At 40.1% G+C, this 1,103,878-nt stretch overlaps 9 protein-coding genes, 1 non-coding gene and 1 pseudogene across 23 annotated transcripts; 6 read left to right on the forward strand and 5 right to left on the reverse strand.

Annotated features, from left to right (window-relative positions):
* The first annotated feature begins 1,279 nt into the window (after window positions 1-1,279).
* On the forward strand, window positions 1,280-25,305 carry TSPAN3 (tetraspanin 3). The gene is made up of 7 exons (XM_068556193.1): window positions 1,280-1,531; window positions 14,401-14,592; window positions 14,842-14,916; window positions 16,431-16,532; window positions 17,922-18,074; window positions 18,343-18,426; window positions 24,403-25,305. Exons 1-7 carry the CDS (start codon window positions 1,469-1,471, stop codon window positions 24,493-24,495), a joined length of 762 nt encoding a protein of 253 aa, XP_068412294.1. The 5' UTR covers window positions 1,280-1,468; the 3' UTR covers window positions 24,496-25,305.
* Window positions 25,306-39,157: 13,852 nt separating this feature from the next.
* PSTPIP1 (proline-serine-threonine phosphatase interacting protein 1) lies at window positions 39,158-81,453 on the reverse strand. Its single transcript, XM_068542160.1, has 16 exons — window positions 81,327-81,453; window positions 80,116-80,315; window positions 59,342-59,442; window positions 58,905-58,979; window positions 51,178-51,212; window positions 50,831-50,937; window positions 48,434-48,496; window positions 47,708-47,806; window positions 46,710-46,755; window positions 45,606-45,685; window positions 44,911-45,009; window positions 43,716-43,812; window positions 43,089-43,179; window positions 40,586-40,641; window positions 40,257-40,390; window positions 39,158-39,289 (listed from the first exon to the last, which is right to left on the reverse strand). The coding sequence occupies exons 1-16, from the start codon at window positions 81,451-81,453 to the stop codon at window positions 39,158-39,160; spliced, it is 1,542 nt and encodes a 513-aa protein (XP_068398261.1).
* Window positions 81,454-122,006: 40,553 nt separating this feature from the next.
* Window positions 122,007-138,837, reverse strand: RCN2 (reticulocalbin 2). 2 transcript variants are annotated; one of them, XM_068556215.1, is made up of 7 exons: window positions 138,513-138,837; window positions 138,024-138,129; window positions 135,258-135,454; window positions 127,716-127,829; window positions 124,337-124,433; window positions 123,321-123,460; window positions 122,007-122,790 (listed from the first exon to the last, which is right to left on the reverse strand). In XM_068556215.1, the coding sequence occupies exons 1-7, from the start codon at window positions 138,654-138,656 to the stop codon at window positions 122,638-122,640; spliced, it is 951 nt and encodes a 316-aa protein (XP_068412316.1). In that variant the 5' UTR covers window positions 138,657-138,837; the 3' UTR covers window positions 122,007-122,637. The 2 variants fall into 2 exon arrangements, with proteins under 2 accessions (XP_068412316.1, XP_068412306.1); XM_068556205.1 differs by having other exon boundaries at window positions 122,010-122,790; window positions 123,321-123,463.
* A 25,575-nt stretch (window positions 138,838-164,412) lies between these two features.
* Window positions 164,413-654,345, forward strand: SCAPER (S-phase cyclin A associated protein in the ER). 6 transcript variants are annotated; one of them, XM_068556235.1, is made up of 33 exons: window positions 164,421-164,476; window positions 167,610-167,683; window positions 199,142-199,208; window positions 221,127-221,244; window positions 223,260-223,330; window positions 233,743-233,940; window positions 283,087-283,187; window positions 288,022-288,138; window positions 297,731-297,891; window positions 318,359-318,621; window positions 321,769-322,002; window positions 326,537-326,707; window positions 327,419-327,494; window positions 327,691-327,808; window positions 328,085-328,196; window positions 331,403-331,543; window positions 346,418-346,573; window positions 351,771-351,913; window positions 358,282-358,363; window positions 360,186-360,338; window positions 361,129-361,236; window positions 391,007-391,143; window positions 417,133-417,198; window positions 431,261-431,387; window positions 500,678-500,793; window positions 524,325-524,448; window positions 578,405-578,637; window positions 591,136-591,291; window positions 617,212-617,449; window positions 622,891-623,040; window positions 647,855-648,046; window positions 651,776-651,827; window positions 654,123-654,345. In XM_068556235.1, the coding sequence occupies exons 3-33, from the start codon at window positions 199,203-199,205 to the stop codon at window positions 654,224-654,226; spliced, it is 4,224 nt and encodes a 1,407-aa protein (XP_068412336.1). In that variant the 5' UTR covers window positions 164,421-164,476; window positions 167,610-167,683; window positions 199,142-199,202; the 3' UTR covers window positions 654,227-654,345. The 6 variants fall into 6 exon arrangements, with proteins under 6 accessions (XP_068412328.1, XP_068412352.1, XP_068412357.1 ...); XM_068556227.1 differs by lacking the exon at window positions 167,610-167,683 and having other exon boundaries at window positions 164,413-164,476; XM_068556251.1 differs by lacking the exon at window positions 167,610-167,683 and having other exon boundaries at window positions 164,413-164,476; window positions 321,769-321,984.
* LOC137778811 (U6 spliceosomal RNA) lies at window positions 609,274-609,377 on the forward strand. Its single transcript, XR_011077012.1, has one exon. It is a non-coding gene; the product is annotated as a U6 spliceosomal RNA (small nuclear RNA).
* A 6,897-nt stretch (window positions 654,346-661,242) lies between the features above and the next one.
* Window positions 661,243-666,287, reverse strand: ISL2 (ISL LIM homeobox 2). Its single transcript, XM_068537226.1, has 6 exons — window positions 666,230-666,287; window positions 665,191-665,380; window positions 664,647-664,909; window positions 662,539-662,822; window positions 661,760-661,927; window positions 661,243-661,359 (listed from the first exon to the last, which is right to left on the reverse strand). The coding sequence occupies exons 1-6, from the start codon at window positions 666,285-666,287 to the stop codon at window positions 661,243-661,245; spliced, it is 1,080 nt and encodes a 359-aa protein (XP_068393327.1).
* Window positions 666,288-694,363: 28,076 nt separating this feature from the next.
* On the forward strand, window positions 694,364-779,706 carry ETFA (electron transfer flavoprotein subunit alpha). Its single transcript, XM_068537238.1, has 12 exons — window positions 694,364-694,525; window positions 708,319-708,465; window positions 710,720-710,801; window positions 710,895-710,977; window positions 715,889-715,988; window positions 717,409-717,519; window positions 718,172-718,273; window positions 719,456-719,524; window positions 724,877-724,959; window positions 761,170-761,235; window positions 768,365-768,445; window positions 779,399-779,706. The coding sequence occupies exons 1-12, from the start codon at window positions 694,487-694,489 to the stop codon at window positions 779,435-779,437; spliced, it is 1,002 nt and encodes a 333-aa protein (XP_068393339.1). The 5' UTR covers window positions 694,364-694,486; the 3' UTR covers window positions 779,438-779,706.
* Window positions 779,707-789,728: 10,022 nt separating this feature from the next.
* On the reverse strand, window positions 789,729-881,261 carry TMEM266 (transmembrane protein 266). Its single transcript, XM_068537251.1, has 10 exons — window positions 881,224-881,261; window positions 878,558-878,746; window positions 861,921-862,075; window positions 858,921-858,994; window positions 841,795-841,851; window positions 840,232-840,370; window positions 838,232-838,347; window positions 823,776-823,965; window positions 792,242-792,304; window positions 789,729-790,853 (listed from the first exon to the last, which is right to left on the reverse strand). Exons 1-10 carry the CDS (start codon window positions 881,259-881,261, stop codon window positions 790,261-790,263), a joined length of 1,614 nt encoding a protein of 537 aa, XP_068393352.1. The 3' UTR covers window positions 789,729-790,260.
* A 52,188-nt stretch (window positions 881,262-933,449) lies between these two features.
* Window positions 933,450-1,069,174, forward strand: NRG4 (neuregulin 4). Of its 6 annotated transcripts, XM_068537309.1 has the most exons (10): window positions 933,450-933,508; window positions 936,072-936,133; window positions 942,257-942,344; window positions 982,460-982,525; window positions 984,469-984,562; window positions 1,040,371-1,040,520; window positions 1,049,562-1,049,641; window positions 1,058,936-1,059,019; window positions 1,067,249-1,067,314; window positions 1,068,067-1,068,125. In XM_068537309.1, the coding sequence occupies exons 4-8, from the start codon at window positions 982,516-982,518 to the stop codon at window positions 1,058,950-1,058,952; spliced, it is 351 nt and encodes a 116-aa protein (XP_068393410.1). In that variant the 5' UTR covers window positions 933,450-933,508; window positions 936,072-936,133; window positions 942,257-942,344; window positions 982,460-982,515; the 3' UTR covers window positions 1,058,953-1,059,019; window positions 1,067,249-1,067,314; window positions 1,068,067-1,068,125. The 6 variants fall into 6 exon arrangements, with proteins under 6 accessions (XP_068393410.1, XP_068393401.1, XP_068393382.1 ...); XM_068537300.1 differs by lacking the exon at window positions 1,067,249-1,067,314 and having other exon boundaries at window positions 1,068,067-1,069,174; XM_068537281.1 differs by lacking the exons at window positions 1,058,936-1,059,019; window positions 1,067,249-1,067,314 and having other exon boundaries at window positions 942,254-942,344; window positions 1,068,067-1,069,174.
* On the forward strand, window positions 969,645-970,191 carry LOC137760189 (surfeit locus protein 1 pseudogene; annotated as a pseudogene).
* A 1,935-nt stretch (window positions 1,069,175-1,071,109) lies between the features above and the next one.
* On the reverse strand, window positions 1,071,110-1,100,870 carry FBXO22 (F-box protein 22). Of its 3 annotated transcripts, none has more exons than XM_068556292.1 (7): window positions 1,100,806-1,100,870; window positions 1,100,149-1,100,287; window positions 1,090,413-1,090,500; window positions 1,089,513-1,089,608; window positions 1,085,562-1,085,726; window positions 1,076,671-1,076,836; window positions 1,071,110-1,071,560 (listed from the first exon to the last, which is right to left on the reverse strand). In XM_068556292.1, the coding sequence occupies exons 3-7, from the start codon at window positions 1,090,465-1,090,467 to the stop codon at window positions 1,071,143-1,071,145; spliced, it is 900 nt and encodes a 299-aa protein (XP_068412393.1). In that variant the 5' UTR covers window positions 1,090,468-1,090,500; window positions 1,100,149-1,100,287; window positions 1,100,806-1,100,870; the 3' UTR covers window positions 1,071,110-1,071,142. The 3 variants fall into 3 exon arrangements, with proteins under 3 accessions (XP_068412393.1, XP_068412376.1, XP_068412383.1); XM_068556275.1 differs by having other exon boundaries at window positions 1,100,644-1,100,853; XM_068556282.1 differs by lacking the exon at window positions 1,089,513-1,089,608 and having other exon boundaries at window positions 1,100,644-1,100,853.
* Window positions 1,100,871-1,103,878: the final 3,008 nt, after the last annotated feature.

Here is a 1,103,878-nt window from a genome sequence, read left to right on the forward strand (position 1 = left end):
CATCTTCTGTTCAGAGGACTTCCCTCATCACTCTCTACCCCCTTCCTCTGAATTATTTTCTATCACTACTCAATATCATGTCATAAACCTAATCTGCCTGTTTGTTTGAGGTCTACCTCCTTTAACAGAATGTGAGCTCCATGGGGGCAAGGATTTTTCTTGCTCACTGTGAAATACCCACCACCTAGGACAGTGAGGCACAGAGGTGGTGCTTATTAATGAGTGAATAACTGGCTGCTGCTGCTGCTTGGTGCAAATCAATAGGAGGCTGAGATGAAAAGGTATTGGTGAGAGCACCTGGGAGAGGTGATTAGCCAGGGAGATTGCAGGAGAATGAGATGATTAAGGATGAGCAAATGGGCATCTTTAAGGGCCAACTGAGGAGGGAGTGCAGGGTTGTAATGGCAGGTAAGACAGTAAACAGGCAGTTTCGTGTGTGGCTGAGAATGTGGTTTTCTGCCCTAGACCACCTAGTCTCTGTGTGGCTCTGGGTAAATTTGTTAATCTTTCTAAGCCTCAATTACCCCACCAGTAAAATGAAGCTGATAACCATAATACCTTCACCTAGGGTTGTGATGGAGGTTAATTGAGCAAATGGCCATAAAAAGTCTGGCATGGGGTAAGCTCTCAATAACTGTTCATTACTACTATGATCGATGCAAGATTGGGGGAAGAGTGTGAAATGCTGCAATGTAAAAAGATGTTTCTGTAATCTTTCTAAGTCTTGTTCCAAAATGCCCTACCCAGGAATAGACTTCATGTGTTACCTTGCTCCCAACACACATCTACACGAAAATGTCTCCTCATTGCCAACCCCCTCACCAGCCTTTTCTCCTTTCCAATGACTCTTCTGAGCGCTAGTCTAGCGCTTGGCAAAATAAGTTCTCCATAAATATTTGTTGATGTTCACTGGACTTCTCCCAGACGATGCTTAGGTGTTACTTTGTCAGGAAAATCGCGATGTGGAGTGGAAGATATTAGTGTCTCCGACCTCCTTAGGGGACAACGGGCTAGGTAGAAAGACAGCGTTCTTCGGACTCTGAATCACCTATAAGCCTGGCATAGTAAACGCAGCTCAATAGGAGGGGACTGGGTTTGGTCCTCTGAAACTTCCCTAAGGAGCCGTCTGCATCCAAGGGCGGCCAGAGGCCAAGAAGGACGCTGAGCTTTCGTCTCCTTTAAGAGGCGTGGCCTCACTGTAGCCACAACGGGAGTGATTAGCTGAAGCTGCCGGTCCGGGGGCGGGACTCGGTTGCCGGGGAGCGGCGCCGTGGCTGGGCGGAGACTGCGGCGGCTGCGCGGAGGAGCGAGGTGCTTGCTGGGCTAGGGGTGGGCGACGGTGCTGGGGGCTGCGGTGAACGCTTCGCAGGCCGTGCAGTTCCCAGAGGGGAGGCGCCGTCGCCATTGACGCCTCGCTCGGTGAGCGCGTTCCGCTCGCCGAGCAGGGCCCCAGCCGACCGCCGGCACCATGGGCCAGTGCGGCATCACCTCCTCCAAGACCGTGCTGGTGTTTCTCAACCTCATCTTCTGGGTGAGCGTGGCCGGCGGGCGGGAGAGGGCGGGGGGCCGGCCGTGCGGCCCGAAGGAGGCCTCGGCTGAAGCGCCTATGGGGCCCAGGGGGGACCCAGGCTGGGCCGGGGCTGGCGCTGAGGAAGTGAGGGAGCGAGGGGGCCCTGTGGCGGAGGCGCGGGGGCCGCTTCGTTAGGTCCCTCCCTGGCCGGGACGAAGGCTCCGGGCGTAGATGGCGGTGAGAGGAAGCCCTCGGGGGCTTCTTGCGGCCTCCGCGCTCGGGCCCGATGCCCCCGCCGACGAGCTCTGTGCCAGGGGCCGGCGCTGAGAGACCCCCCCGGCCTCCCCCCTCCCCAGAACAGCCTGCTGGACGGAGAGCTCTCATTGCAGATTCTTTCAGGACACCAGGCTCGAAATAGGATATTCCCCAAAGGGTCGGGCTCCGCTTTCTTTGTCGGGGCCTGGAGCCCTGGCAGCTCCAGTGGCAGCCCCGAGGCGTGCGAGCAAATGGTGCAGAAGTGCGGGGACGCTACCGACTCAGGGGGGAGGGATTTTGCCTTAGAGCTTGTTGTGTATGGAGAACTGGTTGACTGGTTACCAGCCCAGAAAACGGAACGGTTTCAACTTGAGAAGCCAAATAATCCTGTAACCAAGAAAATCAGTCTGTTTGGTTCTGGGGATGGGTAGCCTGAGATTATAAACCTTGGTTAAATATGACTCGGATGTCACAAGATCTTGAAAGCGATGAGTTAGTTCACTTCCAATGAAGGGTGGCTTATGAATATTTTGGACACGCCCTCAAAGAAAGGGGTGTTTATAGCCCTTTCATCTTACTTCAGGTCCTTATCTCGCCAAGGACTTTTGTAATAACCTGTGTTATTCCTGTCAGTCTCTCCACCCTCTAGTTCATCTGGACCTTGCACCCGGATAAATCTTATTAAGCATTTCTTCCCTCACATCACTTTATTTCATTTAAAAAATAAACACCCTCCCACACCCCAAAAGCTTCAGCAGTAGATTAAGGTTCAGCCTCCTCTTGGTATTGCAATTGAAGTGCTCAGTCACCTTTCCTTCCTCACCATTGACCATGTTCTTAAACACTTGCTGTCCTGGACACACTTCCCTGTCCCCAGTCCCCAGGACACTTCTTGAACATTCCCACTTCCCATACTTTTGTATGTCCCCATTCAACTCTTTCCCACAAACATACCTAAATTAGGAGGAATCCTTTTCTTCTTACAACCCATTCCCCCCTCCCCCAACAGAGGAGGAAACTTTTCATATCCTGACTGCTGTAGCATAAAAGGATAATTACATATAATAAGGCACTTACTACACACATGTATTGCCATAGAGTCTTTCAGGATATTTACGGTGTGATGGAAAGAATCCTGACTGGTAGGGCCGATAGTACTGTTCAGAATCACCCACGTGTCATTGATGTTTCCATGATTTCTTCTTTTCCAATTAGAGCAGTGTTTCTTATACTTTAGTTTGACTTACAAGCTTTTTTAAAAGCTAAAAGAGTTTCCAGGGCTCTCCAGATGAGAAACACTATTAGATAAGAAGATTCTTAGGTATAGACTTAGCTTTGTAGCCTTTACAGTTCCTTGTGATTTTTATGGGCATAACACTTTGATTTTGGAGAAGAGTCTGTGTACTGTCAGGTGAGTTGTAGGCTATTCAAGCTCAGGGACTGGAATTGCTAATGAAACAAAATATTGGAAATGCAGGAGCCATTTTCTTTAAATAATTAAATTTTCATTTAAAATAGCAGTTAATTCAAAGGTTCATTTATCTTTGGAAACTATGTTAAGTATAGGTACTATTGGCACTTAGTGAAGAAGGTTATGATGAACTTCAGTTGTGCTTTTCATAGTGGCTTCTTGCCAAGACTGAAGTTAAACTGTGTGGTAAAAACACTCTTTATCTAGGTTAGTAGGATAATAAAACGTTTGTGAGCTGTGATGAGGAAGTTAAGCAGACATGCAGGGAAAAAAATTGTGGCATACAGCAGGATTAGTGCAACATAACTAAGGAGGAAGCAATATTAGATATGTCTCGCACCAAAGTATTAGTTTAAGACCAACTATTGGAATCTGACGATGTTGGTAATCATAGCTAATATTTGAGTGCTTTTTAAACCCAGGCACTGTGCTAAGCACTTTACATGGAGTATCCTCATAACAACTCCATCTGGCAGGGAATATTGTGCTTCTTTTACAGATGAGGACATTAAAGTTTACTTAAAGGGGCACACGCAAGGTGGGGCAGAGCCAGCCTTCACACCCACGTTGTCCTGTGCTCTAGAGCCTGTGGTGTTAGGGCAAAGGGGAATTTCAAAAGATTTGGAAAGGGGAAGGAACTCTTGAGGCTGTGTTAGACTCACTTGCTCTAAAACACTGATTTTAACCTTGTTTAAAACCTGCCCCAGCATTTAAGCTACACTATTTAACTTGTCAGTTTAAAAAATTAGGTCATTATGAGGAAGTACATAAAACAGATGTTAACCTGTTCTTCCTGGGAATTTGTAATGCATTCTTCAGTTCTAATAAGTATATTCTCATATAGTGGCCCCTTCCTCCTTTTAATGCCTTAATCTGTAAGTGGAAGAATAAGCATTCCCTACACAGAGCATCTCTAAAGTTTATCTAGGTTCCCTTGGGCAACTTCAGCAAAGTTGCCCAAGCTCTGTTGCACTGGCTCTTCACTATGGGATGGTAATGACTGATTGTTGATAAGTGTTAAAGTTTAATTGCTTTGTCAACATCTTTAAACTGCACCTCTCTATATCATGATATCCTGGTTCCGTTGGCAGCTTGTTCAAAGAGCTGTGATGTGGAAATAGATACGTACTTGAAATACTTAGGATCGGCATTAAATGATCTGACAGCCAAAGTTGTTAGTGTTGACTTGGTGTAGATTATTTTGGACAGTGCAGTCTAAGGAAGTTACTATGGAAAGGCACAGACAAAGGGGAAACAGTGGTTTCTAAAATCCTGAAGGTTGTCTTAGTGGAAATTGAGAGTGCCTCACCAAATTCCAAAATATTAGGGCCTATAGCATGAAAGGTAATTTTGGACTAGGGAAGGGAGGTACAACTTGGATCTCTTTGTTTTTTATGGAGTGGCATAGCTTTAAATGTAAGCGTATTAGTTCTAGACCCATGATAAGTTTTGGAAGACAGGAGTGTTTGAGTTACATGACTAAATTTTGAAGGCTATTGGAACAGTCATTAACCTCTTCTCTAAACTGCACTTTTGCACCAAGGTCAGACAAGAGTCTTAATTCAGTGGGTCATTTGATCTGACCCAGGAGGCCTCATCTAAAACAAGTTTAAATCAGTACTTTATAATTTCAGGTTTTTATTCTGGCAAGTTAATTGAGTACTTAATGAAGACCCATGTTATACAAATTACCTTTACTTTTCCTACCCTGCGAGAAAAACCAGTTGGCTAGTATTTATTTTGCTCATATGTGTCTTAGGCATTATAGGGACTACAGGAGAAAGCTTTGTCCATGCTTGCAGAATTTATAGTCTGGCACATCTGCTTAGGGTGTTGTTTTTCATCAGTATGAAAGGCCATAGTAATGCTAACACAGCTGTGGAGTGGGAAATACCACAAGGTTAAACACCTTTTAAATGCTTTTGGAAACAACTTTGGCACCTTCACTAATCATCATTCACTCATATGAAATACCCTTTACATACAAATCATATTTAAAAGCCTTATATAAGCATTAAAATTTACCTTATCTTAAAAAAAGTTTCATATTACCCTTCCCTCTGTGAATACATATAATTAAGGAAAATTGCTTTGTTAAACAAATACAACACAAATGTTTAAACACCTCCTTTGTGCTTATATTACTGATAGAATGGTGGAAAAATGAATATCTCTGTTCTTACAGAACGTTTTTTTTTTGGTGGAGCAAGGCAATTAAAAATAAGCAAGGAAAGTATCAGATAGTGATGTGTTATGCAGAGACTTAAAACAGGTGATGTGATAGAGTGATTGGGTGGCTGCTTTAGGTTGGCAAAGAAGTCTTCTCCAAGGAGGTGAAATTTAATCTGGAATATGTGAAGGAACAGATTTTGGGGTGATTTGGAGGAGATGGGGGACATTTAAGACAAGGAACAGCCTACAGGCCCTAAGGCAAGAATATACTTGGTGTGTTCAAATTACCAAAAGAAAGCTTAACTATACTTTCATGCTTTTGTTTAAAAGATAAAAATTTATAATGAAGTATTTCAAGGAAGACTTCTTCTTCACAAATCTCCATATACATATTTTGTGTTTTCTAGCACATCTTGCACATTTGAGTTGAGAATATGATACTTTAAAACCGGAACCTTCATCTAACATCCTGGAATTTGTTTGTCCACCTCCTGTATTCCTATCATCATGAATGACTGCTCTGACAAAGAATATGTCATTGGAACACACCTTCAGCTAACAGATTTCTTTTTTCTTAGTTATTTTTCAATTCACTAGAAGAAAAGCAAGTTATGGTAAATATTAGGAGACCTATTTCTTAACTTTGACAGTTAAGAAAATGAATGTTTCCAGTCTTACTACATTCTCAGTCAGCTGTCCACCATACCAAGTGCCTTGTGGCTCTGAGTAATCATTAACTGGAAGAGCGCATAGCATTGGGAACTTAGTCAGGAAAGCTCTCTTTAGTTGGCAGTTTAAGGAAAAGGTTGTTTATTAGCTCTTCAGGATATTTATCATGCTTTGAAATATTTTAATGAATTTTATTCCATAAGATCCAACTTAGGTTAGGATTTTTGCAGAAAATTTGTTCCATAAAATTTATACTTGCATCAAACAAGTATATTCTAAGAATCATCACTCAGTAAATACTTGTTGAATATCTGTGCTTTACATGTTTCTGAGAAATGCAAAAAGCTACAGTTCCTGCTTTCTGACAGCTTATAGGAAGAGGGGTCAGACAGGCAAAATCATTTAATATTCTATTGAATTTAATTTCTAGCTGCTCCCCCTTCCCCCTCCCCCTCCTCTTTCCCCTTATACTCGTGGAGAGTCTCAAGTCTTCCTTTAAAAATATCATCTCTTTCCTCCTTCCCCCTCCTTAATAGTTTGGTAGAGTCAGTAGATGAGAACAATTATTTTCGTTGATGTATTTGTTCTTGATTTACTAAAAGGGAATCTATAGTAAATGCTGACATACCGTATTTTACATTGTTGCTGCTACTGATTAAACACATAACCCAAGCAAGGACAAACTCTACTATTATAAAGGTTAAGAACCTCAGGCTCCAGTAGTAATAACTGACTCTTTACAGTTAGAGTAGGGTATGAGGACAGAGGGTCTCAAAGAAAAATGCATGTTTAAATTACGTGCTTCTCAGATGACCCCTGGAGCCCTGCAATCTGAAAATATCTAATTTCCATGCTGTGACAATAATGTGGCTGTGGCAGTTGCGGATCTCCAATTTCATTGCAACCTGAACGTTTGGGGTCTTTCAATTCCTGTATATAAATTGGATTAAATAGAACAACTTTGTTAAGCTAGATGAACAAAGATTATAAAAAACCAAGTACAGAAACAGTGAAAATAGGACAAAATTGAGAAACATGACCTTTGGAATATCATCGGAGTAATATTGGTTTAAAGGATTAAAATACTTTTTCTTTAAGAATAATGGCAATAATGATGGTGATACTGATAATGATGGCGGAAGTGGCTTACTGTCAAAATTTTACCCGTCCAAGTAGGGTTTTTTTGTTTGTTTGTTTTTTACTTGTCTCCTTGATAGGTGACATTTATGGGGGGAAAAAAAAGATGTGTACTGAAAGGATCAGAATTGTGTTAGATAGTCAGGACACATCTAAAGATGAGTCAAAGCTAGGCAGACCCAAGAAAAGTGATAAACAGGGAAGATTTGCAGAAGTGCCTAAAATATTTGGGATTGAAGAGATACCTATTTTATGTTGGTGGTTAAGGACAGATCTAAGAATTCTTCTGTGAAAGAACAACAAAGTCTCAATTTCAGATATAATTTTAAATATTTACTTTTATGATTATGCAAATAATATATTTGCTTTTTAAAGAAGACACTAAAAAGTATTTTAAACTAACGTTACCATAATTCCACCACCCAGAGACAACGAGTATTAATATTTTGGTGGGTTTTTTTCCTTTTTTTTAATGTCTGCATGTAAGTGTGTTTTTCCCCTAACACACCACAAACATATTACTAAATTATGCTTTAACATATTTAAGGGCTATAATGCAAATATACCTCTGGATGCTAGGGTTTTTTCTTTTGTTTTCGCTATTATAATTTTGTTATAATATTATAACATTTTGATGAACATACCTTATACAAATCTTTGTTTCCATCTGACTTATTTTCTTAAGAATAGACTCCTAGAAGTGCAGTTAGTAGGTACAAAAGTATAAATGCTGAGGCCAATAATGTGTTGCCAGATAGCTCTCCAGAAAGATTATTCTATATTAATCTATACTTCTGTGAGCTCTTCTCTCTGTACCCTTACATATCTTTGAATACTGCTTGCCTTTATTATTGACCAATTTGTTAGGTTGAAAATGATATATTTTAATAGCTTCAGAAATTTTTGGTTAGAGTAGCTTTAATTTCTGAAAGAGGATTTGAAATCTTTGGGATAGTTTTTTTTCTTGAGTGATAAGAGAGTAAATGAAATATGCAGGCATTGGACTTGGTAAGAGTAATTATATTTAATGGTATGAAGTATTTCATCAGAGTAAGTCAGAATTGAAACAAATACGTTTGACTAGAGAATATTACGGTAAGTAGAATGCTGAAAGATTTGAGGTGATTTTAAGACACTTGTAATGGCACGAGGAGGATGGAGTTTGGAAAAGCTTTCAGAAATGCACTGCATAGAATTACCAATGGGTTCTTTGTAGGAGAGAAGCGAGGTACATGGAAAACTAATATGACCGTACAGGAGACTCTGAATTAAATGTTAAAAGATAGGTACATAAGATGGATTTCTGATGCTGTTTTTCCCCTCTCTGCTTTTTGAAATCTGCATTCTTACGAAGTCTAGAATACATGGTGGTTTTTGCCAGGTCTTTCTACTCTTTCTCCCAACATTCCAGTCGCTTCTGCTTTACCAATTGATCGTTGGAGGCAAAAATCACACTGAAGGAGTAGTTCTTGCAGGCAACAAGAATTTGTGAGCCACTCTGCTTTTTAGCTGAATGACTTCAGATTGTCCCCTCTTCTTTACACTGTCCTGATTCTTTCCCTTCTACAAATGAATCCATGACTACTGTATACCACTGCAAGAAAATCACTCCTGCTCTTCTTTGCTTTATCTTCACCCATATGCTCTGTGGGATGCACCTTCACATTTCTAAATTTCCATATAGATGCACTTTTCACAACAGAGCTGTTTTATCTCCTGGCTTGTAACAAGGCTGTTTTGTTTTTAATGTTCCCCGATTCCAGTGGTAAGTTTCACTGTGGTTGATGTGCTTCCTTTCATTTCATATTCCTTCTTCCTTAGAAAAGTAAAGAATTTAGGAGTTTTGTGGATTTTAGCATTTCATCATCTTTCACAGAGGATTTCAAAAGTACAAAAACAAAACAATTAGTTTCTAAAACCAAAACACTGGTTTCTAAACTGTAGAAAAATCAATCTTACATAACATTGAAATTTCTTATTTTAAAGGGGCTTCACATTTGTATGTATTGAATATGTAGTGGAAGGGTAAAAGGATAAAGTGAAGTGTCATACTTCTGGAACTCATACTTCTAAAGTTTTCTGACAGGTAGCTTTATTTCTGGAGGAACAGCTTGGTGTTGTGCAAAAGCACTGGCTTTCCTAAAGTTTTAAAATTTTGTGACTTAATTTAGAACATGAGTTTATTAAAAGGTAAAGAAGAATGGTTTTCAAAAAATTCTTTTTTCTATAGTTTCAGCTCTCAGCCTTTCCCTTAAATTTCCCTTCACTTATTTGTAAAAAGGATGAATATTTTTAGTATACTGTCCTGGCACAAATCCTCCTTATGGACTCAGATTTTCTCAGCGGTGACTAATGCAGTTCAGCTGCTTCCAAGTTCTACATTTCATTCCCTCTTCTCCTGCACCTCCTCTTCCCCCCACTGCAGCTGGTTTGTTGGCAAAGCCCAGATCCTTTGATAGATCTCAATCCCAGCATTACCCTTCAGAAGGATTTAACCCTGCTTACCTTTTAGGCTTTCTAATAGCCACAACTCCTATATCAAAAATCTGCATGACTACCAAGTCCCTAGTTAGGAATTACTTATAACCTTCTTCCGTTTACCATATAAGCTCTACCTATGTTTTTCATACTGATGGTTGGATGTCATTAAAGCAGTTGTTTATTGCTGTTTTTAGGTTTTCAGCTGTTGTTGGGACACCTTCTCTATATTTTCAAAGTAATTGATGTCATTTCATAAATTGTTTATTATACAACTTATATTAAGCACTATATATACATGTCATTAAAAGAAGAAATTTTTGAAGTTACCTTCAATTTAGGAGACAGTCTCTATCAGTAATTTGATTTATTTAGTTTCATATCAGCAATCGGTGCAGTTTCTGCTTTGGTGTGTGCAACTGCTAAGTTGCTTCCCAATGTATGTTGTCAAAACAGAAGCGTTATGTTTTCAACTCTGCTGTGTGATTTGGATGTTGACTAGTTTGCAGCCTGGGAAAAGAAACTGCTTTCAAGTCTATTAGAAAAGAACAGGCGGCTTTACAAATGGCATTTCCTCCTAGCCTTCCATTGCATTCGTTATCTGTATGGGTGGAGGATGGCCGCACTGGAAGCATTTCACTTGGCCCACTCCCAGGCAGCACCAAGTGTAAGCCTTATAGGGATCTCTTTAGGTTGAAAACTCATCATTTCATGTTTAAAATGCAGATGGTTCTTCACTTTCCCATGCTTCAGATTAATTGTTGAGTACATATATCTTCCAGTTTTATCCTGTTTTTTTTTCAAATTTATGTGGTCTTAAATTTCATTTACTAGCAGCTCAAAGATGGAATTCATTTTAATTCAAGCCATTTAAGAAATGAAGATTGCCTATTAGAGTAAGAAAAGCTAAGAATCCAAAGGATAGAGAGATGACTAGTGAAGACAAACTGGACAGAATTTTTTGCTTCATATTTAGGATTCTTCTAATTCTGTTTGGGGACTAAAAGTATTTACTGTAACAAAATGTGTGTGTGTATACACGAGTGTGTTTGTATATCACACGTATGTAGTCAAGAAAAAGTAATGTTTGGTAAGAGTGTTAAGTATTCCATGTACTTCTGTAGTTAATGCACCCAGACTATTAAGCTGTTTCTCCTCTCTCCCTTCTCCTATGCCTTCCATCATCCCATAATAACATGTCACCAAAGTAAGTATGTCAGTGAACTGAGGGTCTTTGAACAGGTACAGTTGCTGTAGGTGAAGCATTTATAAACTAATGTATTCCAGATGTCATGGCCATCAGGAATTCAGTAAGCTGGATTAAGTTTCCAAATCTTGTTTGAATGGTGGACTAAAAACTATAAGCATTGGACTGAAGAGAAACAAAGCAAATTCAAACCAAAGCTTTATGATTGAGATAGGAGGGCAATTTCAAGCGACTGGATGAAATGAAGTGTACTCAATGAATTTTGACAAATACCTTCTATGTGCCAGGCACTGTTCTAGGTGCTGGATGGTGGTACAGGGCTGAAAGACTGACAGGCAAAGTTTGTGCCCTAAAGGCATGCTGAGACATATATAGTTATAATTGCAACAGTTGTAACAAATGCTCTGTTAGAGCTGTGCAGGGGGTGGCATGTGACCAAGTGCACCTAATCCAACCTGAAATGGTGGAGAATGGCTTCCAAAAGGAAGAGGGGATATTTAAACTGCATTTTAATGGGTGACAAGGAGTTCCCAGGCAGATGAAGAGAGGGCATTCCAAAGAGAACAGCAGAGGTAAAGAAGGAAGAGGATATGTGGTACATTTGAAAATAACAGCTTTCTGTTGTTCAGGGTACATAAGAGGTAATGGAGTCTGAGCCTGAAAAGCAGGGAGGAACAGCTTAGTTTATCAGGGGCCTTATTTGCCTCATCTTTTTTTTTTTTTTATTAAATACATTTTTATTATAATTATCAATTTACATGCAGTTGTAAAAAATAATATAAAGATGCCATTACACATTATCCAGTTCCCGCAATAATAACATCTTGCAAAACTATAGTACAATACAATAACCAGGATACTGAAATTTATAGTCAAAATACAGGACATTTCCATCCCACAAGGATCCCTCAGTTTGCCCTTTTATAACCTAATCCATTTCCCTCTTGCCCCTACCCTGTCCTTAATTGTTGGCCACCACTAATCTATCTTCCATTTCTATAATTCTGTCATATCAAGAATGTTATGTAAGTAGAATCATACAGTATGGAAATTTGGGGAATTGGCTTTTTTTAAACTCTATTTGCCTCATCTTGATTTTAAACATGCTAATGCCTTGATCTGTTTTATATTTTTAACAAAAATAACTGATCATACAAAGAACATATTATGAAGGGACAGGGAGGGTCAGCAAGTAAGGTTTAGGGTGAACAGCGGTAAGGCCCACATTAAGACAGAAGCACTGCAGAGGGTTGAAGAGAAGTTACGGTATTCAGGTAGTGTTTTCATAGTAAATCTGAAGGAGTTTGGTGATTGATGGGATGCAGAGGTAGGACAAAGAAAGAAAACAGAGTAACTCTCAGGCATTTCACTAGAAAAAGATAACTGTCTGGTGCCATTTGCTCTGAAATACGGAATATGAGGGAAGGTTTAATGGAGTGGGCAGGAAGGCAGTGAGGGTTTGAGGTAAGCTGAGGGCAAGGTGTCTGTGGGGCTTCCAGTTGGGGATGTAGTTCTGAGATGATGGCTTAGGTAGAGAGCTGCAGTGGCTGGTGAAGCCATGGCTAGTATAGCCCAAGGAGAGCCTACAAAATGAGAACTATTTAAATAGGGCCGAAGGTAGAACCCTGGAGATCCCTAACATTTGTCTGGTAAAGAAGAGTCCATGAAGAGAATGAGACAGCAAGCAGTGAGAGAAATAGGAAGAAAGCCAGCAGTGGGGCCTCTTGAAAGCCAGAGGAGAGTCTTAAAAGAATATGGTTTTTTAGACTTTCCTGGTGGCGCAGTGGTTAAGAATCCGCCTGCCAATGCAGGGGACATGGATTCGAACCCTGGTCCGGGAAGATCCCACGTACCGTGGAGCAGCTAAGCCCGTACGCCACAACTACTGAGCCTGCGCTCTAGAGCCCGCAAGCCACAACTACTGAGCCCACGAGCCGCAACTACTGAAGCCCGCGCACCTAGAGCCCGTGCTCCGCAACAAGGGAAGCCACCGCAATGAGAAGCCTGCGCACTGCAACGAAGAGTAGCCCCCGCTCTCCTCAACTAGAGGAAGCCCGCGCGCGCAGCAACAAAGACCCAACGCAGCCAAAAATAAATAAAATAAAATAAATAAAATTTTAAAAAAAGCTTTAAAAAAAAGAATATGGTTTTTTGAATTGCCTCCATTATTCTAGTCGTGTCTTCTCTTTTTAAAAGTTCTTTATTATTTTTTAAAAAAATCAACTTACTTTCTCAACTTTCCATAAATGGCATGTTTTTCTTCCAGATCTGAATGATTCTATTGGCCTGGTATATGAAAATATACTGATGACGCCCAAGCTTACAGGGTCCCACAGACTTAAGAAATAAACTGAGTTTCCAGGTTGAGAGGAGTTAACGATATTTCCAGTATCATTGTGGAGGCTCTTTTCTAGTTTGAAGATTAATGATTTATGTGTTAAAATTTTGAAGAATGGTGAAATAATTCTTTTCATGTGAATGTCTCAAAGTGCTCTATAAATGATAATTCATTAAACCAAATGTTTTAACGCTTAACCTCACACTGTATTTGCTCATTCACATAAAAGCAAGCAGCATTGGGCTGTCAGTATTGTGCTGGTACACAATGACAGCGAAATTGACAATGATAAGAGGAAAATGTATGTAAAACTCTGTAACTGGAGCATTGTGTCTGGAGTAGCAGCTGTTCCATGACTTTCTGCATTCACTTTCCCTTTAGGTGCTCTAAAACCTTGTTACTCAAAGTGTAGTTCAAGAATCAGCAGCATCAGCATCACCTGGGAGCTTGTTGGAAACGCAGAATCTCAGGCCCCACCCCCAGACCTACTGAATCAGTCTGCAGTTTAATAAGATCTTCCGGTGATTCCTATTCATGTAGTTTGAGAAACACGATTCTAAAGAATAAATAGACCTAAAGGGTTTGTACAGTTCTTTAGTAAAGTAGCCCTCTAGCTATGAAAATGGTAAATTTCATAGTCTCAACTAGGACAGCAAATGTTTTAGAAATGGGTATCATGCTTATTAGTTGCTATTGTATTTTCTTTCCCCAAGTCGATAGATGGAGATTATAAATGCAGATTCTGGAGTCAGATTGCCTGGGTTCAAATCCTGCCTCTGCCACGTGTACCCGATTTCCCCATTTGTTGGGGGCAGTCCCCACCTCCACACCGACCCTTATTGGACATGTAATTGAGCTACAGAAGCCCTTTGGGATGTGTGTGTGTTTTCATTCTTGTCATCAGTCTTACTGGATTTGTGGTTTCTTGGTCCTAGATGAACCAGCAGTTATCGAAAAGTAGATGGAGCTTGGAAGACTTTACAACTTTAGTAAGGAAATGCTCTTACTAATGAATAATTTTCAGCTTCACAGAAAAAAAGTCTACAAAGAGATTTAAAAGTGGTGGAAAATCTCATTGAGTTATAACATGCTAAGAAATAGTGGGGATTTTTACCAGCAGGGGTTGGAGAGTTTTACCAGCGCTCTGACCTTGTTTTCTACAGGGAGCAGCTGGCATTTTATGCTATGTGGGAGCCTATGTCTTCATCACTTACGACGACTATGACCACTTCTTTGAAGATGTGTACACTCTCATCCCTGCTGTGGTGATCATAGCTGTAGGAGCCCTGCTCTTCATTATTGGGCTAATTGGCTGCTGTGCCACAATCCGGGAAAGCCGCTGTGGACTTGCCACGGTAAGTTAGCTCTTCACTGATCGCGTGTGTCGTCATAGTATGTGGGAATATTCATTTGTGTTACTTGCTTGAATTGAGCATGAAACTCCATTTGCTCTTTGACTCTCTTTATAATTGGAACAGAATTAGCACTTGTCTTAAACTTCTAGCAGTTATCTCAGATAATTGCTTTTTATCAAGAGAGTATTTAGAGTTATTTTTTCATTTGTATTTAATTTTTGACAATGTTTCCTTACATTTTCCTTACAGTTTGTCATCATCCTACTCTTGGTTTTTGTCACAGAAGTTGTTGTAGTGGTTTTGGGATATGTTTACAGAGCAAAGGTATGTTGTCTACTGGAATGTATATGTTTTAAAAGGTGGCTTAAGTGTTTCAAGTGAAATAGAACAAACTCATTTTCATCAGAGTTAACATTTTCTTTTGCCTGACTTCAGTTTAGCCACTGCTTTGAAAATGTAAAGATAATTAGAAATTATATGTCAGGACTTCTAGGCTCATTTAATATAGCAAAGTGTTAATTCTACTACTGTCCTAGTTTGTAGGTAGTTTTCTTTAAATGACCATAGGATGATCTGCAAATAAATAGTTGGTCAGCTGAGAACTTTGTTCAAATTTCCTCAGCCTATAGATTCCCTATATAGATTCCCAGATTTCTGTTTTAGAAGAACTAAACTGAGGATTTCATTTTCCATTGCTTCTTTTGAAAAAATGCCTTGGTCCTGGACATAGAAAAAGGTGATTGGGAGTTGTAATCCTGCAACTTGTTCCTGAGGAAAAAGGGGTCCTACCAACTCAAACACTAAGGCAACTATTGCCAGCCACTCCCTTCTTGCCCCTCTTTCCTCTTTTCTGGTCATTTCTTCTTTTCTTTCCCCTTTCCTTTTGCTTTCCATCTACAGTACCATTTAAGGCTAAACAGGCTGCTTTAAATTAATTTGGGGATAACTATAGAGCTGTTATAAAGGCATAGTAGGGTTATTCTCATTGTAACTTATGATTTTGAGTCAAAGGCATGATATGCCAATTTAATATTCAACCATTGCTACATAAAGTACCAGACAACTATGCCAAAAAAAGAATGCAGTGGATTATGCCCCTACCTATGATCTGGTTATCAATTTTATAATCCTATCACATCACTGATAAAATTACCAAATAGGTCTATCATCTTAGAAGGGTAAGGAGAATCTGGTACAGGCAAACTTTATTAAATGACACTTTAGTTGCCACTTGGCAATACATTATGAAGAGTTTATTTCCTGTCTTCTCATTCACATACATTGAACTGCAGCTTTTCATAAGGTGCCACTTCTAAGGACTGATTTTTTTTTTTTTAACCTGCTGATTACTTTTACACATTTGGCCAAGTCTAATTAAACGTTAAGTAAGTAAAATGGAAATAATATTGGTATTTGTCCCAAAAGTATCTTGTGGGGGCTTTTTAAGTTGTTTAATTTTTACCTCCTTTAGGAAAGGAAAATGAGTAGGTCTTCTGAGAACCCACTGAAAACTTATTTAAAAGAGAAGGTGGTCTATTTATAAGTTAGGACACCTATCTCAAGGCTCAAATGCTTTCTCCCTCTTGAATAAATTGGTAGCCTGCCATCTTGCACACAGTCTTCTCTGTGATTGCTTTTAATCTGTGTGATATAATATGTCTGAAGTTTTACCTGAATCTACATGGAGGCAGGAAGGGAGAAAACTTTTTTCTTACAAGAAATTCACAGAAATATCTTGCCACTTTGCACACATGCCATTAGGGCATTTTAGCTGGAGCCTTGACTAATGTTACTTTTACCAGTATTTTTGAGGGACTGAATTCTTTGTTTTGATTCAGGTGGAAAATGAGGTTGATCGCAGCATTCAGAAAGTATATAAGACCTACAATGGAACCAACCCTGATGCTGCTAGCCGGGCTATTGATTATGTACAGAGACAGGTGAGTTCTTCTGAGGCTAATTAGTTTTTGAGGACCAATCACTGTTGAGTAAACATTAAACTTAACTCTATTACTATGTAAATTAGTAGTATACATTTACAGCCGTGGTTAGCTTCATGATGAGTCCAATAATCTTTTTTTTTTTCAAATGCAGCTACACATGAGTTGTTAAGCTAAATGATCAATGCTATTTTTTTTTAATATAAATTTATTTATTTATTTTTTGGCTGCCTTGGGTCTTTGTTGCTGCCGCGTGGGCTTTCTCTAGTTGCGGCAAGCGGGGGCTACTCTTCCTTGAGGAGCACGGGCTTCTCATTGCGGTGGCTTCTCTTATTGTGGAACACGGGCTCTAGGCACGCGGGCTTCAGTAGTCGTGGCACGTGGGCTCGGTAGTTGTGGCTCACAGGCTCAGTAATTGTGGCTCGCAGGCTTTAGAGTGCAGGCTCAGTAGTTGTGGCGCACAGGCTTAGTTGCTCCACGGCATGTGGGATCTTCCTGGACCAGGGCTCGAACCCGTGTCCCCTGCATTGGCAGGTGGGTTCTTAACCACTGCACCACCAGGGAAGTCCAAGTCCGATAATCTTACCTTCATCCTTGAAAAGTTTTTTTTTCCACCATTACCTAGTCACAGCCAGATAAGAAGCATCTGATTTGCCCTTAAAAATAATTAGCTAAAGAGGTGATAATGGAAGAGAGGTACGTGTTACACGAAAGTTCAGCATCCAGATGGACTTTAGAGGAGGTGAGAAGTCTTAATATACCTTGAGAAAGCAAGACCAGAAAGGATAACAGACAAAACCATTAAAAAAAAATTATTGTAGACAATTTGAAACATACCTGAAGGTAGAGAGAATCATACAGTAGATCTTTGTATCCATAAACCCACCTCTAAGTTGTCAGCTTTTTGTCAATCTTGTTTCATCTATTACTCCCACATATCATTTGCTAGATTAACTTAAAGTAAATCCCAGACATTTCAGACAAAATATTTTAAATACTTTGTCATTGGAAATAATATTTAACTCAGGATCAGATATTTAACAGGCAAAGTGTAAAGATTTTTCTTAGCTATAAACTACCCCTTGTGGGCAATATGATTTCTCAAATGGAGGTTCTAGAGCCACTAATTACATGTGGCTATTTAAATTAAAATTAAAAATTCAGTTCCTTAGTCACACTAGCCACATTTTAATTGCTCAATAGCCCCATGTGGCTAGGTGCTACCATACCGAGCATACAGACGCAGAACATTTCTATCATTGCAGAAAGTTCTGTTGGACATCACTGGTCTAAAAGTAGCTTAAAGCTCTTCAGTGCATGGAACTCTAAAGTTCAGCACAGGGGTGTGTGTTCTGTGACGAGTAATATCTCTGTTCTCTTCTCTGTTAGCTGCATTGTTGTGGAATTCACAACTATTCAGACTGGGAAAATACAGACTGGTTCAAAGAAACCAAAAACCAGAGTGTCCCTCTTAGCTGTTGCAGAGAGACTGCCAGCAGCTGTAATGGCAGTCTGGCCCACCCCTCTGACCTCTATGCCGAGGTAAGTTCAGTTTCTTGGCCAACACTTGAATCTAGCCTGGTAGCTTTTTTTTTCTTGGTGAATTATCTCTACCTGGAACTTCTTTTCTACCTTCTTTTACTTGTCTTTAATGCCGTTTTTAATTTTAATATAAATTATTTTCAAATGCATTATCTTTTTTCCCTCTTTTAGTTTCTGTCATTTCCATTTCTGCCAGTGAGTAGTAATATGTGACCTTGCAGCTTTCACTTTTTAAAAAGACTAATGAGGATGACTTTGGGTGTTTTAGGGGTGTGAGGCTCTAGTTGTGAAGAAGCTACAAGAAATCATGATGCATGTTATCTGGGCAGCACTGGCATTTGCAGCTATTCAGGTAAGCACAGCTAGCCAAGGAGCTTTCAGAGTGTACTGATTCTCTGATGTCAACCCTGAATGGTTTTAATCACTAAATGCAGTTAATCTTTGTGTATATAGATAACTTGGAAGTGATTGAGGTACCAGGTACCAGTTTCCAGCATCTTCCATTTCCTGTCTCTAGACATAGACCCAGAATGGTCCCAGAAACCAGAGATATGGATGGGGGAACCATGTGCGAGGGGACTCCTTATCTTATTTTCTTGACTTGATTAGTGAGTGACCTGTTCAAAATACAAACTGTTGTCATAATGTATTCTTGGGAGGTGCTTCAGTAGAACTTCACAGAATTAAAAAAAAATCAAACTGCTGTATTTTAGCTTGGAAATGGAAAGTTTTATTTTAATCTTTTTAAAAATTTCTCCTTCCATTTCTTGCTTTTCTGTCGTCAAGGGTTTTATATGTTCATATACATAAATCAAGACTAGTGGCACTACACTAGTCTCTTACAGTAACAGGAGCAATTTTATCACTTTACAGGAAAGACCTTTAATTAAAAACTGAAGTTCTAACCTCCCTTGTATTTGTGGACTTAGTTTTGTAAGAAGGACTGTCATCAAGAAGTCTGTTACACCACTTGGCACATTTGGAAATGTACCATGTCTTTCTGGTAGCTGAGGGGACTTGTCCCAGCTCCTACCAGTGAAAACAGTCTTTTTCCCCCTTAATAATAGCTTGTACAAAGTAGCTGGTAATTGTTTTAATTACCTGTCACTTTATCAAAAAAAACCCCATACACATCCTTTATCCCTCATACCCACATAAAAAACAAGTAAGAAAGATGGCTATTTTTCTGCCCAGTATAATCTACATTCCTAGTTTCTCGGGTATATACATTATATCTTAGGGATTCTGTTAGAGGAATATTACAACTATTTGAAAATGATTGAAAATCCTTTGCATCAGATCTAGTTCTCAGAGTGTTCTTTAGTGTTCTTTTAGTATGTTCTTGAAACATGCTTCAGGTCTAGAGAATCTACTTTAAGAAAGTTTTGATATCACTTAATTGTTAGATAAACCAACATAATTGCTAGTTTAATAGGGTTTTATATGTTCATATACATAAATCAAGACTAGTGGCACTATACTAGTCTCTTACAGTAACAGGAGCAATTTTATCCAGTCCCTGGTTTTAAAGGCCATGAAAATGAGGGAGAGCAAGGATAGCATGACTTACGACCATCACTAAAGCTTGAACCCCGTCTCCATGTGTACTCTGCCTCCAATTACAATTGAAGAATTAAGATTCTCAGAAGATTAAATTCCTAAATTCTGTTATGAAATCTGACAGCAAATTGACACTTAAGCTGGTTAGAATACACAATGTAATAGCATTGAAAAATGATTAGCACTTTTCTTCAGGTTCTAAAGTGGGGAAGCTCTAAGAGCTATCACAGGAAATTCAATTTTAAATAATGGGAAAGATTGATTTTTGGTAGTGTTTTGGGTATCAAAACTATTTAAGCGTTGTCTCCTTTGATTTTGAGTGTGATTTGTGAACTATTAAGCTACATTTCATTGATGTTCTAAGGCATAAAGGTGAATTTAAGAAGAAATTTTCTCATAAACTTAATTTACCAGTAAAAACCTCTTGTTTGAGTGTTGGTCATCTGTGGGCCAGTCTAGCCCACCACCTCTTTTTGTGTGAGCCCCACACATTTTATGTATTGTCCATGACTGCTTTTGTGTTATGGTGACAGAGTTGAATAGTTGCAGCAGAGACCAATTTTGTCTCTTGGTTCACAAAGCCTAAGATATTTACTGTATTGCCCTTTACGAAACATCTGCCCACCCTTGTTCTAGTTTTGTTAAGTGGTCTAGGTTTGGGTAGGACCAAAATTACCAAGAAAGAAAAACCTGAAAAATATAAGAGAATGAGATTTTAAAAATTTTAAAAATATAAGAGAATGAGATTTTAAAAATTTAAAAATATAAGAGAATGAGATTTTAAAAATTTTAAAAATATAAGAGAATGAGATTTTAAAGATTTTGAGATTTTGAGATTTTAAAAATATAAGAGAATGAGATTTTAAAGATTTTGAGATTTTGAGATTTTAAAGAGAATGAGATTTTAAAAATTTTAAAAATATAAGAGAATGAGATTTTAAAAATTTAAAAATTTTAATAAGAGAATGAGATTTTAAAAATATAATTTTTAAAAATATTTTTAAAAATTATATTTTTAAAATATAAGAGAATGAGATTTTAAAAATGAGATTTTAAAAAAGAGAATGAGATTTTAAAAATTGTCTAGGTTTGGGTAGGACCAAAATTACCAAGAAAGAAAAACCTGAAAAATATAAGAGAATGAGATTTTAAAAATTTTGCTACACCCATTATACTATTAGTTTCTTAATGAGCAAGATATTTCACTTCTTTGAGAGTAGCCAGCCTCTTAAATGAACAAATGATCAGCTATAAATTTTATATTTCAACAGTCTGGTCATAATAATAAAATCTAGGTTTTGATTTGGCAAGCTCTTAAGTGTCAGCTGTGGGTAAGGCTCTCTGTAAAGGCAGTATGGGGAAAATGGAAGTTGTCAGTCTTTGGAGTCTCACAACATTGGCATGTCCTTAAGATGGAATGATCGAAAGCAAGATTTCACAGAGAACTGGTTCCCAAGGCCTTGTTGCTTTTTTCTGGTCTGTATGCCAAGTGTGAAGGAGGTTGAGACTGCTGTTTCCTTCCTGCCTCTTCTGACTTCTATTTTAATTCATTAAAATGAGTTAAAATACATAAATGAATAGCACTTCAGATTGGGCCCCCAGGTAGTTAAAATTGAGTGGCTTGTTTCTGACCACCTTTTTAAAAAAATATTTCAAGTAATTCTTCCTTAAAAACTTAAAACCAAAGCATGGGAAGCTAATTCTTGAGTGGCTAAGATTTTTTTTTTTTAATTTTGGGGAAATTAATCTTAATTGTTAACTTTTTGAAAATTTCTTAATTGAAAAACCCATTTGATAAAATTTTCTTCAAAGATACAAATTTAGTAAGAGGTAAGCCTCCCTCTCAAGTCTTGACCCCAGTTCTCGAATCCCCCCTTGCAGAGGCAACCACTGTTCCCAGTTTCCTGTATATCCTTCCAGAAGTAGTTTGTGGTTAGACAAGCACATAAATATTTTTTATGCAAATAGAAGCTTATAGGATGCAGTTTTCTACCTTTCTTTCTTAAGATAATTGTATGCAACCTCCAGTTTTGAGAAACAATGCAGACAGAATTCTGTATGCCTTGCTCAGTTTCCTTCAGTGGTTAACATTTTGCAAAACTATTATATATCACAACCAGGATATTGGCCTTGATACAATCCACTGATTTTTTTTAGATTTCTCATTTCTATGTGTGTATTCAATTCTGTACAATTTTATGACCTGTTTGGTTCTTGTATCCATCATCATAGTCAAAATACTGAACAGTTGCAACACTACAAGTGTCCGCCTGATACTCTTTTATAATTGCACCCACCTCTGTCCTATGCCCCCTCCCCCATACCCTGGTAACCACTAATCTGTCCTCCATATCTAAAATTTTGTCATTTCAAAAGTATCATAAAAGGTACAAAAGGTTACATATAATCTGTGATATGTAACCTTTTGTACCTTCTTAAAAACAAATTAATATGCTACTGTGGCAATATAGTATTCCATTTTTTGGACATACTTCATAATTTATCTAATCTGCATTAATGGGCACTTATGGAAGTGTTGCTATTACAGAAATGCAAGTAGTGAATATCCTCTGTATATATGGGCAAAGTCTGTAGCAAAAAATTTGTAGTCATGAAATTGAGGGGTCAGAGAATATGGATGACTTTTTGATAGGTATTTCTAAATTTTTCTCAAAAAAGAGTGTTTTCAGTGTGCAGTTCTAATTACCTTGTATAAAATACCTACTTCCCCATAATGCCACCTACCTAGTGTATCATAGAGCATTTTAGTCCTTGGCAGTTTTTTTAATCACCACTTGCCTATGTATTTACTAATCATTTTTTGCAGTTGCTAAGTGTAGATTAGTTCTCATGATGTGACTGCTACAGGGGAAAGTTTCATTGCAAGAAATCACACTGGAGCTAAAATATTTGTGTGATATTTTAAAATCTGTTTTTGGAAAATTTCAATAATTGATGAGATTTTAGTATAACAAAGCTTTGGAAATGGACCTGTAATACTTAGTGATGAGGTTTGCACTGTAAGACGTTATTGTGTAGTGCTTAGTGTTTTTTTTTTTTAATTGTAGTATTTAATGTTCTTAAACAGACTCATTTCCAAGCATGAGTAGGGTTTTATCAAGTTTATTTAATTGTTTTTAAATCAGTGCAAGTTGATTTAATTGAAATTAAAGTCAGGAAAAAAAGGATACTTATTTCAGACCCCATTTTGAGAATGCTGACTCCTTAGGTAGAAGTTAACCAACTGAAAGAATGTGAGGAGGTGGGGATGGGAAGAGATCTTTTCCGCAAGCTAATCAGTGACTTCAGAGCTTAGCATTTTTATTGCTCAATTTAACACTGCCTGGGAACATAATTGTGTTTGATCTTATAGCTGTTCTAAGAATGTTTTGCTGTGCAGTGAGCGGAAATATATTTCTTTAGGAATTAGATACTAAACATGTCTAGAATTGGCTTAAGATATTTAGTAAACTTTCAACAATATCCACTTTTAAAATGTCTTTAAGATGCTTTGCGCTAGTAAGCACTCAGCAAATATTGATATAATGAAACTGATGAGTTCAAGCAGCAAGTATATATCCTGAATGGGTAGGACAGAGGCTAATAAATAAGGGCAGAAATTGGAGAGTGTGACTTCATCATGGAGAATTCAGTTTGAGGACATCCTTTTTCTCTGTACATGTGTCTCGTTAGTAATCTTCTACTTCAGACTTTGAGAGTCTTGTTTATGGATCAGGTACACTTTGTTGAAATTAGGTTGACCCCATATGTACAGAGGGCCCTGCCTTTTAAAAATCAAATAACTGAGACCTTTCACTGTCTATGAAAAGTTAGAGCAGCAAATTAATTTATTTAGCTCTTTAGTACCTGTTTATATTTTGTAAGAAGCCAGGTCAAAAATTCTAGAATCGTTTCTCTTTAATCCAGCTTAATCCTCTCGCTTATCCAAAATAACATGGCATTACTATTCCAGTTTGCTACCACAGAAGGATTAGGCCTTATTAAAATAAAATGATGAAGGAAGAGTGACCTTTAAAAAGTAATATGTATATAATACCACAGAGCCAAACCTAGATTTCAAAAATAGTGAATAATTGTGGAACAAAAACCTTCAAACTATACTTTGTGGTATCAGGATTGGTTTTCCCCCATAGGGCTTTTGGGCTACTTATGTATTGGGCTTTTCATTTTGTGGTTTGTTATAAAGTTTATCTCCCCCAAATCCAGATGCTTAAAAACACCACCATTAAATTTGCTCACCATACATAGTCTTGATCATTCCGCTCTCTAGACCTTTGCTGTTCAGTATTGTAGCTGCTAGCCACATATGTCTAAATTTAAATTAATTTTAATAAAATAAAAACTGCAACTCCTTAGTTGCGCTAGTTACATTTCAAGTGCTCAGTAGCCACACGTGGCTAGTGGCTGCCATATTTGACAGCTCAGTATAGACTGTTTGCATCATTGCAGAAAGTTCTTTCGTACAGCACTGCTCTAGATTGAGGTGGGAATGGCACTAGGAGAGACTTGATTCTCTGCTGGCTTCACAAATTGTTCTTAGGTGTGAAGCAGGGAAGCTAAAACTTGGTACTTAGTTCCTAAAAAGATAATGTATTCATTTGAAATTGCTTCCGTTACTGTTAGTGCTTTTTTGATGATTTGAGATCTTTGAACTTAGAGACAGTTCCATTGCCAACAAAGAAATACGCACTTGCTGTAAGAGGGTTTTCAGCCTCTTTTTTTTTCCGTTGTTGTTTTCTTCCCACAGCTGCTGGGCATGCTGTGTGCCTGCATCGTATTGTGCAGAAGGAGTAGAGATCCTGCTTACGAGCTGCTCATCACCGGTGGAACCTATGCATAGTAGAAAACTCAAACCTGAGCTTTTTTAGTCTTGTTCTGATTTGGAAGGTGAATTGAGCAGGTCCACTGCTATTGGCCTCCTGAGTTCATTTAGTTAAAGCACACGTACACAGGTGTCGGACAGAGCAGTTTGGCTCTTCACGTGTCCACCTTCTTACCTACCCACCTGTGAGTTTCTTTTCCCCTGTTCTAGCTGACTCTCCATGTCCATAAGTGTTTCAGTACGGTGGTAAATGTTCTAATCTCAGAACCATTTGCGAGTTGCGTAGTGTGGTAGAATTAAAGGCGGACATGAGCCTGCTTCTGTTACCTCCAAGCAGTAATGGGACTGCTGCTGAAGTATCACCGGGTCCTTTCAGTCTTCACAGTGGAGAACTCTTGGCCAAAGGTTTTTGGGGGGAGGGGGAGGCAGTCAGCTGTCTGGTTAAAGTTAATACCAGATGGTGCCCCTCATCAGTGTCCTTTTAAAAAATATACACTATAGTTCAGTAAGATAGCAACTGTACAAAATGGCTAAAATAGATTTTAGAATCATACAGCGTGTATCTTGGTTCATCTTCAAAATCAGACTGATCTTTGAAACTAGCGGTTTTTAATCAAAGCTGGCTTTATAGGAGGAGTGTAATGTATGCACTACTGTTTTAAAACAATTAGTGTGAGTGTGTGCGTGTGTTTTTTTGTATGATTGAGCCCATTCATCGTAAGTCTAAACTCGTTAGAAATAATGTACCCATGTAGACTAGCAAAATAGTATGTAGATGTGATCTCAGTTGTAAATAGAAAAATCTAATTCAATAAACTCTGTATCACCCCCTCAACATGTAGTTTTTAATTATTTGGAGATACTTCAATTCCAGAGCAGCAGTATAATGTTTTAAATGTTGGTGCTATCTGCAGTTCATTATGCTTTGCATGTGTTTTTATATATCTGTTGCTAAATTCTAAAGGCCTTGATATTCAAAAAACTTCAGATGCTTTTCAGTCCAGTATATCCTACAAATATGGAGCACCTACTGTGTGCATGGCATTGGGGATACAGTGATGGTGCTGTCCTCTTCTTCAAGGAATGTGGAATGCTAGTATCAGAGACACATACAGAAGCAGATAATTTCCATACAGTGCAGTGATTGTAGTGGTAAAAGAATGGGATCCCAAAAGAGGTGCCTGGAGAGGTCAGAGGCAACTTCCTGGAGGAGAGGCCCAAGCCCAGAGGCTGAATAGGCTTTGTGGGAGAGGGTACACAGGAATGTGAAATGGGATGGAGTGTGCAGGGAGCTACATTGTGCCTGGGGCTTAAAATACAACGCTGGGAAAAGAAGTTAAATTGGCAAAGCCCAGGTCCTCTAGGGTCTTACATGACATCCTGTGGAAGTCAGATTTTACTTGAAGGTAGAAGCAGCCATGTGTGAACATGGTAGTGGTGCAGGCGGACCTGTCATAGGCGTCCCTGTAGCTGTGGGGATGGGCTAAAGGGGCCATGCGAGGCCTCAGTGAGGTGGATGTAGTAGTTTAGGAGAGAGCTCGAGGGCTCTTTGGAGTGGGGCCCTGTTGGTGGAGGTGGTGTGGGGGGTGGACTCAGGAGGAATTAGGAGTCACGGAGAATGGCAGAATTTGATCATTGATTGGCCATGGGGCAGAGAGAAGGGAGAGGAAGGAAGGAGTCTAGGATGAGTCCCAGGTTTCTGGCTCAGTCAACTGGGGAAACAGAATTGTTGCAGAGATATGGAGCCAGTGAGGACCACATCTAGGGATATGAGTTCATGTTCAGTTTTGGATCCATCAATTTTAAGATGCCTAAATATTGTGCAAGTCTGTCCTGCCTGAAAATGGAAATGATGTGAGAAAGGAGAGGAGTAAAAACTAACTTCTGTTCACAAAGTGGAAGTTAACCAAAACATGCCTGATTTTAGAGAACTGTAGGAGATTTGCTATGTTCTCTTGAGGCATCGCATCTCTTGTTCCTACCCATTGCACGTTGGGCAAGAATGTTTCGCTTGTCTTTGTGGCCTTTGACTACCACCTTCCCCATTCCCCAGTCCTGTCTCTCCCCGGCCTTGCTTCCAGTTTTCCATATGTACCATTCTATGGCTACCCTGTCACAGGTTGGAGCTGAGGTGAGCGATAGCTGGACTGTGGTGTTGGTTGCCCTCAGCTCTTTCTGCGTTGACCTACCTAGCTGAGCCTCCACAGTAGGAAAATGCTTTGCGAAAATATGCCAATTGGTAACCCACTCCTTGAACTGGCCCGAGAAGACTAATTCCACACCGCTGTCCTTCGCTCATTCCCTGGCTTGCCTGATGAGAGAGAGCATCCTCTACTGTGCTCTGTCAGCTGGACCCAAATCGACCGTGCTAACAGTGAAGCCAAAAAGACAAGGGGAGATGGTAGCTCTGGGGCATTTAAACCATTCTAATCCCTGCCAGCTTTAAATTGTGCTTAATACCTGTCATAGTCATGGAAATGCCTTTTTCCTTTGGGAACCTCTGGATGGGTAATCTCTTCATGTTGACCAGAGCCATGCAAATTCACCTTCTACCTGCTTCAGGGTCTTCAGGGTCTCTGCCATACCACATGGTGCTGAGACTAGGAGTTTGTGTTACCCTGAGACCCTAATTCCCAGGGCTTATTCTCTAGAGCAGGGGTCCCCAACCCCTGGGCTGTGGACCAGTAGCGGTCCGTGGCCTGTTAGGAACCAGGCTGCACAGCAGGAGGTGAGCCGCAGGCAAGTGAGCGAAGCTTCATCTGTATTTACAGCCGCTCCCCATCACTTGTATTACAGCCGCTCCCCATCACTTGTATTACAGCCTGAGCTCCACCTCCTGTCAGATCAGTGGCGGCATTAGATTCTCATAGGAGCGCGAACCCTACTGTGAGCTGCACATGCAAGGGATCTAGGTTGCACGCTCCTTATGAGAATCTAATGCCTGATGATCTGAGGTGGAGCTGAGACGGTGATGCTAGCGGCTGCACGTACAGGTTATCATTAGCAGAGAGGTTTGACTGCACAGAGACCATAATAAATTAATTGCCTGCAGACTTATGTCAAAACCCTATCAGTGAGTGGCAAGTGAAAACAAGCTCAGGGCTCCCGCTGATTCTGCATTTTGGTGAGTTGTATAATTATTTCATTATATATTACAATGTAATAATAATAGAAATAAAGTGTACAGTAAATGTAATGCGCTTGAATCATCCTGAAACCATTCCCCTCCGCCCCCGGTCCATGGAAAAATTATCTTCCACAAAACTGGTCCCTGGTGCCACAAAGGTTGGGGACTGCTGCTCTGGAGGGCAAAAGAGCCACTTTTTATGTCTGAATTTAATGAGTGAGCTCCCCCACTGCACCAGTATTTCCCACCCTTGTCTGCACATTGGAATCACCCAGGGAACTCTGAGAATACAGATGCCTGGGTCCCAGAGCTTCGGAAGTGGCCCGGGGTGTCCAGAGTGCAGTGAAGGCTGAGAACTACTGCTGTAACCTGTTGCCTTTATTTAAAAGTTAATTTTATTTGGAAATGCAGAGTTACAAAAGAGCTGCAGGAATAAGAATTGTACATACGAGGCCCAAATATCCTTTACTTAGATCCACTGAGTAACATTTACCCCATTTGATTTGTCATTTGTATTCTTGCATATGCCTCTCTCTGCGCATGCATCATGGCCCTTTAGCTCTAATACTTCAGCGGGTATTCCCTAAGAATAAAGATACTCTAACAACCCCAATACAGTTATCAAATTCAGTACATTTAACACTGATAAAATAGTTTAAAATACCATTCACATTCTAATTGATCTCAATGTCCTTTGTAGAACCTCACCCCCACCCAGTTCTAGATCTGGTCCAAGATCAAGTATTATAGGTAGTTGTCATGTCTCTGGTCTCCCTTAATCTGGAGCATTTCCACAGTTTTGTCACTTACGACATTGACATTTTGGAAGAATACAGTTTCTTCTTTTAAATGATGCCGCTCATTTGGGGTTTATCTGATGTTTCCTCTTGATTAGATTAGATTGAGTTTTGCATTCCAGGTGGCTGGAACACTATGTCATATGTCCTCTCAGGAAGCACAATGTCATCTGCCCCTCAGTGGTGATCTTAATTTTGATCACCTGGTGTATCATTCAGGGTCCAGTGAGGGGGAAAAAGTAAATAGGAAAACTTTAATGTAAGTAATTGTTAACTGAGTTAAGAGGTAGGTAATGACTAAAAGGGAAAGAAGAGAGCTCTAAAGCGTCTGAATAGAAAACAGCTACCACCCCGAGGATCAAGGGACGAGAAGACAAGGAAGGAACTTAGAACCTCAGAGGAGGGCCCTGTAAGCCTGACCAGCAGGAACATGCTGCCTGCCCTGTGCTGCCGAATCAGCTCTCTGGAGGTGCCTGCCGAGACATGAGAGCAAAGAACAATCGCTGTGGAGGATGCTGCTGGGATCCAGGCCAGACCGAAACACTAATGGTCTCTTCCAGCCCTGCTTTCCCCTTCAGAGGCCCCTGTTGGCCGGCTCGCAAAGAGAAATGTAGTTTGCAGAGTCCCAGCTTCAGTGTGGCAAGGAAGGGAAAGGAAGGCAAGTTTGGAGCTAAGAGGCAACAAATTCACACCTAGCACACCTGGACAGGATGTCTTCCACTTTCTCCATGGTATAGTTATTGTTTTTCCCCTTCCAACTCAAGCAATCTCTGGAGATGTAAGACCATGTAAATATCCTGCTCCTCACCAAACTTCTCCCTAGATTTAGCAAATAGTGCTGACTCTGGCCTGATTCAATCTTTCCTATGATGATTGTTGTTTTAGATTCCATCTTAAAATGATGATTGTGAAATACTGTTTTTCCAATTCAGCGTTCCTTTCTCATTTACCAGTCTGCCCTCCTTCCCTCTTCCCCAATTATTTATTTTTATATATCTTATTTATATTCATTGTGAACTGATGGATTCTCCTTTTTTTCAATGGTCTGTAATTCATTATTGTCCTTTTGTTTTGTTTTTGGTTCTTAAATAGTTGCAGATGTGACCAGTGGGAGCCCCTTCAAGTTGTCTCCTACATCCCGACATTTTTTTTTAACACTTCTATAATTTCTGACATAGCGAGATGTTCCAGATTCATCTTGTACCCACCTCCCCTCAGCCCTGGAATCATTGTTTCTCCAAGGAGCCCTGGTCCCTGGCTCTAGCTGTACTCATCACTACAGGAGTGTCTTTGCTTCTCATTCTATCAGAGCTATCTTACTGCCTTTTAAAAGTTGTTCCTAATTTTAACAAAAGTAATAGTGCTTTAAAAAATGTAAACCATACAGACACCTATAAGGAAAATGTGCCCACAGGTCAGCAAGTTTAGCAGTGATGTGTACCCTTCTAAACTGTTTTCTCTACATATACAAAAACAGACTTGGTCATGGTTTGTGGTTTTGCTTTTTGCTATTATATGAATTCTATTCTATAGGTGCTCTTCTTGTCTTCTCAGCAAAATGTGTACTATTACCTGTATCAGACTGTAGAATTTGTTCTTGCGTTTTGTTAGCTGCATAGATATAGTAATGGTATGATTAACCAATGTACAGTGGACAGGCACTCGTTGATTCCAGCCTCACTGCAGTGAACACCTTCGTACACATGCTGTCAGGCATTTAGAATGTTTTTTTAATTTTAAAAAACTTTATTGAGGTGAAATTCACACAGCATAAAGTTAACATTTTAAAGTGAACGACTCAGTGGCATTTAGTACGTTCAGAGTATTGTGCAGCCACCCCCTCTGTCTAGTTGCAAAGCATTTTCATTACCCTGTGTTCTACATTTTTGCATGGACTCAAGGATAGATTCTTAGTAGTGGTTTACTTTGTACTTTTAGATACATCCAGTTACCCTCAGAAAAGTTATACCAGTTTATATTCCCACTAGCAGTATATGAAATTCTGCATTTTCTTACAGCTTTGTTGATACTTTGGGTATTGGAAGATTGTATGTTTCTAGAAATTTGTCTGTTTCTTCTAGGTTGTCCAATTTGTTGTCATATAACTATTCATAGTATTCTCTTACGATTTTTTGTATCTCTGTGATTTTGGTGGTTATTTATCCTTTTTCATTTCTTATTTTGTTTAAGTCCTCTCTCTTTTTTTCTTGATGAGCCTGACTAAAGGTTTTTCAATTATGTTTGTCTTTTCAGAAAACCAGCTCTTGGTTTCACTGATCATTTCTGATGTTAGTTTGTTATGTTTTGGTCTCTATTTTATTTATTTCCTCTCTGATCTTTATTAAGCCCTTCCTGCTGCTGACTTTGGGCTTTCTTTGTTCTTTTTCTAATTTATTTGGATGGTTGGTTAGGTTAGAAAAGTTTTTTCTTGTTTCTTGAGGAAGGCCTGTATCATTATAAACTTCCCTCTTAGAACTGCTTTTGCTGCATCCCCTGGATTTTGGAAAGTTGTGTTTCCATTTTCATTTGTCTCAAAGCATTTTCTGATTGTCTCTTTGATTTCTTCTTTGACCCATTGGTTTTTTAGTAGCATGTTGCTTAGTCTCCAGGTGTTTGTGCTTTTCCCATTTTTCCTCCTGTAATTGATTTCTAGTTTCAGAATGTTATGGTTGGAAAAAAATGCTTGATGTAATTTCTGTCCTTTTAAGTTTGTTGAGACTTGTTTTGTGATCTATTCTGGAAAACATTCCATGTGTACTTGAAAAGAATGTGTATTCTGCTTTTTTTGGTTGTAGTGTCCTGTAGCTATCTATTAAGTCCAACTGGTCTAATGTGTTACGACCACTCTTTCCGTACTGATTTTCTGTGTGGATGATCTCTCCATTGATGTAAGTGGGGCCTTAAAGTCCCCTACTATTATTGTATTATTGTCAATTTCTCCTTTTATGTCTGTTAATATTTGCTTTATGTATTTAGGTGCTCCTGTAATAGGTGCCTATATGTTAATGAGTGTTATATCCTCTTCTTTCTTTTTCCATTTCCTCACTTACAGTCTTTGTGTGTCTTTAGCTCTGAAGTGAGTCTCTTATAAGCAGGATATAGTTGAGTTTTGTATTTTCGTCCAGTCAGCCACCCTATGTATTTTGATTGGAGCATTTAGTCCATTGACATTTAAAGTGATTATTGGTAGGTATGTACTTACTGCCATTTTATTACTTGTTTTTGTAGCTCTTCTGTGTTCTTTTCTTTTAGTCTCTTCGCTTGTGATTTAATGACTTTCTTTAGTGGTATGCTTGTGTCCCTTTCTCTCCAGTTTTTGTGTGTCTATTTTAGGATTTTGCTTTGTGGTTACCATGGGGTTTATATATGCTGATCTATAACTATATCTGCCTATTTCAAACAGGTAGTCATTTACATTCAAACACATTCCAAAAGGTGTATATTTTCTACTCCCCTTCTCCATATTTTGTTTTTGATGTCCTATTTTGCATCTTCGTGTTTATCCCTTTACTGATTGTTGTAGCTATAGTTGTTTTTACAATTTTTTTTTTTTAAATCTTTGTACTAGCTTATTTAAGTGGTTGATCCTCAGCCTTTACTATATATTTGCTTTTACTAGTGGGATTTCTCCTTTCCTATAGATACTTCTTGTTATAGCCTCTTCCTTTCCACTTAGGGAAGACCATTTAACATTTCTTTTAGGGTTGGTTTAGTATTGATGAATTCTTAGTTCCTGCTTGTCTGACAAGTTCTTTCTCTCTCCTTCAATTCTAAATGATTATTTTGCTGGGTATGTGAGGTTGCAGGTTTTTCCCTTTTTTGGCGCTTTGAATATTTAATCCCGTCTGGTCTGCAAGCTTTCTATAGAAAAATCAGCTGATAGCCTTATGGCGGTTCCCTTGTATATGACTCTTTATTTTTCTCTTGTTTCCTTTAGAATTTTCTCTTTAACTTTTGCCATTTTAATCATGATATGTTTTGGTGTGGGTTTGTTTGGGTTCATCTTGTTTGGGACCGTCTGGGCTTCCTATATCTGGATATCTGTTTCCTTCTTCAGGTTTGGAAAATTTTCCTACATAATTTCATCAAATACCTTTTTGACCCTTTTCTTTCTCTCTTCTCCTTCAGGGACCCCTGTAATGTGAATGTCGGTATGATTGATATTATCTCAGAGATGCCTTAAACTGTTCTCATTTTTTACTGTTGTTTTTTTTTTGCTGTTCTGATTGGGTGATTTCCATTATTCTCTCTTGCAGATCACTTTCACATTCTTCTGTATCACCTAGTCTGCTGTTAATTCCTTCTAGTGTGTTATTCATTTCTGTTATTGCATTCTTCAGTACTGACTGGTTCTTTTTTATATTTTCTAGTTCCTTGTTAAAATTCTCACTGTGTTTATGTATTCTTTTCACTAATTCAGTTAGCATTCTTATTACTAATGCTTTGAACTCTTTATCTGGTAAATTGTTTATTTCTGTTTCATTAGTTGTTTTTTTCAGAGGTTTTCTCTTGCTTTTCCGATTGAAACAAACTCCTCTGTCTTCTCATTTTAACTTTCTCTGTCTCTATGAAATTAGGTGAAACAGTTACCTACTGCAGTCTTGAAAAGGGGTATCCTTGTGTGGGAGCAACCCTACACAGTCTGCACGTGCCCAGTGGCTTTGGTGGGGAAGCTGGATCTGATGTGAACACAAGTCACGTCTTTCTCCAGGGCATGCTGGCAGTTGTCACCTTGGTAGAAGGTGGGACTGCAGAGAGAGGGGCTAGGGCCAGAGCCAGGTGTGAGAGGTGACGTCCCTTATTCTCAATGGCTGTCACCATGCTATTAGGGGCAGGTTGGGTCTCAAGTTGCTGGAGCAGAAGTTCTGAGGGTCAGGTCCGAGCTAGCTCTGTTCCCTTTAAAGTGTGTGCTCTCTGACGCCATCGCTGGCACACTCACCCCAGAGCGGAGCAGTGCTGGGGGAAGAGGGACTCGTGCCAGTCCTTGGTGTGAGTGCTGGTGCAGGCAGCGGCAGTTTGGCCACAGTCAGGGATCTAGGCTGCTTCTGACGTGCTGCCTGTGTAAGCAACAGTCATGGCTGCCTCTCCCCTGCTCAGGTGGTGCTCCACATCTGAGCCTCCTTTGTCTCTTCACTCAGCCGCTGCCACGCTCACCCTGGTGTGCAGCTGCACCTCAGAGTAAGCGGGGCGTGTGTGGGCACTTGGTGTGGCTCGGGCCTGGGCTGTGGAGGTCTGGCCATAGTCAGCGGACAGCTTCTGAATGGGCTGCCTGTGTAAGCGCCAGTCATGGCTGCCCCTGCCCTACTTAGACACTGCTCTGGGTCTGGGCTACCTTTGTGCCTCACAGACGAGCTTTCCTCTTGGCCAAGACAGCCCTTGCCCCAGTGTGGCGCTGCTTTTTGGAACAAGTGAGGCCAGAGCTGTTGCTCGGCTCAGGCTGGGTGCATGCTGGAGCAGTGGTGGGAAACCGGTCAGAGACCTGTGTAGTTTCAATCTGCCCTGTTTCAAGAGTAAGCAAGTCTGTGCATGTTCCTCCTGAGTCGAGTCCAGGCTTCCCCCAGCCCTTCTGTTAGTGCCATCGGCCCTCCAGCCAACCGAGGGATGTCATCTTCCTGGGGCACCCAATATGTGGCTGGAACCGCTCACTCCACAGGAAGGATCTCTGCCCGTGTAATCGCTGTGCTCGTTTGAGTCCCCTCCCAAGGGCACAGGTCCCAACCTGATCACTTCTCTTACCTTCCTGCCTGATTCTTTGTGCATCTTTCTTACAGCCTTGCTTGCACAGGAGTCTTTCTGCCAGTCTCCAGTTAGTTTTCAGTGAGCATTGTTCCACATGTAGATGTATTTGTGATGTGTTCACTGGGGGACGTGAGTCCCCCATCCTCCTACTCCACCATCTTGATCTGTTTTTGACACTTTGGATAGTATCAGCCTTTACCTTTTCTTCCCATCCAGTAGATGAAAATATGTATGTCGTTGACTCTTAGCTAGGCCCAGGATGTTTTTAAAGCTGTTTCAGCCATTTGTATCTCCTGGATTTCCAGTTTGTATCATCTGCCCAGTTTGATAGGTTGTTTTTGTTTTTTGTTTTTCTTATAGATTTTAAGAGTTAAGTTTACTTGGTAAAGTTTTCTGTGAAACTCAATGTCTATTGCTATTGTGAATGGGGTAATGTTGCTGATACATTTGCTAATTGGTTATTGTTGGTGCGTAGGAGCCCCTACTTTTGGGGTACTTGACCTTATATGCAGCATCCTTGCAGTTCTTGAAGATAATTTGCATGTTCTGTGTGGCTCTTTCTTGCAGTGTCCCTGAGATTTCCTGAGGGTACTATGCAGTACCTTGCAGAAATTTTCTGAGTTTACCTACTGAATACCTTTTTGGACAGTGCTGAGTACATGGCTAGTCGTGGGGGAAATTAACTCATACACAGGTCCTGGTCTCTTGAGCTTATCCACTGAAAGTAAAATAGATACAGAAGTTATAATAGGATAGAAAAGAGACTTGTTTATGTTTGTATCCCCAGCACCATAGTGGGACACTCAGTGTCTGAAATGTCACTATGGTGCCATAAGAAGATGGCTTTCAAACTTTCTTTTTTCAGCTGAAGAACCCATTAGCTAGAAAAGTTCTCAATGTTCGAAATATTTATGCTCAAGCTCAGCTGGCAGAGAATTGGATTCAGTTCGTCTAAGGTGGGACCAAAGCATCAACATTTAAAAATCACTTGTTAGGTGATTCCATTGAGCAGCCAGGGATGAGAACCACTGCTGGTCCAATAGGTAAACTGTACAAGTAGAGCTTGAGATGGAGTGGGGGCTCCCCTTCTCCTCCCTTTGGCCCCTGATAGGGCTTTGTAGAGCACAGTTTGAAAGCCACATCCCTGTGGTCTTGAGAATCCTGTGAGGGTGCTGAGGATAGGGTGCCCACTTGCTGGTGGTGACCTTGTTCTGGGCTTGTGCTGCTGCTTCACGTGCCAGGATGGGAAATAGGCAGATATCCTGGTTCAGCCAGACGGAGCCTAACAGCTACCGCTGTGCTGAGGTTGCCAGGCCTGAGAATAGCTGTGGGCGGGTGGTTGGAGTTAAGTGTTAGACCCCAGTGGTGCGTGTGTCCAGTTCGGCCAAATAGTGCATTGCTTCTCCTTTCCTTCTTGTCACCTTTGGGAAGGAATTACCTACATAACCACCTCTCTCCAGAGGGCACATTAAGTGAGGATGCTATACCAAGCGCAAAGCTACTGTTGATCATAGCCAAGATTTGGAGGTGGTGGACTTTTTTATTAAAAATGATCATCTCATGCTTTTAATTAGCACTTATATCTGATTTTGAACTTTACAAGGATAGCAACTTACACGGGGGCTTATTGCACCCATCTTACCGATGATGATACTGAGGTCCAGAGAAACTGTGCCTTGCCTAAGACCACACAAGGAAGCATGAGCGTGGATTCAGACCCTGACAGTCTGACTTCAGAGGCCATGCTTTTCCTCCTGCTCCATTCTGGCTTTGAGCAGCCCTCTGTCAAGAAGAGGGCTGCAGTTATTTATACACCCAATTACACACACACCAACAACCTCTTTATCTGTCACCATCTCCTCTGCTGGGAAGGCTGTCTGTCCAGCTGAGGTTGTGACCTGGTGCACAGAGAATGGAGAAGGCTGCAGAGGCAATGAATCTGACTTAGATTCATTCGTGGGTTTCTTTTTTCCTGGTATAAATTGTGACCCAAGAGTTGCTTTCAGTTCTATTCTCTGGCTGCCTAAATGACCGGAGCACAGGCTCTGTTATCTAACACTCGTTACCCATCACCCTCCAGGACTGTAGACACTGCGGCACCTGTCAGAGATGATGATAAATATCTAGGCCAAAGGTTTTTTAAAAAATCTTTGCAGTTGAATGGAATGCTCAATCAAGATGACAAGGTATTTTCAAGGAATAAATAAAGCACTGATTCCTAACTTTCTCCTCTTTTCTTTCCTCTTGGCTGCCCATATATGACCCAATGCCAGTGGTCAGTCTGCGTGGCTGTCCTGCCTCTTCTGGGCTTTGCTCAGACTTTGTCCCTGCTGCTACCCCTCCTCCACCTCCTACTCCACCTGGGAAGGGAAATCGCTTCTCATCTCCTTCCTTTCCACTCTTCCCATTCCTGTCTCACATCCTGTAAGTTACCAAGTCCTGTTGATCTATTTCCCTCGTTCTTCCAGAATTGCTCTCCAGCCCAGTTGCCACTTCCTGGAGAAGCCACCATCATCTCTGTGTTGGACAGCCTGCACCTGGTCTCCCGGTCCTACTCTTGCCCTACTCACTGTCTCCCTTGTATTAGAGGGGTGATAGTGTCTCTGTACTACTTCTGGGGTGAGTGAGCTCTTTGACAGCACCCCCTTATCTTAGCAACCCCCCCCCCATTTTCAAATACAGTGTCAGTCACACAGAAGTCATCAAAATACCTTGCTTGATTGAATTACTTCTGACAGCTCCCATATCTGGCTGTCCCGGGCAACGTTTCTGGCCCAGGCAAGCATTTGTGTAAGCAGAGCTTTAGTCACTGACTTCTCTCTCTCTCCTTCAGGGAGCATAAAACCAAGCACAAGTTTACATTTTTCTTTCCAAACATCCCTATTTATAAACCTCAGATGTGTCAGGGACAGGTGTGGTCATTTGGTCAGTTCACTTGTACAATATGCTTTATAAAAGACAATTTATTTACATTTCAGGAAGGATTTAAGCCTCAGTCTGATTTTTTTCAGAGGCCCAAAGCCCTTTCCCACCCCATCTACCATACACCCTCTGGCGGAAGCAGTGGTGGGGTGGCATCTAGCAGAGGGTAGCTGGAGCCGTGCTTCCAGGACCCTACCCTGCACCCAGGGGCTGCCCTGTGCCTTTTCACCTCTGCCTGGCCCCAGCATGAATAATACTGGGTGGAAACAACCCTTTCATGCTTTGTAGACTTTTGAGGTGTTCTCACACCTGAGTCTGAGGTCAGAGGCCACAGTCCGGCCATCCCCCTCCTTGACCAGGTGTCATGTTTGTTTAATCAAACCCACTTTTTTGCTTAAGTGATGAAGATAAGGGCATAAAGATGGACGTCTGCAATAAACAGAGGAACGGCCCCCTTTACCAGCCCCTCCTGGTCATCTTCCTAGGGCAGAGCTTGGTCAAAGGCCTCATTTTTGCTACTGTGGCATCTGATGTTTGCCTGAGCACGTGGAATGTTCCTCCGTGTGGCTGCCAGGTGGATGGCTGGCCAGGCAGAGCCAGGACCGGTGGGAAGCCACAGGTCCACAGCAGGCTTCCGTGGGTGCCACAAGCTCCCAGTCACAGAGATGTTGAGGCTGACAGGAGTGCCTGGTGCCCAGTCATGCAGGAGGTCAGATTAGATTCCCCCAGAGTCTCTTCTAGTTCTAAATCCTGGAGAATTCAGTGATGCCCCTCGCTCCCTTCTCTGTCCCTGCCCATTGTGAGGCTGTCATCACAGGCAGGCAGGAGCAGAAAGGAACCCCCTCTTTCCTGGAACAGCTCCCCCTTTTCCTTGGCTTATCTCGGTCACCTGTTCCCAGAAGCCTCAGGACTGCTCGGCACATCAGGACGTTTCCTGTACTGCCGCCAGTTTTCTGGACTATCTGTTCCCCTCCACCAGGTCAAGAGCCCCTTGACTAAAGCCAGTGTCTGAGGCGTTCCTCCTCTTGCGCTCACAGGGGGTGGGCCACAAAGGTTTATGAATGAGCAGGCGAAGTGATGAAGTCCCAGGGAAGGTGGTCTGCGGGGATAGTAACGGGCTCACACAAGGTGTGCCCAGGGAGGAGGCCCCCCTCCCCCGGTATGTCTGGCCCTGAGTCAGGGCGGGCGGCTGGCCTGCTGTGCCGGCAGAGTGTTGGGGCTCCCACAGGCGAGTGCCGGGGAGGCCTAGGACTGCGGAGGGGCCGGTTCCCACTGGCTCTCCCCCTGCAGTCACTCCCCAGGCCCTTGGCGTGGCTGGAGCAGGGCCGTGGCAGGCCTCGGGCAGCAGTAGAAGTTACGTTTCTGGGGCCAAAGAGACAAAGGCCGGGGAGCACCAAGAGCGGAAGAGGAGCTCGGCCACCTCTGTGCCCAGCTCAGCCCGCATAGACTCCAGGCCGCCTAAGCGACCATGCCACAGCCCCTCCACCTCGGCAGACCTGTCACCTGTTTCCTGCCTGCAACTAAGCTTGGCTCATCCCCAGAACGTTCCAGGTGTCCCTCCTCCCTGTGCTCACACACCTGCCCTGTCCTGCTGCTCTTGCCTTCCCTGTGTTCTGTCTGCCGCTGCCCCGCTCTAGTCCCTCTGCCCCAGGAAGCCTGGTCTCCCCATCCCAGCTGACCCGAGCTTCTCCTTGCCCCTACCCCATCCTCCCTGACCTCTGCGGCCTGCTCCTGTTGCCCACTGTGAACGTGTCTCCCTGGCAGTTCCCCGGGACCCAGGGCTAGGGTACCTCCCCATCCCCAGCAGACCTGGGACAGACCCGAGCTGGGGCCTCAGTGACAACACTGCAGGTGGGGAGCTCTGCTCTCCTGGACTTCTCCCCTCCTTTGCCTCCTCCGAATTGAGCACTTGGACACGGGTGCAAGGAGGAAAAAGAGCGCTCCTTTATTCCCTGTGGGAAGGACTGCTCGGGAGCAGCCGTTACCTTTCCTGAGGGCAGGCTCTGTCTTGAGGCCCCTGCGAGGCCAGGGCAGGGGTGGGGGCACTGCTGGCCCCGTGGACAGGACAGGTCCAGGCGGGGGCTACTGCCCCTTCTTAAAGCTTCTCCAGGTAGGAGCCAGGGACAAAGCCACGCTGCCCGTTCCGTTGCACTGTCCACCAGCCATCCTCCCCTTCCTGGATGACCTCCAGGATGTCCCCTGCAGAGATGTTCAGCTCGTCGGAATTCTGGGCAGGAGAATGAAAACGCGTCAGGCTGACAGGGGCCTGCTGGGAGGGCCTCTGGTCAGGCGTTCCCCCCACCCCAGGCAGTAAATGCCAGCCTGTCTCCCAGGTGAGCTGTCAGCTGAGACATGCTGGCCTCCTGGGGCTGCAAGACAAGGCCACTCTGGGCTAAGGCAGCCCTGGAGACATAGGGTGTGGGGCGCCTCGTGGGGCTCAGCCTTTTGTCCCCTCTGGTTTGTCATTGTGGGCCTCCCACACACAACCTGGGGCTTCTTCCCCTGCTTCACCTCCCTGCCGCTCCCTTCCCCTCCCTGCTTCAGACGCGGCAACCTAGCAAGTCAGGGGGCAGGTGTGTTTGCCACGCCCCCACCTCTGCTAGCCCTTGTCATACAGGCACACCATCATTCTCCTGGGCTGTCTTCCTCTCCAGGGACCAGGCTTCGGGAGTCGGTGCAGCCCGCCGAGCCCCAAGGAGATGCTTAGCCTCAGTCCCAGTGGATCTGCAGTCCAGCTCTGTACTCCCTCGCCTCAAACTGGGAGCAGATTAGACTCTCTAGGGATCTGGGCACAGCTACCCTGTGGCCCCTTTACTCATCCTCCCCTTGTGGGCTTCAGAAAATCAGCCCCGGCACAGCTGAGGACCTCGTTCCGACCATGGCTTGTTCCGGGCGCCCGTGCTCACGGAGAGCAAGGCCCTCACCCGTGGGTGCAGAGCCTGATCCTCAGATAGCTCCAGGTCCGCCAGCAGCTGCGCGTGCGCACACCTGCCTGTATACCGCGTGCGCTTGTGACCCAGGCCCTCGTTCCGTTCATCAGCTGTCACTCAGCAGGTCCGCACTGGGCCCCTCCCAAAGGCCAGGTGCTGTTCTAAGGGCACCCACCCCAGCCCACTCACAGTGCATGTGCCTACGTGTGAGCACACCCTTGGGCATACTGGTGCCCGCCAAGGAGGGGAGGGCGGGGGCCTCACCTGGGCTGTGTAGTCATAGAGCGCCCTGTAATCCTGGGCTGGCAGGGTGTGGGGTCCTGGCGCCTCCTGCACAGCGATGGCGGCATAGACACTCTCATTCCGATCAGAGGTGGGAGTCAGGGTCTCTGTGGAGGCTGAGAGCAGGGTGAGGCCTGGCACCCGCCCCTTACAAAGAACAGTGGTCCCTGGAGGCCCCCCCGACGTGGAGCTTCCCCAGACTTGGCCCAGCCTCTTCCCAACCCCCAACCTCCCAGCTGTTGGAAGGCCCATCTGTGCCAAGTAGGCATCCTCTCCTTCACCCCAGGTTGACAGTTGTCACCCCCAATTACCCGCAGAAGCTGCTGACGATGTTGTTTTGGGACTTCCATGCAGCAGCCCAGAGAACCTGGGGACAGGGAGGAAAGCAGGTGAGTCGGGGTGGGACAGGGGGAGTAGATGAGGCAGGGAGCCCACAGGGCTCCAGGGCTGGGGTTGGCCCTAGCCTCCAGGCACAGATGTGATTTATGGGGTGCCCCTCACCATGAGGGGTCCCTAAAGAGTGGTCCAGTGGCTCTTCCCCAGCCGCGCTCTCCCAGTCCCTCACCCTGTAGACGTCTTCTCAGTACCTGCTCCCTTCAGGGCCTAACTGGAGGCTCTAAGACCTCTGTGCTTCAGGGCCCAGGCCCTACACCCGCCAGGCCCCTGCTCCAGCCTCCCCCATGGGCAAGGGAGCTGCCCCCTAGAGCTTGGCCCACTCACACCTCGCTAGGACCTTCACCAGCCTGGGCAGCCCAGCCGCTCCCCGACCACACAAAGTGAGGTCCGGGAGGCAGTGCTGGGCTAATTCACCCCTTCCCTCGTGCCTGGCTCAGACCTGGACTGAGCTGGAGTCATGGAAGTTTGTTGAATAAAAGAGAGGAAAAATAAGGCAAGAAGCAAGAGGCAGAGGCAGACACTGGGGTACCTAGTAAGGAGCCGGATGTGGGTGCCCCGAAGCAGACAGTGCTAAGGGCTAAACGAGTAGAGGCTGATGCTACTTCCCCCGCTCAGGAAAGGCTTCCTGGCCTGGTGGGGTCAGGCCAAGTCTGCAAAGACTCAACTTTATCAGGTAGAGACTGGAGTGCAAGGCATTGCCGGTGAATGGGAGAGGAGTGCAAAGGTGCAGATTGTCCAGACAAGAATTTGGGAAGTGAAGTGGACCATTTTGGGGTGTATAGGAGATCAGACTGAAATAGGGACCAGGCCAGACCCCCCAGGGGTCTTGAGTGCCCAGTAAGGGGCTGGGCCCGTAGGAGGCTGCCCTGTAGTGCCAGAGACCTTTCCCAGGGTGGGAGAATCCAGGACCCCTGCCCCCTTGCAGGGTTTGTGGAGCTGAGGGCCCAGAATGGAAACACATAGACAGGCATGCGTGGACTTGGCACACGTGGGAAGGCCTCATGCTAACCTGGGCCCTGCACACTTAGTGCCTATGGCACTCCTGCCCCTGCCAGATAGGGTTAACCCATCACGGCTGAGGCTGGAGAAGCAGAGCTCGTCGAGGCTGTGTGTGCCAGGGTTGTCTACACTTTCGACTCCATTCCTCCCTCCACTCACTTCCTGGCCAGTGGCCCCTGCCCCTCCCCATGGCACTGCCTGGCTTCTGGTCCCCACACGGTGCTCCCTGCCTGTCCCCTCCAGCAGCCAGGCCTCCGCCTCTGGGACCTCTTTCCCTCTTTATCTTTCATCCTCATCAGGCCCCTTTCTGTCCTTTCTTGACACTGCCCCAGGTGAACTCTTCTGTCCCGTTGTTTAAGTGACCACCTGTGTTGGGATCTGGGTCCTCACTGGGAGTGCAGGGAGGTCTGAGTCCCCTAAGATTTTGGAATGATAGCGAGGGTAGGAATGCCCTCCTCCTGGGGTTCTTACTTTCTCAGGGTTCCCGGAGGAGCATGCCGTGGTGCCCACAAGCCTGTGCCTCCCAGGAGCCTTCCTGCAGGGTGGCTCCAGAGGCCTCAGAAATGAGCTGTCCTCAGAGGACCGGGAGCCTGTCACCTCCACCCCACCCACCTCTCAAAGGCAGGGCCTTCTCTGCGCTGTGTTGGAGGGAGAGAGGAGGTCACGGAGGCCTGGGGGTGGGGGTGGGGAGCAGGCACCACGTGAAGTCCATGGATGCTCCTAGATGCGCACAGATGGGGCGCTCAGGGAACTGGCTCCTGGGCAGGGGGGCTCCCTGAGCAGGCCATGGCGCTCCCAGTGGGCTGTCACCGTCGTCACCCAAGGCCTGAACCAAGAGGGTCCTTAGGTCTGAGTCTGCCCCCAACACTCATAGGCCCTGGGCCTAGAGGAGGTGTGTGACTTGTGCAAGTGACATGCTGGGGCCTGACACCAGGACCCTGGCACCTACCACAGCCAGGCCAGGGAAGGGGCCCTGGAAAAACCTGGAGAATTCTCCAAGAGTACTGGCTGTAGGGCCTTCTCCTATGCCCTGATCCCGTGCCAGTGGGAGAGGGTTACCACTGCAGCCTGACCTTCCAAGGCTCCAACCAGGCTAGCAGCAGAGGCCAAGGGGTCAGCCAGCCTGGGGTCTCCGTGGAGCTCTGAGCATAGTCGCTAGTGAATAAGGGGGCTGTGATTATTTAATGCCTAGGTCCCCTCGGGCTGAGGGTGTCATGAGATTAGATTGAACCTGTCTTGTCCCCGAAGAGTGCCCAGCACCTAAACCCTGCACCAGGCACACAATAGATGCCCAATAAATACGTGTGGAAGAGCCAGTTGCAGGAGGAGAGGCTGGCCTTCCTTCCTGGCAGCCCCCGTTCCCCACCCCCGGCCCCACCCTCTGTATCCCGTCTGGCTGGCATCCAGCAGGCGGCTCACCTCTTTATCATGCCACAGGACGGCTGAACGCCAGGGCTGCTGGACAACGGGGCAACCTCCCGATCATAGTAGTTCTGGTAGGGCACCGGAGCTGCAGGCAGCAAGCGCATGAGGCCCAGGGTGGCAAGGGCAGGGCAGGCAGGACCTGTGCCACTCGACACCCCATCCTCTCCCCATCCGGAGACCCAGACTGGGGCCCCACCTTCCCATCCTTGCCCTGGCCACCCTGGTGCTTGAGGAGGGGGCCCGCTCCCTTCCTAGATCTCACTGTGGGTACCACCAAGACCGAATAGTCTAGACTCAAGATTTAGTGGTACCAAGCAGGCTGGAGCAGGTGCTCCAGAGAGGCTTCCTGCCTCTGTCCCTATCCTCACCTCCCCCACCAGTGTCAGTGTTCTTAAGCTCTGCTCATCCTCTATCGCGGATGAGGCGGCAGGCTAAGGACCCAACCAGAGGACTGCACTGTCCCTGACCCCTTCCCCGGGCCTGGCCAAGGCTTCTCCACCCAGAAGGGAGCTGTGAGCCACCCCAGTTCTGTCCTGGCAGTTGAGGCTCAGAGAGCCTGGGCCAGGCCTAGGGAAGGCGGGCCTGGACCCAGAGGCTGTGCTGCCTATAGGTGGGCCTCACCTGGGGGCTCAGTGCCCGTGCTCTTGGCCTGGATGAAGCTGTCTATGTCGGCGTCCACGCTGCAGCCTTCTAGCGTCACTCGCACCTCTTCGTAGAGCTGGGGGCGGGGAAAAGCAGAGGCTGAGGGGCCAGGCCTCACCTCCATGCCCGCATTGTCAAGCCTGCCCCCACTTCGGGTCTGAACTCTGACCAGGGGCCTTGAGGTGTAACTGCCCCAGGCCTGCCTGAGGGGTTAGAGCCCTGGCTGACAGCTTCTCCTGTTTCCGGAACACCTACTGTGCACAAGTTTCTTTGCAAGGGATTTACCCCACTCCTGTTCTCTGAGGTGGACACTACTTCCTCATTTTACAGATGAGGAAATTCAGAGGAGAGTGACTTGCCCAAGGTCACAAAGCAGGAATTCAGTGTGCTGGGCTTTGGATCCGGTATGAGAGGATTCAGAGCCCACACTCCTTCCTCCGCTACAAGGAGGTCACCAGGTGGGCTCAAGTCATTCGGGGAGAAAACCCCCAAAACTCCTCACGCCATGGGCAGAAGGGGTTAGGCAAGTAACAGCAGCGGGCATCAGGGAGTCAGGGCTGCCATGAGAGAGGGAGCTTATGGCTCTAGGACTGCAAGGCCCCTGGCAAGGGAGGTGGCGGCCCCTCTCTGCTGAGGAGGACCCACCCAGCCCACCGGGCATGTAGAGCTCAGTAAGGGGGAACCAGGACACCCTGGAGATGTCTGGAGACAGAAGAGGGACTGGACCTTGGCTCCTGCAAGCGCCAGGCCTGGAGCAGGGCAACGGAGGGTCCCCCAGCCTCTCTGCAAACCTCTGAGGTGCTGTGTCCACCTCCCTTCCCCATCCCAGCAGAGGGAGCATGTGCTCTGTGGCTCTGATAGCAGAGCCAAGGCCTTGGAGCAGGGGTGAGCAGAGAGGGCAGATGCCAGGGTAACCACAAAGCCCAGTCTGCAGGCAGAGAGGCTGTGGCCCTTTGTGGTACTGAGCTCCCTGTCCTCGGGGCCTGGGGGCAGCTGCTCAGCACCGGGGTCGGAGACCCCTGAGGCCAGAGACCCGTGAGGCCAGGGCTCGGACCACAGAGGACTAGGTATCTGCTGACAGGCTCAGGTGGACCTGGGTGCGCTGTTGCTAGGAGGCTGCCCTCTCCTCACGCCCCCTTCCCACTCCCTACCCCTCCCTGCCCTCAGCCCCCACCTCGTCATCCTTGACGCACTGCATGGAGAGCTGGTTGCAGTGCACCCACAGGGCGTTGCGGAGGATGGTCAGCCGGTCAAACTCTTGCAGCTGAAAGGCCTGGGGGAGAAGCGGGGGTGCTGCTGCAGGGCTGGGCCAGGCCAGGCCCCACTCAGCTCAGCTGGGGCTGACCAGCCAGACCCCTTCTGCTGAAGCCAAGACGAAAGGAAAGTCTCTTCCTGGGGGTCCCCACCCCCACCTCTGTGCCAGCTCCTGAGGCTTCTGGGAATGGAAGTTGAACTGCCTGTGGGCTTCCTGCCCTGTCCTTCCTCCAGGCCCCACCATACCCCTGGGGAGTGTCTTAAGAGGAGCCCTGGACCCTGAATCCTGAGGCCTGTCTCCCAGGCCCTGCTCATCAGCAGAGCCCAGGGAAGCTATGGGTTTTGTCTGAGCCTCAGTTTCGGCTTCAGCCAAAAGGGGTGAAGGATGCCTGCCTGCAAAAGGGGACCCAGAGCACAAAGCCAGGCGGTGAGCTCCCTGGGGGCAGGGACTCAGCACAGGGCCTGTGGAGTGAGTGGATGAGTGAAGGAGCGAAGGAATGATGCCTTTCCCCCACCGCTGCCTCATTTCCCCCCGTGAAGCGGCTAGAGCAGGGACGGGCGTCTTTCCCATTTTGTAGCTGGGGAAACAGGCTCCATGCCGCGAGTGTCTCTCACCTCACAGGTGGCCCGGTGCTCCTGCTCCCACTCGCCCCGCACCTTCTCCAGCTGCTCGATGTTCTGCCTGTATACTCGCTCTGGAAGCACAGGCAGTGCTCAGGGAGGCCAGCGGCCTAGACACCCTCCCACAGCTCACCCCTTTGCTCCTGCAGTGCCCCTGCCCGGAGTGCCCTCCTCCTCCTCAGAGAGACCTGCCCTGGCTGCTGGTGCTACATCTGAATGCTCATAAGGGCCACCCACTCTGGTACTGCCCTTAGGGTGACGCTCAGCTCCCCCTGTGGTCCAGCTGCCTGGGGCCGGAGCAGAGCCTCATACACCCAAGGTCAGAATCTGGGCCTCTCACCATCCCCAGGTCCCACCGTCTCACTTTCCAGATGGGAAACTGAGGCTCAGAGAGGGCAGCCCTGGAGGAGGGGTGAAGGGGAGCATTGGGAGCTATTGGGCTAGGAAGCCAGCAGGCTTGGACCATGACCTCTGTCCCCCCAGCCAAGGGAGCAGCTGGGTCCTGGGAAAGGCAGTGCTAGCAGAAGGGAGAGCCTTCCCAGGGGAAGGGAGCAACGGTAAGCCCTCTGTCCTAGGAGTTGTGTCAGCAGAGATAAGGGGTGTTGGGGTCTTCTGGCATCAGGAGAAGGGTAGAGGAGACAGAAGCCCAGAGAAGGCTCTGATGTGTTTCAGTGTATGTAAGAGAGAGAGAGGTGTGTGCGATGAGTGGGCCTGTCTCCCTTGATTGTGGCTGTGAAAGTCCTGGGCCCTGGAGCCAGATGGCTTGCGTTCAAATACAGTTACCACCACTTATTGGCTGTGTGACCTTGGGCAAGTTAATTAACCTCTCTGTGCCACAGTTTCCTGGTCTGTTAAAAAAAGGGGATAGTAATAGTGACCACCTCGCAGGATTGTTGTGAGTGTTAGTTAAAACATGCAAAGCACCAAGAACAGTCTTGGCAAATGTGAGAAAACGAATGTTTTTGTTTTACTTGCATAAGTTTGGAAATGAGAGTGATGAGCGTGACCGTGTCGCCAGGGTGAAGGAAGTGTGCTGTGGGGGAAGGAATGTCCAAGCCACTCCACCCCCTAAGCTGAGGAGGTGGGCTAGCCACGTACCTGCCTCCATGGCTGAGTCCTTGCACTGCTTGGCTTTGTTCTGGCTCTGAGGAGACAGAGGGAAAGCAGCACTGAGGCCCCGCCCCTGGGAACCCCCCAGCCCAGCCCTTGGGCTCCGAGCCTCCCTGGGCAACCCTGAAGGGACTCTGTCACCCCCTCCCTGGCCACGCAGGGGGACACTCAGGAGCCAACTGGGGGCAAGTTCCATCATTAACTCCAGCCTCACCCTACAAAGGCCCACAGCCTGGTTCCAGTAAAAAAGGAATAAAACAGAAACCTGCACTTCATGCAGGTACATGTGAAAACTAGAATGTTGAGAACTAGAGGGAGAAATGTAGACCAGGGGCTGGGCCCTGGGGCCCCACGCCCACTGCTGAACCCACTGGCTGAGGCTGGGGCTCTGTCCCTGACTTGCTGCCACCAACTCACCTGCAGACCCCTGCCCTCTCTGGGCCTCAGCTTTCCTGTCTGTGCAATGGGCAAAATGTGTTCTTGAGCCCTGGCATCTCTGACACTCCCACCCTGGCCAAGAGGCCAGAGCAGTCAAGAGCTTGGGTTCTGGACAACCTGGGTTTGGGTGCTTTCTCTGTTTCTGCCTGGCCCTCAGACCTTGAACAAGTCACTTACCATCTCTGGGCCTGTTTCCTCTCTGTGACATGGGCCTACTGAGCCCTTCTCCAAAGGGTTGTGTGAGGGTTAGCATCTGCTCTCATTGCCCTGTGAGCTCTGGGCCAGGGCTGCAGTGGGCCTGCTCTGAGGAATGGGTCCTTGGGTGCAGCCTGGAGATGGCAAAGGGGATCAAGCTGACTCTGTCTATCTAGACCCTGAGATTCTAGGAAACCCATCTCACAGATGGAGGGATGAAGGTTCAGAGCGAGGTGAGCAGCCAGGATATCCCAGATGCAGACCTTGCCTTGGAGTGTCTGTGGCACCCCTTCCCTCTCTCCCCACCCTGCCCCAGCCCTGTGACACCACATGGCCTCCGTGGCTCCACGCACCTTCTCCACCTGCTTCTGTTGACCATTGGTGCTAATGCGCTCGAAGGCCTGCTCGGCGTCGTCTGCATCTCGGCACTTCTGCTCATATGTCTTCTTGGACTGGGGGGTGTGGAGGGGCGTGACTTGGGGGCCCCAGAGTGAGGCTCCTGAGCCCAACCTCCCTTCTCCCTGTTGGGGGCTGTGGATGGGTTGGGGGCCTCCTCACCAGGGACAAGGATTTGGGGATCCAGAACGGAGATGGAGAAGGGAGTCTTGTTCCCAGGCCCCTTCCCAGTGGGGACAATGTAGCCCTGCCCACAGCCCCGGCCTCTTCAGAGGTGTGGTCACATCAAACCGCCAGCAGGGCCCTGAAAATGCCATGCATCATCACGATGCCAGCCTCTGCACACGTGGTGGAGCTATTTTTCTCCTTACTCAGTGAACTAGGAGACACAGCTCAGGGGTCCCTTCTCCCTCTGCCCCTGGAGTCCCCAGCGGACAGCCTGGATGACCCTGTAGACCACTGTCTGGGACTGGCTGCTTGCCCATCAGTCAGGAGCCCCCCAAGGTCAGGGCCTGGGCCAATCTGCATGGCACCCTGGGAGCAAGTGCAACACCAAGAACCCGACAGGCCGCTGTGCCTGTTGCTGGATGGAGGCCTGAGGCAAGCCCTGTCCCAGTCCAGGGCTCCTGGGATCCACACCCTGACCCCTGCCAGCCCTCCAGGCCTAAGACCCTGGCACTCACCTCCATGGCCTTCTTGTGGAGCAACAGCTTGCTCTTCTGGACACGGTCCATGATGGCCTCATACTGCAGGGGACATGAGGCTCTGAGCTTGGGGCCGTGGCCTCAGGACACTCCCTTAGGCCAAGAGGACAGGGTGTCCTTGGGATGAGGCCCAGCATCCCTTCCTGGCTCTGAAGGGGGTGGTGACAAGATGCCCTCCCTCTCCCTCAGCCTGCTCTTTCACAACTACTGCTCAGAACAGAAAGCTAGAGGAGCCCGGGGCATGGATACACATGGTGTATCCTCTCCCTGCAGACCCCAGCCAGGACTTGGTCTCTAGCCCGGGAATATCCAACCTACCTACATGCACATGCGCACACACACACATGCTGTCCTTCACTCACAAGCCTCTGTACCTACTCAAAGCCATCATACCCTGTGTACACACGCTGGCACACACACACACACACACACAGTTGCACACACACAGAAGTAAACGTTAACAGGCCCCCATGCTCCCACCTGCATACACAAGGCCTTCACAGAGCAACCTCAGACACCACTCACAAGTACACATACGCACACTCTCCCATGTCCGCCACACACAGCCATGGGCCCTGTGTACACACCCCAGACTTGGTCATGGTCACACGCTGGTGCACACGGGGCCCCTGCACCTCCACCTCGCCTCCCAGGCTCCTTGTACAGATGGAGAGGATGGAACTTGGCCTGGACAGAGATTGGCTATAAGGATAATTGGAAATGAAACACCTCTCGTGTTGGGGCTGGAGCCGGTTTGTGCCTGGGGTCTCAGTGGGGCCGGTGCCAGCGGGGAGACCTCAAGAAGCCACCTGGCCACACACAGACACACTGAAACACATGCACATGCTCACAGGTGTGCAGAGGTGTATGCACGTTCTCCTGGGTGCACACCCACGTCCATACATGCACACACATGTGCATACACACCCAGGCAGCCTTCCCCGCACACTACATCATGGCTGTCCTTCGCTTGTGGGAGGCCTGATCACACCGTGGAACTGTCCCTCTGTCCAGAACAGCTTTTTCAGACATCACAGCCGCACTGGCCACAGGAAAGCTCAAAACAGCCATCCTGGGGCCTCGCTGTCACAGTAGATGCTCTGCAAGCAAGTCCCAGCTCAGAGAGGTCGCCTGCTGCAGCTCCTTAAGGCTGGGCCAACTTCTGAGGCTGGCTTGGAGGACCCATTGTCTGCTCAGGAGCCCAAATTTAGAATCCTGAAAGCCTGAGGCCCCAGCTGGCCAGATGGGCAGACAGGGAGTACAGCCACGCTGAATGTCTGTGGCCAGAGCTACTAATCGGAGCCAGCACCCTGCCTGTGAAGACTGCAAGGGGCCTAGTTCTGGGCTGGGTCCCCCAAAGCTTGGGAGGTGGACATAAGTGTCCCATCCCGCACGAGGGAAACTGAGGCACAGAGAGGGTAAGTGGCTTGGCCAGGACACCCAGTCCCGGCCTGGCCCCAGCCATGAACTGTTGCCTTCTTTCCCTTCACAGCTCAGTTGTGTGGAATTTTCCATTTTCAGTTCTTTGGACAGTTTACAATGATGCTTCCTCTCCAAGCAAGAAGTGCTCCTGTGCCCTGGCCTCTCCCACCCTGTCCAAGGCACCAACCACGCTCATCACTAAGGCCCTGAGAGGCTGATCATGTGTCCGTACCTGCCTCCCCAGAGGGCCACGTGCTTAGCCCGTCAGAGAGTCTCAGGCTTGGGAGGGTGCCCTGGGACACAGGGGTCACCAAGCCCACCTCCCATCCAACCTCTGCAGCTTCCCTGACAGGTAGCCTCCAGCCTCTGTTTGTATACCTCCCATGATGGGGACCTCACTTCCTCTCCATGCAATCCCTCCATCTAGGGACAGCCACACCCTACAGATGGGTGAACAGTACCTTTGGATGCTGAGGTAGGCTCGGCAGCCCCCACTCCCCACAAGCTCTGTCTGTTCCCCTCAGCCTCAGGCAGCCCTGCAGAGTGGCTGCAGTGACTGACACCCAAGTCTTCCTTTCTCCCAGGTAAACAGCCCTGATCCTTGGGCTCAGGACCAGTTTCTGGTGACTCCCCAACTTAGATTGCCTCCTTTGGATACCCCCAAGCTGTCATGGACCCTCTATAGCCTGTTGTAGTAGGATGATCAAAAAGGCCAAGGTCTTTCCCTCTTCCTGGCCTGAGACAGCTCAGGGGGAAGACCCCCAGTGGGGCTTTCAGGCCCGAGAGCTGGGCCCTGGTCCCAGTACCAGGCGTCTGTCCACAGACCCCTCTCCTCCTTCAAATCACCATCACCCGCAAGCCTGGGGTGCTGCCCATCGGGAGAGCCCGTCCCCTACTGCCTCCACAGCGACAACAGCCACCGCCCACTCGAGGCCCATCCCCACGCCCCCTTACCTTCCTCCTCTGCTCCTTCTGCCTCTCACGAAACTCCTCCAGGCTCCGCAACTCCTCGCGCAGGGCCAGGGCCAGCTGGATGTGGGAGCTGCCCACATTCTCCATTTCTGGGGGCAGAGTAAGGACGGTGGTCCCCAGTGTCAGACCTGGGGGGGCCCAACCACTCACATATTCGCCCCTGCCTGGGCCAGCCCACCCCAACCCCACAGCTCATCTCTGTCACCCCCAAGTCCTCCACCAGCCTCGACTCCTGGCCAGCGTCCATCCATCCCCACCGGTGGGGGATCTGGTGTTCCCGGAAGGTCCTGTCACCCCGCAGCCTGGCGTGGCGAGCAGGCGGGACTTACGCTGCTTCAGAGAGTCAAAGGAGGCCCTCAGGGAGCTGCAAAACAGAAAGACCAGGGTCAGCAGGAGGACAGTGCAGGGGAACCTGAAGTCCTGGCTGGGCCCGGGGACTTTTATTTTGGTGGGAGGGCCCTGGCTCACTCACACACGCGACCTAGACCCTGGGGACCCTCTAGCCAGACCATGACATTCCACTCAGAACTCAAGCTGGGATTTCTGGAATGCAAAGCTCTCTCTTTGGAAGTTACAAAGCAATCAAACCTCCCACTGTGGCAGAATGCTCTTGGCTTCTGCACATCTTCAGGGCCCTCCCTCGAAGCAGGAGAGGGTGGGGTTCAGACCTGGCAGGTGGCCTGAGGACATTTTGGAGGGGGCTGTGGGGGAAGAGGGGGACAAGCAGGGCAGAGGTGATCGAGGGGAGAGATGTAGGGGCCTTAGGACAGGATGAATAGGATGTACAGGTGAGGACAGCGAGAAACTGAGGGGCTCCCTGGTCCCTGGCTAGGTGGATGGTGGTGACATCTCTGAGAGGGGCCCAGGAAGGAAAATGGGGAGTTACTTTCGGGTGCACTAAGCTTGGGGTGCCTGAGAAAACCCAGTAGGAGGAGTCAGGAGGCACCAGGTGGCCAGTCTGAAGCAGACATGCAGACACTGCCCACTCCAGAGAGGGCACCAAGGAGAAAGGGAAGGGAAGGGGCTGGCTGGGCATAGGAGGTGTGAGGGGGTGATGCCCAAGGGTAGGGTTGCCAGATGGAGCAAATAAAAATACAGACCACTCAGTTAAGTTCAAATTTCAGATAAACAACAAATAGTTTTTGAATGTAAACATGCCCCATGTAATATTTGGAACACACTTAAATTTTAAAAATATTTGTTGTCTATCTGAAATTTAAGGGGGCATTCTATATTTTATCTGGCAGTCCTGCCAGGGGGCTGTCTCCCAGAGCTACAAACAGAGTTGAGATCTGAGCAAAGATGTCGGAGCCCACTCAGGGCCCAGTCTTGTCTGCTGCTGATGGGTAAGGGGCACCACGAGTGGCCCTTGGGTCAGAACAGGACTGACGGTAAAGTGCCTCTCCCCAGCCCATCAGCTCTCAGGGGCAGGGGCCTCTCAGAGGAGTGAGCTCACCCTCCTGGCAGAGGAGGGAGGTGACTTGGAATCCCAGGCTAGGAACCTGGGTAGGGGCTTCCTGCTCTGGACTCCCAGGTGCGTTAGAAGCAGACCCTGGAGCCAGACGGCCTGAGTTCAATCCAAGCTCTGCCACTCACTCTCTGTATGACCTTGGGCAAGTTACCTAGCCTCTCTGGGCCTCAGTTTCCCCTTCTGTAAAATGGGGATAATAGCACAAACAGAATGGTTATGAGGATTAAATGAATGTATATGTATAAAGCACCTCTGACCTGGTGCAAAGCAGATGCTTTACAAGGGTTGCTGTTGTGTCACCCTCCCCTGAGCCCACTACTGCACACCCTGACCTGGGGGTCCCCCAGGCCTCTTAACCTGACCTGAGCTGTACCTCCAAAATGCCCCAGCTAAGAGCTTACTGCATGCCTCCTCTTATCAGAAACCCCCACTGGATTTGCCTTCAGGTAGGGGGTCCCCTTGAGGCAGCCCCATAGATTGGGCTCCTTTCCCCCCCCCCCCCACTCCCTGCAGCCCTGTGGGTACCAAGACTCCAAGTGCACAGAGACGGTGTGTGGAGGTTGCAGATTGGCCCTGAAGTGAGGCTTGTCTACCTCAAGGGTAAAATTCTCTGCCTGTGTTTATGGCCCCTTAACTCCCCCCTCACCAGGACGCCTGAGGAGCCACAGTCAATCGAGGCCAATAGGGAAACTGAGGCCCGAGCGTGGCCAGGCTTGCTGGGGTCACATGCAGGCAGCGGCGAGGATCCTGTTGCTGGCCGCATCCTGCTGCAGCCCATCCAGCCTCTCTGCGGAGCAGCGCGCCCGCCCACTGGTGGCCATATGGCCACATGACACCCAGTGAGACAGCCCTGCCCACCCGCCTGCATTTCCCCACAATCCTTGCAAGGCAGGCTTCACAGGGGGGCTCCCTCCTCCCATGGGGACAGTTAGGGAAACTGAGGCCATGGAGGAGCAGCAGACCAGCAGCAGCAGCATCACCTGGGAGTTTGTTAGAAACGCAGGTTTCAGGCTCCACCCCAGTCCTCCTGAAGCAGAAGCTTGGAAGAGGGGCCCAGCACACTGTGTTTGAACAAATCTCCAGGCGCTGCTGATGTACGTTCAGATGCTGGCCTAAATTACATAATCCTCACAACTCTGCCAGGCAGGGAGGGTACCATCATTATCCGCATTTTACAGATGAGAAAAACAAGGGTCAGAGAGGTAAAGAAACTGGCCGTGGCCACACAAGTGGAGAGAGCTGGAGCCTTCTGCTTCTCACCAGAGGAAGGAAGGGGCGATTGCCATGGTGACCCCATCTGCCCTGGTGGGGGGTGGAGAGGTCAGGACCCTTCTCTGACAGAACTGACACCTTGCCAGCGGTTACACCTCCTTCTCACACACTCGTCTCCTGCCTCAGTCTCCCCGTCCATGGTTAGAGCCTCTCCAGGTCCAGTATGGCCACTTCTCCATGCCCCATCATGACCCACAGCATGACCACACCCTGCCCAGACCCCTCCCACAGGCTGGGGCTTGCACACCCACTGCCTGGTCCTCAGCTCCTTTTAGACTTAACATCTCACAGACACCTCAGACTCAGAGTGTCCGAAACTGGACTCATTGCCCTACAAACCTGCTCCTCCTGCAGGGCTCCCTTCTCAGCAAAGGCACCACCGTCTACCAGGTTATGCACACCAGAAACCTACCAGCGCCCTTGGCTCCACCCTCCTCCCCCTCCGTTACCTTCTTCTTCACTTCCCAAATCTCCTATCGGTCCACCTCTCACTGCCGCCACCCTAGCCCCTGCCCCATCACCTCCAACCCTCCAGCTTCACTTCTCACCTGTTATCCCTGTTCTTTGGCCACCTACCAGTTCCTTCTATATGCCATGTTCCTTCTTGCGCAGGGCCTTTGCACATGCTAGTTCCCTATGTGCGGCATCTTTGCCTGGCTTCCTCTTCTGTCCCTTCGGAGCACTTGTTCCTATTGTCATCTTGGGTTGATACCTTGAGTGTCTGTCACAGCACTGAACTGTGAGGCCACTGAACAGCGGCAATGCCTGGTTCTCCTCCCCATTGTCCCTAGGATTACAGCCCAGAGCGATAAGTTCCAAGGCCTTTCTCAACTCCAAACCACTCAGGGAAACCATGACCAAGATTTCCCAGAGCTCTCCTCTACCGTGTCTCCATCACATGTCAAGGATGGGGACCCCTTGCAGGCCTCTGACCTCTGTTATCAGTCACCGGTGTCCTCATGCGTAACTCATCCCATTGCCCTTTTCAACCCGGCTCTCAGGACACTCAGCCTGGAATTCTGTTCCAAACAGTCTGAATTTCCAGTGTAAATGTCTCCTTCTGTACTTCTGTACCACCATGTGACACGCACCATCTCGTGGTCCCTGCTTTGCCATCCCACCCCCTGCGCACCTGCCAGCCGGGAGGCTCCTGCCTCCCAGCTCACAGGAGATGGGCCTCTTGCTCCCCTTGCTGGAGGCTGGGCCTGAGTGAGCTGACCTCAGAGGAGCCCTGATGGGAACAGGGCCCGCCTCTGTCCCTCCAATATCCTCAGTGATACCTTCATGCTCTGAGCTCAGAGGAAGAGAGATCATGAACAAAACCCCCTCTCTTTTGACAGGAAAACACAGCGTTTTAGGCTGTGACAAGTGGGGTGAAGCAGGGACGAGAGGGTGTGAGAACTCAGGTGGGGGCCGTTCTTGCTCGCGGTTACTGCAAAGGGGCTCGCAGGAAGCTGCCCCCAGCCCTGCCTCAATTCCCCTTTATTTCCTGAACCCCTGCCCCATGCAGCTTCTGCAGCTTGTGGCACTCAGCACCCTATGTGGCGCAGGATGAACAAGAGTGGGGGGAGGTGACAGCTTTCTGGGGGAGGCGGTATTTCAGCTAGACCTCGCAGGGGAGAAATGAGGGCAACAGCCAGAGCAAAGGCCCCAAGGCTGGAAGGAGAGTCAAGGTGAACTTTCTGTAAGGGCTGGATGTGTGGTTTAGATGTTATGGATAAGCCCCCTGCACCCACCTAGCGCTTCTTTAAGATGCATTGAAAGGGCCTGTGGGGGTCCCTCGAGTTGGGGACCAGGTCTTATTTGTGTGTCCCCCGTTGCCACTGCCCAGCACATGCTTGCTGAGTTAATGTGTGAAGGAGGAGAATGCTAAAAGTCACTTGAAGGTGGGAGTAACCTCGTTTTAATATATGTGGCTGAGTCTCCGGCCTTCTGACCAGTCTGAGGTCAGGGGATGACACACAAATGCTCTATTTCAGGCAGCAGGGGTGGGGAGGCTGGCCTGCTCCGCCCTCTCAGCTCTCGCTGGGCTATTTCTGGGGTCACTTCACCCCTTGGCTTTTGTCCTCCTCGTTCGCCCCATCCAGCCTATGCACCCCCAGCCCTCCGCCCACCCTCGCAGGGGCTGAGAATGAGCATCCCATGGGACACAGGGGCCTTGGCCACGGGGAGGCAGGGGGCTCCCGCTGACCAGGAGGCGGGCCCTGGAGGATGGGCTGCCGGTCCCCACACGGAGCGGCCAGGCCAGCTTTGCCAGGTGCCAACCCCACACCCCCCCACAAGCCTCCACGGCGACAAGGAAGCAACCCATGTTGTCATGGTTGCCACTCACCCTACCCACAAAGAGCCCTCCACGTTGGTGTGGGATGGGGCAACCTGGTCTAAGCCAAGACCCTGACAGGCAGGCAAGGCCAGAGTGCCTGGGAGAGCTTCCTGGAGGAGGTGGGGCATGAGAGGGCCCTTGGAGTGAAGTTCTGATGCAAAGGACTGGGGACGAGAGTGAAGTTACCCTCAGTGTGCTAGACCCTGGCTTCAGAACAGTGAGGCCCTTTATTTTACTTCATTTTAAAAATTCTGAATCCCTCCCAACTCAGCCTAGGGCATGGCACATAGTAGGTGCTCCATACATGATTGGATGGATGATGGATGCTTGGCCCACAGTTAAAGAAAGGAATGACTTAATGGTGTCACCAACCCTAGTACACGCCTTGCGGATCAACAGCAGTAATTGTTAAGCACCTACTGTGCAGAGTCAGCTGAGCTGGGAGCTGCAAGGGGCACAGCCCTACGGGAAGCAGCAGGTGAGCTGGGATGGTCTGACTCCTGCCTCCTGCCTCCTGACTCTCTGGTTCTGAATGTGCCCTGAGCTTTCCCACCTCCAGCCTTTGTCCGTGGCGGTCCTCTGTCAGGAAGGTGCCTTCCCCTCCTCTCCACCTCTCCCAGGAGGTGCCCTCTGCTCTGCCCTGCTCCTCTGGCCACCCCAGCTCGATGGGGGAACTCGGGGCAGTGCTGGTATGCATGCACTGCTCCCAGCCTGCTCTGGAACCCGTGTGGCTGTGCAGCGGGGCCCCTGTGGGTTTTGTTCCTGCCTCTCCTTCTGCTGGTTAGGCTGAGCCTTAGGGCCTGGCCCTCCCGGCCCAGGCACCAGCTCCTCCTTGGTAGGCAGCAAGGTGGACCCTGACTCTCCTCCCTTCCCTGGCCTGGGGCCCCACCCTGGTGCTCCCACCTTGGATGGAAGCTGTGCCTCTAGGGCCAGGGCCAGGGCCAGGGCCAGGGAGGGGCTGGGCCTCAGAGGAAATGGTCTAGGCTGGCCAGGCAGGCTCCTCAGTGTTAAACTAAACCGGGTGACCCCAATTTATCTTACTTATGGAGGGGCCCATGAGATCCTAAAGACCCCTGCTGTTTATCGAGCGTCGCTGTGGCTTGGCGCTCTCTGCTTGACATTGTGACTGTCCAGAGCAACTCTTGGGAGTGATTGTCCCCTTTCACTGCTGAGGACCCAGGGCTCAGAGAGGGGGAGTGACCACCCCAGGGTCACACAGCATATAGGGCGGGGCAGACCTTGACCCCCTAGGCTTCCTATAACCACGCAGGCAATCAGGGCTGCCCACAACCTCACCCTGGCCACTTCTGTGCACCTCTCCACCCTTCCCACTGCCCACCTGGCTCCATTCCCACTTTATTCTCTTCATTGGTGGCTTCGCCTTCCTTATTTTAAGTCCCCCGTGACTCACAGCCCCCCGCGTGTGCCTCACGCAGTCCACCTCCAGCCTGACCTCCCACCGTGGCCCTGCCTGGAGCACCCTCTCCACTTCCCCCCGGAGGTCTCCTCTCTTGTTGGGAAAGTTCTCCTTTTCCAGCAGGCCTGGGAGGGCAGGAGGTGGGCAGGGACTCCCCCTGGGTCATGCTCCCTTGATTCCACCCCCTGCCTGGAAGACAAAGAAGGTCCCCACAGACTTCCGTTCGTTCCTCACCATGTCCTGAGCCCTCCTCGGCACTCAGCCGGTATTCAGCCTCGGCCCTGCCATCTTTATCTGCTCAACAGCCCACTGGAGTGGACAGATGAGAACCAAATTCAGAGAGGTTGAGTGACTTGCCCACAGTCACACAGCTCACAAAGGTCAAGCGGGGACTAGGGCTCCTGCATTCGTACTCCTGGAGCTGCTGTTCACACTTCGTGGTCCAACGCAGGACGCTTGGGCCTTGAGCATTCATCTCCCCTGGCTCACACCACTTTTCAACCTTCCTCTAGCCCTCTCCAAGCTTTCCCTGACTCCAGGTTGGAAGCAGGGACCAGCCAGGGTTGCCTATGTCTTTAGGAGACTTAGAGCGTGTTGTTTATTCAGACACTCAAATGAGGGGACCCGGTTCCGGGCTTTGCAGCTGACAGGGTCCAGGGCCACTTTCCTTGGGCAGAGCCAGACACTTACGGGCCTGACCCCTGTGGGAGCAGGGGCAGGGGGCAGGGGTTGCTATGGCAGCCGCAGGCTGGGTGAGGTCTTGCGGCTCCAGGGTAGGAGGAGCCCTACCAGACTTGGAGTCCAGGGTCCTGTCTGCCCCTCAGCCTGGCTCGGTCCTCACCCAGCGGGGAGAGTCCACACGTCCCGAGGCAGCCCCCTCCGCTCCACTGTTATAAAGTTCTCCTTAGCTGCCCTCCAATCGTCACTCTCTCTCCATCTGCGTCCCCGCCTGACACTCCGCACACAGAGGCCCAGGCCCCAGGGCCAGAGAGGCCCAGCGGCTTCACAGCAGCAAGTGCCCTTACTGCCTCCCCTCCCAGCCAGGCCTGAGCCAGCCCTGGACTCACATACTCCTCTGAGGAAGGTTGTACTGTCGTCTGCTCACTGATGAGGTAACGGAGGCACAGAGTGTCAGTGACCCCCCCCCACCAAGGTCCCAGGGCTGACGGGTGAGGAGCTGGCACCCCCGCCTGTGGCCACACGTCCCTCCTGGAAGCCTGAGCCGAGCCAATGCTGCGGGGTCTGCGGCAGCCAGTGGGGTCCTGTCACCTCCCCTCAGGGCTCTCAGGACTTGGATGGAGGCCGCCCAGAGGGTGCGGGCTGTGCTGCAGGCACCTGAGGACAGATGACCTCACCCCCTGCCCAGGGCCTCCCTGGTGCCCAGACTGCTGGCTTTTTTCCCACACGCAGAACCTGACCTCGCCCAGAATGCCTGACTCCCAAGAGAGATGCCCTCCAGGTACCCTACCCTGGGAGCCATCCAGACCCTCGCCAGCCCTCCCCAGTCCACCCCACACGGGGAAGCCCTAAACCCTGTGGAAAGTGCCTGGCGAAGCAGGAGGGGCCCTCTTACTTGATCTCTGTCTGGCCGCCTGCCTTCCGGGCGATCTGCACCAGGTCCTTCCCATACCGCTCCTCTGCTTGGGCCCTGCAATGACAACCCCTGGGCGCTGCATCTCCTCCACTTCCGCCGCCCGCAGCTCAGGCTCTGCCGGCGGCGGCAGGAGGACCTGACGGTCCACCCGCTCTGGGGGTTGGCTGGCCGGCGGGCTCCTCCTTGAGAAGGTTAAGCCTCCAGCCCTTCGTCTAAATAAGTGTTGGCTAAATTCAAGAACAACTGGAGGAATATCAGATTATTTGCCCACTTTGGGGAGGCCCAGGTCGGGAGAAACAGGAGAGTCGCGCTCCTGACTTCTTAGAGCGGTGGGGGGGGGGGGGGGGGCGCCCAGCCGGCAGCTCGGCCGGGATGGGGACTCGGCCACTTCCCAGGGGCTGGGGGGAGGGGCTCACCTCTGCCTCAGCAGCTCCTCCACGTCCTTGCACGTCTTCCTGCCATCCAGCAGCCGCTGCAGCAGCACCTCGTAGCCCGTGTGGGCCGTGAAGTCCCTGCACTGGAACACAGGACAGAGGGACGTGTGAGGGCCACAGCCGGGCTGCGTGGGTCGGGGGAACGCAGACTGCAGCCTGGTGAGGACCCTGCTGACCTCCTCCAGCCTGGCCTCCCCGTCTGCCCCACTCTGCCCTATCCAAGAACGAGCTCTTGGGATTCAGGGCCTGGCTTTGAGACAGGTTGGGACCTGGGCCCCCTTGCTGCAGTGCTGCAGTGCTGGCACCTGGACACACCTCTCCTCAAGCTACAAAATACAAAGAAATTATATGGGACTAAAAATAACGGCGTGCATGTGCATTTGGGGCAAATTCTGGACCAAAAGATACAAAAGACCCAAGAAACCTCAACTGCCACTTCTGAAGAGCCGGGGGAGCAAAAGCAGTGGGTCGGGAGCAAAAGCTCGTTGCATGCAACACCAGCTAAGGGGCGGGCAGACCACCTAAGCCACCCCTCCAGCCCGACCCCTGGACACACCCCTACCCTCACCCCGTATAAAGAACAAGTTCTCCCCCCTTGAGCGAGCGGGCAAACAAGGGAAACTGTTGTTTGTTCTCGCTCCCCCCTGCTGCAATAGGGGCCCCAATAAAGCCTTGCCTGAACTTCTTGTCTGGCCTCTGATCAATTTCTATTGATTAAGGAGGCCAAGAAACCTGGTCGGTAACAGCTTCACACAGGCACACAGTAGGTCCCCCATCTGTGGAGGTACCAGGTGTAGGTGAGCCCCTCGTGGATCAGAGCTCATAGTCAGGACACAGCAACTCTAGTCTAAGACAGCCATGGGAAGGGTCCCCACCAAGGCTCCGTGATGACAGCCTTACGGGGTGCCCAACACTGCTCACTCCTGTCACCTTCTCAATTAGCCTCTTTATCTCAGGGGTCCAAGTGAGAAAACTGAGGCACAGATGGGTGAAGTGTACTCAGGGTGACACAGCTTGAAAGCAGCAGGTGTGGCATTGAACCCAGGCTGTCTTATTCGGGTCCGTGCCCTTCACCCCTGCACTCTAGAGCCTCTGCAGAGACAAGAGCAATTGCTGTTCCCTGATCATCTGCTGTGTACCAGATGCCACGCCGGGCTCCTGCACCCATCTGCTGAGGTGGGCCTTGAGGGTCAGGGCTAGGGCACATCCTAGCACACACTTAGGACACACCTAGCACCCCAGGACACCCAGCACACCCTAGGTCCGCCTCTTAGCCAGGATGGTGGGGAGAGGGCCATCTTGGAGAATTCTCAGGACACAGCTGCCTCTCTGCCACCCATCCTGCTGTTGATCTGACTCTCACCCCTGGAGTGGGTTCTGAGCTGCTGGTGTAGGAAGTTGGGGGCGGGAGGTAGTACTTGAGGAGAAGGTGTTTTTCTTCAAGGTCTAAGGAGAATCAAACGTGGTAGAGAAGGGCAGAGATGCCATAAATTGCCCCAGATGGCCCCGTGCCAGGCCCAGCCCACCTTCAGCAAACTCAGAATAAGGGAATCTGCAGGCCTGTAGGATGGTTAGGATGCCAAGCTCATACCCTCCTCCATAAGCAGCACTAGAAATTCCTGAGACCCAGGTTCAGCTGCCCACTGGGTGACAAGCAGCAGGCCTGGGCCTTGGCTGACTACTCAGAACCCCAGCAGGAGGAAGTCAACCCCCCAACCCCTGCAGGCCTGTCCACTGCAATGTCCAGGCTGGTGTGCACCAGGCTTCCATTTCTGTAGCTTTCACGGGCCACTTGCCTACTAACCAGGCAGCAGACCACGGCTTCCTGCCCCTCAGCCTCTGTCCTCCCTCCAGACCCCCAGGACTAAAGCCTGTGGCAGCCAGGGGGGAAAATGGATCTGCCCTCCCCCTCAAGAGGGTCACTCTGAGCTGGACACCAGTATTCAGGGCCAAATTCCATAGACCACCAGAACTGGGAAGCATCTTGTCCAGTGCCCCTCAGTCCTTGGGGAAACTGAGGCCCAGAGAAGGGAAGGACCTGCCTGAGGTCCTACAGGCGGAGGCAGGACAAGGATTTGGACTTGCAGGGCACCTGCTGTTACTCCCCGATGCCTCTGGGAGGGGGGCCTGAGCAGGGAGACGCTGAGCAAGCCCAGCCCTGCAGCGGACGCTCTGCTCTTCCCTCCCAGCCCCATGCCTGGCTCCCACTCCCCAGGGAAACCCCACTGTCCTTACTGAGACCCCCAGAGTGGAAAGAGAAGCAAAAGCAAACCTACATTGGCCATTCTAGAGGAGGTGGCAGGCAGAGGGGTCCTGCAGGCTGGGTCCTCAGGAGCTCAAGCCCCCAAAGCACTGCAGGCTTGAGAGTCTGGTCCAGCCCCTGCTCAGAGCACACTGGTGCCGGCAGGGGCTTTGGCCAAGTGAACCACCGTCACAAGTGACTAGACTGTTCCAAGGAAGTGCCTGACTCCCTGGGGCCTGCTCCCTGCCAGCCTGTACCCCTCCTCCACCCCACCACTGCCTCTTCCTCCAGGGCTTCTGACTCATGGCTCAGAGTTGGGCACAGCCGGACTCAGGAAACTGCTGAGGAAATGAACTAACCAATCATTCAATCACTTAATCAATCAGTCCTGCAGGCTTACTGTCTAAGGTCCAGCACCAGAGTCACCTCCTCCAGGGGGCCCATCCTGGCCTTTCCTCCCTGCACCTACCCAGCTCCACCCTCTTGGTGTCCAGGGCTCCCTGTCAGGGCCCTTGTTGACAGTCTCAGGCTGCCATTTCCACAGTGCAGAAGCTACCAGAAGACAGGGCCTCCCATCTCCTTCTGTCTACCTGCAGCCTCTGTCACCTGAGACCTGCCTGTGGCCTTGCCCTCTGTGAAATTGCTCTTTATTGAGTCCACTTGCCACACACCATACCAAGAATATCACAGCTGTTTTCTTATTGAAAACACCACACACCCAGGGAGGTAAGGACGGTGATGAGGAGGAAAAGAGGGGAAGTGACTGCCCGAGGTTCCTCAGCTGGTAAAGATCAGAATCTGGGATGTGAACCCAGGTCAGCTTGTTCCCAAACTCACATACCGACATCAGTCATTCAATAGACTGATTCATTCAATAGTCATTCATTCAATAGTCGAGCAACTCTTTTACATTTTGAAACATCAAAAAATGATTAAAAAAAAAAAACTTTTGAAAATGATTTCCCAAATTCTCTCTGCCTCAAACCAAAGCTGTGTTTCCATCTGTCATTCAGTTACCATGGATTCACAGAGGCCAGCTCTGTGCCCAGGCTGGGTCAGAGGAACGCCGCCCTGGAGAAGGGCCGGGCTGGCTCTGCAGACAAGCTGCTGAGAGCTGGCAAGCGGCCGGAGGCCCCACCCTCACCATGTGGCACTAGGGCGATCCACCCCAGGGGAGGGCGCCAGGTGGCAGGCAGGTGCGGTCCCCTCTTTTGGGAGACTTCCCTCAAGCCAGATGTGGGAACCCAGGCCTTGCCGCCCGCACTGTGTGGCCATTCTGGGCCTCCCTTTCTCTGCAGAGGGATCAGATCGGGGCTGCAGGAGGAGGTGCTCAGGACAACTCTGGCAGGAGGAAGCATAGTCCTACCTCAGCCTGAAGGCAGCGTGCGGGAGGCCTGGGTGCCGGGCTGTGCTCAGGGGCGGCCCACCTGCTCCCTTCTCTGGGTGGCTCTGGCTGTAAGCCACGGTCCAGGCCCACCAGCTGGCCCCGGCCCTGCCATGCCCCCACTGGCCTTTGTACACACTGCCACTTCCTCCTTTTTACACCCATACAATGCTTGGTGGCTGCATGGGCTAGGCCACAGAGACCAGGGTGCCAAGCAAGACACTTCCCTTCTCAGGACCTGGTTTCCTCATGGAGGAAGTGAGGGCAGAGGCCAACCTCTCCTGGCCCTGATAGCCCACCCTCTAGGGCACAGCCTTATCAGGGCAGATTGGCCGCCCAGTCAGGGAGGGGGCCCGGGCTTGGCCTGAGAGATTGGACAGAGTTCAGCAGACCAGATACGGGTTCACACCCCACCCTGTGGTCCTGGTCATTCTCAGCCTCTACTTCCCTCCCTGTAAAAAGAAGCCTAATTGTTCCCACCACCTAGGTTTGATCTGAGAAGCCACTGACATAATGTACACAGATGAGAATAGTAAATGCAAGGTCAGAGGTTGCCCTGAGCCGGGATTACCCCCATTTTACAGATGAGGAAAATGGAACCCAGAAAGGTTACCTAATCTGCTCAGGGGCCCTGAAGGGCACAGCAGGGATTTGAACCCAGCTCTCCCAGACCAGATCTTGGCTCATTCCCTCAACTCTCTGCAAAGCCCCAGGCTCAGTGGCTGTTCAGCAAGTGGCAGCTCCCCACGCCCTACCCTGTCCCTGCCTGCCTCTCACCCCCGCACCAGACAGAACCCAGATGCGCCAGGCTGGAAAAAACAAGTTATCTCCCTACCACACACCCTCCCCCATCAGAGGGTCCATTTAAAAGGCTGCAGAAGCCTTTTCAAATGTTTCCTTACGTGGAATTCCAGAATATAAAGTCCCTCAGAGGACAGCTAAACCTCTAACCTTAGAGGGAGAGGCCTGGGTTTTGGTACCAGGTCTGATCTGCCAGGAAGAAGCTGGGTAGTCTTAGTAAAGTCCCTTGCCCTCTCTGGGGCCTCCTGACTGTGAAACAGGTTTAGGGAGAGGAAGTGACCTTCAATTGCCCTTCCAGCAGAGAGGCTGCTGTCTGTCTGCTGGCTTTTGGAAGCCATGGCAACCATGGCTGCCTCTTACCTAGAGAAGTCAGAAGTCTGGGGTGGGCTGGAGCTGCCTGAGGGGAGTGAGGCCTGGGGAGGGAGCAGTTGGGAACTGGCGTCATGTGTTTCCTGGGAACCAAGTGGAGGCCGGGAAGGTGGCTGGGAAGAGCTGCCTGTAGTAAGCCTCTGCCGGTGAGAAATGCCTGACAGCGAGGGAAGAGCCCCCGAAAGAAGCTGCGTGGAGTGGACGGTGGGGAGCAGCTGGGAGGGGTCAGACGTGGACAGCTGCAGGGGACGGAGCGGGATACGCCAGGTCACCAAAGAACCCGCCGAGGCAGCCAGGAGAGGAAGAGCTGACCTGTGTGCATTTGCTACCCGCCGCACCGGCTACAGCAGCACCAGGGAAATAAGACACTTCACCCCTTTAGAGCTTCCAAGCCCGCGCCCCACGCCGTCTGTGGAGACACAGAAGCAGCAGGCAGTGGAGGTGGCAGAACACGGCAAGTGCAGAGACGACCTGCTCTCTGTCCCCAGCATCGGCTTCCAGTCACGGGCCAAGAGGGGAGACTGGGAAGCTTTCAAGTGAACAAGAGTGAGATTTTGATATGTGGTGGAAATGGAGGGAGTTAGACCTGAAAAGGACTAGAAACGCTCTAACACGTGCCCAGGGTAGAGGAAGGGAGAGCTACCAGTGGCTTTGGAAGGTGGAAGGAAAAACATTAAGTTTCCTGCTTGCACCCTACCAAGTTCAGAAACCATTCTGTAAAATGCTAGCCATGCTTGTCAAAAACCTTTCTAATAACTGACGTCCTCTTGGGTTGCTAGGTGCTCTCTCTCTCTCTCTCTCTCTCTATATATATATATATATACATATATATATATTTTTTTTTGACTGCACTGCACGGCATGCAGAACTTCCCCAACCAGGGATTGAACCTGCGCCCCCTGCAGCGGAAGCATGGAATCTTAACCACTGGACCTCCAGGGTAGCCCTATACATTTTTTCTAACATTTTTCTTTCTTTCCTTCTTTTTTTTAAAAAATCACATTTTACTAGTGAAGAGGAGACAGAACAGGGAGACTGGACTTACTCCCTTCATCTCAGGAAGCCCTGGAAACCACGGACTGCGATTTTGAACACGGGTACAGGCCGCATGGTGCCCGGGCTGCTTTGCCCTCTCCCTTCACTGCAGTTTAACAGTTTTCTGCGGCCAAGGTGCCTACCGTGGCTGGTTTATTAACTAGTCCACTGTTGCTTGTCTGCTGTGGGCTGAGAAACCAAACCACTGGGATTGTCAGCACACCTGAGGTAGTAAGCACTGAACTCTGGAGAAGGCAGCCCCCTGAAGGCAGAACGTGGGTCTGTTTGCCTACTGGGTCCTGGTGCCCAGGTCTGCACAGCAACACTCAGCAAATACACTGGACAAAGGCTGAGGAAGCGTCTTAGGGAGGCCCTCGAGCTGACGTGGCTTTATGACAGCTCCTGAGCTGCCCCATGGAGAACAGCAGACCATTTGTTTGCAATTCAATGACTCGTTATCCAGCACCTTTAAATAAGCCAGACAGACTTGTCCCCTCTACTTTGTACAATGTATTATTATCCCGATTGTACAGATAAGGAAACTGAGGCTCAGAGAGGATAAGTCAATGAGTAGCAGCCGGGCTCTTTCCACTGCCTCACAGCTAGTACCCAGCATCTCCACCATTATTGGCTGCTAAACTGAGGGAAAGCAAAGGACCAGACACCCACGTATGGCTTGGATGGATGGATGGATGGATGGATGGATGGATGGATGGATGGACCAGAGACTTTAGTGAGCAAGCCGGTTGCTTACCCAGAGCACCCCAGGAGGAGGGTTGGGTAAAGAGAAGTTCCCTAGTCTCAGCCCTTGAGGAGCCATTGGGGAATGTGGTCATTTGCAGACCTTTGTGGGGCCATCAAGAGCAGAGGGAGTGTCTGTGGTTGGTGCCCCCAGAGAGGCCAACTCCAGATCAGTACAAAGAAGGGCTTTCCAAGAGCCCGAGTGGCCCCAAATGTGCAACACAGGTGAGCTGCTCTGATGGATGGAGAATGCCCCATCGCCAGGGTCTGTAATCAGGTTAGGAATCCCGCAGAGAGGACTCGAGCCTCAGGTGATGTGCTGAACTAGGTGTTCTGGGTCTAGGTGTCCCCTGACTCAGAGACTGGAGGGGTCCATTCATAAGCAGACAAATGTGGGGTGATTTACAGCTTTTCTAAGATGGCCCAGGATAGGTGTCAAAGGGAGAGCGCCAAGAAAGCTTACTTTTAAGGAACAAAAGCACATTGAGCGTGGTTAGATGAGCTACTCGGGGTTCAGCTGGGCTGATAGGGGCTTGGGATCAGAAATGAGCTTCCAGAGGTCTCTAGTTCTCCACTGAGCCCCAGTCTGAGGCCTCCCCTGGGCATTAGAGGGCCCCTTACTCAAGCAGCCCTGCTGGATGGGCCCCTGAGACGTCCAGGCCCTTGACCTGGGGTCCAGCTGGGCCCCAAGATTTGGGGAATCTGGAGGCCGGGGACTGATGGTTACCTGCAGCCTTCAGGGGGCCCTGTTGGAGCCCTGTGAATGTTCAGGAGCTCTCAGGAATCCCACAGAGCCGGGTGTGGGGACCAGGGGAACAACACAAGCAACAGAAGGGGACCAACTGTGCGTACCTGGGGCCTCTTATCTCAGTAATACCGACCCGGGGAGAATGCGGGGAGAATGCGAGGATGAGAGAGGTTACGCAACTTGTCCAGGCTCAAACAGCAATTGCGTGGGCGTGCCGCTTCGGACTTTGTTCTTTTAAATAGGCCTCTTGCAGCGTCAAGCAGGAAGGGCCTCCTCTACTGCACTGCCCTCCCCCCTTCTGTGATGTACATCTCACTTCCCCTCTGCTCTTAAAGGCCCAGCTCGATCCCCCACTTCTCCCTCCTGCTTTATGAAACCAAAACGTGTAGAAGTTAGCACAAGAGGTGGGGCAGGGAGTGAACACGAGTTGGGGAAGAGGCCTGGAGCTGGGGATGAGCCGCTCGGGTTTGGGAGACCGGAAGCTTGATGCTCAGAGCCGTGAGCCCCGCAGGAGCAGCAGTGAGGGGTCTGAGGGGCCCCGCGGGAGCAGCAGTGAGGGGTCTGAGGGGCCCCGCGGGAGCAGCAGTGAGGGGTCTGAGGGGCTGGAGCAGGTGTCTGAAGAGGTAGCCTGAGGCCAGCTGAGGCGGAGCCCTGAGTCAGGCAGACCAAGTGGTGGGACCCTCCCGGAGGGAACGAGGATCCAGGGCCAGGTTCCAAGTTCAGCGGAAGGGAAGAGGATGGGAGGGATGTGGACGGGTAGAGGCCAGTGTTCTCCATGCCTCTAATTCCCAGAGAAGCCTGCAGTGTCAGGACTGTGCCCTTACCGCTCCATGTCACAGGTGAGCAACGGAGGCTCAGCAAGGTGAGTGACTTGCCCAGGTCACACAGCTCCTCTGTAGTGCCCCTCACCAAGCTGATTAGGCGCGGGTTGGGGGGGGGTGCCTGTAGGATCCAGCAGTGGCCAGGGCTGAGGGCAGGTAGGGAAGGTGGTTGGAGGGAAGAAGGGACCTGAGCCACCCCAGACGCTGAGCCCCGGAGGAGACTCTGACCCGTCAGCAAGGACAGGCCCTGACCATCCCCTGCATGTGGCCAGCTGCACAGGGCTCCTTGCTGCACGGGCTCCAGCTTGTAAGTGACCGGCCAGGGACTGGGGACCGGCGTCTGTGGCCCAGGCGCTGTCTCTGCACGTCCCCTTCCCCAATTATCACCCCTCCCACACCTCCTACACCTGCCAGAGGATGGCCCACAGGGAACACCTCCACAAGAGAAAGTCCAGGTAGGGGGTGTGGGAAGACCCCAGGCACTGCGTCCTAGTCCTGGCCCGTCCCATGCACACAGACGGTGTGACCTTGAGCAAGTTACTTAACCTCTTGTGCACAGAGTCCCTCCTCTGTAAAACGAGTGTGAACACACTGTCCACTTTCCCTGGGGCTCTGAGGACTAAATGATATAATATATGTAGGAGACCAACAAAGGGCACGCTGACACTTAAGGAGCTCCTGGAAAATGGTGGCCATGGTGATTAGTACATATCAGGTAAAAGTAAACCAAGAAAGGAAATAAAAAAAGGAGAGCTGGGTTTGAATCCTAGCTGGTTGGAATCCAATCGACTGCATGCTTCCGATCTCTAAGCCTTAATTTCTTCACCCGTATAGTGGAACGCACACTAGACTCCAAACCCTCACCGGGCTGACGTGGGGCGTCTTGCTTGGTAGCCGTGAATGGCTTCAGGGTGAGGGCTGGCAGCCTCCTCTGGGCTTGAGACTTGCTCAAGGGACAGAGATGGACCCCTGGGGCTGCAGGGGATCCCCTCTCCTCACACCTTTCCCCAAAGGCAGGAATAGACACCCACAGCCCCTGGATTAGGTCCCTCAGCCTCCTCTGCCGGCCTTGGTAGGTTCTGGGCCTCAGAGCTGACCCTGCGCTCTGGCTGCAACGCCCTCCAAGCCCAGGGGCTTCCTGGGCTCCTGTACCTGCCGAGGGTCTATATGCGGGGCTTCTTGCCCTAGGCCGTTAACATTCATTTCACCACGTCTATCTTTTAACCACAGTAATGGATTTAATACAGACAAGGAGCCAGAGGCTGAGAGAGTGGCGGGACTCACCAGGGCCACACCGTGAATGCAGTGGAATCCAAGCAGGGCATCGGGTTCTAAAGGCAGTGTGAGAGACAAAGACGGCGCCCCCAAGCAAGGGTTCTGTGTTGGAGACTGGGAAATTGCTTCACCCTGCCCCACGCAGCCAGTGTGCATCCGGCACAGAGCAGCACTGTGGGAAAACACATCTCTAAGCGGAGCAAGATGCCACCTCCAGGGTTCTGGGGCGCTGGGGCTGCCTGAGGGAAGCCTGTGCTCTCTGGAACCGTTCACTGCTTACCTTTCCCACTCAGCCCCTCACTTGCACCCATACGTTGGTAGGACTCAAACCAAGACCTTTGGGCCCTGGAGTGCAAACTCCTCCCCTCAGTGAATCTGCAGTCCCTCTAAGGTTGGGGGGTGATCTGAAGACTAAAATAAAATTCCAGCGGGCTCATGGCAGCTCCCGCCCTGACCCAAGACCTAGTCTCAGCCGCTGGTCTTCCCCTGGCCCTGGAATTAGCCACACCGTTCCTTTGGTTCCAGTGTCAATTTCCATCCTCTTCTGGGTCAGACTGAGAAAAATTGCAGACACCAGCACAGCACCTACTACGGTGCTGCCCTACGCTGTGCAGACCCCCACAGCCCAAGCTGTTAGTATTCACGACAGCTCCAGAGACACTGATCCAGACTTCTGTGTTGATCCCCTGCCTACCACCTCAACCCTGCTTGCGTGGACTGACCCCAGCTGACCTCCTGGACCTTCCTACCACCTGCAGTCTGGGGTCCCCAGGCCTGGGAGAGTGGGTTCAGAGCTCGTCCAAATGAAAGGAAAACATTCAAGAGGTGACAAAGAAGAGGACCCCTTCTGCTTCAGTGGCTGCCATCTGGGCAGTTGGGGGTCAGAAGTCCTGATTTTCAAAGGCCCCTCAGGTCTAGGCAGGCCCAGGCCAGGGTGGACATCAATTCCCTCAGGGCCTTCTCATGATCCACTGAAGAAGTCAGTGACCCCAGCCTGTGGGACAATCCTCCTTGAAGAGTGAGAGCTGGTGGGGCCTCAAGGAAGCTCAGAAGTCATGGGCCTTCTCAGGGGGCCAGAGGTAGGGCAACTGTAAGGAGGAGCCCACCATCCCCAAGTATGTCCGGGTTTGGGAGAGTTATAGGGGGTTTGTCATAGACTGGTGGCCAGTCCAGGTTGGCAACCTCAGGAAGGCTCAAACCTCAGTTTCCTCACCTATGAAAACATCTCTAGTGTGGAGAAAAAGGAACTCTCCTACACTGTTGGTGGGAATGTAAATTGGTGCAGCCACTGTGGAGAACAGTATGGAGGCTCCTTAAAAAACTAAAAATAGAGCTACCATATGATCCTGCAATCCCACTTCTGGGCATATATTCGGAGAAAACTGTAATTCAAAAAGAACACGCGGGCTTCCCTGGTGGCGCAGTGGTTGGGAGTCTGCCTGCCAGTGCAGGGGACACGGGTTTGAGCCCTGGTCTGGGAGGATCCCACATGCCGTGGAGCAACTAAGCCCATGAGCCACAACTACTGAGCCTGCGCGTCTGGAGCCTGTGCTCCGCAACGGGAGAGGCCGCGACAGTGAGAGGCCCGCGCACCGCGATGAAGAGTGGCCCCCACTCGCCGCAACTGGAGAAAGCCCTCACACAGAAACGAAGACCCAACACAGCCAAAAATAAATAAATAAATTTATAAAAAAAAAAAAAAAAGGAACACGCACCCCAATGTTCATAGCAGCATTGCTTACAATAGTCAGGATGTGGAAGCAACCTAAATGTCCATCGACAGCTGAATGAATAAAGAAGGTATGGTACATATATATAATGGAATACTACTCAGCCATAAAAAGAATGAAATAATGTCATTTGCAGCAACATGGATGGACCTAGAGATTATCATACTAAGTGAAGTAAGCCAGACAAAGACAAATATCATATGATATCGCTTATATGTGGGATCTAAAAAAAAAATAAAAAAGACACAAATGAACTTATTTACAAAACAGAAATAGATCTACAGACATAGAAAACAAACTTATGGTTACCAAAGGGGAAAAGGGGGGAAGGGATAAATTAGGAGTTTGGGATTATCAGATAGATAGATAGATATACACTACTATATATAAAATAGATAACTGACAAGGACCTACTGTATAGCACAGGGAACTACACTCAATATTTTGTATAACCTATAATGGAAAAGAATCTGAAAAAGAATATATCAATATATAATATGTATAACTGAATCACTTTGCCGTATACCTGAAACTAATACAACATTGTAAATCAACTATATTTTAAAAAATTAAAAAAATAAAAACACCTCAACTCAGGACCTCAATAGCTGATAATTTTGAAAAAAAAAAAAGAGAACAAAGTTGGAAGACTCACAATTCCTGATTTCAAAACTTACTACAAAGCTACAGTAATTAATATAGTGTGGTACTGCCATAAGGACAGACATACAGACCAATGGAATGGAACAGAGAGCCAGAAATAAGCACTCACATATATGGTCAACTGATTTTCAACAAGGACGGCAAGACCATTCAATGTGGAAAAGACAGTCTTTTCAACAAATGGTGCTGGAGAAACTGGATATGCACATGCAAAAGAATGGAGTTGGACTCAACACCATATACAAAAACTAACTCTTAAAACTGAACAACAAAAAGATAAACAACCCAATTCAAAAGTAGGCAAAGGACTTGAATAAACATTTCTCTAAAGAAGATATACAGATGGCCAATAAATATAAAAAAAATATGCTCAACATCATTGGTCATTAGGGAAATACAAATCAAAACACCAATGAGGGACTTCCCTGGCAGTCCAGTGGTTAAGGCTCAGAGCTTCCACTGCAAGGGGCACGGTTCAATCCCTGGTAGGGGAACTAAGATCCCGCATGCAGCATGGCATGGCCATATAAATAAATAAACTTTAAAAAAATAAAATAAAGAGGCAAAGTTTAAAAAAAACACCAAAACACCAAAAAGAGATACCACTTCATACCTGCTAGGATGGCTATGATTGGGGGAAAAAACACACAGAAAATAACAAGTGTTGGTGAAGATGTGGAGAAATCAGAACCCTTGTGCATTGTTTTGTTTTTTGGGGTTTTTTTGTTTGTTTGTTTGAAACCTTCGTGCATTGCTGATGGGAATGTAAATGGAGCAGCTGCTGGGGAAAATAATTTAGCAGTTACTCAACATGTTAAACATTGGATTACCATATGATCCAGCAGCTCCACTCCTAGGTATATACCCAAAAGAATTGAAAGCAGGCATTCAAACCAGTATTAGTACACCTGTGTTCATAGCGGCATTATTCACAATATTCAAAATGAGGGAACAACCCAAGTGCCCGAAAACAGATAAATGGATAAACAAAATGAGGTATATACGTAGAATGGAATATTTTTCAGCCATAAAAAGGAATGAAATTCTGACACATGCTAAAACATGGATGAACCTTAAAGACATTATGCTAAATGAAATAGGACAAATATTGTCTGATTCTACTTATATGTGGTCCCTAGCATGGCAAATTCATAGAGACAGAAAGCAGAGTAGGAGGTGAGAAGAGGGATATAGGGAGTAATTATTTAAGGGGTAGAGAATTTCTGTTTGAAATTTGAAAAAGTTCTGGAAATAGATAGTGGTGATGGTTGTACAACATTGTGAATGTACTGATGCCACTTAATTGCACACTTAAAAATGGTTAAAATGGTAAATTTTACGTTACGTATACTGACCACAAAAAAAGTAATTGTATAAGGTTATAAGGTTAAAAAAAAACAACCCTCTACCCTCTACTCATTCACAAGTGAGTCAGATGAGGTCACGTAAATGGTAAAAGCCAGATATATGCTCATTGTCTGCAACAGCAATGCATCCGAAACACCACAGTGATCTACACCAATGGTTCTCAGCCTTGGCTGCACTTTGGAAACTGGAGAACTTTGAAAAACACTGCTCCTCCACCCTGAAATTTGCATGCAATTGACCTGTGGCAGTGCCTGGGCTGTTGGGATTTTTGACCCCTGTCACATTTCTGATCTTATCTCCAACTACTGTCTACCTCTATCACTCTGCCCCAGCCACACAGGCCTCCTTGTCCCTTGAACAGGTCAAGCATTCTCCTGACTCAGCCCATCACCCCCTTTTCCTCTCCAGTATAGCTCAGCTTCCGCTTTTCCATTTCTGCAGTTGGGAAGCCCTGATCCCATCTGGCTGCCCCATCCCCCCCCGGGCTGCTAGTCTCTGGAGCACCAGCAGACACTTCCTGTTGCCCAATAGTGGGTGGCCTGTCAACACCAGCAGAAGGGGATGTCACTCACCCGCCTCCTCTGTCACCCATCGCTCAGGGTACCAGGTCTCGGCAAACCACCACACACTCTCACTGACGCCAAGGGCTTTCTGAACTGGCCTGGGAAGGTAGCAGCCAGGCCTAGCCCAGCAGCCCCAAAGTCCAACGGGGTGGCATCCCCAGGTCCACATCCCCTCTATAAGCCTCAGTCTTCTCTATAAAGCAGGAATAAGAATAACAACCTCATGGGGCTATTGCATCTTGTCGCCTGAAGCCATAGGAATGACTCTCTAATGGTGGAATTTAATATGCAATGGTGAACAGAGTTGGGGAGGCAGCCTGAGACTGGGAGGTTCCACATATGAGGCTCACCCTGCAGGTGCCTATCCAATTATAAGTGGGGATCCCTTGGGATCTGTTCCTGGTCTGCTAACTCCCAATGCTGAGCAGAAGAATGTGGTCCCCTGAGCCTCTCCATCTTCAAAGCCTTTATCTTAGGTGAGAATCACTCTGACATCCTACAGATTAGGAAACTGAAGTTCAGAGAGGGGAAAGGATTCTCCAGGTTCCCCTCAGCGAGTGAGGGTGGAAGCTTCAAAGAGGCCTATTCCCCTTCTGAGACTGGAAGACAGGGAGTGACTGAGCCCATGAGGGAGGGACCTTCCGGAGCTAGCCCAGCAGGGAGCCCTAGCATGGGCAGCCCCCAGGGCACAGGGTACCACTCTCTCTAGCTGGAAGTGAGGCAGTTTCAGTTTCCACAACACGTTCCCTCCATCGTGTGGTTTGCAGCGTCAGCCAGGCTCTAGGCGAGGTGGGCGGGCATCCTACCCACAGCCTGCAGCCTCCAAGCCTCTTTGCATGAGTGGAAACATCCGTCACTGGAGAGGGTGCAAAAAGGAAGAGCGCATCTTTGCCTTCACTCAAGGTTGGTCAAGACCTTTCACAAGCCGGCAAGGGCCTTCCCTTCCTACCAGTCACCTTACGCAGTCCTCTGGGCCAGAAAACCGCCTTGCAAACCCACTGTGCCCTCTCCCCCTTCCACACCTTTGCCTGTGCCATTCCTTCCACCTGGAGCACCCTTTGCCCTCCTGCCACGTCCCAAATCCTCACCAACCCTTCCAAACCCAAGCAAGGCCCTCCCTCTCCATCCCAGGGGCTGGCAACCCCAGCTGGGGGGAGGTGCCAGGAGCAGCCAGGAAAAGTCCATGAGTTCCTGGGAAATGGACCAAAAAGAGGGTCTTGAGAAGCAGATCTTGTTTTCCACCAATAATAAAATCAAAGGTGTGGGTTATGTTCTTGGCCCAGGACACCGCCGCCAGGAAATCCTACAGGAGAGAATCTGCAGGCATCGCAACAGCAGGGCAAACACAACCACAGACCTCTGCAGTCACCTATCGCCGTTAGACAGCCAACCGCGTCCTGTGGAGTGGGCACTGAGGAACCAAGTTCTCAGGTCCCAGGGGGCACACGCACCACAGAGTGTGCACAGAGTACATGGAAGAGTTCATGCTATCGAGCTATAAATGTCGCCTAAAAACACCACCTTGGCCTTGAAAACAGAAATTGCTTAGTTGTGTTTTTAAATATTTTCCTTTTAATGAAATACGTAATCCGTGATCACTTACAGAAAATTATGGAGAGAAAAATCACATTACTTCCAAAACCATGGAAACCAGTGTTAACATATAGGGAGCCACTCTTATATCCAACAGGAGTTACAACTGAACCAAGAACTGGTGAATCTCCTTGGAGTCAGGGGCAGAACGGGATGGGGTCTGACAGAGCTAGGTGGGTGCCCCTGCTCTGTCCAGGACATAGGACCATGAACTAGGCCCTTGACCTGCCCATGCCTCCGTTCTGCAGACGGGAGGACGTTGGTAAGCCCTTCCCTGCAGGGTGGGTTTGGGGACACACATGGAATGACTGTTGCAGTGCCTGGCGCCTAATAGGCACTGAACAAACAGGCACTGTTGCCGCTCCTCTGGGGATGATTTAAGTAGCTGGGACTCAGAGAAAAAAATCTTCACAGAACAGGAAATAAACATCCTCTTTTTCATTTTTAGTTGTGTAATTTAATTTTTCAATAGGTAATACATTTGCATGGTTCAAAAATTAAAAACTATAAAAAGATACATAGTGACAACGCTCACTGCCACCCAGCCCTGTAACCCATCAATCTCTTTTCTCTGACTCCCCCCAAGGTCATCACTTTAATTAGTTCTCTGTGTGTCTTTCCAGAGACTCTCATTGCTAATACAAGCCTGTGCCGACATAAATGCTTATTTCCCCCACTTTTCACAACAGGTCGCATGCAAGACACACCGCTTGGCTCTATGCTTTTCACACAGAACACCATGCCTTGAAGAGCTTTGCAACCAGCACAGAAAGAGAGTCCATCCTCATTCCTTCTGACAGCCATGGCCAGGGAGACATTGGGAAGGCAGTAGGTGGCGGCAAAGGAAGGACAGCCAGGGGCCTCCCTCTCCCACCTCCTGCCTCTACAATCCCCTGTTTCTCGGGAGGACCCCCCTCCTCAGCCACTGGCCCCCTCAGCCTTCAAGGCCACAGGGCCCTGCCCTGCTGCAAGTCCACCCACAAGGCCTGAGTGGGCTTAGGTTCCCAGCAGAGCCCCTCCAGGCCCAGTCCTCCCAGCCCCTTCCAGGTCACTCTGGTCCCTCTTTCCTGGATGAAAAGGCTCCTGCCCAGCCAGAGGACTATGAGGGGTCCCAAAGTGACTGCTAGTGCCAAATGCTAGAGAACTGGGCCCACTCTCTCACCCAGGAATGCCTCCTCTTCTGGGAAGCTACCCAAAGACGTAGTCCTCAAGTGCAAAACCTTGATACACAAAGATCTACCCAGTACATCACTGTCCAGAATACTAAACAGTTGGCAGTAACCTAAATGTGCAACAATACGGGATTGGATAAATAAATCACAGCATGTCCACCAAATCCACCAGCTGGAGGACCATGCAGTCACTAACAATGGTGTTTTGAAGATGAGGAAATCATACCCAGGCTCACACACATTCAAAACAGAATTATGTTGAAAAGAGGGTCGTCCCCACCTCAGTCTCCTCCTCAGTGGGGAACCTCAGAGTCTCAGAACTGGGAAGGGGAAGAGGCAACAGTAGCTGATCAGACACATAGGGCCTGAGTCCCCTCTCCCCACCCTCACCCCGTGCATCCTGGGTGAGTCATTCCCCCACCCCAGGATGTGGTACCTCCTTCTGTCCTCTGTTGGGGAGCTCAGCTCCTCCCAGCTTGGCACAGAGGTTTCCAGATGAAGCTGGAGCCCAGCCTCAAAAGGGAGAGATGTGACCTCAGGTCAGAGGGAAAAGTTCAGGCCTGTTCTCTCTGTCCCCATTGATGGTTCCTGCCCAAAGCCGGGGCGGCAGGGAGGGAAGAGCAGGGAGTGAGAGGTAGTATATGCAGCCCTTACTTTTCCTTTTAACAACCCCAAGTGGGACAGGATGTGGATCTTAATAAAACCTGGTCCAGACCTAGATTTTCCCTCTTGAAGCAATATCCAGTGACTTCTTCGCAAAGGCGGTTGGACATATAGGTCTGGGAGGCAATGAGGGGGTAGGAGGGGAAAGCGCAGCTCGGAGCACCCCTTGGGGTGTGCCCCGTGCCTGGCCGTGTTATCAGAGAAGCTCAGTCTCCAGCACTGGATTCTGGCCTCCTTGAGGGCAAGACAGTCTCATTCATCTGATTGGACGTGAGGGTGAGGATCGGAGGCCCAGCTTAGACTACCTGGTAGTGAACCCTTCTCAACAAACATTTGCAGAATGTAACTAAAGTAAAATGAAGGAGAAGATAGGTTCAGGAAGGCATTAGGACCGTGGATGCATTTACTGTTCATTCACTTATTCTATAAACATTGACTGAACACATACCGCACTCGCCAGCCCTATACTGAGGAGGCAGACAGGTGTTTCGTGCAATACAGTTTGGCAAGGAAAGCTGTGTGTACTGGGGAAGGGGGGTGGTATCCCCACATTCTGGGGGCTTCTGTGCCGCTCGGTGCTGAGTCAGGTTACATGAGCTCTAAGGCCCCCTCAGCTCGAGCACCTGGTATTCTCGTCCTCAACCTTGTCTCTCCGACAGCCCCTGCTCTGAGGCTCAGCCACAGACTTCCTGCGAAGCTGTGATGTTCTTTATCACTGTGCGTGTATAACAGAAATCAAATGATCCCTTCCCTCCCCCTGTGGCTAGGCCCGCCCCTGCCTCAGTCCCACAGCGGTCTGCGTCTGAATGTTCTGCTGAAGATAAACGCAGGCTATAAATAAATACTGTGTGGCCACACTGGCAAAATTGCAAATATAGGCCTACTGAGGGACAGTACTGGTCTGCTCCCAGGCTGAATGTTCCCACCACTTCTGAACCACTATGTCTGCTTTTTATGATTTTTTTGTCTCCTCTTGCTATCAGGCTACCAGCTATCTGTGAAACCGTCTCTAACAGTTCAGGCCCACCAGTATTTAACCAAATGTAGATCCCTACTATTTGCTGTATCTATAGGTTAAAAGACGACCACACGACCAAGCTTGTTATAATTGTGGGTAAAATCAGAGTTCATGGGCCCTAACCGCTATAGGGCATCTCATATGAGTAAAGTATATAAGCTTCAATGCAAGCTCTTAGCTTCTCAGAAAACACTTCTGTTTCCCTCCTCACAATGAGCTGGTGCGCCTTGGACTGGGGTGGGGGAAAGCCAGGGGGAGGGGCAGGCGGGGCCCTCTCCCTAACACCCCCATGGCAGTTAGATCGTTAAGTCTTCCGTTTTACAGACTTGTCTGTAAATTGGGCTTTAAAAGACTTCTATGGACCTCATCTGATCTTACTTCTCTGGGAGGTGGGAAGGACAGTTTTTCTCCCTCCTCCACCAACGTGGCCCGAAGATCCAGTGATGGGCCCTGTTGCTAGAAGAGCAGTGAAGCACCTGGGTGAGAGCCCAGACACTGGGGCCAACCTGTCCGGTTTCATCCCAGCTACGTGACCTTGGGCAAATGACTTAGGCTCTCTGTGCCTCAGCCTCCTCTTGCGAATAATAGGGATAACACTAGCATCTACCTCCTTGGTTTAAATGGGTGAATAGATACATAGTCCTGAGAACGGGCTGCTGGCACATCTTTAATGCTCAGTAACTGTTAGCTGTCCTCGTGGGCTGGGCAGGGCTGAGCGCCAGTGAGAGGTGTTAGAATTCAGAGCCCTGGGGGCAGTGGTGCTGCCACCGACCTTCTGGGGCATCTGCCCAGGCTCAGTGTGAAAGGCTCCCACTGGCCACTTCTCCCGCTCTGCTCCAGCCTTCCCTAGGGAAGCTGCACCCTCACCCCAGGCCCCGGGAGCCAGCAGTGACGGAGAGGGGGCACCTGTAGGCCGTGAAGCCCGCAGCAGCTCAGAGGTGGGGAGAGCACAGAGCGTGGGCGGGATACTGCTCAGGAAGCTGCCACAGGTGGGCTGCTGCCACCATACCCTGCTCTCCCTCATGTACCATCCCCCGCTGCCCAGATCCCGCCTTAGGGCTATTCCTTGGCCCAGCTCTGTCTTAGAGAAGGTGGACCCAGGGGCTCTGGGCTGGGACAGATGTCCTGGAGCTAAAATATAGTCAAGGTGTCCTGGCCTGCCTTGGGCTACTGAGCACCTGGATTTTCAGGCCCTGTCCTTTACCCAGACTTTGCACTTTAAGTCAGAGCAGTGATGTAATGGCTCACTGTCTGGCCTGTCTCCCCACCCCTGCAGCCCCTCACCCCTTGCCCCTCGCACGGGCCCCATTTGCCAGCCTGGTGCTTGGAATGGGCCGAGCCAGGTCTGCCTCCCTTGGCTTCTCTGGGCCGGTTCCAGCCCCTCTTTGTAGAGATGGGGAAACGGAGGCCCAGAGAGGCATCCCTCTGCCCACTGTGCGATCAGTGCCAGCGGGAAGCAGGCCACTCACACGCTGGCCACGGGCCCCAAGCGGAGCGTGGCCTGGAAGGGAAGGAAGACCTGGCTCGTTAGCTTTCGTCCTCCTGGCCGGAGGCCCTAGGAAAGGGCCCAGGGAGGCCAGGCTGTCGACTGAGGCCGTGCGAAGTGATCAAAGAGCCAGGTGTCCTCTGCAGGGCTGGAGGGGATCCCTCAGGACAGCCACATTCCCCAGCGCTAACCAGAGAGGTCTCAGCTTTTTCCTGTGAGCCACTGCGAACAGCCAGAGCTTGAGGAGCAGAGGGGGAGCTTGAGAGACAGCTGGAAAAAAGCTGAAGGGATCTGGGGTCCAAACTGGGCTTGCGGGCTGTGTGGCCTGGGCCAAGCATTTCACCCCCACGAGCCAGCTGGGTGCTGGAATTTCACAAGGAAAAGGCTTGATTTACATGTGCTCTGGATTTAAGAAAGCCAGCGAGGAATTGCCCAGCCTTGTTGCCTCCTCAAAGGACCCCTAAGGTCTGCAAGGAAGAGGGGTTGGGTGAGGGGAAGAGAATTCCCATTTGGCGCTCCAGCAAGGTGCGGGGGAGTTTGTTACATCACCTTGTTTTAACCCTCCCATCCAGTTGGTATGTTTATTAATATCTCTCTCTACTATATAGATGGGGGAAAATGGAACTCAGAGAAGTAAAATGACTTGTCCAGCCTCTAAATAGCAGAGCCAAGATCCAAAGTCAAGTTTTTCTGGTCCCCAAACCTGTGACCCCCTCCCTCCTTCGCCTCACAAGACCTCCTCGAGCTCCCACCCATATATCAGACACTCCTAAAAAGTTCCTGCTGTGGGGAGAGGGTCACTCAGGGGAGAAATCAGCCCTGGGAGCACAGAGACTATCCCCCACTCACTGTGTTGAAGTTTGCAGAGAAATCAGTACCCCAGACTGAGGACCCCCTTCCTCTCCCGACTCAGAGCAGCCCAAGTCACCTCCACGATGATAAAGCCCAAAAGTCAACCACTATTTTTATGAGAAAGCCCCCTCTTGGGGCCGCATCCCCACCCACCGCCCCGGGGAAATTTCGGCAGGGCTGGCCTCCCCGGGGCGCACGCCACTGGCTCAAACCCACAGCCGTCTTCACTCACCCAAAAGGCATCTTTGAACTGAAGCTGGGGCATCTTCCTCAGCCGACTGCCACGGCAAAACTCCCTCTCCTGCCACAGACAGGGCTGAACGAGGGCCAGGAGCCAGGCGCACCGTCCCCGTCCCGGCAGGGCTGGCCCAGGGCCCCCCTTCCAGGCCGGCGCCGTCTGCAGTGCCTCAGAAGGCAGCTGTAAGCCAGAGACTGCTGGAGGGAGGAAAGGGGCTCAACCTGTTTTGTTTGGGGCTAGAATCAGCAGCAAAATGAGGAAGGACTGGTGCCCAGTGATGGGAGGGCGGGTCCCAGTGTCCGGCCCAGCCCCTCACCAGCCCCGTGGAGACGGAGGACACAGTGCAGGCTGCAGGACTGAGAGCAGGGATGCCAGCCCCGGGGTGTGGGGAGGCAGGGGCCAGTGGGAGAGGCAGCCCGGGGCCGGTGCAGGTAGGTTTGTGCAACCTCCCCCAGGGCAGGCTCCAGGGCCGTCACCCCACAGGAAGTGGAGCCGCTGTGCTCCCCTGTGCAGCCCCGCCTGCCATCTGCCACCCTGCTGCTTGCCTCCACTTGCCTCCTTCCGATGCCCTAGCTGGACCATTCTCAGCGGCCATAAACTTAGGGAGCCTGAGGCCCACTGAAGCTGTGGGCAAGGAGGAGGGCAGGAACCCAGGTGCTGTCACCTACCACCCCAAGCCTCACCCCAGACCAGGTCCAGAGACGCTAGACTCTCCACCCCTCACCAGCAAACCGTTTCGGGGAGGGAGGGGCTCACCCAAGCCTAGAACATCATCAGACCCTGGGTGAACGTTGCCCCAGTCCACATCCTGCCCTCAAGGAGCTCATAGTCTGGGCGCAGACAGAGCTGTGTGCTGGGGGGAGCCGTGAAAGCACAGAAATGGGGTGAGCAGGTAACTAGCCAAGAGATAACAGCCTATGGATACTGCCTTCCTTCCAAGTCCCCAGGTTAGACACTCTCTGGGGCAGGAAGCCCCCCTCTGAAGATGGAGTCTTCAGGCTGGAAGAATGTGGTTGGACCGAGAGAGACAGGATTACAAAGGCATAAACGTGGGAGTTTGAAAAGACAGGTTGAGGCCCCAGTTTCTGTTCTGTCTGGGCCCTACCCTTCAGAGGGAACTTAATCCACCCTCCAACTCTCTGAGCCTCAGTTTCCCCATCTGTCACCCCCAGTCTTTGGAAAAGACACAGTGTTGAGAACGTTACTGGAGTTTCTGGTTTTGATGGGGCAGGTGCTGGGGGCTCTGTCTGGTATCAACTTGGGAAGAACCCTGGGCTGGAGCTCCACACACCGCCCTGGGGAGCCAGGGCCTGTCCACTCAGCAGAAGACATTGGCAGGGGGGCCAGAGCCCAGGGTGGGTTCGCAAGAAGGGATGAATCAGGCTCGTCCACAAATCACCACCCTTGGCGATGCCTCCCTTACCATTGACTGGTGGTGATTAGACGGATGAGAGCTGCCGCAGGAGAGAGCTAAGAGCCCAAGTGCCAGTTATGCAAGCCCAGGGTTGGAGATGGGGCACACCCACGCTTCTGCAATAACCACCCAAGAGAGAACACATCAGAGAGAGCTGCAGAGCAGTGGGGCTACCTTGGTAACCCCCTACCTCCAGAATCCTTGGGGTCAAGCTAATAAACATCTCCAGCATCGAAGGCACCCCAGTCAGATTGTCTGTTGCTTGCAACTGAAGACAGCTAATGTAAATATAACTTTGAACCCCGAAGGCCAAGTGCTGAGGTTGCTCCTTATCCCAATGGTATCACCACCTCTGATAGCACCGACTCAGCCTCCCTGGCCTTGGTTTTTCCATCTACCAAATGGGGTGACGCTTCTAGTTCTGAGGCAGACTAGAAACTTTCTGTCGATAGATGGCTCTTACCCTCTTATCAGCAGGAAACTTCATAGCCAGGCTCTCTCCCCTGCCTCTCCAGGGGCTCCTCCCATCACCCCTCACAATTTCTGCTCCAAACAGGCCTCTTCCTTCTCCCCAGAGGTACCCTCTCTACTCCTACCTCCACAACTTTGCCCCTCTGCTCCCCAGCCTTCCTCCTGACATGCCTTCCTTCATCTTCCTTCCCTGGGCCAATCCTCCCATCCCCCAAGGTCCATCTCAAGGCTCCCACACATGAGGCCTTCCTTTCCCAGCGGCTCTGGTCCAGTCAGGGCAGCCCCGGACGGATGGCCATGCTGGTTGTGGGCTGAAGGAAACAGGGAAGGAAGTAACAGGAGACATCAATCTAAAGTACACTGCGGCAGAGAGGTCTTCTCCCGCCCCACACCTCACCTTTTGCGGCTCCCAAGTTTGGGCCACCAGAACAGCCAGCTCGGCTTTGGAGCACTTGCTGAAGCTTTTTACGTGGACCACCTCACTTAGTCCTCACCCCATCCTCTGGGGTTCACGTTATCATCATCCTCACTTCACAGAGGAGCAAACTAAAGGGTTTATGCAACTCACCCAAGGCCAGTAAATAAAGCGCTAGGCTTCAGACCCAGGTCTGCCTGATGCCAAAGCCCATGTCTTAACCTTCACAGGTGTCTGTAATCAACAGCCCTCTCTTAACAATGGGTTTCATCCTTCCTTTCTCCAATTCTGCCTCCAGAACCTCTCACCCTGATCCGTAGCTGGAAAAGCTGAGTCCAGGGAGGCTGCTGGGGCTGGTGGTGCCACTGGGTGAGAGTCCAGCCCTGGCACGTGATCTTCCAGGTTCACTTTGTTATTTGCACCCATTGAGGATGCCTTGGCTGCAAGGAACATAAAACCAGAGGGTCTGACATGGAGGACGTGTGTTATCACCCACACAAGGGGTCTGGAGGCAGCATGGTCTCCAGGTGAAGTGCCTTAGGGCCCCAGCTCAGTTTCTCTGTGATTCTCCTCATTGACTCTCTCCCTCCTCCATCTGCAACGGCTCTGGTCTACAATTCCAGACACAGCCACAGAGGAAGAAACGGGACCCCTCTCCTTGTCTCATTTTCTCCAAAGTCCTCCCCACCCAGTCTCCCGGGAGACGTCCCCGTGTGTCTCACTGGCCAGAATGAGACCGAGTCACATGCTCATATACCACCGTCACTGGCCTCAGGAAGGGGATGCCTTGATTGGGGTGTTAGGGGTGTCGGGAGCCAACCACCGTGACCACCACAGCCTTCTCTCAATCAGGTCCACAAGCACTGCTGGGTACCAACTCCTGGCAGGCCCTCCTGGGACTGGGGCCCAGAGAGGACACAGACCTGGTCTCTGCCCTGGAGGACCCACAGACAGGTTCTAGAAAGATCTCTCCAGTGGGGAAGTGGTTGGGAGGGGGTGAGACAAGAAGAAGGTGTTGTTATAACTCTGAGAGAGGGATGAGGCCTAGATGGGCCGGCAGGGAGGAGGGGAGGGATTGGTGGGACATCAGGGAGGTGGAGGAGCAGGACGGAGTCATCTGAGCTCCGCTCAGAAAAGGGAACTTCTCTCAGGCCTCCCTTCATCACCAGCTCCCCCGGGGAGGGGAATCCAGTCCTGAAAATCACAATCACAATTGCGTCAAAACACAATTTGCCTTGAGGTCTGGGCAGCTGTGCTTGAGGCAAGCTTTGCTCCTTTTTTTAAAGGGGGAGTCACCCCCTGTGCAGGCAGAGCCCCATCCTGTTTTGCATGACATTTGAACACATCTACTTGAAGAATTTAAGAGGTAGTAGGTCTGAGGATTGAGAATAAAATGCAAAATCAGTTATTACATTGATTGCCACAGCAAGCCCTCTGGCGGGGTTCGGCTCCTGAAGCCACTTCATCCATCCTTTTGAGCCAAATAAACAACAAAAACAATAATACTAGCCAGCACTAAGGGAGTATTACTGCCTGCAGGGCCTGCATGTATTTTACATGCTTAATCTCATTGAATGCTCTCTACCAGGACCAGCTATGTAATTTGCAGCATCAATGCAAAATGAAAGTATGGGGCCTATTATTAAAAAGGTAAGGGAAAAATTGCCATTAAAAGTCCTAAAATATAAAGTCTTTTCCTTTCCCATGTTCTCTCAACCTGTCCTGGTGCTTCACTTGCTATTTAATGTTACACTCCCTTGGGCATAGGAATACGTGAAGGACAAGCACCCTGCATCTGTTGACTCACTTCTGTAGGAGACCCAAGCTGCTGGGTTTCCCATCTTGCCAGTCACCAGACTGCATTCCCCAGCCGGGGGCAGAGGAGTCAAGGCAGGCATCTCCCTTTCCCATGGTGGAGGGTGATCCCCAAGAATATTGCAAACTCATGCCAGGATGCCCTAGGTACCTGGAGCAGAAGTGAGCAGGAGACCCACCGTCCTGAGTCACCTGCTGAATGTGCCATGGTGCTGCCAGCACAGCACAGGGACAGCCACTGCAGTGCCCCATCCTGAGATGCCACCAGGCAACCCTGAGCCTCCCCACACCTGCACCAGGTTCCTGCTGGGGGCAGAGGGTGGCAGTGGTTGCTAGGCAGGAGTGGGGAGGGGAAAGCTGAGAACCCATCAGGGGAGGTAGTAGGAGATGGGACCACGCATGAGCCGAGGCTCCAAGCCCTGAATCCATGCTTCATTGTCCCATCAGACTTCACTTAAAAATACAAATCCGAAGATAATATTATTAAGAATTTCAAGATGCACATCCCTGTAGCCAACCCTGCTCACTACCATCAGTTCTCCACACAGCAGGGTGACATTTTCAGACCCAAATCTGATCATCACCTTCCCGTTGTCACCTTGCTATGATTTCCCATTGCTCTTAGAACAATGGTCATTGTCCTTACATGGTCTGCATGATCTGGCCCCAGCCTACCCTTCAACCTCATCTCATACAGGAAGAATCTTAAGCAATAGCTTGGAGCCTTCTAGAAAGGGGAAGGGGCTGTAGAAAAAGAGCGTTTCAAGCTCCTTGGTGACATTAGGAATCCAGAAGTCCCTTACCACGAATTTCATTTGGAAACAGCATCACCACTGGTCCAAGGGACATTTGTTTTGGCCCTTTCATTGCTAACATGCTGTCTTGATAATATCTGCCATTCTCTAGGCAGGCCAGGTGACACATGTATCTCCTTCCTTCCTGGAGGAGCAGAGTGCACTGCCATGATGCTGGCATGGCTGTGGGGTGCCCTCCCACCCCACCTACCCCATGGTTGAACTGGAATGTTCCTGTACCCAACCACTGTGGTCCACTGTTCCTGGGGGAAATGCCTGTAGGGTGCCCCCAGGTGGCCAGGTCCACTGGGCTGGGGCTCCCACTCTCGACCGCAGCTACCCTGGCCCAGAATAGAACAAGCTCCATTGCAGAGCACCCACCAGCATTTACTGAGCCTCCTTGTCTGGAGACCTGGAAACAAACAAGGAAGGGCTCCTGCCTGTCTTGGGGGGGGAGGCAGCCCAGGTGGGGAAATGTGCCGAACAGCAGGACAGCAGTGGGTGCAAGGAGAAAGGGGCTCTGCCTGGGAAGTCCTCCCTCAGGAGGGGAGCTGGGGTCTGATTAACCAGAAGAAGCTCAGTGGTGAGACAGGCAACAAGGGAGTTCCAGGACGACAGCGGTAAGCCTGCTGAGGTCTCACTGCTGCCCAGGGCCCCGTGTTAAGTACGTCACATGCCTGAGGTCTCACCTAATCCAACAGATAAGGAAACTGAGGCTCAGAGAGTTCAGTTAACTTGTCAGAGTTCCATCCTAAGCGGAGTCTTTCCTTCCTAGAGTGTGGGGCTGGAGGTGAGGGGCCAGGGCAGGGTCTGGAGCAGAAGCATGATGAGGAGGGAGGGGAGAGAAGGGAAGTCAGTAGCAGAGGAGGAAGTATGGGGACGAGGGGCCATGCGGGATGGGGGCCAGGGCTCCCAGAAAGTATGTCTGCCGCCTGGAGACATCCTGGCCCCAGATCTTCGGAGGGGGCCGAGGGTGTGGCTCTTGGCCCTCAGGATGTGATATAGATTCTGTTTTTCAGTTTCCCCCAGGAAAGCAATTGCAAAAAATACAGCTTCTTCCCGCTCACACAGCTTTTCTGAGCTGACAAGGAGCTTTCAGATTTACTAATGTGCAGCCACCAGGGTGTGACTCTGAGTTTCCAATCATCGTTGGTCTTCAGAAGCTGGGTGTTGTTGGCCAGGATGCTTAAAAGACATCAGAGAGGTGCAAAGTGGCCAGCGGGCAGCCAGCAGAGTAGTCAGGACCCCCGACCCAGCCCGGTAGACGTGGGGGAAGGGCTCCTTCGGTGAGGGCTGAGAACCACCACCACTGCTCACTGGTCAGAGGGTGGAGGACTGCAGTGGTGGAAGGGCCTGCAGAGACGCTCTGGAGTTTCTCAAATGGAGGAAGGGTGCCGATCAGAAGCCCTGTGGGACTTTGTTAAAAAACATAAGGCCAGGCCCCAACTTAGACCGACTGACTGGGTGGGGGACACGGACTCCGCCCAGTTTTTAGTCACAGTCTGTGAGTCAGACATACACGCTTGTATGGGAACTCCTTCTATTCTCTGACTGCTTCATTTGACAGATGGAGAAACTGGGGCCCAGTGGGACAGAACAATTGACCTGATTCTAACAGGGAAGGCAGGGTGTAACCACCTCCCACGCCCATACCTGCCCCTGTCCTTTCCAGCCTGCTTTGTTTTGTATTTTCCATCATAGCTCTTTTCTGTCTCAAAAAAGAGCATCAAAACAGTTTTTCGGCATCCTCTCCTCAGTTGGGCTGGTCTTAATTTAGTCAGAAAATGACTTGTTCACAGTAAGGCAAAGCTTGATTGTGGCCCAGCTGGTGTTTAATTATCACTGAGAGCCTGGGATTCAGAGGTAGGAGACCTGGACTTCTTGGCTGGGCCAGAAAATCACTAAGTTGAGAAATGGGGAGGGGAGCACGGCTGCAGGCAAAGGAGACAGCATGGGCTAAAGTGCGGAAGCAGGAGGGTTCCAGGCACGTCCAGCTGGGGGGTGGGGGGCAGGGAGAGCACTAGACTGGGAGTCCGAAGAGCAGGGTTTGAATCCCGGCTCCAGCCTCACCTCACCGAGACTGAGTTCCTCATCTGGAACACAGGGATGACAAGTCTATGTATTTAACAGGGTTTCTCTAAAATTTAAATAAGATGTTTCCAACGTGCCTAGCCCAGTGCTTGAGGACATGAAAAGGCATCTAGCTCAGATCCCGCGCAGAGCGGGCTTACAGCCCACCCACCGTGATGATGTGCCCACAGACCTGTCATTGTTGCCGCTGCGGCCCTGTCCTCTCAGGATCGACTGGAAAAGCCTCATTCCCAGGACTTCAAACAGCAGAACAAAGCCGAGGAGTGACCGGTAGCCTGAGCATTGTGGACGGCGTGACAGTAGACTCTCACCAGACGGTGAGACCCCACATTCCTGGGGTGCAGGTGCCCATCTCCCTAGTTCCCTCCTAAGCCCTGCCCTCACCAGCACTCTGCTACTGTGGTCAGTAAAAGGCACATTTTCTCATGTTTTGGTTTGGTTTTTTAAATTTTTACATTTTTATTTTGATATAATTTTAAAAGTAAAGAGTACAAAGAACTCTTGTCCTCTTTCCCCAGATTCAGCGGATTATTTAAATTTTACCCAATTGCTTTATTATTATGTCTCTCTATATACTTATATATGCATATTAATTAATTATATATGCTTAATAATATAGTATATATTATCTGAGTAAGCTGGAGACATGGAACTCTTCACCCCTAGATTCTTTAGTGTATATTTCCTGAGAACAAGGACATTCTCTTACATAACCACAGCACAATTTAACATTGATACAATGCTCTTGTCTAGTCTGCACTTCTCATTCAAATTTAATTCCATCAATTGTAATGTCCCTTAAGTCTATTTTTCCCTCCTGGTCTCCTTCAATCTCTGACGGTTCCTCTATTTTCCCTTGACATTCATGACATTGACACTTTGGAAAGCAGCAGGCTGGTCATTTTGTAGAATGTCTCAACATTTTGGGACTTCCCTGCTGGCACAGTGGTTAAGAATCTGCCTGCCACTGCAGGGGACACGAGTTCGAGCCCTGGTCTGGGAAGTTCCCACATGCCGCGGAGCAACTAAGCCTGTGCACCACAACTACTGAGCCTGCACTCTAGAGCCCGCGAGCCACAACTGCTGAGCCTGTGTGCCACAACTACTGAAGCCCGCGCACCTAGAGCCCATGCTCCGCAACAAGAGAAGCCATTGCAGTGAGAAGAGCCCGCGCACCACAACGAAGAGTAGCCCCCACTTGCTGCAACTAGAGAAAGCCTGTGCGCAGCAATGAAGACCCAACATGGTCAAAAATAAATAAGTAAATAAATTAATTAAGAAAAAAAAGAATGTCTCAACATTTGGATTTGTGTCTGGTTCTTCCCTCATGATTAGATTCAGATCATGCTCTTTTGGTAGGAACACCACATAAGTGCTTCTGTGTTCTTCTCAGTGCATCATGTCAGGAGGCATGTGATGTCAACTTGTCCCATTGTTGGTGATGTTAACTTTGGTCACTCGATTTCAGTGGTGTCCACCAGTTTTCTTCACCATAGAGTTACTGTTTTCCCCTTTGTGATTAATAAGTATCTTATAGGAAAATTCTTTGAGGCTATGTAAATATATGTATCCTGTTCCTCATCACACCTTCACCCGCTAGTTTTGACATCCATTGATGTCACCCAAATCCACCCTTGCATCTATGTGTATTAGTTGACATCCTACTGAACAGAAGAATGTTCCCTTTTCCTCATTTATTTATTCATTTACTTATATTAATGAGGACTCGAGAATTTCTCTTTCAATGGGTTATAATCTGTTGTTATTATTATCTATTTTGATGCTCAAACTGTCCCAGATTGGCCAGTGTGAGCCCTTTTAGGGTGGCTTCTGTTTCCTTTTGATGTGGCACTATTAGTTTTTGAGCACTTCCTTACTTTCTGGCATGAGATTTTTCAGGCTCATCTTATATATTACCTGTCCCCAGCTCTGGAATCAAGCTTTCTCCAAGGATCCTGGTTCCTTCCAATGGTGATTCCAAAGTTTTTGCTCTTAACTCATTGCTCTTTACCTCTTGTCTCCCAGAAATGGTTGGAATAGATTTTAAGGAGAGAGTCAGAATTTTGTATAAGCAGGTGAGCCAAGAATCTTTAGGTCATTGCTGATCTGAGCCCCGAGGAGTGCCCATGGTTTGATGGAGTCTAGAGAAACATGAGTTCTTTTATCATCATCATCTTCTTCATCATCACTATTAATAAAAATAAACAATTCCATTCATTCAGTGATGCTCTGTGCCAGGCTGGGAAGAGGCAGGGCCAGCTCATGCAGGCGTTACATGCCATATTGAGAGTTTGGACTTCAAACTAAGAGCACTAAAGGGCCACTGAAGACCTTGGAGCCAGAGGGTTCCATCTCCCTTCTTCCTGTGAAGGTCACGTCTCTTTCTAGGGCTGCCTCCTCACTCCCTGATGTCAAGAACGTGTGGCCAAATCACAAAGAAAGGGGAAAAGGAGAGAAATGGAAGAATGATCTGACACTCTTTGCCAGCAGAAAGCATATTACGAGGCCCAGGAGCAAGTGCAGGGGGAGGGCAGGAAGTGGTGAGAAAAGACAACCGGACGTTTCAAAACTTCCAGGCCAGAAAATCAGGAACCAGCATGCTCAGAGGATGTGACTCTCCTGACGGGGACTCCCTTAGTACAAAGACAATGATCTGTTATTTGATTTTCTTTTCCTCTTCCACACTTTTCAAAGCATCTAGAGAAGGCACAGGTTTGTATCCTCTAAAATTTCTCTCCCACAGGGCTGCCATGTACAGTTGAGCAGGTGGTTCACTGCCCAAGTTGTGAAAGACATGAAGCTGTGCTGCCCAGATCCCCCTTCAAGAAGAGTGAAGGGAGGGAGAGTGCTCAGCACACAATCTCCAGCTGGCAATTCCTTCTGAGCTCATCTCAGCTGCAGGGGGCCGCCTTACCTGAGATCACACCTATCCTGGGGCAGCTCAAATCTGGTGACTGATGGAGACAAGAGGATAGATTTAGATCTGATGCTGGACAACTCAGATGACCTGGTGCTGGGTTTGCTGAGACTTGATTGAGCCTAGAACACAGGTTGACTTCTCTCTGCCCAATCCTGCTTTGTCCCCCTTCCTTTCATAGGTGTGGGTCTCTAATACACATCACATGCTCCAAACTCTGCCTCAGTGTCTGCTCTTGCAGAACTCAACCTGCAACACAGAGTATCAAGCCAAGAGGATGAGTGAGGGCTGAAAACCAGAGCTGGTTTCTCTAGCCAAGCAGTATGAACATGGGACTTCATCCACTAAAGCAGGCAATGTTTTCTAATTCTCCTTGAGCCTGCCTTGGGGCTGCCCTGTCCACTCTGCTCTGGCTGTGGTCACTCTCTCTAAGCAAGCCCTTTCCTTCTGACCTCTGCCCTTCCCCTTTCCAATAATCCTTCAGAAAAGTCTTCCCACCGATCCAAGAGACCCAGGGCAGTTTTGTCTCCAGTCTGCAGCAGAAATACTGTTTGGTAGGTATTTAAGCTTACTCAGAGGGCCAGATGGGGAGTCATTCATCTCTTCAGGGCACTGCCAGGCCAGAGGACGTCAGAGACAGAAGGACACCAGAGACTTCTGCAGATGGGTGCGTCAGTGCTCGGCAAGGGTCAGGTTCTTGTCCAGGGGCACTCAGTGAGCTAGTCATAGAACCAGGTGCTGGGCAGCCTGTCAGAGCCCCCTGGTGCCCACCCCTGCCCTTGGGCCAGCCTCTGGGGACCTGGTTGGTACCTGGATTCACCTTACATCCTGGCATTGAACCAGCCCTTCCCTTTGGCTCTCATCGCCTTGGTCCTGCCTTTTCCTGTGGCCCCTGAGACCTCTACCCCTCCCTCTTCCCTCTCCTTCCCAGCTCCCCTCCTCAGTCATCCTGGAAATCACTTCCTCCCTCTTTTTTGCCCCCAGAGCCCTTTGTTCACTTTCTCTAGCCTCCGGCCTTGGCCTTTGCCTTCTGCCCTGCTGCCTGCAGCGCTCCTGGGGGCCCTGGCCTGGTCAGTGTAGGGGCACCTGGGCCTGGGCCAGCGGAGGCTGGAGCTGAGGTCTCACCCTGCAGCCTCAGCTTCCAGAGGGCATGACTTCACCCCAGGCCCTACCAGGATGCTGTCATTCCATAGCAGTAACCAGTTACTGTGCTCCTACTGTGTGCCAGGCACTGAGCTGTGCGCTTCACATCCGCCATCTCTCGTCTGCAGGAAACTGCTCAGGGATAATGTTATCACACCTGTCATGGGAGAACCGACGTGGCCAGGGCTATGGGATGAGTAAGTCAAGGGGCTGGGACTGGAACCCCCAAGTCTGTATGATTCAAACCCCCACCCCAACCTATCTTCCTACTATAATCCCCTACCTCTATACAGACTTAAGTCCAAACGGTGCCACAGTTGCTCTAGGGTGCACCCGAAAAACTGATTCAGAAAGACATTTGGCAATAGGTATCAAGGAATTACTGAGGGATTTTTAAAATTTGATATACCAGGTCCAGGAATTCCATGACTAGAAATCTACCCCAAGGAAATAACAAGAAACATGGGAAATAATTTATGTACAAAGATGTTTGTAACAGTACTATTTATCATAGGAAAAAAAAACCAACCCAAAACAATCTACATGTCCGAGCCTAATTAAATTACGGCATCGCTCTACTGAAAATACACTGCAGCCATTGAACATATTTATAAAGAGTTCAATTGGGGCTTCCCTGGTGGTGCGGTGGTTAAGAATCCACCTGCCAGTGCAGGGAACATGGGTTCGAGCCCTGGTCTGGGAAGCTCCCACATGCCGCGGAGCAACTAAGCCCGTGAGCCACAACTACTGAACCCGCTCTCCGCAACAAAAGAAGCCACCACAATGAGAAGCCCATGCACCGCAACGAAGAGTAGCCTCCGCTCGACGCAACTAGAGAAAGCCCGCACACAGCAATGAAGACCCAACGCAGCCAAAAATAAATAAATTAAATAAATAAATTTAAAAAAAATTAAAAACAAAGAGTTCAATAATCACAGGGAGGAAATATTTATGACATAATGCCAAATGAAAATAGCAGGTTATAAAATTATACAGCTTGATCTCAACCACGAAAATGTGCTCTGCAATTAAAATGAGAAAAAAAGGAAGTGTGAGTCTTCCGCAGCTCCACTACCTCGGTATCCCCTGCCTTGTGCACGTAACTCCCATAGCAATCCCACTCTCATGGTGTCTCCTTGCTTTGTCTCTCTCCCCACTGGCACGTGAGCATTTTGGGTGGGGAGCAGCAACCAGGACAGAATCTGTTCCTGAGTGCACAGTCAATCCATGTTTGCGGAATGAATGAGCAAATGAAGGAAAGGAAGTGGTGGGAAGGGTGGCCCAGGCCCTAAGCTGCTCACTTCCTCAGAATCAGTCTCCTGACTGGCAGAATCTTAGACCTGCCGCCTCCTGCCCTGGCTCCAAAGCCGACCTGATTCTCTCCTAAAGCCTTTGGCAGCCTTGTCACCTGAGAAACAGGGAGCTATTTGCCTAGAGCAGTGCAGGATGTCCAGGAGGGGGCATCCCCATCACCCTGGGGAATGGAGCCAGATGCCTGAGCTGCCACTGGGAATGGGCACCTTACACACATCATTCCCTCCAATCCTCACAGCTCTACAACATTAGAATTGTAAGCCCCCATTAACATTTACAGAACCTGAGACTCAGGGTTGTAATTTGCTCCAGCTCTTACAGGAGTAAGTGGCAGAGCTGGGATTCGATCGTCTCTGTCTCCAAAATCCACACCAGGACTGTAAAAGTGACCTCAGCTAGTCCCTTCTCCAGTGTGAACCTCGGCTTCCCCTCTGGACAGATAGCCCATGATGATAAAACGCCCCGACTCAAACCCCCCTTTCCTTTGCACACCCCACCCCAGGTCACTGGAGGCAGTCTGGAGCCTTGAGGACCATAGGACTGCAAGCAGGCCAAGTGAGGTCATGCCCACTGACCCTTCACAGGCAGTCTGGGGCTGGAGAAGAGCTCCTGCCTGGCCCCCTCCCAGGATACTGGCAGAGAGCCCTGGAGAATCCATGCCTCAGAAAGACACATGTGCACCAAGTCGCTGGTCATTTCCCCGGCCGTAACCCCCTGGGCTGGCATCTGAGGGTCCTGGGAGGGGCCTCCTGCTGTCTTTGCTCAACTCAGCTCTTATGGCTAAAGGGCTCCAAGAAACACAATCATCTCCCTCCACCCTCAGCACACACCCTGCCTATGGGAGAAACCATCGACAGAAACCAATAACAGCCGACACCTGCATAGTCTCCCACCCACCCGAGCCTAGTAAGGTGGTCAGGACAGGATGGTAGTCCCATTTTACAGATGGGCATCCTGAGGCCCAGAGAAGGACAGTAGCTCTCCTCAAGCCACACTAGGAAGTGGCAGAGCTGGGACTAAGCTCTAGCCTCTCAAGCCAGTGTTTTTAGTGCTTTCCTACCAGAGCCTGTGTTTGTCCCATTCAAGCAACACACATTTATTAACCCCTGCCACAGGAGCTGCAAAATGGGCGAGACACAGCCTCTGCCCTTGAAGGATTTGCAGTTGAGTGGAGCAGGGGAAGAAGGATGTCTCATGCAGGAGGTTAATACGAGAGGGTTAAAGAGATCACAATACAAGGGATGACGTGTCAGAGCTGCGGGTCGGTGAAGCTGCCCGGGATGTCAGGAGCAGAGCGAGACTCCTGGAAAACCTGTTGAAGGAAAGGTGGACAGACTGAAGGAGTGAATTGTCATATTAACAATGGAGAGGGGAGGGCAGGGATGGCAGAAATCACCTGAGCCAAGGAGTGGCAGTAGGAATAGCACACACAGTTTGACACACATGCAGGGTACGCATCTGAAAGAAAGGAGAAACAAAGTTGAAAAAGTTCAGTAAGGCCACATTTTGAACCACTGTAAATGCCAGGCCAAGAAGTTTCAAAGATCTTCTGTAGATAAAGGTTGCTGTTATAAAACATGCTTTTGGACCATTCATTTGGCAACAAGACGGTGAACCATCTGGCAAACAATGGCAGCTCTGGTGGATAAGGGTGAGGGGTGAGGCTGGAGGCAGAGAGGCAGAGGAGGAGTCTGGAGAGACATGAGGAGGCTGGCCCAGGTCTGGGAAGGGATGGATGTGGGAGAAAGGTGTGTGGGCCTGGCTCCAGACACTGCCTTCCTCTGCTTCTAACAGCTGGGGTTCCCTGCTGGCCAGCCTCAGCCTCACGCCACCACAGGGGTCAGTCTTGACTCAGGAAAGGAGGATAAGAAGGTATCCAGCAGTAGGTCTCATCAGCTCTGGCTGGTAGTCAGTTTCTTATCTGGATGAAACACAGTAACACGCAGTGGGCACTTAGCCCATGGTGGTAACCCTAGACTCTGAGCTGCACTTTCCAGACCCCATAGATGTCACTTTCTCTGGATGTGGGACTGCCCTGCCCACAGCCTGCCAGAGCTGGAGTTAAATGGCCCTGAATCCCAGGTCAAGCTGCCTATAGCCACAGTGCTAGGGGTTACCTGCCTGCTGGGCCATACCTCCCCCTAGACTGGAGTAGTAGAAAGGGGGAGGAAGATTTGAAGCCAGACCAACTGGGGTGTGAATTCAGCTCTGTCCCTGACCGGCTCTGTGTTCTTGGCAAGTTACTCAAACTCTCTGAGCCTCATTTTCTTCATTTATAGAAATGAGCCAACAATACTCATGTAACAGGATGTTAAAAATGGGGCTTTTCTGCTCTCTCAGAGTTTTGGTTGATGTCCAAAGGTGAAGATGAGAAAAGACATTAGGAAACTACCTGTGTTTGCAGGACCTGCCAAAAGGAGGCTCCAAACAGACCCTGCACTGCTGCCCACTACCTGCCTCCAGCTTCTTATAGAGTTGAGGGCAGAGAGAATACCGGTGAAGAAGATGATTTTGAAGAGAGTTTTGGGGAATGCTGATGTTTCTTTTCCTCTTCCCTCCTGCAGATTCAGATAATCAAAAATAGCATTAGGGCTTGGCCAACAGATCTCTCTCTCCCTCCCTCACCAATTCTCAGCTCTGCTTTCCTTGGGGTTGGCTCTATTCTCAGGCAGGCTCTTTCTATGTGGCCACCCATGGCTGTTCAAGGCTTATATCCTTGTTTAGCATCCTCCGACGAAAAGCGACAGCTTCTTATCCAATGGTCCAGCGAAAGTTTCCAGCCTGACTCGCCTTTGCCTGATTTGGGTCATGGGTCCATCTCTGAACCAATCACTGTGGCCAGTGTGGGATGGGCTGCCCTGATTGGCCAGATCTGGGTCACATGTCCTCTCCAGGAGCCCTTGTGGATCAAGAGTAGAGAAGGGCACTGAGAGGGCTGTACAAGAAGAGGGAAAGGGATCCTGGGCAGGGGAAAACCTCCATAATCACTGCTTCAGCCTCTGTGCCTCCTTTCCTGATCAGCACATCTAAAGTAGCTCCCTCCTTCCCATTATTCTCCATCTCAACACCCTCCCAACTTCCCTCATTGTTCGCATTGCTGTTTAGAATTATGTATTTGCTTACTTACTGTTTGTTTGACTCCTCTGCTCTCCAGTGTCAGCTCCAGACCACTGGAACCACACAGCTCTTGTTCACAGCAGTATCCTGCAACTAGCCCAGTGCCTGACACATAAGAGATGCTTAGAGAATAGTTGTGGCACAAATGGTTGTTACCCTCATAGCGAGTGCCCTTTCTCCAGGCAGGGACCATGCTTATTTCCTATGAGTCTGCTACCCACTCCCACCCTAGGCTGCCCCAGAGGGGCTCACACCCCATGGGCTCCTACTCACCTCCCCACTCTCCTACCCCCAATCTTACTGGCCTTGCCCCAGGCTGTCCTTAACTGAAAGTCATGCCCATGGGACAAGGGTCCAGAGGGCCAAGAAAAGTCCTCCCCTACACTGTCTTCCCACTATTTGTTGTGTGTCTGTCGTACACAGAAGTTGTGGTTGTGTCCTCCTGGAGAAGGCCATCCTCGGGTCCTGCCGGGGAAGGTCCCTGCTCTCATGCTAGGGAGGAGAGGAGGCAGGAAATGGAACTGCAGGACAGGGCAGTGTAGAGGGAGGGCTCAGCCTCTTTTGGTCTGCATTTGGAAGCATCTGGATGATTAGGAGGGTCTCCTGGAGCAAGGAGGAAAAGGCAGTGCTAGTTGTCAGGTTTCTGCCTGGGCCAATTTCCCTTCATTCTCCCCAAGCCTTTGTCTGAGAGGTCTTTACCATCAATGTGAGGCACCACTGGGCTGTCACCTGGGAGCTGCCCTTGGTTCTGGCTCAGAACCTCTGATGTTGGAGGAACAGCGCCCCCCGAAGGCTGGCGGGGTCAGGCAGTGCAAATCAGCAAGAGCCCATAGGCCCCATCTTAGGGCTGGAAGAGCTTCTTGCCAGAGTCAATCTGGGTGTTTCTGAATTTTCTTTAGTGCCAGAAGCCTGAGCTTCTTGGACTGTGGCTTCAGTCCAATAGTTAGAGAAGCTGCTCCCCAAAGGCTCGCCCGGGGGCAGGTGCAGGTGCAGGGGTGCCACCTGATCCCAGGGTGTTCCTGCTCAAGTCTTCTGCCTGCCCGGGCCTGGCCCCAGTCACTTCCCAGCCTTGGGGTGAGGGCTGGCTGCCCCCCTACCCTGAGCTGTGCAGGAGGGGCGAGCTCAGCATTCAGGGCTTGCCAGCAAATTCTTTGGCGATGTTGGGCCTCTCAACTGGACCCCGGGATGTCTTCTCCTGGAGCAGAGGAGGGGAGAAAGGCTGCTCCTCAACTCCAACTTTCCCACCTCAAATCCTGTAGTTTTAGGAGTTAAGCCTAGCGCTACAGGGAGGATGGGAGGCGTGGTGGCTCTTCAGACTTCCAAAACGTCTCTTCCAGGCACAAGGAAGGGGTTTTGGCACTTGCTGTGCTAATAGGTTTCCAGACTAAAGCTTCCATCTCAGTCCTATGACCCAGAAATTCTGTTCCTGTGCCCATGATGGAGGAGGGAGGGGCAGCCTGAGAGTCCACCGGCCGGGGAGTGGATGAGTAAAACGTGGCCCATGAGCTGCAGGCACACTCAGCAACGTGGATGCAACTTAAAATCAGAGTGCTTAGTGAAAAAAGTAGGAAACCAGATGAGATTATATTACAGAATACAATTTCCATACATTAATAATACAGGCATAGGTACATGCTTATTTTTAGCATTGTACTATTGCCTCTGGTGTGAATAAAATAAACACGACTATCTAATATTTCAAAGACTTTGCTTATTTTTAGGATACTAGGGGAACATATTTTCATCCAAAATCTGGACACTAACTTTGTAAGCCAGCACAATAGTATAACATTTCTCCTATGTTAATTTTTTTTTTAATGTTGCAATTTTCCGTACTTCACATAGTTGAAAGGTATTTCAGTGGTTACTCTCAGTAATTCAGTACTATTGCAAATGTACCAAAATACTATAAACTGACTTTGGCACAATATACCTAAGTGGAAATGTAAATTTATGTGTTATTCACAATGTATTTTTGTCCCCCCAAGTATTTTTCATTTTCACATCACCTGGGCCCTGAATTTGGAATAACATGCTTATTCTACATTTGCATAAAGTCCTGATAAGGTATTAATGCTTCTAATTTCCCCTTACATTTAAGAAAAATAAATTATTTTCCGAGTTAAAAAAAATATACTGACACAAAATACATGCAAGAACACACGCAAATAATAAGATATGCATTAAGCCCATTAGTGTGCTTACCTATAGAGGAGAGGGGGATGGGAGGGAACTATGGGATAAGAGGGAATTCATTAATTCAACATCAAGGAAGGGGCCTTACTCAAAGATGATAATGGACCATGAGGCTAAGTAATTCAACCTTCCTGTCCATACCTAAGGGCAAAACAAAGGAAAAACCCTGCAAAGCTCCTGTCTCCAGGTTCCAGGCCAAGTTCATCTGCTCCAGCTCTGGGGCCCAAGGTCTTCCAAGAGTTTGAGTCAAAAGCACAGTGGCCTGTGGTTTATCACCCACCCATCCAGAAAATTCCTAGAAGCTTGTGGTCAAGGCTCAAGAAATTTCACCCTAAAAAAGACTGTGAGACTGAGAAACGTGCCCCCTAGAGGCCAGAAATGTGGTCAGAGGTCTATTTGAGTTGAACCAAAACTTCAAGAGAACGGAGCCTAGACATTCTGTCCTGGTCGACCTCGAAGGCCTTGACTACCCAACAGCTCTAGCTCCCAGCAGTGTTCAGGCTGCCGTGGCTGTGAGGGCAGGAACTGGCTGGGCAGGAACTGGCTGGGCAGGGCCTGGCAGAGCACTAGTCAACCCGAAGCCTGCTGTGCTTTTGGTCCTGTACATCCAGCTCCCACATCAACCAGGATTCCAAGGACACAAGCCTCAAGAGCGCTGCCTTGCGTAAAGAGCCCTGAAGAAGTACTGACCTTTTATGTCTGTGATACATTCTGTGTCACATCCTCCCATGATATAGGAGCCCTCAGCAAAATTATAAAGACAAACTTGGGTGGAAATCTGTACCGTTTCTAAAGTCCTGTGCTCATTCTTCAGCCCTTCCATGCAGGGGTCAGGGGCTCTCTGGCTGCCCTGGCCCTCCCTGTGGGAAAAGCTGATGAACTTGTTCTCACTAAGGTGTAAGGGTCCGAAAAGTTTCCCTTCCTAGAACAAGCTGCATGCTGCTTTAAGAGCCTGGCATGTACTGTGAAAGGAAAATTAAAATGGAGTCGGTATTGCTAATTCTCTAAAATGGAGCCAGGAGGCACTGAGTGAGTGTGATTTATGCAAACCTCAGCCCAGACGGAATCTGGCCTTTGATCACTTATGTCTCAACTCAGGCATCCAGAACATCTGCCCAATGTTCCAGACACTCAAGATATCATTTGGACCCTTACCCTAAATAACTCGTGACAGCCTATCCCTTAAGGAGAAATATTTCCTTTCCTGCATCAGAGCCAATCATAATTCCTGCCAGACAAGTTTAACAACCTTACGGTCTTTGCCTTTATAAACCCCTGACTCTTTTTCTTCCCTGGAACACTCTTTCCCTTCTACCCAAATCTGTGTATCCCAAATTACAATTTTCTTGGTGTACAGGCTTCTCATCACAGTGGCTTCTCTTGTTGCGGAGCACGGGCTCTAGGCGCGCAGGCTTCAGTAGTTCTGGCACGTGGGCTCAGTAGTTATGGCGCAAAGGCTTAGTTGCTCCGCGGCATGTGGGATCTTCCCGGACCAGGGCTCGAACCCGTGTCCCCTGTATTAGGCAGGCGGATTCTTAACCACTGCGCCACCAAGGTAGCCCCCAAATTGCAATTCTTAAGACACACATAAAGCTCTTTGTTCTTTACAGCCTGGATGCTGATTACTGTTTGACAGTATTGCTGCTAATGCCAAGGGAACAAGTACTGAGGGTGGGACTTTAGGCAGCTGAAAAGCAAAGATTGTTCAAATGAGCCTGAGAGACAACTACCTGACCAGCCATACCAACAACTCTTGGGGGGCAACTTCCCCTGTTGTTTGGTCTTGGAAAGTATGCTGCTTTCACCTTGGAGGCATGATATGAATTCAATTTCAATAAGCACTGTGACTTTCTCAAAGGTAAGATGTGTATAATTGATCTTGTATTTTTCCCTCAAATCAAACCAAAATAATTGTATTATTTATAATGTTACTCCAAACTGTCAGGTTTTAAATCCTAAAGGATAAATCAGTCCCTTTAAGATGTCTTCTAGGACACCCTCTCCAACCATATGCCTTGATTTCTCTGTGGCTTGTCATCTTGCTGTGGGGTTAGGGCTGGGGGCCAAGGAAATTATCCTCTTTCCATCATCCTTTAGATGAAAGTCATGTATTTAAATTTGGATTTTGAAAACTCCAAGGGTCTCCCAATTTTGCTTCATCTGAGATAAAATTCCCATCCTCCCACCAGCCATCGCTGGTGTCACCCTGGGGACTCGTGGACCCTGAGCCCCACTATGGCCCTCCCTCAACCATACCCTTTTCCACAGCATAAGGAGTCAACAGAACCAAGGAGATGTAACCACACAGAGCTGTGTCTCCTTTCTAGAACCAATTTCAGGTCCCTGAGACTCTGGAATAGCATGCCCACATGGCCCCAAATCTTTCAAGGGCCTCTTCCTCACAATTCTGTCCCCCTAAGTATAAACTGAACTGTTGGTGTGTGCAGCCGTAGGCCCAAAGGATGGCCAAGGGGCAGCTTTGGCAGAGGATGTGGACAGAGCTTGGACATGTGACCTGGGATGTATACACACCTGTGCACACGGTTCTTTACAACGTGAGACAAAGCTGGGGGCAGGGGGTGGGAGAAAAAAGGGAGCCCTTTTTCAGATTCCGTGTTCCGGCACAGAATTCAAGAATTTTTAACTCAAACCTGGTGTTCCAGGTCTGTAGGCAAATATATTTGCCAGGGTAAGAGGATAAAACATATTTTACTTAGCAATTTGTTAGCTTGATTTATAACTTTTATTATTTAGATGTCCCATGGCATGTGACTTACATTTGTACTCTTATCTTGAGCCCTACAAATATCGGGGGCAGGCCTAACCAGGCCTTCTCTTGTGAGGTTGATGTACAATTACCCGTTCTCTTGTTCTATTGGGTTGGCCAAAAAGTTCGTTCGGGTTCTTCTGTAAGATATTACGGAATATGAGGCATCAGAGTAGAGAAGGAGATGCAAAAGGGTCTTGAGAAGAGGGTAGAGGAAAATCAGAGCCCCTAAATATTCCCTCCAGTCCATCTTTCACAGGCTTCTGCAGGGATCATTCTTCTCTGCTTCATTGCTTTGTATTTATGTTTTTAAACATTTGATTGTGGAAAATCTCAAACATATCCAAAAGTAGAATAGAAGAATGAACTCTCATGTCCCCATCACCCACCTGCAGTCATTGTCAACTCATGGCTAAACTTGTTCCTTCTCCATCCCCACCCACATCCTGCCCCTCCTCTATTATTCTGAAGCAATAATAGATATCGCATTTTATATGTAACTATTTCTGTGTATATTTCTGAAAGATAAGGATTCTTGGAAAAAAACATAACCACCATAACATCACACCTAAAAACAATTAATAATAATGTTAATGTCATCAAATATCAAGCCAGTGTTCAAATTTCCAATTGTTTTTAAATGTCACAAAAGTTTTATTTTATTTTTTTAGTGTGTTTGAATCTTGATCTAAATAAATAAGTCCTGTACACGGCAATTGGTGATATGTTTCTTAAGTTTTTTTCTTTTTATTAATTTTTATTGGAGTATGGTTGCTTTACAATGTTGTGTTAACCTCCACTGCCCAACAAAATGAATCAGCCATACGCATACAGATATCTCCTGCCTTTTGGACTTCCCTCCCATTTAGGTTACCACAGTGTATTAGGTAGAATTCCCTGTGCTATACAGCAATGTTCCCATCAGTTGTCTACTTTATACATGGTGTCAATAATGTATATGTGTCAATCCCAGTCTTCCAATTCCTCTCACCCCACCCCTTTCCCCCTTGTATACATACATTTGTTCTCTACCTTAAGTTTCTTTTAAATATCAGTTTCCTCCTCTTTTTTTTCCTTGCAATTTATTTGCAAGGAAACTAGATCATTTATCCTATAGAGGTTTCCACAATATAAATTTTACTGATTGCATCTCCATGGTGTCTTTTAATATTTTCTTCTGTCCCATGTATTTCCTGTAAATTGCTACTTGAATCTAGATTTACGTTGAAATTTTTGGCAAGAATACTTCACAGGAGCCATGCGATATCTGGTTGTCTTTATTTGTGATATTAGCAGATGTTGCTGATCCAGTGTCACTACCCATTAATTAATCAGGAGTTGCCAAATGGTGATATTCCAATTCTATAATTCCTTCTTCATTTATGAACTGAATTACTTCTATAAAGAGAAACTTCCCCTCATCTACTATTTGATTACCCAGTAGTATAGCCTGTATAGGAAAGACAGATAAATGCTCAAAGATAATTATATGTCTTTATTAATTTTCAAAATAATGAATTTGCTCATGACCATACTCCAAAAGTGACCAATTAAATTTGTTTTAGTATCATTATGAACTCATGGAATTAAACATATTTGATGTATTCAATCCATTGAAGTTTTGCCGTTATTGATGCTAAAAGTGTCCATCTTTGGCCAGAAGGAGCCTCTTCAAGTTGACTTCTGAGTCCTTCTGACACTATCCTAGCAGCCTTTGAGGACTTCCTTCCCATCTGGTGCGATAGGCTCCTCACGATCATTTCCTGTCTCAGCCCTGAAATTAACATTTCTTCATGGAGCCCTAGTCTTTTGTTGGGAAATGGAATTTCAAGACTACCATCTGGGCACCGAGGGTGTTCACTGCTACAGGATTGATTATTATTCCTAGGTCTTTTCAGAGATCAGAGCTAGGGAATAATGTTTTCTGTTAGTCTTAAAGATAAAACATATAAGTTCATACTGATACTTTCAACTCAAATTCAGTGCTACGGGGCTTTTGCATAACCTCTTATTTCTTCCGCCTGCATCTCCTTTCTTCCATGCTAAGAATCTCATTTCTCAAATACACCAAGAAAGGGACTTCCCTTGTGGTGCAGTGGTTAAGAATCTGCCTGCCAATGCAGGGGACACGGGTTCAATCCCTGGTCCGGGAAGATCCCACATGCCGCAGAGCAACTAAGCCCGTGTGCCACAACTACTGAGCCTGCGAGCCACAACTACTGAGCCCACACACACAACTACTGAGCCTGCACACCACAACTACTGAGCCCACATGCTGCAACCACTGAAGCCCGCACGCCTAGAGCTCATGCTCCTCAACAAGAGAAGCCACTGCGATGAGAAGCCCGCACACGGCAACGAAGAGTAGCCCCTGCTCGCCGCAACTAGAGAAAGCCCATGCTCAGCAACGAAGACCCAACACAGCCAAAAAAGAAGATACCAAGAAATATATAATTAGAATTTCACATAATTTCTCATTGGCTTCATCCCACATTGCACACACAACTGTCTCAGAACACCAATACCAATTCTCTCACCAGCCAAATGATTGCTGAAAACAAGTTAAGATTGTTTGTTTGCAGTCCTTTTTTGTCCTTAGGGTATATCTCTCTATAGGTGTATAGTCAAATCACTGTGTTTGGAACAGTTCCCCTGTGTGCTTACCCCACTAACCATATGCACACTTACGATCATTTGTTCCATTTTACTTTTAGGAATTTTTTTAATATAATTTTGTTTTTTACATGAAATTTTTACTTGGTTCCAAAGTCAAATACACAAGCCAAGCTTTATTCAAATAAGTCCAGCTTTTCTCCCCATCTCCTCCACACTGTACTCTCCCTCCCCCTATAGGTAACCACTTTTCATTTGTTTATCCATTGCTTGTCTGTTTTAAATACAAGTAGATATATTTGTACGTTTATATATTTGTATCCCTGCCTTTCTTGGATAAATACTATACACACATTCCTTTTTGGTTTTTTTAATTTTCTCTGTTTTATTTACTTATTTATTTAATTTTATTTATTTATTTATTTTGGCCGTGCCATGTGGCGTGCGGGATCTAAGTTCCCCGACAAGGGATCGAGTCCGTGACCCCTGCATTGGGAGCACAGAGTCTTAACCACTGGACCACCAGGGAAGTCCCACACATTCCTTTTTTACTCAGAAATATATCATAAGTGGAGATATCCCTCATTCCCTTCTACAGCTGCCTAGTACTTCTTTATTCGACCAGCCTTTTGATAGACAAGTGGGCAGTTTCCCATTACAAATTCCTGCAATTAATTGATTTTTGTATTTTGGTCTGAGGTCATTTGGATGCAAATCCTAGACATTATCTTTTCACAGAGAAATCTTTCTAAAGTACAGATGTGGTCAGGACTCTCCTCTGCTTAGAATCCATCAATGGCTCCTCCTCACTCTTAAGATAAAGTCCAAATTCCCTAGCTCAGCAGACAGTGCCCTACCAGCTCTTACCTTGCCCAGCTCACCAAGCCACCTGCTGCTGCTCTCTCCCCAGCACCTCTCATGCCCACCTCCACCCAAGAGGACAGGTCCATACTTCTGTAAGCAAGCAAAAAGGGCTTGTGCATCCACAGCGCAGAAAGTCAAACTCCTGAGTGTGTGTTAGCGGCAAAGTAAGGGTTTATTGCAGGGCGCCAAGCAAGGGAGTGGGAGACAAGCCTTAGATTCACTCCCACTGGGTCTTTGAGTTAGAGGGTTTTTTTAAGGGGAAGAACAAAGAAGCTGGGGTTAATCACGGTCTTGTGACATTGCTTAATCGTAGTTTCAGGAGTCAGGATGTCTCTGGTTTACTATCTCTGGCCAGGTGGTCCATGGCTTGGGGGTCTGTTAGCTCATCTTGTCCTGGAGAAAAAACCTGAGTTTGTAGGTTAACGATGTTATTGACAACAGCAGTTTTAGTCATCTGACTCTGGTTGATTAGTGTTCAGTTAGCACAGGATTGAGGTCAGAGGGAACAAGAAAGGGAATAAATTTTAGACAGAGAGGTTAATCAAACTCAGCAGGGGAACTCGGTTTTAGGGGTCTTGGTTTCACTACCCCTGACTTCATGCTGCTTACACATTCTCTATTGTCTGCTTAGAAGGCTTTTCATTCTTCTTTTATTCACCTTCTTTTATTCAGCCTGTGTAAACCAGTTGCTATCAGTGCATGGATGCCTGAACTGTGATTTTTCCCATGTTTATCCCCTCACCTCATGGCTCGTTCAGAGCTGGAGCTGACAATATCCCCAACGCCAAGCAGAAGCCCAGCAGCTCTATGTGTTTAGAAAATGTTTGTTGAGTGAATGAACAATTGTCTTTCCTTTCAAATAAACAAAATCAGCTTCAGGTCACAGCCATGCCTCTCGCCAACCAGAGAAGAAGCTGCACTATAATGAAATCTCCTTGGTGTTTTCTTTTTGTTATTCTTCTGAAGGAAAAAATTTCTGCCCATTAGGTGTTTATAAGAGAGACCAAAGCTATCATCACTGTGGAAAAAAAAAAAAAAAAAAGGACATTATAATCCAGAAGCTCAAGTAGTCCAAGAATTTTATGACAGAAACTCTGGTTCTGTTGGAAAAAAACAGACTCAGAGCCAGCAATGTTGGGCAGAGAAGGGAAGGCCCTGGCTGACAGCCCTCCCCACCACGGGTCCGGGGTCCATCTCGCATTTGGTCCCTTCAGAGTTCAGGAAGTCCCCCTCTTCACTTCTGAGACCCCCACCAGGGCAAGCCCAGACAGCATCTGGGCCACTTTCAAGGTGGGTCTCTCATAGCTTGGAAAACCCATTCCATTTAGGTTTACCTGTTGGCTCAGGCTTTAGTCTGCCTGCCTTTTTTCCTGTCTGCACTGAAGGTGGCTAAAGACAGGCGTGTCCTGCTCGGGGCCTCTGCCCTCACATGCCACTAGGAATCAAGCCTCAGCATGCGAAGTCCTCACTGTGCACCATCCCTGGGGAGGGGCGTGTGAGGCGTGTGGCTGCATGCACTCTTAGGCTTTTCTCATCTCCTGTAACCATTGCTATTTTGGTGACACACACCCAAGGAAGCTCGTGGGCAGCTCAAGAGAAGCCTGGGGAGAAGAGAGAGAAGTTCTGGTTTGAAAAGAGGTCAAAGAACCACAGAATCAGAGGAGCTCATATCGAAAGGGATTTTGGTACTCACCTAGGACGTTCCAAAGAGGATGTGTCCCAGGGATCACAAAAGAGGTCCCTGTTTAATCTGTTTTATAAATTTAAGTACCAAGGGGTACTATATCACTTGAAGAAAGAGTTCTGATTTTTTTTAAGTCTGCAAAATGTTGACCCTCGTGCAGCTTCTTGCCTGTTACAAGAATTTCCTTTATCATGGCGTCTCTGTTACAGGGTCACCTAGACTTACATGCTCCCGGAGCCAGGGGGCTCCCTATCGCCCCTAAGATGCCATCCCACTGTCGGGCAGCTCTAATGATCAAAAGGATCTCCCGCACACTCTCCATGGTTCTCTGCATTGGTCCTATTCCTGGTCATCTTCCCCAGGTCTAGGCTGTGTCCTGTTGAAGGCGGAGCTCACCTCCTCCCCCCTCTCCCCACCTCACTTCTCCCTATTAAATGTCCTAGGGTCCTTGGTCTGCTCCTTTGATATTTAACAGATCATTACCTGCCCTAAAGGGATTCTCTTGTCAGAAGTAAAAATGTTTTATGGCTATCACTTCAATTTGCTGTGCTACTGATTCAAAATAGCAGCTGTGTGTCTCTTTAATGGGTTTTTTTTTTCTTCCCAGTTGTTGAGTGCTCTCCCTTTTCAAAGGTGTGAAGATTGAAAGCAGACCCTGGCAGGTCTGAGATTTCCTCGCCAGGCGTTTGTTTCACAGCGCTCGCCTCCCTCCCCCACTCCTGTCATGGAGGCTGTGGCTGTCAGAGAGTAACCGCAACAACGAGGCGAATTCAGACGCACAGAAATACAAAGCCGACTTTCTAAACTATTATTAGCAAAGCAATTTGAGGACCACACCAATAGAACAGCAGGCCAGATACATGGTTCTCACACTTGACCCCTAGAATTACCTGGAGGGCTTGTTAAAACACACTCCTGAGTTTCTGATTCAGAAGCTCTGGGTGGGGCCTGAGAGTGTGCGTTTCTTACCTGTTCCCAGGTGATACTGATGCTGCTGGTCTCAGAACTACACTTTGAGAACCACTGGATTAAATGGAGAAATACCCCCAAAGAAAGCAAGATTTCAAAGAATGGAAGTGTTTCTAAGTGCCCCGTAGGAAAGCGTGCAGCGGGACCCACATGCTCCACAGGTGCCTGAGTTCACCGAGGTTCCTTCCTCAGGTGCCTCATCTCCCCCCATCAGCATCACCTCCACGTGCAGTCTCGCAGGGCTGGAAGCAGAGCAACGGACACATTAGCCTTGTTGGCTGACCATTTCATCTCAGGGCCCAGGGGAAACTGCTCTTCTGGACCCGGTTTTGGCCCTTAGGGAAAAACGGGCAAGAAAACAGCCATTTCGTCTTGGAGGTGGCAATAATCAAGAGAACGGCCCTCAAGCATTTCAACAACACTCCCGTGTGTGCCTGAGAGCCCTGCAGATGTGTCCTAGGGACCTGAACAAGGAAAATTTCAAAATTCTGAGAAATATGGTTCCCAGCAGATGTGGTTCCTTAGAGATGAGAAACACTTTAAAATAACAGTGACAGCGACCTGACTTTGCAATCCTGGAGGCTGCTAGGAAGGAAGAGAAGCTGAGCCGGGAAACAAAGTAGGAGGCTGGGCTGTCATCAGGGCAAAGAGGTGTTAGAGTCTGGGGATTTTTTTTGTTGGTTTTTAAAATATTTAACACCACCTGAGCATCAAAGACTGACAACAGACTGTGAAATCTCCTAGTCCCAAAGAGAGCGGGCAATTAAGTTTAAAGGTCAGGAGCTGTCAATTGATGGCCAATATATATATATAAAAGGAAGCTTTATCTCTGGCATCTTAACTTCAGCTGTGGAATTCATCTCACCTTGCAGCCTTATCAAAGGTTTGCCCTTCTGTTGCTTCGAAAGTCACTTTATTGAGATATTGAAATGCCAGGGTTTTCAAACCTGCAGCAGCAGCTATCAGAACTTAAAGGAGTTTAATCAGGTGTGTATTTCCTGTTTTAACTTCTAAGGGAAATTGCTACAGTACTCACTGAGGCTTGACAAGAACTGTTTCCCAACAGCGGGTTCCAGAGCTTTCCTTCATGCTGTATTTTGGCCATGCTTGCTTCATCTCTCTATTATTACCTAGCAAGGAAAGAATTTCCTTTTTTTTTTTTTTCTAGTCTAAACATTCCCCATGAGAAAAACAGTCTGCTTCTCTGTTGAATAATAGGCCCCAAAGCCTGTTAATAAAAATCAAAGTCTGTTTAGAAATTAATGGTAGGTAAGAATCACATCGTTCGTGTTAATCGTATTTTCGCTACCTGATAGAGCATAAAAAATAGATTGTCTTTCTGAGTTTGCTTTGAAGGAGTTGGTTCTGTCTCCAAAATATCTCTACCATCTGTTGCAACCACAGTTGTCTTCCCTAGTGCTCATTATTGCTTCCTAGATGAGTCAACCCCCTCTTACATGATCTCCCCACTTCCACTCCCCTTCCCTTCTCATCTTGCTAATGATCATTCTCCACACGCTCCCCCAAACAAAGATCCTCTCCTAGGGCCCACAGATCAGCTCCACACACCTCTTGGGGGAGTGGAGGGAGGGCACCAGGGCAGCATCCTGGGCTACCTTCAACGTGGGTTTCCTGTACCTGACCTGCCTTTCCAGTTCCACCTTGCCCAGTCTCACAGTTCAGCTCTTGCCTCAGACACATTGTTTGTTAAGTCATGCAACCAGGAGCGTGTTCATTCGTCAGCACACACTACACCCCGATTTTGATCTTGGGCAACAGGTTAATAATAACAATAAGAACAGCTGATATTTACTGAGGACTCTCTGTATGCCAGGCACTGTGCTAAGTCCTTTCAGGTAAGAACTCATTTGATTCACACATGACTCTACTAGGTAAATACAGCAACTCATCAACTCCATTTAACAGTCATGAGACGGAGACTCAGAGAAGTTAAGCAGCTTGCCCAAGTTCAGGCTTCACAGTTCATGGTTCATTCATTCATTCATTCATTCAAATAGTTTTTGGAGCACCTATTATGTTCCAGGCATTGTCCTAGGTGCTTGGAAAACATGAGAGAAGAAAACAAAGAACTCTGCCCTCATGGAGCTTACATTCTGGTGGGGAAATGGACACGAGAACAGACATTGTAAGTAAATTATATAGTGTGTTCGAAGGTGATGAGTACTATGGGAACAAAAGAGGAGCAGAACTTAAGGAATGAGTCAGTATGTGGGTGGCAGTTTACGGTATTAAATAGGGTGGTCAGGGTGGCTGCATTAAGCAGGTGACTTTTTACCAAGACCTGAAGGAAATAAAAGGAGTTACCCTATGCTATCTGGGGGAAGAGCATCCTTGCAAGAGGGAAGAGCAAGTGCAAAAGTCCTGAGACCGGAACATGCCAAGTGCCTGGTGTGTTTAGGAATTATAATGGTGTCCAATGTGGAGGGAGAGGAGTGAATAAGGGAAAAGAGCAGGGGATGAGGTCAGAAAGATACGTGAGAAGCCAGATCGTGTAGAACCCTGTAGCTATTTGGTTTTTACTCTGAGTAAAATGGTAACGTGGTGGGGTGGGTGGGACCAAGTCTATTCTCTGGTCACCTTGTAGGAAAGAGATTATGGAGAAGGGGAGTCAAAGATGGAAGTGAGGAATAAGAGGCAATTACATGAATCCAGGCAGTAGTAGTGGAGGGGTGAGAAGCGTCTGGATTGGACTCTGAAGTTTTTGGCTTCGGAGAGTGATTTAGAGACCTAGGTGCCTAACCCCGCCTTCCTCCAATTGTACTCTGCCTCCTTGCAGGTAGTTACACAGGAGTCTCTTTAAATTATCACAGATTCATTTGAAATCACACACCCCAAAGAGGAAATAGTTCATTTAACTTCATTTAATACTAGCATTACAGTTTCTAAAACTAACTTCCACCTTTTAAATTTCCTACAGACACTTTTTGTCTTTGAAAGTTAAATCCATCATTCCACTTTTAAATTCCTCTCATAAAAAGGCAGTGTTTCTTCCTGTCTGTTTAAATCATATTCCACACTGAAATTGGTTATGTAACTTAGGAATGAAAACAATGTCATGCCTTACTTTTCGTATGTCTCCTGGGAGATTGCTACAGGAGGTGGAGTGGGGAATCAGTAAAGTCATAACCATAAAGCAATTTAATCTACTTTTTCTTAATTAAATGGGAAATATAAAATTCTTTTCAGTAAATGTATTAAATATAAAACACACTCCATTTCCAACTGGTTGCTAGGTAAAGCAGGCAAAGACAAAGCATCGGAGCTGGAAGGAAATATAAAGATCGACTCGCCCTCTGATCTCTTCCGTAGCCCTCTGATGAGAAACCAGGCCTGGGAACGAAGAGAGCTGCCTGGATTGCACTGAGGTTAAATGGCTGAAGCTCAGGTCCACCTTCAGACACCAGCCTAGTGCTTTACCCAGACATAGTGGTGCAGCTTCCTGTCAGAAAAGACACAGAAAACAAAATTATGGGCTTTCAAACGTAGGCTCTTAAAGCAATATGCAGAGCAACTAGACCAGTGTTTCTAAGTGGGACGATTTTGCCCTTGGGAGACTTCTGGCAACGTCTGGAGATGTTTTTTTTATCTGTTACAACTGAAGTGAGGGTGCTACTGGCATCTCACAAGTAGAGGCCAAGGACGCTGCTAAACATCCTACTATGTACAGCCCTTCCTTGTCCCCAACAAAGGGTAATTCAGTCCCCAAAGTCAACAGTGCCAAGATGGAGAAACCCTGAACTAGAACCAGCTTGTCAACACTCAGCTGCATTTTAGAATCACCTGGGTGTCTGCAGACCAATGAATCGGAACCTCTAGGAGAGGGGGCCGAGCATCAGTGTTTTTGAAAAGCTCTCCAGGTGATCATAATGTACCCAAAGTTTGAAAATCACTGGTTCAACCCCTGCAAATTGGAAAATGAATCAGACCACCAACCGAAGAAGATATTTAGCCCTTACTATGTGTCCACCAGAAACTGGAGGAGATATAAAGCAGTTCACAACACAGTCCTTGCCTTAGGGAGCTCACAGTTTGGATGAAGAACAGACCAGGAAACACTATCATTTGTTATGGGTTTTTTAGGTGACGAATGAAGATCCACTCCTTCAGGATCTTCCTTCCCGAAGAATGAAGAGGAGGAAGGGCTTTAGCAAAGAGAAGGCAGCAAAGAGCCGTGAGAAATCAGAGGGCTCCTGAGCTGTCACCAAAGGTGAGTTTATTGGTGGGACCACTTCATTCATTTTGCATCTTTGTATACGTTTACTTCTATGATCAGAAAAAGCCTTATTTTTTTCAGTCTGCTAGAACTGGGTTAACCTCTTAAGGTACGTTACTTTACCCTCCAAACTATAATTATACATGACTTAATAATATTAAATATAATGTATGTGTGTTACTAAGCCCAGAGAGACTGCTTTATTGCTTTTTAAAAAAATTATACAAGTAATTTGGTGTAACTGATACATTAAGAAAATAATTGTCCCCTTACAGTGATTGGGTTAATTAAACCCATCTTTCCCATTGGGAACTGTGTCCCTTAAGGATATCTTGTTCAGATTCTTTAACTTGCCTGTCATTTTTGTGGTTACAACTCCTTCACTTCACAGTATAGGACACAGTATTTAAGACATAGTCTTTTTCATTTTTAAACTAGTGTCTATTCAAAGCCTGTTTCCCCTCCTCCCTAGAGGCACTGGTGGCTATAGGCAGTGGTTTTCAACTCTAAACAGACCCAGCGCTCCTTGTAATAACAATTATGTGGTTAATAGCTGCTTTACTATGTTGAAATAGAATTCATATGTAGTATAACTTATCTACATATAAAATTTTTAAAAATCAATATATATTGATTGTCCCTCCTCCCCCATGTATTCTCCATGCTCCTATGGGCTGCTCTGGGCCCAGAGAGGCAACCTCCACAGACTGTATCCACCAGGGGTTCTTGTTGTATTAGGCCTATAGGAGGCACTGATACAAAGGCCACAGCAAAAGGAGAGAGGTGAGGGTATTTATTCCCTGCCCCACTGAGGTACCAACAGTGTTGACATATCTCTGTAGACATATAGTCACAGCTCATGTGTGTGTGGGGTGAGGGATAAACTAGCCTGCTAAGGCTGCCATAACCACAGGCTGTGTGGCTTCAACAACAGACATTTATTTTCTCACAGTTCTGGAGGCTGGAAGTCCAAGGTCAAGGTGCCTACAGGGTTGATTTCTGGTGAGGCCTCTTTCCTTGGCTTGAAGACAGCTGCCTTCTCTGTGTCCTCACATGGCCTTTCCTCTGTGCACACGCATCCCTGGTGTCTCCCTCTCTTCTTATATGGACACCAATCCTATTGGATTAGCGTCCCACCCTTTCATCTTTAAAGGTCCTGTCTCCAAATGCAGTCACATCCTGAGGTACTGGGGGTTTAGGACTTCATTGTATGGATTTGGGAAAGGTATTATCTCAACATGTAAATACGTGGGAATGACTGTCCCCGGAAGACATCTTGAACTGCTGTACTGCTACTGATGAAGACATCTTGTACTGCTGTCAGCTCTTTGCACCATAAATGGGCTTGGGTACAAACGCAGATGGATACCGGGGTTTTTATCAGAGACTCAAATACCGCTAGTGGCCATGTCATTTGGGACCTGGTTTTCTGCAATGGTGAACAACTCCTGGAAAAGTTCTAAATAAAAGGAAGCCCAACCTTTCTTTGATTTACATAGTAGTTGAATTTCTGGAAATGCAGTGTACATTAAAACCATGTAAAAAATACTTTGTTTAAAATGGAGTTTGATTCTAGGCTCAGATGATCATATGCAGGTCTTTTACCTACATGAATGTCCACTGGGACATTCTAAAACCATGTGGGACAAAGGACAATTATTTCTTGTGCAGGACTGTCCCCAAAATGGCAGGGCACCTAGGACCCCTGACCCTGCCCTTCAAATGCTCCCAAAGTGCCCCCAGGGTGTGCCCCCCAAGCACAAAATTCCAGGGGATTGCAGTGGGGTGGGGTAGTTGTGGCCTCTGCTGCCCTCTGCTCCTTTCTGGTGTTGGCGTGTGGGAGGAGAGGTGGGATGGCAGGGGGTGGGGAGAGATCACTGTCTGTAGTGAGGATTCTCTCCTCTCTCAGGTGGTTATCATGATTCTGTGGCTCACGTGACCGATTAGAGAAGTCTTCTGTGGAACTTCTGGTGTGGAACTCATGTGAGTTTGATTTTTTCTTTTTTAAATGATCTTTTTGAGATATAATTCACATACCAGAAAATTAAAGTGTACAACTCAACAATTTTTAGAGAGTTGTGCAACTATCACCTCAATCTAAGTTCAGAACATTTTCATCACCCCCAAATAAATCAGGAACTCAATAGCAGTCGTTATTCATACTGTACCCCAGCCCTAGGCAACCACTAATCTACTTTCCATCTCTGAAGATTTTGGAATCATACAATATGTGGTCTTCTGTGACTGGCTTCTTTCCCTTAGCAGATTATATACAGGTTCATCCATGTTGTAGTTTGTATCAGTACTTCATTCCCTTCTATAGCCAGATAATATTCCATTATATGAATATACCACCTTTTATTTATCCATTCATCAGTTGATGCACATTTGGATTGATTCCATGATTTTGACTATTATGAGTAATGCTGCTGTGAACATCTTGTACAAGTTTTTGTGTGTATGTATGTTTTCATTTCCTCTGGGTATAGACCTAGGAGTGGAATTGCTGGGTCATATATATTTCTATGTTTAACCTTTTAAGGAACTGCTAGACTGTTTTTCAAAGCAGCTCCATAATTTTACATTCCCACCAGCAGTGTATAAGGGTTTTAATTTCTCCACTTCTGCACAAACGCTTGTTACTATCTGCCTTTTTGGTTATATACATACCTAGTAGGTGCGACGTGATATTTCACCGTGGCTGTGATTTGCATTTCCCTAATGATTAGCGATGTTGAGCATCTTTTCACGTGCTTGTTGGCCATTTGTATATATTCTCTGGATAAATGTTTATTCAGATAATTTGTCCATGTTTTAACTGGATAATTTATTGTTTTGGTTACTTTATTTTTAAAATTGAGTGGTAAGAGTCCTTTGTATATCCTAAATATAAGTAGTTTCTCAGGTATGATTTGCAAGTATTTTCTCTTATTCTGTGGGTTGTCTTTTCAGTTTCTTAATGGTGTCTTTGAAGCACAAAAGTTTTAAATTTTGATGAAATTCAGTTTATCTATTTTTTCTTTTGTTACTTATGCTTTGGTGTCATATCTAAGAAGGCTTCGCCCAAACCAAGGTCACAAAGATTTACTCATACAATTTCTTCTAAGAGTTTTATAGTTTCAGCTCTTACACTTCGGCCTAAGATCCATTTTGAGTTAATTTTTGTATATGGCTTGAGGAAGGGGTCCAACTTCATTGTTTTGCATATGGCTATCCAGTTGTCCCAGCACCATTTGTTGAAGAGACTATTCTTTCCCCACTGAATTGTCTTGGCACCGTTGTCTATCAACATGGTTTTATTTCTGGACTCTCAATTCTACTCACTGATCTATAAGCCTATACTTATGTCAGTGCCACACTACTTGATTACTATACCCATATGGGTTCTAAAATGGACCTTCCGAGGGCCTCCCCCATTTCATACTTCCCCTAATATGGGAGATCCAGCTCCTTTTCAACCTCTCTCATTCACTCCATTGCAAACACCACAGGGATTTACCCCATATCCTCTTACTGCTGGCCCACAAAGCAAACAGTCCTCACAGATGAGATAACGAGCCCATTTTCAAGGACTTCTCAACTCATGAAAAGCTCAAGGATTCATATATGCCAAAAGATGGATGTGCAGGCTCCTTCAACACTGAGATATGGATTTAGGAGTCTCATCTTAGAGAAGTTTCTCCAAGTTATGGGGGTAGTGGAAATAGTCTGGGCAAAGTGGGTAAAGAGAGAAAGCCATGGATAAAACCCCAGGTGGTGGATGAAAAGCCAGTAAAAGAGTCTGAGAAGTAGTGATCAAACAGGAAGGAGAAAAATTAGAAAAGCATGGCATTATGAAAACCAAAAGAAAAAAAGCATTTTTCAGGACGCTGCAATCAGGAGACATATGCTCAAGAAACCTTACGTAAACTCCATAGTTGAGCTTCTGTTTGGACTGTGTTGCCATAGGAATGCCAGCCCAGATGAGCAAGCAGGAAAGGGGGTCCAGTTTCTCTAGTTGGAGCCAGCAATGGTTTGGATTCAAGGTTTCTGTCATCAAAACTAGATGTTTCCTCTCCTGTGATCCTGTTTGCCTAGGATACTATCCTATCCCTATCATTGGTGAACTCTATTCTCTCATGCAGTTTTGAATAGAGTCACTGAACACCGAAGTGTTCCTGGTCCCTTTCTCTTTTGCCAACCTGTTCAGTTATAATGTAAACTGCATGTGATACAAATACAATTGAAAGAGAAAATATTTTTTCTGTTTTAAAAGCTCTCAAGAGGGTAGGGACAGAAACCAACAGGTAAGATAATATTGATGGGTATGGAAATTTATAAGGCAGGTTAGTAGTGGGAAGGAAGGGATTGAGAGCACGAGAGGTCATCAGAATACTGAGTATCTGGAGGAGGATGGGATGGGGGTTAGGACTCAGAAAGGCAGAGACAAACTCTGGTGGCCCTACACTTCTGCTACACGTGCCTATTCTAGATCATTTTATCGCCAGAACCAAAATGATCTTCTCAAAGTCAACCTGACAGTCTTATACACTTGGTGGCATTACCCACTAAACTCTGAAATGACCCACCTGGTTTCCTGCCATTACCTAATTAAATCCATCTGCAGAACCAACGTTGCTGAATGGGGTACAATCAATCCTATTGTTAGAAGGTGTTTTAGGGGGAGGGCTAATTCTTAAATTTTGATGTATTCTTGAAACTCTTCTTAAGTTTGAAATTATAACTTTGACTTAGATTCACCGTTTTTATTTTGCCCCATTTGCATCCTTATTCTCTCTCTTTCCCCTCCCTCCTCCTCTCTATGCGTGAACACAGACCTTTTTATTTTCTGAACTATTTGAAAGTTGCAGACATCATACTCCTTTCTCTTCTAAAAATACTTTGCTAAGAACAAGGACATTCTCATAAATACCCACTGTTCAATTGTCAAAATAAGGACATTTATCATTGATACAATATTAACCACAGAAGATTTTCAAATGTCAGGATTGCTCCATTAACAACATTTATACCTATTTTTCCTTTCTTCAGGATCCAGTCCAGGATCACATGCTGTATCTAGCTGTCATAGTTTTTTTGTCTCTTTTAAACTAGAAGAGCTCTTTGGCCTTTTTTGTCTTTCTTGACCTTGTCATTTTTGAAGAACATAGGTCAACTATTTTGTGGAATGTCCTTCATGTCTGTGAGTTTCCTGTGGTTAGATTCAGACTATGTCTTGTTGACCCTTGAACAACGAGGGGGGTTAGGGGTGCCAGCTCTCTGCACAGTGGAAAATCTGAATATAATTTTCACACGGCCCTCTCTGTCAGCAGTTCCTCTGCACCCTCGGATTCAACCAACAGCGGATCATGTAGTACTGTAGTGTTTACTACTGGGAAAAAAATCCATGTATAAGTGGACCCCCGCAGTTCAAGTCCATGTTGTTCAAGGGTCAGCTGTATTTTTTCAGGAATACCACAGAAGTGATGGTGTGTCCTTCTCAGTGACCATATCAGAAACAAACGATGTTGGTTGGTTCCAGTATTGGTGATGTTAACTTGGACTACTTGGTTAAGGTGGTGTCCACCAGGTTTCTCAGCTATAAAGTTACTATCTTTCTCTTTATAATGAAAAAGTAATTTGTGTGAAGATACTTTGAAACTGTAAATATAATGTTCCTCATCAAACTTTCACCTACTAGTTTTGGCATCCCTTGATGATTTTCTAACTCCAGCATTGTTCTACATTTATAAGTTGGCATTCTACTGTATGGAAGAGCGTTCCCTTCTCCCCCATTTATTTTTTAATTCATTACTTTATTTCGCCATGGACTCATAGATTTTTATTTTATTCAAATGTTATGATCTACCATCATGGTTTATTTTGATGCTTAAATTATACCATATTTGGCCAGTGGAACCCCTACAAGCTGAGTCCAGCATCGTTTTGACATGTCCCCCTCATTCTTCTTTCAAGGAATTTTAAGAATTCCAGTTTAGTCATTTAGTTGACTCAACTGGCCTCTGGTTTGCTCTGACCACATGGCTAAGTCTAAGAAACAAAACACAAATGAGATCTAACTAGCAGTAGGGGTTTTCTCACAATCTGCACATTGCATTTATTTTTAAAGCATTTAAGATTGCATTATATACTTTGCATTACTTTATGCTACTAGCTTATAGTCACATTAAAAATCCAGCTCTCTTTCAGTATAAATTAACAGTAAAGCTTCTTAGTCATCATGGCGATTGAAATCCTGCTCCAAACAAACTTAAATGCTAGACAAAATACAATCCAAAACATTTAAGAATATAGATCAGAGTATAAGAGCATGAAAGAGAAATCTCCAGGTACTAGAACAAAGAAGGAATAAAAACAAAGAAGGAATGAACAAGGGCACAGCGGTTCACAGGGAAATCAGATACGGCACCTGAATATGGGCCTTAACCACTGTGGCTGAGGTCTTTTTTTTTTTTTTTAATTTTTATTTATTTATTTATGGCTGTGTTGGGTCTTCGTTTCCGTGCGAGGGCTTTCTCTAGTTGCGGCAAGTGGGGGCCACTCTTCATCGCGGTGCGCGGGCCTCTCACCATCGCGGCCTCTCCCGCTGCGGAGCACAGGCTCCAGACACGCAGGCTCAGCAATTGTGGCTCACGGGCCTAGTCGCTCCGTGGCATGTGGGATCTTCCCAGACCAGGGCTCGAACCCGTGTCCCCTGCATTGGCAGGCAGATTCTCACCACCAGGGAAGCCCTGTGGCTGAGGTCTTAATGCCAAAGAAAAGGAAAGGAGATGATGCTTCTACAGTGGGGAGCTGGCCAGGACCATGAAGGAGGCTCTCTCTGAGATGAAGACTAGAAAAACCCACTCACTGGTCTAAAACGGAACAAGGAAGTACAGTATCTGCCAATTGTGGGTAGATAAGGTCACCGATGAGAAATTAGACACCGAAACTGTGCCCACGCAGGTATATGGGGAGTCCAAATTCACACTACTGTGAGGTACAGAAACTTCAGGCTAAGAAATTTAACACAGAAACCTGTCTAGAACTGATAAAACCCACAGGACCTAACAAAGGACATTTCTACAACCTTGGACACACGAGACTCTACGCAAACAGCTCTCACTAAATGTGAATTCAGTCAAAACTTGCAAACCATAATGAGGGAGAGTCAGTGGACTGACAAATGGGACTACACCTAGAACTAACAGAATCATCTCAAAGATACTTAAACAAATATATTTAAACATCCAAAGAATTTTTTTTTAAAGAGAGACCACAAGGCAAGAACAGGCTGAGACATTTAAAAAATTACAGTCATTGAAACAAACTGATATTATGTCAGCTTTCTCTCATCTTGTGCCACTAGTAACTTCATTCAGTAAACATCTACTATGTACTAATCACATATTGGGCACTGGAAACACAGTGATAAAGATACAGCTGCAGTCCTCAAGAAACTTACATTCCATTCTTTTAACTTTAAGGGAGGAAACACATTGATTTCCAGATAAACTGTTATACTTTTTGTCATACAGGAAATTTTATAAATAAATGTTTATCATGTCTTTAAATTGAGCAGGAAAGGGGCATTAATACAAATCACCCTCATCTCTTTCCTTCTCTAAGCTCGCAGTATTTGCTGTTTTGCTTTGGTGGGTTGTTTGGGAGTTAGGAGCTTTGCTGCGGTGCTGGGGTTTAAAAAGTGGAAGGGCTGAAGGAGCACAGATGGAAGACTAATTGCTGTATGCCGGTGAGGTGAAATACCTGTAAACAGCTTAGTCACAGCTCCGCCTCAGCTTAGCCCAGCTTCCCTTTCCTTACCACCAGGAAGGCAAGTCCACAATTAAATATAATCAGGTTTTTTATTACAGAGTACTCTTACAAAATCAATCACTTGCATGAGGTCATTTGTTCTTAGACGGAACAACAAAGCATCAATTCAGGCAGGCCAGCAGCTGGTACAAAAAAACACCTTTGTTCATGCTTTTAGTGTATCCTTGTAGTGAGATGGTCTCTTTACCTGTGTTACCAATCACTGCTAATGGTACTACACAGCAAAAGAGCGATGCTTTCCGTTCATTGGATCCTGGCCTCAGAAGAAAAGAAAAATATCTTTGTAGAACAGAAAACAGAACTAGGATGATATTTTTTGTTTAGGGTACATAACACCAAGACTAAAGGCTTATGTGATTTTTTAAAAATCTCTTTAACCATTTTTAAAGTTTTATAAATTCAAGTGGTTTACTTTCGACAGTTCATGAACTATTTTTAGTTAATTTGAAATAAAGATATGGCGAACTCTAGGTATTTCACCATACTTATTTTCCTCTGTACTTGAATTGTCTTTTTTTCCAAATCAAATTGAGACATTTTAGTAGCTGTTCTGGTGGCTCTTAAGTAGTTGAGCTACTCACTGATATCAGTTGTAAAAAATTTCATAGCAGCCAGGAAATCTGGCCAAATATTTATTTGACAAAAACTCAATGTTGAAATGAAGCACACTAGTTGTTACACTTGTTTCAAAAATTCGACTCTTACCGGCTTTCCCAAATCATTTTCCAAAGTTGAAAAGATCTTATGAAGTTTAAGTAGAAATTTCTCACTTAAAAGGAAACATGGTAACACAAAAACCTAGAGCAACAATGGTATACATTCAAAACTGCAAAGTAACCTTAAAAGGCTATATATTGTATAAATCCAACTATAAGATGTTCTGGAAAAGGCAAAACTAAGGAGACAGTAAGTTTAGTGTTTGCCAGGGGTTTGGTGGAGGAGGAATGAATAAAGGCAGAGCACAGTGGATTTTAGGGCAGTGAAACTACTCTGTATAAAGGTGGATTTGTCATTATACATTTGTTCAAACCCACAGAATGTACAAGGCCAAGAGTGAATCCTAATGTAAACTGTGGCCTTTGGGTGATAATAATGTGTCAGTATAGGCTCATCAATTGTAACAAGTATACCACTCTGGTGCAGGATTTTGATAGTGGAGGGGGCTGTGCATATGCGAAGAGCAGAGCTTATGGGAAATAACTACCTTTTTGCTCAATTTTGCTGTGAATCTAAGACTGCTCGAAAAATAAGGTCTGTTTTAAAAAAAACAAAACTGCAAAGGAAAGAACTAATAAGTAAGGCAAACATGACCTCATGGCTTTTACTATGAATGTCCTGGCTTCCTTTAAGTTCATACCACAAACTAGAAAGTCATTTTCTGTCCTGTATATTTGCACAATCAGAACCACATATGAACTGATTTGTGCAAATACTGCCAACTTTTCCATTTTGAAGTAGTACCTGAAGTCAAACAATGGAAGTAATTAAGTCCTTCAGCCAGAATCAGCTTATTCAAAAAGCCTCATTCTATCTTTACTCTCATTCCATAAGAATAAATTCAAATTATCCTAATTCTATTAAAATAAAGATTTATTTTTAAAGAGGCTTATTTAAAATTTAAATCCAAATAAAAGCCTTAAAAATAAACTTCTCTATTTTGAATTAGCAGAAGATATAGAAACTCCGTTCAAGTAGATGATGATTCTTCTCCATATGCTTATAAAAGCCAATTGTTTAATACTAAATCTCCACTCAGTAAGGATAGGCTGGGCTCCGCTGTAGTTTAAAAAACAAAAAAACAAAAAACACACCAAAATCTTAGTAGCTTAACATAATAAAAGTCTATTTTTTGATCATGCAAAGTCCACTGACGGTCCAACTGACCTCCATGTGGTCACTCAGAAATCAAGACTACTTTGATCTTGTGGCTTCACCATTTCAAGTGAGGCATCCTCTACAACGCCATGGCAAAGGTTTGTCACTGGCCTGGTCTGGGAGTGACACACACTACTTCTACTCACATTTAACTGGTCAGAACTAGCCCTTGCTCACCCACATGGGGGCTGGAAAGTGTAATTTTCTTTATGCCAGGAACTAAAGGAGTACAGATATTGGTGACCGCTAATAATGTCACCAAAATTCTTATATCTGCATGAAATCAAGACTGAATGTAGAATGCTAACTCTTAACTCATTAAGATTAAAAATGAAAGCCATATCCAATGATCTAACAATTCTGGTATAGATTTTGGAGAATCTAGTGAGAAAAACAAATGGTTAGCATGCTAATCAAACTGGTTATTCCAAATATCCCAACTTCAGTAAGGCTGACAAGTGGCAGATGAGTGATAATAGTATATCTTTAATTCTTAAAAGGCCAGACAGGTATTGTGTAAATTAAAATGAAAACCATGTACTTTAGATACCAGGGTAAGCAAGCTATCATTAAAGTGTGAGAGGTTACAATTTGCATCCGTGACTCACATCAGCAGAGGTGGGAGCAGTAGAGAGGTAAGCTGATGCAGTTAATTCTATTAGAAAAGGGCTTCAGATTTTCTCTAATAACTCATAAAGACTGGCTGAGCCCCCCCAGTGCTGTGTGTGCTATAAAGGAGACAACTTTAGATTGGAAAAAGATTAATAGAATGCATAGCTGACCTCTTCACCCACAAATAAAAGTAATTTAAGAAAACAGAAAGCAAAACTATCTGTGAGTCAAAGCTATGAAAACATGAATTTCTCACCTTCTTACTTTTCTTACTCCCCACAAAGGTAATAAGTTGACTTCCTGAATAAGGTTAAAACTGACCATTTAGGTGTGGACAAATGCTTATCAAGTATGATTTTAATTTCAGTATGACTGATCTTGAGCTCTACTGCTGATAACTAACCAGCTCTACTGGTGATTTCAACCTGTGTAGTTCTTATGACTATTTCTAGCTCCAAATAGCAAGACCACATTTGCCACAATAGCAAATGAAATGTGTCAGGTGCACATTCAATTATAATATGATTCTTTTATCTAGAAAAAAAAAAAAAGGCAAAATAAGAATATGCAGCAAGAATATAATTTAACAGAGTTTTGAGAACATTCATTCCCCAAATAAAATACAGGAATGGATGAGGTGAAGTAATGTATAATACAACAAAACTTTTGCTAAATTCAAGGGTTACCTGAAAGATTAAAGAAAAACAAACAAACATATAAAAAGATAGGACATTTCATTTTTAATCAGTCAATAAAAGAAAAGAGTTCTGGACAATGTCAAATTCCACACACCATAATGCTATAGTTACACATTAAATATAATTACTATCTATACAGATGCAAAAATATAAAGTTCTATTTCATACAATAAAACCTTTTATAGAAACCATTTTAAAATTAAGCAGAACTTCTCAACATTAACATGTGAGGCATAAGTCTTTCTAAGGTTCCTTTAAAGGTTTTAAAGCAAAAATGCTAAAACTAAACACAATGTCCTTCTGTCAGTTCCCAAATTAAATCTACTTAAAACAAAAATTGATAGCTCAGTCATATACTACTTAAATAATATTGTTCAGCCAACTCTAGAATCCTCCATTTTTTCAAGTATGGAAACAGAACTCAAATATTCCATAATACAGTACTAAACAGATGGAATATTTAGGAAAGACTATGTTGTCATATGGCACAATATTGTTTCATTTCTTCAATACGTTTTGAAATAAATATCAGGTTTTTGTTTTACGTTTCTTCTAAAAGGCCAAAATTTTAATGTACATTAATCTTGACTGTGGTAAGATGTAAGAATGTAAAATATAACATCAACATTTTATCACAAAAGTAAAGCTGGTAACAAACTATAAAAGGAGCCAGTACTCTACTCAGATATACCCAGGGATTAAAGCTCATCGTGATAGAAATATTCATCATGAAGCTGTCTGCCATAATCTGTGGCTTCGCTGGTAAGAAACAAGTCCTGGTTCTCCAGAATCTCTGCTTCAGAGAGCTTTCTGTCACTATTCAAATCCATTTCATCAATTAGATGAAGAGCCTTTAAAATAAAACAAAACAAAAAGGTGTCAAGTGTAATAAGCATTTTCAGAAAGATGTTCACATTTTAATGTGATTTGATTTGTCAAAACCATTCAGGTATGCCAAGTACTCATTATTGTCTAAGTATCTAAAAATATTAACCATTGTGACCAGGTCTGTCTACGGCGTCTCTCATTACCTCCTTCCTTAATTTCTGCTGGGTTCTGCCTCCTCCCAACTCAAATCCAATTCAGGATATCTCAAAGTAAACCAAAATTAATATAACTCATTTTGAGCCCCTGTAGGTAAATACAAATTTTTATTATTCTATTGTGCTATCAGATTAATACATGATACAATCTTAACTTCTTTGTCTCCTTGAAAATCTAAAACAATCTAAAACAGATCATAGATTTAAATCAAGAAATAGCAATGCATTATTCCTAAATAAATAACTCCACTACTTCTTTCTTTGGCTTAAGATTTTGAATTTCCTTTACTATCAGTAGCACCAATTTGGGGATGAGAGAGTAATTCTGTAACACTTACCTCTTCTTGTGCAATGCCCTGATTATTGGGTACTACCCAAGACAACAGCTCTTGGGGATCAAGCCTGCCGTCAGCATCTTTGTCATAATCATTCAGGAATCTATCTTTCTCAACGAGTATCCACTCTGGATCTTCATTTGCTGCTTAATATACAAAAAGAAAACCCCCAAGAACATAAACATGCATACGCAAGAATATCACATGTATCCAATAAGAAGTTTGGTATACCCCTAGAATAAAGGAAATGAATTTAAAGCTTACCAAATAAAGGAGGCCCAAAGAAACAGAGGTACTTAACTGAAATGTCCTGAAATAAGTATCAACTCTATAGTAATTTTCAAAAGTGATACTCAGAGTTTAAAAATTGTTGCTTATTATCACAAACTAGCAATTTGTTAACTGCTGCTACTTGTTCGGATACTGTTTTCCCAAGTTGGAGCTAGGTAATGTTTTTACGTACATCATGTGACTAAAGCTTCCTGCGTGCTCTTACAAAGCAATGCCATGTGTAATTTTAAAGTGACATTCACAATAAGTGATGCTTTTAAGCAACAATTCTGAAAAGACAGCTGCTTTCAGAAAAAGCTGCATTTAAAAACTCCTCAAATTTCAAACACTCAGTAAGCCACCTTCCAGTCTTACTCCAGTATTTATAGGATTCTATATTTTCTTCTCTTTCAAGATCTACATGCAAGGGTACAGAAGTCTGTTTAAAAATATCAACCTTTACTTCCTCACCCATTTGGATTGATGATTACATTTTATTTGTTTGAAAAGGAAGAAAAATGCTTGGATCTAGACGTGGAAATAAAAGTGAGTAAAAACAGCATTCTCAGATAAGCTTTAAGTCCCTTTGTTTCCCTTGTATTTTATTGAACTTGGCAGAACAAGGAGGAATCAAGCCCAGTTCTTCTTCCATTTTCCTCTGTCAAACAGAACTCTCAATGAGCAAGACTGTCTTTCAATTTCTTTCTTCTTTTCCCACCCCCGCTTCCACACATCCCCAAGCTACTTACTTGGGTCCCGCCTGTAGTCACCGAGAAATTCTTCCAAACTAACAAATCCATCACCATTTTTGTCATGTTCTTCTAAAGCCTCTTGAATGACAAATTCCTATTGCATGTCCGTTCACACACACACACAAAAAAATTAGTCACAAAAGTTTCAATCCCACCACCATCTGAATCAATGCTACTACAGAACTTATTTAGGAATAATTATTTTGGTTGTCCATACTTGCAAGACAATCTTTCTAAACATTGGAATTTAGAAGCAGGAATAAAACCCCAAATATTAAGTAGCTTAAAATTCAACATCCTTAAGTTTCTATTATTGAGCACTCCACTTCACCCTCCTGAACAACCTCGGCACTAAACTCACACTCCTATTTTCTGCACATTACCCTCCTTCTGAAGAATGACATATCTTACTACCTTTGTGTTCTTTAATTCCACTTTCTCTCAAATCTATTAACAACCCCAAAAGAACCCTTGTCTTAGATGTCTTTGAATAGAGCTGCTGTTCTACCCCCAGACCTGAAATGGGGCAGTCCCCTATAAAACCTCAACCTCCCTGCTTCCTCTTCTACCAATCTACCCTATCCACACCAGACTGCCCCCAAATCTGTTCCTCACACTTACCAAGGCTTCTTACCAACCACTCCCCTCTGATCCAAAGATCACACCCTTTCTCGTTATACTTGACCCAAGATGACCTGTTTAATGGCCAGCTGCTTCAGTACTTCTCTTATTACATTCCTATATCCCCTTGTACCCTCTTCTTATTATGCCAATCCCTATCTAGTACATCAGACTCACTTCACTTTCTCCTTTATTCCAGAATCAGAGAAAGATATAAAAATAGAAACTAGTCCTTGTAAATTAATTTCTTGCCACTTTGGTGGGCTCTCACTGCAGCTTGGAAGTCTATCTCTGCCTCACTTTCCCTAACATACACTCTACAGCTGTTTTTTGAAACCTCCATTTTCCTTGGGCCTCACCCTAACTCTCTCCAATACACTCTTGACAAAGACCCTCCTGTTTTTCTAAACATGGTACAGGTCTTCTGAAATGCTTCCTTGTTTCCCAGCATCGCATCCTCACCTTTAATTACCTCTATATATGCCTCTGATCTCAACAGTTAAAGCTCTCTCCCCCTCTTCTCTAGGGTGAAGCCCTCAACTGTCTTCCTAGATCCCATACTACCCCATTTCCTGAGTGCTTTCTTTAACTCTTAACTCCAGCCTCTCCCAGGGCTCCAATCTCTTCTCCACCAGCTCCTTCTTCTATGCCTTTAAAAACATTCAAGTCCCCAATGACTTTGCTGCACTCTTTAGCCACCATCCTGGTTTTTCTTTTCCTCTAATAGGTTATACCTACTATTCTCGTTTCCTCATTACCTGCTGCCACCCAAATACCTTTCAATCTGGATTCTAGCATCAAAACTATAATGAAATATATTCTCAAAAGTCTACCATTCTAGTCAAACCCAGGGGCTTTATCTACATCTGTATGAAATAACACTTAAATACAAGTTGTTGGCATTTTTAAAAATCAAATATTACAGATTTTATGTATAGAAACCAGGGGCTCTTAACCTGGATATCCAAAGATTGGTTTTAGAGAGAGGATCTGAGAATCTCTTGAAATTATAATCCAATACTTCACGTGTATGAGCATGGACATACATAGGATTTTTCTGGGACACAGTACATAGTTTGCATCATATTTTTTAAAGGAGTCTATGACCCAGTAAAAGAATCACTGATCAAAATGATTATTCCTCCATTCAAGTAATCCTCTTGGGAAACAATAGATTTATTTCAATAATGTTGCCTTGGTTAAAATAATTTTTGGAACTACATGAATGAAAATATCTTTAAATTCCAAATTTTAATCCAAAGTAGAATCACTTAGTTGATCTTGTACTCCTGCCTTTTCCTATATCAAATATACCCTTAAAGGGAAAAAGGGATACACAAAAACAATGAAGATAAATAGGAATTAATGAAGCTGCTCTGAATGAGACACCACTTTATGGTCACACACCTTATATGCTGCCATCAAGGCCAACTCAGCACAAAGAACATACTTCCCCATACTGACACACCCCATTCTGCAATGGGCTTTCATTGTTAGGCAAGCTCCAAACCTCACAGTCATCTCTGACTCTTGCCCCCCTCCCTTCCCGTGTTTAGTCAGTCAACATTCCTGTCTATGCTTTCTTCAAAATGTTGGTCAAGTCTAATTCATTCCACTGCCACCTTGTATTCCAGGGCCATAACATATAATGCCTAAATTATTTCATTGCTTTCACTGGTCATTTCCCTCCTCAGTCTTCAACTGTTCCTTATTCCGAGGTAATCAAGATCCAACATCCTCTGCCTACCATGCTAGGGCTCAATTTTTGGCCCTAATTGGCCCTAATTGGCCCTAATTAAACAAATTGTGCCAATGTTCTTAAACTAGGTCATGTATTTTGTGCCAAGTGAGAAATCAGATGCCTCACAGTGGCAAGAGAAGTGGTACTAATGGTGGTGTCTTGCCACTGAGCTATAGAGAAAAACGTATCTGCAGCCTTGCTATCAAGGTAGCAGCATCTGACCTTGACCCATTAAACAAAAAGCTACATCTTCCCTCCCTGAAATGTCCGGGGAACTAAGCCACATGGCTGGAGGCTGATGCCAGGCAACAGACCTCAATATAAATGTTTGGCCTATTTTTTAAAAGCCACGTCTTATATTAATCTTTACCCTCCAATATGATAGTTTCTGCTCTCAAGAAGCTTATCAAGTCATAGGAGGACTTAATCAGTGTTAAATTAAACCTAGAGTCCAACAAAATTTTGAAGAGCTGGTACTTCTTTTAAGCACTAAAGGGATGAGAGGACTCATTATGCCTGAAGTTGCAAAAACATCATTAGTCATTAGCTGTACCCCCCACCCTACCCCCACACACCCTATGAAAAGGGATCCAAATGTGATACATTCTCCCAGACCAAAAGTTTTCACAAGTGATGCTGTAAACTAAATAGGAAGTTCTAGTGTTACTAATACTGAAAAACCAGAGGAAAGTCGGGAAACTACAAAAGGACAAGGAAGGCACTGAAGATAATGTGGTTACGAAACAGAAACTAGTCAGGGAAAGACTGATGCTCATATATGTTACAGAGATTAAAGAACACTCATTCCTTACCTTCTTCCTCCCAATAAGCACACCCCACCCCACCCCACCAGAAAACCTCCTTCTTCCCACTCCTTATCTTAAGCAGGGAAAACTTTAGATCTTCCTGTCTCCCAAAATTCTGTTTGCCATACAATTCATTTTAATTACTTTGTAAAAGCAAGTTTTAAAGTTTTGGTCATTCAATAGTCATCTTGAAATGTTTCTTCCTTACCGCCATGTAATCAACTTCTTCAGGATGCTCAAAAGCAATAAATTCTTCAAGATTCAAACCAGGACCTGAATCCTGGTTAGCTTTTTCAAATCTCTTCTTGTCCTTTAAATGAAGCTTTGAAAATTAAATATTGAACATGTTTAAAGGTCTCATCCATACCATAACATCATTAAAAATACTTTGAAAAATACAACTCTGTGAAATCTAAAGTACATTTACACCCATTATCATATTTTATCTTCACATCATCCCTTTGAAGGTAAGTTGGGCAAATAACAAACATTTATTAGAAGCAGTACAGAGACACAGGCTCTAGAGTCAGAGAAACTCAGATCTGAATTCCAGCAATGCCACTCACTAGCTTATTACTTAGGGCAAATTGCTTAACCTCTCCAGTCTCCTCACCTATACAATTGGGATAATCTGACACCAAAAGCAACAAAAGCAAAAATAAACAAGTGGGACTACATCAAACTAAAAGGCTCTGCACAGCAAAAGAAACCATCAATAAAATGAAAGCTACTGAATGGGAGAAAATATTTGCAAATCATATATATGATAAGGGGCTAATATCCAAAATATATAAAGAACTTGTACAACTCAATAGAACAAAAACCAAACAGTCCAACTAAAAAAATGGGCAGATCTGAATAGACATTTTCCAAATACATACAGATGGCCAACAGGTAAATGAAAAGATGCTCAACATCATAAATCATCAGGGAAATGCAAATCAAGACCACAATGATATATCACCTGACACCTGGCTGTTACAAAAAAGACAAGAAATAACAGGTGTTGATAAGGATATGGAGAAAAGAGAACTCTTGTGCACTGTTGGTGGGAATGTAAATTGATGCAGCTACTACGGAAAACAGTATGGAGATTCCTCAAAAAATTAAAAATAGAACTACCATCTGATCCAGGAATTCCACTTCTGGGTATTTATCCAAAGAAAATGAAAACACTAACTCAAAAAGATATACGAGCCTCTATGTTCACTGCAGCATTATTTACAATAGCCAACATATAGAAACAACCTATATCCACTGATGGATAAATGGATAAAGAAATTATATACAGTAAGTCCCCCATATACGACCCTTCAAGCTGCGAATTTTCAAAGATGCAAACGTGCATTCATATGTCCAATTACGTAAGTTAGTTTACGTGACGGGCATACATTGTCACGTGCGTGCATTCTCTACAAGTGGTTGTGCTTTTGTGTACTTTACTGTACAGTACTGTATAGAGTACAGTGGTACAGTATCTTTATTTCAAGCCCAGGATGTCCGGAAGCAAGCGTAAAAGCAGTGGTAATGTAGCTGGTACTGCTAAGAAGCACCAAGCGATAACAACAGAAACAAAAGTGAAAATAATTGAGAGTGGAACAAGGTGAAAAGATGGAATTGGAGGCCCAGAGAAAGGATGAAGAGAGACAAAAGGAAGAAGAAGTAACTAAAGAACTGAAGAGATTCACGACACAGGAAATGGCAAGGAGATTTTCTTTACTTGAGGAGGCACTGTTACTTTTCGAGGCACAGGACCCAAACGTAGAATGGTACAGGAAGGTTGCAGTAGCCATTCAGAATGCAATCCAGTGCTACCGTGTCATCTATGACAAGAAAGAAAGAGCTACTACCCAGATATCACTGGATCATTTTTTCAAGACAGTAGATAGAATTGAATCCAGGAAGGAACCAGAACCTGTGCCATCAGTGTCAGGCGTGAGTGACATTGCAGCTTGCCCTCCGTCTCCTATTGCTGATGATCCTTCAGCTCTACCATCTCCCACCTCCTCTCCCTCCTCCAGTAAGTAACACTTCTTGCCTGTTCACTCGATGCCAGCCCCTGTATGCCAGCTGTTGTACTGTACTACTGTACTTTTCAAGGCACTGTACTATAAGATTAAAAATGTTCTCTTTATTGTTTGTGTTTATGTATTATTTGTGTGAAAAGTATTATAAACCTATTACAGTACAGTACTATATAGCCGATTATGTTAGGTGGGTACCCAGGCTAACTTTGTTGGACTTAACGAGCAAATCGGACTTACGAACGTGCTCACTGAACGGAACTCATTCGAATGTAGGGGACTTATTATTCAGCCATAAAAAAGAATAAAATCTTGCCATTTGAGACAATATGGATGTACCTTGAGGGCATTATGCTAAGTGAAATAAGTCAGAGAAAGACAAATACTGTATGATCTATGTGGAATCTAAAAACAAACAAACAAAAAATTCCCCCAAAACCAAGCTCAAGATACAGAGAACAGACTGGTGGTTGCCAGGGGTGGGGAGGTGGAGAGGTGACAGAAATGGGTGAACCGGTTTTTTTTTTTTTAGTTTTAAATAAATTGAATTTATAATAAATAAGAAAAAAATCTCTGTTAAGCAATTGGGATGAGAATTCCTATCAAGCAATTAGAAACCTTAAGTATTAGGTATTAAATAAATGTTACATATTACTATTATTGATAGAAAAACTGAGATTAAAATGATTTATTGAAAGGGATGTCAGAAAAACAGCTAAAATATGTTGAACTTGGATCCTCCCTGTTCTTTCTACAGTACTACACACTATCTTCTTTAACAATCTCAATAATTTTTTTAATGTCCCCAAAGCAATAAATTTAGACTATGTATTAATTCTTGGTATGTCTATTTGTTTCTGGTCTTCAAAATGACTTTTCAAAAACATGTTAACAGGTTTCAAAAAATAGTCCTTTTATGAGAATACTTTTGACAAATGTACATAATATTTGGAAGTCTACTCTTTGTAGGTTCTTTACAGTGCTAATTCTGTATGTCCAGATAAAACACATCAAAAGCTCAAAAGGGCCTATCTTGAGGTCGAGGTTAAATAATCATACCCTTTTCTACTTTCTCACACCCATCTTCCTTTTTTTCCCCCAAGTACACTCTGATAGGAAACCAAGAAGTAGCAGCTATTAGGGACAAGGCTGCTTTTAATGAATTTCTCAAAGGTAATTCTGTGATTAAGAGCCTTGGAAGCCAATAGTGGCATATTGCTAATCCTGCATAAATTCTATTTTGAGAATTTCTGGGAATAACTTTCTATAAACTTATGTGTATTAAACTGCACATTTTTGAAAAAGTACAATTTCAAGTATTTTAGAAGCTTTCAATTTATGTGATTCACTGTTGAAAAGAAATACTCTTTTCGGTTTTTTGGAATACTAGAGGTTAGGTAGCAGTCATTTACTGAAACACTAGTTCTTTTACGTTGATTGATTTACAGTGGAGAGGCTCATTTCTTTCCCCAAAGAATTTGTCTTTTAAACATCCAGATTCCACTAGCCAGTTATATCCACCCAATCATGACAGGGGGAAAAAACTGTTTCCAAATAGCTGTTTTAACTTAATGTTTCATAATTTTAAATAATTAGACCAAATAATTTACATGTTATGTTCAGGTTTAACATGGGGAAAAGTAGAAAAATAAGAACTCAAGGTACTTTGTTGAGTCAATCAAGTTCTTTTTGAATAAATCACTATTCAAAATACTAAGTGCTTAGATTTCCTTATGAAAGAACCCTTCAATTCAGAGCAAAAAGGTCCATGTTTCAGCAGAGGGAGCAGAATTTGGCCAAATTTGCCTATGGAAAGAAAGGATCTCTTTCAACAGCTAAGATTTCTTTAAAAAAAAAAAAAAAGGTAGTTTTCTGGTTTACATTTCTCAGTTTTAAAAATAAAATGAAATAACGTGCTTTTTAAAAGTTTTACTCATTTGAGGAACACAATTTAAGAGAGACTCATATTAAAGAAGCCAATACGTTGCAAGACTTTTTTCAAAGTGGCAAATTTCTAAAAGAGAACAACAAAAGACTATCAGTTTCATAAAACCTCAACACTTTTTTCTTCTGTATAAAAACCTTGTGTTCTAGTGGAGAGTAGGAAGTACTATACACAGTAGTAAAAAGATAGAAACTACCATACTCGTTTATTTTACATTGTAACAGAAACTTGTGAAGAACAAAACTGCCATCTTTTGGTAGACTAAAAATTTTACATGAGGAAATATATAACTTGTGACACCAGAAAAAAAGTCTAGGTCTTATTCTGATTAGCCACATGCAAGATAATATCTTACATAAATAAATATTGCTTATACATGCACATTCAGCGGCTGGCTTTAGAAGTTAGAGCAATTGAGCTTCTGCCAGGTTGGTCCTCAAACTTTAATTATCCTGCTTAAAAGTGCTGACTATACTTGTTCATCAGATCATAAAGAAATGCTTTTTCAGACATTTCACAGCCTGAGAGGGTCATTATTCCAGGCTATCTCTATTCTCTATATGAAAACATCAAAAGTAAGATAAAATTCAGGTATCAAATTGATTTTTGTTTTTTATTAGGCTTCCATATAGAAACATTTTATTTTATTTAGATATCCAATTACTTTTTATGATTATTTTATGGTATAATGTTTAGTCTGTTACTTCGATTAAGACCGATTCATTCTTCATCCTTGATTTTTTATTTTGAATAATAATGCAGCTGTGTCTGGGTTCATCTTTACACCCCACATCCACTTTTAGTGGGTTATATCTATATATATCAAATTCTAATAAAGTATTATAAATAGAACTTCATGTAGAGACATATTCCTGTGTTGTCAAAGAATAACCATTAGGACTCCCATTGAGAAGTGTTCATTTTAGGGATCCATAAATTCCTTTAGGCTATTAAGGTCCATCTAATTCATTCTTTAAAAGTAGAGTCTTATAATCAACATGTACTGAGTACCTGGGTGGGGAACATAGCATTAGAACCAGACATCTTTTAAAAGAAAAACTGTTCATAAATACTTTATATTAACAAGTCATGTACCTTTTCAAAGTGAAGATTTTCTTCTCAACATCATCATGTATTATTTCATCCCACACCCCCAACCCACAAAAGAATACAGATTTAAAAAACTACACACGTTTCTTATTTTTGATGGGATGCTAATTGAATCTTTTGAGTGAAAAAAAAAAAAGGACAGAATCTAATTCTAGTAACATTTTAAAATACTGTATTTAACTTCTGTATTATTCTCTGGCAGGGAAGTCATAATATCATACCATGGTTTGGTTTTAGAAAAGTCTTGGAATGCAAATGATGCTTTTAAGATGAGTTAATTCCTATAGTAAAGGAGAATAACTAGTAGACAAATCCCAGATCTCATTATTATCATTTGTTTTCTTTTTAGCACTAAGTAGTGAAAAGACTGATTTACACTCTTTTCAGTCTGCTGTAAGATGAAGACCCAAATAAGGAGAAAAAAAGGAGCAAAGACATTTTTCCCCTATATATTAAATCCTAACTAATCTAAAGCTGATATAGTTAACAAATGCTTAAACAACTTTCAAAAGCTGATTGTATATAAATATTAAAGATAAACATGTGAATCATACATGCTTTCTTCAACAGTATTCGTTCAAATCAACATAGAAGAGTTTACCAGTCCAACTGCTACTATCAATATTTATTACTGTTTCTTCATACTATTATCATTCCCATTTTTAGATATGAGGAAACTGAGGCATAAGGAGGTCTGACTTAACCTAAAGCTGCACCACTGTTAAGTGGTATGCCTGAATGTGAAGCCAAGCAGACTGGCTCCAAAGCTGGAGCTCTTAACCTCCACACCAGTGGTATATGCATAGCATATGCATAATCATTAGCAGAGAAACAACCAATTTTGAGTTAGTGATGGCCTACAGAGTTCAAGTGGCCAATATGAAATAAAATAAATAGCATATACACTGATAAAATATGGCCATGGTAAAAACTAAAAGGTAGATACTAATAATGGGATAGGTAAGTTAAGGAATAGAGGAGCCTCAAATGTTTTCCAAGCATCCTTGATTAATATTTTGGGACACAACGCTTGCAACAAGGTGTTCGGTTTTATTTTTTCCACGTACAAAAAACTCTTTTAAAAAAAGTCTTGGGGCTTCCCTGGTGGCGCAGTGTTTGGGAGTCCGCCTGCCGATGCGGGGGACGCGGGTTCGAGCTCCGGTCTGGGAGGATCCCACATGCCGCGGAGCGACCGGGCCCGTGCGCCACAACTACTGAACCTGCACTATAGAGCCCACGAGCCACAACTACTGAGCCTGCATGCTACAGCTACTGAAGCCTGCGTGTCTGGACCCCGTGCTCCACAACAAGAGAAGCCACCCTAGTGAGAGGCCCGCGCACCGCAACAAAGGGTGGCCCCTGCTAGCCGCAACTAGAGAAAGCCCGTGTGCAGCGACAAAAGACCCAATGCAGCCAAAAATAAATAAATTAAATTAAAAAAAAAAAAGTCTTTAAAATTACCTCTGAAATACAAAAGTATTTGAAATAGTAATTTCTCAAGCTTATAGTAATTTGTCTTAAAAAGTTCCTACTAATTACTAAGTAAAAAGTCTTTAAAAGTTCCTACTGATTCCTAAATATTGCCTTCCTCAACTCTGCTTAAGAAATATATTTCAACAAATTAAACCATGAGACACAACAGAACTCATAGTGATACTGAATCTTCAAAAATAAGTTATTTTAAATGGTGCAGCCACTATAGAAGACAGTATTGCAGTTCCTCAGAAAATTAAAAATAGAATTACCATATGATCTAGCAATTCCACTTCTGGATATATACCCAAAAGAATTAAAGGCAGGGTCACGAAGACATATTTGTACACCCACGTTCATAGCAACATTACTCACAATAGCCAAAAAGCTGAAGCAACTCAACTGTCCATTGATTGATGAATGGATAAACAAAATGTGATATATACATATAATGGAATATTATTGTCTTTAAAAGGAAATTCCGACACATACTACAACATGGACGAACCTTGAGAACGTTAAGTTAAATAAGCTAGTCACACACACACAAAAATGTTAGGATTCCACTTATACGAGGTACCCTGAATAGTTGAATTCAGAGACAGAAAGTCAAGTGGTGGTTGCCAGGGGGCTGGGGCAAGTGGAAACGAGGATTTGTTTATGTGTTTAGGGTTTCAGTTCTGCAAGATGACAAGAATTCTGCAGATCGGTTGCCTAACAATGTGAATGTACTAAACAATATTGAACTGCACACTTAAAAATAGTTAAAATGTAAATTTTATGTTATATGTACCTTACCACAATTTAAAAAAATTTTAGAGTTATTTTATATAAAACTATGTGCTTAAAAATGGGAATAGGCCTCTATAGTCTTCTTAATAAATATGATAATAAAACCAATTGTTCAATAACAAAAAAAAATAAAATATTGAGATACATATTCAAAATACACTAAAAAAGCAACCCTGGAAATGAGGACAAATGATGCAGCTGAGAAATACAGATGCAAGGATAACTGAAGTAGTCCAGAATAAGAGTCCTAAATCTGGCTAGAAAGGAAACCCTCAAAATGACCACTGAAATGAAACAGGTGATAGAGAACAAGGCAATCAATGTATGACCTCAGGCCTCTTGTGCTCACTCATGCAGGAAGGTAAAGTGAACTGATATGATCAAAAGCTTGTGCACACACACTCACCAGCCGAAAAGACTCCTCTTCTGCATCATCCAGAGCAGTGTTCTCATCAAAGTCGATTACGCGATCATACATCTGAATATTGTATTCATCCCACGACACACTAGCATCACTGTTTTTATCATATTCAATGAACTGTTGTTTTGCTTCTTGCATAGCATAATGTTTAAAAGACATCTGAATCCATGAACTGAGTTCACCTATGAGAATTTCCCAGAACACAATGAATGTGATAGTAATTCTGATACTTAAAAGGAGTGAGGATTTCTAAACATTCTTTAAAAGCAAAGAAAACTTTAGTGTATATAAATAGTGAGTGAGAACTGGCCTAGTTGTATTCATAGAAATAGGAGTAGGAGGCGGGGAGAGCTGTTTGGAGTCTTAAGAATGTTATAATATGTGATCTACACAGAATGTAAGCTCTTTGAGTACAGAGAGTTTTGGTATCTTTTGTTCATTGAGGTACTCCAAATGCCTAGGAAGCACCTGGCTCAACAAGTATTTATTAAATAAACTACCAATTGGCCAAAATAGCACTTGACTTTTAAAACATATTATCCAAAAAATTGCAGATAACTTTTGCTAATTATCACAGATCTCTCAGGAAGCACAAATATTTGAATAACTACCCATTTATTTTAATATGTATTGGAAAAAACAGTGTTCTTCATTTATGAAAGTAATATAAAGTTTTCCTTTAAAATACATTCTACATTGAGTTGAATCAAGACTATATTAAGGGAATAATAGATAAGTAAATAGGGCCTAAATTGTGAAAAATGTACTCAAGTGACTGAAGTTTGAGAAATACTGTTACAGTACATTCCCTTTAACTATGTCATAAAGCATCTGGAGGAAATTTTAACAAAGTTATGGGTAGCAATTATGATTTATGCCCTTCTTGTAATAGCTATCTGTCTTAACTGGGTACCTGAAGACACAGGGGAAAAGCTTCTAAATCGCAAATGTCCACTTTCAGATAAACTTTTAAAAATCTATCAGAGATATTTACTATACTGCATTATAGAAAAAAGGGGGTGGGGGAAGAAAAACATGAATATTTGCAAGGAAGCAAGAGTACCCATTTGGTTTAAAGATAATACACCACTTGGTTTAAAGAGTGGTACTACTCTGTTGGTTTGGGGGGAGGTCAGGTGAATAGAAAAGTAAAGACACTTTGTCCCTCCTGAAACTCTAAATCAGGGCAGAATAATTATGGCAACCATGTATTGAACAATTATTATATATCAGGTCCTCTATATACTTTGTCTCTAATCTTCAAAACAAGGCAATGATAATAATTGTTTTACAGTTCAGGAAATCGAGGTTCGGAATTGAGGACTCACAGCTAATGAGTAGCAGAGTCTAGGTTCAAACCCATGTTTGGCTTCAAAGTCCAAACTGAACTTAGCTGTCTCTCAAGAACCTGAGTCCAGTCCTGGCGCTTAAAGTGCAAATAAGCAAAATTCCCTGAAGAGTCCTCAAGTAGAATGATCATCATGTTTTAACAGAATACAGAACGAAACAGAGGTCAGAAACAGGGGTTCATACTTCAGCTCTGCCGTAAGGAATAAGTTTACCCTCTCTAGGTTTTGTTTTCTCATCTATAAAATGAAGATTTGGACTAAGTTCCTTTTAATTTTAACTTTTTAAAAAGCTTACTATTAAATATTTGAACACATGTAGGCCCTTGCAGATAAATAGCACCAAGTCTTCCAAATCAACTTGTTTTATGTGCTCTCTAGTGTAACCAAAGATGTACCTATTCTTATTGGATAATTAGTCTAAAGGTTCTGTTCGTTAAGTACGAGGAACAAAACCTTAATATTCCTGAGGGCACCAATGTGAATACTTCATTGACAACACATCTTGAATTTACCAATCAGCTTATAATTCTCTCTCCAGCAACTTCATTCTTCAGATGCTGAGCAGCATTTAAATAAGAGTTATAAGAAAACAGCTCCTGAATTTTTATTGAGGATCAACTTGGAAAGTTGATCGGGTGCATCACATGAATTAAGCAATGAGTTGAGGCAGATGCACAGCAATTTATTTGGAATATTCTTTTAAGAATCTGTGCATTTCATTTCTGGCTCTAGAATCTACCTAAGAGCACTCACTTTGTTTTTTTGTTTGTTTTTTAAGTGAAGGATATTAAAGACTGAATTAAGTCCAGGAGATACGGGTTCTAATCCTGGCTTTGCGACTCACTGGAGCAAGGCACTTACGCCTCTGGGCTTCAGTTTCTTCATCCTTACAAAAAGAGGTGGACATAATGATTCTAAGGCCTCTACCAGTTATAATAATTTGTGATAAACATAATTCACATGCAACAGGTCCTTTTCTACTTGCTTATAAAAAGAAGCAAGTTGTTAAGATTCTAATGAAGCATATATCAAAAGAGCAATAAACCACTTAACGCCTTAAGAAGGTTTTTAGCATGTTTCTCTAAAGTGAATCATGTTGATATTGATAAAAAGTCATGTGAGGAGCAGGGCGTTTGCTCTAGGTATGACTTGCACATACCATGTAGGGTCAGTGATGTTTATATATTACTGGAGAAAGCACTGAGTGTTAGTTGGTATCCTATGTCTAAAGATTTCCAGGTATAAAACCTACTCACCATGTCCTTTTTTCCCCTCTCACACAGTACCTGTAATTGGTTGGAACACTAGCAATCTACACTCAACAGACACCCTGCTTAAATGTTTGTATTTCTGTCTCCTACAAAGGGATGTCTCCATTGTTAGTTGTGTAGGACGTCCTTACTTTCGGTGAGAAAGCCATCTGAGTCCAAGTCAATTTTCTCTATGATTGACTTCAGTCTTTTGTGTTGCTCTTCAGGGGTGAGTTTAACATATTCATCGACTTCTTCCTTTGGGGGGTAAGCGATATACGGGGGGGGGGGGTCAAGCATTACTATCAGGAGGGCAAAATGGTGGAGAAAAATAGAGCTACCCTTGCCGAGGGCTTCTGGGGTGACCCACACCTGCTCTCCAAGGCCCCTGCCCCCTACACACCCTCAGTGATCCTGCCCCTTGTAGGGAGGGTAGAAGGGATCCGGCTCCTGGGCCGCGCTATTTTCTCAGGCTTACAGCCCTCGGGGTCCACGGGAGAGTGAGCTGCGCCCCGCCCGGCCCCCACTGTCAGGCTGCCCCGGCCAGGCCTCGCCCGGCCGCCCCCTTTGTCCCGGGACAAAGCCCGCGGCAGCCGCGCTACGAGGCCCGGCCCTCCCAGCCCCCGGCCTGGCCGCCTCACCTCGCCGCCCAGTAGCGCCTCGCGGTCGTAGTCGGCGCGGTGCTCGCCCCGTGGGTAGTGCAACTCTTCGGCCTCCCCGGCGCCGGCTGCCGCGGCGCACAGCAGGAGCAGCCCCAGCGTGGCGGGCCTCGAGCCCAGCCGCATCGCGCCGGCCAGCCGCGGACACACAGAGAGGTGAGGAGGGAGGCGGGAGGGGCCCAGGCCGGCGGCGGCGCTCAGCGGGCGGCGCGGCGTACGTGGGGAGGGTGGAACGGAACGCGGACAGGGCCGTGGCCTCCGTTCCTCGGGTGATCACTGGCTGAAGCCCGAGCGACAATTGCGGTGATGCAGCATGCCAGGCCGAGGCCTATATAGCCCCGGCGGAGGGGCGGGGCGCCAGGCCGCGCCGATGATTGGACCGCAGGGCTGGGGCCGGGCCGCGGGGATGTGGCGGTCTGCTGCGGGCCCAGAGGCTACAGGAGGCTGGCGGTCGGGGCCGGGAGGGGAGACCCCCGGGGGAGCCTTTCCTTGCGCCACGACGCCCTCCAAAAGACACGCCCCCACCCCACCCCCGCCCTGTCTCTTTCCGTCAGCCTCGTTCCTACCAGAAGCCCCCTGTCCACTCCGTGTGTCCGACCCCGTTTCCATCAATAAGAAAGGCTGGAGATTTGGGTGACAATAATACAGTACCTAGGAAAATCTTTGGTTTTCCCAGTCTTTAATGTATCACTACTTATTTATTTGACCAGAGAAGGACGAACGAACCCAAGTACTTAAGCCAGATGTTTGTATGTGATGCTCAATTTCTCGACTTACAAGTTCTGTGACCTTCGCCAAGTTACTTGGCCTTTGAAAACCTGTTTGCTCATTTATAAAATGAGTATAGTAATAAGACTAGCTTAAAGGGTTATTATGAAGATTAAATTAAAATAATATGCGTTTAGAACAGTACCTGGCACATGTGGTAAAGTGTTCAAGAAATGTAAGCTTACATCATGCTGCTAGAAAAGCAAAAGATGGTTGTGCAGAAGGAACAGTTTAGTAAGTACCTAGGAAATCCTTTGCAGATAGAATGCATGTGCACATAGTTTTTATTCCATGTCTACCTACAGTTCTATGTGATTTCTGCACCTCATCCCAAGCACACTAAACTCAAAGTAATTTGTAGGCTGCAGCTTGAGCCCTTTTCTTTCATTGATTGGTCCACTTAAGATCAGGCCTTTTCACACAGAAGAAAAGGCTTTCTGGGTCTTCTCACTTCTCACAGTCTCTATTTGGATTGGGTGCAAGAATTCTGCTCCAAACTGAAAAACTGAACGGGCACAGATTGAACAAACCTGGGTCAGGCTGGAATTTTATTTTTTTAATCAGAGACCATTGAAAAGTTTAGAGAACAAAGAGTAAGTTCAGTGGGATCTTTCCAGTGTTACAAAGATCAGCACAGGATAAAGTTTAAGTTTCAGAGTGTAAATATAGGCAACACTTCAGGGTTGATCGCTCTAAAACAAACAATTAAAAAACAAAAAAGAAAAGAAAAACTTTTATCACTTTTATCACATTTTAATTTTAACTTTAGTTCTGGGCTTTGAGGCAGTCTGTGAAAAAAGAAGGACTAATGTCACCAACTCAGCTTTGCACGTATTGTTCTCCAATAAGCACAAGGTAAAATTTGACCAGCTCCTGATGTGATTCCAATTACAAAGGGTAGGATACAAGATATTATGGAAGTTCTTCTGAACTCAAGGTCTCCCCAGATGGAGGCTTTGGGGCAAAGGAAATATAATGATATCTAAAGAGGTGCTGTTGGAGTGAACAGCATAAATGTCTGAGCATCAGAAGGTCTGGGTTCTGTCTTCCTTCAGCACCTAAACAGGCTCCTTTCCTTCCTTGGGCCTATTTTTTTCACCTGTAGGAAAATGACTGGGTTAGTTCAGAGAATCTTAATTTGAGATCTTTGGCTGCTAGGTGGGTCCTAAGTGGTGTGATAATCTCAAAATCCCATGCAAAATTTTGTGCATAGTACATTTTTGGGGAGGAGGTCTATATTTTTGCTTTCATCAAAGTCTCAAAAAGATCCATGTGGCAACCCTTCTAGAAGCCTCTAAGCAGCTCTTCATCTCTTAAAATCCACAATTTTATGATCTTGGCAGTTAGGATTGTTAGGAAGCAGATTATAGTAAAGACCTATGCTTAAGAGAGGCAAGACTGATCCACTGTCATTACGTGTAATTAATCCATTTTATTTAGGGAAAAATAATTATCTACAACAAGCAGCCTGTCAATAAAAAAAGCATTATGAGAATCCAGAGATCAACTTTCTTGACCTATAAAAGCCAGAGCACGTAGCAAATATGTTTTTATGTAGATTTTTGAGGTGTAATTTACATACAATAAAGTGCACAAATCTTACATGTACAGCTCAATGAATTTATACATATATAAACCTGTGAAGCCTGCCCAGTACCCCAAAAGTCTCCCTCCTGCTCCCCAAATATCACCTCTGCCAAACATAGTTACTATTCTGACATCTTTCATTATAGCTAAGTTTTGCCTGTTCTTGAACTTTATGTAGATGGTGTCATACAGGATTTAGAACTACTAATCAGGGGACTTCCCTGGTGGTGCAGTGGTTAAGAATCCGCCTGCCAATGCGGGGGACATGGGTTCAATCCCTGGTCCAGGAAGATCCCACATGCCACGGAGCAACTAAGCCCGTGCACCACAACTACTGAGCCCATGTGCCCTAGAACCCAGGTGCCGCAACTACTGAGCCCGAGTGCTACAACTACTGAAGTCCGCATACCCAGAGCCCATGCTCCGCAACAAGAGAAGCCACCACAATGAGAAGCCAGTGCACCGCAACAAAGAGTAGCCCTCACTCGCTGCAACTAGAGAAAGCCCACGTGCAGCAACAAAGACTCAACGCAGCCAGAAAATATAATAACAATAAAAAATAAATAAAATAAAATTTAAAAACAAAACAAAAACCTACTAATCATATACCCTTCTGCCCTGCTGGGAAGCAGTATGGAAAGAGCATAGACAATTTTAGAATCAGACACACAGAACTTGAATCAGTCTCCATAGCTCACCCACTTTGTAACACTGAACAAATGACTTAATCTTTTTAAAATTCTATTAAAAATGTAATAATAAAAGCCTGTCTGATAAGTCTTATGAGAGTAGTATATTAAATACTCTATGTAAGGTGTCCGGCTCATAGAAGGGCTCAAATTTTTAAATTTTTCTTTCTTTCCCCCTAGAAAATTTCCACTCCACCTTCCAGACCCAGCACAAGTGTTTCCTAAAGGAGGCCTTTTCTAACTCCCTACCAAGCAAAATTGTTGGTCTCTCAAGTCTCTTTGTTCCGTTATTGTGCTTTGTATGTTCCTCTGCTACAGCATTTAGCACAGTCTACTGTAGCTATTTGTTGATATTACTACAAGAGTTTGAGAGTCTTGAGGTCTGGAACTGTGTGTTTTCACCTGTATTTCATCAGTGCCCCTACTAATAAGAGGAACTCAATAAATTTTTGTGGAATGAATGAATTCTGCTCTATCGGCATTCTTTTAGAAGTATGTACTACAGATAGCAGAGTTAGCTTTGAAACTATTAAAAGAGGGAATTTGTAGATTTTGAGTTTTTTAAAACGTGTGTTACAATGAATAGTGGCTTAAGAAACAAAGCAATACTTACTTAATATATTGGTACGGACACTGTGTTATAGGCCCATTTCCATGAGAATGAATGAGATTTGGCACAATACACAACTTATGTGGAAGGGCCAACAAACTGAATGAATTTGTAGCTTTTCCAAAGTTGGAAAACACAAGACAAAGGAATAGCCTACAGGGCAGTGAATGAAGGAACAACTTAGACTGAATGATCACACAATTAGAGGGATTTTACTGGTTGTTTAATCTTTTATTAGTCTTTTGAGAAGAGAAGGAGATATGAAAATTCCAGGGTTATAGCGGGGTCTTAGAAGATGACAGGAAATATGTAGGTGGGTGGGTGTGTCATAATACCTAGAAAATATTTTCATTTCTAAGGAGTATCCAAAAGTGTGTAAGTAGTCATAAAATTGTAATAACCTATTAGAAGTAACCAACAAATTCAATTTAACTGTTTCTTACTGAATGAGATTTCCCTAAATTAAACATGGATCTGTCCCAGTGATCAAATAATCAAATGTAATGATAGCTCCATCCTCAAATAGAAGCCATCCTCTACAACTGGCAATTTCACATTTATGGCCCAAAGGCAGTTACACCCATCTCTGGCCCTAAAGGCAGCCCAAGTGGACAGATAATAGTCAGAGTGCCTTCCCTGACTTGCTCCCTATACCCATTGGGTGACCATACATCTTGGTTGACCTGGCATAATTATTAATCATGTCCCCATTCACACTTGAATGTATCCCAGAATGGGGTGATAAATTATAACATCACCTTACCTTTGGGCCTCACGTGCAAACTGTCCAGCCCCCACCCAGCCCCACTCCCTGAGTCCTAGGCTTTATTAAGCTTCAGAACCCTTTCCCACACTCTTTTCCCCAGGTTCTCAACAATAGGTCCTTGAAGTCTTAAGTCAAACACATTAGCAGTAAAAACAAAGTATACAAAGAAGGAAGGGATGAAATTTAAAGAAGGTAGTGAAAGAAGTAAAAACTGGAGTAACATTGTGTACTAATAAAGAGTTTCTTACAAATTATAATGAAATTGATTTTCTTTTGGCATTACTAAACTAGCTCTGAAGACAGTTTTGTGAGAAGAAATCCAAAACTGATATGAGCAGAGTGACTTCTTTGAAAGACACCACTTCCTGAACCTATAAGTTTTGGAGTGTTTGTGGGAACCAGACGCAGGATTGCTTTATAGTCACACCAGGCCTTCAAGACTTACATGTTGTTAGATCCAACTGACAAAGAGAAAACGTTCCTACGATTCCAGCTCCATCACAAGACAGTGTTCAGGAACTTGGTGCTTCGGTTTTTTTGATTCAGGATCAACCTCAGGTCTGTGGGCTTTTGAGGTTGGTTGCTGTTAAAAAAGAAAAAAAGATTTGTCCTACAACGTAAGTGAAGAAACAAAGGAGTTACACAAGTAATGCATGCTTACTTATTTACTTTAGCAAAATCAGTATATAAGCAAATAAGCAAAAAGAAAAAAAATGATCATAAATCCCATTCTTATACGTGACTGCTATAAACATTGGTGTTGAACTTCACAGTCTTTCTGTATGCATTATGTACACTTTTAAAGGCAGATATGCCTTATGCAAAAAATAGGATTAAAAAGGAAGCTACTACTATCACTGAAATAGCTCAAGAAAGCAGAGGAGCATAGCCCAGAATGACCTACAAGGTCTGGGGAGCCCTTAAAAATCCTCAGCAAGTATTCACATTCCATCTCAGGGGTTTCTTTGTATCAATTCACTTTTGCCTGATTCGCTTTTTCTTGTCTTCTATCTCCCTGGTTGTGTGTCTCCACCTCCCACCACAAATGTGCTTTACCGGATCCATCCCACCTCTGGGAACATGTAATCTATTTTGGAATTGAGAGTAACAAGCTAGACCTTTGAGTCTCCTCCAAAGCATGACTCTTCTCTGCTCTCACTTTTTACTCATAATACCCAAATGAGATGTGTCTCACATGCCCTGGCTAAACAAACTCCCACCTGGCACTCAATAGGAGAGTGGAATTAGAACACAAATCTGCAGGGAGGAAAGACGGACATGACTGTATCTGTTATTTATTCTATTAGAGAGGCTGGATCTCAGATTCCTGTTGCTCAGGAACTTCTGAAGAGTTCCCACCTATGTGCACTGGGAAAAAAAAGTCTGTATTCTGAAGTCATTGATTGCAGTTTTCTATGTATGTCAATTAGGTAACATCTGCTCATTGTGTGGTGTGAATCTTTTATATCTATACTGATATTTTGTCCACTTGTTTTATCAGTTACTGAGGGATATGTTTCATAATCTCCTACTATGGTTGTATGTTTCTCTACTTCTGGTTTTCTCAATTTTTGTTATGCATATTTTGGGGCTATGTCATTAAGAACATACAAATTTATATTTTCCTGGTGGACTGATACTTTAACATTATGAAATGTTATCTTTACCTTTAATAAAGCCTTTCATCATAAGGACTACCTTGTCTGATGTTAGTATAACAACATCAGGGTTCTTTTGATTACTGGTTGCAAGTATACATTTTTCTATTCATTTGCTTTCAGCCTCACTGTATTTTTATACTTAAGGTGTATTTCTTGAAATCAGCATATAGTTGAAGTTTTACATTAAGTCTTAAAATCTTTGCCTTTCTAATAGGAGTATTTATTCTATCTATATTTGATAGAGTGACTGAGAGATTTGGGTTTAAACCAACTATCTTACTATTTGTTTTCTACCTGTCCAATACATTCTATGTTCCTTTTTCTCTCTTTTCTTGCCTTTTTAAAATAAAATTTAAATTTAAAAATTTCTTTTTATTATTCTATTTTTTTTCATCTATTAACTTGCTAGTTGTACATTCTTTTACTGTTTTTTAGTGTTATAAAAGAGATTATAATATGCATCCTTGACTTAATGGAAATTTCTCTAATATAAATTAGGACTTTTCCCAACTCTTGAACAATGCAAGGATTTTAGAACCCTTTAATTACAATTTACTACCCACCACATACCTTACTGCTATTGTTGTCATGTATTATAATTCTTTCTATATGTTAAACTCTATAAGGTATTGTTATTATTATTATTTCATAAATCAATATTTATTTAGAATTACATATTTATCCTAGCAATTCTAGTAGGAGAGTCATGGTGAAGACTGCTTGGGTTCTAGAGCAGAGTCATGACATCTGTAGCAGAGAATTTTATTGAAGCATAGAGTTAAACTCTATTTTAACCTTGAAAAGCACCTACAATTATGCTATTGTGCCTTGGTAAGGAATGAACATCTGACTATGATGACATTTTGTGAGGATGGGTCTCTATCCTTCTTTACCTTAAACCAGCAGTCATTGTGTGGTGCTGTGACCCCAGTCAGTACAATACATGGGTCTGAGAATCAAAGAGTGGAACTTGGAGTGACTCCACTCACCATAGCTCTCAGAAAACTGTTTGAAGAATTTGTTCTTCCTAGCCCCACAATTTTTAGGTCCTGTGGCTCTGTAGATCCTAGTTTCCAGAAAGAGGACTCTTCCACCAGGGAACAAAGAGTCCGACTTAATTTAATACTCTGACGGCCACCTTGCCACTTTGGGGTCTTTGTGCCAGTGAAAAGGAGCTGCCACCTTGTGGGGGAAAAATGACTTTGATATCTTGAGGAGGTTGGACTACTGCTACGTAATGGAGCAGGCAGAAACATTTGGCACTTTGGTGATCCACTAAGGAGTCTCTTGATATTCCATGGTCAGTTTTAACTGTAAATGGAAAAATTCAGCAACCATGACCTATTAATGGCATGGTAATCAGGAGCTCAGGATCCCCAGAGATGAGGATCTAGGTCACCCACTAGACAAACCATATAGACCAGCACAAACACTACCTGAGGATGAGGGAAATCTAGATTGGGCAGTAGAGGTGAGAGATGATAAGTATCAATGATAGCCTAGGGTCTAACTGCAGCAGCAGGGGCTATTGCTCATCTCACAAACCCTCCTCTCTTATGTTTTGCCAGAAATTATAACTGACCAGAATCCTGGAGAAGCTGTGATAGAATGGAGTGAACCTAATGTGAAAAACACATGGATCTGAATGGTGCAAGAGGTGGGCCTTGGCAGACATTGCTGATGCTCTACCCAGACCTTCTGAGATTCCTTTAACTACTTTGGTTTTTGTGTTCAGTGCCCAGCTGCCATATACTTGGGGTAAAGGGTCATACCTGCAACTTTCTCTGGAAGATTTCCCTTGTATGTTTGAAGCCTCTGGGGCTGGAGATTCCTGGGAGTTATACCAACTTCCCATTTCTTGGACCATGACTAATATCTAGATGGGGCAGGGGTACAAAACTTCCACTCCCTTGCTTCAAGGCAAAAAGGGCTTAGCAGTACACTTTATACTCCATAGCTTCTTGTAGGATGAGACTGAAGATAGGTTTCACCTGAAACTCCATTCTTGCATAGCTCCTTTCCCATCCTGCTTCCTTCCCTCCCTTACCTGTCTGTTCTGAGTGCATTCTCAATAAGTTACATGCAAACAAATATCCATCTCAGGTTGTTTCTAGGGAACCTTACTAAAGACTTCTCCCAAATAAGCTACCTGCACCCAATTTCTTCTCCAAAATAAGAAGGAAGTCATTCATTCAATGAATTTTAATAGCTGAGAAGACCACATAACCCTAAGTTATAATAGGAGAACTTCAACTATTATAAAAATCATTAAAATGGAATCACAGATTATCTTGGTATACATAACTATACTTTGTACTTTTAATGGATTTTAATAGACTTTGACTCACTTTCTGTATGAAAGATCAGGTGTGTTTGCAGAAATGTCATTAACAATGACATGAAAAACTTCAAGATGTGAAATTAGTTTCAATGGTGTAAATTTCAGTGAGAAGAAATTTCATTTAACACAAGGGAGAACTTGTAGCTATTAGGGCAGCCTCAGGTTAGGTTGAATTTCGTGTCATCTTAGATTTCCAAACACAAGCTGAACAATCACTTGGTGAAAACAAAACGAAGTGCTCTTCAGGCATCAGAAGCATTAAACTGGTAGCTAGTTGATGCAGGTGATTATAGTTATCATCTATATTCAGGAACTTAAATATGATATTTTGAACCCTTTTTGTTGGAGATTCAACTGAGAAATTATTATTTCCAATAATTTACTTTTTCTATTCTTTTTGTTTTGCTTTCTAGTAACCAGTATTAAGTTCATCATTTGTTCTATATACATTTCTCTTTAACCAAATCTCATTTTTATGGTAAAAACTGTTGTTCAAATATATAACCAACACTAGCCTATGGGATCCTTCAATGAGTTGTGTTGGGCAGTGACCATGACTGAAGGTGTGAACTGAAAACCATGGGCTTTCTATACCTGTAGATGGTTGAAAACCAAATTTAAATTCCATTTGTTGAATTTAGGCACTTTTTGAAATAATAGCCTTTCTCTTATGTGAAAATTAGGGCATTGATTGGAAAGTAGGATGCCTAGAATTGAAGCAGGATATATGGGAGTGTTTGGATGACTGCTCTCTGATGGCATCATTCAACATCCCTGCCCACCATGCCTCAGACCATACCACCATCCATAGCCTTAAATGTCTTATATACCATCATGGTATCCCATATAACATTGCTTCTGACTAAGAAAACTTCCTTTATGGTGAAAGAGTTAAGGCAATGAACTGATGTCTATGGAATTCACTGGTCTTATCATTTATTCCATCACCTGGAAATAAGTGGTCTTATAGAGAGGTAGGATGGTCTACTGAAAACTCAGTTAAAATGCTAGTAGGGAGATTTTGCGAGGTTACGGTGCTATTCTACAAGATGTGCTATATGTTCTAAGTCAGCAACCAAGATATGGTCCTATTTTTTTTCCATTGCAAAAGTATAGGCTCCAAGATGGAGGTGGAAAGTGTACCTTTCACACATAACACAAACTGGAAAATGTTTTGTTTTCTACCCCTATGATTCTAGAGTGTGCTGGTGTAGAGGTGTTGGTAAGCATGAGAGGAATGCTTCTACCAGGGGACACACCATGGTTCCACTGATTGGAAATTAAGACTACCACCTGGATGCTTAAAACTCTTCATGTCACCAGGAATACAGGCCAAAAAAGGTGCCAGCTGGGATGACTGATCCTCACTGTTAAGAGGAGATAGTTTCACCTATAAACACAGAGGCTTAAAGGACTATGGTTGGGACTCACAGATCTCCTGGGGTTGACTCTTAGTACTGCCATGTCTGCTGGTAAAGTTAATGGAGGACTCCAACAGTCTTATAAGACCATCAAGGTCTCAGATCCCTTGGGAATGAGGGTTCGGATTGTTCAACCCAAGTAATGAAGCCTGACCAGTTGCAGCTGGTGGCTCTGGGCAGGAGAACATAAAATGGGTGGTAGGGGATGGAAGTCAGAAATATCAATTACAGCCCTGTGACTTCTTTTCTTTTTAATTTTTATTTTATTTTATTTTTATTGGAGTATAATTGTTTTACAATGTTGTGTTAGCTTCTGCTGTACAACAAAGTGAATCAGCTAAATGTATACATATATCACCTCCCTCTTGGACCTCCCGCCCATCACCGCCGCCCCCCAGCCCACCATTCTGCCCATCTAGGTCATCACAGAGCACTGAGCTGAGCTCCCTGTGCTATACAGCAGGTTCCCACTAGTTATCTATTTTAAAGGGTAGTGTATTTATGTCAAACCTAATCTCCCAATTCATCCCTCCACCCCCGTGTCCACACATCCATTCTTTACATCTGCGTCTCTATTCCTTCCCTTGAAATAGGTTTGTGAGTTCTTGCAGAAATAAAGATGATAGGATCTACCTCATTTTCTCACTTGTTCTGCCATGCATATATTTAAACTAATTTTTTCTTTTCTTTTCTATCCCTTTCTTCCAGGGCATGCTGACGGTGGATAGCTTTATAATATTGTGCATGGGTTACAGAATTCTGAGACAGGATCATGATGGAACCAGAAGAGGAATGAACATCACACAGAGATTCTATATAAGCTGGATTCAGCCACCAGTAAGATTCCAAGTTATCATCCTTTTAGGGAGAAAGTGAGCACGTTTTGATTTTATAAGGAACAGCTGCATTATGTTAACTGGCAGTATTTTTTCTTCTGGAGGATTAAGTATGGGAAGAAGGGTTTATGTTAATATTTGGCATGGGTAGCAAAGAAGTGCACTCTAGTGAATGTTGTCACTTTTTTTCAATCGAGTGTTTGCTTTCCTTTTGATGACTGCAGAATTTCCCACCTTAAAGTCTGCCTCTCACTCTAGAAGCTGAAAATGGCATATACTCACTTTCTCACCTTCCTTAAAGTTAGTGTGTGGGTACGTTATCTAGGATCCACCACTAACCGGATACAATCTCCCAAAACTATATCAGAAGTGAGCCACAGGAAGACTGCGAGGGACTCTTCGACAGCTATAACATTATAGAAAGATCAAGTTCTTTGAGCAGTAGTGGTGCTCTCACTGACACACTCTGGGGTGTGAATTTTGGGTATTGTTCCTGGCTAGGTAGCCCTGAGCCTGAGGTATTTCTAGCTCTCCTGGCAATTCGACATCACTTTTTGGTTTACAAAGTTTAATTTTTATATAATTTCATACTTAGCAACACAACATTGCAAGAATAGTTAAGGAATCATATACCCTTGAGAAAGGAAGAGAGGGATAGAGAAGAGGAGAGAGGGGATGAGAGGAACTGGGGGGGAGAATGGTAAAGCAAGTGAGGCAAAGTGTAAACAACTGGTAAATTTAAATAAAGGGAATATGGGAGTTCCTTAACTATTCTTGCAACACACACACACATACACACACACACTTTTTTTCTGAGTCATTTGAGAGTAAGTTGCAAATATCATAGTTCTGTATCCGTAAATACTTCAGTGTATATTTTGTAAGAACATGGATATTCTCTTACATAGCACCATACAATTGTTTAAATCAGAAAATGTAACATTGATATAAAACTATTATCTAATCCATACTTCATATTCAAATTCCTGTATCACTTAAACAAATTTCTTTACTGCTTAAGTGAGTCAGTGTTAGCTTCTGTGAACTCTAATTAATTTGCAATCTCAGAAATCACTTCCTCCAGCATATGTTCCTGGACCCCAGCTTTGGGTTAGGCAACTCTCTTATGTACCCTCATAATACAAGGTACTTTACCTACCAGTGTATTTCTCACACTCTATTCCTGATTGTGTTGGCCTCTCCAACCTGAATCAAGCCACTTAAAAGGCAGGTGTGCCTCTTTTTCACTGGTCTTTCTTCACTGACTAGAACAGTTTCTGACACATAGTAGATACTCATGAATATTTGTTGAACAGCTAGATTTGCACACTTTAGCGACAATTAAGATGAAATATGTTCAAAGTTGTTTTTGTCATTTTCCCTCTTTCAGTTGACAGCTGTATCTGTCAAGGTTCAATGCAAAGTAGAAACGACTCTAGGTGTTTTTTACAGGAAGAGATTTATTGCCGGAAATTGATGCATATAAGGTCTAGGAGAGAAAGATCTAGGCTGCACTACTAGAAATTATTCCCAGAAAAATACAGAATGGACTGTCACCAACACTCCAAGGTCATCATTTGAATTATTCAAGACATACCCCCATAGCTTTGATCCAGGGGTCAGGAAACTGTAATCAAGAAGCTGCTGCTATTGCCACCGTGGATGATTACACTGTCTCTCAGCACTCAGAAAGCTGGAAAATGGCTACTAGAACCCCACCACAGAACAAAATTCACATTTTCCCAAGTTTTCTTGACAGTGTAAGGGGTAAAAGGATGGCTTTAGACTTTATCTCACTTCTGCCTTATATTTCATGAGGTCATCCCATTATCAGAAATCAATTCACATTCAGAAACCCTGTTGCAAAGGAGTCAGGAATATGTACTTTTCAGCTACCCAGTCTCTGTAATGCACCCTGTGGAGACTGAGTTAATTCCCAGTATGTACCACAATGGCATCCCCATTCATGAGGTTGCTGAAGCTAGACACAAGTATGTAATCCTCAACCCCTCCCTGACACCAAGATTCTCCCCTTGGATGGAGGTGGTAGTACCTCCTCACTGTGAGATTAAATTTAGAGGGTTAAATTTAGTACTCCCAGGGAATGGAATGAAGTATGCCTTGGTTGACTGCTTCAGAATCACTTACCCTCTGAGCAGTTTTCTGCCTGAGAAAATGGCAGTCACATGACCAACTTGGATGTTCCTCCCTCTGGAGGTGGCAGTAACATGCTAACTCATTTTCCAGGTACCCCTGTGACTTCTGGGGTCAATGTGGTGGAAGAAAAGTGGGGAAAACAAAACCCAGAGAGATGAGGAGATGTGTGCAACATCATGGAAAGAGCATGAACTTTATTTTCACATGGCTTTAGATTTGAATCCAGATCGTGCCTCTTACTAAATGTAAAACCTGGAGCAAGTTCCTTAGTCTCTCTATATCTTGGTTTCCTCATCTTTAAAATACCTATCTCATAGGATGGTCATGAGGATTAAATTAGATAACACATGTTAAGTGCAGGTACCTAAAAGTACACAAAGAAATGTTGGTTCTTGGGACTTCCCTGGTGGTGCAGTGGTAAAGAATCCGCCTTCCAATGCAGGGGACACAGGTTCGATCCCTGGTTGGGGAATTAAGATGGCGCATGCCACGGGGCAACTAAGCCCGCGTGCCGCAGCTACTGAGCTCGCGCCTCAATGAAAGAGTCCGTGAGCCACAAACTACAGAGCCCACACACCCTGGAGCCTGCACACCACAGCTAGAGAAGAGAAAACCTGAACGCCACAACTAGAGAGAAGCCCGCCAGCCGCAACGAAGATCCCATGTGCTGCAACTAAGAAACGATGCAGCCAAAAAAAAAAAAAGAAATCTATAAAACAGCAACTCTAATAAAAAAAACAAGACTATATGATAACATGATATAATTATCATAATGATAATGCTAATTCAAAAAAAGAATATAAAATTAAAAAAAAAAAGAAAGGGCTTCCCTGGTGGCGCAGTGGCTAAGAATCTGCCCGCCAATGCAGGGCACATGGGTTCCAGCCCTGGTCCGGGAAGATCCTGCTGCAGAGCAAATAAGCCTGTGAGCCACAACTACTGAGCCCACATGCCACAACTACTGAAGCCTGTGCACCTAGAGCCAGTGCTCCACAACAAGAGAAGCCACGGCAATGAGAAACCCACTTGTTGCAACTAGAGAAAGCCTGCACGCAGCAACGAAGACCCAACACAGCCAAAAATAAATAAATAAATAAATAAATAAATTTATTTTTTTAAAAAAGAAATGTTGGTTCTTTTACTAGTTTCCTATGGCTGCTGTAATAAATTATGATAAACTTAGTGGCTTAAAACAACAACTTTAATTTAAAATTAATCTCTTACAGTTCTGGACATCAGAAATCCAACATCCGTTTCACTCGGCCAAAATCAAAGCATTGGCAGGGTTATACTCTTCCTGGAAGCTCTAGGGGAGAATCAGATTCCTTGCCTTTTCCACCTTCTAGAGTTACATTCTTTGGCTGTTGGGCTCTTCCTCCATGTTTGAAGCCAGCAGTACAGTATCCTGCTGCAGTCCTCACATAGCTAGGTCAAATCTCCCTCTCCTCTTACTTGTGATTTACAGTTAAGGCCTACTTGCATAATCTAGGATAATCTCTAAATCTTAAGATCCTTAACTTAATCACATCTGCAAATTCCGTTATCATATAAGGTAACATTCACAGACCCAGAGACCTGGATAACTTTGGGAGCTGTTATTCACCTGACCACAGTTCCTTTCATCACCAGCCCTTACTGTCTTCTTAAAAAACCCATTTGGTGTCTTGAGCAGTGTGTCCAACAGAAATATAATGTGATGCACATGTGTAAAATTTTCTAATATCCACATTAAAAAGAGTAAAAAGAAACAGGTGAAATTAATTTTAATTAATTTTTAAACCAACATGCCCCCAAATACTATCATTTCAACATGCAGTTAGTATAAAAATTATTAATGTAATATATTACATTCTTTCTTAAAATACTTTAAAAATCCAGTATATAATTTACACTTACTGCACATCTCATTCAGACTAACCACATTTCAATTGCTCTATGGCCACATGTGGCTAGTGGCTACTGTACTGGATAGTGCAGATCTGGAGGGCTGTAAGATTAAAAGGGCCCAGGGTGAGTTGGACCATATACTCTTCACATCAAACCCATGTTTCAGCAGCTATAGCCTACACCTCATTCTGCCTATATCCACTACCAAGTTGATGACAACTGCCTCAAATCCTTGTCAGTGTGCCAAGGCTGCCACCAGTGTGTTATAAACACCCCATAGAACCAGGCTGAGCATGGGATTAACCTCAGGTTATGTATCAGTTAGGATACAGTCAAGAAAACATAATCCACCCTATGTTTTAAAAGAAGAGGGATTTTTAATTCTGGAAATTATACCAGTTGATGGAAGAGCTGAGAAATGCAACAATAGATAGTGAGACAAACCACAGATTGGCAGCATTACACAGCTGCTACCACTTCTAATGATGGAAAGAGAATAGAAGGAGGTGGTGTTGTCTGAAATTGACACCACCCAAGAGTTAGAACCATGGCAAGGATTTTGGACCATGAAGGAAGGGGCTGTTTGGTGAGAGCTGGAGATATGGAGAAAACATAGCCACTATTGGAGATGTTGCCTGAGGAAGGAGGAGTAAGAGAGGAAAATACCCTGATTCTCCCTTCCTTCCACTCTCCAGTGTTCTGCCAGGGCCTCCCATTGGCCTAATCTATCTGGAATCCCTTTGTCGAGGGATGCTAGGAAATATAGTTCCCTGAGAGTTAGAGTGGAGCCGGGGAAGATCAGGGAACAGACCAAGAGCAAACAGGCAAACAAAGTGTCACAGTCCACGCCTTTTGCTATTCATAATATCTACCACCTATATTACAACTTCATGCTTCTTTCTAGCAGGATGCAACTATACTTCACGAAAATGAAGATGCCCTCATCATCTCTTCAATATGGGTGAGGCAAGTCATCATTGCTCTTTTTAAGTCCAAGATCTCTAGGGAATTCACAGTCTTCCCCAGTAAACCATGCCTTCTCAGGGTCTGGTGACATATGAACTAATTGGCAAAGTTAAATATCATTGACCTTCTTTGTACAAAATAGCCTAGGAAAGGGAAAAAAGAAATAATCGGTAAATATTAATATATACAGAACAAAAATATGCATAGCTGTTAATCATCTCTATAACTGGTCATAAGGGCAGAGTCGATATTTATTACTTCCTTCTGTCACTATTCATTCCATGCTTCCATTGTCCTTAGTCAATGATTTGGCTGGTGGTGACTCTTTGCCTGGGTAGTGAGCCAAACCTTCATTCCTGAAGGATCCAAATCCTCAGTGGTCTTGCCTTTATTGGGTTCTTCCTTTAATCGTTTCTACTAGAGATGGAAAAACAAGGGATTCCCCAATGATTCCTTCTGGGTACCAGAATCCTCTCTGCCCTCATCGTGTGGCAGCAACTTAAATCGCCCTTGTTAGTTGGGACTGACCACTCCAACCAGTATTGTAACCTCTCCTCTGGCTATTGGTTTAGTGGCATGAGGACCCCAAAATAGTCAGGTGTCAGTTTCAATTTCTCATTCAATTGGACCATTATTGTGTCCCCTCATGAAAGCACGCCTCCCTTGGGGCTGTAGCAGATGAGGTGGATGCCTCTGTCCATATCTCCTCGGTCCACCTGAGTCACCTGCAGCTGCAATAGAGGCTCCCTGCACAATGACAGCTTCCCCCCTTCTCTAGTCTCTTCCTGTGAGTTTTTTCTCACACTCTGCCAAAGGAAAACAGCCCAGAAATGCAAGGGAGTTAATGTCCTTTAATTGGAGTTGGTGAGTATATGCCTTGCCTTCCTGTCCTCCAAAAGGACAATTCTGAAGCTTATTCCATACTGTTTTTCAGAGGGATCTTGATGAGACTGGGCTTCAGTTGTCCACGGCAATCACCTGCTCATCATCACACACCTTACTGGCTTTTCTCCTTTCTCTGTCTCACTTTCCTCCCTTCACTACTTGTGCTTATTGGAATCACCTTCCAGGTAAACTGCCTGCACCCAAGACCCTGTCTTAGGACAAGAACCCAAACTAAGACAGGAACCAAGACCTCTAAACCAGAGGAGTCTATGGCTGGGGAGAAGGGAAACTAAATTTTGTCAGAAGGTTATTAGGTGTAATAGCTTCCAGTACCTGCGTATTTTGGCTGTAAGAGAAACAGCACCATCTGTTGGTCACTGGCTCAAAACATAAACTCCATCCTGTTAAGATAGCGCTGGACCTCACAGGGTTTGTTCCACAAGTAGTGCTGTAATTATGACTTCAGTAGGTTATTCCATCAATCTACCAGATCAGATGTTCTCAGATGATGGGGTATGTGATAATATTAGTGAAATACAAGAGTCTGAGACAATTTCTCTTGTTTTCAAATGAGATCCTTGGTGAGAAGCAATCTGTATAGGATATCATGATAATGAGTCATGGAATCAGGGCATTCCATAAGTCCACAGATGGTGCTGCTGGCAGAACCATTTTGGATAGGGAAAGAAGAAAGAAGTATCTATTTCAGTGAGAACAAATTTCTGCCCCATTATGATGGAAGAGGTCCAATATAATCGGCATGCCCCCAGTGCCCTGAGGAATGGTGCGATAGCAAGGGTTCAGTATTGGCTTCTGCTCTTGGCAGTCTGAGCTTTCTGCCTTGGAGAGGGAAGTCCATGTTGTTGAGCCCTTATGCCTGCTGCCATGGCTACTAGTACACAAGCCCAGTGAACAAGGACTCAGTGGCTGAATAATGAAGCTGACCAACATCCACAGGATGGGTCATCTCCCTGATGATTAAGAGCTTTCTCTCTTTTCAAAAATTAGTTAATTAATTAATTGAAGTATAGTTGATTTACAATATTGTGTTAGTTTCAGGTGTACAACAAAGTGATTCAGTTATGTATATATATATATATACACTTTTCAGGTTCTTTTGCATTATAGGTTATTACAAGGTATTGTATATAGTTTCCTGTGCTATACAGTAAATCCTTGTTGTTTATGGTATATCTACAAAGTAGTTTGTATCTGTATATGGTAGCTTGTATCTGCTAATCTCAAGCTCCTAATTTATCCTTCACCCCTCCCTTTCCCCTTTGGTAACCATGTCTCATTTTCTATGTCTGTGGGTGTATTTCTGTTTTGTAAATAAATTCATTTGTATTATTTTTTATATTCCACATATAAGTGATATCATATGATATTTGTCTTTCTCTGCCTGACTTACTTCGCTTAGCATGATAATCTCTAGGTCCATCCATGTTGCTGCAAATGGCAATATTTCATTCTTTTTTATGGCTGAATAATATTCCATTGTATATACATACACCACATCTTCTTTATCCATTCATCTGTTGATGGACACTTAGGTTGCTTCCATGTCTTGGCTACTGTAAATAGTGCTGCTATGAACATTGGGGTGCATATATTTCGAACTATAGTTTTGTCTGGATGTATGCCCAGGAGTGGAATTGCTGGATCATAGGGCAACTCTATTTTTAGTTTTTTTGAGGAACCTCCATACTGTTTTCCATAATGGCTACACCAACTTACGTTCCCACCAACAGTGTAGGAGGGTTCCCTTCTCTACACATCCTTTCCAGCATTTGTTATTTGTAGACTTTTTAACCTGAATTTTTTAAAGTGAATTTTAAAGAGATTCTTGACCTTGATCTTGATGTTTTGGGCTTGATAATTCTTGGTTGTGGGGAGGTGTCCTGTGCATTTCAAGTTGTTTAGCAGCGTACTTGGCCTCTACCCACTAGATGTCAATAGCCACTAACTCCCTTACCTCCAGCTGTGACAACCAAAAACATCTCCAGATATTACCTGGTAAATGTTCAGTAGGGGACAAAATTGCCTCTGGTTGAGAACCACTGCTATACAGGGATATCGCAATATTCTTTTCATGGAATTTTTGTGTCTCTGGCATTCATACGTCTTACTAAGAATATTTGCTACTTCCTGTTCACCAAGCTAATCAACATGATATTATCAATGTAGTGGATCAGAGTGATGTTCTATGGGATGTCCAGATGATCAAGGTCCTTGTGGACTATACTGTGACAGAATTTGAGAACTGACATGGCCCTGAAGTAAAACTGTAAAGGTCAGTCACTGTTCCTGACATATGAAAATTTGTTGCTTCTGATTTTCTTTGCTAATTGATTTGAGAGGAAAATGATTTGCCAGATCAACAACTGCATGCTACGTGGGCAGGATTATGTTGATTTGCCCCAGAAAAAATGCCATATCTGGATCAGAAGCTTCAAGTGAAGACACTGTCTAGTTTTTTTTGTTTTCATTTGACAAATATTTGTTGAGGCACCTATCACACATTCAACACTGTTCTAGGTACTAAGAATATATTTGTGAACAATCATGTATTTATATTTATCTATCAACAATGGTTAGAAATCTCCTGAGTAGAAGCTTGAATAATCCCAATCACAGGTCTGTGGTATTGCTTTTGGCTTATCATTTTGTTAGGGAAGGGCAGTTCCAGGGGCTACTTGGCTCTGCCTACCAAAATGGTCCACTCTGCATGTTTCAGGGAGCTAGTGCAGGAGATCTGCCAGTTGCCAAGTATGTCTAGTCTAAATACACATTTAGAACCTGGTGAAATTACCTCAGCATGGGTCTACAGAACCCACTGAGCCCTCTATGTGATGGACTTGGATATAAATTTAATTTATTATCTGATTACCCAAAGCCCTCAGTCTATCCGGGGGCCCCCAAGGATTAGCATAAATTCAGATCAGTGTCTAATAATCCTTCAAAGTCTGGGTATGTCCCTTCCCTCAGTGCATGCTCATTCTATTAATAGCCACAGGTCCTTTTGGGAAAGGCTTGGAGAAATATTTATGGTATACAGTTGTGACAATGTCGCAGTGTCCTTCCTCAAGAGAACCCAGTTTCTCCTTCAATCACTGGGCCCTGGGCGTGTGCCATAACTGGGAACTAAATGAGAGGCTATGACTTCCTTTTGTGGCTACTCAAGTCGGGTTTCTGTGTGCTAGAACTTTAGTTTTCCCAGTTGTGTCTATCAAGTAATACTTTAGTAGGTTACCCATCTATTTCATCCCTAGGGGCCCTGTCATCAAGCTGGTACCCCCACAGACCCCTGAGGGCATTGCAGGGCTTTCAGGGATGCCCATGTTTCTCTCACTAATGTTTTCTCAGTGCGTTAGTTCCCTCTGTGCCCTTCCAGGAAACATAGTCAGGAGGAGGGTGAGCAGGTTACACATAACACATTTACTCTAATATTCCCATCACCTTGACTCTTTCATATGTGACACTGTGGCTTTACCTTTTTGTACAAGACTCTTTACATTTCTTTCTCCCCATTATGTGAGTGAAGTTCTGGCATCTCAGCTTCATTGAATGTAGGCCACTACTGAATCTTAGTTTCAGTCAACCAAATCAGGCAAGCTGTTAGAAAGGCTCAGTTTAGCACATTAAAAGCAGAAGGATACCTGTGTTTAAATTTAACCTGACTCATCATTTTATTCTATCCTTTCTCATATAATACCCCTAGAATCTACTCGGGTGTAGTTTTCCAGGTTATTGGGAATGTAAATATAAAAGACACTGTAATTGTTTGGGTGTATGAGTTTATTTATTTATTTTCTGGAATATACCTTACAATTCTCTCCTGGGTCCCTGGATTTAAGTTTATTTTTTATTTATTTATTTTTTTATTAAAGATTTTTTTTTTTTTTGATGTGGACCATTTTTAAAGTCTTTATTGAACTTGTTACAGTACTGCTTCTGTTTTGGTTTCTTGGCCGGGAGGCATGTGGGATCTTAGCTCCCTGACCAGGGATTGAACCCACGCCCCCTGCATTGGAAGGCGAAGTCTTAACCACTGGACCACCAGGGAAGTCCCTGGATTTAACTTTAGAAGTGGGTTTGGAGGTAATGGCGTGGGGGGGGGGGTGGCTAGGATTTGAGGGAGACTAGATATCTCTTTGCAAGGCAACTGCTGCATGTAGACTCTTTAAACAAGGAAAGGTCATTTTCCTTATAAAGAGGGGGCACAGGGATATTTAGGGGGCTAGTTGGAGGTCACCTCAAATGTCCCCATCCTAAGTCACAGGGCCCCGCTAATTTCCAGCTGATGTCCTAACTTTAAGGCAGTGACTTAGAAAGGCTGTGAGTTCAATGTCATTATACTCTAGCAACTTGGACAAATAAATTTGGTTCTGATCCTCAGCCATGGTCTGTCCTTAGGTCGTAAGAAATAAGAGATTCTCTACTGCACTGTACAAGCTTTCTGGTTCTCTGATCACACCTTGAGCTGAGAGTTTAAAGTCCTGAATTTAACATTTTTGTTCTCTAAGCTGCCTAATGCTTGTGCCTAATGCTTGTCAGCCTACTCTGTAGTCCTTGTAATTATCATTACAGTAGATCCAAATTTTCTAATTTCCTTACCTTCATCTGGCACTTTATTTCAAGCAACCACAGATACTAATTCAAGCAATTACAGTACAATTGTCTGCCATGGATTACTAGAATTTTATTTTCCACTCGTTGGAGGTGATAACAGCATTCAAGTCAAACAGGTGAGCAAATTAATCTGCTGGTGAACAATGGAAAGATGTGATGTTATCAGAACCTCAAAGCCAAGGCTGTCAGGCAGAATCTAGAGCCATGGCAAGAGGTTCCCAGGTGGAGCTGGAGCCATGGAGAAAATGCATTAACCATTGGAGATGATGCCTGAGGGAGAGCAAGCGAGGGGAAATCTCTTGGCTTCTCCTCTCCTACTGCCAAAAGCAGAAAGAAGCAGAGAAGCCAGGGAATCCACCTGAGAGAAGCAAGAGAGACTGTTTTCGAAGGCCTCCGCATTTCTATTCCAGTCTTACAGTAAACTCTACTTTTTATTGGGTTCTTGTTCCTTGTTTTCAAGGGGATCTAACTATCAGACTTTGAACAAAGTGCTTTGGAAGCCCAGTGGAGAGAGCAACCAAGCTTGCTGCAGGCGTGCAGGAAAGGATATCTGAGGTCCCAGAGGTGAGTGGGAGTCTGCCAGGTGGCAAAGAAGAGCAGGAGCATTCTGGAGGGAGTAGTGTGTCAGAAGTCAAGAGGTGGGACAGGACAGGGCAGCTGAAGGAAAGGGGACAGTTACATAATAGTACCTACCTCATATATTTGTTGTGAGGCTAGATGAGAAAATAAACACTATAGCTGATATAATTTGAGCTCTAACTATAGACTAAGCTATTCTAAGTACTTTCTAAAAATTGATTCATTTAATACTCACAAAAACCCATTGAGGTACATCTTACTGCTACATTTTACAGGTGAGGAAAATGAAGTTTAGAGAGTTTAGTAATTTTTTCAAGGTCACACAATGACATGATCTGACCCCAAAGTCAGAGTCTTAACTGCTATGGGATACCACAATTCTATACTTTTATTGTATGTGATTTCTTTACATGGATTAAATTTAGTCCATGCAAAGTGCTTCAGTGTAATGCCTGCCACACAGTAAATGCTCAATAAAAGATAAATAACTCTATCTATTTTCATAGCATAATGATTCAAAGAGGAGCTTTGGAGTCAAACAGACCTGGGTTCAAATCCTTTCTCTGCCCCTTTCTAGCTGTTTGCTCTAGGAAAAGTAAGTCTAGGGACTTCGTTGATTTGTAAAGTGGGATAGATTACCTAATTCTCAGGGTTGCTGTCAGACAAAATGAGACCATATATAAATATTGTCTTGCACATGGAAAATACTCAGGGAAAGATAGATATTACTGTTATTCCAGTAGTTAGGAACAAATTGGACAAAGGTCCAGGATGGGGAGAGAAAGAGAGGAAGAAGTGAATTCCAGGGTCTCAACGTATTTTATTTTGTCTGGAGTATAGGGTGGTTGAGGGGATGGCCTGGAAATGAGCCTGGAGAGGTCAACAGGCCTGATCTTCATGGCCTGGTAGGCCATGTCAAGGAGCCTGGAGGGATAGTAGAGGCACTCACACAGCACATAGGACAGGTGTATCCTTTAGCACAGGCTCGGTTATGCTGCAGTAACAAATGTCCACACACATCTGAGTGGCTTACAAAAAAAAATGCTACAAGTCCTTTGGTGATCAGCTGTGGTTCTGGTCCATGTCATCTTCACTCTGGAACCCAGGCTGATGGAACAACTTCCCTCTGAAACAGATTGCTAGTCTTGTGGCATACAAAAAGGAGACATGGTGAACCCACCAGCTGGTGCTTAAAACTTCTGCTTGGAGTTGATCTTTCTTCTCAAATTTTATTGGCCAAAGCAAGTCACATGGTCAAGCCTGCCACCAGTGGGGCTGAAGAAGGGGCATTTCATGGAGGGGCACCAGAGTATTTGTCAGAACAATAATAGGAACAGATTTTGTGCAAAAAATAATGAGTGGTAACCCAATTTAAAAATAGGCAAAGGATTTGAATAGGCATTTCTCTACAGACGTGCACAAATGGCCAATAAGCACATAAAAATTGCTGAACATCATTAGTCATTAGGGAAATACAAATCACAACCACAGTGAAATACCACTTCACACCTACTAGGTTGGCTGTAATAAAAAAGACAGGCAATTCAAGTGTTGGAGAGGATATCAAGAAATTGGAAACTTCATATACTGCTGGTGGGAATGTAAAATGATACAGCTGGTTTTATAAATAGTCTGGCAGTTTTCCAAAAAGTTAAACGTAGAGTTACCATATGACCCAGCAATTCCACTCCTAGGTATTTATCCAAGAGAAATGAAAACATATGTCCACACAGAACTTGTACACAAATGTTCATAGCAGCATTATTCATAATAGCCCCAAAATGGAGGTAACCTAAATGTCCATCAACTGATGAATGGATAAATAATATAAGGTGTATCCATACAATGGAATATTATTCAGCCATAAAAGGATTGAAGTATTGATACATGTTATAATGTGGTTGTAGCTTGAAAAACATGCTAAGTGAAAGAAGCCAGTCACAAAATACCACATATTGCATGATTCCTTTTGCATAGAATGTCCAGAATAGGCAAATCTATATATGGAAAAAGTAGATTAGTGGTTGCTTATGGCTGAGGGGAAGTGGGCAAGTGACTTTTAATGAGTATGGTGTTCGTTTCTGGGGTGATGAAAATGTCCTAAAATTGATTATAGTGATGGTTGCACAACTCTGTGAATACTAAAAACCATTGAACACTTTGAGTGAACTGTGTAATAAGTAAAATATCTCAAGCTGTTTTATATGTATATAAGAAAGATAATGAGTGGTTTTTGGTTTTGTCTTCTTGATTTTGAGAGGTTCAAGTGGAGATGACCAGGTAGTTAACCATGTGGATCTGGAGCTCAAAGCAGAAATCAGGGCTGGAGATATATATTGGGAAATCTAGGGGACAAAGATACTAACCGAATTTTAAAAGAAGCAATCACCAGAGAGAGTGCATCCAGCTGGAAAAGAGAGGGCCTACACCTATCCTTGAGGGATACCAACATTTAAGGGGTGAGAGAAATAACAGAAGACTTCAAAAGAGGTGGAGAGGGAGTGCTTAGAGATGGAGAAGTGAGATCAAGAGAGTAAAAGTGGAAGGCAAGGAAAGAGTGTTTCCAGATGTAAGGAGTGTCAACTGATTCAGAGAAATTAAGTTAGGTCATGACGATAACGCCCATAGGATCTGCAGTAGGGAGATCCCTAGTGACTTTGAAAAGAGTGGTTTTCATAAGGTGGTGGGGCAGAAACCGGAGGGCAGTAACGTGAGTATTTATTTATTTATTTATTTATTTGGCTGCGCTGGGTCTTCATTGCTGCATGCGGGCTTTCTCTAGTTGAGGTGAGCGGGGACTACTCTTCGTTGTGGTGAGCAGGCTTCTCATTGTGGTGGCTTCTCTTGTTGTGGAGCACGGGCTCTAGGTGCGCGGGCTTCAATAGTTGCAGCATGTGGGCTCAGTAGTTGCGGCACACAGGCCCCACAGCCTGGGCTCAGTAGTTGTGGCGCACAGGCTTAGTTGCTCCGTGGCATGTTGGATCCTCCCAGACCATGGATTGAACCCGTGTCCCCTGCACCGGCAGGCGGATTCTTAACCACTGGACCACCAGGAAGTCCCTAACATGAGTTTTTAGACATGAGTAGTAGTTGAGGAATTGGAGACGTCCTTGTGTAGGTAGTCAGAGAGATGTATCTGTGAACGGCAGATCTGTAAACAGAAGAAAGAAAGCAGAGGTTGAAGTGGGGTTTACTGTAGTGCTTATCATCTCATTATCATGGAACTTCATTATGTTCACTATTTATTGTCTGTTTCTACCTTGCTCCAGGAAGGCAAGGATTTTTATCTCTTTTGTTTATTTATTAAGTCCAAGCATCTAGAATAGCATCTGACATATAGTAGGTACTCAAAAAACACTTGTTAAATAAATGAATGAAAGAGCAAGTTTTCTAAGAAGGCAAGAGGGAAGAGGAGCCAGAACAGCCAACAATATGGTTCCTGCCCTCACAGTGCTTAGTCTAGTTGTGAAGTAGACTCCATTGGATTCCATAACTTCCTGCTTATTGTGGGAAGCAAAGGAGAGGGAAAGGTAAAGAGCTTGAGTTTCTCAGCTGTATGAAAAGTGATGGGGGAATATTCATGTGATAATTATGGTCTGCGTTGTTCAGAGCTCTAATTTAACATTGTTAAATTGTTAGGTCTTTGTACTTTGAGCCTTTCAAGCCTGGCGCACAAGAGGAGCTGAATAAAGCTTTGCGGTAGAGAATAAACTGTGTTCAGTTTAGGGCTGCTGCTTTTCTGAAGCGCTTTCAGAGTCACAGATTTTTGAGGCGGACTTCTAGGTTCTTTATCTATGGGACAGACTGTGGTGATAAGGCAGGCAGGGGGAAGGGGCTGATTCCGAGAGACAGAGAGAACCGTGTGGCCAAAAGCGCGTGCAATCGCAGCCTAGTGGGGGGAACAGCCACCTACAAGCAGCAGCGCCCGGGCCACGAAGCGAGCCCACGCCCTGCCTCCCACTTCGGCGGCCCATCGGCGGGAACCGGGCTGCGCTTGCGCGCGGACTGCGGAGAGTGGAGCGGGGAGAGGCGCGGCCGCAGCTGGAAGTCACGTGGTGCAGCGGCCAGCCGCCCCGCCCCTCTGCAGCCGCCCCGTCCCCACCCCGCCCCTTTCCCGGCGGGACGCTCGGAGCCGCGCCGAACTGCGCAGGGCGGTCAGGGGTGAGTGTCCGCGAGGGGCGCGCGTTGCACAGAGCTGGGCGGGCCTGGGCTGGGGTGCGGGCCGGCGGAATGCTTAGCGGGGGCCAAGGGGACAAAATGGCGGAGGGGTACGCCCTTTCACCCCCTCCCCTCACCTGGGAGTGGGAGCGGAGAAGGGCAGGGAACACTGCTGGGGGAGGGGAGCCGCGGCTACTCGGGAGGGCCCTGGGGTCCTCTGAGGAGGCCTGGGGGCGGGGGTGGGCAGGCTCTGGGCCTGCCCTGTGGACTCAGCTGGGGGTGTGAGCGACAGGGGACTGCGCGCACCCCGCGGGCCGAGAGGTGGACATGGGGGCTGCTTTACTCCCTAGAGGGGCGGCCCGGTCCAAGGCTTCTGGAATATCTGAACTGCGAAGGGCTAGCTGAGGAGCCGCCCTCCCAGCCTTTCATTTGACAGGTGATCGTCATCACCTCATTCTCAGCGGGGTTTACCACGCTTTCCCTGCACAGTGACTCGGGTGTTAGCTCTGCCCGGGAAGCAGGGCGGGAAAGGTCTCTCCATCTTACAAATGCGTAAACTGAGGCCTGGAGGGGTAAAGAGTTTAACCAGGGCCTGGCACCTGGGTGTAGTAGAACCCAGACTTCTGCCTCTTTTAGTGCTCCCTTCCCAGCACCTTATTCCCGCCTTCCCTCCCCTACCAGTGAGGGACGGGATTGTTTGAAAGCAGGCAGAAAGCTGGTCCTCCAAGCAGCACCTGCTGCTGTCAAGTGGCTCTCGCTGAGGTGGGGCCCGCCCGCCTGAGAGCAGCTTCCTGTCGTTGGTGAACTGTATTCCTCATTCTGTTTGTGCTAAGTTGTTCTCACATGAAAATAGCTGTTCAGTATAGTCATCTTGCTGAATAGATAGTAGTTCCTTATGTGTATTATAGTTTGTTACAGTTTATATATTGATTTCACCAACGTTAATTTCATCCTCATAAACAATCTGAGGTGGAAGGATGGGATAAGCGTTATGTCCATTTTACCAGTGGGGAAACTGAGGTCATTACTTGCTCCAGATCACCCATTGGTGAATGGTTCATCTGGAATTAAGTTTTCAGACCTAAGGTTGGTATTCTGACCAGTGTCCCTGTCTGGTTTATATTGATGCTCTGGCCCTTGTATTTTTTTTTTTTTTTTCCGTGTAACTATGACTTTTCCTAAAAATGTGGTGGTGCAGATTGATTTATGCTGCATATTGAAGTGATCTGAATAATATCCACTAAGGAATTAATATTTTAATTAATCAAATAATTTTTAATATGATTTGGAAAGGTGTCTTTGTGGGAGGAAGTGTGGTATGATGGCCTTGAAGGCAAACTGATCTGAGTTTGAATCCCAGCTCTCCTACTTGTCCTTGGACAGATTAATTTTTCTGAGTCTTGGTTTCCTCATCTATAAAATATAGATATTATTATCCACCTCATAAATTTGTTGATAGCAAGTAAATGAGGGGTCTGTAAAGCGTTTAGAACTGCTCCTGGCCCATAGTAAGCACTCAGCAAATGTATGCTCCTTTCCTTCTTTCTCTCCACTCCATTGAGCTGCCATTCTTTATTCTCTAAAATTCTCTAAACCCTGGTGGTTTAGGTCAATCTACCTGGTGGATTATGCATGGAAGCATAATCAGTGTTGCTATATAAATGCAGTTATGAATAATTTGTTGATTGGTCTCCAAAGGATCTAGTGTTTTAAACATAGACTTCAAAAATATTTGTCCTTACAGCTTCATAGATATTTAAGCATCACTAAAATGTTGATTTGATATTGACTTTATTAATTCCTTCATTTAACCACTTTAATGTTTTAAAGATAAGATGAAGGGGCTTGAGATTTTGTCTTTTCTTTCACCTTCATACCCAGCCACAACCCAACCTAGTTTAAAGGAGAAGCAAAAATTCTTTGGGAATCACATGGGAACATTCTTTAAACACTTAGAAAGTGATGGTGGTATTTAGTGGGAAGTTAAATAGAATTTTCTTTAATGGTGCAATCTAATATCCATTGTGAAATTGGCATTTCTGAAATTGTAGAAGTGAAAACGGCAAATGGCATGTATAACAAAATAAGTCACTAATAGAAATCTGTTTCCAGTTTTATGCTGGGATGGTAACCTTTTTCACAAACGTGTTTGGCTTTGGCAATAAGTCTTATGGAATATAAGCAAAAGATCTACAGTCCATTGGTGGAGACAACCTTAAAAAAATATTAGAAGGAAATGATTTATAGGCAGACTTTCCCCTCTGTGACATGAAACACTAAAGATTTCATGAAGCTTTGCTAAAATAATTACTACTTTTTAATGATAACTTCTTTTTTTAAAATGTATGTTTATTTATTTATTTGTGGCTGCATTGGGTCTTCGTTGCTGCAGGTGGGCTTTCTCTAGTTGCAGTGAGCGGAGGCTACTCTTTGTTGCGGTGCGCTGGCTTCTCATTGCGATGGCTTCTCTTGTTGTGGAGCACGGGCTCTAGGTGCCCAGGCTTCAGTAGTTGTGGCGCGCGGGCTCAGTAGTTGTGGCTCATGGGCTCTAGAGTGCAGGCTCAGTAGTTGTGGCGCATGGGCTTAGTTGCTCCGCAGCATGTGGAATATTCCCGGACCAGGGCTGGAACCCGTGTCCCCTGCATTGGCAGGTGGATTCTTAACCACTGTGCCACCAGGGAAGTCCCATAACTTCTTAAAGTACTAAGTTTATTATATATTTTGAAAACGTGTGAAGTGGAGAGAATGGAAAAATTAATTGCTGTAACCAATTTATTTCAGCAATTACCTAAGCATGGGCAGTCTTGTCCCATAAAAGCTATCACTCCCCATTGTTTTGAAGCAAATCTCAGACATCATATTTCATTTGTAAAGATTTCTGTATGTGTCAAGCCAGCTTTTAATATACTATTGGAAGTAATTAGTAATTTTGATATTTTTAGTAATTTTGATATTTTCAAAGAGGCATGCCAGGTTCATGGGAGAAAATAAATGCCTTTTACTTGATGTATTCATGGTAGTAAATATAGGTGTGATCAGAATTGAAAACCTCATTAAACAACTTGGAATTATGAAATGTCTGTGTTGCTCTTCAAAATACTACTTATTTTACTGTAATACACTTACTTTCCATTAGGACACACGTGAAAAATTACTGATAGTTTTGGAGTATGCGGACATCAGCATTGTTTAAGTACCGGTCTCAGAAAGGTAAATACTAAGATTTTCTTATATTTCAGAAAAAGCAAAAACATGGGTGATAGATTTTATGAACATTGGAGAGGAACTGATTGAAATCCCGATTTTTCTAGAATTTATCGACAAACATGAGACAATTCATAGATGTACTGTCCTGACTTCAGTTAATTGGGCCTATAATTTTTAGAATAGTGCTACTAGCAGGCTTCTCACTATTTTGGGCCTGCCATTTGATTCTTGCCTTTTCAGAACCTGGTGCCCGAACTCAGAGAAGAGAGAAGCCTTTCCTGGCACTTGAGCCAGTCTTCACATTTTTATCTCTAGGACTCTCAGGTGTCTCTACATTCTGGGACTGCAGGGCAGGGTAGGACAAGTGAGACCTCAGTTCATCACAGGCAGCAGCTTGTTCAGAAATGTTGGGGCCAGTTAGTCCTAGTGTTCATTCCCTGTTTACTGACTTGTTTTGTTTTTTGTGCTCTATTTTCTGCGTGGCCATTGTTTTGCCATAGCCTGGGTTCTCAAATTTAATTTGAGTAGCACTGCCAATATATTGCCATATCCATTTTTTTATATTAGCTGATTTTTCATTTAGGTTAGTGTTATAAATTTTCTTTTAAAATTTAAGTAAAAATGTAGTTCTTTTTATAGAAAAATGTTTTGTAGATAATAGTATGGATGGTAGTTATGGCAAATATCATGAAACTAGTAACTGATTGAAATTTTGGAAATTGTAAGTTCTATTTTTAAAAAACAGCTTTATTGAGATATTTAACATATGATTAAATTCAATCATTAAAGTGTACACTTCAGTGGTTTTTAGTGTATTCATGGAATTGTGCAACCATCACCACAATCAATTTTAGAACATTTCAGTATCCCACTAAGAAGCCCCATAACTATTAGCATTCATTCCCTATTCTTGGCTTCCCTCCCCACTTTTCCATCCTACTCCCTACCTCTGCCCCGGACAACTACTAATCTACTTTCTTTCTCTATGAATTTGCTTATTTTGGCAAATAGAATCATGCAGTATGTGGTTTTTTGTGTCTGACTTTTTCCATTTAATGTAACATTTACAAGGTTCATCCATGTTGTAGCATGTATCAGCACCTTATTCCTTTTTTTAAAATATAAGTTTCAGGTGTACAGCATTATAAGTTACCATCTGTATACACTACGAAGTGACCACCACCACAACTCTAGTTAGCATCTATCACCATGTAGTTGCCCCCTCCTTCGTCCACTTCCCCCCCACCCCCCCACCAATCCCCTACCCCTCTGGTAACTACTAATTTGTTCTCTGTATCTGTGAGTTTGTCATTGTTTTATTTTGTTTGTTTGTTTGGGTTTTTTTTCATTCCACATATGAGTGAAATCATACAGTTTTTTCTCTTTCTCCTTCTAATGTATTTCACCTATCATAATACCTTCATGGTCAATCCATGTTGTTGAGAATGATAGGATTTCATTCTTTTCTGTTACTGAATAGTATTCCATTGTTTATGTATATCGCATCTTCTTTATCCACTCATCCATCGATGGTTTCCTTACATTGGCTATTGTGAATAATGCTGCAATGAACGTAGAGGTGCATGTATCTTTTTAAAATAGTGTTTTCTTGTACTCCCAGTAAATACCTGGAGGTGGAATAGCTGGGTCAAATGATAGTTTTATTCTTAATTTTTTGAGGAATCTCCATAGTGTTTTCCGTAGTGGCTGCACCAATTTACAGTCCCACCAATAGTGTATAAGAGTTCTCTTTTCTCGGCATCCTCTCCAACATTTGTTATTTCTTGCTTTTTTTGATAATGGCCATTCCAACAGGCATGAGGGGATATCTCATTATGGTTTTGATTTGCATTTCTCTGATAATTAGTGATGTTGGACATTTTTTTTCATGTGCCTTTTGGCTATCTGTATTTCTTTTCTGGAAAAATGTCTATTCAGATCCTCTGCCCATTTTTAAATTGAGTTTTTTCTGTTGTTGTTGAGTTGTATGAGTTCTTTATATGTTTTGGATATTAACCCCTTATCAGATATATCATTTGCAAATATCTTCTCCCATTTGGTAGGTTGCCTTTTTGTTTTATTGATGGTTTCCTTTGCTGTGCATAAACTTTTCAGTTTGATGTAGTCCCATTTGTTTATTTTTGCTTTTGTTTTCCTTGCCTTTGGAGTCAGATCCACAAAAACATCTAAAGACTGATCAGTGAGGTTACTGCCTATGTTTTCTTCTAAGAGTTTTATGGTTTCAGATCTTACATTCAAGCCTTTTATCTATTTTGAGTTAATTTTTGTGTATGGTGTAAGATGGTGGTCTAGTTTCATTTTTGTGTGTGTGACTGTCCAGTTTCCCAACCACCATTTATGGAAGAGACAATCCTTTGCTCCTTTGTTGTAAATTAATTGTCCATATATGAGTGGGTTTATTTCTGGACTGTGAATTCTGTTCCACTGATCTCTCTGTTTCTGTGGCAATACCACACTGTTTTGATTGCTGTAGCTTTGTAGTATAGTTTGAAATCAGGGAGCATGATACCTCTAGCTTTCTTCTTCTTTCTCAGGATTGTTTTGGCTATTCAGGATTGTTTGTGGTTCCATACAAATTTTGGAATTGTTTGTTTTAGTTCTGTAAATTTTGCCATTCGAATTTTGATAGGGATTGCATTGAATCTGTAGATCACATTGGGTCGTATGGACATTTTAACAATATTAATTCTTCCAATCCATGAGCATGGAGCATCTTTCCATTTATTTGTGCCTTCTTCATTTTCTTTCACCAGTGTCTTATATAGTTTTCAGTTTACAGGTCTTTTGTCTCCTTGGTTAAATTTATTCGTAGGTATTTTATTCTTTTTGATGCAGTTATAAATGGAAATGTTTTCTTAATTTCTCTTTCTGATAGTTTATTATTGTGTAGAAATACCACAGATTTCTGTGTATTGATTTTGTATCCTGCAACTTTACTGAATTCATTTATTGGTCTTAACAGTTTTTGGTGGAGTCTTCAGGGTTTTCTATGTATAGTATCATGCCATCTACAAATAGTGACAGTTTTACTTCTTCCTTTCCATTTTGGATGCCTTTTATTTCTTTTTCTTGCCTAATTGCTGTGGCTAGGATTTCCAATACCATGTTGAATAAGAGTGGTGAAGGTGGGCATTCTTGTCTTGTTCGTGTTCTTAGATGAAAAGTTTTAAACTTTTCACTGTTCAGTGTGTTAGCTGTAGGTTTGTTGTATGTAGCCTTTATTATGTTGAGGTATGTTTGCTCTGTACCCACTTTGTAGAGAGTTTTTATTATAAGGGGATGTTGACTTTTGTCAAATGCTTTTCTGCATCTATCAAAATGATCATGTGATATTTATCCTTCCTTTTGTTATTGTGATGTATCACATTTATTGATTTGTGAATTTTGAACCATCCTTGTGACCATGGAATAAATCCCACTTGATTGTGGTGTATTTGGTGTATGATCCTTTTACTGTATTGTTGGACACCGTTTGCTAATGTTTTGTTGAGGATTTTTTTATCTGTGTTTATCAAAGATATCGACCTGTAAATTTTTTTTTGTTTTTTTGGTCACGTCCTTGTCTGGTTTTAGTATCAAGGTAATGCTGGCTTCATAAAATGTGTTTAGGTTTTCCTCCTCCTCAGTTTTTTGGAAGAGTTTGAAAAGGATAGGTGTTAAATCTTCTTTGACTGTTTTGTAGAATTCACCAGTGGTGCCATTTGGCCATGGACTTTTGTTTGTTGGAAGGTTTTTTATTTCTGTGTCAGACTCCTTACTAGAAATCTGTCTATTCAGATTTTCTATTTTTTCCTGATCATCTTGGAAGATTATATATTTCTGGGAATTCATCCATTTCTTCTAGGTTGTCAAATTTGTTGGTGTATAATTATTTATAGTAGTCTCTTTTGATCCTTTGTATTTCTGAGGTATCAATTTTAACATCTCCTCTTTCATTTATGATTTAATTTGAGTCCTCCTCCTTTTTTTCTTGGTTAGTCTGGCTAAAAGTTTGTTGAATTTGTTTATCTTTTCAAAGAACCGGTACTTAGTTTCATTGATCTTTTCTGTTTTTATTGTTTTAATTTCTATTTTATTTGTTTCCTCCCTATCTTTATTATTTCCTTCTACTAATTTGGAACTTCATTTGTTCTTCTTTTTCTAGTTCATTTAGGTGTTAGGTTAGATTGTTTATTTGGGATTTTTCTTATTCCTTAAGGTAGGCTTGTATTGCTATGAACTTCCCTCTTAGAACTGCTTTTACTTCATCCCACTGAATCAGGTATATCACATTTCTGCTTTCATTTGTCTCTGGGTATTAAATTCTCCTTTGATTTCTTCAGTGACCCATTGGTTGTTAAGTAACATGTTGTTTTACTCTCCATGTTTCTGTGGTTTTTCCCATTTTTTCCCCTTGCAATTGATTTCTAGTTTCATACTATTTGGTTGCAGAAGATACTTGACATGATTTCAGTCTCCTTGACTTTATTGAGACTTGTTTTGTGACCTAACATGTGATCTGTCCTGGAGAGTGTTCCATGTGCACTTGAGAAGAATGTGTAATCAGTTGCTTTTGATGGAATGTACTCTATTTATCTATTAAATCTACTTAGTATAATTTGTTGTTTAAATCTGATGTTTCCATATTGATTTTCTGTCTGGATGATCTCTCCATTGATGTAAGTGGGGTGTTAAATTCCCCTACTATTATTGTATTGCTTTCCATTTCTCCCTTTAAGTCTGTTAATATTTGCCTTATATATTTTGGTTCTCCCCTGTTAGGTGCATGTACATTTAGAAATGTTATACTGTCTTGCTGGATTGACCCCTTTATCCTTATATAATGTCTTTGTCTTTTAATACCATCTTTGTTTTAAAGTTTGTCTGTTATGATTATAACTATTCCAGCTTTCTTTTCATTTCTATTTACATGGAATATCTTTTTCCATCCTTTTACTTTCAGTCTGTGTGTGTTCTTTCTTCTGAAGTGAGTCTCTTGTAGACAGCATATAGATGGGTTTTTTTTTTTAAATCCCTTCAGCTACTCTGTGTCTTTTGTTTTGTGAATTTAGTCCATTTACGTTTAAAGTAATTATTGATGGGTACTTATTGCCATTTTGTTAACTGTTTACTGGATGTTATTGTAGTTCCTCTCTGTTGCTTATTTTCTTTCTCTCTTCCCTTGTGTGTTGGTGGTTTTCTTTAGAGTTATGTTTAGATTCCTTTCTCATTTTCTTTTGTGTATTTACTATAAGTTTTTTTGTTGTTGTTACTATGAAGTTCACATATAATATCCTACTTACTATGTAATTAGTACTATGTATTGGGTTGGTAGCAACTTAAATGTGAACAAATTCCAAAGGTTTATCTTTTTACTACCCCCAACATTTTATACTTTGATGACACATTTTACATCTTATTTTGTGTATCTCTTAACTAATTGCAGTTATAGTTGATTTTATTACTTTTTTTAAAAAAATTAATTAATTAATTTATTTATGGCTGTGTTGGGTCTTCGTTTCTGTGCGAGGGCTTTCTCTAGTTGTGGCAGGCGGGGGCCACTCTTCATCGCGGTGCGCAGGCCTCTCACTAAAGCGGCCTCTCTTGTTGCAGAGCACAGGCTCCAGACGCGCAGGCTCCGTAATTGTGGCTCACGGGCCCAGTTGCTCCGCGGCATGTGGGATCTTCCCAGACCAGGGCTCGAACCCGTGTCCCCTGCATTGGCAGGCAGATTCTCAACCACTGCGCCACCAGGGAAGCCCGATTTTATTACTTTTTGTCTTTTAATTTTCATGCTTGCTTTCTGAGTGATTGATCCGCTACCTTTGTTATTTATTTACCTTTTCCAGTGTGATGTTTCCTTCCGTAAATTTTCTTATTAATTAGTGCCATTTCTTTTCAGCTTAAAGAAGTCCCTTTAATATTTCTTTTAGGGCTAGTATAGTGATGATGAGTTCCTTTAGCTTTTGCTTCTCTGGGAATCTCTTGATGTCTTACTGAATTCTAAAGGATAACCTTGCTGTGTAGAGCATTCTTGGTTGGAAGTTTTTTCTCTTTACTTTGAATATGTTATGCCATTCCCTTCTGGCCTGTGAAGTTTCTGCTGAAAAATCTGCTGATAGCCTTTTGGGGTTTCCCTTCTATGTAAAAAGTTGTTATTCTCTTGCTGCTTTTAGGATTTTCTCTTTACCTTTATCTTTCAGCATTTTAATCATAATGTGTCTTGTTATGTATCTCTTCCGATTCACCTTATTTGGAACTCTTGGGGCTTCCTGGACCTGGATGTCTGTTTCCTTCCCTAGATTAGGGCATTTCTGAGCCACTATTTAAATAATTTTTTTTGGCCCTTTCTCTGTCTCTTCTTCTTCTGGGACCCCTATAATGTGAATGTTATGCTGCTTGATGTTGTCCAAAAGGTCCCTTATCATATCTTCACTTTTTAAAATTCTTTCTTCATTTTGCTGCTATGTCTGGGTGAATTCCATTCTTTAGTCTTCCAGCTTGCTGATTGGTTCTACCTCATCAAGTCTCCTGTTGATACCCTGTAGTGTATTTTTCAGTTCAGTTATCATTTCTATTTGGTACTTTTCTTATGTCTTCTTTTTGTTGAAGGTCTCACTGTGTTTTTCCATTCTTCCAAGTTTGGTGAGCATTTTATTATTATTATTACTATTTTTGGCTGCATTGGGTCTTTGTTGCTGCACACGGGCTTTCTCTAGTGCGGTGAGCGGGGGCTACTCTTTGGGGCTACTCTTTGTTGCGGTGGCTCCTCTTGTTGTGGAGCATGGGCTCTAGGTGCGCGGGCTTCATTAGTTGTGGCACGTGGGCTCAGTAGTTGTGGCGCACGGGCTTAGTTGCTCCACGGCATGTGGGATCTTCCTGGACCAGGGCTTGAACCTGTGCCACCTGCATTGGCAAGTGGATTCGTAACCACTGCACCACCAGGGAAGTCCCTGGTGAGCATTTTTATGACATTACTTTTAACTCTTTATCAAGTAGATTGTTTATCTCTCTATCATTTAGTTCTTTTCTTGAGGCTTTTTCCCTTGGTTTTTCAGTTGGAACATATTTCTCTGTTTCCTCATTTTGCCTAAGTCTCTGTGTTTGCTTCTGTTTATTAGCTGTATCAGCTGTTTCCCAATCCTGAAGGAGTGGCCTTATTTAGATGTCCTGTGGGGCTCAAAAGTGTAATTCTGCCTGGCCACCAGAGCCAGGTGCTCAAGAGGTGTTCCTAGGTGGACTGCATGGGCCTTCTATTGTGGCAGGGCCACAGTGACTGTGGGGCACTGATGCTCAGGGCTATCACTCAGCTGGCTATGAGGCCTGGCTTAGGCACAGGGGTAGGCAGAGCTCTAAGTGGGGCATGGCCACTGGCACTAACAGGTTACATGGTGAATTTCAAATGCATGCCTGCCAGTGCTGGCATTAGCAAGGTAGCCTGACATCACAAAAATGGCTCCCACCAACACTTCCTAACTCACTTTGTGAGGCCAATATCACCTTGATACCAAACAAAGTAAATTACAGGCCAATATCTTTGATGAACATTTCAATACAAGCAAAAATCTGCAACAAAGTATTGTTGAGTCAGCAAAAAGTATTCAGCAAACTGAATTCAACAGTACATTGAAAGGATCATTTACTGTAATCAAGTGGGATTTATTCAACATTTACAAATCAATAAATTTGATATACCACATAAGCAAAATGAAGGCCAAAAATCATATGATTATCTCAATAGATGCAGAAAAAACATTTGACAAGATTTAATGCTAATTTATAATAAAAACTCTCAACATAAGAGGGACGTACCTCAACATAATAAAGGCCATATATAAAACAAACCTTCAGATAACATCATACTTAATGGTGAAAAACTTAAAGCTATCTCTCTAAAATTGGGGTAAGACAAGGATGCCAACTCTTGCCACTCTTATTCAGCATAGTATTGGAAGTCCTAGCCAGAGCACTTAGACAAGAAAGAGAAGTAGAAGACATCCAAATTGGAAAGAAGTAAACTCACCACTATTTGCAGATGACATGATTTTATAAATAGAAAACTCTTTAAAGACTCCACCAAAAAACTATTAGAAATAATAAATACAGGGGAATTCTCTGGTGGTCCAGTTGTTAGGGCTCCATGCTTCCACTGTGGGGGTCACAGGTTTGATCCCTGGTTGGGGAACTAAGATTTTGCATGCTGCATGGCCAAAAAAAAAAGAAAGAAAGAATAAATACAGTAAAGTTGCAGGGTACAAAATCAAAATACAAAAATTTGTTGTGTTTCTATGTGCTAGCAATGAGCTAGCAGGAAGAGAAATTAGGAAAAGAATCCTATTTAAATTACAACAGAAAGAATAAAATATGTAGGAATAAACTTAACTATGGATTTGAAAGACCTTTACACTCAAAAATGGAAGACATTGTTGAAAGAAATTGAAGAAGACATAAATAAATAGATATTCCATGCTTATGGATTGGAAGAAGTAATATTGTTAAAATGTCCATATTACCTAATGCAATCTACAGATTCAGTGCAATCCCTATCAACATTCCAAGGACAATTTTCAGAGAAATAGAGCCAAAAATTATAAAATTTACATAATATTAAAATTTACATGAAACCACAAGATACTGAATAGCCAAGGCAATCCTGAGAAAAAAGAACAAAGCTGGAGGTATCACACTCCCTAATTTCAAACTATATTACAAAGCTATAGTAAGCAAAACAGCATGGTATTGGCAGAAAAATAGATAAACTGGTCAGTGGAAGAGATTTGTGAGGCCAGAAATAAACCCACTCATATATGGAGAATTGATTTATGACAAAGGAGCATAGAACATACAATGAAGAAAGGATGACTTCTTCAACAAATGGTGCTAGGAAAACTTGACAGCCACGTGCAAAAAAATGAAACTCTAGCTCACACCATACACAAAAATCACTAGCTCACACCATACACAAAAATCACCTCAAAATGGATTAATGATTTGAATGTAAGACCTGAAACCATAAAACTCCAGAAGAAAACATAGGCAGTATGCTCTTTGACATTGGTCTTAGCAATGTCTTTCTAGATTTGTCTCTTCAGGCAAGGGAAACAAAAGCAAAAATAAACAAATGGGACTACATCAAACTAAAAAGATTATGTGCAGGAAAGGAAACAGCAAAACAAAGACAACCTACTGAGGGGGAGAAGATACTTGCGAATGATGTATCTGATAAGGGGTTAGTGTCCAAAATATATAAAGAGCTCATACAACTTAATAACAAAAAGCAACAACCTGATTAAAAAATGGGCAGAGGATCTGAATAGACATTTTTCCAGTGAAGACATACAGATGGCAATAGGCACATGAAGAGATGTTCAACATCATTAATAGGGAGGTGCAAATCTAAACTATAACGAGATACCCCTCATGCCTGTTAGAATGACTATTTAGAAAGCCAAGAAATAACAAATGTTGGTGAGGATGTGGAAAAAAGGGAACCCTTATGCACTGTTGGTGGGACTGTAAATTGGTGCAGCCACTGTGGAAGACGTTATGGAGATTCTTCAAAAAATTAGGAATAGATCTACCATGTGATCCAGCTATCCCACTTCCTGGTATTTATCTAAATAATATGAAAACACTAATCTGAAAAGATAGCTGTATCCCCATGTTCATCGCAGCATTATTTGTTTCAAAATAATTTTTAAAAATTTTTATTTATTTATTTATTTATTGGCTGCATTGGGTCTTTGTTGCTGCACGCAGGCTTTCTGTAGTTGTGGTGAGCGGGGGCTCCTTTTTCATTGCAGTGCACGGGCTTCTCATAGCGGTAGCTTCTCTTGTAGTGGAGCACAGGCTCTAGGCGTGTGGGCTTCAGTAGTTGTAGCACACGGGCTCAGTAGTTGTGGCTTGTGGGCTCTAGAGTGCAGGCTCAGTAGTTGTGGTGCATGGGCTTAGTTGCTCCACGGCATGTGGGATCTTCCTGGACCAGGGCTCGAACCCATGCCCCCTGCTTTGGCAGGTGGGTTCTTAACCACTGTGCCACCAGGGAAGTCCCCCCAGCATTATTTATAATCACTAAGACATGGAAACAACCTAAGTGTCCATCAAACAGATGAATGGATAAAGAAGATTTGATACTTACATATATGGATATGGATATGTATTTGTATACACACACACACAATGGAATACTACTCAGCCATAAAAAGATGAAATCTTGCCATTTACAACCACATGGATGGAACTTGAGTGTATTATGCTAAGTGAAATAAGTCACATGGCGAAAGACAAATAACTGTAAGATTTCACTTATGTGGAATATAAAAACAAACAAAAAATAAGTAAACAAACCAAGTCAAAAGAAACATGTGGATAAAGAGAACAGAATAGTGGTTACCAGAGGGGAAGGGACAGAAAGGAGTAGGGTGAAATGTGTAAAGGAGATTAACTGTGTGTTGACACATGGAATCTAAATTTTTAGTGGTGAGCACACTGTAGGGTATACAAAAGTAGAAATACAATGTTGTATACACAAAACTATATAATGTTATAAACCAGGTTACCTCAAAAAATAAATCTTAAAAAAAAGTCTCCTGCCAGTGTCTCAGTCCCTGGGGAATGTTCTAATTGGATTCTGCCTCTCTGGCAGATGCTTCAAGATAGTAAGTGGGTCCTTATTACTTAGGGTCCATGCTTTTTAATCAGGTGTTTTAATGCTGATTCTTGGGTTAAGTCTACCTGTGAGCCCTTTAAGAGTGGTTTGTCCATTCTCTGAAGTTCTATAGGTTTCCTGGGCATATTTTCTATTGGTATTTGAAGACAGTTTGGGGGCTCGTCTCTCCTGTGCAGCGTCTAGGGGTTGGAGTGCTTGATGTGGAGCTCAAATCCCTCACTTTTCAGGGCAAAGATCCATACCCTTGTGGTCCCTCCCGATTGTGAATTGACACAGCTGGTGGGTGGGTTTTCCTTGGTGAAACTATCTCTGCCTCTCTGATCCTCTGCCTCTCCTATCTGTCTTGATGTTGTCCTTTTACCTTTTGTTGTGGAGGTTCTGTTTACCCAGTTTTCATGTCCCTTTCCAAGGAAGTTATTGCATATGTAGTATTAGATTTGTCGTGTCTGTAGGAGGAGGTGAGTTCAGGATCTTCCCGCGGCACCATGTGAACCCTCCCAAACCTTTTTTCTTTTTTTTTAAATAAAATTTTTTTCTTAGAGCAGTTTTAGAATTGCAGCAAAATTATGAGGCACATATAGAGACTTCCCATGTACTCCCCGTCTCCACTCATGCATAGCCTCCCCATTATCAACATCCCCAGCCAGAGTGGTACATTGGTTACAATTGATGAACGTACATTGACGAATTATTGTCACCCAAAGTCCATAGTTTACATTACTGTTTAGTCTTGGTGTTGTACATTTCATGGGTTAGGACAAATGTATAATGACATGTATCCACTATTATAGTATCATACAGAGTACTTTCACTGACATAAAAATTCTCTGTGCTCTGCCTATTCATTCCTCCTTCCCCTTGAATACCTGGCAACCATTGATGTTTTTCCTGTCTTGGTAATTTTGACTTTTCCAGAAACTTCATTTCTTTTATGGCTGTACCACATTTTATTTATTCACTCATAAGTTGATAGTCATTTGGGTTGTTTCACTTTTTGAATTCTATGGACAATGCTGCTATGAATATCTGTGTGTAAGCTTTTTTTTGTGGGGCTATATTTTCATTTCTCTTGGGTATGTTTCTAGGAGTGGAATTGCTGGGTTATACTGTAACTCTGTATTTAACCTTTTTAGGAGCTGCCAGAATGTTTACAAAACCAGCTGCACTATATTGCATTCACAATCCACAGTGTCCGGTGGTTCCAGTTTTTTCACATCCTCTGTAACAGTGGTTTTGTCTGTCTTTTGGATTATAGTCATCCTGGTAGTTGTGAAGAGGTATCTCATTGTAGTTGTGAGGTTGTGATTTGTATTTCACTAATGACTAATGATGTTTAACATCTTTTGATGTTCTTATTAGCCATTTATGTATCTTTTTGGGAGAAATGAGAACATGGCCTTTTTAACCTGATGTAATGGTGACATTTAACCTGATGTGGGCTCTTGGTGTCACTCCTGTGCTTGCTCACTCTATTGGTTTTTTTATTCACGTGGATTGCTCCCCAGAAATCCGTTGTATTTAAATACTCTACTGTGACACACACATCCCTTATTTATGTTTATTAATCTACACATTATAGTTTACCCAAGTAAGTTAAATTAGGTCCCATTTGCTTATTTTTCCTTTTGTTTCCTTTGCCTTAGGAGGCACATCCAAAAAATATTGCTACAGTTTATATCAAAGAGTATTCTGCCTGCGTTTTCTTGTAGGAGTTTTATGGTTTCCAGTCTTACACTTAGGTCTTTAATCCATTTTGAGTTTATTTTTATATTTCAAGTGAGAAAATGGTCTAATTTCATTCTTTTACATGTAGCCGTCCAGTTTTCCCAGCAGCAGTTATTGAAGAGACTGGCTTTCTTCTATTATATATTCCTGTCTCCTTTGTTGTAGATTAATTGACTGTAAGTGCATGGGTTTATTTCTGGGCTCCCTATTCTGTTCCATTGATATATGTATGTGTCTGTTTTTGTGTCAGTGGCATATTGTTTTGATTTCTGTAGCTTTGTAGTGTAGTCTAAAGTCAGGGAGTGTGAGTTCAGATTTGTTCTTTTTTCTAAAGATTGCCTTGGCTATTCAGTTTCTTTTGTGATTCCAAATGATTTTTAGTTGTAGTTTTGTGCAAAAATGTCATGGGTATTTTGATAGAGATTGCATTAAATATGTAGATTGCTTTGGGTGATATGGGCATATTAACAATATTAATTCTTCCAATCCATAAACATGGGTCATCTTTCCATCTCTCTGTATCATCTTCAGTTTCCTTCATCAGTATTTTATAGTTTTCAGAGAATAGGTCTTTCACCTCCTGGGTTAAGTTTATTCCTAGATATTTTATTCTTTTTGATGTGATTTTAAATGGTTTTTTTTTCTTTCTCTGATAGTTTATTATTAGTGTGTAGAACAGCAACATATTTCTGTATATTAGCCTTGTATCCTGAATCTTTACTGAATTCACTTCTTAGTTCTAATAGTTTTTTGGTTGGGACTTTAGGGTTTCTATATATAGCATCATGTCATTTGCAAATAGGGACAGTTTTACTTCTTTTCTTCCAATCTGGATGCGTTTCATTTCTTTTTTTTGTCCAGTTGCTGTGGCTAGGATTTACAATACTTTGTTAAATAGAAGTGGTGAAGGTGGGAATCCTTGTTCCTGATTTTAGAGGAAAAACTTTCAACTTTTCATCGAGTATGGTCTTAGCTGTGGATTTGTCATAAATAGCCTTTATTATGTTTAGATATGTTCCTTCTAAACCAGCTTTGATGAAAGTTTTTGTCATGAATGGATGTTGAATTTTGTCAGATACTTTTTCTGCATTTATGATTGTGATTTTTATTCTTCTTTTTGTTAATGTTGCATATTATGTTGATTTGCAGATATCGAACTGTCCTTGTATCCTTGGAATAAATCTTGCTTGATCATGTGTATGATTCTTTTTATATATTGTTGAAATCAGTTTGCTAATATTTTGTTGAGCATTTTTGCATCTATATTCATCAGAGATGTTGGCCCATAATTTTCTTTTTTTGGAGTATCTGTGTCTCTTTTTGTTATCAGCAAAATGATGGCACTGTAGGATGAATTTGGGAGTGTTTCCTCCTCTTCAACTTTTTGGAATAGTTTGAGGATAGGTATTAGCCCTTCTTCATATGTTTTGTAGAATTTCCCTATGAAGCTGTGAGTCCCTGAACTTTTGTTTGCTGTCAGTTTTTTAAATTATTAATTCAGTTTCACTGCTAGTTATCAGTCTGTTCAGATTATCCGTTTCTTGTTGATTCCATCTTGGAAGTTTGTATGTTTCTAGAAATTTATACATTTCTTCTGTATTGTCCAATTTGTTACCATATAACTGCTTGTAGTATTCTCTTGTGATTTTTTGTATCTCTGTGATATTAGATGTAATTTCTCCTGTTTAATTTCTTATTTTGTTATTTGGGTCTGCTCTCTTTTTTTCTTGATGAGCCTGGCTAAAGGCTTTAAATTTTGTTTGTCATTTCAGAAAACCAGGTCTTGGTTTCATTGATCTTTTTTATTGTTTTTTTGGTCTCCATTTTATTTGTTTCCTTTCTGATCTTTATTATTTCCTTTCTTCTGCTCACTTTTGGCTTTTTTGTTCTTCTTTTTCTAATTCCTATAGATGGTAGGTTAGGATTTTTATTTGAGATTTTTCTTGTTCCCTGACATAGGTCTGTATTGCTATAAACTTCCCTCTTAGGTCTGCTTTTGCTGCATCCCATAGACTTTGGAGAGTTGTGTTTTTATTTTCATCTATCTGAAGGTAATTTTTGATTTCCTCTTTGATTTTTTCATTGATCAATTTTTTTTAATAGTCTGTTGTTTGGTCCCCTTGTATTTTTTTCTCATTTTTCTTCCTGTAATTGATTCTAGTTTCGTACTATTAAGGTTGGAAAATTGCTTGATACAAATTTTCTTAAATTTTTTAAAATAAATTTTATTTATTTTTGGCTGCATTGGGTCTTCATTGCTGCATGCGGGCTTTCTCTAGTTGTGGTGAGCGGGGGCTACCCTTCGTTGCGGTGCATGTGACTCTCACTGCAGTGGCTTCTCTTGTCACGGAGCATAGGCTCTAGGCGCGTGGGCTTCAGTAGTTGTGGAGCTCACTGGAGCAAGAGGGGCTGGAGCGGGCACTCAGTGTGGATTGGGGCATGCGCTGGGGCTGTCCAGGCCTTACAGTCACAGTCCAGACCACTCCCAATCTGCTGCCTCTGGGAGTGCCAGTAATGGCTGCCCTTGCCCCATTCAGATGCAGAGCTGGGTCCAAGCTGGCGCCATCCCCCACAACTGCACACTTTCCTTGGCAGCAGCAGCCTTCACCCTAGTGGAGAGCTGTGTGGCAGAGCAAGATAGGCCAGGGAGTGTACTGGGGTGGTTGTGGAAAGCAGCTAGAGTCCCAGGCAGTCTCAGTCTGCTTCCTCTGCCTTGTTTTGGGAACAAGCAAGCATGTGCATGCTCTTAATGAGTGGAGTTCAAGTTTCTCACAGCCCCCCTGCCAGTCCCATTTGTCTTCAAACCAGTGAAGGGGATTTGTCTTTCTGGTGTCGGACTCTGGGCCTGGAGTGCCCAATATGTGGTTCAAAACCCTCTCTTTCCAAAGAGGATCTCCAAAACCAAGTAATTCCCCCACTTATGTGTCCCCTCCTTCAGGTGTGGGTCCCAACCTGATCACTTCTCTTCCCTTCTTTCCTGACTCTGTGTGGATCTTTCTTTACAGCCTTGGTTATGTAAGAGTCTTTATGCCAGTCTCCAGTCTGTTTTCTGAGAGAATTGATGTGTTTCTTTCTTTTTTTTTGATATGTTCTTGGGGGGAGGTGAGCTCAGCATCCTCCTATCCTGCTGTCTTGATCTCCTCTCCTGAATACATTTCAATTTATATCATTATAATCTTTGAAAGTTGTAATTGTACTCCAGTTGTATTTCAGAAAATCTGGAAAATAGCAAAGAACAAACAGGCAGATTCTTAACCACAGCGCCACGAGGAAAGTCCTGGGTTACATAGATTTTTAAGTGTCAGTCTTGGGATATGTATTTGGGTCTGACTTCAGAGACCCATTCTTTACTTCACATTGCTTCTTGTCTATTTCAAATCTGTTTTCCAGTGCATATGGATCATATAGTATATAAAATTTGTGTCTGCCTTAAAAAAGTTATTGGTATCTAGCCTACAGCTGTCTTTATTGAAAAGCTCAGTAATTGATTTTGGAATGACCAAAAGAAAAAGAGGCAATTCTGCTTAATCAACAAGCCAGCCTACTTCCTTCCTTCCTTTCCTTCAAAATCTTTGTTGAGTGCCTACCATTTTTTAGATAGTATCTTAAGTAGAGGAAAGAGAAGATCACTGAGATGCTGATCCTGTCCTTCAGGATCCTAAAATGTAGTGGAAGAGGAAATTCTCATCCAAGGAAAATGGGGAAAAGAGTATAACACTAATTGAGCATCTATTATGTGCTGGATTTTATGTATTATTTAAAAAACTATTGGGGTACTTGTTATGTAACAGATATTGTCTTAACTGGTGGAAACTCTAGTATGCTACCATTTAACTCTGTAAAGTAGATATTATTCTCTTTACATAAGAGAAAACTGAAGGTCTGAGGGATTAATGAGTTGTCCAAGGTTATGTAACTAGTAGCTATAGTAATTTGCTAAATTGAGATTCAGTCCCAAATCAGTGTGTAGTCTTTCTCACTGTGCCATACTGATTTCAGTAGAAGTGTTTCTCATCTAATCCTCCGAACAACCTTATAAATTAAGGGTAGCCTTCATTTTCTCCCCTTAAGCTGTGTGCCCTTTTCTTTAATCAATTTTATTGGTATAATTTACACACAAAAATTGTGACCACTTTTTAAGTGGGCAGTTCAATGAGTATTGACACATTTATATATAGTTGGGAACCACTACTGCAATCCATCTTCCCAGAAAGTTGCCTTGTACTGCTTCCCAGTCCTTCCCCTCCAACTGAGGCAACCCTCTTTTGATATTTTCACCTAGGATTAGTTTTGCATGTTCTAAAACTTGATATAAATGATATAAATTCAGTATTCTTTTGTGTCCAGGTTCTTTTGCTGAACATAATGCCTGTGATATCCATTTTATTGCATATATCAACAGTTCATTCCTTTGTACTGCTTTCTATTCTGTTATACAGTTATGCCACAATTGGATTATCTCTTTTCTTTTTGATATTTGGGTTGTTTCCAGTTTGGAGATATTATGAAAAAAGCTGCTTTCAATATTTGTATATAGGTCTTTGTGTGGAAAAAATTCTCTTGGGTAAACAACTTAGCCTTAATTTTTATAGGTGGGAATACCGATACTCAAAAGGGTTGAATGACTTCTCAAGGTCACATGACCAGTGATTTGGTTGACTCCTGTGCCTATATACTCTTTTTCCACTGTATCACACTTTCCCCCACTTTTTAGAGGTAATGATCACAGATGAAGTGATCTGGGAATTCAGATGAAGAAGATCTCTGTCAGCCGGGGATATCAAAATGGGCTTCAAGAAGATGACTTTTGAGTTGGCCTTGAAGAATTGATAGGCTTTGAATACATACAGGGTGAGAAGAAAGGAACATTGTGAGCAAAGTCTCTTTTTTTATTTTTACAAGAGAGAAATAGACTGACACCAAGCATTGTAAATGGATGACCACAACAAAAGCAACAATGATTGCAATTGCCAAACACGAAACACACTCATACTATGTCATAATATTGACATTCAGTCCAGTAATCCTCCACTGTAACAGCTCCTTTACTTTGCAGTGAAAATTGATTTGTATATTTTTTGCCTCTGAGTCCTTGTGGGATTTTTTTTTTATTCAAACAGAAAGTCACAAAAATTACAATCATCCTCATCAGTTCACTCAGTCCCATGTAATTAATTTTTTTTTTCATCTTGATCTTTTGTTAGCACTTTTATGAGTTCATCAGTTTTCCATTAGAGTCCTGAAAATGCTTATTCAGTTCAGCAGTATAGTCAGTTACCAGAAACCTGTACTTGTCAGAATCTTTTCCATGAATTCCCTGAAGATGAACCCCTTTTACAGGAACATATTTGCAAAAGCATCAGAGTACACCCAGAACTGTCTGTAAATGACAAAAGACTTAAAAATGACCATGGTTAAAGATTTGATGAGAGTTCATAATAATGCAGTTGACACGGAAATTTAGTTACTTCTGAGATACACATTTTAAAGTAATAACTAGAATTATTATTTATAACATTATACCATAACATATAAGATTTTTAGAAATTTCATGTAATGTCTGAAACATTTATATTAACATATTTCCATACAAATAACCCAAAGAAAGTTTAGTATTAGTTGTTTTTTTGTTTCTTTGTCTTTTTATACTGCAGGTTCTTATTAGTCATCAATTTTATACACATCAGTGTATACATGTCAAACCCAATCACTCAATTCAGCACACCACCATCCCCAACCCACCGCGGTTTGCCCCCCTTGGTATCCATACGTCTGTTCTCTACATCTGTGTCTCAACTTCTGCCCTGCAAACCGGCTCATCTGTACCATTTTTCTAGGTTCCACATACATGCGTTAATAAACGATATTTGTTTTTCTCTTTCTGACTTACTTCACTCTGTATGACAGTCTCTAGATCCATCCACGTCTCAACAAATGACTCAATGTCGTTCCTTTTTATAGCTGAGTAATAGTCCATTGTATATATGTACCACTACTTCTTTATCCATTCGTCTGTCGATGGGCATTTAGGTTGCTTCCATGACCTGGCTATTGTAAATAGTGCTGCAATGAACATTGGGGTGCATGTGTCTTTTTGAATTACAGTTTTCTCTGGGTATATGCCCAGTAGTGGGATTGCTGGGTCATATGGTAATTCTAGTTTTAGTTTTTTAAGGAACCTCCATACTGTTCTCCATAGTGGCTGTATGAATTTACATTCCCACCAACAGTGCAAGAGGGTTCCCTTTTCTCCATACCTCTCCAGCATTTGTTGTTTGTAGATTTTCTGATGATGCCCATTCTAACTGGTGTGAGGTGATGCCTCATTGTAGTTTTGATTTGCATTTCTCTAATAATTAGTGATGTTGAGCAGCTTTTCATGTGCTTCTTGGCCATCTGTATGTCTCCTTTGGAAAAATGTCTGTTTAGGTCTTCTGCCCATTTTTGGATTGGGTTGTTTGTTGCTTTAATATTGAGCTGCATGAGCTGTTTATATATTTTGGAGATTAATCCTTTGTCTGTTGATTCATTTGCAAATATTCTCTCCCATTCTGAGGGTTGTCTTTTCGTCTTGTTTATGGTTTCCTTTGCTGTGCAAAAGTTTTGAAGTTTCATTAGGTCCCATTTGTTTATTTTTGTTTTTATTTCCATTACTCTAGGAGGTGGATCAAAAAAGATCTTGCTGTGATTTATGTCAAAGAGTGTTCTTCCTACATTTTCCTCTAAGACTTTTATAGTATCCGGTATTATATTTAGGTCTCTAATCCATTTTGAGTTTATTTTTGTGTATGGTGTTAGGGAGTGTTCTAATTTCATTCTTTTACATGTAGCTGTCCAGTTTTCCCAGCACCACTTATTGAAGAGACTGTCTTTTCTCCATTGTATATCCTTGCCTCCTTTGTCATAGATTAGTTGACCATAGGTGCGTGGGTTTATCTCTGGGCTTTCTATCTTGTTCCATTGATCTGTGCTTCTGTTTTTGTGCCAGTACCATATTGTCTTGATTACTGTAGCTTTGTAGTATAGTCTGAAGTCAGGGAGTCTGATTCCTCCAGCTCCGTTTTTTTCCCTCAAGACTGCTTTGGCTATTCGGGGTGTTTTGTGTCTCCATACAAATTTTAAGATGATTTGTTCTAGTTCCATAAAAAATGCCAGTGGTAGTTTGATAGGGATTGCATTGAATCTGTAGATTGCTTTGGGTAGTATAGTCATTTTCACAATATTGATTCTTCTAATCCAAGAACATGGTGTATCTCTCCATCTGTTGGTATCATCTTTAATTGCTTTCATCAGTGTCTTATAGTTTTCTGCATACAGGTCTTTTGTCTCCCTAGGTAGGTTTATTCCTAGGTATTTTATTCTTTTTGTTGCAATGGTAAATGGGAGTGTTTCCTTAATTTCTCTTTCAGATTTTTCATCATTAGTGTATAGGAATGCAAGAGATTTCTGTGCATTAATTTTGTATCCTGCAACTTTACCAAATTCATTAATTAGCTCTAGTAGTTTTCTGGTGGCATTTTTAGGATTTTCTATGTATAGTGTCATGTCATCTGCAAACAGTGACAGTTTTACTTCTTCTTTTCCGATTTGGATTCCTTTTATTTCTTTTTCTTCTCTGATTGCCGTAACTAGGACTTCCAAAACTATGTTGAATAATAGTGGTGAGAGTGGACATCCTTGTTTCATTCCTGATCTTAGAGGAAACACTTTCAGTTTTTCACCATTGAGAATGATGTTTGCTGTGGGTATCTCGTATATGGCCTTTACTATGTTGAGGTAGGTTCCCTCTATGCCCACTTTCTGGAGAGTTTTTGTCATAAATGGATGTTGAATTTTGTCAAAAGCTTTTTCTGCATCTATTGAGATGATCATATGGTTTTTCTTCTTCAATTTGTTAATATGGTATATCACATTGATTGATTTGCGTATATTGAAGAATCCTTGCATCCCTGGGATAAATCCCACTTGATTGTGGTGTATGATCCTTTTAATGTGTTGTTGGATTCTGTTTGCTAGTATTTTGTTGAGGATTTTTGCATCTATATTCATCAGTGATATTGGTCTGTAATTTTCTTTTCTTGTAGTATCTTTGTCTGGTTTTGGTATCAGGGTGATGGTGGCCTCATAGAATGAGTTTGGGAGTGTTCCTTCCTCTGTGATTTTTTGGAAGAGTTTGAGAAGGATGGGTGTTAGCTCTTTTCTAAATGTTTGATAGAATTCACCTGTGAAACCATCTGGTGCTGGACTTTTGTTTGTTGGAAGATTTTTAATCACAGTTTCAATTTCGTTACTTGTGATTGGTCTGTTCATATTTTCTGTTTCTTCCTGGTTTAGTCTTGGAAGGTTATACCTTTCTAAGAATTTGTCCATTTCTTCCAGGTTGTCCATTTCATTGGCGTAGAGTTGCTTGTAGTAGTCTCTTAGGATGCTTTGTATTTCTGAGGTGTCTGTTGTAACTTCTCCTTTTTCATTTCTAATTTTATTGATTTGAGTCCTCTCCCTCTTTTTCTTCATGAGTCTGGCTAATGGTTTATCAATTTTTTTTATCTTCTCAAAGAACCAGCTTTTAGTTTTATTGATCTTTGTTATTGTTTTCTTTGTTTCTATTTCATTTATTTCTGCTCTGATCTTTATGATTTCTTTCCTTCTGCTAACTTCGGGTTTTGTTCATTCTTCTTTCTCTAGTTCATTTAGGTGTAAGGTTAGATTGTTTACTTGAGATTTTTCTTGTTTCTTGAGGTAGGCTTGTATAGCTGTAAACTTCCCTCTTAGAACTGCTTTTGCTGCATCCCATAGGTTCTGGATCGTCGTGTTTTCATTGTCATTTGTCTCTAGGTATTTTTTTATTTCCTCTTTGATTTATTCAATGATCTCTTGGTTATTCAGTAACGTATTGTTTAGCCTCCATGTGTTTGTGTATTTTACGTTTTTTTCCCTGTAATTCATTTCTAATCTCATAGCGCTGTGGTCAGAAAAGATGCTTGATATGATTTCAATTTTCTTAAATTTACTGAGGCTTGATTTGTGACCCAAGATGTGATCTCTCCTGGAGAATGTTCCGTGCACACTTGAGAAGAAAGTGTAATCTGCTGTTTTTGGATGGAATGTCCCATAAATATCAATTAAATCTATCTGGTCTATTGTGTCATTTAAAGCTTCTGTTTCCTTATTTATTTTCATTTTGGATGATCTGTCCATTGGTGTAAGTGAGGTGTTAAAGTCCCCCACTATTATTATGTTACTGTCGATTTCCTCTTTTAGAGCTGTTAGCAGTTGCCTTATGTATTGAGGTGCTCCTGTGTTGGGTGCATATATATTTATAATTGTTATGTCGTCTTGGACTGATCCCTTAATCATTATGTAGTGTCCTTCTTTGTCTGTTGTAACATTCTTTATTTTAAAGTCTATTTTATTTGATATGAGTATTGATACCCCAGCTTTCTTTTGATTTCCATTTGCCTGGAACATCTTTTTCCATCCCCTCACTTTCAGTCTGTATGTGTCCCTAGGTCTCAAGTGGGTCTCTTATAGACAGCATATATATGGGCCTTGTTTTTGTATCCATTCAGCAAGTCTGTGTCTTTTGGTTGGAGCATTTAATCCATTCACGTTTAAGGTAATTATCAATATGTATGTTCCTATGACCATTTTCTTAATTGTTTTAGGTTTGTTTTTGTGAGTCCTTTACTTCTCTTGTGTTTCCCACTTAGAGAAGTTCCTTTAGCATTTGTTGTAGAGCTGGTTTGGTGGTGCTGAATTCTCTTAGCTTTTGCTTGTCTGTAAAGCTTTTGATTTCTCCATCGAATCTGAATGAGATCCTTGCCGGGTAGAGTAATCTTGGTTGTAGGTTCTTCCCTTTCATCACTTTAAGTGTATCATGCCACTCCCTTCTGGCTTGTAGAGTTTCTGCTGAGAAATCAGCTGTTAACCTTATGGGAGTTCCCTTGTATGTTATTTGTCATTTTTCCCTTGCTGCTTTCAATAATTTTTCTTTGTCTTTAATTTTTGCCAATTTGATTACTGTGTGTCTCGGCCTGTTTCTCCTTGGGTTTATCCTGTATGGGACTCCCTGCGCTTCCTGGACTTGGGTGGCTATTTCCTTTCCCATGTTAGGGAAGTTTTCGACTATAATCGCTTCAAATATTTTCTCGGGTCCTTTCTCTCTTCTCCTTCTGGGACCCCGATAATGCGAATGTTGTTGCGTTTAATGTTGTCCCAGAGGTCTCTTAGGCTGTCTTCATTTCTTTTCATTCTTTTTTCTTTATTCTGTTCTGCAGTAGTGAATTCCACCATTCTGTCTTCTAGGTCACTTATCCGTTCTTCTGCCTTAGTTATTCTGCTATTGATTCCTTCTAGTGTAGTTTTCATTTCAGTTATTGTATTGGTCATCTCTGTTTGTTTGTTCTTTAGTTCTTCTAGGTCTTTGTTAAACATTTCTTGCATCTTCTCGATCTTTGCCTCCATTCTTTTTCCGAGGTCCTGGATCATCTTCACTATCATTATTCTGAATTCTTTTTCTGGAAGGTTGCCTATCTCCACTTCATTTAGTTGTTTTTCTGGGGTTTTTTCTTGTTCCTTCATCTGGTATATAGCCCTCTGCCTTTTCATCTTGTCTATCTGTGAATGTGGTTTTTGTTCCACAGGCTGCTGGATTGTAGTTCTTTTTGCTTCTGCTGTCTGCCCTCTGGTCGCAAAGATTCTTTAGTACAGACTTCATTCATTAGTAAATAAGTGTTTAATTAATGCCTATTCAATGCTAGGCACTGTTCTGTATTCTGAGGCTATAGCAATAACAAAACCAGATGAGAAAGGGGGCAGAGTCAAGATGGCTGCATGGGAGGACATAGAGTTCATGTCTCCCCACCACTAGGTCACCTGTTGGACGCTAGTGGGGAACCTCGATGCCCAAGGAAACGGGAGGAACCCTCAAGAAACTGGCTAGGATGTGGGGCAGAATGAGGTGGGAGGAGAAGTGGAGGCCAGACAGGACCAGGGCCCCTGAGGAGTGGCTGGGAGAGGGGAGGGGTTCCCTCGCCTGGAGGGACCCTCGGGGGCTCGAGGATCAGTGGGTAGCGCGCCTAGCATTTCCCCTGCCCAGTCAGGCCCCAGGAAGCCTGCTGGGCTCCCAGACCAGGTCCTCTGTCCTCTGAGGCGCCCTCTGGGCCGCCTGGATCCTAGGGGCGAAGGATGGAGGTGAGGGGAGAAGAGGAGAGGAGGATGGGGAGGGTCCCTCCAGGATCAGAGGATCAGGGGAGGTGTGGCAGGTGTTTCCCCCACCCACTTGGGCCCTGGGAAGCCTGCTGGCATCTGGGCCTGGTGCTCTGCCCTCCGAGGCCCCCTCCGGCTGTGGGGGTCCTAGGGGCATAGGAGAGGTGGATGGGGGGCACCCTCTGGGACTGGGGGATCAGGGGAAGTGCCGCTGGCATATTCCCTGCCCACTCAGCTCAGGAAGCCTGTTTGCTTCTGGGTCTGGTCCCCTGCCTATCGGGGCCCCCTCTGGCTGTGTGGGTCCTAGCGGCATAGGACGGGGTGTGGGGAGAAGAAGAGAGGCCAGTGGGGAGGGACCCTCCAGGATTGGAGGATCGGAGGGGAACGCGTCTAGCATTTCCCCTGCCCACTCGTGCCCAGGGAGCCAGCTGGGGTCCCGGACCTCGTCCTCTGCCCTCCAAGGCCATAGGCACTCCTGGGCCCCTCCTGCTGTGTTGATCCTAAGCCCCCCTGCCCTTGGTGCCTTTTCCAGCCCTGTGAGTCCTAAGCATAGGCCCCACCCACTGCCTAAACCATGCCCCTGCCTAAGCCCCGCCCCCAACAGCCAAGGCTTTTTCTGGCTTTTTTTTTCTCCTCCTCTTTTTTGCTGCTGTTCCAGTGTACCTTCCGGTTGTTGTTTCATCTATATTTTTATTTTTAAATTTTTTCTAACATATCTGTTAGTTTTCTAATCTTATTTTATTTTTTACTCTTTGTTATTGTTCTCCTTTTTTTCTTTTTCTTCTTTGCTGCCCCGTGCAGCTTGCGGGATCTTGGTTCATGAGCTGGGGGTTGAGACTGCGCTCCCGCAGTGGGAGCCCTGAGTCCAAACCACTGGAGTAACAGAGAACCTCGGACCCCAAGGAATATTCATTGGAGTGAGGTTTTGGAGGTCTTCATCTTGGCACCAAGACCCAGATCTGTACAACAGCCTACAAACTCCAATGCTGGATGCCTCAGGCCAAACAACCAGTAAGACAGGAAGACAATCCCATGCATCAAAAAAAAAAAAAATGAGACGACAAAAAAATATGTTACAGATGAAGGAGCAAGGTAAAAACCTACAAGACCAAATAAATGAAGAGGAAATTGGCAATCTACCTGAAAACGAATTCAGAGTAATGATAGTAAAGATAATCCAGAATCTCGGAAATAGAATGGAGGCACGGATCAAGAAAATACAAGAAATGTTTAGCAAAGATGTAGAAAAAATAAAGAACAAACAGAGATGGATAACACAATAACTGATATGAAAAATATACTAGAAGGAATCAGTAATAGAATAACTAGGGCAGAAGAATGAATAAGTGAGCTGGAAGACAGAATGGTGGAAATAATTGCCAAGGAGCAGAATAAAGAAAAAAGAATGAAAAGAATTGAAGAAAATCTCAGAGACCTCTGGGACAGCACTAAATGCACCAACATTCAAATTATAGTGGTCCCAGAAAAACAAAAGAAAAAGAAAGGGTCTGAGAAAATATTTGAAGAGATTAAAGTGGAAAACTTCCTTAAAATGGGAAAGGAAATAATCACCCAAGTCCAGAAAGCACAGAGAGTCCCATACAGGATAAACCCTAGGAGAAACCCACCGAGACGCATATTAATCAAACTAACAAAAATTAAGTTCAAAAGAAAAATATTAAAAGCAGCAAGGGAAAATCAAAATATAACATACAGAGGAATCCCCATGAGGTTAACAGCTGATTTTTCAGCAGAAACTCTGCAGGCCAGAAGGGCGTGGCAGATCTACTTAAAGTGATGAAAGAGAAAAACCTACAACAAAGATAGCTCTACCTAGCAAGGATCTCATTCAGATTTGATGGAGAAATCAAAAGCTTTATAGACAAACAAAAGCTAAGAGAATTCAGCACCACCAAGCCAGCTTTACAACAAATGCTAAAAGAACTTCTCTAGGCGGGAAACGCAAGAGAAGAAAAAAGACCCACAAAAACAAACCTAAAACAATTAAGAAAACGGTAATAGGAACATATGTATCGATAATAACTTTGAATGTAAATGGATTAAATCCTCCAACCAAAAGACACAGACTTACTGAATGGATACAAAAACAAGACTCATATATATGTTGTGTACAAGAGACCCACTTCAGACCTAGGGAAACATCCAGACTGAGGTGAAGGGATGGAAAAAGATATTCCATTCAAATGGAAATCAAAAGAAAACTGGAGTAGCAATACTCGTATCAGATAAAATAGACCTTAAAATAAAGGCTGTTACAAGAGATAAGGAAGGATACTACATAATAATCAAGGGCTCAATCCAAGAAAAAGATATAACAATGATAAATATGCACCCAACATAGGAGCACCTCAATACATAAGAAATGCTAACAGCCATAGAAGGGGAAATCGACAGTAATAGTAATGGTAGGGGACTTTAACACCTCACTTACACCAATGGACAGATCAGACAAAAAGAAAATAAATAAGGAAACACAAGCTTTAAATGACACAATAGACCGCATAGATTTAATTGATATTTATAGGACATTCCTCCTGAAAGTGGCAGAATACATGTTCTTCTCAAGTGCACACAGAACATTCTACAGGATAGATCACATCTTGGGTCACAAGTCAAGCCTCAGTAAATTTAAGAAAATTGAAAATGTATCAAGCATCTCTTCTGACTACGATATGAAATTAGAAATTAATTACAGGAAAAAAAAGTGTAAAATACACAAATACATGGAGGCTAAACAGTGCACTACTAAGTAACCAAGAGATCACTGAAGAAATCAAAGAGGAAATTAACAAAAACCTAGAAACAAATGACAATGAGAACACGACGACCCAAAACCTATGGGATGCAGCAAAAGCAGTTCTAAGAGGGAGGTATATAGCAATACAATCCTACCTCAAGAAACAAGAAAAATCTCAAATAAACAACCTAATATTACACCTTAAGCAATTAGAGAAAGAAGAACAAAGAAAACCCAAAGTCAGTAGGAGGAAAGAAATCATAAAGATCAGATCAGAAATAAATGAAGTAGAAACAAAGAAAACAGTAGCAAAGATCAGTAAAACTAAAAGTTGGTTCTTTGAGAAGATAAAACTTGATAAAACTTTAGCAAGACTCATCAAGAAAAAAGGAGAGGACTCAAATCAATAAAATTAGAAATGAAAAAGGAGAAATCACAACTGACACTGCAGAAATATAAAGGGTTAGAAGGGACTACTACACACAGCTATATACCAATAAAATGGACAACCACAAAGAAATGGACGAATTATTGGAAAGGTACAATTTTCCAAGACTGAACCAGGAAGAATTAGAAAATATAGACAGACCTATCACAAGTAATGAAATTGAAACTGTAATTAAAAATCTTCCAATAAACAAAAGCCCAGGACCAGATGGCTTCACAGGCAAATTCTATCAAACATTTAGAGAAGAGCTAACACCAAGCCTCAAACTTTTCCAAAAAACAGCAGAGGGAGGAACACTCACAAAATTCGGTCTGTGAGGCCACCATCACCCTGATACCAACACCAGACAAAGATATCACAAAAAAATAAAATTACAGACCAATATCACTGATGAACATAGATGCTGAAATCCTCAACAAAGTACTAGCAAAGAGAATCCAATAGCATGTCAAAACAATCATACACCATGATCAAGTGGGATTTATCCCAGGGATGCAAGGATTCTTCAGTATATGCAAATCAATCAATGTGATACACCTTATTAACAAATTAAGGAATAAAAACCATATAGATCATCTCAATAGATGCAGAAAAAGCTTTTGACAAAATTCAACACCCATTTATCATAAAAACACTCCAGAAAATGGGCATAGAGAGAACCTACCTCAACATAATAAAGGCCATGACAAAACCACAGCACACATCATTCTCAATGGTGAAAAACTGAAAGCGTTTCCACTAAGATCAGGAACAAGACATGTATGTCCACTCGCCACTCTTATTCAACATAGTTTGGAAGTCTTAGCCACAGCAATCAGAGAAGAAAAAGAAATAAAAGGAATACAAATTGGAAAAAAAGAAGTAAAGCTGTCACTGTTTGCAGATGACATGATACTATACATAGAAAATTTTAAAGTTGCCACCAGAAAACTACTAGAGCTGATCAATGAATTTGGTAAGGTTGCCGGATACAAAATTAATGCACAGAAATCTCTTGCATTCCTATACACTAATAACAATAAATCAGAAATAGAAATTAAGGAAACAATTCCATTTACCATCACAACAAAAAAGAGTAAAATACCTAGGAATAAACCTACCTAAGGAAGCAAAAGACTTGTACTCAAACTATAAAACACTGATGAAAGAAATCAAAGTTGACATAAAAAGGTGGAGAAATATACCACGTTCTTGGATTGGAAGAATCAATATTGTGAAAATGACTATACTACCCAAAGCAATCTACATATTCAGTGCAATCCCTATCAAACTACCAATGGCATTCTTCACAGAATTAGAACAAAAATTTTTACAATTTGTATGGAAACACAAAAGACCCCGAATAGCCAAAGCAATCTTGAGAAAGAAAAATGGAGCTGGTGGAATCAGGCTCCCTGACTTCAAATTATACTACAGAGCTACAGTAATCAAGACAGTATGGTCCTGGCACAAAAACAGAAGCATAGATCAATGGAACAAGATAGAAAGCCCAGAGATAAACCCACGCACATATGGTCACCTAATTTATGACAAAGGAGGCAAGAACATACAATGGAGAAAAGACAGCCTCTTCCATGATTGGTGCTGGGAAAACTGGACAGCTACATGTAAAAGAATGAAATTAGAACACTAGCTAACACCATACACAAAAATAACCTCAAAATGGATTAAAGACCTAAATGTAAGACCGGACACTATAAAACTCTTAGAGGAAAACATAGGAAGAACACTCTTCGACTTAAATCACAGCAAGACCTTTTTTGATCCACCTCCTAGAGTAATGAAAATAAAAACAAAAAACCCAAATGGGGCCTAATTAAACTTAAAAGCTTTTGGGCAGCAAAGGAAACCATAAGCAAGACGAAAAGACAACCTTCAGAATGGGAGAAAATGTTTCCAAACGAAGCAATGGACAAAGGATTAATCTCCAGAATATACAAACAGCTCACGGAACTCAATATCAAAAAAAACAGCCCAATCCAAAAATGGGCAGAAGACCTAAACAGACATTTCTCCAAAGAAGACATACAGATGGCCAAGAGGCACATGAAGAGATGCTCAATATCACTAATTATTAGAGAAATGCAAATCAAAACTACAGTGAGGTATCACATCACACTGTTCAGAATGGCCATTATCAAAAAATCTACAAACAGTAATTGCTGGGGAGGGTGTGGAGAAAAGGGAACCCTTTTGCACTGTTGATGGGAACGTACATTGATACAGCCACGATGGAGAGCAGTATGGAGGTTCCTTAAAAAACTAAAAATAGAACTACTGTATGACCCAACAATCCCACTATGGGGCATATACCCTGAGAAAACCATAATTCAATAGGACACATGTACCCCAATATTCATTGCAGCACTATTTACATTAGCCAGGACATGGAAACAACCTAAATGTCCATCAACAGATGAATGGATAAAGAAGATGTGGTACATATATACAGTGGAATATTATTCAGCCATAAAAAGGAACGAAATTGGGTCATTTTTGGAGATGTGGATGGACCTAGAGTCTGCCATACAGAGTGAAATAAGCCAGAACGAGAAAAACAAATACTGTATATTAACGCATATTTGTGGAATCTAGAAAAATGGTACAGATGAACCTATTTGCAGCACAGGAATAGAGATGTAGATGTAGAGAACGGACATGTGGACACAGGGAGGGGAAGGGGAGGGTGGGACAAATTGGGAGATTAGGTTTGACATAAGTACACTACCATATGTAAAATAGATAGCTAGTGCGAACCTGCCGTATAACACAGGGAGCTCAGCTTGGTGCTCCGTGATGATCTAGTTGCGTGGGATGGGGGTGGGGTGGGAGGGAGGTCCAATAGAAAAAAATTTAAAAAAAAAGAACATAATGGAGTTTACATTCTTGTGGGGAAAGAGGGACAGTCCACCAAGTAAGTAAATAATATAAAGTAATGAGTGCTCTAGCGAAGAAGTGGGGTAAGGAGTGCCAGTGGCGGGAGTCAGGATAAACAGGTTGCACTTTTTAAAAGAGCGTGTCAGAAGGCCTCACTGAGAAAGTGACCTGTGGGCAAAGATGGAGTTAATCTTGAGTGTTCCAGATGGGAACTTTAAAGTGTAAAGCCCTGAGGCAGTAGTGTGTCTGGCATGTTGGGGAACTTAAAGAGGCCAGTGTGGTTGAAGTGGAATGAACACCAGAGAAGAGAGGAGTAGGAGGTATGGTCAGAGACTTACGGGGAGTTAGAAGGTTTAGGGTGTGGTAGGCCACTGTGAGGACTTTGACTTTTGCTCTGAGTGAGATGTAGAGGCATTGGAGAAGTTGTGAACAGAGGTAGTCTGTTTTTAAAAATGTAACATTTTTACTGGGATATAATCCATGTACCCTACAACTCACCCATTTAAAAAGTGGTTCTTAGTATATTCACAGAGTTGTACAACCGTCACCATATTGAATTTTAGAACATTTTCATCATCCCAAAAAGAAACCCTGTACTCATTAGCAGTAACTCATCATCCTCCAACTCTCTAGCCCTAGGCAAGCAGTAATCTGTTTTTCTGACTCTCTTGATTTGCCCGTTTTGGACATTACATATAAGTGGAATTATGTAATATGTGGTCTTTTATGACTGGCTTCTTTCACTTAGCATCTTGTTTTCAAGATTCCTTTATGTTGTAGCATGTACAAGTACTTTATTCTATTTTATGGCCGAATAAGATTTCATTGTATGGATATAGCACATTTTATTTATCCAACAGTTTTTGGACGTTTGGGTTGTTTCCACTTTTTGGCTATTAAGAATAATGTTGCTGTGAATACTTGTATGTAAGTTATTGTGTGAACATATGTTTTCATTTGAAGTGCTGCATTTTAAAAGGAACAGATTCACTTGACGAAGATAAATGACCTAGGCTGTCATCCCAGAAGGTTGGGTTCCAACTGTTGCATGCTTTTCTTTGTTCAGTAGCTTTTGTTATGGGGTTAAGCCATTTTTTCTCGCAATTTCTCTGTCCTCTTGTTTTTTTATCTACTTTCCTAGCTTTGGATTTCTTTGAATAAAGGGTTGACCAACATTAAATAGGTTCCCTGAAAAGTAGGATCTGTTGTATGTAGAGAATTAGATGATCTGTGATTGAGATATTCTGATAAAATCTCAGTTTTTGGAAGTTCCTAAGGAGAGGTTACACAGTGTTTTGTATACTGAGTTGGGATTCATTAGTGGGTTATAAATCAATTCAGTGAAAACAGTATTTAAAAGATGAAATAGAATAGAATAGGAAATAATCAGTGCATCTCTCACAATAGGGATAAATATTACTTCATGAAACTTTGTTTCAGTTAATCATGTGTGTATGAACTGAGTCATGATATAAAGTGTGTGTGTGTTTAGTAAAAAAAAGTTTGAAGCCTCTGGATTGGAATGTCATAGGCTATTTATGTAATTAATACTCTTTCTCTTCCATTTAATTTTTTTTGGAGAGCATTGAGGTATTGTTCAGCATAGAGTGTTTAAAACATGCTATAGTATATCTAAACGGAATATAAAGGGGTGATGTTTATGTTGTTAAATGTAATGAGAAACTTGCGGGGATGAGATTTTTATCTTTTATGGATAAATATGATTTTATGACAATGTTATGACTAAGAGTATGTACTATATATTTTTTATTATAGGAGTCACACCCCATGGGTTTGTGTGGTAAATGAACTTCTTGGCATAGAAGGGAATTAAAAAATGATGGTAAGTGATCAAGCTACCTTAAGCATTAACCTTAGTTTTTTTAGCCTCCTTCTACCTCCCTTCCTTCCTTCTGTTTTTAATTCATTCTCTTTTTTGATGTAATATTTGTTACCTTCAAGACACTGTATGGAACACGTTTGTTATAAAGCACAGCAATAAAGTAACTGACTGTGAATGTACTGTTCAACCTGAGAGCTGTAGACTCTCACTCCTAACATTTGTACAACCTAGGGCAAGAATAGAAATGGAAGTCAGCTTTTTTTTTTAGCAATATGTCTTAATCTTAAAAAGTTATAAATCAGTTTATGTCAGCAGCCTGACTTACTTTCCTACCCAGGGCCCAGCCAGCTCTTAAAGGAGCAATATACTCCCTGGGGTTGGCAGGGTGGAAGTTGGGCCAGGGTGGTCTCTGAATCTTAGATGGGGACTGATGTGGTGAAACTCCCCAGAGAGTCTGGGCAGATGGGTTCTCCTTCCCCATATTCTACTTTTCTAACTCAAGATTTAAGGCAGTTCTAAGTATCTTCTTAAACTATCCCACTCAAACCCAGGAGGAGGAGGGCAAGCAGTTTCTGGGGGAATCCAGGCTGCCTAGACACCTCCTTGGGAGATTGGGGGTGGCCATTCTAAAGTAAAATTAGAAGTTTTTACCTTGATTTCCCAGCACAGAGGCTGTGCTTTGCCTCCTTCCTTCTCTTCATTGTCTTCTCTTAGGATGGGGAGGTCTCAGTTCAGTTTGTGAATCCCTCTCTCTTAATTCCTGTACCCTCAATTAGTTACTTATTATCTTTGGGTTTTGATATTTTTGATGTTTTGGTATTTTGATAGGTGTAATCTTCTAAAGTGTAGGGCTCAGGGCAGGAGCCTCCTCTTTTGGGTGTAAAGGCAGCACTGTTTCTACCTATATTCTCCTTTCCTATCTCATCCTGCCCCATTCCACACTCCAGTTTCTTTTATATCTTAAAGACATAAAAAAAGCTCTGAGTTTAAAAAATTTTAAATCTGTCATTTGGGATTGTTTTCTTTCTGCCTTTTATATTCTGAGAATTTCTTATAGTGAGGGCCTTTTAAGTCCTAATAAGCTCTGTTTTTGTTTGTCTAAGGTAGCTTTTTTTTCCTGCCCTAATTTTGAAAGATGGTCTTGCTGAGCATAAAAGTCTCGATTGACTAATTTTTCTCTCAGTATGTTGAAAAAATTGTTCCACAGTTTTCAACCTCTTTTTGATTTTTGATATTTCTTTTTCTTTTTGATTTTACTTTGTTTTAATATTTTTTTTTAAAAACATCTTTATTGAAGTATAATTGCCTTACAATGGTGTGTTAGCTTCTGCTTTATAACAAAGTGAATCAGTTATACACATACAATATGTTCCCATTTCTCTTCCCTCTTGCATCTCCCTCCCTCCCACCCTCCCCATCCCACCCCTCTAGGTGGTCACAAAGCACCGAGCTGATCTCCCTGTGCTATGTGGCTGCTTCCCACTAGCTATCTATTTTACATTTGGTAGTGTATATATGTCCATGACACTCTCTTACCCTGTCACATCTCACCCCACCCCCTCCCCATATCCTCAAGTCCATTCTCTAGTAGGTCTGTGTCTTTATTCCCGTCTTTACACTAGGTTCTTCATGGCCTTTTTTTTTTTTTTTCTTTTTTTCCTTAGATTCCGTATATATGTGTTAGCATACTGTATTTGTTTTTCTCTTTCTGACTTACTTCACTCTGTATGACAGACTCTAACTCCATCCACCTCATTACAAATACCTCCATTTCATTTCTTTTTATGGCTGAGTAATATTCCATTGTATATATGTGCCACATCTTCTTTATCCATTCATCTGTCGATGGACATTTAGGTTGCTTCCATGTCTTGGCTATTGTAAATAGAGCTGCAATGTGAACATTTTGGTACATGACTCTTTTTGAACTATGGTTTTCTCACGGTATATGCCCAGTAGTGGGATTGCTGGGTCGTATGGTAGTTCTATTTGTAGTTTTTTAAGGAACCTCCATACCGTTCTCCATAGTGGCTGTATCAATTTACATTCCCACCAACAGTGCAAGAGTGTTCCCTTTCCTCCACACCCTCTCCAGCATTTATTGTTTCTAGATTTTTTGATGATGGCCATTCTGATCGGTGTGAGATGATATCTCATTGTAGTTTTGATTTGCATTTCTCTAATGATTAATGATATTGAGCATTCTTTCATGTGTCTGTTGGCAATCTGTATATCTTCTTTGGAGAAATGTCTATTTAGGTCTTCTGCCCATTTTTGGATTGGGTTGTTCGTTTTTTTGTTATTGAGCTGCATGAGCTGCTTGTAGATCTTGGAGATTAATCCTTTGTCAGTTGCTTCATTTGCAAATATTTTCTCCCATTCTGAGGGTTGTCTTTTGGTCTTGTTTATGGTTTCCTTTGCTGTGCAAAAGCTTTGAAGTTTCATTAGGTCCCATTTGTTTATTTGTGTTCTTATTTCCATTTCTCTGGGAGCTGGGTCAAAAAGAATCTTGCTGTGATGTATGTCATAGAGTGTTCTGCCTATGTTTTCCTCTAAGAGTTTGATAGTGTCTGGCCTTACACTTAGGTCTTTAATCCATTTTGAGTTTATTTTTATGCATGGTGTCAGGGAGTGTTCTAATTTCATACTTTTACATGTACCTGTCCAATTTTCCCAGCACCACTTATTGAGGAGGCTGTCTTTTCTCCACTGTATATGCTTGCCTCCTTTATCAAAGATAAGGTGACCATATGTGCGTGGGTTTATCTCTGGGCTTTCTATCCTGTTCCATTGATCTGTATTTCTGTTTTTGTGCCAGTACCATATTGTCTTGATTACTGTAGCTTTGTAGTATAGTCTGAAGTCAGGGAGCCTGATTCCTCCAGCTCCGTTTTTCTTTCTCAAGATTGCTTTGGCTATTCAGGGTCTTTTGTGTTTCCATACAAATTGTGAAATTTTTTGTTCTAGTTCTGTGAAAAATGCCAGTGGTAGAGTGATAGGGATTGCATTGAATCTGTAGATTGCTTAGGGTAGTAGAGTCATTTTCACAATGTTGACTCTTCCAGTCCAAGAACGTGCTATATCTCTCTATCTGTTTGTATCGTCTTTAATTTCTTTCATCAGTGTCTTATAGTTTTCTGCATACTGGTGTTTTGTCTCCTTAGGTAGGTTTATTACTAGGTATTTTATTCTTTTTGTTGCAGTGGTAAATGAGAGTGTTTTCTTAATTTCACTTTCAGATTTTTCGTCATTAGTGTATAGAAATGCAAGAGATTTCTGTGCATTAATTTTGTATCCTGCTACTTTACCAAATTCATTGATTAGCTCTAGGAGTTTTCTGGTAGCATCTTTAGGATTCTCTATGTATAGTATCATGTCATCTGCAAATAGTGACAGCTTTACTTCTTCTTTTCCGATTTGGATTCCTTTTATTTCTTTGTCTTCTCTGATTGCTGTGGCTAACACTTCCAAAACTATGTTGAATAATAGTGGTGAGAGTGGGCAACCTTGTCTTGTTCCTGATCTTAGTGGAAATGGTTTCAGTTTTTCACCATTGAGGACAATGTTGGCTGTGGGTTTGTCATATATGGCCTTTATTATGTTGAGGAAAGTTCCCTCTATGCCTACTTTCTGCAGGGCTTTTATCATAAATGGGTGTTGAATTTTGTCGAAAGCTTTCTCTGCATCTATTGAGATGATCATATGGTTTTTCTCCTTCAATTTGTTAATATGGTGTATCACATTGACTGATTTGCGTATGTTGAAGAATCCTTGCATTCCTGGGATAAACCCCACTTGATCATGGTGTATGGTCCTTTTAATGTGCTGTTGGATTCTGTTTGCTAGTATTTTGTTGAGGATTTTTGCATCTATGTTCATCAGTGATATTGGCCTGTAGTTTTCTTTCTTTGTGACATCTTTGTCTGGTTTTGGTATCAGGGTGATGGTGGCCTCGTAGAATGAGTTTGGGAGTGTTCCTCCCTCTGCAATATTTTGGAAGAGTTTGAGAAGGATTGGTGTTAGCTCTTCTCTAAATGTTTGATAGAATTCGCCTGTGAAGCCATCTGGTCCTGGGCTTTTGTTTGTTGGAAAGTTTTTAATCACAGTTTCAATTTCAGTGCTTGTGATTGGTCTGTTCATATTTTCTATTTCTTCCTGGTTCAGTCTCGGCAGTTTGTGCATGTCTAAGAATCTGTCCATTTCCTCCAGGTTGTCCATTTTATTGGCATAGAGTTGCTTGTAGTAATCTCTCATGATCTTTTGTATTTCTGCAGTGTCAGTGGTTACTTCTCCTTTTTCATTTCTAATTCTATTGATCTGAGTCTTCTCCCTTTTTCTCTTGATGAGTCTGGCTAATGGTTTATCAATTTTGTTTATCTTCTCAAAGAACCAGCTTTTAGTTTCATTGATTTTTGCTATTGTTTCCTTCATTTCTTTTTCATTTATTTCTGACCTGATCTTTATCATTTCTTTCCTTCTGCTGGCTTTGGGGTTTTTTTGTTCTTCTTTCTCTAATTGCTTTAGGTGCAAGGTTAGGTTGTTTATTCGAGATGTTTCCTGTTTCTTGAGGTAGGCTTGTATTGCTATAAACTTCCCTCTTAGCACTGCTTTTGCTGCATCCCATAGGTTTTGGGTCGTCGTACCTCCATTGTCATTTGTTTCTAGGTATTTTTTGATTTCCCCTTTGATTTCTTCAGTAATCACTTCGTTATTAAGTAGTGTATTGTGTAGCCTCCATGTGTTTGTATTTTTTACAGATCTTTTCCTGTAATTGATATCTAGTCTCATAGCGTTGTGGTCGGAAAAGATACTTGATACGATTTCAATTTTCTTAAATTTACCAAGGCTTGATTTGTGACCCAAGATATGATCTATCCTGGAAAATGTTCCATGAGCACTTGAGAAAAATGTGTATTCTGTTGTTTTTGGGTGGAATGTCCTATAAATATCAATTAAGTCCATCTTGTTTAATGTATCATTTAAAGCTTGTGTTTCCTTATTTATTTTCATTTTGGATGATCTGTCCATTGGTGAAAGTGGGGTGTTAAAGTCCCCTACTATGATTGCATTGCTGTCGATTTCCCCTTTTATGGCTGTTAGTATTTGCCTTATGTATTGAGGTGCTCCTATGTTGGGTGCATAAATATTTACAATTGTTATACCTTCCTCTTGGATCGATCCCTTGATCATTATATAGTGTCCTTCTTTGTCTCTTGTAATAGTCTTTATTTTAAAGTCTATTTTGTCTGATATGAGAATTGCTACTCCAGCTTTCTTTTGATTTCCATTTGCATGGAATATCTTTTTCCATCCCCTCACTTTCAGTCTGTATGTGTCTCTAGGTCTGAAGTGGGTCTCTTGTAGACAGCATATATATGGGTCTTGTTTTTGTATCCATTCAGCCAGCCTGTGTCTTTTGGTGGGAGCATTTAATCCATTTACATTCAAGGTAATTATTGATATGTATGTGCCTATTACCATTTTCTTAAATGTTTTGGGTTTGTTATTGTAGGTGTTTTCCTTCTCTTGTGTTTCTTGCCAAGAGAAGTTCCTTTAGCATTTGTTGTAAAGCTGGTTTGGTGGTGCTGAACTCTCTCAGCTTTTGCTTGTCTGTAAAGGTTTTAATTTCTCCATCGAATCTGAATGAGATCCTTGCTGGGTAGAGTAATCTTGGTTGTAGGTTTTTCTCCTTCATCACTTTAAGTATATCCTGCCACTCCCTTCTGGCTTGCAGAGTTTCTGCTGAAAGATCAGATGTTAACCTTATGGGGATTCCCTTGTGTTTATTTGTTTTTTTTCCCTTGCTGCCTTTAATATGTTTTCCTTATATTTAATTTTTGACAGTTTGATTAATATGTGTCTTGGCGTGTTTCTCCTTGGGTTTATCCTGTGTGGGACTCTCTGTGCTTCCAGGACTTGATTAACTATTTCCTTTCCCATATTAGGGAAGTTTTCAACTATAATCTCTTCAAATATTTTCTCAGTCCCTTTCTTTTTCTCTTCTTCTTCTGGGACCCCTATAATTCGAATGTTGGTGCGTTTAATGTCGTCCCAGAGGTCTCTGAGACTGTCCTCAGTTCTTTTCATTCTTTTTTCTTTATCCTGCTCTGTAGTAGTTATTTCCACCATTTTATCTTCCAGGTCACTTATCCTTTCTTCTGCCTCAGTTATCCTGCTATTGATCCCATCTAGAGTATTTTTAATTTCATTTATTGTGTTTTTCATCATTGCTTGGTTCCTCTTTAGTTCTTCTACGTCCTTGTTAAATGTTTCTTGCATTTTGTCTGTTCTATTTCCAAGATTTTGGATCATCTTTACTATCATTATTCTGAATTCTTTTTCAGGTAGACTACCTATTTCCTCTTCATTTGTTAAGTCTGGTGTGTTTTGACCCTGCTCCTTCATCTGCTGTGTGTTTTTCTGTCGTCTAATTTTGCTTCTCTGACTGTGTTTGGGGTCTCCTTTTCACAGGCTGCAGGTTTGTAGTTCCCGTTGTTTTTGGTATCTGTCCCCAGTGGCTAAGGTTGGTTCGGTGGGTTGTGTAGGCTTCCTGGTGGAGGGAACTAGTGCCTGAGCTCTGGTGGATGAGGCTGGATCTTGTCTTTCTGGTGGGCACATCCACGTCTGGTGGTGTATTTTGGGGTGTCTGTGGCCTTATTATGATTTTAGGCAGCCTCTCTGCTAATGGATGGGGCTGTGTTCCTGTCTTGCTAGTTGTTTGGCATAGGGTGTCCAGCACTGTAGCTTGCTGGTCGTTGAGTGAAGCTGGGTCTTGATGTTGAGATGGAGATCTCTGAGAGATTTTCACCCTTTGGTATTACGTGGAGCTGGGAGGTCTCTTGTGGACCAGTGTCCTGAAGTTGGCTCTCCCACCTCAGAGGCACGACCCTGATGCCTGGCTGGAGCACCAAGAGCCTTTTGTCCACACGGCTCAGAGTAAAAGGGAGAAAAAATAGAAAGAAAGAAAGAAAGAAAGAGGCTATAATATAGTGAAGTAAAATAAAGCTATTGTAAAGCACAGCTATACAGACAAAATCTCACCCAGAAGCATATACATATACGCTCACAAAAAAAAGGAAAAGGGGAAAAATTAATATATCCTGCTCCCAAAGTCCACCTCCTGAATTTGGGATGATTCGTTGTCTATTCAGGTATTCAACAGATGCAGGCACATCAAGTTGTTTGTGGAGTTTTAATCCGCTGCTTCTGAGGCTGCTGGGAGAGATTTCCCCTTCTCTTCCCTGTTCGCACAGCTCCTGGGGTTCAGCTTTGGATTTGGACCCACCTCTGTGTGTAGGTCGCCTGAGGGCGTCTATTCCCCGCCCAGACAGGACGGGGTTAAAGGAGCAGCTGCTTCGGGGGCTCTGGCTCACCCAGGCCGTGGGGAGGGAGGGGTACGGAGGAGGCGGGGCGAGCCTGCAGCGGCAGAGGCCGGCGTGACGTTGCACCAGCCTGAGGCGCGCAGTACGTTCTCCCGGGGAAGTTGTCCCCGGATCACGGGACCCTGGCAGTGGCGGGCTGCACAGGCTTCCGGGAGGGGCGGTGTGGGGAGTGACCTGTGCTCACACACAGGCTTTTTGGAGGCGGCAGCAGCAGCCCCAGTGTCTCACGCCCGTCTCTGTGGTCCGCGCTGATCGCCGCGGCTCGCGCCCTTCTCTGGAGTTCGTTTAGGCGGCGCTCTGAATCCCCTCTCCTTGCGCACCAGGAAACAAAGAGGGAAGAAAAAGTCTCTTGCCTCTTCGGCAGCTGCAGACTTTTTCTCGGACTCCCTCCCGGCTAGCTGTGGTGCACTAACCCCTTCAGGCTGTGTTCACGCCGCCAACCCCAGTCCTCTCCCTGCGATCCGACTGAAGCCCGAGCCTCAGCTCCCAGCCCCGCCCGCCCCGGCGGGGGAGCAGACAAGCCTCTCGGGCTGGTGAGTGCTGGTCGGCACCGCTCCTCTGTGCGGGAACCTCTCCGCTTTGCCCTCCGCACCCCTGTGGCTGCACTCTCCTCCGTGGCTCCGAAGCTTCCCCCCTCTGCCACCCGCAGTCTCTGCCCGCGACAGGGCTTCCTAGTGCGTGGAAATCTTTCCTCCTTCACAGCTCCCTCCCACTGGTGCAGGTGCCGTCCCTATTCTTTTGTCTCTGTTATTTCTTTTTTCTTTTGCCCTACCCAAGTACGGGGGGAGTTTCTTGCCTTTTTGGAGGTCGGACGTTTTCTGCCAGCGTTCAGTGGGTGTTCTGTAGGAGCAGTTCCACGTGTAGATGTACTTCTACTGTATCTGTGGGAAGGAAGGTGATCTCCGCGTCTTACTCTTCCGCCATCTTCTCTCCTCCCCCCTGTTTTAATATTATATGCAATGTTTACGTGGTTCAAAATTCCTATTAAACAGTATTCATTTAGAGGAGTATGACTTTTCTTCTTCCTCTTCTTCCCTTCGTGGACAATCTTTTCTTTTCCATGTTTTTAATTGTGGTAAAATACACAAAATCTACCATCTCACCCATTTTTAAAAATTTATATATTTATTTTGGCTGCGTTGGGTCTTCATTGCTGCTCGCGGGCTTTCTCTAGTTGCGGTGACTGGGGGCTACTCTGCGTTGTGGTGCGCAGGCTTCTCATTGTGGTGGCTTCTCTTGTTGCGGAGCATGGGCTCTAGGCACGTGGGCTTCAGTAGTTGTGGCATGTGGGCTTCAGTAGTTGTGGCTTGCAAGCTCTAGAGCACAGGCTCAGTAGTTGTGGTGCATGGGCTTAGTTGCTCTGCGGCATGTAGGATCTTCCTGGCCCAGGGCTCGAACCCGTGTCCCCTGCATTGGCAGGCAGATTCTTAACCACTGCGCCACCAGGGAAGCCCCTTGACCATTTTTAAGTGTTCAGTTCAGTGGTATTAAGTACATTCATATAGTTGTGCAACCATCACCACTGTCCATCTTCAGAACTCTTTTCATCTTGCAAAACTGAAACTCTATACCTATTAAACAATAACTCCCTATTTCTTTCCTCCCCCAGCCCCTGGCAGCCACCATTTTACTTTCTCTCTCTATGATTATGACTACTCTAGGTACCTCATATAAGTGGAATCATACAGTATTTGTCTTTTTGTGACTAGTTTATTTCACTTAGCATACTATCCTAAGGTAGTAGCATATGTCAGAATTTACCTTTTAAGACTGAATAATATTCCATTTTATGTATATACTACATTCTGCTATCCATTCATTTGTTTACGGACAGGGTTGCTCCCACATTTTAACTATTGTGAAAATGCTGCTGTGAACATGGATGTATAAATATTTCTTTGAGACCCTATTTTTAATTCTTTTTGCTATATACCTAAAGTAGAATTCCTGGATCATATCAGATTTTTTGAGGAACCTCCATACTGTTTTCCACAGCAGCTGTACCATTTTACATTCCGACCAGTAGTGAGCAAGGGTTCCGGTTTGTTCACATCCTTGTTATTTTTTGTTTTTTTGGTAGTAGCTATCCTAATGGGTCTCATGGGTAATCATTTTGACTAGTTTTTGGTTTATCCTTTATTGCTTATATTTTCAAAAATAAGAAAAAATATATAAATAAGTATGTGTGTAATGTATATATATTTATCATTCTCTTTCTCAAATCCAAAGGTATTATATTCTAATACTTTTTCCCCCACTTAGCAATATATCCTAGATCATTAGAGATCTTCATTCCTTATTACAGCTGCATAGTATTTCCTTCTGATCTGTGTTGTTTTTAAACTGCTTAATGAGCAAGGTATAGTAAAGCACTGCTTATTGTGACTCTGAAGAATGTGGCCAAAACCCTGAAAGTAAATGAAAAATGCCTATGATCATCCATAACAGATAATTCACACACTGAAAATATATTCACTGTACTTGTAGAATTCTTGAGTTTCTTATTCAGAAACATAATAGTACATTTCCCAGAATTCTAACAAATAAGAATTGACAGCTAATAGCTTGATAGGGAAGAAGACAAAATAATTAAGAATTAAGTTTTTGTTTTCTGCACAATCATTAGGAAGTAAAGAGCCCAAAAAGTCTAAAAACACTTTGGCCTGGGCCCATTTATAAGACAATCATCCACTGCCCTTCTATAGCTCCTGAAGGCTATATATTACAATATCATACAAAAGTTGGTGTTTGTAGTGATAACATGAAAGTTTCAAGAAAAGAGGAAGTTGCTTCAGTAGCCTCTGTTTCAGAAGTCAGGGAACTGTGATTCAGAGATTTTCATCCAAAATGGTAAAATCAAAAAGATTTTGTGCTTAGCAGGGCAAAACTTTAGTTGTGGATTTATGTTGAACACCTTATTTCCCAATGATGTTGTTCATTTATTCATGATATATTTGTCAATTATTTATTGATGATTTCTTTTTTTTTTAAAAAAACATCTTTATTGGAGTATAATTGCTTTACAGTGGTGTGTTAGTTTCTGCTTTATAACAAAGTGAATCAGTTATACATATACATATGTCCCCATATTTCTTCCCTCTTGTGTCTCCCTCCCTCCCACCCTCCCTATCCCACTCCTCTAGGTGGTCACAAAGCACCGAGCTGTGCTATGCGGCTGCTTCCCACTAGCTATCTATGATGATTTCTTGATCATTCCAATTATTCATCATTCATGATGTATTTATGTGCTTGGCACTGTGCTAGCAGTAGTAATAGAGTGATGAACAAAATCCAGTCCTCCAGAAGCTTACAGTCTAATGGGGAGCATAGATGGTAAACACATAATTATATAATTTAAAATTTAATTGTAAGATGTGCTACAAAGGTGTACAAGTTGACTTGAGTATATGAAGGGGGTCCTGGCCAAGTCTGGGAGTTGAAGATACCTCATTCTGAGAAAGAACCATTAAGCTGGGACTTGAAAGATCATTAGGTCTTGGCTGGGCTAAGAGGAACACTGTCTTAGTTAGGATGCTTTCAGTAGCAAGTAGAGATAAGACTTGATCTATTGACTCAACAGTGTCACCAAGGATTTGATTGCTTTTCTTCCCTTGGTTCTGCCTTCTGTTTTGTTGCCATAATCTTAAGGTTTGCTCCCTTTAAGGTCCCCAGTTGGTTAGTGATGGTTTTCAGAACTGTGTATTCCCTCATGTATGGCCAGTAGGAAAATGAGTCTTTTCTCCAATATTTCAGGAGAAGATCTGAAGTCCACTGTGTATTGATCAGTTACATGTTATGTTACATGCTTACACCAGAATCAGTTGTTATGCCTGTAACATCAGTTACAGTTATGTTACATGCTTACACCAGAATCACTTGTTATGCCTGGAGGAGTGGAATATGCTGATTGGCTTAGGCAAGGTCATGTGTTGCCTGGAGTTAGGGATGAAGTCTACTTCTCTAGAACCACATGAGACCCCAACAAAATTGAACTATTAGGAAAGATGTAGGGAGTGAATGCTGGGGAGGAAGCCAATAAATGTACATTGTAGAGTGGCAGAACATTCTAAATAGCAGAGAGAATTCTATGTAAATGCCTTGAATTAGAAGGGAGCTTGGTGGCTATAGGGAACTGAATAGAAGTCAGTGGGGTTGGAGCATGACAGACAAGAAGAGTAATGGAGGGACTTCCCTGGTGGCACAGTGGTTAAGAATCCACCACAACTACTGAGCCTGTGCTCTAGAGCCTGTGAGCCACAGCTGCTGAACCCGTGCTCCACAACTACTGAAGTCCGCATGCCCTAGGGCCCACGTGCCACAACTACTGAGCCCCGTGTGCTGCAGCTACTGAAGCCCACTCACTTAGAGTCCATGCTCTGCAACAAGTCAATGAGAAGCCTGTGCACCTCAACAAAGAGTAGCCCCCGCTTGCCACAACTAGAGGAAGCCCATGCACAGCAACAAAGACCCAACACAGCCAAAAATAAAATAAAAATAAAATAAAATAAAATTTCTGAGACTCAATTTATCAAAAAAAAAAGAAAAAAAAAAGAGTAGTGGAAGATGAGGCTAGAGAGGTAAACAGAGGCTGGTTTGTGCTTTGGTAGATAATGCCAGATTTCCAAAGTGGTTGTACCAGTTTAGCTTCCTGTCAGCAGTGTAAGTAGTTGCCCCAACTCCTCACCACCATACGGTATAGTCATTTATTTTAAAAAAATTTTAGTATTTCCGGTGCCTGCTTTTGAGTACCTTTTCATATGGTAATTGGTTATTTATGTATCTTTTGTGAAGTGCCTACTCAAGTTTCATTTTCCTGTTGGGTTGTCTTTCTTTTTCTAATTGATTTAAGGAGTTCTCTGTCTATCCTGGGTACAAGACCTTTGTTTCTTTTATGCATATATCTTCTTTGTGGCTTGCTTTTTCATTCTTTTAATGATGTCTTTTTAGTAGAAGCTGTTCTTAATTGCACTGAAGTTCAGTTTATTAGTTTTTTCCATTATGATTAGTGCTTTTTGTGTCCCGATTAAGACTTTTTTCTTTACCTGAAGATCATGAAACTATCATCCTTTATTATCATTATTTTTAGCAGCTTTTATTTTGCTATAATTTCAAATTTAAGAAAGGTTGCAAGAGGAGTACAAGGAATTCTCATATATTCTTTCACTAACTTTACCAATTGCTAATTTTGTCTCTTTTCTCATATTCTCTCTTTCTCTTTTTCTATATGTATGTGTGTGTATATAAAACATACAGATGTATATAAATGTATATATACACAATATGTGTATATAAAATTACACATAGGGAGTTCCCTGGTGGCCCAGTGGTTAGGACTCTGCACTTCCCCTGCAGGGGCCCTGGGTTCAATCCCTGGTCGGGGAAGTAGGGTCCCACATGCTGTGCGGCACAGCCAGAAAAAAAAGATCACGTAAACATACAAGCACATATATATATATACCTATAGACATATACATGTATTTGCACACACATATATTTGCACAGACATATAATATATGCATGTTATGTGCATAAATATATTACTCTTCCATGAACCATTTGAAAATATTTTGATCTCGAGGAGACAGCAGTGAGTGGTCCTGAAGAGAGATCCTAGTTACCTGCTCAGGAAGTGAACCTGGGTAGCCTGGGTGAAAACCAGGAATCCTAGCCACTTGACCACCAGGGGCTAGAGGCTAGAAGCAAAGTTGCCCTGGCTCCTGCCCCTCACTGAAAAATAAATTTCTCAAGGAGGCAAAAACTGTAGAAACAGGTACAAAGTTTATTATTAGAGACACAGCCCAAGTGGGAGAGCACACAGAGAAACAGTTTATTTATTTAAGACAGAAGCAAGGCAGAGATACACACCTGAAGAGAAAGGGTGTGGGTGTCCTCCTTAATGAGGAGGAGTGCACCAGAGAGGTGATTCAAATCACTTACATAGGGCACTTCTTCCGGGTCTTTGTTTACCTTTGATCAGTTATCTCATTTCTTTCCCACAGGGGACCTGTCCTAGGGCCCACCCTGAAATGTGTGTGCATCTTTTTGCCAAGATGGATTCCAGTGTAGAGGCCTCTGGGGAGGTTGACACCACCTGTTACAGGGTGGCGCCCCCTTCCCTTTTGACCCCAGAGGAGCCTTTCTGCACACGTGTAGTTGGGGAGGTCTCCTAGTCCTCAAAAATGAGAAATACGTGGTCTCTTTATCTTTTATCCAAGCAGGACTCAGCTCCTCCTTGCTCCTGCCATTATCTTTCTCTTGGAGTATCTGTCCACAGGGGGCAGATTCCAGCTGCTTAGCCTGGGGCCCATCTATCTCCTGCCTCAATTTGAAGCTAGCATACTCCTTTATCCCCAAATATTCAGTGTATGTTTCCTAAGAACAAGGACATTCTCTTACATGACCACAATTCAATTATCAAAATCTAGAAATTTAACATTCGTATAATACTATTATATAAGCCACAATGTAGTCAAAGTTTGTCATTATCTCAATAATGTCTCTTATAGCTATTTTTTTTCTTGATCCATTTAGTTATCATGTCTCTTTGGTCTCCTTTAACCTGGAATAATTCCTCAGACTTTCTTTGCCTGTTTTGACTTTGCCATTTTCGAAGAGTACAGGACAGTTATTTTGAAGAATGTCACTCGATTCGGGTCATGTTTCCTTATTAATAGAGTCAGATTTTGTATTTTTGGCAGAATATCACATGAATGATGATGTATCCTTGTCAGTATATCACATCATGAAGCATATGGTGTCAGTTTGTCCTGCTATTGGTCATGTTGACTCTGATCACTTGGTTAATTTAGGCTATTGTCAGGTTCTTCTATTTAAAGTTTGCTTTCTCTTTTGAAATTAATTTGTCAAGAGATACTTTGACGCTATGTAAATACCCTGCAACTCATCAAACCTTCACCCATTAGTTTTAGCATCCACTGATGATAATAAATATTAATTAAAGTAGACAATAAGTATTTGCTTTCTTCCCAATTATCTGTGTGCCTGTCTGTCTGTCTTTCAGGCTTCCTGGATTTTTTATTTATTTACTGTTATAATCTATTACTACCATTTATTTTGATGCTCAGATTGTCCCTGATTTAGCTGGTGGAAGCTCCTTCAAACTGGCTCTGTGTCTTTTCATATGCTCCTATTATTCTTGGAGTCCTTCTATACTTTCTAGTGTAACAAGCTGTTCCAGGTTCACCTTATATTTTCCCTCTCATTCTTTTTCTCACCTTATTACATGGGCTAGGAACTTCAGTACAATGACTCATGGAAGTGGTGATGGTAGGCATCCTTGTCTCTTTCAAGATTTTATTATTAAATACGCTGATTGCTGTAGTTTGTGAAGAATTTTTATCATGGATGGTTGTACAGTTTTATCACTTGCTTTTTTCATCTGTTGAAGTGAGCATCAAACTTTTCTCCTTTATTTTGTTAATATGGCAAATTACATTCATTGATTTAAAAATGTTAAATCAGCCTTGCATCCTGAAATAAAATCAACTTGATTGTGATGTTTTACCTGGATTCAGTTTGCAAGTGTGTGTGTGTATGTATGTATATGTAATTTTCACATTGTTACTTTTGAAAGAATTTGAACTGGTAATTTACTTCTCTTGTCCTCTTAGGTTCTGATATCCTAAATGGGTCACGTGGGACTCTATGAGTTGAGATTTGATCCTTCTTTTTTATTCTCTGGAAGAATTTAGTGTAATTTTTCCTTCAGTGATTAAGAGAATTCACCAATGAAACGTATCTGAGCCTGGATTGTCTTTTGTGGAATTTCTTCAGTAAATATTTCTTTAGTATTTAAAATTTAAAAATTTCTTTAATAAATACTCAGATTTTCCTGTTTCCTTTTATGCCAAATTTGGTTGTGTTTTTCAAGGATTTTGTGCATTTCATCAAAAATTTCAAATTTATTGATACTATTTATAATATCCTTTTATGTTTTTGACTTCTGGAGATTCTAGAATCTGTAGTGATGTTCCTTTTTTATTCTTGATATTGGTTAGTTTTGCCTTCTTTCTTCTTTTGCTTGATCAGCCTTGCTAAGAGGTATATACGTTTCTTGGTAAACACTCTGAACACTTGCTTTCTTAGATTATATACTGTAAGAGTCAAACATAAAAACTTTAAGGCTGATGTGTATGCTTTTTATTGAAACAGTTTTTTTAAAAACATCTTTATTAGAGTATAATTGCTTTACAATGGTGTGTCAGTTTCTGCTTTACAACAAAGTGAATCAGTTATACATATACATATGTCCCCATATCTCTTCCCTCTTGCATCTCCCTCCCTCCCACCCTCCCTATCCCACCCCTCTAGGTGGTCACAAAGCACCGAGCTGATCTCTCTGTGCTATGCGGCTGCTTCCCACTAGCTATCTATTTTACATTTGGTAGTGTATGTATGTCCATGCCACTTTCTCACTTTGTCCCAGCTTACCCTTCCCCCTCCCCGTATCCTCAAGTCCATTCTCTAGTAGGTCTGCATCTTTATTCCCGTCTTGCCCCTAGGTTCTTCTGACCATTTTCTTTTTTTTTTTAGATTCCATATATATGTGTTAGCATACGTTATTTGTTTTTCTCTTTCTGACTTACTTCACTCTGTATGACAGTCTCTAGGTCCATCCACCTCACTACAAGTAACTCAGTTTTGTTCCTTTTTATGGCTGAGTAATATTCCATTGTATATATGTGCCACATCTTCTTTATCCATTCATCTGTTGATGGACACTTAGGTTGCTTCCATGTCCTGGCTATTGTAAATAGAGCTGCAATGAACATTTTGGTACACGACTCTTTTTGAATTATGGTTTTCTCACGGTATATGCCCAGTAGTGGGATTGCTGGGTCGTATGGTAGTTCTATTTTTAGTTTTTAAAGGAACCTCCATACTGTTCTCCATAGTGGCTGTATCAATTTACATTCCCACCAACAGTGAAAGAGGGTTCCCTTTTCTCCACACCCTTTCCAGCATTTATTGTTTGTAGATGTTTTGATGATGGCCATTCTGACTGGTGTGAGATGATATCTCATTATAGTTTTGATTTGCATTTCTCTAATGATTAATGATGTTGAGCATTCTTTCATGTGTTTGTTGGCAATCTGTATATCTTCTTTGGAGAAATGTCTATTTAGGTCCTCTGCCCATTTTTGGATTGGGTGAAACATTTAGTTTTTGAACAAGCCTCTGTAAAATCTCCCTATGGCACTAGGTGGCACACTGTGACTTTGGATGAAAATACATATATTTTGTTTAAGTCTCTTGGAAGAAAAGAACCTGTGTGAAAATACTGTTTGAAATAGACATCTATAATGTTATGAAGTATCTCAGACTCATTTATTGCATTTCAAACCCTGATGCCTAAATTAAAATGTTTAAAATTGCATTAAGTTACTACTGACATTTTTATAAGAATAGGATTATTAAAATTGATTAGAATATATGAGTTTTTACTGAAAAGAGTCCATTCAGCATATACTGCAGAAGGCACTTGTGCTTTAAACTGAAAAATGGTTTTCAGTCATGTGTTGTAAGATGAGTGTTATAATGTTTTTCCTTATGAAGTATTGGAATTAAGAATGAAGACAGTCTTGAGCTGGTGGCTTTTTCTTTGAATGTGTGTATGTGTACTAAGTATAAAAGAACTAACTACAAAATTTGTGGTAGAACTGCAATGTTTATAGAAGAAGACAATATTAGATTTCAAATTTTCTGGTCTAGCAGTACTACAGCGTTACTATCTTGTGGTCATTTTAGTTCCGAGAAACTCATTACTTTATGAAGACTCTTGAGATATAAAGTAAAGAATAGTGGATTTTATGATCTGATATATATATATGTATATCTACCTATATAATTTTCTGTGATTGCATAAGAGAATTATCTGAAAAAGAGATGAAAAGTAGACCACCTATTTAAATGTATTCATCTGGCTTGAAAGGAATAGTGATACTTTTTGGTTAAAACAATGCTTAGGTAACCTAAATGATAGATGCCAACCTAACCTAAGTTATGTAATCATTGGGAGATGTCTTTAAGCAAAAGGAGATTTTATGATGTTACACTGATTGGAAAGTATGGGAATAGAAAAGAGATCATTCAAGTATTTTGCACAGAATGGAGCTGGAACATTGGTCACGGACTAATGAGTCTCAGTGAAAGCTTATGAGTCAGGTAAGTAGATGCCATGTGGATATCCAGGGTAAGGTCAGAGGAATGAAGGAATGTGGAGGCAGGTATTTATTTTAAAAATATAAAAAGTCAAGTTCTGGAGAGGGAAATTTGGGTTAACTTCATAGCACAGAGTATTAGAGTGGAAGAGAGCAGTCTTTGTTTTCCTAATAGTTTGAGCTGGTTGGTTCATTCATGTACACTGAAATTCAGTTCCTGTCACTCGCAGATTTAGCTTCTTTGGTTATTCCCTGTTTCCCTACATATGCAATTTCACTTTCTATGGATCATTCCCATCAGCATAAAAATATACTCTCACCCTTCTTAAAAACCTTCTCTGTTTGTTTTTGCTTTCTTCTTTCTCTTTTCGCCTGTATTACAAAACTCAAAAAAAGTTATTTATACTTATTGTCTCCATTTTCTTACTCAACATTCTCTTGAACTCTCTTGAGTCAGGGTTTTGATCCTACTATTCTACTGAATAGGTAGTAATAAGTTATTGATTTATTTATTTTAAATTATTACTTTTATCACTTCCTGGGCAATGCAAAGCTGTCAGTCTTACTGGACTGTTGCTTCTTTAAAGGTGAGCTGTTTTTCCCTCCTCTGTATGCTTTTAAGTTTTTCTCTATGTTTCAGGCTATCATCAGTTTTTCTGTGGTTGGTTTAGGCATGGTTTTCTTTGTATTTATATTTATCGTGCTTGGAGTTTGTAGAGCTTCTGGAATAATTGAGCTTATATCTGTTGTCAACTTTATACTGTCAAAGACATTAGTGGAACAGTTGGTGAAATTTAAATAATTACTCTAATTTAGATAATAATTTGGATCAATGATAATTTCCTGATTTGATATTTGTAGTATATTTATATAGGGGAGTGTCTTTGGATATATGAAATACACATTGGAGTACTTAAGGGCAAAAGATATGATGATTACAGTTTATTCTCAAATGTTTTAGGAAAAAAAAGTATGAGGATATTTTGAGGATTCTTTGTGCTAATTTGTAACTTTTCTGTAATTTGAATTTATTTCAAACTGAACAGTAATATGTATTTCCCACAGAGCCACACCCATTTGTTTACATGTTGTCTATGGCTGCTGTCACACAAAATGGCATGATTGAGTAGTTGTCATAGAGACTGTATGGCCTGCAAAGCCTAAAATAAAAATTGTTTATTATCTGGCCCATTGTAGAAGAAGTTCGTGGACCCCTGCCCTAGAGTGTAGTGACTTTTTTCTTCTCTCAGAGTCATACTAATTAGTAAGTTCTTTTGTTTGAGAACAATGTGTTGCCTTTCTTTCACATACTCCCCAAATAAGCCGGCAATTAAAATTTACCAGTACGTGAGGAGAACCCAAAAACTAAAGAGTAACATATTACAAGTATATAATGTAACCACACTGAAGGGGTGAGGATGAGACGAACTAATTTAAGTGATTTTGGAAAACAAAATCTAGTACTTTGGACACTGTAAGGCTAAAGACGGAACTGTGTAGAAATATAATCTTGTTAGTAAGTGTGTTTCTCACAGAGATACGGGTTAGCAGTTATGAAACTATTTTATTTTATTTATTTATTTTTTATTACTTTTGGCCGCATGGCACAGTTAGTGGGATCTTAGTTCCCTGAGCAGGGATCAAACCTGGGCCCTCAGCAGTGAAAGCGCAGAGTCCTAACCACTGGATCACCAGGGAATTCCCTTTTTTTTTTTTTTTTTTGAAACTACTTTATGTATATATTAGAATTGAACAGATAAGTAAATATATTTTAGATGATGAGAGCTGGGTTTCTTACTGATGGAGAAAGAAATTACAAATAAGGAAAGGGGAAGGCTAAAATGAACCTATGATGTAGGATTGAAATCAGAGGTATTGGGACTTCCCTGGTGGTCCAGTGGGTAAGAATCTGAGCTCCCAGTGCAGCGGGCCTGGGTTTGATCCCTGGTCAGGGAACTAGATCCCGCATGCATGCCGCAACTAAGAGTCTGCATGCTGCAACTAAGAAGCCCGCATGCTGCAACTAAGAATTCCTTATGCTGCAGCTAAAAGTCTGCATGCCTCAACTAAGAAGCCCACTTGCTGCAACTAAGAAGCCTGCATGCCGCAACTAAGGATCCCGCATGCCCCAAGGAAGATCCCGTGTGCCACAACTAAGACCCTGTGCAGCCAAAATAAATAAATAAATATTAAAAAAAAGAAATCAGAGGTATTAATATAAACTCATAGTTTTCAATATCTCTATACAGATAGATACAGAAATACAGATGTGTGTATTGTGGATTAGTGTGCATACATATAGTTCCTGTTACCCGTCATGATTCTATGGGTTGACTAGGTGGTTTTTCTGCCCTGGGGTGCCTGGGGTGCTGGGATGGCAGCATTCATCTGGGGGCTTGACTGGGCTGGAATGTCCAAGATGGCTCAGTGGATGTTGTCTGTCAGCTGGGAGTTCAGCTGGGCCTGTCTATCAGTGCTGACTTTACGTGGTCTCTCTACTGGTGGTTTTGGCTTCTCATGGCATGGATGGCTGGGTTTCAAGAGTGAGTATCCCAAGAAGGAGCATTCCAAGAGACCCAGGTAGAGACTGCAAAGCTTCTTATGACCTATTTTCAGAAATTACGCAATGTCACTTCCACCTCATTTTATAGGTCAAAAAGCAGGTCGCAGAGCCAGGTTCAAGGGGAGGGGATTACATAGGGCATGAACACCAGCAGGAGTGGTTTATTGAGGGGAAGGGGGGCATCTGGAGACTAGATACCATACTGATTAATTCATATATTATTTTTTGCTCTTATGTGTTTGGTTCACTCATTTGGATTGTTAATTCTTTGAGGACATGTATACTACCTTATATTTTTGTTTTCTTCTCAGTGTCTTACACAGTGCTTGGCACATAGTAATTGTCCAGTAAATTTGTTGTTGACTAAGGATTCCAGGGATGCTAAGAGTTTAGGCTGGCAAGAACTAGAAGAGAAGATGAACTTGCTCATTAGCTGGACTAGGATTTTGGGCTGGGCCCGGGAGTGAATTCTTTTCAGAAAGAGGTAGATTTCCCACATGGAGTTAAGGGTTGGGCAAGGAGGCTGCATCCTTGTGCTCATAGGGATGCTTTAGAGCCCTTTTCTTTTCATAGATTCTTGGCTTATAAAAATGGGCTATTTTCTGGTTCTGAAGAACCTAGGGGCAGGACAGGAATAAAGATGCAGACGTAGAGAGTGGACTTGAGGACACGGGAAGGGGGAAGGGTAAGCTGGGACGAAGTGAGAGAGAGGCATGGACTTATATATACAACCAAATGTAAAATAGATAGCTAGTGGGAAGCAGCCGCATGGCACAGGGAGATCAGCTCGGTGCTTTGTGACCACCTAGAGGGGTGGGATAGGGAGGGTGGGAGGGAGACGCAAGAGGGAGGAGATATGGGAATATATGTATATGTATAGCTGATTCACTTTGTTATAAAGCAGAAACTAACACACCATTGTAAAGCAATTATACTCTAATAAAGATGTTAAAAAAGAATAAAGTAAAAAAAAAAAGTAAAAAAATAAAAATAAATATATAGAGAAGCAAAAGAAGACAGTAAAGGCATCCATGATCTTATTACAACAGAAAAAAAAAGTGGGCTATTTTCATATGGCATTCATTAGTGGGAAGGTAATTTCATTTACATTACTGGATCTGGCTTCCATTGGCCCAGGGTCTTGTTGGGGCTGAACCTGTAGGCTAGTGTTGCTTTCAGCTGTGTGGGACTAGAGAAAGCAAGAATACACACACGCACACACACACCACATACATGTATACGTACACACATTGTGTGCAGTAGGGCAGGGTTTAAAATTTTGCAACTTAAATATGTTAGTTTACAGGAATTATTATTTAGAGCCCAATAACTTGGAGATAAAATTATGCAGTGGAAATTTACAACTGAGTGAAAATTTACTTTAGCATTATCTGTAGGGAAAAAAATAAGAGTCTTGAAAACATTTTATGTTGCCGAGAGCTTTCAGAGGGAATATGTACCCTCTTACTTTAACCTGTGATACATAAGGGGGAGTGGTGCTGAAATGGGTACACAGCAGTGTTTGTGCTCCTTAGGACAGTTTTTCAAACCTTAGTTTGAATTCATTCTTGAAATGATTTATTTATTTTTAAAGTTGTAAAATTCAGTCTTTTTAGAACTAAAAAAATCTGGGACTTACTCTTATTTCTGTCTAAGCACCTTTCCGATCCCAAATTAGTTTTAAGTGTTTCCTTTCTGAGAAAATAATAGAAATGATGAATTTGTCTGCCAGATATATTTTTTATGTTGACTAATTTAATAAACTAATACATGTTCTCTTTTCTGTGCATAGGCTTCATTCCAGCGCTCCAATAGTCATGACAAAGTAAGGAAAATAGTTGCAGAGGAGGGTCGTACAGCAAGAAACCTAATAGCTTGGAGTGTTCCACTAGAAAGCAAAGATGATGATGGTATGTATTAAAAAAAAAGTTTCATTTTTGTTGTAAATTAAAGAATATATTTAGTCTTGAATAGTAGACAGACTGAAGACTGTTTATAATTAGAAGTCTTGGGCAAATTAGTATGTATTAAATAAGAAATAATTTTTAATTGATTTTTTATCTTACCTAATACACAAATGAAAATGATATTGTTAGTTTCACTGTTTCACATAGGAATGAAATTGGGTGTGTTATTATGACTGGCAGATTAGTTTTTTTTTAAAGTTATAGGAGATTTAGATTTTTTCTATACTCAAGTCCATTCTTTACATCTGCGTCTGTCTTTATTCCTGTCCTGCCCCTAGGTTCTTCAGAACCATTTTTCTTTTTTTTTTTAGATTCTATATATATGTGTTAGCATATGGTAAATACATATGGAAAATATTTTTCTCTTTCTGACTTACTTCACTCTCTGTATGACAGACTCTAGGTCCATCCACCTCACTCATTGTCAGTCTTATTAGGTATTTTTAGAGAGCAGTTCTTTTGGATCACAAAAGCTATTAAATAGAGGTGGAAATTAAATTTTTCTTTTTAAATTTAGCTCCTTAATAGCTAAAATTGTCATATGGAGCTTACTATTACTTCATTTCGTTTATAGAAAATATATATAAACATTATTCAGTAAAAAAGTGGCAAGAAACCTAGAAATATCTCACAGTTGCTCTATGTTATAAATACTGTTTTATGAAATTTTCTCATTTTTCATGGGTTATTCAGAACACAAAGTAATCTGAAGGTGTTATTATTAAAATTGCTTCTACTCAAAAAACATAAAAGGAAAGAAAATATAATAATGAATCCTATATCTGTATATATCCTGATACTGCACATAAGAACATAAAAAATTGGCCAGTACTATTTTAAAGCTTCATTTATGCTTATTGCAAAGTAATGGAAATAAGAGCACAAAGAATTAGAACGTTCTGAATATCTATAATAATGATGACAAAGGAAGAATGTTAACTTCATAATTTTTAAGAAGGATTATTTTATATTGTTAAAACCTTGCCACTTACAGAAAAATCTTTACTTTGCTTTTTAAAAAATATCAACTCATTCTTGTTTTATGGCTGTAATCTATACTCAGATGTTTCTGAGGATGATAATTCAATTTTAAAAAGTTTTCTTCTGTTCTTTGTTTTATTCCTGTCTCCTCTGGTAATTGTTCTAAGCTGATTATTCTCCTGTATATTCTAAAAAGCCTCTGATACATTGTTCTCTATGATGAAAGGATGAATAAAAGGCTGTGTAGGGGGTGGAGAGTTCTCTGCCTCCACCCCTGGTAGAACAGTGAGGGAGGCCCTCTGATGTGCAGATAAATTGATAGTAGGTGTTATGGTTCACTTCATTTGTACTGCTTCAGGGGTCTTGGCCCAAAATTATTTTGCAAAAAGGAAAACGAGTCTGTTCTGCATTACAGAATTTTACTCCTGTTTTGGAATAGCTCTCAAGAATAGAGTGATTATAAAACAGTAGTTAGTGTCTTTCTTATAAAAAAGAGCAAGTGAGAAAGCTGTATCTGCTGCAGAAATACAAAGAACTGAAAATGTCCCTTTTCAAAATGAAACTATATATTTCATAAATCAGATAAATTAAAACAGAAAATACTGAGTTTTTATATGGTAAAAAATGTATTCTTAATTTTATTGTCAAAATAAAATTTGAATTCAAAGAACTATTTTCAAAGGAGCTATATATAAGTTGAAGAGTATCACTAACCTGACTTTGTTTTTAAATTATCAGACTATCTGACTTCTTTAAGAAGTTGATTTCTTCCTATTCTGAGAAAACCATTCAATAAAAGCAGTCTCTGGGACCTTGGAAATTTGTTTTTATGACATCTGTAGTTCATGTTGGCCATGTTGTTCTGTTCTGTGGTCTCTGGAAGGAGATTATGTGTTAGTATGCCTGGATAATTTGCATAGTTCAGTTTTATATTATCTATTTGTTGATCTGTATATTTATCTATTTTTGCCTTGAAGGAAAATCTAAATGTCAAACTGGTGGAAAATCAAAGAGGACAATTCAAGGCACTCATAAAACGACAAAACAGGTACAGCATATACAACTGTTTACTTTTTTGTGTTTAATTTCAATTATAAAATCTAATTTTTCAGGATTTGAATATTGCATATTTTATCTTCATATAAAAATTTAATGTAACATCCTTTATTTAACAAATGTGTGTATAGTATTATGTGCCTAACTTGTACTAAATACTTTACAGATATTAATTTGTTTCTTATAACAACCCTTTGATGTAGGCATTATTCTTCATTTACAAATGAGAAAACTGAGGTAGAGAGAGGTTGTATAACTTACTAGTAAGTGACACAGCCAAGATTTGAACCCATGCCTTCAATTTCTACAGTTTATGCTCTTAACTCCTCTGCTGCACATTCCATATTTGTGATTCTTCTGTGATTTACCTTCTAGGTATAATGGTGTCTTTTGGATGTAGGATAATAAAGATGTATTGAATCTAAAATTTTTCAGATTGTTCTACTAAAATTTTAGAGAACACAAGCCTACCTTATTTTTAAAAGTGTTTTGGCATATTTATAGTTAGCTTTGTAATCTGTAGTTATTTTCTCTGAACTTTTCATATATATTATTTTAGTTTGATGTTATTAAATATACCAATATGTATTATGTAAACCAAAAACTACACATAAGGAAAACATGGACTTCTAATCAAGGTGGCATTGTGAGTTCATAAAATATTCCCTAGTCCTCACATACAAGAGGCATCAATGATAAAATATTTTTTAAAAATTAAAGAGACAAAGGACTTTCAAGAATAAAATAAAAATCTCTGTGGATCAGAAATAAAACAAACACATATATTCACAGATAAGTGGAGTTGGGGACACACACTTACTGGACAAGTCCTATATAAGGGAGGCTGAAATACCCTGATTGTGGTGGGAAAACAGATCCAGGCTCATGGCATAAAACTTTAGGCTTGTGCAGTGTTCTGCACTAGGAGACAAAGAACACTACAATCTGCCTGGGGTTGCGGCCTGTGATAATTGACATCTGAAGCAATAAAAGAGAGTGGCGCTCTGGTTCATGACTGGGTCTGCTATATTCTTGAAGCGTGAGAGCTTTAAGTCCCCAATAAGAGACCTCTGGAAGGGGACCATGGTGGGCCAGCTGATGGTAACCATAAAACTGGTACACATGTAGTTAGGGTGAGCAAAGTGAAAAACTAAAATAAAAGAAACTTAAATGCAAAATAAGTTTGCAAAACAACATATCAAGGCACATGAGGAAAATAATATCGTAAGATATAAACAACACATTCCACAAATGAGAGAATTTACTCCTGAGGTAATGAAAAAAGGTCATTTTTCTAAAGAGGACATTCAAATAAACAAGTTTAAATTCCTCAAAGGAAAGATTAAATATAATGCAAAAAGGAAAATTCTGAAATAAAAGATGGATATTAATTTTGAACCTTTATAGGTAAAAGTGAACACCTTAGAAATGAAAATGTTGTCCGTGAAATTTTAATTTTTTATTCTTACCTGCAATTAGTAAGAATAAATGATATATTGGACAGAGAGATTAGTTTAAGAGAGAATTTGTGAGTTGGAAGACACTAACTACTTAGGAGGATTTAGAACATAGCTCAGAGAACTAAAGAGATGGAAAATTGGAAGGAGAATTTGATTGAGAAATTCTAACATATGCCTTCTAGGACTTTTGAAATAGAGAATAAATAGTGGGCATGCAATAGTTGGAAAAATAATGTTTAAAATTTTCCTTACTTTGAGTTCTTAAGAGATTCAGAGCATAACTGTAGAGCTGAGCAGGATAAATAAAAATAGATTTATACCTAGATACATTCTAGAGAACCTGCAAAGTGTTAAGGATGAAACTTGTAAAATACCAGGAAGTAAACAAAAGCACAGAGGAATAACAATAATCTTGTTATGAACAAAAGAACAGTGGACCAATATCTACAAAGTTATAAGGCGAAATAACTTTTAACCCAGAAGTCTGTGCCCATTCAAATGATCATTCAAGTGCAAGAGTGAAATAAAGCCATTTTTAGATGTACAAAGGCTAAGGGTTTGCCACCTACAGACGCTTAATGAAGGGACTATTAAAGACATACTTCAGCAAGAAGAAAAGGTAGCCTGGAGGAGGGAGCTTGATAAAAAGATAGCTGTAAAATATTTTAGTAAATCTCATTAACTATTGGTGGTTTTCAAAAACACTCACACAATTAAATTTAGAAAGGTGGAGCTATAATCTTAAACAGTGTTAACACAGAAGACTAGGGAGTTTGGAGGGGAGTTAATGTGATAAAATCCTTGTCTTATTTAGGAAGAAGTCTTTGTTTAAGGCTAGCTACTAAAGGAGTAAAACAAGCGGGCATGATTTCCAAATAAACAGAGGAAAAGAGAAAGTGAATAAACCAAAGCTTTTCAACTAAATAGAAGGAAAGAGAAAGAAAAAAAGAAGAAAAATCATGGTAAGTGTAAAACATGAAAGATAATGGTAGATACTAAGTATAAATATTTCAGCAAACAATATTAATACATGTAAACTGATTAAATTCAGTTCTTAAAAGTCAGATGATTGAATTAAACCTCTCATTTTAAATTGAGCTGTATACTGCTTATAAGAGACATATTTAAAACTTCAAGGAAAGGTTTAAAACAAAGAAAGAGAAAAAAATCCAGGCAAAATACTTGATATTCTAGATGTGCTCTAAAGCTAGAATAGCAATAGTCATATCAAACCAGATGGAATTCAACATGAAAAGCATTGATTACAGAAAGATAGAAATTATATAATGGTGAAAAGAATAATCATCCAAAAAGTATAAAAGTACAAAACTTTTAGGTACCTAACAGCATAGCCTTGAAATATTTAAAGCCCAAACTAACAGAATTACAAGGAGAAAAGTGTATTCATGATCATAGTGGTAAATATTCATATCCCTTACTCAGAAACTGATCAAGCAGGAATAAATAGCAAGAATATAGAATTAAGATACAATTATGATTGATCTCATATAAATACATATACATATATGTATGTATATGTATGTATGTATATGTGTGTATTTATTGGCACTCAAATAGTGTACACAAAGCATATGCAAAAATTGATCACATCCTAGGTTATAAAGAAGTTTCAGTAAATAGAAGTCAGACAAGAATATAGAAGTCAGACACAACATGTTCTCTGACTGTAATGCAATTAAATTACAAATAAAATATAAGGATATTTTCATGTAATATAAAAAAAAATTATTGATGGGCTAAAGACCAAATGAGAAAACAAAAAAATTAAAATTATCTGGAAGGATATTTTTATGACCTTGAATTAGAAGAGGCTTTCCTAGACAAGACAAAAAGCATAATTGATGGATATGTTATAACAAAATTAAATTTATATACTAAAAAACTCACTTAAACAAAGTTAAAGGTGAGATTGACTGGGAGAAAATACCATACATCAAAGACTTCATAAAGAGCTAAAATTCATCAGAAAAAGGACAAATAACCCAATAAAAAATGGGGGAAACCTGAATAGCCTGTAAACCTGTGAAAAGATGCTCAGTTTCAATAGTAATCAAGGAAGTGCCTCTGGATTACTTGTGAAATCCTACAACTTTGCCCTCTAGAAGTAGGTTTACCATCAGCAAAATTTTCTTTGTTCCTCTCTTCCCTGCACATTCCCTTTACCTTCTTGTTTTAGGAAAATTCCAACTCATGTGTGGGGATACTGCTTCCTCCACAGTCGTTTTAAGTAGTAGTTGTTTTTTTCCCCCACAGCACTCCTACCTGTGATCCTAGAGGTGGGTTAGGTTTCCTGCTTGCTCCTCACTGGCATTTCAGGCAGTTCTCCCTCCCATCTCCTAAAACTCCTCAGATTTGAAGGACATGCCATCACACTATACCACCTGCTCCCTCTTCTTGTTGCAGCACTTACAGATTTCCAGGTCACTTCTCCTTATTCCTTGAAGATATAATTTTCAGTCTCACTGCATGCTCTACACCATTACTGCTGTCCTCTCAATTTCTTGCATTTCTTTCCCCCAATAGTTTTGTCTTCTACTCATTCCGATGGTCAGACTCTTGCCTTGTTCTCACTAACAACTACTCTCCCTCCAGGAACTCAATCTCAGCCATACTGTCTTCTACCTGTCATCTCTCCTCCTGCCTTATTCTCTGTGATCATGTGACTCTAACAATTCTTCAACCTCATGCAATCTATAATTTACTGATCCTACCACCCTTTCATTATCCCTCATCCTCCATATGACCACGCTTTCCTGGATATCCACATGAGATTCTATGGTTTGTCTGTCATAATTACCTTCTTGCCCACTCTCCCAACTGTCTGGCTACCCTGCCCCTTGGTAGTACACGCTTGACAGAGTTGTCCTCATTACAGCCACTTTTCTGCCTATTCTGCTCTGCGCCCCATGCATTTGAAAGTGCCAGGAGAAAAGTATCAGTTATGTTGAAAGGCTCTTTTGACACTTATGACCACTAACCTTATATGGATAGTACTGTCCCAAAGTCCTATTGCATGTCCCTAGTTATTCATTTCAGTACAGAGCCCATGGGTATTAAAAGGACAATAAAAGAATACCACGAACAACTCTTTGCCACAGATTTGATAACCAGGATGAAATGGACTGATTGCTTGAAAGACATAATCTGTTAAAACTCACTCAAGATGAAATAGACACTCTGAATAGGCCTAAATGTATTAAAGAAATTAAATCAATAATTAATAACCTTTCAAAGCAGAAAGTACCAGGCCCAGGTGGATTCACTGTTGAATTCTACCAAGCATTTAAGGAAGAAATTATACCAATTCTTTACAATCCATTTTAGAGGGTAGAAGAGAGGGAATACTTCCTAACTCATTTTATGAGGCCAGCATTATTCTAACACCAAAACCAGACAAAGACGTTACAAGAAAACTGCAGACCAGTGACTCTCACAAACATAGATACAAAAATCCTCAACAAAATATTAGCAAATCATATCCCACAATAAAAAGAATGATACACCATGAGCAAGTGGGTTTTATCCCAGAGGTGCAAGGTTGGTTCATAATTTAAAATAAATCAATGGAATTCATCACAGCAACAGGATAAAAAAGAAAAAACCTAGTTTTATATCAATGATGCAGAAAAAAATTTTGACAAAATCCTACACCTAGAAAAGATGGTAAAAATCTTTTAATAAACTAGGAATAGAGGGGAACGTCTTCAACTTAATTAAAAAAAAATACAAAACCCTACAGCTAACATGATACTTAATGGGAGAAACTATAAGCTTTCCCATTAAGATCAGTTATGAGGTAAGGATGTCCCCTTTCACCATTGCTTTTCAACATCGTAATGGAAGTTCTAGCTAATGCAGTGTGACAAGAAAAGGAAATAAAAGGTATACAGATTGGGAAGGAAGAAATAAAACTGTCTTTATTTGTAGATGACATGATCATCTATGTAAGAACTCTGAAAGAATCAACCAAAAATCTCCTATAACTAATAATTGATTACAGAAGGTTGCAAGATACAAGATTAACATACAAAAGTCAGTTGCTTTCCTGTGTACCAGCAATGAATAAGTGGTATTTGAAATTAAAAACACAATACCATTGGGACTTCCTTGGTGGTCCAGTGGTAAAGAAGCTGCCTTACAATGCAGGGTTTGATCCCTGGTCAGGAAACTATGATCCCACATGCTGCAGGGCAACTAACTAAGCCTGCATGCCACAACTAGTGAGCTCGTGCACCTCAACGAGAGAGCCCACATGCAGCAAACTACAGGGCCAACATGCCCTGGAGCCCACGCACCACAACTAGAGAGAGAAAATCCGCATGCCACAACTGGAGAGAAGCCCGCGCACCACAATGAAGAGCCCGCGTGCTGCAATGAAAGATCCCGCATGCCTCAGTGAAGACCCGACACAGCCAAAAAAAAAAAGAAATAAATTAAATAAATAAATAATAAAATAAATCTTAAAAAAAACAAAACCACAATACCACTTATATCCGCACTCCCCAATATTAAATAGGTAGGTATAAACCTAACAGAATATGTGTAAGATCTATATGAGGAAAACTATAAAACTCTGATGAGTGAACTCAAAGAGCTAAATAAATGAAGAGACATTCCATGTTCATGAATAGGAAGACTCAATATGGTCAAGATGTCATTTCTTCCCAGGTTGAAGAATATATTCAGTACAATCCCAGCAAATTATTTTGTAGATATCAATAAACTTATTCTAAAGTTTATATGGAGAGGCAAAAGACCCAGAATAGGCAACAAAATGTTGAAGGAGAAGAACAAAGTTGGAGGACTGACACTAACCAACTTCAAGACTTACTATAAAGCTACAGTAATCAAGGCAGTGTGATATTGGCAAAAGAAAAGACAAATAGATATATGGAACAGAATAGAAAGCCCAGAAATGTACACACATAATTAGTCAACTGATCTTTGACAAAGGAGCAAAGACAATACAATGGAGCAAAGGTAGTCTTTTCAACAAATGGTGCTGGAACATCCATCCATATGACAAAAAGAAAAATGAATCCGGACACAGACCTCATATTCTTCACAAAAACTAACTCAAAACAGACTATTGACCATAAATGCAGAAGTATAAAACTCCTAGACAATAACATAGGAGAAAACCTAAATGACCTTGAATATGGTGATGACTTTTTAGGTACAGTATCAAAGGCATGATCCCTGAAAGAAATTAATGATAAGCTGGATTTCATTAAAATTAGAAACTTCTGTTCTGCAAAAGACAATGTCAAGAGAATGAGAAGACAAGTCACAGACTTGGGAGAAAATATTTGGAAAAAGATATCTGATAAAAGACTGTTATCCAAAATATACAAAGAACTCTTAAAAAAAACTCAACAGTAAGACACAACCTGATTGAAAAATGAGCCAAAGACCTTAACAGACACCTCACCAAAGAGGATGTACAGATGACAGATGAGCATATGAAAAGGTGTGCCACATCATATGTCATCAGGGAAATGTAAATTAAAACAGTGAGCTACCACCACACACCTATTAGAATGACCAAAATTGGGAACAATGATAACTCCAAATGCTGGTGAGGATGAAGAGCCACAGAAACTCTCATTCAATGTTGGTGGGAATTCAGAATGGAAATTCAGCCACTTTGGAAGACAGTTTGGCAATTTCTTAACAAAAGTAAACATATTCTTACCTTGTGATCAGCAGTCATGCCCTTGGTATATATGTAGATGAGTTGAAAACTTATGTCTGAACAAAAACATGCACATGGATGTTTATAGCAGCCTTCTTCATAATCGCCAAACCTGGAAGCAACCAAGATATCCTTCAGTAGGTGAATGGATAAATAAACTGTGGTACATTCAGCTCTAAAAAGAAATGAGCTATCAGGCCATGATAAGACATGGAGGAAATTAATTGCATATTATTAAGTAAAAGAAGCCAATCTGAAAAGGCTGCATACTGTATGATTCCAACCTTAGGACATTCTGGAAAAGACTAAATATGGAGACAGTAAAAAGACAGGTTGTTGTCAGAGGTTTAGGTCCATAGGTTTCTTCAGATTCTCAGGGGAGTTGACGAGAGTTCTAAGAGAGGTGAGTCAGAAATCTCAATTTCCTTCTTCCCCTTTCCCTCTCCTTTCTTTCTTTTTTCCTCTTTCTCTCTCAAAAGTGATTGATTAAAATAGTATAACATTTGTTATATTGAATTTTATTTAAAACATGAGATTCAGTTATGTCTAGCTTTTCCCAAAAGTTTAGGTTGCTTTGTCTTCTGTTGAATGTCTTGGAAACAGGCACAGTAAGTCATAACAATGTGATAGTTACCTGATTTTGAATCTTGGCTTTGTCTCTTACTTAGTGTGAGACCTTGGGTTTATCATTTAATTTAGCTAAACCTCAGTTTTCTCCTCTATAAAATGGAACTAATAATAGTAACTGTGGTATAAAATTGCTTCAAAGATTAAATGACATATAACTGTATGGAAAGCACTTAGCACAGTGTCTGGCACATAGCAAGTATGACATGAATATTAGATGCCACTGCAATTATTATTATCACTGCTGTTGTTTTTATCAGTGGTAGGTAAGAGCGCTGTAATTTGAAACTCTATACAAACTTATCAGCCTCTACAATTTAATATGCTTCTTCTACCTTTCTTCACAAATTTGGCAATTTTGCCATTAGTTTATTCACATTTTTCTGTGAGTGTTCTTCACCTCTTTATCTTTCCCACTATAATCATACCTAACATTATATGGGTACTACTGTGTGCTAGGTGTTATGTGAAATGCTTTATGAACATTGGAGCAGAAGTTGGAAGACTCGGTTCTGGTCCCAGTTCTGTCACTCAGCCTTTTGACTTGGTCAAGAAATTGAATCTTACTGAGCATTAGTTTTGTCATCTACAAAATAGGAATAATAATATTTCAATATTTGTCCTGTCTTTATAGTTTGTTGTGATGATTAAATGATATGTTTTCAAAAGCCCTTCATAAAATGTAAATAAATGTGCAAATATAAAGTATTACTATTTTTGTCAAGCTTAAATGTCAAATTTGTATAGTACATTGCCCTTCAGATGGAATTACCTAGCTGTAGTTTCTGCCTTTCTGGAGTCTTTCTTAGTAAAAGCCTCACATAGAGCAATCACGGAGAATAGAAACATCTTAACCTAAAAGCAGTTTTGCCTATTCTACATTTTAAGAAAGGTTGGTTAAAGTATTTGAATCATATACATATGGATGTATGATAGGGTAAATACATAAATGGGTGAAGATGAGTTAGATTATTTTTGAGAATTTTATAAGATTAGGGTCTGAATTCACAGGAAGCTACTAGTGTTTTGCTGATCACTCTAAGAAGTTTGTGAAGGAAGTATAATTCAGGAAAATTCAAGTTAATTTTAACTTTGGGTGGTATATAGGAAGAGAAATGAGGTGGTCTGGAATATTTGGTAAAGGGTTGTTAGCACAGGGCCTTGGGGTGCATTGTAATGGGAAGTCAGCAGTGTAATTGCAGAGCTCTAACTGGAAGATAGTCTCCTGTGGCTATGTGATCTTGGACAAATCAGCCTCTAAATCTCAATTTTCTAAGCTGTAAAGTAGAGCTAATAATACATACTTTAAAATTTGTGTGAGGGGATATTTGCCATCATGATTTATCATTTACTATTAGTGTTGGAAAGTGCTTGGAGAGCCGTTGAAGCAAAGGTTTTGTGGGTTGTTGATGATTACTTTAAATTTTATTGCTTGAGTGTTGAGAATTTGGGCCTGGACTAAGGCTGTCAGATAAAATATTTACTAATTTTTATTTGCTGAGTCTGACAACCTTAGTCTGGATGGGGGACTGCGGAAGGAGGATGACCAGCTCCATCTCAGCCTCTTAAGTGTGCATGTCTTTGTGCGTATATATGTTTTGTTTGCTTGACTTCTGATAGTGAAGATTCTATATAAACCGAAGATAGGCTATAAAAGATTTTTGAAGTATAGGAATCACTGTTACGTTGAAGGCCAAATCCTAAAACAAAACAGGAGAGTATTAGCTTCTATTTTGGATATTCTTCACTCTGGGGCTCTTCTATGAAAAGGAAAAACAAACAAGCTAACAGGAATGACATACACACATACAGAACAACCCAAAGAAACTTGAGATTGTTGTTGTAACTGTAGTGCAAGGTTAGTATTTATTTATTTATCAGTTTAGGTAGCCACAGAGAGATAAGCAACTCCTTTGTACTTCTAGTGAGAAGTTCAGGTCTTTATGTAAACTGCACGCTCCTGTTTGTGGTGGAATGATTCTTTGGTACAGTCTATAAAAGTATAGAATATAATTGTATTTTCAAAGTCTGCCTGTGCAACTGAGGAAAGATTGGGTCATATGAATACTGTAGTTACTTTATTTGGTGAGTCTGCTCTGTAGCTGAAGCTTGGTTTTATTCATCAGTGTTCTTTTCTAGTAAATTGTTTTGTATTTATATATTTTTACTTTTAGTGGAAAAAGGTTTAAGATAAAATTAAGTAACTGAATATAAGTATAGGATATGTCATTTCTAAACGAAAAGAATGTACACAAGCAATTTCAAAGTGTTGAAATTAGTATCTGTTATTTGTTATTGTATGTAAATATGCCATACACGTATTTTAGTAAATCAGGAGCCACTTTAGTGCTCCTTTTTGACTAAGAGTCTGTTCACCATTAAAATCATCCTAATCTTCAATGAAACATGTAATTGACCTTACAAACCTGCCACTTTTATTTAAGTTGAGAAGTTTTGTTTTGATGAATTCAGTGTGATATAAGCTAAAAAGAAGAATGTCATGTTTTTAAGTATTTATGTTGAAAAATTTGATTTATACAAAAATCCATTTCCTGGAGGCTTTTAAAAAATATTTTTTCATGTTTTGTTTTATTTCATCAGAACACTACAGTAGACTGTAAAATAACGTCATCTACAACTGGAGATAAACACTTTGATAAAAGTCCCACTAAAACAAGGCACCCTCGGAAAATTGATCTAAGAGCTCGATACTGGGCATTTCTTTTTGACAATCTTCGCCGGGCAGTAGATGAAATCTATGTAACTTGTGAATCAGATCAGAGTGTGGTGGAATGTAAGGTAAGGTTTGCTTTCAGGCTTTGTAATCCATTTGAAGTCAGATTCGCCAATTTTTGCTACATCTGACTCGATAATTTGCCTCAGTATACAGTACTTTAGTAATAACTGTAGTCTCCATGCTATACACTAGATCTGCAGAACTTATTCATCTTATAACTGAAAGTCTGTACCCTTTGACCAACATCTCCCTATTTCCCCTGTCACTTGCAACCACTGTTCTACTCTCTGCTTCTGTGAGTGTGTCAGGTTTTTCTTTGTTTTGATTTTTCAAGAGTACCCTTGTTGTTGTTGTTTGCATTACCTAATTATGTACTTTTATATTCTGTGCAAGATTTGGTAGAAAGTTGTCTTGATACATAGTCCTAGGCAAGAAATTAAAGGATAGGTACACATACACACAATTTATTAAAATATCTCTCTTATCTGTGTTCTCCATTGGTACTGTAGGTGGCATTAGTGAGATTTTCACATTCTTTGGTTTCCTGTTTAATGTTTTTAATTGGACATTGCTCCTTTTCTGTTGAGATAACTTATCACTCTTCTAATTCACTGTGATCAGGGAAAAGTGAGATTGATGGCTAACCATAAACAATCCTGGGCGGGATTGGGATGTCATTGTAAGGTGTGTTTTCTAATTTTAGATAACCTTGTATTTGTAATAGTATATTAAACAGACACATAGCATAATCTGGCTCTAAAAATTCACTAGAAAGTCTGGCCTTTTAGTAGATACAAACTATATACTGTATTAGTTTATACTAAATAAAATTATTTTGAGAAAAACCAGAATGATACATCATCATAGAAATATTACAAAGGTAGCTTCTGCTTCTACAGTGAACATGGTTGAAAATCCTGGAATTCATTGTTTAACCTTTGAAATATCCGAAGGGTCAAAGCAAAGTTACATGTTGACACAACAGCTATGTTTCCTCTAAAATTGGAAACAGCCAAAATGTTTTAAACTAGCCTAAAAATATGACTCTTCAGAAACAGATTTCAGAATGAACAGTGATTGAAATCACCCAAATTTATGCTTTGGTTGTCACAATTAATATTGTTACTATCAGCATGTAAAACTTTTTATGTTTTAAGAAAAATATTTTTAAGGAAAATCATATCATTGGGGTGGAATGAGTCAGCATGTTGTGGTAGAAAACACTATTGGATTTAATTTTGGATTATAGTTTCTTATATAAAATGAGCATGTGGGCCTAGATAATCTTTAGGTCATCCCTAGAGATCAATAAGATCAGCAGATTCTTTGATTTTGTGATTAAAAATAACAAAAGGTTGACTGAAGAAATCAAATTTGTCAAATGTATACTTCTTTATAGAAGTGAGTTGGACCAGTTGCAACCATGTCTCTGTGATGAGCAGAAACTCTTGCACCTATCTCTGATACTGTATTCAGGGAAGCTAGACTTGCCATAAGACAGTGTAGCTTTTTAAAAAAAAATTTATTATATATATATATGCAATGGAATATTACTCAGCCATCAAAAAGAATGAAATAATGCCATTTGCAGCAACACTGGTGGACCTAGAGTTTATCATCTCTAGTGAGAGACACATACCATATGATATCACTTATATGTGGAATCTAAAATATGATACAAATCAACATATCTATGAAACAAAGACAGTGTAGCTTTTATTTTCAGTCCTGTCAAAACTTTGTGAAAGTTTAACAGTAATAGAAATTGGTTGTGCAAGTTGTAGATAAGAATGGAGAAGATTTTAAAAAAATTTTTTTTAAATTTTTAACTCCTTATTATGAGAATTTTCAAATACAAAGTAGAATAATGCAATATAGGGACTTCCCTGGTGTCACAGTGGTTAAGAATCCGCCTGCCAAAGCAGGGGACACGGGTTCAATCCCTGGTCCGGGAAGATCCCACATGCCGCAGAGCAACTAAGCCTGTGCACCACAACTACTGAGCCTGTGCTGTAGAGCCCGTGAGCCACAACTACTGAGCCCACGTGCCACAGCTACTGAAGCCTGCGTGCTTAGAGCCTGTGCTCCGCAACAAGAGAAGCCACCACAATGAGAAGCCCATGCACCGAAACAAAGAGTAGCCCCTGCTCACTGCAACTAGAGAAAGCCCACATGCAGCAGTGAAGATCCAACACAGCCAAAAATAAATAAATAAATAAATAAATTTTTTTATTTAAAAAAGAAAGAATTGAGAAGATTTTGACAAAGTTAGATGGGTAGAAATGTGTTCTCTATTCTTTGTACTGTGCCAAGATGCTCAAAGGTTTATGCTGAGAAATAAAATCTGGGAGCTTAAAAGTTAATTTCATACCCAACTCTCCCCATCTAGGACTTACAGGTGGTGATGTAAAAATATACAGTTTAATATTTGCTCTATCCATGTGCTGGGTATATAATAGCTGGAGTTCTATTTTTGTTTTGTTCTATTCTCATTTTAAAAGCACTTCTATCCATTATCTCATTTGATTAGTACCTTTATAAGATGTATAACCCTCATTTTGTAGATCCTCATTGTACAGGTGCACTCAGCCTTTGTTCTGTAGATTTACTGACAATATTTGTCCTTCTTTGTGATTTTTGTGCAACGCCTTTGTTAAGTAACCACAGTTCAATTCTTTGTCTCATATGTAAAATGCAGTTAATAACTCCTGTATTATGTAATTCACATGATAGGTACAGCATGAAAAAGTATCTTAACTATATCAACCAGGATTGCTGACCAGAGCCAATCTCTTTAATCAAGAGGCTACATTTCTCAGTTTTTTCGTTTAAAGACATGCCTGTTATGCCATCAGCTACTCCACTGCATGACTTGCTAAGAACTGACTTTTCCAGCAAAGCTATACTCTGACCATCACCACTGCATTTCCCCTTCTTCCATATAAAGTGGGCTAGGGGGAGATTGCCTTTTGGGGAGTGCACAGTTAATGAAGTTTGAGGTGGTGCGTGAAGTGCTTGTGAAGTTTGTGTGTATGGCTGCAGGAGACTGGCATCTTGTTCTCTGGCTGGATCTTTGCCATGCTGATTTTGGTGCCTGTGGAATATGTTGAGAGATTTTGGGGGAAAGCATACTGGCAACATATTGTACTTTCCATTTTCTGTTTTCCATTTCAACCTGGGGGAACTGGATGTGTGGCTCTGGAATATTGGGGGCATCCTTGAATATAGAGACTGCTACCTACATCTCCCTTAGAGATTTCATAGCATAATAAGCTTGCTGGAGTAGCTCATGCCAGCTGGGCTTGAAGGGACTTTAGGGTAGTATGCTTCTTTGGAAGGAGATAGGATGGGACTTGTCATTGACCAAGTAAAGAGGACCCCCAGTGCATCTCACGATTTATGTGAGGGTAGAATTGTGTACATTAGTGAAGATCTTGGAGTAATAGGGCCTTCCTATGGGGACACTTGGTTAGGTAAAGTATACCAACCTCTGTTGGAGTTGAGGCAGATACTGCTTGGGCAGAGGGAGCCAGGGTGAACCTGACCACTGCCTAGGGAACCTTGAATGTTCCCTGTGCAGAAATTACCATGTACTGCAGAGATCAGTAGAGACCACTGACTTCAAATTGATTCAGAGAAAGATTAGGGATGCATCTCTGCCTGGCAGCACTTGATTCTTTTGGTGGTCAGTATCACCTTAGTCCCTGGAGAAGGACTGGCTGATGACTATAGTAGATCCATCACTAATAACTGGTGAGCTCTATAATAAGTAGGATATTGCTCTGTTCCCACAGCTGCCACTTATGGCAAGGACATAAGTTTGTGAATGTAGGAGAGTTTGAAGGGGTACAGAGGAGGAAGAGAGGAGAGAGACAGTGAGGATAAGCCATGTTCTTCCCCACCACAAGCATCTGCTAAAGGCCATGTAATTTTCACTTGTGCTAATAGGCAGGTTGTCTGTAGATGGGATTTAAAAACCAAGTTTTGATAATTGAATGTGCCTGAAAAATTGTGGAATTTCACTGAGCATACTCAGCAGGTTAAGGATTCAACTGAGTAGTTAGTTATATGGGGAAAAAATAAAAGTATTCTATGTTTATATCTCAATAGTTGAGACTTCTCAGTTCAACAAGTAAGGATCAAAATGAGATGTGAGAAAGTGCTTAGAAAGGTATGACACACAATAAAAAGAAAATAAATTTTATAATTAGATGAAAGGAGAAGTCACAGATGGAGAAAGAAGAATACAGGTCCAGGACAGAGAAGGAATCATCATAGAGGTAGGAAGAAGATAGGAGAATAGGAATGTCCCAAAAGCCATGGAGAAGTAGGAGTGGTGCATAGGTTAAGAATGACTGCAGTTGAGAGAAAGCTTGTTCAACTTGGCATTCAAGAGGGATAAGAACAGATGGGATCAAGGTGGAGATTTGTGATAAGAATTTGAAATTCCATTTGATGGGTTCTTTGCTCTTTTTATTTTTGAAAAGTAGGAGGTGTGGGGTTGGAAGTTTGAAGAGAGTGGAAAGGTCTGAAATAACTGTGATGGAGAATGAAAGGGCTGACATATAGAAACCACAGGATTGCCCAGCAGCCTTGAAGGTCACAGTTGAGATTGGAAATTCTTGTCTTTCCTGTATCTTCAGTTTCCTTATTAGATTCTTTTCCCATCAGCATACACATGCTTATTTCTCTTCCATTCTGAACTACAAAAATAAGAACAAGAAGAAGAAACCCCCAAACCCTTTCTCTACTTTACTTATCCTTTCATCTACTCTCCCAGTCCCCATTTTCCTCCTCCCCTTCTTAGCCAAGTTTCTTAGAAGAACTTTCTACATTTGCTGCCTTCATTTCCTTTTCTCCCAGGTACTCATTAGTCTACTCCAACCTGGTGTCACATCCTATCAGAGCTCCTGTTAAGTTCTTATTAAAGTCACTCAGTATTACTAAGTCCAGTGGTTGTTTTTCAGTCCCTTCCATGATCTCTGAGTAGCATTTCATGCTGTTGACCACTCCCCTCTTCTTAACAGCACTCCCTTCTTTGGCTTTTATGGAACAACCTCTGCTAGTTTTCTTCCTCCTTTGTTGGCTGCTGCTTCTGCCTCCTCTTTATTGGCTTCTTCTTTTCCACCTGACCTTTAGCTTTTGAGAAGTCATTAAGGCTCCTTTTAGACCATCTTTCTCCCCCTGCAGTTTTCTCCATGCCATGGCTTAATTTACTCTTCATTTTCTGATGATTCTTAAATTTATATGTCTAGCCTATATCTTTCTTCTGATTTTCAGACTTGTATATCCAACTTGCCTAGTTGGCATCTCCACTTGTGTATTTCACAAGCATGTCAAACTGACGTATGTAAGACCAAGTTCATGGTAACTTCCTCTGCCCCAAACCTGGAGATGTATTTCTCTTCCCCCCTCCTCCCTTCACCTCACACCAGCCACTGTCCAATGAATCGGCCTCTTTCAGATTATTTACTAAATCTTTCTGATCTGTCCACTTCTCTCATTCTCCACTGCTACCATTCTAGTCCAAGCCACCAGTAAAAAATGCCTGGATTACAACTGAAACCTTGTAACAGGACTCCCTGCATCCTTCCAATCCATTCTCCACATTATAGGCAAAATGATACTTAAAAACCACAAAAATAAGATCTAATTTTTTTGATTACAGCTCCTCAAAAGTTTCCCTTTGCTCTGAGCATTAAAATCTTCAGCATGACCTTCAAATCTTGAGTGACTTGATCGCTGCTTACCTCATTTCACACCACTTTTCTCTCTTCCCTTCTGCCTCATTTAAACCAGCCTTCTTTCAGTTAGTCAAACATGCCATGTGCTCACCAGTTTTCAGACATTTCCACATTCTGATTTTTCTGCCAGAACACTAATCCCTCATTCTTCTTGCCCAGCACCTCCTCACCTCCCCTATCCCTTTTACCTAATTTCTATTCTTAATTTAGTTTTCAGTTTAAGTGTCACTTCCTCAGGGGGAGCCTATCCAGATATTTCAGACTAAACCAGGTTCCCCTGTAATATACAGTCATCCCTCAGTATCTGAAGGGGATTGGTTCCAGGACACCTTCTCCCCCAGCCCCTGCCCTGTGGATACCAATATCCATGGATGCTCAAGCCCCTTATATAAAATGACATAGTACATTCAGCCCTGGGTATCCATGGGTTCTGCTTGGGCACGTATGGCCCGACTGTACTCTTAATACTTTCCCTAGAAGCACTTATCACAATTGAAACTACATAATTGTTTATTTTGTTGTTTTTATATCTGTCTCCCTTACTAGACAGTAAGCTCCATGAGGACAGAAACCACACTGTCTTGTTTACCCCTCCATCATCAGTTCTTGGAACTGGCATTGAAACATAGTGAATGCTCTGTAAATAGATGTCAAAAGGCTGTGTGAAGCAATGAGACTACATAGATTTTGGGTGTGAAGACACTGGTTTACACAGTGATGTGATTCGCCTCTCTCCTGAGTTATACTTAGCATTCAGTCGCTTGCTAAAAATGCACAAAGATGGTGGGTAGATGAATTAATCATGGGTAGGTATTTTTTTAGGCAGATGCAGTGTAATTTCATTGGAGTAAAGGATTGAAGAGGGTAAGAGAGTAGTTGGAGTAGTGGACCATGGAACCTAAGCTGGATGGGGAAGGAAATGACTATTGCAGAAGCCTGATAGATGTGGAGAAAGTAAAGAAGCTAAGTGTTTGCAAATATCCTTTGGACATGGTAGGAATAGGTAAGATGGATTCTCTGTAGATAGAAATTGATAAGTTTATATTTATATTTTTAAAGTTACTATTTACATACTCCAAATTATTACTTTTTTTGATCTCCTTGATCTGTCAGACACAGATATTTTAGTCTCCCACTACTATTACAGTTTCTTCAACATTTCCTTGAATTTCTGAGAATTTTTTTTTTTAAGTTACAAAATAGATTTATAGACTCATCCCATCTAGGCACACAAGTGCAAAAGTCTAGAGGTGCTAAAGAAGTTTTTGCAGCAAAACAATAGGCTGGAGAGCCTTGGATTGTAGGAGAGAGAAGGGTGGAGAGTGAAGTGGTTAGAGGAGTGTCCTCAGAGGCTTTGACCTGGAGACGGGGAGCCATGTTAGATCAGTTGAGGGGAGCACCGAGGATGGGCGGGCTCTGGGAGAAGACCTCCTCTCAGGCTGTGCATTGCCAGTTTGGGGCATTGCCACAATGAAGTATACTCAACAGTGAGCAGCAGAGGGAGGCCGTGAATTTGAGTCCTAGGAAAACATCTTCATTTAATGCCATTGTTTCTATTGGAAAATCAGATTTAACTTAAGGCAAAACCTTTACGTAATAACCTGCTGAAGGAATAAGTATTACATGCATGTTTACTTCATCATAATCTACTTTCAATTAATATCAGACTGTTTCATGAAGAGTGTAAGGACATTACAACAGCACAATTCCATTGACCTACTCCGCCCATTTTGTTCTCATTGCTTATATTTTACTACTCTATACACTATAAGCGTCTCAGTTTCTTAATTTTTGCTGTAAAAATCGATGGTCTTTTACAGAAATTTGAAAAGAAAATATATAAAATAAAGGTACTAGAATTTTTTAAACCATTTTGCTGCCTTATTATTAGTTGCATAAAGGATCATATGAGTTGTATTTTCATTGTGAATTTAACATTTGTGAATTCTGTTTTGTGTGATGTTAATATTATAATCTCTCTATCTTTTTTTGGTTTGTTTGATTTGCCTGTTGCCCTTTAGCTCAGGTATTGCAGTTTGTTACAAAGAACATGAGATTCTGCACAGGGAGAGTAGGCTAACAGTTCACCTGTGCATTTATGGAATAGGCTTTGGTTACCTCACCATTGTTTTACATTAATAACTATCTTTCAAAAATTTACTTTTTACTTTTTTTTATTCAGTATATGTATATATTGTGAAATGATCACCACAATAACTCTAGCTAACATCCATCACCACACATAGTTACAATTTTTTTCTTGTGATAAGTTTTAAGATCTACTCTCTTAGCAACTTTCAAATATACATTATTATTAACTATAGTTACCATGCTGTACATTACATTTCCTGGACTTCATTATTTTGTAACTGAAAGTTTGTACCTTTTGACCAGCTTATTAACCCATTTCACCCACCTCCCACCCCATTAATAGCTATCTTTTCCTCTATCTGTATCTGGTCTTATTCTAGTTATGTATTCTTTGCTGTTTTTCATTCATTGTATGCTTACAGTAAAATTTTGCTATTTTTATTGATTAAAGAATAATTACTCCTATGTATATAACATTTCCTGAGACATTATTTTATGATTCAGTGTTTAAGTTGTAGAGGTAGATGAATTGTTATTTTTTAGTGTATTTAACATGACACTTCATTGATGATGTCTTCGTTGATAAATCTTTGTTCCTTATGTTTGGTTCTCATTTATTATAATCAATAGAGAATAGATTATTTTTCTTTGGGGTATTTGGAATAACTTAATAACTTGATCCCACAATCACCATGTTGTAACTATTACTGGGGTTAGTCAAACCTGACTTATCTGGGCTAAGTTCCTAGTAATGGTAGCCTAGTTCTTAGGAGTAGCCATCAAACCATATTATACTTTCATTTTAAAAGATTTCTTCCTGATTTCTTTATTTCTGTTAATGACCACCACTCTCCCAGCCACCCATGCTCTCTTCTTTGTCAGCTGCAAAGTTCCTATTCATTCACTTTTGCATTTTTTTCCCATTCACACATCCCCTCCCTGTTTCCTAGTGTCAATACATTGCCTTTTAAAGACCCTTATTACTCTCTGGTGAGCTTTTTTCTTGTCCTTTTGGGTATGTCCCCGTCTCATTTTTTTTTTTTTCTTTCCTTTTATAGTGCTTTTTACCAATGACGTTCTTTCGTTTTTTTCTTATTTTTATTTTAACATCTTTATTGGAGTATAATTGCTTTACAATGGTGTGTTAGCTTCTGCGTTATAACAAAGTGAATCAGCTATACGTATACATACATCCCCATATCTCCTCCCTGTTGCGTCTCCCTCCCACCCTCCCTATCCCACTCCTCTAGGTGGTCACAAAGCACTGAGCTGATCTCCCTGTGTGAAGCAGCTGCTTCCCACTAGCTATCTATTTTACATTTGGTAGTGTATATATGTCCATGACACTCTCTTACCCTGTCACATCTCACCCCACCCCCTCCCCATATCCTCAAGTCCATTCTCTAGTAGGTCTGTGTCTTTATTCCCGTTTTGCCACTAGGTTCTTCATGGCCTTTTTTTTTCCTTAGATTCCGTATATATGTGTTAGCATACTGTATTTGTTTTTCTTTCTAACCTCCTTCACTCTGTATGACAGACTCTAGGTCCATCCGCCTCACTACAAATAACTCAATTTCATTTCTTTTTATGGATGAGAAATATTCCATTGTATATATGTGCCACATCTTCTTTATCCATTCATTTGTCGATGGACACCTAGGTTGCTTCCTTGTCCTGGCTATTATAAATAGTGCTGCAATGAACATTGTGGTACATGACTCTTCTTTTTTTTTTTTAACATCTTTATTGGAGTATAATAGCTTTACAATGGTGTGTTAGTTTCTGCTGTATAACAAAGTGAATCAGCTATACATATACATACATCCCCATATCTCCTCCCTCTTGCATCTCCCTCCCACCCTCCCTATCCAACCCCTCTAAGTGGACACAGAGCACCGAGCTGATCTCCCTCTGCTGTGCGGCAGCTTCCCACTAGCTAGCTATTTTACATTTGGTAGTGTATATTATGTCAGTGCTACTCTCTCACTTGGTCCCAGCTTACCCTTCCCCCTCCTTGTGTCCTCAAGTCCATTCTCTATGTCTGCGTCTTTATTCCTGTCCTGCCCTTAGGTTCTTCAGAACCACTTTTTTTTTTTTTAATTCCATATATATGTGTTAGCATACGGTATTTGTTTTTCTCTTTCTGACTTACTTCACTCTGTATGACAGTCTCTAAGTCCATCCACCTTGCTACAGATAACTCAATTTCATTTCTTTTTATGTCTGAGTAATATTCCATTAATATATGTGCCACATCTTCTGTATCCATTCATCTGTCAATGGACACTTAGGTTAGGTTGCTTCCATGTCCTGGCTATTGTAAATAGAGCTGCAGTGAACATTGTGGTACATGACTCTTTTTGAATTATGGTTTTCTAAGGGTATATGCCCAGTAGTGGGATTGCTGAGTCATATGGTAGTTCTGTTTTTAGTTTTCTGAGGAACCTCCATACTGTTCTCCATAGTGGTTGTATCAGTTTACATTCTTACCAACAGTGCAAGAGGGTTCCCTTTTTTCCACACCCTCTCCAGCATTTATTGTTTGTAGATTTTGTGATGATGGCCATTCTGACCGGTGTGAGGTGATATACCTCATTGTAGTTTTGATTTGCATTTCTCTAATGATTAGTGATGTTGAGCATCCTTTCATGTGTTTGTTGACAATCTCTATATCTTCTTTGGAGAAATGTCTGTTTAGGTCTTCTGCCCAATTTTGGATTGGATTGTTTGTTTTTTTGATATTGAGCCGCATTAGCTGCTTGTATATTTTGGAGATTAATCCTTTGTCAGTTGCTTCGTTTGCAAATATTTTGCAAATATTTTCTCCCATTCTGAGGGTTTGTTTTTTTGTTATTGAGCTGCATGAGCTGCTTGTAAATCTTGGAGATTTGTCAGTTGCTTCATTTGCAAATATTTTCTCCCATTCTGAGGGTTGTCTTTTGGTCTTCTTTATGGTTTCCTTTGCTGTGCAAAAGCTTTTATGTTTCATTAGGTCCCATTTGTTTATTTTTGTTTTTATTTCCATTTCTCTAGGAGCTGGGTCAAAAAGGATCTTGCTGTGATTTATGTCATACAGTGTTATGCCTATGTTTTCCTCTAAGAGTTTGATAGTGTCTGGCCTTACATTTAGGTCTTTAATCCATTTTGAGTTTATTCTTGTGTATGGTGTTAGGGAGTGTTCTAATTTCATACTTTTACACGTACCTGTCCAGTTTTCCCAGCACCACTTATTGAAGAGGCTGTCTTTTCTCCACTGTATATGCTTGCCTCCTTTATCAAAGATAAGGTGACCATATGTGCATGGGTTTATCTCTGGGCTTTCTATCCTGTTCCATTGATCTATGTTTCTGTTTTTGTGCCAATACCATACTGTCTTGATTACTGTAGCTTTGTAGTATAGTCTGAAGTCGAGGAGCCTGATTCCTCCAGCTCTGTTTTTCTTTCTCAAGATTGCTTTGGATATTCGGGGTCTTTTGTGTTTCCATTCAAATTGTGAAATTTTTTGTTCTAGTTCTGTGAAAAATGCCAGTGGTAGTTTGATAGGGATTGCATTGAATCTGTAGATTGCTTTGGGTAGTAGAGTCATTTTCACAATGCTGATTCTTCCAATCCAAGAACATGGTATATCTCTCCATCTATTTGTATCATCTTTAATTTCTTTCATCAGTGTCTTATAATTTTCTGCATACAGGTCTTTTGTCTCCTTAGGTAGGTTTACTCCTAGATATTTTATTCTTTTTGTTGCAGTGGTAAATGGGAGTGTTTTCTTAATTTCACTTTCAGATTTTTCATCATTAGTGTATAGGAATGCAAGAGATTTCTGGTCATTAATTTTGTATCCTGCTCTTTTACCAAATTCATTGATTAGCTCTAGTAGTTTTCTGATAGCATCTTTAGGATTCTCTGTGTATAGTATCATGTCATCTGCAAACAGTGACAGTTTTACTTCTTTTCCGAATTGGATTCCTTTTATTTCTTTTTCGTCTCTGATTGCTGTGGCTAAAACTTCCCAAACGATGTTGAATTATAGTGGTGAGAGTGGGCAACCTTGTCTTGTTCCTGATCTTAGAGGAAATGGTTTCAGTGTTTCACCATTGAGGACGATGTTGGCTGTGGGATTGTCATATATGACCTTTATTATGTTGAGGAAAGTTCCCTCTATGCCTACTTTCTGGAGGGTTTTTATCATAAATGGGTGTTGAATTTTGTCGAAAGCTTTTTCTGCATCTATTGAGATGATCATGTGGTTTTTCTCCTTTAATTTGTTAATATGCTGTATCACGTTGATTGATTTGCATATATTGAAGAATCCTTGCATTCCTGGGATAAACCCCACTTGATCATGGTGTATGAGTCTTTTAATTTGCTGTTGGATTCGGTTTGCTAGTATTTTGTTGAGGATTTTTGCATCTATGTTCATCAGTGATACTGGCCTGTAGTTTTCTTTCTTTGTGACATCTTTGTCTGGTTTTGGTATCAGGGTGATGGTGGCCTCACAGAATGAGTTGGGGAGTGTTCCTCCCTCTGCAATATTTTGGAAGAGTTTGAGAAGGATAGGTGTTAGCTCTTCTCTAAATGTTTGATAGAATTCACCTGTGAAGCCATCTGGTCCTGGGCTTTTGTTTGTTGGAAGATTTTTAATCACAGTTTCAATTTCAGTGCTTGTGATTGGTCTGTTCATATTTTCTATTTCTTCCTGGTTCAGTCTTGGCATGTTGTGCATTTCTGAGAATTTGTCCATTTCTTCCAGGTTGTCCATTTTATTGGCATAGAGTCACTTGTAGTAATCTCTCATGATCGTTTGTATTTCTGCAGTGTCAGTTGTTACTTCTCCTTTTTCATTTCTAGTTTTATTGATTTGAGTCTTCTCCCTTTTTTTCTTGATGAGTCTGGCTAATGGTTTATCAATTTTGTTTATCTTCTCAAAGAACCAGCTTTTAGTTTTATTGATATTTGCTATTGTTTCCTTCATTTCTTTTTCATTTATTTCTGATCTGATCTTTATGATTTCTTTCCTTCTGCTAACTTTGGGTTTTTTTTGTTCTTCTTTCTCTAATTGCTTTAGGTGCAAGGTTAGGTTGTTTATTCGTGATGTTTCCTGTTTCTTGAGGTAGGCTTGTATTGCTATAAACTTCCCTCTTACAACTGCTTTTGCTGCATCCCATAGGTTTTGGGTCGTCGTGTGTCCATTGTCATTTGTTTCTAGGTATTTTTTGATTTCCCATTTGATTTCTGCAGTGATCACTTCGTTATTAAGTAGTGTATTGTGTAGCCTCCATGTGTTTGTATTTTTTACAGATCTTTTCCTGTAATTGATATCTAGTCTCATAGCGTCGTGGTCGGAAAAGATACTTGATATGATTTCAGTTTTCTTAAATTTACCAAGGCTTGATATGTGACCCAAGATATGATCTATCCTGGAGAATGTTCCATGAGCACTTCGCAAAAATGTGTATTCTGTTGTTTTTGAGTGGAGTGTCCTGTAAATATCAATTAAGTCCATCTTGTTTAATGTAACATTTAAAGCTTGTGCTTCCTTATTTATTTTCATTTTGGATGATCTGTCCATTGGTGAAAGTGGGGTGTTAAAGTCCCCTACTATGATTGTGTTACTGTCCATTTCCCCTTTTATGGCTGTTAGTATTTGCCTTATGTATTGAGGTGCTCCTATGTTGGGTGCATAAATATTTACAATTGTTATATCTTCTTCTTGAATCGATTCCTTGATCATTATATAGTGTCCTTCTTTGTCTCTTATAATAGTCTTTATTTTAAAGTCTATTTTGTGTGATATGAGAATTGCTACTCCAGCTTTCTTTTGATTTCCATTTGCATGGAATATCTTTTTCCATCCCCTCACTTTCAGTCTGTATGTGTCCCTAGGTCTGACATGGGTCTCTTGTAGACAGCATATATATGGGTTTTGTTTTTGTATCCATTCAGCCAGTCTGTGTCTTTTGGTGGGAGCATTTAATCCATTTACATTTAAGGTAAGTATCGATATGTATGTTCCTATTCCCATTTTCTTAAATGTTTTGGGTGTGTTATTGTAGGTGTTTTCCTTCTCTTGTGTTTCTTGCCTAGAGAAGTTCCTTTAGCATTTGTTGTAAAGCTGGTTTGGTGGTGCTGAACTCTCAGCTTTTGCTTGTCTGTAAAGGTTTTGATTTCTCCATCAAATCTGAATGAGATCCTTGCTGGGTAGAGTAATATTGGTTGTAGGTTTTTCTCCTTCATCACTTTAAATATGTTCTGCCACTCCCTTCTGGCTTGCAGAGTTTCTGCTGAAAGATCAGCTGTTAACCTTATGGGGATTCCCTTGTGTGTTATTTGTTGTTTTTCCCTTGCTGCTTTTAATATGTTTTCTTCATATTTAATTTTTGATAGTTTGATTAATATGTGTCTTGGTGTGTTTCTCCTTGGATTTATCCTGTATGGGACTCTCTGTGCTTCCTTTACTTTATTGACTATTTCCTTTCCCATATTAGGGAATTTTTCAACTATAATCTCTTCAAATATTTTCTCAGTCCCTTTCTTTTTCTCTTCTTCTTCTGGGATCCCTATAATTCGAATGTTGGTGCGTTTAACGTTGTCCCAGAGGTCTCTGAGACTGTCCTCATTTCTTTTCATTCTTTTTTCTTTATTCTGCTCTGCAGTAGTTATTTCCACTATTTTATCTTCCAGGTCACTTATCCTTTCTTCTGCCTCAGTTATTCTGCTATTGATCCCTTCTAGAGTATTTTAAATTTCATTTATTGTGCTTTTCATCGTTGCTTGGTTCCTCTTTAGTTCTTTTAGGTCCTTGTTAAAGGTTTCTTGCATTTTGTCTATTCCATTTCCAAGATTTTGGATCATCTTTACTATCATTATTCTGAATTCTTTTTCAGGTAGATTGCCTAGTTCCTCTTCATTTGTTAGGTCTGGTGTTTTTTTACCTTGCTCCTTCATCTTCTGTGTGTTTTTCTGTCTTCTCATTTTGCTTATCTTACTGTGTTTGGGGTCTACTTTTTGCAGGCTTCAGGTTCGTAGTTCCTGTTGTTTTTGGTATCTGTCCCCAGTAGCTAAGGTAGGTTCAGTAGGTTGTGTAGGCTTCCTGGTGGAGGGGACTAGTGCCTGTGTTCTGGTGGATGAGGCTGGATCTTGTCTTTCTGGGGGGCATGTCCACGTCTGGTGGTGTGTTTTGGGGTGTCTGTGGCCTTAGTATGATTTTAGGCAGCCTCTCTGCTAATGGATGGGGCTGTGTTCCTGTCTTGCTAGTTGTTTGGCATAGGGTGTCCAGCACTATAGCTTGCTGGTCGTTGAGTGAAACTGGGTCTTGGTGTTGAGATGGAGATCTCTAGGAGGTTTTCGTCATTTGGTATTACGTGGAGCTGGGAGGTCTCTTGTGGACCAGTGTCCTGAATTTGGCTCTCCCACCTCAGAGGCACAGCCCTGATGCCTGGCTGGAGCACCAAGAGCCTTTCATCCACATGGCTCAGAATAAAAGGGAGAAAAAATAGAAAGAAAGAAGGAAGGAAGGAAGGAAGGAAGGAAGGAAGGAAGGAAGGAAAGAAAGAAAGAAAGAAAGAAAGAAAGAAAGAAAGAAAGAAAGAAAGAAAGAAAGAAAGAAAGAAAGAAGATAAAATAAAATAAAGTAAGATAAAATAAAGTTATTAAAATGAAAAATAAAAAATAATTATTAAGAAAAAAAGAAAAAATCTTTTTAATGAAGAAAATAAAAAAGCGGACGGACAGAACCCTAGGACAAATGGTGAAAGCACAGCTATACAGACAAAATCTCACACAGAAGCATACACATACACACTCACAAAAAGAGGAAAAGGGGAAAGAATAATATGTCTTGCTCCCAAAGTCCACCTCCTCAGTTTGGGATGCTTCGTTGTCTATTCAGGTATTCCACAGATGTACGTACATCAGTTTGTTTGTGGAGCTTTAGTCTGCTGCTTCTGAGGCTGCTGGGAGAAATTTCCCTTTCTCTTCTCTGTTTGCACAGCTCCCGGGTTTCAGCTTTGGATTTGGACCCACCTCTGCCTGTAGGTCGCCTGAGGGCGTCTGTTCTTCCCTCAGACAGGACGGGATTAAAGGAGCAGCTGCTTCGGGGGCTCTGGCTCACTCAGACCGGGGGGAGGGAAGGGTACGGATGCAGGGCGAGCCTGCGGTGGCAGAGGCCGGCGTGACGTTGCAGCAGCCTTAGGCGTGCCATGCGTTCTCCCGGGGAAGTTGTCCCTGGATCATGGGACCCTGGCAGTGGCGGGCTGCACAGGCTCCGGGGAGGGGCGGTGTGGATAATGACCTGTGCTTGCACACAGGCTTCTTGGTGGCTGCAGCAGTAGCCTTATTGTTTCATGTCCGTCTCTGGGGTCCGCGCTGATAGCCATGGTCACGCCCGTCTGTGGAGCTCGTTTAAGCGGTGCTCTGAATCCCCTCTCCTTGCGCACTAGGAAACAAAGAAGCAAGAAAAAGTCTCTGCCTCTTTGACAGCTCCAGATCTTTTCCCGGACTCCCTCCCAGCTAGCTGTGGTATGCTAACCCCTTCAGGATGTGTTCACGGCACCAACCCCAGTCCTCTCCCTGCAGTCCAACGGAAGCCCGAGACTCAGCTCCCAGCCCCCGCCCGCCCCAGCGGGTGTGCATCCAAGCCTCTCGGGCTGGCGAGTGCTGGTCGGCACCACTCCTCTGTGCGGGAATCTCTCCGCTTTGCCCTCCGCACCCCTGTTGGTGCGCTCTCCTCCGTGGCTCCGAAGCTTCCCCCTTCTGCCACTCGCAGTTTCCGCCTGCGAAGGGGCTTCCTAGTGTGTGGAAACCTTTCCTCCTTCACAGCTCCCTCCCACTGGTGCAGGTCCCATCCCTATTCTTTTGTCTCTGTTGTTTCTTTTCTCTTTTGCCCTACCCGGGTACGTGGGGTGTTTCTTGCCTTTTGGGAGGTCTGACGTCTTCTGCCAGCGTTCAGTGGGTGTTCTATAGGAGCAGTTCCACGTGTAGATGTATTTCTGATGTATCTGTGGGGAGGAAGGTGATCTCCGCGTCTTACTCTTCCGCCATCTTCTCCTCTTTCTCTGAGTTTTCTTGTAGCTCATTGAGTTTCTTCATGACAGCTGTTTTGAATTCCCTATCGATTAAATCACAATATTTCCTTTTCTTTTTTCCTTTTTTTTTGAAGTATTGTTGACGTACAATATTATATGTTACAGGCATACAATATAGTGAGTCACAATTTTTAAAGGTTATACTCCCTTTTATAGTTTTATAAAATATTTGCTATATTCCCTGTGTTGTACAATATATCCTTGTAGCTTATTTTATACATAATGGTTTGTACCTCCTAATCACCTACCCCTATATTTCCCCTCCACCCTTCCCTCTCCCCACTGTTAACCACTAGTTTATTCTCTATATCTGAGTCTGTTTCTTTTTTGTTATATTCACTAGTTTGTTGTATTTTTTAGATTGCACATATAAGTGATATCATACAGTATTTGTCTTTCTCTGTCTGACTTATTTCACTTAGCATAATACCCTCCAAGTCCATCCATGTTGTTGCAAATGGCAATATTTCATTCTTTTTTATGGCTGAGTAATATTCCATTGTGTGTGCACGCACACGTGTGTGTGTGTGTGTATGTGTATATACAGCATCTTCTTTATCTGTTCATCTGTTGATGGACACTTAGGTTGCTTTCATATCTTGGCAATTGTAAATAACTCTGCTGTGCACACTGGAGTGCATGTATCTTTTTGAATTAGTGTTTACATTTTTTTTCAGACATCTACCCGGGAGTGGAACTGCTGGGTCTTATGGTATTTCTATTTTTAGTTTTTTTGAGAAACCTCCATACTGTTTTCCACAGTGGCTGCACCAATTTACATTCCCACCAACAGTGTACAAGGGTTCACTTTTTTCCATGTGTTTGCCAACATTTGTTGTGTTCTTTTTGATGATAGTCACTCTGACGTGTGAGGTGATATCTCGTTTTTTTGATTTGTATTTCCTTGATGATTAGTGATGTTGAGTATCTTTACATCTGTGTATTGACCACTTGTAAATCCTCTTTTGAGCAATGTCTATTCAAGTCCTTTGCCCATTTTTGAATTGAGTTTTTTTTGTTGTTGAGTTTTAGGAGTTCTCTATATAGTCTGGGTATATAGACTATATAGAGGGATACATATAATCCCTTACTAGGTACATGATTTATAAATATTTTCTCCTGTTCTTTGAATTTCCTTTTTACTCTGTGGGTAATGTTTTTTGATGCACAAAAAGATTTTAAATTTCATGATGTCCCATTTATATATTTTTTCTTTTGTTGCCTTTGTCTGTGGTGTCATACCCAATAAATCATTCCCAAATCCAATGTTATGAAAGTTTTGCCTTATGTTTTCTTCTAAGAGCTTTATAGTTTTACATCTTACATTTATGTCTTTGATCCATTTTGAGTTAATTTTAGTGTATGGTGTAAGGTAAGGGCACAATTTCATTCTTTTGCATGTGGATATCCAGTTTTCCTTGCACCATTTGTTGAAAAGTCTGTCCTTTCCCCATTGAATGGTCTTACTGCTCTTGTCAAATATCATTTGACCATATATGTGAAGATTTATTTCTAGGCTCTTTATTCCATTGGTCTATATGTCTGTATTTATATCACTTACCACACTTTCTGATTATTGTAGCTTTGTAGTAGGTTTTGAAATCAAGAGGTGTTAGTCCCCCAGCTTTGTTGGTCTGTCTCAAGAATGTTTTGGGTATTTAGGGTCCTTTGAGATTCCGTATGAATTTTAGGCTGGGTTTTTGTATTTCTGCAAAACTTGGGACTTTGAGTGGGATTTCATTGAATGTGTACATTGCTTTGGGTAGTATTGGCATTTTAATAATGTTAAGTCTTCCATTATATGAAGATGGCATGTATTTCCATTTATTTATGTCTTCTTTAATTTCTTTTAGCTATGTTTTGTAGTTTTTATTGTACAAGTTTTTCACCTTCTTGGTTAAGTTAACTCCTAAGTGTTTCATTCTTTTTGATGGTATTGCAAATGGAGTTGTTTCTGCATTTCTTTTTATATTGTTCATTGTTAGTATATAGAAAAATGCAAATGATTTTTGTGTGTTGACTTTGTATCCTGTTACTTTGCTAAATTCATTTATTATTTTTAACAACTTTTTTTGTGGCGTCTTTAGGGTTTTCTACATAATAGGTCATAACATCTGCAAACAGATAATTTTACTTCTTCCCTCCAATCTGTATGCCTTTTATTCTTTTTCTTGCCTAATTGCTCTGGCTCAAACTTCCAGTATTTTGTTGAAAAAGTGGTGAAAGAGGACATACTGGTCTTGTTCCTGTTCTTAGAGGAAAGCCTTCAGTTTTTCACCATTGAGTATGATATTTGCTGTGTATTTTTCATATAGGGATTTTACTATATTTTGGGTAGCTTGCTTTTATTCTTAGCTTGTTGAGTGTTTTTTTTATCATGAAAGGGTGCTGATTTTTGTCAAATACTTTTTCTGCTTCATTTGAGATTATCATATGGGGTTTTTTCCTTCATTTTATTGGCATAGCATATTATATTGATTGATTTTTGCATTTTGAACCGTCTTTGCATTACAGGAATAAATGTCATTTGGGCATGGCGTTTAATCCTTTTAGTATGCTGCTGAATTCTGTTTACTAGTATTTTTTGAGGATTTTTGCATCAGTGTTCATATATTGATCTGTTGTTTTCTTTTCTTACAGGATCTCTGTATGGGTTGGTATCAGGGTTATCTGGCCTTATAGAATGAGTTAGGAGATGTTCCCCCCATCTTCAGTTTTTTGGGAAAAGTTTACAAGGATTGGTATTAGTTCTTTAAATGTTTGGTAGAATTCACCCACGAAGCCATCAGATCCAGGACTTTTCTTTGTATGGAGATTTTTATTGATTTAATTGCCTAACTAGTTAGAAGTCTCTTCAGGTATTTCTTCATGATTTAGTCTTGGTAGGTTTTGTGTTTTTTAGGAAGTTGTCCATTTCATCTGGTTTATCCAATTTGTTGACAGTTATTCATAGTACTCTCTTCTAATCTTCTTAATTTCTGTAGAATTAGTAGTAATTTGTTCCCACTTTCATTTCTGATTTTAATAATTTGAATTCTCTTTTTCAGTCCATCTAGCTAAAGGTTTATAAGTTTTGTTGGTCTTCTCAAAGAAATAACTTTTCATTTCATTGATTATTTTCTATTTTCTTATTCTTTATTTTGTTTATCTCTTCAGTAATCTTTCTTATTTATTTCTGCTAGCTTTGGATTTAGTTTGTTTTTCTTTTTTAGTGTCTCAAGTTGTAAAGTTAAGTTTTTTTGAGACCTTTCATATTTTTTAGTGTAAGCATTTATAGCTATAAATATTTCCCTGAGCACTGCTTTAGCTGTATCCCATACGTTTTGATATGTTGTGTTGTCATTTTCATGTGTCTCTAAGTATTTTCTAATATCCCTTGTGAGATTTTCTTTGATCCATTTGCTGTTTGAACGTGTTGTTTAATTTCCAAAAATTTGTAAATTTTCCAGTTTTACTTGTGTTATTGATTTCTAACTTCATCCTGTTTGTGGTTGGAGAAGTTACTTTTTATGATATCTATCTTTTAAAACCTATTGAAGTTTAATTTGTGTCCTAATGTATGTTCTATCCTGGAAAATGTCTTGAGTAGGGATTCTTAGATTCATGTGTTTGAATCATTTGAAGGTACTGTGAAATTATTTTGTTCATGTATATTATTTTGGGTAGAGGACTCATAACTTTCATCAAATTCTTTATGATGATTGCTACCTGAAAAATATATACCACAAATCCTTGATTAACTTTTATTTCACTTAAACCCTACTGTGTTCACATGGATGAGAAAGGATCATGGAGGTATGATGATACAGACTTGGAAATTTAACTTCCTCCCTGAAAAGTTGGAAGGATCTGTCATAGATAGCCATCCCAAGAAAGGTTTAGTCAACTAGTCTCCTGTCAAGATGATGAGGTTCATTAGAAAGGCCTCTGCTGTTGTCTTCTCCATTATTCTCACCAGGCCTCATTCAGCAGGGCTAGTAATTTGGTCACAATTCTTGATTGTGGCAACAGGTTAGTCTTCTAGATTATCAGTCTCTTCTAACCATGCTTATGACTTCAGCCTATCTGGATACTGCTTCATCTTGCATCCTATTTGCTTGATCTAATCCCCTCTATGAACCCTGTCAAAGTTTTTGCTCAGTACCTATTGCCTGGTATTCTGATCTTGTCTTCCAGTAGCTGGCTTCAGCTCCTATTAACCTGCTCTGCTGTATCTATCTCAGACTTAAGTCCCTTTTTGGAATGACTCCTGTTGCAATTAAATTAGCAGACACCTCCTGTCTTTCCATGATTCCCATGAAAAACTAAATGTATTGAAATATATAAAGTAGGATAGCTGAATAGAACAGGACAAAAAGATTAAAAACAAACATTGAATCTATAACATTTACTGAGTAACAATGAAATTCTGTTGTTTGGGTGAAGACTGTTTAGCAGGAATTTACTGGTGCCCTGGGGGCGAATCAAGGAGTTTGTTCTTGGGGAGCAGAGAGAGAAATCTTTAGGAAATGGATTTTCATAAAGGGTTGTACCCCAGGAAATCCTGCCCAGTGTTCTTAGGCAAGAGGCTTCTTGTTTTCTGCTTCAGAAGAGGATGAAACAAACATTTAGGTGAGATATAGCTGCAGTATGATGTAGTTGTACTACATGCATCCCTCTTTTGCTCACATTTTTAAAGTATTTAATAGAGGCATAGTCATGTAAGTGATTCTTGCAAAGGTAATTCATGAAGATGTGCTGCCACTGAGCTTGCATTACAAAGCCTATTGATAATAATGATATCAACATAAGAAATAATAAGCTCTCATACAGCTTATCTTTGCAGTCCTCTTTGTTGTTATATACACTAACATCTCAGGTGAACATTCTCTTAACCTATTCTTTAATTTTAGTTGGAAAGCTGTAATGATTGATTATGGGATTAGGGCGTTTATGCTGGTTTGCTATTTATTTAATTAGGTTTACTATTCATTTAATTTAATAGTGAAAATATGAGCTAAGTAGCATAACTTATAAATATATAAGTTTACTTATAAATATATCAATTACCCTCCAGTAAAACAATAAATTGAACAGTTGGAGGAGTTTGCAGCTGTAATTGTTCCTAGTCATGTACAAGTAAGACAGATTTTCTAGTAATACATTTGTTTAAAGATTCAGTTATCTTTTATGGCTTTCTTCCCCAATGAGTATTTACATTGAACTTTGATATTGATCTGTTTCTTGTGTAAAAGTGTTTGGTGGTTTGTGTTTTTAATGAAATTGGAAGCATCTTTAATGAAGACTGTGTCATCTTCTATTTTTGTTTCTGTCACACTCCTGGGTATGTAACAGTAAAAACATAATAAATGGGTCTTAAATCTAGTTTGTGGTACTCTAGTAAAAATTTATGGGAACCCCCCAAATAAGATAAGCACTTCTAGAACCTTTTCTTGGTTTTTACTTATAAATATAAGGTTTTTATAAAATGTATCATCTTTATTATTATTTAGCTCAAGCTGCATGATTCTTCAAGACGTATTTTTGTTTTAAAATTATTTGCTTCAGACAGAAATTTTTTGATAGTTATAGGATTAAAAAAAAGTTTAAAAAATCTTATACTTAGTTTAATAACCACACTAATACCCTGTAATTCAGCTCTATTTACAATAGAGTAAAACTCTGTGTAAGATTTATCATGAAATTTTTAAAGAGAGTTGTGTCTTTGAAGTATCAAAAAGATGAATTTATAAGGATCCTGGGATATATAGAAGTTTCCATAAAAGGTACAGTTTTTGTTTACTATTTATTTGTTTATTTAAATAATTAATTTATTTATTTTGGCTGTGTTGGGTGTTCGTTTCTGTGCAAGGGCTTTCTCCAGTTGTGGCAGGCGGGAGCCACTCTTCATCACGGTGCACGGGCCTTTCATTGTCGTGGCCTCTCTTGTTGCGGGGCACAGGCTCCAGACGCGCAGGCTCAGTAATTGTGGCTCACGGGCCCAGTTGGTCCGCGGCATGTGGGATCTTCCCAGACCAGGGCTCGAACCCGTGTCCCCTGCATTGGCAGGCAGATTCTCAACCACTGTGCCACCAGGGAAGCCCCTTGTTTACTATTTATAATTAGAAAGTATTTTTCATGTAAAACTTCACAATAAAAAATAGAGAAATATAAACAGACATATTAAAATGTAGCTTTGTCAGAAAAAAGAATGAAAAATGTGCATCTGATTGGTATTAGAAATCAGAATGGAGCAAAAAGAATCATAAATCATGATATCTGAATATAATCTTAGATATCATATCATCCAGCCCTCTTATTTTACCAGTAGGAAACTGTAAAACAAAGTACATGCTTGACATTACATAATGAATTAGCAGAAGAGTTAAAGACTAGAACGCAAGTGGACTTGTCTTTCATTAAACAAATATTGGGTATTGTAACATTTACTGTTTTGGGTGCTATTCATGAACCTGAAAAAGTTATAAAAAAAAGTTTTAGATCAGACATATCATATTGATCTAAACATCAAAGTTTTTCATTTTTGTTCATTTAAAGACTTCCTTTAAGGAAGGAATATCCCTGTTGTTCCTGCTGTGGATATTATCCTGTGTTATTTACATTTTTTATTGAGGGATTCTGTATTTTTAATTTTTTCAAAAAAATTTTTAATAGATCTTTATTGAAGTATAATTGCTTCACAATACTGTTAGTTTCTGTTGTACAACAAAGTGAACTCAGCCATATGCATACACATATCCCCTCCCTCTTGAGCCTCCCTGCCACCCTCCCTATCACAAGTCTCTAGGTCATCGCAAAGCACTGAGCTGATCTCCCTGTGCTATGCTGCTGCTTCCCACTAGCTAACTATTTCACATTTGGTAGTGTATGTATGTCAGTGCTACTCTCACTTTGACCCAGCTCCCCCCTCCCCTCCCCGTGTCCTAGAGCCCATTCTCTATATCTACGTCTTTATTCCTGCCTGGCCACTAGGTTCCTCAGTACCATTTTCTTTCTTTTTTCTTTTTAGATTCCATATATATGTGTTAGCATACAGTATTTGTTTTTCTCTTTCTGACTTACTTCACTCTGTATGACAGACTCTAGGTCCATCCACCTCACTACAAATAATTCAATTTCATTTCTTTTTATGGCTGAGTAATACTTCATTGTATATATGTGCCACATCTTCTTTATCCATTCATCTGTCACTGGACACTTAGGTTGCTTCCATGTCCTGGCTGTTGTAAATAGAGCTGCAGTGAACATTGTGGTACATGTCTCTTTTTGAATTATGGTTTTCTCAGGGTATATACCCAGTAGTGGGATTGCTGGGTCATAGGGTAGTTCTATTTTTAGTTTTTTAAGGAACCTCCATACGGTTCTCCATAGTGGCTGTATCAATTTGCATTCGTACCAACAGTGCAGGAGGGTTCCCTTTTCTCCACACCCTCTCTGGCATTTATTGTTTGTAGATTTTTTGATGATGGCCATTCTGACCCGTGTGAGGTGATACCTCATTGTAGTTTTGATTTGCGCTTCTCTAATGATTAGTGTTGTTGAGCATCATTTCATGTGTTTGTTGGCGATCTTTATATCTTCTTTGGAGAAATGTCTGTTTAGGTCTTCTGCCCATTTTTGGATTGGGTTGTTTGGTTTTCTGATATTGAGCCACAGGTACTGCTTGTATATTTTGGAGATTAAGCCTTTTTCAGTTACTTCATTTGCAAATATTTTCTCCCATTCTGAGGGTTGTCTTTTCATCTTGTTTATGGTTTCCTTTGCTGTGCAAAAGCTTTGAAGTTTCATTAGGTCCCATTTGTTTATTTTTGTTTTTATTTCCATTTCTCTAGGAGGTGGGTCAAAAAGGATCTTGCTGTGGTTTATGTCATAGAGTGTTCTGCCTGTGTCTTCCTCTAAGAGTTTTATAGTGTCTGGCCTTACATTTAGGTCTTTAATCTGTTTTGAGTTTATTTTTGTATACGGTGTTAGGTAGTGTTCTAATTTCATTCTTTTACATGTAGCTGTCCAGTTTTCCCAGCACCACTTATTGAAGGGGCTGTCTTTTCTCCATTGTATATTCTTGCCTCCTTTATCAAAAATAAGGTGACCGTATGTGCATGGGTTTATCTCTGGGCTTTCTATCCTGTTCCATTGATCTATGTTTCTGTTTTTGTGCCAGTACCATACTGTTTTGATTACTGTAGCTTTGTAGTATAGTCTGAAGTAAGGGAGCCTTTTTCCTTCAGCTCTGTTTTTCTTTCTCAAGATTGCTTTGGCTATTCGGGGTCTTTTGTCTTTTCGTACAAATTGTGAAATTTTTTGTTCTAGTTCTGTGAAAAATGCCATTGGTAGTTGGATAGGAATTGCATTGAATCTTAGATTACTTTGGGTAGTATAGCCATTTTCACAACATTGATTCTTCCAATCCAAGAACATGGTATACTTCTCCATCTTTTTATGTCATCTTTGATTCCTTTCATCAGTGTTTTATAGTTTTATGAGTACACATCTTCCGCCTTCTCAGGCAGGTTTATTCCTAGATATTTTATTCTTTTTGTTGCAGTGGTGAATGGGATTGTTTCCTTAATTTCTCTTTCTAATTTTTTGTTGTTAGTGTGTAGGAATGCCAGAGATTTTTGTGCATTGATTTTGTATCCTGCAACCTTACCAAATTCATTATTTAGTTCTAGTAGTTTTCTGCTTGCATCTTTAGGATTTTCTATGTATAGTCTCATGTCATCTGCAAACAGTGACAGTTTTACTTATTCTTTCCAATTTGTATTCCTTTTATTTCTTTTTCTTCTCTGCTGTGGCTAGGACTTCCAGAACTATGTAGAATAAGAGTGGTGAGAGTGGACATCCTTGTTTTCTTCCTGATCTTAGTGGAAATGCTTCCACTTTTTCACCAGTGAGTGTGATGCTTGCTGTGGGTTTGTCATATACGTCCTTTATTTTGCTGAGGTAGGTTCCCTCTATATCCATTTTTCTGGGGAGTTTTTATCATAAATGAGTGTTGAATTTTGTCAAAAGCTTTTTCTCCGTCTGTTGAGATCATATGGTTTTTATTCCTTAATTTGTTAATCTGGTGTATCACATTTATTGATTTGTGTATACTGAAGAATCCTTGCATCCCTGAGAGAAATCCCACTTGATCATGGTGCATGATCCTTTTAATAAGTTGTTTGATTCTGTTTGCTAGTATTTTGTTCAGGATTTTTGCATCTATGTTCATCAGTGATATTGGTCTATAATTTTTTTGTGTGATATCTTTTTCTGGTTTTGGTATCAGGGTGATGGTGGCTTCATAGAATGATTTTGGGAGTGTTCCTCCCTCTGCAATTTTTTGGAAGAGTTTGAGAAGGATCGGTGTTGGCTCTTCTTTAAATGTTTGGTAGAATTCGCCTGTGAAGACATCTGGTCCTGGACTTTTGTTTGTTGGAAGATTTTTAATTACAGTTTCAATTGCATTACTTGTGATAGGTCTGTTTATATTTTCTAATTCTTCTAGGTTCAGTCTTGGAAAATTGTACCTTTCCGAGAATTTGTCCATTTCTTCGTGGTTGTCCAGTTTATTGGCATATAGTTGTTTGTAGTAGTCTCTTATAATTCTTTCTATTTCTGTGGTGTCAGTTGTGATTTCTCCGTTTTCATTTCTAATTTTATTGATTTGGGTACTCTCCTTTTTTTCTTGATGAGTCTGGCTAAGGGTTTATCAATTTTGTATATCTCCTCAAAGAACCAGCTTTTAGTTTTATTGATCTTTGCTATTGTTTTCTTTGTTTCTATTTTATTTATTTCTGCTCTGATCTTTATGATTTCTTTCCTGCTACTGACTTTGGCTTTTCTTTGTTCTTCTTTCTTTAGTTGCTTTAGGTGTAGGGTTAGATTGTTTATTTGAGATTTTTCTTGTTTCTTGAAGTGAGATTGAATTTTTATAAACTTCCCTCTTAGAACTGCTTTTGCCGTGTCCCATAGTTTTTCTGTCGTGTTTTCATTTTCGTTTGTTTCTATGTATTTTTTTAATTTCTTCTTTGATTTCTTCAGTTATCTCTTGGTTATTTAGTAGCGCACTGTTTAGCCTCCATGTATTTGTGGTTTTTACAGGTTTTTTTTGTTTTGTTTTTACTGTTTTTTTCCTGTAATTGAATTTTACTGTTAATTTTTGCATGATGGAAATTTACCAGGTAATGACTGCAATATAGAACATATTTCTTCCTGATGTCCAGATCACAAGGTGTAGCAGCAAAGGTTATATTTCTGTCATACCATTCCTCAGGATTTTTAAAAGTATTTGAGATTTGTTTGCTGGGAGAAAGGAGAGTCAGTTTATGTCTTTGGAAGAAGTTTTGCTCTTCTCTGCATGGTGACTTAGTGGAGGTTAAAATTTTAGAAAAACATCATGTTATTTTTCTCTTAGGATGTGAGTTGCAGTATTACAAATATATGTGGCTTGAGGGAGAAAAGTCTTTTCTCCCTTTCAGGTTCATGAATAGCACTTATGAATTTTGAATATGTGTTAACGTTAGTTTTTACTTATGCTGATATTCATAGAAGGAGAGATTCAGGCTGCAGGATTCTGGTAGAGTTTTTACATGTGATATTTGTGCTGTCCCCTGCAATGAAAGTAGTAGATTTCATGGAATAGTAGTTATTTTAGTGTTTCCTCTACTCTAGTTGCATGACTTCGGAAAAAATCACCAAACCTTTTCCTACCTTTGTGTTCGTAAATGAAGAGTTTGGCTAGATGACGCCTGAGGGCCTTCAGCCTGAATGTAACCATTTAGTTTGGTATTGGGAGAATATTCCAGGCATAAGAAATTCATTAAGCAGTTGTTTAGAGGTAACCATGAAGGTATCAGTGGGGAATTTGAACTTGAGTATGTTGATTTTGTGCATTATAACAATTTTATTTGAGCATCTTTGTCTGCCCATTTTTAGTTGCTATGGGTCTCTCAGTTTTCATAGTGGGAAGTTATGTAAGAGAAAAGCATCTATTCAAGCCAGCTTGCAAATGAGTTGAGATAAAAATTAGCCACTGCAGCAAAATATTTTTTTATCACTACCCAAGCAACTGTAAATTTTATTTATCCAAAAGGATCCTAGTAAGGATTAAATTATAGGAGAATGGTTTCCATTAGCAGATTTTCATTTACAGGCTTTCATTTGTTGAACATATAATGTATTCTTTTTCCAGGTTGCTTATACTGAAAATTAAGGGGAGATATTTGAAAGAAGTGAATGATAAAGAATGAACATGACCGTGAATGTTGTAATTAGTCAGTTTTGTTAGTGGTTTACTTGCCATTTTGCTTTCAGATGATTTCCCTTTTGAACTATGTATTTCATTAGTAGTTTTAAAAAATTAGATTAGCTGTTTTTAAAAAATAATGCTTTTTAAAACTTGTTACACTTTTTGTAAAGCTCTTTCTTTCATAAATTCCCTTTATCACTGACTTCTCATGTGATGGTTTTTTCTACTTCTTCATCATCACCGAGGTACACCACTGTGCTCATTCCTGCAGCTGAATTGGAGGGCTGTATTGATGTCCTGGGCCCAAGGGTCTGCACTAGTATTGTGTGTCAGGAGGACAAAGGGATGGCGCCAACCATCCTGCTCTGTGTGCCAGTAACTAGAATTAGTTACAAACCAATCGAATCCGTTGCAGCCAATTGGTAAACTAATTGGTAATTTTAGCTGTACATCTATATGTAGTTATCTGAATGCCTATAACATTACTTTCAGAGCCACTTTTGTTCTGTTTCATCTTGCTTGACAAAATGGCCTTCATAGCTGTAAGGAGGAAGATGTGCATCAGTGACTGTGAGGCTGCTCCAGCTGCTTGTCTTGTTTGTATTCCCTTGTTCGTAAAACATGACTCAGATTACAGCTGCGCGGTATCACTCTGATCATTTCTGATAACGTTGAGCTAAACATTCCTTAAAATAGGTTGTTTAAGCCACCAAATGTACTTTCTCTGTGCCAACTTGTATTAGAAGTATAGCTGCTTATATTCTTACCTTTCAGGGGGTTTTTTCTTCTTCTTCTTCTTCTTTTTTATTTTTAGCAAAAAGGGAAATCAGTAGAAAACTTCTAAAATAAGTTATCCTGAATTAAAACTTTCTGTGCCCTAAAATAGGTCCTTTAAGTTGAATGAATTTAATTAAAGAATTTGAATCTGTTAGTAGAATTGAGAAAAGGAAGCCAACTAAATTTAAACATTTTTCCTTTTCCTGATTGTAAGACTTTTATTACCAGTGATTTGGCACTAAAGATTACCTTTGAAAGAAAATAAACAATACTTCTTTGTTCAGAAGAGTCTTTTAAAGTAGAATATAACTTTTATGACTGAAGTGAGGTTGGTACTATATTTCATTTATGAATAATTAGGCATATATTTATTATTAGTCTTGGGCCTGGTTTCCAAAGTGTACCTATATTAAAAAAAAATTTGTAAGTGAAAAGCGTTTTTGAGGTCTTTGAGGGTCACTGACACTAAAACATCATTCTAAGATTTTGTTATCGAAAAGTAATGTATTTATAAAACCTAAGCATTTTTATAGCTGGTTAGCATTTTCTGATAGTCATCTTCTGGGAGTATTGGAAAGTTGGCTTTTATAGTAAAGTGAGACTGGTATGTCTTTATAGTCTTTATAGTAAGATGAGAATGGTGTGATACTGGTGAAGTGAATACACTTTGAAGTTCTTTGTCTTATGCATTTAAATGACAACTTTGGCCAATTAAGCAATATCTACACATAGTTACACTTGAAATCAATTCCTGTTTCTGAGCAATGGAGTGGATCTTAGTGGCCTGTGCTTTTAACTCTTGTGTAAAATTTTCATTGTCATTCATATGCAAAACTAGTCTGTGCTAAGAAAAAGTCTTTGCGAGATGTGTAGAATGAGTGTCACAGTAATGTTATTTTGGATTATCTAAAGAAGAAAATTAGGGACTTCCCTGGTGGCCACAGGGGTTAAGAATCCACCTGCAAATGCAGGGGACACGGGTTCAATGCCTGGTCCAGGAAGATCTCACATGCTGCAGAGCAACTAAACCCTTGCACCACAACTACTGAGCCTGTGCTCTAGCACCTGTGAGCCACAGCTACTGAGCCCACGTGCCACAACTACTGAAGCTGCGCACCTACAGCCCATGCTCTACAACAAGAGAAGCCACCTCAGTGAGCAACCTGCGTACCGCAATGAAGAATAGCCGCCGCTCACCACCACTAGAGAAAAGCCCGTGCTCAGCAACAAAGACCCAACGCAGACAAAAATAAATAAATAAACAAACAAATAAATAAATATAAAGAAGAAAATTAGAGTGCAGCAATGGTAATTATCATGAGTATGTACAGTGGAGCACAGATGATCTGTTTATACTAGACAAGCTGATTTAGAAATGATTCCCTGTGAAATCCAGTCAATTTAAAATTGATTTTGCCATTGGAAGCTCACTGCCAGTGCAAATGCTGTATTCGATAAACAGAATGCAAGTAGCCCATCATATTATTGAAAACTGGTTTTAAATCATGCATAATTGCCTGTGATATATTTAGCTTTGAGTCAGTCACATAAGAAATGCTGGTAAAATTCTAAACATTTACTTTTCCAAATTTATTTGTTTTTAAACTGATGACTTCACATATATGGTAGTAGAATTTAAGATTGAGTATTTAGAAGGGACTAACTATTATTATTTTTTTGAATTTTCACATCAGAAACTTTCAGTTTAGTAGTAAATGTAAAAAGTGTTAATAAAGAACACTGGAAGAAACATGCCCTTGATAATGGATTTTGCTAATAATTTTTTTCATTTCTATCTTATCTTCCTTTTATTTTTCTTGCTGCTGGTGTAGGAAGTCTTGGAGATATGACTTAGCAGAAAGAACAGTGGGCCAGGGGTCAGTAGGGTTTGGGTTCTGTGCCATCACATCCAGATCGCTAAACGTCAGTGTTATCTTGAAAATGAAGTGGCTGACTATAGACAGTGTGACTTCATCACTCATCAGATAATTCTGTGGGATTTGCTAGTTATTTAATATCTTTTGCAGCTAATAGTTTTACTTATTAATCCAATTCTTTAGAATAAAATTATCTTTTTAAAAATTTTTTATTTATTTTTATTTAATTTATTTTTTTACATCTTTATTAGAGTATAATTGCTTTACAATGTTGTGTTAGTTTCTGCTGTATAACAAAATGAATCAGCTATATGTATACATATATCCCCATGTCCCCTCCCTCTTGCGCCTCCCTCCCACCATCCCTGTCCCACCTGTCTAAGTTGTCACATAGTACCAAGCTGATTTCCCTGTGCTATGCAGCTGCTTCCCACTAGCTATCTATTTTACATTTGGTAGTGTATATATGTCATTGCTACTCTCTCACTTCATCCCACCTTACCCTTCCCACCCCGCCCCCTTGTCCTGAGGTCCTAGAGTAAAAGTTTCCAAACAAGATTGGAGAGGATAGAAATTTGCTTTAAGAGAGATTGTAAATTATAATTCATTCTGTCAGAAAGTACCACTGATAAATGTTACATTGGGTATCTGAGGGAATAATCTGTTTAATTCACTCAGCCTAAAGAGCAGCATTTGCTGGCATGCTATCAGTGTTTTAAAGCATAGAATACATCTCTCCTGTAGTTTGAGTTTCATAGATTCAGTATTTTGGCACATAATGGGTTCCTAACAAATTTGCATTTGGTGAGTAAATCATAGAATCTTAGAACTGTAAGTAAAGTTGTCTAATCCACCTACCGATTACACAGTTACCCTTGACCATATTTCCTCGGGTAACTAATTCTCTTTTGAGACAGCTCTGACAGGGGAAAATCTGTAATTTTCACCAAGCATTCTTTGTTCTATAAATTATATTCATACGGAAATAATATCCCTTTATGACAAGCTCTCTTACATGTGAAGGTATCTATCATACCATCCCTTTAGCCTTTTTAAATCTAGTTATCCAGTTCTTACTATAGTTCCTACTATGACGTGATGTTAAAGTTTTCCTTATTATCACACTTACTTTACTGTGTTCTGCTTTATCTATCTAGCCTCCTTAAATTGTGCTTACAATGGCTTATCAGTCGGGCTCTTGGTAGCTAGCAACAGAAATAGACTCTAGCTGGTTTAAGTAGAAAAAATAATTTATTGGGAGGATATTGGATAGTTCACAGATTTGTCACTAGAACCGATGAATCAGGGTTAGAAAGTAGGCAGAAACCAAGGGAGGTTTTGCAGAGAAACATCTGGCTAGGTTGTATTGCTGTTTTTTAATAACACCATTACCTCTTCATCTTTGCCTTACTAGCTTGAGATTCAAAGTCCCAGGCAAGTGAATCTGATTGGTTAAGTCCCAATCATATTTCTGTGCCTTACTGCCAAGTAGTAGGGAGGAGGAGGAGGATCTTCTCCTTTTACATCTGTGCAAGAACCCAATTCCCCAAACTGGAAAGGGAGTGAAAATTCTGGTTAGCAATAAAAAATGTTTAATACAAATGGAAATCCCACAGAGGAAGTGGTCTCATTTTACCTTGTGCTGGTGAGACCCACAGCCTTTTCATAGTTGCTGTTATCCTTGTATTATTGAAGTGTGAGGCCATGTTCACTTTTTCCTCTTGCTCAGCAAACTATTTACTCAACTTGAGTTTAGTGTCAAATAAAATTCCAGTCTTTTTATATATGTCATGTGTTGTTAAGACCAACCTCCCCCCAATCTTTTACTTGTACAGTTAGTTACTAGATCAAAGGGTAGAATCAGAAATTTATCATTTGAAAATCTCATCTTTTTAGATTTGCCAAGTTACTGTAACCTGTCTAGAGCAGTGCCGCCCAATAGAAATATAATGTGAGCCACATATGTACTTTTAAACTTTCTATTTGTTACATTAAAAAGGCAAAAAGAAACATATGGAAATAATTTAAATAATATTTTAAATTTAACCCAATACATCAAAATTATTTCAACATGTAATCAGTATGACCATTATTACTATTTTTTAGTATGAACATTAAGATATTTTACATTCCTTTACTTTTGGTCCGAGTCTAAGTTCAGATGAGCTACTTTTCATGTACTTAATAGCCACATGTGGCAAGTGATTACCATATTGAGCAGCGCAGATTTATATATTTTTCGAATTCTGTTGTCTACCATAGATTTATTTCACCTGTAAATTGGATGAGCATACCCTGTATTCCTTTATGAAAATCACTGGTAAAAATGTTTGGGTAGAGGGGCTTTCACTTCTACTAGAGATGGAATAGAAAATTCAGGTCAACTCTCTCTCTGAGGACTGGAAGAGCTAGGTGGTAAATAACAAATCTACAGACAGCTTAGGAGAGGGAAGAATTCTTAAGCAGGGGAGAATTATAAGGGCATGATCCAGGAAAAGATAGAAATCCTTAGTGGGAAGCCTCAGCAAAACACTTCTGAATAATCCATTGGTCAAAGAAGAAGTTACAATAGAAATTAGAAAATATTTTGAACTGAATGATAACAAAAACAATATATGTGAGATGGAGCCTAAGTCCTGCTTAAAGGAAACTTTATAGTGCTAAAATGCATATAATTGAAATGAAATAAAGGCTAAAAGCCAATGATCTTAGTATCCAGCTCAAGAAGTTAGGGGGAAAAAAGTAAACTATACATATATGTGTGTGTGTTTATAAAAATATATATATATATATATATTTCTGTTGTCTACTGGGAGCACCTTGAAGCGTTGACACACCAGTACCAGTGAGCACATTAAACACCTAATCTTGGTCAAGATACCATTCTCCAGTAAGAGGAACTAGAGCTTCTTAGAGGAATGGCTGGTTCCAGGGCAGGGGCAGGGAAAATACAAGATGAGCCTGAAAATTCTTTTTGTGACAGAAAGCTAGGGAATGCTCTGACATAATGGGGACATGTCAGAAATACATAGGAGCCAGCATTAAGGGCTTCCGATTGGCCAAATCTGGGACAATTTGAACATCAAAACAAATACAGTAATGGATCATTCAATAATGTTGGAATTGATGAATCCATACTGTTATGAATAAGTAAATGAATAAATAGGCAAATGAGGGAGACGGGACAGCACCTTTCCTAAAATAGAATGCTAAGTAGTAAATGTAGAAGGAATGATGGAATTAGAAAATCATCATTTAGCAACTATTATAATAACTTATTCAGGCAAGAATCACCAATGGATCTTAAATTAGTGGGTGAAATTTTGTTGAAGAACAGGATATTTATATAGTCACAAAATATCTCTCTATAAAAAATTAATTACAAAGAAAAATAGGAGGTTTAAGTGGGGGAGTTGGTAGGTACCACTTAATCAAATCATCAAGGTTATTATCACCAGTAATAGGACATATATATAGCAGGTGTCTTTTATTTATTTATTTATTTATTTATGGCTGTGTTGGGTCTTCGTTGCTGTGCGTGGGCTTCTCTCTAGTTGTGGCGAACAGGGGCTACTCTTTGTTGCGATGTGCAGGCTTCTCATTGCGGTGGCTTCTCTTGTTGTGGAGCACGGGCTCTAGGCACAGGGGCTTCAGTAGTTGTGGCTCGTGGGTTCTAGAGCACAGGCTCAGTAGTTGTGGCATACAGGCTTAGTTGGTCCGTGGCATGTGGGATCTTCCCGGACCAGGGCTTGAACCCGTGTCCCCTGCATTGGCAGGCGGATTCTTAACCACTGTGCCACCAGGGAAGCCCCAGGTGCCTTTTAAAATAATACACTAAGACCACAACATCAGTAATGTGGTATTCCTGATAATTTAATTTGACCTTAAATTGATTGACATATTATGAAATAACTGGCCTGTATTCTTTATGAATATGAGTCATGAAAGACTGAGGAAGAACTGTAACAGAACTAAGGGGACAGTACAGTTAAATACAATGCCTGATCCTCGACTGGATCCTGGATTAGATTATTTTTTTCTCTAACGTACAGTAGTGGGACAGTTGGTAAAATTTGAGTGGTTTGGAGGACCCACACTTCCTGAATTCAAAACTTATTTCAAAGTTATAATAATCAAAGCAGTAAGTTACCAGAACAATGATAGACATATAGATCAATAGAATAACATTGAGAGCCTAGAAATAAATCCACACATCTGTGGCCACTGTTTTTTGACAGGGGTGCCAAGACTATTTCATGGGGAAAGAATAGTATCTTCAACACCTGGTGCTGGGACAACTAGACATCCACACGCAAAAAATGAATTTGGATCCCTACCCCACACCATGTGCAAAAATTAACTGAAAATGGAGCAAAGACCTAAATGTAAGAGATAAAACTATAAAACTATTTGAAGAAAACATAGGTGTAAATCTTTGTAACCTTGGACTGGGCAATAGTTTCTTAGATATGATACCCAAAGCACAAATAATTAAATAAAAAATATATAAATTGAACTTCAACAAAAGTAAAAACTTACGTGTGTTATAGGACACTATTAAGTCAACACTATTAAGTCAAAAGACAACTCACAGAATGAGAGAAAATATTTTCAAACCGTATGTCTGATAACAATCTAATATACAGAATATATGAAGAACTCCTACATTCCAACAATAAAAGGGACAAATGGCCCAGTTAAAAAATGGGCAAAGAATTTAAATAGGAGAGACCTTCAAGATGGCAGAAAAGTGAGACGTGGAGGTCACCTTCGTCCCCACAAATACATCAGAAATGCATCTACATGTGGAACAACTCCTACAGAACACCTACTGAATACTGGCAGAAGACCTCAGACTTCCCAAAAGGCAAGAAACTCCCCACATACCTGGGTAGGGCAAAAGAAAAAAGAAAAAGCAGACAAAAGAGTAGGGATGGGGCCTGCACCACTGGGAGGGAGCTGTGAAGGAGGAAAAGTTTCCACACACTAGGAAGCCCCTTCAGAGACAGGGGGTGGCAGGGGGGAAGCTTCAGAGCCACGGAGGAGAGCGCAGCAACAATGGTGCAGAGGGCAAAGCGGAGAGTTTCCCGCACAGAGGATCGGTGCCGACCAGCACTCACGAGCCTGAGAGGCTTGTCTGCTCACCCGCCGGGGCAGGCGGGAGCTGGGAGCTGAGGCTTGGGCTTCGGTCGGATCCCAGGGAGAGGACTGGGGTTGGCTGTGTGAACACAGCCTGAAGGGGGCTAGTGCACCACAGCTAGCCAGAGGGAGTACGGGAAAAAGTCTAGACCTGCCTAAGAGGCAAGAGACCATTGTTTCAGGGTGCGTGAGGAGAGGGGATTCAGAGCACCGCCTAAATGAGCTCCAGAGATGGGCGCAAGCTGCGGCTATCAGCGCAGACACCAGAGGCGGGCATGAAATGCTAAGGCTGCTGCTGCAGCCACCAAGAAGCCTGTGTGCAAGCACAGGTCACTATCCACACCTCCCCTCCTGGGAGCCTGTGCAGCCCGCCACTGCCAGGGCCTCATGATCCAGGGATAGCTTCCACGGGAGAACACATGGCGCACCTCAGGCTGGTGCAACTTTACATTGGGTTCTGCTGCCGCAGGCTCGCCCTGCATTCCATAACCCTCCCTCCCCCCGGCCTGGGTGAACCAGAGCCCCCTAATCAGCTGCTACTTTAACCCCGTCCTGTCTGAGCAAAGAACAGACGCCCTCAGGCAACCTACACGCAGAGGCGGGGCCAAATCCAAAGCTGAACCCCAGGAGCTGTGCGAACAAAGAAGAGAAAGGGAAATCTCTCCCAGCAGCCTCAGGAGCAGCAGATTAAATCTCCATAATCAACTTAATGTACCCTGCATCTGTGTAATGCCTGAATAGACAACGAATCATCCCAAAATTGAGGCAGTGGACTTTGGGAGAAACAATATATATATATATATATATATATATATATTTTCCTTTTTCTCTTTTTCTCAATGTGTATGTGTATGCTTCTTTGTGTGATTTTGTCTGTATAGCTTTGCTTTTACCATTTGTCCTAGGGTTCTGTCTGTCCGTTTTTTTGTTGTTTTTTTTTAGGTATAGTTTTTAGCACTTGTTATTATTGGTGGATTTGTTTTCCAGTTTGGTTGCTCTCTTCTACCTGTTTTTTTTTTTTCTCTTTTTATTACTTTTAAATTTTTTAAATTCTTAATAATTATTTATTTTTTATTTTAATAACTATTTTATTCTATTTTTTTTTCTTTCTTTCTTTTGCTCTCCCTTTTCTTCTGAGCCATGTGGCTGACAGGGTCTTGGTGCTCCAGCCAGGTGTCAGGCCTGTGCCTCTGAGGTGGGAGAGCCAAGTTCAGGATATTGGTCCACCAGAGACCTCCTGGCTCCATGTAATATCAAATGGTGAAAGCTCTCCCAGAGATCTCCATCTCAACGCTAAGACCCATCTGCACTCAATGACCAGCAAGCTACAGTGCTGGACACCGTATGCCAAACGACTAGCAGGACAGGAAAACAACCCTATCCATTAGCAGAGAGGCTGCCTAAAATAATAAGGTCACAGACACCACAAAACACACCACCAGACGTGGTCTTCCCCACCATAAAGACAAGATCCAGCCTCATCCACCAGAACACAGGCACTAGTCCCCTCCACCAGGAAGCCTGCACAACCCACTGAACCAACCTTACCCACTGGGGGCAGACACCAAAAACAACAGGAACTACAAACTTGCAGCCTTCAAAAAGGAGACCCCAAACACAGTAAGTTAAGCAAAATGACAAGACAGAGAAACACACAGCAGAAGAAGGAGCAAGGTAAAAACCCACCAGACCAAACAAATGAAGAGGAAATAGGCAGTCTACTTGAAAAAGAATTCAGAGTAATGATAGTAAAGATGATCCAAAATCTTGGAAATAGAATGGAGAAAATACAAGAAACGTTTCATAAGGACCTAGAAGAACTAAAGAGCAAACAAACAATGATGAACAACACAATAAATGAAATTAAAAATTCTCTAGAAGGAATCAATAGCCAAATAACTGAGGCAGAAGAACGGATAAGTGACCTGGAAGATAAAATAGTGGAAATAACTACCGCAGAGCAGAATAAAGAAAAAAGAATGAAAAGAACTGAGGACAGTCTCAGAGACCTCTGGGACAATGTTAAATGCACCAACATTCGAATTATAGGGGTCCCAGAAGAAGAAGAGAAAAAGAAAGGGACTGAGAAAATATTTGAAGAGATTATAGTTGAAAACTTCCCTAATATGGGAAAGGAAATAGTTAATCAAGTCCTGGAAGCACAGAGAGTCCCATAGAGGATAAATCCAAGGAGAAACAGGCCAAGACACATATTAATCAAGCTATCAAAAATTAAAAACACAGAAAAATCTTAAAAGCAGCAAGGGAGAAACAACAAATAACGTACAAGGGAATCCCCATAAGGTTAACAGTTGATCTTTCAGCAGAAACTCTGCAAGCCGGAAGGGAGTGGCAGGACATATTTAAAGTGACGAAAGGGAAAAACCTACAACCAAGATTACTCTACACAGCAAGGATCTCATTCAGATTTGATGGAGAAACTAAAACCTTTACAGACAAGCAAAAGTTAAGAGAATTCAGCACCACCTAACCAGCTTTACAACAAATGCTAAAGGAACTTCTCTAGGCAGGAAACACAAGAGAAGGAAAACACCTACAATAATAATCCCAAAACAATTAACAAAATGGTAATAGGAACATACGTATCTATAATTACCTTAAATGTAAATGGATTAAATGTTCCCACCAAAAGACACAGACTGGCTGAATGGATACAAAAACAAGACCCATATATATGCTGTGTACGAGAGACCCACGTCAGACCTAGGGACACATACAGACTGAAAGTGAGGGGATGGAAAAAGATATTCCATGCAAATGGAAATCAAAAGAAAGCTGGAGTAGCAATTCTCATATCAGACAAAATAGACTTTAAAATAAAGACTATTACAAGAGACAAAGAAGGACACTATATAATGATCAAGGGATCGATCCAAGAGGAAGGTATAACAATTGTAAATATTTATGCACCCAACATAGGAGCACCTCAATATATAAGGCAAGTACTAACAGCCATAAAAGGGGAAATGGACAGTAACACAATCATAGTAGGGGACTTTAACACCCCACTTTCACCAATGGACAGATCATCCAAAATGAAAATAAATAAGGAAACACAAGCTTTAAATGTTACATTAAAAGCAGCAAATCTCATATCAGACAAAATAGACTCCAAAGATTATTACAAGAGATGAAGACGGACACTACATAATGATCAAGGGATCAATCCAAGAAGAAGCTATAACAATTGTAAATATGCACACAACTAAGGAGCGCCTCAATACATAAGGCAAATGCTAACAGCCATAAAAGAGGAAATTGACAGTAACACAATCATAGTAGGGGACTTTAACACCCCACTTTCACCAATGGATAGATCATCCAAAATGAAAATAAATATGGAAACACAGCTTTAAATGATATATTAAACAAGATGGACTTAATTGATATTTATAGGACATTCCATCCAAAAACAACAGAATACACTTTCTTCTCAAGTGCTCATGGAACATTCTCCAGGATAGATCATATCTTGGGTCACAAATCAAGCTTTGGTAAATTTAAGAAATTAGAAATCGTATCAAGTGTCTTTTCCAACCACAACGCTATGAGACTAGAAATCAATTACAGGAAAAATTCTGTAAAAAAATACAAACACAGGGAGGCTAAACAATACACTACTTAATAAGCAAGAGATCACTGAAGAAATCAAAGAGGAAATCAAAAAATACCTAGAAACAAATGACAATGAAAACACGACGACCCAAAACCTATGGGATGCAGCAAAAGCAGTTCTAAGAGGGAAGTTTATAGCACATCAATCCTACCTCAAGAAACATCTCAAATAAACAACCTAACCTTACACCTAAAGCAGTTAGAGAAAGAAGAACAAAAACACCCAAAAGTTAGCAGAAGGAAAGAATCATAAAGATCAGATCAGACATAAATGAAAAAGAAATGAAGGAAACAGTAGCAAAGATCAGTAAAACTAAAAGCTGGTTCTTTGAGAAGATAAACAAAATTGATAAACCATTAGCCAGACTCATCCAGAAAAAAAAGGAGAAGACTCACATCAGTAGAATTAGAAATGAAAAAGGAGAAGTAACAACTGACTCTGCAGAAATACAAAGGATCGTGAGAGATTACTACAGGCAACTGTATGCCAATAAAATGGACAACCTGGAAGAAATGGACAAATTCTTAGAAAAGCACAAACTTCCGAGACTGAACCAGGAAGAAATAGAAAATATAAACAGACCAATCACAAGCACTGAAATTGAGATTGTGATTAAAAATCTTCCAACAAGCAAAAGCCCAGGACCAGATGGCTTCACAGGCGAATTCTATCAAACATTTAGAGAAGAGCTAACACCTCTCCTTCTCAAACTCTTCCAAAATATAGCAGAAGGAGGAACACTCCCAAACTCATTCTATGAGACCACCATCATCCTGATACCAAAACCAGGCAAAGATGTCACAAAGAAAGAAAACTACAGGCCAATATCACTGATGAACATAGATTCAAAAATCCTCAACAAAATACTAGCAAACAGAATGCAACAGCACATTAAAAGGATCATACACCATGATGAAGTGGGGTTTATCCCAGGAATGCAAAGATTCTTCAATATACACAAATCAATCAATGTGATACACCATATTAACAAAGTGAAGAAAAAAACCATATGATAAACTCAAATCATGCAGAAAAAGCTTTTGACAATATTCAACACCAATTTATGAGAAAAATTCTCCAGAGAGTGGGCATAGAAGGAACTTACCTCAACATAATAAAGGCCATATATGACATACCCACAGCCAACATCGTTCTCAATGGTGAAAAACTGAAACGATTTCCACGAAGATCAGGAACAAGACAGGTTGCCCACTCTCACCAAGATTATTCAACATAGTTTTGGAAGTGTTAGCCACAGCAATCAGAGAAGAAAAAGAAATAAAAGGAATCCAAATAGGAAAAGAAGTAAAGCTGTCACTCTTTGCAGGTGGCATGATACTATACATAGAGAATCCTAAAGACTCTACCAGAAAACTGTTAGAGCTTATCAATGAATTTGGTAAAGTAGCAGGATACAAAATTAATGACCAGAAATCTCTTGCATTCCTATACACTAATGATGAAAAATCTGAAAGAGAAATTAAGGAAACACTCTCATGTACCATTGCAACAAAAAGAATAAAGTACCTAGGAATAAACCTGCCTAAGGAGACAAAAGACCTTTATGCAGAAAACTATAAGACACTGATGAAAGAAGTTTAAAAAGACGATACCAACAGATGGAGAGATATAGCATGTTCTTGGATTGGAAGAATCAACACTGTGAAAATGACTGCTGCGCAAAGCAATCTACAGATTTAATGCAATCCCTATCAAACAACCAATGGCATTTTTCACAGAACTAGAACAAAAACTTTAACAATTTGTATGGAAACACAAAAGACCCCGAATAGCCAAAGTAATCTTGAGAAAGAAAAACGGAGCCAGAGGAATCAGGCTCCCTGACTTCAGACTATACTACAAAGCTGTAGTAATCAAGATAGTATGGTACTGGCATAAAAACAGAAATATAGATCAATAGAACAGGCTAGAAAGCCCAGAGATAAACCCACGCACATATGGTCACTTTATTTTTGATAAAGGAGGCAAGAATATACAATAGAGAAAAGACAGCCTCTTCAATAAGTGTTGCTGTGAAAACTGGACAGCTACATGTAAAAGAATGAAATTAGAACACTCCCTAACACCATACACAAAAATAAACTCAAAATGGATTAAAGCCCTAAATGTAAGGCCAGACAGTGTAAAACTCTCAGAGGAAAACATAGGCAGAATACTCTATGACATAAATCACAGCAAGATCCTTTTTGACCCACCTCCTAGAGAATTGGAAATTAAAAAAAAACAAATGGGACCTCATGAAACTTAAAAGCTTTAGCACAGCAAAGGAAAACATAAACAGGATGAAAAGGCAGTCCTCAGAATCGGAGAAAATATTTGCAAATGAAGCAACTCTCAAAGGATTAATCTCCAAATTTTACAAGCAGCTCATGTAGCTCAATATCAAAAAAACAAACAACCCAATCCAAAAATGGCCAGAAGACCTAAATAGACATTTCTCCAAAGAAGATACACAGATTGTCAACAGATGAAAGGATTCTCAACATCGCTAATCATTAGAGAGATGCAAATGTAAACTACAATGAGATATCACCTCACACCAGTCAGAATGGCCATCATCAAAAAATCTACAAGCAGTAAATGCTGGAGAGGGTGTGGAGAAAAGGGAACCCTCTTGCACTGTTGGTGGGAATGTAAACTGATACAGCCACTATGGAGGACCGTATGGAGGTTCCTTAAAAAGCTAAAAATAGAACTACCATACGACCCAGCAATCCCACTACTGGGCATATACCCTGAGAAAACCATAATTCAAAAAGAGTCATGTACCACAGTGTTCATTGCAGCTCTATTTACAATAGCCAGGACTTGGAAGCAACCTAAGTGTCCATCGACAGATGAATGGATAAAGAAGTTGTGGCACTTATATACAATGAAATATTACTCAGCCATAAAAAGAAACGAAATTGAGTTATTTGTAGTGAGGTGGATGGACCTAGAGTCTGTCATACAGAGTGAAGTAAGTTAGAAAGAGAAAAACAAATACCATATGCTAACACATATATATGGAATCTAAAAAAAAATGGTTATGAAGAACCTCGGGGCAGGACAGGAGTAAAGGCTCAGACGTAGAGAATGGACTTGAGGACATGGGGAAGGGGAAGTGTAAGCTGGGTCGAAGTCAGAGAGTGGCATGGACTTATATATACTACCAAATGTAAAATAGCTAGCTAGTGGGAAGCAGCCGCATAGCACAGGGAGATCAGCTCAGTGCTTTGTGACCACCTAGAGGGGTGGATTAGTGAGGGTGGGAGGGAGATGCAAGAGGGAAGGAGATATGGGGATATATGTATATGTATAGCTGATTCACTTTGTTATAAAGCAGAAGCGAACACATTGTAAAGCAATTATATTCCCACAGATATGTTTAAAAAAAAGAATTTGAATAAACATTTCTCCAAAGAAGACATAGAAATGTCCAATAAGCACATGAATATATGCTCAACATTTTTAGTCATCAGGGAATTTCTAATAACAACAATAATACCACTTTAACCTCTTTACGTTGACTAGAATCAAGAAGTCAGAAAATAGGAAATCTGGGCAAGAATATGAAGAATATAGAACCCTTTCATATTGCTGATAACAATGTAAAATGGTACAGCTGTTGTGGAAAAAAGTTTCGTAGTTAATATTAAATGTTAAACTTAGAGTTACTATATGGCCCTGTAAATCCACTTCCAGTTATACACCCAAGAGAATTTGAAGCATGTGTTCACATAAAAACTTGTACATGAATGTACCATAGCAGCATTATTCATAATAGGCAAAAAGTGGAAACAACTTGAATATCCATGAACTGACAAGTGAATAAGCAAGTGTGTTTATTAATGCAATTATTTAGTTATAAAAAGGAATGAAGTACAGATACATGTTAGCTGGTGGAAAAACCTTGAAAACATTGTACTAAGTAAAAGAAGCCAGCCTCAAAAGACCACATATTATATGATGCTGTTTATATGAAATGTCCGGAACAGGCCAATCCATAGAGACAGAAAGTTGATTAGTGGTTTCCAAGCTTGGAGAGAGGGGAGCAAAGGGAGTGACTGCTAATGGTTTCTTTTGAGGGTGATGAAAATGTTCTGGAATTAGGTAGTTGCACAACTCTTTGCATGTATGTTGCACAACTCTGAATTGTATAATTCAAAATGGTGAATTTTATGGTGTGTGAATTATATCTCAATTTTTAAAATTGAGGAAGAAATGCCAGTATTATGCAAATTCTTCTAGCACCTAGAAAAATAGAGAATTCTTTCCAGCATAACTTTGATAACGAAAGCACTTATGAGAAAGGAAAATACAGGCCACTCTGGAGTATGGAGTGCACAAGTTTAGTGCACAAGCCCTAAACCATATAATGATGTATCGAATCTGTTTATTTGAAAATTGGACACTACATCACAATCAAGTCAGATTCCTTCCAGTCCTGCAGTGTTCCTTTAACATTTGAATATGAAATTAATGTTATTTACCAAATTAGATGAAGATGAAAAATCATATTGTCTCAGTAGATTTAGGAAAAATATTTGATGAAATTCAACACCCATTCATGATAAAACTAGCAAACTGGGAATAAAAGGGAACATCCTTACTGATAATAAGGAATCTTCCAAAATTCTAGAGTAAACATCATACTTATGGTGAAATGTTGAGAGCTTTCCTTCTGCAATTGTGAATGAGACAGAAAGGCTGCTAACCTTATTTCTATTCAACCTTGTACTTAAGATTTTAGCCAGCATAGGAATACAAGAATAAGACATAAAAGGTATAAGGCTTAGGGAGAAAAATAGATATGTCATTATTCACAGATTATATATATATATGTATGTATGTATGTATGTGTATATATATATATATATTTACGAAGTCCAGAAGAATCTAAAGGTTAGCTATTAGAAGTATTGAGTGAGTTAAAGTTGCTGGATACAAGTTCAAAATACAAAAATCAACAGTAACTCAAAAAGAAAAAATTTAAAACAACTACCATTTATTCTTAGGGTTAAATCTAACAAAAGATGTGTAAGTCCTCTACACAGAAAAGTATAATACGTTACTGAGACACATTGAGTAAGATAAATATATGGAGCTATAGATCTGTTCATAGACTAGAAAAACAATGTTATAAAAATGTCGGTTTTCTTCCAGGTAATCTATAGAATCAATGCAAATGCAATGAAAATTCTAATTTTTTTCTCCTGAGAAATTGACACACTGATTCTAAAATCTATATGGAAATGCAAAAGGCTGGGATTAGCCTAGACAACTTTGAAGTCAAAGATACAGTTGGAGAATTTACTGAGTTTTGAGATTTACTTCAGAGCTGTAGCAATGTACGATAGTTTGGTACTGGTATAAGAATAGATAAACAGACCAGTGTAACAGAGGAGAGATTCTAGAAATAGACCCATGCTTTAAAAGGTAATTTTGGAGAATATCTTCCTGACCTTGTGGTAGGAAAAGATTGCTTAAAAATGATACAAATAGCATCAGTCTTTAGGTGAAAGGCTCATAAATGAGACTACCTTAAATTAGGAATTTCTGTTGATCAAAAATTCCATTGCATTAAGAGGGTGAAAAGGCAAGTATATATGTGCTGCACATATAATCAACAAAAGACACATATCCAAAAAATGTGAAGAACTTCTACACATCAAAAAGAGAAAGACAGTTGACACTCTAGAAAAATGGGAAGTGTCTTGAATAGGCACTTCACAAAAAGAGGATGGCCAAGTAAGCATATGAAAAAGTGCTGAGAATCATTAGTAATCAGAGAAATACATACTAAAACCAAAATGAAACCATTACACCCCCGTCAACCAGAATGGCTCAGGTTAAAAACAAAGAAGACCCCAAATGGCCAATGCCAAGTGTAGGTGAGGGTGTGCAGCAGGTAGAGTTCACATAGACTGCTGGTGGGAGTGGCAACCACTTTGGAAAACAATTTGGTATTATATACTAAAGTGGAACATTGGGACTTCCCTGGTGGTCCAGTGGTAAAGAATCTGCCTTACAATGCAGGGGACGCAGGTTCATTCCCTGGTCAGGGAACTAAGATCCCACATGCCGCGGGGCAGCTAAGTCTATGTGCCACAACTGCTTTGCTCATACGCCTCAACTAGAAAGCCTGTGTGCCACAAACTACACAGCCCACGCACTCTGAAACCCGCACGACACAGCTACAGAGCCTATGTGCCCTGGAGCCTGTGTGCCACAACCAGAGAAGAGGAAACCCACACGCCACAACTAGAGAGAAGCCCGTGTGCTGCAATGAAAAATCCCGCATGCCTCGATGAAGATCCCGCGTGCTGCAACTAAGACACGATGCAGCCAAAAATAAATAAAATAAACTTAAAAAAATAAATAAAGTGGAACACATACTCTGTGACTCTGCAATTACACTCTTGGTCATACACTCAACAGAAATATATACACATATGCATAGGACATGTACATGAATAACAGCATATAATTTGTAATATCCCAAATTTGGAAATCACTTAAATCTTCATCAACATTAGATTGGGTAAATATTGGATAAATAAATATTAAAGTGAATACCAACCAATAAACTGGATCAATAAATTTGGGGCTGGCTAAAAAGTGCCTTCGGTTTTTGGGGTTTTTTTTAAAGATTTTTTTGCATGTGGACCATTTTTAAAGTCTATATCGAATTTGTTAACAATATTGCTTCTGTTTTTATGTTTTGGTTTTTTGGCTTCAAGGCATGTGGGATCTTAGCTCCCTGCTCAGGGAGTGAACCTGCACCCCCTGCATTAGAAGGCGATGTCTTAACCACTGGACCACCAGGGAAGTCCCATCTTCGGTTTTTAAGTAAAAATAAAAGACACAGTTTTCATTTTCACCAAGAACTTTATTGAAAAACGTATTCACCCTTTTGTTCCACTACCTTCTGCCATTTTTCAGGCAACTTCATAATTCCATCTTCCCAAAACTATTTTTATCTTTTTGAACAAAGAGCTGTTCCAGGTGCCTTTTACAGTCTTCTAGGGAATTGAAATTTTTTCCATTAAGAGAATTTTGTAAAGACAAAATAAATGGAAATCTGAAGTTGCAATGCCTGGTGAATACGGTGGATGAATCAGAACTTCCCAGACAAGCTGTAACAGTTTTTGCCTGGTCATCAAAGAAACATGCGGTCTTGCATTATCCTGATGGAAGATTATGTGTTTTCTGTTGACTAATTCTGGACGCTTTTCGTTGAGTGCTGCTTTCAGTTGGTCTAATTGGGAGCAGTACTTGTTGGAATTAATTGTTTGGTTTTCCGGAAGGAGGATAATAGGGGACTCCCTTCTAATTCCACCATGTACACAACATCACCTTCTTTGGTTGAAGACCAGCCTTTGGTGTGGTTGGTGGTGGTTCATTTCACTTGTCCCATGATCTCTTCCGTTCCACATTATTGTACAATATCCACTTTTCATCTGTTTTAAAAACGGAATGTTTTCATTACATTTAAGTAGAGAATCGCATGTGGAAATATGCTCAAGAAGGTTTTTTTTGCTTAAGTTATGTGGAACCCAAACATCAAAGCGATTAACATAACCAAGGTGCTGCAAATGATTTTTGGCACTCGATTTGGATATTTTGAGTATGTTGGCTATCTCCCACGTGGTATAACTGATTGTTCTCAATGAATGTCTCGATTTGATTGCTGTCAACTTCAACTGGTCTACCCGACCGTGGCGCATCATCCAGTGAGAAATCTCCAGCACGAAACTTCGCAAACCACTTTTGACAACGTTTCATCAGCCAACTTCTCCATACACAGCAGAGATCTTTTTTTGTGTTTCAGTTACGTTTTTGCCTTTCTTAAAATAATAAAGCATAAAATGCCGAAAATGTTACTTTTTTTCTTCCATCTTCAGTATTGAAATGGCTACACAAAAATTCACCAGTTTTGATGTGTTTTTTTAAATGCACACTGATATGACAGCTGTCACATACAGTCTAACAAAATTGTTTTGAATGAAGTTAAAGACAGCTAAGTGCTACTAGAGCCATCTTATGGAAAAAACCGAACGAACCTTTTGGCTAACCCAATATTAATACATTAGAATACTGATTAGTAGTGACCTTGGACAGTGTCAGTAAACGAATCGCAGGTACACTCTGCAATATGAATGAATGTGGTAAACGTACAAAAGAAGCCACAAAGTGATACATACTCTATGTGTTCATTTATGTGAATTTCAAAATCAGGCAAAATTAAACTATTAGAAGTCAAAGCAGTGGTTACTTTGGAACAGGGATGGAATAGTGATTCGGAGAGGGATGTCAGGGAACTTGTAGAGACTGATATTAATAAATTTTTTGTCCTGGGTGGTGGTTGCATGGGTCCTTGCTTTGAAATAATTTATCTGTACATTTATGTTTGTTTTTTAAAAATTTTTATTGGAGTATAGTTGCTTTACAATGTTGTGTTAGTTTCTTGCTGTACAGCAAAATGAATCAGTCATACATATACATATATCCACTCTTTTTTATATTTCCTTCCCATTTAGGTCACCACAGAGCATTGAGTAGAGTTCCCTGTGCTATACAGTAGTTTCTCATTATTTATCTATTTTATACATAGTAGTGTATATATGTCAGTCCCAATCTCCCAATTCATTCCACCCCTCCTTCCCCCCTTGGTAACCATAGGTTTGTTCTTTACATCTGTGACTCTATTTCTGCTTTGCAAATAAGTTCATCTCTACCATTTTCCTAGATTCCACATATATGCATTAATATACAATATTTTTCTCTTTCTGACTTACTTCACTCTGTATGACAATCTCTAGGTCCATCCACGTCTCTGCAAATGGCATTTTTTTGTTCCTCTTTATGGCTGAGTAATATTCCATTGTATATATGTACCACATCTTCTTTATTCATTCCTCTGTCGATGGCCATTTAGGTTGCTTCCATGTCCTGGCTATTGTAAATAGTGCTGCAGTGAACATCAGGGTGCATGCATCCTTTCGAATTATGTTTTTTTCTGGATATATGCCTAGGAGTGGGATTGCTGGGTCATATGGTAGCTCTATTTTTAGTTTTTTAAGGAACCTCCATACTGTTCTCCATAGTGGCTGTATCAATTTACATTCCCACCAACAGTGCAGGAGGGTTCCCTTTTCTCCACACCCTCTCCAGCATTTATTGTTTGTAGAATTTGTAATGTTGGACATTCTGACCGGTGTGAGGTGGTACCTCATGGTAGTTTTGATTTGCATTTCTCTAATAATTAGTGATGTTGAGCATCTTTTCATGTGTACATTTATGTTTTGTACACTTTTCTGTGTATTAAATTTAACAATAAAATAAGGTTAAAAGAATGGTCAGTTGAGAAAGTCTTGAGAAGTAATATCAATACCATTTCTTGGTCTTTAGACTGTCAGCTTCCCCTAATTTCTTACCAAAGAGTGAGAATGAAAATAAAACAACCCCCCCTCAAAAAAATATCAGTAGGTTTTGCTGCTTCCTCAATGAGGAGTATATATAGTGTAAAAAATATTAATTCCTAAGTCCTTTACTCTCAAATTTTTTCTTGAAACTCTTTAGTTTCAGAATGGAATCTAATGTTTGTTGTTTGTTTTGAATTAGGAGGTGTTAATGATGCTGGATAACTATGTAAGAGATTTCAAAGCATTGATTGACTGGATTCAACTTCAGGAAAAGCTAGAGAAGACAGATGCTCAAAGCAGGTAATGAATTCTGGTCTTTATATTTATAGCAGACAGCAGATTCAAAAACATTTATTAAAATTGACAGTGAACTTGATCTCAGCTTAATTTGAAACTTGTAAAAATCTTAAAGTTGGGAGCTGCTTTTCTCAAGTTCAGTAACAAGTATTTATCGGGTACCTACTAGTACAATGCACTTTTATCTGGTACAGAAATTTAATTGCCTAATATGATACATTTACTCCTTTCATGAATTTTCAGTCTAAGGGTCGAATAAAATAGAACTTACTACTATGAAAAACTATTATAGATGTTCAGTGAAAGACAGGGTCTTATTTCTTTTGGGGGATAGATCAGGAAAGATTTCATGGAGAATACGGAAGTGTTTAAAGAAAGTGATGGATTTTAACAAAGTGGTTGGCCTTTCAGATGAAGGGAATAAAGATAGCTATAGAAGTGCAGAGTGTGTGAAGTGACAGCAATGTAGGGCAAGGTATAGTATTTCTTCTTAATATAGTAGGCAGTGAGGAAAATTGATGAGATTAGGGGAATAATGAGAGATTAGAAATATTTTAGAAACCTTCATTTGGATCAGCACACAACATCTGAGTGCTGTGTTTCAGGCTCTGGGACTATTGTGGTGAAGAAAACAGACATAGTCCCCGCCCTCATGAAGTGCACAGTGCATTGACAGGAAACACTTAGCAGTGTACAAAGTGTCATCCAAAAGAAATGTAGTATACTTTGGGAGTATAAGAAAACGCACCATCATGCAGTTTGTTAAGTCCAGGAGGGCTTCCCCAAGGAGGAGGAGGTTACATTTAAGTGAGGCAGAAATATCAAGAAGCAGTTAGCTTGACAAGGAGAGAAGAAAAGTGTAATTCCAGGTAGAGGTGATGGTATATGATATTCTGGAGGTGGAAGAAAGCACAGTGTAGTCAAGAATTTAGAGTTTAGCAGGGCTGGAGTGAAGAGAGCAGGGGAAAAGTGGCATGAGAGGAGCCTAGAGAGGTAGAGTGAGACCAGATTATGTAGGACTCTGTAGACATGATAAAAACCTTAGACTTTATTTTGAGCCATAAAATTTCTTAAGTAAGGAAACCACCTACCAGGTCTTGTGTTTTTAAAAGATCTTTCTGGCTGTAGTGTGGGAAGGTTGAGGTTCATCAGTATAGTTTATAGATGATGGCTACTCAGACTAGAGTAAAGGCACTAGGGAGAGTTGAGAGATATTCCAGAGATAGGTAATCCAACTGGATTTAGTATCATTTTGGTTATGTGCAAAGGCAAAAGAACAATTTACTATTTCGTTTAGACTTAAAAGTGAAACCAGAGCCCTTGTGAAATGGGTCAGTTCACATGGAGCTACAATGATGCCTTTTTACCCAGAGAAAACAGGCCTAGGCTGCCTCTTTCCCTTGGATTTAACCTTGGTTCAGTCTCAGTGAGTGGAACCATCCTGTAGAGAATGTATCTTTTATCCCATCCCAGGGGGAAATCAAGAGAGTAAAGGAATCCCAAGAGACAAATCAAGGAAGTCTTGATTCCCAGGAAACCAAATTCAAGAAAGCCATGATATGTTGATCCTTTTAATATTTTTTTCTCACAATGAAAATTTTTTACTCTGTCCCTGGGTGGGTCAAGCCTAGTTGTCTTTGTAACAAGCAGTTTTCGTCTTTACCCCTTGGTAATAGGTGATTAGATTGGGCAGGGGTGGGGGGTACATTCCTTCACTGGGTTGAACCAAGTTAAGAGATCATCACGGTGATTTGTGATTGGTGACTATATTGCCCTTGTAAAGATAAGCAGAGGAAAGCAATTTCAAAGAAAATGGAATAGATGTACAGAGAGAGGCAGAAATGAGAGAAATCATGTGGTCTTTGAGCGTTTAAGAGTGTTGCTTTAAAGCCTGCCTCTTCCAGCCCTAATCATGAGCCACCTTGAGGATGTCCTTGACATTTTACAGTTTATATCCTTACGATAAGTCTTTATTAATTTTTTCTTTTTTATTTAACTTGATGGAGTTTCTATTCCTTATAACCAAAAAGGGTCTGTAATATAACCATTAGTGCATTAAAAAAGCTAACTAGATTTTTTTATTTTCTTGCTTGCAAACTCCAAGCTAACAGTGGCTATGTTGAAGATTATATTGCGAAAGCTTGTGAGGCCAAGTCCAACAGCTATTCATGTCCTACAAAAATATACCTGAGGCAACTATTTATTTATTTATTTATGGCTGCGTTGGGTCTTCGTTGCTGTGTGCAGGCGTTCTCTAGTTGCAGCGAGCGTGGGCTACTCTTCATTGCGGTGCGCGGGCTTCTCACTGCGGTGGCTTCTCTTGTTGCAGAGCACAGGCTCTAGCCGCGTGGGCTTTAGTAGTTGTGGCACGCGGGCTTCAGTAGTTGTGGCTTGTGGGCTTTGGAGCGCAGGCTCAGTAGTTGTGGTGCTTCTTTGCTCCACAGCATGTGGGATCTTCCTGGACCAGGGCTCGAACACGTGTCCCCCACATTGGCAGGTGGATTCTTAATGACTGTGCCACCAGGGAAGCCCTGAGGCAACTCTTTTAACATAAGCACTTATCAACACTTCTCCTTTTTGCCTCCTGAGGCAGCTCCCAGATATAGAAAGCAACCTTAAATTTCCTGTAGATGGCATTATCCATCTTTCATTCCTCAAATCATGCATCAAAATTTATCTCACCCAGACTTGAAATGTAAATGTAAAAACTGAAGTTGTATATACTTAGAAAAGAAAATATAGATAAATATTTATATATTTTTATTGTGGGTAAGGACTTTGTAAGACAAAGGCAGAAAGCACAAAGCAAAATATCTATAGGCTTGATTTATCAGGAAGAAAATATGCCTTTCTACATAAAAAAAATTACAAGTGAAATAGTTATGTCATCTATGTGACAAGATTTGTAGCCATAATAGTAATAATAATAGTAGTAGTAGTAAATGATTGCAAATCAATTAGAAAATGATGCAAATCCCAGTGGATAAAATGGGCAGTAGATACCAATGTACAAATCCCAAAAGATGAAATATAAGTGACTGGTGAAAAAGTTCAGCCTCACTTGTAATGATAATAAATGTTTTATAATTTAAAAAACAAAAGCAAATACCATTTTGCCAGTGAATTTTTTTTTTCAACTAAACATTTTTCTTTTTAACATCTTTATTGGAGTATAATTGCTTTACAATGGTGTGTTAGTTTCTGCTTTATAACAAAGTGAATCAGTTATACGTATTAATATGTTCCCATATCTCTTCCCTCTTGCATCTCCCTCCCTCCCACCCTCCCTATCCCACCCCTCTAGATGGTCACAAAGCACAGAGCTGACCTCCCTGTGCTATGTGGTTGCTTCCCACTAGCTATCTATTTCACGTTTGGTAGTGTATATATGTCCATGCCACTCTCTCACTTTGTCACAGCTTACCCTTCCCCCTCCCCATATCCTCAAGTCCGTTCTCTAGTAGGTCTGTGTCTTTATTCCCGTCTTGCCACTAGGTTCTTCATGACCTTTTTTTTTACCTTAGATTCCATATATATGTGTTAGCATACTGTATTTGTGTTTCTCTTTCTGACTTACTTCACTCTGTATGACAGACTCTAACTCCATCCACCTCACTACAAATAACTCCATTTCGTTTCTTTTTATGGCTGAGTAATATTCTATTGTATATATGTGCCACATCTTCTTTATCCATTCATCCGATGATGGACACTTAGTTTGCTTCCATGTCCTGGCTATTGTAAATAGAGCTGCAATGAACATTTTGGTATATGACTCTTTTTGAATTATGTCAACTAAACATCTTTATTGAAATCCTTGTAGGAAAAAGAACTCATCAAAGACTGAAACTCTAGCACAGGAGTCAGCAGACTTTTTCTGTAAAGTGCCACATAGTAAATATTTTAGACTGCAAGCAATGCTGTCTCTTTCACAAGCCAACGAAAATTTTAAGACAAGATACCAACTGTTGGCAAGGTTAAAGTAAAATGGGCATTTTTCATCTGGTGGAAGTGTAATTTGTTACAACCTTTCTGAAAGGCGATTTAGCAATAAATTATCAAAAGCTTTAGACTTTATTTGGATAATCATCTATCTGAATTTTCTTGTTTTCTAACAATAAATTTCACTTTTTAATGAGAAAAAAAATCACAATCACTAGATTAAATGGAGAGTAAGAGGCAAGGAGATTTGGGGAGTTATGGAGGTCTGATTGAGGGCATAAGGATAAAGAAGATGTTGCTTTGGAAAAAACATTTTAGTAGAGATTGTGCATCCTATCAACTGATTGGTTGTTGGGCCAGTGAGGAAGGAGGAATAGTTAGCTTTTATAGCAAAGAGCAGTGAAATGTCTATGATGTCACTCTCACCGGTGATTAAGAGGTAGAGGACGAAGACTTCATATTTTCCTGTGTATTCTACATTTAAACCCTCACCACTGTATTTCTGCCTTGATCTCAGTTCTACACACTTAGCTCTCCAAGGATATTAGACACAAGCAGCCAGAATTAGTACCATTGTCTTTTTAATGTGTTTTTAGCTGGATATATGGAAGTTTTTAAAATATAAGTAGTTTATATCCTGTCTTTGTAACACCAGAGCCCTTTTTTAGATAATTACAGTTATGTTGCTATGCTGTAGTGGGTGGAAAATCCTGGACCATGCATCATCTGGGATTACTTACTGGTAATATGGTAACTTTCTGGTAAACAATGCACTAGGGAAAAATTGTGACCTGCTTATGTTTTCATGCACTAACAACCAAGAGAAAAGATTAGATTACCCCTCCCCCTGCCACCCCTTTTCTCTGTTAATCTGCTGTATGTCTTGAATTGGCAGACCAACTTCATTGGCATGGGAAGTAAAGAAGATGTCCCCAGGACGTCATGTGATTCCAAGTCCGTCAACAGATAGAATAAGTGTAACGTCAAATGCTCGAAGAAGCTTAAATTTTGGGTGAGATGAACTCAAAAAAGCCTACTGAGGCTTGCATTACAGTAAATAATTTTTTTGTGGATAATATAGTATTATAAAACTATATATTTCACTATAAATATATCCATGTATATGTTTTTGTTTATGTTTGAAATTGTTTGAATAAAAAGTTAAAAATATTCAGGAGAGTAAAGTCTAAGTTTCAGGAAATGTTATGTTTTCAAACATAATTAGGATCCAAAAGTTAAAACGCATAAACATATTTCATGCTAAATGATTTGTAACATCAACTGGCAATTTCTTTCACAACAAATGATCTAAATATATCATAAACTGTTATCCATATTATCATATGGATTATATCTTTATACATTATAATCTCATCAACACAGTTTTATAATTATTGTTTTATGCCGTTGACTTTTATATCACAACGAGAAGAAAAGGGTTACAAGAAAAAATAAGTTTGTATTGTCTTTCGAATTTACCTATGTAGTTACTTTTAGTGGTCCTCTTTATTTCTTCATGTGGATTCAAGTTACTGTCTAGTGTCCTATCATTTCAACCAGAAGAACTCTCTTTAATATATCTTATTGGGCAGGTCTGCTAGTGACTTTTTTTCTCAGTTTTTGTTTATCTGAGAATATCTTATTCTTCAGGTTTTGAAGGATAGTTTTGCTGTGCATAGAATTCTTGGTTGAGAGTCTTTTTCTTTTAGCACTTTGACTATGTCCTCTCACTGCCTTCTGGCTTCCATGGCTTCCGGTGAGATATAAACTGTTGTTCTTATTGGGAATCCTTTCATGAGATGCCTCAGTTTTCTCTTGCTGCTCTCAGAATTCTCTCTTTGTCTTTGGTTTTCAGTAGTTTGACTATGATGTATTTAGGTGTGGATCTCTGAGTTTATCCTACTTCAGGTTGTTGAGCTTTTTGGATTTGTAGATGAATGTTTTTCATCAAATTTGGGAAGTTTTTGTCCATTATTTCTGCAGATATTCCTTCTGTCCCTTTCTCTCCTCTGGGAATCCCACTATACCTGTGCTGGTACTCATGATGGTGTTCCACAGGTCTTGGAGACTCTGTTCAAATGTCTGCATTCTTTTCTCTTTGTGTTTCTTGGGTTAGATAATCTCACTTTACCTCTCTTCAAATTTGCTGTTCTTTTATTTTGCAAGCCCAGTTATGCTGTTGAGCCCCTCTGGTGAATTTTTCATTTCCATTATTGTACTTTTCAACTCCAGAACATCTATGTAGTTCTTTTTTATATTTAATCTTTCTTTATTGATACTCTGTATTTGATGAAAGGTTGTTATCATACTTTATTTTTAGATGTGGTTGCCTTTTGTTCTTAGATATTATTTGAACATATTTATAATAGCTCATGGAAAGTCTTTGTCTAGTAAGTCCAAAGTTCAGGCTTCCTTGAGGACCTATTTCAGTTACTGCTCTTTTAGTGTGTCTGTGAGTAGGCCGTACCTTCCTGTTTCTTTGCATATCTTATTTTTTTTTGTTAAAAACTGGATATTTTAAATAATATAATGTGACAGCTCTGGGGATCAGATTGCTACCGTTTCCAGGATTTGTTGTTGTGGCTGTTTAGTGGTGGTGGTTTTATTACTATTTGTTTGTTTAGTGACTTCCTTGAACTAGTTTTCTGAAGTCTATGTTCTTTGTCATGTGTAGTCACTAAAGTCTCTGCTCAGTTATCTTAGTTGTCAACTAATGATTTGACAGAGGTTTCCTTCAATGCCTTGAACCAGTAAATCGCCTTGAACCAGTAAATCTCCTAGCTCTTGTCTGGTCTTACATGTGATCACTATGTCTTCGGTGCTCTGGAGTTTACAGTTCTGCCTTTACTGTCAGTTCCTGCTTCCTCAGAGCCTCAAGGTCAGTCAGAGGTGAGAGATCAGGGCCTTCTCTGATCTTTCCTGGGATTGCACACAACCCTGCACATGTGTGGGGCCTTCTTCATTTCCAGGAATATATGGGAGCTTTCCAAAGCGCCCTAGGGACTTCTCATTCTCCAACTTTTCCTTTTAAGTCAGCCCCTGTTGGCCCAAAATGCTGTTGACAGCTCTGTCAGCTATGATATTGTTCATCACAGTCGTCACTGTTGTTTTCCTTAAATTTCCCTGGCAAAATTTGTTTTTAAAGACAAAAATTTGTTTGGACTTCAGTTCTTTAGAGTGAGTCTTAAAATTTGATGTGTAGTGTGAGGATTGGTGAGTAGTTTACTTGGTCAGTTATCTTTCTTCTGTTAAAACTTACCCTTTCTTCATGGCTTCTTACTGCTCCCCTCACTGCCCACCCCACCCTACCGTGTCACAGTCATTTTTATCTCTTGTTACTGCTGAACCTTCCATATACTTATATTATTAGATTTTCAATGTGTTAAAAATATTTTTTAACATCTTTATTGGAGTATAATTGCTTTACAATGGTGGGTTATCTTCTGCTGTATAACAAGGTGAATCAGCTATATGTATACATATATCCCCATATCCCCTACCTCTTACGTCTCCCTCCCATCCTCCCTATCCCACCCCTCTAGGTGGTCACAAAGCACCGAGCTGATCTCCCTGTGCTATGCGGCTGCTTCCCACTAGCTATCTATTTTACATTTAGTAGTGTATATATGTCAATGCTACTCTCTCACTTCATCCCAGCTTACCCTTCCCCCTCCCTGTGTCCTCAAGTCCATTCTCTACATCTGCGTTTTTATTCCTGTCCTGCCCCTAGGTTCATCAGACCTTTTTTTTTTTTTTTTTAGATTCCATATATATGCATTAGCATACGGTATTTGTTTTTCTCTTTCTTATTTCACTCTGTATGACAGAATCTAGGTCCATCCACCACTATAAATAACTCAGTTTCTTTTTGTTTTTATGGCTGAGTAATATTCCAGTGTATATATGTGCCACATCTTCTTTTTCCATTTCATATGTCAATGGACACTTAGGTTGCTTCCATCTCCTGGCTATTGTAAATAGAGCTGCAGTGAACACTGTGGTACATGGCTCTTTTTGAATCATGGTTTTCTCAGCATATATGCTCAGTAGTGGGATTGCTGGGTCGTATGGTAGTTCTCTTTTTAGTTTTTTAAGGAACCTCCATACTGTTCTCCATAGTGGCTGTATGAATTTACATTCCCACCAACAGTGCAGCAGGGTTCCCTTTTCTCCACACCCTCTCCAGCATTTATTGTTTGTAGATTTCTTGATGATGGCCATTCTGACTGGTGTGAGGTGATATCTCATTGTAGTTTTGATTTGCATTTCTCTAATGATTAGTGATGTTGAGCATCCTTTCATCTGTTTGTTGACAATCTGTATATCTTCTTTGGAGAAATGTCTATTTAGGTCTTCTGACCATTTTTGGATTGGGTTGTTTGTTTTTCTGATATTAAGCTGCATGAGCTGCTTGTATATTTTGGAGATTAATCCTTTGTCAGTTGCTTCATTTGCAAATATTTTCTCCCATTCTGAGGGTTGTCTTTTCATCTTGTTTATGGTTTCCTTTGCTGTGCAAAATCTTTTAAGTTTCATTAGGTCCCATTTGTTTATTTTTGTTTTTATTACCATTTCTCTAGGAGTTGGGGCAAAAAGGATCTTGCTGTGATTTATGTCATAGAGTGTTCTGCCTATGTTTTCCTCTGAGAGTTTTATAGAGTCTGGCCTTATATTTATATTTAGGTCTTTAATCCATTTTGAGTTTATTCTTGTGAATGGTGTTAGGGAGTGTTCTAATTTCATTCTTTTACATGTAGCTGTCCAGTTTTCCCAGCACCACTTATTGAAGAGGCTGTCTTTTCTCCACTGTATATTCTTGCCTCCTTCCTCAAAGATAAGGTGACCATATGTGCGTGGGTTTATCTCTGGGCTTTTTATCCTGTTCCATTGATCTGTATTTCTATTTTTGTGCCAGTACCATATTGTCTTGATTACTGTAGCTTTGTAGTATAGTCTGAAGTCAGGGAGCCTAATTCCTCCAGCTCCGTTTTTCTTTCTCAAGATTGCTTTGGCTATTCGGGGTCTTTTGTGTTTCCATACAAATTGTGAAATTTTTTGTTCTAGTTCTGTGAAAAATGCCAGTGGTAGTTTGATAGGGATTGCATTGAATCTGTAGATTGCTTAGGGTAGTAGAGTCATTTTCACAATGTTGACTCTTCCAGTCCAAGAACGTGCTATATCTCTCTATCTGTTTGTATTGTCTTTAATTTCTTTCATCAGTGTCTTATAGTTTTCCACATACTGGTGTTTTGTCTCCTTAGGTAGGTTTATTACTAGGTATTTTATTCTTTTTGTTGCAGTGGTAAATGAGAGTGTTTCCTTAATTTCTCTTTCAGATTTTTCATCATTAGTGTATAAGAATGCAAGAGATTTCTGTGCATTAATTTTGTGTCCTTCTACTTTACCAAATTCATTGATTGGCTTTAGTAGTTTTCTGGTGCATCTTTAGGATTCTCTATGTATAGTATGATGTCATTTGCAAACAGTGACAATTTTACTTTTTCTTTTCGGACTTGGATTCCTTCTATTTCTTTCTTGTCTCTGATTGCTGTGGCTAAAACTTCCAAAACTGTGTTGAACAATCTTGGTGAGAGTGGGCAACCTTGTCTTGTTCCTGGTCTTAGAGGTAATGGTTTCAGTTTTTCACCATAGAGAACCATGTTGCTGTGGGTTTGTCATATATGACCTTTATTATGTTGAGGTAGGTTCCCTCTATGCCTACTTTCTTTTTTTTTTTTTTTTTTTCTTGATAGATGTTTGTAATTTGGGGAAGGATAAAAACAAGGAGAAAAAATAAGCATTTTCCTTTAAGTGATTAAGAGGTTTGAAGCTCCGGTACACACTATGTTGGAGCAAAAGACATCTCCAGTCTTAACATGTCTTTTTAATTTATTTGAGATCAAATTCTTTTTTTTTTTTTTTTTTTTTAAATTCAGACAGAAAGTCACAAAAATTATACTCATCCTCATCAGTTCACTCAGTCTATGCCTACTTTCTGGAGCGTATTTTTCGTAAGTGGGTGTTCAATTTGTGAAAAGCTTTTTCCACATCTGTTGAGATGGTCATATGGTTTTTATCCTTCAATTTATTATTATGTTGTATCACATTGATTGATTTGCATATATTGAAGAATCCTTGCATTCCTGGGGTAAACCCCACTTGATCATGGTATATGATCCTTTTAATGTGCTGTTGGATTCTGTTTGCTAGTATTTTGTTGAGGATTTTTGCATCTATGTTCATCAGTGATACTGGCCTGTCGTTTTCTTTTTTTGTGACATCTTTGTCTGGTTTTGGTATCAGAGTGATGGTGGCCTTGTAGAATGAGTTTGGGAGTGTTCCTCCTTCTGCTATATTTTGGAAGTGTTTGAGAAGGATAGGTGTTATTAGATCTTCTCTAAATGAATTCTCTAGAATTCGCCTGTGAAGCCATCTGGTCCTGGGCTTTTGCTTGTTGGAAGATTTTTAATCAGAGTTTCAATTTCATTGTTTGTGGTTGGTCTGTTTATATTTTCTATTTCTTCCTGGTTCAGTCTCGGAAGGTTGTGCTTTTCTAAGAATTTGTCCTTTTCTTTCAGGTTGTCTGTTTTAGTGGCATATAGTTGCTTGTAGTAATCTCTCATGATCCTTTGTTTTTCTGCAGTGTCAGTTGTTACTTCTGCTTTTTCATTTCTAATTCTGCTGATTTGAGTCTTCTCCCTTTTTTCCTTGATGAGTCTGGCTAATGGTTTATCAATTTTGTTTATCTTCTCAAAGAACCAGCTTTTAGTTTTATTGTTCTTTCTATTGTTTCCTTTATTTCTTCTTCATTTATCTCTGATCTGATCCTTGTGATTTCTTTCCTTCTGCTAACTTTGGGGTTTTTAAATTTTTCTTTCTGTAATTGCTTTAGGTGTAAGGTTAGGTTGTTTATTTGAGATGTTTCTTGTTTCTTGAGGTAGGATTGTATTGGTATAAACTTCCCTCTTAGAACTGCTTTTGCAGCATCCCCTAGGTTTTGGGTCATTGTGTTTTCATTGTCGTTTGTTTCTATGTATTTTTTGATTTCCTCTTTGATTTCTTCAGTGATCTCTTGGTTATTTAGTAGTGTACTGTTTAGCTTCCATGTGTTTGTATTTTTTACAGTTTTTTTTTCCTGTAATTGATTTCTAGTCTCATAGCATTGTGGTCTATGAGACCATAGTGGGGTGTTAATAGTCCCCTACTATTACTGTGTTATTGTCGATTTCCCCTTTTATGGCTGTTCGCATTTGCCTGATGTATTGAGGTGCTCCTATGTTGGGTGCATAAATATTTACAATTGTCATATCTTCTTCTTGGATCGATCCCTTGATCATAATGTAGTGTCCTTCTTTGTCTCTTATAATAGTCTTTATTTTAAAGTCTATTTTGTCTGATATGAGAATTGCTACTGCAGCTTTCTTTTCATTTCCATTTGCATGGAATATCTTTGTCTATCCCCTCACTTTTGGTCTGTATGTTTCCCTAGGTCTGAAGTGGGTCTCTTATAGACAGCATATATATGGGTGTTGTTTTTGTATCCATTCAGCCAGTCTATATCATTTGGTTGGAGCATTTAATCCATTTACATTTAAGGTAATTATCGATATGTATGTTCCTATTACCATTTCCTTAATTGTTTTGGGTTTGTTATTGTAGGTCTTTTCCTTCTCTTGTGTTTCCTGCCTAGAGAAGTTCCTTTAGCATTTGTTGTAAAGCTGGTTTGGTGGTGCTGAATTCTCTTAACTTTTGCTTGTCTGTAAAGCTTTTAATTTCTGTGTCTAATCTGAATGAGATCCTTGCTGGGGAGAGTAATCTTGGTTGTGGGTTTTTCCCTGTCACCACTTTAAATATGTCCTGCCACTCTTCTGGCTTGCAGAGTTTCTGCTGAAAGATCAGCTGTTAACCTCATGGGGATTCCCTTGTACATTATTTGTTGCTTTTCCCTTGCTGCTTTTAATATTTTTTCTTTGTATTTAATTTTTGATAGCTTGATTAATATGTGTCTTGGCATGTTTCTCCTTGGATTTATCCTGTATGGGACTCTCTGTGCTTCCTTTACTTTATTGACTATTTCCTTTCCCATATTAGGGAAGTTTTCAACTATAATCTCTTCAAATATTTGCTCAGTCCCCTTCTTTTTCTCTTCTTCTTCTGGGACCCCTATAATTTGAATGTTGGTGCGTTCATTGTTGTCCCAGAGGTTTCTGAGACTGTCCTCAATTCTTTTCATTCTTTTTTCTTTATTCTGATCTGCGGTAGTTATTTCCACTCTTTTATTTTCTAAGTCACTTATCCATTCTTCTGCCTCAGTTATTCTGCTATTGATCCCTTCTAGAGAATTTTTAATTTCATTTATTGTGGTGTTCATCTTTGTTTGTTTGCTCTTTAGTTCTTCTAGGTCCTTGTTAAGTGTTTCTTGTATTTTCTCTATTCTGTTTCCAAGGTTTTGGATCATCTTTACTATCATTACTCTGAATTCTTTTTCAAGTAGACTGCCTAATTCCTCTTCATTTGTTTGGTCTGGTGGGTTTTTACTTTGCTCCTTCATCTGGTGCGTATTTCTCTGTCTTCTCATTTTGCTTAACTTACTGTGTTTGGGGTCTCCTTTTTGCAGGCTGCACCTTCGTAGTTCCCGTTGTTTTCGGTTTCTGCCCTCAGTGGGTGAGGTTGGTTTAGTGACCTGTGTAGGCTTCCTGGTAGAAGGGACTGGTGCCTGTGTTCTGGTGGGTGGGGCTGGATCTTGTCTTTCTGGTGGGTAGAGACGCATGTGGTTGTGTGCTTTGGGTGTCTGTGAACTTAGTATGATTTTAGGCAGCCTCTCTGCTAATGGATGGGTTTGTGTTCCTGTCTTTCTAGCTGTTTGGCATGGAGTGTCCAGCACTGGAATTTGCTGGTCGTTGGGTGCATCTGGGTCTTAGCATTGAGATCGAGATGTCTGTGAGAGCTCTCGCCAATTGATATTATGTGGGGCCGGCAGGTCTCTGATGGTGCAGTGTCCTGTATTCAGCTCTCCCACCTCAGAGTCTCAGGTCGGAGCACCAAGACCTTGTCAGCCACACAGCTGGATCCACATCACAAGAGCAAGGAATAGAAAGGGCTCCCTCAGAACTAAAAGCCTCAATGTGGACCTTCTGGCTGGGTCTCTGCAACACATAATCCCGTATGTCATAAGCGGATGGCAGGTCCAAAGCATTGCTCTGCTGTGACTGGCTTCCTGGAGTGGCTTGCTGAGTTGCCTCATCTGCCCCGCAACAGCAGCTGCCTCAAACCCTCAGTGTGTTAAAATTTTTAATGTTTGTTTACTCTTTGTACTTATATTATGACCTTCTTTAAGGCAAGATGCTTGTCATATCTTCTCTATCACAAGCATCTAGCATTGTATCAATACTTGGCCCTTACTAAGAGCTCAAAAAGTGTTATTCAGTAGAACTAATTTTTTGCTTTCATATGAGATTATTAGATAATATTGCCTTAGGTGAAGGTTGATGGACTTTGGAACCTTATAATAATTGGACCTTAGTGGAGTGGGGGAAAGACATATAAGCAAATAAAACCAAATGTTTTTATATTCTATCACCATTTTAAGGGAAATTTCCCTGTAATGCAGTCCATTGGTCTGTGGTTCAGAGTATTGTATAGTGCATGGTTTATTTTAACCTGGAAGTCTTTAATGCATGCATAGTAAAGGTTCTCATACTGATCTCCATGTATTATATCATTGGATTAATTGACACTCTTTATTATCATTGTAAAACATGTTTAAGCATGCTGAAAAATTGCGGCTTATAGGCTTACTTTAGTATATACACTTAATTCTGTTCTTACTGGTTGAGTTAAATGCTTTAGGCTATGCAGTTAGTTACCAAACTTGTTTATTCAAGTTGTCTATATTCTAACTCATAACTTAAATACTAAGTAAACCACTAAAATGTGAGTATAAAAGAGTCATTGTTTCTTTGAAAACTAAGATAAGTTTTTGGAAAGCTTTCATAAAGTGAACTGTTAAATTTTGCTGTCAAATGAGGAGTGGATAGGACAACTGTGAATGATTGGGGAAAATATTATTAAAATTGAGGAGGATTGTGTACTTAGATTATTTAATAGGTGTCACTAAATTATCACTCCATTTTAAAGAAAACAAAATTGGACATTGTCAATGAGACATCATACTTGTGGTTCATGTATGAAATAATATACACAAAAAAGCCTGTTTTAATAATGCCTACATTGATAAATTGGCAAATTAATGCACATTTATATTATTAAAAGATATGAGTTTTAAATGAAAATAAAATTTTAAATAAAAAATATATGCATTTTTTTAAGATTCCCCATTTAACTGAAATTTTCTTTTAAACCAGTCTGGTGAGAGCTTTTTTGTTATATTTGTTCCCATACAATATGTTATGGTATAGTAATGAAGTACTAGAACAAGATAAATTTATGAGTATATTTGCGTTAAATTGCTATGGTAGTATGTTATTTTATGTATGTGGATACACATACACACACATAATGCATTTAAAATTTAAATATATTAACTATATATTTAAAATTTCAACTTATATTTGACTTATTAAATGCTGTCATTTTCTCCATAGGGGTTCACCTGGCACAGTGGCTGCTCCACGTCTGGCTCCCACAGGTGTCAGTTGGGCTGACAAGGTAAAGGCTCATCATACAGGCTCTACTGCTTCTTCGGATGTAACACCTGCCCAATCTTGCCCACCAATGACAGTGCAGAAGCCTTCCCGCAAAAATGGCAAGTGACTTTGAATCAACCTTTTTTATGTATTAGACAAGTAGATTTATGTGGAGATACTTATTTTATTTGAAGTTGGTGCTAATAACATTATATATTTATCTTTGTGCATCATTTATATGTTAATTTGCCTTAGTTAAAATCATAAAATCATCTTAAAAACTGTATGAAAACTTTTGGAGATCATTCTAGTCTCAGGTTTGCCCTGTGTAAACTGTAAGGAGAATGATATCTTTTGTCAGTTCATTTATAAGACAAAGTAGAAAAGAAATAAAGTAGTTCATCTTCTAGGTGGTATACACTTTAAAATGTCATGTCAGTACTTCATTTCATTAATATTTAAATACTGTTTTGGTACTAAAATAATATCATGTGTTTATCTTTACTCACATATCTGTTTTCCATACCATCAGAATAATAAAGGGGCAAAAATAAATAGAAGGGCTGTAATTCTGAAGACTCATCTGAATTGATTCCATAGGAGTTTCCTTCATAAATCCAGAGTGGATTTTTATACATCTTTAGAGGCTTGGATTTTAGAGTGATAGTAAGTAATAATGAGTTTGTCTTATTAGTTAAGGAACAACTTGAGAATACTGCTTCCTTTTCTATTCAATGAAGGATCACTTTGGAGTTTTTTGGTTCATAAAGAAATGTTTTATTGGATATAACAAAGGTATTGCCACCTTAGCATTATTGATATTGTTGTTGTTGTGCTGTTTTTCCATTTTGGTCTCAGTAAGTTGTATTGGCTTATTTCAGATATATACCTTACTTTTATGGAATATATTGCCCTTGCTTTCTCTATTGAGGAAGTAGAAAATTAAGAGTAGGTATGAGTTCTTTCTTAGGAAAAGGTAGGAAAATGTGGAATCATAAAGTTTAGTGTCTTTGTCTTGAAAGTCTGAGAGAAATGTGTTAAAAAATCAAAACTGCAAAATAACTTAAAGGAATTATAGTATTAGCACATATCATGGTTTTGTTTAAAGCAGTACTCTCAGATTATTTATGAGTGTGACCCGTTTGGTTGAAGTGAAATGATAGATCTTCATTATGACTAGGCTTAAAAATACTCGTTAATATACCAAGGAATTAGTTTTTTGACCACTTTGGTTTTCAGTTGTGGGGTTTTGATGCACTGTTATGCACAGTGAATTATGGTATATATCTTAAGTAATTTATAATTACAGTAGGTATAATACTCAAGTTTGTAATGATATGCTATAAAATTGATTTTTGTTAAAGATGATAGAGTGAGCACATGCAGTTACTTTGCTTTTTCCCCAGACTCAACTAAAATGGTATGAAAGGACTTAAGGAAAAAGAGACAGGAGAAGAGATGATATGAACAAATTTTTGGAAGTTGGAAAATAGCAAGACCAGTTGTGACATTTGAGTAAGCTAGCTGAATCCTCAGCTCAGAGGGTGGGCAAAACTGTCAAGCAATCCAATTTGATCCACATAACTTCCAAAAGGATCAGAAATTGGTGGGAGCAGGTATCTCTGGAAGTGAGGGTATAGGTAGGGATTATAAGAAGAATCTCGAATCCTCCCTACTTCCCCATAACTCTGAGTAGTAGGATGAGAGTAGATGTATCTTTCTCACCTTACAGAATATTGGAGGTTTAGTTTCTAGAGAAGGTACAAAAGATGGTATTTGACCTGAGGGATACCAGACACATTGGAAGGTGGTGGTACTGTATTGCAAACAACGAGACTAAGTAGAAGACTATGGGTAAAGATAGTGTTGAGATGCCTCAATCTCGCTTCCACTTCAACCCCTCTTCTACTTGAACTGCCAGGTTTCCAGATCAAGAGAACCCACATCTGAGGAACACATCCAAATCTGATATAGATCATGAGATATTGGTCTTCAAGGCTGATTCTCTAATTGATGAATGTCTGGTAGTCTTGGAAGACTTAGGCAATCTGAAGCCAGATTGTGGCCTGTGGTAGATTGTCTGCAAAGTTGGGTGTGAACAGTTTCTCTCATCCCTGTGCATGCATGCCACTTCCACTGTCAAGTGGTAGAGTCTTGTTTTCCCTCGCCTTGAATCTTTGGTTGGTCCTGTGACTTGATATGATCAATAGAATGTATCTAGAGTGAGGTTTGGTAAATTCCCAACCTAGCTGGTAAGAGGGCTTGCAGCTTTAATTTTCTCCTTGTTGGAAGCCAGCTACCATGTAAAGAAGCCCAAGATAGGCTGCTGAATAATGAGAGACCATGTGAAGAGAAACTAGCCAGGAGAAGAAGAACTTAGTCTCAGCCAGTAACTAGTATGAAAGCTTTGGGCATGTGGTGAAGCTATCGTGAATTCTCTGGTCTCAGTTGAACCACCCTAGCTGACACCATGTGGAGATGAGATGAGCCCCCTCCTACACCTCCCCCCGCCAAACTGAGCACTCTTCAGATTCCTGACTCAAAGAATTGCATGGAAATAACATGGTTAGTATTTTAAGATGCTGAGTTTTAGGCTTATTATATAAAAATAGATACTGGGACTATCCACTATTTGAATAACATGGATTATAGAAAGATAAAGGAAAAGGAAGAAGTCATGAAATAATTAAAGGAAATTTTCTTTAACAGAAAGATAATAAGGTTTTAACCAAAAGAGCCCATTAAGTGCCCACTATGATGGATGAAAATGCAGTGACATCAAAACATGTTGGGAAATTTATGAGTACTACAGATGATGAGAGGCTCTAAAAAATTAGAGAAAAGAATCAGTTTATATACAAATGACCAAGAATCAGAATGACACCTGCTTTTGCAGAATTATCACTAGAAGCCACAAGAAAATTGAGCAATGTCTTCAAAATTCTGGAGGAAAATAATTTCTAAGCTAAAATCCTATGTCCAGCCAAATTATCCATTAGATGTGAGAGTAGATTAAAGACATTTTCAAACATTCTAGGTCTCAAAAGATTTTTAACTCTATGGACACTATCACTACCAGAGGGAGCCTGTACAGAGAAGAGGCAAAGGTAATAATTCTGTGGTGGTGATCCCAGAATGATTGCTGTGTACATGTCTAGATAGCAGCCAGTCCAGATTTTTTTATGGTCACAGTGCCCTGGAAGGGAGGAATCCAGGAAGATAAATGAAATTCTTAAAACAACTAATGTGTTTACCCACATTGAGAAGAGATTTAAAATTTAGGAGAGTTGGGATTGAATTAATTCTAAGTCAGTAGAAAATACTGAGGCTGTATCATGGAGAGAAAAGAGAGAGAGAGAGGAGAATGCAGAGAAGAGCATAAGAGGCACACCTGTAAGTGGAGTCTGTGAAGGGATAGAATGAATGGTACAAAAGCAACCTTTTAGGAGGTAATCACTGAAGATTTCCCCAAACTGTCAAAAGATATTGTCTTATATTCAAGAACCACTATAAACTCCAAGTAGGAAAAATACAAAACAAATCTCACCTAGATGCAATATAATAAAAATACTAAAAATCAAAGAAAGAGAAAATCTTTGCAAGTAGTCACAGCTTTAAAAAAAAAAAAAGACTTTTCAAATGAGCAAGAGTCAACTTATAGCTGATGAAAGCCAGATGGCAGTGGAATGAGATCTTTAAGGTGCTGAAAGAAGATAACTGGCGAGATAGAATTCTGCATCCAGCAAAAATAACCTTCAAAAATGAAGGTGAAATAAAGGTAGTTCTAGATGAATAAAAATTGAGAGAATTTGTAATCAGACCTACACTAAAAGAAACACGACAGAGTTCTTCAGATGGCAGGAAAATGATCCCAGATAGAATCCCAGAAATGCATGAAGGAATGAAGAACTCTAGAAGGAATAAACATACAGATAACATTAAATGTGTATTGATTGTGTGAAACAATGTCTTGTGGAGCTTGACTTATATGTAGAATGAAAATTTATGACAGTAACCCAAAAGATAAGAGAGGAATAAATGGAGTTTATATTTTCTAGGTTCTAGCATTGTCTAAGAAGTTACAAAAGTGCTCGTTTGCATTAGACATAAGTCAGCGCTGTGTTATAAATTCAGGAAAACCGCAAAGAAGAACGAAAGAATGTTCAACTAATAATCTTTTTGATCAATCCAAAAGAAAGCAAGAGAAGAGGAAAAAAAGAAACACAAAACAGATAAGACAAATCAAAAAAAGAATTATAATGTAATAGAAGTAAATGCAAATGTATCAATCCCTACATTAAATGTAAATGGTCTAAATATTAAATTTTTAAAACGAAGATTATAAAACTCTTAAAAATAAAGCCCAATTGTATTCTGCTTATAAGAGATACACCTTCAATATTAAGACGTAGAAGAGTCAAAAGAAAAAGACAGGGAAAGATATTCTATACATACCCCATTCAAATCAAAGCTAGTATTGTTACCAGATGAAATAAGAGCAGCCCAGAAACATTTTAAAGAGAGATTTTTAAAAATTATTAAAGGGTCATTTCAACAGAGAGATAAAGTAATTCTAAATTTATATGTACATAACATATCTTTTAAATATATAAAACAAACCCTGACAGGACTGAAAGGAAAAATTGAAAAAAAGTCTATATTTACACTGGGAGATTTTACCATAACTGTCTCAAATGATAGTACCTGTAGATAAAGATCAGTAAAGATCAAAAATATGTAAACGACCTGATTAATGAACTTGACATAATTGATAAGTCTAACAACTAATGCTTTTTCTTTTCCATTTTTTCCCTTTTGTTGCTTCAATCTGGAAACTTTTTACTGATATGTCTTCTAGTCATTCTACTCATCCTCTGTTCTGTATGTCTAATCCATATCTTCTTGAACATATTAATAATAGCTATTTTAAAAATCTGTGTCTGAAAAGTAAAATGTTTGAACCACCTGTGAGTTTGTTAGTTTACAAAACATTTTTGGGGCAGTTTTCAGTTATTTTACTCTTTTTGATTAGGATGCCTCATATTGAGGCATCCTAATTGAATGTTTAACATTGTATACTAAAAGTTATAGAGGCTTCTTCTAAAAATATATAGTTTTTTATGGCAGTAAGGTAGAGAACAAGCAGAGCACCTTAATCCTGTCAAGGTTTGGCTTGAGGTTTTATTAAAGTTGATGTGTTTTAGTTTTTTCTTGTTCCTTTTGGGGTCTCAACTGCAAACCTGGGGTGCTTGCCAAGACCACTTCATTCCTGAATTCCAACTTTTGTTTCTTAGTACCATACAGTTGCTACAATATCTGCTTAGTTCATTAGCATCCCAGCTGCTGTTTTCTGCTGGGTGTCTTGGAATCTTGCCCTGTATATGCAAAGCTTAGCAGTTGTCAGACTTCTTAGGGGAAGATTGAATGCAGATTCTTTTGGCTTACTTTCCTGCAGTTTCCCCCTCTCCAAGATTTTTTCCCCTGAAGCCCCAGTTGCTTTAGACTCATCGAACTCCAATATCTGTCTTAGCTAGATAGGACTGCTGGTTTTTGCTAGAACTCACTTTCCTGCTCTGTGAATTCCAGCAGTCTTCAGGGAAAATTCTAGGGTGAATATGGATCTCACGTTGTTGTCTCTATTCTCAAGAATTGTAGTTCCTCAAATCTTGCCTATATTGGTTGCTTTCCAATGCCTTTAAACAATTCATTTATATATTTCATCTAGCTCTTGTAGTTGTGTTCGGCAGGAAGAAGATTAATTTTAATACAGGCTACTTTGTCATGGCTGTAAGTCCAAACACATATTCAAGCACACATGGAATATTTACCAAAATTGACACATTAAACAAGTTTCAACAACTTTCAGATGATTGAACTTATTCTATCTGTCTTAACACAGTGGAATGAAGTTAGAAATTCATTACAAAAAGATAGCTGTACAATTCTCAGATTTTTGAAATTTTGGAATTTATGTCTGAATAATCCATGAGTCAGGGAAGAAATCACACTGAAAATTAGAAAATGTCAGTTGAATAAAAATGAACATTTAAAATCTTTGGGATTAGGGTAAAGCTATGCTTTGAGGAAAATTTCTAGCCTCAATTACACCAATTAGAAAGGAGGAAAACCTAAAATCCATTCTCTGTCCATCTTAAGAAGTTAGAAAAGAACAAGCTAGACCCAAGGAATATGGAAGGAAAAATACAGGAGAGAATAGAGAAAAATTAACAAAGCCAAAATGTCGTTCTTCAAATAGACCAATAAAATTAACAGACTTCTAGTAATACCAAGAAAAAGAGGAGACAAGGCCTAGCACCAGGAATGAAACAGGGGCATTGGCACAGATCCCAAAAATGTTAAAAAGAAATTATGAGCAATATTATACACTAAATTTAGTAATTTAGAAAAAATTAACAACTTGAAAAACATAACAAAAGTTGCATAGCAAGAATTAGAAAAGCTTGAAGGAACTTATAAGTATTAAAAAAATGTGAGTTAATAATGAAACATTTTTTCACAAAGAAAATTCCAGGTCAAAATGGCTTCACCTGTGAATTCTTCCAAACATTTTAGGTAAAGTTACATTCAATCTTAAAGAAACTCTTCCTCAGAATAAAAGAGAGATCATTTTATAACCTTAATATCAAAACCTAAAAAGGATATTATAATAAAACATTTTCTCTTGAACATTGAACAACATATTAGTGAATTGAATACAGTGATAAATAAAAATGATAACAAATCACAGTCAGGTTGGGATTATTCCAGGGCATTTTTTTTTTCTTTTTTCCTTTAATATCTTTATTGGAGTATAATTGCTTCACAATGTTGTGTTACTTTCTGTTGTATCACTATATGCATACGTATATCCCCATATACCCTCCCTCTTGTGTCTCATTCCCAACCTCCATATCCAACCCCTCTAGGTGGTGGCAAAACACCGAGCTGATCTCCCTGTGCTATGCAGCTGCTTCCCACTAGCTATCTGTTTTACATTTGGTAGTGTATATATGTCAGTGTTTCTCTCTCACTTTGTTCCAGCTTATCTTTCCCCTCCCCGTGTCCTCAAGTCCATTCTCTATGTCTGTGTTTTCATTCCTGTCCTGCCTCTAGGTTCATCAGAACCATTTTTTTTCTTTTTCTTTATATTCCATATATATGAGTAAGCATACGGTATTTGTTTTTCTCTTTCTGACTTACTTCACTCTGATTGACCGGCTCTAGGTCCATCCACCTCACTACAAATAACTCAGTTTCATTTATTTTTATGGCTGAGTAATATTCCATTGTATATATGTGCTACATCTTCTTTATCCATTCATCTGTTGATGGACACTTAGGTTGTTTCCTTGTTCTGGCTATTGTAAATAGTGCTGCAATGAACATTGTGGTACATGACTCTTTTTGAATTATGGTTTTCTCAGGGTATATGCCCAGTAGTGAGATTGCTGGCTCATATGGTAGTTCTATTTTTAGATTTTTAAGGAACCTCCATATTGTACTCCATAGTGCTGTATCAATTTACATTCCCAGCAACAGTTCAAGAGGGTTCCCTTTTCTCCACACCCTCTCCAGCATTTTTTCATGACAGCCATTCTGACCGGTGTGAGGTGATACCTCACTGTAGTTTTGATTTGCATTTCTCTAATGATTAGTGATGTTGAGCATTTTTTCATGTGTTTGTTGGCAATCTGTATATCTTCTTTGGAGAAATGTCTATTTAGGTATTCTGCCTATTTTTGGATTTGTTTTTTTGATATTGAGCCACGTGAGCTGCTTGTATATTTTGGAGATTAATCCTTTGTCAGTTGCTTCATTTGTAAATATTTTCTCCGTGAGGGTTGTCTTTTGATCTCGTTTATGTTTTCCTTTGCTGTGCAAAAAAGCTTTTAAGTTTCATGAGGTCCCATTTGTTTATTTTTGTTTTTATTTCCATTTCTCTAGGAGGTAGGTCAAAAAGGATCTCCTGTGATTTATGTTATAGAGTGTTCTGCCTATGTTTCCTCTAAGACTTTTATAGAGTCTGGCCTTACATTTAGGTCTTTAATCCATTTTGAGTTTATTTTTGTGTATGGTGTTAGGGAGTGTTCTAATTTCATTCTTTTACATGTAGCTGTTCAGTTTTCCCAGGACCACTTATTGAAGAGGCAGTCTTTCCTCCATTGTATACTCTTGCCTCCTTTCTCAAACATAAGGTGACCATATGTGCGTGGGTTTATCTCTGGGCTTTCTATCCTGTTCCATTGATCTGTATTTCTATTTTTGTGCCAGTACCATACTGTCTTGATTACTGTAGCTTTGTAGTATAGTCTGAAGTCAGGAAGCCTGATTCCTCCAGCTCCACTTTTCTTTCTCAAGATTGCTTTGACTGTTCAGGGTCTTTTGTGTTTCCATACAAATTGTGAATTTTTTTGTTCTACTACTGTGGAAAATGCCAGTGGTAGAGTGATAGGGATTGCATTGAATCTGTAGATTGCTTTGGGTAGTATAGTCATTTTCACAATGCTGATTCTTCCAATCCAAGAACATGGTATATCTCTCCATCTATTTGTATCATCTTTAATTTCTTTCATCAGTATCTTATAATTTTCTGCACACAGATCTTTTGTCTCCTTAGGTAGGTTTATTCCTAGATATTTTATTCTTTTTGTTGCAATGGTAAATGGGACTGTTCTCTTAATTTCACTTTCAGATTTCATCATTAGTGTATAGAAATGCAAGAGATTTCTGTGCATTAATTTTGTATCCTGCTACTTTACCAAATTCATTGATTAGCTCTAGGAGTTTTCTGGTAGCATCTTTAGGATTCTCTATGTATAGTATCATGTCATCTGCAAACAGTGACAGCTTTACTTCTTCTTTTCCTTTTTGGATTCCTTTTATTTCTTTTTCTTCTCTGATTGCTGTAGCTAAAACTTCCAAAACTATGTTGAATAATAGTGGTGAGAGTGGGCAGCCTTGTCTTGTTCCTGATCTTAGCGGGAATGGTTTCAGTTTTTCACCATTGAGGACGATGTTGGCTGTGGGTTTGTCATATATGGCCTTTATTATGTTGAGGATAGTTCCCTCTATGCCTACTTTCTGGAGGGTTTTTATCATAAATGGGTGTTGAATTTTGTCGAAAGCTTTTTCTGCATCTATTGAGATGATCATATGGTTTTTCTCCTTCAATTTGTTAATATGGTTTATCACATTGATTGATTTGTGTATATTGAAGAATCTTTGCATTCCTGGGATAAACCCCACTTGACCATGGTGTATCATCCTTTTAATGTGCTGTTGGATTCTGTTTGCTAGTATTGTGTTGAGGATTTTTGCATCTATGTTCAACAGCGATATTGGCCTGTAATTTTCTTTCTTTGTGGCATCTTTGTCTGGTTTTGGTATCAGGGTGATGGTGGCCTCGTAGGATGAGTTTGGGAGTGTTCCTCCCTCTGCTATATTTTGGAAGAGTTTGAGAAGGATAGGTGTTAGCTCTTCTCTAAATGTTTGATAGAATTTGCCTGTGAATCCATCTGGTCCTGGGCTTTTATTTGTTGGAAGATATTTAATCACAGTTTCAATTTCAGTGCTTGTGATTGGACTGTTCATATTTTCTATTTCTTCCTGGTTCAGTCTCAGAAGGTTGTGCATTTCTAAGAATTTGTCCATTTCTTCCAGGTTGTCCATTTTATTGGCATATAGTTGCTTGTAGTAATCTCTCCTGATCCTTTGTATTTCTGCAGTGTCAGTTGTTACTTCTCCTTTTTTATTTCTAATTTTATTGATTTGAGTCTTCTCCATTGTTTTCTTGATGAGTCTGGCTAATGGTTTATCAATTTTGTTTATCTTCTCAAAGAACCAGGTTTTAGTTTTATTGATCTTTGCTATTGTTTCCTTCATTTCTTCTTCATTTATTTCTGATCTGATCTTTATGATTTCTTTCCTTCTGCTAACTTTGGGTTTTTTTTGTTCTTCTTTCTCTAATTGCTTTAGGTGTAAGGTTAGGTTGTTTATTTGAGATGTTTCTTGTTTCTTAAGGTAGGACTGTATTGCTATACACTTCCCTCTTAGAACTGCTTTTGCTGCATCCCAAAGGTTTCGGGTCGTCGTGTTTCCATTGTCATTTTTTTCTAGGTATTTTTTGATTTCCTCTTTGATTTCTTCAGTGATCTCTTGGTTATTAAGTAGTGTATTGTGTAGCCTCCATGTGTTTGTATTTTTTACAGATTTTTTCCTGTAATTGATATCTAGTCTCATAGCATTGTGGTCAGAAAAGATACTTGATACGATTTCAATTTTCTTCAATTTACCAAGGCTTGATTTGTGACCCAAGATATGATCTCTCCTGGAGAATATTCCATGAGCACTTGAGAAGAATGTGTATTCTGTTGTTCTTGGAGGGAATGTCCTATAAATACCAATTAGGTCCATCTTGTTTAATGTATCATTTAAAGCTTGTGTTTCGTTATTTATTTTCATTTTGGATGATCTGTCTATTGGTGAAAGTGAGGTGTTAAAGTCTCCTAGTGTGATTGAGTTACTGTCAATTTCCCCTTTTATGGCTGTTAGCATTTGCCTTGTGTATTGAGGTGCTCCTATGTTGGGTGCATAAATATTTACAATTGTCATATCTTCTTCATGGATCGATCCCTTGATCATAATGTAGTGTCCTTCTTCGTCTCTTGTAATAGTCTTTATTTTAAAGTCTATTTTGTCTGATATGAGAATTGCTACTGCAGCTTTCTTTTCATTTCCATTTGCATGGAATATCTTTGTCTATCCCCTCACTTTTGGTCTGTATGTTTCCCTAGGTCTGAAGTGGGTCTCTTATAGACAGCATATATATGGGTGTTGTTTTTGTATCCATTCAGCCAGTCTATATCATTTGGTTGGAGCATTTAATCCATTTACATTTAAGGTAATTATCGACATGTATGTTCCTATTACCATTTTCTTAATTGTTTCAGGTTTGTTATTGTAGGTCTTTTCCTTCTCTTGTGTTTCCTGCCTAGAGAAGTTCCTTTAGCATTTGTTGTAAAGCTGGTTTGGTGGTGCTGAATTCTCTTAACTTTCGCTTGTCTGTAAAGGTTTTAATTTCTCCATTGAATCTGAATGAGGTCCTTGCTGGGTAGAGTAACCTTGCTTGTAGGTTTTTCCCTTTATCACTTTACATATGTCCTGCCACTCCCTTCTGGCTTGCAGAGGTTCTGGTGAAAGATCAGCTGTTAACCTTAGGGTGATTCCCTTGTATGTTATTTGTTGCTTTTTCCTTGCTGCTTTTAATATTTTTTCTTTGTATTTAATTTTTGATAGTTTGGTTAATATGTGTCTTGGCATGTTTCTCCTTGGATTTATCCTGTATGGGACTCTCTGGGCTTCCTGGACTTGACTGACTATTTCCTTTCCCATATTAGGGAAGTTTTCAACTATAATCTCTTCAAATATTTGCTCAGTCCCCTTCTTTTTCTCTTCTTCTTCTGGGACCCCTATAATTCAAATGTTGGTGCATTTAATGTTGTACCAGAGGTCTCTGAGACTGTCCTCTATTCTTTTCATTCTGTTTTCTTTATTCTGCTCTGCAGTAGTTATTTCCACTATTTTATCTTCCAGGTCACTTACCCGTTCTTCTGCCTCAGTTATTCTGCTATTGATCCCTTCTAGAGAATTTTTAGTTTCATTTATTGTGTTGTTCATCACTGTTTGTTTGCTCTTTAGTTCTTCTAGGTCCTTGTTAAGTGTTTCTTGTATTTTCTCTATTCTGTTTCCAAGATTTTGGATCATCTTTACTATCATTATTCTGAATTCTTTTTCAGGTAGACTGCCTACTTCCTCTTCATTTGTTAGGTCTGGTGTGTTTTTACCTTGCTCCTTCATCTGCTGTGTGTTTTTCTGTCTTCTCATTTTGCTTATCTCACTGTGTTTGGGGTGTACTTTTTGCAGGCTTCAGGTTCGTAGGTCCTGTTGTTTTTGGTATCTGTCCCCAGTAGCTAAGGTTGGTTCAGTAGGTTGTGTAGGCTTCCTGGTGGAGGGGACTAGTGCCTGTGTTCTGGTGGATGAGGCTGGATCTTGTCTTTCTGGTGGGCACATCCACGTCTGGTGGTGTGTTTTGGGGTGTCTGTGGCCTTAGTATGATTTTAGGCAGCCTCTCTGGTAATGGGTGGGGTTGTGTTCCTGTCTTGCTAGTTGTTTGACATAGGGTGTCCAGCACTGTAGCTTGCTGGTCGTTGAGTGAAGCTGGGTCTTGGCATTGAGATGGAGATCTCTGGGAGATTTTCGCTGTTTGATATTATGTGGAGCTGGGAGGTCTCTTGTGGACCAGTCTCCTAAACTTGGCTCTCCCACCTCAGAGGCACAGCCCTGATGCCTGGGTGGAGCACCAAGAGCCTTTCATCCACACGGCTCAGAATAAAAGGGAGAAAAAATAGAAAGAAAGAAAGAAAGAAAATATAATAAAATAAAATAAAGTAAAATAAAATAAAAGAACGTTATTAAAATAAAAAATATTAAGTAAAAATTTTTTAAAAGTAATAAAAAGAAAAAACAAACAAACAAACCAAAAAATGGACAGACAGAACCCTAAGACAAATGGCAAAAGTAAAACTATAAAGACAAAATCACAGACAGAAGCATACACATACACACTCACACAAAGAGAAAAAGGGAAAAAATATATATATATCTTTGCTCCCGAAGTCCACCTCCTCATTTTGGGATGATTCGTTGTCTATTCAGGTATTCCACAGATGCAGGGTACATCAAGGTGACTGTGGAGATTGAATCCTCTGCTCCTGTGGCTGCTGGGAGAAGTTTCCCTTTCTCTTCTTTGTTTGCACAGTTCCCTGGGTTCAGCTTTGGATTTGGACCCGCCTCTGCATGTAGGTCGCCTGAGGACATCTGTTCTTCACTCACACAGGACGGGGTTAAAGGAGCAGCTGATTCGGGGCCTCTGGCTCACTCAGGCCGGGGGGAGGGAGGGGTACGGATGCAGGGCGAGCCTGCAGTGGCAGAGGCCGGTGTGATGTTGCACCAGCCTGAGGTGCGCCATGCGTTCTACCGGGGAAGTTGTCCCTGGATCATGGGACCCTGGCAGTGGCGGGCTGCACAGGCTCCCAGGAGGTGAGGTGTGGATAGTGACCTGTGCTTGCACACAGGCTTCTTGGTGGCTGCAGCAGCAGCCTTAGCGTCCCATCCCCATCTCTGCGGTCCGCGCTGTTAGCCGCGGCTCGCGCCTGTCTGTGGAACTCCTTTAAGCGGCGCTCTGAATCCCCTCTCCTCTCGCACCAGGAAACAGAGGCAAGAAAAAGTCTCTTGCTCTTCGGCAGCTCCAGACCTTTTCCCGGACTCGCTCCTTGCTAGCTGTGGCTCACTAACCCCCTTCAGGCTGTGTTCACGCAGCCAACCCCAGTCCTCTCCCTGGAATCCAACCGAAGCCGAAGCCTCAGCTCCCAGCCCCGACCCGTCCCGGCGGGTGAGCAGAGAAGCCTCTCGGGCTGGTGAGTGCTGGTCAGCACCGATCCTCTGTGTGGGAATCTGTCCGCTTTGCCCTCTGAACCCCCGTTGCTGTGCTCTCCTCTGTGGCTCCGAAGCTACCCTCCTCCGCCACCTGCAGTCTCTGCCTGCAAAGGGGCTTCTAGTGTGTGGAAACCTTTCCTCCTTCACAGCTCCCTCCCACTGGTGCAGGTCCCGTCCCTATTCTTTTGTCTCTGTTTTTTCTTTTTTCCTTTGCCCTACCCAGGTACGTGGGGAGTTTCTTGCCTTTTGGGAGGTCTGAGGTCTTCTGCCAGTGTTCAGTAGGTGTTCTGTAGGAGTTGTTCCACATGTAGATGTATTTCTGATGTATTTGTTGAGAGGAAGGTGATCTCCACATCTTAGTCTTCCACCGTCTTGAAGCTCCTCTAATGTATCATTTAAAGCATGTGTTTCCTTATTTATTTTTATTTTGGATGATCTGTCCATTGTTGAAAGAGGGGTGTTAAAGTCCCCTACTATGACTCTGTTATTGTTGATTTCCCTTTTTATGGCTGTTCGCATTTGCCTTATGTATTGAGGTGCTCCTATGTTGGGTGCATTAATATTTACAATTGTCATATCTTCTTGTTGGGTTGATCCCTTGATCATTATGTAGTGTCCTTCTTTGTCTCTTGTAATAGTCTTTATTTTAAAGTCTATTTTGTCTGATATGGGAATTGCTACTCCAGCTTTCTTTTGATTTCCATTTGCATGGAATATCTTTGTCTGTCCCCTCACTTTCAGTCTGTATGTGTCCGTAGGTCTGAAGTGGGTCTCTTGTAGGCAGCGTATATACGGTCTTGCTTTTCTGTCCATTCAGCCAGTGTGTGTCTTTTGGTTGGAACATTTAATGCAGTTACATTTAAGGTAGTTGTCGATATGTATGTTCCTTTTACCATTTTGTTAATTGTTTTGGGATTGTTATTGTAGGTCTTTTCCTTCTCTTGTGTTTCCTGCCTAGAGAAGTTCCTTTAGCATTTGTTGTAAAGCTGGTTTGGTGGTGCTGAATTCTCTTAACTTTTGCTTGTCTGTAAAGGTTTTAACTTCTCCATCGAATCTGAATGACATCTTTGCTGGGTAGAGTAACCTTGCTTGTAGGTTTTTCCCTTTATCAGTTTACATATGTCCTGCCACTCCCTTCTGGCTTGCAGAGTTTCTGGTGAAAGATCAGCTGTTAACCTTAGGGTGATTCCCTTGTATGTTATTTGTTGCTTTTTCCTTGCTGCTTTTAATATTTTTTCTTTGTATTTAATTTTTGATAGTTTGATTAATATGTGTCTTGGCATGTTTCTCCTTGGATTTATCCTGTATGGGACTCTCTGGGCTTCCTGGACTTGACTGACTATTTCCTTTTCCATATTAGGGAAGTTTTCAACTATAATCTCTTCAAACATTTGCTCAGTCCCTTTCTTTTTCTCTTTTTCTCCTGGGACCCCTATAATTCTAATGATGGTGTGTTTAATATTGTCCCAGAGGTCTCTGAGACTGTCCTCAATTCTTTTCATTCTTTTTTTCTTATTCTGCTCTGTGATAGTTATTTGCACTATTTTATCTTCCAGGTCACTTATCCATTTTTCTGCCTCAGTTATTTGGCTATTGATTTCTTCTAGAGAATTTTTAATTTCATTTATTGTGTTGTTCATCATTGTTTGTTTGCTCTTTAGTTCTTCTAGGTCCTTGTTAAATGTTTCTTGTATTTTCTCCATTCTGTTTCCAAGATTTTGGATCATCTTTACTATCATTACTCTGAATTCTTTTTCAGGTAGACTGCCTATTTCCTCTTCATTTGTTTGGTCTTGTGGATTTTTACTTTGCTCCTTCATCAGCTGTGTATTTCCCTGTCTTGTGATTTTGCTTAACTTACTGTGTTTGGGGTCTCCTTTTTGAAGGCTGCAAGTTTGTAGTTCCTGTTGTTTTTGGTGTCTGCCCCCAGTGGGTAAGGTTGGTTCAGTGGGTTGTGCAGGCTTCCTGGTGGCGGGGACTAGTGCCTGTGTTCTGGTGGATGAGGCTGGATCTTGTCTTTCTGGTGTGCAGGACCACGTCCTTTGGTGTGTTTTGGGGTGTCTGTGACCTTATCATGATTTTAGGCAGCCTCTCTGCTAATGGGTGGGGTTGTGTTCCTGTCTTGCTAGTCGTTTGGCATAGGGTGTCCAGCACTGTAGCTTGCTGGTCTTTGAGTGGAGCTGGGTCTTAGAGTTGAGATGGAGATCTCTGGGATTGCTTTCGCCATTTGATATTACGTGGAGCCGAGAGGTCTCTGGTGGACCAATGTCCTGGACCCGGCTCTACCACTTCAGAGGCACAGGCCTGACACCTGGCCAGAGTGCCAAGACCCTGTCAGCCACACGCCTCAGAAGAAAAGGGAGAAAAAAAGAAAGAAAGAAATAAAAATAAAATAGAATAAAATAATGTTATTAAAATAAAAAATGAAAAATAATTGTTAAAAATTAAAAAATTTAAAAGTAATAAAAGAAAAAAAAAGAAAGAAGAGAGCAACCAAACTGAAAAACAAATCCACCAATGATAACAAGCACAAAAAAATATACTTAAAAAAAATATATATATATAACGGACAGACCGAACCCTAGGACAAATGGTAAAAGCAAAGCTGTACAGACAAAATCATGCAAAGAAGTGTACACATACACACTCACAAAAAAAGAAAAAGGAAAAGGTATATATATTTATCTATATAGTAAAAAATAAAGTAATAGAGAAACCAAATCTATAAACAATTCTACTAATGATAATAAACTCTAAATACTAAAGATAAACATATAACCAGAAACAAATTATTTGCAGAAAGCAAACCCCAAGTCTACAGTTCTCCCAAAGTCCACTGCCTCAATTTTTTGTTGATTCGTTGTCTACGCAGGCATTCCACAGGTGCAGGGTACATCAAGTTGATTGTGGAGATTTAATGCACAGCTCCTGAGGCTGCTGAGAGAAATTTCCCTTTCTCTTCTTGTTCACACTGCTCCTGGGGTTCAGCATTGGATTTGGCCCTGCCTCTGCGTGTAGGTCGCCTGAGGGCGTCTGTTCTTCCCTCAGACAGGACGGGGTTAAAGTAGCAGCTGATTAGGTGACTCTGGCTCACTCAGGCTGGGGGGAGTGAGGTGTTTGGAATGTGGGGCGAGCCTGCGGCGGCAGAGGCCCCTGTGACATTGCAGCAGCCTGAGGCATGCCGTGTGTTCTCCTGGGTATGCTGTCCCTGTATCACGGGACCCTGACAGTGGCCAGCTGCACAGGCTCTCCCGAGGGGAGGTGTGGATAGTGACCTGTGCTTGCACACAGGCTTCTTGGTGGCTGCAGCAGCAGCCTTAGAGTTTCATGCCCTTCTCTGGTGTCCGCACTGATAGCCATGGCTCGTGCCCATCTCTGGAGCTCGTTTAGGCGGTGCTGTGAATCCCTTCTCCTTGTTCACCCTGAAACAATGGTCTCTTGCCTCTTAGGCAGTTCCATACTTTTTCCCGGACTCCCTCTCAGCTAGCTGTGGCACACTAGTCCCGTTCGGGCTGTGTTCATGCAGCCAATCCCAGTCTTCTCCCTGGGATCTGACCTCCAATGCTGGAGCCTCATCTCCCAGCCCCCACCCGCCCTGGCGGGTGAGCAGACAAGCCTCTCAGGCTGGTGAGTGCTCGTCAGCACCTCTACTCTGTGCGGGAATCTCTCTGCTTTGCCCTCTGCACCCCTGTTGCTGCGCTCTTCTCCGTGGCTCTGAAGCTTCCCCCCGCCCACCTCCTGTCTCTGCCAGTGAAGGGGCTTCCTAGTGTGTGGAAACTTTTCCTGCTTCACAGCTCCCTCCCTGAGGTGCAGGTCCTGTCCCTATTCTTGTGTCTCTGTTTTTTCTTTTACCCTACCCAGGTTCGTGGGGAGTTTCTTGCCTTTTGGGGAGTCTAAGGTCTTCTGCCTGCGTTCAGTAGATGTTTTGTAGGAGTTGTTCCACATGTAGATGTATTTCTGATGTATTTGTGGAGAGGAAGATGATCTCCACGTCTTACTACTCTGCCATCTTGAAGATCTCCCTTGGCCTTTGTTTTAAAGTCTGTTTTTTCTGATATGAGTTTTGCAACCCCTGCTTTACTGTCATTTCTATTTGCATGAAATATCTTTTTCCATCTTCTCACTTTCAATCTGTGCGTGTCCTTCACCCTAAAGAGGGTCTCTTATAGGTAGCATATTGTATGCTCTTGTTTTGTTATCCAGTCTGCCACTCTGTGTCTTTTGATTGGAGCATTTAGTCCATGTTCTCTTTTTTTGTAAAAAAAACTTTTTTCTCTTTAGGGAACTTTCTTTAGTCATTCTTTAAGGGCCGGTTTGCTAGTGACACATTCTCTTAGTTTTCCTTTTATCTGAGAATGCCTTTATTTGCCTTTCATTCCTGAAGGATATTTTCACTGGGTATGAATTTGCGATTGACAGTTCTTTCAATCCTTGAAAGTTGTGCCATTTCCTCCTGGCATTCAGTGTTTCGGATGAGAAATTTGCTGTCATTAAAATTGATGTTCTGTTATAGACAATGGCTTCTTTTAGGAATTTTTCTTTGTTTTTAGTTTTCAGAGGTTTCATTATGATGAGTTTGGCATAAATTTCTTTGGATTTCTTAGTTCCTTGAATGTTTAGTTTTATGTCTTTCACTAAGTTTGGGAAGTTTTTATTTGTTCTTTCTTTAAATACTTTTTCAGTCCTACCTTCTCTCTCCTCTCCTTCTGGGATGCCAATGACACAAATGTTACCTCTTTTGTTATTGGCCTACAGGTCCCTTATACTCCGTTGAAGGTATTCCCTATGACTCCTTTCCAGGAAAATTGGGGCACCAACTTTCACCACTTCCTTGGCTCCTACTGCTGGTGTAAGCTCAGTTCTCTGCTGTGCCCCACTGACACAAGGGAGGGGCAAAGTGAACAGAGGACTGACTCCTGACTTGTCCCTGTAGGGTGGAGTGGAATCTTAGCTTTCTGATTGGTCCTGCTTACAAGGTGGAAGGGGATCCATGTGCCAAGTAAATCTGTCTCCTACCACTTTGTTCTATGGCAGTGATGCTGGTGAGGGTGGAAGCTCAGATTTCTACAGGGTACCTGCTGACACTGGGGGCAGGGGAGGTCAGAATATTGACTAGTCCTATGTGTCTTTGATGCCAGGTGGAAGTAGAGGCTCTGCTCACCATTGAGCCCTGCTGAAAGTGGGGGTAGGGAGGAGCAGTGTCTACCAGTTCTGACTCTCAGTACCTCATTAAGTCTCACTGCTGCTTGGTGGGTGTGGAAGTTCAGCTTCCCACTGACACTAGGTGTGAGGGAAAGTGGAGTGCTGAGTAAGTACAGTTCCTACCACTTTGTTTAGTGTTATTAATGCCATTTGGAGGTAAAAGCTCAGCTCACTGTTCACCTTTGCTGACACTGTTTTGGTGAGGGAATTGGACCACCATCTGCTTCTGCCAGGTGGGCAATGGAACTTCAGCTCTCTGCTTACCCCTATTGAAACTATGGGGTGGAAGGTTTCCACTGACGTTTGGCTAGAATAGAAGGAATATTGCCAAAATGGTTGTCTGTTTTCTTAGGCCATCCTTTTCTCTGTCCTTTGGCTTGGCAGAACAAGTTTTGCTGATGCCTGTTTTGTCTATGTCAGTTGGTCCTTCTGGATTGGAGGCTTTTATAGCATCCTGTCAGCAATAAACAAAAACAGAGAACTCACTGCTGGGCTACTTTTCAATTCCCAGGGTCACTAGGCAGTCCACCTACTACTTTATATCTTTTAAAATCGTCCTGTGCTTATTTTGTATGTTTTTTCCTAGAGTTTTTAGTTGTAAGTAGGAGGACCTGGAAATGAAGGTGAGGCTCCTCCACTTGGCCAGAACTGGAAGTCTTCATACTAATTTTGACAGATTACAATTAGCCTGTAAAATTTTAAAAATTGTGGCTATCACTGTATACATATATATCTCAGGTTGTGAAATTTTGAAGCATTTTGGCAGAAGCTTCTTATTTATTTTAGGCTAGTTTGCTCTGTGACTTTGGATACAGGCCCTCATTTTCTTATGTGTATGGTGAAATAGTGGACTAGATCATTGAGGGTTCATTCATTTAACACTATAATCTTATGATCATTAAAATAGTTTTTTTCCTTTTTTTCCTAAGTCAGTGTGTACTATTAGTACTGAGACAGGGGAAAAAGAACGTGGATTTTGGACCAAGGCCTATGTTTGGATTCTAAAAGAAGGGGAGGTAGTTTTTACATATTCATTGGGCTATGGACATCAGAACCAATTTGCCTAGACTTGCATCTTGGCTTTACCTTTACTAAGTGTGTGACCTTGGGTAAATTACTCAACCTCTCTTTGTCTCAGTTTCCTCATTGGTAATATGGGAATGACAGTACTGATCTTACAGGGTTGTTGGGAACCCTCTAAGAGGGTTTATTTAAACGGGTTACATCTAAGGCACTTAGAACAGTGCTAGCACATAGTATACACTATATAAATGTTATTACTTTTTGACTGTGGGGACTTAGGTCAGTCTTTTTTTCTTTTTAAGGATTTATTTCTTATTTATTTATTTTATTTTTGGCTGCATTGGGTCTTAGTTGTGGCATGCCGGATCTTCATTGAGGCATGTGGGATCTTTCATTGTGGCACACGGGTTTCTCTCTAGTTGTGGCGTACAGGCTCCAGGGTGTGTGGGCTCTGTAGTTTGCGGCACGCAGGCTCTCTAGTTGAGGCGTGTGAGCTCAGTAGTTGTTGCGCTCCAGCTTAGTTGCCCCGCGGCATGTGGGACTGGGGGTCGAACCCATGTCCCCTGCATTGTAAGGCGAATTCTTTACCACCGGACCACCAGGGAAGTCCCAGGGCCTTAGGTCAGTCTTAATCTCAATTTTATCATTTGTAAGATAGGGATAATTATACCTACCCCACAGTGTGGTTGTAGGGACTAGAGAGTACACACACACTTGTGCACAATACACCTTGCATAGTAATTAGTGTCATGTTTATATTTTAGTTATATTTAATGGGAATTAGATTGGAAAATATTATTTTGTAGGTTTTTGAAAATTTTTATCATCAAAGAAATCTTGATTTATTTTCTTCCCTCAATTGCATAGAACGGAAAGATGCTGAAGGATGGGAAACTGTTCAGAGAGGAAGGCCTGTTCGTTCACGATCAACAGCAGTGATGCCAAAAGTTTCATTACCAACAGAAGCATTAAGGTCAAAGGATGACAGTGATAAAGAAAATGTATGTCTTTTACCTGACAAAAGTATTCAGAAAGGTGAATTTGTTGGAGGTGGACCTTCTAATACTATAGAATCTCAGCTCAAAGACTCATTACACTCATGTGATCATCCTCTTGCAGAGAGAACCCAGGTAGTACATTCTGAAAATCCTTTTATTGCTTTTTTATAAAGGATATATATATGTATGTTGGAATGTCTTAATTTTTCTACTTCATTTTTTACTTTTTATTGTGAAAAATTTCAGATCTACAGAAAAGTTGCAAGAATAGAATAATGAACTCTCCTGTACCCTTTTCCTAGATTCACAGATTAACATTTTGCCACATTTTTTTCTCTCTATATTTACATATCACACACTCATATTGTATGCTAAACAGTTGAGAGTAATGTGCAAACATCGTAACCATTCATCTTTAAATGCTATAGTATATATCTCTAAAGAACAGAGAAACTCTTTTACATAACCACACTATAATTATAAAATTCAGGGAATTTGACATTTATATAATATTGTTATCTAATTTATAGTCCATATTCAAAAATTTCCAGTTGTCCCAATAATTTCTTCATAGAATTTTTTTCCATGATGCATGATCCAATCTAGAATCACACATTGTATTTGGCTTTGTTTCTTTAATGTCTTTCACCAGGGCCAGTTACTCAGCCTGTCTTTGTCTTTCATGACATTAATATTTTTGAAGTATACATTGTGGGTTTTTTGTACAATGTTCTTCAGTTTGTTTATTCATTATTCACTTTAGCTTATACATTTTTGACAGAAATAAAGTGATTGTTCTTAGCCTCACATTTAAAGGCATATCATATCAATTTGCCCAAGTTTGTTAACTTTGATTACTTGGTTAAAATGGTGTCCTCCTGCTTCATTTGTAGTGTTATTTTAAATGATGATGAAAGTAGAATCATTTTTCACTTGCTCTACTTTTATCTCCTACAATTCGAGTATAGAGTGATTTATATTTAAATAATTCTTTAAAGTTAATATTCCCAGTACTCTTCTGTCAGTCCATTTGAAGTTTATTTTACTTACTCAGTTAAGCAAGGCATTTTTTTTAAAAACAGGACTTTAAAAAAATTTTTATTTTATTATTATTATTATTATTTTTTTTGGCCACCCTGCATGGCATGTGGGATCTTAGTTCCCAGACCAGGGATTGAACCTGCACCCCCTGCCTTGGAAGCGTGGAGTCTTAACCACTGGACGGCCACGCAAGTCCCAGCAATGCATTTTAAAAAGATATTTGTTTACAGAAAGATTTACCTTCAGTTAGTATAATTTTATGTAAAATGACTAATGAAATATAAGAGATATTCTTTGATAAGGTACAGGGACTAAGTAAAAAAGTTGTAAAACAGTTGTCATATTTCTCAGTCCAGAATAGTATCTGCTTTTTAAAATTCTCTACTTTTACCTGCAGGATATTTATTTTTATTAGAAACTGTACTCAACTTCCATGTTCTTTTTCCTTGATGATAATAATGGCTCTTAATCCTACATTGTTCCTGATGTTTTATAACTCTTTAATATATGTATGTTTTGTGCCCACATGAGATTGAAAGCTCCTTGTGGGCATTATCTTATGTTGCCTTTTAATTTCCCACAATATGGAGCAGAGTCATAGATACGTAGGAAGTAATCAGTACGTAGTTGTTGGGTGAAACTTTAAGAAACTTTTAAATGTAGGTAAATTTGATGAAGAAATCACTTTTTATATCACTTAGCTAACATGTAGCATTCTTGGTACATGTATTATATTTTAACTGTAAAATTTAACAGTGTAAAAATTATGCTGATTTTGTGTAATGAATAAACTTATGTGATTTTTTGAGATTTTAGAAATAGTCTATACATAGAACTTTTGAGTAATTATTGTTAAATTATTTCAGTATAAAAGTTCACTGCTTATGGTGGCCAAGCTAATATTAATAACTGTTTTCTCCACTGTCATTCTGAAAATGGAATTAGCATTTTTATATATTTTTCAACATTATAGTTTAGCCTTGATTTTGTTATTTAAGTTGATATTGATTTTTTAATAAACAGGGTTGACTATATTGTAAAGATCAATAATGCTAATGTAAATATTACTGAGAAGATTATAAACCATGGTGACTGATGTATGGATAATGTTGATAGCAATATAAACATTGTGATGCAATTTGAATAATGCTTATGCTAAAATGAACACTTTGGGACACTTTAAAGTTCTAACCAATAGTAGGATTTTTAAAGTAGTTTATATGACTTGGCCAAGTTTAATATTTATATAAATACTATATCAAACTAGGGTTTTTATGGCCACTGCAATGTTTATCTAATGTTTATTTAAGTAGTGATGTGAGTAAGTTTTAAATTCACAATTTTAGATTTTAGTTCTTCTCCTTGGAGTTCATTACCCTGAGTATAGCTGGAAAACATAGCGCCATTCTTTCTGTACTCTGTTAGAAAGTGAAAATAAAGGCTTGTTCCTATTCACTAAACTAGAAAGTTTTTTAAAAATGGGTAGGTATTTGACTTCAGCACAAGTTGTATTTGTTTAAATGGTTTTCACGTTTCTGCTGGTTATGGGTTAAATATTCCTAAAGGGGAATGGAGAGCCTATTGAAGTCTAAAGAATATGAATTGCATAATGAAACTGCATGCTGACATATACTCTACTTTTTATGGTGTATTTCTCTTTTAGATCTGAGATTTGGTATTATGTGCGATGTGGATCTTTATGAAAGATGCTTCGAGGCTGTGTTAATGTTGTCTAAAGAGAGCGAGTTTAATGTTTTTGAGTAAAATGCCCTGGAAGTACATATTTGGTGAAAAGTGCCTTCATTTGATATTAAAAACCATGTAAATACCTTTAGTTATTTGAATATAACACAGAGTATTATACTTGTGACTAGATTTCTTTTGTGAGGTGTATAGGGTACTCATCAGGAATCAGCCCACTAAAATAAAATGTAATTACAGTATAGATTGATTAATTTGCTAAAGCACTTCAGACAGTGCTTTACATAGTAAACATAGTAGATGTGCTATGTGCTACTATGTGCTAAACATAGTAGATGTGCAAATAAAAATTGTGGCTGCTTTTAATGGTTTCTCTTCTTACCCTTGAAACATACCAAAAAATGACTGAGTCGTCTGTCAGTCAGTCAACTGATGCTTTACAGCTGATAGGTTAAGCAGAATCAGGTTTTCTAGAGTGAAATAAGTTGGTGAGTATTTTTGGTTATCTCTGATTCAATCTGTAATATGTTTCGTTAGTTCACAGTGAGTACACTGGATGATGTCAAGAACTCTGGCAGTAGTTTCTTACAAGACAATTCTGTGCAAACTTCTGAAATACCTGCCGTTCACATTGATACAGAGGGTGTTTCAGTTACTCAGCAAGCTGACACACCTTTGCAAGCAAGTGAAGACAAATTTTCAGAAGAGAAAGCAAGAATAGAAAGTGAAATGGATCCTTCAGATATTTCAAATGTGAGTGCTGCTAACTTGGTAAGAACAACTTATCGGAATTCTGAGTAAATATATTAAAGAGGCATAAACCCCAATAATAAAAAATTGTAATGTGTATTTCTCTACACTTTACAAGCACTTTTTAACATAGCATTTTATATATGTTATTTCATTTTAACATTTTATTCTTATAGCAATCTTTTGATATAGTTAAGTTTCTTCTTATTTTATAGAGGAAGGAAATGAAACTGTGAGAATTAAATAACTTGCTCAAAAGCATTCACTTTGTGTGTGATTTGATCAAATGTTCTTTAGCATTAAGAAACTATAATAATAATGTTTTCTATGCAACATCTACCACTCTGATAGATGGGAAATTGTGCTTAATGAACTTAGCTTTAAGAATTCTCTTAACAGAGTACTTTAGACAGTTATTATCATTTGCTTGGAGTTGGTCTTTAAGATGAAATTTATTTATCATCCCTATTGCAGAATCTTTAAAAATGCATTGACATAAAATTATTTATAGGTTTATGTGTTTGGATGACTACTTAATTCTGCTCGTCTTTCTCCTTCCCATTTTAGTATTAAGATACTTGGCCTGAGTATAATTCAGAATAGGTCATGCTGGCTTTGTTTAAAAAGTAACTTTCAAAAGGAATAGGCACATATAAAAAGTTGTTGAGAAAAAATTCAAATTTAGTTTTTAAATGACCACTGTGTACTATAATTTCTTTTTAAACTTAATGCCTCATCATGTTGAAAGATGATACCAGCAGATGATATTAGGCCAAATTATACATTTTAGAGAGAGAATAAGATTAGATACAGATGAAATTTGATATGGATTGTTTAAGGGAGTAATAAGAGTTATAGTAATGAGAAAAACAAATATTTAGATTCCTTTATAAAGGAATAAAAGGCACTTTTTTTTTAACTTAGGTTTTTTAGTACGAATGTTTTAAAGGTTAAATAATTTATGATGGTCATGTAAGTAGTGGGTTTAATGTATGGGTAGAAATTGGTCGTATTTATATTTTTGTTTTCATAGCTAGCTATCATATTAAATTATTTATTTTGCAAATGGATTCTATGAGAATCAAATTTCATAAGAGGAAAAAGATCCTATACTTAAATAAGCATAAAATAATTATTTAAAAACTCTTCTCTCATCATTTTTATTTTGATCACGTAGGTAAAATAAGCTTATGGTAGAGTATTAAAAACCCTTGGTTATTTTGAGAATGACATTTACATATTTGAAGGAAAATAAGTTCTGCTTTACATATGAATATTAGTATATCCTTAGAGGTCTTAGAGGAATTTTAACTAAACTAAGATTTTGAGAAAATTTTATTTTTTTAATTTGTCTTGGCACAGATACTTCTGTGGGTTGCTCTAGATAAGCACGTCATTGTTTAGGTTCTAAGTGGAGGGTTATAGAGAATTGCTGCAGTGTTGAGAAAATTGTTTTCTTTTTTCCCTCAATATAGTATTGTCACATACATGGTTCAACTAAAAAAATCTGTAGTTCTCTTATTTAACAGAAACCTAAGCAAAAAATGACTGTAAGAATTTATAATAATAAAATTTATTTATTAAACATAAAGGACCCTTTATGTTTAAGGTCCACTTTTGCCAACATTGTAAAAATGTGCTGATGTAAATCCTAGCTACCATGGATTTATTTTTTTAGACTTGCTGAAATTACAAATTTTAATGAAAATTTAGAAATTTAAAAAATGATGATGTATACAGATATTTATTTGAATTTCACAGTGTGAAAATAGTAGAAGTTGTATATGGATAATTGAATCATTATTTCATCCGTAAGCTCTGTTACTCTGTTAAAATCTTTTCAGGTCTTAAGAGGTGAAATAGAAATGTTCTCTGGAGAAGATAAAATTGAGAAGGAAATAGGCTAATGTGAGAACTTACTTTCTGCAAAGTTAAATATATTCAACTTTAATAGTTTTTTTTAATCGTTGTTAGGTATGATGTTTGTGTGGCACCTTAACAAGTTAGTTTCTATAATATTCTAGAGTTTACAGAGAAAAAGCTTATGATGCAAAGAAATAGTCTGTCATCTAAACTCTCTCACCTCATTCTCTTCCCCAGGGACAATCTTGTATGTTTTGAGGAGGCAGAGTATCGACAGGGGAAATGAAGTGGGGAGGGGAAGCTTTTAAAAGGATACCCATGTCTAGGCTCCACTCCAGACCAATTCAGTAATAAGCTGAAGCTCAAGCACTTGCATTTTTAATACCTTTATTGAGGTGTTATTGATTTTCAGTAAAGTTCACATATTTAAGATATACACATTGATATATTTTGACATGTGTTTATACCTGTGAAATCATCACTACAATCAAGATAATGAAAGTATCGATTGCCTCCAAAAGTTTTCACATTCTCTTTTGTAATCCCTCCTTTCTGCTCTTCCCTGTTTCCCCTTCCCAGGGTTATCACTATTCTGCTGTTACTACATATTAATTAGCATTTTAAGAACTTTCTGTATATGGAATAATGTAATCTTTGTTTAGCTTCTTTCACTCAGCATAAGTATTTTGAGATTCATCCATGTAGTTGTTTATATTAATAGTTCCTTCTTTTTTTATTGTCTTTAGGAGTACTCTGTTGTATGCATGTAACTCAGTATGTTCATCCATTCAATTGGTGACAGACGTTTGAGTTGTTGCCAGTTTCTCTATTATGAATAAAGGCACCATGAACGTTTGTCTTTGTTTTGAACATATGTTTTCATTTCTCTTGGGAAAATATCTAGGTCAGTTTTGTTGATAATATTGTTCAGGTCTCCTTTGCCAATTTTCTGTACTTGTTCTATCAGTTGAGAGAGTGGTATTGAAATCTCTGCATATATCTGTGAGACTACTTGTTTTAAGCCAACTTTATTGAGATATAATTTACATAACATACAGTTTATCCATTTAAAGTGTACAGTGCATTGTTTTTTAGTATATTCACAGAGTTGTGCAGACATCACCATAATTAGTTTTAGAACACTTCCATCACTACAAAAAGAAACCCAGTGCCCATTAGCAGTCCTCCCTTTCACCCCACCCTCCCAGCCCTATACAACCACTAATCTGTCTTTTGTCTCTATAGATTTGCCTGTTCTGGACATTTCATAGAAGTGGAATACCATATGTGGTCTTTGTGAATGGTTTCTTTCACTAGGCATATTGTTTTCAAGGTTCATTCGTGTTTTAGCCTGTATCAGTATTTCATTCCTTTTTATGCCCAAATAATATTCCACTGTTCGAAAAATGTGGAATATACCACATTTGATCCATTCATCAGTTGATGGACATTTAGGTTTTCTCCACTTTTTGGAATTTATGTATAATGCTGCTTTAAATATTTGTATACAAGTTTTTGTGTGAACATATGGTTTCATTTCTCCTGGGTATACATCTAGGAATGGGATTGTTGGGTCGTATGGTAACTTTACATTTAACCTTTGTGAGAAACTATCAGACTGTTTTCCAAAGTAGCTGCATCATTTTACATTCCCATTAAGTTTATTTTGTTTTGTAATTCTATCAGTTTTTGCTTCTTTTATTTTGAAGGTCTATTATTAAGTTCATAAACCTTTAGGATTGTTTTGTCTTCTTAGTGAATTAACAGTTTATCATTATGAAATGACCTTCTTTATCCTTTGTCATATTTTTTGCTCTGAAATCTACTGTGTCTGATATTAGTACTTCAACTTTCTTTTGGTTAGTGGTAGTTTGGTAGCTCTTTTATTTGTAATCTGTTTATATTCTCATATTTAAATTAGGTTTCTTATGGGCAGCATGTGGTTTGGGGTCTTGCTTTTATCCAATTTGAGTCTCTATTTCCGTGTAATGTGATTATTGATATGGTTCCTTTAAATCTACCATCTTATTGTTTTTCTCTTTGACTCATCTGTTCTTCATCCCCTTTTTCCTCTTTCTCCCATCTTTTTGATTAATTTTCTTTTATAATTTATCTCCTTTGTTGGCTTAGTAGCCATAAATATTTGTTATTTCACTGTTTGCTTTAGGGTTTATAGTATACATATTTAGCTTTTTATAGGGATTTATTAATTAATAATTTTGATGCATATATTTGTATTACATAATTCTAATGCATAATTTTAAGTAAGGTATATACGTTCAGAAAGTGTCATCACCAGTGCGGCATAATTTTTTCTTATATTCCCTTTAAAGTATAATGTTTTTCTCTTGTTTTTAAAATATTTGACCTGTAACTGTTTTGAATTTTGGTGCTCAAATGAAATTCACACTTTATTATTAATAACAATAACTATTATTTATACAACTTCACAATTTGTCATACACAGCAGTTTGGTAAAAAGGTCTCATGGATTATTGTATCATTTTATGGAATATAAAATAGTCTTTTGCTTTTAAGAAATTTCCGAGTCATACAACTGGACCCCAAGTTTTATAATTCTAGATCAATGCTATTTTTATATATACTATTTATGATTAGAACATAAAGAAATAATTACTTAACTTTCCAGTCAACTGATGATTCTTCTTTTTGTTTGTTTTTAACTTTATAGTCTATGGCAGAAGTTCTTGCTAAAAAGGAAGAGCTAGCAGATCGTCTAGAAAAGGCCAATGAAGAAGCCATTGCTAGTGCTATTGCTGAAGAGGAACAGTTAACTAGAGAAATTGAAGCTGAAGAAAACAATGATATCAATATTGAAACTGACAACGACAGTGATTTTTCTGTGAGCTTTTAGAATTTTTATTCTCTGGGTGTTTGAGACTTATACAATAAACAATAGCAAGTCTTTTTTAAAGCACTTTACCATTACTAAGTGCTTTTATATATAATGCAATTGACAAGTTGGAAGTTGTTTTCTCATTTTACAAATCAAGAAAATGAATCTCAGAGTAAGTAAATACGCAACATTTCTCAGATTATAATTGTATAGATTGAAGAAGAATCGAAGATATATTTTTCCTTCTGCTAATAAAAAGCAAATGATACATTGCCTTTCTATCACTAGGCGCTCAGGATATATATGTTGATGAGAGGGATTTCTTAAAGAATAAAAGTAATCATGAATGTTTGCAATGTTTTCCTATTAAATTTTAATGCCCAACAAATACTTTTTAGCTTTTCTGATGTGTGCTCTAAATATGTCAGAATTTATGTAGTAATAGTTTAAACCCAATAGTTTTCTTTTAAAATTACTTCGTTTGTCTCTGCTGTTAATGGCAGGTAGGTTAGTCTTCTTCTTAAAATGTATAGGCTGTGGTATTTTTAACTTGGTAATTACTGTGACTGTAAGAGGTATGTAACTTTTTTCTGGTTTTGTACTGTTTGCTAAATGAAATATATGAGCAATAGGTAGGAAAATTTCATGTATAGTTCATTTTATAAGGTTATAATTGGTTCATATATTTGTTACTCAATTTTTCTTATTACATTTTAGGCCAGCATGGGCAGTGGAAGTGTATCTTTCTGTGGTATGTCTATGGATTGGAATGATGTCCTGGCAGATTATGAAGGTATTACATGTTTGTATGTTTGTGTGTGTGTGTGTTGTATGTATAGGTAGAGGGGTATAAAATAGATTATCTTATTACGTGGGGTTTTTGTGTAAAATAAATAAGAGTGGGATGCCTTTTAAAAGTCTGTTCTCAAATGTTGGTTTTATAGAATTATGTGGCTAAACAATAGCGGTTTTCTTTTTTCTGAAACCAGCTCGTGAATCTTGGCGCCAAAATACATCCTGGGGGGATATTGTAGAGGAGGAACCTGCTAGACCTCCAGGACATGGAATTCACATGCATGAAAAACTTTCCTCACCATCTCGTAAAAGGTGTGGCCTTTGAAAATTAATTTGAAATGTTTCACAGGAAGGGAACTAGATGTTCTTGACTATTAAATGGAGTTACTACATATACTATTTTAAGGTACATGATTCAAGATATTTCCAGATCCATTGAAAAGTGACAATGTTTCTGTGAAATTTTAGGCCAAAGTTAGTTTTGTATATTTTTTATACTTATTTTAAGAACTTTGAAGACTAAAGAAGATATTTTTGACTTTATCATGTAAACATTTGTGTCTCTTGTCCATTTGTTTGCATTAATAGAACAATTGCAGAATCTAAGAAGAAACATGAAGAAAAACAAATGAAAGCACAGCAGCTAAGGGAAAAGTTACGTGAAGAGAAAACATTAAAGCTTCAGAAATTGTTAGAAAGGGTGAGTTTTTAATTTTTAGGGAAGTATGATTGCCTTAAATTGATGGGCTTATTTTCAACTTGACTTCTTCTTCTGGTTCGAGAGAAGCTAAAAGAACAATAAAAATAAATTTATTAGGAAACGAAAGCATTTCTGTCTACTGAGTTACAGAAAGCTACCTGTTAAAAAAAGAAAGAAAACAGAATTTGTCATTCCTAAAAAAGCTGGTAAATTGATGTTTTGCTGAGTTCGCATGGATTATTAAAGCTGCGCTTTGTCTTTTGCCATTTTCAGTGGGGGTTTCCTTGGGGAGTCTTGTGCAAAGTGTTCAATGAATTGGTAGGACAGTTTTGAGCTTGAGATGATCAGATTTGAATAAGTGGGGCACTAATTAGATTTATGGAAGAGATTCTTGGAGTAATTAGGGCAGTGTAACTTCTGGTCAGTGTGGTGTAGTGGAAAGAACATGGGCTCTGGAGATGGCCAATCAGGTGAAATCCTGGTTTGAACCACGTAATAGGATATGATGCCCTGGGCAAATTACTTAACAATACTGCCTTTTAATTTCTTTATCCATAAAATGACAGTTATCATTGTTAACCAGTTGTGATGATGAAAGTGGCAAGTAAGTAAAACAGTAGCATGGTGCTCGGGTGGCTGTTGCTCAGTATATGGTCATTCTTATTGTTAGTTACACATGGCAGACATGAGTACTATATTAGTTATGTGTGCTGTGTAACAAAGGACCTCAAGACTTAGCAGTTTAAAACAACACACATTTATTAGCTCACAGTTTCTTGGGCATGGAAACCAGGAGTGGCTTGTGTTGTTATTTTTTTGTTCAGAGTCTCTCCTGAGGTTGCAGTCAAGCTGTTGTCTGGGGCAGCAGTCATTTGGAGCTGACGGATCCACTTCCAAACTCTCTCATGTGGTTATTGGTAGGCCTGGATTCCTCTTTAGCAGTTGACTATGGACCTCAGTATCTCGCCATGTGGATCTTTCCATAGCCTGATGTTCTTATAACATGGCTGCTACCTTTCCCACAGAGTAATCTGAGAGAAGACGAGAAAGAGAGAGAATGAACAAGTGAGCTGCCAAATGGAAGCTGCACTGTCTTTATAACCTAATCTCGGAAGTGATATACCATCACTTTTGCTGAATTGTATTGGTCACGATCCTGATACAGTGTTGGAGGGAAATACACAAGGGTCTGAATACCAGGTGGCTGGGATCATTTGGAGCCATCTTGGAGTCTGTGTACTACATATACCTAACACAGCATGACAGAAGATAGGTAACCGTTATAGTATAGGTGAACTCCTTTGTTACCTTCTGGTCCTAGAAAGGAGGACTAATATGCCTAGGTTAAAAATATTTGCATTACTTATGTTTGTTTTAAAATTGGGAAAAATAATTGGACCAAATAATTTGAATGTAAAAATGAGGTGGCATAAGATTCTCCTTGGTACAGTAGAAAAGTTGGCTGGGAAAGGAAGAAAATCTGTAATTTTTCTCTTTACCTGAATCTCAAGAATTTAATTATTTTAATCAAGATTTTAATCATTTAGATTGAATAGATCAAATATGAAAAACAGTCTCCATGTCATGGGGTTCTATAAGAGTTAATATATTATTTCATTTTAAGCTTTAGAAAAATGTTCTAACACAATTATAATTTCCCTTCTTACCGTGTTTTTAATACAAATAAAATTATATAGTTTATTTTCTCACTATATGATATAATCTCCAGATACTCATGCAAACAAAATAGTAAATTCTTGAAATTGTACAAGACGTTAGAGGTTCTCTGGTTTAATTTTCCCATCAATGTAGGTATCCCTTCAATTAATTTAAATGATAAATCCCACCTTCCATTTATATAATGAGTTATTGTTTCAACACTATTCTATACATATATGGTCTCATCTGATCACCACAATACCTCTGTGAGGCACACAGAGTTGAACAGATCCTGAACCCCATTTTAAAAAAAATTTATTTTATTTAATTTATTTATTTTTGGCTGCCTTGGGTGTTTGTTGCAGTGCGCGGGCTTCTCACTGTGGTGTCCTCTCTTGTTGTGGAGCACAGGCTCCAGGCGCGTGGGCTTCAGTAGTTGTGGCGTGCGGGCTCAGTAGTTGTGGCTCGCGGGCTCTAGAGCACAGGCTCAGTAGTTGTGGCGCACGGGCTTAGTTGCTCCAGGGCATGTGGGATCTTCCCGGACCAGGGATCGAACCCATGTCTCCTGCATTGGCAGGTGGATTCTTAGCCACTGCACCACCAGGGAAGTCCCCCGAACCCCATTTTATAGATGTGAAAACTGAATCTCGAGAGGCTAAGGGCTGTTTCCAATGTCACATGACCAGTAATTTGCAGAGCTAGTTACCAATATCACATGACCAATAATTTGCAGAGCTAGAGCTTTAAGGACCTGTTCCTAGCTCCTAATCCAGTACTGTTTCTGCATCATACTTCTTTAGGTGGTTAAATACATTATTATGTAGCTAAAATTCAACTGAAATGTTAGTTTTCTTCCCATTCATGTTGAGCCAACATTTATTTTCTATAATTTATTCTTATTGGTGCAGGTTCTGATTTCTTGGAGCACAGGACAAGTCTTTTACTTCTCCTATTTGAGATTGTTTTAAGGAAGTAAAGAGAGCTAACGTAATTATTCTTCTATAGTCAAAACTCTCTGTTCCTTCAGAGAATGTTTCTTATGCAAATATTTAGTTTTCAGACTTCTCACCTTTTTTTCAATTTCTAGGACAAAATTATCTGTCTTGAATTTGGGTTATAGAGCCATTAATGTTTATAAGGATAAGACATATACACTATTTTCATTTTAAGTGTGCTCATAGCACAGTATAATAATAACAGCAAATATTTCTCTTGAGCAATGTCTAATGTACTGTTCTAAGAGTTTACATATATTCACTCAATCTTGGAAACCTATGAGTTAGGTACTACTACTGTTCTCTTTATAGATAAGGAAACTGAGACATAGGCTAAAAAAGTTGCCCAGTTTATATATCTAGCAAGTGACCATGGTAGATTATGAACTCATCAGTCTGGCTCCATAGGCTGTGTTCGTAATCATTAGTCATGATCCTTTAGGTCTTTCCAGGTTCTTGACTTTATAATTCCTAAGCTGTTTATCTGTTTGCACTTCTTGTCAAGTGACTGTGTATGCTGAAATTAATGATGTGATAATTCATTGCATATAGGAGAAAGATGTCCGGAAGTGGAAAGAAGAGTTACTAGACCAACGACGTAGGATGATGGAAGAGAAATTACTTCATGCTGAATTTAAACGAGAGGTGCAGTTACAAGCAATTGTTAAAAAAGCACAAGAGGAAGAAGCTAAGGTATAACTTAGGTGCTTTGAACATTGAATTAGTTACTCGAGTACTTTTTCAGTTGTTACACGAGAAGCTAATGTTTATCAAATGTTTATCCTGTTCCAGAATAACAGCATTTTTACATGCTCATTTGATACTTATTATGTGCAATATCTTACTCTTACAATAATCCTATGAGATATGTATTATTTTTTACAGGTTTATTGAGGTATAATTCACAGACAATAAATAACACATATGTGAAGCATCAGTTTGTTGAGTTTTGACATATATGTTCCTGAAACCATCAGTACAATGAAAATAATAAACAATTCCATCACCCTCAAAAGTTTCTTTATACCTCTTTGTAATTCATTCCTTCCACCAACTCTGTTACCATGCAATGGCTGATCTGCTTTTTGTCACTATGGATGTTAGCATTTTCCAGAATTTTATATGAATGGAATCATAGAGTATGTACTCTTTCCTCTGGCATCTTTCACTCAGCATAGTTATTTTGAATTTTATCCATGCTGTTGTGTATCATTTCCTTTTCATTGCTGAGAAGTATACCATTGTGTAGAAATACCATAGTTTGTTAATCCAGTCACTTGTTGATGGACATTTGTTTTCATTCCAGTTTTTGGCTGTTATAGATATAGCTGCTGTGTAAATTCGTATACAAGTCTTTGTGCAGATGTGTGCTTTCATTTTCTCTGGTAAATCCCTGAGATTGGCAGAGTCTTATGATAGGTTTAACTTTTAAAGAAACACTTTATATACTCTTACCAGCAGTGGATGAGAGTTCTAGTTAGCCACATTCTCACCAACACTTGACATGGTTACATACTGTAATTCTAACCATTTCATATTAGTCTTTATGTATAGTGTCTTGTGGTTTTAATTTGCTTTTTGAACATCTTTTCATGTGTGTATATCCTATCTGTAGCTCTTATTTGGTACAGTGTTCAAATATCTTTGTTTATTTTTTAAAGTTAGATTGTTTTGTTATTAGTCAAACAGTTCTCGTTTTCAGCTTTTTTGAGATATAATTGACAAATAAAATAGATATTTACATGGTGATTTGATATACGTATACATTGTGAAAGGATTTCCCTCATCCAGTTAATTAACATATCCATCACCTCACATATTTATCTTTTGTGTGTGTGTGTGTGTGTGAACATTTAAGTTCTACCCTCTTAGCGTATTTCAATTATATCAATAGAATACAGTGTTATCAACTATAGCTACCATGTTATACATTAGATGCTCAGATTTCATTCATCTTATAATTAAAAGTTTGTCCCCTTTTACCAATCTCTCCCTATTTCTATCTGCCTCCCCCCGGCCTGTGGCAGCTACTTTCCTGTTCTCTCTTTCTTTGAGTTTTTTGAATTGAAGTATAGTTGATTTACAATATTGTATTAGTTTCAGGTGTACAGCATAGTGATTCAGTATTTTTACAGATTATACTCCATTAAAAGTTATTACATGATAATGGCTGTAATTCCATGTAATAACAATATATCCTTGTTGCTTATCTATTTTATACATAGTAGTTTGTATGTCTTAATTCTGTACCCCTAATTTGCCCCTCCCTTCTCCCCTCTTCCCTTTGGTTACCACTGGTTTGTTTGTTTTCTATATCTCTGAGTCTGTTTCTGTTTTGCATATATATTCATTTGTATTATTTTTTAGATTCCAATTATAAGTGATATCATACAGTTTTCGTCTTTCTCTGTCTGACTTACTTCACTAAGTATAACGTTCTCTAGGTCCATCCATGTTGCTGCAAATGGCAGAATTTCATTCTTTTTTATGGTTGAGTAATAGTCCATTGTATATATATATCACATCTTTTTTATCCATTCATCTGTTGATGGGCATTTCAGTTGGTTCCATATCTGGACAGAAAATCAGTAAGGCAATGATGGTCTTAAATGATGCAATAGAGTAGTTGGACTTAATAGATATCTATAGGACATTATATTCAAAAACAGCAAAATAAACATTCTTTTCACATGTACATGGTATGTTCTCCAGGATAGATCACATACTAGACCACAAAACAAGTCTCAACTAATTTAAGAGGATAGAAATTATATCAAGCATTTTTTCAACCACAATGGTATGAAACTAGAAATCAACTACAGAAAGAAAAATCTGTTTCGATGAGATTCACTTTTTCTTCTATATTCCAAATATCAGTGATACCATGCAGTATTTTTCTTTCTCTGTCTGGCTTATTTCACTTAGCATAATACCCTCCAGTTTCATCCATGTTGTGGCAAATAGCAGGATTTCTTAGAGGACTTTGTATATTTTAGATATTAATATCTATGTTTTGCAAATATTTTCTCTCAGTCTACGGATTGCCCTTTCATTTTCTTAAAAGTGTCTTTTGAAGTTTTAAAAATTGGAAATGTCCCATATATTGACTTTTTTGTCTATACTTTATGTTTTTCTGTGCCCTATTTAAAAAATCTTTACATAAACTTAAGGTCACTAAGATTTTCCCTTAAGTTTTCTCTAGAAGTTTTAAATTTTACGATGAGGTCTGTGTTCCATTTTGAGTTGTTTTTTATATGGTGTGAGGTAGGGTTGAGGTTCATTTTTTTCATATGGTTATATAATGTTCCAGTATCAGTTGTTAAAGAGACTATCTTTTGTATAATGAATTGCCTTAGACCCTTGTTGAAAAGCAATTGGCTATATATGTGTGGGTCTATTTCTGATTTTCTATTCTGTTACATTTATCTTTATAAATAACATTACTGTACCTTTATAATAAGTCATGAAATCAAGAAGTATAAATCCTTAAGTATTATTTTCTTCTAAAACTATTTTGCTCTTTTAGGTTCTTTGCATTGCCATGTAATTTATAGGATCAGCTTGTGAATTGCTACTCCTCCCCCCCAAAAGAGGCCTGCCTGTATTTTGATTAGAATTGCATTGAATATATAGATTAATCTGGGGGAGACTTGTAATCCTAATGATATTGAGTATTCTGAACCATATGTCTGATGGCATATATCTCCATTTATTTTGGTCTTTGTATATATTTTATGAAATTTATCTGCAGTTCATATTTTTAATGCTGTTGTCAGTAGTATCTTGTTTTAAATTTGTTTCTAATTGTTTGCTGCTAACTTATAGAAACACATTTGATTTTAGTGTATTAACTTATATCCTACAACCCTGCTAAACCTACTAGTTCTAGTTTTATTTCTTCTTTTCCTGTATGGTTTTCATTTTTTAATCTCCCTTTATTGCATTAACCAGTACTACCACAATGTTGATTAGTGATGAGAACCAATATCATTGCCTTGCTCCTAATTTTAGGAAGAAAGTGTTCAGTCTTTCACCATTAAGTGTGATATTAGCTGTAGATCTTTCATAGATGTTCTGTATCAGATTGAGGAACTTCCTTTCTATTCCTAGTTACTAAAATTTTTTTACCGTGGACTTTGAATTTGGTTACCTGCTTTTTCTGCATTTATTGAGATGATATTATGTGTTTTTTTAAGATCTTAAAATGGTTAATTTCAGTATTTGATTGTCAGATACCAAAGTAATTGTGCAATTCTGGGATAAACCTCACGTGGTCATGATATAATATCAGTTTTATATTTTGGTGTGCTTCGTTTGCTAAAATTTTAAGAATTTTTGCGTCAATGTTTGTGAGGGATTTTGATCTTTCTTTTTCTTTTCTTATAATATCTTTGTCTGCTTTTGGTAACAGAATATGCTGGCCTCCTAAAGTGACTTGGGAAGGGTTCCATCCTCTTCAGTTTTCTAAAGTAGTTTATGTGGAACTGGTACAATTTCCTCCTTAAATTTTTTGTGGAATTTACCAATGAAGCCGTCTGGGCCTGGGGTTTTCTTTGTGGATGAGTTTTTTTTACTAAAAATTCCATTTTTTTATATCCATAGGGCTATTCATATTATCTATTTCTCTTGTGTAATTTGTGTCTTTCTAGGAATCTGTCCATTTCCTTAATGACTAACAATATTGAGCATCTATTTATGTGCTTATTCGCTATTTGTATATCTTCCTTAGAAAAATGTCTATTCAAAGTCCATTGCTCATTTTTTTAAATTGGGCTGTTTGTCTTTTTGTTGTTCAGCTGTAAGAGTTCTTTGTATATTCTCAGTACTAGTCTTTTATCAGATATATAATTTGCAGATATTTTCTCGCATTGTGTAGGTTATCTTTTCATTTGTTGATAATGTTCTTTGCACAAAAGTTTTTAATGTTGATGAAGTCCAATTTATCTATCTTTTGTTTTATTTTTTGTACTTTTTGTGCTAAGAAATTATTGCCAAATTCAAAGTCATGAAGATTTACCTCCATGTTTTCATCTAAGAGTTTTATGGTTTTAGCTTTTATATTTAAGTCATAGATACATTTTGAATTAATTTTTATATACAGAATGAGGTAGGGGGGTCTGCCTTTATTCTTTTGCAGGTGGATATCGTTTGTCCAAGTACTGCTTCTTGAAGACACTATTCTTTCCCCAGTGAATGGTCTTGGCACACTTGCTGGAAATCAATTAGCCATAGGTGTACAGGTTTATTTCTCTTCTCTCAGTTCTATTCCACTGGTCTATACGTCTATCCTTATGCTGGTATCACACTGTTTTGATTACGGTAGCACTTGAGTAAGCTTTGAAATCAGGAACTATAGTCCTCCAACTTCGTTCTTTTTCATTGTTGTCTTAGCTATTTGGGGTAACTTGCAGTTAGGATGAGGATAAGTTTTCCATTTCCATAAAAAAGTCCATTGGAGTTTTGTTAGGATGGCATTGAATTTTTACAGTGCTTTGGGGAGTATTGCCATCTTAATAATATTAGATCTTCCTAATCCATGAACACAGGATATCTTTCCATTGATTTAAATCTTCCTTAATTTCTTTATGCAGTGTTTTCTAATTTTCAGGGCACAAGCCTTTCACCTTCTTGTTTAAATTAATTCCTAAGTGTTGATTGTACTCTTTTGGAGGTGATTGTAAATGGAATTGTTTTCTTAATTTCATTTTCAGATTGTTTATTGCTAGTGTATAGAAATACAATTGATTTTTATATATTGATCTTATCTCCTGCAACCTTGCTTGAACTTGCTCATTAGTTGTAATAGCTTTTTAGTGGATTCCTTAAGATTTTCTATATTCAAGATCATACCATCTGCAACTAGAGATAGTTTTACTTCTTCTTTACCAATCTGGATGGCTTTGATTTTTTTTGTTGTTGTTGTTGCTTATTGCTCAGGGTACAACCTGCAGTACAATACTGAATAGAAGTGGTAAGAGCGGACATCCTAGTCTTGTTCCTGATCTTTGGAGTCGGGGGCATTTAGTCTTTCATCATCAAGTATGATGTTAGGTATGGGGTTTTCATAGATACCCTTCAAAGATTGAGGAAGTTCCTTTTTACTCCTAGTTTGTTGAGTGTTTTTATCATGAAGCAGTGTTGGATTTTGTCAAATCCTTTTTCTCCATCTATTGCAAGAATAATGTGGTTTTGTCCTTTGTTCTTTTGATATTTGCTGTGTTACATTAATTGAATTTCATATATTTTATATATTTGTCTAATTTTTTAGTTGTTTAAGGTGGGAGGGTGCATCTGGACCCTATCACTCCATCATAGCTGGAAGTGGAAATTCTGAACTATGTATTATTTTTATATTTTAGAGGAGCAATCTGAAGGCAGATTGTTGATGGTCACACAGCCAGAATTAAAATCCTGATGTTTGTGGTTCCAAAGCCTATGCTTTTACCACTGTTCTTATTATTGGTTTTGTATATTCATTTTGTGGCCTTTTTTTTATATGACTTGTATGAATTTTGATCTGTCTAATTGCCTAATATATTTACTTTCATTATAATCTCATTAAACCAAAGTGGCTCCTATAAACATATTAACCCAAGCTATAATTTAAATAATTTCCATCAAGATGAGTGGTTGACTGCTGGTTGTTTTTGCATAAAGATATCAACTACCATTTGCAGTTTTAAAAATTCTTAATAATCCAGGTTCACTGAGTTAAGAGTCTGTACTGAGATTTTTGCTAATATGAAATTCTGCTTTAAAATCCTGCTACCAACTGCTGCCCTATTGGTTCTCTTAATTTTCATTGCTTTCTCTTCGATAATCTCTGAAACCCTCTTTTGAAATGTATTATATCTACAAAGAAAATAAAAATAGACAATCTAGGGTTTTCTTGTTCTCTCATTCATTTAAATATTTTATGAATGAATTGTTCTTAGTATAATTACATAAATATCTTAAAAGTTTGTGTGAAACATTGCCAATTACTTTCATCCCCAGACATTTTCATCTATGAGACAAAACCTCCTCCTACCTTTGGTTTTATCACATGCCAATATTTCCCAGTCTTGCCTGATTGTAACAGTAATCTGAGTTGTTAAAAAGAGAGATTTCCAAGCTTTGCAGGTTTTTTTCAGTAATGCTAGAGTGGCCCCTGAGGAGCTTTATTTTTTTATAAGCCCCCAGGTGATTTTTATGATCAGGAAATTTGGTTCCACATATATCGAAGAGTTGCTCCTTCTTCAGAAGTAATTTTTCATCATAATAGTGAGGACTGAAGTCTCTGGAGTTAGATAAATTTGGATTCAGGTCCTGACTCTACCACATAGTAGTGAATGGTCTTAGGTGTTATTTTAGCCTCTCAGCCGATTTGTTGATCTGTAAAATAGGAATAATCTTACCTACATCTCAAAGAATTGCTGAAAGGATTAAATTAGGTTGTGCATATTGTGAAGCAGTTAATGCCATCCTTGGTATGCTGTAAATACTCTGTAAAATATTAGAATTTCATAGAATGCCACATCCTATTTGTGTTCCACTTCCTAACTTTTCCTTAAGTCCCTAATGCATTTCTGTTGTTTTATTACTAATCCAGAAGTTCTAATAATCCAGTGATTTAAAATATACTTAAGTTCCACTAGAACTTAAGAATATGTCCTTGAGACATACCAAATATATTTATTTCAGTCCTGTGTAAGATATAACTTTTTACACATATACTTTTTTGTGTGTTCTTGGCATAAATTAACAGTCATTTCAAATGTCTTAGTTCTTTCTTGGATATACAGATGATTGAAAATAAGTCATCTACTATTTGGTTGATAGTGATTATTATTGCAGGCAGAGTTATTCAGCACCCGATTTTATCATTTATTTAATAGTATAAAAATGGCTTTTATTTTCGGTTTCTTAATGGTCTCATTGATTGCTTTTCAGATGCAACGTGTCTACTCATAATTACAGGGTTTTGGGGGGTTTTTTTTTGAGGAAAAGACATCTTTTTCCTTATTTATGGCAGTAGCCTTTTCCTTGTGCTGTGTCCTCTTGCCTGCTTTTAAAATTTGCTTCATCAGTTATCTTCTTGTGCCTGCTCCTTTGCTTTCTTCCTCTAGACTGACTACTTCCACCTATTCTATAGATTGCCTATTCTTTCCTTTTGGAAATCACTAGATTCCTAGAAAGAGCTGTCTATGCTCTTTTCCACTACCTCATCACTCCTGTCTTCTTGAATTCCTTATGACACCATTTTTCCTCTGTGCTATACTGTACTTTCCTTTCAGAATGTTACTCTGTTATCACTATGTTTAAAAGCCTTTTCTGGATCTGTTCATTATCAACACTGTTGTGTATTTTTTTCTAGAATACTTTCTTCTGCACTATCTTGGTTTTCCTTCTGCTTTCCTAACCAGTGCTTTACTATCTTCCCTTTTTCTTTTGCTGCTTAAATGTTACTGCCTTCAGTCCACTTCACTTATTATTTTCCTTGAATATCACAATGATTCTCATTGCTTCAGCTATCCTCTCTGTAGTGACTCCTACATCTGCATTTTAACCCTACCCTCTCAATGAAGCTCTGGACTCAATTACCTATTGCTTGATGATTGTATCCAGTGAAACTCATCAGCTCACCACCCCTGTATCCCAAATCATTTGCCTTTCCTGAAATTCATATTTCAGATGAATGGTATCACTAGTCTCCCATTAATCTAGACTTGGAAAACTTGTGATCATTTATCAATATTTGCAGTTGTTATTCTTGCCTTTTGTCCCTACTCCCTTCAAATTAATCTTTCTTAAGGGCCTTATTGTATTATCTCTTAACTTAAAAACCTTCAGGGACTTTTTCTTGTCTTTAAGTCTTAGTATAAATGCATTACTCTAGCTTTCTTTAATACTGTTTTATATGTAGAATAGTGGCCATATTGTTATGAAAATGGTTTATTCTCATTTTAAAGAATTCGAGCAATATGTAGAAAAGGAAACTCAAAATCCCACCCTCAGAAATAGCTACCATTTACATTATAAATACTCTTCCAGAAATCTCTTTAGAATAATGTTCAGATGGAATGAATAGATAACTTTATAAAATAGAATTATACTATCTGGCTTCCCTGGTGGCACAGTGGTTGAGAGTCTGCCTACCAGTGCAGGGGACACGGGTTCGAGCCCTGGTCTGGGAAGATCCCACATGCTGCGGAGAAGCTAGGCCCATGAGCCATAACTGCTGAGCCTGCGCGTCTGGAGCCTGTGCTCTGCGACAAGAGAGGCCGCGACAGTGGAAGGCCCACGCACCGCGATGAAGAGTGGCCCCCGCTTGCCGCAACTAGAGAAAGCCCTTGCACAGAAACGAAGACCCAACACAGCCCAAAAAGTAAATTAATTAATTAATTAATTAATTTTACAAATTAAAAAAAAAAGAATTATACTATCCATGGTACTTCTTAATAAGAAGTATTCATTTCTATTTTAGTTCCATTTTAAGAGAAGGAAGTGACGTGGAAGTAAAATTGAGGGAATTATTGAATTTGTAATAAATGTTTCTTTATCACAAGATCTCCTCCCAACAATTTTCATAGTTTCATTATTTTTACATTGTTAAGGTTTATAACTTTTACATTTTGCTCTGAAACTATAAATTCCACAGTTTAGTTTTCCTTCTATGTATGAATGGATGCACAGCTTGCCTAATCCTCCATTCATGAGTTCTTTGTTTTGACCTGGTTGGCTGGATTTTATTAACAAGTAGTTTTTTCAGGAAGAGGTTATTGTGCTCTATTCATTGAGTTCTTAGGTATCAAAGGCCTGTGGCATTTCTGAGTACATCTTGGCTAGAGATCAGATTCATGGTTCAGAATATCTTTCCTTCAAAGTTTTGTAGGCATTATTCCATGTTTTTCTAGCATTAACTAATTCTGTGGAGAAGCCTGAGGCCAGACAGATTTTTTCTCCCTCTTTCTCATAGATGACTTGCATTTACTGCCTGGAAGCTTAAAAAAATTGTGCTTGTTCCTTAATGTTTTGTGATTTAATAAGGATATTCTCGGTGTTGATCTTCTGAATAAATTCTTCATGAAATAAAGTGAGCTCTCTCAATTTTCAGTATTTCTTTTTTTCAGGGAAAATTTTCTGTATTATATATTGGAATATTTTGTCTTTCTTAACTTTACAGATATTATTCTTACATTAGGTCATCTTAACTTGTTCTCCATGTTCAAAAGTTATTACTTATACATAAATTTTCATTTTAAAGTACATATTAACTGTGATTATAACAAGCCTTTCCTCTGTTAGTGATTTGATTTTTTACCATCTTTGCTCTGTTTCATGCTTTTTATAATTTAATTAATTCTGTGATTGTGTTACTTTTGTTCTAAGTTTCCTTAACTCTCTAGTCTTCCTTTATTTTATCATGTCATTTTATCATCTTTTTTGCACCTTTAAATTCAGGTTCGTGTTGACTTCTTTTACATTACAAAGTTTGCCTAGGAGATATTCTGCTGTTTCTTTGGTTATGTTTTCTTCCAGTTAATTTCCAGGAAATGTCTTATTTATTTATTTTTTTACTTACTTACAGTTTGATTGAGATAGCATTGACATATCAAAATTGTATATATTAAGGTGTACAACTTGATATTTTGATATACATATACATTGTGGGATGATCACTACAATCCAACTAATTAAAATTTCTGTTACCTCTACTTAGTTACTGTGTGTGTGTGTGCGCGCACACACTAAGAAGATTTCAGATCTATCTTCTTAGCAAATTTCAAGTATATAGTACAGTACTATTAACTATTATCACCATGCTGTACATTACATCTCCAAACATATTCAACTAGCATAACTAAAATTTTGTAACATTTGACCAACATCACAGATTGGATTTTTTATGCTGCTTTTGCACATTCTTCCCTCTGAATTTTATTTTATTTATTTTGTCTAGAGCATTAGGTCCCATTTCTTTTTCTTTCATCTTGATTATGTTTAACATGTGACCCTTGATACATTATGATTAATTTTGCTTGAGCATACCTGTTTGTCTTATACTTTCAGTATACCTTGAGAAATGATTATATTGTTAATTAACTTATGAAAATGGTTACATGGCATGGAGATTCGGAAATCTTTGCTAGAACTGTATTCAAACTTTCTTGTTTCAGTTTGTAACATATCTAGTGATAGGTTTTATTTCATGCAACATGGATTCCTGGAGTCTATATACTTCTTTCAGAGACAGTAGCTCCAGTGTTTGTTTACTTCCGTATTTCACTCTAACTTTTTCACTGTGGCATGCCTTCCTTCTGGCTTTCAAGAATGAGAAATTTGACCCCAACATTTTCCAGTTTTTTATCATTAGCTGTACTTTACTCATAAAAACTTTACTCTCCTTTACCATTGATCTATATTTCTGTTTTTGTGCCAGTACCATACTGTCTTGATTACTGTAGCTTTGTGGTATAGTTTGAAGTCGGGGAGCCTGATTCCTCCAACTCCATTTTTCTTTCTCAGGATTGCTTTGGCTGTTCGGTATCTTCCGCATTTCCATATGAATTATAAAATTTTTTGTTCTAATTCTGTGAAGAATGCCATTGATAGTTTGATAGGGATTGCGCTGAATCTGTAAATTACCTTGGGTAGTATATTCATTTTCACAATGTTGATTCTTCCAGTCCAAGAACATGGTATATTCCTCCATCTGTTTATGTCATCTGTGATTCCTTTCATCAGTGTTTTATAGTTTTATGAGTACAAGTCTTTCGCCTCCTTAGGCACGTTTATTCCTGGGTATTTTATTCTTTTTGTTGCAATGGTAATTGGGAGTGTTTCCTTAATTTCTCTTTCTGATTTTTCGTTGTTGCTGTATAGGAATGCCAGAGATTTCTGTGCATTAATTTTGTATCCTGCAACCTCATCAAATTCATTGATTAGTTCTAGTAGTTTTCTGGTGGCATCTTTAGGATTTTCTATGTACAGTGTCGTGTCATCAGCAAACAGTAACAGTTTTACTTCTTCTTTTCCAATTTGTATTCCTTTTATTTCTTTTTCTTCTCTGACTGCTGTGGCTAGGACTTCCAAAACTATGATGAATAAGAGTGGCGAGAGTGGACATCCTTGTCTTGTTCCTGATCTTAGTGGAAATGATTTCAGTTTTTCACCATTGAGTATGATGCTTGCTGTGGTTTTGTCATAAACGGCCTTTATTATGTTGAGGTAGGTTCTCTCTGTGCCCATTTTCTGGAGAGTTTTTATCATAAATCGGTGTTGAATTTTGTCAGAAGCATTTTCTGCATCTATTGAGATGATCATATGGTTTTTATTCCTTAATTTGTTAATCTGGTGTATCACATTCATTGATTTGAATATATTGAAGAATCCTTGCATCCCTGGGATAAATCCCACTTGATCATGGTGTATGATTCTTTTAATGTGCTGTTGGATTCTGTTTGCTAGTATTTTGTTGAGGATTTTTGCATCTATGTTCATCAGTGACATTGGTCTGTAATTTTATTTTTTTGTGATATCTTTTTCTGGTTTTGGTATCAGGGTGATGGTGGCTTCATAGAATGAATTTGGGAGTGTTTCTCCCTCTGCAATTTTTTAGAAGAGTTTGAGAAGGATGGGTGTTAGCTCTTCTCTAAATGTTTGATAGAATTCGCCTGTGAAGCCATCTGGTCCTGGACTTTTGTTTGTTGGAAGATTTTTAATTATGGCTTCAATTTCATTACTTGTGATGGGTCTGTTTGTATTTTCTAATTCTTCCTGGTTCAGTGTTGGAAAATTTTACCTTTCCAAGAATTTGTCCATTTCTTCGTGATTGTCCATTTTATTCGCCTATAGTTTTTTGTAGTAGTCTCTTATAATCCTTTGTATTTCTGCGGTGTCAGTTGTGATTTCTCCTTTTTCATTTCTAATTTTATTGATTTGAGTCCTCTCCCTCTTTTTCTTGATGAGTCTGGCTAAGGGTTTATCAATTTTGTTTATCTTCTCAAAGAACCAGCTTTTAGTTTTATTGATCTTTGCTATTGTTTTCTTTGTTTCTATTTGATTTAATTCTGTTGGTGGGAATGTAAATTGCTATAACGCTATGGAAAATGGTATGGAGGTGCCTTAAAAAACTAAAAATAGAACTACCATATGACCCAGCAATTCCACTACTGAGCATATACCCTGAGAAAACCATAATTCAAAAAGAGTCATGTACCACAGTGTTCATTGCAGTACTATTTACAGTAGCCAGGACATGGAACCAACCTAAATGTCCATCGACAGATGAATGGATAAAGAAGATGTGACACATATATACAATGGAATATTACTCAGCCATAAAAAGAAATGAAATGGAGGTATTTGTAATGAGGTGGATGGACCTAGAGTCTGTCATACAGAGTGAAGTAAGTCAGAAAGAGAAAAACAAATACTGTATGCTAACACATATATATGGAATCTAAAAAAAAAATGGTACGGATGAACCTAGTTGCAGGGCAGGAATAAAGAGGTATACATAGAGAATAGACTTGAGGACATAGGGTGGGAGGGCAAAGCTGGGGCAAAGTGAGAGTAGCATCAACATATATACACTACTGAATGTAAAATAGTTGGCTGGTGGGAAGTAGCAGCATAGCACAGGCAGATCGGCTCGGTGTTTTGTGATGATCTAGGGGGGTGGGATAGGGAGGATGGGATGGAGGCTCAAGAGGAAGGGGATATGGGGACATGTATATGTGTATGGCTGATTCACTTTATCGTGCAACAGAAACTAACACAGTATTGTGAAGCAATTATACTCCAATAAAGATCTATTAAAAAAAACTGTACTCTCTAGCAAAACTTGACTGTTAAGTCTCAATATATGTGAAGTTGAGGATGAGGTATATAGTTTAATACCTTGTACCTAATTGTCACTTATTTGGTGTATGTTGAAGAAAAATGATTTGTTTGTTTACTTTAAGTTTTGTCATCTCAAACTCATTAGAATAATGTACATACCTATTAAAACTTAATGTAACTTGTATAATGTCAAATCACAATGATATTAAGTAACTTTATAAAATGGTTTCTATAAAAATCTTAATTTGTCTCTTAAAAACATTTCAGTGAAGGCCTAAATAGACATTTCTCCAAAGAAGACAATATATTTATATTTATATTTCATGGCTAACAGGCACATGAAAAGATGCTCACCATCACTAATTATTAGAGAAATGCAAGTCAAAACTACAATGAGGTACCATCCTACACTGGTCATAATGGCCATCATTAAAAAGTCTACAAATAACAAATGCTGGAGAGGGTGTGGAAGAAAGGGAACCCTCCTACAAAATTGGTGACCATGTAAATTGGTACAGCCACTATGGGGAACAATATGGAGGTTCCTCAAAAAACTAAAAATAGAGTTGCCATATGATATAGCAATTCCACTCCTGGACATATATCTGGACAAAACTATAATTCAAAAAGATACATGCACCCCTATGTTCATAGCAGCACTATTTACAGTATCCAAGACATGGAAACAACCTAAATGTCCATTGACAGATTAATGGATAAAGAAGATGTAAATATATACAATGGAATATTACTCAGCCATAAAAAGAATGAAATAATGCCATTTGCATCTATGTGGATGGACCTAGAGATTATCACATTAAGTGAAGTAAGTCAGAAAGAGATGACAAATACCATATGATATCATTATTTGTAGAATCTAAGCTATGACACAAATGAACTCATCTATGAAACAGAAACAGACTCACAGACATAGAGAACAGACTGTGGTCGCCAAGGGGGAGGGTTGGATTGGGAATTTGGGACTAGCAGATGCAAACTATTGATATTATATATAGAATGGATAAACAACAAGGTCATATTGTATGGCACAAGGAATTATATTCAGTATCCTGTAGTAAACTATAATGGAAAAGAGTATATGTATATGTATAACTGAATCACTTTGCTGTACACCAAAACTAACACAGCATTGTAAATCAACTATACTTGAATAAAAAAAAAAAATTTCAATGGCAGACCTTTACTCTAAATCAGGGGTCCCCAACCCCTGGGCCGCGGACCGTTAGCGGTCCTGTGGTCTGTTAGAAACCAGGCCACACAGCAGGAGGTGAGTGGTGGGCAATCAAACGGCTTCATCTGCTACCTCATATCACTTCCATTACCACCTGAACAGCGCTTGCATTACCGCCTGTACCATTGCTCGCATTACTGCCTGAACCGTCCTCCCTATCACTCGCATTAATGCCTAAACCATCCTCCCACCACCCCCGTCCGTGGAAAAACTGTCTACCGCGAAACCAGTCCTTGGTGCCAAAAAGGTTGGGGACCACTTCTCTAAATCACTTCTTACTACGGCCTATGGGTTTGTTATGTACACTGGATTATTATCCATTTTGGGGATAAGTATTGAAAGAAAAGACTATAAGTCGTTCATTTTTTGGTCTGTGCTTAAAACTGGTTTGTATTATTATATAAAGACTGTTAAGTTTCTTATTTTTGTGATGTGCCTTAGAATTAACCTCATTTGAAACTCACTTTCTCCGTTTTTTTTAATTGCAGGTCAACGAAATTGCCTTTATAAATACCCTCGAAGCCCAGAACAAACGCCATGATGTTTTATCAAAATTGAAGGAATATGAGCAGAGGCTTAATGAGTTACAGGAAGAGCGTCAGCGAAGACAGGAAGAAAAGCAAGCACGTGATGAAGCTGTTCAGGTAGAATTTTATTCAGCAAGCATTTATTGAGCACCAGCCATTTCCTAGGCTCTGAGCCAGGTACTGAGGATAGAAAAAGGAGTAAGACCAAGTCTGTGTTCCCAAGGATGCATGGTTTAGTGTAGCACGGTTTGGAAACAGGAAGTCTGATTGCCAAGGCAGTGTGTGCTCCTTCAGATAGGGTTATCAGTGTTTTTGTCAATTTGGATCTCTAGTCTCAACCAGATGAAGGACTAAATTGCTCTGGACAGATTATTATCTATTCTTTTCTAATTGGGTTGGGCAAGAATATGTTCCTTTCTTCCCTTACAAATGGATTGTGTTTGAACCAATGTATATAGCCTTAAAGAACTGGGCAATCTTTATGCTTATGACAAGGAGCACCTGTCATATATTGGGCAGTGTCATCAGGTACTTTAACCTCTGTAGCATACTGTAAGTTAGCTACCATTTTCAGGATGGGAAGAAGACTTAACACATAAACTTTAGTGATGGTTTTAAACTATTTAAATCTTCCTCAAGATCAAATATGGATGCAGACATACTTTATCTATTATGACTAATATTTATTTGTTTATTCATTCAGTCATCATTTATTGAATTACTACTATAATCTGTGTGCTGTGCTTTGCTCAAGGACATGAAAAAGATATATCCTTGATCTCAATGGGAAGACATATATGTAAACAAATCTTAACCCATTAGGATTAGTGTAACAGTAAAGGCGTTTTTGGAAGCACCAAGGGGAACCTGTTACTCAAATTGAGAGTGGCAAAGACGTGAGAACGTCAGGAAAAGCTTCCTGGAGGAGGCGATGCCTCAACTAAGTTTTGAAAACTGAGACAGTTGTAAATGGTGCGAAGTAGGCATTCTATGCAGGAGATGAGTGAGTACGGCATGTAGAGTTAGGGACCTGACCATGAAGAGCTTTGTTGTTATGTTAAAAGCTAGGGATGTTATTAATGTTTCATGCTTCTTCATGTCACTGGTAATTTTAGGAAATTAAAATATCATTACAGTTTTCAAGTTTATTGGTTACTTTATGCTCTTTTTGTACACTAGCAAGCAGTCCCATATTCACCCCAATCTCTGTTTGATTTGAGTTCAAGGTCTCATTTTAATCTGAGTGCCAAGCTAACTTATGTTTAAAAATCCAGGATACTACTATTAGAGAAACTTTAGCTTTTCCTCTCAAAGGAGCAGTAAAAAATTTCACTTTTATCATTTAAAAGTTAATTACCCATTAACTAACATTCTTAGATGAGTAAATGAAATAGGATATTTGAATTTTTAATTTGAACCATCCCTTCAGCTTTATTGCTCTTTCTTTTTCTACATCAAACCATTTTATAAAAATAATTATTTTTTATATTCCAATAAAGATGTTAAAAAAATAATTATTATTTTGAAAATTGTGTGTTACTTTTTAGCAACCATTAGGTATTAATAATTCAGAAATAAATGAGATATGATCTTTGCCTTTATGGCAAATAATACAACACAGTGTGAAAGTGTAATAGAAACCTGTATAGCTTACAGTGGTATCACAGCGTAGGGAATAATTAGCTCTCTTGGTGGGAGGGGAATGTCAGGGAAAGTTCTATGGAAGAGGTAACTTCTTAACTGGATTTTGGGGGGAAATATATGAGTAATATTGTATATTTTTGAATAGACATCTTTAGTTACTTTTCTGCATTTATTTTGCAGATTTGAAGATTTGAAATATGTTATCTTCTGTTTAAAAATGATGACTCTTATTTTATAATTTGGAACATTTATTAAAGCATAAAGTAAGCAGTTATTTTCTGAAAGTAGTAAGGAATCTTCTGAACTGACTAACACTTAAAATTTTTTTTGACTACTCAGACTTATTTTTATCTTTAAAAATGTAGAAATTTCCTATGGATTTAATTTTCAGTGAAAAATTTAAAACGTATGTACATAAGTTTAATCAAGATAACTGATACTAGAAAAATTCATTGGTAATATATAACATTATATAAAATTAAAAAAATTTTTAAATATGTAGTCATTACTATATGTGCAAGGCGATAATGCCAAACATTCTGTAAATATAATAATAGTAAGGTACTAACTTAATAAACAATTCAGAGGCCCTCCATCTGCTTTACTTTTACTCTTGAAACATTCACATAAATGTTAAATTGTTAAAGGCAATTGTGTTTCTTGTTTTTTGTAAGTGAAATACTAAGTTAATGCTGCCATCATATATTCTCAATTTCCCTTTTTTGCTATATAAATTATTGATGGATTAGTTTTAAGCCCAGTTTCCTTAGATATTCTGCCTTGTCCTCTTGCCCTAATCTTCTGATTTGTAGGCGTAAAGGGCGGGGTTGCATAATCCTTTCTCAGGCTGCCATAAACACATCCTTGACTGTGAAACAAAGTACATGGGAGTCTGAGAGGTTTCAGAAGGGTTGAGAGTTAGATATCTTTCCAGTTCATTTGCTGTAGGTTTATGCTTTTTATTTGTGAGCATATAGATTTGTAATGAATATTATTTTATAAAGTTACGCTTCATTCATGTAATAGATATTTATCGAACTCCTGCCCTGTACAAGATGCTTTTGTGGGGTACAAAGTTTCCTATCTTTTAGGAAACTTAAATTTTAGAAAGGAAAATACTTGGTGAATTTACTAATTTTACTCATTAGGTATACAGTTACCAATTTTCTCTTCCACTTATTAAAAACAGAAATTAGAAGACTGGATATTTTTTGAAGTCCAGTTATTTCTATTAGTACAATGTTGGAGTATTTCTTATATCCGTAAAAACAATCAGCAAGTTGACATCATATTTATGCATACAACTTAGCTGCATTGCACATACACATAAAGTAATTGTTTGTATATAATATTAATAAATTTCATTTATAAGACCAACTTATAATTTTTAAAAGTATATCCCTCAAGATTTTGGTTTTATAAAATACGAAATGAAAAGTTCTGGTTTAATTCTTTATATTTAATGCTTTAACCTTTTGCATTTTAGTGTGAAAGTTGTGTTTTCAGACATAATGCAGATTTTAAAAAAATTGAGTTTAAGGGAAAACTCTTTTGTTCGTGTTTTTTGTTTTTAAATATTTATTTATTTATTTAGGCTGCACTAGGTCTTAGTTGTGGCACATGGGATCTTCGTTGCGGCATGTGGGATCTTTAGTTTCTGCACGTGGAGTTCTTAGCTGTGGCATGTGGACTCATAGTTGCAGCATGTAAACTCTTAGTTGAGTCATGCATGAGGGAATAGTTCCCCGGCCAGGGATTGAACCCCGGGCCCCATGAATTGGGAGTGTGGAGTCTTAGCCAGTGGACCACCAGGGAAGTCCCTGTTCATGTTTTTTATTGGAGAAAATTTTCTGTACCAGGTTTGATTGTTTTTACTCTTGAGTTTTTCAGAGAGTATATAACTAAAAAAGTTTCTACATATTATGTTTAGTAATGAGAAATAGCTATAACCAGTTCGTGAATAGTATGTTAGAAAGTAAAGACTATATTTAAAATATAATTGCCCGCCTCCAACAGCCTATGATCTGTCAGATATGCTCTCCTGAATTCAGTGCATTCCCTCTAGTTCTCAGGTCCCCCACAAAAAAAAAAAAAAAGAAAGAAAAGAAATAGGGACACTTTTGTGTTACTACTTTAAAAAGGTTTTCTTCCCCTGGGTAGATACAGCTTGTTGTAGATATAAAGTTACCATTGTGAGCTTCTTAGTAACTTAGTTAACTATTAGAAATATTAGCGTCTCTCCCCAGTGTTCTCTAAACAGAAACTGCTTTAGCATTTCTTTTCTGCTGTCATTTGCCGAACACTTTACTATGTACTAAACACTTTGCTAAGTACTTACCTATGTTAATAATTTAGATCTCGCAGCAAACTGGGTCTCTTTAAGGTAAAATGACTTGCCCAAGGCTATGTAAGTAGTGGTTACTAGAGCCTAGATCAGTGTAGTGTGTTCCATTTATCATAAAGAGTAGGGACCAGGGAGATGTTGTGTGAGCTCCCTGGGGGATGGGGATGAATTGAAAGAAATATATCAATACATCTAGTAATATGGTGAAAATTAGCTAAGTACTCCTAGTAGGCAAAAATACACAGGAAGTATATCACAGTATTTTAATGAAGTATCTTCTGCATTAATGATGATGATGATAATTATTGAGAATTTAGTATATGCCAACCCCTATGTAAGTGCTTTTCATGTATTGTCTCATGTGTTCTTCACAATATCCTAAGAAATAAGCACTACTGTTATTTGTCTTCCAGAAAACTAAGTCACATATATAATATAACTAGACCAAGGTCACCCAGCTGGTAAATAATGTAATCAGGAAACAAAATCAGGGAATCTAATACAGTGATCACTCTCTTACCCACTATGCTATATTATAATGCCTCTTTCTCCCTGCCACAAGCTTTTCTTCACTTAATTCGTATATGAAAGTTTAGTTCAGAAATAAAATCTGTTAATTATGCTTTCTTCATCATGTTCTGTCATTTCTATAACCATTTCCAAACACAAGGCTTTAGAAGTGATTAACCATAAAATATGTATCAGGTTCTAATAAGATAGTATCTGCTTAAAATAACATTTATTCTTTTTTTTATAAATTTATTTTATTTTATTTTATTTATTTTTGGCTGTGTTGGGTCTTCGTTGCTGCGTGCGGGCTTTCTCTAGTTGTGACGAGTAGGGGCTACTCTTCGTTGTGGTGCACAGGCTTCTCATTACGGTGGCTTCTCTTGTTGCGGACCATGGGCTCTAGGTGTGTGGGCGTCAATAGTTGCAGCACGCTGGCTCAGTAGTTGTGGCTCACGGGCTCTAGAGCGCAGGCTCAGTAGTTGTGGTGCACGGGCTTAGTTGCTCTGCAGCATGTGGGATCTTCCCGGACCAGGGCTCGAACCCATGTCCCCTGCATTGGCAGGAGGATTCTTAACCACTGCGCCACCAGGGAAGCCCGGCATTTATTCTTCTAATTATTTGTAGCACTGGTAAATGACATATGAAAACCAGATAGTATTGGTATTTGATTTTATTTAAATTCTGAGAAGCGTACCTAATGACAAGCCAGGGATCTATTTGGCTTGAATATATAAGTATATGTCAAAGCTATGTCACCTTTAATCATTTTCATCTTACACATAATTCTAACATCTTTTAAAATATTTCTGACGTTAGGAACGTAAGAGAGCTCTAGAAGCAGAACGGCAGGCCCGTGTAGAAGAATTGTTAATGAAGAGGAAAGAACAAGAAGCCCGAATTGAGCAACAGAGGCAAGAAAAGGAAAAGGCCCGTGAAGATGCTGCCCGGGAAAGAGCTAGGTACTTCATTTGCTGTCTTGATTTTGATCCTGATGAACATTTGCAGTTAGTGCATATTCAAATCAAGTCTTAAAGCTATTTGCTGTCATGTAGAATTTTTAGAAAGTGTTACGTATACAGAAATGTTATACTGAATTTTGATCTCCAGGAATTAAGACATCCTACTCAAAATGGAAACCTTTTTTTTTTTTTTTAATTTTTTATTTATTTATTTTATTTATTTTTGGCTGTGTTGGGTCTTTGTTTCTGTGCGAGGGCTTTCTCTAGTTGCAGCAAACGGGGCCACTCTTCATCGCGGTGCACGGGCCTCTCACTATCGCAGCCTCTCTTGTTGCGGAGCACAGGCTCCAGACACACAGGCTCAGTAGTTGTGGCTCACGGGCCTAGTTGCTCCGCGGCATGTGGGATCCTCCCAGACCGGGGCTCGAACCCGTGTCCTCCGCATTGGCAGGCAGACTCTCAACCACTGCACCACCAGGGAAGCCCTGGAAACCTTTTGAACATTTCTGTTGGATGGGAAACTTGATCTTTCAAGATATTTTCAGTTGTAAGAAATAGAATTTGATTCTGGCTAACTTAAGCAAAGCAAATTTTAAGTAAAATATTGGGAGCGAAAGTGATAGGTGGTTAGATGACCGGGCTGGGACATGGTCAAGTGTCAGAGACTAGGTCCCAGGAGCCACAGTGGTGGTCTTTTGATGGAAACAGTCTTGTCAACTTGTTGCCGCCCTGATTATGTTAAATGGCACTCAGCCATCCCTACATTTTAAAATCACTTGTTTAAGATTCAAAGACCCAGGAAAAAGCATTTAATTGGCCAAATTTATTTGTACTTTTTGATCTTGTTTGTGAAATCCTTTTATACCCTGTGTCATAAGATATTCTTCAAAATGTTATAGTTTTTCAGTTTGACACACATTTAGGTTCTAATTCCTTTTAAGATACCTTTTATGTATGGTATGAATCAAAAATATAAAATTATTTATTTGCATATAAATATCCATTTATCACAGCACCATTTGTAGAAGAGGCTAGCTTTTAAGAGACTATCCTTGCTGCCTGTTCACGGTCAATTAATCTTAGATGTAAGGGTTTATTTCTGGACTCTGTCCTGTCCTTTTGATATCTACATGTCTATTCTTATTCCAGCACCACACTGTTTTAACTACTGTAGCTTTATAGCAAGTTTTGAAATCAATTAATGTAGGTTCTCTAATGTTGTTGTTCTCTTTCAGAATTGCCTTCCAAATAATTTTTTAGGGTAGGCTTGCCAGTTTCTAAAAAAAGAAAGCTTGCAAGCATTTTTATAGTAATTGCCTTGAATCTATAAATCATTGTGGGAAGAATTGCCATCTTTACAATATTGTATATGATCCATGAATATGGTATGTCTCTATCTGCTTTAATTTCTCTCAACAGTATTTTGTAGTTTTTAGAAAATAGGTCTTGCATTTCTTTTCTTAAATTTATTCCTAAGTATTCTTTTTGAAGGCATAGTGAATGGAGTTATTTTATTTCATTTTTGTTAGTATTTTTGCTAGTATATAGAAATACAATCAATTTTTTATATATTTTATTTTATAATTTTTTTATGATCTTGTGCAACTTTCCGATGAGTATTTTCCTATTAGTGTTTTCTTTTTTGCTGTTGTTGTTCCTTAGGATATTTTACATAAAAGCTCATGTCCTCTGCAAATTGAGATTGTTTTACTTCTTGCTTTCTAATACAGATGTCTTTTTTTTTTTTTTATTTTTTATTTTTTTAAACATCTTTATTGAAGTATAATTGCCTTACAATGGTGTGTTAGCTTCTGCTTTATAACAAAGTGAATCAGTTATACAATATGTTCCCATTTCTCTTCCCTCTTGCATACAGATGTCTTTAATTTCTTTTTCTTGCCTTATTGCACTGACTAGATCCTACAATATAATGTTAATAGAAGTTGTGACATTGTATATCCTTATTTTGTTCTTGATCTTAGGGGGGAAACATTCAGTCTTTCGCTATTATGTATGATGTAGGTGTAGGTTTCTCATAAATCCTCATTATCAGGTTGAAGAAGTTCTCTTCTATTTCTAGTTTATTGAGAGTTTTTAGCATGCATGTACTTTGAATTTGGTTAAATAAATGCTTCTTTGGGGGCATTCATTGAGATGATCTTGTGGCTTTTATTTTTTATTAATATGTTTTATTACATTAATTAATTTTGGGATATTAAACCAACCTTACATTCCTGGGTTAATTCCCACTTGGTCATAGTGTAAAATCATTTTTATGTGTTGTTGAATTCTTGTTAAGGTTATATTCATAAGGGATATTGGTGTGTAATTTTCTTGTGATGTCTTTGTCTGGCTTTCATGTCATGGCAATCCTAGCCTCAGAGAATGTGATGGGAAGTGTTTTTTCCTCCACTATTTACAGAAACTCTTTGTGTAGGATTGTTATTTTTTCTTGCTAAGTGTTCAGTATACTAGTGAAGCCATCTGGGCTTGGAGTTATCTTTTGGGGAAGATTTTAAATTACCAAATAAATTTTTCTTAACATGTTATCAATCTATTGAGATTTTTCTTTTTCTTATTGAGTCAGCTTTGGTAATTTGTGTTTTTCTAGGAATTTGTCCTTTTCATCTAAGTTGTGTATTTTTATAAAGTTGTTAATAGCTCCTTGTAAGGATTTTAATTTTAACATGATCTATAGTGATGTTCCTCTTTCATTCCTTATTTGCTAATTTATGTCTTTCCTCTCTGTCTCTGTCTCTCTGTCTCTCTGTCTCTTGGTAGTCTAGCTAAAGGTTTGTACATTTTGTTGATTTTTCCAAAGAACCAGCTTATGGTTTCTTTGAATTTCTACATTATGTTTCTGTTTTCTGTTACATTGATTTCCACTTTGATATTTATCATTTCTTTCCTTCTGCTTATTTTGGATTTGATTAGCTTTGCTTTTCCTACTTTTATAAAGTCAAAACTTAGTTGATTAATTTTAGGTATTTCTGCATTTCTAATATAAGCATTTGAAGTTATCAGTTTTCTTCTTAGCACTTCTTTAATTTCATCTCATCAGTTTTGATACATTGTATTTTTATTTTCATTCAAGATTTTTTCTAATATTTCTTACGATTTTCTGATTCCTGAGTTATTCAGAAGCATGTTATTTAGTTTCCAAATATTTGGAATGTCTCCAGTTTTTCTGTTTTCTAATTAAATATTTTGTGGTTGAAGAATGTTTTCTGTATGATTTCAGTCCTTTTAAATTTATTGAACTTATTACTTTATGGTCTTGAATGTAGACTATCCTAGAGAATGTTCTGTGTGCTCTTGGAAAATACGTGTATTCTGCGGTTTTGGATGGAGTGTTCTCTAAATGTCAGTTAAGTAAAGTTAGTTGATAGTGTTTAGTCTTCTGTATACTTACTGATTATCTGTCTAGTTGTATTAATTCTTGAGATAGAGTTATTGAAATCTCCAAAAATAATTGTTGAATTGTCTATTTCTCTTTTCAGTTTTGACAATTTTTTGCTTCATGTATTTTGGTGCCTTAGTGTTAAGGGCATTTAATTTATACTCCTTGAAGTATTGACCCTTTTATCATTATGAAATATCCCTCGTTGGGTTTTTAAAAAATATTTCTTGTCTTAAAGTCAATTATTTTCTGTTTTAAATATTGCCGTGTTTATTGTTTACATGATATGTCTTTTTCTGTCTAAAGGGAAACATTTTTTTGTGTCTTTGTATCTAAAGTATGTCACTTATATATAGTTGAGGTTCCTTTTTATATCTGGCCTTCAATTTTCTGCCTTTTGATTGTTTAGTCCATTCTCATTTAATGTAATTTATTGATATGACTGAATGTAATGTCTGCCATTTTGATATTTGTTCTCTGTATGTCTCAAGTTTTTTTTCTCCTTTACTGTCTTCTTTTTTGTTAAACCAGTACATTTTAAAATTTATTTATTTATTTATTTTTTGGCTGTGTTGGTCTTCGTTGCTGTGCGCGGGCTTTCTCTAGTTGCCGCCAGCGGAGGCTACTCTTCGTTGCGGTGCGTGGCCTTCTCATTGCAGTGGCTTCTCTTGTTGCAGAGCCCGGGCTCTAGGCGCCCAGCCTTTGGTAGTTGTGGCGCACAGGCTTAGTTGCTCTGCAGCATGTGGGATCTTCCTGGCCTAGGGCTCAAACGTGTGTCTCCTGCATTGGCAGGCGGATTCTTAACCACTGTGCCACCAGGGGAGTCCCTCAACCAGTACTTTTTAGGACATCATTTAAATTTTTCTCTTGATTTTAAAAACTGTATTATTTTAGTTATTTGCTTAGTGTTTGCTTTCTTTATTACAGTATTCATCTTGACTTATCACAAACTACTTCAGGTTAAAATTAACTTAATTTTGGTAAAATAGAACAACTTTGTTCCAATATAGCACTATGTCTTTTTTTTCTTGTATTGTTATTGTCATATATATTACATCTATATATGTCATAAACTCAACAATACAGTGTTACAGTTTTTTTAATGCAGTCCCACATTTTTCAAAGGAATTAGAATAATAGGGAAAATGTATTTGTAGATTCCTTTATATTTATCCACATATTTATCATTTCTGGTGTATTTCATTTCTTTCTGTGGATTTAAGTTACCCTTTGGCATTATTTCTTTTTAGCTAGATGGACTTCCTTCAGTATTTCTTGTAAGGCAGGTTTGCTTTCATTGAATTATCTTGGTATTTGCTCATCTGGGAATATTTTTATTTTGCCTTCCTTTTGAATGGTAGTTTTGATGGATATAGAATTCTTGGTTTTTCTTTCAGTACTTTGAATCTTCTTACTTTTGTTGTTTCTGATGAAAAGTCAGCCATTAATCATACTGTTTTTCCTCTGTATATGGTGAGTTGTTGGGTTTTTTTTCCTGTTTTCAAAATTTTCTTTTTGACTTTGTTTTTCACCAGTAGGTTGGTTCTCTTCGTGATTATCCTACTATGTACATTAATGCTTTTCATAAAATTTGGAAAGTGGCCACTATTTCTTCAGATATTTAATTGTCATTTCTCTTCAGGTTCTTCTGAGTTGTAACAGTTTCTCAGACTTTCCATGGTTTTGATGACCTTGACAGTTCTGAGTAGTGGCCAGGTATTTTGTAGACTTCTCCTCACTTAAGATTTGTCTGATGTTTTTCTCATGGTTAGACTGAGGTTATGGGTTTTGGGAGGAAGACCACAGGGGTGAATGTGAATTACCATTTTTAAAATGTCTAAGGTTCATACTATCACCTTGACTTATCACTGATTTTGTTAACCTTGATCACCTGGCTAAGGTAGTATTTGTCAGATTTCTCCACTGTATAGTTTAAAAATTTCCCTATGCTGTCCTCCTTGGAAGCAAGCCAGCAAGCCTATGCTGAAGAGATGGGGAGTTATTCTCTACCTCCTTGAGACAAGAATTCATACATTAATTATTTGCAGTTCTTCTGTACAGGATATTTGTTCTCCCATTTATTTATTAAATTCCTTTGTTATGTCAACGGGGACTCGTTTATATTTGTATTATACTATGGGTTACAAACCAGTATTATGGTATTTATTTTGTTGCTCAAATTGTCACCTTTGGACATTGGGAACTTTTTCATTTGACCCCTGCTTGCCTTTGACATACTTCATCATTTTGTTTTTTTGAGTACTTCCTTACCTCCTGGCACTGCAAGATGCTTCAAATTCATCTTATATTTTCCCTGCTCCATCCCTAGAAAGCCATTTGTTTAAGGACTCCTAGTTCCTTTCGTTGGAAAGTTTTTAAAAAACTATTTCTCTTTCTCTGTTGAGATTCTCTATCTGTTGAATCATTGTCACGATATTTTTCCTTAGGTTGGCATACTTTCTTTTAATTCTTATAACGTATTTATAATACAAAATAAATCCAGCATATGGCCTCATTCAGAGAGTTTCATTTGACTGCATTTTTCCTAAACATGGTCATACTTCTTTGTATGTCTCATAATTTGTTTGTGATTGGTTCCTCTCCTATTCTCTTTGTCTTTGTGAATTGTTGCCTTTTCTATTCCTTTCATATTGTTTTATAGGTTTTTGGAAGGGAAAAGAGTTAAATATATATTTTCAATATGCCATATTTAAATGACAGCCCCAGAGCTAGTATTTAAACCCATTCTTGGGTCCAGAAACCTATTTTTATAAATAATAATGTCTGTTGCTTCCCAAATGTTTAATGAGCAATAATGTATCTGAGACTTAATAGGCATTCAGAAAAAAATAATTTAAAAAACTCTCTAGAATATATAAGCCTATGTGTCCTAATTGTATTTTTTTAACCTCATGAAATTTGTTACTCCAAGCAGTTGAGTTTATAATTTTTAAATATCTTCTTATAGAGACAGGGAAGAACGATTGGCAGCACTCACAGCTGCACAACAAGAAGCTATGGAAGAGCTACAGAAAAAAATTCAGCTCAAGGTAGGAATATTATATATTTTAATTTGAAATTTTAGAGCTGTTTTAATGTAGCATGAGATTAAAATTTTATCGATTTAATTAATTGTATAAAAACTGAATTAGGGCTTCCCTGGTGGCGCAGTAGTTAAGAATCTGCCTGCCAATGCAGGGGACATGGGTTCGAGCCCTGGTGCAGGAAGATCCCACATGCCGTGGAGCTACTTAGCCCGTGCGCCACAACTACTAAGCCTGCTCTTTAGAGCCCGGGAGCCACAACTACTGAAGCCTGTGCACCTGGAGCCTGTGCTCCGCAACAAGAGAAGCCACCACAATGAGAAGCACACGCACTGCAACAAAGGGTAGCCCCCACTCGCCACAACTAGAGAAAGCCCACGTGCAACAACAAAGACCCAATGCAGCCAAAAATAAATCAATAAAATAAATAAATTTACTAAAAAAAGAAAAGAATCAGTCGTATTTCTTTAAAAAAACTGAATTAATTTGTATTCCTAATATCAGTATTTGGAGAATAAGACTTATGTGGTTTTGGGTATGATCAATTCCAACTCAACTATCTGAAAACTGAAATTATTTTAATAAGATAAAGCAATTGACAGAAAAAATGTAAAGGAATTTTAGCATTGCTTGATTTTACTAATTAATTTGTTAATGACTTGAAGACATTACTACTAGCTTTCTTATATTCATAGACTTTTAATTATTTAGAAATAAACTAAAAGATTATTTCAGTGTTTTTGAATTGCACAGTTGTTGCTTGGGAGATTATGATAAGCTTATATTTTCTAGAAAATCTTTACCATTAGTAGTTTCTAGCAGTATGAATATTTTACATTGTGTCACAATTATTTACATGTTGGGTTTTCACAGGGGTAGTAAATTCCAGGGAGTAGAGGACCCTATTTTACTATTTGTATAGTTCTAGAACTTTATCATTTATTTAAATTTAATGCAGCAAATATTTATTGAGTCTTGTGCTAGGCATGGGGATACAGAGATGAGTAAGACATGATTCTCAGTTTCAAGAAACTCATAATCTAGTGTGAGATTCAGATGCTAAGCAGATAATTTCCATATGGATAGAGTGCTATTGAGTGCTATGAAAGTACAGAGGAGGATACTAAGCTAACATGAAGGATTTCAGAAGTCAGGGAAATAATTTTAGAGGATAATTTGTGAGCTGAATCTTGAAAGAAAGACGAGTTGAATAGGTACATGGGTGGGATGGCATCCAGCCATATGAAGTGGTATGAGCACAAAGTCAGAAGTCTGAAATAGTGTTTTTTAGTTGGTTTATTTTTTGTTTTCTGGGAAGTCACTGGAGTCGATGTGGGTAAAGGTCTGTGTCATGATGGGCCTTGTCTGCTGTTAGGATGAGCTTGGTCTTTACCTGTGGGGCAACATTTCCCATAGTGTGTTCCAGGAAGTGCTTCTCAAAAGTATGTTGTGGTCAAATAAGTGTGTAAAATGTTGCTTAGTGTAAGCTAGGTTTATTGAGTCATAATGCACAGTGACAAGCTGGAGTAAGTAAGTAGCTTTAACTTACTATTTTCCAAACTTATTTGACCATAGAACCTCTTCCACAAAATATCAATACTTATTAATAACCCACAGTATAATTCCATGAAGTACACTTTAGGAAATGTTACTGTGCATGTAGGAGATATTAAAGGGCTTTATGTAGATTCTTGTCCTCAGTGTCCAAGTTAATACTGAATTAAGACATTTTGTTATTTTAGAAAGTTTAATGGAAATATTACTTTTTCAAGTTCTCAGTATAACTTGAATAAATTTCTGTATTCTCACACTTCGACTTCATTTACAGCATGATGAAAGCATTAGAAGGCACATGGAACAGATTGAACAAAGAAAAGAAAAAGCTGCTGAGTTAAGCAGTGGACGACATGCAAATACTGATTATGCCCCCAAATTGACCCCTTATGAAAGAAAGAAGCAGTGTTCTCTCTGCAATGTCCCGGTAGGTTGTCAGTATCACTATCGTTATGATACGTTATAATTTATTTACTACAGTTTATTGAACTATGGAAATATATTCTCCCAATCTTTTAAAAGTCATACTAAGGCATCTGCTGACTACCGTGGATTTCTTTCATGATGTTTATGCAAAGTAAGTAGTACAAAAATAGTATCAGCAGTTAGGAGTAGCAGTGCAAAGAACCAAAGCATGCAGTTGCTGCTAAAATGGATGTATACCTGCTTAATGATAGCCCAAGTCAATATTTTTGGGTATTATGACCACAAAAGAAAAGGAACATTTTCAGTGCTGAAACTTGAACCTTGATACTTAGAAGAAATGATACTCTGTTAAGGTTGGCTTTGATGACATGCCTTTTTGACCATGTGTCTTCTAGAGCAGAGGTCCCCAACCTTTTTGGCACCAGGGACCAGATTTCTTGGAAGACAGTTTTTCCACGGACGGGGGTTGGGGGGATGGTTCAGGTGGTAACGGAAGCGACAGGGAGCGGCAGATGAAGCCGCTCGCTCACTGGCCGCTCACCTGCCCGCCGCTCACCTCCTGCTCTGCGGCCCAGTTCCTAAGAGGTCCAGTAACGGTCCGCGAACCCGGGGTTGGGCACCCCTGTTCTAGAGGATTCTCAGAATTGTATTCTAAAGAAAATATTTTTAAGACTAATATGTAAATGCTAGAGTGATCGCAACTTGCATATAGTATACTGGATAGAATGTGTAATATTTAAAGTAAGATATAATTATATGCTCATTACATTGCTTTGATTTTATGCTTTTAGATCTCTTCAGAGGTGTATCTTTTTAGCCACATTAAAGGAAAAAAACACCAACAAGCTGTGAGAGAAAATAGCAGCATCCAAGGGCGTGAACTTTCAGATGAGGAAGTGGTAAGCTTTAATTTTGTTCATTTATTGAATACCTTCTATGTTCTTTTCTATTATGAAGAAATCCATGTTCATATGTATTTCTGTGATTATTTAAAACTATATTTAATATTTAATAACTACTACAATATAGTATACAAATGTCCTTATTTTAGTATATATATTAAAAGAAACATAGAAATAAGAATTTAATACTGTTTATATAATTTCAGTGCAAAAAAAGGTTTATGGTATTTTGATATTTTAATAATTTAAAAATATTAATAATTTAAAATTTTTAATAATTTTATTTAATGATGTTCTATGTTTCTTGGAAAACAGTTAACAATATAAAAATCATATAAATTGATAATTTTGTATCAGTACAATACTTAGAAATTTTGGGAAATGCATTATTTATCTACCTATAATTGCTATTTACATGGAATTTAGATTTGTATAAGAAGTTTTATAAATGTTTTTCATTCGACTGTTATTGAGATATGTATGACATTACTAATCTCTGAATTTGTTGGTTCTATTTTTAATAGAAAATTTCTAAACATACCCAAAGATGAGAAATTTATGTTTGTCAAGCATCTTTTAAGATGTCTAGGAAAGGTTATTGTGGTTCTTTGAGGGCAGTACTTGTGTGTAGGTGCACATGTGTGTTTAACTCTTTTTTCTTTTTTTTTTGAAGTAGAGCATATATTAGTAGAATACACAAATTTAAAGTATATAGCTTGATGAATTTTTACATTTGTTCCACTCATATCAGCACATAAATCATTTCTTGAACCCCAGAAGGCTCCCTCATGCCCCATCTCAGTCGTGCTCCCAAAAGGTAACTGGTCTCTTGACTACTAGCACAATCAGTTAGTCTTGCCTGTTCTTGAACTTCATATAAATGATATCATACAGTATGTACTTTTTGTACCTGGCTTCTTTCACTCATCCTTAAGTCTGTGAGATTGATCCCTAATGTTTATATGAAGCTATAGTTCATTCTTTTTCTTAGGTTTTTGTCAGTGCTCTCCAGGCAGAGACCATCAGGAACACATCTACAATTGAATAAAATTAGGTTCATTGACTTGTTAAAAGAAGGGAAAATGCACACTATGGGAAGTTATAGTTTCTCAATAACGTGTTAGAAAGGACTTATTATAGGATTTGGGTCTTTGCTAGGTGACCTGGAGGTGAGGGGGAGTGTTCAAGGACGTGGGACTTTGCTCTGGAATGGATGCTGTCAGGAAGCAGGGGTAATTCTGTGGATGGTTCTTAATAAATCTTACCTAAGTAGGAGGAACAAAGCTGCTGTTTTCTCCTAAGTTTCTGGATATGAACAGTGTTTGAGGGGAAATTGCACATGGTTAATTTGGCTCACTTCTTTATGATTTCCTCCTTTTAAGGATTTTTGCCCCTCAAGTTCCAACTATTTTGACAGCTCTAAACCAAATTCTGTCTCCTCAGCTTAGTAAGACTGCCACTTTCACCTTGCACTGTTCTCTCATGCCAAAAATTGGCATAAGCCCTTGGGGAAAAATCCAGAGTGAATGTGGAGCTCGCCTCATGTGCTTCCCTCCTTTTAGGGGTCATGGTCTCTCAAGTTCTGGCTGTGTTGGCTGTTCTTTAATGCCTTTAAATAGATGTTTTGTATATTTTGTGCAACTTTTGGAGTTGGAAGATTAGTCCAGTTTAAGCCAGTCACTGTGGCTGAAATTGGAAGTCTTTACATGTTTAATTTCTGTAATATCCATTGTTTGACATAATGCTTGACACATAGTATGGTATTTAATAAGAACTCATTTAGTCGAGTTGAACTGAAAGGTTATACAGAGTGGCTTTAATAAAGGTGAAATAAAAAATGGAATTAATCATCTATTTAGTTTACCTGAAATAATTTTTTTGCCTTTTAATCAAATTGTATGGGTATTTTAAGAGAGAGTAATATGGAATTTTTTTTTTTTTTACTTGAATCATTCATGTTATTATCCCCATTCTCTACTTAAGTTTACTGTTTAGAGCTAGAGTCAGGTGTATGTGTGTTCCACTATGAAAAAAAATCCTCAATTGCTTCATTAATTAGAATTTAATTATTCCCATTATAAAGGAAATTCTTCCACTTATAAAAATTGTTTGTAACTAAGTTCTCTTAATAAAAAAACGAAATATATTATTCAATTTACAAAAAATTATTTTAAATTTTTGTGGAGCACTGCTATTATGTAAACTGGAATCTAAATTTTATGTGTTTTTATCTCAATGAGAGAAGTAGAGAAGGAAAGAGTATTTAATTCATGTACTTTGGAAGAAAAATGTGTAATATTATCTAACTTTTGTAGCTACTAAAGCATAGTTTGATGTTTGGCTGTTGTGGTTTGAGATTTGATCGATGTATTCATTTTGTGTACTGTTTCAGTATAAAAGTATTAAATTTTCTTTAAGTTCTCGATTCATGTAGTTATTCTTGGTTATAGCCCCTTTTTCCTGAAAACAAGTGTGAAATGTAGCATATGAGTTGTGTGATACAGAAAGGCAATTTTATATTTACACACACACGTCATTTTAATCAGCAAAGGTATCTATAGTAAACATACTTGTTCTACTTAAAGTTATTACTTGTCATCTGTGATGTCTTTATATTATATACACTTTATCTGTGACCCTTCTTCTTTGACATATAAGATTTTATTTATACCACCTCTGACCTAATAAAATTGGACCTTTGACCTTATGCACTTGACATATCAGATAACTTACTCCTGATCTCTGACACATTTTGTTTCAAGCCTGTTAAACATAATAGGTAGCTGCCCAGCAAGAAAGGTTTAATGTTTTGTGTTTTTATTGTAATTTGACCAGGAAATTTTTCTTATGTTTCTTGAGACTTCACAAAAAGAGCTGTTATATGTTTGATTTTTTTTCTCTTTCATCATCTTAGAATGCAAACGATAAAAGTACGTGATTTTTAAAGGTCAAAAGAAACTGGTGCTAGTTTAAATACATTCCAAAATTTAATTTTTCAGCACATTACTAGAGAAATAGTAAAGTATTAGGTTTAATTAAAACTCTGATTTCTTTTGTGACCCTGTTATCACACTCTCTGAGGAAGCTGATAGTGATTTTTGTAGGACTTGCATAAAGTACATTTAATTCCATATAGAAAATGAAATTAAAAAGGTTTAAAAACATTTTTTTAATTTATCCATTTCTGTGTTTGTGAGACTCCTTGGCTCTAAAAGCATATAAATTATACCTGTTTGCCAACCGTGTTATTTAAATATAGAGAAAATAATAGTTTATTTTCATTTAATTCATGGAAAGTATGAAAAGAACTTTTATGAAGACTCTTAAGTTATAATTTATTGAATGTTTACAACCAAGTGTGATTTTACAAATCCCAAATTAGTATTTCTGCTTGGAAAATTATGCTAATTAGGTGATTGAAGGAAAAAATGAAAATTTTAATTAGTAAAAATATAAAGATATCACTGTATTTAATGGAATATAAGCCAATCTCTTTGGCTAGAGTGTGCCTGGCATTGATGTGCAAAAAGTAGTAAAGGGCTTCCCTGATGGCGCAGTGGTTAAGAATCCACCTGCCAATACAGCGGACACGGGTTCGAGCTCTGGTCCGGGAAGATCCCACATGCCGCAGAGCAACTAAGCCCGTGCACCACAACTACTGAGCCTGCGCTCTAGAGCTCGCAAGCCACAACTATTGAAGCCCTTGTGCCACAACTACTGAAGCCCTTGTGCCACAACTACTGAAGCCCATGCGCCTAGAGCACATGCTCCTCAACAAGAGAAGCCACCGCAAGGAGAAGCCCGCGCACCACAAGGGAGAGTAGCCCCCACTCACCGCAACTACAGAAAGCCCGCACACAGCAACGAAGACCCAACGCAGCCAAAAATAAATAAATAATTTAAAAAAAAAATGAGGTAGTAGATGTCTTCCAGAATTGATGGCAGTCTGAGAAATAATAGATAACTCCGTAATTCCTAATAGATTCATTTTCTTTTTACCTTGGTTATTAGGTTTGTAGAAGCACAAGTATTTACTCTCTTTTTATAATCATGTTAGGAAAACATCTTCTTTGCCTTTCAACAGAAAATCAAGTCAAATTAAAAAACTAGAACTCATTTAGAATGGATCTTCATTTCCCCCCAATACTTCAATAAGTACATTTTATGTTAGTTTGAGAAATGAGGTAAAAACATCTTACCCTTTCTTATAGGACGTAGTTTCCATTGCCTTCATTTTCTCTTTAATAGGATGGGAAAATTTTTATAGTTGTGTGTGTATATAATTCACACACACATATAGCTGATTGTTAATGTGTATATTTCTTCTCACTTTTGGAATTCTTATGGTGGTAAATTCACTCACATTGTACCTGGGATGTGCAGAGAATATGTAGCTATCTATCTATAGCTGATTTAGCCTTCTTCGTTGGTTCAAGGAAAAAATTTTAAGTAGGCAACCAGTTTGTTTTAAACCTTAGTTTGATCCGGTAATTTAATTAGTTTCCATAGTTAGTGCCCAGCCTCTTTTATAACAATCCTTGGTCCCCATCCTCTTGCTTATTTCCTTAAGATGGCATCTTTGCGTATCAAAGTAAGAGTATGGCATACGTAACCCCATGTTAGGAGGAAAAGTTGGGATCTTACTACATCATATCTTCTGTCTTTTCTGATTTCCAGTGTGAGTTGCTTGTTTACCTGCTCACTTAGTGTACTCAGGGCCACCGATCTGGAAGGGTGGCTAGTGAACTCTTGATCTATTCTTTCCACTTGGACGGTGTTCCAGTGGAGCATCAGCCATTTATTTAACCTCCTCCTGATCAGGCCACCCCTCAGTTCTCTCTGTTTTCATATCTCTGAGACTTTACCATAACCTCCATTCTGGCCCCTGGCCTCCTACTGGCTTCTACCACATAAGAACTAAGGGCATTTGGGGAAAGCTAAACTACACAGCATGGCCATATTAATGGACCACACCCTATTTGGCGCCAGGGACACCTAGAGAGACAGTTTCTTTTGAGAATCAAAAATAATACTTTTGTCATTACTCTGATTTAGCTAACACACCTATCTCCCTTGGGACACACTTTTTTTTCCTCCTTTCATCTCCAAATTTTTTTGGCTAGAAAGAAGTAAAATTTACTTTAACCTCTCTTTCCTCCTTATTCTAACCAAGTAACTAAGCCTTAAGGTTGCAAAAGGGAACTTTCTCCATATTTTGAAGTAAATGCTATAGGAATCCTCCAGGCTTGATTATTGACATGCTAAAGGGCAAAGTAAATAAATTTATTAAATCTCAGGATATTAGCTTGGCTTATAAAACTCTTGTCTTGCTGCATATATCTGTTCTGCATATCTAAAGTTGATTATTATAAGGTGCTTTTTTAAAAATTTATTTTGGAACAAATTCTAATCACCTGTCTAGCTGGGTTGAAATGGGCAAAGACCATGTGCTAAGAAAGGTAAAATGGATAATCACATTAATAATTTTGAAATAGTACTCCCGTGATACCTGTTTCTCATGCTTCTTCTAATGTTACGTGTTGTGCTTTCACTGCTAATAATCACTGTCTCTTTTCTGTATCGGTTTTCTTTTATTAAACATTCATTATTGGAGATATTATTCATTAATCAATAATTCAGGATCAGAACCTAAAGAACTATAACTTTCTTATGTTTTTTTCAGAGTCTGTGTTATTGGGTCAGTAGATTACAACTACATCAGTATTTCTTCCATTGATCTCTGCTTTTAAACAGTTACTCTATTGTAAAATGCATTTTTAAATAGGTAACAAATAACTGCAGTTTAGAAACTTAAACTATTTAGTTTTGGATGAAATTTCATTCTGTGACTCTTAGCTCTCAAAATACTGTTAACCTGTACAAATGTGAAAAGCCATTTCAACCATATTTTCCTGCATGAGTCCTTGGTGGGTGTATACTGTATGTAACACATGCTACTTTTCTTTTGCATCATGGTGGTTGCCTAATTTCATAGTTTACTTAAACTAATTAAGATTATTTTTTCCTTTTGGCATCTGCTTATTTGAGGTTTAGAATGGAGTTTTCTAGATGATATTTTAAGTGTTAAAGGTTATACTTTTTTTTAATATAAATTTTTAATTTATTTATTTATTTTTGGCTGTGTTGGGTCTTTGTTGCTGTGCGCAGGCTTTCTCTAGTTGCGGTGAGCGGGCGTTATTATTCATTACGGTGCGTGGGCTTCTCATTGCGGTGGCTTCTCTGTGGAGCGTGGGCTCTAGGCATGCGGGCTTCAGTAGTTGTGGCACATGGGCTCAGTAGTTGTGGCTCGCTGGTTCTAGAGCGCAGGCTCAGTAGTTGTGGTGCACGGGCTTAGTTACTGCGCGGCATGTGGGATCTTCCCGGACCAGGGCTGGAGCCCGTGTCCCCTACATTGGCAGGTAGATTTCTAACCACTGCACCACCAGGGAAGTCCCTTTAATATGTTTTTGGCAGTTATTTGCAACAGGTATCCATTGCCTTTAAGAAGTTAATTACATACCTAAACACTATTGTTTTATAAAAGACAACTCTTAAACTCCTTATACTCTTAATCCAGATCATGGTAGCTAGGAATGACTAGAACCGTGGCTAGTTCTATACACTCACAGAGTATAGGCTGATACTTTCCCATCTGGCTCTTCAGTGTCAATTACAAGGAACTGCAGAATTGTGTCCATGGGCAATGTTAAAGATGGGAGCAACTGTGATCACTATTTCTCAGCTGCTGTCTTTCAGTTGGATGATGGAGGATCTGAAACAGGGTTACAGGAGACAAATTTATACAGCTCAAGCTGCTTCTACTTGAATATGCTGTAAAAGTTTTATAATATGTATTTCTTTATATAGAAATTTTATGCCTGCATAATCTTGAAATCCATAGTATGATGATTTCATGTGGGAGGGGTAAAGGAAATGAAAGATTTATTGATAGTTTATGAGTGGGAACATTTCTGCCCTAATGAGGATAGATGACAAATTTAGCATTTTACATGCCTAATTTAGATAATTCCTCTAATTTTCCTTAATAAATAAGTGATTATAAATGCTTTTACTTTAATTAAGACTTTATTCGGTTCTTTATCTGAAATTCAGTGGCCAGTGTTTTAGTTCCAAAGTAGATATTCATAGAGGAGCAGGGAACACCTATCTCTGATCAAAGTTACTGAGTTTAGTAATAATTATTCTGTCACTTTGGCTTCTCTTGCAGTCGGCAGAGTAGGCACATCTGTTGTGTTAGGAAAATCACAAAGCTATAAAACAGAATTCTCACAGTCCCATAGTTTGGTCCTCTCTCTCAAAAAAATTTTTTTTTAGATTATGAAGTATCTTAGCATAAGGAATTTTTAAAAGAATAGATACATGTATATGTATAACTGAATCACTTTGCTGTACACCTGAAATTAACACAACATTGTTAATCAACTATACTCCAATATAAAATAAAAATAAAGTGGCCTCGTTTAAAATTACATTGGAGAAATTTTTATAAAGTGAAAAAATTTTAGATATATATATTATTATGTTATGTGAAAATTTCAGTCATATAAATTTAACATTTCATTCCTTGTAGATAATTTATATATATTATTTTATGCAAAGATAAAATATGTTACCTTTTCTCCCATATTTCACTAGTGTTGCTGAATTTTCTTTTTAGATATTAAAATTTTGCACCAAAAAAAGAAGAAAGTAATGTAGTAAACCCCATATTCCTGTCACCTGGATAATTAGGTGATAACACTTCTTTTTTTTCTTTACATTTGGAAGGATAGGGGAATACATGAGATACAAAGTGTGGGTGAGAGGACTGGGTTCCAGGAGTAGAGCTTAAGTCCTTATGTTTCACAATGAAAAGTCAGTAGGTAATCCTAAAATTGAAAAATGAAGAAGTAGCAACACAAAATATATTGAGTATAGAGAAAAAAAGGTAAAATAATCAGCTAAAATCATTGCCTCTGGATTGAGGAAAGAAGTGGGGAAACCAGTAGGAAACTACTTTCTTTGAGCTATTGACTGTGTAAATTATGTGTATGGGTAACTGATAAATGCAAAAGCATTTTAAAAAAATTAAAGAAGAAATGGAACAATGGAGATGTGTCCCTGTTGCTCAGGAGTCTTCTGTGCCCCCCCCCCCTTTTTTTTTTTTTGGTTCAAGTTTAAAATTAAATAAATGAATGCATCTGCAACCATAAAAGACCATTATGGTGAAGTTGGGTATTTTGGCTAGTTACATCCTTAGTTCTTTATTCTTTTAAACTGTTGCAATATCCTTTGATGCCATTATAAAAGACAAAATACTAGATTCCATTTTGGCCACTTTGATGAGATTTGCTCAGATAGGTGCATGTATTCTTAATTTCAAGTTGGCTTTTTAGCTTTTTGGCATTGTAGAACAAGTGAATTAAAGCATGTACAATTGACTCTTGCCAGGGTTTCATCTGTGTTAACCATGCTATAGGATTTGGGGTACAGAGTGACCTTAGATTTATGCTGGTAACTAGTTCAGTAACTTGGCATTTTAAGCTGAATGAAATTAAGACTTTTTTTACCCTGTTTATTTTCTGATTTGGAGTTTTAACAATTTACAAGTTTTTATAAATGGCTCTTATCAAGGTAAGGAAGTTCCCTAGTTTTGTAAGATCTTAAAAAAATAAATAGGTATTAATTTTTATTGAAATTTTTTTCTGGATCTTATGGAAAGGTCACTTTTTCCTTTATTTTATTTATTTATTTTTTTGGCCACGCTGCACACCTTGTGGGATCTTAGGTCCCCCACCAGAGATCAAACCCGGCCCTCGGCAGTGAAAGCACGGAGACTTAACCACTGGACCACCAGGGAATTCCCTCCCTTAATGTTTTTAATGTGATATATTACATTAATGACTTTTCTGTTATTAAACTTATTTGGTCTTGATTTAAAGATATGTAGTTGAATTTGTTTTGCAAATATTTTAGTTAGATTTTCCTAATTTTCCTTTCTCAAGATTATATTAGCTTCATAATATAAGCTAACAAGTTTTTCCTTTTTTTTTTTAAACTCCTGGCATAGGTTGCATAAAATAGAAATAACTTTTCTCTGAAGGTTTTGTTTAATGTGTCTATAAAATTATATGTTTTTAGTATGTTTTTTCTGGAAAATTATTTTCTGTTTTTAATTTGTGGTAAAATATACGAGTTAAAATTTATCATCCTATCCATTTTTAAGTGTACAGTTCAGTGGCATTAAGTACATTCACATTGTTGTCTGCCATCACCAACATCCAGCCACAGAAATCTTTTCATTGTGCAAAACTGAAACTCTTTACCCTTTAAACAATAACTCCCCATTCTCCCTCCCTCCAGGCCTTGGCAATCACCATTCCTTCTGTCTCAGGATTTGACTACCACACATACCTCACACAAATGGAATCATATAGTATTTGTTTTTTTGTGAGTGTCTTATTTCACTCAACGTAAGATTCAACCATGTTGTAGCATATGTCAGAATTTCCTTCCTTTTTAGGGCAGAGTAATATTCCATTGTATGTATATACCACATCTTGTTTATCCATTTATGTGTGGATAGACACTTGGTTTCCTTCCACCATTTGGCTACGGCAAATAATGCTGCTATGGACATGTACAAATATCTGTTTGAGTGCTTGCTTTCAATTATTTGTATGTATACCCAGAAGTAGATTTCTGGATCGTACTGTGATTGTATTTTTAATTTTTTGAGGGCACTAAACTTTTTTTCCCAGTAGCTGTACAGTTTTACTTGCCCACGAACTGCTCAAGGGTACCAATTTCTCCACATCCTTGCCAACATTGTTATTTTATGTTTTTTTGGTAGTAGCTATCCTAATGAATTGGTCAGATTTTAAATTAGCAATTATTTATTTGAGTGTATTTTGATTTTCTATGATTTACTACATCTATTTTGGTAAATTTTCATTTACTAGGAAATTATATGTTTTCTTAAGTTTTCAAAGGTCTTGCAAAACATTTTTCATAGTATTCTTTGTGATTTTTAAAGGAACCTTTAACTGTGTCTCCTTTTTCATTTCTAACATTTAAAATTTGTGCGTATTTTTTAAAAAATATTTATTTATTTATTTGGCTGTGTTGGGTCTTAGTTGCGGCATGAGGGATCTTCGTTACAGCATGCGGGATCATTTTAGTTGCGACAGGCGGGATCTTTTAGTTGCGGCATGTGGGATCTAGTTCCCTGAGCGGGGATCGAACCCAGGCCCCCTGCATTGGGAGCGTGGAGTCTTAGCCACTAGACTACCAGGGAAGTCCTGTGCCTGTATTTTTTTTCTTGATCATTCTTGTTATGAGTTTGTCTATTTTATTAGTATTTCTAAAGATTTGGTTTTCGGTTTTGTCGATCCTATCTCTTCTTTGTTTTTTACTCAGTAAATGTTATTTCTTGGTTTTATTATTTCCTTTTTACTTCTTTCTCTGAGTTTATTTTTGCCAGTCTTTTTCTAACTCCTTAAGGTGAATGCTTGGCTCATTAATTTTTAGCCTTTTTTTCTAAAGATACTAATTTCTAAGGCCTTTTTTGATACAAAATATTTTCATTATTACTCATTTCTAAATATTTTCTAATTTCCTTCAGAAATTTTTATTTTATCCATTGGTTGTTTAGAACATTGACTTGAAATTTCCAAACATAAGAGTTTTGTCTGTTGATTTCTACATTAATTACAGTAAGATCAGAGAATGTAGTCTTCGAAATCCTTTGAAATCTGAAGTAGCGTAGCACAGGGTAAGATTTTGTAAATGTTCTGTGCCTGAAGAGAAAGTGTATTTTCTAGTTACCTAGTCTATCAAGCATATTAGTCATGATATTACAATATTCTATATCTATATTGATTTTTGTCTACTTTCAATTACTGATTGAGGAGATTAAAGTCTCTCACTATGATCATAAATTTATTTTTTCTTGTTCCATCCATTTTTGCTTAATATATTTTGAGGCTAGGTTACTAAGAGCGTACAAGTTTAGAATTGTATATCTTTCTAATGTATTCAGCCTTTTACTATATGAAATGGCTCTGTAGCATGAGTAATGCTTTAGGTGAATAGTTTTCCTTTTTTTCTGCAGGTGCTTTCTGGTTTTAACATCAAGTTCATAATAGATTCACAAAATAAATTGGCTTTTTTTTCTATCTCTGAAGAATTTTCTTAAAGTCTTATTTTGTTTGACAGTAATATACATATACTAGATTTCATTTATTTAGTATATGCACAGTGTATCTTTTTCTACTTTACAATATTTTGGTGAAATTCATTATGTAACAGAAGAGTACATAAGATGTATATATACTGTTTGTAGAATAATAATAGAACAACTGTCTTTGTGCCTACTACTCAGGTTAGTGAGAATCTCCCAGTAGGAAATTTTGTTTGTTTGTATGTGCTTTTGTTTATGAAAGATATTTTCACTGGGTAGACATTTGCAGTTTTAACATTTATTTTCTCCAAAAATTGAGTAGATATCATTTGCTGTCTTCTTGCTTCTACTCCTAATAGGGTCAGTTTGTTCTTCTTTATTCTTTTTCAAAATTTCCTTGGCTATTCCTCTGCTTTTCAATTTCTACATAACCTTTGCAATTAACTTGTAAGCTAAGGAAATCCTGTTTGTGTTTTGATTGAGACTGCATTGAGATAAGTGTGAACATCTTTTAAATATTCTTTCTTTCCATCCAGCCACGTTTGTCTACTCATATATTGTATTTGTGTGTATGTGTCATTCAGTAAAGTGTATAGTTTTCTTCATTTGATTCTTAAGCATTTCTTGCTGGGCTTGTTTCTCAATAATTAGTGGGTTTTACAAGTATTTTGTATTTCAGTTTTTATTTTCTTTTTAACAAAGAGGTAGTTCCAAGGTTATAGATTAGAGTGGTGGCAATGCCTTTTGCTTTATTTTATGAATATGAGTGTTTGTGTGTGTTTAAAAGTGTGAAATGATTCATGGATTTGACTGTCAGATATTTTGCATAGGGGCCAGGCTAATCTTCTGTGCATTGCTTTAATTTAAAATATGTGGTGCCAAAATGAGCACTATTCTTTGTTTTTAATTTCAATTATTATTTCATTATGGTCATAGATTATGCCTTATATAGGTTCTACTTTGGAAAATTTAATGATTTTCTTTATAGCTTCATACATTGTAAAATTTTAAGAAGAATATGTTTTTTTCTCTTTGGGTATATATAATATATGTTAGATCAAATTTGTTCACTGTTATGTGAATATTCTTACTTTTTTTTTTGAATATTCTTACTTTTTCATACCTATTTTTATGCTCATTAATATCCTTTTCTCAAAAATGAAGACTGCCAATATGCTATTATTATTTATTCTTGCCTCCTTGTATTCTTAAAATCAGTTTTTGCAATATATATATCACAAAGTTTTATTATCATGGTTATAACTATTTACACATTTTTCATCTTACTGATGAATTATACCTTTTAAGAATATGAAACATTCCTCTTTCTTATTTAATGCCTCTCTCCTAGAATTTTTTTTTTTTTGTATTATTATGGCAAACCTAGTTTTGGTTAGGTTTTTGATATGTACTTTTATACTCTTCCTCTTTCCTCCTCTTCCCTTCATAGTTTTATTTTTGCATCTAGATATATTACTAAAAAATATACTTTTATTTTAGTTGTTTTCTGCTCTATAAAAAGTTACCATGCTGTATGTGATTTTTTTGAACTTAGCTCTTTTCCACTCAGTATTATAGTGCCTAGATTCATACAAATTGGGAGTTTCCTGCTGTTTTTAAAGCACTTTGAGGTATAAATGTTATACATTAAACTGCACTTACTTTAAAGTTTACGATTTAATAAGTTTTGTCATATTCATACACCCATGAAACCATCACCACGATCAAGATAGTGAACATAATTGTCACCTCAAAAAGTTTCATCATCTGCTATATCCTTGCTGGTTTTCTGCCTACTTTTGTTCTATCAATTTTTGAGAGAGGGATATGGAAATCTTTTATTTTAATTGTTAATTTTTCTATTTCTTTTGGCAGTTCAATCAGTTTTTGCTTCATGTTGTTCAAAGCTTTGTTATTAGATTCATAAATGCTAATCATTGTTATGTCCTCTTGATTAATTGACCCCTTTTTATTGTCAAATGACCTTCTTTATTCATAATATTCTTTGCTATGTTGTCTAATATTAACATAACCACTCCAGCTTTCTTTTATCTAGTGTTAGAGTGGTATATCATTTTTTATCCTTTTACTTGTAACGTATGTATTTATTTTTTTGCATGCATCCTTTTCTTAAACATTTAAAGGTCAATAGACTTAAAGGGAATGTTTATTCTGGTACTGTTGACTATGATATGAAGCTGCTAACTCTCTCAAGCCCTTGTCACCCAGGGCTTGTGAAAACCACTCACAAGTGGGGAGTTCCAGCTCTGTCTGTGAGCATTATTGTCTCTGTGATTCTGTATTGAAAGGATGATGTTATTTGTGATCTGTGGTAATATTGTTACTGGGATATTATTGAAACAATGTCTAAGGATGGAGTCTGATACTAATCTAAGTTTCTATATTTGAAATCTGAGAATTCTGCGAAGACATCTTTCATTATAAGCCTTGGTTCAATACTACTGAACCATTCCCTGTTGTAGTATTGAGCTCAGACCTCTTTCCATCTTCACAGCATGATAAATTATAAGCTTGTTGAACTCTGGGCTTTTCTTTGAGTCATCTGTTAAACCTCAGATTAGATCAGAAAGGAATATCAGTATCTGAAAAAGAAGTCTTTACCTCATTTATCATCTCCACCAACCAGAAAACTGATGGAGCATTTGTAATTGTCACTGAGTGGCAGGGGGACAGATGGTGGACTATCATTCTATCAGAAGATGGCCTTTTCTCTTTTACATGGTGTCTGTTTCACAGTATTTCATTAGCTTCATTTTTCTCATCCGTCACTTCAAACAATATAATACATAGATTGTAATAGATAAGAACATAAGTGTATCCTACACCTGTAGACAGGGACCTTGGCAGAGTTGAATCTTTTGTATAATTAAAATAGCCTATCGAGTTTTAAAAATTGTCATTGTCACATGTGTTTAATTTTTCAAAATGATGCTGTCACAAAGGGCATTATTTTGATAAAAGGCATTACATTTCAGATTTTCTTAAATTTACTGTTTGACTAAATTTAAAATTTTATTTAAATATTATGGAACTCTCAAACTTTTTTTTTAAGCATTTCTTCAGCACCTGCTTGTCCACTCTGCACTAGTCCAGGGACCAGGGAAATACAGATAAATAATGTCACTTGAGCCTATCTCTTAATTTTATGCTATCTCTGATAAGTTTCATAGTTTCATGAATCTCTAAACACACTCATTTGAATATAAATGAACTAGTTTTTGTATATGGTGCTTTCACTTCTGAGTAGTGCTTGGATGATAATAATCTGTAGATATGGCTAATGCCATCCAAACAATCAGTAATTACAAATCAGCTTTCCTGTGAAATCTATCTGGGGGATAATCTGCTGGAATAGTTTTATGGAAGAGTGATATCAGTCAAAATAATAGTTTAGATTCTTTTGGTCTTATTCTGAGTAAAACTCTGACTTTTTAACTTAAGCTGTTAGCATAAGCCCTTGGCACTTAGTATTGAATTAAATGTTAATAAGTTAAATGTTAATGAGCTAAGCCGTTTTTTTATTATTTTCAATATACTGTGTCTGTGAGGTTGGTATTCAAACTATGTGGTAAAGTACTGTCTAAAAATGCCATGTTGTTTGTAGTTGAGTATTTCTTTATTTCTTCCCTTCTTTCATCTGCTTCTTCCTCTTTTTCTCCTGATTTTCCTTCTTCTTCTTCCCTTCCCAAACACCTTCATCTCTCCACTGTTCCACCTCTTCTTCACCCCTCACTTTTCTTACCATCATCATCCAGAGAAACAAGAAAAACAAGTTCCAACCCTCCAGGCCTTCACCCTTTCCCAGTTTTTGTAGAAGACAGTGAGGAAATATTGTAAAATGCCTCCTATTTATCTTACTTGTTGTTGTGCCAGGCAGGCTTCAAAGAGCAAAATGCCTCATAATATTTTTAAGAATTTAAGAGAAAACATTATTTGGTTCTGGAATTGATTCATATCATTGGATTTTAGATTACAAAGTTGAGCAAGTAAAGGATGAGCTTGAGAGAAAAATGTTGTTTTTCCAAACAAAATGTGAAAACTCTTGCATTAATTTCTTATCTATTTAGATTAGTAACTTGGCATCCACCCTGCTCTTGAAAGTAAACTTTTGGCTCTAGAGAAATATGCCTCTTGAACATGACGTTTGATTTTCAAGTAAAAATACATTTGTATTACTGTAATGAAATTCTGGTCCTTTTTATTCAAATAAGACATATTTAAATGCTTTTTGATCAAGGAAGAATAACATCCTTAAAAATTCTTAGTTCTGTATTATAATATTTTTAAATAATGAGAAGCAAATTATTTTCTTTGATGTAGCACATTTTATGAAATGTGTTTATTGTGAGGTAACACTTGAGAGAGCTATAATAATTATAGTTTAATAAAATCCTATATTGTGTCATTTATATTTTCCTGCTAATCAACTATTTTTAGAACTTTGACATTCTTTCCCAAAGATCATGAACCTATCTATGGCTTAATTTTTTCCTGTCTCTTTTAAAAAATAAAGAACTATGAGAACCTTTAGGAAGAGTCTGATAGAATATCGAGGTCATAAACTTCAATATGAATTATTTCGTTGAATATAGTAAATTATGTTAGAAAGGCCAGGGTTTGGTCTAGTATGCCGTAAAAGGTAATTAAAAGAATAAGAAGGGTATAAACTTTGATGAGATCATCTGTATAGGTATTAGTTTCCTTATATGTTTTACTGGTATTTCTTATTGCAGCAATGTTGTTTTTAAATAAAAAGTCACAACTGTGACTTTAAAACTAGACTTAAATTTGTGTGTGTGTATGTGTGTACACAGTTAACCATCATTAATTAGCTTTTGGGCTTGATACATTCATTTTCAGAGTGTTAGAAAATGGGGGACTTTACAGTTTACTGTCTAATCCCTTTTCTTTTTTTCCTACTGAGGAAACTGGGTCCCAGAGAAGTCACTTAGCCATGAGTTGTAGAATTTATCCTGGTATAGCTATCTTGACTCACAGTTCAGTGCTGTTTCCACTGCATTGATTTGCTTTTCTATTCCTAAGGAAAAAGTCTCCCTCTTAATGCATATTTAGAATTAACAGTGTCAAATACTGAGAATGGCCAATGAAGACTCATTTCGGACTTGTTAGTAGCAGATTAGTACTTGCACTGAGCAGGATTCCAGGGTAGGAGTTGTGTTTTTAAAATTCTTATAGGAAAGAAGGAGATCCAGGGGCCTTTGGATGATTTTTGGTCCTGATTGATTCATATTTTGGAAATGAGTATACTTTGCTTTTCCTTGTGCCTGTGCCATAATAATTAGGATTGTGGATAGATACAAAAAGATGAGTGTATTTTTACGTAGTTATACTTATTCTTCTACAGCACAAATGAGCCTATAGCAACTGTAACCTAATACAAACCAATCCTTTTTTCTTTAAATAGCTTGCCTTTTCCTTGCATTTCCTTATTAGCATTAATTTCACAAGAATTAAAATATTAACATATATCAATTGTGGAAAATTTGAGAAAAATAAAGTTTGCCTACTGTTAACATTTTGATCTAATTTTCAACTCTTTACATGTGAATATATGAATCTTACACACTTATTTATATATAAGCTGCATTGCAAGGATTGAATCCTGCATTTTTTTTTTTTTTAAGAATATAACCTATGCGGTTTAATTGTATACATTGGTCTTAAGATTTTTGGTCTTATTACTTGCATATGTGATCTGTTTCACACTCTTTAAAACAGAAAATCATTGAGTAGCAATCAGATTTCAAAAAGTCTTCCAAGTACAGCCAGACAGTTGTCTATGTGATATGCTACATATGACAACATAGAATGTACAATTATATTAACACAGACTTCTTTTCCAAGGGGTCAGTATTTTCACACATCTAATAGGTCTCACGCACAAGATAATAGAAACAGCAATATCGGTGTCTCTCAATCACATTAAGTTCATCAGACGTATTAAAAGGGTAGCCCTTTTTAATTGAGAATTTTTATACATATTATATATATGCTTATTTAACATTTTTTTTCTAAATTATCTCTGTTTTAGATAAATACAGAGCTTAGGAAATAATACTTAAATGAGAACAGCTTGTGGAAATCCTCAGGCTCTATCCAACAAGTGTTCCATTCAGGAAGATCTCAGTACTTCTCCACTTTTTTGTAAAAATTTACAAACGGATTCATAACCAAACCACTTTGGAAAAAGAAGAACAGAGTTGGAGATGTTATGCTACCTGATTATAAGGCTTATTATAAAAGTTATATCAATCAAGATGGTGTAGTATTAGTATCTAGATTGGAAAATAGACAAGTGGAACAGAATAGATAAATGGATCTACACCTGCATATTTATATAACTGATTTTTTTTTTTTTGTACAGCAGGTTCTTATTAGTCATCAATTTTATACACATCAGTGTATACATGTCAATCCCAATCGTCCAATTCATCACACCACCATCCCCACCCCACCGCTTTCCCAGCTTGGTGTCCATACGTTTGTTCTCTACGTCTGTGTCTCAGTTTCTGCCCTGCAAACCAGTTCATCTGTACCATTTTTCTAGGTTCCACATATATGCGTTAATATACGATATTTGTTTTTCTCTTTCTGACTTACTTCACTCTGTATGACAGTCTCTAGATCCATCCACGTCTCAACAAATGACCCAATTTCATTCCTTTCTTTGGCTGAGTAATATTCCATTGTATATATGTACCACATCTTCTTTATCCATTCATCTGTCAGTGGGCATTTAGGTTACTTCCATGACCTGGCTATTGTAAATAGTGCTGCAATGAACATTGCAATGAACATTTGAATTATGGTTTTCTCTGGGTATATGCCAGTAGTGGGATGCTGGATCATATGATAATTCTATTTTTAGTTCTTTAAGGAACCTCCATACTGTTCTCCATAGTGGCTGTATCAATTTACATTCCCACCAACAGTGCAAGAGGGTCCCCTTTTCTCCACACCCTCTCCAGCATTTGTTGTTTGTAGATTTTCTGATGATGCCCATTCTAACTGGTGTGAGGTGATACCTCATTGTAGTTTTGATTTGCATTTCTCTAATAATTAGTGATGTTGAGCAGCTTTTCATGTGCTTCTTGGCCATCTGTATGCCTTCTTTGGAGAAATATCTATTTAGGTCTTCTGCCCATTTTGGGATTGGGTTGTTTGTTTTTTTAATATTGAGCTGCATGAGCTGTTTATATATTTTGGAGATTAATCCTTTGCCTGTTGATTCGTTTGCAAATATTTTCTCCCATTCTGAGGGTTGTCTTTTCGTCTTGTTTATGGTTTCCTTTGCTGTGCAAAAGCTTTGAAGTTTCATTAGGTCCCATTTGTTTATTTTTGTTTTTATTTCCATTACTCTAGGAGGTGGATCAAAAAAGATCTTGCTGTGATTTATGTCAAAGAGTGTTCTTCCTACATTTTCCTCCAAGACTTATAGTGTCCGGTATTATATTTAGGTCTCTAATCCGTTTTAAGTTTATTTTTGTGTATGGTGTTAGGGAGTGTTCTAATTTCATTCTTTAACATGTAGCTGTCCAGTTTTCCCAGCACCACTTATTGAAGAGACTGTCTTTTCTCCATTGTATATCCTTGCCTCCTTTGTCATAGATTAGTTGACCATAGGTGCGTGGGTTTATCTCTGGGCTTCCTATTTTGTTCCATTGATCTATGTTTCTGTTTTTGTGCCAGTACCATATTGTCTTGATTACTATAGCTTTATAGTATAGTCTGAAGTCAGGGAGTCTGATTCCTCCAGCTCCATTTTTTTCCCTCAAGACTGCTTTGGCTGTTTGGGGTCTTTTGTGTCTCCATACAAATTTTAAGATTTTTTTGTTCTAGCTCTGTAAAAAATGTCATTGGTAATTTGATAGGGATTGCATTGAATCTGTAGATTGCTTTGGGTAGTATAGTCATTTTCACAATATTGATTCTTCCAATCCAAGAACATGGTATATCTCTCCGTCTGTTGGTATCATCTTTCATTTCTTTCATCAGTGTCTTATAGTTTTCTGCATACAGGTCTTTTGTCTCCCTAGGTAGGTTTATTCCTAGGTATTTTATTCTTTCTGTTGCAATGGTAAATGGGAGTGTTTCCTTAATTTCTCTTTCAGATTTTTCATCATTAGTGTATAGGAATGCAAGAGATTTCTGTGCATTAATTTTGTATCCTGCAACTTTACCAAATTCATTGATTAGCTCTAGTCGTTTTCTGGTGGCATTTTTAGAATTCTCTCTGTATAGTATCATGTCATCTGCAAACAGTGACAGTTTTACTTCTTCTTTTCCAATTTGTATTCCTTTTATTTCTTTTTCTTCTCTGATTGCTGTGGCTAGGACTTCCAAAACTATGTTGAATAATAGTGGTGAGAGTGGACATCCTTGTCTTGTTCCTGATCTTAGAGGAAATGCTTTCAGTTTTCCAGCATTGAGAATGATGTTTGCTGTGGGTTTGTCGTATATGGCCTTTATTATGTTGAGGTAGGTTCCCTCTATGCCCACTTTCGGGAGAGTTTTTATCGCAAGTGGGTGTTGAATTTTGTCAAAAGCTTTTTCTGCATCTATTGAGATGATCATATGGTTTTTATTCTTCAATTTGTTAATATGGTGTATCACATTGATTGATTTGCGTATATTGAAGAATCCTTGCATCCCTGGGATAAATCCCACTTGGTCATGGTGTATGATCCTTTTAACGTGTTGTTGGATTCTGTTTGCTAGTATTTTGTTGAGGATTTTTGCATCTACTGAATTTTTATTTACCATTATACAATGAATGTTTTTAATATCATAACTGTTGTTTGAAACTAATCAAATCTGTATAGTATTATATTAATGCATGCACCATAATTTATGTAATCAATTCCCTACTGCTGATATTTTATTGTAAATCTCACTGCAGTGTGAATATATTTATAGAGAAATATTGTTGCAGAAGTAAATTACTTACAGTTTCTTTTTTTTTTTTTAACTGAACATTTATTAATTATTAAGTAGACTGGGCTGTGAAACTATTTGGTTGTTCATATAGAATGGAGGCAGGACTATCAGTCTCTGAAAAGCTCTATTTTTGGATGACCAGAACTATAGAAAACTTGAAGCAAGCAACATTTCGGGTAAAAGGAGATGAGATTGCTGTATTTTTCTTACCTTAGGCAGTTCCTTGGGGTCTTAAGAAAGGATGTCATTAAGGATTATTTTCTGCAGGATATTGTCTCCTTCTGTCCTTACAATAGATTTCAAACTTGGAGTACACACTTTTAGCACTTGAATAGTGTTCAAACATGTAAATTTCATTTTAAATCCAGTTCTTAGATGCTTGAGAGATAGGAATATTGTGATTTCATTTACTCCTTTTAGCAAGCCAAACATAGAATTTTAAGATGCATGTGTACAAATTATTTCTTGTTACAAGATTTTCTAAACTGATTATTGTGGAGAATTTAAAACATTTATAATAGTAGTCAGAATAATATGATAAGCCTCCATGTAATCATCACTCAGCTGTAACAATGATAAACTTATCCTGCCTTATGGACGTTCCATTCACTTTCCACAAATACTCTTTTGAAGTCAATTCCAGATTTCTTCTCATAAGAGCTATTTTAAAATGATTTACCCTCTACTTATACATGCTTATTATAAATGAGAGAATTAAAAATCTATCACAATCATCTAGTGACAACTTTTAGTAATTTGCCACCTTTTTGTTTTAAATAGGTCTTTATTGGAGTATAAATGCTTCACAATGCTGTGTTAGTTTCTGTTGCACAGCAAAGCAAATCGGCCATATACATACACATGTCCCCACATCCCCTACCTCTTGAGCCTCCCTCCCATTGCCTTATTTTCTTATAGTCATTTTATGCACATATGTATACACATATAAAAATGCAAAAATATATGTATAATTATTATAAAATTTTGTACATAATTGCATTAATTTGGGAAAAGACTTATCTGCTGTAATAGTGACAAAAATACAGTGATTTTAAGAACATAGAAGTTTATTTCTCACAATAAAGTCCTGAGGTAAGCAATCCCCAGTGGTCAGTCCTGAGGTAAGCAGTCCCAAGGCTTTATGCCATGTGGTTTTTCAGAGATCCATCTTCTGTTTCTATTATCCCCTAAGATATGCCCTCCCCTTCAGAGTCAGAGCTGTGTTATAGGCCCTTTTGTGTTCCAGTTTGCAGAAGGGGAAGAAAGTGAATGGTCTTCTAACACTGAACATGCATTCATAGTCCATTGATGAGAATTCAGTCACATGGCTACCACTAGCTATAAGAGGGACTGGGAAATTCAGTTCCTAGCTGAAGAATTGTGTGACTTGCTAAAGCTTTGTTACTGTGCAGCCTGCTGCAGTGCAGTATGTTCCTCTGTACTCTCTATTGCCTGCTTATGGGCAGGCGGATCTAGAGGCTTGATCAGGCTAAGGTTCAACCCATTTGGAAAAACTGTATTTGGTGCTGAGTTCTTTCATCAGGATGAACTTAATGTCTGATTGTCTTTCTTTTTGTGATGTTGACATATTAGCTATTGATGCTCTTGTGTTTTGATTAATGGATACTTAAATCCATTAATTCATGGAAAAGGAGGTATTGTAATTATACATTTCATTTGCATTTATTATTTGGAATACATTTATAAAGAGATGCTTTCCCTCATCTACTATTTGCTTACCGAGTGGCAGGTTAAAATTTTGATTATTTACCTGTTTTCAGTATAATGAGTTGGTTTCCTATTATCCTTCAAACGTGTCCACAATTAGTTTTTAAAAAATATATATCATTATAAACTCTGTAATTAAACACTTTGGATGGGTTTCAGTCATTGGAAAATTTCCTTTTTTTAAAGCTCAAATTATGCTATCTTTTGGTCAGTGGGAGACTCTTAAAGTTTGTTCTCAAGTTCTTTTGACATGAGGCTAGTTGAATTTGTTAGTTACCTTGCTGCTTGGTATGGCAAGACATTTAGTTTATGATTAACTATTTCATTAAGAAGCCCTAATTACTTTTACTGAGAAAGGAGATTTTAAGAGCACAAGAAGGGATGGTCATTGCTACTGGGTGGATCACTGTGAACAGAATTAGAGAATAAAGAAATAAAATGTATGTGATATGTTACATACAAGCTCTTATATACATATGTGTGTGCATATACGTGTATTATTTATTAAATGATGATGGACTCATGAACTCTTACAATTCAAATTCAGGACTACATGGGTTTTATTTAACCTCCTCCATATTGTATCTGTATCTCTTTTCTTCTATACCAAGCATTCAGGGTATAAAGGACACAGGGAATGATAGAATTATAATACCCATAATCTCCTTTACTTCATCCCACATTACACACACAGCTGTCTTAGAATAACATTACTAATAATCCCACCACCAATGTTAATTACTGAGAACAGTTTAAAATTCTTTTCATGTTTTCCCCATTCTCATCTTTTTTTATTAGTAATTCTGTGAGAAGTCTGACATATAGCCATTATATAACTATATTTCTTTAGCTTTTAATCACTAGTGTAGTCTTAGTTCTATAAGTGTATGTGTAATGTTTACCACTAGTCTTATGTCTGTGTCTCTCTAGTCATGTTGGTTTTCTGAGGCTTGTTTTGTAGTAGATTCTTCAGAAAGGTCTTATGAGAGTAATATTCTCTGAGGTTTTTTGGTTTTTTTAAAAATGTATTTATTTATTTTTGGCTGTGTTGGGTCTTCTTTGCTGTGCACGGGCTTTTCTCTAGTTGCGGCGAGCAGGGGCTACTCTTCGTTGTGGTGCGTGGGCTTCTCATTGCGGTGGCTTCTCTTGTTGCGGAGCACGGGCTCTAGGCACACTGGCTTCAGTAGTTGTGGCTTGCGGGCTCTAGAGCGCAGGCTCAGTAGTTGTGGCGCACTGGCTTAGTTGCTCCGTGGCATGTGGGATCTTCCCAGACCAGGGCTCCAACCTGTGTCCCCTGCATTGGCAGGCAGATTCTTAACCACTGTGCCACCAGGGAAGCCCCTCTGTGAGGTTTTTTTAAATGTTGATAACAGTTTATCTGTGCTTTTCATACTTGAAAGTTGGTTTTGCTGGATATAAAATCCTTACCTCACATTTCTTTCTTTAAAAAATACTAAATACATTACAGTAGTCCCCTCTCATCCTTGGAGGATATGTTCCAAGACCCTAGTGGATGCCTGAAACCATGGATAGTACCAAATACTATATATACCGTTAATCCTTGAACAACACGGGTTTGAACTATGCGAGTCCACTTATACATGGATTATTTTCAATAAAATGATCTGTGGTTGGTTGAATATGCAAACATGGAAGGCCAACTGTAAGATTACATGTAGATTTTTGACTGTGTGGGGATTAGCATCACTAACCCCCATGTTTTTCAAGGGTCAGCTGTATTGTTTTTTTCCTATACATAAATACCTGTGATAAAGTTTAATTTATAAATTAAGCAAGTAAGAGAATATCTGAATTGCCAATATCACTACTCCTGTGCTTTGGGACCATTATTAAGTAAAATAGCGTTACTTAAAAACAAGCACTGCCGTACCACAATCCATCTGATAACCTAGATGGCTACTAAGTGACTAACGGGTAGGTACAGCATGGAAACACTGGACAAAGGAAGATTTACATCCAGGCCATGTAGCAGGTTGGTGTGAGACTTCATCACACTACTCAGAACAATACACAATTTAAAACTTATGAATTGTTTATTTCTGGAATTTTCCATTTAATATTTTCAGACCCTGGTGACCACAGGTAACTGAAACCACAGAAAGTGAAACCGAGGATAAGGGGGGACTACTGTACTCCATTTTCTTCTGGCATAAAATATTGCTGTCAAAAGGGCTGATGATAATCTAATTTTTTTTTCATTTTTATTTATTTATTTATTTTTTGGCTGTGTTGGGTCTTCGTTTCTATGCTAGGGCTTTCTCTAGTTGTGGCAAGCGGGGGGCACTCTTCATCGCGGTGCGCGGGCCTCTCACTGTCGCGGCCTCTCTTGTTGCGGAGCACAGGCTCCAGACGCGCAGGCTCAGTAATTGCGGCTCACGGGCCCAGTTTCTCCACGGCATGTGGGATCTTCCCAGACCAGGGCTTGAACCCGTGTCCGCTGCATTGGCAGGCAGATTCTCAACCACTGCGCCACCAGGGAAGCCCTAATTTTTTTTTATAAATTATATTTTTAGAAATTGTAATATAGTATGTCTTGGTATTAGCCACTCTGGGTCAACATTTTCAGATATGTGGTGTACTCTTTCAATATTTAATTATATTCTTTTTCAGGAAAGTTTTCTTGAATTATAGCTTTTAATATTTGATTTGTTCCCTTGGTTTGATTTTCTTTTTCAGGCACTCCTATTCAGTTTGTTGCATCTTTCCCTATCTTCTGTATTTCCACTTACTCTCAAATAATTTTTATTTCTTTTGCTTTAAGTATTTTTCTACTTTTTATCTTTTAGTTGTCTGAGGCATTATTTGTTGTGTTTATCACTCTTTTGTCATCTATTTTATCTTCATTTCTTAAATGATTTATTTTCTTTTGCAGTCTTCATTGAGTTTTGTGACCTAAATGCTGAGTTTTTAGGATGGCGATTTGTGTTAGAACATTTTCTGTATTTGTTTTAGTTTATTTTGAAATAGAAGGTTACATTTTGATCTTTTCTGTGGATTTTTTGGTGTGTTTTCATTGTTGTCGTGTTGCTATTCTACTTATTTTCTTTTTCTTTTAATAAGTTTGACATTTGACCTTGATACTTTTGTATTGCTTATTTTTATGTGGAATTGGTTTTATAAGACTTTTATGAGTTGTGACTCAGGGTACCTATTCTAACTTCTTAGAGCTCCCTCTTCTATTGTTTTTGTGAAAAATATAGTGACTTGCTTTCTAAAATTTCTTGATTCTGTTTCCCTGCTCTGCTTTTATCGAGGCTTTTTCCCCCTTTGTCTCAATTATCCCTGAGGCTTCCCTGGTGGCACAGTGGTTGAGAATCCGCCTGCCAATGCAGGGGACACGGGTTCGAGCCCTGGTCTGGGAAGATCCCACATGCCGCGGACCAACTGGGCCCGTGAGCCACAACTACTGAGCCTGCGCGTCTGGAGCCTGTGCTCCGCAACAAGAGAGGCCACGATAGTGAGAGGCCCGCGCACTGCGATGAAGAGTGGCCCCCGCTCGCTGAAACTAGAGGAAGCCCTCACACAGAAACGAAGACCCAACACAGCCATAAATAAAAATAAAATTAAAAAAAAGAAAGAAAAGAACAAAACCTTGGAAGATTCCCCTCCTCCCCGTCCTCCTGTCACTCTCTACTAAAAACCCCTCTCCTCATTAAAAAAAAAAGAAAAAAAAATTTTAACTATAGGAGTATTTATTGCCCTGGTATTTATTATATGGAATAAATAAAATAAATCCAAATATCTAACAAAAAAGCATTTAGTAAAATTAGGTGTACTGCTATAATCAGTAGATTATGTTCTAGAACATTATTTAATGGTATGAATATATTTGCAACATTAAATTTAAAAAGCAGATTATAAAATATTCTAAAAGGTATGCCCATTTTAATAAAAATATATATGAAGAAAAATGTCTGGATGATATACTCAAATAATTATTTTTAGGTGTTAAGATTATGAGATTTTTATTTCTTAGTTTTATTCATATTTTCTATAATTAACACATTGATTTTGTATTAAGAAAAAAGTTAAGTCAAACAAAAATATATATTCTCATTTGTTTTTAGTTTTGAGGTTTTTAAAAAATTAACATAAATTTGAGTGCATGATGTGTGTTGTATGTGTGAATGTGTATGTAAATGTAATGTCTTTTTAAAAGATGCAATTTTTTTGTTCTGGATAGAATCCAAATATTTCTATATAATGTCTGCATTTTCGTAATAAGGATCCTATTAATACTTAATGGATTCTATTAGATATGTAAATAACATTTATGTACAACTGAAAATAGTATAATTGAACTTTTCACGAAATTGAAGATGTCATTTAGAAGATTTCCTTTCCTTAACGCAGTGATAGAAATTAGATGTCAGAAACTCAGCCCACATGAGCAGTGTAGGGGGAGGGAATGTGGAGTAGTAAAAAAGGTTGGTCTTGTGAAGTCAGCCAGTTGTGGTTTTGAACTTGAGTTTTGTGATCATGGACATAATATTGAACCTCTTTGAGCCTTTGTTACATATCTGTAAAATGTAAACATATTGCCACCTGTTCTATGGGGTTGTGAAGATTTTAGGAAATAATGTATGCACTTTAGCCCTTTGCTGATCACAGTAAGTATTTAATAAATGATTAAATAAAGAAAATAATTGCTTCTGCATTTGAGAGAATATTTTCTGCCTTTAGTTGTGGAGTTTCTGTTTTGCTTTTTTGGTAGGTTTACGAATTGAAAAGTTTCTTTTTTTATTGAAGTATGGTTGATTTACAATCTTATATTAGTGTCAGTTGTACAACACAGTGAATCAATATTTACATAGATTATACTCCATTTTCAGTTATATGTTATATAACATATATATATTTATATTCCCTGTGCTGTACACTACATCCTTGTATCTTATTTATTTCATAATTAGTAGCTTGTACCTCTTAATCCCCTTCCATTGTCTTGCCCCTCCCCATCCCTCGCCCCAGTGGTAACCACTAGTTTGTTCTCTGTGACTGTGAGTCTGTTTCTGTTTTGTTATATACATTTGTTTTATTTTTTGGATTCCACATATAAGAGAGAACATAAAAGATTTGTGTTTCTCTGTCTGACTTCACTAAGCATAAAAGTTTCATAATGAGCACAACTCTATGACTCAAACTCATTTTCCAGCCATATATGTAAGGTACTAGTCAAGAATATAGACTCCATAATCATACTGTCTGGGTTTAAACTTAGGCTCTATCACTACTACCTGCAAAGCCGCTTAGTCATGATCTTGACCTTTTAACTTCAGGAAAGTTATTTGATTCTGTGTTTGTTTCCTCATAGTTAAAATGGGAATAATAACAATATATACCTTCTAGTATAGTTTAAAGGACTGAATGATAATATGTAAAGTACTTACCTCAATGTATGTTGTAGAATAAACCCTCATAAATACTATTTTTGTCTTTTTTTTAATTGAGATATAATTGACAGAACATTTGTGTTAGTTTTAGGTGTACAACATAATGTTTGATATACATAGTGTGTGAAATGTAAACTTACTTACCATATAAGTTTAGTTAAAGTCTATGACCACACATAGTTAACAATTTTTTTTTCTTGTGATGAGAACTTTCAGGATCTATTCTCTTAGCAACTTTCAAATATACAATACAGTATTGTTAACTATAGTCACTATGTTGTACATTACATTCCCAGGATTTATTTATCTTATAACTGGAAGTTTGTACGTTTTGACCACCTTCATTCATTTGACCACAAATACTATTTTAGATCTTATTGCCTCACCCTTTTCTAATCATTCATTTAACATTTACTTATTGAGTGCCTACCATATGCCAGGCACAGTACCAGACACTGAAACACCACTGAGCAAAACAAAGTCAGTGCCCTCATGAAACTCATATTCTAGTGCAGGAGATTGCAAATGAATATTGATGTTAGGCACTAATATTAGACAAGTCCTATGAAGAAAAATAAACAAAATAAGAAGATGGCAAATAATAGAAGGTGTTACTTAAGATTGGGTGTTCATTTTACCTAAGACTATGCAAGTACTTGGAGAAGAATATTCTTGGCTAAGGAAACAAGAGTCCTGATGCAATACCATTCCTGATGAATGTGAGGAACAACAGCATCCACTCCACTGTGGATAGAAAGGAGTGAACAAAGGAGAGAGTAGTGTAAGATGAGGTGAGAGAGGTTGATGATGTGGGGGCTTAGTAGGCCATGGTAAGGACTTTGGATTTGACCCTAAATGTGATGAGAACTCAAGATTTTGATAAGACGAATGATATGATGTGATTTATATTTTTAAAAGTTGCTGATTTTGTAAAGAAAAGATTTGGAGATCATAGAAGCTGCAAGAACATTTAAGAGGCGATTGCGATAATATGGATGAGAGCTGATGATGCCTTAGACTAGGTGATGGTGGTGGGGAGAAGTGATTGGATTGGGATTAATATGGGTATATTTGAAAGTAGAGCTGATAGGATTTACTAGTGTATTAGATGTGAGCAATTGTAAAAATAGTGGTACCATTTACTGAACACTCTAAGAGCAATTTATATTGGGAGCGTAAGAGTTTTGTTGTAGAATATTATTTTGGAAATGCTTATTGTGGAAATATTGTCCTTAAGTGGAGATTTTCAGGAGACAGTTTGATATAGGAATGGAGTTCAGGGGAGAGGTCTGGACTAGGGATAAAAATTTGGGAATTGCCTGTGTGAATAATATTTCAAGTCACTGCACTTGATGGATAAGTTTGAATAGAGAAGAGGGAGGATCTGAGGATAGGTCTGAGATGTTTAACATTTTCCAGTCAAGAAGAGGAAAAAGATCTAGCAAGGAAAACGTAGAAGGTACAGCTGGAGTTAGGAGGACAATGTGATGTCTAGTAACCTAGTGAAGAAAGAGTGTCAGGGAGGAAGAAGTGATCTACAGTTCTAATGGTGTTGGAAATTTAAGGAGAGGGTTTAAAATAATTTCTAGGAAGGAGAATGTGGGTAAAGCAGACTCAGGTTGCTTGATTGCCTGGCAATACTGGAGCCCATTTGAAGTGTAATGTCATAAATTTAAAGTTAGAGTAGTCAACATGGTTTGTAATTATAGCCATATTAATCTGCTCGGTTATGGGTACAGAGTAGGGAAAGAGTTGGATTTAGGGTTAGGATTTTTCCATGCAAGTATGAAAGAAGAACAGAGGGGCAAGCGAGTTGTGTACATGCAAGGGAGTGATTACAGTGATGAGCTGTAAAATCCAAGATGGCTAAGGAGGGCAGTGGGGCCAACTTCTGCTGCCAGTAACCACCTTCCACTTTCTCATCTCTGCCTGTTTTCTGAGATACCCTTTTCCTTTCTCCTTCCTGCCACCTTTACCAACTACCAGCCCAAACAAATACACACATCCCCAATATCCATATGTTCAAATTCAGTCCATCCTTCAAGGGATAGCAGACGTGGTGCTTCCTTCTTAAAATCTTTCCTCTTCACCCTGAATGAACAGTGATCTTGTTTCCCCTTTTGAGCTCCTATAGCACTCTAACTCTCAAGCTTGGTATTATATATTTGTGTACATATTTTACCTCTCCTACTGCAGTGTAGGGTTGCAAGGCAGAGGGATATGTCGCTGTATCCTTAGCATTTAGCACAATTGATGTGCAGCAAAGGTTTGATGAGTCAATGAAAATCTCAAGTAAAACAGTTTCTTCAATTTTTCCCCAAGCAATTTTTGAAACCAGTATTTCATAGAGATTACTTTTACTTTCATCTGTATATTCTTTTATACTCACTGTAGTCTGTACCAATGCTATGTTATTTCTTAATCATCATCATCATCACCATTATTTCATTTATTTATCTTGCAGGAGCACCTTTCCTTAAAGAAGTATATTATTGACATTGTGGTTGAAAGTGCAGCTCCACCAGAGCCTTTGAAAGATGGAGAGGAGCGGCAAAAAAACAAAAAAAAAGCCAAAAAGATAAAAGCCCGGATGAACTTCAGGTACTAAAAATATCCTTAAAAACAAAGAAAAACTCTTAGTGATGTATCTTTTTTAATGTAAATCCAAGGAAGACCCTCTCTCCCCGCCAAAAAAGTTTAAACTTGTTTGCTTCAAGAAAGCCTTGAAAATAACACTGATGAGCCTAATTTATAGCCACTTTCTTTGATTGAGAAAGAAAACTGCATATCGATCTAAAGCCCTTGCTTTCACCTGTTAAGAGCTCTTCTTATAATTGGATGCCAAAGCCCTGCCAAACTTGTGCCTCCTTCAGCATACAATAGTATGTTTAAGTATGTGTAAACCAAGCCTATTTTTCTTTCCAACTATTGATTTTTAAATGAAGTATCAAAGAAAATCAATAGCAATCAACAAATAGAAGTCTGCTGGCTGTAGTGTCAAATCCCATGACTAGGTTTAATCAATTTGGTAGCCTGTCACAACAAGAAAAAGTTCAAGAAATATCTTGAAATGGAAAGTGAGTTGTCAGATCTGTAGTTTATCATCTGCCTCCAAAGTGACATCTGAGGATCAGACAGCTGTGTAGTATATCATTACCTCACAAGCTTTGAGCATCATCTGATGACTGATGAGTCTTGTTCGAGGACACAGATGTAGTTCCTCCTTAGAAGATAGTTCTTTGCTATTTGAAGGAAGGTAGTCTGAATATGTTGTTATACCTTTATTCCCAAATGGTTTGAAAGATAGAGAAGCTTCACCCATGGGATAACAGAAATACAGGTCTAGAATAATGGTGAACAGGGGTTATCTCTCTATAGTTTCCAATTTCAGATTGTAATTTTAAAAGGTGTCCATTTCATCTATAGAATCAGTGAAAACTTGAGAGTACTCATTCAGGCAAAGAATAGAAAAGGCTTTTTTGATTGTATTTGTTGAAGTTCCTCCAAGTTTCTAAAACTAGTTTTGCAGTATATACTTCAGGGTATTACTGACCTTCATTTCTAGTTTGTGCTAAGAACTTGCTGACATCCTGAAATGCTGTAGAGTCCATTCTTCGGACCTTTCTTTTTTTTCCTCTGTGTACATGTTCCCTTGGCTAGTTGACCCAGTTCTGTGGCTTTAAATATTCTCCATTTGCTGATGACTACCAATTTTATATATCTTTAGTTTTACTCAAACTTAGTATGTCCAAACAACAAGCTCCTGCTTTCTTCTCTGCAACACCCCTCCCGAAAAAAAACCCGTTCTTGTCCCATAGTCTTCTCTATCGTAATGACCAGGTACTCTGTTCTAGCTGTGTATGCCAAAACCCTTGAAGTTGTCCTTGACCTTTTTCTTTCTCCCACACTACTCATCCAATCTAACTGCAAATAATGTTAGCTTTGCTTTAAAATACATTCAGAATTTGACTGTCTTTCTCTAGCATTACTACTTCCTCCTTCAACCAAGCCTCCGTCATATCTCACCTGGATTATTGCCGTACTCCTCTGACTAGTTTCTTTGTTTCTATCCTTGGCTCCTTACTGTCTATTCCAAACACGCTAGCCAAAGGGAACCTGTTAAAATGTGATCTGTCACGTCACTTCTCTTCTCAAAACCTCAGGGCTTTTAAACTTCAGTTTTCCTCTTCCTGGACGGCTCTTCCTTCTTATATCTATAGAGCTTAGCTCCCTTACCTCCTTCAGGTCTTTGCTCAAATGTCACCTTTTCACTGAGGTCCTTCAGGGAAGTATAGTATAGTTTTATATATATTTATATATATATATATATATATATATATACACATACACACATACATACACACACACACATATATATTAATATAATATATATAGTAATATAATATATATTATATATATAGTAATAATGCTAGTTTATTAAAGAAAATCTTTAAGTTATAGGAAAAAAACTATAATTCTGATACTAATATTTTGGCATATATATCCTTTTTATGCATACTTCTCTGTATCTATAGACTTTTTTTTTCATTGCAGTATGATTTATTTAAGTGAAAGTAGAGATCTCTAATGTACAGATTGTTTAGTTTTGCCAAATCTAGATACTCATGTAAGCCATACTCCTATCAAAGTTTAGAACATTTCCATTACTCCACAGAGTGTCTTTGTGTCTCTTTCCAGTCAGTCTTCCACCACTCCTGGTGCTTGGTAACCACTGATCTGCTTTCTATCATTATAGATTAGTTTTTCCTGTTCTAGAAATACATACAAATGAAATCAGATTCCTTTGTGGCTGGCTTCTTTTACTAAGTACAGTTGATCCTTGAACAATGAGAGGGTTAGGGGCACTGACTCTCCATACAGTAAAAAAATCCACATATAACTTATTGGTTCTCCGTATCTGCAGTTCCTCTGTATCCATGTTTCCACAGCCATGGGTTAAACCAACCAGGGATTGTGTAGTACTATAGTATTTGCTCTTGGAAACAATCCATGTATAAGTAGACCCACATAGTTAAAAGCCATGTCGTTCAAGGGTCAACTGTATACTGTTTTTCAGACTTATCTGTGTTGTGGCATGTATATAGTTTGTTCTTTTTCATTGCTGAACATATCCATTGTGTGCATGTCCCACAAATTTTTATCTGTTCATATGTTGCTAGACATTTGGGTTTCCAATTTTTGGCATTTGTAAATTAAGCTCCTATCAAGTCTTTGGGTGTATACACATTTTCATTTCTCTTGGGTAAATACTTAAAAGTATAATACCACACTGTTTTCCACAGTGGTTGTACTGTTTTACACTCCCATCAGCAAACTGTGGGAGTTCCAGTTGCTCAGCAATTTGTCAGTACTTGGTATTGTGAGTTTTTAAAATTCTAACCTAATTCCAGTGTGAGCATAGTGGTATCTCATTGTGATTCTGATTTGTATTTCCCTAGTGACTAATGATATGTATTGAGTATCTTTCCATGTGCTTTTTAACCATTCATATCTTCCTTTATGATGTGTCTGTTGAAGGTTTTTGCACATGTTAAAAGTTGTTTGTCACTTTATTTTTGAGTTGTTAATATATTCTAGCTACACGTTCTTTGTCAGATATGTGTCTTATGAATTTTTTTCTGAATCTGGAGCTTGCCTATACATTTTGTTAATGATAGCTTTTAATAAGCAAAAGTTTTTAAATTGTGACGAAGTCTATTTTATCAATATGTTCTTTTTTGTTCTTGTGCTTTCTGGGTTCTGTCTAAGAGGTTTTTGTCTGACCAGAGGTTAAAAAGCCTCCATATTTTTTTTCTAGAAGCCTTGTAATTTTAGCTTTGGCATTTAGATTTATGATCCATCTCAAATAAATTAGTGGGTATGATAGGAAGCATTGGTCCAAGTCTATTTTTCCATATAGATGCTACCAACAAGGGCTTAACTTCTAAAATATACAAACAGCTCATACAACTCAATAAGAAAAAAACAAACAACTCAGTCGAAAAATGGGCAGAAGACCTAAATAGACGTTTCTCCAAAGAAGAAATACAGATGGCCAATACACACATGAAAAGATGCTCAACATCGCTAATTATTAGAGAAATGCAAATCAAAACTACAGTGAGGTATCACCTCACACTGGTCAGAATGGCCGTCATCACTGATCATGCAGGAGGCTATGCATGTTCAGGGCAGTAGGTGTATAGGAAATCTCTGTAACTTTCAATTTTACTGTGATCCTAAATCTGCTCTAAAAACTAGTTAAAAAAAAATTCCCATATTTTATTAAGCCTGTATGAATCTGTAGTGACATACACTTCTTCATTCCTAAAAATTGTAATTGTTGTTTTTTTTCTTTTTTCTTTGATCGCTCTGTCCAGGAATTTATCAGTTTTATTAATCTTTTCAAGAATGAACTTTTGCAGTCATTGATTTTTCTCTACTTTTTTGTTTTCTATTTTATTGATTTATGTACTTTATTATTTTTATCTGTCTTTATATTTATTTTGCCTTTTCTCCTAAATTCCTAAGGTGGAAGCTTAGATTACTGACTTGAAACCTCTCTTCTTTTCTAATATTTGAAATTACACCTATAAAATTTCCTCTAAGCCCTGCTTAAACTGTATTCCAGTATTTCGATATTGTGTCTTAATTTTCATTCAGTTCAAAATATTTTTCAATTTCACTGACCCATTGGCTACTTAGAAATGTATTGCTTAATTTCCAAATAATTGGCAACTTTTCATGTATCTTTTTGCCTTTTTTTCCTGTGGTCAGAGATGCTACTGCACACAATTTCAATTCCTTTAAATTTATTGAGACTTTTATCTTCAGCATCTGATCTGGTCTATCTTGGTCAATGCTGCATGTTTACTTGAAAAGCATGTATATTTTGCTTGTGGTAGTGTGTTTTCTGTAGTGTCACTTAGGTGTGTTTGGTTGATAGTGTTGTTAAAATCTGTATTTTATCTCTGGTATTGTCCATTTCACCTTGTATCAGTTACATAAAGAAGAATATTAACATTTCTAAATATAATTGTGGATTTATCTATTTCTCACGTTAGTTTTTTCCAGTTTTGCTTCAAATTTTGAAGTTTTATTGCTAGATATATACAAATTTAGTATTATTTTATCTTCTTGACAAATTGATCACATTACCATTATAAAGTGTCCTTCTTTATATCTGGTACTATCCCTTATGCTGAAGTCCACTTTTTCTAATGCTAATAATTACCATTTCCACTTATTATTTACATGATAAATTTTTTCCAATTCTTTTAGTTTTAAACTTACAACTGTGTCTTTTTATATATTTTGAGCATCTCCTATAATTGTCATATGATTTAATCTTCCCTTTTTATCCAGTGTAACAGTGTCTATTATTTGCAGTTTTTAATCAATTTACATTTAATGAAATTATTGCTGGGGTTGTTTTAAGTCTACCATCTCACTGTTCTCTATTCATCTGTAAATATTTATGCACCCAACATAGGAGCACCTATATTAAATATATAAAGCAAATATTAATAGATGTAAAAAACAGATTGATAGCAACACATTAATAGCATATGACTTCAGTACCCCAATTTAGCAATGGATAGATCATCAAAACAGAAAATCAGTAAGGGGGCACTGGCCTTAAACAACACATTAGACCAGATAGACTTAGCAGATATGTATAGCCATTCCATCCCAAGACTGCAGAATTTACATTCTTCTCAAGTGCACATGGAACATTCTCTAGGATGGATCACATGCTAGGACACAAAACAAGTCTCATTGAATTTAAGAAGATTGAAATCATTTAAAACATTTTCTGACCACAATGGTATGGAACTGGAAATCAACTACAAGAAGAAAACTGAAAACAAAAACCACACATATGGAGACTAAACAACATGAAACTAACTAATCAATGGGTCAACAAAGAAATCAAAGAGAAAGTCAAAAAAATATCAATACCTTGAGATAAATAAAAATGGAAGAACAACCTTTGAAAACCTATGGGTTGCAGCAAAAGTAGTTCTAAGAGGGAATTTATAGAGATACAGACCTACCTCAAGCAACAAGAAAAGTCTCCAATAAATAATCTAACCTTACACCTAAAGCAACTAGAAAAAGAAGAAGAAATGAGGGCCAAAGTTAGTAGAAAGAAGGAAATAATAAAGATCAGAGCAGATTTATTCCTAGGTATTTTATTCTTTTTGTTGCAATGGTAAATGGGAGTGTTTTCTTAATTTCTCTTTCAGGTTTTTCATCATTAGTGTATAGGAATGCAAGAGATTTCTGTGCATGAATTTTGTATCCTGCTACTACCAAATTCATTGATTAGCTCTAGTCGTTTTCTGGTAGCATCTTTAGGATTCTCTATGTATAGTATCATGTCATCTGCAAACAGTGACAGTTTTAATTCTTCTTTTCTGATTTGGATTCCTTTTATTTCTTTTTCTTCTCTGATTGCTGTGGCTAAAACTTCCAAAACTATGTTGAATAATAGTGATGAGAGTGGGCAGCCTTGTCTTGTTCTGATCTTAGTGGAAATGGTTTTTTACCATTGAGAACGATGTTGGCTGTGGGTTTATCATATATGGCCTTTATTATGTTGAGGTAAGTTCCCTCTATGCCCGCTTTCTGGAGGGTTTTTTTTTTATCATAAATGGGTGTTGAATTCTGTCAAAAGCGTTTTCTGCATCTATTGAGATGATCATATGGTTTTTCTCCTTTAGTTTGTTAATATGGTTTATCACATTGATTTGCGTATATTGAAGAATCCTTGCATTCCTGGGATAAACCCCACTTGATCATGGTGTATGATCCTCTTAATGTGCTGTTGGATTCTGTTTGCTAGTATTTTGTTGAGGATTTTTGCATCTATGTTCATCAGTGATATTGGCCTGTAGTTTTCTTTTTTTGTGACATCTTTGCCTGATTTTGGTATCAGGATGTTAGTGGCCTCCACTATGGAGAACAGTATGGAGGTTCCTTAAAAAGCTAAAATTAGAACTACCATATGACCCAGCAATCCCACTACTGGGCATATACCCTGAGAAAACCATAATTCCCAAAAAGTCATGTACCACAATGTTCATTGCAGCTCTAATTACAATAGCCAGGACATGGAAACAACGTAAGTGTCCATCGACAGATGAATGGATAAAGAAGATGTGGCACTTATATACAATGGAATATTACTCAACCATAAAAAGAAATGAAATTGAGTTATTTGTAGTGAGGTGGCTGGACCTAGAGTCTGTCATACAGAGAGTGAAGTAAGTCAGAAAGAGAAAAAAAAATACCATATGCTAACATATATATATGGAATCCAACAAAAAAAAAAGAAAATGGTTCTGAAGAGCCTAGGGGCAGGACAGGAATAAAGACACAGATGCAGAGAATGGACTTGAGGACATGGGGAGGGTGAAGGGTAAGCTGGGATGAAGTGAGAGTGTGGCATGGACATGTATACACTACCAAATGTAAAATAGCTAGTGGGAAGGAGCCGCATAGCACAGGGAGATCAGCTGAGTGCTTTGTGTCCACCTAGAGGGGTGGGGTAGGGAGGATGGGAGGGAGACGCAAGAGGGAGGAGATATGGGGATATATGTATACATATAGCTGATTCACTTTGTTATACAGCAGCAACTAACACAACATTGTAAAGCAATTATACTCCAATAAAGATGTTAAAAAAAAAAAAGAACAGAACAGAAATAAATTTAATAGAGGTGAAAAATACAATAGAAAAGATCAGTGAAACTAAGAGCTGGTTCTTTGCAAAGATAAACAAAATTGCCAAACCTTTAGCCAGACTCTTCAATAAAAAGAGAGGGCACAAAAAAATACAATCAGAAATGAAAGAGAGGCTACTGCAAACAATTATACATGAACAATTGTGCAATTTAGGAGAAATGGATAAACTCCTATGTATACAATTCCTAAATATACCATCTTCCAACACTGAATCGGGAAGAAATAGAAAATCTGAATAGACCAATCACTAGTAATGAAAGTGTATCAGTAATTAAAAAAAAAAAACTTTCAGCATACAAAAGTACAGGACCAGACAGCTTCACAGATTAATTCTACCAAATATTTAAAGACGAGTAAATACCTGTTCTTCTCAAACTGTTCCAAAAAACTGAAGAGGAAGGAAGGCTTCCAAACTCATTCTATGAGGCCTGTATCACCTAATGCTAAAACCAGAAAAAGACTCTACAAAATAAGAAAATTAGAGGCCAATATCCTTGATGAACATAGAGGCAAAAAGCTTCAGGAAAATATTAGCAAACCAAATTCAGCAATAAAAAGGATCATATACCATAATCAAGTGGGATTTATTCCACAAATGCGAGGACTGTTTAGCACCTGCAAATCAATCAGTGTGATACAAAACATTAACAAAATAAGGATGAAAACCATATAATAACCACAATAGATGCAGAAAAAGCATTTGACAAAATTTAACATACATTTATGATCAAAACTATCAACAAAGTGGTCATAGGGAGAATGTACCTCAACATAATAAAGGCTATATATGACATATTCACAAGTGACATCACTTTCAACAGTAAAAAGGTGAAAGCTTTTCCTCTAAGATCAGGAGCAAGACAAAGATACCCACTCTCTGGTATTTAACATATTATTAAAACTCCTAGCCATAGCAGTCAGACAAGAAAAAGAAATAAAAGGCATCCGAATTGGAAAGGAAGAAGTAAAACTATCACTATTTGCAGATGACATGATACTATGAATTGGAAACTGTAAACACTTCATCAAAAATCTGTTAGACCTAATAAATGAATTCAGTGAAGTTGCAGGATACAAAATTAATACACAGAAATCTGTTACATTTGTATACACTAATAATAAACTATCAATCAGAAAGAGAAATTAAGAAAACAATCCCATTGGCAGGTGTATCAAGAAGAATAAAATATCTGGGGATAAATTTAAGCAAGAAGATAAAAACTATTCATCATTGGTGAAAGAATTTAAAGATAATATAAATAAATGGAAAGTTATACTGTGCTCATAGATTGGAAGAATTAACATTGTTAAAATAGCCATAGTACCCAAAACAATATGCAGAGCCAATGTAATCCCTATCAAAATACCAATAGCATATTCCATATAACTGGAACAAATTATCCTAAAATTTGTATGGAACCACAAAAGACCCTGAATAGCCAAAGCAATCTTTTTTTTTTTTTTTTAACATACCCATTGGAGTACAGTTGCTTTACGATGGTGTGCTAGTTTCTGCTCTACAACAAAGTGAATCAACTATACATACACATACATCCCCACATCTCCTCCCCCTCGCGTCTCCCTCCCACCCTCCCCATCCCACCCCTCTAGGTGGTCACAAAGCACCAAGCTGATCTCCCTGTGCTATGCAGCTGCTTCCCACTAGCTATCTATTTTACATTTGGTAGTATATATAAGTCCATGCCACTCTCTCACTTCGTCCCAGCTTACCCTTCCCCTTCCCCATGTCCTCAAGTCCATTCTCTACATCTGTGTCTTTATTCCTGTCCTGCCCCTAGGTTCTTCAGAACCTTTTTTTTTTTTTTTGATTCCATATATATGTGTTAGCATAAGGTATTTGTTTTTCTCTTTTCTGACTTACTTCACTCTATATAACAGACTCTAGGTCCATCCACCTCACTACAAATAACTCAATTTCGTTTCTTTTTATGGCTGAGTAATATTCCTTTGTATATATGTGCCACATCTTCTTTATCCATTCATCTGTCAATGGACAATTACCAAAGCAATCTTGGGAAGGAAGAAAAAATCTACAGGTATCATACTTCCTGACTTCAAACTACAGTTGTCCATCAGTATCTGCAGGAGATTGGTTTCAGGACCCCCTGTGGATACCAAATTATGTGGATGTTCAAGTCCCCCATATAAAAATGGCATACTATTTGCATATAACCTATACACATCATCCCATGTACTTTAGATCGTCTCTAACTTATAATACCTAACACAATTTAAGTGCTCTGTAAATAGTTGTAAATGCTTTGTAAATAGTTGCTGACACACAGCGAATTTAAGCTTTTTGGAACTTTCTAATATTTTCAGTCTAATATTGTCTAATATTTTTTCTAATATTTTTTTCTAATATTTTCAGTCTGTGGTTGGTTGAATCCATGGAGGTTAAACCTATAGACACAGAGGGCCAACTGCATACTATGAAGCAATAGTAATCCAAACAGTATGTTACTGGCACAAGAACAGACATATAGATCAATGGAACAGAATAGAGAGCCCATGAATAAGCCCATGCACATGTGATCAGTTAATCTACAATGAAGGAGTCAAGGTTATACAATGGGAAAAGACAGTTTCTTCAATAAATGGTGTTGGGAAAACTGGACAACTTGATGGAATAGAAAGAATCTGGACCACTATCTTATACCACATATAAAAATAAGCTCAGAATAGATTACAGACTTGAATGTAAGACCTGAAACCATAAAACTACTAGAAGAAAACATAGGCAGTCAGCTCTTTGACATCAGTATTAGTGATACATATATGTGGATCTGAGTCCTCAGGCAAAGGAAAAAATAGCAAAAATAAGCAAATGGGACTAAACTTAAAAGCTTCTGTACAGTGAAGGAAACCAGCAACAAAACAAAAAGCCACCCTACTGAATTGGAGAAGATATTTGCAAATCATATACCTGATAAGGGGTTAATATTCAGAATATATGAAGAACTCATACAACTAAATACCAAAAACAGGAAAAATTTGATTAGAAAATGGGCAGAGGACCTGAACAGACATTTTTCCAAAGACATACAGATGGCCAACAGGCACATGAAAAATTACTCAACATCTCTAATCATCAGGGAAATGCAAATCAAAATCACAATGAGACACCACCTCATACCTGTTAAAATGGCTATTATCAAAAAGACATAACAAGTGTTGGGGAGGGCGTGGGGAAAGAGAAACCCTTGTTCACCATTGGTGGGAATGTAAATTGATGCAGCCATTATGGAAAACAGTATGGAGATTCCTCAAAAAATTAAAAATAGAACTACCATACAATCCAGAAATTTCACTTCTAGGTAATTACCCCCCAAAAAGAAAACTAATTCACAAAGATATATGGACTCCTGTGATCACTGCAGCATTATTTACAATAGCCAAGATTTGGAAGCAACTTAAATGTCTATCAACAGATGAATGGATAAAGAAGATGTGATACACACACACACACACACACACACACACACACACACAAACACACAAAATGGAATATTAGTCACCCATAAAAAGGAATGAGATCTTGCCATTTTTGATAACATGAATAGACCTGGAGGATGGTATGCTAAATGAAGTCAGTCAGACAGAGAAAGACAAATACCTTATGATTTCACTTACATATGGAATCTAAAAAAACAAAAGTTAACAAGACAAAACAGAAACAGATTTATAGATACAGAGAACAAACTGGTGGTTGCCAGAGAGCAGGGGGTAAGAGAGAAGGGAGATACAGATGAAGGGGATACTTGCAGTTATAAAATAAATAAGTCATGGGAATGTAATATACAGAATATAATCAATAATATTGTAATAACTTTAAATGGTGACAGGTGGTAACTAGACTTATTGGGGTAATCATCTCATAATTTATATAAATGTCAAATCACTATGTTGTCACCTGTAACTAATATATAACATTGTATGCCAATTATACTTCAATTTAAAAAAAATAGAACTAAAGTTGTTTAAGGCAGATCTGAGCTGCTCCTTAGTCCCCACTGCTTCACCTGTCACTATGCTTCCTCCAGGATAAAGACTTCCATAGTTATACTTCTACCAGGATAAAGACTTCCCCAGATTTCTGGGAAACAAAGCCAAATACTAGATTTTGTTTAAAGGAGGAAAATCACAATCCACCTACTTCCATCCTGTGGGAGAACTGCTCCTAGACAGGGCATGGGTTGCATTGTAATACTATGGAATAATGCAGGAACAGTGAAGAAGGTCTTGATTGTCCTAGTGGTTCTCTTCACTGCTTCGCACTTCCTTCAGCCATTCACGATGACTTATTCTTTCTCCTGACATTCACTCTCTTGACCGATCATAACTGTTATGAGTATACCTTTTATTTAGTTTATTTTTAGCCAATCAGCTTCTAAACTGTGTTAATCTTTGTCATTTATAATCATAAAACTTTAAGGCTCAAAATCCAAGTAATAAAAAGACGGTACCAAAAAATTTAAGCTGGGGAAAGCTACTGCGATTGAAGACAAAACTCCATTCTGAAAGTGTACATACTAAGTATAATATGTATTGAGGTACTTTGAATAGGTTAAAAGATCTGTATTTCACAGTCAGATAAGCTGTATTATGCTGGTAGTACAAGGAAGTAAAGCGCCATGTGAGTGAACTTGATTTACAAATGATATGAGGGTCTACATATCTGGAAATGGGAGCTACAGAGTAATAGTATAAAAAGTAGTTGAAGAATGTTATTTCTTAAGTCTTCAGTACTAGGTATACTCACAGTGAGTTCTTAAATTTCTATAAAAGAAATAAGGGTGCTTGTCCAGCTTACTAAAGCATATCTATTTTAAAACAACTAACTATAACCAGTTTTATAGTGAACCATTAAATGCCTCCCTTTAAAACCAGAAGCAAACCAAAAAGACTATCCCCCTTGGTCTTGAACATAATTCTGTGAGTTCTAGCCAAAGCAATAATACATAAATTTATAAAACAAAGGGTCTAAAAATGAAAAAAATTTTATGAAAAATAACTTTTCCAAAACAAGCAAAAAATTTAGTAAGAAGAGTCATGTTAATTTTCTTAATGTCTGGCTTAATAAATAGAGCTGGATTCTCAAATTTGCTTCTGTGTTGTAATATCACATGCCATGTAGTCTCACCTCCATTGTATGCTTGTAAGAGAATGAGAATGAATGAGTTTTTACCTTGTACCTCTGAAAGATTCTCTGAGGCCCCCTGGCATCACATCATACTCTAGAAACTACTGGCCTAGTATCTAAGAGAAAACTCAATAAATGATAAGTTTTATGTTGTTTTGTTAATATAGATCAAATCATGAAACAAGACAATGATTTTCAAACTGTAGTCTTTGACCCCTTACATCAGAATCACTTGGTATCCAATTTAAAAGATAGATTCTTGGGCTTCAGCCAGTTGATTCTGATTAACTTGGTTTTAGGTGAGGAATCTACATTTTAGCAAGCTCGCAACCGCTTCTAATCTACCTAACAATTTTTAAAATAAATTTATTTATTTATTTATTTATTTATTTATTTATTTATTTATTTATTTATTTATTTATTTATTTAATTTTGGATGTGTTGGGTCTTCGTTGCTGCATGTAGGCTTTCTCTAGTTGCGGCAAGCAGGGGCTACTCTTCGTTGCAGCATGCAGGCTTCTCATTGTGGTGGCTTCTCTTGTTGCGGAGCACGGGCTCTAGGCGCGTGTGCTTCAGTAGTTGTGGCCTGTGGACTCAGTAGTTGTGGCTCGCGGGCTCTAGAGCTCAGGCTCAGTAGTTGTGGCACACGGGCTTAGTTGCTCCGCAGTATGTGGGATCTTCCCAGAACAGGGCTCGAACCTGTCTCCCCTGCATTGGCAGGCAGATTCTTAACCATTGTGCCACCAGGGAAGTCCCTACCTAACAATTTTATACCTACTGTTTATAAGAATTTAGAATCATGGAATCTTAGAGCTAGAAAAGACCTTTAAAAATTAGCTAGTTGTATTCCCTCATCTTACAAATGCGGAAAACTTAGGCTTACAAAATACAATGGCTTTCTAAAGGCCATACTTAGAAAAAAACAAAAAAAACTTCCTCACACAAAGTAGTTAGACAGTGGTTCAGTAAGGATCAAAATTAGATGCCAGAGTGTTTGGCACAGGCATGTGGAGGAGTAGATAGATACAAGAAAGAAATCTGAGATAGATTATGTGAGAGAGGGAGGCAGGAAGAAGTTGGTGCTGTCCTTAGAGCATCTAGCTGTATGCTGATGTATGTCCTTGATTGCAATAGGGAGCACCCGTAAGAAAGAACGAAATTATGCCTTTTTGCAACAACATGTATGGAATCCCAAAGGCATTTTACTATGTAGTAGTAAGACAGGGAAAGACAGATACTATATGATCTCACTTATACATGGAACCTACAGAAGTCAAAATCATATAAATAGAGATTAGAACAGTGGTAACCAGGGGCTCAGGGGTGGGGGAAATGGGGAGGTGTCGGTCAAAGGGAACAAACTTACACTTATGAGATGAACAAGTTTTGGGAATCTAATGTGCAGGCTGGTGACTATAGTTAACAATGCTATATTTTAATACTTGAAAGTTGCTAAGGAAGTAGATCTTAAATATTTTCACCACACACACAAAATGGTAATTATGTGAGGTGATGGAGGTGTTAATTAATTTTATTTTGGTAATCATTTCACAGTATATATGTGTATCAGATCATCACTTTGTACACCTTAAACTTATACCATGCTGTATGTTGATCATATCTCAGTAAACTTGGGGGAAAAAAAGAAATAGGGGCACAGAGATGATGTGGCTGAGCATACAGCAAGTAGGTTTCAGCTCTCCAAGTGATATCCCAGAGGAACTGGTAGAGAGTGTCCACATTCGTAAGCCTGTTAAATGCCTAGTTATTCTTTTCAGTTGAAGTTTATTTTTGTAAAAGTAATAATTTCCTCCTATTTCTTGCCTTCTGCATTAATCTGTGCAGGTATTAAGCTGTACTGCTTCCTGCTAGCAGTATCCTAACTGGTGAAAATGTCTCGATAATGGACTGTGCAAATCCAAATTTATAAAATGCAGTTGATATGTCAGAGAATATAAAGTTGAATAAGTAGCAAAGGGTCAAATTATGGAGAGCCTTGAATGCTAGTTAGAAGATTGACTATATCTTTTGGGAAAGAACTACCATAGATAACCAAGGGAATAACATCAGGAAATTAATGACTTGGGAAGATTTGTCACCTGTGCTATACAGGTAGGATTAGAAAGTTGAGAACTTGGGTGCCTAAGAGATTATTTTACTAATTCAGGCATGAAGTGATAGGGCTGACATTACAGTGTATAGTACAATAAATTTAAAGAAAGCAATCAAGAAATGTTTTAATCTAAGATTAATGATTTGATAATAATATTGAGAAAAGAAAATGAAGAATAGAAAATAATTTTGAAATATTAGTCCAAAGTACTATTGAAAAATATAGGTAAGTGGATGTACAACTTTAAGAATGATTTTAGTTTTAAAGATATAGAGAACAAGGTGAAGGTTGAGCTTCCAAGTGAAGAGCTTCAGGAGTTTGAAATTTGGACTAAAAGTTAAAATTATATATTTAGCATTCATTATTATAATATTAAAATTGCAATAGTAACAATAGATAATTGTTAAATGGAAGTGAAAGGAGATGAGGGCATGAAAAAGGCATTGATAGTGAGATGTGAAATATAGTCAGAAAGCTCAAGGAGAATGAATACAGAGAAAAAGCCATTGTGTTTGGTAATACTGGAGATCATTGATGAATTTCAAGAAAGCATTTTTAATGGAGTAGCATGTTTATATAATAAGCATAATTCTGTATTCGTTTTACCATTGCTGCCATTCTGTTCCTTGAATATTCCCTAGTGTATTGGCACTTGATGTTCCCTCTAGCCAGCCTGAAATTCCCCGAGATTTCCCTGTGACTGGCTCTTTCACTTGATTCAGGTTTCTGCTTAAAGACTTACTTCTCAGAGGCCTTCCTTCATTGTGCTCTATAAATCCTTCAACTCCTTGACACACATACATATAATCAGCCACTGTATATTAATTACTCTATTCTCTTTATAGGATATCTTATTCTCAGATATTACCTTATTTATTTTTTAAAATTTTTATTTATTCTCCTCACTGTAAACTCTTAATAAGAATAGTTACCATGTCATTCTTTTTATATACTGTGTGTTTAATGCTTAGAGTAATTTTTTTGTTATTGAAGTGTAGTTGATTTACAATATTGTGTTAGTTTCAGGTGTACAGCATATTGATTTGTTTTTGGGTTTTTTTCTGCAGACTATATTCCATTATAGATTATTATAGATATTGGGTATAATTCCCTGTGCTATATAGTAAATTCTTGTTAGTTATCTATTTTATGTATAGTAGTTTGTATCTGTTAATCAGACACTCCTAATTTGTCTCTCACTCCCACTTCCCTGTCCTCTTTGGTGAGCATAGTTTGTTTTCTGTGTCTGTGAGTCTGTTTTGTATATAGATTTATTTGTATTGTTTTTTAGATACCTCATATAAGTGATATCATATAGTATTTGTCATTCTCTGTTTGACTTATTTCACTAAGCATATTCTCTAGGTCCATTCATGTTGCTGCTAATGGCAATGTTTTGTTCTTTTTTGTGGCTGAGTAATATTCCATTGTGTGTGTGTGTGTGTGTGTGTGTGTGTGTGTGTGTGTCTATATACATATATATGTATATCTCACATCTTCTTAAGGCAATCATCCACTGATGGGCACTTGAGTAGCTTCCATGTCTTGGCTTTTCTAAACAGTGCTGCTGTGAACATTGCGGTGCATGTATCTTTTCAACGTACAGTTTTTGTTTTTTCTGTATATATACCCAGGAGTAGGATTGCTGGATCATATGGTATCTCCATTTTTTGTTTTATAAGGAACCTCCATACTGTTTTCCATAGGGGCTGCACCACTTTACATTCCCACCAGCGGTATTCTCCATAACCTCTCCAGCATTTACTTTTTGTAGACTTTTTGATGTTAGCCATTCTGACCAGTGTGAGGTGATACCTCATTATGGTTGTGATTTGCATTTCTCTAATAATTAGCAATGTTGAGCATCTTTTCATGTGCCTGTTGGCCATTTGTATGTCTTCTTTGGAAAAATGTCTATTTAGGTCATCTGCCTATTTTTTGATTGGGTTGTGTGTTTTTTTGATATGGAGTTGTATGAGCTGATTGTATATTTTGGATATTAACCCCTTGTCAGTCACATCATTTGCAAGTATTTTCTCCCATTCAGTAGGTTGTCTTTTCATTTTGTTGATATGCAAATGCTTTTGAGTTTGATTAGGTCCCATTTGTTTGTTTTTGCTTTTATTTCTTTTGCCTTGGTAGACTGACCAATAATGAATGGGCAAAGGATCTGAGTAGACATTTCTTTAACAAGGTATACAAATGGCCAGTATGACCATGAAAAGATGCTCAACATCATTAGTCATCAGGGAAATCAAATCCATAGTGAGATTCCACTTCACACCAACTAGGATGGCTATATTCAATAGACAGACAGTAACAAGGATGTGGAGAAATTAGAATCTTTATACCTTATTGTTGGGCATATAAAATGGTCTGTCTACTTTGGAAAACAGTTTGTTAGTTCCCCAAAAAGTTAAACACAGAATTACTGTATGACCTAGTAACTCCATGCCTAGATTTATACCCAAGAGAATTGAAAACATGGTCAAATAAAACTTGTACAGTATGTTCATAGCATCATTATTCATAAGAGCCAAAAGTGGAAACAACCCAAATGTTCATCAACTGTTGAACAGGTAAGCAAAATTTGATATATCCATGCAATGAAATAGTATTTAGGAATGAAAAGGAATGAATACTGACATGTGCTGCAATGTGGATGAAACTTGAAAACACTATGGTAAGTGAAAGAAGCCAGTCAGAAAAAGGCCATGTATCTTATGATTCCATTTATATGAAATGTCCAGGATAAAAAATTTTATAGAGATAAAAAGCAGATTAGTGTTGCTTGGGGATGTGAGCAGGAGGAGAGAAACTGGGATTGAGTACTAAAGGTTACTGGATTTTACTCAGGGAAAATAAAAATCTTCTAAAGTTAGAATGTGATGATTGGCTATACAACCTTATGAATATATTAAAAATGTTGAATTACACATTTAGATGGGTGAATTATATGGTATTTGAATTATATCTCAAAGCTGGTTTAAAAAATAAAATGGCAGAAATAATGCTAAACACATCAATTGTAATGTAAATATGAATTAAGGTCTCTTATTTAAAATTTAAAAAATCCTGAATGATGTGAATAAAAAGGTAGGGTAGGGAACTCTAAAAGTCCATATTGCCATAAAAATAATGAGTCAACTGGCAAAAACTGTCAGAATCAACTTTTTTTGAACTCAGGAAATGATCAAAGGCTTACTGCTACTGGGGGAAAAGGCAATTAAGAAAAATCAGATGAACCTTGTTAAGAGAGGCAAGAGAGTGGCTAACATGGCAGAGTAGAAGGACCCCAAGCTCACCCCCTCTCATGAGCACACCAAAATCACAACTATCTGCAGAACAAACATCATTGAAAAAGACTGAAACCTACCAGAAAAGATCCTCTACAACTAAAGATATAAGGATGGAACCACAACTAGACCCATAGGAGGGGCAGACTTGAAATATAATCAAATTCCATATCTCTCAGGTGGGCGACCCACAAACTGGAGAATAATTATATTTGCAGAGGTTCTCCCACAGGAGTGAGAGCTCTGAGCCCCACATTAGGCACCCCCATCCAGGGGTCCAGCACCAGGGGGAGGAGCCCTCAGAGCATTTGGCTTTGAAAGCCAGCAGGGCTTGTTTGCAGGAGCTCCACAGGATTGGGGGAAATAGAGACTTTACTCTTAAAGAGCGCACACAAAATCTCACTCATACCAGGACCAAGGGCAAAAGCAGTAATTTGATAGAAGCCTGGGCCAGACCTACCTGCTAGTCTTGGAGGGTCTCCTGTGGAGGTGAGGGGTGGCAGTGGCCCACCCTGGGGATGGAGACACTGGTGGCGGACACAGTGGGGAGCATTCATCTGCAAGAACTCTCCTGGAGTCTGACATTTTGGCATCAAGACCTGGCCCCACCCAACAGCCTGTAGGCTCAAGTACCAAACAACACACCTCAGGCCAAACAACAAACTGGGTGGGTCTGTGTCCATCTACAAGCAGGCTGCCTAAAGACTCTCTGAGCCCACAGCCACCTCTAGACATGCCCCTAGCATGGCCCTGTCCATCAGAGGACCAAGACCCAGCTCTACCCACCAGGGGGGCAGGCACTGGCCCCTCCTGCCAGGAACCCTACCCAAACCTTAGACCAGCCTCACCCACCAGAGGGCAGACACCAGAAGCAAGAAAACTACAGTCCCACAGCCTGCAGACCGAGTCCACAAATCCAGACTAGACACTACCCTGGGACCAGCTGGCCCCTGGCTCTTGGGTGATGAGAGGGGTGTGCACTGCTGGGATGCATAGGACATCTCCTACAGAGAGCCACTTCTCCAAGGTTGAGAAACTTAACCAACCTACCACATACAGGAAAATACAAGTAGCAGTTTAGACAAAATGAGGCAACAGAGGAATATGTTTCAGACGAAGGAACAAGATAAAACCCCAGAAGAAGAACTAAGTGATGTAGATATAGGCAGTCGACCCTAGAAAGAGTTCAGAGTAGTGATCATAAAGATGATCAAAGAACTTGGGAAGAGAATGGATGCACAGAGCAAGAAATCAGAAGTTTTTAACAAAGAATTAAAAAATATAAAGAACAACCAAACAAAATTGAAGAATACGATAACTGAAATGAAAAATACACTCGAAGGAATCAATAGTAGACTAAACGAGGCAGAAGAACAAATCGGTGAGCTGAAGACAGAGTAGTGGAAATCACTGCCACTGAACAGAAAAAGAATGAAAAGAAATGAGGACAGTTTAAGAGACCTCTGGGACAACATCAAGCATGCTAATATTCACGTTATAGGGATTCCAGAAGGATAAGAGAGCGAGAAAGGGCCTAAGAAAATATTTGAAGAGGTAATAGCTGAAAACTTCCTTAACCTGGGAAAGGAAATAGTCACCCAAGTCCAGGAAGCGCAGAGAGTTCCATATAGGATTAACCCACAGAGGAATACCCCACAATACAACCTAAATGTCCATTGGCAAATGAGTGGATAAAGAAGATGTGGTGTATGTATAATGGAGTACTACTCAGCCTTAAGAAAGAATGAAATAATGCCATTTGCAGCAACATAAATGGACCTAGAGTTTATCATACTAAGTGACATAAGTCAGACAGGGAAAGACAAGTATCATATGATATCACTTATATGTAGAATCTAAAAAATGATACAAATGATACAAACTTATTTATGAAACAGAAATGGATTCACAGACATAGAAAAGAAACATATGGTTACCAAAGGGGATAGTGGGGGACTGGGGATAGATTAGGAGTTTAGGATTAACATATACACACTACTATATATTATAAAATAGATAAACAACAAGGATCTACTGTATAGCACAGGGAATTATACTCAATATCTTGTAATAACCTATAATGGAAAAGAATCTGAAAAAAAAATCTATATATATATCACTGAATCACTTTGCTGTACACTTGAAACTAATACAACATTGTAAATTAACTATACTTCAGTTTAAAAAAAGAGGCTAGTGGTGTTTTAACTTACCCTGATCATGTCTCAACTTCCCAGCATCCCTGTTACAGGTACTTAGTACTGGAGGGAGCAGAACAAACCTTGTACTCAAAGAACTGTAGTTGTTTTAACCTGACTGATGGTTCTCTGAAAGGTTAGTTCTAAGGGTTTGTCTTTCTTTTACCTAACTCAGGATTCTCCCAGAGCTGAGGAGGCTACCTGGGGGTGATTGTCAAAAACAATTTAAAAGCAAATGTATTAGTTTGTGGTGCCCAGTGCAAGGGTATACAATTAGTGTAAATAATTAACTAATCAAAAAATTTGCAGGGAAAGGCTGAGGATTGAGATGCCTTGGGGAACAAGGGCTTTGAAAACCTCCCACATACTCTGAGAAATCTAGAAGGCTATATGCATGCCCAGGGATGGGTACGTGATCAGAAAAGACCCAAGAAGGTCCTGACCATTAGTCTTTTATGCAAGCAGGAAGTGAGAGCTAAGGTAGAGTTTTAATCTGCCTAACTGAGTCTTGTTGGCTTGCCCCAACACACACACAGAGCCCATCTGCCAAGACTAGATTAGGACTTTTGATGTTATTGTTTGTGGTGTTTAAAGAAATCTCTTGAATCACTAATTGATTGCTAAAGTAATAGAACCTCTAGAGACTTTAGGGGCCGTAATGACAAGGAATATAAACTTTAGAAAATTAGTTCAGAAAACTCACTAAACAAATGTACAACAAGTACATCAAGTAGCAAAAACAAAACCTGAGAGGAAGGAGAATCTGATTTCCAGAGTTGCCACATTATAATATTTAAAGTGTCTTGTTTTCAAGAAAAAGTTGCAAGGCATGCAAAAAAAAAGAAAATTGGCCCATACACTGGGAAAAAAATTAATAGAAAGTGTCCCTGGGGAAGCCCAGATATTGGCCTTACTAGACAAAGATTTTAAAATTTTCTAAATATACTCAGAGAACTAAAGGAAACCATGTGAATGATATGTAACCAACTGGATAATGTTAATAATGAGATAAAAATTTTAAAAGAACTAATAGAAAGTTTGTAGCTGAAAAGTACAGTAATTGAAGTGAAAAAAATTACTTGAAGGGTTCAGCAGCTTATTTGAGCAGATTAGAAGAAAGAATCAGTGAACTTGAAGATTCTCAATTGAGATTATACACTCCACAGAAGAGAAAGAAAAAAGAATGGGGAAAAATTTGAATACAGTCTCAAAAACCTGTGGGACACCATCCAGCATACCAACATATACATAAGGGAGTCCCAGAGAAGAGTAGAGAGAGAAAAGGGCAGAGAACATTTGAAGAAATGATGGCTGAAAGTTTTCCAAATTTAATGAAGGATATGATCTGCAGATCCAGGAATTTCAACAAACTCTAAGTAGGAGAAATGCAGACATCCACGTTATGACACATTATAATCAAACATTGGAAGATAAAGAGAATCTTGAAAGCATCAAAAGAGAAGCAATTCTTCATATGTAAAACATCCTCAATATAATAATAGTTTATTTCTCATCAGAAACTATAGGGGTCAGAAGGCAGTAGGATAAACATATTCAGTTTCCTGGTAGAAAAACACAAAAGCAGAACAAATTGTCAACCAAGAATTCTATATCTGGCAAAACTTCAAAAATGAAGGAGAAATTAATACATTCCATGATAAACAAAAGCTGAGAGATTGTCACTAGTAGACCTGCACTTCAAAAAGCTCTAACGGAAATCTTCAGTCTGCGATAAAAACACAGTAGACAGTAACTTGAATCCACACAAAGAAATAAAGGACACTGTAGAAGTAACTATATATATATAAATCAGTGGAAATGTAGTATTTTTGTATCTCCTCATTTTTCCTATTTGATTTAAAAGAGAACTACACAAAACAATAATTATAAACCTATGTTGATGGGCACACACAATGTATAAAGAAATGACTTATAATAATAGCATAAAAGAGGTAAATGCTATATAGGAACATTTTTGTATACTACTGAAACTAAGTCGGTATTGATTCTAACTAGATTGTTATGAATTAAGATGTTAATTATAATTCAGGACAACTGCTAAGAAAACAACAGATAAATAAATAAGTATATACATATACTTGAAGAAATGAGAAGGGAATGGAAATGGTACACTAGAAAATATTTAGCACAAAATAAAGCAGTAATGAAGGAATTGGGGGACAAAAGAGATATACAGAAAATGCAAAATGGCAGAAGTAAATCTGTCCTTATCAGTAATCACATTAAATATAGATGCATTAAAGACTCCAGTAAAAGAAACAGATTGGCAGAATGAATTTTTAAAAATAATTCAACTATATGCTGTCTACAAGGGACTCACTTCAAATATAAGAACCCAAGTGGTTTAATGTGAAAGGATAGAAATATTTCATGCAAAGAGTACCCTCTGCAAGATAATATAGCTGAAGTAACTATATTGCTATCATGCAACATAGACTTTAAGACCAAAATTGTACAATAAAGAGAGAAGAATATTATGTAGTGATGAAAGGATGAATCCATCAAAAATACATAACAATTACAAACATATATGCACCTGAGAAAGTCACAAAATATATGAAGGAAAAACTGACAGAATTGAGCGGAGAAATAGACAGTTCACCAGTAATAGTTGGATACTTCATACCCCACTTTTAATAATGGATAGGACAACCAGTCTGGGGATCAACAAGGAAATAAAAGTCGTGAACAACATCAACTTACTAAACCTAACAGATGGATAGAGAACATTCTACCCCAAAACAGCAGAATACATATTCTGCTCGAGTGTACATGAAATACTCTTCAGCACTGATCATACATTAGACCACAAAACAAGATTCCATAAATTTTAAAATATTGAAATCATGCAAGATATCTTCTCTAACCACAAGGAAATGAAGTTAGAAGTCAAAAGGAAATATGCGAACTTCACAGATATAAAGAAATTAAGCAAGGCACTCTTCAAGGATTAAAGCAACTGGAACTCTCATACTTTGCTGGTAGAAGTACAAATTGGAATGACCTGTTTGGTAAACATTTTTGTATTTTAAGGTTAAGCACATGCTTATCAGATCGCTCAGCAACCCCATTCCTAGGTATTTATCCAAAAGAAATTAAGACATCTGCCCATGCAGTGACTTGTCTACAAATGTTTAGAGTTGGTAGTAGCCCCAGATTGGAAAGAAGTAAAATATCGAACTGGAGATGGATAAATTGTGGTGTCCAAACAATAGAATACTGCAAAGCAGTGAAAAGGAATTAACTAATAATATATTTGATTATGAAAGAATCTCGAGATTTATTCTAAATGAATTAATCCAGACACAAGAAAGTATGTATGATCGTAGTAATTTGATATTCAGAAATCTATACTGGGAAAAAGTAGATGGATTATTCCTAGGAACAAGAAGGTGGGGGCAGAGGGAAGAGAATTATTACCAAAAAACATGATAAAATTTTGTGGGGTGGTGGAAATGCTTTATATCATGATTGTGGTTTCACTTATGTTGGTAGGCACAACTGTGAAAACTCATCAAATTATACACTTACAATTTAAAGTTTTTATTGTTTGTAAATTATACCTCAATAAAGCTGACCCAAAAATGAAAAAAAAGAATTATAAAGACAAAAAAATTAACACTTCGGAACCAAGGGGTGGGAGTGGACCAGAAAACATTATTTGAATTAAGAGTTTTTAGGAGTAAGACAAAATGGAAATACAAACTGTTTGAAATTTGTGACAATGAGAACATGAAACTTACGGAGTATGGTCAAAACTTTACTCAGAATGAAATTTTAGCCTTAAATTATTTTATCAGTTGAAGTAGTAGTGGTCTAAACAACTCAAGGATTAGAACAATATTCATATCTTCTTCATGGGAAATAGGATAGATGTATTTATTTATTTTTATTTAACAAATATACATATGGCACTTACAATGTACTATATCTTTATAAAGATAAAAATGGAAATTAAATAGAAGTTGATAAGATCTAATTCTTGGAGAATATTTGTTAACTCTGAAAAGCTAACAAAAGTTAGCCTGTAAAAAAGCTAACAAAAAATAAAACGGAGTAAATAAATATCCCACATTATGGCTAAGAAAGAGTACAACCACGATGACAAGGAGACTAAAAGTGAGGGAAGGCAGTATACAACACAACACTAATAAATTTAAAATATTAATAAAGTGGGTCATTATCTTAAAGAGTAAATAATCATAATTTAATAATAATAGAGTTTCTGAAATAATTCTTTTCAGCTTTCTCTCTCATAATTCCTATATTTTAATCTTTCGCTCCAGCAAAAGGGATCTGTGCACTGTTCCCTAAGCACAACTTGTGTTTCCCGCCATGTCTAGCATTATTTGCTCACTTCTCTACCCTATTAATGGCATTTTCTTTTTGTGTATTCAGATGCTACCTATCTTTCAAGCAGGCACACTTTCCATTTCCTTGAGGAAACTCCCCCTAGCATCTTAGGTGGAAATGAGCACTTGTGACAGTACCCATCTGTCACTTACTCAGCTTTGTAGAACTATGTATCTTTTAATGCTGTATCTTCCTCCTCCTTATTGAGAATAAATACGTTGAATATTCCCACTATATATATATACCCCATCCCTGATATATATATAACTCTTATTATCCCCCCATACTCTAGTTTATACAGAGTAGGGGCTCTGGAAATAAACATTTAATTGATTGCTAAAAGTGAATCAAGGTGAGATTCAAGTTAGGAAAAAGTGGTTAACTACCATTCCAGGTAAAGTTAGGATTTCTTTGGGTAGTAATTTTCTAGTTAGGTGTGCATGAATGGGAGAATGTATTCAGTTTTTTCCACTTGAAGCCTCAGATAAATATATGTCTTGATACAACTGGCATCTTCCTAAGCCTCAATTTTTTTTTTTTGTAAAATGAGGGCAATATATATATTGAGTTTGTAAGACTGTATGAGACAATGAATGTGTAGCTCCTTGGCACAGCTCTTGGAACATATTCAATCCTGCAGAATTGTTACTTTCCCCACCTTTCATATGAGGTCACAATTACTTGCAACTACAATGTGGTTATTTCCCCATTTCAATATGCCTTAATATTTTGGCTGATAGCAATGAGCACACGTAGGTTGAAACAATACATAATTTAATGTTTAATTCTAATTTAGTTATTTCTTCATTCCCAAGCATAACCTATGCTAGATTGCTTTTTTCTCATTAGGCATGTTGTAATTTGCATCTTTCAGGTTTTTTATGAAACAGTTTTTATTTTTTCACCTGTCATTGCTGTATGGATTGGTGTACATTGTGACTAATTCTTTCATAGGTCACTGGACTAATTATTTGAGACTAGAACCCTTTGGGTGAATGGTTAATATTTAAGTTAGTATTTTTCTCTTTTTCCTCTGAAAAGGGAAATTGACAAATTTAAGTCATTGTTAATGGATTGCTGTAGTGATGTCTGCTTAGTTTGGTGACCTGTTGATGGCTGTCACCTACAGTTACAGGCAAGGTGGAGCTTAGTTGGACAATGGCAGAAGAGTGTTATCTCAGATTTTTGCAGACTTTTGGCATTTAGTCAGTATAAATAACAAAAGCAGAATAAAACAGATCTTTGAGTATCTGGTCAAGTCATTTCCACTGCCTTTTAAAATTATTTCTAGAGTTAAATGACTATTCTTTACCTGTATTTAATTTTGCATTATATACCTCTTCAGGTATACATAGATATTGAGGCACCTCAACCACCTTGTAGAAACTTAGTATGGTTTTAAATTTAATTATCATGATTTTAACATTTCTGAAAAATAGCACCATTCTGTACCAAGTCCCTAAACTCAGAAGTGTTTTTATGAATCTGTTTTATATCCTGTGAGGAAATATGTATTTTTCAGTCTTTTTTGATAGATTCATAGTATTTTAAAGATGCAATCTCAGAAATCTAAGTGTTAAAATTAGTGTAGTAATGTTCCTAGTACTGGGAGAGGAAAAACACAACCAAAGTTTTATTTTGTTATAAAAATTAACAGCAAAATAAGTAACAGTGATAAAACTCTTTTCTCTTTAGGGCCAAGGAATACGAGAGTTTATTGGAAACAAAAAATTCTGGCTCAGACTCACCCTATAAAGCGAAGTGAGTATTTTATCATGCATTTTAGTTCTTTGTCTCTTCAGTCTTTGCCTGTAACAAAAGTTTATCTGAACCATCATTGTATGCCTGTGGTCATGGACTTTGTATCTGATGCCTAGAATTTTATTCTAACACAGTGGTATCCAACTGGGGATGGTTTTGTGAGAGGACATTTGTCTGTGCCTGGGGGTATGTGATAATATTTTGGTTATCACAGCTTGGAAAAATGGTGCAGCTGCCATCAAGCGTGCAGAGGTCAGGGGATACTGTTAACCATTCTTCAGTGCACAAGATAGGCCTCCACAGCAAAGTATTACCGCATCCAAAACATCAATAGTGCTGAGGTAAAGAAACCCTATTCTAACAAAACAAGTTCTGGCAAGGCTGTACTGGTTCTTACTCTGAGGAGATCTCATTCAAGATTGTTGCAAAGGCCACTTGACAGATGAGGATTTAGACTCCGCCGTTGGGTGTCAGTGTAATTACTGAGTGTAATAGCTAAGTAAACAAAAACATCGTCATTTTGCTTCTCTCAAATAGACTGCCAGTAGAGGTTCAGTGAGAGAAAGGTACTTACATAATACTGCTGATGGGGGTACAGACTGGTGTAGTCTTATTGAAAGGCAATGTGAATCCGGAGCTTAGGATGTCCACTTTTTTGCTTACGGTTAAGATATCTTTTATTCATTATGTATATGATTAAGTTCTAGCACTTGAAGTTGTACTTTATTTTTTTAATTTATAGTTGATTTACAATGTTGTGTTAGTTTCTGGTGTACAACAAAATGATCCAGTTATACATATATTTTTTTTCCAATTCTATTCCATTATAGTTTATTACAAGATATTGAATATAGTTCCCTGTGCTATACAGTAGGACCTTGTTGTTTATCTATTTTATATATAGTAGTTTGTATCTGCTGGTCCCAAACTCCTAATTTATCCACCAAATTGTTTTGTATTGGCATGTGAATACTAATACAAATTAATGGAATAGATTTTTTAAAACAGTCTAGAAATAGATCCAAAATTTGAGGAAATTTAATATATGATGTGGTATAGTGTTTGCAAAGATGGCCAGAAGTTGTTGAGCCATTCCTGGAGGCACGTCCCTTTGCAATATAACTTTGCCACCTCTCCATCAAGGAGTGGACTCTATTTTCCTTACTCTTGAATTTGTTCTGGCCTTTTGACTTGTTCTGATCCACAGTCTACTGCAGAAGCAATATGTGACTCCTGAGCCTTGGCTCCAGAAGTCTTGAGGCTTCTGCTCACAACTTTGCTTTCTTGCTCCCCTGTGACTGCCATATAAGGAAGCTTGGGTCAGCCTCCTTGAGGATGACAGATCACTTGGTCATGGTGTATAATCCTTTTAATATGCTGTTGAATTTGTTTTGCTTGTTTTATTGAGGGTTTTTGCTTCAGTGTTCATAGAGGATATCAGGCCTTATCAAGCCTCTGCTTGTGTCACATTTGTTTATGTCCCATTGGCCAAGGCAAGTCATTTTGCCAAGTCCATAGTCACTGTCTGAGGTGACTATGTAAGTCATGGCTGGCAAGATATACTTCAAGGGGGACCTTTAATGTAACAATCTACTATACAACTTTCTCTGGATTCTCCTCTTGACTAGATGCCCTTTTTCAGTATCTTTTGCCTGGTTGTTTCTTGTCTCTTTGACCGTTGACATTAACATGCCTTTGTCCTGAGAGTTCAAATAGAGAATTACTCCCTTGGTAATCTCATTTAGTTTCATGACTTTAAACATCTAGTATCTGGATGGACTTTAAATTTATGTCTCCAATCCAGACCTGTCCCCAGAACTCCAGAGTACTATATCCAACTTCCTATTTAGCATTTCCACTTGGATGTCTCTCTGTTCACTTGGATGCCTCAAGTGAATATGTGCAAAATTAAACTCCTGAAATTTGCTCCCATACCTTACCCCTCATATTTTTGCTCATCCTTAATTTAAGGATGGCAAGCCCATCCTTAAATTAAGTCATCTAAAATCTTCAGAGTCATCCTTTTTCTCACACTCTACTTTCAGTCCATCAAAAAAATTCTCTTGGCTCTATCTGTAAAATATATTCAGAATCTGACCACTATTCATTACCTCCATAGTAACTAGTCTAGTCTAACCTACCATTGTCTCTCATCTGGATTATTCTAGCAGCTTCCTAATTAGTTCTACACTGCTCTGCCCTTGCTTACTACAGTCTCTTTACCACAGGGCAACCAGGCTATTCTTTTAAATTATAAGTCTAGAAAAATGGCAGTAGCAATAGAGCATAATTTTTCAATATCTTCAAATTTTAACATAGAAACCAGATAACTAATAAAGAAAACCAAAAACCCATGGAAGCATTTACAAAAAAAACTACATTGCCAGATATCTACATGAAATCTGAAATACAAGTGGATGGGAACAAATATCCACAAGACCTGCATGGTAATGACATCAGTGTGAAAGAAAGCAAAGAGAAGCAACTGGGATAACAGATGTAAGGAAAGGATAACCCCAAAATAACTAACGGTTTTCACTGGAAGGTTCAGGGGACCAATTTGAGAGAAGCACCTGAACCTCATTCTTAAGTAGGTTCCTCAGGATGGGCTGATGTGAAAAATGTTGCCTTAATTCTTACTCTTTCTTATCAATAATTTTATGGCCTCAAAAATCAGTTTTGCCAGTTACAAAATCCTTGACCCACATTATCTTTTCTTGAGGATCTTAAATACTAAGAGAGAATGAACCTTAGACAATCAAAATTATTAGACATCAACATAAAGACTAGGGATGAATGTTAAAGTTATAGTTTCTTATAGAACTAAGAATAACTGATGGCCAGAAGAAAAAGAATATTATGTAATAACTGTATCTCAGATGTTTTTATAGTGTAACTATAAGAAAAATATTGGGGAGAATGGGGAAAACATAATTCTAAAAAATTCACCATTCTCCAATTATATTGGTGATGGTATTATTGATAATGTTATTCTGAGTCTGTGTGCATAATAGTAAGGATAAAGTAAAGAAGATTATGGAGACTAGCATTCTTTCATCCCCTGTATTACTGAGAAACTGAATTCTCAGTCTGGATGAAAGGAGATAGATGTAATACATTAGAGATCAGGTAATACCCCTGTAGGACTGAATTTGAAATATATGAATTTATGAGATACTTTATCTTTTAAAAAGTGTTCTGCGTATTTGTGTGTATACGTATTTGTGTATATACATATATAGATACACATGTATTATACATGTGTGTGTACACACATTTACTTATTTCCTAGCTCTGTCGATTGAAGAGGCCTAGAAGCAAATGACCAATGCAGTAGCAGTGAGCATATCTCACTAAAGGGAGCAAGAACTTCTTGGAAAAATGTCTAATGCTAGATCTGAATGCTCTGTCATACTAGGTGGCAAGGGAGCACTCAAAGACTGCTAGTGTTTTATCAAAAGACTCAGGAGCTGACTTGAAAAGTTTACTACTAGACAAAAATAGGACAATTTAAGCATCAAAAAGGATAATTATTGTAACCGATTGAAATTGGTAACCAACTAGCAGATGAAAAGAAATGTGTCCTTATAAAATTATTCTAGCTAATAAATGAAAATGACTCTTCCTCCAGTTTCCCCTCCCTTTCCAGAAAAATTCAGTCCTAAAGCCACTAGATGAGAGAGCACCAAGCAACCATCTGCACTGGCTGGATGGCTGGAGGCAGCAGTGGCACAACGGTGGGTGTCAGAGCCTGAGTAGGCTAAGGAGGGGTGCCAGGTGTGGAGGTGCAGAGCCCAAGCAGAGCGCAGGGAGCTTCCATGTCGGGTAGGACACCATGGCCTGGTGTGGGGAATCAGAGCCAAATGAGGAGGGTAATCCATGGAATGTCATCCTGACACAGTCTGTCAGGGGAGTCTTGCAAAGGGTGTGAAACCCGAGCAAGCTGAGAAGGGCAGAAGAGCCCAGAGTAGGGAGTCGGAGGCCAAGCAGGAAGATACTGGTATGCATAAAGAAAGATGCATGATATGTTAGGTGGATTGTTCCCATAAGTAAATATATTAAGGATGAGAGAAGAGACTTAAAAATAGACCCAGGGAGAATAGAAAATCCTATGGTGGTGAATTGGAATTGTAGATATCAGTTTTAACTCCTATTTTCCGTTATATATATAGGTAGAAATAAATGTAGATGTAAAGTGTAGGGATGCACACACACACACACACAAACACGTGTGACCCTTGAACAATGAGGGTGGGGCTGGGGCGCCCACCCCGTGAGCAGTCAGAAATCTGCCTGTAACTTTTACGGTCGGCCCTTCCCCTCCAAAGTTCTGCATTCACGGATTCAACCAACCCTGAATCCTGTGGGACATACATAGTGAAAAAAATCTGCGTACAGATGGACCTGCACAGTTCAAAGCCCTGTTGCTCAAGCGTCAACTCTGTGTTTATATAATTATATATATAGTTATATGTATTTTTTATATTTATTTATATAATAATATACACACATTTTCTAGATCTTTCCACTAAGAATGAGGGCCTGGGAGCAGCAACACCCTGATAGCATTGAGCACATCTAGTATACCCATGTAAGTATGAAGGTGAGGTAGTACCCTGAAAGGGATAGATGGGTTCTTTTTCCACAGGAAAGGATGCTGGCTGGCAACAATGAAAGATGACCAATGTAGGAGGCAATATATGCACACTGGAGAGCCTCCCATCAAGCCTCTTAGATAGCCTCAACCACCAGAGGGCAGACAACAGAAGCAAGAAAAACTACAATCCTGCAGCCTGTGGACCAAAAACCACAGTTACAGAAAGATAGAGAAGATGAAAAGGCAGAGGGCTATGTACCAGATGAAGGAACAAGAAAAAACCCCAGAAAAACAACTAAATGAAGTGGAGATAGGCAACCTTCCAGAAAAAGAATTCAGAATAATGATAGTGAAGATGATCCAGGACCTCGGAATAAGAATGGAGGCAAAGGTTGAGAAGATGCAAGAAATGATTAACAAAGACCTAGAAGAATTAAAGAACAAACAAACAGAGATGACCAATACAATAACTGAAATGAAAGCTACACTAGAAGGAATCAATAGCAGAATAACTGAGGCAGAAGAACGGATAAGTGACCTGGAAGACAGAATGGTGGAATTCACTGCTGCGGAACAGACTAAAGAAAAAAGAATGAAAAGAAATGAAGACAGCCTAAGAGACCTCTGGGACAACATTAAACGCAACAACACTCGCATTATAGGGGTCCCAGAAGGAGAAGAGAGAGAGAAAGGACCAGAGAAAATATTTGAAGAGATTATAGTCGAAAACTTCCCTAACATGGGAAAGGAAATAGCCACCCAAGTCCAGGAAGCGCAGAGAGTCCCATACAGGATAAACCCAAGGAGAAACACGCCGAGACACATAGTAATCAAAGTGGCAAAAATTAAAGACAAAGAAAAATTATTGAAAGCAGCAAGGGAAAAACGACAAATAACATACAAGGGAACTCCCATAAGGTTAACAGCTGATTTCTCAGCAGAAACTCTGCAAGCCAGAAGGGAGTGGCATGATATACTTAAAGTGATGAAAGGGAAGAACCTACAACCAAGATTACTCTACCCGGCAAGGATCTCATTTAGATTTGATGGAGAAATCAAAAGCTTTACAGACAAGCAAAAGCTAAGAGAATTCAGCACCACCAAACCAGCTCTACAACAAATGCTAAAGGAACTTCTCTAAGTGGGAAACACAAGAGAAGAAAAGGACCTACAAAAACAATCCCAAAACAATTAAGAAAATGGTCATAGGAACATACATATCGATAATTACCTTAAACGTGAATGGATTAAATGCCCCAACCAAAAGACATAGACTGGCTGAATGGATACAAAAACAAGACCCATATATATGCTGTCTACAAGAGACCCACTTTAGACCTAGGGACACATACAGACTGAAAGTGAGGGGATGGAAAAAGATATTCCATGCAAATGGAAATCAAAAGAAAGCTGGAGTAGCTATACACATATCAGATAAAATAGACTTTAAAATAAAGAATGTTACAAGAGACAAGGAAGGACACTACATAATGATCCAGGGATCAATCCAAGAAGAAGATATAACAATTATAAATATATATGCACCCAACATAGGAGCACCTCAATACATAAGGCAACTGCTAACAGCTATAAAAGAGGAAATCGACAGTAACACAATCATAGTGGGGGACTTTAACACCTCACTTACACCAATGGACAGATCATCCAAAATGAAAATAAATAAGGAAACAGAAGCTTTAAATGACACAATAGATCAGATAGATTTAATTGATATATATAGGACATTCCATCCAAAAACAGCAGATAACACGTTCTTCTCAAGTGCGCACGGAACATTCTCCAGGATAGATCACATCTTGGGTCACAAATCAAGCCTCAGTAAATTTAAGAAAATTGAAATCATATCAAGCATCTTTTCTGACCACAACGCTATGAGATTAGAAATGAATTACAGGGAAAAAAACGTAAAAAAGACAAACACATGGAGGCTAAACAATACGTTACTACATAACCAAGAGATCACTGAAGAAATCAAAGAGGAAATAAAAAAATACCTAGAGACAAATGACAATGAAAACACGACAACCCAAAACCTATGGGATGCAGCAAAAGCGGTTCTAAGAAGGAAGTTTATAGCTATACAAGCCTACCTAAAGAAACAAGAAAAATCTCAAGTAAACAATCTAACCTTACACCTAAAGAAACTAGAGAAAGAAGAACAAACAAAACCCAAAGTTAGCAGAAGGAAAGAAATCATAAAGATCAGAGCAGAAATAAATGAAATAGAAGCAAAGAAAACAATAGCAAAGATCAATAAAACTAAAAGTTGGTTCTTTGAGAAGATAAACAAAATTGATAAGCCATTAGCCAGACTCATCAAGAAAAAGAGGGAGAGGACTCAAATCAATAAAATCAGAAATGAAAAAGGAGAAGTTACAACAGACACCGCAGAAATACAAAGCATCCTAAGAGACTACTACAAGCAACTTTATGCCAACAAAATGGACAACCTGGAAGAAATGGACAAATTCTTAGAAAGGTATAACCTTCCAAGACTGAATCAGGAAGAAATAGAAAATATGAACAGACCAATCACAAGTAATGAAATTGAAACTGTGATTAAAAATCTTCCAACAAACAAAAGTCCAGGACCAGATGGCTTCACAGGTGAATTCTATCAAACATTTAGAGAAGAGCTAACACCCATCCTTCTCAAACTCTTCCAAAATATTGCAGAGGAAGGAACACTCCCAAACTCATTCTATGAGGCCACCATCACCCTGATACCAAAACCAGACAAAGACACTACAAAAAAAGAAAATTACAGACCAATATCACTGATGAATATAGATGCAAAAATCCTCAACAAAATACTAGCAAACAGAATCCAACAACACATTAAAAGGATCATACACCACGATCAAGTGGGATTTATCCCAGGGATGCAAGGATTCTTCAATATACGCAAATCAATCAATGTGATACACCATATTAACAAATTGAAGAATAAAAACCATATGATCATCTCAATAGATGCAGAAAAAGCTTTTGACAAAATTCAACACCCATTTCTGATAAAAACTCTCCAGAAAGTGGGCATAGAGGGAACCTACCTCCACATAATGAAGGCCATATATGACAAACCCACAGCAAACATCATTCTCAATGGTGAAAAACTGAAAGCATTTCCTCTAAGATCAGGAACGAGACAAGGATGTCCACTCTCACCACTATTATTCAACATAGTTCTGGAAGTCCTAGCCACGGCAATCAGAGAAGAAAAAGAAATAAAAGGAATACAAATTGGAAAAGAAGAAGTAAAACTGTCACTGTTTGCGGATGACATGATACTATACATAGAGAATCCTAAAACTGCCACCAGAAAACTGCTAGAGCTAATTAATGAATATGGTAAAGTTGCAGGATACAAAATGAATGCACAGAAATCTCTTGCATTCCTATACACTAATGATGAAAAATCTGAAAGAGATATTAAGGAAACACTCCCATTTACCACTGCAACAAAAAGAATAAAATACCTAGGAATGAACCTACCTAGGGAGACAAAAGACCTGTATGCAGAAAACTATAAGACACTGATGAAAGAAATGAAAGATGATACCAACAGATGGAGAGATATACCATGTTCTTGGATTGGAAGAATCAACATTGTGAAAATGAGTATACTACCCAAAGCAATCTACAGATTCAATGCAATCCCTATCAAATTACCAATGGCATTTTTTACGGAGCTAGAACAAATCATCTTAAAATTTGTATGGAGACACAAAAGACCCCGAATAGCCAAAGCAGTCTTGAGGCAAAAAAATGGAGCTGGAGGAATCAGACTCCCTGACTTCAGACTATACTACAAAGCTACAGTAATCAAGACAATATGGTACTGGCACAAAAACAGAAACATAGATCAATGAAACAAGATAGAAAGCCCAGAGATTAACCCACGCACCTATGGTCAACTAATCTATGACAAAGGAGGCAAAGATATACAATGGAGAAAAGACAGTCTCTTCAATAAGTGGTGCTGGGAAAACTGGACAGCTACATGTAAAAGAATGAAATTAGAATACTCCCTAACACCATACACAAAAATAAACTCAAAATGGATTAGAGACCTAAATATAAGTCTGGACACTATAAAACTCTTAGAGGAAAACATAGGAAGAACACTCTTTGACATAAATCACAGCAAGATCTTTTTTGATCCACCTCCTAGAGTAATGGAAATAAAAACAAAAATAAACAAGTGGGACCTAATGAAACTTCAAAGCTTTTGCACAGCGAAGGAAACCATAAACAAGACGAAAAGACAACCCTCAGAATGGGAGAAAATATTTGTAAATGAATCAACGGACAAAGGATTAATCTCCAAAATATATAAACTGCTCATTCAGCTCAATATCAAAGAAACAAATACCCCAATCCAAAAATGGGCAGAAGACCTAAATAGACATTTCTCCAAAGAAGACATACAGACGGCCACGAAGCACATGAAAAGATGCTCAACATCACTAATTATTAGAGAAATGCAAATCAAAACTACAATGAGGTATCACCTCACTCCTGTTAGAATGGGCATCATCAGAAAATCTACAAACAACAAATGCTGGAGAGGGTGTGGAGAAAAGGGAACCCTCTTGCACTGTTGGTGGGAATGTAAATTGATACAGCCACTATGGAGAACAATATGGAGGTTCCTTAAAAAACTAAAAATAGAATTACCATATGACCCAGCAATCCCACTACTGGGCATATACCCAGAGAAAACCGTAATTCAAAAAGACACATGCACCCGAATGTTCATTGCAGCACTATTTACAATAGCCAGGTCATGGAAGCAACCTAAATGCCCATCAGCAGACGAATGGATAAAGAAGTTGTGGTACATATATACAATGGAATATTACTCAGCCATAAAAAGGAACGAAATTGAGTCATTTGTTGAGAAGTGGATGGATCTAGAGACTGTCATACAGAGTGAAGTAAGTCAGAAAGAGAAAAACAAATATCGTATATTAATGCATGCATGTGGAACCTAGAAAAATGGTACAGATGAGCCAGTTTGCAGGGCAGAAGTTGAGACACAGATGTAGAGAATGGACATATGGACACCAAGGGGGGAAAAGTGTGGTGAGGTGGGGATGGTGGTGTGCTGAATTGGGCGATTGGGATTGACATGTATACAGCGATGTGTATAAAATTGATGCCTAATAAGAACCTGCAGTATAAAAAAACAAACAAAACAACTAATACTAAACTTTCATTGGGTTATTTGTATGGAAATATGTTAATATAAATGTTTCAGACATTACATGAAATTTCTAAAAATCTTATATTTGTATGGAAATATGTATGGAAATATGTTAATATAAATGTTTAAAAAAAATATATGCACACTGTTTTCATCTTATATGGGGATTTCTTAAGCTGTTACATTTAGAAATACAGACTTAAGCATATTATTTAAAAATGGAAGGGGAACCAGTAGCCTTAAATTTAGACTATGTACCTTTCAAATAGAGGAGGTGAAAGAAAAAAAGAAGTTAATATATTTATGTCTTCCTGTCCATCACACCGAAGAACAATGTTAGTTCCTAACGTGGACCCAGTCTCCTTTCTTACACTTTTATAAATCTTCCCAATGATCCTAATGAACCTCCCAACATTGACTGTGATAAAAGTTAGGGATCCTTACAGAGAAGCCCTTACATTTCACATTTGCCAGGGACAGGTTTGAACTTAGAGTTGTTAGAATTTGTTCAAGTTTTGAGAAGAAAATATCTGACCTTAAAAAATTCTCCATAAAGCCATTTACCTGACAGATACTTCTCATGTTCTTGGCTAGGGGTTATGAATCCTTCACTTTTACTTTTCATGCTAGAAAAAATTAACATGCCAGAAGTAACTCAAATAGCAATTTCTGTATTAATAAAAACTGCACCCTCTAAACAGCTCCTATTCTTGCCCTGTAGGGAAAATACAGCTTTCAGGGCTTGAGTCCTGTGACATTCTATCATTATTTATAATATGAATCAAAATCTAATGTTTTTCTTGAGAGGGGCTATATTATTTGTGGTACTTCTGTGGAGGCAGGGAATAAAACAGAGGTTTAGCTCATGTTACCTAAGCATCCCCTTGATTAGGCATTCTTCCCTGAAAGATAGGTTCATATGAATCCCAGATTTGATTTACCTCAGGGTGAAATACAAGCTTCTTGTATTCTGTGAATTAAAATGGCCCTTGTGCCTCCCTAAATACCCCTGGTTTTCAGTGGAATGTGAACATTCTTGGTAAGAATAGTGCTAGATTCATATGCATCCATTGCTATGGCTGGATATTCAGTTACATGGTGTGCAGGCTTTATTCAGCCAAAAGCTGAAGTGGCTGGCTACTTATCTGTCACACAGTGAAGTTCGCTGCCAATATTCATCCACATGATAAGGTCAGTAACTTTAATCGGATGGGACTCTAGCCCATATTCGATTAGGAAGAAAGGAAGTATGTTGCTCTTATTCTATTTTTGTATTTTTTATATTCCCTTTTTCCTTTTGTTAGGTTGAGACTTTCTGTCAATGAATAGTAATAAGAGTTGGTCATTTATTGAATGTCTACTTTAGTGAATGGTGTTAGGTACATTACGTTAATTATCTCTAATCTTCAGAAGCTCTGAAAGAAAAAAAAATATATATATATACATATATATATAAAATCTTCACTTTTAAGTTGAAGAAACTGAGATTGAAAGTAGTTAAATAACCTCCCCAGGGTTTACATATGTGGTATGTTCTGGAGCCAGAATTTAAGCATAGGTATTTCTGATTTTAGAGTTTGTATTTATTCCTTGACTTATCAAAGTAAACTTCATATGGATAGCTTAGGTTTAAACTGGAGTTCACCAGGGCCTTTTTGAGCTGCAACTACTGTTGTATTCTTTGAGGAATTCAATTTTTTTACATAAATACATTTCTAGATGAAATTATATTCTAGGATATTATTCATTTGTGAATGAAATTTCCTTATTTGAATTGACTAATATGGTGTGGAGACAAAGCATGAAATTTGAAGATTAAAGGCCTAGGTTTCTAGTCCCAATAATACATTTACCAGTCGTGAGGCCTTGGGAAAGTCACCTAATTTGCCTGAGCCTTGGCGTCTTCATTTTTCAAATAGGGATGGACAGTGTTTTTCAGAGGACTAAAAATGATCATGTACGTGAAAGTATTTTGTAACATATGAGGTTATGGATATTATTAATATTAATGTAAAGAAGAAATTTCTTCTTAGACCATTCATCATTAAATATCTATTGAGTGTACTTATCTAGAGGTGCTACGGATAAGATGGTGAATGGGTTGACAAGAACCCTGTCTCAGGATTTCCATAGTGGCACAGTGGTTAAGAATCCGCCTGCCAATGCAGGGGACACAGGTTCAATCCCTGGTCCAGGAAGATCCCACATGCCACGGAGCAACTAAGCCTGTGCACCACAACTACTGAGCCTGTGCTCTAGAGCCCACGAGTCACAACTACTGAGCCCACGTGCCACAACTGCTGAAGCCCGCGCGCCTAGAGCCCATGCTCCACAACAAGAGAAGCCACCCAATGAGAAGCCCGCACACCACAACGAAGAGTATCCCCCGCTCGCTGCAGCTAGAGAAAGCCCATGTGCAACAACGAAGACCCAACGCAGCCAAAAATTAATTAATTAATTAATAATAAAAAAAAGAGAAGAACCCTGTCTCATGAAGTTAATACTGTGCTTCTGCACTGTCCAATATGATAGCTTCTAGCCACATATGGCTGTTTAAATTACTTAAATTAAATAAAACTTAAAATTTAATTCCTCAGTCACACTAACTATATTTCAAGTGCACAATAGGTACATTTGGCTAGCAGCCACCAGGTTGGACAGTACAGATACGGAACATTCCCATCATTACCAAAAGTTCTGTTGTAAATCTCTGCATGGGAGAGACTTGTAATAAGTGATTTGAAGGAATAGTCAAATCAGAGAAAGCAATGTTTGGCCTAAGAACTTAGGGATAAGTAGGACTTTTCTAGATAATGTGGAGGTGGGGGAAGCACTTCAGAAGGAAGGAATGAATAGCATTTGCAAAGACACTGAAGCAGGAAGAGCGGGATTTAGATCCAGAAAGACCTCGTGCATACAGAGCCTGTGTGGCAAGACTAGCCCTACATGGGAGGAATCAGTCTTCCTTGATTGTAATAGGAGAAATAAGGGAGAGTATGGGTGAAGTGCTGATATCCTTGTAGATTTTGTGGCAGAAAGAAGATTTTCTTGTTCCAGTAGCTTCCATTTTCTCTATAAAATGTAAGATCTTCTTATGTGAAAGCAAGGGGGAAAAAGGAACGGGTGGAGTTGTGAGGAGACTGAGCAATATATGAAGCAAGTCTTTGTAGGAGAGTGAGCAGACTAGACAAACTTATATTAGTAAGGTTCTGAATCTATAGTCATACCAATCTTTTGCATGGTGTGACTGTTGCTCAGTATCAAAAATGGAAAAGGCGGGCAGATGTTCACTAATCCAGCTAAATAAGTTAATGTATGCAAGGCACTGAGAGGGATGCCTGGCCCACTAAACAAACATTAGTGATTGTTACCATGGCTGGGGGTTAGCTGTAGGAGTAACAGAACAACAGAAAGGGAATGTAGCACACGTTTACAAGAAAGTGATTATAATGATGGCCTATGGAATCAATCATAGATAAAAATGGAAGTAAGGCAACAGGGAGATGATGCATAGGGGGAAAGTGGAGAGATCTGGGAAAGCGTCTGGTGAGTATCTGCTGGTAGGATACTCAAGCAAGTAAGTTGAAAGGAGAGGAGGATTGATCAAAGAGTGAGGTATATGAAACAGAAGAAGTAAGGGCTTCAAAGAAATATTACATACATTCCCCTTACTAAAGAATCTTACGATCTAGGAAATATGTGTTATTCTTGGTGAAAAGGAAATAATTGCTCTATTGTCTAAATGACATCAGCAGTGGCAGGAAATCCCCAAATTGCCTGTAAATTGGAAAATGGGGAGTTTGACATTCTGAGAGTTTACAGTGCTTATAACATGGTATCCAAGGCTACCTTGAAGATTTAAATCAAAATATGAAAATCTGCTCAGGCTCTTATACTCATTTTCTCTGCCATCATACTCTTACCTTTCCCCATCTCCAATTCTGTTCTAGTTTAAGGGTCACGCGGAAACTGATGGCAGCAATTGCTCCAGCTAATCCTGTGGATGGACGGTACTGTCCTCTAGATCTATTTTGTGTCACAAGGACTAGATTGGTGTTTGTGAACATAGGATAATACCAGCCTTAGGAGTGGTTTGTTTTTCTTCCCCTTAGGTGCTCTATGAAGCAGTTTCTAATACAATAATGAAAGTAACTTTTGTTTAAAAATATTTAGGAACATGAAATATTATAGTCTAATACATTCATGTCATTCTTCTCTTTCATTTTGTATCCAAGGCTTCAGCGATTAGCCAAAGATCTTCTAAAACAACTACAAGTACAAGACAGTGGCTCATGGGCAAACAATAAGGTTTCTGCTTTAGATCGTACCCTTGGTGAGGTCGCTAGAATATTGGAAAAAGAGGTATGTAACTAATCTCTGGCCTCTGACCTTAATCTTTATGTTTCTTTCTTATTATGATGGGCCCTGGGGCTATAAGGCAGACTCTCAGTATATGTGTTTCTTTGGTGTTTCCAAAAGCTGGTCAACCATTGGTGGATATTTTTTCTTTTTGTTCTTAAGGATATCGAAGTTGTTTTTAGTTGTTTTAGTTGAAGTCCTCTATGGCAAAAATATATTCTTTAGGTCATGGTTTTCTCAGTCATATTTCCTCCCACACAAACAACATGAAATTATTTTAAATGAAATCAGAGTAATAAAGATACATAGTTTTATGGCAGAAAATATAAAACTTTGAATTATAAAGCTCATAAATCACAGATTTTCACAAAACACCAACTTCCTTCCTGTTTCCAGTGGAAGATTTGGTAGTTTTCTTTAATGACTTAGAGCTATTAAATGTTTCAGTGACAGTTTTAAAAGTCCTTAATGATTTTCAAAGTATTTATTATTCACTATAGAAAAATTTAAATGTACAAAGAAGAAACAAAACTCCCTGTAATACCCACTATTGACATTTTATTGTATTTTTTCTAATCCTTTTACTGTACATTTTTTACATTATTTTATCTAACTAATTTTATCATAAATATTTTCTCATATATTTTAAAATTCTTTTTAACTGAATGAACATATCACAATTTACACAATTTATATCACTTAGGTGGCTTCTAATTTTTCTATTTAAGGTAATGACTATCTTTGTTTATTAGCTGCATTTTTTTGTTTTCTGGGTTTAAAATGTATTATATAATATTTTATATATACAAAAGAATGTAGTGATAAAAATTACATAAATAAATGAACAATGCAATCTCATGACCAGCCTAAGAACTAGATTGATCCCAGTACGTTTATGGTTCCCACTGTGTTCCTTCCTTACCCTGTCCCCCTGCCTCTGCTCCCTCTGAGAGAAATACTGTACAGAATTAAAGGGGTATCCTTTCTTTGTTTTTTAAAAATAGTGTTATTGCTTTATCACATAAATGTATATTTAAATAATATATGATTTCGTTTTGCTTGTGTTTAACCTTTATAAAATACCACACTGCAGACTTAACGTGATTTTTTTCAATCAAAATTATGGGTTTAAGTTTTATTTAAGCTTGTAAATGTAGCTGTTTTTCATTTATTTTCTCTGTTGTATAGTGAGTACTACATTGTGTTAGTAGTACATTTTTTTATATTGTTCTCCTGACAGTAGATGTTCATTTTCGGCATTGGATATGTGTGTGTGTGTGTGTGTGTGTGTGTGTGTGTGGTGGGGGAGAGGTAGAGAGAGAAGGGGCAATTCTGCTCAAACAATTCTTGTATCAGAGCAAGTGAACAAGAATTTCTCTAAAGCAGGGAGCCTCAGACTTTAGTCTGCATCAGAATCACCTAGAGGACTTGTTAAAACACCTTGGATTTCTGATTCAGTAGGTCTGGAGTGGGTCCCAAGAATTTGTATTTCTAATATGTTCCCAAGTGACACTGCTGCTGCTGGCCCAGGGACTGTACTTTGAGAATCAGTGCTCTACTCTAGGGAATATGCCTCATGGGTGGAATTACCGGATTTTCAGTCATATGAATGACCAACTCTACAAGACAGTGCTCAGCTGCATTTTGGCATCAGAAAATACAATCCTCTATAGGAACTGAGAGCAGCATATTCACTGTGACATCATGGCAGAGCCACATAGAGTCAGGTCCTTTGTATAACATGTCCTTTTCAGAGTATGAGAGAGTTCAGAAACTCTTAGTTGTCCAACATATACTAGATAGAGTGTTTGGAGGTTTTATATACCTTGGAAAAATCTCTAATTATTTTAAAATTAGCAGATACTGATTTTATTTTTTATAAAGGGTACTTATACTTTGAATTAAAAGGCACTTGCTTGAAGATACCACCGTGTATACCGTATCTCATGAATACTGTTTTAGATTGAAGTAATCACAAAATTTTTGAGGGAAAAGTAAAATGATCTGTATAAGAAAGATATTCAGTATGAAAATCTAAGTAAAGTTATTTCATTCACAAAGGGGCAATTTACTGGAATACCACTGGTCCCTTATAATTTGAGGGAGAAAAATGTCTGGCTCCCGGTCTAAATGATCTGTGTCAGGAACCTTGCTGCAAAGCTGTCCTCAGAGTATACACTGCAGGACCACCTAAGAGTCTAAACTTACCTACAATAAGATCCTTTTGCAACTTTTATAACTAAAATCCTTTTTACCTAGCCAAGACAGACTAACTTTATGTGAAATTCTGTTCATAGAGTTATACTGACATTTCAGTGTAATTCAGCTGATGGTATTTATGATTTCAGTCTAAGAATTATAAATAACCATTCCTTTTTGTTTGGAAAACTGCCTGGAGTAACAAAATCATTAACACCAAAGCCAAGTACCCAGTGAAGGATCTGAAGACAGCCTAGAAGTGACAGGGGGGGAACTGGTGGAACTTGGGCAAGCACTCACTGAGGAATGGTGAGAGATTAATATTGAGGTCTTTGTCCTGTAATTTAGACCTCAACACACTGATGCTTTCTGTTACTGCTTTGACACAGTTTCCTTAGATAATTTTTCTGAAGTTCTGAGAACTGATTTTAGGGCTAACAGGTTAAATGTGTGATACACAAAAATGTTCTTGTCACAAAGGAGATTTGGAAACTGAGGAGACCTGGGTTTTGGAATACTTACTGTGTGTCTCACGTCCCTTCTGGCTTTTTGGGTTCTCTGATTCTGTTCAGAAATAAAATGTTTGTAAGCTTTGTTGCATGTATTATGCTTTTTAACAAACTGCAACTACTTCTCTAAGAAATATGGTGATCTAGGGGACTTGCACCAACTCTGCCATCAAAAACATCTAAAAATTCTGGAAAAAATTTAAAAGTAATTTTCTTAAAAACATCAAAGAGCTAAGGAGAAATAAACATTTATCAGGCCAAAGAAAAAGCAAGAGTTTAGACAGTTGTGCTTATAACTGAATGCCCCAAGAGTATTTGCCCGGCTGGCAAATGTGAATTACGATTTTGCAGTCCTCATGGGGTAGGAAGACAAAAGTAAAAGCCTAAGGGCTACCTAAGGTATGAAGTCTAATAGGAGATTTTCCCTTCACAAAAACCACCATAGCCTGCTCCCCGACATAATGGTGAACCCTCTCACCTGACCTCAGAGACTGCAAAGAAAGTGTCTCGGTATAGTGCAGAAGTTATAACCATAATCCAGCCCTGGAGTAGATTTGCAGTCCAAGTTCACATCACCTGTATTATATCAAATGGTGAATTGAGTTTAAAATAGTCCCAGATTGGTTAGTAGCATCCCCTAGAAACCTGGCAGAAGGAAATGTGAGTCCTAATTGGAAGAAGACACCTTTATCCTAGGCCTCAGGTAATTTCTGTCAAGTAATTTTATAAGAACGAGTAGCCACAGTCAAAAAACAAGCACAGGGCTTCCCTGGTGGCGCAGTGGTTAAGAATCCACCTGCCAATGCAGGGGACATGGGTTCGAGCCCTGGTCCGGGAAGATCCCACATGCCGCGGAGCAACTGAGCCCGTGCGCCACTACTACTGAGCCTGCACTCTAGAGCCTGCAAGCCACAACTACTGAAGCCTGCACGCCTAGAGCCCGTGCTCCGCAACAAGAGAAGCCACCACAATGAGAAGCCCGCGCACCGCAACGAAGAGTAGCCCCCGCTCACTGCAACTAGAGAAAACCCGCGCGCAGCAAGAAAGACACAATGCAGCCAAAAATAAATAAATAAATGATAAAATTAAAAAAAAAAAAACAAGCACAAAAGTGGGTAAGTCATTATGAGTAAGAGCAAGCAGAAACTAGAACTGCAAGGCTTTGTAAATACCAGTCACAGATCATAAAACTGTTTTTTTACGTGTTAAGGAAACAAAAGACAAGCTTGAAAATATTTAGTTATAGACCTAACAGCAATGACAGAGGAGGTAACTCAGAATAGTCCTCTCACTGATGACAATGAATAAAGCTAGACAAAATACAAACTGGAACTGAATTGCTAATAAAGTAGTGAAGAATTACTGGTCCAAGATCTGGGAACATGGCAGGCATTTTGGGGCTGGGTACAATTGGTGATCCAAAAGAGGTAGATGAGAAGCTGAGTAGTACTTTTGATATTATTGCAGAACTGGTGGGGAAAAATTGTTGGAGTCTAGGACTGTAAGTGGTAGGACAGTGACCAAAAACCCATGTTTTGGGTTGGGACCTTAAAGGACTGAACTGTAAACAGGAGGTATGCCAGTCATTGCACAGACAGCAGCTAAACGGCAAATCATCTGGGTAGCTGGGAAAATCCCATCACTGGAAAAAGCAGTAAAGTGATCTTGAATTGCTAATACCCCCAAGTACCTAACAAAAGCAAATGGACAGTCTACTCTGGAGGAAGATAATAATCAACCTAAGTTTCAAATTACTTCAACAAAATAATTTTCAAATATACTGTCTGACAGACAAAGAAAATTAGGCGTATAAAAGGCAAGACAACATGGATAAAAATCAATAGAAACAGGCCAATAGGGGCTCTAGAACTATGCTTATTATGTTCAGTGATATAAGTATTAATTATTTTTTAAAAGGTACAGCACATTTGAAAGAAAATAGAAGTTTTGGAACTGAATATTTTAGTAATTAAAATCAAGAAAACTGTAGGTGAGATAACAGCAGAATAAACCAGCTGGACAGGGAATTAGTATACTGTAAGATAGGTCATAAGAAAGAATCAAGACTGAAACATGGAGAGAAGATGACATGGAAAACACAGAGAAGAGTGTAAGAGGCATATAATATATCGTGAAAATGCCTAATGTATGTAGTTATTCAGAAGGAGAGTAGAGGAGTAGAAACATTATTTGAAGTCATCATCCTTTAGAACTTTCTAAAACTTCTAAATCAACCCACAGATTCATGAAGCCAAATGAAGCTCAAGCCAGGTAAAGAAAAAGAAATACACACCTACAGACATCATAGTGAAATTGGAGAAAATCATATTACAAGCCGATCTCATTCATGAACTTGGATTCAGATTTCCTAAACAAAATTTTGGCAAACTGAATCATGCAATGTATTAAAAGAATAATATATAACAACAAAGTTGGATTTATTCAAGATATTCAAGTTCGGTTTAATGTTGGAAAATCAATCATAGCTTATATTAATAGAAGAAAAAAGAAAAAAAAAATGATCATCTCGAAAGATGCAGTAAAACATTTGGTAAATTCAGCAGCCAAACAATTCATGATGGTAAACCAGGAACAGAATGGAATTTCCTTAATCTGACGAATTGTATCTACAAAAAAACAAAAAACAAAAAAAACATAGCTAAGATCATAAGCTAATAAATAAGTTTAACAAGGCCACTAGATACAAGGAGAGTATATAAAAATCAGTTGTATTTATGATATCATCAAAATATTAAGTATATAGGAATAAATCTATCATGTTAATGGATTAGATTATTCATATCTCTTACTTAAAGCTGCAATAATTAAGAAAGTGTGCTGCTGGAGCAAAGATGGAGAAAAAGAAAAATGGAACATAATTAAAAACATAAATAGTCCTATTCAAATGTGTATGCTTGTTTATGTGTATATGGAAAAAGGAGGCACTGTAAAGCATTAGGGGGAAGTATGGTCTATTTTGTGAATGATGCTATAATGATTAAATATCCTTATTTTTAAAAAATGAAACTTGACCTTACCTCACATCATAAACAAAAAATTAATTCCAGATTGACCTAAATGTAAAAAGAAAAAAAAGCCTGTCAGAGATAAGAGAAGAATATCTTCTTGACTTTGGGGTTTTGCCTGGACAAGAAAAGTACAAAAAAAGACATTAACCATAAAGGGAAGTGTTGATAAATTTGCATTAAAGTAGGAACTTTCATTCATCAAAAGACACCAGAAAAAAGAGTAAAAAGACAAGAGAACAGAATGGGAGAAGATCTTTATATGTACAACCCATGAAGAAGGGTATCCAGAGTATATAAGGAATTCCTACAAATTAATGAGGAAAAAAAAAAAACCCCACCAACAACCCAGTAGGAAAATGATCAAGAGAATAGGCATTCCAAAAGGAGGAACTTACTCCCAACTCAGGGGACACAGGTTTGATCCCTGGTTGGGGAGCTAAGATCCCACATGCCGCACGGCGCGGCAGAAAAAAAACAAAACAAAACCAAAAGGAGAAACTTAAATAGCCAATAAGTAGACGCAAAGATAGTCAATCTCTTTAGTAATCAGGAAAATCCAAATAAAAAACTCAGTGTGATACTGTGATCCACCTATCACAATGGCAAAAATTAAACACTGAAAATACCAAGTATCAGCAAAGATCTAGAGCAATGGGAATGCTCATACACTGTTTGTGATAATATAAGTTGGTACTACAAGTTTATTTTTTTTAATTAATTTTTATTGGAGTATAGTTGATTTACAATGTTGTGTTAGTTTCTGCTGTACAGCAAAGTGAATCAGTTATACATATGCATATATCCACTCTTTTTTAGATTCTTTTCCCATATAAGTTATTACACAGTATTGAGTAGAGTTTCCCTGTGCTATACAGTAGGTTCTTATTAGTTATCTATTTTATCAATATATATAGTAGTGTGTATATGTCAATTCCAATCTCCCAATTTATCCACCCCTCCACTTTCCCCCTTGGTAACCATAAGTTTGTTTTCTATATCTGTGACTCTGTTTCTGTTTTGTAGATAAGTTCATTTGTACCATTTTTTTAGACTCCACATGTAAGTGATATCATATGATATTTGTCTCTGTCTGACTTACTTCACTCAGTATGACAATCTCTAGATCCATCCATGTTGCTGAAAATGGCATTATTTTGTTCTTTTTTATGGCTGAGTAATATTCCATCATATATATGTACCACATCTTCTTTATCCATTCATCCGTTGATGGACATTTAAGTTGCTTCCATGTCCTGGCTATTGTAAATAGTGCTGCAGTGAACCTTGGGGTGTATGTATCTTTTTGAATTATGGTTTTCTCTGATGTATGCCCAGGATCAATTGAAGTTGAAGGCATGCATATCATATTTTACTTCTAGGTTTATACCCTAGAGAAATTAATGCATAAATGCGCCAGAGACACGTACACAAATGTTCAATGGCAGCATTGTTTATAATTACCAAATATGGAAGATAACCCAAGTATCCATCAACAGCTGAATATATAAATTATGGTATGTTCATGTAATGGAATATTGTTCAACAGTAAAAATGAATGGGGAGGGCTTCCCTGGTGGCGCAGCGGTTGATAGTCTGCCTGCCAATGCAGGGGACACGGGTTCGAGCCCTGGTCTGGGAAGATCCCACATGCCGCGGAGCAACTGGGCCCGTGAGCCACAATTACTGAGCCTGCGCGTCTGGAGCCTGTGCTCCACGACAAGAGAGGCCGCGATAGTGAGAGGCCTGTGCACTGCAGTGAAGAGTGGCCCCCACTTGCCACAACTGGAGAAAGCCCTCGCACAGAAACGAAGACCCAACACAGCCATAAATAAATAAATAAATAAATAAATTTATTAAAAAAAAAAAAAAATGAATGGGGAGACGCAAGAGGGAGGAGATATGGGGATATATGCATATGTATAGCTGATTCACTTTGTTATAAAGCAGAAACTAACACACCATTATAAAGCAATTATACTCCAATAAAGATGTTAAAAAAAATGAATGAACTACAGTTATGGGTAACAACATGGGTGTATCTCACAATGTGTAGTCACAAGTCACCAAAATATATTTATATACTGTTGCATTTCCAGTTACATAAACTTTAAGAATAGACAAATGTAACATTATTCTTTTAGACTGTATACATAGGTGGTAAAACTATAAAGAAGGTATGGCAAATATTTCTCATCAAAATCAGGATAATGATTATCCAAAGAGGAGGGTGAATGGTATGATCAGGAAGATTTACCTAAGTGGCTTCTTGAGTGCTTCTAGTCTTCTTTTTTCTTGACCAGATGGTGATGTTATGTTCAAATTATAATTATTCTTTAAAATTGTACTAAATGTTTTCTTTTTTTTCCTGTCTTTATGCATGTTTATGTTTCACAATATAATTACATTAAAGTTCAAGTTAAAATAAATTGCTCCAAAGACACTTCTGTTGCAGAAATGTTTAATTATTTCAAATAAGAGTTTCTAAAACATTCTCATATATGCAAAGGCACTTTCATCATACTTGCCATTGTATTAAATTTGTTCTAAGTAAATGTGATTTGTATTTGTATTGACTTTCTCATTACTCTGCCATAATGAACACTACATTTAAGTTTGGATAGTAACAGCATCCCACAAGCTTTCTGTGGTTTATCAGTAACATGAGACATTTGTATGCTGTTACTATAAGTAAACACTTTAAGCAAATGGATTGGACATGGATTTTGTCCAGTTGCCTTTCCTGACTTTTTTAGAATCCTGCCAGATTTAAATACGGATTCAGCTGTGAATCTCTTGAACCTGAATAAGTAAACTACGTAGCTGACAGCATTCATAATTTAACTGAATTGAGATGTCAAATCACAATTGACTTTGTGATACCTATAGCAAACCCCGTCTTACTTTGGTGTTTTCGAAATTTATGTTGCAAAATTCCACCAACAAAAAACTGTGGAAGGTAGAAAGGTAGAAACTCTTCCTCACCCCACTCCCTTTTTTTCTGCTTTTTGTGGCTATTTAACACATGCCTAGAGAAGATAAACCACTAATCCCTAAGAGCTTTTTCAACCTAATTGTGTCCAGGTCCTGCTAGACACTGTCTATCCTCCAAACCTCATGGTTGCATTAGGTTTTACTTCTCTTATTTTCAGCTGGAATTCTTCAGTTGAGAAGAACTGGAAAACATTCAATTGTAGGATCATCTTATTTTGATCCCCTCACTTACTGTGTTCTCAATTTATGTAGTTGTTTCCTCATAGCAGCTGACAAGTAACTGTATATAGCTTGTATGACACCCATATTTTGTCAGAAGGTGACAAGTGTATCGTATGGCCCAAAGTAAAATGAAAATGTTTCTGATACCTTCTTCAACTAGCTTGAGTTAGACAATATAAGGAAAATGGAATTAATTGTTATTTTAAGAATCATACAGAAATTTAATATATATATGGTTTGTATTTTTTAAAAAGAAACAGTGAAGGAAAAGAAAGGAGGAAGTGTTTGTGTATTTTGTTTTAGATGTGGTTATATAGGTGTGTCCAACTGCCAAAAGTCATCAAACCAAATGCTTAAATCTGTGCATTTTACGTTAACTATGTCTCAGTAAAAAAAAAAAAAAAAAATTAGATAATCATGATTCCAAAATAGTTTATATTATTTTTCAGATGTTGAGGCTTGCCTTTATAAAAACACACTATTTTAGTCATCTCGTGTGAAATCATTTATTGTGGCTTCTTTTTGAAGAGTGCTCTTTTAAAAGCAAATAAATTTGTTATAAAAACTCAGTGATGAATATTTGTACTGTTAGCTTATAGTAACGTTTTTTTACACAACTTGTGATATTTTCTGCACATTAACTCTTTGTAAACTCTTTTTAAATTCTTTTTAGAAAACCTCATCTTAAAAAAAAAAAACCTCTTCTCTTATGTAATACAACACACAGAAATTTATGTAAAACACACTTGCACAGAATGAATAATTATAAAAGCAAAAAAACCCGGTGACTACTTGTTGAGAAATAGAACATTGCCAGCATCTCGAACCCTGCAACCCACCTACATTTATTTTGCCAATCATACATTTCTCTTAATACTTGGATAAATTATTACTTTGACTTTTTGGAAACCACTTTTTAAAAATTTTCTTTATGGTTTTATTCCCTAAGGATCCATTCCTAAATAATATACGTTAGTTTAAACATGTCTAGTTTTGAACTTTATATAAATGGAGTGCTACTCTCTGTAATTTTGTGTCTTGGCTTCTATCAAGTTTATGTATTTAAGAATTTGTGTTGTGTAGAGGGTTTTTTCCATTGCTGTATGTACTGTGTCATTATATAAATTTGCCACAGTAGCACTTATCCATTTCACCTTTGATGGAAATTTGGGTTTTTATGAAAAATGTGCTTCTAAACGTGTATTCTTGTACTCATGTGCAAGAATTTCCCTACGGAGTGGAATTCCTGGGTTATAGGGTATGTGTACCTTTAACTTTTCTTGATAATGCTGTATTGTTTTCCAAAGAAGTTGTACCAAGCCACCCTACTGACAGCAGAGTATAAAAGTCCTGTTTCTTTCTCCTTTTCTAACACTTGATGTTATCAGACTTTTTAATTTTTGCCGATCTTGTGGGTATGTAGTAGTATGCTTGCTGTAGTTTAATGTGCATCTCTATTGGCAGATAGGTTTGGGCACCTATTCATATTGCTTGGCCATTTGAATTCTTCTCTTGTGACATGCCTGTTCAAATCTTTTGCTCATTTTTCTGCTGATTTGTAGGAATTCTTTCTATGTTCTGGATACCAGTTCTAGGTTGTTGAAGTGTATTAAAGATATCCATTTCTATTACTCAGCTGTCTTTTTACTCAATGTATAGTTATTATAAAATATTGGCTATATTCCCTGTGTTGTACAATATATACTTGTAGCTTATTTTATACATAATAGCATGTACCTCTTAATTTACTACCACAGTATTGCCCCTCTCCCTGTCCTTCTCCCTGCGGTAGCCACTGGTTTGTTCTATATATCTGTGAGTCTGTTTCTTTTTTGTTTTGTTCACTAGCTTGTTGTATTTTCTAGATTCCACAAATAAGTGATATCATATAGTATTTCTTAATTTTAGTGTGCAAAGAGTTATCAGTATTCTATGGTTAATAGTTTTTGCTCATCTTTAAAAACTATTGTCCCATTCCTGAGTCAAGAAGTCTTTTTCTATATTTTATTCTTGAAGTTTTATAGTTTTGCCTTTACTTTTAGTTTATTATCTGCCTGGAATTAATTTTTCTGCTTATTGTAAGGTTTAATTTCATTTTTTTTCCATCTGGGTGCTTAATGTTTTGAGCACCATTTGTTGAAAAGACTAGTTTCCCCTACTGTTCTTTGGTGCCTCGTCTGTCGTAAATCAAAGTTTTGTAGATATGTGAGTTTCTTCTAGCATCTCTGTTTTAATTTATTCTCTCCCCAGTTTCTCTGATACACTCTTAAAACTATCCATGAGATTCTTAATTTTAACCACAGTATTTAATTTTCCATGTCTAGAAAGCCTGTTTGCTCTTTTTCACATCTGCTATGACCTTTTTTTATAACTGCATGTTCTTTGCAGATATTTTCAAGCTTATTTTTTATTTATACACAGAAAATATCATTTTACAATCGATGTCTAATAACCTTAATATCTCACATCTTTCGGTGTGTGTTTTTACACGTTCTTTCTTGTGATGTCTTGTTTCCTTTTTAACCTGTTAATTTTTCATTACATGCTGATAATTGTAATTGTTGAGAACTTTTGCATCTACACTTCTAGGGGGTACTAGTCTAGAATTTCTTCTGATATCTTTGTCTAGCTGTATTATCAGGATGATACGAGCCTCATAGAATGAGATAAGAAGTGTTCTCTCTACTTCTGTGTTTTGGAATAATTTGAGAAGGATTGGTATTAATTCTTCTTTAAATGTTTGGTAGAATTGACCAGTGAAACCATCTGGTTCTGGACTTTTCTTTGTTGAGAGGTTTTTGATTACTGATTCAGTCTCTTTACTTGTTAACAAATATATTCCAGTTTTCTATTCCTTCTTAACTCAGTTTTAGTAGTTTGCATGTTTCTAGGAATTTGTCCATTTCATCTAGGTTATCTAACTTGCTGGCATATAATTGATCGTAGTATGCTGTCATAATCCTTTTTATTTCTGTAAGGCCAATAGTAACATCCCCACTTTCATTTCTGATTTTAGTCATTTGAATCTTTTCTTTTTTCTTTAGTCTAGCTAAAGGTTTGTCAATGTTTTTGATCTTTTCAAAGAACCAACTTTGATTTCATTGATTTTTCTCTTTTGCTTTTCTGTTCTCTATTTTGTTTATCACCACTCTAATCTTTATTTCCTTTAGTTTTGGGTTAGCTTTGAGTTTAGTTTGCTCTTCTTCTAGTTCCTTAAAATGTAAAGTTAAGTTATTGATTTGAGATCTTTGTTCTTTTTAAAGCAGATATTTACATCTATAAATTTTCCTCTGAGCACTGCTTTCAGTGAATCCCGTAAGTTTTGTTATATTGTGTTTTCATTTTCACCTATTTCAAAGTATTTTCTAATTTCCTTTGTGATTTCTTCTTTGACCCATTGGTTGTGCAAGAATGTATTGTTTAATTTCCACATATTTGTGAGTTTTCCAGACTTTCTTCTGTTACTGATTTCTAATTTCATTCTTTTGTGGTTAGAGAAGATACTTTGTATAATTTCACTCTTTTAAAATTTATTTACATGTGTTTTGTGGTCATTGTATTTGAACAATTTTTAAGAATAATTGAAAACCTAATATGATGGTGCCTTCCTCTGGAAATATTTTTATTTATTTTTGGTAGGTGCTAAGAGTGCTAATGTCTCTGGAACCATGTTAATTCAAGTTCAAGGTCTAAGGTTCCCCAGGCCACTTGGGTGTCCTAAACAAGCTGCAAGTATGTGGATTGGCTGGCTGACTTCCATTTCAGGCTTACTATGAGGATGAAACTTTTCAGTCTTGTTTGGAATGGTTTAACTTGTGTCATTTTGTAACTGTTTCTCATGGATCAGCAAAAGCAGCTTTGAGGGCTGTGCTTCTGTCTCTTGGTTTTTACCTTCTCCTGGATTTTTCACTTGCAGTTCTCTCTCTGGTAGCTTTAATTTGTTTAGAATAGTAAAAATATGTTTATTCAGCTTTTTTGGTTGTTTTCAGCAGGAGAGCTTATCTTAATTGCTTAGTTTCCCATTTTTGAATGAGGTAGTGCTTCTAGTATCATTTTAAATCATACTTTTAAAATAAATTACAGACTGGAAGGATATTAAAGTAATGTCTATAACAGCAGCATTTTGAGAAATGGCTGTTACAGTTGTTAGCTAGTTGTGTAACTGAGGACCAACCTGTTTCATATCAAGCCGTGTTGCAAATCTTGGAAAACAACTGTGTGTCATCTTCTGCTTAGAAAAGTATCGCATGTAGAGGATTTAGTTTAGAAAGAGAATGTCTGTCTGTGCTGACTGAACAGTGCAGGTCCTCATTCAGAAAAGTATTCAGTTCATTGACCAGAACTATAGAACATTAGAGTTATTTATAACTGAATCCCAGCTGCACACTTTTTGGTGGTTATTTGTTATTTCTTCTTAGAAGTAGAGAGATTATGGTGTGCTTAAAGAGAGCTAAGCATGAGAAAGCAAAACCAAGTTCACTACTCATCTAGCTAGGTGAATGCCGATATACTGTTGTTAATCACCTTTCCCTAGAACATTGCTAAGGGGGGCTTCTCAAAGCTATTAGATACAGAAGTACACGTCCCTGGAGTGTCAGTTTTATGCAAATATTAGCAACAAAAAAAATCATTAAAAAAATTTTTACACTCAGGTTTTTGTGAAAAAGACTATTTTAGTATTATCTGTTGAATAAATACTTTGTGGCAAATAATTGATAAATTTTAACCAAAGCATGTCAATTATTGTATTAGGCAAGAAATGTCATGGAAATGATGTTTGAGAACCAGAAGTAGGACCATGAATTATTTAATCTTCATTTACATTGCTAAAAATGACAATGCTACTGATAATATTAAGAACAAATTGTTAGAGTTCTTTCTTCACTAATAAAGTTCTTGTTGAGTACATCGTTGTTATGATTTAAAATAAGTAAGTAAATAGACAATGCTGTATAAGAGATCCTTTCAGCCCAACACATGACATGAGTGATTTTACCTGTCAGTAAGATGTGCTTTTTGAAGTTTCTTCCCATAGCAGCCTGACGGTATTCCATCATGCTCCCTCTCTGGCCATATTCTGCTCTTGGGCTCACCTTAGTGATTGATTGCTGGATGCAGTGAGTAAACACTTACTGTTTTTAACCACATTTATATAAGTCTGGGTTCTCGGAAATAGTGACACTAAAAAATGAGAAATTGCCTGTATAAGGACCTTAAGACTAGCTGTCTTCAGTTCAGCTCATTTTTTTTAACGCTAATAGACTCCATGGCAAATACCTTGTGTATAAAGTAAGGCAAGTAGAAAACTATTTTCCTCCTCAATAGTATGTAATATAAAACTATTTTCTGGTTAAAATAAACATAGATGATATCATGGCAAGGAATGCAACATTTTTTTATTTTTGAAACAATATACTCATGAAGATGTTTCTTGCTGTTACTAGGTGTATACCCCCCATGTCCCTGGAAATACACTTTTTTTCTGACATTAGAGATACTTAAATGGACATTTGGAGAAACTCTGCCTTAGAATAAATTAAATCATCTATGTTGTCCTCTATTCCATTCTCAGGAACTATGAAGAAATAGAGGATTGTTGAAAGTTGCACGTGATGTTGGTCAAAATTGCACCATCAATGGGCAGATATTAAGGAAGCAGATGAGAGCAATGTTAAAAGCATGGACCTAGAACCTGCTACCTATTTATTCTGTGAACCTGGACAAATTAATTAATCTATCTGGGCTTCAGTCTTTCCTATCAGTAAAATGTATGATGTTGACACGTCCCAAAGGATTGTGTGACTATTAAATGAAATAGTTTATGTTAAACTCATGGCAATAATTAGGCAGTCGGCAGATGTTGGTACAATATAATGCAGCTATTAAGACCACAGGCTTTGTAGTTATGAGGCTGAATTCAAATTCCAGATCAGCTATGTAGTATCTCTGTGAGCTTAGCCAGATTATTAACCTTTGTAGGAAACTTCACTTTTCTTTTTTTTTTAATTAATCTTTTTTTAATATATATATTTTTTATTATTTATTTGGTTGCACCAGGTCTTAGTTGTGGCAGGTGGGCTCCTTAGTTGCAGCTCGCCGGCTCCTTAGTTGCATCATGCAGGCTTCTTAGTTGTGGCATGGGAACTCTTAGTTGCGGCATGCATGTGGGATCTAGTTCCCTGAGCAGGGATCGAACCCCGGCCCCTGCACTGGGAGTGTGGAGTCTTAACCACTGCACCACCAGGGAAGTACCAGAAACTTCACTTTTCTCCTTTGAAAAATATGGGTAGGATTGCATATCTAACTCTTTCAGTTGTGAGAATTAAAATTTAGTAGTAACATAATCGACTATTATTTATTACAGAAATGAAAGGATTGATATAACATCTAAAAATAAATTAATATAAACCATCATTTTAAAATTAAAGGGGAAAAACAGTATTAGTAGAAACAGAAAAGGCATAAATTAAAATTCAACACTTACTCCTAATTTTTAACAATTTGAAAGATATAATTTTAAGAAGAAGAGGCTAGTTTAGGGTGGTTACCAAAAACCTGCAAAAAACATCATATTTAATAATGAAACATTGATTCACTGTCCTCAAGGTCCTGGACGATGTATTTTCTTGTTCAGTATAACAAGAAAAAGCAGTGCTGATTACTGGCTGATATGCACCAGTACAGCCAAATGGATTGTTTAAAGCCATTGCTTCCTTTTGATTGGTTGATATCTGTGAAGTATGTTGCTAACATATCTGAACATCATGCCTGAATAAAAGATAAGCAGTAAAGAAACAAAGTTGCATATATTTGCATATAGGTGCTTGTCTATATTGAGAATACAGGAAAATTCACAAATTCTTAAAACCAAAAAGATGGTAAATATTCCTGGTTACAGGATCCATTTACCAAAATAAGTTGTGTTCTTAGACACCAGTGACCAAAAACTACAAATGTAAAAAAGAAAAGCTTTAATCTCATTCTTAATAACAACAGAAACTATTATATGCCTAGGAATAACCTTTTTTAAAAACTAAGACTTTTAGGGATAAAATTATAAGATTCTATTGAAAGAGTATTTCAACAAATGGAAATACTTGATGTTCATGATTGTAAAGACTTATAAAGTGTCAATTCTCTACAAATTAAAACATAAGTAAAATTCAGTTAAAACTGCAATTAACTTTTTCATGGAATATTACAAGATAATTCTAAAAGTCTTTAGAAAAATAAAGTTGAGAATAACTAAACCAATTTTAAATAAGAAATAAATGAGAGTTGGTGATATCTTCAACATGGTGGGTTAACTATTTCCTATAGTCTTCCCCCTGCCCAAGAACACCAATTTAGACCCAGGGGAAGTTCCATCACACTGTTGGAGCAAAAAATTTTGAGATTGGATACACTGAAGAGGATAAGAGGACGTGTCACCTTTATCAGTGTCACCTCTACCCCAAGGAGGCACAGCACAGTGCCATGAGACACCTTTTAGGCCTGTGATTTCTCCCAAGGAGGAATTGTGAGAGCATATTAGAGTTAGTCTTCCCCAGCCGGGCAGGACGCTGCCAAAGAGACCCACTTCTTTTTAGCCCCATCCTCAAATCCAAGGTGTGCTGTGTGACTAGGAGCTTGGGTGTGGCTGGGAGAACAGCAGCTAGTGCTCTTGGAGAACATCTAAGGGACATGGATCCTACGAACCACATTGTGGACTCCATCAGGAAGCTCGCCCATGAGATGCTGAAGACACCTCGCCCTAGAATCCCTTCAACTGGTCCACAAGTACCCCAGCACCTCATCCACACACACCTACACCCCCTGGCCAGCTCCCAGTGCATGCCTCTAACAGCAGCAAGAAGAAACCTCTGCAGATGGCTAATGAGCAACACTGAAAGCTGGCCCAACTCTGGAGAATTGAGAGAAATCACCCAAATGTGAACATTCAGCATCACCCTAGGGAAAGCAAAAGGGAGGCTGTCAGCACATGGCCTGGCTTTGCAGGATCAAGAGAAGGCATATGATCTTAACATTCCCCCAGAAGAGGAACAAGAAGTATGGAGCAAGTGTATTCATAGTTCTGAGAAAACTTAGAATCCCTAACAGGGCTGACCAAATTAAGTTTTCTCCTGAAGCCAGTCAGTAAAGAGGAGGTGATGGCTTCTTTAAACAAGAAGATAGCAATGCAAGACATGAAGAAAATATGATACCATCAAAGGAACACAGTTTTCCAGCAACCGACCCCAAAGAAATGGAGATGTAAGATTTACCTGAGAAAGAATGAAAAAGAGTGAAGGAAAACTAACAAGAACCATGGTCTACCATTAAGAAAAAGTCTGCATTATTATTAGGAGAAGGGAGAGAAGGAAAGGGTCTCTTGAGAAAGCTTACTTAAAGAAATAATGCCTGAGAACTTCACAGATATGGGAATCTGGGAAGAGTTTTGGACATCCAAATTCATGAAACTCATAGGTGCCCCCAAAATTGCAATCCCAAATGATCTTCATGACACATTATAATAAAATTGTCTAAAGTCAAAGACAAGGGAATTTTTAAAGCAGCTAGAGAAAGAAAATTCTTCACATACAAGGGATCTCCCCCCACCCCCCACCAATAAGGCTATCAGTGCATTTCTCAGCAGAAACCATGTGGGCCAGGAGAGAGTAGGATGATATTTTCAAAGTGCTGAAAGAAAAAACTGCCAACCAAGAATATTTTACTCAGCAAAGCTGTCCTTCAGAAATGAAGGCGAGATAAAGACTTTCCCAGATAAACAAAAGCTGATGGAATTCATCACATTAGCCCTACCTTATAAGAAGTGCTGAAAGGAGTTTTTTAAGCTGAAATGAAAGGATGCTAATTAGTAACATGAAAATATAAAACTGGTAAAGTTAAGGTCAAATTTGAAATACTCTAATAATGTAATGTGGTGTGTTAGTCACTTAACTCTTGTATAAAGGTTCAAGGACAAGAGTATCAGAAGTAACTATAGCTACAATAGTTTATTAATTATTACACAATATAAAAAGAGGCAGCAAGTTGCACCATCAAAAAATAAAATGGGGAGAGGGATTAAAAAGGTAGACTTTGTATGCAATCAAAATTACCAGTTTATAAGAAACTGTTATAAGTTGTTTTATGTAAGCCTCATGGTAACCAAGAAACAAAACCCCAAAAATAGTACATACCAAAAGAGGAAGAAAGGATAAGGGAACTACAAAGTAGCCAGAAGACAGTAAGATGGCTTTAGCAAGTCCTTACCCATCAATAATTATGTTAAATGTAAACTGGTTAAATTCTCCAATCAAAATGCATAGAGTGGCTGAATGGATTTTAAAAAAGACCTCAGTATATGGTGGCCACAAATGACTCACTTCAGCCTTTAACAACACACATAGACTGAAAGTGAAGGCATGGAAAAAGACATTCCATGCAAGTGGAAACCAAAGGACAGCAGGGGTAGCTACACTTATTTCAGACAAAATAGACTTTAAGTCAAAAATTATAGTGAGAAAAAGGAGGTAATTATATAATGATAAACTTATGAGTCAAATAATCAAGAGGCTATAAAATTGTAAATGTATATACATCGAACATCAGATGCTCTAAATATATAAAGTACTAACAAGTCTGAAGGGAGATATAGACAACAATACAAGGGAACTTTAATATCCCACTTTCAATAATGGATAGATCATCCAGATAGAAAATCAATAAGGAAACATTGGACTTAAACTATACTTTAGACCAAATGGACTAATAGACACAGAACATTTCATCCAACAGCAGCAGAATACATATTCTTCTCAAGTGCATAGGGAGCATTAACCAGGATAGATCATATGTTATGTCACAAAACAAATCTTAGCAAATTTAAGAAAACTGAAATCATACCAAGTATCTTTTCAACTGCAGTGGTATGAAACTAGATATCAAGAACAGGAGGAAAACTGGAAAATACACAAATATGTGGAAATTAAACATTCACACTCCTAAACAACCAATATCAAAAGTGAAATGTTAAAAAGATCTTGAACGAAAATAGAAGCATGACATATCATGACTTATGGGGTCCCATGAAAGCAGCTCTAAGAGGAAGTTTATAATGATAAACATCTACATTAAGAAAAAAGAAAGATCTCAACCTAATTTTGTACCTCAAGTACCTAGAAAAGGAAGAAACTAATCCCAAAGTTAGTAGAAGGAAGGAAATAAAAATGATCAGGCCCAGAATACATGAAATAGAGAAAAAAAAATTTAGAAAAGGACAGTTAAATTAAAAGCTGATTTTTGGAAAAGAGAAACAAAACTAACAAATCTTTAGGTAGACTAAGAAAAAAAGAGAAAACTCAAAACTGGAAATGAAAGAAGAGACATTACAACTGATAGCACAAAGGATCATAAGAGACTACAGTGAACAATTACACACCTAGAAAATGGACAACTTAGAAGAAATGGATACCTTTCTGGAAATGTACAACCTCCCAAGACTGAGTCCTGAAGAAATAGAAAATCTGAACAGAAAAATAACAAATAAGGATTTGAATCAGTAATCAAAAGCCTCCCAACAAAGAAAAGCCCAGGGCCAGATGGTTTCACTAGTCAGTTCTACCAAACACTTAAAGAAGAATTAATTCCAGTTCATCTCAAACTATTCCAAAAAATCAAAGAGGAGTGAATACTGTCTACTCATTTTACAATGCCATCATTACCCTGATATCAAAGCCAAATAAGGACACTACAAGAAAAAAAAGTGTAAGTCAAAATTCCTGATGAATGTTGATGTAAAAATTCTCAGCAAAATACTAGCAAACCAAATTCAACAGCACGTTAAAAGGATCATAAACCATGATCAAGTGGGATTTTTTTCCTAGGATGAAAGAATGGTTCAGCATACACAAATCAATAAATGTGATATACCACATTAATAGAATGAAAGATTAAAATTATGTGATCCTCTCAGTAGATCCAGAAAAAACATTTAACAAAATTCAACACATTTTAATGATAAAAACTCTCAACAAATCAGTTATGAAAGGAATATACCTCCACATAATAACATCCATATATGAAAAGCCCACAGCTATCAACATACTCAATGAAAGATTGAAAGCTTTCCCTCTAAGACCAGGAATAAGACAAGGCTGCCTACCATCACCACTTTTATCCAACATAGTACTGGAAGTCCTAGCCAGAGAAATTAGGCAAGAAAAAGAAATAAAGAATTCAAATCAGAAAGGAAGAAGTAAAATTGTCTCCGTTGGCAGAAGATGTGATCTTATGTATAGAAAATCCCAAAGACTCCACCAAAAAAAGCTGTTAGAACTAATAAACAAAATCTCTAAAGTTGCAGGATACAAAATGAATATGCAAGGATCAGTAGTTTTTCTATACACTAACAAGGAAGTATTTGAAAAAGAAGTAAAACAATCCTATTTACAATAGCATCAAAAACAATAAAATACTTAGGAATAAATTTACCCAAGGAAGTGAAAAGATCTGTACAGTGAAAACTGTAAGAAACTGATGAAAGAAATTGAAGAAGGCACAAATAAATGGGGAAAAAATCTCGTTCATGGATTGGAAAAATTAATATTGTTAAAAGTGTCCACACTACTCAAAGCCATGTGTAGATTCAATGCAATCCCTATGTAAAGCTATAGTAATCAAAATAGTTTAGTGCTGGCATAAAAGTGGACACAAAAACCGTGGAACAGAATCGAGAGCCTAAAAATAAACCAACACATAGGATGAATTAATATTTGACAAGGGAGCCAAGAATAGTCAACAGGGATAGGATAATGTCTTCAAAAAGTGGTGTTGGAGAAACTGGATAATCGTTCAAAAGAATGAAATTGGACTCTTTTCACACTCACAAAAATTAACTCAAAAAAAATTAACTCAAAATGGAATAAAGACTTAAATCTAAGACCTGGAGACATAAAACTCCCAGAAGAAAACAACAAGCAAAAAGTTCCTTGGCATTTATCTTGGCAATTATTTTTTTGGATATGACCAAAATCACAAGCAACAAAAGCAAAAATAAACAAGTCAGACTATATCCAACTTAAAAGCTTCTGCATAGCAAAAGAAACAACCAACAAAATGAAAAGGCAGCCTATGGAATGGGAGAAAATATTTGCAAACCAAATATCTGATAAGGGGTTAATCTCTAAGATATATAAGGAACTCCTACAACTCAATAGCAAATAATAATAATAATCTGATTTTAAAATGGGCAAACGGACCTGAATTGACATTTTTTAAGAACACATAAGAAGGCCAACAGGTTCTTGAAAAGGTGCATCATCATCATCATCAGGAAAATGTAAAGGAAACCCACAATGAGATATCACCTCACACCTGTTAAAATGGCTATTATCAAAAAGACAGCAATTAACAAGGGTTGGCAAGGATGTGGAAAATAGAGAAACTTGTACACTGTTGATGGGAATATAAATTGGTATACCCATTATGGAAAGCAGTGTGGAGGTTCTTCAAAAAATTAAAAATAAAACTACCCATATCATCTCGCAATCCCACTTGTGGGTATATAGTCAAATGAAATGAAACCACTATTTTAAAGGGATATCTGCATTCCCATGTTCATTGCAGTATTATTCACAATAGCCAAGACATGGAAACAACCTAAATATCCATCGACAGATTAATGGATAAAGAAAATGTGGTGTGTACATATGCAATGAATATTATTTGGCCATGGGAAAGAAGGAAATCTCCCATTTGTAACAACATGGACAGAGGGCATGCTGTGTGAAATAAGTCAGAGAGAGAATGACAAATACTGTATGATCTCATGTATGTAGAATCTAAAAAATCGAACTTATAGAACCAGAGAATAGAATGATGGTTGCCAGCGTCTGGGGGGTAAGGTAAATGGGAAGCTGTTGGTCAAAGAGTATAAGCTTCTAGTTATAAGATGAATAAGTTCTGGGATCTAATGTGTAGTGTGGTGGCTGAAGTTAACAATACTGTATTATATAGTTAAAAGTTACTAAGAGATAGATCTTAAAGGTCCTCACCCCCCCCACACACACAATGATAAGTATGTGACATAATGAAGGTGTTAATTAACCTTATTGTGGTAATCATTTCATAAAATATATGTATATTAAATCAACACATTATTTGATTAAACTTGATACCTTAAACTTGTACAGTGTTATGTGTCAATCATATCTCAATAAAACTGAAAGATAAATTTTGAAAAGATAGTCACTGGGAAAAAAAACCAAAGACTTAGACGAGACTTTTTTTAAGCTGTAGTAAATGTGTGATGTTGGTGCAGATAGACAAATACATTTGTGGAAAATATTAGCCCAGAAACTCTTTTACATATATAGGTGTGTGTGTGTATATATATATATATATATATGTGTGTGTGTGTGTATATATATCTATATATATAATACATACATGTACACATATACATGTATATAGAGAGAGGATCTTGGTATTTGACATAAGTTGCATATTCAATAGTGGAGAAAGAATGAACCCTTCAGTAAATAGGACTGGGACAATTATTTTTCCATACTAATCAATCAATGAATGGACGTATGTGTAAGTGAATAAGTGATGGAATAAGACCCCTATCTCACTAACTTGAAAACTAATTCCAGGATAAGTTAAAGTCCTATATGTAAAAAGCAGAACTTTTATAATTTAGAAGAAATATAGTATATCTTTATGAGATTAGTTATAACATAATTTAAGATCTCAAAAGCATATATAATTAAGGTAACATGATCGACAACATTAAAGTAAAAAATGTCTTCAAATAATAACTCAAAGTTATATGCTATGAATGAAAAGAAGATATTTGCAACACATATAACCAGAAATTGGACTAGAAAAATATATTAAAGTTATCCTACAAATCAGTAGGAAAAAGTGAACCCATGAGGAAATTGAGTGGAGTCATAAAAAAAGAGAAATCCAGATGGCCATTAAATATTTGGAAAGATGTTCAACCACATTAACAGATTTCTGTAAATTTAAACAAGACACCATTTCACTCCCAGTCTGGTGAAAACTGAAAATGGAAAATGCTAAGTGTTTGAAAGCATATGGTGAAAGGAATCCCTCATATACTGCTGGTGGGAGTATTAATTGATATACTACTTTGTAGAGCAGTTTGGCAAGATCTGGTAAAGTAGAAGCTTGCATGCCCTGTTTGACCCCCAGAATTCTATTTCTAGTTTTATACTTTGGAGAAACTCCTATACCTGGGTGCAGTGAGATCTATACAAGGATGTGTGTTCTATCCTCATTTTAATATCAAAAGCCTAAAAATAACCTAAATGTCATCAGTGGGGGAATGGCAATAGGAGAATGAATGAATTGCAGCTTTGTCGTATAATAGAATACTATGAAGCAGTGTATTGATTCATTTATTTAAGAAACATTAATGAACTTTCAACTGTGTACTAAACACTTTGGATACTGAGGATATGATGGTAAGCAACACAAAGTCTTTTAAGTCATCACTTAAGTTGTGGCAGTTAAAATGAATGGAGGCAAAGAGTATGTTCACTTTGTGAAGTCATCAAGCTTTATACTTATAATTTATGCACTTTTCTATATGTATACTTAAGTAAAACATTTACTTTTAAAAATGTAAATGCAGTGTTGGCCAAAAAAGGAAAATTGCAAAAGTCTACATACAGTATATGCTTCCGTTTAGGTAACATTTTAAAATGCTCAAAGAAATGTTATGTTGCTAGAGAGGGAGGGAGGGAGAGAGAGAAGGAGAGAGGAAGGGTTACATAAAAGTGTAAAAGCACTAATAAGAGGTGTATATACCAATTCAAGATAGTTATTACCTTTGAGAAGGTTAGGAGGGGAAGGTAACCCTATTTGTTCTGTTTCTTTTTTAAAAATTAAGTCAATTTGAAAAAATAACATTTATTAAATGTGGGCAATGGGCACATAGATTTTAGTTATATTATTCTCTATATTTTTGTATATTTGAAATATTTTGTAATATTTCATTATTCTGAAAATATGTAAATTGAGGGAAGGAATCAAGTATTTATCCTGGCTTTTTTATGTAGATAGTATCTTACGGTAACCAAGTAATCGATATTAATAAATTAATAAAGAATGTTGAACATAGAAAATCACTAGTTTTGTAAATCCTCTAATGAAATGAATCTAGATAATAACCACCAGTAGATACTAAAAACAATTAGGTGTATAGTTAACTGGTCTTCTATATATAGGGGGACCTTAAGGAGACATAATTCACATACCGTACGATTAACTTATTTAAGACATACAATTCAATGCTCTTTGATATATTCACAGAGATGCGCAGCCACCACCACAGTCGGTTTCAGAACTTTTCCATCACCCTCAAAAGAAACCCTGTACCCATTAGCAGTCACTCCCCATTTTCCCCTACCCTTTCCATCCTAGGCAACCACTAATCTACTTTCTGTTTATATAAATTTGCCTATTCTGGAAATTGCATATAAATGGAATCATACAATATGTGGACTTGCGTGACTGGCTTCTTGCACTTAGCATAATATTGTTAAGTCTCATCCATATTGTAGCATGTATTAGTACAATATTCTGTCCTCTTTTTATTGCCAAATAATATTGCATTGTATGGATGTACCACATTTAATTTTGTTGATAGACATTTGAGTTGTTTTTATTCTGGGGCTATTATAAATAATGTTGCTATAAACATTCATGTACAAGTTTTTGTGTGGCCGTATGATTTCATTTCTTTGGGGTATGTGTCTAGGAGTAGAATTGCTTAGTTGTATAGTATATTCTAGATTTAACTTTTTGAGAAACTGGCAAACTTTTCCAGATTGGCACTATTTCACATTCCCACTAGCAACATATGAGGATTTCAGTTTCTCCACATCCTTGTTAATTTCTGTCAATAAATAGATAGATACACAGACAGACAGACAGATATAGATATACTAGTGGGTGAGAAGTGGTATCTTGTTGTTATTTAAATTTGCATTTCCCTGTTAAGTAATAATATTGAACATCTGTTTGTGTATATTGGCAGTTTGTATATCTTCTTTGAAGAAATGTCTATTCAAATCCTTTGCCCATTTTTAAGCTGGGTTATTTATTATGGTTGAATTGAGAGTGCCCTTTATAGATATTCTGGTTATGTCTCTTATCAGTACTATGACTTACAAGTAATTTCTCCCTTTCTTTGGGTTGTCTTTTCACTTTATTAATGGTGTCCTTTGAAGCATAAAAATTTTAATTTTTATTAAGTCCAGTTTTTTTTTTTTTGGTTGTTTGTGGATTTGGTGTCTTATTGCAAAATCATGATATTGAGGTCTTAGTTTTCATGGCATTATGGAAGTCCCTACCTTATGAGTACAAGCCTTCCCAAAATAGAAATCAGAAAACTATTTTTCCAGCCTCCCTTACAGCTTGGCATGGGCCTATGATCTAAGTTCTTCCAATTAGAAGCACCCATGCCAAATTTTGCATCTGAGTCTAAGGAGGTAAGGAAGAAAGGCACTACAAAGAATCCATTCCAGTAAGGGTAGCAGCAGATACATCCAGTTCTCAGATTTCAACAATGACAGGATTTAGAAGTAGTACAGTTCCTTCTGTCCACAGTGCAAAGTACAGTGCTGTGCCCAGCAGTTGTAAGCACAGTGTCTGCACTGAAAATCTCCCTCTTACCATTAGTAATTCATTCCTGAAGTGAATCCATTATGTATGAGAATGCTAACTGCAAGTCTGTTTCCCATTATTTTAAATGAGAAAAAAAAAACACATTACGTTTTAAACTCCAGTTTCCTAAACTGTACTAAAACACGGTAAAATGTATATGTAAGTAATAGACACATTACAATGTAAAGTGTCTAAAACATCATAACGATTAATATGGTTGTTAGTATTTTGCTTTGCATACAGTAGCATATTACATATTCCCTTTGTTGTCAGTCAGTGCATTTTTTTGAAATGTCTACATGTGATCCTGACGTTTATGAGTTCTATTTGGAGTGTAATTCAACTTGCATATCATTGTATTTAAAATGTACTGAGTTCGGGGTACATATAAGTTTTCTGTGTACATATCAAGTGAAAAGCTTTGTAATGAGAGATAAGTGCATTCTATCAAGTTTGGGTATTAAAAACCAAGAGGCTTTGTACCAGGAAAATGTTATCCACAGAAACACTCTTCAGAGGTATGCCTGTTTTTATTGAGCACCTGTAATATGCCAGGTACTGTACAAGGGATGTGATTCTTGTCTACAGGCCCATATTTTAAATAAAACATAGTCGTGTTTCCTCACCCTGTCCTAGATACCCTAAAAGTGATATAGAGGGTAAAAGAAGCAGAATTCTTTCCTTTTTCTTTAACCAGATAAGCTCTACCTCCTCCTCTCACTTTATGGAAAATTGTAAAACATCTCATCAGATGAGTTATGGATTCCAATCTTAGCTCTGTTTGGGTATAACCCTAGGCAAGTCACTTCCCTTCCCTAGGTGACAATTTCTTCATAATATGAGAAGTAGATTGAATTAGAAGATCTCTAGGGTTCTGTCCAGCTCTAAAATTATGTGATGTTTTGCTTCAAACACGTATATGTAAATCATATAAGCAGAAAATATTCAAATGAGTGAAACAGTTTTAAAACTTCCCCCTTCTAGAATATTCAGAATTTCCCTAAATAGCTTTTATCCTGTAATCGCTCTCAGAAAAACCCAGGTGTTCCCCTTGTTTAGAAATTGTGTACTGATCTTAACAGGGTAGGAAGACAGTGATCAAAAACTGTTTTTATATCTATTTATTTTGTTAATTTAAAATGTTACCAGCAAGTATTAAGAAAAAACACATGAACCACAAAACTGATTATTAACTTTTCATCATGTACGTTTCTAGGTGAATGTCTGTAATAAGAAAAGGTCAATGAGAAGATAAATTCCACAGTGTTAATAGGCAAGTCCTCATTGGAGTATTTTTTTCTTTTTCCAAGCATTACTCTGCCACTAGTGAAGTCTCATTATTTCTAAGTGTCCTAATCAATAAGGTCATGAAAGATTGATTTCAGGAGCTGTCACTGTGTTTATGACAAGAAACATGTAGAGTCATTTATAGGAGTGGGCAGTAATTCTCCTGTTAACTAGTACGTCAGGGAATCAGTAAGCCCATCTTACATGTCTTTAGGTGGTGAGGAGAATCTCAGTGGTGTCCATCACTGACAGAGGAGGAGGCTAATATTGCTAATTGAATTTCCGTAAAGAGAACAGAAATATACCATCATGTGCGGGGAAGGAGAGAAGGAACAAATCCATACAGGTCTCCAATATGTATGAGTTGGTTGCATTGATTTTCCTCTGCTAATGGTACGGGATGGATACAGAATTGTCCTCAGAAAATAAAAAGTTGATTACAACAGCTCTTTTCCACTTAAAACTTTCAGAAGCAAACTACCAGTGTTTCAAATAAACATATATGTATTCTAAAATAAAACATTTTAGTTTTATTCTAGTAAAGTAATGTGTGTTGGTAGAAAATGTGTAACACTTAAACATTTTCTTAGTATTTCTTACGGACATGACTTTAAGAACCACACAATTTTCTATCATATGAGAGTACTATAATTTATTTGGTTAATCATCTGTTTGGGAGACCTTTAGGTTTACTATAATGTATGTTGACTGTTAAAAACAAAATTAAGCAGTACAGAAATACATAAATAGAAAAGCGAAAGCCCCTTCATTTTTCCCTCCTAGTCCCTCATCTCAGACATAACAGCTGTTAAGGAGTTTGGAAAATATCCTTCCATATTTTTTGTCTGTTAATATTCTTATGCGTATACATACACATATACTTTTTCTAGTTAAAAAAATCAAGCTATATGTATTGTTAGTCATTTATTTTCAGTTAGTAGCATATTATGAATATTATTGCATGTGAGTACATGATCTACCTAATTCTTACCTTTTTAATTAGCTGGGCTTATTTTTCAATTGAAAAAATGGCAATACATGGCTTAAAAAAAATTAAACCATCCAAAAGGGAATTCAATGAAAAGCAAATTTCTCTTTTACTTACCCTGGAAATTCTTTTTAAAGACTGCATAGTATTCCGTGGAATAGTTGTGCCATTGACTTATTTAACCATTTCCCTATTGATGGACTTTTGTTTGGATTTTTGGGGGGATTTTGCTTTTTCAAATAGTGCGTCAATGTACATCTCTGTACCTGTGCTGTCGTGGACTTGGGCTTATTTTCCAGGATAGATTTACTAGGTATGGAATTGAAATTCTGATTTTAAAAAAGCCAATTATATATACTTCATACATGTTAAAAAGTAGTGACCTTCTTAGCCAGTATAATTGAGATCAATTGTAGTTGATCAGTTAAGCCCAAAGGTCAAACCAAGGAAATCATGGTAAATGATACCTAAGTACTTTAAATATTTTGTTTCAACACATAAAACATTTCAGTTTATGTTCATTCACCAGTCTTCTGGTGTAGAAGCAAGGCTTTTCTTTGTGAATAGATCTCTTCTTTGGAATTCCATTACATTATTCTTACATGAGTATTATTACCTATAATACAATAGCTACAGAGTTCACATTCAGGTTTTTTAAAGTGTAAAACCATCTGAGTTCATCCTAGTCCTCTAGATTTTTACGTTTTTCCCCCAGTCCTTTCACTTATCTCACTTAGACCTAATTTGCTGGCAGTTTTGTATAGCAGCTGCTATTATCGAACCTTTCTGAAGCATTCAACTTAGTTTTCACAGAAATGTTTTCCTAATATGTCATTAATTTTCTTGACATTTAGTTAAATTACATAATATGGTGAAGAGTCAATTAACATAAACTTCTTTGGGAACAGATAGAACCTACGCTGTGTGTGATAACACTCAGAGGCAAGATGTTCACTGGGATGTAGGCATCAGTCAGCATGTTTTACAGGAGGAGTGGAGAGTGTCCCATAAACCATCATTGTGGCCAAGTGGAGAGCAGCTGAAAGAATTTTGTACTATACTAATTCACAAGCCTACCTATGGTTTGCAAGGGTCCATTTCCACTCATCCTTGCCGACACCAGGTATTATTAATCCAAAAGGCATCTTAAAGCTGGAAAATGTTTGTCAGTGAACAACAACAAGAACAAAACCCTAGCACTTATTGAGCATCTACTGTCATAACACTTTCCTGTGTTGTCTCATTAACTCATTATAGTAACACTATAATGTTATCTGATGTTATCCCCATTTTTAAAATAAAGTCACTGAGACAGAGAGATTAACTAACTTGGCCAGGGTTTACACAGTAAGTGGAAGAGCTGAGATTGAAAAATACTTTTAAGCCTTTTTATTTGACATAATAAGTTTATTGCACGTATGGGATATTCAGTATTTCAATGTCATATATTTCATATAAGAAGTTAAAACATTCTGGCAAAATATAGAAGTAGTCCCTGTAGAAATATGAAATTTTTTGTATATTTTCCTTTCATGAAATATTCTTTCAGAATGGTTTATAAAATTTATTCACTATGTATATATTGAGCCTACAAGGCACTTTCCTGGTTTTACAAATTATTGGAAGAAAGTCTTAGAATGTTAGAAGTTAAGTAACCTTAAGAGTTATTTAGCCAACTCTCTCATTCTTTTGTTTGTGGAATATGTGAATGAAGTGGGCTGATGCTTTAAGTCTGTAAAGGCCATACCAATATAGATTAAAATTGGAATTTCCTACACTCTTAGTGGAAGAAGATAACGTGGTCATGGCATGGGCATGATAAACCAATCAGTCTATAATCCTAAATGTTAAACTCATTTCTACAGGACCTACTGAGTGTGTCTGCTCTAGCATGTTTTCATTGTATAAATTAAGAACTGTATTTCTCTTTACATTGAGTTTTACCTTTTGTTATAGTTAACATCCAAATGTAAATAAGAAAGACAGACACACACCAAGTTGCTAAGCCACAGTTTCTGCAAAATGTTTCGTTTGATAACCTCTTAGTTATGGGTTACCTTGAATTCTCACATACTACGTCCCCGTGATTATGTTTTTGGCATTGCAATTCCAAAAGAAGAAAAGCTAATCTTGATTTTACCCTATGATCTTAAATTTTCTTCAGAAGGGAAAATATTAGTAAGTGGCAAAGTTTGTTGAATAAAAAAAATGACCTACAGATCTTGCTGAGTACTTGCGTTAAGTATTTCTGCAGGACATATTTCTAGAAGTAGAATTATAAATTGCACGTTGCATCCGGCATTTTGTGAGACGCTCTACTTCTTTCCCGGTCTTTTGAGATCCGCAGGTTAGGGTAAAGTCCTAAAGCATGTAAATTGATGTTCAACTGAGCAGCGAAGAAGAGGACTGCAGTCCCTTCTCCACTGGGAATCCTAGCCAGCCCAAGAAAAGGACAACAGCAGGAAAAGGAACTGTAGCAGTGATAACAGTGAGCTTGGAGTGCCCATGGTAGATCCCCGTTTTTCTGATTAGAAATCTCTATGGCAAAATAAAGGATTGGAAATTCCACTGTTAGAAAACCAGCTGATGTGTTATATCCTCTGGAAGACTTCCCTACCAGGCTGCCCTTTCTGTACCTGTACACACACACACACACACACGCCTGCCTGTCATCACTCTAGATTAGCTACTCTTGCTTTATAATCTCATCCATTCATGCTTACCTCTCATAGCACTATCATTAGTATATTGTATTGGTCTCAACTCTGTGCCTCAGAATTATTCAGGAATTTTTTTTTAAGTAAATACAGATAACTGGGCGATTCTCTCTTCTTTTTTGTTATGTTTGAAATTTTTTATCATAAAAATTAAAAAGAAAATGATGCTTTGCATCCACCACAGATTTACTAAATAAAAATCTCTACCAGTAATTTTGAGATACAGCTAGGGTGGAGACTCATTGCTATACCAAAATATCTCACTTGCTTGTTTGTCTTCTTAGAAGATTGTAGAGTCCTTGAGGATCCTTTTGTCTCTGAGTCCCTAGGACCTAGCCCAATGTCTGACATATTACTAGATGATCAATAAAGACTTACTGAAGAAACAACAAAATTAATGAATGGATGAGATTATCCTGTTAACTAGGAAAAGGGTAAAGAGTAAGCTAGTGGAGTTTGTATACGTAATGTTTTTAATAAGAAGGTCTAAGATATACTATCCAATTTCTTTGAGGATAGAATGAGAAATGAGCCAAAATGTACGACTTCATAGACTATGAAAACTTTATTGCCTGTAAAGATTACTAAGCTATTTCAATAAATAGGTAATTTATGAAGGGTGTAGACTTCCTTTCATAAGATGGTAGCTAGGCATTTTGTCCTGTACACTGGGAATTTAGGCTAAAGCCATCCATGATGTGTAGTTCTAGACTTTGGGGCCAGGACAAAGTTGGTGGAAAATTTTAGAATTAAACAGTCACAGGGTGAACCAAACCAAGACTGTAAAGTTTTTACTTGAGGCTATTCTAATGTAGGTCTTAGGTATAAAAATGGTGCTGAGCATCTTGACTGATGTAAAAGGCAAAGACGGGGAAGAAACAGAAGAAAAAGCAGCAAAGTTTTACCTGGGAGGAGCAGAAGCAGATGGAAGCTGGCACGCAGATCGATCAAGAAATAGGTTAGTACTAGGCTGTGACTAGAAAGTGTTGCTGAGCTGCTGTTTCTCTGGTATTGGGTGTGTTCAGGGGGCAGGTAGGTAGTTGAGAAGAAACCATAGAGGGCTTAACATATGACTAATATTCTATAAAACACAAGACTGATCTAACCAGTGGGAAGAACTACAGTAGGTAAACAAATTCATGTGCTTTTGTCTTTGATTTTATAATTACATGATTTACAAAATGAATCTAGTTGTTTTGATTTAAAATATAATGGTACAGAATGAATAAAGCTATGTCAGTTTTTATTTTAGCTGATTGATCAAGGTAAAATATACAGATTCTTTTTTCATTGGCATAGTAGGAATATCTCCCTTCTCTAATCTTGAAAAGAGGTCTTTGAAGGCATTTTACATATTCTAAATATTGGCTGAATGACTAAAGAAGATTAATCTTAATAAATTCACTAGAAAAAATTGACTTTAATTTGCCATATAGTGCAGTATGAATTGCCTTATATAAAACGTAGAAAATAATTTAGTTGATATTTATTGTCAACTTTAAGAAGCCAAGTCCTTGATTTTGGACTCTCACTTAATATATTTGTTACCATGTCTTGAAATGACCGCCATTCCATTTTATAAACACTTTTTTACATATCTAGAAATTAAAAAATTTAATATGTCTGTCCTTCATGATGAAAGTCATCATTAAGGTCTAAGTATATGTAGCCCAGGCATACAGATACAGGAATTGTAAACATTTACAGGCTGTCATAAAAATTCAGTCAGCGATATTCTAACCTTATAACTTATAAATATAAATATTATTTAATTTAACCTTATATCATTATAAAATAGTAGAATTTGGTTTGCAATGCCACCTTAATTAAAAGGTAAGTTGAAGTTTTCCAGAGAACTGGGCTGGACTTGCATAACTTTTCAGGAAGGCCGTACAAAGAAGTAATAACAATTATCTCCCATAGAATTTAGTAAATGAAAGAATGGATTCATTACGTTTTTTAGAAAATTAGTTATAAATTTTATTCCATACTCTTCCACTTAATGTCACTGAAAAAACAGAAATTAAGGTTAATAGATTTTAAAATTCGGCTCCAATTAAAAACTGTCCTTTAAAGAGAAAATTTCACCTTTTTTCTACTGGTTAAAAACTGTCCTTTAGAGTAAAAGAAAAATTTACCCTTTTTCTACTAGTTTCTAATTCTTTTGTCTCTCATATTACTTGCCTCAACTAAGTTGCGACAATACCTTTCGGTGCATATTTTTTCAAGACTGATGACAACACTTATGACCTCCCATAGCTGCTCCCTTGGTGACCACTAATGGTTTATCTAGTGTCAAACAAGATCTTTGTTTTCTTGATTTTAGATAAATTTGCAGCCCACTGCTTCACCAGTCACGAAGTCAGTTGTTTACATTTCAACAAAATGTTTGTCGTAACTTTCAAATACAGAGGAACTATAGACAGACGGTGTTTATCACGTTGTACAGACTGTCAGAAATGGTTGGCCTCAACATAACTGAGTCGAGCTCAGTGTTTACATTTTCATCTGCAAACTGTCAGGCCTGCTCACTATAGTGACCAACTGCAGCACGAGAAGATGAATAGCACAGAATTTTTATACTAGTTGCCATGTATTGCTCTGAATTAGTCTTTTTAAAAAAATGTGTTTTACAGATGATGGCTAAAGGGTGAGAAGAAGCCATTCCAGTATTAGAAATTATATTACTATTTTGGTTAATGACCTTCTTCCAAAAGTGAAATGTGGAAACTCACATGTAGAATGTGTTTCCTGTGGTGATATTTTTTCCGGTCATCTCCAAGTTAGGTCAGAAAAATGTGCTGACAAGTAGACAGAGGAGGAGTTTTTAGAAAGGAGGAGTGGCCCTTTGCTTGCACTGTAGTCATGTCAACTATTACAGCCAATTAAAGCCTGTTTCTCAGTTTCAGGTATTTACTTAATCTTTTATTGAGCAAAGGTTGGGGGGGTGTATAAATAAATTGAATGTTGCTTAAGATCTGTCCAGAGATCATATATATGTATATAAATATTGACATACTGAATTTTTTTTAAAATTTTTTTTTGGCTGCGTTAGGTCTTCATTGCTGTGCACGGGCTTTCTCTAGTTGTGGCAAATGGGGGCTACTCTTCGTTGCGGTGTGCAGGCTTCTCATTGCGGTGGCTTCTCTTGTTGCGGAGCACGGGCTGTAGGCGCACGGGCTTCAGTAGTTGTGGCACGTGGGCTCAGTAGTTGTGGCTCACGGGCTTAGTTGCTCTGCGGCATGTGGGATCTTCCCAGACCAGGGATCAAACCCGTGTCCCCTGCACTGGCAGGCGGTTTCTCAACCACTGCGCCACCAAGGAAGTCTGTGACATACTGAATTTTTAACGGTACATTTCATTCCCAACGGCCTCCATACTGCTTCTTCCTCTGAGACACCTACTCCCTGAAGCCATCCCCTACTTGTTCTTCAAAACTAATTTCAGTAATCACCTTCAGAAGCCTTATCCCAGTCCACTGTTTGATTTTAAAATCCTTACCAAGTTTTGTCATAGCTGCATAGTACAATTTGTCATTTCTACCTCATAAGATGATTACTGATTTTCTTGTTTGTCTCCCCTACTAAAACTGGAAGCTTCTAAAAGGTAAGGGCTGTTTTATTTAACCGTGTGTCACTAGTGTAAAGCAGAGTGTTTGGCATTTAGTAGGTGCTAAATAAATGTTGAATTATTTAATTTAGGACATCGTATTTCTGCTCTAGAACGCTAGCATTCATGGCCTCCCTCACTGGTTCTTCATTCCCACTTCTCCAAGGGCATCACCCCTTGTTAATCAGAACAGTATCCTCTGTATTGTGCTTATACCGTCTTTTCCTTTCTGCATTTCCTTGCTTCTGTAATAGGCCCCCATTTCCTCTGTTTATCTGTGCCTACTGTTTTCTTCAAGATCACATTCAAGATACATTTCCTTTAGAAAACCTATGATTAACTCAGTCCTTGAGGCTTTCAAGAGTACAGTGAGCAGTATAGGCCCTCAGGATACTTAATGAAAAAATAAATGAGTAATAGATAAATTGATGAGTGGAAAGTCAACATTAGACTGCAGACTTAAAAGAGAAAAATATGTTAAACGAAAAGGAAAATAAATGATGGGAAAAATAATCTCAGTGGAGCTTGAATGTTGGTCATATAGTCATCTTACTGCCAGTGTAGTCATCTCTGTGACAAGGGAGAACAGTGTCACAGAAATGATAAGCCTCAGCTTCTTGCTCCAGATGTGTCATTACCTGGTTGTATGTGCTTGGGAATGACAAAACCTTTTAGCCTCAGTTTCCTCGTCAATGAAACAGTGATTTTGAGGGTTCTTCGAGCTTTCCAATCTTGGACTCTTACAGATACGTGAAAGTAGCAAACTGGTTTTTGGGTGGAACTATTTAGAAGGCAGATTGAAACTTAATTAGCGTTATGTCTCTGGAACCATACTGTGGAAGCTGCTTCTCTGCTGAAAGAGTTGTATAGTCATGGCAAGGGGAGTTTTAAGTTATTATGTGACTAAAAAAGAAAAGCGTTGTAGGATTTCAAGACAATGGTTACATCATTCAAAGAGAATTTAAATGTAATTTTTTCTCTGACTGCCTCAAAGCACAATTACAGAAAGGTAGAATATGAATTAGAAAGTTTTTGGCCAGCATAATCAGAAGGTGGTGGAATCTCAGAATAGATGTACGGTCTCTCCAACCCCACAATAATAGTAATAATGCTTATATTTGCAGATGGCATCATGGTTTCCAAAGAATCTTTCTCATTTCATTCCTCATATGAGAAGATCCTCTTACAGAAGTTAGACCAAAGCTGATGGGCCAATAAGAGTTGGAATGAGGATAAGGAAACCAAGGGTACCTAGTGGGGGGTGGCAGGTGGGAGAAAACTTATGTTCTATCTACTCCATCTTAGAGAAGATGTTTATTCTTGCTGGGGGATGCTTTTGATTATCTGTGTTTCTCTACCATGCCCTGATGCCAAAGGGACAAGGAATCTGCTGAGGAAAAGAGCATGGACACAACCCAGTCATCCAATTCATTGACTTTACTAAAGACTGGTAGATAGGCCACCAGCTTTCTGTGGAATCCTGAAGGCTTCCTTTACTCAGAGCCAAAAGATACTGGGAACGTAGAAGAAAACATCTCTGGACAGTATGATTCAATAGGTGCAGACTAATAATTAACACTTATTTTGTGCCAGGTACTCATCCTAAATTTTTAACATAAATTTAACACATGTTATCCTCACAGCAGCCCTGTTGCTTTTATTATCCCCATTTTACAAATGAGGAAACGGAGGCACTTTTCCAAGGTCCCACAGCAGATAAGTAGTGAACCAGGGATTGAAAACAAATAAGTTGCAGCCTGAGTCCAAGCTATTAATCACTACAACGTACTGAGTAAAGCAAGTTGATATTTATCTTGCTGCCTCTTACTTGCTTGAGCATGCATCTGGGTGTGACTGTCCCTTAACTCCTTTGGCCAGAGAGCTTCACACATTCTCATAAGCCACAACTACAAGAGCCATATTTCAGTCTCAGATATCTTTTTGGAGGGAGTATGTTTCCAGCCCAGTCAGGAAAACAGGCATCTCATCCCAAGTGGTTTGATCTTCTGATTTCCTCTACCAACTTCAGTAGATTCTCCTAGCGAATTTTACTTAAGGGTCTATATGCCCTCAACTTTTGCTAAAGTGTTCAAGAAATACCAGTATTCCTGAAGGCTAACATATTTATAGTCACTTTTTTTAATTCTTAGATTTACAGACTTCTACCCTAAATTTTTGTTACAGTCATCTAAATCATTGCTTTTATCTGTAAAGTTCAGAACTGATTCATAAATATGTTCTTTGTGGTTTGGGTTAAATATATATACACACATAACTTTAAAGTTCTTCGATTACAAGAAATGTGTCTTCTCGATGTTTCTTCCATCATTAACATACCTCTCTGCCTCTCTCTCCCTTCGTTCCTTCCTTTTCACTTTTTCCTTCCCAATGCTGTAGGTTGGTCTGTGAACAATGGTACATAATTAACATACGATGGTGATGATTTCCAGATACATAGCCCGTTCACAGGAAACAGATGCTCTCTAGTTCCCCCAGTGCACACTCAGAAACCACGTACAGGTACATATACTCACTTTTTTATTTGGAAAAAACATAAAAAGAACAAGATCCTCATAAGTAAGTTTGACTATGAAGGGTTTGATAAATTTGCCATAGTGTCTTTGGAACAGATCTTTCTAGACAGTGGATGCCTCGTACATGATGCCTTCAAATTTTTCTCATCCTCAGACCACATTTAGATAATTTGGGTTTGAAAGGTTCAGGACATGGTTTACAAGGAGGCAATGCCTACTCCTCTTTCAAAAGAGTACGGTGACCAAAAAGTAAATAGGATGCCTGAGAGTAGGATTCACCTGGTCATTGAAAACCAAGGAGTCACATGGTCATTGAAACACAGAGATAAGTTATAGCATGTAGATAATTTAGTTGATGGACGCAGACTTTATTGTGACATATCCTGCCTTTCATTTTGGAAGGATACTTCATCTCTCTCCTAAAAGGCATTTGATGTTTATTATGCAATATGTTCTTAGGAGAGCATGTTCCTTCATTCCTGAAAACTATGTTTAAAAACAGATCCTTGGGAAGTAGATCATTCTTTCAATAAATATAAATGCCTAATGTATGTGTCACACTCTGCCCACAAGGTGCTTCAGTCTAATAGCTGAATATAGAAAAGCAAAGAGGCAGTTAAAATACCATATAATAAGTTGTACAATAATAGGTCTCCTTGCTTCCATCCTTGCTGCTTTCAGTCTGCCCTCTACACAGCATCCAGAATGATTCTTAAGTCGGATCACATCACTTCCCTACCCAGTGCCTGCCAGTGGCTTCCCAATGTATTTGAAGCAAAAGTTAAGGTACTTACAACGGCCTAGAAAGCTGTAGATTTGCCCCACTCTTTACATCTCTGATTTCATCTCTTACTACTCTTCCCCCTCACTGACTCTGCTCTAGCCTCGTGGGCCTTGCTATTCCTCAAACATGTCAGTCCTCTGCTGCCTCAGGCCCTTTGCACTTACTCTTCTCGCTGCCTGAAAAGCTCTTCCTCCAGATAGCTGCATGGCTTATCCTCACCTCTTTCAGGTCTTTATTCAAACATCATCTTCTCAGGGGGCCTTCTCTTACCATCCTTTAAAAATTGTAACCCTCTTTCCCTCCACGGCCCCTAGCCCTTCATCTCTACTTTATTTTTCTCTGTAGTCCTTATCACCATCTAACATACTCATTTATGTTGTTAATGACTTTCTACCCCAACTAAAATAGAACTTTCATGAAAGTAGGGATTTCTGTTTGTGCTTAATAAATACTTGTTGAGTAAATGAGTAAAATTTAAATACTAGGTGCTATGGGACCACATAATCCAGTAACTGATATCAGAGGAGACCTTACAACAAAGCTAAGACTTGAAAGATGAGTAAAAGGTTTGTAACAGAGTGTTTCAGGCAGAGAGAACAGCACTTGCAAAGACCCAGAGAAGCGCACAAGAGTGTGTGGTACTTTGGTCATTTATCATAACTGGGACGTAGCAAGGATGGGGAGTGGTAAGCAGTGAAACTGGAGAGATAATCAGGGACCAGTGAAGGGTCAGATAAAGACAGTGGGAGCCACTGAAGGACTTCAAACAGGGAGCAAAGTGAGTAGCTTTGCTGTTTCTTTTGGAACTATCCTTCAGTGTGGTGAGTAGATTGCAGGAGGCCAAGCTTGTAGCAGTAAAGCGTTTTAGAAGCCTATTTTGGATATTTAAGTGAGATGGTGGCAGACTAAGTTGACAAATGTAAGGATGAGAAATAGATGCATTTGAAAAGTATTTAAGAGATATTCAATCAACATTGGCTGTGAGGAGTATGGGAAAGGAAAAAGCTTCACATGAAGTGGATGATGGCGCCTTTTAGTACCAAGTTTATAAGAAAAAAAAGAACAGATTCCATTTTCGACATGTTCATGCGCTCATGGGACATCCACATAGTGATATCTAGTATAAAGTTAACTCTAAAAACAAAGGGACTTAGAAGAAGCACCTGGGCTAGAGAAAGAGATTTAGGATCATCGGCCTGGATACAGTGAAGAGAACAGTAGAAATGGATAAAAATCTATAGAGTAATGAAAGGATAGAGTGGAGGAGAGAAACCTGAAAAATAATAATATTTACTGCAGAGTTTGGCAAACTAAGGCCCATGGATCAAAGCTGGCCCACTGCCAGTTTTTTAATGGCCCACAAACTACGAATGCTCTTTACATTTATTAGTGATTATATTTTACATAATAGCCTTCATTTTGCCTGCAAAACTTAAAATATTACTATCTGGCCCGTCAAGAAAACTTTTACTAACCCCTGATTGAAGCGAAGGAAGACAAGCCTTCAAAGATGAAGATAAATGTTAGTGAGAGTGATAGGGAAAATCAGAAGTGGAAAAACAGGGTTTTCAGATAGTTAGGGAAACTTTGGATCATGCTGGCATGGTAAGTTTATATACTGGCACCTCTCTTCTGCTTCAAATACATAACAATAATAAAAGATATTTTAAAAGAAAACTAAGGGGACATAGCCAGGTCAAAAGCAAAACTGGGATTTCTGTGGACCAGAATGGAATGAATAGAAACACAAAGTATTAACAAAAGGGCAGAAGTCACCATTCCGTAGTACTCTCAGACCAGAGACACTATGGCGACCAGAATTGGGCTCCTGTGGACTGAAAGGGGGTAACTGTCCCATACAAAGTCATGTTCACAGCCCAAGGACAAAGCTTGGGCTAGGGACTTTTCCACTCATGAAAGCAGGTTGAATAAAAAATGCTGCTGACTACTGCGTAGTGCCTCAGCTTGCAGGAAGTTTCAGGCCTAGGAAGGAAGAGAACACACAGCCTCACAACCAAGAATTAAACCAAGCCACCTGCCTGCTCAGTAACCAAATCTACAGTATCTCCAGGATCTTTGCTGGAGCTCCAACCTCTGAATTGCCATTTAAGTGACCTTGAGCCCTGGGTGCCCAGGGGAAGCAACTATGAAACTAGATAAGGGAGCATAAAGGGATAGAGAGAATAAAACAAAACACCGCTGCTCAGAATGTGCCTACAAGTCAAAATTACAGATATGAATAAATAAAATGTTAGAAAGAATAGCCAAACAATTTCTTAAATGGAGCAAGAATTTATAACAGATGAAATTGATTTTACAGAATTCTCTGAAAGAGGTTTTTAAAGAAATATATTTAGTATGCTCAAGGAGATAAATGAAAGCACCCATTTAAAATCAATAAGAAAGCATGAAAAAATAGGCAGAAGTGAAATAATAGGTAATATGAGAAAAAGCTAAAAGAAATCTAGGAAATAAGAATATAGCTCTTGAAATAAAGAATAAACTCAACAGGATAAAATATAAACTGAAAGTAGACAGGGAAAGAATTAATCAGTAGCTTGGGAGATGGTATTAAAGAATATCCCCCAAACACAGAAGAAAAACAGATAAAAAGGATGAAAGAATGATTAAGAGTCATGAATGTATACTGAGGGGATTCCATAGCATCTATTTGGAGTTCTGGAGGGAAAGAATGGTGAGAAAAGTGGAGTTAATATTTCACACTCAAACCTGAGAATTTTCAAGAATGGAAGAAAGGCATGCATTCACATTATAGTGAGACTGCAGAAGATCAAAGAGAAGAAGAAAATATTTTAAACTACCAGAATACAGATTATCTTAAAAGTACAGTTAGACTGAAACTTCTTGTCAGCTATGAGAGGTACCAAAAGGCAACAGAACGGTATCTTCAAAATGTGTAATATCAACCAAGAATTTTATGTCCAGTGAAACATGACTCAGGAATAAAGGCAAAATGAAGACATTTTCAAACATTTGAAGACAAAGAAATAGAAGAAGTGCAGGCCTTCACTAAAAGAGCAATTAAAGGATATGTCAGCAAGAAGAAAATGAGTTCAGAGAGAAGACATGGGATACGTAAAAATGGTGAGCCTAGAAACTGTAAAAATGCATCAGTTTGCTTCATTAACCATTGACAATGTTAAAAAAAAACTTTTTATTTACACAAAAAGGAAAAGGAAGAAAAACTTAACCCTCTAGTTTGTGATAACAAGATATGAGGAGGGTATATAATTGGGAGTTAAAATATGCAAAGGACTTTATGACAGAAATAGTAAAATAAGAGTAGAGGAGAGTGAATATTTTCAATAAATTACTATGCTTATGAATCAAAATTACTGCACAGGAATAATGTCATAATTATAAGCTTAGATTCTAGAACAAGGTTTCAAAATCAGATAAATCATAGATGAGGCCAGTGATTTCATAAGGCAAAGATAAAACTACTTGACCTAGCCTTGAAAACCATTAACAAGGTAAACTTCTAATTAAATTTAATTAAAATAGGCGTCTGTTAAGGGATACCTATATTTTTTTAAGTATGCATAGAAAATCCAACTTTACCAAAAAATAAATTCTACCTTACAGTCATGTATTAGCTTAGTCAGTATTAATGTGGACCAGTAATTATGTTTAATTTTTCATAACTTAAGGGTCCTATGATGGACTATTTGTATAGTCCAGGTCTCAGAAGATCTTCCCTTCATGTAAGCCTATAGTTGGCAGAAGCATTCATGTTTATTCCTGAGATATTTCAATATTAGGTTGCAGTTCTTGTTTCATTCCAAAGATAACACTCTCGTCTATTGTTAAGTCTCTGAATGAATGATAAAAGACTCCAGAAATTGTTAACAGTTGTCTTAAATATCCCAAAAAGTACAGAATGAACATTTCTCAGCAGAATGTGGGACTGTCCTCATTTCCTATCTCAGTATCATAAAAATAACATGGAGGCAAGAATAATTATGCAGTAAGATGTGAATAAGTGAATATATTTTAAAATATTCACTTAGATATATGGTGGTGTTGTTACTAATGGAATCATCCATAAAAGCCTAGTAATCCAAGTGAAAATATCTCCCAAAAGAGTAATGATCTCTCTTCTTTGAACTCTAAAAACACTTTGTCTGCATCTGTCTTAGGACAAGTACCAATTTTTGCCCTGGCTTGTAGCTGCTTGTTCTTTTCTCTCTTCGTACACTAGTCTTCTCAAGGTCTCCTACCATGGCTCTCTATATTCCACAAGGTAGATGAGCACAGTCTATACACACAGCGCACAAATGTCACATGAACGGTCGTTTCGTATATCTGAGTTTTGTGGAGTTTTTTTTTTTTTTAACTCTAACAACAAAGCATTCTATAGGAGTATGTTATCGCATGTTGTCTTGCAAAGCTATGAAAATTTTACAAATTTGCTGGTAAAGTAAGTAAAGTTTCTATTTGAATAATTAGGCCATTAACATTAGAAAGATTTGTGTAAAGCTAATTGTGTTGATGTTTTAAAGGAACTTCAAACCGTATTTGAAATATGAAAGAGTCTTATTTAAGTCCTGACAGTCATTTCAGTCTCATGTGAGTCAGGAATTGATGGCATGTGTGAGGTAACTAAGGTGGGAGAGGTTAAGTGAATTTACCCTGATCACACACAACAATTGGGATTTTTGATAGTTGATTTATGCGCTTCTTTTTTTACTAAGACACTGAAGTGGAATGTATATCATCCTGTCCAGCATACATGATAACATGCTATAATTGTTATTTTTCATATATAAAACACATACTTTCTTTTTAAAATACAAGCAGCAATTTCTCCTCTTTCTGTGTTCTCACAGCCCTCTGATTATACTTCTGTTATAGCATTTACCATGGAATTACAGTGAGTTGTTTGTTTTCTTTACACAGTACTTCCCACCTCAGTACTGTCATTGGATGGATACCCCCAAATTAATAAGGAAGCATAAGCCTTAAATGACACAAAAATGTTTATTGAATGAATGAATGAGATCCTGACAGTAGTTTAATTCCCATGGAATTCAGGTGCTTAAGGTTGTTTATATTATCATGTGTTCTGAAGCACAGAAATTCTGAATCTCTATGTTGATTATTAGTTGGTTCTATCAGATTTCCATAAAGGGTAATCAGTGACTGTCCTGGAAACCTGTAACTCAGAACTTCTGGCTTCTGTGAGAGAGAGAAACATGTCGGTCCATATCAGAACCTAGAATCAGAGACTTTTGTCTGATTCTAAATTTTCCTCATTTTTGTGCAAGTGTATGTCTGATCTATTACTTAAAACTTTCTTCAGTCCTGTCAACTGAATCTGAATCTTTTGTAAAGTAGAGAATATTTTCATAAGTGTTGTTCTAATTTGAATTTTATGTACTATGTTTATGTAAGGCAATGTGCCACTTTCAGTAAAGACGTTAATACTGCGTGAGAACTATGCTAATCGGTCTATTCTGGAATTGCTGTAAATGTTTCAAACCCAATATTTCAATAAATTGTGTGGTTTTTAGTAAGACCATTTTGTTAACATTTTAAACTGCTTTATGGTATTGTTAACATCTTAAACTGCTTTAAACATAATATAGAATTCACCCGTTTAACAATATAATTTACTGTTTTTGTATATTCACAGTTGAATATAATCAATATAATCAATTTTAGAATATTTTCATCACCCTGAAAAGAAACTCTGCACCCTTTAATCATCACTCTCTAATCTCCTGCATCCCCCTTAGCATTTTGTTAACATTTACACTTGAAATATTTATTTCCTACCCTGTCTTAGTATAATGATCAAAGGTTCACATTGTGTGTGTGTGTGTGTGTGTGTGTGTGTGTGTGTGTGTATTTCAACCATCTCTGTAGAGTCCAGGTTTTCACATCTTACTGGAAGCTATTTGTCTAAATGAGCTCCAAATTTAGCAACTTGAATATTATCATTTTACCTTTCCTTTCAAGTATAAAACTTAAAAATTAGTATACTATTTGAGGAGCAACTATTGCTTTATTGACAGAATTAAAATCGTCAATATTTTAACTGACTCACCACCAGTGAATCAGTTACTATACAGTGATTAAAGAGATATCTCTCCACCAAACTGAAATTGGAATAAGTCATAGTGGGTGAATGTATCTCTTATAGTTTGGATTATGTGTATTCAATTCAGACTTCTTGGTCTAAACTGTTCTTTATCATAGATTTAGCCAATTACAAGAAAATTAAAGTCAGTCACAAAGCATTTTGGATTTTTCAGAATAGAAAACCCCATGTGGGTGACAAGTTACGTTATATACTACTTAGTCTGCTTTGATTAATAGAAAAGTTATGTAAATCACTTGTCAGAAACACATGAAATGATCTTTTTATCTGTATCATTTACACTAAGTTCTTGCTGGCACAGAGCATTTTCTGAATTAAAATCTCTGCAACAAGCAGTAAAATGCATAATGTACTTATGAATAATACATTAAAAACCTTATAGTCAAGATCAGTGATAAACAAATTGGTAGCCTAGTGTCTGGGGACACATTAGACTGCTGACTCCGTTTGATAGAGGACGTTTTGGACTTGTCTACTATCTTTGTATCAAGTGCCATAGAAACAAATTTAATAAATTTCTTATCTAATTCAAATGAGGATTTAGGTAAATTCGTGATGAGTCTATGCAGCTTCTCTGATATTTTTGTATATGCTTTGTGTACCCTTTTTGTACCCTTTGTATACACTTTGCATAACTTGTATCATGTATGTATTCTTGCAATGCCTAATTGTAACATTAGGAATAGGAATGGATTACTAAAGTACAACTATGAAGGGTTGACTTACTTCTCTTATCACTTTATTAACTAATAAAATTACTTTTATAGTTTGGTTTACTTAAAGCAATAAATTTAATTTTGAGTAAAGCATTTACCAGTAAGAATTGAGTAGTACTTTATGATCTTACTTTCACTGAGTTTTTAATCCTTATGTATTTGTGAATAGAAACTAATTATACCAGACTAGAATGCTAGACTATAAACTCCATAAAGGGATGAACATGTCTGTTTTATCAGTCCCCAGAACCTAATATAAGAACATAATGGTTGCTTGATAAATGTTTGTTGAATAAATGAATGAAAATGTCAAGCAACAGTGGGCAGTAAGAAAGTACTACCCAGTCAGGAAAATAGTGACTACTTTAGGTATTTCAAAAAGAAGGGTATTTAAAACAAAGATTTCATTATAAAAATTATTGGACAGGTTGGAGAAGCAAAAGGAGGAGGGTGATGGTACCCAGAGAGTTATAACTGCAGGAAGCTATTCCTCTTTACCCCCGCACCACCCAGAGCTGGAGGAATAAAAGACGGGAATGTAGGATTGCCTGGAACCTGTAAATCCACACTGATCACTGGCAATGCTGGAGCTCTACCTTTGAAAAAGTAATATTTCTGATTAGTTATAATGTATGCATTGTATGTATATATTGTACAGTGCAACTTTAAATTCTGGTGTAATGTTCATTGGACATAGCGATGTGTATAGAATGTGATTCTCTTGTGCTGCTTGTGCATTTTGCTATTTCATATGTTTAGGGATTGCAGTCTTTTGATTTATTCCTTTGTAGGCTGGGAAGTGTCTTATTAGTATAAAAAACTTGCATTTATTCAAGTACCTACTCAGTACTTAAATGCCAGGCACTGTGTTAAGTATTAGGATTATAAAAATTAATTTTTAGAGTGCAAGTTGTAATATATAAGTAAATTTACCTGACTTAACATTCACATCTTCATGTAAATATATTCAGACCATGTATGTGAGGTGTTTAAGCTTGTATAGAAATTTTTGACTTAACAGTTTTGACCTGCCTGTTTACTTTGAAATAGCCCTAGTTCTTCCTATCAAGTTATATTGTTCTTTAAAAAGGGGGAGGGAGCATAGCTGCATATCTGACACAGTCTACTGACTGTTAGGCAGTGCCACTCAGAGGCCATCTGAAATATGGTAAGTGTATTTCTCAGCAGATTAGAGAAAAGGTGATTTGTCAGAAATAGGTTAATTTAATAAAATGCATATTCTGAGAAGACAAAATCATGTCTGTGGGTGGCTAATAGCTTACAAAGCTTAAATATACACTGCTTCTGAGCTTATGGATATATTGACTAGGGCTTGGAAAACATGAGCACAAGATCATTCAAAAATCATAGATTCTGGTCTCCTCTTTGAACTATTCCATGTTCAAACTGTTCCACACTCTATGCTTTGGTACAGATTATAGGGGCCTATGATGTAGCCCCCCCCCCACCCCCGCCATTGCTATGAGCATAGAAGAGATGCCAAACCAATATCTACAAAACCTTCAGAGAACAATGGCACCTATATGGTGATGCCACAGGAATCCTTATAAGTTCAAATTAAGGAGAAAGAAAAGTAGGCTTTTTTTGTTCAGAGTCATAGCAACCAATATATGACATTCATTGGAAGAAATATTGCCTTTCCTAGAAAAAGCAGTGTATCTTCCCATTTCTTCCTTCCCCTCCTCCTCCATATTTTACTCCTTTATCTTTTCTATGGAATTAATATTATTGAACAAAGATGGCTGATTAATGACAAATGCAGTAAAAAATCTGTCCAATTTTCAGTCCTATGTGCAAATACCCAATTCAAGCCACTGTTCCATTTACCAAGGTTATATATTAAAAGGTTAAAATGGTTTTTAAACGTGTTTTTCACTTGGCATTATGAAAAGGAGGCATGAGACCTGTCTCTCTCCTGCCTTGCATGAACCCTGTGTCCTGTGACTGCCACATACTCATTTAGCATGTAGACGTTACCTTGAAAATCATTAGATTCTTTTTATCCCTAGTATACTCCACTGAATTCTAAGCTTTTTCATGGAGGAGAGTCTGATCCTGTGCCAGACCAGTTTGTATCCTTTTTGCCTTATACGTAGAAGATGATTGGTAAATTGACTCTTCTTTCTCCCACATCCAATCAGCAGCTAAGGCTGTTGCTTTTACTTGTAAATATAGTTTTTAGCCAGCCATCCTACTTCTCTATTTGAATTGTCACTGATGGTGTTGGGTCTCTAATCATTTCTCCTATTTGAGTTCTTTGTTTTTTGTCTTAACCCTCTCCAATCTGTCCTCCATATAGCTTCCAGAGCGTGCTTTCAAAAGTGAAAATCTGGGTGTGTCACTCTGCTTTAAAACCTTTTGGAAGCTCTCTGTTGCGTTAGAATAAGATTTAGACTCTCTTACTTTGAGTACGAGGTCCCCTGCAAAATTTGTTCTCTTCCTACCCCTCTGTCATCATCTCTCAACATTTCCCCCATCACTTCACACTCGTAACCATTTTCAGTGGCTTACTGTCCCTTGAGTGGGCCTTGTAACCTTTTGTCTCCATACACCTCATCCCCTAGAACACCTAGCTCTCTCCCGCTCAGTGCATTTGCCTCCCTCCACCCCACACACCCACCTACACACACACATCCACCCTCACCCCATAATCAAATACTTTTACCTGGATAGCTTCTTTTGAGGCTCAACTCTGGTGTCACCTCCTCTAGGAAGTACTCCCTGTCATTCTTCTGATCTTCACCCAAGCAGGTTAGGCACCTACTGCGGAAGCCCAAGGGGTACCCTGTACCTCCATCATATCACACTAAGGACTTATCACACTATGTTGCATTAATCTGTTTTTGAATCTTTCTTTCTCAGTAGAATGTGAGGTCTTTGAAGGCAGGTCCTGATCCTCTGTGCTTCTGTATTTCTGCCATTTAACAAACACCATGCACACAGTTGGCAGGCAATAAATGTTTGTTCAAATAAATTGAATGGTTTTTTGGCTTGTCTTCTAGTCCATTCCTTGCCTTAAGGCAAGCAAATGCCTAAACATTCAAGATAGTTGTTTGTCTGGGCCAAATAGCTTACTTTACAGAAGTGGCCAACTTGGCAGATTTGGTGATACCAGGAAAGAGTTCTGGGAAGTACCTCACAAAGTCAGTCTATTCAGAGGGAAAAATTGGTGTTATCTTAAAGAGTTGCAGCAGTGACTCTGTTTTATTGTGTTTGCTGTCATTTACATATCCCAAGTTTATTATACGTATATCAAGGACCAAAGGAAGCTGGAAAACATTTTTGTCTTAAAAAGCCTATACATAATTTACCTCATTAATTTCTTTTTTTAATTGAATTTTTAAAAATGTATTGATTGATTGATTTTGGCTGCGCTGGGTCTTCGTTGCGGTGCGTGGGCTCTTCATTGCAGTGTCCAGGCTTCTCTAGTTGCGAGCTTCTCTAGTTGCAGCTTGCAGGCTCTAGAGCGCGCGGACTCAGTAGTTGCGGCGTGCGAGCTTAGTCACGGTATGTGGGATCTTAGTTCCCCAGCCAGGGATCGAACCTGGGCTCTCTGCATTGGGAGCGTGGAGTCTTAACCACTGGACCACGAGGGAAGTCCCCTACGTCATTAATTTCTTGAATACAAAATCCAAAGTACAGACATTAGTTATCCTTAAATTTGATTTTTTTGCTATCCGTCGATTTGGTCTTCTGAAGCACCAACTACAGTTCCTTATATAGTCTGGGTACTACATAGATTATTTGCTGAATTGATATAACAAGCTTGTTCATCTATGTCCAAGTTGTGACAATAAGTTGTAAAATATGCCATAAAAATCTAGTAAGATTATAGAGCACATAACATTTGCCGAACTACCCAAAATGGCCACCTTAAAATATTCTATGGTGCATCTTTGCCTGATCTAATGTGTTCAACTTATATAAGGGAATTAGATCATTTTCAGGTTCCTTCTTAATCTAAAATTTTTAGTTTCTATAATTATTTTCTGCCTCTTACCATTTACTCCTAGCTACTTGAATAATGGCTCTTTTTCAAAGCCTTATTCTCAAGAACAATATAGAGCCATCCCTTATGTAGAAATGTATAGTTTATTATGTCTATAATGCTATCTTCCTGTCTAGGGAAACTTCCCAGCACTAACTATATCATTGCACTCACTCACAAACATTTTAGTTCAATGAAACAATTTTGTTTTTTAGTGCACAGTATGCAGAGAGGCAGAATAGTGTGATGGTTAAAGCTCAGATTCTAGAATCAGATATACCTGGATTTGAGTCTTAGATCAGCCCTTACTAGTTACATAATCTTAAAGAAGTTACTTATCTTCCCTGAACTTTAGTTTCTCCAAGGAAATGGGAATGATAATTGTATCCACCTCATGCTGTTGTATTATATGAGACGGTGCTTGCAAAGCAGCACTTAGGAGAGTACCTGGCCTTGTGTGCACACGCTTAACAAATGTTAGTGAATTTTTTTTGTGCCAAGCACATGGGAAATAGCACTAATTCAGACAGATATAGGCCCTGCCCTTATAGGCAGTTAAGCAGTTAATTACAGTGAAGAGTGATGAGTTTTTGAGGAAATGATTGAGGAAATACAGAGTTGTTTGTGGAAGTCTTAGGAAGACTAAATACAACCTAGAGGTCAGAGAATGCCCTTTTGAGCAAGTAATATTGAAGCTGAGGCTGATGAGGTGAGAAGGTAGACTCATCTAAAATAAAGGTATTTATGAGAGAAATCATACTTTAGTGAAATTTTGAGGTATCAGAAAGATTCCAGAATATGTCCTCTCAAGAACATTAAGGGTCCACTCTTACGGGTATTAGTACTGAATGAACTAGAAGTGAAATGTGAAGTCTAGAAAAAGCAAGAACCCTCAGCAGTTAGGAACTAATATTTATTTGATGACATTATACTAGGTACTTAGCTAAAGAAGCAGGGACAATATAAAGAAGATGATGATGATTCTAATGTTTATATAGGTCAATTTATTTAATCCTCTTAATAACATTTTGAAGTGGGAATTATGTGCCCTCATTTGTAAGAACACTGAGGCATCAAGAGGATAAGGAACTTGCCTGATGTTATGCCTAGTAAGTGAATGAGTTGGGATTCAACCCGTGGCAGAATTAATCCATAGGCCGTGCTAACAGCTTCTAAACAGTAAGATGTAGTTTGTGTCTAATTCACATACCATAAAATTCACCCCTTTAAAGTATACAGTTCAGTGGGTTTTAGTATATTAACAAGGTTATGCAATCATCGCCACTATCTAATTCCATAACATCATCACCCCAAAAAAGAAAGCCCATACCCATTAGTAGTCACACCCATTTTCTCCTCCCCCAGCCCCTGGCAACCACTAATCTACTTCTATCTTTACAGATTTGCTGATAGAATTAATTTTTTTGTATTGACCTTATATTGTGAGACCTTGTTAAACTCACTTATTATTTTTAGAGCTTTTTTGTATGTTCCTCTGGATTTTCTACATATATGTTCAAGTTGTCTGAGAAACTGAATATACAAATAGACAATAGCCAGCCCATATATAACAACAGAACAATGACCTACAACCTCTGCAGCAACCAGTTTAGGAAGCCAATCTACTACCTCTGAGGCAGTCAACCCAGAATGATCAGAAGTTGATCAGTGACTGCCAGCTTCAGTGTTTTCTGATCCTGCTTCTAACTCAGGACCCACCAGAAAGAGATGAGTACGCTACTCAAGCCATCGCATAAGACGCCGACTCCTGCTTAACCTACCCTTGCTTCCCCACGCCAATAGCCCCCAAACAGTGCACACTTGAGGCCTTCTCTTTCTTTCATTATAAAGCTCACCCATCCCTCCGCCAAACGCAACTGTTGGTGGCTGACTATCTGCTGTAGCACACTCTGAACAAATAACCTCTGTCCTTTAAAAAAAAAAAAGACACCATTTGTGCCATAACGAACAAAATCTAAAACATCATTTCTGCCTGTCTTTCTCAAATCCCTACCTCTCCCTGTCCCTGCTGAAAAGGCCTCCTCGTGTTGTATGCCTTTTTAATGTTTACACGTGGATGTCCTCAGAAATGTGGACTCTTTAGGATCTTTACATTTCTTTCCCATAAGATAACTGTACTTCCCCATAATGGGAGGATATGGACTTGCATTCTGACTTAAAGCTAAAACCTTTTTCAGACTTCAGACTAAAAGCTGTGTAAATATGAATTGATCACCAAATTTCTCTTCAAATGAACTTCATTATTCCTTGTAAAGAGAAAGAGATTCATATATGCCTTTTTATAAAGAAATAAGATTCTGTAATGGTCTGGTGTTCTCCAGACTTAATGTGTCTTCTGAGTTTTGTTTGCCTTGAATAAGCAGACTTTTAAACATTTTAGTTCACCTTTAGTAAAGGTCTTATCTTATTCTCACTAGCTAAAAGTGGTAGCACAGAGCACCTCTAATTCAGTTACAATTCAGTGGGGCAGCATTAACTCTTCAGTAAACATTTGATCATATTTGATTTAGCAAAATCAGGAAGAAAGACCAGATATTCTGCCTTTCACACTGTTCTCTATATAAGAAGGTCTTGTTTGCAGCATCTTAATGGGGAACAAAAGCTCTGCATTGTTAAGCAGTTTTCATCCATGATCAAAGTATAAATTAACACAATCATCTTGAAGTCCAGAATCTGAAAGGCTGCTCATTTTTACCTTCTTCCTTGCCATATTTTGTATCGGATAGTCCCTTAAGTAACAGATTTAGTGTGTATTTTGTCTCCTCTGTTTTCCCTGTATACTTTAGATGCTAGAGAACAGGAGGAGCTAAACCGGAGTGCAGACTCCAGATAATCCATCTGAGAAAACATTGCCTATCACTAGTTATTTCCCCCCTTTCATTTCCTCCGGACTAAATTAAGCAGACCCAGTGCTTCCTAGCAGGATCATTTTCTAAAATCAACTGTAACTGATTTTCCTAGTGCCCTATCACAAGGTTTTTAACCTAGCTACTTCTTGGGAAAAAATCTTGCAGTAAATATCCTATCATGGGCACAAGTGGGAAAGGCATACTCTGAAGACTTTGAAGCAGTATCATGCTACAGTTGGAAGGCTTTACTGGATTTCACTGACATCCAGGAAGGAAAGGGTTTTGAAAGCCTGCCACAGTCCAAAGAAGTATTGAAGGCCAATTGGGACTGGAGCTCCAGGGGGAGCCCATCCTGGGCCACCTGGAGTCTCTTCTAACCCTGGTCCCACATTCCCTCCCTCCTCACCCAAGGCTTGCTTCCCTCCTGCTGTGTGCACATTTCTTCCCATTTCCTGACAGTCTCAAGAACTGCACCACCAGTTAAAAGAACTACTCATATTTCAGTCCCTTAGAATCTAGTTAGCTCTCATTTCCTTTTTTATTTACTTGTGATAGTCAAACTTGGCATTCCTTTGCATTCTCTGAGTCTGGATTACTTCAAGCTTTTTGAATTTTTTTAGTTGCAAGTGAATGCTAATATAAGAGCTCAGAATCCCCCCTCTAATGCTAAGACTAATAACTTCACCTTGTCTTCACAATAACATTGAGCTAAATACAATGTGGTAGTCTAGATGTGATCCTGGAACAGGAAAAGGTCATTAGTAGAAAAACTAGGGGAAATCCAAATAAGGCCATAGCTTAATTAATAGTATAGTTTTAATTTAATCTCTTAGTTTTGACAAATGTACCATGGTTTTGTATGATGTTAATATGAGAGAAGGCTCAATTAAAGCATATAGGAATCCTCTACTGTACTTGTAACTCTTCAATCTAAAATTATTTCAAAATAAAATATTCTTTGAAATTTTAAAATAATATCAAGTCCAAGATTTTACAAAATTGGGATATTTAGTGATAAGTGTGCCAAAAGTCACGTACATTCCTATAGCCACACACCAGATTTCCCCCACAGCTTTCTTGGTGTAGACCCATTATACCCTTGGAAGTCAGATAAACCTAGGCTCAATCCCTGGCTCCACCACTTGCTAGCTGTAAAAATTTAAGCAAGTAACTGACTCCTCTAAGACTATTTTTCTTTAATGGGATGATGATGAGGTACCAGTTTTTCGGGCTTAGATAAGATAACAGCCTAGGGCCTGCCACATAGTAATTCCTTGAATTGTCACTTTCAGCCCTCCAGGATGGCACTTGGAGAAAATTGCTCTCCCGCTCCCTTCTTAAGGGCATAAAAGGGTCTGGGTCACTACAGGGCATAAAAGGGTCTGGGTCACTACTTCCCTTGAGAATAAGGGGTGGTGGTGGGGGAAGAATGCCAAGATGACTAAGGCAGAACATAAGCAAAGATGACTCGCAAAGGCCTTGCAGTTGGCCTTCACATCCCTGGCCCCTCCTCTCTGGGCTTGTCCCCTTCAGGCAGGCCTAACACCAGGGCCTGCCTTGGCTTATCAGCCACAGTTTCTAGCTTACCTGTATCCTTGCCTTGACTTTCCCAGGCACATGAGTGTTTCTAAGCCTTTTCTTTCTCATTATGGATTGATGGCTTTTCTTTCCTCTTAAGAGAATTTCTGATGTTAGAGCCCAGAAACTAGACTGTACTTTTATATTCAACAGCTATTTATTGAATACCTACTTTTTGCTGGACCTATAGAAACATAAGCCCAGCTGTCAAAGAGCTCACAGTCTACCTTGTGGTTAAATAAATAATCAGTATGATCCAGTTTACAATTAAATAATAGAAAAATCAGTCAAGAAGTGCCAGTGTCACAATGGAGCAGGAACAGAGGGCTCTAGGACCACTCCTCTCCGTTTCCTTGCCATCTCAGTGGACGAGAGCCTCGAGCTCTATGGTCCTGCTCCCTGGGAGCTGCTGGACCTAAAGGAGTTTGACCTTGTTACTGATCCTTGTCCGTATCACTCCCTTGCCCAAAACAGGTTCTCCTTGGTCTCATGGTCCTGAGTTTCTTTTGCCTCCCAACTTGAAAGCACCTGGGAGAGTTAAGATGCAGCAACAAGGGAAACAGGGAACTGCTGTGGTAAGACTCCTCAAGCTCTGCGGTGAAGCAGCGGGTAGCCTGGAAGTTGGGAATGGTGGGAGAATAAAGGAGTTGCACAAGGAACTTCATATGTAGGTCCTTGACCTTGAATCCTTTTTTTGTCTTTTAGTTTGATAGCATGATAACTCAGAAAACTGTTCACATTGACACCCATTATATCCTGAAGAACTAGTCCTCTATGTGCGTACAACTCTTTGTACATCCCCTTATTATAGTGCTTATCTCACAGTGTTGCATTTGTCTATGTTAAGTCTGTCTCTCACTGTAGCTATGAGTGCTGGGTCTGGCCCAGTGCCTGTCACTTGGCAGCTTTGTGGAGCGTGAAGATGAGGGAAGATCAAAATGACTTTATTGTGAGTTTTGTTGGATTGCAGTAATAAACTCTGTACACTAATCTTTGGTCATCTGTCTCATAACAGCTTAAAGAGAAGGAATGAGAGCACTCAGGTCTGTGTCCTGCTTTCGTCCTTCAGTTCCTGCACCACCCCCTCTCACTCACCCTGCCCTCATCTCACTTAGTCCAAACAGGTCAAACATGGCACAATTCAGCTCCCTCAGGGAGAGCCTTCCAAAGGGTCCATGTTCTGATTAGCATCACAAAGGACTTCTTCCTCTCATCTTGAGAAAGCTTTTCCAGCCTCTCTCAGCCCCACTTACCTTATTACCTAACCCTTCAAACTGTGGGTTATGATTTTGCTCTTTTTGGCACCACAGTCCCACAAATTTACAATTTCCTTGTGATATTCTTGACTCCAGAAACTGCTTCTTTCAAGTGTGAGTGTCTACAGCTGAAAAACTGAGCCACACCTTTATGTAGATTATGGGAACGTGAAGAAGCTGACATTAGAAGGCTTAGAAGAGAAAAATCATGTAACAGAAGAAGGAATATCAGTTCATTATACTTGCTTCTTTTAAGCTGACCATAACAGGTGAAGATAGTAGTTGAGTAGAGATGATGTCATTTAAGTGGTAGGAAAGTTTTCATTATGGGAAAAACAACCGTAAAAAAATTCACTCTAGAATCTTCTCATCTCTATAAATTGGGCTACTGAGTTCTAAATTTATGAACTTGCCAAAACCTACTTGTATTATCTCTAAACAGGTCTTAAGGTGCCACCAGATGCTCCAAACAAATCTAGCCTAGCCTATCCTGCTAATGAACATGCAAACAGTTTTCCCCATCTGCCACCTCTGTCTAAAAGGCTAGGAAGGCCTTCCTCTCTGATCACAAAGAATGTAATTACTGTCTATAGAGAAGTCAAGTACAAAGGCCATCAGCCTTTTCAGGCCACCAAAGATTAACAGCTGCCTCTCCTTTAATTGGGAGAGGTAATAACAGTTACTCTAGTTAATAATTGAATGGATTCCTAGGCCATGTAATTCAGATTGAAGCTGTCATTTTTTGCTGGCCTTTAGCTAAGCTGGGTTATTATAATGGAGCCTCTAATCCTATTAGTCAGTTGTCAGTCTCACAGTGGGAGAGAGCAAAGGAAGGGAGAGCTATTAAGGTGTTATGTCTGGTACACAAGTAGAGCCACATATTTCCTCTTCAGAGGTATTTTTTTCTTGCTCAAATCAGAATGATAAAGCTCTTTATGAAAGTTCTAATTTCGTAATTTCTGTCTGAACGCAGAGTATTTGGAAAAGGGGTAACAGAAAAAAGGAAAAATATCTAGTTCACCTTTCTAGATGAGGTACTTTCAATCAGTTAACAAACTTTGCTTGGTATCTGCAGTATGTGCATCCTGTGCTTGACCACGATTGAGAACGCAGAGGTAGGAGAGCTTAGGCTTCACAGTGTAGCACATGAACACAGAAAGCTCTGGGATAAAGTCAAAAGTGATAAGGGCCATAAGAGAAATACAGTTAAATACAAAGACCTTTTGACTTTAGTTGAGGGGATCAGGAAAGACTTTATGAATGATTTGATCTGGGTCTTAAAGGATTGAGAGATAGCATTTGAACATTACAAATTGAGAAGGGGGCAGGTTGGATGGAGAGTATAATTATGGTTAAGCATTTTTAGCATACTTGCTTTTTCCTAGACACTGAGAGGGATAGGGACAAGTATATGACCATGTATTTGAGGAGCATCCAGCCTCACTGTGGCATCCAGGAATATAAAGAGAGCAGTGTATAGGAAGTACCACGTGATTGGCACAATAAGCTAGTGTGGTGGGAATAGAGAGGAAGAGGAAATGAGAGGCTCTCTACGTCCTTTAAGTCTACCTGGATTACTGTGTGAAAGTGATCTCCATTTGCATAAAGAGTATTTAATGCCACATGCTTAAGAAGGTGTTTTTTCCCCCTTGATTTTAACATTTGGGCAACTAATCATTGAGCCAGTTTGAGTTTCCCTTTCTGTCCCCCTGAGGTGAAAAAGGCATAGGCTATCAGAGGATTGTCCCATCTGCCTTTATGTACAGAGAGAGGGAAGAGCGGTTCATTTGCGCTGTGTTAGGAAATAGGATCCAGTGGGAGGTGGTTCTCCTTGTTAAGCTCACGGGCCCCTATAACTGTGTTAAACTGTCATATCTCACAGGACATTTTTGCTGTTTGAGAGAAATCTTTTCATTTGTTCATCCTTTTGTTCAGTCACTCATCCATCAAGTATTTACCATTTCTGTTCTGTGTCATCACTGGGGCTGCAGAGATGAATCAGCTGCCACTCTTGAGGAGCTTGCAAACAGAGAGAAATGGGGCCCTGAGGTAGGGCAGAGATGATGGCATGGATAGGAGTTGATGTGGGGCATGAAGAAGAAGTTAGGATACTGAACAGTGTTCCCATTTGGCCATGCTCTGTGGAAGAGAATCCAAAAATGGCTTGTTGGATCTGTAATACCGAAGTGCACATGACCAAAACCGTCCTTGATTTCTCTGGGGAGAAATTTGTGAGTTTTTTAATTTCACAGTTGGTTTTGCTTTTTTTGCTTTAGTTCCCTGAAAAGGTGCAAATGATAAATTAGAACTTCAATTTTCAAAAATAGTTTAATAAAAATTTGGCTTTGAATGGCCTATCTTCCTGTAATTGGCTTTTTTTTTTTCCTGCTTAATGTCTGTTAGAGCCCATGTTTTAAGTTTTTCAAGAGGTCATATCCATGTTGTTGGCACTGCATGAAAGGCTTTGAGTTTATTTTGTTTTGTTTTTAAGGCATAGATGTGTACATTAAGATGGTCTGCTTTCACTCAGTCCTTTTCCCCTACACTTTTGCAATGTTGACCCAGTTCTCTCGTTGTGGAACGGTCTATGAGAACAGCAGTGGTGCTGTTTTGTTTCTCTGTGGACAGATTGCTTCAGTTGGTGCATCTGCTTGGCTTAGGGTATGACATAACTTTGAGTTGAGAAATATCAAAATACAAAGGCTTAACAATGAAACGGAGTACAAGTGGAGAATTTAGTTTCTTGGTGGCTATTAAGGAGGCTCAAGGTGAACATGTCTTTCCGTCTCGAAAGACTGAATTTTGTTCTTTGGTCATGAAGCTCAATCCCAATGAAAAACTATTCCACTAGGCACATGCAGTAACAGGAACTGTATCCTGGGATCATACCAGAGCAATTGACTGTCTGTGTTTTCACAGTTAAAATCCTGTTAAAATACCTTTGTGAGCCTTCTTTTTCAAAACTGTTGATGAAGTATTTTCTGAACAACCGCTGATGAAACGTTTTCTGAGTACATTCCCCTCTGCTAAGTGTTGGGGATGTGGTGATGAAGAAGACATGGTCCCTGACTGCAGGAAGCTCTGAGTTTAGTGGGGATACAAAGATGAAAAGCTAGAGGATCATCCCTTCTAGGAAGATCAGTATATGCCAAAGCACAGAGGCATGAAACAGCATGGGCCACATGGGGAATCTGGTTGAGAGAGAGGCAGGAGCATGGCAGGGAAGGAGGCTGTTAGAGAGGGATCAGATTCTGAAGAATTGTGCTAAAGAGTTTGGGCCTTATTCTGTAGACAGTGAGGAAGCAGTCATTCAAATGTTTCACCCACAGAGTGGCATGATCACATTTACTCTTGAGAATATTATCTTCATTGCATATAAAGGCATCCAGAGCAGGGCTACTCAAAAGAGAGTCCACAGGCCAGTGCCAGGCTACTGTCACTAGAATACGGTGAGATAAGTACACAAATCAAGAGTAATTTTATGTCTTTCATCTAATATTTTAAAATGTGGGCTCAAACTTAGTATACCTTTTTTCCCTCATTTGTTTAGTATTTAATTTGTATTATATTTCACAAAACTATTGGTCACAATGGAGTGAAAATATTAAAAACAAAGAAACAAACAAAAACACCTGACTTTTATCTTAGAGTGTTTGGGAAGCACTGCTCTAGAGAATGGTGTGCTGCGAAGTAAGTTTGGATCCAGAGATACTAGTTAGGAGGTTGCTGCAGTGCCTCAAGCAACAGACCATGAAAGCCTGAACTGACATGGTAAGAATAGACATGGATAGAAAAGGCAAAAGTTAAGGGCCATAACAGGAGATGACTAATCAGAACTTGGAGGCTGAATCAGTGTGAAAGCTGAGGAAGAAGAAAGAGTCTAGAAGGGCAAATGTTCTTTTAAGAGTCTGCTGAAAGTTGGACCCTTGCTCTATGCATTATTATGAGCTTTTCCATCCCTGTTTTACAGAGATGTTTCACTTATTTTTAATGTGGTTATTTTCTCATATTATTAAATATTTTATCTATAATTCCTATTTGAGTATAGAAGAAAGGATATGTACATATGTGTTTACTTCCCTATCTTGACTCAGAGCCCCTCTGCCATTTCCCCTGGGCTAAAGATGCTTCCGTGATACCCTAGGCCTGGCTCTGGTAAAACTGCTGGTAGGATAACCAATCACTACCAAATTAAATATTCATACGTACTATATGATCTCATTTATATGAAATTCTACAGTGGACAAAACTAACCTATGGTACCATAAATCAAATCAGTGGTTGCATCAGGGAGGAGGGATTGACTGTGAAAGGGGCATGAGGGGACTTTCTAGGGTAATGGAAATGTTCAGGTCTTAGTAGGTACTCATCAAATTTAACTGAATGGTACCCTTAAGATCTGAGCCCTTCACCCTATTGTAAAGTATACCTCAAATTTAAAAAAAAAAAAAAAAGCCAATAAACAAAACGTGTTCAACCCCATCATTATCAGGGAAGGACAAATAAAATCCTCAATTAAATGTGAGTATACAGGGACTTCCCTGGTGGTCCAGTGGTTAAGATATGGCCTGCCAATGTAGGGGACACGGGTTCAATCCCTAGTCTGGGAAGATCCCACATGCCATGCAGTAAAGTAAGCCCATGTGCCACAACTATTGAGGCCGTGCTCTAGAGCCGGCGAGCTGCAACTACTGAGCCCGTGTGCCACAACTACTGAAGCCCACACACTCTGGAGCCTGCACGCTGCAACTGCTGAGCCCACACGCTGCAACTACTGAAGCCCGTGCACTCTAGGGCCCGTGGGCCACAACTGCTGAGCCCGTGTGCTACAACTACTGAAGCCCACGTGCCTAGAGCCCGTGCTCTGCAACAAGAGAAGCCACCACAATGAGAAGCCCGTGCACCACAACGAAGAGTAGCCCCAGGGCTCGAACCCATGTCCCCTGCATTGGCAGGCGGATTCTTAACCACTGCACCACCATGGAAGCCTCACTGCATCCCCGCTGCAACTAGAGAAGGCCCGCATGCAGCAACGAAGACAACACAGCCAAAAGAAATGGCTAGTATACACCCATTAGAATGACTAAAGTTTAAAAAAAAAAAAAACTTGATAAAGGCAAGTTTTGGTGTCAGTGTAGAGTAACTGAAATCATCACGGCACTGCACTGTGTACAAAAATTGTTCTGAATATTTTAGAAAGCTGTCTGGCTATAACTAATAACACTGAACCTACGCACACTCTGTGACCCAGCAGTTCTGCTTTTAAGCATATACTCAACTGCATGTCACATGTGCCCAAATACATATACAAAAATGTTGAAAACAGCATTGTCCAGAGTTTCGAAGTGGAAACAACCCAAATGTTAATCAGCGGTGAAACATTTAAATAAGTTGAGGTATGTAATCAGACAAAGGAGTACTATACAGCAAGGAAAATGAATTAAATACTGCTACAGGCAACAATATGGATGAATTTAGGGGAAAAAATAAGCAAGAAAAGTTAGATATTATAGAATATATGAAGTGTGATTCTATTTTTATAGAACTGAAAAGAAAACAAAAGGATTCTGTGATTTTAAAAGTCAGGAGAGCCTTTACATTGGGGAAAGATGGAGAGATAATGAGTAGGATGGGCAACAGGGGTATTATGGCATGTTATAGAGCTTTATTTTTTAATTTTGGAGTTATTACAATGTGTTTTCAGTTTACCATAGCTCATCCAGCTATATAGTTATGATTAGTGCAGTTTTATCTGTGTATGCTATGTACTAATACAAAGTTGTTACTATTTTCTAATTATATTGACATCCTAGCATAAGAAGAAAGAATGGTAACAGCATTATGGTTTTAAATAAATTACTGAGCACCTAGGTTTTCAATTTTCTGATTGTTAGTTTTATTGCAAGGAAATATTTTTTCATTAATGACAAAATAAATTGTTAATTTTTAATCTTAAAAGTGTGAGGTCTTGTCTAGGATTCATGATGAACTTCTTATAGTCTCAGACTGTATTTTATTGTGCACAAAGAATGAGTAAATGAATGATTAAGATATTATACTACCAAACTCCAGACATGTACTGGAGCCAATAATTGATAGTCCACATCAAGCAGGCAGAGCATTGTGCTTTGAACATCAGAAGAATCAGGAAAACATGTTTGACAGAGCCTGTGAATAACTCATATCTCTCCCCCAAGTACCCCCCCCAAAAAAGCCCCTCAGTATTTCAAAGACATTTCAAGGCTTAATGAACTGTAGAATACTATTAAAAGAAATATAAGGGGGTATTGTAATAGAGGGGTTGAATATTAGTTTGCTAGGGCTGCCATAACAAAGTACCACAGACTGGGTGGCTTAAATAGCAGAAATTTCTTTTCTCAGAGTTCTGGAGGCTGAAGTCCAGGGTGAAAGTGTTAGGAGGTTTGGTTTTTTTCTGAGGCCTCTCTCCTTGGTTTGTAATTGGCCACCTTCTTGCTGTGTACGGCCTTTTTCTCTGTGCATGTGCATTCCTGGAGTCTCTTCTTTTCTTATAAGGACAACAGTCATATTAGATTAAGGCCTCACCCTAACAGCCTCATTTTAACTTAATCACCTCTTTAAATTCCCTATCCTCAAATACAGTTACATTCTGAGGTACTAGGGGTTGGGACTTCAACATAAGAATTCAGTGGAGGGCGGGGACACAATTCAGCCTATAGCAGGTTGCTCTCCTGTTATTTCACATATTTGATGTAGTGATTCTGTGTATGCTTAAAAACTCTTCCCTCCCCATGCCAGAGGAATGCAAAGAACTTATATATCCTTCCCACAAGAATTGTATACAATTGAGAAGTTGTGAAGAAAAATCATAGGTTGAGTTCTAAAATGGTTACTTAATATTCTCCCTAAAGTAGGTGAAGTGGCTTTTTAAATTTTTTAATTTTTATTTATTTATTTAGTTTTAGCTATTATCATTATCATAGACTTTTTTTTTTTAACATCTTTTTTGGAGTATAATTGCTTTACAATAGTGTGTCAGTTTCTGCAGTATAACAAAGTGAATCAGCTATATGTATACATATATCGCCATATCCCCTCCCTCTTGTGTCTCCCTACCACCCTCCCTATCCCACCACTCTAGGTGGTCACAAAGCACCGAGCTGATCTCCCTGTGCTACACGGCTGCTTCCCACTAGCTAGCTATTTTACATTTGGTAGTTTATATATGTCCATGCACTCTCACTTAGTCCCAGCTTACCTTTCCCCCTCCCCTAGTCCTCAAGTCCATTCTCTACGTCTGCGCCTTTACTCCTGTCCTGCCCCTAGGTTCTTCAGAACCAATTTTTTTTTTTTTTTTTTTTTAGATTCTATATATACGTGTTAGCATATGGTATTTGTTTTTCTCTTTCTGACTTACTTCACTCTATGACAGACGCTAGGTCCATCCCCCTCACTACAAATAACTCAATTTCGTTTCTTTTTATGGCGGAATAATATTCCATTGTATATATGTGCCACATCTTCTTTATCCATTCATCTGTTGATGGATACTTAGGTTGCTTCCATGTCCTGGCTTCTGTGAATAGACCTGCAATGAACATTGTGGTACATGACTCTTTTTGAATTATGGTTTTCTCAGGGTATATGCCCAGTAGTGGGATTGCTAGGTCATATGGTAGTTCTGTTTTTAGTTTTTTGAGGAACCTCCATACTGTTCTCCATAGTGGCTGTATCAATTTACATTCCCACCAAGAGTGCAAGAGTGTTCCCTTTTCTCCACACTCTCTCCAGCATTTATTTTTCGTAGATTTTTTGCTGGTGGCCATTCTGACTGGTGTGAGGTGATACCTCATTGGAGTTTTGATTTGCATTTATCTAATGATTAGGGATGTTGAGCATCCTTTCATGTGTTTGTTGGCAGTCTGTATATCTTCTTTGGAGAAATGTCTATTTAGGTATCCTACCCATTTTTGGATTGGGTTGTTTGTTTTTTTGGTATTGAGCTGCATGAGCTGCTTGTAAATTTTGGAGGTTAATCCTTTGTCAGCTGCTTCATTTGGAAATATTTTCTCCCATTCTCAGGGCTGTCTTTTCATCTTGTTTATGTTTTCCTTTGCTGTGCAAAAGCTTTTAAGTTTCATTAGTTCCCATTTGTTTATTTTGGTTTTTATTTCCATTTCTCTAGGAGGTGGGTCAAAAAAGATCTTGCTATGATTTATGTCATAGTGTTCTGCCTATGTTTTCCTCTAAGAGTTTGATGGTGTCTGGCCTTCCATTTAGGTCTTTAATCCATTTTGAGTTTATTTTTGTGTATGGTGTTAGGGAGTGTTCTAATTTCATTCTTTTACATGTAGCAGTCCAGTTTTCCCAACACCACTTATTGAAGAGGGTGTCTTTTCTTCATTGTATATTCTTGTCTCTTTTATCAAAGATAAGGTGACCACATGTGCGTGGGTTTATCTCTGAGCTTTCTATCCTGTTCCATTGATCTATTTCTATTTTTGTGCCAGTAGCATACTGTCTTGATTAGTGTAGCTTTGTAGTATAGTCTGAAGTCCTCGAACCTGATTCCTCCAGCTCCATTTTCTTTCTCAAGATTGCTTTGGCTATTCAGGGTCTTTTGTGTTTCCATACAAATGGTGAAATTTTTTGTTCTAGTTCTGTGAAAAATGCCATTGGTAGTTTGATAGGGATTGCATTGAATCTGTAGATTACTTTGGGTAGTACAGTCATTTTCACAATGTTGATTCTTCCAATCCAAGAACATGGTATATCTCTCCATCTGTTTGTATCATATTTAACTTCTTTCATCAATGTCTTATAGTTTTCTGCATACAGGTGTTTTGTCTCCTTAGGTAAGTTTATTCCTAGGTATTTTATTCTTTTGTTGCAGTGGTAAATGGGAGTGTTTCCTTAATTTCTCTTTCAGATTTTTCATCGTTAGTGTATAGGAATGCAAGAGATTTCTGTGCATTAATTTTGTATCCTGCTACTTTACCAAATTCATTGATTAGCTCTAGTAGTTTTCTGGTAGCATCTTTAGGATTCTCTATGTATAGTATCATGTCATCTGCAAACAGTGACAGCTTTACTTCTTCTTTTCCAGTTGGGATTCCTTTTATTTCTTCTTCTTCTCTGATTGCTGTGGCTAAAACTTCCAAAACTATGTTGAATAATAGTGGTGAGTGTGGACAACCTTGTCTTGTTCCTGATCTTAGAGGAAATGGTTTCAGTTTTTCATCATTGAGAGCGATGTTGGCTGTGGGTTTGTCATATATGGCCTTTATTATGTTGACGTAAGTTCCCTCTATGCCTACTTTCCAGAGGATTTTTATCATAAATGGGTGTTGAATTTTGTTGAAAGCTTTTTCTGCATCTGTTGAGGTGATCATATGGTTTTTCTCCTTCAAATTGTTAATATGGTTTATCACATTGATTGATTTGCGTATATTGAAGAATCCTTGCATTCCTGGGATAAACCCCACTTGATCATGGTGTATGATCGTTTTAATGTGCTGTTGGGTTCTGTTTGCTAGTATTTTGTTGAGGATTTTTGCATCTATGTTCATCAGTGATATTGGCCTGTAGTTTTCTTTCTTTGTGACATCTTTGTCTGGTTTTGGTATCAGGGTGATGGTGGCCTCGTAGAATGAGTTTGGGAGTGTTCCTCCCTGTACTCTATGTTGGGAGAGTTTGAGGAAGATAGGTGTTAGCTCTTCTGTCAGTATTTGATAGAAGTCACCTCTGAAGCCATCTGGTACTGGCCTTTTGTTTGTCAGAAGATTTTTAATCACAGTTTCAATTTCAGTGCTTGTGATTGGTCTGTTTATATTTTCTATTTCTTCCTGGTTCAGTCTTGGAAGGTTGTGCTTTTCTAAGAATTTGTCCATTTCTTCCAGGTTGTCCATTTTATTGACACATAGTTGCTTGTAGTAATCTCTCATGATCCTTTGTATTTCTGCAGTGTCAGTTGTTACTTCTTTTTCATTTCTAATTCTGTTGATTTGAGTCTTCTCCCTTTTTTTCTTGATGAGTCTGGCTAATAGTTTATCAATTTTGTTTATCTTCTCAAAGAACCAGCTTTTAGTTTTATTGATCTTTGCTATTGTTTCCTTCATTTCTTTTTCACTTATTTCTGATCTGATCTTTATGATTTCTTTCCTTCTGCTAACTTTGGGGGTTTTTTGTTCTTCTTTCTCTAATTGCTTTAGGTATCAGCATAGGTTGTTTATTTGTGATGTTTCTTGTTTCTTGAGGTAGGATTGTATTGCTATACACTTCCCTCTTAGAACTGCTTTTGCTGCATCCCATAGGTTTTGGGTCTTCATTTTTTCATTGTCATTTGTTTTTAGGTATTTTTTGATTTCCTCTTTGATTTCTTCAGTGATCTGTTGGTTATTTAGTAGTGTATTATTTAGCCTCCACGTGTTTGTATTTTTTAGATTTTTTCCTGTAATTGATATCTAGTCTCATAGCGTTGTGGTTGGAAAAGATACTTGATACAATTTCAATTTTCTTAAATTTACCAAGGCTTGATTTGTAACCCAAGATATGATCTATCCTGGAGAATGTTCCACGAGCACTTGAGAAGAAAGTGGATTCTGTTATTTTTGGATGGAATGTCCTATAAATATCAATTAAGTCCATCCTGTTTAATGTATCATTTTAAAGCTTCTGTTTCCTTATTTATTTTCATTTTGGATGATCTGTCCGTTGGTGAAAGTGGGGTGTTAAAGTCCCCTACTATGATTGTGTTACGATTGATTTCCCCTTTTATGGCTGTTAGCATTTGCCTTGTGTATTGAGGTGCTCCTGTGTTGGGTGCATAAATATTTACAATTGTTCTATCCTCTTCTTGGATTGATCCCTTGATCATTATGTAGTGTCCTTTTTTGTCTCTTGTAATAGTCTTTATTTTAAAGTCTATTTTGTCTGATATGAGAATTGCTAGTCCAGCTTTCTTTTGATTTCCATTTGCATGGAATGTCTTTGTCCATCCCCTCACTTTCAGTCTGTATGTGTCCCTAGGTCTGAAGTGGGTCTCTTGTAGACAGCATATATACAGGTCTTGTTTTTGTATCCATTCAGCCAGTCTATTTCTTTTGGTTGGAGCATTTAATCCATTTACATTTTAGGGAGTTATCAATATGTATGTTCCTATTACCATTTTCTTAATTGTTTTGGGTTTCTTATTTTATGTCTTTTCCTTCCCTTGTGTTTCCTGCCTAGAGAAGTTCCTTTAGCATTTGTTGTAAAGCTGGTTTGATGGTGCTGAATTCTCTTAGCTTTTGCTTGTCTCTAAAGGTTTTAATTTCTCCGTCGAATCTGAATGAGATCCTTGCTGGGCAGAGTAATCTTGGTTGTAAGTTCTTCCGTTTCATCACTTTAAATATGTCGTGCCACTCCCTTCTGGCTTGTAGAGTTTCTGTTGAAAGATCAGCTGTTAACCTTATGGGGGTTCCCTTGTATGTTATTTGTTGCTTTTCCCTTGCTGCTTTTAATATTTGTTCTTTGTATTTAATTTTTGATAGTTTGATTAATATGTGTCTTGGCATGTTTTTCCTTGGATTTATCCTGTATGGGCCTCTCTGCACTTCCTGGACTTGATTGACTATTTCCTTTCCCATATTAGGGAAATTTTCAACTATAATCTCTTCAATATTTTCTCAGTCCCTTTTTTTCTTCTCTTCTTCTTCTGGGACCCCTATAATTCCAATGTTGGTGCGTTTAATGTTGTCCCAGAGGTCTGTGAGACTGTCCTCAATTCTTTTCATTCTTTTTTCCTTATTCTGCTATGGTTAGTTATTTCCACTATTTTATTTTCCAGGTCACTTATCCATTCTTCTACCTCAGTTATTCGGCTATTGCTTCCTTCTAGAGAATTTTTTGTGTGTTTTTGAAGTTAGTTCTTTTATTTATTTATTTATTTATTTATGGCTGTGTTCGGTCTTTGTTTCTGTGCGTGGGCTTTCTCTAGTTGTGGCAAGCGGGGGCCACTCTTCATCACGGTGCACGGGCCTCTCACTATCGCGGCCTCTCTTGTTGCGGAGCACAGGCTCCAGACGCGCAGGCTCAGTAATTGTGGCTCACGGGCCCAGCTGCTCCGCAGCATGTGGGATCTTCCTGGACCAGGGCTCGAACCCATGTCCCCTGCATTGGCAGGCAGATTCTCAACCACTGCGCCACCAGGGAAGCCCTGGAGAATTTTTAATTTCATTTATTGTGTTGTTCATCGTTGTTTGTTTGCTCTTTAGTTCTTCTAGGTCCTTGTTAAACATTTCTTGTATTTTCTCCATTCTATTTCCAAGATTTTGCATCATCTTTACTATCATTACTCTGAATTCTTTTTCAGGTAGACTGCCTATTTCCTCTTCATTTGTTTGGTCTAGTGGGTTTTTATCTTGCTCCTTCATCTGCTGTGTGTTTTTCTGTCTTCTCATTTTGCTTATCTTACTGTGTTTGGGGTCTCCTTTTCGCAGTCTGCAGGTCCATAGTTCCCGTTGTTTTTGGTGTCTGCCCCCAGTGGGTAAGGTTGGTTCAGTGAGTTGTGTAGGCTTCCTGGTGGTGTGGACTGGTGCCTGTGTTCTGGTGGATGTTGCTGGGTCTTGTCTTTCTGGTGGGCAGGACCGCGTCTGGTGGTGTGTTTTGGGGTGTCTGTGACCTTATGATATTAGGCAACCTCTCTGCTAATGGGTGGGTTTGTGTTCCTGTCTTGCTAGTTGTTTGGCATAGGGTGTCCAGCACTGTAGCTTGCTGGTCGTTGAGTGGACCTGGGTCTTCGCATTGAGATGGAGATCTCTGGGAGAGCTTTCGCTGTTTGATATTACATGGAGTCAGGAGGTCTCTGGTGGACCAATGTCCTGAACTGGGCTCTCCTACCTCTGAGGCTCAGGCCTGACACCTGGCCAGAGAACCAAGACCCTGTCAGTCACACGGCTCAGAAGAAAAGGGAGAAAGGGAGGGAGGGAGGGAGGAAAATAAAGTTATTAAAATAAGAAATAAAATAAAATTATTAAATATTTAAAAAATTAAAAAGTAATTAAGAAAAAATAAATAAAAGAAAGAAGAAAGCAACCAAACCAAAAAACAATTCCACCAATGATAACAAGCTCTAAATACTACACTAAAAAAAAAAAAAAAAAGAAGAAACTGACAGGCAGAACCCTAGGACAAATGGTAAAAGCAAAGTTATACAGACAAAATCACACAAAGAAGCATACACATACACACTCACAAAAAGAGAAAACAGAAAAAATATATATATACCTATATATAAAAAAAAAGGAAGAGAGCAACCAAATCAATAAACAAACCTACCAATGATAATAAACTCTAAATACTAAACTAAGATAAACATAAAACCAGAAACAAATTAGATGCAGAAAGGAAACCCCAAGTCTGCAGTTGCTCCCGAAGTCCACCTCCTCAAATTTGGGATGATTCCTTCTCTATTCAGGTATTCCAGAGATGCAGGGTACATCAAGTTCATTGTGGAGATTTAATCTGCTGCTCCTGAGGCTGCTGGGAGAAGTTTCCCTTTCTCCTCTTTGTTCGCACAGCTCCTAGGGTTCAGCTTTGGATTTGGCCCTGCCTCTTGTGTGTAGGTCGCCTGAGGGCATCTGTTCTTCACTCAGACAGGATGGGGTTAAAGTAGCAGCTGATTAGGGGGCTCTGGCTCACTCAGGCCAGTGGGAGGGAGTGGTACAGAATGCAGGGCGAGCCTGCGGCGGCAGAGGCCAGCATAACGTTGCAACAGCCTGAGCCAGTGCCATGTGTTCTCCCGGGGAAGTTGTCCCTGGATCACGGGACCCTGGCATTGGCGGGCTGCACAGGCTCCCAGGAGGGGAGGTGTGGATAGTGACCTGTGCTTGCACACAGGCTTCTTGGTGGCTGCAGCAGCAGCCTTAGCGTTACATGCCCGTCTCTGGTCCACGCTGATAGCCGCGGCTCACGCCCATCTCTGGAGCTCAGTTAGGCGGTGCTGTCTCCTCGTGCACCCCGAAACAATGGTCTCTTGCCTCTCAGGCAGTTCTAGACTTTTTCCCGGACTCCCTCCCGGCTAGCTGTGGTGCACTAGCCCCCTTCAGGCTGTGTTCACGCAGCCAACCCCAGTCCTCTCCCTGGGGTCTGACCTCCGAAGCCCGAGCCGCAGGTCCCAGCCCCCACCTGTCCCAGTGGGTGAGCAGACGAGCCTCTCAGGCTGGTGAGTGCTGGTCGTTACCAATCCTCTGTGCGGGAATCTCTCCATTTTGCCCTCCACACCCCTGTAGCTGCGCTCTCCTCCATGGCTCAGAAGCTTCCCCCCCCCCCGCCAACCCCCATCTCTGCCAGTGAAGGGGCTTCCTAGTGTGTGGAAACTTTTCCCCCTTCACAGCTCCCTCCCAGAGGTGCAGGTCCTGTCCCTATTCTTTTGTCTCTGTTTTTTCTTTTTTCTTTTGCCCTACCCAGGTACGTGGGGAGTGTCTTGCCTTTTGGGGGGGTCTGAGGTCTTCTGCCAGCGTTCAGTAGGTGTTCTATAGGAGCAGTTCCACGTGCAGATGTATTTCTGATGTATTTGTGGGGAGGAGCGTGGTCTCCACGTCTTACTCCTCCGCCATCTTGAAGGTCTCCACTTTTTTAAAAAAAGGTATACCTAACTGGTTAGATATTAGATTATCTTCTATTACTGAAGAAAAAAGTTCTAGCAAAGGAAATCTTTGTGGAAGTCAGTTTGTCTTGTTAAGTGGTAATTAACATTACAAAATGATCCAGTTTTTTTAAAGTGTTGCTAAAAACTTCTGTATGAAATGATTTTTTCCTATGCTTGGAGTGCTTCGTCCCTTTCCCTTTTCTTTTGCCTGTCTCAAAACCTCAACTTTCTCAGAAAAGCCTATGCTGACCCTTTCCCCAATATACAGTTGATTCCCCCACTGTTCTCATAGAGCACCTTTCCTTTTTCTTCAGAGTACTTATTATAATTGAAATTGTTTTATTTATATTTATTTGATTAATGTTGGTCTCATCCACTAAATTTTAAGCTTCATGGGGGACAGCAAGTATGATTTTTTGTTCACCACTTTTGACCTATAGTTCCCAGCACTGAGTAAGCATTCAATAAGTGTTTGTAGAATAATTGAACCAACAGAATATTTCACACTACAACTAAATATTTCATTTGGTTATAATTTTATGCCTGGGAAATGGGGCTAATTTCTTTTTGTATTTCTGTTTAGAATGTGGCAGATCAGATTGCATTTCAAGTTGCTGGTGGATTAACAGCCCTTGAACACATTCTTCAAGTAGTGGTCCCAGTCACAAATGTGAACACAGTTTCACGAATTCCTCCTAAGTAAGTATAGTTTTTTAATCTGTCTTTCACGTTTCATTTGTGAGTCATTTCTGCCCTATGGTTTCCATATGGGGGACCACAGGAAAATTGTATGTGTATTCAGGCTTGAATAGCAAAAGCTTACACTCCGCATTAGGGAGAAAAACAGAGGTGCTCGACTTCATTTACAAAACTCAAATTGAGCTTAAAAAGCCTTATGAAGGAAATTTCTTTGGTCTGTGACCTTTTCTAATCCTAAATCTAGAAGAACTGATGAACTTGTGAGAAGTTCTAACTGCTTACAAAATTTGAACAGAAATGAATAGTAATAACAGCTAACTTTTTGTATTGCATACAAAAAAGGAGGTAAGTACATTGACAAAGGCCTGAGCTGTGAAATTTGAAGAAGTCCCTAATGTCCAGGAAGAGCAGTCTGAGGCCAAGACTGACATAGTCTAGAGTCCCAGCCAAATAGTTGGGAAGTGGATTGCAGTTTGGTCTTTTAATTGAAAATTGCTCTGTCGTAAGGATCATGTGCAGCCTTTAGACCCAAGATCTACTTTCTTATTCTTTTAAGTCACCCTTTGGTCCCTGGCCATCTAGGATGTGGTAGCTGACAGCATTATTTCAGAAGTATTGTATTCCTGAGTTGTAACATGCACAATTTTTGGATATTTTGTGGAGACTCTTATTTACAGGGTTTAAATGAGAAGTTTTGATAAAAGTTCAGTTATATCACTGAGAAACTTTTAAATATTTAATTAACTCTACAAAAGTGAGTGCTTCATTTGTCCGCTGGATACAACAGAAAAAAAAAATTCCAAAAGTATATTATCTTTCTTCCTGAGAGACATTTGGTAAAATAGAAATAGCACCAGCTTTGGAGTCAAACAAACCTGAATTCCAGTTTTAACTCTGCTGGTTACTAGTTGGGAGAATTGGGACAAGTGCCTTAATCTTGTTGCATCTGTTTCCTCATTTGGTCAAACAGGGGTAATCATATTCACCTCACAGTGTGGGGATCAGTTAAAGTAATAATGTATGTGAGAGTTCTTTGTAAACCTTAAAGTGTTATATAAATATTAGGTGGCAGTTTTTAAAGTAGTAATCTTGCCTGGTTTAAGACAGTGTTATCTATTTGACGTGAGAGATTTCTAAGTACAGACTTTGATACTGAGTTAGTTTGGGTTCTTTTGCAATACTGACAAAGTAGAGATTAATGAAAGAAGGTATAGGTGTCCTTTAAAGTCAGGATATCTTTCTTTGGAGCAGAAAACTGTACATGGGGCAGTTATAGCACACATATAGATGTTCTAACCCAGAAGAGTTGCTATTCCTTATCAAAGTAGACTTTATTGACAGTGTGTTGCTTGGCATGTTGTCAGCACTCAATGTATATTAATTGGCAGAGAGAGAGAGAGGAAGGAAAGAATGAAACACAGTAAACTGTTTGAGATAAGAAAGGAAATGGCATTTGATTCTTTGGGACAGCGCTTTTCATAACTGTTAATAATTCATATTGTTCATCTTAACTGCACCTGTAGTTTTTGTTTTGTTTCTTTTTTGGTTTCGTTGTTGTTGTTGTTGTTTTGTTTGTTTTCTGGTAGGCTGCAACACGCATGACCCTGAGCTCCCTTAATGGTAACCTAGATGAAATGCCTGTTTCCCAAAAGCTACCTTTGTCATTGTGGCAAAGGGCATGTTCTGGTGCTTATTTGTGCCTCTTGTTTAGAGAACAGAAGAGGTTTCCATAGTTCCCAGAAAGACCTAAGTAAGAATTAGCACACCTGCTTTGGAAAGGAGCCATGGAATCCTGAAAGTCCAGATCAATGCTTCTCAGCTGGCCACAGTGCCAGGATTGAGAGTTTGTTTCTTCATCTCATCTTAGGCCAATAGGCTTGTGTTTTCAGCCAGGTACTGCTTACTGAGTGAGGCCAGCACTCAGGGCTGTGGGCATCTAGCATTGACTCTAAGATTCTCCTGTCCGTCCTTAGCACAGCTCAAGATCATGACTCTACTTTCTAAACTGGCCTCACTTCTCTGGGCTAATGAATTAAGGTTATGCTACTTACTTGGAGACAGGCAAGAAAAATGCCACAAGTACATTAGATTTAAATGTAGACTCAAAGCACACTGGTGGGCCTGAGTCAGCGACTTTTTCATATTCCTTCTAACTGCTCTCTGGCCTTGGGACTTCCTTTGCTCTCAACTTGCCCAGATCCTCCCCTTCTATCCCTGTTGAGCTCCCAGCCCTTGTCATCATGAAACTTCTGCCACCTTAGCACATTTTGTTTTCTGCCTCCTGTGGCATTTCATGGCTCTCACCTAGAGAGACTGTATTTTGTTTTTGTTTTTTTTGTTTTTTTTTTTTTAACTATCCTACAATAGTTCATTTTTCTCAGCAATAAACAGGAAAAGATTTGAGAAGTTGCAGCCACTGTCTAGTAACATTTATCATGTGGATTACCTATGACTGCAAGCCTAATGTTTCACTGCCCCTGCAGCCCCAGAGCTCTGTGAGTGGAAAAACCAACTCCTTGATCCTCTTTCCTCACCACTTTGCCCATCTTCCTTTTTACTCCACATGGTACCTCAGCAGTTGTTCTATAATTATTGCTAGGTAACTCCCTCTGAGTGAATATTTTGCTTCCAGCAGATTTTTTTAGTGTGAAATTGAGAATTATACCCACTTATGAAAATTTAAATTTTTGAAACCTTTCTGAATCTTCACTGGGTTGTTTTTCTTTTTTTTAGAAACAGAGAAAGCCCATAATCCTGCTTGAATCCTTTTCAAATTATCATTGGTTAGGTCCCATTTGTTTATTTTTGTTTTTATTTCCATTATTCTCAGAGATGGATCCAAAAAGATATTGCTGCAATTTATGTCAAAGTGTTCTGCCTATGTTTTCCTCTAGGAGTTTTATAGTATCCAGTCTTACATTTAGGTCTTTAATCCATTTTGAGTTTATTTTTGTGTATGGTGTTAGAGAATGTTCTAATTTCATTATTTTACATGTAGCTATCCAGTTTTCCCAGTACCACTTATTGAAGAGACTGTCTTTTCTCCATTGGCTATTCTTGCCTCCTTTGTTGTAGATTAATTGACCATAGGTGCATTGGTTTATTTCTGGGCTTTCTATCCTGTTCCATTGATCTACATGTCTGTTTCTGTGCCAGTACCATACTATTTTGATTACTGTAACTTTGTATTATAGTCTGAAGTCAAGGAGCCTAATTCCTCCAGCTCCGTTTTTCTTTCTCAAGATTGCTTTGGCTATTCAGAGTCATTCGTGTTTCCATACAAATTTTAAAATTTTTTGTTCTAGTTCTGTGAAAAATGCCATTGGTAATTTGATAGGGATTGCATTGAATCTGTAGACTGCATTGTGTAGTATAGTCATTTTAACAATATTGATTCTTCCAATCCAAGAACACCGTATATCTTTCCACCTGTGTGTGTCATCTTCAATTTCTTTCATCAGTGTCTTATAGTTTTCAGAGTACAGGTCTTTTGCCTCCTTCGGTAGATTTATTCCTAGGTATTTTATTCTTTTTGATGCGATGGTAAATGGAATTGTTTTCTTAATTCTTCTCTTTGATCTTTCACTGTTAGTGTATAGAAATGCAACAGATTTCTGTGTATTAATGTTGTATGCTGCAACTTTACCAAATTCATTGATGAGCTCTAGTAGTTTTCTGGTAGTGTCTTTAGGATTTTCTATGTATAGTATCATGTCATCTGCAAACACTGACAGTTTTACTTCTTCTGTTCCAACGTGGATTCCTTTTATTTCTTTTTCTTCTCTGATTGCCATGGCTAGGACTACAAAACTATGTTGAATAAAAGTGGTGAGAGTGGACATCCTTGTCTTATTCCTGATCTTAGAGGAAATGCTTTCAGCTTTTCACCATTGAGTATGATATTAACTGTGGGTTTGTCATGTACAATGGAATATTACTCAGCCATGAAAAAGAATGAAATAATGCCATTAGCAACAACATGGATGGACCTAGAGATTATCCTACTAAGTGAAATAAGCCAGGCAAAGACAGTTATCATATGATATCACTTATATGTGGAATCAAAAAAAAAGGATGCAAATGAACTTATTTACAAAACAGAAATAGGCCCACAGACATAGAAAACAAACTTATGGTTCCCAAAAGGGAAAGGGGTAGAGGAGGGATAAATTAGGAGGTTGGGATTAACGTATACACACTACTATATATAAAATGGATAACCAGTAGGGGCCTACTGTATAGCACAGGGAACTATGCTCAATATTTCATAATAACCTATAAAGGAAAAGAATCTGAAAAAGAAGATATAGACAGATAGATAGATATAGATTTATAGATTATACAGATAAAACTGAACCATTGTGCTGTACACCTACAACTAACACAATATTGTAAATCAACTATACTTCAATTAAAATATATATATATCAATTATTACTGAAAGGACTTGGTTGGGAGATGGTATTCTAAAATCAACCTTTTTAACAAATGTGCTCCAGTAAAATTGTTTTCAGTGCCAAGAAAGATCACCCTGAAACAAGACAATTTTCTTTCTTTTTTTTTAAAATTTTTATTGGAGTATAGTTGCTTTACAATGTTGTGTTAGTTTCTGCTGTACAGCAAAGTGAATCAGTTATATGTATACATATATCCCCTCTTTTTTAACAAGGCAATTTTCATTTCATGTTGTATCTACTTTTGGAATGACTCATGTTATTCTGCCTCCTAATTTTACTTGGAGAAAACAAGTGCAAAACAATGAATGACATATTCTAACCTTTTCTTTGGTTTAGACTAATAACAGTTGTTTTACATAGCTTTTTTTTTAAATCAAAGTATAGTTTATTTGCAGTGCTGTGTTAATTTCTGCTGTACAGCAAGGTGATTCGGTTATACATATGTACATTCTTTTTTATATTATTTTTCATTATGGTTTATCACAGGATATTGAATATAGTTCCCTGTGCTATTAGGACCTTGTTGTTTAAACATTCTATATATACTAGTTTGCCTCTTAACATAGCTTTTAATATTTGAAAATAAATGGTAGTTTGTCATTTTCTTTGGGCAAAAGGAATGCCCCATGTTATGTAAATAAGAAGATGGATCTGCTGTGACCTAAACTTTGTGTTGTGTTTTTATAGTATATTTACATAGTGGCAATGATAACAGAAGTGAGAGTTGACACTTGCTGGCATTCCACATCTCCAAGCCCTTTTTAGGCAGCAGTAAATGTTCATATTTCATAAAGAAGCCAGCAAACCTTTTGGACCCCCAAAAATGATACTGGGCTGTCTTTCCCAGGTTGCCTTTTACTTACCTGGTATTCCTAGTTCTTGACAGGTACTCATGGACAAAAAAGGGGCCAAATAGTTAAGCTATTCTACTTAACTATTTTATTCTCTAAGCTGCTCTAGGTTGTTCTGTAGCAGAACTAACCAGCCCCTCTTTCTTCTCCATCAGCCTTGCTTCTCTTCCTCCATTGTCCCTCTGGACACAGTTTTTTTATATGCAAGTAGTCTTATCAACATGGAGCAGTGCAGACCACATGGTATAATGGAGAACAGACAGGCTCTGCAGTCAGATCTGAGCTTAAATCTCTGCTTTTCACTTGGTAGCTATGGGATCATGGGCTAAATTACTTGTTATAACAGAGCCTCAGTTAAATGGTAACCCTACCATGTAGGGTAGGGCTTGTTGGCTGCTAAAAGTGTGTGTATTTATTAAGTGCTCTGCACAAAGAAAGCACTTAGTTAATATCAGTGGGGTTTTTCTGGTAGTTGTTATTGTTTTGACTCCACTTACCCTACTTAATTAATGAACTTTAAATCCCTAAGTCTGTGTCACTTTGGGTTCTAAGAATCTATGATCTATTAATTTTACTTGGTCATTTGTTTTTTTCACCCTAAGTCCAAACTTCATCCTGGTTAATTTTGGCCCAGCCTGTCAAGATCCTTTTTGGATCCTGATTTGGCCTCTAGTTTAGTTTCTTTTTCTTTAACTTCGTGCCACTCCTGAAGTTGATCTATAAAAGATATGTATCTTCATCTAAATCATTGAAGAAATATCAAACAGTTTAGAGAATAGTCCAATTTAGCACTTTATTAATGTTGCCAAGTACTCCATTTGTTGTGTTATCTTCTCAGAGATATTGTAATTCCTTGGGATCAGAGACCATAGTAAATACATTGATTATAAATTATATGATATCTTAATAAATATCATTTGAATACATGAATGAATTCGTTTTCTGAGACATGGAAGTAAAGCAGTAAAAGAGCACACTGCTTCAAATACTTGACTCCGTGGACTTAAAATATGATCACATCTCAATCTTAGCCAAATAAAGCCCTACTGATTTTGACCACTCTGTTAGCTAGACTTAAGGCAATATTTTTTTATTCCATCTTTAAACTTCTGTGAATTTGTGTGTCTTATATATGTAACTGCTTTCCTCAGAAGGTCAAGGGGAATGCTAGAACTATATTCTTGGTTGTTGTCCTTATCACAGTTTTAGAATCAGAGTACACGGGTTTATATAAGATTACCCCTGTTTTAATCTATGATGAAAAATAAATTCTTCCTGCTGCTGTGGCTTTTATAAAGTATACCTCTCTATTCATATCAAACAAATTAAGTTGCTTTTTTGCTTCTTTAAAGTATATACATTCATCTATCTAGTAAATCAGTCTCAGGTAGAACAATAGTCACTGAATACAGTAAAAAATAAATAAATTTAGGATGATGTGAGGTAGAGCCTTGCTTACTAGGAAGATCACAAATTTACTCTCCAAAGTAAAATAACATAAACTTGTGCAATTTATCTACTTGGCAATATTGCGTTTGCTTGATCCTTTGAAGTTGGTGGGGAGGCAGAACTTAACATTTATTGAGAGCATCCTCAGTGCCAGTCACTGTGTTAGATACTTTGCGTGGCTTCCCTTGTTTACTCCTCACAGTCACCAGCAGCCATGTATGTGACCACTGCCAGAATGAGGGTCAGGAGCAATGATGTTTGGGGCATGACTGCAACCTGAAAGAGAGCCATGATACTCTTTTTTCAAAGAGTGTTTATTCTTTCCAAATGGCAGAGTGTTCAGAATTACTCTTCCATGATTATTGAGGTTTCATCCCTAAAGGTGTCTGTTCCTTTTTCTTGGTCTAGTGATACTCACAGGGTAGCGACTGATGCAGTTCATTTCAGAGTGGAAAAGGGATATCCCGTTGTGTACCAGAAGCAGGTAAATGACGTAGGGCTTCTGATCCTGATACCCAGGGAAACTGTTCTCTAAGGATTCCTTTCTTGGGATCAGTTGTATTTACGTATGGACATGGGAATGGGATTGCCACATCTAGGAACCATTTGAAATAGACCTTGTCCTTAGGGAACTTACAGGGAAATGAGGTGGGTTAAACTCTAAATATCATTAGTACTAGCCTGCTGTGTTACCTTTGTGGAGTAGCCAGCCTGGTGGTATATGTAAGCTCTTCATAAAAGGAACATTTTGTTACGTATCTAATGTCTGCAAACTTAGTTTCCTCAGATGCCTGGCCTCATGTGCCTGGCCTATAGCTTGCTTCTTATTCTGGTCTCTTGACTCACTTGTCTGTTCTCTTTGGAGCTCATCTATTGTTAAATCTTTGCCTTTCTCATCAGTTTGTAACACAATCCAGACTCCGTTAACCCATTCTCACCATGAGCTTCCTTCCCTACTACCCTTTATTTCTTCTTGGCTTGTCACATTCACTTCATATTCGCCTCAACTCCATTCCGATTTGTTGTTCCCTTTTTCTGGGTGTTATGAATACTACATGTTCTTGGCATTGCAGCTGTGCCTCTTCTAAGCAGCTATATTTTATGCCATAGGATGTTTCCCTCAATGGCCATAGCTGGTTAAACCAAGAATGGACATTTGACGCAAAAGCAGCCAATCTATAGACCAGCCAGCAATATCAGACTTAAAACGCAGCCCCCAAAATTAAACTGGTCCAGTCAAGTTTCTCTCTCAGGAATTTGCAGTTGGAAAATTATAAAACTCCAACCCATTTTGTGTGTGTGTGTGTTTGAATTTGAAAAATCATGTAGAGTAACTTCTGGGATGGTCATTACAGGGCTATGTTCACTCCAAGTTTAGCAGGACTAATGAAGGCCAGTTGGAGGGAAAGGAGGAGACCAGAACTTCTTCATGAGAGAAAAGGAGGCTGGAAATGAGAGTAGGCCCAGTCCACAGAGCTGGCATTGTTCCTGCCCTCCTGAAGTCTGGTAGTTCATTTTCTCCTGGATTCACGTGAAAGTTCCCAACAGCCTTACAGTAAATGCCTCTTTTTACTTGACATATTTTGAGTAAATTTCTGTCCCTTCCAACCTAGAGCCTGACACTTCTAAATACAAATATTAAAGATTTTTTAAAACTCTAGATTGGGTTGAAAATATGGGACTATGTTATAGAACCTTCCTTGCGACCTCATAGAATTGTTTTTCTAAATTCTTTCATACCAAGGAAGAATGAATGAATGCCCACATTTTAAAGTAGAAATAGAGAAAGCACGTTTTACAAGTTCTCTAGGGTATAGTTCTTTATGAACATTAAATGTTTCTACAAGCTGGGACTGGCTGAACTTTCCTTTTTTCTCCTAACCCCAGTTTGGAGAATCTGTATAGAAAATTATATACATTAAACATTCTGTCCCTGGATGCTAAGGCAAGCATACTTCAAGTAACATACTCTAGAGTGCAGAGCGTATTTTCAGGATCAAAGATTGGAAAACGTATTGTGTATTGTTCTTTAATAACATTACATAAGTTCTGCAAGAACAAGTAACAGTACTACTCATGTTCTTTATAGCCCTCAAGTGTTAACTTTCTTGGTTGGCCCTTGGGTCTCAGATTGATTACCTCATTATTAACTTTATAATTAGGACTTAGTTTGAATCCCAGTAGCACTGTCTTATTTTTACAAAAACTAGAAGTATATTTTCTTAGACTCTATTTTCTCAGACTTGGTCATAATGGACCATAGTCCAACTTTTTAATAAAAAATGTTTGTTCATGATGAACTTAATCATTTCACTAGTTATCTTCTAAAATTAGAACCAGTTGCCTGTTTTGAAGCTGAGGTTAAGATGTTTTGAATGTGAGGAGATTGCAAGAGCAGTCACCCCCCAACCCCCCACTCAAGTCCTGACAGCATGATGCAGCTCAGAATGTTAATCCTATACTACAAGGTAAAGCTTTATTATATTTTTAAGAACTGAATAATATGCCTTTATTTTAAGATTTAACAGTGCAGTTTCAACTGCTAGGAGAAAGATATAGCATTGGTAAAAGACAAATTATTTTTTTGTTAAGTCATTTTTATAGTACTTAAAAGAAGGAAGAAAAACGTTGACTTATTTCAGTTCAAGCTTTTTCTGGACTTGCAATTTTGTTCTTCTCAGGGAAACCACACAATATCTCCATATTATTAAACATCTATCCCAAAGCATGACATAGTCAAGTACTTGATGCAAGTTTCAGAGCATTTCATTATCCTATTCCTCTCTCTCTCTCTTTCCCAATAAGAAATGCAAAACTTCATTCTAGATGGGGTTGTTGTTTTACCAAAATTGCACTGGTAGATGCTGGATTCATGTTTTCTGATAAAATTTGCAGTTTTGAAACTTTTTTCTTAGCCCAGTCTACATTAAGGCATTTTCTTTCCATGTATAAAGTTCTCAGGTAATATTTTGTTGGTTGAACATTTTTGGTTACGTTTCTACTTAAGAAAAATCTTTGACTTGGACTGTCACTGTTAAATAACTCCTGGAGCGTTACTCACAACTTCTTTGAGGCTCTAATTTGCTTGCTATTTCCTTTACACTAATGCCTTCTCCAGGGAATCATTTTCATCAAGCCTAGCTGTTGATTCAGAGATCAGGTTATTGCCTTACTGAAAATAAAAATTCATATAAATAGTTCTCAGCATTGACATTTGAGTTAATATAAATACAAATCTCTCTCAGTTTTTCAAATTTATGCATTCCAGCAAAGATGGTTGTAAAGCTAATTTCTATTAAGTGAATCCTATTTTCTTATTAATTTCCTTCTAAAATCAGCAGTGTATTTCTGTGAGGAAAGTGTCAATGCACTAAACAATTGAGGTAGAGTTTGTGACCAAGTCCTTTGGTGTTCTAGACAGTGTAACACAGCAGTCTTACTGAAATACTCTGTAGCACTTTCAGAATTATGAACTATGTAGCACTTTGCTAACTTTGTAACCTCTTTTCTTTTGTTACCATCTGGGACTTAGATTCTTGAGAAACACCTAAATAGGATGAAGATTATAATATCACATTTTACAAATATGTATACAGTCTAACACATAATGTATTTTAGGCTAAAATCTACTTCTATAAACATATTCACTTTCCCACTTGATTAGTTCTAGAACTGAAGCCAGGAATATCTGTATTTAGAATTAGAGAAGAGGGAATATAATGCACTAATGGATTAAACTCAGCTGGGATTTAGAGTCAGAGCATTAGAGTTAAAATACCAGCTTTGCCAGTATTTAATGTGAGACCTGTCTCTTAAGACCTTATTGTGCTGTAGTATTTTTCATCTGGGAAATGGGGGAAAGATTTCTATCTCATAGGGTTGTTGTGAAGGTGAAATGCTAATATGTAGGAAAGGGCTTTGTGAATTGTCACACTCTAGCATGGGGTACCAGTGGCACTGGGTCAGAATGCAGGATTGCCCTGCACACTGCAAGATGTGTAATATCCCTTGGCCCGTTAAATACCTCTGCCCTCAGTCATTGTGACAACCAAATATGTTATTATACCTTTCCACACATACCTAGGAGGTTGGTACAATTCTGATTGAGAGTTGTGTGCAGAGCAGTAGACTTGTGGAAATAAAACATTGTCCATACTCTCAGCGGGCTCATTCATTAAGAGGTGAGCTAAACAGGGGAAGAGGTAATTTAGTATGATGTGCTAAGTATAACTATAGAAGTATGCACCAAGTACAGAGATAACATGAAGGATGGAGTAATTAACTGCCATAGGAGGACACAGAATCTTTCCTGTAGGATATGCCATCTAAATTGAGTTTTCAAAGATAGATTCAGAGTTTGCCAAATTAACAAATCCTGCTAGGCAGAGAGCACAGCATGTGCAAGATCATGGAGGCCTGAAATAATAGGATGTGCTTGGGAAGCTGTACACATTTTGATATTCTTAGGACACAAATGTTCTAATAAGAGGAAAAAATATTAGAACACTGTCAGTACAATATAAAAAATAATTAAGTCTGAGTGAATTGGACAAAATGACTAATTCAGGGAGAAGTAAAAGGCATTTATTCCTTATTTATTTCACATTTTGGCAAGAAAAGTTTATATCTATTTCATTCACTCATCTTTCTATTAGTGCTGCCACTATCTTAGTTTAAGTCCGTATTGCTTATGCTATTTTAACCAAAGAGGAATTCAGTCATTTAATATATTCTTTTATTGCCATGTACTTAGTACTTTGTTTAGTATTGTGGGTAAAAGATGAGTGAGAGAGAGAACCTTTACAAAGAAGTTGTTTTGAATCCCTGCAAAACACTTGGCATTGTCAGAAATACAAGAGTAATAAAACTTTTATAAATATATTACATTTATTTAACAGAGTTTTTGGCTTGTCTTCACCAATTTATCACATTATATAAATGAAGAAACTAAGGCTTAAAAAGACTGAATGATTTACCATCAGTTATCATACACTGGCAGCTAGGACTGCGCATTCTATTCTGGTACTCTTCCTTCTCTACTTTATTGCCTACATGATATCACCAAAGAGAGATATTATCAGTCTGCAGGTATTTGTTAAATTTCTTCTGAGATATGAGAGATTTTTATCTTCAAAGAGCTTACATCACAACTGGAAAGATAAGACTAATCAGTAAGTTACTCTACACCACACAACAAAAAGAAATTGAATTATTGAAGGTGTATGCAGAAAGTGCGATTTAATTTAAGTTTGAGTCTATAAGGGTCCTCAGCGGATCTCTTACAAAGCTGGTATTTACAGGGTAATGATGGCTATACTTTTGTTTCTGATATGTGAATATTTAACTTTTAAAAATTTAATAAAAATTGAATATTTCTTTGATATCTTATAACAAATTACTGTCATCATTCCTGTGAGTAGCTTGGGGGTTTTTTGTTGTTGTTATTTAGTTTATTTGTTTAGTTTTTTACTTTTGGTGGAGGTGGTATTGTTTGGTTGATTGGTTTAAGGTTTTTAAACCAATTATTGTAGTGGCTTATTGGTGTGGGTACAGAAAATGCTTGTGGAATGATTTTTCCCTCCTAACAGGTTAGGAGCCAAAGAGGGACAAGAGGAATGATCTAACAGAAATTGGGAAAGATGAACCAAAACTACTTGTAACTATCTGTATGTATGAGACAAAATGTTCAGAGAAAATCTAGCAATGAAGTCTAAAAAAGCAGTTCAACGTTTCTGTGTTACCTTAAACACCCTTCTCGTGACTTAAATCAGGTGGCAAATATGGAGTAAATTTATCATAAGACTTAGTTCCCATCAGTAACAGATGTGGGAACTATAGAGGTGGGAACCATGCGCCACCCCATGTATCTGCTACATTATAGCCCCTCATTAAATGTTAATAAAATGGTATTTGCCAGTGTGGGTGAAATTTAGGATACAATCCATTGTTAATAAGCAATTCCTTATTTCTAGGCAGGATTATTGTAATATAATTCTAAATGTCTATTTTTAGATTAAGGTTTACTAGAAGTGAATAACTTTCCCCAAGACAATAAAAGTAAAAACATTGTTTTGCAAGCTAATTAGCCATAGTGATTGATAAATACTCATCTCCATTTGACATATTGAGGCATTTTGTTTATGTCTCAGAAGGCTGAACAGAAATGGTTACAGTTGACAGCTGTTGTACCACTAATAAGATTAAAGTAAAGAAATTAGTTGTGTCGACTTTAATCTGCTGTTTAACACTGCAAACCACCTGGGGTCTTATCCAGAGCCAACATGTTTAATTGTGACTTTAAAATTATATAACCAGATCCTACTTAAGAACATATCTAAAGACTTGCTAATCATAACTGTCTTGTTATTAGACAAGACAGAGTTTAACACTAGACTTTAAAATTAATGTTTTAATTTGATGCTCATCCTACATTTTTAAATACATGTTTGTAATCTTTGAAACATAACACCTTCTCAGTGGGAGGTTAATTTTAGGAAATGCAGGAAGTCTAATTAGGTTGTGCTTAAAATATATATGGTTTCGCATTTAAAATTAGAATATGTCTCTGTGGAATAATTAAATTGCCTATCTAATTGTCCCAAATTCACCAATTAAAGAAGAACCCTTGAAATAACATATCTACTTGAAAGTTTCTTACTCCTGCTCTGAGGCATCATTATACTTAGGAAAATCATTTAATTAAAATATTAATCTCAGTGTTATTAAAATGTTACATTGTAGAATATGATATGCAATGTAATAATCATTTCTGATTGTTACATTGAATTTTGATGCAAACTGAAGTGTAGGATGCACATAATTTACATACCCATAGTAAAGATAGGTTGGTCGGCAGCATTATTAGCGTCTCTTCAAGACCCCTTGAGCTGTCTTGATTTGCAGTTCCTGGATGTTGGCCCCCCTGCTATCCCCGCCCACCCTAAGTGTTCTAGCGTCAGAATGGAGGGAGTCAGAGGTAGAGAAGGCAGTGTGGATTTACACTAGTCATCACTGTGCCAGTGGGAAAAGTTTTCCTCTTTATCCGCAGCTCACACGGATCCAAATGTCCAAATGTCCACTGCAAAAATACCTCCAAATTCTGTCACAAGTCCACATTCTCTGTGGTCACAAAAATATCAAAACTGAATCATCTCTTCCTTATTAAATTTTCTGCATCATTCTTCTGTCCTCAGATTTCTTGCTGAGAAGACATTTTCTTATTAACCAAGACTTGCTTATTCAATATCTTCAAATTTTATCAATAAAATAATAATACTTAAAAAGATTTCCATATATGCAAGACCACATATAGAACTTTTTGCAAATACATTTTCCATGTTAAATACTATTTTGCTTTGCTTTTATTCAGTTTATTTTATTCTAATCAGTACTATATGTCTAAAATCTATTTGGTACAACAGACCAAGTGAACATTATTAAAATGAGACTGCTTTAGAAAATTTTCTCCCTTGCCTCAATAAATAACTTTATAAGCATAATCAAATAGCACTCTCTGGTAACACTCCATGTTAGCATTCCATGTTGTTTTATAATTTTAAATTCACTGGTTCAGTAATATACACTAGAGTCTTCCTACTTTCTGTAGAAAAGAACTTAAGAGATCTGATACTAAAAGATTTGCAAATGAAAGCTGATTTTATTTGTTTTAAAAATTTAAAAATCATGAACTTTCCACATGTTTTCCAAGCTGGGTAGTGTTCTTTCTTTACCTTTTTTGGTTGAGGAAGAGAGTATTATATTCATTCGCTCTGTTGTCAGTGTTTATTTTTTAGTTCCTGATACGTATAGACCAGGAAGTGTTTTATGTGCTTTGGATACATTACAGAGTAAGAGGTAATAAATGTGCAAAAGATTTGAATAGATACTTCACCGAAGAAGATATACAGATGGCACATAAGTGTATGAAAAGATGCTCTACCTCATTAGGAAATACAAATTCAAACCACAAGAAGAGACTTCATCATACCTACTAAAATTTCATAAAAAAGAAAACTGATACTACCAAGTGCTGGTGAGCATGCAGAGCAATTGTAACTCTTACTTACACTACTAGTGGGAAATGCACAATGGAACAGCCACTTTGGAAAACAGTGTGTAAGTCTCTCATAAAATTAAATATATACTTACTATATGGCCCAGCAGTCCCACTCCTAGTTACCCCAGAGAAATAAAACAAAATATGTGCTCACAAAAACCTGTAAATGAATGTTTATAGCAGCTTTATTCATAATTGCCCCAAACCTGAAACAACCCAAATATTCTCCAACTGGTAAAGGAATAAGCAATCCGTAAGCATGGAAAGTATCTATGCAATTAAATACTATTCTGAAATAAAAAGGAACAGACTATCTATGCATGCAGCAACACGGATGAATCTCATATGCATTGTTAAGTGAAAGAAGCCAGAGTCAAAAGACTACATATGGAATGATTCGATTTATATGACTGAAAAAGGCAAAACTACAGAATTAGAACACAGATATGTGATTGTCAGGGGTTAGGAGAGGAGATGACTAGAAAGTAACCACCCAGGGGAATTTGGGAGATGATGGTTCTATATCTTTATTGTGGTTGTGGTTTCGCTGCTGAATGCATTTGTCAAAACTCTGTGCACTAAAAAGGGTAAATGGTAACTGTGTATAAATTGTACTTCAAATTTTAAAATTACATATTGAAAGTGCAAAAGAGCACATGATATATAAATGAAAGAAAATTCATTTATCATTAGACTTTTCAATATCAGTGTTTTATTTCAGAAGAAAATGAAGTAACATTTTTAATATACTCAAGAAAAGAAAGATACATGCCAAGGAGTTTATATTCAGCAAAATTGACCTTCCCTTATAAAAGGCACAGACACCTATCAATATGCAAGAACTCAGGGAATATTGTTCCCACAAGACCTTGCTAAGGAGTCTAATAGAGAACAAGCTTCAGACAAGCAATGAATATAGATATATTGACATGTGGACTGATAGTGAACATTAAATATGTAATTATGGCACTAAAACTAAAGAAGATTAAGAGGGAGAGTGTAGTATGAGATCACTGTATGTTCTGACGATGTAGCTAGTACAGCCTCTTTGGAGGTGAGGAATAGGTATGGCATATGCCAAAATATTTTTAACTGTTTTCAGTAATCATAATTAGTGTACTATTAATTTTGTTATTCTCAAACTGCTGTGTGTTATAATGTAGCATAAAGCAAATAAGTAATTATGGATATTCTAACTCTGTCATCCTTGCTGCCCTTAAGGACCAGGATTCTCAGTGTCAAAGAGAGGAAAGAGAGCTGTTATATATTGATAGAGGAGTTTGAAGAAAAAATCCCGTAGTCCTGAGTTTGAATCTGAAATAGCAATATGAATTTACAAGATACTTGATCTTTAACTGGGGGATGGGGTTCCCACCCCTAGTCATTCTAATGAGTGTTTAAAAAAGCAGAATAGTGGAAAATGTGGTTAATTAATGTGTTAGTATGTTCCACAGTTGTACATTCTTGTATATTCTCCTTGAAAGAAGGAAGACAGTTGTCCCTTCATTTAGTCATCTCTGTGCTCAGCCAGCTCTGTGCTGCATACTATGAGGGCCCCAAAAAGGATGAATCAGGCAAGGACCTTGCTTAGAGCTAACTTAGAGTAGTTGTATAATAGAATAGACTTTTCAGTGCTTTGACACTAGTCTCAGTTTTTAGCCTCCAGAATTGACACATGCAGCTTTCAGGTGGGCCAATCCCTGCAGGGCCAGGCCTACATCACAGGCCCCGTGCTGTGAGGGGCCACTCACTTGGTGGGTCCAGTTAGGGCGTTAGAATTCTAACTGCAGTTGCATCTCCCTAGTTTCAAATAATTCTTTTTAATAATATCTTAAAAGTTATTTTAGTTTGGAGCTTTATAAAGACAAAGCATAATTTGAGAATGGCAATGCATGTAAGCTATATACCACTTATTAAATGATTAATGCAAACAAAATGTACGTGGTAAATTATAATATGTTTGAGAGCTCTAGTTTTAATATTCATTTCTCCCTTCCCTAGGAAACTGGTATTACTCCAGGGCTGTGTGTTCTGGTTCAGTCCAGATAATCTTCTTTCCTTAAACTATATCATTTGCTGTGTTTTGTGATGTTCTGTCTCTTTCCTACACTTATCCACATCAAGCCAATCCTTTTCTTACATGAGGGCTGAAACAGTAACTGATGAAAATTCCAAGTTTCTCTTTGCAGCTGTATTGGTGTGACTCTTATTACTTGCTGTGCCTACTTAGCACAGAATTTTGCTCTGCAGGAACTTAAAGCCTTCACTCACCTCCATGTGTATAAGCTATATGCCATTTATTAAATGCTCAATGTAAGCCAAAGGCATTTGGTAAATTATAATTTATAATATAAGGACTCTGGTTTTAAACTGCCAATGGCAGTTGTTTTTAAATGTCTGCTTTCTTGACACTGGTATGAGATAGTGGATTTTGGTGAACAGTGTTTCCTGAAACGTCTTAATCACTAGAAACTGCATAAGGATATAAACTTACATACTTCCTTAGTTATATTATCAAGTCCTCTTAGGCTGCAACCACCTGGGGCTTTTCTATTTAACTATTTCATAACATCTTAGATACTAATCTTAATGTCAGAGGTGTACTACACTTGTATTCTATTAGTGTCCTTTTGGGGTATAAATAGGTTCCTGTATTTATTGCTAAAATACCCAGCTTTGTGATGCCTTTTCTGTCCTCTGTTTTTCAGAGGAAACATTTTCAGTGAGAAGACTTACTGACACAAGATTCACTCATGTATTCATGATTATTTGGAGCAGAAAGCCTTTATCTAAACCCGACCACAGTGTACTTTTGACAGAAAGGACAGTAAGATTTTACTGTCTTCTCAGAAGATACTTTTAAAATCTGGGGCTTTCTGTTTGATGTTAAAAAGTGCTTCCAGTCATTTGAGTTTTAAATTACAAGGAAAGCTGCTTGGGCAGACCACCCAAGCTGGGTTCAAAGAAGTGATCTTTCTAAGACAGGTGCTCTTCAAATAGAGGTTGTTTTTCAAACAAGTTCTACTAAGTGGACAAGTTTTTCCTGACCCTGAGATTTTTGGTTACTGCCACCCCCACCCCCCGCCCCGCCCCGCTTTTTTCTCATCAGAAAGTAGTTTCTTTGTGGAAGTTTATTTGGAGAGTTTTGTGAGCATAAGATTATACAGATGCATATTCCATACTTTACTAGTAAATGCAGTTTCTTTAATGTAAAGCACAGAGGGCTTTCGGACAAAATCCCCTACCATGTGCTGTTTGCTTTTTCATGTGTATGTTTATTTATGCCTTACGATAGTCCACAAAAGATTTTAGACAAGTTGTAGGGATTTCATTGAATAAGACAGAAAAAAAGAGATTAGAAATCAAGACCATAAAAATTATAGATCAAAACCAAAGGGAAAAGAGGATACAATTATAGAACTATAATTCCACGTGTCATTCTAAATATAGTACCCTCATTTTTTTTAAGCCTTGAGGGATCTATAGTTACATACGTTAGTCCCACTATAAAGCTGCAATACACAAAACAATGTGATATTGGCACAATGCTGAACAATATTATCAACTAGACTAGGAAACCAGGGACTATATCCTATATATATAGTTATAGTAAAGGTGGCATTTCAAACCAGTAGAGAAAAGGTGAATTATTGAGTAATCTCTGGGGCGGGGGGTGGAATTTAGGCTTCTGCCTCATGCCACACACCAAAATAAATTTTAAATGATTTGATAGTAAATTATAAAACCATAAAATTACCACACACAGTGATGATTAAAGAAAAATAAATACAAATGGCTAGACACAGACATGTAGTTACCTCATCTTATAGTGAAGAATAACCTTTTAAAGGATAAAAGGAAAGGAAGAAAAAAATAAATCACAAAGAAAGAATTATTTGACTACCTAAAATTGTTTAGCTTCAGTACATAAAAAATGCCTTCAAAATAACAAGCAAAATTAATAGCAGTAGGTAAACTGGAAAATTTATTAACAACATGTATTAACCCTTTGTTATATTTATATTGAGAGAATCCTTATAAATCACTAAGAAAAAGATAAAAACCTCCAATAAAAATTTTAAAATAGAGGATAAGAATAATTAACAAAAAGATAAGTGGCTACTTACCTTATACCTTATCCCACAATCAATTTCATAGCTTGCATTTAAATGTAAAAATCTATGAAAATGCCAGAAGTAAATTTAAAAGAACGTTTTTATAATCTTGAAGTGGGAAGGTCCTTCTAAGTTTTACACAATACCCAGGTGTACTAAAGGGAAAGTTTGACAGATTTTATCAAATAAAAATGAAAACATTCTTTATGACAAAAACCAAAAAATTTAGATAAGCAACAGACTGGAAAATTTATTTGCTACATATGATGATAAAAGGTTAATATCTTTATTATTGGTAAAGAGCCTTATAAATCAATAAGAAAAAGAGAGACCCCCCCCATAGAAAAATGGGTAAAAGGTTCACAGTGATAATTCAAGAAAATGTAAATATACATTGGCAATAAGCACATGAAAAAGTCTTTGATCACACTAGTAATAAAAGAAATGCAACCTTTAAAAATTCCATTTTTAGCTGTCAGATCAGTAACAGTTGTTTATAATGAAATTATCTGGTGTTGGTAAAAACATGGAGAAACTCTTTTTCTGGGAGTATAAATTGGTTTAAAATATTTTCTTCTGGCGGGCAATTTGAATTTTGCAGTGTCTATCAAAAATCTTAAATGTTCATACCCTTTGACTCAAATTATCATTGCTGAAAATTTATCCTAAGGAAGCAGAAGGGTTTGTTCAGTACAGCTATTGTGAACATGAGTTGTGCTATTGAGCACATCCTATGTTTGTGGAGCTCCCAAGCATATAATGTGGCCCTCCCACTATAGAGCATGAGAATGCCAGGTATTTGCTTCCCAGTATTCTTTGTGTCTAGTATATAAACTTGTGACCTGGGCTTCACGACCCAACATACCCACTCCAGACTTCTACTCTGAGGCTAATGAAGTAAGAAGCAAGGACATCCCAAACTCTATTCTTTTGACAATTGGAGGCAGCTGCATCTGGTGTCCAAAATCATAGTGTGAGTTCAAGCTGTGGCATATGGTGCCCAGTGTTTTTTTTAGCAGATCAATTTCACGGTATGTGATTTGGATATTGGTCCGGGCAGTGTAACCTCTATGCCTGTGTTTTCTAAATCCTATGATATACCCAATAGCCTGTCAATTAATTTCCTTAATATTTAAATCAACCAGAGCTTACTTCCTGTGGCATATAACTAAGAACTCTGAATATTAAAACAGTGTTGTTTATAGCGTTGAAAATTGGACACAATAGTAAGGGATTGATTGAAGTAAAATTTTATATCCATTGGATGACACTGTTCCATCTTTTAAAATCTATAATATTTCTCAATGTAAGTATTTTAATCAGAAAAGGAATTTAAAATAAGAAATTGGATGTTTACAAAACTGTTGGAAAAAGTTGTAGACCTTTTGTTGTTGACTCCAAAACAATACCAGACATATCCACTGGGGGCACTGCTCCCTTTGAGGCCAAACACAAGTTAGGAAGGAAATAAGCTAATGCCACACACGACTTTCTCTCACAACCAGGAAACCACAGAATGGGTACTTATGGCTGCAGATCAGAGGTTAGGAAATCAAATCAAGTAGTACAAGTTATCCCACTGGCTCTTGACACACAGAATTCGGGAAATGGAACCTGAATACTACTGCAGGAAAACCTCACTTTTCCAAACCTTGCTTGATAAGGACAACAACCAATGGCACGGGAAGATGGCCTTGGCTCACTTCACCCTCCAAATCTTGTATGATACCATTTGTGTGGGAGGGAACAACTCTTGCATACGCACAGACTACTTCTGGAAGGTAAACTAGTCACCATGGTGATTTCTAAGGTAGGGAACTGAATGGCTGAGGGAAATAAGTAAGAGGGAGATACTTTTCACCATGCTTTTTTGTGTGTGTTGTACTAAGGTCATCATTCCGATTCAAAAAGTTACCAAGTTAAATTTTATTTGTATTGAAGCTCAGTAGTTTTTACTGTACTCCAAGGGAACACACCCGCAGGTGTCCCCAGGTCTCTGAGGAACCCTTCAAGGCTCTTTGAGAGGAGAACAAAGTAGGGTCCTGGATCCCCCACTTCTGCTTCAGTCAGAAGAGGTCTTATTTTATCTGTTCTTTGGTTTAAGCTTCTGAAAAAGATTTTGTTAGCTTTTAAGCTTCTGAGTAAGAAAGCATTCTGCTGCTTTTTTTAAAGAAATTGAAGACCAGTGTTATAGAAGAATTTTTTTAAAGATTTTTTTTGATGTGGACCATTTTTAAAGTCTTTATTGAATTTGTTACAATACTGCTTCTGTTTTATGTTTTGGTTTTTTGGCCCCGAGGCATGTGGGATCTTAGCTCCCCGTCCAGGGGTCGAACACTCACCCCCTGCATTGGAAGGCGAAGTCTTAACCACTGGACCACCAGGGAAGTCCCTATAGAAGAATATTAAATGTCATGGAGAAATATTCATTGTACACATATTAACTAAGTGAATATTTGTAAGAAGAGAAGACTGGAAGTACAAATACCAATCATCTCTTGATAGTTTTTTACTGTTTATTTGTGCTTCTCTTTCCCAAAGTTATGACAGTTATCTAAAATTATTTTTATAATCACAAATACATGTTATTTTTTAAATTAAAAAGAAAAGCCCTCTTGAAAAATCTAAATATGTTACCTAATAACTGAAATAATGCTGATTTGCATTTGTGGAGAATTTGTTAGGTAGTGCCTCCAACCAATGTGTCGTAAATGAGTTACACGTAGGCCACGTTTTCCTGTACAATCCTCAGGGATTAAGTCAGGCCAGAGCTGAACCTCCTCCTGGCTCCCTTCAACTTAGAGTCCTTTCATTGTTTATGCCAGTATACCATGAAAAAATTTGGGACACACTGTGCTTTATTATCCTGGAAATAATAGCTTCTATAGCACGCTTTGATTGGATTTTTTAATGTTTTATTTGTGCATTATTCTTAACAAGAATAATAAGATTAATAACCCTAACGAAGTCTACCATTATTAAGTATTTAACCATGTGCCAGGCACTGTCCTAAGTATAATATTTTACATCTGTTATCTCATTTAATTCTCATGATAACCATGTGAAGCTTAGGTATTATTATCTCAGTTTTATAGGTAAGAAAATGGATGCTAAGATATTAAATGAGTAACTTACTAAAACCTCAAATGGCACAACTGGGTTTCTAACCTAGTGTCTTATTCCAGTACCTCTACTCTTAACCAATGTATTCTAATGCTCAGTTTTCAGGAACCTATCAATTATGTGAAGCAAGATACAACTATATCAGACAAACAGATGATTACAAGTACAAGAGGGGCTGTCTTCACCATCTTTCTCCTACTAGAGCATCAGCTCCATGAGGACAGAGAGCTTGTCTGTCTTGTCCACCTATCACAGAGCCTGGAAAATCATAGGCACTTAGATATTTGTTGAATGAATGAATACTCACTTGTTGGTTCTTAGACCTGTACTTTTCAACTCTAGCTATACATCAGAATTGCTCATAGAGCTTTTGAAACATGCAGATGTCTAGAGCCGTCCCATTCCCCAACTAGCATCTCCAGGGGAGGAACTCAGGCAAGTATATATCTTTAAAGATATACAGGTGTTGCTAGTGCTCTGTCAAACTCTAGAGCCCCTATTCCAGAACAGTGGTCCTCTGACTTGAAGATGCATCAGAATTACCTGTGAAATTTGTTAAAACACAAATTGCTGGACTCTACCCCCAAAGTTTCTAGTATTTAGTAATCTGGGGTGGAACCTGAGAATTTGCATTTCTGAAAGTTCCCAGGTGATGTTGATGCTACTGGTCCATGGTTCACACTTTAAGAATTGTTGTTCTAGAGGATTGGTTGTAAGGGACTAAATCAAAACACTTATACGTAGGACTTAAGCAGGAGATTTAGTCAGACAGGCAGGAATCAACATTGATCACTCAGGCAATGCAGGTTAATCACAGTTTTCAAAGCACTCAGAAGAATACCCATTGAGTGTTGCTCCAAATGTTTCTTTGAACAGTGGCATATAATTTTTTAATCCTTAAGAAAAAAAAAACATTTCTTTGGTGGGTTTGACCTTAGACTGTTTTACTCTCTAGGTCCTCCCCTGCTCAGTCTCTGAGCAGGTGTGGTGCTCACTCCCCAGAACTCTGCAGTTCTTGTCTCACAGGGAAAGCCTCTAGTTTCTCCTCATGTGTGCTCCCTTCTTCCATCATCTGCCCTTGTCGACCAGGAGATCTAGCAACAGGAGCTTTGGCAGACCTTTTTTTCTGGGTATTATTCAAAGAATTCTAGATCCCAAAATTCCTGGGTAATATCTAATCTTAGATTATTAAGACCTTGTCAGTAGACTGGTAAGTACATTTCCATTGCCTGCTGCTGCAACTAAGAAATTAATAAGAGGCAAGAATTAGTTACTAATGAACACTGGGCTGTGGATAAAAATTACAAGCTTTTATATCTAGCTGATGGACCTTGCACCTAGTAATATTTGGCTTGTTTTTTTTTTTAGAGTGACTTCTATCCCATGCCTGTTGCTTTTATACCATTCATTTTATGTATTTTAAATTGTTTAGAGAAGAGCTGCACGGGTTTTATAAGTGGTGTTTTTCTCCTTCTGTTAGGTCTCTCTGCAATGCAATCAATGTTTACAACCTCACCTGCAATAACTGTTCAGAAAACTGCACTGATGTTCTGTTTAGTAACAAGATTACCTTCTTAATGGACCTCCTCATACACCAGTTGACGGTATGTAATATTATTGCTTTGAGTTAGAAGCAGCTAAGATTTGAGAAATATCCCCTGTGGAGAAAACTAAAAGCTTATTTACTCTCCAGATTGGAAAAAAAAAAAAAAAGTGAAGATGACTGGGAGAGTAAAATAGGAACTGGCAGAAAAACCTCTTAATTTGAAAATCTTATATTGCATTCTCCTAAGTTCCAGTATTTGATGGGTAATATACTTGTAGCACTTGCTGAGATCATAAATTTACATGGTCAGACTAGAGCTTTGGAATGAGTTAGGCTCAAAGGCAAACCTCTGAGGCCGTAGGAATGAGTGCTGTAGAAGGGAAGACAGCTGGGAAAGTCTCAAAACCTCTCTTACCAGCTCAGTTAAAAGGGTCAGTTTAAAAAGGACTTTTTGATGACCATTGATGTATTTTTTTGAAGCAAGAAACTCCTCTGTCAGAAAGGGGCAAACCTGTTATACTTTTGAAATGGGAACAAGCAGCCAATTGTAGCCTTAAATTTTACTTCGGTTCACAGATGTTGAAAGAGGTAAGCTCAGCATAATATCCAAAGGTTTAGGTCTGTCAACTGCAGTCTCCAGAACACAACCCTGGGGCCAGAATTTTCCTGGTCAAGTTTCTGAGCCCCTGAGGTATTGGCACAAAATCGCTCTCAAGCTGCAAGTTTATAACACAGGAGATTTATTTTTCAGAACCGATCTACTTTTACTCGGCACGTATTTCTAATAGCTCTTCCTAAACTGTGTGCCTTTTGCCCTCTTTCCTTCTCCATCTGGTTAATTTCTACACATTCTGCAGACCTTTACTGAGACATAATGGCACCTTCTTTATGAAACCTTCCCCAACCTGACTCTTTCCCCAAGTCCAGGTTAGGTGTTCTTCTTATATGCTCCTCTGCATTATGTCATTCATAGAATTAATCACATTGAATTGTAATTAACTGTTTACTTGTCCATTTCCCCAACTAGCCATAAAATCAAGGAGGACAGGAGGTAATTTATCACTTTCTCCAAGATCCTAACACAGGGCCTGACACAGTAGCTTCAGTATGTCTTTGATGAATATGTAAGTAAATAAATGGAACTCCATATGTTTCAAGCTGAAAATCAGAAAGGAAATGATGAGGCCCTTACACGTAGGCATACTGACAATGAGAAGGGACTGCAGTGAGAGAGAACAAAAAACACAGACCTAGAACTGTTACACAGTGCAATAATGGCTATTTATAGTGATGACACTGAGTCATCACTTGAGGGCTAAGTTATATGTGGTTTTATCTATAAAAGAAGGCATTGAAATACGGGTTACACTTTTAGCAAAATTCTATCAGAAATAGTTGAAAGGCAGGGGCAAGGAGAAAAGACTTAGCATTTGTGGTATGGCCTTATATTCCAGGTATTTTAATATATATTGCTTCATTTAATTTTTAAAACAGAAAGTCAGTATTATTATATCATTTTACAGATGAGGAAACTTGAGTCCCACAAAGGTTGGCTTGCCCAAGGCTACATAGATAGTAAGTCATGGAGTCAAGAGTCCAACCTAGGTCTGTCAAACCCAAATTAAGGGACATTCTACACAAAAATTGACTTGTACTTTTCAAAAGTGTCAGTGTCATGAAAGAAAAGGAAAGGTTGGAGAACTGTCACAGACTGGAGGAAACTAAGGAGATCTGACAATTAGATGTAATGTGGGATCCTAGACCAGAAAAAGGACGTTAGTGAGAAAACTTGAAAATTCAAATAAGGTCTGTAGAATAGTTAATTTTACTGGCTCACTTCTTGCTTTCGGTAATTATACTATGGTTTTGTAAGGTGTTAACAGTAGGGATATTGGGTGAAGGGAACTCTACATTCTTGCATCATATCCTGTTTTTAAGTCTTCTTGCATATTCTTTCACATTTAAAAGCCGTTCTCTTTTGTTACTTGTCCTGTTCAAAGTATATAATTTATATTCTTCCATTACCAATTTAAAATTATTTCAAAATAAGAAGTAAAAACTAAAAAACCAAACCCCATGCTCTCCCACTGTTGCATGCTGCATCATCTGGAAGAATTTACTCTGTGAAACCTATTCTATATTGCTAATGGAAGAAGATACGTAAATGTACTTTGAACAGAACAAGTAACAAAAGAGACATTTGAAATGCGAAGGAATGAGCAAGAAGACTTATAGACAAGATCTTTCATCCTAGCCCTTCATTCTTTTATAATCGAAACTTTTTCTTATTGTATGAGGTAGTTTGTTTATTCTCTCACTTAATAATTGTAAGCGCCTACTATTTCCAGTTCCAGAGAAGCATAAGACATGATCCCAACCATCCAGGAAATTCCTGCATAGGAGTGGGAATAAATATGTAAATTGCATATAAAAATGGTGTGTTGGAAACCTGTACAGAGTATAACGGAGCACAGAGGAAGGAGCTCAGTAGCCTGTGCCTGGGACATCACAAAGGAGGGACATTTGAGCTAGACCTTAGCTCCTCATAATAGCTTTCATTTACTAAGTGCCTACTATGTACCAGGAGCTTGTAAAAGTAGCTTGATCCTCTCCCTGTATTTTGAAATCCCCAGTTTTCTTTGAATAATATTCCCTTACTTGTGACTTCAAGGTTTCTTGACACTCAGAAAACTTTTAGTCTCCCAACCAGTGGATTTCACCACATTCTGTTTATTTTGTTCAGTTTAGAACTGGGATCCTGGGACATTAGTTTGTCGAACACATTTTATCCCTCCTATATGTGGCACTTTCTGGTTTCTGCTGTTCCTTTTGGCTTTTTATTCTCTAGCTGTCAATTCTAATACTGCTGTGATAGTTTGTGATAGGTGGGAGAGGAGGGTATGTTTTCTAAGTTGGGGAAGTGGAGGGTGGTGGTAGCTAGTGATGGTGATATTTACATTTCTGGAAATCACTTGAGTGCATTTCCATTTTTATTGCTGACTTGTTTTGATATACATATAACTGAAATATGGATCACTAACTTGTTAGTAACCTTTAAGTAAAGTATAGAAAATAGTCATCAACACATTTTCCAGAAGGATTAGAAAGAAGCATAAAAGAAGCTAATTAATTGAGATCTGGTGGAATTTATATAACACCTGATTATAGGGCACTTCAGCCTTTCTGGTTCTTCAGCAAACTGAGATGGTTTAGAAGACTTTCTTTTCCCCCAATCTAGCTGTTTGGAGTTTGTTTTAGCACTCTTGTATTTCATCTCAATTATGTGCAAAGCATTGTACAGATTCCAGGGTTACAGAGGTGAATTGGACACAGTTCCTTCCCTCTAGAAGCCCACAGTTGAAGAAGGAACAACTTACATACATTAACATTAAAGAAAAGCTATGAGAAGTTCTGTAACATAATCAGAGCTACAGAGTAGCCCACACAGCCTAAAAGAGTGCCTGGCACATAAGAGGTGCCTGTTAAATATTTGATGAATGAATGAATGAGTTCTAACTTGAAGCATTGGAGAGGCTTTCGGGAAGAAATTGTATTTGCCCATGCCTTGAGGAAGGGTGGAAATTCTACAATTCTGGATTATGATTTTTACAAAAGCTAAATTAGCATATGTGGCACTGTAAAAGTCTGTGCTTTTTCTTGCAGTGCAGATTCAAAGTAGGATTTTTAAGATAAGGTCTTGAGGAATTTATTTGGAGCCCTGTAAAAACAGTACATTTAGACAGGCATGATCTAGGATGAAGGCTAACAGAGATGTATTATCTTCCAAAAAGTATGAAAACTTTAAAATATGTTAAAGCAGATTTCATTCAATAAGTGATTGTTAAGAATCTTCTCTGTACCTAAATCATTCAGTGCATAGAAAAGTAAGCCTCTACCTTCAAAATGTCTCCTTGAGGAGACCAGACATGCACATTAGAAGGCAATAAAAAGACCAGTGAAAAAGAGAAAACTGGCAAAATAGGAAGTCCCAGTTCTCATTCCCCACAGAGACACTTAACAACTATATACAGACCAAAATACCATTATGAGAACTCTGGGAAACAGTTAAGATATTGCAATACCCCAGATGATCTCAAAGCCAAGAACAGCCACATTGATGTGGGTAAGAAAAACTGTTTTGCTTTACTCATGATTGCCCTTCTCTCAAGTTGGCACAGCTCCACACTGGAAGATAATACCCCAGCTCATGGGTTCTCCCCTTTAGGAGGGAGGGGAGTTGAGTGTGAGTCCTGCATTCTGGCTTTTTGGAGGATTGCCAGGGGACTTGTATCCGTCTCACCTGACTTATGGCACTGACAGGAAACTGGCATACTTTGGATGCCTGGCAGCCCCTGAGAACAAGAGAGAGCAAGGCAGCTTGCTGCTGAGAACCAGAGAACTTGCAGTGCTGCAGGCAGACGCCAGAGGGAGCAAGAGATTATGATCTCCTGAAATAGAAACCAGCAAGCCTTTCTAATTGAGGAATTGCACACGCAGGCCCAGAGAAGTCCTATCCCCTACAAAAGTTTCAGAGAATGCCTAATTCCCTAGTCAAGGTGATTGGTGTCTTCCCCTTTACAAAGCCAGTATGTACAGTCTAAAAGTCGTGCCTGTTTTTTCAAATGTGCAGATCCCAACACAAAGTTACAAGACACACAAAGAAAAAGGGAAACATGGCCCCTACAAAGAACAAGATAAATCTTCAAAACCAGCCCTAAAGAAACAGGTATATGAATTACCTGATAAAAAATTCAGAATAATCATCATAAAGATGTTCTGTGAACTCAAGAAAATGATATATGAACAAAATGAAAATAACAAAGAGGTAGAAAATATAAAAAGAACCAAAGAGAAGTTTTGGAGCTGAAGAATACAATGATTGAACTGAAAAAATTAGAGGAATTCAAGATCAGCATTGATCAAACAGAAGAAAGAATCATTGAACTAAAAGATAGGTCATTTGAAATTATCCAGTCAGGAATAAAAAGAAAAAAGAATGAAAAAAGCCTAAGGGACTTATGCTGTACTGTAAAGTAGGCCAGTGTATGTATTATGGTAGTCCCAAAAGGAGAGAGAAAGAGAGAATGGGGCAGAAAGCTTATTTAAATAAATAATGGCCTAAAATTTCCCAATCTAGTGAAGGAAAGGGAATCCAAATTCAAGAATTCCAACAGGTCCTAACTTTGATGAATCCAAAGAATCTCACAGAGACACATTATAATCAACTTATCAAAAGTCAAAGACAGAACTTCGAATGCAGCAAAAGGAAAGCAACTTGTCACATGTAAGGGAACTCTCATAAAACAATCAGTGGATTTCTCACCAGGAACACTACAGGCCAGAAGGGAGTGGGAGGTTATAATCAAAATGCTAAAAGAAAAAAAGGCCAACCAAGAACACTATATCCAGCAAAACTATCCTTCAAAAATGAAGGAGAAATAAATCTTTCCCAGATAAATAAAAGCTAAGGGAATTCATCACCACTACTAGACCTACTTTACAAGAAATTCTAAAAGGAGTCCTTCAAGTGGGAACAAAAAGACACTAAATAGCAACATGAAAGCATATGAAAGTATAAAGCTTACTGGTAAACATAAATATATAGACAAATACTGAATGCTGTAATACTGTAATGGGAGGGTGGTTAAATCACTGTTAATTCTGTTATAGAAATTAAAAGACAAAAGTGTAGAAATAAGTATAACTATAAAAGTATGTTAATGGATACATGATATAAAATATGTATTTTATGACATCAGTAACATAAAATATTGGGGGGGAGAAGTAAAAGTGTAGCATATTTGTATGTGATTGATGTTGTTATCAGCTTGAAATAGATTATTATAACTCTAAGATGTTTTATGTAAACCCAGTGGCAACCACAAAGAAAATACCTATAGGGCTTCCCTGGTGGCGCAGTGGTTGAGAATCTGCCTGCCAATGCAGGGGACACGGGTTCGAGCCCTGGTCTGAGAAGATCCCACATGCCACGGAGCAACTAGGTCCGTGAGCCACAACTACTGAGCCTGCGCGTCTGGAGCCTATGCTCCGCAACAAGAGAGGCCACGAGAGTGAGAGGCCCGCGCACCACGATGAAGAGTGGCCCCTGCTTGCCGCAACTAGAGAAAGCCCTCACACAGAAATGAAGACCCAACACAGCCAAAAAAAAATAAATAATAAATAAAAAGAAAATACCTATAGAAGATACTCAAAATGAGAAAGGAATCAAAGCATGTTACTACAAAAAAAAAAATCAACAATACAAAGCAAGACAGCAGGAGAGGAATGAGGGACAAAATAACTACAAGACAGAAAATAATTAACAAAATGGCAATAGTAGTTCCTTCTCTATCAATAATTACTTTAAATGTAAATAGATTAAACTCTCCAGTAAAAAGACATACAGTGGTTGAATGGATCAAAATCTTTTGTCAACAACAGACTCACTTTAAATTTAAGGACACACATAAGCTGAAAGTGAAAGAAGTGACAAAGATAATCCATGCAAATGGTAACCAAACAAGAGCAGAGGTGGCCATACCTATATCAGACAAAATAGACTTGAAGTCAAAAACTCTCAGAAGAGATAAAGAACGACATCATATAGTAATAAAAGGTCAATTTTTCAGGAAGGTATAACAATTGTAAATATATATGTGTATGCACCCATCAGAGCACTCAAATATAAGAAGCAAACATTGAAAAGAACTGAAGGAAGAAGATGACAGTAACACAGTAAAAGTAAGGGATTTCAATACCACACTTTCAATAATGGATAAACATCTAGAAAGAAAATCATTAAGTAAACAGAGGATTTGAACAACACTATAGGCTGAATGGACCTAATACACATATACAAAATATTCCACGCACCAGCAGCAGAATACACATTTTTCTCAAGCACACATGGAACATTCTTCAGGATAGATCACATGTTAGGTCACAAAACAAGTCAACAATCTTAAGATGACTGATACCATACCAAGTATATTTTCTGACCACAATGGAATGAAAATAGAAATTAATAGCAGAAAGAAAACTGGAAAATTTACGAATATGTGGAAATTAAACAAATTCATGAAAAAAACAGTGAATCAAAGAATGAAATTAGAAGAGAAATTAGATAGTATCTTTGAGACAAAATATAACATACAACAACTTACGAGATGCTTAAAGGCAGTGCTAAGAGGGAAGTTCATAGCAATAAATGCCTGCATTAAAAAGGAAGAAAGATCTCAAACAAACAACTTTATACCTCAAGAAACTAGAAAAAGAAAAGCTAAGCCCAGAGTTAGCAGAGGGAAGGAAATAATTAAGATTAAAGCAAACTGACATAAAAACAGACACATAGACCAATGGAACAGAATAGAGAGCTCAGAAGTAAACCCACAAATATACAGTCAACTAAGATTTGACAAGGCATCAAAAATATACAAAGGAAAAGGTGGTCTCTTCAATAAATGCTGTTGGGTAATAGTAAATGCTGTTGCGAAATGGTGGATATCCACATGCGAAAGAATGAGATTGGACCTTATCTTACACCAGGGGTCCCCAACCCCTGGAACCAGGCCACACAGCAGGAGGTGAGTGGCGAGCAAATGAGCAAAGCTTCATCTGCAACTCCCCATCGCTCGCATTACCGTCTGAACCATCACACACACACTGCCCCTGCGCCCCTGTCCGTGGAAAAACTGTCTTCCACAAAACTGGTCCCTGGTACCAAAAAGGTTGGGGACCATAGACAAAAATTACACAATACACAAAAATTAACTCCAAATGGACTTAAAACTTAAATGTAAGACCTGAAACCATAAACTCCTAAAAGGAAACATGAAGAGAAAGCTCCTTGACATTGGTCCTGGCAAGAATTTTTTTGGGGGGATATGATGCCAAAAGTACAACAAAAGCAAAAATAAACAAGTGACACTACATCAAACTAAACGGCTTCTGTACAGCAAATGAAACAATCAACAAAATGAAAAGGCAAACTTCAGAGTGGGAGAAAATATTTGAAACTTATATATCTGATGAAGGGTTAATATCCAAAATACATAATATCCAAAAATCAAAAACACAGAACGTAACAAGTATTGGCAAGAATTTGGAGAAATTGGAACCCTTGTGCACTGCTGGTGGAAATGTAAAATGGTGCAGCTGCTTTGGAGAACAGTAATGGCAGTTCCTCAAGAAATTAAAAATAGAACTACCATATGGGATTACTTCTTGGTATTTACCCAAAAAGAATTGAAATTAGAATCTCAAATAGATACTTGCACTCTCATGTTCACTGTAGCATTATTCATAGTAACTAAGAGGGGGAGATAACCTAAATGTCCATTGACAAATGAGTGAATAAAGAAAATGTATGTACCTACACTGGAATATTGGTTAGCCATAAAAAGGAAGGAAATCCTGCCATATGCTACAACATGGATGAACCTTATGAAATAAGCCAGTCACAGAAGGGCAAATACTGCATGATTTCACTTACATGAGATATCTAAAGTAGTCAAACTCATTAAACTGAAAGTTGAATGGTGATTTCCAGGAGCTGGAGTGAGGGGAAGTGGGAAGTTACTGTTCAGTGGGTATTGAGTTTCAGTCATGCAAGATGAAAAAGTTCTAGAGATCTGTTTTACAACCATGTGCGTATAGTTAATTAGACTGTAATGTATACTTAAAATTGTTAGATGGTAAATTTATGTTACGTGTTTATTACCATAAAAAAAGACCAGTATGGGCTTCCCTGGTGGCGCAGTGGTTGAGAATCTGCCTGCCAATGAGGGGGACACGGGTTCGAGCCCTGGTCTGGGAAGATCCCACATGCCGCAGAGCAACTAGGCCTGTGAGCCACAGCTACTGAGCCTGCGCATCTGGAGCTTGTGCTCCGCAACAAGAGAGGCCGCGACAGTGAGAGGCCCGCGCACCGTGATGAAGAGTGGCCCCCACTCGCCGCAACTAGAGAAAGCCCTCGCACAGAAACCCAACTCGCACAGAAGACCCAACACAGCCAAAAATAAATAAATAAATATTTTAAAAAAAAAGACCAGTACAAGTACTACTGAGTGCTGTGAAAATAGATTGATAGACTTTTAATGTTGAACAAGTTCTAAATAGTCCATATTACAGATTAGTAAATTGAGACGTGGCAAAGAGATCATACAACTACCTAGTGATAGAACCATGACCTGGATGCTAGTCTCCTGAGTCCCTGTCCAGGACATCCCTTCCTATAACCTAAATTGATGTGTCCTCACTTTATTGAGTTGACAAATGAGATGAAGTAACATTTTTGTGACTTTAATTTTATACATGTTTAATATTGTCACCTGGGTAAGATACACTGAAGAAGCATTTAATTAAAAGATTTATAATTTCTTGATGTTTCATTGCACTTTAAAAGGTATTACATATTTTATTAGCATTCTTATTTTTAATTCATAGTAACCTGTTCCTCATGGAATATTTAAAGAATACTCTTATAAATTGTGTGTATATATTTTCTGGAGCCAAGGAAACTGTTAATTGAAAAGTGATGTACAAACCTTAAATAATTGATATGGTACTGTTGGATCAAAGAGACTGTTGGTGAGCAGTTCAGAATGTGACAAGAAAGCCCTGTGTACAAACAAAGAAAATATAAGTGCAACCTTAGAGCAAGGGGATCGTTTTTCACTGAGTCATGTGCAGAGCCATGCAGGTGCCTATTTCATTTTCATTACAGCAGCAAAGGCCTGGAATTGGCCATTCACCACATTGTTTTCTTTGTACCAAGGAGCCAGAACATGGACTTAATAGTTAATTACAGGGAGCAGAAATCCTTCAACTCTCTACTGGTAATATTGCTCTTCCTGATGCCACTTGCATCTTGTTTCTCCTTTCCTCACTATGTGGCACTTGCTCAGCAAGGACACCCTACCCTTTTCTTCATCAATAATGTGAACTCTGTGTCTAGTAGGCTATATAGCTTATTGATAACAGAGTATATCAGAAACAGAGAGGAGGCCTTCATAGTATCTCGTCTAGTCCAGTCCTCCTTGTTTTACAAATGAGGACAAAGGAACTCAAAAAAGGAGAAGGATGGGAGATGTTTAGGGTGGGTATTTGCCGAAAGTTTCACAGCCTGTTACCAATAGAACTGGGATTCAAATTCAGGTCTCCAAAATCCCAACCTAACCTTCTTTCTACTATATTACATGACACACCGCTGATATAAGTTTGGTGAGAACAGTTAAAGGATATTGTAACTGATGTAGAACTTTACCCTCAAAGCTACATTCAAAATTGACCTAGTGAAAGAATATGGGTCAGATTATAACTCTAATTGCCCTTCTACTGCAGTCATATGAAATAGTATCATCATCATTATTATTACTGTCACCTAGAATCATTAGTTGACTGCTTGAGTGAGAAATTGACACATCCAGCATCACAGTGGAGATTTTATCACACTGCTTTCAGATGGTAGGTAAAGCAGACAGAATTGTTAAATATGTACAAAGCTGAATAAAACAATTCACAAACTTGGTTTAATGCACATAGATAGAACCGTATGGCAATATTAGAGAATATATATTTTATATAAGCACACATGGGAAATTTATAAGAATTTACTACACACTAGGCCATAAAGCAAGTCTTAACATATTTGAAAGAATCAGTATCATACAGATGATCCAGTACTGCTTCAGATATTATTGAATAAGCTCCTACCAGACTGACCCTCCTGCAGATGACAAGTATAATCTCTGGGTAAAGTATGAAAAAAACCTACCTGAAGGTACTAGAGACCAATCAAAAGCAGACAAATTCTGATTGGAATAGACACTTGGAAGAAGGGAACTGCATTGAGTGAGTTTCCTGGTTTTATGGCTTTTAGCCTGAGGGCAGGCCACAGTTGGTACCACATGGGATGACTAGAACTACTGTAGAAAATCCTCAATTCTTCCGGCCTAAAGAACCACAAGACAGAATCTGGGGCAAAGACAACTGCTAGAATGTAAGGATGATATTCAAAAAGAGAGCCAGAAAGGAGGATCCCCTAAATTATTTATAAATATCTGAATGACCCTGGTACCATATATGTGTGGGACAGACTCCAAGTGCCTCAGCTAAAGACAAACTGAACTGAGATTTCAGCTGCTATCCAAGAATAGAGTTTTGCAGTTGAATCCAAAAAAGTCATATGCCTGCTTTTTTAAAAGAATCAAACTGAAAAATACAGTAACTGAATTTAAAAATTCACTAAATGAATTAATGAGAGGGAATGATGAAAATAGAAAAATCAACATTAGACAAACACCACAGTAATTATTATTGCAGGAGAGAATCATCAATGGATGCAAAAATTAGTGAGTAAAAGTATGACGAGAAACAGGATATTTTCGAAGTTTCAAAATAACTCCACACGAGATACTTTGAATTACAAAGAAGGAAAACAGAAACTTTACAATAAAGAAATTTGGCAGATATTACCTTAACTATGTGATCAAAGCTAACATCACCAGAAACAGAACATATCAACATCATTTACCCCCTAATATTATATACTTAGAAGCTCACACCATCACTTCTGTGGTACTCTTGCCAAAAATGCCATCTAAATATGAGAAAATATCAGACAAAATCCAAATTGAGGACAGTCTACAGGATAGCTTATGAAATGCAAAGACTGAAAAACTCACAGAGACTAGAGAGATGTGACAACTAAATTCAGTGTGGGATTCTGGATTGGATCCTGAAGCCAAAAAAAAGGACGTTAGTGAGAAAACTGGCAAAATTCTAATGAGGTCTGTAGTTTAGTTCATTGTTTTGTATCAGTGTTAATTTTCTGGTTTTGGTAATTGTGCTATAGTTATATGTAGGGTGTTAACATTAGGGAAGGCTGAGAGAAGTGTAAAATTATTTACAAAATAAGTATACGTTTTTAAAAAACAATTCACTAGTGGGCTTAACAGCAGAATGGAGGTAACAGAAGAAATATTATTGAACTTAAAGTTATATGAATAGGAATTAACCAGTCTGAAGAATGTGTGTGGTAGAGGGAATGGGGAACAAAAACAAAGAAAAAGAACAGAGCCTTAGGGACTTGTGGGACAATATCAAACCGTGTAATATATATTGGATATCCAGAAGAAAAACAGAGAATGAAGCATTAAAATATTTTGGAAAGAATAATGTCTAAATTTTTTCCAAATTTGGTAAAAGTCATAAATATATAGATTCAATCAGAAGTTCAGCAAACCTCCAAAAGGATAAATACAAAGATAATCATGCCTAAGTAAATCATAGTCAAACTGATAAAAACCAGGTATAATCAAAAGAGAAAATGTTGAAAGTTGCCACACTGCGTACAGGCAAATAATGATTCAGATAGTGTCTGACATCTGTCTCATCAGAGGCCAGAAGACAGTGAGCATATTTAAAATGCTAGAAGAAGAAAAAATTCAATCCAGAATTTCTATATCCAGCAAAAAAAATCCTTCAAGAATAAAGGTGAAATAAATACAGTTGACATTTTAAAATATATGCCTAAGACAATTAGTTGACAACAGATTTGTACTACTAGAAATGCTAAAGTTCTTCAGACTGAAGGAAAATGATACCCAATGAAAATTGCTATCTTTAGGAAGGAAAAAATGAAGAACACTGGAAATGAAGATTTGTTTCCTCTTTGTTTCTTTAACAAAATTTAAAAATACATGTTATGGTTTAAACCAAAAATTTTAGCACTGTCTTATAAGGCTATAACATGTTTAGGGGTACTGCATATGATAACTATAGTATAAAGGATGGGGAGGACAGAAGACCTATAAGGTTACAAAGTTTCTGAATTTTATACAAAGTGGTATGAACTTAACTCTAAGTAAACTAAGAAAAGTTAAGATTGTATATTATAATCCCTTAAAGCAGCTACTAGCAAAATAGCTTAGAGGCTAATATGTAAATTAAAATGGAATTCTGTAATATATCTAAATATTCCAAAACACAGTGAGACAAACAGAAAACAATAAAACAGCAAATCTAACCCAAATATATCAATAATTATACTAAACAAAATGTGCAAAACTTTCCTTGAAAAAGTTACAAGGCATAAATGGTCAAAAAGGGTAAAAACCAAGACCCAACTAAATGCTATCTATATGAGATGTACTTAAATATAAAAACACAGACCTATATAAATATAAGTTGAAAACAAAATAAAACAAAAAGCTAGAATAGCTACATTCATATCAAACGAAGAGGAGTTTAATATATAACAGTATTAGAAGATATAAAGAGCAACATTGCAAATTGATAAAAGGTTAACCAATAGGAAAATGTAGCAATCATAAATATGTATGTACTTAATAACAGCTTCAAAATACAGGAAGCAAATATTAACAAAGAGAAAAATAAATAATTCCATTCTCATAGATGGATATTCAGCACCTTCCTTCAGCAACTGATAAAATAACTTGACTAAAAAAAAAGTCAGTAAAAATATAGATGATACCACCTAGATCTAATTGATATTTATACATCACTACACCCAGCAACTGCAGAATACGCACATTCTTTTCTAGCATACATAGTGTGTTCAAGATTGACTATATGCTGGGCCATAAAACAATCTTAGTAAATTTAAAGAAACTGAAAGTATATTCTCTGACCACAATGGAATAAAATTAGAAATCAATAATATACCTACAAAATCACAAGGGAAATTAGAAAATAATTTGAATTGATGATAATGAAAATATAGCATATCCCCAAAAAACAATACTTAAGGGGAAGTTTGTAGTTTTTAATAGAAGTATTCTGCAACCAATTTGCTCTGAATGTAATGCAATTAAGATGGAAATCGATAACAAAAAGATAAACATCCATATACATTTAGAAATTTAGAGACTTAAACTCAGGAGTCATACAGTAAGTCACAAATTTTTGAACTTAAAATAGGACAATAATGAAAATACTACATATCAAAATTTGGGGGGATGCAATAAAGCAAAACTGTAAAATATATATATTTAAATACTTATATTTGAAAAGAATAAAGTGTATGGATAAGTAGTTGGGTATTTAACTTAAGAATCTTAGAAAAAGAACAACCAAATTGACCTAGAGAGAAAACAAGGGAAATTATAATAGGTAGTTAGAAAACAAACATTGGAGAATATCAACAAAGCAACAATTAGTTATTCATAAAATCTAATATAGTAGGCAAGCCTCTGCCAAACTTGATCACGAAAAAAATGAAGAGACACAAATAATATAAGGAATATAAAGAATTATCTGCAGCTTGAAGAGGAATTAAAAAGTTAAGAGAATACTTCAAACAACTTTATGCCAGTGCATTTAAAATTTTAAATTAATTTAACAAATTCCTAGAAAATTATAACTCAACAAACCAACTCAAGAAGAAATAGAAAGCCTGAAATTTTCTCTAACCATTAAAGAAATTGAATTGGTTATTCACAGTCTTTCCACGACGAAATCACAAGCCTAGATGATCTTATAGCCAACTTCTATCAAACATTCAAGGAAGAGATCATTTCAATCTTAAACAATTCCAGAAAGAGAAAAAGTGGAACTTCTTCCCAATGCATTCTTTGAGACCAGTACAACCTTGTTAACAAAACCAAACAAGAAAAAAAAAAATGCAGGCCAGTTTCTCTCATGAACCAAAGCAAAAATTCTAAAAATATTAGTAAATTAAATTCACTGATTAATTTTTTCAAATATTATTTTTATAAAGTGTGAAAACAAGGGAAACTAAAAAGTATATTCTTTAGGAACACATACGTATGTGATTTAAAAAACTTTATTAAGCAAGGAAATGACAAACACAAAATTCGTGATAGTGGTTACTTAAGTATAGAGGCATGGAGTGGGATAGCAGAAGAACCAAAAGAGTTTAAATCTGTTGGTATTGTTCTGGTTAAGTTATTAAATTTTTAATGGACTAAAGCCACAATCTTAGTCTTCTTGGAATTTACAGTCTTGTGGATAGTTCAGTTCAAACAAGCAAACAGACAAATGCGATATAATATTGTAAGGGTTATGATGAGTCAAGACAGGGTGCTGAGATATTCAAGAGTCGGGGGAAGTTCCTAGAGGAGCTTATCTAAACTGAGAACTGATTGATAAGTAATTTAATCATTATCTAAGGAAATGAGAAAAAATATCAACCTTAGTAAGCTTACAGCCCAAGTAAAGGCAGAGGGAAAAGGAGTGAGTGCTAAGCGGTGAGAGCTCCAGCTGGACTTAAGCCAGGTTCAGTTTAAGATGGATACTGAGTTAACAGTGAAATGACATGGCCTTAGCTTTTACCCTACAGAAGCTTGCTTATTTCTCAGGTTTCAAATGTGAGGAAAGAATACATTTATTGTACTTCTACATTTTTTAAAATAATGGCCTATGTTTTAAATAGATACAAATGGTAATTGATCTGTCAGTTTAAGCAGGAAGACCTATATCTCAAATCCTGTTCCGAATACCACTCTGCCTTTTTTTAACCAGTGAAAGAGAAATATTTACTTTTTTATGAAATACTTATGCTGTACCCATTTCTTTAAAAAAATGAATATGTGATGAGGAATAGGATATTTACCTAGTTTCAAAGTACATTCCTACCAAGTTGTTATTAATTACAAAATAAAAGTGACTTTGAAAAAAAAAAAAAGTGACTTTGTAGTGGGAAAACCTGGTACACACCACCTTAGGTGATCAAAGTGAACATTATCAGTAGTGCAACAAATCAAAATTGTCTGTCACCAGATAGGCTGCAATGAGAAGAACACAGTATCACTACTATGATATTCCTGCCAAAGATGCATAATCTGAATCTAATCGTGAGGAAACATCAGACATACCCAAATTGTGGGACCTTCTTCAAAATAACCTGTAATCTTCAAAAGTCTCAAAATCATGAAAGTTCAAGGAGTCACTGAGGAATTTTCTAGATGGGTAGGAACAAGACATGACAACTAGGTGCAGCATGATTCTGAACTATACTTGCAACTTTTCTGAAGTTTGACATTTTATACACATACAAACACACACATACATATATATACATATATATAGATTTTAAAGCAGTACAGAAATAAAAGTTCTAGACTCCCGGAATTTGGTAATTTGGTAAGAGTTATGTGGTTTCCATCAGCTACATGCATTCACCTCAGGAACTGAAATACTTGGTAATTTAAATACCAGGACTTATTTATTAGGGCTTAAATATGGCCTTGAACTTAAAAAGATTTCTTTATTGGAAAAATGATTGTTTTTATGAAAGGAAAGTGAAGCTTTCATTGTAGACTGTATATCTGTAGCTATATAGTTGAAACATGTTTTAAAATACCTGCAGAGGAATTTTTAAAACAACTATTTAACTCATGTTTTGAAAATTCCTTAAAGGGAGTGACAGCTATTCAATGTACGTTTTGAACACGCTATGTTGTCATTTAACATAGAGATTCAGGAAAATGGGTGATCCCAGTACTCAGACTGGAACCTGTAGTATTTAGCTGCAGGGAGAAAACTACTGCAAATGAAAAGCACAAAGGCCATCATCAACAATTGCAAGGGAATAGTTCTATTTCTTTATGTCTAACAGACTTCACAGCTTTTGTTTGGGAGGAAGAAGAGAGACTAGGAAGAGAAGCCTGAACTGAAATAAGCCTAGCAAGGGTGAGAATCATACACATGCACATTTGTACACATGCTCAGAAAGCAGAAAGATGAGAGAAAATGGAAGAGACTAAAAGGAAGACAAGAGTGGGACCCAAGAAGAGAAGGAAACAGACAAGAGGAGGGCTCGGGAGGGCAATATAGAATGGAGAGAAAAAGAGACTACTAGTGGGTCAGGTGTGGAAGATGGGCAGAAATTAGAAGGGTGAATATAGATGAACTCTGTTTAGGCCTTTTCCAGCACCCTATAATAATTCAGTCTCTCTTCTTGCCCTTCTGAAGCTTACATCCCAACATCTTCATGTTTGTACTTAGACATAGCAGGGCATCAAGCAGAAGGCCTTCTGGTGTTTCTAGTAAATGAAAGAGAACAGTAATACCAGACATTAAAATGGTCATACACACAGCTAAGTTCCTGTTTCTGTGCCCTTTCCCAGTCCTCTTGGGGTTTTATGCGATACTGGAAATAGACTAAAAGCATTCTTTATGGTGGGCCTCTGCTCTTGCTCAGTTCATTCTCATCACCTATGAAAGCAGTCTGTTTAGAGAGGAAAAGCAGCAATATTTGGTCTCATTAACACCTCTGACCGCAGCAAATGAGAGTCTTAATGTAGACCACACTCCAGTATGTAGTTTTGTTCCTTAAAAGATAACTTGCTTTCTCTTGAATCTTGACAATATAATTTAACAAATCCTGTTGTTTTAAAAAGTGTGGTTTAAGTTTTACAGTTTCTTACAAACATATACTAGCCCTACATCCCATCAATGTCACTCCTTGTTGTTTACCCAAGAAAAATGAAAACATTTCTTCACAAAAATGACTTGTACAAGAATGACCTTAGCAACCTTATTCATAAATAACTAAAATCCCTAAACAACACACATATCCACCCACAGGTGATATGGTAAACAAACTGTGGTATATCCATACAATGGAATAATATTTAGCAATAAAAAGGAATGGACTGATGATACACTCAACAGCATGGATGAATTATTCAGAATTCAGGGAAGCATTATTCAAAGTAAAATTTTAAAAAGCCAGATTCAAAAGTCCACCTACTATATGATTCCAGTTATTTGAAATTCTAGAAAATGCAAAATAATCTATGATACACAAAGCAGATCAGTGGTTGCCTAGAGCCCTGGGGGTGGAGGAGAACATTGACTTCAAAGGAGCATGAGGGAACTTTTGGGGGTGTTGAAGATGTTCTCTACCTTGATGGTCCTTATACAGGTGCATAGATTTGTCAAAACTTACTGACTTACCAACATCAGATATTACAATGTAGATATATTCTATATATTAAAATACTTGCCCATCTGCTAAACTGAAATGGAATCTCACTAGTGTTTTAGATAAATTTAGATAATTTAGTAAGATTGCATATTTTTGCATATATTTATTGGTCATTTGTATATCTTCACATCCTTTATCCATCTTAATTGAGTTGTCTTCGTAAATTCTGTTCACACATTAAAATTTTTATTTATTATCTTTATATATTTTTATTCCTGTTTTATAGATTTGTTGCTAACATTTTCTCCTAGCATCTGGTGTCTCCTTTTCCTTTAAATTTTGTTTATACTGTCTTTTTTGGTATAGAAGTTACTCATTCTATGTAATCAAATACATTAATATTTTCCTTCAAGGATATTGGATGTCATGGTATGCTTGGGCAAACACTCTTCCCCAAATGTTTAAAAAGCAAAACTTTAAAATCTTCTCAGAAAAAAAACTTGTTGCAAGTTACACTTAAAATAGGTGCAGTTTGCAATAAAATTTATTTTTGAAACGTGCTTTTACAGATGTAGCAAAATGATATCAGTTGGTGAATCTAGGTAGAGTATAGTTCATTGTTTAATATTCTTTGGCTTTTCTAACAGCTTGATGTTTTTCAAAACAAAAAATTGGGGGAAATGTGCTTTTGTTATATGCAGAAGGGCCTTTGGCTTTTGGCATTGTAAGATGAGTGAAATTTAATTTTTGCCCTAGATTTAGAAAGGGAAAAGTACTGTCTAAAAGGCAGCAATGTAAAGACACTGATTAGATTATTGAAGGACTACACCATCTTCTTATGCTTTTATATCGATTATCTCTTTTTTTTTTTCTTGAAATGAATAACATAGAGGGAATGGCTATTGATTTTCTTTCCTCCTATTTTAAGTGTACATAATTTATTCCATCTATTTGTGTGCCGTCTTTAGGCAAGAATATGTTATACTAGGCATCACAAGGAATGCAGAGACAATACGGTGTGGAGCTTGCTCTCAAGAACATTATCGTCTAGCACAAAGGTCAGCAAACTAGGACATACAAACAATCACCTATTTGTAAATAAAGTTTTATTGGAATACAGCCACACTCGTTTGTTACATATGGCTGTTTTCTCCCTATAATGGTAGAGTTTAGTAGTTGTGATGGAGACTGTATGACTGCAAAGCATAAAATATTTACTATCTAGCCCTTTATAGAAAAAGTTTGCCATCCTCTGGTCTAGTAAAATAAGACATGAATGCCAAAGCAAAGAGTGCCATAGCAAAGTAAAGATTGGGTGTTCTGAGAGGTCAGAGGACAGAGCGATTCCTTCCTAACAGGAAGGTTGGAGAAGGCTTCATTGAGGAAGTTTTGTTGGAAGCTGAACCTAAGTAGGAATTAGGCAGGTGGGAACAGAGTGGTAAGTGGTTGGAGCAGGAAGCATGGAAGGAAAACTTTGCATATGCTCTTGAAAATCACCAGGTAGAGAGAAAAGAATGTCTAATTTAACAACCTTTGACCCGCTTGTCAACAAATCATAAAGTATCAAGAACTGTAAAGAACTTGAAAGATTCTCTCATACAACCCTTTCAAGTTTCAGGTGAGGCCACAGACTTAAAAAGGTTAAATAACTCATGCAAGGTCACAAAGTTAGTGGGGGAGCTATACTAAAATCCATTGCTTTTGCTTCCACACCTTGTGTTGGGCACATTGAGGCACTTAAACCAACATTTACCTAATTGAACTGACCTGCCTTCCTGAAGTACCTTTCTAGGGCAAGAAGTCTCATCTAAGGTGTGGGAATGCAGATCAGACTGTCTAAAAGACTTTTTTCAAATCATATGTACTCTCCCTTCCTTTGAGGTTTACTGTGTGCAATGAGAAATGTCAATGGGGATTTGCTTCCCAAGTGAAAGTTGTGAAAGAGGAAGACCAAAACCTTTTTTTAAATTGTGCATTTCACATACAGTTTGATAGATATTTCATAGGTATTTTTAGAAGAACAAATAAATGACATAATTTTGAAAACTACTTATTGTTGCCTATAATTAACTTGGGAAAATGTGGCTTCTATGTTACATCAGATTACCCATCCTGAGACTAGCACTTTTGTATTTTTCTCTGTTTCATTCCTGCATTTGTTTTTGACCAAGTTGCCAAAGATTAAGCTATCATTTGTAAAATGCCAGCATCATCAGCTTTATTGTATTGCTATCATTAGGCATCCTTGTATTTCCAGTAGAAAAGAAATGACAGCTCACTGGCTTCTGGTCATACTTACCACCCCTGTGTGTCACACCCAGGCATCTTAAAGAGCTGTCTGCATCCACTCTTTTCACTTCCACACTACACATTCACTTTCTACCCACTGTAGTTTGGCTTTTTCTCCCACCATTTCACTCAGAGTGCTTTCACCAAGATCACCAGTGACTTCCACGTTAAAAATCTCCCTTCCTTTGGTTTGTGTAAAATCTCCCTCTGGACTTTCCTCATAGAGGACCATTCTGCAAATGTTGATGTTTCCCAGGATTCCCTTTTGAGTTTTTCTCCTCCTCCCCCTCAAGCTGTACAGTCTTCATGGACAGTTCTATGTTTATGACTTCAACTGTTGTCCACACACTGACGATCCCAAATCAGCATCTCCATACCCAGTACCTGAAACTTAGCATGCCCAAAACTGGGCCTGTCCTCCCCCTTTACCTCCCACCTATCCTGGTAAATAACACTACCATCTATGTCAGAAACCTAGGAAATGTTTTAAAATCATACCTCCCTTCGCTCCTCTTCCTCCCCATTCACCAAATATGCAGTTAATCAGATTATTCTACAATCCCCATCATCTCTCATTTGTAGCAATATAATAGACTTCTTCCCTGCCTTTAGTTTTAGTCCCTTCCATAACACCACATTACGACAAGAGTCCTATTTCTGAAATGAATCCTTCATTGGCTTACCCATCACCTTCAAGATTAAGAACCAAAATCCTTAATGAAGCATACCAGGCCTGTGTGATCTGGCAGTCTCATTTCCTGTTGCTCTAGCCACACCCATAAACCCGCAGCTCCCTAAATGTCCTCACTTTTTCAGGCCATCATTCATGTTGTGTCCTTTTGTGTACTGTACTGCCCCACACCACCGAGACCCCAGCAAGCTAAGTTCTTCTCTCCCTGTGAGACTCAGCCCAGGAGCTACGTCCTCCTCACAGTGTTCCTTGTGCCAGTCCTCGCAGTGCCATGAGTTTACTTCCAGGGTTGTACTTGTTACATGGAATTCTAATTACAGTTTACTTACCTACGAACTTTTGAGAGCAGGACTGTGTCTTTATCTTCGCCCATTGAGCTTATCACAGAGCTTAGGACGTAGTATTGGAAAAATGTTTGATAAATGAATGAAACAGTGTTGTAAGCTAATGTGCTTTAGAGAATTATACTGTCATTTCAAATATAGTTGAAATGTGAGCGATATACATTTCCTTTTTCATGTGAGCGATATACATTTCCTTTTTCATGTGAATTTGTCTACTTCATGATCTACATATAACTATTTCTTTAAACTAAAGGGATTCCTCCACAACTTAATCTCCTTCTTATAAAGCAGATAGCATGGCTCAGTGATTATCCATAACACCTCTCTCCTCACAACTTCTATTTAAACCTATCTAAAGAGATTAAACCAAAATTCAGCTCCCGTTTCTATATGTGAAAAATGTAAAAATACCTATGAGAAAATAGTCTGTACATGTATTTCCCTAAAGTTCTACCTTTAAAACTTTCATTCAGAGGTGCATTGCAGCTTTTACGGAATGTGAAACTTATCTTTTCGGTAGCTGTTACAGTGGAAAACAGTGTTTAAATGATTCATTAGCTTTGGATGAAGCCTGAAATTTCATTTACCTAATCATGGTCACTTGTCGAAGTACTCTGAAAAGTGGTAATAAAAATTCCCTCACACTTGTTTAGTGCTTTCTAATTTTCAAGCACTTTCACATGTCATCTTGATTAATCCTCACTACAGTATAGTAAAGTAGTTTTAAGGCCCAGGCTTAGCAGTGAGACTGCCTGGATTGAAATCCTGACTTTGCCATAATATAACCTCTCTAAACCCTAGCTTTCTTGTCTGAAAAAGGAGTAGCAATGCTGCTGTTTGGCAATACTGTGTGGGTTAAGTGTAATGAACCAGGTGAAGCTGTAAGCATTGGTATCTCACATTGTTAAGTGCTCACTAAGTGTAAGCTGCTATTATTATCCTTACTACCTCTTTCACTACTTCTGTTACCACTGTAAGAAAAATCCCTGCACGGTGACAGTGGCTGTTACTCTCTGGAAGAATCAGAGGCCTTAAGAAGGGGTTAAGCGCTCATGCAATGCCCTTCTACCATGGTGGTTTCAGAGAAAGCTGGGTGGGAAACTGGGATTTTAATCCTCACCTAGCAGTAATGAGCCCCCCTCCTCCCCCCAGGGTAAGCACAGACCATGCTGAGAGCTTGAATTTTCACCCCACCCAGAGGTAGTGAGACTCCCCTCTCTCTCTCACTAGAGTGGCATCAGAAAGGGCCAAGTAGGATGCCAGGACTTACCACCTTCCTCTAGTAACAAGTCCTAACGCCCTTACCACCTGCCTGAGGTAACAAGCCCCACCACCCTCCAGTGGAGGCCATATGGGGAGAAGTAACATCTACCTCTCCCTCTCCAAACCAGCAAGGCAGTGTGGTATCAGTGGAGAACTAAGTGAGGAGCCTGAACTCCTACCCTCGCCCAACAATGATGGGGCACCCTCCCCCACCAAGGGTGTCAGTAAAGGCCAAGCAGGTAACCTGCACTTCTGTCCCCACCTGACAGTAACAAGGTGGCATCCCCTACCCCATACCAGCACGGTGTCAGAGAAGGCCTTTTACAATGCAAGATTTAAATAAGAACCACAGTCTTGTCATACCCAAGACATCAAAGATATAATTTAAAAAATCAGTCATCATACCAAGAGCCAGAAAAACCTATACCTGATTGAGAAGAGAGAGCCAACATATGTTGTGATTGTCTCACAGGATTTTAAAGCAGCCATCATAAAAACGCTTCAACATGCAATTACAAATATGCTTAAACAAATGAAAAATAGAAAGCCTCAGCAAAGAAATAGAAGATATACAGATGAACCAAATGAAAATGTTAGAACTTAAAGCTATAATAACCAAAACTTTAAAATGTAGGGAATGTGTTCAACAACAGAACAGGGAGGAAAGAGGAAAGAATCAATGAATTTTCAGATGGAACAATCGAAATTACCCAATCTGAACAACAGAGAAAATAGACTGAAAAAAAAATTAACAGAGCTTCAGGGGCCTGATGGGGCTATAACAAAAGATCAAATATTCATGTTATCAGACTCACAGAAGGAGAGGAGAGGGAAGACAGGACTAAAAAAGTATTTGAAGAAATAATGGCTGAAATTGTCCTAAATTTGGCAAAAGACATAAACGTATAGGTTCGAAAAGCTGAAAAGACCACAAACAGGATAAACAAAAAATAAAATGATGGACTTAGGTCCTAACATATCAGTAATCACATTAAATATAAATAGTCTACTTTATTTGTAATAGCCAAAAATGGAAACAACCAAAATGTCCTTTAATGGGGAATGGTTAAACTTTAGTACATCCATACCATAGAATACTATTAAGCAGTTAAAAGTCATGAACTACTGATACACTCAACAGCTTGGTAGATCTCAAGGGCACTATGCTGAGTAAAATAAGCTAGTTTCAAAAGGTCATATACTAAATGATTCCATTTATATAACATTCTCAAAATGATAAAATTTTATATAAAGATGGAAAGTGAATTAGCAGTTGCCAGCAGTGAAGAATAGATGAGGAGGATGTGTGTGTGACCATAAAGGGATGTTTTTGTGGTAATGAAGTAGTTCTGTATCTCGACTGTGGTGGCAGTTACACTAGTTTTCATATGTGGTAAAATGGCATAGAACTAACTATACACATACATTGTACCAATGTCAACTTCCTGGGTTTGATATCATACTACAGTTATTGATATATAAAATGTAATCATTGGAGGAAACTGGGAAGCGTACATAGAACCACTCTACACTTTTATTTGCAGTTTCCAATTAATCTGTAATTATTTTAAATTAAAGAGTTAAAAAAACTCATGCCAGCTCACCCAGCCTGAACTTATTTCTTCATGCTTCATAATCCAACAGTCTTTCAACATCCTGCCTTGCTGCTCTGTGCTGCCTTACAAATCATCTTAGGGCCTAATTAAATATGCAGGCATTTGTAGCCCAGCATCCCATTTATGATGCATATTTATTTTCCTCATTGTACCTCACTCCTTTCACTCCTGACACTTTTGTCACAACAAGTGAAATATTCTTTTCTGTTCTGTGTGAATTTTATTTAGGCTGTGTTGGTCTCTTGCCATTTACTAGGCTATATTCCAGAAAGTCCTTTAAATGTCCGCTAGAAATTAAATGACTTCAAGTGTGACTCCACAAATCACACTTCTGGATATGTATCCAAATAAAATAAATATCTCAAAGAGATACCTGCACTCTTATGTTCATTGCAGCCTTATTCATAATAGCTAAGATATGGAATCAACCTAAGTGTCCATTGGCAGATGAATGGATAAAGAAAATGTGGTAGATAGATAGGTATAATGAAATATTATTCAGCCTTAAAAAAGAAGGAAATCCTGGGACTTCCCTGGTGGTCTAGTGGTTAAGACTCCATGCTCCCAATTCAGGGGGCACGGGTTCGATCTCCGGTTGGGGAACTAAGATCCTGCATGCTGCTCAGCGCGACCAAAAAAAAAGAAGGAAATCCTATCATTTGTGACAACATGGGTGAACTCAGAGGATGTGATGATGCTAAGTGAAATAAACCAGGCATACAAAGACAAATACTACATAATCCATTTATATGTGGAATCTTAAAAAGTCAAACTCATACAAGCAGAGAGTAGAATGGTGGTTACCAGGGACTGGGGCCTGGGGGAAATTGGGATATGTTGGTCAAAGTGTACAAAGTTATAGTTATGTAGGATAAATAAGTCTAGAGAGTTAATGTACAATATATAACTATAGTTAATAATACTGTATTGAATACTGGAAATATGCTAAGATATTTCAGGTGTTCTCATCACAAAAAAAAATGGTAGCTATGTGAGGAGATGGTATGTTAACCAACTTGACTGTAGTAATTTCACTCTGTATATGTATATCAATTCATCATGCTGTACATCTTAAATATATATATTTCTGGGATTAACACATTTACAATATAGTAAGTCAACTGACATAAGAATCAGTAATTACAGTACAACATCAGAGTCAGACTAGAGATACATACATAGCACCTTGTTGGAATAGGGAAAGGAGAAAATAATATAAATGTTCTTCCTTTAAAATTGTTCCAGAGCAATTGCCTTTGACCCTAAAATTCTCAACAAATCCCTTGGAAGGAGGCCATCTTGGATGTAGTTCTACTCTACTTGCTATTATTTTCCAACATATTGTGACCAAGAGGGAAGTTATTCAGACTAGAATTATATATCTTAACTCTGTGATTGCATTTTCATTTCTACATTATCTTAAATTCTCTCTATTTCTATGTAATGAGGTATGTGGATGCAGATAAAAATAATGGAGATAAAATAAGAAAATGCTTGATTCTTAAAACTGGATCAAGAGGACTTTAAATCAAAAAGGTTACAAGAAAAAAAGACAGACATTATATATTTTTAGAAAGTTTCAATATGGCAAGATATAACAGTTATAACCATTTACATACCTAATATCAAAATATGTAAAGCAAAAACTGACAAAATTGAAGGGAGAAATAGATAGTTCTACAATAATAGTTGGCAACTTCAGTACCCCAGTCACAATAATGGATAGAACAACTGGACACAAGATAAGTAAGGAAATAGAGGACTTAACACATTAAACCAACTAGCTGTAACAGATATATACAGAACACTCTACCTAACAACAACAGAATACACATTCTTCTCAAGTGCACGTGGGGCATTGTCCAGGATAGACCATATGTTAGGCCACAAAAAACTCTCAATAGGTTAAAAAAGACAGATATTATATCTTCTCTGAACACAGTGGGATGAAGTTAGAAATCAGTAACAAAAGGAAAACTGGAAAATTCACACATTTGTGGAAATTAAACAGCACACTTTTAAACAACCAATGGATCAAAGAAGAAATCACAAGGGAAATTAGAAAATACCTAGAGATGAATGAAATTTTTTAAAAAAAGCAAAACTTAAGGGAACCAGCAAAAGTGGTGCTGAGGGGGGAATTTTACAGCTATAAATGCTTATATTAAAAAATAAGAAAGATCTCAAGTCAACAACCTACTTTACAACTTAAGGAACTGGAAAAACAAGAACAAACTAAACCCAAAGAAAATAATATAGACTAGAGCAGGAAAAAACTAAATAAAGAATGGAAAAGCAATACAGAAAATAATGAAGCCAAAAGTTTTTTTTTTTTTTCAAAAAGATCAACAAAATTAACAAACCTTTGGTTAGATGGACAAAGGAAAAAAGAGGAGAAGACAAAGAAGACTGAAATTACTAAAATCAAAATGAAAGTGAGGACATTATACTACCAATTCTATGGCAATAAAAAGGATTATAAGAGATTAGAGTGAACAGTTGTACACCAACAAATTGGATAAGCTAGACAAAGTGGACAAATTCCTAGAGGCACAGAACCTACCAAGAGTAAATCATGGAGAAGAAAATATGAATAACCTATAACCAAGGAGATACAATCTGCAATTTAAAATCTTCCAACAGAGAAAAGCCCTGTACCTGATAGCTTCACTGGCAAATTCTACCAAACATTTAGAGAACTAATATCTATACTTATCAAACTTTTCAAAAAAAATAAAATGAAAAGAAGGGAACACTTCCTAACTCATTCTATGAGGCCAGCATTACCTTGATATGAAAGCCAGACAAGATACTATAAAAAAATAAAACTACAGACCAATATCCCTTATGAACATTGATGTAAAAGTCCTCAAGAAAATACTACCAAACCAAATTCAGCAGCATATTAAAAGGATTATATACCATGACCAAGTGGGATTCATTCCTGGAATGCAAGGATGTTTCAACATACAAAAATAAATTAATGTAATACACCACATTAACAGAATGAAGGAAAGAAACACACATGATCATCTCAACTGATACAGAAAAGAATTTGACAAAATACAAAATACCGTTTCATGATTAAAAACAAAAAAACACTCTATAGACTAGAAACAAGGAAAGTATCTTCACAAATACCTTATGCTAACACATATATATGGAATCTAAGGAAAAAAAATGAATCTTCACATAATAAAATTCATATATGAAAACCTACAGCAAACATCATACTCAGTGGTGAAGGACTGAAAGCTTTTCCTTTAAGATCAGGAACAGGCAAGAATGTCCACTTTCACTACTTCGATTCAACATAGTACTGGAAGTTTTAGCCAGAGCAGTTAGGCAAGAAGTAGAAATAAAAGTCATCCAAATTGGAAAGGAAGAAATAATCTCAGTTTTTATCTGTTATAATCTTATATGTAGAAAACCCTAAAGATTCCACACACACACAAAAAAAACTGTTAGAACTAGTAAATGAATCCAGCAAAGTAGTAGGATACAAAGTCAACAAACAAAAATTAGTTGCATTTCTATACACAAACAGTGAACAATCTATAAAGAAAATTACGGAAACAATTCAATTTACCATAGCATCAAGTAAAATAAAATATTTAGGAATTAGCTTAACTAAGGAGGTGAAAGACTTGTACAAGGGAAACTACTACTATTGCTGAAAGATTCTAGAGAAGACATATGTAAGTGGTAAAACATTCTGTTTTCACAGATTACAAGACTTAATATTGTTAAGGTGTCAATATTAGCCAAAGCAATCTGTGCATACCATGCAACTTGTATCAAAATCCCAATGATGTATTTGTGGGAAAAAAAACCCATTCCAGAATTCATATGGAAAATCAAGAGACCCTCAAGTAACCAAAACAATGTTGAAAAAGAAGAACAAAACTGGAGGACTCACACTTCCTGATTTCAAACTTAACTACAAAGCTACAGTAACCAAATGGTGTAGTACCGGCATAAAAACAGACATATATACTAATGGAATAAAATAGAAAGCCCCAAAATAAACCCTCACATGCATGGTCAAGTGATTTTTGTCGATGTTGCTAAGACCATTCAATGGTGAAGGGACAGTCTTTTCAACAAATGTTACTGGGGAAACTAAATACCACATGCAAAAGAGTTGGACCCTTACCTAACACCATATACAAAAATTAAGACAAAATGGATCAAGGACCTAAATATAAGAGCTAAAACAATAAAACTCTTGGAAGGAAGTGTAGGGCAAAAGCTTCATGACGTTGGATTTGGCAATGATTTCTTGTGTATGACACTAAAAGTACAGGTAACAAAAGAAAATAGACAAATTGGACTGAGTGAAAATTTTTTTAAATTTGTGCATCAAAAGACACTGAACATAGTAAAGAAGCAACCTTCAGACTAGGAGAAAATATTTGCAAATCCTATATCTGATAAGGGATTAATGTCCAGAATATATAGGGAACTCCTAAAACTCAACAACAACAAAATAAAACCCAATTAAAATATGGTCGAAAGACCTGAATAGACATTCTCCAAAGAAAATATGTGAACGGCCAATAAGCACATGAAAAGACACTCAACATCACTAATCGTTAGGGAAATACAAATCAAAACTACAATGAGATACTACCTTACACTCATTAGGATGGCCATTGTCAAAAAGATCAGAAAATAAATGATTTGGTGAGGATATGGAGAAATTGGAACCTTTGTGTACTGTTGGTGGGAATGTAAAATAGTACAACCATTGTAGAAAAAAAGTGTTTTCTTTTAAGGAACTTATTCTTGAAAGAACTAAAAATAAAATTACCATATGATCCAGTAATTTCACTTCTGAGTATATACCCTAAAGATTTGAAATCAAAGTCTTAAAAAGGTATTTATACACCCATGTTCAAAGCAGCATTATTCACAATCGATAAAATGTGGAAGCAACCTAAATGTTCATCAGTGAATGAGTGGATAAGTGAAGTGTAGTATATCCATACAATGGAATATTACTCAGTCTTTTAGAAGGAAATTTTGTCATATGCTACAATGTGAATGAGCCTTGAGGATATTATGCTAAGTGAAAGAAACCAGTCACGTAAAGACAAAATACTGTGTGATTCCACTTCTATGAGGTGCTTAGAGTAGTCAAAATTATAAAGACAGAAAGTTGAATGTTGGTTGCCAGGAGCTCTGGGAAGGAGAGAATGGGGAGTTGTTCAATGAGTGTAGAGTTTCAGTTTTATAAGATGAAAAGAGTTATGGGGTGGATGGTGGTGATGGTTGCACAACAATGTGAATGTATTTATTACCACTGAACTGTGCACTTAATAATGGTGAAGATGATAGGACTTCCCTGGTGGTCCAGTGGTTAAGACTCCGCACTCCCAATGCAGGGGGCCCGGGTTCGATCCCTGGTCAGAGAACTAGATCCTGCATGCCGCAGTGAAGATCCCACGTGCCACAGCTAAGACCTGGCGCAGCCAAATAACTAAATTTTTTTAAAAAAATGGTGAAGATGGTAACTTTTATGTTATGTGTATTTTACCACAATAAAAAAAGCCATAAAAATGGGTAAGAGGGAAGATGCTTCTTGAAAAGTATCTCATATACCTTAGAAGGCATATAGCCCGGGCTCTGGAATCAAACTACCTGGATACAAATTCTCACTCCATAATTAGCTAATTTTTAATTTTGAACAAATTTCTTCACTTCTCTAAAACTCAAGTTTTCTTACCTATAATATGGGGATAAACAATAGTACCATTTTCAAAGAATTGTTTAGTCTTTTAAAAAATATCTATTAAGCACCTATAGTATATAAGGAACTGAACATTAGGTATTAGGAGTAGAACAGTGAATGAAATACATTTGTCCTAATCTTTATAGAGCTTCTGTTTTACCAGGTATGAGGAATAGTCATTATGCAATTAATTATGTGATTACTGTTGTGTTACATGCTAAATGAATATTTACAAGGTACTAGGAAAGCATAAATGGGAACTGACCAAGCTAGGAGGGTCAAGAAAGGCCTCCATGAAGAAGTGATATTTAAACTAAATCCTGAAGGATTAGGTTTTGCTTATTAGCTAGGCAAAAAGGGAGGTGAGGGAATGATCTAGGCAGAGAGAATAGCTCCTAAGAGAGCTCTGAGGTGGAAAAGAGGTTGTGTAATTCAGGGAACCAAAGGAAGGCCACTGAGGCTGGACCCTAGTGAGTGAGCAAGAAGTGAAGGGAGTCAATTTGGGCAAGTGAGGTAGATTTAGGGGCTGGAGCATGCTGGACTTTGTAGGTTCAGTTAAGTTTGTGACTTTAATCATAAATATACATTCCTGAAGGGTATCAGATATGATCAGATATACATATGGATATCTAAAATGGATTTCGGGGGGTGCAAATATGGATGCAGAGAGACCAATTAGATTATCAGAGTAGTCTGGAAGAGAGATTATTGGTGACTTGGACTATTAGGATGGCCATCGAAATAGGGGAGTCAAGAAATATTCACCTTGGTAATGGATATGTAGGGTAAGGAGGATAAGACCAAGGTTTCTGGATTTTGTACTTAGATGGATGGCAGTGCCATTATTTGAGATAGGAAAAATGAGAAGAGTACCAGATTTATTAGAGAAGAGCCCCTTGTAGTTAAGGATGATTTTTTCGTTTGGTCGATAGAATTTTGAATGGCAGCTTTGAGCAAAAGAGACATTATTTGCCACAAAATGCCAAAGAATTTATTTAGGAATTCCACACTTATGTGATAGGAAACCCAGTGTTTTGCCTTCACAGATATTTACCATCTGTGAAGGTGTGGGTGTGCACACATGTGCGCATGCACACACACACGTATATATACCTCTCCCATTCACACCCTGCCAACCCGCAACCCATAAACCACAGTGGTTTCCATTTGACAAATGGCATTGTTTGAGTTTCCAAAAGAGAATGAAAGCTGTTTCAATAAGATGTGCCCCAGCATGGGTTCCTTGGTTGGCTATGTGCATTCAGAGCCTTTGGGCTTAAGTCTTGTATTGGTAGGAACCTGGCTATGAGAGGCATAGAAGGCAGGCATATCAAATTTGCACAAAACTAGGAAGGATAGGCAGTTTTTAGAGTGATAGAAATAGGACTGATAAAGATCTCAGTGGACTGGCATTTAGGTTGAAAAAAATCAGCTACAGGATGCAGGGTGTGGTGGTAACCTAGCTTTTCTGTTGCATCAGTGGAAAAGACTCAAGGTTGGAGGAAAGACCTGTAGGTTTTAGATGACTATGAACTTAGTATGTCTGGAGTGAAACATGACTTCTGAAAAAAACTAATGTCATATCATATAGTTGAATGGCGTCTAGAACAAGAGAATGACAGTCCCTCTGCAGAATAGACAGTAACCTGATGGGTAAAGAGAATGTAAATCATGCAAAATAAGAAATAAATGAAGAAACTGGGACTCAATATACATGAGAACTGTTTTTAAATTTCTGAATGGTTCTCCTAGGGACAGGGGAATACCCCTGTTCTGACTGCATAGAGGAATAAGAAGACCAATGACCAGTGGGTCAGTGGAGAGTGATAGGGCTAGGAGCAGGGACAGACGTTGACATAAACATAATAAATAATAAGAACTGTCTAAAATTGGAAAGGTCTGCCTTGGTGAATGGTTGGTGGGGACCCTGTGGCTGAGGATGTCAGACCCATATTGAGAAATCACTGCATTATCTGGGAGGATGAACCAGTTAACGATCTAATCATGGAGCTTTCCACTCTGAGAATCTCTGATTTTCTGTTCTTCAGGTTCCTCCTTCTAGTATTTTATGATGATGCTTATAGTGGTGCTGTCATATTTTACCTCAGCTTTCACTGCTTAACTATTTTCTCACTGACATCAATATGCCTGATTCCATCTCCTTTTTCATTATTTTTTGTTTGTTGGTTTTTTGGTTTTGTTTTTGTTTGTTTGTTTTGTTCCCTGGTCCTTGCTTGTATTCCAAATAGATGGCTTTACTTGAATACCTTCATGATCATAAATAAATTAGACCTACAGAATCAAAGAATCTGAGAATAAAAAGAGGCCTAAGAGAGTAATCATTGCAACCTCCTACTAAGAAAGATACAGTGATGTTGGGATAGGTCACTAAACGTGGAATCAGTTGTCCTGAATTTGAGAAGCTGCTTCATCATTTACTGACTTCACAATCTTGTGCATGTTGTTTTACCTTTCTGAGCCTCTGTTTTCTCACTTGCAAAATAGGGATAATAATAGATATATTAGAGGGTTGCTGTAAACATTTAATGAGTTAAATGCTTATAAAAGTACCTCTCTCACCATCTTACTTCCAATAGACTCAATAAATATTAAAACCAAATGCCATTATTTTATGCATAAAGAATTGGAGACACATAGGTCATCTTGGTAATAATGGCTAAGCTAGAATGAGACCCTGACTTCCTAGCTCCCAGCACAGTAACGTCAGCATACCAATACTGCTTTGTAAATGCCTCTAGAACCTACTCATTCTTTCATTCTACAGATATTTAGAAGCACCAAGTAGATGGTTGGCACTGGAATTACAGAGACAAATAGCTTACGGTCTAGAAGAAAAGACAGATAAGAGACATTTAAAATGCATTGCAGTTAGTGCTGCAATAAAGCAGAGTGTGCCCAGGGTATTTGGGGACTTCAGTGAGGCACATAACTTAAACTGGCAGGTGGGGAAAATAGAAGACATATCCCATAGACTGCAGCAACTGAACTAGGAATAAGAGGTGAAGAAGAAGTAGGATATTGCGTAGAGAAGGGAGTAACATGCAAAATTCCTTTCTTCCTTTTACTCACTTTACAAATTCATCCAGGGTGACTACATACTGTACATTTTTGTTTTTTAAGTGCTGGGGGTTTTTTAATGTTTTTATTCTTTTTTTTCATTTGTTTTTAATTTTTTAATTTTTTTATGGTTCTTATTAGTTATCCATTTTATACACATCAGTGTATACATGTCAATCCCAATCTCCCAATTCATCACACCACCACCCCCACCTCCCCACCGCTTTCCACCCTTGGTGTCCATACGTTTGTCCTCTGCAACTGTGTCTCAATTTCTACTCTTCAAACTGGTCCATCTATACCATTTTTCTAGGTTCCACATATATGCGTTAATATACAATATTTGTTTTTCTCTTTCTCACTTACTTCACTCTGTATGACAGTCTCTAGATCCATCCACATCTCTACAAATGACCCAATTTCGTTCCTTTTTATGGCTGAGTAATAGTCCATTGTATATATGTACCACATCTTCTTTATCCATTCATCTGTCGATGGGCATTTAGGTTGCTTCCATGACCTGGCTATTGTAAATAGTGCTGCAATGAACATTGGGGTGCATGTGTCTATTTGAGTTATGGTTTTCTCTGGGTATATGCCCAGTAGTGGGATTGCTGGGTCATATGGTAATTCTATTTTTAGTTTTTTAAGGAGCCTCCATCTTGTTCTCCATAGTGGCTGTATCAATTTACATTCCCACCAAGAGTGCAAGAGGGTTCCCTTTTCTCCACACCCTCTTCAGCATTTGTTGTTTGTAGATTTTCTGATGATGCCCATTCTGACTGGTGTGAGGTGATGCCTCATTGTAGTTTTGATTTGCATTTCTCTAATAATTAGTGATGTTGAGCAGCTTTTCATGTGCTTCTTGGCCATCTGTATGTCTTCTTTGGAGAAATGTCTATTTAGGTCTTCTGCCCATTTTTGGATTGGGGTGTTTGTTTTTTTAATATTGAGCTGCATGAGCTGTTTATATATTTTGGAGATTAATCCTTTGCCCGTTGATTCATTTGCAAATATTTTCTCCCGTTCTGAGGGCTGTCTTTTCGTCTTGTTTGTACTTTCCTTTGCTGTGCAAAAACTTTGAAGTTTCATTAGGTCCCATTTGTTTATTTTTGTTTTTATTTCCATTACTCTAGGAGGTGGATCAAAAAAGGTCTTACTGTGATTTATGTCAAAGAGTGTTCTTCCTGTGTTTTCCTCTAAGAGTTCTATAGTGTCCGGTCTTACATTTAGGTCTCTAATCCATTTTGAGTTTATTTCTGTGTATGGTGTTAGGGAGTGTTCTAATTTCATTCTTTTACATGTAGCTGTCCAGTTCTCCCAGCACCACTTATTGAAGAGACTGTCTTTTCTCCATTGTATATCCTTGCCTCCTTTGTCATAGATTAGTTGACCATAGGTGCATGGGTTTATCTCTGGGCTCTCTATCCTGTTCCATTCAGCTATATTTCTGTTTTTGTGCCAGTACCATATTGTCTTGATTACTGTAGCTTTGTAGTATAGTCTGAAGTCAGGGAGCCTGATTCCTCCAGCTCCATTTTTTTCCCTCAATACTGCTTCGGCTATTCGGGGTCTTTTGTGTCTCCATACAAATTTTAAGATTTTTTGTTCTAGTTCTGTAAAAAATGCCATTGGTAATTTGATAGGGATTGCATTGAATCTGTAGATTGCTTTGGGTAGTATAGTCATTTTCACAATATTGATTCTTCCAATCCAAGAACATGGTATATCTCTCCATCTGTTTGTGTCATCTTTAAGTTCTTTCATCAGTGTCTTATAGATTTCTGCATACAGGTCTTTTGTCTCCCTAGGTAGGTTTATTCCTAGGTATTCTATTCTTTTTGTTGCAGTGGTAAATGGGAGTGTTTCCTCAATTTCTCTTTCAGATTTTTCATCATTAGTGTGTAGGAATGCAAGAGATTTCTGTGCATTAATTTCGTATCCTGCAACTTTACCAAATTCATTGATTAGCTCTAGTAGTTTTCTGGTGGCATCTTCAGGATTCTCTCTGTATAGTATCATGTCATCTGCAAACAGTGACAGTTTTACTTCTTCTTTTCCAATTTGTATTCCTTTTATTTCTTTTTCTTCTCTGATTGCCATGGCTAGGACTTCCAAAACTATGTTGAATAATAGTGGTGAGAGTGGACATCCTTGTCTTGTTCCTGAACTTAGAGGAAATGCTTGCAGTTTTTCACCATTGAGAATGATGTTTGCTGTGGGTTTGTCATATATGGCCTTTATTATGTTGAGGTAGGTTCCCTCTATGCCCAATTTCTGGAGAGTTTTTATCATACATGGGTGTTGAATTTTGTCAAAAGCTTTTTCTGCATCTATTGAGATGATCATATGGTTTTTATTCTTCAGTTTGTTAATATGGTGTATCACATTGATTGATTTGCATATATTGAAGAATCCTTGCATCCCCGGGATAAATCCCACTTGATCATGGTGTATGATCCTTTTAATGTGTTGTTGGATTCTGTTTGCTAGTATTTTGTTGAGGATTTTTGCATCTATATTCATGAGTGATATTGGTCTGTAATTTTTTTTTTTTTTTTTTTTGGTAGCATCTTTGTCTGGTTTTGGTATCAGGGTGATGGTGGCCTCATAGAATGAGTTTGGGAGTGTTCCTTCCTCTGTAATTTTTTGAAAGAGTTTGAGAAGGATGGGTGTTAGCTCTTCTCTAAATGTTTGATAGAATTCACCTGTGAAGCCATCTGGTCCTGGACTTTTGTTTGTTGGAAGATTTTTAATCACAGTTTCAATTTCATTACTTGTGATTGGTTTGTTCGTATTTTCTATTTCTTCCTGGTTCAGTCTTGGAAGGTTATACCTTTCTAAGAATTTGTTCATTCCTTCCAGGTTGTCCATTTTATTGGCATAGAGTTGCTTGTAGTAGTCTCTTAGGATGCTTCGTATTTCTGTGGTGTCTGTTGTAATTTTTCCGTTTTCATTTCTAATTTTAATGATTTGAGTCCTCTCCCTCTTTTTCTTGATGAGTCTGGCTAATGGTTTATCAATTTTGTTTATCTTCTCAAAGAACCAGCTTTTAGTTTTATTGATCTTTGCTATTGTTTTCTTTGTTTCTATTTCATTTATTTCTGCTCTCATCTTTATGATTTCTTTCCTTCTACTAACTTTGGGTTTTGTTTGTTCTTCTTTCTCTAGTTCTTTTAGGTGTAAGGTTAGGTTGTTTATTTGAGATGTTTGTTGTTTCTTGAGGTAGGATTGTATTGCTATAAAGTTCCCTCTTTGAACTGCTTTTGCTGCATCCCATAAGTTTTGGATTGTCGTGTTTTCATTGTCATTTGTCTCTAGGTATTTTTTGATTTCCTCTTTGATTTCTTCAGTGATCTCTTGGTTATTTAGTAACGTATTGTTTAGCCTCCATGTGTTTGTGTTTTTCACATTTTTTCCCCTGTAATTGATTTCTAATCTCATAGCGTTATGGTCAGAAAGGATGCTTGATATGACTTCAATTTTCTTAAATTTACTGAGGCTTGATTTGTGACGCAAGATATGATCAATCCTGCAGAATGTTCCATGCACACTTGAGAAGAAAGTGTAATCTGCTGTTTTTGGATGGAATGTCCTATAAATATCAATTAAATCTATCTGGTCTGTTGTGTCATTTAAAACTTGTGTTTCCTTATTAATTTTCTGTTTGGATGATCTGTCCATTGGTGTAAGTGAGGTGTTAAAGTCCCCCACTATTATCGTCTTACTGTCAATATCCTCTTTTATAGCTGTTAGCAGTTGCCTTATGTATTGAGGTGCTCCTATGTTGGGTGCATATATATTTATAATTGTTACATCTTCTTCTTGGATTGATCCCTTGATCATTACGTAGTGTCCTTCCTTGTCTCTTGTAACATTCTTTATTTTAAAGTCTATTTTATCTGATATGAGTATTGCTACTCCAGCTTTCTTTTGATTTCCTTTTGCATGGAATATCTTTTTCCATCCCCTCACTTTCAGTCTGTATGTGTCCTTGGGTCTGAAATGGGTCTCTTGTAGACAGCATATATATGGTTCTTGTTTTTGTATCCATTCAGCAAGCCTGTGTCTTTTGCTTGGAGCATTTAATGCATTCATGTTTAAGGTAATTATCAATATGTATGTTCCTATTACCATTTTCTTAATTGTTTTGGGGTTTTTTTTGTAGGTCCTTTTCTTCTCTTGTGTTTCCCACTTAAAGAAGTTCCTTTAGCATTTGCTGTAGAGCTGGTTTGGTGGTGCTGAATTCTCTGAGTTTTTGCTTGTCTGTAAAGCTTTTGATTTCTCCATCGAATCTGAACGAGATCCTTGCCGGGTAGAGTAATCTTGGTTGAAAGTTCTTCCCTTTCATCACTTTAAATATGTCATGCCACTCCCTTCTGGCTTGTAGAGTTTCTGCTGAGGAATCAGCTGGTAACCTTATGGGAGTTCCCTTGTACATTATTTGTCATTTTTCCCTTGCTGCTTTCAATAATTTTTCTTTGTCTTTAATTTTTGCCAATTTGATTACTATGTGTCTCGGCGTGTTTCTCCTTGGGTTTATCCTGTATGGGACTCTCTGTGCTTCCTGGACTTGGGTGGCTATTTCCCGTCCCATGTTAGGGAAGTTTTCGACTATAATCTCTTCAAATATTTTCTCGGGTCCTTTCTCTCTCTCTTCTCCTTCTGGGACCCCTACAATGCGAATGTTGCGTTTAATATTGTCCCAAGGTCTCTTAGGCTGTCTTAATTTCTTTTCATTCTTTTTTCTTTATTCTGTTCTGCAGCAGTGAATTCCACCATTCTGTCTTCCAGGTCACTTATCCGTTCTTCTGCCTCAGTTATTCTGCTATTGATTCCTTCTAGTGTAGTTTTCATTTCAGTTATTCTATTGGTCATCTCTGTTTGTTTGTTCTTTAATTCTTCTAGGTCTTTTTTAAACATTTCTTGCATCTTCTCGATCTTTACCTCCATTGTTTTTCCGAGGTCCTGGATCGTCTTCACTATCATTATTCTGAATTCTTTTTCTGGAAGGTTTCCTATCTCCACTTCATTTAGTTGTTTTTCTGGGGTTTTATCTTGTTCCTTCATCTGGTACATAGCCCTCTGCCTTTTCATCTTGTCTATCTTTCTGTGAATGTCATGTTTTTATTCTTTCTTTCCTTTCTTTCTTTGGCTACATCGGGTCTCAGTTGTGGCATGCACGATTATCGTTGAGGCATGCGGGATCTTTCGTTGCGGTGCACGGACTTCTCTGTAGTTGTGGTGTGCAGGCTTTTCTCTCTCTAGTTGTGGTGCACAGGCTCCAGGGTGCGTGGGCTCTGTAGTTTGCAGCACTTGGGCTCTCTCATTGAGGTGCGCGACCTCCGTAGTTGTGGCACATGGGCTAAGTTGCCACGCGGCATGTGGGATCCTAGTTCCCCGACCAGGGATCAAACCCACGTCCCCTGCATTTGGAAGGCGGATTCTTTACCACTGGACCACCAGGGAAGTCCCTTAGGTGCTGGTTTTATTTTTAACTTGGAACTTCTGAATATGTTACAATAATTGGGTTTTTTAAATTGAAAATCAATATCTAGGTGCATTCAACAAGATTTTTTTTTAACACCTCCTACGTAGCCAGTGTTGTTTTAGGCACCAGGAACAGAGAATTGAACAAAACAGAATCTTGCCCTCATGGAGCTTATATTCTAGCTTGGAGAGAGAGGAAATACATACTAGTTTAGAAGGTGACCATTGCAATGGGAGAAAAATAAAGCTGAGTAAACAGGAAAGGGAAGTGGCTTTGGGGGAGAAGAATGTAACTTTTAAAGAGATAGTCTGGAAAAGCTTATGGATAAGATGGCATTTGAATAGAGACCTAGAGGAAGAGGGAGAATGAGTCATGAGGATACCTGGGAGAAGAGTATTTAGGCAGAGGAAATAGCAGAGAAAGAATAAGAGCCATACAGACAAAGTGTAATACGTGAATTCAGAGAGGTAGTTGGGGAAGTAGACAGATCAGGAAGGGCCTCTTTGGCCATTATGCGGTTTTGGACTTTAGCTTTGCAGGAGATAAGAAGCCAGGGATTCTTTTGAGCAGAAAAATAATATGATTCAACATTAATAACAAAGAAATTTCCAAGCATCAAGACCACTAAGGCATGCACTATAGAGTTTGCTGAAATTATATTATTTAGGATTTTGGAAAATGTATAAACAGAGTCTGAAAGGCATAAATATATTAAAAAGGGTAATAATATTTGGGATAAAATGCACCATCCTCTTTAATATTGTCTTGATATTGTTTGTGAAATTTAAAAAAGATAATGTTGAAAAACTATTAGCCATTCATATGTAATTTCTTTTCATGCTTTTAAGCCAAGTAAATCATCAGGGTAAATATCATTCATGAGTTCTATTTTTATACATAATACAACATGAGCATAGATGTTTTATAAAATGTCAATGGTGAAAAGACTGTTGTAGTCTGAAGACAGTTTATTTAGGAAATAAAATGGTCCCAGCAATGTGGAAACCTGTGTCTGATGCTGGAGCCCTTCCACATTTTTTTGCCTTTTTTTCCCTATACTCTGACATTGACTTGACAGGAGCTTTCTAAACAATCTCCTATTGGTTCTCAGTGAGTTTAGTTCATATTCTGACCATTGTGAACACACTCTACGACTTAAAAATACTTAAGCCCAACTTCACAATACTGAAAATTAGTTGGATAGAATTACCACTGATTACCAAGTTAATTTTCTCTCTCATGGAATCATGTTACAGATGGATAGATTTATACTACTAATAAAAGCATCTTTCTGGATTGCAAAAAAGAATGTAGAAAGTTTTCAAAACTACTTTGGTGGTGGGAGGTAGTGGGGGAAAGAAAGAGTATGAGCTCGTCTTTTAAAAGTGATAATGACTTTTAATTTAATTTTGCTAAAACACTTTGCCTCAGAGCTTAGCCCTATAGATATTGGGTTTCTCCTTGGAGTAGGTTTAGAGAAGTAGCACAGTACTTATTCCAGCCCTGATGGTTTCTTCATTCTCAGGAAAGTCTCTTTCTCCTCTAGACAATGATTTCCTCAAATAAAAAATGAAAAAAATTGATTCTAAGTTTCTTTCTTGATCTAAAACTATATGAAATATCTGCAAATTTTGAGAAAGCCAAATATTTTTTGAGATGGAGAAATTTTATAAATAAGAGTATTACATGAAATTACTTATAGTCTGCTGCTACTATAAGAGTAAGATAATAACCACACCAGTGTATTCTAAAGAAATATACTAAAGGAAATACCTTGCGTCCATTGAAGAGAAATTGTGGTTTTTAGATTTCTGCCTCAGGAGTGACAGATTCAGAAGAAACAAAAGCTACATAGCTCTGTTTTTTCCCAGGCCAGGCCTGGTACGTACCAGCAGGTGGTGGTTACAAGCACTGCTGCATGCTGGGAAGGCAACCTTCCCCTGCCCTCCACAGACCACCCACCCTAGGATGGAATGTGTTCCAGACTCAGGTAAGCCAGGTGTGCAGTAGACAGCGGGCAGGGGGGAAGGGAGATGTTGCTTGCACACCTTTCCTAAAGGACTGGCCCCTCAACTTGCAATGTGCCCTTGGCCCAGCAGCTGTGTTAGAAGGAAGTTCAAACTCAAGTGTTAGTCTATAAGCGTATATCAGAACTCTAGGTGTGCATTTCATCTACTAAGTGTCCCAAAAGAGCAGGCTGTTAACGAGTTACTTTACCTCTGGCAAGTAACAGTGATACCCAACTAGACAAAAGACAACAGTGCAGAGTACTGCTGTGAATAGAATATCCTTTACAGTGTAGATACCTTCTCCTTAAAGTTTCTCTTTATCAAATCTCATTCTTGAAGACTAGAAAGAACCTTTTGTCTAACTGAAGATAAACCCCTTCATACTTTAATTCATTCAATTTTGAAATTCTTTCTTAGATGAAACATCAGTTTCCTATTTAAAACATTGTGGTAAAAGGGTTTTAAACCAGCAAAAGAAAAATCTATATAGAAGGATGAGGAGAATTTCTGTGACTGTTTGAATAAAATAATGTCCTGATGAGACAAAGACTTCGCCAAAGGTTACAAGCAAAAGAAAACTCTATTCTCAGCAGTGAAATGATCAATATTAAATAAGGAAATTAGAGAGAAAAAAACAAATTTGGGGGGAAAATATGATGAGGTGAGGGGCTTAGACTGTTGGAAAATAGGAGACCATAGTGAGAAAATAAAAGACTGTTCAGTACAGTGAGGGCCTTTAGACTGAGGTCTGAGGTCCCAGGATTCATCATGACAAGCTTGGCTCCTGCAGGCCACAAGTGTTCTTCATATAATTGCCAGATTGTTAGAGAAGTTTTTCAATTTCTGTTTACTTTATTAAAAACTGCCAAAATGGTGTTTCTAAAATTAAGCAGAAAGCCCCAATGAAATAGAAAAATCAAAAGTTGTCAGTTGTGGACAGAGAAAATAAGAAAAGTGTAAAAATATATCTGATTTACTTTACATTGAGCTTATTTTGGGGGGCCTGATCTGATTTACTTTACATTGAGCTTATTTTGGGGGGGCTGATGAAGGAGTAACATTTGGTCCTTGAACCACATTTATGGTTTCTGAATAATAAGTTTAGTATATTTCACCCGTGATTATTCCAACAACCTTTAAATAAAATATTTTCATGCCCTTTCGTCAAGAATAAAGTTCAAATTAATTAAGAACTTTTAATGGAAGAGACATCAGAAAGGCAATGTTTGGCGCATGATCAGTTTTCACCTCCCTCCAGTTGAGACAGTTGCTCCAGAATCCTCAGTAAAGGAGATGGCCAGTGGGAGGAAGTCAGTGTGAGGTAAGAGAAAGCACGTGGGCTTCAGAGTCTGATAAACTCAAGTTCAAGTCCCAGCTCTTCTATTAACTAGCTGTGAAACTTGGACATGTTGCTTGCTATCTCTGAACTTTGATATGTTAATCTGCAAAAATTAAACGTAATGGTATAAGGAAAATACTTAAGTATCTGGCATAGAAGAAAAACTTGATAAATGTTAGTTTTCATCCTTTTTTCTTTGCCCTCCCCCAAATAAGTGAGGTTCATAATTTAGCTTTTTTTTTTTTGATATCTTAAGGTTGTCATTTTGAGCATAAACAGTTATACTGATTTGTAGTAAATAATAATTTCAGTGCAAATAAAGATGAGTGAGTCCAGTAAAAATAACATGTCTCACATTGCAGTGCCTTTAGCATTCTTATATCTGTTTCTTCTTATGCTTCCAGAATTAGTGTTACATTTTGCTACTGCCTACCTCTAAAATGGCTACCACTTCTCTCTTTTATATTGTTCTTTCTGTTCTACTATAAACCAGTAAGCCACAGCTTTCTACACTTATTTGTAAAATCAGAGTATACAGGGTCTAAATGACCCTTAGAGTAAGCAGAGCATCACTTTATTCCTTTGACCATGGATGTAGTAGATATTCAAATGTTAGATGAGCAGGTGATTAAATAAATGACACTAATTTTGGTATCTCAGAAGTCTTTAATGTCTTTGTGATTCTCAACTATATTCTTAAAAGATATAATTATTGGATAAAATACTTCTAGAGAAGTGAAAGATTGCTAAATGCACGTGTATAGTGTTTTATTTGAAATACTTAACATCAGTACAAGGTTTTTGAAAAGAAAGGAATATGAAAATCTGTGATGTATGAAGAACCCTGACATTATCCAGAAATGTGTTTCTCATATTCCTTCTGTAGTTTGTAAAAGAAAAAGAAACTTGTGTCTTTAGGTGATTTATTGAGTTAATTTTAAAATGTGGCCAATTGAACACACAAGTTACATTCTCTCTCTCTGGAGGACCCCACTAATATTATAGTAAATAGATAAACAGATAAAGTTCTAACCCCTCAAAGACAAAGAGAATGGGAAGGAAAGGAAAGCAAGTGTGTTTTAATCTGGAAAGCAGATGATTGAAAAACAGTTACCTAAAAGCTAAAACCTCAATTAGCAGGAGGTCTTCCTACCAGAAGAAAACCTGTGCCACATAACCCCAGAAGGCCCAAAAATTAGAGTTCCCAAGTATCTCAGAAAATGAGGGTACAAGTAGGGCTGGAAAGAGGAGGATTGGTTGGAAGTCTAAATAAGAGGCAGTTCAGATGCCCTAGATCCCATCTGCTACATGTACAGCCAAGTGAATGCCCCTCCCCAAACACTAGCAGAAGACAAGAGGTTGAACCAAAGTTACTCAGGACATGGGGACACCAGGTACAGCCATACAGAAATCATACAAAAACAAAATGATTAAGTGAAAATCTGTTCCTTAAACACTGAGACACTCAGCCCCTTCTATGAACCTCTGAGAAAATGAGCAGGCCATGTCATATACTCTAGGCTTAGAGGGCATAGGATTCCATTCTTGTGACACTAACTGTCCCAGGAGAATAGACCTGTAAATATTGACAGTTGGGATTCCCCAGCTGGGTCTCTGCTTAGTCATCCAAATTGAGGCCCCTCATGCTGACTTTGTATCCAGCTTGTTATTGGATCTAGATTGTGAAACACTGAAATCCATCTATGCATTAATTTTAAGTATGAACAGAAATCCCCAGATTACCACATATTTGAGGAAAGCCTACAACCTGAAATACAAAGAAAGAACTCAAAGGAAACAAAGACCATGCAGGAAACAAAAGAAAATCTTAAAAAATTAGAATTTCACAGAGATGAGAAGATATTGCAGCCATGAAGCAAAAACAAAGTACTGTAGAAACTGTATGTTTTATACAGGGAGCCCAAAGGAACTCCTGAAAATTAAAAATACAATTGATGAAATGAAAAATTCAGCAGAAGGACTGGAAAATAAAGTTAAGGAAATTGCCTAAGAAGTAGGACAAAGTAAAAAGATATGAAAAGCAGAAGAAAAAAATACAAGAAAATTCAAGACTCAGTTCAGGACCAAAATCCAACAGAGAAAATAAATGAGAGGAAATTAGCAAAGAAGTAATACAAGAGATATCTTCAGAAGTGAAACACATGACTTTCAGATTGAAAAGACCACCGAGTTTCTGAACAAAAAATGAAGGAAGACCTATACCACGACAGAAGAAATCAGGGGTAAGAAGTGCCTAAAAGTTTCCAGAGAGGACAAAATAGGACATGTAAAAAAACGTTAGGAATTAATTGGACTTCTGAAGAACAGTGCTTAAAGTAGGAAACAATGGAGCAGTCCTTAAAAACTCTGAAAGAGGGACTTCCCTGGTGGCACAGTGGTTAAGAATCTGCCTGCCAATGCAGGGTTTGAGCCCTGGTCCGGGAAGATCCCACATGCCGTGGAGCAACTAAGCCTGTGTGCCACAACTACTGAGCCTGCGCTCTAGAGCCCATGAGCCACAACTACTGAGCCCGCGCACCTAGAGCCCATGCTCCGCAGCAAGAGAAGCCACCGCAATGAGAAGCCCGCACACCGCAACAAAGAGTAGCCCCCACTTGCCGCAACTAGAGAAAGCCCACACGCAGCAATGAAGACCCAACGCAGCCAAAAATAAATGAATAAATAAATTTATTTTAAAAAAAAACTCTGAAAGAAAATTAGTTCCAACCAAGAATTCTATATCCATCCAAACTATCAGTCAAGTATAAGGATGAAATAAATATACTTTCAGACATACAAGGTCTCAAAATTTTTCTTCCCATGCTTCCCAGAACTTCCCATGGAAGTTCTTCCAAAGAAGACTTATAGTCATAACGGAAGAAACAATATTATGCTGTTGGTAGTGCTGTGGACCAGATGTTCTGATTCTCCCCCTCTTACCAAGTACATAGTAGAATGACGTTTCTTGTCTCCCTTGTAGTTGAATTGGACTATGTGATTCATTTTGGCCAATATGTTGTTAGCAAAAGTGATGTGTCATTTCCAGATAGCTCATTTAATGTTGACACAAGACCCTCCAGAGATATTTTTTGCTGTCTGCCACTATGACCTACAGTCCACTGTACTGTTCAATACAGTAGCCACTATTTAAATTAAAATTAACTAAAATTAAAAATTCAGTCCCACGTCACACTAACTATATGTGAAGTACTCATTATCCACATGTGACAAGTGCAGATGTAGAACAGTATAGATTGAAACATTTCAATCATTTTAGAAAGTTCTTTTGGGCATTGTTGCTCTAAATGATGGTTGCTTTGTCACCTAGACTCTGAAGTAAGGACAACAGGAGCCCCAGCCAGTCTCAGATGAACATGTCATTTGAATGAAAAATAAAGCTTTATCGTTTGAAACCACTGAAATTTTTGAGGAATTTTTCACTGCAGCATAACCTAGCTTATCCTGACTTATACAGAAATCCTTGATTCAAGCTCAACTCCTAATACCACCTTCTGTATTGGAATAGGCTACATTATGCTAGTCACAGCTTGAAGAAGCTCTGTGACTGTTTTATAGAGTTTCAAAGGGAACTTCCATCAGCACATACTGCAGAAAGATTCTACCGTAATTACTTTGGCTTAGGAATGGCTCAGTGGTTAGAGATGGTCAACAGTCTTAAACAAGGCTATTCTCAGAAAAGTAACTTTCATGGAATCTCTAAATGAACAACAACAATAAACAATGGAGGGACTATTTGCTTGTGTTTATAAAGATCTTCCTTTTGAATCCCAGTGATCATTTATTCCTCTATCTTTTGATAGAACTGGTGCAGATAAAGAATGAGAACGAGGCAAAGACTAGTTGTTATTAAGTAAGTGCATTTGTGAAGTTATTGGTAATAATTTACCAAGTGATTTCCCATTCATCATCTTATTTGAACTTCATGGTAGTCCTAGCAGGTAGACAGATACAGAAACCAAAGCTTGGAAATGTGAAGTATTTACATACAGTCATGTGACATGCTGGAGGAGGAACTGGAACTTAAATACAGTGCTATCTGATTCCAAGTCCAAACTTCCTTCCTCCCCACCTTTAGCTTCTTGTCTCTGCCCCTTTCTTGGTAGGGAGGCCTTCAGGAGCCCCTCTTCTCCGTGGGAAGAGTGAACCCTTATGTAGCCAGCATCACATGCCAGGGCACAGAGCTCCCAGCCTGGTAATTATGTATCTAGCCACTGTACTTCTAGTCATCTTTCTCTGCGAGAGCTGATGTTCACACGCAGTAGTATTTACTCCTGGTAATAGTAGGAATCACAGTAAGAGTAGCAGTTACGGTAGCAGATGACACTTCTGTGGGACTTACCTATGTGCCAAACATTGTTCTAAGAATTTACATATGTTGATTCATTAGATACTAAGATTATCCTCATTTAACAGTTGAGGAAACTGAGACACAGAAAGGTTAAGGAACATGTCTAAGATCATATAGCTGCAAGGCCAGAACCCAAGCCCAGGTTCTGACTCCTTGTCCAGCTTTTAACAGGCATATTACTTCTTGTAAACCATAAATAAATAGAGCTCAATATGACCCTATGTATTAGGCAAAAAACTATTTTACCATTTTGTAATAAGAAATGCAAATTTTTTCCTAAGAGAGGAATTTAGGTTAGATATTTTTAAAATTCACTTTAACAAGAAACAGTGCTATCAGTTTACCAACTGGTTTCTTTTCTGAGTTTATACAAAATTTTAATATACTTTATTCAATTGAATAACTAATATTTATTGAGTGCTTATTATGCGCCTAGGCACGAGCTAAGCATTTTATGTTATTAGCTCATTTAATCCTCACAAGAACCCTATGTTATAGGTAATGTCATTATCCCTGTTTTTTTTTTTTTAAACATCTTTATTGAAGTATAATTGCCTTACAATGGTGTGTTAGCTTCTGCTTTATAACAAAGTGAATCAGTTATACATATACAATATGTTCCCATTTCTCTTCCCTCTTGCATCTCCCTCCCTCCCACCCTCCCCATCCCACCCCTCTAGGTGGTCACAAAGCACCAAGCTGATCTCCCTGTGCTATGCGGCTGCTACCCACTAGCTATCTATTTTACATTTGGTAGTGTATATATGTCCATGACACTCTCTTACCCTGTCACATCTCACCCCACCCCCTCCCCATATCCTCAAGTCCATTCTCTGGTAGGTCTGTGTCTTTATTCCCGTCTTGCCACTAGGTTCTTCATGGCCTTTTTTTTTTTTTCTTTTCCTTAGATTCCGTATATATGTGTTAGCATACTGTATTTGTTTTTCTCTTTCTGACTTACTTCACTCTGTATGACAGACTCTAACTCCATCCACCTCATTACAAATACCTCCATTTCATTTCTTTTTATGGCTGAGTAATATTCCATTGTATATATGTGCCACATCTTCTTTATCCATTCATCTCTCGATGGACATTTAGGTTGCTTCCATGTCCTGGCTATTGTAAATAGAGCAGCAATGAACATTTTGGTACATGACTCTTTTTGACCTATGGTTTTCTCAGGGTATATGCCCAGTAGTGGGATTGCTGGGTCGTATGGTAGTTCTATTTGTAGTTTTTTAAGGAACCTCCATACTGTTCTCCATAGTGGCTGTATCAATTTACATTCCCACCAACAGTGCAAGAGTGTTCCCTTTCCTCCACACCTTCTCCAGCATTTATTGTTTCTAGATTTTTTGATGATGGCCATTCTGACCGGTGTCAGGTGATATCTCATTGTAGTTTTGATTTGCATTTCTCTAATGATTAATGATGTTGAGCATTCTTTCATGTGTCTGTAGGCCATCTGTATATCTTCTTTGGATAAATGTCTATTTAGGTCTTCTGCCCATTTTTGGATTGGGTTGTTCGTTTTTTTGTTATTGAGCTGCATGAGCTGCTTGTAAATCTTGGAGATTAATCCTTTGTCAGTTGCTTCATTTGCAAATATTTTCTCCCATTCTGATGGTTGTCTTTTGGTCTTGTTTATGGTTTCCTTTGCTGTGCAAAAGCTTTGAAGTTTCATTAGGTCCCATTTGTTTATTTGTGTTCTTATTTCCATTTCTCTGGGAGCTGGGTCAAAAAGAATCTTGCTGTGATGTATGTCATAGAGTGTTCTGCCTATGTTTTCCTCTAAGAGTTTGATAGTGTCTGCCCTTACACTTAGGTCTTTAATCCATTTTGAGTTTATTTTTGTGCATGGTGTCAGGGAGTGTTCTAATTTCATACTTTTACATGTAGCTGTCCAATTTTCCCAGCACCACTTATTGAAGAGGCTGTCTTTTCTCCACTGTATATGCTTGCCTCCTTTATCAAAGATAAGGTGACCATATGTGTGTGGGTTTATCTCTGGGCTTTCTATCCTGTTCCATTGATCTATATTTCTGTTTTTGTGCCAGTACCAAACTGTCTTGATTACTGAAGCTTTGTAATATAGTCTGAAGTCAGGGAGCCTGATTCCCCCAGCTCCATTTTTCGTTCACAGGATTGCTTTGGCTATTCGGGGTCTTTTGTGTTTCCATACAAATTGTGAAATTTTTTGTTCTAGTTCTGTGAAAAATGCCAGTGGTAGTTTGATAGGGATTGCATTGAATCTGTAGATTGCTTTGGGTAGTAGAGTCATTTTCACAATGTTGATTCTTCCAATCCAGGAACATGGTATATCTCTCCATCTATTTGTATCATCTTTAATTTCTTTCATCAGTGTCTTATAATTTTCTGCATACAGGTCTTTTGTCTCCTTAGGTAGGTTTATTCCCAGATATTTTATTCTTTTTGTTGCAGTGGTAAATGGGAGTGTTTTCTTAATTTCACTTTCAGATTTTTCGTCATTAGTGTATAGAAATGCAAGAGATTTCTGTGCATTAATTTTGTATCCTGCTACTTTACCAAATTCATTGATTAGCTCTAGGAGTTTTCTGGTAGCATCTTTAGGATTCTCTATGTATAGTATCATGTCATCTGCAAATAGTGACAGCTTTACTTCTTCTTTTCCGATTTGGATTCCTTTTATTTCTTTGTCTTCTCTGATTGCTGTGGCTAACACTTCCAAAACTATGTTGAATAATAGTGGTGAGAGTGGGCAACCTTGTCTTGTTCCTGATCTTAGTGGAAATGTTTTCAGTTTTTCACCACTGAGGACAATGTTGGCTGTGGGTTTGTCATATATGGCCTTTATTATGTTGAGGAAAGTTCCCTCTATGCCTACTTTCTGCAGGGCTTTTATCATAAATGGGTGTTGAATTTTGTCGAAAGCTTTCTCTGCATCTATTGAGATTATCGTATGGTTTTTCTCCTTCAATTTGTTAATATGGTGTATCACATTGATTGATTTGCATATATTGAAGAATCCTTGCATTCCTGGGATAAACCCCACTTGATCATGGTGTATGATCCTTTTAATGTGCTGTTGGATTCTGTTTGCTAGTATTTTGTTGAGGATTTTTGCATCTATGCTCATCAGTGATATTGGCCTGTAGTTTTCTTTCTTTGTGACATCTTTGTCTGGTTTTGGTATCAGGGTGATGGTGGCCTCGTAGAATGAGTTTGGGAGTGTTCCTCCCTCTGCAATATTTTGGAAGAGTTTGAGAAGGATAGGTGTTAGCTCGTCTCTAAATGTTTGATAGAATTCACCTGTGAAGCCATCTGGTCCTGGGCTTTTGTTTGTTGGAAGGTTTTTAATCACAGTTTCAATTTCAGTGCTTGTGATTGGTCTGTTCATATTTTCTATTTCTTCCTGGTTCAGTCTCGGCAGCTTGTGCATTTCTAAGAATCTGTCCATTTCTTCCAGGTTGTCCATTTTATTGGCATAGAGTTGCTTGTAGTAATCTCTCATGATCTTTTGTATTTCTGCAGTGTCAGTGGTTACTTCTCCTTTTTCATTTCTAATTCTATTGATCTGAGTCTTCTCCCTTTTTCTCTTGATGAGTCTGGCTAATGGTTTATCAATTTTGTTTATCTTCTCAAAGAACCAGCTTTTAGTTTCATTGATTTTTGCTATTGTTTCCTTCATTTCTTTTTCATTTATTTCTGACCTAATCTTTATGATTTCTTTCCTTCTGCTGGCTTTGGGGGTTTTTTGTTCTTCTTTCTCTAATTGCTTTAGGTGCAAGGTTAGGTTGTTTATTCGAGATGTTTCCTGTTTCTTGAAGTAGGCTTGTATTGCTATAAACTTCCCTCTTAGCACTGCTTTTGCTGCGTCCCATAGGTTTTGGGTCATCGTATCTCCATTGTCATTTGTTTCTAGGTATTTTTTGATTTCCCCTTTGATTTCTTCAGTGATCACTTCATTATTAAGTAGTGTATTGTGTAGCCTCCATGTGTTTGTATTTTTTACAGATCTTTTCCTGTAATTGATATCTAGTCTCATAGCGTTGTGGTCGGAAAAGATACTTGATACGATTTCAATTTTCTTAAATTTACCAAGGCTTGATTTGTGACCCAAGATATGATCTATCCTGGAGAATGTTCCATGAGCACTTGAGAAAAATGTGTATTCTGTTGTTTTGGGGTGGAATGTCCTATAAATATCAATTAAGTCCATCTTGTTTAATGTATCATTTAAAGCTTGTGTTTCCTTATTTATTTTCATTTTGGATGATCTGTCCATTGGTGAAAGTGGAGTGTTAAAGTCTCCTACTATGATTGTGTTGCTGTCGATTTCCCCTTTTATGGCTGTTAGTATTTGCCTTATGTATTGAGGTGCTCCTATGTTGGGTGCATAAATATTTACAATTGTTATAGCTTCCTCTTGGATCGATCCCTTGATCATTATATAGTGTCCTTCTTTGTCTCTTGTAATAGTCTTTATTTTAAAGTCAATTTTGTCTGATATGAGAATTGCTACTCCAGCTTTCTTTTGATTTCCATTTGCATGGAATATCTTTTTCCATCCCCTCACTTTCAGTCTGTATGTGTCTCTAGGTCTGAAGTGGGTCTCTTGTAGACAGCATATATATGGGTCTTGTTTTTGTATCCATTCAGCCAGCCTGTGTCTTTTGGTGGGAGCATTTAATCCATTTACATTCAAGGTAATTATCGATATGTATGTTCCTATTCCCATTTTCTTAAATGTTTTGGGTTTGTTATTGTAGGTGTTTTCCTTCTCTTGTGTTTCTTGCCTAGAGAAGTTCCTTTAGCATTTGTTGTAAAGCTGGTTTGGTGGTGCTGAACTCTGTCAGCTTTTGCTTGTCTGTAAAGGTTTTAATTTCTCCATCGAATCTGAATGAGATCCTTGCTGGGTAGAGTAATCTTGGTTGTAGGTTTTTCTCCTTCATCACTTTAAGTATATCCTGCCACTCCCTTCTGGCTTGCAGAGTTTCTGCTGAAAGATCAGATGTTAACCTTATGGGGATTCCCTTGTGTGTTATTTGTTTTTTTTCCCTTGCTGCCTTTAATATGTTTTCCTTATATTTAATTTTTGACAGTTTGATTAATATGTGTCTTGGCGTGTTTCTCCTTGGGTTTATCCTGTATGGGACTCTCTGTGCTTCCAGGACTTGGTTAACTATTTCCTTTCCCATATTAGGGAAGTTTTCAACTATAATCTCTTCAAATATTTTCTCAGTCCCTTTCTTTTTCTCTTCTTCTTCTGGGACCCCTATAATTCGAATGTTGGTGCGTTTAATGTTGTCCCAGAGGTCTCTGAGACTGTCCTCAGTTCTTTTCATTCTTTTTTCTTTATCCTGCTCTGCAGTAGTTATTTCCACCATTTTATCTTCCAGGTCACTTATCCTTTCTTCTGCCTCAGTTATTCTGCTATTGATCCCATCTAGAGTATTTTTAATTTCATTTATTGTGTTTTTCATCGTTGCTTGGTTCCTCTTTAGTTCTTCTACGTCCTTGTTAAATGTTTCTTGCATTTTGTCTATTCTATTTCCTAGATTTTGGATCATCCTTACTATCATTATTCTGAATTCTTTTTCAGGTAGACTACCTATTTCCTCTTCATTTGTTAAGTCTGGTGTGTTTTGACCCTGTTCCTTCATCTGCTGTGTGTTTTTCTGTCGTCTCATTTTGCTTATCTTACTGTGTTTGGGGTCTCCTTTTCACAGGCTGCAGGTTCGTAGTTCCCGTTGCTTTTGGTATCTGTCCCCAGTGGCTAAGGTTGGTTCAGTGGGTTGTGAAGGCTTCCTGGTGGAGGGAACTAGTGCCTGAGTTCTGGTGGATGAGGCTGGATCTTGTCTTTCTGGTGGGCACGTCCACGTCTGGTGGTGTATTTTGGGGTGTCTGTGGCCTTATTATGATTTTAGGCAGCCTCTCTGCTAATGGATGTGGCTGTGTTCCTGTCTTGCTAGTTGTTTGGCATAAGGTGTTCAGCACTGTAGCTTGCTGGTCATTGAGTGATGCTGGGTCTTGATGTTGAGATGGAGATCTCTGAGAGATTTTTGCCGTTTGGTATTACGTGGAGCTGGGAGGTCTCTTGTGGACCAGTGTCCTGAAGTTGGCTCTCCCACCTCAGAGGTACGGCCCTGATGCCTGGCTGGAGCACCAAGAGCCTTTCGTCCACACGGCTCAGAGTAAAAGGGAGAAAAAATAGAAAGAAAGAAAGAAAGAGGCTATAATATAGTGAAGTAAAATAAAGCTATTATAAAGCAAAGCTATACAGACAAAATCTCACCCAGAAGCATATACATATACCCTCACAAAAAAAGGAAAAGGGGAAAAATTAATATATCCTGCTCCCAAAGTCCACCTCCTGAATTTGGGATGATTTGTTGTCTATTCAGGTATTCAACAGATGCAGGCACATCAAGTTGTTTGTGGAGTTTTAATCCACTGCTTCTGATGCTACTGGGAGAGATTTCCCCTTCTCTTCTCTGTTCGCACAGCTCCCGGGGTTCAGCTTTGGATTTGGACCCGCCTCTGCATGTAGGTCGCCTGAGGGTGTCTGTTCCCCGCCCAGACAGGACGGGGTTAAAGGAGCAGCTGCTTCGGGGGCTCTGGCTCACCCAGGCCGCGGGGAGGGAGGGGTACGGAGGAGGCGGGGCGAGCCTGCGGCGGCAGAGGCCGGCGTGACGTTGCAGCAGCCTGAGGCACACAGTGCGTTCTCCCGGGGAAGTTGTCCCTGGATCACGGGACCCTGGCTGTGGCGGGCTGCACAGGCTCCCGGGAGGGGCAGTGTGGAGAGTGACCTGTGCTTGCACACAGGATTTTTGGAGGCGGCAGCAGCAGCCCCAGCGTCTCACGCCCGTCTCTGGGGTCCGTGCTGATAACCGCGGCTCGCGCCTGTCTCTGGATTCTGCGCTGTTAGCCGCGGCTCGCGCCCGCCTCTGGGGTCCGCGCTGATAGCCGCGGCTCGCGCCAGTCTCTGGAGTTCGTTTAGGCGGCGCTCTGAATCCCCTCTCCTTGCGCGCCGCGAAACAAAGAAGCAAGAAAAAGTCTCTTGCCTCTTCGGCAGCTGCAGACTTTTTCCCGGTCTCCCTCCCAGCCAGCTGTGGTGCACTAACCCCTTCAGGCTGTGTTCACGCCGCCAACCCCAGTCCTCTCCCTGCGATCGGACGGAAGCCCGAGCCTCAGCTCCCAGCCCCGCCCGCCCCGGCGGCTGAGCAGACAAGCCTCTCGGGCTGGTGAGTGCTGGTCGGCGCCGAGCCTCCGTGCGGGAATCTCTCCGCTTTGCCCTCCGCACCCCTGTTGCTGCGCTCTCCTCCGTGGCTCCGAAGCTTCCCCCCTCTGCCACCCGCAGTCTCTGCCCGCGAAGGTCCTTCCTAGTGCGTGGAACTCTTTCCTCCTTCACAGCTCCCTCCCACTGGTGCAGGTGCCGTCCCTATTCTTTTGTCTCTGTTATTTCTTTTTTCTTTTGCCCTACCCAAGTACGGGGGGAGTTTCTTGCCTTTTGGGAGGTCTGACGTTTTCTGCCAGCGTTCAGTGGGTGTTCTGTAGGAGCAGTTCCACGTGTAGATGTATTTCTACTGTATCTGTGGGAAGGAAGGTGATCTCCGCGTCTTACTCTTCCGCCATCTTCTCCCCCCTCTATCCCTGTTTTATAAATGACAAAATTGAAGCTTGGAAGTAGCAACCTACCCAAGGTCACCCAGCTAGCGGGCGCAAAGCTGAGATTTGAACTCGACAATCTGACCTTAGAACCAATACTCAAACATTCAGATGGCACCTCTAGAATTTCAAAATTATTTATGATTCCAGAAATTTTCCATATCATCTCTGTTCATTTTTGGTGGTTTTATTGAAACACAATTACTGTATTTTTTTCCATCTAGGTTTATGTTCCAGATGAAAATAATGCTATTTTGGGAAGAAATACAAATAAGCAAGTTTTCGAAGGCTTGACAACTGGACTTCTCAAAGTCAGTGCTGTGGTTTTTGGCTGCCTGATTGCCAATCGACCAGATGGAAACAGCCAGCCAATTACACCAAAAATATCAACACAGGAAATGAAAAGCAAACCCTCACAAGGTGATGCTTTTAACAGTCGAGTTCAGGACCTCATCAGGTAAATTTCTAGATTTCTTAAAACTGTCTTTTTTGTTAAAAAATATATATTAAAATAAATTTAAGTCTCAGGGCCCATGTGATGGCAATCTTTCTCACACGGTCCACAAATTCCTAATACAAAATATACCACATTTTGTAGAGAGAAGGAAAATCTTACTAATGAAAAGCATTACAGTTAGAGCTCATCTGTCTTTCTTGATATTTAGATATTTGATATTAGAATAGGTAGTGTCCAAGCTTTTTATAACTTTTTTTGCTGTCAACTCTTTCCAACTCAAAGAATTTCTAAGAATTTCCCTATCTCAAGTCACCTCTGGTTATAAATTTGGTTCAGATTTAAAACAGTAATAATAGCTATCATTTATGGAGCACCCATTATGTGTAAGGTACTGTAGTAGAGGCTTTACAGCCCTATAAGTGTAGGATTTCTAATACAGACTTTGTAGGTAAGGAAATTGCTTAGTGAGGTTAAGTGCTTTGCCCAAGGTTATGTACTGAATAAGTTTAAAAGTTAAGTAGTAGAGTTGAGACTGGAACTCAGGTCTAGCTGTACTCCCAACAGCTGTATGTTTTCCACTACACAAATGTGGCAATTCCTAACACCTGTTCAAGGTCAACCCTGCTTCCTTCCAAGGTCACCTTCTCTCCTGGGAAATTTATTCCTACTTTGACATCTGAATTCTTTTCCCCTCATGAATCTGGAATCAGGTAGGACATTTAATTTCCCAACAGGGTTCCATCTGGTGTTAATCAATTACCTGTCCCACCTATCAGAAACTCCTCTGTGATCTGCACTGATCTCTGACTTCCAAAACCCATGCAATTTGTTACTCTCTGAAGCTTATAGTAGGTTCATAGGAGAAAGAGAATGCCCTCTTCTGCATTTGCTTCTTTCACAGTTCATAAATTTTACACTGGTCTCTTGTAGTGCTTTCTTGAAAACAGTTGTTTCATTCAGTATCTTTCTTACCCTTGATTACTTTGTTAACTTGTCCCTTCCATCTGCCTGCCCTCTTTCCCCAAGCATATTTATTGCTAGAGAGTACTAGGCCCTTTGGGTCCACAACCATTTATCATACAGCACTTGACTTTGACCCTCCCTGGCCTTTCTCTCAGTTGCTTGATCCCATTCAATTTCCCCATGTCCTTTTGGTCATTGTAGAACCCGGCCCTCTTTGCTGATGAATGCCATTCAGCCCCAGCATTCTCCCTTGGGCTACTCTGTGATGCAGCAACCCTGCATTCTTGTCATCCAGACAGCTTAGCCACATGCCTCAGCTGTGAAGAGGCAGAAGGTCCAGCCAAGTGCTTCAGTGCAATTCTGGTGGGCCTTCCGGGAGAAAGTACCTACATTTTTACATATATTATTATAGTTACCAGATCCTTTGTAAAAAGAAGAAGGTTATTGGGGAATAAAAGTAACAGTGGTAATCTGCCAAACCAAGTAACTCATGTAACTTAAAAAGGGTGATTGACAATTATATTACTTCAGTACAAAACCATTCCACTCTTTATCTGACTTGAACCACTTTTGGTAAATATTGTTTTCTTGTAGATAATGCATTGTAGGCTTGCTTGATGATCCCTATATGTAGAACCACAAACCTTATCTCAGATCTTCTTAATGAAGCAAACAGAACATGTTTAACTACTTTCATGCTTTCTTTCTCACCTTCTCAAATATGAAGTGACAGGAAATCTCCCACCACTCCCTGCTACAGCCTGTGCATTTTTTGTCAGTTTATATCTCTAGCATTGTAAAGTTGTGAGGAAAGCATTCCAACACAGTCTTTGGCACTATTCTCTGACCTGTATCCCTAAGGTAGAGCTGGAACAGGGCACATCATCCTGACATATGTCCCTGTTCTCTCCTTATCTGGCACAGAAGAGGCAAGAGGGTGTCTAACCAAGATGAGGTAATAACAGTGTTTATTCTCATTATTTTACATGGTTTAGTCAAGTTTCTAGATCTAAGGGATCCTCAAATATTTATCACCTCAAAATATGATCACTTGTACTCACTTTGTGCCAGACACTTCGCAAGGTCTTGGGATAAAAAAACTAAAAAAAAAACCTTTAACAGAATACCCAAATAATATCTTTCGGCTATCAAACATCAGAATTTTTTTTTCTATAAGATGCAAATATTGTCAGTGTCAAGTGTTTAGCATAGTTCTAGGAAAGCAGTATTGTGTGTAGGGTAGAAGCAGATTGCAATTTGAAAAAACACTGGTTTGAAATTTGCTCAGGAAATGCATCAGTCCTGAAGCTCTGCAATTCTGTTTTTCCCAGTTTTACTGAGATATGGGTGACATATAACATTGTGTAAGTTTAAGTTGTACAACGTGGTGATTTGATACACATACATATTGCAAAATGATTGCCACAGTAACGTTCATTAACACCTCCCATCAGCTTACATAATTACCGTGTGTGTGTGTGTTGAAACGTTTAAGAGCTACTCTCTTAGCAACTTTCAAGTATGTAATACAGTATTGTTATTTTTAGTCACCATGTTGTACGTTACATCCCCAGAACTTATTCATCTTATAAATGGAAGTTTGTACCCTTTGACCAACATCTCCCCATTTCCCCGACCCCCCACCCCAGCCTCTGGCAACCACCATTCTACTCTCTGTTTCTGTGAGTTCAGCTCTTTTAGTTTCCACATGTAAGTGAGAACATACAGGATTTATCCTTTACTGTCTGACTTATTTCACTTAGCATAATGCCTTATATGGCCACCCATATTGTCACAAATTGCAGGATTTCCTTATTTTTTATGGCTGAATAATATTTCATTGTGTGTGTATATATGTGTGTGTGTGTGTGTGTGTGTGTGTATGTGTATTTACCACTTTTCTTTATCCATTCATCTGTTGATGGACACTTTGTTTCCATGTCTTGGCTATTCTGGATAATGCTGCAGTGAACATGGGAATGCAAGTATCTCTTCAAGATAGTGATTCACTTCCTTCAGATATATACCCAGAAGTGGAATTGATAGATCATATGGTGGTTCTGTTTTTAATCTTTTGAAGAACCTCCATACTGTTTTTCATAGTGGCTTTACAAATATACTTTCCCACCAACAGTGTACAAAGGTTCACTTTTCTCTCCACATCCTTGCCAATATTATCTCTTGGTTTTGGGAGTGTTTTTGTTTTGTGTTTTTGTTTTTGTTTTTGATAATAGCCATTCTAACGGGTGTGAGGTGGTATCTCATTGTGGTTTTGATTTGCATATCCTGATGATTAGTGATGTTGAACATCTTTTCCTATACCTATTGGTCATTTGTATGTGGTCATTGGAAAGCTGTCTATTCAGGTCCTTTGCCCATTTTTTAATTGGATTATTTGTGTTTTTACCATTGAATTGTAGGAGTTCCTTATTTTTTCGAATATTAACCCCTTATCCAGTATATGGTTTGCAAATATTTTCTCCTGTTCTGCAGGTTGCCTTTTCATTTTTTTGATTGTTTCTTTTGCTGTGCAGAAGTTTTTAAGTTTGAAGTAGTCCCACTTGTTTATTTTGCTTCAGTTGCTTGTGCTTTTGGTGTCATATCCAACAAAATATTGCCAAGACCAATGTCAAGTTTTTTCCTCTATGCTTTCTTGTAGGAGTTTCATGATTTCCGGTCTTACATTTAAATCTTTCATCCATTTTGAGTTCTTTTTTTGGGAATGGTGTAAGATAGGGGTCCAGTTTCATTCTTCTGCATGTAGTTATCTGATTTTCCCAGCACCATTTATTGAAGAGAGTATCCTTTCCCCAGTGAGATTCTTGGCTCCTTTGTCAAATATTCATAGACCAGATATGCATGGGTTTATTTCTGGGCTCTCAATTCTGTTCCATTGGTCTACATGTCTCTTTCTATGCCAGTACCATACTATTTGGATTGCTATAGCTTTGTAATATAGATTGAAATCAGGAAATGTGATACCTCCAGCTTTGTTGTTCTTTCACAGGATTCCTTTGGCTATTCATGGTCTTTTGCTGAAGCACAATTCTTTTCATCATGTTCAATTAGAAATTTATATCTGTCTCTCAAAACAGGGAAATCAAACTTTGCAACCAAGAGGCAAATAGGTGAGTCCAAGTCACTGATACCAGCCTTTTGGAATCAAAAATTAGTAAACATAAGACATCTATTCAAGGAGAAGTTATAAAACTGTACTTTAGCCAAGCACTTTCCTAGCTGCTAGGATGTACTACAGGCACCTCAGGCTCCACAAGTTCAAAACTGAACACCTTATCTTTCTACCCAAAGGAGATACTCTTCCTGTGTCTTCTGTCCTTATCTGTAGCACCAGTATCCCATTCAGTTACTTAACCCAGCATTCTGAGCATTGTCAAAGACTCTTCACAATCCTTTACTAAACCAATATCCAATTAAGTCTTTAGTACCTATTGACTCTACCTTGTAAATATCTCAGATTTATTACCTTTGCTCCATTGCTACTTCTTTAAGAGTGCAGTCTCTCTTGCAATAGCAGATAGCTTGCCTCTGCCTCTCTCCCCATTCCCCTTTTTTTTTTTAATAGACTTTTACTTTTTTTTTTTAAGTATTTGTTTTTTTATTTACTTATGGCTGTGTTGGGTCTTCGTTTCTGTGCGAGGGCTTTCTCTAGTTGTGGCAAGCGGGGACCACTCTTCATCGCGGTGCACGGGCCTCTCACTATCGCGGCCTCTGTTGTTGCGGAGCACAGGCTCCAGACGCGCAGGCTCAGTAATTGTGGCTCACGGGCCCAGCTGCTCCGCGGCATGTGGGATCTTCCCAGACCAGGGCTCGAACCCGTGTCCCCTGCATTGGCAGGCAGACTCTCAACCACTGCGCCACCAGGGAAGCCCTCCCCTTTTTAAAATAACTTGTTTCCTAATTATAAAATTAATATGTGCTCAGTGAGAAAAACGATTTGAAAAACACAGAAGAGCACAATGGATTTTGTTGAATACACAAAAATTATCTTTAATCCCACCACCCAAAGATAATCATTGGTTTTGTTTTGGTTTTGGTACATATATATGTGGTTATTTTATGAAAAAAATTGTAATATATACACATTGTTTGGTCATACTTTTTTTTAAGTGCTTTTTTCCAAATCAACAGAAACTTGCAAATGAATTTTTACTGGCTTTCCAAGTATTTAATTATGTAGCCATGATTTGCTTCAGGTAACCTATTATTACTTACATAGGTTTATTCTAGTATTTTACTCTTACAGATTATACTGTAAAGAACATCTTTCCCTACAGTTGATTACTGTCTTCTATTAAACATTGAGAAGTATAATTTGGGGGTCAAAGAATATGCATTAAGAATTTTGATCCATATTGCCAAATTGTCCTACATAAATATTACATATGAGTACGTCCTTGTACCCTCAACCTAGACACTGTCGGTTATCATCATTCTTTTGAGTCTTAGCCAAACTGAGAGGCGAAAATATTTCATTTTTTATATTAGTAGTGATATTGAACATTTTTTAATGTTCACTGGCCATTTTAATTATTTTGTGAGTAGCCTGTTCATGTACTTTGCCCAGTTTTCTATTGGAGGTATTGACTTTTTTAATTGTAAAAGCTCTTCATGTATTAAAATCATTAGACACATGCATAGAGGGGCAACCATATGAAAGATAGCAAGAGGGCAGCCATCTGGAAGCCAAAAAGAGAGGCCTCAGAAGAATCCAACCCTGCTGGCACCTTGATCTTGGATTTTTTTGGCTTCCAGAACTTTGCTGAGATATGGATGGAATGTGCTAAAGAACAGCCAACCATCTTGTACTATGAAGTGGACTCCAGTGCTGTAGATGATGTTCCTATTTGTCAGGATCAGTGTTGATTCCCTGTGATAATTCTGTGTCTACAAGGTCTTAGTTCATTACTTTTGATCAGATTGTGTCATCAAACAGATGGCCTCACAAGAAAGCCAGATAGCAACTATCCATAGACAAGAGACCATTGTGAAAACTCAGAATGCAGGAGGTAGATGAGACTGAAGCATCTCCCCCCGGACCTCAGAGATCAAGAAGTACCTCATTAGAAGGGTAAGAGGAGCAGCTACACTCTGACCACAACAGCCCTCCCACAGGCCAGCACAACACTGCATGAGCCCCCATCCCCCCACAAGCCTGTGGTTTCTCCAGGGGGAAGAAGGAGCCCAAATGGACATCCAGCTCTCCCAGCATTGTGAGACACTTCCACTTGGGTCTCACCTCACCGGGATCGCTGGGGGGATCTGCAGAGCTTGACCACTGGTGATCAAGTAGAAAGGTGTGGAGGGGCTGACAGCAGTCAGCACTCAGATCTTGGTGGACTGTATTGCTGCTTGCAGTGGTGGTGCCCAAGCGGAGATCCCAGGCAGCAGCTCTGCCCATCTGTGGAGCTGAGCCTATAGCCCCATCTGGCCACGGAGCTCAGTTGGCAGTTCTGCTCATTAGGTTCCCCAGTCCCCAGACTGTACTGGCTGTAGAGCTTGTTTTACCACACAACCTGGGCAGGAAAGCGAATTATCATCCTTGCCCTCTTGCTCAGAATCGCCTTCATTCTGACCATCCAGGAAGGCCAGCTGGGGAACCCAGGCAGCTGCAAAGCCCAAACTACAGCCCTTCTTAGGCAGGGAACCAAGCCAGCAGAACTACCCAACTGTTGAGCTTAGCCTCTGACCCCACATAACCAGGAAGACTGAACAGTAACCCTGGGCAGTCTTAGAGCCCAGTTATTGTCCCACTCAACTACAGAGCATAGCCTGCATCCCCACCCCACAGTGGAGCCCAGACAAAGACTCTTCCCAACCACAGAGACAGTTTCTTTACCCACCCAACTATGGGATATAAATGAAGCCCTCCCAACCAGAGAGGCCAGCCAGCGACCTTACTCAACATCAGAGCACAGCGAGCAGCCAACCTGATCAAGAAGCCCAGCCTGTGGCACAGCCTTTCAGAATATTGAAGGAAAAAACTGTCAACCAAGAATGCTGTACCCAACAATGCTGTCCTTCAGGAATGAAGGAAAAATAAAGACTTTGCCAAACAAACGAAAGCTGAAGAAGTTCATCACCACTAGACCTGCCTTACAAGAAATACTAAAGGGCATTCTTCAAGTTTAAAGAAAAGGATGATAGGGACTTCCCTGGTGGTCCAGTGGTTAAGACTCTGCACTCCCAATGCAGGGGGCCCTGATTCAATGCCTGGTCAGGGAACTAGATTCTGCATGCCGCAGCTAAAGATCCCGCATGCTGCAACTAAAGATCCCACGTGCCGCAGCGAAGATCCCGCACGTGGCAATGAAGATCCCGTGTGCCGCAACTCAGACCTGGTGCAGCCAAATAAATAAATAATTTTTTTTTGTTTAAAAAGAAAAGGATGATAAGTAATAACATAAAAACATATGGATGGGCTTCCCGGGTGGCGCAGTGGTTAAGAATCCACCTGCCAGTGCAGGGAACACGGGTTCGAGCCCTGGTCCGGGAAGATCCCACATGCCGCGGAGCAACTAAGCCCATGCGCCACAACTACTGAGCCTGCGCTCTAGAGCCTGCAAGCCACAACTACTGAGCCCACATGCTACAACTACTGAAGCCCGCGTGCCTAGAGCCCATGCTCCACAGCAAGAGAAGCCACTGTGATGAGAAGCCTGCGCACCGCAACGAAGAGTAGCCCCCGCTCACCGCAACTAGAGGAAGCCCACGTGCAGCAACGAAGACCCAATGCAGCCAAAAATAAAATAAATAAATTTTTAAAAAGATGAAAAAAAAACATATGGATGTGTAATACTCACTGGTAATGGTATATATATAGTCAAAATTCGATCCTCTGGTATTGTAATGGTGGTGCATAATTCACTTACAAGTCTAGTTTGAAAGTTAAAAATCAAACATAATATAAACATAACCACAGTAATTTGTTATTGAATGAACACTATAAAAATACGTAAATTATAACATGAATAACCTAAAATATGAGGAGGGAGAAATAAAAGTACAGTTGACTCTTGAACAACACAGGTTTAAAATGTGCAGGTCCACTTACATGCAGGTTTTTTTCAATAAATACTACAGTGCTACACAATCTGTGGTTGGTTGAATCTGTAGATGCAGAACCGAGGGTATGGAGGGCCAATGATGGGACTTGAGCATCTGAGGATTTTGGTATCTATAGCATCTGTGGATTTTGGTATCTATAGCGGGTCCTGGAATCAATTCCCCACAAATACTGAGGGACAACTGTATAAAGTTTCTGTATGCTATCAAACTTGTTATCAACTTAAAATAGGATGTAATATATATGTTTTATTTAAGCTTCTACAAACCTGTAGTAGATACATATAGTGTAAAGAAGTCAAAGCATACTGCCACAAGAAGTCATCAAATCACAAAAGAAGACAGCAAGAGAGGAAGCAAGGATCAAAGGATCTAAAAAACAGAAAATAATTAATGAAATGACAACAGTAAGTCCTTACCAATCAGTAGTTATCAGTACGTTAAGTGTAAATGGATTAAATTCTCCAATCAAAAGACATAGAGTGGCTGAAGGGATAAAAAAAACAATATCCAACACTATGATGCCTATAAGAGACTCATTTTAGCTTTAAAGACACACATAGACTGAGAGCGAAGGGGTGGAAATAGATATTTCAAGGAAATGGTAAGCAAAAGAAAGCAGGGGTAGCTATATTTATATCAGACAAAATAGATTTTAAGCTAAAAATGGTTAAAAGAGACAAAGAAGGTCATTATATGATAGAGAGGTCAATCCACCAAGGATATGACAGAGGTGTGGTAAATATTTATGCACCCAACATCGGAGCACCTGAATATATAAAACTGATACTAACAGAACTAAAAGAACAAAACAACAATACCATAATATGTGGGGACTTTAATACCCAACTCCCAACAATAGATAGATCTTCCAGGCAGAGAATCAATAAGGAAACAGCAGATTTAAACAACACAATAGGCCAAAAGGACCTAACAGACTTATATAGAACACTCCATCCAACAGCAGCAGAATACATATTGTTCTCAAATACGCATGGAACAATTTCTAGGATGAATCCTATGTTACGGCACAAAACAAGTCTCAACAATTCAAGAACACAGGAATTATATCAAGTATCTTTTCCAATCACAATGGTGTGAAACTGGAAAACAGTAACATTTTACAGTATATACATATGTCAGATCATCACATTGTACACCTTAAACTTACATGATGTATATATCAACTATATCTCAATAAACATGGGGGAAAAATACATTAACCCTTCATCTTACAGGTTTCAAATGCTTTTTCTGTTTGTCATTATTGCCTTTTAAAATATTTAAGTTTTCTATTATTTTATGATGAAGTATATCAACATGCACCTAACAAAATTATCAATACCTATGTACCAACTTGACAACATTTTTCATTAACCAATAACATTTTTCCATATTGTCTTAGATCTTTTTTCTTATTGGTAAGAAACCAAATGTTGTATATACAGCTAACTCCCCATCTCCATCCCTTTCCCCTTACTCTTGCTCAAGATGTAAATCACTATGTTAGAGTATGTGTATATGGTTCCTATGAATTTTTATAAAATTTTCATATATGTGTGTGTAATACATATGTATATATGTAAATATATACAAATATATATAAATATATTTGTGTATATAAAATGTGTATGTATATATTTATATATAATATCCATAAACAATATATTCTGCTTTCTGTTTTTTGTGTGTATTTAAAATTTACATAAATGCTGTCATACTATTTTGTCAGTTTTTATGTTCACATAACATGGGGTTGAGCTCTACTTATGTTGATGCCTATAAATCTGATAAATTCTTTTTAACTGCTCTACAGATTCTATTAAATGAATAAATTCCCAGTTTGTCCATTTTCTATTTGAGGGCAATAGTTTCTATTTTTTCACTATTTCAAGCAATGATACAATGAATATCCTTATAGAAACCTTCTTTTGCACCTATATGGGAGTTTCTCAAGTTTATATGCCTACAGTAGGAATTTATGAATGTTATGATAAATGCATGTCCAACTTTACCAAGTAACACCAAATTGTTCTCCAAAGTGATTTTACAGATTTCACTTTCCATCAGTAAAGGCTAGGAATTCCATTTCCTCATATCCTTATCAGTGTTTTATATTAACTCACTGATTTTTGTCAGTCTCATATTTGTGAAATGGTATTTTGTGTTGTCTTCATTTTCATTGTATTTATGATTAGTAAGTTTGCATGCATCTATTTTTAAAATACTGCTATTATTACTACTAGTAACAATAAAACTAATAATAAAATATATCAACTTCTTTGCATGTACTAGCTTATCAGTCACTTATTACAAGAACCTTATACTAACATTCTATTACATTAAAAAGGAAACAGACTGGGGGCTTCCCTGGTGGCGCAGTGGTTGAGAGTCTGCCTGCCAATGCAGGGGACACGGGTTCGAGCCCTGGTCTGGGAAGATCCCACATGCCGCGGAGCAACTGGGCCCGTGAGCCACAATTACTGAGCCTGCGCGTCTGGAGCCAGTGCTCCGCAACAAGAGAGGCCGCGATAGTGAGAGGCCCACGCACCGCAATGAGGAGTGGCCCCCGCTTGCCACAACTAGAGAAAGCCCACGCACAGAAACAAAGACCCAACACAGCCATAAATAAATAAACAAACAAACAAACAAACAGACTAAGAAGGGCAAGGTAATTTGCCCAAGGTCATCCAGTAACTTGCAGGGCTAGGGTTCAATATGTCAATATGTCATTTTCCCTTCATTATAAGATAATAGGGTTAGTGGTCATCGTTTCATACTTCCCAATTTTAAAACTGTAGGATAGTGGTCCCCAACCTTTTTGGCACCAGGGACCGGTTTTATGGAAGACAGTTTTTCCATGGACTTGGGAGGGGGAGGTTTTGGGATGATTCAAGCGCATTACATTTATTGTGCATTTTATTTTTATTATTATTACATTGTAATATATAATGAAATAATTATACAACTCACCATAATGCAGAATCAGTGGGAGCCCTGAGCTTGTTTTCACTTGCCACTCACTGATAGGGTTTTGATATGAGTCTGCAGGCAATTAATTTATTATAGTCTCTGTGCAGTCAAACCTCTCTGCTAATGATAATCTGTATTTGCAACCACTCCCCAGCACTAGCATCTAGTACTGCTTCAGCTCCAGATCATCAAGCATTAGATTCTCATAAGGAGTGCGCAACCTAGATCCCTTGCATGTGCAGTTCACAGTAGGGTTCGCACTCCTATGAGAATGTAATGTCGCTGCTGATCTGACAGGAGGTGGAGCTCAGGCGGTAATGCGAGCTATGAGGAGCAGCTGTAAATAAAGATGAAGCTTCACTGGCTCACCGGCCGCTCACCTCCTGCTGTGCGGCCTGGTTCCTAACAGGCCACGGACCGGGACCAGTACCGGTCCGTGGCCTGGGGGCTGGGACCCCCTGCTGTAGGAGATCCTCAGTAACCAGATAAATGCATTTCCTAATGTAAAAGGAGAAAGGGAACATTATTTTATACCTTTTAAATAGTAGACTTAGAAGAGGCTCCAAACATGAATTATTCATCAGATTCTCCTTCCTTTTACAAAAAACTGTATTAGTAAATGAACAGATAGGGATTTTAGTGCACTTACAAGCAGAAGCATCAATTCCTTTGCACATATTGCTGAAAGTTTGTATGTGTTGATTTTCAGAACTGCTATATTCAGAGTCCTGCGCTTTTCATACATGTAAATGCAGTAGCACTGAATTGGTATAAAATCTCTAAGCTAAGGCTGATTTATCCACAAGATCATTTATAGTCTTCAAATATTTTCAATTATTTCTGCTTTGTGGACTAATAAAAGAGCTACTGTTGTTGGTCCAGGTTAATAAACAGCTCTGGAAAACTGTTTAATAGACTGAAAAGATGAAAGTGACTTCATAAATGTTCCTGTCAACTCTCAGGACTGCTACTTTTCATAACAGAGGGCAATTAGATTCTCACTGTTTGTTTTACTCTTAATGGTGATAGGGTTTTAAAAAAAGTAGAGAATCCAAAGTGGCATTAGAAGTTTAGGTTGTAACAGGAGTGTCTGGGTAGCATTATCTTATTTTCTGAATTCTGGTGAATTTAGCTTCCTAGTACTTTGAGAAGTACTGCTTTTCAAGAGGATAGAGATCATTATAAATCATTTCAATTATTGTCAGACTCTCTAGACGGGTGAGAATGATCAGATGATCACTTTCCTGAAAAAATAGCATCAGAATAACCAAAAGAGAAAAGAGAACCATTTACAGAAATAGCTGATTATTCAGGACTAAATCTAAGGAAATTGTTATTTAAGATGCTGTACCCAAACCTGTGTGTGTTGTGTTTGCTTGTTTGAAGGGTCTAAGCCTGTGTTTGTTAAGATTTATCTTTGAAGGTGAAGATGTTGCCAGACTATGCAGATTGATAACACACATTTCTCCCCACATCTAGCTACGTGGTGAACATTGGTCTGATCGACAAGCTTTGTGGCTGCTTCCTCTCGGTGCAAGGCCCAGTGGATGAGAATCCCAAAATGGCCACATTTCTGCAGCATGCCGCAGGGCTCTTACACGGAATGTGCACGCTGTGCTTTGCTGTCACCGGAAGGTAAGGCCTCTACTTGATGTCAGTCTGGAGTCAACTTTTGAAACATCTCTTGGATTTTGCTCATTTTGGAGTCACTTCATAGGGATGTACATGGTCATCTTGGGCAGTTTTCCTCTTTGTGCTACCTCTGTCCTTATTGGCTTCCCATATTGAGACTTGTCTAATATTTCTCATTTTCCCTGGCTACATGCTCCTGTCAGAGCCTATTTTTCTTGATGGTGTCATAAACTTAACTATAATTTCTACAAGAGACCTTAGAGGTCATCCAGCCCCTCTTCCACTGAGATCCAGAGGAATCAAGTGATTCTCCTTGAGTCAGCAAGTCAGTGACAAAGCCTAGACCAAATCTCGTCAGGCCCTCAGCGCAACACGGCACAGCTTCACAGTGCCCTGACCATCACATGCTTTCAATTATAGCCTCCTAGGTTCTTTATTTTCCCCTTTGTCCTTCCAAGGTATCTCCAGGAATAAGAGAAAGGAGCCATCCAAAAACAGTAGCCCCCTGACGTCACACATGACCCATGGGCATCATTTTAGCCACTGTGCCAGGGACTACTACTGGCCTGGTTGGCCCTTTAAACCCCCTCACTCCACCCTGTGGACTGTCCTCAAAAACAATAATTCTCTAAGAGAGACAGAGTAAACCGCCTCGTGTTCTTTTCTCTCCCCTCCTACCAAGTAAAAATCATTTGCAATAGTGACTTAGTGTTTCTGATAGAAATATGACACATCCCTCAGGCATATTGAGGATGTTCAGTAAAACCATTTTCTTATACTTAAATTCTAAACAGCACTGCATACAAATTATACATATATATATATCAGGGATTTGTCAAGAAGAAAACTAATGATTTGAAACTAATAAAGTCTAGCTACTTAAAGAAACCTTATCCAGCCATATTCAATGTACACACGATGCTAATTCTGTATTCAGAATATTTTAAAAGAGAATTTGTTTTCTGAAATGAACTTCCTCAACATTTGTTAGTCTGTTATGCGTAGGATCCCGACACCCACCTATTCTTCCTTATTCTTGCCTAATCCCTCTACCCCGAGTCACATTTCTAGGAAGAATAAGACTGTCTGAGTGTCAAGGAAGCCAAGCACGGCCTGTAGTCAGTGTTCCACTTAGTCTGTTCCCTCTAGAAATGTAGCCAGAGCCTACCTTCCAGGGATTTGATGAGAACTCAGGAAGTGGCTATTTGTAGGTCTGTGACCTAAGTAAGTTCGGGTGGTCCCACACTGCCCAGAGGCTGGCAGCAGTAACAGGGCTCCATCCAGGGCATTGGCACCTGCCAGCTTGGAGGCTGCCATGCTGCCCAGTTAGCTCCTGTGCAGTAGCCAGGCCACTCCCTGGGAGGTATCCTCTCACCCAGGAGACCCTTCCAACACTCACTCTTTTGTATACACACCATTATAAACCTGCCAGCGTCTCAAGTCTTTGTCACCTATACCCTTTCCTTGAATCCAGATGAATATCACGCACATAAACATTTCCATATGTGGTTGTTGTATAGTTTGTGGTCTTCAGCTTTCACTTACACATGGATTCAGTCACTTGAAATCTGTGGAACTTGAAAGAAGTTTAAAGGTCATTAATAGCCACTCATTTTTATAGGGAAAGCAACTGAGCCAAACTAACTTGAATTAGGACCCAAGATTCCTCCCTTGGTGTTCCCTCCTACACACTTGACTTTATATTATTCAAAATATGGGAGCATACGTTTTGTTTCTTTGAAAATTTTCTCAATTACATATGTGGAAAACAGGATCCTCTTCTCTTTAACACACACAGTCATGTCCTTGTCTAGTAGACATTAACTGAACATCTGCCTTGGGCCAGACACCAAGCTAAGTACTAAGGTTACTGCCGTCAGGGAGCCCAGAGTCTGGTGTGGAGTCAGACTTGCAAATTAATAGCTACAACATAATAGCTGCAACAGAAGAGAATGTGCACAGAGAAGGAAGTAAAGCACTTCCAAAGGAGGTCAAGAAGGGCTTCGATAGCCTAAATCTTAAAGGATCCAGGAAGACAAGTGGAGTAAAGAATTCATTTGGGAGAAAGGGCATAATATGGGCACTGCATGATATAGTAGATGTTATTGGTGCCTGTGGCCTATCAGGAGGTCACCTACAAGTGGCTTCCTGTATTTCTCTGCCTGAGGATATTCACTGAACAAGTAGCTGTTTGCTAGAAGTGCCAGGGAGTTAACACCCCCAAGAGTGACTCTCCAACAATAAATTGGTGGGTAATATCCCAGCTCCACTAACCCTCAGTGGGACAATCCTGAGGTATGTTCTGTACAGTTTCTCAAAGGGACCCAGTGGTAACCTGTTCATTAACACATACTTGATTGACTTTTCTCCCTACCCTCTTTTCCTTCTCTACTTCCTCACAAATAAACTACTAACACCCATATCTTTGTTTCAGGGACTGCTTTGGGGGCAACCCAAACCAAGAGTTATGGATATATAAGACATTGTCTCATGTTCAGTTTGATGTAGTTTACAGTAGGGTGACTGTGAAGAGTGGCAGGAGATGAGGTATTCAGTGAGCTCCATACATGTTCAAATTTCTGTTATACGATGATCACTCCTGAAAAGTATAGAAATGACTGGAATGGCATGAGCCTAGAGGCAGAAGGAATAGTAAAAAGGCTCTTGAAATGTTGAGGGCCTGTGGAGACAGTAGAAATAGAGAGGAGCAGATACATTGAGGATGCAGAATAAATGTAAGGGAAACGGCATAGAGCTGATAGTATGGGATGTAAAAGGAAGTGAGGAGTCTGCAATGACTCCCAAGTTTCTGACTTGAAATTTTTGAGTGGCAGATGGTATAGTCTCCAAATTAGGGGATATACGTGGTTTTCCATGATTCTAGACATGCCTAAGGATTATCCAGGCAGACCAAAGTGTGTGTGTATGTATGTATGAAGTTTATATATAAAACCTTATTCTATACATATGTACACACACTCATAAAATGAAGTATAATTATTTCTATGTACATATACAACTGGATTTTAAATAAATCAATGATTAACCCTTAGTGGTTTTTAAGAATTCTTCATCTATTTTTTCCCCAATATAATTTCCTTCTCCAACCTCAGTTACTCTGCAAATTTATGTTGGTAGGCCTTGCTACAAAAGCAGTTTCGGGTGGTTTCCTGGCTTAATTTACCTAGGAAATTCTTAGCAGTATCAGTGTAAGCTGCTTCTCTGAGAGACAAGAAGAATGACCCCTGTCTGCTGTTCTTCCTCTCATCCTTCAGTCTTCCAGCATTTCCTGAATACTGCCAAGCTACAGGAATACAGGGAGTTTTTCCTACATCTTCTGATTTGTTTACCTCTAATATTGACAGCCCATTTTGTGCTACAATACTTCCTGTTTCCTCGTGGAAATTATATGTTTAAACTATAAACTACAATGACCTGTTGAAAGCACTTTGTTGCATGTGTTAAATAGTCTCAGCACAAGGTCAAAGCCGTGTGTGGGGAGAAAGGTAGCTTGGTTGTTGTTATACTGGAGGAATTCACGTAATTCCTGTTGGGGCTGCCAAGGGAAGCCAGCCAGAGCCTGAGCGCCGAGGAAGGCTTGTCCTCAAAGCCCTTCTGTGACCAACAGGAGTAAAAGACAAAGGGGGGCCAGAGGGACCTTCAAAAACTGCCTCTCGTGAACCGGCAGACCCTGAGATAATTATGTACACTAATTGATAGCGCGGGGCTTTGAGTAAACACTTTGCAGTCTGCCGGTGGCCGGCCTTTGTGATGGTGATTATAGCAGGTCTGCCTTTGCACTGCCCTCCTGTTGTGCCCTTAATCTTCTAATTTTTACCTAGGTTTTCTGAAAGACAATTTGGGTGTCAGTATTTACACTGTTAATCTCTGCTTCAGCATGGGGGAGAAAAGTACTGACCGATTATTTTTGTACCAGGCTTGGTTTTGAACAGTAAACTTGCATTTCTTTAAGTAAAAATCGAAATTGTGATCTTCTGGTGAAAAGATTGATTTTTATATTAGGATTACGCTACAATTTTAATACGTGAATTGTTCACAAGCTATAATTCTTAATCACTTCAACAAAATTCAACAATCTGTAATAGGACTTTCAGAAATGACTGTTTGGCCTTAACTGTTACCAGTTTTCCATTCTTGGGCCTGCAAGAAATAAGGAAAAAAGGATAGTTTTCAAATCTCAGGGCAGTGACTCAACTGCCATAATTGACTGAGGCTCACTGAGTCCCCCTTAAGGTGCTGGCTCCTTAGCCAAACTAATAGGATCAGAACAGTAATGAGTGATTATAAATTGTAACCAACACAAAACCTTTCACTTAATCAGCAATCATTTCTAGATTCATAACTATGCAAAGTACTATAGCAAGAGGGCCAAGAAGTAGTGGATCCAAAGTGAAAGAGTTTACAGTCCTTATGACTGCAGAGAAGAAAAAGAGGAGCTTGTAAAACTTAGTTAATTCTGATTGGTTGGAAAACACTATTCTGAATGCTAGAATATTTTTACACAAAAAGAAATTTGTTACTATGTGTATTTGTGGTTTTTATTTTCGCATCTGTAAACTACACTAACAAAATGAGTTCTAGCCAAGGTCTCTGGAAACCTGTGTCATAAAAAGATAAGAATGATTTGTAATTTAGCCCATTAATTATGTGGATATAAATGAGTGCTTCTCAAGTGTTTAAGGGTGCTTGAAAACCATTTGTTCAAGCAAAGGTAAACTTTAACTCTGCCTGCCTGAATTATTCATTCATTCATTAGACAAATATTTATACAGTGCTTGCTCTGTGCCAGGCCCTGTGCTAGGCTTGGGAGAAAACAAAAATGACTAAGATGTTGATCAAGTCCTCAAGGACCTTGTAAGCTAGTAAAGAAGAGGTATATACAAATATCCATGGTATAAGGCAGAGAGTGATACAGAGGATAGAAGATAACACACAAAAAGCACTTAGCATGCTGCCTGGCACATAGTAAATGCTTAATAAATATTGGATTATCACATCATCATTGATGGACTTCAGAGGAGGGAGAGGTCACTCTTAGTTGTAGGAATGAGCTGTTTTCTAGAGCAACTAAAATTTAATCTAGGCCTTGAAAGATAAAAAGGGTTGGAACATTTAGAGTTGAGAAAAACATAGACAAAGAAAATAGCATACGCAAAGACATCAAAGCAGAAAAAAACATGAAGAATGAACAGAGTACTTAATTTGGCTGGATTTTGAGATGTATGTAGTGGTGATTTTAGTGCCTACCAGACTGTTATGATGTTCAAATGAGGTAACAAATATAAAAATACTGTGTGATATATAAAACAATCTGCTGAATGTGGTGGTGACAGTGGTGTCATTAAAAGCCTTTGATCAGGGCAATGACATGCTAAAAACCATTATCATGGTAGTTATCATGTGAAAGTGTATGAGAGAGGCTGTAGAAAGTGGGAAAGACCATTAACAGTCATCTGGCCAAGAGGCAAAAGGAACGGAAAAGAAGAATCTTTTTAAATCCTCTCATAGTCTCTCTTTTTATGTATGGTATCACTGGTCTCTCGGGCATCAGGCTCCAGATGTCATCTCTCTCTCATCCGTCTTCCTTGTACCCCAGACCTAATCTGCTGTCATGTTCCATTGACTGGAAGGAACCTTAAAGTCACCTTAATCCAGTCTTCTGTTCAGATATGTAGCTCTTCAATAACTTCTTTCAGTTTACATTTGAGTATCTTCATTGACAGGGAACTTATTATTTACCAGGGGAGCCTATTCTGTCATTGATCAGTTTTAATGCTTTAAAAGCCTCTCCTTATACCAAGCTGTAATCCGTCTCCCTAATGCTACCTACTAGTACTAGTCCTATTTTCTCCTTGGCAACATATAGATTATTCTAACCCCACTCTTCTCCCTACAGTTCTCCCGTCTCACCGTACCACATATTCTCCTTTGCTTTCATTCTTGTTCCAGTTACTATGGTTGTGTAACAAATTACCCCAAAACTTAGTGGCATAAAACAACAATCTGTTAATCTCACAGATTCTGTATGTCAGGAATCCTACCAAGGTGCAGGGAGAATGGCTCATCTTTGTTCCACAGTGTCTAGGCCTCAGTTGGAAGACTTGAAGGCTGGAGGTTGGACTCATCTGTGTGCTTGTTCACACACGACTGTAGTTCACGCTACCTGTTTGTTAGGGACCTTTCCATGTGGTCCCTCTGCACAGGCTAATTTGGGCTGCACAGCATGGTGCAGCTTCAAAGGAGGAGCATCCTGACAAGTGAGAGAGCTAGGTGGAAACCATGTCACCTTTTATGACCTAGCCTCGAGAGTCGTGCAGCTTCATCCCCTCCACTGAATGCTGTTCAGCAAGGCAGCCACAGAGTCCCATTCAGCTTCAGAGGGAGGAGAAGTAGACTCCGTCTCTTCATGGGCGGTATAAAGGTTCTGGAAGAGCGTATTGTACCAGAAATATTGCTATGGTTATGTTTGAAAAATAGAGTCTGCCACATTCCAACCTACCCTAGAGATAAATGTGTTCCCAGTGTCCCGTTCTCATCCGTATTCTTTCCTCTCTGCAGTCTCATACTTGGTATAATCATTTCTCTTGGCATCTTTAGCCACTGTCCTCGGACAAAAGGCTTGCTGGTGTTGGGAGGTGGGGAATGAAGTAAACATAATAGGACTAAGCAAGTGTAACTAAAGGAAATAACATTTGTTGAACACTGTTTTTGTGCCCCAGGCTAAGGGCTCCTCATGAGTTATCTCCCAGCAATCCTCACACTGTCCAAGGGAGCATAACAGCCTCTAGACTGATAAGGAAGAGTGATTGTCCGAATCCTTCAGGTCTGGAAAGTGAGAAGAATACAGGAACAGGAACCTCTGGGCTGTCTCTATATTCACAACTGGGCAAATGCTAGTACAGAGATTTCTGAAAGATCTATCCCAGCTGGTAATAAAGTCTTAGTTGACTTGTAGGGACAGAAAGATGATCACTTCATTGCTGCAATTCAAACTGTGTGTCTACTATGTGCTAGGCACTATGCCAGAGAAAGGGAGCTGCCTGGGCCTTAGCCCACAGGGCCAGCATTTAGGGGCAGGCTTCACTGACTTACTACTCCCAGAGGGGAGAGGGTGTGATGAAGGTAGTCTGCCAATACGTATGCAGGCTCACCAGACTTAGGGTAGCAGAATATGTCTGGTGTACACTTGCAGTTGAACTCCCACTGGCTCTAGGACTTTGGGGGTCAGGATCTCAAGGGGAAAATCCTTTTGTACTGTTGTATTGAAGAGCCCAGGTTTGGGAGTCAGAAAAATGTGAATGCAGTTCCTGCTCTCCTAGCTCTGTGACCAGTGACAGATTCTTTAGCTTCTCAGTGCCTGTTTCCTCACATTATAAACATGCATTTGACAATTCTTCTTCACAGAGTTGGGGCAAATGGTGACTAACATGTCTGTCACCCTAACCTTCTGCCCAAGGTGCTTTTTTATATATATTTATTATACCCCACCCTGTTCCAAAAAGATTTGAGATGGCTTACAGAAGTATATATGTCTTCTTATTTTAAAAAAAAATGGATGAAAAAAATTAGAATAAAAGAAAATAGGTAGGGAAAAGTAAATGAAGCCAGAAGCAAGTAAAGTTAAGGCATAAACCATATTCATAAACAAGGCCCTGATAGACATTTCCTCTTGGAATTCCTACTGGCAGTTTCTACCAGGAACTTATATTTAATATGTCAGATTCTAAGCTCATTGGCTTTCATCCAAAGTTGGCTTTTCCTCCTGATTACCTTATTCTGCTCATGATTGTAGTAATATGAACAGATTTTAAGACCTCAAACCTTGATTATCTTTGACTTCTGTCTTTCAGAATCCAATCCAGTCCTATGCAATTAAATCAAAACGATGCTTGCCACAGAAACATGAGATGGCACCTGTTATTTATACCTATGACTTGATATTTGTCTACTTCTAATTCACTAGTTCCTTTGTCCTGAGTATATGTTTTGTGTCTTCAAATGAAAAGGTTTCCCTAAGGAGAAAGACTAAATATCCTAGCAGCTCTCCTTCAGGCACCTAGCACCAGGCTAGAAACAAAATAAGAAGTCGGTAAATAGCTATGACTGGCAGCATTAGCAAATACTGATGTGCACCATCGACCTATGCCAGAGCCCCATTTCCTGGGCTTACTCTTAGCATAGGAAGAAGAGGTGCCTATGTCTCACATTCTTCCTCCCTTAAGGTAAGAAGGAGACGTCGGAAGGCCTTCATGCCTTTGGCATACCTTTCTGAGACCAGTTCTCTCTCTCTTCCTTCCATTGCTTTAGCAAATCTTTATTAATTACTGTTTACTAAGCACTTGATATGTGCCAGACACTTGTCGAGATATTAGGGATCCAGTGGTGAACAAAATACTCGCTCTATGGAGCTCACAGTCTAACAGGAGAAAAAGATGATAAACCAGTAAATGAATAAGATAATTTTAGCTAGTGATAATGATATGAGAAAATAAAGCAGGGTAATATAGCAGAGTGATTTGGGTGAGTGGTCAGGGAAGGCCTCTCTGGGAAGATGACACTGAGCTAAGAAGGAGCCAACTCTGTAAAGATCGGAGGGAAGAATATTCTAGTTGAGCAGAATAGGAAGTTGATGACTCCCAAATATCTGAAGTGGGTGTGTACCATAAACATAGAAGGCAGTGTGCTGGAGGCCAAGAGATCAGGACAGAGAGAGTGGAAGTTTGGGTTTTATTCTAAGTGTGATAGGAAGCCACTGGAGGATTTTAAGCAGGAGAGCAGCATGATCTGATTACTTAAAAAGTAGTGGATTTTTACTCTGTATAGAATGGATTATAGGGGCAAGAGTGGAAGTAGGAAAGATTAATTAGGAGGGTACCGTATCACGCAGCCCAGATATGACAGTTTTTTCCTCCCAGTTACTCACCCAGAAGAAGTAATTGCTTTCATTTGGCAACACAGCAGAGCCTCTGGCAGAGCTCCTTCAGCCTAACTGCCAAATACTAAAGATAAGAGAAGCCCAAAATATCAGCTGAACTAGCCAAAATCAGCACAGGGCCCTTTTGTGTTTTACAGTGATAATGAGAAAACTGAAGATAGAGAGGTCAGAAATGTCCCATCTGAGAAGCATTCTTGTATAACAGTCCTAGTCTGTAGTTCCAAGATCTAGGACCATATACTGTTGTCAGTCATCCAGAGCTGCCGCATTCTCACCTTTTGGACTCCTCCCTGCCCTTTCTCCATTCACCTTTGGTTGTCCCCAGACTGTCTTTATCTTCCACTTTCTTGGTCCTCCTCCCAGACCTCTGCCAGAGACCACAGTTTCTTCTTAGGGGCCTCACCCTTTACCTTCCATTCTCATTGGTGTCCTCTTGGTCTTCCTCTTTCTCAAGCATGTTCTAGGTTGTTGATCTCCAACAACAAGAATGTCTCTCTGTTTTCATCATCTATCACTTCTCTTCCCAGAAAGGTTTCCTTCTCAAAAGTTCCTCTTTGAATGCAACTGAAACTAATAACCAAGTACTTTGGAAATCCTCCCAAGTAATCAGCCAGCCTCACTCTACCTAATATTCTCACTATTTAATTTCCCCTATATTTTTCCTCTTCTCTAACCAAATGTCCAGACTGTCTTATAGTGCTTACACATGTATCTTTTCCACCTTGAGTTCTCTCTTGCTCTCATATCTCCACTAAGTCATCCTCATTCCCTTCAACAGGGCTCCAAATTAGATCTGCATTAAACAAGCTATTTTCTCCCTCTACTGTATACATAAAATATAGGGTGTGTGTGTGTGTGTGTGCGCGTGTGTCTGTCTGTGTAGGAGACTATAATTTTTGAAGTAGATTCACACCTGTTATAACACCCCAGAACTGAACAGAATCTTAGACATCATCCTGTCCAATGCCCAGCTGAGTTTTGAGTGCCCTCTGTGACTTCAGTGAATGTATTCCTCCACTGATTGCAGAATAGTTAAGAATGTAATACCTCACCAACAGCCCATTTAACTTTTGGGTGTTCTGATTGTTAGAAAATTTTCTGTAAGTTTATCTAATATCTGCTTTCGGGTAGCATCTCTCCTCTGGGGTCATAAATAATGGTGTAATACCTCTTCAGTTTGAAGATAACCTTTATATCCTCCAGTTCTGAAATAAATTTCCCAGTCCCTTCAAATGTACCTCAGGTGACATTGTTTCCACATAGTTTTACCACACAAATCACTTTCCTTGGGAACTTTCTGATACATCAGTGTCCTGAATGTAGTGCCATACCCAGTGCTAGAACCAGTACTTCCAGAGTAGTTGTTCATTGCAGTGGATCAGGATAAACCTTTCTGATTGTGTACGTTTTACTCCTGTTAGCTCAGTCAAAATTGAATTATATTCATGGGTAATGAAGCAAGACTGTTTCTTCATTTGAATGGATAGGAAGCTGATTTGCTAAGTCTTTTTCCCCCACTTATCATTGAAAGCTATATTCCAGTCCCCTGTCACTTACCTTCTTCGCATCCTAAACATATGCAGTTAGTTTTTAAATCTGAAACTAGGATTTAATAGTCATTTCTATAAATTTCATCCTTTTTTAGTCCTCATTTATTTTTAATTAAACTTTTTTACTTTTTACTTCCTCCTCCTTGAAACTATCTTCACTTTGCTTCTAGGGCACCACACTTCCCTGCTTTTCCTCCTACCCCACTGGTTTCATTTTTCAGCTTCATTTGATGATTTATTCTCACCTCCCCAACTTCTACACTTTGGAGTATCCCAAGGCTCAATTCTCAGACTAATCTATGTTCACTCACTAGATGAGCTGGCTTTATATACCATCTGTGTGTTGATGACTCCCAAATATCTCAAGCCCAGATCACTCCTCTGAACTCAGACTTGTATATTTATTCATTTATTCAACAAATGTCTACTGAGTGGCTATTCTGTGTCAGATACTGTTCTAAGCCCTGGAGACAGACAAAATTCCCTACCCTTGGGAAGCTCATTTTATCCAACTTCTGATCCAGTATCTTCACTTAGGTGTCTAACAGGCATCTTGAATTTAACAAGTTTAAAGCTGAACTCCTCATTTTCCTCCCCAGACATGCTCTATCCACTGTCTTTCCCATTTCTGTAAATGGCAGCCACATTCTTTCAATTACTCAGGCAAAAAAAACGACTGAGCCATTTTTTACTCCTCTTTTTCTCACCCCCCACATTCATGCTATCAGGAGATCCTATTGGTTTTCCCTTCTGAATATTTTTCAGAATCCAGCCACTTCTTACCACATGCATGACTACCATCCTGGTTCATCCACCATGATCTCTCACTTGGATGATTGAAACAGTCTCTTAATTGGCCTCTCTGCTTCTGTCTTGGCTCTTCTAACAACTTTTCAACCAATTAGCTATAGTGATTATTTTTAAACCAGTCATATTATATCACCCCTCTGCTCAAAACCTTACAATGGATTTCCGTCTCATTCAGTAAAACCCTTATAATGTTCTTACAATGCTCTACAAGCCCCTACCTGATCGTCTTCCTGTTTCATCTCTGACCTCATCCCCCGTGGTTCCTCCACTTTGCTTAACCAGCTGTAGCCACACTGGCCTTCTTGCTGTTTCTTGAATATGTCATGCATGCTCCTGGCTCCAAGCCTTGGAACTTGCTGCTCCTCTGCCTAAAAACACCCTTGCCTCAGATATCCACATGGCTTCTTTCCTTACTTTCTGTAGAATTCTGCTTAAATAACACTTTAGAAAGGGTTTCCCAACCACCCTATATAAAATAGCATCACACACACACAAACACACACACCCCTACATCTTCATTCCCTACCCATATCCCCTGCTCTTCTACAGTACTTAGCACACCTGACATACTATATATTACATGTGATACTTGTTTATTTGTTCATTGTATCTCATACACTAAAATGTAAGTTTTATGAGAAAGAGAACATAGATTTTACTGCTGAATCCCAGTGCCTAGAAAAGTGCTTGCACAGAGTAGGTCCTCAGTGAATATTTGTTGAATTAATGAATCATGAATGAATAGGCCCATGTGAGAGAATAATGCCCCTCCTGAACATTCTACCCCAAAGCAAAATACACATTCTTCTCGAGTGTATATGGGACATTTTCCAGGATAGAATACCATGTTAGGCCACTAATTAAGTTTTAGTTGATTTTAAAAGATAGACATCATACAAAATATCTTCTCTGACCATAATGGGATGAAGTAAGAAATCAATAATAGAAGTAAAACTAGAAAATTTACAAATTTGCAGAAATTAAACAAAACACTCTTAAGCATTACATAATGATCAGGGATCAATCGAAGAAGAAGATATAACAATTGTAAATATATATGCACACAAGATAGATGCATCTAAAAACATAGAGCAAATATTAACAGACATAAAGGGAGAAATTGTCAGTAACACAATAATAGTAGGGGACTTTAACACCCCATTTATATCAATTGACAAATCATCCAGACAGAAAATCAATAAGGAAGCACTGGCCTTAAATAACACATTAGACCAAATGGACTTAATAGATATATAAAGAAGATTCCATCCAAAAGCAGCAGAATACACATTCTTTTAAAGTGCGCATGGAGCATTATCCAGGATAGATCACATCCTAGGCCACAAAACAAGCCTCAGTAAATTTAAGAAATTTGAAATCATATCAAGCATCATTTCCAACCACAACGCTATGAGACTAGAAATCAAGTACAAGAAAAAACTGCAAAAATTACACAGGTGAGGCTAGACAGTGTGCTACTAAACAACCAATGGATCAGTAAAGAAATCAAAGAAGAAATTTTAAAATACCTGGAGACAAATGAAAACAAAAATACAGCAATCCAAAATCTATGGGACACAGCAAAAGCAGTTCTAAGAGGGAAGTTTATAGTGATACAAGCTTACCTCAGGAAACAAGAAAAATCTCAAACAAACAACCTATCCATACACCTAAAGGAACTACAAAAAGAACAAACAAAACCCAAAATTCGTAGAAAGAAAGAAATCACAAAGATAAGAACAGAAATAAATGAAACAGGGTGTAAAAAAAAAAATAGAAAAAATCAGTGATACCAAGAGCTGGTTCTTTGAAGATAATTAAACAAAATTGATAAACCTTTAGCCAGATACATCAAGGAAAAAAAAAAAAAAACAGAGCACAAATCAATAAAATCAGAAATGAAAGCAGAGAAGTTACAGCCAGCACCACAGAAATATAAAAGATCATAAGAGGGCTTCCCTGGTGGTGCAGTGGTTAAGAATCCACCTGCCAATGCAGGGGACACGGGTTCGAGCCCTGGTCTGGGAAGATCCCACATGCCTCAGAGCAACTAAGCCCGTGCGCCACAACTACTGAGACTGCGCTCTAGAGCCTGCGAGCCACAACTGCTGAGCCCGCATGCCACAACTACTGAAGCCCACGCACCTAGAGCCTGTGCTCTGCATGCAACAAGAGAAGCCACTGCAATGAGAAGCCCGCGCAACGCAACGAAGAGTAGCAACTAGAGAAAGCCCCGCACGCAGCAACGAAGACCCAATGTAGCCAAAATAAATTAATTAATTAAAAAAAAATCATAAGAGATTACTACAAACAACTATATGCCAATAAACTGGACAGAAGAAATGGACAAACTCCTAGATATGTACTGTCTTCCAAGACTGAACCAGGAAGAACTAGAAAATATGAACAGATCAATTACTAGTAATGAAATTGAATCAGGAATTTTAAAACCTCCCAAAAAACAAAAGTCCAGGACCAGACGGCTTCACAGGTGAATTCTACCAAACATTTAGAGAAGAGTTAACATCTATGCTTCTCAAACTTCCAGAAAGTTACAGAGGAAGGAATGCTTCTGAACTCATTCTACAAGGCCCACATCACCCTGATACCAAAACCAGACAAATATATCACAAGAAAAAGGAAATACAGGCCAGTAACACTGATGAACATAGATGCAAAAATCCTCAAAATATTAGCAAACCAAATCCAACAATACATTAAAAAGATCATAAACCATGTTCAAGTGGAAATTATCCAGGGAAGCACAGATGGTTCAGTATCCACAAATCAATCAGTGTGATACACCACATTAACAAACTGAGGAATAAAAATCATATGATCATCTCAATAGTTGCAGAAAAAACTTTTGACAAAATTCAACATTGATTTATAATAAAAACTCTCCACAAAGTGGGTATAGAGGGAACATACCTCAACATAAAAAATGACCATATATGACAAACCCGTAGTTAATTACATACTCAACAGTGAAAAGCTGAAAGCATTTCCTCTAAGACCAGGAACAAGACAAGGATGCCCAGTCTCACCACTTTTATTCAACATAGTATTGGAAGTCCTAGGCACAGCAATCAGACAAGAAAAAGAAATGAATCCAAATTGGTAAGGAAGAAGTAAAACTGTCACTGTCTGCAGACGATATGATACTATACATAGAAAATCTGAAAGACACCACCAAAAAACTACTACAACTTATCAATGAATTCAGTCAAGTTTCAGGACACAAAATTAATATACAGAAATCTGTTGCATTTCTATACACAAACAACAAACTGTCAGAGAAATTAAGGAACAATCCAATTTACAATCACATCAATAAATAAAATAAAATAAAATAAAATACCTAAGAATAAATCTAACTAAGAAGGTAAAAGACCTATACTCAGAAAACTCTAAGAAACTGATGAAAGAAATTGAAGATGACATAAACAGATGAAAAGATATATACCATGTTCATGGATTTGAAGGCTTAATATTGTTAAAATGACCATACTACCCAAGGCAATCTACAGATTCAATGTAATCCCTATCAAAATGCCAATGGCATTTTTGACACAGCTAGAATAAATAATTTTAAAATTTGTATGGAAACACAAAAGACCCCAAATAGCCAAAACAATCGTGAGAAAGAAGAACAGAGCTGGAGGTATTATGCTCCCTGACTTCAGACCATGCTACCAAGTTGCAGTAATCAAAACACTATGGTACTGGCACAAAAACAGACACATACCTCAAGGAACAGAATAGGGAGCCCAGAAATCAACCCACACACTTATGGTTTCTGTGACAAAGGAGGCAAGAATATACAAGGGAGAAAAAACAGTCTCTTCAATAAATGGTGCTGGGGAAACTGGACAGTTACATGTAAAAGAATGAAATTAGAGCATTTTCTCACATGATATGCAAAAATAAACTCAAAGTAGATTAAAGACCCAAATGTAAAACTGGAAACTACCAGACTCCTAGAAGAAAACAAATAGAATACTCTTTGACATAAATCCAGTATTTTGAGGGATCTGACTCCTAAGGCAAAGGAAACAAAAACAAAAGTAAACAAATAGGACCTAATTAAACTTAAAAGCTTTTGCACAGCAAAGGAAACCATTGACAAAATGAAAAGACAACCTACTGAATGGGAGAAAATATTTACAAATGATGCAACCGACAAGGGGTTAATATCCAAAATATATAAACAGCTCATACAACTCAATATCAAAAAAAGAAACAAACAACCCTATTAAAAAATGGGCAGAAGACCCAAAAAGACATTTCTCTAAAGAAGACATACAGATGGCCAGTAGGCACATGAAAAGATGCTCATCATCGCTAATTACTAGAGAAATGCAAATCAAAACTACAATGGGGTACAACCTCACACCAGTCAGAATGGCCATCATTAAAGAGCCTACAAATGATAAGTGCTAGAGAGGGTGTGGAGAAAAGGGAACCCTCTTACACTATTGGTGGGAATGTAAATTGGTACAATCACTGTGGAAAACAGTATGGAGGTTCCTCAAAAAACTAAAAATAGAGTTGCTGTATGATCCAGCAATCCCACTCCAGGGCATATACCCAGACGAAAATATAATTCGAAAAGATACATGCACCCCTGTGTTCATAGCAGCACTGTTTACAATAGCCAAGACATGGAAACAACCTAAACGTCCATCGACAGATGAATGGATAAAGAAGATGTGGTATATATATATCCAAGGGAATATTACTCAGCCATAAAAAAAGAATGAAATAATGCCATTTGCAGCAACATGGATGGACCTAGAGATTATCATGCTAAGTGAAGTAAGTCAGAAAGAGAAAAACAAATACCATATGATATGACTTATATGTGGAATCTAAAATACGACACAAATGAACATATCTACAAAACAAAAACAGACTTACAGATAAAGAGAACAGATTTGTTGTTGCCGGGGGAAGCAGGATGGGGAAGGGAAGTTAGCTGAGAGTTTGGGATTAGCAGATACAAACTACTATATATATAGGATGGATAAACAACAAGGTCCTACTGTATAGCACAGGGAACTATATTCAATATCCTGTGATAAACCATAATGGAAAAGAATATATATATATACATATATATATGTATATATAGCTGAATCACTTTGTTGTACAGCAGAAATTAAACACAACATTGTAAATCAACTATACTTAAATAAAATTTTTAAAACCACAATGAGATAACACCTCACACCTGTCAGAATGACTATCATCAAAAAGACCACAAATAACAAATGTTGGCAAGGATATGGAGAAAAGGAAACCCTTGTACACTGTTGGTATAATATAAATAGGTGTAGCCACTATGCAGAACAGTATGGAGGTTCCTCAAAAAACTAACAGTAGAACTACCATATGATGCAGTACTTCTACTCCTGGGTGTATATCCAAAGAAAATGAAAACACTAATTTGAAAAGATACATGCACCCCAGTGTTCATAGCCGCATTATTTACAGTAGCCAAGATATGGAAGTAACCTAAGTGTCCATCAACAGATGAATGGAAGAAGGAGATGCATACACACATACACACAATGGAATACTACTTGGCCATAAAAAGAATAAAATTTTGCCATTTGCAGCAACATGACTGGACCTGGAGATATTATGTTTAGTGAAATAAATGACACAGAGAAAGACAAATACTGTGTGTTATCACTTGTATGTGGAATCTAAAAAATAAAACAAACTAATGAATATAACAAAACAGAAACAGACTCACAGATATAGAGAACAAACTAGTGATTACCAGTGTAGAGAGGGAAGTGGGGAAGGGCAACGTAGAGGTAGGGGATTAAGAGGTACAAACTACTATCTATAAAATAAAATACAAGGATATATTGTACAGCACAGGGAATATAGCCGATATTTTATAATAACTTTAAATGGAGTATAATCTATAAAATTTTCAATCACTACATTGTACACTTGAAACTAATATAATTGTAAGTCAGCTATACCTCAATAAAAAATAAAATAAATAAAAAACTCATGGGACAGTAAAAGCACTGTTAAGGGGAAAGTGTATAGCTATAAGCGTTTATACTAAAGAAACTAGAAATATCTCAAATCAAAAAATTAACTAGGGACTTCCCTGGTGGCGCAGTGGTTAAGAATCCGCCTGCCAATGCAGGGGTCATGGGTTGGAGCCCTGGTCCGGGAAGATCCCACATGCTGCGGAGTAGCTAAGCCCGTGTGCCACAACTACTGAGCCTGTGCTCTAGAGCCCACAAGCCACAACTACTGAACCCCACATGCCTAGAGCTCATGCTCCACAACAAGAGAAGCCACCGCAATGAGAAGCCCGTGCACTGCGACGAAGAGTAGCCCCTGCTTGCCACAACTAGAGAAAGCCTGTGCGCAGCAATGAAGACCCGACGCAGCCAAAAATTAATTAATTAATTAATTAATTTTTTTAAAATACAACTATACAACTTAAGGAACTAGAAAAAAAGAACAGACTAAACCCAAGGCTAGCAAAAGGAAGGAAATAATTAAGATTATGATTATTAGAGATAATCAGTGAAACCAAAAGTTGGTTCTTTGAAAAGATCAATAGAATTGACAAACCTTCAGCTAGAAAACAAGAGTGAGAACTCTGAAATTACTAAAATCAGAAATGAAAATGGGGTGCTCACTTTGACAGCGCATATACTAAAATTAGAATGATACAAAGATTAGCGTGGTCCCTGCACAGAGATGACACTCAGATTCTTGAAGTGTTTTGTTTTTTTATAGTTGTAGTACAGTATTGTATATTGAAATTATAAGAGAGTAGATTTTAAGCATTCTACCAAAAAAAAAAAGTTAACTATATGAGGTAATGGATGTTTTAACTTGATGATAGGAATAATTTTACAATGTATATCAAATCATTATGTTTTACACACATTGAATGTTACAATTTTTTTTGTCAGTTATACTTCAGTAAAGTTGGGTGGCGGGAGAAATGAAAATGGAACATTGCTACCAATTCTACAGAAATAAAAAGGACTATACGAGAGTACTATTAACAACGTATGCCAACAAATTGAATAATTTAGATGAAATGGACAAATTCCTAGAAACACAATACCTACCAAGACTAAATCACAAAGAAATAGAAAATCTGAAGAGACCTGTAACTAATAAGGGGACTGAAGCAGTAATCAGAAGTCTCCAAAGGAAAGCCTGATGGCTTCAGTGGTGAATTGTACCCAACATTTAAAGAACTAACACTAGTCTTTCTCAAACTTTTCCAAAAAATTGAAGAGGAGAGAATACTTTCTAACATGAAGCCAGCATTATCCTGATTCCAAAGCCAGACAAAGACACCACAAGAGAGAAAACTCCAGACTGATATTCCTTACGAACATTGATTTAAAGATCCTCAACAAAACACTACCAAACCAAGCTCAGCAGCATGTTTAAAGGATTATACACCATGACCAAGTGGGATTTGTTCCTGGAGTGCAAGAATGGTTCCACATATGAACATCAATCAATTTAATAGACCACATTAACAGAATGAAGGGGGAAAAAAACATGATCATCTCAATTTATACAGAAAAGCATCTGATAAATTTCAACACCCTTTCATGATAAAAACACTCAACAAATTAGGAATAGAAAGAAACTACCTTCACATAATAAAAGCCATATGTGAAAAGCCCACAAGGAACATCATACTCAAGGATGAAAGAAGGAAAGCTTTTCCTCTAACATCAGGACAAGGCAAGGATGCCCACTTCTGCCACTTCTACTCAACATAGTACTGGAAGTTGTAGCCAAAGCAATTAGGTGAGGAAAAGAAAAGTAAAAAAGGCATCTAAATTGCAAGGGAAGGAGTAAAATTTTCTCTGTTTGCAAATGATATTATATGTAGAAACCACTAATGATTCCACACAAAAAAGCTGTTAAAATTAATAAATGAATTCAATAAAGTAACAGAATACAAAGTCAACTCACAAAAATTAGTTGCATTTATATACACTATATACTGTGAACAATCTGGAAAGGAAATTATGAAAATTCCATTTATAATAGCATCAAAAAGAATAAAATACTTAGGAATTAAACAAGAAGATGAAAGACTTGTACAATGAAAAGTATAAAACATTGCCAAAAGAAATCAAAGAAGGCATAAATTAGAAACACATCCCATGTCCATGGATTATAAAACAATATTGTTAAGATGTCATTACTATGCAAAGCAATCTATAAATCTATTCATTCCTTGCACTCCCTATCTAAATCCCAAAGGCTTTTTTTTTTTGCAGAAATAGTAGATCCCATCTTAAAATTCATATGGAATCTCAAGGGACCCCAAATAACCAAAACAATCTTGAAAGAGAAGAACAAAGGGGGAGGACTCACACTTCTGATTTCAAAATTTACTACAAAGCTACAGTAATCAAAACAGTGTGGTATTGGCATAAAGACAGGCATATATAACAGTGGAATAGAATAGAGAGCACAGACTTAAACTCTTGTATTTATAGTCAAATGATTTTTGACGGGGGTGGCAAGACCATTGAATGGGAAAGGACAGTCTCTTCAACAAATGGTGCTGGAGAAACTGGATATCAATAAGCAAAAGAATGAAGCTGGACACTTATCTAACACTATAACTTAAGATGGATCAGAGACGTAAATGTAAGACCTAAAACAATTAAACTCCTAGAAGAAAACAGGGCAAAAGCTTCCTGACATTGGATTTAGCAATGATTTATTTGGATGTGACACCAGAGGCACAGGCAATAAAAGAAAAAGTAGACAAATGGGACTGCATGAAAATTTTTTTGATTTGTGCATCAAAATATAATATCAACAGAGTAAAGAAACAACCCAGAGAGTGGGAGATAATATTTGCAAGTCATATATCTGATAAGGGGTTAATATCCAGGAACTATGGAAAACTCCTAAAACTCAACAACAAAATAACCCAATTTAAAAATGGGCAAAGGACTTGAATTCCAAAGAAGAAATACAAATTGGTCAATAAGCACATGAAAAGATGCTCAATGTCATTGATAGGGAAATGCAAATCAAAACTACAATGAGATATCACCTCACACCCATTAGGATGGCTACTATTAAAAAAAAAAAAAGAAAATACCAAGGTTTGGTGAGGATATGGAGAAATTAGAACCCTTGTGCATTGTTAGTGGGAATGTAAAATGGTATAGCTGCTGTGGAAAATGTTATGGCAATTCCTCGAAAAATTAAAAATAGAATTATCATATGATTGAGAAATTCTACTTCTGGATATATATCCAAAAGAATTGAAAACAGGGTTTTGAAGACATGTTTATACACCCATGTTCATGGCAGCATTATTCACAGTAGCTAAAACAGAAGCAAACCAAGTGTCCATCAGTGGATGATGGATAAACAAAATGTGGTATATACATATAATGGAATATTATTCAGCCTTGAAAAGGAAGGAAGTTCTGCCATATGCTACAACATGAGTGAAACTAGAGGACATTATGCTAAGTGAGATAAGCCAGTCACAAAAAGACAAATACTATATGATGATTCCACTTATATGACATACTTAGAGTAATCAGAATCATGGAGACAGAAAGTAGAATAGTGGTTGCCAGGGGGAGGAAGGTATAGGAAGTTATTGTTTAATGAGTATAGAGTTTCAGTTTTACATGATGAAAGAGTTATGGAGATGGTTGGTAGTGATGGTTGTACAACATTATGAACGAATTTAATACCATTGAATTATAAACTTAAAAATGGGTAAGATGGTAAATTTTATGTGTATTTTACCACAGTAAAAAAAATTAGGGGTGGGGGGAGATAATGCCCTGCCAAAAATATCTGTATCCTAATCCTCAGAACCTATAAATGTGTTACCTAACATGGCAAAAGGAATTTTGCAGAAATGGTTAAGGATCTTGAGATGGAGAGAGTAGCCTGGATTATCCAGGTGGGCCCAATGTAATCTCAAAGGGAAGCAGGAAAGTCAGTGTTAGAGAGGGATTTGAATGTGCTATGCTGCTGGCTTTGAGAATGGAAGAAGGGGCCAGGAGCCAAGGAGCAACCATACTCTAGAAGTTGTAAAAGGCAAGGAAATAAATTCTCCCCTTCAGCCTCCAGAAGGAACACAGCTCTGGTAACACCTTGATTTTAGCTTAGTGAGACATTTTGGATTTCTGACCCCCAGAACTTTAAGAGAATAAATTTGTGTTGTTTTGAACAACTAGCTTGTGATCATTTATTCCAGCAGCAATAGGAAACTGATGCACACGCCTGCCACTATTAGACTGTAACCTTCTATAGGACAGGGGTCTGGTCTTCCTTGATTTTGTAATACATCACAGGTCACTGTTGCTGGAGCACAGGTACTTTGGCTTTTTAAATAGAGAATATATGACAGATAATCATGTCCCTTTTGCTCACCACAAAGCCTGATAAATGATGATACTACTAGATGCAGGTCAGCTTTCTAAGAATGTCCCAGTACATAAGAGCCCACAGCTGGAATAACTCTTTAAGAAATAATTCACTTCTCCTTGAACAGTGAAGTTCACATTCATCATTGGGAGAGACAGTGACTTAACTCCGTCCACTCCCAGCACTATGCAGACCTTTGGGTGGAGTGTTCTGGATTCAGAGGCTAAAATGGGAGGTTCTGATAAGATGCCTCCGGGATTCCAGATCTAAAGGAGGGAACAAAGCCAAAATCCAAGAAACTAGGAGAGCAATCTAGAAGATACCGGCACTGAAGGAGATCAGGGTGGATGTTACCGAATCAGAAATCTGCGACCAGGGATACAAGAGCAAACAAGCCAGGAACAAATGGGGAAAGGGGGTTATAGTGTCTGCGACTGTCACAGCTGTTTTTTTGGGCCAAATAAGGCCTGTTACGTAGTGGTTTAAAACACCAAAGATGGAACAGATGGCAGTTGATTCATGCCCACACAAATTACTGCGTTTTTTTTTTTTTTTTTTGCCCAGCTATACTCTCCTTTAAGCAAAGTAGGGTTTTCAAGAGCTGTGCAGGTGTATTGATGGCCCAGTTATAGTTTTTCCTGATTGAATCTTGCGATTAATGAACAGAAATGAATATACCACTAAGATCTCTAATCCTAGAGACCAAACAAAAACACTTTAAAATCCAGTAAAATTGCGATCTTAAAGTGTAATATACAAAATTTCAGATCTGATTTTTCATATCTTCAATGTGTTTTTAAAAGAAAACTTTATGGGCTTCCCTGGTGGTGTAGTGGTTAAGAATCCACCTGCCAATGCAGGGGACACGGGTTTGAGCCCTGGTCTGGGGAGATCCCACATGCCGCGGAGCAACTAAGCCTGTGCGCCACAACTACTGAGCCTGCGCTCTAGAGCCCATGAACCACAGCTACTGTGCCACAACTACTGAAGCCCACGCACCTAGAGCCCATGCTCTGCAACAAGAAGCCACCACAATGAGAAGCCCATGCGCCGCAACAAAGGGTAGCCCCCGCTCGCCACAACTAGAGAAAGCCCACACGCACAGCAACAAAGACCCAATGCAGCCAAAAATAAATAAATAAATAAATTTATTAAAAAAAAGAAAAAGAAAACTTTATAACCTGTGCCTGATATGAATAAGGCCTTTTACTTTTTTATTATAAACATTTAGGCTTAAAGTGATTATAGCTGACATTTAAGACCAACAGGAGCCAGTGGCCTGTTCAAGGACAAATTGTCCGTATTTCAGACTAAATCAAAAGTAAACATTTTCTAAAGTCCCTTCAGGTCTACATTAGTCCTGTGGAAGCCAAATGCAGCAGACAAGCTCTCTCCCCTCCCCTCCACCCTGTATATTCTGTAGGCTCACTTTAAAATTAATTGTCTTTTCCGCAAAGCAATATTAATATACCTTTTGAACCATTTCCACATCTGAGTTCTTGAATGCTAATTTAATTGATTTTTCTGAATCAACATTTTTATTTCATCAGAAGAATATTGCAAAAGATCCTGAGTTATGTTATTTTATAGTTTAGTATTTTCCTAAATAGGGTGGGGTGGAGAGAAGAGGAACTATTCTGATGATCTTCACTTGCTGGGTTTTTTTTAATTTATTCTTTTAAAGAAATAATAGCAGTGAATTCATGTCATTTCATAAATGCTTGCAAAGATTAACTGTTACAAAGTGTTCTAAATAATAAAGCTATATTCCTGAATATCTGCATTTGAATATGCTAATAATCAGTTTAAAAGCAACACAGGCAGTAAAGTGGAGGTCACCATTCTGAATCACAAAGAAGAAAAAATGTTGTCACCAGCAGTGATGTCACTCATCCCCAAGGTTCTGAAAGCCTATTAGAAATTAGCTTTAGGGAGAAATGTCTTCTGACTTGTCATTGGTTCTAAAAGGCAGTCATTGTTAAACAAACACAGACCCCTTTTTGGAATCTATATAATAAACTCAGACACATTAATCTCTACTCACGTCTTTAGTCAGGGTCTGACCCCTAACTCTCATGGCTATAATGGAAGGAAGGAAGGAAGGGTGAACTGAACTGACATTAGCTAACAGTTTGTGTAAAGGTTCAGATGTGCCTATAAGCAAATAAATATAATTTCTTAACTTTTGTTTTTACTGAGTCCCATAAGACAGAAAGTGTCTCTTCGTGATGATCAGGATTACATTACAACCTCTGTGTACTTTGTTTAACAGTGTTCAGTTAACCCCGAGATTTGATTTAAGAAAAGGCATGGAGACAAAAGAAGAGGTCACCTCCTGTTTGGCCTGGATGTTTTGGTCTTTGGACAAAGCCCTGCCTTTAAAGAGTCAAAAGTTCTTGGTAGTACCCCTGCCTTTGCCACTGACAAATGTTTATGACCTAAAACATCTCACTGAATCTCTGAGGGTTTCGGTTGCGTCATGTGTGAAGTGAGGAGAACAATACCTTCTCTACCAACTATGAAGAACTACAAATGAGGCGGGGTGGAAGATGTGAATGTACTTAGCAGGTCCTGCCATGCAAATGAGATGATAGTATTTCATAAGACCTGCTTTCTTGAGAAGAGAACAAGTGTCATCCCACGTTCTTAGACTATCAGAAATAGTGCACATTCAGGAAATAAATGCTTACCATGGTTACGAATAAAACTATACTTTGATGAAACTAACAAATTAGAATGAATAATATAATCCCTTAAAAAAGTTATAGATTAGAAAACTAGACAAGATACTAGAAACTTGCCAGCCAGCACTTGCAAATTCATATTTACTTAGTGGCATCTCTTCAGTGCTTCTGGGCAAGTTTATGAGATAAGCATAGATCTTTAATGCCTCTCTCCCATTCTAGATTCCAGCTGAAAGGAACAATAACAACAACAGAAAAAGGAATGGGAGGGACCTATATTAGTGTTAAAAATAGGGAAGGGCATCATCCTGTGGCAGAAACATAAAGACACTTCTGCTCAGTTTTGTGCAGATCATACCAGGTTAAAGGGAGACACTGAGCAGAGACTTGTAACTTCCCTTCCTGAGAAAAAGCTGTGTCCCATGAAGGAAGGTGACTGACCCACTTGGAACAGCCCAGAGACCTGAGGATTTGTGCTGTGGTTAGAACAAATGGCTGCAGCAGCTACAGACCTTACATTTCAGATTCAAACCTGTGGAGAAAAAGTGAGGGCTTCTTTCCAGGCATGTCAGCACAAGAATCTCCCTCCATGTTCCCCTTACCTTAGGCCTACATACCCTTGAGCCAGAGTGAATAGGAATGGGGCCCCACCTGAAGCATGTTGGCTGTGGGAAGGGGAGAGAAACCTGGGTATGGTTTCTAGGGGCAAAAAGGGTGAATGAATGCTTAGCAGCCACATTTACTAAAATTGTAGGCTCTTGATCGCTAGATGCTTCACGTATACCTGAGTTCCAGAGTGAGGTGGATTTAGCAAACCCTTCCTTTCCTATTGATTTGAGGAATTCATTTGCCACTGCCATTGCTTCTTGCTCATCCATACTGCCTGCCACAATTGCTAAGCTAACTTCAAGGTGATTTGTACAAAGCTAATCCAGCACTAGCTTGTTCTTGGGAGTCTGGCCCCTACAACCTGTCCTGCCAGTACTCCTTGATGATGGAACTGTGCCTTCAAAAGCGGTTGAAGTGTCTCCCTGTCACGGTATACCAACACACTACTGGGTTTTTGAGGCCTCTTGCTTTCCCGGTAACTGCCTCCCCTGAGAAGATTCCCTTGTGTATCCAGAAAGGAAGCCATGGTGTTTTGATTTCTGAGTCCCAACAGCTCTCATGGACTCTGTCCAGTTCCACCAGGCCTGGAATCTAAACAAAGTGGAGCTATCTAGGCTGCAAAGGGTGGTAGCAGCCTCAGCCTGGCTGCAGAGTACTCAGTTGCCACTGCTGCAGCAGCCCGGTCTCCCAGCCAGAGAAAAGGGCAGGCCGCAGTGCACTTGGTGGGGGAAGGGCTGCATTTACTCCTTGAGGTTTCTTGTTACCTTACTACACCACTCACATGGTTTGCTTTTAACGGTCTGCTTGTCATGTTCCATTTGACCTATAGAAATGCTAACATCCTTTAAGTAGATTTCTCTTAAAAAGTTGAATGTTTCTTTATCAGGTCACACAGCATATTTGACAATAATCGCCAAGATCCCACAGGACTGACAGCTGCTCTTCAGGCCACAGACCTGGCTGGAGTTCTGCATATGCTCTACTGTGTCCTCTTCCATGGCACAGTCTCGGACCCCGGCACTTCTAGTCCCAAGGAGAGTTACGCTCAGAACACAGTCCAAGTGGCCATTCAGAGTTTACGTTTCTTCAACAGCTTTGCAGCTCTTGATCTGCCTGCTTTTCAGGTACCAGGAATTGGTTAACCAGCCAAGAGTTAATAATTTTGTATAGATATGATGAGAGGTTCTTCTCCTGGATTGGGGCATAAGGAATAAGCTACAATACAGGGAATAATAATACATACTATTTATTAAGCTACTGTATTCTAGGAACTGGATTAGGTGCTTTGCATATGCTTTCTTATTTATTCTCATGACTACCCTACAAAATATTATTATACCCATTTTACAGGTGGGAAAGCTGGCAGTTAAGTAATTTCCCAGGATTACACATGGCTGAGCCAGGACTGGTACCCATGGCCCCAAGCCTATGCCATTCTGCTACTTATAAATCTTCTGTCTTGATTTCTTTAGAAAAGACATTATCATACCATAAACATTTAAATATTAAGGAAAGTAATGGTTTCTTATATAAACACAACCAAAATTAGGTAAATTGTTTTGATTGATATGACTGTCTATGAATGATTTAACTGACTTGTATCCAACGTAAAGTGCATGTGTAGTTAAATGTGCAAACCCCTATAAATATTAAGTTTTTATAGCTAAAGAAAAATTGCTTTATGTTATAACACCAGACTGTCAGCTTAGAAACAGATTGTTTTTCATATAGGAAATTTAATTTTCAAAAACACTGAACCTTTGGAACAGAGCAAGCCCCAAGGAGTAGACTTTCCCTTTTAGTTTATTAACTGTCAAGTGATTTCATTAAAAAAGGAACAAACTTGGCAGATAATGAACCCATAATTTAGGTGAATTGCTTTGCTCAAAGGGAAAAAGGTTATAGAGATACAAATGTATGAAAATTGTGGTCTTTGGCCATCGCAAGATCGAAGAAACACCTCTGTTTTGTAGCTGGTGACAAATGTGCAGTTCTTGTCTTCCTGTCATTCTCTTCACAACTGGAAATTAGTAAGTCGTATCATTGGATTCAATATCTTTCAACTCTGTAGAGTTAGTTTATCCATCATAAGAACAGAAATTTCTTCCTTAGGGTTAATGCTTTTCAGTTTTCAGAGCACTTGAACTAGCCTTAGGCGGTAGCTACACAGTCTGTAAAGTTCTGAGAGTTTACAGCCACACCTAGAACAAGAGGTTAAATGCTCCAGAGAATGCCAATGGTTCTTGCCTCTGGGTTGAACGTAACATTTGTGTTTTATGAAGACCCAACCCCATTGTGTTCTGTCTGGAAACAGCTTAGAAATCAAGATATGCTAATTTTATGCCCTCAGAATATGGAGACCAGCAGGCTACCCATCAGCTAGGTCCAACTAGAGTGATTTCTTCTGTTACCAGGGATTATGAAAAGCAAATACCTAAAAATGTTCCCGAGCTCCTGGTTTATGGGTCTTCTGACCAGGATTTATACTGCTTCAGGGGTCGCCACATCATACACAAGCATTTACATTAAGTCAGCCATTCATTCCATCAGTCACTCTGAGTGTCAGGGAGCCCCAGGTCCCTGCCCTACCCCCAGCCCTCCATGAACTCACAGCCTGTGCAGCCTTACTCAAAAGAACCACTGAACTCCAACCAGCCCTGCTCCCTCATGACCTTTAGGCACAATGGCCAATAATGTTAGAAAATTCAAAAATCTATTTCTGGAGCCCTTCATGCCCAACTAAGATGAAACCACGATTTCTCCTCTGCAGCTCCTTGCCGTATCGAGCCCAGAATATATTCCCTACCTGAGCCTCTTTTGCCACAACCCCAGGAGAAACACCAAGGTGACTCGAGAGTTCGAGCCATTCTTAGAGTGAGAGGCCCACCTCCCCAGGGGAATGTCCTTTTGCGGCTGGTTCCTAACACTTCTTTTGCTTCTTTCTTCTCTGTCCTTCCTGTTACTCTGTATTTCTCTTAATTCTTTCCTGCTTTTTCTTCTTTTCCTGTTCTCTGTTCTGACTCTCCTGTCTTATTTTAGTCAATTTTGCCATCACTGCTTCTCATCCTCTCCCCAGACATTGTTCCCAGGTATCTTTTTCCCCTTAACCAGTGCATGGGCCAGGAAAGCCTTCAGGGACCTTCCTCCTGGCTGCCATCCTTTTGGTGCCCAAAGTCGAGCACATGTTTTTCTCTTATGCTTCATCAGTGTGTGCAGGGACCCAGATACCTAGAATTTCTAGCATCAGGTCCTTTAATACACCTACCAATGATTACCTTACTGTTCCAGTTACTTTTATACATTTGAAAAACAAACAAACTTAGTGGGGTAAACAACAACCGTTATGATCACATATTCTGTGGATCTAGAATTCAGGCAGGGCTTTTCACAGTGGAGGTAGCTTGTCACTACTCCACGATGTAGGGCTTCAGCTGAGGGGCTCGAATGACTGGGGTTGCGGAGTATGGAGAAGAGGGACAAATTGACTCAAATATCTGGGAGCTCAAATTATCTGGAGGCTCCTTCACTTTCATGTTTTATGCCTGGGATTGATTACTCAAAGACTAGGTTCATCAAGGACTATTGGCCAGAGACTCTACATATGGCTTCTCTATGTGACTTGGGCTTCTCAAAACATCGTGGTGTCTGGGTTCTCAGTAGGAGTTTCCTGAGAGGAAGCTTCTGGAAAACAACTGCTCCAAGAGAACCAACGGAAGCTGCATGGCTTTTTTATGACCTGGCCTCAGAAGTCGTATCGTTACATGTCAGCCATCCTCTATTGGTTAAATCAGTCATAAGCCTTCCAGATTCAAGAGGAGAAGACATAGGCCCCATCTCTCAATGGGAGGACTGTCAAAGATTTATAGTCATTTTTTTTAACTAACCACTGCACTCTGTTGAGCAAGCTAAAGCAAAGCATCTGACCACATAGACATCATTGATGTAGATAGACATCTGATCAAGCATGCAATGCTCAAGTAAATAGCATACAAATACACAATATTTGCATTGTAAAGCAATGGGTGAGTTTAGGAGAAAAGTATTATTTTTATGATAGATACGGTCAGAGAAACTCATATTCTAGTTCATTAAAACTACTTGTCAAAAGTGAGATTTCAGGAACTATGTTTATAAAGCACAGGAAAAGAGATTTTAGGTACAGTACGGGTCTGAGCTCAGAAAAAATCTGGGAAACAATTTATGAATTGCCTGAGAGGATTGAAGGAACTGAAGAAGAAAATTGAAATGAGATAAATGGTCTGACCCTCTGAAGAGTTAGACAAGACAGTGTAAGACATGTTGACGGTTTGAGTCCCAGTGCATCACAAGAATGCATCTCGGGACTTCCCTGGTGGCGCAGTGGTTGAGAATCTGCCTGCCAATGCAGGGGACACGGGTTCGAGCCCTGGTCTGGGAAGATCCCACATGCCGCGGAGCGACTAGGCCCGTGAGCCACAATTGCTGAGCCTGCACGTCTGGAGCCTGTGCTCCGCAACAGGAGAGGCCGCGATAGTGAGAGGCCCGTGCACCGCGATGAAGAGTGGCCCCCACTTGCCGCAACTAGAGAAAGCCATCGCGCAGAAACGAAGACCCAACACAGCCATAAGTAAATAAATAAATAAATAAATTTTTTTAAAAAAGAATGCATCTCTGTAGAGCTGTTATGGAGAAGCTTCCTCATCAAGACCTCTGGGTCTAGAGTCAGACTGACCTGACTTTGAGCCATCATACTACCAAGTTGTATGACCTTAGACAAGTCATTTGAATCCTTAAGACTGAGTTTCTCATTTGTAAAATAGAGATTAAAAACACTTACCTCACAAGTCTGAGGTTTAAATGAGATTACATAAAGGCACTGTGCTAGCTAGCACATAGTAGGCCCTCAGGAGATGTGGACTGACTCATATTCTGAAGGTGAAGAATTTACCCAAACCATCTTGCAGATGTTGAATCAAAAGGTTAGGTTTCGAATGCAGCATTCCCAGTGCTTCTGCACCCTTCTTTGAAGCCGTAAACCTACGTGATTGTTTTGTGTGAGAACTCATCACATAGTAGTAACAAAAGGTTATCCATTAGAATATTTTCTTAACTGGTTCCATTTCATTATATACTAATAAGGCTGTCAAAATATTTTTCTCCCTTCAGCAAAGAGTCTGATTTCACTCTGAATTCGTATTGGCACAGATGGCCTTGAGATCCCGGATATCGTATAGTGCATATACTTTGACAGTTTTTACAATTGAAGGTGGTCTCAAGAAACAAATCAATGTACTGACTTGGCAATTAATTCTGGCTAAAAAGGAAATATAGTTTCCTTGAAAAATTGGTTTAATTTCTATATTCAAACTTACATGCCCCTTGACCTGCTCTTATCAGTGAAGGTTAAACAGAGGGCACTGGGTCACAGCAAGCTGGACACAACTAATTAAATAAGGGCTGAGCTGAGAAGGTGTCACTACTTGATTTAAAGGAGCAGGGCCCTCCTGAAGTCTCTTTGGGGCTTGAAAAACATTTTGTCTCAGTGCAATGAAACGGAGACAGAAGGCACTCTTAAAATTTAGTAGTAATTTTGTTTCAACAATATTTATTAAAAAGACTGTGTTTCCCCGGCTGTTAGGCAGAGTGAATTCATTGAAACTTCCAAGCTGCAACGTATCTGACCTGGTTCAAGCCAGCCAAGACCTCAAATCAAGAGATGAGTTTAAAACACTGCCTTTTCCCACAGGCTGGCAGTGGTGCTTCATTCCAGTGTGGGCTGCGAGTGCATTCTGTGGGCCTCGCCTCTCCCCTTTGCCCTCCTGTCGCTCTGTCTGTTTGACATGTTTATTAAATAGACGCTTCAGGCTGCACAGACAGACTCGGGCTCTCCTCCCGCGTCGCCCACCACCAACAGCCCTTTGACTGTCTCAAGAAAGGATCCCAGAAGCCTCATAGCTGAGGGGGCTTCATGGTTTGTTTTTTGTGGTTTTTTTGGGGGGCGGGGGGAGGTTGTTGGGTTTTTTACATTACTTTGGGAGCTCTAGAGCTATTTGAATAATAACTAATTGTTATTTATATTTCTTTTCTATTTGAACATAAGTAAATAATTAGAATTGTATTTTTATCCCTGCATACAAGAAAATATTTTCTCCTTCAGAAAAAAAAAAAAAGTATTGAAAGTTAGCTAAATGGTAGATTTACAGGTGAATTTTAGTATTATTATATTTTTCCAAATTTTCTACAGTGAGACTGTGCAATGAGAAAAAAAACACCTCGTTAAAAATGGGATAAATACCCGTGCTTTAGGTGAATAGTGTCTTGATCCACATAGTACAGGCATTTGGTCCGCTATGCTTTATTTTCTGTCGTTTTTTTTTTTTTTTTTCCAGTTTAAACATTGCATTTATTATGGTCATTTATTGGAGCAGGAATCCCTGAACTGAACTGTTAAGCACAGTGCTCTAGAAATTTCATATCCTTTTCTGGCATCATGGCAGAAGGTGCACAGGGCCCAGGTATGTTCTGTGATTTGCAGCCCTGGCTGTCCCTGGGCTGGGGAGTTCTAACTGCTCCTTGTCTTTGTTAGTCTATTGTAGGGGCAGAGGGCTTGTCCCTTGCATTCCGGCACATCGCCAGCTCCCTACTGGGCCACTGCAGCCACGTCTCCTGTGAAAGCCTCCTTCATGAGGTCATCGTCTGTGTGGGCTACTTCACTGTCAACCACCCAGATAACCAGGTAAGAGGCACAGGAAAAGTTCCTCAGACTGCTTCCCCAGCACTGAGAGTGTGAGGTATTGGAGTGAGAAAAGGCAGGCTAGCCTGCTGGAACCCATCTGTCCTGTGTGGGGCCCTTTAACCAGGCTCCAGGGATATGCCTCTGACTTCTCTCCAAAGAGATTTGATCAGCGCTAGACGAGCACTAGGACTTCCTCTTAAAGCTATAAAAATAAGATATTTTTAATAAAATATTCTTCTTAAGCCACACAGAAGCATCTACTCCCTTACCACGTAGATCCTGATGCTTTATTCATATTTTTTTGTTGTTGTTTTAATGAAATAGATTACATCTTTCAACTTGGGTCACTTTGCAAATATTATAGCATTAGTCTGGTGCTTTATGAAACTGCTCTTGGTCTTTGGCTTCTGCCTAGGTGCTTAAGAGGGTGCCAGATGGTGCTGGAGGGGAGCCTGAGAAGGCAGGGCTTGGGCCTTACCCCCTTGAATCACCCAGAGTAGTTTTGCTTTTAACTATTTTGATTATTTGGTTTCTGAGCAAGATTTCATTTGTAAATAGGGTTCTGTTGCTTTAAAAAGTTGGGAAATCTGTGTTACAGATTTTATTTTAAAAATAACAATAATAAAGCACTTTATCTTTTTTTAACTTTTTATTTTATATTATAGTTGATTAACAATGTTGTGATAGTTTCAGGTGTACAGCAAAGTGTTATACATATACATGTATCTATTCTTTTTCAAATTCTTTTCCCATTTAGGTTGTTATCTTTATTTTTAAAAACAGAGTTATGGCATAACTAACATATCAAATTGTAATTCCTGACTACCTCATTTATCTAAAGCCTCATATTCAGCAACCTTAATTATGTGGATTATAGCTGAGAAAAAGGCCTATGAACAACCCTTAACCCTCACTCTAAGCTTACTAATTTTTATTTTAGGCAACTCTCTAATAAGTGTGCTTACTAGGTTTATTAGCCTGCAGTAAACTAGACCAGGGCGGAAGAAGGGCAGGAGATAGCTGTAGTGCCAGAGCCAAATACAAGGTGAGAAACTACACACTAAGAGCTGAAACTGCCTATCTGATAAGAAGAAAGAGGATAGGAAAACACAAGACAAGCACAAGACCTCAGAAATTGTAGCCATCTGGGACTTCCCTGGCTGTCCAGCAGTTAAGACTCTGCGCTTCCGCTGCAGGGGACGTTGGTTTGATCGCTGGTCAGGGAACTAAGATCCTTCATGCCGCGTGGCACGGCCAAAAAAGAAAAGAAAAAAAAAATTGTAGCTATCTGGTTTCAAAGGGACACTAAGCCCTGTATTTTATTTCCCTGGATGATTTTTGATGCCCCAGTGTGGACCCTCAGTGAGCATGGAGGCAAAATGTATGTTCTGTGCATTCCCTTTAAGAAGGCTGAGGAATATGAAGTCCATTCTAGAAAGATGTCCATGATTAAAATGTAGAAAATGTGGACCCTTGCCAGAAGAAGCGTCATACGTAGAAAAATTCCCCTTTCGCAGACCTCGTTGCCAGAAAGGTAGATCTTTCTCACCTCCCGCCACAGGAGCACTCACGCAGTGCTCTCTCAGGTACTGATGCTTTGCCCTTTCTGCGGACTAAGCCCAGCAGGTTCACGAGTCTCTTACAAGCTACTCAAGGAAGGAAAGTTGAGCGAAATCTCCTGTGTGGTTTTCTTTTCTTCATGTGTATCCATTTGACCTACTAAATTGCACTTCATTTCCCTCTAAAAGTTTGTTTTTATTTTTCTGATTACAAAAGTGTTTCTTACTCATCATGAAAAAGATAGGCAAGTGTAAAGAAGGAGGAGGAATCACTGATCTCACTGTTGAGATTCCTGATCTCACTGTTGAGATAGTCACTGTTACCATTTTGGCAGGTTCCTTACAGTCTCTTTTCTGTGAATATTTTTGCCAGTTAATATTATTGAGATATAATTAACATGTAACACTGTATTATTTTTAAGTGTGTACAGTGGAAGATTTGATATATTTATATGTTGCAAAATGATTAGCACAGTAAATTTAGTTAGCCATCACCTCACGTAGTTAAAATTTTTTTCCTTGTGATGAGAACTTTTAAGATCTACTCTCAGCAGCTTTCAAATATACAATACAGTATTGTTAACCTAAGTCACCATGCTGTACATTACATCACCAGAACTTATTTACCTTATAACTGGAAGTTTGTACCTTTTGACCACCTTCACTCACTTCACCCACTCCCTAGCCCTCTATGAATATTTTTATATAGCTGAGGTCATATGGTATATACACTCCTATCCTGCTTTATACACTTAACATTATATCATAATCCTTCCTTGTGAATACAGTTTTTAATGGCTGAGTGGCTTTATCTTGTGTAGACAGCCCATGGTTTACCTCACAATTTCCTGTTAAGTCATTTACCATTTATCATGACACTATCTACTGCACTTATAAAGAGGTAAGTAATTTGTGTGTGTGATAATATTTTGCTGTACAGTTCTACAGCAAAAAGTTCAGTTTCTTCAGCACACCCATGTTTAGGGATGGTTGAAACTCTTTGCTTAAACCAACTCTGTTGTGATGAATTTACTGAACTCAGAACTGTGTAGGATTTCAGAGAGATTTTCTGCTGATGCCAGATCACAGACTAATCCTCTCCTATAGATAAAACACACACTCTGAGTATCTCTGGGCTCACCAGAGTCAATGAGAAATGGGGTCGGAGGAACTGGTATTTGGAAATGGCATGTTACAACTGACGTGGACCTGATGGCAAAGTAATGACTGGGCATGTTGGGACAGGAAGAAAGCAGATTAAATGGGCAGAGAGAGCAGTAAGCAATACAAGGAGGAGACAGAGACCCTATGGCTTCTCAGTTGGGGAAGAAGCTGTGGGGTTTAGAGGTAATTGTTGAGAGGAAGAAATTAGACAAGTAAAAAAAGCCAGACCTCCTTTCTCGACACCTTGCCTCCCAGAGGGACTGAATCCTAACTGGACATCCACTTCTGATTTGGTGGAAGGTAGAAGGTCAGAGAAGTCAGTTCAGTCCTCAGGCAATTGCTGAAATGCAACAATCTGTGAAAAGAAAGAATATGACAAAAAGTAGAGAAGAAATCAGAAATTGATAGAAATGAGAGTAATTGTCAAACACTGAGACATTGCACCTTATGGAGATGCTTTTCTAAAGCATAACCTCTGGTATTTGTACAATTCTTTATACTGCTTGCCCCATCTGTGGTCTCTTGGACCTCATTAGCACTTCATTGAGGCGGTAGGCAGAGGAATTACTCCCACCTCACAGACAGGTGAAGAATCGGGACTCAGAGAGGTGAAATAAGCCCCCTGAAATGACACAAAGAATTGCTAAAATACCAGGACTAGAACGCAGGTCTTGCAAAGCCCAGCTCAGTGTTCTTTTCATTTCACATTGCTTAAGAAAATTAGATGTATCACCGGCCCGTTCTACCAGTGATCTCTGAAGTATTTCTTGGGCAGGGGTGGAGGGTTTAGAAGATGATGCCCATTTACCTAGACAGTACACTGAGAAGCTGCCATTCTGCAACTCTGAATGCTTCTGGGACATATCTGTGTGCCTTATGCGGGGAAGACGCGTAAAGATCCTGGGAAAGTGTAAATGAGTGTGTTTTATGAGCACAAAATGGACCCTAATCTAGCAAATAGAAGGCCTGAGTTCTAACCTCAGCTCTCCCACTAGCTGTGGGATCTTAGATAAATCATTTTCCCTCTTGAGGCTTGAGCATTTTTGACCATACAAAGAGGTATTGGGTTGGCCAAAAAGTTCCTTCGGTTTTAAGGTAAAACTAAGACACATTTTTCATTTTCACCAGGAGCTTTATTGAACAATGTATTCACTGTTTTGTTCCACTACCTTCTGCCATTTTTCAGGCAACTTCATAATTCCATCTTCCCAAAACTTTTTATCTTTTTGAGCAAAGAACTGTTCCAGGTGCCTTTTACAGTCTTCCAGGAAATTGAAATTTTTTCCATTAAGAGAATTTTGTAGAGACCGAAATAAATGGAAATCCGAAGGTGCAATGTCTGGTGAATAAGGTGGATGAATCAGAACTTCACAGCCAAGCTGTAACAGTTTTTGCCTGGTCATCAAAGAAACATGCAGTCTTGCATTATCCTGGTAGAATCTTATGCGTTTTCTGTAGACTAATTCCGGATACTTTTCGTCGAGTGCTGCTTTCAGTTGGTCTAATTGGGAACAGTACTTGTTGGAATTAATCGTTTAGTGTTCTAGAAGGAGCTCATAATAGAGGACTCCCTTCCAATTTCACCATATACACAACATCACCTTCTTTGGATGAAGACCAGCCTTTGGTGTGGTTGGTGGTGGTTCATTTCGCTTGCCCCACGATCTCTTCTGTTCCGTATTATTGTACAGTATCCACTTTTCATCCCCCATCACAATTTGTTTTAAAAACAGAACGTTTTCGTCGTGTTTAAGTAGAGAATCGCATGTGGAAATATGGTCAAGAAGGTTTTTTTCCCATAACTTATGTGGAACCCAAACATCAAAGCGATGAACATAACCAAGCTGGTGCAAATGATTTTCAGCGCTTGATTTGGATATTCTGAGTATGTCACCTATCTCCGCGTGGTATAATGTTGATTGTTCTCAGCGAATGTCTCCATTTGATCGCTGTCAAGTTCAACTGGTCTACCCGACCGTGGAGCATCGTCCAGCGAGAAATCTCCAGCATGAAACTTCACAGACCACTTTTGACACGTTCGATCAGTCACAGCACATTCTCCATACACTGCACAAATCTTTTTTGTGTGTTTCAGTTGCGTTTTTACCTTTCTTGAAATAATAAAACATAATATGCCGAAAATGTTGCTTTTTTCCTTCCATCTTCAATATTAAAATGACTATACAAAAATCCACCAATTTTGATAATTTTTTTTTAAAATGCACTCTGATATGACAGCTGTCACAATACAATCTAACAAAATTGTTTCGAATGAAGTTAAAGACAACTAAGCGCTACTAGAGCCATCTCATGGAAAAAAACAAACAAACCTTTTGGCCAACCCAATAGCTTGGCTCTGGAAATGGATAGTGGTGATGGTTGCACAATATTGTGAATGTACTTAATGCCATTGAGAATGGTAGGCTTAAAAATGGTTAAAATGGTAAATTATATGTTATCCATATTTTACCACCAAAAAAAAGTTGTGTTTTTTTGTTGTTGTTTGTTTTTTTATAAATTTATTTATTTATTTATTTTTGGCTGTGTTGGGTCTTCGTTGCAGTGTGCGGGCTTCTCATTGTGGTGGCTTCTCTTGTTGTGGAGCATGGGCTCTAGGTGCATGGGCTTCAGTAGTTGCAGCACACGGGCTCAGTAGTTGTGGCTCACGGGCTTAGTTGCTCCACAGCATGTGGGATCTTCCCGGACCAGGGCTCGAACCCGTGGCCCCTGCATTGGCAGGCAGATTCCCAACCACTGTGCCACCAGGGAAGCCCTTTTTTTTTTTTTAAATGATGATCTAGGATGATCTAGAATTGTCCTAGATCATCTCTCCTTTGAGCTCTGTGAGTCTGTGATATTTTAAAGGCTGAGATTAGAACCACAGACCAGCATTCTGATCTTATGGAGACATATTGTGGTTTTTTAGATCCTCCTTGCCCTACTCCAGATTCTTTCAGTACCAGATGGCTTCATGAGCTGCTTGCCCACTCCATGGCAGCTCATCCTTAAAAGCTGAATATACCTTGGTTCTCCTATCTTAATACAGGGGGTCCATTGGCAGACACTCACAAGCAGAGACTTACAGGTGAGATGTCATTGTCCTTGCTGTGTGATGCCGTCTCTAGCCACAGTCGTTTCACCTGCACCAAACAGCCATGCTCACCATCCGTGGCTGGGCTCCACGCCCATCAGGCTGCATGGCAAGGGAAGGGTAGGGGAAATAGCCTCAAGCTTACTGAATGATAACTGCTCATATCCCAGTAGAACTGGGGAGTTTTCTGTAACTAAAAAGTTGATTGTTTATTTTCATTCTAAATCCCCTTTCTGCTCCCTCCAAAACCCAGTAATTTGCCAAGTGAGCATTTGCTGAGGGATATGGAAGTGCAGTTTTAAGCTCTCATTCCAGTTTCAATCACAGTTTCATGGAGCCTTCATCCTGGAAGGGCCCTGAGATACCTAGTCCGGCTCCCTCATACTGTAGATGGAGACACTGAGGCTCAGAGAAGGAAAAGGAATTGCCAAGCAAGAACTGGCAGAGCCCAACCTCCTGATTGGCAGTCCAGTTAGTGCCCTTTCCACCTCACTTCTGTTCTTGTGAAAGTGAATTTATTTAACCTCATGCCACTTTCTTTAAATCAGAGAAATTTCAGAGGAGAAATTATGATGCTCAATTCATTTCATCTTTCCGTATCATTAGGCAGAAGTCATGTTAATTTGCAGCGCCTGTTTGTCCACAGAGGATTCTTTATTTCCACCTTGTGTCTTTATAAGACAGGAGATCCTGAACTCCTGCTGCAGCCTAAGGCTGTTTTATTAGGAAACTGCTTTGCATAAAGGATTGGCACTTTTTATTTGCCACCATTTAGTCAATTAACTGGAAGGACTGAGCCCCATGATACTAAAGATGACTTTAGAAGAGAAACCTGGATAATAAAAGTAATGCCCCATCCTTGATAGAACCAATCATCTGTTTCCTATAGGGCTGCAGTTTCTAATTAAAATGTTTTTTTTTAATCAAAAGCTTCCTTGTCTTTTGCGGTACTTTCATGACTCTACGTTCCTTCCCATTTAATTATTATAATGAACATAATTAGTATGGGCTGTCAGACCTTCACTTTATTTACATTTTACATTGAATAATTAAATGTGGTCTGATAATTAAATTAACTTGAATGACAGATGATTTGACTGCCTGCATATTACTGTATTGGGAATAAGCACCTTTGCATATTCATTGTAGTTAGTGACTGACTTTTTCATTTGGAAAGACCCCATAGATTCCAGCTATCAGAGCCGAGTCTCCTGTGATAGTTGAAAGGAGGAAGGATCCCGTTGGCCCACCCTCCCCCCATCAGCTTCTCTGTAGAGAGTCATGCAGATCATGTAATCATCTTCTCGGCACTGCACCAAAGGTTCCTGAATGTGTCTGGGGAGATCAGAACCTGCGAGTAAGCTGGACAGTGAAGCTCTTGAAACTAGATTCTGCCTGAGCTGTGTGACATGCGCTTTCCAAGTCTTTTGTAGTTTGATGGCTTAATAAGACAATCCAAATGTTAATTGACTAAACGGTCCTAAAATGTATCCGTTATACTCACCTCAGATGTTTCCCTGCAAACAAAAAACAGGGCAGTTTCCCAGTTGTATACCATCTACAAGTGAGGGACACAGAGTTGTGTTTTAAGAGTGGCGGTTTTCCAGAGCTCCGTTGTAGCCTTTAGAACTTTCAGAGGTGGCCTAATTCCTGCTCACACATTCTTACTTTACTCTTTGTTTTTCTCAAAGGCAGATGGTCCTAGGTCACACCCCTTTGGTAAACTCCCCCAGCCCCATCCAAGTCCAAGAATGGAGTCTGCTATGGTGGGCTCAAAGTGGAAACTCCAGCATTCAAGGCCTTTCTGTTCTTCCAGTGTTGGCAGCTTATTCTCTAGCTGTCACACAAACGTCAGCTTTCTGTATTTTCTTTCTTTGTGTGACAGATACAGTTCCTTTCACAAAATAAAAATGTATCATGTCTAAGGAAGAGCCGAAGAACTTCAACAGTATAACCATTTTGGAGTTGCTCTTAATATTACAGCACCAAAGAAAACTATGGGGTTTTCCCAAAAGTAGAACAATAAATTTCCTGATTAAAAATAACTTCTGCCTAAAGATTTTTTTTAAAGTATTGATTTAGTTATTTTTGGCTGCATTGGGTCTTCGTTGCTGCACGCGGGCTTTCTCTAGTTGCGGTGAGCAGGGACTACTCTTCGTTGCGGTGCGTGGGCTTCTCATTGCGGTGGCTTCTCTTGTTGCAGAGCATGGGCTCTAAGCACACGAGCTTCAGCAGTTGCGGCTCGTGGGCTCAGTAGTTGTGGCTCGCGGGCTGTAGAGCGCAGGCTCAGTAGTTGTGGCTCATGGGCTTAGCTGCTCCGCGGCATGTGGGATCTTCCCAGACCAGGGATCGAACCTGTGTCCCCTGCATTGGTGGGCGGATTCTTAACCACTGCGCCACCAGAGAAGTCCCCTGCCTAAAGATTTATTCTAAGACTTCTAGTGAGTGACCTGGCTGATATTAGAATGGAGAAATTTGCCAGTTAGCAGTTTTGGCTGCTTGTATTAAAAGTCACCAATGTCACAGAATCCAAATAAAAGATGCCTTTTACTTCCCTCATATCTTTGGTGTCCTCATCTCTCTTTTCCAACACAAGGGTAGTTTGAAGTACCATGAGCTCGTACCAAGTACCTTTTAACTCCAAAAACTACCTGAGAGGTTATAAGGAGCTCCCTCCTTGACCCAGTGGTTGCCTTGCCAGGGAATCAGCTGGAGTAAATGGCAGCCTCCGCAAGGGAGCCTCCACTGAGCTCTCAGACGGAAGCCTTCACCACCCAAGACTAACATTGGCCAGGTATACTTGTAGCACTTAACTGAGAAAGGAACACTCTTCTCCCCCTTTGTACGGGATTGTGTCCTAATTCATGGCTCACGAATAATCCCATGGATCCCCCTGCTTGTGGCTGATACAGCGATAGTTAAGGTGGCACCTGAATGGATTCACGTCTTGAGTCAGTCAGCAGTTGAGGTTTTGAACTTCATCGCTGATAGTACTAAAAGTCAGATGTCACGCCTCCGTGACATAGACCATAGGCTCTGAAGTCAACTGGCTTTGAAATCCGTGTTCTGTTCTTTCCTAGCACTGTGACCTTGGTTTGGTCAAGTTACAGAACTGTGAGCTTCGGTTTCCTCATCTGTGAAATGGAGGACATAATACCACTACTTCCCACATTGTTGTGTGAATTAAGTGAGACAATAAAGGCCCTCACTCATAGTGAATGCTCAAGAAAGGCAGCTGTTGCTATCCCTGATGGCCCTGTTACCATCATCTTTATGGCACTAAATAATACACCTGATTCAGCAGTAGGCTGAATTCATAATTCTGGCATAGTGATCGGAAAAAAACACGATTGTACAGGTAAACTATCCTTCCTTCACCAGTCTTCTCAGTTTCTCATTTTGGGGGAACTCAGATTCAGAACACTCCAGTAAAATAACTGCTGTCAGGAAATCTAACACTGAAACTTCGAAACTGAAAGCTAACCATAGTTTCATCTCCACTCTCCTATAAAAAGTTGGGAACCCACTGAGCTCCTTCAGCAGTGGAAGTGAGACCAAGAGCATGAGTAGGGTCATTGTGAGGGCTTAGTTTAGCTGCAAGATGCCATGAAGTTAATCATCTCCTTCTGAGCTCCATCCCAAGACTGGGCAGAGCAGCAGAAAACGCACAAGGGGAAACCAAGCAATAAACTGTCAGCACCCTATTCCCCAGGTGCCCAAACCCTGATCCTGTGAACAAGGTCCAGAGCTGAACCCTACTGCCAGGTCAGGTGTGTGCACAATCCTCAGTCATCCTTTGCTCACTTGGAAATCTTCTAATGGGGTGGAAAATGAGGCCAGAAGGAATATTTTGTCAAAGTTTAACTCATGACCAGTGGTAAATCTAATTTTTTCTGGTCCTGCCTTGGTGTTTGGTCATAGAGGGACCTTTTTAATAAATCACTGAGATAGACTATAAAGACTTAATCTGTAATCACAGAGAAAACACCTCTCCTGAGGTAGGAAATCTTACATAAGATCCTCATCAGTCACGAAAAGCCCAGCACCAAGGAACAAATACTAGTGCAGCAGTCAGGACAGCTGGGTCCTTTCACAGCTGTACAGCTGTGTGATGCTGGGCAAGTCACTGCCCTTCTCTGGGCTTTACCCAGAGTTAGGCTGGGTACTCCCAAGGGCCCTTCCAGCTCTGATGGAGGACAAATATATAATTCTAAGGTGAAGTGGGAAGTCATGTCCAGACCAACATAAGTACTTGAATTTAATAATCTTCATTTCTAATTGCAGTAATCGCAAGTACTCCACTGTAGCCATGCTGGTCTCCTTGCTCTTCTACAAACACACCTCTCATGTCAAACCTTTGTTCTTGCTGTTTTCTACCTGGGAATCTTTTCCCTCAGAAATCAGCATGGTTTGGGAGGTGGGGGAGTTTCAAAGGTTTTTTCCTCAGATGTCATGTTATCATGACCACAGTATCTAAAATAGTGTATCAGCCCCATGGTTACTGTTTCCCCTTTACCTTGCTCTATTTTTATTCATATACTTATTACCCGCCCTTGACATTTATTTATTTTGCCTGTCTCCACGCTCCCACCCCATCCTGCTAGAATGTTAGTATCTTGAGAACAGAGCCTTTGTCTGCAGTGCCTACAGCAGTGCCTGGCACATACCAATTACTTAATATTTGTTGAATGAATTATTGGATGTTGAGATAATACATCTCTTCTTAGGCATAATACTGCAGAAAAGGATAAAATGGCCCCAGATTTTGAAGGATACAGCACTTCTGTTTTAGTGACCAAACCTCCTGAACTGACTTTTAGCTAAAAATTTAAGAGCCATTTCTTTGGCACTATAAGTTATTTATCTTTGAATTTATTCTAAAAGAAACTTCTTAGTTTTGCTTTTGCTGGAGCCAGTAGTTCTGAGATCCAAAGGAAACCACTGTGCTTAAGGTTTGGCAAATCCTGCATTTGAGAAAACAGCGGTGTGTGAGAGAAAGCTTTGGAGGCAGACTTAGGTTCACATCCTAGCCCCTCCTCTCACTTGAGTGATGAACTTGGGCAGGTTACCCTGAGTGTCGCTTTCCCCACCTGTAACATATAGCCAAGAAGTCCTAACTCACAGGATTGTTGTGAAGGTTAAATGTCATCCTTATTACGTAGGCCCCAAGTTTATTTGACTCTCAGCTATGAGAGTGGATATCTTTGGGGTATTTGCTTATCAAGTTGGTGGCATTGTCACAGCAAATCTACACTGACTTGTTATGATTTGGTTAAAAAAAAAAAAGGCTTTTTGGCAAGTATGCCTCACTCTGAAAGCACACACTGTGGGAAAATTTACACTTAAAGACCCCCAAATCACCATATCATTCATTTAATAGCAAGTTTCCTGAGGGGATTTTAAAATATTTTTCTTAAATCTCTTCATGTGTATGTAATTCCTTTGGGATTATGCACCTTTGGTCTGCCGTCAGATGCTGCACACCTCATCAGAGACCCTAGTGTGCAGGAGTTCTGTCATGGTAGCCGTGGGCTGGTCTCTGTTTTAAGGAGTTGGTAGTATGTTTCTGTAGCATGATGAGAGGAACATGGGCTCTGGAGCCAGGTGACCTATGTTATGGTCACAACTATACCACTTACTAGCTCTGTGATCCTGGTCAAACCCCTTACATTCCTGGTGCCAGTTTCCTCACCTATAAAGTGGGGATGACATTGATAACACCTCATAGGGTTGTTGTGTAGATTAAATTTGATCATGCGCATAGTGTTAGCACATTGCCTGGCTGGGAGCAAGTGTTGACTGTGATGTTATTGAAATTATCATTGTCAGCCTCCACATTCCCTGCTCTTAGTGGGAAAATCCCTGGAGTATCCACTCAGTCAGCTCTGACACTTGATATCACCTTAGCTAGGCCATCTCTGTCGTCAGAGCGTGTGTCCCCATCTGTTGAGAAACTGAAGAGAACTCTATGTGTCTCCGTGGACCCAAAAGATGTAGAAGCACCAGGAGGTCCCCCTGTAGGGGTCTCTGGGCTGCCACTCACCGTGCTGCTCCAGCACAGCTGCGAAGAGAGGCTGGGAGGGTCAGTCTGCTCTGGCCAGCTGCCAGCTCCCCTTCCCAAGGGGCATGTGTAGTTCATCTGGATGTACCTGACAGGTGATAAACATATGCTTGTCTGGAATGCAATGAAGGAGAATCTCTACTCACCATTTTGGGCTGCAGAAATAGGAGGAAGGGAGACCTCACACCCGAATAATTCTCTTCTATATGGGCAACGGCTAAACTGAAAACACACCACAGAGATAACTCAGAGGTACACTGAGATTGTGTTAGGAAAAGAAACTGGAAAATGCCTCACATGAATCAACGTGAACATTTAATGGGCCTTAATTGGAACCTTATCCTACTGTACTTAGAGCAGAGAGATGAAAGTAAAAGAAATCTGAGAGACCATTTATTTCACTTGAGAAAGCAGTAAACTGAAACTACAAAAAGATTTGACTACTATTATATTTTTATGATTAAATAAAATTGTCATAGACTGGTGCTAGTGAGCCCATAAATGCTCCATGGAATGCATCCATGCTCTCTGGCTGCTGTTAGGATGTGACCAGAAAATCCATCGGGCTGTGCTCTGCATTTATTAACCCTGCTGTTGTTCTCACACCACCCAAAGGCTCCATGGTGAGGAAGGTTTGACCCAAGTTCTCCTCACAGGAAAGGTCCAGAGCCCACTTGGAATATTTGTATTTTAGGGCATTATTAAATACTGTCCATCTACCTACCCACCTCCCAACCCCCCCCACACACGTCCTGTTAGTCTGTAATGGACATAATCTTGCCAGTACTCGTGTGTTTGTGTGTGTGTAATTATAAGTTCTCTTTTCTTAAAGAAGCTAGATTAGAAAATCAGAATAGTTGAGAATGTGGAGATAGCATATTTTGTGTGAAGACTTTTCATTCATTCCTAAGAAAAATATGTTCTAAACTATTTTTTTTACCGTATTTAAATGTAATATCTGTGCAGGTATAGTCAGCAAAAGGTGCTTATGTGTGTGAATGCTCATAGCACAGGATTATATTATTTCTGCAAGTTCACAGACCTTCAGAGATCATCTAGTCCAACTCCCCTCATTGCCAGACAAGAGAAGGACTTGCTCAAGTCCCTGGAGCCAGGCCTCCTGACACATTATCTAGGACTTTTTGTGACCAGCCTTCTCTCTTCTCCCCTCCCCCCACCTTGTGGTAGATGGGACACAGGTAATGCAAATAAACAAAAAATCCAAAATAAAGTAGTCGCTCAAATGTATGACGGTACAGTGAGTCTGTATCATTTCCAAGGTTTGTGCTCTTTAGACAAAGTTCTTTCTCAAACATAAATTAAAACAGAAAAAACACGTATGGGTATAGTCCCTGACAAATTATAGAATCTGTGACTTTTAGGGTTAGCCAAGTTTTTAAGAGAATCTAGCCCACACTTCTTGTGCTACAAGATGTGTTTGAAGGGAATTTAAAACATGCTTCATTTAAAAGGTAACTTCTCACAAAATAGACAACATGAAAGAAGTAAAAAGAAGCTGTAACATGGAACAGAAGGCTGGAGGTGACTTATTCTTGGGGAAGTGCCCCATATCATGAGCTTTCTGTCCATATGAGCATTCATCACTCATTCCTTCTCTCATTTATCAGCTTCTGCTAAATGCCCACCCCATCTCAAACCAAGTGCTGGGAGATAAAGAAATGAATACAACCCAGATCTTGTCGTTGTGGAACCCACAGCCTAGGAGCAATGCGGTCAGTGCTGAGGCTCATTCCTTCCTTCCACAAACATTTAACGAGCGCCTGCAATGGTCCAGGCACTGTTCTAGACACCCAGGAGACAGAAACAAAACAGACTAAACCCCTGCTCTCAAGTTGCTGACATTCTAGGAGAGAAGGGAGAGACAGACAGTAAACAAACCTGGATCGGTGCTAGAGCTTCCTCTTAGAAATATTTCACAGTGGAGGTGGTGCTTGAGCTGATATCTGACAGTGGAATAGATACTTACCAGGTAGCAAGGTAGGAAAGACATTCTAGGCACAGGAAAGACCATGAGCAAAGATACTGAGATGTAAAATAGCCTGGGAAGGTTTACAAACTGTTACAAACTGTTACAAACTGTTCATTCTGGCTGGAGCTTAGGAGGTAGTGGAAAGAATAAGAGCTAAGAGTGAAGAAGCAGGCCAGGCCCAGGTCATGAAGAGACCTATGTGTGGGGCTGAGAATTGGGGATTTATCCTCTAGGAGATGATGAGGAGAGCAGCAGGATGATATGTTCAGCCTATGTCTGAAAGTCCACTCCAGTATGTGGAGGGTGGGAAGACAGGCATCAGGACTTCCACACTGGAGCCCCAGGACTGGGACCTGATGCCCCTGGTTCTGAAGTATCATTCTCGCCTGCAGGAGCAGAACGGCGTTTGAGGGGGAGGCCTGCCCAGAAGCCTCCTTTGCACCCCCTCTGCTAGTGGTACTCAGCACACAGCCTGTCACCCATAGGAAGCAGGGAACACAGCTCAGGGGCCTTCTCACCCAGTTTCCCTGGAGGGGCACTGCAGGACAGCCACTCACCCTTTGCTACATGAAGAAAGCCCTCGTTTCTGTAGGATCACCTGGTTTCCAAAGCCTCTGAGAGGCCAAGCCCCCAACTACTGGCTTTAGCCTCTCCTCGTGCCCCTGGCTGCTTTCCTCCCTCCTTCCCTTCTTCCCCCTCTTTCTTTCCTCCTTGACCCTCTGCTGGCACTAGACAGCAGTGAATCCCTGGGACCACCAGCAAGAAGGCTAGTGCTTAAAGGGCCTGCCTCCCACACAGTCTGCCAAGATCTCTGCATTTAATCTCAGCCTAGAAATCTATCTTATGGCAGAAGCAAGCTTGGGAGGAGAGGAATTTGTTTGCAGTGCTAGCCAAGGGAATCTTTGTGTTTCTCTGCTCTGAATTTGATTTGATTATGTATGTGGACAGACTCTTAAAATTTTTCTCATGTGGTATTTAAATAAAGCGACTTCAGCACCCTCCCTACTCTACCCCCAAGGCATGAGATTAGAGAAACAAGGTGTGTGTGTGTGTTTGGGGCATGCCATTTCTTTATATGATTCATAGAGGTCACTGGCCTCAAGGCCCCTCCTGTCATATTGTTCCTCTCCTGGGCCTGGGCTTCAGGTGTGATGAGACTTGTCAAGAGCGATGTGGATAGAGAGGCTTGTGCACCGGCCGGGCCACTGCGGCTGCTACCTCTTCACTTCAGCATTGTAGCAGGACCAGTTTTGCGGGGAGGAATGCAACAACTACTTTGTTTCTGCTCTGCTAGAAAAATATTCTTTGTTCCAATGATTTACAGACTCTTTTGGCTGTCTCTTATAATGAATTTAGACGTCTAGACGCCTATTTTTGCCCCTTTGTTGAGGACACCTTGTCTCTGACAAGAAATGGAAAAAAGCAAAACAGGAATTCCTCAGCATAAAGAATTTGCCTTGGTGAGATTTAACTATTTGTATACATTTCTGTCTGACCCGTATTCCACTCACCCTACCACCCTGGCCGACGGAGGTGGTTTGGCCTTAGGCTTGACTGACCAGCTCACAAGTCTGGCTGAAAGACGCTGCCCCTGCCCCACCTAGCCCTACTCTCCGCACCTTTGTGCCAAGAGGCTGTTGGATTGGACAGGGTGCTGGCTGAGGTACTCAGTCAGCTGTTCTTGTAGGTCCAAAGACAGTGTCTCTGAGGACCTTGAAGGCGCTGGGAAGAGTAGACCCAGGGCTCTGGTGCGGAAGGTATAGGCCCCTGGAGTCAGGTTTGGAAACCAAAGCTCAGTCCTCATTCATTCATTCCCCAGATGGTTATTGAGTACCTATAATTTGTCAGGCACTGTGCTAGACACTATGCCAGATGCTGGGGATACAGCAGTGAATAAAAGGGACATAACCCCTGTTCCCATGGAGCTTATAGTCTTAAGAGTGTTGAAAACTGGAGATTCACATCTGCCTGTCTTTGCCTAAACAACTGCTCGTGCATCTGGAGCCAGGCAGGCCATATGTGTGGTTCTGTCTTCTGGTCCATGGCAGACATGGGGTTGGAGTCCCAGTGACGTAAGTAGTCAGAAGCTTGCCAGAGGGCATTCTGAGAAAAAAAAAAAAAAAACTAATAAAAATAAAACAAAATGCAAAGCTTTCTCCTAAATAAGGGGGAACTTCAGGATCACTCTTAGATCTTAGCAAAATCAGCAGGATTCACAGAGTCTAAGTAGGTAAGACAGAACATGACCATTTTCTGTTTTGTTTCCTTGAATTAGGTGAGTTCTAGAGAGAGAGAGATTTTACAATAGGACACCATGGTTGTGTCTAAGATGCTTGGAGGGATGGATGGATAGATGGATTTGGAGAGGGGCAAGAAACTGCCACAGAACCTTTTTCTACTTTATTTCTATTATTTAGTGTCATGGTTTTGGTATGGTCAGGGAATGAGCTGTTCCCATATAAGTGAATTTTGCAGAAGACCAAACTTACCTTTAAAACATGATGTTTATTTAACATTAACTCCATTCTCTAGTAGGTCTGTGTCAATGGACTTGAGGATATGGGGAGGGCGAAGGGTAAGCTGGGATAAAGTGAGAGAGTGGCATGGACATATATACACTACCAAACTAGTAAAATAGATAGCTAGTGGGAAGCAGTCGCATAGCACAGGGAGATCAGCTCGGTGCTTTGTGACCGCCTAGAGGGATGGGATAGAGAGGGTGGGAGGGAGGGAGACGCAAGAGGGAAGAGATATGGGGACATATGTATATGTATAACTGATTCACTTTGTTATAAAGCAGAAACTAACACACCATTGTAAAGCAATTATACTCCAATAAAGATGTTAAAAAAAACCCAAAAAAACATTAACTACTTGTGTTCATTTTTTAAATATTACAGTCTCCTGTCTTCTTAAACTTAAATTATACTTAATATATTATATATTTTTTGATGCCTTAAGAAATGAATACCTACTATAATATCAGGTACAGGAGGATTATCATGTATGTGAAGCAAATTTTTAAAGTGTAGAGTACTAAGAAAAGGTAATGGGTTATAATATGATATTTTACTACAGTACATTAATGCACTCAAGACCAACCATTTATATACTAAATGGTTCCAGGCAACTTTCTGAATTCTTATTTCTTCTTGAAATAATTTTAATTCCCACCCGTCACTTATTCGTGTCAGCTGATGCTTCTTCCTGTTGTCAGTTTACCTATCTCCATCAGTCTACAAATTTGCTGATTCCAATCCACTTTGTTAGACTTGCTTCTGAAATGTGAATTGGTAGACTGAGTTGGAGCTTGCAGAACTTTGCTGTGAATAATTGACATCGGTTTTGTGGAAAGACTGGGCACTCTATGAGGGCAGGGGTGTGTCTGACTCATTCACTACCCCGCTCCCCGAGCCTAACACAGCACTTGGCCAGAGTAGATACTCAGTAGATTTTTGATGAATGAACTGATTTGTCTGCTCAGCGGTCTGCCTGCTCACTTCCTGGTTCTTGGCTGCATTCCAGGTGGTCACAGTTGGAGGAAGGGGGCCTTCTGGGTGAGGAGAATCGGGCTGTTTTCCATTTACATAACATGATAGAGTCTCCATAGGCCTTCCTAGCCACTCTCCTTGGGATCTTTGAAGTGAGTACAGCAGTTATCATTTCACAGATGTGAAATCTGCAAACTCCCCAGGCCGATTGCATTTCTAGACCATACTTAGAACTACTCAGTAGCCTACCTCCACTTTCCTTTTTTTCTTCTTTAAATTTAACTGTTGGGAAAAACTATTCAGGTCATACCAAGGATTAACATTATAAATATATTATAGATGATAGCAGTTGTTTCAAAAATGTAAGACCAGATTTGCAGGCACTCAAAACCCAGAAGGCAGCTGACTACATAACCATCACAAGAGGGTCCTCATTTCGGAGTCGCATGTTCCAACAGTTCACTCCTGAGAATCTAGCCCCATTGCCAACCGTTCCTCTCTTTCAAGTTCTTAGGTCTGATCATTTGAGAGAAGCCCTTAGCACAGCCCAGCACATAGCGGAGAACTGGTTATTTGATACCTAGCCAAACAGAATATAGGGTTTTGAAGAAAGGCCTTTTGTGTTGGTTTAATCTGTGTATGTCAATTGGTTTAGTCTGTTTAGAATGACAGTATGTCATCCTCACCTTCATCTGGGCTGGCAAAGTTGTGCGAGAAGCTGGCTGGCAGCCAGTCATTGGAATGAGCTCAGGTGACAGAGAGCCCCTCTGCCTAGGAAGGGGCAGCCTCATGAGTGTCTCATAGCCCTGGACAGGCCTGAGCAGTGAGAGAAAAGCCAGCAGTCAGTCGTAAGAGTTTTCCAGGCCCGGCTCCATAAGTGACTGGCTGGCGGACCTGCGACAAGTCTCTCAAACTTTCTAAGCGTTAGATCTCTTCTTATAAAAGAGTATAGTCATCCCTGTCTGCCCACCTCACAGGGTGTTTAGAGACTCAGACAATGTAGGGAAAGGGGCTTTATAGACTATTGAGTAATGTCTCCACCAGTGACAGGCTTTCTGCTGTGTTGGGTATTGCTGAGGTTCTGGCAGCATGATATCCTAGAAGATTTTGGATTCCTTCACATCAAGTGAGAGACCAGTGTCACCCACCACCCACAAAGGAGGAGGATTTTTTCCAGACCTCTCTTTATAACCAGGCCAGGGAGCCCTGAGTTTGTGCCTAGGATGCTGAGGATCTCAAGCCCAACTTCCTTCTAGGATAGGAGACAGAGTATCACAAAATCCATTCTTTAGGGATGTCTTAGTTCGGGCTGCAATAACAAAGTTCCATAGACTGGGTAGCTTATAAACAATAGAAATTTGTTTCTCACAGTTCTGGAGGCTGGAAGTCCAAGGTCAAGGTGCCAGCCTGTTCAGGTTCTGGGGAGGGCCCTCTTCCAGGTTACAGACTACCAACTTCTCATCGTATCCTCACATGGCAGAAAGAGGACTAGAGAGGCCTCTGGGGTCTCTTTTATATGGGTATTAATCCCATTCATGAGGGCTCCACCCTCATGATCTAATCACCTCCCAAAGGCCCCACCTCCTGATGCCATCACATGAGGGTTAGGATTTCAACATAAGAACTGGTGTGTGAGTGCGGATGTGGGGGGGATGCAAACATTCAGTCTATGACAAGGGACTAGCTATGCAGACCTAAGGCAACATGATGTGGAGACAATTGAGGCCCCCGAGTCAGAAAACGGCATCTATACCTCATGCGAAGAGATTGTGGTATGATTCTCCCCCAAGGTAAGGCACAGAAGAATTTGTTAACTAGGGACCCTCTGTCACTTTGATTCATTCATTCCAGTAACTTTGATGTGCCTAGCCCTGTAGCAGAGCAATGGAGGACAGAAGAGTAAAAGATACAGTTGCTGCCCTTCTGGAACTAGGAATTAAGCTACACACACTTAAATATGTAATAGCTGCTGCCTTGTCTTTGGGTTGAAAAGGAGAGGCATTCTCAGGCTGTGCTACCTGGGAAGACTTCCTGGGCTTAAGGATTTCCTTAAGTGCTTGGAGGGAAGCTCCTCCTGGGTCTGAATCAGCCTATTAGCTTCGGCCCTTCCTGCTCTGTTTTCAGATTGACAAGTCCAGCACGACAACCTCAAAACGCACGCGCGCGCGCACACACACACACACACACACACACACACACACACACACACACACACACACACACACACACACACACACACACACAGAGTAAGCTTAAGACTGTTTCTCTGTACCACTACCTGCATTTCTTGGATCGTGCTTATGCTAGGATTTCCTTTTCAGAGCCTTCAGAATGTACTTCCTACCCCACCACCACAAGATCCTAGCTGCATCCCCAGCACTGTTTGCATAGCTGTCTCCTGTGCAGGCAGGGCCAGGGAGAGGCCGCCGCGGTGGCTTCCCAGGTGGCATTAAGCTTGCTGATGAGTCCCAGCCAGAGCAGGGCCTGCAGCTGCCAGACGCCCTGTTCTAATGAGCAGCCCTTATGGAGAGATGGGGGTGGGATGATGGAAAGCATTCATTAGGGCTCACGCTGGGAGGGGACTTCTGGTCCTGCAAGTGTAGGGAAGCCAGATCCGGCAGCAGAAGACTCAGAGCAGCAGAGCTGGTGAGCTAACCAAACACTCATAACTAACATTGTTTTTTATTAATGCATTGTGGTCACCGACACTGTCTCATTTGATCCTCATGTAAACCCTGAAGGCTGCCATCTACCTCTATTTTATTGAAAGAACACTGAGGCTCTAACTGGTTAACTGACCAGAGCCAGGCCTAGAGCCCAGGGCTACCTAACACCAAGCACCCTTGAGCCTGCAGATTCACGGCTTATGCCCACTGAGAGACAACTGACCCAGTCACTTCTAAGATCCACCTGGTTAGTGAGGGTAGCCTGCTAATGAAACTTTATTCTGGCCAGGGGTGATGAGGAATCAGACCTGAGCTATGGATTGAATTGTATCTCCCCAAAATTCATATGCTAACCCCCAATGTGACTGTACTTGGAGATAGGGCTTTTAAGAGTTAATTAAGGTTAAACGAGGTCATGAGGGTGGGGTCCTAATGTGATAGGATTGGTGGCCTTATAAGAAGAGGAAGAGAGAGATCTCTCTTTCCACGTGCACTCACTAAGGAAAGGCAACATGAGGACACACTGAGGTGTCAAGTCTGCAGACCAGGAAGAGAGCGCTCACCAGAACCCAACCATGCTGCACCCTGATCTCAGACTTCCAGGCTCCTGAACTGTGCGAAAATAGATTTCTGTCATTTAAGGCACACAGTCTATAGTATTTTGTAATGGCAGCCTGAGCAGACAAAGACAGGCTGGTTATTGAACCTAGGCATTTCTTCTCTCCACCTAAAATTCCTCCACCTACAATTCTCAGTGCTCAGATCTGATCTAGCCTTGAAGGTCCAACCCACCTTCTCAGTGCAGCCTTCCTCGCCTAAGGAAGGAGGTGAGGGGTCCCCTAGTACCTTATCCTTCCCTCTCTGATGACCCAGGCTCCTTTGTAACATTGTCTACTGTGGACATACTTCATCTCCCTGAGAGCTAAAACTTGACTCCTGTCCATGTCCCCAACAGCACTTGGCTCACAGGAGGCATTCAGCAAACGTCCGCTGAATTTAGAGCTCTCTTCTGGCTCTCTTACTCAGTGCACCCAGATTATGCTTCACTTGGTAGGAAGTGCAAAGATTGGAGCCAGAAGGCTTAATGGGTAGTCAGGGATCAACAGGTGAAAGAATCAACATGTCCACTTGTCTACTCCAGATTCCTTTTATTTTTATTTTTTTCCCAGATGCCTTTCTAATGCCAGCATTCAGATCCTCTTGGCCCCCTTTCCACAGACTATAGCACACGTTGGCAGCATGCAACTTTCCTTTTTCTAAAGCCCCTTCTTCCCAGAACTGTTGATAGTTCTAAAAAGAAAAGGAAGTGAGGGTCTCTCTCCCACTTCCTCTCTTACCCTCTCCCTACTCCCTCCCCCAACCCCTTGCCAATGATACCAAAGAAAAAGGTGGTGAGTGCCAGGGCATTTGGGTAAAAGTGTCTTTCTTCAGTGACTGAGGAATTAGGCCCACTGGCCTTTGCTTAGAAGACCAAAGGAGAATTCTCTCCAGAGAATGATTGATCGAGACTGAATCCAAGAAGGCCTTGAAGTGCTAAGAACATAAGAGAGATCTTATGTTCTAATACAGTCAAGTAGTTTCTGTGACTTGTCTTAAATTCAAAATGCAGGAATCTAATTTTCAGTGAGAAAGAGTATATTAAAGACCCAGAACCCTTGGTCGTGTTCTCTTTCTTTATTTGGGTGCTGGCGACACAGGTGGGTTCACTTCGTGAAAAATCAAGCTATTAACTTAATGGGTGTGTGTGTTATACTTCAATGAAAAGTATACTTTTTAAAAAATTAAAACCCAAAGCAACTGAGCTATTTGCTTAGGTCACACAACTAGTTGGTGACTAGAGTGAAGGCAGGAACTCAGATCTCCTAGTTCTTCTTAAGTTAGTACCTATTTTAGAATCACACCTAAGAGCAAGAGGCAAGTTCAGTTTCAGTCTCTTTTGATCTGAATGTTGCTAGAAATTCCCTTGGTTTCCTTGGAGCCCTACTCTGCATCTGAAAATGGACATCATGTTTGAGAGGAGGTTTCTCATTACTATTGAGGCCACACCAGCTCCCTACCTACTGTCTCTGATGACTGTGGCCACCAAAGAAATCTACAGGCAGGTCACATCCTTCCCTTGGTGCAGTACTCTGGAAAGGGGCTCTGTGAAAAGCTTCTTTATATTTGTGTTGGCCTGTGTGTCTTGAAAGGAAGGGCAGGTGGCCTGGCCAGGCTCAGGGTAGTACCACCTTAGGCCTTATTGGCAGCCCTTTGTCTGGACAAAGGTGACAGACCAGCAGTTATTGATTTAGTTGCAGCTCCATGAGGAAGGCATACAGAGAGACATATTTACATCATATTGTATGTCTGAGATTTCTCTTATGTACGTTTCTTTCATTCAGCAAGAACTTCATGTCCCGTGATGACACTCTATTGACTTTCTACTGATTTTGGAAAGCTTAAGTAGTCCAAGGTGACATTTGACCTACCCCCTAAGGCCTGGGAGTGAGTGGATGAAGTAAAACTGAATCATGCCTTCATCCCCTAATCTGTCAAAAGCCCCTCAGGGAACTCTCTCCTGGTACCCAAGGCCCTGAGCTTTGAGGTCAGGCTGTTTGCATCCCAGCCTTGCTTCCCTGCCCCTACAGGAAGTGCTTATTAGCCTAATTCAGATGATTATTCAGCTGTGCTCATGACATCAAACTGCCACTACTCTGTGCCAAGAGCCCACCTGAATTATCCAGGAGTAGTCTCGCCAACTGAGTCTCAGTGCTACAGGTTGGCCACTTCCGGGGTCTCCTAATCCTGTCTCCCCACAATGTCTGAAGTGTGATTTGAGGGACAGTGACGACTACATGTCCTACTCTGGCTCACAGCCAAGCCAGGAGGTGTGGCTCTCACGGACTGGACCCCTTACCTATAATCTGGTTGAGTCCTGTCATAGTTAGTCCTATGGGTAGAACTCCTTACCCCAAGGTAACCAAACTGCCTGCATCCATTTGTGTCTTCCGCAGTCTGAGGACTTAAAGGTAGTGGCCTCTGGCAGGTCATCTCACTACACTGCTGGTGACCTCTGTAAACTCACTTTTTCAACAGGCAACTGATAGCCAGCTCTGTTCCCAGAGGGGACTGACCCCCAAGGCGCTCTGCCTCACCCCAGCGAGAGTCAGGAGTCCAGGTGGAATAAGTTATGGTTAAGCTCTCATGTTCTGGGCTAATTTACCAGGAACCAGGAATTGTCATCTTTGAGTTAACATTGTGCCTGTGCTAGCCAGACTGTCCAGTTTAATGTCTTTTCAATTAGTGAGTCTTACAATAATAGCATTTTAACAGTGAAGTTCCAAAGAAAAGACTTCTTCTTAATTTTTGTCCAAAGGGAGAAAAGAGACTTCTAATAATGGTATCATTATAAATTCTAAAGTGATGATCATTTGGCTGTGCTACAAAATTTGTAGCTAATAATTAAAATAAAGATTTAAGCAAATGCTTTATCAATAAAGTGGATGATAGGGCATATTTTTCTCAGCCAGTGTCAGAAATGGCAGCATATAGCCATGTGCTGTATTGTCACACTGAAAGTCTTTAAAATTCCTGCTGGATTTGAAGGTATTAACAAGTCCCTATCAACATTCTCTAAAGGTTTTTGATGTCATTTTAGCTATTGAACTAAAATATGTGAACTATTACTTTGTTGATTTTCTTCTTAAACCAAACTGCATTATCATCTGAGAGTGTGTTCTTAAAGTATTGTTAAAAGTACTTTGAAAACTTGTAAATCCCTGTAATTTATGTTTCTCCTGCCTCTGCTGTTTCATTCTGTCCTTCTGGTTTTAATTTGAATGCAGTCCTGTCTGGGTGTGTACCTGTAAAACTGTGTTTTTCCAAGTACAATTTACGGTCTTGACCTTAGATTTTACAGTGTTCCTAACCTTCCCTGAGCTTCCTCCTATACCAAGAAGTGGGCTTTGGGTCACCCAGCTCTTTTATATTAGAACAGTCTAATCAAGGTTACTTGAAACAGATCTGATTTTGACATTTCTTAGTTTATCATGTAGGCCTAGGGAGTAAGTTAGGAGGGCTTCCCTGCAAGCCCATTAATTGCATTGCCCCATTTCTTAAAATGTACACAGTTGTAAACCTAGACTGCTTCAAGACAACAGTCTCATTTATCTAAACAATTCTCCTTTTAGACTCAATGGCACTGATGGAAACATAGATAAGCTGTATGGATCGGAGGAAGGAACTTTTGGAGCCTGTGTTTGCTGAAACTGTTCCCATTCCCTTTACAATCCCCTTTTCTTTCCAAGGGTTTGTCTGCATACAGAATAGATCTATCTGCGTTCAATATATTCCGTGAGTTAGGTTAGTGGGCAGGACTATAGGAAAGGGTATCTTTCTTGTGAGTGAGCTCTTTGCAGGTTTTAAGGAATATGGCTGTTTTGCTTTAAGGGGAAGAGTGAAGGGTGGGGCACTCTGTTAAAGCAGTGTGTATCCCGAACCCATTTCACAGGCAGCCTGTCTCCATGATAAATGCATGATTCCTCGTGGATTATAAGAATTTTTAAATGGGTGCAGAACTTTTGGAATCTTTTCCTTAAGTTAGGAAATGAGATTTCTTTCTTTTCTGCTCCTTTCAAATATCACTTAAGTTAAGCTCTGGTAAGGAGTTTAGGAGTCTTTTTTTTTTCCTCCTTACACTTATTCAGCGTGTTCTCCATGGTTCTTACTGGCACTATTGGCTGGGGAAGGGGGAAACAGGGCAGGCAGGCCGGGGCTTTTTGGCAGCTGACCTGGGGTTCCTCCTCTGTTTCAGGTCATCGTGCAGTCCGGCCGCCACCCGACGGTGCTGCAGAAGCTTTGCCAGTTGCCCTTCCAGTATTTCAGTGACCCACGGCTGATCAAAGTGCTGTTCCCTTCACTTATCGCTGCTTGTTACAACAATCTTCAGAACAAGATCATTCTGGAGCAGGAGATGAGCTGTGTTCTCCTGGCCACGTTCATTCAGGTACCTTCTGTGTTATGCCTAAGTCTCTGGCTCTGTGTGTAAGCTGATGCAATTGAAAAGTAAAAGCGAACCAGCTGTTTATTCTTGCCATCCACGCCACCTTTTAAAATTTTCACATATTTCTGTGCTTGAAATTAATTTCTAAAATGTCATGATAGTAAAACTGGGGTTTGAGTGTTGTATAATTTCTACTTGGAGGATTTTAAGAAAAGGGTATTTTTCCAATTAATGAAATGGTAAGCCTGCACTAAGGAAATGTTTTTTAAAAGACTTCTTTAAGGCTTTAACTGTTAATTTCATCTTGCTTTTTGTCTATTTATAGGGAAAAGATAATGATTGCTGAAGAAAGATCAATTAAAATGTCAGTTTATTTGTAAATTTTTAAATAAATATTTTAAATAAATTTTTAAATAAATACACACACAGCCTGTGTGTGTATAATAAAAATCTGTTATGTTGCTTTTTCTTAAATCTAAAACGTTTAAGTATGGCCTTATATTTTTGTGATCCAGTTAAATTCTGTAGGACTGGAATCAGAATTAGTGCTGTAGCAAAGCAAAGCAGTATTTCCACATCTAAATTAACCCAGTCTTGACAATAGAAAATCAAGTTGGCTCTTCTTTAACATTTGCTAATAGCTAATCCTGTGATTTTTTTTTTCTGTCATTGTATATCATTATTTGCTGAAAATCTTCCATTTTCCTTCAAATGTTCCACCCTAAAACCAATCTGTTTTTGTTCCATGATGCACATGTGATTAATAGGCAGTGTTTTCTGTTCATAATAATGAAACAGAAAGCAGAGCCCTGTATGGTTATTGTTCCTTATTCCGGCTGATACACGAATATCACTGTTGAAAGGGTGTAACTGTGCCCGGCTGGTTGGGATGGCTAAAGAGTCCCCCAAGCCTTCTTCACCTTAGATGGCAATTAGTGGTTTACATTTCTTAAACTATCCACTATTAGATGATCAGTTAATAAACATACTAGATCAATTGTTTAGAAATGTTTTATTTTCAGCTTAATTGTTCTGTTTGAGTCTGGATTCCAGTTTCTGAAAAATTTTTCAAAGATATTCAGATCTATAGGTAGGGTACAGATTTTTCAAAGAACATCTTGTGATTAATAATCAAAATCTTAATGAATTTTTATATAACCATCATAATTAACATTTAGGATTCTTCAGATATTCTTACAGCCTTAGGATTAAATTTAAACAGAAAATATGTTATAGAGAATTTTAAGACTGTGATCTTAAAATTCATTCTTTCTTTCATTCAACAGGTAATTTTTTAGTGCCCTCGGTGTGCTGGGCACTGCTCTAGGCACTGGAAATACAGCAGCAAATAACACAGATACAAATTCCTTCCTTTAAAGATCTTTCATTAGAATGGGGGGAGTCAAACAAAAAACAAATAAATAAGTAAAATAAATAGCATGTCAGATGGTATTAAGTGCTCTGGAGAAAAGTAAGGCAAGAAAGGGGGACAGGGACTGCCAGGGAGGTGATACGCAGTTTTTCATGGCATGAGCAGAGAGGCCTCAACCAGGACAGTGATTGTTGAACCAAGAGAGTGATTGTTGAGCAAAGACAATTTTGCATCTGTACCAGCTTAGTCCCTTACATTTGCAACTGCTTGGAAAACAATTTATAAAACTATAAATGGTATCAGAATCTAAAGTAAGGATCATATTATTATTTTCATGTGATGTTGATCTCGGAGTACTTCTAATTCAACTCTTCTCCATTACAGTTAACACACAATTAAATGTAATTTAATGTAAATGTAACACATTTAACATACATTTTATTTTAGCACACAGATTTTATAAATACTACAGAAATTTCTTATAATGCTTATTTGGGATAGCACTTTAGATTGCTGGAGTTAAATCAAGTTTGGTTTTTTTCTATAAATAATTGTGCTCAAGGGAATGAAAATACATTGGATTTTAGTTTATAAAATGGTTCTTCAGGGTCCCCTGTGTTAGATGATTAACAGTTACTAGAAAATTATATTAAAAATAAGAGCTAGTAGTTTGTCCTAGGTTCCTGAAACTTTACATATTATAGATGACATTTTTCATGTTCCATCTAAGAGTAAAATTACTAGACTTTAAGATTTAGCTGCAGAATGGATGGCCCTAAAGAGTATTATGCTACATGAAATAAGTCAGACAGAGAAAGGCAATTTTACCATATGGTTTCACTTATATGTGGAATATAAAAAACAAGCAAACATAACAAAACAGAAACAGACTCATAGATACAGAGAACAATCTGGTGGTTGGGAAAGAGGCATGGGGAGGTGGGAGGTGGGCAAAATAGGTGAAGGGAATTAAGAGGTACAGACTTGCAACTATAAAATAAATGTCATGGGAACGTAATGTACAGCATAGAAAATATAGTCAATAATATAATAACTTTGTATGGTGACAGATGATAACTAGACATATCGTGGTGACCGTTTCGGAATGTATATGAATACAGAATCACTATGATGCACACCTGGAACTAATATGATACTGTATGTCAATTACACTTCAATTGAAAAAAAGATACAGCTGCAGAATACGTAAGGGCTTTTATAGTTGTGCTTTTTAAAATGTTAAAAATCTGTCAATATTTTAAGACAGTATTTGGCTAAAGAATTCAGTTTGTTAGATATAAAACAAAGTTGTACTTTCCACAGGAGGCAACAACCTGGCCCCTGGTGATACTTAGCAAGATTTGAGTCATCATTATTTGATTTAAACATATGAGAACCTGAATTACATGTCAGTTTCTTCAGCTTTTATATTTGGGCTCCAAACTATTCATGCAAAAATAGTTGCCTCAGGGTGTGGAGAAAAGGGAACCCTCTTACACTGTTGGTGAGAATGTAAATTGATACAGCCACTATGGAGAACAGTATGGAGGTTCCTTAAAAAACTAAAAATAGAACTACCATACGACCCAGCAGTCCCACTACTGGGCATATACCCTGATAAAACCATAATTCAAAAAGAGACATGTACCACAATCTTCATTGCAGCACTCTTTACAATAGCCAGGACATGGAACCAACCTAAGTGTCCATCGACAGATGAATGGGTAAAGAAGATGTGGCACATATATACAATGGAATATTACTCAGCCATAAAAAGAAATGAAAATGAGTTATTTGTAGTAAGGTGGATGGACCTAGAGTCTGTCATACAGAGTGAAGGAGGTCAGAAAGAGAAAAACAATACCGTATGCTAACACATAGATATGGAATCTAAAAAAAAAAAATGGTTCTGATGAACCTAGGGGCAGGACAGGAATAAAGATGGAGACATAGAGAATGGACTTGAGGACACAGGGAGGGGGAAGGGTAAGCTGGGACGAAGTGAGAGAGTAGCATTGACATATATACACTACCAAATGTAAAATAGATAGCTAGTGGGAAGCAGCTGCATAGCACAGGGAGATCAGCTCGGTGCTTTGTGACCACCTAGAGGGATGGGATAGGGAGGGTGGGAGGGAGACGCAAGAGGGAGGGGATATGGGGATATATGTATACGAATAGCTGATTCACTTTGTTATACAGCAGAAATTAACACAACACTGTAAAGCAATCATACTCCAATAAAGATGTTAAAAAAAAATAGTTGCCTCAGAATTCAGAAGCATTTTTAAAGCCACGCTCAGCAAAATTCTCTGTTCGTAGCATTGGTATTAAAAAAACACTTTTCTCGTTTCACACAGGATTTTGCACAGACTCCAGGTCAGGCAGATACTCAGTCTTATCAGCCCAAAGGTACGTCTCTATTGAAATTAAGTGTCATGTGTTTGTTAGCTGGACATTTCTCACTCAACCCTCTGAAACTGTTTGAGAAATCAATTTATTACATCACCTAAAATATTTGAGATTCGGGTAACAAATATATTTCAGGGAATAAAGAAGTTGATTTTGTCATCAAGCATGAGTACATCAGAATATACAGAGAAATCTATGGAAGTAAAAGAAAAGCACAAAACATCTTTATGTCATTTATACTCACCTCATGCAAGGTATAATAAATGGCGAATAATTACTAAAGAGCTACTTTGCAATACAAGAGACAATCAGATCATTAATATTGGCCTACATTATCACATAAATGCTGAAATCACATACATTTGGTTCCATGTTCAGAATAAAATCGTCATTGATAGTAGCCCATACATCCCCTTAAATTCAAGTACTTGAACTTTTTATTGAAAATAAAAGTGTGAAATTGTTCTACATGACGAAAAAGCCATCAGATGAGCACAGCACAGTTCAGGGGCCAAAAGATTTACAAAGTTTTTTTCCCTATAGCATTCCTGCTGAGGTGAGTCCTGTGATCAGAGCTGAGATGTAGAATTTTAAAGTGCATTTTAAATGAGCTACCCACACTGTGACCTACCCACACTGTAATTGAGAAGTACAAGTTGCTCTTTGCCTGGCTCTCGTGACAGCATCTCTGATTAATGAGACCTTAATTCAGATTTTCCCCAATTCTTCCATTAGTTTGATAGTCTTTAACGTGGCCAGAGGTCTACTCCCAGCAAAACCCTATGGGGCACCCATTCAGTAGCCCTTACTTGGGAGAAGGGGAGGTCACTCTGGGGTGTGTGTGTCTGTCTGTCTGTCTGTCTGTCTCACACACACATTATTTATAGTGGGCAGGTGTTGAAAAGTACATAAAAGATAATATAACTAAAACTGTAACAATATCATGAAAAAATGTCATGTTTTATTGGCTCAGGCACTCAGAGAAGTAAACAGAAAGCTATGCCCCTTTTTAGAAATTCAAGTCAACATCATAGTTGGTACCATTTGTCTAAGCCTGCGTTAGTGTGCAAGTTCACTTCTGCCTTGACTCAGTGACAGCATTTTTTTTTTAAGCTGTTGGAGGCTAGAGAGAAATCAGCATAATTTGTTACTATACCTTACAAAACAATGTTTTAAATTTTGAATTTATGAAAATGCCTAGAAAAATCTTCTAATGTATTTATTTTTAACTGTACAGCAATTTTTTTTGCGAGTAAGAAGTATAGACATTCTTTTATCTTCCTCTTTCTCCTGACATAAGGATGAGTCACAATTTGCTGCCTATCTGGCAGGCGAAGTCCCAGGGGCTGACTCTGTCTGCTTGGTTTCAACCTTCTTTCCTTTTCCAAGGGACCATCTTCTCTGACCTTCATGCTTTCCCCAATGTGGATTTACTATGTGTTAATCCACAAAACAACAAATAGGGAACTGTTCTCTGCTTTGCTTAGAAAAAGTCATCACTCTACTGGTGACAGCTCATAATATGCTTACTTGATTTTAAAAAATGATGGTGCCACACTCAGTTGCCAGTTTGCACCTTGGACATCTGTTCCCCTTTTGCTTAGATTAAATCCCCCAAAAATGTTTCACGATGTTTCAAGATGTTGAGTTCATTGCCCAGGTGAACCTCTAAGTTCTAAGTGTAAAGCAGCTCCTGGCAGCACCACATTCTTATTGCTGAGGAAGAATTCTGTTTTTCAAATACTCGCTGCTAGACGACTGGCCGGCCATGAGATCGTTTGTTTCAATAGCCAGTAAAGCTCCTGATAGTTCCCTCTGCTTTGTTAGGTGACTGAATGCCAGATCTGAGCATTTTTAAAGTTATGTTTAAACTAAAATCATGTTTTAGATTAAATAGACTATTTTAGAAAACAAATGTAAAGTTTACATACAGATTTAGCCTTTCAAGGCTAACTTAAGGATGGAATACATGACTGTCACTTTATTTTGTTTACCATACTTATTTACTTATTTTCTTACTCCAGAGTCCAAAACCAATGTTTTTCATAATGTTTTACATAGGGGTTAATGTCTGAATAGGTTAGAAGCATGAAATAGATTGTGATGAAAATATATTATTATATATTTTATACTATAGATAGATATAGATCAGTTACCTTTACTTAAATTTGCATCATGATTTATTTGAAGAGTATGTCTCCATTTTGTACTCAGATATCAAAATAATTTTCATTTCTTAAATTTTGAAGAATTTAACTCTTTTTAATTTTACTCTTCTTTTTTTTCCTCTCTCAGGAAAAGGTCTTGGTTCCCAAGACTATCTTGAGCTGGCTAACAGATTTCCTCAGCAGGCCTGGGAAGAAGCTCGACAGTTTTTCTTAAAAAAAGAGAAAAAATAAATGTTTTGGTTGGTTGTATATTTGAGTACCCTCATTAATATTTTAAATTGATCAAACATTCTAACTGTTCCTTAAGAAGTTCATTTTCACATGTTTATACTCTGTAGATATGGTATATACTTTGCACTATTTATAAAGACTGTAGATACTTTAATGTTCTTTCTAATTCTGCAAGTGGAGTTTATTTCATTTATGCACAATATTTTGGAGTCTGGTAACTTACATCCTATGATAATATATTCTTTGCATTTGTAATGTGGGTAAAATTAGACATAAAATTAGCAAGTCTGTTTTGTTCTTGTAATAAAATAACTTATTCTGTTTGCAATGATGACTTTTCTTGTTAAAGCAATACAAATTTGAAAGAAAAACGTTAATTCCAACTCCGGAAGTATCTTAATTAAAGACTTACTAAAAGTTCACCTGCTCTAAATTTCCCTTTTATAGGTTTGAGTGAAAGATGTTTATATAACAGTTTTACATTCTAATTACATAATATGTTTTGGGGGCTATTTGAAATGAATTTAAAGCATTATATTCGTTGGTCTGCTTAAAGTTTCCTAGCGGCCAATACTGAGAGTCTCCTATAGAAATAGCATCGCTGAACTGAAATTCTCCAGAATAAAAATTAGGGATCCAAAAAGATCAACCATAGTGAATCACCCTAAAGTATTTTCTCAAATAACTGCAATGAAAACCGAAGTAAAAATAAAACAGACGGTCACAAGGGCTCTGAATTTAAATTTTCAACTCCTGTGCACGCCTCACAGCTGAACGGGAGGAGTGTCTGCCAGGAGATGTTGACCTTTTCATATCTTGTTCTCATCGTTTCTCCACCTTAAGCCAACGGTCAGTGCTAAGCCGGTCACTGAGTGACATTGGTAATAATTTCTGTCAGATAAGGATCAAACATTACCAAGAAAAAAGATCTGGTCGGGGGAAAAAAATGGTTTTAATACGTATCAGATTCAAGACTGGGGGCGGAGGGGACTGGAAAATACAGAAGTTTCATCGGATTGTTGAAAGCAAACTTAGCTACCTAATGTTCAGGACACTTGTTTTGGAGCCTCACAAGGCTGCCGAGTTTTGTATATGCTGTTTTTACTCCTTTGCAAATAGAAAATAAAGAGATCCAATTTCAAACGGAAAAAAAAGAGAAAAAGCGAACGCATCCCTGTGCGCTCTGTACTTCCGCCGCCCGGGACCCGGCGTCTTCCGCGCGGTCGGGCTGCGGGGCCGAAGCCCGGCTGGGCTCGGGGCGGGGACGGCGGCTCCGAGGCCAGTGGGACCGACTCTCGGGAAGTCCCTGCCGCCTCGGCGGAGGCTGCTCCCAGGGCTCGGCGGCGACTCGGCCCGGGGCGCCGGACCCAGGACCCCGGACCCTCGCCAAGGCGCGCTCAGAAACACCTCGAGCCGCCGGCGGGCTGAGCGCCGCGACCCCGGGAGGCCGAGGGGCTGGGCCCTGGCGCCCGCGCCCTCCTCCAGGACGGCGGCCCGGGCTTCTCCGCTGCCCGAGGGCCCGGGAGCCAGGTGTCGGCGGCCGGCTCCTTGCGCGACCCGCCGTCGCCCGGGGCGCCCCAACCAAGGGAGGAGTTCCCAAATCCCGCTTGCCCCGCGGGTCTTTCTTGGGGCGTGGACGCAGAATCCTTGTAGCTGAAAGGAATAATCAAATATTTATCAGATTTCCTGCAAGACGCTTCACAATAGAATATACTTCTTATCTAGTCGGAAATTTGCCAAAAAGCCATAAATAATTGAGACAGCTGTGATTAACCTTCCAGAAACCATACCAGAATTCGCAATTAAACATTTAATTGAATGGTCTCATTTGGCCCCCTCGTCCGGGAGGGGAGAGGGTTTGTTTGAGACAAACCCCGGCTCCACCCGGCTGGGGAGCCTGCGAGGATCGGGCCTGGCGGCTCCTGTGACTCCCGACCCGCGCGGTTTCTGTAGGTCTCAAGTTCCCTCCTTTATTGTGCGCTCCGCAGGGCCAGAGTGATTTAAGCTCTAACTCCCCTGGGTTTTACTACTAAACTCTCCCGGGGCGGGGAGAACACCGCGCGCAGGTGAGCGCAGGCACATCTTGTTCCAATTTGCGGAGACAAGTGCCACCAACTGGCTTTCTCCTGGAGCGGGGGCCACGTCCCGGGTCTCCCGAGGTTCAGGGACCACAGGTGGACCCGCTGGGCCGAAGAGAAAAGCCTCTGCTGGGTCCAGCCTGTAAACCTGACGATGCGACAGGGCCCAGTCGGAGCAAAAGTAACAATTTCGCCCGGGCTTTAGAGCCCAGAATTTGAGCCAAATAGGTAAAAGCCGCCCGAGGTCCGGCGGCAGCGACATTTGAAGGCCCAACGCCGCTGCCCAACCGAATTTCCCGCTCTAGGCGGCAGCTCGCTTTCCCGGAGCTCTACAAGGCTCGTCACACCGGACGCCCAGCAGGATGCCGCTTTCTGCCGAGTTCCGGAGCCTCTCCCTCCCTACAGGCAACTGGAGGCGCTGTGACCCCCGAACCCTGAATCTAGTCCGGACCTCGCCTCTTCTACCATCTTTCCTTCCTTCCCCAGGAAGAAAAGCACGTGGGCCATTTTTTCCAGAGCTCCTTGCCAAGCTTTCTGAATTCTTGGGTCTCAATAATCTGGGAAGGGATTACTCCTCACCATCCCTCTTCTTCCACTTCCCTCTCCCTGCTCCCACGCCCCGAACGAACACTGGGGTCTCCTGCTTTCCACACTGAAACCACCGCCTTGGATATCCTGTTTCCCACTGAGGAATCGCTCAGCCTTCCTGAACTCCTGCCCCTCCGCTCACCCCCTGACCCACTCTCTCACGAGCCCTTGACCTTATGGACCAGGCGGTGCCCCGATCCAAAAGATGGCCTCACCTAGCACTCCAGCCTTTCTGGCATGGTTTCTGCCGGGCGCCAAACTTGCTTTATAAATTGAACCACTCCCCCTACACCACTCCACATCTGGATCCCAATGGAGTATTTCTCTGTGCCCTTTTTCGCTCCCATTACTGCTCTCAGCCTAGCTCCATTTATCTGCATCTTCCATGCACAGTCTCCATCAACAAGGTGCTAGTCTGTAATTGGTCACACAATCCTCGTTATTGCACTGAATCCCAGTATCTTGAAGAAAGTTTACCTTTACATCAATCAGACCCATATTTAAAAGCCTCTAATCTTCCCTACATCAGCTTAATAAACTCTCTGAATTTCCTGCTTTTATCACAAGTCCATTGGGAACTCCTCTGCAAATCGTTTATTATTCATTCATTGTTTCCCCTCTCCAGCATGCTGCTAGTCAACTAATTCTCTTGCTCTCTTTGGTGAATACTTGTATGGGAAAAGACAGCTAACTAAATGTGTGGCAATTTATGTCCTCCCCCAGACAGCAGCGGCAGAATCTCACATTTTTTAGAGAACAATCTTAGACAACGTCTCATTTAAACCCAGTATTTGCAGCTCTGACAAAGCTAAGCTTTAAGCTATTTCATATTCAAAACTGAAAGGCTGATTTCTGTTCCACAACCCATTAAAAATTAAAGTTCGTTGGGAATACTGCCACAGGGACTCTGAATTTCCCAGAATTGTGCAGCCTTTCAATATGTATTAAATTTTGTGGTGTAATAGCCATAAACTTTTCCATCTCTGGGAATCCCTTTCTGCCTCAATTACATAGAGCTATCCAAATTATTAGATAAATCCACTGAGAAAATCTTATTCTAAGGTGAATCTAGTTAAATAACTTACTCCCATTTCCCCTCTATGGCCTCTTTGATTGAACTGACTTTTTTAACTACACAGCTGGGTATCTCACTTTAAAAGCTCAGTAAGCATAAAATACAACACTTGTAATTGTTACAGGTAGTTTAATTTACAAGGAAATCCCTACTGTATTACAGAAGATGTTTAAAGATGACCTGGGAACCAGTAAAACTGATATTTATTAATGTAACTAACCAACCATAGATCTGACACCTCACCAGGGACCACTGTAATAAGGCTTCAGAGTCAAACCCTTTCCTTGGAAACCCACAAGGAAAACGATGCGCCCCTTTGGGTGGCTAGCAACAAACTACAGGAGAGCTTGTGATGTCTTATACAGCAATACACATAGATACAGGTATCCTAATACACAGTAACCACCGTGATCTGGATACTTTCCCAATATTCAAAACCAGACACACTCATATAAATATCAAAAAGAGGAATTAGATTTTTGATCTATGGATGGCAAGGGAAGAGGTGACTGTAATTAGATAGGCAGATGTTTCCATTTGTAGCATTAAAATACTGCAGTGTGTTCAAAGCAAAAATTCAGAGCTAATTAACAACAACCCTTAATGACACTTTTAAAATTCAAGAACCTGTTATCTCCTTTTGAAAAATGACAAAACCCAATATTCTGGATAAATCAAAAGTTTTCAAAAGTAAGATTTTTTGGAAGTTTAGCCCCCTAATCCAATGGCCAGCCAGAAGGTAAAGGGAAATATCTATAGTTCTGTTTGGGAGGGCATGATCTAAGTTAAGGGAATGAACCCTCAAAGAATCTAACCCTGATTATTAAAACACTTTCTGGGCGCTTGAGAGTAAAGCTGGTCCTCATTAACCCTACATATCTCTTCCCTTATCTCTAAGTCTGCAGCACCATTTCCTAAATTCTGAAGAAGGGGAAGATTCTCTTTAATTTTTGTGCTAGCATCACCTTGACTTTCAGGAAGTAAAATATAAATGTGGCCCGATCTTCCCACCTCCTCAATTGCCAGCCAGTCTTCCAGCCTCCCATCTCTAATGGGGGGCGGGGGGGAAGGGGAGAAACCCGCTGATGGAATTCTGCCATCAGTTCAGCTGAAACACCTACAGCAGCCTCTGGCCATCCAATCAGCCCATGGCTTTTCAACAGAAAGCATCGATTCCTCTATCCAGCGACCACAGATGCCACCTCAGACACATTTTTCCTTACCAGGAGCTACCTGAGCTAAGATTGCAACTATCCCCTACTCAGTAAGGGCAATGCCCTCTTTCAAAACAATTCCTGGACAAAGAAGGAGCTACTTGAGGGTCTTTTAACTTGGAGGGACAAGGAAACCCAATGCCAGAGATTGTGCAAGAGTAGTGGAATCACTGGCAGGCTGGCAGCTTTCTGAGTCCACAAAAAGAGAACTGGTCTGGGAAAAGAATTACCCCAGGCTGCCAAAGGGTTAAATATTTGTGAAGGGTAAAACCTGAGCCTCCCGGTTTTTTGTCCTTGCCCGGGGGCCTGCTGGAGATTCAGTATCTCTTGGTTATTTCCTGCGATCACTAAAGCCAGTTTTCAAGAAAACAAGTCACAGGGGTTTGAAATGTCACACCAAGTGACCTGGGCACGGCATATCCAGGGGCCATTCCCAGCTCCCTCCCACCCGGGCCATCCCCCGCCCCCTGCATTTCGGGTCTGGAAAGAAAATAAACCAAGGACACGCCAGACTGGTTCTGGGTGGACTTATTTTCCCTGGCAGCCTCGATCCTAGCGGGGGCTTGTTGTGGCTCCTTCAGTGTATCGCTTGCAGGTGATGCCAAATGCAGATAAGGAGCCGCCGCGCGGCCTTCTCCTCTGTCTAGACGGGGGAATTAATAAATGCAGCGGGATTGATCACGTCGCGCATCCACTCTGGGGACAGCGCCGAGGACGAGCCGTCAAGGCCCCCCTGTTCGCCCCGGGGCGCGCGGGCTGGCCTCGCTGCTCGGCGGCAGGGCCCGGGTGGCAGGCGGGCGAGGCGCCCGGGGGTGGGGGTTCGGGCTTCCAGACCGGCGGGAAAAGAAACGCAGGGGGGGCCCGAGTGCCCCCGGCCGAAAATGGAGCGAGGGTCGAGGGGGCCTTGAGGGACGCCAGGCTGGGTCCGGCTGCAGGAGCTGAGGCCAGGTTGAGACGGAAACGCTGGCCCTAGCCAGCCAAACGGCCGCCATCGGAACATCGCAGGTTTCCCCGCCCAAATGGGGTCACCCCACCGCCCCGCGGGCTTCTGCCGCGAAACGCCGAGTGGGAAGCCAACAGGGAGCGCGCAGGCTTCCGGCAGGTCCTGGGCGCTCAAACGCTTCGCTGGGCCTCGCTGGGCCGCACGGGGCGCACGGAGCACAGGGACCCAGCCCCGCCCCCCGCGCGGCGCCCAATCCCCGCCGGGCCCGCCCCTGTTGGCGCGGGAGCACGCCGGGCCAGTGGCGCGAGAGGCGCGGGCACCAGCGGTGGGCCCTGCGCTGAGCCTCATTTTCGTTGCAACAAGCCCCAACCCCAACCTGCCTTCGTCCAGCCCTCCCGCTGCACCAACAGCACACAGGAGCAGCATCGATCGGGTTATTATCTTTTTTTATTAAGATCAAAATATTCGTCCCACTATGAACTGGCTGTCCTCACAATAAATAACAATAACTTACGTTTTGTTCGGCAAAGGCTCACACACTCTGTCCTCCGTCGACCGATAATTTAAAACATTTTCAAGGGAAGTCTCGTTTCTACTTTTTTCCGGCAATCATGCGCTTTGGGGGATTGAGTGCCTGTTCCTTTGGATTGCCCCGTCCTCTTCCCCGCTAGAGGCGGGGCAAGGCCACCTGGGAGCGCGGGGCCGGGTGGCGGCAGGTGCCCGCATCCGCGCGGGCGAGCTCAGGGCTGGGCCGGCGCGGGACCTGACCTGCGCGTTCTCCACGCACAAGTGGGTACGTGGGCCGGGGGGCGCGGAAATAGAGCGGCGGCGGCCACGCCGAGCGAGGGAGAAGAGATGGCAGAGCTAAGGTTAGTAAACCCAAATTCTGGTTTTGTAAAAAGAAAAGTCCTCGGAGCAGGGTTTTCCAGTCTGGTGAAAGCAGGTTGCGTCCCGGCGCTTTTGGCTATCCCGACCGCTTCTCTCAGTCCTCTCTCTTTAAATAGCAATAATAATAATTACAAAGGCGAGAGAGTTTTCGGAGCTGGAATGGCCTGAGCATGGGTAAGTCTCATGCAGGGAGCATGCGAGGTCCGCGGGCTGGCGGGGAAGGGTCCCCCTCACGTTTCCACGGGACTCGGCACCATGCTGTTGGGGGTGTCCGGGAGCTGCGAGGACAGGGAGGTCACGTCGCTGCCGGAGGAGTTGCCTAGGGAGCCAGACTCAGAGAAGGAGACCTGGGGCAGCGGAAACACCGGGAAGGAGCGGGTGAAGAAGCGCCCGAGCTGGTTTTCCCGGGCCACCTACTCCCAAAGGTGTCCCTTGGGGACAAGCCACCGGCTGGGAGCAGGCCCTTGGATAAGTCGGCCAGGTCCCCAAGCGCACGCAGGGGTATTAGGGCGGGGCTGCGGGTTGGGTAATCCCTCGACCTCCCCTGCGAGCGCTTTAATCCAGGGAGACCTGGTTTAGAGCGAATTAATGAGCCGGTGCGGTTGCAGCTACCCACCTCCCCCCAACCACCCCCCCAGCCCCTCATCCCCTGAGAACCCCCCACCCCTTCCCACCTTGGCAAAGTGGCTAAATCCACCCCACCTCCCCCGGAGTCCTGAGTTCCGGGCGGGTAGAGCAGGGCCTCACCAGCTGCTGGAAGGCGGGTTGGTCCAGGTCACTCTGGAGGGCGAACTCGCTGAGCGCTTTCCATGGCGGCTGGTACGTCTGCACCTCGACTGCACTGCCCTGCACGGCGCTCTCGTGGCGGATGGGGCTGCCCGCCACCAGGGGCGTCCCGGTCAGTCCCTGCAGGCTCTGCGGGACAAGCAGAAGAGAGGGTGGAAGACGCTCGAATGAGGGCTTGTGTTTCCCGCCATCTTTGAGACTGGGGCCCCAGGCACTGGCACGTGATTTGGAGCCTGAAACGGTTTAGGGGAGGCATACACTTGTCCGCAGCCGAGTGAGCCCGCCTTCTCCAGTGCAAATTCCTCGGGCCCAAAAACAGCCACCATAGGCCAGCCTCAGTGCTGGAAGCCAACATGGCAAGGGAACGAACGCGAGGCCTGCGTTCCCATCCCTCTCCAGGTTTGCAGAGGAAAAGTGTTCAAACCGAGTCATGCTGAGAGAAGGACACAACCCGCCCTGACTTGCTGGCTCTGGCAAACATGCCACCTTGAACTCCGAACTACGCCCCAGACCCCAATTCTGGTGTGCCGCTGGAACTGAGGAAGACCTGACCTCGAATACAATAATTAAGAAGCCTTCAACCCCAAGGTAAGCCTTGCTCTGAAAGCACCAACACACGCTGTTGGAGAGTCCAGCTCCCCCTGGATCTCCCGAGAGCCGGCCCAGAAATGGGCACGCAGATGCCGCAGCGCGAACCCGAGGCTCCACCCGATCCGATCCTCCAGCTCCCAGTCTCTCACCGTCTTGTCATTGTGCTGCTGCTGCTGCAGCTGCTTCATGAGGATGGATTTCTTCTTGTCCTTGCACCGCTTGTTCTGGAACCAGACGCGGATGACCCGCGGGCTCAGGCCGGTCATCTCCACCAGCTGCTCCTTCATGAGCGCGTCGGGCCGCGGGTTGGCGGCGTAGCACGTCCGCAGAGTGTGCAGCTGCTTCTCGTTGAGCACGGTCCGCACGCGGGTTGTCTTCTCGGTCTGTTTGTGCACGTGCGGGCGCAGCGAGGGCTGCCGGCCCGATCCCGGGTCTGCAAGGGAGCAAGAGATGAGAGAGCGGCCGCCACTCACTCTCCCTGCGCCCCGCCCCGCGGCGGCCGAGTCCTCCGGGGCCCGATTTCGTTTCTCTTTTATTCCGTTTATTTCGTTTTATTGTTCGTCTTGTCTCCCTTTCCGTCTGTTCGCCCTACCCGGAAAAAGGTGTGCATTTTCGTCCGTTCCCTGGTTCCTCCACAGGGCTCCCCGCAGCGATCTCGCCAGCGCGCAAGCGGGGCGTGGGAGTTCCGAGCTAGGCCTGTGCGGGACGGGAGTGGCCGACCCCCTCTGTGCTTCCTCCACTTACCAGACCCTAGGAATGCCCGCGTGGGTTCCGCGGGACGAGGGAAGCCCTCCGGAAGAAATCGGAGTTTCAGAGGAAGAGGAAGGAGGCACGCCCGGGACTCTGGAGGGGGAAGGGGGAAGGGGACCCACGCGGACCCCAAGCGCCGCGCTGCCTCGGAATTGGGGGGCTTGTCTCCCGCTCCCGGGTGGCCCCCAAGAGCCCTTCTCCCTGATTCAGAGGCCTCTCGGACAGGGCCTGGCCGTGTGTCGCGAAGACCTGCCCTAGGGCGCGAGTGGGCCTCCAGGGCCTGGAACAGTTCCTTTCTGCCAGCCCTCGGGCCTCGGCCCGCTGGGTCTCCTCCCTCAAGGCTCCAGGTTCCCTGGCCCAGCGGCCGCCCTCCCGGCCCGCGCGCAGCCGCTAGCACTTTCCTCTCTCGGCCTTGGGTTCTCTCAACCCCAGGTTAAGTAGAATCGGGTATTTAGGGCCGGATTCCCGCGGCCCGCAACCCACAGCAAACAAAAGGGAGCCCCTCCGACACCCGAGACCAGGGTGCACTCAACACTGGCTTCATCCTGTTTCGCACTCCCATCTGAACCAGGTTTGGATACAAGTGTCACTGTTTCAACTTATATCCCCTTCCGGGCATATCTAGATCTGGATAAATATTTACAAATAGCCCATCTAGCCCAATTTTCTCATTCTATACGGGAATAAAGGGAGGACCAGAGGAAGTGGGAGCACGTCAAGCACACAGCACCCAGAGGCTCAGCCTGGTCTAGAGATTGGTGCTTCAGGTCCGTGGCTACTTGCTGGTAACTGCTCAGCCAGAGTCACTGTTCCTACCCGGTAACCACACACTTAGAACCCAGCTCTGGGCATCTCCTGATTAGGACCCAGAGCATCCCCCGAGGTGTATGATCCCTGAGTCCACTGTACGTCCACTCCTTCCCCACTGAGAAACGTTCGGCTAAGTTGTTCATCAAACGGCCTCAAAAGACAAATGCAGACACTAGCTCTTTGTTGAGTGGTTAGCCTTCAAAGCTGTCTTTACGGGTGGGCTTCTGGCTGGCTGAACCCACCTCTAGGCTGGGAACTGTATTCCTTACACACATACCCCCAGGCAAACCTATCTTTTCTCTCTGACAACACACATACTGCTTGAAATTCCGAGTACAAGTTCCATAGACAAAGTCACCACTTCAGATTCCCCCTGGTCATTCACCTTCCTGCTCCTACTACTGTGTTCCACATATTCCTGATCACGGAGAACACAATTCCCCACTATTCTGCACACTCATACACACAATCCCGGCTCAGTTTACCCACACGCAATTTTTCCCCGTCACACGAACACACACTCAGCCGCGTTCCTAACACAGGGTTCTGCACTCACCCAGAAAACCCCACACTGCAGGCAAACGGAAATACACCCAAGTGACAACTTTTCGTCCGATCACAACCACCCCCGCTACGAACACACACACATGAACTCACTCCCGAGCCGGCGGCACAGTACCGGGCGCAAGCGGCTTACCTGGCAGATGCAGGCCGCGGGCGCCAGGGAGCGGGCCGGGGCTGCGCGGGCTGCCGGCCGCGGCGCGCTCGAGCAGGAGGCCGTGGTCGGCGCGGCAGAGCAGCTCGTGCTCCCGCAGCGAGAACTCGTCGCCGGGCAGCAGCTGGCGGCTGCACACGGAACAGCGGAAACACTCGATGTGGTACACGCTGTCCCGCGCCCGCATCACCAGATCGCTGCTGCTGAAGCCCACCTGACACTTGGCGCACTTGATGCCGAAGAGCCTGCGGGCCCAAGGCACGGGCGGTGTCAGCACGGGGCCTGCGGCCGGCCTCGCCTGCCGGGCTGCTACTCACCCCGGGCACGCGCGCCCAGGACGCCTTGTGGCCCAGAGGGAGGCTGCGGGGACCAGCCCTCGGGGGGTTCCCAGGCCAGGAGGTGCGCGGCGGCACGCGTTCGGGGTGGGGGCCGCGTTCTCCCCGCGCCGGGGCGCGCGGGCGGCCCGCCATCCTCGAGCCCCGGCCCCAGCGGGCGGTGGCGCAGCCCGGGCTCTCGCGGGCCTCACCTGACGTAGTCCCGCTTGCAGTAGGTCTTCCCGTCTCTCACGAAGCACGTGCACGTCTCGTCCAGGTACTGGCTGCACTCGGCGCACTTGAGGCAGGCGGCGTGCCACTCGAGGTCGGGCGACACCCGCAGGATAAACTGGTCGTGGATTTGACTCCCGCAGCCCACGCACATGGCCGTCCCGGGCTTCTCTGCCGGGGAAGGGCGCGGGGCCCGCGTCAGGCCTGGCTGCCCGGACCCCGGCCGAGGCCGCTCCAGCCCCAACCCAACCCGCTGGCGCTCTCGCTCTCTTTCAGGAATTGCGACCGCAAGAAAAAGGAAATGGGCTTTCCAAAGGTCCAGACAATTGGAAACGAAAAAACAAAATCTTCTGAATTTGCGAAGGCTTTCTGTCTCCCCCCACCCCACTCCCCGATTTTTTTCTCTATTACATTCACTTGGACACAGGCGTTTTATCGATATATCTTGTAACTAAAATCTAACAAGTCAGTGAGAAGAAAGAGTCAATAGACATTTAAACCCTGCGGACGCCACACTATCAATACTGGACGCTGATGTTCCGGCATTGCCGTCCGCACACTCCCTCTCACAGCGACTCCCTCCTATCCCAACACAGACACTTCAGCTTTCGGCGGAGTCTCCGTTCATCCTCTTTGACATTTCTTAGTTTAAATATCCCAGAACAAGCTAGAGAAATCTTCCTTATTTGAAAGGCCGAAAGACAAGCAAGCAAGCAAACAAACAAAAAAAACCCACATCCCTAAATCAAACCTATTGCCTTAGCGCAAAACAGAAGCAGATTTCACAGCCTGAGGTCAGCCTAGCAGGCTTGAGAAAGAGTGTTTAATTATAAACTAAAACAACAGGATTCCAACGGATAAGCGGTCCTGCAGGAAAATGCATTCGTTTTCTTTTTTTTCTCTCCCAGTGTCCTGTCAAATATAAGCCACTTGTAGAATCCACTAAACATTCTTCTGCATTAGAAATATTGCATATTAAGCACACACACATACAACGCACACACACACTGGAAGACTTACTCTTGGAATGATCCCCCATAGTACCCAGAAAAGGATAATGAAAAATAATATCCACCATGCAGAAAAAAGATGTGCGCAAAGCGTGCGGCCAGGGGCAGAAGGACGAAGGTCGCGCGCCCAGCCTCGGCTCTTTTGCTAACTAACTCCTCCTGCCCCGCGGAGTTGAAGGAGCGATTCCGCACCGGCCCTCACGCAGCATGACGTCAGCACGCATTCGCCCGTGGCCGGAGCTGGGGGCGGGACCTGTGGCGTCACGAAGCTTCCCCAGAACCGCTGGGGATGCAGGGGAGGTGTTGGGGACCTGGGGGCTGATGGGCGGGGTAGGTTGGGTGGAAGGCGGGGGTGACGGAGGATTGGCTGGGAGGAAATGGGCCAACCCTGATTGGCCCAGAGTGAACAATGGAGCGCAGCCCCCTCCCCCGAAATGTACAAGGATCCACACTCTGGCGCTGGGTCGGGCTATCCCGGCTGGACCTTGTGTCACTGCTGAGCTGTCTCTGCGGCCGCCGCAGCTCTGAGCTTCCTCTTGGACTTGCGTGGCGGTCTCCCCAGGCGCGCTCGAGCAGGGTGATGGATACCTGGGGGAGTGAAGGGGGGCCTGTCCTTTAGATGCTCCCTTGTTTCATTAAAAAAAAAAATCCACTCTCTTAGGACGAGAGCTGGGGGGGGGAGCGGGGAAGGGTGGTCTGTTTGGACAAGACCTTCACCGTCCAGCCGGTCACCGTCCTCCTCTCGGGCGCCTTTGTTCTCAGGGTCCAAGCTAGAGAGAGAGGTTAAGGGTTTGGATAAACTCTGTTTAGACTTCCCCACCCGTCCGCCTGTGGAAAACTTCTCCCAGTTGGAGCGTTAGGTGGGTAACGCCAGAACGCAGAATCCGAAGACGATCACCGGATCCAGATTCGAGCCTTGACTTGCATTTGGGGCGGGAGTGTAATTTGACACGGACTCCCCCATTCTTTCCCCACTCGAATAGCACAGCTCCTTCTAGGAACAAGGCTGGGGTCGAATGTGTGTCTCACTTCCAGAATAAATGATATTTATAAACTCTTCTGTTTTATTTCACAAACCAACTGCAACGCAAATAATCAGAAACAAATGTGGCGCGCGGGGTAATTTACTATCTGCGTAGCGGCTTGTCGTTCCTTAGAAAACCCGCGACTTCTGAGCAGAGTCCAGGCATTTTTCTATCAAAAAAATCTCTGTGGGTTTTGTTTGAAAGCGTCCAAAAACTGGCCCATGAATTATAAATAACATTTATCCAACCATGGTGGCTGTCGTTGTTTTCCCATTAAAAGGTGTACCAAGAACTTGGTGCGCGATGGGACGCAGGTGGGCGCCTGGGAATAAAATGTCTCCACGGGAACCCCAGATCCCGGCCCAAGTCGGCCTGAGGGCGCGGTCGAGCTCGGCGGCCCTTCTGCTAAAAACCTAGGGCTGGTTGGCCTCACACTCTGGGCTGCTTGCCGGGAAATGGGTGCAGCCAAGCGCGCAAGGAGAGGCTTTGCGCAGAGCTGGGGCTAGGCCCTCAGCGCACACTGAACTCACTACTGGATGATGGCCCGCCGCCCAGCGCTGTGCTGAGCGCTTCACGTGGTGGCCCCGTCGGTCTTGTAAGGCTTTTAACCACCGCCACTACCTTTGGAACGTCTGGTCTTTCTCACCCGTCTGGTTCTTCAGTACAGCTTACCAGCCGCTGTGCCAACAGGCCATTTCTTGCGTCTTTGGCCACTAGTGCCCAAACAGCGTTCACCCTGAGTGTGTGTGGAGCATGTCAGGATGGGCACAATGCTGCTTGTCTATGAAAATAAACGGGGTTGAGGAGCGAGGGGGTGGGTATGGGTGGGTATGTCTGCACCGGGCCACTCTGTGACCTCAGGCATTTTATTTTACTTCTCTGACCCTCGGTTTCCTCATCTGTAAAATGAGGGATAAAAATAATATCTACCTCTACTACTGTAAGAATTAAAGCATTCTCTGGAAAAGGTTTAGAACAATATCTGGAGCGTAATAAGTGCAATACATGGTAACTATGATAATCACAATCATGGCTGTATCTTTGTGTTGGGAGCCTCTATGTATGCTGTACCTTTCCTGTGTGCGGTGCCTGCGTGCCTCTGGGCGTGGAGGGGAGGTCTAAGTATATCTGTGTGTGTGTCATCTGATGATTTCTTTGTGCATTTCCATGTGTGCTTGCTCTGTATGTGTCTCCTGTGGGGATGGAGGATCAGAAAGTGTGGTCTGAGTGCAGAATTTGTGTACAAAGGATGTCTGTGTATCTGGGTGCCATCTCAGAATGGGGAGGAGGTTTGTGGTAGGTGTGCTTCCCTAGTGAACTAGGAGGTGCTCCTGGCCAGTTGGCCTCTCTCTCCAGCCACTCTGGGCCTGGCCGGACTGTCAGCACCCAACTAGGAGCAAGCAAATCAATTAACTCAATGGCACAGGCAGCCAGGATGGGGAGGCTCTGGGTTGGAATCCTAGGTCCAGACTTTTAACACTCCCCTGCCAAGAGGAGAAATTCCTCCTTACCAGAAAAAAGCCAATTCTTTGAGACCCTATTAGGGAAGAGGGGGGAGATGGTGATTTCTCCTGGGATGTCAGGTAGCTGGGTCAAGAACTAATATTTCTTTAGTCTCCATCATGTGCAAAGCCCCTGTTATTAGCCTATTAGGTCTTTACCGCAATGTTATGAGGTGGGTAGTATTAGACTCATTTAGTCCGTGAGGAAACTGAGGCTTAGGGAGGTGACATGATTGCTTCTGGTCACAGGGTAGGTCAGAGCTGGCATTCAAAGCAGGTCTGCCTGGCTCCATCTCCCTTGCTTCTTTCACTGTGCGGTTGAAGACCCACAGGGGTGTGGTTCCATCACTCACCAGCTTCACTTCTCTGGAGCTGTAAAACCACGGACCAGTTTCAGGATCCCTCCGTGTGGGTCTCCTGGGTCACAGCCATCCTTGGGAGACCAGCACTGGAGTGAGAGAAGTGAAAATCCTCTTCCCCCGGCACAGCCACAAGGCACCATTGATCTGGTCCTGCCCTGGTTCTCTGCTTCCTGGCTGCTCCCAGGGTCCCCTTCTCCATGTCCGAGGCTACAGCACACGGGAGATCTGGGAGCCTCCTTTCCTGGGCTTTAGAGCACTCTCTATCCTTACTGGGAATAGCAGCTTGAGCTCCATAGCTCTGTATTATCCCATAAAACTAGCCCCAGCTATGACCCTCTTCCTGGGAAGACTGCAGAAGCACAAAGAAGTCTCTCTGGATTCCTTCTCCCCAAACCTCCCCCCACCCCATCTCTGCTGCATTAAACTCTACTCACAATTCCCCTGAAAGATAGGCTTACTGTGCAGAAATCCTTGAGAAATCACAGAACAGGTGGTCATTCACGATACAGGGATAGCAGCTCCTACCCTGGGAACGAGTCCTGAAAGAAAGAGCAGGAAAGCACTAGGCATGGGGCCAGGGCCTAGGAGCAGATCACAAAGCAGGCCAGGTCACCTAAAGCAAACCAGGCTTTATTATTTTAGTTTTGCTTAGTCAATCCTCCATTCTTCCTTCCTTCTAGAACTCTAGAACGAAAACGCTGGAAGACCCTTTGGAGACTTTCTCTTTCAGACCCTTGTTTGACAGAGAAAAATCTGCAGCCCAGAGAGGTGGTCATCCTCACCCAGCCTGCCCGTCCTCAAGCTCAGATCCCCCAGACAGCTCCTAGAGGCCCACATGTGCGCACACACGCTCCATTTCCTTCCGCACTAACCGCCTTCCTGTTCTTACCCACTCAGGAGAGCTTTACCTGCCAGGAGATGTTTTGTCTCCTATTTGTCGTGGAAATGCATATGTGGGGAGGAATGTGGGGCTTAACCTATATCTTCAGTATCATCATCATCGTCATGGCTAACATATAGGACTCTCACTTGGGGCCACCTTCACACACATGACTGCCTGTATGCTCACAACAATTTCAGGAAGGAGTTACTATTGTTAAAATTATCCTCATTTCACAGATAAGGACACTGAGGCTTGGAGACATTAAGTAATTTGTCCCAGGTTACATAGCTGGTGGAGCCAGGATTTGAGCCAAGCTCTCTGCCTCCAGAGGTTGCTGGTGGAATCATTACACTATCTTGCCTCCGGATCACTCACAAAGGGCATGTCACAGGCATTGTGCCCACCCAACACAAAGGAAGCTGTTGCTAGTGATGGGAGCATTAATCCCACTGTGAGTATCAGAGAGGAAACTGAGGGCCAATGACCTGTCATCTAGCATATAAGTGACAGAAATGGAGCTGGAAGCCAGGTCCCCTGACCCAGACCAGGGGTCTTCCTGCTGGAGTCCTTTGAGATGGGATTCTGTTATTGCCCACCTGAGGACCAGGCCTCCTCCTCTGGCTCCTGCCTCCATCCCCCTCCCACCCCACGACCTTGGCCTCTACTCTTCTCCAAAGGCAGTTGGAGACATTGTACAGAATAGGCCAGAAAGGGTCTCAGCATCCCCATCATCACCGCCATAGGCTTCTGAGGGCTCGACTTTGGGGGAGTTGGGCACCATGTTTCAGAGACAGCAACTAAGGCCCAGGAAGAGGAAGAAACTTGGCAAATCAGACTCCAGGCCTCCGATATCCAAGCCCATCCCCTCTCCCCAGGCTCTCTTGCCTGACCCCCACCAACTTCCTTGGAGCAAACAGGTATCCAGTGACACTGCCGGGTCCCTCTCCCTCTTTCCTGAGCCCCCTTCTCCCTCCCTAACATTCACTGAGCACTTGCTGCAGGCCAGGCCCTGGGCTAAGCAATTGTAGAAGGTCTCATTTAAAGCTCCCAACAACCCACAGGGCAGGATGGGCTACATAATTTGCAGATACAGTGCAAAATGAAATGCGGGGCCCCTCGCTCACAAATTAGTAACAATTTCAAGACGGCAATGGCACAGCATGAAACCAAGCATGGGGCCCCATGGACTGTACCGGTTGCATCCCATGAAGCCAACTCTGCCTCTGAGGCATTGAGGCAGGTCCTCTTACCATCTTCCAGCAGCTCAGAAATGAATAAATTAATAACCTTCACGAGTTAATACAACTAGTAAGAGGTGGGACTGAGACTCAAGCCCACTAGTCCATGAGACTAGTTATGAACTTGTGCTACTTGAGTCTATCCAGATGGGAATGAACTTATTTGTTTGTTTGTTACTTTGTTTATAGTGGACATGTGCCAGGGTCATTCTGTATTAAGAAACCCACAGTCTCTAGCACTCTTTTCCTTGCGGGATCAATATGGTCATTACAGAAGGATGAGAAAAATTAACCTTTAAAAAAAAAAAACCACATGGGAGCCTTTGTTTCTTTCCAAAGCACACTCTGGTAGCCACAGGGATAAACCGCCAAGCCCAGATCTCAGGAAGGGAGGGGGTAATAGGAAGGAGCTGTGCTGATGGCTTTTGGGACAGTTGCATTTTTCCCATCTTTCCAGAAGGGGGAACCCCAGCTGGCTCAGTGTGGCCTGGGAGTGGTCCTGAGCAGTCTGACCCAGGGCACTGGCATTCCTGCTGCTTCTGCCAGCCTGCAGCCTCACAGGGCCTACTTTCTAGGGTTCGGGTTTTTTCTGTCACTGTCCCTCCCCTTGCCGAGATCTGGATACTGGGCAAAATGAGAAAGAAAGGGAGGGAAGGAAAGAGGGAGAGACTGAGCTCCAGAAGGAATAGATGAACCAAACCAGGATTGGGTGATTTTGCAGAGAGGCCAACCTCTTGCCAAATGGACCAGGCTTAGGGCTGGGGCCCTGGTTGGACAAGGTGCCTTCACTGAATCAAGGCAGCCTGGTGGAGAGAAGAGGAAGATGATGGTAGGTGACACAGAGTCTCTCCTTGATCAAACTTTAGCCAGCCTCCTCTAAGCGCTTTCTCAACTAGACCTCTGTCTTAGCCTATGAAGATTTGAGCAAAACACTAACATAGTTGATAACGTCTCAAGGCCACATCCCTAGGATGACCCCAGCCCCGCTTAAAGTGTTTGCCTGAACAAAGCTCAAGGCTGCTGAAAGAATTTACTTTTTGTTCCATCCAACACCTTAAGATAGGGCCAGTGTCTCCCAACCTCTGTGGGAGGGTAGGAGCCTACCTTGGATAAGCACCAGTTAGCAAACCCTGATGGATTTCTCACACACCAACCCCTGATTCCTGCCTTTTATAATTTTTCACTTTCCTGACTCTTCTGAGTCCCCACTCATCCCCCTCCCTATTCCCTCATTCTCCCTTTAAAATTCCCATCACCTCCGTACAAATCGAAGTTGAGTTCGGTTCATGCGGGACTCTTCTCCCTGTTGCAATAGATATTACTAATTAAAATGTGTCCTTGCCACTTTACCTAGTGTCCAGCTTTGTTCACCTTTGACTTAGGGTCAGCACTGGGGAGAGGGCTACCACAGAGCTGAGAACCTGAGCTGCAACAGGAACACCAAGGAGGGAGCACAGAACGGGATGACTGGAAAGGCTTCTTGGAGCCCACGGCAAATCATCTGAGCCCTGTAGGATGAGTATGATTCTTCCAAGCAGAAAAGGAGCAGGAAGGTCTGCTTGGAAGAGGGAACAGTCTCGAAGACAGAGGGAGGAGATGAGTGAGTCGAGTGCATTTTGGGGAAAGTGTGAGCAGCTGGGAGAGGCAGGAATGAATCAGGGCAGTGGCAGAGGCAAAGCCGTAGAGACAGGGAAGACCCCTGGAGCCACCCAAGGCAGGTCCGTGGGGCTGGACTCCCACAGAGGAGTCAGCATGAGCGAAAGACTGAAAGGGAAGCTCGTGTCAGACAGTGGGAAGCCTCAGACTTCCACTGAGGAGTATGAGGGATTCTCTTGGCAAAGGAGACCCTCCAGGATCCTGTTGTTGTGCTGAAGAGATTCAGATGGGAAAATGGCAAGAACATAGCTGTGCTGCGGGAAGATTAACACATGGGTAAGTCAAGCGAGGCAAGAGGTAACAAGGACGTGAGTCAGGAGTGGGGGCAGGGGACGAAGGGAGAAACCCTCTGGTGGGCTCTTCTCTCCACCTAGAAACCTAGAAATGGCAGGAGGGAGGCTGGTTTGGGGGAGGGGTGGCTGGTGATCAGTTGCTCGCAAACATTTCCATGGGGTGAAGCGAAGAAGGAGGAAAAGAATACCACTCACTTGTAAGTTACTTGTTAAAGATATTGAAAAATACATCTGGTTTGAGATACAGACATCAATATTGTGGGGAACAATCCTGCTTTGTGAGTTGTATCCTTCTGGGGTGGGAGTGACTTCGGGCTTTCTCTGCCGTGCTCCGGCACCCGTGGGTCCGAGAACGTGGGCGCGATGTCAGAATTGCCCGAACTCATGTGGTCCTAGCATTTCCCTTGAGCGGTATTTCTTTTCTTTTTTAATTTTTTTTAATAAATGTATTTATTTATTTATTTTATTTTTGGCTGTGTTGGGTCTTCGTTGCTGTGCGTGGGCTTTCTCTAGTTGCGGCGAGCAGGGGCTGCTCTTCGTTGTGGTGCACGGGCTTCTCACTGCGACGGCTTCTCTTGTTGCAGAGCACAGTCTCTAGGCATGCGGGCTTCAGTAGTTGTGGTGCTCGGGCTCAATAGTTGTGGCTCGCGGGCTCTAGAGCGCAGTCTCAGTAGTTGTGGCGCACGGGCTTAGTTGCTCCGCGGTGTGTGGGATCTTCCCGGACCAGGGCTCAAACCTGTGTCCCCTGCATTGGCAGGTGGATTCTTAACCACTGCGCCACCAGGGAAGTCCCTTGAGCGGTATTTCTAGATGCAAATGAGAGGAACAATCAGTTATCAGAGTTCAGTTTGACCTTCCAGCAGGAAAATGGAATATTGTAAAAGGTCCTCCATCCTGCGCAAATGTGTGCATGTGTGTGGGTTTAGGTTTTCAGACTTTTGGGGCCAGTTACGGCTCCTTTACCAACCATAGATGCTCACTTTTATGATACAAAAACAAACAGAAAAGGAAGTATCATATATCTCCAACGTGAGGATGCCTCTTCAGAAAGTTGTCGTCCAAACCTTTTAAAGGTTCTGAAGGATGTCTTGTATTCTTTCCAACACACATTTGTAAGAAGCTAAATGTGCGTGTGTGTTTCTCATAACAAAGACCACAGACTTGTGTCCTATTTTGTCTATTCATCACCTGGAAACAAAATAGGAATCATAAATAACACCAAGTGCTTGGCTCTCTTTGAAGCCTATGAAGTGACAGTTTTTCAAAAGAATCTACAGAGGAACCTCTTTCACTGCAAAACATCTTCTGGAGGCTAGAGTTACCAGCAAATTCCAAAAATAGATAATAAATGAGATAATAGAATCTGGGTTGTCACCTCTTGTCCAATGGGATTATCCAATGTCTAATCACGGACAGATTGTGATTAATGTGATTGCGGATGGGGCATTAATCCGATTCGGGAGGGAATCCAGGCAGATTTTCATCTGCGCGGAATGTGTAATTGGTTTGGAGGCAGCAGAAAAGCAGCTTGTACCAGATTTTGCCGCATCACTGTGATGAGGTCTATTTTGATCAGCTTGAGTTATGGACAATATAAATTATTTATAGCCACTTTAGACATGCCTTATGCTTGTAAAGACCTTCAGAACAAAATAATAACACTCCTCTTGCTGTTGTAGGAATCTCAGTCAGCTGAATCCTGGTGCCCACAGCTTACAAAAAGCAAGGAAGAGAAGAGATTAAGGTCTGGTAAGTTCAGCACCAAGTACTCACTAAACGTTACAGGGGGCAAGAGGTGGAGCCAGGCCAGTGCAGGAGGCAGACTCTGATGCACACTGAATGATCCAGGCCCTAAAGGGATCCGCTCTAGGGAAGATGGACCCAGATTCAGGAAGGCACAGGCAACCACAGGAGACAGTATGTGATGAGGCTCACACAAGCTGAGCATGAAGGAGAATTCCCCATGAGCTGGACAGCATTTGTGAAGGAGGTGGGATTTGAGCAGGGTCTTTAAGGGTGAGAAAGCTTCAAATGTGGCCTGTGAGTGAGGAGGGAGATTGCGGGAGCAAAGGCTGGAGGCAGGCCTGCACTGGACGGGGAAGCAAGGCCTGGCGGGGCTGGGGGTGGGAGGCAGTGGGGTGGGGGTGGGGTGCTGTCATTTACTGAGCAGCCACTATGTGCTGGGAACTGGTGGATACTCTATATACCTCACTCAGTCTTCATGTATCAGCAGGGTGCTTTGCGCTAAAGAAGGCCCAGGTGAAAGGGACATAAACAGAAAATGAACTGGCTCAAAGAACAAGCACAGAGGCAGGGTAGACCCCAGAGTTACATGACCCAGGGGTTCAAAGATGTCATCAGCAGTGTCTTTCTGTTTCTCTGCTCTACTGTCCACAGACTCAGCTTCATTCTGAAGGTGGTTCTTATGGTCACACAACGGCTGCCAAAATACACATGCCTCCTTGTTTGTGACCAATTGGAGAAGCTGGCTTCCTGGGGCTCTCACCAAAGAGCAAGAGAGCTTCTTTACAGGATCCCCTGGAAAACCTCTTTCCTGTTTCACTGGCCCAACTTGGCTTAGATTTGTCCATTCCTGAACCAATTACTGGCAAGGAATTTAGGATTCCCTTATGGCTTGACTAATCGGCATAGGCACATACATCCCACGAGTGGGGTACCGATAAACGTTTAAGAACTGGGTCTCTAGGGAAGAAATTTTATACATATATACACACATATATTATATATATGTATACACACATATATATACACATAAAGCATATATATGTTCATAATAAATTTTACTGATATAAAGGAACTATAGCAAATAATTTACAAATAAATTATAGAATATGCAATACTCTGACTTGTAAATTCCACATAGCCAACTGATTCTCACAGAATTCTTTCATTGATTTTTGCCAAACTCTTACTAATTTATGGTTGCATAAGTAAGTAAAAAAAATATATTTTTCCTATAATCTAGCAATAAACAGTTATTAAAATATACTAGAGTTAGTATATTTTAAATGAAAATATTTAAAACCCTGTCATTAATTCGACAAGAAATGTGTCAGGTGTACACGAATAAACCTATCTTGACAAGGGCCATGAAGAATGCACAGAATGCCAAACATGTTCTGGTATGGAATTATGGGGTGTCATTTCTCCCCCAAATAATCTATATGTGTATAAATCTATAAATGTATTTTGGTATGCTACAGATACTATTAAATTGCCAATGGAATTTGACAAAATAATTCGAAAGATAAAACGAAAGAAGAAATGTGTGAGAATAGTGAGGAAAATTTATAAAAGAAGAGAAATGAAGGGTGATTTTTCCCACTGGATACTCAAATGCATTATAAAGTTCTAATAATGAAAACAGTTTGATACTAAAGCAGAACATGATGGACTTAATGTAACAGATTGAAAAGGCCAAAATTAGACTTTTGATTTTATATGAATTCAATTGGAAAGCAAATGATTATTCAGTAGATATTATTGGTACATTTGAAAGCAATTAAAGTTGGACTTTTCTGCACCACCGTTTATTAAAACCCTCTTTAGATGGATTAAAGATTTAAATGTAATGAAAAAACCACAAAAGTACTAGACAAAAATGTATGTGACTCTTCCTATAACCTTGGGATGAGGGTGGGCTTTCCAAGTGGCACAACAAAGATAGATTCCAGATGGGAAAGACCAATGGATTTGACCACATAAAAATGCAATGGCTGATTATTATTTATGACAGACAAAGGGGTTGATACCTTTAAAACAAATATATTAAGAACTCAAATAAGAAAATGATGAATGCTAACAGAAAAATGAGCTGGAAAGAAGACAAAACCATGATTAAAAACACGTGGAAAAACTGTAGTCTTGTTAGTTATATTAGCACACAACTCAGTGGCGTAAGACAACACCCATTTATTATTTCAGGGTTTCTGTAACTCAGAAGTCTGGGCATGGCTTATCTGGGTTCTCTGCTCAGGCAGGGCCTTACAGGGCTGAAATCAAGGTGATGGCCTGGCTGCATTCTCATATGGAGGTTTGACTAGGGAAGGATAAACTTCCGAGCTCCCAGATTGGTGATGAAATTCACTTACTTGCAGCTTCAGTTCATGACAGTTTGCTTCTTCAAAGCCAGCCACAGAGTGAGTTTCTGCTGCTTTGGGTCTCTCTCTAACTTCAATGATCCCTTTAAAGGGCTCGCCCAATTAGGTAAGGCCCACCTAGGATAATCTCCCTTTTGATTAACTGAAAATCGAGTGATTAGGGACTTCAATTACATCTACAAAATCCTTCACTTTTGCCATAGTCTCTTCACTAGAAACAAGTCACAGGTGTTCAAAGGGAGGGAATTATACAAGGGTTTGGATCACTGGGGGTTACCACCAGATTAGTAACTAAAGCATCATAAATTGCCATTTTGGGTCTCTCACGTTGGCAAAGATTTAAAAAAACAAAAACCCGATAATTCCCAATGGTGGCAAAGTGTGGGAAAACTGGCCTTCTCATAGCCTGTTGGAGGGAGTGTCCAGGGTACAACATTCTGAAAAGGCACAACAATCTGAGATGCAGTTTGGCAAATTTTGTCAAAGCCTTAAAACACTGTAATCACTTTGACCCAGCAAATCCTCTGCTGCTAGAAATTATTCTATGGAAATCTTATGGGTAATGTACATAAAGATTTACTCCTGAGGTTGTACAGGGCAGCTTTATTTATAATACCAGAAACTTGGGGAAAAAAGGAAAATGAACAAAAGTAAAAGACTGGTTAAATAAATTGTGGTAAATCCATATAATGGAAGAGCACTAAATCATACTCTTTTGGAGTTTGGGCTCCAGAGCCAGGCACCCCTGGTCAAAAAGCCTTTACTTTACTTAGCAGCTCTGTGAAATGGGGTTATATCTTAACCTCTCTGAGCCTCAGTTACAAAGAGGGAATAATAATAGTATCCACTTTATGGGGTTGTTGTGAGGATTAAGTGGCTCATACATGTAAATGCTTACCACAGCAGCTAGACCAAGTCAGCACTTCATAATTGTGGAGGGGGCTTCCCTGGTGGCGCAGTGGTTAAGAATCCACCTGCCAATGCAGGGAACACGGGTTCGATCCCTGGTCCGGGAAGATCCCACATGCCGCAGAGCAACTAAGCCCGCGAGCCACAACTACTGAGCCTGCGCTCTAGAGCCCGCAAGCCACAACTACTGAGCCCACGCGCCTAGAGCCCGTGCTCCGCAACAAGAGAAGCCACTGCAATGAGAAGCCCGTGCACCGCAACGAAGAGTAGCCCCCGCTCGCCGCAACTAGAGAAAGCCTGCACACAACAATGAAGACCCAACACAGCCAAAAATAAATAAATAATATAAATAGATTTATTTTTTAAAAAATTGTGGAGGAGGAGGAGGATGGAATATTATCAAATTACCAAACAGCTTATACAAAATAACTCCATTTTTGTTAAAAAGTTAAGTGATAAACTCAGAAAATGGAATAGAAGGGCATCTCTCAGCCTAAGTTTATTTCCTCTTTAGAAGTGAAGCCATAGAGGATTTCTGTTTTCTTCTTTGTGAGTTTTTACATCTACCAATTGTCCTGCACTATATACTTATGACTTTAGAAAAATATCCTAATTGATATTGTTTTTAAAGAAAGGAAAAGTGAGCCCCAAAGGATCAGGGAAGACCCCAAGAGTGAGGTGGGGATTGAACTGTTCTTGTATGATGGTGGTTCTCAGACTTTTGGAATTCAAGAGCCAAGGAAAAAACAATGGGGACATCACACAGGACTGCCACTATTTCATAATGCCAAGTGAGGCACTAAAAAAAAAAAAAAAAACCCACTATCTCCTACCATAATTTCATATAAGAGGTAACATAGTAACACCAAAAAAGGAAGCCTATTCTCAGAATCAATAGTCCTTCCCATTGAGCTTTGTGAAAAACTCATTACATTATTCTGATTTTTCTCATTTGGCTGCAAAATGCCAAAAACTTCTTCTTGGGTTGAAGATTAGGAACCACTGGGGTAGAGTCTTGGCAACGAGGAGGGTGCACCAAGGCAGCAGGCACCTGGCAGCAAAGCCAGGAGGCAGGAATGAACCCGAAATATGGGGACTGTGAAAGGTCTGGCCCCCTGCTTGGCCCCAGTGCTCTCATTATAGTTTCATGGTGTGTATGCTTCAGTGGTGGAGACACCCGGGGACCACATGACGATTTAGTTCTTAGGGACTCCCTAACGGAGTTTGCCTGAAATCCCTTTTTTAAGCACTGCAAATACAGCTGTGAATAAGACAGATATAATCCTTGCTCTTTCTCGTGGAGGAGGAGACTCCGGGACGAGTGTTTTTCATTAAATCTATGAGCTCAGAGATGGTATCAATCTCTTCTCCGGCATCCTCCATGGGCCTGGCAGAGGACGGCAGGCTCTGCAAAGAGCTACTGAACCACAAAGTTCTCAGTGACCTGAAAAGGCCGGTCAAGGGCATTAGAGGGAATGACAGCCATCCAGTGGGACTTGAATTGGTATCTCTCAGACACCTGCGGGCTCTTCTGCATCAGCAAAAGTTCCAGTGTCCGTTTCTGTCCATGGGTATATTAGGAAGGTATGCATGTTTTATTAAACTTGGAATAAGACTTCAGTATTTATGTATAAATCTCAAGCTTCACTTCAGCATTATGAAGGCTGGTGAGATGCAAGGCTAATATGATGATGGAAGCAAATTCCTTTGCCATTAATCCCGTGAGTCATACAGGCCTCCTCTAAGAACCTGAAATATGAATATTTTAGCACAGGTAAAATATCAGGGGAGTAAAACCTCACTAATTAGGGTAAACTGGGAGGTCAGAGTGCCTTCTAGAAGATGTTAAACTCAAGGTCACCTTATTATATAGTACATACATTATCTATATATATGTTATGTTAAACATCAAAAAAATTGACAGTGGATGAGTCATTGCCAAATAGAGGTCCCACCTTAGTTGCTTTTACATAGAGGTAAGGAGCCCAGGACTTTAGAACCTTATTAGTGTGCCTATAGATGCAGCCGATGATTGAAAAGATAGTTTTGGAAAATAACCTTGTTTGCTGGACTGTGGATACCATCAATTTGCCTAGTACACCTTTTTCTCACAGACAATTATAATGGCTGTCTTTACTTCTGCTAGGATCCTTAACAGAAATTCTCAGGCTCTAAACTGAAAATTGTAGAGTCATCCAACTTGTAATAGTCACCGTTAGGGAGAGTTTCCCTACTTTCCCTAGCGGGAATTACCTCGATCATGGCTATACCTCTGATTAGCAAGATCTTCTTTTATGAAGTTTTTGTTTCTTTCTTTTTCTTGAGGGAAAAACACATTTCTTGAGCACTTACTATGGGCCTCTAGAATGAGAGTCATGGGGGGCAAGGACAATGTCTATTTTATATCTCCTGAGCCTAGAAGGGCTGTTGAACTAGTGGTGTCCAGGTATGCCTTCTGGGTACTCTATCCATAGGTGGTACCCAGCCTCCACCATGGCCTCCAGTTATCCCTGCCTCCTGTTCTAGTCACCCTGGCACAGTCCTCTGCCACAATGTAACAGGGTTGGTTAGTGTGACCAGTAGAATATGGCAGTCATGATGGTATGTCACCATCGTGTTTAGGTTATAAAAGACTGCAGCTTATGTTTTGGTATCTCTGTGTCCATCTTAATCTCTGATCACTGCCTTTGGGAGAAGCCATATGGATAGGTCCCCGTGGTGAGGAACTGAAGCCTCCTGCCAACAGCCACATGAGTGAGCTTAGAGGCAAATCCTCTGCTCCCATTTAAGTCTACCGAGACTGCAAACTGTTGGCATCCCTGGCCAACAGTTTGAATGCAATCTTGTGAGAGATTCTAAGCTAGAACCACCCAGCTAAAGCACTCAATTTCTAGTACTCTGAAACTGTGTGAGATAAAAAACATTGTTTCAAGCTGCTAAATTTGGGAGGTAATTTGTTACACAGCAATAGATAACTAATATCTAATTGATAATAATAAATAACATAAAATCCCACACATTTCTCAACAAAGCTCTATGAAGGAGGCATTAACAGCACTCTTTACCAGTGAAGACACAAAGGATCCGTGAAATTAAGGAATCTGTCTAAGACATCTCAGCTAAAAGTGGGAAAAAATGGATACAAATCCAGGCAAGACACCCGCTATCTCTCAGAGAACAAAAAGTCACGTTTCTCTTGCCCAAATAATCTTACCCTTAAAGTCTGTCACTTTGTTATCATTTGGGATTTCAACATCTGGTAATAATAAGAGCAGTGATTATTAAAAATATACCAAGAGAAGCTGTTTGCATAACCCATAAATGTTCGAGGTTTCACGGTCATGACTTTCAAATAGAGAAATGACAACACATGGGAAGGAACAGGTATGTTGAAAGGAGAATCTGAAAGTGGCACAGTTAAAATAATTTGCAGGTAGTTTTAGCACCAAGAAAGAAGTCCTGTTGGCAGACACTGCTAAAAAGGGCAGTCCATTTCCACGTGTTGTATTTAGAAAGGCAGAATATCATTGCAGAATAATTGTTTGTTGGGAACACAGGTGAGCCTTGAAACTGTGAAGCAGGTTTTAAGAATACAGGCCCATTTCTATGTGGCCCATATTGAAGCAGAGGAGGGGACCACCCAAAAGCGTTACCCAAGGGTCCAAATCTCATCAGACTCTAAATTTTAAGTGAAAAAGTGGGTCTGCTATGCATATGCAGCTTCAAGACAAATCCCTGGGCCGCTCCTTCTAACCAGACTGCTGCCCGTAAAATTCTCCTGGACAGAAATTCGGAGCAGCTCTGGAAAGCAGTGAATTCGAGCCATCTAGATGGAGAGCAGAGAGAACTGAAGGGTGTTAAGCATATTAAATGAAGGTGTAAAGCAGCAGTTCTCATTCATGGAGTCCTGAAACACTGTGGGTCGAGGTTGGTGTGTGAGATGTGCTACAAGACCTCTGTAATCATTAATGGTTGAATTACTGACTTTTTCAAATGATTAATTTTTTTAACAGAAAATAAATGAGAGGATTTATCATAACGTCCCTCATCCTCATGGTGTGTGTGTGTGTGTGTGTGTGTGTATCTATGTTTTGTGCAATTTACACATTTAAAGTGTACAGTGTGATGGTTTTTACTACATTCACAGAATAGTGCAAACATCACCTCCGTCAGTTGTAGACATTTCCATTACCTTCCCCCAAAGCCCATACCCATTAGCAGTCCCTCCCCACTCGCCCTCAGCCATAGGCAACCACAAATCTACTTTCTGTTTTTATAGATTTGCCTATTCTGGACATTTCCTATAAATAGAACCATGCAATACACGGTGTTTTGTGACTGGCTTCTTTTACCTAGCATAATGTTTTCAGGGTTCATCTATGCTGTAGTGTGTGTCAGTATTTTATTCCGTCTTATTACTGAATGGTAGTCTATTATATGGATATATCACATTTTACTTATCCGTTCATCAGTTGGCGGACATTTGTGTTGTTTTCAGTTTTTGGTTCTTATGAATAATGCTGCTATGAGCATTTATGTACAAGATTTGTGTATATGTTTTCATTTCTCTTGGGCATGTACCTAGAAATGGGATTTATGGGTCACATGGTAATATGTTTAACATTTTGAAGAACTGCTAAATTGTTTACCAAACCAGCTGCATCATTTATGAGGGTTCCCACCAGCAATGTGTGAGGGTTCCAATTGCTCCTCATCAACACTTATTACCTATCTTTCTTATTATAGTCATTCTAGTGTGGGTAAAGTGGTATCTCGTGGTTTTGATTTGCATTTCCTTGATGACTAATGATGTCCAGTATTTTTTCCTGTGCCTTTGGCATTTGAAGACATTTGTATATATTCTTTGGAAAAAGTCTATTCAGATCCTTTGCCTATTTTAAAAATTGGGTTGTCTTTTTATTATTGAGTTGAAAGAGTTCTTTATATATTATGGCTACAAAATCCCGTATCAGATATGATTTGCAAATATTTTCTCCCATTCTCTGGGATGTCTTTTCACTTCCTTGATGGTGTCCTTTGAAGCACAAAAGTTTTAAGTATTGATGAAGTCCAATTTATCAATGTTTTATTTTTTACTCATGCTTTTGATATCATATCTAAAAAGGCTTTACCTAACCCAAGGTCCTGAAGATTTACTTTTATATTTTCTTCTAAGGTTTTATTGTTTTAGCTATTACATTAGGGCTATGGTCCACTTTGAGTTAATTTTTATGTACAGTGTGAGGAAGGGGTCCAACTTCATTCTTTTACATGTGGAAAACCTCACAAGGAGAAAGATGTTTTTTCAAGGAGAATGAGCTTTTAGATGCTTGACCTTTCATTATAACATTTAAAATGCAAATGATTAGATTCTAACTCTCCTTGTGACCCCAAATTCCTTCCTTCCTTTCTTTTCCCTTCCTTCCTTCTTTCCTTCCTTCCTTCCTTCCTTTCTCCTTTCATGATTGTTGCCAACTTCTTGTTATTCCTTCAGATAATCAATACATATTTATTGAACACCTGCTGCATGCCTGGCACTTCACCATGTGATGAAGGGGATACAAAGATGTACAAGACATGGAATCTGCCCTAAAGGAGTTTACAATTCATTTGGGGTGGTGGGTGTCATATATATTAAATGTTAACCAGTAACGTAAGGTCAGTAACAATCTAAGGCTCAAACTAGACCTTTGAAACACAGTGAAAGGTTTGTATTGTTGCAAAACAGCAAAGACCACACGTAGGTCAATGGAATATAATTGAGAGATGCGGAGATCAGAACAATCATACACTGCTGGTGGGAATGTAAAATGGTATTGCCATTTTGGAAAATAGTTTGGCAGTTCCTTAAATGCTTAAACAGAGTTACCAATTCTAATCCTAGGTATATACCCAAGAGAAATGAAAACATGTCCAGACAAAATCTTGTACACAAATGTTTATAGCAGCATTATTTATAAGAGCCACAAAATGGAAACAACCCAAAATGCTCATCAACAGATGAATGGGTAAATAAAATGTGGTCTAGCCATACAGTAGAATATTATTCTGCCATTAGAAGGAATAAAATACTGATACATGCTACAATGTAGAATAACCTTGAAAAGATTATGCTAAGTGAAAGAGGCCAGTCAAAAAGGCCGCAGATTATATGATTCCATTTATGTGAAATGTCCTTAACAGGCAAATCCATAGACAGAAAATAGATTAGTCATTTCTACTAAAGTAGATTAGTCATTAGAGGTTTGATAGTTAAAGAGTATGAAGTTTCTTTTGGAAGTGATGAAAATATTCTAAAATTGACTGTGGCTTGTATGCTAAAAATAATTTATTTATATACGTGAAATGGGTGAATTGTATGGCACATAATTATATCTCAATAAAGGTGTTGTTAAAATTAAACAAAAAGAGCAAATGCCAGAAAGATGAAGAAGAGGGAGAGATGGCCTGGAGAGGCAGGCCAGGCAGTCTGAGAAGGCTTCATAGCAAGTAAGCTCATCTGTTCATTCATTTGTTCATTCACAAAGTATGTACTGAGTCCTGACACGCACCAGATGTTGTTCTAGGGGCAAGGATTACAACAGGGAATAGAACAAAGTCTTTGCTCTGAAAAAGAAAACATAGTTAGAAGATGGAGAAAATGGAGAAGGAGCTACCTGGTGGTGGTCAGAAAAAGTCTCTCCCAGGAGGCAGTACTTAAGCTGAGACCTGAATGAAAAGTGGGAGCAAACCGAGTGGAAGATCTAGAGGAAAGGCATTCCAAACAGAGGGAACAGCAAGTGCAAAGTCCTCAAGGCGGGAGTATGCTCATGTGTTTGAGGAAGAGTAGAGAGACAGAGTACCTGAAATGGAAGGAGAGAGAGGAAATAAATTGGAGAGCCAAGCAGGGGCCAGATCAGGGAGGGATCTGCAGTCATGGCAAGAGCTTTGGAGTTTCTCCCCAGCACAATGGAAGGGTTTGAACGGGGTGGTGTAATGTGATTTACATTTTAAGAGGATCACTAATTGTTCTGAGCATAGTCTGTGAAGGCAAGAGCAGAGACTCAGAGACTAGTTAGGAGGCTGCTTCAATAACCCCAGGGAGAGATGACAGTGGCTAGACTAGAGTGGAAGCAGAAGGCTAGAGCCAACAGGATTTGCTGGTGGATGGAATGTAGGATGTGGGTCAGATTACAAAACGAAATGTTTCAGTTTATGTTTGCATCAATACCCTGACTGTAAATTGTATAAGCAGAGGGTTCAGTCTGGTGACCTGCTGTATGTGTGTGTGGATGTGTTTTAATCAACTTTATTGAGGTGAAATTCACATATAATAAAATTCACCAATTTTAAATGTACAGTTTGTTGAGTTTTGATAAATGTACATAATCATTGATATATATACCACAATTATGATACAGAACACTTTCATCTCCCTAGAAAGTTTCCTCATGCGCATTTGCCATCAATCTCCACCCTCCATTCCAGCTCCTGGAAACCACTGATCAGCTTTTTGTCCCTTTAGTTTTGCCTTTTACAGACTGTCATATAAATGAAATTGTATGTCTTTTGTGTCTGGCTTCTGTCACTTAGCATGCTTTTGATATTCATTCATGTTGTTGTGTATATCAGTAGTATGTGCCTCTTTTATTGTTTTACAATGGAATACAATGGATCATGCTTAGCTTGGGCTGCCATAACAAAATGCCACAGATGAGGGGCTCAAACAACAGAAATATATTTTCTCACAGTTCTTGAAGTCCAAGATCAGGGTGCCAGCATGGTAGGGTTCTGGTAAGCCCGGCTTGCAGACAGCTGCCTTCTCTCTCTGTCCTCAAATGTGGGAGAGAGGAAGGGTGCAGTAATCCCATCACCGGGTCCCCACCCTCATGACCTCCTCTGAACCTTATTATCTCCCAAAGGCCCCATCTTCAAATACTACCAAATTGGGGGTTAGGGCTTCAATACATAAATTTGGAGGGAACACAATTCAGTCCATAGCACAATGGAATACAATAGACCACGATTTGTTAATTCATTCACCAGTTAATAGGCACTTGGGTTATTTCCAGTTTGGGGCTATGATAATAAGCTGTTATAAACATTTGAGTACAATTTCAATCTAGGCCCTGAGCTAAAAATCACAATAAAACCTTACCACTGCTAAACCGTCAAACTGCTATGTAGTAGCACAAGTTCAGCTTCTATTTCTGAGCAAAAATATCACAGAACTGATAAGAGTCCATGAGAGTGAATGAATTTCACTGCTGACACTGAGACAATGAAAAATGATAAATTCAAAATATTTTCAAGGAAATAGCTGCTGACAAATAATACAATGAATAAGTACAGGCTTTACACACCTTACATTTTCACAAGTTTTTAAATTTGTCTAAGCCTTTCTCTGCTTCACACATATTTTTGCCACCATTGGCTGTGTAATACATCTTAGCAGATTCCACTTCACGTTGTACTGATTTGTGTTTTCTCACCTTCTTAGGAAATAGTCTGTTCATTCAGACTATTCACAGAGGCCAATTCTACAGTAACTTCAAACTTAGCATTGACTCCTTGAATAAACAAGACCAACGGAGCATTATTGGTAACATCTGTTAACTCATCAAAAGCCACAGAAAACAACTTGAAATAATTTACCTTGATTTTTAATTGATTATTGATGTTGCTTTTCATGTCCTCATTTCTTCTACCCCCAAATCTAATCATAGTAAACAAGTTAATTTTCTCTGGACACATTTTGTCAGCTGCTGCAATCAAGCCCAATTTAATTAAATCACCATCAGTAAAAAGGCTTTCCTTGTTTGGCTAACAAATGAGCCAATCAGAAATTTACTTTGGTTGCAGCATTGTTTTCATTCTTTCTATTTGTGAAGAAATTCTGATGTAATGAGCTATTCAGTTTCAAATATCACAGATGATACATTCCAGTTTTAATTTTCTAATTTTTCTGATGGTTGTTCTCCTATGGATTGACAATATTGTGGTCAGCGTTTAGTCTGTTAATGTTGATATATACTGTATTCTTTTAGCATGGCAATAGTGTTATTGCATAATAAACACAGTGCTTTTCCACTTATTCAATAACAGAATAATTCACATTCCACTGGATTGTTGTTCAGGCCTACGTATCTGCCCAGCTTCTCCTTCTGCCCCATTCCGCTTCTGTCTCATCCTTTACACAGGTGTGAATCTTAAGGGCATCCCCCCAATAGTCATCAGGTACTTAAAACTTGTCTCAGAGCCTGCTTCCAATAGAAACAGGAGTATGGGAGCGGTCTGAGAAAGCAGGTGATGAGATGGGGATTTGGAGCTGTATTACTCTTTGCTAGACCAGCACTGAGGACCCCCTCACTGCCAGTAGCTGGAATACAGATAGCCCTTCACATAAAGTGGTGGTCCAATTGTTACAGCTTTCACTGGTGGTGAATTGGGATGCTTTGCCTGTGGAAGGGAATATGCTAGGCATTTGAGAGATACAGGGGAAATAGTAACTACAAGACAACGGCATTGGGTGGCAATTGCTAAGCTCCACTGATGCCCTAGAGAAAAATATAAAAGACTGGGAGTGATTAACAGGCAATTGAAGACCATGTGTAAAAGTCAGAGGGCCTCCTTGGCAGCATACAATGAAGCAAGCTTTAAGGATCTAAAGGAATCCCATCATTTTTCCATTCAGTTCATCAGTATTGTCCCTGCAGAAACCAGACTAAACCTAGAGGATGACAGTGGACTAGCCCAAACTCACCCAAGTGGTAGCCCTATTGCAGCCACCACACCAGTTTGGGTATCTTGGCTAGAGCAAATGAACACAGCCTCAGGTACATTTTATGTGGACATCGATTTGGTGAATAAGTTCTTTCCTATCCCTATGAGGAAAGTGGATCAGACACAGTATGCATTCATATGGAACATCAGCATTATACATTTATAGTTTTGCTCCAGAGCTATGTTAACTTTCAACTTCTGTAGTAAGACAGACTGAAGAGATCAAGACCATTTAGACACCCTGCAAAACATCACACTGATCTGTTACAACAAAGACATCATATTAACTCAGTCAGATGGACAAAAGGTGGCTAGTACATTAGAGGCCTTGGTCTGACACATGTACTCCAGAGGGTGGGAGATAAATTCTATAAGGACGCAGGGGCCGATAGCATCAGTAAGATGTTTAGGGGTCCAGAGTCAGGGGAATGCCACATAACCCATCCAAAGAAAAAGATAAATTATTGTACCTCCTACCACGAATAAGGAAGCACAATGCCTGGTAGTCCTCTTTGGGTCCTTGGCATGGTATATTTCACACCTGGACATATTGCTCTGACCCATAAGCCAGGTGACAAAAAAGGCTGCCAGCTTTAATGCAGCTCAGGGCAGAAAAAGGTTATACAGCAGGTCCAGGCTGTAGTCCCAGCAGTCCTGCTATTAGGCCATTTATGTTTCCATAGCTGGTATTAGTGCTATCAGTGGTAGAAGAGATGCTGTGTGAAGTTTATGGCAACCTCCACTGGGAATCACAAAATAGGCCCTTGCCCCTGGAGCAAGGCCATGCCACCCTACAGCAGAGATTTATGTGCCTTTTGCAAAAAGGAAGCTGGTGTAACCACACCAAGTAACCACATGTCAGAAACCACCCATCATAAGCTGCGTTCTATCAAACCCACCAAGTCATAACAACAGGTAGGCAGCAACAGTCTGTCCTAGGATGGAAGTGGTAGTTCTGGAATTGAGCACAAGTAGGACCAGAGAGCATGAGCAAGTTGCCTGAGCAGGCAGCCCAGACCCCATGTTATACCAGCACCCATCCTCAGTTCACACTTACTGCTGTATGTAGGATCCCTCACAACCAGCAGACAAGAGGAGGAAAATCCTGTATATGGTTTATGGAGAGTTGGCTCAGTATGTGAGTTCACACTGAAAATGGATGTCAGTTGCATTGTAGCCCCACTCCAGGGTGACCTTGAAAACAGTGGTGAAGGAAACTCTTCTTAGTGGACTGAGCTTCAGGAGGTGCACCTGGTCATCCACATTGTGCGGACAGAGAGGTGCCCCAAGGTTAGAATATATAGGAGCTCAGGAGCAGTGATGAATGGCCTACATGGCTTAGTAGGGGCCTGGAAGAAGAAAGATTGGAAGATTAGGGACAAAGAGGTCTGGGATAGAGACACAAGGATGAATGGGTGTGTGGAAGTTGGCACCAAGTATGAAAGTATTTGTATCACATGTTAACACCCACCAGAAAGCATTCACCATGAAAGAGGCACTAAATAACCAAGAAGGCAAAAAATCACTTGGCCAGATGACCTCAGCCAGCCTCTGCCGTCAGCCACCCAGTGCTGGCACTAAGGGTACATGAATGAAGTGGCCACAGTGACAGCAAGAGAGGCTAGTATGAACCTAGTAGCATGGGCTCCCACTTAAGAAGGCTGTTCTAGCTACTGCTGCTGCTGAATGAGCCAGCAATATGGTACCATTCCTCCAGGACACCAACTGGCCATGTGGTGACATGTTGACTACATTGAACCCCTTCCACCCTGGAAGAACCATGATTCATCCAGATAGGAATTAACACATATTCAGGGTACTGTTTACCTTTCCTGCCCCCAAGACCTTAGCCAGCACCACTATCTGAGGGCTTATCAAGTATTTGATTCACCAGCACGGGATCCTACATAACAGCATGTCAAACCCGGGACCTAATTTATTGCAGTGGAGGTGCAGGAATGAGTCTGTGATCACAGGAGTCACTGATCCAGTCACACACTCTACCACCCCGAAGCTGCTGGCCTGATAGAGCATCAGAATGACCTCCTGAAGGCCCACTTGAAGCACCAGCTTGGAGGCAAAACTTTATGAGGATGGGGTTCATCCTCCAGGATGCCATGTGCATCTTGAATCAAAGACCTTTATATGGTGCTGTGTCCCCAGCAGTAAGAATACATGGATCCAGGAACCAAAGGGTGGAAGCAGGAGGGGCCTACTTTACCATCACTCTCAGTGAGCTCTCGAGGAGATTGGGCTTCCAGACCTCACAGCTCTGGGCTCTGCAGGGTTAGAGGTCTTTGACTCCAAACTGGGAATCTTCCACCAAAGGACACGGTAAGAGTCCCACTGAAGTATTTAGCTACAGATGCCACCTGGGCATTTTGGGCACCTTGTATGCAGGGACCAGCAGGCAAGAAGAGGAGACATCATCTTGGCCAAGAGTGATCCACTTGGGTGCTTCTCAGTACTCTCTTGCCCACTTGTGATGATAAATGGACAAGTACAACAACCCTGGCCTAAGAAGGGCCTGGTGGCCAAGGGCTCAGATCAGCAGGTAAACCATTGAGCCCAGAGGAGGTGCCAGCTGATGGTAAGGGGAGCTTAGCATGGCTGACGAGGAAGGAGTGTGGCCCCCGAGAGAGTTGCAGCAGCTGGGGCTGTAGTTCATCCCACTAACTCTCCTCTTTTAAGTTTTCACCAGGAATCCTGGAGAAGATGCTCCTGAAACTGGCCTGTGAAGAGGAAAGAGCTGTTTTTCCCAAGAGACTGGAGTAAGTCTTCAGGGCTTGACTGCGGCAACCCCTTCCTCCCTCTCCCCACCCTCTCTTACTCCCTTTTCTCTTTGGACAAACATTTCTACAAACACTCACTAAACATGAACCAGATAATAAAAATCATGGGGTCTTGCCATCAGAGCAGCTCATAACTGAGGGGGAAAAACAGACACCCAAGTATCTACAGGGAAATCCCTCTAAGTTAGATGTTTTCGTGCACACATTTCGGTGGTTGTTGACCCGCGTGTGAATATAGAACTCCCCACCACTCCCCGGCAAAGTCCCAAGGGGCGTCCCCTCTGTGCTCATGCGCAGGTCTGGTCACTTACCATAGACCTGGGCAGTTTTCTGCCTCTCCCTTGGCTCTGGCTCGGCTCTGCCAGGAACCACCCTGTCCCCGTTGGCATCGCGCCTCCGCTGGGCACAGCCGCTGCTGATTCACTGGAGGCTGGGTGGTGCCAAAGCTGCCCGGTGGGAGATGGAGGTGGGGAGGGGGTGGGGAAGCTCCTCTCCTCCTTTGTGTTCTGCTTTGTCATGGGTGGGGAGGCAGGGGAGGAGGTAGCTTTGTGGACCACATTTTTACATCATTTTTAGTAAAATACCCCTTTCAGTTTTTACTTAAAGCACGCTTCCCTCTTCTTCTATGAGTCCAACTGGGAAACTGGGTTGGGAGGCAAATGCAGTGATATACGGAATACTAAACGGCCCCTCCCACATACAGACTCACTGAGGGGGTCCCGAGCCCCAGCCCACCACATGGGCGCGGACATATTCTAAGTGGATGTAATGTATGTTCAAGTTATGGTCACAGAACCAGGAGAGTGAAGAAGAGGAAAGGGTTCATTCATCCTAGAGGGTCGGGGAAAGCCTCACAGAAGAAATGTCATGTGAGCTGAGCGTTAAATGTGGAATAGAGGTCTGCTGGGTGGGGAAGGGAATTCCAGACAGAGGCAAGAGCAAAAGCCAAGCACAGGGCCCTTCGAATGTTTGCTGGCTCAAAGTTCTTGCTCCAGGGAACTTACATTCCCGTGCAGGGAGATTAGCAAGAAACACAAATGAATAGAAACATGCATCCTGTCAGGTGGTGGTAAATGCCAAGAAGGAAAGTCAAACGAGATGACAGAGAGTGCGGAAGGAGGGGGGCTGTTTTACGTAGGGTGGCCAAGGTCGACCTTTCTGAAAATGTGGCTTTTGAACAGAGACCTGAATGAAGTGAGAAAAAGAGGCACGTGGGTCCCCAGGGGAGAGCATTTCAGGCAGAGGGAACAACGGGAGTGCAAAGGCCGGAGATGGGAGCTGCTTGGTGTGTTCAAGGAGCAGCGAGGTCTGTTGGGGCATAGTGGTAGAAGAGCGCTTTGAGCAGAGGACACAATCAGTCTGCTGTTTGGAGAGGAGACTTCAGGAGGCACAGGTATAAACAGAAAGACCAGTCAGGAGGTTCCTTCCATGATCCAGGGGAGAGACGATAGGGGGGCCTGAGGGGAGGTGGTAGTGGTGGAGGAATGAAGACATGTCGGTGGAAGCTGTTGGATTCTGGACATCTTTTGAAGGTAAAGCCAGTGGGATTTGTTGGTAGACTCGACAAGGATCGAAAGGTAGATGGTTACAAAGTTGGGAAGTGAGACAAATTCTGAGTGTATCACTCCCCTGCTTCAAGTCCAGACTCTTTAGCAAGTCACTCATTGATTTGCAGATGCATCCAACAAATACTGATTGAATGCCTCCTGTGAGCCAGGCACTGTGCAAGGTGTGAAGACACATTAATAAAAAAAGTAGGATAGACTCTGTCTTTACAGGTCTTACAGTCAGATGGGTGAGACAGACAAGTAACCAGGCCATTACAACCAATGTGGCAATTGCCGCTATATACAGGCGAAGTACAGGCAGAAATAGGGGCATGTGGAAGAGAGGTCTAATTCAGAGTTACTGGGGGGAGGAAAGTCCAAGCTGAAATGTCAAGAGTGAATAAGTATTAAACAGTTGAAGGAGTAAAGGGGAGAGGGAGGGGGAAGAGAGTGGGGAAGCAGAAGGAATAGGGCGTTGGAGGATGTGAAGGAAATTCTGTATGGCCATGGGAGATGGAAAGGGGGTAAAAGAGGAAGGAAAAGATCAGCTCACACAGGGCTTATACATCACATTAAGGGGTTTGCATTTTATCCTAAAATCAATGGGTAGCCATTGAAGTGTATTCAACAGGGGAGTAACATCACCAGTTTACTCTTTTGAAAGAGCCCTTTGGTTGCAGTGGGAGATGGATTGAAGACTGGAAACTGGGAGAAGAGTAAAGAAGCAACTGCAGCAATGCAAACACAGAGCATGGTAGAAGAGAGTCCTGGGTGGATTTGGGAGCTGTTTTGGGAGTGGAATCGCTAGAACTTAGTGACTCATAGGATAGGGAATAAAGGAAGAAACAAGTCAAGTATGACCCCCAGGTTTTTGGCTTGAGCAGCTGGGTGGAGGTGGAAAGCATTCCCTGAGAAAGGGTATACAGGAGGAGAATAAAGTCTGGAAGGGAATGTCCCGTCAGTTGTGGATATGTGGGTCTGAGGTGTTGAGAAACATCCTGAGGAGATGCCCAGTAGGCAGGTGGATAAGCGGATCCAAAGATCAGAAGAGATTTGGCAGTCAAGAGCACTGAATCCAGGGTGTGGGTGGGCCTGTCCCAGGATAGGAAGAGTGGGGAGAGAAGAGGGCTAGGGTGGGGCTGCATGTAACTCCCTCATTCAAGACCTTTCCCAATCTGCTTCCTTCTACAGGCAGCACACAGCATCCTGCCCCTTGTCCTTGGACCTTCCTGTCATGTTCCTTCCCTGTTTGTGCTCCGGAGGTTCCTCTTCTAGAACCCAGCTCAAATATCACCAATTCCAGGAATCCCTCCTCCCATAATAGTAATGATAGGTTTACTCGTATGTTTCCTCCAGAGTTTGGTGAGGTCAACATTTTATGCATCCTTTTATTATATTCCCCTGACCTGGAAAATGTGTTTAGCACATTGCAGGGGTTAACATTGATATCCGTGATCAAATGAACAGGCAGAAGAATAATTAGAGTGAGAGAGGTGAACTTCGTCCAGAGGTCTGGGAAGCCAGGACAGTGACGTCATCAGCTCAGTGGGAAAGTTCAGTCCAACAAGCGTTGCACACTGGGGCTGGCAGACAGTGTGCTATACAGTCACCGGCAGTTTACCCGCTTTGCCCCGGCCTTTCTTATTTTTTTTTAATTTTTCTTATTTTTTTATTTTTTAACATCTTTATTGGAGTATAATTGCTTTACAATGGTGTGTTAGTTTCTACTTTATAACAAAGTGAATCAGTTATACATATACATATGTTCCCATATCTCTTCCCTCTTGCATCTCCCTCCCTCCCACCCTCCCTATCCCACCCCTCTAGGTGGTCACAAAGCACCGAGCTAATCTCCCTGTGCTATGCGGTTGCTTCCCACTAGCTATCTATTTTACGTTTGGTAGAGTATATATGTCCGGCCTTTCTTTAGCCTGGCTTCACCCTACGTTTCCTAGTTAACAGTCTCACCTTTGCCCCACTCCCAAGTCCAGCCCCTAACTTTCCGCCGTCCCCATTGGCTGCGCGACCGCCCAATGGACAGGCAGAAACCGGGAGCTCGCTCTCCTCGCTGGGGCGTTCGCTCTCGTTCCTGAGTCTCGCGAGCGTTACGGTGACTTGCGGAGGCTGTGCAGTTGGGTACGCTCTCGGCTAGTGTGAAGCTAACGGGTGCAGTGATCATGTTCCGAGCGGTGGCTCCTGGGCGGCTCCGGCGGGCGGTGAGTCCGGGCGGGAAGGGTCGAGCCCGGTGACGGTCCAGCCTCGATCTGCTGTCCCTGTGAAGGTCTGGGCGAAGGTCACCGCCACCCCCAGACCTGACTGGCCCTCGCGCTGGCAGGCCCAGCCCGGCCTAGGGCTCGGGCTCACAAAGTTCTGGGGTCTGCCCTTGCCTCCTTCCGGGCCGCCAGGTGGGGGTCGAGGTCAGAGGTCAGAGTACTGAATCTGCGCTCCCGCTGCCCCTCCTCCTCCCCGTTCTCTTCCCAGCCCCTCTTCCACCCTCCAGCACTGACAGGCCGCCAGTTTCTCCACCTTTGGCGGGGAGCGAGCAGCTGAGTCCCCGGGGAATCTTTACCCGAGGGAGGAAAATGTCGCCGCCGGGATGTCCTCTTGGAAAAAGTTTAAAACCTGAATTCAGCTTGGAGGGTGACATTTCTGGAAGAATTAAACATTTTCCCTGGGTGCATTGCGGCTCTTCGAATTCACTCACTGTCAAGTGCTGGGGCGAGCGAGGGTCGATGGGGTTTTGGAAACTTGCTCTGCTCTCTGGCTAATGGGGCAGTGCTGCGTTTAGGTGATTGTACTGACAGCTGTAGCCAATTTTGAAAGGCAGGCGTCTTTTTACTGCAAGCTGACCTGCTTTTAAACCAGCAGATTGCTGGTTAAATAGCTAGGGAACGATTATTGGTAGCGGTAAGTTTTTGATGCTTTCATTAGTTACAAATCATGAGTTTACCACATTTTGCTATTGTGAGACTGATAGAAAATATGTGTTTGTCCTAATGCTATGGGACAGTAGTATTTGGAGATTGACCAATTACAAGTCAAGTAACAATTTATATTGTAGATTCTGTAGATATTCTGATGGTTAAGTGACAAGATTGCTAAACTTGGGTCAGAAACTTTTCCTGACGTTTTGTACTTTTTCTACAGTTTTTCTTGCGCATGCATGTTTTCATACCAACGCTGGGATTTTCTCCCTGAAACATAGTTGGCAGTCTTTCTAGATATCTGTAGGCCCTTTTCTTATGTATTCTTGTTCCCTTAAAAAAAAAAAATCCCAACCCCGCCCCGCCCTCCCCAATACACTCAAAGTTCAAACCCACATCCTTCTGGTCAGTATTCAGTCTCCCCCAGAAATTTTCCTCAGATGACTCAGACATAAACAAGTTAAAGTCATGAATTTGGGAAAGTTCCAGGTATCAGAGCCAGATTCTTACCTATACAGTAATTGGAAGGTAGTTATGTGGACAGGTTAGAAGTCTGGCATAAGTGAAATAGTTGTGGAGGGGGAGTTTAGGACTCAGTTATTTTGTAGCACTAACAGAAAAAAATGGAACGACTAGCTTAAGTCATTATAAACACTGCCAATATACATAGGCAGTATTTCCAAATCTTTACTGTGGTTTGCCAAAGACTTTGACCTTGACTTTATTTTCAGAATTTGAAGTCATGCTAAGTAGAGTAGCTCCTCTAAAGTCATTAAGAACATTTGAGAGATTTGAATTTCAAGGGTATAGGAAAATGGCGGGAACACTTGTAAAATGGATACATAAATACACATACATATTTAACTTTAAAAATTTAGAAATTTCAAGCTTACAGAAAAGTTGCAAGAATAGTACAAAGAATTCTCAAAACCCTTTGCTGAGTTTCACCGGCTATTAACAGTTTGGCACATTTGCTTTCTCTCTCCTCATATATACATATTATTTTTCTGATATAATATGTATGTTGCAGACATGCTTTTTACTCCTAAATAATTCAGTATATTTTCTATGAACAAGGAGGTTCATCTTTCATTATCACAGGATAATTGGCAAAATCAGCAAGTTTAACAATGATACAATACTATTATCTGTAGATATTATTCAAGTATTACCAATTGTCTTGTTACTCATTTGTAGCAGTATTTTTTTATTGTTTTTTAGTTGAAGTATAGTTGATTTACAGTGTGTTAATTTCTGCTGTACAGCAAAGTGATTCATTTATATACGTGTGTGTGTACACATTATTTTTTATATTCTTTTCCATTATGGTTTATCTCAGGATATTGAATACAGTTCCCTGTGCTCTACTATAAGGACCTTGTTGTTTATCCATTCTGTATGTAATAGTTTGCATCTGTAGCAGTATTTCTTATTCTGGTCTAGGATAGTCTGGGATCATGCCTTGCATTTAGTTCTCATGTCTCTTCAGTCTTTGTTAGAAAACTCCTCAGCCTTTCTTTGGCTTTGATGGCATTGACATTTTTGAAGAGTACAGGCCTTCTATTTTGTTGACTGTCCCCCGATTTAGGTTTGTCTGGTGTTTCCTCTGATTAGTTTCAGGTTATGTACTGGCACGAGTATCACAGAAGTGGTACTGTGTTCTCAGTGCATCATATTAGGAGGCTCATAATGTTGGTTTACCCCATTATTGGTGATGTTAATTACTTGGCTAAAGTGTTCAGCAGGTTTCTCCACTATCAAATTACTACTCATCGCTTCCTGATTTTTAACTAATTTGTGGAGAGGTACATTGAGACTATGTAACTCTTCTGTTTCTCATCAGACTTTCACCCATTAGTCTTATCTGTTGATGATTCTTGCCTGAGAAATGAGTACTGCGATGTAAAATAGTGATTTTTCTAATTTCATCATTCCTTCTACTTTTTAAAAAAATTAATTAATTAATTATATTTTATTTTTGGCTGCGTTGGGTCCTCGTTGCTGCGCACGGGCTTTTTCTAGTTGTGGTGAGCGGGGGCTACTCTTCGTTGCCGTGCGTGGGCTCCTCAGTGCGTGGGCTCCTCATTGCCGTGGCTTCTCGTTGCAGAGCTTGGGCTCTAGGCGTGTGGGCTTCAGTAGTTGTGGCACGTGGGCTCAGTAGTTGTGGCTCGCGGGCTCTAGAGCGCAGGCTCAGTAGTTGTGGCGCACGGGCTTAGTTGCTCCATGGCATGTGGGATCTTCCTAGACCAGGGCTTGAACCCGTGTCCCCGGCATTAGCAGGCGGATTCTTAACCACTGCACCACCAAGGAAGTCCATTCCTTCTACTTTTATTAGCTTTGTATTATTATAAGAAAGAACATTTCCTTCTTGCTTATTGATGTATTTATTTATGGACTCATGGATCCTTACTTCATTCAGTAGGTTACTTTATCCATTACTACTCTTAAATGTTTTGGTGCTCAAGTTGTCCCAGATTTCTAAAGTGCAAGTCCCTTCAGTCTGGCTCCTGTTTACTTATATTTATGATACCGTAAAGTCAAAATGAGTTATCTGAATCCCCACTCTTGCAATTTAAATAAATTGTTCTGTAGCTAACCATGAGTAAATTTAGGCAGATATGTTTCTACAAAACCATATTTTTAATAATAGATTTATCTATTAAAAGATTAAAAAGATTAAACTGTTAACATCAATGTGAATATAGCTAACACTATTAAACTGTACATTTAAAAATGGTTAAGATGGTAAATTTATAGCAACTAGTGAAAAAAAAAGAGATACCTTAAACTGTTAGAATGTAAATTAAATGACTGGCATTTGGTATCTAAATTCCATTTTCATTTTGATTTATTTGTGGCCTTGAGCAAAGTCCTTCATCTCTTGGTTGGGCGGGGTGGTCTTCAATGTTATCTGTTAATGAAAGTGTTTTCCATCTAAAATAAAGAGCTGGGGAACACAATAAGAGGAAAATAGGTAGTTAACATTCTTGCAGGGATATTGATTTGAATTATTAGTATTATTTTACTCATTTGCATTTGAAATTGATTTGTTGACTAAGATACCAAAGAGATGTTTTACATGGAGAGTGAAGCAACACTTTTCAAGGTTATTTGAGTCTTCCTGTTACTATACTCATTGCCAGACAGGAGGCATATCTACCTTGATTCAGAAGCTATGAAACTGGTATGAAGGAACATGACATTTTTCAGAGTCCACGGTCTATCATTGATGAATGAGATTGAACTCTGTAATTCACATGCAAATTTTAATTTCTTTTGAAAGAAGAAAGCCAAGTTTGATGTGGTACTAAAAGATTTATTGCATAAGGGGAATTCTGTAAAATTATGCTTCCTGCCAACGTGTCTACTTAAGGGTCTTGTCTGTTTTTAAAGTGAAGTAAATTGACTGTGTTTTTAATAATATAATCAATGTCATATGACATTTTTAGTCATGATTAAAAGCTACCATATTTTATTACTAAGGAGGTTAAAGTACAGAAATGTAATATACATTTTTAAATTACAAAATATATGTTAAAATAGGGATGGGTAACTTTAATTATATATTATTTATCTTTTTTAGTAGAAGTTGGAAAGATTTTATAGTTTTCTCCTGCTTTTTAATTTTTGAGTTAAGCAAAATGACCCCCAGCCCCCAGCCCCTTACCATTACCCCACTTAGTTTTCAAAGGTGGGGGAGGTAGATTAAATTTATTCTTACTACTTTAGGTTTTGAGTGGGTTTGTACTATAGGAAGTTAGAGTCCAACTTTTTCTTTCCTTCTAACACCTATGGTAGTTTACTACCTGAATATACAGTTAAAGGCACAGCAGGAGCGCCTGAGCAGTGAATCTCCTTTGTTGCTCCTAAAAACACTGAAAAGCAAAAACAGTGTCAAAACTGTTAAGGTTGAATAAGAGAAGGACCAAAATGTGTTCACTGGACTTAGCTATCCCAGGTTGTTGGTGACTTTGAAGAGACTGGATTCAGCGTTGTAGTGGAAGTGAAAGCTGGTTTGCTGTGAGTAAAGGAGAAAGAGTGAGGTGAGGCAGCAGAGTTTATGCTTAAGGACGTTGTTTGCAAGAAGTCTGGCTCTGGGACTTCCCTGGTGGCGCAGTGGTTAAGAATCCGCCTGCCAGTGCAGGGGACACGGGTTCGAGCCCTGGTCCGGGAAGATCCCACATGCCGCGGAGCAGCGAAGCCCGTGCACCACAACTACTGAGCCTGCGCTCTAGAGCCCGCGAGCCACAACTACTGAGCCCACGTGCCACAACTACTGAAGCCCGTGCGCCTAGAGCCCGTGCTCCACAACAAGAGAAGCCACCGCAATGAGAAGCCCGCGCACTGCAACGAAGAGTAGCCCCCGCTCGCCGCAACTAGAGAAAACCCGCGCACAGCAACGAAGACCCAATGCAGCCAAAAATGAATGAATAAATAAATAAATAAATGATTTAAAAAAAAAAAAAAGTCTGGCTCTGAAAGGGTGGAGAGAGGATGATGACCCCTTTAACCCTATCTTCAAGAAGAATACTGTCTCATTAAGGCCAGTCAACTTAACAAGGGTATGTGGCTGGTATGCAGAAGAAAACTTCACATTTTACTGTTTGGAACAGTCTAGTTAGTAGTCTAGATAACTTTCTCTAAAAGTATGATGGGGTATTTCTTTAGTGATTTAGCAAGTTTGTGTACTGTTCTTGGTAGATACACATATTAACTGCTTAGATAATTAAGTTATCAATGAGAGAAAAACAGTTGCTTTTTTAGTTTTTGATCATTTGGGGGGAAACTTTTCAGTTAGTCGCTAAACATTCATTGAATGCCCACTATGTGTCACACTCAAAGATAGATACCGAGTTCACAGTGGAGAATGAGACAGACCTAGTCCCTGCCCACGTGGTGCAAACAGACTGGGAGAGACAAATATTGAACACATTATTTTAAGTGTGATCATTGTGACAGAAAGGTGTATAGGGTGTTTGGGGAATATGTAATTGGGGAGAGGATTAATCTAGTTAGGGGGCTAGAGAAACCTGTGAAATTACTTTGTAAACTAAGGTGCTTTACCACTGTTGTTACTGGCTGATGAAGTAATAGTAAGGGTGAAGGATTTTCTTTAGATTAAAAGGCCACTTCATTTTTGAGTTTTGGCTATCTTTCTTATTTATTTATGTATGTATGTATGTATGTATGTATGGCTGTGTTGGGTCTTCGTTTCTGTGCGAGGGCTTTCTCTAGTTGCGGCAAGTGGGGGCCACTCTTCATCGTGGTGCGCGGGCCTCTCACTGTTGTGGCCTCTCTTCTTGCGGAGCACAAGCTCCAGACGCGCAGGCTCAGTAGTTGTGGCTCACGGGCCTAGTTGCTCCGCGGCATGTGGGATCCTCCCAGACCAGGGCTCGAACCCGTGTCCCCTGCATTGGCAGGCAGATTCTCAACCACTGCGCCACCAGGGAAGCCCAGTTTTGGCTATCTTAAATCACCTGTTTACCATTGTTTTAATTCTGTACATATTGTATGTCTTCTTACTTGATCATATCTTGCTTTTTTTAAAAATGTGGCGTTATTTCCAGAGTTGAATTAGAAATAAAAGAACGCATCAGTCATGTTAGTTTGATTATTCTTAAAAAAAACAAAAAACCACCCAAAGTCTGTGGCCCCCTTGCTTCAGTTCTGGACAACTCTGAAGGGCCATCCTAGTTCCAGGGTTCCTTGTGAGATCAGCCGAGAGCTTTGTAGTGACTGCACTGCAATATTGCAGTTCAGCTTCTTCCACTGCCCAGTTCTATTTCCTTGATGCCTCCTGAGTGTCGTTCTCAAGAGTACTCCCCAATAAACTTCTTGCACACCCACACACACAAAAGGAAGATATGAGTGTAAGGTGGCAACAAACATTTATAATCCTTAAGCATTCACTGTATGTAATGAAATAACTTCTTACCTGTGAATCTGGAATGGTCCTAGCTATGTTCATTCTCAGGAGAATCAAGAAAACAGTTATTCGCATCATTTTCTGTGGTTCAAATGAATAACCTTGAGGAGTAACTAATCTAGAGTCTTAAAATTGTTTTTTTATAGCTCAGTGTATAAAGTAGAAGTTTAAAAGGATGTTTTTAAAGCAACAGAAGATTTTTTTTAAATAGACTTTATTTTTTGGAGCAGTTTTAGGTTCATAGCAAAATTGAGCAGAAAGTACAGAGCATTCCCATATTACCCCTTCTTCCCTCCCTCACTATCAACGTCCTGCACCAGAGTGGTACATTTGTTACAATTGAAGAACCTACAGTGACACATCATTATCATCCAAAATCCATAGTTTATGTTAGTGTTCACTCTTGGTGTTATACATTCTGTGGGTTTTGACAAATGTACAGTGGTAACTATCCACTGTTATAGTATACAGAATAGTTTCATTGCCCTAAAATCCTCTGTGCTCTGTCCTTTCCCTGCCAACCTCTGGCAACTACTGATCTTTTTCCTGTCTCCATAGCTCTTCCTTTCCAGCATGTCACATTGGTCAAACCATATAGTATATAGCGTTTTCAGACTGTCTTCTTTCACTTAGTAATATGCATTTACAGTTCCTCCTTGCCTTTTCATGGTCTGATAGCTCTTTTTTTTTTTTTTTTTTTTTTTTTTAAGAGCATTGACTAGTACTCCATTTGCTGAGTGGTACCACAGTTTATCCATTCACCTACTGAAGGACTTTTTTTTTTTTTAATTAATTAATTAGGTTGCACTGGACCTTAGTTGTGGCTGATGGGCTTCTTAGTTGCGGCTCGAGGGCTCCTTAGTTGTGGCTTGAGGGCTCCTTAGTTGCGGCAGGCAGGCTCCTTAGTTGCGGCTTGCGGACTCCTTAGTTGTGGTATGAGAACTTTTAGTTGCTGCATGCATGTGGGATCTTAGTTCCCTGACCAGGGATGGAACCCGCCCCCTCTACAGTGGAAGTCCAGAGTCTTAACCGCTGGACCACCAGGGAAGTCCCATTGTGTGGGTGTAAGTTTTCAGCTCATTTGGATAAATGCCAAAGAGTGTGACTGCTGGATTGTATGGCAAGAGTATGTTTAGTTTTATGAGAAAACGCCAAACTGTCTTCCAAAGTGGCTGTACCATTTTGAATTTACACCAGAGTTCCCATTACTTCATATCCTCACCAACATTTGGTGTTGTCAGTGTTTTGGATTTTCACCATTCTAATAGGTGTGTAGTGGTATCTCATTCTTGTTTTAATTTGCAGTTCCCTAATGACATATGATGTAGAGCATCTTTACGTGTGCTTATTTACCGTCTGTATATTTTCTTTGGTGAGGTGTCTATTCAGAACTTTTGCCCATATTTAAATCAGTTTCTTATTGTTGAGTTTGAAGAGTTCTTTGTGTATTTTAGGTAACAGTCCTTTATCAGATATTTTTTTTGCGAATATTTTCTCCCAGTCTGTGGCTTGTTATCCTATTGATGAAGAAGTTTTTAGAAGCAATGTTCAACTCATTTATTAGACATCTACTCTGTGCTAGACATTGAAGTAGAAGCTGGGGTTGTAGTGGTAAGAAAACCAGACATGACCTCTGTACTCAAAATCAAGAAGGGAAGACAAAGTAATCAGGTGTGTGTAGTCAAGTGCTGTAATGAAGTCGATTCAGGGTACTGTGTTGGTGCTAGGAAAGTTAACCAGTTGGAGGAGATCCACGGAAGCTTTCATGCGAATGTTTATTGAGCATTTATTATGTTCCAGGAACTATCCCAAGAGCTTTATTTTACAATTACTAATTTAATCCTCTCAACAACTCTGAGATTATTACTGTTGTTATCATCATCTACATTTTATGATCTGGGAACTGAGGCACCAAGAAGTAATGGTGGAGGTGGGACTTAAACCCAGGCAGGAATTCCCTGGCTGTCCAGTGGATCGGACTCTGCACTTTTACTGCCGGGACCCGGGATCTATCACTGGTTGGGGAACTAAGATCCTGCAGGCCGCACAGTGCAGCCAGAAAATTTAAAAACAAAAACAAAAAAACAAGAACAGGCAGGGGAGCTCTAGAGCCTGTACTCTTTACCACAGCACTGTACTAAAGTTTCTTGGAGGGGTTGGCATTTAAGCAGAAAACCTAAGGGTGATTAACTGGAAGCTAATCTGGTAATAAGGGAAGAGGTCCGTAAGGCAGAGGGAACAATGTGAGGACAGGCTAAAGGTCAGAGAGAGCAGGGCAAGTTCAAGACGTATGGCTAGGGAGGTAGATCAAGCCGTAGAATAAATGCCTGGCAAGCCAATCTAAGGAGTCTAGTTTACCACATCCTAAGGAGGCAGGAAGCAATTGACTTGTTTGAGCAGGAGAATAACATGTTGGATTTGTATCATTGAAAGATCACTGAGAGAAATGGATTGGAGGGGAGCAAAGTTGGTTTGGGAGTCAGTTGGAGTAATAAGAGAGGGTTAATGGCCTGCACTAAGTAGTGGAATTAAAGATGGAGAGAAGTGAGTGGACTTAGGAGATACTATATTTAGAAGGAAGAATTGTTACAGCTTTAGTGGTTGATTGGCTGTGAGAGTTGAGGAAAAAACCCAGATATGACTCGCAGATCATGGTTTGGGCAACTTGTTAGGGAGTGGTGCATCCCCTGAAGAACTCCAGAGAAGCAGTACGGGAGGGGGCTGGAGGATCAAGGGAAAGATGAGTTAAGATTTGGATTTGCTGAGTTGGTGAGTGGTTGATGAGACAAGTTAAGCAATTGGATATGCAGGTGTAACCTAATTATATAGGTCTAGCACTTAGGAGAGAGATTTGATACCTCTATCTCTGTCTATATATCTGTCGTTTTTATATAGATGATAAATTATAAATTAAGCTATGGAAGTAAGAATGGACTAGTCAGTAATTTCAAACATTTTGAGAGAAGAAGTAAGCATGAAAAGTATTTGTTGGTAATTTTGGTGAGTGCAGAAGCCAGGATACAAATACAGTAGTTGAGGTGTGTATGGGAGATGAGGAATTAGCTGGAGTGAAAGGTGGGGTAATGGATTTTTAATTTTGGGATTCATTAAAATTGGGAGAGCTTCAAACATGTTTTAAAGTTGATGGGAAGGAGCCCAGGAAAAGGGAGAGGTGGGAGAGGTTGGAAACGTTACTGAGAGGTGATTACAGAATGAAGTGTTTGACTAGATTTGAGAGGATGGAATCCAGAGTCCAGATGAAGGGATCAGATCCAGGAGGAAGGACCTGCAGCAGCTTCTACTGTGATAGAGCAGGGGCGGGAATTTCTATGTTGGATATCAGGAAGGGGAAGCAGTTCTCTTCTGATGGCTTCAGTTTTCATTGCGAAGTAAGAAGTGAGGCTTTCTTCTGAGAGTAAGGAGCAGACTGTGTTGGCAGTTTGAAAAACGTCGGAAGGGGATATTGGAAATAGTTGCTGTGGAGAGTGAGTGAGAGTGCCAACAAGGATGTCACAGTAACATTGCCAGGCAGAGGGCCCAGATAAGGTTGATGACCAAGAATTTATGGTGGCACTGGTCTGCATGAATTAATTTTAATTTAAGTAGCAGTGTTTTGAAGAGATTGAGATTCTTTTCTGAGCAGCTACCTTACTGATTTCAATAGTTACCTTTAAATGTTTAAGATTTGGCTCCTTTTTTCCCCATTAAAAAGAGGGCCCTAAAGTCTACAGATGCAATGAATGGGTCATAAGATAATAAAATGACCTTCATTTAAAAACCTTTTCAGTAACGGGACCTGTATTTTTTGTATCTTTTGTGATATTCTATACCACTTCTATTTAAAATAGGATTTTAGGGTTACAGAATTTTTAGAGCTGGAAAAGAGGCCTTCGATATCATCTTTTTGTTTCTTTTTGACCAGTGCTATTTTTTTTTAAACAAGAGAATATTTGCTAAGTGAAATATTACAGGAATGACCCATATATAAAACAGCTAAAAATGATGGTGCTTTGATGAGAGCTGGTAATTAAAAACCCCAAATCTGGAGTCCAACTACCTGGACTTTAACCTGGCTCTGTTTCTTAGCTGTGTAGCCACTAAGCTCCAGTTCCCTCATCTGTAAAGTCAGGATAATAATGGTACCTACATCATCGAGGTTTCTTGAATTTTAAATACAATTTTATCTTAGTACAGGGCTCTATAATATTAGCTTGGTTAATTTGGTTAAAGCAAAGCTGGGGACCATTCTGGCAGCCCTACCTGCCTGGTTCTCACTTTATTCTATGCGGTGGTTCCTGAGGTGCCTCCCTGCATAGAGTATAGTTTGAAAACCATTGATCTAGTTTGTCTCCTTCAGTTTGAAGTTGAAGAAACTGGGCTCTGGATTGAGGAATAACATTTTAAAGGTCACAGACCAATTTCTTCTGCTGTAGGCTACACACAGCTGTTATTGCTGAATTAAGCTACATAACCATGTTTAGATGCTGCAGCTTCTCTTTAGGTGGTATCTGAGAAATAGAAGATGGAACATTGAATTAGAAGAAAGCGTAGTATTAAAAAAACTATAAAGGAGTCAATTGATAAAGTAATATGGAGTGCCTTATGATATATGTAGTACTTAGTAAAGATTGATCAGATAGACGGACTGAGTAGTTTCTTATGTATATTCTTTTGTTGTTTATTCTTATAAATTTAATTTTGAATAGTCTTTTAGAAAGAATATGCAATGATCCCTTGGAAGTTCTAAAAGGCTTGACAATTCCTTAGGACACTACCTAATTTATCTTATGTTAGAACTATAATTTATAGCAAATATGGGCCTTTTGCCACCAAATCTTGGATTTATTCTTTAAATGGTGATGAAAAGCTCGTAATTTTTATGGCAAATGATGTGTGAAGCATAATCAAAAATATGGTGTCTGATATATATTGGTAATAAATAGTTTATTACTGGCAATTCTTGTGAAATGTGATTTAAATCATAAATTATGCCATTGGGTCCTAATTACAAAGTTCTTTACAAGATATTGTGCTCTTCTGATTAAAAAAGAAGTACCGTATAATTCTACAGATGTATATTGGAAAAAACATTGTTCTAGACTATGGGGATACAAAAGTGAACAGGCATGGTGTTTGTCTTCTAAGAACTTTCATGCCATCCCAGGAATTGTGAATTGTTGTGAATTGCTACAACTTTTCTGGAGAACAGTTTGCGTCAGTCAGTATTAAAAGCCTTGAAAATGTGTCTATCTCTTGATCTAACACTCCTAGGAATTTGTCATAAGAAGAGAATCTTAAGAAGTGCATAAAGATTTCTAACCTTAACCATAAAGAATTTCACATCTCGTGAGAAGGCAATTTTTTTTTTTATCGTAAAAAAGGAAAAGTTATACAAACAGCGACTTGATTTGGCAAAAACAAAAGCCTAATTTTCTCCCCTTTTCTTGCTCCCTTTGAGCAGAAAGGGAGGAAAAAAAGACAAGAAATGTCATCCACTGATACACAATGCAGCAATTCCTTCCTCTGGCATATTCTTCAGTGCTGTCCTCTTCCTCTTTCCATCCTCATTCTGTGGCTCTGGAAGCATTTCTGCCCCTGAAGGCTTGCCTTGGAGTCTCTGGCCCCCAGCTCTGGGATTAGGTTCATCAAGGATAAGAGGGGGTTTAGAGGGCTGAGGAGAAGGAAGGGGTTGCAGTGGTAGAAGTAGGAGGCTTAGGGGAAGAAGGGCCCCTATTTTGTTGAAGGTTGCACAGAATCTGACTTAGTCATCCGTGGAAGCAGAGCAAGTAGAGTAACCTGGCTAAGTTTCAGTCAAAAAGGTCCTACTGGACTAAAAGGAACGCTCATCTGTTGAGGATAAGTGCAGAGATTTGGCTATGAGGATGCTCGTCTCTGCATTGTTTATAATAATAAAAAATTACTAATAACCCAAATGATTATGGAAACTAGTTGAACTGATATGCCCATATATTAACAAAAAGGTGAAGAATATAGCAATTGATATATACAATACAGTAAACAAAAAAATATGTATTTTGTCGTGCAACCAGCATTGTAGTCCTGTACCTGGCTTCCCTTCATTCATACCCTCTTTGTAAATTTCCAGCTGTGGGTACATTTTATACTCTGCTTTGTTCATTCCAACTCCGGATCTGAAGATTATTGCTGAATTCAAAGCCACAGAACCATGACATTTGATCATCAGTGCCTCTTTTTCTCATTTCTCATTGCCATTTTCCACAAGGATAGTTCCAAAATTTTCTCCTTTCCTCATGCCTGTGGTGTGCTTCCTTATCCTTTCACATGACAATACCTAAACTTCCTTCCATTCTTCCTCTTGATTCTCTGCTTCATGATCTGCAGCTGCCAACATTTTGGCTCTCTTCATTAATTGAAAACTATTCTGTCTTATAATTGTATGTGAACAAGTCTTAATTTCCCTTGAAAACTTTGAGTGCAGGGACCATTCTTGTTCATCTTTGTGTTTCTGGTGTTTGAAATTATTTCAAATGACCATGAACTATTGGTGGTCTCTTGATAGTCCACAGTAGCTATGGGTGGATATTAGTTGGTTCCAAGATACTGTCCAAAAGCTTCTTTTTTGAATTTGGAAGCATATTTGAACAATTGAAACTTTAGCAAAATTGCTGTGTAGTATTATATTTTAAAGGCAGATTTACATTATCAGTTATTTTGGTATTAAATTCATTTTGCCTGAAGCAACAAACTTTAGTAATTGATTTCATAATCATTATTTCTAGGTATACTGTACTGTTTAGCAGTATTGCTGCAAGTGAATGTAATTGGTAGTAGTTGATTCCTAGTTTGATAGTTAATGTGTTCTAAGGATTTTAAATTTAGATACATTTATCAGTTTGTTGTTGAAAATAGGTTAGTGGGAAAGTTGCTTGGAAATAAAAAAAATTTTTTTCTAACAGTAGAATACTAATTTGTATTTTCTGTTTTTATTAGGTAAGACTATCAGTAATAGAGTGATAGACACAGCCCAAATTTTTGCTACTGAGCAAGTATTTTATAAATACATTTATAAAACTGAATATTGCATACAGTTTTCTTTAAAGCACACATGCTTACCAATCAGAGTAAAAATAAAGTTTGTATTACAACATTCTTTTCCTTTTTTTCTTTCTCTTTTTAGGCCTCATTGCTACGATTTCAGAGTACCCTGGTAATAGCTGAGCATGCACATGATACCCTAGCACCCATTACATTAAACACCATCACTGCAGCCAAACGTCTTGGAGGTGAAGTCTCCTGTTTAGTAGCTGGAACCAAATGTGACAAGGTGAGAAATTTTTAAGGTCAACCATAGCAAATATAATCTCCATCAAGAGACAGGGAAAGATGGAGACAGAGAATTATGCTGAGGACTGTAACCCAAACTGGTCTCTGATCCTCATTAAATGCTGAATGTCACAACCGTTACTACGTGTGAAAAAAGGAACTAAAAGGTTTGCTCACCAGGCATTTTATCTTTTGAAATGAGGTAGAATACTTAATTTAGTTCCACTGGCACCATCATGTACCATCAGGTACCAAGTAGAGTGATAATATTTGAGTCCCCTTAGAGGTTAATAGCCGATCCCTTTTTTGTATTGATGAATATGCTTGCTAATTGCTTTTAATTCCTGTAAGTGGTAAATCTGGGAAAAGTATCATGGGTGTTAATTTTTAACTGGTGTAAGAATTCAAATGTAAGTATTATGCTTTCTAAACTATAGCTGCTACTAAAAGATGTTCTTCATTTTGGTTGTTGTTGAAATAAGACAGTGACAGCTTTGTAAACTAACCCCCTGGAAAGGAGCTCTAATGTGGTTTGCAGAGTCTGTACCTCTGGGCTGTAGTGTAGTTGAAATTGTGCTTCAATTAAGCTTACCCAGCTTGAGCCGCCCGTTCCCTCTCACTATACAGGAGTTGCAAATTGTATAGCTGGGGGCTTGGACCTCAGAGGAAGAAATCCCTAATAGAAATCCCTAATGTTTCTTTTTCTTTTTAGAGGATTTATTTTTTCTTAAATGGCATTGTTGCAGAGCATGTGATATAATGCAGGTTCAGAATGTTAGTGTTGCTTCTGTCCAATTTCTTACGTGAAATTGGTATCTTAAAAGAATGTATTCAAGCAGGTTTGGGGTTATGTGGATTTCTTTACCAAAATCCTGCTAACAGCTGTTGAATCTTGTATAGTTATTAACCACAATGTATGATGATATAGCTAACCTATTTTTTTGGTTGCCCTACTTTCAGATGTACTAGTTCTGGATTTGATTATTTATTTTGCTGTGATTTTAAATAATTATTCTAATATGACTTAAAAAATATTTGATGCTATTTTATTTACATTATTTTGAGAAAAATCAAAACAAATCATCTTTTCTTCAGTTACAGTTTTATTGTCGTGTCACATTTAATCTTAAAGAAAAACAATCAGTACCTGTATATAGAGACTCTGTTAATAGCCTAGGCATATTTCAGTTTTATATTGTTTTCTGTAGCTATCATAAACAGCAAGTGATTCTTCTGTGTAGTGCCTGAAGTTTTTGCTGGTTTTTTTTAAAAAAAAAAAAAAAAAAGATGGTTTTGATAGTACAAGATTGTCTTCCAGTGAACACTTGATTCAGAAGAGGTGCTTTTGCACTGCATTCTTTCTTCAGTGAATATTGTTGCAATGTTACCCTCCATCAAGGGAGGCGACAGGAGGCACAGCATTTTATGCCTACTCCTCAGTGAATCAGCATGGAGGTAAACAAGAAGACAGTAGACCATAATATGATTACCATGTTTCTCCTAAAGCAGAAACCAGTTATGCTGTAATTAAAGAGATTTAAAAGAAGGAATTCTAATTGCCTTCTGTATACAGGAAGTCTGAGTGGTCAAAAAGCTTTCCCAGAACCCCATCCTGATTCTAAACAGAAGAAATGAGGATTTCAAATACAAAATATTTTGCTTCATCATAGATAAATATATGTCAGTGAGTAGGAACACTCAGTAGTTCACAGTGGACTGTTATATAAGATTTTCTTTATTGCCCAGATTCACTCACTGATTTTAGAATCAGCAGAAATTATTATTGCCAGATAAAGTGCAGTAGTCTGTATACCAGTGTGGTTAACTCCTGTTCTTTCGCTCTAGGAACCCTGAGTCTGAAGTGTATTGGCTGTGTTGTTATTGTGAGAGAAAGAATCTAACTGTTGCTTCATTTTCACCATTTCTAAAATGATGGATTTACATTTGCACTGAGTGAAAGGAAAGAGCACAATGTACAACTAAATTTGAGTAGACAGCTGTGTTGATTTTGGTTTATCAATTAGTACTTCTCTTTTTCAAGGCAGGAATTTTTGTTTAAGGTCAGTGGACAGTAAGATCAATTGGCTTAAGATTTTCTTTGTTAAATAATTTTTTTATTCCCGAGTAGTCCTTTTTCCCATAAGAACAGTTTTTACAGTTGGCCAGTAAGATTTTATGCTCTATTGATAATTGTAGTGGTGGCTCTATCAGTATTTTTCTGTTAGATGGATAATTAAAAACTCTTTTATTCATAGGTGGCACAAGATCTCTGCAAAGTAGCAGGTGTAGCAAAAGTTCTGGTGGCTCAGCATGATGTGTACAAAGGCCTCCTTCCAGGTGAGTTTTTCCAGTAGAAATAAATAAGTTTATGAATTTATGAAATAAATAAAATACTATGAAATGTGTTTATCAAATGTGTTTAATTCTCAGAGGAACTGACACCATTGATTTTGGCAACTCAGAAGCAGTTTAATTACACACACATCTGTGCTGGAGCATCTGCCTTTGGAAAGGTGAGAAGATTGAGACTGTGGAATCTGATGTCACTGCTTGGAAGCGTTAGATTTCATTGTGCTGAAAATGTACAACAGACCTTGTTTAGATAGCTAATCCTGGCTTTCAGAATTAATGTGATAGTTTTGCTAAAATTTATTCTTTCAAGATTTTGTTATAATTTCTGTGAAAATGCTATCTCCAGGCTTTCCATTTTGTCGGAGACAACTCTGTTCTTTCAAGATTTTGTCATAATTTATTAGAATGCCACTTCCAGATTTTCAGATTTTGTTATGGAGAAAACTCTATTTAAAAAAAAAAAATCATTTTTCTTTAAAAACAATGTTGAACTGTCTCACTGTGTGAACGTCATTTGCATTAGTAACCCATCATAAGAGATGGCTTTGTTTGGGTGACTGATGAATATTTAGAAAGGCCAAATTTATCTACTTGGGGGATTTGGGAAGGGCTGTGTGGTGGCTGAAGGCATCCTTAGGGTAGAGAAAGGTGTAATCTGATCATGTGCATCGTGATATGTCTGAAGAAAGAATGTGCTATGAAATGGGTCGTGGTCTGCATGAAGGTTAAAAAAAAGGGAGGGGGAATGTAGGGGGAGCCCAAGAGAAGGAATTTGTCAGTGGGTCTTTCTTGCTCTCCCTGTGACCGTGGGTATTATTCTAGCTCCCTTTTCTTTTATCCCATTCTTAATAAGCTGCAGCTTGTAGTTTTTATTTTTACTTTTAAAGATGGTAAATTAAGTTGTACACAAATACATTCTTATTATAAAAGATGCATACAGTAAAGCAGTATGCAGAGCAAGGTATCACAGTTCCCCTTTCTTATTCCCAACTCTCTTCCCTCTTCCAAAGTACTGGGGTTAACAGTTGTACATTCTTTTAAGCCTTTTCCTATGGATTTTCAAATTATAATAAATGTACAATTTTTTTTTTTTTTTTTTTACTTCTAGAACGGGATAGTATAGCATGAATTGTTTTGTGACTGGTGGTTTTCACTTAAGAGTATATCTTGAAAATATTTGCTCATAATGTGTCTGTCTCATTTTTTAAATGGCTGCATAATATTTCATAGTTAGCCAAGGATGGGCAGTTAAGTTGTTTCTAATTTTTTATATTTATAAACTTTGCTGTGAAGAAACGTCCTTGTATATACCTTTGTATACATGGGCTCGTATTTATTTAGAACAGAGTTCTAGAAGTGAAATAGCTGGGTCAAGACTATGTGCTTTTAAAATTTTGATGTATATTGCTAAATTGCTCTCATGAAAGGATGCCTCAGTTTGCACTCCACCAGTTGTATAGCTTGCCAACACTTGCTATTGTACATTTTAACATTTCCCCCCAATCTGATGTGTGAAAAATTATATCTTTAACAATTTTGCATTTCTCTGATTGATAGTGAGATCAAATATCTTTTCATATAGTTATCAGTCATTTAAATTTCTTCTTTGAATTGTCTTGATTTGACTTTTTTTCCTTTTACGTTCACAATTGTAATTGATTTTTAAACATGAGTTTGGGGAATAAGATATAAGCTCTTTCATCAGCTAACCATGTTGAGTGGTAATAGCAGTGAGTTCCCAATACATTGATCTCTTTTCTTGCAAAATGAATAGTGTTTGTGAATATTTATCTGTAGTGCAATACTGCTTCTAGACGTGGATCACTGCAAACGTGTAGGGATCTTGCACTGTCACCCATGTGAATTGCTCTAGTTTGTTTTTAACCTCAGAATTATCACTTTGAATTCATTAAATTTTTTCTTTTAAGATTAGTAGAATTTCTAGGCAATAACAGAATTTGTAATCTACAATGTAAATACATGAGTTTAATGAATAATTGTTCTTTTACTAATAACAACGTGACAACAATTAGGTTATCACATTGCAGACTATCATAAGTTTTCCCATTTTTGTGTGGGGTTTAGTAATTGCTAAGTAAGATGGTTCTATATATATGACATATGATATATGACTCCTGAAATCTGTTTTCTGATATGTAAAATGATGCGGTTTGGCCAAGTGATGTCTATGATCTACCAACTAGATATGTTAAAATGGAATGGGTTTTTTCTATGGCAGGTTTCACTTCCCTTGGAAATGATTAAGTCAGAGGCTTGACATCCAGCTACTGTACTTTGGGTTGTTGTAGATGAGCATTGAACTAAAAGATCTTTATGGACCATTCCATCTCTGAGAGTTTGGTTCTGTGTTGGATGATTTAAACAATTTCCTAAGTCTGGGTTTCTGTGATGACAGTTTACCTCAAAGATTGTTAAACCAAGAAAGGGTGTTTGTTGTATCTGATTAGCTAAATTTTAATACTCTAGCCTTGATTGCTATGTTGTGACATATGGGAGTTTTGAGAACAAAGGTCACGTAATAGTAGCTGGTGCTGCAGCCTCTGAACGGATTTGGAATGAGGAAAGGGTCCATCAGATGAAGCTAAACAATTGGCTGTATAAGAGTTCTTCACCAATTGTGTTTTCAAGATACCACACCTTTGTACTGGTATGCTAGAATTTAAAAATCTGTCATCTTTTTGTGCATCAAAAGAACACTCTGTTAGTTATTGCCTCTCCTTCCCTGAAACCATGTGGTTGAGCCTGTTGGATAGTGTAGAAATAGATCTGTTTACCATCCATCCTCTCAGGACATTCAGACAGAAGATCAGACCTGGAAAAACATGTGCCTTTAAGTACTGTGGTAAATTTTTTTTCAAGAAGTGCTAAAATAAAACAAGGTATAATAGAAGTACAAAAGATATTAAATTTCAAGTTTAGAAAGTTCTAAAACTTTAAAAAGAAGCACAGTCTGCATATCATAAAATTTGTAAGAGAATCTGCTCAGCCAGGTAACAATATTCCAGCAGTATTTCCTGAACAATTTAAAGAACGTGGCTCAGGAAAAGAGTTACTTACTGAAGTAGGCTTTAAATGCTGACAAATTTGGTTTGTTTTAAAAGCAGGTGTCTTCTAAACCTCTTATTTATCAAGTTAGAGCTATGTTTAATGGAATTTTAATTATTTTCCCAAGCCCTTTATTTCCTGTGAAATCTTAATTTTTTCTAATTGTGGATTTATAAACTACGGTACTTTTCAGTAGCTCTTTTATCATGGTTGAAAGGGGATTACTATATAACATAGGTAGCAATAGACTGAAAATTAGAAAATCTTTATAGATTTTCAGATGCAACAGGAGGAAATTTGATTCAGGCTTTCAACACTTGTTAGCATCGATTTATGTAGAACTACTTATTAGATACGAGGCAGAGACACAAGAAGCAGAAGACACACAACCTCTGTTCTCAGGGTGCTTTATAAATTTAGTTGAGGGTCATATAGTATGTATATTAAAAATTATTTTAAACCAAAATACACATTAGTGCCAATTAAATAGTATAATTGTACATGCATGCGAGAGGATGAAGAATAAAGGAGTGATTAGAGGATAATCCTGAGAGAATTCTTAGAGGAACAGAGAGGGTTTGGGGATGGAGTGAGGAGAGGAACTTGAGTACTGTCATAATGAAAGTTTGCCTGCTAGAGGTGGTATCATGTCCTGAGTTTAGGAGATGCCATGGAATAAGCTCTCTGTAGAAAGTAGTGTAGAATTCACCTTTTCTATTTATGTGATAAAAGCAACACTTCACTTTTAACATTACACTTAGATGGTGTCATCATCTAAGAGAACCTCTGAGTCTAGAAAGCATGGATATGCATTCTTCACTGATTCTGTTTTAGAGCCTGAGAGTCAGAGAAATTTAGACTAGAAGCATAGAGATTCTCTTCCTCTCACTGTGAGGTGAAGTAACTAAGGCCTGGTAATATTGTGGCTTGCCCAGTGGTCCCTGCTAGTGGGAGCAAAGTTACCACATGTATCTATTCCAGAGATGTTATATGCATATACGAGGAAAAGCACATACATTAATTTTTGTTGAGATATATATGGGTGTGTATATATATATATATATATAGAGAGAGAGAGAGAGAGAGAGAGAGGCATTGTGCTTTACTTTTCTCATTTTTTAAAATTATATGGATGAACTATAATTTATAAACCTATCCCCTATTGATGGTCACTTAGGTTAGTTTTGATCTTTTTAAATGCAACCTCACTTTTTTTTTTTTTTTTTTTTTTTTAGAATTTTGGTAGGAACTTTATAAATTTATTTATTTATTTATTTTTGCTGTGTTCAGTCTTCATTTCTGTGCGAGGGCTTTCTCTAGTTGTGGCAAGCGGGGGCCACTCTTCATCGCGGTGCACGGGCCTCTCGCTATCGCGGCCTCTGTTGTTGCGGAGCCCAGGCTCCAGACGCGCAGGCTCAGTAGTTGTGGCTCGCGGGCCCAGTTGCTCCGCGGCATGTGGGATCTTCCCAGACCAGGGCTCGAACCCGTGTCCCCTGCATTGGCAGGCGGATTCTCAACCACTGCGCCACCAGGGAAGCCCACAGCATCACTTTTTAAAAAGGTGAAAATGTCTGCTTTGAAATTTTTTCTTTCATGTACATTAAATAAACATATACAAGTATGTTCTTTCTCAGTATTTGAGAATTTTACTACTACTCTAAATATTTTTCTATATTATCTAAATTCAGTAGTCTATAACTGTCATACTTCATAAATGATGATCATTAAAGCAAGTATCGTATCTCATAACTCAACCTACTGAGTTAAGGTAGTTTATCGCTATAAAACTCTTAATGTAGTTAGAGTAATCGTTGACTCTTACTTATGCTCAAAGACTATCCAAAAAGTTGTGCTTGAAATTGTGGTATGTCTAAAGATGCATGTGAAATATAAAATATTCAAGTTAAAATTTCTACAGAATTTCCATTTAGAGAATGTTATTGCTGATACTTTATAGCCATCCATCAGCATGTATGTGTGTAACTCACTACTTATTTTGCTTTTAGAACCTTTTGCCCAGAATAGCAGCCAAACTTGATGTTGCCCCTATTTCTGACATCATTGCAATCAAATCACGTGACACATTTGTGAGAACCATTTATGCAGGTAAAGTACCCAATGAAAATAATTAATCAGTATGTTAAATTTTTGAAAACTTTAAAAGCAGAGATTAATCTTGAAGATAGGATTTTGAAATATGGACCATCTTAAAGATTTCTGAGGAAAATCTTAGTCTTAGAATTGCCGCTGGACCATGACATGACATTCTCTCTGGTAAATCTGGAACACACTTCTTTCCTTCCTGATCATTCAGTGTACAGAGTGAGATTTTTCCAGTGATCAATAAAGATTAGATTTACTATTTAGTATATTTTGTAAGTGGCACCTGGAAAAGAAAATTTTCTATTTTTTTAAAGTAGTATTTTTTTTAAGCACAATATTATTTGTATATGAAAGAATCCTTTTTTTTTAAATTTTTATTTTATTTATTTATGGCTGTGTTGTGTCTTCGTTTCTGTGCGAGGGCTTTCTCTAGTTGTGGCAAGCGGGGGCCACTCTTCATCACGGTGCGCGGGCCTCTCACTATCGCGTCCTCTCTTCTTGTGGAGCACAGGCTCCAGACGCGCAGGCTCAGTAATTGTGGCTCGCGGGCCCAGTTGCTCCGCGGCATGTGGGATCTTCCCAGACCAGGGCTCAAACCCGTGTCCCCAGCATTGGCAGGCAGATTCTCAACCACTGCGCCACCAGCCCTTCTTTTTTTTTTAACATCTTTATTGTAAAGTAGTATTTTCGGTCTTCTTTGCTGCTTCTACATTTCCGTCTGCATTAGGATATTCATTTTGGTATCTCTTTAGTTGATCTTTTGCTAAGCACCTGGTCTCTAGTGGGGCTGGAGGAGGCAGTGAACTCTGTTCTTTCTGATCGAAGTTGTGTGTTTCAGTATAAATGGGCAATTCTCAAATCAGATCTTTCATTGTTAGTAGTGTTTAAAGGGAAATATTTGGTCATAGTTTAGGTCTCTCTTAATGTGATTGCTAATCCATAAGAAATGTTTCAAATCCCTTAAAAGTCTTGATGCATCACACTTCCTGTCCTTTATGCCTGATCATGTTTTCACTTAATTTTCCTCCCTTAGCAAGGCATAGTATCTTCGTTCTTATTAAGTTGTTGCAGCTCATGTTGTTGAGTTACTGATTATGTTGTTTTTGGAGAAGGAAGCTTTTGTTTATATTCCTTTTAGGAAGAGTGTACCTGATTAGTGTGACTGCCTTTTCCAGTTTGTTTCTTCCATGCAGTTCAGCACTTGTTCTATTTTTAAAGACATCCAAGGTTATACAGAGAGCCACTGATATGTTTCTTCAGTGTTATAGTCTTTTATCCTATACTTAGTAAAGGTAGAAAACAAGTAACTGGTCTACAGTTATTTCTTCCTTCTCTTTGTGAAGTAAATTTTGAACCTCAAAGGAATATTTGGGAGGTTTTTTGCCTTTCATGGTGGTTTTTAAAAAATAAATGTGTATTTTAGGAAATGCTTTATGTACAGTGAAGTGTGATGAGAGAGTGAAGGTGTTTTCTGTCCGAGGAACATCTTTTGAAGCTGCAGCAACAAGTGGAGGTAGTGCCAGCTCAGAAAAGGGTGAGTGTTCATTTTTATTTGTTTGTATTTATTTCAGTTTTTTATTTTTTAGCTCAGAGATTATATTAGAGTAAGAGAAGGCTTCTAGTTAAATTTCTAATGCAGAGCGTTTGAGAGCTCAATCTAAATGTTATTCCCAAGTTTATACAAAAATAAGAAATATTTATATCATTTTTGGTCCTCGGATATTTGCTTTGGTGTACATCAAAGGGATAGGAGAGAGGGGGGTGCATTAAGATTAATCCGTTATGTTGATGTAAAGATTTTTTACTCCCCTCTCACTGTTGCCTGTTATAATAGAGATTCAATATAATGGAATAATGTAATAATAGTAAGCTTACGGAAGGTGTTATACTTTAACATATACAGTATCTTATTGAACCCCATAGAGAGAGGCTTATTCCAGTTTTATAGCTAGACTCAGAGTTAAATGACTTCTCAAAAGTCATACAGCTAATGAGGTGAAGGCTGGAATCTAGTTGTCTTTCATAAAATCAGAGAGAGTGAAATTAGTGGCATAAAAAATTCACAGTAACTAACAAAGTTAAATTTCCTGGAATTAATTCTTTGTGTATTTCTCTTAAAAAATTATTTTTTACTGTGGAACTTGAACTCATGCTCTGTGTTTTGTTATATGTATCAATATATGTAGCATCAAGTGCTTCCCCAGTGGGGATATCAGAATGGCTTGACCAGAAATTAACAAAAAGCGATCGACCAGAGCTAACAGGCGCCAAAGTGGTGGTATCTGGTGGTAAGTGGAATATTGTAATTTATTAATTTTAAAAAATGATGTAAACTTAAAATACTTTGCTTTTATTAGTACTCATTTTAGAGGCGCACAAGTGTTTTTTCAAATGTAAGAAGTAGGTAAGTTGCGAGTATTAGTCCCATTTTACCGATTAGGAAAATGAAATCATGAGTTTAATACACAGTTTGGACTTTCTGTTGCAAATCTGTGTCATTGGCACCAGGGGGAGCATGGTACAAATCTCAACTCCATAGCTTTGTCTTTTTGACTGACTTCTGTGTTATTCAGAAGAGTATGGTTGACTTCTGAAATCACAGAAAGAACTGGTTGGAGTCTCAGGGCTGTGTTGTATGATTCCCACCCTTCACTCTACTTTGAAAGACCTCCAGTGCAGTCCAGGTCTCTATGGATAACTCTTTGAAAGTTTTTTCGCATTTAGTATCGAAGCTGTTAATATTGCACAAGACTTGCTTCTTTTTGTATGTCATGTTTCTCACTTAAAAAAAAAAAAAAAAAAGACCAAGAAACAAACAAAAAGACCCACATTTTATAGCCTGCTGGCTTTTAAAAAAAATGACTGCTGTGATTTAAAAATCTTCCCAAACTAAACATCAAATGAAATAATTAAGCTTCCAAACAGCCTCCTATTGCAAGTGGCATTGAGAAGAAATAATTTAATATTTAAAAAAAGGTATATCTGACTAGTTTATTCACTTATTTTTTTAAGAAATGTTTATTGGGTATATGTTCTCTGCCAGGCCCATTGCAAAGTGCTGAAGAAACAAAGAGGAAAAGGCAGATTGTTCTTGCTCTTAAGGAGTTGAAAGTCTAGTGGAATGACTTCCATGAAAATAATAACTTCTTTCAGTTGTTCAGCTAAGTATTGCTAAATATAGCAGTGACCAAGATAGGTAAGGATCTTGTATTGAAAGAGTTTTTCTTCTAGTGGGGAAGACTGATTTTAAAGACTGATTATACCATTAGTTAACCAGTTAGTTAATTACAGTAGTGTTGAATGCTTTATAAGAGAAGTACAGGAGTATCATTGGAGAACTCAGGAAAGGCTTTATAGAGGAGATAGCAGTTGTGTAATATGAAGATTCACTCATGTATACGAAGTTCAAAATTTTTATGGAATGGAGTTTATATTTGCTCAATTTTTTTTTCTTCATCTTTTTAAATGAGGTCGGGGTTTGAAGAGTGGAGAGAACTTTAAATTGTTGTACGATTTGGCAGATCAACTACATGCTGCAGGTAAAGTTACTTTCCGTAGTAGAAAAATGTTCCCATTTCATTGGAGATATTTTTTCTTCATTATTTCTTTTGTATATAAGTCATTCAAAGCTGCAGATTTTTTGCTTTCTCTGGTTTTCAACTTTTCTCTCTGAAACAGTTTTTCTTAGTCTCCAAGTAAATGGTGTAGCGTTCAGTGAAGAGAGGTTGTCCATGTTCTTTTTTATTATTTATATGACACTCTTAACATTTGCCACATTTTAGTAGTTTTTTCCATTAAAAAAAATTAAATGTCAGCTTCATTGCCTACTTCAGGTTCAGGAATGCCTTATTTTTCCCTTTATTGGTAGTCTAACATAAATCTCTCATACAAGTAGAAATTAACATTTAACATTATTTTTTAAATTTATAGGGAAGAGAGATCTTGTTATTAAAAGTATATTGAGAATGGAATGATGTTTTTTGAAAAATCAGAAAACTAAAAAATTTTAGTTTTTAATTATACAACCATTACATGAATATATTCTTCTTTTTATAAAAATATCTGTTTTGTTCTTCCCCTTTTGAGAGTTTTGTGTATAACTTTCTAAGCTTTTCCTGTGCTTTTATATTACCTAATATGTGTACCCATAGAAACAGTTATGGTTTTGTCTGAATAAAGGCAGGATATTGACTCTTTATAATCAGATGGTGGTATTTGACTGCGGATATTTCATTCATTCATTCACTGAACAAATATTTATCAAGTGTCCGCCATATGACGGCACTATTTTAGGAGCTAAGTGAAAGCAATGAACAAAATAAGCGAAATTATTCTCTCACAGCTCAAGAGGCCACAGGTGTGTTGACATCAAGGTGTTGGCAGAGCCACACTCCCTCTGGGGGTGAATCTGTTTGTTTCCAGTTACCAGAGGCTGCCTTGGCATTCCTGGGCTTATGGCCGCATCACTCCAGTTTCTGCCTCTGTCCTCATATTACTTTCTTCTCTCTGTATCTGTTTCATATCTCCTTCTGTGTCCCTCTTACAAGGATACTGTGATGACATTTAGAACCCACCTAGATAATTCAGGATAAGTGCCTTCTCCCAAGATCCTTAATTTTTTATCATATCTGCTGTCATACAGGTAATATTCACAGGTCCTGGGTATTAGAAAGTGAATATATCTTTGGAGAGGCCATTTTTCTGCCTACCACAGACAGTAAACGCAATAAATTAGTAAATAATATAGTGTGTTAGAGGGTAGTAAATGCTATGAAAATAATAGAACAGGAAAAGGAGAAGGAGGAGGATTGGAGGGGGAGGATTGCATGTTTAAATAAACTGGTCAGAGTATGCCTTAATGAGGAGACATCCGAATAAAGGTTTGAAGAAGGTAAGGAAGCAAGCCATGAGGAAATCTGAGAGAGAGTGTTTCAGGTAGAGGGACCAGTAAAGTGCAAAGGGCTTTTTGCTAAGGCAGGAATGTGTCTGGCCTCCGTGATGAATAACAAGGAGGCCAGTGTGGCTGGAATGAAAAGTGCAGAAAGGGAGAGTGGTAAGAGATAAGATTGGAAGTAATAGACCAGATCACATAAGGCTTCTAGGCCTTCGTAAGGAGATTGGTTTTCTCTGAGTGAAGTGGGGAACCATTGAGCAAAAGAGTCGCATGATCTGACACATATTAAAAGCATCAGTCTGGCTACAGTTTTGAGAATAGACTATAGGGTGATAAGTGCAGTAACAGGGAGATCAATTAGAAGACTGTTTCAGTCATTCAGGTGAGAGATGCTCATGGTTTGGACCAGGTTAGTAGCTGTAGATGTGGGGAGAAATAGTTTTGGGATATATATTTGAAGGTAGAACCATTGGGATTTCCTGATAGATTGAATGTAGATTATGAGGAAAAGTTTTTATCTGGCAGCTGGTGGGATCGAGTTGCCATTAGCTGAGATGGGGACTACCCCAGGTGGCACAGTTTCCAAGGGTAGACCAGGAGTTCAGTTTTGGGCATGCATTCAGGCCACCATATGTGCAGGTTCTGCATCCATGGATTCAACCAGCCATGGATCAAAAATATTCGGGGGGAAGAAGTTCCAGAAAGTTCCAAAAAACAATATTAATTTGCCTTGCACTGGCAGCTGTTTACATAACATTTACATTGTATTTATAATTATTTACATAGCATTTACATTATTCAGTATTATAAGTAATTTAGAGATGATTTAAAGTATAGGCATTGCACTTTGCAGATATTACATTTTTTTTACAGATTGAAGGTTTGTGGCAACCCTGCTTTGAGCAAGCCTATTGGTGCCATTTTTCCAGCAGCATTTGATCACTTAATGTCTCTTGTGTCACATTTCGTAATATTTCAAACTTTTTCATTACTGTTATATTTGTTACGATATGTGATCAGTGACCTTTGATGTTACTATTGCAAAAAGGCTATGACTTGCTGAAGGCTCAGATGATGATTAACATTTTTTAGCAGTAAAGTATTTTTAAATTAAGGTACGTACATTGTTTTGTTAGACATAATGCTATTGCACATTTAATAGACTACAGTATAGTATAAACATAACCTTTATATGCAAAAAAAGCCATGTAACTTGCTTTATTGTGGTGGTTTGGAACCGAACCAGCAACATCTCTGAGGTATGCCTGTATACAGGAGGGAGTGCATAGGTTATATGCAAATATATGCCATTTTATTGTATATAAGGGATTTGAGCATCCTTGGATTTCAGTATCCTTGTGGGGCGGGGTTCCTGAAACCAGTCCCCTGCGGATACCGAGGAATGACTCTACTAAGTTTTGAGATGTCTAATAATAGACATCCTAATAAAGATGTCAATTAAGCAATTGGTATAGGAATGTGGAGTTCAAAAGTTTGGGCTGGAGATAGAAATTTGGAAATCAATTGCATTTATTTGGTATTTGAAGCCATGAGACTAGATGAACTCACCAAGGGAACTGAGTGTAGATATAAAAGAGGTCCCAGGACTAAGCCCTAGACTCTGCGAGATTAAGAGGTAGGGGAGAAGGGGAGAACGAAGACCAAAAGGAATGGGTAAGTAAGGCAGGAAAATCAGGATAGAGAGTATGATGTATTGGAATCCAAATGAAGTGTTTCAGTAAGGGAAAGAGTGATCACCTATGTCAAATGCTACAAGGACGGAAGGTCAAGGAAGATGAGGACTGAAAGGTGACTAATTGATTTAGCCACTTAGAGGTCATTGGTGACTTTGAGCAGTTTTAGTAATGGGGGTGGTGGGTAGTGGGGGCAAAAAGCTTATTGGAGTGGGTTTAAAAGAATGGTCCTAGGTAGTAGTTACATGGTTGTATTCACTTTATGATCAGCCATTGAGCAGTAGCACATTTGTGATTTGTGTCCTTTTCTGTATGTGTGTTATATTTTAATAAAAAAGTTTTTAGAAATAGAATGGGAGGCCTGGCATTGGAGACAGTGAATGCAAACAACTCTTTAGAGGCTTTTAACTATATGGGAGAGCAGAGAAATAGACAGTAGCCAGAGGGCGAGCGGGACAAACAGAGGGACTTTTTAAAGATTGGACAAATAATAGCATGCTTATATGCTGATGGGAATGCTTCAGTTAAGAGGGAGAGATTAATCATACACGAGATAGACAGGAGAGTTACTGGAGGGATGTTCTTGAGTAGATGAGAGAGAATATGAACATAGCTGCAGGTTGATGGGTGAATGTGTTAGTTGGAGTATGTGGAAATTCTCTTCTGATTGTTTCAGCTTTTTCAGTGAAATAGGCAGAATGTTAAAGAGTATTGGAAGTTTGAAGAGAGAAGGAAAGATATGAAATTTTATCGATAGCTTAAGAAAGATTGAGAGAATTAAGGCCTATTTATTTAAAGTAAAACCCAGTTAACATGGCTGAGTATTGGTGTTTTTCTCCAGTCATGCAAAACTATAGTAGGACAGGTATGGAAAAGGTGGAAAGATTGCTTAATCAGTAACCAGAGATGGAGGATTTCCACTTGAGTGTGATGGTACAAGAGGAGGGCAAAGAAATTAAAGACATATGCAAAGGAGTGATTAGAGTCACTGATCATAGAAATTAAGCTGGGTAAAGAAAGAAGAGAGAACGTGAGGGGAGAGAGGGACAATGAATAGAATTGTGGATCCCAGTGTGATCAGAGGGTTGTTGGAGTAGGGTACTAAAAAGAGTCAGCTAGAAAGGGGAGGTCACAGAGAGACTTTGGAAATCAAGATTATTGAGGGATATTGCTAATGGGGTTGGGGATATGACCATGGGTAGAGTGAAGGACAAGATGACTGGAGGAGAGTTGCTCAAGGAGCTGAGAAGCCAGGTGTCAAAGTCTTCAAGAATTAAGACAAGACTAGTATTGGAGAAAGTGACAAGGACCCAGAAGCTAAAAATCATTGAGGAATGAAGGGGATTGACCTGCTGGTTGATAGATGACACAGCAATATATGGGTGACATAATCTGATGATATGAGATTCGAAGCTGAAGGGTTTTGAGGAGGGAAGAGGGGAAACGTTCTGAGAGTGGCAGTGAGGGCCTGGTGTACCACCTCTAGGTCCAGTGGTATGAAGGTGGTGGCAGAGACAAAGTGACATCTGCTGGAGAGGGCTGCAGGGGAATCCTTGTCCTCAGGGAACATTTAGACAGATAGGTGGAAGATACAGAGACTTGTGGTTTGCTGGTATCAGGCTGTGAATTCCAGAAATCATAGTGTAAGGTTTCAGGAATTGGGGAGCAGTGGGAGAAGGGTGCAGATTCGGGAGCATGCAGGGCATTGTGGGGATCAGTGTATGGGTTATGAAGGATAACCTTTGAGTCTGGGGCTTGTTGCAGTGACTGATGTAAGTGAAGGGCAGAATGTGATCAGTCCTGACTGACTCATGATAGGTAGTGGAGGTGAGTCTGTGAGTGTTAAGAGGTAGTGAGGAGTATTCACTAGGGCTCCCCCTTTTTGTCCTCTCTAGATGGAGATGAAGAGGACCTGAGGCTCATTGTTGACCCCTGTTGGGAGAGGGGTACCTTTTCTCCAAGTACAGGGCTCCTTTTGACTCCTGCTGAATGAGGATAGAAGGCTAGTTAAATTCTCATTTTTGTTTTTAGATAGAAAATACTGGTTAAGCCTTTATCTTGTGTTATATGTAACTCTTTTCTTTATCTGGTCCTAGGGGTAAAGATATTATAATACCTTTCTTTAAAAGCTGTGAAGTTACGGTGTAAAGGAGCATTATATAATGACATCCCAAACAGGTTATAATGTATGTTTTATGTATGTACTATATCAATGTCTTTTTTTTGTTTTTTACTGTTATCAGTGAATATTCCAGCTAGTTGAATAATAGAGCTTAAAAAAATGACAAATATTTTTTCCCTAGTTGGTGCTTCTCGTGCTGCTGTTGATGCTGGCTTTGTTCCCAATGACTTGCAAGTTGGACAGACAGGAAAAATAGTAGCACCAGTAAGTATTGCAATAAAATATGCCATGCAAAATTCTATGGGGATAAGAACTGTATATATTTGTGGAACAATCATCTCAGTGATTGGTGTCCTATTCAGTGTACCTAAGCAGTTAGCCATTACCATGGTGAATGTGTCCTGACAGGTCTGGATTTCTTGGCCTCAGTAAAACACATAGCAGTTCTTAAATCCAGCATTGTTTTTCACATTTTTTAAAGCAGTGGAATACTTTGTCAAATTTATGTCACAACACTAAATATAAAATTGATAGAAGCAGCATTTTATTATTAAATGGATTTTATAAGTTCACGTTAACATTTATTTACCATAAAGCCTATATATTATAAAATCTGTCAGTAAAACTGATGAATCTGTATTAATGAACACAGAATCTCAAAATTGGGAGCTGTGAGTGACAACTGTGGTCTTATATCTTCCTGAACACCTAGTTTATTTCTGTATTATGTCTAGTTGCATGAAATTCAGAAAATTCTTATCCATATGGGTAAGTGATACTAGACTATTCAGTTAAAACTATCCAAAACTTACAAAAGGAATACTTTGGTTTCAAAGTTGAATCACTAACAATATCTAATGATTGTTCACATTTCTTAGATGATTCAGGTTTTCAGTGAATACAATTCTCAGCCAGTTTAAGTCTTTATTGTGTGGAGGAAAATGAATTTTTTTATATATCTCAAAAAATTTTTAATGTATTTCGAAACAGGATATTAAGTCATATCCATTATAAAAAATCTCATATCTCAGTGCCCTGTTCCATCAGAGGTTCATTCAAAGTTTCAAAATAGGCAAAAAATTTAAGTCTTGCTTTTGAAGTTTGTTTTGAAGAGTGTTCAATCTTCTGCCCATTTTAAAATTGGGTTCTTTGTCTTTTTATTGCTTCTTTATTCACTTTCTTCTGAAGAGCAGAAATTTTTAATTTTTATAAGATCTAATGTATTGATGGTTGTTAATACTTTTTGTGTTATTTAGCTTATTTGAAGTCAGATAAGATCTCAGAATGTAAAATACTTACTAAATAAACAAAGTCACAAAACCATGTGACCTGTTTGCTTGTGATAACTGCATTAGTCAGGCTGTGAGAGCATTTATTGAGCAAGTAAGTTCGAGCCTTCCCTAGCATTTAATGAGGTGTGGCACATAGGTATTTTTTTGGTAGAAATCTTGTTTGTCCTAGTTTACATGAATAGATAATCTTTAGGCTTGAACCTATTTACAAAAGATCAGACCCACAACCTTCCTAATCAATAATACTTCCACAAGAAAGTATGGTGGGAGACAAACTTTTATTTACATTGACTTTTCAGTAACAACACACTTGTTATTAAGTAGGATAGCAGAATGACAGGGAGTGACCAGTGGCATCCTTACCTGTGTTGTAAATAAATGTCATACAGTCAGCTTTCTTCAACATTACTGTCATGAATATAGGATTACTGAAATATTTTCATAAGGAATTTAAATACATTAAAGGCTTTGAAGACTTTCTTTAACATAAATCATGTAAGCCCCAGAGATTCTGATTCATTAACTCTGAGTTAGACTTCGACATGTATATATATGTCTACATATTTATTTGTGTCTGTGTGTATTTTTCTTTAAGGCTTTAAGGCTTTTTTGAGATGATCTCAAGTTTACAGAAAACTTTCAAGGACAGAGTAAAAGCCTTTATTTTTGTGGACTATTTGAGAGTAAGTTGCTGAGATGATTCTCCATCATCTCCAAATATGTAGGACATTCTCCTATAAAACCACAATATAACTTTTAAAATTAGGAGACTAACATCAATTTACATTAATACTATCTAATCATCAGACCTTGTTCAGGTTTTGCCAGTTGTCCCAATAATGTCCTATATAGCAAAAGGATGTAGTTCATAATCACATGTTGCATACAGTTGTCATGTGTCCTTCCATCTCAAACAGTTCCTGTCTTACTTTGACTTTCATGACCTTGACACTTTTGAAAAATTATAGGACAGCTATTTTGTAGAATAGAATGTCCCTCAATTTGCATTTGTCTGATGTCTCCTCACCATTCAATTTAGGTTATATATACATCTTTGACAGGAATATCACAAAAGTGATATTTCATACTATCAGATGGTACACAATTTCATTGTGCCTTATTAGATTTTCACTTTGACCATTTGGTTAAATTTTTCATAAGGAATTTAAATATATTAAAGGCTTTGATATCTGTCAAACTTCTCCACTGTAAAGTTATTTTTCCCTTTGTAATTAATAAATGTTTTATGAGGAGGTACTTTGAAATGATATAAATATTCCAGTTCGCCTCACTTTCAGTTTATTTATTTATATTTATTTATTTATAAATGAATGTTAAATAAATAAATATTTATTTATAATAGGACTTATGGGTCCTGTTTTATTCAGTGGGTGAAAATCTGTTGTTATTATTTTAATTGATGTACAAATTGTTCCACATTTGGCCAGTGAGAATCCCTTCAAGGTGGCTTCTGTGTCTTCTTGACATGTTCCCATCATTCTTGGAGGCCTTTCTTACTTACTGACAGAATAAGATGTTCCAGGCTTTTTGTACCTTTCCTATCCCAGCCCTGGCATCAGTCTTTTCTCCAGGGAGCCCTGGTTCCTTTTAGTGAAGAATAGTATGAAGCTGACATCTGGATATTAATTGTGCTTGTTGCTGTTCCCAGGACCCCTCAGTGAAAAAAGCTAGGGAATGTGTGTAGGTATGTATATATGTATGTAGATATACACATATATGTATTCATATACACATACAAACATTTATATCTATTTCACTATCAGTCTATCTACATTGAAAACCATGAGTTCACAGTGACACCACCAATTCCAGTCCAAGGTCAATTCTGACTCTCCCTTTCCCTGTTTGTAATGCCTTTCATTGGCAGTGAAAAACCTGGACCCTGCCAATACGCTAACCTGCACAAATGCTCTCCTTGCCCCACTCAGGCTTCCACACCCTGCACTGAACATTCAGCCCTCCTATGTAGATAACCCTCCCTACCTTGCTTGGACTCTGACACCCTTCTGGATCATTTCTTCCCAAAGTAGTTGTACAGTTTTATATTTCCACCAACTATGTATCTGGGTTCCACTTGCTCCTCATTTTCACCAACATTTGGTATTTTAGCTATTCAGGTGCATGTGTAGTGGTGTACTTTATTGTGGTTTTAATTTGCATTTTCCTGATATCTGTGATGATGAACACTGTTGTGTTACTGGCCACTCAGATATCTTCCATATGAAGTATCTGTTCAGATGTATGGCACCTTTTTTATTGAATTGCTTGTCTTTTTGTTATTGAGTTGTAGAAGTTTTTTTAAAAATCTATTCCAGATATGTTACTTGTCATATATGTTTTGCAAATATTTTCTCCCAATCTGTGGCTTGCTTATTTATTTTAATGGTATCAAGATGAGGAACTTCCCTTCTGTTCCCAATTTGCTGAGAGTTGTTATCATGAATGGTTGTTGAATTTTGTCAAATATTTCTCTGCATCTGTTGAAATAATCATGTTTTTTTTCCTTTATTCTGTTAATTTGGTGAATTACGTTGGTTGATTTTTGAATGTTAAACCCCCTTGAGTTACTGTGATAAACCCTACTTGATCATGATACGTTATCCTTTTAATATATTGCTGGTTTTGATTGACTAATATTTTCTTAAAGATTTTTAGGTCTGTCTTTATCAAAATAATCTGTAATTCCCCCCGCCCCCCAATATCTTTGTCTAACTTTGGTATTGGCATTATGCTGGCTTCTTAAAATGAGTTGAAAGATATTCCTTCTGCTGTATTTTCTGAATGAAAAATCTGTGTAAGATTGGTTTGTGTGTGGGGGGGTTGTTTTTACTTTTTGGCTCTTATGAATAATGCGGATAGGAACATTCAGGTACAGGTTTTTGTGTGGACATATGTTTTCATTTCTCTTGGATATGTACTGAGGAGTGGAATTGCTGTTCATATGGTAACTTTATGTTTAACCTTTGAGGAACTGCCAGACTGTTCTGCAGAGCAGCTACACCAACAATGAACCAACTCTTAGCTTTGTTAATTTTTTTCATTGTTTTCTTTTTATTGATTTTTGCTCTTAATTTTCTTCCTTCTAATTACTTTGGGTTTACCTTGCTCTTAAGGTAGAACTTTACTTTATTAATTTTGTATTTTGCTTGTTTTTAAATGTAAATATTAAAGATATAAATTTCCCTCTAAATAGTACTTTAGATGCATCCCACAAATTTTGATATGTTTTCATCATTCATTAAAAAAATTTTCTAAATTAGAAAATTAGGAATGTTTAATTTCTATATATTTGTGATTTTTTTTTCCTAGATAGCTATTACTGATTTCAAATTTAATTTTGGTGAACATGTCTTTAATATTTCAGTATTAAAATTCATTGAGTCTTATTTTATGGCCTAACAAATGCTCTATCTTGGTGAATATACCTTGTGCACTTGAAAAGAATGTATGTCCTGCTGTTAGACACTACAAGAATAAAGATTAGTGAACTTGAAGATACGGCAGCAAAAACTGTCCAAAATGAAACACAGAAAATTTTGAAAACACAGGAAAAAAATGGACAGAGCCTTGGTGAGCTACGGGACAACTTTACGATGCCTAATATATGTGTAATTGGAGCAGGAAAACTATTGGAAGAAATAATGAGCATAGAATGTCCAAATTTGATGAAAACTATAAATCCACAGATCTCAGAAGCTCAACAAACCCCAAGAACAGGAAACAGGAACGAAACTACAAGGCATGTAATAGTCAAATTGTTTACAGAGTGATAAAAAGAAAAAAAAATTTTTTCAAAAAGGAAGTCATTTTATTTTTAGTACATTTGCTTTGGAAGGAGAGCCAACTAATTGGAAAGAGTCCATAATTTAACCAACATCAGATCTCCTTGCTGCATTCCCTGTTGAAACTTTTTTTTTCTTTTTCAAATTTTTTTTTTTTTCTTTTTCAAATTCTTTTCCCATTTAGGTTATTAGCAGAGTACTGAGCAGGGTTTCCTGTGCTATACAGTAGGTCCTTTTTGGTTATCTATTTTAAATATAGCAGTATGTACATGTCAGTCCCAAACTCCCAGTCTGTTCATACCCCCCACCCTTTTCCCCTGGTAACCATAAGTTTGTTCTCTAAGTCTGTGAGTCTGTTTCTGTTTTATAAATAAGTACGTTTGTATCATTTTTTTCTTAGATTCTGCATATAAGCGATATCATATGATAGTTGTCTTTCTCTGACTTACTTCACTTAGTATGCAGCAACAGGTCCATCCATGTTGCTGCAATGGCATTATTTCATTCTTTTTAATGGCTGAGTAATATTCCACTGTATATATGTACCACATCTTCTTTATCCATTCACCTGTCGATGGACATTTAGGTTGCTTCCATGTCTTGGCTATTGTAAATAGTGCTGCATTGCACATTGGGGTGCATGTATCTTTTTGAATAATGGTTTTCTCCGGATATATGCCCAGGAGTGGGATTGCTAAATCATATGGTAGCTCTATTTTTAGTTTTTTAAAGAATCTTCATACTGTTCTCCATAGTGGCTGTACCAGTTTATATTCCCACCAATGGTGTGGGAGGGTTCCCTTTTCTCTACACGCTGTCTGACATTTGTTGTTTGTAGAATTTTTGTTAATGGCCATTATGACTGGTATGAGGTGATACCTCATTGTAGTTTTGATGTGCATTTCCCTAATAATTAGCAGTGTTGAGCATCTTTTCATGTGCCTCTTGGCCATCTGTATGTCATAAATGTTAGTTTCCAGATTCACTGACTTTGCAATTTTCTCCAGTTAATGCAGGTGCTCAGCAAGCACCTTTTATTACTTTAAATGAGAACAAAATGAAGACCTGAAATCTCATGATCAAGAATTGTTTTCTGACGGACAAGCAGAATTGTTTGGTCTATTTTTATGGTTGATATAATTGTATTCAAAACTCATAAACAATGTACATCCACTTCAATGCTGATAAAACGAAATTCTTAAAAGCAGTGAGAGAAAAGTATAAATGAACTCAATATTCCAGTCAAAAAGCAGAGATTACCAGGTGTATAAAAAGCAAGACTCAGCTATTTGCTACCTAAAAGAAATATATTTTAGATAGAAAAAAATACACCATACAAATAGTGAGCATAAGAAATCTGGTTTGTCTTTTTTAATGTCAGATAAAGCAAACTTCAAGACAATGAGTACTGCCAAGCATAAAGAGGCCATTATGTAATGATAAAAGGATCAATTTATCAGAAAGAACTATCATGAATGTGTAACTGCCCAATAACAGAATTTCAAAATATATCAGGCAAAATCTGACAGAACTAAAGTGAGGAATGCAAATCCGTAATTATAGTTGGAGGTTTTAATACCTTTTCACAGTAATTGATAGAATAACTAGACGAAAAATTTCAGTAAGGACATAAAACATCTAGACCAGGGGACAGCAAGCTATCTGTAAATCACATAGGAAGTATTTTTGGTTTAATTGGCCATAGTCTCTGTTGTAACTACTTAACTCTTCTGTTGTAGAGCAGAAGCAGCCATAGACTTGTAAGTAAGTGAATGAGTTGTATTCCATTACAACTTTATGTACAAAAACAGATGGAGGTCCAGATTTGGCCTGTTGACGTAGAACGCTATGCCACATTTTTTTTCTCTACTTTTATTCTAGGACTCCAGTTGCACATATTCTAGATATCTTTATATTCTTCTGTAGGTTACTTAAGTTCTGTTCATTCTTTTTCATGGTTTTTTTCCCCTCTGTTCTTCAAATTGAATAATTTTATTGGTCTATCTTCAAGGTTACTGACTCTTTTATAATTTCTAATATACTATTAAACCCATCTAGGAAATTTCTGATTTTGTATTTCTTAGTTCTAAATTTTCATTTGGTACTTTTTATAGTTTCATTTCTTTGCTGAGATTTCTTATCTGTGCAGTCATTGCAGGTATCTTCCTTTACATCCTTGACCATACTTGTAATAGCTGCTTTTAAATCCTTGTGTACTAATTCCAAGTTCTGGGTTATTTCAGGGTTGATGTCCTTTGATTGTATTTTCACACTTTCCTGTTTCATTATGTGTGTAGTACAATGGTTCTCAAATTTTTTGTCTTAGGGCTCCTTACTTTTAAAATTTATTTAGGGCTCTCAGAGCTTTTGTTTATTTGGGTTATATCTATTGATATTTCTTATATTAGAAATTCAAACTGAGAAAATTTTAAAATATTTATTCTTTTGAAAATAACAACAGTAGAGCCATTTATTTTAATATAAATAACATTTTAGTGAAAATAACTGTCTTCCAAAACAAAAGAAATTTAATGAGAATAATGGTATTTTTTTACATTTTTGACTTGATATCTGGCTTAGTAGAAAACTGCTAGATTCTCATTTCTGCTAACTGTGTGTTGTTTTATATTGGTTTGATTGAAGTATATGAAGAAAATCCAGCATCACACAGCTATATAGAAAGAAAGGAGTATTTTAATAGCCTTTTCATAAAATTGTAGATATTCTTCTTTTACACTACATCAGAACTTGACAAGTAGTAAATTCTTAAAGGGTATTGGCAGTGTGGAATCTGAAACCATATCAATGAACTTTTCATACCCTTACATTAAAATCTGTTGGTCTGTATTGTGCTTTGAATGGATCTTTCACTATCCTGTAACATTTAGAAAATAACCTTTAGTGAGTTTTATAGATCTTTCAAATGTTGACACATTTTATCAATATCAAAACATTACCTTCATCAGTATCACCACTCATCTCATTAGAGGAGTCTTTACAGCTCATATTCATGGATACAAGTTTTTAAAAAATTCTAATTATAAACTTAATTCACAAATTTTGTCCTTGGCAACAAAAACTTTGTTTTCTAGGAATTGATAAACTCACCTCATTCATTTTCAATAAAATGTCTGCCAAAAGTCCAAATATCTATCAGTTGTTCTTTGAAGTGGAAATGGTGATCCACGAAAACGTGGGTGGTTTACTCAAACCATCACACAAGCCATTTTCCTCAAGACAATCATTGTGCTTTCGTATGCAGTGGAAGTACTTTGCATACTTCGTGATTTGTCACACAGAATACTAAAAAGATGTGTACTCAAAGATCAAGATTTAATAAAACTAATAATTTTTACTACTTCATCAAGGACGTTGTTAAGTGAAACCAGTTTTCTTTTTCTTTTTTTTTTAAACTGTATGTGTGGCATGAAGAATGCAGTGACAACCAGCACAGTTTGGTGCAACTGTCTTGCTTAATGCTAAGGCAGCAGTTTTACCCACTGTTATTTTTACATCATCATTGCAAAAGTCAATACAGTTTTTCTAGGATAAACCATGAGATCCAAAAAAGTTACTTAATACTTTGAGTTTTTCAGTACCACTTTTGTTTGTTGCCAAGCATTCACATAAAGGAATTCTTCAGTATTTAGTTGTTATTGATACTGGACAAATACAATTAAAACACAAAACCCAACTATATAGATTTGTCTGTTTGTTAGGCAAAAGTACAATTTTGCAGATGATTTATTAACTTAATATTCATGTTTACAGTTAAATCTTTTATTCAGCAAGTTCCTGTATCATTGGAATGTGGCAGTGCCATAGTTTCTTTCACTGATTTTTCATCTAGCAGGCATTTATCAAGGTCACCTTTATTAGTCTTTTAGCAACTGTGCTTGTCTAGCCAATGAAATATGATAACTTAACCCATATGATGCTTCAGTGACTTTTTCCTTTCTGGTTTGAAAAGCTGAACAATTTTTTACTTTTAAACTCATCACATCTATGTTAAAAATAAAACATTCAATTAATTTTTCTCTAAACGGAATTATTTTCAAAATGGCCATCACTGCTGTTGCAAAAGACACAGTAACATAAATTATTAACATCTCTGAAGCCAAGAGAAAGATAACTTTCATCGTACTTTCACTTATTTTTAATTTTACACAATATTTTTTACAATAGATTCCTCTTTTCCATAAGTTAGAGATCTCTGTTAACAGTTTCATCTTTATCAGCATCTTTTGATGTAGATGTTGGTGCTGTGGGTTGGGAAAGTGAGTCTTCTGTATTTTAGTATAAATATTAGCAAAATCTAAAATCATAGTTTTAGATAAATTTTAAAATATATAAAAATTTACAAAAAATTTGTTATTGCCATATAAGGTAACAAAATGTACTTCTTGTTGTGTTTCCTTGTAGGCACAGGAAAATCTTTGGGATTCCAAATATCCATTTATTGGATGATAATGAGGTTACAGAAATTACAACTATAAGAGCACAAGCTACTGTACTGAGAACAAACTGAGTTAATCTCTCTAAACATACATATTTATACTTAAAACCTACTACTTTAAACATTTTTAGGTAACACAGAAATACAGATGCATACCTTCTGGTAGTTATCAGAGAGATGATTTCCTCAAACAGTCATGTAGCCACTGGAGAACTGCACTGTAGTATTGTGATAGAATGAGAGAGAAAAGGACAAATAACATTTTAATATTACTATGAAAATATTTTTGACCTTGCAGACCCCTGAAAGGGTCTTGGGACTTACAGGAATATGCAGATCATATTTTAAGAATCACTGGCCTAGTACTTTTGAATCATATTATGCACATTGAATAATATGTGTAGAGATTATGGATTCTGTTATATTTCTATTGAGAATATTCATTTTTGTTTTAGCAGGCAATTAATTTGGCTGCACTCAAACCTCAAATTCTCTTCTCTTTTAGCCTAGGCAACTGGCTTAGAGGCTACCTGACACATGTCCAGTGTGTGTGTGGGTGTGGTCAACCAGAGTTTTGAGCAAAATATGTATGCAGAGTTTGTGGTTGTCCCTCTGGAATATTTTCCTCACCTTCGAGCTTATGTTGCAGTCATAAATACTGTCTTGTTTGTTCCCTCCACTAATAAGACTGCAGGTTTCTATCTAAAGTGGCTGCTTTCTGAGGGGCTTTTATTCCCCTTGTGGGAGATCTGCAAATGTCCCAAGGGGAGAAGTAGAGGTGTATGGTGGGCTGTTTTCATTGTGCTTCCCTCCCCTACAGAATTCTGGCTTCTTAAGTGTCACCTATCTTGGTTGTTCTCCAACGTATTTAAACAGTTGCTGCTTTTATTTTAACCAGGATTCACAGTTTTTCTCTGCAAGAGGGGGTTAGTCTGATACAAACTATTCTCAGGGCCATAAGCAGAAGTCCTGAGGCCTAGAATTGAGCACATTACTTCATGTGTGCTCTGACTAGTACAGAGTTGGATTATTATCTTCCTAAATAATATTTTAATTAGTGCTACTTAATATTGCATTAGGTTCTTGGCAGCCAGATCCTACTGTTGGCGTTTGAAGACATCCAAAATCTCTCTTTCCCTTCCTCCATATTTTATTGTCTGCTGTTAAACCGTGTCTTCCTTGTCTAGTAATAATGCAGTGTTTCTTAGTGTTTAAAGCTGAACAAAGTACTTTCAGTTATCTTTATTAAATTTGGGTCTGTGTTGTCTTACCACTGAAATCTCCTGAATCTTTTAAAGCTTGATTTGTTTTCATTCATATTCCTTTTAACTTTATATTATTTGAAGATCCTATGTTGTATTTTGTTGCCATTTTGTTACAGCTATGGAAAGCATCATCATAGTTCTCTCTGATGATGAATAGTAAGAAGTTCCTTATTTCAAGTAAGGGGACACTTAAAGGCAAATTTTGTTATTTCACAAAATAATTTTACTTTTCTTATCAATTTTTTAAGAAAATATCTAATACCCCAGAGATGCTATGAATTTAGTTATACTTTTAAATACATTTTTATATTATCATTCACAGCAGTTGACATGTACATATGGAAGATTATTGAACATTTATTTATATGGAACAATCTGGTATGTTTATGGATTCATGCTCCCTGCAAGAATTCAGACCCAGTTATGGGGATCCACTAGTCTGTAGCTTACTGTTGCAACAAAGACTTCTATTCCTTTTTTTTTTTTTAATTAACTTTTTATTTGGAAATAATTTCAAACTTATAAAAATTTGAAAATTAAAAATAATACAGTATATGTGTATGTGCACTTATACATACACAATTTTTTTCTGAACTATTTGACAGTAAGATCATGACCTGTAAATACTTCAATGTGTATTTCCAAAGAGTAGAAATAGTCTCTTACACAAACGAATATGAAAACAACCATACAAAATCTATAGAATGCAGCATAAGCAGTTGTTAGAGGGAAGTTCATAGTGATACAGGCCTGCCTCAGAAAACAAGAAAAATCTCAAGTAAACAACCTAACCTACCACCTAAAAGAATTAGAAAAAGAATAACAAACAAAACCTAAAATCGGCAGAAGGAAGCAAAGAATAAAGATCAGGGAGGAAATAAATAAAAAAGATTAAAAAAACGATAGGAAAAAATCAACAAAACCAAGAGCTTGTTCTTTGAAAGAGTGAACAAAATTGACAAACCTCTGTCCAGACTCACCAAGAAGAAAAGAGAGAGATCCCAAATAAACAAAATAAGAAATAAAAGAGGAGAAATCTCAGCTGATACCGCAGAAGTACAAAAAACCGTAAGGGAATACTATGAACAATTATGTACCAAGAAATTTGACAACCTAGAAGAAGTGGACAACTTTCTAGAAACATACAGCCCACCCAAAATTGAATCAAAAAGAAACATAATTTGAACAGACTGATCACTAGAAGTGAAATAGAATCTGTAATAAAAAAAAACTTCCTACAAACAAAAGTCCAGGACCAGATGGCTTCACAGGCACATTCTACCAAACATACAAAGAAGAACTTACACTGATTCTTCTCAAACTCTTCCAAAAGATTGAAAAGGAGGGAACACTCCCAAAGACATTCTATGAAGCCACCATCACTCTGATACCAAAACCAAAGACACCACCAAGAAAGAAAATTACAGGCCATATCTTTGATGAATATAGATGCAAAATTTCTCAACAAAATATTAGCAAACTGAATCCAACAACACATAAAGATCATATACTGCAACCTGCATATTCATCCCAGGTTCACAAGGATGGTTCAAGATACGCAAATCAATGTAATATACCACATTAACAAAAGAAAAGTAAAAAGCCACATGATCATCTCAATAGATGCAGAAAAAGCATTTGACAAAATTCAACATCCATTCATGATAAAAACTGTTACCAAAGTGGGAATAGAAGGAACATATCTCAACATAATAAATGCCATTTATGACAAACCCACAGCCAATATAATACTCAAGGGTGAAAAGTTGAACACCTTCCCACTAAAATCTGGAACAGGACAGGGATGCCCACTCTCACCATTACTCTTCAACATAATATTGGAAGTCTTAGCCATAGCAGTCAGACAAGAAAAAGAAATAAAATGTATCCAAATTGGAAGGGAAGAGCTAATATTGTCACTATATGCAGATGACATACTGTATATAGAAAACCCTAAGGACTCCACACAAAAACTACTAGATCTAATAAATGAATTCAGCAAAGTAGCAGGATACAAGATTAACATTCAGAAGTTGGTTGCATTCCTTTACACTAACAATGAAATACCAGAAAGGAAATGTGAAAAAAAAAATACCTTTTAAAATCACACCTGAAAAAATATAATACCTAGGAATAACCTGATCAAGGAGGTGAAAGACTTATATGCTGAGAACTATAAAACGTTAATAAAGGAAATAAAAGAGGATTCAAAGAAATGGAAAGATACCGCATGCTCTTGGATTGGAAGAATTAATATTGTTAAAATGGCAATACTACCCAAAGCAATCTACAGATTTAATGTGATCCCTATCAAATTACTCATGACATTTTTCACAGAACTAGAACAGATAATTCAAACTTTTGTATGGAGCCATAAAAGACCCAGAATTGCTAGAGCAATCCTGAGGAAAAAAAACAAAGCAGGAGGCATAACCCTCCCAGACTTCAGACAATACTACAAAGCTACAGAAATCAAAACAGGCATACAGATCAATGGAACAGAATAGAGAGCCCAGAAATAAACCCACACACCTATGGTCAATTAATCTTCGACAAAGGAGGCAAGAATATAAAATGGGAAAAAAAACAGTCTCTTCAGCAAGTGGTGCTGGAAAAGTTGGACAGCTGCATGTAAATCAATGAAGTTAGAACACCCTCACACCATGCACAGAAATAAACTCAAAATGGCTTAAAGACTTAAACATAAGACGTGACACCATAAAACTCCTAGAAGAAAGCATAGGCAAAACATTCTTTAACATAAATCATACCAAAGTTTTCTTAGGTCAATCTCCCAAGGCAATAGAAATAAAAACAAAAACAAAGGGCACCTAATCAAACTTACAAGCTTTTACACAGCAAAGGAAACCATAAAAAACAAACAAAAAAACCCGAAAAGGCAACCCTCAGAATGGGAGAAAATATTTGCAAATTAAGCAGATATTAAGCCCAAAAAGGCTTAATCTCCAAAGTATACAAAGAGCTCATACAACTCCATGACAAAAAACCAAACAACCCAACTGAAAAATGGGCAGAGGACCTTAATAGACGTTTTTCCAAAGAAGACTTACAGATGACCAGTAGGCACATGAAAAGATGCTCAACATCACTGATTAATAGAGAAATGCAAATCAAAACTACAATGAGGTACCACCTCACACTGGTCAGAATGGCCATCATTAAAAAGTCTATAAATAACAAATGTTGGAGAGGCTGTGGAGAAAAGGGAACCCTCCTACACTGTTGGTGGGAATGTAAGTTGGTACAGCCACTATGGAGAACAGTATGGGGGTTCCTCAGGAAACTAAAAATAGAGTTACCATGTAATTCAGCAATCCCATTCCTGGGAATATACCCAGACAAAACTATAATTCGAAAAGATACATGCACCCCTATGTTCATAGCAGCACTGTTCACAATAGCCAAAACATGGAAACAACTAAATGTCCATTGACAGATGAATGGATAAAGAAGATGTGGTACATATATACAATGGAATACTACTCAGCCATAAAAAAGAATGAAATAATGCCATTTTCAGCAACATGGATGCAATTAGAGATTATCATATTAAGTGAAGTAAAAGTCAGAATGAAAAAGACAAACACCATGTGATATTACTTATATGTGGAATCTAAAATATGGCACAAATGAACCTATCTACAAAATAGAAATAGACAGACATAGAGAACAGACTTGTGGTTGCCAAGGGGGAGGGGGGGAGGGAGAAGGATGGACTGGGAGTTTGGGGTTGGTAGATGCAAACAATTACATTTAGAATGGATAAACAACAAGGTCCTAATGTATAGCACAGGGAACTAAATATCCTGTGATAAACCATAATGGAAAAAATATTTTTAAAAATGTGTACATGTTATAACTGAGTCATTTTGCTGTATAGCAGAGATTGGCACAGCATTGTAAATCAACATACTTCAATAAAAAAAGAAAAAAAAAAAAGAAATAGTCTCTTACATAGCCGAAGTACAGTTTACATTCCATATCTGGATTTTGTCAGTTTATATTCCAATTCCAGTTTTCCATATTCTAATGGAATATTCCTATTTTATTAGCCTGTCGATGTTCATGATAGTATATTTCCCCTCTCAGTACAGCATCTAGTTTAGGGCCAAGTATTGCATTTAGTTGTCATATCTCTTTAGTCTTTGGTTGTGGTAAGGGGTGGTTCTCAGTTCTTATTTAACCTCATCTTAGGCAGGTCCTCTGCACCTGGGCCTCAGAGATAGGGATTTCTTAGTGTTCCTGCTCTGACTTTCCACCCCCATACCCGTCACAGCCAAACTCTGCCTTGTGTCTCTTGGGGTGAGATGGGGGGGGTGGCTGGATAGCAATTTGAGTGGTCTTGAGAAAATTCAGGTGGAGGGTAAACAAAGGTTGGAGATATATGTTGAAACTAGGAGAGAGATTTTAAAGAAAATAAATTCTGTATGGCCCTGTCCATTTGTTAGACCTGGGCTGCCAATTTGGCACTAGGTTTTCTAGAAGCCAGTTCATATAGGGAGACAAGATCAGTGTCTTCATTTACATTGTCCCTAAGGTAAAAACAAACTAATTACACATGGGAAGCATAATTTGGCCTGGTATCAAGATCAGAGAAATACATTTATCCCTTGAGCCCTTATAAAGAGGACACTATTGATTAACATCCTCAACAATATCCTTATTATAAATAGGACAGTGGTTTCATAGGGCAGGTTTTTTTTAAAAAATAGTGTTTTTCAGTGTCAGCCAATTGCCTAATATTTAAGTGCACTTCTGTAAGGAGTCAAAATTATTTGCTTTTGGGCCTGTAGGTCTCGCTAGGATAAAATTTCAGAGTAGTGGTTTCGTTGTAGAACCCTTCTTCATATGAAATCTTATCAGAAAGCTCCATACATAACATAAGAAAAAGTGGGATTGAAGTGGGGCCATGTACCTGGAGTGCTACTAACTCAGCTTTCTCCCTTTCTCAGTATTCTGAGGGATTTTCTATGGCACCTTTGCAGAGTGATTAGAGCCCTGAGCACATTTTGAAAATCAGTTGTCCAGAAAAAATTGGTGGATTGCATAGCCTCAGTCAGTTTTCCACAAGTATATCTACCTGAACTGAATTTTGATTTGTTAGTATATATCAACTACATTATTTTATATTGTATCAATTTTTTAAACCCCTTATTTAGTATCATTTCCCTTATTCTTGGGCACTGACCTTTCCTTCTGCTTCACAAGTCAACTTATTGTCCTCTCTATGAAAGCAAAAAACAATACAAAACAAAAACCCAGGTTACCTATATGTTATCAGAGAAAGAGGTGGCCCTTTTCTTATTTAATACTAATATGTCTACCTGGCGTTGGATCCCATCATTTCTTACCTCCTTTGAGATAGTATTCCATTAATTACCCCCATACTTTGGGTCCAGGGCACCTCTCTACTGGCTGCTATTTATTTTATTTTTATTTATTTATTTATTTGGCTGCCTTTGGGTCTTCATTGCTGCATGCGGGCTTTCTCTAGTTGTGGCTAGCAGGGGCTACTCTTCGTTGTGGTGCACGGGCTTCTCGTTGCAGTGGCGTCTCTTGTTGAGGAGCACGGGCTCTAGGCACACAGGCTTCAGTAGTTGTGGCTAGCAGGTTCTAGAGCGCAGGCTCAGGAATTGTGGCGCACAGGCTTAGTTGCTCTGCGGCATGTGAGATCTTCCTGGACCAGGGATCGAACCCATGTCCCCTGCATTGGCAGGCAGATTCTTAACCATTGTGTCACCAGGGAAGTCCCTGGCTGCTATTTTATAACCTTAAAAAAGGAAAATTATTCATCTACCCACCCAGCAGCTCTTTTTCCCTGCTAGCTACCACCCTGTTTATCTCTCTTGCTAGGGTAAGCTTGAAAAATTAGCTTATGTTTACTAAATTCATTTGTTTCCCTTTCTTTTCTTTTTATTTAAAAAATATATATGTAAATATATATATTTATATATAAAATAATAGAGTAAACACCTACGTTTTTACCACCAAATTTAAAAAGCAGTATTACAATTGAAAACCCCTGTAACTCTTCGTTTAATGCATATCCTTCCCTCCCCTCAAACGTAACCATTACCCTAGATTTGATGATTATTTTTTCAATGCATTTCATTTTTACTTTTACTGTATATCTACAGATCCCTAAACAGTATATAGCTGAACTTTTCAACTTGAGTGCCGTGGATGATTTACTGTTTGCCAAGATGTTGATCCTCTCAGTCTTTGGAAGAGTAAATATTATGACTAGCCTTGTTCATTTAGCCTAGTGTACCATACAAATATTACTATTTTCTGTGTGCAATGATATAAATAAGTTGGGAAGCACTGATACATAATACTGTTTTGTATATTTTTTAAACTTTATGTTAATAATAGCATGCTGTTTTTTTGTTGTTAACATCCGTCACCATGTATTGTTATAGAATTTTTTTCTTCTGGTGAGTACTTTTAGGATTTACTCTTGTAGCAACTTTCATATATGCAATACAATATCATTAACTATAGTCACCATGCTGTGCATTACATCCCCATGACTCATTTATTTTATAACTGGAAGTTGGTGCCTTTTTGACTCCCTTCGCTCATTTTGCCCACCCTCTGACCCTTCCTCCCCACCCCCAGCAACCACCAATCTGTTCTCCATATCAATGAGCTTAGAGTTTTTTTGTTTGTCTTTGTAGATTCCACATTAAGTGAGATCACATGGTATTTGTCTTTCTCTTATTTCATTTATCATAACGCCCTCAAGGTGGCAAGATTTCATTCTTTTTTATGGTAGAATAGTATTCCATTGTATATATAAACACGCCATATTTTCTTTATCCATTTATCCATTGGTGGATACTTAGGTTGTTGCCGTATCTTGGCTATTGTAAATAATGCTGCAATGAGTATCTTTTCAAGTTAGTGTTTTTGTGTTCTTTGAATAAAAATCCAAAAGTGGAATTGCTGGATCGTATGGTAGTTCTGTTTTTAATTTTGTTCTCCATAGTGGCTGTGCCAGTTTACATTCCTATCAACAGTGCACAAGGGCTCCCTTTTCTCCACACCCTAGCCAGCATTTGTCATCTCTTGGGTTTTTGTTTGTTTGTTTGTTTTGTTTTGTTTTTGATAGTAGCCATTTCTAACAGTGTGAGGTGCTATCTCATTGTGGTTTTGTTTTGCAGTTCTCTGATGATTAGCAACATTAAGTATCTTTTCATGTACCTGTTAGCCATCTTCTGTGTGGCTTCTTTGGGAAGAATGTCTGTTCATATCCTCAGCCCATTTTTTTAATTGGTTTCTTTTTTTTTTTTTTTTTTTTTGCTATTGAGGTGTGTGAGTTGTTTACATGTTTTGGATATTAACCCCTTATTGAATATATGATTTGCAAATATTTTCTTCCATTCAGTATGTAACCTTTTCATTTTTATGATGGTTTCCTTCGCTGCACAGAAGCCTTTTAGTTTGATATAGTTCCACTTGTTTATTTTTGCTTTTATTGCCTTTGGTGTCAAATCCAAAAGACCATCACCAAGACTAATGTCAAGGAGGTAACCACCTATGTTTTCTAAACGTTTTATGGTTTCAGGTCTTATTCGAGTCTTTAATCCATTTTGATTTGATTTTTGTGTATGGTTTAAGATAGTGGTCCAGTTTCATTCTTTTGCCTGTGGCTGTCCAGTCTTCCCAGCACCATTTATTGAAGAGATTGTCCTTTCCCCATTGTATGTTCTTGGCTCCTTCCTCGTAAATTAATTGACCATATGTGAATGGGTTTATTTCTGGGTTCTCTGCTCTGTTGCATTGATCTATATGTCTGTTTTATGTCAGTACCATACTGTTTAGATTACTATAGCTTTGTAATATAGTTTTAAATTATATTACATATTTCTGATATGGTGCCTCCAGCTTTTTTATTCTTTTTCAAGATTACTTTAGCTATTCAAGGTCTATTTTGGTTTCATACACATTTTAGGATTGTTCTAATTCTGTGAAAAATGTCATTGGAATTTTGATAGGGATTGCATTTAATCTGTACATTGCTTTGGGTAGTATGGATGTTTTAACAATATTCTTCTAATCCATAAGCACAGAATATCTTTCCATTTATTTGTGTCTTCTTTAATTTCTTTCATCAGTGTCATAGTTTTTAGTATACAGGACTTTCACCTCCTTAGTTAAATGTATTCCCAGTTATTTTATTCTTTTTGATGCAGTTGTAAATAGGATAGTTTTCTTAATTTTTCTTTCTGATAGTTTGTTGTTAGTGTGTAGAATCACAACAGATTTCTGTATATTGATTTTGTATCTTGCAAGTTAATTCGTTTATTAGTGCTAACAATTTTTTGGTGGAGTCTTTAGGGTTTTCTTTTTTTTTATTTTCAGACATTATTTTATTTTTTATTTTTATTTTTTAACATCTTTATTGGAGTATAATTGCTTTACAGTGTTCTGTTATTTTCTGCTGTATAACAAAGTGAATCAGCTATATGTATACATATGTCCCCATATCCCCTCCCTCTTGCGCCTCCCTCCCACCCTCCTTATCCAGCCCCCCTAGGTGGTCGCAAAACACGAAGCTGATCTCCCTGTGCTATGTGGCTGCTTCCCACTAGCTATCTATTTTATATTAGGTAGTGTATATATGTCAGTGCTACTCTCTCACTTCGTCCCAGCTTACCCTTACCCCTCCCTGTCTCCTCAAGTCCATTCTCTATGTCTGTGTCTTTATTCCTGTCCTTCCCTTATGTTCATCAGAATCATTTTTTTTTTTAGATTCCATATATATGTGTTAGCATACAGTATTTGTTTTTCTCTTTCTGACTTACTTCACTCTGTATGACAGACTCTAGATCCATCCATCTCACTACAAATAACTCAATTTCGTTTCTTTTTATGGCTGAGTAATATTCCATTGTATATATGTGCCACATCTTCTTTATCTATTCATCTGTCAGTGGACACTTAGTTTACTTCCATGTCCTGGCTATTGTAAATAGAGCTGCAGTGAACATTGTGGTACATGACTCTTTTTGAATTATGGTTTTCTCAGGGTATATGCCCAGGAGTGGGATTGCTGGGTCATGTGATAGTTCTATTTCTAGTTTTCTAAGGAACCTCCATACTGTTCTCCATAGTGGCTGTATCAACTTACATTCCCACCAACAGTGCAGGAGGGTTCCCTTTTCTCCAAACCCTCTCCAGCATTTATTGTTTGTAGATTTTTTGATGATGGCCATTCTGACTGGTATGAGGTGATACCTCATTGAAGTTTTGATTTGCATTTCTCTAATGATTAGTGATGTTGAGCATTTTTTCATGTGTTTGTTGGCAATCTGTGTATTTTCTTTGGCGAAATGTCTATTTAGGTCTTCTGCCCATTTTTGGATTGGGTTGTTTGTTTTTTTGATATTGTGCTGCATGAGCTGCTTGTACATTTTGGAGATTAATCCTTAGTCAGTTGCCTTGTTTGCAAATATTTTCTCTCATTCTGAGGGTTGTCTTTTCGTCTTGTTTATGGTTTCCTTTGCTGTGCAAAAGCTTTTAAGTTTCATTAGGTCCCATTTGTTTATTTTTGTTTTTAATTCCATTTCTCTGGAGAAGGGTCAAAATGGATCTTGCTGTGATATATGTCATAGAGTGTTCTGCCTATGTTTTCCTCTTAAGAGTTTTATAGTGTCTGGCCTTACATTTAGGTCTTTAATCCGTTTTGAGTTTATTTTGGTGTATGGTTTTAGGAAGTGTTCTAATTTCATTCTTTTACATGCAGCTGTCCAGTTTTCCCAGCACCACTTATTGAAGAGGCTGTCTTTTCTCCATTGTATATTCTTGCCTCCTTTATCAAAGATAAGGTGACCATATGTGCATGGGTTTATCTCTGGGCTTTCTATCCTGTTCCATTGATCTATGTTTCTGTTTTTGTGCCAGTACCGTACTGTCTTGATTACTGTAGCTTTATAGTGTTGTCTGAAGTCCGGGAGCCTGATTCCCCCAGCTCCGTTTTTCTTTCTCAAGATTGCTTTGGCTATTCAGCGTCTTTTGTGTTTCCATACAAATTGTGAAATTTTTTGTTCTACTTCTGTGGAAAATGCCATTGGTAGTTTGACGGGTTGCATTGAATCTGTAGATTGCTTTGCATAGTATAGTCATTTTCACAATGTTGATTCTTCCAATCCAAGAACATGGTATATCTCTCCATCTGTTTGTATCATCTTTAGTTTCTTTTGTCAGTGTCTTAAAGTTTTCTGCATACAGGACTTTTGTCTCCTTAGGTAGGTTGATTCCTAGGTACTTTATTCTTTTTGTTGCAGTGGTTAATGGGAGTGTTTCCTTAATTTCTCTTTCAGATTTTTCATCATTAGTGTATAGGAATGCAAGAGATTTCTGTGCATTAATTTTGTATTCTGCAACTCTATCAAAATCATTGATTAGCTCTAGTAGTTTTCTGGTAGCATCTTTAGGATTGTCTATGTATAGTATCATGTCGTTTGCAAACAGTGACAGCTTTACTTCTTCTTTTCTGATTTGGATTCCTCTTATGTCTTTTTCTTCTCTGATTGCTGTGGCTAAAACTTCCAAAATGATGTTGAATAATAGTGGTGAGAGTGGACAACCTTGTCTTGTTCCTGATCTTAGAGGAAATGTTTCAGTTTTTCACCATTGAGAATGATGTTGGCTGTGGGTTTGTCATATATGGCCTTTATTATGTTGAGGCAGTTTCCTTCTGTACCTACTTTCTGGAGGTTTTTATCTTAAATGGGTGTTGAATTTTGTCGAAAGCTTTTTCTGCCTCTGTTGAGATGATCATATGGTTTGTCTCCTTCTGTTTGTTAATATGGTTTATCACATTGATTGATTTGTGTACACTGAAGAATCCTTGCGTTCTTGGGATAAACCCCTGTTGATCGTGGTGTCTGATCCTTTTAATGTGCTGCTGGATTCTGTTTGCTAGTATTTTGTTGAGGATTTTTGCATCTATGTTCATCAGTAATATTGGCCTGTAGTTTTCTTTCTTTGTGACATCCTTGTCTGGTTTTGGTATCAGGGTGATGGTGGCCTTGTAGAATGAGTTTGGGAGTGTTCCTCCCTCTGCTATATTTTGGAAGAGTTTGAGAAGGATAAGTGTTAGCTCTTCTCTAAATGTTTGATAGAATTTGCCTGTGAAGCCATCTGGTCCTGGACTTTCGTTTCTTGGAAGATTTTTAATCACAGTCTCAATTTCAGTGCTTGTGATTGTTCTGTTTATATTTTCTATTTCTTTCTCATTCAGTCTTGGAAGATTGTGCTTTTCTAAGAATTTGTCCATTTCTTCCAGGTTGTCCATCTTATTGGCATATAGTTGCTTGTAGTAATCTCTCATGATCCTTTGTATTTCTGCAGTGTCAGTTGTTACTTCTCGTTTTTCATTTCTAATTCTGCTGATTTGAGTCTTCTCCCTTTTTTTCTTGATGAGTCTGGCTAATGTTTTATCAATTTTGTTTATCTCTCAAAGAACCAACTTTTAGTTTTATTCATCTTTGCTATTGTTTTCTTCATTTGTTTTTCATTTATTTGTGATCTAATTTTTATAATTTCTTTTCTTCTGCTAACTTTGGGGGTTTTTTTGTTCTTCTTTCTCTAATTGCTTTAGGTGTAAGGTTAGGTTGTTTATTTGAGGTTTTTCTTGTTTCTTGAGGTAGGATTGTATTGCTATAAACTTCCCTCTTAGAACTGCTTTTGCTGCATCCCATAGGTCTTGGGTCGTCGTGTTTTCATTGTCATTTGTTTCTAGGTATTTCTTGATTTCCTCTTTGATTTCTTCAGTGATCTCTTGGTTATTTAGTAGCATTATTGTTTAGCTTTCTTTTGATTTCCATTTGCATGGAATATCTTTTTCCATCCCCTCACTTTCAGTCTGTATGTGTCTCTAGGTCTGAAGTGGGTCTCTTGTAGACAGCATATGTATGGGTTTTGTCTTTGTATCCATTCAGCCAGTCTATATCTTTTGGTTGGAGCATTTAATCCATTTACATTTAAGGCAGTTATCCATATGTTTGTTCCTATTACCATTTTCTTAATTGTTTCGGGTTTGTTATTGTAGGTCTTTTCCGTCTCTTGTGTGCCTAGAGAAGTTCCTTTAGCATTTGTTGTAAAGCCAGTTTGGTGGTACTGAATTCTGTTAACTTTTGCTTGTCTGTAAAGGTTTTAATTTCTCCATCGAATCTGAATGATATCCTTTTTCAGGTAGCTTGCCTATTTCATCTTTGTTTATTTGGTCTTGTAGGTTTTTACCTTGCTCCTTCGTCTGTAACATATTTTTTTGTCATTTCATTTCTTTTTTTGATGGGTGGTGCTGTATTCCCATCTTACTGGTTGTTTGGCCTGAGACGTCCAGTATTGGAGTTTGCAGGCAGTTGGATAGAGCTGGGTCTTGGTGCTGAGATGAGGACCTCCAGGAGGCCTCACTCTGACTGATATTCCCTGGGGTCTGAGGTTCTCTGTTAGTCCAGCAGTTTGGACTCGGAGCTCCCACCACAGGAGCTCGGGCCAGACTTCCAGCCTGGGAGCCAAGATCCTGGAAGCCAGTCACTGGGGGTTCCTCCCGTCCCCTTAGGTGTCCATGGTCACCCTCTGGTGCCTGATAGGTGCCCTTGAAATCACATAGAATGATGAGAATCTATCCAGGTAGATCTCTAGGATGGAAAGGAGCCCATTCATTAATATCTCTGGAAAAGACCTCTCAATATCCTGAGAGAGCTGCTCAATGGACGCACCATCACGGTGGGGACTCGAGGGCCTCACTGGCAACGGGAAATGATGCCACAGCCTAGGCCACTGAGGGGCAACCCGGAGCGCTGCAGGGGCACCACTGAGGGCAGGGCGAGATGCGCTCACGCGCTGAAGGGGGTGCGCGGCGGTGGTGGGACACCCCCGCCCTTCCCCACTGTGGGGAGGGCCTGTCGTGAGACATGTGGCGAGGCTAGAGTGCCCGTGGCATGAGAGGCAGTGGTGGGAGACCAAAGGCAGGCCGGGGTCCACACCCCTGCCTTCCATGCCACCAGGTGGGCAGGAGAACTAGGGTTTTCTGTGTATAATATCATGTCATCTGCAAATAGAGACAGTTTTACTTCTTCCTTTCCAAGGAATGCCTTTGGATGCCTTTTATTTCTTTTTCTTGCCTAATTGCTGTGGTGAGGACTTTTAATACTGTGTCAAATGAGATTGGTGAGAGTGGGCATCCTTGTCTTGCTCCTAATCTTAGAGGAAAAACTTCCAGCTTTTCACTGTTGAGTATGATGTTACCTGTGGGGTTGTCATATATGGCCTTTATTATGTTAAGGTATATTCCCTCTGTACCCACTTTGTTGACTGTATGTGTTCTTTTCCTGTTTTTAGTCAGTTTTGTTTGTGAGATTCATTCATTTAATGCAGGTAGGATTTTTTCATTTGTGTTTCATTGATGTATGGTATTCTACTATATAAATATATCATACTTCCACCATTTTCCTATTAATGGATGTTTATTTAGGTAGTCTATAAATTCTTGCTATTACAAGTAATGTTGCTGTAAAGATTCTTAAATGTCTCCTTGTATGTTAGTATTTCCCTAGAGAAGTATGCCTAAGAGTGAAATTGCTTAGTTACCAGTAAATGTCTAGCTTTACTAGATATTGACAAATTATTTTCCAAAGTGGTTATTTACACTTAACAACAGTTTATAAAATTTACCTTTATTCTCATCATCTCTGTATTTTGGTATTTTCTACTTTTTAAGGTTTTGCAGTTCTAGAGGTAAATGATAGTTCCAAAGATAGGTAGTGTTGATGGTTGCAGAGCAAGGCAAACATACGTAATTCCACAGAACTACACTTAACAATGATTAAAATGGTAACTTCTTTGTTAGTTATGTTTTACTACGAGTTTTTAAAAGTTGTGCTTGTCTGATGGGCATGAAATCTCACCGTGGTTTTTAATTTGCTTTTCCCTGGTTACTAGTGAGGGATCTTTTCATATGCTAAATGTCCATTCATGGTTTTTTTTCCTCTCTGAGTTTCCCGTTTATATCTTTTTTGCCCATTTTTCTGTAGAATTGTCTCTCTTCTTATCAATTTCTGGAAGTTCTTTTATATATTCTAGATACTAATCTTTTGTTATGTGTGTTACATTTCCTCTCAGTTATGGCTGTCTTTTCCATTTTTTAAATCATATTTTTTGATAAACAGAAGCTTATAATTTTAATGTTGTTGAACATTTTTTCTTTTTTGATATATACTTTTTGTGTCTTATTTAAGGAATCTTTCCTAAGACAGGGTCTTAACAATATTAAGCAGTATTTTTTTTCTTAAAAGTTTTATTAAAGTTTTGCTTTTCACATTTTGGTTTATAATCTACTTGATTTGACTTTTTGTTTGGTGTGAAGTAACTATTTAATTTTTTGTCATGTAGCTAATCATTTATTACACATTTCCTTTCTCCCCCACTGATCTACAGTGTTACCTCTTACATATCAAGTTTACATATATGCACAAGTCTATTTCTGTGTTCCCTGTTCTGTTCTATCCATCAGTTGTTTATCATTGTACCAATACTGCACCTAAAGCTTTATAATAAAATTATCTAGTTGGGCAATACCCCTCTCCCTCATTCTTCTCCAAAATTGTCTTAGCCATTTTTGGCTCTCTGCCGTTCTCCACAGTTTTAGAATTAATTTGTCAAGCTCCACAGTTGGAGTTTTGATTGATAAACGTCCCTATCTCTTATTTTCAAGGGAATTCTAGTGTTTCACCACTGGGTATGGTGTTAAAGCAGTTTCCTACAATAGACAGTGTCATATAATGGTTTAAAATAGTTAACAGTCCAGACTTTGTAGCCAGATTGCCTGAATTCAGTTCTTAGTATTAAATACACTTGCTTGCTGTGTGACCTTGGACAGATCACTTAGCTTCTCTGTGCCACAGTTTTTTCAGCTGTATAATGGTGATAGTAACAGTCTGTATACTTCATATGGTAGTTCTAAAGATTTAATGAGTTAGTATATGTGAAACACTTAAAACTGTGCCTGGCATATAGTATAAGTACTGTGAATTAGCTATTTTTATAATTACTGTTATAAATCCTTGTTTGCTAAAAGTTTGTTTGTTTTGAAATTATGAAGAGGTATTGAATTCTTTAACTAATACCTGATAGTTTGTTAGGACATTAATTAACATGTGTTGAGCTTAACAGAGTGTCAGATTTATGCTCTGACTAGAATTTAATGAATATGGCTTTTTAAGCCTTGTCATAGTTAGTGGTAGTTCCCATTTAACTTTTTTTCTGGATTGCCTTTTAGAAGCCCTGTTGATGACTTTATGTTCCTAATCATCCAAACATATAAGCATATTGCAGTCATTAAAGAATCTGTTACCTACTGCCAGGAAAATGTGTTTTTACACTTAGTGGAAGTAGATTACTTCGTCTGTATTTTGGTATTTTACTAACAGATTAGTGGTTCATTTATAATTCTAAGACAAGGTGAATAGTTACTAGATGAAGAAGCAGTTTTGGAGAGAATTTAGCAAGACAAGAAATTTTGTTTCTGGGTTCTCTTGAAAAAATTCACTAATGTTGAAAAATCTGTGTATGAATAAACTTTATGGAGTTATCTGTACACAGCTGGGACTGAATTTATGGACTGCTTTTCTGACTTGCTAAAAAGCTAAAGATTGACAACCCCTTTCATACTGCATTATCCAGCTTGGCTTTTAACTCCCAAGAGAACAGTGTTCACAAATTGATGCTCTGTTCCCTTTGGGGTTGGTGTAGAAGCATTAAATTGTACTAAAATATTCATATGTGAGTGCATTTAGCTGAAAGCAATTGATGTTCTATTCCCAAGAGGACGAAGAGAAATGCTGTATGGACCTGTAGTCCAGAAAACACCCTAAGCATGCTTCTTAAAGGTAATTACATGGCCTGGATGATCGAAGCCCTTACAGTGAAGCTTAAAATGACAAAGGAGAAGTTGTAGAACTAATAAACTGTGATTTGGATGTATAAATAGTTTGGTTGTGCAATAGTTAAAAACTTACTTGCTAAAAGTTAGTTGTAATTGTATCTTTGGGTTCTAATTATATCTTTGCTTCATTTTCTTAGCTAATTTTTATTAGACTGATTTCTCTAAACATTTATTTCAGAGGACAAATATCAGCCAAGTTTTTTATCCATTACCATTTTATATATAAAGTTAAATTTTTTAAGTTTTGGAGAGACAATTGAATTTTTTAATGTATATATTAGAACTTTTAAAAAAGATTCCACTGATATAATTGACAGTAGGTGGTCAATCTGATTTAACAGCTGGCACGAAAATCAGTAGAAGTAGACAGCAAATCTTCGTTGTAGCTGTCGTGGTGTGGCAACTTGAATAAAACTATTCTAAATTTCTATTCTTATTCTAACTGTATTTTTGGTTCTTTCATATAAAAGCCAATTTTTTTCTCATGTGTGGTTTCTGATAAGATAAACAAGCACATTAATGTCAGAGAACATAAGACACTGTACTAAAAGGAAATGTTTATTTAATGATGGTTGATCAGTTAGAGTATGTAATTCAATCCTTGTGTTTACTTTAGGGCCAAAGACATGAGTACTAGGATCTTGTATAAAAGACTATTTTAATAACTTAGTTTAATATAATTATATATTAATATTAACTAAACTTAGTCTGAAAAGGAATTTGGGAAATGGTATTTGGGGCAGGGGAATATCTTCCATTTCCTTAAAGTGAGATTACTTAGAAGGTCTCCAGTAAGGTTGGAAGAATAGTAAATTTATTATTGTGTTATAGGCACTTCCCTTTTCTACATTATTAGCTCTGCTCAAATTCTTGTAACTTTAAAATGTGCTTCAAGGAGTCTTTGTGTAACTTGGGCTGAACTTCACAGAGAACTCTAGCTGCTTTTAAAAAACAAAACAAAACAAAACATTTTTTAGAACAGTTTTAGATTTACAGAAAAATTGCAAAAATAGTACAGATAATTCCCATCAATCTTTTACCTGGTTTCACCTATTGTTATTTTTTTAATGTTATGTTGAACTATTTACTTTTGATAGTTGTTGAAACCACAGGATTCTAGAATTAAGTGTTTTGAAGACGGAGAATTATGTAAAGGATTCTGTCAAGGAAATTACTTTTTGATGATTTTATTGTGGTAAAATCTAACGAAATTTACCATTTTAACCATTTTTAAGTGTACAGTTCAGAGGCATTAATTACATTCAGAATGTTGTGCAACCATAACCACTGTCTATACCCGAAAGTTTTCATGGCCCCAAACAGAAGCTCTACACCCATTAAGCAGTAGCTCCCCATTCCCTCCCACCCCAGTCCCTGGTAATCCCTAATCTACTTTATGTCTCTATGATTTTGCCTATGCTAGATATTTCATAAAAGTGGAATCATACAATAATTGTCCTTTTGTGACTGTCTTCTTTTAGCACGTTTTCAGATTTAATCCATGTAGCATGTGTCAGAACTTCATTCCTTTTTATGGCTGAAAAATATTTCAGTAATAGTCCATGAACATTTTGTTTATCCATTTATCTGTTGATAGATACTTGCGTTGTTTTGTTTTCACCTTTTGGCTATTGTGAATAATGCTGCTATGAACACGCACATACAGATATCTGTTTGAGTCCCTGTTTTAAATTCTTTTGGGTGGTATACCTAGGTGTGGGATTGCTGGGTCACATGGTAACTCTCTGTTTAGCTTTTTGAAGGACCTCCAAACTCTGTCCCTCTGGTTACTTTGTACCTTTCATAAGCTCCTTGGCACAGAAGTTATCTTAATAATTTTAGATTAAATAATCATCAAAAAAGGCTGTGCACAAACAATGGCCTTCTTAGTAATTTTGGGAAAGAGGTAGCTTGGTGAGTGAAAAGAATAGTACTTGGAAGTCAGGTTCAATTTCCAGCTTTGGTTTTGGGGGCCTCTGTTTTTTCATTGATTAAATAAAAAGATTATGCCTAAATTCGTACAGGTTCCTTACTACTCCAAAATTCTATATAGGTATATATAATTTAGCATGATCTAACTAACCAGATCAGTTAAAAAAACCTTACTGATAAAAAATTTTATAGTCAAAATTTTTATTTGATCTGCTAAAATGCAAAGCTTTGTAATAGACTGATTTTGTATCTAAATATTTTGATGTCATACACCCAAATATTTCATTGTAATTTAATCATCTGAATAATTTTATAATAATAATAATATATAATAAATAATAATAATATATAATAATAATAATTTATTATTATATATTATGTATAATAATAATAATAATAATTTTATATAATATACTTTGCTTTCTATCATTCTAGGTATAGTTGAAGAATATCTCCCCACAGTAGAAAATCTGTGAATTAGTATAGAAGCTAATTACATAAATGCTAAGCATTTAATTGCAAAATAGTTAAATATTAAACATTTATTGTCAAAATATTCTCTTAAGAAAAACTTAAGGTTAAGAAACCTGCCTTTTACTAGGTGTATATAACTTTGAACAACTCAGCAGGCCTGCCTGAGCCTGTGCTTTCTGTTCTGTAAAATGAGAAGAATTTCCACCCCTTAGAGTTATTGTCATAGTTAAGGGAGCTAATGTATATAAAGTAGAATATGGTTACTGGCATATCATAGACAATTCATGTAGTTGTGATGATTACTATGCCATCTTGAATCCTGATAAAACCTGAATTAGTCCTAGTATAGGAGCATTGTCTGATGGATGGGACATACATTCAGCTTCAAACCAAGAGTATGGGTAAAGTTCTCTATTCATGTAAAACTCAGTTTAGCCATAATCCTGCCTGAGAATTTCATAATATAGGCAGAGAGCTGTTTGAGAAAAGAGCCACAGATAGTTGTGCTTTGCGTTTTGGGGCCTCTTCCAAAAAGAGAAGAGACTTAAACACAATTTGGCAAACAGAGGAAATAGTTTGGCCTTTTAAATGAGCAGCAGGATGAAATACAGCAATATTAATGCACAGGAGACTTGCCGTAATTAGAATATATAGTTCAGTTAATCTACTTCTCAAAGAGACATTCATTATTTGTTATGATGAATTCCATTTAACTCCTAACCTGGCATTTGTCCTGTGTATGTGTTGTGTTTTAGCTGTAACAGTTGCTGTTTAAGTTTATGCCTTTGTAGTCTTCTGAGTAAAGAAGGTTGAGAGAGCATGTGCCATTCTGTAAAACTTGTCCTGTCTGAGGCACTCATAGGGTATTGTTTTTGAGCATGTAACATTGGATTGCTGAACTCTGGTGAGAACTACTTATATGACGTCTTTAAAATTTTTTATCTTTGAATAAATGCAGTTTTTTACATTCCTTCCCCAACTCTATTTAGAAAGGGGAACTTGGTAGGAAAGACATTTTAAACCTGATTTTTAAAGAGATGAAGTAATATTGGCCTGGTTTTTCTACTCGGAAAGCTCCAGATTTAACTACTCCTCTCATAGTCATATTTCATATAAACAAAAAAGTAAATGTTTAAATCTTTCCTTTCTACTTTGTTTAAAGTAAAGCAGATCTGAAGTTGCTGCAGCAGAATACTGTTACAATTCTAGAAAAAAAGTGTAATTTCAACTTGATATATGTATTTTTTGTATGACCAATTTGATATGTCTTGGTACCTGTATGAAGATTGTGTTAGAATTTTGTAAAGAAACTCACCTCAACTTCCTAGGCCGGCCAGCACTGTCTAGAAAGTTGGGCAGAAATTCAGACTTTACAGCTAGTACTAAAGGCAAAACAGAAACTAACAAATATCAATAAAAAGAAATTTTCCCAGTACATTATCCCAGAAGAATTGTATCAAGTTAAATAACAACTTGCCTTGAGATAGTAATAGTTACTATTACAATAGTAAACTACTTAAGTAGTTTAAAATGGAATTTATATGGTAGTTGGTTGTCTAATGCCTTTAAAGATTTAGTGATCATTCAGTAATAATAATAATAATAGCATTAATGTCTAATATCTTGAGCACATCACATGCATTCTGTTATTTAATAATCACAGCAATCCTTATTAGCTGCAGGTATTTATCTCCATTTTACACATGAGGAGATTGAGAGGTTAAGTAACTTACCTGAGAACACAGATGTTAAGTGGAAGAACCAGGATCTGAACCCATCTGTCTCTGGTCTTATTATATTTGTTATGGTCATCTGTGATCAGTCACCTTCGGTGTTACTACTATGGCTTGCTGAAGTCTCAGATGATGGTTAGCATTTTTTTAGCAATACAGTATTTTAAAATTTAGATAGGTATGTTGTTTTTTTTTAGACATAAAGCTATTGCACAATTAATAGGCTACAGTAGAGTGTAAACATACTTTTATATACATTAGGAAACAAACTTCTTGTGACTCGCTTTATTGGGATACGCGCTTTATTGCAGTAGTCTAGGACACTCAAAATCTCCACGGTATGCCTGTACCCTTTTTTAAGAATTGTGAGCTTTTCAGGATAGACTTTTCAGGTTTTTCTAAAATTTTAAGAAAAAATATCTTACTAGAGAACAAGATTTGATAATTAGTTTCAGAGTATAAATTTATTGTTTTAAACCAGTCATTTTCATCTGCTTTTGGTTTTCCTATGATGGTCTACCGTACCTGAAAATTGATGGATTTTTGTCATCTATTTGTGTCTCTATTGGCTGCTCCCTTGTTTAATCTTGCTGTCTCTCATGTCTCTCATGCTCATCTTCAGCTTCGTCATTCTGCTGACTTTCCTTTTTGGTTCTCTCTCACAGAGTTTGAACAACCTATAAATGTTCTTGTTCTGAGATAATACAAGCAAAGCTGACACAAGAGACTAATGTCATTCTGTCCTGAGGTCTACTATCAAACTATGCTCTACAGTACCTCTTAGAGCTTACAAGAAGGCTCTTCTTTAGCTTGTTTTTTGTTTGTTTTTGATTTTTTTGTCCATGCCTCACGGCTTGTGGGATCTTAGTTCCCTGACCAGTGATCAAACCCAGGCCCTCAGCAGTGGGCCCTGGACCTCCAGGGAATTCCCTTCTTTAGCTTGCTCTTAAATCATCTTGGATCTGTGCTGTCCAGCACGGTAACCACTATGCTACATGTGGCTATTGGGCCCTTGAAATGTGGCTAGTCTTAATTGAGATTATATTATTAAAATTGGTTTCACCTATTTCATTTTACTTTATTTAATGAGGCTAATAGAAAATTTTAAATTATGTAGCTCACATTATATTGTATATCTCTTGGATTTAATAACGTTAGGCAGAAATCACAATGAGCAAGTAAGAAACAGTTTTCTCCTTAGCTTTTGCTCCAGAATCCTCTGGAGAGCAGGACTCAGAAATAAATACCTCTTGGAATTCCAGATTTCCTGCACAAGGTTTGGGTAAAGCAGGAGAATGATGTTAGCACATACTTTCTGAAGAAAGCAGCCAAAACCCAAATCATCCACCAGAGAATACTTTGACCATGTCGATTCCACAGGTTGGTTAGATTTCCGTAAAAGTGTTAAGATTTCATTCCAGTCTTTCTGTTCTCAGACATACAGATTTATCATCAGGCTAGGATCAATAAAACTTCTTCTAAAAGCTTATTTTGTTTGAAGGACTAAGGGAACAGGAACAGATGGATATAAAAGTGGACTCCTGTTTGGCAGAGGATAGAAACGACTACAGAGGACTGTCATCCTGCGAACTGCTTCCTGCTTGTAAAGGCCTTTCCACTTCTCAGTGGCAGGAACAGAAAGTAAGGGGTTGCATAAGAGACCAGAGCTCTATCACACCCTGATTTTTTCCTGTAATGAATTACAGATTTTTATTATCTTACCTTAACCTACATTGTTAGACTGTGAGCTTCATGAGAACACAGGACAAAGAATTAGTTGTCTTTATATTGCCTGTAACGTGTAACTGTACCAACAACAGTAAAACCATGTTGTGGCATCCTTAAGACAAGGACAGTGTTTGTACCACAGGGGCTTCTTGCTGCCCTGCACTTCTACTAGTCCATACAACTCTTTTGTATGAATTAGGAAAGAAGTACCCCTTTCTTAAGTTACTTTACTGCCATCTGTTGGAAAATTATTGTAATAAAATGCAGATCTTTAATGACTATGATACCTCCCTTCAGAGTTGTTCAGTATACAGCCTGCTCAGCTGTACATGGTAGCCCTGGGACCACCCCAGGAGTCCACTGGTCACCCAGTGGGCTGAGAAAATCGATGTTTGAGCAAATCTCAATTCATGAGTGGCACACCTGTGTCTTGGGAAACCAGATACTTATGCTAAGAACTGAAGCCTTACAGTAACCCTATGAAGTGGGGATTCTTAGAATCCCAGTTTTTCAGATGAGCAAGCTGAGGCATAGAGAGGTTAAATAATTGGCCCACGGTCTCATGTCTGTTAGGTGGCTGAGCTGGCATTTAAACGTAGCAGTGAGATTCCAGAGCCTAGGTTCTAAACCACAATAATATGCTCCTCTTGCAAACCTCTGTTAACCGCACTGGATGCAGAAGTTTCCAAGCCCCATTCTTTTTTTTATCTGAGCCCACTCTAGAGTAGTTTAGACATCTGCCCGTAAGTTCTTTGGATGAGTCTACAGCTGTGGTCTTTTTTAGGCTTTGGCAAAGGAAGAGATATTTGTGTTTTCTTCTGCCAGAATTTGTTTGTATTGAAGAAGGTGCTGTCCGTCCCTTCTTTATATTTCAGAATAACCCCTGGTTCTCTTACTGCTCTGTGGCTTTATTTCTTCCCACCAGTCTCCATCCTTGAATTGCAGGATGATCCACCCAAACTGCTACCAGCTGTGTAGTTTGTCCTAGTCTCTCACTCCTCAAGATTTCCCTCCCTTTGTAAAGGCTACTAGGATTTTATCCCCAGGACTACCCCTCCTTCCTTTTGTGTCTGTTCCTTTCTTTAATCCCACCTCTTCTTGAACACTTAATTGCTGTTCTCCCCTCCAACATCGCCTCTCATTTTCTCTCCAAATTATCTTACTATCTGATTTAGAAAGAAAGTGCCTCAGGGCAGGCATTGCCTTGTTATGTTGTGAAGCAGTGTCTAAAGTGCTCCATAAATTAGCATCTGTGGAGAGTTTTGTACATACTAATTATTATTATTGAAATACAAAAATGCTTTCTGAACCATGAGGAAGCATCCTACCACACTAGTCTAATTGCCTGTACATGTTTTTTAAAAAAGAAGAAAAAAGCCTCTCTTCCTGCCTTAGAGAACTATCAGATCCCAGAACAGCAGCCAGAATCTCAGGACTCGTTCAGGGCTGTTGTTTCAAAGCTTTTATATTTATTAAGAGAACCATGTTTGCAAGTTAGTATAAAATAAGATCCTGTTGGTCATGTGGACCTATTTGGGCAATTTATGCTGGTCAGAAGGGAGGGAATGACCCTGGAACCACTTGCCTTTGGTTTCCTTTGCCCCAGAATCTGTTATTTCCTTAGTGACATTTATGGATAAAGCCAACAGTATTCATTTCTCAGGGGGTTTAAAGTAAATTTCATTTATATCATATTTATGTTGATGTGTAGTGCCAGAGTGAATCAACATTTTTTATTAGCATTTTATAATGCAAATGGAGAGGCTTTTAAAACTGGCTGAATTTTAATGAAGACATGTATGTCAGAAAGACTCATTTACAGAACTATTGATCCTTCCCAATACTTGCTTTGAGAATATGCTTAAAAGAGTGGTTAGTGAGACAGTGTCTGTCTAAATATCTTACTTTAAAAATCTTTACATTAGAACTTTTTGGCCTGGTTTTCCTGAATGTAGGATTTAGTAAGTATATTTTGATTAATAATTTAATGAATGTTCTTTCTTGAAAGAAATGCTAGTCAGAATAAACTGAAATGATGCTAAAATTATCAATTGAAGTTACCTGTAAAATCTTCAATGGAAAATAGTGGTGTTTGTTTATTACTCATGTGAGTGTCCATGTCTGGTAAGACAGTATAATGATAGGGCCTTATTGCATTGTCCAACTGTGTATGGTCATAATTGACACATTGGATTATGCTTAAGATAGAATCATGGAGCATGGGATTGCTTTTTATCCTCACCCATACATTTTACTTTCTGCAGTATACCCTCCACCCTAAGACACAGTCTCTTCAGGCCAAATTGCTCTTTCTTATCTTCAGGCTTTTGATGGTTAACTGTAGAGCAAGTTGAATCGAAAAACAAGCCCAGCTCATTTTAGATTTTTAGATGATTAACTCACAGTGGGGGCTAGGTTGTGTCCTTTCCGGGGTACACAGTGTATCTTACTGCTCTAGAAGCAATGGACACTTTATGCCTTTAAAGATGAGACCCAGAGATACGCTGTCAGTGTGCTGTGTCGAGTTACAGGTTTCAAGCTGCACAAGAGCTGAGGATCATCTGTTTTACCGGTACTCAGCTCTAGCTATACATTAGAGCATCGTGGGGAGCTTTTTAAGAAAGGGCCAATGCTGGAGAGCTTTTTTAAAAAGCTCCAATGCTCATAAATAAGATTATGAGCAGTACAGAAAACAAAGTAGGACCACCTGACACTGTCATTGACTTTGAAGTATCTGCCCTGTAATAAAACTGAGTGTGACAGAGCCACCTTCAATGCCTTCCATGTTGTTCATATTGAGGAGAAACTTTACTGTCATTTGTGACAAAATTGTAGTGTTATTTTGGTTACATGGTAGGTGCACCCCCTACCCAAGCCAGGACTTGTTAGTTCAGTTTATGTGTGGGAAAAGCTTTTCAGTTGAAGCTTTAATTATCCCTACTAGACAGAATAGAACAGCTTAGCTCTTTCAGTTAAGCACTTATTAAGTCAGTTTTCCATGATGATAGTGAATTTTACTTGTCAAACATGGATACTTTAAAATTTTTAGATAAAGGGACAGAGAGCAGCAGTAAGTCATCATTCCCTTTGTAATTAGTGGGGGCAGAGGGGTAGGAAGAGATGCAAATATCATCAACATTTACTTAGAAACTACAGTGCGGTGACCCATTTGTTAGGCGTTAGAAATACAAAGGTTCATTCTATGCCTTTGAGAAATTTGTTACTTTTTAGTTAAGGAGATTGTGTGTGTGACTCTTGAGACTGATTTGTATTTTTGGTTTTTCTAAATATGAAGCTTAATAAATATACCCTAATTACCACTTCCACAAATATCCACGAGAAGGCAAACAATTAAGTCAAAATATATTTTAATATGTGTAAGTGTATGTGTTTATATGTTAATATACAATGTGTGTGTATTGTGAATGGTTACATACCGAGTGATGAGCTGAAGTGTGCTTATCCAAATGAGTAGCATAGACAAAAAAGTGCTACCTCACAGGAAATTGTGAGATTAAGTGAAACAGTTGATGTAAAATGCTTAGCACAGTGGTTGACACATAGTTAATGCTCAATAACTCATTATCCATGTATTTATTATTATACCACCACTACTATAGGAATTCAGAGGAAAATGAGGACTATGGGTTAAGGAGATCAGAGAAGGAGGAAAGCATAATTTAAGTAATGCATATTGCATCTATTTTATTTAAAATACTTTTGGTGTAAGACTCGAGTTGCTAATAGCAAATACTTTGGAAGGTATAATATAATATAAATACATACTAATGATATGGTCTCTTTTGTTTCAGGAACTTTATATTGCTGTAGGAATATCTGGAGCCATCCAACATTTAGCTGGGATGAAAGACAGCAAGGTAACTACACAACAGTAAAGATGCTAAGAGGAAAAGTTTTCATATTTTAAAACTTGGGTTTGACTGGTATGTTTCCATGTAGTTATAGTGTGTGTAGTGGAACCATTCACATGAACACAAATCTGGGAACTGAAAGATAAATAAGCTACTGTACCCTGCCTGAAGATGTACCATTGGTAGGAGAGGCAGTGCTATGTCATGGAAAGAGGTGTGAACCTGAATCCCAGCTCCACTGCCAACTTACCACGTGACATGTCCTATTGGTACCTCAGTTCTGTGTCTGCCAAATGCAGGTGTTGGGTGATGATCTCTAAGATCCCTTTCAGCTCTGACAATCTATGGATAGAAAATGTGGGGTGAAAACAACTTGATGAGGTTCTGACTTATCTAGTTTATGAGGTTCTGATGCCTGATTCTCTGTCTGCTTCACCCTAGTCCCCTAACGGTCCCACCCTCATACCTCAGCAAGGCCCCTCTTCTTGGGTTGTTACTAAATTGCGACTGACATGTTTTGGGTTGGAGTGTCTCAAAACCTCAGTAACTGTCAAAAATACAGTGTATAGAGGAAACACTTGATTTTAACTTGCTACTTGGACTCTATGTGTGATGACTCTGTGAACATATATTTCAGAATATGACACATTAATTCATGCATAACAATGCACAGTTTGAATTATGAATTTAGTCTTTTGTGAAGTCAGAGATGCTTCTGACACTCCTGCTTTTATCCATTCAGATGGAAGTTTGATATAAAAGGTAATAAAACTTTTAATAGGTTTAACTTCTAACTTGAAAAGATGCATGCACTACCTCCTTGTAACCGCTAAATGAATTGGCCCCAAATCAGTCAGATTTCACAGTTGGATGGCAGGTGTCTTTACTGAGCTCTGAAAACAGCAGTGCCAATGGGGAAAATGTTATTGCTGCATTAGAGGGAAAAAACCACTCCAACACCAGCAACCTTAAAAAATATTTTTAGCTGGGCCAGTTCAGACATATCTAGAATTCTGCTTCTCTAAAATAAAAGCCTCTACCTGCCTAGACGATCTTGATGAAAGTTCTCATTACATGCCAACAGGGCTGGATTGGGAGAAATGGACTAGATAGTCAAAGCAAAAAGAATAATTGAAGTAAGGAGACCAGTGTTGGGGAACAATCCATAAGAATAAACTTGAGCCAAGAATTTGTCTCTGCATCCCATCAACAAATATTTATTAAACATATGTACTTTGTACTAGATGCTGGAGATGCTCAAATGAAAAAGACATAGTCCCTGCCACCATCACTGTCTTGTGTGGGAGACACAGCAGTCTTAGGTTGTAATTTTGGTTAAGCTCTAAAATGGAATATTAAGTGATTGATTTAAATCCGATAGTTGCATTGCATATAAGCTGTAGTTTTAGTTAGCATTGTGGTCTAGTTGAAAGAATATGAAATTTGATGGAACTGTATACATATTAATATGGTTGAATACAGTCTGTGCTTTAAAAGGTCTGTAAGGAAGAAGAACATGCATTTATAAGGACATATTAAAAGAGCTCTAAGGTGCAAGTAAGATTTTATCATAGTTATTTACAGTTGATAATTCAGGAATATTCTTTTAGTAATCTGAAAAACTGTGAACAGCCCAAATCTTTTTTCTTAAATACTATAGTGGTTCCTTTCCCACAGTTACGTGCTCTTTCTTTAAAAATAACTTTTATATAGTGGGATGAAAAAGCTTTCAGATGATTGAACTGTCAGATGTTTGACTAGGTGGCCTCCAGGAAAATCATTAACCATCGTTAATTAAATAAATCTCTGCTAGTAGCTGTGAAGCAGGCTACATATTCCCAGAAGAGAAACACCTCGATGCAAATCAATGTCTGTGATTCAAAATGTTTGTCCTTGTGACTTTGGATTTGAGGCTCATATTGAAACCCTTGTTTATCGTCTCTGACCATACTTTAATATATATGGCATGTTTCTCTGGATCAGTAGTTACCTGGACTACAATGTGCGCCAGTTTCAGATATTTTGGAATATTCTGCCTCAGGGCCCCTCTAGGGGAATTACACATAATGTCACGTAGCCTATATTTTAAGTCAGACTATATCAAAATACTTTAAAAAGGTGTTCCAGCTGTTTTCATGAGACGGAGTAATAGGCAGGGAAGTACTTAATTTTACTTCTAGAGATTCACATTATTATGATCTTTTTATTTAAAATAACACCATGTTAGAGTCAAAACTCTAATTTTACTTTAATTGCAATGGTGTTAGAAGCATCTGTGGGGAATACCAAACTATTTGTAATTTATAAATAAATCTGTTGTTAATCGAATAATTGTGTAAACATAACACCTTTTTTAGTGACTGTTTCTCCTTAATCTGTTACTGATCTGTCATTATAACCTTTTACACTTAAAAATTTTATAGGAGATAAGAGGAACTTGTGGTAGTTTTTGTAGGAGATGTAGTAATTTACTTTATTACATTTATTGATATTTGCTGCATACATAAAGACTTAAACTTTTTTGTTTTAAAGTTCATCTTTACTTAACAGGCTGACTAGATAGTTAACTTTTCTATTCTCACATAGACCCAGAATAGTAATTTTAAAATACTAAATTGAATGCAGTACATGGAGGATAAATAGTGAGCTACAAAGCCTATTAGGATTAGGATATGGATTAGGAATTAGGATATGGATTTGTTGCTTTTTTTAAGTTGAAATCTAACATTTATAGTCACAAGTTTAAATGTATATACTTGTTAATAGGAGATAGAAAATACTAATCATTTTATAAGTGAAATAAGCTGAGGATTGACTCTAATATGTATCTCATGATGATTTTATAAAGTAGACTTCTAACTGTCTTATTGCATAAAACACTCCAAATATAAAATAAGTTAATTAATTTTTCATCCATGGTTTTCATTCAGTATATCTAAAATTTTTCGATGAACTGCAAAACTTTCCAGTTATATTTGGTTTGTTTGGTTTAAGTCAGATTATTGAGGTATAATTTATATACAGAAAATTTAAATTTTTTAGTACACTGCGCTTAATTTTTTTTGCATGGTAAAATACACATAAAATTTACCATCTTAACAATTTTTAAGTGTAAAATTAGATGTGTACACACTGTCAGTGGTATTAAATACATTCATAATGTTGTGCACCCATCACCACCATCCAACTCCAGAACTCTTTTCATATTGTAAAACTGGAACTCCATACCCATTAAACAGTAACGTCCCAGTCTCCCCCCACACTCTCCAGATCCTGGCAACCACAGTTCTATTTTTTGTCTCCATGATTTTGACTATTCTAAGTACATCTTTTAAGTAGAATCATCATTTGGTGTTTCTCTTTCTCTGACTGGCTTATTTCACTTAGCATAATGTCCTCAAGGTTAATCCATGCAGCATGTGTCAGAATTTCCTTCATTTTTAGGCTAATAATATTCCATTGTATGTACGCATCACATTTTGCTTATCCATTCATCCATCTACGGACACTCGGGTTGCTTCCAAGTTTTAGCCTTTGTGAGTAAGGGTGCTATGAACATGGGTGTACAAATGTGTTTTCAAGGCCCTGTTTTCAATTCTTTTGGGTATACATCCAGAAGTGGAATTGCTGGATCATATGGTAATTCTATTTTTAATTTTTTGAGGGACCTCCATAATGTTTTCCACAGCAACTGTACCAGTTTACATTCCCACCAACAATGCACAAGGGTTCCAATTTTTCCACACCCTTGTCAGCACTTGTCTGTTTTTTTGATAGTAGCCATCCTGATGGATCTGAGGTAGTATCTTATTGTAGTTTTGACTTGCATTTCCCTAATGATCAGTGATGTTGAGCATTTTTTCACGTGCTTATTGGCCATTTGTATATCTTCTTTGGAGAAGTGGCTATGGAAGTCATTCACCCAGTTTTTGAATCGGGCAGTTTGTTATTTTTGTTGTTGAGTTTAGTAGGTTTTTGAATATATTCTGTATATTAATCCTTTATCATGGGACTTCCTTGGTGACACAGTGGTTAAGAATCTGCCTGCCAATGCAGGGGACATGTGTTCGAGCCCTGGTCCGGGAAGCTCCCACAGGCCATGGAGCAACTAAGCCTGTGCACCACAACTACTGAGCCTGCGCTCTAGAGCCCGCGAGCCACAACTACTGAGCCCGCGTGCCACAGCTACTGAAGCCTGCGCGCCACAGCTACTGAAGCCTGCGCGCCTGGAGCCCATGCTCTGCAACAAGAGAAGCCACTGCAATGAGAAGCCCGTGCTCCACAGCGAAGAGTAGCCCCCGCTCACCACAACTAGAGAAAGCCCACATGCAGCAATGAAGACCCAACACAGCCAAAAACAAATTAATTAATTAATTTTAAAAAATCCTTTATCAGATATATGATTTGAAAATATTTTCTCCCATTCTCTGGATTACCTTTTTACTCTGTTGATAGTGCCTTTGGAGCCACAAAATTTTTAAATTTCCATGAAGTTCAATTTGTCTGTTTTCTTATTGCCTGTTATACCTTTGATGTCATATCCAAGAAATCATTACCAAAACCAACATCATGCAGCTCTTGCCCTATGTTTTTCATCTGAGAGTTTTGTAGTTTTAGGTCTAGTGTTTAAATCTTTGATCTGTTTTGAGTTAGTTTTTGTATATAGTGTTAGGTAAGGGGCCAACTTCATTTATTTGTATGTGGATATCCAGTTTTCCCAACACCGTTTTTGAAAAGGCTATCCTTTCCCCATTGAATGATCTTGACACCCTTGTCAAGAATCATTTGACCATATATGTGAGGGCTTATTCCTGGGCTCCCTCTTCATTGGTCCTGGGCTCCCTATTTCATTGGTCCTATTTAGGGTCCCTTGAGAGTCCATATGAATTTTAGGATGAGTTTTTCAATTTCTGCAAAAGTCACTGGAGGGACAGTTTTGATGGATATAGGATTATTGATCGACAGTTTTTTTCTTTTAGCACTTTGAATATATCAGCTTACTACCTTCTGGCCTCCAAAGTTTGTGATGGAAAATCTGCTGATAGTCTTATTGAGGATTCCTTGTGTGTAGCAAATCAATTCTCTCTTTCTGTTTTCAAGAGTCTCTTTTTATCTTCAGCTTTTGAAAGTGTGATTTTGTGTCTCAGTGTGGATCTCTGAATTCATCTTACTTGAAGTTTTTTGAGTTTCTTGGCTGTTTCTATTCATGTCTCTAATCAAATTATTTCTTTAAATATTCAGCCATTATTTCTTTAAATATTCTCTCTGCCCTCTTCTCTCTCTTCTCTTTCTGGGACTCCCACCATAGGTATTTTGGTTCTCTTAATGGTGGTCCACAGGTGCCTTAGGCTCTGTTCACTTTTCTTAAATCTTTTTTCTTTCTGTTCTTCAAGCTTGTTAATTTCCATCATCCTGTCTTCAGATTTGCTGATTCATTCTCCTGCATGATCAAGTCTGGCTTTGGATCCCTCTAGTGAATTTTTCATTTCAGTTTTTGGACTTTTCAGTTCCAGAATGTCTTTTTGGTTTCTTTTTGGGTTTTCTCTTTATCACTATTTCCATTTTGTTCACACATTGTTTTCTTGACCTCCTCATCTTCCTTTAGTTCTTTTAGCATCTGTAAGATGACTGTTTTAAAGTCTTTGTCTAGTAGGTCTGCCATCAGGTCTTTTTCAGGAACAGTTTCTGTTGATTTTTTTTTTTTTCCTTTGAATGGGCCATACTTTTTTGTTTCTTTGTATGCCTTGTGATTTTTTTATTGAAAACTGGATGCTTGAATCTAATAATGTGGTATCTCTGGAAATCAGGTTCTCCTTTTTCCCCAGGTCTGCTGGGGGTTTTGTTATTGTTTTTGCTTATTATTGTTCTTGTTTTTTTTGACTGTTGTAGGCTGTTTCTGTGCCAAGTATTAACCTGAGGTATAAACTTCCTGTCTTCTTGGGTCTTTTCAGAGCCTGTGCCTTTCCCTGGGCATGTGTGGTCACTTTGTAGTTTTCTCCTGATATGCATTTGCTTTTTTTTTTTTTTTAATAGTAGACTTTTTTTTTAAATTAATTAATTTATTTATTTAGTTAGTTAGTTATGGCTGTGTTGGATCTTTGTTTCTGTGCGAGGGCTTCCTCTAGTTGTGGCAAGCGGGGGCCACTCTTCATCGCGGTGCGCGGGCCTCTCACTATCGCGGCCTCTCTTGTTGTGGAGCGCAGGCTCAGTAATTGTGGCTCACGGGCCCATTTGCTCTGCGGCACGTGGGATCCTCCTGGACCAGGGCTCAAACCCGTGTCCCCTGCATTGGCAGGCAGATTCTCAACCACAGCGCCACCAGGGAAGGCCTGCATTTGCTTTTTAATGTCTGGCTTCCAAAAGGGGAAAAAGAGAAAAATGAAGAGCACTGATCCTTTAAATCTCCTGGAAATAACTTTGACTGGAGGGGGAAGGCATGAACAATGATGGTTAAGGTACAACAGCAGTAGCCACTGTCCTCTTTGCACCTTTGTGATCAGAAGCAGCATTCCATGATCAAAGCACAGATCCTCAATATTTGGAGAACAGGGTCCTTTTTGCCCACTCTGGCTCCTGTAAGCTGTGTGAAAGCTGCCCCAGGGACATGTGCACAGCTGCCTGCCACTAGGGCTGGGAGTTGGGGGGTGGGTAGCAACTATTTTGCTAAGAGCTACAGTTTACCATGCAAGTCTTCGCCTGGAAGTTGCAAACCTTTAATAGATTCCAAAGTTCCAAAATGGTTACATTAGAAAGATTCTGCCAGTTCAGTTGTAGTGTAGGTGAGGAGACAGATTCCCAATGCTTCCTACTTGGCTATCTTCCCAGAATCCTCTCCTCTGATTTGTTACTTACCTAAAACATTTTTTTTCATAAGTAAAAAAAGAACTTTAAAAAATAATGATTTAAAACCTTTTTAATACTGCAGTGGGCTAGTGGTGGGGGTGGGAGATAATCTTGTTATGTTCCAATCCAGAAATTTCTAAACTTACAACATTGGCATAAATTAATCAAACTAATCTTATTTGGTAGACATTTTTAAGAATACAAATTTGTTGTTAGGGAAGTTAGAATAGAACCATCAATCTGTGTGGTATGTTTTCTTATAAAGGCCAAACTCTTTCTTTTTGTTTCACAGACAATTGTGGCTATTAACAAAGACCCAGAAGCTCCAATTTTTCAAGTGGCAGATTATGGAATAGTTGCAGATTTATTTAAGGTAAGTTGGCCTTGAGAGTGATGGCTGTTACCTAGGTTGTCATCCAACAACCTCCAGGAGTTGGTCAGGGAGGAAGCTATTATAGGAAAACATTGTGTGTTTGTGTATCTGTGTCTGTCTGTGTATGTATATATTAATATACGCAATTTTGAACTACTTAAAGTGAAGAGTTGTTCTGCTTAATATATGATGTTATATAGAGCATTGTAACTTTCCCTTTAAGAAGTCCATATCATCTTTCAAACATCCACATGGCTCTTGGCATCTCATATGCCAAGTTAGTATACAGTGTGAAATGACTCAAGTAATTATAACCTAGAACCATATTTGGCAGGTACCTTAAAGAAATTCACATCGTAACCCCTCATTCAGAGATTTACTAGCGATGCTATAGCTTTTCATGGGATGAGTGGGCACTCAAGTCCACTTTATCTACTCAGCAAGTATGCTCTGCTTGCTGTGTTTGAGAGTCAAAGGCCTTCCTAACAGGGACAGCTGTAGAGAAGGACACTTATTTCCCACTCCTCACACTCTTCGTTTTTTTGAGTATTCTTTCTACCCTGCTACCACTCCTGTGTTTGCCCCCTCCGTGAGAGAATTACTTTAGTGATATTGTTGAGCACCTGATATTCATTTGGCCACATTTAAAGGTCATAGCTTATGCATGGACTGGCCTCTTTTTGTCCCTCAGGGCCTGTCTACTAGCTTCCAGGTTACCTTGTGCAGAAATCACTCGTGCAGGAATTGAGGCTCTGAAAGTAGCATCCAACCCTGGGTTTACTGGAGTGAGGAACCCCTCACATAGAAGTATAATGAGCTACTGTGGGCCTTAATGGAGAGGCTGCAACCTGAGAACAGAGCCAGGGGTGGTCTCCCCAGCAAGAGGATTGGCCCATTACCATGGCTTCTCCAGCACTGTTTATGATCCAGATGAACTAATGAGTGCACTTTGAGAGCACATCTGTATTTTGAAGTGTATGTTCATGCTCAGTGAAAGATGGGCCCTTCAAATGCTCATAATTATTCAGTAATGGTCCAGACTTCATGGAGAGACTAGAATTGGGGCTGTTATCCTGGGTCAGCATGGGGCAGCTTTCCCCATGGAACCCCCCCTCCCAAAAGAGCCTATATCTTGCATGGGAAAAATACACCCACTCTTCTGTGATCCTGGGGTTCTGTATCTGAAATTTAGGGTTTAGGTAGGTTAGCTGCTCCTGTGACCTGGCCTAACTATGTAAGAACAAACAGTGGCAGTCATTTGACCAAGATATCCCAGTGGGAGGAAAAGTTAGTATGAAAAAGATAAATGTTTTTGTATTTCTGTATAATAATACCTTTGTTCAAGTAGAAAGCATTTAGTTCCAGTGAGATACAGATAAAGGGATAAAGACCTTTTAATTTAAAAATGAAAGCAAACACTTTCTGAACCTTAACCATGTATCATGTTGATATGTTTGCAGACAGGCATCTACTGTAGTTACCTTTTATTTTTCCTCAAGAGAATATTTGAGTAAATCTATAAGTAATTTTGTTTATTTTAAGTTATGTTTTTCTGTCTGCTTGTGTACTGTATATTGCTACTCACATGTGGGGCATACTGGATAAAAGAATGAAGTGTTAGACAGTCGGAAATTTGTGATGTTCATACTGTGTGGGACACCATTGCATCTATCATTGCTACAAAGATGCTCCTGCCTCAAGGCAGGATATCACTGCTATCTTTGTAGCAATGATAGATGCAGTGGTGTCCCACACATTGTGCCTCTTGCGTTAAGGGCTACTCCCAGGTTTAACATGAGAGAGTGTATGTATCTGTATTGTATGTGTGTGTGTGTTTGTGCGCATGCACATGATCAAAGAGCTATCTCATTGAGAGTCCTAGGACAGTAAAAGTGGAAAGGGACCTCAAAGATCATCCAGTCAGCTGATTTCCAACCTGAGATTCTCAAGCTTTTTTTGGTGTTTTAAGAAGCGCACTTTTAAAAATTTTTTGAAAAATTTTTTTATTGAGATAACAGTTTTATAACATTATATAAGTTTCATGTGTACAACATTATATTTCTACTTCTGTATACCCTACAGCATGCTGACCACCAAAAATTTAGTTTCCACCTATCACCATACCGTTGATCCCCTTTACTCATTGCACCCTACCCCAAGCCCCTTCCCCTCTGGTAACCACTATTCTGTTCTCTGATTCTACGTGTTTGTTTTTATTTGGTGTGTTCATTTACTTTGTTTTGGTGGGGGGGGGGCTTATATTCCACATGAGTGAAATTGTCTTCCTCCTGATTTATTTCCTTAGCATAATACCGTCAAGGTCCATCCATGTTGTCACAAATGGCAAGATTTCATCTTTTTTTATGGATGAATAGTATCCCATTGTATATGTATACACCACATCTTCTTTATCCATGCACTGTTTGATGGCCACTTAGGTTGTTTCCCTATCTTGGCTGTTGTAAATATACTGCAGTGAACCTAGGAGTCCCCATATATCTTTTCTTTTCTTTTAAAACTTTTAAAAACTTTTTGTTTTATATTGGAGTATAGCCGATTAACAATGTTGTGATAGTTTCAGGTGCACAGCAAAGCAACTCAGCCATACATATACATGTATCCATTCTCCCCCAGAGTTCCCTCCCATCCAGGCTGCCACATAACATTGAACAGAGTTCCCTGTGCAATGCAGTAGGTCCTTGTATACGGGTCATTTTAAATACCCGTATATCTTTTCAAGTTAGTGTTTTTGTATTCTTTGGATAAATACGCAGGAGTGGGATAGCTGGTTCATGTGGTAGTTCTATTCTTAATTTTTTGGGGAATCTCCATACTTTTTCCCATAGTGGCTGCACCAATTTACATTCCCATCAGCAGTGCAGGAGGGTTCCCTTTTCTCCACTTCCTCACCAACACTTGTTATTTCTTGCCTTTTTGATAATAGTCATTCTAACAGAAATGAGGTTTTGATTTGCAAGTCCATAATAATTAGTGATGTTGAACATCTTTTCATGTGCCTGTTGGCCATCCATATGTCTTCTTTGGAAAAATGTCTATTCAGCTCCTCTGCCCATTTTTTAATCAGGGTGTTTGTTTTGTTGTTGTTGAGGTGTATGAATTCTTTACATATTTTGGATATTAACCCCTTATTGGATACATGATTTGCAGATATCTTCTCTTGTTTCATAGGTTGTCTTTCCATTTTATCAATGATTTCCTTTGTCATGCAGAAGCTTTTTAGTTTGCCATTTGTTTATTTTTTGCTTTTGTTTGCCTTGCCTGAGGAGACATATCTGGAAAGATGTTGCTAAGACTAATATCAAAGAGCATACTGCCTATGTTTTCTTCTAGGAGTACTATGGTTTCAGGTCTTACATTCAAGTCTTTGATCCATTTTGAATTGATTTTTGTGTGGGGGGCATGGTCTATTTTCATTTTTTTGCCTGTGGCTGTCCAGTTTTCCCAGCACCATTTATTGAAGAGACTGTTCTTTCTCCATTGTATGTTCTTTGTTCCTTCATTGTAAATTAATTTTCTATATATGTGTGGGTTTATTTCTGGGCTCTCTATTTTCTTCCACTGGTCTGTGTATCTGTTTTTGTGCCAATACCATGCTGTTCTGATTACTATGGCTTTGTTATATAATTTGAAATCAGAGCATGGGATACCTCCAGCTTTGTTCTTTTTCCTCAGGATTGCTTTGGTTTTTGGGGGGCTTTTATGTTCCATGTAAATTTTAGAATTTTTTGTTCTATTTCTGTGAAAAATGTCCTTGGAATTTTGATAGGGATTGCATTGAATCTGTAGATTGCTTTGGGCAGTATCAACATTTTAACAATGTTAATTCTTCCAGTCTATGAGCATGGAATATCTTTTCATTTATTTATGTCTTCTTCAGTTTCTTTCAACAGTGTCTTACGGTTTTCATTGTACAGGTCTTTCACTTCCTTGGTTAGATATATTACTGGGCATTTTATACTTTTTGTTGTGATTGTAAACAGGATTGTTGTCTTAATTTCTCTCTCTGCTAGTTCATTGGCAGTATGTAGAAACGCAGCAGATTTTTGTATGTTGATTTTGTACCCTGAAGCTTTGCTGTATTCATTTATTACTTCTAATAGTTTTTTGGTGGAATCTTTAGGGTTTTCCATATATCAAGTTATGTCATCCACAAATAGTGACATTTTTACTTCTTCCTTTCCAATTTGGATGCCTTTTATTTCTTTTTCTTGCCTAAATGCTCTGGCTAGGACTTCCAGTACTGTGTTGAATAAGAGTGGTGAGAGTGGGCATCCTTGTCTTGTTCCTGATTTTAGAGGGATAACTTGGTTTTTCACCACTAAGTGTGTTGTTAGTGGGTTTTATACATAGGACCTTTATTTTGTTGAAGTACATTCCTTCTGCACCCACTTTATTGAGAGATTTTACCATAAATGGATGTTGAATCTTGTCAAGTGCTTTTTCTGCATCTGTTGAGGTGATCATATGGTTTTTGTCCTTCATTTTGTTAATGTTATATGTCACGTTAATTGATTTGCAGATGTTGAACCATCCTTGCATTCCTGGAATAAATCTCACTTGATCATGGTGTGTGATCCTTCTAATGTATTGTTGTATTTGGTTTGCTAATATTTTGTTGAGGATTTTTTCATCTATATTCATCAGAGAGATTGGTCTGTAATTTTCTTTTTTTGTGTTGTCTGTGTCTGGGTTTGGTATCAGGATGATGTTGGCCTCATAAAATGAGGTAGGAAACGTTCCCTCTTCAGTTTTTTGGAATAGTTTGAGAAGGGTGGGTATTAAATCTTCTTTGAATATTTAGTAGAATTCACCTGTGAGGCCATCTGGTTCTGAACTTTTGTTTTCTGGGGAGCTTCTGATTACTGTTTCAGTCTCTGTACTAGTGACTGGTCTATTCACGTTCTCTATTTTTCATGATTTAGTCTTGAAAAGTTGTATGATTCTAAGAATTTGTCCATTTCTTCTAGGTTGTCCAGTTTGTTGGCATATAGCTGTTCATAATATTCTCTTATAATCCTTTGTATTTCTGTGGTACCCATTGTTATTTCTCCTCTTTTGTTGATTTTATTTATCAGAGCCTTCTTTTTTTCTTGGTGAGTTTAGCTAATAGTTTGTCAATTTTGGTTATCTTTTCAAAGAATCAGCTCTTAGTTTCACTGATCTTCTCTATCATCTTTTAGTCTCTATTTCATTTATTCTGATCTTTATTATTTCCTTCCTTCTACTGGCTTTGGGCTTTGTTTGTTCTTTTTCTGGTTCCTTTAGGTGTGAGAGTAGATTGTTTATTTGAGATTTTTCTTGTTTCTTGAAGTAGGCCTGTGTTGCTATAAGCTTCCCTCTCAGTACTGCTTTTGCTCCATCCCATAGATTTGGGTATGTCGTATTTTCACTTTCTTTGGTCTTCAGGTAATTTTTTATTTCTCCTTTGATTTCCTCATGGGCCCAACAGTTGTTCAGTAGCATGTTGTTCATTCTCCACATTTTTATGATTTTTTCCAGCTTTCTTCGTGTAGTTGATTCTAGATTCATACCATTATGATCAGAAAAGATGCTTGATATGATTTCAGTCTTCTTAAATGTATTGAGAGTTGTTTTGTGTCCCAACATATGGTCTATCCTTGAGAAAATTCCATGTGCACTTGAGAAGAATGTGTATTCTGCTGCATTTGGATGGCCTGTTCTGTACAAATCTATCAAATCAGATCTGACGTTTCATTTAAGGCTGCTCTTTCCTTATTGACTTTCTGTCTGAATTATCTATTGGTTGATGTAAGTAGAATCTCCTACTATTACTGTGTTGCTGTCAGTTTCTCCCTGTAGGTCTGTTAATAGTTGTTTTACATATTTTGGTGCTCCTCTGTTAGGTGCATATATGTTAATAAGTTGTGTCTTCTTATGAATTGTCCCTTTTTCATTATACATTGTCCAATTTGTCTCTTGTTAATTTTTTTGTCTTGAAGTCTTTTTGTCTGATATGAGTGTAGCTACACTTTCTTTTGGCTGCCATTTGCTTGGAGTATCATCTTCCATCCCTTAAGAAGTCCACATTTGACTATAGGGAGACTATTTGGAGTAAGACATAATTTTTATTTGCCTTTAGCTAGAATTACGGTAGTGTCTATCTCATGCTGCTCAGAAGTTCTGAAGTACAGTTATATATGCCTTTGATTAATACAAAGTGAGAAAGTTAATCAGTCCTTAAAAATGCAGTTTGGGGAAAAACTAGTAAAGAAGATACTAAAATTCTGCTTGAGTTGCAGCCTCCGATTTATTACTATATGAGTAACATGCAGGGTGTGTTCTTCTTAAGTTGTCTGTGTCCCAGAGAGATGTGATTTGGGGAAGCTGCTCAGCAAGTTATTGGCACAACTAAGCCAGGCTCCTGATTTCTGTTCGTTTTCGCATCACTCTGCCTTTCCAGCTCATCAGGTGCCACAGCTGGGTGGTTCACCACTACTCCTGTACCTTAGATAAGTTGCAGTAAATAGAACCACATCTTTGACAGACTAGCAGCCAAGGCAGAACTAGACAGAAATCAAATTGTTTTCTCAGTTGAAGTCAGAATGATTCCAGATGAATATTATAGTAATTCTGACAGAAGAAGAGACAGGGTGGCTCAGTGAATATACTTCTCACTGGAGCCACCCTCTCTTTAAAAATCAAATATTTAGGGGCTTCCCTGGTGGCACAGTGGTTGAGAATCTGCCTGCTAATGCAGGGGACACGGGTTCGAGCCCTGGTCTGGGAAGATCCCACATGCCGCAGAGCAACTAAGCCCGTGCGCCACAACTACTGAACCTGCGCGTCTGGAGCCTGTGCTCCGCAACAAGAGAGGCCGCCATAGTGAGAGGCCCGCGCACCGCGATGAAGAGTGGCCCCCGCTTGCCGCAACTAGAGAAGGCCCTCGCGCAGAAACGAAGACCCAACACAGCCAAATTAATTAATTAATTAATTAATTAATTATGTTAAAAAATCAAATATTTAAAGGTATAACAACTTTAAAAATACAAGGATGCAAATGATGAATGAAAATTATTATCTATTTGGGATTATGATCTTAAAATAACATCATAAATCAACTAATAGCTGTGTAAAAAGGGCTTTTTTAGATCAAATTTTTGTTTAAAAATTAAAAATTTCAAACTGTATCACACATAACAAGTGTATATGGCTATTAGACTAATAATTCTCTAAGGGATACTGTGTCCACCAAATTTCATCATGTCTGGAGTAAAAATGTATATGCATAACATTTTATTTTCTTATATTCATCCTTTTACTTAACCCTCCAACAATCATATGAGTTAGGACAAGTTTTTTTTTTTTCTTCATATGACAGAAATAACATGGTATGGTAATTATGAGCTTTGTTTCATATTCTGTCTTGGGCACATACTAATTAAATTATCTTAGCCAAGTTATTTAATCTCTCTGAATATAAGCTTTCTCATAGATAATATAAATATTACACTACCTTGTAATGAGAATTAAATGAGATTTTACTGCGCCTAGTATAGTCTATGTTAAATATTAGCCTACCTGTTTGTATTTCCTACCATACATTTACATAGTAGGTGCTTAATAAATGGTAAATATCATAATCAGAGTTAGAGTGATAGGGCACAGGGCACCACCTGACTGATAGTTTGGGGTCTTTGTTTTTTTCTTAATATAATAGCTTTACTGAGATGTAATTCATATACTGTAAAATTTACACTTTTAAAATGTACAGTTCAGTGGGGTTTTTTTTAGTATATTCACAGAGTTATGCAGCCATCACTACTGTCTAATTCTGGAACATCTTCATCACACTGAGGAAACCCCATACCCATTAGCAGCCACTCCCTATTCACATTCTCCCCAGCCCCTGGCAACAACTAATCTACTTTGTGTCTCTGTACATTTGCCAGTCTTGGATATAGAATCATGTAATATATGGTCTTTTGTGGCTGGCTTCTTAGCATAATGTTTTAAAGGTTCACCATGTTGTAGCATGTATCAGCACTTTATTCCTTTTTATTGCCAAGTAATAGCCATCATATGGATATGCCACAATCTGTTTATCCATTCATCAGTTGATAGACTTTTGAGTTGTTTCCACGTTTTGTCTGTTGTAAGTAATGCTGCCATGAGCATTCATGTATGAGTTTTTGTGCACTGATTCATCTTGTTTGGATATATATCTAGGAATGGAATTGCTGGTTTACTTTATAACTCTATGTTTAACATTTTGAAGAACTGTCAGACTGTTTTACAAAGTGGCTGCCTCATTTTACATTCCTACCAAATATACAAGGGCCCCAGTTTCTCCATACACTGGCTTACACTTGTTATTGTCTTTTATTATAGCCATCCTAATGGTTGTGAAGTGGTATCTCATTGTGGTTTTGATTTGCATTTTTCTGATGACCAGTGATATTGAGCATTTTTCATGTGTGCTTTTTGGCCATTTGTATATCTTCTTTAGAGAAATGTTTATCCAAGTCCTTTGTCCATTTTTTAATTGAATTGTTTGTCTTTTTGTTGCTGAGTTGTAAGATTTCTTCATATATTCTGGATGTTAAACCCTTGTCAGACATATGATTTCTAAGTATTTTCTCCCATTTTGTAGGTTGTCTTTTCACTTTCTTGATAATGTCCTTTGATGACAAAAGGTTTTAATTTTGATAAAGGCCAGTTCATCTATTTTTTTCTTTTGTTGCTTATGTTTTGGATGTCATATCTAAGAATCCGTTGTCATGATCCAAGAGTCTTATGGTTTTCGCTCTTATAATTAGGTTGTGGATCCATGTTGAATTAATTTTTGTATATGGTGTGAGGTGAAGGTCCAATCCAACATCATTCTTTTGTATGTGTGGATATCCAGTTGTCCATCTCCATTGGAGAGACTATTGTGTTCTCATTGATTAGACTTGGCATACCTCCTGTCTTTTTAAACCTTTTTCACCTCTTCCCAGCATAGTCATTCACTGGAGTCATTCTAATCCCTTTACTGTCTCTGGAACCTGCATTGTTTACCTCTGTTTGCCTCCTTATTTTTTTGCTCAGTATCTTTTTCTTCTCCATGGTAATGTCCTGATTTTTCTTAGTCCGCACCAGTCTCAGCTTTCCTCAGGACTCCTGAATTTGGAGCTTTTAGTGCCGTTCTTCTCATCCTCTTACATTACAGTGGAAGATGAGCACATTTCTAACCGGGTTGTTCATAGGCCTCTGGCTCTTCTCTCCAAATAGTGAGTGGAACTCCTCATGGCCAGGAATCAGGCCTGAGCTTCTTTATCTCCCATAGTGCTTATCCGGAGGAAATACTAGGTAAATGAGTGAAATATAGTTGTGCTGTGACTTATATCAATAGATTATCGTATTTTAAACATAAATTCACTCTCATTTGGTCTTACTGAATAGGGAACTGCCTCTGCAGTATCTAAAATAGAATAAAAGTAAGAATCCAGATCTTTCAGTGTGCTAAGACCATCAAGATACTCAGTAAACTGAGTTGACATGTTCTTTTTCCTAACTAAGGCATTGTGTGGTATGCTTGGAAAGTCTGAGGTTGATCTAATAAAAAGGATGTAGAGGATGGAGAGAGAAAGACCCTTCAACTCTTTTTTGGGGAGTGTGGCAGGGGGACATTCTGTAAGGTTTTTAAAAACTGTTCTAAACCAAATTAATGTTTTATTTAAAAGAAGTTGGGCTCTAGCCTATTTTTCATGAAACACGTAGGTCCCACATGAAGCTCATTTAGCATGTCATCTGTGTGACTGGCATAAGCTCATGGTCTCTCCACCGAGAAAAGCTGGGAGAAATGGTGCCAGCACTTAATGCTGCCCCTGAGCTAATGCCTCCTGGCTCCATGGTAAACATGGGCCTTTTAATAGGCTGGAGACAAAGTGACATTCGGAAGGAACAACATGTCAACAATTTCCTTAATAAATTTTGTACGAACACATTATTTCCACCTAATGGAAATGTAACTCTCTTAAATAATTGAGAGGCTATATTCATCAGTGGTGAGTTCAGCTGGGATCTTTGTGAGCTAGGGCAGTCGACAGCCCCTTGGAAGACTGAGTAATTGATATTTTACACGAGTAGCTCAGCTAGTTTTTAGGTGGGCTCTGTGTGACATTCCCCTGCAGTCCCCACACGTAGCCCTCCTCTGTTGTCCAGGCTGTTACAAAGCAGCTCCACACCAAAAGCTCCAGTTGCAGCCACTAAACTGCCAAGACCAAGGGTTAGTAATTAATCCTTTTTAAGGTGGGAGCCAACTCGGTCAGTTTCCCTTACTGTGTCTGCTGACCAACCACTGCATCAGCACAAGCTCTTGATTTTAATAAAGAGTGATGATGGGTAATGTTCAGCATGCAGCTCATTTTTACGTGCCAGAAGATAGTAACATGTGCTGAGGAACAACAGCCGCAGTGTTTGTTAAATGAATGATGAATGAATGAATGAACAATGAGAAAACAAGTACTAGAGGAGGTTGACAGGAGTCATGACTAAGCAAGAGACTCTGGTGTGGACTTTGAAGGAAGGGCAGGAATGCAGTGAGGGAAGGAAGAATGCTAGGAAACACGAAGGTAAAAAATATACACTATTCTCAGCACAGAGAAAAGTTGGACTTCCTATTTTCTGTGGTGCTTTTCTGAGGTTTGGGGTTGTGTCAGAAAGGCTCCTAGGCCATGAGTGGGCTTTGGCCCTGCCAGCCATGTGTCCCAGGTGACCTCTCCCTCCCAAGGTTTATAGTTTCCCCATGGATGGGAAGAGAGACTATGGGCAAACAGGGAGTTCCTGGGTGGGGGAGAGAAGGGGGCACTTTGTACCTCCGTAGTGATTCACATTGTTTCTTGTGGCCTCTTTTTACTTCTTAAGGAGCTGTGACCATATCACAATGAAGACTCAAGTTGCTTAATTACTTTTATTTTTTTTAATTTGCAGGTTATTCCTGAAATGACAGAACTATTGAAGAAAAAATGAGCCATGACCATGTCTTAAGAAGGAAAATTGTATCAAAGTATATTCAGCTGAAATCATAGAAATTCATGGCTAACATAACAATCATTGGAAAGTGTGGAGAGCTACATTTTGTAATTTGAGGAAAAATTCTAACAGGCACCAGAATGCTTTTTTATGGCGTTATTATTATGTTTCTTTTTAATTATTTGTGGTTCCAAACAGTTATTTTTTGAAATTTTCTAGTTCTGTAATAAAATATATAATAAAGCCTTTCCACAGCTTTAAAACTATTACCAGAAATATGCCTATCTTTGTAAAGGAAGAGAGAAAATTGAAAAAAAGGAGTGAAAGTTAATTTATTATTTTATCTTTGCCTGTGTTGTTCATGGAAGGCTCTGTGTTTTAGGCAAAATTGTAAACATGAATGTTGCCACCAGCCTAATCAACATAATCTAGTTGTTAAGATAAGGGAACTAGATTGGCAAATTGAGAGTTAAAAAAGCATGGCCACAAAGCATGGATATTATCTTAAATATATTCCAGTCTTCCGAAAATCATAGCTTATGTGTCAAAAGCAGACCTGACTTAAACCTGAACCTGCTGAATATATTTAGTTGGCTGAAGTTAATTTAATTTTCCATTTCATTTTAAGGTTTTGTCATAGGACTGATAGGACTTTGTGTCTATAAAAGAGAGGGAAGTGGAGAAGGAGGGGCTGCTTTGAGACAGTATGGCCTCTTATGCTAACAGATAGTTTGATATTATTTTAAATGTTTAAAGTCCTGCTCAGAGAATGCTCTGGCTTTTCTTTCGCCCTCCTGGTGGCTTCCTTTGGGCTGTCTTAGAAAGCAGCCAGGCATGTGAGTTGGCCACATGTGTGGTGAGCTCTGGCACTCTCCCTCTGCTGCCCTAGGGCATGGCTGAGGTTGAGAGTGTCGCAAGAGGCCAGAAGCTGGTGTGAGTGCAGCCCACAGAACAGAGGCTGGTGAGGCTTTGGCCAAGCCTGCAGGAAGGCGTGGGCAGGTATCTGGGGTCATAGAAAGGCCAGGAGTCAGTAGGCAAGTTGAATGAAGAGAACTGCCACCCTGAAGCCAATCTGCAGAAGGTATAGTAGTTGACAAGGAAGACGGCAGGGAAGAGATGGGAAGTGACTAGTGATACATTCGGGGTGGGAGCAGAGGGGCCAGCCAGTCCCTTTGTGTGGCCAGCCTGGGACTGACTAGTTGAAACCTTTTTGATGTGTCATAATCACTTGCTGTGAAACACTGGCATTTCTGCCTTCTTTTAATGAGAGGAGCATCAAAGTGATGCTCTGCTAGAGCTGTAGAATCCTAGAATGCAGAGCTGGATGATCATCAGGTTCACACCCCTTGGACAGATAGGGATACTGAGGCACAGAGAAGAAGTGAAGGAGGTAAAGTGACTTGTCCAAGGCCACATGGTTTGAATCACCCTTGCAAAAGTAGTTCTCATATCTTGTTGCTGTCTTTGGGGCTCTTCCAAAGAAAGCTAACCTTGCTCATTGCCTTCTCCATTTACTCCTCATCCCTATTGGACACAGTAACTGGGGGAGAGGAGAGACAGCAAAGGTGATGGCTGCAGAGGTACCCCCAGTGTATATAGGGTGTGCTGGCTCACAGAGAACCATCCCAGCTGGGATCTCTGTGTGGCTCCTAGCCTCAGGGTTGAACTGGTTGGTCTTTCTCCCTTTTGGCTCCCTCCTAACATGACTGCCCTGCCCCAGCTCCAAGCAGCTGTTCACTTAATTTACGGGGTACAACTCATCAGCATCATAATAGCATTAAGTATGACGCTTACTATGTGTCAGGCACCATTCTAATGCTTGGCATATATTAAACCCCTTCAGTCCTCACAATACCCTGTAAGATAGATGCTATTATTATCATCCCTGTTTTACAGATGAGGAAGCTGAGGCACAAAGAGGTTATATAACTTGCCCAAATTCAGACAGCTTTTATATGAGAGCCAGGATTTGAAACCAGGAAGTTTGGCTTCAGAGCAGTGGCTTCACCAGTATGTGACTCTGCCTCACTTCGGCTCAAGGAACAGGGAGTCGCTGCACAGTAACCTCAGGTAAAGGGCACTCAGTGCTTGGTGCTGGGTGGGCAGGGCACATCCTCAGGATCCTAGTTGAGGAGAAGAGTCAGTGTTCTGGGCTTGTCTTTCCAGCAGGAGTTTGTTCAACTCAGAAGCCCCTCTAAGTGCCCACTTAAAGTTTACCTTAAAAAGGCATTTGTGTGAGATGGGGGCAAATTGTTAAAACTACCATATATGCCAGAAGATGCAATTTGACGTGCCCCTTTTTTCCTTATGTTTTGTTGGAAACCAAGCTGTCAGTTCCAAATGACTGCCCCGGCATCTGGCTTGAGGACTCAGAGCAGTAGCTCTGGAAGCAGTGTGGGGAAAGGTTTAGAAGTAGCTTTCTATTCCCCCTAGTTTTTTGAGGTCTTTGGTTAACCTCATACAGCCCCTGGGAATTTGGTTAATTAGGCAGAACCCGAAGTCCCTGAGAGAGCAAAAGTATGCATGTAGAAAGGCAGCCCTGTGAGGGCAGAGCTGAGTAGGTCCTTGAGGCCATTTAGATCAAGCGAACAACTCCTTACTCTATGGACTGAGGCCCAGTGAGGGCCCTGGTCTCAGCTTTCCAGTAGTTGAGAAAGTACAGAACCCAGCTTTGCCCCTGGTCCCACGGTCTCTCAGCAGTACCGTGGGACATATTCCCTTCTGGGTTCCCTGGTTCACCCGCCAGCTGTGCAAACACCTGGAAGTCTGGCCCAGCCACTGCCCTGAAGTAGCGTGTGGTCCTGACAGGGAGAAGAGCTTCCTCCTGGGCTCTGAGAACACAAGCTGTTAGAGGCACAGCCCCTGCCCTCAAGATCTGCAGCTACCAGGGAAGATGAGATGAGACCCAAGTGATTAGAAAAGCAGATAGCATGTAGTCCACGCATACAGGGAGAGCTCCCTCAGTGGGCCAGCTGTGGTTATTCCTTGGGCGTGGAGGCATTAATATTAGCATGTGGGGCAGAAGTAGAACAGATAAGGGCTCACGCGGATGCTTGGGGCAGTGACGGGGGGGAACACAGGGCGTCAGGAAAGGGGTTGAGGGTGGTAGGTAGTTACGGCCAGATTGCAGAGGACATTGATAGGCTGAGGAGTTTGTCCTTTTTCCTTATTGGTCAGTGGTTCTCAAACTTTGCCCTCAAGGAATACTGCCATTTCAGGAGCTGGTGGGGGGATGGTACTGTGAAAGGTCTTTTCCTGATTTGCAGGAAAAAAATAATAGAATTTCCCAATCTAAGTCTTTCTTGCATACGTTTTTCTAAAACTTTGGTTGCTGCTACGTCCTCTTAATATAAGCAGATTCCAAAGTGAATGAACAGGTAGCAAATAGATATTAACTAAGGAGGTCAGCAGCCACTCACCCTCCACAGCTTTTGTTTAGTGGACATGTGTTGAATACTTAAAAATGCTCTCTGCTGGTTGTTCTGTTCCTTGTTTGTATGTTAGAATTAAACATGTCAGTATATCCAGAATGTTCCACAAATAGCTGCATGACGTCCTGAGGCCCTGCCACCTGAACAGGTCTTAAGAAGCACCCTCCCGGCAACAGGGAGATATCGACATATGTAGAGGAAGGCCTGTAACCTGATCTGGAAGAATAACATAACCTAGAGGAATAAAATAACCTGGCAGTGTGTTCAGGACGGATGGAGGGAGGAGGAGAAGATGGAAGTGATTAGGAGGCTGTTGCAGGAATCCTCTGGCCTTACGCCCCGGATGGGTTTGGCTGAAAGCTCTTTGGGTACAGAATGGGTCCCCTGAGACTGTGGAAATGGGTCCGGTGCCGTGGGCGAGGCTGGCAGAGACTGGGGCTCTTCCTCCCAGGACAGAGTGGGAGCCATGCTGCCGGCAGAACCTGGGCGTGTCTGTACTGGGCTGGGGGGCTTTGAATGAAACCTCAGCCATAAGTGCTCTCTTTGCTGTCTTTCTGAAAGGGATAGTCAGCTTGCTTGCATTTCACACTGTCTCTCACGGGGGTAAGAGGGGTTTTTGTTTTGGTCCACATAAAAGTGTGCTTAAGAGGCTGGGAAACCCGGAGAACACTATTGATTATAACAGATGGATTTGGTTAGCTGTTGCTGAACTAAAGGAGACTTGACTGATAACCTTTTAAAAAGCCCATATAGGGTGATATAATGCCACAATTCGTATAGCCCTAGGGTTTTAAAAATATTCTGTGGGAAACCCAAATGAAGAAGAGTTGCTGATAATCCTTGGTTTATAAAAGCACTTTCATATAAGTTACTCCAAGAGGTGGAAAAGGTAGGAAACAGTGAAGAAGTCAGGCTCTCAGGAGAGGTGATTTGCCCCAAGGCACAAAGCAGATGGTAGAGGTAGAACACAAACCAGAATTTTGGCAAATGTTACTTGTTAAGAACCTACTAGGTGCATTGTATATCCTTCTCTAATACTATGATCCCCAAAGGGGGTATCATTAACCCCTACTTTCTGGATGAAGAAATGGGCTGAGAGGTAACCGAGCAGAGGCAGTAATTGAGATGTGGAACCTAAGCTGACTCCAGGTTTGGAGAGCTTGGCCTTTGCACCGTGCCAGGCTGCCCCTCAGCATCTTCCAGCTTCTCCAGGACTTGATCCTCTGGTTTGCACTGCCTCAAAACAGCAAGCTTGTCATTAGAAGCATGGAAGTGTGATGGAATTAGGAATTTATTGGGAAGGAAGCCGACGTTTACTTTCTTTGGTGCCTGACTGGTGAGCAATCAGGCCATGGTGAGGTTTTACTTGTCTGGGCTTCTTTGCCTACCACAACTGGTCACGTGGTTAAAGGCAGCTTACTGCTGCCTTTTTGTGTACTCAAGTCCAGCTTGGAGGGCTGTTTCCCTTCCCAGCGTGGGGCCTGCACGGGGAACATTGGGGTCTGGGACCTGGGGACCACAGGAAGGGCTGAGCACTGAGTGGGCTGGTCACCAGGACCCTTGGGTTCTTGTCCTTGTTCTGATATGGTCTCAGAGGTACCCTGGCCACATTGCTTCTCCTTTTAGCCTTCATTTTCCTCATCTGTAAAACGGCAAATTGCACTTGGTAATCTTCCAAGATATCTTCAAGCTTTGACCTGTGTCAATGTGTTGGCAGATATCAAACAGCTTAGGCAAATGGAGACTAACCACTATTGAGAGCTTTTTATGCCCAAGATGCTGTGCTGAGGGCTTTACAGACATTATATTTCATTTAAGCCTCATAACCCCACAAGGTATAGTATTATTCTCCATTCTCCAGTTGAGAAAACTGAAGCCTACAGAGCTTAAAACACTTGCCAAAGGATTCATAGCTAGTGAGTGGTGACCTTAGGCCAAAGTTTACTCTCAACCACATGCCATATCCTGAGTCCCTCTTTGGGAACACAGAGGATGTACCTAATCCAGCCTGACTGGGGCAGGCTGAAGTGGAGGGCAGCAAGATGAGACAGCTGAGCCGAGTTCAGAAGGACCAGTCAAAATCAACCCATAAAGAAATGTATCCCAGGCAAAAGGCCCAGCGTGAACAAGGCACAGAAGCACCAAGAACATGACACACTCTGGACCCCAATCCCTCAGTCCCCTTTTAACCTGATTCCTCCATTCTAAAACGTTCCTTGCTGAGGGAAGTAGGGGGTCTTTACTAGAACCTGGAGCTAGTCTGCACACTGGCTATCTTTTGTGGCACTTAGCAAACCCAGGTCCAAGAACCCCATGCCTCTTCTTTATGCAGTGGAGGTGGAGGTGAGCCTACCTAGATGTGAGGCCTAATTGATGTTGGGGAGGCTCCTAGAGCGCTTGGTGAAAGGTGCCCTGTAAATCTCAGACACTGAAGAATTCTGCCACATTCATCACAGTGTTTAATGTCCTGATTGATCTCCAGGGTAGTCAATTTCATTTGCTTGTTTCAGGATGAATAGGCAGCCTGCTCCCCTATGCTATAGCCTGGGGCTCTGCATAAAATTATGCCAGCCCTGTCTCTTTGGTAGCTTGCAATAAATTTAGCAGCAAATGTTCCATCATTTTCTTCGGATAATTAAATTAACTATTCACCAGGAGACAATACTAAACTTTTCAGTGCTGGAGCAAAAAAAAAAAAAATCTCCAGAGCAGATATGAATTCATCACTCAGTTTATGCCATGGAAATGTATGTTTTTGGCTTGCACTGGAAAAGGGAGAGGAAGGCAGATAAGGTGCCTCCTGTCTGGGGAACAACAGTGCTGTAACTTGGGGTGGCTCCAGGGCATTATTTACAGGGGAACCAGTGGGGATACATGAGCAGGAGGGGCTCAGGAGGAGCAGACAGTGCCTGGGCTGGCTATTGGGGCTGGGGGGGCGGGGCACACGTCCTCTCACACCCATCTACCACCCTCTCCCCACATCAAACTATCAGTGGCAGCAAATGAAATAGCTGAGCATCTCCTGGGCAGCCTTCCCCAGAAGTGCTGAACGTGGGTAGGCAGTGAAACACCCCAGGCATCTATTATTAATAAGGATGGTTTCTGTTTGTGTCTCCCTTGAAACATTCTCAAAGGGCTTTCCCTTCCATTATGTCGTTAGCTATCCCAGCAACCCTCACGGGGATGGGGGCGGAGGGGACAAGAGTTATTATTCCTGCTGTACAGGGTGAGGAAGCAGGTCCATGGATTCGCCTGGAGCCATGTAGCAAACCAGAAACAGAGCTGGGCTGAGAATCCAGGGCTTTGGCACACCCTGTATGCACCACAGCATCTGAGGTGGAGGGTGGAGGTGGAGTGATCCAGACTTCTCTCCTGCCCTGAGATGTCCTTTCAAAACCTGGGGTTAACTCCCAGAGTTGTTGGGTATCCTTGTTAAGCAACACTATGCAAGTGTCCTATTGACTTGTTAGTAAGATAACTTTGTTTTTAAGAAGGCTTCCTTGGATCTCATCTTATTTGAGGCTCTCCCCAGCCCACAGAGTGTACAGCCCCACCTTTAGTCTCTTTAGAGATGAGGAAATTACACCAGAGAGGAACGTGGAGGCAGCCCCAGTCAGGAGCTTGGAGTCAGAAAGGTGTTCCTGAGCTGAGCGTCACTGATGGAATAAACACCCACCACGCCGAAGAGAATTCCTGGCCACCAGCCTCTAATTGTCCAGGGTCTGTGAAAAACCCCAGTCTGTGTGACTTGATCTGAAAAACCACGGTTTGGGCTGGAGGACTTGCCCAGGGCTGACTGGAGAGGGGCCAGTTGTGTCATTCAGGGAAGGCCTTACAGCTCCCCAGTCCTGGGTGGACTTTGAGCCAGGCCTGCAGGGCTCTGGCCAAGCTGCCTTGGGGGCTGGCCACCAGTACTGGTGGCTCTCAGCCTTGCCTTCGCTGCCAGGTTTGGCAGGTCAGGGTGGCACCCTGGCCACAGGATTGGCTCCTCTCCAGCTTCGTGGCAGGGCGGAGCCAGGAGGTTGGCCCTGCGGGAGGAGAGCCACAGGGCTCTGCAGAGAGGGTGAGCGGGTCCCTCCAGCCTCAGGGGCCACGTAGGCTGATTTCTCTCTCTGGCTCTCCTGACGACACCTGGTTTAATTCCCCACAGTTCGTTTCAGCATATCCAGCATGGCATCTAACCTAGACAGACCTGGGTTTGAATCCCGCCGGTAGTTTAGCTGTATGCCCTTGGGCAAGTCATTTAATTAATCATTCTGTGTCTGTTTTCTCCTCTGTAAAGCAGGGAAAACAGCACCCAGTTTGCAAGGCTGTGATAAAAAGGGAACGCCGCAAAGAGCACTCATCGCAACAGGAAATGAATAAATGGGAGCCGTTACTGTTATCACCCTCTTGCTGGCTTATAGGAGACAGCAGCTGTTACCAGAGCCTCCTCTCTTCTGGGAGAGCACCAGAGTGGGCTCTCTGAATGGGTGGACGAGCAAGGGGAGCTACTTCCCAGAGCTGCAAACCTCCCAGCGGGTGCTCAGGCTCCATCTTCACCGGTCCCCAGCTGCCCGCCAGCCGTAACTCTGGGCTGTGGCACCTGGGGGAACCGTGAAAGCCAAAGCTTTTACTCTCCACCTCCTGCACTCCAGGCTGTGACAGACTGCCCTGCGCCTGTCCTCAGACAGGTGAGTGGCTTCCTCTGTCTGTGTGCACCCTCTAACTAGGTGACTGTAGACTCTGTTCTCGGAGAGGTGGGACCACCTCTTGGCATCTCTGCCCCCAGTCTTCATCTGCTTGTGCGGCAGTTCTAACACTGCTACTGCCTGTTCAAGCAGGAAGGCAACAGTGAGTGCTCAGGCAGAATTTCACCTCACCGCAATTTGTAAATACCCTAAGAAACCAGCTTTTAAAAGTGGAGGTCTTCTAGGTGGGGAAACTGAGGCAGAGAGCAGGGGCCATTTGCCTAGCATCTTACCCCGTTGCTTTCCTCCCTGTCCTGTGGTTTTCTCTGCAGTAGAAGTCCACAGCAGAGGCGGTGCCAGCTAGGAGCTGGGGCTCACCTCTGGCACAGGACAGGCTCATTTACCTGTTTGGGTAGCCAGCACTAGCCCACAAGCTGGGGTGACGGGAAGTCAGCAAAGAAGGCATCACAGCTTAGCAAGCTGGGCCTGGCCAAGGAGGGTAGCAGTTTCTAGTCCAGCAGATGCAGACCGCCAATAACAGACCCTGCTGACTCCTGCCCTAGAGATTATAAATCAGGTAATGCCCTCCAGCCCATCATGTGACAAAATCTAAGAGTGACCACTTAACTTCCAAAAGCTCTAAAACTTGGGAGTCCTAGCACCTAGCACACTGCCAGGCAGATGTGGGCTCCAGTTTCAGTGCCTCTCTTATTAGTGTTTGACCTCAGAGAAGTTTCTTAAACCTCTCAGCCTTGGGCGCTACACCTGTAAAATGGGCCGTGTTACCACCTCACAGGGTCATCAGAAGGTTAAAGGAGCCCAAGTGTGTAGAGGCCTTAGTGCTCAGTAATGGAAGCTGTAACTATGCTGCTGGTGACTGGAATGCCTCAGATTACACCCCAAAACGGCTTGGTTGGACACTGCTCCCTTTAATATCTTTTTTGACAAGTGCTGATCTCCCCACGAATCATGAGGGTGTTCTTTGTCTGCATGTGGTAATTTCCCTCCCTTTTTTCCAATTCAGCCGTCTTTCCTGAGTGACTCTGTGCCCAAGCCTGTGGCCTTACGCAGGGCTCTAGGGTTTTAATGGGACTCGGGCCTGATCCCTGACCTTGAGGACCAAGGGGAGGCAAGCAGGGATGCAGATGCTGACCAAGCCAGGGGATCACTGACTGCACTGTCTGTCAGGGTGAGTCCAAGGGGCCACAGGAGCTGGGAGGACACCCTGACCTACTAGTGAGACACCTGAGCAGTGAGAACAACCTGCACACACAGGGAGGGGAGGAAGAGCAGGTTGGGAGGGTTGGCCAGGGGGCAGGCAAGCCAGCTCATTTAGGAGTCGTGACCCCACCAAGAAACTCAGCTGAGGCACTGGGAGCCCTTGAAATGAAAAAAATTATCTTCCCTTTTTCTTCTGGACATATAAAATGAAACATAGTGGTCATAGAATCCCTTGGAGGCTTTTCAGCAAGGGAGACAGTGACCAGGCTCAGCAGCCCGGGTGGGGACACACTGATTGGAGGAGGGTGGAGCCAGAGCTGGGCCTGGGCCTTAGCAGGGCTGTGATGATGATGGGGCCTGGGGCAGGTGACTTGGAGGGCAGAATGGCCAGCATTCGTGACTGCTTGTGGGGGAATGAGAAGGGAGCCAACATTCATTCACATTCATGGCTGGGTGGATGGTGGTGCCCTGGCTGGGAACCCGGGAGGAGGCGCAGGCTGCAGGCAAGATATCATGCTCAGCTTTGGACCTGCTAAGTTCAAGATCCCTGAGGGATGGAGCCCTGCGTCAGTGAGCTGCGTCTGGGAGTCGTCAGCAAGGAACACAGTAGTCTGAGCTCCATTTTGGTGGGGAGATGAGGGAAGGGACGGTACTAGTTGACAGTCACACAGGCAGGCAGTGTGAGTGCTTCCCTCCCGAGGCCCAGGGCTCCTTCCACTCTATAAAAACCTCGGGGACACCAGAGAGGGGTTGGGGCTCCCTGGGTTGGTTTTCAAGGCCAACTCGAACCCAAACAAGCCACTCTGGGGTCCTCACTTGGACTAGCAACCAAAGGAACACCTCTGCCAACTGGAAGTCTCAGTGCAGGTGGTTTTTATTATTAAAGCCAAGATTGGAAAATGGCTGTCCCCCCACCCCCCGACCCTCCCACCCACCTTCAGATCCATCCCTTTATGTCCTGTGAAGGTGAAAACTAGATTTGTCTTGAAAAGACTCAGAAATGCTCATGCCTAAATGGGAGACTGAGGACAAATGAAATAGGCTCAGATGGTGGTCTGTGTGTGACTGTGTTGGCTCCACCCAGGATTCCTGGAAAAGACGGCTTGGGGGTGGGGCTGGATAGCCCCTGCTCACAGTGCTGTTCCCGAGGGTCCGGGGTGGGCATCGGGAACAAAGGCAACGGAAGAGGCTGAGCTGGCCCCCGCACTCTGCCCTGCTGAAGCTGGGCCACAGGCTGGTTTTTGTAAAAGTGGTTTAAAAAAACCCCAGCCACGAGCACCACCCTCCCCTGAGCAGGGTGAGAGGAGGCGCCAGCTCTGGGCTTTGAGGTCTGAGGCGTGTGGCCTCCTGGCCTGGCGTCACCTCCCGGAGGCAGGCAGCACCCTGAGGGAGGCCAGGAGGGCTCCTGGGCCCCTCATGTGGCCCCGGTAGCCTCCAGGGCCCTGGGAGAGCGTGAGAGGGCTGTCTGCCCCGCTCCCTGCCAGCCTGCCCGCAGGCTCTAGGCTTCAGGGACCCTGTGCAACTTCTGCTCTTTGGATTCCAAAGATCTGAACTTCTCCTCCAGCACAGGTGCAGCAGGCTGGAAATGGATGACAGGCTTGATCTGAAAGACAGTGAAGCCCTCCTGGTTCTTCTGGTTGAACAGACTTACCCTGTGCTCCAGCTCGGGGCTGGTTTGGGCCAAGCCCGCTGTGCTGGGCCGGGCAAGGGAGGCTGGGTCCAAGGCCCTCCGGGATGGGCAGGGCTCCTCTGACAGGGAGGACAACAGGTCCTGGACTGTGGCCTCTGCCATCTCCTGCTGAGGTGGTGGCGGCAGTGGCAGGGGGGAGGGGCTAGGCTCAGAGGACGGCTCCTCGCGGGCGGTGCTGCAGTCCGTGGAGGAGCCCAGCGTCTGGGTGCTGTCGCTCTGGGCCCGGGTGACGGAGCCGCGAGTGGAGCGGGAGGCGCTCTCAGAGGTGGCGCTGGCGCAGGTACCATCGCTGCCAAGCTTCAGGGGCACATCGACCGAAAAGAGGTCAGAGGAGATGGGCTGGTGGATGTCTATGGCCGCCGTGGTGACCACGCACACAGCTGGCTCTGGGGCACCGCTGTCTGCAAGGAAGGAGGGGATGCTGGTCACACTCCGCCCTTGCCACACCTCTGCGTGCCCTGATGGGGGCGGGTCTAGGAATGGGGCTGGACGGTGGGCAGTGAGTGTGAATGGGCTTTGCTGGGAGAGGTCTTGGTAGGCGGTCCAGTTCTCCAATATTCACTGACTGCCCTGAGGGAGGATTATGCCTCCCCATCTTGCTGAACTCAAGTGCGGACAAGTGCGGACAAGTGCGTGCCTTGGCCAATCATCTGTAAGAACTGACCAGTGGCATTTCCCAGAGAAGCTATGTAAACCAGACGCGCTTTGCTCTGGCAGTCAACACTGTTCTGGAACGGGTGACAGCTGTTCTGCCTGCTGGGTGCTAGAGTAAAGATGACAACCTGGGCACAGAGCCCCTGGCCAGTGTGCCATGGGCCTTCATTGATTTATTTAAACCACACAGATGTGGGGTTATAGCCACTGTGGCATAACCTAGCCCATCCTAACTCAGAAAGCATGGTGTGCCACGACAAGGAATTTGAATTTCATGGTCAGAGGGGGTCAAAGTTTTAAATGGGTCCAGTGTGATAGTGACATGACCAGAGCTGTGCCTTCAGAAGACTGATTAATCTCTATATGATGCATTGTAGGGGGAGGCTGGAGGACACCTCAAAATGTCTTTTCTCTAAGTGAGAAGTATCAAGGGGCTGAATCATAGTGGGTGTAGTGTGATCAAGGTTTCTCTCTAAAGTGGTGGGGAGAGTGTACTGGGAGATGGTGGTCTTTGAGATCAGCAGGTTAGATAAGGCTTCGGAAGAGGAGACAGAAGAGGGAGTCTAGCCTTACAACGGAGTTTACTGGGATTTAAGGGCTGTGAAACCCAAACTACAAGATTCAAGACTTTGGCTAAGGAGAAACAAGACATTGAAGGACTGAGTACTATTTTTAAACTCAACCTTTCCTATAAGTGAAAACCACTAGGTCCCCTAAGACTTTCTGAAGTGCAGGAATGAAACATAAATCAAGCAAGGACATGCCCAATGCCTGTTGCTTCTCGAGCCCAATTACGCTATCTCACCCCCATCATGCTCATCCTGAAAGGTTCTCAGGTTGGGAGGCGCTGAGGTCACTTAGACGTCTAGATTACAGCCCCCTTCCATTCCAGGGTCCCCCATGCAGCTCTCTTTGGTGAGCCCAGAGCATTCCCACCCCAGCACCCACAGCTCTAGCGCTAGAGTTTGCTGGGAGCCTTGAACTCTGCCTGCAGTTATGGTTCACAGGTGCTGGGAGATGGACAGCCAGGTCGAGTTGTCCCTAACCTGCGTGTTAGGGGTTGCCAGGGTCACCTCTGGCGCAGGGCCACACAGAAGCTCTGGTACGTGCAGAACAGCCGCCGACACAGACTTACCACTGCTGGGCCCATTGTAGTACTGGCTGATGTAGCTGTTCATGTCATCTTTCACTGCAGCTTCTATGGAGGTGGGGACAGAGAAGGGTGAGTGTGATGGTGAGCCGGAGAGTCCAAGAGGCAGGGGCTGTGGCCAGTTCGCGCTCCTCCCCCAGTACTCCGGCCCCTACCCCCGTTACCACGAGGGGAGGCAGGCGCTTGTCTCCCACAAGCTCCCTGACGCTTTGGTCCTCCGTGGGGGACCGCATGTCTCATCTGCCCCAGGGCTGGGCTGGACTGGGTATCAGGGAGCATCCAGCTTGCTGTGTGACATGAACAGGCCCTTTCCTTCTCTGTCCTCAGTTTCCCCCTCTCTGAGATAAGGTGTATGGAAATAGTTCCTCAGGGCTTTCCCTGCCTGGATGTCCTGAGTCTCTGAATCCATCTGAGGTTCTCAGGGTCACCGGGAATGCTGTCCTCAGTGCAAAAGCCTCAAGGCCCCATTCGCAGCCACACACAGTCAGGTGCAGAGGCTGATCATCGGCGACAGCCCCCTCGGTCTTCCACGCTGTACAGGAATGGACATGGGCGCTGGGCATGCCCACCCCCTACACTGTTCCCAGCACATGGTGGGTGCTCAGTAAATAGTTATTGAATGAATAACAAATGAGAAGGTGTAAAGCTGTCCAGGTCAAGGGAGATGGCAAGGGAACAGGGTCTCAAAGAAATGTTGGTTCATTGTCCTGAAGGGGTGGGGAAGGAATGGAGAGAGGAGAGGTGAGAACTTCACAGAGAGGCCTGACCAAAGGAGGAAAAGCAGACGACAGGAGACCCCAAAAGGAGCTTAGCCTTGCCCCAAGTGCAGTGAGGAGCCCCAGGAAAGTGTGAACATGGTCAGGTGTGAGGCACTCCCAAGCTTGCGGGGAGAGTGGCTGAGAAGGTGTCAGACTTTAAGACAGGAGAACAGAGACCGCAGTGCCCGGGTGAGGAAGACAGGCCCTGAGGGAGGCTGGGTGGTGCCTGATGGGGCAGAAGGGAAGGACTGGGGTCCACACCCCAAGAAGCCATGGTCGGCAGCTGATTGGGCCTGATGCTTTCTGTGGCCCCCTTCCTGGGCACACCTGAGATGGCTGCAGAAGCCAGTCTGCCCTGACACTGGGAGACCAGGTGGCAGCACACACAGCAACCTGGCTCTTAAAAGCTTTTTTGGCCTCTTTTGATCGTCAAATGCCTGTGGTCATTTCATTTTTTTTTTAATGAAAAAAAGTGTGTGTTTCATTAATGCCTGAGCTGAGGGAGGGGCCCCAGGCCGGCTCCAGGCCCTGCTTCAGGATCAACCAGCAACGCTGCCTCAGAATCAGACAGCAACCCTCTCCTCCATGGGCCTTCATAATTTATGTTGTAAATGCTGTCTAGCCCTGCAGGCCACCCTGGGTGGTGGGAGGTGGGAGGTTCTGGTCACTTATCTTGGTTTTATCCTGAGGCCATGGCAGCAGGCACCTGTGATGGGGCTGTAGAGGGCCATGTGACATGGGCAGGACAATGAACTCAGCTGAAGTATCCACAGACCCATGAATCCCAAAGGGGCCACTCTCAGGAGGTTGCCTGGAGTGAATGAGGAAAACCCAGAGCCTGGGCTCTTGCGCTGGTGCTGCCACTGGCCCACCATGGGAACCTGGGCAGGTCACAGCCCCTCTCTGGGCCTCAGTTTCTTTATCTGTACCACAAGGGGGCCGGCGGGGCTCTTAGAGATTGCAACAGCTGGCTCCCGACCCCTCTGCCAGCCCTGAAGTTCCAAGAGGTGAGAGTCAGAGCAGAGTGGGAAGGGACCGGAGGCATCTGAGCTAGGTTCCGAACCCCCAGTGCGGGAATCACCTCAACCCCCGCCTGACGGGGGGCTCTCCCCACCACGGCCTGCGCACCTCAGGGAAGGGGACTCCTACCTCTTTGTTGAGCAGCTCTAATAATCAGGTTCATCTGTGCTCAACAGGGTCCGTGTGCCTGACCCTCTACCTCCAAGGAGCACAGTCAGGGCCTCCTAGGGACGTCCCCTCCTGGGTCAGGCAGCCAGTCTCCGTCTCATCAGGAAGAGCCTGCTATGTGAAGCCTTGCAGATCCTGCTCTGGCCCCCACAGGTACCAAGGCTAAGCCCATTTCTACTCACAGTCTGTATGACAGACCTTCCAGCACTTAAAAAGCCCTCACATCCCTCCTGAGAAGTCTCTTCTCCTGAGAAACCCCTGTCCGTTTTTCACCCCTCCCCAGTTTTCCAGCCTCTCCACTCAAGGTTTCACTGTGGGCTCTAGATGAGACCAAGATGGGGGGAGGAGGAGGGAGGAGGGAGCTAGTGTTTACTGTGCCCTTCAAAGCTCTGGACTGCAGGTTCGGCACTTCACACACCGATCTCCTTTAATCCTCACTGCTGTCCTGCAAGGCTGGGATTGTTTAACAGATGGGTCCTTCCCAAGATCCGGTGTGATCATTCCCCTAATGCAGCCTAACCTCCTCCAAGTGGGTTTAGCAACCGCCCTACTCTGCTGACTCACGAGCTCGTGGCCAACATCAATGCCCAGGTCTTCTCTGCAGGAGCTGAGGCCAGGCCAGCCAGGCCTTCGCCATGCTGTGGCTGTGTAACCCCCCCAGAGGATGTCATGTTTATCATCTCAGGCAAATGTCAGCTTGCTGGTTTCAGCCCAGAGCCTGCTGAAAGCATTCTGAATCTTGATTCAGTCTACTAAGGTATTCTCTCTCTCTCTCTCTCTCTCTCTCTCTCTCTCCTGTCTCAGTGTTGACTATTTGAGGATGCTCACATCTTCATCCAAGCCATTGATAAAAATAACCTAGGCCAGGTGACCTTCAGCCCAGATATCTCTCCTGAGCTTTTGACTTGTCTGGCCAACTGGACAGCTTCACCTGGATGACCTCCAGCTACCTCTGACTCAACATGTCCAAAACTGAACTCAGTTTCTCCCTCCACCTCCATCTTGGTGAATGGTTCCCTTGCCCACCCAGGCTGGGACCCTGGTCACTTCTCCATGCTTCTTCTCCATCCTTACCAACGATGCAACTGCTGCTGAATCTGACCAGTTGAGGGACCCCAGATGCCCTCTGCTATGGCCCATAGTCCAGCCTTAGGTCAGACCTCGTGCTTTCCCCTTTGGACTCTTGTCATGCCTGCGGGATTAATGAATGGGATTGCTCACTCCATGGACACGCCTGACACAGAACCTAGGTCTCCAGGCAGCCACCGCAGGCCTGTCCAGTCTGTATTTGCTTCCTCTGCTCCAAACATGTACCCACACAGGGGCCTCAGAGTGACCTTTAAGACAAGTCAGAGCAAGGCCTGCCCGGGCTTCCCTAGCAGGGCTGATGCTGCCCGCCCGCCCCCCCCACCCCTGTTTCAGGCAGGCCCCCTTCTCCACAACTGACCACTTGGGCTGGAGTTCTGTCCCCATCCACACAGGGGCCCAAGAGCCTTAGAGGGCAGGGGCCACATTTTACTCAGAGTCTCCCCAGCACTTAGCATGGGGCTTGGCGTATACTAGCCGCCAATAAATAGGATGACTGAACAGTGACTATGGCCGGGTCAGGGGCATGCAAGACCTCCCAGGACCATTCCCCTCACCCTCTTAGATGCTCCTTGCACCCTGCAGCACACAGCCTTGCTCTCAGTCCCTGGTACCTCCTGCCCAGAGACTAGTGACTACTGGGTGTCTGGGAGCCTGGGGGGAGGGAAGAGAGGCAGGCACAGATGCTTGTGGCCAGGAAGAGGCCATCAGTCAGCCTCAACATGGGACTACCCACCTTCCACTTAAGAATAACCCCCTGCCTCACAGTTTGTTTTGATGTGGCACCAAGGAGCCCTAGGGCCATGTAGGAACTGCCTCACAGGAGGACTGGGTTGGCTGACCCTGGAGGGGTAGGAAAGAAGGGTTGGTACAAACACAGGCTCCAGGACAAAAGAGCCCAGGTGCCAACCTCAGCTCTGCAGACATTTGCTGTGTGGTCTTAGGCAAGTCCCTAGCCACTCTGAGCTTCAGCTTCCTCACCTGTAAAACGGGAATAAGAAATATCTACATGCTGGTGAGCTGTATGTTTCACTGAGATAATGAAGGTCAAGTCTAACCTGGGGCTGTCCCTCACCTCCCTGAAACCCCGGCCCATGGTGCTCCCTGCCAGCCCCAAAGTCTTGGGTCATTTCTGTGGCAGCTGCTCTCGGCTGCCCGGCACCTTTCTTCCTAGGGTGTGAACATTCTGCAAAGCCATCCTGACTAATCCTCTTAAAGCCGGTCGGGTGCTGTGGTGGCAATGCTCATTACGTGGGGTTTGCTCCTTGGGCAGGGCCCCAACCTACCCAGCAAGGCAGAGGTGGAGCAAAAGGGTGGTGAGTCAGCTGGGCCTCCCATAGGCAACAGGACTGGCCAGCACGGGGGTGGGGGTCAGGACTGCACACCCACACGCCCTGTGTAGATCCAGGCCCCAAAGCCCAGAGGGAAACCCTGATTCCTGGTCGGGACTCCCATTCCCAAACTCCAACTTGCTGCTCCACAGCTCAGCAGCCCTCACTGAGGGGGGACACTACTATTCACTGAGCACCTGCTGTGTACCAGGCTGAGGGCAGTGTGTATGACTGAATGTTCAGTTCCTCTCAGTGAAGCTGTGCTTCCACTACTATTCTCATTTTGGAAAAATTAGGGTTGAGACACAAGACCAGCTGCATAACTTGAGGGGCCCCTTGTTTAAAAAGCATTAAGGGGCTTCCCTGGTGGTGCAGTGGTTGAGAGTCTGCCTGCCGGTGCAGGGGACACAGGTTCAAGCCCTGGTCTGGGAGGATCCCATGTGCTGCGGAGCAGCTAGGCCCGTGAGCCACAGCTACTGAGCCTGCACGTCTGGAGCCTGTGCTCCGCAACAGGAGAGTCTGCGATAGTGAGAGGCCCGTGCACCGCAATGAAGAGTGGCCCCTGCTTGCTGCAAATAGAGAAAGCCCTCGCACAGAAATGAAGACCCAACACAGCCATAAATAAATAAATAAATAAATAAATAAATAAATAAATAAATAAATAAATAAATAAATAAAATAAAGGAATTCCTTTAAAAAAAAAAAAAGCATTAAGGTTGGGACTTCCCTTTGGCGCAGTGGTTAAGAATCCGCCTGGCAATGCAGGGGACACGGGTTCAATCCCTGGCCCGGGAGGATCCCACATGCCACGGAGCAACTAAGCCCATGCGCCACAACTACTGAAGCCTGCATGCCTTGAGCCCATGCTCCGCAACAAGAGAAGCCACCGCAATGAGAAGCCCGCACCCCACAACCAAGAGTAGCCACCACTCGCCACAACTAGAGAAAGCCTGTGCGCAGCAACGAAGACCCAATGCAGCCAAAAATAAATAAAATAAATAAATTATTAAAAAAAAAAAAAAAGCATTAAGGCCCAGAAATAAACCTACCCATGTATGGTCAACTTATTTACAAACAAGGAGCTAAGAATACACAATGAGCAAAGGACAGTCTCTTCAATAAGTGGTCCTGGGGAAACTGGACCACTCTCTTACACCATAAACAAAAATCTACTCAAAATGGATTAAGACTTGAATGTAGGATAGCCTCATCCACCAGAGGGCAGACAGCAGAAGCAAGAAGAACTACAGTCCTGCAGCCTGTGGAACGAAAACCACATTCACAGAAAGACACACAAAATGAAAAGGCAAAGGACTATGTACCAGATGAAGGAACAAGATAAAACCCCAGAAAAACAATGAAATGAAGTGGAAATAGGCAACCTTCCAGAAAAAGAATTCAGAATAATGACAGTGAAGATGATCCAGGACCTCGGAAAAACAATGGAGGCAAAGATCGAGAAGATGCAAGAAATGTTTAAAAAAGACCTAGAAGAATTAAAGAACAAACACCTAGAAGAATTAAAGAACAAACAAACAGAGATGAACAACACAATAACTGAAATGAAAAATACACTAGAAGGAATCAATAGCAGAAAAACTGAGGCAGAATGGATAAGTGAACAGGAAGACAGAATGGTGGAATTCACTGCTGCAGAACAGAATAAAGAAAAAAGAATGAAAAGAAATGAAGACAGCCTAAGAGACCTCTGGGACAACATTAAATGCACCAACATTCGCATTATAGGGGCCCCAGAAGGAGAAGAGAGAGAAAAAGGATCTGAGAAAATATTTGAAGAGACTATAGTTGAAAACTTCCCTAACATGGGAAAGGAAATAGCCACCCAAGTCCAGAAAGCGCAGAGAGTCCCAGGCAGGATAAACCCAAGGAGAAACATGCCAAGACACACAGTAATCAAACTGACAAAAATTAAAGACAAAGAAAAATTATTAAAAGCAACAAGGGAAAAATGACACATAACATAAAAGGGAACTCCCATAAGGTTAACAGCTGATTTCTCAGCACAAACTCTACAAGCCAGAAGGGAGTGGCATGACATATTTAAAGTGATGAAAGGGAAGAACCTACAACCAAGATTACTCTACCTGCCAAGGATCTCATTCAGATTTGACAGAGAAATCAAAGGCTTTACAGACAAGCAAAAGCTAAGAGGATTCATCACCATCAAACCAGCTCTACAACAAATGCTAAAGGAACTTCTCTAAGTGGGAAACACAAGAAAAGAAAAGGACCTACAAAAACAAACCCAAAACAATTAAGAAAATGGTAATAGGAATAGACATATCGATAATTAACTTAAATGTGAATGGATTAAATGCTCCAACCAAAAGACACAGGCTCGCTGAATGGATACAAAAACAAGACCCATATATATGCTGTCTACAAGAGATCCACTTCAGACCTAGGGACACATACAGACTGAAAGTGAGGGGATGGAAAAAGATACTCCATGCAAATGGAAATCAAAAGAAAGCTGGAGAGGCAATACTCATATCAGATAAAATAGACTTTAAAGAATGTTACAAGAGGGGCTTCCCTGGTTGCACAGTGGTTAAGAATCTGCCTCCCAATGTAGAGGACACGGGTTCGAGCCCTGGTCCGGGAAGATCCCACATGCCGGGCAGCAACTAAGCCCGTGTGCCACAACTAGTGAGCCTGCGCTCTGCAGTCCGTGAGCCACAGCTACTGAGCCTGCGTGCCACAAGTACTAAAGCCCACACACCTAGAGCCTGTGCTCCGCAACAAAAGAAGACACTGCAATGAGAAGCCTGCGCACCACAACAAAGAGTAGCCCCCACTCGCCACAACTAGAGAAAGCCTGCATGCAGCCACAAAGACCAAACGCAGCCAAAAATAAATTAATTAATTAAAAAAGAATGTTACAAGAGACAAGGAAGGACACTACATAAAGATCAAGGGATCACTCCAAGAAGAAGATATAACAATTATAAACATATATGCACCCAACATAGGAGCACCTCAATACATAAGGCAAATGTTAACAGCCATGAAAGAGAAAATCGACAGTAACACAATAATAGTGGGGGACTTTAACACCTAACTTATACCAATGGAGAGATCATCCAGACAGAAACTTAGTAAGGAAACACAAGCTTTAAATGACACAATAGACCAGATAGATTTAATTGATATTTATAGGATATTCCATCCGAAAATAGCAGAATACACTTTCTTCAGTGCACATGGAACATTCTCCAGAATAGATCACATCTTGGGTCACAAATCAAACCTCAGTAAATTTAAGAAAATTGAAATCATATGAAGCATCTTTTCTGACCACAACGTTATGAGATTAGAAATAAACTACAGGGAAAAAAACGTAAAAAAAGCAAACACATGGAAGCTAAACAATATGTAACTAAGTAACCAAGAGATCACTGAAGAAATCAATGAGGAAATCAAAAAATACCTAGAGACAAATGACAACGAAAACATGACGATCCAAAACCTATGGGATGCAGCAAAAGCTGTTCTAAGAGGGAAGTTTATAGCAGTACAATCCTACCTCAAGAAACAAGAAATATCTCAAACAATCTAACCTTACACCTAAAGGAACTAGAGAAAGAAGAACAAACAAAACCCAAAGTTAGTAGAAGGAAAGAAATCATAAAGATCAGAGCACAGGGGATTAACCAAGATGGCGGAGTAGAAGGACGTGCTCTCACTCCCTCTTGCGAGAGCACCAGAATCACAACTGGCTGCTGGACAATCATTGACAGGAAGACCCCGACTTCACCAAGGAGGATACCCCACGTCCAAGGACAGAGGAGAAGCCACAGCGAGACGGTAGGAGGGGCGCAATCAGAGTAAAATCAAATCCCATAACTGCTGGGTGGGTGGCTCACAGACTGGCGAACACTTATACCACAGAAGTCCACCCACTGGAGTGAAGGTTCTGAGCCCCACGTCAGGCTTCCCAACCTGGGGGTCCGGCTACGGGAGGAGGAATTCCTAGAGAATCAGACTTTGAAGCCTAGTGGGAATTGATTGCAGGACTTTGACAGGACTGGGGGAAACAGAGACCCCACTCTTGGAGGGCACACACAAAGTAATGTGTGCATCGGGACCCAGGGGAAGGAGCAGTGACCCTGGGGGAGACTGAACCAGACCCACCTGCTGGTGTTGGCGGGGTCTCCTGCAGAGGCGAGTGGTGGCTCTGTTTCACCGTGGGGATAAGGACACTAGCAGCAGAGGTTCTGGGAAGTTCTCCTTGGCGTGAGCCCTCCCAGAGTCTGCCATTAACCCCACCAAAGAGCACGGGTAGGATCCAGTGTTGGGTTGCCTCAGGCAAAACAACCAACAGGGAGGGAACCCAGCCCCACCCATCAACAGTCAAGTGGATTAAGGTTTTACTGAGCTCTGACCGCCACAGCAACAGGGAGGGAACCCAGCCCCACCCATCAACAGCCAAGTGGATTAAGGTTTTACTGAGCTCTGACCGCCACAGCAACAGTCAGCTCTACCCACCACCAGAGCCTCCCATCCAGCCTCTTAGATAGCCTCAACCACCAGAGGGCAGACAGCAGAAGCAAGAAAAACTACAATCCTGCAGCCTGTGGACCAAAAACCACAGTTACAGAAAGATAGAGAAGATGAAAAGGCAGAGGGCTATGTACCAGATGAAGGAACAAGAAAAAACCCCAGAAAAACAACTAAATGAAGTGGAGATAGGCAACCTTCCAGAAAAAGAATTCAGAATAATGATAGTGAAGATGATCCAGGACCTCGGAATAAGAATGGAGGCAAAGATTGAGAAGATGCAAGAAATGATTAACAAAGACCTAGAAGAATTAAAGAACAAACAAACAGAGATGACCAATACAATAACTGAAATGAAAACTACACTAGAAGGAATCAATAGCAGAATAACTGAGGCAGAAGAACGGGTAAGTGACCTGGAAGACAGAATGGTGGAATTCACTGCTGCGGAACAGACTAAAGAAAAAAGAATGAAAAGAAATGAAGACAGCCTAAGAGACCTCTGGGACAACATTAAACGCAACAACATTCGCATTATAGGGGTCCCAGAAGGAGAAGAGAGAGAGAAAGGACCAGAGAAAATATTTGAAGAGATTATAGTCGAAAACTTCCCTAACATGGGAAAGGAAATAGCCACCCAAGTCCAGGAAGCGCAGAGAGTCCCATACAGAATAAACCCAAGGAGAAACACGCCGAGACACATAGTAATCAAAGTGGCAAAAATTAAAGACAAAGAAAAATTATTGAAAGCAGCAAGGGAAAAACGACAAATAACATACAAGGGAACTCCCATAAGGTTAACAGCTGATTTCTCAGCAGAAACTCTGCAAGCCAGAAGGGAGTGGCATGATATACTTAAAGTGATGAAAGGGAAGAACCTACAACCAAGATTACTCTACCCGGCAAGGATCTCATTTAGATTTGATGGAGAAATCAAAAGCTTTACAGACAAGCAAAAGCTAAGAGAATTCAGCACCACCAAACCAGCTCTACAACAAATGCTAAAGGAACTTCTCTAAGTGGGAAACACAAGAGAAGAAAAGGACCTACAAAAACAAACCCAAAACAATTAAGAAAATGGTCATAGGAACATACATATCGATAATTACCTTAAACGTGAATGGATTAAATGCCCCAACCAAAAGACATAGACTGGCTGAATGGATACAGAAACAAGACCCATATATATGCTGTCTACAAGAGACCCACTTTAGACCTAGGGACACATACAGACTGAAAGTGAGGGGATGGAAAAAGATATTCCATGCAAATGGAAATCAAAAGAAAGCTGGAGTAGCTATACTCATATCAGATAAAATAGACTTTAAAATAAAGAATGTTACAAGAGACAAGGAAGGACACTACATAATGATCCAGGGATCAATCCAAGAAGAAGATATAACAATTATAAATATATATGCACCCAACATAGGAGCACCTCAATACATAAGGCAACTGCTAACAGCTATAAAAGAGGAAATCGACAGTAACACAATAATAGTGGGGGACTTTAACACTTCACTTACACCAATGGACAGATCATCCAAAATGAAAATAAATAAGGAAACAGAAGCTTTAAATGACACAATAGACCAGATAGATTTAATTGATATATATAGGACATTCCATCCAAAAACAGCAGATTACACGTTCTTCTCAAGTGCGCACGGAACATTCTCCAGGATAGATCACATCTTGGGTCACAAATCAAGCCTTGGTAAATTTAAGAAAATTGAAATCATATCAAGCATCTTTTCTGACCACAACGCTATGAGATTAGAAATGAATTACAGGGAAAAAAACGTAAAAAAGACAAACACATGGAGGCTAAACAATACGTTACTAAATAACCAAGAGATCACTGAAGAAATCAAAGAGGAAATAAAAAAATACCTAGAGACAAATGACAATGAAAACACGACGACCCAAAACCTATGGGATGCAGCAAAAGCGGTTCTAAGAGGGAAGTTTATAGCTATACAAGCCTACCTAAAGAAACAAGAAAAATCTCAAGTAAACAATCTAACCTTACACCTAAAGAAACTAGAGAAAGAAGAACAAACAAAACCCAAAGTTAGCAGAAGGAAAGAAATCATAAAGATCAGAGCAGAAATAAATGAAATAGAAACAAAGAAAACAATAGCAAAGATCAATAAAACTAAAAGTTGGTTCTTTGAGAAGATAAACAAAATTGATAAGCCATTAGCCAGACTCATCAAGAAAAAGAGGGAGAGGACTCAAATCAATAAAATCAGAAATGAAAAAGGAGAAGTTACAACAGACACCGCAGAAATACAAAGCATCCTAAGAGACTACTACAAGCAACTTTATGCCAATAAAATGGACAACCTGGAAGAAATGGACAAATTCTTAGAAAGGTATAACCTTCCAAGACTGAATCAGGAAGAAATAGAAAATATGAATAGACCAATCACAAGTAATGAAATTGAAACTGTGATTAAAAATCTTCCAACAAACAAAAGTCCAGGACCAGATGGCTTCACAGGTGAATTCTATCAAACATTTAGAGAAGAGCTAACACCCATCCTTCTCAAACTCTTCCAAAAAATTGCAGAGGAAGGAACACTCCCAAACTCATTCTATGAGGCCACCATCACCCTGATACCAAAACCGGACAAAGACACTACAAAAAAAGAAAATTACAGACCAATATCACTGATGAATATAGATGCAAAAACCCTCAACAAAATACTAGCAAACAGAATCCAACAACACATTAAAAGGATCATACACCACGATCAAGTGGGATTTATCCCAGGGATGCAAGGATTCTTCAATATACGCAAATCAATCAATGTGATACACCATATTAACAAATTGAAGAATAAAAACCATATGATCATCTCAATAGATGCAGAAAAAGCTTTTGACAAAATTCAACACCCATTTATGATAAAAACTCTCCAGAAAGTGGGCATAGAGGGAACCTACCTCAACATAATAAAGGCCATATATGACAAACCCACAGCAAACATCATTCTCAATGGTGAAAAACTGAAAGCATTTCCTCTAAGATCAGGAACGAGACAAGGATGTCCACTCTCACCACTATTATTCAACATAGTTCTGGAAGTCCTAGCCACGGCAATCAGAGAAGAAAAAGAAATAAAAGGAATACAAATTGGAAAAGAAGAAGTAAAACTGTCACTGTTTGCAGATGACATGATACTATACATAGAGAATCCTAAAACTGCCACCAGAAAACTGCTAGAGCTAATTAATGACTATGGTAAAGTTGCAGGATACAAAATTAATGCACAGAAATCTCTTGCATTCCTATACACTAATGATGAAAAATCTGAAAGAGAAATTATGGAAACACTTCCATTTACCATTGCAACAAAAAGAATAAAATACCTAGGAATAAACCTACCTAGGGAGACAAAAGACCTGTATGCAGAAAACTATAAGACACTGATGAAAGAAATTAAAGATGATACCAACAGATGGAGAGATATACCATGTTCTTGGATTGGAAGAATCAACATTGTGAAAATGAGTATACTACCCAAAGCAATCTACAGATTCAATGCAATCCCTATCAAATTACCAATGGCATTTTTTACGGAGCTAGAACAAATCATCTTAAAATTTGTATGGAGACACAAAAGACCCCGAATAGCCAAAGCAGTCTTGAGGCAAAAAAATGGAGCTGGAGGAATCAGACTCCCTGACTTCAGACTCTACTACAAAGCTACAGTAATCAAGACAATATGGTACTGGCACAAAAACAGAAACATAGATCAATGGAACAAGATAGAAAGCCCAGAGGTTAACCCATGCACCTATGGTCAACTAATCTATGACAAAGGAGGCAAAGGTATACAATGGAGAAAAGACAGTCTCTTCAATAAGTGGTGCTGGGAAAACTGGACAGCTACATGTAAAAGAATGAAATTAGAATACTCCCTAACACCATACACAAAAATAAACTCAAAATGGATTAGAGACCTAAATATAAGACTGGACACTATAAAACTCTTAGAGGAAAACATAGGAAGAACACTCTTTGACGTAAATCACAGCAAGATCTTTTTTGATCCACCTCCTAGAGTAATGGAAATAAAAACAAAAATAAACAAGTGGGACCTAATGAAACTTCAAAGCTTTTGCACAGCAAAGGAAACCATAAACAAGACGAAAAGACAACCCTCAGAATGGGAGAAAATATTTGCAAATGAATCAACGGACAAAGGATTAATCTCCAAAATATATAAACAGCTCATTCATCTCAATATCAAAGAAACAAACACCCCAATCCAAAAATGGGCAGAAGACCTAAATAGACATTTCTCCAAAGAAGACATACAGACGGCCACGAAGCACATGAAAAGATGCTCAACATCACTAATTATTAGAGAAATGCAAATCAAAACTACAATGAGGTATCACCTCACTCCTGTTAGAATGGGCATCATCAGAAAATCTACAAACAACAAATGCTGGAGAGGGTGTGGAGAAAAGGGAACCCTCTTGCACTGTTGGTGGGAATGTAAATTGATACAGCCACTATGGAGAACAATATGGAGGTTCCTTAAAAAACTAAAAATAGAATTACCATATGACCCAGCAATCCCACTACTGGGCATATACCCAGAGAAAACCGTAATTCAAAAAGACACATGCACCCGAATGTTCATTGCAGCACTATTTACAATAGCCAGGTCATGGAAGCAACCTAAGTGCCCATCAGCAGACGAATGGATAAAGAAGTTGTGGTACATATATACAATGGAATATTACTCAGCCATAAAAAGGAATGAAATTGAGTCATTTGTTGAGACGTGGATGGATCTAGAGACTGTCATACAGAGTGAAGTAAGTCAGAAAGAGAAAAACAAATATCGTATATTAATGCATGTATGTGGAACCTAGAAAAATGGTACAGATGAGCCAGTTTGCAGGGCAGAAGTTGAGACACAGATGTAGAGAATGGACATATGGACACCAAGGGGGGAAAACTGCGGAGAGGTGGGGATGGTGGTGTGCTGAATTGGGCGATTGGGATTGACATGTATACACTGATGTGTATAAAATTGATGCCTAATAAGAACCTGCAGTATAAAAAAACAAACAAACAAAACAACTAATACTAAACTTTCATTGGGTTATTTGTATGGAAATATGTTAATATAAATGTTTCAGACATTAAAAAAAAAAAAAAAAAAAAAAAAAAAAAAAAAAAAGATCAGAGCACAAATAAATGAAATAGAAACAAAGAAAACAATAGCAAAGGTCAATAAAACTAAAAGCTGGTTCTTTGAGAAGATAAACAAAATTGATAAACCTTTAGCCAGACTCATCAAGAAAAAGAGGGAGAGGACTCAAATCAATAAAATTAGAAATGAAAAAGGAGAAGCTACAATGGACACCACAGAAATACAAAGCATCCTAAGAGACTACTACAAACAACTCTATGCCAATGAAATGGACAACCTGGAAGAAATGGACAAATTCTTAGAAAGGTATGACCTTCCAAGACTGAACCAGGAAGAAATAGACAATATGAACAGACCAATCACAAGCACTGAAATTGAAACTGTGATTAAAAATCTTCCAACAAACAACAGCCCAGGACCAGATGGCTTCACAGGTGAATTCTATCAAACATTTAGAGAAGAGCTAACACCCATCCTTCTCAAACTCTTCCAAAAACTTGCAGAGGAAGGAACACTCCCCGAACTCATTCTACAAAGCTACCATCACCCTGATACCAAAACCAGAGAAAGATACTCCAAAAAAGGAAAATTACACACCAATACCACTAATGAATATAGATGCAAAAATCCTCAACAAAAAACTAGCAAACAGAATCCAACAACACATTAAAAGGATCATACACCATGATCAAGTGGGATTTATCCCAGGGATGCAAGGATTCTTCAGTATATGCAAATCAATCAATTTGATACACCATATTAACAAACTGAAGAATTAAAACCATATGATCATCTCAATAGATGCAGTAAAAGCTTTTGACAAAATTCAACACCTGTATATGATAAAAACTCTCCAGAAAGTGGGCATAGAGGGAACCTACCTCAACATAATAAAGGCCATATATGACAAACCCACAGCAAACATCATACTCAATGGTGAAAAACTGAAAGCATTTCCTCTAAGATCAAGAACAAGACAAGGATGTCCACTCTCACCACAAGTATTCAACATAGTTTTGGAAGTCCTAGCCACAGTAATCAGAGAAGAAAAAGAAATAAAAGGAATACAAATTGGAGAAGAAGTAAAACTGTCACTGTTTGCAGATGACGTGATACTATACATAGATAATCCTAAAGATGGCACCAGAAAACTACTAGAGCTAATCAATAAATTTGGTAAAGTTGCAGGATACAAAATTAATGCACAGAAATCTCTTGCATTCCTGTACACTAACAACGAAAGATCAGAAAGAAAAATTAAGGAAACACTCCCATTTACCATTGCAACAAAAAGAATAAAATACCTAGGAATAAACCTACCTAAGGAGGTAAAAGACCTATACTCAGAAAACTATAAGACACTGATGAAAGAAATCCAAGATGACACAAACATATGGAGAGACATACCATGTTCTTGGATTGGAAGAATCAATATTGTGAAAATGACTATACTACCCAAAGCAATTTACAGATTCAATGCAATCCCTATCAAATTACCAATGGCATTTTTTACAGAACTAGAACAAAAAAACCTTAAAATTTGTATGGAGACACAAAAGACCCCAAATAGCCAAAGCAATATTGAGGGAAAAAAACAGAGCTGGAGGAATCACACTCCCTGACTTCAGACTATACTACAAAGCTACAGTAATCAAGACAATATGGTACTGGCAAAAAACAGAAATATAGATCAATGGAACAAGATAGAAACCCCAGAGATAAACCCACGCACCTACGGTCAACTAATCTATGACAAAGGAGGCAAGGATAGACAATGGAGAAAAGACAGTCTATTCAATAAGTGGTGCTGTGAGAACTGGACAGCTACATGTAAAAGAATGAAGTTAGAACACTCCCTAACACCATACACAAAAATGAACTCCAAATGGATTAAAGACCTAAATGTAAGACTGGACACTATAAAACTCTTAGAGGAAACCATAGGAAGAACACTCTTTGACATGAATCACAGCAAGATCTTTTTTGATCCACCTCCTAGAGTAATGGAAATAAAAACAAAAATAACCAAATGGGACCTAATGAAATTTAAAAGCTTTTGCATGGCAAAGGAAACTATAAACAAGATGAAAAGACAGCCCTCAGAATGGGAGAAAATATTTGCAAATGAATCAATGGACAAAGGATTAATCTCCAAAATATATAAACAGCTCATGCAGCTCAGTATTAAAAAAACAAACAACCCAATCAAAAATGGGCAGAAGACCTAAACAGACATTTCTCCAAAGAAGACATACAGATGGCCAAGAGGCACATGAAAAGCTGCTCAAACATCACTAATTATTAGAGAAATGCAAATCAAAACTACAATGAGGTATCACCTCACACTGGTCAGAATGGGCATCATCAGAAAATCTACAAACAACAAATCCTGGAGACGGTGTGGAGAAAAGGGAACCCTCTTGCACTGTTGGTGGGAATGTAAATTGATACAGCCACTATGGAGAACAGTATGCAGGTTCCTTAAAAACTAAAAATAGAATTACCATATGATCCAGCAATCCCACTACTGGGCATATACCCAGAGAAAACCATAATTCAAAAAGACACATGCACCCCAACCTTCACCACAGAACTATTTACAATAGCCAGGTCATGGAAGCAATCTAAATGCCCATCAACAGACAAACGGTTAAAGAAGATGTAGTACATATATACAATGGAATATTACTCAGCCATATAAAGGAAAGAAATTGGGTCAATTGTAGAGATGTGGATGGACCTAGAGACTGTCATACAGTGTGAAGTAAGTCAGAAAGAGAAAAACAAATATCATATATTAATGCATATATGTGGAATCTAGAAAAATGGTACAGATGAACCAGTTTGCAAGGCAGAAATAGAGACACAGATGTAGAGAACAAATGTATGGACACCAAGTGGCGGAAAGCGGGGAGAGAGGGTGGTGGTGGGATGAATTGGGAGATTGGGATTGACACATATACACTAATATGTATCAAATAGATAACTAATAAGAACCTGCTGTATAAAAAATTAAAATCAAATAAGAGTCAAAAAAAAAAAAAAAAGACTTGATTGTAAAACCTGAAACCATAAAACTCCTAGAAGAAAATATAGGCAGTAGGTAAACTCCTTGACATTGGTCTTGGCAATGCGTTTTTGGATTTGACACTAAAAGCAAAAGGAACAAAAGCAAAAATAACTGGGACTATACCAAATTAAGAAGTTTCTGCACGGGAAAGGAAACCATCAACAAAATGAAAGGCAACCTACCGAATGGGAGAAAATATTCGCAAATCATATCTGATAAGAGTTAATATCCAAAATATATAAAGAACTCATACAACTCAATAGCAAAAAAAAAAAAAACAATCCAATTAAAAAATGGATCTGAATAGACATATTCCCAAAGAAGACATACAATAGGGCAAAGGTACATGAAAAGGTGCTCAACTTCACTAATCATCAGGGAAATGTAAATCAGAACCACAGTGAGATATCACCTCACACTTGTTAGAATGGCTATTATCAAAAGGACAAGAGATAACAAGTGTTGGCGAGAAGACAGATAAAAGGGAACCCAAGTACACTGTTAGTGGGAATCTAAATTGGTGTAGCCACTGTGGAAAACAGTATGGAGTCTCCTCAAAAAACTAAGAACTACCATATGATCCAGCAATTCTACTCCTGGGTATATATCTGAAGAAAAAAACACTAATTTGAAAAGATACATGCACCCCAATGTACATAGCAGCATTATTTATAGTAGCCAAGATATGGAAACAACCTAAGTGTCCATCAATAGATGAATGGATAAAGAAGATGTGATATATACATATACATACATACACGCACATATACATACAATGGAATGTTATTCATCCGTAAAAAAGAATGAAATCTTGCCATTTGCAACAAACTGGATGGACCAGAGGGCATTATGCTTAAGTGAAATAAGTCAGACAAAGACAAGGTATGATCTCACTTTTATGTGGAATCTAAAAACAAAACAGGAGGCCCTTCAAGATGGTGGAGGAGTAAGACGTGGAGATCACCTTCCTCCCCACAAATACATCAAAAACACATCTACATGCGGAACAACTGCTACAGAATACCTACTGAATGCTGGCAGAAGACCTCAGACTTCCCAAAGGCAAGATACTCCCCACATACCTGGGTAGGGCAAAAGGAAGAACAGAGAGAAAAGAATAGGGATGGGACCTGCACCTCGGGGAGGGAGCTGTGAAGGAGGAAAAGTTTCCACGCACTAGGAAGCCCCTTCACTGGTGGCAATGGGGGGTGGGCAGGGGGAAGCTTCAGAGCCACAGAGGAGAGCACAGCAAGAGGGGTGCAGAGGGCAAAGCGGAGAGATTCCTGCACAGAGGATCGCTGCCGACCAGCACTCACCAGCCTGAGAGGCTTATCTGCTCACTCACCGGGGCAGGTGAGGGCTGGGAGCTGAGGCTTAGGCTTCAGATGTCAGATCCCAGGGAGTGGACTGGGGTTGGCTGCATGAACACAGCCTGAAGGGGGCTAGTGCACCACAGCTAGCTGGGAGGGAGTCTGGGAAAAAGTCTGGAACTGCCTAAGAGTCAAGAGACCATTGTTTCGGGGTGTGTGAGGAGAGGAGATTCAGAGCACCACCTAAATGAGCTTGAGAGATGGTCACGAGCCACGGCTATCAGTGTGGACACCAGAGGCGGGCATGAAACGCTAAGGCTGCTGCTACAGCCACCAAGAATCCTGTGTGCAAGCACAGGTCACTATCCACACCTCCCCTCCCGGGAGCCTGTGCAGCCTGCCACTGCCAGGGTCCCGTGATCCAGGGACAACTTCCCCAGGAGGACACATGGCACGCCCCAGGCCATTGCAATGTCACACCAGCCTCTGCGGCCACAGGCTCAGCTCACATTCTGAACCCCTCCCTCCACCCAGCCTGAGTGAGCCAGAGCCCCCTAATCAGCCGTTCCTTTAACCCCCTCCTGTCTGGGCGAAGAACAAACACCAGAGGGCGACCTACATACAGAGGCAGGGCCAAATCCAAAGCTGAACCCCAGGAGCTGTGCAAACAAAGAAGAGAAATGGAAATTTCTCCGTGCAGCCTCAGGAGCAGCGGATTAAATCTCCACAATCAACTTGATGTACCCTGCATCTGTGGAATACCTGAATAGACAAAGAATCATCCCAAAATTGAGGCGGTGGACTTTGGGAGCAACTGTAGACTTAGGATTTGCTGTATGTGACAGACTACTAACTGATTTTTATGTTTATCTTAGTATAGTTTTTATCACTTGTTATCACTGGTGGATTTGTTTATTGGTTTGGTTGCTCTCTTTTTTTTATTACTTTAAAATTTTTTTTTATTTTAATAACTTTATTTATTTTAATTTTTAAATTTTTCTTCCTTTCGTTTTTTTCTCCCTTCTCTTCTGAGCCGTGTGGCTCACAGGGTCTTGGTGCTCTGGCCGGGTGTCAGGCCTGAGCCTCTGAGGTGGGAGAGCCAAGTTCAGGACATTAGATCACCAGAGACCTCCCGGTCCCACGTAATATCAATCAGTGAGATCTCTCCCAGATATCTCCGTCTCAACGCTAAGACCCAGCTCCACTCAACGACCAGCAAGCTCCAGTGCTGGCCACCCCATGCCAAACAATAAGCAAGACAGGAACACAACCCCATCATTAGCAGAGAGGCTGCCTAAAATCATAATAAGTTCACAGATACCCCAAAACACATCACTGGATGCAGTCCTACCCACCAGAAAGACAAGATCCAGCCTCATCCACCAGAACACAGGCACCAGTCCCCTCCACCAGGAAGCCTACACAACCCACTGAACCAACCTTACCCACTGGGGGCAGACACCAAAAACAACAGGAACTACAAACTTGCAGCCTTCAAAAAGGAGACCCCAAACACAGTAAGTTAAGCAAAATGAGAAGACAGAGAAATATGCAGCAGATGAAGGAGCAAGGTAAAAACCCACTAGACCAAACAAATGAAGAGGAAATAGGCAGTCTACCTGAAAAAGAATTCAGAGTAATGATAGTAAAGATGATCCAAAATCTTGGAAACAGGATGGAGACAATATAAGAAACATTTAACAAGGACCTAGAAGAACTAAAGAGCAAAAAAACAATGATGAACCACACAATAAATGAAATTTTAAATTCCCTAGAAGGAATCAATAGCAGAATAATGGAGGCAGAAGAACAGATAAGTGACCTGGAAGATAAAATAGTGGAAATAACTACTGCAGAGCAGAGTAAAGAAAAAAGAATGAAAAGAATTGACGACAGTCTCAGAGACCTCTGGGACAACATTAAACGCACCAACATTCGAATTATAGAGGTCCCAGAAGAAGAGAAAAAGAAAGGGATTGAGAAAATACTTCAAGAGCATATAGTTGAAAACTTCCCTAATATGGGAAAGCAAATAGTCAATCAAGTCCAGGAAGCACAGAGAGTCCCATACAGGATATATCCAAGGAGAAACATGCCAAGACACATATTAATCAAACTATCAAAAATTAAGTACAAAGAAAAAATATTAAAAGCAGCAAGGGAAAAGCAACAAATAACATAGAAGGGAATCCCCATAAGGTTAATAGCTGATCTTTCAGCAGAAACTCTTCAAGCCAGAAGGGAGTGGCAGGACATATTTAAAGTGATGAAAGGGAAAAACCTACAACCAAGATTACTCTACCCAGCAAGGATCTCATTCAGATTCAATGGAGAAATTAAAAACTTTACAGACAAGCAAGAGCTAAGAGAATTCAGCACCACCAAACCAGCTTTAAAACAAATGCTAAAGGAACTTCTCTAGACAGGAAGCACAAGAGGAGGAAAAGACCTACAAAAACAAACCCAAAACAATTAAGAAAATGGTCATAGGAACATACATATCGATAAGTACCTTAAATGTAAATGGATTAAAAGCTCCAACCAAAAGACATAGACTGGCTGAATGGATACAAAAACAAGACCCATATATATGCTGTCTACAAGAGACCCACTTCAGACTCAGAGACACATACAGACTGAAGAGAGGGGATGGACAAAGATATTCCATACAAATGGATATCAAAAGAAAGCTGGAGTAGCAATTCTCATATCAGACAAAATAGACATTAAAATAAAATAAAGACTATTACAAGAGACAAAGAAGGACACTACATAATGATCAAGAGATCAATCTAAGAAGAAGATATAACAATTGTAAATATTTATGCACCCAACATAGGAGCCCCTCAATTCATAAGGCAAATACTAACAGCCATAAAAGGGGAAATTGACAGTAACACAATCATAGTAGGGGACTTTAACACCCCAGTTTCACCAATCGACAGATCATCCAAAATGAAAATAAATAAGGAAACACAAGCTTTAAATGACACATTAAACAAGATGGACTTAATTGATATTTATAGGACATTCCATCTAAAAACAAGAGAATACACTTTCTTCTCAAGTGCTCAAGGAACATTCTTCCAGGATAGATCATATCTTGGGTCACAAATCAAGCCTCGGTAAATTTAAGAAAATTGAAATCGTATCAAGTATCCTTTCCGACCACAACACTATGAGACTAGATATCAATTACAGGAAAATTTTTGTAAAAAATACAAACACATGGAGGCTATACAATACACTACTAAATAACCAAGAGATCACTGAAGAAATCAAAGAGGAAATCAAAAAATACTTAGAAACAAATGACAATGAAAACACGACGACCCAAAACCTATGGGATGCAGCAAAAGCAGTTCTAAGAGGGAAGTTTATAGCAATACAATCCTACCTCAAGAAACAAGAAAAATCTCAAATAAACAACCTAATCTTACACCTAAAGCAATTAGAGAAAGAAGAACAAAAAAACCTGCAAAGTTAGCAGAAAGAAGAAATCATAAAAATCCAATAAAAAAGAAATGAAAAAGAAATGAAGGAAATGATAGCAAAGATCAATAAAACTAAAAGCTGGTTCTTTGAGATGATAACAAAATTGATAAAACATTAGCTAGAGTTATCAAGAAAAAAAGGCAGAAGACTCAAATCAACAGTATTAGAAATGAAAAAGGAGACATAACAACTGACACTGCAGAAATACAAAGGATCATGAGAGATTACTACAAGCAACTATATGCCAATAAAATGGACAACCTGGAAAAAATGGATAAATTCTTAGAAAAGCAAAACCTTCTGAGACTGAACCAGGAAGAAATCGAAAATATAAACAGACCAATCACAAGCAATGAAATTGAAACTGTGATTAAAAATCTTCCAAGAAACAAAAGCCCAGGACCAGATGGCTTCACAGGCGAATTCTATCAAACATTTAGAGAAGAGCTAACACCTATCCTCAAACTCTTCCAAAATATAGCAGAGGGAGGAACACTCTCAAACTCATTCTACGAGGACACCATCACCCTGATACCAAAACCAGACAAAGACGTCACAAAAAAAGAAAACTACAGGCAATATCACTGATGAACATAGATGCAAAATTCCTCAACAAGATACTAGCAAACAGAATCTAACAGCACATTAAAAGGATCATACGCCATGATCAAGTGGGGTTTATCCCAGGAATGCAAGGATTCTTCAGTATACACAAATCAATCAATGTCATACACCATACTAACAAACTGAAGGATAAAAACCATATGATAATCTCAATAAATGCAGAAAAAGCTTTTGACAAAATTCAATACCAATTTATGATAAAAACCCACCAGAAAGTAGGCAAAGAGGGAACGTACCGCCACATAATAAAGGCCATATATGAAAAACCCACAGCAAACATTGTTCTCAATGGTGAAAAATTGAAACCACTTCCACTAAGATAAGGAAAAAGACAAGGTTGCCCACCCTCACCACTATTATTCAACATAGTTTTGGAAGTTTTAGCCACAGCAATCAGAGAAGAAAAAGACATAAAAGGAATACAAATTGGAAAAGAAGAAGTAAAACTGTCACTGTTTGCAGATGACATGATACTATACATAGAGAATCCTAAAGATGCTATCAGAAAACTACTAGAGCTAATCATTGAATTTGGTAGAGTAGCAGGATACAAAATTAATGCACAGAAATCTCTTGCATTCCTATACACTAACGATGAAAAATCTGAAAGAGAAATTAAGGAAACACTCCCATTTACCACTGCAACAAAAAGAATAAAGTACCTAGGAATAAACCTACCTAAGGAGACAAAAGACCTGTATGCAGAAAACTTTAAGACACTGATGAAAGTAATTAAAGATGATACAAACAGATGGAGAGATATACCATGTTCTTGGACTGGAAGACTCAACATTGTGAAAATGACTATACTACGCAAAGCAATCTACAGATTCAATGCAACCCCTGTCAAACTACCAATGGCATTTTCCACAGAAGTAGAACAAAAAATTTCACAATTTGTATGGAAACACAAAAGACCCTGAATAGCCAAAGCAATCTTGAGAAAGAAAAACGGAGCTGGAGGAATCAGGCTCCTGGACTTCAGACTGTACTACAAAGCTACAGTAATCAAAAAAGTATGGTACTGGCACAAAAACAGAAATATAGATCAGTGGAACAGGATAGAAAGCCCAGAGATAAACCCACACACATATGGTCACCTTATCTTTGATAAAGGAGGCAAGAATATACAATGGAGAAAAGACAGCCTCTTCAATAAGTGGTGCTGGGAAAACTGGACAGCTACATGTAAAAGAATGAAATTAGAATACTCCTTAACACTGTATACAAAAACAAACTCAAAATGGATTAAAGACCTAAATATAAGGTCAGACACTATAAAACTCTTAGAGGAAAACATAGGCAGAACACTCTATGACATAAATCACAGCAAGATCCTTTTTGACCCACCTCCTAGAGAAATGGAAATAAAAACAAAAATAAACAAATGGGACCTCATGAAACTTAAAAGCTTTTGCACAGCAAAGGAAACCATAAACAAGACCAAAAGACAACCCTCAGAATGGGAGAAAATATTTGCAAACAAAGCAACTGACAAAGGATTCATCTCCAAAATATACAAGTAGCTCATGCAGCACAATATCAAAAAACAAACAACCCAATCCAAAAATGGGCAGAAGACCTAAATAGACATTTCTCCAAAGAAGATATACAGATTGCCACCAAACAGATGAAAGGATGCTCAACATCACTAATCATTAGAGAAATGCAAATCAAAACTACAATGAGGTATCACCTCACACCAGTCAGAATGGCCATCATCAAAAAATCTACAAACAATAAATGCTGGAGAGGGTGTGGAGAAAAGGGAACCCTCTTGCACTGCTGGTGGGAATGTAAATTGATACAGCCACTATGGAGAACAGTATGGAGGTTCCTTAAAAAACTAAAACTAGAACTACCATACGACCCAACAATCCCACTACTGGGCATATACCCTAAGAAAACCATAATTCAAAAAGAGTCATGTACCACAATGTTCATTGCAGCTCTATTTACAATAGCCAGGACATGGAAGCAACCTAAGTGTCCATCGACAGATGAATGGATAAAGAAGATGTGGCACATATATACAATGGAATATTACTCAGCCATAAAAAGAAACGATTATTTGTAGTGAGGTGGATGGACCTAGAGACTTTCATACAGAGTGAAGTAAGTCAGAAAGAGAAAAACAAATACCATATGCTAATACATATATATGGAATCTAAAAAAAAAAAAAAAAAGTTCTCACGAACCTATGGGCAGGAAAGGAATAAAGATGCAGACGTAGAGAATGGACTTGAGGACAGGGGGAGGGGGAAGGGTAAGCTGGGATGAAGTGAGAGAGTGGCATGGACATATATAAACTACCAAATGTAAAATAGATAGCTAGTGGGAAGCAGCCGCATAGCACAGGGAGATCAGCTCGGTGCTTTGTGACCACCTAGAGGGGTGCGATAGGGAGGGTGGGAGGGAGACGTAAGAGGGAGGGGATATGGGGATATATGTATACATATAGCGGATTCACTTTGTCATAAAGCAGAAACTAACACACCATTGTAAAGCAATTATACTCCAATAAAGATGTTAAAAAAAAATAAAATAGAAAATAAAAACAGAACAAAGCTAAAAAGAAACAGATACAGAGGACTGATTGGTGGTTCCCAGAGGCACGGGCTGGGCGGTGGATGAAATGGGTGGGTGAAAGAGGTCAAAAGGTACAAACTTCTGGTTATAAAATAAATGTCATGGGGATATGATACAGCATGGTCACTATAGTTAATATTGTATTTTATATTTGAAAGTTGCTAAGAGAATAAATCTTAAAAGTTCTCATCACAAGAAATAAAATTCTGTAACTATGTATAGTGATGGATGTTAACCAGGCTTACTGTGACTCTGCAGTATATACAAATATCCAATTATTACCTAGTATACCTGAAACTAATATGTCAATTATATATGTCAATTATACCTCACTGAAAGAAAAAAAGCATTAAGAATTTCAAGAGAGTGACAGCAGAGCATTGAACCAAGTTTGAGGCCCTCGGTGACTGCATGGGTCACTCCACCATAAAGCCAGTCCTGCTCAGAGAGTTTAAGTAACTTGTTCAAGGCCAAGTTGAGATTCAAACCCAGCCCTGAGTCTTAAACCCATGTCCTTCCCTCAGTACCACCCACACCAGCTCTGCCCTGTCAGCTGCCTCGCTGCCCAGTTCTAGTTCTACAGCTCTGGGGCTCCCCGGGGTCCCCAATGCCCCCCATCAGGCACACACATCAGGAGGCCAGTGATGGCAGAAACCCCAGCTTGCCTCCATTGGCACACAGGCCCCTCCTCTCCCAAGGTTAAACACTGGTGCCAGCTCTGCGGGCCTGGTGCACCTCTGGGGGGGTTTCTCTGAGCGCTGGTGCAGCATGGGGGGACGCCGAGGCTCACTGTGATATATGGTGAAAGCTGCGGCACTCCCACCAGGGGCTGTAATTCATCAGTTATGGGTGAGCTTCAAGACTAATAAATTTGGGAGGGAAGTATTAATGACTACACAGAGGCACTGTGAACTTGGCAGGCCCCAAAGCCTGCAACTTTGCCACCTGGGTTTTAAAAATGATTTGTGCTGGAGCAAGTTTAAACAGAAGCTGGTCAGCATTAGTCTGACTGTGACCCGCTGGCAACTGTTGAGACTGCAGGAGCCACTTCTCCTGCCCGGGCTGAGGCTGGCACTCCCGCCCTCCAGGGCTGCCATCCCCCCTGGAGCAAGGCCCTCTCCCGAGGGTCCTGAGACTTATCGCTGTTGTCTGCAGGTTAATCCCCAGATGGTCTGTGTACTAGTGTGATATGGTGAGCCTCAGGGCCCTCGCTGGCCTGAAGGTCATGGTGAGCAATGAACGCTGACCTTTCTCCATCTCCAGCGTGGCCCAGAGCGCCCCTAGCTTGTCTAGCCATAATTTCTAATGTCATGGAAATCCCTCCCTGGACACAGCTCCTGGTCAAAGAGAGATCAGCTGGGGTGCCCTGTCTCCCTGGCCCATCTGAGGCTGTGAATCATGCGTGCCACTTGCTAGCCCCCCAGGCTTCTGCCCTCTGCCTCAGAGGCACTGCCTTTTCTATTGACAGCTCTGGGGGTTGGCCATCAAGTGGCAGACCAGGAATGCGCTGTGCTCTACTGAGTGGGCTGGGGCAGGCAGGTGTGTATCTAGAGAGCTGGGAGGTAGGGGGTGTCACAGAGGAGATAAAGGAGAGCAGGGGTGGGATTCCGGGGCTAGATGGGAAGGGCATTTGCGACTGCTCCCAGGGGTGCATGTTTGCCATCTCTATGGGAGGCCTGAGTGCCTCGTTCAGACACGCCTCTAGTTTCCGGGAGGGTCAGCACAGACCCCATAACACCCTAGCTGGCACATGCAGCCAGTCACTTTCTCCCTTCTTATTCTGTGTCCCTCCACGTCCTCCTGGAAGTTGCTCACTATGGGGACTGCAGAGAGAGGAGGAACAGGGTGGAGAGGCAGGCGCTCAAAGCTTCATCGCACTAGAATGTGTGGGATTATTTTAAAGGCTTGGTTTGTTTGCAGACTCTCTGACCCCAGATCTTGACTCCCTGTGAATCCAAATGTGGCATCCAGCGTCCAGGGTCTGGAGGTCATTGGCCGGGGGATAGCAACGGCCACGCTGTTATCTCAAGAGCTCAGTCTCCTGATGAGAGAGACAGAGAGGTGCTGCAGAATGTGTGGCTGTACTGGAGGTGCTCAGCTGAGCTCAGGTGTTTCAAGGTGGGCTCAGCGGAAGACAGAACAGCACCGGGCGGGCTCAAGCACCAGGCGAGCAGCTGCCATGGGCAGAGCGAGGAGGCTGACCACTAGGGAGAGCGAGGAAGCGGCTCGCCCAGCTCACTCTGCTCCATCAGGAGGAAGGGCCTGTGAGGGACCAGGAGACTGTAAACCTGCTCCTTCCATCCTTGGAAAGCAAGACCAAGTGGGCAACAGTTGCCACTGACTTCCAGGAGAACTTTCAAAAAGAAGATTCTTATATTCTTATAGTTTTGTTATATTCTTTTATTCTGGATTCCACAAGCACCAGCATGGGGAGGTGAAAGCCAAGAGTGTGGTTTTTGGAGCGGGCTGTTGCCAGATGCCCCCTGAGCTCCGAGAGAAAACCCAGGACTGCAGGACCCACAGGGAAACAAGTGATGTCCACAAGCCTTATTGTGTTCTTCGATCAGTTATGGGCTTGCAGATTACATTCCATGCAACGGACTTTAAGGGGAGCCTGCTGAGGGCCAGGCGCAGTGGGCCCCGAAGATAAAGTGTGGGAGTGACCTGGCACACTCGGGGCCTAGCGGGAGTTCGTATAAGGTCTCAAGAGAAGGGCGTGGTGACTGGGAGCTCACTCTGAGACAGGTTTTAAGGATGAAAAGAAGTTTGGCAGGCAGGCCTGTCCTGCCAGTGAACAACATGTGGAAAGGCTCAGAGACTTACTACTGCGCAGAACACTTCCCAAAGGCAAAGATGTTTCACTCGGCTAGAGTGAAAGTGAAGACAGAGTGCAGACTGGAAGGAGATGAGATGGCGGGGGTCGGGGGGGGGCGGTGGCCAGCCTGGGACAAGACCATCAAGGGTTTTATATGCCACCTGTTATGAGTTGAGTCATTGTGTCCTCCCCCTCAAAGTCATATGTTGAAATCCTAACCCCCAGTACCTCAGACTGTGATTTCCTAATTTGGAAATGTGATTGTTGCAGATATAATTAGTTAAGATGAGGCTGGACTTCCCTGGTGGCGCAGTGGTTAAGAATCCGCCTGCCAATGCAGGGGACACGGGTTCGAGCCCTGGTCCGGGGAGATCCCACATGCTGCGGAGCAACTAAGCCCGTGTGCCACAACTACCGAGCCTGTGCCCTAGAGCCCACGAGCCACAATTACTGAAGCCCGCACGCCTAGAGCCTGTGCTCCCCAACAAGAGAAGCCACCGCAATGAGAAGCCCGCGCACCGCAAGGAAGAGTAGCCCCCGCTCGCCACAACTAGAGAAAGCCTGCACGCAGCAACGAAGACCCAATGCAGCCAAAAATAAATAAATAAATAAATGTATTAAAAAAAAAAAAAAAAAAGATGAGATCATACTGGAGTAGGGTGGGCCCCAGACCCAACATGACTAAGGGAAATTTGGACACAGACACACACTGAGGGAGAACACCATGTGAAGAGAAGGCAGAGGTCAGAGTGATGCTTCTGCAAGCTAAGGAATGCCAAGGATTACCAGCAAAGCACCAGAAGCCGGGGGAGAGGCCTGAAACAGATGCTCCCTCACAGACCTCAGAAGGAACCAACCCTACCAAGACCTTGATCTCAGACTTCCAGCCTCCAGAACTGTGAGACAGTAAACTTCTGTTGTTTAAGACACCCAGCTTGCAGTACTTTGTTTCGGCAGCCCTAGCAGATACCAGCCAAGGTGTTAACTCAGGGAGTGACATGAAGGATTTACGAAAGATGACTGTGTGTGTGTAGGGGGGACAAGGACTGAAGAGGGCACCTATGAGGGCAAAGCTGAGGTCAGGGAGCCAGGCAAGGTCCAGAGATAAGGAAGGCTGAACAAAGCAGACGGAAAAGGGGAATGTTTCACGATATATGTAGGCAGTAAAACCGGAAGGAATTGGTGATGAGTCAGGATCTACAAAGTCCTAGAAACCCGGAGTAAAGGCAGGAATCAAACAAGCTACAGCTGAACACAAATGAATGTCAAAATCCACACAGGGGGTACAGAAAGCACGCTGCCCAAGGATGGGCTGCAGGGACATGGGGCTCGACAGAGCCATGTGGGCCTGGGTCACCTGAGAGCTCAGGCCAGGCAGCCACCACAAGGCTCAGGAGCTTTCTGGCCTTGTCACAGGGGTCTTGGGTCCAGAAAAAAAGCAGGGGTGGCCCCTCGACACTCTGCCCTGGTCTTGCAGTTCCCCAAGAACTGTGTGACTGAAACACTGGAATGCTCAGGGAGGGGCAGGACAGCAAGAACTTGGAGAGCTTGTCCCCTGAGGACTGGTTGTGGGAGTGCAGGTGACAGCCTCTGGAGGAGAAAACACTCAGAGGCCAGTCTCCGAAAGGATATCTCAGCTGGGAGGGCACCCACCAGGCCTATATATAAAAGCTTCGTCCATGTGGGAGAGGTGGGTGCCGGGGGCGGACCTCAGCACAGCCTGAGGAAGAATTTTCTAACAGGCAGAGCCATTTGATGTTGGGTTGGCACGGGCTTCTCTGGGAGGTTCGGGGTACCTATTCTTAGAGGAAGGTAAAACTCTTGGCAGGCGTAATAGATGGGATTAGCATATCAGCTGAAGAGCTGGACTCAGAAGTCCTTCCTAGCCTCCAAATTCTATAGCTCTAAGGTTGGAAGGGCTCTCAAAAGATCATAATAGCAATCACCCCGCTCCCCAAAACCTGTTCACAGTGCCTTACAGCCTACAGAGCTTTCTCACATCCATCAGTTCCCCAGACTTCCTGTAAGGCAGACAGAGCTGGAGTGATGAGTCCACTTTGCAGAAGGGAACACTGAAGCCCCAAGTCACAGAGTCGGGGAGTGGCAGAGTCTGGAGCTCTGGCTTCCTGCTGCCCAACCTGCCCAGCCCTACCTGGCTGCCGCTGCCCTGGCAGGGAGCACACAGCACGCCAAGGCAAAGTGGGCTCCAGATCAAGCTGGAGTTTAGGATCCCACAGCCTCCCCCGGTTCCAAGCCCAGCACCTCCATTTCTTTTGTGTGACCCCATGAAATTCTCTCGACCTCTTTGGGTCTGAGTTTCCTCCTCCATATCAGAGAAAGGAGGTGTGAGGATGAAATGAAATCACACTGTAAAAAGCTTCTCTTGGAGGAGTTTGATGAATCTTAGTTCCCTTACCTTTAGGTAAAAAATGTGGACCCAAAAATGTATTCCGAATTATTAGGGGACAACGATACTTTTAAAAATATCTTGGTAAAGTGAAGAAATCCCTTAACCATCATTTTAGTGATAACATTTTCAGGTGCAAGTTGGGGCAGGGAGGACTCAGACATGAGCGTTCATGTTCAGGCTCCCAGGATTCCCCGGGGGCTCCAGCAAGACCACAGATCTCCCCCTGCTGTGCCCCCTGAGCCGAGGCTGATTCCTGGCCTGAGCCCATGAGAACACAGTCTCTCCAAACCTCTCAAAGGCCCAAACCGGACACAGCTGCATCACCAGGTGAGGGTATTTTCACCCCCAATCACGAAATAATACCACCTGACATTTGCAGGACTACTTTGCAATTCTGGAAGCCACTTTCACCTGCTTCCTGGAGCCTCACAACAACCCTGTGAGGAAAGCTCAGCATTGTTCCCATTTGACAGCTAGTAAAACCAAGACCCAGAAAGGTTATTTCCCCTCTACAAGGTGACACAGCTGGTCTTCTACAGCGTATTCTGCCCTAGGGTATGGCCGGCACTCCCATCTCCACCAACATCACCTGCCCATCAATTTACTACCATCCCCAAAGCATAGGTTCTGGGTTGTTCTGGGCCCCAGGCCTGGACCTACTATCTGGGCCTTAGTGGGCTGGGCAGTCCAGTAGGAAAGTCCTAGGCATCTGGCTGGAAGCCTAGCTCTGCCATTTATTAGTGAGGCACCTTTGGACAACTTCTCTGGGTCGCACTTCCTTCATCCATAAAGTAGGAAAGTCAAGCCTCCTGCAGGCGGTTACCACGAGGACTGGGGAAATAGTGCACGCGAAGCAGCCAGTGGCCCACAGGCATGAAATGAGCACACGCCACTGAGATCATGTCGAGGTCGGGTCAAGGGAGCTTACCTGAACGCTTTCTCCGATGCTCAGAAAGGTAGTCCCGGGGGCACTGATCTGAGGGTCACCACCACCGCCACTGCCACAATCGTGGGCCGAGATGGGGGCACAGTCCTGCCAGGAGGCGTGCTCCAACTCCGGGAAGCTGTGCACAGAGCCCTAGGGCGGGGGTGGGGACGGGGCTCCCCACGACGGGACTGGGGAGGCCGCGGGCGGGCTCACCTTGCGCGGGCTGCAGCTCCTCCACGACGCTCTCGTCCGCGGTCTCCTCGGCCCACGTGCCGGCCTCCACCACCTTGTAGCGGCTGCGCGGCTGGCTGAGCACGTGAGGGGCCTGCAGCGCCGCCTCGCGCTCGGCCGCCAGGTCCAAGTCCTGCTGCGCCAGGTGCGCCCGCAGCTGCCGGATCTCAAACTGCAAGAAAGAGCGGGGCGGTGGGTGGTGGGCAGCGCAGGGGCGGGGTGCGGGGCATGGACCCGGCCCGAGCCCAACATCTGGGCGCTTTGCTCTTGGGGGAGCGGGGTTGGAATGGGCTGAGCATCCAAAGGCTGGAGGGGGTGTTCCTTACAAATCTCACAACGACACTAGTCGCAAGAGTCTCTGACGTTTCTGGAGCCTTTTCCGAGTAATAAGAAACATGTTCCTGTGTCTCACCTCGGATACTGTGTAGTCTGGCCCCATAGTGAAGACAAGATGGCCGAGAGAGGAAGCACAGCCGTGGTTTTCGGGAAGAGCATCGGTAGAAGAGGACTCAGGGAACGGGATTCGTTCTAGTTAGTTGCCTAAACGTGCCACCCAAGAGCCTTATTCTGGTGTCCCACACTGATGATTAGTGGAAGACGGGAAACCCTGCAATATCCAGGGTCAGTGTAACTAGCCGGTGGGAGCCCATCGTGGCTTACTGGGCTGTGCCTGACCCATCTGTCTTCCAGCAACGCCCATATCCCCTCTTCTAGGAGGTGTTCCGAGGGCTGGCCAGACTAGACTGGAGTCTAGTTCCAACCCTGTGGCTTACTGCCATGTGTCCTTGGTTTCCTTATCTGTAAAATAGGGGTTATCACTCCACAGAGCTCTCTGAGGACTTGAGGGCTTCATAAAGGCTTTGTAAAAAGCTGCACACATTTTTATTTTGGTTTCATTTTTTGTTGTTGTTGGGGAAGGTTTCCTAGAGAGGCTTCCAGATGCCTCTTGAGTTTGTGGCTGAGACGGCTGTTCACACTCTGGGGCCTCCCTGGGCCATCTGGGTGAAGGCAAAGTTTGGGTCTGACACTGAAGGGCCTGGCTGTGGGCTCAGGAGGAAGGAGATCTTTCACTGCCACCTAGTGTTCCAAACACACATTGCACTGCTTTTGCATAACCCCACAACCTCCAGTCAAACCCCCAAAGGCCTGAAGCAGGGAGGCGGGTGGAGGAGTCCCAGGGAGTCTCCGGGCCTGAGCTCCCTACCTAGGAGATTACCTACTTGCCCATGATCCCAATCTCCAGCCCTGGCCCCTCCCTGCAATGTCAGATCACACCTCCAACTGCCTACCTGACAGCAACACAGAATTGGGTCACACGTGTCACAAACTCAACCTAAACAGGACTCTTCACTCTATCCCCACACCTGCTCCTCAGGTGTTTTCATCTCATTTTAGCTGTATCTTAAAAAATGCAATCTCCTCCCTTGCCTCCGCACTTTCCCTTATCCTTGCCATCCAATCTGCCCTCAAGTCCAGCTCCCTAAGTGCTACCCCAAGCCTGCCCACCTCCCTCCACCTCCACTGCCAGCTCTCACCTGGATGACTGCAGCCTTACAGCCCTCTACCATCCATTCGCCAACAGGGGTAAGTGGGATTCTCGTAAACCTAGATCAGATCATGTCACCCCCTTGTCCATAGACCTCGGGTGGGAGAAAACCCAAACTTTTACCCTTGGCTTACGTAACAGGTGCATGTTCTGGCTCTGCTTACCTGGTCCACTTCATCTCATTCTTTCTCCCTTTACCTCCCGCTGTGACACAGGCCTTCTCATCATTCCTTAAACACACTGTGTGTTGGTCTCAGGGTCACTTTCCCAGGGACCTCTGGTCCCATATCACATGGCTGGCTCCCCCTCTTGGAGGCCTTCCCCGACCCCTGACCTAAGGCAGCCACCCAGGCACTCCATCACATCACTCTGTTTGAATTCTCTACATTGCACTTAGCACCTTCTGATATTTTTATTTTAATGTTTTATTATTTTTCTTTTGACCAAAGTGAAACACACAGTTGAAGCATTCACTAACACTAGGGTGGCCAGGCAGCAAACTGGCATCGGGGCCACTTCCCAATGTCAGTGTTCACAAATTTTGTCTCTGGGAACACTCAGGTTTTCCCAGAGTTCATCAGCCTCCTGCCTGAGGACACACCTCTGGCTGTCTCTGTGCTGGGAGCAGGGCAGGGAAATGGGGCAGAGGGTCCAGCCATTAGATGAAACGACTTTCACCTAATCCTCATTTTCAGCCCTGCACCTCTCCCCAGGCCTCTGCCTCACCCAGTGCCCACCTGCAGAGCCCTCTGGTTCAATTTTTGCAGAGGACGAACCTCTTGCATCTTGTATGATGGGGGAGTGTGGTCTCCTGGCTGTGCAGAATTTGGGAGGGGATGTGGAGGGTTCAAATATTATGGGTACAGACTTCTAGCCAACCCCTCTCCCCTGTGGTCAGCTTCACATTCACCCCATTCCTCCCAAACTCTCAAGGGTACTGACGGGGGAATTAGCCCATTTCCCTCACTATCCACCTCTTTAGACACTTTAGTTATAGATTCTCCACTCTGCTAAATCACTCTTCATTTCCCTAAATCCACTGAAATCTGTATCCTCTTTGTCCTGATGGACAGGACTTAAAGAGTTTCTTAATTCTTATATGTTTATGATTCTTTTCTTTACTATCGTCTCGGTGGAGTTTGGGGAAACAGATCAGATAAATAACGTGTGGTCGGTCACTTCAGCTGCAGTAGTGTGCTGGTATAGAAAAAAAGAGGCCTGATTTATAGTACATGCTAATCTCTGGTATAAATACTCCCACCATGGCCAATTTCAAACTACCAACATGATGTCATGCAGAATTGTGAAGAAATGTGCACAGCTGGCTCTCACGAGTCAGTGAGAGTTCCAGCACACCACTGCCACCCTCACCCCTCTGTAAGAGCAGGGATATAGAATATAATCTATATAAGAATAGAATATAGAATATAATCTCTGTAGGAGCAGGGATCTTGCCTGTTTTGTTGCTTGGTACACAGAAGGCACTCGGTAAATACTGCTGAATGAATCAATAAATCAATGTGTGAAACTAGTCAGCTTAGCCCAGCTTTTTTCTGTGGTTTCAGGCTGAGCCCTAACTCCAGCCACAAACTGGGCCCCAACCTTAACCCAAAGCTGAGGCAAAGCCTGGGCCCCAACACTGAGCCCCGAGCTTGGTCACACATTGAGTCCCGACCCAAGTCACATACTAAGACCACATCCTGATCACACACTGGGCCCTAACTCTGGTCTCAGACTAGGCTCACACCTGGATCTCAACAACCCAGTACTCGAATGGGGCCACTGGTCTCAGAAAGTGAGAAAGCGAGGCTAGCTTATTATAGAATGGCCTTCTGTGCAGGGGGAGAGGGCTCGAGCCACCCTTCTCGCAGCAAGGTCTCAGATGTCACGTAGGGCCCATTAGGCAACCCTCCTTAGCTCTGCTGGGGCTGGGAGCCCCTCCTGCCCAGGCTGATCTGAACCTCCCATGGGCATACCCAGCCCACTTTCTCCAAGGCCGCTCATCAGGGCCGGCAGCCCTAGCTAATGGCCTCCTAGGCCACTCTGAACAGATGCATTATTGATAACTTGTAATTGATACAGAGCTGCCCATGAGTGTCCCACTGGAATTCAGTCCAGACGCCAGAGGCCAGGGCTTGTCCAGCCCCAAGCCCACATGTGCAGACATAGGCATGTACATTAAGTTTTAGGCTAGAAATATGAACCCTAGTGTATGGTAGTTCCCCTGTTCACTCCTTTATTCATTCATTCACTGAGAAGTCAGGTAAAGCACGGCGAGGGAAACGTTAAAATTCTGTTATGTGTATTGGAATGAAACTGCCTCTCCCAGCTTCACAGTGAGTCCTGGGTGGCCCAGGCACTGTCTGCTGCGCTGCAGGGAACAAATGTCCCAGGAGAGTTCTAAGGGCTAGCTCTGGGTGACGTTTGTGGCAGAGGAGGCATGGTGTGTCCGGGAGACAGAGACTGGGAGGTAAGAGGTGTTGGGGGAGGTCGGCAGGGGCCACACCAGGCAGAGCCTTGTAGCCATGGTAAGACACTATAAGGACTTCAGCCCTTATTTAAAGAGCAACAATATACCACTGAAATCTTCTGAACAGAAGGGTGGAGTGGTGGAGGTGGAGGAGTGGTGATTCAGATGAGCATCTTGAGAGGACGGTGCTGATAGCTGAGCGGGGAATGAATTGGATGGGGGTAAGCCAGGGCGGACATGGGAATACCAGCTGGGAGGCTGCTGCAGCAGTGCAGGCCAGGGATGACCAGAATTTGGGCTAGGGTAGAGACAGTGGAGATGAAGATGAAGACCATTTAGGAGGTACAAGTGTCAGCATGGGCATGGACTAGAATGGGGGTGAGGGAGAAGGCAACCTGCTTTGGGGACATATTTTTACAAGGTGCATACCCAGAGGGTGTGGCGTGGCTGGATGCTCTGATCCCTCGCCCTGAGAGGGAACGGCTGACTCCTTACGGAGACACTACAGATGGGCTAAATGGCTCTCAGCTCTGGTCACTGGCTGTGACAGCCCAGGGGACCATCCGGATGTTCTAGCTGGGACCCTCAGAGCCTGGTTCCTGATTCCCATATGCAGAACATGGCCACATGTGCTTCCGCAGTTGATGAAGGGTGGTCAAGGGGTCCTAGGAGAGCAGGGCCTCTTCAGTCAGATGGGTGAACTGAGGCCCCCTGATGGGCAGGAGGCTTTTGTGCTGGGGGACAGCGTGGGGTACAGGCTAGGACCACATGGTGCATCAGAGCAAAGTTGGGCCCAGAACCCATGTCTCTGGCTTCCAGCCCCCCAGACCCTGTGTCAGGGAACTTGAAGCCTTATGGGAGAGATGGAAGTGACTCAGCTCAAACAGAACATGGGGGAGCTTGATGGTAACGGGGGGCCAGGAAAGAGCAGGAGGGCCCCCATGTGGGGAAAAATCCAGGGCTGGAGGAGGAGCCTCAACTCGTGGCCCATCACCCCTCCCTCACTCTGGTAAGTCTCCTTTCCTCTTTGGGCCTCAGTTTCACTGTGTGTTCAATGAGGCTAACGGAGCAGCTGAATTCTGGCCTATAACAAGCTCTGTGCTGGCTCTGGAACTCTAACTGGGAGGGAACAAAGTGCAAGAGCCAGTTAATTCCTGGTGCTGTCTTCAGGGCCATCCCCTGCTCCTACGGAAATGCCCCACTGTCAGAGGGCCAACTCTTTAGAGAAAGATAACATAACCCAGAACCTCTAAAGTGCATCAACAATGCGTAGCGCACAATAAGAATTACTATTCATGCAAACAAGCAGGAAAAAGTGATCGATTATCAAATCATAAAGCAGTTAGAGAAAAGTGTGGGAAAAGATGGACAAAATAGTTGTAGCATTTCAGTGGAGAAATAGAACCTATAAAAAGAATCAAATGAAACTTTTAGGACCTTAATACAATATTTGAAATTGAGCACTCAGTTGGATGGGTTTAACAGCAGACTGGACACAGTAGAAGACAGGGGTGTTGAACTTGAGGATAGGTCTATAGAAAAATATTAAAAGTTACAGCCAGGGATTTCCCTGGTGGTGCAGTGGTTAAGAATCTGTCTGCCCATATGGACACCAAGGGGGGAAAACTGCGGTGGGGTGGGGATGGTGGTGTGCTGAATTGGGCGATTGGGATTGACATGTATACACTGATGTGTATAAAACTGATGACTAATAAGAACCTGCAGTATAAAAAAGCAAACAAACAAAACAACTAATACTAAACTTTCATTGGGTTATTTGTATGGAAATATGTTAATATAAATGTTTCAGACATTACATGAAATTTCTAAAAATCTTATATGTTCTGGTATAATGTTATAAGTCATAATTCTAGTTATTACTTTAAAATGTATATCTCAGAAATAACTAAATTTCCTTGTCAATTGCATTATTATGAACTTTCATCAAATCTTTAACCGTGGTCATTTTTAAGTCTTTTGTCATTTACAGACAGTTCTGGGTGTACTGTGATGCTCTTGCAAATATGTTCCTATAAAAGGGTTTCATCTTCAAGGAATTCATGGAAAAGACTCTGACAAGTACAGGTTTCTGGTAACTGACTGTACTGCTGAACTGAATGAATAAGCATTTTCAGAACTCTAATGAAAAACTGATGAACTCATAAAAATGCTAACAAAAGATCAAGATGAAAAAAAAATTAATTACATGGGACTGAGTGAACTGATGAGGATGATTATAATTTTTGTGACTTTCTGTTTGAATTAAAAAAAAAATCCCACAAAGACTCAGAGGCAAAGAATATACAAATCAATTTTCACTGCAAAGTAAAGGAGCTGTTACAGTGGAGGATTACTGGACTGAATGTCAGTATTATGACATAGCATGAGTGTTTTTCGTGTTTGGTAATTGCAATCATTGTTGCTTTTGTTGTGGTCATCCATTTAAAAAAAAAAAAAAAAAAAAAAGAATCTGTCTGCCAATGCAGAGGACACGGGATCGATCCCTGGTCCGGAAAGATCCCACATGCTGCGGAGCAACTAAGCCTGTGCGCCACAACTACTGAGCCTGCGCTCTAGAGCCCGTGCGCCTAGAGCCCGTGCTCTGCAACAAGAGAAGCCACTGCAATGAGAAGCCCGCACAACGCAACGAAGAGTAGCCCCCGCTCGCTGCAACTAGAGAAAGCCCACGCGCAGCAACGGAGACCCAAACACAGCCAAAAATAAAATAAATAATTTATAAAAAAAAAAAAAGTTACATCCAGAAAAAGAAAAAAGAGAGAGAATGGGGGAACAGATAGGGTATAAGGAAAAAGTGAGGCATGAGTAGAAGGTCTAACATATGTAATTAGAGCTCCAGAAGGAGACTGATAGGATGGGACAGAAGCAATAAATAAATGATGGCCCAAAACTTTGCAAATCTAATGAAAAACACCAACCCACAAATTCAAGAAACTCAGAGAACCCTAAGGAGGATAAATACAAAAATCCCTAGAAACCCTATAGTCAAACTGCCAAACACAGATAAGGAGAAACACCCATAGCACTCAGGCTCTCCAGGCTCACGTGAGCCTGGGCCTCTGGGAGAGAAAGTGCACGGTGGCTTTGAGGATAAAATGAAGCAAATTTTCCACTGGCAAACTGGTCCAGTGGGGGAAAAAAGACCATCCTGTGATTGGGAAGAAGGAAAGTGCAGTCACAGCCCTTCTTAATGCACATTATTAGCTAAGTATTTCTAATCAGATAACCTGACCAGATCTGCTGGGATCCACAGGGAAGCCCTCAGCATGAATTACTGGAGTGAGTCAGGCCCCTTCCATTGGGCTGGGCTTTTAATGCATGCCCAGGCCGGGCCAGACCCCGGGGGCGGCAGGGTGGGCACACCCAGCCCATCTCTGCCTTTAATGGTCTGGTTTGTGAAGTACAACTGACAGGGCCTTGGCCTGATCAATGCACACTTTGGCCAGAAGCTCGATGGTATCTAATGCAATAGCAATAATTTTCTTCCATCCTATTAGTGCTGTCTGCACAGACTGCCCTGCCTTCAAACCCATCTGCTATTGGGATGGCATCCAATGTTTATTTCCATTAGTTTCACCATTGTTGGTAACAATAAAACTCAGGAGACAGTTGCAAACTAATGATTTAGGAGCAGGGTGAAGCTGAATTTGACCTTGGCCCCTTTCCATCCACTGTGAAGATGACTGGTAGTTGGCCATAAATTTAAATTATGGCAAAAGGATAACATAAGTTATTCCTCTGATGGCTAATTTTATCAGCTAAATAGGCTTGTCATTAAAGCTATCGGCTGTTTTACAAATCACTGCCCATGTTTAAAAAAAAAAAAATTCACTTCCCACAGTGGGGATCTTGAATAATCTGGGTAACAAAGACTATTGTGCTGAGCTGGGGGCTTGTGGCCTCTGCAAGAAAAGAGGGGGCTCTCTGGAATGAGCCAGCATCAAGCGACACCCCCAGAGCCAGGAGAGAACCCCTTTCCTGCTGTTCTGGACCTGCTGAAGGGGCTGCTGGCCCTCGAAGGACAGTGGAGTGGACGCCGCCCCCCAACTGCCTCCAGCGGGAATGCCTATCGCTTAGGGTCCAGGTTATCGTCCTGTTTCTTCAGGAAACAGGCCAGGGAGACTTGCATCATCCAGGAAGGATTAATCATTGTGATGGTACCTCCTGCTAGTGGGAAGGGGGGAATGGAGGTAGAAACATCGTGAGCCTGTTAGGTGACGGTGCAGGTGACTGCTTTCTCCCTGGGCACTCAGACTACTTTTGTCAGCATCTGGTGCCTTAGGTGTGACTGTGTAACTGAGTCCTCCCACGAAATGGGGGCAGAAACAATGTCACCACTTTCAGGCCCAGCCAGTAAAAATCTTCTATGCACAATTCTCCACCCTCCCTTTCTTAATCCCCTGGCTGAAGGGAGAAAACTCCAAACACTTAGAATAAGAAGGAGCCATGACATGGGAAGAGCCTGGAGACCAGAGTGACTGTGTGGAACAGTGTCCCTTTACCCCCTCCCCAAAGTAATTGCACTGGGCTGCGGCGTGGGTGACAAATGCGCTCCTCTTGTGTTCGGCCACTGAGATGTCTGGATTTGTTTAATGGAGCAGCTTGTGTTACTCATTCTAACACTGACTTGTACAGATGCCCTATTTCTGGTATTTCTGAACTCTGAGTTCCACCCCAGCCCTTCCTCCCATGACAAACAGTGAGACATTGGGCAGGCAGCAGCCTCTCTCAGACTCAGCCTTTCCATCTATAAAAGGATTAATAATACCTAGCCTGCCAACTTTGACCATCAAAGTCAAAATGAGCTAAAACACGCGGCAGTGCATTTGTAAATGGTCACCATTATATAAATGATTTAGTATTATTTTTGTTCTCTCTCTGTTTTAACATTTACTGAGAGACTCCAGTGGGCCAGACTTTATATATTACTTGAATTAATCTGATAGTCACAGCATCCTTGTGACGTAAGCCTTGTTTCCTCCATTTTTCCAATGAGGATCCTGAGGTCCAGGGGTTGGTGGAGCTGAGGTTAGAATCCCACTTGCTGATTCCCACGGTAAGAGGATGCTTTCCACCCTCCAAGCTGCCCCCGCACAGGACTCTTCTTTCAGAGACCACCGTCTGCCCCAGGTCTAAGGCTGACCTAAGGGGCTCACAGAGTTCCACTGGCCTCCTTGCTGGGCCTCAAGTCACCCTTGAGACTGAGCCCCACCTCCCTGGGTGTTTTGCCAGTGGTCTCAGGGTGGATGGTGCTGAGGAAGAAGAACTTAACTGGTCCCACAGGGCCCAGCAGGGGAGAGAAACAAACTTCGACCATGAGCTGAGTTGGATCGTATTATTTTGGACCAAAAGTTGTTGCAAGGCTTGTAGAGCAAAGTGCAAGTACAATGGGGACTTCAGAATGTGTTTTGGAATCAGAGCAAGGTCCTGGGCAGGGGATGTACTAAAACCTCAGAAGTGGTTTCTTAAGACAAGCTGGAAGAATATATCATCGCATTGATTTAACCACTGCATCTAAAACAGCTTTGATTTCTGAAGCAGCCAGTACAAAGAAAGAGACAAAAAGTTCCTACCATCTCTCTGAAGGACAGGAACTAGCACCCCACCTCTGGAATCCATCTGTGTACCAGAGAGATGAAAATTCTCCGCCTAAGAAAGTTCTGGCTGGACGGGCAGAGAACAAAGTCCAGATACAGAGCAAAATAAAAGTGAAAGGGAATGACCTTCCAGCCGAAGGACTGTTGAATGCAGGGGTCTGAGGCGACCTGCTTCCACCACAGAAATGAGCCATCTGGAAGAAGGCTGCAGAAGGTCAGCCAGGGCTTGGGAAAGGTGAGACTGACCAACAGAGGGTCCCCCTCCCTCCCCCCGCCCCAACCCTGGCCCCTCTGGGCTCCTCTTTCCGGCTGGAATCTGCTAAGGATGAGGTGAGCCCAGTAGGCAGGAGAGATGAGGGAACGAGGGAAGCACTGAATCCTGTCTCCCTGTGAAGACCAGAAGGCCAGCGTGATCCGGGGGGAGGAAAGGACTAGAATGAGGTGTAAGAGACCCCTGCGCCATCCTGATCTCCTAACTGGCCTCAGATTCCTCCATCTGCCAAATCCAGGGGCCCCTCATCTATAACACAGGGGGGTTCTGGGGCACCTTGGGCGTGGCCTGTGCTAAGAATGAGATGCCATGTGGCACAGAAGATAAAATGTGCAAGATATTCATGCAAGAAGCTGGCAAAGCATGTCACCCAAGAGTCTCCACAGGGTCACAGTAAGAAGCAATTTAAGCTTTCTAAAAAAGCTAAGAGGAATTTAAAAAGAGTCACTTTACAGCGGAGAGACCTGACAAACACTACCTCAGCGTCAACATCCACAGTGATGTCATAGTGACAGTATGTACCTTTGATATGATGGGATGAGAATGGCACGGGACCTCTGTCCCCCCCCCCAAAACCCAGAACTCCAATCTAATCACGAGAAAAGCATCAGTCAAATCCCAACAGAGAGACATCCTATAAAATACCTGACCAGAACTCCTCAAAACTGTCAAGGCCATCACAAACAAGGAAAGTCTGAGGAACTTTTATAGCCAAGAGGAGCCCAAGGAGACATGATGACTCAATGTCATGTGGTGTTCTGGATGGGATCCTGGAACAGATTAAGGACATTCGATAAAAACTAAGGAAATCTGAACAATGTGTGGGCCTTGTTAATAACATATCAATATTGGTTCATTAATTGTAACAAATGCATGATACTAATGTAAGATGTTAATAATGGGGAAAGGGGGTACAGGGTATATGGGAACTCTGTACTGTCATCACAATTTTCCTATAAATCTAAAACTGTTCTAAAAAATAAAGTTTATTTTTAAAAAGAGCTAAGATGAGTGAAGTGTTGGCAAATAGTTATACAAATACATGCCAGGAAGAGAGCAAGGTGAACGCAAAGTGAGTGTTTCGTTTAAACTGAGATTCTACACATTTCATTGGAATTTGGGGTAAATTTCAATTTCTTAGGTAGCATGTACAAATTCAGTTGGGAAATTGCTTCATTAAGCCCTAAGAATTCCAGCTGGGAGAGACAGAGACAGCAAGAGTTTGTGACAAAGATGAACAGGATGACCTGGAATGGGGTTGGGTGGGGTGGGAGTGAGGGCAGCAGCAAGAGACTCTTTGGAAATGCTATTGAGGCAGCTGAGGGCAGCCAGGTTTGTGCCTGCAAGAGAAGAGTTGTCCTCAGGCAGTGGTTTAAAGACACCCTGGTGCACAATCTGATCAATGTTTTCACCGAGCCCTGAGAAGTGACATGGGTAGAAAAATGTCATAGAACATGACCCGAAGCAAGGTGGGCTGGGGAAGAACACGTTTCACAGATAGGTCACCTGGATCTACTCCAGGCTCTAAAAGCCCTCTCTTAGCTCTGTGCTCTTGGGCAAGTCACCACTTCTCAATTTTCTTATCTGTAAAATGGGTTTACGTGGAGAAATGGGTGGTTAGTTCCCACAGAGTCACGATTTATCATGTGCCAGGCTTTAGGCTAAGCAATCGCACAACCACCCTTCAAGGATTGTATTACTATCCCCATTTTTCAGATTACGAAAACCAAGGTCCACGGAGGTTCCCTTGGTGCCCAAAGCCACAAGTGGCCAAGCTGGCTTTGCACTCAGGTCTGTCCCTAACATCCTAACCATTCCAGGCACTATTCTCTCAAAGGGTCTAGCCATCCCTGACATTCCACGAGCCAGCATTCACATTTCTTTAAGGGCATTTTTTGCTCAGTCAAGTCCCAAGCCTGGTCTTAAAATCCAGCTGAAAATGAGGTGTCTATGTGCTCCACCCTGTGGAGCGGGCACGGCTCTGGGAGAGCAGCATTCATGGTTTCTCTGCAGAACCCAGTGACCCAGCGTGCATCTCTGGCCAGCCCCTCCCGCCTCCCTGGCAGCCCGCTGGGATTCCAGCCCATCTGGCCCTTTTTTGCTGTCTTAACTAAGATGACAGGCTTCAGGTGTTTTTTAAATTAAAATGGTTTGTTTCTGTTTATCTCTTTTCCAGATGTCAGTACGTAGAGGGAATCTGTCTTTATTTATTGGCTCTTTCTTGTGCAGAATCCAAGGGAGTCTCCCTCTGGCCCAGACCCCTGGGAAGGAGGCCACATATAGAGGGTGACGTGAACCGGGACGGCAGGAATGTGGGGTCCCCAGGGGCTCAGGACGGGGTCACAGTGGAAACCAGGAGGGGTGGCCTGCCATCAGAGCTTCCCCTCAGCCACGCAGCACGTGGGCTGTTAACGTGGCCATGTATTTATGGAGGGCAGATGCGGTGCTGTGTCTGTGTCTTTCACGTGGCCAAATGCAGCAAAGCAGAGCATTCATTTTCCTATTAGACAGCAGACTGAGAGCTGCCTGACCACGCTCTGGCCAGGTCCTGGATGACACTTGAGCTGTCCTCTCCCTGACCCCTCCACCTCCCTCTGCCCCAAGCCCAGGCCCCGTTACCCTTGGTGGTTCTACCGCCTCTCCCGGGCTTCCCTTCTCCACTCCTGCCTCTCCCATCTGTCCTCCAAAGGCGACCAGAAAGATCCACCAAAAACTCAAATCTGAGCAAATCCCCCCGTCCCTGCTTCTAACACTCCAGGCTTCTTCCCTCCCAACTGGATGAAGCCCAAACTCCCTGGTCAGCCCTGCGGGGCCTCCCCAAGTCTGCCTCCAAATCCCCCCACTCCCTCCCTCTGCTCACACCCTGAACGGCCTTGATTCCCCCAGCACGATGCCCACTCTCGTGCCTCACCTGTCCCCTCTACCTGGTGCCCTTCTCCAGGGGGTCGTGGCTCAATGTCAGCGCCTCTGGAAACCCGTCCACCCCGCCGCCCCCAGAGCCCCTGATGTGTCCCTGCTGAAGCATGCATTACACGGGACTGCTGCTGTCTATCATGGGCCTGCTAAACGCCCCGAGTCACCCAGAGCCTCGTGAGGGCAGGGCCCAGTCCTGTCCACACTCCTGGCTGACCAGATGCATGGGTAAGCACGAAGCTGATGCCAACTGCTTCGGGACTGGAGCATTCTTCTTCCCAGCCTAGCACTCCGTGTAGACGGCCCCACTCCCGGGACCCCATGGACAATGTGCCCCTGGGGACTGTGTCCCCAGATGGCCCCTCTTGTCACTCATAAGCGTTTTGTGCTGAAGTGAAAGGCCGTGGTGTTCCCCAAGTAGATAAATGTTCCCGGGCAGACATTCCAAGGGGATGACTTGGAAGACGCGGCCCGCGTGTTCCCGTGGGGTAATTCCACAGACTCCCCACCCCCTCCAGCACCTCCTCCAGCCACGAGAGCCTGGGGCTGGGGAGCCAGGAGACCCACACGTACGAGGTGCTGGGCTGGGGGCAAACACGAGTTGGACGAAGCCTGCCCTAGGGGAGCATCCAGCTTAGTGGGAGAAGCAGCTCTGGGTGCGAACAAGCACGGCCTGTGGCAGTGAGTGCCCAGGACCCTTGGAGACCGACAGCGAGGGCTTCGGGGCTGGAGGCCCATCCTCCCACACATGTTCCCACCACCTTGCGAGCTAGTCGTTCTGTGGCATTCCCACCCTGCACAGCTGGTACCAGAACATTCCCTGCACTTGAGGCTATGTTTCTACAGCGCTTTGCAGCCTTGCTGCAGGGCCCTGCTGTCCTCTGACCTCCTGAGCACCCCAGTCGCCTCCCCTAAACTCCTATAGAAGGGGCTGTCTGTCCCACTCACATGGGAGCGGTCCCCTCATCTTAGGGAGGAAAGAACTGAGGGCAAAGAAGTGTGTGACTTGGTTGAAGTCCTGGGGGAGGGAGCAGAGGACTGGGGGGCTGGACCTTGAGTGAGGCCTCTGGATTCCCAGACAGACCCTCTCCAAGCCCCGGTTGCCCGTCCCCCTGGCTCTGCCCAGCACAGCCTTGCAGGGTCCGTCCCTGTCTCTGAGTCTTTACCACGGTTCCTAGAGGGCAGAGGGCGCTGCTGAAGCCTCTCTAGTGTGTCTGGGGGTCCTGGGTGGCAACTGGCCCACAGCGGTGCCCAGCAACCTCTGTACACAGAATCCGACCCCTGCTTCAGAGACCACCGTGCCCAGAAGACCCTGATAACTGAGGGGCTGACTCAGCCGGTTCAGGTTGGAGAGCTGACTGGTCACCACGGAGGGATGAAAAGAAGCCTGGCCTTAGAGCCAGGGCGGAGTCCGGGCCTGGCTGGGCTGGGCTGGGCATGAGTGACCTTAGAGACGCGTCTCCCCACTCTGGGCCTCAGGTTCCCCATGTGTCTGTGAAGGGGCTGGAGGAGGTTGCTGACCTCAGGGCACCTGCAGCTCTGGTACCCTGGGGGACTTCAGAAACCACTAGTGTCCTCAGCCCTGGACGGAACTGGGCAGAACTGAGAGTGGCCATGCGTTACCCCTTGCTCCTGACAGATCTGCGTCAGTCTCTCCAGCTGCTCGTCCTGGATGACCTTGGCCTTCTCGTACTGCTGGATGACCATCTCCATCTCCACCTTCACAGGCAGGACGTAGGCTGGAAGACAGAGACAGCCCTGTGAGGAGCTTGGCAGTGGCAGGGCTTGGTGGGGGAGGGGCTGGTCCCAGCATCCAGCCAGCAGCAGGCTCAGGCCCAGGTGTGGTTCCTGAAAGATCTGGGGTGGGGGCGGTGGTGTCAGGTACCCAACAGCACCCAGAAACTATAAGAGGGCTAGAACCCTAACCCATCACGACTAAGATACCGTTTCTTTTCCTTTTCCATAGTGACAGAAGAACCCTTAATTCTGGCTGTGTGCACAGCTGCCCGGTATGAGGACTATATTTTCCAGTCTCCTTTGCAGCTGTGAGAAGCCATCAGACTACATCCTGGACAACGGGATTCAAGTGCAGGTGTTGTGCAGCGGCTTCCAGAAGCCTTCCTTAAAAGGCACCTGGAGTTGATGAGGAAGTGGAAATATTAGAACCCTCCCACATTGCTGGTGGGAATGTAAAATGGGGCAGCTGCTCTGGAAAACAGGAGTTCTTCAAAATATTCAACTAGGAGTGACCATATGGCCCAGTAATTCCATTCCCAGGAATCTAAGAGAAATGAAAACATATGTCCATACAAAAACTTGTACATGAGTGTCCACGGCAGCCCAAAGTGGAAACAGCCTAAATGTCCATCAACTGAAAAATGGATAAATAAAATGTGGTATATCTATACAATAGAATACTATTTGACAATAAAAAGGAATAAAGTACTAATGCATACTACAACATGGATCAACCTTGAAAACATTATGTTAAGTGAAAGATGCCAGACACAACAGACCACATATATGATTCCACTTATATGAAATGTCCAGAAGAGGCAAATCTATTCAGACAGAAAGTAGATTAGTGGTTGCTTAAGGCTGGAGGGGAATGGGGAGTGACTGCTAATTAATAGGTAAGGGTTTCTTTTTGAAGTGATAAAAATGCTCCAAACTTAGATTTTGGTGATGTTTGCACAATTCTATGAATATACTAAAAAGCATTTAATTGTGTACTTTAAATGTGTGTTTTACGGTGTGTGAACTATATCTCAATAAAGAAGTATAAAAAGAAAAGGCAGCTGGGGCTTTCCTTTTGCTTCTTTATCTTCTTCCTCCCTTCCTTCTTCCTATTGGCTGAAAGGAGGATGTGATGGCAGGCACTGAAGCAGCCATCTTGAACCGTGAGGGTGACTTTGGAAAGTAGGCTATGTGCAGCAAAGCAACAAAATAAGAGGAACTTGGAATCATGACTTCAGAAGCTCCTCATTGGCCCTGGACTGCCTACCTCCTTATTGACCCTGAACTGCCTACTGCCTACCTTATTGGCCCAGGCTTTCATGTGGGAAAAATAAGCTTCTGTTTTGTTTTAGTCACTGCTATTCTGAGTCTCTGTTACTCACAGTGGATCCTACTTATAAAAGACATACATTGAGACCCAGAGAGAGAGCCTGGACTCTGGATTACAGGGCCCCATGAGCTCCCAGCCAGTGGCAGCCCCTCAGGGACAGAGCCAAGAGCAGAGCCTGTGCAGATGGGGGAAGCTGAACAGCTAAGAGAACACAGGTGGGAGTCAGGGGTCCTGGATTTCACTGCTGACTCAGAGCTGGTTTCCTGTGTGACCCTCATCCCTCTTGGCTTCAGTTTCCCCATCTGTGAAATGAGAGGAACGGACTAGATGATCTCCCAGTGCCTTTCCTGCGTGGGCCTTACAAAGCTGGACCCGATCACATCTCAGTTTGATGAGGACTCTGGATTAGGGGCTCCCTGACAAGATGTCAAACCCCACAGTGTTCACAGGGTGGGACATGGGGTTGGGAACCAGGGAGAGGGTACCCCGATAAGGGGATGAGAGACCCCAGAGACCATCCTTCCTGCCTCGAACTCACCCCTTTCGGGCCACTCACCATCAATGACCCGCTTCACCCGCCAGATCCGGAGCATGATGATGAGGCTGATGGCATCCCAGGGGCTCCTGGGCCCATTAGCCACAGTGGACGCCACCATCGGGGCCAAGGACAGGATGATCACAGCCCCGTCAAACACCTGTGAGAGGAGGTGGATTTCAGTGCCCTGGGCCAACTTCCTGAATGTCCTGGAACCAGAGACCAGGTCAGGCAAAGCAGCTGGGGCTGGCCAATAACCCCCTGCACCCCCCTCAGAAGTTCACCCCCATCCCTGGCTGCCTCTCGTGACCCTCCTTAGTCTTTAGGGGTCTCCCACCCCAGACGTGCTCCTGAGCACTCTCTCTCCTCCAAGTGACCTCAGCCCATCGCCAGCCTTGGTTCAGATGGCCTTGGGCTGTTCCAAGCTTCTTTTGCAAGCATATGTCTCCAGCATCTTGTCCCTTCTCAGGATGGGGCTTGCATCCCGTGTCGCAGGTTTCCTGCGCTGGCCTCACTGAATCCCTCACTGGCAGTGGAGGTTGAAGGCAGGTCCCTTCCCCCTGGGAAGCAACAGCCCAGAGCCCACATCTCATCTGCATCTGGTGCTGGTGCTGAGTCTCTAACCCTGCATGGAAGCAAAGCTCGGAGAGAAGGGGACCCAGCCTGCGCTTCAGCTCTGGGCCTTGCCCTTCCATCTGCCTGTTCCAGCCTGGCCTGGTCTGAGACTTCCACAGGCCAGGCCTCTATGTCTGCTCCCAGCATTTGGCCCAAAGAGGCTAAAAAGTGTGTGTGGTGGGGAATGGGGTGGTGAGGAAGGAGTGGGCAGCAGACACTGACAGCCTTGCCTTGTCCTGTGCACACCAAACTCTGGGGGTCAGCCAGCCTCCCCCGCACCTCATCTCCACCCACCACACCCCACCTGTTTTTATACAAAACAGAGCAACCAGTTTGCTCTGCAGAAACCCAGACTGAGAAACACTTTTATGGTTCCCCCACTCAGCTCTCTGATCATGGGGCCATTTTAGAGTAGATTTGTTTTAAAACACATTTCAAAAGCTTTCCAAAATGATTCAAGCATAACTTTTTATGGCATGGACATATGTACACCACCAAATGTAAAACCGATAGCTAGTGGAAAGCAGCCGCATAGCACAGGGAGATGAGCTCCGTGCTTCGTTACCACCTAGAGGGGTGGGATAGGGAGGGTGGGAGGGAGATGCAAGAGGGAGGACATATGGGGATATATGTATATGTATGACTGATTCACTTTGTTATACAGCAGAAACTAACACACCATTGTAAAGCAATTATACTCCAATAAAGATGTTAAAAAAAAAAAAGGAATAACTTTTTAAATTTTGCAGAACGTCAAGGAGATTTTTTAGACCATTCCTTTGCTTGAAACTTTCTCAGTTGCCCCCTCTCCCCACCCACCCAAAGGCACAGCTGAACAGACTCCTTTGTCCAGTGTGGGACGGAGCTGGCCTTTGTTGATGGCTCCCACCCTGGGATGGATGGGACAGTGACATTTCCTGGCTTCCAGGATGGTTGGCTTGGGGGGTGCAGATGGACATTGGTGTTTACCTCTATTTTGTTTTCAATGTAATCCCAGATCCCGAGCACCACAATCCGAAGAACAGTCTGAGAGGAAGTGAGAAAACAGGTTATGGTTATTGTTCTCCCTGCCCCCTCCTCCCGGCAGAGAGGATTCCAGAGCTCGGAATCAAGGGCTCTGCTTCCTGTTCAATAATGGGAGAAGTCTTCACCATCCCCTAAGTTTTCCTCAGCCCACGTGCTCTCTCCACGCCTGCTTTGAGTGCCCCAGCTCAGGTCTGTGTCACCGCCTGTGCCAGCCCCTGGCTAAGTACCTTCAATGCTCCCGTTACATACAGATACACTCTGAATCCTTGGAATGATACTCGGGACCCTGCCTCCTTCTCCAGTCATCTGTTGCACTCCTGTCATGTCACAAACCACTTGCAAATCTACAAACATGCAAGCTCTTTCTCCTTTGCCTTGTCTTTGCATGTGGCTTTGACTCCCCCATTGACTTCCCCCCACCCCCAATCTCTCTCCTCTCCTTATACAATAATTGGAATTTCAGCATGGCCACCCAGATAAAAACTACATTTCCCAGCCTTCCTTGCATCTGGAGTGGCCATGTGACCAAGTTCTGGCCAATGGCTTATGAGGAGAGAAGCTCTGTGTACCACCTCCTGGTTGTGACCTTTAAGGGATTAGGCTCGTCCTCCTATTTCCCTCTTTCCAAAGACTAGAAGGTGGGTGTGTAGGTGTGGTGGGGAGGTGTCTTCAGTTAGGGAGGGCTGGCAACAAGCATGCTGGGCCCCCACCAGCCCCAAGCCACCATGTAAGCCCTAACTGCTGACCCCACCTTGTTTAATCAAGTCCCTGTGTTTTTGGTTTTCTTGTTATAGCATCTTGGCCTGTGTGCTAACCAGCAGAGCCTTTTCCCCTTTCTCTTCTTGGAAAGGACTTCTCCTCTGGCCACGGCTCAAAGGTCACCTCCATGAAGCTTTTCTACCCTCCCCAGGCTCGGTGCCTCTTTCCTGGGTGTTCCTATAGGCCTTGGAACGTCAATCACCACCCTCCCCCCCTTGGACTTTATCTTACTTTGTGGTGACTATCTGCCTGATCCCCCAATTCAGGCTCAAGAGACACTGTCTGATTTCTCTCCTTTACCCCTAATCCCTGGCATAGAGTGACACTGAGTGATTACAAGTTGTGAATGAATGAACAAATGCATGCATGTCTGATTCCTTAAAACCCTCAGGAACTCACTCCAATGCCTCCGCCTTCTGTGGCGGTTTCCTCACCAAGAGTACATCTTTCTCTGAAGAAGATACTTAAAAGCTGGTCTCATATGACCCTGGTACAATTGTCGTAGGCCCTTCCTTGAACCAAGATGAGAAGTTCACAGTAATTCACACCAGGTGAGGTCCCTGCTCCCACATGCCTATAGTACAAGGCCAGCCATCTGAATGTGGCAAAGCTGTAGAAAGCCTAGGGATCTCTACCCACACTTAAGCCACAAAAAGGCTTGGCTGCTAAAATTTGCCTCTTCCTCATAAAGGACTATCCTGAAGAGATGAGAAGGAGGGATGCTGGTGGCGGCCAGTTCTGTCACCATGTTTGAGAACACATAGGGACATGTGGCAGCCTGATGCCCATTCCACGTGGCTTCCCAATCTCTCACTTAACTGCACCACAGCTCTGAGCCGGTGCAGAGAGATCTGGGTTGGGGTCCAATATCTTGAGGTCACAGCTCAGTAGTCGGCTAGTTGTGTGGCCTTGGTCAAGTCAAATAACCTCTCCGGGCCTCAGTTTCCCCTTCTGCTGGAGAGATGAGTTAGAAGATACAAATCTTCCAATTCATTATGAGACTGACATTTGCCATCTGGTACATATCAATAGGTTGCAGATCCTGGGCCAGCCCTCCTCACACACGATTCTCATTTTACTGAAGGGGAAGCTGAAGCTCAGAGAGGTTAAGGAAGCTGCCCAAGGTCACTCAGCCATTGGGAGGTGAGTCGGCATTTGGACCCAGAGGTGTTTGACTCTGTGTAGTGTACTCAAGCTGTGTAAGAACACCAGATACTGTCCTAGTTTCTTTTGCTGCTGTTCACTCCCTCGAATCGTGCTGACTTTGAAACTCAGTATTTGTCTCCTCTGAAATGATACACCAGCCACATCCACCTCAAAATCCCAATTCTGGGGCTCCCAAAGCAAGAAGTCCAGGCCAGCACAGAGGGGAACAGGGCCCGGCCTGGAGGTGATCCCTCCTCCTCTGCCCCCTGCTGCTGCTCTGTCTTCTGAAATTGTGGTAAAATATACATAACATGAATTATACCATTTTAACCATTTCTAAAAGTGAACTGTGGCATTAAGTGCATTCACGTTGTTGTGCAATCATCACCACCATCCACCTCCAGAACTTTTTCATCACCCCAAACTGAAACTCTGTGCCCACTAAACATCAACTCCCCCTGTCCCCCTTCCCACAGCCCCTGGAAACCACCATCTACTTTCCATCTCTATGAATTTGACTACTCTAGGTTACCTCATTTAAAAGGAATCATCCTGCTTTATAAACAAAGCAGCATTTACTAAAAAGTCAGTGGGGGGATGAGGAAGGGAGCTGGCCAGGCTGAAACTCAGCCAGGAACCCCAGAGAGGGGAGGAGCAGGCAGCAGACAGCACCGGCGGAGCCTCTGTGCTCTAGGAAGGGAGGGAGGTTTGATGGGCTTATGGGTCAAGGTGGTACCAGGTAGGCAAGTGAGCAGTGGGAGCACTGGCCACCTATTTGCCTTCCCTCCTTGCTGGCCCATCCACAGGGGACCCACCCTGTGAGGGAGACTTTCCTTCCTAGCCCAGCCCATGGAAACAGAACAGCCAAAAGGCAGTTGTGGAGATGGCCCGGGAAACAGCTCCTGGGCCAGCCTCCTGCTGTAGATGGGAAATGGCCTGGAACTGGCTGTTCCGAGTCAGGGTCAAAGGTGGAATGAGAACCCAGCTCTGAAACACTCCACCCAGGGGTTTTTCCCCTGCAGCGTCCTTTGCTGTCCGTGGAGGTAGGGACCTGGCCACGCTGCCCTGCCACCTCACGTCCCCCAGCACGGGTCTCACCCAGACTGACTAACCCATTGTTGGCCTGTGTGTCTCAATGTGCAGGCAAGGACCCCCTGCTTTAGCAGCATCTGGGGGTTTTGTTTAAAACGAAGATTCCTGGGCTCTCATGAAGATCCAGGATGTCAGGATGTCTGGGTGCAGGGCCCAGAAATATGCCTTTTTTTAACAAACTCCCCTGGAGTACCCAACAGAACGGCAGGGATGTGTAAGGTGACAATGCCCTGGGTAAACCCAGGGAGACCACATGCCCAGATGCAACAAGGAGAAAGAGAGTTAGATCAGGAGTCAAAGGTCAGGTCCCCCTTTTGGCCTCTGACTATCCCTTACTAACCATGGGACATTGGCTGAAGCCCTCAGTCAGCCTGGAGGAGAGCGGAACTAGTGCCCCCGTGCTGCCTGCCTCAGCTAGCCAGCTGCTACAAAGCTCCGTTGGAAAGAGCTTTGTTAACAGAACTGCAGGAGGGCACTGAGGACGGGTTATTTTTATCACCCACCCCCACCCCAGGGCCCACGGCCTTGCAATCCTGCCCCCAAGATTTGCAAAGGGCTTTGAGGGGGGTGGGACTGAGGGACCTGGACCCTCAGCTCCAGATGCTTCTGTCCCACCTGGGACTAAGGGTTTTCAGCCTCCTTCATTCCAGTCTCACCTTCCAGAGATGAGGACTCTCTGACAATCAAGATAGGCCAGAGTCTTGGCAAAATCTCCAGGATGGCACCATTTATTATTTACTATAATCCAAGCTGTTGTGCCATTTTACAGATGCAGAAACTGAGGCTGAGAGGGGCAGGTAAACCTTCTGGTCCCCAGGCCCCTCTTCCTTCCCACCCCAGAGGCCTCATCTTTTCCCTCGGCAAGCCCTGCTCTCAGGAGGGACTCCCCTCATTTCTCCCAAGGGAAGGGGCTCAGGCTTCAGGCAGCACGAGGGGAGGATGGGAAGTCCTGACCCTTGCATCTGCTCCAGGCCCTGCCTTGCTCAGGTGGCAGCAAGGACTCCCTGGCCTCCTGCTGCCTGAGGCCTGAGCCCCTCCCCTTAGGGGAATCAGCCTCTTTCCCTGGGATGAGGCCTGATAAGGCTCCTAGGGTTTAGGAACCCTGGGAGATGCAGGCAGAAACACCTGCTAGTCTAGCAGATGCCTTTGAGCAAATTTTTCAAAGGCACCCCTTCTCCAAGCAGAGGGAGATCCCCTGGCTCACAGCTTGGTGAGCAGAGTGGGGGCTGGCACCCTTGCTCCCTGCAGAGCCATCCCCAAAGCTGGGCCCACCAGCCGGGGAAAAGGGAGCAGCACACATCTTGCCCTGAGCTTGTGGCCCTGCAAGGCTGCAGCTGGCAGCGTTGGGGAGCGGGGTGGTGCACGGCTTAGGGGAACAGCCTGGCCTAAGGAATACACACGGTGGGCACCAGGCCGCTGGGGGCTGACCCCTAGTGCTTCCTCAAGAAGCAGATCTACCCTTGGGCAAGTTTTTGCTACCAAGATGGCTGCAGGCTCCCTCCTCTACAAGCCGCCAGTTAAACTAGAGCAGCAAGAGGAAGACGTGGAGTCCAGGATCCAGCTACAAGGAGAACTTCGGAAATGTGAGGAACATTTGCGGGGGCTGAAAGCAGTCTTGAATTGGTTTGCAAAAGAAAGTTTTGCTGGATGACATGCACAGGCTGAGGGGTGATCGCAGGCAGCACAAGGGTGCCCCCTGGGGTTAGGCGTTGATAAAACAGGAGCAGAGCAAGCAGCCGCCCCTTCCCTCCTTCACCCTCAAGTCTTCCAAGTCTGTGGGGAAGAGGATGGTGAAGGGAGACTGCCTCCTCCCCAGGGGTCTAAAGATGACCCCCTTCCGAGACGCAGCAGCTGGTATCTCCAGGGACCTGGGCTCCCAGGCACACTGGCTGCACCGTCTCCCGCCATGCTGGGTTCATTTTGGCAGGAGGTTCCCGGCTACCTTAAAAGAATGGGTTCAAGACCCGCAGGGTAGAGCACAGTGGTGACAACATGACCAAACGGCAGTGAATTAAGCACTGACATGCCCTGGCTGTGTGGTCAGTGTGCAAGGGGCACTGTGCTAGGCTTGGGTGACGAAGAGAGAAACTGGAACCCACATGATGTGCAAGGTTTGTTCCAGAACTCCCTCTGGGCATATGAACATCTCCACTTCCTCCATCCTGAAACATCCCTCACTGACCCCATGTCTCCCTTAAGCCACTGCCCTCTCCCTCTTCTCCCAAGTTTCTGAAGAGGTGCCTCCACTAAACCCACTGCAGTCTGACCCCAGCACCCATCATTCCAGGAAAATTGCTCGCCCCTGGTTACCAATGACCCCTCAGCAGCTTCAGGTGTGCTGCCGGCTTCATGTTCTAGAAGGCCTCCTTTTGTTTCCAGGATCCCACACCCTCTGGGTTCTCCTCCTACCTCCCTGGCTACACCTTCTCAGTCAGCTTTCCATCCCAAAATTGTTTCCTGGGGCTTCATTTCTTCTCCTCTCGCGCTCCCCTATCCCCGGACAATTGCACCCTTGGCTTCAACTCGCACCCGATACCCTGAAGCCCCGCCCAGTCCACGACTCCAGCTGAGACCTCCTCCTGCAGCAGTTCCCAGGCTTAGCACAGGGCATCTCCACCCCCTCTTAGGAGGCCAGCCTCCCCTGGAAGTCGTGCTCACCCTCACTCTCGCTCACACACCGCCCGCCCCACAGGATGGCCGGTCCCCAAGTCCTGCAGAGTTTAGCTCCTTCAACTCTGTCCAGCTTGTCCCTCCGTCCCACTTCCACTGCTCTGGGTCAAACCTTTAACCTCTTACAGCTAAATGATACCTCCTAAATAGTCTCCAAATTCCAGTCTCCCCCCACCTCCAACCCCTGCTCCTCACCGGCTGCCAGAGGGATTTCTCTAAAAGCCCAACTTCATCACCCCCTTCTCCTGCTTGGAGCCTCCTCCCCACTGCCTTCAAAACAAGACCCCCACTCCTGAGCAAGACATGGAGGGCACTTCGTGACCTGGCCTGGTCCCCAGGACATCACTCACCATTCCCTGCTGTAGTCAACAACCAGCCATGCTGTGGTCGCTCACGCTGTCCCTTGTCCGCTCTGTGACGGCTGCCTGAAGGTCCTCTATCCCCACCGTGCACCTAGCAGCTCACACACCCGCAAGCAACCTGCATCCCCTCTGAGGTCTCCTACTGACTGCAGCAGGAGACTTAAGCTCCATTTCCGGTTCTCTCGTTACACACGTCCACTTGGCGGCTTCCCAGTAGACCGCAAACACCTGAGCTGGGCCTGCATCTTGATTATCAGGGCAGAAGCCTCACGCCCAGTACCACCTACAACACCTGGCAAGGAGTCACTCAAAAATGTGGGCTGAATGAATAAATAAACAAGAGCTTCCATTTATCAAGTCCTTCCTCTGTGCCAGACTCTGTATTGGGAACTAGGAGGTTAATTTTACGTGTCGACTTGGCTGGGCTGCAGGGTGCCCAGATATCTGGCCAGACCTCATTTGGGGTGTGTCTGGGAGGGTGTTTTGGATGAGATTAGCATTTGAACTGGAAGAATGAGTAACAGCTGATTGCCCTCCCCAACATGAGTGGGCCTCATCCTATCCAATCCACCTGATAAAAACGAAAGGCAGAGGGAGGAAGGATTTGCTCTCTCTGCTTGACTGTCTTTGAATTGGGACATTGCAGATTCCGACGTGCACTGAGATGCACGTCATCAGCTCTCCAGGGCCTCCAGCTTTTGCCCCCTACAGAGCTGGGCATTTCTTGACCTCCATCACCACGTGAACCAAGAAGTTATCAATCTCTTTTATTATATAAATATATACATCTAGGTTATATTTGTTGGTTTTGTTTCTCTGGAAAACCTAGACTAATAGAGGAACTTTATACACATTATTTCATTTCTCACAAAATCCCTATAAGAGCATATTTTTAACCTCCTCTTACAGACAAGGAAGGCTGATGCTCAGAGAAGCAAAGGGACCTCCCCAGGACCAGACAGCTGTCAGGAGGCTGAACCAGGAGGCTCAGAGCCCGGGCCTGACCTTCCCTCTATGCCACTGGCCCACATGAATGAACTGCCGCCTGGGTGGGAGGACATGCCATGACAGCCAGCAACAGCCAGAAGTGGTGCCAGGCGAGGGCGGAAGGGAGAACTCTGGGCAGGAGAGGAGCAGGGGGTGGGGTCACACGGGCTCAAGGGTCACTGCATTTAAACCCAAACTGAGTCACACTGAGATGGGGTGAGTCTTCAGGGCTGTTGCTGTTTATAACAGCAGAAAACAGGGAGAAATCCTACAAGTCCAAGATGAGGGTTAAACTGGGGACATCATACAATGGCTGCAGCCACTGTATGGCAGGGGATTGCCAAAAGGTTAGGATTTGACAAAGCTGGGTGGTGGGAACACACGTGTGCATTAAATGATTCACTATGTTTTTGATGTGTTTCAACTATTTGCTAATTTAAAAAAAAAAAACACTAGTTAGAATCCCCCTAAGCATGTGGTTGTAAAAGTATGTACATGAAAAGACATTTATAAAATATTCATAGACAAAAATTGGGTTCCAGAATATCAGGTCCACTATAACCCCGTTTTTCTTAAGGAAAAAGTGTGTACATACACACTTAGGCATTGAAAAAGGCTCACTGGACGTAAACCAAGTTAATAGTGGTTGTCTGTGGGTGATGAGAATATGGGCGATTTGTGTTTTCTCATTTTGTCTTGTCTGTATTTTCTTAATTTTCTACAATGGGCAGAATTATTTTTGTAAACATGAAGATTGTTGTTATACATCAGGGTGATGAGATGGAGCCTTGTGCTTACCCAGAGGAGTCACCAGGAACCCAAACTTTGGGTTGTCTGTGTGGTGGCCTCCCAGCTCCCTCTGAATGTCACCCGGACAGCCCAGCATGAGGTCTTGGTCTGTGTCTGAGGCCAAGGGTCACTGAGGATGTGCTTCTTCCCTACTAGGTCCCTCTTCCAGGAGGTAGAAGTATTAGCCCAGCTCTCCCCACTTGCACGGATCAGTTGTTACTGAGAATGTGGTGTTAAGTGGGATGTTCTGGACCTGGGATTATTTCTAGAATCTCAGAGCTGGAGGGAGGACCTTAAAGGTTACGTTGCATGGCCCAACTGCCTTCCAGTGTTTTTTCATCCCTTGTCTGGTAGCCCAATGAGTTGGTCATCTAGCCTGAGCTTGCAGACTTCCACCAACGGTGAGCTTGACATTGTCTAAAGCAGTACATTCCAACTTGTTTAGAAAATTCATCTCTATATCCAACTTTCATGCTCCCTAAGATCATCGTCAAGGTCATGGCAAATGAAGAAATGAAAACGAGATTTTGAAAAAGAATTTCTCACATGTTTAATTTATTCACGCCTTCATTGGTGGGTGTCAGATGCTCAGCCCTATGCCAGGTGATGGGGGAGACAGAAGACTATACAGGCACAGCTTGGAGATTTTGCAGGTTCAGTTCCAGATCACCTCAATAAAGCGAATATTGAGTATGGTAGTTCCTCAAAAAACTAAAAATAGAGTTGCCATATGATCAAGCAATCCCACTCCTGGGCATGTATCCAGACAAAACTATAATGTGAAAAGATACATGCACCCCTATGTTCATAGCAGCACTATTCACAACAGCCAAGACATGGAAGCAACCTAAATGTCCATCAACAGATGAATGGATGAAGAAGATGTGGTACATATATACAGTGGAATATTACTCAGCCATAAAAAAGAATGAAATAATGCCATTTTCAGCAACATGGATGGACCTAGAGATTATCATACCAAGCGAAGTAAGTCAGAAAGAGAAAGACAAATACCATATGATATCACTTATATGTGGAATCTAAAATACAACACAAATGAACATATCTAGGAAACAGATTCACAGACATAGAGAACAGACTTGTGGTTGCCAAGGGGGAGATGGGTGGGAGAGGGAAGGATTGGGAGTTTGGGATTAGCAGATGCAAACTATTATATACAGGATGGATTAACAACAAGGTCCTATTGTATAGCACAGGGAACTATATTCAATATCCTATGATAGGGGACTTCCCTGGCGGTGCAGTGGTTGAGAATCCGCCTGCCAATGCAGGGGACACGGGTTCGAGCCCTGGTCCGGGAAGATCCCACATGCCGCGGAGCAACTAAGCCCATGCACCACAACTACTGAGCCTGCGCTCTAGAGCCCGCAAGCCACAACTACTGAGCTCGTGCGCCTAGAGCCTGTGCTCCACAACAAGAGAAACCACTGCAACGAGAAGCCCATGCACCGCAACAAAGAGTAGCCCCCGCTCGCCGCATCTAGAGAAAGCCCATGCACAGCAACAAAGACCCAACACAGCCAAAAATAAATAGACAAATAAATAAATACATTTATTTTAAAAAATCCTATGATAAACCTTAATGGAAAAGAAGATAAAAAAGTATATACATGTATAACTGAATCACTTTGCTGTATAGCAGAAATTAACACAACACTGTAAATCAACTATACTTCAATAAATTTAAAAGAAAATTTTAAAAAGCGAATATTGCAATAAAGCAAGTCACAGGAATTTTTTGATTTCCCAGTGCATATAAAAGTTATGTTTACACTACACTGTAGTCTATTAAGTGTGCAATAGCATTATGTCTAAAGAAATAATGTATATACCTTGGTTAAAACATACTTATTGCTAAAAAATGCTAACCATCTGAGTCTTGAGCAAGTTGTAACCTTTTCGCTGTGGAGGATCTTGCCTCGATGTTGATGGCTGCTGACTGATCAGGGTGGTGTTTGCTGAAGGTTGGGTGACTGTGGTGACTTCTTAAAATAAGATAACAAGAAGTTCGCTGCTTGGATTGACTCTTCCTTTCATGAATGATTTCTCTGCAGCAGGCAATGCTGTCTGATTGCACTTTACCATAGTAGAACTTCTTTCAAAACAATCCTCTCAAACCCTGCTGCTGCTTCATCAACTAAGTTTATGCAATATTCTAAATCCTTTGTTGTCGTTTCAGCAATCTTCACAGCACCTTCACCGGCAGTAGATTTCATCTCAAGAAACAACTTTCTTTGCCCACCCATAAGAAGCAACTCCTCACCTATTAAAGTTTCATCATGAGACTGCAGTAATTCAGTCACATCTTCAGGCTCCACTTCTAAGTCTAGTTCTCTTGCTACTTCTACCACATCTGCAGTTATTTCTTCCACTGAAGACTTGAACCCCTCAAAGTCATCCATGAGGGTTGGCATCAACCTCTTCCAAACTCCCATTAATGCTGCTATTTTGACTTCTTCCCATGAATCACGAATGTTCTTAATGGCATCCAGAATAGTGAATCCTTTCCAGAAGGTTTTCAATTTACTTTGCCCAAATCCATCAGAGGAATCACTATCTGTGGCAGCTAGAGCCTTACAAAATGTATTTCTTAAAGAATAAGACCAAAAAGTCAAAATTACTCCTTGATCCATGGGCTGCAGAATAGATGTTAGCAGGCATGAAAACAACAGGAATCTCCTTGTACATCTCCATCAGAGCTCCTAGGTGACCAGGCACATTGCCAGTGAACAGTAATATTTGGAAAGAAAGTAGGTATCAACAGTGGGCTTAAAATATTCAGTAAACCATACTGTAAACAGATGTGCTGGCATCCAGGCTTTGTTGTTCCATTTTACAGCACAGGCAGAGTAGATTTAGCATGATTCTTAAGGGCCCTAGGATTTCCAGAATGGTAAATGAGGATTGGCTTCAGCTTAAAGTCACCAGCTGTATTAGCCCCTAACAAGAGAGTCAGCCCGTCCTTTGAAGCTTTGAAGTCAGCACTGACTTTTCCTCTCTTGCTATGAAAGTTCTAGATGGCATCTTCTTCCAATAGAAGCCTGTTTCGTCTACATTGAAAGTCCTTTGTTTACTGTAGCCACCTTCATTCATGATCTTAACTAGATCTTCTGGATAACTCACTGCAGCATCTACATCAGCACTTGCTGCTTCACCTGGTACTTTTATGTAATGGAGATGGCGTCTTTCCATAAACCTCACGAACCAAACTCTGCTAGCTTCCAACTTTTCTTCTGCAGCTTCCTCGCCTCTCTCAGCCTTCACAGAATTACGGCCTTGCTTTGGAGTAGGCTTTGACTTAAGGGAATGTTGTGGCTGGTTTGATCTTCTATCCAGACCACTACAACTTTCTCCATATCAGCAATAAAGCTATTTCCCTTTCTCAGCCTTTGTGTGTTCACTGGAGTAGCACTTTTCATTTCCTTCAAGAAAGTTTCCTTTGCATTCGCAACTTGGCTAACTGTTTGGCGCAGGAGGGCTCGTTTTTGGCCTGTCTCTGCTTCTGACATGCCTTCCTCACTAAGCTTCACCATTTCTAGCTTTTGATTTAAAGTGAGAGATGTGTGACTCTTCACTTGAACACTTCGAGGCCATTACAGAGTTATTAACTGGCCCAATTTCAATATTGTGTCTCAGTAAATAGAGAGGCTGAGGGAAGGGAGAGAGACTGGGGAACAGCCGGTGGGTGGAGCAGTCAGAACACACAAAACATTAATCGATTAAGTTCGCCGTCTTACAAAGGATTAATCTCCAAAATTTACAAGCAGCTCATGCAGCTCAATATCAAGAAAACAAACAACCCAATTCAAAAATGGGCAGAAGACCTAAACAGACATTTCTCCAAAGAAGATATACAGATTGCCAACAAGCACATGAAAGAATGCTCAACATCACTAATCATTAGAGAAATGCAAATCAAAACTACAATGAGGTATCACCTCACACCAGTCAGAATGGCCATCATGAAAAAATCTACAAACAATAAATGCTGGCGAGGGTGTGGAGAAAGGGGAACCCTCTTGCACTGTTGGTGGGAATGTAAACTGATACAGCCACTATAGAGAACAGTATGGAGGTTCCTTAAAAAACTAAAAATAGAGTTGCCATATGATCCAGCGATCCCACTCCTGGATATATATCTGGAGAAAAACATGGTCTGAGGGGATACAGCACCACAAAGTTCTTTGCAGCACTGTTTACAATAGCCAAGACATGGAAGCAACCTAAACTCCATCGACAGAGGAATGGATAAAGAAGATGTGGTGCATATACACAATGGACTATTACTCAGCCATTAAAAAGAATGAAATAATGCCATTTTGCAGCAACATGGATGGACCTAGAAATTGTCATACTGAGTAAAGTAAGTCAGATAGAGAAAGAGAAATATCATATGATATCGCTTATATGATACAAGTGAACTTATTTACAAAACAGAAATGGACTCATAGACTTAGAGAACGGAACTTATGGTTACCAGGGGGAAGGGATAGTTAGGGAGTTTGGGATTGACATGTACACATTGCTCTATTTAAAATGGATAACCAACAAGGACCTACTGTATAGCACAGGGAACTCTGCTCAATACTATGTAACAACCTAAATGGGAAAAGAATTTGAAAAAGAATAGATACATGTATATGTATAACTGAATCACTTTGCTGTACACCTGAAACTATCACAACATTGTTAATCAACTATACTCCAACATAAAATAAAAAGTTAAAAATAAATTGAAAAAAAAAAAGAAGCACAACCCTCTTGCCTTCCATCTGATGACTGAGGCTCACCAGGGCCCCCCTGGGAGGAGGGAGCAGGCAGGAGAGGGACCCCTCACAGATCCAGAATCTTGGGTGCTGATGTGCAAAGATGAGGCCCGGGCTCAGTTTAGTTTGGCAATGGCCCTCGCTTGGCACACAGCCCAGGTAACCCAGCAGGCCAGACTCCCTCGAGACCCAGCGCAGCCCAGGACAACTTTAAGAGGCAGTGCTGGGGAGAAGGAGGTGGCCCTAATAGCTGATGTTAAAAGAAACCTTGATCAACTGACAGGTGGATACACAAAATGTGGTCTATCCATACAGTGGAATAGTATCGAGACATAGAAAGGAACAAGGCACTGATGCATGCTACGACGTGGATGAACTTGAAAACATGCTGCGTGAAAGTGCCAGACACAAAAGGTCATACATCATACAATTCCGCTTATATGAAATATCCAGAATAGTTAAGTTCATAGAAACAGAAAGCAGATTAGTGGTTGGCAGTGGCTGGGGAAAAGGGGGCTTGGGGGAGTGGCCACTTAACTGGGGACAGGGTCTCCTTCGGGGGTGATGAAAATGCTTTGGAACTAGGAAGGGGTGATGGTCACACAACACTGTGTGTGTGCTAAATGCCACTGAACCTTTAAAATGTTTTGTTATGTAAATTTCACCTCAGTAGAATCCTGATAATAATAAATAGGAGGAGGGGGAGGAGGAGGGTGCAGCAGCTGCTGCCACTGCCTTGAGGCTCCTGTCTAGAAGGCCAGCCGTGGGTTGGCTTTCTCCTCTCCCAGGAAGAGCAGGGCCCCTCTGCATCTCCACCCCAATTAGGGGATGGGGCCGACACCCCATGACCTGTACAAAGGCCCTGCTGCAGGGTGGCCCAGCCTGGCCGGGCCCCAAGGCCTCATGCGGTCTCAGGAAGAGAAGTTGCTGGCCTCCCTGGTGGCAAGTGGCTGCTGGGCCTGGTCTCAGCCAAGGGCAGGGCGGGACTTTGGAAACACCGTTAGCACAATTCTCCATCTGGATTCCGAAGGCTTTGCCCGGTCTCGGTGTTGCAGGGCCCCATGGAAGTGGGATGACCCTGCCTGACCTAGCACAGCAGGACTCAGAAGCCTCCCAGGCACCCATTTTCACCTCAGGCCCCTGTAGGGCTCCCACACGGCCTGACTGTGTGTGGGGCGCCTGCTCTCACCACTTGGAAAAGCACCTGCCTCACTGGTGAATAGCTCGGCCTATTTGAGTAGATGTCCTCAAACTGAGCCCAACCCAGCCCTGCCCTTCTCTTCTGTGGGCCTAGCTCTGTCCTCTGGGGCATCTGTCCTGGAGCAGCCCTCAGAGCTCTGAGATGGGCAAGGATGGGCTGGCCCACTGCACACCCGCCCCGAGGCCTGCATCTGTCCCGCCTGCAGGCCTGGCAGGCTTCTGCTCCTCCTAGGCCTCAGTTTCCTAACTCACAAAGTGTCCCGCCCAATTCAGGCGCTGTCCTAAAGCTCAGTTGAGACCAGGGGTGGAATATCACTCAGCACAAGGTGAAAGGCTGCCTGGCATCAGGAATCCTTTGGGTTGGACTTTCTTGGAATTGCCTGTGACACCACACCCATGTTAAGTCAGCTGGTTCAGACTGACCCCCACCCTTGGCCTGCAGCCATTTCCCAGAGGAAGAAGGGCCAGCCCCGAAGGGGTGGCATTCGCTTCTCCCTAGGTGAGGCGGCGTGCCAGTTGTGCTGGGTTTGTGGTCAGAGGTATTTCAGGGCTGGGCTTTTCTTTCTCAGTTGCTGGCCCAGGCCCTTCCCCCAGATTCTTGGTCTGCTCCCCACCTGCCGGCACTAGGGCCATGGAGAGGATGCAGTGGTGACAGACCAGACAAACAGTCCAGAGCCCTGGGCCCGCTTTTGGTGGGAACTGGCTATGTGACCCTGGGCTGCCGTCCTCGTCCATGTGGTTTTAAAGGGACACTTGCTGGCATTTTCAGCAGGCAAATATGCAGGCCTGCTCCGTGGCTGAGGGATGTTTGGCTGCCCTGGCCCTTCCCACTAGAAAGGGGGAGTCATTGTGAGAAGCACAGACACCTTCGCACATTTCCAGCCCTCCAGGGAGCAGGGTAGGGGGCCTCTATGGGACTGTTCTAACCTCTTCGGATGCTAGGTTCTCCTGGGAGCTCTGTGGAAACCCAGGCTTGCTAGCTGGGCTGCCTCCTCACGAGATCACTGGGTACCAGCCCCTTCGCTCACGCTGGGCTGGGTGTACTGGGGGAGGCAGGTCTCCCTGATTACTTTCCTGTTACGCCTCTGTTACCTCTCTGTTACTCCTCTGTTACCCCTCTGTTACTCCTGTTACCCCCTGTTACTCCCCTGTTACTCCTCTGTTACTCCCACCTTACAGCTCCACCCCCACCCTCACCATCTCTAACAAGGTCCAAGGTCACAGTCATCCTCAGCCAGCCCCCAGCTCTCCCCGCTGAGGCTGTGGGAAGCCCAGCCTCTTCCGTGGCATGGGGTGGGGGCGGGGGGGGGGTCTGAGGCCGAGATTCCTCTGCACTGGCGCTTGTCTGTTTCAGGTGGCTCGTCTCCGGCAGTGACAGGAAGGGAATGCCAAATTAACGCTGGGTAATAAATTCTGCAAAGCCAATAAAACCAAAGCAGAGGGATAGATGGAAGAACCGCAGCAACTGATTAAACATTTTTGTTGGCAGTCACAGACACATGGCACATTTTCCAAGGTCTGCATCAAGGAGACATCTGGCCACGGCCCATGTGTGCATGGGAGGGAATCCCAGTGAGCAGAGACAATGGGGGCCAGGAGGGCAGGACCCTCCAAGGGGCAGCAGGCTGGGGAGCAGGCACTATTCGGGGGTCTGAGGCACCTCCAGGGCAATGACCTCGGCAAGCTGTAAGGGACGCTTCCCAGGAAGGGCAGTGTTGGAGTCCTCGCCTGCCAACCCCGTGGGCTGCGGGAGCCGGGAGCCGAGGCCTGGGAAAGAATGTTTCATGCTTGGAATGCCTGTTGCCCAGCCCCACCACACCCCACACCCAGACTCAGGATTCTGGATTCAAGGTCTGAGGCCCAGGCCTCCCCTGAGTCTGAGAGAGAAAGTGCGTGCCATTAGATGGGGTCAGAGCCGACCCAGGAGGACCCTGGGGTGCTTAACTCCTTGGGCTCCCTGATCACGGTACAAAAAACTCTTTTCCTCTGTACCTCCACCCACATCATTGCTCTCCCGGAGCATCCTTCCTCCTTCAAGGCCCTGCTGGGCTCTGGGACTCAGAGCCCCCTCTGCCTCTGAGACTCAGAGCCCCCTCTGCCTCTGAGATAGCATCACCCTTGCTGGTGTAAGCTGCGTGTGTGTGTGTGTGTGTGTGTGTGCGCGCGCGCGTGTGTGTGCGCATGCGCACACGTGCAGGCGTACACACCTCCCCAGAAGGCTCTGTATCGTATTCCTTTCTTTCTGCCCACGCTTGCTGACCATGCTGAAAGGCCCCACTGGGGCTCTGCATGGGCTAATTTGGACCTGTGGTCGTGGGGCTGAGGGCACACACAGGGAGTGGGCCAGTGGCCAGCTGACTTGGGACTGTCTTCTGTTAGGAGGAACAGGATTTCCACACAAAACTCTCCAGTCCTTCAAAGACCCGCCACTGCGCATAGGATGAAGCCCAGTCTTCTCGGCTTCCCCTGAAGACCCTGCCAGGAGCAGCCCCAAGTCAATGCCCCTGAAACACAGGCCAGGGGGTCACTGTGAGAGGCTGGGAGCTGCTCAGAGGATGCGTCACTCACCCCCATGTCAAGGTGGGGGAACTGTTCCCATACATTTCAGACCCACTCAGGGCTATCAGCTCCCACCAAAACCCAGGGCCCACGAGCTTCCAGGTGCTTTTTCCCTCTTACCTCACACACAGAGATACGGACTTGGGCTTCATCAGCTGGTTCTAGCAACGGCGAAGGGCATCCATGTTCCCTGATCCCAGACACGTGCCCCTTTGTTCCCACAGAGGGGGCACAGCTCAGTCTAGCCAGACCCTGTACCCCCTGAAGCACTGGGTCAAGTCCACTGCCTGGCCCTATGACTCCGCCCTCTCTGCCCCCTGGGCCTCGGCCCCGAGGGGCAAGTCACCTATGTACCCAGGACCATGGCCACAGCGTCCTAATCAGTCTCCCCACCTCCAGGACCCCTGGGTTTCAGCCCGGCCTCCGCCTGCTCCTTACCAGTCACACGAGCTATTTGCTCTCCTTCAACTATGTCTCACTCAGTCTCACCTTCACAGATGTCACCATCTACCCTCACCTGGACGACACCTGCTCACCATCTGGGTCACCCGCTGAGGCCCAGCACAGAACTCAGCTCCCTGTATTGCGTCTCCCTCTTTGCAGCCTCAAGGTCTGGCAGAGGGTCTGTCATTAGAAAGTGTTTAGAGAATAAAGCTTGGTCTCCCCGGGCCAGGAGTTGCCCCAAAGAGATGGTCACAGGGCCCAAGTCTCGACCTACCTCTGAGAAGAACACTGAGAGAATGACCAGACTGATCCAGTGTATCACGCCAGCAAACTGGAATGCACTGGAAACTGCAAGCACAATAACAGGGGCTAATTTTAGGAGCAAGGAATTAGGTGCATCAGTAGAGGGGGCCTCACAGCGTGGAGGCAGGCCTCCAGGAGCCCAGAGCATGAGTATTTAGATCTGGAAGCAGTCCGGCCAGAGAACATCAGGCAGCTTTAAGGGGTGTCTGTGATGGAGGTGGTGGGAGGTTGGCGGGCCCGTAATGCTGCTCTTCCCTCCATCCAACGGGTGCCTCTCAGAGTTCCAGCTCAGTCCCATCAGCCGCCGTGGGCTTCGTGCCCAGAAAGAAGCCTTCCAGGGGAGCCTTCCAGAGGGAGCAAGAAGACATCTCAGACCTGGGTGGGCAGCTTCTGTCAGATCTAGATGAGCTTCCAGAAATCCCCACAATTCACCCCCAAAGCACCGTGCACTGTGAGTGGGGCTTAAGGCAAGCTTACTCTGACTTCTCATTCTGAAAATTCTGAGTGGCTGAGACGGCGGTGTCAGCCAGGGTGTTCTGGGGGAGAAGGCAGGAGCCGGGACTGGAAGAGGACACCAGTGGTGTCAGCCTCCTGAAAGTGGCAGAGTGAGCAGCTGGGGGCTGCCACGCCTCCGGACGCCAGAGTATGAGCGGGGAGAGCTATCAGCCACTGAAAGCTCCCACCCCACCTTCCACCCGGCAATCCTTGGCATTAAGGCAGCACCTCTGGCAGGCCCTTTCACAATACAGGGGCCGTGACCAGCCTCTGAGCTGTAGCAGAGCATAGTTTATCAGGGAGTAAGGCCAAAAGTAGGGTGCTGGGGCCCAGGACAAGGTCAGGTGGGCTCTGATGGAGAGTGGGTGGGAGGGGATGCCCCCCCCAGAGGGCCAGCCTAAAAGAGATACTGGTAGAACATCCCCGGACAGTGGGGCAGGACCAAAACAAGGTGCAGGAATGCAGCTGGGAGCACACTTCCCTACTGGGCTCTGGTCAGCACGCAGCTCAGATCCCCTGGGGGACAAGGAAAGATGCCCGAAGCCATCAGTGGGGTGGGCTGGCCGAAAGAGAGGAACCCACAGCCTCCCCCAAAGCTCTGAGATCAGCAAGCCCTGGGGGTGGGTGGAAACAAGGTCCTGGAGCGTGTCCTGGGGGAAGGAGGCTTCAAAGACAGGTTCCAAGTGGGAGACTTTGGGGTTTCTGGCTTTGGACCAATACGAGCCTCAGAAGGCAAGTCCTGCCACACTGTGGATTCTTTCCGTCCTGGGTCACATGAATACGAGTGGGAACCAGGAGGCTGAGGCCTGTGCGACTCTGAAAAGACCTCCAGATGATTCTGGAAGCATAAAATCTCTCCCCATTATTTCTCAAATGAATTCCTGTGCCTTTTTTTATGGTTTGCTTTAGAAGAGCAATAAATCTCTGATTGTGCATTTTATGGAATTTAAGATGCCTTTTATGAGCTGTTAGTGGATCTCCCACCAAAATCAATCTCCTGGATGCTTAGTTTTAAGCAAAATTCCAGCGTCGGCCGTGTTCTCAGTTCTACTCAATGCCTGAGCGGCCAAGAGCCCCAAGTATAACCCACAATAAGGAAAGAATGACTCTGTTATGGTCAGACCTCATAAAAAGCAGACATACCGATGAGTGGGAGGGAAAGTATACAACATGGTTTAATTGAAGACAGGTTGAGTGTAAAATCAGTGCTAGTCACTTTCTGCTGGAAGATACTTTGATTGGAACCAAGGGGCCACCAGCTGTACAAAAGCTAACGAGGCTTATCAGACAAAAGCAATTCCGCGCTCTCCGCCATCCTCTCTCAGAGAGTAGGGAAGGCTAATAGGACTTGGAAGGAGCTTTGACGGACCCTGAATACAGAGACTCCAGTAAAGGGTCTGGGGGCATTTGAGAATACAAGTCTAAGATGACTGAATGGGTCTGGGGGTGGCCGGATGTACAGTCCTGGATTTTGCCAATGGCAGGAAAGGAAATCTCTCAGGGGCCAACAATTTCATTTCTTTTTTAATTTGCACTTGAATGAGCCGTCTTCTGACTTAGGGGACCTCTGGGGAACCAGGAGCTCTACCAGAAACCACTCACTCATCCAAAGCCAAGAGTCAAGACCCTTGGCCCCCTGCTGGTGCACCAAACAGGGGTCTACAGGGTGGGAGGCAGGAAGAGGGCCCTCCGCTCTGACAGACGTGCTGCCAAGGGACACCTAGAAGGACAGAAGAGGTGGCAGACAAGCTATCTGCTGCCATGTGCATCAGGCTCCCACGAACATGAAACTAGGACGAACACCAAGAGGACCAGGTTGGGAAAGAAAACTGGCCTGATGGTTTGAAGTCCCAGCTCTAATACCTCTCACCTAGGAAAAGTCTAACTTCTCCCAAGCTTAATTTCCAAATCCATAAAAAGGGATAATACCAGTCTTGCCTGTCTCACAGGGTTGCTACTAGGGTCAGATACATGGAGAAGTGCTTTCAAAATGATCACGTTATAGATAAATAACACTGCCAACTTACAGACGGATAAAAATACAAGGAATCATAGCGTCATTGTGGCTGCTGTCATTATTAGTTACTACAAGGTGAGACGCCTCCACACATGGGAACTCTCTTTAAGCTACAGCAAATTCCAACCTGGAAAATTCCAAATGGGAACAATAAAAAAAAAGGTGCACACAGGGGTCCCCAACATTTTGGATCTCATCAGTTTCTGATCATGGAATGCTGGGGAAGGGGAGTGAAGAGGCCACATTGGGCGGAGGGGGGCAAAGCGATGCTGGGGGTGGCAGGGAGAGAAGCTGCCAGATGCTTTCCTCCCAGTGGTCATTCCCATGAGCCATGGGGCCAGGGGTGGGCAGTGCCGTCAGGCGGGGGGCAGATCACACTGCTAGTTGGGGACCCCTGATGGATGCACATGGAATATTGACATCATATGTATTTACATATGTATCTCTCTTGCTACTCACACTGGAGAAGCTTTATATCTATTAGAAGTTCCAGAGTCAGGAGAATCACCACCAATATTACACAGGCTACCAGGAAACTGTTGACACTTGCACTGAGCAAAAATACCTGCCACACGGCTGCTCTCTTCCCACAGCACGGCTTCAGCCAGGTAGACCTGCGGAGACAAAAGTGGGGGAGGAGGCACTGAGAAGGGGTGAGGTCCCCACCACAGCCTTGCTCTCAACACCTCCCCGGCTCTGTGCTTCCTGATGAAACACAGCCTTCTTCAAGGGGCCACTGGGTAGAATGACGAAGACCAGAAACATCTCATTAAGAGATGGAGCTCGGTCTACAGGCTGACCCAGGCAGCTCACAGCATCTCCCTGTGCTTCAGTCTCCTCATCTTTAAAATGGGTACAAAACCACATCTCATAGGCTTCTTGTAAAGATGGAAGACCGCAAAGGTTAGTGGAGAGCCTGGCTATGTGGTAAGTGCTGCATGAATTATTATTATTATTATTACACTTACTATATTATACTTCCGCATAGGTCTCAGAACCTAGCACAGGCTCTGCATTTAGGATACCCTCAGCCCACCTCTAATAAATGCTCAATGAATTCATAAGTGAATTTTCTGTTTTTTCAGCTATACAAGGAAAGATTTGAACTGATCCCTGTTTCTCAAAGTAGATTGTAAGGAATGCTAGTTCCACAGAATGTTAATGATTATTACTCAATAAAAAGTTTCTAGGGTTGGATAAGTTTTAGAAAATTTGGGTCAAAGTTAAGTGGATAGGGCTTCCCTGGTGGCGCAGTAGTTAAGAATCCGCCTGCCAATGCAGGGGACACGGGTTCGAGCCCTGGTCCAGGAAGATCCCCCATGCCGCAGAGCAACTAAGCCCGTGTGCCACAACTACTGAGCCTGCGCTCTAGAGCCCACGAGCCACAACTACTGAGCCCGCAAGCCACAACTACTGAAGCCCATGTGCCTAGAGCCCATGCTCCACAACAAGAGAAGCCACCGCAATGAGAAACCCGTGCACCACAATGAAGAGTAGCCCCCACTCGCCACAACTAGAGAAAGCCCACACACAGCAACGAAGACCCAGTGCAGGCAAAAATAAATAAATAAAATAAATAAAATTTTAAAAAAATTATTAAAAAACAGTTAAGTGGATATTTTTCTCTGCAGGACATTTTAGTGCCATTAATATGCTATCATGCATCATTGTGCTCCAAAAGGGATTACAGTATCAGTTCTTCCCAAACTCACTGGCCCACGCACCCTTTTGTCATGTAGCACCTGGAGGGACTAGTGTTCTACGGACCGTCTTTTGGGAAACCTCTGACTAGATGATCGTGAGCGTTCATACATAGACATGAGGCCACTGACGATGAAATCTTTCCTGAGTAGGTTTGGAAGTGGAGAGAAGGCACAGAATCTCTCAGAGCTGGTGGGCCCCTTAGGGCATTTGATCCCCTCCCTTCAGGAACACAAGATCCTGGTGAAAAGGGGGTGCCTCTAAGGGGGCATGGGGATGGTGAAGTCAAACCTCACTGCCTTGGTGGGTTATTTACAAGCTGGACCCGCCTGCCTGCCTTGATGAGGAAGAATTAGGTGCCCCAGAACACCAGAGACAGCACTGGCTGGGGAGTCCTCACTTCTGGCTTGGCCTTCGGCCTCCCGGGACCATGTCAAAGGCACTCTGGACTTCAGCCTCCCCATCTGTAAAACTTCTTAGCCTCCAGGGTTATTGAAAGTTAAATGAGAAAATGTATCTGACCTGTAAAGCACCATGTAGCTGATGGTGATGGTGATGGTGGTGGTGATGGTGATGATGATGATAAATTATCTGATGGCCCAAAGATTCGGCCGTCACCCACTGTCCTTCCTGTCCAGAGGGAGCAATTGGCTGGAGCCTGCTGCAAAGCAGCCAGTACCCATCCCTGAAGATCCCGAGGGTGTCTCTGGAAAGGGGAGCTCTGCCTTGAGGTGCTCCCTTCTCCCCGAAGGAATAATGTAGGTGCTTCAGGGAGATTTCTTCCTCACAGACCATCAAGGGAAAGCTTGAAGGAGGCCCCAGCTGTTGGAAAGTGGGACAAAGCTCATGGCTCTTCAAGGAAATTTGGCTTTCAGGTGATGGGGGAAGAGGAGGAAAGCATTTTTGGACAAGCAGAGGATGATTGATGGGACACCCTCGCCCACGGCCAAAAGCGTGGGGCGAGAAGCGAGGAGAGCTGCCAGGCAGAAGAGAGGGTTCTCACTGAGGACAAGCGGAAGACTGGGGGACAAAGGTGAGCGGAGGCCAGACCGAAGGCCATCGATGAAGGCCTGCTTCACCCGCTGCAGATGGGTTTCAAAGTCCCCTGCGGAACCACTTCTCTCCACCTTCCTGCAGGTTCACGAGGGCCACTCACAAGTGACAGGCTACAGGGTAAACCCCAAACTGACACCATGTGGAGCTCAGTAGGGTTGTCAGAGAAAATACAGGACAAGCAGTTATATCTCAGATAAACAATCAATCAACGATTTTCTAGTATAAGTATGTCCCAAACGTTGTATAGGATATACTTACACTAAAAAATTTATTCACTGTTTATCTGAAACGCAAATTTAAATGGGTGTCCTCTATTCTTATTTGCTAAACTGACAGCCCTAAATTCAGAGCAGAGGGGTCTTGAGGGGGCCTGGTGAGGGTGGCTGGGATTTGGTCAGAGGAATGCATGGGATCCCTGGGATACAGGTGAGAAGACAGTGTCAGGAAAGGAAAGGCCACGTGAAGGACACCGGTGGGAGGGCTGAGCGTGTCTGTCCAGGAGGCCAGGAAGGAAGGACCAGAGTGGTCAGGGACAGCCGCCCCCTACCTGGTCGAGGCACAGAGAATCCTGGAGGCTCCACCCACAGGTGCTATCAGCTGTGTATGCTTTTGCCTATGAAAGACCCTTTGAATTGTAAGGTACCTTTGGCCATCATTACTTGGCTGACCTCCTCTCCTCCTGATCCATCCCGAGAGTGTCACCCCTCCTTTTCCCATAGTGTGACATTCCCGCCCCTTCCGCTGGCCCTATTTTAATCTTTCGCACCTCTCACCCCAGTTCTCGCCCAGCCTCCAGCTGCCTCGGCACTCCCTCTGGAAGTTTCCTGCGGCCTCCTACCCTCCTGCCCTCCTCCCCGGTTCCCAGAGGAGACCCAGCTCCAATTCCACATCCTCTCTAAAACCCAGTCCAATCGTCTGTGGCCCCTACACTGATGCCATTTCACTGCCACCTGAAATCTGAGGCAAGCACCCTCCGCAGTGATAAATGAAAAGGGCAGCTGCCAAAGCCGTCTGCCTTGGCTGGTGCCATGCTGAGCAGCCAGAGGAAGACTCGCCTGCACGTCCAGCCTGAGGAGCGGGACACCCGTTCTCATCTGTGCCTTGTGCAGCCCAGAAGCGTGGGGTGCGCCCCTCAGAGACCGGGCCTTCTACCCTGAGAGGAAGGTCCCACAGGGAGAAAGGGATGAAACAAACCATTTGTTTCTTCACATGGCAGGCTTTCCCTCTAAAAAGGAGACTCCACACTTGACCTGCCTCTCCACGGGAACGAAAAGTCATTTTATGTTGCTGCTTCAAGTGTTAAGATGTTGCTTTTGGGACTTCCCTGGCGGTCCAGTGGCTAAGACTTCACGCTCCCAATGCAGGGGGCACGGGTTCGATCCCTGGTTGGGGAACTAAGATCCCGCGTGCTGCAAGGCGCAGCCAAAAAAAAGAAAAAAAAGATGTTGCTTTTTATTTTCTTGTTTGATCAGAAAAACTTCCTAAGCAGACCCAGGTTTGGTTACTGGGAAGTGGGCGGTGCAAAGTGGGGACCTGTAGTCCAAAGTTGGCACTGCGAGCCTGGCCCTGATACCACGGCACTCCTCGGCCTCGGGAAGCAGCCAGGGAGGGGCCAGGAAGGTGGTAGGACTCAGAAACCAGGCAGGGGAAGGTCTGGAAGTCAAGTGAATGCCAGACACCCCATGTGCTAGGCAGGCACCGTGATCAACACAGGCCACGGCTCTCGGGCAGCTGACATTCCAGTGGGTGAGAGTCAAACAATAAACATAGTGAATTAGGAAATGAGATGGTGTCCTACAGGGTGGTGGGTACTGTGGGAGGAAAGGGGGGCATGAAGGGTGACATTTTAAACTAGGTAGTCAGGGTAGGCCTCACCCGGAAGGGCTTCCCCTTCAGGGCTGGGGGCAGCTGACCTCACCCCACCCCGCGCAGGTGTTGCAGGTGTTCCCACAGCCCTTGGGGCAACCAACGCAGTTCCCAAAAAACCCCAAGGCAGCCGCAAAGTGGAGCCCATGCTCACTGCCCTGGTCCTGTGCTTCCGCTCCTGCACCAGCCCAGTGGTTCCCCCCACCTCTGCTCTGCCTTCCACTACAAGCCCCTCAACCATGCCCGTCTGGGGGTGACTTCCTGAAACCCCCTTTGTGCACAAGTTCAAGGGGTGCTACTTGCATACACTCTATGTGAACCCCAGGACAATACACACAGGGGAGGACTCAACTGAAGCAGATGGAAGGAGACTACCTATCCAAGAAAGGATGGTGTCCAGGGATACAGTAGCTGCTGAGGAGTGGCGGCAGGGAGGCTGCAATCTGTATCCAGGTCAGTGGCGCTCAACCCTGGCTGATCCGAGGACCACTAAAAGCGCTTTAAAAAATCCCAGTGCCTGGGCCACACACACCAGACCACGCAAACCACAAACTATGGGGCGGGACCCAGGCCTTAGTATGTGTTGATCTCCTTAGGTGATTCCAATGTGCAGCTGAGATTGAGAACCACTGTCCTTGGTCCTTGGTGCTCAGTGGGCTCCGTGGGCCAACAGCATCAGCATCACCTGGGAGCTTGTTAGAAATGCGGGCTCTTGGGCCTTCCCACACCCTCTGAATGAGTGACTGCATCTCAGTGAGATCCTGGGTGATTTGGGTGACAACCACTGCTTTGGATTTAACAAGAGGTAACGGGTAGCTCAGGAGGTGGGAAGGGCGTGGCAAAGGGAGTCTGGGTGCAGGAGAGATGAGGCAGGGAAGGCAAGCAGGTCCCCAGCCAGCCCTTGGGGCCGGGGTGCAGGGCCCAACACTGAGGAAATGGTGAAGCAGGCAGGCCCCCTGGGGAGCAGAGGGCAGCACTGACACTCACTGAGACTGAGTGTATGTGTTTGGGGGCATCGAGGGTTTCTTAGCCCAGACCTGAGGCTGAAGCCGGAGTCCAAGCAGGCTCTGGGCTTCCAGCTCCTTGAAGAGCAGGACCATGGACCCCAAGACTCCAGAACAGAGGCTGGGCTGAAGCAGCAGAGTTTCTAGCTGCCCCAGTGTTCGGAAATCCCAGCTACTAATAAAATTCCCTCTGAAATTCAAATGACTCAGATATTCCTAGGAGACTGGGTTTTAGCAGAAAAATACAATCTTTCCAGCTTCAAAATATCCCTGAGTGGGCTTCCCTGGTGGCACAGTGGTTGAGAATCTGCCTGCTAATGCAGGGGATACGGGTTCAAGCCCTGGTCTGGGAAGATCCCACATGCCGCGGAGCAACTGGGCCCGTGAGCCACAACTACTGAGCCTGCGCGTCTGGAGCCTGTGCTCCGCAACAAGAGAGGCCGAGATAGTGAAAGGTCCGCGCACCGCGATGAAGAGTGGCCCCCGCTTGGCGCAACTAGAGAAAGCCCTCGCACGAAACGAAGACCCAACACAGCCATAAATAAATAAATAAGTAAATAATCCTTCCCTCTACTAAAAAAAAAAAAAAAAAAAATCCCTGAGTGATTAAATAATGACTCAAAGAGTTTAATGGGCCAAAAGGGAAATCAGCATTGACTCTTTAATTAGAGAAGATACTTTCCTCCATCTCTTGAGCATTCAGCCCATCAAAGCCCTAGAGCTGGTTCTCAGGGTGGTGCTACCCCCAGGACCACCACCAGAGGGCAGGCGTCTCTCAATTTCCTATCTTGGTGCAGTGGCAGCGAGGGGACAGCTCCAGGAGGCCGGCTTAGGTTGCCAAGGTCTGTAAATACCAACAACCAGATGGCATCTCCTGGCAGGCAGGTGACTGTTCTACTGTGAGGGTGCACCAGTCACTCCTGAGGCCTCAGAGAAACCCTGGAGCGGGAGGAGAGGCTGAGTACCCTTACTGCTTCTGCTTTATATACTTAGGTGTCTTCATAAAAGTTCGAGAGGATAACTTTTAGAATATTAAAATGAACTCTGGCAAGTTTCTGATGAATCCTTTATATGAGGTCAAGCCACGAGAGTGGCCCAGAAGGAGGCAGCTCCAGGTCACTGCTTCATCAGGCAGCGTTCCCAAGCCTGGCACTGAAACAGCCCCGTTCTGAAAGGCAGAGCAGAATGGCTCTGTGCAGTGCCAGGATGGCAGGGGCTGTGTTTGCTCCTGGGGGGGATCTGGCTTCTCCCACCCTGGCAATCCACAGTGTGGCTGCCAGGCTGGTGTGGCTGGGAGGATGCACGATGGGGGGAAGGGGCGGTGGCGAGGTATGGGGACTGTGGAGACCCCCAAGTTGCCTGCAAAGCCCACAGGCAGTGGACAGTCATGGTGTCCCTGGAGGAGATGGAAGATCACAGAAGAGCTTATTTCCCAGTAGGTGGCCAGACCAGATGGCCTGCCAGTCCTACTCAATGGAGATTTCCATCCATCAAGTCCCCAAAGAAAGGGGGTGTAGTTGAAGCCTTAATCAAGTCTGGGGCACTGAGCCTCCCCAACCTGCCTTAACTCTGACCTTGGGAGGCACTGCTAGACCAGAGCCTCAGAACCCTTCTGTGTTGCAGAGCTCTCCAGGGCATGAAACCCGTGGCCCCATCCCTGAACAGTGCACAAAACTACAACACTGTGCATAACATTCCAAGGGGTGCATGGACCCCTTGATTCTCACTGATAGGTCTTCCAAGGACACCTGGGATCCGAGTTCAAACCCCGGGACTGTGGCAGTTGAGACCCCTCCAGGCCCTGAGATGCTCCAATTCTGTGACGCTGAACACATGCAGCCTGGAGGCCACAGACGTGGTGGTGTTTTTGTCAGCAGAACATCCTGTGGCCCCACTTTATTTTTCTTTACTGTATTTATTCCAGAGGATTAAAATACTGTCAGAGAAAGCCACGAAGCTGACTTAAATCCAACTTCTGGCACTGACCTGGGTTTTATTTTTATTGATTTAACAAACACTTAAAAGGCACTTACTATGTATGTATGCTATTCCGAGCACTTTACAAATGTTAACTCATCTAGTAGTTTTAAAAGACAATTCCTTCTATTTTTTTCTCTGTTGACAAACAATAGGGAAAGCCAGACTTTTCCATCTGTCTAGGTTTTGGTGGTAACTGTAGCCCCACCACTGCCTGAACTCTGAGTGCGATCTTTGATCCCCAGTTTCCTAAGCTCCCAAATGGGAATAAGTAGTATCTTACTGCAGGATTGTTGTTCTAAAATATTAAAAATAACATATGTAAAGCCCATAACATAATGCTTACTACACAGCTACCATTCATATCTACTATGATGATTTAGGCATGTGAGCATTAGAAAAGGGATTAATCATCTAAATATGGGCAGTTTCAACATCCATTCCATTCTGCACATAGTCATTACATGCCCACTAAGTGCCAGGCACTGTACTGGGTGCTAAGCACAGGAGGGTGCTAGGGGCCTTCTTCCGCATGGAGCCTGCAGCCTTATAAGTGAATTCAGACTATGCAATGAGCTCTTTGCCCTAGACTACCCTGAAAAGCTAAACACATAAAGGGAGAGGGAAAAGCAGGAGAGGGAAATGAGCTCACATGTGCAGAACTTCTTCAAAGAGAGAAATATCCACCCATGAGAACCATCAACCCAACACCCACAGGGACACCCTTGTACTTCTTTCTCACTCTCACAGGGAGAACCAGAAGAGCGGGAAAAGCACTGTCAAGCATCCCCTTTGTTCCTGTACCCAATTCCAAGAGGCAAGCCACAGCAGCACAAAACACCCAGAAATGCGAGCACACAACGCACTGCAGTCACGAGGACTCTCAGGTTGGAGGTCAGAGGTGACTCTCCCAGCCCTTGGGGGAACTGAAGAAATTGAAGTTCCCATACGAGCGAGCAGCTTCCGTTCTGCAATCAGAGCTAAAGGTTAGCCCCACTGCCTTGGAGCGGAGGGAGGGAGGAGGGCCGTGTGCAGCTGGGGTCACGGGAGTCTGACATGTTCTTGTTCCAGAATCTCAGATTTCTTGCATCCTGGGAAACGCAAGCACTGGGAAAGACAGCAGGGTGTGGTGGCAAGAGCCCAGCCCAGGAGCTGTCACCCCGCTTGGCGAGCCACCAACCCCACTCTGGGAACACAATGGCTAACACGCACCATCGACTGGCTGCCCCTACTTGGGGGAACCCAGGGCATTGCCCACACATCTCTGAAGGGCTTCCATGGGGTTCAAGCCTACTCAGGGGAGGGAGTGGGGCCCTGCTGGACCAAGGGGCCACAAGACCCTCTCCCACCTTGAGTCCTCAATTCTGGGAACTGGCCAGAAGTCTGAGAGTCTCCTTCGTGCTCTGCTTTGTGGGCAGGGCTGCCCGAATGAGGTCAGCTTCCTACCCTGGTGGGAATCAGTGGGCTATGGCTTTCAGGCACACCCCACGCCCACTTCTCTGTCCAGCTCTCTCTGGTTCTGAGCTGTGGCTTGGCAAATCCCGGGATGGCCAGCTCCCTCTTCTTCTCTTTGGCTAAAGTTCAGATCTCAAGGGCCTCTGCAGATGACTGGAGACCCCCAAATCCCATAAAGTCAGTTCACTTTCCTTGGGGGACCTGGCCTTGGCTTCAAGTCCTCCACCCCATTCCATGCAGCGCTCACGCGCCCACGCGAAGGTGGTCAGAGGTGCTCTGCCGCCACCTAGTGCTCTCCAGAGGCTGTACACCCTGCCCTGTGAGTAGGTGGGGGCAAGAGGTTTATTTTGCTGAGAAATAATATATCTGAGAACTTACTGCCTTCTTAATCAATATAAAATCTTTGCAGTTCTTGGACTACAGGAAATAGGCTCACCTGTGCTTACCAGAAAATACTTTTTGATCTGAATCAAACCTTTATTTCCTGGTTGGGACATTAAGAACCCTCATGGACGCCTGAGCCTATGAAAAATATAAAGAGTCGTGGGTGACAGGGTCAGCTTGGGTCCAGGGGCAGCTGGTATGCCAGAGGAAGAGGCAGAGTTTTATTATAGAAAAATCTCCTTGGCATCTAGCAAATGGAATAAGGAAGCTCTTTTTAACTTTTTTCTTCCTTGAGGGAAAAATGACTCAAAGACTTCACAAGCCACATGATGCAGAACTTCTGGACTTTGCATTTGCAAGGTCATGGCAGGGATGGAACTGCCTTTTAACCCTGAACCCCAAAAAGCCTTCCCTTCTTCTAAAAGGATGCTAAGATTGTACTAAGTGAAGTGGGCATGTTCTGAGGCAAATCTGATTTCTTTCTTTTAGGATGACTTTGTGGAGGGGGTGTGGAATTAGCAGGGATGCTCAAAGGTGGGCCAGCCACAGACCATGGCCTTGAGTTGTGGGGAGTGAGAAGCCTGGTCCCTTCCTGTGGTTCTTCCTGGACACCACACAGGTCTAGGGCCAGCCCCCAACTCTCCCCCAATGGAAGTGGCCTTCCCCTTCTCTTCTAATCCTTATCTTAACACAGACTCACTCATCCACTCACTCGCTCAAGTCATTCCTTCATTTAATCAATACCCCTCATGTTCCAGGCTCAAAGGATCTGATCTCTACCCTGAGGGAGCACTTGGTCCAGTACCAGAGGCAGACTTGAGAACAGAGTAGAGCTCAGTGTCACAAGTGCTGAGATAGAAGAAGGTCAAGGGCTATGGGTGCACCAAGGTGAGGCTCTGGCTTGGCTGGGTGGGGTGGGGGACAGAAGACTTTCTGGAGGGGGTGGTCCTTGGACTGGACAGTATGGGAAAAGAGAAGGGAATTTGGGGTCATGGCTCAGGGGGTACCTCCCCTCCTCCCTCTTTGCCTCCAGCCTTTGTTTGCTGGCATATCTAAAATTATTTCAGTCTTTATTTAAAGATGTTGCTATATTGGACCCTGTCGTCTTATCCTAGCCTGACATCTCAAAACCATTAGGTTTTCTTCCGCTGACTGTCAAGTTCCAGCAGAAATGTGCCATTGGCATCATCTCCAAGCAATAACATCCCTTTCTGTCTACCCCAGCCTTCCTCCAAGCTTCTCCCATCTGGGGGTCTGGCCCTGACCAATCAGGTCAGACCTCTTAGAACCCTAAAATATAAATAACTACAAAAGGCTGAATATCCTTCATTTCTTACTTTGTTTTTATATTTTGACAAAGACTATCCTACCTACTCTTCCATGACCCTCTCTGCACCCTCTTTCCACTAAAAAGATGGGGAGCACTATCTCTCGATGTGGCCCACAGAGTCTCCTCTATAAAAGGGGGCGATGACCCTTGCCTTCGCCGCCTTCCTCACACATATACTGTCACCATCATTTTTCCTATCAGCTGTGAGCTTCCCGAGGGTGGAGGTTCTGCGCTTCTCTGAACTTTCTGTCTGCTGTGGCCTCTTGTCTAGCCCAGACCCTGCAAACCAACCAGGCATTCAGTGTACTGTAGCTGGTTGAGAAAAAGTAGAACTCCCAGTCTGTGCCAGGAGTTAGCCTCCTGCAAACCCAGTGTCCCTCTTCCAAAGGTGGACAGTTGGTTCACTGAGAAGCAGTTCTGTGTCTCACTTTCCCACAGTTGAATGGGGTGATGTCCAAAGGCAACCAGGCAGAAGGGGCTCTGGTTACATGGAAACACCAAGCGTTGTCCCCTGGGATAGTGGACACAATTCAAACTGTATCTGAGCAAAATAATCGAGCCAACCAAGTTACTGAAGAAACAGTCTGAGAAGGCAGACATGCTTCTAGATCTTTTCCAAACAGAACAATGACTAGAAAGGAAAAAGGGAAGTTCTAATTCTGGATCAAAAGCTATGAATGGAGGCTTGGCTTTCTTAGAGACTGTGGTGTATTGCGGGCAATTCTCCAATATCCATCCCACCCTTGACCCACTGGGTAACAGCAGTGTGTTTTGGGAAATGACACAGTTCAAGGGGTGGCCCTGATTCCCATACCCCTTACCATGTGACCCAATTCTAGCCAATGGGACATGAGGAGAGAGCAACTAAAGGATTCTGGGAAAGTTCTTTGCTGCTCTTAAAAGAGAATGATGGGTAGCCATTCTCTCTTGCCAGACATGTATGAAGAAGGATGTGGCCAGATTACCAAGGGCAGCCCTCTCAAAAAATAAGGGGAACCTTACAACATCAGGATGAAGCTAACACTGTTGACAGCAGAGTGGACAGACAGAAGGAATCTGGTCCTTGTTGCTACTGCTGAGGGTCTGGACCAACCTCAAAGCTGCCCTAGCTCTGGGCTCCATGGGCCATGGGCTGATGAAAACCCTCATTGTTTGAGTTTGAGATAGGCTTCCTGTGGTATGCAGTCCAAAGCACCTGGCTGATAGGGTTACCAATCCTTTGTGAGAAGGATGATGCAGTGAAGAGATATTAGGGCAGTAGAAAGGTACAGGACTTGGAGATGACAGAACATGAGGATGAAGGAGAAGGAATTAAGCTGGTCTCTCAGGGTACCAATGCAGTGGGGCATTGTGGCTGGCTCAGCTGGGGCTCAGACGTGCCCAAGAACCTCCTCTGTTCCCCTTCCCCCTCCTCTGAGTGTCTGTTCACATCTGCAGACATTCATGGAGATCTGTGTTTTATCACTATTGAAGGAGGAGGCGCATGGCTGGGGGGAAGATGCAAGGAGGGAAAGGATGATGATGATGATGATGATGATGATGACGATGGTGATGGTGTAGCTGGCATGATGTGCCAGTGCAGCCCCTTGGATTGAACTGGAGACCTGGGTGTAGAGAAGTGAAGGCCAGAAGCAAATAGGACCAGAGCAGTGGCCATAAGCAGAGCCACTTCTGGGCTCACTGACAGCTTGGTACAGAGTCTGGGGGGAGGGGAGGCTTTTCTTCCCCACCTTGCATGGGCATCCTGTGGGCTTGTGGTTTCTGAAAGGCCCTGAACTGGGCACTAGCTTTCCCACAGTGGACACTGTCAGTGTCAGCGGCTTCATGGGCAGTGGACATGGACGAGAGGGAGCCAGAGCAGGGGAGGAAGAAGGATGCAAGTTCCTGTGATGACTATGCCTGACCGACTGGCTTCATGGATCTTTGGTGTCTTGGAAGCCACTGGCTCCTGTTGAGGCAGGAAGGAGGCTGAGGGTCATTGTAAATGAGCCAAAATGCTCATGTGACTCCCTCTGGTAATAGGCTGGGGAGGCCACCCAGGTAAGTCTAGATCCACTGACTGGGGCCAGACAGAATATGTTTTGGGAAAAGACAGTTCAGTTTGGGGCCCTGTTGGGTTTGAGATGGCCAGAAGTCCTGGTTGGGCAGATAATGGTTCCTCAGGCTGGATTTAAGTGCTGTCACCAAAAAGGCTATTTTTAGCAATGACTTGGGTAGAGACAAGAACATTTCTCAAATATGCAGCCAAATCAGAGGTAGAAGAACGGATAATTCCACAGACATTTGTTAGGATTCTAGGTGTGTCTGGGATCCTGTGGAGATGTCCAGGAAGTAGCTGGATGTGAGCCAGGAGTTTGAGAGAGAGAGAGAGAGAGCAGTTGTGCTAGAGACTGGGCTTTGAAAGTTACAAGCTGAAGAATGTGAATTTCGGTTATGGGGGTGGATACAATTACCCAGTGGGTAGAATTAGTAGAGCTAAAATGGCCAAAGACAGAAAACGAAGAACCCCAACATCTAAGGACAAAGCAGAGAAAGAACAAGTTTTAAAAGGCCTAGAATGGACAGCCAGAGGGGTAGGAAGAAAATCCAGAAAGTGTGATAGAGCAGCGGACACACAAGACTGTGTTTCAAGGGCGGGGGTTGGGGGGGGCGGGGAGTGGATGACATTTTCAAAGGCTGGACAGAGGACAGTGTAAGGACCCTAGCAACACGGAAGCCGTTGATGACCTTGAGGAGAGCAGCTTCCACGGTGTGGATGGGGCTGAAGCTGGACTGCAGTAGGCTGAGGAATGAATGGGAGGGAGCAAAGGGGGTATGGCTAGTGCAGATGAGGCTTTTAAGAAGTTTGGCTGCAAAGAGGAAGAGAGAGATAGTGGCAGCTAATGGGGACGTGGAGTCGAGGGGGGATGTGAGAGACCTGAGTGTGTGATAAGTCAGTGTGAGGATGCAGCTGATGCAGCAAAGTTCATGAGAAGGTGTGAGAGGAGGGGAATCAGAACTCAGAGGTGAGGTTGGCCCTAGAAGGGAGGAAGCGAGGGACTGAGGGGTGGGGTGCAGCTCATCTGTGACTGCTTCTACTTTCTTAGGGAAGGAGGAGAGGAGGTCATCTGCTGGAGGCAAGAGAAGGCTTGGGGGAAATGGAAACAATCTGAAATGGCTACCTGGGGACCAGGAGTGAAAGTTAACCAGGACCACAGAGAACTGTCAGGCAAAACTGAGAAGCAAGTTGAGACTGGAGGCCTTGAGTCTGGGAGGTGCTTTTACAGACTGAATGTTTGTGTCCTTCCCCCCCACCCTCCAATTCATATGTTGAAGCCCTACCCACCGCATCCACCCCACGCTGACGTGATGGTATTTGGAGGTGGGGCTTCTGGGAGGTAATTAGGTTTAGATGAGGTCAGGGTGGGGCCCCTAATGACTAATGATGGGATTAGTGCCCTTATAAGAAGAGGAAGAGACCAGAGTTCACTCTTTCTCTCCACTCACGCACAACGAGGAATGGCCACGTGAGAACACAGCGAGAAAGCAGCTGTCTGCAGCCCAAAGAGAGAGCTCTCACCAGCCACTGACTCTGTTGGCACTTCAATCTTGGACTTCCCACTTCCAGAACTGTGAGAAAATAAATACCTGTTGTTTAAGCCACCCAGTCTGTGGTCCTTTGCTATGGCAGCCCCACCAGACTAAGACAGCACCAATCTGCACAGTTGTCTGACTTTCATACCCGAGCCCTCAGCAGTCTGTGTGTAGAAGCAAAGAGGGTAGACAACAGATAGCTCTGCAGTTTAAGCTCTGCTAGGCAGGTCCACGAGAAGGACAAAGGGCTATTAGGAGAGTCAAGGAGATTGAGACAGATGAAACTCTTCCACCTGTGCCTAGGGGTTTACCCACATCTGCACGCCAAAAAGTTAAGGGCCTTTGATGGTATAGCCTAACAGTGGTATCATGTACAATGTATCCTAACCATAGTCACAACTGTGATGTTGTAAAGGGACAGGTGACAAATGGAAGCCCAGTAGTGCCAGCCTGGATCAGGAGCCAGGGCTCTATTTTTGTCTCTGTCACTGTGTGACCTTGGGCAAGTTCCTTCCACTCTCTGGACTCTGCTATCCTATTAGAATATTTAGAAGACATACTTTCTAAGGTTTTTTCCAGCTCTGACATTCTCAGATTCTGGGAAACTTAAAAGCACTGAAACACCACTGAGCTCAAAAGAAGTGAATGGCGGGGTGGCTGGGCACTATCTTGCTGGGGTCCCTGAGGTCCCTTCATTTCCTACAGAAAATATTCATTCCTATATATAACACTTCCCTTAGTAGAAAGAGGTGTATTTGACAAGACTTGCACCAAAGCTTTTTGAAGACCTACCAGAACCGTAAATCGTGTTGTTTTGCATCATTTCAGAAAGGGCCAGGTTGGAAATTTGGGGAAAACCCCAGGAAATGCAGCAAGAGCCAAGAAGCTTGTGAAGAGAGGCTTTTTCCCCCCTTCACAGTGTGCTTTCGTTCTGCTTCCTTGTCACCTGGCTTGTGTCCTGTGCCTGCTCTTCCTTCCTCCAGGAAGCCCTCTGGCTGCCAATGGAGCCCGCTGCCGAGAACTCCAGCAGCGAAGCAAATCCCTTCACCCGGCTGCTTCCTATTTACCCAGCAGGAGCAGCTTTCCAGGGCACACCTGGAGACTCAAACCAAATCAAGAGCCTCTCTGCCTTGCAGGCATCCCATTTGTATTCTCCCTGCTCAGAAGAAACCTTGCAGGGGCCTGATTCAGAAGCAAATGGAATGACAAAGCAGGGACTCTGCCTTCTCCAGTTCAGGCTAAGGAGTGGTGCCCCCAAAGCCTGGACTACCCGTGGTGCGTATGCCTACAGGGTGCAGGTTGTGGATAGGGTCTGGAACTAGATCCTCTAAGGTCTTCCCGCTTCTTTCCTTGCCTTCCGACTGTAAGCTTGAAAAGAGCCAAAAGGTGGCGCTGGTGGGGCGGGAAATGAGTCCATGAGAATGGATGGGGCAGGACACCAGGCTGCACTACCAATTTTGACCTCCAGAGGGCGGTGGCACAGTAGCCAGGTGCTCAAGGAAGGCTTGACCGCCGACATCACTGGTGGAGCCAAGGACCTGGAGACCTGGAGAAGCTGGCCCTGTGGTCGGATGGTGCTGCCCGTGCTCAGAATGGTGCCACCCTCCACCAGGCCACCCTGAACTATTTCCAACCCGTTTGCCTATCCTTGTTTCCAATGTCCTGCTGACTCTAAGCACAGTACTTGGAGAAAATTATATTTTCAGAGAAAGCCATTGGGGTGAAGTTTTTGCAAAAGGTGTATGGTTTCACAATTGTTAGGCAATTTATCTTAGGAAGGCGGGGAGGCCCTTCAAAAACACTCACAGGGAATCCAAGCTCTGCAAATTTAATTGTAGCTAAGGCTTCTCATTTGCTTCTAAAATAACCTGGCAACCCTTCGTTTTTATATTCAAAGCTGTCAGCATGTTCCAAAATATTTAGCGGTGGCATCTGAGGAAGGAGAGTAGCCCAGAACTGGCTCCCAAGCTCCTGGCCAATGTTTAAAAGTCTATATCTAAGAGCAACAGGGTGGGGCTGGGGAAAGTCTGACCTGCCCTGTGACCCAAAGACCTGTTCCTGCCCTTGTCCAGCCTGCAGATTCCCCCACGTGAATGGAGGGTGTCACTGCTGTGTCTGCCCTGTCCAGATTGAACAAAGGCATCCAATCTGATTGACCAGTTAAGTAGGGGTAGGTAGGGGCCACTCCTTTGAATCAGGGGCCAGCATATTCTATTTGTCCTCACTGGAAAAAGCAGCAGAACTTTTTAAGGTCTGCAAAGCTCCCGGCTGAATGGTGCTAAATTCCCTCCCGCCCTTAGCATGTTACTGCACACATGCTTTCTTCCCCATCTCGTCCCTGGTGAAAGAAGACTTGATAAAAGGAAAGTACATTCTAAATCCATTCTTTATAGGTGCTGAGACCTTGGGTGAGTCACACTAAATCCTGTTGGTCTCTTGATTCCCAGGTGTCCAGATTGGGGGTTGGATGGGCTATTATGGAGTGTGACAGCCTTTAATTTTATAATTCCCTGAGTTCCAAGCAAATGTCGCTTAATAGGTTGTCTATCAGTGACAGGTATTTTCTGTGCCCACAGCCTTTTTCTGAGGAAACAATGTCTGAGGAGAAGAGCTGGGGTGGCCTGATGTGAACTTCTGGTCTCTTACTATTCAGTATCTCTCATCTCTGGGCTGCCTCGCTGGAGGTACCCATGGAAACCCAGGGAGTTATGCAAGAGATGTCTTAGCTACTCAACGGTACAAACACCTACCCTTCTCTTTGGTAATCTTCGTCCAGATTTGACAGGAGCTGCGAGCCCGCCGTGGAGAGGTCAACCGCAGCCAGAGGCAAGTCCCGATAGGCAAAGTTCACCAGCTGCGCGGGAGCAATGCTCTTGGTTTCTTCGTCTACTTGTTGGGAGATGATCTCAACTTCGGAAGTTCCTCCTTCTGTGGCAGGCCTGAGTTGGGGATGGCAACAGGGCAGAGACATCCCTCAAGAACAAAATGATTTTTCCATTCCCCAAGGAAAAGACGGAGAATGCACCAGAATCTGTGCTGGAGGAGGGCAGGGGAAGTGCGAGGTCACCATTCTTCCCCGCTGGCCAACCCAGGGACTGGACTGAGGCCCTACCAGCCACATCTCCCTCACCAGCTGGGGAAAAGTGGAAGCATGCTCAGATCTTAAAATATGAGCTTTGGGGGGCAGGGTCCTTCATCAAAGGGAGGTAAAGACCTAGATGGAAACTCTGCCAACCAGCAAAGCCAGGACTTAGACTTTTAGGCTTCTCAGTAACTAGACTTTATGTTGGAGTAATACATTCTTTTAAATTGTCTCCCGTGTTTCTTTGTAAAGGTCCTCGGGAATGTTTCTACCATCTGTACCACAATAGAGAAGAGAGGTGTTTGTTCACAACTGGATGTACTGCTGGTGCTTGGGGAGACGACCTGGAGGCCTCCAGGGACCAAGTGAGCCTTGGGGCACTGAGGACAGGAGGAGCCAGCTGTTCTGGGTGCCACTCCCTTCCTACTTAAACTGGTCCTACTACAGCTCCCTTTATAAGGTTGACAGTAGGAAATGGGGGTCACTTGAACAAATGTCTGAGGGGTTTTGGGTCTCCTACTAGGTTACCATCAGGCTCACCTAGGGCACTGCCAGTAACCCACAACTCCATTGGCATTACAGGGCATCTCAACCAGAGGCAGGACTACCTCCCAACCCACCAGAGGTATTTGACAATTGGTGGAGGCATTTGTGACTGTCACATTACCAAAGGAGGTCACTAATGACATAAATAAGAAAGGGGGCATTACACATCCTGCAGTGTGTTCAGTAACTAAGAACTCTTCTTCCCAAACACCAACAGCTACACTGTGAGGAGATGGTGGGCTGGGTCATCTTCCTTTAACTTCCTGGGCTGCCATCTTTGGTTCCCCCAACACATCCTTGACCCTATTTCATCTTGTAGAATCTGAGGGGCTGGGTCTTGTGCCTCTGGCCAAACAGTGGAGAGGAGTAAAAATTAAATATTTGAGGGAACACTGAGAGGCCAGTTGTAATGCGGCCCAGCCTGTGATAAACTGTTCTGGGGCTCTGGTGCCGATTCCAATGCTGACTTCCGTGGACCTCCTCTGGGGCCTCAGTTTCTCCAGCTGAAGCATGAGGAGGTGGAATAGAGGCTCTGCTCTTTCTCTGTGATCTGACATGGATGTGAGAAAGATGGAGCAGGTGGGAGGGGCTCTGGAGTGATAAGTTCCTACACTTGGCTGGACAGTTCTACATTCTAAACTTTTCCAACCACCATTGAAAGCTAACCAATAATACACAGTGGCAGTTATCCAGAAAGTGTGGAACTGAATCTGCCTACTTCTCTTTTGCTTGAATCATCCCAGATAATTGAGGAAAAAGTGGGATTTTTCTTTGAACACCACAGGTTGGCTGCCTAAACTACCTGAATTCACCAAGTAATTTCCAATGCCCCACTTCTCTTTTGTAGGCCTTATTTAAACCTCAGCTCTTTGCTACCTGTCAAGCACAGATAATAGTACTCATCATGGTGTGACATTTACAAAATGACTCAAGATCTTCAGACAGAACAGTCACAGGATGTGAAGCTTCTGTGTTTCTCAACAATTGAAATAAAAGTGTGGGTGTTCATAGGGGGAATCCTGGCTCTTCCAGATGTTTCCCAAAAAGCAGATGCTGGGTCGAATTTGTTCTTTTGGAAACTATGGACTGCCAAACTGAACACGTAGAGCTTTCTGATCAACGAGATGTTCATGGAGGGCTGGGGTGAGTTTCTGAAACTAACAGGATGTGGCTCTGAGAAGCATGGAATAAGCTACACCTGCCTTCCTGCCCTCTGTTCCCTTCTTGCCGATGGTCATAGTGGTCCAGCACCACCTCTGGCCGTGGATCATCTCAGCGGGAGGAGACAAGGCCTCCTTTAGGGGGAATGAAGGTCTCACAGTTATAGCCTGAGTATTGGGACTATTCCCTGGTCTTGAATATGAAGAACAGTATGGTGGACAACACGTATCAGTGGCTCTGTTCTGCACCCCTCACTTTGCCACATGACTTTGGAGCTTCCCATCAAAAGGAAGAGTATATTTCCCCACCCTTGATGCTGTGTTCAGTCATGAGACTTGTTTCGGCCGATCTGATATTAGCAATCCCACTGGATTAGCAATGGGATTACACTCCCAGTTTTGGATTGCAGAATTCCTCTGCCTATTTGAACTAAAAAATGAGATGACGTGAATAAGGTAACTCTGAGAAAAAGTAGATTTTAACACATTATTTTAATGTCAGGCTCAAGGACAAAACCACCTAGAGCCCCTCCATCTCTACAGGGCTGGGGAAGGAGCTACTGGCTGTACACCCAATCCTGATGTGCCAACTCAGTATCCACAGAGAGCAGATCCCAAGGCTACTTACTGTGGACTGGTCATGTTGAAAGATGCAACCAGAGCCATGGGTTTTTGGGTGTCTAGTGGGGCTCAGCTGTCTCGAAGCCTGACGTCAGCATGTCCAAGCGTGGGTTCTATAAGGCATACAAATGTGGTGCCCTGAAAACAAATAATTGAATAGTAGGAATTTATTACACTCAGATGTCAAACCAAAGTCCTCCTAAGCGCATCTAAAAATGGAAGCCCTTAGAACTTTCTTCCATATAGACTTTCCTTCAAAGTAATACTGAACAGATTCCTACCATTACCTATGGCGGATAACAATAGGCAGAATTTCGCTCTTTTTCAGAGATGAAGAAACAGGCCCAGAGTGATAAAGTGACTTTTCTGTGTCACACAGAGATGGCAGAGAGCCAGGTTGGACCACAGCTCTTTCTACTAAATAGACAAGGAAAAACCAGGGTAACTTTATACTTCAGCTTTAGGAATCTCAAAAATAAGGTTTGTCTCAAAAATCTCATTTTCCGGGCTTCCCTGGTGGTGCAGTGGTTAAGAATCTACCTGCCAATGCAGGGGACACAGGTTCGAGCCCTGGTCCAGGAAGATCCCACATGCCGCGGAGCAACGAAACCCGTGAGCCACAACTACTGAGCCTGCACTCTAGAGCCCACAAGCCACAACTACTGAGCCCACGCGCTGCATCTACTGAAGCCCGTGTGCTCTAGAGCCTGTGCTCCGCAACGAGAGAAGCCACAGCAATGAGAAGCCCACATACTGCAATGAAGAGTAGCCCCCGCTCGCGGCAACTAGAGAAAGCCGCGCGCAGCTATGAAGACCCAACACAGCCAAAAATAATAAATAAATAAAAATAAATAAATTTATTTTTTAAAAAAATCTCGTTTTCCCAGAAATTTCTTTCTCCCGAGATTTCCCTCTCCTCTGGTAGTTCTGTCTCTCCACTCTTGCAGGCTTTCCTCTCTTCTTCCCAATTGGGTCTCTCCAGGAGACAGGCAGCACACCCTGGAGCCAGCCTGCCTGTGGTCATGAGTGAGGAGATAGATGGGCCCCTGGGCTGGACAGCTGGTGTCTGTCAAGTGGAGTAAAATGGAAGCTTTGTTCTCACCCAGACGCTCCAAGGACAAAGCTAGTGGCAGAAGCTGAGCTCTGCTGAAGTAAAGAGATAAGATGACCACTCCTGAGGTCAAGAAAAATTTCCCTGTCTACACATGCGCAGGAAGGCTCCTTGGGGGTCAAACAGGGAGGGGGCGCCACCCCATAATAAGTGTGGACATACCCCCACAGGCCTCTGTGGTGGGATCCATCCTAGCAAAAAGTTGTGCAAAAAGTTGTGCAAAATTTGGGGAGGGTCCCAGGGCCAGTCAGGTGTGAAAAAAGAAACAAGATACTTGGCCAAATGTAAACAAAGACCAGAAGGACTGCCCTATATAAGTGATTTCAATCACCTCTTTACTGTGCTCCTTATTCAGGACGCCTGCACTCCTCTCTGGGTGTGTATTTCTGCCTTGCTTCTGACTTAGATAAATAAACTGTTTCTCTCTGTGCTCTACCATACAGTTGTGCTGTGCCTCTTATAATAAACTTTATATCTGTTTTGCAGTTTTTGCCTCCTTGAGACGTTTTTGCTTTCAAAGGAGGTAAGAACCAGGGAAGCCCCACCAAGGTGGGCACTTTACACGTTACACAAGTTATTAGCTCTCTGGAGAATATACTAGGAAGGTCTCTGCTTCCATGGACTTTCCAGTCCAGCTGGGCAGGCAAGTGTGAAACATAAAAAACTCCAAAGGGGCTTCCCTGGTGGCGCGGTGGTTGAGAATCTGCCTGCTGATGCAGGGGACACAGGTTCGAGACCTGGTCTGGGAGGATCCCACATGCTGCGGAGCAACTGGGCCCGTGAGCCACAATTACTGAGCCTGCGCATCTGGAGTCTGTGCTCCGCAACAAGAGAGGCCGCGATAGTGAGAGGCCTGCGCACCGTGATGAAGAGTGGCCCCCACTTGCCGCAACTAGAGAAAGCCCTCGCGCAGAAACGAAGACCCAACACAGCCAAAAATAAATAAATTAAAAAAAAAAAATCTCCAAAATTTTTGGGTACCCTTAGCAGTGAAGAACAAGTAAAACTTGATAAATCTATATTTATAAAAAATAAACATCAACTCCTATACTAATATATTACGGCCAATATAAAATATATATAAAAAATAGAAATGAAAGTGATTTCATTTTAATTTGACTTTTTAGGAAGGAAAATTTCAAATATAGAGAGTTGTAGGGAACTGTATAGTGAATTTCTAGTTCGTCATCACCCACTTCAACAGTTAACAGCTCAGGGACAGTCTTCTCTGTATCCTGCCCTTTCCCCACCCCTCATGATTATTTTGAAAGAAATCTCTGATGTCATTTCATTCATCTGTAAATATTTCAATTCATAGCTTTAAGAATAAGGATAAGGATTCCTTTTAAAAGATGTAACCACAAAACTATCATCACTACTAAATCAACAATATTTTCTTAATATTATCAAATATCCAGGAATTGTTCACATTTCCTTGTTTTTCCTGTAATTTTTAAAGGTTTGATGAATCAGGAGCCAAACAAGGTCCACACATTATGATTGGTTAATCTGACTCTTCCGTCTCATTTAATCTGTAGGTTTCCCCCTGTGTCTTACGTTTTCCATGCAATTTGTTGGAAAAACTAGATCATTTGTCTTAGAAAGTTTCCCACAGTCTGGATTGTGGTGATTGTATCCCTTCGGTTTCATTTAACATGTTCCTCTGTCCTCTATGTTTCCTGTAAATTTTAGTCTATAGACTTTAATCAGATTCAGGTGGAACCTTTTTTTTGCAAGACTATAGGCAGTGTCATGACTTCCATTCAGAGACACAGAATGTCTTCTTTTTTTTCTTTTTGTGACATAACAGCCATTGATGGTTGCCTCCTAGATCCATTAATTCATTAGGGCTTGCAAAAGGATCATGCTATGATTTCATCTTTCCTTCTTCATTTATCAGCTTCTATGAAGAAAAACTCCCCCTCATCAACTATTTGATTAGCCTAAGGTACAGTTCATATAGAAAAGGAAGGATTAAATGCTTAACTTTCCCCCCTTTATTTATTGGTTTTCAAAATAATCTTCCAAAGTCAATCAACAAGGTGTTGTTGTTGTTTATTTTCCACAGTGTCATGGTTTTAAACACTCACTCAGCAGGGGTTGAGTAGGGGGAACAGGCTCACTGGAAACAGGGACGGCAGTTTCCTGGAAGGAGATGTGGGAGTGGGGAAGAAATGATTGGCATCTCCAGTACAAGGCAGAGATGAGGCAGGAGAGAGGGTTAAAATCATATTTGGAAGGACAGTGAGTGGGCTGCTTCAGAAGTTTTGATCCTTAACAAGTAGCACACTTTAGAAGGCAAGATGCCTTAAGATGATGTTTTGTAAAAATAGTATTTTCCAAAGGAAAGAACGCCCAAAGCACAAGCCTAGCGTGAAGCAGGTGTAGTCTAGCACTCTATAAATGAACATCTGAAGTGCAAACCTGCTGTCTCATAAACCCGGTAAAAGCAGAAGAGAAAACCTGTTTTGGATTTACTGGGTCTGGCAGTGGTGGGGAGCAAAGCTGCTTTTTAAACTTTAGTACAATTCCAGTCCTTTCCACTTGTTGCTCATGAGTCTGTCTACATAATTTTCCAAGACCATATTTGCTTGCTCCAGCCAGATCTGCAAAGTTCAAGCGGGCATCCTAGGAATCTTAGAGCTGAAAAAGGCTTCTAAGACCAAGTAGTCAGTTCCCTGACCTACCAGGTGAGAAAATCCATAATTCAGCTCACCTGTCCCCGGGGTGACCAGGTCTATTCTTCATCTCTTACTAGAGTGACAGCCCCCTTGGCATACGTGACCCGCTTTCATATGCATTGCATTGGTTACCAAACCTGGTTTCACTGTGAATCACCTGGGGGCCTTCTGGGAAATATAAATTTATAGGTTACACTACAGAAATGCTGAATCAGAACTCTGCAGGTGGAGTTTGAGAATCTTTTTAAAGTTCCCCTGGTGTTTCTGACATGCAACCATTCCAGTTGACCCTCAATATCAGTGGTCTTACACTTTCCATTACAACTGAATCACCTGGAAGGTTTATGAAGACACAGATTCATAGCCTTACCCACGAAATTTCTAATTTAGTGTGTCTGGGGTGGGAGCTTGAGAGTCTACATTTTGAAGAAACCCCAGGGGATAATGATTTGCTGATCCACAGACCACACTCTGATCTTCTGATTCAGAAAGTTTGCTTGACGTAATAAAGAAGGTATTTTTTCCCAACGTATTTTGCAGATGAAGTTAACTGGTTACAAAGCTAGTGTGGTGGAATTGTCAGCAAAACCTACCCTGGCCAGGCTGAAGATGACCAGATATATCAGTTAGGAATACTTTTATTTGCCAGTAACAGAATATCTGGCTAACAGTGACTTAGGCAGTGAAGACTTTTAATTATCTTACATAGTAAGAGGCCTGGAGGCAGTGGCTCAAAGATATCACCAAGGACCCAAGCTCTTTGCATCTTTCCATTCCCCCATCCCCTGTGTGATGCATTATTCACACTTGTTGCCTGTGGTTGCAGAATGGTTGCTGCAGCTCCAGCTTGCACATCCTCACAGTAGCTCCCAAACAAGAAAAATAATCAAAGGCTTTCTCCTCACGAAGCTTTGATCTTTTATTCAGTCAGCATTATCTCTCCAAGCCCTCTAGTCAACATCTGATGTCTCTTGCGCAGAGGGGGGTCACACGGCTGCAAAGGAACCGAGGACAACACACAGCTGGCCAAGGGAGTAAGGAGTGATATGAGAGCCTAGACTAATTGTGATTCATCCTTTGGAGCTGGGCATATTGTTTCCATAAACAAATCTCAGTTCTCTTAGCAAGCAAGGACAGGATATAACCAATTGTCTGCCAGACCAAGTTTGGACACTCCGCTGAATAAGTTTCCTGGGTCTCCAAACAAGACTGGCCAAGTGTTGGTAACTGGTCGGCAGGGGATGTGAAAGATGTGTTCTTACCAAACCTTGGGGCTCTTTTAGTTAGAGAGCATTGCATGTGTGTGGGGTTCAGTTTTGACATCCTAAAGCTCGCTGTAGAATCTGCTCCTAGGGAGAAGCCACTGAGCACAGGCACCTTTCACAGACATGATGTTCCACACCCCCAGGAGGAGAAGGGTGATTCTTATGCTAGAAGAGAAAGGTTGGTGTATAACAACACGAGGTCATCCTTGTTGTTACCCTGACCCATTCACACCTTGCTCCGTTAACAAGAAGTGAAAATGAAGAAAATCAATCATGTCTCTGAGCATTCTCCCACTCTCATCTCCAGTCCACTGCACAATCCTTAGTGGCTAAGCAAGTGGGCAGGGAGCGCACAGTGGCTCTCTTTTCTAGGTGCGGCACAGTCTCCCGTGGACCCCTCTTACTTTCTATTGTTTGCTCCTCTTCACTTACACAGCCTCTCAACTATTACCAGTCTCATAAAGCAGGGGAAACACAAAACGAGATCACACAAAACTAGATCTGAAATTACTCAGGTATTCCGAGAAGAAAACAAAGAGGACCATTATTCTAATCCTTCCCTTCCTCTCGATATGTTTTTTCCTAACAAACACTTCCCTAAGTTGTCCCTGCTGGGACAAAGGACCTACTGGCTCCTCACCCCTGGCTGGCCTGGGCAGGAAAGGATGCCCCCCCAGCAGGCATTCCTCAACCCCAGCCTGATGTCATTTTCCCTCCAGAATTCTGCAGAGCTCCTGGGGAACTCAAATAGCTATGATGTGGGGAAGCACCAACAATGAGCTAGGGCTGCAGTGGCTGCCCTGTTACCCCTACCTTTCGCCTTCTCCGTCCCAGTCGAGCAAATCTTAAGCGTAAACGCCGCACTTTGCAAATCTCTGAAGCAATCTTCACCTGTACGTGATGTTGACTAAACATGTTAAGAACCCAGATATAATTAACTTGGCAGTTGAATTCTACATGGCACCAGGCAAGTGACTCTTCTTTGGTAAATGGAGGGGAAAAGTCCTCTTTCTTCAACCCTTTTTGTACTACATATGGTATGATGCAAAAATGACCCCATTCTCACCCTTCCTGTATTTGTCATTGTTACAGACTGAATGTGTCCCTCAAAACTCATATGTTGAAATCCTAATCCCCAACGTGATGATATTAGGAGGTAAGGCCTTTGGAAGGTAATTAGCTCATGGGGAACGAGCCCTCACAAATGGGATTAGTACTTATAAGAAGAAACACAAGAGAGATGACTTCTTAGCCATGTGAGAATACAACCAGAATACCACTGACTGCAAACCAGGAGAAGAGTCCTCACTAGACACCAGATCTGCCAGCACCTTGACCTTGGACTTCCCAGCCTCCAGAATTGTGAGAAATAAATGTGTTGTTGAAGTCCCCCAGCCTAAGGTATTCTGTTGCAGCAGCCCAAATGGACGAAGACAGTCACATAACTTTCCACTGCCCCTTCACCTGTCACTGGGCTTGGCCATATGACTTGCTTTGTCCACGTAGGCTGGAAACTGTGATGCTTAGTTTTACGTGTCAACTTGACGCATAAAGGGATATTTGGTTAAATAGTATTTCTGGGTGTGTCTGCAAGGGTGTTTTGGATGAGATTAAAATTTGAATTGTAGACTGAGTAAAGTAGGTTGCCCTCCCCAGTGTGGGTGGACCTCATCCAATCTGTCAATGGCCTACAGAGAACAAAAGGCTGAGTAAGAAAGAATTCTCTCTCCGCCTCACTGACTTTGAGCTGGGGCACCAGCCTCCTGTTTTCAGACTCAGGCTCGAATTTACACTATGGGCTTTACTGGGTCTGGACTTCTCAGCTTCCATAATCCTGTGAGCCAGTTCCTTAAAATAAATCTCTTTATGCACACACACACACACACACACACACACACACACACACACACACACAGACAATACACATATATATCTATCCTATTGCTTCTGTTTCTCTGTAGAACCCTGACGACCATATCAGCAAACATGCAAAGAGCTCATGTGACTGGGACTGCCCTCTCACGTACACATTTCCATGACAGCCTGCATGCCTGGTCACCCCAGCCAAGGACAGCCAACACCAGCTGCCCACCTCCCCTCCCTCCCTCCCCCAGGCATGTGAGTTGGATCAAGACCAGAAGAGTCACACAGCTGTGCCCAGCCTAAATCACAGGCCCACAGACCCAGGAGGTGAATAAAATTTTGGTTTTTATAAAAAAATCATTCTTTAGTCATTTATTAGCACCTGTTGTGTTCTAGGAAGTATACCAAACATTGGGGTTATCAAGATAAAAGAGATGCACTCAAGAAACTAGTGGGCTAGTGATAAAGACAGATGCATAGATAGAAATTAAAATTCAAAGAGGTGAGAAGAATGAAGCATTACAAAGGAGTGTTTTGAAAGCTGTAAACTTCCTCATAAATATTAGGTAACTAACGACTCCTCACACTGGCAGGTACAATCCTCCTCTTCCTTCAGCCATCTGTTAGGAAAGGTTTGTTTCTTTAAGCCCACCAAGTTTTGGGGGTGGTTTGTTATGTGGTATTATTATGGCAATAGATCACTGATATATTATAGATAAATGTCCACTGCAACACGTAAAATAATACAAAGATGTGTATTTTAAAAAAGATAAACCTCTCTCCAGCCTCCATTTTAACCCTCCACTTCTCCCTTGAGGTCTTATGTTAATACCCAGGTGTGGAAACCCTTGCTCAGAATTATGCAAACATGTACTCACATATATAGGCTAATTTTTGTGGGTTTGTGTTTAACAAAACAAAACCAACTTTGCAGTTTGCTTTTATCACTTAGCAGTATATAACGGACATCCTTTCTGATCAATAGGTAAAGATTTACATTTTTTTCTAACTTCTTAATTCATATATATACACAGGTACAATATATAATTTTATATAAATTGCTTATCATAAAATTCATCTTTAGTGGCACCTGTGTTTTCTTTATTGCCTGCTTCCCCCTCCCTTAATATACATATTCACAAACACACACCAATGTTAAGCTTGTGTATATTTTTCCTTACTTTTCTTTGTGTTTACACAATTATGCACAAATAAACATCTCATTGTTTGTTTTATTAAAAAAATACATTATTCAAACTTAACTGCTCTTTGCTTTTCACACTCAACAGCGGAAACTATAGAAATCCCCCTCTCCCAAGTCAGGTAGTAAAACTCGAACTCATTCTTTCATTAAAGCTGCATAATATTCCATGGTATGAATGCTCCGTAATTTAGTTAACGATGTTTCTGTTGATAGGCAGTTTTAGATGTTTTTTTTTTTTTTTTGGCCACTGTGAAAAATGCTACAATAAATATCCTTGTATACATTTCATTAGGTACTGGTATTTTTATTTGTATGGGATAGATTCCCAGGAGTGAGACTACTGGGCTAAAGAGTATGTATCTTAAATTTTAATAGTTAAAACAAGACTGCTTTGCAAAGGGCTATAGCAAGTCACACTCCACAGCAAAGTATGAAAGTTCCCTTTTGAGGGAGCGTCTTAATCATTTGCAAGCTGTTGAGGGTGGCTGTGGACCAAATAAGTCCAAATACTTGCTTAATTATACCCTCTTCTCCATGGGCACTGGAGTGAAAATGGAGGACAAGGGTGAAACCAAAAATAGCAATAGATATCCTTACACCACAAGAAAAGACATAGTTGACTTAGGAACTACCCTGTCATGGTATTTCTATGAGCTGTTTCAGCAACAGTCAATGCCCGAGAATCCTGTTTCCTTCCTTGTGCCATAAACCCTAACGTCTCCCAACCAAACCAACCACATAACCAGTTCTTGGGTTCCCACCCGTGCCCATCTCCTGCCCACCCCCAGGAGTTACAAGCTGTGATCTATGGAAGCAGATCTGACTTCCCTGGGAATGAGGACAAGAGAGCACCACAGTGGAGGGGGCGACTACAGGAAATTCTGGTGCCACTTTCTAACAGTTTCCAGTAATATTTGGGGCACTAACATATATATTGATATACTTGTTAAAAACCTATATATTGATATATAACCTATATATTGATATACTTACTTGTTTAGACTCTTGCTAAAATTCTTCTCCTTTGATAATGATTTTTATCTAGTTGGTCAGGAACTATATCTAATTTAAGCCTGCTATATTTCCACCCACAGTCTCTGCCAGTTTAGAAGTCTAAATGACATGGACCTCCTCAGGTGTACCTGCAGGGGCAGGTCCAATCATGGGAGAGACTAGGACGAACCCCATCCTTGAGGGGCTTTCTCCAACGTAGCTCTTCAAAGGGAGGTAGGGGGACTTCCCTGGTGGTCCAGTGGTAAAGAATCCGCCTTACAATGCAGGGGACATGGGTTCAAGCCCTGGTCTGGGAAGATCCCACATGCCGCAGAGCAACTAAGCCCGTGCGCCACAACTACTGAGCCCACGTGCCGCAACTACTGAAGCCCATGTGCCTAGAGCCCGAGCTCTGCAACAAGAGAAGACACCACAATGAGAAGCCCACGCACCGCAATGAAGAGTTGCCCCCACTCGCTGCAACTAGAGAAAGCCTGTGCGCAGCAACGAAGACCCAACAACGAAGACCCAATGCAGCCAAAAATTAATTAATTAATTAATTAATTAATTAATTTAAAGAAAAGTGGGGGGAGGTAGGGAGCTGTCAGGAACCAAAGGGTGACCTTTGTCCCACTTCCAACAGGACAGGATGTCCTTCCAGTTCAGTGGAGAGAGCCCAGCCACAGCCTTACTCTGAGGGGTGAGGTCAAGGGAGTCTGGCTTCTGGGACCGTGATTTCCAGAATAAAATTCACAGACGCTAAGTTGGCCCACCTCATCAGTAAGCAAAGACATATAAATTCAAACCATTTTTTCTCCTAATGGACTGGGAAAGATTTATAATCCCTAGTACTGATGATGGTGTGGGAAAATGGCCATTCATGCACATTGTTGATAGAAGTGTAAATTGTTGCAAATTTGCTGATGGGTAATTTAACAATATTTATCAAAATTATCTTAACGTGCACACTTTTTGGCCCAGTAATTCAACTGTTAGGGGATACACTTTAGAGAAATAATAAATGCATACACACATATACACATATAGAAGTTTGTTGAATTGTTATAATAGCACCATGCCTAGCACATAGTAGGTGCTCCACAAATACGTGTTGATAAGGAATCAATAAAACAATAAATTGAAAGCAATATCAATGTCTATCAATAGGAGATTAGTTAAATACATTAAGGAACTTCTATATTATGGGATTGTCATACAGCTATTGAAAACGATGAAGTTGAATGGTTGCCTAGAGCTGAAGACTGGGAAGTACTGACTGCAAAGGGACATGAGGGAACTTTTGGGAATAATGGCAATATTCTAAATATTGTGGTGATGGTTCCAAGTGTGCATTTAAAATGGGTGCTTTTTATTGTTTATAAATAGTTCTTTCACCAATGTGGCTGATATTTTTTTTTTAAATGGATGAAGGTGTACTATTCTCATTAACATAGAAAGTTGTCTGCAATATAACATTAAGTAAAAAGGTTACAAAATGACAAATAGATGATGATCCCACTTACATAATATATAGAGAAAATATGTGTGTGACAGGGTGTGGAATAGGACTTTTCCTGTTGTCTCAGAGTTTTGCAGATGCCCAAAAGTTGAGGACAAAGATGGTAAGTACTCACATTTTCTAAAGAGAGATGTCAGACCATATATTTGGAACATACTAACAGATGGTCAAGCTGGTCCAGTAACTACTACTCCTGACAGCCTGCAGGAGAGAAGGCAAGAAAAACCCCTGCCAGGCTCCCAGGCTGGCTGAGGCATGGGAGATGGCCAGGTGGGGACAGAGAGCATTGGTGGGGGCAACCTGCCCTTAACCACCAGGCTAAGCAAGGATGTGGCATCTGTCAAGGATCTTAGTAAGAATTAAACTCAATAGTTTAAGCAGAGTATGCATTTTTAAAGGATGCTGAATGCCAGGTGGGTCAGAGAGCCAGGCATCAAAACTCTGTGGTCAGGAACAGTGACTGGACCCTGGCACTGCTCCAGCAAAAGCATCGCTGATGCCACTGCACCACACCAACATCCTCTCCTTCTCAGCTTCCAAATCCTAGGTCCCAGCTCCATCTGATTGGCAGAGATAGATCACACAGCTGTATCCTGGCTGCAAGGAAGGCTACCACCTTGCATGGGGGGTGGACTCAATATGGGAATTTCCCCAGATCTAGAAAGGCCACTAAAAGGATGCAAGATGATCACAAATATGGCAAGTGCCCTCTACAGTTATAGATTCCAGGGGACATCTTGACAGGACTCCACCCAAGAAGGCCAGAGGGGTTACAGGGGGACAGTGTCGAATACAGGAACCGAAGGTAGCCCTCCGAAGTTAGGCCAGTATCCAGTGGAATAGTGCATGCATCTCCCTTACTGCCCCCAGAGGGGTTACAGTGGGCAGAACACAGGAGGTGGGTTTCTAAGGAACTTACAAAAGCATCCCAGGATTAGGCTGAGTGAACTGGGGGGAAGGAGCAGAAGGGCTGATCCGCAGGTCAGGCTGTGTGGACTGGACGGAAGTTTTGATTTACATGGGATATTTTAACACCTGAAAATGAGCCTGTCCTAAATCCTGAAAGTGACTAGAAAAGCTAAGGCATCTTCCCACATTCATGTCAGGTGATGGGAAGCTAGAGACAGCAGAATATGTTGGAAGGACATATCGCTTGATTGTTCCTATCACCTCCATTCATCTAAAAGGTCCAGATGCTGTATCCAAAATTATTAACAGGTAGGGAGGTAGGGAGGTAGGGAAGTGGTAATCTTGAGGAGAGGTCTTGTTTCTCAGTGCTTTTTGTTCATGAGCATCTTTTGTTTTTTTTTAAAAAAAGGATAATCTAGATATGATGAACCTTGAAAACACTGTGATAGGTAAAAGAAGGCAGACACAAAAGGCCACATATTGTATGAGTCCATTTATATGAAATTTCCAGAATAGATAAATCTCTAGAGACAGAAAGCAGATAAGTGGTTGCCAGGGGCTGAGGAGAGAGGAATAGGGAATGAATGCTTAATGGATACAGGGTTTCCTTTCGGGGTTATGAAAATGTTCTGGAACTAAATAATAGTAATGGTTGCACAACATTGTGAATGCATTGTCAATAATGGTACGTTTCATGTTACGCGTATTCTACCACAATTTTAAAAACTGGGAAAGCAAAACCGAAAACCAACCAAAACAACAACAGAAATCTAGAAATACTGATTGACAAGGAAAGATGTTCACTGTAAGGTAATTTTAAAAAGTAGGCTTTAAAACTATGCTCATATTTGTAAAAAAAAAAAAAAAAAAGCCAATATAGTGTGATTTATATAATGTGATCTGAAAGGATAGAGCCATAATGTTAACAGTAGTTATCTCTGGGTGGTGGGACTCCAGGGAATTGTTTACTTTATATGTTTCTATATTGTCTAATTTTCCTTAATAATGAACTAAATCTACTTTTAAACTAAAAAACATACATAAGGTAAAAACTGATAAGTGTATACAAGAGATACAGGAAAAGGGATATGGGAATTCAGAGGCTGAAGAGACAGCTTCCAACTTCCTGGGTTCTTGACACTTCCTCAAAGTAGTCTTCTGACAAGTATCCTTACCTCCAGGCTTCTTTTCTCCAACATATCTTATATGCTGCTACCACATGACTCTTCCGAAGCACAGCCGGGGTTTGCTTGGTCCCCGCTGCTTACTGAACATGGTCTCAATTCCTTGGCCTGTGATTCAGAGGCTGCCACCAACTGGCCATAACCTTTTAAGCCATTCCTCATCCTCTTCATGTACTATGGTCCAGTCACCTTGTGCAGACACCACATTTCCCAGGGCACGGACACATGCACACACATTATCCACCTCCCTGCCTCTGCTTATGGAATTCTCTCTGCATGGAACATGGATTCCCCTATTCCACAAGCCCCAACCATAATACCTGCTCTCCCATCCAACCTTCTACAACCCAGTGTCACTGCTTCCACCTGAAGACAGTGGGGGGAAGGGCATCTTTCTCCCAACCATTTTAATGGTACCTCACTCAGTGCATGAATCACTTTTCTATCTTGTGTTATTGTGGTTTAGGCTCCTGTACCATCTACTCTAGACTACAAGCTCACTAAGGTCAGGGTTCATATTAGCAAATTAAAAAAAAAATCTCAAAGCACTTGAAAAGATGCTCAACATCGCTAATTGTTAGAGAAACACAAATCAAAACTACAATGAGGTACCACCTCACACTGGTCAGAATGGCCATCGTCAAAGTCTACAAACAATAAATGCCGAGAGGGTATGGAGAAAAGGGAACCATCCTACACTGTTGGTGGGAATGTAAATTGATACAACCACTTTGGAGAACAGTATGGAGGTTCCTTAAAAAACTAAAAATAGAACTACCATATGATCCAGCAATCCCACTCCTGGGCATATATCCGGAGAAAACCATAATCCGAAAAGATACATGCACCCCAATGTTCACTGCAGCACTATTAACAATAGCCAAGACGTGGAAGCAACCTAAATGTCCATCGACAGAGGAATGGATAAAGAAAATGTGGTACATATATACAATGGAATATTACTCAGCCATAATAAAGAATGACATCATGCCATTTGTAGCAACATGAATGGAGATCATCATACTAAGTGAAATAAGTCAGACAGAGAAAGACAAATATCATATGATATCATTTACATGTGGAATCTAAAAAGATGATACAAATGAACTTATTTACAAAATAGAAACAGACTTACAGATTTTGAAAACAAACTTAAGGTTACCAAAGAGGAAAGGGGGGGCAAGGATAAATTAGGAGGTTGGGACTAACATATACACACTAATATACATAAAATAGATAAACAACAAGGTCCTACTGTATAGCACAAGGAACTCTACTCAATATTGTGTGATAAGCTATACGGGAAAAGAATCTGAAAAAGAATGGATATATGTATAACTGAATCACTTTGCCGTATACCTGAAACTAACGCAACACTGTAAATCATCTATACCCCAATATAAAATAAAAATTAAATTAAACCTTTAAAAATAAAAGAAAAGTCTCTCAGGCACATTTCTATGTGCCAGATTTAGTTCAGCAGCTTTTCTAAAGGCAGAAAAATAATTCAGGGCCCTTAGATGGTCCCCATGAGTATGCTTTCTGCATTCAAAAAGTATTCCTCAGTAACCCATAAAACTCGAGGACAATTCTCAAAGCAAGTCAATGCTTTGATGCAGGCAGCTTGTGGAGGGGTCGTCAGCAGTGAATGTGCAAGATCATCTTTGCACCTAAGGAGAAACATGGATGAGCAATTACCCAGCAACTGATCTCCCCTTGGAATTCAGTAGCACATTTAAAAAAATTTAATAGACTTTAGAGCAGTTTTAAAGTTTTAGAGCAGTTTTAAAGTTTACAGAAAAATTGAAAGTACAGAGCATTCCCATGTGACCACCTCCCCACCCCCTCCATAGCTTCCAATGGTATATCTGTTGCCATTGATGAACCAGTATTCATACTTTATTGTTAGGGTTCAGTCTTTGTGTTGGACACTCTCTGGGTTTTGACAGATTCAAAATATCATGTGTCCACCATAACAGTACCATACAGAACAGATCCACTGCCCGAAAAATCCGCCCCCCAATATCTGAAAACAACTGCTCTTTTTACTGTGTCTATAGTTTTGCCTTTTCCAGAAAGTCATATAGGTGGAATCATACAGTATGTAACCTTTTCAGTGTAAGCATATCACTTAGTAAGATGCATTTAAGGTTCCTCCATGTCTTTTTGTGGCTTGATAGCTCATGTGCTTCTATTGCTGATTAAGTTCCATTGTCTGGGTACACCTCAGTTTGTTTATCCATTCACCTATCGAAGGACATCTTAGAGTCTTCCAATTTTTGTCAATAATGAGTAAAATTGCCATAAACATTCGTGTGCAGGTTTTTGTGTGAACATAGTTTTCAACTCCTTTGGATATATACTTAGGAGTGTGCTTGCTGGATCATGTGGTTGAGAGTATGTTTATTTTTGTAAGAAACTGCCAAACTGTCTTCCAAAGTGGCTTCACCATGCTGCACTCCCTGCAGCAATGAACGAGAGTTCCTGTTGCTCTGTAGCCTCACCAGTGTTTGGTGTTGTCAGTGTTTTTGGATTTTAACCATTCTAAGAGGTGTGTAGTGGTATCTGGTTTTAATTTGCCATTCCTTCATGACATATGATGTGTAGCATCTTTTCATCTCCTTATTTGACATCAGCATAGCTGCTTTGGTGAGGTATCTGATGTTCGGCTCTTTTGTCCACTTTTCAACTGGGTCGTTTATTTTCTTGTTACTAGGTTTTAAGAGTTCTTTGTATAATATGGACACAAGTCCTTTATTAGATATGTGTTTTACAAATGTTTCCTCCAAGTTTGTGGCTTATCTTTTCATTACATATTGTTTTCTACCTTTATGAAAATAAGTACCACAGCACACAGACAGACAGACTGGGGCCATCTTTGACCTCCAGCATTTATTGGGCAACTCCATTTGGCCCCCCAGGTCTATGGGCTTATGCTTGGTCCTGTGTGTGCCTGGAACAGACCTCGATTCATTGGGGTCAAAAGAAAAACTAATTTTTAAGTCAGAAAAAGCTGCCATTGCCACTTTTGAAGTGTGCCAGGAAGTGTGTAAATCATTGCTAAGCTTGTGGAGTCTTTTAATATGTTTAACTATTGCTGCTGCATCTTTTTTGACCTTCATTTGCACATTTATTCAACAAACGTTAGAGCCCTTGGAAAAACTCGGTGCTGGGCCTGGGTCCTTGCTTCCAAAGCAGCCTCACTGCCTCTGCCCCATGCCCTGGGCACATAATGAGCTGAGCCCGCAGCCTTCCCTCTCTATCTGCAGACTGTGTTCAGAAAGACTCCGAGCCTCTGCACCTCTGCTAACTCCCAAACTACAAGTTTCCACTTCCATCCTCACCTTGCCCTGCAGGTCTGGTACCTGCTGAGGTCTTCCTAGTTCCAACCTGGGCTCCACCTCACTGTGCCTCTGATCCCAGGAACACCTGGTACCAAGACCCTCCAAGGCACAGGCCCAGGTACATGGGCTTTCACAGCTCATGTGGGCTCTCAGAGGGGACTTCAAGGGAGATACATAGAAGAATAAGATGCATCCTTGCTTCTAACAGTCTAATTGGAAGAAAAGGATATTAATACAAAGTAGTCTGTGATAAGTGCCAACAAATTCTGCAGATAGCAAATACAGTTGGTTAAGTATAGTTAAAACTTAGGAGACTTGTACTGTGAGTTTAACTAATCTCTCCCCCGCTTAGTTTTCTCACCAAAATCCTAGCTTTTCCGAGTGTGGTCCCTAGACCAGTAGCAGCATTGACATCCCCTGAGAGCTTGTTAGAAATGCAGATTCTCAGCTTCCCTGGTGGCGCAGTGGTTGAGAATTTGCCTGCCAATGCAGGGGACACGGGTTCGAGCCCTGGTCTGGGAAGATCCCATATGCCGTGGAGCAACTGGGCCCGTGAGCCACAGTCACTGAGCCTGCGCGTCTGGAGCCTGTGCTCCGCAACAAGAGAGGCCGCGATAGTGAGAGGCCCGCGCACGGCGATAAAGAGTGGCCCCCGCTTGCCACAACTAGAGAAAGCCCTTGCACAGAAACGAAGACCCAACACAGCCAAAATAAATAAATAAATAAATAAATTAAAAAAAAAAAAAAGAAATGCAGATTCTCATCTCATCCCAGGCCTACTGAATCAGAAATCTGCATCTTAACAAGATTCCCAGGACACTTGTAGGACATTACGGTTTGAAGAGCAGTAGGATGCATGCTGTTTAAATTCCCTTTCAGTTCTAAGCATCTACAATTTGTGACCTTTACTATGCCCTGATCAGGAAGGAGGCTGCTAGGAGTTCCCAGGGAGGATGCTGACTGGCTGGGCCTGAAGTGAGCCCGAGGGTGCCTCCCTAACCAGGCCCCAGGGCAGGCATCCAGGCACGGCAGGCAGCTGCTGGCGGCTAGTCAGCGTGACCCTCTTGTAAATTCGTGCTGCCCTCCAGCCAAGGAAACAGCGCTAGTTGTCACGATGGAGCGTGACCCGAGATGAAACCTGGGGGTGGTGCCCACGTGCAGTGAGCTTTGCCGGTTCATGCGGCTTCACGTGGAGACCTGGAGTCCTGGTCACAGAGCAGGCTCAACTGCTCTGCCCGTCCTTTGGGCTGCTGGGTAGGTGGAGTTAAGGGGAGAGAAGGGAATTGCAAGGAAGATTTATGGCGAGTTCTGAGGCTGTGGAGATGGGGAAGAAAATGCCTGCTAAAATCTGTCCCTGCAAATACAAAGAAAGCTTCAGATATCAAATTCCCATGCTTTTTCAGCGTTGATCATCTGCATGACAGAAGGACACAGAACAAAAGCAGTGCAGTGGGAACCAGCAATGTGGGTTCTAGCTCCTGACTTCCCTCTTTTGATTGATTTGGACAAGTCTCCCCGCATTTCTCAATTTCCACATCTGTAAAGTGAGACCAGATTCGCTCATTCAAGTATTTGAGCTCCTAGGATGAACCTGACACTGGGGCTAGGTGCTGAGAACACACGTGATATTTATGGAGTTGACAATTTGGATCATTTTCTAAAGAAACTTCCAGCTTAAATATTCTATTTTAAGGACAGGATTTGGACCGAGACCTGGGTTCAAATTTGAGCTTTGTGACTTAGCAGCTGGGTACAAGCAACCTCCTAAATCTCAGTTTTCTCATCTAGAAAATGGCATAACAGTTCCTCTTTCATATGGTTGCTGTGAGGGTTGGACAGTAGGTGTGAAACACTTCACAAGGAGGACTCAATGCAGTCACTTAGTAGGCATCTACCACGTGCCCTGCATGAACTACACACTCTAGTGTAGCTAGCCCAAACTAAGATGTTCTGGCCATGTAAAATACACACTGGACACTGAAGACCTAGTATGAATAAAATCATTTTTATATTGATCACACGTTGGAATGATAATATTCCAGATATATTGGTTATATAAAATACATTAAAATTAATTTCACCAGTTTCTTTTAACTCTTTGTACGTGCCCCTAGAAAATTTTAAAATTGCGTATGTAGCTTACATTTCTATTGGACAGTGCTGGTCTCAGAGAAACAAAAGCACACTCTGCTGTCCTTGTGCTCTGTTAGCTTACACTGTGATGGGAGATGGTATTTACATGTGAATCCATACCCAAGAGAACCCCAGTGCGGTGCAGAAGCACAGAATTGTGAAAAAGTAGAAAGGAAGGGGGAATCAGGCGGCCTGGGGTGGCTATGGCAAGCGTTCAGGAGGAGCTCAGGTGAGTACGGTGTGGGTAGGCAGAGGGCACCCCTGGAGGGATGCACAGACTGTGAGTGAGCTTCTTCAGGGAAGGGCCTATGATTCTCCCACCATGCCTTGCATATGACTGATGACTGTTTGTTCTTTGCAGGGGTCGGGGGTGGTGGGCTGAAGAGGAACACAGAAACCATGCAGAGGGAGAGTGAATACAGAGGGCTTGTTTGTGAAGAGGCTGGACCCTCAGAACTGGGGGGGCTGTGCACCCGGGAACAAGTAGGAGCGAGGTTGGCTAGACAGGGTGGCAGCTTAGCATTGAGGCAGTGGATGGCGAGGCCATCTCCGATCTTTCCCGGGTGTCCAGGGCTCATGCTCTCGCGTGTAATCCTTCCCTAGTCGCAGGGTGACTGTAATGACAGACCACTGACAAATAAACCAAAACTTGGATGCCTGAGGGAGCACTGTCTTGTAATCTGAGCATCTCGGCAGGCCAAGTATTTATTTCAGCACATCCATTCATCTTTCATCCATTCAAACATTTCCTGAGCCCCTACCTGGTACCCAGATCTGACACCAGATATGGGGGCCACAGAGATAACTGAGACACCATCTCTGCCATCCCCTTGAGCAGGGGTTGGCAAACTATGGCCCGTAGGCAAAATCTAGCCCACTGCCTGCTTTAGTAAATAGCATTTTACTGGAACACAGTCACGCCCAACCTTTTATGTATTGTCTGACTGCTTTTGTGCTACAATTTGTGCAGAATGAATAGTGTGACAGAGATCAAACAGCCCACAAAGCCAAAATATTCACTATCTGGCCCTTTGCAGAAAGTGTTTACTGACCCCTGTCTTCGAGCAACACCCATGTAAGCAAATAATGATAATGTGACATGACCAGAGTTCTGGGAGAAGGAAGAGCACTGCTGAAAAGAAAGGGAAGGAGGTATCAGAGGGGCTGATGCTCAAGCTGTGCCTTGCAGGACCATGGGTTGGCTGGGCAGACCAGGGAGTAGAGAAATGGAAAGGACCCTCCTATGAGAAAAAGCTGCATATGTGAACGCACAGAGGCAAAACAGGGCAAATTCTGGAAGTTGGCTCTGGCAGGGCCACAGACTTTTTCTTTTTTTTTAAAGATAGATTTTATTCATTAAAAAATTTTTTTTGTTTATTTATTTTTGGCTGCGTTGGGTCTTCGTTGCTGCACGCGGGCTTTCTCTAGTTGCGGTGAGCGGGGGCTACTCTTCCTTGCGGTGCGTGGGCCTCTCATTGCGGTGGCTTCTCTTGTGGAGCACGGGCTCTAGAGCGCAGGCTCAGTAGTTGTGGCGCACGGGCTTAGTTGCTCTGCGGCATGTGGGATCTTCCCGGACCAGGGCTCGAACCTGTGTCCCCTGCATTGGCAGGCGGATTCTTAACCACAGCACCACCAGGGAAGCCCAGGACCACAGACGTTAAGCAAGCCCTTGGTGCAGCCTGGCAACCCCACATCCATCCCCTAATCCCACCACTCTCGCTCTTTCCTGGATGACTACTCGATGCCTTCCTCTCTCTCCTCACACCTCCAACGCCTCTGTTCACACTCAGCTGATGAACTCCTTACTGCCCTGGGGGAACTGAGGCAATCACAGGAGAACCTCCACATGCTCCCCAGCCTCCCTCTTACCTGCCGCCTTGCCACCAACTCTGCCCTCCCTCCATCCTCCAGGTGAATTGTCCATATCTAACCAAAGACCATCCTACCGCTGGGGATTAGATCCTGTTGGCTCTTCCTTACTCAAGGCATGGTTTTCTCAATCGTCTCTTGCATCATCAATTTCTCCTTCTCCATTGGATTAATCTCAAGTGCTTCAAACATGCTATACTCCTCTCGCCCTGAAAATTTCCCTTAACATCGTAAGTCTCTGCCTATTTCTCTGCTCCTTTACAGCACATTCACCTGAAAAGGTGTGTGCATGTGCTGCCTCCAATTCCTCTCTCCTCATTGTCTCTGGAATCTATCTTCCCCTCTCTCCTCATTGTCTCTGGAATCTATCTTCACTCAAGCTTTTGCCTCCATCTCCTCAAAACTGCTCTCACTGAGGTCACTGATGACCTACTTGTTGTTAAATCTACTGGTCAATTCTTCCAAACAGGCTTTTTTTTTTTTTTTTTTGGCCACACCACATGGCATGCGGGATCTTAGTTCCCCACCCAGGGATTGAACCTCTGTCCCCTGCAGTGGAAGTGCAGAGTCCTAACCACTGGACTGCCAGGGAAGTGCCTCTACGGGTCAATTCTTGATCGTCAGTCTACCTGGCCTAATAAATGCATTTGACCTCTTCTGCAATACACTTTCTTTACTGGCATCTAGGAATCTATCCTTTCCTGGGTTTTCCTCCTCCTGTACAGGCCACTCTTCCTCATCTTGCCAACAGATAAATGCTCACTTTTCTCCATTTACTCCCCTGGGAATCTCATCCAGACATATAAGCACTGCCCAACGAGCTTGCTGTGATGATGGAAATGTTCTATACCTGTGCTGCCCAGTATGGTAGCCCCTGCTCACATTTGGCTATTGAGCACTTGAACTGTGGCTAGAGCGCTTGAGGAACTGAATTTTAAATGTTATTCAATTTTAATTTATGTTAAATTTAAAAAGCCATTCGTGGATAGTGGCTACCATACTGGACAGTGCAGGTCTATTTGCTGATGACTCCCAAATACATCTTTACCCTCAACTGTTCCCCTTAATTCCAGACTCGTGGATTCAACTGCTGACCAGACAACTGCACTTAGATGTCTCACCTGCCTCACCACAGCCTTTCCCGTCTCTGTGAACAACAACCCCATCCTTCCAGTTGCTCAGGACAAAAAGCCTTGGGGTCATCCCTGACTCCTTCCTTTCATCCCCCACATCCAACCTGTCCGCAAATCTGTCAGTTCTGCCTTCAAGATACATCCCAAAACTTAACACTTCTCACCACCTCTCTACTCTGGCCCACGCCCCCTGTCATCTCTCAGCTGGATTACTGCAATAGACAGCTCACCTGTCCCCCTGCTTTCTCCTTCGCCTGTCCTTCACCCAGCAGAAACCCTTTTAAAAACCAAGGCAGATACATCACCCCGCTGCTCACCACCTCCAGCAGCGCCCTGCCCTGGCTGCCCAGTGACGGCCCTCAAGGTTCTGTCCCCTGTCCCCCGGAGCCCTGGCAACTTCTACCTGTCTCCTCTGTGCTCACCTCTCCAGCCACGCTAGCTTCGTTCTTCAAACGCGTCAAGCACACTCCCTGCTCTGGGCCTCTTCTCTGCCTGGGATGCTCTTCCCTGAGACGTCCCAGGGCTTGTACCCTCACCTCCTTTTCTCAAATGCCACCTTATTAGCAAGGTCTTTCTGGACCACCCTAATTCAAATAACACGCTCTGCCCACATTTCCTATCTCCTCTACCAGCTTTATTCTTTTCACAGCATGTCTCACCATCTGTATAATATACTATATGATTAGTATTTATTTATTAAGTACCTCCCCCACTAGAACATAAGCTCCTTGAGAGCAGGGATTTTGTGTCTCTCTCATTTCCCACGGTATCCTCAGCATCCAGAACAACAGGTGCTCAAGAAGTATTTATTGAATGAATGAAGTATAAGTGGCGATGGGCAGAGGAAGGTGCAGAGGCTTGGGAGGCAGATGGCTCATGAAGAGGCTGGGGGGACACGACCCTCGGGGACTGGGCATGGATGGAGAGTCACCAGAGGTTGCCAGATCACCTTGCCCCTCTAGCCAGGTGGCTTCTTTATCCTCCCAGCACTGCTCCCAGAACTGCTGACCTCCTGCCAGCCCCCATCTTCATGGAGTAGGAGACACACCCCCGCTTCCAGCCAAGGAACCTGGCTCTTTGTTTACCACGCTAGTAGCGGGAGCGGTTCCCGAGTGCCTCCAAAGGGGAGGAGGTCTCTGAAGAAGAGTACCTGCTCGTGACCCCGCTCCTACCTCAGCTGAAGTGGGCAGCTGGCCAGGGCTGGGGGGGGCTACCTGCCTTCGGGCTGCCTTCCCACTGCTCCAGCTGGCTGTCAGAGGGGAGCGGAGTCTGTGTGTGACAAAGGGGTGCAGGGAGGGACGTCTCCTCTATGTGGGTCTGAGGCTGGAATTCCAGCCTTTTCTGGGTTCTGATGAGACATTTTGCAATTGGTGTGGCCTGCAATTGCAAAGTGCCAGGGCATTTTCACACTGGAAGAGCCCGTGGACATCCCCTAAGCACTAGTCTGACCACCTCACCTCATAGGTAAAGAAACCGAGGCCCAGGGTCCTGCCCAAAGTCACTCAGCGAGTTAGTATCTGAGCCAGGACTGGAATCTGGGTCCGCCTCCTGCATCTCTTCAACACATGGTGCTGCCTGGATAACAGTGTCCTTTGGATCCATTTCCCTTGGCCCCTCTTTCAGACCAGGCCTGGTGGTTTCAACAAAATGCTGATTCCCTAGTCTGGCCTGGGCTGTGCCATCACAGCCTGGGTAAGAAGCATCCTCCTTTGGGCCTTAACCTCTGTGCCTGTATGTAAGGGTCTGACCCTGATCCTCACATGCTCTGATGGAAATTAGAGGACTACTGTAGTTGTCATGGCAACTCAGAAGTGCTTTTGCGTCAGGTACTTCAGCTGCTTGGCATCCCTCAGCGAGATGGTTTGCTAGGTCTCAGCTCTGTCGCCGACCAGCTATGTTATCCTGGGAAAGTCACTAATTCATCCATTTATCCACCCATCCATCATTCACTGACATCCAAACAGAATCTGTGCCAGCTTAAAATATCACATACAAAGCATGACCATAAGAGAAAAATAAAAGCTCAAAACCGTGTTCAGGTAGAAATATAGAGAGATTACAGGGGGTTAAAAAAAAAAAAAACCCAAGCTAAACATTGAACATGTATTGCTTTGGTAATTAGGAAAAAATACCTTAAGAACCTAAGCTGATACAGCTATTACAATTTAACTGTAGGTTTTCAAGTCCTTTCTGCTCCCTGGCCTTAGTTTCCTCATCTGTAAAATGATGGGGTTGGACGTAATGATCTAAGGTTCATTTCAGCGTTGTCATTTTGTGACTTTGCTCTTACAGAAGAATGGGGCAGAGTGTCCACTCCACACCTCTCTCTCTTCCCATCTCCCTCTTCCCCAGTGGCAGCACAATGACTGACACACAGACATACTTAAGCTACATTTTCCAAGTTCCCCAAATTGAAGGAAATGGACACGACCTGGTGCTAACGGAAGCCACTCATCCAGTTCATTCAATATTTACTGAGCATATACCATAGGCAGGGCATGGTGCCAAGGCTATGGTGATCAGTCAGATAAATCTGACAAAGATGCTGTCCTCAAGGCATTTTTAAAGGCAACTGTAGTAAAGTCAGAAGTAGTGGGTTCTAATCAACTATACTCCAATAAAAAATTTAAAAAACAAAACAAAAAAATTAATAGAAAAAATAAAGAAGTAGTGGGTTCTAAAGAAGGCAGAGACAGAGACAAAACCCTACAGGAGCTCAGAGGATTGAAAGTCCATTTTGTACTAAAGGAATTAGGGAAGCTTTGGGAGGAAACTTTTAAACGTGGTCTTGGAGGAAGGGTAGGAGTTTTAAATGATGAAACTAATCCATGCACATAGTAATAACAATTCAAATGGTACACAGGTATATAATATGACAGAAAGTAAAAGTTTTCCTCTCAGTCTCCCACCCCCCAGTCCTAACCTGCAGAGGCAACCACCTCAGGTTACTTTTTAAAATATATGTTTCCTGTCTGCTGCATCGATTTGGGTCAGTATCTCCTGCCCCTCCAGGATGTATGATGAAGTCATTGGCCTGGGCACTTCTCTCGGCCTCTCCTGAGGAGACAGGACAGTGGAGTGTATGTAGAGCCAGACGGCTCTGGAGCCAGACGGCTGGGGTGCTAATCTCATTGCTTCCATTTTCTAGCTGTGTGACGCTGGGCAGGTTACTTAGCCTCTCTGTACTTCAGTTTCCTTATCTGGAAAATGGATATAAAAATAGCACCTAACTCATAGCTTTGTTATGAATTCAATAACCTATAGTAGGCTTAGGATAGGGACTGGGACATAGTGGAGAGTCAATAAATGTTAGCTATCAAATTACTAATACCCTTCTCCACATTCCAACTTTTGATTAGCTGACTGATTGATTAACAATGCTTCTTTACATGTCAAGGTTTAAATCATTCAGAGTGTGTTTTGGAGCTACGTGAATTTTTGCATGCTTTGCAAATTGCTCATAAATTGCATCTAAAACTTGTAGAGCAATAAGCAACATTTATATTTATGATTATATCCACTGCAGAATCAGGCAGTGTGATTAAATCAGGACAGAAAGGGATGTAACACTATTTCTATCCAAGTTGCTGGATGGAAAAAGTTCAAGTATATAGGTTTGTTTTTCTTTTCTTGTACGCCATCAAGTTGCTCAAAATCATTCTATACTTTAGTATGCTTCGTGTTTAGTCCAGACATCTTCCTCAGGTTTTTCTTTATACTTCTGAAGTTTCTCACTGCCTTTTTTCTTATAGAAAGTAGATATATATGTCTTCTTCACCTTACGGTAAGATCATCAAGATTTCTAATTTTCCTGTTAAATGGTCAATTTTGGACACATTACTCTATGGATCTGCTGCACAACTGTTATACTGGCTTGGTTCCATTTTTTTCCACCTCAGATCCCATGTCCTCCTCTTTGTTGAATTCCTTTTATTTACGCTGGAGTTACAGCCTCAAGTAATTTTCCTGAGTAAAATTATGTGGAAAGGAAATGTTCTGAGTATTTGCATGCCTGAACGTGACATTTTACATTATGCTTTTTCAAATTTTTCTCCTCCTGCTTCAACACTATGATTTCCACCCCCGCCCTCCAATAAAAATGATCCTGATATGTTAGTCAGGGGCCTCCTAACTACCAAACACAATGGACACCTATAGTCCTAAAACTTTCTGTGAAATTTGACATTGCTGATGACCCTCTGATTCTTAAAACTCTTTATTCTCTTGGTTTTGGGGATTCTATGTTCTTTTCCTTCCTTTCTCCTTTTATTTCCTTTAAAGTTTTTCGTTCTCTTCACAACCCTTCAATGCTGATATTCTTTGATGCTCCATCTCTGCCCACTGACGGTCTCTTCTACATGGGCTTTCTGAAAAGGCTCATCTAACACCAGGACTTCAGCCACCATCTCTGTGTTGAAATAGAGCTCTAACTAAACGCTGCATAATAATTTCAAAATTAGTACGTCTAAGGAGACAAAAGACCTGTATGCAGAAAACTATAAGAAACTGATGAAAAAAATTAAAGATGATACAAACAGATTGAGAGATATACCATGTTCTTGGAGTGGAAGAATCAACACTGTGAAAATGACTATACGATCCAAAGCAATCTATAGATTCAATGCAATCCCTATCAAACTACCAATGGCATTTTTCACAGAACTAGAACAAAAAATTTCACAATTTGTATGGAAACACAAAAGACCCTGAATAGCCAAAGCAATCTTGAGAAAGAAAAATGGAGCTGGAGGAATCAGGCTCCTGGACTTCAGACTATACTACAAAGCTACAGTAATCAATACAGTATGGTACTGGCACAAAAATAGAAATATAGATCAATGGAACAGGATAGAAAGCTCAGAGATAAACCCACAAACATATGGTCACCTTATCTTTGATAAAGGAGGCAAGAATATACAATGGAGAAAAGACAGGCTCTTCAATAAGTGGTGCTGGGACAACAGGACAGCTACATATGAAAGAATGAAATTAGAACACTCCCTAACACCATACACAAAAGTAAACTCCAAATGGATTAAAGACCTAAATGTAAGGCCAGACACCATAAAACTTAGAGGAAAACATAGGCAGAACACTCTATGACATAAATCACAGCAAGATCCTTTTTGACCCACCTCCTAAAGAAATGGAAATAAAAACAAAAATAAACAAATGGGACCTAATGAAACTTAAAAGCTTTTACACAGCAAAGGAAAACATAAACAAGACGAAAAGACAACCCTCAGAATGGGAGAAAATACTTGCAAATGAAGCAACTGACAAAGGATTAATCTCCAAAATTAGCAAGCAGCTCATACAGCTCAATATCAAAAAAACAAACAACCCAATCCAAAAATGGGCAGAAGACCTAAATAGACATTTCTCCAAAGAACATATACAGATTGCCAACAAACACATGAAAGGATGCTCAACATCACTAATCATTAGAGAAATGCAAATCAAAACTACAATGAGGTATCACCTCACACCTGTCAGAATGGCCATCATCAAAAAATCTACAAACAATAAATGCTGGAGAAGTTGTGGAGAGAAGGGAACCCTCTTGCACTGCTGGCAGGAATGTAAATTGGTACAGCCACTATGGAGAACAGTATGGAGGTTCCTTAAAAAACTAAAACTAGAACTACCATACGACCCAGCAATCCCGCTACTGGGCATATACTCTGAGAAAACCACAATTCAAAAAGAGGCATGTACCACAATGTTCATTGCAGCTCTATTTACAATAGCCAGGACATGGAAGCAACCTAAGTGTCCATCAACAGATGAATGGATAAAGAAGATGTGGCACATATATACAATGGAATATTACTCAGCCATAAAAAGAAATGAAATTGAATTATTTGCAGTGAGGTGGAGGGACCTAGAGTCTGTCATACAGAGTGAAGTAAGTCAGAAAGAGAAAAACAAATACCGTATGCTAACACACATATGTGGAATCTAAAAATAAGTTTCTGAAGAACCTAAGGGCAGGACAGGAATAAAGACACAGACGTAGAGAATGGACTTGAGGACACGGTGAGGGGGAAGGGTAGGCTGGGATGAAGTGAGAGAGTGGCATGGACTTATATACACTACTAAATGTAAAATAGATAGCTAGTGGGAAGCAGCTGCATAGCACAGGGAGATCAGCTCGGTGCTTTGTGACCACCTAGAGGGGTGGGATAGAGAGGGTGGGAGGGAGACGCAAGAGGGAGGAGATATGGGGATATATGTATATGTATAGCTGATTCACTTTGTTATAAAGCAGAAACTAACACCCCATTGTAAAGCAATTATACTCCAATAAAGATGTTAGAAAAAATTCGCATGTCTAAATCTTTTTTTTTTTTTTTTTGGCTGTGCTGTGCAGCTTGTGGGATCTTAGCTCCCCGACCAGGGATAGAACCCGCGCCCTTGGCAGTGAAAGCTCTGAGTCGTAACCACTGGACTGCCAGGGAATTGCCGAGTATGTCTAAATCTTAATCATTAGTTTACCTCCATTCAAAGGCTGTTTCCGTTCTTGTGGTTTTAATTTGGGATCATGGAGTCACCATTGACCCAAATCTCCCTATTTAAGAACTGTGTCGTCATCCTCAACCTCTCCCTCTTTCATATCTCCCAACCAGTTGCCTAATCTATTCAAGTCTATATCAGAAATATCTCTGGAATTTCATCATCTTCCCTATTCTCACTGTTACCTTAATTCGAATCCTCATCATTTCTCACTTGAATTACAGAAACAGCCCCCTAACTGGCCCCTCTGCCCCCAGCCTCCTCCCAGTCTCTCTATCCTTCACTCATCTAGTTACCTTCCAAAATTTTTGTGTGTGTGTGATCATACCTTTCCTCTGTTTAAGACCCCAGCTGGCTCCCTACTGCTTATATATATAGAACAATGCTTAAATTCCTTAGGATTATTCAGAATACTTTGCAATTTACCTCTCCACATTTACATTTCCAACCCTCTTCTCATCTTTCACCCCTACATTTTCTACATACACTTCAGCCATAGAAATTTCTGAGGATCCCACCCCTTCCTAGACTTTCCCCTTCATGGCTCTATGCGTTCTTATTTACTGTTTCATTCCTAACTTTTTCAGCCTCAGTTGTCCTTCCACATTCCCAGAGAACCCTGCTAATAACTTTTTAGCATACAATATTGTTGAGGTCTATTTTCCTCTTCCTCTGTGGCTATGCTGTCAACTCCTGGGAAGCCAGGCCTGTGTTACACTTACTGGTATCATCAGCACCCAGCACAGATCTAACCATGAGAAGATGCTTCAATTTGATGTCAAGGGAAGAAAAGAAGGCAAAACCTCAGTGAATGAGTATGTTCAGGAGCAGGAAGGGGAACCATGGTAAAGGTTGCGTGAGGGTAATAAGGACCCTATAGAGTCATAAACACCTAGGGGAGAGAATTTCAAGGAGAAGGAGATGGTCAATAATGTCAAATGCTGCAGGGAGGTTGAAGATGAGGCTGGGAATAGGTCACGGTATCTGGAGACTTGGAGGTCTCTGGCCACTTTCAGGAAAAAGCATTCCAGTAGCATGAGGAAGGAGCTGATGAGATTTGAAGGGCTTAGGAGAGAGGAAGTGGTGTGGAAGCAGTTCTTTTCTGACCTGACTGCTACAGCATTTGACATCAACCCTGCCTATTTATTGAATCACTTTCCCCTTCTTTGGCTTCTATGAGGCACATTTTTACATCTCCTCAGATTCCTTCATGGGCTCCTTGTTCTCTACTGCCCTTTAAATGTCAAGGTTTCCAAGGTTCTGTTTTTAGATCTTGTCTCTGCTCCCATTCATGATGATTTCAATGATGCCTACCTCTTGGCGACCCCACATCCTTATCTCCAGCCTTGGAATATCCCCAGGCTTCAGACCCATATTTAACTCCACCTGTTGGATGTGTAGATGCCCCAGGGGCACAACAAGCTCACATTTCTGGAACTCAACTCATCTCCCACCACCAAAAACCTCCCTCGAAAACTTGCTTCCCAATTTTCACCAACTATACCTACCTACCAAAGGGTACAACCCAAAGTTTTCTTAACTCTTTCCTCTTATCACTTTTTAAGTTTTGTTATTCCTATCACCTTCATTTTATACACTAAAAATGAACCATCAGAAAGAGAAATCAAGAAAGCAATCCCATTTACAATCACATCAGAAAGAATAAAATGCCTAGGAATAAATATAACTAAGGAGGTAAAAGACTTGTACTCAGAAAAACTATAAGACATTGATGAAAGAAATCAAAGATGACACAAACAAATGGAAAGACATACTGTGCTCATGGATTGGAAGAATTAATATTGTTAAAATGAACATACCACTCAAGGCAATCTACAGATTCAATGCAATCCCTATTAAGATGCCAATGGCATTTTTTCACAGAACTAGAATAATTCTAAAATTTGTATAGAAACACAAAAGACCCTGAATAGCCAAAACAGTCTTAAGAAAGAAGACAAAGATGGAGGTATCACACTCCCTGATTTCAAACTACAAATCTACAGTAATCAAAACTATATGGTACTGGCATAAAAACAGACACATAGATCAATGGAACAGAATAGACAGCCCAGAAATGAACCCACACTTATATGGTCAATCCATCTATGACAAAGGAGGCAAGAATATTCAATGGGGAAAAGACAGCCTCTTCAATAAACGGTATTAGGAAAACTGGGCAACTACATGCAAAAGAATCAGACTGACTACTCTCTTACACCATATACAAGAATAAATTCAAAATGAATTAAAGACTTAAATGTAAGACCTGGGCGACTTCCCTGGCAGTCCAGTGGTTAAGACTCTGTGCTTCCAATGCAAGGGGTGTGTGTTCAATCCCTGGTCAGGGAACTAAGATCCCACATGCCGTGTGGCAAAAAATAAATAAATAAAAGATCACCATAGAAAAAGACATGAAACCATAAAACTTCTAGAAGAAAGCATAGGCAATATGCTCTTTGACATCAGTCTTAGCAATACTTTTTTGGATGTCTCCTCAGGCAAGGGAAACAAAAGCAAAAATAATCAAATAGGACTACATCAAACTAAAAAGCTTTTGCACACTGAAGGAAACTATTAACAAAATGAAAAGGCTGCCTACTGAATGGGAGAAGATATCTGCAAATGATATATCTGATAAGGGGTTAATATCCAAAATACACAAAGAACTTACACAACCCAACATCTAGAAGACAAAAAACCCGATTAAAAAATGGTCAGAGGAGTTGAATAGACATTTTTCCAAAGAAGAAATACAGATGGTCAAAAGACACATGAAAAGATGCTCAACATCACTAATCATCACGGAAATGCAAATCAAAACCACAATGAGAAATATCACCTCACACCTGTCAGAATGGCCATTAACAAGAAGACAAGAGATGACAAGTGTTGGTGAGGATGTGGAAAAAGGGAACCCTTGTGCACTGTTGGTGGTAATGTAAATTGGTGCAGCTACTCTGGAAACCAGTATGGAGGCCCCTTAAAAAACTGAAAATAGAACTACCATACAATCAAGCAATTCCACTCCTGGGTATTTATCCAAAGAAAATGAAAAGATATATGCACCCCTATGTTAATTATAGCATTATTAACAATAGCCAAGATATGGAAGCAATCTAAGTGCCCATCAACAGAAAATTGGATAAAGAAGTGGTGATACACAGATTTATAGATACACACACACACATACATACACACAATGGAGTATTACCTGGCCATAAAAAAGAATGAAATCTTGCCATTTGTGACAACATGGATGGACCTAGAGGTGCTAAGTGAAATAACACAGACAGAGAAAGACATACTGCATGATTTCACTTACATATGGAATTTAAAAAACAAAGTAAATGAACAACATAACTAAATAACAGAGGCACTGATACAGAGAACTAACAGGTGGTTGCGAGGGGAGGGGGTTGAGGGGAGAAGAGAAAAAAAATCCTATCACCTCAATAATCCAGAAATGTATCCCCTCTTTTTCCAAACCCACAGCTTAAATCCCAGCCCTAAAAATTTTCAGCTGCATTGTTACAATCTCCCCAATTCAATTCTCAATCCCTCTTCCAGCATTCTCCAACTGCTTCCAAAGAAGTCTTTTTCCTCTAGTACTTAAAAAAATGGATGCATAATTTACACACAATAAAACACACAAATTATAAGTGTAAAGTTTGATGGGTTTGAACAGAACCACCACCCAAATCAAGATATACAACATTTCTGTAGTCTCAGAAAGTTCCCTTGTGATTCTTTTCAGTCAAGCCCCTGATACCCAGAGGCAGCTGATATCCTGATTTCTATTACATAGATTAGTTTTGCCTGTTCTGGAACTGTATATAAATGGAATCACATGGTATGGATTATCTTGTGTCTGGATTCTTTAGTCAACACAGTGTCTGTGAGAGTCATCTAGGTTATTGCATTTTCACTAGTTTGTTCCTTTATATTGCTGAGTAGTATCCAACTGTATGGATATACCACAACTTATTTTTCTGTTCATCTGTTGATGAAAAATTGAGTTGTTTCTAGTTTTGGCTCTTATGAAAAAAGCTGTCATGAACATTTTTGTGTAAGTCTTTTTTGGACATATATTTTCAATTTTAGATAAATATGCAGGAGTAGAATCGCCAGTTCACAGGATAGGTGTATGTTAAATTTTATAAGAAACTGCCAAACGGCTTTCCAATATGGCTCTAGTATTTTATAATTCCACCAGCCATGTCTGAGAGTTCCAGTTGCCAAAACAAGTCTTTTTCAAATGCAAATCTGTCATACTATTTTCCTACTTAAAGACCATCTCTGGCTCTCTCCACATATGTTCACATTCCAAAGGAAATAGGCAAGGCTCTCCATTATCTGTGTCCCAATTGTCCAGCTTCATCTCTTGCTACTTCTCCACATGTTCCCTTCACTCCAGTCATACTAACCTCACTCAGTTCCCTCAACTCATGAAGTTCTTTCACTTCTTTAAGTCCTTCCCTCTGCCACATTTGCATAGTGAATGCCTACTCATCTTTTCAGAGCTATGTGCTGATTACGTCACACCTGTACCCACACCCTTGTGAGTTAATTGCTGCTATTCTGTGCTCCCTTAACATACAGGATATAACTCCATTAGAATACTCTGCTCAAAGCACTAGAACACATTATTTTCTACTTGATACCCGACTAGCTCCTGGAAGACACTACTACCACTGTTTAATGATGGTCTACCACCAGACAGACACTATATTAGCTGCTGTGCATAGAATGAGTAATAACAGTCATGGTCCCTGCTCTCCTAGAGCTTAGGGTAGGGTGGAAAAGAAAGCCAAGTAATCACACTCACAAATGCAGAATTAGAAACTGAGTTAAGTGGTCTGAACACAGGGAGTGATGAGTCTATGAATATGTAAAAGAAGAATCTGTCCTAAATAGGGTGGGGAGGGGGCATGGAATGTTTCCCTGAGCAAATAATGCTGGAATCTAAAGGAGACACAGGAATTAATCAGGTGAAGTGTGTTCCTCCTTATTGTGGGAGAGAACCTGAGACAGTTCAGGAAACTGAAATTAAGCTGGCGGAGGTTTGAGAACAGAGACTAATGGGCCCCGTGTGAGGGAAAAGAGTTGGGCAAGGGCCAGACCTGAAGCTGCTCACATCTGGCCACCATCTTGCTCAAGACAGAGCAGCAGGAGACCTGGTTAGCAGGAGATCCTCTGCCGACAGCCATGACGGCTGCCCACTGTCCATCACTGTACCCAGCACAGGGTCATGTGAAACAGACATTTGTGAATTAGTCAATTTTAGAAGTGTTCAAGAAGTTTGACAGCTAATGGAAAGAGAGATTACACGTATCCTGAGTGGGCTGCAAAGTTGGGGGAAGAGTGTTTTTAAGCAAAGGCACAAGTTGGGTTTGTTGACGGAATACAGCCAACAGAGGTAAAGGGATGAAATATGTAAATACAGTTCTGCCATAGGTGGAAAGGATGGAATCATGAATACAGAGATTATTAGTTTTGAAAAGGAAGAATAATTCTTCCTTTGAGGTAAGAGAAAAGGGCAGGAAAATGGGGAAAGATCTAGAGAAAAGACACTAACTCTTGGCAGTTATTACAGTCACATGGTTCACTGGACATTTTCCTGAATCTGCATGGTGCTATCAGACAATCACTTTTTGTCAGCTGTGTCATGGATTCTGCCCATTCGTGGTAGCAGATTTATGGACTGGTGACTGTGCAACCAGCACAATGCTGGGAGTTTTCACATACATTTGCCATCTCACTAAATTTTCATAATTTTTCAAAGTATATAGTTTTAGGCCCAATTTACAGATAAATTACAATTTACAGAACTTGGGTTCAAGGAGGTTAAAAACCTTTCCTGGATCTACACTGTCAGTGAGTGGATGACCTGGAATTGGAACTCAAGTCCTGTGGCAACTTGGGAGCCACAAAACTTGAGTTCTTTTCCCTTCTCACTGGTTTCAGATGTTTTGCTCCAATACAGCTGTAGCCTAGGCACAGTGCAAGGTGGGAGAGGCAGTTTTTGCCTATAGGGTCGGTTTAATTTGCATAATGTGCCCTCCAGGGTCTCGTATGAGTGAATGAGGAATAAGAAGACAGTTTGGGAGGCTAGAATGTAACACTCTGGCATAGAACACATTGTCTTCTTATTGAGATGGGAAGGATCAGAAAAAAACCAACACTGGAGTACATCACAGGTTAACTTAACTAAAGATGAGGTCAATAACTTCTCCACAGAGTCCCATGGAGTCCAAGAGTGTCACGGAGACATGCCTTCATGTGACCTTTTGAGCTCGGGGCACAAATGCCAAGATGTCAATAACTTGGGTGATAACCAGAGTGACTATGGGTGGGGCAGCCCTTAGAAGACAAACCTATCCCAATAGGAGAAAAAGAGCCTTTGGAATAATTGCCAGAGTGTCCATGGAAAGCTACAAAGCTGTGAAGACCCTGCACCAGGAGACAGGTGTCCACACCCACAGAGAACAGCAGGTGATGTGGGAACTAGTTCCACCTGTAGAGCGCAGTACTGCTGGAGTGATCTGAATTAGAGGAGGGCAGGAGAGCCAGATGGGCAGGTTCCCCATTTGGAGAGGTGCCTTTAGGGATATTAACAGGAGACATCATTGTGTATCACTGCTGCCACCAGGGAGGGTGGTCTCTTGATCATTACCAAGCTTCTTTATACTATCTTACAGCCCATGCACTTACAAATTGGTATCTACTTAGTCTGTGCTGTAGTTGACTCATATTTATTTTAGCATAACCTAAGACTCATTCCAGCCCTGGCAGCTTTTCCAACTTGAGGAGCTATAGTCAGTTGAATAGTGTCCCCACAAAATTCATGTCCACACAGAACCTCAGAATGTGATCTTATTTAGGAATCAGTCTTTGTAATTAGTTAAGATAAGGTTATACTGGAGTAGGGTAGCCCCTAATCCAATGAAAGCTTTCCTTATAAGAGACAGAAGAGGAGACAGAGAAGGCCAAGTGAAGACAGATGCAGAGATTGGAGTGATGAGGCTACAAGCCAAGGAAGACCTGAATCCACCAGAACTGGCAAAGAAGGACTCGCCCCTAGAGCTTTTGGAGGGAATGTAGCCCTGTTGACTCCTTGATCTTAGACTTATGGCCTCCAGAACTGTGAGAGAATGAATTTCTGTTCTTTTAAGCCACTCAGTTTGTTGTACTTTGTTACACCATCCCTAGGAAACAAATACAGGAGCTGAGGTCGTTCTCCCTAAAGGGCATGTTAAGGAGCTCTCCAGCCCCCAGCAGCCCCTTAGGACACCCCTATATGTGAGTGCCAAGAAAAAATGTCTGCTGAATAAGTGCATTTCCCAGATTTTAAATTGAGGGAGAAGCATGATGTCCCTGGGTGCATGGAGGGATCAACAATAACAGTAGATAGTATCTGGAAGACCCGAAGGCTGTCTATCAAAAAGTCTCATCGTGTGGCTTTAGCTGGCAAATTCAGTAAGTGTCAGGATGCGGCTTCTAGTTTTGTCAGTCTCAAGGTTGAGTCAACCTTAGCATGATTAGCTAAATCATGCTAATCAAACTCCCAAGAAATAAAAACAAGGCTGCAAATGTATTGATCTGTATGTGTGTGAGAAAGAGAGAAAGCTTCTCTTTCAGGATCCAAAATGCTCAAGTTCACCGGCGGGGGCCCAGAGTCAGCCCACCTGGAAGCTGATCAGTGACTGTAAGTTGTATGGAATGAAAGCAAGGAGGCAGGGCACCACCCAGCAAGCAAAGAGGAAGGGACTCCATCCAGGCCACAGAGAGGCCCAGTGGCCTTCCCTGTACCACGACAGACCACAAAGTTCAGGCCCGCCTGTCTGCAGCATTCACTGCAAGTTTCTGGTTTTCTGGCTCCTCTTCTCCATGGTCTGGGGCCAACTGCCCCACTTCCACTCACACAGCTGTCCTCTAAACAGGGTGTTAAATGATTATGTTTAAACTTGCTATATTACAGTTATGTCTGGACTTGCCTCCCTAAGATCACAAAGCAGGTAACCTTAACTAAAGTACTGGGTTCTTCCAAACCCACATTTACAATCTGTTTAATACCATAATAACACCACCTGCATTAGTTTCCTGTAGCTACTATAACAAAGTACGACAAACTTGGTGGTATTCTTTTTAAAGAATAGAAATTTATTCTCTCACAGTTCTGGAGGCCAAAGGTCCAAAATCAGTGTGTCAGTAGGGCTGGGCTCCCTCTGAAGGCTCTGGGGGAGAATCTGGTCCTGGCCTCTTCCGGCTTCTGGTCACTCCAGGTGTTCCTTGGCTTGGGTCTCATCACTCCAATCTCTGCCTCCGTGGCCACACTGCCACGTCTTCTTCTCCGTGAGTCTCATACTGATAATCCAGAATTATCTCATCTCAAGATCCTTAACTTAATCACATCTTTTTCCAAATAAGTTAACATTTACAGGTTCTGGGGACTTAATGTGAGTATCTTTCGCAGTTGGGGGGATTTGGGGCCACCATTCGAGGCTTTTGAACACTGGACCTATCTATCTGTATTCATACATCTTCAGTGTCTCATACATGAATGAGACTGAAGAGCTAAATTAAGGCAATCTTATTTCTAAATTCTAAGGCACCTCACTACCGCTATATACCATCAATATCCCTCTGAAAGGTAATCTAGAATCTTGATATCATAGGCCTCTCAAGCACAGGCCAGTGTGAATGGGTTTCATGGGTTCATGATTCAATGTGAATTATCTCTGACATCTCTTCAGGCCAATCTGTCACTATAAACTGTAACTGCAATCAGCATTAAATTTGACTATGATATCAAATATCTGGCATGATTATCTTTTACTCTACCTCTTCAAATCCTTTCTACCTTTTGAGGCCCAGCTAACCCCCCGCCTTCCCAGGGCATGACATCTTCTTACCATCCACATCTTCTCACAATCCTGCTTTCCTTTGAGGTCTTCCTACCCTGACCGTGGGAACCACTTGTGCCTGGGACTTGATAAACTCTTCCTGAGAGTTTCTTTCTCCAATTAGACTCGATGCATATAATATATAGTCTATTGTTGGAATTTTGTTAAATAACTGTTGGTTGATGAATGTAAGGGGAACCAGTGATGGTTAAAGCACAGATCACACCGAAACAAGACTGTTCTCCATTGTGAGGCAGGAAAAAAACACCTGTTTGCTTGGCAGGTCCAAGAGAAGAGAGAATACTTGTTTTGAGTCAACTGATTTAGAAAATTAGATAATTATCTCCTGGAGGATGAGATGTTTAACATTCAGCTAAAAGGTAAAGTTCTTTTACATAAGTGGTAACTGTTAAGACAGGGAATGTGATTTTCTATCAAGAAATATGGCATAGATCTTTCAGGAAGGAAAGTTAGAGGACCCAAAGTGTCCTCCTCTCCTCCCAGACAGGATTTGGTGAAGCATCTGTGTAGACAAAATATAGCCCCAATTTCAAAACGTATGTGAATTATCTGACAGAAGAACACTAAGAATCAGGAGCACTAAAAGGAAGGAGAATTGCATGATTCAGGAGTCCCCCCACATCATCAGTTAGACACAGACCCTGGTGACGGGAGCTGCATCCGAAGTACGAGCCATGACCTTCATGTTGCTAAATACAACACTCAGTTTCTCAGCCGCATTAGACACAACAGACCACTCATTCCTTCTTCTTGAAATATTTTGTTCTCTTTTTCTCTGCCCTCATTGGATGTTCCTTCTCAGTTTCCTTCCCTGGGTCCTCCACCTCCTCTTGACCTCTAAATGTTGACGTGCCCCAGGGCTCATTACTCAAGCCTCATATCTTATCCATCTATCCTCTCTGCCAGGGCCTAGGTGAGCTCATTCAATCTCATGGCTTAAAATGTCATCCACACATGCTTTCTCCAAAATTTCTATCTCTGGCCCATTCTTTCCCCTGAACTCCAGACTTGCATATCTGGCTGCTTACTTGACTTCTTCAGTGAGACACCTAATAGACTGTAAAACTTAACCTGATTGAAATAGAACTCTTCATTTCCCCCCACCTAAAATTTCCTCCTCCTCCGTCTCCACTTCAGGAAATAGCAATTTCATTCAGTTGCTCAAGCCCAGAACCTTGAAGTCAACCTTGACTCCTCTTTCTCTCCCACCCCACATCCAATCCATCAGCAAATCCTACCGGCTCTACCTTCAACATATATCCAGAATCCAACCACTTGCCTCCGCTTCCACTGAGAGCAACCTGATCCACGCCATCATCAACTCCCACCTGAAAGAGCCTCCCCACTGCTCTTCTGTTTCCTCTCCCACCCCCTGCCAGTCAAGCTCTAAAAAGCAGCCCAGTGAACCTTCTGAGACAAACTAAGTCATGTTACTCCTCTGCCCTCCACTATGCAAAGATGTCCCAGTTAATTTTAAATGAAATCCAAGTGCTCACCATGGTCCACAAGGCCCTGCAAGCTCCCTTTCCAGTTTTATTTCCTACCCGCTTAATCACAGCACTTTCGTTACACAGGCCTCCTTGCTGTCTTCAGCAGGTTATTAAACTGAACGTATACTATCTAAAAATATAAGATAAGATATAAAGAGAAAATTTGTGACATCAATAACACAAAGTGTGTGTATGGGGGTGTGGAGCTGTAATGGAGTTTTTGTGTTTAACAGGTACAGAATTTCAGTTTCACAAGACGAAGAGTTCTGGACATGGATGGTGGTGATGGCTGCACAACAATGTGAATGTACTTAATCACAGGCTCTATTTCGTACAGTAGATCTCCAGAACTTAATGTGAATGTACTTAAGGTCACTAAACTGTACATTTAAAAATAGTCAAACTGGTAAATTCTATGTTATGTGTATTTTACCAAAATAATAATGAAAAGAAAAAGATAATTAATATATGTATACATGTATAACAAGTCTGAAAGGATAGGAACAAAAGGGGAATAATAATTATCTATAGGGTAGTAGGATTACATATGATTTTCTTATTGCAGGAAAAGTATTTCTAATTTATGTATTACTTATGTGTGATTTTTATATATTACATATGTAATAAAACACATAAAGAGCTGTGTATAAAACTTATACCTAGTGTGGTGATAGTATTTAACTACATACAAACTCTGGAAATAAATACGTGTCACTAGCTATGGGCCCCAAACTTCCTATTGAGTGTCATCAATTTCAACGGACTCATCTCCACAGGAACCAGACAAAAGGCCTTTAATCTAAATAGAGGAGCGCTCAGGTTTTCAAATGCAGACTCAGGTGAAGACGTGGATGCTACCTGTCTGACACAGGCCAATCATGCTACAGATGAACAAGCTGTTGTAAAAACTCTGAATATCTCTACCATGTGTCATTTGATAACGTGGCATCTTTTGACACAGACCAAGCTACAGAGCTGCCTATCGTGTATAATTAAGGGTTTCAGATGTACTAAGGTTTTCTCCTGCCAAATGCCATTCATCTGTGCTTGACTCTTCCAACAAATATAACCGAAGTATAATTTGTAAAGCAAACTCACTGTGTGAATTATTTTGTCCTGCTGTTTTAAGTCACTGCATGGTTCAGAGGAGTACAGAAATCATTCTGGGACACCTAAACCACAAAGCACAATCCCATCAATTGGGGAGAGGATGCCAAGGCCCAGAAGAATAAAGTGACTGTTCTAGAGCTACCCTCCTAGGGTGTGCAATAGCTGGGGCTGGACTCCAGAAATCCTCATGCCTTAGTCCAGTGCTTCTTCTCAAAACTTGGAATGTTATCTTTGGAAAAGGAGAGTAACAACAGCCTGAATGTGGTTACGACTAGAGACAGCTTTATTTCTCTCCAAGCTTTGTCTTCAAACAGACTCCATAGCTTTCTGGTTACTCACACTTGCGAGAACCACCCCATTTCAGCAATTAAGACTAATTTTCAGGTGTTTCCAAAAAAAAACTCATCTGGTCTAAATCAAGTTTTCAATCTCACATCCAGCTCAAAGCTCTTCCCCTGATCATGGCTCAGACTGACCCACAGTTTGAGGTCTTGTGATGGGGAAGGGGGTGAAATCTGCTTTCTCTCCTCCTCCCCTTCTTCCATGGCTCTGGCTTCCCAGGATCACTGGTGGGCCTGGGGTGGGGGAGTTGTCAAGGATTGAAGTCAAGGGACTAAAGTCTCTGCACTTGACTGTTTCTAGATCTCCCTCGGCTGACAGCATTCTCTGGGTTGGTGTCCAAATGCTGAATGTGCTGTGGGATGCAGCTATGGCTTCTGAAAAGGCCTTATGGGAATCTCCAAAGGATCTGAGTCAGGGGCACCAAACTGATGGTGCTCTGGGAGCCCTCCCCCTTGGCTGGAAGGAATCAAGGCTCTCCCTGCTCTCCCACCCCCCACCATTGCACTGTCCCTCACTCTTCCCAGGGAATCAACTCTCCTTGAATGTCTAGGCTTTTCTTCACACAGGCTATAGGTGCGCGATGGCGGCCAGAAAAGTTCAACCACCTTTACATAAATCTTGAGCGGTTGTGCCTAGCTGTTCCTCTTTAGAAGTTGGGATACTTACCACCTAGTATCTTCATTAAAAAAATCCCAGTCAGTATTCTCTTAGAAGAGTCCTAAATGTTGCTTGCAAGGTGGGAGGGTAGTTCTTACTTTTGGAAAGGAAGACATTATACAAAGAGGAAGGAGCTGCTGGGAAGGTCCAGGGGAGAGAAAGGGAACTGCCCACAGACTACTGGGAAAAGGAGGGGCTGCCTCCAAGGACAAATCCCCTCACCTTAGGGAATGTCAAGGACTCTGAGGGGAGCTGCCTCCCTGGAACCAACCAGATTGGGTGCATGAGGATAAGACAAAACCCTGCCTCTGCCCTTCACCCACTCAGTGGTACAGCCTGAGCCCTTTCCTCCTTCTGGGCTCCAGGGTCCCCATCTATAAAATAGGGGGATGGTGAATATTTGTCCTTTATGGCTACAAAGCATTGGAGTACCCTCTCTTTTTGGAGGAATTCCAAGATGGGTTGCAGGCAGACTCCCTCCTGGTCCATCATGGAAGCCCAAGAGGAGGCCATATAGTCTCATTCCCTACTCTTCCCATATACTACAGCATGGAAATGTGACCCAGGCTCAGCTGAGGACTTTGAATCCTTAAGAATGCAAAAGTCTAGCTGTGGTGGAATGAGAAGTCCAGGGGTATGGCATGAATGCTGACTGGAAGTGACCAGCCTAGAAGAGTACAGGAGTGCCCAGTGCCCTCGAGCTGTGCCTGGCCACCTTGCTTATTGGCTGAGGCTGGCTCTCTAGCCCCCTATGATTCTGCAGAAATGCCATGCTCTCCTGTGATAGTTATTTTAACTTGGCTCACAAGCCCCGTTCAATCCTTTTCTCCCTTGTTTCCCTCTACACTAGAAGCTAGAAAGCAAAATACTTGAATTCCCAGATGCCTTTGAATTAAGAAGTGGCCATGTGATACAGTTCTGATTAATAGAATAAATGAATAAGTCCCTTCCCCAATATGAAGGCAAAACCCGGAGAGGAGAAAGCTTTTGCACTGGAGAGGAGAAAGCTTTTGCACTTCACATTTGTCCCTCTCCTTCCTCCTGCCTGGAATACAGATGAAATGTCTGGAGGTGAAGCAGTGGCTCATGACCATGAGGAACAAAATGCTAAATAGAACCCTAGCCTCTGATGATATCCCTGAGCAGCAAGGCAAGCCTGGACCACCACCTTTAGACTTCTTACATGATAAAAATAAGTTATTTACCTATTCAAGCCACTGTTTTTCAGACCTTCTGTTACTTTCAGATAAGCATATTCCTTCATGATATATTTTCAATAAATGCAATAAAAGTTGAGAATGGTTGTATTTACATTTATAAAATATTTTGTAGTTTATAAACTGTTCTGTTGTTTACCACCAGGAACTCCAAGTGGTACCACAAGCTCTCTTCCAGCTCTGATATTCTGTCCTTATAAGAGGGACATTTCTCTTACTAGGCAAACTCACATCACCCACAACTTTTACAACTCAACAAAAAAGAGCAGTTGTCTTGCTCTCAGCTGTTCTTTGAGATGGTATGCCACTGAACCAGGTGCCCTACCTCCTTCTGCCTTCTCTGTCCTCTGATTCATTCCCTAAAGCTAAGGGCCAACCCTCCTACCTGAGACCTCCTAGCCTAATACTACCTCACAGAAGTTCCGACTTGACTAGAGGTCAACTTACAATTTTCAGAGCCAAATAGATTCCTGCTATCCAGGCACAATCTGAGTTGAGTATGATATTTATATTAGTAAAATATTTTGTAGTTCAGAAACTTAAACTGTCTTTTTTTGTACCATCTCACTGATCCTCACAACAATGCTGAGATAAACAGGGCAAGTATAAAGACTGTGATGAGCCACGGGTTCTAGAGATAATGAATAAAAGTGCTATATGACCCGAGGCAGTGGGGAAAGGGGAACAGACATTGGACTAAGAGTCAGGAAACCTAGGTTTTGTGTTCCAGTTCTACCATTGACTAGTAGCTTGACCGTGGGAAAGTCGTTTACCTCTCTGGGTCCAGTTTCCTCATCTATACCGTGAGGATGCTGGATGTATTAGTCAGCTTGGGCTGCCATAACAAAATACCATAGACTGCATGGCTTAAACAACAGAAACTTATTTCCTCAGAGTTCTGGAGACTGAAAGTCCAAGATCAGGGTGCCAGTATGGTCTAGTTCTGGTGAGAGCTCTCTTCCTGGCTTGCAGACAGCTACCTTCTTGATGTGTCCTCACACTGGGGGTGGGGAGAGAGAGGGAGGGAGGGGGGGGGGAGAGAGAGAGAGAGAGAGAGAGAGAGAGAGAGGGAGAGGGAGATCTCCCTTCTTATAAGGACAAAGTCTATCAGATTAGGGCCCCATCCTTATGACCTCACTTAATTACCTCTTGAAGATCCTATCTCCACATACAATAACACTGGGGGTTAGGGTTTCAACATATGCATTTTGGGGGTCTCCATCCAGTCCATAGCACTGACATGACACTGGAGTTCCTTTCACCTATTAGCACAAGTCTGGAACATTGAAGATGATCATAATTACCTGTGGAATCAGTAATTCTACCTGACCTTCTTGATTCAAGAAACTGCACAAGGCTTATTTCTCGACTCTTGGGTAGTGAGCATTTTGGGGTCTTCTGTGTATGCTTTTCCTTTTCAAAGGCAATTAATACATCAAATGTGATCTCTGACCAAAGCAGGTCTCTCCCAAGATTGGAGCCTTAATGTTTTTCAGAAAGCAGTATGTTTAACTATTACTTTCAGTTTTGGGGTGTGGCATACAAATTAGCTACTGCATTTAGAAAGAACACAATGGTGACTGTCAGTTGGAGGTGGGTTTCAAATCACAAGTATACAGTTAAATTTTCTAACAGCCATGGAGATCGCTGATCAATTGTTGCCCTTCACCAAAGCCCAAAGTGCCTTGTCATTCCTACTTCACCCCTGAAGTGCCTAAAAGTGCTGTTTTCAAGCAGGTTTGTGGTCAGAAGCAGCCTCTGGTGAAGAGAGCCAGCCTACCTTAGGTCAAATATAATTTTCTCCAATGGTAATCAACCAAGATTTCTCTAGAAATATTAATGATTTTTGGTTTAATATACTTACTGTCACAGGCCTAAAAGTATGTGGGGCACTTAAATACAATTCCAACAAAAATACTCCAAGGATGATTGAAACAGTCCTAGAATGTGCTGTTGTGTTCAGACCTGAGACCTTTAGGAGTAAAATGGTCTCAATTTCTGTAACTGCTTTATTTGTTTACTTCTTCTTATTTATGATATAATCTATAACTGCTTATTGACACTAAATTTTCTCTGTGTTAGTAATTTCAAACCCAAATTTACCTTTCATAGCTATTAAAATCTTTATCTTCAATTGCCCCCAACTGTCTAAACTCTGGTATTCTACAAAATGGTAAGATGCTGAGTTTTCTTGATTGATTCTATAGAGCAACGGTTCTCAAATGGGAGATGCCAAATGTTCCCAGGGGGCATTTGGCAATGTGTAGAGACGTTTTTGGTTATCACAACTGGGGGAGGGTGGTAGTGCAACTGGCATCTAATAGGTAGAAGCCAGGGATGCTGCTAAACACCCTAAAGTGCACAGGACAGCCCCCCCCAACAAGGAATTATCCGGTCCCAAAAGTGCCGAGCTCTAAAAACCCTGCTATAGAATCTCAAGACGCAAAGAACATGGTCCTTAAGGTTTCCAGAGGAGCACAACTTCTATTGGTTTTATTGGTAGCCCAACTCTGTGACTGTATACGACCTCAGAGACACAGCAGAAACTGATGGAATGTTTGCCATGCCAACGAGGAACGAAGAACGTCAGGAATGGGAATAATTTTTTTTTTTTTTTAAGTAGGCAGCCCTTCCTTTGATCTTCATTCAACCTCAATGTCCTCTTCACCTGGGTAGTAAGGGGAAAGAAAACGGGACTAGAACACAGCGGCTCAGGAGCAGGCCTGTGACAAGGTCTGAAGATTTGCCACTTACACCCTCAGACCTCACTTTACTTGGGAGTGATGGTGTGAGGACAGAAAAAAGCTCCACACGCTATAAAATCCTAACAGCTTCATGGGTTGGTAGGATTTCAAACTCCTTTTAAAAAGCATTAAATTATTCCCTGTGCTCCCATTATTTTAATGATTTCTGTATATCCCTCTTCATTCCAAAAACGTTGAAGTGGTTAACTCGCCCTGTGGTGTTGACTCAATTTTCCCATATAAAGCTTAAATGGGCTTTAGGGCTGATCAATAGAAGTTTCAGTGAAGGAGGAAAAAGGATTTTGGATGGACCAAGAAAACCTATAATGTATTGGCAGTTCAAAGATATGAGTTAAATTCCTACTATGTGTAAAGTAAATGTTGAGGCGTATATTTTTTTTAAGTATAAATCACAGCTGGTATCCTTAAGTAATTTATAATCTGCCTGAGAGGGATAGGCTTGGTGCCCAAGGGAGGATGTCTTTCATTACAAGGCGGTCTGTGCTCAGAGCCTCCAGGCAGGCACAGCCCTCAGCTCTCTTTCCCTCTTCTGGCCAGGGAAGGAGGGTCAGAACAAAGGCTCGGAAGTGGGCACACACTGGAAAGGGTCAGGGGCAGGAAGCAAACTAATCAGGCGCTAAAGTTACGGTTTTATCTTGCAGCTACAAGAGAGTCTCCAAAGGCATCCAAACAGGAAGTTATAATGATAAAAGGTGATACTGACTGACCGCTTACTGTTTTCTAGGCACACTCATTTCATCCTCTTCCTGACAGCCTTATGACATAGCCACTCTTCTTCTTCCCATTTTACTGAGGAGGAAACTGAGGCACAGGCTTGTAAATCACTCCTGCGAAGTCACACAGTTAGCAAGGGCTAGAGCCAGGATTCACCCCCTGGGCAGAGCCCACCCTCTTAACTGCTTCTCCGGACTGCCTCTTGATAGAACAGGAAGGATAAGAGCTGAGGAAAGACCAGACACATTAGGAAGAAGCTGCTAGCATTTCAAGGAGTGGAAGTCAATGGGGTCAGATGTTGCTGAGCCATCAGGAACGAAATCTGAGAAAGGGCCATTGGATTTGTGATTAGGCAATCAGGCGTGACCTTTAAGAGTTCTGTTTCGTAGAAGGGTGGGGACAGGGGTTCCTGGTAGGACATGAAGTGGGGAGTGATAACAGATAGAGTCCCAGGTAGAAACTAACAATGAAAGGACAGGGAGAGATGGGAGAGAATTTTCCAGGCTTTTTTTTTGAGACTATGCCCCCCCAAACAATGGAACATTTTCTTTATTTGAGGGATTACAATATAATTCACCTTGTTCTTTTGTTTTGAAGGGCAAAACTAACAAATTTTTGTAGCCATGGTTAAACGAGAATTAGCAAGTGTCACAGAAATTGTTTTTTAAAAACACTGCCTCAAACTCAGGTAAAATCAAAGATTTAACTGTTTGAAGGGAAACTGTTATGGGAGAAAGGTACTTGACCATACTATATATGGCATTGGCTGGACATGATGGCAGTTCTGAAACTGGGGTGGGAGACTGAGAGAATCACGGATGAAATAACTCGCTTTGGACTTGTTTCGAACCAAGAGTAGCGGAAAGCATTGCACGCGTTATGGCTTGAGAATGAAATCCAGAGAACAGCTGCCTGATCGCAGTCTGGACTTCCAAAAACCTGGGCTGCAAAAGGCAGCAATACTTACTAAGATTCATTGTTTTAATGAGCTGTGGGAACTGAGTTATCAGCCCCTGTCCTAGCTACTGAGTAGTTTCCATTACAAATCAAAAGCAGTTTTAGGAAGGCTGCATTTTCTTGGAGGGGAATTCTCTCCTGGCAGATAATTCTGACTGCTTAGGGCAGCAATTAAAGACACCGAAAAGGAGGAGAAGGAGGAGGAGGAGGAGGGGGAGAAGGGGGAGGAGGGGGAGGAGGGGGAGGAGGAGGAGGAGGAGGGGAGGAGGGGAGGAGGGGGAGGAGGGGGAGGGGAGGAGGGGGAGGAGGGGGAGGAGGAGGGGGAGGAGGAGGGGAGAGGAGGGGGAGGAGGAGGGGGAGGAGGAGGGGGAGGAGGGGGAGGGGGAGGAGGAGGGGGAGGAGGAGGGGAGGGGGAGGGGGAGGAGGGAGGAGGGGGAGGGGGAGGAGGAGGAGGGGAGGAGGGGGCGGAGGGGGAGGGGAGGAGGGGGAGGAGGGGGAGGAGGGGGAGGAGGGGAGGAGGAGGGGGAGGAGGGGCAGGAGGGGAGGAGGAGGGGGAGGAGGGGGAGGAGGGGAGGAGGGGGAGGAGGGGGAGGGGAGGAGGGGGAGGAGGGGGAGGAAGGGGAGGGGAGGAGGGGGAGGAGGGGGAGGGGAGGAGGGGGAGAAGGGGGAGGGGGAGGAGGGGAGGGGAGGAGAGGAGGGGAGGAGGGGGAGGAGGGGGAGGGGAGGAGGGGCGAAAAAGGAGAATGAGGCTTCCCTGTGGCTAAGGAGTAGTTCCATGGGAACTTCATCCCATAACCATTAACTCCCTCCTGCATCCCAGTGTACTCAATTCTAAAGTGTTCTGAGGCTGTATTAGTGCCCCAAATGCCCATCATTTTGCTGTAGCCAAGAACTACTGCAAACAATAGATGAATGAAAGGTAACTGGGAGTCTGGGACTGCTTGGGCCCAAAGAATCTCAAGCTGTTATGCTGTTGGTGCACGCTTTCTGCAAAACTCAGACACATGGGATAAGTGCTTTGGCAATGAACTTTGACACCCTGGCTTAAGCAGGGAAGACACCAACAGGTATTAAAAAAAACAAAACAAAAGCAAGATGCTGATGCTGGTAGTGCAGTGATTAACCTGCCTGTGTGAGTGTCCACAGATTCCTTTTCCTTTCTAGTGACTCATGCCATGGGAAAGTTGGTGGAATCTGGAGCATCATTCTTGGAAGTCTTCAAAATATTTTGCACTCCAAATAGAGGGGAACCCACACAGGTCTCCTCTCCAACCCAGGCCATCTCTGCATGTAGCTTTTGCTGCCTTGTTATACAGCCCAGCCCTCAGGAGACTTTCTTTTCATCTTTACGGGGCTGACTCTACCTGGGAGGTTCCTCTCTTCCTAACCTCGACTCAAGAGTAAGACAAGATCTCTCCCGATTCTTCTCTACTTTCCTTGCTGTTCCCCCTGCCCCCAAACACATATAAAGCCTTTGCATTTGAGAGGTTTCACTGCTCACTACCAGGAACTGTAAGGGCTACAAAAAACAAGAAGTGTGGGAGGCTGGAAACACTCAAGGATGCCACGGTGACTTGTCAGTTCTTTTCCACAGCACCAGGGTTAGGGGAGTGAACAACATAGACAAAATCCCTGTGCTCTGGAGTGTTCATTCTCTGGGGGAGATTTATATAGTATATTTAGAAGGGCTATGAATAAAGCAAAGCAGGGAGGAGGAACAGGAATGCCTGTGGGAGGGCGTGTAGTTTTAAAGGAGTGGTGAGACTTTGAGCAAAGCCAAAAAGAGGTGAGGGTGCAAACCATGCAAGAATCTGCCGGAAGGGCAGTCCAGGAGACGGAAGCACTAGTGCTAAGGCCCTGAGGCGGGGGAACAGTAAGGAGGCCTGTGTGGATGGGCAGAGGCAGAGGAGGATGGGAGGCCAGAGGACGATGGGGCACAGCGTTCTCCATCCTGCAATCAGAGTGAAAAGAAGGAAAAGGCCCAGAATTTGAGCCACATTGACCTGGGTCTGAATCTCAGCTCTGCTCCTTATGTCATGGACCTTGGGATCTTCTCTCCTAATCTAGAAACAGTTGACCACAAAGGGTCATTGCAAAGGGTTAAAGGAGATATGGAATGTGAAACTACCTATCCCTGGACACAGCTCATGCCGGGTTCCTACCCAGCACACATTAGTTCCCTTCCTCTACCCCTGCTTACAGGGCTCCTCTCATCTAGTTCCCATTGTGGCCGTGTCTGGAAGTATGCCATTCAAGGGCCTTCTAGAGGTCCAAAGTTTACTACCAAGTGCAAGAAGAGAAACTGCAAAATACTGTGCATCTATGTATAGTATTGTTGGCAAACAGTAACATTTTAGTATCCACATTCAAAAATCCAGAGAAACCTATACCAAACTATTAATGGTGGTCTCACTAAGGTATAAGAATATCAAAGATTCTAATCATGGACCTCTACCTTCTATATTTATGTAATGATCAAACATTTTATAATGAATACATATTTGCAAGCAGAAATCACAATATAGACTAGTGTTGGTACAGGAGAAGTGATTTCCTGACTCTTTCCTATAAGTAGCCTCCATCCTACCTTGCACCCAAGGCCCACTGGTGTGAGCTCACTTTAGGACCTCTTACATCTTCCATATGGGGAAAATGAGCGCATGAAAGTCCAGCAGGAGGTCTAGGGTTCTCACATGAGACCTGGACTATAGGAGAAGGTCCTACGGTGGGTGTGCCTGGCCAGCATTTGTGAACTCTGACTGGTTCAGTCTGGAAAGGGATGGCTTAACTTGCAGGTTGTGAACTGCTTTCTAAATAAAATTAAAACCCTTGCTATAGCTTCCATCAAGGAGAGAAAAAGAAGACTGGTGAAAATCAAGTATTTCAGAGTAAGCTGTGAACTACTGTGATTCAAGATTGTTGACATTGAAAAAAAATCTCATTTTAGAGACTACTAAGTTAAGAAATACTGTAAGAAAACAAGACATTTCACAACTAAGTAGCCTACAAGGTCAGTCAAGGAAAGACAAATATGCCAGTTTCCAGTGTCTTACTCAACAATGCATTAAAATGTGCATTACAATCAGTCACTGCAATGCATGCTAGTTATATAGCTTGGAAAAATTTTAGTTGCTTCCCCACTTCCAAAAAAAAGAAAAAAAAAGCCCTTGATGAGGGGAATAAAAAAAATAATGCTTAAGCATCCATAGTTGTTCATATGGCTTTTCCCAGTGTAAACATATGTTTCAAGAAAACAAATATGTAGTCAGAAACATTTTAACATTCCTCAAATTGACCATTGCACCAAAAAAGGGTGCTCAGCTCTGCAGTAAATAAAATCCTGCTTGAATAGAAGAAAGTAGACTTCTTAGATGCTTTTTAATTATGAGACTTCTGACTGAAGAAGGTAATGGTGCTCCCCATAGGAAAACCAATTTGCTCCCCAGAATCAAGCAGTACCTCTCTCTTTGCTTTCTGCTTTTTCCCCAGTAACATCAGGACTCATCCTGAGTTTATCTGATCATAGACTGGAAACCCCAAGGGCAGAAAGACTCCATCTCAGCATTTCCATAAGCACTGGGGCTGCGCTCTTCCAAAACCGAGTGATTTCCATGAGGCAAAACGGCTATAACAAATTGCTTTACTATCAACAGAATAGAGTATAATGAAAAAAGTAACATCATGGTGTCCTAAAACCAGTCATATCGCCCAAGAAAGAAAACAGAGCTTATAGAATTTACAAGAGTCTTTTATTTCTGACCTAATATTATTCATCAATTTATCATTAAATCTGTAATTTCCATGGGATATAATTTTCAAATAACCCCTTCTACTTAGCTGTACTTTTCTCACCACCATCTCAAATATGTGACCTGAGCATAAAACTTTGTAGCCCCCCAAGTGAATCTCCCATTGATGCAACTACAGTGATTTCTAAGTCTGTGAGAACGGTTAGGAGTGTGTAGCAAAATCCAATACCTGCATTATAATAATGCATTTACAAAAAAAGATTAAATTTATATCCATTGTTGACTGTACAAATTCCAAAACTTTCAAATGAAGAGCTGCTACAATCACAGAGACTGGATTATGGTCCACGACTTGTACGGATTCCTTCACCTGGTTAAGGCACTCACAAGTATGACAGACAATGTTGTTCTAATGACTGGCAGCGAGACCAGAAGATAGTGTGCAGGGTGGCAAGAAGATTGGAGTAGGATGTGATAATGAAAAACGTAATTCATTCTACCTGATGCATATACATTTTATAGATTTAAATCTGAAGGGAAACAACTTTTTGAACTTAATTGCTTGTTTGGGAGAGTTGAACGGAAACGTCTTGAACCCCATGTTTATAGGCTCAGTGCCACCTTAAAAAATTCCACACAAACCCATTCTGAAACAACAGTTTCTCGTACTGGAGAGCCGCAAAGGTTGATGTGAAATCTATGAAATGGAAAATCAGATCCAAGCTTGTGTGCTCATGCATAAGCTTTGATCTTAATGAAAATGTAAATGGAACAGCAGCACCAGGGTTAAAGGCTACTCTCATCCCCCCCCCCCCGCCACCGACCCCCCAGCAATCAGATGCACTAGAGTTTGCATCCTTATCCTGTCCGGGGCTGTGTGACCTTGGGCAAGTTAGCTAACCTTTCTAAGTCTTAGTCTCTTCATCTTCAACATGGAGATAACAGGTTTGTTATGAGGATGAAATGAGATATGCACCAATAGCTTGTAGCTCAGTACCTGGCACATATGAGCATTTAAGAAATGTGTTCTCATGATTAGATGTGGCACTCTGACTACTGTATATTTTAGAAGAAATTACAGTCCTGCTGCCATATCCCAACATCTTGTGGTAACCATTTTCATTCTATACTTCTAGATTTTACTATTTTTTTCACCACAGTATTTCAGGGGGAAAAAAAAAGAAAGGTAATCAGTTACATACATCCCACTTTTTGAACTGTTTCTTGAAGCAAGGTGAAAAGCTGGGGAAACAGGTAACATATACACTGAAGAGAAATTTACTCTTTAGGATATGATGTTATATGTGTATGGAATATAAACAAATCATGTAATTTCAATCTATAACCTATGGGGCATCAAATCATAGGTAGGTTTAATTTTAAAAGAGACAAAAGCCAAGCAGTATTAAAGAATACGGAAGGAATCAATATGGGCCTATTGCTATCTCAGTATTAGTGACTGAAACAGGGATTGTTGGGCTAGATTACGGGGGATTTCATGGGGTCTAACTTCCAACAGGTGGCAAGCTTTAGTCATCTTCAGATGCAAAACCTTAATGAGTTTGAGTATGCAAGTCTCAGGGATTCTGTTCAAGGCCTCCTCTCGGCAATCAAGAGAAACAATTTTCTGGTTTTAAGCCACCCTGGCAAGTTAGCAAGCAGGAAACTGTCCGCCGTAGCTTGCACCTGTCCCTAGAACGGGATTTTGGCCTGACGGTGAAAACCCACCATCCTTTCCTATCAGTCCATCCTGCCGCTGTGGCGCCTCCAGACAAATGGGGGAAGCCCACTAGGAAGTGGTCACGACCAAGAAAGCTACAAATCCCCAGGGTGTGGGATTTCCACCTCAATACCACGCCTGAAAACCTAAAATAGGCACCCGCTTGTTATACTGCAATGGGATTCCCCCCAGCAGCAATCCCCAACCCCCAGCTTGCATGTTTTATTAATAAATGCAAGATGGCACACGGAGGCAAAGAATAGGAGGTAAGGCATCTGCAGCTGGACCCGAACCAGGGCAGTTTGCAAAAATAAATAAGAAGCATGTGACAAGAAGCAGATCCCCAGGCTGGAGCTGAAGCCCTAGGCTGCCCCAGGCACCCTCGCCTTGCTACAGCGACCAGAGGGGATGAAGGTCAGTGGTAAGATCCCAGCTCTCCCGGACACGTACCCTGCAAACCCTGAACGGCCCCCACCCCTGCCCCGGCCACAGGACTCGGGCAGAGTGGCAGGGGAAGCCCCGGCCACGGCCGGCTGCGGGGACACATACCTGCTGCCCGGGCTGTAGATTCGCTCGGCTCTGCAGCGGCGCCGGCCGCGGCTCGCGCTCCCGGGGCTCCCCTCTCCGCCCCCCCGCCCCCTCGCGGCCCGCCGCTGCCTCCGCTCCCTCCGCTCCTCCACCCACCGCGCTCGGGGACGCGCGCGCGGCCACGCGCCGGCGACTCGCCCGGGCCCGCGCCTGCGCCCTCGCCTCCCGCCGTCGGCGCGCGCGCCCCGGAGGCTGCGGAGCGGCCGGGCGGCTGTCTAGGAAACGGCGGCCTCTGCGGGCTGGGCAGTCGGCGGGAACCGGGCAGGGGGATGGGGGCTGGGGACTCGGCCGGCGCCAGGGCCTGAACGGAACGCGCCGGTTTCGTGGCGTGGGTGAGGGGGTCGCGGGGCCGGGGGAGGGGGGTGCTGCGCGTGCGCTTGTGGAGAGAGGAAGGGGTCGCGGAGAGAAGGTCTGAGGTGGAGGCCGGCGGGGCCGGGAAGCAACAAGTGTGGAGGCCGAGGGGGCCCCACCCGGGGAATTTCGTGCAGCCGAGAATAGAAACCTCCTCTGGCTTTGGTGCAGCGCTTTGCAGTTTCCAAAGCTCTTAGCTAGTCGTTGGTCACATCCACACACGGCACCCCGTGAGGGAGCAAACGGCGGGCATTCACTGCCCTCTGAGGTTTGAGGCACGGAGAGGAAAACACCTCTTTGTGGCAGAGATCGAACCAGAATCAGAGACCCTTGACCCTTAGGCTTCTGTCTGGGAGAAAATTACCTGTCAGGACCTTCATTTGATGGTTTTAGCTCAGGACCCTTACAGGACAGTGTTACTCAGCCTTTTTTTTCTTTCCATTATCGTTCTCTTAAGAAAAGCCTTTTTAAACGTTTTGTTCTCCAATCCCTTCCTCCCCACCCGCCATGAAATTATAATACCATTCATATCCTGAATAGCTGTTTATGTACCATGCGTGTATCTGTGCTTTATACATGAAAAGAGTAAGATTTCGCCCCTTGGAGATAACATCAACCCCGTGGAGAATGAATGCTTGCTTTAGGACCGTGGCTCTTGGTTTTAGCGGGTGGAGCAAGTGGAGTAGGTGAGAGCTCTGGATGCACCCATAATACTCTCTGTAGGTTAAAGTCCTCCCATACAACTCTTTCTAATGTCTGCAGGTGCTGCTGTGAGCAGTGGAATACAATCACGGAAGCAGCTTCTGTATTCGGAATAGGTTTTGTTACTCGTCTCAATTCAGGCTAAGCTAGCCATTTTCCAATAGGGTCCTGACATTTTTGCTAAAATACTTGAAAAGATTGGAAACCCTCTTTTCTAGAATGCTAAGTTCCAGGATGGGCTCTAGCTCTGCAGACAGCCTTGATTTCCGGTTCTCACACCTCTTCTAAAGTGGGTTTTTTGTTTTGTTTTGTTTTGTTTGTTTGTTTTTTGGTTAGGCCTATTTGGTCTCCCAGGAATGTCTTAGTCATTCTTGCCTCTTCCTCCTCCCACCTCAGCTTTTCTAGCTAAAAGATGGAAATCAAAACCCAGTTAACAGAATTGCCACAGGGGCTTGGATCATACTTTTCTTAGACACTGGAATATCTAGGTAGGGAATGAGTATCGAATTTTGGCAAGCTGGGAAGTAAGTAAAATTCCTTCTTCAAGTCCTCCCTCATCTTTCGATGTTTCTTAACCCAACTCTAATGGAATTTCAGAGGAACACAAAGCCCTTGGAGGTGATATTTGTAGAAGCTACCTGGGTTGCCAGAGGATTTTTTTTTCTACATTTAATGTGGACTGGAAAAGAGAAAGTAGGGATGAGTCAAGAAAATTTGGGAGGATGGATGGGATTGCTTGGGGGGATTGGGTATAGTTTTCTGACAGGTGGTGGCAACATTTCAACTACACTTTAAAAAGTGTAAAAAAAAAGCCTCGGCATAGCTTGTTAAAGTTGTTTTCCACACCATCCCCCCCCACCCTCACATTTAGTAGAACTCTAAAGACTTGATTAAAACCATTGAAAAGCATCCAGTTACAATGCTAGTTAAAAGAGTAGGACAAGTATTTTGAAACTTGCAGACAGAAAAATTGGAACACTTTGGTTTACCTGGAATCTTTGTAGTCTAATACCGGTTTTGGATTCAGGTGCAATGCTACTTCAGGGGAACTTTTTTCCTACAACAGCTGTTAATGAAGACCCTCTAGAGAGAGAAAACTGGAAATTACATGCTAGCATATTTTACCTGTGTCTTTTAAGTGTGCTGCTTTGGGGTTTCTGTTTGTTGTTTGTATTTTTGTAATCTGAGCTCATGGAAAATGTAGGTACACCATTTTATGTGGTAGTGTGAAGTCAAAAAATCCCCAAACATGTGTAATTTGTCAGCTCTATGCTGCTCCCTGGTGGTGTCGTACTTCACACCACCTATCCAAACTAAAATCTTCCACTTCTTTAATTCTTTAGGATGTTGGAAACCTAAATCAGAGTTGTAGACAAGATGGTATTCTGCTTTCTCCAAACTTTTCCTGCTCTATTTTCAAATACCCTAAGTCCTAATACCCAGAGGAAGATTAGCCCTTGAGACTGATCAATTTGGAGGAACTGTGAAGGTCTCTGGCAGACCTCTTTAGCTTATTCTTAAATGTGTCTGTAAGAATCTCTTGAGGATACTTGATTAAAATCAGATACGGGAGCCTCACCTCAAACCCATTAAAATCTAATTTACAGGAGTGTGGCCTGTTATTTTTATTTTTAACTGCCCCAGGTGATTCTTATCAATGGGAGAGGCTGGGGAATCCTAGAGCTATAAACAGAACAGGTGTGGCTTTAGTAGACTGTAGGTGACTAGTGAGAGGGATTTTGTGGGTGAAGGAGCCCCACGGCATAAAAGAAAATAGGACCTATACAGCAGGAGTAGAAGAAATTAACTAGTTTTAAGGCTTGTGTGTCACTTTCTTGCCAGATACATCTGCTTCTAACGTGGCTGTAATTGGCACGCTATCCCATACCAAAGTACCTTTTGAGGTAAGTCAGATTTTCTTTCAGTTAAAAAGACTGTCTTTTCAAGAGTACCAGAATCACATAATCAGAAATTTGTGCATGTATGCAGCTGCAAGATTATGAGAAGGCAGACTGGAGATTACGTTGATCCTATGAATGAAAAAGATTGCTATTAGAGTTAAAATTTGTTCTCTTGAGGTAGCTGCTTGAAAAAGTAGGACATATGAATCTGATGCCACATGATTTGTGAAATTTTAAAATATCAAGAGATTTTAAGTTGTTAATGTTTATGTAAATGTTAATATTTTAAAACCTCTTCTGAATGTTGATTTGTGATGCACCCTCACTTATTTGGAACACACAGGGAGAAAGCCAATTTAAGTTAATGAAAAGCTTGAAAAATGGAATCTATGTGACTCTGATAATTATTTAAAAATTTAAGTATACATAATAACTGCTAACAAAATAGCTTTAAAAAATTCTAGGGCTTCCCTGGTGGCGCAGTGGTTGAGAATCTGCCTGCCAATGCAGGGGACACAGGTTCGAGCCCTGGTCTGGGAAGATCCCACATGCCGCGGAGCAACTGGGCCCGTGAGCCACAACTACTGAGCCTGCGCGTTTGGAGCCTGTGCTCCGCAACAAGAGAGGCCGCGATAGTGAAAGGCCCGCGCACCGCGATGAAGAGTGGCCCCCGCTTGCCGCAACTAGAGAAAGCCCTCGCACAGAAACGAAGACCCAACACAGCCAAAAATAAATAATAAATACATAATAAATAAACTAAAAAAAAAAATTCTGCTGAGAGGGCTTTAATGAATAAATGTGATTGACTTGTAATTAGCAAAATTCATGTGCTTACATTCTATGTGGATAAAACAAAGCACAGTACTGTGCACTGAATAGGTCCTCAATTAACATTCTTTTTAAAAACGTTTTCTCATAAGTAGCTTAAATACGTTTAAGGTAGCAAGCCCATCTTCAAGGATAGTACCTCAGTGGCAGATTTCACCTTGAGCAGTGGCATGCCAAGAGTGGGGGCAATGAGAGCATCACTTGGGGTGTAGGCAACAAAAATTCTCCTTGTCTGTAGGGAATTAAACTATAATAAATCCACTAAAAGTCTATCCAATTTTTATTACCAGCAATTTCTATGTACCAGAAATTCTAAACAATGTCAGTGATAAAATATTTCTCCCTGAAAAATTTCTTATGAATCTAGGTTCTAAACAATTACTGTAGTTACTGTTAAGTTTTAGTAATGTATATGTAAGCTTCAAATTAGCGCATTTTAATTATTGATCTTTTAATAAATATCATATTCTACATAGAAGTTAAATCAGAGAACTCCCAGTTATACAGTTGGCCTTCAATAAACGACTCAGCTCTACGGATATTTTTCCAAATAAATTCATAAAAACTCAGGGTAATTCAAAGCTTCAGGTGCAGTTCATGTCTGCAGCCCCTTTGGTCCATATCTTTGCATTTATATAGTAGATTCTTAAGCAATGATTGCATAGCGACTATAAGGATGAAGAAACAGACTTGATTATTTCAATGTTGTCATTCTGTATGACCACTTAGAGTTTTCATTTGCATGTAACATTTGAGGGAAACAAAGTGTAATATTTTTGGCTTGTAAGTACAAATTTAGTTAATATGTGAAATTATTCTTCCGAATAATTAAATTCAAAAAATCTTTTACTTTGAAATTTGTTCTTTTAAAATTATTAATGTTTACTTCAAAACTGAAGAAGGAATCAATAGGAGGTGCAATGTTATTATTTAGTACTTCCACAAAACAATATGTAGGTTTAAGTTTTTCCTTTTTTCAGAAACATTAATTCCGTTGCATTTTTCCTTTTTTGTGCTATAATGTTTATTTTATATTTGCATATAAGTGGAGTTGAGTAAAAGAATTTTCACTGTCTGTTTCTTTCCTGGCTATTATTATTTGTTTCATTTCACGGTCATTACTAAAAATAATTTTGTCATGTAGAGGAGGGTGTGTTAGAAAAAAAAATGATCCCTTTGGGTGTCATATTCTGAGTATACCACTGGGCTCAAGTGATCACTAAATGAATGGTATTCAAATTAAGTGAGCTTTATTATGTGTTTAATATCTGGAATTTTGCATGTACTTCATGAGGAAACCGTTTTGGGGGCACTGTTTATATGCCAAAATGAAATATCAGTGATTGTATATGTATTTTAAAACATAAAAATGATCTAGTATTCCAATTCTAGTCTAATTAGGCTATTTTAAAACCTAGCAAGTACATGTCCATGTGTTTATTGATGGACTCCTAATGATTACTGACATTTGTTAAATGCCTACAATGTGTCAGACATCATTTTGTGAGCTTTATTTGTATTAATTTTTTCATAAGTCCTGTTGGGAAGGTGTAGTTGTTATCTCATTTTACAGATGAGAAAACTGAGGCACCGTGGGATTAAGTATTTGCTCAAGACCACCCAGATAATAAGTGGAGGAACTAAGATTCAAACCTGGACAGTCTGATTCAGAGACCTCAAGTTCAACCCTACTGTGTCACTGCCTCACATACACACACAAAGTTGTGCCTCAATAAGCTTGAGGAATTATTATGTAGTGGGTAAAGCGTTCTGGATTCCAGGGTTTCACCTCCAATTCATTCTTTAACTTTGAAAAAAGCAATTAAATGAATGTCTCTGATTTGGAGACGATTGAACTTGGTACATCTAGAAATTCTCTAAATTTCTTTCTAGCTCTAAATTTTTATGATTCTATGATTATTTTTATGTAAAGAAGAAAAATTGATTTTTCACTTATCTAACAGACTAAAAATGAACCAGAAAAAATAAAAAAACTAGCATGATTAAATTTGAAGGTAGATAAATTTTTGATATTTTGTAGTTGCAAAATTATGCTACTTTTTTTGAAAAAAATAAATTTATTTATTTATTTTTGGCTGTGTTGGGTCTTTGTTGCTGTGTGTGGGCTTTCTCTAGTTGCAGTGAGCGGGGGCTACTCTTTGTTTCAGTGAGTGGGCTTCTCATTGCAGTGGCTTCTCTTGTTGTGGAGCACGGGCTCTAGGCGTGTGGGCTTCAGTAGTTGTGGCACGTGGACTCAGTAGTTGTCACGGGCTCTAGAGCACAGGCTCAGTAGTTGTGGCGCACGGGCTTAGTTGCTCCACGGCATGTGGGTCTTCCCAGATCAGAGCTTGAACCTGTGTCCCCCTGCATTGGCAGGCGGATTCTTAACCACTGCACCACCAGGGAAGTCCTATGCTACTATTAAACCTTTCATGTTCATTATTCCTGTGACTACAGAAAAACCATAAACTTATTTATTTTAATTGAAATATAATTGCTTTACAATATTGTCTTAGTTTCGTGTGTACAGCACAGTGATTTTGGTTTTTTGCAAATTATATTTCATTATGGATTATTATAAGATATTGGGTATAATTCCCTGTGCTGTATAGTAAATCCTTATTGTATCCATTATAATTTGTCCCTCACCCTTTCCCTGTCCCCTTTGGTAACCATAAGTTTCTTTTCTATGTCTGTGAGTCTGTTTCTGTTTTGTATACAGATTCATTTGTATTATTTTTAGATTCCACATATAAGTGATAGTATTTGTCTTTCTCTGACTTATTTCACGAAGCATAATATTCTCTAGGTCCATCCATGTTGCTGCAAATGGCAATATTCCATTCTTTCTAATGACATTGTATATATACATATACACACACACACACACACACACACACATATATATATATATATATATATATATATTCCACAATTTATTTATCCTTTCATCTGTTGATGGACATTTAGGTTGCTTCCATGTCTTGACTATTTTAAATAGTGCTGCTGTGAACACTAAGGCGCATGTATCTTTTCGAATTAGAGTTTTCGTTTTTTTCCTGGATATATACCCAGGAGTGGAATTGCCAGATCATATGGTAGATCTGTTTTTAGTTTTTTTAAGGAACCTCCATACTGTTTTCCATAGTGGTTGCACCAATTTATATTCCCACCAATGGTGTATGAGTGTTTCCTTTTCTCCACACCCTCTGTAGCATTTATTATTTGTAGACTTATTGATGATAGCCATTCTACTAATGTGAGGTGATACCTCATGGTGGGTTTGATTTGCATTTCTCTAATAGTTAGCGGTGTTGAGCATCTTTGCGTGTGCCTATTGTCCATCTGTATGCCTTCTTTGGAAAAATGTCTGTTTAGGTCTTCTGCCCATTTTTTTATTGAGTTGTTTGTTTTTTTGATATTGAGTTGTGTGAGCTGTTTGTATATTTTGAATATTAACCCCTTGTGGGTTGCATTGTTTGCAAGTATTTTCTCCCATTCCATAGGTTATCTTTTCATTTTGTTGATGGTTTCCTTTGCTGTGCGAAATCTTTTAAGTTTGATTAGGTCCCATTTGTTCATTTTTGCTTTCATTTCTTTTGCCTTGGGAGACTGATCTACGATTTATGTCAAAGAATGTTTCACTTATGTTCCCTTCTAGGAATTTTATGGTGTCATATCTTACATTTAGGTCTGTAAACCATTTTGAGTTTATTTTTGTATATGGTGTGAGAGAATGTTCTCATTTCATTGTTTTACATGTAGCTATCAAGCTTTCCCAACACCATTTGTTGAAGAGGCTGTCTTTTCTCCATTTCGTATTCTTGCCTCTTTTGTTGTAGATTAATTGAACATAGGTGAGTGGGATTATTTTTGGACTCTCTATTCTGTTCCATTGATCTTTGTGCTTGTTTTTGTGCCAATACCATGCTGGTTTTTTTTTAACTTATTTATTTTATTTTATTTATTTTTAAATTTTATTTATTTATTTATTTATTTATTTATTTATTTATTTATGGCTGTGTTGGGTCTTCGTTTCTGTGCGAGGGCTTTCTCTAGCTGTGGCAAGTGGGGGCCACTCTTCATCGCGGTGCGCGGGCCTCTCACTATCGTGGCCTCTCTTGTTGCGGAGCACAGGCTCCAGACGTGCAGGCTCAGTAGTTGTGGCTCACGGGCCTAGTTGCTCCATGGCTTGTGGGATCTTCCCAGACCAGGGCTCGAACCCGTGTCCCCTGCATTGGCAGGCAGATTCTCAACCACTGTGCCACCAGGGAAGCCCCCATGCTGTTTTGATAGCTGTAGTCTTGTAGTATAGTCTGAAGTTTGGGAGGGTTATACCTCCAGCTTTTGTTCTTTTTTTCCTCAGGATTGCTTTGGCAGTTCTGAATCTTTTGTGGTTCCATTTAAATTTTAGGATTATTTGTTCTAGTTCTGTGAAAAATGTCATGGATATTTTGATAGACATTAAATCTGTAGATTGCTTTGGGAAGTATGGCCATTTTAACAATATTAATTCTTTCATTTGAAGAGCACAGGCTATCTTTCCATTTCTTTGAATCATCTTCAGCTTTCTTTATCAATGTTTTATAGTTTTCAGCATATGGGTCTAGAAAGACCATAAACTTCTGAGAGATTGATTATGCATTCTGATAATTGGCTTGATATAAAAATTTATATTATTCATATATGCCACTTTTATATACTTAAGGTGTTCTGAGCCTTGACCTTCTTCTTCATGCCATATAAAGTAAAGCTCTTTGGGAAAAGGAACTTTTAAAGTGGTAGATAGATCATATTGTATACCACTTTTTCCCTTTCTTTCTCATGAAGGTTACCACTTTATTGAAATGACAATCCTTATTAACTCTCTATCCATAATATTGTATGTAAAATTTTTTCTTGGTGGAGACATAACACAAAAAGTAACTTTCATAGAAAAAGAAGTAAAATTCCTTGCCATCCCCCAAAAGTCTCTGTTTGAAAGGGTTTTTTTACTCCCATACAATAATCTTCTAATAAAATTCTATTTCCCTCTTAATCCAGCTAGTATTTAGAAGTATTAACAATAAATAGTTTTCCTGAGGCTTAAAAAAGGAGAAGCAGGAGAAATTAAAAATATTAAAGTTTCTGTTACTTATTACGAAGTTCTTTGAGGGTATTACTAAGTAAAAGAAAAAGCCCATAAAATTTGTAAACAGATTCTACTTTCCTTCTCTTCCATGTGTTACTAAAATTGTTATATAAAATATTTTCTGTTTTTATTTTTCTTTATGGTGGCCACAATTTCTATCAAAGCAGAAGAAAAAGAGGTGAACTATAAAGTGAGAGCCAGTTTCATCTCTACTCTGCAATCTAGGAGAAAAACTTTCACCCAAGGACGGATCAGGTAAGTAATTATTTGTTAACTCATTCTTTGTAATGTTTTGGGGCCATATGTGGAACCATAATTTGTCAACTATAGCCATAGATCATTGTTTTAATTCAACTAAGAGACAATAGTGGTAGACTCCACAATATGGAAAGTTCTTTAACTTTTAAATTACAGAAGCTTGGGTCTCCATTCTAAAGTTGGAAAGGTGTGTGTGTATAGAACCATGTTCAAGTATGTGTTAACTATTCATAAAAACATATTAAAAACAACAAAGTTGTAAGCTGGTCTGGTCTTTGTAATTTAAAAGTAATATGAATAGAATTAAAGAAGGTTAAGAATGCCTTGGAGAACAAGAGTCTGGAAAATAGTTCAAGTTGTTGAGTTTAGAAAAGTGAAGTCTAAGGGATGATATTGCTTTTCAAGTAGTTGAGATGCTGACTTACTGAGGATGGTGCCTGTCCTTTTTCCATCTCTATAGAGGAAAAACAGCAGGAGGAATTTAGACAAGAAGAGTCAAAGCTTTTGAAATTCAAGATGTGTAAGATTAGAATGATTTACCTTGGGAAGTTGTAGAATCCTCTTTTTGGAAGGTCTTCTAAGTAGCCTGATCATCTGCCAAGTATAGCTTATATATCTGTCATAAGGCCTTCTAATTTTATGTTGCTACGGTTTACTTTGACAAACATATGGTGATTTATGTCTAAGGCAGTAGCTAACATGATATATTTCTAATGATAGAATATATGAACTAGTAGAACTTGACTTTAGGAGTATTATAGAAAATTATAAAGTTATTTTATGAGCACAGAAGTAGTCATGTGTTTTATTCAGTTTGTTCCATTGTTGACCATGTGATCACCATTAACATGTTTAATTTTTCTGGTTCATATAATGCTCTTCAAATACATATGTTACTGTCAACAGAAATTGAATCACCTCTATCAAGACTAGAGAGAAGGATGGGAGGATAAATTTAAAGATGAGTGTGTTCAGATAGGATTGTTGAGAACGGCTCTCTGAAATGTGAGATAAGGTAGAGATTTCAAACAATGGAGAGTGGGCCACAGTGTGATGATCTGAGAATGGCATTTGTGAGCAAGAAAGAGGCTGTTCTTCACTTCTTCCCATCGATTCAGAGAAAGAGCAGAAAGTAAGGACTAAATAAGTTATATTGGAAAAGGTACCTTGTGATCTAAGGAGGAACCAGATTTTTATTAAGAGTAAACTGCAGAGGGACTTCCCTGGTGGTGCAGTGGTTAAGACTCCGCATTCCCAATGCAGGGGGCCCGGGTTCAATCCCTGGTCAGGGAACTAGATCCCACATGCACGCCGCAACTAAGAGTTCGCATGCCACAACTAAAGAGCCTGCGTGGCGCAGCTAAGAAGCTGGCGAGCCAAAACTCAAGGACCCCCCCGAGCCACAACTGAGGAGCCTGCCTACCACAACTAAGGAGCTGGTGAGCTGCAACTAAGGAGCCCTTGAGCTGCAACTAAGGGAGCCATGTGCCGCAACTAAGACCCAGTGCAACCAAATAAATAAATAAATAAAATAAATATTTTTAAAAAAGAGTAAACTGCAGAAAAGTGAAAAATAAATTTGGATAAAAGAGTTTTTCCTCAAATAAATGGACTCTCTAGTAGATGGGGGATAGGGCAGAGGGTAAAGAATGACAGAAGTTGAAGAATTGGGTGTAGATTGAGCGTGGTTGGGGGAGCTTGAGAGTGAAGATGTGCCAGTCACATGCAAAAGGGAAAAAAGACTTGTGCTGATGAAGGCGAGTAAATAAAACAGAAATGAAAGAAGTATTTGAGTAGGAGAGAAAAGTAGACATAGGTTAAAGGAAAATCAGGGCCATTTAGGATAATATTTCTTTGTGAGCAAGGAAGTATTAAACTTGACCAGTTAGGGAGGATGGGAGGGAGACACAAGAGGGAGGGGATATGGGGATATATGTATACGTATAGCTGATTCACTTTGTTAAACAGCAGAAACTAACACACCATTGTACAGCAGTTATACTCCAATAAAGATGTTTAAAAAAAAAACTATGTACACTAAGGAAAATGGGAAGGGATGGTAATTACTCCAGGTCTGAGAAGGGCACATGCATGTGAAAAATAACCAGGCTGACTGACCCCTTATTTCAAGAAAAGTTTTCTGGGGCAGTGTTCAGAGACTTAATTCGTTTGGATATTGATTGTAGAGTTTCTAGGCTCCAAGGACATAGGAAACCTCTATGAAGACCAGGATCAACACCGAGAGGTCAGTGGGGTGGGGAAGTGCTATGATTTTTATCTCCTTCACATCTCTGTATAGAGCTGTAGCCTTTTGTAGGAGACATGCATAATTCAAGACTATTCCTGGCAGCTAAGAATGGGAAGTTTGCTATTGCCATGTGGGCAGTAGTTTATAAGTCAATTACCAACCAGCTTTGAAACTGTGATTCTTGATGAATTATTAATTGGGGGGGATTTTGTGTTATTTCATATTTTGCATATAAAGTGAATCTTTACTATCAAATCATTTTACATTTGCATAAAATGCAACCATATAGTATTAGATTTTCCAGTGAAGAATAATGATAGCTAACACCTGTTGAGTGCTTCTTGTGTTCCAGGCACCTTATATATGTAAATTCATTTTATTTTCAGACAACTCTTTGAAGTAGGCACTATTATTCTGTCCCCCACTACCTCAAGCCTCACATATGGATGAGGAAAATTGACACAAAGATTTTTGCCCAATTCTATAGTAGAATGTTCTAATGTGGAACTAGGATTTGCACTCTAGCATTCTGGCTCCAGAGCCCATGCCCATAACCCCTACACTACATATCTTTTTATACATAAAAATTGTGATTTCAGGGTTGCTTGGAGACTATTTTACTTTGAATGGTTGGTGACTCGAGTATATTTATAGGTAGCACAATTTACATCAAAGAAAGTGGCTCTTGTGAGCTGCTACATGGAATGAAAATTGATTTATTGCTTCTGTAAATGTTTTAAAGAAGTTCATGCCAGTACATTCAGTGATGTGAAGGGCTATTGCTTGGGGCAGGCCAGCTGCTTTTATTCAAAAGACCACATTGGGTGGTATAACCTTAGTGAGTTTACTAGGGTCTAACTCTCAGTCTTGTGGTCTTAGAAACCCGATCTGGTCAGAAAGTGTCCCAGAGAAGGTTAAATTAGTCTAACGACCTCATCAGCCTAATATGTAAAGCCAGAAAGCAAATTAATTTAAATATTGGGTTGGCCAAAAAGTTAGTTCGGGGTTTTCCATAACATCTTATGGAAAAACCCAAATGACCTTTTTGGCCAACCCAATACAATGAGATAAAACTGTTACAAAAACCGGTTGTACCAGTATGATCAGTGTATTTTCTTCCAGGTGGTGTATATAGATGGGAAACCAAATTATAAGAGGTTTCTTGGTGAACAACAGGCACCATGAATATTTCTTGTTTTGGTTTTTCACAATATTTATCTATTTTATACATTCCTCAAGGATTTCATCAATAATAGCTGCTATTGGCATGTACTGTCAGTCCTTAAATTATAAATAGCCTCCACCCCTGTGCCCTTCCACCAGGGGCTCTGCTGCCATAGAAACAGCTGTTGAATAAACATGGGTATTTTAGAGAATCTGTGGGTTCAGAATTGAAGGAAGGGAAGAGTCTGTGAAAAGCAGAGTTACTAACGGGTGTTAATTTCAGGGATAGACTCCTAAGTAGGACGGGTACGCCTGAGTAGAGATCTCTTTACCTAAAGTGTATTTCTATAGCACTGCCTGAGGAGCTTACCCCCCGCTTCTGTTATATTGCTTGAAATTTCACCAAATAGAGATTGCTTTTCATTTTTCAAACATTCTCTTAAAACTGTAAATGTCTATGTGTGGAGATATTCTTAGTGACCTTCCTTATACCCATTCCCTATTGCTTACCTTCATTTTGTTAGGGACAGCAATGTTCCCAGCTTCAAGCAAAAAATCCTGACTAGTTGAAGCCAGTCATGACAATCCCATTCTCCTTTGCCAGTGATCATGAAGGGAAGGCTCCCAAGTTCAGGGATGGCTTTTGCTTTCCTTATAAAGAGAACAGTGGTGGCTGGTACTCTCCTCTTTCCCCCTTCTTTGTGCCTTAAATGCAGACATGAAGCCTGGAGATATAGCGGCCATCTTTGCAACTATGAGATGACAAGTATGAGAGAGAAAAGTTGATTCTAACAAGCTGAGGACCATGAAGGAGAAGGATTGAAGGAGTCTGGACATTGTTGAACAGCTCTTCCAATCTTGGACTGCCTACCTCCAGACTTATTATGGAGAAAAATAAGGAAAGTTGTAACCCTTGTTATACGGTAGCAAAGCATTTGATTAATCTGTACCTGCTGTTCTGTGGAAGGCTGACTATGCCAACTGAGACTGTAGTGTTAGGAGAAATGAAAGGAAGAATTTGGAATATTGTGCTGTATTGGTGACTTCTTGTGGCTTTTCAGTAGGATCCTACAGAAGGGGGTGAACCCAAATTAGTGCTCCTCAGCATGAAAGCAGAGAGGGCAGAAGAATATAGCTTTGCTATAGAGGTATTCTGCCTTTAGCTTGTACTCTAAATTGACAAAAGAGCCCTGTAATTTGGAATTTTGTAGGGATTAAGGGTAGGACCTTCTTACCTAAGACTATTGTTAGAATTGCCTTGTCTGTTATGAGAGCTCAGAGGTCAGCAGCTAAGAGATTAGAATCTCCAGGCCTAAAGATTATTTCTAGAAATGTTTTTTGGGTGTGGTTACTCACACAAGGAATTGATCTGAAGCAGATAGACCAGAAGCTTGATATGTTTTTGAGGGAACCTGCAGTACAAAGCTGGCAATTAGTTGTGACTGTCTTTACCTTCCAAGCAATCCTCATCCTTTCCTCCCTAAGTCAAACCAGTATGAAGTAGGCTACAAAAGCTGTGGATCCCCTGGGAAAGACATCTGCTTCAAAACCTGCCTTAGATATGGCCGCAGAGAACAATGACAAAGCACATCCTCCTGAGACTTAAAGAAGGCGCTGTCAGATTGACTGGCCAAGGGATTTACTTTATTGCCTGCCCAGGAATCTGTGATTTCTGTCCAGGAAGATATGATATAGATTGTGGATTGTTGACTACTGTGTACTTCCTCTTATCTCCCTTTCTTAATGGAATATTTTTTGGGTCACTCTGTTCTTTCTTTTTCATCGTTGTATATATGTGAGGGGAGTGGTTTAGAGACAGCTTCTCTTTTAGCCATACAAATGGTCAGATAAGAGTTGTCATATTTGGACTTGATAGAGCAGACAGAAAATCAACCAGAGATCCTGCATCATGCAGTAATTGGATGAGATAGTGGGGTTGTCTTCCTTGAAGAGAGGATGAGTATGTTGTGTTTAACACATGTGTAAGAAGTATGTGTGTGCATGTTGAGTTGAGGACTGGCAGACACTGTTGGCTGGCCAATCCATACCCATTTCTTACCTCTACCATAAAAATTAGCGAAGTTAAATATTTGATTTTCCAGTCTTCTTTACTGCTACAGTAGTCATGTAATACAATTCTAGCCCATAAACCTGCTAGGGGACTTCATTGAAGGCTTTCCCTTTTTCTGATAAAAGGGGCAGACAGCGCTGGGGTTAACTTTTTTCTTGCTTTGACCTTAGGTGTGATACTTGGAGTGCTTGGAGCTGCAGTGACCATCTTGAAAGCATTAGGCAACAAACACGAATATTAAAAGTAAATACACTCAGGATGGTGGAGCAAAAATATTGAAGCTATGGATAGCACCACTGATTAGTAAACACCAACCTTAGCAATCACCAGTTCAAGATTTTTTGTCTTGTGAGAAAAGTGAATCCATATTTGTTTATGCTGTTGTGAACTGAGTTCTCTGTTGCCTACAATCCAAAGCATCCTAAACTGATGCAGTATAAATGTCTCTTTTCTATACTGCAACCTCAAGGATAGTTTTTATTTGTTGGTTCATTTTTAGCATGAAGTCTTATTAGTAAATAGTTATATGAAGTGAGGAAAATATTTTCTTTTCCAATGGATAATGGATTTTTTAATGGTATATTCACATAAAAGAACACTATACAGCAGTGAACAATCTACAACTGCATATGGCAATATGGATGAACCTCAGATATATAATGTTGAGTGAAAGAAGCAGACACAGGACTTCCCTAGCAGTCCAGTGGTCAAGACTCTGTGCTTCAAACGCAGGGAGCGTGGGTTATCCCTGGAGGAAAAGATTTTTTTTAAAAAACTTTTACAATAGCCTGATTCACATATAAATTGCATTATTGACGTGTTACTGTTGACAGGCATCTCCTCCATATGTGACTTAGGTTACATTTTTTACTTTTTGGAATAGAATATTGGCATGGCTCAGCGTGCACATTTAATATAATTAGGGAACACCTTTTGGAAATGGGTTTCTCCTGCTGAGGTATACAGCAAGAAAAGCTAAAAATTGTTGCAACCAAATAGAAGTCTTCAGGAAGAAATTGCTGACTGGAGTAGAACAGGTTCAATGTAAGTCTTTTGTATGGGACAATCTTTTATTTCTGCATCATTGACTACTAGTAAATGTTTACTACTTCCAAAATGATGTTTTACTCTAGAGCCTTTATATCAGAACGTGTACTTTTTCTTTCAGTGTCCTTTTAAATGTTTTTGTTCATCATTTCAGAAAAATTTTTTATTCCAGTTTTTGACTCAACCATATGAGGTCCGTGATTGTACTTTTCTATTTTTGCCTTTCTTAAAATTAATTAGTGGTAATAGCCATGTGTGCCAGCTTTTTATATCAAAAGGAAATGCTTGAACACCAACCAAAGGTAAGTATGGAATTAAGGAGAACAGACATATTTCTTTGGATGTATTTTATAGAAAAATTATATTTGGCTTCAAGAAAAGCTAGCATTTTAATTTGTGTTCACATATTGACAAAATGTGATCCAAATCATTTTTTTCACTTCCTAAAAAAGTATTTTAATCTGAAAGTTTCTTTTAAAATACATTAAGTTCTAAAAACAAAAGCTTTTAAATTATTTTTAGAATAAGCTGGAAAGGCCTGACACTGAAGATCCTATTATTACCATATCTAAATATACATGAAGTGATTTTGGGGTATTGAGATATATTGGTCTCCACTGTGATTTTCTTGCTTGCTGGTTTCATACATAATATTTTGCTTTCCTTTCCTGATGTACCCTGAGTCAGTCCTGCCAAAAAGCTACTAATATTGTAAGACTAGCAAGCTAACATCTAAGTGGGAAATTCTTAAATATATGATAAGGATATTTTTAACCAACTGATGAAAACTCTTTTTGATCTATTTCTACTAAGATTTGAACACTCTATAGAAAGAGTTTGAAACAGAGTGTAAAGCTTGGGGATTTTCTTGATTTAAATTACTCTTTTTTTTAAGCATGTATTATTATTGGAGTGGTGGCTTTTATGACTACTGTATAAAGTCTGCTAGGTGATTCTCTATCTACTTTTTATGGTTAAGTTTGCTGGCTTAAATCGTATATGATGTACACGTGCCCATCTTCTTTCACTATGAGAGGCAGCATTGCTAGGTGGATGCCTCCCTCTCTGGCCTCATCTTATGCCATTATCTGTTCAAACTGCACAGGTCTTCTTTTAGTACAGGTACCCTAGTTATCTGACTATTATCTAAATTCCCACAGTTATAAGATTCCAAAGGGAAGCCAAAGTTATAATAACATTCACTAATGAACAAACCACTTATAAAATTGGTTGTCCCTCATGCATGCATCCTTGTCTAGCTTAGAGGCATTGTTGGCCAGTCTTTTTATGACTGTTGAATACTCCTATAAAACACAAATACAATACAAGTGATTTTAGGGCAAAATTGTGAATCTTGAAAAGATGGAGGAGAGATGATGAAAATGATGTTGGTGAACTCAAATCACAAATGACAAATGAAGATTTGGCAGAGCTAGGCCACAACAATTGAAAAATAGAGAAATTGCAATGATGATGATGACTCTCATCTCTTAAAATATTTGGATATCAGGATTAAAGGAGGGCCTTGGGAAAATTGTCAACAATGTCAAATTTTTTACAGCCTTCTTTACAACTGTCCATATGGAAACTAGACATTAGATGAAATCTGTTTATATATAACACAATTTTGTCAGAAAAATTATGCCCAAGTCCCCACTTGATCTGTTCCTTCTAAGAATTAGCACACACTGGTATCGCTTATATGTGGAATCTAAAAAATGGTACAAATGAACCTATTTATAAAACAAATAGAGTAACAGATGTAGAAAACAAACTTATGGCTACCAAGGGGGAAAGGGGGGGTGGGAGGGATAAACCGGGGAATTGGGATTGACATATACACACTACTATATATAAAATAGATAGCTAATAAGAACCTACTGTATAGCACAGGGAACTCTACTCAATACTTTGTAATGACCTATATGGGAATAAAATCTAAAAAAGAGTGGATATATGCATATGTATAACTGATTCACTTTGCTGTACAGCAGAAACTAGCACAACATTGGAAATCAACTCTACTCCAATAAAAATTAATTATGAAAAAAGAATTAGCACATAATTGCAATTATAACCCAAATTTGTTAAATATAAGTTGAAATAAACATCAAAATTCTTACCACTATTTTTTTTTAATTTAATTTAATTTTTATTTATTTATTTTTGGTTGCATTGGGTCTTCGTTGCTGTGTGCGGGCTCTCACCAGCTGCGGCGAGTGGGGGCCATTCCCTGCCGCTGTGCGCGGGCCTCTCATTGCGGTGGCCTCTCCCGTCGCGTAGCACCGGCTCCAGGCGCGCGGGCTTCAGCAGCTGTGGCATGCGGGCTCCAGAGCACAGGCTCAGCAGTTGTGGCACACGAGCTCAGTTGCTCCACATCAGCTCAGTTGCTCCGTGGCATGTGGGATCCTCCTGGACCAGGGATCGAACCTGTATCCCCTGCATTGGCAGGCGGATTCTTAACCATTGCGCCACCAGGGAAGTTTCTTACCCCTATTTTTATACGAAATTTTCATCTCTTTTAAGTGGACTAACTTTTTTTTTTTTGGCTGTGCCATGAGGCGTTCAGGATCTTAGTTCCCCAGCCAGGAATCGAATTCGTGCCCCCTGCATTGGGAGCATGGAGTCTTAACCACTGGACCACCAGGGAAGTCCCTAAGTGGACTAACTTTAAATGGCTTTTTTTTTATAATAGCAATCATCTTCAGAGAAAGAGGATCTCAGATACATTCTGTACCTGGGATTTAAAAGAATTTTATATATCCTATATCTTGGATTTTGAGAATATATTTACATATTCCATTTATAAGTAAATTCATAAGACTAAGTATGTATAGTTTATTTACCATGGCAAATTTTTTAAAATTCTGCCACTTACAAGCTGTACCTTGGGAAAAGCCACTTCACTTCTCTTAGCGTCAGTTTCCTTTGTAAAAAGAAGATAATCCCTACATTGTAAAACTATCGTTAAGGCTTATATATTGTATATGAAGCTTGTATTATTTTGTCTGGCATACTGTGAGTGCACAGTAAATGGTAGCCATTATTATTAACTCACATGGATATTAATGTCAGTCACATGTGAACATTTTTTTTACTTTGATTTTTTTATCCACAGTTCTTGTTCATAAAATACTGAGAGGGCATACAGCAATTCTGTGAAGCCAAAATATAGATCTAATTTAGGTTCATTCTTTTTTTTTTTTTTAACATCTTTATTGGAGTATAATTGCTTTACAATGGTGTGTTAGTTTCTGCTTTAAAACAAAGTGAATCAGCTATACATATACATATATCCCCATATCTCTTCCCTCTTACGTTTCCCTCCCTCCCACCCTCCCTATCCCCCCCTCTAGGTGGTCACAAAGCACCGAGCTAAGCTCCCTGTGCTATGTGGCTGCTTCCCACTAGCTATCTATTTTACATTTGGTAGTGTATATATGTCCATGACACTCTCTCACTTCATCCCAGCTTACCCTTCCCCCTCCCCGTGTCCTCAAGTCCATTCTCTAGTAAGTCTGCGTCCTTATTCCCGCCTTGCCCCTAGGTTCTTCATGACCTTTTTTTTTTTTTTTTTAGATTCCATATATATTAGGTTCATTCTTGAATAATCAGTTGTATTATCTGAATCTGATTCACATTTGGGGGCCAACAAAGATTTTCTTCTTGACCAATCTCTAGCCAGGGTCCTCTAAACCCTCTTCTCGACTAGGCCTCATCCTTGAACAGAACAGTAACATACCTTCTAACAGCTGAAGGCCACATCCCTAGAATTATACTCCCCCCCACCCCCAAAGTGCCTGCCTCAGGAAACTCAAGGCTGCCAAAAGAATTTACCTGAAGGTAGGGTTCCTATCTCCCACCCTCTATGGGAGTGTAGGAGCCTACCTTAGATAACTGCCAGTTAACAAACCCAGATGGGACACACATGGAAAAACCTCCCCACCTTCTTGCTTTTTGTAATTTTTCAATTCCTCAACTCTATTAAGCCCCCACTCACCTCCCCTCCCTATTCCCTCATTCTCCCTTTAAAACACCCAGTCAACTTTGTCCAAATCAAAGTTGAATTCAGTTCATGTTACCTTTTCATTTTGTTGATGATTTCTTTGCTGTACAGAAGTTTTTTAGTTTGATACAGTCCTACTTGTTTTGACTCTTGTTGACTTTGTTTTTGGAATCAGATCCAAAAAATCATTGCCAAGACCATATCAAGGTACTAACTACCTAAGTTTTCTTCTAGTTTTATGGTTTCAGGTCTCACATTCAAGTCTTTAATCAATTTTGAGTTAATTTTTGTGTATGCTATAAGATAGTAGTCGTTTCATTCTTTTGCATGAGACTATCCAGTTTTCCCAATACCATTTAGGGAAGAGACTGTCCTTCCCCACTGTATATTCTTGCCTTCTTTGTCATAGATTAATTTACCATATAGGCATGGGTTTATTTCTGCGCTCTCTATTCTGTTCCATTGATGTATGTGTCTGTTTTTATGCCAATATAATACAGTTTTGATTACTATAGCATTGTAATATAATTTGAAATTGGGGATGTGATGCCTCCAGCTTTGTTCTTCTTTCTCAGCGTTGCTTTGGCTATTCAGAGTCTTTTGTAGTTCCGTACAGATTTTAGGGTGATTGGTTCTATTTCTGTGAAAAATGCCATTGGAGTTTTGATAAGGCTTGTCATATATAGCCTTTATTATGCTGAGAAACGTTTCATCTACATCCACTTTGTTGAGAGTTTTTTATCATAAATAGATATTGAATTTACCACCATGTTCTTAGTTTCTTTACCATAGTGTTCTTCATTTCTTCTTGTGGAATCAGGCTTCAGTCTGGGATCATTTACCTTTAGCCTGAAGAAATTTCTTTGTTGTTTTTTTGTAGAGTAGGTCTATTAGCCACAAATACTCTCAGCTTTCATTTTAAAGTGTCTCTATTTTGTGTCATTCCTTGAAGAATATTTTTCTTAGGTACAGAATTCTAGGATAGAAGAATTTTTGTTTTTTCTTCAGCACTTCAAAGATGTCCTTATTCTTCTCTTCTGACTTATTTTGTGATGATAAATTAGCCATTGGTTTTTTTTAAACAACATCACCCTATTTCCTGCACCCCCCAGCTCCTGGCAACCATTGTTTCACTTCCTGCCTCCATGAGTTTGACTTTTGCAGATTCCACATACAAGTAAGATGATGCAGTACTTGTCTTTGTGTGTCTGGTTCAGTCTACCCAGTGCTATGTCCTCAAAGTTCATCCACGTTATCACAAATGACAGGATCTCCTTCTTCCCTAAAGCTTAATAACATTCCATTGTTATACACCATACCAGCTCCAACCATTCATTTGTTGATGGACAACTAGATTGACTCCATATCTTGGGTATCATGAATAACGCTGCAGTAAACGTGGGAATGCAGATATCTCCTCAAGATTTGATATCATTTCCTTTGGATGCACATCTAGATGGGGGACCACTGGATCACAGAGCAGTTCCAATTCCAGTCTTCTGAGGAACCACCATACTGTTTTCCATAACGGCTGTACCAGTCTACATTCTTATCAACAGTACACAAAGGCTCCTTCTCTCCACATCCTCACCAACACTTGTTATTTTTTGTCTTTTTGATAATAGTAATTCCAACATGTGTGAGGTGATATCTTACTGTGGTTTCAGTCTGCACCTCCCTACTGATCATTGATGTTGAGCATCATCCCGTATATTCATTGGCCGTTTGTATGTCTTCCTTTGAGAAATGTCTATTCAGGTCCTTTGCCCATTTTTAAAATCAGGTCCTTTATTTACAAAATAAGTTATCACTCAGAACCTTAATTCATTGGCCGTGTTAACAGGTTTAAGACATTTCAATTTACTCAAGATAAATAATTCAATCTTTAAATAAAGAACTATAAGGTGTTTGGAAAAAACCAAAAAAACAAAATAAAATCAGGTCATCTACCTTCTTGCTATGGAGTTGTTTGAGTCTCTCATATATTCTGAATATATGCTGAACTCCTTACCAAATTATGATTTGCAGACATCCTCTCCTGTGTCATAGGCTGCCTCTTTACTCCGCTGAGTGTCTCCTTTGCCATGCAGAAGATTTTAGTTTGATGCAGTCTCATCTGTTTATTTTTGCTTTTGTTGCCTGTGCTCCTGGGAGTCATATTCAGAACATCCCAGACCAATGTCAAGAGGCTTTCTTCCTATGCTTTCCTCTAGTAGTTCTACAGTTTTAGGTCCTATGTTTAGGTCTGTAATCCATCCTGAGTTGACATTTGTATGTGGTGTGAGACAACGTTCCAATCCCACTCTTCTGCACACAGACATTCAGCCTTCCCAGCACCATTTATTGAAAAGACCATCTCATCTCTGTTGTTCACCCCTGTCAAAGATCAACTTACTGTAAATGTGAGAATTTATTTCTGGGCTTTGTGTCCTATTCCATTGGTCTCTCTGTCTGTCCAATGCCAGTACTAAGCTGCCTTGATTACCATAGCTTTATAATATATTTTGAAATCAGACAGTGTGATGCTTCCAGCTTTGTTCTTTCTCAAGATTGCTTTGGCTATTCAGGGTTTTTTTGTGGTTCCATAGGAACTTTAGGATTTTTTTTTCTATTTTTTGTGGAAAATGCCATGGAATTTTGATAGAGATTGTTTTGAATCGTATATCTTTTTTGGGTAATATGGAGATATTCTTCCAATCCATGAAGATGGAACGTCTTTCCAATTATTTGTGTCATCTTCAATTTCTTTCATCAGTGTTTTATGACTTTCACTGTACAGCTCATTCACCTCCTTGGTTAAATTTGTTCCTAAGTATTTTATTTTTTGTAAATGGGATTGTTTTCTTAATTCCTCTTTAGATAGTTCGTTGTTAGTGTATAGAAATGCAACTGTTTTTTGTATATTGATTTTGTATCTTGCAGCTTTACTGAATTCATTGATTAGTTCTATAGTTTTTTTGGTGGCGTCTTCAGGGTGTTCTATATGTGATATCATATATCTGCAAACAGAGAATTTTGTTTCTTCCTTCCTGATTTGGATGCCTTTTATATCTTTTTCTTGCCTAATTGCTCAGACTAGGGTTTTCACTACTATGTTGTCTTGTTCCTGATCTTAGAGAAAAAGCTTTCAGCTTTTCACTGAAAAGTTATGGTGTTAGCTGTGACCTTGTCATATAAGGCCTTTATTATGTTGAGGTACATTCCATCTATACCTAATTTGTTGAGAGTTTTTAATCATGAAAGGATCTTGAATTTTGTCAAATGCTTTTTCTGTAACTATTGAAATGATGGTAGGATTTTAATCCATCCTTTTGAAACTGCACTCCTTCTTGGGTGGGACTCGAACCCACCTGCACCTCAGAGTGGGGCTTGAACACACAATCCCTGGCTTAGGAGGGGACTTGGACCCACTGTCTTTTGATTAGAACTGCTCACTTGGTGTCAATACTTACTGAAGCTCAGGTTCTTTTGCCTCATTACAGAAACAATTCAGCATGAGGCAAAGAATGAGTTTACTAGCATAGGACACTGGTGAGAGATACAAGGAGGCCGGCAAGGGAGCAAAGCCCCAAGAACAAAGAGGGATACATTTTTATAATCAAAGAAAAAGTGGGGAGGGGAGAAGACCACCTACTTCCTCATTCTTGGGCAGACATCAAGACTTACATCATTAGTTCCTCCTTTGGCCCTACATGGTTTAACCGGGACTGTCATGGTGCTATTTAAATCATATGTATATTAGCAAAAGGGTGGTGACAAATACTAAAATATGGTAATTCATGTTAGGTTTCAGTATAATGTCCCCTTTCACCTAATTTCTTTCCCCTGTCACCTATATTTCTGTCTTGGCTACATGCAGAAATGCTACTCTTCAAGGACTCTTAACTCTCTGACTTCACAAGATTGAGACCCTGTATCTATTGTCTTGTATTTTAACTGTCAGGGTTTGTGGCTTGAGTGTGTTGGCACTTGGATGCACCTGGTCTTCCTTCAAGGTAGTGTAGATTGTTGCTAGGTTACTGGATTCTTTTCTTGAGTGGTCATTAGCTTACAACAGTCTCCGAAACTCCCTTAAAATTCCCTTTCTGTCTTTAATCCCCTAGTGGGATTTCTAAACTGACTATTTAATTATCCTACTCTATCCCTATCACTTTTGTTAATATAGTGAATCACATTGATTGATTTGCATATGTTGAACCACTTGCATCCCAGGAATAAATCCCACTTGATCATGGTGTATGGTGACTTTTAATGTGCTGTTGAATTGTTTTGCTAGTGTTTTGTCAAGGATTTTTACATCTATTTCATCAGGGATATTGGCCTGTAATTTTTAAATTTTTTCTTGATATATCTCAATAAATGTTAGTCAATTTTTCTAGTCTTTTCAAAGAATCAACTTTTGGCCTTGTTAATTCTCTCAATTGTATGTTTGCTTTCCATTTTATTGTTTTTGCTTTTTATTTCCTTCTTTAAACTTTCTTTGATTTTTTTCCCTCTTATTTTTAGTTGGATGTTTAGCTTATCATTTGTAAGCAATTTTTCCCCTTAACATATGCATTTAAGGTTGTAAATTTTCCTCTAAATGTGGCTTTAGTTTAATCCATATGTTTTAATGTATAATATTTGCAAAGTTGAGTTAAAATATGTTTTAAATTTCTTCACTGACCCATTTAAAATTTCTAGTTTATTCTCACTATGGTCAGAGAACTTAACTCTGTATGATTTTAATCATTTAAACATTTCTGAGACTTGCTTTTCAATAATGATATGTTTTTTATAAATGTCCTGTGTATGCTTTAAAGAAGTATATTTAGCAGTTGTTAGGAGCATTGTTTTATGTATCTTCATTTGATCAAGTTTGTTTATTATGTAGTTCAAACGTATATCGTTGTTCTAACTTTTTACCTAAATGAAATAATCTGCCAGTTACTTTTCCAGCAACAAGAAAAGTGGGTTTATTTGGGATCAGCAGAGAATTTCAATTTGGGGTCTGCAACCATGGTGAGCTACGTGCAAGTCCCCACACAGCAAAGGAAGGAGAACACTTTTATAGAGGAGAGAAACAAGTTGGAAAGGCTATAGTAAACAAAGAGTCCGTGACTTTTTCATTGGCCAAGTTCCTAAGAGGAGAGGGGAGAAGTCTTCTTCCTGTTTACTCTATCTCATCTGTTTCATATTTATTTTCTCTCCTTTGCCTTCTCTGGGATTTTTTTTTTTTTTTTTTTTTTTCAGTTTTCCCCTCTGCTAGTTTGAACTTAAACAGTTTCTATTGTACTGGTAGTTACCTTAGTAAGTATAACATACATTCTTAACTTAGCAAAGTCTAACGTTATTCAATACTTTTGCTGTCATCCCAGAAAATAAAAGGACATTAGAACACATTTAACTTACTCCTTCCTAACTTTCATGCTTTTGTTTTCAGGTATTTAATGCTACATGCATATTAATTAAACTCAAAGGACATTTCCACTTTTTATATAGTGTTTATTTAGATTTACCACCATATTCACAGCTTTTTTTGCCCTTAATTCCTTCTTATATCTATATCGTTAGCTAGAATCATTTTCCTTTCTTGCATTCATTCTTCAGTACTTTCCATTCATACTTTAGTGCAGTTTTTTAGTGGAACTTTTTTCATGTTTGGTTTATCCAAAAAATGTTTACATTTTAAAAAATAAACCTGTTATGAACATTTGTGTACAAATCTTCTGGTGGACATATGTTTTCGTTTCTTTTAGGTAGATTCTTAGGAGGAGGATTGCTGGGTTGTATGATAAACACATGTTTAAATTTTTAAGAAACTGCCACACTTTTCCAAAGTGGCTATACCATTTTACATTTCTACCAGTTTTGTATGAGGCTTCCAGTTTCTCTACATCCTTGCCAAAACTGTATTGTCAGTATTTTTTATTATAGCCAAGCCATTCTAGTAGGTATGTAGTAGTATCTCATTGAGGTTATTTTTTTTAATTGATTTTATTTTTTATTTACTTATTTTTGGCTGCATTGGGTCTTTGTTGCTGCGTGTGGGCTTTCTCTAGTTGTGGCAAGCAGGGGCTACTCTTCGTTGTGGTGCACAGGCTTCTCATTTCATTGGCTTCTCTTGTTGCAGAACTCACGCTCTAGGCATGCGGGCTCAGTAGTTGTGGCTTGTGGGCTCTAGAGCCCAGGCTTCATAGTTGTGGCACATGGGCTTAGTTGCTCTGCGGCATGTGGGATCTTCCCAGACCAGGGATTGAAACTGTGTTCCCTGCGTTGGCAGGCAGATTCTTTTTTTTTTTTTTTTTTTAATATTATTTATTTATTTATTTATTTATTTATTTTTGGCTGTGTTGGGTCTTTGTTTCTGTGCGAGGGCTTTCTCTAGTTGCGGCAAGTGGGGGCCACTCTTCATCGCGGTGCGCGCGGGCCTCTCACTATCGCGGCCTCTCTTGTTGCGGAGCACAGGCTCCAGACGCGCAGGCTCAGTAGTTGTGGCTCACGGGCCTAGTTGCTCCGCGGCATGTGGGATCTTCCCAGACCAGGGCTTGAACCCGTGTCCCCCGCATTGGCAGGCGGACTCTCAACCACTGCACCACCAGGGAAGCCCTGGCAGGCAGATTCTTAACCATTGTGCCACCAGGGAAGTCCTCTCATTGAGGTTTTAATTTCAATTTCCCTAAGTTGAAAAAGTGGTTGCCCATTTTTTGATTGGGTTGTCTTCCTTTTATTTCATTTGTAAGAGTTATTTATATCATCTGGATACAAGTCTCTAATCAGATATATGATTTGTAAATATGTTCTCCCATTCTGTGGCTTGCCTTTTCATTTTCTTAATTTTTTTAATTGAAAATGTTTTAAATATTGATAAAGTCTAATTTGTCAATTTTTTCTTTTATGAATTGTGCTCTTGCTGTCATATCTAAGAAATCTTTGCCTAACCCAAAGTCACAAAGATTTTCTTCTAGAAGTTTTATAGTTTTAGCTCTTACATTTAGGTCTGTGATGTATTTTGAGTTAATTTTTCTGTATGCTTTAAGGTAAAGGTATAAGTCTGTTTTCTGCACATGGATATTCAAATATCCCAGTACCATTTGTTGAAAAGACTATCTTTTCCTCATTGAATTACCTTGGTTCTTTTGTCAAAATAATATAAGGGTTTTTTTTCAGTTCTTGATCTGTAGATTCGGCACATTCCCTATCAGTATCCCAACAGCATTTTAAAAATAGCAATTGGCAAGCTAATTCTAGAATTTATATAGAAAGGCAAAGGACCTAGAATAACCAAAACAATTTAGAAAAAGAAGAACAAAGCTAGAGGACTTAACACTACCTGATTTCAAAATTTGCTGTTGTAGTAATAAGGGAGTGTGCTTATTTCCAGGAAGAAAAGAGAAATGCCAACTTTAGGCCACTGTCTTTATTTTTGAATTCTTTTCCATTATGGTTTATTACAAGATATTGAATATTGTTTATGTATTTTATATATAGTAGTTTATGTCTGCTAATCCCAAACTCTTAATTCACCCCCCCCCACACCTTTCCCCTTGGTAACCATAAGTTTGTTTTCTATGTCTGTGAGTCTGTTTCTGTTTTGTAAATAAGTTCATTTGTATCATCTTTTTAGATTCCACATATAAGTGATATCACATGATATTTGTCTTTCTTTGACTTACTTCACTTAGTGTGATAATCTCTAGGTCCATCCATGTTGCTGCAAATGGCATTGTTTCATTCTTTTTTATGGCTGAATGGTATTCCATTGTGTTTACGTACCACATCTTTATTCATTCAACTGTCATCGGACATTTAGGACATTTACTTATTCCATAAATAGGACATTTATTTATTTCATAAATAGTGCTGCTATGAACATTGGGGTGCATGTATCTTTTCAGATTATGGTTTTCTCTGGTTATATGCCCAGCAGTGGGATTGCTGGAACATATGGTAACTCTGTTTTTAGTTTTTGAGGAACCTCCATTCTGTTTTCATAGTGTCTGCAACCAATTTACATTCTTACCAGCAGTGTGGGAGGGTCCCCTGTTCTCCACACCCTCTCCAGCACTTATTATTTGTAGACTTTTTAATGATGGCCATTCTGACTGGTGTTAGGTGATGTCTCATTGTAGTTTTGATTTGCATTTCTCTAATAATTGGCGATGTTGAGCATCTTTTCATGTGCCTATTGGCCATCTGTATGTCTTCTTTGGAGAAATGTCTGTTTAGGTCTTCTGCACATTTTTTGATTGGGTTTTTTTTTGATATTGAGTTGATTGAGCTTTTTGTATATTTTGGAAATTAATAGACCACTATCTTTAAAGCAGAAGTTTCTCTGTTTAATTTCTTGTTATCAGGACTGTAATCTGTTTTGGATATTGCAAAGGCATAACCATCATAGGCATTGAAAAATTTCAGAAAGTATTCTGGTTGATGGGTTTTTATCTTTTTGAGATAAGACTAGTGGCAGCTAACATTCTTTTCTTGTGTTTGGGAGGTGAACCAGAAGAACCTGTAGAACCTGTAAGAATGAGATTTAAAGGTGTGTCACTGGCCAGTACATTCTTTTGTGCAGTTCATTCCATCCAGAATTATTTTTTACAGTTTATGAAACACACACTTCTCTTCAGCTTATGTTTAAGAAGATGAAGTTTGAAGTGTTGATAATTTTTCTGCCTTATTTATATAAATTAAAATGAAATATGGGAAGATTGGTAAGCTCTTTTAAGAAATTCCCTTGATAATTATTAAAAAGCTTGTCATTTTTTAGTAAAACATAAGAAATTACAAGTCAGTCTAGCAGTCAACTATCAGCAATAAATTCATAACAAAATATTTGTTAAATATCTACTGTTAATAAGGCAGTAGGCCAGATTTAGCCTAGAGGGATAAAGATAAGTAAGACACTATTCCATGGTTTATATTAGGGTCCACTCCTGGTGGTGTACATTCTCTCAGTTTTGACAAATGTATAATGACATGTATCTACCATTATAATATCCTGTAGAATAGTTTCATTGCCCTAAAAATCCTCTGTGCTCTGCCTATTCATCCCTCCCTCCCCTCTAACTGCTGGCAAGTACTGATCTTCATACTGTCTCCATAGTTTTGCCTTTTCCAGAATGTCATATAGTTGGAATCATACATCGTGTAGCCTTCTCAGGTTGGTTTCTTTCAGGAAACCTATAGTCTAGTTAAGGAAATAAAGCATATTCATATAGAGACTAAAGAGAAATCCAGGGTAGTAAATTAAGAAAGTTATTGAGTTTCTCCTTTTTATCTTTTCTCTAGGTGGTTCATTCTCCATTTTTCTTCCAGTGAATTCCTTAGAGTTTTATTCCGTTCATCAACCTGGTAGTACCCTGTGGATATGTTCTAGTTGCAGTCCTAAAAGATATTATACAGCACAGAATACCATAGACATTCAAATTGTAGACTAATATGATGGTTCTCAAAGTACCAAACTAGCACCATACCATCCTCTGGGAACTTGTTATAAATGCAAATTTTCAGACCCCACACCAGATCTACTGAATTAGAAACTCTGAGGGTAGGGCCTAGCAGTCTATTCTTTAACAGACCTTCCAGATAATTCTGATGCTTGCTGGTTTATCCCTTCACCTGTTGACGGACATTTGGGTTTTTCCAGTTTGGGGGTGTTACGAATAATGCTACTGTGAATACTCATGTACACATCACTGTGCAGATGTGCTTTTTACTCCTCGTGGGTAAATATGTGAGAGTGGAATTTCTGGGTCATATGGTTGGTTTATTAGTTATCTTTTGCTGCAAACAAATACTCAGAGGCTAAAAACAACAAAAATTTATCATCTCACAATTTCTTTAGGTCAGGAATCCAGGAATGACTTAGCCAGATAGTTCTGGCTCAGGGTCGGTCAAGGTGTCAGTCAGGACTTGTGCTCATCTCAAGGATGACTGGGGGGAAATCCACTTCCAAGCTCACACATGTGGCTATTTTCAGGCCTCAGTTCCTTGTCATGTGAGCCTCTTTATCAGGTCTGCCTCGTGACATGGCAGCTGGATTCCCCCAGAGTAAAGAAATCTAAAAGAGGGAAAAAGAGACATCTAAGACAAAAGCCACAATCTTTATAATCTAGTCTTGAAAGCAGCATGTCATTACTTCTGCCGTATCTGTTCTGTAGAAGTAAGTCAGTAAGTCCAGCCCACCCTGAAGGGGAGAAGGTTATACAAGAGTGTGAGTATCAGGAAGTGGTGTTCATTGGGATGCACCTTAAAGGCTTTCCACCACAATAGATGTCTGCTCAAATTTCTAAGAAATTGTCACACTGTTTCCCAAAGTCTTTATACCACTTTACACTCCCACTAGTGATGATGAGAGTTACCATTGTTCCACATCCTTGCTGACATCTGATATGGACAGCCTTTTTCATTTTAGGCATTCTAATAGGGATGTAGATTTTCATTGTGCTTTTATGTTGCCTTTGTCTGGTGATTAATGATGTTGAGCATGTGCTTATTATTTATTCATATGTCTTTGGTAAAATGACTTCACATTTTTTTTGCCCATGTTTTAACTGAGCTGTCTTATCATTGAGTTGGAAGAGTTCATTTATATATATATATAAACATATATAAAAACATTAAATATATAAATATAAAATGCAAATCCTTTGTCAGATACATTTATAGGAAATATCTTCTCCCACTTTGTGGCTTGCCTTTTCATTGTCTTAATGGTGTCTTTCAAAGAGCAAAAGTTTTGGGACTTCCCTGGTTAAAACTCCATGCTCCCAAGGCAGGGGGCATGGGTTCGATCCCTGGTCAAAGAACTAAGATCCTGCATGCCACGCAGTGTGGCCAAAACCCAGCAACAACAACAAAGAGCAAAAGTTTTTATTTGCTCAAGTCTAATTTATCCATTTTTTTTCTTTTATGGTTCATACTTTTTATGTTCTAAGAAATCTGCTTTCTCCAAAGTTGCAAAGATTTTTGGAGATTTTCTTTTTATTAGTGTGAACTGATGGAGGATTGGGAACCTCTCAGTAATGTTATAGCAAAATACTATAACAACTATTTTTCTTAACATCTTTATTGGAGTATAATTGCTTTACAATGGTGTGTTAGTTTCTGCTTTATAACAAAGTGAATCAGTTATACATATACATATGTTCCCATATCTCTTCCCTCTTGCATCTCCCTCCCTCCCACCCTCCCTATCCCACCCCTCTAGGTGGTCACAAAGCACCGAGCTGATCTCCCTGTGCTATGCAGTTGCTTCCCACTAGCTATCTATTTTACGTTTGGTAGTGTATATATGTCCATGCCACTCTCTCACTTTGTCACAGCTTACCCTTCCCCCTCCCCATATCCTCAAGTCCATTCTCTAGTAGGTCTGTGTCTTTATTCCCGTCTTGCCACTAGGTTCTTCATGACCTTTTTTTTTTTTTCCCCCCTTAGATTCCATATATATGTGTTAGCATACTGTATTTGTTTTTTTCTTCCTGACTTACTTCACTCTGTATGACAGACTCTGTAACTCCATCCACCTCACTACAAATAACCCAACTTCATTTCTTTTTATGGCTGAGTAATATTCCATTGTATATATGTGCCACATCTTCTTTATCCATTCATCCGATGATGGACACTTAGGTTGCTTCCATGTCCTGACTATTGTAAATAGAGCTGCAGTGAACATTTTGGTACATGACTCTTTTTGAATTATGGTTTTCTCTGGGTATATGCCCAGTAGTGGGATTGCTGGGTCGTATGGTAACAAGTAACTATTTTTATAATTCATGTATGTGTAATATGTAGAAACTGCTTTGTATGGCTATACATTTGCTGTTGAACTTTTCATGTTTCTCATCAACTAGACTATATGCTTCTTAAGAGTAGGAAATGATTTAACTCTTGCGATTCTTTTGTTGTCTGCTACAGAGTAGGGACTCAGTAAGTATTTGTTGGTTTGAATTATGTATTTTGAATTTAAATAGAAGTGGGATATTTATGTGTAAGGGTTCAAAAGTGGAGCTTATAAGAATGATTAGGGCTGTAAATAAAAAATGAGAGTTTTTTCCATAGAGGAATAATTGAAGCCATGGGAATGGACTAGATCTCCAAGGGAGAGAATGTACAGAGTTGAACCTTGGAGATAGCACCTTTAAGCTATAATCAACAAGGATGCTTTATTTGATCTGCTCTTAAGAGGAAGGATGAATTTGGTTCAGTTATTTGCGTTTTTTCTGACATCTCTGCTTGTACTATATCTATGCCATTGAATATTAAAATAATATTTTCAGTTCGAATAGTAAGAGTAGAATCTTTCAGTAGTCAAAAATTCATCCAGTTCAAGTACTGAATTATGAGGAAGATTTAATTTGGCCTTAAGGCCAAATTTTAGCAATGTTTTCAATTAATTATATCTAATTGGTAATAGTATTTATTTATTTTTGGCTGCATTGGGTCTTTGTTGCTGCACACGGGCTTTCTCTAGTTCTGGCGAGCAGGGGCTACTCTTCGTTGCAGTGCGGGGGCTTCTCATTGCAGTGGCTTCTCTTGTTGCAGAGCACAGGCTCTAGGCACACGGGCTCAGTAGTTGTGGCGCACAGGCTTAGTTGCTCCGCAGCATGTGGGATCTTCCTGGACCAGGGCTCGAACCCATGTCCCCTGCACTGGCAGGCGGATTCTTAACCACTGTGCCACCAGGGAAGTCCCAGTAATGCTACTGAATTCAGAATGCTGCTTTTGCATTGTACATTGTTTTAAGTTACAAGCCCAGTGCTTCTTAACGTAGAGTCTGGGTATTTGGATGCTATTCTCTCTCTTTAGATGTTTCATCCTTGAGGTGTTTTTTTTTTTTTTTTTTTTGGCTGCATTGGGTTTTTGTTGCTGCGTGAAATTTTTAGAGCAATTTTAGGTTAACAGCAAAATTGAGCAGAAAATACATGGAGTTCCTATATGTTTCCTGCTTCTATACATGCACAGCCTCCCCAGCTATAAACATCACATTGACACATCATTATCACCCAGAATCCATGGTTTATATTAGGGTCCACTCCTGGTGGTGTACATTCTCTCAGTTTTGACAAATGTATAATGACATGTATCTACCATTATAATATCCTGTAGAATAGTTTCATTGCCCTAAAAATCCTCTGTGCTCTGCCTATTCATCCCTCCCTCCCCTCTAACTGCTGGCAAGTACTGATCTTCATACTGTCTCCATAGTTTTGCCTTTTCCAGAATGTCATATAGTTGGAATCATACATCGTGTAGCCTTTTCAGGTTGGCTTCTTTCACTTAGTAATATGCACTTAGGGATCCTCTATGTCTTTTCATGGCTTGATATTGCATTTCTTTTTAGCACTGAATAATATTCCATTGTCTGGATGTAGCACAGTTTAATTACCTGTTTTTCTACTGAAAGACATCTTGCTTGCTTCAGAGTTTTGACAGTTATAAATAAAGCTACTATAAACATTAATGTACAGGTTTTTGTGTGGACATAAGTTTTCAACTCCTTTGGGTAAATACCAAGGGATGCAATTACTGGATCTTATGGTAAGAGTTATGTTTAGTTTTGTAAGAAACTGCCAAATTGTCATGCAAGTGGATGCACCCTTTTACCTTCCCACCAGCAATGAATAAGAGTTCCTGGGACTTCCCTGGTGGTCCAGTGGTTAAGACTCCATGCTTCCCCTGCATGGGGCACAGGTTCGATCCCTGGTCTGGGAAGTTCTTCCACGTGCCGGTGCAGTGTGGCCAAAAAAAAAAAAGAGTTACTGACATTCCACTTCCTCACTAGCATTTGGTGTTGTCACTGTTCTGGATTTTTGCCTTTCTAATAGGTGTGTAGTTGTATCTCGTTGTTTTAATTTGCAGCTCCCTGATTATATATGATGTTGAGAATCTTTTCTTACGCTTATTTGCCATCTGTATATTTCCTCTGGAGATGTCTGTTAAAGCCTTTTGCCCACTTTTTAATTGGTTTGATCATTTTCTTATATGAATTTTAAGAGTTCTATGTATATTTTGGATAACAATCCTCTATCAGGTATGTCTTTTGCAAATGTTTTTTCCCAGTCTGTGGCTTGTGTTCTCATTTTCTTGACAGTGCCTTTTGTAGAGCAGAGTTTTCTTTTCCAGCTTTATCAAGGCATTATTGACAAATAAAATTGTAATATACTTAAAGTATACAATGTGATGATTTGATATATGTGTGCATTGTGAAAGGATTTTCAAAATCGAGTTAACACATCAATCACCTCATATCATATTTACATTTTCTTAAAATGAGAACCCTTAAGTTCTACTCTCTTAGCAAATTTAAGTTATACAATACTGTATTATCAACTATAGTTGCTTTGTTATACATTAGATCCTCAGACCTTATTATCTTACAACTGAAAGTTTATACCCATTTACCACCTTTCCTCATTTCCCCTACCCCCAACTCCTGGCAACCATCGTTCTATTCTCTGTTTCTATGAGTTTGAGTTTATAATTAAAAAAAACTTATTTTTAGACGCTACATATAAGTGATACCATGCAGTATTGGTCTTTCTCTGTCTGGCATAGTTTACTTAGCATAATGCCCTCCAGGTTCATCCGTGTTGTTGCTAATGGCAAGATTTCCTTCTTCTTTTTTTTTTTTTTTTGGAGTATAGTTGCTTTACAATATTGTTAGTTTATACTGTACAGCAAAGTGAATCAGCTATACGTATACATATATCCCCTCTTTTTTGGATTTCCTTCTCATTTAGGTCACCACAGAGCACTGAGTAGAGTTCCCTGTGCTATACAGTAGGTTCTCATTAGTTATCTATTTTATACATAGTATCAGTAGTGTATATATGTCAATCCCAATCTCCCAGTTCATCACACCACCACCACCTGCCCCGCCCCACCCCTGCTTTCCCCCTTGGTATCCATACGTTTGTTCTCTACGTCTGTGTCTTTATTTCTGCTTCGTAAATAAGATCATCTATACCAATTTTTTCAGATTCCACATATATGTGTTAATATACGCTATTTGTTTTTCTCTTTCTGACTTACTTCACTCTGTATGACAGTCTCTAGGTCCATCAATGTCTCTAAAAATGACCCAATTTCATTCCTTTTTATGGCTGAGTAATATTCCATTGTATATATGTACCACATCTTCTTTATCCATTCATCTATTGATGGAATTTAGGTTGCTTCCGTGTCCTGGCTATTGTGAATAGTGCTGCAGTGAACACTGGGGTGCATGTGTCTTTTTGAATTATGGTTTTTTCTGGGTATGTGCCCAGTAGTTGGATTGCTGGGTCATATGGTAGTTCTATTTTTAGTTTTTTAAGGAACCTCCATACTGTTCTCCATAGTGGCTGTATCAATTTACATTCCCACCAACAGTGCAAGAGCGTTCCCTTTTCTCTACACCCTCTCCAGCATTTGTTGGTTGTAGATTTTCTGATGATGCCCATTCTAACTGGTGTGAGGTGATACCTCATTGTAGTTTTGATTTGCATTTCTCTAATAATTAGTGATGTTGAGCAGCTTTTCATGTGCTTCTTGGCCATCTGTATGTCTTCTTTGGAGAAATGTCTATTTAGGTCTTCTGCCCATTTTTGGATTGGGTTGTTTGTTTTTTTAATATTGAGCTTCATGAGCTGTTTATATGTTTTGGAGATTAATCCTTTGTCCTTTGATTTGTTTGCAAATATTTTCAGGTATAGAAGACAAACTTATTGTTACCCAAGGGGGAAAGGGGGAGGGATAAATTTGGAATTTGGGATTAACAAATACAGACTACTATATATAAAATAGATAAATAACAAGGACCTACTATATAGCACAGGGAACTATATTCAATATCTTGTAATAACCTATAATGGCAAAAAATCTGAAAAAGAACAGATACATATATGTGTAACTGAGTCACTTTGCTGTATACCTGAGACATTGTAAATCAACTATACTTCAATAAAAAAATAAAAGTTAAAAAGATAGTGATTATTATTGATATGCTGAATTCGGTAATAGCTCTAGATTTGAGCAGGAGGTAGAAAGAGCTTTGGAAAGGATGTCTAAGAAAATGAAAGAAGACTACATGTAATAAATAGTATGATTAGGAAGCTGAATGTCTGAGGGCTGGGGCTGCAGGCCAGGGCTGTTGCTGTGCAGGGTGGGCACCAGGCCGGTGTTGTCAGGAGGAACATTCTTCGGGTTGTCCTGTGCCCAGGTGAGGACTCATCCTGGTATGCCCTATGTACCTAGGAAAAGCTGCCCTGTCCCTGCCCTCCACTTTGCCCAGGGGGGTGGGTGAGTATGGGCATTGCAGTACGCTCTGGAACTGCCCCCTGAGCCTCTGAATCAGGCCCTGGTTGCGTGCCCGCTCTGGTGAGCACTCTGTCCTCATGAAAGACCCAGGGCTGGCTCCTCCCGCACTCCTGTATTACACACTTGATTGTAGACATGCAGTAACTTCCTATGCCTCCTCGGGCTAATGCCGGGCCAACCCAAGACTGAAACCCAGGGGTCCAGGATCCTAAAGAAAAGCATAACTAATCATCACAGTTTGCATGTTCCTCCCAAGTGTTGGCCTAGAGACCCAGTAGGTGTGGCAGCTCTTAAGCCGAAGCAACTGCCACAGAAACAGAAGACGACTCCTTTCTCTAGTGGTTTCTGCTTCTCGTTCCTATTACTATCTTTGGCCCAGGGACATGGCAGGTCCAACGTCAGAAGTGGAAGCTAAAGTTGATCACAGAGCTAGAGTCTAGAGTGGTGGCCAAGCCCATCTCAGTGCCAGCAGACCCAATGGAACTGAAAAATCTGGAGTACAGGCCAGTGAAGGTCAGGAGGCACTTTGACCACTCCAAGTTGCTGTCATGATGTTTTGGACCATGGTGAACCCTGCCCAGGAGGCTGGCCTACTGGCTTTCTTTGTTCGGTGGTGCTACCTTTTTACTGTGCTGACCTGGGAATTACCATCCTGCTAAACAGGCGGTTTGTGCCCAGGAAGAAAGTGAATCCTGACACATGGTGTAAAGGACAGATTGAGAGAGAAGTGGACCTAGTCATGATGGTGAGGCTGACAGAAACCAGGAAGCCCTTTGTCTCTGAGAATAATCCAGACAGGAACCACTGGCATTACCACAACCTGGAGACCACGTCCAGGCTGCAGACCCCATTTTCACTGATGCTAACTTCCAGAGCACAGTTCTTAAAAGACCTATTGGAGGGCAAACTAGAGTCACTCTGAGGAATGAGCACCTGCAGTACATCATTCACCTGGTACAGACTCTGTGCAGCCACGTCATACCTGTGGTTTAAGAAATTCCTACCTTGGACTCCTGGTGTGTGAAGAGATTAGCTGATGAGCCCTGTCCCTGAATAATTAGGAAGTCACGGAGTAAACATTTCAAGAGATTTGATTTTATGCTAGATCATGTGCTATCGGTATAAATAAATCTCTACACTACAAAAAAAAGCAGCTGAATACTTGAGATGTTATGATAAAGCACATTATTTTTCAGTCGTCTCGCCTGCCCCCCTAAAAGAAGGAAACTCTAAACTCTAAAGCTGTGCAAAAAAAACAAGATACAAATAAGATGCAAATTCAAATATAGTATGATTTTAATCAACCTAGAGTTTAAGAAAAGAGAATTTATTTTATCTTGCTTTTGGGAATATTATTTTATGAATGGCCCAGGTATTGTGACACTGAAACAAGAGAAGGAAATGTTGTTCTTTCACACTGCATGGAACTATTTACAGTTATATTGACAAAACTGTAGTTTATTGGTTTTCAAGTTTTACATCTAGAGGCAAAGTTATGAAAACACTTCACTAAGGTCACAGACGAGAATGTAAATGTTAAAAACCTTCATGATGTAGGAGTCAAGGTATAGCTGCTAAGGCAGAAAGAGGAAGTGGGGAGAGAAAAGGTGGAAGCAAAGTTAGCAGTACAGTTACTTATTTTACATGTTAAGAAGTTAGTCTGTGAATTGACTCAAGTTCATTGATGAGCACAGAAGTATATTATTTAAAATTACAGATATAACAAAGAGAAGAAATAGATAATAGTGTAACTTATCAAACATTCAAATTAAAGAGGTAGAGGGTAGTGCAAGAGAGCTGAAGCCTCATCTTTCATCGCTGGGAGTTAGATGTTGTCTAGAGTGCTAAATCTAGAAATAGAGAGGATAAGCATTTTGAATTATGGAAGAAGAGCTTGCCATTGATCATATTTGTTCTTCTCTTATTTCTCTGATAATTTCTTAATGGGCTCCTTCTCCAGCCATTAAATGTTGATATTTTCCAGGGATCAGTCCATGGCCTCTGTCTCACACATGTGCACACTCTGAGCTAATGACTTCAGCAACCACCTGTGGAATTTGAGTCCCAAATCTCTTATCTCTAACCTCATTCTTATCGTACATGCAAGATCTGCATTTTCAGGCATTTCCTTCTACATGTCCCAGTAGCATTTTAAATTTAACATGTCTCGAGAGAAATCATTATCTTACTCATGACATCTGTTTTGGTATTCCTTTATTTTGTTTTTACAGCTTTATTGAAACATAATTTATATACCATAAAGTGCACCTATTTTAGCTCTATCAATGACTCTTATCAAATTTGCGACCGCCTCAACAATCCACTTGTAGAATATTTCCATCATTCTAAAAACATCCTTTATGCTCATTTGCATAATTTCCTTTTCCCAGCCCCAGTCCTAAGCAATCATTAATCTATTTCTGTCTCTTTTGATTTGCCTTTTCTAAAGATTTCTTATAAATGGAATCATACAATATGTGGTTTATGTGACTGGCTTCTTTCACTTAGCATGTTTTGTTTTAATTTTTTTAAACTTAAAGGATATGTTATTGGTTATAAATGTCTAGGTTCAAAATTCTTTACCTTTAACACTTCAAATGTTATCCCATTGTCTTCTTTTTTTTAACATCTTTATTGGAGTATAATTGCTTTACAATGGTGTGTTAGGTTCTGCTTTATAACAAAGTGAATCAGCTATTTATATACATATATCCCCATATCTCCTCTCTCTAGCATTTCCCTCCCGCCCTCCCTATCCCGCCCCTCTAGGTGGTCACAAAGCACCGAGCTGATCTCCTTGTGCTATGCGGCTGCTTCCCACTAGCTATCGATTTTACATTTGGTACTGTATATATGTCCATGCCACTCTCTCACTTCATCCCAGCTTACCCTTCCCCCTCCCCGTGTCCTCAAGTCCATTCTCTACATCTGCGTCTTTATTCCTGTCCTGCCCCTAGGTTCTTCAGAACCTTTTTTTTTTTTTAAGATTCCATATATTTCTGTTAGCATATGGTATTTGTTTTTCTCTTTCTGACTTACTTCACTGTGTATGACAGACTCTAGGTCCAGCAACCTCACAACAAATAACTCAATTTCATTTCTTTTTATAGCTGAATAATATTCCATTTGTATATATGTGCCACATCTTCTTTATCCATTCATCTGTGATGGACACTTAGGTTGCTTCCATGTCCTGGCTATTGTAAATAGAGCTGCAATGAACATTGTGGTACATGACTCTTTTTGAATTATGGTTTTCTCAGGGTATATGCCCAGTAGCGGGATTGCTGGGTCATATGGTAGTGCTACTTTTAGTTTTTTAAGGAACCTGCATACTGTTCTCCATAGTGGCTGTATCAATTTACATTCCCACCAACAGTGCAAGAGGGTTTCCTTCTCTCCACAACTTCTCCAGCATTTATTGTTTGTAGATTTTTTGATGATGGCCATTCTGACAGGTGTGAGGTGATACCTCATTGTAGTTTTGATTTGCATTTCTCTAATGATTAGTGATGTTGAGCATCCTTTCATGTGTTTGTTGGCAATCTGTATATGTTCTTTGGAGAAATGTCTATTTAGGTCTTCTGCCCATTTTTGGATTGGGTTGTTTGTTTTTTTGATATTGAGCTGCTGGTAAATTTTGGAGATTAGTCCTTTGTCAATTGCTTCATTTACAAATATTTTCTCCCATTCTAAGGGCTGTCTTTTCATCTTGTTTATGGTTTCCTTTGCTGTGCAAAAGCTTTTAAGTTTCATTAGGTCCCATTTATTTATTTTTGTTTTTATTTCCATTTCTCTAGGAGGTGTGTCAAAAAGGATCTTGCTGTGATTTATGTCATAGAGTGTTCTGCCTATGTTTGCTTCTAAGAGTTTTAAAGTGTCTGGCCTTACATTTAGGTATTTAATCCATTTTGAGTTTATTTTTGTGTATGGTGTTAGGGAGTGTTCTAATTTCATTCTTTTACATGTAGCTGTCCGGTTTTTCCAGCATCACTTATTGAAGAGGCTGTCTTTTCTCCATTGTATGTTCTTGCCTCCTTTGTTGTAAATTAGGTGCCCATATGTGCGGGGGTTTATCTCTGGGCATTCTATCCTGTACCATTGATCTATATTTCTGTTTTTGTGCCAGTACCATACTGTCTTGATTAGTGTAGCTTTGTAGTATAGTCTGAAGTCCAGGAGCCTGATCCCTCCAGCTCTTTTTTTCTTTCTCAAGATTGCTTTGGCTATTTGGGGTCTTTTGTGTTTCCATACAAATTGTGAAATTTTTTGTTCTAGTTCTGTGAAAAATGCCAGTGGTAGTTTGGTAGGGATTGCATTGAATCTGTAGATTGCTTTGGGTAGTAGAGTCATTTTCACAATGTTGATTCTTCCAATCCAAGAACATGGTATATCTCTCCATCTGTTTGTATCATCTTTAATTTCTTTCATCAGTGTCTTATAGTTTTCTGCATACAGGTCTTTTGTCTCCCTAGGTAGGTTTATTCCTAGGTACTTTATTCTTTTTGTTGCAGTGGTAAATGGGAGTGTTTCCTTAATATCTCTTTCAGATTTTTCATCATTAGTGTATAGGAATGCAAGAGACTTCTGTGCATTAATTTTGTATCCTGCTACTTTACCAAATTCATTGATTAGCTCTAGTAGTTTTCTGGTAGCATCTTTAGGATTCTCTATGTATAGTATCATGCCATCTGCAAACAGTGACAGCTTTACTTCTTTTCCGATTTGGATTCCTTTTATTTCTTTTTCTTCTCTGATTGCTGTGGCTAAAACTTCCAAAACTATGTTGAATAATAGTGGTGAGAGCAGACAACCTTGTCTTGTTCTTGATCTTAGAGGAAATGGTTTCAGTTTTTCACCATTGAGAATGATGTTGGCTGTGGGTTTGTCATATATGGCCTTTATTTTGTTGAGGTAAGTTCCCTCCATGCTTACTTTCTAGAGGGTTTTTATCATAAATCGGTGTTGAATTTTGTCAAAAAGCTTTTTCTGCATCTATTGAGATGATCATATGGTTTTTCTCCTTCAATTTGTTAGTATGGTGTATCACATTGATTGATTTGTGTATATTGAAGAATCCTTGCATTCCTGGGATAAACCCCACTTGATCATGGTGTATGATCCTTTTAATGTGCTGTTGGATTCTGTTTGCTAGTATTTTGTTGAGGATTTTTGCATCTATGTTCATCAGTGATATTGCCCTGTTGTTTTCTTTCTTTGTGACATCTTTGTCTGGTTTTGGTATCAGGGTGATGGTGGCCTCGTAGAATGAGTTTGGGAGTGTTCCTCGATCTGCTATATTTTGGAAGAGTTTGAGAAGGATAGGTGTTAGCTCTTCTCTAAATGTTTGATAGAATTCGCCTGTGAAGCCATCTGGTCCTGGGCTTTTGTTTGTTGGAAGATTTTTAATCACAGTCTCAATTTTAGTGCTTGTGATTGGTCTGTTCATATTTTCTATTTCTTCCTGGTTCAGTCTTGGAAGGTTTGCTTTTCTAAAAATTTGTCCATTTCTTCCAGGTTGTCCATTTTATTGGCATATAGTTGCTTGTAGTAATCTCTCATGATCCTTTGTATTTCTGCAGCGTCAGTCGTTACTTCTCCTTTTTCATTTCTAGTTCTATTGATTTGCGTCTTCTCCCTTTTTTTTCTTGATGAATCTGGCTAATGGTTTATCAATTTTGTTTATCTTCTCAAAGAACCAGCTTTTAGTTTTATTGATCTTTGCTATTGTTTCCTTCATTTCTTTTTCATTTATTTCTGATGTGATCTTTATGATTTCTTTCCTTCTGCTAACGTTGGGTTTTTTTTGTTCTTCTTTCTCTAATTGCTTTAGGTGTAAGGTTAGTTTGTTTATTTGAGATGTTTCTTGTTTCTTGAGGTAGAATTGTATTGCTAGAAACTTCTGTCTTAGAACTGCTTTTGCCACATCCCATAGGTTTTGGGTCGTCGTGTTTCCATTGTCATTTGTTTCTAGGTATTTTTTTGATTTCCTCTTTGATTTCTACAGTGATCTCTTGGTTATTAAGTAGTGTATTGTTTAGCCTCCATTTGTTTGTATTTTTTACAGATTTTTTCCTGTAATTGGTATCTAGTCTCATAGTGTTGTGGTCAGAAAAGATACTTGATATGATTTCAGTTTTCTTAAATTTACGAAGGCTTGATCTGTGACCCAATGTATGATCTATCCTGGAGAATGTGCCATGAGCACTTGAGAAGAAAGTGTAATCTGCTGTTTTTGGATGGAATGTCCTATAAATATCAATTAAGTCCATCTTGTTTAATGTATCTTTTAAAGCTTGTGTTTCCTTATTTATTTTCATTTTGGATGATCTCTTCATTGGTGAAAGTGGGGTGTTAAAGTCCCCTACTATGATTGTGTTCCTGTCGATTTCCCCTTTTATGGCTGTTAGCATTTGCCTTATGTATTGAGGTGCTCCTATGTTGGGTGTGTAAATATTTATAATTGTTATATCTTCTTCTTGGTTTGATCTCTTGATCATTATGTAGTGTCCTTCTTTGTCTCTTGTAATAGTCTTTATTTTAAAGTCTATTTTGTCTGATAGGAGAATTGCTACTGCAGCTTTCTTTTGATTTCCATTTGCATGGAATATCTTTTTCCATCCCCTCACTTTCAGTCTGTTATGTGTCCCTAGGTCTGAAGTGGTTCTCTTGTAGACAGCATATATATGGGTCTTGTTTTTGTATCCATTCAGCCAGTCTATGTCTTTTGGTTGGAGCATTTAATCCATTTACATTTAAGGCAGTTATCAATATGTATGTTCCTATTACCATTTTCTTAATTGTTTTGGGTTTGTCGTTTTAGGTCTTTTCCTTCTCTTGTGTTTCCTGCCTAGAGAAGTTCCTTTAGCATTTGTTGTAAAGCTGGTTTGGTGGTGCTGAATTCTCTTAGCTTTTGCTTGTCTGTAAAGGTTTTAATTTCTCTGTTGAATCTGAACGAGATCCTTGCTGGGTAGAGTAATCTTGGTTGTATGTTTTTCCCTTTCATCACTTTAAATATGTCCTGCCACTCCCTTCTGGCTTGCAGAGTGTCTGCTGAAAGATCAGCTGTTAACCTTATGGGGATTCCCTTGTATGTTATTTGTTGTTTCTCCCTTGCTGCTTTTAATATTTTTTCTCTGTATTTAATTTTTGATAGTTTGATTACTATGTATCTTGGCATGTTTGTCCTTGGATTTATCCTGTATGGGACTCTCTGGGCTTCCTGGACTTGATTGACTATTTCCTTTCCCATATTAGGGAAGTTTTCAACTATAATCTCTTCAAATATTTTCTCAGTCCATTTCTTTTTCTCTTCTTCTTCTGGGACCCCTATAATTCGAATGTTGGTATGTTTAATGTTTTCCCAGAGGTCTCTGAGACTGTCCTCAATTCTTTGCATTCTTTTTTCTTTATTCTTCTCTGTGGTACTTATTTACACTATTTTATCTTCCAGGTCACTTATCCATTCTTCTGCCTCAGTTATTCTGCTCTTGATACCTTCTAGAGAATTTTTAATTTCATTTACTGTGTTGTTCATCATTGTTTGTTTGCTGTTTAGTTCTTCTAGGTCCTTGTTAAACGTTTCTTGTATTTTCTCCATTCTATTTCCAAGATTTTGGATCATCTTTACTATCATTACTCTGAATTCTTTTTCAGGTAGACTGCCTATTTCCTCCTCATTTGTTTGGTGTGGTGGGTTTTTACCTTGCTCCTTCATCTGCTGTATGTTTCTCTGTCTTCTCATTTTGCTTAACTTTCTGTGTTTGTGGTCTCCTTTTCGCAGGCTGCAGTATCGTACTTCCCGTTGTTTTTGGTGTCTGTCCCCAGTGGCTAACGTTGGTTCTGTGTGTTGTGTAGGCTTCCTGGTGGAGGGGACTGGTGCCTCTGTTCTGGTGGATGAGGCTGGATTTTGTCTTTCTGGTGGGCAGGACCGCGTCTGGTGGTGTGTTTTGGGGTGTCTGTGACCTTATTATGATACTAGACATCCTCTCTGCTAATGGGTGGGGTTGTGTTCCTATCTTGCTAGTTGTTTGGCATAGGGTGTCCAGCACTGTAGCTTGCTGGTCGTTGAGTGGAGCTGGGTCTTAACGTTGAGATGGAGATATCTGGGAGAGCTTTCGCTGTTTGATATTACGTGGAGCCGACAGGTCTCTTGTGGACCAATGTCCTGAACTCGGCTCTCCCACCTCAGAGGCACAGGCCTGACACCCGGCCAGAGCACCAAGACCCTGTCAGCCACATGGCTCAGAAGAAAAGGGGAAAGAAAAGAAATAAGAAAATAAAATATAATAAAATAAAGTTACTAAAAAATAAAAAAAATTGTTAAAGATAAAAAAGATTAAAATGTAATTAAAAAAAAAAAGACAGAAAGAAGAGAGCAACCAAACCAAAAAACAAATCCACTAATGATAACAAGCACTAAAAACTATACCAAAAAAAAAAAAAAAAAAGGACAGACTGAAATCTAGGAGAAATGGTAAAAGCAAAGCTATACAGGCAAAATCACCCACAGTCCGCCGCCTCAATTTTGGGATGATTCGTTGTCTATTCAGGTATTCCAGAGATGGAGGGTACAGGAAGTTGATTGTGGAGATTTAATCCCCTGCTCCTGAGGCTGCTGGGAGAGATTTCCCTTTCTCTTCTTTGTTCGCATAGCTCCTGGGGTTCAGCTTTGGATTTGGCCCCGCCTCTGCGTGTAGGTCGCCTGAGGGCATCTGTTCTTTGCTCAGACAGGACAGAGTTAAAGTAGCAGCTGATTGGGGGCTCTGGCTCACTCAGGCCAGGTGGAGGGATGAGTACGGAATGCGAGGCTAGCCTGCGCTGGCAGAGGCCAGTGTGACATTGCACCAGCCTGAGGCATGCCGTGTGTTCTCCCGGGGAAGTTGTCCCTGGATCACAGGACCCTGGCAGTGGTGGCGTGCACAGGCTTCCAGGAGGGGAGGTGTGGATAGTGACCTGTGCTTGCACACAGGCTTCTTGGTTGCTGCAGCAGCAACCTTAGCATTTCATGCCTGTCTCTGGTGTCCACGCTAATAACTGTGGCTTGCGCCCATCTCTGAAGCTCGTTTAAGCAGTGCTCTGAATCCCCTCTCCTCACGCACCCCGAAACAATGATCTCTTGCCTCTTAGGCAGTTCCAGACTTTTTCCCTGACTCCCTCCCGGCTAGCTGTGGTGCACTAGCCCCCTTCAGGCTGTGTTCATGCCCCCAACCCCAGTCCTCTCCCTGGGATCTGAACTCCGAAGACGAAGCCTCAGCTCCCAGCCCCGACCCGCCCCTGCAGGTGAGCCGACAAGCCTCTCAGGCTGGTGAGTGCTGGTCAGCACCAATCCTCTGTGCGGGAGTCTCTCCGCTTTGCCCTCTGCACCCCTGTTGCTGCGCTCTCCTCTGTGGCTCCGAAGCTTTCCCCCCACCAACCCCCGTCTCCGCCAGTGAAGGGGCTTCCTAGTGAGTGGAAATTTTTCCTCCTTCACAGCTCCCTCCCAGAGGTGCAGGTCCCGTCCCTATTCTTTTGTCTCTGTTTTTTCTTTTTTTCTTTTGCCCTACCCAGGTATGTGGGGAGTTTCTTGCCTTTTGGGAAATCTGAAGTCTTCTGCCAGCGTTCAGTAGGTGTTCTGTAGGAGTTGTTCCACATGTAGATGTATTTCTGATGTATTTGTGGGGAGGAAGGTGATCTCCACGTCTTACTCCTCCGCCGTCTTGAAGGTCTCCCCCCACTTAACATGTTTTTGAAGTTAATTCATATTGTAACATGTACCAATACTTCATTCCTTTTTACTGCTGAGTAGTACTCCATTGTATGGTTGTACCACATTTTGTTTATCTGTTTATCAGTTGATGGACATTTGAGTTGTTTTCTAGCTTGGGGCATTATGAATAATGTTCTAAGCATTACACTCCTATCTTTGTGTGGACCCATATTTCCATATCTCTTGGATACATTTATGGCAAATTTATGTTTAACTTTTTAAGAAACTTTCAGATTATTTTGCAAAGTGACTGTACCATTTTACAGTCCCACCAGCAATGTATGAGAGGTCTAGTTTCTCTTTGTTATTGTCTGTCATATTTATTATAGCCATTCTAGTAGGGTGTGAAATGGTATCTCCTTGTGGTTTTAATATACATTTCCCTAATGGATACTTGAATGTTAGCCTTGATTTTTCTTTCTTTTGTACCCTGCTCGCCCATTCTGTGGGTGTACCTATTAAGTATATCTTTAATTCTCTCCTTTATCCTCATTCCCATTGTTTATTTCTTCACTATTCTTAATTGTTAAAATGTCCTCCAAATAGTTTTCTCTGATACCAGTTCCTCGGCAGGTTGCAATCTATTTTCTACACCGCTATCAAAATGAATTTTCTAAAATGTAGATGTGATCATGCCACTTCTTTGCTAAAAACCTTTCAAAGTATCCCCATTACCTTTCAGATAGAGTCACTATTTGAACCCTGCTTATTTTACAAGATCTATTCTTACCACTCCTTCCCCCACCATCCTATCCTCTTATGAACTCACATACACTCCACACGCATACTCTGCACACATCCTGACCTGTAATCTACCTGCAGTTATCTGAATACATTAGGATTTTCTTTCTTCTGTGCCTTTGAACATGCTGTTACCTCTGTCTGGAATGTTCATCCATCTCTGTTTACAAACTCTTACTCATTCCTGAAGGCTCAGCACAAATAAAACTCCCTCTTGGAATCTTTCTCTGATTCTCCTTAATAGTTAAGCTTTGTTTTTTTGTGTGTTATTATAGTGACATAAATAGGTGTTTGTGAGACTATATTTGGTTGAATTGCATGAAATTATCATTTTAAGCCCAATTATCATTTTAAGCCGAAATATGGTTTATATGTCAGCCTACAACATTTTTGTAGTTACCTGTTTTTGTTCATGTGTTTATTATTTGTTAACAATAGCAGGCCGCTTACAACATATTTGTTGATAGATGCATGAACAAATTATTCTTAAAGACCATGGCTTTTATTTAGAGTGAAAAGTCAACTTGAAAAACGTTAGGTCTTCTTCTTTAGAATCATGTAGCCTCAAAGGTTAAGTTTATTTGTATTGTGTGAAAAATTATTAATACCAAACCAACTGCCATGATATGTCTCCTAATAAATACATCTTGAATATCCTGAATGAAGTCACAGATTATTATCTCTCACATACAATTTAGTAGTCATTTTCATGTTAGTGGACAGCATCATAGTTCCATAGTTCAAGTCAAATAATAAAGGTGACTGATTTTTCATAAAAATATCATTTTAAAATTGAAACACTGTAAGCTAACAAAATTTTATATATATGTGTGTGTATATATGTATGTGTGTGTATGTATAAGATTGTAACTATGTAAAAATTGCCTTTGAATGTGGAAGATAATAGTAATGAAAAGAATTGTTCTCAGAATATGAATTATATGAGATTATTTTAATATTTTCTTAAAAGAGCAAATGTACTCGTTTCCATGTTTTACATCAAACAAGGAGTCACGTCTGAATCGTGGTTTTAGAAATGATAACCATCTGAATGGTTGGCATACTTTAGGTAATTACGTGCTGAAGAACCCCGTACTTCATTTTAAACAAAATTATAGTTTTTGTCAATATTTTAAGTTATTTATGATTTTAAACCTCATAGCTTCCCTTAATGCATGTATTACAGCTTTGTTATAGTTTGCAGATGGTTATATTGCCATCAGTATTAGTCATGTTCAGTGATTATATTCACTTCATATTGCACATGTCATTGTACACGTGCTGTATTGTAACTATTACCTTCTTTCAGTTTTATAAGTACTTCAAATCACCGTTTGTATAAACGTTATGCGTTTTGTAAGGAAATTCCTTTTTTTGAAAAACCCCAGGGAACACTTGTCCACTAACTCCATATTCAAATTCCTTTTCTTCACAAAGTTGTACAACACTTTGGAATTATTCAGACATGCAGAGATAAATTAGGAGTCTAAAGAGTGTGGTTTACTTTATAACTTACAGAATTGGACAGTGATTTGAGAGTGCAGCTTTTAGTACAACTTCTTTTCTAAATAAAATTCTGCTCCATTTGCAACTCTGAACATGTGGACTGAAAGGGGTGGTTCCCTTGGCTGGAGCCTGACCTCTGTGCACACCTTGGTCTTTGTCTCCACCGCGCCCACACTGCACACTGCAGCCATATAAATCAGATTTTTGACGTGTTATAAAGGGCAAGGCACAGCTGCTCCAGACTGCATTGTTCAAAAACTTTTGAAATGCTGCATATCCAACAAAATTTATTGTTTGTATGAATGTGAGTTTTTATTGAGGTAAGCCTTGTTTCTGTAGAAAAAGAAACTCATATGATGAGCCAGTGATTATTTCAAATTAAATAGGTTTAACTTCTGTCTTTCTCTCTCTCATTGCTTGTCTGTTTAAGAAAGAGTGACTGGCTTTGAGAGAAGGCCTTGATTATTACACCTGTATTAATAGGAAGTTGTTGATTGAGATTTCTGTTATAAAGTCTTTCTGCTTAAGTCAGGAGTGAGTCTCTTTTATAAAAAGAAATTGAGAGCATGTAATCATAGTGTAAGTATAAATCTGTCATCTTTTCAACTGTATTTTGTAATTCCTTTGTTTCTGTTATAGCAGATAACTTCATATATAGCTACTTTGCTTTGCTAGATGCCAGATATTTTTTAAAAGGCATTTGTATATTGGTAAATGTAATGTGCAATCTACAGTAAATTTGAAAGTACTTTTATAAAATTTTTAAAGTTTTATAGAAATGCAAACCTTTTAAATGCTATTAGTTTTTTCTATAGTGTGTTTTTTGGCCATTTTTAATAAACTGAAAAATAGAAAGTTGTTCTGTTAAAGTCAAATTAGAAATAAGCTTTATGAAAAAGTTAAAATGTCAATTCAAGTCATTCAGTTTCACTTACTGACTCATATCTTTCATATATAATCTCATATAGTATACTACTAATTTAACAATGTTTATTAAAAGTAAAACATTAGACGTTTATTCAGAGAGAGATTTAAGAGTACATTCATTATATTATTTAGGCAATGATTTGTATCTGGTGCATTTATACTGCTTGTTGATCTTTTAGTTTTATCTGTTCAGATGTTTTTATTGATATGTGATAAGTATCTAAAAAAAACGGATGCTCTAACCAAAGCATTTTGTCCCTAGCCTTTAAATGTCTTATTTTCATCGTTTAAAAGAATATTACTGTTACAATATTTGACATTCTATAATGCTCTCAAAAGAAGATAATTTTTCCTAAATTGTTAATTTTAGGTGCTGTTTTTCAACCCTAAACTTTTGACCAAGAATGAAACTATTTAAAAATTAAGATGCCAACAGGTAATTTCTTGTAAGTTTATACTTTTGTCAATGTGTGTCACATAGAAATAGAACCAAAAAACAAATGTATATTAACACAAGGCTATATTTTTCCCCATCTAAAATTGTCCTAGAAATATGGAATACCTTGGTTTTGAAAGACCTTCCTTTATAACATGAAACTATTTTATTTTAGACCTATATTTTATCACTTTTTACAAACTGACAAATTCTGGCTTACTCTAAATCTGATAACAACTTTACAAATAAGTAAATGAAATCAGAATAAAAATAGATTCAGAGATAGTGATTCAGGTTAGATGAGTATTCTTTACTGATAAAATAGCAAGTGCTGAGTCATGACTGGTTGTAATCTTATTAAAAACAAGGACATTAATTTCAGCCACAGGAAACATTCTGCGATAAAGTTGACACTCCACCCTCAATGGAGAAACCCTATGTGATGACTTCCATGATTCTAGCATAATGTAATGTCAACTGGGATTTTATTTGTTAGCCAAATTGTTCCTGAAGAGTTGTAAGAATTATCTTATTAAAAGCTGTTTGGTTGTAAAGAAGCATGGCATTGTGTAAAAAAGAAAAAATCTAAAAGATTTGTTCTGGTTGGTTTACTTTCTTCTTTTCCACTTAAATTCTTTGTAGTTCTGTTTTCCTCTTTACATTTTTATACTTTTATAATTGTAATGTGATGGTGAAACAGAATCTTCTCAATTCTAAAGTAAAAGGAAAGTTTTAAAATTTCAAATTCTGATAGTGAAGACATCTGGTTCTATAGCAGTTACATCTTAAGGGTATTGATATCTTAGTGGCAAATAAATGCTAGATAACTTTTTAAAATTAGTATGCTATTTTTTAAAATGCTAAATTGGAATAATGCCATTTTCTTCTTCACAATAGATTCTATGTCACTTTCTGGACAGAACCAATCAGGAACCAACAATGTGCGATTTTAAAGCAATGTGATTCCCCCTTCAGGACCAAAAGATAAAGCATTCAGCAATTTGCTTTTCTAATCATAAATAGTAGTATACAGTAGTATAATGACTCAATGAATTCTACTATGTTATTTCTAAATTTTTCTGTCTGATGGTTTTGGTGGGATTTTTTTTTTTAATGGTGGAGGAGGAGGTAGAGGCTGGAAAGAAGGAGAGGTACCAAGAGAGAAAGGGAAGGCAAAGAGAGAAAGAACATAAAGGAAAGGTCAAAGATAAAGAAGGAAGAAAGGATGGAGAAAGAGGAGGAGAGAAAGGAAGCAAGAGAGAAATGGAGGTTTATTTTCTTAATATTCTGAAAATTTTTGCTATATATCAGATGATGACTTAGGTTTTCAATTTTACTGAGAACTTTAGATATGTCTTTATAGTTACTAGTTATTACCTAAAATTCCTTTGCAAACCAAAACCTAATAAGATTATATTCTTGTTTTTTTGATGTTAAAATTGTCATATGTAGAAATATTTAAAGATGATTTTGGACATCAGAATTTACTTAATAATCTAAATTTTTTTCCCACAACAATTTCAGACTTTAATGTATTTGAGACCTTAAAGGAAAGATAGGAATCTAAATATACACTTGGGACAGAAGAACTCTAAGCAAAGCTGCAGAATCTATGTACTAAATGAGAAAAGCCACTATTTATTTTAAGATCATAATCGCCTCCTTTTAATCTAGTATAGAGATTCCCTATTTCTGTAATATAGCTTTTAACTCCATTATAATTAATGACCATATCTTCAAGACAGATTAATTTTTTTCCTCAAAGGAATAGAAGTCCCTGCTTATCAAATAAGGAATAAGATTAAGTCCTTCATTTTAAGAAACAAGTCTTCGTTCTGATTTTTAGAATTACTACTTCAGTGTAAGATACTTGGTCCTTTTCCTTGTTTTATTAGAAAAACTATAATTTGTTTTTCTCTATTTTATTTATGTATATGTTTTAGATCATGAAGAGCCCTGTGGTCCCAGTCATAGGTCATTTTGCCTGAATGGAGGGATTTGTTATGTGATACCTACTATTCCCAGCCCGTTTTGTAGGTGAGTGAAATGGACTGTGGGAGAGGGTGATTTTATTTTTTATCATCTACTAACTTCTTTGAGAAGTGATAAATATTGAACAAAGAGTATAAGATGAAAAAGTGTGAGGAACACTCTTCATATTTATATAGAACAAAATTATGGTTTTAAAATAAAAACAAAGCAAAGTGGCAAATCACAATCTCAAAAGTGTTTATTTTGAAAATTGGTAGTGGTAGCTTCAAGCCTATTCAGATTTTTTAATCCATTTTAGTGAACTCTATGATTTTAGCAATTTAGGGAAGACAGTCTATACTTATTACTGGCAAAACAGCTATAGAATTCACTAATGTAAGAAAAGCAACATGAGATATTTTGCTTTGATTTAGAATACTGATAATACATACATTTAGAATACTGATAATACATGATAACTGTGTTGGTACCAAAGCTTCATTTGATATATTAAAAAGAAAATGAAGAGTTAAGTTTTTCTAATGGTAGCAGCAAATTTTAAAAAGAAGGGTATCTTAGCCATTATTGTTTTAAAATAATATTATCCACTTTGGGAGTATAGTTATAGCCAGTGATCAATAAAAGACTTGAAAATAGTACTTGTATAGCTGGCTTTGTGTGAGTTTGGTTGAACAGGATTTAAGGAGGTTATAGTAAACCTCTTTTAATATGTGAACGAAAAACAGCACTACCAATAATGTCCATAGATTTTAGCAGAGCTAACATCTAAAGATACTTTGTAGCATGTGCATCAATTACTCTGTTTCTGTTACTTAACTGAAGTGTGAGAGGTATAGAATCTAGATTTAAGATCTTACTAAAGGATAGGAAAGTAAAATTCACAGGAAAAGTGAAAGATATTGGGATTTAGTGTGGAGGAGGAGAGGCAGAGAAATAACCTTATAATTATCTCAGGAAGTTTTTAGAAGTTTTCATGGAGGGAATAGTGAGTGACTGTTTTTAAAAATAGGCATTTTTTCCTCTCAGGTAAAAAAGGAAGGGGATAAAGGAACAAATTAGCAATTATTTCTCACCCACCAGGAGCTTCTACATTATTTTACATTTTTAAATCCATTTACTGAGATATAATTTATGTATGACAAACTACATTCATTTTTAATTAATTAATTTCTTTATTTATTTTTGGCTGCATTGGGTCTTTGTTGCTATGCATGGGCTTTCTCTAGTTGTGGCGAGCAGGGGCTACTCTTCGTGCAGTGCGTGGACTTCTCATTGCAGTGGCTTCTCTTGTTGCAGAGCACTGGCTCTAGGCGTGCGGGCTTCAGTAGTTGTGGCTCGTGGCTCAGTAGTTGTGGCTCGCAGGCTCTAGAGCACAGGCTCAGTAGTTGTGGTGCACGGGCTTAGTTGCTCTGCGGCATGTGGGATCTTCCTGGACGAGGGCTCAAACCCATGTCCCCTGCATTGGCAGGCGGATTCTTAACCACTGCGCCACCAGGGAAGTCCCTACGTTCATTTTAAGTGCATAATTGATGAATTTTGACAAATGTTTACATCCGTGGGACCACCACCACCACAAAATACAGAACATTTCCATTATCCCCCCAAATTTCTTTACTGACCATATTCTTTATTTACATTTTCATGTTTCATTCTCAGAAGAACCTTAGAGAAAAGGGGGAGAGGAGACTTAAGGAAATAGAAAAATAAAGGGAAAATGAAAAATTAACTGACTTGCCAAAAGTCATACAACTAGGAAAAAATTAAAGAAATGGCCTTTGAGTACAACTCCCAGGGTTCACTTAATCTTACGATATATTCATTCTGGATTCTTTATAAGGGGATATGGCATGTGGCATTCATAGAACAAAACCAAAATGCTTACCAGAAAAAATAAATTTAATAATTAAAAAATAGTAACATTTTGTATCTTGATCTTGGTGTAGCTATATGGGTGAAAAGGCTATCCTTTCTCCGTTGAATTGCCTTTGCATCTTTGTCAAAAATTAAGTGACCATATATGTGTGGGTCTACTTCTGGGCTATTCTAAATCACTGATCTGTATTTCTGTCTTTTACCAATACCAAATAGTCTCAATAACTGTAGCTTTATAATAAGTGAAGTCAGGCATTGTGAGTCCTTAACTTTGGTCTTCAGATCTTTAGCCTTCTTTTTAACAGACAGTATTTAATGTTAAAAATTTCCAAATACATTTTAACTCCTTCCTACAAATTTTATAGCCTGTTGTTCAGTACTCAGTTTAAAATTTTTTCCATTATGATTTCTTCTTTAACGTATGGGGGTTTTTTTTGGTTATCCTTTAAGATTTATATCTAATTTAATTGCATTGTAGTCAGAGTATGTGTTCTGTTAAGCTGTATACTTAATACTTGTCTGTATACTAAATGTCTTTTATGCTGCAGTGAATAAGTTGAAAGAAAGAGTTCAGAGTACTGAAATTTGGAGAATCATTGTAATGGGAAGAAATCTAGGGTCTTAGTTCAGGCTACTATAGCAAAATATCATAGACTGGGTGGCTTATAAACAACAGAAATTTATTTCTCACAGTTCTAAAGGCCAGAAGTCTGAGATCAGGGTGCCAGCCTGGTTGGGTTCTGGTGAGTGCCTGCTTCCTGGTTTGCAGATGTACCTGGGTAGCACTTTTGACTGGCAGATTTATTTTCAGGAAGAGCAAGTAAGGAGCCAGCTATCAGACTGCAGAGACAACATATGACAGAATGAGGAGGACCTTCTTCTAGATGTAAGCAAATTGCAAACCACAGGCCAGATCGTTTTTGTATGACCCTCAAGCTAAGAGTATTTTTCTTGCTTTTTAAAGCGTTGTAAAAAACACATGCAAAAATACAGAAGATTATGCCATACATGGCAGGAAGAGAGAGCTTTCTAGAGCCTCTTTGGACTTTCTTGCAAACCAGCCTCCTCTCATTTTTCTTATCTACTTTCTTTATTTGGTGATTTAGCACAGTGATTTTCTTTTTTTAAGCTAATATTTTAAAGTTGAGGACTACATGACATTAGTTCATTAGTGTTTGTTGAGATTTGCTCTGGAGCCTGGTTCATGTACAGTATTTTAAATGGTCTGTGTCTCCTAGAGAAGAATGTATATTCTTTAATTGACAGATGTAGGGTTTTATATACGTACCTTAGATCAAGCTTGTTATGATGTGCTGTTCAAATCCTATATATCCTTACTAATTTTCAATCTTCTTGATTTATCAATAACTGAAGAGTTATGTCAAAATTTCTCACTGTTTTTGGATCTTTAATATCACAATTTCTGTTAATTTTTGCTGAAAATATTTTGAGGCAATGTTATTAAGCCTATATTAATTTAGAATGGTTATGTCTTCTGGTGAAGTATCCCTTTTTATCATGATATAGTGACCTTCTTTATCTCTAATGTTTTTTGCCTTAAAATCTATTTATCTGACATTAATGTAGCTTTACTAGCTTTTATTTTTCAGTATTTCACTAATACACTTTTTTCTTCCAATTTTTCAATATGTGTCTGTAAACACATACAGTTAGTTGAACTTTACCTTTTCTGTCTTTATTGAAATGATTGAGTTTTATTTTTCTACCCTACATTCTATTTATTTTCATTGATATGTCTTGAAATTAATTTAGTTGTGTCTGTCTTTTTTTAATGAAAAGAATAGAAAAAATATTAGAATAAATAGTGCATAATGAGTGTAAGTATTATTTGTGAAACTTGTGCTTCAGGTGTGTGTGTGTGCCTGTGTTTGGAGTCACATCTATTATTATTTTTTTGATTCAGTGGCTCAATATTATTATTTTTTAATTGGAATATAGTTGATTTACAATGTTGTGTTACTTTCTGCTGTACAGCACAGTGAATCAGTTATACATATACGTATATCCACTTATAGTATTTAGTAGAGTTCCCTGTGTTATACAGTAAGTCCTTGTTAGTTATTTATTCTATATATAGTAGTATGTATATGTCAATCCCAATCTCCCTATTTATCCCTCCTCCTCTTTCCCCCCTGGTAACCATAAGATTGTTTTCTACATCTGTGACTCTATTTCTGTTTTGTAAATAAGTTCATTTGTACCAACATCTAATTATTTACAAAGTCCTGGATTAAATGGAATTTATCCTTACTTCTGTATCTCTTTGCTCTTTCCTTAGTATTGTTTCTCTCCTGAGGTATTGCAGTAGCCTTCTTTCTTCTATCCTAGTCTCGTTCACAATACTGCTGTAGTTGTCTTTGTCTTTTCTGTTCACAAAATATTTCAAAGGATACAGTGTATCTCCAAATTTCTTAGCCTGGCATTCAAAGCTTTTCATCATATTGGTCTGTTCTGTTGACATCCTCTCCTATAACGCCTTCATACATACCTTGAGTTCTAAACATCCTGAACAATGTGCAGGTTACCAAACATGCTAAGCCTGATTCCATGCTTTGGCATATGTCAGTTCGCCTGCCTGAAATGCCTTTCCTCCCTTGTCTTTGAAGAGAGCTAATTTATCACTTCTTCTGTGGAGCCTTCTTTGTCTTAACCAGGCAGTTTCATGGGCTCTTTCTTTTGTACCCCATAATACCTTGTGCATTTCATGCATACCTTTATTATGCCACTGATTAATATTTTAACTGTTTATTTGCTGCCTTCCTCAAAATTGTGAATGCCTTGAGGGCAGAGATTTGCCATCTTTCTGCTTTTTTGTGCCTAGCAAAATAAATAAATGAATAAATAAGTATAATGAAGGAAGGGAAGGAACAAATTATACCTATGTATTGCTGCAAGTAATTACAGAAAACTCAAATTTTAAATTGTTTAGTAAAATGTACTGTGTTATCTTAGCCCTACAAGATCAGTAAATAATTTTTATGCAGTGATTATGGGTGGGTTTTTGTACACCTTTTTTGTGGTTTTCAGTATATTTCATATAAAAAAGAAAATTAGGCAGTATAAATATATTTTACATACTATTTATTAACCGAAGTTGTGAATTTTACTTTATGAAAGTATGATTCTTATTCACCATAACACTTCATTTAAAGGTTTAGGTGAATTCTAGTATTTTTTGAATTATTTTTTATTGTAGTAAAAGATATATAACATAAAACTTACCATTATAACCAGTTTTAAGTGTATAGTTCAGTGACATTAAGTACATTCACATTGTTATGCAACCATCACCACTATCCATCTCCAGAACTTTTTCATCATCCTAAATGGAAATTTGTACCCATTAAACAATAACCTCCCATTTCCCCTCTTTCCAGCACTGGTAAGCATTGTTCGACTTTGTGGCTCTATGAATTTGACTATCCTAGGTTCCTCAAATAAGTGGAATCATAACAATACTTAGCTTGTATGTCTGTCTTATTTTACATAGCATAATGACTTCAGGGTTCTTCCATTATAGCATAGTGTAGAATTTCCTTCCTTTTTAAAGATTAATGATATTGCATTGTATGTATATAACATATTTTGTTTATCCATTCATCCATTGGGGGACATTTGGGTTGTTTTTAACCTCTTGGCTATTCTGAATAATGCTGCTATGAACACGGGTATACAAATATGTCTTCAAGACCCTGCTTTCAATTCTTTTGAGTATATAACCAGGAGTGGGATTGTATGGTAATTCTATGTTTAATTTTTGAGGCACTGCCTTGCTGTTTTCTACAGTGGCTGCACCATGTTACATTCCTACTAGCAATGCACAAAAGTTCCAATTTCTCCACATCCTTGTGAACACTTGTTATTTTCTGTTTTTTTGATAATAGCCTAATGGATGTGAAGCGGTATCTCACTGTGGTTTATTTTATTTTATGTTTTTAATTTTTGGCTGCGTTGGGTCTTCATTGCTGCTCCCGAGCTGTCTCTAGTTGTGGCGAGCGGGGGCTACTCTTTGTTGCAGTGTGCAGACTTCTCACTGTGGTGGCTTCTCTTGTTGTGGAGCACGGGCTCTAGGCACGTGGGCTTCAGTAGTTGCAGCACATGGGCTCAGCAGTTGTGGCTTGCGGGCTCTAGAGCACAGCCTCAGTAGTTGTGGCACATGGGCTTAGTTGCTCCGTGGCACGTGGGATCTTCCCAGACCAGGGCTCAAACCCATGTGCCCTGCATTGGCAGGCGGATTCTTAACCACTGCGCCACCAGGGAAGCCCTCATTGTGGTTTTGATTTGCATTTCCCTAATGATTAGACATGTTGAAATCGTCTCATGTGCTTCCTGGCCATTTGTATATCTTCTTTGGAGAAATGTCTATTTAAGTCCTTTGCCTGTTTTTGAACTGGGTTGTTTTTTATTTGTTGTTGTTGAGTTTTAGTTCTCTGTACATTCTGGGTATTAGCACATTACCAGATGTGTGATTTACAAATATTTTCTCCCATCTTATGAATTGCCTTTTTACACAGTTGATAGTGTCATTTGATGCACGAAACATTTTAATTTTGATCAAGTCCAATTTGTTGGTCTTTTTCTGTTGTTGCCTGTGTTATTGGTATCATATCCAAGAAATCCTTGCCAAGTCTATGTCATGAAGCTTTTGCCTTATGTTATGAAGCCTTTGCCCTATGTTTTCTTCTAAGAATTTATATAGTTTTAGGTCTTACGTTTAGGGCTTTTTGTATTTTTAGTTAATTTTTATATATGGTGTAAGGTAAGGTCTTTTGTATATGACTATCCAGTTTTCCTAGCACCATTTGTTGAAAAGACTGCTCTTTCCCCATTGAATGGTCCTGGCAACCTTGTTGAATTGACCGTGTATGTGAGGGTTTATTTTGGGGCTCTCTATTCTATTCCATTGGTCTATATGTTTGTCCTTATGCCAGTATCATATTGTTTTGATTACTTAGCTTTGTAGTAAATTTTGAACTTGGGAAGTGTTAGTCCTCTAACTTTGTTCTTCACAATTGTTTTGTCTATGCAGGGTCCCTTGAAATTCCATATGAATTTTAGAATCAGTTTTCTTATTTCTGTGGAAAACATCTATTTGGTTTTTAATCAGATTGTCTTGAGTACTTATATAGGTAGTTACTTTTTAATGTGTCAGACATTTTGTATGAAAACTGTAGAGATATTTTAAGGTTTTTGATGGTATTATCTTCTTTTAGCGAGGATTTACATAAGATTCTGACAAGTGGTTAGAGGCACTAGTAATCATAGATTACCTAATCCAATCAGTGGTTGAGATTGTTCAAAGCAGGGCTTCAGCTGCTGTGTAGAAACTAGTCTGTCTGGTTTACCATTTTGTCTAATTTAAATTTTGGAAGCAGCTTGTCAACTTCCAAAAAATCCTGCAAGCATTTTAACTGGGATTGAATCTTTAGGTCAAATATGAGAATTGGCCTCAAATAAAGTTGAGGACTTCCAATTCATGAACATGTTATATACCTTGATTTTATGTCTTCTTTTTTTTTTTTTCTTTTTTTTTCTATAACATCTTTATTGGAGTATAATTCTTTACAATGTTGTGATTTTATGTCTTCTTAAATTTCTTTCAGCAATATCTATTTTTTAGTCTTGGTGTTGTGATCTTGCATATATTTCATTAGTTTTTAAAAATACATATTTTAATGTTTTTGGATGGCATTTTCAATGGCATTAAAAAAATTCATCTTCCAAATGCTAACTGCTTGTGTGTGGAAATAAAATTATTTTTATACTGATTTTATGTGTAATGATCTTGCTGAATTCACATATGAATTATGATAATTGTGTGCCTAAATAGTCCTAAAGAATCTGCAATCTTGTCATCTTTGAAAATGGCAGTTATACTTCTATCAAATCTTTATACCTTTTATTTACTTTGTTTCCTGCTGTATTGTAGTGGCTAGAATCTGTAGTATATTTGTTGAATAGAAGTGGTGAGAGCACTCATCCTTGTCTTGTTTCTGACCTCAAGGAAAGAAAGCTCAATATTTCATTTTTAAGTATATCAACTGTAGGATTTTGTTGATATCTTTTAATAGATTGAGGAAGTTCCCTTCTATTCTTTGCTGAGAGTTTTATCATAAATGTGTTTTATATTGTATTAAATGCTTTTTCTGTGCCTATCAAAATGGTCATATGATTTTCTTCTTTTATTTGACTAATGTAGTAAATTATATTAATTTTTTTACAGCTTGATATGGTATATTTAAGGTATATTTTATACCTATATTAAAGCATATTTAAAGAATACATACTTAAAATGTACAGTGTGAGTTTTGACATAAGTATGGAGCTATGAAACCACATGCATAATCAAGATAATGAAAATATCCATAATCTCAAAGTTTCCTAATTCCCCTTTGTAATTCATCTCTTCCTACCATCCCTGTGTTCTCAAGTAAATGCTGATTTGCTTCTTGTCACTATTGATTGATTTTGCAGTGGCTAGAATTTTATATAGTAAATGGAATTATACACTGTGAACTCTTTATAGGGTAATGCTAGCCTCATAGAATGAGTTGGAAAGTTGTTCCCATCTCTCCAGTTTTCTGGAAGAGTTTACGTAGGGTTTGTAATATTTCTTTCTTAAATATTTGGTTGAATTTAAAAATGAAGCCATCTGGGCCTGGAGTTTTACTTGTGGGAAGATTCTTAAATATAATTTCAGTGCCTTTAATAGATGTAAAGTTAAAGTTATCTGTTTCTTCTTGAGTAATCTTTGGTAGTTTGTGCCTTTCAAGGAATAATTCCGTTTCATTTAAGTAGTTAAACTTATTGGCATAAAGTCATTCTTGATATTCGCCAATTTAGTATAAAAAATTTAAATTGGTAAAAAGAATTCCTATAAAGAATACAGGAATAGAAGATGCAGGGAGCAGCCACTGCCTCTCAGCTGAGTACTCAAGAAAGGAAAAAACTCGGGGGACGCTCCATCAATGCTGAGATTCAGATCTTGATGGAGAGAGTTCGGCTATGGCCTACTAGATGGTGGAGAAATTCTCAGGCCAAGGCTATTAAGCAGAAATCACCCGTTGGGTTGCTGGTGAGTCTCACTGGGAGGCTGCTTGCTAGTGTGTGAGCAAGACCTGCTGGGGTGCTGTTGAAACTTTCTGGAGGGTGTGCATAACTGGGTATACCACCAGAAGCCTCCAACTGGCCATCACACCATAGGAGCAAGAAAAAAAAATCCCTTCTTACGGTGTCCTTCCAGTGCTCTCTACTGACAAGGCCTAACATCATGCCAGCTGGCAAAGGAGAAATAGTATACTTTCAAGCCCAAGTTTCACAAAGCTTGGACAAAGTCTAGATTTAGAGGTGAGAGGCAGTAAATTGATAACTGGCATATCCCTCCTTTGGCTACCCAGCTTCTATATGTACCTCTTACACTCACTTGAACTTCCACACACCAAGAAATTCTCATACTTTCCCCAAATTAAGAGGCATTCAGTCCCAACAGTAATTGTTTTTATAGCTGGCAATATTAATTACTCCTCAGATTTAGTCATAGTGCAACTGAATATACTGTAATATAAAGACTAATGGCTAAGTTTAACCTCCAGTAATGGTAAGATGGAGAATGAAAAGAAAATGGTTAATATCTCCAAATAAATACATACATATAACAAACAGAAAAGATACATATTACAATCTTTTTTGTAATTAATTTGTTATAAGACCATAGGTGATATCTGTGGCTTCCTTCTCCACTACCCATTCCATATTCCGCTTGTCTTCTGCCATCACATCAGTAGATTTCTTACCAAGTGGAGTAACCCAAACCTTCTTTCCTGAGGGATCTGAGTCCTCAATACCCCAGCCTTTTTTTTGATTGCTGTAATTTGCCATTAACCTGCACTACTGAGAATTAACGTAGAGTATTAAGAGGCAGCGCGGAGAATTCCCTGGGTTCCAGGTATAGTCTTCCTTTTCCCCATTATATGCCAATAGCCCAATTTCCTCTTGATAGTTGGGATCAACTGCTGAAGCCAACAGAGTAACCCACTCTTCTTCCTTTTGGTTCAGTTGCATGTGGAGCCCAAAATGACCATGTGGAAGTCTTACCTTTCAATTCAGTAGACCATTTGTGTATTCCTTGATGGAATCGTTATCCTCTTTGGGTCTAGCATCTCTGAACTTCATAGGCATGAAGTTCAAACTTGTAAGGTGAGAATAAAATTCAGCAAGTGGAGAGGATTAACCAAGATGGCGGAGTAGAAGGACGTGCTCTCACTCCCTCTTGCGAGAGCACCAGAATCACAACTGGCTGCTGGACAATCATTGACAGGAAGACCCTGGACTTCACCAAGGAGGATACCCCACATCCAAGGACAGAGGAGAAGCCACAGTGAGACAGTAGGAGGGGCGCAATCAGAGTAAAATCAAATCCCATAACTGCTGGGTGGGTGACTCACAGACTGGCGAACACTTATACCACAGAAGTCCACCCACTGGAGTGAAGGTTCTGAGCCCCACATCAGGCTTCCCAACCTGGGGGTTCGGCAATGGGAGGAGGAATTCCTAGAGAATCAGACTTTGAAGCCTAGTGGGAATTGATTGCAGGACTTTGACAGGACTGGGGGAAACAGAGACCCCACTCTTGGAGGGCACACACAAAGTAGTGTGTGCATCGGGACCCAGGGGAAGGAGCAGTGACCCTGGGGGAGACTGAACCAGACCTACCTGCTGGTGTTGAGGGGTCTCCTGCAGAGGCGGGGGGTGGCTCTGTTTCACCGTGGGGACAAGGACACTGGCAGCGGAGGTTCTGGGAAGTGCTCCTTGGCGTGAGCCCTCCCAGAGTCTGCCATTAACCCCACCAAAGAGCCCAGGTAGGCTCCAGTGTTGGGTTGCCTCAGGCAAAACAACCAACAGGGAGGGAACCCAGCCCCACCCATCAACAGTCAAGTGGATTAAAGTTTTACTGAGCTCTGACCGCCACAGCAATAGTCAGCTCTACCCACCACCAGAGCCTCCCATCAAGCCTCTTAGATAGCCTCAACCACCAGAGGGCAGACAGCAGAAGCAAGAAAAACTACAATCCTGCAGCCTGTGGACCAAAAACCACAGTTACAGAAAGATAGACAAGATGAAAAGGCAGAGGGCTATGTACCAGATGAAGGAACAAGAAAAAACCCCAGAAAAACAACTCGATGAAGTGGAGATAGGCAACCTTCCAGAAAAAGAATTCAGAATAATGATAGTGAAGATGATCCAGGACCTCGGAATAAGAATGGAGGCAAAGGTTGAGAAGATGCAAGAAATGATTAACAAAGACCTAGAAGAATTAAAGAACAAACAAACAGAGATGACCAATACAATAACTGAAATGAAAACTACACTAGAAGGAATCAATAGCAGAATAACTGAGGCAGAAGAACAGATATCTAAGTGGGAAACACAAGAGAAGAAAAGGACCTACAAAAACAAACCCAAAACAATTAAGAAAATGGTCATAGGAACATACATATCGATAATTACCTTAAACGTGAATGGATTAAATGCCCCAACCAAAAGACATAGACTGGCTGAATGGATACAAAAACAAGACCCATATATATGCTGTCTACAAGAGACCCACTTTAGACCTAGGGACACATACAGACTGAAAGTGAGGGGATGGAAAAAGATATTCCATGCAAATGGAAATCAAAAGAAAGCTGGAGTAGCTATACTCATATCAGATAAAATAGACTTTAAAATAAAGAATGTTACAAGAGACAAGGAAGGACACTACATAATGATCAAGGGATCAATCCAAGAAGAAGATATAACAATTATAAATATATATGCACCCAACATAGGAGCACCTCAATACATAAGGCAACTGCTAACAGCTATAAAAGAGGAAATCGACAGTAACACAATAATAGTGGGGGACTTTAACACCTCACTTACACCAATGGACAGATCATCCAAAATGAAAATAAATAAGGAAACAGAAGCTTTAAATGACACAATAGACCAGATAGATTTAATTGATATTTATAGGACAGTCCATCCAAAAACAGCAGATTACATGTTCTTCTCAAGTGCGCACGGAACATTCTCCAGGATAGATCACATCTTGGGTCACAAATCAAGCCTCAGTAAATTTAAGAAAATTGAAATCATATCAAGCATCTTTTCTGACCACAACGCTATGAGATTAGAGATGAATTACAGGGAAAAAAACGTAAAAAAGACAAACACATGGAGGCTAAACAATACGTTACTAAATAACCAAGAGATCACTGAAGAAGTCAAAGAGGAAATCAAAAAATACCTAGAGACAAATGACAATGAAAACACGACGACCCAAAACCTATGGGATGCAGCAAAAGCAGTTCTAAGAGGGAAGTTTATAGCTATACAAGCCTACCTAAAGAAACAAGAAAAATCTCAAGTAAACAATCTAACCTTACACCTAAAGGAACTAGAGAAAGAAGAACAAACAAAACCCAAAGTTAGCAGAAGGAAAGAAATCATAAAGATCAGAGCAGAAACAAATGAAATAGAAACAAAGAAAACAATAGCAAAGATCAATAAAACTAAAAGTTGGTTCTTTGAGAAGATAAACAAAATTGATAAGCCATTAGCCAGACTCATCAAGAAAAAGAGGGAGAGGACTCAAATCAATAAAATCAGAAATGAAAAAGGAGAAGTTACAACAGACACCGCAGAAATACAAAGCATCCTAAGAGACTACTACAAGCAACTTTATGCCAATAAAATGGACAACCTGGAAGAAATGGACAAATTTTTAGAAAGGTATAACCTTCCAAGACTGAACCAGGAAGAAACAGAAAATATGAACAGACCAATCACAAGTCATGAAATTGAAACTGTGATTAAAAATCTTCCAACAAACAAAAGTCCAGGAGCAGATGGCTTCACAGGTGAATTCTATCAAACATTTAGAGAAGAGCTAACACCTATCCTTCTCAAACTCTTCCAGAAAATTGCAGAGGAAGGAACACTCCCAAACTCATTCTGTGAGGCCACCATCACCCTGATACCAAAACCAGACAAAGACACTACAAAAAAAGAAAATTACAGACCAATATCACTGATGAATATAGATGCAAAAATCCTCAACAAAATACTAGCAAACAGAATCCAACAACACATTAAAAGGATCATACACCACGATCAAGTGGGATTTATCCCAGGGATGCAAGGATTCTTCAATATACGCAAATCAATCAATGTGATACACCATATTAACAAATTGAAGAATAAAAACCATATGATCATCTCAATAGATGCAGAAAAAGCTTTTGCCAAAATTCAACACCCATTTATGATAAAAACTCTCCAGAAAGTGGGCATAGAGGGAACCTACCTCCACATAATGAAGGCCATATATGACAAACCCACAGCAAACATCATTCTCAATGGTGAAAAACTGAAAGCATTTCCTCTAAGATCAGGAACGAGACAAGGATGTCCACTCTCACCACTATTATTCAACATAGTTCTGGAAGTCCTAGCCACGGCAATCAGAGAAGAAAAAGAAATAAAAGGAATACAAATTGGAAAAGAAGAAGTAAAACTGTCACTGTTTGCGGATGACATGATACTATACATAGAGAATCCTAAAACTGCCACCAGAAAACTGCTAGAGCTAATTAATGAATATGGTAAAGTTGCAGGATACAAAATTAATGCACAGAAATCTCTTGCATTCCTATACACTAATGATGAAAAATCTGAAAGAGAAATTAAGGAAACACTCCCATTTACCATTGCAACAAAAAGAAAAAAATACCTAGGAATAAACCTACCTAGGGAGACAAAAGACCTGTATGCAGAAAACTATAAAACACTGATGAAAGAAATTAAAGATGATACCAACAGATGGAGAGATATACCATGTTCTTGGATTGGAAGAATCAACATTGTGAAAATGACTATACTACCCAAAGCAATCTACAGATTCAATGCAATCCCTATCAAATTACCAATGGCATTTTTTACGGAGCTAGAACAAATCATCTTAAAATGTGTATGGAGACACAAAAGACCCCGAATAGCCAAAGCAGTCTTGAGGGAAAAAAATGGAGCTGGAGGAATCAGACTCCCTGACTTCAGACTATACTACAAAGCTACAGTAATCAAGACAATATGGTACCGGCACAAAAACAGAAACATGGATCAATGGAACAAGATAGAAAGCCCAGAGATTAACCCACGCACCTATGGTCAACTAATCTATGACAAAGGAGGCAAAGATATACAATGGAGAAAAGACAGTCTCTTCAATAAGTGGTGCTGGGAAAACTGGACAGCTACATGTAAAAGAATGAAATTAGAATACTCCCTAACACCATACACAAAAATAAACTCAAAATGGATTAGAGACCTAAATATAAGACTGGACACTATAAAACTCTTAGAGGAAAACATAGGAAGAACACTCTTTGACATAAATCACAGCAAGATCTTTTTTGATCCACCTCCTAGAGTAATGGAAATAAAAACAAAAATAAACAAGTGGGACCTAATGAAACTTCAAAGCTTTTGCACAGCGAAGGAAACCATAAACAAGACGAAAAGACAACCCTCAGAATGGGAGAAAATATTTGCAAACGAATCAACGGACAAAGGATTAATCTCCAAAATATATAAACAGCTCATTCAGCTCAGTATTAAAGAAACAAACACCCCAATCCAAAAATGGGCAGAAGACCTAAATAGACATTTCTCCAAAGAAGACATACAGACGGCCACGAAGCACATGAAAAGATGCTCAACATCACTAATTATTAGAGAAATGCAAATCAAAACTCCAATGAGGTATCACCTCACTCCTGTTAGAATGGGCATCATCAGAAAATCTACAACCAACAAATGCTGGAGAGGGTGTGGAGAAAAGGGAACCCTCTTTCACTGTTGGTGGGAATGTACATTGATACAGCCACTATGGAGAACAATATGGAGGTTCCTTAAAAAACTAAAAATAGAATTACCATATGACCCAGCAATCCCACTACTGGGCATATACCCAGAGAAAACCGTAATTCAAAAAGACACATGCACCCGAATGTTCATTGCAGCACTATTTACAATAGCCAGGTCATGGAAGCAACCTAAATGCCCATCAGCAGACGAATGGATAAAGAAGTTGTGGTACATATATACAATGGAATATTACTCAGCCATAAAAAGGAACGAAATTGAGTCATTTGTTGAGAAGTGGATGGATCTAGAGACTGTCATACAGAGCGAAGTAAGTCAGAAAGAGAAAAACAAATATCGTATATTAATGCATGTATGTGGAACCTAGAAAAATGGTACAGATGAGCCGGTTTGCAGGGCAGAAGTTGAGACACAGATGTAGAGAATGGACATATGGACACCAAGAGGGGAAAACTGCGGTGGGGTGGGGATGGTGGTGTGCTGAATTGGGCGATCGGGTTTGACATGTATACACTGATGTGTATAAAATTGATGCCTAATAAGAACCTGCAGTATAAACAAACAAACAAAACAAAACAAACGAACAAAAAAAAGAATAGCCTATATCAAGCAAGAGAAGAAATAGGAAGACAAGTTAGGAAGAGATTGCAGCAATGAAGGTGAGACCTGCTGGTGGCTTAAATCAGGGGGATGGCAACAGGGATGGTGAGAAATGGTTGCATTCTAGATGTAATTTGAAGAAGGAGCTCACAAGATTTCCTGACATTGAATACAGGCTATAAGATCAAGACAGGAGTCAAAGAATCATCTCATCTGGTCTTTCCATGGCATTTTTGGCACTGCTCCATCTAAGCTTCTTTTTTTACTCCTTCCTCACCTGAATGTTGGTGTTCCCCAAGATTCTGTCTTCAACTCTACCGCATTCTATATTCTATGTCTTGGTGAAACTATCCACCCTCATAGCATTATCTGTTATTATTAGGCAAATAATAGTTCCCCCATGTGCTGCAGTGTCGTGTTTCCAGCTGTGTGCTGGACGTATCTACCTGGACTTTGTGCTGGCAACTCAAACGCTCTCTTCTGACTTCCAAACCCACTACTCCTTCTGTATGCCTCATCGCTCCTGTATCAATCTTCTTGCCATCTTGCCAGTAAGAACCAGTTGAGACTCAGATCAACTCTGATTCCTCCCTCACTCTACAATGTCTAGTTTGCTACCAATTCCTCTCAGTTCTACTTTCTACAAGGCCTGGCTCAAATGCTGTATCCTCAGAAATCTTACCCAACCTCAGCATTTTTAAAGTATTTCTCCTACAAGTTTTATAGTTTTAAGCCTTAAATTTAGGTCGTGATCCATTTTGCATAAATTTTTGTATATGGTGTTAGGTATAGATAGAGGCTTGTTTTGTTTTGTTTTTTGCATGTGTATATCCGATTGTTCCAGCACTGTTTCTTGACAGGCTAGCCACTGAATTGCCTTAGCATCTGCTAGTGGGAACGCAAAATGGTATGACCACTTTGAAAAACAATTTGGCAGTTTCTTAAAAAGTGAAAAATACACCAACTACATGACTCAGTCATTCCACTCCTAGCTATTTACCCAAGAAAAACAAAAGCATATGGTCATTCAAAGACTTGTATGTGATTGTTCATAGCTGCTTTATCAGTAATAGCCAAAAACTGGAAAAAACACAAATGTCCATAACAGGAGAGTGAATAAACAATCTGTGGCATATCCACACAGTGGAATACTACTCAGCAATACAAAGGAAAGAACTATTGATACATGCAACAAGATGAATGAATCTCAAAATCATTATGGTGAGTGAAAGAAGTCAGACAAAAATGAGTATATTCTGTATGACTCTACGTATATAAAATTCTAGAAAATGCAAACAAATCTAGAGTGACAGAAAGCAGATTAGTGGTTGCCTTGAGGTAATGGGGGAAATGGGAGACTGAATTACAGAATTACATAGGGGCACAAGGAAAATTTAGGAGTGATGATTATGTTCATTATCTTGACTGTGGTAACAATTTCATAGGTGTATACATGTCAAAATGTATCAGATTGTACCTTCATCTGCATCTTCTGCTGCATCCACAATGTTCTCACTTGGATTAGTTATAGGTGACCTCTTTTAGAAGATATATATCAGCCATCTTTGCCTCCACATGCAGTGTGTAGCATGTTTCCTGGCAGGCTGTGTTTAGCAAGGCTTTGCTGGTATGAAACAAATATAGATAAATCAATTGTTCTGCTATATAACAACTGTAACTAGATAGGTGGGCATAATGACTATTTTAAAGGTATTGATATTTATGAGTTTAATGCAATTATGATAAAAAAAATTATCATGGCTTTTTAAAACTTCATTCCAAGGTTGTATCAAAGAATAAATGAGTGAGAATAACGAAGAATATTTTGAAAAAGAAGAGTGGTTGGGCATTAGAGCTTGCCTTAGATATTACTATGTAGCTCTAGTAATCAAAATAATGTGGACTTCAAATAAGAGTAGACTGATAGTGCAAACTGTAGAGTCCAGAAACAGGCCATAAACTGTGAACGTGGACTGCTTAGTATATGACTTTAAATGTGGCACAACAGAATAGAGAGGAAAGGAAGGAATTATTCAGTAAATTGTATAGGACAGTCGATTAACTTTTCTTGGGAGCCAAAAAAAAAAAGTTAGACACTTAGCTCATATATCAAAATAAATTCCAGGTGAATAAAACTGGTGGCTCTTTAGAAGTGGGGAGAGGATGACAAGGATATTTCACCTGGGGAGAGTTTCTCAAAGTTTTTCAGTGCTTTGTCCTCCTCCATCCCCCAGCTGTAATATTTTGGTTGAAAGTAAATGTAAATGATGAAACCTTCTTTTTAGATGAAACCATTTTTAACAAAAATATAGGAGTTATTTATTGGATCTTGGAATGGGCAAACCTTAAGTATCAGAGAATGGAATAAATCATGAAGAAAAAGATGGACAGATTTTGCTACATAAAAACTGGGTAAAAATATATAGACAGAGGCAAAGGGGAAAGATCAGATGGGGAAAATAATTGCAACAAATGTGACCAGTGGAGTTTTAATAAAGTTAAAATAGTCCTTAAAAAAAAAAAATTCAACAAGTGGGTTATTAGGTATAATAGTGAGCGAAGCCACTATCAGTTCCACCTCTTGATTCCCAGACCCATGCATTCTAACTGTGGGGGAGACAGCACCATATACAATGATCTCTGTCTGATTCAAAGCACATAACCAAATCCTGTAAAATGGAACCCCATCCTTTCAGCTTTTTTTTCCTCCCATTAGTTTTATTTCATTTTTAATTAGGCCAGATGCTTCTAAGTGATAGCATACGTGGTAAAACCCTTTTCATTCCATGGATATGAACTCAGAGCGGCACTTCCTTAGAAATGAGTTCCATGATCAGAAGCAGTGTTATGGAATACTGTGATGGTAGATAAGGCATTCTGTGAGTCCTTGGATGTTTGTGCTCGCAGACCATTATGAACAAGGAAGGCAGATCCATATTTGGAATATGTGTCATTTTCAGTGAGAACAAATCTCTGCCCTCCTCTGTGATGGAAAATGTACCATGTAACCAACCCACCACCGAGTAGCTGACTGTTCCCCCAGAAGATAGTTCCATATCAGGGACTCAGTGTTGGTCTCTTTGTTGGCAGACTTGGCACTCAGTAGTAGCATTAGCCAAGTCAGCGTTGGTAAGGGGAAGTCCATGTTGTTGAGCCCATTCATATCCTCCACTCTGCCACTATGGTCACTTTGTTACTGGACCCTTTAAGCAAGCACTAGGACAGCTTGGGAAAGAGGGTGACTGACAGAGCATGTCATTTTGATTTAGAGCACATCACCTTATTATTAAGAGCACCCTCTGCAGTGAAGGCCATTTGATATGCAATCACATGGGAACCAAATATCTTCACAGTCTGTGCCCATTCTGAAATATCTGTCTACCTACTTCTCCACATTTTCTTGTCACCTACCTTCTATTCTTGTTACTTCCTTCCCTGACCATACAGCCAAATTGTTAACAACTGCCCATGGATCTGTATAGTTCTGTAGAGCAACTGCCCGTGGATCCATACTTCTCACCATCTTTTTAGACAAAGTGGATAGGCAATGTACTGCTCAGAGTTCTGCCCACTGGGAGGATTTTCCTTTATCACTGAATATTAGTCACCCCTGAGTAGGGGTGTAATGCTGTAACTGTCCACTTTCAGCACCAGCATATTGTACAGACCCATTTATAAACTAGGCTTGAATATTTGCTTCCTTTGCTAGTTATTAGGAACTCCTCAGGAGACTATAAGCATAGATTTGAGAAGAGGTAACACAACAGGAGTCAGAGTCTGAACTACTTGCTCATGTAACTTATTGTACCTTATGGATTTGCCTATACTTGGTCTCTTATATGCCATTTCCATTTGACAATGAATTGTTTATGCTCAAACACAGCTAGTTGAGTCAGACAGCACCCAGTTCATGATGGGAAGCTCAGACCATATGGTCATCTGATGTCTCATGGTGGCATCACCCATAGTCTTATGTGGCCTACACAGGAGAGCAACCACGGAGCTCCTCGAAGATACAGGTGCTGCCCTCACTAATGAATTAACAATGCCTTAGTGATAGGAGTGACTTCTACGCCTTCTTGGGAGATATAGTGGTGAGGTAGTCATGTAGCTCACACACGATAAATCCACTCCAGCACTCCTAACCCTAAGATTTCATGCTCCCTCATGTACAGCATGCCATAGGAGCGCCAGCATTTTATTTTCATTAAATGTAGGCTACTGAGTCCAAGTTTCAGTCAGCCAACCAAGCTGTTAGCTCATACAATGGGAAGAAGCTCTAACACATTAAATCCAGAATCTGTAGTAAGTGCACCCATATCAATAAACTTATCCCTCTTTGGTCTTTTCTTAGAATCTACTCCTGCACATATTCCCCAGGATACACACACACACACACACACACACACACACACACAATAATGTAATTCTTCTGGTATATAAGCTTTCTCCTCTTGGGTCAGAGTATATACATTGTTTTTGGAGTATGCTGATGTTTGACCCTAGTTATTGGCCTAGTAGAAATAAGGGTTGATTTTGGTGGGTCTTGAGGAGAACGAGTGTCCCCTTGCCAGGCATTTGCCCCATGTAAAGTTATCACAGAGTTCTTTAAACAAAGGAAAGCTACTTTCCTCAGACACAGGAAGGCCAGCTACTTCCACAATTAAGGGACTAGGGTATTTGAGATTGCCAGTTTCATCTTGCCTACCAGCTGTCCCCATTTCAAGTTTTAAGGGCTCATTCTTTATCAGTCAGTGCCCTGTTATTCACATAAGAAGCTTGGAAAGACCATGAACTCAACTAGTATTGTAATTCAATAGCCTGAACAAAGTAAATTTCACATTAGATTTTCAGCAAAATCAGCTCTGTGGCTATAAGAAATGGATTATTTTAGGGCGGCTATGGGAGCTTTTTAGTTCCCAGACTTGGATTTCTAGTTCCCAGGCTTTCATTTTCTTTCTACAAGTGCTCTAGTGCATTCAAGGCATCCCATACCTTGTCCTGTGGTCAACATTACTGCCGTAAGACCTAAGAGCTCTTAAGTTACTTCAGTTGGTACAATTACAGTGACTTGTAATTCATCACACTTAATCGTGATGCTGCTGCACGCTATGGATTAATAGCCTCCCATTTCCTGTTGTCAGGGAGTTTATTCCTACGCTTAAACCTAAGGGCATGACCAGATCAATCCCAAAATCTTACCCTTGAGGTTCTATCTCCTGCCATCACACCCAGTACCAATTCTGTTTTAGTTAGGTTCAGTCAGGAGACAGGAACCAAAACAGTAACTTGAACAGTAATCTGAGTATTAAATATACACAGAATTATTAAATATGTAAAAGAGGATTCGCTTCTTAGAAGGGTATAGTGAAACCTAAAGAATACAGGAATAACAGGTGAAGAGAGCAGCCACTACCTCTAGCCTGAGAGAGCGTACCTAAGGAAGAAACAAACTTAGAGAACACCTTGCCCAACACCCCAGTTGTGGTTCAGACCTCATTGAAGAGGGTAAGGCAGTGTCTTACTAGATGGGGAAGAAGCTTGCCAAGGTACCTTAGGCCAGTGTTGGTGACCTTTCTTCTTTCTTAAATAAACATCTAGTGCTATAATTTCTTCTGAAAGCACTGTTGTTGTTTTTTTCTTTTTTGGCTGCCTTGTTGCTGCACACAGGCTTTCTCGAGTTGCAGCGTGCGAGGGCTACTCTTCATTGCAGCGCATGGGTTTCTCACTGCGGTGGCTTCTCTTGTCGCGGAGCATTGGCTCTAGGTGCGCAAGCTTCAGTAGTTGCAGCATGTGGGCTCAGTACTTGTGGCACACGGGCTCTAGGGTGCACAAGCTTCAGTAGTTGTGGCACACGGGCTCAGTAGTTGTCTCTTGCAGGCTCTAGAGCACAGGCTCAGTAGTTGTGGTGCGCAGGCTCAGTAGTTGTGGCTTGCGAGCTCTAGAGTGCAGGCTCAGTAGTTGTGGTGCGTGGGCTTAGTTGCTCCACAGCATGTGGGATCTTCCCGGACCAGGGATCGAACCCATGTCCCCTGCATTGGCAGGTGGATTCTTAACCACTGCACCACCAGGGAAGTCAGAAGTCCCCTGAAAACACTGTTTTAGTTCCCATTATTTTTGATATGTTGTGTTTTCATTTTCATTTAGTTTGTTTACTTTCTAATTTCCCAGTGATTTCTTCTTTGACTCATAAGTGTGTTGTTTAGTTTCCAAAGACTTGGGGATTTTCTAGATACTTTTGTGTTATTGATTTTTAATTTAATGTTACTATGTTCACATTTTATACTTTGTATGATTTGAATTCCTTTAAATTCATTGAGCCTTGTTTTAGGCTCATAATATGTCTAGCATATCTATCATTTACCATGTTCCATGCACACTTGAAAAGTACATGTATTTCTGATTTTAATGAGTGGAGTGTTTGATAAATGTCAATTAGATCATATTAATTGATAGTGTTCAGGTTTCTATATTTTTACTGTCATTCTATCTATTCCAGTGAAATTCACAACTGTAGTTGTGGATTTTTCTATTTGTTGTTTCTTCTATTGGTTTATGTTTCATGTATTTTGAAGCTTTGCTATTAGGTGCAAAAGCAATTTAGGATTGTTATGTTCTCTTGATGAATTGGCTCCTTGATCCTTAGAAAATGACTCTCTTTATCCCTAGTAATATTCTTTGCTCTATGCCTGCTTTGTCTGATTTTAACATAGACATTCCAGCTTTCTTCCCCTTAGTTTTAGCATGGTATATATTTTTCAATTTTTAAATTTTAAGCCTATTTATGTCTTTATATTTTAAGTGAATTTCCTTTTGACAGCATATAATTAGATTTTTAAAATCCAATGGACAATCTCTGCCTTTTAACTAGATTGTTTAGACTATTTACATTTAATGTAGTCATTGATACAATTGGGTTTAAACCCGCTATTTTGCTCTTTGTTTTCTACTAATCCCTTCTGTTCTTTGTTCCCTTTTTCCTCTTTTTCTACCTTCTTTCAGATGGAATGTTTTATAATTCCACTTAATTGCCTTTGAATCAGCTACAGTCTCTTTGCTTTTGTTTTTTTTGGTGGTTGTTTTTGGGTTTTACAGTACATCTTATCATCGTCTACTTTCAATTAATATTATACTACTTCAATTATAATATAAAAACCTTTCAATAGTACACTTACATTTCCCCTCTTTTGGCCTTTCTGCTATTATTGCCATATACTTTAAGTCATTATATGTTATAAACCACACAATACATTGTTATTATTTTTGGCATTAACAGGAAATCAACTCTTAAAGAGATTTGTAACATATGAAAAAAAAAACCTCTATATCTTTCCTTAACATGATTGTACTTTCTTCCACCTTTTTGGACATATGGGATAATTTGTAATAGCTGTTTTAATATCCTTGTTCACTAATTCTGTCCTGTGTCACGTCTGGGTTTGCTGTGTTGTTTGTATTTATTTAAATAATTTTGAGCTTTTTCCTAGGATGTTGTTAATTTATTTGAAAACAGTATGATCCTTCAGATTTGCTTTTTAAACTTGGTGAGATTAGAGAAATTTTTAATCTAGTTAATAATTTACCCCCACTACTGAGCCAATGCCATTCTGAATACACTACCTGATACCCGTGTATTACAAGGTTTCTCTGTTCTGGCTGCCGGGAGCATGAACTGTTCAACCCTGTGTGAATTTCATGAATTTTTCCACCTGCTTTTTTTCCAGTGTTTTCTTTTTTTTCTCCAACCTTGATTGTTTTCCTTATGTGTGTGCTGATTGGTATTCAGTTGAAGACTTAAGTAGAACCCTCTGAAGATCTGTGGAGTTTTCTCTCTCTGGGCAGTTCTCTATATGGTGATGTGCCATGTGAATTTTAGCTTCCTTGGCCTTCTCAGATCCTAAACTCTGTCCCTCAAATCAGGAAGACCCATTTCCACCTGAATACCCCTGCCTGTGCTGTGGCTTGGAAATTTTCTCCAGCCAGTAAACTGTGGTAATCGTAGAGTTTACCTCATTTATTACCCTTCTCTCAGGGATCACCATCCTGTGCTGCCTCTTGTCCACCATGTGTAAACATTGTTTTATATTTTTGTCTTTATTTTTTAGTTGCTTAAGGTAAGAGGATAAATTTAGTACCTATTACTCCATCATGGCTGAACAGAAGTCTCTACGTTGATTTTCAAATGTTTAACCAATCCTGCATTCCTGCGATAAACCCCGTTTATTTATGTTATTCTTTTTATATATTACTAGACTTGATTTTCAAGTATTTTATTTAGGATTTGTGCATGTGTATTCAAGAGAATATTGGCCTATAATTTTTTTTCTTCTAATACCCTTTCTGGGTTTTGGTATCAAGGTTATACAAGTCTTATAAATTGAATTTGGTAGTGTTCCCTTTTTCTCTAGTCTCTTGACAGAATTTGTGTAAAATAGGTATTATTTATTCGCTAAATGCTTAGAAGAATTTATAAGTGAGACCATCTGAAAATAGCACTTTCTTTGTGAGACAGTTTTAAATTGTACACTTAGTATCTTTAACAGAAACAGGAAATTCAGCTTTTCTGTTTTTTCAAGTGCTAGTTTTAGTAAGTTGTATTTAAGGAATTTTTCAATTTCATAAGATGTCAAATGTGTTGGCATAATGTTGTTTATATTATCCTCTTATTACCTTTTAAACATCTGAAGAGTCTGTAGTGATGTTCACCTTTTAATTTCTGATGTAGGCGTTTTGTGTTTTTTCTTTCTTTCCTAGTGGTTTATTTATTAATTTTTTCAAAACCAATTTTAAGCTCTGTTGATTTTTCTCAATTGCATTTTTGTTTTCTATTTCATTGATTTTTTTTTCCATTGAAACTTTTCAATTAGAAATTTACCTCAGTCCCCATCCCAAATCACATAACTTCAAGTCAGTTCAGCCCTTAGACTGAGCCTCATGACCAATTGTTTTTACATAGAAGAAATCAAATGGTGTAGTCAACTTTTTCCATTTATCATAAATGCTTTTTTACATTGCATCGTCTTCTTGGCAGTGATCACTTCAATGTCATTTTTTAATGAAGTATAGTTGACATACAACATTCCATTCGTTTCAGGTGTACAACATAATGATTCGACATTCATATGCATGAATCTGGATGTCTGTGTCCTTCCTTCGGTTAGGGAAGTTTCAGCCATTGTTTCTTTGAATAAACGTTCTGCCCCTTTTTCTCTCTCTTCTCCTTCTGGGACCCCTACAATGTGATTATTCTACTTGATGTTGTCCCATTGGTCCTTTAAGCTGTCTTCACTTTTTAAAATCTTTTCTCTTTTTGCTGCTCTGGTTTGGTGAGTTCCACTGCCCTGTATTCCAGACCACTGATTATTTCTCCTTCATCTAATCTGCTATTGAACCCCTCTAGTGTATTTTTTAATTCATTTATTGCATTCTTCAGCTCTGTGACTTCTCTTTGGTATTTTCTTATATTTTCCCTTTCTTTGTTGAAGTTCTCTCTGTGTTTATCCATTCTTCTCCCAAGTTTGGTGAACTCATTGTTGGATGTTATTGCTCGCACAATGCTGAAGTATATAACCTTGTACATAAATCTGCACATGTATGAAGTTATTTATCTGTAAAATAAATTCCTGGAAGTGAGATTTCTGGGCTAAAGGTATATACATTTGTGATTTTAATAGGTGTTGCCAAATTGTTCTCTGTGGGGATTATAATACCATTTTGAACTCCCACCAGTAACGTATTTGAGTACTTGTTTCCCTTGCAACAGAGTTGTCAAACTTCTGGATTTTTGCCAATATAATAGATAAAATCATGGTATCTCAGTGTTCTTTTCCCTTATATTTTCCTAATTATAAGTAAAGTCAGGCACCTTTCATTGTTTAAATATTAATTATCTTTTTTGATAAGTATTTGTTCACATATTTGCTTATTTTTAAAAATTGTATTATCGATCCTTTTCTTTTTATTTCTAGAACTTTTCTTATATTAGGGAGATTAGCCTTTTCTGTGTAATATTAATTTAAAATAATTATTTATAGTTTATTATGTTTCTTTTTACCTAGCCTATGGTGTTTATTTTTCCATGCAGTAATTTTTTTGTTTGTCTGCAGTCAAAATTTTCAATCTTTGTTTTCTTAAACTTCAAGTTTAAGTCATACTTAGAAAAGCCTTTCCTATTCCAAAGTTATAAAGAATTTTCCCAAGTTTATTTCAGGTTCTTTTTTTTAATTACATAATTTTTCTATTTGGAATACATATATGGTGTGAGGTATGGATCCAGATTTATCTTCTTCAATATAGCTACCCAGTCCTTCCAATATTTGATTTAAATGTCACAATCTCCATTAGAATGTCATCCTCATGAGGGCAGGAATTTTTATTCATATGTTTACTGCTAGAATAGTGCCTGAAACATAGTAGGTACTCAATAATTATTTATTAAATGCACGAATTCCCCCACTGATGTGAAATGCCAACTTTCTTATATACTAAGTTTCATATGTATTTAAATTCTTACTGGAATTTCTCTCATTTTCCTTTGGTCTGTCCATCTGTTCATGTGCCAGTAGCAACCTCTTTTAATTGCTGAATCTTTTTTTTTTTTTTAATTTTATTTATTTATTTATTTATGGCTGTGTTGGGTCCTCGTTTCCGTGCGAGGGCTCTCCCCAATTGCGGCAAGCGGGGGCCACTCTTCATCGCGGTGCGCAGGCCTCTCACTGCCGCGGCCTCTCTTGTTGCAGAGCACAGGCTCCAGACGCGCAGGCTCAGTAACTGTGGCCCACGGGCCCAGCCGCTCCGCGGCATGTGGGATCCTCCCAGACCAGGGCTCGAACCCGTGTCCCCTGCATTGGCAGGCAGATTCTCAACCACTGCGCCTCCAGGGAAGCCCTAATTGCTGAATCTTTATGGTGAGATTTAATATATGGTGAGTCTAGTTTTTGCAGCACCACACCCCTAACCATCCTTGCTTTTTAATTTTTTCATATGAACTTCAGAATTAATTTGTCTGTCCAGAAAGAAAAACTGTGGACTTTTTGAGGGGGTAATTGCATTAGTTTGATACATTCACATAAGGAAAAATTTTTTTATACTGCTGAGTCTTTTTATCCAAGAACAGTACATATCTTCTTACTTATTCAAATCCTCTTTTGTGTCTTTCAGGGGTGTTTAAAAAACATTTTATATAGGTTTTGCACGTTTCTCTAGTTTTTTCCTATAGATTTTATTTTTTGCTACAAATGTAAATCAATTTTTATATGTAAACTTAATAAATATCATGTTACTTCTATATTTAAAACTCTTCAGTGACTCTCCATCTCTCTCAGATAAAGATCAGAGGCCTATAAAACCCTAATGATATGGCCACAGTATTTCTCTGCCCTCATATCCTTCTCCTCTCCTGTTGTGCAATCTACTTCAGCCACACGGACATCCTTGCTGTTCCTCAATGCCAAGAAAATTCCTGACCATAAGATAATGTCATGGTTTTTCTTTCTGTGTGGAATGCTCTCCCCCAGGATATCCTTATGGCTAACTCCCTCACATCCTTCATGTCTTCACTGTCAACTTCTGGATGAAGCCTCCCAGACCACTTTTTAAAAAAATGAAATCTATTCTTCTCCCACTTCCACTCTTTCTTTCTCCAAATCTCTTATCATCTACTAACATGCTATATGATTTTTTATTTACTTTTTTTATTATTAGTATCTCCCCAAGCTAGATTATAAACTCCATGGGGTTTTTTTAATTTAAAAATTTAAGAATTTTTATTTTATTCAATGCTGTTTCCCATGCATCTAGAACAGGCATAGAGTAAGCATTCAATAATTATCTATTGAATGAGTGAATGCCCAACTACTCTGCTGAATTCTTTTATTGTTCGTAATATTTTTTTCAGTTGATTCTCTTGGCTTTCCCATCGTGTATGGTGGAAACTGATAAAGTAGAGTGATCTGATACCCAACTCAAACATTATATTTTCTATGAAGTTTTTCCAAGTAGAATTAACTGTTCTCCATTTTGCACCCTGTGGCAGAGCCTGTTAGTGTTCAATAAATATGTGTGGGGTCCTCTACATTTCCCAGCCTCACTTACCATTAGGTTGGGTCCACGTGATTGAGTTCTGGGACAGTATGCTTGCTATGGGAAGGGATTCAGGCCACTTCGAAACCTGGCCCCAAACAACCATCTCCTGAAAAACTCCAGCCTGTCTTTTTCCTGCCTCAGTGACCTTGGAGGCCATGTTTTCCAGTTAGCAGATTTAAGAGATGGAGACGTGCTGCCTGTCACTGGGCATTAAACTGTAATGTAAACAAGAAATAAAATACTTTTTTTGTATTAAGCCACCAATATTTGAGGGTTTACCTTAAATGGCAGCTAGTATTAATTTTACTGACTATTATATGCTCACGTTGTACTCAGACATGTTTCAGACATATTTATAACTCTTTACTTCACTTAATGATTTATGTATATGCTGCTCCCTAATAGAATATAAGCTCCTTGGAAGAAATGCATCCTCTTATTTGTCTTTGAATTGCCTCCATCCAGTATAGGTCCTGGAATATAATAAATGCTAAAAGAAAATGTTTTTTGAGTAAAATGTTGAGGAGGAAAACCAGGATGGAGAAGAATTTGGAAGTCTTATCACAGAAAAATAGGGATATTTAATACCAAGCAAACAAAGCTAAGATATATAATAAGACATTCTGTGAGGAAGATCTTTGTAATAGAGTAGATTTGAAAATAAAAGTTATTTGTAATTTTCTGCAGAGATGTTACTGAATTGTTTTTTTGCCCTTCTTTTTTAGTTTACATATTGCCTTCTCTCATTAAGTTTATAACAAACCAGTGCTTCTGAAAAGCTCAGAAACTTTTCGTAGTCTCAATAGAGTATTAGAGTGGGAAAGGGCTCAGATTGGGGGAGGGCCGTGGAAAAAAGTCTTAAAAATATCAGTAAAATAATTTCCTTTGTTTTACACCTGCCTCATCCTTTTTACAAGGCATCTTAACCAATATGTGTTAAATGGAAATTCAAAATGTAGAGCTAATTCTGGCCATCAAGAGGAAATGTGTAATTCTGATATTTATAGACCTTTATGATGCAATTCTCATAACACATTTCACTGGGAATATTTGAGGTTTGATCTAGGACCTGTTCATTTTCACATTCTGATACAACCATTTTGTCTGATTTCTACCAAGACAGTACAAGCAGATGTAGTAATAATAAATATAATATTGAGATCTAGCACTATCATTATATAGATGAATGGTCTAAGCAATTCACTAGTTGCTGTAAAAATAAATTATTATAAACAAGAATTGGGCACTATTTTCCAGTTTTGTGAATGAATCTCTTTTCTGTTACGTCTAAGGGATAGCTTATGTTAGGGACTATGTCTGATTTCCTGACCTTTCGCCAATGTTCTCTTTTGTCACAGTATCTCTTTATTCCACTGTCTTATGTAATCAAGCACATCTGTTAAAAAGCAAAGCTAAGTTTTTTAGTAATATGAAGATTTAAATTTCAAACTCTTGTAATTAAAAAGAAAATGATTTGAACTACTCAGTGAAGTTCGTACACCTAGGAAATAAATAGCCTCATGAAGTACTGTGTGACCATGGTATTATCACAGTCTGGAGATCTCCTCTCAGCTTCCATGCTTAGGAACCTAATTAAGCATAGTGTGAGCGGGGGGTCTCATCTCTCATGAGCGCAAACTAGGCTTACAGAGACCAATGTCTAAAATAACTATTCTAATTTATTAATTTATGAGTGGTAGTTTACACAGACTTGAGTTAATGTGAGTCAGATATCCTCTCTCTGTGTGACTGTCATACAAGGGAAGTCAAGTTTATAATTAGAATGTTGTTTAGTGAACATAGAGTGGAAACAAGAAAAATTATATAAATTGAATTTGTCACTAGCCTGATGCATTCATTTCCACAAGAGGAATAATCTTACCTAGGACTGTACTTGAAGTCTTCGGGCCATAACTTCTTCTCTGTTAGTGCTTAGATGAGCACTGCTAAGGTTTGCCTCTTGTGCCTTTTTTCCCTTGGTTTCTCTTGCTAACCAACAGCTCCTCAGATTGACAGGCTTTTTCTTTAAATATGTTAATATATATTCAGCCATTCTCCATTTTTTTAAAAGACCTTGGCTTTGTTCAGTTCTGACTCATAGACTTTATAATTTAGCTTTCGTTAAATAACCTTGTTTCCTTCATTTATCAGTAGTGTAGAGCATCTTACAGTTGTTCCCTTGTACTTAATACACAATCTAAATGTAGTTGAGGTATGTTGCAAGTATTACATATTCTTGTATTGCTTATTTTTCTTTAAGTGTCCTTTAGCCCATGACTATCAACAGTATGATTCCTATGGCTAGTACCATTCAAAATGACTAAGCCTTTTAACTACCTCTGTATTATTATATTTTTAGTTTTTGCTCCAAGGCTTTGAATATACAGATTTAACTTCACAGTTAATATGATTATATTAACTTTCATATAATTTTCACTTCATATAAGATGCAGAAATTTTGCAACAATATTGTTCCATTTACTTCCCTGTTCTTTATGCCATCATTATTGTAGGTATTGCATCTACGTAAGTCTATAAACTCCATAATACAATGTTATTGTTTTTGGTTTAAATAGTCATTGTATTTTATCTAAATCGATATTTAAGCGACACTTCTTTTTTTAACTGTTTCCAATGCTTATCATTCCTTTCTGTAGATTCAAGTCTCCATCTAGTTATTTCCTCTCAGCCTGGAGACCTTCCCTTTACATTTCTTACTATGCAGGCTTGCTGACCATGAGTTATCTTAATTTTCTCGTATCTAAAAATGTCTTTATATTGCCTTCAGTCTTTTTTTTAAACAGCTTTATTGAGATATAATTCACATACCATATGATTTGCCCATTTAAAGTAAACAATTCAGGGGCTTCCCTGGTGGCGCAGTGGTTGAGAGTCTGCCTGCCAATGCAGGGGACACGGGTTCGAGCCCTGGTCTGGGAAGATCCCACATGCCGCGGAGCAGCTGGGCCCGTGAGCCGCGATTACTGAGCCTGCGCGTCTGGAGCCCGTGCTCCGCAACAAGAGAGGCCGCAATAGTGAGAGGCCCGCGCACCGCGATGAGGAGTGGCCCCCACTTGCCGCAACTAGAGAAAGCTCTCGCACAGAAACGAAGACCCAACACAGCCATAAATAAATAAAATTTTAAAAAAAGAGTAAACAATTCAGTTTTTTTTTGTATATTCACAGGGTTATGCAACCAATTATCACTGTAATCTAATTTTAGAACATTTTCATCCCCTCCTAAAAGTATACCACAAACATTAGTAATTAATCCCTATTCCCCACCACACAGTTAATCTACTTTCAATCGCTATAAATTTTCCTATCTTGGACATTTAATACAAATGGAATCAGACAATAAGGGTTATTTTGTGAATGGCTTCTTTGACTTAGCCTAAGTTATTTTATGTTGTAGAGTTATCTATGGGTAGCATGTCTCAGTACTTAATTTATTTTTATTGACAAATAATATTGCATTGTGTGGATATACATTTTATTTATCCACTTATCAGTTAATGGACATTTGAGGGTTTTCCTACTTTTTGGCTATTTTGAATAATGCTGCTATTATTGCCTTCATATTTAAAGCATATTTCTGCAAGATACAGAGTTCTGGGTTCAATTTTTTTCTTTCATCACTTTAAATATTTCCTTCTACTACCTCTGGTCTCTATGGCTTCTGATACAAAATCAGCTGTCATTCATATTACTGTTTCCCCATATGTACTGTGTCATTTTCTCTGATGGCTTTCAAGATTTTCTCTCTTTTCCCCCAGCCCTTTAACTGTGATGTGCCTAAGTTTGCTAGGTGTAGGCTGAGTTTCAATATGCAAATTTGTCTTTCACTGAAGTTGGGAAATTTGGGGCCATCATTTCATTAAATATTCTTTTCTCTGCCCCATTCTCTCTCTTTTCTCCTTTTGGGTTTCCAAGTACAAGTATGTTGACCTTTTAATACTGTTCCACAGATCATAGGGTTTTTCTTTCTTTTTTAAAAATTTTTTCTGTATTTTAAACAGATAATTTATACTGATCTGTCTTTAAGTTCACTGACTCTTCTGTTCTTTACAATCTGCTGTTAAGCCCATCCAGTCAATTTTTTTATTTCAGATATTGTATTTAATAGTTCTAAAATTTCCATTTTAATTTTTTTTTCATATTTCCTATTTTTCTGCTGAGCTATCCTATTTCTTCATTGATTACAAGTATATTTTCTTTTATATCCTTGAGCATAAAGCCTTGAGATGTAAAATTCTTGTCTGCTAATTCCAACATCTAGGTCATCTTGGGGTCAGACTCCATTGATTTTCTTTCCACTTGAGTGTAGCCATTGTAAAATATGTATCCTAGTAGGGAAGAAAAATATTTTTCCTCTACCCATCTTAGGTTCATTTGTTGGGGCCTTGCAAATTAGACTGACAAAGACAGGTTAAAAAAGAGAAAAACAGAAGTTTATTAATGCATATATTGTGAAAAACACATGTGAGTATTTGGTGATGAGTAACTCAGAGGGTTAGCTTAAACTTGGGGCTTACACAGCACCTGAACAAAGAACAACAAATTTGTAGAGAAGTAACAACGAGAAGGGATTTTAGGCTTTCAAGTGTGGCAACCTGTGGGAAAGTAAATATATGAGGAAAACTTAATGGAAGATAGGGACTAGTTAGTAAGTTTTGCTACATAGATTCCTCTGGTGTCAACCTACAGGTTGATTAGAATCTAGAGTAGTCTGGCGATGAAGAATCGTCCTGCTCTTCCTGGTAGAGAGGAGAAGGACAGATAGTTTTTCTTGTGTCTGGTTCTTCTCACTTTCCTTCAGCTGAAAATAATCCTTATTTCAGAGTGGCACGTTTTGGGGTGACATATTCTGCTACCCTTCATCCCTCTTGAGGACTACAAAGTTTTCATAGCCAAGTCCCAGCTGTTTAGATTTGGTGGTCTAGAGATTGCTTTAGGATTTGAACAGGCTTTTGGCTTGTGGTTTCTTTGGTAATGCAGTCCACTTAAAAACTTAACTGATGCTGAAAGCTCAGCTTCTCTGTACACCGGTGCCAAATCAAATCTTGGAGACAGTTTTGGGTGAAGTAGAAAAGGATAGCTTTATTACTTTGCCAGGCAAAGGGGGACACAGCGGGCTTCTGCCATGAAAAACTATGTGTCCCCACCTTGGAGAAGATAGAAGTTGAATAGTAATTGTTCAAAGAGGGCGTGATCGGCTCATGGACATTCTTCTGATGGGTTGGTGGTGAGATAAGTAGGAGTCAGGATCATCAACGTTCAGGTCCAACTGGTCTGGGGTCTACATGCTTGTGGGCATCATCTGCTCAGTACCATTACCAGGCTCTAGATGTTTCCCTGTTTCCACTCGGTTCCATATGCGAATAACCATAGCTAGAGATCTAACATGAACAGTTTTTTTAACTTTAAATTTTAGGTCTTTCACTTAATGTCCTCTTAGTTTATCCTTTCCCTTCCAACTTTGCCTCTGAGCTGGCTACCAGTGTCTGGCAAAGATATGAATAAAAGGCCTGGGGCATGGTCTTATCTCATGCTAAGATTATTCCTTAAGCAACCATCTCCTAAGGTTGCTTCAGTTTTGGTTACAGAATACATTGACATTTTAAAAATTTGATAATAAATTTACATGGTCCAACAGTTAAGCAATAATAAAAGATATACAGTATAAATTGTTTTCACCTATTTCCCTATTTTCTACTCACAAGTAACTAATATTATGTATTGTTTATCTTTAACATATATTTACACGTGTATAAGCCAAAACCAACCTGAAATCTTATTTTCTATCAATCATAACACTGTTTTCTACTTTGCTTTTTTCATTTCATAATACATGTTAGAGATCTTTCCATGGCAACAAGCAATGTATTAAAATTGCATAGTATTATGTTTTATGTATGGTGTATTTAACCCTTTTGATGGACATTTGGGTTGTTTCTCATCTTTTGCTAATGCAAATAGTGCTACAGTGGATAACCTTATATGTATGTAATTTTATAGAGTGCAAGTAAATTCCAAGAATTTGACTGGGTCAAGGGTATATGCATTTGTAATATGGGTAGATATTGCCAAATTGCTCTGCATAGGTGTTTGAATTCCTACCAGCTGTGTTTGAGAGTGCCTCATTTCCCAGCAGAGTATGCTGTCTCACTTTGGACTTTCACCAATCTGATAGGTGAGAAATGGTATCTGAGTGTTGCCTTAATTCACATTTATCTGTTTTTTTTAAGCTTATTTTTTTTGGAGTATAGTTGATTTACAATGTTGTGTTATTTTCTGCTGTACAGCAAAGTGAATCAGTTATACATATATCTACTCTTTTTTAGATTCTATTCCCATATAGGTCATTACAGAGTACTGAGTAGAGTTCCCTGTGCTATACCGTAGGTTATTAGTTATCTGTTTTATATATAGTAGTGTGTATATGTCAATCCCAATCTCCTAATTTATCCCTCCCTTCCTTTCCCCCTTGGTAACCATATGTTTGTTTTCTACATCTGTGACTCTATTTCTGTTTTACAAATAAGTTCATTTGTACCCTTCTTTTAGATTCCACATATAAGCGACATCATATGATATTTGTCTTTCTCTGTCTGACACATTTATCTTATGGTAGGTGAGGTTGAGCCATTTGTATTTCTTTTTCTGTCAATGTTTTTTTTTTTCTTCTCAGTTTTTCTATTAAGTTGTAGTCTTTTTAGGATTCATTTTTCTGGGCTTTTTATATAATAAGGATTTATAAAAAGATATAGTGTCTTTTTGTCTGAGATACGAGTTGTAAAAATTCTTTCACGGTTTCATAAAATTTCTCTTATCTGTAACTTTACTCCTAGTGAATTTTGGCCACAAATAAGATTTTTTAAATTTTTACATAGTTAATTTTATCAATCTTGTATGGTTTTTGGATGTTGACTCATAATTAGGCTTTTCATATTCAAGATGTGCAGAAAACAGTTAACATAGCAGTCCTGAGACTGCTATTCTTAGAAGGACCTGTTTATAAATTTGACCCATGCTGGTGTCTGGGAACTTGGCTGGTAAACAGTTCCGTATATTTATATATACTTCTTATATGATAAGGGTGTCTCACTGTGCCTAAATTGCTTCTATAAATAGTGTGGTTTATGCTGAATACATGCTTTCGTTTTGAGAGTCTGCAATTCTGGTATGTGTCCTGGGCATTTAGTCTCTGATGAGCTTCCGTGGTAGACAAAACTTCACATATATTGTCACAGTTCATTGCTAGAGGACTTAAGTATGTCCTTTGTGTCTCTGCTAGGAGAGCACTCTTGGAAGCTTTTGCCTGATTTCCTCTGGACTTCACCCGATGTGCCTTTTGCCTTTGCATGTTTTGTCTTGTTTTGTATCCTTTTGCTGTAATAAATCATAGCCGAGAGTACAACTATATGCTGAGTCCTTTGAGTCCTCCTAGCAGATCATCAAACCATAGAATTTACCTATGTTTTCTTCAGGAACTGTATAGTTTCTGTCTTTGGATATTGGGATAACATTTACATTCATAAATTAACTTAGAATTTATGCTTCTGAAGTTGAGTCTGTTTTACTTGGAATATCTTTAAAAGTTTTCCGCATATAGGTTTTACATATTTCTTAAATTTGCTCTTAGTTATTTCATCATTTTGTTTCTCTTGTGATTGAGACCTTTTCTTCCTATCTCTAATTATTGTTTATATGTAACAAAGCTGATGATTTCTATGTATTAATTTTCCTCCACTCTTTTATTGAATTATATTACTATTTGTGGGAGTTTTTCATTTGATTCCCTTGGGTTTTCAAGGTATACAATCATAGCATCTATAAATAGTACTTACTCTTTCTAATTGCTGTGACATTTATTTCTGTATCTTATATAATTGCACTGTTAGGACCTTCAGTACAATATTAAATAATAGTGATGGCAGTGGTGTCCTTTTTTTGTTTTGACTTTAGTGGGAATGCCTTTAGTATTTCCACCAGTAAACCTGATGCTAACATTTGGTTGTGAGGTAGATAAATTCTGTCATGTTAGTAAGTACCCATGTATTTCTATTTTGTTGACTTTTTTTTTTAATTCCAGTTCTTGGATTTCTTTTTGTTTGTTTGTTTCTGTGTCTCTGCTGAGACCTCCCATTTTTCTGCTGAGATTTTCATGCACTCCAAACATATTTTGCTTTACTTCATTAAAGATAGTCACATTAGTGGCTTAAAAAATTCTAGCCTTTTAAGGACTCTGCACTTTCATTGCCAAGGGTGCGGGTTCAGTCCCTTGTCAGGGAACTAAGAGTCTACAAGCCAAGCCGTGCAGCTAAATTAAAAATTAAATAAAATAAAATTCTGGGCTTTGAGTTCCAATATATGATTCATCTTAACTTTGAACTCAGTTCATCTTCTTTTCTCTTGAAAATGTTCTCTTTTTTGGGGGGGAGGGCAGTTGGTTCTTTGTATGCTAGGTAATTTGGGATTGTTTCTTAGACATGAGTGTTAAATTGTGGAGATTCTAAATTCTGTTATTTCTCTCTGATGAGCATGGTTTTCCGTGTTTACTGCAAACGCTGTCTCTTATTTGGTAGCTTCAGTCTCTGTTCTGATATTTTGTTTTTACCTAGGTTGTTTTGAATTTGTTCTGAGCATGCATGGTTCAGGGGTCAGTTTGCGCTATGTGTAGACAGAATTTGGGGATCCCCTCTCTGGCTTTTTCTCATCTAGGATTCTCCCACTCTTTCAGCATTTGTGGCTTCTTAGCTTCTTTTTTCTGGTTTCCCAGACCAGAAAGAGTTTTTCCATGCAAAGCCCCCACTGCTGCTCTACTCACTACTTAAGCCACACGCAGCCCCAGGCTAAAAGCTGCAGAAGTAGGAACTTACATGTATCTCATTGCCTCTCTTCCTTCAACAGAGCATGAACTCCCCAATAGACTCTGTATTTGTTCATTCTCTGGGACTTTCAGGTAGTTGCTTTTCATATTTTGTCCAGATCTTCATAGTTTTCTGCAGGGGCTGGGAGTGCTGGTCATCCTATAGCATCTTAGCAAGTCATACCCAGAAGTGAAACCTCTCACATTCATCAAATGTTGTTGTTGTCAAGGATGGTTGTTGAATTTTATCAAATACCTTTTCAGAGTTTATGAACGTGGTTGTGTTTTTTGTTTTTAACTTCACTTACATGATGAATTATGTTGTTAGATTTCCTGATTTTGAGCCATTTTTGTGTTCCTGGAATACAACTCACTTATTCTTTTAATGGTCTGCTGATTCTTGTTGCTTACATTTTATTTAGGATTTTTGCTTTGATATTTGTAAGTGAGATTGGCCTATTGTTTTCTTATTTGTAAAATCTTTGTTAGGTTTTGGGATCAATGATTATCCTATTTCATTGAAAGAATTTGAGTGTTTTCCTTCTTCTTCTTTCTTCTTTTTTGTTCTGTAACTGCTTTGGAACAGTTTAGCATCAAAATGATCTAATCTTTAAAGTTTGGTAGAATTGTCTATGAAACTGTCTGGGTCTAGTTTTTTAGGGATAGCTCCTTGACAAATTTGTTGTATGGAGAATGGTCTGTTTGGATTTTCTTCTTTGGAAATCAGCCTGTTTAGATTTTGTATTTCATCTGGGGTCATTTTTGGTAAATTATATTTTGTTATACAATTATCCAATTCATCTAGGTTTCCAATGTTATATGTAAAGAATTTATTAAAATAGCCTCTTTTTTTTTTTAATTTTATTTATTTATTTATTTATTTATGGCTGTGTTGTGTCTTCGTTTCTGTGCGAGGGCTTTCTCTAGTTGTGGCAAGTGGGGGCCACTCTTCATCGCGGTGCGCAGGCCTCTCACTATCGCGGCCTCTCTTGTTGCGGAGCACAGGCTCCAGACGCGCAGGCTCAGTAGTTGTGGCTCACGGGCCCAGCTGCTCCGCGGCATGTGGGATCTTCCCAGACCAGGGCTCGAACCCGTGTCCCATGCATTGGCAGGCGGATTCTCAACCACTGCGCCATCAGGGAAGCCCCAAAATAGCCTCTTTTATGATTTTAAAAAATATTCTTCATTTTTGTGGTTATATTTCCTTTATCATGTCTTATGCATTTGTATTTTGGTTATCTATTTTGTATAACAAACCATTCTAAAAATCAGTAGCTTAAAAACAACCATTTTATTTGCTCATAATTTCATGGAACACGAATTTGCACTGGTCTTATGTAGGCAGTTCTACTCCACATGGTATCAAAAGGTCACTCATGGGGCTACGTTCAGCTTCCGGTAGCATTTCCTCACCATACTTGTAGCCTCTACCAACAGTCTCTGCCCCTGAGACCTCCACGTATTGTTGGTTCAAATCTAATGCCACAGATTTTAGGTTTTTAGTTGCACCAACACCCTATTCTAAGGTTATCTATTTCTGTGTAACATCCTAAAACTCAGTGGCTTAAAACAACAACCATGTTATAATTTGCGTACAATTCTGTGGATTAGAAATTCAAGCAGAGTGATACTGGGTTTTTCTTCTCCTCTATGTCGTATAGGGCTGTGTTCAGCTAGGGGCTTGGTGGTTTCTGAAACATCCAAAGTGGATTCAAGTCTCTGTCCCAACAGGGTAGTCAAACTTCTCACATAGAGATCAAGAGGGAATATTCGAATAGATGCAGGCAGATCTCTTTCAAGGTGTAACTTTGAAAATTATGAAGCATTATCTCCTACATTCTACTTGCCAAAACAAGTCATAGATTCAAGGGGAGGGGAAATAGGCTGACACTCAATGAGGAGAGTGACAAAGACTTTGTGGCCATCTTTAATCCACCACAATGTGCTTTCTCCCAAAGTTATTTTACTGAGAACTAGCTCATAGGTTTATTTATTTTTTTTCTGTTTTCTAACCCATTTATTTCTGCCTTTATCTTAAGTTCTTCTATTTCCCTTTTAATTATTTTACCATTCTTTTTTTTTAATCGAGAGGACTTATTAACTTGTTTTCAGTTTTTCTTTCCTATTAATGTAAGTATTTAGAACTAATGAACTTTGCTTTGAACACTGCTTTAGCCGTATCCTATAGGTTCTAATATTTGTGATTTTCTAGAAATGCTATAATCTTGCTCTTAATTTCCTCTTGACCCAAGGAACTTCCACTTGGAAAGACCTTTTGTTTTCTGCTTTTATTTATCTCCATTTTTTCCCTGCAATATTATCAGGATGGTCTCTGTAATATTTCTCCCTTTTGGAATTTATTAAGGTTCTGTTTTGATTTTTAGTGGTTTAATATTTAGTATTTTGAACTATTCCTTGGATATTTATATAGAAGGATTACACTATTTTTAAGGCAAAAAGTTTAATGTATCAGTCAGGTCATCTTAATTATATTATTTGGTTTATTCTTACATAATTTTTGTCTATTTTATGTGTCATGGACTGTGAGAAGTAAATTAAAGTCTTCTACTACTACTGTTGTTTCTGGCTTTTCCTTTATCTCCTGCAATTTATATTTCATGGTTATTGCTGCTTTGTTATTTTCCGTGAAGATATTAATAACTGTTATGTCTTCATTGTGAGTTAGATCTTTGTATTATGGAAGTACCTTTCTTCATCTAATTTAATGCTTTTTGGCCTGAATTCTACCATGTGTAATATTAAAATCATGACTCCTGGTGTGCCTTTCCTCTATCTTCCACTTTTTTCCTTTCCAAATTACTTTATTCTGGATATGCCTCATAAATGCAGCATAGAGTTGAATTTAGCATTGTGAGCAATATGAACATCTTTTTCTTTGAAACCCCTTTTTATTTATTGATGCAGCACGTGTTTGGTTTTAATTCAGTCATGTTATTTTTTGTTCCTGTCATCTTTCCAAATCCTCCCACCCCATTTCTTTAGGTAGCATCTATTAATTCCCTACTATGAACAGTGATGTAGATAAGCATCCTTTCTCTTCTCCCCGCCTCTCCCTTTAGTTTTAGACAGTGATATTCTTTTTCAGTTTTTTTTAAATAACATCTTTATTGGAGTATAATTGCTTTACAATGGTGTGTTAGTTTCTTCTTTACTTTTTCAGTTTTTAAAAAAATCTTTAATGTGCTTACACTTCTCTACTACTTGATGTTTCAATGTTAAATACATGCTGTGGCTGCCAGCCAGTGTATGCTTTAGATCTCAGTCCTGACTTTACCCCATCCTCTTTACTCTCTTCCCAATTTTTGTAAATGGTACAATTTCTACTTTGTCAGAGTATATGACATTTTCATTTGTTTTGTCACTACTATCCCTCATCTGTTTTAGTCTTTGTTCTATAGTTGAATATATTCAGTGCTCCTTGCTTGCCCTTTTGCCAGTGCCTCTGCAATCATGTCACGATTAGCTGAAGTTTGTCTCCTAGCTGCCTTCCAGAAGTTGGGCTCTCAGGTTCAATACTTCCTCCATGCTCTGCATACTTGCACATTTCTGCCACTGTGTCTCACCATTCCTGTGCTCCTGGTTCCTTCTCAGGCCACTGCAAACAAGAAACCAGATTCTTGCAAGTCAAAATGAGCCTTTCACCTTCCAGGAAGCAAATGGTACACACGGAATTCTCCCTCCTTCATAGTCCCTCGAGCTCTTATTTTGTAGCGCCTGCCCAATCTCAGCTTCTTTTGATATTTCTCACAGATATTTTAGAATCTGTGGATTACATCTTTTCAAAAAGTAGGAGGGAAAAAAAGGAGACACTTCTACTCCTTTTAAGGATATTTTCTCGAAGTTGGAAGTTGCACCCATCACTTTTCTCACACTCTATTAGTTGGAACCTAGTCACATGGCTATACCTCAGTGAAAGTGGGATTTAGAAATGCAGTCTTTATTTCATGCAGCCCTGTGCCTAGCTAAGGATTCTGTAATTGGAGAAGAGAAAGGATAAAAGGATAATGGGGGTAGGGGATATTTAGCTGTTTCTGCCATATTTCCAGTCTTATTAAGGAAAAGGAGCATTATTGTCTCAAACACACGTAATTAAATGATAAAGAATAACATGTATAACATTGGTAAGGATTAAAGGATAGATGTGTATTTCTCAAGCTAGAATATGAAATAGTCCTTTTTTTCTAATGATCTAAATTGAGAGGAGCCTTAGTTATACAGAAAGTTTTCCTTGAGGATATCTAAATTCTTTAGGTGATTAATTGCTCAACTTCCCTTTAGTGGGAATAAATGTAGCCAATTATTATTACCCAAATCTAGCTAAATGTGTAAAGATCTTGACTGATGTGACTTGATTATTTTCTGTAAATTGTGAGGTCCTCTGTTATATGCAAATAATCCTCCAAGGATTAATGCTTTGGTCATTAGTATTACTTAGTATTAGGAATCAATTTATCAGAACTGAGCCAAGTGTCTCTGATGGATGGAGGGGGCAGAGAGTTGTCTGGAACATGGGATCTTTTCTGGATATCACTGCAGTAGGATGTCCTAAGTACCTTTTAAGACTCAAGGCTTTGGGAGTGGGTGCCATGTGGCAACAGAAAACTGAAAAGTGAGGTGAAATGATGCCAGAGATAACCTTGAAACAGTTTGCCATTTTGTTTGGAAATACCCCAGATTGTGTCTGACGTTCATACTGGGGGTACTCTTCCTCATACTGTCTGTTGGTTTGCTGTATTTGATTATACTAATTAACATCAGTTAAAAAGTCCCCAAAGAAAACTTTTTAGTTTATTTTGAATTTATCCAGTATTTTTCAATACACCCCCACTATTCCTTTCACTAGTCTCTATTTTGGCTTTTACTATCCTCTGGAGTCAAGATATTTTGGGAAAGCTGACAGTTTCTTATGTGCCTGGTAAAAAAATCCTTGAAATGCATTCTTATCAGTTAATGTTTGTTCTGAAACTAATTTGTTTTACTACTGAACAGTTGGTTCATGTTGTCCAGTTTTAGATTGTGGACTCTTTTGAAGCAAAATTCTTTCTCATATATGTGTTTTGAATGGGTTATAAGATTATCAGATAAAAATAGTAAAAACAGTTAAATTTCAGCTATTTTGATCTTGACAAATAATATTTTCAAAATGGCACCAAGATAAAATTATTTGTGTGTTTTCACTCTAAACCTACATATTTAGGTAAAGTTCATTAAAACAGAAAATTGTATTTCCCACATAACACATTGCTTGGAAATATAGAAGTAAGATGTTTGTGGGTATATATAAATGTATTTTATATGCAGAGAGAGAGAGTTAGCCCAACTACAGAAAAAAAGGGGGGTGTGTCAAAATCCATTCAATTTGGAGATAAGAAAAGAATAATATAAAGAGTTTTGCTGATATAAGCACAGGCTAATGCTATTACTGCCTAACTATAGCTGTGCTGAGCTGTCCCACTATTATTCAGGTGTCAGCATTTCTATTATGGACTTATGTTGTCATTATAAGAACTTACTGTCATTTATAGTCTGGAATAAAAGGATACTATTGTTTTTGAACTTCAACTGATAATGTTAATACAGTATGAAGAAAATATAGCACAAGTTTTAGATTTTCAGTCATATCATTAGCTTTTTACTCACTTTTAAAGAAAATGTATGTGTAACTATCTCAAACTTTTTAAAGAAATTTCAGAAAACTGAGTAATTATTATACATCTTCATAGATTCGTATGTATATAGTATATTTTGTAGTTAATCAGATACTCTATATAATTTACTCCGGTTTTACAAATAAATTTCAGAAATCCACATACTAGGCTTTTGTTTAGTGTGACTAATTTGCATTATCCATTTTTCCATTTATTTATTCATTTCCTTCTCAGACTTTCTCTGCTAACACCATTCATAAAATTAGGAAAACAACAAACAGGCCACAGCTCGTATTCAAGAGTTTGTTCGATCATTTATTTGTTCATAAACATTATTGAGCACCTTGATATGCCAAGTGCTTTGAAATACATGATCTCATTGGATCATCCCAAGGTCCCTTTTAGATGGGTGTGAGGCCCCAAGTTTGAGTAACTTATTTCAGGCCACTAGCCCTTTCAACTGCTGTACTCCTTCTTACCTTTGTGCACCCAAGACTTCTCTTAGGAACACGTATTCTAATTTCTGTCCAACAAAAAGGTGGTTGTTAATCAGGGGCCAAGTGTGAAGTAGGAAAATTTTATCTTTTTACCTCTTTTTGTGTCATGATTCTTTTCCTTCTGTTATACATTCTTTCCATGTTCTTTCTGTTTTAAAAATTCTTTCTGAAAATTTCCGCACACATGGAGATTTAAATGACAGTGTAGCTTAATGTATTAGTCTTCCCAAAGATATTGGTGTTTTAACTTTATCTGCAGAAAGAGAATTGAGAGGAGAAGCTGAATCTCATGGCACCAATTGCCTAAGCTATTAGGAAGTCCTTTACCCATATCTCATCAAAGCTGACACTAAATTTGTTAGGCCTAATCCAGATGGATTTTACTAATTTATCATTTACTTGTTTATAAGATAAAAGAAATTTCCTTTTTATATTATTTTTGAGATTATTTTCCTGTTATATTACAGTGTACATGTGGCAGAAATTAACCAATGGCATTTTTTTTAACATCTTTATTGGAGTGTAATTGCTTTACAATGGTGTATTAGTTTCTGCTTTGTAACAAAGTGAATCAGCTATACACATACATATATCCCCATATCTCTTCCCCCTTGCATCTCCCTCCCTCCCACCCTCCCTATCCCACCCCTCTAGGTGGTCACAAAGCACCGAGCTGATCTCCCTGTGCTATGTGGCTGCTTCCCACTAGCCATCGATTTTACATTTGGTAGTGTATATATGTCAATGTTACTCTCTCACTTCGTCCCAGCTTACCCTTACCCCTCCCCGTGTCCTCAACTCCATTCTCTACATCTGTGTCTTTATTCCTGTTCTGCCCCAGGTTCTTCAGAACCATTTTTTTTTTTTTTTTTTAGATTCCATATATATGCGTTAACATACGGTATTTCTTTTTCTCTTTCTGACTTACTTCATTCTGTATGACAGACTCTAGGTCCATCCACCTCATTACAAATAACTCAATTTCATTTCTTTTTATGACTAATATTCCATTGTATATATGTGCCACATCTTCTTTATCCATTCATCTGTTGATGGACACTTAGGTTGCTTCCGTGTCCTGGCTATTGTAAATAGAGCTGCAATGAATATTGTTTTACATGACTCTTTTTGAATTATGGTTTTCTCGGGGTATATGCCCAGTAGTGGGATTGCTGGGTCGTATGCCATGGCATGTTTTGATTCTGAAAGAAATTACATTTTTCTTTACTTTTACATACTTAGTTGTTAAAAATAGGGTGGTAGAAAAAATTGCAAAAGTATTGTTCTTTTCTAGTAAAAGAGTTTGATCCAGGGTAGTTTGTTTTATCATGACTTTTATCTTACCTTTAATTTTCATATATAATATGTTCCTGAAAACATGTTTGAAGGTCATTGTCTGAAAGTCGAATGATAGTGTGGTGTAAGGTACCCTCAAGGCCTAATGTGTCATAAAATTCCCAAATATGCTCATGTAGTTTCTGCTCCCCTCTATCTTGGCAACCTAATTGGAGGGATAAGAATCTTCCCAGGCTCTGTAGCCTTGGGTCAGCCTTCCTGATGTTATAACATAATTTTTTTAAAAAAAATGTAAAGGCCTGACCTCATACAAATATAAATGAACACATGAAAGACATTATTTAGTTCATTAATTAATGAGGGGACCAGTAAGATGTTAAAACCAGTTCAAAGCAACAGATGCATATATAATCAGGAATGCTGAAAGAAGTTTACAAATACATGCAAAACTATTCGATATCTACAGGGCAATAATCAATTGTATTCCACCAGACAAAATTCATTTGAATTTCTATAGAAAAGAATCATTTGTATTACTCTAAGTTTTCTATAATTTACAGAGTTGTAAAACAGCTGGAAGACAATGAAAGATGCAGGCCCCTAAAGAATCAGATCATCCAGAAGGATGGATTGGACAGAACACCCAGCAGTCTTTTTTTTTTTTTGGTCTGTTTCAAAGTCTTTCATAATTTTTCATAACAGTCTTCCCCGTGTAGTTATATAATCCAAAAAAATTATTCTTGGTGTAAAAAATGCTAGTGCAATAAGAGCATTAGTTAAATATATAGAATCACTGAATTTTGCAATTCAGTACTGAACATCCATGACAGTTACAAAATTAACTTCTGTTTGAAAGTTTTCATAAAGAATATTGGAATTGACTTTGTAAGCCTCTTTTAATTGTTGTTGTGGGGCTAGAAAACCAAGCCTAAGAAACTAACTATACCAGATTTCACTTGTAGAGTACCTGTAAATTTGGTGAGTTTCTCTTTTCTCAGAGTCCCGCAGATTTGCTAAGGTTCTTGGCCTGCCAATAAGTGACTTCCTTACCTCCTGAGGGCTTGAACCTATAAGCCAGGTACCAGGCCACTTTTACTGCTTTGTAGATTTTGGATCCATATCTAAAGTCAGCTTTTGTTTTGTAAATATGGCTTGACTTACCTAATTCAATGAGAGTCATTCTCAAAAATGATAGTCCATGGAAGGCCTTGGTTCATCAAATGATTTGTCCAGTTTTGTCCTAATGAAAAGTAGAACGGGTTCTTGTTGGACATATGCAAATAACTATATTGCCATGAAGAGTAAGGAGACTCAGTAATAGTTTCTGAATTTGTGAGTCAGGGGATGCTTAATGAGAATCAGATAACATTTCAAAGTATTTTGTTGCATTTTACAGAAGTACTATTTACTGAATTGTTGTGGGTTATCGATAGCTTAAGAAAAAAGAGAAGGGTTTTTTTTTTAATATAAGAAAAATAGATCATTACAGTATTAACACTGTCCTAAACAAATAACCACAATAAATTCTCATCAATTCATTCAGTCCTGTGTTCCTTGAGATCTTGGCTTAACAGCCTGCTTTCATGAGGCTGTCTGATTTTGAGCTATAAAGAATCCTGATTCAATCCAGTCATCTCAGAAGCTTGTACCCAAGAATCTTTTTTTTTAAGTGTCAGAAATTTGCAGTCCTGGTACATTCTTTGTCCATGAGGCTCTGGGACTGTCCTTTTTAGTTCAGAATACAAACCCTGCCTTATAGCCTGTAGCAGTGCCTTCTGACACGCATCACATTAAAACAAAACTACATAGATGACAGATACTTAATGGCTGTCAGCCAGTTAATAATATCAGGGTGAATAAGGGTAAAATTCTCTGTTGGAAGTATAGTGTACAACTATTTCATAAGAGTTTTGATTGGCATTTGCCCTGAGATTAAAAACACTATGGACCGGGAATTCCCTCATGGTCCAGTGGTTAGGACTCTGTGCTTCCACTGAAGGGGGCACGGGTTTGATCCCTGGGGAACTAAGATCCTGTATGCTGCACAGCGCGGCCGAAAAAAAAAAAAAAGAAAAAATTATGTGCAGCAAAGGCATTGACAGATCTCCAAGAAATTTCATAGATTTTTGTTCATTATTTTACTGTTATAATTATTTCTATCATCTCTGTTTTTAAAAGATAAAAGACAAAGAAAAATTGTGATTTTCTGGGTGTCCTCTGAGAAATCTCAAATACAGTTTTGGGTGACTCTTTATTTTTTCTTTATTTAGGATCCAATTTTGAGAAGACAAAATCAAAAAAGTTGTCAGAGGAGATTTTGGCACTTGGTTAAGATAGGTGCCTGAGAACTAATATTTAATAAATAATAAATATTTAATAAACTCTTTCATCAATGGGACAAAATAAAGTTTATTTTCTAAATTCTGTTCACTACACTTTCCCATATTCTAATTAGAACAAACTGACCTGGTTCTCTTTCAGGGGTTTTACCCGTTGAAGCCATTTTTATAATACTGAGATGTTATTTATAACACACTGTGTGTTCATATTATTATATTCAAATGAATCAATAAATAAGTATTTTTGTAAATTTATATTTCACTTTCCAATTTAGTAAATACCAATAGTTTCTTAACCCATGTAAACAAAAGCTCTCTGGAGTCCTCAGTAAGTCCTAGAGTCCTTTGGACTAGAGACTAAAAAGCCTGAGAACTACTGCAACTGCTGCCTTCAGACACATCAACCCTTGGAAAACAAAAGTACACACAGAGTTGTGTTTCTCTGTCACAGTTGTTCCAAGTGTAGTCTCATTACTCATATCTTTCAACCAAGTAACTATAACTAACTTCTGTTTCACAGGGAACACTGGGTTAGTGGATAATTTAGAACTGTATGGCATACACAAGCAAATTAGTAGAACTGCAAAGTCATGAACTCACATATTACAACTTTCTACTGCCACACACATCTCTTCTGTGACTCCTTAAAGTGGCAAAAATGAATATGTTCATTAACATGACCAAAGCTGTAACCTTAAGAAGCAAAATTATATAAACTTGAAATTATACTTAATGATTCATGTTTCAATATTCTATCTTACTTAAAAATTATCTGTGTCTAATAATATCCATTAATTCAATTTAATATAAATTCAGAGTGGCATGGACATATATACCCTACCAAATGTAAAATAGATAGCTAGTGGGAAGCAGCCGCATAAAGCAGAAACTAACACACCATTGTAAAGCAATTATACTCCAATAAAGATGTTAAAAAATATATACATAAATTCAAGCTTTTACCTTGGAAATTGTCTACTACAAAACATAAATACTACAGAACATAATTATGGTTGAAATAAATGTTTGTCAGAATAATGATTGAATTTAATTGAATACAGTTTTCATTTTTCATAGTTTTTAATAATATGTAGGAGTAATATTAGCTAATTTGATCAGTAAACCTGTATAATTTTAGGAAAAACAAACCCAAGTGGAATAAAATGTATGCTTCTGTTATACTTTATACTGATAAAGATATAGCTGTTTTATTAAGCCAAAATTATTAAGCTAGTATTGTTTACCAAAGATTTACTCTTATTAATGTGAACTTGGATTCTTAAAATGTTTCTTAGTTTTAGCAAGAAGAATTTTATTTAAGTTTAGTACATTTAAAGCGTTAGAAGTTCAAACAACAAGGTCCTACTGTTTAGCACAGGGAATTATTAATATAGTCAAACTGTGATTAAACCATAATGGAAAAGAATATGAAAAAGAATATATATGTATAACTGAGTCACTTTGCTGTACAGCAGAAATTAACACAACACTGTAAATCAACTCTACTTCAATAAAATTTAAAAAAATAAAGTATTAGAAGTTCGATTTCCTATTCTGGAAATTTTAGCAATACTGAATTTATGTAAGAGCTTGTTTATCTCTGTAAGTCAATCAGAACAGAACTTCTTTAATTTAAGAGACTTTATACTATCATTTTTCAGTATCCTCTGGAGAAAGAAAGAAATTTCATGCAGAGTAAGAGGTAAAGGCCTTTCTGAGTTTGACACATAGGCACAGAGAGCTTATAGCTTCAGATCTATAACTTTGGCACAGATCAAGTAAACACAGAAACATAAAATCTCACTGGTCCAAATGTCAAAGAGGTACTCTCCTTCCCAGTGGGTATGTAATTTTTAATTGATTTGAGCTAAAAAAATAGAGAAATAAATTTTTAATAAGAGTCTAACAAACCAGTTTCTCTGTCCTTTCACCTGGTTGAGTAGATCTCTATCATCCATTTACAGAGATCATCAGATTGTCAAACTATAAAACCAAACTCCTTACCATTGCTCTTACTAATGGGAAAATAACTTATCAGTAGTAAGTAAACCAATGACAAAAAAATAAAACATAAAATTAGTGGAGAGGGGGAAAGAAGCTAGAGAAACAGAGAGCCAGCAAATTTTAAGTTCTATTGCTGAGTGGGATTCACCTCTGGGAGCCAGGAAAAGACATGCCTGGGCTTAAGCTATTAAGGAGGTGCACTTCACTGGCAACTCCATTTAACTAGCTCTGTCAAATGAATCCATCTCAGTGGGCAACCTTCAAACTGGTAAAAAAATAAATTTTTATATAAGGGAAAATCATGATTTTCATACAAATATAAAATGAACCTGTGTCAAAGACTTATTTAACTCATTCATTAACAAGGGAACCAATAAGATGTTACAACTGACTCAAAGATGAATTCAAACAAGACATACTTGGGTGTTCCCTGGCCGTCCAGTGGTTAGGACTCTGGGCTTTAACTGCCGAGGGGCCCGCACGGCATGGGCAAAAACAAAAACAACACACACATGTACGTATAGGTGATCAGCCATGTTGAAATGAAATACTAAATACTTATCAATATCCACAGGGAAGTCTCTTGTATTATACTGGACAAAATTCATTTATTGTAGGTTTTCTACAATTTACAGAGTTTGTAAAATAGCTCAAAGACAATGAAAAGCACAGGCCCCCATAGAATCAGATAACCCAGAAGGTTCGTTAGACAGGGCACCTAACAATCTTTCTTGTCTATTTCAAAGTCTTTCACTGAGAACAATCCAGGCAGAAGCCCTTTCCAGCCCTTGTCCTCTTCGCCAACTTGGGCACAACGTCAGCAAGCCCCTAACCTTTCAACCTTCCAACTAGAACTTACTAGGTTCGTGGAGCAAGGATGGGGGAAAGGATTTGTCTTCACCTATGTTTGCATCACTAGCTGGATGAGGCCTTTCCTTGCTGCCTCACTTTCCTCCAGGCTTCTTGTGATCACCATGAAGCCAATCATTGCACAGTGTGGAGGTGGAGTTTTAAGACATCAAGCAACGGGGTATCTGTTGGTATAGTTACCCAGAGTGACTTAGTAAGCTCCAGTTCCCTGAGCCTGATCACCAGAATTCTCCCAGAGGGCCACAAGCTCAGACCAAAGAAGGTCCCTGCTGCCTTGACAGAAGCCAAGCTTTGTCCCCTATCCACAACAGTCACAGTGTTGGCTAGGTAGAAATCATCATTTGTCAGGTGATAAAATAAAGACTGAATTCTATTTAAGAGAGGCAATTTAGGAGTACCAACATATAATATATGAAAGGCTTGTTTTATGAAAGTAAAATAATTGAGGTTGAGAATCACAATTGGAAAAATGTAAGAAAATCAACATTTATTGTGCTTCTGCATTTGATACGTTGCCTCTTTTAATTGTATATTGTGTGTGTGTCTGTCCACAATTTTGCTGGACCTCAGTGTGCTTTTTACTAAACTCAGTTTCCAAAAGGAATCGTCTGGGTTTTATGAGTTGTTTTATTAACCACATAAAATTTTAAAGTTTTCTTAAGGTCAGTTGGTTACCATAGGCTAGTTCTTGGCACTCTTTTTAGGTAAGACTTCTGTTTTTTCATCTGTAAATTTAGTAGAAGGTTATGGTTCAAAGAAAAAAAATTCAAAATGTTACGGTGATATTAATCAGAACAAAGTCCTCTTTACTTTGACTTTTGGCACTGTACAATATGCTTTATTAAACATCAGGATTTAGATTGATCTTTAGAACACCTTTACAGAAAGGAAATCACAGCCTTGAAGCTGATAATAGAACAGTTGCAAAAAGCACGAAACAACTGTTCTATTTAGCTATGCATTTTGTTAACACTTTTCATATTAGTAACCTTACTTCTGATAAAGCTTTTTCATTAGTATTCTCAGCAGAAACAACTGATACATCTTTCTTGACCTCACCATGCTTAGAACAAAAACTTAAAAGAGGATAAATCTTCTTGAAACCTCATGTTTTTCCAGATCATCTGCTTGTCAAACATGGCAGAATATGGTTTTGAAACAGTGGAAACATAACTGCTCTCTTAGGTCTGCTTGTCTTCCACCAGCATTCATCTTACTCAATTGTGTCACTTGTTCAAGAGTAGAAACTACTCTTCAGAACTAACTCAGGTTAGCTCATTGCTGTTCTAGGAAGCAGAATGCCAGTGAAAGAGAATGAATGTCCTCCTTTAAAGCTCCTTCATTTTCTTCTTATTTGTTGCATAATAAGTTATATCAGATTATGCATTTGCTTCTGAATTTTGGTTATCCTTTTAGATAGTGTCTTTTCATCCACTATTTCCTTTGAAAGGCCCCTGAAAAATATCCCAATTTCTCATCAGTAAGATTTCATTTTCAACATAGGAATACCATGCAAAGTGACCACTGTGACTTTTGTTCAGCTCTAATACTTAACTTCTTTTGTCAGGAAGTGAACTGATGCTGGCTTCTCTTTGTCTTATTCCAAGTTGGGGCATGAGATTTTCCCTGCATTAGAAGGTTGTTGAGACCTGAAGCCTGGGAAGGTAAGATGCCAGCATGAATACTGTCCATTTAGAACTGTGGTTTAATTGAGTGTCTGGTGATTTAAGAGCATAAGTCTTTCCATTTGTTCCTGGATTTATGGTCTTGATGTCCTTTAAGTTTTACCAAAACATGTGAAAAATGTCTACAATTGGAAGGCCCATTTATAATTTATCATTTATTAATTTTAAATATAGCTTTATATTTACTGAAATTATTAAAGGAAGAACTGACATATACCAGTTTTTATGTATAAATAAGTCTTTGTATGTACAAATATATGTGTATTTTTTACACCAAGGATCATAACAAAATAGAATACAAAAAATATATATGTATTTTCTGCTTGTAGTTTTACTTTTCCTCCCTGATCATTTTTTTAAAACATATATACCTTATCTTTCAAGAGCAGTTTTGGATTTCCTCCCTGATCTTTTTTTTTTTTTTTTTCCCTTGAGGAAAGCAAAATAGGGTGAGAATTGAGATAATTATTTTTCTCACATGGAGGAAGACAACATTTAAGAAAAATTTTTTAATCACAAAATTTTCCCCAAGTACTCTGGTGAACCCGGCAGCATTCTATGGGTGTCTCTCCCAAAAAGTCTTAATTGGAAAAGAATACTGCATGGATGCAGTAATGAAAGTCGGGTTTTAAACTACTGTTGCTCATCATTTGTTTACATGCTTCCTTCATTCACGGCGCTTTAGCTAGTTTCAGTAAGTAAAATATTTCAAATTTTCACAGTGATTTACTTAAGCAAAAAAATTATAACCCTTCACAATAAAATTATAACAATACCATACATAATGACAAATATGAATTATTCTCTATGCAGGATGTTTTATCCATTTATATACAGATATAATCTGTAGTCCATTTCAGCACATCAATTATCTTGTTCATAGTCAATCTTGGAAGAACCTAATAGATTTTGCTTTTTTACTAGACTTAGATTATACTTACACATTTGAAGCATACTAGTTATTGGTTTTTAATGGTGCTAATATCATATAAATATTAAAACTTTTGCAAGATTGAATATTAGCTAAGTATCTCTAGATACTATTAAGAATCTAATAAATGCTTAGTGAAGTTACATTTATGGCACTAGCTAATAAAAGAGTCAGTCTTCCCTGAATTCTTGGCTTATAAAAATCTAGTAGGAGTTTCATAGGATGTTGGCATGTTTGTGTATTGTTATCTGGCCCTGGAATGCTAAAGGGATTTAAGCCCATGTGGTTAGTTCGTGTTTCTTGAACAATCTAATAGTTTTATTTTATTTTGGTTTTGTTACCATTTTTCATGGGTTTCAGATTGAACTTTGATTACTACAGAGTAGGAATCAAACTTGGAAGTCAATTTTGGCATATGCCAATATTATACTTTTTCTTTCCAGGATAGATTAGCCCAAGTGAAGTGGCATTGACATTGAATCACTATTTGGTTAGTGGACTCTTATAAAGTTGTTTCTTGTTTCTGAAAAATATTTAATAATAATAACACATTTATTGATCTCCACGCTCTTAACTTTTTCTGGCTGTAATTTTTCTTGAGCATTTTATTGCCTGTAGTCCTACATTAGATGTAAACATGGTCTTTGTAAAGTAACTACTTTAATTTGTTTCACTTGCATAGTGTGTTTCAATGTTCAAAGCACTTTTAGACATTATTTGATTCTGACAATAGCCCTATGAAATAGCAAAAGCAGGTGTTATTTTGATTTTTACAGTGTCTTAGAGACAAGGTCACACAGCCAACAATCATAAGAGTGGGATGAAGAAGTCAGTTTTTTCTAGCTCATAGTCCAGTACTCTTTCTTGAAGCTAAATGGCACTGTTTGTTTACATGATTAAAAACTTGGTTCTTACAACTTACCTGGAATGCTGTAGAATCTAATGAGTTTATTTCATGTCCAGTGTACTAAACATAGCTTCTGGGTTTAAGGGCAAGATTGTTGGTGGTATTCAGCCAGAAAACCAACACATATGACTTGGATTCTGAGTTTTGGAATTTCTCACCTAGCTGAGCATTTGTACCTGTTCCAGCATTCATCTTTCAGTTCCAGGAGAATGTGTGTGATCCTAGTGCTTGGTATTCACCTCATTAGGTGGCACAACTGTTTGCTACTTGGCAGTCTGTGCAGAAGTGATGTCCGGAAATAATTTAGCAAGAAAGTTACATAAAGACTGAAGGCAAAAAAAAAAAAAAAAAAAAAGACTGAAGGCTACTTAGTTCTGCATGAAATGGTGGTACAAATGCCTCACCTTTCTGTTTTGCTTCAACTAGTACTACCATTTAGTTATCTGTCTAAATCTTCTTAATTCACCCTTATTTATCCTTAAAGGAGCTGACTTTGCCTAAAGTTTGATATTTGTGTCATGACTGGGTCATAACATTTTCATAAATGAGCTCGAGCTTTAAAAGTGGAATCCTTGTACATACTCATTGGTAGGCTGTGTTTACTTTTTTGTATGATAAATATCTGAAATTTTTAAATTAATTTTTAGGTTAGCCATTTCTACTTCTTAGATAACAACATAATATTTAAATTTCTTTGCTTTTCTCTAAATTCTGATTTGACTAGTTAAATAATAACAAGATGTGTTTATTCTTCACTTTGCTTTATTTAAAGATACCATCAGCTTTTGACTTTCCCACAAGAGCATGTGTTTGCTTGGCCCTGCTGTAAGACAACAGAACAACACTGTAGTGTTGATTGTTTTCCTTTATATGCCTTTTTTGTTTGTTTGCTTACAACCTGATCTGACCACTCAGCTTATATTTATACCATTCTCTTGACTCCTTCCAGCTCAAAGTAAACACATAGGGTTAGTTACATCAGCTAGTTTGTCATCTTCTTCCTTGAAGTTCAACCTTACCTAAACTTGAACAGCCTTGAGTAATGAGTTTATAGCATTTTAAAAAAGAAATCTTCCTTATAAAGAAGAATTATACTGTTTCAATTCAGAATTTATTTCTTTAGGGTTCTAGCTATATTCAAATGGAAACTGAACCCCATTTTAACATCATTTCAAAACCTGAGAGTTATTTTAAAACGATGACAGTAACTTTTTCAGTGGCTAAATCTTTTCTTTAAAAACCTTCGGAAGTCATAAATAATTACTACTTATTGAATTCTGGTTTTGAAAAATTTAGAACTTTTTTTTTTTTTTTTTAACTGTGTGGAATGCCCCTTTCCTTCTTTGGTTATTTTGTGATTACATATGTATTGATTTTTTTGGTAGTCTCTATATTAACTTTCTAGGCCTGTGTGTGTCTGTGTGTGTGTGTCTCTGTGTGTTATTTATTCCCTTTTTAGGAAGCGGGATGTGGGGCTAGAGGAGAAAGAAACAAATTATTTTCATTTAATCTTTTTTCTCCTCGTACTTATTTAACTGACTTGATCTTTGGAAACAATAAGTATTTTTTATTTAGACATTAGGTAATTGTGTTTTGTAAAGTATTTTACTTGCATTTCAGTTTGCCACTCATATTCTGTCCTTTCTTTTCCTTTCTCTGTTTCCTCAACTCCATCTTTACAGTAGTTTGAGAGAATCAAAACTGCTTCTTTGCTCAAACTGACACCCCTCCCCCCTCAGTGGAGGCCATAACCAATACCACCACTGCCTCACCATGGGTAGGGCTTGAGGTTCATAAAACATCTTTCATATGCTCATTTAAGTAAAATCGATCCCTTGTGCTATAACTTGATATTCTTTTCTCTTATTTATTTGTATACTGCTTTATTAGCCTATCGCATTAGTTGCCAAGCTTTGTTAGTAATCACTTCAGCATGTAACTTTCTAGGCCTGCATCCTTGTTAGACTAGGGTGGGAGAAAAGAAGATAACATTTGTAAATACTTCCTAAACTGGAAAGAGGTGAGGAGGAGAATTAATTTAGTAGAATAGATATTTCTATTTTTGGTAATACTAGCTTAAAGAATATATATACACACACACATGTTTTTTTATGCAAAATTATTGCTAAGTGTAGTTTACTCCAGCGGTCCCCAACCTTTTTGGCACCAGGGACCAGTTTCGTGGAAGACAGTTTTACCACGGACCCGGTGGGGAAGGGGGATGGTTCAGGTGGTAATGTGAGTGATGGGGAGCAGCAAATGAAGCTTCACTTGCTGGCCCGCCGCTCACCTCCTGCTGTGCTGCCCAGTTCCTAACAGGCCGCAGACTGGTACCGGTCCGTGGCCTGGAGGTTGGGGACCCCTGGTTTACTCCGTAACTTCATGGGTTGGTTTATAAACAAACATTAGTATATATTAAAATACTATTCTTTATTTTAACTGCAACTGTGAAATAATGAAATTGATCTGGTGCCAAACTCATTAGTTCATATCAATCTCTAGTTTTATAATCTCTGAACATATTAACAGGGAAGAAGGAACTGATTGATATTACCAAAGATTATGGTTCTCTGTCACATAGTTTTAAAGAGCTGAAAGTAATTGGCTTTAAAATATTTGGCTGGCAAATGAAAATATCACAAAATCTCTAGAAAAGGAAAGTAATAAGGTAAGGAGTAGAGCTACCAGATACTAAAGCATATTATAAAGCAACAATATTGAAGCAATATGGTAGAAGCCCAAGATTAGATGTATAGATCATTGAAGAATAAAGAAATGCTGTTACTTATACAAATTTGACATACATTAAAGGAGGCACTGTTAAACAGTAGGAAAGGGAATGATTATTTAATAAATGGGGTTGGAATAACTAGTTAGCAATGTCAAGGAAAAATATACTTAGAACCACATCTATACCAGAAATAACAAAATAAATTTCAGATAAACTTAAGTGTGGATAATTAACATATTGAAAATCTAAAAGATAAAAGGACTGAATATTCTATAATTTCTCTGGAATTTCTAAACAATTTGAAAACTGGAAAAGGAAGATAGCAAAGATTAGACTGCACATGCTAATTTGTTTTATTATAACTGTAGCTCTAATTTGTTTTATTATAACTGTAGCTCTGTGAGCATTATAGGAAAGCATGCCTATTCTATGTTCACAATCTGAAAATTAGTCTTACTTTTTTTTCATACCAGCTGGAAACCTTATGCTTTCTATACTAGTTAATGGAACAGAGAATGCAATTCTTTATCTAAAATTTTATTCTGTAGATGCATTGAAAATTATACAGGAGCTCGTTGTGAAGAGGTTTTTCTCCCAAGCTCCAGCATCCAAACTAAAAGCGACCTGTTTGCAGCTTTCGTGGCATTGGCTGTTCTTCTAGGAACTCTTATCATTGGCGCCCTCTACTTCCTTTGCAGGTAACCAAAATAAAAACATGCTTTTGAAAAGAAAAAGTAATGCATAAAGTAGTTATCCTACTAAATAATCAATATGCCCTTTAGCTCTAGATTATTTTTCCAGATTGTTTTTCTGTTTATAGTTATTTCTCTAATAGAGTTACTGTTATTAAATTTTATTATTTATTTATTTATTTATTTATTTTTGTTATTAAATTAATAAGTCATTTTTGAAAGGATCTTAAGCAGTCTCTATTTCTTCTTTGTTACTGTCATCATTATTATTTACCTTGACTTTTCTAAACTAGTAAGGTAGACCCACATTCACTAAAGTCATCATGCCAAAAATACCTAAATATTTGGACTAGATCTATTTAAAATAGATTTTGTGAAAGAAAAGAAACAATTTAGGCAACACGCTGTAAATATAAATTTAAGACATATAGTTAATATCTAGGATCAGCTCTTTATTTAATGCCTACTATGTGCTAGACATTGTGCTGATAAGCATAAAGAATATAATAGTGAAGAAAATAGACATGTTCCCTAACTTCATAGAGATTTAAATCAATTTGGAGAGACAGATGAATAGGCAGGCAATTAATCTGAGAAGACTAGTAACTCATAAGACAAAAGGAAAATTTATTCACATGAAACAACGCTATGCACTGAAGATTACTTTCATTCATTAGTTTTGGTCTTCAGCTTTTTCTGAATTTTTGTGAAAATAAGTGAATATAGAATTTATTAAATTTAGGAGTTATCTGGTACCATAACTCTCATTATTAATTAATATTTATTAAATGCACACTGTATGCTATCATAGATATTTGTGCAAATGGAAAATGGAGCTGAGGGTAGTCATAAAAGAGATACAGTGGGCTTGAGAAATTTATATTCTAAGAAAAGTAACATGTAAAATTATATTTCATAAAATCCTCATTTCTGAATTACTTTACACCATGGAGTAATAAAAATTGGAGATTGTGCTTTTAAAATATGTGGTATTGGTATTACATATTCTATTCTAAAATATATTATTTAGGCAATCTAATATGTTTTAGCTCTCATAATTTTAGCATCTTACTACAGATTTAAAATTTAAATACAAGCTCATTGTGTCAGATTATATTTCCCAAAGATAGCCACAAGAATATCTCTCATTCCTACATGCTCTTCTGCAGTGTGACCTTGCCACTCTTACATTAAGAGGAAGAGTTTATTTCTCTAAATCTTTGAATCTGGGCAGGCATTCAGACTGCTTTGACCACAGAATATTGTGGAAATGGTGCTGTTCTAGTTAAGGGCATAGCCTTTAAATGGCCTGGCAGCTTCCATCTCCTGTCACTCATACTTTTGCTGTTCTTTCACATAATCAGCTACCATGTTGTGAGAACAAAGAACCAGCCTCAGCTGATCTCCCAGCCGACAGCCAGTGTCAACTACCAGCCATTTGAATAAGCCACCTCAGACATCCAGCTCAGCTGAACCTTTAGTTGATCCAGATTTAGCTGCCAGTTGACTGCAACCACAGAGATCCCAAGCAAAAACTGCCCAGCTGTCAACCCACAGAACCATGAGAGATAAATTGTTTTAATCCACTAAATTCAGGTTGATTTGTTATACTGTTATAGATAACCAGAACACCCATGTTTGGAATTAGGTATACTCTTGACTTTAAATCATGTTTGGAAAAAAAATGAATAATGATTTATTATTTTATTCTATCCCTCTAAATATTTTGTTGGTCTAGTATGCTAAGGAGAAGACCAACTAATTCCCTCATTAATCACTCTAGTGCCAGGTTGGAGATATAGCATTTCATGTGTTATTGATTGGATAATAAATACTTTTGTAATATCAATCAGGATCGGCTAGGTAACTATCAACCCTAACAGTTTAGTGGCTTAAAAAAATAAGACTATTTCCCATTCATAGTGTATAATTATTATCATTTGGCAGACCGGCTTTTATAATCATAGTCACTTAAAATCTCAAACTGATGGAGCAGCCACCATCCTGAATGCTGAGGGTTGCTCTGCCAGAGGGTTTCATATTTGAGTTGAAATGATCTGTCTGGCCATGATTCATTGGCCAGAATGAGCTGCATGGTCCTACTTAATTACAAGGGGTACCAGGAAATGCAATTCTACCATATGCCTATAAGGTAGAGAGCTAGAAATACATGTCCTACATAATGACCAAAGGATTTATTAGGAAATCTAATATTCATTCCACTGGGAATTGTTAAGAGGGATTTTTTTTTTATTCCACAGAGCTTTAACATTGCTGTAATCGTCTAAAAATGAAACTCCTGTGCAAACCCATTGAGTTTGTGCCATGGTATGTTGTACCCCACAGGTGTTTAATGACACAAAGTTTCAGAGGAGACCTTCTAGAACACAGCAACTCTGCAGGCTTGAGCCAGAATTTAGCAATATTGCTAGTATGAGCAGGCTAAACAATACCTTTTTGGTAGAAAGTATAGATAAAAGAAAAAAGAAAGTACAGTTGACCCTTGAACAACACAGGTTTGAACTGCATGGGCCCACATATATGCAGATTTTTTTCAATAAATACTACAGTACTACATAATCCATGGTTGGCTGAATCCCTGGATGTGGAATCATGGATATGGTGGGCCAACTGTAAAGGGTATACGTGGATTTTCAACTGTGTGGTGGTCAGCACCCCTAACTGCTCATTGTTCAAGGGTCAACTGTATATAAGAACAAGAAAGGACAAAAGGAACCTCCAATCACAAATATTATCTGGTTTGCATCCTGATGCAGTCTGAATGTCTAGGGAAAAAAGCTAGGAATGTTGAATAATCCAGGCTGGCGGTGCCCCAGGTGGTTGACAGAAACAAATGCAAATTAATTCTTGAAGAACCCACTTTCATCCTTTACCTTAAAAAGTATCTCACAGTATAAAAAGATTACCAAACATATAAGAAAAGAAGCACCATGAGTTAGAACCCACAGAAACAACTGATTGTAAAATCAGATATTCAAAATCTTTACTTTTTGGAAGAATCAGATACGTAATATAAAATACATATGTTTAATATATACCAAGAAATAAATGAGAGGCTTGTAAATAAGCAAATTTGACAAAGACCAAAACAGAACTCTAATACATAAAATATAATAATTGTAAGTTTTTAAAAGCCAATACATGTCTTAGTTCAATAAAATTTTTTAACCAAGAATATGTTTTTAATAGCAAATTAGACACAATAAAAGATTTAATGAAGTGAAAGATATAGATAAGAAATTACCCAGAAGGTAATTCTGAGAGGAAAAGAAATGGAAAATGTTATAGAGAGGTCAAGAGAAGTCAAGAAAAAGGGAGACCGGAGAGAAAGTATCTAGAAATGTATGATAGAAGAGAGAAAGGGGCAAAGGCAGTATTTGAAAAGGTAATGGCTGAGACCTTTGCAGAACTGATGAAAGTCAACCACAGATTCTAGAAGTCCAACAAATTTCAAGCAGGATAAATAAAAATAAATTTACATACGGGCACAGCCCAGTAAAACTGTAGAATGCTCAAAGAGAAAATTGCAAAAATGTTACAAAAGAATGACAGATTATCTTAAAAAATGCAACAATTTTACTGAAAGCTGGCTGCTCAGTAGGAAAGAAGCAAAACCAGAAGACAGAGCAAGCAATGATATTTTCAGTATCCATTGAAAATAACCATCAACCCCAAATTTCTGTATCACTGAAAACATCTTTCAGGAATGAGGGTAAAATGAAGATACTTTTAATTATTTATTTATTTGTAATTTTATTTATTTTTGGCTGCATTGGGTCTTTGTTGCTGCCTGTGGGCTTTCTCTAGTTGTGGTGAGTGGGGACTACTCTTTGTTGTGGTGCACGGGCTTCTCACTGAGGTGGCTTCTCTCGTTGCCGAGCACGGGCTCTAGACGCACGGGCTTCAGTAGTTGTGGCACGGGGGCCCTAGAGCATGTGGGCTTCAGCAGTTGTGGCGCATGGGCTCAGTAGTTATGGCACGCAGGCTCTAGGGCACATGGGCTCCAGTAGTTGTGGCACACGGGCTCAGTAGTTGTGGCTCGCGGGCTCTAGAGTGCAGGCTCAGTAGTTGTGGTGCACGGGCTTAGTTGCTCCACGGCATGTGGGATCTTCCCGGACCAAGGATTGAACCCACGTCCCCTGCACTGGCAGGCAGATTCTCAACCACTGGACCACCAGGGAAGTCCCAAAGATACTTTTAGATAAGCAAAACTTGTAAGAATTTGTCCTCTCATATTTTCAAGCAGGAGGAAATTGATCCTGTATGGTATATTGAGATGCAAGAAAGAAGAAAGATCAGAGAAAGTCATTATGTGAATGAATCAAAACAAATATTATATAAATTTTAACAATAGTACTGTACTATGTCTTTGAAAAGAGGAATTAAAACCCATGATGGCAGGACTTCTCTGGTGGCGCAGTGATTAAGAATCCACCTGCCAATGCAGGGGACACTGGTTCAAGCCCTGGTCTGGGAAGATCTCATGTGCCGCGGAGCAACTAAGCCTGTGTGCCACAACTACTGAGCCTGCTCTCTATAGCCCACTAGCCACAACTACTGAGGTCGTGTGCCACAACTACTGAAGCCCGTGCTCCGTAGAGCCCATGCTCTGCAACAAGAGAAGCCACCACAATGAGAAAGAAGCCTGTGCACCGCAACAAAGAGTAGCCCCCACTCGCCGCAACTAGAGAAAGCCCACACACAGCAACGAAGACCCAATGCAGCCAAAAATAAATAAATTTATTTTTAAAAAGAAACACATGATGGCAATAGCAAATAAGTTGAAAGGATTGTAATTAACCTATACTAAAGTTTTTAAATGGGAGAAGGATAATATATAGGTTAATGTGAGACCTTGATATATTAGGAATGAACATGTCTAGGGTGACAATTGAAGAAAAAAAATCAAAACACATAATTTCCAAATTAGAGGAAGGACAAAAAGGAATAAAAAATAATCAATTGATTAAACATAAAAAAAAATAGAGAAAAAAGGATAAATAGAAAGTATGATATAACATGGTAGATTTAAATCTAAATATATCAGTAATTATTTTAAATATAATTGTACTAAAGATTCCAGGTAAAAAACAAAGATTGTCATAATACACCTATTGTTTAAATTCTAAATTCTAGATGTTAAATCCTTCCAGAAAAGAATACAAATAGATTAGGAGTAAAAAGGTCATATAACTATCAGACAAAATAAATGTTATGGTAAAAGATTTAGTTCACTAGGAGGATTTAACAATTTAAAAATGTATGTGCTCTTATAAGCAAAATCTTAAAAAGTATAAATGAAAAATTGAAATACAAAGGAGAAATAAGCAAAACCACCATCACAGTTAAATTTTAATGTATGAGTCTCAGAAATTTATAAGAAAGGAGATAAAAATCAGTAAGACTTTATAAGATTTTAACAATGTAATTAACACATTTGATCTAGACATATTCTAGAACACAGTACAAAATTCTTTACAAACTCATACAGAATATTTATGAATATTATTCTGTGCTGGGCAGTAAAACAGTTTTCAACACATTTCAAAGGTTTGGTGTTATACCACATGCTCAGTCTTTAGTGTGATTAAGAGGAAAGTCAGGGACAAGAATAACTATCAAAGACCTTCACATTCGGAAATTAAGAAATACATGTCTGTATAATTCATGGATCAAAAAGCTCACAATGGGGACTTCCCTGGTGGCACAGTGGTTAAGAATCCGCCTGCCAATGCAGGGGACACGGGTTTGAGCCCTGGTCTGGGAAGATCCCACATGCCGTGGAGCAACTAAGCCCATGCGCCACAACTACTGAGCCCGCGTGCCACAACTACTGAAGCCCGTGCGCCTAGAGCCCGTGCTCCACAAGAGAAGCCCTGCTCGCCACAACTAGAGAAAGCCTTCATGCAGCAACAAAGACCCAACACAGCCAAAAATAAAATATAAATAAATAAATTAATTAAAAAAAAAAAAAAAAGCTCACAATGGAAATTGGGAAATATTTTGACTGGAACTATAATGAAAATACTATATAACAAATCTGAGAGATGCAAACAAACCAGCAGAGGAAAACTTATAGCCCTAAATGCTTATATGAGAAATGAAGAAAGCCTGGAAATAAATAAGCTAAGCATTCATCTCACTAAGTTAGAAAAAGAATAGCAAAATAAATGCCAGGAAACTAGAAGGAAGTAAAAATAAAGAGTAGGAGTTAAAGAAAATAAATGTACAATAGGTGTAATAGAGAGGAACAACAAAGACAAAATTTGGTTCTATGAAAAGATTAATAATATTGACAAATCTCTTTCAAAGAAGCGGGGGAAAGGCACAAATGAATAATATTAGGAATGAATAAAGATATAATAACTCAGGTGCCACAGACATTAAAAAGATCAAATAACCTACACATATCCTCCCATATACTTTAAATCATCTCTGAACACCTAATACAATGTAAATGGTAGGTAAATAGTTGTAAATATGATATAAATACTATGTAAATAGTTGTCAGCATTAGGCAAATTCAAGTTTTGCTTTTTGGAGCTTTCTGTATTCTTTTTTTTCTTTTTCAAATATTTTCGATTTGAGATGGTTTGAATCCACGGATGCAGAACCCTCTGATACAGCAGGTCAACTGTATAACAGAAATGGTATACAGTGCAGTGGGGAAATAATGGACTTTCCAATAAATAGTATTGGCATTACTGTTTATCCACATGGAAGAAACTAAAGTTGGATCTTTGCCTCAAAGCATACCTCAAAATCAGTACCGGTAGATTAAAGACCTAAATGTGAAATGCAAAATGAAAACTCTCAGAAGAACATTTAAAGAATGTCTTTGTGCCCTTGGGGGTGGGGATAGATTTCTGTAACAAGATTCAGGAAGTACAAATCGTAAAACAAATGGCAGATAAATTTGACTATATTAATATTGAAAACTTCTAGTTATCAAAAGACACTATTGAAAAAAAAGCCTAGCTACAAAGTGGGAGAAGATGTTTACAGCATGTGAAAATAGATGCATATATGTCTTGACTATATCATGAACTCCTACAAATCAAGAAAATAGTAAACCTGTAGACAAATGGGAAAAATAAAAAAACTTATAAAAGATGAAGAAAATTCCATAAAATAAACATGAAAAGATGCTCAATCTTCTTAGTCAGGAAACTGCGAATTCAGCCTGCAATTATCTCACCCATAAGATTGGCAAAACTTTTTTTAAAAACCCAAACAATATAAAATGTGAGATTTTAGAGTTTGAAACAGTTTTGAACACTTTTGATTCAGTTTGCAAATGTCATGTAAAGTTAAAAAAGTATATGTGCTGCAACCAAGCAGTTTCACTTCTGGGTCTGTACCTTACAGAAACTCACACATGTATACCAGGAGTTTATAGTAGAACTAACTATTCATAATAGCGAAAAACTGGAAATTACCAAAGTACCCATCAACAAAAGAATGGACAAATAAGTTGTGGTATGTTATTATAAAAGAATAATATATAAGCAGAAATGAATTACAGTTACACAAATTGACTGGGTGAATCTTAGAAACATAATTTTACATGAAAGAAGCAAGTCACATAAGAAAACATAACTGTATGATCCCATTCATATAAAGTTTAAAACTAGACAAAACTAAATGATGTGTTGGTTAGAGTCATATATATATAATTGGTAAAAGTATATAAAAAAAGTAAGAGACTGGTTAGCACAAAATACAGAATGATGGTTACCTCTGGTGGGGAGAGAAAGGGAAGCAATTAGAGAAGACACACAACATTAATAGCCTGTTTCTAATCTTGTGCTGTGTACATAAGGGTCTATTACTGATTTTTAAACTGGACATAAACATTTTTATCTACTCTTTTCATATGTATGCTTTATTAAAAAATAAGCAACTTTTTGCTGTATACAAAAGTTAAACATTTTCATTTAAAACATTTGGAAAATGAATGTAAATTTAATGAGAAAAATATCATCATTAACATTCTTACAAAAATAATATTGTTGAATAATTTTCAGATAGGGTTGCAATACACTTCAGATTGTATCTTTTCCATTTTTAAATGACAACACAAGCAGAGGTATTTTTACATGTGTCTTGTCAATATCAAGAGCAGAATTTGAAAAACAACATGAGTAGGTATTGCTTATAGAATCTAGTCGTAAGATTTAGGCTCATGCATGCTGACCAGGTGAAATGTATTTGTCTGAAATGTGGTGCTTTCAAGAATTAAAACAAGTCACTGTTTACTGTAGTATTTTTTAGGTCCATCAGTGGTTGAAATTGCTTTAAGCTGAGGGCCTTTTGAAATGTAATAACTAATTAATGCCGTATTTGAATGAGGTCCAAAATGATAACCCACTAATGCTGAACTCCAGGCTAGAACCAATTGTGTTTCACGAGGAGGAATCAGTGTATTTTTAGAAACCACTTTCATTTTGCTATGGTAAAAGTGGTTTTGAATTCATTTTCATTAATGTGTAAGGTAATATTTTAGGCACTGACTTATTGAAAAAAACTGAAAGCAAGTGTACATTCCAAAATCTTATTGAATATTAAAAGTAGTTTTTTAAAACTCTGTCATGACACCTGAATACAATTAGAACCTATATTAATTGACTCGATGACCAAAAAGATTGATGAACTGAACCTTAAAAAGGTGCAAATGAGTTTTTCAATAGTTGACTAAAGCCACTCCATGTCACATAAGGGTCCCAGCTAATAATGAAAGCTAGCCACTTGAAGAAGAGCACAAAAACATTACACTAAAATACAACAGTTCTGCTGTCTTAAAGGAGGAAGACTAAGTGGCATCATCAGCATCTGAGGTCCCCACAGATGACCTACCTCCCCTGGTGGATTTGTTAAATAATGGGGCATGGTTTTAGGGAAGCTCTGGCAGTTTCAGAGAGTTGTGGAAAAGAAAATGTACCTCCACATATTCAACTTAAAACTTTCTTTCCGGTTTTCCACTTACCCATTTTCCATTTGTGTGTTTCTTTCCTCTTTACTGTCAGGAAGGGCCACCTTCAGAGGGCCAATTCGATCCAGTATGATATCAGCCTGGTAGAGACAAGTAGTACCAGTGTCCACCACAGTGAGTAAATTCAAAATGAAGTGCTTATTTTAAAGCCCTAGATTAGATGGTGGTTATTACATGGGATTTGGATCTATCCAAAAAATGGTTGACCCAAAAATTTTTTCTATGGGTTTTTCATGTGAAGATGAATTTCTTACTAGCTATGTGACACAAGTCACCTTTTTTCGCCAAAGAAAACCATGTTATCTCAATATGTGAAATTACGATGTTAGCTATAATGTGTTACACAGATTACTGTAAGGGACTGATTTCTCCAGAAGTAATTTGAAGTGGGCTGGTACACAGAGAGGAGGAGGAGGAGGATTTTTACCTACAAGTATAGGCAAATCTTTGGGAAGCTTGTAGGTCAGTTCATGTTTTAAAAGTATCGTGAGACTTCTGCTTCTGACCAAGATGGAGTAACAGGGCCTGGATTTACCTACTACTTGAAACAATTAAAAAATGGACATTATACATTAAGCAGTGGTTTTCAAGACATTGGACGACAGGAGACAAAGGATCATGATCCCCAAGAGATGGGAAACAGTTGAGATGAGCCAATGATTGCCTCAGATTATTGCCTTGAAGGAGTTTCCAGGCTGTGGCACAGGGGTTTGGGGGGATGGCCCAGGCCGAGCTTGGTAGATTCCCTGAATTGAGAAGATGAAGCTGAGAATCCAGAAAGATCAATGTGGCTATAGTTCACTGAATGGAGTACTGGAAAAGAGAGAGCTGCAAAGAGAGAGAATTTCAGAGATCTTCAGTTCAAGTATTCAGCTGAGTAATAATCAGCACATATATAGTAGGAAAATACTTGAGGTTAGGGTAAGAATTACCTGAAGGGATTAGAGGTACCCAGTACTCACACAAGGCTAGAAAAAGTACCTGTTCCCAATAATAAGACTAAAAATCCTAATTATTCATTGGGTAATAGGTAGAGTACACAGAAGAGTATTTCCCCAGTAGTGGGGAATAATTAGCCCTAGATTGAGCACTGCTCCAGTCCTGCCTAACAAACCTTAAAAGCAAGAACTGAAAGAATCAAATTGTTTCCAAATAACTGCATCCGAGATCAAAGCTCAATAATACAAAAAAAAAATCCAATACCCAACAGGTAAAATTCACATGTCTAACATCCAATCAAAAATTACAAACCTGTTAGTTTAACATACGAAAATCAGTCAATGTGATACACCACATTAATAGAATGAAAGATAAAAACCACATCATCACAGTAGATGCAGAAAAAGCATTTGACAAAGTTTGACATCCATTCATGATAAAAACTCTCAACAAAATAGGTATAAAAAGATACTTCCTCAACACAATAAAGGCCATTTATGAAAATCCCACAGCTAACATCATTATCAATGGGGAAAAACTGTAAGCTTTTTCTCTAAGATTCAGTATAAGGCAAGGATGCCCACTCTCACAAGTTCTATTCAACATAGTACTGGAAGTACTAGCAAGAGCAATCAGACAAAGAAAAGAAGAGAAAGGAAAAAACATCCCGATATGAAAGGAAGAAGTTAAATTATCTCTGTTTGCAGATGACATGATCATATATGTAGAAAACCCTAAACACTCATTAATAAACTGTTAGAACAAATAAATGAATTCAGTAAAGTTGCAGGATACAAAAATCAGCATATAAAAATCAGTTGCATTTCTCTACACAAACAGTGATCTGTACAAAAAGGAAATCAAGAAAACAATCCTATCTTCAGTAGCGTCAAAATGAACAAAATACTTAGGAATAAATTTAACCAAGGAGGTGAAAGATCTGTACAATGAAAACCATACAATTCCAATAGCATTTTTCACAGAAATAGAAAAAACAATCCTAAAATTTGTATGAAACCACAAAAGACTCTGAATAGCCAAAGCAATCTTGCAAAAGAGGAGAGTTGGAGGCAACCTACTTCCTGGTTTCAAATTATATTACAGAGCTACAGTAATCAAGGCAGTATGGTACTGGCATAAAAAGAAACACATAGATAATGGAACAGAATTGAGAAACCAGAAATAAATCCCATCATGTACAGTCAATGAATTTTTGACAAGAGTGCCAAGAATATACAAAGGATAGTCTTCTCAATAAATGGTGTTGGGAGAATTGGATAGCCACATAGAAAAGAATGAAATTGGACCACTATAGTGCATCACACACAAATATCAACTCAGAATGAATTAAATACTTACATGCAGGACCTGAACCATAAAACTCCTAGAAGGAAATATAGGGAAAAAGCTCCTTGGCACTTGCAATGATTTTTTGGATATGACACCAAAAGCTCAGGCAACAAAAGCAAAAATAAACAAGAGGGACTACATCAAACTAAAAATCTTCACACAGCAAAAGAAATAATCAACAAAATGAGAATGCAACCTAAGGAATGGGAGAAAATATTTGCAAACATATATCAGAAAAGGGGTTAAAACCCAAAATAAATAAGGAACTCATACAACTCAATAGCAAGAAAACCAACCAACCCAATTTTAAAATGGGCCTCTCCAGCATGCTAAGCTCATTCTTTGAGTTCTCAGAGAAATGTATGTGGAATGCCTTTTTACCCCTATAATTCTAAATAAATGAAATATTAAAATAAGGGTTTATAAAGCAGTCAAATGGGATTTTAAGTGTAGGATTTCTTATGAGTTAATCGCAAGTTTTATTTTTTTTAAACCTTAAGTTCAAGTAAGATTCCTCTCTCTTCTTACTGAGTGTCATAGGACCAATTACATCTTAATACATAAGCCCATGAAGGAGACAAAAAATTTCCCAGAGTTTCCAGAAATTAGTTTTTTCCTTTGTGTATGTGACCAAAAAGGAGGAGAGGAGCAAAGGACCTGAATGGACATTTTTCCAAAGAAGACATACAAATAGCTAACAAGTATATGAAAGGTATTCACTATCATTAATCATCAGGGAAATGCAAATCAAAACCACAATGAAATATTACCTCATGACTATTATCAAAAAGATAAAAGATAAGTGTTGGCAAGGATGTTGGAAAAAAAGGAAACTTTATACACTGTTGGTGGGAATGTAAATTGGTTAAGCCATTATAGAAAATGTTATGGAGTTTCCTCAAAAAATTAAAAATAGGACTACCATATAATCCAGCAATCCCTCTTCTGGGTATATACCCAAAGGAAATGAAATCAGTACCTCAAAGAGATTGCTGTGCTCCCATGTTTATTGCAGCATTATTTATAATAGCCAAGATATGAAAATAACCTGTGTCCATCAATGGATGAATGGATAAAGAAATGGTGGTATATACAACGAAATATTACTCAGCCTTTAAAAAGGAGATCCTGCCATTTGCAACAACATGAATGGACCTGCAGGACAGTGTGCTAAGTGAAATAAGCCAGACAAAGAAAGAAAAATACCGCAGGACCTCATTTATATTTTTTTTTAATCTTTTTTTTTTTTTTGGCCACACTGCGCGCGGCTTGCAGGATCTTAGTTCCCCGACCAGGGATCGAACCCGCGCCCCCTGCAGTGGAAGTGCAGAGTCCTAACCACTGGACCGCCAGGGAAGTCCCATATTTATATGTTTTACCTACAAAAAGTTACACAGAACAGAGAGTAGAAGAAGGGTGGTTATGGGGGTAAGGAAGTGGGAGAAGTGGGGAGACGCTGGTCAAAAGGTTGCAAAGTTGTGGTTATGTAGGGATGAATAAATGAAGAAATCTAAAGTACAACATGATGACTGTAGTTAATCATACTATATTGTATACTGGGAATTTGTTAACATGTATATTTGTTACATGTATATGTAAAAAAATAAAATTGAGTAGTGGAAATCACCCAAGCTGAATAGAAAAAAGAAGAAAAGATTTTTAAATCAGGATAGTTTGAGACCTTTGGGACAACATCAAGAGTACTAACATCCACATTATAGAGGTCTCAGAAATCGAGAAGAGAGAGAGAAAGGGGCAGAGAATTTATTTGAAGAAATAATAGTTGAAAACTTCCCTAACCTAGGAAAGGAAACACATCCAGGTCCAGGAAGCACAGAGGGTCCCAAACAAGATGAACCCAAAGAGGTCCACACCAAGACACACTGTAATTAAAAATGGCAAAAAATTAAAGGTTAAGAGAGAATCTTAAAAGCAGTGAGGGAAAAACAACTAGTGATGTACAAAGGAACTCATAACACTGTCAGCTGACTTCTCAGCAGAAACTTTGCAGGTCAGAAGGGAACAGCACAGTATGTTTAGTGTGAGGAAAGGAAAAAACCTACAACCAAGAATACTCTACCCAGGAAGGAGAGATAGAGAGTTTTTCAGACAAGCCAAAGCTGAGAGTTCAGCACCACTAAACTGGCTTTACAAGAAATGTTAAAGGGACTTACATAAGCAGAAAAGAAGAAACCACAGCTAGAAATATAAAAATTACAAAAGGAAGAATCTATAAAAACAGACTCATAGATGCAGAGAACAAATGGGTGGTTGCCAGAAAGGAGGGATGGTGGACAAAATAGGTGAAGGGGATTTAGAGGTACAAACCTCCAGTTATATAAGTCATGGGGATGTAACATACGGCATAAGAAATATGATCAATAATATTATAATAACTTTGTATGGGACAGATGAACTAGACTTATTATTTCATAATGTATGCAGATGTCAAATCATTATGTAGGACACCTGAAACTAAAATAATATTGTACATCAACTATATTTCAATTTAAAAAAAGAAAAAAGAAAAGAAGAAATAAATAGTATACCTACTGTGGAAAACAGTTTAGCAGTTTCTTAAAGAGTTAAACATAAATTTATCTTAATATCCAGCAATCCCATCCCTAGATAACAACCCACAATAAATGAAAACATATGTCTACACAAAGACTTGAATGTCCATAGTGGCAATATTCATAATAAACCCAAAGTGGAAATAATCTAAATATTCATCAACTAGATATGGTATGTCCATAAAATGGAATACTATTCAGCCACAAAAAGGGACAAAGTATTGACACACGCTGTAACATGGATAAATCTCCATTATGCTAAGTGATACCAGCCACAAAAGACCACAGATTGCATGCTTGCACTTATATTAAGGTTAATGCTATAACATGGATGAACCTTGAAGATACTATGCAAGTGGTTGCCTAGGGCTGAGTTTGGAATGGGAAGTGACTGCAAAAAAATTAAACATAGAATCACTATATGATCCAGCAATTCCAATTCAGGGTATATACATAAGTGAATCCAAGTCAGGAGCTCTAATAGTTATTTGTATACCACTGTTCACAGAAGCATTATTCACAATAGCCAAAAGATGGAAACCACCCAAATGTCCATCAAGGAATGAACTGACTGGACAGCTGCATGTAAATCAATGAAGTTAGAACACACCCTCATACCATACACAAAAATAAACTCTAAATGGCTTAAAGACTTAAACATAGGACATGACATCATAAAACTCCTAGAAGAGAACATAGGCAAAACATTCTCTGACATAAATTGTACCAAGGTTTTCTTAGGTCAGTCTCCCAAAGCAATAGAAATAAAAGCAAAAGTAAACAAATGGGACCTAATCAAACTTATAAGCTTTTGCACAGCAAAGGAAACCATAAACAGAACAAAGAGACAACTCACGGAATGGGAGAAATATTTGCAAATGATGCAACCAACAAGGGCTTAATCTCTAAAATATACAAACAGCTCATACAACTCAACAAAAACCAAACAGCCCAATCAAAAAATAGCAGAAGAACTAAATAGACATTTCTCCAAAGAAGACATACAGACGGCCAACAGGTACATGAAAAGATGCTCAACGTCTCTAATTATTAGAGAAATGCAAATCAAAACTACAATGAGGTATCACCTCATACTGGTCAGACTGGCCATCATTAAAAAGTCTACAAGTAACAAATGCTGGAGAGGGTGTGGAGAAAAGCAAACCCTCCTACACTGTTGGTGGGAATGTAAACTGGTGCAGCCACTATGGAAAACGGAGTTTCCTCAAAAAGCTAAAAACAGAGCTGCCATATAATCCAGCAATCCCACTCCTGGGCATATATTCAGACAAAACTATAATTCGAAAAGATACATGCACCCCTATGTTCACAGCAGCACTGGTCACAACAGCCAAGACATGGAAACAACCTAAATATCCACTGACAGATGAATAGGTAAAGAAGATGTTGTACATATATACAATGGAATACTACTCAGCCACGAAAAAAGAATGAAATAATGCTGTTTGCAGCAACATGGATGGATCTAGAGATTATCATACTAAGCGAAGTAAGTAGAAAGACAAATACCATGTGATATCACTTATATGAGGAATCTAAAATATAACACAAATAAACTTATCTATGAAACAGAAACAGACTCAGAGACATAGAGAACAGACTTGTGGTTACCAGGGGATGGGGGTGGGGGAGGGATGGAGTGGGAGTTTGGGGTTAGGAGATGCAACCTGTTATATATAGAATAGATAACAACAAGGTCCTACTGTATAGCATAGGGAACTATATTCAGTATCCTGTGATGAACCATAATGGAAAAGAATATTTTTAAAAAGATTGTATATATATGTATAATGGAATCACTTTGCTGTACAGCAGAAATTAACACAACGTTGTAAATCAACTATACTTAAATAAAACATTTTTTAAAAAAAGGAATGAATTGATAAACGCTAAGTGGTACATAAATACAATGGAATGTTATTTAGCCTTAAAAAGGAATCAAATTCTGATTCATGCTACAACATGGATGAACTTTCAAGACAGTATGCTAAGTGAAATAAGCCAAACACAAGAGATAAGTATTACATGATTTCACTTATTTGAAGTATCTAGAGTAATCAAATTCATAGAGACAGAAAGTAAAATGGTTGTTACCAGGGGCTAAGAGTAGGAGAATGGGGAGTTATTTAATGACTACAGTTTCAGTGTGGGATTATGAAAAAGTTTTGGAGATGCATGGTGGAGATGATTGTACAACAGTGTGGAACTGAACTGTACAGTTAAAAATGGTTAAAATGGTAAATCTTATTATGTATATTTCACAATAAAAAGCCAGAAAGAGATGCTGTTATTAAATGATACTGTCAGATGATTCATTTTAATATGCTCAAAACTAACTTTTGAGTTATCAAGAGATTGAGATGTGTTCCTCTACTTTGTAATTGAGTGAAATCATGTATTTTAATGGTTTGGTGAGTTTGTTGATTTTTGCTAAATTTGTAATGATATTGTCTGGAACTACATTCATTTGTAAAATGCCTGATGGTAAAGTAACCAGTGAAGAAATTCTCAGAGAACTGAAAATTTATTATTGAGCATGGTTTTAACTGGGAATATTAACACAAGTAAGGCTAAGTCTGACAGGAAAAAATGTAGGAATGGTTGACTGCCAGTAATGCTTGAATGCACAAGTATCTGTGTTTGTAATTCACCAGTAACATCTCTCTTCAAAAGGTTTGCCTCTTAATTTTTTTTTTTCAGAATGTTCAATGGGATGGTAAAAACTCAATTATTTTTTAGAAAATGTACACACATAAAAAACAAGTCGACCTCTTCCTGTTTATAATAAAATAGAAGCTACCTTGGAGCCTTTCCACACAGAGGTACTCTGGTTTCATTGAGAAAAGAGTTTTGGAACTCAAGTATTAAATTGCTGCTTTCTTTTAATGGAGGCAAAAAAGAGGTCACAACAGAGGGTAAAAATCTAGATAAGGTATTGGGCATAGCTCACAAAATTAGCTGACTGACCACTTATTTTTTCAAGGTCAAACAGTCTATCAGTAACTGCAAGGCCATTACTTTAAGAAAAGCAAAAAGAAATGCCTTTTACTGCATGTGACAAGATCTGTGTCATGAAAATAAAGTTGATCACGGGGACTGGGAATTGCTTAATGCTATTAGCTCGTATTTGTTATGAAAATCACAGCACGATGGTACATTCTATTTTAAATTTTATTAATGACCTGCTTTCACCAGGGAACTCCTCTTGCCACCACACCATAAAGCTTTATTCATTTTATCACTACCTTCTGATAGGTTTGTTCGTGTCACCCTGTGTGCCTCTGGAATATAAACCTCCCTAGGCAATCTTTTCAATTCGTTCATTAAGTAAACCTACAGCCTAAAGTCCTAGCATACATTTAGATTGTGATTATGTATCCCTATTGCAATAATGCAATAGTTCTGAAAGTGCAGCTCTTCAAATGAAAAGCAAGCAGTGTAATATGTAATCATGAACATCAGGTGTCTGTAGGTGCCAGGCACTGTGATTGATATTTCATATCGGAGAAGGAGAACTCAAAATTTTAAGTCTTAACACCCATTGTGAGGCAGGTGGTATTATTCTCACTCTACAAAAGAGAAAACTGAGGCTTAGAGAGGTTAAGATCAAGATCACACATCAGAAGGTGGTAGGACAAGGATTTAAACCCCAAGTTGTTTTTTCTTTTAATTTTGTTTGTTTTTTTACTTATTTATTTATTTTTGGCTGTGTTGGGTCTTTATTTCTGTGCGAGGGCTTTCTCTAGCTGTGGCGAGCGGGGGCCACTCTTCATCGCGGTGCGCGGGCCTCTCACTGTCGCGGCCTCCCTTGTTGCAGAGCACAAGCTCCAGACGCGCAGGCTCGGTAGTTGTGGCTCACAGGCCTAGTTGCTCCGCAGCATATGGGATCTTCCCAGACCAGGGCTCGAACCCGTGTCCCCTGCATTGGCAGGCAGATTCTCAACCACTGCGCCACCAGGGAAGCCCCCAAGTTTTTTATACTGCACTTATGCTTCCACAGATATGGGTTAGACTTAGGGCTCATCGGCTATGGAGGGAATTGTCCCTACATTAAATAGTCCTAGCTAGCCACAGGGTTTTTTGTTTTGGTTTGGTTTGGTTTTTAGTCCTGATTTTTGTTGTTTTGTTTTTGCTACTTTCTTGTTTTCTTGCCATCAGTTATTTTTATTGCCGTTAGAATGACTCACTCTAGCAATCTTTTCCCCTTACTCTCTTTATCATTTGTAGTATCTTTAAAAAAAATTCACCAGGTTTGTTAGAACTTAAGGTAACAGAAAACAGGCAGTGAGGAAAGGCAGGGACACTTTCTTCTGTGAGATCTGAATGGAGGTGCTGACACCTCTTCTGTGTTCTGAGGAGCGTTGTGCAGCTTATTTGTATGTTCTAGGCTAGTTCACCTCAACTCTTCATATCACAAACAGAAGGGGCGGATGACTATGTGTGAATAAAATAAAGATGTGTTGGCAGGTGTGCATATAAAGAAAAATTGAGATGGAGAAAACATCTTAATTCTTATTTTCTATAGGTCATGGAGAACATTGAAGAAATATCACAGTGAACCCAAATCACTGCTTTTTTGTTACAAAGGCAGAAAATGAAACACCAAAAGGTAAAAGAAATTAAACAAGTTAATCCTTCTTTGTTCTCTAAATAAGACTGAAAGTTATCATACCCTGAAACAGTCTGTCCTATTGCAAGGTATGTGTGTTTCTGTCACGTATATTATTAGTTCATTTGCAGTCGGTAAATAGGGGAGTAATATTAATCCTATGTGAAAGTTGCATTGGTCAAACATTTTTCCCAGTAAGCTAATGTGTTGAGGCATCCAGAGGCAAACTTTCTCACAGCTAAGGAGAAACTTTTAGCAATGTATGAAGACCCTAAGAGAAAAGATGAAAATCCTAATTAAGGGCAAGGAGTGGCTTTAGTGGCTTTCACTGTGTTAAGCTGTCTGGGGAAGCTGCAAGTACAGGTAAGGCATGAAGACATTTCACCCGGTGATTAGAAAAAAAGCATTGATTGATGAAGGCGAAACCACACAACTTGTCTCAGGACTTAATGACTCACAGGTTCTTTATGTCTGTGCAGAAGGAATTCGGTGAGGGACAAAGTGGGAGGTAAGAAGTGGATTGATTAGTATAGAATGCTTGTGAAGGATACAAGTGGGCAGGCAAGAGAGCTCTGCCCCAAGAACTAAGTGGGCTACGTTTTTATAATCAAAGGAGAAGTGGGAAGTGGGAGAAGACCACCTTCTTCCACATTCTTTGAGTAGACATCACACTTACATCACTAGCTCCTCCTTTGGGTGGGGCAGAGGAGTTTTTGACCCTATTTGGTCAAACGGGGACTGTCATGGTGCTATTCAAATCAGCAGAAGGGTGGTAACATAGACTAAAATATGTTAGATCATCTCAGGTTTCAGTATGAGGGTCTTCTACTTTGGAATGCCACCTTTCCCCTGTATTCCTGTCCTTGGTACATGCTCAGGTGCATGTCCTAAAGATCATTATCTTGCTGACCTTGACCAGCAGGCTGCAGGTCTTGTTTTTTCACTTAATGGCCTGGGGCATATCTCATGCTTTTATTGCATGGTTTCATTGTTAAGACCTGTTTTGTTTCATAGTGTTCTGATTGCTTTCTTGAGTGTTCATTAGCTTACAATGGTCTCCCGAAGTTCCCTTTGTGTCTATAATCCCCTAGTGGGACTTCTAAAACTACCTGTGTAACTATCCTGCTCTATCCCTATCATTGGCAGCTACCTTTAGATCATATTTTTAATATATTGATGAAAATCGTTTCTCTATGAGAAGCAATTGATTTCAAGGATCTATATCTGAAAGAAACACAAGCCCAAAAGTTTAAGTATACCGAAGATGGACTAATTTGCAGTGCAGATACTAGTGGAAATTTAGGATTCTAGTTTTTGTTACTGCTCAGGTTACAAAATTCCAAACTTATTTTCCCCAAAAGGCTTTTAATTTTAGGGCATGATTTTGCAGAATGTGAGGTTTTCACCTTATTAGGAGCAAAATAATTCATTAGGCCAGAACAGTTTCTTCAGTTTTTCCAACTGTGTAGTTACCCTGAAATATAATAGAAAAAAACCAATGGCAACTTTCAGGACATATGAAGAGTTGTGGAGTAGCTTGGAGCAGTGGGAGTTCTGAACACCAAAGGTCTAGGCTAGTAAATGGTTGAGGCAGAGCAAGCTCTGGCCAAACGTAACAGCCCACCTGTGAACAACTTCCCCTTCAAGCCAGTTTCTCCACATCCTTGCCAACACTTGTTTTTGTTTGTTTGTTTTAATAGCCATCCTAATAGGTGTGAAGTGGTATCTCATTGTGGTTTTGATTTGCATTTCCCTAATTAGTGATGTTTAGCATCTCTTCATGTGCTTATTGGTCATCTGTATATCTTCTTTGGATACCTGCCTGTTCAAGTCCTTTGCTTATTTTGAACTAGGTTGTCTCTTGTTGCTGTTGTTGCATTTTAGTTCTTCAAATATTCTGGTTATTAATCCCTCAGTCGGTACACACTGACTTTTCCCAACAGTCTAGCCCAGTGTGAGCACTGTGAATTGAATCTGTCACTAGTGCCACTGATTCATTCATTCGCTCATTCATTTACCCATCATTCACTTACAACTAATACATATGAGCTTGAGACACTAGAGTATACAAAACGAAAAACCCTCATCGAATTTTTTAACAGACTATTTTTTTAAAAGTTACAGATTTATAGAATGATTGAGAAGACAGTGCAGAGTTCCCATATACTTCCCTCTCCCATACAGTTTTCCCTACTATTAAACATCTATGTAAAATGTACTAGTGTGCTACATTTGCTAATATAAATGAAACAATTATAAATTAAATGAAACAAATGAAACAACATTAACAAAAGTCTATAGTTTACATTAAGGCTCCTCTTTTTGTTATAGTTTTATGGATTTTGACAAATGCATCATTTTATGTGTCCACCACTACAGTATCATGTTGAATAATTTCACCACCCTAAAAATCTCCTGTGCTCCATCTACTCACCCTTCCCAATCTCACAGTGATAACCACTAATCCCTTTACTATCTCTATAGTTTTCCAGAATGTCATATAGTTGGAGTCATACAGTATGTAGCCTTTTCAGACTGTCTTCTTTCACTTAGCCATATACAAATTAACCTTCCTCTGTGTCTTGTGGCTTGATAACCTTTTTTTTTTTTTTAATAGCTAGGTTATATGACTTTTTTTGGTGGTTTAAAGAAGTTTTTATGGTAGAAAAACATACATAAGATGTTCCATTTTTACGTATACAATTCAGTGGCATTAATTATATTCACACTGGTGCAACCATCACCACCATCCATCTCCAGAACTTTCTCATCATCCCATACTGAACACTGTACCCATTAAACAATAACTCCCCATTCCTTTACTCAACACCCTGGTAGCCAACATTCTACTTTAAGTATTTAAATATTCTCAGTACTTCATGTAAGTAGAATCATGTATTTGTCCTTTTGTGTGTGGCTTATTTCACTTACCATGTCTGCAGGGTTCATCAGCACTATAGTATGTATCCAAATTTCATTCCTTTGTATGACTGAATAATATTCCACTGTATGTATGTACCACATTTTGCTTATTCATTCATCAATCAATGAACATGAGTCATTTCACCTTTTGGCTACTGAGATAATGCTTCCATGAACATACATGTGCAAGTATCTCTTCAAGCCCCTGTTTTCTGTTCTTTTGTATAAATACCCAGAAGTGGAATTGCTGAATCAAATGCTAATTCTGTATTTAATTTTTTGAGGAACTGCCATACTGTTTTCTACAGCAGCTATACCACTTTATATTCCTAGCAGCAATACACAAAAGTTCCAGTTTCTCCACATACTTGTCAACACTTTTTTTTTCCCCCAATAATAGCCACCCTAATGGGTATGAAGTGGTATTTCATCATGGTTTTGATTTGCATTTCCCAAATGGTTAGTGATGTTGAGCATTTTTTCACGTGCTTATTGGCCATTCTGTATCTTCTTTGGATTCCTGTCTATTCAAGTCCTTTGCCCAGTTTTGATTTGGGTTGTCTCATTGCTGTTGTTGCATTTTAGGAGTTTTTTATATATTAATGGATATTAATCCCTCATCAGATATGTGATTTGCAAATATTTTCTCCCATTCTGTGGATTGCTTTTTTCACTCCGTTGATAGTGTCCTTTGATACATAAATGTTTAATTTTTGATGAAGCCCAGTTTGTCTGTTTTTTCTTCTGATGCCTATGACTTTGGTGTCATATCCAAGAAATCACTGCCAAATCCAAAGTCCTAAAACTTTTCCCCCGTTTTCTTCTAAGAGTGGAGTTAAGTCTTAGGTTTAGGTCTTTGATCCATTTGAATTAATTTTTCTATACGGTGTTAGATAAAAATCCAACTTCATTCTTTTGCATGTGGATATCCTATTTTCCCAACACCATTTGTTGGAAACACTGTCCTTTCCCATTAAATGGTCTTGGTGCACTTCCCCCAAATCATTTGACCATATATGTGAGGATTTCTGGATTCTTTATTCTTTGATTATTGTAGCTTTGCAGTAAAATTTGAAATCAGGAAGTGTGAGCCTTCCATCTTTAATCTTTTTCAAGATTGTTTTGGCTATTTGGGGATCCTAGATATTCTGCTTATTTTTCTATATCTGTAAAAAATGTCATTGAGATTTTGAAGTGGATTACATTGAATCTGTAGATCACCTGACATCATACCAGTATTAAGTCTTCCAATCTATGAACATGGGATGTCTTTCCATTTATGTGTCATCTTTAACATCATTCAGCAATGTTTTGTGGTTTTCAGTGTACAAGTCTTTCACCTTCATTAAGTTAATTCCTATGTATATTATTGTTTTTGATGCTATTGTAAAGGGAGTTATCCTAATTTCTGTTTTGGGTTGTTCATGTTAGTGTACAGAAAGGAAACTGATTTTGTGTGTTGCTTCTGTATGCTTCAACTTTGCTGATTTGTTTCAAGTTCTAACAGATTTGTGGGTGCAGGATCATTAGTGTTTTCTACATATAGGATCATGTATTCTGCAGAGATAATTTTACTTCTTCCTTTCTAATTTCAATCTTTTTCTTGACTAATTACTATGCCTCGAACTTCCAACACTATGTTGAATAGCAGTAGTAAAAGCTGCATCCTTGTCTTGTTCCTGATCGTTAGGAAATGCTTTCAGTCCGTCTCCATTGAGTATGATGTTAGCTATAAGGTTTTCATATGTGGTCTTTATTATATTGAGGTAGCTTCCTCCAATTCCTAGGGGGAGGTGGTGGTTTTTTTTTAATCAAAAAGAATTTTGTCACATTCTTTTTCAGCATCAACTGATGGGATCCATGTGGGACCCTCATTCTGCTAATGCAGTGTATTGTATTTGATTGGATTTTCATCTGTTGAACCATCCTTGCATTGCAGCAATAAATCCACTTGTTCAAAATGTATAAAACTTTTAATGTGCTCTTGAATTCAGTTTGCTAATACTTTAAGATGTTTGCATCAATATTCATCCGGGTATTGGTCTTTAACTTTCTTTTCTTGTGTTGTCATTGGCTGGCTTTGGTATCAGGGCAATACTGGCCTTATACAATGGATTAGGAAGTGTTCCCGCCTATTGAATTTTTTTGAAAGGTTTGAGGACTGGAGTTATTTCTTCTTTAAATGTTTGGTTGAATTGAGTAAAGCCAGAGGTTGCAGGATTTTCCTTTGTTGGGAGGTTTTTGACTGCTGATTCAATCTCCTTTCTAGCTATAGGTCTATGTAGATTTTTAATTTCTTCATGAATCAGTCTTAGTATGGTTGTGTTTTTGTTTTTAGAAATATATCCATTTCATCTAGGTTATTCAACTTGTTTAAAACTGCTCATAGTATTCTTATGATCCTTTTTATTTCTGTAGACTCGTTAGTAATAACCCTACTCTTATTTCTGTTTTTAGAAGTTGAGTCTTCTCTTTTGTTATTGATCTAGCTAAAGGTTTGTCCACTTTGTTAACCTTTTCAAAGAACTAGCTTTTAGTTCAAAATTTTCTATTGATTTTCTTTTCAGTATTTTGCTTCTCTTAGTTCTAATCTTCCTTCTACTAGCTTTGGGTTTAGTCTATTCTTTTTCTAGTTCCTTAAGTTATAAAGTTAGAATGTTGATTTCAGATTTTTTTTTTTAATGTAAGCATTTACAGCTAGAATTTTCTGTCTTATGGGGTGCAATGAAAACAGTGCTGTTTTGGTATGTTGTGTTTGGCTTAATGTATTTTGAGGATGTTATTAGATGTGTAAATGTATATAACTGTTACATCGTTGTTGTATAAAACCTTTTAACATATAATGTACTTTTCTGTCTCTTTAAATCCAAAAAGGTTGTAAGTCTATTTGTCTGATAATAGTATACTCTTCTCTTTTGGTTACTATTTGCATGGAATATTTTTGCTCCTTATTTTCTGTGTTAGTGTCTTCTTTTGTGTTTTGTTTTATAGTGAAACATTAAAATTCTCTTTTTTCCTTTTGTGTGTATTCTATAGCTATTTCTTTGTGGTTACCACGGGGATTCCATTTAACATCATGAAGTAATGACATTAATTTGAATTTACAGCAGCTTAACTTCAATAGTGCATAAAAACTTTGCTCTTATATAACTTCACCCTCACTCCCTTTCAACTATTACTGTCACAAGATTACATCTTTAAGCACTGTGTCTAAAAACATAAACCAACTAAAAACATAAACCAATAACTGTATTTTTATATGTTAGTTCCTAAACTGTGTGGAAAACAAAGAGTTACAAATCAAAGTTATAATACTAGTTTCTATAACTGTTCATGTATACCTTTACTGGAGAGCTTTACTTCTTCATATGGTTTCCTGTTCCTATCCTTTGTCCTTTCATTTCAACTTGAAGAATTTCCTTTAGCATTTCTTGCAGGGCAGGTCCAGTTGTATCAGTGTCCGGTAATGTTTTAATTTCTCCCTCATTTTTGAAGGACAGTTTTGCCAGATAGAAGATTTTAGGTTGACAGTTTTTTTGAGAAATCTGATAATCTTATTGAAGATCCCTTTTATGTGATGTTTCTTCATTCTTGCTGCTTTCAAGATTCTTTCTCTTTGTATAGCTTAATTATACAGATTTTCCTCCACTTACAATGGGGTTGTATCTTGATAAACCCATGGTAAGTTGAAAGTATAAGTCGAAAATGCATTTTATATACCTAACTTACTGAACATCATAGCTAAGCCTATCCTATCTTAAATGTGCTGTGAACAATTACGTTAGCCTGTAGCTGGGCAAAATCGTCTAATACAAAGCCTATTTTGAAGTGATGTAATTTACTGAATACTGTACTGAAAACAGAATAGTTGTATGTGTATTAGATGTTTACTCATGATCATGTGGCTGACTGGGAGCTGCAGCTCTCTGCCACTGCTAGGCATCATAAGTGCATATCTTACTGCATATTGCTAGCCTGGGAAAAGATCAAAATTCAAAACTTGAAGTATGGTTTCTACTGAACGCATATCGTCTTTACAACATCGTAAAGTTGAAAAATTCCGAAGTCAAATTGTCCTAGGTCAAGGACCGTCTATAATGTATCTTGGTGTCTCTTTTGACTTTACCCTATTTGGAGTTTGTTGAGCCTCCTGATACGTACATCCACGTCTTGCATCAAATTTGGCAAGCTTTTTTGTCATTATTTCTTCAAATAAACTTTATGTAGCTTTCTCTTTTCCTTCTGGGACTCCTGTTATGTTTCTTGCTCCATTTGATGGTATCTTACAAATCCCTTAGATTGTTTACTTTGTTTTCTTAGACACAATTATTTCAACTGTCCTGTCTTCAACTTTGCTGATGAGTTCTTTTGCTTGCTCAAATCTGCTGTTCAACCCCTCCAGTGAAAATTTTGTTATTGTAACTTTCTGCTCCAAAATTTGTTTGGTTCTTTTTTATAATTTCTCTCCACTGGTATTCTCATTTTATTCATCACTTTCTTGATTTCCTTTAGTTCTTTGAGCATATTTAAAGGTCTTTTTCTAGTAAGTTCAATGTGTGGGCCAGGCCAGTTTCTGTTCCATTGAATAGGCGTCATTTCCCTGTTTCTCTGTATGCCTTACAGGTTTTTTGTTGTTGAAAATTGGGCATTTCACTATTACAATACTGTAATTCTGGATATAACATTCTCTTCTATTCCCAGTGTTTACCAGTTGTTGCTGACTGCTGAACGCTGTTGTTCATTTGTTTTTGAGACTTTTCCAAGCTATTTTTACAAAGACTATCCCTTGTGTGTGATCACTGAAGCCTCTTTTCCTATTATCTCATGTTCAGCTGTTTTCAGAGATTTCCTTGAATGCCAGTTCTCCTTTTTGCATTTCAGCTGTGTGCTAAGGCACTCCTGCAGCTCTTAGCTAGGCCTACTTCTATCCTAGGGATCAGACCAAGATGAAAACCTAGGCTCTCTTAAATCTTTTCTGAGCATGTTTTGCCTGTGCATTCATTTGGCATTCCATATCTTCCCCTGGGTACAACTGTTTTTGAATGCCCAGTTTCTCAAAAATCTCACCCCAGCTTCTCCTCTAGGCCTTACACAGCCTGTTTTATGTCTTCACCCATATCCAGGTGCCTGTGATTCTGCAGTCATCTTGCAGCTTTCACAAGCAGTGCCTACTCTTTCTTGCCTGATTTCCAAGTTATGCAAAACAGTGATGAGCATCTTGAGTCAGTCCTTCTAATCCCCCCGACAGATTAGAAAAGACAAACAGTGATTTGCAAATAAAGTCTATTCTTCCTCTTCTGGTTTGAGGGAGGGAACTGAAAACCAGGCTTCTGTCATTTTAAGAATAAGAGCACCACTGCATGGGAGGCAAGGGTGAGTAAAAAAATCACAAAACTTTCCTACCATTTTGAGGATGGGATTTCTTCACTGGGCACTGTGTTAGTTGCTGTAAACCTTTGTTTTCCAGAGCGCCAACAAATTTGGCAAAAAAGCAGTTGCTGCTTTTTTCCTTTCCTCCTCAATGTTTCTGTGGAGGAACAAAAGCTTGGAGTGCTGTAGTACACAATTTTGCTAGTGTCACTCAGGTCAATTATGTTTATTCCTATCTGTAATTCTAGTATCCTGACTAGGCCTTGAACAGAGTTATGTTTTAGATACATGTATGGTGACTGAATTTTGGTTAGATGTGGAGGTATTGTGTAAATGTTAAGAAAATGGTCTAATTATCTTCACTGATTTACATTTAAAATTAATGAATATATGTATTTTTTTCCAATTTGTTGTAATTATCAATCTTGCCATTTTTACTGGCTGTGATGTCACTAGAGAACAGTAACTTTTATAAAAACTTTATGAAATGAAATGCTCTATACACTCTTAGTAACAAGACATTAAATGAAGTTTATTGGCCTCTGCCAATGTTTTCTACTTTAGAGTAGCATATATTCTTCTACTCTGCCTCCATCATGGCATAAGGCAGAAATCAAACAAAAATAACATGTCTTGTAAATATCTGACTATTTTTCTCTACAGTCTAATATTTAAAAAAACTTTACATAGCACAGATATTAGTTTTGTTTATTTAACAAGGATGTTATTACTAATACTATGTTTTGTTATTTTAGGATTTTCATTAAGCAGACTCATTCCCTTTCTACAAATGAAAACCAAGTCAGTCATCTAAAATCTCAATTTCAAATCAAGAGGATTTAGTCTTCTGTTTTCATTAAAATGGAATTTATGGTGGTGTTCAAATGGGTTAGACTGGGCACAAAATGACAAAAGTAGATTTTTTTTTCTCAAAAATTTCTGCAGAATGCCTAGGAAATTCTCAGATTTGTAAAAGTTTATTTTACATTCTTTGCACGTTCATTGTGTTAAATTTGTAATATAAATTAGTGGCAAAACTAGTGCTGTTTGGCTTCTCTTACTAGGTTGAAAAGTTGTTTTATTTACCAATGATGCAGGTTTAAGCAAAGTTGAGAATTAATTACAGTAGTGAACTGGCCTTCTGGACCCCCTTCATTACTCTAGGTCACAGACTATTAAATATAACAATGATGTATAGGGTGTCTGTTTTGAGATCTTAATTCCAAGCTTCCTTACTCTTTCTTATATTGCTACTTGGCTTTTCAAGGAGTTTATTCCTTTGAAGCAGCCTTTAACAAGGCAAATTGTAGCTGCAGAAAGATTCTACTTTGAAAGCACATTAAGGAAATCAGTATTTTTTAAACACCTTGATTAAACTATCCTATCCTTGTCACCTGATAGAAGACAGCTCAGTATTGTAAAGAAAACAGTAAGGGTACATCTTCTCTTTTTGTGCTCATGTCAATTTTTTCATGTGATCATTTTTCCAGTTTCACAAATGACTGCAACAGTTGCCATTTCTAGGAATTTAGTATGTTTTTAGCTGAAACAGAAACTTTTCCATTAATGCTTGCTTTTAAGACAAGCCTTTCAAAACCGTAATAAATTGTTTTAACTTTGGTTAAATTATTATCCCCCCCACCTTTCCACAGAATGTCAAAGCCTCTGAGAGGCAGGGCCAATAACTTTTGTTTTCATCAGTACTACTCCTTCAATTGGTTCAACTTCTTCCCTTTCTATTCTGCACCAGGGTTCCAATCTTGTGGCCAAATGAATTTATTGTTCATAACAAGCTCCAAAGTCTCAGCTATAAAAAGGAGCCATATATTAACCTCGAATATTGTATGAAATGACCTTGCAGCAGACTCTCCTTTGAGAAGTAATAAAACATTTTATGTATTAATTTGAAAAAAATAAAACAATTCATTCAACTGGTGCATTTTGTTCATATTTCCATTTTCAAAATCCTTTTTCCTCTACTGTTCAGTCAACTCTGGTTAATATCAAGGACAAAGAAAATTTACAAAGTATTTTCCTTACATGCTATTGTAAGCATAACCAAGGACTTAAATTTTGAGATATTGTCTACTTGATAATGGGTACCAATGTCAAATAATAGAAGAGTTAATAAATAAAAATGGCTAAATATTAATATTCACAGATTAAAAGTTCTATGGCAATCAAACTTTTCTTTGGACTTGCTTCAGGAACTAAGATTGAGTATAACCATAAATTAAAGAAACTTCTAAGTATTTTTATCATTCATATAAATAAACAGCAAGAAAAAAAATCTTTTGAAGTAAAAATTCATTTAAAAAAGTGATTAAAAATAGAAAAGCAGGAATGTTAATATATGTGATTTCACTTACCTTGCAAGTTTTCTTCTATCCCGTTAGAACCACTGACTATTACAAAAGTGCCATATATTATATCATACTGTATTAGAATATGCTAATACAGATATCCTGTAACAAAGACCTGGAAAAAAAACAAGTGCCTTAGGCAAGAATGATGTTAATTTCTGTCTTGTAAAACACTCTGGAGATGATAGGCAGTCAAAATCAGTAATGGTAGCACTTCAACAAAACTGTATGGCAACCTAGGATCGTTCTGTGTGGTGCTCTTCCACAATAGAGCATTGCCTCTTCTGTAGCGTCTAAGATGGCTCACAATTGTATCCACTTCTAAGCAAAAGGATCGAAAAAAGGCAAAACAAACAAAAAAACGGTCACACTGTTTTAAAGGACACGTTATCATTTCCCTCACATTTCACCAGCCAGAACAGTCATACTTGCAAGGGAGACAAGGATGTAGTCTTTATTGTGGTGTGCATGTGCCTAGCTGAAAATCAAAGGTTTTATGACTATGTGAAAAGGAAAGAATGGATATTGGGGGGAAATTGGTGTTCTCTGCACAGATTTCATTTTGATATTTACATAATGAGAAATTTAAACTTGAAAAACATTTTACTGGAAATATGCCAGGATTTGCTAGCTAACAAATACCATTATTCTGGGTTTTCTTTTCTAAAGGATTCCTTCATTCACTCACTAAAAGCAATGAAGTACACAGCTATCTGAGTTTCCAAGGTATGTTTTATTGGTACAAAACCAAAATAAGGTGATGTAATTGTCTCATCTGCCAATTAGTTATATAGAAGTAGGTGAAAAAAAGAATTTTCTGTTGCAATTTCTTTATTGAGGGAAAAGGAAAAATTTTTTCCTTATAAGGTAATAAAATACTGATTAGTCTTGGCAATTTACCTGACTAAGCAACTTTAGAGTACTAAAACAAAAATAGTTATTTAACATTTATCAAATAAGTAAAAAGTCAGTAATTTGTTACAGCTTCTGAAAAAAATGGTAAAATTGTAAAGCAGAGAAAAATTTCCCAGGCCATCTGTGTATTTTTCTCCTTTATTAAGGGAGAAAAATATCTTCATGATTCTGCTGAAAGATCATCTAACATTGCAGAGGTAGTCATGGAATGTCTTAAATCTCCTTTCTGTTGATGAATCCTTTTTCAGTCTTTCTATGCAGAAGACTAAAGTCCTATCACACAGCAGCTACATAATCTGGTGCAATATAGCCATAATTGGTTCACTTGTGCCTGATGCAAAAGCTCTCAACTCCTGGTCCTGCATTACATTATGTACAAACTTGTCCTTCGTCTAATATATTAAAAACTACTAAATAATCTTTAGAGTGTCAAAGCTACAAAACAGATACATATAAAGTTTTTCGTTTGTAATATACATATCCCAAGTTTCCGTTTTCTGGAAAAGACAGAGCCCGAAAGTTATACATTACGAAAGCCACTTTACAGGTGGCTTTATTTAGATGACCCAAGATGAATTAGTGCCATTATTGTTGTATAGCTGTGAAACAGATCATCATCCTTTACCTCATTACATTTCTTCAATATAAAGTTTCCAGTGACTATGCGATCACATCCAATTTCTCCATTTCCAAAGAAGCCAAATAAAGGAACACTAGGAAAAAACTTTCTAAATGCATCAGCCTCCACATTCCCCTTGGCTCTGTAATACTGAAAGCCCCTGCCAACACACGCAAACATGAAGCCAATGGTATTCTGCTCTGGAATGTTGGCTGCTTTGAGGCGCTGCATCGCAGCCTCAGCAGTCTTCTCGTCATTGACATCCTCATTGAGAAGCACTGTAGCACTCTGGATACGGTGTCCGCTAAATGACAGTCCAACCACACCGGTGGCATCAATATCCAGAGGGTTCCTAGAAAATTAAATTAGAAAAGTGGCGATATATCATGAAACACCATTCAAATTTACAGTATAAAAGAAAAATCCTCCTGATTCACTGGTTGGGAAGTGCTGCCTTAGTCTACAGTTAGTCTGAGGCTCTCTCTCCCTGATCAGAGGACTGTAATAAGGGTTAAAAAATTAAACTACTGAAATTAACATATTAAAAGAATGCAGAAGGCAGATCTACAGAGAAGAAAGCAACCATCTCCTCAGTCACAGATACAAAGGGGCAAATGCATCTCCACAAAGATTTCTAAAATCCAACCTGAGTTTTAGAAGGGTACAGAGTATTCTTACCTTTCTCACTTCCCTGAAAAAGGAATCTTACAATTTTATTCATATATACTATAATATGTATTAAAGCTTTTGGTATTATTTACCTCTTTGGTATCTCTTCTCCCCTACCTCAGCTGTCAGATTCTAAAAGAGGTGTATTAAATATTCAATCATGGAGGATAATTTTATTAAGAACCCATAATTCCAGAAGTTTTAAGCTCTATGCTGTTTGGTCCATAAAGGAATAGATTATATTGCTGCATCTTATTTATTGCTTTGACCTGATAATTTAGCTTAATCTGAAGGTAAAATCATACATTTTCTTTTTGTTTCTATTTGCCTGGTACTTTTTTTTAATGAAATATTTTATGGTTACTAAAGAAAATAAAAATAAAATGCCAATAAAGTTGTAAAGCATAATATAGTGAACACCCATTGGGGGAAAACCAAGTAAGTACCTTACATTTCTAACATTTCTATCAGGTTTACCAACACCTGAGTCTACGAAATGGGCAGGATTCAGTGGGTTAACGAGAAACTAAGACTTAAAAAGCTTAAGCACTAAGCGACTTAAGGCTAACTAGTGGCAAATCCAGTTTCTGAGGGGCAGAATCCATCTTCTAAAGTCCACTGCTGTTCCTTTAACCTTATTACATTTCCTCTTTGGTATACAACTGCAACAAGAGTCTCCTGCCTTAAAGAATTATTCACCTTTTTTTGGAGTGAGGGGGGGCTCCTATCTGGACACCATTAACATGGAGCATTGATTTACTCAATGGCTTCCCTTACTCCATGACACAGTGTAATAAAGACCACGTTAAAATTAATGTGTCATGTAAGAGGTAATGATTGTTGAGGGTATATTTCCCATATTAGGTATAAAGAGTAGATTATATACAGACAGCCATGCTAACAGGCTAGCACCTCAGATGTTGTATGTCTGAGTGAGTTGCATTTCAAAGATCAACTGTATGTTAAATCGCCATTGCCCTATCTGTATATAATTTCAAAGACAATAAGGAAAATTAGGCAAAAGGAGAAATAACCCACAGATAGCTAACAAGAATCAGGTATACTTATGCATGAAATCCAGTGCTTAGAGTTCAGTGCAGTTGACTTTCCTCCCTTCTTTCTCAGGTTCCAGGGAACTCAACTTAGCTATCTGCTTTCCCTGACCCATCAGTGCTGACTACCAGGAGGGAGATTATGACTGGGATGATTTAAGGTGCTCTTAATGATACTGATCTCTAACAGTGTGTCTCCATGTCACCACTCTAGGATCCAAATATTAAACACAAATATAGAGAGAAACAAATACTAGTGCTTGCAGGAAACATCTGGAGGATGGGGGCGGGGGGGGCCTCATTTTCTTGCTTTTGGAAACAGCTGATATTTATGTCCACTTAATTAGCTCAAACTCAAAATACTACATACTTTCGTTGGAAATGGAAAAGTAGTAATGGTTCAAGATAGAAGAGCAAATATTTTTTGTCTTTGAAAACAAAAGCCTTAATAATAAAATGAATTTCGATGCATCATTTTTGAGCTTGAAAAAGCCTTTCAAAAGATCTAGTACAGTATTTCCAAAAATGTGTGCCAAGTAATATTGCTATATGTGGAATCTAAAAAAATGGTACAAATGAACTTATGTACAAAACAGAAATAGAGCCACAGATGTAGAAAACAAACTTACGGTTACCAAGGGGGAAGTGGCGGGGGGGGGGGGGGGGGGAGGTGGGGAGAGGGATAAATTGGGAGATTGGAACTGACATATACACACTACTATATATAATATAGATAATAAGGACCTACTGTATAGCACAGGAAACTCTACTCAGTACTCTATAATGACCTATATGGGAAAAGAATCTAAAAAAGAGTAGATATATGTATATGTATAACTGATTCACTTTGCTCTACAGCAGAAACTAACACAACATTCTAAATCAATTATACTCCAATAAAGATGTTAAAAAAAAAGATCTAGTACAGTATTTCCAAAAATGTGTGCCAAGTAATACCAGTCGGCCTGCAAGATGCTCCATGGACAAAAGGTTTTTTGTGGCCAAACAGATTTAAGAAGGACCACAGGTAATAATATTCCCCCTCCCTCTAAAAGATCCAAAGTACTGAGCACAGTATTAGAGGCTCTGAGAAGTTTTACCATAAAAATGTACTGTTGAACCACACATTTCCTTTAGAGGAAAACAGAACCAGAGAGGAAGTGACATACATATGAACCATATGAAGTCCCCTACATATGAACAAGTTCTGTTCCGAGAGCGTGTTCTTAAGTCCAATTTGTTCGTTAAGTCCAACAAAGTTAGCCGAGGTACCCACCTAACACGATCGGCTATATAGTACTGTACTGTAATAGGTTTATAATACTTCTCACACAAATAATACATAAAAAAGAAACAAAAAATAAAACATTTTTAATCTTACAGTACAGTACCTTGAAAAGTACAGTAGTACAGTACAGCAGCTGGCATACAGGGGCTGGCATCGAGTGAACAGGCAAGAAGAGTTACCGACTGGAGGAGGGAGAGGAGGTGGGAGATGGTAGAGCTGAAGGATCGTCAGCAATAGGAGACGGAGGGCAAGCTGCAATGTCACTCACGCCTGACGCTGATGGCACAGGTTCTGGTTCCTTGCTGGATTCAATTCTATCTACCCTCTTGAAGAAATGATCCAGTGATATCTGGGTAGTAGCTCTTTCTTTCTCGTCACAGGTGACACGGTAGCACTGGATTGCATTCTGAACGGCTGCTGCAACCTTTGTGTACCGTTTTACGTTCGGGTCCTGTGCCTCAAAAAGTTAACAGCGCCTCCTCAAATAAAGAAAATCCCCTTGCCATTTCCTGTGTTGTAAATCTCTTCGGTTCCTCAGTTACTTCTTCTTCCTCTTGTTTTTCTGTGTCCTTTCTCTGGGCCTCCAATTCCATCAGGTCTTCATTAGTAAGCTCGTCATGTTGCACAGCAAGGAGGAGTTCAATGAAGTCGTCCTCTTGCAGATCTAGCTCCAGCTTCTCGCTGAGGGCTGAGGGTCACTAAGTTGCTGAAGACCTCTTTGGACTCCTCGTCCACCTTCTCAAATCCACAAAAGTCATGAACAAACTGCAGGCAAAGGTTCTTCCAAACCCCATTCATGGTGACAGCCGTAACCTCAAGCCAAGCAAAGTCAATGTTTTTTATGGCCTTGTAGATGTTATAGTCCTTCCAAAATTGTCACAAGGTTGTTCCTGATTTGTCACTTGCCTTTACTGCCTGACGAAAAGTGTGATATAAATAATATTTCTTGAAAGTCATTATAACTCCCTGGTCCATAGGTTGGATGAGAGACATTGTATTCAGTGGCAGATGCACTACTCTGACGTGGGATGAAAGCCATCCGTGAATGGGGGGGTGGCCCAAAGCACTGTCAAGCAGCAAAGGAATGCTGAATGGGACGTCCTTCTCCAAGCAGTATTTCTCTACCTTCAGGATAAAGTGGTGGACAAACCAGTCCTGGAAAATGGCCTATGTAACCCAGGCTTTGGGGTTACTCTTCCACACAACAGGAAGAGAGCCCCTGGCTATGTTTTTAAGGGCTCTTGGGTTCTCTGAATGATAAACTAAGAGAGGCTTCAGCTTCGTATCGCTGGAAGCACTGCCAGCAAACAACAGAGGTAGCCTATGCTTTGCTGCTTTAGAGCCTGGCATCAACTTTTCCTCCTTACTGATGTAACTTCGGTCTGGCATCCTCTGCCAGTACAGTCCTGTCTCATCCACATTAAAAACCTGCTCAGGTAAATACGTGCCTTCATCAGTAATTTCTCGAAGCATTTCAGGAAATTCCTGGGCAGCTACCATATCTGCACTCGCTACCTCACCACTTACTTTTACATCACGAAGGTTGACTCTAGCCTTAAACCAATGAAGCCAGCCATGGCTGGCATTAAAAGATGTGCCCTCTGATTCTTCACCATGTTTCTTCCTCAAGTCTTCATAAAGGCTTTTAGCTTTCTCTGGAATCAGCATTGAGCTGAGCGGGACTCAACACTGAGGCTGATCCTGCATCCGCACACTAAGAAGCTTCTCCATCTCCTCCATCACTTTTCCACGCTTCTTCAGTAACATTGTCAACATCACCAGCACAGCAGACTTCACATGTTCTTGTCCTTGTTCTTTAGAATCGTGCCAATGGTTGAACGATTCATGTTATAATAATGAGCGACGTCTACCATCTTTTCACCTCGCTCCACTCTCTCAGTTCTTTTCGCTTGGCGTTTCTTAGCAGTATCAGCTACATCACCGCTGCTTTTATGCTTGCTTCCGGACATCCTGGGCTTTAAATAAAGATACTGTACTACTGTACTCTATACAGTACTGTAAAGTACTCAAACGCATAACCACCTGTAGAGGATGCACGCATGTGACAATGTATGCCAGTCACGTGAACTAACTTACATGACTGGACATGCAAACGCACAAAAGTTTTGCAACTTGAAGGTTCGTTACGTAGGGGACTTACTGTATTGCAGTTACAGAGTACAGAGCTGTTAAGGGAGCTCAGTAGACAATGTTGAAAGTCAATTTTGAGGAGAGTATAAGTCCAACTAAGTTCTTAAAGGATAACATATATAAATTTCATTCTTCAAAGTTAAGCAGAATTACGTTGTGTGAGCCCCTCAACCTATGTCTATTACAAAACGGAATGAACTATTAGCAATTCTTTAAGCATGTTTTTTAAAAACCCAAAGTAATATAAAGCTGAGAACATTTCCCATGATGCACAGAAGAAATCAGAAGCACATCAGACATACTTTTCAGAGGTCAGCGATGCCAGGTTGTCCACCTGGCCTCCAGCCAAGACGACATTCATATCACTGAAAGTGCTGACTACACGCTGCAGATAATTACTGGCTCCCACTTTACAGCAATTATAGCCAAATACAAGGACCACACGAAGCTCGGGGTTATCTAAAAGACCTACAGAGAAATGAAGAGAAACAATTAAAGATAGCCTTAAGAAGAAATCCTTAAAAAGGAATTCTTTATTATTTTGCAAAATGAAATGTTACTGCTAATGTCCTGTATGCCTAGTTAAGTGCAATTTACTGTTTAAGCTGTCAAGTCCTCCATTTTTTTTTTTTTGGCAAACTTTAACATTACTCAAAATCTTTGCTATAATTAATTTTTCATCATTAAAAAAACTAAATGGCTATTTGAAAATAATACAATCAACACTCAACACAAATAAGGAAGCAGCTATGTAACTAAGCAGCACCCTTGGTGGACCTTGGTGCAAGCCATTCCACACGGCCACCACCTGGAATGGAAGGGAACACTGGTTTACAAAGGACAGAGTTAGATGCAGTGGGAATTTAAACATCCAGAGAAAATGGACAGAAATGGCACTAACCACCTGTAGTGGGTTGAATGTGGTCTCCCAAAAGACATATCCACACCAAATCCCTGGAAAGAAGAACGTGACCTAACTTGGAAAATAAAAAGGGTCTTTGCAGATGTAATTAAATCTTGAGATGAGATCATCTGGATTATCCATAGGCCCTAAATACTATACAAGTATCCTTATAAGAGAAATAGAGACAGACAGAAGAGGCAATGTGACCACAGAAGCAGAAACTGGAATGATGCAGCCATAAGGAATGTCAATGGCATCAGAAGGTGGAAGAGACAAGAAATTCACCCCTAGAGCATCCAGAGGGAATGCAGCCCCGTCAACACCCTGATTCCAAACTTCTGGCCTTCTGTACTGTGATAGAATAATGTGTTGTAAAATAAATAAATAAATAAATGTGTTATAAATAAATGTGATAAAATAATGTGTTGTTTTAAGCCACTAAAGTTTGTGCTAATTTGTTACAGCAGCCTCGGGAAACTAATACACCATTAAAATACAGGCCTTATCCATATATTCCAGGAAAGGGAGTGGGAGTGAAGGTGGTTTAACCATTGGAAACTCATTTCAAAGCAGGAAAATATTCAATTCTGCAGCATATGGATGAAAAGCAGCTACCACTAGAGGGCAGCATAGTCTATCAGGAGGCAGGCAGTACTCATGCTCTCCCCTACAAGCTCCCAGGCTTTCACATGTGCCTTTTGCAACTTGTTTATACACTATCAACTTGAAATTTGCCAAAGAGGTGGCTCTGGGACACAAAAAAGAAAAAAAATCAAACACCTGACCCACATTCAAGTTTCCACTGACTCAGCCACATGACTTCCATCTTCACAGACGTAAGGGTAAAGGTTGCCAGAAATAAGGCTCACTTAAGCAAACGGGGTGGGGTGGAGGTGAATGACCAGTTCCTAACACCAAATAATGATTTATCTAGGGAGACTGCCTCTGGTCCATTTCTAATTCTCTATACAGTACATCACTGATTTGGAGAGTAAGAAGGATATTAGTACAAACCAGTACTTTCAAGATACCATATACCTCAAACCATTACTAAAAGGTCTTTTTCTCCACACAGACCAGCCCAGCAAATTTTCAGAGAATGTTTTTTTTTTTTAGAATGAATTTTCAGAGTCGGAGGAGGCCTGTGGGATCAACAGTTTACGCTTATTTTACAAAGAAGGGCTGCTAATCCTAGAAAAGTGACTGGCCCAGGACAGCATCTTAGCAGACTCTAGCCCCACATCTCCTGACTCTGTTTTAAGTTTTAGAAACCTAAAAACTTCTAAATCTCTCCGTTTCCTGATTTCTAAGCTCTAGGCCCTCTTTTACAATTGCCTACTAAAATTTTCATCTGAATGTTCTATAGGCACCGCCCTTATTCATCCAACGCACACCGAGTGCTTTCAACATCCTCCTCCAGTGGTCTTGTTCTACAGCGGGACCACACACACACAAATCTAGAAACTAGACTCACTTCCCCCCACCCAACTTAGAGAACAAATCTGCCTTAGCCCAGGCTGGCTGCCTGACAGAGCAGACAGGTCTGTATCATGTACCAGAAGGAAGGTACAATTCAAACTCCTTGCCACTAAAAATTGAGGCCTAAGATACACGAGCCTGAAAAGACGACTACCCAGCTCATTCTGAGGTAAATCCTGGCACTGCCTTCAGTCCTGCCTCTGTGGGGAAACAGGAGGGCCCTCTGCTCAGTACAAGTATCTGAGGACTTTCAACTTCAAGAAAGCACGCTAGCCGTATTCTCAGCTCCGATGTTTGTTGGGCAGATGACGTAGTCAACCAGCCCAACTATAAAAGGTGCAAGCTCCAGTTCATTGTTCCCTGAAATCCAGCATGAGATCTAAGTCACAGCAGACTGAGTGGCTGAAGAGCACGTGGGCCATCCATTCCTTTGGCAGCTCTAAACACTCTTAGATTTCGCAGAGAGCTCAGTAACCAGACCTCATTTGTTTGGATCCTACAACTGCTTTTATTTTAAGGAGTCATAGTTGGGGTGATGCCATTGGTGTTCATAGAGTGACATGGGGTAAGAAACAGCTTGAAAAACAAGCTATTTATTATAAGGGCATATGGATCCACTAGAATTTATCTCAGTTCTCAGAAAACTGGGAAGAGTTAATGCTTCTTCTGCCCTAGCTCAGCCAAACCTGTGGCCCATATCTAGCAAATGATGATGGTCTGTATCTCATGTACTACCCTCCATCCTGGTTGCACTATATTCCTCCTACACATGTCCCTCAACTCAGAATTCCTCCACTGATAGTCTATGTATCTTTGTATGCTGCCTTAAATGCATTTTCAAATAAGGCAGAATATAAATTCATTATAGCTATGCTCAAGCTGGAAGGTTAAAAGGAAAAAAATCAAATCTAGACACCAAGACCAGCATCAGATTCAGGAAAGCCAACTATGAAGAACTATTCCAAAGATTGGCCAGGACTGCTTGAAAAGGCTTTAGGTCTGCGTGTTCAGATTTCTACTCTTTTCAGGGAAGCCTCTCTGAAGACAGCTGTTTTATGGCCTGTTTGAAAGTGATGTAATCTAAATGCATGTAGAAAACCTCCGTGAAAGAAAATGTCTACTTGAAATGAGAGGCTAATACCATGAACAATTCATAGACAGAAGCTGTGTTCTCTCTTCCTCACAACCTTAGTTTTAGCATCACTTCCTTCCCTGTATCTTTATACCCATCTTTTTTACACTAAACATGTATAAATATGAAGTCAGCACACTAGGACATGACTTTTGGAGTCAGACCTGGGTCAGAACTCAGGCTCAACCCCTTGCAGCCATCTGACTGAGCAATTTACTCGACTTCTCCAAGTGCAGCTGCCTCCTCTAAAACTGGGGCAGGAGCAAGTCTCAAGAGTGGTTGTGATGATTAAATACGATCATGTCATAAGGAAGCATCCAACCCTGCCCAGTGCCTGGCCCCCAGTAAAGGTCCAATAGAGGAGAGCTATCAAAACATGTTCTGGCTAAACTGAGGGCCCCGACCACGAGTTACACAAGTTATCAAATAATGAAATGACACTCAAGACGCTATTTCACCTTGAATCAAATGAATCTGAAGTAAACATCATATTTAGAGAGAGAATAAAGAAGCCATGCATCCTATCCTCCAAACCAGCTAGGGGTCACCTGTGCTGCTCTGGCTTTCACGTAGTTGTCATGCTTTTTTGAGACGCACCTTATCCAAAAATCTCTCTGATGTCGTTCAATGAGAAGCCGTGTCACTTTACGTACATGGTAGGGGATTAAAAAAAAGAGAAGCTCAGGGGCTGTATCCTGCCAGCACCGTAACCTGGGAGCTGGCCCCCACCAGGCCCCTTACAGATCTCTGCTAGCTCTCTGCTCTCTCCTACCTCTTTGTTCCTGGAGCTGAGTGAAATCCACCACAAAGCAGGAAAACCTAACAAAACACTGGCACCACCCTCCTTCTAAGTCACCTTCCTGCTTTAGAAGCTGCCCAGCTTTTTCAAGGGCTAGGCAGCTTCTAAAGCAGAACAAGTTCTGTCACAACTTTTAGCACCATTTTTCTCTGCTTTGCACCTGATCACTGACTATGGCCCCCTCAAGATTCTCTACGAAATCTCCAGGTAATTTAAAAACTTAATCCCTCAAATTTTTTTTGGACTCTGACTTAAAAAATAATTAAAATTTAGTTTTTACCCCTCTCAGTTGCTGGCAGAGTAGTCATCAGAAGACCAAAAAGAAGTAAGCAGAAAGGACCTGAACATCCCACAAGATCCTGAGATCAACAATGTAACAAGAAACACAGCACTTGTGCCAGGCATTCCTAGCGCTTTATAGAAATTAACTTACTTAATGCCCATAACAACCTGTTACGTACTGTTTAGCTCCTATAAAAGTCTATGAGGATTCAACGTCTTCAAAATTCACATTAAAACATGCAAACTGTATCCCCTATTACAGGACCTAATTCAGACGAAAGAAGTAGTAATAAATACACACTCTAGAAGTGGCTGCCCAAAAGGAACTGGTACCCACTGGGCTCTGGGAAACAGACACGTCCATTCCTCTCCTTCCAAGAGCAAGTCTTGAGCATTCTTCACGACTTCCTCTGGTGACCGAAAATGTAAAATTCAGTGGAAGATCTTTTCTAATGTCAATCTCTACAAATAAAACTGAAGCCTAGAAAAACACTGTGCCCCAAGGGGCACTGTTACAGATTTGAGCTTTACTTAGGAGAGTGTCAGAGGATGTATTATATTTGTAAAAGAGAAAGGCAGAGAATCACAGGTGTGGGACACCTGATATACTGATGTGCTAGGTACCCACCCTCCAGCATTCTCCAAGGAGGAAAAAAGCCCTGGCTCTTAAGCTCAAGCTCATCTTACAAGCAATCAGCAGTCCTGAGGCTGCCGTCTCCAGCTGTTCTGTCTGTAGACAGAACATGGGTCAGCACACACTGCTTTGATGCTGGAGCCACTTAACTGGGTAACTCGAAGCCTTTAAGGAACAAGCGTAGACCACCTCAGGGCGGGAGGCGCCTCCCCTCCAGTACAGACTGTTATGCTCTGATGGGCACAGGGTTCCACCAGTGCCCATGGGAGGCAGCTCCGCTCTATCTGCTTTATTTTTATGCTGGTTTCCATGTGAGATTTTACTTAGAAATGAGCTGTTTAAAAGAAAAGTTAGGAAACTATTGAAGAACCTCCTTACTGAGGAGTCTCAATAACGTCTTCAGCGTAAGCCTAAGGGAGGGAGGTGATGGCATCACGTCAGTGTCAACCCCGGACAAGCAACATCAGCCGCCGAGCCTCCTCCAATTACTGCGCTAGTTCCTTTTTCTTCAATCACCATTAATTACCTGATATTCCTAAATCTGTATCTGTGGTCGAGACCATTCTCCTGAGCTCCAGACCCATATACTCAACTGTCTAATCAATGTCCCCATCTCAGATTCAACGTGTCCAACCCAGAACTGATCATCTGACTCCTCCAGCCTGCGCCCCCGTCTATTCCTTACCTCAGGAGAAGGTACTGCGCACCTGCCCTGGCAGAAACCTCAGTGACAACACTGCCATGGTCCTCATTCTCACCCCGCAATGTTTTAACCCATCGCCTCACCCTGTGGACTCACGTGGGAACTTCATCTTGAATCCGCCCACGTCTCTACAACACCACTGCCATAGCCACAACAGCCCCCGTTCTCCCTGCGTCCTCTCTTGTGTTCCTCCAAAGCCATCACACCACAGCCAGAGGGGCATTTTCCAAACACCCATCTGGTTGTGCCACTCCTTAGTTTAGAATCCCTGCTTCCGCTGCCCTTGGGCACGTCAAGATCCTCAGTGCCAAGCCGGCCCCACCCTGCATCCCAGCTCCACCTCACACCACACCCCTCCTCACACCCACCACTCTCCAGATACGCTGGAACTCCTTACATTTCATATGAGCCGGTGAATCCACAGCACCTAAATCCTGAAGGTGACTTGCCAGGCCCTTTCTATTTCCTGTCCTTTCATCTATTTTTGTCAGTAAGCTGGATAGAAGGTACAATACTCCTACGATACTCTTCCTGACTCCACATCTGAGGGACCTCTCCCCACTCTAGTTCACTTCTACTCAGCGCTCTGCCCAAATGTCACTTTCCCAACACCCCAGAGTGGATTAAGTCCATGACTATGCTTCCTAGCACCTCTTCTACTTGGTAACACTTACACATCTGTGGTACCGTATTCAAAGTTGGCCTGGCCTGCTAGACTGGAAGCTCCAAGAGGCAGGACAGTGTGTCTCCAACAAGCATCTCCAGAGCCCCGCACGTACAGGGACTGGCATATGACATGCACGTGAACAATTTTTGAATGAATGGACATTGGTTTTTATGGAACTTAGGGAACAGAGGTATTTTTGCCTTCACTCCTTAAGAATTAAGTGCTAGCCCACATAAACACACACACACACACACACACACACACACACACACACACACATATATGTATATATATTTTTCATTCCAGAGACTATTTTTAACACAGGATACCATACAGACTTTAAAACAACCTATGCCTTGTTTAAAAAATGCACCATTTTGGTAAGTTCTTCAAAAAGAATATAACAGAAAGTGTGCATGTGTATGTATATATATAAATTTATATGTACCGTGACGGTGGGTCCGATTACAACACCCCCTATACACAGGGTCTGGAAAAACTATAATATCACACATGAGGTCCCTGCGCACAGAGGCACTGCCTATTTCACAGGAGGCCAAGCTGCTTTGTTTGCTCACACACCACCTTCTAGTCAGAGCGGCCAAGTCTACAACGCAGGGGAAGACAGACCACAGCCCAGGGGCCAAATCCGGCGACCCTGCTTTTGTATAAAGTTTTATTGGAACAAAGCTGATTTTTTACGTACTGTCTATAGCTGCTTCTGCACTACAACAGCAGAGTTGAATAGATGCAACTGAGTCTGTATCATTGGCAAAACCTGTAATATTCACTATCTGGCCTTTACAGAGAAAGTGTGCTGAGCCTGAGGGACACTACCAGGAACGGGGTGCCTTCCACTGTCACAGAACATAGGTAAGAGCTGCTCCGGGTGTCTGGTTCAGGAGTGCAGGCTGGGACGCTGTGGAGAAGGCACGTCCCACAGCCTCCAACCACTCACTCCTTCCCACCTCAGAGGCCTCCATCTTCTTGTCCACATAAAAGACAATGGTCCAATTTTAGAAGTGAAGAAAATAGTATGGGAAAGAATAGAGATTATCATTTCACTCTAGGCAAAGCCTCAATTTCTAGAAGGTCATGAACAGGATGAAAATGATGCCTTGGAATAAGCCAAAATTGTTGACAGCAAACAGCTTAGGGAAAGGACACCAATAAAAATGCTTCACACAGCAGAAAAACGTGGGGCTCTTTTTCATTTCAGTTTTCTGATTCCTATACTTATTTAGCACTGTAATGCAAACAAGGTCTAAAACAAATCTAATAACTATTTTATCATAAAATAGATGGTTCCTTCCACTCAAGATTTTGGGTCTTTCTTGTAAATGGACAAAACTAGGCTTCTAGCTTCAAGCAGTGCTACCATGAGGACCTCAATCATGGATTCCCTGGGTTGCTATAGGGCAGAGGGGAGCAGGCCCAGGAGGCACCACACTTACTTCTGGACCCAAAAAGACAGTACAGAGGAGGCGCGGCGATATGACCTTCAGCAAAGGCACTGAGTCAAAGGCCAAACAAGCTTCTCTAACAAGTTAACCCCAATCAGTTCATCTGCAGAGGTAGATGCAAGGCCTTAACACTGCTTTGCTTGAATAATTAGTTTGTTGCTTACTATATTAAATTAAGCTTTCTTATCAGAGCTTAGAAACTGAGCTAACCCTTTACCTCTTCAAAATCACCTCATGCATGATGACCTGTCTACTCCAGCCAAGCTTCTTGACTGACATATCCTACTAAACCGCTGTTTGATAGACTCTGCCTTAACTAACACTATTTCTAAAACTTATCAAGTTCATTACACTTATTCCCACCTTTCTAATCAGTCAATATTGAACTAACCTGTATCTTCTAATTTTTGAAAAAAACAAATGCTTATTGCGAGCATAAAAGAGAAATAAAACCTTAAACTTTTCAGCTTCAAAAAACAAAATAGGGCAAAATGATAAGAAAATGTTCAAGGGCTTCCCTGGTGGCACGGTGGTTGGGAATCCGCCTGCCAATGCAGGGGACACGGGTTCGAGCCCTGGTCTGGGAAGATCCCACATGCTGCGAAGCAACTAGGCCCGTGAGCCACAACTGCTGAGCCTGCGCTCTGGAGTCCGCGAGCCACAACTACTGAAAACTGCACGCCTGGAGCCGGTGCTCTGCAACGAGAGAGGCCACTGCAATGAGAAGCCTGCGCACCGCAATGAAGAGTAGCCCCTGCTCGCCGCAACTAGAGAAAGCCCACGCGCAACAACGAAGACCCAACGCGGGCAAAAAGTATTTAAAAAAAAAAAAAAGAAAATGTTCAAAGAGGAAGAAATCCTTCAAAATTCAGAATTAAATACAAGTAAGTTTATTATCAACAGAGTATTTATGGAAAATTCATCTCTGGTTCTCTCAGGCTTTAATGTAAGTAAAATAATTTAAAAAGTAAATCCATTCTACCAAAAAAAAATATTGCACTAGCCTCTGTTAATCACTAATTTGAATTATCCACATGTGCAGTAACGTGTACTTAACTCAGACTCTGTCAAAGTAACAAACAAAATCAATCAACAATATGGGCAATTAATGGTAAATAATAACAACTTACCTACTTCAGTGAGTTGATGCCTTTCTAGTGTTAATTTCTTTGGATCCTTAATAAAATGAAAGGGTTTTATTTTTATTCCTTCAATTTGAGGAAATAATAGAGCAAAACCAGATTCTCCAATTTCTATTTCCTGAGGTCGATTGCTACTTGATCCCATTGGCGTCACTAGGAAAAAAGTTAAACAGTTTTGTGAACAGATTCAATAAAAACAGAAGTTTCATCTGGTGTAAATTACCCAGCCACACCTAGGTAACTTCAGTTTAGGTCACTAACATAATCAATAAGGTAACAGGCCACTACCTGAGTAAGAGTTTCTCAGCTTTGAAATTTTTAGAGGTATAAGGTCATGATGCCTCCAATTTACTTTCAGATTGTTCAGAAAGAAATGTTTTCATAAAGAAAGACAGAAAAAGCAAATGTTGCAAAATTTTTTACAAAAGTAAATCTAGATGAAGGATATATGGGTGTTTATTGTACTATTCTATTATTCTTTCACCTTTTCTATAGGTTTGAAGCTTTTCTAAATAAAAAGTTGGGGGGAGGGTAGTAACTACATCTTCACAGCTATTCTACTTGTAAAATTTATCATAGAACATTTGACAATTATATACACTATATATTGTGTGTGTGTAGAATTGAGATACACACGCACATATATATATAAAACTGTATTTGGAGATAAGGCCTTTAAATAAAGAGGCAATTAAGGTTAAACGAGGTCACAAGGGTCAGGCCCTAATCCAGTAAGATTGGTGTCCTTTCAAGAAGAGGAAGAAACATCAGAGATGAAGGCATACAGAGAAAAGAGAAAAAGCTATGTGAGGACCCAGTGAGAAGGCAGGTGGCTGTATGTAAGCCAAAGAATGAAGCCTCAGGAGAAAGGAAAAATGGCAACACCTTGGACTTCCAGACTCCAGAAATGTGAGAAAATAAATTTCTGTTCTTTAAGCCATCCAGTCTATAGTATTTTCTTATGGCAGCCCTGGCAGACCGATACAAATACTGCAGATTACAAGTTCACTGAAAACTGTATTTTATATAAATATATATATATATATATATATATTTTATGCACACACATACATATACACACATATTATACATATATCTACACTACAAATCTATCTGTATCTATACTCTACTACATACCGAAAGTCTGGAAGGTTATGCATCATAACATTAACAGAGTGGTTAACTCTACTTAAAGCTTAAAGTAGCTTAATTTTTTTCTTTTTTTCTTTTCTAATTTTTCTTTACTTTTTTTTTAAAACAGTAAATGGCTATTACTAGTATAAAAAAGAAACTCTTTTAAAAAAGTGTTAATAAGCCTTTTAGAAACCAAAGATGGAGCAAAATGGAAAAAAAAATTTTCAAAGAGAAAATTTCAGAATCTAATCAAACCCCACATAACATATTCTGAATTTAAAAACATGAAAATAAAATTTAAGAGTTTATTATGAGGCCCTCTTCTACAAAAAATATCAAAACATAAAAGCAACTTTTTTGTCTATAGCAGGCCTCAAGACAATCTGAATTAAAAGCCAATAGGCTTTTTTATAGAAATTGCCAGGATGCTTCTAAAATATATGTGGAAATGCAAAGGACCTAGATAGCCAGAGCAATTTTTAAAAAGAAGGACATCAAGATCTATGGAAATCAATCTTTAAAAAGAAATCAAGACCTACAGTAATATGACTCTGGCTTAAGGATACACAAATAAATCAAGGAACAGAATTAAATCCAGAAACAGACCCACAAACATACAGCCAATTATTTTTGACAAAGGTGCTGAGACAATTTAATGAGGAAGAGAAGTCTTCAACAAACGGTGCTGGAATACCTAGATAAACATATGAAAAAAAATTAACCCTGAACCTACCTTATACCATACACAAACATTAATTCAAGTTAGGTCACAGAATACTACTCTAGAATTTTTTTTAATGAATTACTCATATGCAAAATAACATGAGTCTCAAAAATATCATGTTGTTAAAAATATTTATGTTGAGTGAAAGAGCCAAGATAAAGAGAGTATATAACATGATTCCACTTATATTACATTCAACAACAGGCCAAACTAATCTATGGTCACTGAAATTGGAACTGGGGTTTCCTATGGCAAGTAGGGAATGGCAGGAAGAGGGCATGAGGGAACTTCCTGGGGTGATGGAAACATACTAAATATTGACTACCATGTCAGTTTCACCAGGATATGAATTTGTCAAAACTCATTAAACTGTACACTTAGGATTGTGCATTTCACTGTAAGTAAAGTTTACCTCAATTAAGAAAGAAAATGATCTCTGTATATATAAAAATGAACAAATTCTCAAACTTGAAATTTTCCCAACCTAAAGAAGGAAGATGGGTTAGTAGCCAATGGCTATTTTAGAAATAATCACTAACTGTGGCCTAAGAAAAAGGAATCCAATCAACTGTCTTGGTGGAAGTTTTTCTGTGACATATGTGGAACAAAGAAAGTGCTCAGCTGTGGGAACAAGAATCAATAAGAAGGGTAAGGAGTAGGTCCAAGAAAACACAAGAGGACAGGTCCCGACGAAAGGGAGTTGGAATGATACTCACTCCCGACATGAAGATCGTAAGAGAACTTAGGAAGAAAGATGCCCAACTGCTCTGAAACTTGGCAAACATGAGAGGAAGGCTTCAGGTAGACTGGCCACCCCTCACTATGGGGTCATGGAGGCAAGAGTGTTGCCCAGGTTGGCCCGCCCTCTCCTGTCCCTAACCCCCAGCTGAAATTTTAAAGAGGAGAACCTTAGTCATGCTTTGAGGACGCCACAGCGTGTAGGGTGGGGAGGCCTAACCAAATGACGTAAGAAATGAAAGCTATGTTTCTATAGAAGCATTTGTTAATAACTATTAATGGTAAAAACTAGATCACTCATTTAAGGAAAATTCGAAAGTTAAAAGAAAATCAGTCACTGCCGTCATTTTTATTAATCCAATGAGAAACGAAATTTGTGGTGATGGGGCTGATATAATAGTATAGGGGTGGGAGCCGATAGCAGGAGGGATGAAACAGTCCCCCATCAACCATACATTTACCCTTATTCATCTGTAAACACTTGAAATCCTTTGTAGTTCACTGTACAAGACTCCTAAATTCCAATCAAAAGTCTCTCAGTGCAGATTAAAAATGCCATTTATGGAGTACAACAAGAAATAATAATAGCTAACATTTAGTCACCGCTTATTGCATATCTCTATTCTAAATGCTGTACATGTGCTAACTCATTTAATCCTCAAACCCTCTGAAGGAGGTACTATCAATCACCCCCATGTGATAGATGGGGAAACTGAAGCCCCATGAGGTCAGCTAACTCGCCCAAAGTCATACCGATACTAAAGTGGTACAGCTGGGATCCCAATCTAGGGATCTGAACCACTGCACCATGACAGCTTTAACAGGATCTCGCTCCCCCCATTAGCTACAGAACAGAAGTCAAAATAATTAAAACCAGCAAAAATTCACCAGTAGCAAACTTGGAAAAGGAAAGTTCCTGCTATAAACTTCAAACAGTGGCAGCCAAGCAGAGAAAGAGAAGTTTCCTAGTAAGGCGTACTGCAGCTCCTGATCCCAGCCCTATCTCACCCCTATCCACCAGAAACAGTTCTGGCTGAACTGACAAAAGTAAGAATGCTTGCTAATACTTTCCAGTTTGTAGAAAGGAAGAATGAGGTCTTTGTCCTCTTATGAATGGCTCCTGGAAAGATATGAATTAGATTTGGTTTACATGGACAGCCCTGAGACTTGAAATATTAACCACAATAACCTAAGGGAAATATAATACGATGGTATATATGACCAACTTTATTGTACTTTGGATGGCCAAAAATATAAACATGCTGTTAAGCTACAAATAACCCACCAATCTATAGGACCCCACATTAACGCAAAGCAAGGAAATCAAGTTGGTATTCTCTCACCTACAATCCCTGGGGTCACAATCCCAAGGACTTGGCATTGTTTTGGGAATAGCGTCTCAAGGGCAAATGCTGCTTCCATAGTAGTTCTTTTCCTGGCTGTAATAACACAGGAAAATTATTCAATGTCATCCATTTAAGGTCAAATTTGATGAGGAAGGGGGTAAAAAAGCAAATATTAAATTATTTTACACCAGAACACTTTACAAGGAAATCTAAAAGCTTTGATTAAAAACAAAATTTTCTGTTTTCAGCCCTTGTTTTATATGTTAAATTCTAAATCTGACCTTAAACATTGCCAGTTTGCCTTTTTCTACTTGTTCACATATGCTTTTGCCTCAATGACATCAGCAGTAGCAGCTGATTTTCAGATTTACTATTATACCTTTCTGTTCAGCTGATATTAAAGCATAATGACTTTTCTACCACACAGTCACCTGGATTCAAATCAGACAATGATAATCCACTATCCAAGTCTAACTCTGGGCCTCAGTGTGCCTAACATGGGATACAGTCTGCTTCTTCGTTTAGCAAGCCAAGAAGAATGCACAGTATCTACAGATAACCTTGGTAAATGGTCATCCAATACAATAAAAGGCTTGAATAGCCAAAGACATCCTGTTTTAATAGTAAAAAGAAGTGCCTGGAGGATTAAGTATTTCAAAAAGAGAAAAACACCTTACTAAAGAATTTGTTTCAATTGTACCACAAGGTTTAGAAATCAATCTTCAAAGCAAAAGGGCTTCTCAAAGTTCAAAGACAGCATATTCATGCATTCTGCAGGGAGTAGGCCCATAGCCTCAGAAAGTCAGTAACTCTCAGAATGAGAACAGTATTTATCTCCAAAAAGAGGTACATAGGGAACAAAAAAAAAAATCCAAAACTTTTTCCTTTGATATTCACCTCTCTTATGGCCACGACACTCCTCCAGACTAATGAAAGTTTCTGAATCAGCCATGTAAAGAACTGTCCGTGGTAAGACATGGACATTCTGCAAAGGAAAAAAAAAAAAAATCAGAATTTGATCACACAAATCTATGAATGCTTTTGTGGTCGCTTAAAGTTTTGCCCTGGTCCAAACTGCTATTGCCCTACCCTCCCTTCAGGTCAGTATTGGCATTCTGAGTCTATCCATTTCTCACTCATTTTTCACTCATGAGCTTTCATTTTCAGTTCATTCATTTGTTGAGCATCTATTATTTCTTCAAGTCAAACTCATTCCAGCCTGACTCAAGAAGTTCATTTTCACAATAATTTAAGCTTTTAAACAATAAGTACCAGCAGAAGATTCCACTTGCTTTATGTGAACAGGTATCACAGCAACAGAAACATCTCAGCAACAGAGGGAAGGTATACAGACCGTATCATTCCTCTTTTCATTGCCTACCGAATTAAATAATCCAGGCCTTCACTTCCAGCTTGCCAACTAGTTTCCTACAGGAATCTATTGTTCACTATTATCCAGACAAGCCCACTTCTGTATATATTCTGCAGCTCTCTCCCTTTTGTACTTGATTTAAGATTGTTTCCCTTAAGAAACAGCGTTAAGTGCCAGACCCTCTATAAAACCTTTTCCTAGACTTCCTTAGGACCTCTGACCTCATATGCGACATCCCTGACATCCCAGTCATTCTTGTTTGTGTCTTGTCTCCACTTACAAGGGAGGGCTGTAAGCCCTTACAACCTGGGCTTATTTGTTTTCCACCAAAATTCATAATAGACAAGTGGCAAAGTGGCTCAACTAAATGAAAAGGTGAACATATTTTTCCTCCTAAGCTGGTTATTTTCAAAGATTTTTACTATCAAAATGGAATGAAGAAGTGAGCATATAGCAAAGCCTCAACACTGACTAAATGAAAAAGAAATGTTGATTTTGGAAAGTTAAGATGTTTCAGAATAGATTCCATACAGACAAACTCATAAAACATACTGAGATAAGAATGATGACCCTGAGGTCGCTTAAGGGCTGGATAAGACCTATGGATATAGTTTCCTTTGTCCACAAGGCATTTTCAAAGAATATAATTTGGGGAGGAGTGGCTAAGATAACAGAGTGGTAAGACCTTGACTCACATCCTACCACAGGCACTCTAAAGTTACAACTATTTACAGAGGAACTGTTGATGAGAACAACTTCAAGACTAGCAGAAAAAAATTTCCACAACTAAAGACATAAAGAAGGAACCACCATGAGAAGGGCAGAAGGGGGAAACTGGAGATACAGTATAGTCAAGACCCACACCCCTGAATAGGTGACCTACAAATGGGAGGATAATCACAACTGCAGAGGTTCTCCACAAGGAGTGAGGGATCCGAGCCCCACATTGGACTCCCCAGCCCAGGGGTCCTGCACCAGGAAGATGAGGCCCCAGAACATCTGGCTATGAAGGCCAGCGGGGCTTGTGTACAGAAGAGCCGGAGGGCTGGAGGAAACAGAAACTCTATTCATAGAGGGTGCATGCAAAATCTCATATGCCCTGAGTCCCAGCTAAGAGGCAGTAATTTGAAAGGAGCCTGGGTCAGACATACTTCCTGATCTTGCAGAGACTCCTGGAGAGGCAGGAGGCAACTGGGACTCTCCCTAGGGACAGAGACACTAGCAGCAGCCATTTACAGGAACTTGTTCTAGCAGGAAGACACTGATGCTGCCTAGCACCATTTTGGAGTCCTCCCTCTAGTCTACTAGTGCCAAGGGCTTACCTACCCACCAGCTCCAGCCCCTTCTCCAGGCCACACAGCCAACTTCACCAGGACCCAGCCCCACCCACCAGCAGCTGGCAGCCTCCACATGAGGAGCACCTGGCAGCCAATAAGGCTGGGGGGCCAGCCTTGCCTACCAGCACACCCACAGTAATCAGCCCTGCCACAACAGAAGGGCCCTTGCAGCCCACATAAGGGGCATCCCTAGAGGATATAGCTCTGGTGACCAGAGGGAACTGTGCTCCTGAGCCCCATAGGACATCTCCTACTTCTCCAACATCAGGAAGCATAAATGACCTGCCTAATACAAAGAAATAAAAACAGAAAAATCAGGCAAAATGAGGTGACAGAGGAATATGTCCCAAACAAAGGAACAAGACAAAATCCCAGAGGAAAAAGTAAGTGAAGAGAAATAAGCAATCTACCTGATAAAGAGTTCAAGATGATGATCACAAAGATGCTCAATGAAATCAGGAAAAGAATGGACAAACACAGTGAGAAGTTTAACAGTAAGTGATAAAGAAGAATCAAACAGATCTGAAAAACACAATAGCTGAAATAAAAACCACACTAGAAGGAATCAACAGTAGCTTAGATGATACAAAGGAATGGATGAGTGTACTAAAAGATATAGTACAAACTACTCAAGCTGAACAGAACAAAAAAAATTTTTTAAATGACAATAGTTTAAGAAACCTCTGGGACAACATCAAGAGTACTAACATTCACAATATAGGGGTCCCAGAAGTTGAGGAGAGAGAAAGAGGCAGAGAACTTATTTGAAGAATAGTAGCTTAAAAACTTCCCTAATCTGGGAAAGGAAACAGACATCCAGGTCCAGGAAGCACAGTCCCAAACAAGATGAACTCAAAGAGGTCCACACCAAGACACATTGTAATTAAAAGGGCAAAAATTAAAGATTAAGAGAGAATCTTAAAAGGAGCAAGGGAAAAGCAACTAGTTAGGTACAAGGGAATTCCAATAACACGGTCAGCAAATTTTTCAGTAGACACTTTGCAGGCCAGAAGGGAACAGCATGATATATTCAATGTGATGAAAGGAAAAAACCCACAACCAAGAACAGTCTATCCGGCAAGGCTATTATTCAGACTTGAAGGAGCGATATAGAGTTTTACAGACAAGCAAAACCTAAGAGTTCAGCACCTGTAAACAGCCTTTATAAGAAATGTTTAAGGGACTTCTCTAAACAGAAAAGAAAAACACCACACTAGGAAATATAAAAATCTAGTAGGAAGGTTAGAAGACAAAAGTAATAAAATCATCTATATCCACAAAAAGTAGTTAAGGGACACAAACAAACAAACAAAAAAGGAAAATATAATGTAAAAAACAATAAAAGGTGTGGGTGGATGCAGGTTTGTTAGAATGTGTTTGAACTTAAGAATCATCAACTTAAAATAATCACAAATATATACATGGGCTGTTACATACGAACCTCAAGGTAATTACAAACCAAAAATCTGTAATAGATACACACACACACACACAAGATAAAGGAATCCAAACCTAACACTAAGGATAGTCATCAAATCACAAGGGAGGCGAGCAAAAGAAGGAAAAAAGAACTACAAAAGCAACCTGGAAACAATGAACAAAACAGCAGTAAGTACATACTTATCAATTATTACTTTAAATGTAAACGGACTAAATGCTCCAATCAAAAGACACAGACTGGCTGAATGGGTGGAAAAATAAGACCCATAAACATAGTGCCTAGAAGAAACTCACTTCAGATCTAAAGACACACACACTGAAAGTAAGGGGATGGAAAAAGGTATTCCATGGAAATGGAAAGGAAAAGCAAGCTGCGTAGCATTACTTTGATAAATGGATTGATCCAACAAGATATAACAATTGTAAATATATAGGCACCCAAAAAGGGAGCACCTAAATACATAAACCAAATAGAAGCAAAGGGAGAAAGTCCCAGTAACACAGTAATAGTAGGGGACTTTAACACCCCACTTACATCAATGGACAGATCATTCAGAGAGAAGATCAACAAGGAAACACTGGCCTTAAACAATACATTAAGATAGACGGACTTAATAGATATAACATATAGAACATTCCATCCAAAAGCAGCAGAATACACATTATTTTCAAGTGCACATCAAACACTCTCTAGGGTAGATAATATGCTAGGCCACAGAACAAGTCTCGATAAATTTAAGAAGACTGAAATCACATTCAGCATCTTTTCTGACCACAACACTATGAGACTAGAAATTAGCCACAAGAAAAAAAAATGGCAAAAAAACACTGGTAGGCCAAACAATATGTGACTAAGTAACCAATGGGTAACTGAAGAAATCAAATACCTGGTGACAAGAAAAAAATACCTAGTGACAAATGAATATGGAAACACGATCCAAAATCTGTGGGACGCAGCAAAAGCAGTTCTAAGAGGTAAGTTTATAGCAATGCAAGCCTACCTCAGAATACAAGAAAAATCTCAGTTACAAAACCTAACCTTATACCTAAAGGAACTAGAAAAAGAAGAACACACAAACCCAGTTAGAAGAAATCATAAAGCTCAGAGCAGAAATAAATGAAACAGAGGCAGTAAAACAACAGGAAAGAGCAAAGAAACTAAGAGCTGGTTCTGTGAAAAGATAAACAAAATTTAGAGAAAACTTTAGCCAGACTCATCAAGAAAAAGAGAGCTGAAATCAATAAAATAAAATGATCAAGGAGATGTTGCAACCGACACCACAAAAATACAAAAGATCTGAAGAGATTACTATCAACAATTACATGCCAATGAAATGGACAACCTAGAAGAACAGGATAAATTTCTAGCAACATATAATCTCCTAAGACTGAATCAGAAAGAAACAGAAAATATGAACAGACCAATTAGCAACACTGAAACTGAATCAGTAGTTTAAAAACTCCCGAACAAAAGTTCAGGACCATGGAACTTCACGGGTGAATTCTACTGAACATTTAGTTAACACCTATCCTTCTCAAATTATTCCAAAAAAAAGAAGAGGAAGAAATGCTTCCAAACTCATTCTTATGAGGCATCACCCTGTACCACAACCAGATAAAGACACCACAAAAAAGGAAAATTACAAGCCAATACCCCTGATGAACATAGATGCAAAACTCCTCAACAAAGTATAAGCATACCAAATTCAGTAATACATTAAAAGAATCATACACCATGATCAAGTGGAATTTATCCCAGGGATGCAAGGATGGTTCAATATCTGCAAGTCAATCCATGTAATACACCACATGAACAAACTTAAGAATAAAAATATGATCATCTCAATAAATGCAGAAAAAGTTGTTGACAAAATTCAATATCCATTTATGATAATAACTCCAGAAAGTGGATATAGAGGGAACATACCTCTACATAATAAAGGCCATATATGACAAACTCACAGCTAACATCATACTAAATAGACACCATACTAAATAGTGAAAAGCTGAAAGAAAACACTTCTTCTAAGATTAGGAACAAGACAAGGATGCCCACTCTCGCCACTTTCATTCAACATAGTATTGCAAGTTCTAGCCATGGCAATCAGACAAGAAAAAGAAATAAATGGAATCCAAATTGGAAAGGAAGAAGTAAAACTCTCACTGTTTGCAGATAACATAATACTATATATAGAATACCCTAAAGACGCTACCAAAAAACTATTAAAGCTATTAACTGAATTCAGTAAAGTTTCAGGATACAAAATTAATATACAGAAATCTGTTGTGTTTCTATACACTAACAAAGAACTATCAGAAAGAGAAATTAAGAAAACAATCCCATTTACATCAAAAAGAATTGGGACTTCCCTGGTGGTCCAGTGGTTAAGACTCCATGCTCCCAATGCAGGGGGCCCGGGTTCAATCCTTGGTCAGGGAGCTAGATCCCCAGGGAGCATGCCCCAACTAAAAGAGCCCACATGCCACAACTAAAGATCCTGCATGCTGCAACTAAAGATCCCACATGCCGCAATTAAAATGATCCCACACACAGCAACAAAGATCCCACATGCCGCAGCTTAAATAACAGATATTAAAAAAATAATAAAAGGGACTTCCCTGGTGGTCCAGTGGTAAAGAATCCGCCTTCCAACACAGGGGACGTGGGTTCGATCCCTGTTTGGGGAACTAAGATCCCACATGCCGCAGGGCAACTAAGCCCGCACACCACAACTATTGCGCTCACGCACCTCAATGAGTGAGCCCACGTGCTGCAAACTACAGAGCCCACGCACTACAACTAGAGAGAAGCCCAAGCGCTGTAACGAAGAGACCGCGTGCCACAATGAAAGATCCTGCTTGCCTCAACGAAGATCCCATGTGCCGCAACTAAGACCCAACGCAGCCAAAAAAATAAAGAAAATAAATAAATTAAAAAAAAAATAAACCCTAGGAATAAAATAACCAAGGAGGTAAAAGACCTGTACTCAGAAAATCATAAGACATTGATGAAAGAAACTGAAGATGACACAAATGGAAAGATATGCTGTGGTCATCAACTGGAAGAATTAATATTGTGAAAATGACCATACGCCCCAATGTACTACAGGTTCAATGCAATCCCTATGAAAATACCAAAAGGCATTTTCATAAAACTACAACAAATAATTCTAAAATTTGTATGGAAACAGAAAAGACCCGGAATAGCCAAAACAACCTTGAGAAAAAAGAACAAGGCTGGAGGTATCACGTTCCATGATTTCAAACTATACTACAGTAATCAAAACACCGTGGTACTGGCACAAAAACAGACACATAGATTAATTTAACAGAATAGAGTCCAGAAATAAACCCACACTTACACAGTCAATCCACCTATGATGCAGGAGGCAAGAATATACAATGGGGAAAAGACAGCCTCTTCAATAAATGGTACTGGGAAAACTGAAGAGCTACATGCAGAAGAATCAAACTAGACTACCTTCTCACACTGTACACAAAAATAAACTCAAAAGGCATTAAAGACTTAAATGTAAGACCTAAAACCATAAAATTCCTAGAAGAAAACATAGGCAGTACACTCTTTGACATGAGTCTTCACAGTATTTTTTGGATATGTCTTCTCAGGCAAGGGAAACAAAAGCAAAAATAAACAAATGGGACTACATCAAACTAAAAAGCTTTTGCACAGTGAAAGAAACTATCAACAAAACCAAAAGGCAGCCTACTGAATGGGAGAAGGTATTTGCAAACAATATATATCTCTTATGGGGGTTAATATCCAAAATCTACAAAGATCTCATATAACTTATCCAAAAAACCAAACAACCCAATTAAAGAATAGGCAGAGTAAAGCAACCATACTCCAATAAAAATTATTTATATATAAAAAAAGGCAGAGAACCTGCATAGACTCCAAAGAAGACTTACAGACAAGCAACAGACACATGAAAAGATGTTCAGCATCACTAATCATCAGAGAAGTGCAAATCAAAACCATAACAAGATACCACCTCACACTAGTCAGAATAGGTACTATCAAAGACAAGAAACAATAAGTGTTGGCAAGGATGCAGAGAAAAGGTAACTTCATGCATCGTTGATGGGAATGTAAAATGATATTGCCACTGTAGAAAACAGTATGAAAGTTCTTCAAAAAATTAAAAACAGAACTACCATATAACCAGCAATACCACCTCTGGGTATTTTTCTGGGAGGGAAAAAAAAAACACAAAAAAACACTAATTTGAATAGATATATGCACTGCAGAATTATTTACAATAGCCAAGATATGGAAGCAACCTAAGTGCCCACAAATAGATGAATAGATAAAGATGTGGTATACCTATACAATGTGATATTACTCAGCCATAAAAAAAGAATGAAATCTTGCCATCTGTGACAACACGGATGGACCTAGAGGGTATTAGGCTAAGTAAAATAAGTCAGAGAAAGGCAAATATCATATGATTTCACTTATATGTGGACTCTAAAAAACAAAACAAATGAACAAACATAACAAATCAGAAACAATCATAGATAGAGAATAAACAGGTGGTTGTCATGGGGGAGGGAAGTTGGGGGATGAGTAAAACAGGTAAGGGAGATTAAGAGGTACAACCTCCCTGTTACAAAATAAATGAGTCCCAGGGATGAAACATACAGCATGGGGAATATAATCAATATTATAATAACTTTGTATGGTGACAGAGGAGAACTAGACTTATGGTGATCATTTTGTAATGTATAGAAATATTAAATCACTATATTGTGCATCTGGAACTAACTTAGTGATGTAATTCAAGCATACTTAAATTTTAAAATAATTAATTTTCCTGAAGAAAACAAAGCAGACAGACACACACGTATTTTGGTTGCCAACATTTAAAATTCCCACAAAATATTTATATAAAATGTGGATTTATTTTGAAAAAGTACACATTCTGGCAACACTTATTAGACTGCATTCCCCTTGACTGGGGCCAAGGAGAAGCAAGCACTATCTGGTCTGCCATAGCCCTATCACTTTTTATGATGTCACACTGAGTCATCCACCCACTGTGAGTTACCTAACTCTGGAGTCATCTGAGTTTGTGATGCCTGGTGTAGTGAGTAAAGGAGAGAGAATTTAAGAGATTTAGGTGTTAGTGCTGACTCTGCCATAAACCAGCAGAATAACCCCTGGAAGTGCTTAGGCCCTGGGTTTCCTATTCTTAAAGTTTGGAAGTCTAACCCTGAGGTTTTATGATTCTCTTTTCTGGTACGCACTGAGAAGCAACTGCTGAATTTTCCTTCCCAAGTCTCACTAGAAGTGACAGTGGCAATCCTCAACATGAAATGTTCTCAAAGCAAAATAGAAGACAACTAGAACCTCATTTAAAGAAGTTCCAAATGACCAGATGTCTTATAAAATTTTTAGTGGATTTTAAAATATTTCTAGTAAAAATGATAAATCAACTTTCTTTATGGCTATAAAGTATCATGTCTACTAGATAATTTGGCAAACACAAAGAAAAGAGCATGAATAATTTGGACAAGGTTTTCATGTTTTTGTCTCCACACTAGAGTTTTCTACGATGTATAAATTTCTTTAAGGGTATTAGTATATGAATTTTAGTAATGCTATTAACAGAGAATAATACTTTCAATTATTGAAAACATTATATTCCTAGCACTGTAGGTAATGTTACATGGGTTACCTTTTCATTATTTAATCCTTACAACTCTGTAAGAGTGTAAACAGTATTATTTTCTTTTCATTTTACAGGCTCAGAGAGTTTAGGTAACATTTTCAAAGTCACACAGCTAGTATGTGCCACAGCTGGGTTCACACTTAAGTCTGCCTGGCTTTAACAGCCATTGCAATATGTAAACTTTTAAAGCTAAATAAAAATAATACTTGCAGTGGTAAAAATTTGAAGGAAAAGAAACAAAAGTTTTTAAAAACACAGTGTACACACACACACACACACACACACACACACACACACACTTCTACCCCCAAAAGAAACTGTTGCTAGCATTTTGGCTTATTTCTTTTCTGTTCTTCCTTTTTTGCTTTTAATAATTTAGATTATACTAAACATATAATTTTAAACAGGACCAGGGATTGAAATTTTGGGGTTTAAGTATTGGTTCTTGGCATTTTTATGTGACACTATGCAATAGAGATCCTTCAGTTACCATCCCTGCAAAACAGTGACAAGGAAAGCAGGTAAAAGGATGGTTCTAAACAGCATTTTCATAATAGTGGCAATCTGGATACATAAAATGCCCAATATGTGAAGAACGGTCAAAGCAGCCATGGCACATCCTTACAATACACAGTCATTAAAACTGATGTTTACAAAATCTTTTCATGTCACGAGAAACACTTGCCTAAATAACAAAAAGTAACGCCATATACAAAATTGTTGCATTTAGTTCTCAACTACTGACCCACCAACCCTGCAAAGGACTGTACACAACACCCCTTCTTACTTGCCTCAAGCTTTTCAGCTACCACGCGGACCAAGCAATGCTCCTCCAGGTGGCCGGCATCCGCCGGGCCCGCGGAGATCCAGGTCACACTCCGATGGGTCCGCAACACTCTGCGCACGCACTCCCTCCATAAGCGACACACGCTGAGGACGCAAACGCACAAAGGGCTGTGAACGGACGTTCACTTCCCTCCCTCCCGCGGCTCACAAACCTCCGGCCCCCACCACCCATTAGCGCAACTGCAGGAGATTCCCGCGGGATCCAAAGTCCCCGGGAGGGGGAGGCATCGGGCGCCGGTTCGGAGGGAGAGCCGGGGGCGGAGAAAACCTGGCTCCTCTGGGAAAGGTCCCCGGGAGCACTACGGCCGGGGTACCTAGCGTATGGGGCCACCACCAGGGGCAGGGGTAGGGATAGGGAGCCCGGGTCAGCCCTGGGTCCCGACGGTATTCGCCCACCCCGCCAAGTCCCGAAGTAAGCTTCCCGCCTCCTCTCCCCTCACCCGGCCACCCGCAGCAACGCCTTGGCGGGCAGGAAGGTGAGGACACGCTCCACCACCTCCGCTAGGTTACTCAAGACGAAGGTGCTTCGCGGGTCTGCGGGGGAGGAGCCGCGGCGATCACCGCCACCGCCACCGCCACCGCCCACCGGCTCCATGCCTCACCAACACGACGGGGAAGCAGTACGGCGGCTCCGAGGGAGCGGCGTAGGCCGAGCCGTGCGCGCACTGAGCAGGCGCGCGCGCCACTTCCGGCCAGTCAGGGGAGGTGGGGCCGCTGAGGAGGCGCCCACGTGACTCCAAGCCAAAACGTTTCCGGCGCTGGTCTGAGAGCGCCAGCAGGTGCTTGGAGGTGGTGGCCACGCGTCCTGTAATCCTCCCGGAACTTTCCAGGAGGCTTCCCGCAGTCGAACCATATCCACCTCCTTCTGTGCCTCTCACTGCACTTGCAGCGGTATTTTCTTTGTCGGTGCAGGTCTTTCTCTAATTCATGAGTTCTGGAAGGCACAGACTAAATAATGTTGTATGGGTCTTCACAGCCCCACTGCCTGTCATCAGCATGAGTCCAATTTCTGAACTGGCAGTATCTGCTTTAAACTGAAAATCACCACCTTTATTCAACACCGTGCAGCCCTCAAGTTCTGAATGTGTTCAACGGCTTAAAGAGCACCTACCATTGCTGTGAAAGCACACCCCAAACACTGGTTCCCTGCTAGTAGCATCAAGATTCACCTGAGAAATTCTGTTTGGCGCATTCTCGGTCCTCACCCCAAGCCTACTTAAACACTTGGGGGTGGGGCCCAGCAGTCCTAGTTTTAGCTTTACTGTGATTTAAGCTTTCCCGTGATGCAAGCCCAGCTTGAGAATCACAGATAGAAGGAATGTAAGCACAGCAGATACTGCTGTATCCCCAGCTAACATCTATTCCTCTTGCCGCTTCCTTGCTAACAAGGCCCTGATCTGATGCCCAGCTCTTGCCTGGTAAATTTGGTCTAAACAAGCTGGTCTCAAACATTTTGGCCTCAGGACTGCTTCACAATCTTAAACATTGGCAACACCAAAGAGCTTCTTTACATGGGTTATGACTATTTATATTTACCATATTAAAAATTAAAACATTGGGGGCTTCCCTGGTGGCGCAGTGGTTAAGAACCCGCCTGCCAATGCAGGGGACACGGGTTCGAGCCCTGGTCCGGGAAGATCCCACACGCCTCGGAGCAACTAAGCCCGTGCGCCACAACTACTGAGCCTGTGTTCTAGAGCCTGCCAGGCACAACTACTGAAGCCCGCGCACCTAGAGCCGGTGCTCCTCAACAAGAGAAGCCACCGCAACAAGAAGTCCGTGGACTGCAACGAAGAGTAGGCCCCGCTCGCCGCAACTAAAAGAAAGCCCGCGTGCAGCAACGAGGACCCAACGCAGCCAAAAATAAATAAATTTTATTTTTTTAAAAATTGAAACATTGTAATATTCACTTAAAATAATTCATGACACATAAACAAAATAACTTATGAAAAAATAACTTTACCAAATCTCCACCACTCTCCCCCTCCAATATTGAATAAGTGTAGCATCTTTACATCTTGCAAACCTCTAATTTCTGGCTTAATAGAAGACAGCTTGATCTGCTTCTGAATTCAATCTGTTGCAACATCACGTCTATCACATCACGTAGCCTCTGGAAAACTCCACTGTACACTTGTGAGAGAATGAGAGTGAAAATAGCAAATAATGCTTTAGTGTTAGGAGAACTGTTTTGATCTTAAAAATCTCCTAGAAGGGCCTCAGGAGTCTCCAGCATTCTCCAAATCATAACTTGAGAATCACTGGTCCATATTAATCATGAAGGTCTCATTCTTTTCACCAGCCATTAGTTTAGGAGTAGACACTGGCCCCAGTTCTAGCCAAGGAAAAGTGAGAGGCAATAATGCTTTGGGGGTGGGGAGGACTTCTAAAGAGCTCCTCACTTCCTAAGGAGACACTAGACAACAGGACCATTATCTACCTCTGGATGGATTAAGGTGGCTGCACATCCAAGACAACAGTCTATCCAAAGATGAAACCAATGTGGAAAAATCTCAAAGAAGCAGAGGTACCATGCCTAGAATTTTCCTACCTCTGGACTTCTTGTATGTGAGATAAACTGACAATTGTGTAAGAGGCTATGGGTATACTAAAGAGGGAGCAGATTACTGTAACTTGGGGAACTAGGGACAGCCATGAAGAAAGTAGCACTTGAATTTATATTAAAAAATGAGTGTGGGAGAGGGAATAGGTTGAGGAAACCCTGAGTATGCCAAGTCTATACACACCAATTCTGGATTCTCTAGCTTTCTTTTGTGAAATCAATCTGTCTCTCTTCCCCTCAAGCCTCTCCTCACCCCATCCCACCATATATAATCCTATTCCAGAAACCCAATAGCCTGTAGAAACTTGAAGCAAAGACTATCTTTTATGAGGGAAAGTGACAAAGTTATTTTTTAAATGGTTCTTTATTCATAAACTTGATGCAAGTTTACAAAATTTACTGTACATTGCCAAATAAATCTGCAATGAAAAATAAAGTCCCAAAAAAACCAAAAACCAAAAACCAAAAAAAAAAAAAAACAAAGCATGCCGAATGTGCAGCTGTCAATCTGCTAGCCATCAGGATATTAAAGAATTCAATAATGTATTCAAGATTTAGCCTTAGGTTTAAGGAACTTTAATGCTTTAAAGAATTCTGCCTTGTCACTTATCTGAGCAACTGGCAATCAGAACTTTATACAAATGTAACCAAGTGAACAAGAATGCCAGAAAATCTTTTTCTACTGTCTTCTTAACCAAAATAGAAAAAAAAAAAAAAAAAGGAAATTAAACACAATAATGCAGAAGTGCCAAGTCTCTCAGATGTGGTTTACAAAGTTAAAAACTGAGTCTCAAAGCATAAGAAACACTTTTGAACTTTGTAATTGGTTTGTGCAGAAAAAATGTGCTTCTGGATTTCTTTTTAAAAGTGCTTAATAACTAGAGTTTACTTTTAAATCAAATCTGGGTATATAAAAAAATCTACTACCAACCCAACAGGACTGATTCTGGTAAGGCAATAAAATGGAGAGTACACTGATCTAAGTCAGGTTTTATAAAAGAATTAATATATGTAGAGTTCCTATTAGTCTTTCAATGTAAAAGCCATTGTTATGACTATAGCAAAAACTTTAGGTCTCCAAATTACTTTTTGTACTTAACTGTGCAGTTTTT

This window comes from Eschrichtius robustus, chromosome 1 (assembly GCF_028021215.1).
Source record: "Eschrichtius robustus isolate mEscRob2 chromosome 1, mEscRob2.pri, whole genome shotgun sequence".
Lineage (NCBI taxonomy): Eukaryota > Metazoa > Chordata > Mammalia > Artiodactyla > Eschrichtiidae > Eschrichtius > Eschrichtius robustus.

Excerpts from the sequence above, each read along its gene's own strand:
- FBXO22 (XM_068556275.1), bottom strand. The coding sequence starts at position 1,100,798 with ATGGAGCCGGTGGGCGGTGGCGGTGGCGGTGGCGGTGATCGCCGCGGC. Across the intron at positions 1,089,609-1,090,412 it reads GTGTCGTGGCCATAAGAGAG|CCAGGAAAAGAACTACTATG; the intron begins GTGAATATCAAA and ends GTGTTATTACAG. Across the intron at positions 1,071,561-1,076,670 it reads GCATCGCTGACCTCTGAAAA|GAACCCTCTGGATATTGATG; the intron begins GTATGTCTGATG and ends TTAATTTTCTAG.
- TSPAN3 (XM_068556193.1), top strand. The coding sequence starts at position 1,469 with ATGGGCCAGTGCGGCATCACCTCCTCCAAGACCGTGCTGGTGTTTCTC. Across the intron at positions 16,533-17,921 it reads TTGATTATGTACAGAGACAG|CTGCATTGTTGTGGAATTCA; the intron begins GTGAGTTCTTCT and ends CTTCTCTGTTAG. Across the intron at positions 18,075-18,342 it reads CCTCTGACCTCTATGCCGAG|GGGTGTGAGGCTCTAGTTGT; the intron begins GTAAGTTCAGTT and ends TGGGTGTTTTAG.
- TMEM266 (XM_068537251.1), bottom strand. The coding sequence starts at position 881,261 with ATGGCTCTGGTTGCATCTTTCAACATGACCAGTCCACA. Across the intron at positions 878,747-881,223 it reads TTCAACATGACCAGTCCACA|GCCTGCCACAGAAGGAGGAA; the intron begins GTAAGTAGCCTT and ends TCCCCAACTCAG. Across the intron at positions 823,966-838,231 it reads AGATCTGTCAGGAGCAAGGG|TTTGAGATCCGGCAGCTGCG; the intron begins GTAACGCATGGC and ends TCTTTCTTGCAG.
- RCN2 (XM_068556205.1), bottom strand. The coding sequence starts at position 138,656 with ATGCGGCTGGGCTCGAGGCCCGCCACGCTGGGGCTGCTCCTGCTGTGC. Across the intron at positions 138,130-138,512 it reads AGGCGCTACTGGGCGGCGAG|GAAGAAGTCGATGAATATGT; the intron begins GTGAGGCGGCCA and ends TACCCCCCAAAG. Across the intron at positions 124,434-127,715 it reads AAGAAGTTGATTACATGGCG|GAATTTGTCATTCAAGAGGC; the intron begins GTAAGGAAGAAA and ends GACATGCAATAG.
- ISL2 (XM_068537226.1), bottom strand. The coding sequence starts at position 666,287 with ATGGTGGATATTATTTTTCATTATCCTTTTCTGGGTACTATGGGGGAT. Across the intron at positions 664,910-665,190 it reads TGCAAGCGGGACTACGTCAG|GCTCTTCGGCATCAAGTGCG; the intron begins GTGAGGCCCGCG and ends TTGGGCCCGCAG. Across the intron at positions 661,928-662,538 it reads AGCAGCACAATGACAAGACG|AGCCTGCAGGGACTGACCGG; the intron begins GTGAGAGACTGG and ends CTTGTCCCGCAG.
- ETFA (XM_068537238.1), top strand. The coding sequence starts at position 694,487 with ATGTTCCGAGCGGTGGCTCCTGGGCGGCTCCGGCGGGCG. Across the intron at positions 694,526-708,318 it reads CTGGGCGGCTCCGGCGGGCG|GCCTCATTGCTACGATTTCA; the intron begins GTGAGTCCGGGC and ends TTCTCTTTTTAG. Across the intron at positions 718,274-719,455 it reads CAAAGTGGTGGTATCTGGTG|GTCGGGGTTTGAAGAGTGGA; the intron begins GTAAGTGGAATA and ends TTTTTAAATGAG.
- SCAPER (XM_068556227.1), top strand. Across the intron at positions 391,144-417,132 it reads AAAGCCCGGATGAACTTCAG|GGCCAAGGAATACGAGAGTT; the intron begins GTACTAAAAATA and ends TTTTCTCTTTAG. Across the intron at positions 578,638-591,135 it reads CGAGTTCAGGACCTCATCAG|CTACGTGGTGAACATTGGTC; the intron begins GTAAATTTCTAG and ends CCCCACATCTAG.
- NRG4 (XM_068537281.1), top strand. Across the intron at positions 984,563-1,040,370 it reads ATTCCCAGCCCGTTTTGTAG|ATGCATTGAAAATTATACAG; the intron begins GTGAGTGAAATG and ends TTTATTCTGTAG. Across the intron at positions 1,040,521-1,049,561 it reads GCCCTCTACTTCCTTTGCAG|GAAGGGCCACCTTCAGAGGG; the intron begins GTAACCAAAATA and ends CTTTACTGTCAG.
- PSTPIP1 (XM_068542160.1), bottom strand. The coding sequence starts at position 81,453 with ATGTCTTCTGCTGAGTGGACAGGCCCTGGCTCCCCAGGGCGGTGTGTG. Across the intron at positions 59,443-80,115 it reads AGTTCAAAGATGCCTTTTGG|TGCAGGGACTTCACGGCCCA; the intron begins GTGAGTGAAGAC and ends CCTGTGTTCCAG. Across the intron at positions 40,391-40,585 it reads ATCGTCAGCAGCTTCTGCGG|CCTCCACAGAGACCCTGACT; the intron begins GTAATTGGGGGT and ends CCCTGCTCTCAG.